The 1,002,179-nt window shown below is 38.4% G+C and overlaps 4 protein-coding genes and 1 long non-coding RNA gene across 42 annotated transcripts; 2 read left to right on the forward strand and 3 right to left on the reverse strand.

The window, feature by feature from the left end:
• Positions 1-28,450: 28,450 nt before the first annotated feature.
• HSPBAP1 (HSPB1 associated protein 1) lies at positions 28,451-98,325 on the reverse strand. 2 transcript variants are annotated; one of them, XM_034422740.3, is made up of 8 exons: positions 98,138-98,325; positions 71,484-71,663; positions 60,461-60,651; positions 49,913-50,049; positions 44,931-45,102; positions 37,014-37,097; positions 32,341-32,451; positions 28,451-29,229 (listed from the first exon to the last, which is right to left on the reverse strand). In XM_034422740.3, the coding sequence occupies exons 1-8, from the start codon at positions 98,190-98,192 to the stop codon at positions 28,672-28,674; spliced, it is 1,488 nt and encodes a 495-aa protein (XP_034278631.2). In that variant the 5' UTR covers positions 98,193-98,325; the 3' UTR covers positions 28,451-28,671. The 2 variants fall into 2 exon arrangements, with proteins under 2 accessions (XP_034278631.2, XP_060543895.2); XM_060687912.2 differs by lacking the exon at positions 71,484-71,663.
• Positions 98,326-98,869: 544 nt separating this feature from the next.
• SLC49A4 (solute carrier family 49 member 4) lies at positions 98,870-193,770 on the forward strand. The gene is made up of 9 exons (XM_034422731.3): positions 98,870-99,375; positions 123,403-123,496; positions 135,139-135,407; positions 139,087-139,216; positions 153,513-153,621; positions 155,176-155,243; positions 170,539-170,666; positions 186,426-186,608; positions 189,907-193,770. The coding sequence occupies exons 1-9, from the start codon at positions 98,985-98,987 to the stop codon at positions 190,020-190,022; spliced, it is 1,488 nt and encodes a 495-aa protein (XP_034278622.2). The 5' UTR covers positions 98,870-98,984; the 3' UTR covers positions 190,023-193,770.
• A 23,602-nt stretch (positions 193,771-217,372) lies between these two features.
• SEMA5B (semaphorin 5B) lies at positions 217,373-695,638 on the reverse strand. 37 transcript variants are annotated; one of them, XM_087883887.1, is made up of 27 exons: positions 695,023-695,481; positions 691,309-691,401; positions 675,163-675,273; positions 573,312-573,355; positions 525,567-525,630; positions 510,863-511,043; positions 407,532-407,740; positions 378,409-378,508; positions 363,829-363,874; positions 326,498-326,560; positions 319,077-319,175; positions 317,496-317,709; positions 311,928-312,213; positions 305,317-305,452; positions 302,484-302,691; positions 297,061-297,268; positions 260,154-260,271; positions 253,411-253,592; positions 248,332-248,475; positions 244,285-244,432; positions 240,478-240,703; positions 237,775-237,993; positions 236,462-236,632; positions 235,538-235,687; positions 234,159-234,203; positions 229,774-229,979; positions 217,373-217,624 (listed from the first exon to the last, which is right to left on the reverse strand). In XM_087883887.1, the coding sequence occupies exons 7-27, from the start codon at positions 407,686-407,688 to the stop codon at positions 217,469-217,471; spliced, it is 3,282 nt and encodes a 1,093-aa protein (XP_087740013.1). In that variant the 5' UTR covers positions 407,689-407,740; positions 510,863-511,043; positions 525,567-525,630; positions 573,312-573,355; positions 675,163-675,273; positions 691,309-691,401; positions 695,023-695,481; the 3' UTR covers positions 217,373-217,468. The 37 variants fall into 37 exon arrangements, with proteins under 37 accessions (XP_087740013.1, XP_087739963.1, XP_087739971.1 ...); XM_087883837.1 differs by lacking the exons at positions 510,863-511,043; positions 691,309-691,401 and adding exons at positions 633,189-633,333; positions 686,147-686,260 and having other exon boundaries at positions 695,023-695,294; XM_087883845.1 differs by lacking the exons at positions 510,863-511,043; positions 691,309-691,401 and adding an exon at positions 633,189-633,333 and having other exon boundaries at positions 695,023-695,482.
• A 59,830-nt stretch (positions 695,639-755,468) lies between these two features.
• PDIA5 (protein disulfide isomerase family A member 5) lies at positions 755,469-969,245 on the forward strand. Its single transcript, XM_034422861.3, has 17 exons — positions 755,469-755,722; positions 801,403-801,529; positions 812,126-812,213; positions 850,457-850,540; positions 852,559-852,604; positions 862,546-862,638; positions 868,193-868,253; positions 876,351-876,418; positions 885,273-885,364; positions 885,463-885,534; positions 893,258-893,394; positions 921,525-921,595; positions 922,854-923,017; positions 928,331-928,461; positions 944,125-944,195; positions 961,735-961,869; positions 967,651-969,245. Exons 1-17 carry the CDS (start codon positions 755,549-755,551, stop codon positions 967,729-967,731), a joined length of 1,695 nt encoding a protein of 564 aa, XP_034278752.2. The 5' UTR covers positions 755,469-755,548; the 3' UTR covers positions 967,732-969,245.
• LOC132710767 (uncharacterized) lies at positions 926,533-928,363 on the reverse strand. The gene is made up of 2 exons (XR_009621489.2): positions 928,292-928,363; positions 926,533-927,500 (listed from the first exon to the last, which is right to left on the reverse strand). It is a non-coding gene; the product is annotated as an uncharacterized LOC132710767 (long non-coding RNA).
• Positions 969,246-1,002,179: the final 32,934 nt, after the last annotated feature.

Here is a 1,002,179-nt window from a genome sequence, read left to right on the forward strand (position 1 = left end):
TTTAGATTCTGGATCAGACATGACTGGAGGTGAGTAGCAACCACCAAAATTCAGACATTTCTCTTGTAAGAATGGGCATTCTTTTTTCCCTTGAGACTATTTTAGTACACAAATAAGTGCCATCCAGATACAAATACTTTTCTCTCATGTATATGCATATAAAACCCACCTCTTCTGAATTCATACCCTTCTAATACAGAATGGTGCAACAACTGATTCTAATCTGATGATCATAAGCAGATCCTGAAAACCAAATAGATTGATCATTTGTTAATTACACGACTGATTTCCAGAAGTTATTAGTAGTGGGAAGTCACTACCTCTGTCTGTCATTACAGTTCCCACTACACCTAACTGTCAGTTAATTAAATTATCCCCTGCCTGACAAAGGGCAGTGTTTGTTGCTTCCTATCAATAATAGTTATCTATTTTCTGGTTGTCTCCTAATTATGCTGATCAAAGGCCAGTGGGAAAAGTGGACAAGGCTTTTCATGGCTTTATAGATCACATACGTGAGATGTCATCTGAGTTTGCTCCCTGTTTACATAAGGAAAAAAGACCAAAACACATCACCTCCATCAGCCAACACCTGGATAAGCAGGGATTAGTACCAAATAACAATTGAGCAGAAAACAATACCCTAATCAAGAAACCAATAGGCAAACACCACACCCCTATCCAAAACAGGCAGAGTAAGCTGCAGTATATAAACAGGGAGCAAACCCCACACTCGTACTGATGATGTTGCCTAAGTGGGTAATGAAATATCTGCAAGAAAACAACCAACTTCAGAGAGCACCAAGAACACAACAGTTCAATCCTGAGCTATGTACTGTATATTCTTGTCTATATGTGTATATAAATCAGCAAGACCCAGGAAAGCACTGGTTTTTTTTTAATAAAAAGTTTTTTATTTATAATACAAATCAAAAACAATGGACATAGCGTGACATCTCCAGTTTAAACATTTTCATCAAATTTTGTCATATAATTAATACACTTCCTTATCTCTATACATATTTACGCTAATTATCACATTTCAAGTACTTATATTTTTTTATCCATATGGATTATTTCAATATCTAATTCAATCGTATCTATCATAACAAATTAGCATAAAAACTTCCAAGCATTTTACTGGTCAATGGTCCTATATTATTGGCTGGAAAGGAGGAGAAATGCTAGGATATAGGACAGGAAAGCACTGTTTTGTAAGGCGTGTCAAAACACTTGTTGAGAATTCTAGAGACAAATTAGCTGATCATTTCCAGTATAGCTGAACTGTAGAAAACGCTTTTCTATCTGCAAACATGGCAGTTATGCATACTGGAATTGAATGAAAGTAACTATCTGTTCAGCTTGCATCCCTCTTCTCCTACCTAAGAGAAGCATTGAGTTAATCAACAATTGATCACTATTTGGTTTTGGGATCTGCTTATTATCACCAGATTAGAAATAGCAGTTCCATCATTCTTGTGTACGTTGGTATCTTCAAAGATAGATTTATTTATTTATTTATTTGTTTGTTTGTTTGTTTGATTGATTGATTGATTGATTGATTGATTGATTTATATGCTGCCCTTCTCCGGAGACTCAGGGCGGCTTACAATGCGTTAAGCAATAGCCTTCATACTTTTGTACATACCTGCTTAGTAGGGCTTTTGCCCCCCCCCAAGCGGTGTTCTTTTTTTATACAAATTTATTGCCCCCACAAACCGGGTCCTCATTTTACCTACCTCGAAAGGATGGAAGGCTGAGTCAACCTTGAGCCTGGTGAGATTTGAACTTGCAGTAATTGCAGGCAGCTGGTGTTACTTAACAGCACTTTAGTCTGCTGCACCACCAAGGTTCTTATATGTTGTGAGAAGGCTTTTTTCAATGATGGTATTCAGTATATGTTGGTAATGTGATGATTATTAAGTGTTAGGTCTTCAAATCTAGTAATCTTTTATGTAAAACAATGGTTAGGTCCTACTGTTCCTTCATCTGGTTGATAGTTTTGAGATGAGCCCTATGTGCTGCATTTGTCTTGGTGAAAATGTGTTTCAGTAATTGTGTATTGATTTTATGTTTTAATATTGTCTTAGCTGCTTTGAGTGAAAGATAATAAGAGAAGCAAACATGGCATTATCACCTTTAATATTAACCTTCATGTCTCACAGGCATAAGTAATCCTTGTCCAAGGAATCAAGAGAAAGGTTTGTCATTGTCACAGTGACTTCCTTTAAGTATTTTCAGTACTTTTCAATACCTGCTTTCCAGTATTTTCCTCCCATAATTAAAAACAGCAGCAGCAGCAGCAGCAACAACATAAGAACCAGATTTACAAATGCAGTCACAACAGAAAAAAGATGCACAACAGTGAAAACTCTGGACGACCAAAAAGGATAAAGTAGAACCTGGACTTCCCAAACATGATTCTCTATATACTTAGGACAATTCATATTTGGAATTTAATCCTGTCGTGACTTTGTGATATTAGATACCATCTCCATAGAGATGTTGATCTGTTGAACCATTAGCATTCTTGCATGGCTGCTCAAGATCAGCTTTGAGTATTAATCATCAGCCTGATTTTTAACAAGGTAGGCTGCAGTGAAGATCTATTACTATGTATTATATAAGTTTATGTATATGGGTTCAAAAATCAATGCTGCTGCATGCCCTAAAGTAAATGTATGGAGTCTTAATTCAGGAACCTTCTACTTGCATATGAAAGCAAAATAAATTTATTTGTCAGTCTGAGAAGACTTTTCCTGAATGTCACAAAGATGCCAAGTGTGACTGTAAATTGGAGGCTTTTAATGTGCTAGTCTGCACTTACAGAGGTCTGGGAACCGAGGCAAAGTAAATTTATGGGAGATATAAGTTACAATTACTCATGTCATTTGGAATGCCCTATTTCCTGGGGTGGGGCAGTAAAGGACAATTACCGTATTTTTCAGAGTATAAGACACACTGGAGTATAAGACGCAGCTTACTTTTTGGGGAGGAAAATAGGAAAAAAAAATCTACCTACCAGGTATTCATCTGGCTAGCATCCTTAGTCTGGTCAGCTTCAGCACATTAGTTTGCTGGTTTTTTAACCCCTGCTTTGAGATAAAAAACAGCTTCTAAGGCACAGCTGAGAGGAAGCAGCAATGAGAAAAGCAGGCAAAGCACCGGTGGGTGGGTGGGGGGAGATCACTTCACTCAGCTAGCGTCTAGTTAGGGCTGAAAAAAAGCTTCTAAAGAACAGCTGAGAGTTGGAACAAAGCCTGGAGATCGCTTCACTCGCTAGCGCCTCGTTAAAGCACAGCGGAGAGAGTCGAGGGAGCGGGCAAAGCTGGGAAGATTGCTCACTAGTGCCTGGTTAGCACCTCGTTAGGGCTGAAAAAAAGCTTCAAAAAAGCTACATTTGGATTATAAAATGCACCCAAATTTTCAGCCTCTTTTAGGGGGGGGGAAGGTGTGTCTTATACTCCAAAAAATACGGTATACTGGCTAAAAACTTAATTTGTTTATACTGCCACCTTTCTACCACATGGAGAATTCTCTCTGCTACTGCTTCCTTTTTTCCATTCCTATCATAGCAACTCCTGGATTCATTATTTTCAAGCAAGCATGGTTGTATCGTATTGAGTTAGCACCCGGAAGCCTGAAAAATATGCTTCCCAATAGTAAGGGATTGTCATCTCTGGAGTCGGGGGTAGGGGGGTTGGGAAGCCTTGCATTTCTCATGATCCCAAAGCTTAAGCTGCTGTTCTTTGCAAGCTGACAGTAAGAACCAGGCCTTGTCTGAAGTCCACAGTATCCCATTCTTCCTTCTCCTTATTCTCCTTCAATAAGGTGAATTTCCAACATCAAGGAATGGTTCTACATGACCTGAGTCCAGTTCTCAGTGATTTTGAAGTGCTCTTTTGAGCTCCCCTTTTAATTCAGGAGTTGGCACCCATAATCAGTTGTGATCCACATTTGACCCACACCATAATCTGTTTGTCCGTCTATCCATCCATCCCTCCACCCTCTATCTATCTATCTATCTATCTATCTATCTATCTATCTATCTATCTATCTATCTATCATTAATAATGTAAGATTTTCTGTACACACTGAATTCACTAGGAATTCATTTAATAAGTACAATAAGTTTGCCTCAAAACTGCCCTCATCTTAATGCTGTTTTATTTTGAAAAAGAAATTATATAAATCAAGAACTTGGCTGCAAAATCTTATTTGCAGCATAAAGAATTTTTTTTACAAGAAGGTAATAAAATGTTGGAAAGCCAGATTTGCAGTTGGATTGCTGACATCACAGAAATATCGTGCAAAAATGTTACTTCCCAACCACCATCACTGCAAATATATAATGTGGCATTTTGAAACCACTATAAATCAGTTACTCCTTTTGCTCAATCAGAGGGAGGCTGAAAGTGATTGGATGGTCAGATTTAATGGCTATGTTCTTTCACTTGCTAGATTATGAGTGAGCATTTCTCGGTGACCTTTTACTAGCATTCAAATGGGAATCGTGACAATATGCTGAACAGAGAAGACATCCATCTAAAACACCGAAAATTGAGGGAGGAAAAAGTACACAAATGTCCACTAGGTAGTGAAATGTGGTCCTAATCAATGAACTGGAGAGGAAAAAAAGAGTGAACATCATACATGATGGGGAAGAACTCAGAAAGGACAAAACAAGATTTGCTATGGAGTGCAACTTCAGGGGGGGGGAGGGAAGCTAAGACTAAAAGCTAAAAGCAGTTCCTACATTTTAGTTATTGTAAATATGTTAGGCAGACAAGCTGGATGCTGGATGGGCTTGATTACAACGATGAATGCACCTCAAAGAGACCTCAACAGCCAAAGATGGATGATCTTGGAGGGAATCTATCCCTCTGGTTGCTGAGACAATGATTTAATGGCATTGAATTTATCCATCCATCCATCAAGTTCTGCTAAGGTAGTTCAGCAAAAACTCTTGGACCATTTAAACAGAGAGACACTTGGGACTCAGATTTCAGAAGAAAAGGAATATACATTTCTGGGATTGAAGCACTTTGCAAGAATTCAAGCTGAGCATTTTCAGACAGCCATCTATTGCATAAGAGATAGGCCTTCTTAAAATGTGTTCTTATAACCTCTTCACTGCTTTTCCTCCTTTTGGAACTGATACCCTGCCTTTCTGCTCAAAAAGGTATCCAAAGTCTCCAGCAATAATAAAGAGAAAGAGAAATACAGAACCATAATTAAAGCATCATTGAAACGACAATCATAATGCGTCAATTTGAAATTACAATCAGCCCTCAATCTGGAGTGTTGCTAGAGGAGAGGGACATGTTTCCTCAATGCTCTTGTGTGTACAGATGATATCTTTGCCAACTACATACTGAACTGGCAGATGGTTGAACATATAGATTTATTATACTGGTGAAAATTGTAGTAATGTTGAGTCAGATTCCTAGACAACATTACTTCGTGGGAATTCTAATTGTCTGGGTTGAATTTCACAGCATTTCCTCAAGCAGAAGGTTGGGTGGATAAATTATGTGACTGGGAAATAGTAAAGAGGGCTGACTCTTGTTTAAAGCCATTTGGGATTCCATTTAGCTTTTTTTTTTTAAAAAAAAACATGAATTGTTAAGAAAACATAGGGTTGTGGAGTTTCATCCTACATCTGCAGCTTGACTGGTGGAATACATTTTAAGATGCACTGCTGCTTGGTGGAATTGAAGAGAAGATGAAGGACCAAGCCCTGAAATAGGAAAAAAAAAGAAAAAAGAAATACATATCATTATGGATACTATCCAGTCAGACCTAGAGGAGATCAACCCTGACTGCTCTTTAGAAGGCCAGATCCTGAAGATGAAACTGAAATACTTTGGTCACCTAATGAGAAGGAAGGACTCACTGGAGAAGAGCCTGGGAAAGACTGAGGGCAAAAGAAGAAGGGAACAGCAGAGAATGAGGTGGCTGGATGGAGTCACTGAAGCAGTTGGCGTGAGCTTAAATGGATTCCGAGGGATGGTAGAGGACAGGAAGGCCTGGAGGAAAGTTGTCCATGGGGTCGCGATGGGTCAGACACGACTTCGCAACTAACAACAACAAGAATGGATGCTATAGTAATCTACAACGTAAGTAGTAATAGTGTATACATTTATGCAAAGGCAGTAAACAATCATTTTGAGTAATGGCATCACAAAATAAGCACATCCCATAAGATGCTGATGTTATCAAGTCATGAACCTAATCAAAATAACATGATCAGCCATCTTCTTCTCAGGAAGCCTGCAGTTAATTATTAAGAGCTCTAATCTCATCTGTATTGACTGTGGGTACCCCACAGTCTTTAGTAATCCTGTTACATATTTTTTGAGGTTTTTAAATTCAGTCTCATAAATTAACAAGTCCTGATTTGGAGTGTTTTTGAAGCAAATAAATCAAGCATTCACATTTTCAGGGGAATCCTTTTTTTCTTTTCATCCCAATACCATTTACCAGATTGAAATGGAACCTAGTTTGTTTAGCTTTTTAAGCAGACTTTAGAGCAGAATTTCTACAATATGTTGAGGTTGTTTCAGCTCAGTCCTATAGCATGGTTATCCAACAAACAATATTATCAAGAGTCGTTGATAGTGAGATGAGTGGCATATAAATTTAATAAATAATAACTAAGTTTATATTTCTCTGCTGTAAAGAAAATTTGGATCATTGACCAGGTAGGAATATATGTAACATGGAGCGGAAATTGTGTCAGCTGGTGTGCATATTTTCTCTAAGGATCAGGTTATTTATTTATGTTAGATTGTTTTTTCTTCCCTTTATTACTTTAGAAGTAACTCAATGTTACATAATACATAATACTCCTTCTTCCTTTTATGAATCAAGGCCTTCAATAACACCAGCATTCTGGGCCTGTCTCAAGGCACATGTGCTGTGTTTTTCTTGATGTACCACAGAACCAATGTTCAACTTGATTGTTGGGGTAAATAGGAAATGTGGGTTGTACGATTTTTGCTAGAATAAACTTTTTCATTCAGAAGAGTTAGAAGTATGACAGTGTAAAATGACCATATTGGAAATATTGGAAATATTACTATATTGGAATTCTGGAAAATGTAGTCCCTCAACATCTTGGTTGGAGATACTTACACTAGAATAACTATAGATCTTGAGCAGCAAATCCTAATGTTTTATAGTTCAGGACAGCGGTGAAATCCACTTACTTTTGCTACCTGTTCAGGAATGGGAGCATGCACAGAGCCTTCTACACATGCGCAGAGACTTCTGCGCATGTGCAGAGGGTCAAAAATGGGAAGTAATGATGTCCTGGTGGATGGGTGGAGCCTCCTGCCACCAGCGCTACTGGTTTGTGTGAGCCGACTGGATTTCACCACTGGTTCAAGATCCATCAATCTGCATCTGAAAGCCATTTTTAGCAATTTTCATATTCAGTCTCTGTCCTATGAGTTTCTGGCACATTTAAGGTAATGCCATTTAAAAAACGGTACTCAAACAGAACTGCTTTTCCAATCAACTTGAAGGACTGCCATTCATGAACAGGTGATAAATCTAATCAGAATCGTAAGGAAAAAGACTTCCAAATTACTCACCTAGTTTTTACAATAACTTGTAATTAATTTGGAAACAGAGTTGATTTTTCACAGAACAAATGAGTTTTTGCTAGAGAATGATTGCACCAATCACCATTATTGATTATAATTTATTCTATACAAATGCTAATAGCTATTGATATTAGGCTCTGATATCTTTCCAGGATATGCAAAGAATGTGACTTTAAAAGGTTTTTTTTCTAACAGTTCCTCCAATTATTAATAAACATGTCAATAAAACTTATATTCCTAGGAATTAGGGGATACTCATTTGATATTTTTAATTTTAAAAACAGTCTTGCATTTACTTGTCACTTTAAAATAATTTTCAAAGACTACGTTAGTACTTATTTACACAGTGATGTAAATGATCAGTTTCCTCTCACCCTTTCTTTGAAGTCTACAATATGTTGTTTCAACCAGTAAGGATGAGAATCAGATGGGATTTGGTGCTTTTAAATTCCATTCCTCCATCCAGATGATAAATTTACTACAAGAATAGACAGAATAAAAACAACAACATGATCCAAAAACATAATGATAGTTACTTAGATTACGATTAGATTAGTTTTTAATAGTCTCCATCTCAAATCCTCCTCTTCCCTATTCAAACTGACTCAAAAAAATTTTTTTTTTCATTTTCCTGTACTATATTTACTTTATAAACTGTAATTTATCACAAGTGGTAGTCCCTAGCTTACCTTGCCTGATCTTAGAAAAGCTAACCAGAGCTTTGCTAGATTTGCGATTTGAATTTGGATGGAAAACAAGGCAGAAATCTCAGGATACTGGGCTAGAATAGAACTGAGGAAATATCCTGAATACAGCATATTTCTGTATGAGATATAAGGCAAAGAAAACTACATATAACCACATCGTCAAGAGGTAAGCACAGCTTGAAGGAGACTTGAACTGACTTTCACTATAACAGAACTTTACGTTTGTCTTTTTAGATCAGGGGTGTCAAACTCAAGGCCCGGGGGCCGGATCGAGCTCACAGGGTGCTTAGGTCTGGCCCATGGGGCCACCCTGGAAACAGCGAAGGACCTACATATGGCCCTCCCAAGCTCCATTTTCACTGGCAGAGAGTTGCAGGAGGCCATCGCAGCTGAAAATGGAGCTCAGGAGCCCATTTTCACTGGCAGAGCGCTCAGACCACCACAGGCGCCCTTGACACAAGTGATGTGAGCACACACCCTTGGCCATGTCCACCCCGGCCACCCAAGGTCAAACACAACGCTGATGTGGCCCTCAATGAAATTGAGTTTGTCACCCCTGCTTTAGATCATACATAGTAATATTTGAGTAAGACAATGGTTCTAGTAACTCCCGTCATCATGCTTTTTAATACAGAGTACAGGTAATCCTTGATTTATTATTTATTTATTTATTATTAATTCAATTTGTATGCCGCCCCTCTCTGAAGACTCAGGGCAGCTCACAATGCATTTAAAATCATTATAAAAAACATTTAAAAATTAAAAACATTAAAAACATTAAAACTCATTTTTTAATACATTAAGGAACTTGCTTTGCACAGATCCTGAAACATACAGAAATATTTTACAGCAAAAATGTCTCTAGTATTTCAAGTTTATATTTTTACACAAATCTACACTTGAGTCAGATTTGTTTAATTACAGTAGTTTAATTACAATAGTCACAACTGTTTGAAGTTACAATGACACTGAAAAAAGTGACTTATGACTATTTTTCACATGTAGTGTCCCCGGGTCATGAGATCTCCTTTTGTGACCGTCTGACAAGCAAAGTCAATGGGGAAGCCAGATTCACTTAACAACTGTGTAACTAACTTAACAACTGCAGTGAGCCTCTTAACAACTGTCTCGCTTAGCAACAAATTTTGGGCTCAATTGTGGTTGTAAGTCGAGGACTATCAGTATGTAACTGTTAGTATTTCAGATAAGAAACTTAAAAAAACTTTAAGAGATTTTTCATAAGATGTGTAAGTGTACATACAAATTGTGGGGATATTCCACACCAGAATGCCAAGCTTAAGACCTCATAGTCTAATGCAGTCACCCTGGAGACCGGAATAGACCCTTGAGAATTAGTCACAAAGTTGCTCCCATATTACATTAATTCATTTATATTTTAATTTCATCAAAACTATATAAACTTAATTTGAGTTTTCTTCTACTTCCTTGACCTGGTTCTGCCTAGTTTTTGAAATGCAGTCTCTGGTGAGCTGTTAATGGCCAATTTCAGCCTTCAACTCAAAACATATTAAATATTAAAAAGTATAGAGCAGGGAGGAATGGAGTAGAGCTTATAAAGACTCAACTTTTACAATGTGTGACAATATTCGTAAAATAATATATGAAGGGATATCAATCTCCAGACCTAGATGGACTCTATATTGGAATTCTGAGAGAACATGATGATGGTCTTTCTGAATCTTTATATTTGAGAAATGTTGACAAGCTGGGGAAACTGCAAAGGTCTGGAAAAAAACAAGTATTGACCTTATTCAACAATGGGGAAAAGGCGACTCCATGGAACTTGAGCAGACCACAAAGAGATCTACTAGTTTCAAAACAATTTAATTGTTTGATATATTTCAAAGCAATTTAATTACCAAATTGTGGATGGATTTGTCGAAAATAAAGTCTTTCCAGACTAAAATTTAATTTTTGATTGGGCAACTTCCTTAATTTGTTTGAGGATTCTACAGATAAATATATATTTTGATCAACAAAGCATTTGACAAAGCATCTCATGACATTCTGGTTAGCAGGATCTGGAAGATAGTGCTGAAGGACTGACAGAATAATCTGCTTCTTCCGTGTCTCATTTTATTTTATTTTATTATATCACTATTTCATTTTTTTGCTAATCGGTTTGAACTATCTTCACTGTTCTGTAAAAGTAATTAAGTAGTCATATAACATCCTAAACATCTTGGAATTTTATCCAACCCCTCAAGAAAAAACAAAAACAAATGGAGAACAGAAAAAAAAATAACAGAACAACTCCAGAATCTCAGAGTTTACCTAAAACTTCAAAGCAGTTAAGAATTTACAGTTATGTGGCAGACAAGAAATCTCTAAGTAAAACTAACGATAAAAAATACCATCTACACCCCAAATAGACATGAACGAATCCTGAACTGGGATTTTGAAACTGAACTGGAATAAGTTTAGTTTAGTTTAGTTTATTTGATTTGTATACCGCCCTACTCCCGAAGGACTCGGGGTGGTGAACAGCCAACAATAAAATACATAAATACACAAAATTTAAAAACCCGATAAAATCAAATTAAATTATTTGGCCCAGACAAATTAAAATACCCCAATAATTTAAAAACAGATTAAAATTTACATATTTAAAAAGGGAAGAGATTAGGCCAAGCCCGCTTGATGGAATAAAAAGGTCTTCACAGCACGGCGGAAGGTGCGCAGATCCGGGATCCTCCGTATCTCCGGGGGGAGCTCATTCCAGATGGTAGGTGCCCCCACAGAGAAGGCTCTCCCCCTAGGGGCCGCCAGTCGACACTGTTTGGCTGACGGCACCCGGAGGAGTCCCTCTCTATGAGAGTGTACTGGCCGGTGGGAGGCTATTGGTGGTAGTAGGTGGTCCCGTAAATAACCAGGCCCTAAGCCATGGAGCGCTTTAAAGGTGGTAACCAAAACCTTGAAGCGCACCTGGAAGACCACCGGGAGCCAGTGCAGCTCGAGCAGGAGAGGTGTTACATGGGAGCACCATGTCGCTCCCATTACCACCCGCGCGGCTGCACTCTGCACCAGTTGGAGCCTCCGGGTGCTCCTCAAGGATAATAAAACAGTAACTTTTAAATTTCTCTTTGTCTCTTTATTAGAAATTAAGTGATCTGAAGAAAAAAAAAACATCTATGTCTTTATTAGCTTCCCTGTCTCAAATAGCTGTTGTTTCCCCAATAAATTTATCCCCAGGGCAAAATGAACAAGTCATACAACCTTCAACGCAATTTACAATGGACATTATTGTCAGAGAGTGTTTACTGACTTCACAAATAATCATTTCTCTCCCTGAATATTTAACATCTATTCTGATTAGCAGAGTAGTTAACTGTCATAGGTAATGGCATGACAATTAGTGGCTATGTAGCTGGCTTGAAAATTGTATTCAAAGATGTTTATTCACTGTTCCTCATCATACTGGATAAAGAAACAAGCACAATGCCACAACAGGAGGTCCTAGGTCCTCATAACAAGAAACGAATATTTATAAATCGGCAGCTGATACAAAAGTGAGTAGGACAGTTAATGGTGTAGAAGATGGAAGAAAAACTGAAAATGGTCTCAATAAGTTTGAGGAATAGGCTGAAAAAAGTAAAATGAAGTTTATCAGAGACAAATGGAACTCAGAAATAGATCTGAAATGCAGAGGCATTGGGGGCGGTGGGGAAATACCTGGCTAGGCAATAAAACGTGTGAAAAAAGTACTTGGGATAGTAATTGAGAACAAAGTAGGAACCACAATGGAACATGACTGCAGAGGTGCACAGAAATATATATGTAGTTTCCAAATCATAGGAAGAAGTAGTTTCATCTTATTCTGCATTAGTTAGATCCCAATGCAAGCCCATTTCTTCCTGTGAATGAGTTCCAAAGCACAAAATGCCTGCCATATGGGTCACTTCCCAAGTACATGTGGTGGGGCAGGTGTGTTTCATTACATTGAAGTTTGGACTTCTTCAAACTTAATTGAAAAAATATTCATGGCAAAGAGCTGAGACAAGGTGGGCAGTCTTCTTTTGTGGAAACCCAGTGCTTCTCGATTGGACAAACTGTACCTCTTTCTTACATTGTAGAGATTATTCCAGATAATTTCCCAGAAGAATTATATTATGAGAAATGGCATCCTCAAGTCTAATGTTACAACCGCATTAGTTTCTACAGGGAGAAAATAAAAGCTGGCTAGAAAACTGGCATGCCATGCAAAGGCACTAAAGCACCAGAAAGCATTCCATTGATGGAAAGAGCTTGAGATAAGACAAAGGTTAAAAGCCACCACAGATGACCAGCTTCAAGAGAAGATTGTACGATTTCTCTAATATACTGGAATGCACACCTAAATCAGCCACATGGAACAAATGGCTTTAATGGTGCATTTTGTAACAACAGCACAACCTAGAGAAAATGTGACTGTCAGAGAACGGGCTATGGGAGCTGCTATGACAAATGGGCCTCTTAAAAAGCTGAAGAGGTCAGGACTATAATAATGGTGCCAACGCAAAAAGAAAGCACGCAAGAGCACAGATGCACTTCCAAGAGTTAGATCCTTGATGATTTTTGTCCCATGCTTTTCTCATTTATTGAATTTGGTGCTCAGGGATGCTACTGCATCAGTTTCTAGCGTTGAATTTTTAAATGTAAGTCAAAACATCCACATGTTTCTTTTTCTGTGTTGATTCATCAGTGGCAAATAGTGAAGCGTGACACTAAAACCACTGAGGGCCACACAATGAAAAGGTCAAGTGGAATATAAAGCCTACCAATTGAGAAGATAGAGGATGCCATAGTTGCCAATAGGGAGAATAAATCTTTGAAAGTGTTTGTTTTTGTAAATGTATACATTGGTACTTAAATGGTTGTGAACCAGTTTGAATTTTCAATATGTCTGCATAAATATGACCTAAAACATGATCTGTTCACCACACATTATAAAACTAGATAATGAATGAGTCATGAACAAACAAGTCAAAAAATTATATTTGTTCATTTGTTTATTGAGAAAAATGATCCAAAGCTATATTGTTGACAAACTGAAAGACCTTTCAAGATACATTCAAGAAGATCAGTTCCAAACGTGGTTCTGGAATGCATGTCCACAAATATGATGACCATCTTCTTTCTAAATGCTTTTGTTGGTCTGGGCACACTTGTTAATGCTTCCAATAATAGTTGCCAATAGAGAGCACCACTTTTTCAGATGGAAGTTCTAACCATCTCAAAAGAATATGAGCTGGCCTAAAAATGTGGTCCTTTGGGAAGCAATTCAAATCTTTGCAACCAGTACCCTTTGCTAATCCAAAAGATTAACATGCCACATTTTACTATGTAATCAGGAAAATTTTGATCCCGTGTTTCCAAATTCTCCATGCACTGATTTTGGTTATATGATCAGTGTTACTGGTTGTGTGATCAATGCTACCAGTTTGTGATCAGTGCTATGAGTCTCAAAGTTTTTATTTTATGAATTATAATTATGAATGAGATTTTATGAAGGCCTAAATCCCCAAGAATTTAGAAACATTTTGAAGTGATTATGATGATAGATATAAATGAGAAAGGTTACTTGTATGTATTTTTTCCATATTCTATAACTCATTTCTTCCAGGTTATCTAATGCTCCTAACATCCCTTGCATTGTTTTTTCTTGGTCAAACTATACAGCTCTATAACTTGATGGACTGAATCCATATTAGATTTAAAAAAAACACGTGAATTTACTGGGTGTCCAGCAATAGTGCCACCAAAATAAATGCAGTTATTCTGGTGTAAGTACTTCAGGCCTACTGATTTTTAAATGATGGAGTAGACTTTTGAATAAACATGAACAACTCCAATGCCTGACAATAAACCGGAGAAAGAAAATCAGAGTTTGGCGCATAGAAGAGAAACTGAAGATGCAAAACTGAGCAGACTAACAAATATGTTAAGGGGTTGCCCGGCCCAAGGGCACTCTTAATGATGATCAATTTCAGCAGCTGTCGGAACAAACATTTAATATATTGACATCATTTATGTTCATTTGTAGCAAATAATTACATTACAGTTGCTTATTTTCACTCAAGTTGCTTAATTCCTGTAATAATTATAGATAAAATTGTTTATAAGATTGTGTTGTGGAATTCAGCTGACAACAATAGTTCTTTAATTGCTAAAGATGATCCATGCAGATGGCAAAGAACTGCACAATGAAGAACAGAGTGGACCAGTTAAGCTTTCTTCACCTTCCAGGAAAACATATGTTGGGACTGCATTTCCTAGAATTCTGCCTGGGAATTTCAGTCCCAGCACAGCTGGAGATCTCACCATGGGGAAAGTATTCTATTTGAACCCTAAATTGCAGCCCATGAATGAAGCTGAATTAAACTGAAGGCAGAATGTAGCTGACCTTGGCTGATGTCAAAAATTAAACATATAAAGCCTAGTTAGCATGTAGATGGGAGATTTCCAAGGCGTTCCAGAGCTGGAGGTTAAGTTAGGAAGTTGGGGGGGGGAGGCGGGATCAGAAAAAATCAATGGCTGACCACTTCTGCATTGTTGTCAAGAAAACTACGTATGTACTCAGTCATCATCAAACTTGATATAAAGAATAACAGAGTTGGAAGGGACATTGGAAGTCTTCTAATCTAATGGTTATCCAATCTCTCCTTAAAATCTCCAGTGATGGAACACCCATAACTTCTGAAGGCAGTTCTAAAATCACTTCTAAAGAGATTGTACTATCCATTCCCAACAACATGCAGCCCTGCTTAACATTTCTACTGCTTGAGGAAATATGGGAGCTGCCATTTCTGAGGAAGCAGGTAGGCTTAATCTGAACAGTGCATATAAATCACTCTAATCATCTCTAGCCAGGCAAGCCAGCCACTCCTGATTTTCTCTCTAATTCCATGTTCCCAGTTCCAGTTCCTCTGACATCATCAATTAGCAGTGGGTTTTACCAGGGATGGGTTCTAAAAATTTTTATTACTGGTTCTGTGGGTGTGACTTATTTTGTGAGCGTGGTTTGATGGTCATGTGACAATTCTTTAGGATTTAGCAGAGGTACTGGTCTACCAGACTTTTAACTGCTTGCAGAGCTGTACCAGTCTACTCATTTGTTTTTGCAGGCACCGGTCTACTCATTTGTTTTTGCAGGCAACTGGTCTACTCATTTATTTTTGCAGGCACTGGTCTACTCATTTATTTTTGCAGGCTCTGGTCTACTCATTTATTTTTGCAGGCACTGGTCTACCCATTTATTTTTGCAGGCACTGGTCTACCAGCACACTGCCTTTTAACACTGATCAGCTGTAGGGCGGCCCTTTGAAGCCCCTCGGCAAGAGTTTAAACAGCTTTTTCTTTCTAGCCGATCAGCTGGGACTCGGGAGGCAGCAATAGATTGGGGGTGGGGCCAAATAAAAGGTAAGAATAATGCAGGTGGGGCAGGGGGTGGGGGTGGGGGGCAGAACCGGTTTGGTGACATCATATCATCACTGCTACTGGCTCGGCGAAACTGGGCGGAACCGGGAGGAACCCAGCACTGGGTTTTAGGCACAAAGCTGATATCTTTGCTTCAGAAGGATCAACCTACAGCAGGATCATTGCCAGACCAGTGCAATAAAGTTGTCTTTGAATTCTTCTGGAGATTTCACAGGAATCCAGGACAAGGATCAATTAGCAATTAGCAATTAGCCTTAGTCGTGACAAGTGACAAGTTCACCTTGTACAAAGTCTAAGGACCTCACCAGAGTAAGTGGCCTCATGTGCATCATGGCACCATTACACAGATAATGCAAATGATATATGTTTTTGTACTTTGATGTCATCATACTCATATTCAGGAAAGGAATCCAAAAAAGTGTCCTCTATCTAGATACTCAGCATTACATCAGTTTCAGGGTTATCTGATCCAAGTGTTCCTCACACAGGCAATGAATGTGAAATCTCTTGACCTATGGCTGACTTTTTCAGTTTTTATATTGCCAGGTTCACATGCTGAAAATAGAACAGGGTTTCCCAGAATCCTGATGTCTCTGAATGCAGCATTGGGGCTTATCGAGTGTCTGGCCAATCTCCATGTGTTGGTAATCCAGACAGGGAGAACAGCTGATAAATTTCAGAGGAGCTTCCATAATGCTAGAAGAGTGCATTTGCAGTTCACAGATTGCATAACGTAAGAAGCAAGCAGCCCAGAAGCCTTGGGAGATGGGAGCATATTTTAATGTTAATATTAATCATCTCGCTGTCCCAAGCTCTGGCATTATTTTACTCAAAAAGCTTTTAACTGCCTATTTCAATTCTCTGGATCTATTGACCACCTTGCAGGAGAAAACTGGAAGAAAATAAAGAATATGCAGGAATCTTGAGGATTTCAGTGTTTTGCCTATGTGAGGGCTGAAAACTGGGGTATTTCCTCCCCAGGAATTGAAAAAAAAAAATCTTTATGAAACATCCCTGAAATATGTGCCTACATGTTCTTGCTCCTCTTTTATGACTGCATTAACAGTCTTTAATGCTTGTTTATTAACACTATAAGAAGGAATAAACCTTTTCATGGCTTCATGGCTTCAGTTTTTCAGAGGAATATGCTGTTTTAGGAATTATGCAGCTGACAAAGGATTTTTGCTTATCTTTAAACATGAGGGGTGATATAAGAGACTACAAAGGGCAAACTGGTTATTTTAACTGAAAAGTAATATATTTGCTTTGGGGCGGGGTGGGGGGGAAGACTTGCTACGGTTCATAGGAAGTATAGAAGTATTTTATGTGTTAGCCCAACTTTTTTTCAAACTTGGAATGTACCATAAATTCAACATTATAAATCAGGAGATATGTTGTAGGTATTGCTTTTTAGTCAATCATTACCTTGCTTCAATAGCTCAAAATGCACACTGTACTTCAGATGTTATGTAAAGAAGCAAATTCAAAGATAATCTAGAAGAAAAAATGATAAAATGGGTTCATCCTATCCAAACTCAACGAGTCCAAAATCATTCACTGCAAACATAACTCCTATTATTCATAAAAATGGACCCTTCTTAATCGTTAAATGTGTTAAGCTTATTTTGCTCAAGTGTTCCTCAAACTCTATTTCCTCCAATAAATTTTGGCTTCTCTGTACCCCACCCTAGTGCTCCATATTGGTAAAAACGGTACACAGTGGCTTACAACAGTTCAATTCCACATTAAGTAGAAAAAGATGTATATTGGTAATTGTATTTATAATATGCACAAGTTGGGTGCATGCCTGATCATGATTCAAAACATAAAGGAAACATGTTTCTGTTGCTGAAAATAGCAAAAGAAAAACTGCCATGATCAATAATTATCAGGATTGCAGAAGCTTAACTTGATGTTCCTATTTAGCCACGAGGCTGGCTAAGTCGCCTCAGCCCAGCTGATCTCTTGCCAAGTCTCATATATCTTACAGAGTTATCGCATGGAAAAACCTGGCAGAAAAACTGTGTGTGGGCCTGAACTCCACAGAGGTTGGATAAGTTGTAGAAGAAGAATGTATATTCTCTGACAAAAAGTTGAGGTGAAAAAAAGAGGCAATAAGCACAGAGTCAACACATAAATAAAGGTGGAGTCTGAGAGAACCCTCTATGCAAGGAATGGATGCATTAAAATCAATCATTTCCCTATATCTCAAGACCGTTATGACATTCTGTCAAGTGATAAAAAAAACCCAGTGTGAAAAAATCATCAATGTTCCTGTAAAGTTATAAATACTGTGTCTTTTTGTTCTTGCTATCGATTTAAGCTCCCTCCATGCCCATTCAATCTTGTCCAATTCTCAAAGACTGTCTGACAAGTCCCCACATGTTTTTTTTTAATGGCAAGATTTTGCAGCAATGGCTTGCCATTGCCTCCTTCCTCAGGCTGAGAGAAAGTGACTGGCCCAAGGTTCCTCAGCTGGCTTTGTACCTCAGGAGTAGAACTTCCAGTTTCTAGCCTGGTGCATTAAGCAATACACCAAACTGACTCAAGATTTAAGCTACGTATCCTTAAATTCCTTTAAGTGGAAAGGACCCTTAAAAAGGAGACTGCAGCACATGTTTTAGGAACCTGGTTCATAGACAAGCTTATTGTCTATGGTTCCTATGTAACGCTTATCACAGAGAGAAATTTGAGCAACAGCAATTGATGTCAAATCAATCCAGCTTTTTCTATGGTTCCTTTGTTGCTTCCATATTCAGCTGTGTTGTTCCTTTCATGGCTATGTTATTAATCTAGCTGTGAAAATCAAGTTATTTTCTGGTTCACTAAACTAATGCTGGAAAAACAGGCATATGTTTCTCTTCCTTGCTAGCTGCTTGCTAGCACAAGTTTTTTAAAAAAAGATTTTTAAGCATTTAGTGGTAACAACCTAGTTAACATCCCAAACTGTTGTAAAAAACAAGATTTTTAAGTCCCTTAGTTGATGATTTGTCAATTTTATTTATTTTTGATTACATTGTTTGAGGAGTGTAACACAGATTACAGATCTGTTCTATCTTGAAGATAAAGACAAAGCCAGACAAGCTTCTTGTTGCATATAGCAGTGTGAAGACATTCCACTAGACATTTCCAAAAGACATGTCTGCTTGCTACTGCCTGTACACCATGCCACTGTCTAATCCAGTATTTTCCACACTTAGGTACTTGAAGATGTGTAGACTTCAACTTCCAAAATTCTCCCTACCAACATGCTGGTGGGGGGATTCTGGGAGCTGAAGTCTGCACATCTTAAAGTGGCCAAGATTGGGAAACTGGACTACTCCAAGGGTGCTCCACTCTGGAAATAATGTTTTCTCCTTTATCCCAATTCAACCACTGTGTGCAGAAAACATAGAGCACATTGAAATCAATGAATGATAACTTGAAATAATGTGATTCATGCCAGCAAACTGGTGGCTCCAGTTGGTTTTTCTGGTTTCCTGTTGGACCACCCCTTTCTGTACTTCTGGGTTGCTTTTCGTACAGCTGCTATAGAAATTCAGTTGTAGAGAAGTTGTAATGACCTTCAGTACAGCCAAGATCCTTGCAGAAATGTTCAAAGTTCACAGCATGAAGAGGTGAAATAAGTAGGACATGAATAAAATGTGCAAGTGAGAATCAAATGCATACACAGGCACCAAGAATCACCATGAAAGGAAATGGGTGGGAAGAAAGGCTGCTCGGGTAAAAAAAAAACTGGAAGAAAAAGTTAAATCTTTGGGGGCAAAAATGGGATGAGAAGGCAAAAAGACTGAGCTATTTATTTATTTATTTATTTTATTTGTCAAGAACGTATTTGGTAATAAGTATGGATTGGATATATAAAATAGGTACAAATAGAAGAAACATTAGGACAGGGATAGCCTTGGTAGTACAGTGGTCTAAAGCACCCTGTTATTAAGACCAACTGCCTGCAATTACTGCAGGTTCGAATCTCGCCAAGGCTCAAGGTTGACTCAGCCTTCCATCCTTTCTAAGGTAGGTAAATTGAGAACCCAGTTGTGGGGGCAATAAGCTGACTTTGTATAAATATACAAAAGAATGAAGGCTATTGCTTAGCGCATTGTAAGCTGCCCTGAGTCTCCGGAGAAGGGTGGCATATAAATCAAATTTTTTTAAAAAAGGGATGGTAGGCACGCTGGTGCTCTAATGCATCTCCTACTTTCTTCCTCAGTTGATTCCCATTTGCACTCCAAAAATCTAATGTATTTATTTGTTTGCTTATTTATTTATGGGATTTATAGGTCACCCAAATCTGTTACAACTATTGGGGGCTTACAGAACACAACAATAAAAAAGCAAGCATTAATTTCAAAGAAAAGATTGTACCTTGATGAACATAACCTGAGATGCTTTGTCGATTCCAAGGATAAAACACCCAGAAACAAACTGAGCAATGTGATATATGCAGTACAATGCAGTGAGCCATGTGCAGATCTGTACATTGGGGAAACAAATTAAACCACTTCATAAACGCAAGGCACAACATAGAACAAACCCATCAGGACTAGTATTCAGCAGTCCATCTGCATTTAAAAGACAAAGGCCACTCTTTTGGAGACAGCAAAGTCCACATTTTGGACAGAGAGGACCACTGGTTTGAAAGACGGATCAAAGAGGCCATCTATGTCAAAATTGAACAGTCCTCTCTCAACAGAGGGGTAAGGGATACGACGTCATCTATCTCCAGTCTACAACACAGTTCTTTCAGCAGTTCCAAGAAGGCTCTATAGCAGGAGTGTCAAACTCGTGTCATCACGTCGTCACATGACGTATCATAACTTTTCCCCCCTTCGCTAAACCAGCACGTGACCCATCTGGCTCATGAGCTGAGAGTTTGACACCCCTGCTCTACAGCCATTTGCACTACTCAGGTGACCCTGATGACAGAGATACACATTCAGGTGGCCTCAACGACTTCTAAAAGAATGCAAATGATCAGCTGTCTGCAAGGAGTATAAATCCTTCCATTCCATCCAGTCAGAGCTGAAGAACCTTCTTGGATGAGAAAAGTCTTCAAAGAAAAAACAAAGTCCAGTTCCCTCTTGAAAAAGCACCTTTGGGGTAACTGTGACTTAGATGACTGAGAATCTCCATAGACAAAGCACAATATAGAAAATTGGAAAAAAAATACTAATGCAAATACACATTTATCTAGTTTTACAGAAATAGAACGTTTCCTGAAATGAATGGTCCTATGGATCAATTTCTTGAAGATTTCCAATGTCAGCCAGAGTTTGCTGGGAATGATGGAAGCCCCATCTTTACCCAGCCTTTTCCTATGAATTTTTCTCTCTTTGAGAGGATGGGGGTAGGCCTAATATGGCTCAAAATTGGTGTATGGGCCAAAGAGCCATCTCTCACCTCTGGGTATGTGGACTGTGAATGCTGTTTCTCATGCAGTTTTATGCAGGCTACAATAGGTTTATGCACCGTTTGTAGTTCTAGAAGTCCTCAATGACATCCATGGTAATTATCCCATTTTATTCATTGAACAATCTTGTGATTTCAGGCTATGAAAGACTGATTGGCCAGTATCAAATAGCAGAACAAATATTTAAGCTCAGGCTTCTTTGGACTAAATCTAATTCTTTAACCATGAAACCGCACTGGCTGGCTGCTAATGGCTGCAAATCAAGCAGTGATCAAAGATACAGAAACAAAGATTGGTTAATGAAAAAAGAGAGAGAGAGAAAGAGAGAGAGATTGGCAATCCAAAGCATGGGAAAATAAAAGTTGCCAAATCTAAGCATGAGAAAGAAAAGGAATTACATGAGTGACCTTTTCTACTGAGGCAAGTGATAGAAAATATTGTAAGGAAAAAGGAAAGTATGACCAATAGTTCCTTATATGAAGCAACCTGGGAGCTGACAAGAAAAATTCCTTGGTCTTCAACCATGGCAAAGCAATTATGAGTTCAAGGAACTATAAGAAGGTAGTGGAAAACTCCAATTTTAAGTCAAGTTAAGAATCCAATACCTTCTGTCAAAAGCAAAGGCTAGTGACATGAAATGTAACTTGGGGAAAAGCATAATATAATTTCCACAGCAAATAACCTAAACTTGAGTTTGAGGTGGTTTTTCACAGAAAACTGTGCTTGTGCTTACATATTTCAAGGTTGCAGTTAGATGAGCTCCATTTTTCTACCCATAGCCCAGTCTTTCCAGGTGGCTCACGAAAGGCTTTGTCATTAATTGGAGCGAATCCTATTGTTAAGAGGCAAAATAAATTGTGTTATTGGTAGAGGAGAGAAGCATTTTTCAGTGTCAGGTAAAACTTGGAATATTTCAAGGGGTTGTCAAGAGTAAGAGGAACCAAAAGAACACTCTGTAGAGGATTAGGGGGAAATGATTGCACAATTTTTGTTAGAAGGAAATCCATCTGGATTCAAGTATCCTCGGGGGGGATGTGCAAACAGCTGTTTCAATTGTTCTGAGCAAAAAGAAAACAAGCACGTTTTTTTAAATGTTGATGTTTTGCCTTCAGAACAAAATCTGGCCAGTCTGAGAAGTATGGCTTTGAATGTTTTTGCCTCTGACGAGTCCTATGATTGTGCTGTTATTTTGTGGCTTGTGATTGGGCTGTGTATATGTGTATACACACATAAATCGAGACATAAACAAATGTATCCAGCATTGTAGTTGACGTGTGTTGAGTGGTGCAGTGGCCTAGAGGTGGAGGTCTCGCCTCACAATCAGGAGGTTGTGAGTTCAATCCTTGGTAGAGACAGATATTTCTCTCTCTGGCCACACTGAGATTATATCTGCTGAAATTAACTCCACATTGGCGATAGGAAGGGCATCCGGCAAGTAAACATTCAGCTCCATTCAGTGGCTCAGACTCCACCCCACAAGGGATTATGGGGTCATTAAAAGAGGATGATTGTAGTAGATGTGTGTCTACTGTTCTTGGGTGGGAAGTAATGGAAAGATGTGCAGGAGTTGAGCACATGGCTACCACTTCGTATGCTTGGATTGGAACACATTGTTCCAAAGGTGCTTTTTTTTTCCCAAGCAGCAACTGGAATTTCTGGTTTTTCTTTGAAGACGTTTTGCTTCTCATCCAAGAAGCTTCTTCAGTTGAAGGAAAACCAGAAAGTCCAGTTGCCTCTTGAAGAAAAAAGCACCTTTAAGACAACCATGACCTAGATGACGGAGAATCTCCATAGACATTTGTTAGGTTGATGGATCTTGCCCAAATAACTCCAAACACAATGCAGTGTTTCTAATAACTTATTTATTAAATATTCAAATATTAAATTAGCTTACTTTTCCATCTGTATCTGACCTATGTCCTTCCCTTACAGATGTGGAACTGGAACTGCTGGATGACCACGTGGGAGCGGCCTTTTGTACTCAGAGGGAGGAACTTTGAGGTAAGGTGGGGCTATGGGGATAATGGGTTGTGTGGTTGGGTTAACCCTTGCAGGGTAGTGTGGGACAGATATACAAGCAAGTTAGACATTTCACCTGACAACATTGGAACTCATCATTCTTATGCTATGCCAAGAATTCTTATGTATTTAGATATAAAATATATAAACAACACTGTTCTTGTGGAGATATCTCTCTCTCTCTTTTCACTTACTCTTCTAAATAAGCAATCAGCTTAAACTTTTCCTTTTGCCACTGCTAATAGCCATTACATTGCATGCATTTGAAATATTTCAGTTTATCTTTTTTTCTGGTTGAAAATTCATACCAATCCACAAAGAGATACAAAGCCATGTCATTATCAAAATGGAAGATAGTTTACTATTAAAGGACAACCTTTTAGAATTCATTTCAATTCAGTCTATACAAAATCCATTAGACTCAAAATATACATCCAGATAGCCATTTGGAAGCTAAATAGCACGCTGAGAGAATTCGTCAAACTACTCGAAGCAAAAAGCAAACAATTTTCGGAGAGTTCATGTGAACGTGTTTCAGCTCCCAGGAGAAAAGGTTTGAAGGAGATGAATCCATTTATCCAGGAGAAGAATTAAGATGTCATAAGACAGCCCCCTTTAAAAACATGGAAAGTGGTCACAAATAGACCAGATTCATGCCTCTGCTGCTTCAGCGCTTAGGATTCAAATGGATGAATTCAGTTGCAAGTTCAGGTGCTCTTTGCATTAGGCAGTGACCTTTTTGGATCAATCCTGCATTTGTTGGATGACGTGTAGATGCTGGACAAATGATTAAATAACAATTTTAACAGAATTAAACTTAATTTAGCCTATGATAACTGGGATGGTTTCTCTAAAAAGGTCAAAAGGATGTTTTGTGGAAGGGTATTGTCAAATTCTTCATCAGAAATGATTCCAGGTTGAACAATAGGAGCATAATGACTTATTTTGAGTATTAGGAAGAAGCATTTTTTTTAAAATGGAAGGCGAGGCATATTATGATTAATATTGCTTAAATCACCATAATTGTGGTGGTGGTTGTGCAAGTATGAAACTAATTTATTGTAAAAGAATGCCAAAAAAATCAAGTAATATTAGGTAAGGCTGAAGTATTTGTGGCCTTCCAGATGTTGTAAACAACTGCTGCCAGGAGACTTCACCATTGGCTGTGCAGACTGGAGTTGGTGAGAATAATAGTACAGAACATCTGGAAGGCCACAGGGTTTTGGGTATGGGCAGATAACTTGTAAATAAATCAAATAAACACATTAAGCTGAATGCCATATGGCAATATAGCGGGAACAAAAGTTAAACTACAGCAACTTTGAGTATTCAATAATTAATAAAGAAAAAAAAGAAGAAGTGAGGCAGAAGTAGCAGCAATAGATACTGTTGAGATCTGTGGGGAAAAATCCATAATATATTTTTCTCTTAAGAAAATATATATGTAAAAGATGTATTGGAACACTCAATCAATAAGTCTATAAAATATTTGTGTGTACTGGGTACTAATGAAAGTAGTAGTAGTTTATTGAACAATTAGTGTTGTGAACTTATCAATAAAATAAAAAAAGATACAGTGCATAGTTTAATTCTGAAATAAAATAGATAGGAGGAACTAGTGATCAATTACATACTGTATGTGGCAATACAAAGAGTTAATCATCAGCTAAATGAATCTCCCTCACAGGGTATCCCAATTTGTTCAATGCATCAGATTCTTAGTGATAAACTTAGCAGTTCTATGTCCAATATGTGCATTTGAGCCAGGAGAAAATAGGGAAATCTGTGGTTCAAAATGCCAGTGGGCTATTCTTTCCAATAGGGATGATAAGCATTGAAGCCTAGTGGGGGCATATAATTGACTGTTAAAACAAAATATGAGAAGTATTTTCAATGGCTGGGGTACCACATATGCAGGTTCTCTCCTAATATGGCAAGTGGTGAAAGCATATTTGACCATGGACAATTCAAATCTTGCTCTAGAATAGGCCTTTCTTAAAATATGCGTCAGACTCAATGACAGGTATTTTTCAAGCCGAAAAAATAGTTTTATTCTTAGCCAACCAACCAACTTAGCCAATAATTCTATGTCAGTTTGAGCACTAATATTTAGGACACTTCGTTTAAACATTTCCCATGCCTGGGAGGCCCTTGATAGTAGATGCTGGGTAGAAAATCCATGTTGTGAAATTACTTTAGAAAGTTAGCTGACCCAAGAGTTGGGTCATACTTATCTGTTAAGCATATTTTGGGAGGTCTGTTGGGGTCTATTGAACAGATCCTCTGGCGGTATATACAAAATTGAATTATTAAATGACTAGGTAAGGAATGGATACCTATTTCTGCTCTGACCGCAGTGGCAAATGTGTCTTGTCAGTCCCCAGTATGCATCTTTAAAAAATGGTCTGAACTTGTTGGGATAGCTTTATTAAGGCCTCACAATTCTGAACCATACAGTAGGTCAGCATTGGGATTAATTTTATCCCAAATACTTTCATTATAGTGGTATAAGGTAGCTGGGTAACTGTAGTTAAATCATTTGTATAATATTTAGAATTTACCTCAGGCCCTTGCTGGCTTTCTTTTCAAACAATTTAACCATGACCCAGTGCTGGTAAAAAACACTCCTTCATAGGCAAAAGAACTCACTTGTTCAATAGGCTCACCATTTATTTCATATATTTGACATTTTAGATTTGGTTTTATTGATGTTTAAAAAATTAAGAGCACAGTAGGCATTTAGCTTTTGCAGCAAATTTCTGAGGCCATTAATAGTCCATGGTTTGAAAAAAAAAAAATGCTGGGTTAGCCTTAGAAGACAATTTCACGATCCATTGGTGAAATCTGGCTTGTTAAGATTGTCAGAGTTTATTTTAAGTTGGGAACTTAGTTCAAATTTAGCACCAAGCAAAGCATCATTTCTTTAAAAGTGGAACGAAGTGGAGCTAAAATCTTTTTTGACTACATGAATGGGATTCTTTCTTGGGATATGTTTCCAGGTATTCCAATAAATTAAAACCATGATAAATTGATTTGGAAGTCTAATTATATATTGGATAATATAAGCGGCTGCTCTGAATGACTTTTCTGAACAATTAACAGGATCAGTGCCGAAGCCTTAAGCACTGCAAAGAAAGGACTACATCCAGCTTGTAACAACTCAGTGGGCATCAATATTCATATTTGAGGACAATCAATGTGGTTTGGGAACAAATCTTTGCTGTAGGCAACAGGCAATGAAAATACGTCTTGATCTCTTCTGCCTATTGATTTTCACTTCCCTTCTCCAGCAATGTATGGTAGTCACAAATCAATGGGTTTAATCCACAGATTTGGAAAGAATTTTCAGATTTTCAAAGCTCAAGACAGTAACCCAAAGGGGAAGTCTTGGAGTATATAGATGGGAAACCTAAGCTTGTGTTTGTATCTTAGGTGCTTTGTGCATTTACTAATTGGAAGTTGTTTTGCAAAGATACCAGCCAAGCAGATTCTAGTAGTGAAGCAAAATATTAGACTAGATAATACATTTTGTGCGTATGTGCCTCCTATTAAAGCGTTGCTGAGTTTAGGGGTAGATTTTAGGGATTAGGTTGATGTTTTACTTTCGTTTTTTTGCTTTGCATTTTATTGGTCCTTTATTTCATGTCTTAAATTACTATTGTTTTATTATTATATTATTTTATGATTATTATCAGCTGTTGTTTTAAAAGGCAAGATAGAAATCTGTTATGCTTTCTACAGCTTGTGTGAAGCTGTAGTCCAACAACAAGAGTTTCAGCAGAAAGAAAATAATCAGTAAATTACACAATGGTATGATGAAGTTATTTTTATGGGTACAGAAGATGTAGCACACAGCATATTACTGCAGCCTGTCTTACAAAAGGGGATGCTGGATTTTCTAGTACAACATATCTGGATGGCACTGAATTGAAAAAGGTTGGGGTATCGATCTTTAAGAAAGGACAGCTTTGTATAGGGAATTTAATCCCTATACAGTCATCCCCCATGGGGAAGTCATATGGAAAACCATAACACAGTAATCAAGAACCTTGCTCTAACAACACATCCTTGCATTTGCTACTTTGTAACTAATGTTTGCCCATCCAGGTTCATTCCTTCTTCATGGACTAGATGGAAAATAATAGATGATATACTGTATATGGCAAAGATTAAAGGCGTTTTATCAGGTTCGCCTTTCTGGATCAGGACTCGTTAAATACGGTCACTCATGCCCTCGTTACTTTCCGCCTGGACTACTGCAATGCTCTCTACATGGGGCTCCCCTTGAGGAGCACACGGAGGCTCCAGCTGGTCCAGAATGCGGCCGCGCAGGTGGTTATGGGAGCGACGGGGCGCTCACATGTGACCCCCCCTCCTGCACGAGCTGCACTGGCTCCCGGTGGTCTTCCGGGTGCGCTTCATGGTTTTGGTTACCACCTTTAGAGCGCTCCATGGCTTAGGACCGGGGTATCTACGAGACCGCCTTCTGCCACCAGTAGCCTCTCACCGACCAGTACGCTCCCATAGAGAGGGGCTCCTCAGGGTGCTGTCGGCCAAACAATGTCGACTGGCGGCCCCCAGGGGGAGAGCCTTCTCTGTGGGGGCACCCGCCATCTGGAACGAGCTCCCACCGGAGATACGGAGGATCCTGGACCTGCGCGCTTTCTGCCGTGCCATCAAAACATTTCTTTTTCAGCAGGCCGGCCTGGCCTAACCTCTCTTTTAAACGTTTTTAATAACTTTTAAAATTTTTAAATTTTAAATTTGTCTTATGAATTTGGGGTGTTTTAAATTTCGTTTCCGGGCCAATTATTTAATTGTATTTTAATAGTTTTTTAACCATTAAACCATATGAATTTTATTTGGCTGTTCACCGCCCTGAGTCCTTCGGGAGTAGGGCGGTATACAAATTCAATAAATAATAATAATAATAATAATAATAATAATAATAATAATAATAATAATAATAAATGATAGCACAGATCTGGGGAGACTAGAGTTCATTTGCCATGTAGGAATTAGATGGCTAGGGGAAAAATACTTACTCCCTGAAAAGTAGACGTAATTGTCCCCCACTTCTTTTGAGTTAATTCTGTAAGAACATGAACTTCTGATTGGAAATACTTTTTCAATATCACCTTTGGATTAGATGAACTAATCTCTCTCTGATTCAGGAGCCATGTCTAACATGTCGGAATAATAATGCCATTAACCTGACAGATCTATTCAAAAGTTCCTAAAATGATACAGTATTATGAAAGCCTATAAACCTTTACATGAAGTATTTATTATGATTACTGCTACTGTGTACAATACTATTATGGCCCTACTGTATTATCTGCCTCATATTACCTTTCACAGGCTTAACCATTATATTATTTGGAAGTCTACATTTGTACTTTTTAAAATGCCTTTCAATTCTTATTTGCTAGTTGTCCTAAGTTCAGGACCTTCCAGAGTACATTTTGTCATTGCTTTTTAAAAAAAATTATTTCAATATATTCGAAACATTCACTTTCTCCAATAAAAGACGAGCTATTAAACGCACGACTTGTGGGTTCAGTGCACAATCTAACAAATCATTAGTAGAAATGAGAGTTTGTGGGAAGGTGGTCATGCATTCTAGATCCTCCACGAGGGTTCCAGAATCAGTTGTCATCCCAGATGTCTTCCCAGCAGGATGTAATTTTCCAAAATGTCTATCACTTTCACTGACAAGGTCTTTATTGTCACATTTAGCTACTCCAGTTGGATAAGTTTCCTGGGACTGTGGTAAAACCTGAAAAAGGCTCTGTCCAAAGGGAATTGTTGTCAGCTTTTCTGTTTCAATTACTGTTCTGCTAGAGTCAAGGGGTTTAGATTTTATGCACTCAGATTCTGTATTGATCTGTACTTTCCTCCTCTTGCATGACTCTTGAAGAATTCCATCAGTACTGTGCATTTGAGGGAACTGGTGCTTAATTGCACTTGTCTTTTGATGTTCTAAATAGGAAGACACGGCTTTGTTTAAATACTCAAGATTGGTGTTATGGGAGGTTACCTCAACCTGGCAAAAAAGAGAAAGAAAATAGAATTCAAGCTAATATCTACATGACGGTTAAGAATTTCTAGAAGCAGTTTATTTATTTATTTATTGGTTCGATTTATATGCCGCCCTTCTCTGGAGACTCAGGGCGGCTTACAATGCTTTAAGCAATAGCCTTCATACTTTTTGTATATACCTGCTTAGTAGGGCTTTCGCCCCCCCCCAAGCGGTGTTCTTTTTTATACAAAGTCAGCTTATTGCCCCCACAAACCGGGTCCTCATTTTACCTACCTCGAAAGGATGGAAGGCTGAGTTAATCTTGAGCCTGGTGAGATTTGAACTTGCAGTAATTGCAGGCAGCTGGTGCTACTTAACAGCACTTTAATCTGCTGTGCCACCAAGGCTCTTATTCCCCGTCAGAATTCCCAGTTCCCTGTCAGAAGCTATTCTCATTATTTTAATTTGCTTTGTTCTTTGTCTTATGAGTATTTAAATATATGCACATGGAAATACAAATACACATGGATATATAGATATTTTTTATTTATCTCTGCTTTTTTCTTAGCTTTAACTCTTTTACCTCACCATCCTTGAATCTGAAAAGCTGTAGTGGCTTAACAGCCTTTCTATTATTTCTTTTAGGTGAAAAAAGCATACTTGCATTTTTGTAAACTTCACAGTTAAGCAGTGTTTCTATCGGGATCATTCAAAATATTAGAAAATACAGTATCAGCTTTTGAGTTGTTCTAAACACTTCATTGGAGTGGGATGGAGAAAAAAATATGAGGGATTGGGAAAAAAAATCTTTAATTAAAACCAATGGGCTAGATTGGGGTGGCTAATCTTTTTGCTGTACCATGCCAAAAGCGGGGGTCGCGCGGGAGGGTTGTGCGTGCACATGCCCACACCCATAATTCATTGTGCCCTGCCCCTCATGCATGTGGGCACGACTCCCCTGCGGTCTCCCACTTTTGCCACGTGATGGCATGGTGGGCCCGGTAGGCTTCCTTGGAGCCTGGGGAGGGCAAAAAAGGCCTTCCCCAGCCCCTGAAGGCCCTTCAGAAGCCAGAAACGGTCCATTTCCTGACTTCCAGTGGGACCAAAAGGCCTGTTTTTCACCCTCCCCAGGCTCCAGAGGCTTTCCCCACTCCCCTGGAGGCCGGAAACAGCCCGTTTGTCAATTTCCAGTGGGCCCAGAAGGCCCGAAAATCAGCTGGCCAGCACATGCATGCATGCTGGAGTTGAACATGCGCTCATGTGCCGACAGATATGGCTCCACGTGCCACCTGTGGCACGTGTGCCATAGGTTCGCCATCATGGGGTTAGATGTTAAGACCATAAGGTCTTAAAAGTTAACTTTAAAGTTTTTTCATTAAAATTTTAAAGATACCTTTTAGAGCAAGTCTCAAGCAGCCTGAAATAAATTCTCAGTGCTAGACTCAAAAACATTGGAACAACAACAACAAAAAAAAATGGTTAACCTCTATTTCTGAAAATATATGACTGGATGCTCTCTAAATCTGTCTCTTGTCCTACAAGAAGTACTATATTTAAATTCACACAGTATGACTTTCATTTAAAATATTTTGTGCTACATCTCATGTCATGAGGTGAACTTTTTTCCATCAAGCATATCTGGAGTCATGAGAATCCAATCTGCCAGCTGAGTTCAGCTGAACATACACCTTTATTTTGAAGAATAGAATAGAATAGAATAGAATAGAATAGAATAGAATAGAATAGAATAGAATAGAATAGAATAGAATAGAATAGAATAGAATAGAATAGAATAGAATAGAATTCTTTATTGGCCAAGTGTGATTGGGCACATGAGGAATTATATCTTATATAACACTTATATCTCCACTTTTTTAAAATTATGAACTCAAAGTGGTTCAGAAAACAAAGCAGTTTAAAAAATTGATCTTCATAGACCCCCAAATTAAACAACACAGAAAATAACCAGCCTGCAAAAGCACTTGGAACCAACTGAAATGTAGTAGTCAAAGACTTCCAGAAATTCCTATGCTTTTAGGCAGACACCTGAAGGCACTACATAACTCTGGAGCCCCTTTCCCTTTTAAACCTCAGGAAGTGAAAGTGAGTTATTGTACATTATTCTTCCCCCTAAAAGGAAGAGCTAAAAGCTATGGTTGAGGCATAAATCCTTTTACTCAACTATTACAGGCAGCTGGGGGAGCACTAAAGAATATGTTGGGCACTTCCCAAAAGTATTTCCATCCCCATTAACTGAGATGTGATGACAGCAGCACCCAAGGAAATACATACCCACAGCAAACCACACCAATGGAAAAGAGGGAGATACCTAAACACCAACTCCATGTTCATGTTTGATTTTCTTATGGAGTTGTCCATAAGAAGGGAATGGTGTGTGGTTCGAAGCTCTCCCTGGCCAAGTGCTCCTTTCCCACAAAATACTGCACCATCATAATAATATATGAACTTATTAAAGTGTATCTCCAAACATAAAAACTACATTTCCCATTGGAAGAGGAGCTAATGGTTGAATCTTATTATCAAATAACTAATATTTTCTTGTGAATTGCAGTGGTTCTTCTATATAATTTTGGATGAAACGTTACATAATAACAGTTTAAAAGTTAAACATAACAGAGTTATGTTTGTAACTGTGACATCCTAAGTGGCAATTAATATTGATAAATGTTTACTGTTTTTATTTTCAATACTTTAAGCTTTCTAAAAAGCAGAATGTTAATAATTTTTAAATTGGGTTATAGAAACATTGCTGAACTAAAATCATGCAATGTATCAATATTTATTACATTACCCCCCAAAAAATCTAATAACTCCAGAACATTTACTGTTGCCCAGATTACTAAATCCACTGGTTGAGTATCATGTACAAAAAGAGATAATAGCAAATCTGTATCTCAGAGAAGGATATGGTTCTTAGTCTGCACCAATATCACATTTCTGACTTAGTACCAAATCTAAGATCAAATGGAACAGCCATAGATATTCATGCTTAATCACTCTGGATTGTAATAATCATTGTTGCATACAACTGAGGCAGGGATCGCCAACCTTACAATGATATCATTCAGGCAAAAAATCACAAAAACTTTAGAGGATAAAATTAAAGAGGAAAACCTCTGTGGGGTTGAGCCAAGAATCTGTGTCATTGGGGTTTTCTGCAGATTTGATTGCACATATCATTGTTCGAGTTATTGCCTCTTCTATGCGGGCTTCATGATCTGTATCCTATGAAAAAAAGAAAGGAAAATATTTTGAATATATGGAAAGGACTTTGGTTAGCAAGAGAAGGAACATTTAGATATGGCGGCCCCCAGGGGGAGAGCCTTCTCTGTGGGGGCACCTACTATCTGGAACGAGCTTCCCTCAGAGATACGGAGGATCCCGGATCTGTGCACCTTCCACCGTGCTCTAAAGACCTTATTATTTCACCAGGCGGGCCTGGCTTAATTTTCTCCCTCTTTATAAAAGATTTTTAATTTTTAATATCTTTTAGTATTTTATATATTCAAATTTTAAAATTGGTTTTATATTGATTGGGGTTTTAATTTGTCTGGGCCAAAACTATTTAATTTGATTTTAATTCTACTTTTAAATTTTGTATGTATGTATTTTATTGTTTGGCTGTGCACCGCCCTGAGTCCTTCGGGAGTAGGGCGGTATAGAAATCAAATAAAATGAAAATGAAATGAAAATGAAATATGCTGAGTCCAATGTATTTTGAAGCTGTGACTATTCCTTTGGCATTGGTCCAAACCAGTGTTTCTCAACCTTGGCCCCTTTAAGATGTGTAGACTTCAACACCCAGAATTCCCCAGTCTTGTTGGTTGAAGAATTCTGGGAGCTGAAGTCCACACATCTAAAGGGGGCCAAGGTTGGTAGGGTATGGAGGTGGAGAAGAGGTATGCTTCATTTTATAATCATATTATGAAGGATCTCTAATATTCTGAAGAATGAAAATTTATCTAGCAGTTCTAGAAGCTCCAGAATATTTTCTTATATTATAGAAATCACAGCACTCATGTTAAAAGGACCTGTGATTTCCCAAATAGGCAGACAAGGTAATTAACATCCCCTGTTATTTTATCTGGGATTTCATAAATTCATAAAATGCCCATAAAAGCTGCCTGATCAAACAATTATATAATTTTTCCTAATTGGCAGTTGTTCTATTGCGTTAGTGTCTTGTTAAATTGAGACTTATGAACCTTAATTTATACCAGAGGGATATCATCTAATATATAGAATCTTAATTTAGGAAGATCAAAAAGGCATGTCCCAAACTCTATCTCTCAAGGATTTAAGCTCTTAAACACATACATACTCTCTGCTTCACACACAAATTACTAGGAGAACACAAATGTCTTGCAAGCTATTACTAAATTATTTTAAATTCCACAGAGCCTGCTGTCATCTGACAATATCACCAGCCCACTAATATATTATTGCAGTCTTACACAGCAACAGAAGGGTGAAAAAGACAGCATTGGCTTTAATGAAGGATACCAGCACGCAATGTTTTAAAGATGAAACAAGAATTCCGTAATTGATTCTTACATGCTACAAGGTGTCATGTCTTTCTTGGGTGGCTTTAGGTGGTGAAATACAAAGACTAATTTAGGATTTCATCAAGATGAGCTGCCTTGGAAAGCAAAGCCTTCATGTTTAGCGGAATTGCTTGGAGCTAGGGACAGTTCCCGGGGCAACAAGGGACAAAATCACTGCATTAAATGGTACTGGTGGCCCACAATCCTGGAGGCAGAATGAAGAAGTGGGGCTTGTTTGCTTGAATTTACATATGAAAACAGGGATGTATAAAGAGATAGCAAGATGCAACCTTTGCTCTTGATCAGTAGCTTGCAACTTTCCCACAGAAACTCTTCAAAAAAAAAAAATAACAATAATAAAAATCCTCCTTTCTCTCTTTCTATTTTCTCTGCCTTTCCTCCTATCATTTATTGCCATCATTGTGCAGACTTAATAGGCCATTTGTGTTTCTGATAATGCCGTGTCACATTTATATCAGATAACTCATATTTGCCTGAAAGAATGCAAAGTTATAATTTGCAAATTAACAGAGCTTTCTGGTAAGCCAAATTCTGGTTAAGTTCCAACCAGACTTTAGCATCCTACATCTGAGGTTGTGCTTTATATCATGGGATAGGATTGCTTGAAACATTCAAGAGAAGTACTTGTACCTTTTTTCCTACTATAAACACAATGTAAACACAGAAGTGATATGTATGGGCAATGTAGTCTATGCAGATCATATATCAATCCCTCTCATCCCTGGATAGTAGCTCAAGTTAAAGCAGTACAAACCTCCCTTATATTAGTGCAATATAATGCACTACAAAAAGCCAGTTTGTTGTAATGGTTAAGACTAGAAAGCAGGAGACCAAGTCTTTCTTTCTTTCTTTCTTTCTTTCTTTCTTTCTTTCTTTCTTTCTTTCTTTCTTTCTTTCTTTCTTTCTTTCTTTCTTTCTCTCTCTCTCTCTCTCTCTCTCTCTCTCTCTCTCTCTCTCTCTCTCTCTCCCCTCTTCTCTCTCTCTCTCTCTCCAAATTTCTTTTGAAAACTTGCCAAGAAAACTATAAGCATTTGATCAGCCAGTCAATAAGAGTCAACAATGACTCATAGGCACAAAAAAAGTGAACTATAGTGCAATATTAGAGGTTAGATGCAATGCTTTTCTTTTAAGTCTTTTCATTAATAAATTGGATAATCCTAGCTCTGGAGATTCAGAAGAAACCCTTGTAGAATTTAGAATTGCATTACGTATTAACAATTTTATTTCAAATGTTATTGCTGCTGAATAAATACTTACTTCTTACTGCTCGTTTTTCTCATGACCACAAGGTAAGTCATACAGTCAGGAATATATAGAATTATGGTATAGAGCTGTAAATTCAGAGTAAATGGACATTCCACAAAAATTGGTACCATTCAGGGATAACTTTCTCTTGCAGGCGTTTAATATAGTCTCTTTATCACAACACAGCTTCCTAAGCCTGAAACATTTAGCCTCACCTTTTAGCATCTGAAATAATGCATATTTAGAGCAGCTTATCTTAGCCATATGAAAATTGTCAGGCTTTCAGGGTACTGCAACTCTGAAAAGTTCATTCTGCCTGATGAAGCCCATGAATAATATTCATCACTTATCTTAGAATGCAAACTTTGGCGTGGTCTCAATGTGTCAGAAGCAAACTAAACCCTGCTCCTCTTATTGTAAACCATGAGCAGAATAATTAATTGTATCAGTAGAGCGGTTGAAACTGGCATGGCACTCACTTATCATATCAATATGATAGCAGCTGCTTATTGCCGTAAGCCAGAGTACTGCTTGAGTGAATAATGGAAATGTTCTTGATATTACTTTTTAACATCTATGTCATGCATTGTTTTTCCAAGATGGATAACCCTACATCTAGAAAGGAATGTTGCCATCATGCTATTATCTCTGGCGATAATAGGATATAATCAGCTGTCACCATAAAGGGTAGTCCTAGCATTCCTCAAGTTAAGCAATCTCCATGCTCAATTTATATTGTTTGTGAGGTTTTTAATTTGGAAAGAGCGGTTACGGCAAGCAAAATTGGAATGTATTGAACCTGCTTACATTTTTACTCTTAAATATATGGGCTATATTGAGAGGTGTGGGGAGATAATGCATTAGGCATCCTGTACGGGTGGGCGGGCGGGAGTTCTGGCCATCTAGTTATTGGTATACCACAATTCCTAGCATCCCTCCCTACTGCTCAGGCAGGCTGAAACTGCTAGGAGATCATTAGTCACCACTGGAGAACCATCACCTTCCCACCCTATTATACCCAGTATTTCTTAGCATATCAACTCAGCCCCAATCTACAACTAGGAGATCATACTAATCTACTTTCTCAACAAAATATAAAGGCACCCTCTTTATCTAATACCGGTGTTTCAAATTTCCTCCTCCATATCCTCTGCAAAGGATCTGTCTCCTGATCAAAGGATGTAGATTTATTGGCTCTGTGCTAAAAAAAGAACTGCTCTGAGATCTGTCAAACTTGTTGAAATACATTTGTATAGATTTTTAACTACACAAGAAAACAGAGCCTGGAATGGATTTCTAATCCCATCAAGCTTCAATGATGCCTCTTTCCACTCTCCTCTCCACATATTTGATGTCAGTTGGATGAAGAGACCGTATCTATGTCTGCTACAAATCATCCTTTCAGATCTCATTTCTACCTACATCACTTTGATTTAAAATTTATGCAATCAAGATGTTGAATTATGTCGCATAATTTATGTATGTGGTATGTTACAGATTATAAACGGATGGGCCTCTTGTGGGCCTCAATGATTCAATGCTAGGGAAACCAAAAGGAATGGGAGGGAGATGGAAGAAAGTTATTCTAATAACTGCTCTGCAATTATTGTACCTACATATGCATAATACTAATTGACAATAAGGTAGACAGATGTCATGGCCGAGAGTGTAGCTTGATAGTAGCACACATGCTTTCCATATTAAGAGCTCCTTATTTAATTGCCAAGATCATTATGGAGAAAATCTCTAGCATGAAATTGTGGGAAAGTTGCCAATAAAACATCTTTTTTATTATCAATCTTTGTTATAAATTAACCCAATAAAATGTACGCTATCAGTGGATTATTTGTGAATATGCAGGTTGTTATATTCCATATGGTTTGCAGCTGGCAATTTTAACAGATAAAATGATTAAAATCATTCAAATGATTCAAATCTTACAATCATTTTGAGAAACGGAGAGAAAAAAAAATGTACCAGTTCAATCCAAGAATTAATGCTAACGGTGATGGGGTCAATGGACTCAACATAATGCCACCAGTGTTTAGGAACCAACAAGACCTGAAACAAAAAGAAATGAGAATTGAAAAGTTGTAAATTCTTTTCTTACAAACATGTATGTTGCATAAGAGCATTACACTGGGGATGCAGAAATGGTTGAAAATAATACTTTTAATACTAGTATAAATCTTTTATCATTGATCTCCCTTTGCACTTGATACATCTAAGGCATTATGACTTTTATGGATATTATATTCTGCAGTACCTCTAACCCACTCTTCCAGTCAAATGAATAATCCGGTACCTTATAAAAAGTAAAAGAAATAAAATATGCCCTATTAAAATCACAGAGTTTAATCAGCAATCATGAAATCAAACAACTGTGAAACAATTAAAGAAATGAAATTGTAGAACAATCTGTCAAAATTACAATGAGCAAATCAATAGGACTGGGAAGTATAAGCTGAGAGTTCAGAGACTATCACTATAAATGACAGGAAGTCCTCCACTTACGACCGGTTGCTTAGAGACCATTCAAGGTTATGACTACCTGAAAAGGGGGATTTATGATCCAGATCCAAAGTTGGAACAGTTGGGATCCCTCCATATTCATCTGACCGAACTTTGGGTACTTGATAATGTGGCCAGTTTATGCCATTTGCAGCATCCCACGATCACATGACTTTTACAATGGTTTTGCCAAAAACTGGCACTTCCAGTTTTTGGCAAAACCAATAGCAATTAATTGGTCACTTAACAACCACTGTGTTCATTCAATAAGTGCTACAATACAATAATAATAAAATTGGGTCAGATGGGCTCTATTACGTTCGCATGTTTTGATGATTGCTTATAGTTGCTGGCTTAATAGAAGACCATTGTTAAAAGCCATCGTTTTTTGTAAAAAATAGACAGATTTAAACACATCCTAGAAATAAGTTGGGCATAAGAAATTTGATATCAGTCTTCAATGGGAAGCAGGGACACTTTTCTTCTACACTGACCGTCTAGTCCCCAATGGGAAGTCTGTAAACAAGGCATGAGGTCGGTAAGCCCTCTTCCAAACTTTTCTTCTAGCAAACCGTGCTCAGAATTGTGGAACTTCACGCTCTGAAAGCAACTTGGTAATTCTGAATTTGGGAAGTTTTTGAAATTGAAGCAAGAAGCACCCTATCATCAGCCTTACTGCTGAATAGGGTATCAGGCAAAGAAAGGTATTTCAAGGTCTCAGTGTTTCACTTGCTCTTGCTATTTTTAAAACCGCCCTAGCTCCAGCCAAAATAAAAAACCTTTCTTTGTCTTGTTCAAGAAGTATTTACTATTGGGGCAGCATTGATAAGAACATTTGGGATGGGAGGTTATCTCCAACAGGGATTTAAGCCTGAACTTGTTCATATATAAGCAGGAGAATTTTCTTTTAATTCACTGGATTTTGAAAGGTAGAGACAAAATTTAGCCAAATAATCTTTCAAGAATTTTTCTAATAGAGCTGTCACTTCAAGCTGCAAAGAGTGCATGGATCCCAAAACTACATTTTCTTTCTCCTCTACAAATACTTCTGAAGAAGACACATACAAGACAGTTAGACATTCACCCAAATAGTTAGACATGAAAATCCACAAAGATTTTGCAGAAAATGTCATCAATGATATGCCAGGCGTCTGTTACATCCAGCCAATGTAACTATTGAAATATATATTTACTTAGAAATCTGGCATGCACTATTATGCACTATTCCACTATGAAAAGAGGATATCACATTGGGGAAAGCTTATTTATCTAGAGTCCCTTTCAATGCAATTATCCTATATTTTATCATGAATCCTGTCTAAACATTCATTTACCCACACATCACCCATAATGTATAGGGTGGTCACATGAGAGTGACATAAATATACTCTTAGTTTATGATAAGGATGCCATCAATTATTTAGAAACAGATGTTCATCTTCCAAGATAAGTAAAAAACATTCCTGTAAATAATTTGTTTTAAAACAGTAGGAGAAACATTAGAAAAGACATCTGGGAACTTCAACAAAATGCTGCAGACTAGGGTGTAATTGCTCGGGAATTCAACTACCAATGCCAATTGAATCTTCTAATTTCTTATTTCATAATGTAAGTAGTTTGTACACTGCATACTTTGGGAAATAACCAAATGAGATATACTGAATATCTTCCAAAAACATCTGCTAATCAGCTGGAAGGCTGGCTGAGCAAGAACTGTTTGCAAAAGTCAATAAATAGTAAAAATAATATATTTTTGAATCTAGCAAAATGCCAAGTAAGGGCTGTTCCTACAGTTAACCCTTGATTTATGACCACAGTGCAACCTAGAATTTCAGTCATTAAGTCACTGCAATCGTAAGTTGAGGCACCAAGTGACTGGATTTGAGTTTATGACCATTTTTATGACAATTGTAAAATGAATTACCATTGGTTAAGCAAATCACATGGTTGTTAAGTGAATCACAAATCCATTTTCCAAATGGGTGCTTTTTGCTAGAAACTGGCAAAAAAAGTTAGCGAATCATAATCATTTAACTATGAGACACTGCAACCAGTCATAAGTGCAAGCTGATTGCCAAGTGCTTAAAATGTGATCATGTGACCAGGGGGAGTGGCAGTTGTAAATTCAAGGATGGGTTGTAAGCTTTTTTTGTGGGGGGGAGGTGTCTGCCATAACTTCGGTTAAGTGATGGGTTGTAAGTCAAGGACTACCTTTATACAGTTTCATGCTGAATTGTTTAAGAATTGTGAAAGCAAGTGAAGTATCATAAATTAAAAGCTAAGAGACCATAAAATGTACCATGCACTCAAAAGCCCGATTGGACTTATTATCAGGGGATGTCTTATTTTGGGGGAAACAGGGTACATAGAAGTATAATATCAGAACTTATGTTGGGAAGGAATATAAAGTCATCAAAGGTGACATAGAGAACATCGCTAGAGGAATGGAATGCAAATTTGGTAGCTAATAATCACCAGGGCACCTAAATGTATTTTGATTCATTTAGATATTCAGACAAGAAGTAGACTGAAACCTCAGCAGAAACGCAGAGTCCACTTGGCCTGCCAAATTCCAATCTATACTCTGGTCTGGGGAGCACAGATCAGATCAGTTCAAAACATCAGAAGAGTCACACTGTATCAGAACAATAGTCTATTTATTCTGCCATCCTGTCTCACACTATGGTCATAAGCTAGGAATGAAAATACGATCTCTTGTCTGTTTATCTTTCCTGGAAAATGGTATTTGAAGGGACGAACTGGCCTTTCTCACAGATCACATTAAGCTTCTGTTATTAAGTAAGACATATTTTAAAGATTGATTATGTGCATTCCAATGCTACTTCATCTATAATTCCAGATGGTTTACAGGAATAAACACAGTAAAATAATGCGTTTAAAATAATATCTAAACTAAGACTAGAAAAAGCCAAACTAATCGTGTGTTTTTTTAAAAAAAGCAGATGCTAAAAGATAGTAGTTCTCAATTATGTTGCCCTTTCTGCTTCAAAAACTACAGAAAAGAAAGTCTTCGCTTCATTAAATTTCCCATTAGAGTTGGGCAGATAAAATAAACATACAAACATAGTTAGAAAAGAGGGAGTTATCCTAACCTGGCGGTTGGGAAGTTGCCATAGACATAGAGTAAGGGAATTGTGGCTAAGAAGAACCTCTGGGTTCCCACCTCAGATAAGGTGTTTCTGGAGGAATCGAGGATCCAATTCACAATTGACTGAATTCACACATCTTACTAAGCCATAAGCCATGGTGTACAAACCACAAAGCTTTGGTTCAAACAACACAGTAAGTCAGATTCAACCAACCATACTCTGGCTTAGGAAAATCTATATACCCACATTTCCCTAACTGGGGAAAGAAATGTATATTTATGTAGCCTTTTTATTCTTTCTCTCCTCCATGTATTTATTTATGATATAGATCTACGATTTATTTTTTTTTAAATTTGATTTATATGCCGCCCTTCTCCGAAGACTCAGGGCGGCTTACAATGTGCTCAGCAATAGCCTTCATCCTTTTGTATATTTATACAAAGTCAGCTTATTGCCCCCACAAACTGGGTCCTCATTTAACCTACCTTAGAAAGGATGGAAGGCTGAGTCAACCTTGAGCCTTGGAGAGATTCGAACCAGCAGTAAATTGCAGGCAGCTGTGTTAATAACAGGGTGCTTTAAACCACTGTAGTACCAAGGCTCCCATTTGACATGGGAGAAGAGTTTGGGTATATGCGTGCATGTGTGTATGACTGCAAAGGCTCTTTTTAGGATTATGATATTACCACCTGAATTAGCTTCTCTTAGTTTGGCTATTGTGATCAAACCTGTAAGTAGAAAATAGGAAAGGAGAAGAACAGAATAGTGTATTGGATATTACAATGTACCCCTGAAGCTTAAAAAAGACAGTATAGTTGCTGAATAAATATTATAGCCACTGAACCGACAATTATGCAATTGCACATAACAAAAACTGTTTAAGTCAACCAAGTTCAAGTCCCTTCAAGTCCTGAATTCAGCTCCCACAATCCCCCATAAACCGGTTGCTCAAACTCGTATCTCTTCTCATGCTTTCTCACTGGAGAAAGTGTATGGTATAAGTTGTTACACCATATAAAATCTGTCCATAGCTTTTCCATGTTTATTCAGAGGGTGGGTGTGATTTTTTTTTTTTTGAAGTGAAAAAGTCACCTCTGAGCTGCGAATGTAATCTTAGCATTAACAAGATGGAGATTACAGTCCCCTTTAATGCCCTATCAAATCACTTCTCCATACCCGATGACAGCTTTTGATCTACACATTACATTTGTGCTCCACAAATGGAAAAAGAAGAGTTCTGCATGTGTGAAAATGAGGCCACTCTGCTGGTAGCTGTCTATATCTCTTGCTGCTGCTTCTGGGAGCCTGGGTTTTTCCTCAATACTCTTTTTGGAGTCACTCAGGTAGCTAGCTGAGGCTAATTTACTAACCACACACACATACACACACACACACACACACACACACCCCTCTCAGAGGCTCACAAAGGCAGCTTTCAAATTGCTCTCCTGTCATTTTGAGAAAGCAATTATAAACCCACAGGCTCAAATTATCATCTGCAGGTGTAAGAGTGATGTAGAAAGAAGCCTACTAGAACTTGGCTGTCGGTGGGAATCACACAGATGCTTTAAAGATCATGTCAAAGATTGAAATACGGGGCAGGATTTAAGAAGCCACCTCATAGTTTTACCCCGTTTAGCCTTCATAACTGACTAGATGAATCTTCTAAAATGGATGGAACTGTTTTATACTGGCTTCTGATCATCCAAAAATAAGGCTAAGGTTGCATTAAAATATATATACAGAAACCAAGATTCCTCAGTACTGCCAAGATCCGGATAAGTAGTGAAATGAGACACAGTGGCCAGAAGATGGCATTAGGCACATTAAGTTTCTTTTAATAATCACATCTAGTGCCCAACTATTGCTATGCTGAATCTCAAAACACACCTTTATTTCAGTTTTCCAGTCCCGCATTGTTGTGATATTTTAGTCCATCTCATTACAGTTCATAGCCAAACAAGAATAGTATAAGATTACCAAGTAATGTAATGTTGATAGGAAACTTTCAAGTAACTGTATTTGCAGACATAATATTTTAGATTTCTTTTCAATAGTACTACTAAAAGAATGACTTCCTTTACTACTAGAAGATTTTATCATCTTGGTCTCTTTCAACACTAGACAGTCCTGGCTTAATCTTTTTGCATGTTGAATTGTATTCAATTGTGTATTTCTGAAATGACAATCCTTAGAGAATTTTAGCATTCTTTGGTCTTCAGCTTTTCCTCTGTGTCATAGAATTTTGGGAGCCCTGCTACAAGTCTTCTGTTCTGAACAACATTTGACTTTTAATTAAAGTTTAATTAAAAATTGAGATACTCCAGCTTCAATTACCATTTGCAATCATTGAAATAGACAGTCTGCATTGAATTTTCAATCATAATGCAAGTCAATATCTTGCTATCATTAAGAAAGAACAGAAACATAAGAAAAAGCAACAAAATAAAATGTGAAGAACAAAAGAGAACAATCAGAAGTCAGTTTATTTTGGTTTTGGCACCAGTAAGATATTTATTGGCATATGCAAAACATTTCAAATCTATACTGCTTCAAATTCTAAACACTCTGTTTTGAGTGTGAAGTAATAGTTGTGAGTTTAAGACAGGCCATTAGAAGTGTTTTGGAAGTATTCTGAATTTGGAACAACTGTGCTTCAAAAGCTGTTTCAAGTTTAACACACTAGAAGAATATACAAAACAACCTGTTTTGCAATTGACATAGCTGTTTCACATTCAAAAGAAAGGATTTCAAGCTGAAAAATGGGGTGCTTGCAAATTTGAAATGGTTTAATGTGGAATGTTTTGCATATCATAGCCATTTTTCATGCCATACAGAATGTAATATAATGCAATGACAAGTGTTTGGAAGGACATCAATGCAATTCTATACATGACTACGCTGGAGTACATCCAAGAAAATACCAAAAGTGAATAGGGGTGGGTACATATAGCAGGGATAAGAACTTTCTTTGGTGTGAAGGTCATATTGCCCTAAAGGACACGTTCCAGGGACTGAGATACAACCGAAATCTAAGAAAAGTAGCTCATTATGTAATGAAAGCTATTCTTAGAACAATGGAGTGAGTAATTAATTTGGAAGGCATCATGCTGATGGGGCTGAGACCCTCAAATTCTGGCAAATAGAAAAATCCTTCACAGGGCCGCTGCTCATTTATTGTAGTCCTCTCGTCCGGTAAAGTATGATTAATCAACTTTCACATGACTTTGTTAAAACTACTTTGAAAGCTTCCATTCGAATGCTAATGCATGCTGTAAATAGAAGTGAGATAGCTGCTGGGCAAGTGTTTCCATTATGGAATTATCCATCATGATGAAAATGTAAAAGATTTTGGCTGGTTCCGCATAACCATTTCTGAAGTCCAAACTGAGCAAATTACTACTCTCAAAACAGTGGTAGCTTCTACTCCATCTTCAGAAACCTAAGAACTTTCAAAGTTGCTTGCATACCAAGAAATATACCCCAGATCTTCATTCATTTCTTTCATGAAGTACAATTTTCACTTGGAAGAGATGAAATGATATAAACTGGTCATATTTTTCCCCCGAACGCCATCTCTCTGCTAAACAAATAATTCCCTCAACACTGTCAAACTAGTTACTAAATCTGCATTATTATTAATCTTCTCATCGTTCATATTACCCATCTCCTCCCACTTATGACTGTATGACTGTAACCTTGTTGCTGGTATCCTTAAGGTTTATATTGACTGTTTCCCTATGACTATCAAGTGTTGTACCTTATGATTCTTGACGAATGTATCTTTTCTTTTATGTACACCGAGAGGGTATCCACCAAGACAAATTTCTTGTGTGTCCAATCACACTTGGCCAATAAAGAATTCTATTCTATTCTATTCTATTTGATTAGCCCCCACTTCACCCCATCACTATAACAACTGTAACTGTAACCCACACATACACACACTTTTTTAAATAAATAAATAACTGACAATAGCAAACACAACTAATACTGCTTCCTCCTCCTATTTTCCCCATAACAATAACTCTGTGAGGAAAATTGGGCTGAGAGTGAGAAAGTGGCCCAAAGTCACTTAGCTACTTTCATGCCTAAGGCAGGACTAAAACTTGCTGTCTCCTGGTGTCTAGCCTGGTGCTATACCAAACTGAGTCTCGATGTATAAAAATGTAACAAACAAATAAATTAAATTAGATGTTCCAGCTCATTAACATTCAGTTCATTCATTCAACTTCATATTTAATGAAAGAAGCAGCAACGGCAGAGAAAATACCTGGCCAGGATTAAGTGTAACCACGTGGGCTCGTGCTTTTTTGAACAGCGGATATTGCCTCAGATTTGGATTAAGCACATTGACTTTGCTGAATACACTAGATTCTTCATAGGGAATTCTGGTAGGATACAGTAGTCTGGAGTCTTCAAGTGGGTACAGATGCCACCTTTTCCTGGAAAAAGATAATGGAAACTTGCATCTTGAAGTTCTATATGGTACAAGTGCAAATAGGTAATTTCTGCCTAAATTCACACATCATAAACCATAGATTGCATATCTGTTAACCCTCCCAGGAAAATCAGACAGGAAATATATTTAGATGAGCTAATTTTACTGTATTGTAAAGCTACATTAACAGAATCTTGCAAGTACCAACCTCCAAACATCACTTTTAATTGATCCATTGGATCGGATCCTTCCTAAGTTTCTTTCTCTGACCCTTAATAGCAGTAGCAATAGCACTTATATACTGCTTCACAGTGCTTTACAGCCCTCTCTAAACAGTTTACAGAGTCAGCATCTTGCCCCCAACAATCTGGGTCCTCATTTTACCAACCTCGGAAGGATGGAAGGCTGAGTCAACCTTGAGTCTGGTGAGATTCGACCTCCCAAACTGCTGGCAGCCGGTGATCAGCAGAAGTAGCCTGCAGTACTGCACTCTAGCCACTGCACCACCGCAGCTAATCAATACCAAAGGCATTTAGGATTATATACTGCCCCATAGAGCTTTAACAGCACTCTCTGGTTGGTTTACAATGTAGAATTATTTGCATATTGCCCCCAACAATCCTCATTTGATTGACCTCAGAAGGATGGAAAGCTGAGTCAACTTTGAGCCCCATCAGAATCAAACCCTAGGCTGTGGGCAGAGTTTGCCTGCTATACTGCACTTTAATCACTGTGCCTCAGGGGCAATTCCCTCTCTTGTCTGATTGTTTTCTAGAGAGCATCTCTTCCTCTCTTTCTCCAAGGTCATCCACACATTCCATTACAATATTCATGCTTTATGACAAAAATCACAATAGGTGTGTTCATATAGCATGCTACAAGAAGCTAAACACACTATCACTTAGCATAAAGTGAACTGCCTTTTTGGTTAAAATTTGAGCCCAAATCCAGAAAAAGTGCATATAGCTATAAGTACTGTAAATCATTTTTTTCTAACCTGTCCTCTCTAGATGGGTTGTCTAGACACTCCCCATAGCATGACAAATGATCGTGGTGACTTAAATCCAACATTTCTAGAGGACTCTAAAGTGAGGAAGTCTGCAACAGTTATGACATATTGTAGAGACTAAAGTGTTTCAGTTAGGTTATAAATTTGGACTGGATGTGCTTGGATAATATTACAAAGAAAAACAATACAACAAATTTCAGTCAGTTGTTATTGAGTTTTTATTCTGATAAATCAGTTTTGCATAGAATAGAATACTAGTCTTCAAACTGGTAGCATTCTCTGCGTATTGTTACTTATTCTGCAATTTATGCCACATAAATAGTTAAATCTTATTATTTTTCTATTATGTATCAATCCCAGCTTGAATATCTTTAACACATTACAAAGTATTTTGTATCATCATTTGCATTTCCTGTAATTTGAAATGGGACAAAAGATCTATCCATTTTTCTCCGAGGATTCTGCTACAGGAAACAGCCACCATATTTCAGCTAAAAGAGACAAGGTGTCCAAAATTGTAATTGTCAGATCAGGTATTTCCTGTAAATGACTAAGACGCCTAGCCCCATTCCTCGAATATTATGGGCTATTTGAAAAGAAGAGAAGCTTTGCTTCTATTCTGATGATCAAGCACGTGCTGTTTCTCTTTGGTCCGAAAGATATCGACATGCTGGGATACAGAAGTGGGTTGCAAAACCCGTTGCTACCAGTTTGCTTGTGCGCTCGCACACACACGCGATGCTTCTGCTCATGCACAGAAGCGTCTGGCGTGAGTGGGCGGAGCTTCCCACCGCCGCCACTACCGGTTCGCTGATCCAGGTAGAATTGGTAGCAACCCACCACTGCTGGGATAGCAGGATCCTATAGACTGCAGAGTCCACATGTTTTTGCATTTACTATCCTCTACCTTTAGTTAAAAGCTTCAGATTGCAAAACTGTAAAATGGTTCTGTCTGACAGACCTTGAAGAATATCACTTATCAGAACTAGGCTCAAGAGACCATCTAACCTTGTAAAGATCAACTTCCTACATTCCGCTACATATTTAGCTGAAAACAAGTTTCTTTACATCCAGTGAGGCTTCAGCCGAGGAGGTATGCCTATTTAAGTAAAACATCCTAATGGTTTTTGGAGACCTTGGGGTACTGGTTACAATCCTATCTTCAAGCTGAAGGGCTATAGCAGAAAAGGATTATATAGACAAGGAAGTTTGCGATGTAGTCCTTCTCTGTGCTTTCCAGTATAAAAACACTTTGCTTTGGTATTTTGGTATTCTATATGCATAGAATAGCTTAGATTTCTCAAAACAAGCCTTTGCATCAGGGGTGGTATTCACTTTACCTTCGCTATCAGTTCACAAATGTGAGCGAGAGCGCTTGCTCGCGCCACCTCTGTGCATACATAGGACCTTCTGCGCATGCACAGAGCAACACAAATAGGACATGATGACATCCGGGTAGATGGGCGGAGCCTCCCACAGCCGCAGCTACTGGTTCACCCGAACCGGATATAACTGGATGAATCCCACCACTGCTTCGCATCCCTCCAGTTACTCCCCGTGATTAACTGTTCTCTTATGTAGTCTAGGTCAAAAGTACTCACTTTCTTTCAACTCCAAGGCCAACTATCTGCAGACAACCTAAGCACACAAGTGCTTTCACACAAGTGTTCAATAACTGCTACCCAAGAAGAAGAAACAATACATGTGCTAAATTAAAGTATGAACAAGTAGAGTCTCATACTGTGTAAACTGAAAAACCCACCCATAGGTTAGCTTAAGCACGGGCCTGAGTCTCAGAGTGTTGCTATGTGTTAGTTATGGAATGTCCTCTGACAAGGATGAAGCATGGAAGTAAAAGGGCTGTAAGAATCTCTCCTATATTTATAGTCCTCTATTCAACATTGCCTTGTCTGTAAATATTTCCTCTCTATATTATATTTCGCAATTAAAGTTACTCTTTTGGTTTACTTTGCTCAATAAATCCTTTCAGCTTTCTCCACATTGTGTATTCACTACATTCAAACTCACAAACCTTCTGCCCACATTTTAATGTGGCAAAACACAAGCTTTCTAAACGGTTTGTGGGTATGTATGCCATAATGCTGCATTTTCAGCTTGCGAGCCAGAGCAAAACAAGCACATAAACGAGTTGTATAAATCATAACACAGACAGCAAATTTATAAGAGAAGACACAAGGGAGGGATGTTCCCAAATATTTATTAAAGCCAAAAGATTTTGTGGAATGGGCAGTTAAAAGGCAAACAACATTCAACACATTAAAAGTAAAGTTGTGCACTCTGAAAGAAGTCTCAACTTCACAGATCACTGGCAGAGTCTCAATTGGCAATGAACTAAGAAAAAAATCTTAGTAGAAATTTCAGTTGAAAGAAAATCTGTGTGCACCTCAATAAAGAAAAAGGCAATTTCCAAACTGTTTGAAATGTAATTTCTAATATTACTATGGAATGCTGCATTACATTTCTGGTCACCCCTTTAAAAAAAATCAAAGTGGAAAATGCTCAGAAGAAGGGAAATCTGAATAACCTAAAATTAGAATATCTGCCCTAAAAATAAAATAATACAAGGATACAAGCTTCCATGTTCCTGTTGGTCAACGGAAATTATCTGAATTATTCAGCGCTACATATTGCCAATATCCATATCAATCTTCACAATTCTGCTGGGGGCAACAGTGTCCCCCCCCCCAAAAAGTGGCATGATTGGGACTAAAACTGAATATAATTTAAAATAAATGCTTAAATAGGATAGCTATCCATGCGTTTAATATGTTTCTCTTTCTCGGTTTATAAATGACAAGCCAGCAGCAACATTTGGTGGGCTTCTGAGGCAAACTGGAGCCTGAGGTTGTGTAACCCCTGAGAAAAAGGGAAGCCAAGGAAAAGGAACGATCACAATGAAAAAAGAAAGTTTGTTAGATTGTATAATGAGAACTCAGATTGTTTGGGGGCAATCTGCAAATAATGCTCCTACATTGTAGAAGTATTACAATGTAGCGCAGCAGACTAAAGCACTGTTATTAACATTCAGCTGCCTGCAATTACTGCAAATTCAAATCTCCCCAGGCTCAAGGTTGACTCAGCCTTCCATCCTTTCTAAGGTAGGTAAAATGAGGACCCAGATTGTGGGGGCAATAAGCTGACTTTGTATAAATATACAAAAGTATGAAGGCTATTGCTTAACGCATTGTAAGCCGCCCTGAGTCTCTGGAGAAGGGCGGCATATAAATCAAATAAAAATAATAATAATTATAAACCACCCAGAGAGTGCCGTAAAGTGCTATGGGTGGTACTGTATACACAGCTAAATGCTATTCCTATTGTGCCCCACTTTTAAATGCTCAACTCTGCTTGTCATTGGCTGGTAGCCTATCTGCATAGCCTATGTTAACTTTTAATGCATGAAACCCCTATGAATGGATTCAGTGTGACCTAATCAGACGGGAACAATAGAAAAATGCAGTAGCATTATTCCCAGCATCAGTACATTTTTAAAGAATAAGTTGTTTTTCAGAAAAGGAATACATACTATATATTTGTGTGTGTGGATGAGAGAGAGAGAAAGAGAGAGAAAACAAGGAATTGCACCTACAAATAAGCATACTGTAACTACTTGTCTCAGAAGTAGTAAGATTTTTATACGGACATTAATGTAATAATTTAATTAACACTGATACCAATTTTCTCATTTAAAAATATTTCTCTTTCTTAATAATGAGCCTAGGCATTTTGCACCATGAAAAAGCTCTCAGAGGGGTAAAGAGAGTAATTGTCTATACCTTCTTACCTGCCTTGCACCTGCAACACCAAGTTGCAACCATAGGAATCCAAATGACAAGGTGTGTTTGCTCCGGTGGAGCCAATCCACAGAGTGCTCTCCTTTCCATTTCTTCCAGGAAATCCAAAGTCAGACCATCGAATATCCTGTCGCAAAGGTAATACAATAAAACTTTGATTTTACCAAATCACATTTAGCAGACTTCAGCTACAATGGACAAAATTTTGGCTTGGACATCATTCAATGCATACCCTAAGGCAATTCAGACAATGGATATAATTAACATCATTAGAGCCGTGGTGGCACAGTGGTTAGAATGCAATACTGCAGGCTACTTCTGCTGACTGCTGGCTGCGAGCATTTTGGCAATTCGATTCTCACCAGCTCAAGGTTGACTCAGCCTTCCATCCTTCTGAGGTTGATAAAATGAAGACCCAGACTGTTGGGGGCAATATGCTGACTCTGTAATCTACTTAGAGAAGGCTGTAAAGCACTGTAAAGCGGTATATAAGTCTAAGTGCTATTGTGGTACTTGCATTGTAACATTACAATGCACGTTTGACTGTTCTAATATTGTTGTTTTTGGGCACTTGTGTATGTGGGGGTGTCAAGGACAATAGATGTGGTGGCACAATTTAAGTCTCATCCCTTTTGTATATATGTGATGTCAACATCTATATAAAAGGAGTGGAGTTTGGATAATGATGTTACATATGCTATCTTCCTGTTTTTATCCCCCCCCTCCCCTTAAATACTGTTGATTGGGAGTGCCTGAAGATACCTATGGTCATTGTTCATTCAGAAAAGTTCTTTGAAAGATAAAACCCTCCGGGTACATAGCATGTGAAACAAAGAATCAACACTTGTAGTCTGTTTGTAATCCAATGTAATTATTTTGCTTGGATAATCTTGGAAGAAAGGTTCTACCATTGTTTTTTTTTCAAATTATCCATTCTTTCACTTTGTAACGTGTCAGTATACATCTTTTGCTACATGTACAGCAAATCTAAGAAATATTATTCTATAATGTTGTTTGTTTGGAGGAATTAATAGTGACATAGGTCCAGAAGCTTCTGAAATTAATTTTGAAAAATGAAAGGAATCCAATAAGCAAAAGGTCATTCCAATTTGCTAAGTGTATCAACACCAATTTCTTCAATGATGAGGACATCATTAATGCCATCTATTCTTGGTTAGCTCTGTAGTTGTGATTAATTATTAGCTGTATACAAATCAACAGCAACTTGGTAACTTTTCTCTTAATTTCTTTTTGGAATGTTGTCAAACATGATGGCTTATGCATGGCATAAACATGAGGAGACACAGAAATGCAAAGAAGCAGGCGAACCAAAGCCACCTGAGGATCTTGGAGAGAGAGAGAAAGAGAGGAGACATATAACAGGAACCAGGCTGCTGCCTTTCCTTTGATGTGAAGGGAGGCAGTGTATTGGTGCTATAAATGGTATTATTGATGGTGTTAATATCTGCAGTCAGGTCAGTTAGAATCCCATTAGTAGAAGTGCTGGGATAGTCATAGTAAGGTCAGCAGAACTTGCAGAATGTCAGCTTCAGGAGATACTAAACCAAGAATCATTTGAGGCTGATACAATATAGGCATTACCTGAATAGATGGAACAGTCAGATGATGATGACGATGATGATGTAAGGCCTCCCAGCCCCCACACACAGTGAGAGCAAAGAGTAGAGCAAAGATGTTCTATGAGATTCCTTACCAAGCAAGGGAGTAATTATCTTGATTAAAAGCAGCTGGTACAGCCTGATTTAAGAGGCATCTCTGACCTATAGTCCCTCGTTGGAATCAACTAACCAATTTCCGGCTCTTGAGTGTTGTTTGGATGGACTCATGAAATTCTGACCTCTGGATTGACTGACAATCATGACCAGGGCCTCAGAATTCTGGACTGGATTTGACTATTCTTCTGCACATTCCTGTTAAAGGAAAATCACTCAAGCTTCTTTCAGAGGCCCTGTTTTGTTATGAATTCCTTGTCTGCTGTTACCTCAACCTTGAATAAATTGTTAATTTTCATAGGATCTGTATGTGAGAGACAGTAAGTGAGTATATAATTGAAAAAAGAAGCATGGTAAATTCTTTTGTGCAGGACTCAATGATGTACATTTATATTCTTGGATCAGAATATTTCTATTTGATGCTGCCAATAGAGAAAGAAATGTGCATATAGTTTCCTATACATGGCATTGCTTCCTGTAATTTTTCATACAACAGCAACTCTGTGAGTTGGGTTGTCCTGACAGAAAGCAAGTGGCAAAGATGCTCAATAAAGTTCATGACTAAGGTGAATTTGAACCTGGATGTCCCTACTCATAGTTCTGCATCTTAACCACTAGACCACATTGGCTCTTTCCATACATCACAACTACATACCACACAAGGAAGTATGCAGAAAATATAACAGTAGATAATGCTGAGTTTTTGGTATATTTTGCTTTTTGCAGTTTCTACAGCATTTTGATTTGTTCAAACAGTGGTGGGCTGCAACCAGTTTAATAACTGGTTCTGTGAGCGCACACTTTGCACGCACATGCACTTTGCGCGCGCGCCTAACGCACTTGCGCACAGCATTCAAAATACAGCAATTTGAAGCTCAGGTGCTTATCTTCTAAGGCAGCCCCGGTCAGTAGAACAGCAGAGGCATGGAAATCAGTTGTGTCGCACAGATCAGCTGAGACAGAAAGAAGGAAATATAGGACAGGATAGGGCAGGCGTGGGTGGGTGGGGCCAGCTGATGGTTGGAACTACCAGTTCGCTAGAACCGGTCCAGACCGGCAGCAGCCCACCACTGTGTTCAAGACATTTACTTCTCTTCCAAAAAAGAATGAAGAAGGTGGAAGAAGGAAGAGAGAAGTGAAGATTGTTCTTCCAGGAAATGATAATTCTTGTGGCCTTTGGTTTTCTGTCTAGAAAACAAAATGGCCTCTGAAAACAAGACCTGTTTTTTCAAAGAATGGCCCAGAATCCAGAAATACTTTTTCTTCCACAGCTTGACCTTTTAATACTGCCTCACATTCAATACTATATAAATGTTAGGGTATTAGCACAAGACCAGCATGAAGCATTATATCCATATATGCATGGCATATGACATATAAAAACCCCACTATTCTTCCTAAATTCTTTCTCTTAGCTTTCTTCCTCCAGCTTCAGAGATAAACCTTTGCAATATTTAATATATACTGATTTTCTATAAAGCAGTTTTAACTCCTTCTAAGATTATATCTATTTTTCTGAGACTCCACACTGGAGAATCACGCAGGTAAATGCTAAGCTGCCCACTAATGAGGTAACAGCAGGATATTACTTGATCTACAAGAAAGAAATACAAAAGACTAATGCAAACATTTGTCAGAAGCTTCAAGAAACCTCAAAGGAAAAATTGCTCTTCCAGCTTTCCACAGCCATAAAATTTTAAATCCAATACAAGTATTTCGGTGATAAAGTTAACAGTAATAACCATCTCCACACTTTAATCTCACACCTAACTGGTTTCTGCATTCTGTTGAAACTTGAGGACAAAGAGAAAGAACATAATATTAGATTTAAAAAGACCCCCCTTCCTAAAAAAAAAAAACTATACAGCTTCAATAAATATCTGATGGATTATGGGCAAAATAGTTTTTATCCCATGAACTGAAAAGGAATTGGCAAGTACTGAAATTCTGGCACAATGGGTTGCATTCTCTTTTCTTACAAGAAAAAAGATCAGCAGCTGAAACAAATGCAGTTTGTAAGTATCCCAACCATAACAGATGGCACATTACTTCTGAATTACATTTATTTTGCTTACTACTTACAACAGAGCTAATATACCCATATGTCACTTTAAGAGCTCTCATTTCTATTTAAGCTCTACACATTTATCTTGCCTTTGATTTATCGGTCAGAAGTTTGTAATGTGATATCAAGTTAACAACAAAAACAACAACAAAAATTCTGGATGACATGAGGTATTATTTGCCCGTTAAAGTAATAGAATCATTACCTTAAGCCACATAACTGTAAATGATAAACAATGCAATCTAAATTTCAAACAACTTCTAAATGGCTCAATTAATCACAATGAACAAAAAAAAATAGGTAAACTGGCCTTCTTGTACCCTTCAAGTCACCTTAGGAAAAAAACATAAATAAAAACTAGATGCAAAGTAGCAAATCACTATGAAAATTTAGAAAAGACAAGTTACAATGGAAGCAAATTTCTCGGCTAGTTTAACGGCATTAATAATACTCAGCATCTTAAACAGATTTTTTTTAAAAAAGCCTCTTCATGTTGTAACCAAATCAGATTACAATATACAGGCATTTTTAAAGCATGTCTTTGCTACTTGGGAGAAAAGAGGAACAGGAAATATTTCACTCCTGTTGCTCTCTTATTGTTCAGTCATTCAGTTGCTTTGACTCTTCATGGCATTATCTTGCCAGTACTGGCTATCAACAACAGTCTCTTTTCTGAATGCTTGAGAACTCATATTTGTATCATTTGTATCATGAGGACCCAGATAGTTGGGGGCAATATGTTGACTCTGTAAACAGTTTAAAGAGGGCTGTAAAGCACTGTGAAGTGGTATATAAGCCTAAGTGCTGTTGCTATTAGTTATCTAGTTTCCTTATCTTCCATTGCCTTTTTTGTAGCCTTTGAATTTCCCAAGCATCAGTGTCTCTCTCCAGTGACTCATTCCTTCTCATCGTAAGTCCCAAATAAACTTCAGTTTCATTATTAGTGCTTCCAGTGAGAAGTCTGGGTTTACTTCATCTATTTTTTCTTGTAGTCCAAGAAATTCTCAACCAATTTTCTCCAGCCATCCAACTCAAAGGCTCATAATATTTCTTCATCTTTTTTGATGGTTCCGCTTTCATAGGCCTATGTTATGAGTGGGAAAACCACAGACTCGTTTACTCTCAGTGTGAAATTTCTTCTCGTTTATTATTTTGTCTCGATCTGTCAAAGTCTTTCACCCAAGCAGCAGAGGTTCTCTTTATTTCATGGCTATAGACAACATTCTTGTGCATTTTTGAGCTTAGAAGATAATGTCTGTTACTATTCCAACTTCTTTTTTGCATATCCACATTGGGATATATTCCAGTGATGGTTAACCTTTTTGGTGCCAAGTGCCCAAAGCGCGTGAGTGCGCGCACAAATGCACATGCACGTGCCTGAACCCCCAAAATGAAATGCGAGCGCACCCTGCACATGCGCCCCTCCCCCGCGCATGCACATGTGTCCCCCCCATGCCGTTTTGGCTTCCAGGTTGGTGCAGGAGGTCTTCCAGACCTTGCGCATGCACATGCACGTCCCTCGCATGCGCCCTGCCCCCCACACGTGCGCAGCAGACCTGAAGACCAGTTGGCTGGCGGGAGGCACGCGTGCATGTGCAGTGGAACTGGGTTGGAGCAACAGATGCCATAAGTTTGCCATCACGGGTATAGTCTATTCACTCTGTCATTTTTTTTTTAAAAAAAAGAGTAGCATAGGAAGCTCATCTTTCAGAACCGCGTTGACATGAAACTTTTATTTTTTATTTTATTTTATATTGGATTTCTATACCGCCCTTCTCCCTGAGGACTCAGGGCGGTGTACAGCCAGATTAAAAAACATGCAGAACAAATATTAAAAACAATTAAAAGATATATAAATTTGGCCCAATTAAAACTCATTTACCAATTAAAACGTTTAAAACATTTAAAAACAGTTAAAAATTTCATCTTAAGCCAGCCCGGCTTGTTTAAATAAATGGGTTTTAAGGGCGCGACGGAAGGCACTGAGGTCTTGGATTCTCCTTATCTCTGGGGGGAGCTGATTCCAGAGGGTAGGTGCCCCCACAGAGAAGGCTCTCCCCCTGGGGGTCACCAGCCTACATTGTCTGGCTGATGGCACCCCGAGGAGGCCCTCTCTGTGAGAGCGCACGGGTCGATGGGAGGTCGTTGGTAGCAGCAGGCGGTCTCGAAGATAGCTAGGCCCTATGCCATGGAGCGCTTTAAAGGTGATAACCAACACCTTGAAGCGCACCCGGAAGACAACTGGGAGCCAGTGCAGCTCGCGCAGGAGCGGTGTTACATGGGAGCGCCATGCTGCTCCCGTCACTACCTGCGCTGCTGCGTTCTGGACCAGCTGGAGCCTCCGGGTGCTCCTCAAGGGGAGCCCCATGTAGAGAGCGTTGCAATAGTCAAGGCGAGAGGTGACGAGGGCATGAGTGACTGTGCACAGGGAATCCCGATCAAGAAAGGGCCGCAACTGGTGAATCAGGCGAACCTGACAAAAGGTCCCCCTGGTTACAGCTGTCAGATGTTCCTCCAAGGACAGCTGCATATCCAGGAGGACTCCCAGATTGCGAGCCCTCTCTGTGGGGGCCAATGACTCGCCCCCAATAGTCAGTGATGGAGTCAACTGACTATATCGGGATGCCGGGAGCCACAGCCACTCAGTCTTGGAAGGGTTGAGCTTGAGCCTGTTCCTCCCCATCCAGATCCGTACAGCCTCCAGGCACTGGGACATCACTTCAAGGGCATCGTTGGGGTGGCCTGGGGTGGAGATGTACAGCTGGGTGTCATCAGCGTACTGGTGGTATCTCACCCCAAAGCCACGGATGATCTCACCCAGCGGCTTCACATAAATGTTGAACAGGAGAGGCGAGAGGACCGATCCCTGCGGCACTCCACAAATGAGAGGCCTCGAGGTCGACCTCTGCCCCTCTGCCAACACAAACTGCGACCGGTCGGAGAGAAAGGAGGAGAACCACCGCAACACGGTGTCTCCCACCCCCAACTCTTCCAGCCGGTGCAGCATGATACCATGGTCGATGGTATCAAAAGCCGCTGAGAGGTCTAACAGGACCAGAACAGAGGAACAACCCCTGTCCCGAGCCCTCCAGAGATCATCAACCAACGCGACCAATGCCGTTTCTGTGCTGTGCCCAGACCTGAAACCCGACTGGAACGGATCTAGATAAGATGTTTCCTCCAGGAATTGCGGAAACTGTCGTGCGACCACACTCTCAACAACCTTCGCCATAAAGCGAAGGTTGGAGACAGGACAATAGTTGGCCAATATTGCCGGATCCAGGGACGGCTTCTTGAGGAGAGGCCTCACCACCGCCTCTTTCAAGGCGGTGGGGAAGTAACCCTCACTCAACGAAGCGTTGATAACACCCTGGAGCCAGCCTCGTGTAACCTCCCGGGAAGCCAGTACCAACCAGGAGGGACACGGGTCCAGTAAACATGTGGCCGCACTAAGTCTCCCCAAAATCCTGTCCACATCATCAGGAGTCACAGCATCAAACTCCTCCCAGATAACATTCTCAAGACTATTCCTCGTCACCCTGCCCTGATCTACCCAGTCAGAGTCCAAATCCCCCCGGATCTGGGCGATTTTGTCATACAGGTATTGTCCGAAATCCTCCGCCCTGCCTTCTAAGGGATCCTCCCGCACTCCCGGATGGAGCAGGGCGCGGGTCACCCTAAACAGGGCGGCCGGACGATTCCCTGATGACGCAATAGAGGCGGAAAAGTAGTTAGACTTTGCCGTCTCTATCGCCACTAGGTAGGCCTTAATATGCGACCTTACCAGTGTTCGATCAGATTCAGCGAGACTGGCCCTCCAACCGCTCTTCAGGCGTCTTTTCCGGCGCTTCATTTCCCTCAGCTCCTCAGTAAACCAAGGAGCCGCACGGGATCGGCATCGGGTCAGAGGCCGCAAAGGCACAACTCGGTCCAAGGCCCCACCAGTCGCCCGATCCCAGGCGGCTACCAGATCCTCGGCCGAGTCATGTGCTAGATCCTCAGGAAATGGCCCAAGCTCCGTCTGGAACCTATCAGGATCCATCAGGCGCCTGGGGCGGATCCATCTAATTGGATCCGCCTCCCTGCGGCGAGGGGTCGCGGTTCGAAGATCTAGGCGAAGGAGTGAGTGGTCAGACCATGACAAGGGTTCCATGTCTATATCCCCTATAACAAGACCACTCAACCACTGGCCAGAGACAAAAATCAGATCCAGAGTGTGACCTCCCCTCTGAGTAGGGCCATGAACTAACTGGGTCAGGTCCATGGCCGTCATGGAAGCCATGAACTCCCGAGCCACCTCAGACGTTTCACCGACGGATGGCAAGTTGAAATCACCCATGACTAAAAGCCTGGGTGTATCTACTGCCACCGTGGCTATCACGTCGAGTAGCTCAGGTAGGGCTGTTGCCACGCGGCAGGGAGCCAGGTACGTAAGCAACAAGCCCATCTGAACCCCACGGCCCCACCTCACAAGGAGGGACTCACATCCGGCTATCTGAGGCACAGTGGTCTCCCTCGGACCCAGATCCTCGTTAATAATAACCGCCACCCCCCCCGCCCCTCCCCTGAGCCCTCGGCTGATGGAATGCTCTGAAGCCTGGTGGGCACATTTCAACCAGAGGGACGCCACCCTCCGGGCCCAACCAGGTCTCCGTAATACCCGCCAGGTCCGCTCCTCCCTCTTGTATAAGATCGTGGATGAGGGGGGCCTAACAATAACTGTTGGTTATTGTCCATTTGGTTTCCTGGGTGGCCTACTGAAGTGGGTTGCCATTTTCCAATAAATTATATTTATAGTGTGTTCCTTCTTCTATGAATGACTACTCATCTTGGGTGGCTTTGGGGGAATGTACACTCCTGATGCAGTGGTGGGTTTCAAATTTTTTTACTACCGGTTCTGTGGGCGTGGTTTGGTGGGCGTGGTGTGTCTTGGTAGGCGTGGCAGGGGAAGGATACGGTAAAATCTCCACTCTCTTCTGATCAGCTGGGACTTAGGAGGCAGAGAATAGATGGGGGTGGGGTCAGTGGTCAGTCAGAATTTTTACTACTGGTTCTCTGAACTACTCAAAATTTCTGCTACCGGTTCTCCAGAACTGGTCAGAACCTGCTGAAACCCACCTCTGTCTTGATGGTATGTATCATTGGCAGGCATAAACTACTTCACCAGGAACAGATAATGAGATTTCTCTCTCTCTCTCTTCCTCTGGTTGAATAACTGTTGAGCAAAGTCTGATGTTCCAGTTTCTTAAATTTATTTATTGAAAGCCCTTCTATCTCACCTCTCTATAAAGCTATAATGATTCTTATCATTTACCTCAAGGAGAGGCAACATATAATCCAGCAACTGCTCTTGGATTACAGATCCCATTGCAGGTCCCTACATTCTACAGACTATGGCCTAAAAAGAGTTCGTAGGTTATGTGTTGTGTTTTTAATCACATGGTGTTTTCATTGAACATATAGTGTTCAACATAGTTTTATTTATACATGTAATGTTTAATTGAATAGCTTATCTGCTTTGCATTGAATGTATCAGAATTCTTTCTAACAGCCCAATAAGATAAGCCAGTGTTGTTATCCTACAGTTTGGGAGAGGGAGAATCAAGTAGGTAAACATATTTAAAGAGATAAGGCAACGGTGAAATCCACTTACCTTTGCTACTGATTCGGGAACGGGAATGCGTGGGAATGCGTGCGTGCTATGCGTGCACATGCCTCTTCTAGCATGTGCAGAGCCTTCTGTGCATGCGCAGAAAGTCAAAAATGGGACATAATGATGTCCCAGGGGGTTGGCGGAGTCTCCCGCCACCGGCGCTACCGGTTCACACGAGCCGGATAGATCCGGCCAGATTTCACTGCTGCTATAAAGGTACATAGCATATGTTTATGAAATTTAAATATATAGTGATTCATACTCAGTATGGAAGAGCTGGTTAAAATCAGGTAAAGAAGGACATTCAGTGAGTGACCTTGTCTTAATTATTGCCTTTCTGCCTAATAATCTTCACAGGACTATTTTGACACTGCATTCAATTCTGGAAGCAATACTGTAAGAAGAGACCATTATAGCTAACTGAATTGAACTCAGAAGAAAGGAATGATTATTACTGATTAGGGAAACACCGTGCTACTAGGAATGTATAAAGGAAGTGAGTGTGTCTGGCAAGAGGACACTGGTTGGATGTGCTAGTCCTCTTCAAGCATCCTTGAAGGGATTTCTGCAGAAGGTGACAGAAGGTAGGCTAGATCTAATGAGATTGAGTTACAGAAGGATACATCTCGAATTTCAGAAATCTGGATACCAGAAGGAATTCTTGATAGTAAGAATAGTTTGACAATATAATACATTCTTCAGAAAGACGGGGCCTCTTTCAAATGAAGATGTCCAAGTCAAGAGTAGATAGCCATTTACTGGGGAAGCTTTGTCTTCAGTTTTCATATTCAAAATTGGACTGCGGCCTATATGAATTTTATTAACTCTGTGATTCTATGATAATAGAACTGGTAAAGCTCATATGTACTGTACAGTGCTTGGATCTTTGGGAAGAAAACTAGGAATGCAATTAAATATTCATTGAAATAAATTAAATATTTAAAAATAAAATAAAATGTTTTTAAAAACCCTCCACAGCACACTGATTTTTCAGTACACCAGAAAAAGGTTCTTTAATAATCAGGATTTCCTGAATCACCCCATCATTTTGATGAGATAAATAAAGGACAAAGGAAAGTAAATGTACCTGAAAATGTTCTGGCTTGTCTTCAAATAGCATATTGATGTACTTATAGTCAGCATACATCCAGTATTTACACAAATCATAACTACTGAATGGTCCAGAAGGATAAGGTTGCTGTCTTCCACTCCAGGCCAGAAAATCATCAAGCGTAGCCTCTGCATACGCACACTCCGTTTCGAAGAGAGGAGCCGTAGCTGTATCAAAAGAGACAACATTACATGCACATTAAACACAACACCAATAATAAGAGACAGATATGAAGCAAAGCACTTTAGGAGAGAAAGCAATAACTTTCTCTCTCTGCCTCAGACTGCTGGTTAAATGCAATATAAAAACCACAAATGAAATTACAGCAGTTTATAGATGTTTCAGCTGAAGATGCAGCATATATGACAACGCTCATACGTAACTCTTTTATTGCTGGGAGCCTTTGTTGTGCCTAAATCTGTAGATGAGGTTTTGTGTTTGCCTTTAAACTATATCTAGTTCTTTCAATAAATGTTTGTCCCTTTTGGAGTTTCTGAATTTTTCATAACATTGCCACCAAATCTCATCAGGGCTTCGTGTGGACCCTACTGGTATAAAAATGGAATCGAGAGGAGCAAATAACCAGAAACCTGCTGCTTGCTTTATGTATTTCATAAATAGTCACTGAAAACACAGAGTGCCAGTAGGAAAAGAGAACTAACTGCCTTCTTAGATTCAGTAACTGGTTACCCTGTCTGTAGCTGTGAGAACAGCAATCCAATCTTCCAATAATTGTACATTTGTTTCAGGATCCAAGCTAATTTGGGTTTAGATTTTGGTGCATGATCAATGAATGTGCCCAAGTCCACCATTATTTAAGTCAGGTCTCTCCAAACTTGGGAACTTTAAAACCTGTGGAGTTGAACTCCCAGAATTGTCTGGCTGGGGAATTCTGGGAGTTGAAGTCCACAAGTCTTAAAGTTGTCAAGTTTTGAGACCCCTCATTTAAGTGACGGGGAGCTTCCGCAGTGCTACTAATGTATAGACTAGTGGTGCTGCAGAGACTCAGTGCTTTTTCAACTCTCTTAAAAATCTCTGTCAAGATTTAAAGAATTATTAAGGCATCCTCAGTGAGAACTTTGTTTTAGCCCTAGAGCCTTGATGGCGAACTTATGGCACGCGTGCCACAGGTGGCATGCGTAGCCATATTGGTGGGCATGCAAGCTCAGCTCCGGCACACGCCAGCTGATTTTCAGGCCTTCTGGGCCCACCAGAAGTAGGGAAACAGGCTGCTTCCTGTCTCCAGAGGGCCTTGGGGTGGTGGTGGTGGTGGGAAAGGCCCATTTCTTTCTCTCCCCAGGCTCCAGAGCCTTTCTAGGAATCTGGGGAGGGTGAAAACGGCTTTTCCCATTCCCCCGGAAGTCCTCTAGAGGCTGAAAACATCCCGTTTGCCAACTTCCAGTGGGACCGTTGGCAAAGGGTGAAAAAGGCCGTTTTCGCCCTCTCCAGACTCCTAGAAAAGCTCTGGAGCCTGGGGAGAGAGAAAAACGGGCCTACCTGAGCTATCATGTGCCAGGAGGGTGGGAAGCGTGGGGGAATCGTGTGCAAATACGCAGGGCACATAGAATTATGGGTGTGGGCATGTGCACATGCGGCCCTCCCCACACTCCGCCCACTCCTGGCATGCGATGGTAAAAAGGTTAGCCATCACTGCCCTAGAGTCTATGCCTTGTTTTCAATTGCTTTAGAAATTCTCTTCATTTGCCATTCGAAGATGCTGATTTCCTAGTTGTGAGGATATAGGCCTCTGTTAAAATCCCTGAAATATTTCCTTTCCAGCCAAGAAGCTTATGTTTTAGTCCATAGAAACACAAGGTTGTTGCCTTCTACTAAGTCAATCTCTGATCCATTTTGGCTGGTTGTGTTGGCATGAAATAACAGCTGTCTTCTAGGATTACAAGCCAGAACTTTTTGAGCCTTGCTGCATATCAAAGGGACTGAATTACGTTTTTATTTCTTGCATTTATATAATGCCAGAATTAGATATCTTTTGCACTCAGACTGCCTGTTGTATTTTTCCGAGAAAGGGAAATGAAATAAAAAGCTGGAGGATCAGCGGAACCATCATGATTTAACCTCATATGAATGAATTAATGCATCTGTTTTATGCAATGACATTTTTTAAACCAAGGGTCTAGAGTTCACTTTGGATTACAAGCAGCAGGTTCCTCAAATATTCCCCAGAAACATTTCTCTTTCCTGTATTCATCAGCAAAAACTGTATTGTTCAGCTCACAAGTGGAGATATTTAGTATGTCTGGATTTTAACTGAATCGGTATGCTGTCAAACCAGTGAGCTTTTGGGAACTGAAATACACACTGAAAATAAATAGCCAGATATTCTTCTATCTTTTCTCCTAGACAGAATTCATAAGAGAGAAGAAAATGTTGTACATATATAGTCTGGGAGTCAGCCTATGATGTTCCAAATAAACATTTTAAATGCCTTTTTCCTAGACTGTTTAGATGAAAATTCAGTAGGCTATTGCCACAACTAAACAAGTAATCATTCCCCCATAAATGTATTAAGTACCACTACATTTTTTTTTTGCCATTTTTCCACACAAAGTAGATTTCATTGTTCATTTGAGAAAGAGCTTTACTCTCAATAATATATTTTTAAAGAAAAGTATGGCTATAGATATAGATGATACTTTATTTGTTAATGCAGTGATTTTCAAGTTTTTCTTCACCACAGACCCCCTTTAAATACCTTTTTTGGCCATGGCCATGGACCCACCCAAGACTTAAATCAAGATTTAAATCATAACATTTCTTCAAGCCTTCAAGACCTCCTGTGATAACATTGCGCCCCCTCCCCCCACCAGTGTCCACAGACCACAGATTGAGAATCACCATGATAATGTATAGGATGTTTATCCCACCCAAGTCCTGCTGTGCTCTGGTGTTGTTGTTGGATGTTCCTGGGAGGAATCAAAAAAGAATGCTGGATTGTGCGCTAGAAGTATTTATTCCCAGCAGTGTCACCCAAGGTGAGAAGGTCACCCTTCACGCAAGCAGGCACCTATATTGAACAGCCGTAATATAGGAAGACGCCAGAAGCAGATGACCACTTTAGTGTCAATAGCAAAGATATCAACTTGTTGTGTGGGACAAGGAAATCCACCTCTATGTTTTTACTAAGAAAACCGCATGGATAGAAAAGGTGAAATGAATGACAATATAGTGCTGGATGATGGACCTCTCAGGTCCATGTGCTACTGAGGATGAGTTGAGGATCTTTTGGAGTATGCCTATGGAGATTCTCAGTCATCCAGGTCATAGTTGCCCCAAAGGTGCTTTTTCAAGGGGCAACTGAACTTTCTGGGTTTTTTTAAAAAAAGATGTTTCATTTCTCATCCAAGAAGCTTCTTCAGCTCTGACTAGATGATGGGGAATGGAAGGAATTATATTCTTTGCAGACAGCTGGTCATTTGCATTCTTTTAGAGTCATTGAAGGTGGAGGTTTATCTGTGTCATCAGGGTCACCTGAGTAGAGCAAATGGGTGTGGAGCCTTATTGGAATTGTTGAAAGGACTTGTTGTAGACTGGACATAGATGATGTCATATCCCTCTCCCTCTGTTGAGAGAGGGCTGTTCATTTCTGACATAAATGGTCTCTTTGACTCCTCTTTCAAACCAGCGGTCCTCTCTGTCCAAAATGTGGACTTTGCTGTCTCCAAAAGAGTGGCCTTTGCCTTTTAAATGCAGATGGACTGCTGAATCTTGTCCTGATGGGTTTGTTCTTCTCTGTTGTGTCATGTATTTATGAAGTGGTTGTTTTGTTTCCCCAATGTACAGATCTGCACATGGCTCATTGTATTGTACTGCAAACATAGGAGAACAACATTAATATGCCAAAGGATGCTGGGAGACAGATGGTAATCAATTAAAAAGAGAAGATGGAAGATGTATACTGAAACACTATACAGTAGAGATGTCAACATCCAAGGTACCTTAGAAAATATTCCTTATTTACAAGAACCTCTTGTACTGAAAGATGATGTTAGATCAGCACTCTGTCATTACTAAGTTGGAAGCCTACAAGAACTAATGTAACACCCACTGAAATATGGCAAGCACCAGCAGAAGAACTAGTCAAAATATTAACCAGGCTATGTTTGCAAATCTGGAGAATGATACCATGGCCAACTGATTAGACAACATAAATCTACATTCCAATACCAAAAAAGACTTATTGTGCAAATTATTGTACAATATTCTTATTGTCACATGCTAGCAAAAAAATGCTTAGGGTTATCGAGAACCGATTAGAGCCCTACATGGAAGAAAAGATGCCTGATGTTCAAGCTGGCTTTGGAAAAGACAGAGGAACACGAGACACTATTACTAATCCAAACTGGGTAATTGCAAAAGCTAAAGAAAGCCAAAAAGATGTCAATAAGTGCTTCATTCATTATAGAAAAGCCATTGGTTGTGTTGTTCACATGAAGCTATAGAAAGTGTTCAGAGAAATGGGAATCACAGAATAACTTGTTGTTCTCATGAGCACTTATATACAGGTCAGGAAGCCACAGTATGGTCAGAATGTGGCAAAACAGACTAACAGACTAACTCCAGGTTGGCAAAAGAGTACAACAAGGCTGCATATGCTCCTATTATCTATTCAACCTACATAGGGAATATATATTAAAAGAAGTTGAATTGGAAAAAAGATGAGTGTGGTTTTAACGCTGGAAGAGAAGAAAATATTACCTGCACTATGTTGATGACCCTTCCCGGACAGCCAAAAATGCCAAGATCTGCAAGCTAAACTAAAACTCAAAGAGCACTGTGAAAAAAATTAAATATAAAATCTAAATTGCTATAATGACAAAAGATACTAACAGCCAGTCTTAGAACTGACAATGAATATATCAAAGTAATGAATAGGTTCTGCCTTTTAAGATCAACCATCAACAGTAAAAGAACCAGCAGTCATGAAATACATCAAGGCTAGTACTTGATAGATCAACCATGAAGGCCTCGGAAAAAATACAAATGCTGTGATGTGCTTATATATATAAAGATCAGAATCATACAAGTCATGGTATTGTATAGTATTCCCTGTGATTTTAAAGAAGCAGGATAGGAGGACTATTGACTCCTTTGAAACTTGGTATTGGACAAGTTTCCTGAGAATAAATGGGACAGCCAAAAAAACAAACCAATGAATCATTGAACAATCAACTCAGAGTCTCACTTGAGGCACAAATAATGAAGCTCAAATAAACCTAATTTGGACACATTGTGAACCCCCAGATCTCTGGAAAAGACTCTAATACTGAAAAAGGTGGAAGAATCAGCAGTAAGGTGGATGGATTCAGTTACAATGGCAATGAAAGCACCATTGGGAGACTTGAAAGAACAGGTTAGGAATTGATCTTCGTGGAGAAAATCTCTCTATATGGTCGCTAGGAGTCAAAAACAATTTGATAGCATACAATCAATAGTATGTCTGTGGTTATCTATATTTTGAAGACATAAATCATTGTAAAAACTAATTATTGATTTCTGAGGGATAGATTTCCTAGATCAGCCAAATATACATATTCCATCAGGGCATGAAAAGCATATTTGAATCCACTAGCATTCATCTTTTTGTGAACAAAAATCTGTACAAAACTAGATGGGCTTTTGGTCTCCTCCAGCAAGATTCCCTTTCTGTTCTTATTCTCTTTAAAGCTTAAAAGTAAAAACAGATTTTAAAAGCTGGCAAGACATTTTTAAACATTACTACATATAACAAAGGTGCGTATTAACATCTGTTTGCTATTTTTCAAAATTCCTTTTTTTTTTACAATTGCTCTCAACCTATTGGCATTCTTTTATCTTGTATGATTACGTTTAATTCATACCATAAAAATCCCAGTATCAAGATGACAAGACCTTTCTATACAAAATATCATCAATGGCAAAGGCAATTTCAATGGTGATGCATGAAACTCTTTCAAAAATATTATTCAGAGAGCCGATGGATATGTCGCTTCTTGGAATAATAAAGGATACTGAGAGCCTCTGAACACTGCCAACTGATGGAAAAGGAGGTGAGCGATTTTAGTCAATTCCCTTTATTTCCTATTGCCCCCGATTCAATACGCCATCTTGCTCTGGAGTCTCCCTCAACCCTGAGCTGACTTTAAGGAAATGCAGTGAGTGAGAGTGATCTGGAAAAATGGGCAAGAAGTGAGAATGTCCCGTGAGTAAAAATATATTCATATGGACAATATTCTGAATTTCTAATGTCTTATTAGAGAGAAAGCAGATGGCTTGACTGTTATTGACTTTCCATTAATCTCAAAAAGCTAAGCAGGGTCAGACCTGATTAGGATTTGGAGGGAAACCATTAAGAAAACTACTAAGAAAAAAAAAAAAACTAGGATTGGTGCCTAGTCTGGAAAGTAAGGAAATAAATAAATGGAAGACTCAGAAGAAAGCAATGCCTAATCAGTTTGTTTATTTATTTATTATTATTTATCATTTATCATTTATCTTTTTTGTTTGTTTGTTTGTTTGTTTGTTTGATTGATTTATATGCTGCCCTTCTCCGGAGACTCAGGGCGGCTTACAATGCTTTTAAGCAATAGCCTTCATACTTTTGTATATACCTGCTTAGTAGGGCTTTTGGCCCCCCCCAAGCGGTGTTCTATTTTATACAAAGTCAGCTTATTGCCCCCACAAACCGGGTCCTCAGTGTACAATCAGTTCAGTGTTCAAGCAAGACAATGCAGTGATGTGTCTGTAAAGTCACCAGATATCAAGCTCGACTCAAAGGAAACTCTACTGTGTTTATTATATAATAAAGCTTATAACAGAACTTTTCCTATATGCAATAGAATGTATGACAAACCCTGGGAACTCAGAGGATGAAACGGGACCATTATAGGAGGGAAGACCATTACAGAAATGATTCCTTAGTCCAGGAGAGTGGGAAAGCGTGAGAACAAGACTCAGTAACTCCACCTTAATTTTGCCAAGTTGATCTGAAGACTTGCTTTGGCAGGCTTTCAAGATTCTGTTAACTTATCCTACTTGCAATAAATGGTATTCCAGAAATCTGGGTGCTTCTTGTTTCCTGAGTGCACCAACCTCAACAGAATTGACAATATTGTAAGTGGAATGCAAATCTATCACTATACATACAGTTAAGACTCTAGATAAAACTGCTTAATTTTATGCAAAGTAGATACCAAAGGGGTTGGAGGAACTAATCTTACTTTTGGCTTTGTGTAATCATACAAAGCATTTTGCATTATCTGAAATGCAGAAATGTAAAGAGAGCTAGAAAGTGTACTCGCAAACTCAATATTTGTGAATAAGGTGAAATTCTTCCTCACCCCAAAATTTTCTCATATAAGGAAAAAGAGATGCTTTATTTTTGTTTCCACAATATTGCAATGCAATTCCACAATTATTGGCTTATCAGACTTTCATTTCTCATTACAAGAACTAGTCCTTCAGCCCAAAAACATAATGCACAGTATTATACATTGGCCAAAATTACTGTTGCTGGGGAAACCAAATTGCAGCAGAATGCATGAATGGCAGAATAATATGTTAACTCTTCATTTGACTCATCAGGTACAGTTATTTAAATACAGTATGGATGCTTTTCATTTTTACCAGCAAGGCAATGCTCAGAGACTACCATATTTTTCGCACTATAAGACGCACCTGACCATAAGATGCACCTAGGTTTAGAGGAGGAAAACAAGAAAAAAAAAAATCAGGTGGAGCCTGAGAAGGCCACAGATAGGCGTCCTCTCATGTGCCAGCTCTATTGACTCCTGCACTGTGGAAAAGAGACAGAAGATGCAGGAAATGACAAAAAAGAAGATGCAGGGTTCAGCACTGTAAAAGGACCCCACCACCACAGCCTGGCTGCTATTGACCAAAGGACCAGGTCCGTCCACTTTTTGGGGGGGGGGGAGGAGTGTGTCTTATAGAGTGAAAAAAACGGTACTTACCTTTTATTATTCTGACTGCATTGGAAAGGCAGCTAGGAGATTCTCAAACATTCTGATTTATTTCAAACGAAAGCAAAAATAAAACCCTATATCACTTTTCTTTTAAAAGTATGCGCTTAGTGTTTCCCCCTTAAGTTTCGGCTCTTGTCCAAATGCAAAATTAAATGGATATTTCTTCTTTAAAAAATGCAGTTAATCTGCAGGTTTTAATAGTGTACAGAAACAATATCAACTGTGTTCTGCCTCTGATATGAAAGTAGACTATATGAGAAATAATAAACAAAATTAAATGAAGTACCATGTGCCTGATCCATCTGCTCTAAAAGAGAAGAGGCAAAAGCTGAGGGAAGCAAGATTCGATGTTCATTTCAGTGCTTCTCAAAGACAGACAATTTGGTATTGTCCAGATGTTTTGAGATTCAAATGTTATCCCTTTTAGCCAGCAAAGAAATATTGGTGTAGGTTCAAAACATTTCCAGTACATTGGGTTGGCTGAATTTAGTATACAATCCGCGCATCTGGGCTAACCTCAATTTCTTGCAATTTCTTACAAGAACTATTAAATTTATTTACTTGGATATTTTATGTGCAAAATTCTGGTTATCGCTGACATAGCCAAAAGATTATATAGCTTGTTCAGTGACCCTCTGAACAGAGATTTTGAGTAATTTACCTCTGATTCAGCAAGAAATAAAAAATTATTCATTATGTTGTGAATTATTCATACTTCCATGGTAAATAATTAAAAATTATCAATTAAGTACAGTTGTCCAGTGATAATGGAATAAGTTTTTTTTAAAAATGAAGTTAGCTTGAAAAACCTCCACTCATTAAAATATCTGAATAATAGAAAGCAGTAGGATAAATCATAACTTTTATTCTTTGCATCAGGTCATGAATTTTAGGCTAACTCTCTGAGTTTCTTATTCCTTTTTAAATACCAAATATGGGGAGTAGTCTACAAAAAGACCTTAATGTATTTTACCATAAAATAATATCTTATATCTAGAACTGAGTACTCTATATGCTGCCTTTCAATTAATGTTGCTACCAAATTTACTTTATATAGGTAAAGGTAAAGGTAAAGGTTCCCCTTGCACATATGTGCTAGTGCTTTCAAACTGCTAGGTTGGCAGAAGCTGGGACAAGTAACAGGAGCTCACTCTGTTACATGGCACTAGGGATTCGAACCGCTGAACTGCTGACCTTTCGATCGACAAGCTCAGCATCTTAGCCACTGATCCACCGCATCCCTATTTACTATATATAGACTATTATTTATTTATTTATTTATTTATTTATTTATTTATTTATTTATTTATTTATTTATTTATTTATTTATTTATTTATTTATTTATATATGCCGCCCTTCTCGGGAGACTCAGGGCGGCTTACAATGCGTTAAGCAATAGCCTTCATACTTTTGTATATTTTATACAAAGTCAGCTTGTTGCCCCCACAAACCGGGTCCTCATTTTACCCACCTTAGAAAGGATGGAAGGCTGAGTCGACCTTGAGCCTGGTGAGAATTGAACTCGCAGTAATTGCAGGCAGCTGGATGTTAAATGCTGCCTTAGTAGGAGGCATTAGCCTCCTACGCCACTCAGGCTTCTATATATTTACTATATATAGACTACTATAAAGCTGAAAGTGTGGTATTTTTTTGGGGGGGGGAAGCAAATAAAAGAAGAAGAAAAATTGGTCATCTATATTTCAGAGTTAACCTACAGTAAAAGTGATCACTTTTAGTACAAGCATATTTCTTGGTAGAACATTTTACACAGCATCTTTCATCAAAGGATTCTGGAGACCTTTACATGAATAAAATCAGATAAGTTCCATATAAATAATAGAAGACAGCATTTTCATTTCAATATGAAAATCAATATTGGTGCCTAATCACAACTCCTCGGATCCCAGACATTTCCGAAGCTCAAAATAAAATTGCCTAAACAGAATTGGCCATTGTGTGTTCTTCCAATCCCAATTGTACTTGTATATCAACACAGCTCAGAACAATAAACACAGCACAGCTGTTTTGTGAAGAAGTGAATAAAATCCCTTCTTAATATGTATTCTATTTACTATGGACAGGTTCTAAACAATAATTTACAACTAGAGTTCTAACAGGATTTTTGAACAGCAAACAATATACTCTGTACTCAGAGGTACTTCCTATCACTCCTTTATGTTCAATGTATTTATACATATTTATTTTACAGTATGTTTTACTGCATCTGTAATATTTTGTGGATGGTATACGGTTCATTGTAAATAAATATGCTGAACTGTCAATTATAGTATCGGTAGTCCTCGAATTACAACCACCATTGAGCCCAAAAGTTCTGTTGCTAAATGAGATATTTGTTAAGTGAATTTTGCCACCATTTTATGCACAATTCATAAGTCAATAACTGCAGTTGTTAATAACATAGTTGTTAAGTGAAACTGGCTTGTCCATTGATCACATGACCCCAGGATAATGCAACTAGGATAAATATGAGTCAGTTGCCAAGAATCTGAATTTTGATCACATGACCATGCGGATGCTGCAAAAGTCGTTACTATGAAAAATGGTCATAAGTCACTTTTTTCAGTGGCACTGTAACTTTGAAAGATGACTAAATGAACTGTTGTAAGTCGAGGACTACCTGAAGAGTGAAAGCAATGTCAAACTTTATGTCAGTGCTCTTCCATTCATGCAGGTATACTTCTTCCCATCCCTCCAGACATTTAGAATAGATGCAGAGGATGCCTTAAGGGAAAAGAAAGAATTTGTTTCTTTCAGGAATACTAGTTAGTGGATGGATGTCAGTGGATGTTTCATTTCATTTCATTGTATACTTGGAGGGCACCTTGTTGCTAATCCATCTCACAATGGCCATGCATTATTATTGTTCTTTATCATTTTAAAATGGCTGATATTACTGTGAACCATTCTATAGCATTTCCCATTTATTTTAAGGAGAAAATACACCTGAAGTACTGTATCTGTATAGGGAGAAATGAGAAAGAAGGTTGTACTGCTCTACCTGTGTCCTTCCTTCCTATTCTAAAAAGTATTTTCTTTCCAGCCAATAGACTAGCCAGATGTGTAACATTCCAATGAAGTACCGGCCAATCGAAAGTCATGTTGTTGAAGACCACTGGTTTTTGAAGAGTCATCACAATTTCTTTAGCTTCTTCTGGTGTAAATGGTTTGACTTGCTCACCTACAAATGAAACAAAGGGATTCATATCAAGCTAAGCTATCATATGAGAACAGTTGCAGCATTAAAATATAAAGGTAACTATTCCATATCCTATGTACTTCAAATGTTTTGTTTCATAAAATCTTGATGAAATAATGATTTTCTAATGTGCAGTATAGCAATGTGATTTAGAATTAATCTGAAATTAATCACAGGTCTCTAATTGACAAATGTTTAAAGGAAATATAGTGAAGAAAAAACAGCTTTTCCAAATGCTGACACCTCTTTATATAGCAATCTTCCCCAATCTGATTATGGTGGACAACAATGTCCATCATCCCTAGTTATTGAGCATTGAGGACAGTGGGATTTTAGTCCAATACATGGGGAAGCCAACTTGGAAAAAGCTGGTATAAAGCATTGTCATGAGATGGATGAAAGTGCTGATGCAATCTGTTTTGTGTAATTAAATATTTTCTGCAGTGTCAAACTTTTTAAAAAAACTCTTCAACTTAAAAAAAGGAAAACAGACTAAACAAGAAGTGTGCCTCCTCAAGGACTATGCTAATCCTAGATTTCAGTTTTTGCCTTAGATTTATATGCCCATTGAAACTGTCATCGTGAAATGTTGGCAGCCTTGAATAAACTTGGTACTTTTATAAAAATTGCCCTAAAGGGACATGTTAAATGAAAGGACCTTTTTTCATGCAAATATAACCATCCTATAGAATTTTTTAAAAAGCAGGTTATAGCCAGAAATTATAAAAATATTTTCCAGTATTGAATAACAATCTAAAGAAGCTATTTAATTAAAGTGTTTTTGAAAAGATGAAGAATATTTTGTGGTTTGTATGAAGTTATTGAAAATCACAAAACTTTCTGAAAGTTGGATCAAGGAACACAGTCTCCTCTTTCATCCTGCTTTCAGAATGCTAAAACCTGTAAAAGGTTCACTGAAGATACTCTGATGATTATTAAATACTGGAATTGGAAAAATTAAAAACTAATTCACCAAAGACACTTCTACTCCACTTTTCAGTTTTAAAAAGTTGAGTGGTTTTCCGATTTTTGAAAATTGGTAGCAATTATAGCAGGGGTAAAATGCACTTACCTTCACTACCAGATCAGAAATGTGAGTGCGTGCACGCACGAGCATGCACAGAGGGTCAAAACCGGGACGTGATGATGTCCCGGTGGGTGGGCAGACCCTCCCGCCCTCCCGCTACCGGCTCGTGCGAGCCGGATAGATCCAGCCGGATTTCACCACTGAATTATAGATAACAAACATTAGGGAACAGCTGAACAGTTTAAAATAATCAGAACATTGATAATTGTTTAAAAACATTTTTATGTTATGCAAATGAAACCAACTTTTTTGTTACTTCATTAACTGGCAATTCAAACAGGAAGCTATTTATTTATATGGATTATTTATATGTTTACTCCTAATAAGCAATATTCCCCTAGCAATTTAGAGAAGCAATTTAAAACCATAGAAAGAAGTAAAGCCACAGAACAATAACTTTAAATAGAATAAAACCATCTCCAACATAAAAACAAAGCTGGCAAGAACAATACTGAGATTGAGGAAAGATAACTATAAAATCTTATAAAATGTTGGTGCTATGCCATCTATTATTTTATCAAAATTTTGTTAAGCACAATATTGTATAAAGTAGCTTCCTTTAAACTGATTTCCTTCAGGTGTGTTAGACATTATCTTCTCTAATTTCATACCGTCTGTGAATTATGGTAATTGGTGCAACCCAGTTTGGAAAGTCTGGGATAGTTTACTGGGCAATGTGTGTTAAGTATTCATGAAATCGCTCGAGGTTTTGCACCTGTCCATTCAAATTAGAATCCAGGACTCCTGCTTTAGAATTTCATAAAGCCTCAGTATTCTTTGGAAGATTTTTTTTTTTAAAAAGTTGGTACTACTGTCTTTACCAGAGCAAGGAGGCGGAAATCATCAGAACCAGGGATCTGCATTCTTAAAAAGAGCAGATAATTTAACCTACGGAATTTATTGCCAAACTATTGTAGTGGCCCGCCACTGGCCAGCAGAGCTGGCAGCAGAGTTGGAAAGCGAGGAAGTTGGGGAGGAATTTGGGCCAGTCCTGGGGGCTGGGGAAAGCTCAGACGAGGGCTCTGCATCGGAGGCAGAGAGGGAGCTAGACAGCAGCGAGACAGAGGAACAGCTGGAGCCTGTTCCCAGTGTGTGCATGCGCAGAGGTGCCAGAAGATAAGAACAACTCAGGAAGCAGGATCGATTTGGGAGTAAAGCCACACCTTGGAGGTGATTGGCCCCTCCCATAGGAAATAAAAGAGGAACAAACAGGGAGTGGGCTTTTGCAGGAAACAATTCGTTCATTCTGTGACTCTGAGAGACTCTGTGCCAAGTTTTGGCTTGTACTGCGTTTGGAAACAAGTTACGTGGCAGCTTGCCAAGCGAGATAAAGTGTGTGGATAAATATTCCTCTGAAAGACTGTTTGGACAGGCCTTGCTGACTGTGAATGAAAGTAATTCACAGTTGTGTACATAAAAGAGGTTTTGCCGGGACCGAGACTCTGCTTTCTGCTTTTTAAGGGAGCCTAGGTCAGAACAACTATGTTGCAATGGTGAGTCCACCATTGGATGGCTTTAAAAGGAGATTGAATGCATTCATGGGATACATTGATATCAAGGGCTACTAGTCCTGAAGACTCCATGCTCAGGGAGCAATATGCCTCCACATATCACTTGAAGGTGAAGGGGGGGCAGTGGGCTATGTCTCTGTCCCTTGCTTACAAGTACTTCAAAGAATCTGGTTGATCACATTAAGAAACTAAATGCTAGATCACAATGGGCTTCAATCTCATCCAGGAGAAAGGTTCATGTACTGTAACAAATCTAGTACAAACTCTTCTCACTCTAGCACTGCTGATGTTGTCTAGGTTTATTTATTTATTTATTTATTTTTCATATTTGTATACCGCCCTACTCCCGAAGGACTCAGGGCGGTGAACAACCATAATAAATACGAATACATATAGAAGTTAAAAACTATTAAGAAACAGATTAAGTAATTTAGGCTCAAAGATTAAAAACATCCAAATTTTTAATGGTAATGAAATGTCTGCAAGAAAACAACCAAGCTCAGAGAGCACCAAGGATCCCCCATTTCAACCCTGAGCTATACATGCTCTCCTTTATTGCTACTCTTCTAACTATTATCGAGCCAAGGTGGCGCAGTGGTTAGAGTGCAGTACTGCAGGTACTTCAACTGACTGCTAGTTCAGCAGATCAGCGGATCAAATCTCACCGGCTCAAGGTTGACTCAGCCTTCCATCCTTCCGAGGTGGGTAAAATGAGGACCCAGATTGTTGGAGGCAATATGCTATTTAGTATACTGTCTTTGGTGTAAGCCGCCCAGAGTCCTCGGGGAGTGGGCGGCATAGAAATATGAATAATAAAATAAATAAAAATAAATTATACATTTTGCTTTGGAGCGATTGGCAGCCAGTTTGGTGTAAGGAGTTGGCCTAGAAATCAGTAGACTCTCAGTTCTAGGCCTTTCGTAGGCACAAAATTCAGCTGGGTGACTTCGGTACAGTCACTCTCTCTCAGCCCAAGCCGCTTCATAGGGTTGTTGTGGGGAAAATAGAAAGCAAGAATATTAGGTATGTTCCCTGCCTTCAGATGAATAAAAAACCACCACCACCAACAACAACAACCCACAAGGATTTAATTGTCATCTTTTACTTTTTTGGTTTTGCATATCAAGTTTCATTTTTGTGATGTTTCACAAGGAGCGATTTGGATCACATGATATTCCTAAAACCGAAAAGGCAGAAGTGAGACTTAGCTCTTAGCATCACCCTCTGCTCCGTATCTAAAGGAGTGAGGGTTTCACAGGAGCTGTATTCTCTGACAAATGTTTCTGTTTCAGCCTGGCAAAGGGGAAGTTTGTCAGTAACCAAGCAATAAGTTCAATGCACAGAAAGCAAAATTAGACAGAGGGGACAGCCAATGGTGAACAACAATTCACCAGACACAGATACAACTCCTGGCAGGCTGCCTTTGTGAATGGATTAACTAGTTATTGGGCATACTATTGTGGTGACCTTGACCTGAGATTAAAGAAAAAATGTGTGTGTGTGTGTGTGTGTGTGTGTTTAAATCTTTCATGATAATAAAAGAGAACAAGTTTCCAGGACATTTTGATGGATTAAAAATTACACTGTTTGGCATTTCATTTCTGACATATTAGATTCTAAGTTCTATTTTACTTATTAGAATTCTGACATGCTTCCTGACACCCATTCATTTCATGGTAATAAAATACAGAGGTAGCCTTCCATGATCCAGCAGCTGTTCTAGCACTGTCTCCCAGTGAAATGCAATAATTCCTAGTTAAACTGTCCTTAACTGCTGCACAGCTGTCCTTTTGCTCCTTTTGCTTTTGTTAGACTTTTCTACAAAGGTTCATCATGTGCAATACATCTGGAGTGAAATTCTAGGTCTTTGGAAAGGGGTTCTAGGGACCATAAAATAGCATGGATCTTTTGCCACAGAAAGAGATGTCCATGAGCAGAAATCTTCTTTCTTACCGATGCAAAAAAATAAAATAAAAAAAAAATCCCTCTGCTTGTTGCTCCCAGCACTAATGGCAGAAAAGAGATTCCAGGTCTTCTTTTTGGGCAGATGCCAAGCCCTCCCCACACCCACTTCCAGAATGAGTGATAAAAGTGGGAATACTGATTATCAAGCAAGAATAGATGTTCCAATCAGAATGAGACCAGTTTTATTCTCTGATGCAATCAAAACTGCATCACCCACTACAAATGATGTCGGTTGCAGAAGATACAACAAACCACAGTGCATTTTCCTACTGTACTACCCCTTCAGGAAATGAAGATCAATTGTCTTCTGAGTTTCAGGTTGGAACACAGCCCAGTTAGCTTTGAGTAGAGATGGGAAACCAACAACCACTTGTGGCAACTGTTGTGGTAGATCTTTACTAAAATCTGGGCTATTATATTACTCTGAACTGGGACAAGTAAGCCTGTTATATCGGATTATTCTCTTTCCTTTTACAGCTTTGAGTATCCTTTTTTCTCCCAAATTAATAATTAAAATGCTAAATGCTAACTTTCTATTATTTTGAGAGATTTGTGGGAAATGGTCCAGGCAACATGTCATCTCAGTGGTGGCCTCTATTTTATGGTACACACTTTTCCTCCTTTTTGTTCCCTAGAAATATGGCTTGTCTCTACTTTACAAGTATTTAAAAATACTTGCATTTTTCAAAATATTTGCATTGTAGGGCCAAAACAACACTGCTACATAGACAGTTGGCTTTTCGGTTAAACAAATGACATCTTTGATGTCCTTGTTTTTTAATTATTGATTTCCATTGTTTATGTATGCCCTTAATCCTCTTTTTAAAACTTTATTTGCAAAATTATTCATTAGGATTGGGGCAAGCTATAAATATAGATAGTCCTTGTTTAACAATCACAAATGGGATCTGCAACTCAGTTGTTAAGTGAAAAGGTTGGTAAGTGAAAACAAGATTGTGCTTATCTTATTTCGGTTTTCCTTTGCTTTATAAACCTGCAGAGGTCATAAATTGTAAGGATTGGTTGCAAAGTTACTTTTTCATCACTTTCGTAAATGTGAATGGTCGCTAAATGAGACAGAGGCTAAACTCTATTGTGTAAATAAAGAAATAATAAGTCAAATGCTTCTTTTATGACATGGTATCTAGGAAGAACAATTGCAATCTAACTGTTGATGTCAGCCTCTGCAGGAAAAAAAACAGAATTCTTCTGATTGACCAAATCGTTGCAACTCTTCACCAACTGAGTGGGATACCATACCATCTGGGATTTAAGCTTCTCTTTTCACCTTCATCCCTTTAGATCGCTCTGAAGCTTAGCCTGGCAACCCAACACAGTGCTATAAGCACAAGCTAATTTCATCCTGTCAGCATGATCAGGGAAGCATTTTCAAGGGTAGGTCATTTAACTATAGTACATCACTCATTCTTTCCAGGGAGCTGCAAATATAAGCAAAGCATTTCATGCACATTCATCAGACCAGGAGCTTTTGTCTTTCTGAGCTATTGCTTTATTTGTCCAGGAAGTTTTCACAACTTCACCAGGCTGGCAGCTGGAATATTTTTCTTTCTGTCCAAGTGCCTTCTTATATTTGTCCTGCCTAGAATCAATGAATCCTGCAGAGTTTAGAATCTGCTGGATAGATTATTACAAATCTTGCTTCTTTGTATTATTCTGTTCCCATATTGGTAAGTAAATTTAAACCTATCTAAGCCAAATAGGACAAAGGGGATGTGGTGGCTCAGTGGCTAAGATGCTGAGCTTGTCGATCAGAAAGTTCGGCAGTTTGGCGGTTCAAATCCCTAGCGCCATGTAAGGGAGCGAGCTCCCATTACTTGCCCCAGCTTCTGTCAACCTAGCAGTTTGAAAGCATCTAAAAATGCAAGTAGAAAAATAGGAACCACCTTGGCGGGAAGGTAACAGCATTCCATGCGCTTTTGGCGTTTAGTCATGCCGGCCACATGACCATGGAATTGTCATCAGATAACACTGGCTCTTTGGCTTAGAAACGGAGATGAGCACTGCCCCCTAGAGTTGGGAATGACTAGCATGTATGCGCGAGGGGAACCTTTACCTTTTAAGCCAAATTTGTAAAACGAACGGGTACAAGGTTACTGAATCAGTTGCCTCAGTAAGTCACCTACTTTCCCTCAGGAAGGAATCAAGTGTCACAATCTGAAGTCAGTATGATCATTAGCCAACATGAACTATCCCCAGTTATTAAAATGGGACCTACATATGCATAGATGCAGATGTCTTTCAAGAAATAGTCTGGGAAGGTAGAAAATTTCACAAAATTGATAGATGATCAAAAGGGGGAAAAAAGCTTTGCCACCTGCAAACTTATTTACTTTGCTTATATGAAGTTAAATAATTTTAGCTTGAAATATTGGCCAAGATGCTTGTGATAAAGTGTACATCAAAGTCAATGAGGAAATTAATTTATCTCTTCTTCTCCAAATATTAGGCAGCTTATTGTCCCCTTGCTCTTAATTATTTCTCAGTTACATGCATTTATTTAGCCAACTGTATTATTTGATGACAAAATAATGGTAGGTTCCACAATAGAAGCAGCTAGGGTGTTCACGGTGGAACAGGGACGGGTGGTCAGGGAGGAGTATCAGACTGAGGAAAGTAGCAAGATTGTGTGGACAACTCTCAAATAAAGATATAAGAAACTCTGAAATAAGTGAAATATATTCCATTTTTCTATTGTCCTTCATCCATGGAATGGAAAAAAAATAGACATAACTTTTTTCTTGGGTGTGGTATCCATATTTTCAAAACAGAGGCTATATTTGCTGGTTCATGTGAAGAAAAATAATGACCATGAGCTTTTCTTCACTCATTGACAAGTGCTAAGACAATAGAGAGGGTATTATTTATTTTATTTATTTTGTCGCATTTCTATGCCGCCCAACACCCAAGAGACTCTGGGCGGTTTACAACCAAGACTAAAACAATGCGAACAATCCCATAAAAAATGTTAAAAGAAAAACATTAAAACATTAAAAATTTTAAAAACGTTAAAACACATGCACTCCAATTCGTGGCCAGGTCTCGCAAGATCATTATAACGAGGTCAACGGCCCCAGACCTGCCAAAAGAGCCAGGTCTTCACTGCTTTGCAGAAGGCCAATAGGGTGGGGGCGGTCTGGACCTCAGGAGGTAATTGGTTCCAGAGAGCCAGGGCGGCCACAGAGAAGGCCCTCCCCCGCAGGCCCGCCAGCCAACATTGTTTAGCTGACGGGATCCGGAGGAGACGGACTCTGTGGGATCTTACCAGTCACTGGGAGCTATATGGTAGAAGGCAGTCTCGAAGATAGCCTGGCCCTGAGCCATATAGGGCTTTAAAGGTAATGACCAACACCTTGAATTGCACCCAGAGACCAATAGGGAGCCAGTGCAGCTCGCAGAGAATTAGTGTAATGTGGGTGGATCTAGGCGCACCCACTATAACTCGTGCAACTGCATTCTGGACCAACTGTAGACTCCGAACACTTTTCAAGGGTAGCCCCATCTGTAAGGTATCTCTGTTCCTTACAAAATAAATTGTCTAGAACAGGCCTGTCAAATTGATGGCTCATGGGCTGGATGCATCATGTACAGGCCATGCTCATCCCAGATCCGCAAAGGCAAAAAACAGTGCAATCTGCCACGATACATCATGTGATGTGATTGAGTTTGACACCGGTGATTTAGAAGGGAAAAAAAGGATTATATCTCAACTGTAGAAGTGACAACATCTTGTTTGCACAATCAGGAAATAGGGCAATTGCCAAGGTAGTTATTTTGGAGTTACTCTTAGCCATTCTATCTCCATCTTCAATAAGGAGTGGAAACAGAAACAGAGAAGAAAGAAAAATGGGGTGGAAAAAATTAAATGAAGGAAGTATGGGATTAGCCAGCAGAATATCAACTGGTGTTTTAAGAGAGAGATATACCAAAAAGGGAGGCAGAAAACAAGGAAGCTGAGCATGGCTGAGTCATTGGCCGAACAGGTTCTTTTGTTTGTTTTATTTAATTTGGAGAGCACACTTGGTCCAGACTCTTCTCTCCATACCTCTTCTCTTTAGCCCTGCCTTAAAAAAGTAATTTTTTTTTAAAAGGTATACTTAATCACTCCATTTCTTCTTATCTTTCATTCACTCCTATCACTTCTCCCTCCCTTCTTTTCTCTATCAAAAGTGGTGGAAATGTTAGAAGAGTTGTGGAATTTGCCATGTGCTTCTTCTTTTTTTTTCCGCTACAGGACAAGAGAAATGCTGAATAAAAGTAGCTACTTGAACTGTTTTGATTGGGATAACACTCAGGTTCCTCCACCTTGGCTATGCACCGAACCAAATTCCTAACACAGTCACTACATTGAGAAGCAGATAGGCACCTCTGCTCACCTCAAAGAATAGAGTACAGTAGAGTAGAGTAGAGTAGAGTAGAGTAGAGTAGAGCAGAGTAGAGTAGAGTAGAGTAGAGTAGAGTAGAACAGAACAGAACAGAACAGAACAGAATTTTTGATTAGCCAAGTATGATTGGACACACAAGGAATTTGTCTTGGTGCATATGCTCTCAGTGTACATAAAAGAAAAGATGACACAGCATAAACACACACGCACACACACAAGGTACACAGGTTTGTATTCTAAGTATAACTTCCAGGAAATAAAGATAGCCAAGGAGCAAAGTACAGATAGTCCTCACTTATCAGTTCCAATTAGAACCAGCAACACCTTCACTAAGTGATGCAACAGTACTTGTAGAGTAATCACAGCCTCACAATGGGTAATCACAACCTCAAGAACAAAATCTTGCCTCCTTTCTTTGGATGGTAGTTTGATTGTGATGCTGTGGCCACCATCTGGTCTTTTTTTAATCTTCTTAGGCAGAAGAGAAACCTCCAGCAATTATTATAACATCATGGCATTTGGCTTGCCGTGACAACATTGCAGACCCTGTTTTCAACTCTGACGTTTTCCAGTTAAGAAAACTGAATCCCCTTGCTTTCTCCTGATCCCTGATCAATATTGAGAATTTGACAAACAACGCTCCCCATTCTAACAGCCATGCACCCATCTATGCAAAACAGATGCACCCAGATGATAGCATTCAATTTGGAACCTGGTTTGGCATTGCAGATTTAGCTTGACCAGACTGGAAAGCCGCCAAATCAGCTAGGGTCTGAATCTGAATCTTTTCTTTCATTTAATGTTACAAAAAATGAACAAGAAATAGAGCTTTCCAAAACTGCTTTTTCAGGAGGCAACTGGACTTTCTTGTTTTTGTCTTTGAAGATGTTGTCGAAGCACTTGGAGCATCAACGGGCCTCTAAAGGACCCTCTAAAAGGATGCAAATGACCAGCTGTCTGCAATCCTTCCATTCCCCACTATCTAGTCAGAGCTGAAGAAGCTTCTTGGATGAGAAGCGAAACGTCTTCAAAGAAAAAAGAAAAGAAAAAGAAAATCCAGTTGCCTCCTGAAAACGCACCTTTGGGACAACTGTCAGGAAATGATGATTACCTAACTTGTTGGGTTGGCAATATATAAACCATAAATATAGCTTTAAGACTGCTGTATTGCTGTATTTTTTTATTTTTAATTTATTTTGATTTATTAATACAGTATTGCATCATACTGTGTCCTGATTGGTTAGCTCTGTAGCCAATGTCCTTAAAAGGGAGCTAGAAACCTGGTTTGTTTCTCTTTGCTCCTTTTACTGACTCTTTACTGAACGTTACTGCTTTTTGCTGTGTTTTGATACTGTTTGCAAATACAGAAGAACTGATTATTGTATATGACTACAACGACTGGTAAGAAGACTTTGTTATTGGATAATCCCTGGACTATTGTTTAACCATCTACTGCTTTATCCATGTATGACCTGGACTGTTTATTGGACTGTGCCTTATTACTATTTCCTGAAAGTAAACACAACTCAATGTATCTCTGTGTTGGCTGTGTTATTCCTAACTACTCTCAATCGCTTTTCATGTGCACACCCTTGCTACTCAAGGGTTGCTCTGTGAATTCCTCAACAACAACCATGACCTGGATGACTGAGAATCTCTAGTATAGACTTTTAAGAAATAGAGAGCCAACTTGATGCAGTGATTAAGGCACTGGACTAAAAACTGGAAGAGTGTGAGTTCTAGTCCTCTCGCAGGCATAAAAACCAGCTGGATAGTTTTGGCTGGGTGATTTTCCCTCTCAACCAAACCCACCTCACAAGGTTATTGTTGTTGGGAAAACGAGCATTACACATGCTGCCTGAAGCTGTACAAAATAACAGCAAGATATAAAGCTATTTAATACTAATGGCTTCATGCACAAAAATTAAAGAGAGCTGTAGATAACATTTATAAAAAATTAATTAACAGTCAAATATAAGCAAAAGAAATTTTTGCTTATATAAAGAGCAGTATTTCCCAGTATTGAATGAAGTAGGGTTTATGTTTTGGAGTTCGTTGAAAAGGTTATGTTTACAGTATTTCTCTTATTTTTAAAAAATATGTTCTGAGACATTTTCCCAAAGTTTGGAAAAGCAGGAGTTCTTTATTTTTCTTTCCTTCCCTACATAGACTGGATGGGAGCAATGTGGGATATATCATACCTATTTCTCTAGGCATGCATCTTGCAAAATGAGGCTTAGGGCTGGAGCAAGGAAATTACGATGAATGAAAAATAGCAAAGGTGATTTTGTTTTCCACATAATTGGCACCAACGGCACAAAATGAGATAGGATGGGGAGAGGGGGAGATGATGGATGTGGAACAAACAATGGCAGGAGGCCATGAACTCTCAGTATTTTCGAGGTTCACACCTTCACAATTTCGCAGCCTTTCAGAAGACTGCTTTAATATTCTTGCTCCTGGGTATGAAGACCAACAAAGAACATTGAGCTCCAGGCTAGTCCTATGATCTATCATTTTAGCTTCCTTCCCCGAAGAGCTATGATTGGAAAGCCTCACTACTATAAAATAATTCATTGTTACTTGAAGGTAGGACCCCACTGCCTCCTTTCCCCTTTCCTCACTCTATGAGGATCTTAGAGGGATACACATATTGTGTAGAAACTCAAAGAGATGCCAACTGTTACAAAACCAGAGCCTGACACAAAGGTAGTTCTAAAGTTGGCCTTTTTGTAGGAGGAGCTGGCTTGAATTTAAGGTTTCCTCATGCACATTGTAGGGCTTATCACATTTTTCAGCTTTCAATTTCCAAACATTAGCTGTGCTCAAAAGTTGTGACATGCTTTGGGGATTGTAAAGATATTTTGATTGCTTCAATATAATTTAGATGTGCTTGGTAAGTAACAACATAATATCATAACTTTTAAACATTTTGTTTGTTTCATTTTGCTGCAGGGAATCCAAAATCAGTTGAGTGATGTTGGTAGGGGACAGAGGAAGTGCTTTGGGTTAGATAAAATGTCTCTTTTTTCTCTCTCTCTCACAACCCTTTCTCACTTTTAAAAATTATGGAGGACCCAAAAAGAACTTTTGTTTAAAATTAAAATTGGCACAGCTACTGCTTCTCAAGATTATTTGATGGAAATTCAACTGGCAAAACTTTTGATCTTGTGGACCTGAGAAAGTCTTGGAGGGCCTCAAGGTATCTAGGAGCACACTTTAAGAAACAGTGGCTTGGGCAATGATTGACAGAGTGACTGTCCCCGCACTCTCTGAAGCATTTGTCTTGCTTAGACCTCTGTCACATCCAGCCATCATATCAAGTGACCCAAATCCTAAGCACATACTTCATCTCTACAAATAGGGAGGCTTTTAAACAATTTCTGCAGTTTTTGCTTAAGTCTTCAAGAAACAATTGTATTTGACATTTACTGCAAGGTTTCCAAAAAATGTGGCTGATTGCATTTGCAAGACTATTTCATTACACAGAGAAACCAATCTATTTTTTGAAAAACCAAACTAGTTTTGTATGTAGAACTGCTTCTGATCAACTGATTTTTTTTTAAAAAAACCCTCAGCATCTTTATAGGGGTGTTGGAAGAAATGTCCTTCTGGGTTCATTTCTAAGTGGGGAGAAAGACACTGGAAACATGGTGGCTGCTTGGAAAGATGGTTTTAATGGTGGACAGGATCACATGCCTTGAAGATCTTGGGTGAAGAAAAAAAAGGGAAGAGTTGCTGAGAGTGCCTCAGTTTTATACCCTCTCTGGGCTTTTGAATTTGAGCTTGTATTCTGATTGGCTGTCCGACTCCCAGGGGGCGGGGGTCTTAGCTAACTTTGTAGGCTGTCTGTGTCTCAGGCTTGGTTGCACCTTGCTGGGTTATTGTTAGAAAAGTTTTTACTTTAGGTTGTAGAGGTCAATAAGATCTTGGAAGGTCCCAGCAGTTACAATTAAGCCAGATTTATTTTATCAAGAAAAACTTTGTTTATTTAAAATCAATAAACTATTTACATTTTAAATCACAGAACATTGTATCTTGGTCTTTATTTATTTCTGAAGTAAATGTGCCTAGAGAATAATCCCTTCTCCTATGTGTCTCCTATGTGCCTTCCATGTGTCTCCCAATATGTGTGTGGCTAAAGGGGGTTATATTTATAGGGTGGCTAAGCCACTCCCCCTTCAGTCTCTTAGACCAGTGGTCCCCAACCTTTTTATCGCCGCGGACCAATCAGCCTTTGATAATTTTACCGTGGCCCGCTGAGCGCGCGCAGGGGTGGGGGCTTTGGACCACACGTGCGTACCTGCGCAGGGCTCTCTTCCCTGGAGCCTTTGCGCATGGCCCAGGAGCTTTTGCGCACGGCCCAGGAGACTTTGCGCTGCAGCGTTCATGTCCCCCGGCCGCTGCGCGGCCCGGTGCCAGGTACTCCACGGCCAGGCACCGGTCCACGGACCGGGGGTTGGGGACCACTGTCTTAGACAAAATGGAGGGAAAGTATAAACACAAAACCATCCTTCCAGTATAGACAGTGTGGTTCAGTGGCACTGTTTCAGATAATTATCTGACAGTTATGTAATTTTCCCAGGTGCCATGTGGTGAGATGGGTAGAAGGCTAATCCTATCATGTTCTGAGGGCCATGTCTTAATCTCATCACCCTGGAGCTGAAGGGAGGGCAGGGAGTTGCAGGAAGCTGCTTTGTCTTTAAAAACATGTTTCTCCCTTTCTCATCCAGGGAAACACAATATTCTGTCTTTTTAATATTTCCCAGAATACTTCATTCTTCTAGGAGTGGGGTGGGTGCTAACTTCCTACAGAGGCAAGTTCAAATTGTTGGACTGCAAGTCTCCTAACTGTGACATTTCATCCTATTTGATACTCATAAATAGCCCTACTTCTCCTGTTGAGTTTTAAAACTTTAAGGGGAAAGGCAACATTATTCTTTCTGCTGGTCCTCCTCTTAACTTTTAGTGAAAGGACTAGCCTGCCAGGGAAGAATAGTTGCAAGCATCAACTATGTCACTTACCAGCTTGCACAGGGTAAATGTCTCTTGCTCCTGATGTGAAAACTGCTCAAACACAGTCATTTAGATAAGAACAGAAACAGCAGGAGCTTCTCCTAGCTGTTTCTACTCTTACCAAAGCTTTTGAAAAAGCAAAGCAAGGCCACATTTCTTTTTCCAGCTTCCTGTGCTTAACAGGGAGATGAGAGAAGGAACTTGGCAGAAAGGACAGAAACAGCAGGCATGGCTTTATTCATTTCCCCCCCTGTCCTTCTGCATAGTTTCTTGCAAATCATAAAAGCACTTGCTTTTTCTCATGTTCTCCAGCAATCATAGAACACTTGGGATTTTCCAGGTTTTTTTTTAACTGCAGTGCTTTTATTTTAAGAGTTTTGTGATAGTTTTCATCTGTGTCCTACCCTAAGATGGCTTTCCATTTTCAGCAATCAAAGGAGACTCAAGGGTTCCCCCCTGGGCTTTGACAGGGCAGGAGCATGTTTAGAAATATCTATCTAATCACCTTCAAATGCAATGGAAAATTGCCACAGATTATTTTGTATGCAGGAAATCTTTACTAGTGAAGTCAGTGCAATATACAAATTGTTTAACATGTAGGATTTGAAGAAAATGGCTTTCTTTCTTCATGAAATCTCACCTGAAACATTAGGGCTAATAAACCTGTGGAGCTCCACATACTGTTGAACTACTGTCTCAGAAGTCTCAGTAGACATTGGGATGCATGGGTTGTGGAAAGTTATAATTTTAGCAACATCAAGTGGGTCACACATTCTCCTTTTCACTGCATCCAAAACTAGCCACCATAGACCTCTTTTATGGAATATAAAAACCACAAATTCCTAAGTAGTTCTTAGGCAAACTGGCTACTATTAATTTACAATTAAGCAGATATTTTGGAAGAAATGTGTCTCTTGTACAAGCCTGCCTCTACTTAGAAAAGCCTCTTTCTTCCTTTCAGCTTTTGAAGCATCTCTAGTGAAAATTTAGGAGATGATCTTGACAGCTTTCCTCCGGCTCAGGAACTCTCCCAGGTCCAATCTGATGTCTACCAACAAGTGAAAATGTTTTTGTTCAGCCAAACCCTTGACCTCAGAAGCAGCTTTGTCCAACACTTGAATATTATTTTGTATTTTATTGCTGCTGGCAGTCTTGTACGTCATTATGTGGAAAACAACAGCTTTAAAAAACAAAATGCTGTGTTATTTTTTTATTTGTATACATTTTGTGGTCCTAATTGTAAAATATTCCTCTTCAAAAGTTCTGCTTGAGGCATCTTGCAGATACCCTGCTTACAATGGTTAGAATGGATTTCTGATCCCTAGCAAAGTCTTCATCTCTACAATGCTCAATAGTATAGCTCCCCACCCCCAACTTGTTTCCTTTCTTCCTTGATTATCTGGATGTATTATTCATTTCATGGGTTCTTGGTATGATCAGAGCTTGGTTATTTTCTTACTGGTATTTCGTTACCATAATTTATGATGTCATCTAGCTTGGTAATGAAATGTCCAAAAGAAAACAGCCAAGCTCAGAGAACATGAAGAACCCAACAGTTCATCCCTGAGTTACATACATTTTCTTTTATTGGATTAATTCATGGAATTATATTCTGATAATCAGTCTACAATATCAACAAAATGTCACCTATGTCATCAGACCATAAAAGGCATGCATATTTGGAGCAAGAGCGACTTCTGAATCCATTCCTTTCTCTCCCGGAGTCTTGCCCACAGGATAGATGATGCTGGACAATTCCTTGTGTTAAGGGGATTATTCCTTATCTACTCTTCTTATTATACTCTGATTTCTCTGGAAGCTAAATGAATGTAACAAGACAAATCAAAGTATCATCAAGGAGCAAAGTGAAAAAATGGGGCAATCTGCTGTGCCACACGATTTAGATTAGTTAGAAAGCAGGAAATCCAACGATTCTAGCTAATATAAAGCATGTGTCACAGCTGATCGTTGGAAATACCGGTTTGCCTGAAACAATAGCATTTTTTACTACCAGTTTGGGAGAACTGGTCTGAACCAGTAGCATTTCACCCCTGGATGGCATGTAATCAATCAATCAATCAGCTTCCACATTGACTTTGCTAGCAAGTCATTCTCAAACGAAGTTTATTCTTCCTAGATATTTTCTGTGCTCTTAAGTCCTGATGTGGCCTATGATGCAGTAAATATTCAATAACCTTTACTTTCAGTGGTTGGATTCTGTTCATTTAGCATTTTCATACAATGCTATACAAAGTTGTAAACTTTTGGTTCATGTTGTGTGAACTCAGCTGTTGTAGCTCATAAACCATGGCTAATTTTGTGGTGTAAGCCTATCCAACTGTGATATATTTATGGCAACCTATGGCTTAGTAATATATTAGCCTAGTCAATCAATTTCTTTCTTTTCTCTTCCACATAGTATGCCTCTCAATATAAAGCAATTATTTAATTCAACCCACTATTTGACCTTAATGAATATTCAGCACACTACTCTAGTGAAACTCTTTTTCCGCCTTCATTATTAGTATTATCTGTGAACAATGTTAAATCAAGAGAGTAGGAAGAGACACATCATTTTGATCTCTGTGTTTTCACCTTTTCATCGCATTATACTTTCTTTGGGAAATTAATTTTGATTCAGAAATGGGTGGGGAGGGACACAAAGCATCCTGAAAATACAAGATAAAACTATTAATAATTCTCAATTAATGGTTGAGAAATGTGCAGAACATGGAAAATTAAAGAATTTAGCACAGCAGGATTTTTGCAGGAAACTGGTCTCAAAGTTGTTAAGAAGTTAAATGTACTGTCAATTATTTTGAATAATTTAGCAAATTAGAAGAATTCATTTCATGCCAGGAGTTGTCTTCTTCCAGCATACCATGCTGATTAAATATAGGGTTTAACTGAGAGGTTTTAGAATCATTTTCCAAAGAAAGAATCTGTCTTATTAAAATAACAACCTATTTTTAGAGTAAGTGATATCCAGCTGTTTTTCTAACAAGCATATAATAATTTATCAAGATAACATCTTGGAGACTGGGGAATCAACTGTGAGATTAAAAAAGGAATCCACGCATTACTGTAAATTGTAAAAAGAAAGAATGAAATCTTGCATATGTCTGCTTTGTTAAACCCCACTGAGCTAAAATGAAAAGCATATTTCCTGTTGTAGGATTACCTAAGACTGTCATTGCTCACTTTCCTAGAAATAGGTTGCATTCACTTCAGTGGGATTACTTTTTAAAAAGACCTGTAACAGAGCTGCACTACAACAGAATTACTGATAATATGGTTAGGTAAAAGGCAAGTGCAGTCAGATGGTCAAGAAACTTATTTGCCGAAAGGATCATATCATACTAAGCAGCTCTTACTCCTGTAAATTCTATTCAATTGAGCTCTTCCCTTCTTTTCATTTTTGCCTACTGAGAGAGATGTACAATGTATAATACATTTGATGACTTTACGTAGCATTTCATCATTTGGCTTGCCACATGAGCAACCTGATTTTATGACCTTTTTTGCAAGGCTCATTAAGCAAATGCTGTGGTCATTAAACAAACCAATGGTTCGCTATGGATATAGTTTGGCCGAAAACTGGAAGGAAATGCCAGGTTTTGGTAAAACTATTGTAAGATGTAATCACATGACTCTGCCTTGCTGCTATAAACGGTTGTAAACGTGGCCCAGTTGCCAAGCATCCAAAGTGACTGCAAGCGGGGGTTCCTCAGGACTTTGAATCCTGGTCGTTAGTAAACCCCAGGTAAATCTCTTGGAACTTTGAATGGTCACTAAGCAACCACTCATAACTTGAGGACTACCTGTACAGAGAAAAAAATATATAACCATGAAGTATGTGATTTTGAAAGGAGTCTGTGGTCATTTAAATTTGGTTCAGTATTTATTATTATAATTTTATCCTGCCTTTTTAAATATACTTTTTGTCAACCCAAGATGGTGAACATACCTAATATTCCTGCCTTTTGTTTTCCCCACAACAACAGTCTTATGAGGTGGGTTGGTCTGAGAGAGAGGGACTGGCCCAAAATTACCTTATTGGCTCTCATGTCTAAGAGGCCTGGAACTCACAATGTCTTGGTTTTTACGCTATCGCCTGAACCTCTACACCAAACTGATTCTCAAATGTTTGATTAGTGTCAAACAGAAAACCAACTACTTGGTTCTCAACCACTTAAATATGCAATATTCTGCACATTATCATTAAGGTACATTCAATTTAATGAAATTTTCTTCTAAAGAAATATGCTTAAAATTAGACCTCATGTTGGTAGGTCTAATGAAGTAGCCATATTCCCTGTAATTTAAATCATACACACTTATCCATTTATTGTTCTCAGGAATATGATTAATCTAATTTTTACCATTATTTTCAAATGGAAAGTGTAGCCATTTAAGATGTACATTTCTTATAACTGTCAAATCATTTCTCTCCCACTGACTTTATTTATGCTTATAAAATTCATTAGAATAGAATAGAATAGAATAGAATAGAATAGAATAGAATAGAATAGAATAGAATAGAATAGAATTTTTTATTGGCCAAGTGTGATTGGACACACAACGAATTTGTCTTTTTATTAATGGATACACAAGAGTCTTATTTATCTAAATCTTCTTAATACTTAAAGGAGTTAAATTCCTTTTGTCTTCCTAGGTATGTACACATAGTTTTTTCATCAATAATATGAGAGCTATTTGCTTCTGCATTCTTTTTTTTTTTAACTTTCCAATCTAGTCTATACAGTAGACTAGCTCTGTAACTCTGATGGTCTGCCATCCGAATACAAATCAAGCACACCCCCATCCCTCTTACTTTATTTTTTATTTATTTATTTATAGTCTTATATGGTGCTCTAATCCAGGGGTGTCACACTCAAGGCCTGTGGGCTGAATCTAGCCTGTGGGGTGCTTAGATCTGGTCCATGGGGCTGCCCTGGAAACAGCAAAGGACCAGCCTGTGGTACCTCTGCCAGCGAAAACAGAGCTCGGGAGGCCCGTGTGGCCCTCCTGAGCTCCGTTTTCGACTGCAGCGGCTCCTCCAACCTTCTGCCAGCGAAAATGGAGCGGCCCTCCCAAGCTCCATTTTCATTGGCAGAGTGCTTGGGCTACCACAGGCGCCCCCAACACGAGTGATGTCAAGGTGGCCACGCCCACCCTGGCCTCATTCACCTGGCCCGCCAAGGCCAAACACAACCCTGATGAAGTCGAGTTTCACACCCCTGCTCTAATCAACACTAACTTGAGAAGCTTATGGAAGCCATTCTATGTATATTGGCCAAAACACAAATCACATTATAATATAAAGTACAGCACCGAAGATAAATGAAACTCTATATCTACTAAACTCCGGATTAAAGGAGGAAGCAGCCCATAACATTCTCCCACAACTTCAAGTTCTGTTGCAAAGCCAAATTCTGATGGCGCTCCTGAAAGCCACGAGAGTTAGGGTCATCTGGATCACAATGGGAATGCTATTCCAAAAATGAATATTTTTGAGTATTAATTGAGTATTAATTTGAAATGAGTATTAATTGAAAAGACTCACCTCTTTCACCTTGCTCCTGAAGATAACAATCTCTGAAGGGAAATGAAATGAGCCCTTCCATACAACAAGAAGAACTAATTAAGATAAGGCAGTCAGCCAAATATCCAGGTCTTTTACCATGAATGGCTTTAAAAGAGGTGGCCAACATCTCAAATTGCATCTGGAAGCCAAACAGTGACCAAAACAACTCTCAAGTACTAGTGTCAAATTAGCAGATTGTGAAGTGACCCCCTACTACATTTTAGACCAGCTGTAGTTTTAAGTTGTCTTCATGGTCAGCCCCATGTAAAATATTTTGTAATAGTCCAAACATTAGTGACTAAGGAATGAGTGACTGAGAACAATGTCTCCTACTTCAGGAAAAGTTGTACATTTCACACATAGCAAATGAAATTGTGAAAAGGCCCTCCTTGCCAATGCTCTTGTCATGGCTCCATGAGCAGGGCCTGAGAGCCAGGCCAGATCACACCCAGATCACAAATCAGTTTGACGCAAGAAAGTACAACCCCATACAATACTAAAAATGGAAATCTCAGGAATAGCATAGCTTTAACACACCAAAGAACTCTGTAGAAATAGAGCCTAAGCTTTTTCTTCACCATCTGAAACCTAACAGGTCCCAGATACTGAAACAGCATCTTGACTGCATTACCAATTAGACTGGAGTTTAAATATAAAGCTGGGTGTCCTCAGCACACTGAAGACTATTATGTTAGCCCCGTCAGATAGAACAGATTAAGTTACAAAATCTTGCAAGTATGAATGTGCTTCCTTTCCTCCCTTTTTAATTCCATTAAAAGGAGTGAGTGGGTGGGTATCCGAGACCTTTACACAAACTACTTTCTTGGCTTGGGCTCAAGTTTCCTTTATCTAATCACTGTCTTGGTAATGGAACTTCTCTCTGTCCTTGAAGGCCATCCCCTTCATTCACTACATATAATTCTGTATTAGCAGGTGATCTCCCCAAGCGGTATTATGTAGATGTTGAAGAAGAATGAAGAGAATGCTGATCCCAGTAGCACCCCATATTCCAGAGGTTATGGACCCATCTTTTGCCTCCTGACCATCACTGACAAGAACCCTTCAGGAAGGAGGAGAACCACTCTAGTAAGATGATTCCAGTCCCACCCCTTGTCTTTTATGATCAGCAAACTTTGACTAGGTACTAGCACCTAGTTGGACTACAGAAGACACAACAGCACAGCAGCTCAAATCCAAGACAAAAAAAGCCAAAGCTCTGGTGTCAACCATGAATAGTGAACTTTCCGAGAATGTTCTCTCTTCGATTGCTATAAAGTACAATTTTTAATTAAATGCAGCATTATCAAGAGGGCATTCCAACTCAATCTTAATGACCAAGCTGAGGCCTAAAAGAAAAAACTAATCAGGTCATCTATCCAACTCCAAATCTGAAGGAACAAAAGTTGGTTCATTTAGGATAATAGCAGTCACTGCAGTTTATTTAGAAGAGATGTGATACAGAGTTACACTTTTAACAACCCTGTCATGGCATTCCATATCACCTTCAGCTTCTGGTCAGACTTAGAGGCAATCCATATAAAGCATATTTACAAATACTACCAACTTGAGGTCATCATTTCTGTGGATCAATATGTATACCCTTATGCAAAGTTACCGTATTTTTCAGAGTATAAGATGCACCAGAGTATAAGACGCACCTTAGTTTTTTGGGAGGAAAATAAGAAAAAAGCTGATTGGTGGGTGGATCGGCCTCCCGGAATACCCCCAATCAGCTATTCCCAGAGGTGAATTTTAGCAACAGGTTCCTTGGTTATTAGCTCTGTGCCTTTTTTTTTTTTTTTGGCTTTTTTTTCCTGCCTCTGAAACTTCTGAAACAGAGCTTCAAAAAAAAAAAAAAAAAAAAAAAAGCCTCTGAAGCTCTGTTTGGGGGCTTCTTTTCTGAAGCTTCTTTTCAGCCTCTGAAACCTTCATTTGAGAAGCTGGGCGAGGCTACATTTGGAGTATAAGATGCACCCAGATTTTCACCCTCTTTTTTTTGGGGGGGGGTGGAAAGGTGTGTCTTATACTTCAAAAAATATGGTACCTGAGCCAGCCAGAAAGGGACAAACATTCCTCATCAAAAACACCTGGGTTTTCATTGAAAGCAACAGATCAGGAAGATCTCCAAATGGCATTTGTAGTCCATAGTAGACAATGTCCCTAACTCCCAAGAAAGAGGAAGTCGTATTCATAGTTTCATAATCAGCATAATCCACCATTGCATCTATTTATTTTCCATGATTCCTACACAACTTCTCTCAATTCTGAAAATCTGGTTATTGTGAGCATAGTAATATCACTGTACTCCAAGCCCTCTCCATTCATTCCTGTCCTTTATATAGATTTTATATAGACTAGAATCCTTCAATATCCCACAGTTTAAATGCCATAATCAGTATAATATAATCAGCCAATGTTATTATTTTAACATGCTGCTCCACCTGTATCATATTTTACCTCCCTATTTATAGGAAGGCCTAAAAAGCAATAGCACTTAGACTTATATACCGCTTCATAGTGCTTTTACAGCCCTCTCTAAGCAATTTATAGAGTCAGCATATTGCCCCCAACAATCTGGGTCCTGAAAGATATTGCAAGCAGACTAAAGAAATTAATTTACTTCCATGAACACAATGGAGTGAAAAATTGGAAGGGTAACAATGCCACAACTAAGAACAAATGAAATTAGCATGTTTACAAATGAATTTGTCCTGAGAGTGAAAGAAAGCTATCAACTGGCGGCAAGAAGAAATTAATTTGGCTTCTATCAATTTATCAACAGTGCCATTCTTTCCCTTTAACTAATTTTGATGACAATATAGCCTAGAAAAATCCCATTGAGTGCTACACTCTGTTAAATTAATTGGGGAGGAAAAGTCAGACCACTGCAGAAATATCCAAATACCGGCCATGGCACTACAAAGCAAAGCAATTTAAAATGTTCTAATTACACTTTATTATTTCAGTTATGATTATAATTACAGGTAAACACAAATAACATTAAATATCTATGCTGAAATATAAATTTTATTTTAAGACATTTAATCTAGTTATTTGTCTTATTCTTAATATTTCTGCACTCCTATTTGTAGGCATGAAAGATGCATGGAATTGATCACTGTCCTTCCTTCCATTTATTTCTTACCTTTTATTCCCTATTTTTCCCTACAGCAACACATTGGAGTAGGCTAGGCAACATCATGCTTTTCTCTTCATCCTTTCAATCATGTCTGATTCTCAGAGACTGCTAGGTCCTTGCAGTTTTCTTGACAATATTTTTCAGAATTGATTTGCCATTGCCTCCTTCCTAGAGCTGAGAGAAAGTGACTGGCCCAAAGGCACCCAGTTGGCTTTATGTCTAAGCTGAGACTCCAGGTTTCTAGCTTGATGCCTGTTCTGTCCCCGTACCACGCACACACCCAACCAGCCAGCCGAGGGTTAAATAAACTCTTCAAACACACAACGTCAGTGATAAGGAACTTGGCAGCAACTCCGTGGCTGCCTGCCAAGAGCTTTTACTCCGATAACACAGACAAAAATACACACAGTTTGAATAGTCCAGTTTGTAATTAAATCCACGGCAAATAGGTGTTGTGTCTGAAGGTGCAAGTGCCTCGCCAGAGATTAGCTTTGTCCGTCACAGAGTCTGAATGGCCACCACACTCCCTTTTATAGCCTGTCGGGTGTGGTCCAGTGATTCAGCTTAATCTCTGGCACGCCTCCTTTTCTGCTGCTCACGCTTGTCTCTCTGACGCTGGCGTGGGTCCAACCACAATGTTTCTTCGTCACTATCCGACGGCTCGGAAACACCTGGCTCCTGGCCAATCTCTTCCCCTTCGGGAGACACCTGAGGCATTGCCAGAGAGGAGGGTCCTGGAGAGGGAGGCCTGGCCATCTCCTCTCCTTCATGTTCGGAGCCTTCTTCCTCCGATAAGATAGGCTCGGAGGACGGAGCCACAACAATGCCTTGATGCCTTAACCACTACACCAGAGTTCCCCAACCTTTCTGGCTTTGCGGACTGGCGAGATGGGGTGGAGGACATAGTTCCGTGCGAGTGGCTGGCAAATGGTGCACACTTGTCCGCTGCTCACACAAGTGGGGATGCATGCATGTGCATGCTTGCCCACTTCTGTAGCCCGGTTCTAAATGGCTCACGGCCCAATAGTGGGCCACGATTTGGAGGATGGGGACCCCGTCCTACACCAGAATGTTAAGAGGAATTAAACCATGATGCTGTATGTGTATGCCAAAGACCAGAGAAGATCAAAATATGTTTGATAGGTAAAATACCAAGAGTCAAGATACAAACTTCCAGGAACAAAAAGTGTCCAAAAACTATAACCATCTCTAAATTCTAAACTGCAACAACATTCCATGACAAAATTGTTGAAAACCAATTGGTACATTTAGGTTACAGATCAGCAGAGAAAAGAAGCTCTGAAAAAGTGTGTAAAGTGCAGGAAATCCTATTTTCCATACTAATTCATTTGCTGTTTTTTGCCTGCTTCTTCTCTAATTGTCATTTCCACATTGGGAAATCTTTCTGGAATTAAGAAGTTACAAGGCAACTTTTCATAATTGTCTGATTACTGTACTAACTTCTCTGTTAATGTTCCCTGGTTGGGGAAATCATTTGATGAGCAATGCAAACTATACCTCTGATTTGTACAAGGCTTGAACGATCTCGCTTTGCATGTAATGCGTCTATCTCATATATTAGTTTCACCTTTTAAGTTGCATTACTGACATAAATGAACTTTTGCACGATATTCTAATTTTTCGAGTTTCACCTGTATATTCTTGGTTTAGTAAACTATATGCTTTACATTCAAAATAACTTAAGATGCAATACCTGACATCCGACATATTGTACAATGTTTCAGGATTCTTAATCCTGCTATGAGATGGATTAGAAAATACTGTGCTAGATAGACTAAAAATCTGATGTATCCACAATAGCTTAATTCTTGATTTAACATTTATATCTGAGATCACCTGCTTCAGGTGTAATCTGTGAGAGAAGGTATTTTAGCAATCCCTTTTCCACAAGGATGTTTTCATCAGGGACCCTGAGGATAAAGCTTTTTGACGTACCCTCCTCTGGAACAATCTCAGCAGGGATGTAACCTCTTTCCTATTCTATTTTTCTGAGCAGTGAAGACTTTGCTTTTCTGTATCACTTAGGGGATTTAATGGAAGGATTACTCTATTCCCCAGGATGTAAGCATTAGAAAGAGAGATAAGGTTGTGTTAGTTATGTTTTTAAATTATTATTGGTTGCATTATAATAGTTTAGCCTTAAATAACTCTATTCAGGAATTGTATACTGCTCAGAGTCTTCTGACTGCAATAGTATGGAAGCCTGGGTAAATATTATTTCAGCATTGTCAGTTCACTAAACTGCCATCAGTATTTGAGATACAAAATACTCAAACAATTTTGAAGGTAAAGAATGTCTGAGTTAAAAACAGAGTAGCTATATAAAGAGTATATTCAAGTTTCCATTCTGCTTGAGTGAAACCTCAACACACCTCTTCTGAAGAACAGAAAATACAAAAAACAATACCAAAAAACAAAACAAAAACCCAAACCCAAACCATCAAGTGTAATTTGTGGAAGTGAAAAGTGCATGTTTTTAGCACTGTGTTTGAAAAATAAAAATAGCTTGACAGCTACATCAACTTTTAGGTGAAAGGAAACAATACAGAAGAACCTGATATCCAAAGCAAGGCCTAATAGTTTTCTTTATTCCTAATTGATCACTGGGTTGGCAATGGATGAATTACGCTAATGCAATTGACAAACATGAATTGATTGGAGAATGTGCATGCAACCAATTACTGTCTTGGTTCAAGCTATCATGTTCATAATACTTTATTAAACTTGTATGCTGCCTGATTCCAATGGCTATGCATGGCTCACAACAATCAAATAAAATACAATAAAACCAATAAAATATAGCAAGTGCAATAGACCAGATGGAAGGAAGTGAGGAGTCTCCCTCTCCCTCACAGCCTGGGTGAAGATGAACAAAAATGGGTTGGTTTAAATTGGTGAGTGAATCCAGCTAATTGCATATTCAAACAAGTTACATATCTGAGTCTAGCCTTATATACGTTTACCAGATTTCATAGGGAATATATCCAATGAAAAGCATCTATAGTTGGACTTTTAACATTTTAGTCTCCAAACATTTGGTAACATCTAATAACAGAAATCATATTTAAGGGACTGACCATTCTTCACTTGGAGATACTTTATATTAAGTGACTGTGAATATCCTCATTGTGCAGTATGGTATGATGTACATGTACATCGAGCAGAACTGGAATCAGTTCTCTTGAAACTCATTGTATTGGTTATACAATGTATTTGTTATACAATGTTATTGTATTTGTTATATATTGAAACAGATCTTTTATTTGTTCCGGCTAAGCAGGACGTTTTGTAAGTTTTAAGATGTGAGGATTTTCTAGAGGTTTATGATTGTTTAAAAGCTGTCACATTTTCACTTTGGGATTATTTTAGCAATAAATAGCACCTTGGGTGGGTGGGGGGGTGGATGGATACACGGATGGGTGGATAAATCCTGAGCATATTTTCTAGAGCTGTGACTACTTCCGCTTCAATGTAAAAAGGAGCGCGGGAGAACGCAGCGATTGGCAGCAATTCCTTAAAGCAGCTCAGTCGTTCTCCATGTCATTCACGAGTCAGAAAGAAGTGACTGAAGTAACGAGCCCTGTAAATTTGACAGGACAGGAAAAACCGGTTCGTCAAAACGGGTCCTGTGTCATCATTTAATCAATCCTCCTTATTTTTACGTGTCTCGGCGAAGTTCTACAAACAGGACTTAACACGGCAAGGCAGGCAGGGCAGATGTACCTACCAGCATGCAATGGCTCCAAAGCGGCCACCTCCGTGGCCACCGCTTCGCTCTCCATCCCTAGTCCGAGAGAGAGAGAAAGAGGCTGCTCCCAGTTCCTCCTCCTCCTCCTCCTCGGCTCACCCTTTCACCGTCACCGGCCAGCCCTTCCTCTATCCGCGATCATGTGAGGGATCATTTGAGCCGAATCACGTGGCTTTGTTTTCAAGTTCGCATCCCGGAGGCTGCACAGACTTGGCTCTTCTTGGGAACCGGCGCGGGTTTATTGTTCCGTTGCCTTTGGTCCACTTGGACCATGAAAAGCACTCCCGAGCAATTTTTCCTCTTTTCACCTTCCTTATTGTCGCCGAAGAGTATTAATATAACTGGCTTTCCCCCAGTCCCAGCCAAGATTAAAACTCCCGCGCTGGCAACTGATATTTGGCTACAACTAAGCGAATATCCAGCTTTTTCTTTGTAATTAGCCGGTTTTCGTGGACTGGCTCCCACTTCTCCCGTGGAAAGGCTAAAGTACTCTCTGCTCCGACTTGGGGGGGGGGGTTGTCTCCCGTTCTGTGGGACGACATTGCCCTCTGTCCCTAAGCACCCCGGTTGGGGAGAGGGACAGCTGTAACCCCGTTTATCTGGAAAGCCCCAAACAACCAGGCATCCCCTTCTTTGCTCTTGCCATCCCGGCTTCAGCGGGGAAGCGCCTTGGCGAGGCCCGCCTGCCTCGCGCATGCGGCTGGCCAGGTTGCCTCCTAGCCCGGGCGGGGTTTGCTTACATCGCTGCCGCCGCCGCGGTTGGGTAACACTTGGATAGCAAGCAGCCGGTCACAGGCAGGTGGGGACTGCCTCCGCCTCACCGGCGATGGGCGCAGCCTGGAGCAGCCCCGAGGAGAGGGAGCCCCTCTTGCCCCCTGCGCCGCCCGCCGGACCGCCGCCGTTTGCTCAGCATGGCCAGTCCTATCGGGTGGCCGCGGCGGCGGCGGAGTCGCGGGGCAGAGGGACGCCTCCGACGGGACCCCTGCCTCGCCTGGCGCCGGTGCCGGGCCGCGTGTACGGGCGGCGCTGGCTGGTGCTGCTGCTCTTCTCGCTGCTGGGCTTCTTGCAGGGCCTGGTGTGGAATACGTGGGGCCCTATTCAGAACTCGGCCCGCCAGGCCTTCGGCTTCTCCAGCTTGGATATCGCCTTGCTGGTCTTCTGGGGGCCCATCGGCTTCGTGCCCTGCTTCGCCTTCATGTGGCTGATGGACAAGAAGGGTGAGGAAGGGGAGGGAAGGGCAAGGGAGGCTGTGCCGGGAGCCGCCGTCCCCAGAGACGGGAAAGGCTCCTTCCATGAAAGCAGACCGGCCCAACTGGGTGCCTTTGGGATGTGTTGAGTGGCAACGCCTGGCATCCTCAGCCAGCCTCTTGGGGCGGTGGGAGATTTATTTTATTTTATTTGCTTTTTTGACAGCTGCAGCACATTCCTGGCTCATATTTAAGGAATTGTCCACTAGGACTCCAAGATCCCTCTCATAGTTATTACTCTTGAGCCAGGTATCACGTATGCTATACCTGTGCATTTGGTTTTCTTGCCTAAATGTAGAACCTTACTTTTTTCACCGTTGAATTTCATTTTGTTAGATAGGCCCCAATGTTCAAGATCGGTCAAGATCTTTTTGTATCGTAAGCCTAATTTCTGGAATGTTGGCTATTCCTGCCAGTTTGGTGTCGCTGCAAATTTGATGAGTTCCCCATCTATCCCCTCATCCAAATCATTGATGAAGATATAGAAGACTTCTGGACCTAAAACAAAGCCTTGGGGTACCCCACTGCATTCTTCCCTCTGTATAGATGCTGTTCCATCGAGGACTACACATTGAGTGTGGTTGGTCAGCCAGTTACAAATTCATCTGGTGGTGATGCTGTCTAACCCACATTTTTCTATTTTATCAAGTAGTAGGTTGTGGTCTACTTTATCAAATGCCTTACTGAAGTCCAAGTAAATTATATCCACAGCATTTCTCTGGTCCGCTAATGTTGTCACTTTTATCAAAAAATATAATAAGATTTTCCTGGCATGATCTGTTTTTGACAAACCCATGTTGATTTTTGGTTATGATTGTGGTCTGAAATATCGGGAAAGTTGGGCTGCTTTCCTGGAAGAAAGCATTTCCTCCCTGGAGCTTTGACCATCCAATTCAAAAGATCTGGAGAAAAGAATGCTTGATAGCCTTAATTACCTGACTTCCATTCCTTGGGGTGGGTAGATATTTATGAATCTAGAACCTGTGTATTGTTTCCCTGGCATTCCTTCAATTTCTCTTGTGAGGTGTTACATCTGAAAAAAGAACTTTCATGTAAATAAATGTCTAGCATTTGAAACATTTATTAAATTTGGCCCTTTCTCTATGGACTACTGTATACCCAGGGCAGCTTGCAGCATCCAAAAATGCAAATTATATCATCTAAAAATAAAAACACTACAATTAAGATCAGAACTGAACTTATAATTCATATAATCAAAATCAGTCCAGGTCAAATTAAAGACCAGAGACTGGGTTTTGTCTGTCACTGTATCTTACTGGGAGAGTAGGGGCCAAAGACACTATCTTGCTGAAGGGAATCCAAAGTCTGGGAACCACATTGGAGAAAACTTTCTCTGCTGGGCTAGATAGCTAAGCTACCCCCTTACTTTTGGGAACATCTTCGGAAGGACCTTTCCAACTGATCTGAGTTACCATACAGGTTCATAGTAAAAGAAATCATATAGGCCAGTGTTGGAGAACCAAGTGCCAAAATGGAAGTGTGCGTGTGTGTCAGAAACCGGAAGACTAGCTGACCGGAACGCATGCGCATGCCGGGAAGATGATCTTCCGGTTTCCGGCACACGCAGGCACACTGGTCAGCTTGTCTTCGCGCGCATGCACTCCAGAAACCGGAAAACCTGGTGGCTGGTGTGCGTGCTGGAAACCAGAAGATTATCTTCCCTGCGTGTGCATGCATACTGGGTGACTGCTCTTCCGGTTTCCGGCACTCCTACGCATGTGAACACCAGCTGCCCGGAACGCCGGAACCCAGAAGAGCATCGGGCAACAGCTCATGTGCCCGGAAAGATGGCTCTGCATGCCACTTCTGGCACGCATGCCATAGGTTCGCCATCATGGATATAGGCCATAGATAGGCTCTAGATAGACCATATACTTTTTAGGGCTTTACTTTGTTCCTAAGCATTCATCAATCGGTCCATATCTTTTGGGACATGCATCAAATAATCCATTATTTTCTTGCTGAATTTTTTTTAAGTGGGGAAAAAAAGGGCCATATTAATGTTTCACCCACCTACCCACCATGCTGCAAAGGAAAAGGACAAATGGACTGAAACAAATGCTACTTTTTACAGCTGCCTGTCTGCTACTTGCTTCTCTAAGTGGAGAATGGGATAACAATGGAGTTCGAAAAGGCTGCTGCTACTGTCTCTGCTGGCTGAATAAAAATTGTTAAAGTTGTCATATGAACGTGGTGCTATGGGCCCGGTGTCGTCTGTTGCCTTCCTGTTGTCTTAGCAAACCCAGATCCTGTGTATGCATTTTAAGAAGGCAATGAGGGAAAGAAAGAAGTCATGCTAATATTGTCATTTATGTATCTGAAAAGCATGATCTCCAGTTTTCTGCCCTCTTGTAGCCTATGCTGAACCTAGTTTGATTATCCCTCTGGTAGGAGAAAGAATGGCAAGTGAATGGAAGTAGTCATTCTTGGTTATTAGATATTGAAATGTTGATCTTTCTGACCAAGCCAAGCTATGCAGCCCCTTCCTCTTCAGGCAGCCTTCCCTTAACCTGTTAGCTTAGACCAGGGGTCAGCAACCTGCAGCTCCAGAGGCGCATGCGGCTCTTTGGGCCCTCTGCTGTGGCTTCCTGTCAGGTGATCGCATCGCTGGCTGGCCCCACCCATCACCCTCCCCTCCCAGTCAGTCCTCACCTGGCCTGAGAAGGTAATGGTGGGGGATGGAGAAATGGCCAGGGCAGAGACAGAGATACAGAGAGAGGGGGAGAGAGGGAGACATAGAGAGATACAGGGAGAGGAGGGAGGGAGGGAGGGAGGGAGGAGAGATATGTCAAAAGGATTTTGTGGTTCCCGGTGTTTTTTAACAACTGGTTTTCTGCCCTAATGATCGGCTGGGTAGGCGTGGCTAGGGGGGGTTAATATGACTGGTGGAAGTGCGTGACATCGAGTTGGCCATGCCCACCAGGTTTTGTGGCTCCCGGTGTTTTCTCTGGGAAAGGGGGCCAAATGGCTCTTTGAGTATTTAAGGTTGCAGACCCCTGGCTTAGACAATAGTGTGATTGCCTTCCGGTTGCTAGGTAAGCATCACTGAAAGGAAGTAAGGGAATGAACTGGATTGATTGCTAACCTTTATGGTCAAATATTGTTGTTAAGACTGATTATACAGAGGAATATTTATTAACTAAAATAGTTTTTCATCCAGAATAAGATTATTGAAAAGAGACAATGAGAGGAAAAAGTAATAATGTCTTGTCCACCAGTGACAAATACTTTGTCTGCAGAGGTGTTTAAAAATATTTATATATGGCCTTCTCTTTAACAACTACATTTTAAAACTAAAATGTACAAAATGTACAAAACTACATTTAAAACAACTTAGCTATTCAGATTATTGTTTTTTTTTAACTGTTATACAGTATCTGAATACTATATCAAAGTAAAATGTAAAAACTGGGTTGTGTGAGCTATTTTCTTGTAGCTAAATGGCATAAAAGGATGCAATGTGTTGACCTGTGGTTGCCTCTTGTTCTGTATAACATTTTGTGTATATGTTATGATGCTCACATATTTTATAGGTGAACAGTATTTGGGGTTGTCAGCTCTCTCTAAAATCAGATATGGAGACTGTGGCGGTAGCTATATGATGAAATGTCAAAATTATGGGTCCACCTGTGTTCAGTGTCAGCATAAATCACCAGTAACTTTTCAGAAAGAATCCAGACTTCATTAAAAATTGAACCCCAGAGCTTATATTGATTGGTCTTAATGTGTATTCTTGCAGCAGCAATTGCTGTTTAGGAGTTTTGAATATATTTTAACCAATGTGTAGTGAAAATACTCTAGTTTTGGGAAATACATCAACTCTCCAAAATGCCTGTATCCTGATTTTCTGAATTATCATTCAGTGCAGATAATTTAATTAGGCAAAACAAACATTCACACGCAGGCTTTTCTGTGGGCTTTTTCCCTAGAAAATAGTAAAGATTGAAGATTCTTTATAATTTATCTAATTATTAGATGTATTCTCATCTTTCCTTCAGAAACTCAAGAGTAGTATAAAACTCACATTTCTCAATTTTATCCCCATAACAACACTTTTGAGACATGCAGACTGGCCAAAATCTTCCAATGAGTTTCCTTGAAACTGGACTGCGTGTTATTTTTTCCTACTCTTCCTCAATATCTTAGGCATAAATTTGTTTTCAGATTACTGATTTTGCTTTTAAATATGGAAGTAAATTCTAGGTTTAGTATAGAAGTATATGCAGAACAGCCAATCTTAAAAGAAACAGTGAATGTTAAAGCATTTTGATAACCATAATAAACATTGCCTTTCTGGAACAATTTTAGTATTCTGTTTTTCAGTAGTAGTCAGATGTAAACTATCAAGTGTTTACAGGGAGGGTATGATGCAATAATGATATCCTGTTAGTTTCCTGGTACTCAGGAATGGTATTGCTTACAGTCATTACTTTGTCAGTTCTGTCATGGATATAGCTCATGTTTTTGGCTTCTTTTTTTAAATAGCCTTGAAAGTTGAAAATGCATTACCACATGTTGTAGTCATGAAGTTCAATTTGATTTTTTTGTGTTTGATGAAAAGGTATTTGACTGTTCTGAATCATTCTATCCCCATTGAGTGGCCTAATCCTCAAAAGTTCTAGGATTTATTCACCTAATGTGAATACAGTTGTTTACACAGTTCATACCATTTAATGATCTTGTAAACATTTCAATAATCTTAGTCTATTATTTTTGGTTATAAGAAAGAAGAATAACTGACTTGGGAAGAGCCTGTATCTTTGTGGAATCAAATTGAATATACATTTTAATACTATTATAGCTACAGCATTCTTAGGGTATAGAATGCAGTAAAAATGCCTTTTTATTGTTACATGTGAATATTTTGTTGAAAGATTAATGTAAGTTGGAAATTAAGCTTCCATTCACAGCCTAGAGGACATAGAGAATGTTTATGTCACTATATGATGGCAAGAAGAATTTGAACAATTTACTTATTTACTTAGTTATTGTGTTTAAAGTCCATCCAACTCAGAATGATCTGCATTTTAAAAAGTAAAAAAAATAAAAGAGCAGAACAGAAACCATACACTATATATAACAAGCAAGAAGTTGTTTGAGGCCAACAACCACCTTACCCAAAGGCCTAGGAAAATAGCCAAGAACTTTCTGAATGTCATTTGGAGGAGGGGTGGGGGAGAGAAGAACATGCTGTTCCAGAGGGCAGGGGCTACAACAGAGAAGGTATGCTTCTGAAGCCCAAATAGAGGGTAGTTTTGATCAAAGGGACCTGAAATGCACATAACTTGGTAAAAATTTAGTAAACATGCAGTAGCTATTGGAGATAGAATGTCCCTCAAGTAAACAGGCTTAATAGGTGATAACTTGCATCTTAAATTTTGCCAGAAGCCTCTTGGAACAGGAACAGTTGTGGACAGGTGAGCCTTTGCATAGTTTCAGCTGATGCACCAATTGTACCTGTTGCTGGACCAGGAGGTTCTGCTCACAGTCACTTATACCTTAGTTATCACCTGATTGGATTAATGCAGTGTGGCCTTTATGGGACTATCCCTTACTAGATCTTAATGGATGGAACAAAAACTATGGGGAAAAGTTGGTCCTATAGATACTCAGCTCCTGAACCATGCAAGCTTTGGTTACAAACGAGAAATGACAGGATGAGTACAGAGAACATTGAAAAATAACTAGAGAACATCAGATCTTGACAATAAAATAAAATGAAGACTTCTTACTAAGATAAAATTAGGAGCAACATGATTCATATTTTTTTTCAGAAAGCCAGAGGTAAAATGATACTGGGATTTCACTGAAGGTTGGAGGTAAAAGTTGGTGTTAAAATACAGATATTTGTTCCTTTTCTAACTTGTTAATGTTTGTTTTTTGTTTTGCAGAACAAACTTGTTTAAAAGAAAAACAACCCAAAACAAAAAGCAAAAACAAATAAATAATAAGGGAATGCTAATTGAAAGCATACATGAATATATCTTAAACCTGTGCAAATGATTCAGTAAATGCAGTTCCTCCCTGGATCCCTTCACAGAGCAGGTGTACCCTTACTTTGCTTTACTAGCTGAAATGGCAGAAGTGGGAGGGTGTCAGAGTCACCATCTGAACCTTCAGGTTGTTCATAGTTTTGAAGAGGGAATACAGATTGGGAAGTAAAACACCTCAAACTATTGGCACTTGCTTTGTTATATAAACCTATATGTAAGCTTTAAAAATATTTTTTAACTTAAGGAAAAAAAGATGTATTGAGCTTCAACTCCCATAATTCTCTAGCCAGATTTGCCTTTGACACCCAAGACTAAACGTTCTTAGTTCAGCTGAAAGTGCAAGGACAGCAAATAAGCTTTTAAGTGTAACTTTTTAAACAAGAAATTCTTGCTTATTCCCATAGAAATAGTCATCCACATGTGTGCCTTTTCGTTTATGTTTACATTATTTCAGTGGTTTATCTTTTCATGTCCCCAAGGCTCTGAATTAATTGTAGTATTTTAAAATTAACAGTTTACAAAGCAATTCCAGATATGCCTAATCAAAAGAAGTCTACTGAGTTCAGTGGGAGTTACTACCAGAGGATTACAGTCTTGATAAGTAAGTGAAATAGATATACAGATTTGAAGAGGGTCCAGAATGGATTACAAGATTGTGAAAGATGTTAAATTTGTTTAATTTAGCAAATCTTGAAAACAGTAAATTGAAAGAGCCTTTTTAGTAATTAAAGCAGTTAAAAGATATATATATCAGAGTTTCTTCCATGCTGAAGAGTGAACAACCCTGAAGTGTAACAATTTCGTTTTGTAGTTTTACTATATTAGAAAGGAGTTTCTCCATAGTGTAGAAATGGGAGGTGCCAGGCTGGGTTATTCTAGGCTCTAGCTCTATGGACTCTGAGTTGAAACTTCTGAAGGTCCGCCTCCCTGGTGACGTTCCTTCAGTTTTTTTCAACTCAGCCTCACTCATGGACGCAACTTTTACAGCTCCAGAGCTTTGAGTTGAGCTTAGTATAATTCCCTGGTTAATTCCCCTTATTTTATTTTTTTGAATTTTTGGTTCTATTTACAGTGAGCTCTCCGGGATCGGATTGACCTGGGGGGGGGGGTTGTGGCCTTTCTGGCACCCTCTTCTCTTCCCTGTTTCCCCTCACTTTGCTGCCTTTGAGGGGGCTAGCCGGCTGGCTTTCGCCCTGGTAATCTTTGAAGGCGGAGAGGCACACAGGAGCCTCATTTGCAGCTGCTGAAGCTGCGCCAGCCATTGCAAGCCTTGGTGTGGCTTTTTCTTTGATCCCGCTCATCAGCTGAGCAGCGGGAGGTTTTTTCGGCGCCGTTTGCACTGCTATGGCCACACCAGCCTCAAGCAGCCTGGGAGCAGGCCATTTGGACTTCAGGAGGCAGCAGCGGTCAGTGCCAGCCGCCAGACCGCACCAGGGGGTCTTTTTGCCCGGCGCGGTCCCGTTTGCAGCCTGGTAAATCGCAGCAGCCTTGCTCCTGTGCAATTTGGTGGTGGCTTTAAGTTCGGGCGGCTTTGCTTCCCGGTATTTTTTTGGGCACAGTGCTGGTGGGCTCTCCGCGGCTGCGGATGTGAGCCAGGACCTTATCTGAACCAGCCTTGAATACCACCTGCGGGCATTGCTGAGCAACCTGACCTGGTGGAGACTGTGGGTCTGAGTCTGCACATATTCCTGTTGGTGGTGGCCATTTTGGAGTCCCGGCGGCCATTTTGTCCACGTGGGTCAGGCTTGTATTTTGCTTCATTTTATTTTTCTGCAGTCCTTTGAGATTGATCTTCCCTTTGGGGCATTGTTATTTGTGACAGTTCCTTTGAGAGACTTGCCTGACTTGAGACCTTTTAAAAGGACTTCAAACATGGAGGATTCAGGCAGACAGGCCCACTTCTCTGCTGAGGGTTCCTGGTCGCCTCAGTCTGACAAGGGCAGAGCTCCGGTCAGACCTAGGACTGCAAGCATCGCTGCAGCAGCTAAGATTAAGGCCAGAGCCAGAGCACACGCAGGTGTCACTAAGGCAGAGGAGAAGGCTGCCCAGATTAGACAGAGGGCACTGGACAGAGAAATTGCTAAGGCCTCTGCTGAGGTTTTGCCCCAGGTTCCTCCTCTTATTGCTATGACTGAACACCCCACTTCTGCTTCAAGTACTGAGGTTGCAATTCAGCAGGGTCAGGCGACAACTTCCATGGCAGGGTCCTCACGGGCATGGTCTCCTGAGAACCATGATGTTCTTCAATCACAGCCTGGGCTGTTGGGGCCGCCTCCTCGGGCCCCAGAAGCCACCTTCACCCCCACTGCGGCGGGGCTCCGCCAGGGGGAGCTGAGAGAAAAGGATGTTCCACTTTTTCTGAAAGGCTGGATTGATCATGCTATCAGGTGGGGCATTGCAGAGGGTATGCAGCAGCAGTCCCAGGCTTATGCCCAAATGTATGCTTTAAGTGGACACGCAGAGGTTGGTGCCAGCTCCAGTTGAGTACCAGGATCCTGACTCACCCACTCTCTCAGAGCTCAGTTGGTATGCAGAGGACTATCAAGGGGAGGGGGAGTTTTCAGATTTGGAGCAGGAATCACACCCGAGACAGCCCTTCAGGGGATTGTTTAATCTTGCCCTTCTTAAACCGTTGTTGGCCAAGGCCAGGGCTACTGCCCGTTTGGGCCCTGCTCCATTGTCTTCTGGGCCAGACATGGGTGGTGGTGAACAGGATTATTACCTGTTCACACAGCAGGCAGTGGAGGCGGATACCATTCCTATTCCGGGGATGTTTCTGGATATGATATGTAGGCAGTGGGCTTCCCCTGCAGGAACTTCCAGGGCCACTGGTTTGGATAATCAACTGTTTATAGTTGATGCTGCCATGCTTAATTTACTGGAGGTGCCCAAGGTGGACGTCCCGGTGGCGGCACTCACTTCTTCTTCCATTTTACCACCTGATGCGGAAGACGCCTTGAAGGCGGAGGACAGGAGGGAGGAGACAGCACTCCGACGAGCTCACCTGGTGGATTCCTGCGCTGTGAGGGTGTCTTTAGCGGCGTCCTTCCTCACCAGAGCGTCGGTTCGAAGGCTGCGCCAACTCCAGTCCCACTTAGCGCCCGATGATGTACGAGCTCATCAAGATTTATCTAAGATTTTGGCAGCTGCAGAGTACACGGCAGATGCGACCTTGGCGGCCACCAGGTTTTCTGCCCGGGCCATGGCTTCGTCTGTTACAGCTAGACGTATGTTTTGGCTTTGCCATTGGCGTATGGACGGTAAAAACAAGTTGAAGCTGGCATCTGCTCCCTTTGAAGGGGGTTATCTGTTTGGCCAGGCCTTAGACCCTTTACTAGAGACACGGGACAAGCGGAAGGTGCTTCCCTCCCAGGGCAGGCGCTACGATTACAATCCTACTCCTTATTTTAGACAGCCCTCCTTTCACCAGGGGGGAGCTGGGGCAAGCTTTCCCCGTCAGCAGTGGCCCTTCCAGTATTCCAGACCGAGTTACCAAGCAGAGAGATCTGCCTAGAGGCAATAGTGGCAGGGGGGGCTAAGAGATCTAAGTGACAGCTTGCCTCAGGCACCTATTGGGGGCAGGCTCTCTCTGTTCGCAGACCGCTGAGACGACCTGACATCGGATCATTGGGTAAGGGAGACGGTAAGAGCAGGGTTCTCCCTCAAATTCCTGTCCCCCCCCCCTCCGAGGCGTTTCCTCCGTTGCCCTATTTCGGGAGACCCGGTCAGACGGTCTCATGGATTCGGGCCATTCAGCCGGTTCCACCGGAGCAACGGGGGCGTGGGTTCTATTCAATCCTTTTTGCTATCCCAAAGGCCTCGGGGTGGTGGTGGTGGAGGGCAATTCTAAATTTGAAGGGACTCAACACCTACATTCGATACAGGAGATTCAAGATGCACTTCCTGCATTCCATCCTGGCAGGAATCAGGGAGGGCGACTTCTTGGCCTCCATCGATTTAACGGAGGCTTACCTCCATGTCCCTATTCGGCCGGAGCATCACCAGTTCCTGAGATTTTTTTATGCCGGCCACCATTATCAGTATCTCGCCCTGCCGTTCGGGCTGGCGTCCGCCCCCCGAACCTTTACCAAAATTCTTTCAGTCCTGGCGGCATATATCAGGTCGATCCCTATCAGGATCCAGTGCTACTTGGACGATCTGCTCATACAGGCGTCATCACAGCAGTAGCGGAACAGGACTTGGCTACGACAATAGGTGCGCTGAGGGACCATGGATTCTCCATAAACTTGGAGAAGTGCCAGCTTCTTCCATCAACAAGGCTGGTCCACCTAGAGGCCCTGATAGATATGAGAGCGGGTCAGGTTTTCTTGTCCAGCGAAAGGCAGGAGAGCATAAGGGCGTTAATATACCTAATTCGGCAGGACCAGAGGGTACAGGTGGCCCAGTTGTCCCAACTGTTAGGAAAAATGATTTCCTGCCTGGCCATTGTCCCATGGGCGAGGTACCATGCAAGGCCACTACAGTGGTTCTTGCTTCCATTTCAAAGGGCGGGCACCAGCTCTTCCAAGGCACGAGTACGGGTGCCGCCATGGGTACTTCGCTCCCTGGGTTGGTGGACTTCAAGAGCCCTCCAGAAGGGATGCCATTTCAGGGAGCCTCGCAGGGTGGTGTTGACATCAGATGCCAGCCTTTTTGGCTGGGGCGGCCACTACGGGTCCCAAGTGGCTCAGGGATGTTGGTCGCAGCAGGAACTATCACAGCAGATCAATTGGCTGGAACTGCGAGCGGCCCGGCTGACCCTTCAGACCTTTCTACCGCAGGTGAGGGGGCAGCATGTGCTCCTCCTCACAGAGAACACAACTACGAAGGCCCATATCAACAGGCAAGGGGGGACTCATTCACAGTCTCTGATGTTGGAGGCGGAGACCCTTTGCCATTGGGCGGAGACTCACCTCTTGTCCCTGACAGCGGAACACATCGCCAGGATGTCCAACGTCCGCACCGACTGGCTGAGTCGGGCCACTGTGGACCCTTCGGAGTGGAGGCTTCATCCCAGCCTGTTTGCAGACATAGTCAACCAGTTCAGTCGTCCGGTGATGGATCTATTTGCCTCTCTAATGAACACCCACCTTCCCCGCTTCCTGTCCCGTTTCTCTGCCCCGGGAGCAGAGGGGGTGGATGCTCTGAGGACCCTGTGGCCCAGGGGCCTCTTATATGCCTTCCCTCCCCTACCCCTTGTCCCAGCCCTCATCAGGAAGGTGTTGTTGAAGAAGGCAGAGATTGTATTGGTGGCCCCACACTGGCCCAGGAGGCCGTGGTTTGCCGACCTGGTCGGCCTGTCTGTCGCCAGGCCCTGGAGGATTCCCCCGGACAGAGTCTCCCTCAGCCAGGGGCCCGTGCAACATCCAGACCCGCAAAGACTGCAATTAGCCATTTGGCAGTTGAGCGGGGGCTCTTGAGACCGGAGAACTTCTCCGCCAGGGCCATCTGGACGGTGCAGGTGACCATGCGGCCTTCAACCATGCGCATCTATGAGGCCACATGGAACAAGTTTGCCGATTGGTGTGCCACGAGACACTTGGCCCCTACTTCAGCATTTGTGGTGGAGGTGGTTGAGTTTTTACAAGAGGGCCTAGAACTGGGACTTTCCCCTAATACTTTAAGACGGCAGGTGGCTGCACTGGGATCAGTATTGACCTTTGGGGACTGTGGCTCCCTCGCTAACCATCCGAGGGTGAGGACATTTCTGTGTGGAGCGTCTAATTTAAATCCCCCTACGCTTCATCATTATCCCACGTGGGACCTTTCTAAGGTTTTACAGGCATTGACCAAGGCACCTTTCGAACCATTGAGGGAGGCTAGTCTTCGTCTTCTGTCATGTAAGGTTGCTTTCCTTGTGGCCGTTACATCTGCCCGACGGATTTCAGAGTTGGCGGCATTATCAGTGAGGAAAGACTTGTGTATATTTCACACCAACAGGGTGTTCCTGCAGTTGGACCCTACCTTTCTTCCAAAGGTCAACTCCGTGTTTCACCGAGCATAGGAGTTGGTCCTGCTAGACTTCTGCCCAAGGCCTCGGCACCCCTTGGAGCAGACCTGGCATACATTGGATGTTAGGAGGGCCCTCCATATTTATATATCTCGGACCTCTTCATTCCGGAAATCGGAGTCCTGTTTGTCTCCTTTCAGCTGTCGACTCCTGGCCACAGGGTGACCCCTTCCATGGTGGGGCGTTGGCTCCGCACTTGTATAGCTTGTGCGTACGAGCTTCAAGCTCTTCCTGTGCCTCCAGGGATAACTGCCCATTCTACCAGTAGTGCAGCCACGACGGCGGCCTGGGCTACTCAGGCTTCCGTTGAGGAGATCTGTAGGGTGGCCACTTGGACTTCTCCCTCACCTTTTATACGCCACTACAAACTTGACTCCTACGCTTCGGCGGAGGCGGGGTTTGGGAGGAGGGTGTTGCAGAAGGTCCATGAGGTTCCAGTGTCATCGGCCCAGGACAGATCCCGCCCGTAATGCTGACCAGTCTTTGGTATATCCCAATCTCCCATTTCTACACTATGGAGAAGGGACGTTGGCTTACCGTGATACGTTCCTTCTTGTAGTGTAAAATGGGAGGTGCCAGCCCCACCCTGTCTTTGTCTGGCCCGATTCTTGTTGGGTGGGAAGATGTCTTTTTTCTCTTTTAGTTGGTATTCCTTTCGCTTCGGCTTCGTCGTCAAAACTGAAGGAACGTCACCAGGGAGGCGGACCTTCAGAAGTTTCAACTCGGAGCCCATAGAGCTAGAGCCTAGAATAACCCAGCCTGGCACCTCCCATTTTACACTATGAGAAGGAACGTATCATGGTAAGCCAACGTCCCTTCCCTCCAAACATGGAAGAACTGGAAGGGCATTTTATATTTATAGAATAAAATTTCAGAACTAGGAATCTAGAAGGATATGTGAAATCATTAATGAAGTGCCTTCCCTATCCAGTGATTTTTTTTTCCTATCAGCCAGGCAGGAAAGATGTAGCAACATTTTCTACTTTTTTTTTTTAAAAAAAAAACTCATTTCATATGTTCATTCTCTTGAACATATGATGGGTACTGAGAGAGTGGAACAAGGCTAGTATGTTCATATCCTGCTCCCCCTTGAAAAGAAGCAAACTGTTGTAGGACTTGAAGATTTCATAAAAATTGAACAGGACTTGGGGTAGAAATGATTGAAGTGGCAACTGCAAAAGGATTCAGTTCAGTTTTGTTCAAGTGTCTTTCCCTTGCAGAAGATTGATGATCATGAATCTTCATTGAGTCCATCTTTTGCTACCCTTGGACACTCTCCATCATTTAGATGAGTTCACTTTTGTACATTACTGCTCAAGTTTTTCTGTGTGGTTCCTGCTTTTTTTCCTCTTCCACTTTTTTTTCTAGCACAATTCTTTGTATTGTATAGAGTTGCATTTAGGTATCTGATTCAGATATCTCATGAGTTTTTGAGTTTTGATGAGGTTCTTTTTCTCTTGTGCCACCTCTAGAACTTCAAGATTTGAACTTTTGTCACTAAGGGATTCTGAACATTATCCTTAAAAGCCACATTATAAAGATTGTCAGCCTGCTCTCAGCCTATTTTGTAGTTGTAAATGAGACTTGATGAAAATCAGTCGTTGCTTGGTTCTGTTAGATTTCTTTTTATTATTTCCCCCCCAAGATTTAGATATTAGCTTGCTTGTTGTTTTTACTATTTTTCTCCCTTGTATCATTGTTAAATAGTTTTAAAATAGTTTTATATTTATCCTTCTTGAGAATAGTCTTATCTGAGGTTTTTCTGGGAATTTCTATTTGCCGTCTTCTGTTATTGTATAAAATGAACAATGTTCTTGTCTTGCTAAACAGGGGCACCACTGTCCATTGTTTTTATTTGCAAAGGAGCTTTATTCCTGGAAATTACCATTCCTCCCCTTTTTTAATATTAAAAAAACTAATGGTATTTGTTTTTTTCCTCTCTTAGAAGCTTCAGATCCTCTTTTCCTTCCAAGAACACTGTACTATCTTCATATTTTAAATTGTTTATTTTAGACCACTTATTGAGAGTCCCAGTGAAGTGCTTAGTTCATCAAACATTTCTTCTGCACGTGTGCTTCTCCATAAAGACTCCTATGTGTGGAGCAAACTTCCCCAAGAAGCTAGATTATACTGTGCTTTTGGAACTAAGTTAAAAAAGAATTTTCCCAGAGGGCCTTTTTAATTAGTTAAGATAACAGCATAGACAGGTTTATATTGCTCTGATTAGGTTATTGGTTTAATTTTGTATAGTTTGTAATTACTATATATATTACTGTACGCCAAGGATATTTGATGACTAATTATTCTTGTATGCCACTAAGCTTTCCTTGTGGCCGTTACATCTGCCCGACGGATTTCAGAGTTGGCGGCATTATCAGTGAGGAAAGACTTGTGTATATTTCACACCAACAGGGTGTTCCTGCAGTTGGACCCTACCTTTCTTCCAAAGGTCAACTCCGTGTTTCACCGAGCATAGGAGTTGGTCCTGCTAGACTTCTGCCCAAGGCCTCGGCACCCCTTGGAGCAGACCTGGCATACATTGGAGCCCATCATTGTGACAGTTTAAGAAATTAAATAAATAAATGCACCGAGATGCACAATGAAGAGTTCTTCCATACAAAGGAGGATCCTAATTGGCTGCAGAATTCCACTGGCATGAAGGATCAATTTGGACCTATATGTGATGGAATGTGCACCTGGAAGAACAGTGGGGGAGAGTTTTGGCAACAGAGAGATTTTCCATAGAGAGGCTCACATGATGAGAATGCACAGTCCAGGGCTTCAGGAGGGAGGAGGGAAGAGGTTCAGGGTAGCCACATCCTAGAATATTTTAAGATATATCTAGTAGGTTAATAGGTCTTTAGTTTGGCAAGATTCTGTCCATTATGTGTAAGCAAATGAAGGATTAGACTCTATTGAATTTCACTGTGTTGTTTTTGGGGGGGCCTGACACTGTGTCAATGCATAGTTAGAGCTAGTATAATGCAGGATATGTTATGGTGTTTCCTGAGGACAAAAAGTCACAGAATGACTGGGTCAGGTATGTGTGTCAGCTAAGCCTGACTAGTTCTGAGAGGGAAAAAAATGATAGAAGTGCCATGTAGACATCCTTCAGTTTTAGAATGGAGGTTGGCTATAAATCTTATGAGCAATAATGAGTAGGGCTCTTTAATTAAAGTCTTGAGCATGCAGTATTCTCATACAACCTGTAAAATTAAGTATATTTTGTAATGTTTCTGAGACCTAACAGGTTTCATCTCTAAAACTCTTCTTCGGTGTTCTTCCTGTCTGTTCTGAATACATAGACAGAAGGGATCATCTAAATATATGCTAAGAAGTTACATAAATATTTTTTAGAAACAAAAGCAAAAAAAAAAAAAAAGAAAGGTAATTGGAGCTGTTTCACCAAACTTCGGATATTCATTTCTCAAGTTGCCTGCCACACTCCTTACCTTATTCAGGAATATTTCTTAATTATTGGAGGAAAGCTTTGGGACTGTATAAGGCAGGAAGAACATTGCCTTGCCAACCTTATGGGCGAGTACTTTGTAGAGCCTGTCCTTCTTGCAACAGAAAGAAAAGAAATGGCATAAAATTAGATGATATTTTCAACGTTACTTCTTATTCTATTTATACAAGTCCTTGTATACCATGGGCTAAAAACATAACCCAGGGGATAAACAAGAGAGAGCATCTTGTTTTTGTTACTTAAAATAACTTAATGAGTAATATGGGATGTGATTATAAATTACAGTCTGTTGCTGTATGGGAATCACATGTACTGTATCTTTTAATTTTGTAAAAATAACAAGGAAGTAGGAAGCATAAAAAAATTAAAGCCAGTCATGTCTTTGTTAGCTGGTGTGACATAATTCAGTATTTGTTCATGCATGGTCCTTGCATGTAGAATTCCTTCAGTAATAACAATGCTGGATTGATTTTATTCAAGTTTTTCTCCCTTTCTCAGAACCCTAGTACCTAATACCTTTTTTAAGATATAAAAGAGACAAGGGAAGCACTAATTCACCCAGAAAATAATTAATTTATGAAATATCATTACTACAAGATGTGGCTATGGCACTAACTTTTGGATAGTTTTAAAAAGTGATTGGTTTTAAAATTCATGGAGAATATGCCTGTGAAGAACTGATGCTTTTGAAGACTCAATGTTATTTTTGGATTGGGGATTGTGTGCATTCAAATACCAGTTGCCGGGCTATGTTCTTTCTGTGCTTACAAAGCACCCAAGGTAGTTGATTGGCTTGTGATACAGAATATTTGACTCATCCAGCAGTTCTGATGTTCTAATACATTTTTTCTTTCAGTAAAAATGCTAAATTGTTTTGTTTAATACTCAAAAATGAACCCATTCCCTTTTTGACTAAAACTTTTCTTTTCTGAAAAACAGTGTTCTTCTGTTCTTAATACTATTCCACTTAACTATAATGCTTTGTAATGTCTTAATGATTCTTAGAAGTTCAGGAACACTCTGAGTTTTTAATAGTCTCCATCTGTGTCCTCTTTGCACATGAACTGCTATCACATTCGTTTGTAAAACATGCTTTTAAAAATAATTGGAAATTGTGATGTCACTTTAACTTTGATTATTACATGGATTTACTGTGTCATCGTAAGAAGTACTAAAGTAATAAGCCCAAACTCAGCATTTGTGAACAAACTACCAAAACATTAAGAAGTGTAACATTACACTTTAAACATATACAATCACATTAACTTTTATTATAATGTACTTCATCAGACATGGAATAAAATTGTGTGTTTGTGTGTACACAGATACACACACACACACACACACACACACACACACACACACAATGCTATTGAGAAGGGGAGAATGGCGAATGGAAAAAATGACAAGCAGAATTATCCATAGATGGTAACAATAAAAAAGTATATGTTACATAGGTAAGCTTGTATAAATAAGTTTGTTAACTCACACTATGTGGTAACAAACCATGGTTTCAAAACTAAGAAACATTCCAAAGTTCTCTAGCTTATTTATTTTATAATGACATTGATCTGTGCAATTCCTTTTCTCAAGGATCATCATCTTGAGTTCAAAGAAAGTACAATATTTTGGGGGATTGATTTGGGTTTATTTTATTATATGTAGAATTTGGATAAATTGTGCAGTGAGCACTTTCTGGCATAGAGAATGATGTATATATTCCACAATTGTTATAAGTGATATCTTTGTTGCTTGTCTTATAATGTGGTTTGTTCTTGCTGGTAAATAGTTTTAAGTTAAATGGTTATCTGTAAGTGGGTATAAAACTATCAACAATTGCCCATGAATTAGCAGCGCCTTTTCCAGGATAGGGCTGTAGATTGCTGATATGGTTGAGTGATTTTATCTGCAATTACTTTTTCTTCTAGTATTTTGTACAGTAGATTATTTAAGAAAACTAAACATCATGAGTGGACACAACAATTTAAAAAATGTTGATAATTTAAGTGCTATGATAAAGGATATCTCTGAATCTCCTATCTGGGATTTATAGATTATGAGGATTACCTTAGAAACCAACTAAAATGTTGCTGAATATTGGGTCAGCCAATTTATAGTCAAAGCCATGAACTTGGTCTCCAATGACTATTCCAATTTCAAAGGTCAACAGCATAAGGTTGGAAGCTATTACATAGTTCTAATGATTCCCGATTACAGTATACTTTATATATCATATTTATACCTGGTACAAACAAAAGAAGCTCAGTGATTTAGACTAGCTAAATGGAACAAAAAAACCACCATCTCTGGTGAAAACAATAAGAACCCAAGACCTGGCCTTAATAACTTCTAACTACTGTACATAACATTAGACAAGATTGGGCTTCCTATTATTCACCATATGCCCCCCAGAATACAGTAATTCAGTTTTTAAAAGTTTCCAAAAGACAAAACTGTGGGGCCAACCTGATTTCTAACAGAAGGCCATTTCATAATGTATATGGTATCATCTAAAAGCAGCAGTTATGAGCATCCACTCCATATATGTTGCAGAAATGGGGGATTATTAGCAATTTCTCTTGACTACACAAGTCAAGCAGGTAGATTCTGGATTGAGAAGATGGTCCTACAAGTACCTCAGTGCCAAGCAATGCAGAATTTATTGATAATGACCAGCACAGAAGCTAATAGAAAACCTTTGCAGAGACAAGAGCTAAGCTGTAATGTGCTTCTAGGAGCAAGTGGGCTGCTGATTCTGGAAACTTCTGAGTGGTCTTTAAAAGCAGTCCATATAAACTGCATTGCAGTAGGCCACAGGCATAATAATGATATTATGAGTTATTGTTGCAAAGTCTCCTCATTTCCAGGTGGGGAGGGGGCTGCAGCTAGCACGCCAACTGAAATTAGGCAAAGTGTCCCCCCCCACACACACACACCTGCCCTCTATCTGCTCACAGAGTAGTCATTTGTCTAAGAGGAGTCCCATGATACAAACCTGCTTCTTCAGGGACAATACAGCCCTCTTCCCCAGAGTAGAATATCATACTGAACAAATAGCAACTCCATCTTGCTGAGATGGAGTCTCAGCCTTTTTCATCCCATCCAAACACTGGGACAAGACATTATAGTACATACTGTAACATACTGATGACACTGTATTCCAAATGCACATATAATCTCTCTCACTGATTTCACATAGAGGAACTCCATAGGAAAATGGCTGCCTGGATAATCTCTTTACGCTCACCCACACCCACACACTGGTTGGAACTACCCATTTAGGAAGGAGCAGAACTTTGTAGAAAAGTATCCTAAATCCCTTGTACATAAATGCAGTCCAGAAGGATACCATGATTATTGTTCCCTTTCAAACAGTCCTCAATTCTCACACAAATGACTTGATGTCAAGAGCTTATTAACACTGCTTCCTTACCAGGTAACCAGGCAGCTCTCTGATTCCTAATTACAGCTACCAAAAGAAGGATTTGCTCCTTTTAATGAGATCGAATTAGATTAGTGTGGCTTAATATTGGAGAAGAAGGAATACAAGACAGCAGCTCCAAGCAATAAATAGATCAGTGTTATCTGACAAATTTCCAATTCACTTAAGTCGGAGAGCAGAGAGCAGTTTCACTGCTGTGGTTACTATGTGGGCATCAAACCTCTGTTCTCATTTATTCTGTGCAACATATTGTTCTTCCCCATGGTGCTTGGGGAAATAGCCAGCACTAATATTTGAACAGAATGCAATTGGTCTTTCTGTATGAAGTATACCTTACCCAACTAGACTCAGCTTGTGGTACTCAATCTTTTTTTTTTTTGGATCCTGATGTTCAGAGTTTATTCACCTTTATGAAGATTAGGATTAATTCTCCACTCTAATTTTCACTGATAGAATTTTCACATAGAATTCTTCTTCATTTAGACAATAACAAGGCTACCTATGCATGGTAAAAATATTAAAAGTTCTTTAAATCTAATATACTTGGTGATGGTCTGTTTATAAATTGTAAGATGATGTAAAATCACACTTACAGCACTAGATTGCCTAGAATGTAGACAGTGGAAAAGTACACACTAAGTAACAAGCAAACTATAAAATATTTAATCCTAGGTGCAGAAAAGAATGTTTAAGAAAAGCTGATGTCCAGTCAGGCTTCTTATCCATTGATATGAGAGTTGGTTGGAAGATAGTAGAAACCAGATTGCATTGTTGGAGAGCATAGAAAGGAAGTTGAACTCTGATAAGAGGGTGAATTGTTATCAGGACTCTGCTTCCTGGCAAATATATCACAGATCTTATTACTTTTGTTGAAATCTTTGGAAATGCTTTTGCAAAGATCCCTATTTCCCAGGCTGTGACTGGTTCTTTCTTTGGTTACTGTGATCAGAGATATATTTTCAATAACTTCTGGCTATCAGAATAGGTTTTCATAAAGACGTATTTGTTGTCAATCCTGTTTGCCAGAGCAATAGTTACAGAGTAACAGTTCATGCCATTCCTTGGTTTTAAATTGTGACTTGTTCATATTCCCTAAATCTCTAGCATTATTTTTTTCTTTCCTTGAACAGCATTTGTCAACATTTATGGTACAGAGAAAATATGCAGAACATTCTAATGTTCTAGAAGATGTAATGCTTTAACTGTAGCATGACTTCTATGATATAGCATGCAATACTAAAAAGATTTTAGCATTAAAACTGTTAAAGAACTGATTGACTATGTATCTTAAAATCAGAGTTAGCTTCTTGTGACACACAGATTAATGTAAGTATGGATAAACAAATATAGATGTCTGTTGTTCAGTTAAATACCTTAAGGGTTTTCATACAGATATCTTCCCAATAAGTACCATACATCTGGAACAACACAGCTAAACCTTTAAAAGACTTAGAAAGGTATTTTATGCATTTTGAAACTCAGTGTGTCTCTAATTAGCTTTCTCTTAGCCTGAAGAAGTGTAAGAAAATAGAAAAAAAAAATACTGCTTTCTGCTCCATTCTTATCCATTCATATTTTGAGTTGTTGGAAATCCTTAAACTATCCTCCCCAGGTGGGAAAAGAATGTGTGGGAGAGAGAAATAGGAAGCTGATAATACTCTTTGTGGATATTTTCTAACATATTTCACAAGTTAAGTCAATATTACATATCGTGAACCCAGTTGTCTACTAAAAATGCCTGTAGAATTAGTTTTTAGTATTCTAGTGCATTACAGTGTGTCCAGGAGACACAACTCATGGTAAAACTAAAGACACAAAAGCATTGATTTTCCAAGATGGGAAAACACAAGGATAAGGAGCAGATTAAGCCTCTACCTATTTCCGTTTGATCCACATCTCTCATAAAAATGTACAGCAAAGTGCTGTGTTTGAAAGTCTGTAGCAGTAAAAAAAAACAAAACCCAATTTTCCTTCTTTCCCTTATAGAAGAACTAGGACTTTTGTAATGGTGCTGGAAGCATAGTTGATACTACTGAAGTAATACTATTAGGTTAAACATGCATGCAAATAGGAAACTCCTGCAGGGTGCAGCACAGTCACATTTGACTACAAACATGGAAACTCTAAAGTGAATAGAGCTCAACGAAGATATTAACTCAGCAGGGATTATTAAGAAAAGGATTGAAAGGATAACCACAAAGTTTTTATTGTACAGTAATACATCTATATAAATCTATAGAACATCAGCATTTGGAATACTGGTACAGTTCTGGTCACTGAATTTGAAAAATGATACATCTGGAAAACCACAGAAGAATGCAAGTAAAATGATCAAAATATAAAAATGTCTTGATGACTTTCGTCTTTGTTAAGTGGAGAAAAGCACAAAAAAATCAGCAGTCCTTGACTTTGATACTAACCAATAAGAAAGGCTTAATTGAGGAAATAGAAGTAACAAAAACCTAGTATAAGAGATAAATTCAAAGCATGATAAATAGGATTTCACAGCATAGAAGCTATTGAAATTCTTAAAGAGCAAATGCAAACAACTACAGTAAGTTTAAAAATAGGGGATAGTAGAGAAAGCCAACCGTCTCACAAAAGGTCAGTTAGTACTACTGGAGATAGAGTTGGTACTGCTAGAACGAATACCATTAGGTTTACCATACATGAAAATTGCCTGCAGGTCCAGCACAGCCAAATCTGATTACAAAAATAGAAAATATCATGCATTGTTAACCCAATTTGCTTTAGCTGCTTTATTTCTCACCCTCATCCCCACCCTCAAAAATCAAACCCAGCTTGGGTTACCCATCTTATGTCTTCTGTAGTAATGAAAGATGCCAAAAAAAACAAAAACCCATTCAGTTTCCCTGCAATTTCAGTATTTTTGTTAATTCAATATTTTTACTATTTTGTTATCTAATGGCATTCACTTTGCTAGCTGGTGTTCCTTTCAGTCTTTTTTATTAACTCCATCATTTTTCAGGATTCTAGGAGATAGCGATATATCACCAGGTCCTGATGCCAGCCACTCTATAATTCTTACATGTCAAATGGCATTTAAGGCAAAACAAAATAATGACCTTCCAATCAGAATCGGTGTCAGAGGACTGGAAAGCAGACAATATGATGCTAATTTTAGAAAGGGGTTTGGGGAGATGCATAAGAATCCCAGACTGATCAGCTTCAGAGTAATTAACTGTGATGGGAAGTCATAGAAATTGGATGATGGATGGATGGATGGATGAAGTTTGTTTCAGGCAAATTGGTAGACATGGTAAGCACAAGGAGGAACATGAGTGTCAAGAGGCATGTGCATAGAAGTGACAGTCATCACTATATACTGGGATTTTCTAAAAGCCTTTGATATAATTCCTCATCAAAATCTCTTTAGTGGTTGTGTGATAAGTTTTTTTTTTAATGGACTAACTATTGAAAAAATAAAGTAGAAATAAACAGGAATTTTCCTGAATGGAGGAAAGTAAGAAATTTAGTGCTTCAAGGATTTGAGTTGGGACCAGTACTTTTCAATTTTTATATATGATCTTGACTTACTAAGGGATAAGCAATGAGTTGGCCAGGTTTGCATTTATTTCCAATTTATTCCAGGTGGTAAGCCATAAATGATTGGAAAGAGCTCGTTAAAGTTGATGAATAAAACTGATTAGGTAAATAATGAATGTGGTTAGCTGAACTAAGTGTAAACAGATGCACATTAAGTCAACATCCGCCTCCACCCTACAAGTTCACATGTATAATTGTTGGCATTTGAACCAAGAATTTAGTGAGACAAATACCTTGGTTAGTTCAGTGACGATATGATCTCAGTATGCAGGATTTGGGAAAACACAAATTCCACACTAAAGATCATTAAAACAAGAATGGAAAATAAACATAATCAGATTCTCCAAATTCAGGATATGTCCACATTTGTAATAGTCTTGTGTAATTGTGGTTGCTAATTATAAAAAAAAGTAGCTGGAGCTGGGAAAAATGCAGATAAGGACAAGACAATTATTTGAACACCTTGCCTGTGAGAAAATGATAGAACTTTGAGGACCATTTAGCATAGAAAAAAGGTGGAAAAGACATAAATGAGTATAAAATCATAGTTTGGAGAAAACAGAAACAAAGTCCTTTTCAGAACATAATGACTAGGGATCATCCAATAAAACTTATTGGGAGGACATATAGAACAGATAAAAGCAATACATCTTGATATAAGCACATCATTAATTAGTAAAATTCATTACCACAGCATGCAATGATGATCATTGACTTGAATGCGTTTCAAAGAGCATTTATCTAATCCACAAGAATATAGAAAGAGGGTTTATTAAGGGCTGTTATTGGACTTAATACCACAAAGTAAGGGGCAGCATTCCTTCAGCTACCAATATTAGGAAAACAATGGCTGGTGGTTGAAGAGGGGTTTGCTTTCATGTTTGGCTTGTATGCTTTCCAGAGGCATATGGCTGGCCATTGTGGGAAACCAAGTGCTAATTGGAAATGGATGTTGACCTGATTCAAAAGGGCTATCCTTACGTTCTTAAGGAATGCAATGTGGGTTTACACTCCAATAGTTCCTCTGTGTATCTTCTACTGGAAAGATATTATCTTCTATATTTCCAACATTATTTGTGCAGAATGTAATTCTGCTGTAGAATTCAGTAATACAAGCTTGTATCATGATCAGCAGTCTTCACTGCTTTAAAAGGAAAGTAGACAAAATATATAGAGGATGAAGCTCAATATGGCGACAAACCATGTCGATAATACTTTCAGAACTGAAGACAATACGCCTCTAACCATTGGTTGTTGGAGATAACAAAAGTATAAGACTATTTCCCTCATGCCTTCTTGCTTGGCAACAGTGGGTAATAAGGTCAAGCACTATTTTGTTCTTAATTATGATGAAACACTGTTTTTATTATCTTATTCATTGAGATTTTATTAACAGTGTTGTACTTGATTAATTTGAACTTTCCAGTTCCTGAATTGATATTTGCCAAGGTTGCCATGTTTTGCTAAAGCGGTGTCTACTTTTTTCCCCCTGCAGGCCTCCGGAAAACTGTGCTGCTAACATCCTTTCTCATGGTAGTAGGTGCTGGCCTGAGATGCATACCTGTATCCAACCAAGAAATAAGGAAATGGTAAGAAAATAATTTATCTAATAATTTATCTTATCACTAGGAAACTACAGTAAGGAATATATGAGAAAGATCCCAAATTATTAAGCGGCAGAATGATCGTTTTTAAATAGAGAAAAAGTTAATAAAAAGTGTCAGTCATTGTATACAGTCATACCAACAATTCAGTTTCTATCTCTTAATATATTGAAAGGATGTAAATTTTTCCCAATCAATCTAATCCAAATAACTATATAGAAGGAAATCTGAGACAATACATGTATATTTGCAAATTGTAATTGATACAGCAGTGATGTCCTGTGTGTTGGTTTCATCTCTGACAGTTTAGAGGTTCACACTGAAAAGAGGATCTCCTTAATGTATAGGAGACCCATGGTGGCGCAGTGCTTAGAATGCAGTATTGCCAGAGATGGTATTCAGCAGGTTCCGACCAGTTCTGGAAAATCGGTAGCGGAAATTTTGAGTAATTCGGAGAACCAGTAAATATCACCTCTGACTGGCCCCGCCCCCATCTATTCTCTGCCTCCTGAGTCCCAGCTGATCAGGAATAAATGGGGCTTTAGCAGTATCCTTCCCCTGGAGTGGGGAGGGAATGGAGATTTTACAGTATCCTTCCCCTGCCACACCCACCAAGCCATGCCCACAGAACTGGTAGTAAATTTTTTTGAATCCTACCGCTGAGTATTGCAGGCTAACTCACTGCTCACTGCCAGTAGCAGTGCACAAAATCTGGTTCTCCACATGTAGTTTACCTATGAGAACATTAAAAAATTGTCTGAAGCGTGAAATTTATCACTCCCTTTAATAAAATGAATACCTATATCAGAGGTCTTCAAACTTGGCAGCTTTAAGACTTGTGGACTTCAACTCCAGAATTCTCCAGCCAGCTATGCTACTGTATAATACTGTATCTTTGTGACCTAGTTATTAATTTTAAGTTTCTTTAGCTATAGCAATAGCAATAGCACTTATATTCTGCTTCACAGTGCTTTACAGCCCTCTCTAAGCGGTTTACAGAGTCAGCATACTGCCCCCAACAATCTGGGTCCTCATTTTACCAACCTCGGAAGGATGGTAGGCTGAGTCAACTTTGAGCCTGGTGAGATTCGATCTGCCAAACTGCTGCACTGGTGATCAGCAGAAGTAGCCTGCAGTACTGCACTCTAACCACTGCGGCTCTGAGTTTAATTCATTAGTTTTTTAAAGAGCTTAGATTTTTGAAACTCCAGTGAACTTCAGAATATTAGTAAATTTATTCATTTAAAAGGTAGCACAGTATTCAGGGCACTGGCTTACTTTTCTTCATAAAAAAAACAATAAGGTATTTGGTATAAAAACTATAGACATATCTCATTCCTGTACAGAATAGGAGGATCGGGGGTGCTGATTGGTTGCATGCACATGAACACATACACATTGACACACTTTGATTAATAAATACCTCATTGAAAAGAGCTATTTTGTAATAGAATTTGTAAATGAATCCATTAAACAAAGATGCTTCATAGATTAGTCAAAAATTAAACTGACTGGTTCATCTTTTGAAGGTCTTATAAATTGCTGACTCTTAAGAGGACAGAGTTAAACACTGCATCTTTAATGCATGATTTACAAAATACAACAGTAAAAACAATGAAGATGCAGGAGGAATATAGAATCCAAAAGAAACTGTGGAGAAAACCAACAATCAATCAAATAACCAAAATGCCCCATCAAGGATCTGCCAACAATTCTAGCTTATAGCCAGGGGATACCACCAGATATTAAGGACTCATTTAATGGGGCCAAGATAGAGGCTATGTGAATCTCAGGTAGAATGGTGTTCCAGCAATGCCATGAGAAAGAAAGCCCACTTCTTTGGGTCCCACCATTGTTTAATTGATGAGACCTGGAGGATATCAACGTTTTCAGACATTATGGTTGGACAGGAACTATGGGAGATAGGTGCTCCCTCAAGTAACAAAGCCCTATGCTTGGTAAAGAGCATCATAACCAGCAACTTGAATTTTACTGGAAGTCTACCAATAAACAGTGCAGTTCATGAAGCAGAGGTAATTCATGGGCATGCTGTGACCTGCCCATAAATATGAAATGTGTAAAAGAGACATAGATAAGAGAAGAGAAAATAGTGAGGAGCCATAACGATTGAGACATAAACATTAGTGAAGTAGAAATCTGCATGAACAAACAGTCATATTTGTCTACTACAAGCATTCAACTTTAGGAACATTTGTTAGCTTCAAAAAGTCATGCCATTAGCATACTGGGAGTATTGATTTTAAAATGCCTTATGTTTCATCTTAACAAGAAGGAAAACTTTATAATTAGACCTCTGAAAATCTATAAATGTATTTGGCATGGAGTACAGATGCTGAAAAATAGATTATAGCATTGGTTAGCACATTGAACTAGCTGAGAGAGAAATGCCCTTCTAAAGATTTAATAATCATTTTAAGCATTTTGCTGTCGATTGCAGCTGTAGCTGCCAAATTAGAAGAGTCCTACCATAACCTTTTAAGTAATCTTCATCTATTAGTGGACTGGTTCAAAAAAAAAAAAAAAGCACCCTGTTTCACTAATCTAGTAGCCCAGGATAAAATGGCAGCAGAGGGAAGCAACCAGTGACTAGAAGGAAGAGTTGGCAGAGCACCTATTAGCCAATTGGAGTGGAGGCATTGCCATCCACTTCCATTCCATGGAAGAAATGAAACCCAGTAGCCATATGGCCCAGTGCCATTTTTGGGTGGAGAGATTAGAAAACACTACTTTTCATTAGGCAACAAAAAAAGATCAGCAGAGGCTGCCTTCACAATAGGCCAGAGGCCGGCTGAGAACCCAGCATGCATTCATACATTCACGAATTGATACGTTCACATAGTGAGATGAGGAGGATATGCAGATGAGCCCTATGACCTATGTGATGCATTTAGATTGGATTCCAAAATGTATTTTGGTGCACACAAGATCTAAATGTAACATCTGTTTTTAAAATAGCAAAACCTTCTCCCAGGATCCTTGCTAGAAAGAGGCAGTCATGTAAAATCTTGGGAAAATCTTGGAAGTGCTTCAAAGTGTTTTGGACTGTTGCTGTGTGTCATGTTCCTGCACACTCTGAAGCACATTTTGGAATCAAATGGGAAAGATTGCACATCCCTTGCAGAGATTACTAGTGCAAAGAGGGGACACCCTGGAGGATATGCCTGAAAATTAGCTACTGCAACAAACAAGCTGTGTTGCCTGTTAATTTCTTCCTATTGTAACACCTACATGAGGCTTTTCTTTTTTTTTTCTTTCTACCTCTATATAGTTACCTTTTCCCCACCTCACATTGATCATTTCCTTCCTCCCCCACCCCGTTTCCTGTAGAAGGAGGTAGGGGTATCGATATATATTTGAATGTTGTTAAATATAAGAATGAATACTTGGCATATGGTGGTCAGTTGTGTCTGCATGTTGGGTCTCTTACTTGTCAAGCAATTAATATGAATTAGTAGTTAATTCATGGGCTTTGGTGGTTCAGGCATCAGGGTAGAAAGTGGGAAACTGAGTTCTAGTCCTGTCTTAAGCACAAATCTAGCTGCATGAACTTGAGCCAGACCTTTTCTCTCAACCCTAGGAAGAACCACTTCTGAAATTTGACAAGAAAACTTGGCCAGGAGTCTGACACAAATGACACACACAGATACACACACGTTAATTCAGTTATAGTGGTATCTTGATACTTGTTGTTAATTGGTTCCCGGGAAGTGCAACAAGTACTAAAAATAATGAGTGCCAAACAAATCATGTGACTCACCATGTGACCTTTTGTTTCAGCTGGGGAGAACTTTGTCTGTCCCTTTTCCTATGCTAGCATGGGTGACCTCCTGTCTGCCCTCTGGAGCTATCCACTGTTTCCTTTTGCAGCGACATTCTCGGCATGACCAACTTCCTGTCTGTTCTCCACAGCCATCCCACTCTTCCTATTGCAGCACACCGAGTACCAAACAAACCCCTTTTCTTTCTTCTCCCCTTCTTTTCTACACTCTTCCATTCCCTTTTCCCTCCCCTATTTTTCCTATTATTTGTTTTTGTATTTTTGCATTTTATATTATAAACTAATAAAAAGGACAATTAAAAAAAAGAGTACCAAACAAATGACAAGTACTGGAACATTTGCTGTCAAACTAAGTCAAGTACCAAATTCGACGAGTTTTGAAGCAGTCGAATATCGAGGTATCAGTGTAATAAAATTTTCCTTTGGGGAAATATGTGTTTGGCAGATACATATATTAGTTTATTTGCACACAAGGACACAAATATTCCATGCATACACTTATTGCATAGGAACAGAGAAACTCAAAGGTTGTTATTTTGCTGGAGCTGGCTTTACACAGTATTTTTGTCAGGATTATTTTACTACTCTTCCTTTTGGGGAAATCCTCTTAAATTCAGAGTTGTTTTTCTTTGAAGTAAATTCAGCTGATATTAACAATTTAAGAAAGAGCTCCCTGTGTTCCAACATCTAGTAACTTTTTGCTTAATTATCTGATGACCAGACAAGTGGCTGTTTACCAAACACTTCTTGATATTTATATGTATTATATTCATATTAAAGAAAAGTTACCCACTAAGTCATTTAAAAGCTCCTTTGTGTATCTTTAAAATAATTGTTTACTTGTTTTGGAAAATGTTTGGATGGCCTTTCCCCCTCCTCTTATCTCAATGAGGCTCTGATTCCCTATGCCAATGTCTTTTGAACTTAGATGCAACTTTGACCAAAGAAACATTTTCAAGAGGTTGACAGACCTCTATAACACAATATTATGATGTGAAAGTCTGAAAAAATTTGTCATTGTGTTGCCAGAGGTCTTGCTGTATCATTATGCTATTGCCTTTTCACTGTCAGAATGTTGACAGAAATGCCATGGAATTGGCCTGTTATGGCAGAATTTGCTTTATTGCAAATCTTTGGCTCTTGCTTGACAAGTTGTCAGTCAAAAAGATTCTAAATAACAAGATTTTCAGAATTGCAGAATTCAGTGCATTTTGGATTTCTTAAAGTTTTCAGTAAAATAACAACATTAAGGATGGGCAAATGCATTTGAGCCAAGTTATTCATGCTCAGCATGAAAACCTTTCTGAATTGAAATAGTCTGTGTCTCCTTCTCTTTCTCTCCCTCTCTCTCCAATTTAACAGTAGTTTCTCATTCAAGTCATAGTGCCTCTGTGTAAAAGTCTTTTCACTTTGCAAAAAGGAGTAAATATTCTTGTTTTATTCATATAGTACTGTATTATCAATAAGCACAATTGTTTGTGGACCACCCATGATATATTGTGGTCTAGTTATGTTGAAAATCAATCCCAAGACATTGTATATGTATATGTGTGTGTTCATAAATATTTAGGTTTTTTGTAAAATTTTGGGGGAATTTTGTAAAATTCCCCCAAAGCTATTTATATGGAAATTGACATTTATTCTAAATCTATTTTGGAAGAGCAAGATGTTCCATTTGCAAAAAAATAACCCACCTTATTCTTTTAAGGAGAATGAAGATTGGTCTTATTTGACTATAAATAAGTCATGATTGCTGTCTGTACTAAATTAATATTGGATACCATATTGCAGTAATGGCTAACCTTTTTGCCATCGCATGCCAAAAGCGGAGGGAACACGGGGGAGGGGGGATCGCGCGCGTGCATACCCACACCTGTAATTCTATGCATGCATGCCTCCACTTATGGCACGGTGGGCCCAGTAGGCCCGTTTTTGTTCTCCCCAGACTCCAGAGCCTTTCTAGGAGTCTAGGGAGGGCAAAAACAGCTCCATCCCCTGGAGGCCCTCCAGAGGTCCATTTCTGGCCTCCGGGGGGTGGGGAAGCCCGTTTTCGCCCTCCCCAGACTCCTAGAAAGGGTCTGCAGCCTGCAGAGAGTGAAAAACAGGCCTTCCGGTCCCACCGGAAGTCGGCAAATGGCCCGTTTCCGGCCTCTGGAGGGTGTCGAGGGGAGGAGCATTTTTTTGCCCTCCCCAGACTCCTAGAAAGGCTCTGGAGCCTGGGGAGAGCAAAGAACGGGCCTTCCCCACCCCCTGGAGGCCCTCTGGAGGCCAGAAACAGCTTGTTTCCCGACTTCCGGTGGGCCCAGAAGACTCGAAAATCAGCTGGCTGGCGTGTGCATCCTCACCGGAGCTGAGCACGCATGCCCACCGATATGGCTCCGCGTGCCACCTGTAGCATGCATGCTATAGGTTCGCCATCACGGCCATATTGTATATATGGTTCTATACCTATAATGCTCATTAGATTAAAGTAAAAGGTTTAATAAAGAACATATATTTCTTTCCTAAGGATATAATGGCAGAATTGTCTCTTCTTTTAGAAAAATGTGAAACTAAACAACATGATGCGAAGTTTTGTTTTAAGAATTTTTTTTTTCAAATTTCGTTCTAGTTTTTCTACTTCCCTGGGCTTTAATCCAGTCTAGTGTGGTGATTAAAGGGTTGGATTGACAATGGAGACAGCCAGGATCAAGTCCACCCTGAGTCATAGAAATACACTGAGTGACATTGGGCCAGTTAATCCAATTTACTTTACAGGGTTGTTGCTTTGGGGAGAAATGGGAGGAGGATTATTTTGAATTCGCCTTGAGACAGAAAATAAACCTAACTAATAGCAAAATAAAACCCTAAATTCACAAAGTAAAAAAAAAAGGATTTTTAATTGGTATGAATTATATTCCTGGACTCTTCTTTGTTCATACAGAAGTGAAAATAGCTAAATGAACTCTCACTTCAAGTCAGGTCCCTTCAATTAAACAGTGTCATCTTTTGGGATTCAGAAAGCCAGCCTTCTCTTTCGTGGTGCCTGACCTCTGGGAGGAAGTTCTCCCTGAGATGCAGGGGAACTCCCACCCAGATGGCATATCAGAAGGTGGTTAAAAGATCTGATTCTTCTCCCCAGCTAGGGTGGTTAGAGCCCCTTGCTGACTGTGTGATATATTTTGGTGTGGTTGACTGGATATGCCATCTTGTTTAATATTTTCTATATGATTGTATATTCATTTTTCTCTTTTTCTATTATATCCTGAGCCACCCAGAGTCAAAGTGGAGACAGGCGGTGCCTAAATCTAATAAATAAAAACAGCAGCTAAATTTAATGTACTGCCAAGCCAGCATTTTTAAACCAAAGTTTGTTCATTATGCAATGGAAAACATTTTCTCTGTAGGGCAAATTTGAATCTTCTACAAGGCAAATTTGGGGAATTTGTCCCCAAGCTACAATGAAACAGAAGCTGGTTTATCATTGTCAAGGGGGAAGGTAAGGGAGGATAGAGAATGGAGAGTGATGTTAGTTTCATTTATTTTTGGAAATGCACAATGAGTTCAGCTCAAAGACCTCTTCTACATTCCTTCATTTCTGAACAACTCAAAGGTTCTACAATAATTAATTATAATTATTAATTATTAACAATCTAATATTTTGGAATTACCATATGGCTACTATGAATGAGCAAGCTATGTGTCTGAGTGTTTGTGCTTGTGCATGTGTTAACAGTTTTTAAAAAAAAACACCGATTTTTCAACAATATGTATTTGTTGTATTTTAGAAAGCAAATATAATCTACTCATCCTAGCCAATCTGGTATACTATTTTTATTAGATTTTTAAATTAAAAAAATGTGATTCAGCCATTTTTCATCTCTTCTGTTCCAAAGACAAATAAGTAGATGTTTCATCTTGCCTTTAAGAGGCCAGCACATAAAAACTCTGCATTGCTAACAGGTAAATATTAGCACAGTGTGTAATTACTACCTAGCCTGCCCCCCATGCCTCTTGACAAATTGACTTTGGACTTGATGAAATATAATGATGATTTATGTAACTCAAAGGATGTGATGTATTCATACACAGTTCACTTCAGCTCTTTGAAGTTAATCTTGCTTTCCCAGTTTAATACTAAAAGTAAAGTTAATGCAAAATGGATGCTAAATAAAGGTCTTTGGTATGAATACTAAACTTACTAAAATAAAATAAGAGCCTCTGTCTCAAGGGAAAGGTTAAATAATTGATTATTTCATAACTTTGTTGAAACAGCCTCATATTTTCTTCCATGATTATGCCCTCAAGCATATTATGAAAACCCTAGTCTTGAACTCTCACTACTCCCCACATTGCTCGAGACCTAAAAATAATTAAATGAAAATTGGAAAAATCACATACAAACCTAAGAGCAGAGCCTAGGAGACAGGAATTGATCAAAATGCTACACTTAGTTTGACCATATTTAAAAATGCTGTTTTTTTCTTCCTTTTGGGGCAGATAGAGAACAAAATTGTCTTTCAATCTTCATCTTTCATATAAAAGATCTTTCATTTAACATTACCGACTCAAACTTAAATTGCAGTGTGAGATGTGAAGAAAAATGCAGTCGCTTTTTGCTCCTTCTGGACAACATAAACAAGGGGAGGAGAAACAACCGTAATAAATATTTTTAATCATAAAGCAGTTTTTGGAGTGGGTGATGGACTATATGAAAAACTTATGATAGCCTTTTCAGGGTGAAATCAGCTACAGTGAACATAAGGCGCAGATGGCAAAATGTGTACAGGTCCTGTTGGATTCATATTTCTGTCAGTTATATTAGCCACGGTAAATTTGGCTCTCCTATTAGTAATAGATTGCTATGTGTGTAAAACTATATTTTGAATATCTTCTTTCATTTTGTCTCTAAGAAGATAAGGTAATCTTACCCTCAAGCAGAAAGCAGTTTAATTCAGAGTTCACAAATCAGTGGAAATTGATTCAAATGCATGGTAGAGAGATTTTATCTAAACGGTATTTCACAGTGTCTATCCCACAAATATGAAACATTTGGAATGCATAAAAGGCAGTAAAAAAATAGGAAATGGAGAAGTCTAATGATAGATATAATGCAAAATTCTCTGTTTATGGAAAGAACCTGGAAAAGAAATAGCTGTAAATTGAATCTCTTCTACTCTGTGCTAAGCTTATCCAATCCCCAGAATTATTTCTTCCTCGCTTGAGGCTACTGGTATAAATGGACTCCCATCTTCAATTGATAAATGAATAAAGGGCTATAACAGATAAGAGTTCAATGAGATACTGCAGACTGAAGTTACCAAGAGTAGCTAGTTCTGTAAACATAACTCAGAAAAGGAACAATAGAAAACCAAGTTTTAAAGTGCTGCAGAATAGATAAATGTAAAATTTAGTATCAATAGTGCCAGATAAATAAACTAAATTTCATGCCACAGGATTGTCAAGAACTGGCACTAAAAATTAACACTGACATGCAGTGACGGTAAGAGCCTATTAATACTATATCCAGCCTCTCAAGGAAAACAGGCAAATCAGTCCTTCAGTTCCCATGTAAAAAGCACATGTGTTGCCATCTTGCATATCTGATACCATCACATGCAGCAATAATTTATGTATTTATTTATTATTTTCTTTTAAGGCCACCTGACCTGGGGTCTCTTACGATGCAACTTCTAGGCATCAACTGAAAAGCCAAAGCCAAGAGATTTTTCTCTGTTGTATTCAGCAATCCCAAAACAGTCCAAGGTTTTACTAGAGATCATCACATTATTCAAAAGCCATAGTTAGTTATTTGAAAGAGTTTGATTGGAAGTCATGCTTCTATGTCCTTGGTCTGATCCTGCAACCAGAGCTTAGTTTTCCCACATGTCAGAATGGGCAGCTGATGTTGTAAGCCTTCTCACATTGAACTGCTACATTTTAGAACCAACTCCTACTCAAATTATTTTGGAGCCTCCTCACATAAACTTTTTTTAAAAAAATTCAGAACCTTTATGACCTTGGAAGAGCCAGTGTTTGCAGTATTGCTGTATGCAATAAAGGTAGTCCTCAACGTACAACCATTTGTTTACTGACTGAAGTTACAACGGCACTGAAAAAAGTGACTTATGACCATTTTTCACATTTATGACTGTTTGCAGCATCCCCATGATCACATGATCAAACTTTGGCCGCTTGGCAACTGGTTCATATCTATCAAGGTTGCAGTATCCCAGGGCCATATGATCACCTTTTGTGACCTCCTGCCAAGCAAAGTCTATGGGGAAGCCAGATCCACTTAAGAGCCATGTTGATAACTTAACAACTGCAGTGATTCACTTAACAACTATGGCAAGAAAGGTCATAACATGGGACAAAACTCACTTAACCACTATCTCACTTAATAGCATAAATTTTGGGCTTAATCGTCATAAATCGAGGACTTTTTGTACTGGTTTAAATTACAATAGTGCTGGGATTGGTTGTATGTCTGTGTGCACATGGACAGCAAGAATACTTGGAGATATGAAGAGAGCTGTATGTCAAAAGCAATAGAACCTCCACTTTAGATGCTTCAGTTGTTGTTTTTCCTGTCCCCTTAGTGTTCTGCTTCAGGCAATGGAGTATCTTCAACCAGGAGAGAAAGAGAGAGAGAGAGAGAAGGAATATATTACTGCAGTCAGACCCCAACATGATGATTATGAGACTAAGCAGTTACATAGTTTAGTCCATTTCCTTGGTTCGAGTTTTCTTGGTCTGGAAGATTTGCAAATTTCTTTAATTCTTTTGTTCTTTATTGATTGCTTCTCTTTTTTACTTTTGAAAACAAGAGTGTGATGTAATTTTCCCTCCACCCCACTTTTGTGTGTCTTGCAAAAATGTGTTATGTAACATTATTACTAATATTGCAAAATATTGCAAAAATAATGAAAACTGATGCTTTTCAGTGTTCTGCAGTAGCATTTGCTGTTGAGTTTGTTTTCATCAGTCTTGAATTTTATATACACTGTTTTAGCTTTATGCAATTCTCATTTGCTTAACGCACGATGTAAGTGAAAATCAAAGTTAACACGTGCATAAAAAATGAATATGCCTCACATGCTCATTGGATATAGATAGTCTTATTCAAATATACAATATAGCTCCAGTCTTCTTTCTATTACCTCAGTGTGAATGGCAGTTTTTGAGACTATTCCTTAATTAATAGGTTTCTCTAATATATAATTACTGAATACTAGTCTGTACTTGGGCGGGGGGGAGGGGCAGGTAACATGATTCACTTGACAGCAAATATTGAAAATTCTGGGTCTTCACATGAAATCCTAACAAGATTAATAATACAAAGGAGGAAGAGCAGGAAGCTTTGCTTTATTTTATTTTATTTTATTTTATTTATTTTATTTTATTTTATTTTTTATAAATTTTATTTATTTAAAAATACAAACAAAACAAGTAACAACAAAATCTACAGAACAAGTAAACAAAAATTCAATATACATCTTATCAAAGTTGTCGCAACTGTAATCTATGTTCTTATTTGTGCTTTTGACTCCTCCTTGTTTTGGTCTATTCTCTTATATCTATCTTTGTGGCTTTATTTTAATGGTTAGTACCTACAACATCAGCAAAATGACGTCATATACTTCCTGAAAAGGCTGCTGACTTTAATCCTTGTCTTCATGCCAATTTTTGAAAAAACCCTTTGAAGCTCATGTGTCGAATCTTCATTTAAGCCCAGCATAAAGATGTCAATTGAACTGTTTTCCTATAGATTTTTATAGTACTGTTAGGAGTTTGTATGTGGCAATTTAGTCTGTATGTCCCTCTCTCTCTTTTGCTTTGTCTCCAGGCTAATACACGGAGGACAGCTGTTAAATGGATTGGCAGGCCCAACTGTAACAAGTGCTTCTCCGCTTCTTTCTACTACATGGTTTTCACCAGATGAACGTGCCACTGCCACAGCTATTGCATCATTGATCAGTTACCTCGGTGGAGCATGTGCGTTTTTAGTAGGACCTTTGGTAGTTCCAGGGCCAAATAGCACATCAACAGTTCCACCTATGTTTGGAAATAGTCCTGAGTACATAAAGGACCGCATTGAGGCTGTATTGTTTGCAGGTAACTAATAAATAATTTTATACTTTAGATTATCTATATCTGTTACGGGTTTGCTACTGCCCTCTAGTGATTTATCTGGCAAAAAACTGTCTCTTGCTACAAGAATAGAGATAATAGAATTACTTGCTTTTTATATTAAAATACCAAACCTTAGTTTTGTGTATTAGCTATAAATGTTATCTTCTTGAATGTGACCAACCCTACCTATTCAGTTCATTTGTCAAACATTTTTCCACTAGTATGTGGTTGTGTTAAAATAGAACTGACGCTCCTATTCTTTTTTTGGTATTTCACTGCCAGTTCTGCTTTTCAGACAGCAATAAAATACAGCCCTTATATAAAATTCTGTGGGTGTCTTTATATTGTAAATCAGTGTAAGGTTCTTACTAAAGTTATTTCAACTTTGTGTATATTTTGTCTCATCTGATTCTGTCGATCCATAGTAACTAATTACTGTAAAACAAAAGCTAATAGGATATGAAAGTATTTTAAAATTTGGTACCCTAATATTATTTGGTATTGCTTTAACCAGACACATTGATTGTCTAAAACAAAATTCATTAAACTGGTTTAATCAAATTTGAAATATCAATTCATAATAATTTTGCTTATTTTAGAAGGGATTTGAGGCTATAATACACATCTAACAAGTGAATGTACTCAGTGTGCCAGCCAATTTACCATATTCTTCTCCAGGATATTCCATTGTGTTTACCTCTCAGCCTTCCTTAGTCTTCCCCACCATCACGTTCTGTACCATTTAGTGTCATCTAATATCACTGAGCTAGTTGTTTTTATATTAGAGAAGACTTAATGTATTGCAGAAAGTGCTGATACCAGTATCTGATCTCTCAATAGCCCTGTTTCGGCCACCATCCTTTTGGCATTTACTAACTGAATTTGCTCTGAGTGTAAATTATACTACTAGCAGTTAAGTTGCTTTGAAGGGGAGAAGTATGCATAGCACAAAAGCAGCAAGGCTACAAAACATAGAATGGCATACAGGGATTTCTTTGGAGATTATTTAGTCAATGAATACGCACCATACAGGCTTACGTTTATAGTCTTAACAACTTCTTAATTTAGTGTAGCTTGGTACCAGCATATTTGCCACATTTTTATTCTTTACTTAACATGCATTAATGTTTTATTTGAATACAAAAGAAATTAAGGCAAAGGTTGGCATGGTGAAAAGTTAAATGTTTTGATAAGAGGCTGATTGAGATAAAGTTATGATTATAATTATAATACAGATAGACAGTTAAAGCAACTTGAAATAATGGATTTGCCAAGGCTGTTTGTTGTTTTATGGTTATTTCTTGAAAACATTCTTAATGGAATAATATTTCTCTTGAACCTGGATTCATGTATGTATTACTTATTTCCAATAACTTTGAACAAAGAAAGCATCAAATAGTTGGAATTCAAACCCAGAAAGAAAGTAGATCCCAAAAATATGAAGTCACAGCTGTCAATTTACCACAACCAAGGTTTGTACAAACATGAATTGTAACTAGTTAATATGTGTAGGACAAGTTCATGAAATCATTTATAGGCTACACAATATTTACATCTAATTTAAAATGTCTTATCAACTGAAAAGCTAGATTTCTAATTCGTTTTTTCATGTATCGCACAATAAGCTTAAATATGAAATTTAAGTTGATAATAACTAGATAGACTAACTCCACAGTTTAAAATGGCAGTGAAAAGGAGTTTAGGCTATGGACCATATCCTTCCCTGTTTTTCTCTGTATGAACCAATTAAGCCATTTGGTAATTAAAGCGAGAATATATATCCTGTAGTCATTGATGGACAGCATAATAGCTTGGCATAATAGTTAAGTCACGAGGACAGAAATCAGGAGTTTGTGACTTCTAGTCCAAATTAGACACAAAGCCAGCAATGTCCTTGAACGAATCATTCTTTAAGCCCTAGGAAGTCAGTGGCAAATCACTTCCAAAAATCTTGCCAAGAAAACTATAGGCACTAGTCCATGCAGTTGCCAGGAGTCAACATTGACTCAAAGATACACTCATGCCTACACAATCCATCGATGTCAATTGGTTCCAGTAGCAATGTCATATGCTCAGGTATGTGAGATAGAGCACTTGTTAGAGATGTATTTCTTGTCTCATTGTCCCACATTTTCCTGCTTAAGGAAGTTTCAAAGCAGTAGAGACTGCCCCTATTGTAGGTATTCCACTTAAATGTTCTTCAAGTGTAAAGGTCCAGTTATTAATTTGCAATGTAAATGCTTCTGATGGGTGTAAAGATAGATAAAAACAGGAGTTGAAGTTTGGGTTAGAGTTTTGGGTTACAGAAGCTTCATTGGAGATCTCATGGAAGATGAGTGAAGGGTTCAACTCTTCTCTAAAATAAACAGGTCGATATAGCTTCCATTCCTGGCTACATTAAAGAAAAGATAAATATTTCTGTAGTCGGTTTTCTGTTACATAGATTTCATTTGAAGTAAAAGTGAAGTAGCCTTTCAGATATTGCTGAACTACAGTTCCCAGCACAGCATGGTCAATGGAAGTTGAATTCAAGAACATCTGGAGGCTTTAACATTTCTCTGAAGCATCCAGATGGTTTGTATCTTTATATTTAGAAAATCAAATTATATGCACAGTGATGTAGACTTACTATCTGTTTGAATTCTATGTGGATGTTTCTTTTATTATTTATTCATGTTCAAAAGTTCATTTTCTTTGCGTAATCCACTAGATTAAACGCCTAATAATGAGGGAAGGGATTCTGTTAAGGCAGCATGTCTGTTAAATCCAAATGGGTTTTTGTGCATTTTACATATTCTACGCATTCATAAAATGGGAATAGGATTTTAAGAATTTTATATTTTATTTTTATACAACATATATAGCAGATTTTGTCTTTGCATTTTGAGTCTGTTAAACCAAGTATTTGACCAATCAAAAGATTTACTGTAGTGTTTATTTCTGCTGGCCGGTATATGTTGCTCATCCCTTTCATTTGAAATTAGAGTATGACAGTCTTGTTGCAGCTTAACTTTCCTTACATTCAATAGCATGACGAAAATATATCTCAGTGTTGATTTGCATAGCATAACTGCAGTTTTCTTTTAGGAAAAACTCATGGAAGTTATATTTCCTTTCCCCTAAAGTGTTTTTATTTCTTCATTCATTTTAGTCCCTTAACAAACGCCTGTTGCTTTCTTCAGTTATGCCATTAACTTATTATTAATTTTCTGTTATTTAAATTTGTAGCTTTAATTTGTTGTTATATATATATATATATGTATGTATATATATATATGTATGTATGTATGTATGTATGTATGTATGTATGTATGTATGACACACACATATATACTTTTAAACTAAAATTTATGTATTTTACTTCAGTGTATACCTTTGTCATTTTATTCCATTTCTGTGATTAATGCCAGTTACTGCTATTGTTTATTGAAAGGATAGGTAATGATTGTTCAGTGAATGGGGATTGTAATTAGACAATATTTGTATGATCATTCCATGGATCCATGGATCATTCCATGGATCTAGTAAGCTGCTTTCCAGATTATATTCTCTGTTGTTCCCATAGCATTTTAAAACAGGTTGGCAACATTTTTGGGCAATGTATGTATATTTTACTATAATCCATTTTTTTCCTCTGATTTCTTTAATTGTGTCCCCATAGAATTTGGCATTGTGGCTGTGATATTCTCTGCAGCGCTAGCTTACTTTCCATCACGTCCTCCATTCCCACCCAGCGTGGCTGCAGCTAGTCAAAGGCTCAGCTATGGAAGAAGTTTCTGTAGGCTGCTCAGGTATGTATACGATAGCTAAATTAGATAGAAAGTCAATACAGTTTCTGCCTCTTTTTATTTATTTATTTACGTCTTAATGTTATACATGTTATGCTGAAGTTTCTTACATTTTGAAATTGTGGAATCTCATTTAATTAAGTATGGTACAACATGTAATATAGTATTTCTTATGTTAAGCGTTAACTTGAAGTGGTTATGGACAAGGTATCTAATAAATGTTGAAGACCAAAAAAGGGAAATTCACATCAATAGCCAACTGTGACTAGAAAATAGGCACTACTATTTATTATGTTTCCAAACACTTGGTAATGCATCTGTCTATTGAGAATAGCAGACCCACAATGAAATTATTTTCTGTAAAACAAATTCTCAGGGAGATTAATTTATTAACGAACAGTAATAAATAGTGGTGGTTTCTTTGTTGTTGCTGTTCTTTGTATTCTTACAGTAAATGAGTCCCCTTCTTTTTTCAGTGATGCCATTAACTGTTAATTAATTTTCTGCTATTTGAAAATGTCACTTTAGTTTGCTATTTACGTGCATTTCTCTCAGTTCTGCTCTTTCCATCATCTACTTGCATACTTGATGACTTCTAAATACATTTATTGCAAAGAACTTCTGCAGTACAGAGCTATAGAGACTGCACAAACTGAATATTTTGGTTGTTTAAGAAACAATCTGTTTGCCACTTGTTTTTTGGCGATCGGAAACAGAATGAGATGATTGATATAAATTGTGTCCTAGCCAAGATGCTGAAAAAGAAAGTGGCAATTCTATTTAGGACATTTGGCAATCTTACCCATATTGTCATCTGAGAGCCTGCATCCTGTCTGTCACCAAACTGTGTTGTAAAAATGTTACTGTCAAATAAAAACCAGAATAACAACTAGACCAGGAGGTAGAATATAAAATGTGTGCTGGCATGACTCTACCTGAGAACTATGAAAGTAAAAAGGACTTCTGATTCGTGATACAGAATCTCAATTTCCTGTAAAGTTAAAGAGTGAATCATAAAAACAATTTTTACTAACCTTTTAATAATAATTAAATAATTGAGAATTAAATAGTACACGTTTCTGGTTCTTGAGGTTTTGATTAATGAAAAAGAGTCTCATTCATTGTTAACTACTTGAGTTTTATACTAATCTACTACTAATCTACTTTATTTCCATTTCTTTATTCACCTTATCTTTCAGATACCTTTCATTAATATTTTTCTCCCAAGCAGTACTTTAGAAGTAATCCATTCATAGGGGAATTGCTTTTACCTGACCAGATAACGCATCATATGTATTCAATGCAATATAATATACTGCAGATTTCATTATTTTGAGGGCGGACATATTTTACCTAGAACCTTTAGGGGTAATTATTTTCATGAATATATTCACATGCAGTATTATTTGTTGGAAACTTCCTGATCGCTTAAAACTTAATGAAGACCTAGGCATTATTGATCAGATGAGTGAAGTTTATAAAGGAGCTCATTTTTAATTAATCATACTATGTAAACTCATTTTAGCCAGAAAACATAGCTATCCGAATAAACAGTATTTCTGTTTCACACTTAAAAAGTGAAATTGCTTTGAATTCTGGCTTATTACTTACAAATAGCACTCATTGCCTCCATTGACTTTTTATGGCCCTGGGAGCAATTAAAATACCCTAGGATATCTGCAACTTTTTTTTTTTTACAGTTGTATCTGAACTGAGATTCCCAACTAATAAATCAGAATACAATGCCAAATTTGTTTTTGGCTTTTTGTTCTTTGCTTGTTTTGGAGCACATAGCCAGAAATTCTAGTTTGGACATAATCATAAATAAATCTAGTATTTATATTTAGCCGCAGATTTCCCACATAATTTCAGTTTATGTGTGCACCAGTCTTAGATTCCAGGGTGCTGGTAAAAATTTTGCACCAATTCAAGCTAGGAGGCGCTATTGCTGTGGTGAAGATCATGTGTATCTGTTTTGAATACAGCTCGCTCCGTGTCCTGTTCTTCCTACTGTTCTGTTTATTTCCTCCAGGAGATCAAGCTGATATGCATTCTTCTATTCCTTTTTTTAAAACTTCACAATAACTCTGAAGTAAGAATTCCCCCCTAGACTGGCGATTGTGACTGATCCAGTATAAATTATATATACCTAATTGGTATTTAAACCTGGATCTCCCCATTTTAGTTCAGTAGCACTTCATAGAAGAATATGAATCAGTATCAGCATTGATGGCAACTTTGCAACATCAATATGAGAAATGGAATTTTTATTGCTATGTCAGCCCACAACAAATTACCGTAGGCTATGCATACTGTACTTTTGATGAATCTCATAAAGCAATTTACACAAAAGTATTGCATTATTAAGCATTAATAAAATATTTAATAAAACATTAAAGATGGGGGGGAGGAATGCCAAAATTTCCCTGGAGCAAAATTAAAAAAAATAAATTATGGGCTGGTTTTTTTAAAATTGTAAGTCAGTAGAAGGTTTTATACTTGTTGGTGTGCATTATAGCTGTTACATGCACATCATGTATTATAGAATCATACTATTTGACGGCACTAATTCTCCTTGTCTCATAAAGATTTTATTGAAGATAATCAATCATATTGAACCATCAGTGCACCACGTATTGTACATAATGGATGTAGACAGATATAATCAACACAGTGCAATGAGAATGTGTTTTTATTAGAAAGAAGAGCAAAATTTACCCAGTTATGCTTCAGAAAATTCAATTGTCATAAACCTATTACACATAATATCTGTAGCCTGAAGATCTTGAAATGAAGCATATTCAAAAGGGCCATCACCATCTCAAATAGTGCCCCAGAAGGAGGCCTCTTGTTTAGACTCAGGTTGACATGAATATCTCCCTTTAATGTCAGTAAATCAGAAAACCAACATAATCTGAATCAACCACAATATTTCCCTTCGCTTTTACATGGGGACAAAAAAAGGCAGCCACTGTTTGCTTTGTCTTCTTTCATGTTGCAATCAAAACAAGAAAGTTAGATGACAGGAAGTAGTACTTTCTAACCTAACACATCCATTATTTTAATGCCAGGAGTTAATTCTGAATGAGAAAGTTACTGCCATTTACTCCATCTTTTTCAACTCTTCTGCTAGGACCATGCAGAGATTCTGTTCCATCCCTCTGCTTAACAGTATTTTTTTCCCCGAGTTAGCTTGACTTGTCTTAGGGACAGTATTCAGCTGGCCTAGACTTCTCAACAGACAGGTTTACTATATGGATATTTTGAGTGAGTGGAATTGATGATCTGAGAGCAGAGGAACTTTATGTAATCCTGTTATTTTGATTGTGACAGGCCAGGTGTTCCCATGAATCTCCTAAAATGTCTGTTCTAGTGGATTCAGATTCTTTTATTTTTCATGATTTATTGGCTTCAATGGGAGGTACTCATTTTAATAAGGATTTATGGATTTGAATAATTTTCTAAATAAACTTGGTGATTTTTCTGTCTCCTTAAATCATTTTGTTTGTTAAAGTCCTGACTAATTTGTGGACTATTGAAATAGCTGACATGAAAACATCCTGAAGCATTTTTTTCTCTTTTGCATATTAAGTCAACCTCCTGTTTAATGAGTAGCTGAGGGTGATATTGAAGTGATATGTTTAGATTTCTGTGGTCTGACCACAAAGCATATTTCTTTCTTTTGCTTGGAACATCACTTACAAAAAGAGAGGATTAGTTTACTGAAAACAGTTTTACGACTTACAGAATAGCCATATTGGAGTAGCCAAGCTAGGAACAGAATGATTTCAGAAAATCAGCCTAGTTACATGCAGATATATGTGGGCTTTTTTTTTTTTTTTGATTGGTGATAACACATATTTACTTTTCAGAGAAATTATTTCAGTGGTTCTCTTCTTTCTTCCTCCTCCTCCCCTCCTCCTTTTTCTTTACTAGAAAATTATTTTATAATATGCCAGTGGTGAAATCTAAAATTTGTTACTACCGGTTCTGTGGGCATAGCTTAGTGGGGGGGGGTAATGTGACTGGGTGGGCGTGACCAATTTTTTTTTTTACTTTTAAAACCATTTTTACATGTAAAACCATGTAAACAAATGCTTTCAAAAGGCTCTGACAATCCCAGCTGAGTTGCCTGATCGTCAGAGGGTTTTTAAAAAACCCTCTGCCGATCAGGCAACTCAGCTGGGATCGTCAGAGCTTGGATCGTCAGAGCCATTTAAAAGAAAAAACTTCTTTTCTTTTAAATGGCTCTAACGATCCAAGCTGAGTTGCCTGATCGGCAGGCAACTCAGCTGGGATCGTCAGAGCTTGGATCGTCAGAGCTTGCCTCGTCAGAGGCATTTAAAAGAAAAAAAGCCTCTGATGATCGCCTGGCTCAGCTGGGCATAGGAGGCGGGGGCAGGGATTTTTGCTACCAGTTCTCCGAACTGCCCGCCCCCATCGCTACCTACTCGCCCGAGCCAGTCCGAACCAGGAGCATTTCACCCCTGTAATATGCTATATTTATACCACACAAAACACCCCAGAATATTTTTTTTTAATGAGGTGCCACTAAAATGCTGACCAGCCTCAGCAATATTGTTTTGTCAAGTAACTCCAGGAATAATGGGTAATTAAAGATGAATAAACTGAGATTAAATTCAGGTAAAATTGAGGTAAACAGAAAATTTATTTCAGGAATCCAGATTCAACCTACCTTGAAAAGGCTTTTTCTATTTGAAAGATCAAGTTCATAGGTTGAAAGTCCTTTTTATTTTTCTGATTTATTTTATTGCCTGTATAATTAGTAAAAGTAGAATGTTTGCATAATTTTGTTTAGTGCCAACTATATATTTTGTTTAATTTGAACACAGTTATCCACATTATTGTTACATCTTGTTCAAACTACTACAGTACACTCTAAAGAAGCATCTCCGGAAGCTTCATTTGATGAAATGTAATTGAATTATGTGGCTGACTTGAGCATACACCACTGTGATCTTATCACCGTAATACTGCAAGTTCTATATAGATTACCAATTACTTTTCAGACTCAACTCAAAATGTTGATTGTTAGCCTTTAATGTTCTTAACAATTTAGAGCTTGGATATCTTTTGTGATTCTTTTTTGTTCTGACTCTCTATGAACATCCATGAGTTATATATTTAACATACAGTAGTTACAATTATCTATATATGGTACTAGGCACTCCTGAAGATAGCCTGGAGCACATTAAAGTTACACAATACATTTTCCTGATTGTTGGATGGCTAAATGATACAATACCTGTCTTAATACCTGCTGAACATGCTGTCTAGGCTACCTCTGAGCTGCTGGGCTCAATTTAAGAGATTAACTGTAGTCTCTAAACAGGTTGTTCGGAAGTCAAGAATGAAATATTACCAGTACTGTTCAATATGTCCACAAGGATTAGTTTGGGGATATTCTGCTTGCGGTCTCAAAGGTAGTTTGGCTTCCAATATGAGTATTGCTTTCTCCGTGGCAGTGCACCAATTGTAGAATTTCTCTTGAAAGAAGTATGCTTCATTCACTTCATCAGAAAATATGAAGGTATAGTCTTGGGTATATCAAAAGGTGTTCCCACATTAAAGTTATATACATATAAATATTGAACGATGAATGCTTTCAAACTCTTTCGCTTAGCTTTATTCATTCCTGGATTTGAACCAGCTTAGAATCTGTATTTTTTAAAAATATACTTGGGTTTATATGTCTATTTTTGTTAACTTTCCCTGAAAAAAAGAAGGATATTGAAAAGTGGATATCCTGGAATCTGGATAGTAAATACATAGCATATTGATCCTTATAGACATTATTGCTATGAGAAATTGTGAACTGTACAGCAGAAGAAGCACACAAATTAAAACTGCCTGATTACTCTAGGAGGAAGGAGAGAGATAACACAAACCAGGTTTGTGAAAAGAGCATGGGCACAATAAAGGACATTGTTTATGTTAGAGCAGGGGTGTCAAACTTGATTTCGTTGAGGGCTGCATCAAGGTTATGTTTGACCTCGGAGAGCTGGGAGGGGGTGGGGCATGGGGCATTGCCAGAAGAGGATGGCCATGGTGAGCATGGCCAGGGATGTGGCCATGGTGGGCGTGACATGGGACTCATGTTGGGGGCACCTGTGGTGGCCAAGTGCTAAGGCAGGACTTCCCTGAGACCCTCCCTCTCATTATAATCTTCCTTCCTTCCTCCCTCCCTCCCTTTTCTTCTTTTTCCTTCCCTCTTCATTCTTCTTTCTTCTTCCTTCCCTTCTTTCCTTATTTATCCTTCCTTGCTCTCTTCCCATCTTTCCTTCTTTGACTTTCCTCTTTCCCTTTCTCCTTTCCTGTCCATTCTTGCATGCTCAAATGCAAAGGGGGAAACATTTCACCTTTTGTTTTGTTTTTAGTTTGTTTTGATAGCCCTCTGCCAGCAAAAACGGAGCTCGGGGGTTTTTGGCATGGCAGCTCCTGCAGCCCTGCCAGCGAAAATGGATCCCGCCCCCACAAGCTCCATTTTCGCTAGCAGAGGCACCCTGGGCTGGTCCTTTTCTGTTTCCAGTTTGGCCCTGTGGGTCTTCCAGATCTGGCCCGCGGGCCGTGAGTTTGTCACCCCTGTGTTAGAGGGTGCTAGTTCCAGCAGAAAGGGCAAGATTGAGGTCTCTAGAAAAGTAGAATTCAGTATTAAAGTTCCTGCATGTTTTTATCTGGTTCCGCATTCCAGCTGTAAAGTTCATGTTATAATTTATATTACTTTTTTATTCCTTGTGTATCATTTTTAAAGATATATGGCCTATAACTTTTGGGGCTTTGGGACTCTTTTGCATTCCTTTAGCAAGGAGGCCAGTGATCACTGTAGTTGTGCATGCCAATAATATATTTATAGCATCTAGCTCCAAACTCTTTGGTTTCTTATTTAGTGGGCAAGTTTACCACAACATCTATAGAACATCTATAGAATTCTTCAGAATTCAGGTTATTCAGAAATCTTTCCAGGAAATAACTGAGGTAGGAACTGCATAGTTCCTTTATCTATAGGAAGGAAGTGTCATCTATAGGAAGGAAGAGCCATGGTGGCCCAGTGGTTAGAGTGCAGTACTGAAGGATAACTCACTGCTCACTCTAGGAATTCAAGTGTCACTGGCTCAAGGTTGACTTAGTCTTCCATCCTTCTGAGGTCGGTAAAATGAGGACCCATATTGTTAGGGACAATATGCTGACTCTGTAAACTGCTTAGAGAGGGCTGTAAAGCACTATGAAGTGGTATATAAGTCTAAGTGCTATTGCTGTTTACAGATCATGGCTCTAATAAATAAGATTATATGTAGCTCAAAGTTGAACTGTGGAATTCTTGGTGGTCTCTGAGCTCAGTTATTTGCAGATGTTTTGTTATCAGACTACATAATATCTTCAGTGCTAGAAGGGAATGGGGTTTGCTCTCTTTATATGCAGTAGCTTGGTGCAGTGGCGCAGTGCTTAGAATGCAGTATTGAAGACTAACTGTACCCACTGCCAGGATTGTAATCCTGACTAGCTCAAGATTGACTCAGCCTTCCATTCTTCCAAGATTGGTAAAATGCAGTGGTGAAATGTAAAATTTGTTACTACCAGTTCTGTGGGCATGGCTTGGGGGGGGGGTAATGTGACTGGGTGGGCGTGGCCATTTTTTTTCTTTACTTTTAAAAGCATTTTTTCTACAACCTCTTCGGCCGAAGAAGTTGCAGAAAAAAGTGCTTTTAAAAGCCTCTGATGATCAGGCAACTCAGTTGGGATCATCAGAGGCTTTTAAAAGCATTTTTTCTAGAACCTCTTCGGCTGAAGAGGTTGTAGAAAAAATGCTTTTAAAAGTAAAGAAAAAGCCTCTGATGATCACGCGGCTGAGCTGGGCATGGGGGGGGGGCAGGGATTTTTGCTACCGGTTCTCCGAACCACCCACCGCCATCGCTACCGGATTGGGTGATCCGGTCTGAACCGGGAGCATTTCACTACTGGTAAAATGAGAATAGCAGCCCATTATCGGGCTTTGGCCTGTTGGCCACTGGGCTGCGTGTGTGATAACCCCCCCCACACACACACACACTCATGTTAGCATCAGGCACTTTTTGATAAACTTGCATGATTGCTGAAATTTTGTTGAAAAAGGTATAGGTAGTTTGTTTCCTTTTTTCTGGTTTTCTGAGTTGCTGCAGTGTGTTTGTGCTAATCTAAATAATGCTTCTACATAGCTTCTCTTGTGTTGAGTTGTTACTTTAGTAGTGGAGCACTTGGTTAGTCTGGTGGTTTTTAGGTAGACCTGCGTTTCTAATTTGCTGATAATTTCCTCTGCTGATGAGAATATGCATGAAAGGTAGTCTGTTGTTTAGTGAATTTTATTTCTTTGAAGATGTTGTGGGTAGTTTCATGTGTCTTCTTTAGTTGTTCCTTTTTTATTAGGACAAAAGTGTCATATACATACCAGATCCATATTTTTGATTGAAAACTTTTGTTTCTAGATATTGCATTAGTCTCTGCTCAGAAACCTGGATCTTTTATTCTTCTTCTATTATAAGAAAAAAAAATCACATTCATCATTCACACATGTATTTTTGAATTTAACAAAAATATTTCCTTTGCCAACATATAAACTGCAAAACAACTGGTTAGGAAACATGAAGTTGCCATAATATGAAAACTTCCTTATGCATTCAGTGTTGATACCCACTGAATGATGTTATTGTATCCACAATAAAGAGCAAACTCCTAAACACTGAATGAATATATAGGCTAAAGCTTTATCTTGTCCTGCAGTTCTCAAATGTAAGCAGTTAAGCAATATTTATACCGTTCTAAGCAGATAGCAGCTTTTTTCTTATATATATAAGTTATAGCAGCTTTTTGCTTCTTTCATTTACACAAAAGCTGGTTCTTTGGGGCTTTTCTGACAGCCAATGTTCATTTGATGGAATGAGGTTGATGAAAGAATTTTCCCAGCTTCCCTTTAGTGAGCATTGAAGTTGAATTGTTATTGGAAGAAAATTTTGCATCCCTCTGAGTGATTTTTTTGGAGCTTGTTTGCTATTTCAGCACTTTACGTTGGTTAGCATTTTTTATAGATATGAATAGTACTATCTTGCATCAGATCATGTTTTGAGTATGCTATAAATATAACAGTGTTCCTTTAAAAAGTTTGTATGAAAATGCCTCACTTAAATGAAGCAATGTTTCTTTCTCGTGTGTGTTTTGTAGGTCAGAGACATTATTCATTTCAATAGGTTAAAGAAATTTTAGTAAAGGGCATTTTTACAGATAATTTGCTACCTAGGACACATCTAAATTATTGGTACCTAATTCAGTGTATTTTTTTTTCTTGGAAGTTATTTTGTTGAATGTTTAAGAAACAGTCATATCTTTGTTGACGGATGAATAATGGAAGTTGCCCACCAGAAATGTACTTTTTCTGTTTCTTCTTCCATAGAAGAAAATAATGTAAATAAAATTGTTCAACCAACCTAAAAATAAGGGGAAATTTCCTGACAGTTAGAACAATTAATCAGTGTCTCCAGAGATTGTGGGTGCTCCATCACTGGAGGTTTTCAAGAAAAGATTAGGCCATTTGCCTGAAATGGTGTAGGATCTCCTGCTTGAGCAGAGGATTGGACTAGAAGATCTTAAACTCCCTTTCAACATTGTTATTATGTTCATTTGTATTGTATCTACTACTGTGCCTAGTGATTGGATGATAAAAACTCTGGTTTCTCTTGTTCACTCCTATACTCTGTTTTTTAAATTCATTTTATCATTTTGTAGTTTATCCCATATATACAAAGCAATTTGGACAATTAGCAGATCTCAATGTATATATACTAGAATTTAGGTATCCTACCTTTTCAGGATTTGGTAGTATATCTAATTCATCCAGTGAGTGATAAACACTGGTTGGAGATTGATCTAGTTTTGACTGAGCTATGTTGTGTGAAGTATTTAGATATAGTTTTGTAGAACTGGCACACAATCTCTACATTCCCTCCTCAAGTTTTTCTGCACTTTCTCATATGTTATAATGGGGAGTTCCTTGGAGGGATGAACAAAGAACACTGGATTCTACACCAGGGATATGTTTTCCCAACAGGGTCACCCAAGAGATGAAGATCATCCCAGTTGTCTAGCTAAAGGAAACAAACACCTTTGTTGGGCAACAACCATATAAGAACATGTCAGTGAAGGATGATCACTATAATAACAATGGCCAAGATAATCTTTTCATACTGCATAGAAGAATGGTAAACCACTCCTATATTTGACCAAGAAAACCACAAGGACAGATAGGATAAAGTGATTGATGATAAAATGCTGGGTGATATGGCATCAATAAATAGCTAAGGCTTATTTGGAGTATTAAGTGTTTATAATGTGGCATGTTAAAGACTTTGGGATAACTAGTTGCTGATGTTATTGGACAGGAAGAGAAAATCTGAGTTTGCAATAACTGAATTATAGTAGGAACATGGAATATAAGAACATGGAAAAGCTCAACACAGTGAAAGATAAAAATGAAACAACTACATATTAACATATTGGACAAGAGTGAATTGAAATGGTCTGGCAATGGACATTTTTGGTCAGAACATTATATTGTTGGCTATTCGGGGACACGAAAAACAAAGGTGTGGTATTTCTTTTGTAAGAAGGATATAACAAATACAACATTTGGGTAAAGTGCAATCAATGATCGGATAATTTCAAATACACTTCATTATGCTCCAACCACTGTTGTAGAAGAAAATAAATTTGACAAGTTTTATATGATCAAGTTTAATTTGAAATATACAGAATATGGAAGACAAAAAGCATATTTGGACTGTTTGGCCTAGGAAACCAAAATGAGGCAGAAAAATAACTTATCAATTTCTGCCAATCCAATTATCATTTCATTGCTAACATATTCTTCCAACAACCAAAACAGCGTCTGTATACATAAATATTGCCAGATGGAGTAGATGGAAATCAAATTTACTATATCATTAAATAAGGAGGTAGACGAGCTGAACTGGAACAGTAAAGACAAGGCCAGGGTCTGACTCTGCAATAAACTGCTCATGTGCAAGTGTCAAGTAAAGCTAAAGGCAAAGAAGAAAAAAACCTGGCTTGTTTCCACAATATGATCTTGACCACATATACACCATTTTCTAGCAGAACATCGGGAACTGTTTTGAAACCACTTGTTGAGATGAGCAGCTATAGAAATCAAATTATCTACATATTTTTCCTTCATTTCCTTGTAGCATGATGAATGTTGGCTCACTTTATATATCAAATGGATGAAATATTTGTGGCTTATGAGTGTCTCATATAAAATGCTGATTGTCAAATTTGGCACCATATCCAAATAGAGGGAACAATAGGGTGTGGGGTTATTTTGTGCAACCATTAAAATCACATGTTGAAATCAGATTACAGAGGGGAAGCTTAGTTTATCTCTGTGCAGTCTCTATATACATTTGTTCTCTATGTTACCCAGGTTATTAATAAGTTGTGATATAGTATATCTTAATATAAGAGCCTTGGGTGGCGCAACTGACTAAGTGCTGTTAAAGTAGCATCAGCTGCCTGCAATTACTGCAAGTTCAAATCTCACCAGGCTCAAGGTTGACTCCGCCTTCCATCCTTTTGAGGTAGGTTAAATGAGGACCCGGATTGTGGGGCAATAAGCTGACTTTGTATAAAAAAGAATACCGCTTGGGGGGGCCCGACAGTCCTACTAAGCAGGTATATACAAAAGTATGAAGGCTATTGCTTAACGCATTGTAAGCCGCCCTGAGTCTCCGGAGAAGGGCAGCATATAAATCGAACCAATAAATAAAATCTTTGCTCTGCCTGGAAGGCCACAGATATACATATGGATAATTACTTGGAACTTCAGCTCGGATCCTCAACCAGTTTGTCCTTTAGGACAAGCCCTTTCCCAACAGTGTGCTTATAAGCTATGAATTTATAGGAGGGGTGCTTGTGCTTCTGGATTGTCCATGAGGTCCTCCAGTGTACACTAGAGGGCCTCATGGCAGTGAGACAGAACATAATTCATGTTGCTAGTTTCTGGGCAAAATCTATTTAACCTTAAAATTAATATTTTAATTTTGCATTTTATATTTTATGTCGTGTAGTATGCCTTATTTTAATTGTGATGCTTCTGACACAAATAAACAAACAATATAGGAGGGTGAAGTCAGTGGTGAAATCTAATTTTTTTTACTACCGATTCTGTGGGCGTGGCTTGGTGGGCATGGTGTGGCTTGGTGGACATGGCAAGGGAAGGATACTGCAAAATCCCCATTCCTTCCTCACTCCAGGGGAAGGATACTTCAAAATCCACATTTCCTCCCCACTCTGGGGCCAGCCAGAGGTGGTATTTTCCAATTCTCCTAACTACTCAAAATTTCCACTACCGGTTCTCCGAACTGCTCAAAATTTCCACTACCAGTTCTCTAGAACCTGTCAGAACCTGCTGGATTTCACCCCTGGGTGAAGTGAAGAAGAAGAAGAAGAGCAATATGCTACCTGATACTATCGCCCGACTATATCGCAGTCCATACAGATAGTTCATGACTTAACAACAGTTTGTTTAATAACCATTCACAGTTACTGAAAAAGTAATATATGACCATTTTTCACACTTATAATCATTGCAGCAATTCCATGGTCACATGATCAATATTCAAATACTTGGCAACTGGTTCATATTTATGACAGTTGCAATGCCCTGGAGTCATGTGATCACCTTTTATGACCTTCTAACAAGCAAAGTCAATGGGGAAGCCAGATTCACTTAACAATTGTGTTGCTAACTTAACAACTGCAGTGATTTACTTAACAACTGTGGCAAGAAAGGTGGTAAAATGAGACAAAATTCATTTAACAAAAGTCTCACTTAGCAATATAAGTTTTGGGCTCAATTATGGTCGTAAGTTGAAGACTACCTATATTTCATGAGTGATTGTAAGGCAGAACCTCTGAGAGGGAATACAAATGGAGCAGCAGGCAGGAGTATATTCTTCATTTGTTGTTCAGACCGATGCATACTTAAAAAACTGGGATATATATGTCATATAAGCAGTAAATGAAACTGAAAAATGTTTGAATGCAAAGCTTTTATTAGTTACTGGACTGGTTCTCGTTTCTACATGTGGTAGTATTCAGATAGTTCAGTAAAAAGCCAATGTAAATTCTCTCGACCATGAAACAGAACAGAAGCTGAACTCAAAGTATGAAGGAGAAACATATTTTACAAATCATATCTCTGAAATGTGGTTAATCCTTTTCAAACACAATAACTGAAAACAAGAGCCTGACAACAGCAACATTAAGTAAAACATCAAAATATTGTATTAATTGGTTTTGCCTCAGCAGATATGCTTTAATTGTACACAGTCATGTTCCTGAAGTGAGCCAAAGATAATTTAGACTAAATTGCCTGTTACAATGCTGTACCATCCGCATGTAGCCTCCAGGAAAATCTATATATATCACCCAGTGTTGCTAGAAAAAGAACATTATTTAAATATTTTATTTATTTATTTATTATTTATTTATTATTTCTATTTCTATACCGCCCTTCTCCCGAAGGACTCAGGGCGGTGTACAGCCTATTTAAAAACACAAAAACAAAAACAACAGTTAAAATTTAAAATCATTAAATAATTAGGCTCCAATTAAAATCCCAGAAATTTAAAAATACCCCAATTTAAAACATTATGTTAATAGCCCGGCCTGGCGGAACAACAGGGTCTTCAGAGCGCAGCGAAACACCCGGAGGTCGGAGATCTTACGTATTTCCGGGGGCAGTTCATTCCACAGGGCTGGGGTTCCCACAGAGAAGGCCCTCCCCCTGGGTGTCGCCAGCCGACATAACTTGGCCGATGGCACCCTGAGGAGACCCTCTCTGTGGGAGCGGACTGGTCGGTGGGAGGCTATTGGTGGCAGAAGTCGGTCTCGAAGGTACCCGGGTCCTATGCCATGGAGCGCTTTAAAGGTGGTAACCAACACCTTGAATCGCACCCGGAAGACCACTGGGAGCCAGTGCAGCTCGCACAGGAGGGGTGTCACGTGGGCGCAACGAGTTGCACCCATAACCACCCGCGCGGCCGCATTCTGGACGCATTGCTGCATCATAACTCCAAATAAATTAAGCAAAATTTCACCAACTGTAACTTTTTGCTGCCCAATTTAGTACCTGTTGGGTCCTTGAGGATTCATAGGAGGAGGAAAGTATTGCAATGAAATTTGATCTGTTATACTGTTGACAAACCTGTTTGTATTTTTTTCTTTTACTTTCTAGCAATCCCCGGTTTTTGATGATTGCTCTCGCCTATGCAATACCACTGGGGGTTTTCTCAGGATGGTCTGGTGTTCTTGATTTGATATTAACTCCAGCTCACATAAGCCAAGTAGGTGCACATGTGTGTGTCTGTGTGTGTATATTTCTTTATGGTTTGCTGACAAAAGTTTGGTTTTGTGATTTAAAATTAAAATAACAAGCAGAATGACTGATATTCTATGAGATTAAAAGTGGCATTGTAGAACCTGAACTTAATTGAGCTGCTTCATATCTGAAAATTCAACTTTGGGGAAAGCCTGAACCTTAATTTGTTGGCCTTGAGGAGAGACGTAGTAATTTCAAATTTTATTGCTAGTTCACAAATGTAAATTTGAAAAACCAAAAGTTTTCCCATTAGCATGAAGGGAAAGAAAAAAAAATAATTAGAGTAGCTTTATAGTTTGTTTCATTAGAGGAATACCACATAAAGTTTACCCAAGACTTTTTCATAAGCTACCTTCACATACAACTAAACCAGGCCTATTTATTTCAAGTTCCTCGAGACATGTGGATAGAAAAAGATTATATACTTCTCCAAAGTCTCTACTGAATGTTCTCCTATCTCCTTTCAATTACTAGAACCTCATTGCTTTTCAAACTTTACCTAAGACCTAGTCCAGGTGTCTGCAACCTTAAATACTCAAAGAGCCATTTGGCCCTTTTTCCCAGAGAAAAGAAAACACCAGGAACCACAAAACCTGGATGGGCATGGCCAACTCAATGTCACTCACTTCCATCAGTCATATGACACCCCCCCCCCAGCCACGCCTACCCAGCAGAGAACCAGTTGTTAAAAAACACTGGGAACCACAAAATCCTTTTGACATATCTCTCTCTCCCTTCCCTCCCTCCCTCCCCCCCTTTTTTATCTCTCTATGTCTCCCTCTCTCCCCCTCTCTCTATCTCTGTCTCTGCCCTGGCCACTTCTCCATCCCCGCCATCGCCCTTACCTTCTCAGGCCAGGCGAGGAGTAACTGAGAGGGGAGGGTGAGGGGCAGGGCCAACCAGTGGTGGGATCACCTGACAGGGAGCCACAGCAGAGGGCCCAAAAAGCCGCATGCGGCTCCAGAGCTGCAGGTTGCTGACCCCTGACCTAGTCTAACTCTGTCATGGTTGATCATCTTCTTTTCATTCTCAATTTTTGTTTCGGACCTTAGGAGTCACTTGATCAGACCAGTGACAATGTTCCAAAAGCTCCCAGAAGTCTTCTGTGACAGTGTCACATCCTTGAAATGTAAGTTCTGCCCCTTTGTATGTGCATGCAATGTCACAATGCACATATGAAATGGACAGATTCTTCCTTTCCCTTGTGGATGCTTCTGGTCCGACTGAAATCAACCTATAAAAAATACATCTCATACACCGAGTGTGCTGATTTGTATTTGCTTTCTCAAGAGGATTTTGAGAAAACAGTCCTGAGGGTCTCGAGAAGGAATGTCTGCTTCCTTAGATGGTTTAAAAAGAGATTAGGCAAATTAAATGATAATGTCAATCAATAGCCAAATAGAAATTTACTTTCAGAGCTATACTCCAAAATAGTTATATATATATAGTAAATATCAACCAATTACCTTCTGTGTTGCTAGAAACAACATTGCATTTCTTTATCTTCTTTTTTTTCCAGGTGGATGCAGGTTGGATTGGATTTTGGTCCATTGTAGGTGGCTGTGTTGTTGGCATAGCACTAGCAAGGTAAGCTTTTTTTCTCTCTCTTATTTTTCTTTAGCGAAATTGTGTTTTAGTTATACTAAAATAATGCCTCCTGAAATCATTTCCTCTCTTCCATGACAATTGTAAAAAGAACAAATCATTTTCTATAGATTAGAAAAATGTTCATCTTCTATCTAGAGTAGTAATTTGCCTGGTTTATTTTATTTTTTTAAAGTCCATGAATGCTGAAAATCCCATTCGTTCAGTCATCAAACTACGCAGGGTGTATTATTGTATTTGACAACTAATCTCTATCACTCCATCCAAAGGTGAAAAAAAAACTTAGATGAAGTAAGGAAGGAACTGTGGGTATTTTGCTCATGTTTGCTTTCATCTTCAGTTGTGATTGATTCTTTCAGAAAATTGAATATTATGGGGCTGGTTTGAATGTTATAGTGAATTATTTCAACATCTTGTGAAAGTCTTGTTGTATTTCCATTAATATAAGCCACTGGCTGTGTGTGAGTTGTGAACTTCTGAATACCGCAACATGAAAGTGCTTAATACAAAAGATGTTTAGAAGTAGAGGATGTTATATTGACTTGTTACAACTATCATAGTATTCCCAAATTATATTAGTCATATAAATTGTTCAGTTTAATGAACTTAAATGCAAAAAGGAATTAATATACTTAATATTCTAAATAATATATAATTATAATCAAATGATGAAATCCATGGCTGAATAAACCACATATCCATAAGTTGTATATGCCCACATGGAACTTTTTCCTGCATTCCTTCCGTCTGGACTATTGTAACGCTCTCTACATGGAGCTCCCCTTGAGGAGCACTCGGAGGCTCCAACTGGCGCAGAGTGCGGCCGCACAGGTGGTGACGGGAGCGACGTGGCGCTCCCATGTAACACCTCTCTTGCACAAGCTGCACTGGCTCCCGGTGGTCTTCCGAGTGCGCTTCAAGGTTTTGATTATCACCTTTAGAGCATTCCATGGCTTAGGACCTGGTTATTTACGGGACCGCCTGCTACCACCAATAGCCTCCCACCGACCAGTACGCTCCCATAGGGAGGGGCTTCTCCGGGTGCCGTCGGCCAAACAATGTCAACTGGCGGCCCCCAGGGGGAGAGCCTTCTCTGTGGGGGTACCTACTATCTGGAACGAGCTCCCCCCGGAGATATGGAGGATCCCGGATCTGCGTACCTTCTGTCGCGCGCTCAAGACTTTCTTATTTCATCAAGCTGGCCTGACCTAAGTCTTTCCCCTTTTTAAATGGAAATTTTAAATTTGGTTTTAAATTATTGGGGTTTTAAATTTGTTCAGCCAAATTATTTAATTCATTTTATTTTATTTTAAATTTTGTATTTATATGTTTTATTCTACTGCTGTTCACCACCCTGAGTCCTTCGGGAGTAGGGCGGTATACAAATTCAATAAAATAAAAAATAAAAAAAATAAAATTTCACAAGAGTAAGCCAGTTAGAAATGTTCATTTAACCATACCTTCTCTTTCCTTCCAAATCAGAAACTATGAGTAATTATTCCAAGCTGGCTATGATAATAATGCAGCTTTAAACTATGATTTAAATTTAGCTTGTGGATCTTATTTTATTTGGAAACTATTAATTGTAGTTACTGATCTGGATATAATGGGAAGGAGTAATTAAATGTGGGCTTGCCGGCTCTTTTTCTTACCCCAAAAGAGGAGTGAAATGGCAAAAAAAATGCTTATATATGATTCAGTGTCACTCACATAAATGTATAGCTTAGCTTATGGGTAGCCAACTGCAGCCTGCTTTTTGCTACATGGTGTTGTCCTCAAACATAAAAGCTGAAAGCTGCTACCATGGTTTTTCATCACAACTTTAAAGCGATGGTATAAGTTTGAAAATGAGTATATCACAAATAATTTTTTTAAAAAAACCTCTCCAAAGTCACATGAAAAAAACAAGCCCTGCCTATACTAGTTAATGTGGTCCTTCCCATTTTATGACCTCAGCTTCCCCTTTCCTTTTAAGTTCATCGCCACAAAAAAAAAATCATCGCTAGTTTGCATTCATTGTGTTAGAACTGAATATGATGAAACCTACTGAGCTGTGAAATTTCATAAATCAGCATTTTGTAGCATTATATATTTGTTGCATATCTGATAACACAGAAATAATTTTAAGCTCTTGGTAGTTTTTTGTACGTGCCTTTCTTTTGAGATTATTTTCAGAAGTCTACCCAGGAACTATCTTTAGAAAGGCCTACTGTTTAAGCATCAAAACTAAACTAAATTAAAATAAAAATAAGTGATAGCATTGGGTATGGTAGGTATATGCTGACTTGAGTTGACAAAAATAAATAAATAAAGGCAGGATAAATTAAATGAATACATATTTTTTTAAGCATTTCATTTTCCTGTGCTTTTAATAGCTAGTCAGTACCTTTCATCTTTGTTTCTTTCTGATTCTTGCTTCTTCATCCTTTTTCATCAAACTTTGATCAGATTTTTTCTCCAGATTGATAAACTTTCAAAGTAATGATTCAGTATTTATTTTGTTATTGTTTTAGTTTATGGTTTTAAGCCACTTGCACATTCTTTTGTATTGGAACATGAAACAGGAATGCTGTAAATAAATTAAGTGTAAACATGTGGTTCCAATGAATTGATTTGATTCAAATGAATTGATTTGATTTGATGGCTGTGATATTGTTTACAGGGACATAATTTTAAAGTGCCTCATTATATCATATGATTAACATAATCTTTTCTAGGCTATAATTCTTGTTATATTGCATAACAAGTATATCAAGGAGGGTTTTTTTTCCTCTCTCTTTGTCAACAAAACTCCTTTAAGATCTATGGTATGAAAAACTCACACAACCCTCTAATTTCATATGACCTTGAGCCTAATTTCCAAAGCCGCCTGAAAATTCACATCAGTTTCAATAGCTATTTGTCCATTCTTTGGTGTCGTCTGTATGTGAGAAAGCTTGTTGCAAGAGAAAGAACTTTAAAAGTAAAAATAAGGAGTAAAAGAAAGATTTATATACCTCTCTGCCATGTTAACTCCTCTGTGTTAAAGAAAACAAGTTATGGAAATTATGCAAATCAGAGTTTCTAGAATGTTTTCCAGGCCTCTTATCAGCACTGGCCATAAGAAGCACTTTTGTTTTCTTTTATGTAGCAAACTAAAAAGTTTGTTTATGTGAAAGAGAGAGGGAAGAGAAATTCCACTTTCCCTTGTAGAGCACATCTCTGTGTTTCTGTATATGTGTGCCTTTCGATGCACAGGGTGAGTTCTTATGGACTGCTCTGTGTCAGAAACTAGGAGGAGGAATCAGCAATAATCAGGGATTATCTCAAACAACTATCCCACCAAAATGTCTGGGAAGAATTTTATTCTAGATTGTTTTTCTCCTCAATCCTAAACGGAATATGACTGATTTTCAGACTCAGTCTCTCTCTCTCTCTCTCTCTCTTTGGTTAGTTTTTTCCAGCCTCACCAAATTTGGTACCATTGAGTTGTTTTTTTTCGAAGAGTTGTCCTGCTGATGGATGACTAGACTGAATTCTGAATTTCCTTTATATAATTTCCTTTCATCTTTCCATTGGGCTTGAAGGAATGACAGTGGCATTTTCAAAGAAGAGGCACTGCTTCTTTCAGTCGCGGCCTCTGTTGGCCTGAAGCCTTGAATAAATTAGCCATGAGGAACTGCACACTTTGCTTGAAAAACGATCGCTTTCGACATGTCTTTAAAATCCATTTAAATGCATTTGCCTATTTTAAAATTAAAAGTATTATCGCGTTCATTCCTGGTGCTTATATAGCAATAATTGCAACATAGGATTTTTTAAAAGCTTTATGTTTAAGGTTGGTTGGGAGTAGCCAGTCTTAGTTTATGGATTAGAATTCTTACTAAAGTAATCAAAATACATTATAGCTAAATAGATGTGTTTTTCTGCACATCTGTGGAGCATATACTTTACCACCAAATCTGACATCATGTTTATGTCAGATTTGGTGATAAAGTGTAAGCCCTACAGATATGCAGAAAAACTGTAGTTGGGGTTTTTTTCCATGGGGCCTTACTCCAACAATGCTCGTCTGTATGTAGGTGTGCATTTGCTATAAAAAAAATTAAACAGGAAGGGAGATGTAAGATTACTAGGAATAGTTGTAACTGCCCAGTTTCTTCTTTGCTGAAATTAGGTATTTCTGACAAAATGATAGGTAAATATTTGAAGATTTCCATTTTAGAGATTATCTCATTCATTGTTCTGTACAAATTATAATCACTTGAATGCTTCGGTATCAGTGGTTTCTGTTTTTGCGGGGGTTTTCAAGATGTAACCCCTGTGGATAACAAGGATTGAGTGTACAGTACAGTGAGACTCAATCCCTCATGCTTTTCCTCCTCCACATACAATGACAAGTGGAATTTTAAAGCTTCTGATTATGGTTTTAACAACTTGCAGATATCTTTAAAACGTCGGGTCAAGATAATCCATATTATTGGAAGCATTGGATGGTTCTCCTATCAAAATACAACTAATATAGTTGGCTGTTGGATATGACTAATAGACTTGGATGCTATACTTTTTCAAAAAAAAAATCAATTACCTTATTTTAGAAAATTACTTCTTTCATTGTTAAGATTGCAGTGCTATACTTGAACATATAAATATCTAAAAAATAGAAGTGCTTATTTAGATTTGCTAAATGAGATATCTGGTTGTTAGAGAGCAAAGCTCTTTGATAAAACACTCTCAAGGAAATGGAAACAAGGGCATAGAATTACAACTATAAATATGGGGAGCCTCTTATCTGTTTAAGTCAGCAAAGTCTTGTATCACATTGATTTTTCTTCTACCACGTTATGGGATCTTTTATACAAAGGATAGTTTTTTCTCTTGGTGGTATATTGTAATGGGTGGCCATTCTTTTTTAGCTTTATGATGACTCCTCTGCAGGTTTGCCAATGGAGTTTTATGTAAATTTTGACCTTTTGAGAGAAATTAATTACTCAAACATGTAGCTCAGTTTTAGTAGCAGAATATCTGTTAAAGTCTTTTTTATCTGCTAACAAATGGTTTCCAATTCCATAGCAATGCGTACATTTTTGTTGACTCCAGCACTTCAAACTTTTTCTGCTTTTAATAAAAAGCTAACAGCCTCTTGCCAAATATCTCTTTCTGACTGAAAAATTACAAAACCTTCAAGCACAGAATTTTGAATGCAACAAGAGTAGCAATTTATCTCTGTTGATGAATGACTCCCTTTCCTTAGACCTATTCAGCAATTTATCTGTATAAAATTAAATCAGTGTCTTTGCTGACTATCATCTGCTGAAAGTTGTAATTAGGAAAATTAGGTAATGATTTTTGTCAGGTCAAACAGGCTCATGGATTTCTGTGATGGTCCTGTGACTTGAAGGCAGCTTGGTATATTTTCTAAAGATTTAAGTCTGGAGCCTTTGTTTTGTTTTGTTCCACTAGTTCAGGGGTGTCAAACTCACAGCGTCATGGCATCGCATGACATAGCCCGACTTTTCTCCCCTTCGCTAAACCAGGGGCGGGCATGGGCAGCGCGTGATGCACCCACCATGTGGGCCACAAGTTTTATACCCCTGCACTAGTTGCTAATTTGCTTAGTAGCTCTGGAATTTCCTTTTACAACTTCTAGTGGAGATTTATTCCATCCTACACTGTAACTCAGTCCCAGTCCTTCGGCCACCCATTGCAATAAATTGCAATATAATTTCACTCACCTGGTGAGCATTATTTACTGGCTAAATGCAATCTATAAAGGACACTACATTTAAACCTCTTTCCACTTGGGTGGCGCTGAAGCTATCATTTGGATGTCAAGCAATCTCTGCATCTAATAGAAACGTTTGTGCCTGTGGTACAAAATTATGCCTGTCAAAGGAAAGCGGAGTTGGAAAATGAGCTTTCAAATTTCATTATTTTGTTACCAGTGGTATATGGTGCCTTCCTCCACATGAGATTTATGCCACTCTCCTAACTCCAGACCAGAAATTTGAGATAATTTATATGGGATGTTTATGATTGAAAAGCCTTAGATATTTTAGGTGGCTGGTGGGTATTGTATGCTTTTCTTATTCAGTATGAAACAAAGCTAATTTGGGTTGGGGAAGGAAAGAAAAAAAACTTTGGAAAGTGACACCTTTTTTTTTTTTTAACTTAAATTGCACAGCATTGCAAAATCAACCTGATTCTTTTCCCCTCATGGCATTTTTCTTGTCATATTTTATAATGGCCAGAGTTATTTTTCAAGTTTCATCCTTCATAGCTCAACATTTCCTTCAGCATTAAACTACAGCAAAGTCAAAATGCAGCAACCTTGCAACATAGGGTGATATCTATAGCAATAAGGAGAGGAGTTTAAAGATTTAATTAAATTGTGAACTAAAGGATGCATACAAAGTGACATTTTTAGTTCATGAAATACTGGTCCAAATTAAAGGGGTGACAGCAATATGCTCCTTGGTGTCCTGTAGTAGGAATTGAACTGCCTTCTCAGTGGAAGCTCAAGGTCAAGGGCTATATTGCAATTTGTTGGAAAGAAAAAAGGAGGGGAAGAAACGAATAGCAGACGTGATAAAGTGTGTGAGTGGAGAATAAATTAGAATTGGACCAATTTTTCTGAATGTTAGTTGCTAGATAGAAAAAAAGAGCAGAATGCTGTTTCTTGGGGTTTATTATTAGCCTCAGTTGGAATGCAAGACTTGGTCTGAAATGGCAATTATTAGTGCCAATGTTGTCTGATAATTAAGGAAGTATTTCTCTGTGCGTAATGTTAACAAAAAGACATTGACTTTACACATAAAAGCTGTGCTTAAAAGCTGGGATCTTAATTCCCAGAATTCTCAACCAGAATGGCCTTTAGCTAGGTCAGTTTTGGGCTCATATAGTCTTTATTTATTCCCAGGTAGTTTATTTAATTTGTATCCTACTTTTCATTCAGAAACCTTAAATGTGGTACTCTCCTCTCCCCCTTCCCCTACAACAGCATATAGGTCTGAGAGAGATTCACTGGGCTTACATATCACCCAGTGTGTACGACTTGCTCATATGACACTAAGAGGCTTACAATATGTAAAATTAAAGTATCTATAAAAATCAATACAAACAATTCATTAAAATGCAAGCTGGTAAATTAATGCAAGCTGATAAATTGTCTTATGTCCTTTAGCTCCCAAACTCAAAGATCCTATGCCCTCCAAGTGGCACAAAGTCAGAAGGCTGTCCCTTTTCAGCTCAGGAAATGTTAACTTTGTGCGTCTAGCCATTTTCTGCAGCTATATGAACAAGGGGCTTAATAAACGTTGGACAAATAAAACCTGAGTCACTTTTATGCTTTAAGAGTGTGATGGAGAGTTCAGATCTATTTGGAAGACAGAATCTGAGCCCAATGATGGTTGAGCTGGGCTACCTTTGCACTAGAAAGGATTGCTGGGGGACATGGCTTGAACTAACATGTCTTTAAAGGATTCGGACCATCTTGGTTTAAGGACCCAGCCAGAACCTGAACTAGCTTTCAAAAATATTTATTGGGCTTCTCTCTACTCAGCCACAATATGAAGTTGCAATGTGCTTTAATTCATGGAAAGATCTGATGAACAATAAATCACAAGTATATGACACTTTAGGAGAAATAATTTAAAATCTTGAGCAGATAGTGCTTCTGCACTTTTTTCATGATTAAAGGGAAATTAAAACCATTCCATTTATATTTTCATATATCAATAAGATTATCGACTGTGAAGTCCAGAGGCTTCACAGTAAGAAAGTAAGAAGCAAGGAGTTAGTTAATGCTTTCATCTAACTATCTATGAATTTAATATCAATTTTGAAAGGTCAGCACATAAACAACAACCAAATATATATCCTAGGGAAAAATAATAACTGATATTCAGGACTGACATCAGAAACTTAGTAGCCAGCTTGGTCATGAGATGCCTCTTTCATTAAAAGATACTGTCAGATGTAAATGCCTTATTCTCTAATGTGTAAATAATATATGAACGGGGTTATCTTATTCTTCACTTCTTAATGTATTCATAATTCACCACTCCCACTTATAGCTCCACCCATTGTATATATAAGGAGCCACCTACACCCTTTTCCTCGCTTCTATCTGTGAATATTCAGTGAATATAGAATGCCTATTGTAAATAAAAGGAAATATATTTAAACCTTTAACTCTTGCTAATATTATTGAGTCTGATCCTGAAAATATTGCAACAAGCTGGTAGCAGAGGATGGTTAATTGACTCAATAAAAAACTTAAAAATGTCTAAGAAAGATAGGCCCAACACCAGGGCCTACAGCAAAGAAATGGAAACAGAACAAGAAATAATCAACGAATCCACAAACACAATTTCGAGAGAATCCGAAGAATACACCACTGAAGACGAAGAAATAATAGATGAAATTGATGACCAGAAGGAAATCGAAATAGAGAATAACGAACTCAGGTCAGAGATATTAAAACTATTAAAGAGCCAGAAGAATGATGAAAGCCTCATCGCGAAACTCCAAGATATGCTGAAGAACAGCGGAGCAGCGAGAGAGAAAAACATCACTAATGAAAAGTCTAAAGACCCAAAAATAGTGAGTGATATGACTGCAGAGAAAGTCATTACGAAGAAGAAAAACAGTGATCCCGCGCGAAATTTTGAATGGCAGCCATCTTGGTTTCAACAGGCCTCCAGGGTGAGCGAAGCAGAGCCAATCAAAATGCTCAATTCAAAATTTCTGGCGCGAAAAACGTTATCAAACAACGAAAATGAAAAAGAAGATTCAAACTCCTCAGAAGAATCAGAATCAGAAAGTGAAGATGATTCAACAAACTCCCAAATAAAATCAGCAATGAAAACGCTTTTTGCTGCATTTGGGCCAAAACTAAAAATTAACAAACAGCTACCGAAGAAGCGAGCGAGCAAGCCGATGCCTCAAGACCTGCCCGCTCCCATCCTGACTACGAGAACGCCGACGCCCGAACCCAGAGAGCCCTGCCGGTACCGCCCTACGCCACAGACCGAAGCAAGCACCAAAGCCCTCAGGGGAAGAGGAAGAGCAGCCGCCGTCGTCAAGACTCCCAAAATCGAACCAGAGACCGATTCATCTGAAGAGGAGCAGAACGAGCGAGCCACAATGGAGAGAACCTTCCACGACGACTCCAAAGAAGAAATGGACAACGTGCATGCGCAAAACTACGCAGACGGTCCGGGAAGACATGAACTGGTGAGGAGACCATGCAGACTCGTTGCGAGCATCCCCATGCCGTTTTGCAATTTTCTACACTTGCGAGACCACGGACTACCTCAGGTTGTAAGTAATGGACACAATAATGTCGGAAATTTACCCAGTGACTTCCCAAAGCTAAGGGTTGATGGCGTTAATTTGCAAGAATGGTATCAACAGCTCCAGGTTGTCTTTATGAAGGAAAACTTATTATTTTTTATCACTAGTCCCCCAAAAAGACCTTGGACTCTAAAAATAGATTGTTTACACCATAGAGCATTTTTCTTAATAATATCTAGTGTGTCTCCTGCAATGTATCATAGCATTAAGCCAAATCTGACTGTTTCAGAAATCATTCAATGCATGTTTAATTTGTTTCACAGTGACAGTGTAGCTACCACCACAAGGATGTCTAAAGATTTCTTTTCATCTAGGGTAAAACCAGGGGTTTCCATAAGTGAGCATTTAATATATTTAAACAAAATAAGAACTGAGCTGCATTTGAGGGGGGAGGTGATTTCAGACCAAACAATGAAAAGTGTTATTATCAACTCACTTGATTCATCATGGGACAATTTTATGTCACATTTAGACACTATCAATCTAGGATATTTATCCATAGAAAGTCTATCCAATAAATTGATAGCAGAAGACAATTCAAGAAGGAATCGTTCTAGCAATCACACAGAACACAAACCATATAGGAAAGTAGCTTTCCAAGAAAAATATAATGAAACATTTAAATGCCACAATTGTGAATCCAGGGAACACAATAGAAGAGACTGTCCCAAAATTTCAAGAGAAAGGCATAGGTCAGAATATAGAAACAAATACAATTATAGACAGTCTTCCATAGATAGACATAGATATAGGAGCCCACCAAATTACAAAGAGAATAGAGGGGGCAGAGATAATTCAAAGGATAGAAAATCTGGCTCACTGAACGGGCTAAATAAACAAGACAACACTAACATACAGCAAAATGAGAACAATAATTGGCTTATTGATTCTGGAGCAACTAATCACACCACTAATAACAAAAATATATTGTCTTCATTTGCAGAAGATAAATTTGTAATAAAGGTAGCTAACCAAGAAAAGGTGCAAGTATTAGGTAGAGGGAATGTAACCTTGCCTGGTCTAGGAAAAATAGAGGGGGTATTGCTAATACCTGAGATACCTCATAACATACTAAGTGCTATAAAACTAAGTAGAGATTCTGACATTAACATTGTTTTTTCAAAAGGAAAAGCGATTTTGGAGAAGAATAAAATAAATATAGGCACAGTGATGATTAAAGGAGGCCTACCTTATCTGATAACAAAGGAAAAATGGTTGCATAACATTGACTCAAATATGGAAGATTGTATTGAAGTAGATGATGAAAATGTTAGCAATAGTGACAATGATGAGTGTAAAACATCTCATGATCACAAAGATGCACACAATGAAAAAAAACCAAAAATAGGTAAGCCAATTCATGATGAGTGTGCTCACATCTTACATAGGAAGTTAGGACATGCCAGTTTTCCTGTAGTACAAAAAATGACTGAACACGCAGAAGGTGTTAAAATAAAAAATTGTGAAAACTATTTGGAATGCTCAGTATGCAAATCTACAAAACTAAAAACTAGCCCCAGGCCAAGAAAATCTACTAGATCAACTAACAAAATTTTTGATTTAGTACACATGGACTTAGTTGGTCCATTAACTCCATCAATCACTTATAGAAAACGTTACTTCCTGACAATAGTGGACGATTATAGCCGCTATGGGTTTGTTTATACATTAAAACACAAACATTTCAAAAATTTAAAGAATTTTACAAACGCATAGAAACACAACACAACATCAAAATAAAACAAATTATGACAGATAGGGGATGCGAATTCATGTCTGAAGAATTCTCCCAATGGTTAAAAGACAAAGGAATGTTACATTACACATCTAGTCCATTTTCTGCGTTCCAGAACGGGATTGTAGAGAGGAAAAATTCCACATTACAAACCATGATTAGATGCACATTGGAAGATGCTGGCTTAAGCAAACAATTCTGGTCAGAAGCCTTACATTATTCAAATTACACACAAAATAGAACATGGTCCAGCATTGTAAATAAGACACCATATGAAGTGATGTATAATAGAAAACCAAAATTAGCACACATGCATATATTTGGAGTCACTGCAGACGTACACATACCTAAACAATTAAGAAGAAAGGGAGAAAACGTATCCAGAAGACTCAGATTTATGGGATATGAAACCGGTACTAAAGGGTACAGATTCATTGATAACAATAACAAATTTATAGTCTCCAGAACAGCTGTGTTCCATGAACAGGCTAACTGGTCTAAATTACATCTTAATGAAATATTTCCAAATAAATATAAAGGTACAAAATCTCATGAAGAAGGGATCATAGAAAAGCAAAATATCAACAAAAATAAGAACAAAACCAAAATTTGGACAAATAGCCAACACAAAATTAAGACAGACACATTATCAAAAAAGGAAGCAAGATATTTGCATGATAACGATAGTAAACCTGAAAAAACCATTAGAAACACCAGAAATCAAATGCCAAATAAATACAAGGATTACATAATGCATATGGATGGTGAGCCAATAACACCCAATACATATGAGGAAGTGTTAAAACTCCCTCGTGAAGAAAAAGAAAAATGGGAATTAGCGATGAAAAAAGAGATGGAAAGTTTACAAGGATTAAATGTATTTACACCTGCAATTGCACCTAAGGATAAAACAATTATTGGTACCAGGTGGATATATAAAATTAAGAACTTAGAGGGAGGCAATACTCTATACAAAGCTAGACTAGTTGCACAAGGTTATGCACAGAAATATCCGGAGGACTATACTGACACGTATTCCCCCACAGTAAGAACAGAGAGTGTCAAAACAGCTCTAGTGGTAGCATCAGCACTCAACCTTGATGTATTTCAATACGACATACAGACTGCGTATCTACACGCTAAACTAGATAAGGAAATATACGTAAGAGCACCTCACAGTCAATACACAAACAAAAATGAAATTTGGTTGTTAAACAAGAGTTTATACGGGTTAAAACAATCTGGTAAACGATGGTATGATTGTTTAGTGAAAGTACTTAAAACCATGGACTTCAACGCTACTACTGCTGATAACTGCTTTTTTGTCAAAAAGGATGATGATTACATTGAATTTGTATTGATTTATGTGGATGACATTTTATACATAGGAAAACATAAAGAGAGAAGAGAAACCTTTGTAACCAAACTAAATGAACATTTCTCGTTAAAATCTCTAGGTAAAGTAAACAAATATCTTGGTGTCCAAATTAATAAGACTAGAAGGGGATTCAAACTTACTCAGAGAGATAAGATTGTAGAACTTTTAAATAAATGCAATTTAAACAATGCCAAACCTTGTGATACTCCTATGCAAACTGATTTTCTAAGAAATACTGATGAATCTTCCCCCGAATTCAAGGATAACACATTTTATAGATCAATCATAGGTTCACTTCTTTATATATCTAATTGGACTAGACCAGATATCGCCTTACCACTCAATCTATTATCCAGACATGTCAGCAAACCAACAATGTATCACTGGGAAGCTGTTAAAAGAATTTTAAGATATCTGAAAAGTACACTAGACTTTTGCTTAATATTAGAACCTAAAGACAATAAAGAACCAAAGCTTACATGTTATGCAGATGCAGACTGGGCTGGAGACACCTCATGTAGAAAAAGTACGTCTGGTTATATATTTCTCTTAAATGACTGTCCAGTTTACTGGTACACTGGTAAACAAGAACTAGTGGCCACTTCAACGACAGAAGCGGAATATGTTTGTTTATCCAAAGCTGCAAATAACCTTGTATGGTTTAATGATTTAATTTCAGATGTTTGGAAAAAACCTGTTTTGCCTTTTGTTATGCATGAAGATAATAAAGCAGCCATTGAAATATCTAGATCTGATGCCATTGGACAAAGGTCCAGACATATAGATATAAAATTTAAACATGTGAGACAATTATCTCAGGATGGATTTATTAAAGCAGTGCATTGTGATACCTCAGAACAATTAGCTGACATATTGACAAAGCCTTTACCTTCTAAGCAACACAAATATTTAACTTCTAAGTTGTATGTATTGTACTGTCCTGAATCTGAGTGTAATTGGTGTTGTATAACGAATCGGCATTTAGAGGGGGATTTGTCAGATGTAAATGCCTTATTCTCTAATGTGTAAATAATATATGAACGGGGTTAACTTATTCTTCACTTCTTAATGTATTCATAATTCACCACTCCCACTTATAGCTCCACCCATTGTATATATAAGGAGCCACCTACACCCTTTTCCTCGCTTCTATCTGTGAATATTCAGTGAATATAGAATGCCTATTGTAAATAAAAGGAAATATATTTAAACCTTTAACTCTTGCTAATATTATTGAGTCTGATCCTGAAAATATTGCAACAGATACAATTGTCTATAAAAATGCTAATGTTAAAGAGGAGGCAACTACTATATTTCTTTCTGATGCCACTAAATATGATCCTGGATTCTTTTTAACCCTAGCCTTTATTATATCTCAATAAGATTGAAAGGCAAAACATTCTGATTAAAAATTGAAGTTAGCAAAAGTTTAATTTTAATATGCCTTTTTCCTGATTTATATTAGTATTCATTATTCCTTCAATAGTTCCCGATTCACCATTTATTATTTCCTAACTAGTTGTGGAAATTTTGTTTCAATTGTTTTATTTGATTAATAATTTTATTCTGTTGTGATTCATTAAGCATTTCATTATAATGTGATTCATTCATTTAAATAATTTTATATTATGTTCTCACTGTTTTTCTCTGACATATCACCAGTTTGCATGTTATTCCAATAAATTTAAATTGGTTATCCCTTTTGGGGGCAGTGGTCTTAAATCAGTAGTCATTTTTAATCAGCCCATTAGAGTGATCCAGAATAAATGGCTGAAATAACTCAAAAGTTTCTATAAAAGTGTGTGAAAATGTGGAAATGGGTATGCCAATACTTTTGAGATCAAACTTTATATCCAGCCCAGCCCATTGAACTTGGCAGAAATACTCAGCTCAAGATGATGTTGAATTGCAGAAAAAACAATTACTACCAACCTGCCTTCCATTGAGGACCTATATACTGCATGAGTCAAAAAGAGGGCTGTGAAAATATTTACAGACCCCTCACATCCTGGACATAAACTGTTTCAACTCCTACCCTCAAAACGACACTATAGAGCACTGCACACCAGAACAACTAGACACAAGAACAGTTTTTTCTCGAACGCCATCACTCTGCTAAACAAATAATTCCCTCAATACTGTCAAATTAGTTACTAAGTCTGTATTACTATTACTATTAGTTTTCTCATCATTCCTATCACCCATCTCCTCCCACTTATGACTGTATGACTGTAACCTTATTGCTGGTATCCTTAAGATTTATATTGATTGTTTTCTAATAGATTTGATTGCTTATTTGTTCCCTATGACTATCTTTAAGTGTTGTACCTTATGATTCTTGATGAATGTACCTTTTCTTTTATGTACACCGAGAGCATATGCACTGACAAATTCCTTGTGTGTCTAATCACACTTGGCCAATAAAGAATTCTATTCTATTCTATTCTATTCTATTCTATTCTATTCTATTCTATTCTATTCTATTCTATTCTATTCATTTATAATGCCTCATTAATTGGAGGGGAAAGGGTTAATTTCCATTATTCTGCAAATTGTTTCACATCCTAAGATATTTTTCTCAGGCAAGAATAAAATAAACATAAAACAAAGCATAGACCTGTATACCTAAGGCTCAGTAGTTCAAAATTATGATATATATTGTAATACATCTTTGTGTCTGTTGATACCTTTCTAGAACAAACTACTACATCAGAAATCACTGTTTTAATAATTCTATCTAGCACTTTAGCTAATGTATATTTAGCTAATGTATACTTTTTTAATCACAGATTGTATGAATGATTTTAAAATTATGGTTTATGTTATAGGTTTGCCGATTTTATCAGAGGAATGCTGAAACTTATCCTACTTCTGTTACTGTCAGGAGCAACTTTGTCATCCTTTTGGTATACTTTGACATGTTTAAAAACTGTCATTCATCTTCCTTTAACTACAGGTATGTTAATCCCAGTTTCCAGATTTCACAAATATTTGTTTCAGTAATGGCTTTCCACCATGTAGAATGCTAGGAAAATGTGGCGATGTAGTTCACTATAAAACTTTAAAATATAAATTAAACTCAGACTCATAATTCTATTCCAAGCGGAAATTGGGAAATTACTTTGTTTCCTGTCTCAAACCGCCAATATATTTCAAGATGTATTATAAAACTCTTACATTTATTAAGCCAATTGCAGAATAACAAAGATGATTGCTATCAGAAATGAACTTAAGCTGTACATGTAAAATCTAATTGTGGGAAGTCCTTGAATTTCTTACACTAAATAGGTTGTGTAGCCTGTAATTTTACTTAGTAGGTCTAAAGCAAGAGGGGGGAAAATTTTATGTTCATTAAACAAGTGTCTTTGACAAGGCTTTTAAGACCTGTTAGTTAATTGCAAACATTGGTTAAAGAAAATGATTAATGATAATCCTTAAACCCAGCTGACTTGGAACTCGGTAGATAATTGTGTACTAGGTTGTGTTTTGTGAATGTATAATATATGATGCTTATGTAGAAACATAAGTATGTGCAGAAATAACAAGCTGTTATGAGTTATTTGTAGTATGTAAATGAATAAACCTTAACAATTTTTCTTTGCTCGTTCAATTATAACTTTATATTTAACACAAGCCTTATATCTAGAGTAGAGCTCTTCTATATATTTTATACAAATCACACATGCTTGGTTGATTTAAAGTTCAATTTATCAACATTTCTGAATTTTCTTTGCTTCTTACCAAGCCTTCCTTCCTGCTCCTCTTCCAGTTAGATGTGTTGATTGTACAACTTGCTTAAATTTGATGAATGGGCCTCTTTTCTCTATGACTATTTGTTCAGGTAGTTCTCGCTGAAGGACAGTAATTGGGACTGGCAACTCTGTTGCTAAGCATCACAGTCATAAAGCACAATGTTACATGATTGCAACCATCATACAAGAGCAGTTGTAGCCGTTTTGGTGGCCATCATTAAGTGAATCCTGCACAATTGTTAAGGGCAACGTCAATATCATTTACAACTTCCTGCTGGCTTTCCCATTAACTTTGCTAATTAGAAACCATCCGTGAAGGTTACTAATGGCGATCACATGACTACAAGTTTCTGCGACTGGTATAATTATGGGCTAAGTTCCAGCTACAACTACAAAGATCAGTTGTAAGTCCCCTTGATAACTTCAATCGGTCACTGAATGGGTGGCTGTTTAACAAGAAACTATTTCTGTTCTTCTTGAGTGTTTTGCTGCACTTCAGACTTAACTTCCAAAAGATGCTTTGGAATTTGTGAGAGTGTGTATATTGTCTCTTTAGACTGCAAAATGTATTGTTGTTTTTTTCCTAGACTGTGGTAGCTATGAGGGATAACTCAATAGTCTTAAGAGGAAAGGTTATTTTCCCTATAGACAATAAATTTCTGGGTCTCTAACTGATACAAGAGTTTATGTGCTTGTAGAAAACTTCAATTCTAGGTCCTTTTAGTTCAATCATGACTAAACTCCCATAGTTCCAGCAAAGATTCTTCTTATTTCTTGTACATTTCATGTACATTCATTGAATTGTTGACCATAAACCTGAAGGATAGCAATAGCAATAGCCCCAGAGGTGGTATTCAGCAGGTTCTGACCAGTTCTATAGCGGAAATTTTGAATAGTTCTGAGAACCGGTAAATACTACCTCTGAGTGGCCCCGACCCCATGTATTGTCTGCCTCCCAAGTCCCAGCTGATCGGGAGGAAATGGGAATTTTGCAGTAACCTTCCTCTGGAGTGGGGAGGGAATGGAGATTTTACAGTATCCTTCCCCTGCCACGCTCATCAAGTCACGCCCACCAATCCATGCCACACCCACAGAACAGGTAGTAAAAAAATTTGAATCCCACAACTGAGTAGCACTTATATACCACTCCATAATGCTTTACCCCCTCTCTAAGCAGTTTACAGAGTCAGCAAATTGCCCCCAACAATCTGGGTCCTCATTTTACCAACTTCGGAAGGCTGAAAGTCTGAATCAACCTTAAACCGGTCAGAATTGAACCCCTGGCAGTGAGCAGAGTTTTGCCTGCAATATTGCATTCTAACCATTGTACAAGAAACCTTCCAAATTTGATATAGCAAGTAGCACTTGTTTCTTAACTGTTCTAGCTCTATTTTGATATATTGGAAGGATTCATTAGAATTCAGTTGCATTCATCTTTTGAAAATCAGTGAAATTCACCTTCTTAATTTTTTACTTAATGCTGTTCTTATCTTTTGAGGAAATAGTTTTTTTAAAAATATATATATAGATACATACTCATCATGATTTCTAGTATGTTGCAAATCATATAGGGTGAAATACCAGTCAAAAGAAATTAAAAGGAGGAAATCAGAGAAAAGAAAAGGAAATTAACTAAATCTTGTTTAAATCTGTACCACTTGCTACATTATCTCTCCATATCATTCTTTCCTTGCAAATATATAGTACCACTTGTTTTTCAGGCTTCTCTTTCTCTCTCTCTCCTCCCCCTCCCCCCTTCTTATAATTATGTCTTTCTTGGTCTTTCCCTTCCATTTAGCCATCCATTCTTGCTTCACATATTTGCTTTGCAATTGTAGCCTCATTGATCAAACTATTTCAGTATACTTCTTTTACATTGGCCACTCATTTTTGTTTGCAGTCCACATTCATTTATCACCCATAGACTCAATCTCCACTTCTCTCATCACATACTTCTTAAACAAACCACTTACCGTTCATTCAGTTTCCTTTTATGTTTCTCCTGGAATACTTAACATTCACTTCTATATTATTAAGGCAGCAGAAGTACATTCTTATACTAAGTAATATTTGCTTTTTGACAAACTTTTATTCCTCACAATAGATCGCAGGCTATATACATTCTTACCAGTATTTGACCTCTTAAATTTTCTTCATGTTTAGTCAACATTTTACCAAGGTACACAAATTTATATGTTCTGGGTTTTTTTTTACCAGTTATATATAGCTCCTAATCATTGTTTCTCTGGTCAAATATAGCCTCCTTGAACTTCTGTATTTTATTTGGGATTCTTCTCTGTTCCAAGGTAGTAGGCAAGGAAGTTTCCTTTAGTCAGCTTCCTGGGCATTGGGAGATCAACTGACAGTTTGGGGTGCAGTATCAAAGATTTGCTCATGATACCCAATTATACCTCACTACTCATGGATGTAAGGGAGATGCTGTCCATGATCTATCCCAGGCTCTGGTGGTTCTAAAGATCGGAATGAGACAGAACAGGCTGAAGTTTATTTTAAACAAGATGGAATTGCTGTTTATACATCAGAGTTCTTCATTGGCAACAGTGTTATCTCTGGACAGGCAAGCACTAGATGTGAAAGCAGATTTGTGACTGGGGGTTTGGGAGGAAGGGCTTTGACTCAAGCCTCCTGCTTGAACAGCAGGAAGAAGCCATGGCTGGAGGAGCCTTTATCCAAATTCAGCTGGTATTCCAATTGCAGCCTTACTTGATGCAGGAGGACCTGGCTACAGAACTCATGTCCTTGTTATTGTGCAAATAGACTACTACCATAATGTGCTTTACACAGGGCTACCTTTGAAGATTATTTGCAAATTATATCTGGTCCAGAACACAGTATTCTGTGGATCAACTGATACCCAAAGCTGGGTGCTTCTAACATCCATGCTGTAGACTCTGCATTAGATGCTGACTCAGTTCTGGTTACAATTTAAAGTGTTGCTTTTAGTCTACAAAACCTTTTTGTTGTTTGGTACCTGCAACTTACTAGATCCCAGAGGGGAAAACGCCTCATGATCTCACACTTTCAGGAGGAGGCCAAAGTGAGTAGGTACTGAAGTTCTATGGCTGCTTTGGTGTTCCAAAATGGACTTCTTATGGCTGGCCTTCTTCATGGCTTTCTGTTAAGCTTTTCCAGAGAAATGTCTATGGAGATTCTCAGTCGTCCAGTCATGGTTGTCCCAAAGGTGCTTTTTTCAAAAGACAACTTGAAGACTTCTCATCCCAAAAAGCTTCTTCAGTTCTGTTCAGTTCAGTTCAGTTCAGAACTGAAGAAGCTTCTTGGATAAGAAACGAAATGTCTTCAAGGAAAAACAAAGTTCCAGTTGCCTTTTGAAAAAAGCACATTTTTGGGTTTTCCAGAGAAAAGTGTTCCAATGATGCTTAGCCTATTTTTCCTTTTCCGCTTTTCTATTTTTGTTATTTTTAACAAAAGGGTCATTAATTTGGTTGCCAATTTCTTGAAGCAGTTTATTTTCATTGCTTTAATTATATCGTGGGTATTTTAATTTTTTGGATATATGTGATATGCCCAAGGAGCTTCCCAGAGTTGGTTATAAGATGGGGCTGCAATGATGATGATGATAATGATGATGTTATCCATTCAGTTGTATCTGACTCTTGATGATTCCATGGGCCAGGTCTCTCCACATCTTCTGATCTTGCATTGATTTTTCTATGATCTGGCTGGTGTCAGTTTTGATGGTGTCCACCCACCATATGGGATGCTATAGATTTTATTAATAAAATAAAATAAATATCAGCTGCTGAGAGCTGCAAGGTTGAGATGGGATGTAAATGAAATAAATAAATGTTCAGATCCATATTGTTTCAGAATGCAGTTGAACATTCGTTGTAAATGATTTGTGTCTTAGGCATCAACTTAACAAAAATTGCAAAAAAATATATTATTCATGTCCTAACCGAAAAGTCTCTACCATTACCACAAGCATTCCTTGTGTAGTTAACAGCTAAGGGGACAAAACAGATCTTTGCTTTGCCTCCTTGCCATTGTTGAACCATTTGCTAAGCATACCATTGATTCTCATGCTTTATTTCTTATACACCACACTTATTACACTGAATAACCCAACTTTCAACTCCATATTGGTGCAAAGGTTTTGTACATCAAGCATCCAATTTATTCTGCATCTGCTCTAAATTAGCAAACATGCTGTAAGCTAACTTTATCACTTTCATATAATTTTCCATTATTTCCTGAAGAGTAAAATCTGGTCTGCACACCTCCTTCCCAGTATAGATTTGCAGCACTTCACAAATTTTATTCACTGCCACCTCTGTGACCTTACAGTCAAAAATCTGCCAAAAGCTTTCCCAAGTACATTTCACACACTAACCCACTACTCCCTCATCTTTTTGTACATATTTTAAGGGAACAGTAGCGGCATTCCTTCCATCATCAGGCATGAATATAGTCTTCCTAGCCATTAAATAAGTCACACAATCATTTCATAAACAAATCAAATCTATAATCATACCTTTATATAAATATTTTTATAATTACATCATCAACACTGGCCAGCCTTAGTATTTTCCAACATTCTTAACAGTGTTTGGTTTTTCATTCTTTTTTCTAAAACAGAAGTATTTACAGTATTTATTTCAATTTCACTCTTCAAACTGTTCCTGTCATTCCCATAATATCTGTAAAGTATAGTACTCAGTCCTCCATTTCTTCACTTAGATTTCATCTCAAATCATTTTATCACTTTTATTCTTAACCTCAATTTGGAAATTCTTTAGCCCTTCTTGCCCACTTCCAAAACAATCCTTTATTTCCATAAAAGTAGTTCTGCATTCTTCCTATCTCTTAATTTTAACCATTCTTTGCTTTTCTTAACCTCATTATTGTATGCAGATTATGTTCTCAATCTCTTCCCAGCAATCACTCTGTTATATACCTTTTTTTTCATCTATTGTCTCTTTTAAATCATTTCAGCCAACATCTTTTTCATATTAGCGTAAAATTGTGCATACTTTTGTGGCCTTTGCAAGATAAACTTTTTGCCCTGTCCCATTTCAACATCATTTTTCCTTTTGTACGCATTCTATTCTTTCATTTGGGAAAGTTACTAGGTCTCTTAATATGTTTTTAAACAAGATTCATATTTACTTTGCCTGATCATCTTCAAATGGGCCTATTGACACTGATCTCTGCTGCAGCTTTGATAAGGGAAGAAAAGAACAAAATAAGTCACCAGTTTTAGTTGTCCATTTGTAATATTCCTTGCTAGCAATATCGACAACACCTGTAAGTTTCACAGATTTTACAACATGCCCAAATGCAGCCAAGTGGTTAGAATTAGGGTTAGAGTTAGAGTTAGAAAGCTAAATGCTTTCTCCAAAGTTTATTTGTGCTATTCTGAGAACACATTGGAATTGATATGGTAGAACTTTTTTTTAACGATCATTAAGTTTTAGGATATCATTTTTCTCTCAATTAAAGTAGGGGAAGTTTGAAATAAGGCAGCACACAATGCCTGGGGCACAAGAATGTAAAATTCTTTTTTAAGAAATCAAAGCTGAGGTAACATTAAAATAAAAGCATTCTGGGTTCATGTTAGAAGGGAAGCCATTTTTTTTTATTTGTTCAGATGGAAACACTGTGAACCAAGAACAATTCATTTATGTGTCTCTTTACAATTGCAGAAGAATATTTTGTATTTTCAGTCAATGGATACAGATTAATCATGTTGCTATTTGCCAAATTGTGTGAAGTTAGGTCAAACCAGTAATAACTAAATTGGCTTTTAGCTGGCATTTAGGGCTGACTATGCAAAGTAATTAAGGATAAATACACCACTGAGATGAACTTCGTTACTGGTAACTGCATCCCTTGTAGGTTTTTCAGGCAGTGTTCCAAGTATTGTCCTTCTCTTCGTCCACATTTTTCAAAAAAATTAGTCTATTGAGTCCATAATTTGGAGCCCATCCAAATATTAACTAGGGTCTACCCTGCTTACTCAAATTTAGCTAAGTGCTAGTACCTGCTGAGGCATCCCACAATGTTTAAATAAAGCAAAACTGCCTAGTGTAGATAAAATATACTTTTACAATGTTGATCTTCCTACTCCAATATTCCTGTGAAATTCCTTGTTTTTGTGGCATATTTTACTTTTGCAATATTGCATGGAACTATTTTAGGTATTGTTACTATGTTAATGATACATCACTATGTTAATGATACATATTCCATAGGGTCATATTTCTCAAATTAAATATTCTGCTTTCTTCTAAGAAACATGAGGAATTTTCTAAAAGATGTTGATAATGAAACTGAAAATCACAGTTCTAGTCAAGTCTGCCACTTAGCCATGATTGATCAAACTAAGAGCATTTCTACGACCAGAATCCATCTTTTAGAATTCCTTCTGTTCTTCCTATAATTATGAAAATGTTTGCCCAATTTGATCCTGCTTCTGCTGTGATTTTTCTCTCCTTTCCTTCTGCTAAGTTCTTACTAAAGTATGAAGACCTTTTTATCAAGACACTATTAGGAATAAACCACTCCACACCCATCTGAACCACCTATCTGGCCTCTCTACTTCTACAAGCATCCTTGTCTACTACCACCTCTTCTGAGAATCCCACTCTGCCTTTCTTCTGCTGTATGCTCAATATTAGTCTTTCAATACAGTCCAATTGGTGTGCCTTCCTAATCATAGTAGTGAGCTGGAGACAGTCATTTGAGAGATATGCTTCTTTATTTACTCAGGTAATTCTAGCCAGATGGAGCATCAGAATGACACAACAACTTTATGTAGCTAATTTTATATCACATCAGCAAACCATGCCCTATTCGGTCATTCTTTCAGAGATATTTCCTTATCCTAACACAGAAACAGAATGACCATAGGCAGATTGGCATAAAGGCCTCTTGCCTTTAGTCTTAGCACCCATATCAACCACATATTGCTGGAATAGACATCCCGCTCTTAGAAGGTTATTAAACTCATTCTCATGGTTCATTATTCGATAGACACACTAATGCATTGCCATTACTTTCTTGTTGTTCATTATTTGGAGCTGATGATGCCAGTCCGAAGAAAGAAAAGTATGTATTGAAAAGTATGTTATAGGAGCGATGGACTTTGAAATTATTTGCAAACCGTCTCCTCATTCTTTCCACATAATGTGCTATGATGTTGGTTCAGTTTCAGGGTTATATAATGACGGCAACTTACTTCATTTGTGCATTAAATTTTCTCTCATGTTCAAATGTTGGTCTTCAATCAGGATTAATGACAATGGAAGTTTCTGGGATGTCTTCAGTTTGTTCTTTTGCAGGTTGAAGGGACATAATGTACAAGTTTCATTGTTGTAATAGTTTCTCCAATAATTCAGCAATATCCTGTTGAATCCCTTCATTGTGATGTATGCCCATTCCCAATTCTATGCTGTTTTGACAATCCATGAAGTAAATTTGAATATATTTGACTTGCTGGTTGGAGTCTGGCATTAAATATCTGACATGATGATGGATTGGTTTTTGAATAATCATAGAAGGATTCAATCTGTTCCTCATTGGAAGGATTTCTTTAGCATCAAAGGATTTCATTTGAAAGTGACAGTTGTACATGTAGTCCTCAATTTATGACCACAGTAGAGCCCAACATTTCTATTGCTAAGTGAGACAGTTGTTAAGTGAGTTTTGTCCCATTTTATGACTTTTTTTTGCCACAGTTGTTAAGTGAATCACTGCTGTTTTAAGTTACTAAATCAATTGCTAAGTAAGTCTGGCTTCCCCATTGATTTGCTTGTCAGAAAGTCACAAAAGATGATCACATGATCTGGATTCATTATGCAACCACCATAAATATGAATCAGTTGAATTTTGATCATGTGGCCATGGAGATGCTGCAATAGTCATAAGTCTGAAAAATGATTGTAAGTCGAGGACCACTTGTAATGCCTGTTGTTCTTTCTGAATTCATTTGCAATAGGTTCATCATTGCTATATAAATTGAGGAGTTCATTAGGTAGCGGTTGCAATTTGCCTGACTTTTCCGTTCATACAGCAGAATTTGGTCGTTTTTCCAGGGAATAGGGATGAAAACAGTGAAGGCAGATTTTGACCAACACCACCAGAAATATTACATCTTACAAATCATGCATTTTGCCTTGATCTTTCTCTGTTGAGGTCTTGCTGTTGAAAATGGGTACGGTCATGTTGAGGAACTCATGCAGTAATTAGTGTTCTTCCCTTTTCTCCTTCATCTCTTCATCTCTCCTCTTCTTTACCACATCCCAATATTGTTTGATGTAATCACATGATCACGATAACTCCTCTCTCTTTCCACATGGCATGATTACGCTGACAATATTTTGTCTTATTTTTACTTATTTGTTTATTTTACCACAATGTTGTGTTATGCTCTTCTCACCTCAGAATACCTGCTGGCTTCTCCATTGAGTTATAGGAAGCTGTCAAATGATGTCAATTCCCTGCTCCTGGGTGGGGGCGGGAACAGAGAATTGTGAGATTGGCTGGGAATCTGTCACGGAATGTTCAAAATAAAGACCATGTCACTGCAGCGGCGGCCCAACTAGCCTGGAGCAGCCATAACTTTTCCAAATTTCATTTCCACTGGAATGTGGGTCCCAGACTCATAGTACATTAGGCAATTTGAGGTGCCTTAGAATAACAGAGTTGTAAGGGATCTTGTAGGTCCTCTAGTCCAACCCACTGCTTAAGTAGGAGATTCTATACCATTTCTGACAAACGGCTGTCCAGTCTCTTCTTGAAAGCCTTCAGTGATGAAGCACTCACACCTTCTGTAGGCAAGCTTGTTCCATTGGTTGATTGTTCTTACTGTCAGAAAATGTCTCCTTATTTCTAGGTTGAATCTCTCCTTGATCAGTTTCCATCCATTATTCCTTGTCTGGCTTTCAGGTGCTTTGGAATATAGGTTGTCCCCCTCTTCTCGGTGACAGCTCCTCCAATATTGGAACACTGCTACCATGTCACCCCTGCTCCTTCTCTTCACTAGACTAGCCATGCCCAGTTCTTGTAACCGTTTTTCATAGGTTTTAGCCTTGATTCAAAAATTGGTGCCCTAGGATGCACCATTTCACCCAATTAAAAGTCACTGCAATGAGAATTTTAGTAGTATATTTTAGAACAAATAAACCTCATTTAGAGTCAGGATAGTGCTTGATCAGGGGGTTGGACTAGAAGACCTACAAGGTCCCTTCCAACTCTATTATTCTGTATTTTGTAGTACTGCCTGAACGAGTGTCCTTTCTTTTAAAGCAATCGCTGGGATTTATCAAAAGAAGAAGGCTTTTCTTGCTAATAAATATTGACAGAAAATGTGCTTAGTTTTGCTCAGTATTATTGCATAAATATTCATCCATGCACATAAAAATGAGAAAATAATAAAATGACTAAATAAAAGCAGATGCTATGGGTATTTTACATTTCATTTGTTTTATCTGGATATATTTAAGTACTTGCTGTCCTTATTTAGATATATTAGGGGGGAAACTTCTTTGAATCCCAAGATATATTTATAACTACTGATAGCTAGAAAAACTTTTGAATGGACTGTGCCTTGTTAAGAGTTCCTAATGCCTGTCATTTCAATTTACAATGACTATAGAATCATTTTCGTTTTCTCAGTTCTGCTGAGAATTATGAAGGATATCCTGCTTCCCTTAAGCTCATGGATTCAATTGTTATGGAGGCAAATCCTTTTCTTCAGTTCAGCCTCCTCCGCCTTTCCCTCATCCCATTATAAAAAGCAGTAATAAATTCTGCACCAGGTGTCAGCCAGCTGGCCATAGGCAGAAGGCTAATACACACAGCAATTTCAAGCAGCAATCAGACTTCAGAAGAGTAACTCGTGAATCATCTCTTGGCTCTTACTGGTATAGCAAAGCTAAAATAGTACTGAGTTCTAAGAAGGCAAAATTTTATAACTTGAACTTTCCTATTGGCCTGCTGGCTCCAGAATAACTTTTCTCAAGAGCTGGTTGAATAAGGAACAACAAGTCAAGTTCCAAATGTAACCGCCAACTTCACCACATAGCATAGCAGTTGCTATGAGTTCTGGGAGCTGCAGTTCCCATTTCTGCAAGTTGCTGTGGTTGACGAAGGCTGTGACATCCTGTCCTCACTCTGGCACACCTGGCCTTTTTGGATGTTGTGAGAAGGGTGTATGTTTAGATCTGTTTGCACCCCCAAGTAATTTACCATTACTTGAACGGAGTAAACTCGCATTTTTCCCCAAATAGGTCCTTATGTAAATAACTACTTTCCAGGGAAGTCCCTCAAGGCCTGGCTATGTCATCATGGGACATGATGGCACCAGTGGACAGAGGGAACTAGGGACATTGTAAGATGGCTCCAGCATTGTGGTTAATATTCAGGCTCTCCTATGCCTCCCGGTTGTTATAATTTAATAATGATTTTTATATTTTTAATAATGACTATTTTTTAAAAAATATATTTATTGTTGTATGTCCCCTGGAGTTACTTTTTGTGAGATGGGCAGCTATATAAGAATAAGAAGAATAAGAATAATTTTATTTCTATACCGCCCTTCTCCCGAAGGACTCAGGGCGGTGTACAGCCTATTAAGAGCACAAGACAAACATCAATTAAAATAATTTAAAATTATTAAATAATTCGGCTCAATTTAAAACCCCAGAAATTTAAAACACCCAATTTAAAATTATTATGTTGATAGCCCAGCCTGGCGGAACAACAGGGTCTTGAGTGCACAGCGAAATACCCGGCGAAATACCACAGCGAAATATGAACTTAATAAACAAACAAACTACGCTTTTGTTAAATTGAAGGTTTCTGAATCTTTAGCCCTGGTAGAGCAGGAATACACAACCTTATAGCTTTCCCCAATCTGGTACCATTGCTTATGTTGCATGGGGAAGATGGCAGTTGCAGTACAACGTATTTAGAGGAGGGTGCAATACAATATAGAACACAGAAGGCCCTGCGGCAGGCATTAATGAAATAAAGGTTAAAGGTGAGAAATTGTGGCTTTCTTAAATCACGTCCGTATTATACCTATGTCAGTGTATTCAATTCTTTTTCCCTACAATATCCAGATACTTCAAGGAACAGTATTGAAATAAATGTTAGAACTAATCGGTTGCTATCATTGCTCTTAATAGACTGCTTCCATAAATTGATTACTGAAAAACCTATTAGCTCTGCTAATGATTTCTCAGTAAAAAAAATATTGGACTTGGTTACAGAAGACAAAAGGATAACATAAAGCCACAATGCGTATAAAAGCTAGCGTATTTTCTTCTATTATTCATCCATGCGATTTGTTTTCCAGATTGTTTTTCTCGGCATGTCATGGTGGGGTTTTTTTTAACGTTTTCTTCCTGGAAAAAAAAAAATCAAGCACATGTTAAAAAGAAAAATTGCTGTGCCTTATCTCTAATGCTTCTAATCTCTGTTTTTCATAAATCATAACATATTAATGAATAGGGATCTGTGTGCCACTCTCGAAGAGACAATATTATTCAATATTATTCAGCTTTTGCTTAAGATTTCATGAGGGTAAAGATATTACCAGGATAGGTGTGGGGATTTTGTCTGTATGTTTGTCTGTGTTTCTTATTTCTGTGTGGGCATATGGTGGTAGTCAGGATTAACTACATAAATGGACAGGAAAAAGGGGATTGGACCAGATCGTTGAAATCTTTTTAGTTGACATCTTTTTTTCCGGAGCTCATTTAACAATGCCATTTTAATCAGTAGTTAGTACAATGGCAAAATATTCCACTAGCACCAATTTGGCATACCATTCAAGACTTCTTGTTTATTAGGACCGTGATAGCGAACCAATGGCACGCATGCCACAGGTGGCACGCAGCTCCTTCTCTGTGGGCACGCGAGCCGTTGCCCCAGTTCAGCTCCGTTACGCATGCACACATGCTTCCCGCCAGCCAGCTGGCTGTCAGGTCTCTGCCGTGCATGCGCAGGGTACGGGGCATGTGCGGGGGGGCATGCGTGCATGCGCTGGCCGTATGCACAGGGCCAGCATGCACATTGCATTTTGGGGGTTCGGACACACACGCATTCGCACACATGCTTGCGCGCTTTGGGTGCTTGGTCCAGAAAAGGTTAGCCATCACTGTATTAGAACTTGAAACTGAGGAGACTTGAGACTAGCCTTCAATTATAAAAAGCCCTCTGCCTTAACTGTCTAATTACATTAGGACATGCTAGACACAAAGTTTCCACAGCAAAAATGAAATGTTAAACATTTGTTTTCTGGTTTATATTTGCCATGATAGAAACATCATTATAACTTTGCAGCCTAGCCTTTCCCTATCCCGAAAAAGCTTTTGGATTTAAATCTGTTGGTTTTTTTCCACTGGAACATGTATATTGTCTTTGAAGGCCAGATTTATTAGAAAGCAAATATTTTCTTTTTCCTCTTCGACTCTTCAAGCACATGTGTCATCTAGCAACACAAGAAATTTTATTTCTAGCTACTGTATGAAAGAACACAACTTAAAAAAAAAAGCGGCAGAGGAATTAAACTTTGTTGTTAATGGCCAAGTTCACTCCCAGTCTAGACACTGTATTCTATGTAACCTAATGGTCATTCTATACGTGGCAATATTTATGGGAAGGAAACTACTATAAGCATAGCATAATTTACAGTTGACTTGAACACTTTCAAATAACATTCTGCATCCTTGATCACTTTTTTTTTAGCTTGTTTGGAATTGTATGATAGAAAAATCTGAAGAATCCACCATCCGTGCTATCAAACCAGATACATATTCTGGGAATATCTACACAAATTTTAAGTATTCTTGTTAGTGCAAATAAGGAACTAGGAACTCAGCAATTAAAATTTTGTTTGACCATAATGCCCAAACTAGAACCAATCTTTGGTGTTTAAAGCGTGAAAGAGTAATAAACGATTGGTTGTAGAATGGTAGCTTCTGTTTGTTTGTTTATCTGCAGTTAAATAAACAGAGATGTTTACATTTAAGAAATAAGCTACACTTTGTTATAATAATAGCTTCAGTTTAAGGATTTACAGTCCAGACTCTTGGACCTAATTCTTTAAACAGTAAAATCTTTCTGTATGCAAATGAGCCTGCACATTAGCTAAGTGTAAAGCAGGCACATGGTGTTTGGGATAGGATACCATTATTGTTTATATCCATCCAATAACATTAGTAGGACGAGGAAAAGGATAACTATTCTTCTTAATAACGTATAAAGCCCAGGAGCTAAGATTTTTGTTTTGGACCATCAAGAAATTTATTTTGCTCCATATGAGACCACATTTGTTGAATTCCTTGGCTTTGTTTTGCTTTAGATGATCTAGCTTTATCTCACCAGAGCCATTGCTGCAATTTGTATATTATTCTGGTACAAGAAGAGTCTGTAGAAAAATATTACATTGGGCTCTTTCAATTAAACGCTACTAGAATGTTCACTCATGGAAAAATGAGGCCTCTTGAGATTTAGAAACCTGAGAATGAATTATATTACTAAATTGGGAAATTATTATTATTAGATGATATTTATGTAGTTTTGTACTGTTCTGAACAAGAAGCTTAAACTAGCCAATGCCTATCAGAGGCATATTTACTCAAGAGAGTAAAACATTTACAGGTCTGTCCATGTAACAGCTCATTTATTGTTATTATGTATTTGCAATAATTGAGTTCTAAATGATGTCAGAATAATTCTGAGAATATGTACACAACTATATGCATAGATGATTTATACAAGAGCCTACAGATATTTTCAATTGGGTCTTATTAGTCCCACTTGTTAGTCGATCAGTAAGTTCTCTGCTCATTAAGTAAGCATATACAAACGACAGGATGACATCTGCCCATTACAAGGAGAAATAGAAATGATGTCTTAATTCTTCTGCTCAATTACAGATAATAGATTCAGAAATTCCAGGTTTTTTTTTCCTTTACAGCTGGATTACTCCGTTATATGTTATGTGAACAAAGTAACATGCCTTCTGTCCTTCAGGTAGCTATGATTGTACAATATAACATTGCACATCTTTGGATCAAATGCATTTGGATCAAATTTATACACACTCAAGTAATATAGCTAAGACACACACACACCAAAGCCACACACGCATTTACTATATGACTCAAGCTATTTTCTTTTTTTCATAAGCCACACTGTGCATAGCATGGGGGCACTAATAAGTTGCGAGAAAACAAAATTAATGATACCCTATAAGAACCACACAAAGAAAATACAGCTAAATCTGGTTTGCATCTACAATACACCTCTCTGTAACTTTTTATCCTTCTAAATCACCTTTGCTTCTACCACATTGATATATTGCCTCATGTATTGCCTTTTGATCTTTAAGGTATTGTTTCTCTTTTTGACAGGTTTGTAACTTCATCCAGCCATGACTTCCTTGGTCTTACCCTTCCTCTAAATTTGTATGACCAAACCGCTTCTATTTATTTCATGCACTGGTCACACATATTCATTGTCAATCTGTATTCATGTAGCACCTATTCTTGATTCTAAACCCTTTTTTCACAATGTCAATAAGTAGCTTAAGCATGGTGGGATATGGACAGTTGTATGTTGGCTAGCGAAATAATCTCAAGATTAGAGATCCTGGCTTGCCTAGAATACACACATGTGCATGGTATAAAACTAGACTTAGATTGCACTTGTGGCATACTGGCTCAAATGTACTAATTATTGTATTTCTATTGCTAGCAGGAAATCTGCATATATCTACAATTATGGTTGGCAAATTGGTCTTCTCTTTTCCTAGCCTACTAAAAAACCATTATGTGAAAGCCCCATGTATGTCTCATATTTAAAGTTATAAAAATCTGATCAAAAAGGTTCATATCAGTCTATTATTATTACAAAACTACAATAGCACAGTCGTGCTGCAGAATCACTGAACTTGTGTACTTTCATTGCAGCCACACTTTATACTTCCTGCATTTTGCTGGGTGTCTTCTTGAACAGCAGCGTCCCCATCTTCTTTGAACTTTTTGTCGAAACCGTCTATCCTGTTCCTGAAGGGATTACCTGTGGCGTGGTTACTTTCCTAAATAACATGTTCATGGGAGTTCTTTTGTTTTTCTTTAGTTTCTACCATAGAGGTAAGAAGTGTTTTGAATGCTTGCTCATATAAATTTACCAGTGTGATATATTTCATTCGGAGTGTCATTCACCAAGATAGACTGCATATATCTCTTCTACTAATGCTAATGATGTTGAAGCTGGGCCATCTAAGTGTTTCTCTAACTGGTTGTCAATCAGAGAATAACATCTTTGTGAAAGCATTCCTTTGAAATTGGAATAGTGGCTTGACTTTAAAATAAACACTGGAGATTATTATTAAATGTACATATTTTTAACAAAGATCAGTGCAATATTATTGCTACAAATCACATTTGTAGCTGGCAATCTAAACCTGTGATAAAACTAATCCAGTCTCGTGCTTCAATAATTTAATTCCCTGTGGAGGGAAGAAACAATGTAATTATTTCCTTCCTATAAATTGTCTCTTTCGTCAATTTCCCAATGTAGCAAAAAGTGTTTCAAAGCTCTATTTTTATGTGTGTGTGTGTGTGTGTGTGTGTGTTATTACATATATGTGTGTGCATGTGTGTGCACATACACACATATATGCAAAACAGTTTGTAAAGACCAAAGTATGTTCATGTTTTGTGTGTATTCTTATCAAATTACTTCATTTAAATTCCAAATACCAAATTTTCCCTTAGCAAGTTCTTAATAATAAGTGCTAAAAAGATTTTATGAATCCAAAGAGGATTGGAGCTATTAATTCTCGTTAGTTTGTCATTGGAATGAGAATAAAGATGGCTGTCTTGCATTCAAATCATTTGTTGGCTCAACCAAGAGCAGGAAAGTCAATCACTCTTTTGTAGCTTTAAAAATGTAAAGAGAGTTTAGAAAATATCCTCATTAACTTCCACGGTACTGTCTTGGCTGTGGCAATTATGATTTGATGTATTTTAGAGATGTGTGTACTTAATTGTATCTCGTGGTAATATGATGCAAAAAAAATTCAGATAATTTATTTGGGTGTATGTTTGAGAGCGTAGCAGATGCTCAGCTAATACAACTATTTTCAACCATGATACTTCCCTGTGAGCATCTGCTGGGATGGCTGTTGGAGGCCAATTTTTGCAGTGGTTTGGGAACTTGCAGTCAGATATTCTCTCTTGTTGTCAGGGTTGTTAAACCAGGGGTGAAATCCAGCAGGTTCTGACAGGTTCTGAAGAACCGGTAGCAGAAATTTTGAGCAGTTCGGAGAACCAGCAAATGCCACCTCTGGCTGACCCCAGGGTGGAGTGGGAATGGAGACTTTGCAATATCCTTCCCTTCCATGCTCACTAAGCCACGCCCACCAAGCCACACCACGCCCACAGAACCGGTAGTAGAAAAATTTGGATTTCACCACTGTGTTAAACTCTGTGAAAAACTGCTTGGAGATGCCAATGGGAGCTTTTCATCACTCCATAGTTCTCAGCTACTGCATTCCAAACTTAATGATCCTGATATAAAGTTTGATTTTGACTTTAATTGTATTAAAGTTTATGGCTATGCTTTCTTTTTTATCTTTAATTTTATTGCTATAATGCTCCCTGAGTGGGGTTTTTTTTTAATAAAAGCAATAATACAGTTATTAGCCATTCATTAAGATATATAATTGTCTCTGGTAGGAATGGTTTATTACATATTTCCTCTTTAACATGGAGATTTTAAAGAAAATACATTGTGTTTTATACTTAGCCTGTAGATATGGGATTGACCTAAACCATAATACTTGAAGGGTTTTTAGATCTGTAGATGTGTAGAGAGAATTAGAGAAATAGAGAACCAAGTGGGTGTTTCTTCACTTTTCATTGTTGCATTGCCCTTAGCTCAGTTATAGAATTGTTGTTTTAAAATTTGGGTTCTGATTTGCAATTTTGTTTTTTTCCAGAAACATACGGTGTTTCTCCGAAAATAAGACATGTCCAGATAATAAGCCCAATCGGGCTTTTTAACGCATGCAATGATATAAGCCTCCCCAAAATAAGCCCCCCCCCCCAACTACTTACACGCATGCTCAGCCGGCCCCACCATTTCCTCTGGTTGCTTGCCGCACAACCAAAAAGAGTTGAGGAGGCAAGGCCGGAGGGGGGCAAGGGGGGAACATGCCCTCCTCTCCCTGTTCTTCGCACCAGTCGAGCGGCCCAACACATCCCACCCCACCCCAATGGCAACTGCAGCCTGGCTGCTTCCCTTCCCCGCCGTCTCTTTATCGAGAGGGGTGGCAGGTGGGGCAGGACATTGCGTCCAGGGAAACACGGTGTAAAAGAAAACCTTCTCGCGAGCTCAGTCAAACTTCATGAACTTGCAAGGTTTTCTTTTACAGCGTGTTTCCCTGGACACAACGGCGAGGAATGCGATGGAGCTTGAAAGGTAAGACGCGCTTCTCACCCGCCCTACTTGCCACCCCCAAATTGCATCCTTAAAGGGGGTGGGTGGCTAAGCGAGGGGCAGGAGCCCTGTCATGCCTGGCAAGGGGGGGAGAAGTGAAGGCAAGGGGAGCCATGTCTCACTCCACATGTCTCGCTTCTCACCCACCTCACCTGCCACTCCTCTCAATAAAGAGACGGCAGGGAAGGGAAGCAGCTGTTGCCATTGGGGAGGGGTGGGATGTGTTGGGCCGCTTGGCCAGCGCGAAGAACAGGGAGGAGAGGCGCGGGACATCCAGTCCAGGGGTGGATTCTACTTACCTTTACTACTGGTTCATAACGGGGCCGCACACTCTTCTGCGCATGTGCAGAAGCATTTTGGTGATGGGGTCGGTGGGCGGGGCCTCCTGCCGGTTTTACTACCAGTTCTATAGAACCGGTGCAAACCGGGGGCAACCCACCACTGATCCAGTCCCATGCTCGCCACCTCCTGCACCCCCAGAGTCCCTAGGGAGTTGTGCGGCATAGAAATGCGACTAATAAATAAAATAAGACACCCACCCACCCACCCCCGATAATAAGGCCAAGCCCTTATTTGGGAGGTCAAAAGAAAATAAAACCCTGTCTTATTTTCAGGGAAACACGGTAATTTTGTACACTTAATTTTTTGTGTTTCAAATATGATACCTAATAGAAAAAACTCTCCCAGTCCTGCTTTCAGAAGTCACTAACGTCATGATTTCTCCCAATATCTGTTGTTGATGAGATCAGTTCCTTCTGGTAAAAGTACTCATTTTGAGACGGTTGATTTTCACTTGAAGATAGCTTTGAGGCTAAAAGCATTCCCCCATCCCCTCCAAAAATATTGTGGAGTCTAGATTGTGAGCCTGTTTTTAGAATTACTGCTTTATTAAAGTGAAGTACAGTGTTACACAAATAAGTAAACTATTTCTTTTTCCTTCTATAGAATTTTCTTGGTTTAACTGGTGCCTCCCAGGTTCCTGCTTACTAAGCCTTCTACTCATCTTATGCTTCAGGGAATCCTATGACAGACTTTATCTGGATGTAATTGTCTCCGTTTGAAAACCTAAAGCAAGGAAGTTGAAGAGGATGGAAAATAGTACTGGGTTTAATCTTTTTTCTTGGAAAACACATAGACTAAATGTTACAGTATACATTCAAAAATTCACCGGGATTTTTTGATTGAATTTACAAACAAAAAGGGTTATTTTTAATTCCTAATACGGTATTTTATCATTTAGATTATTATGACGAGTCTTGTATTTGAATGGAATTAGAATATTTTTTAAAAGAAATATCTATCCAGAAGAATGTGTGCTAGAAGAAATATGAACTGTGATATTTTATTTAATAAGCTGTTTGACTGCAAAGATGTGTGCCAACTGAAACTACTTATAACAAAAGTATAATAGCAATATCATCACAGTTAGGAACTAATGATGGAATTTTTATGGATAAAAGCTTCTTTTTAACTCTTTTTCTTTTTTAACTGTTTGGTGTTTTAATGAGAATTCTGATAATCCCATATTTGTCTTGCTTTGTAATAACATGTTATTTCTTCATTGTGGCATGTTCATAACTAGTGCTTCCGTGATGACAGATTTTCAACTTAGTTGCTAGGACTGAACAAATTGTTACTCTCTCACTGTGAATCATCTTGTTTAAGAGGGAAATTACACTAGGATTTTGGTTAAATACAGCATAAAAGCTTTAACATCTCCCTAGTTTTTCTATTTGAAGCTATTTTTGCTTATTTAATCTAGAGATACCATTCTTTTATTTTCCTCTCCAAAAGACAGACAGACAGGCACATACATACCCATGGGTGGGGTGGGGTGGGGGGTAGGAGGGGAAGAGAGAGAGACTTCTTATTAAATGGTTCTTGGCAATTGGTGCTATAAATTATGTGAAATTATTTAAATGAAATTGCCTTATAGCCTTATAGGCTAATACAGACATTTAGGTGAGTGGATAGAGAATTGCAGTCATGGTATACAAAATTGTTTCTGTTCTTAAGGACTGATAATGTCTTATAAATATGGCTTGGTATTGAAGACTTTTACATGGTTTCCTGAGAATTTTTTTGGCTTCCTTCCATCAGGAAGGAAGGCCCTCTTCCCAAAATCTTTTAAAGCCAATGAAACAAACATTACAGTTTGTCTATTATAGGTTAATCTTCTCCTCAAACTTGTTTACAATGTAAAGGCTCTGCTTTCGTTTTTTAATAACTGTTTAGTAAAGAGACCTATTGGTAGTTTCAGTGGCCATAAGAATTGCAAGATCAAAATATCAGAATACGCAGTTTCTGAAATTTAGCATAAGTTGGAAAATACAATGCTTTTATTGCTCCTGCACCCTGTATTAAGAGGGACAATTTTTTTATTTCAGTTGTTTCCAATGTTCTTTCATCTTCAATTGATTTTCCAAATTCTCCGGTACACCAAATCTAAAACAAGTCACACATTGCGGAAGGTAGCTTATTTTTCTCAGTGTGATTTCTCATTGTTACGTTCATTGTGACACACATAAAGGGATATGTTGTGCTGTGATGGCCATCTTGATTTTTTTCATCCCCCAAACCCCAGATGGCCATCATGGTCATTATGATTCAGAAATAGATTTTTTTTGTCTTTTTTCCTATACGTAAGTGAACTATTTCTTTAAATTAACTTTCAGGAACATTAGTTGAGTTACTTGATGCATTTTATAGAATGAGGCCACAGTACTTGATGGGCTAGCTACAAGGAAGGCAGTATTTCATGCATTAATGCCCTGGCTCTTGGTGCCTTGGGCTACCATGGAGGCTGTCAAGGGCCACATTAAAGGATGAATTGTGCTGGTTGTATGAATTGAATCTTGGAAACTCATGAAAGATAAAAGGCTTTATAATATAACAATAATAAAAAGTAAGCCATGCTTAGTAGTTCATAGTGTACACCCCACATTTTTGGGAAACAAGAAGGGTAAAACTAGGCTGCGGATGAGCTTTATCTTCTTAACAACCTTTCAGACAAATAGAGCCAGTTTGGTCTAGGTAGGTTAAGGCTAGAAAGCAAGAGCTGCGAGTTCAAGTCCCGCCTTAGCCTACAAAGCCAGCTGGGTGATCTTGGGACCGGTTGCTTTCTCTCAGCCCAAGTTGTTTCACAGGGTTGTTATTGTAGGGAAAATAGGATGAGGAAGGTGTGTTGGATATGTTCACTGCCTTGAGTTATTGGTAAAAATAACAAAGGTGGGATATAGATAAATAAAATCAATCAATAGATAAATTGCTGCATCATTGTTATACAGTAATAAGGGGCTGGGCAGCAGTAGTGGGTTTCAAATCCCGTCGCTACTGGTTTGCTTGTGGGCATGTGTGCGCAACACTTCTGCGCATGCGCAGAAACGTCTGGTGGGTGGGCGGAGCCTCCCACCACCGCCGCTACCAGTTCACTGGTAGCAACCCACCACTGCTGTGCAGACTTTGCCTGATAGAGCAATGCCAAAAAAGCCGGAGTTGGATTATGACTGTAGTAAAGCCATATATATTAAATGTATGATAGAAGTAGCCCATGTTTTATTGTACACATAAACTTTCTGTCATTTGTTATGTTTCATTTTGCTTCTGTTCAGTTTGCTCCCTCGTATCAGATTAGAGCTCATGTGTTAAATATTCTCTCATCAGCATTCTCTGCCATTTCTGTTACTGGAGCTTCAGGGAAAGGCACTTTAGCACTACAGTCGGGGATCTCTCTGCAGGAGGTCAGGGAAATTCAAACTTGAAATATTTCACATTATTAAGCAGTAGCTGACAGTTTGTGATAGCTTTATGCCGCTGTTCCACAAGTTTTTGACTAGCTTTTCTGTAATTGTTACTGAATAACCATGGCTGACTGTCCGGTCTAATTTCAGAACATCCGCAAATGGAGCAACTTTAAGCTTAATTATAAATGATTCTGTAAAATTAATTTTTTTAAAAAACCTGCATCGTTTGACAAGTTAGCCCTGAATTCTCAAATTCCCAGGGCCTGGTCCAGTATTAGTTCTAACCCAAATCTATAATTTGCATAGATCAGCAGCAATATGCTATACTGAGTAAAATTACTTTTGTGCATAAATATCATAGTCTTCCATAATGTCTGTGTTACTAAACAACCCATGATCTGCTGGCTCATCCTTTCAGAAATATCTCCTTACCAAATTCAACAGTGACACAACTTCTAATGTTCTTTCTTCACTAGAAAACTTGGCATCCATTCAGAGATGTATGTATCTGGCTCAAAAATAGCCCAAGTTGAACTGTAATAGCACCAACATCAGCACAAGAAATGTTTTATGACATTTTGTATTCTGTCATAAACCGTTACGTTTATGTCATAAAATGTTTTGTACAATTTGCCAAATTTCAATTCCTGTGAAGATGGCCAAGCCCAGCGAGGCTTATATCTCTCGATTGGTTGTTTTTTCCCCCCCAGCTTAATAACAAAAGGAACTGGCATTCCTTTAGTTTATATGCACCATTTTACCCAGTTTAAAATTAAAGTAATTAGTAATTAGTGAATGGATTAATAAGGCTGGAAACTTACTGACTCAGTACAATTTATGTATAAATCGGCATAAGATTGTGCTGTAACATAAGTAGGATTACATTTGCATTGGATTGTGCCATGATGCATCACTCTAGGATCAGTTTTGTCCATACATAATTAATCAATATGTAACTAATTAGGGAACCTGTACCTTTTCATGTACTGTTGAATTCCATCTGCATTCGTGACAATTTTATTAGCATTAAAATAAATCAATAAAGGAAAAAGTACTTTTTTTAGAATAAGGGTTTTTTTGTCATTACAATTACTGTAGTTTGTTGCAGGAGGCAAGCTGAGTATTGAAAGGATGAGTTTGTCATAGTGAAGAATTTAAAAATACTTTACTTAGTGTGAACCGTTTCACGTTGCTTCACAGTGCAATATATTTGCTGAGAGGTAAATCCCATTGTATTTATTGAACTTTATTACTACCTAATTTATTATTTTAGCTTTAATGTATCCTAATAAAATTAGTAGGATTTGAAAAATGCATAATTTTTATTGGAATCTCTGCAAGCTTGCCATCATAGATGTGTGTGATTTCTACGTATAAAAATACATTAGAATCAGTGGTGGGATTCTGTTGTGGCTCCGTTACCTGAGCCTGTGTCATCGGCAGGAGAGGACTCCGAGAGTGAAGGAGAGGAGTTGGCAAGGCCTCCCTCTCCAGGACCCTCCTCTTTGGCAATGCCTTTGGTGTCCGCCGAAGGGCAAGAGATAGGGCCGGGGCCAAGCACGTCCACGCAGCCACAGGTGGACAGTGATGAGAGTAATGAGTCTTGGCTGGATCCTCGACAGTGTCGCAGAGATAAGCGCGCGCAACAGAAGAAAAGGCATGCCAGAGATTAGGCTGAGTCACTGGACCACACCCCACAGGATATAAAAGGGAGCGTGGTGGCCAGTCAAGCCTTGTGACGAACAAAACTGAAAGCTTCCACGCCATTCTGCATTGCCAGACTTTTGCTATAGCCTTTGCTGAATTATATTTGAACTTAAGTTACTCTGTAATTATTGAACATTTTACTTTGATGTACCAGAAGCGGAGAGACGTTATCTCTTCATGAGTAATAAACTCTTGGCAGGCAGCCACTAGGTTGCTACCAAGTTCCGTTATCATAAGGAAAAGGATTTTGTCGGCTGGTTTGTTTTTTAACTCTTGGACGTCTGTTGGTGTGTGTGCGTGTGGGACGGGGACAGAACAGATTCAGACAGTTCGCACCACTTCGGGAGAACTGGTTGTTAACTTTTTGAGCAGTTTGGAAAACTGGTTGTTGGAAGAAATCATTAAGGCAGAGAACCGGTTGATAAATTACTTGAATCCCACCACTGATTAGAACTATAAAACATTTTATACTAACTTCTCTGCAAGCTACTCTTACGCAGAGAACTCTTGGCCTTAAAAAGAAAGAAAGAAAACAAAATAGTCACTAGAGACTGGGGAAGGAATGCTAAACATTTTCCATGCTTTTATTCTGTTAAGTTGTGCTATTTTCCTCCATGACTTCTAAAAAAAAACCAGATAGAAAAGTAGATGAAGAGTTAAGCATTTTTAGTCTTCCTCAGCTTTTTATATTTGAATTTCTTTTTTTAAAGAAAATTGTTGCATAGGAGACCTTGGTATTATGCAGTCTATTCTGGCTTATATAATATGTTACTTAGAAAGTGTATTAAAGCTTCTATTGTTTTTATCTTGAACTCTATTTAAAAATGAATTTAAGAATTAAACTTAGAAAACACAATGGAAAAGATGTCTTATGTATAAAAGCGATGCAATTCACAGCAAAAGAATTTTTAGCACCCTTGTTCACGATTCTTGATTATTCCTGAAAAGGAATCTTCAACTCAGTGAAGCGAAACTACCAATACACCCTTAGCATTCAGCTTGGCATTTTCTGATGATGCTTGTAAATTAAACTGTGCTGCTATTTGATGCATCAGAAACATAACATTGGCTAGGATAATGCGATAATCTCTTGTTGATCTGTTATATAGTGCATATATCTTCTTTTCAATAAATTGGTTGGTCTCATATTCAAAAAATGCATTTCCATACAACTTCTAAAGGGAAGTACAGATAATAGTCTATTTACGGCTCATCACTTAGCGATCACTTGAAGTTAGAACGAACCTACCTAGAACTACTTACAGCCAAGTTTTGAAATTCTAATGGCTGTTCATCTGCCCCCCATCCCCATCATATGATCACATTTTGGGTTCTTGGTAACTAGCATACAATTATGGCCATTTGTAGTGTCCTATGGTCATGTGATTTTCAGCATTTTTCCAGAAACCAGCATTTATTTCTGCTTTCTGGGGAAAAAACGCCCATTAGGTTGGTTAACAACCCCCATTAAAAAAGGTCATAAAATTGGACACAGTCGTGTTAACTATTTGATTACTGCTATGACTTATGGCCATAATTCCAGGATCAATTGCAGCCATAAATTGAGAAGTATATGTATCTCAGTGGACCGTATCTCATCTCTGCCTTTGTTAGAGAGGTACCTAGATATAAACTTTTATTTCATTCTCTGCTACATTTCTTCTGAATAAAATAAGTAGAAAAAAATGCAGTTCTTTTGAATTATACAAGAATATTGACTCTCAGTTTAATTCTATCTAGATTCTCTGACTACATGCATTATCAGCCAGTAGGCATTTCCTTTTTGATTACTTTAATATTTGAATTATTGTTTAGTTTGATATCAGAATAAATAAAAGGACTTAATTACAAGCATGTATATTTATTATTGAAGTAACAGAAGTCTCAGGAATATATATTAACAGATTATATGTAGTTTAGATGCAAAGAGGTTTTTTTTGACCTAAACAAACCTGTTTTCTGTCAATGCCCAGTGATTTCCATCCTTGCATTGCAAATTGACAAAATAAATAAGCAGCAAAGTATTTTTACATGCAAGATAAAAATTATAGTCATGTGACTTCACTGTACATACAAAGATGTAAAGGTGAAAATTGAGGACTTAAAATATTTATAAGTGCTAAAGATGGAGAGATTTATCTTTGAACAATTGTTTTATATATGTGAGAGAATAATTTTATTCCAGGATGAGTACTATAGGAGTCCTTGTTTGGTGATTTCCTCATTTAGAGACAGTTTGCAGATAAGGGTGATGAAAAAACTAAATTTGCTACCAATCTTTGCATTTACAGCCTTCATAGTTCTTTAGCATAAGATCTGTGTAAGTAAGATTGTAAGCACCGTTAAGCTTTTGCTTAGGTACCACTTTGCTTAACAACCAAGTTGCTGATCCCAATTGTGGTCACTGAACAAGGACTACGTATACTACACATTTTAAAATATATGTTTTTTTAGTTTGGGGAAATCATTTTCTGGTGTGCATTTATTCAGCTGCTCAATGGCTTTAGTAAGAAATGCACTGTACCCAACACCCAATTCAGCCTTCATATTAGGAACAAATTATGCCCATTATTACAACGGTACAATGAATTTGATTAGTTGGCCTGTTTTCTGGGGGTGGTATCTGATTTGTGGGTGTTGTATCACAGTCCAAGCCCTGTCCTTTTGTACGTCTGTCTGTATATGGGTACAAAAGGGAAGAGTGGGTATCTCGATGCCATAACTTCAATCTTGCAGATTTTGGCACAAATACACACAAAGCACATTGAGCCTATAGCAATGTGCAGAGCCTGTGATACATGGAAAGGAAGAAAGGGTGGCATGATCCCCAAAACTTGATTGAGAAAATAAGAAATCTTGCCCATTACCAGCTGTCCTGGTGTTGTGAAGTGTTGTGAAGAAAACTGTTTTACCTGACCTGAAAACATGTGTCAAATGTGTAACCTCTGAGTAAAGAAATAATATGCTACAGCTAATTGTAGTTCAACAACTTAACTAATTTCCATTTTGCATAATCTGTTCCATTTTGTATGGTTTTTATCTATCCTCCACTAAGCAGGAAACAATATAAAGAGGTATCAAAGGCCTCCTTCCCTTCTCAGAAAGGAAATTTTATTTTGTTCTTTTTCTGACATTGGAAACATAATACTTTTTCTTCTTAATACATTCTCAATCATGTCTTAATAAAACTAGAACTGTCCTTCGTGTCATTTGGTGGCTTGGTACTTTGAGAGTGTTAAATTTCTACAGTTTTGGATATCCATCTGACATCTTAAGTTTAATTTTTATTCTCTGTTAAATGTGCACTCCTTGTTCTGACATACCTACCATCCACTAAATAATGGAAAAGTTTTCATAAATGACTTCATCTTTTTATAAATACTTACAGCTTTGAGCTATGGTGGAAGATCAAAAATTTATATCTTTTTTTTTTTACTAGATACCTACAAAATCCTTTGATGTATGAATTAACCTAGGTTAATTCTAATATATTTAAAGTTAATTTCAATGCTTTATTAATTTAACATTTTACAATCCCTTTCCCAATCCCCTTTCACTTATTTCTGCCATTTTTTAAATTTCATTTTAATACTTTATAAACAAGTGTATAAGCTCACCTGTTGGAATTCTGCATGTTCTTCTGTGTGCAATATTTCTAACTGTTTCTTGAGAAATGTTTTTTACAGTTGTGTTAATTACTTTACTTGGTTTATTTTAACAAAGTCTGGTGGCGTGAATATAAAAAAACTAAAATACCAATTCTTTTTGGGGGTTTTGGGGGGGGTGGGGGGTTAAATTAAGCCTGATATTGTTAAAGGAAGGGAGAACTATTAAATTAGGATTTGTAATAATTTACTTTTTGTAATTTTGTAAAAAAAAAACTTTTATTTTAAGGTTCTACTTTTGTAAGTAATGTACTGACATGCGGCACAATCTGTCAGAAGCACATCCTGCTTTTATCTCATTGAAATTTGGGAAAAAGCCCTACCTCCTTCATCTTATTTTTTGAACTTTAGCAGGATAGAGTTCTCATATATTGTGCCTAAAATGCCTATTATTTTATAAAGAGAAGTTATTTAAAACCACTGTCTAATATACTATAAAAATAAAACTTCCTGTATTAGAGCTATCTTAATGCCATAATCTTACTGTTAAATGTTGTGTTTTAATATGTGTAATACTTGATATGCATTAAAAGATGTTAATTATGGCCTGTGAATCATTTTTCCTGTCAAGTACAAGATCGTATCCAAGAATTTATTATTTATTAGTATGTGGAAGTATCAGCAAGTATTGCAAGCCCAAATGGCAAAAGAAAGTTCAGGACCATATTGGTTGAAAAAATGCAGAAGAGGCCTTCATCCTGCAATGGATAGACAATGGCTAAAATGAGGAGGAGGAAGAGGAAGAATATTGTAGCTGATAGTTTTATTTAAGCTGGATATACCTGGTTTTACTCATCCAACATGTCAGTCACATTTTTTAAAGAAACATGTATTACAGATTAAATTCAAGACCAGTCTAAAAACAGGGAACATCTTCCAGGTCACCTTGCAAATCTTGGTAACTGCCATGACCATTAAACATTTTGTAGAGTTTTTCTCCCCCCCACCCCCCCCATGTAATAATTTCATAAATCGCTTTTTCAGAACAACTTTTCATCCTTCACTGAAATTTCCATATTCTGGATACTGTGTCTTTCAACAGGAGGAAATCTTTGATTTATAAAATTGACAGTGACCAAGAGAGGACATTATAAAGGTTTAGTCAAGCTATAAATCTTAATTACACACTTGCATACTGACATAAGAAAAAGATGGGAAAATATCAAGCACTCGTTCATAATTGTATGGCTCTGACATGCTCACAACAATCAAATGACTCCACAACAAACCTTTAGTAGCAGTTGGATAAAAGACCTTTCCTCACCAGAAAGAAGACATTTTTAAAAAATCATGTAAGGAGTGGGGAAAGAACCTGATCCCTTTTTTGTTAATCCATCAGACAATCCTTACTAAACTGTCTGGAAAAGATGTTCTGGAAAAATCAGTTCTATAAAGCAAAACGAGGGTTCTTGTTTGCAAACTAGGTACATGCTATAGAACTCAGAAATAATGGGATTACAGTTTTGAGCTAAATAACAAAAATCCACATAACTGAAATTTCAAGTGTGTGTTCTGGTTGCAGTAATAAACTCACCCCCAGCCCCCATAAACATTAGAATCTGGCAAGGAATCTTTAAAAAATGAATTAATTTTTCAATAAAGTCTTCGTAAGCAGATCGCTTCATCCTGGGGTTATTCGCTTTCTTTCTAAACAGCTATCTATTCCAAGTTATGTTCGAAATGTGTTAATCATTTCATGTGACTCAGTCGTTAGACATCTCAACTTTTGATTTATTTAGAGCATTAAATCTGTGGGTCAGATTTGGCATTTTTTATTTCCAATTGTTTCAACAGAGATCGGTATTCTTTCTCAAGACACGGCATCACATTTTTTCTATAATGGCCAAGAATTTTATGAACACAGTCCTATAATCTTGTGTAAAAGTCCTGCAAGATTTTACACCTTTTGCTTATGATTTTGTGAGAAATCTAAAAATTTTGGCAATTTCATGAAAATGCTGCCATTTTTGTCTTTAATTTCTGTTGGTCTTGCATAGACATTAGGGTTTGTTTGGTGTTTGGGAAATATGTTGGTGCCTGCAAGATTTGTGGTTAACTCCTATGCTACAAGAAGACGATTTGCTAATTCACTGAATCTACTTTGGAGAGTCTTCAACCTTCTAAACCTGCCTTGTATGTTGGGGAATTGGGAGTGGGGAACGATCTGCAAGAATTTCCTCTTACTAGTCATTCTTATGTGAACCCTCTTCCAGAAATTCCACTGGTCCTGTAGGTGTAATTGCAAAATTTGCTAATTTTCTGTTTTCTTGATGTAAAAGGAATCTCTCTCACACACAAGCAGAGTAGAAGAAAAAAAGAGTAAAGGAACTGCTTCTTTAAGGTACCTCTCTGTAGAATTCACAAATCCCTTAGAATTCACAAACTGGTTTAGAGGTGATGAACTAATAGATGGCATCATCCCTATTCCACTAAGTTATTTTCAATGTGAGAAATGACTACAAAAATATGTTGACATTCCCATTTTCTTCTGATCTACAGTAATCTGCAGGTCTCAAAAATTCAACGATCGGGCTTGTGATACGATGTATATAGCCAGGCTTATTTGCTGCTTAGGCAAGAAAGTATAATTGATACTTGGAATAGTAGGAAATTAGATACTGTGTACTGTATGTTCATATACTAGAGAAATGTTCTCCAATTTCAAGAGATATTGCCATATTGGCCAAAGATGCTACTACAATTAATAAAAGATGTGGTTCAATTTATTACAGCAACTGTTACATGACTAAATGAAACACAACTATAAAGTTGCACAGGATTTATCTGAATACAGAATGATTGATTTGGGGATATTTCTTATCCAGGAAATATTGATGCAACAGACAACAACATGAGAATACGGTCTCATGTAGTTCATAAAATCATTTTTCTCCATTGCATTAATGCAGAGAATACAACTGGCATTTAAAACTCTTAAAAGTTTTAAATACCAGTTGTGCTCATATATTTTAATGTATAAAATGTGCTTCTGAAATCTTGTACAAGAGCTCTTTAAGAAGATGTTGGATAACCATTTGTCTGAAGTTGTGTAGAGCTTCCTGCCTAAGTAGGGGGTTGGACTGGAAAACCTCCAAGGTCCCTTCCAACTCTGTTATTCTATTCTGTTCTGTTCTGTTCTGTTCTGTTCTGTTCTGTTCTATTCTATTCTATTCTATTCTATTCTATTCTATTCTATTCTATATTTATGATGACAGAGATCTGACTTGAGACAAAGTGTCTGAGATATTTTTCTTAGTCCTCATATTTAATTATTATAAATATCTTAGACCGGGGTGTAAATAAAATGCAAATTAGTGCACTTTAGATCATAGACGAGCTATTGCTAGGTTCATAACGATGCTAATTAGTATATTGGTACATTCCTGATTAAGAACTTAGTTCTTAGAAATCTGGCAGGAAAGGGTTAATCATTCCAGTGAGAAAAATCTTAACTCTATTTTTCCTGAACTGATGTCTCTCAATTACTTTGTACTGTAATTGGCTGCATTTAAAAACAAGAAATGTTTCTTAATACACTTGCAAAATTATATCTTGTAATAGACCAGGAATGAGGCATTACGTATGCAGGTATAGCTGAGTTTGGGTTATTAGAAAGCCAATTTATTTTTTATTATATTATGGTGTAATTTTTTAGTACAAGACCATGATATAAATCATCAGATGGTGGAATGTAAACTAATGTGTCCCTGAGCCTTGTCATTTTCCATGGTCTTTAGTTTTATTAATAAATGAGCGTTTACATCATTTTGCCAATAAAAACACTCTCAATGAATATGGGTCTTTTCTAGTAATATGAAACAATGATGAAAAGTCAGGTCCATTGGGACTAATCTTTCAGCCTGTAAATTTGAGTCATGTAGCTTTGGATTTTGGAAAGCATCATTAAAAATTCAAGTCCTTCGACTTCATTACAAGAGTGAAAAATGCAAAGTGAGACCAGAAAACAAAGCTGAAGCCAGAAAACCAGTCTTGTTTAAAATTCCAATTCACCAAAATTCAAAATGCTTTTCCTAGCTTTAATAGTCTATAGGTGAATGTCACTGGTGGGTTGCCCCCGGTTCGGACTGGTTCTATAGAACTGGAAGTAAAACCAGCGGGAGGCTCCGCCCACTGACCCCGACGTCATCAGAATGCTTCTGTGCATGTGCAGAAGAGAGTGCGGCCCCGTTGCAAACTGATAGTAAAGGTAAGTAGAACCCACCCCTGGTGAAGGTGATTCACCCAGTACATAGTTTCTTAATTTACCAAGTTTTCTATTAAAACCTAGTCAATGGTCTGATACTATCAAATGGCATCATTGTCGGGTGGTTCAATCTTAACCTTCATTTTATTATTTTTATTTGTTAATTTATTTAAATTTGTTATGTCTGCCTACTCAGTAGACCCTGGGTGACTTACATAAATAAGCAGTTAAAACAGTTAAAGCAAAATGGATAGCCTGGATTAAAAACAACTATAACCAGTGATGAAATTCAATTTTTTTTACTACTGGTTCTCTGGGCATGGCTTGGTGGGCATAGTGTGGCTTGGTGGGTGTGGCAGGGGAAGGATACTGCAAAATCCCCATTCCCTCTCCACTCCAGGGGAAGAATATTGCAAAATCTCCATTCCCATCCCTCTTTGGGGCCAGCCAGAGGTATTTGCTGGTTCTCCAAACAACTCAAAATTTCCGCTACTGGTTCTCTAGAACCTGTCAGAACCTGCTGGATTTCACCCCTGACTATGACCATAACAATAAAACATTGAAGGGGCTTCACAAGCCCAGGCCTGGGAACTGAGCCAGTTTTTAAGGGCTTTCTGAAATCCCAGAAGAGCAGGCACCATTTGTGCCAGGGATGGTGCTGTTGTTCCAGAAGGCGGGGTCAACAACAGAGAAGGACCCCTTCCTTGGTTTTACTAGATTATAATCTGAGGGAACCTGGAGTGCGCCTATTCTACCTGAAGGTATCAGGCAGGCAGAAACAATAGTTAGGTGGCCTCTCTTGTGTCCAGATCCAACACCATGAAGGACTTTATAGGTGTCACAATGTATGTTTTATTATTTCTATATAATATTTATAAGTGGCCTCTTGAATTGTACCAGTAGCCAACTGGCAACCAATGGAGCTCGCAAAGCACTAGTGACATATAAGCTTAAATAAAAGTGATGGAGATTGCTTGTGCTGCTGTATTTTGAACCAGTTGTACTGACTTCAAATGCTTCCTGCTCAACATTTGGAGACTCAGACCATAATGATCTAGTTTTTATAGATGATAGAAATTCCACACATCTTGTTAAATTCATTTTAGTTTTATATATTTCTGTTGTCAGTATTTAGAAGTCAGGATTTAAGGGAGTAAGAAGATATCAAAATTTTAACATCACAATACAGTAATGCTGAAATAATGAATAAGCCTTGATATTTTATTTCTTTCTACAACCAATTTATTTTATGGAAGTACAACTTGTCAGCAAGGGAACATTGAAAAAAATTGATTGCCTCAGTTTAAATGTGGCAGTTAGGAATTGGAGGAATCCAGGTGTGCATATCGAAACTGAATAAACTGCATTTCAGGCTATACACCTAAAAATTATTGGGCCATCATACTAATGTATCTGTGAATGGAGACTCTCTATGCCATAAATGGGGGGGAAACCCCCCAGAAAATTCCATGTTTACAAGACCTGGTGCTAAACACCGACTAATGTATTGGGCATAGATTGAGAAGGTCTGATCAGCAGCGGAGATTGTGGAGTTGAGTATGGAGATTAAATTTTGGTGGACAAATAACCAGAAGAGATACTTTTCCTCATCCTGCCATCTTTCCCACTGCTACATTTTGGCAAGCTCTAATCTTGAATGATGAAGACAACAGCGCTGGGGCTCAGATTGCACTTAGATTCACTGAAGTAGATGATGAGCTGCAGGAAGATATTTTGATGGGAGAATTTCTCCTATTTTTCTGGCTGGAAGAATCTATTCTTTGGGAACAAGGCTGTGGTCCTAGAACTCTGGGGCAAGAGTCCATAACAACTGAAAGTCCAGTCTTTGCATCCTGCAAATTACCAATTATTGGTTCTCTTGAATAAGTGGAGGGTTAAATGTGAGAGTCATTTAAAAAGTCAGTTTAAAAAATGTGGTGGCTTTCAGTAAAACATTAGACATGCTTGGACTGTTTTCATTAAGAAACCTCCATTACTAGGATTACACATTAGGGTGCCTAGAAAATGTGAATTAATTGGGAGGAGATGGAGAGAGAAAATAATAGACCAGTTAATGTATTAACTTGTTTAGCAGATTGCAGGCTCATAGTTATGATTACCAGTAGTCTCTTATGTAAATAATGATTGGAGATCATGTGTCTCTAGTTCGTGCTAAAATCTGAATTAGTTAATAGCGAGGTTTTAAAATAATTATTTCAACTGATTATTAATTTGATGGGTGTTATTAAGCCATCATATAAATCTACCTCCACTTACCTGGATATAATTCTGTTGAATCAGGGGTTTTATGCAGAGTAGGTATTTAGGAATGCATTGAGGACTTTTTTTAAAAAAAAACCTGTGTATCCATCAAGAGAATGAAATAGAAGAATATACATGGCAAGGAATATATTGTACCTCTGGAAAGGGTACATCATAATTTTGCTTGACAGCATATGAAATAAAAACATCGGGGAGGAATTTTGTAACTCCAAATAGAAGACACCATTTGGAAGAGAAAAGGGTGCAGATGTGGTAACTTTTCTTCGTCGTTTAAGGCAGATGAGAAAAAAATATGTTAAATTGTATTCAAATTTAATGGTAATGTAGTAATAAATCAGATGGAATGGCACTCAGGACTTCTCAGCATCTACATTTATTCAGAATTATATTGTTGCTATTGTGAACCCACCAGCCCTTTTGGTAGAGTTTTAACAACCTCTATTACCCATTTCAGACTTCCACCCCCCCACCCCTCCCCACCCTCTCAATTCTATCAAGGATCAGGTTGATCAAGTGCCTTCTTTGCCTCACTATTTACTTTTCATCTCTTTTTAAGGCATCACTGATCTCATGTTCTCTGTCCAGTCTGCTTGGAGGAAAAAAAAATGTATTATTTTCAGCTATGCCTGCAGGGCTGGAAGGAGATTGCCAGCTCCTTTCTATACAGTTGCGTATTTACTAGCCTTGTATTCTGGATAATAAATCCTTTTTGTTTGCCCATCTAGAATTTGTCCCTTGGGAGTCAAAAGGTATAATATACCTCATAAAGAGCTCCCTCCCACTTTTATTTTTATTTTTAAAATAGCATTTAAAATTACGATGTAGACCATCCAGACAGCACTCAGGATTGGCATCCAATAACAGAATTTAAAACGATAGAAGCCCATTCCAGCTATCAAATCCAGCCCTCTATCAACCAAGGAATCCAAATTAAAGTGTCCCAGATAGTAATATCCAATCTTTGCTTCTCTACTACAATCATTAAGACTTCTTTCTTAGGCAATTGGTTCCATCCTGTACACTGGTCTTGCCATTAGAAAGTTACCTGAGGCACTGTCTTACCCAGTGGTGGGTTGCTCCCAGTTCTGTCCGGTTCTTGCGAACCGGCAGTAAAAGCAGCGGGAGGCTCCGCCCACCCGCCCGGACATCATAATTGACGATCTGCACATGTGCAGAAGCACACAAGCATGCGCTCCCATTGCAAACCGGTAGTAAAGGTAAGTAGAACCCACCCGTGGTCTCACCCCTATGGGAATGGCCCTGCATGCTTATGCTGGCAGAAGAGGCATGCTCTGGACTTTGTCAACTAAGAAATTCCAGAAGAGTCTTTTTTGCTCTATAGCGTCTGCCCTCTGGAACATCATACCCCTTGAGGTGAGATCCAACCTCACTACTTGGCCTTCCAGAAGAGCCTGAAAACCTGACACCGGTGGTTGGCCTGGGGCCCAAATGAGGGCATGCTATGCTGAAGGTGGATATTGGATTAAACAGAATATCCCACCTCAGTCCACTGTCTACCTTTTGCTATCTTAGCTATTTCTTTGTTAATTGTAATGCTGTTTTCTTTGTTTTACTGTTTTAATCTTTTATAAAATTGATCAGATGGTAAGCTGCCCAGAGTTTACAACAGCCGGCATAAATTTAGTAAATAAGTAGAGATGCCCTCAGAGTCAATTGAAAGTACAAGTTGATCTTTCATTTCCTGCACTCTGGGTTGATAATCTTCTCCTGCATGTCAACTCGCTACCTCTTTAAAAAGTGTTGTCATGTCTCCCCTCTGCCATGTTCTCTGATCATTTCTATTGCTCTTCTTTGACCCCTTTCCAATACATCAGAATTCTGACATGACTAGACTACGTTGCACCTGCTGGATTTAGCTGTGTGTTTATGGCACAACTGGCTGAAATGTGCAAATCCTTCCAGTTCACAGGGAATGCTGAGTGTGGCAGGGCTTTGATGAAGGCAGATAACCTGGTTGAATCCTTCTCTATCTTACTTAAAGGGACGGTATGAAATTATGATTTGCAAAGAACTGTCAGTTTCTTTGCCATGCAAATTGAAAGTAGTGCTTTTGTAAACCCAATTTTCACAAAATTTGATTTAGCAAGACTAACAGAGATGGATGAAATAGGAAGAATTCAACAACTGACTTATATTTAATTTAGAATGGATATATAGCCATGTGGATTAAGAAGGAGAATTTTGTTTCCTGAATTGCCAGTAATCTGAGAACCAACTCTTACAAATATTGTCCCCCCCATGTTAAGTAATAGCGCCAATGGGATTTATGCCCAAAATGTATTGATATTTATTATATCCTGCCTTTTTCATTTGCTAGAGTAACACTAAATTCAATCAATTTTTAACCTGGGCAAAACCAGAGAGTTTGTGGAAGACATTAAACCTGCGTGGTGCTACAGCATAAAATCCTGTGTCCAGATTCTTAGCTTCTAAAGATGTGGGTGTATAGAGTTGTTGTTGTTAATTGCAAAGTAGTGTCCGACCCATCATGACCCTATCAGGAGCAAGCATGTTTTAATTTCTTGGCTGTAGTCCCCATGTGCGGTGATCTTGGAGCCCAGGAAAATAAAATCTGTCACTACCTCCATTTCTTCCCCATCTAATTGCCAGGAGTCTATAGAGTAGGGCCTCTTAAACTTTCCATGCATGATGATTGATAGGTGCAGTGATAATCCTTTAGTATGTTGGATCTATGTGTTATGTCTGAGGTGGTCAAGGCAAAGCAGGCCTTTAGGGTCCTTTATTGTCCTCAAAAAGTGTTCAACAGATGTCCCTCCAAGGCTCAACCCCACACCATCCTGAAGGCAGCCACCCTCAGTGCCCCCCCAAACAACAGCCCATATATTATCAGGAAAGTCCACAAGGTAAAGTTCAGGCATAAGACAAATAGCAGTCCTCAAAGCAAAGACAGGGTACAAGGCAAAAGCAGTTCTGAAGGTAAAGTCCACAGGGCTAGGGTAAGACAAACGGCAGTCCTCAAAGCAAGGCGAAAAAGGCACGAGTCAAAGCCCAGGGAGTGTAATCCAAAACAAACTTTTGTCCCTGGCAAAGATTAACGCCCCAAGGCTTCTCCTTAACTCATTCCATTCAAGGTGTTCCTTGTGAGGAAGGGTGGGGCAACCTCCTCACGAGTAGCCTTGTAGCCCTTCTCTGGGCTTGCCTACACTCAGTAACAGTAACAGAGTTCGAAGGGACCTTGGAGGTCATCTAGTTCAACCCCCTGCTCACGCAGGTGACCTGTACTAGGGATTTGAACTGCCGAACTGCAGACTTTTCTGATCTGACACCTAGTCAGATTTCAGTGCCCTTGGATCAGTGGAGGAGGCAGCTGTTCCTCATCAGAGATCTGTCACCTATTAGCACCATTGCCTGGCAGCAGCCGATCTTCCCCTGTGTCTGTGCAGGCAGGCAGCTCTCCATCTGGTCGACCGCCTCCCCCAATCTTTGAGGAGCCCGGGACAGCATTATCCTCAGCCCCTGGCCTCTCTAAACATGCTAAGGGAGATGTGCCATCCCCGTTGGACAGTCCCAGTTCCAACTCCTCCTCCTCTGAACCGGGTTCCAATGGGGCCATGACACTATGTGGTTTAATACAAATTTATTTCTAAGAAAATAAAACAGATTTTGAATATACCTTTGCTTAACACAGAATTGAAACATTCTGTCTTTTTACAGTCAAAGAAATCTGGAGTTTAGCAGTTTGGCTGGATTTTCTGTTTGAAATATTCTTTACATAATAAATAAAACGAACCAGAGGGATAGCTCCAGCTCTTCCACAAAATTTAGTGTCTAAAGGCAGCAGTTATGTCACCGCCATCTTATAGCAAAAGGGATGTTACAAACTCTGCAATGCCTCCATATCAGGCTGGTAATATTTTTCCCAATCTGTTTCACAAGGCATTATCTACTTTTATTTGCCTTTATGTAATTCAACAGACAGTCATTCCTATTTGTTTTAGTTGCAGAGACAAATAGCAGTCTGGGTGATCTTATTTCTTCTTCTGAAAATGGATCGGATCCGATTTTAGGTACTGTATATATCCATTTAAATACTGAGTGGGAAAGCTCACCGTTTTCAAAATTGTTTTCATTTTTCTTTGCGCGCCTTTTTACTTGGGTTATTTAAGGAGTATTTTTCAAGTAACATATTCCTTGTCAGTGCTTTCTTGATACTTTCAAGAACCGTCCTTGAATAACATTGTACATTCATCAATTTATATAAGCAGAGAATCTTCACTTAGAAATGATGGAAAATATTTGTAGCTCACCAAAATCTTCACTTTGTTTCCATTATACTGGAACATGTAATAAATTCATTCTATAGTAACAGAGTTAATACTTTGGACTTGGTTTTAGTAAGCAGCAGTGAAATCCCCCCCGGTTCTATCCAGCTTGCCGAACCGGTAGCGCCAGTGACGGGAGGCTCCGTGTCATTACGTCCCTTTTTTTATGATTTGCGCTATGCGTGCGCATAGTGCACTCCCGCTCCCAAACTGGTAGCGAAGGTAAGTGGATTTCACCGCTGTTAGTAAGTATACAGAAAAGTAGTTGTAAACTTACAACCACTCATTTAGTGACTGTTCAAAGTTTTAATGGTACTGAAAAAAGTGACTTATCCGTTTTTTCCACACTTATGACTATTGCGGCATTCCCATGGTCATGTGATCAAAATTTGGGCACTTGGCAACTTGCATGTATTTATGACAGTTGCACTGTCCTGGGTAGACGTGATCATCCTTTGTAACCTTCTCAGCTAGTTTCCAACCAGCAAAATCAGGAGCCAGATTTACTTAACAACTACATGATTCACTTAGATTTGCTTAACAAAAACAAAAAAACAAAAAAACACGGTCATAAAATGCAGTGCAATTCACTTACCAACTGTCTTGCTTAGCAACATAAATTTTGGGGTCAATTGTGGTTGTTGAATCGAGGACTATCTGTACCTAAAACGAGTCACACTTCTTTTTTCTTCCTTTTGCCATCATTTGCATGGATGGGAGCTGGGCCAAGCAATGGTTAAAAATCTTTCTCATATTTTTCCAAGGTTGAACTATTGCAACAAAAACTATTTCTGAGATAAAACCTCATGCAATTGATGAAAATAGGCTTCAGTTTTGAAGACAGCATGAGATGTGTTTTAACACTGCTATCTTCTGGAAACCGTTATTACTTTAAAATATTAATCTATAAAAATAATATCTTTCAGAGCCGCAGGATTTTTCTATATGAATTCCAATGAGATAATAAAAGTGGGACCACAATGGTTTAGATGCACAGAACCTGCTGATTGCATCGAAATTAACATGCAGGCTTGCAAAAAATGTCTTCTAGGTGTTTTATTGCAGGCAAACATACATAGGGTGTAAATTTTTAAATAGAAATGCCCTTGTTTTCTAATGAGGATCAACAATACTAAAACATAGCTTAGATGTATTTCCTTTGCATTTCTGGTCCCAGACATTTGATAGAAACCACAATTATGTCAAAAGTTTAATCATGACATCTTTCTGCAAATAAAATAAATAGGTAATTTATATCATGCTTGCATACAACGTCATGATGCATACAATGTCACTCCATCTTTCCCAGATACTTGTTTCTGGCCTAAATTTCCAAAACCAATTCACACTGCCATTTTTTTTGGGGGGGGGGATGTTCAAGGGGAAATTAGAATAAAATATCACATCAAGCCATCATAGTTAGAATTCATAATACAAGTCATTTCTAAGGCACGGTAATGGAGCTCAAACTGCGAAACCTGAAGCAAACCTCATTTTATAAGCCCAATGTACTGTGCGAATTGTGTCACTGTGTTATTTAGTTGAGCTTGTGTTGCTATAGATCAGTGTTTTCTCAACTTCAGCAACATTAAGGTGTGTGGACTTCAATTCCCAGAATTCCCCAGCCAGAATTTTGGGAGCTAAGGTCCACACTTCTTAAAATTGCTGAGACTAAGAAGCCCTGATCTATGTTTGCAGCAGGGGTGGGTTCTACTTACCTTTACTACCGGTTTGTATTGCACCCGCGCACTCGCTTCGCTTGAGCCCATGCTCTTCTGCACATGCACAGATCAACTATGATGATGTCCAAGTCAGTGGGCGGAGCCTCCCACCAGTTTTACTACCGGTTCTTGCGAACCGGTCTGAACTGGGGGCAACCCACCACTGGTTTGCAGATTTAAGTAAACTGGGTCTGATTGAGTTTTTAAAAGTGTTACTGCTGCTACCTCTTTTAGTGGAGAGAAGAAAAGTCTCACCTTTGGTTTTCCTTCTAATTACAAAAAAGTTTATTACCTGTTAGCACAGGAATAAAAAGATTGTATTAGGCAACCAGCTTTATGGTGGCTTAAACTTTTGCAACTGAGTATCATTAGTATTCAATATAACTAAATGTCAGACTTCGATGCTATCTCAAAATAAATGAATTTCCAAACTGCCAATCTTTAAGGAAATCTTTTCTTTATTCGAGCACAGCAACCGGATCATGACTCGATGCGGACAAGACTGACCTTTTGCCCTCCAATCCCTCCCTTTCCGATCCCCAATTATCTGCTTCTCATTGGCTATCTTCCAAGTCACTCTCCTGACTTCTTGTCTCGTCATTTCACAGGAATGCCCCCCCTTTCATTTCCACGGTGACCGAGCTTCAAAGAGATTTAGCAGGCAAAAGTCCAGGGCTTATCTTGTAATTGCAATTGTACAATCTTCCTTTCTATATCAGCGGTGAGACGCTGACACTAAAACTGCCTCAGCTGTCTTTCTCTACAACAGGGGTGTCAAACTCATGTAGTCATGTCGGCGTTATGTGACTTATTGCAATGGTGGAATTCAATTTTTTTTACTACCGGTTCTGTGGGCGTGGCTTGGTGGGCATGGCATGGTGGGTGTGGCAGGGGAACGATACTGCAAAACCTCAATTCCCACCCCACTCTGGGGCTAGCCAGAGGTGGTATTTGCCGGTTCTCCGAACTACTCAAAATTTCTACCATTTCTCCAGAACCTGCTGAACTTCGCCCCTGACCTATCGGACTTTTCCCCCCTTCACTAAACCAGGCGTGGGCGTGGCCAGCACGTGATGCATTCGGCCCATGGGCCAGGAGTTTGACAGCCCTGCCCTAAAACATTTTTCTGATTATTGACACAGGTAGTGTGCACACTTTTTTCCTTGTGCCTTCAAGTCAGACTGGGATGTTTCTCTGTGTGTGTATGTGGGTATATGCATAATGGTTATCCTTTGAGAGCTGAATGCCACAAAATTTCATTTTAATGTATGCTGATTAGTGTACATTTAAAGTGACAATAAAGTTCTGTTCTGTACTGTTCTTGACTCCTAGTGGTTGCCTGGATTTGTCCCTCAGTTTTCTTGGCAAGATTTCAGAAATGGCCTTTCCTTAACTGCGTCCTGGGGCTGAGAGAAACAAACTGGTCCAAGGTCATTCAAACTGGCCTCATCTAAGGCACGGGTGCCAAACTTGCAGCGTCACATTGCTGTCACATGACATTTTGCAACGTTTCTTCCCTTCGCAGAGCTGGGGTGGGCATGGCCTATGCGTGACTCATCCAGCCCGCAGGCCACCAGTTTGACACCCCTGATCTAAGGCAGAGGTGGATTTCAGCAGGTTCTGACCAGTTTGTGAGAACCAGTAGCAGACATTTTGAGTAGTTTGGAGAACAGGTAAATACCACCCCTGACTGGCCCTGCCTGCATCTAATTCTCTGCCTCCCAAGTCCCAGCTGATTGGGAGGAAATGGGGATTTTGCAGTAACCTTCCCCTGGAGTGGGGAGGGAATGGAGATTTTACAGTATCCTTCACCTGCCATGCCCACCAAGCCATGCCACGCCCACCAAGCCACACCCATAGAATTGGTAGAAAAAGAATTTGAACCCCAGCACTGATCTAAGGCAAGACTAGAACTCATGGCCTCCTGCTTTCTAAACTGGTGCCTTAACCATCACACCAAACTGGCTTTCACTGCACACTCATACCCCACTCATTGTCAAATACACATAACCAGGAATCATCTCCCAACAGGCAGCATTGAATGGCTGCATCTGTGTAGCTCTGAACAGCAAACCACAGAAAGTGATCCCTCAGCTAATGTCATGACTTGACTCTTCTAGGCCAACTTTGCATGCCAAATGAGATTGCAAAACGCCAAAGCTCTCTGTGACAAAACAACAAAAACAAAACTGAAAAGAAGCTTGAATGGTTAACTTTGTAGTTCTAGCTTCACATCTATTTACTGATAATTAAAACAATTGCAACAAAGTATTAAGTCAATTTGGGCTGTTTATTCATAAAGTATGAGCAAATACAAACATTGTTTACTTTGCCATTCTGAACAGGAATGGATTTTTTTTTTCAGGGAAAGATGAACATTTCTAGTTAAAAAGTCAACTTTTCAATTTTCATTAAACAATGAAAAAAATCATTGATCTATGAAAAATCAAGTTTTTGTTAAAATCTGCTGGGGGAGGATTTCCTTTAACTCTATCAGGAAAGTCCAGTGCTGCCGTTTTCTGTTTTTTCTTTTTCATTTTATTCTAAATTTATCTTTAGACATTCAGCAGTAAATATATAACATTTCTGTTATAAATATATAACAATATATTTACCAGTGTTTGAATAAGAGGATTTCATGGCATTTATAGTTTGCATGGGTAAGAAAATTTCACATTCAGTGTGAGTAATGATTACACAGATTAAACTCCGAATGATCTTTTTGTCACAATAGATTTCATAATGCTAGGAAATTATAGTCCTAAATTATGCTTCAAAAAGAATTCAAATCATTCCCACTTTTTATCTTAATTTAATGTATCATTCTCTAAAAAAAATAATAAGGCAATAGGTATACATGTGTATCTCAGATGTGGGTGAGTCATAGAAATACGCATTCTCCCTTGGAATGACATTTCCTTCTCCAGGTTTTTCTTAAGACCGTGATCGGAGGCATCTTTATTTAAGAACAATACGCATCAAATGAACTCCCAGCAGTCAATTCAGGATTGAGCTCTGAAACAGTCTCTAGACCAGCGGGCAGTTCAAGATGGCGTCACGACAGTTCAGCAAAGGAGACCGTATTTCCTCGAGTTAGAGAAGAGACAACACAAATGACCCACATTGCATTTTGGTGCCCTGGCAGAAATAGACAGCAGAGTAAGTACATGGTTGGCATAGAATTGTGATGAAGCTTGGTTGCTTTATCAGTGTAAACATGCTCTGTATTCCTATTGTGATGGAAGAAGACAACACTGAAGAAAACCACAGGAACACAGAGAAACTGTTGAAGGACAATCTTGTAACAGGCTGATCAGCTCTTCCTCCTTGGACTCACTGGACCCTTTTGGCTCCAATTCAGAACCTGGAAGGTTTTCCAAGATGTGTAATTCACATTCTCGTCAATATGGCTTCCTTGGAAGGATGGCAGCAGCAGGAGCTGTCAATTCCATTTAAATGAATCAGCTCTTCTGGGAAGAAAGTTTTTAGAGCTGCCAGTAAGGAATTGCTGAACCAGAGTGTGTAATAGCAAATTGCCAAATCTCTAAAAACCGTATCTATTAAAAGCTAATGTAATATGATAATGATCCATAATGAAACACGTATAGCAATAATTTCTCACACCCAAAAGATCACAGAAGTTAATTATGAAAAAAGAAAGGTGTTAATAGACTGTCCTATCCAAATTTGAAAACTCCCTCCCTCTTCCAATCCTTTCTAATGAAGGAAACAAACTAGTAAGTGAAGATCAGAATTAATGAAAAGGTTTCAAACCTCACTTCTAAACACCTGAATGGCTGCGGTGCTCCCTTCAGCCATTTACTTGGACTCCGTACAGCCCTTTGAAATAACTATTAGTTATAGCTAGCTTTAGTAACTAGTTTTCACAGCTGCTTGGTTAGATTTTGCAGATGCCACCTAAAGTCACCCAAATAGGCGGCTAAAATTATCAAGTGTAAGAAATGGGAAGGCTTTAATCCATTTGGCTTTCATTCTAGTGCTTTTTTAATAGTAGACTTTTGCGAACATCTCCTTGATGCCTGACCATAAGAATATTAAGACCCAGTTCCCAAAAGCTTGCATTTAATGTAATTTAAAATTCACTTTCATTATTTCCCCTCCCCCCCTCCCACATCGCTCCCTGGTGTTGCATATACTGGATTGAGATTCCAAAGCAGCTTTCTGGGCAGCACTGAAGAATGATCTGGTCAGCATGGGAATGCTTTCTTCTCATGCAGCAAAAGACTGAAGTAGATCTTAACACACGTGGGCCTGTTGCCACATCAAAGGCCAGACAATCTGGTTGTCCCACAGAGGGGCCGGAGCTTTGTTTCTTTCAGGGAGAACGTTGTTTACAAAGTGCATGAAATTCCCATTGCGCTGGTATTGCAGTCAGCACATGGAAAAGCAAGCATTTAGACAATCCCTCCACAGTGGAAAGGACTGATCACCAAGAACCAGCAGCAGCCTGTGCCTAAAGCATAAAGGCATTGGAGACAGAAGAATGTTCATGTCAATTGTCTTCCCTGTGAATTAGGGAACATTAACGCGGGCTAGAAAAAATGCCATGCTCAAGCAGACACTGCGTGGTAATAGCTCGGATTACTTTTCACCCACTGCTTCCCTCGATTTTCTTCTTTTCAGGAGCATATGCAACTGATTTAAGAATGGTTGTTCTTATTTTTGAAAGCCTATCATTTTTCACATTTGGGTCCCTGGGAAGAAAGAATTGCAATAGAGTACATAAAAATATCCCTGCCCTGAAACATGTCATGATTTCTGATATCTGAAGAAAAAAATATGTCAGAGGAATGAAAGTCCACTATTTAAGTCACTGAAGAAAATCCACCTGGATCCTCTCATGGGGGAAAAAAAATTAAAAATAAAAATCAAGCAAAACAACAGGATAATGAATGCTTAATTTGCAGTTACCGCTGCAAAATGAATTCTTGCAAAAAAAATGGAACTCTGTCTGAAACAATGCTTCACTCTGGCCTTGATCCAACAATTTCTTACAGACCTCAAGTGTTAATTAGTTAATAACAAGTATCCCAATGATTACAGATCTGCACAAGCAGCAGCTTCTGCTGGTGAAATTTACACAGTTTGCTCTCACAGGAACTTGACACACCTTCCTATAAGGGTCTAGCTTGGGTTAGGAGCCTGTAGCAATTTGACTGCCCAATCATTCTCTCTCTTTCATTAGCCAATGGAAAGATCCGTAGAGGACATCCTATCTAAATCACTAAATCGTATCTGTCCCATGCACTCAGCCAGGGTTTTTCACAGCTTAGGCACTAATGCTTGTTTTATGACTTCTGATTCTGTAAGGTAGAATGAGACGCTGGTATCAGCCCTGGATCATTTTCTCACTTAAAACAGCATCCTGAGTCATTTTAGAGTCACTTATCAGTCTGGGTTTCTTGCTTGGATGTAGGGTCTGGACTGTGCCACCTCTCAGACAATTCTTCCAATAGATAATGATGAAGGTACTACCAGCAGCTGCCCATTCATTGTTCAATGCTAGTCAACCTGAGTTGGAAACCAATGGCTTAAAGCACGGACAACCCAGCAACACCAAACAGATCAGAATTCATGTAGGAACTAGCTTACATTCTTATCACATGCTATATATATTGCGGCCATCTTCACTGCTTAGCACCAAGAGTTTATACATTAGATGATTAGAAGGTATCATTAACAAGAGACTCATCTAGCCCAAAATGACATAACTAGACGCATTGGTCTAACGCAGCATAAAAGATAACCTTTGAAGGCTGGGCTGGATTGTTTCAAAATGCTACAGACCCCAGTTTATTTTAATTGGAGCAGAATAATTATCTTTCTTGCTCCAATACTAGTGAACAATGGCAGCTACTGATGTACACAGTATTTCTTTCTTGGCTGGAAGACACTAAAGGACTTTGCCGTAGGCTTTCTGGGTTAGGCTACACTATGGAGACATTCTTTAGCGACATACTGAAATCAATATTCTTTTCTTTGTTCAAGTGAATAAAAAATTATAAAAAATAAAATCAGCATTAGCACAAAGCTTGGTAATTTCAACAAGGGCAGAGGGCCATCAGTCCAACGGTGTCTTAAGAATCTCCTGGAATCAAAGCAAGAAGAGGAAAGTTTCTGTCAGAATCTTCCATGGCTGTTGTTTCATTCTCTTCATATTGTCCAGGAGAATCAACCATCTTTTGTGTATCCAAAGCCCATGCTTCATGTATCCAAACTTAAAAAGTCTTACCACTTTGCCTTAGAAATGTTTCAAAACATTTCTCTTGTGTGAAGTTATCTCATTTGCTTTATAAATCTGACAGGATTTTTCCCATTAAAGGTTGCTTGCATATATTTCGCCATGTCACAGAAAATGCTGATGATCCTGAAGCTTAAAAGCCAAACTCTTGAATATGGTGTTCCACAAGTCTGTCTGATGGATGATGTTCCTAATACTATTAACCTGTAGGCATATGAAGAAAAAGTCTCAGCGCTTTGCTAGGATTTCTCTTCCAATGTCCACAGAACTTCTGAAGTTGTACTGGGTAGTCGTATCATTCCACACAAACATTAGGGCTGGTTCCAGGATTATCTTGGTATCAGACACCGAAGGGACAATTCAAACTGTGATATCCATAACAGGATCTGCTATCTCTAGCTGAATACTCCTCAAATATCCTAGACCACCCATTATCCATAAGCAGAAGATCCACTTAAGGAGATGTGCTACTTGAAAGTAAGACCACCGATAAGAGAGAAAATAAAAGGCCCACTTATAATATTTACATCTATAGATTGGGCCAATATTTGGTCCATAAACTCAATTTTAAAAATAAAAATCATATAGGAAGTAATCCAGTTCTTAGGCAGATCGTCATCAGCTATTAGTAAAGGTCCTTCCAGGAGAGGCCTCGGGCCTGTATTCGTATTTATTCAGTGTACTGGGATAATAGGTTGTTGTGTACACATTTGTTTGTTGCAAAGGATAGAAGTTGGTTCTGTCATCTGGTATTAAATTGTTCTTGTTCAGTGTCTGTAAAAGAAGAACAAAATAATTTTAGATCTAGTTTCATCCTACTTTTTATCTGTGTTACAATGCTTGTCTCTTCTGTTCTCTAGTACCACTTCCAGTTATAAATTTCTCTCTGGCTAAGCTCTACTTCTCTGTACAAACCTTTTGTTGCTTGGGATACAATGCCTCTGGCTCTGAAGAAATTGAGCCCTACCACTCTTATAAAACCAAGACCCACAGGTGTTTTTGTATTTGGAAGATGATTCTCTATCATCACTTTGTAAACTGTTGAAGATAAACAGAAAAATTGGGCAGTGGTACTCCAATTCCTAAATCTGGCTCTTGATCGGTTTCTCAACTGCTCTCTCCTTAAAACTTAAAACACATTACTATTCTCTTTCTTCAGAAAAACACAAGGGCAATTAATTTTTCATCCCAAACAGTACTTGGCAGTAAGAATAGTATAATAAAGGACAACATTTAAATCCAAGGTTATTTTTTAACATTACTAAATATAAAACAAGTAGAAATTAGAAAGTTTAAACAGTATTGAATTACACTTATGGAGAAACATTATGGGCGGAATAACAAAAGTTAGGATTAGTTGGAAATAGGCCAAACTTTACCTAAACTATGGACCAGATTACTCTTCCAAGTTTAGGGAACTTTTCAGAAAATTCTAGCTCAAAAGTCAAATTATAATCTATTTATAATCCTACTGTGGCAGGAACATACCTGTCCTCAAACAATTCGATGGCAATGGCCCAAGCTTTCCAACTAGCCTATTTACTCTTTCCTGATTACTCTTGTGCTTAACTCTATCTCTGTTCAGATAGTACAACAGAGATCGAAATCTGGGTGTCAGATCCATTTCGATGTTGATGAGAAATTGGAAAACATTTTGGGTACGCAAGCTTATTTAGAATTTGGCGGCCACCTGTGGGCAATCTTACAAAATTATTGCAAAGATGGGCATGGTAAGCTACAGAGGGCTCATTTATCACATTTCCCATTTTATTCTGCTACTTACACCTCCTCCTCCCCCACCCCACCCCCAGCAAGTGGCTATAAACCCACACTTCATAGCAGATATTCTATCAATCAATGAAGTGGCTGAAGCCAATGAAAGGTTGCTCGCTATTATTCTGCAGAGCATGAGACAACCATACACTCAAACGCTTAAGTAGCAGCATCCGCTGATATTAAAAAATGTGACAAGTCTACCGGGCTTGCCGCTCCTGCCATAAGGCTAATGACACCTCTGCAAGATGTATCACTACTCTGCCAGAGTAATTTCATTGCATGGGGACCACACCTTCCTAGCATGGCTGATTGCTCAATGAATTAAAAGAGGGTTGGGAGAAGGCACTAATGGCTTTTGACTGAGCCGAACTGCTAACTCCTTGCTTTCCTTCCCTAGCTGACATGATATAAATCAAAAGCCCCTGGAAGGGATATTTAGCGTTGCAAGATGAGAGCATAGACAGAATGCAGCTTCTGTCCCCCAGAGCCGTTTCAACCTGTCACCAAACCCTTTTCTTTTCAGATCAGCCTCTGTCCCTTGACAACATCTGCTTTGCCATTTTATCTGTCAACGCTTTCTAAATTGAATGGGGGAAAATCCTTTGCTTTAAATGCAACTTATGAGTAGCAAAACAGTCTGGATTGCTTAGAGGGGGGTGCAAAAATGGCGTCAAAGAGAAACCGATGGTAGTTTTCCAAACTGCTGCAATTCATCAGCTTTGGACTAGTGGCTGAATCGGGGACAATCTCCCTCTTGATGCCTTTCATGGGTCATCTGGGCATACTGCAGAGAGATGACTACTACTTCTAAAGAAAAGGCAGTGACAATGAAAAGAGCAAGCTAAAAGAGAGGGAAGTGTGATTTGGAAGGGCAAAACAAATTATCTACAAATACGTGCCCAGCTCAGTCACATACTTCTGGAAATGGAAAAACTGCTTTGCTATCGCTATCATGCAAAATGAGGCGGAATAAATATTATTTTTGGGAGCAGCCAAAATGACGACCTGCCAGGAACAAGACACTATCACATCACATTCTCCTTCTATTCTCATTTCCCAGCTGAAAAATCCACTGATTTTCTTCCCCCTAAGATTTCAACTTCCTCCCAAATAGAAATACAGGGGGAAAAAACACACCAGAGAATGTTTTTTGGTCCATGGCACTGATATTTGCCTACAGCAAAATGTCTCTCATTGGCAAATGAATGTTTCTCATTGGTGAATGAAGTTCATGCTGTGCTAACCAGATGAAAACAGGTCTCATATTGTTAATGATGGGAAGGCTACCTTATAGAGACATTAACATTCCTTCTATGCCTAAGGATGTCATTTCTATGAATGTCATAAGTCTGGTTTTCATCGACGGACAAGCCTTTCTTCTGCTTAATCTTGCTTGATTCAGAGTTGCTGACATTTCCTACACTCAAGTCGTCCCAGATTGCAATTTTTTAAACTCAATCATCTTCATCCTTTCATTTCTAAGCTCAGCTCTCCCCTCCCTGCTAAATATATGGCTAGCACCAGGGGCATCCCTAAAGCTTGGAAATGACTACTGTCTTCCTTGAATTCTTCTTAATTGAATTGTTCCTCTCTTTGGCCAATCTCATTAAAGACCTGGAGAATGATTCATCTTTCCTTTACACCTTCTGAGTAATTCCAAGAATGTTTTCTATATCGCCAGCACTAATGGGTGTGATTTTCTTTTTAACACTGATGTATCCATTGCCTGCTCCCCTTTTTTATACCACCTATAAACCAGCAACCATGATTAAATTATATGGTGTGTGAAAAAGTACTTGCACTGAATATTTCAAATTTGGCTAATACATATTTAACTGCCTCGAGAGCACTTTAGAATTGTGCTGATCATGCAGAAAGTCAACCTTTTCCTTCATCTTAGACTGTGGAAAGCCAACGTTTTGGATGTGCACCGTCCCTTTAATGTTTCCCAGCAAACCGATGCTCAAAGTAAGATTGCCCCAAACACTAAATACAAGATCTAAGCCCCATGACTCAGGTTTAAGAGTCATTAATCCTCTGAGATCCTTTCAATATTTTATCTCTGTTTCAGTTATTCTGCATAGCCATTTTAGGTAGTGAAAACAGAGACAGAATTATGAGACTGCAAAATTTTTCAAATTTGAAATATCCTTGGTTACATCAGAACTATTTTGAGTGTGTAACATGCTACTTCAAAATATTTCCAATATGATCAAAATAGTCCATCTCTTCCCATGAAATGGCTGTTGTGCATGCTCAATGCAAATACACGTGTGTGTGTGTGTGTGTGTGTGTGTGTGTGTGTGTGTGTGTTTGTATGTATGTATTGAATTGACAGTGGGATGTTTTGAAAGGAAGTTATCTGCTTGAGTCTTCTTGGAAACATAGGACTAACCATTGTTAGACAGATATTATGGATTAGATGGATCTTGGGTAGAGGGAACACATCAAGTGTCTCGTGCTCTCAGTAATGTGGTCCCTTTAGCCTCCTCAATCTACTTCATGTGGCCTGTTTTCCAATGTTTCAGAAATGAAGTCTGTCTAAACCTGCAAACCATGAAAAATTTTAACTGCCAATGCCAGAGCTTGAACCTCAAATGGAGCAATCAGCACAGATCCTGTTGATCCTGCTGGGATTTCAGCATTCTGAACATAGTTAGTGGAGATTCAGATTCTATTAAGAGATCCACAGAACAATTTGGTATTTTTTAAAACTAAAATCGGTCAGCCATCCTAGATTAACTTGCCCCTCCAATGTGAGGTGGGTCCCCAATTTTCCGATCATTTCATAAGGGCCTAAAGACATCTGCCAGCTGGTTTGGGGCCCCAATTGGATAACAATACAGGGGAGATGGTTAATTGAGTAACAACTGATTCCCCTCTCCCCCCATGTGTCCTTAGATTTTAATGTTTGGTTTTATTTTATTTATGTTTTTATATATATGTTCAGAAACATTTTTATGACTGCAAAGCCGCCCAAAGTTACCCTATGGTAAAATAGGCAGCCGATAAATTTTATAACAAAATAAATAAATTATAATAGTCATGATTAACGGATGGGTTATAACATAAAATATGTACATATGTATGGAATTTGCTCTTTTAAGAGCAGCCTTGCAGGTTAGGAATTGTGAATTGTGAAAGTTGTAATCCAACACATCAAGAGGTCATCAGGTGGGGAAGACCGTTAAAAAGCAGTGGCTGGAAGTGCAGTGCTTGAGTTTTTTAAATTTTAAATAGCTTGCGGTATCACAATCCAAACAACCTGGTTGAGCTGATGATGATGTAAGGAATTCTATTAGAATGCGTAATGTAAATAGCTTGTATTACGATGTGCATTCATGCTGAACATAACGCCATACTGCCAAAGTGCTGTATAAATTGTAGCTAATATAATAAACACAAATGGCGAGGAGATGACTTGAAAAAGGCTTTCCTTACCCTTCTTAAAAGATTTGACAACACAACCTAGAATATTATTAAAAATAATAATAATGGGAAAGTGGTGAGGAAAAGGGAATCTGGGGTGAGATTATCTTGCAATTGTAAAATGCCCAGGCTTCTTATCATCCTGGAAAATGCTGAAACACTACTGCCATCAGCAGTAGTTCTATCTCTGCTGAATGAATTTTCACGGAAATTTAATGCTTAGGCAGGTAAAATCTCCTTGAAATTAAACCTTATCTAATGTTGTGATTCAAAGCATAAACAATGCTATCAACCTTTTGGCTGACTGGTGAACGGGAATGATGGACGATGGAAAAATGGGCAATAAAGTTATTGTTGGTATCCTTGTTTTTTTTTTTTTAATGTATTGTGGCTCTTAATATAGATGCTCGCTGCTTCTCTTTTCTTCCATGCTCCACATGTTCACAACACATGCACCTGAAAATGCAGTGTCAAAAATATGCTTCTGCTCCGTTAATGGTGGAACTGGTTTGTCTGAATAATTACAGTCCTTTATGTCACTAGTGTAGCACATGATATATCAGCTCCGGGTTCTCATTTTTACTCATATTCTGTCATTCCTGAATTCTGGTTACTCTCCTTATGCCTTTTATTTTTAAAATTCAGGGTTACAACAACAGCAGAAAAATGCAGGGTGAGAGAACCTATAGCAGTAGTTGTGGCTGTGACTAATCAGTCTAACAGCTTTTTCTCCCAAACATTTAAAACAAAAGCTTGTAATTACAAAATATTCAGTCATATTCTTCTACAGGGTCATTTAAATAATGCCCAAGTTGACTAGGTCTCCTAATAAACTGAAAGCTTTCCACTTCATTAATTACAGCAGATGCCCTACTTTTCAGCATCTCGAATTCATCTGTGCTTTTGGAGAGGAGAGCTCGAGGGACCTAAACTGGACATCTCAAATGTGGTGGAACTAATGCATTAGCCATTCATATCATAGAGAGGATTATTGCAAAAAACCTCTTCAGAAGGTTTTCAGCACTGCTTATGACATTAAGATTACAATCACATACTCATAAAAGGTTCTGCTAATTTCAACGGTACTTATTCATCCTTTCACTCTGTTGTTGAATAGGTCAGAGAGCGGGGGGTCCTCTAGATTTTGATGAAGTACAATGTTCTCCCGCCCCCCAAATTGCAGTTAGCAATATCTGGAGAATGAGGTGACTCTTCACCTGTGCAGGGAAAAACAGAATTTATTTTCGGTCTTTCTTTCATCTCACACTTCCTCCATCCACCAATTCAGAACAGATGCTTAATATCCCCTTACAGATGTTATGCTCACCATCTACTGGCTCCACTTTTCTGATCTACATTTATATTAACTTCCTTACTTTATTTAAATTATCATTCTCCCAATAAACCTGGGGACTGAATTTCTGTGGTGGAGGAAAATAGATATATCATCACTGACAAACAGTTACTAAACTATAGTTCTTCAAATAGGAGAAGCTGTGATAGGAGAAAACTAATCCACATGTATATTGCCAGTGAGTTTCTAAGCATCATTTTCAGTTTTCTAAATGGACCTTCATTTACTAGTAGCCCAACATGACTCTTCTACACTTTTCTCTTTTAAGGACCCGCTTTTCTAAATTCAGCCTAACTGCACCCCTATTGCCTATTGGAATTTTCCCTCCCAACCCTATAACCCATGATCTTTTACTCTCAGACTGTGCATCTATGGTAGAAGACAAATTTCAGTGGATCATCTTCAAAAACTTCAGTGTAGCCTTCAACACCATCCTGGCATTAAATAACATTTTAGTGCTTTCTAAGGGACTCCCTCTGATAATGGAACAGAAAGAAGCTAATATTTTTAGGACAGTGGAAATTCAGGAAACTCAATTAATGAAGCTGTTCCTGAAACAAACAGGATGTGTCATTTCTGCATCAATCAACATGGATTTAATTAGATGAAAGAGATGAGAGAAACAGGATGGGTGGCGGAGATTTTCTTTTGCCCGACACAATTTACATTTTCCAAATTCATGCTGACTTGTGCTTAATAAAAATGTTTTCGCATTAACTTGCAAACAACTTTCTGCCACTGTAACCTAAAAACAACGGATAATACGTTTTGGAAGGAGTTCAATAAACAGGAAAGGACAATAGAATGCCCTTCATCCGTAGCCATTTAATTGCAGCTGTACCCACAAATAACAATGGAATTTGCGAATTGATGTTTATTTTTTTTTATTTTTTTAAATTTGATTTATATGCCGCCCTTCTCCGGGGACTCAGGGCGGCTTACAATGCGCTAAGCAATATGTAAATTTTATTTATGTATGCATGCATTAGATTTTTATTCCACCTTTATTACTTTATAAGTAATTCAAGATGCCGAGTATACCTAATACTCCTTCTTCCTCCTGTTTTCCCCACAACAACCTTGTGAGGCAGGTTGGGCTGAGAGGGAGTGACTGCCCAAAGTCACCTAGCCAGTTTTCATGCCCAAGGCAGCACTAGAACTGACAGGTTCCTGGTTTCTAGGCTTAGAAGTGGTAAGAGTTAACTGCTACACACCAAACCAGTATACTAATTGGTATACACCACACTGAATTCACGATTTAGGAAACACAAAATACACCAGTCTTTGAGACTTGCTTACTGAAATAGCCATGATCAGGAAGAATCCAAAATTCGAGATATTGATTTTGGCAGTGGTTTGCTCTCCAAACTTGTTTCCATTTAGTTTCTGAACATTTCGTTACCAGACTAGGTAACATCATCAGCAGAATTTTCTTGTCCTATTCTCCTTAACTTATGAATGTCTTGTGACAAGACATTTATAAGGTAAGGAGAATAGGACAAGAAAATCCTGCTAATGATGTTACCTAGTCTCATAATAAAATGTTCAGAAACTAAATTGAAACAAGCTTGGAGAGCAAACCACTGCCAAAATCTAAAACCCAAGCTACAAGTATTTTCTATTATTTCAAGGTATTCATGTTCAAACAGGGTAAACTTCCTTAGCTCTCCACCTATGACCCTTTGCAAATTCCTGACTGCATGACTTGGAAAATTTGACATGTAGTCAAGGACTAGGAGAAAAAAGGAGGATATGAAAAGGCTTTGTGCCTCTCAAGGCAAACTGAAAATACAGAGCTATTATCTCCCCCACAAATCAGAGTATCTCACAAAAAGCTCACAGGCATAAGAGGATTGCTCCAAAGACCAAATGACATTCAGCTCTGCTCATTCTCAGTGACGCGTATGTAGTACTTCTAGAAACCTACTGCAGAAACAGGAACTGTCAACGTACTCAGGCTGTTTTATAAAGTAAGCAAAGAACTAGCATTAAAATTTAGGGAATGGAGATTTTTGACAGTTTTCATTTTGTTCTGGCTTTACCACTTTGAGAATACAGCCCTTGCTCAAAGAAAAAGAAATGTATTATTTCCTTATCCAAAATATATTTACATATACATATCTATATAGATATAAAACCAGACTCAAATTATCCTACTTTGGATACATTATGCAAAGATCCAGCTCTCTGGAGAAAGCTCCAATGTTGGAAAAAGTGGAAAGAAAGGGAAGAGGACAGGACAGGAAGAGGAAGAGACAGCAAGTGGGATGGACTCCATTCCAATAGCTATGAATCAGTGGTGAAATCCAAATTTTTTTACTACCGGTTCTCTGGGTGTGGCTTGGTGAGTGTGGCTTGGTGCATGTGGCGGGGAAGGATAGTGCAAAATCTCCATTCCCACTCACTCTAGGGGAAGGATACTACAAAATTCCCATTCCCTCCCCACTCCTGGGGGGAAGGATATTGCAAAACCTCCATTCCCACCCCACTCTGGGGCCAGCTGTTTTTTGCCGGTTCTCCGAACTACTCAAAATTTCCGCTACCAGTTCTTCGAATTACTCAAAATTTCCGCTACCGGTTCTCCAGAACCTGTTAGAATCTGCTGGATTTCACCCCTGCAATGAATGTACTGTTGGAAGAGCTGAAGGATCAACTTAGAATCAGATCATCATGAAGCAACATTTATCTATGTGGTTGCTATGAATCAACAATGACTTAATGGCATGTAATCAATCAATCGGTAGATATAACAGTGGCCTCTCCAAAGAAAGTAGCTTAGCCATTTTCCTACATGCAGGAGTTGGTGTGCTTATTGGTAGCAGCAAAGAACTGAATGAAACATGTTCTTTATATACTCACACTATTTCAACATTATTTCCCCATGAAAGCTGTCCAAAGAATCTTCCAATAAAAAAGTAACAAAGAGCAACAAAAAGAAAATCCACAGATAGTTGCAACAATTGGAAGAGGAGCATGTAGTCCTAATATACAGATAGTCCTCAATTGATAACCATTTGTTTAATGATTGTTCGAAGACATGACAATACTGAAAAAAATGACTTACAACTTGATTCTCATGCTTGTGACTGCCATAGCATCCTCTGCAGTCACATGATTAAAATTCAGGCCTTTGGTAACAGGTACGAATTTATGATCGTTGGAGCATCCCAAGATCATTTGATCACTATTTTGAAATCTTCCCAGCTGGCTTCCCACAAGCAAAGTCAATGGGGAAGTTGGATTTGCTTCATTTAACCAGTGATTCACTCAACAATCATGGGAAAAAAACGTTGTAAATTCAGGTGTGATTCATTTAGCAACCATCTTGCTTAGCAACAGAAGTTCCAGTCCCAATAATGGTCATAAATTGAGGACTACTTGTAAATGGTTTCCTGCATTAAGAAGATAACCTATCATGGAGAAAAGTTCTAATTCAATTTAGAACTTAGCCAACTGAGACATAGTGAGTGTGACGTGGAAAAGTGTCTGGTCTTGCAATCTCCACTTGCATTTTGAAGGTTTAGAGAAGAAGCAGCAAATTAGTTTTCAAAATAGGCTATTAAGCTACAAGGATCCCAATTTAGGTGTACTGTAAGACTTTAAATAGTATTTAGCTCTGCTTCATCATCCAAAAAAATGAAGTAAAGCAATATGCTATATTTCCTTCTATGGCCGATCAAGATCCCTATAGACAAAACTGGCTATTCATAGCTTCTAAGGTAGGTTTTAATCTTGTTTTTGGGCTGGGGGTAGTAGGGACACAGGTAATCTTCCTCTTGCAACACCTTTTCTGTACAGGATCAAGTAAGGCATTCTGTATAGAGGAAAAATATGCAACTCCTTAAATCACAGGAAGGAACTAAAACATGAATGAAAGAGCTGACACTCCACTTTCAGCCTGGATATAATGAGGCTCTGCTGGGGGATAGTTTTTCTCCCATCTCTTCAATATAAATTTAGTTCTTCCAGATTCTAAAATTATTATTGATGCACCTAGCCTGCATACCAACTGATCATGCATGCATCCGTGAAATTATGTACCAGTAGAACTGAGTATTTCCTTTCCATTTGTTTGCTGGCAGTGGTAGGTTTCCCATGGGCAATCTGGCACCTATAGGGCAAGGGAAGCCTGAATAAAGACTCACAGGGCTCAAAACACAAGCAAGCAGGACTGATAGATTGAAGGACTGATACTGTATGACAAATTCTATTTTCCAGCTCTGAATATTATTTTAAAATTGTTGTCATGCAATTTGAAAACTTGAAAATCTGTGGAAGAAGCCGTGGTGGCGCAGTTAAAATGAAGTATTGCAGACTAATTCTGTCAACTGCTAGCAGTTCAATTCTCACCATCTTAAGGTCGACTCAGCCTCCCATCCTTCTGAAGTCGGTAAAATACTATTGGGGGCATTATGCTGACTTGGTAAAATGGCTTAGAGAGGGCTGTAAAGTACTATGAAGCAGTATATAAGTCTAAGTGCTATTGTTATTGCTGTATTATCAGCATGATTTTCCAAGGAGGCTCCCAACTGGGATTGGTTTTAAGTGCATACTTTTTTTTTTTAGACTTCTATACCGCTTCATAGTGCTTTACAGCCCTCTCTAAGTGGTTTACAAAGTTAGCATATTGCACATTAGCATATTGCATTAGCATTAGCATATTGTCCCCAACAATCTGGGTCCTCATTTTACCAACCTCGGAAGGATGGAAGGCTGAGTCAACCTTGAGCCTGGTGAGATTTGAATTGCCAAATTGCAGGCAGCCGGCAGGCAGGCAGTACTGCACTCTAACCACTTCACCACCTCGGTACAAAAAAATTAGTACAAAAAAAATACTGTTTTTTGTACCTGCTCCCCAGGGGTGAAATGTTCTGAAGTCTGCTACTGGTTTGCTTTGCTACCAGTTCGTTTCACGCACGTATGTGCGGTGCGGGCCAAACGTTCGCTTCATGTGCACCGTAAGCGCTATCATGTAGCACTGAAAAAGGAGGATTAAGAAGCCTTTTCTAAGGTAAGTAGAACAGTGAGGGGGGAGGGAACAGCTGTGCCACGTGATTTAGATTCGCTAGAAAGCAGAATTTCCTGCTTTCTAGCGAATTTAAATTGTGCGGCACAGCTGATCGTCGGAAATACTGGTTTGCCCGAACCGATAGCATTTCTTTTTACTACCGGTTCACCCGAACTGGTAGCTTTTATTAATACCGGTTCAGGCGAACCGGTACGAACAGGTAGTATTTCACCCCTCCTGCTCCCTATTTACTTCTTTGCTTGTTGTTTAACTACAGGCAAAGAATAGTAAACTTTGCCAGAATCTCTGCAAGTTAATCAGTTGCTTTTGAAGGTATTTTCCCTTCTCCCCAAGCTGTCCCCAATACAGACAAAGTCTCCAATCAATAAAGTCCCCAAACTTTATTGATTGGAGTTGCTAGATACTTTATTATGTGTTAATTGATACTGCAATATTTATTAGCTTCCCAGGATCATTTCTTGATCAGGGAAACTGCAGATAAAACTAAAAAAAGAGGTTTCCAAGTCAATGCATACACAATAGAGAATATTTTCTTATGAATAAGACTACCAAACAAACAACTCATTTGGTTATTTCAACACGGTGTTTCCTATGCTCACCAAATGTATTATAGGTGTACCTCTGAACAAAATAAACTGTTTTCTGACCTCTTCTGACACTGATTAAAATTTGAATGAAGAGAGGAACCTGACGTGAACAGCGTTATCTAAAGAAAAACAGGGAAATGGAAGAAAGCACAGTCAATAACTGAATATTTGGCCTTTAATAGGAGGCTGCGCTTATTATCCAATTATCATCCCAGTCATAAACATAGACTTGGTAATATCCACTAGCGCTCTTCCCTTCAGAAATATGTCTCAGTTATATTACCAAGTTTATGTTTATGACCGTGATGAGCCAAAACAAGGCCATCCTCTGTGGGAAAGCAGATTTTTTAAAGCCACAACAAATCTCTCCATACTAAACCCACAACAAATCTCTCCGTTCAGGCCATGCCTAAAAAGGAAGCACAAAATGAGTAACAGAATCAGAAGAATTATGTGGTAGGTTCTGATTAGACAAAGACGTATCAGGATATTCAGTAGCTAGTATAGTTCTGCCACATGATTTTACTGATTATAAAATTCAACTCAAAGTGTACTGCAAAAGAAAACAAGAAAATTGCATACAAAGTTGCAGAACTTCAACTCTCAATAGCCCTAACCAGCACAATCCATAGTGAAACGCTGGGAATTGTAGTTTATTAAGTCTGGAAGATCACAGGTTATCTATTTCTGCTGCAAATGAATAGTAAGTATGCTTAAAGGAGATCAATCTATGGATGTAATCTCTTACCTTGAATTCCATAGGTGTGTACTTTTCATTCTTGGGAGTTGTGTTGCCTTTGTAATGCAGATGATTGGGAGTGGTGGGATGGATAACGGTTGACTCCTGAGATTGTCTCTGGCACCGTTGACAGTAAACGTAGATCACAAAGGTTAAGAGGCTAGAGCCAAAGAAACAGGATAATCCTGTGGCAATGAGGTGGATGAGGCTAAAACCTGGAAGAAATGTATTAAGAGGATGCTAAGATCAGTGACACAAAAATGGCAAAACACCACTTTACTCAACCGTAAGTTGCAACATTTGTACTACAATTTGTAAACAAAGTATTGCAAGGTTTCATACATTGCTACCATGCTGGCACTTCTTTCACAGTATGCTTGTCCATTACTATCTCGGCTACTTGTGCTATCATATTCATTGCTGACTGGATGCCAGCTGGCTTCTGGGTGAAATTCAAGGGCTGGTTACCACCTTTTAAGTCTTTTATGGCCCAGGGCTTAATTTGAGGAACCATCTATCTCCAACAGTTTCTGATCATGGACAGAATAGATGTGCTCCAGGTTTCCTTGATGAAATAATGACATTTATTGGGACTTAGGAAGCCGGCCTTCTTTAGAACATCGTCCTCCTGAGATCCATGTGGGTCTCACCCTCTTGATGTTCAAAAAGTCACTGAAAACTTGGCTATTTTCCCAGGCCTTGGGATAGGTTGGTTGCCAAGTTTTTATTGATTCCTGCTTTTAAACACTATAAGCCACAGAGAATGACATGGTGTCAGATAGACTCTAAGTTTTATGTCTATATGCCTGAATGTGTATATATAGCTCAATATATCCCTTCTACCCTTCCCTTAAAATCAGTATTATATAGGAAATGAACTGTATGGCAAAGACATATTAAATGAAGCTTGTATCTTCTCAGTAGCTCTAGAGACTACCTCAGTTCTTTTTCTATGATTTCATCTGCAAAAGTTTGGATAACAGGTGTCCCCTTGATAAAAAATACTCATACATTACAACCATAAAAATGGATATTTGGATGGCTACTGAATGCATAAAGGCCTGAGAATAATTTTCTGCTCCCTTGGTACAAACAAAACACAATTCTGAAAACACCCAGGACATTGCATATACCTTACTCCCTTTCTATTAGTTTGACCATCGCAATTCTGTATTAATGGGATCATACCTTGTGTGTGTGTTTTTTAAAGTTTTTCTCCTTTGATTGAAACTGAAACTAAACATTAAAGCTGACAGGTTGAAAAAATGAAGCTTACAAACAATACGCATCTAAAGAATGGGCCTGTCATAGAAAGCACATTTCACTAATTGTAAAGGAAAACAGACTTCAGGGTTGCTTAAAATGCCAGGGAGGAAATAAAATAAACTAGATGATAAAAAAGGGCTGACTCCTGATATTTTAGTTGGAAGGCTGCCCTAATGGCCCCCCCGGTGATTTATTTATTTATTTAGTCCAGTTGTATGAATGTCACTTGCATCTCAACAAATGACTCTGGAACAATATCAATCAGAATTCCTACTGACCTAGCAGGGTTAGGAATAATGTAAGGAGTAAAAGGTGCCATTTTCATCACGATGTCAAAGTCTCAAAATCTGAACCCTAGCCTAGTTTCTTGCCTGTGTATTATATGTTTTTTGTGGATTTATGGGCAATTGATCCTAGATCGGTCATTGGTTATCCATGCTGCCTTCTCTATTTAGAGAGCCAATTTGGTGACAGGTTAAGGCAGAAATTGAGAGACTGGGACTTCTAATTCTATTTTAGGTATGAAGCCAGCTGGGTGACTTTGGGTTAGTTTCTCTCTCAATCCTAGGAAGGAGGTCATGGCAAACAACTTCCTAAATCTTGCCAAGGAAACTAGAGGAACTTATCCAGACACGCTAGGCGTCAATGTTGATTCAAAGATGCACATGCATATATACTTCCTTTACTTTAAGGCTTGTCTCCTGACTTTGGCTCATTTGGTTATTTTCAATTGCTTTGCTCCCTCATATATGATAGTTTGAATATATGTGTCTAGGCTGTGTCTAACAGACTTGCTAAGAAGTGTGACTGTGGTGGGCAAGAGCTGGCATTAAGGTGTTTTTTGATGCCCTTAAAACTGTTCCTGCCAATTATAGTCCTAATACATTGTGTAACCTTCAGGGTCATTTTGTTGAAAGGGAAAAGAAAAATGCACTTTTATTAAATGGTACGATTGTCCTTGTGTGATCAGCTGAAGAACACATGGAGTTACAGAATAACAAATGTTCTGAGCAACAAACATCCTCTCAACATACCCTCACAATTGTCTCACAGAAACAGTTCTTTGTTGATGAGGGGAGCAAGCTAAACCAATTTTTAAATGTGCAGTAGAAATTCCAAAAAGAACAATACTTTTTCATGTGGAAATTTTTGTGGCATGTGAAGGTCTTTTTTTTTTCTTTCATAGTACATTAGAACATCAGCAAAGGAGCACACAATATTATAAATATTTTCAAGGGCATTGTAACTACAAAAATGCAATAGTTCTATGCCCCTGCACTTCTCATGGATATTATAGCTTGATGAGATAAATAAGAATTTTCAGCCCCAATCTCAGATCTACAATTTAAAGATTCTTCCAGAGAAAGAAATTGTTTATTAAACTGTTCTGAAAGGATTGAGCAAATATATCTCATGAATCTAACAAGGGACAAAACTTTAAAAGGACCAAATAAAGTTTGTTGTTTGTAGATAAGCAGATTTCTTTTTTCTGCTACCAGTCATGAAATACCACATGCATTAAAAAGCAACTTTCACCTAAAATAAAAGCAGAGGGAAAAGAGCCATCAGTATTTGCAGCTGATTATGCTGGGAGACATAAAAAGCCAATTTTTCTTCTGCCCTTTTCAAAGTCTTTGGTCATAACTTACAAGTAACTACAGAGAACAGAGTAATGATTCTGCACAAGGAAAATGCCTTTCTCTGAACTTTCCCTGAAGATAAAACTTAGTGACTGGCAACTTTTAAAGGCAATTCAGATCTTACAAGGGCTGCCTTGCCTTGGTACCCCTGGGATTTATAGGTAGATTTTTAACGATGTTTCTCGCCTTGATAAAGAAGGGCCCACCGTTACAGGCAGCTGAAAAAATTACTGCATTATGATTATATCAACTATCCCGATGTCCCCAGCTTCTCACATCCTAGAAGCTAGTATTTTTACTGTTGTCAGTAACAGGTTTAATACTGTGATAAGCAACCTAAGTAGATCAAAGGCTAATGTAAAAAGAATATTTAAAACACAAGGCACATTTAAGAGTTCTGTGGAAGGAAAATCGAAATAAAAAACTTCACTCTTGCAGGCCAAAGAAGGCTCCCTGCCATTTTTGTTCTTCGAGCATCACGGCTGTTGAGTCCAATTACTCCTCCTCTGCTTTGCCTGCTTACAAGGGTTGACCCAAAGCTTCCTCCCACCCTGAGGCTTTCAAAAAAAAGCATATGACCCATTGCATGGGTAAGCATGGTGCCTGATTTCCTAGCAGACAATTTTTCCCCCCATCTGCTAAGTTACCACTCCAAAAAACACTGGAGGCTTTCTGCAATGGAAGATGACAAAAATGTCCAAGGAAATTTTCTTCAGTCGATTTATTTCTTCAGAAAACGTGGGCATTTCTTAGAAGGAGTAGAGCCTTGAACCGCAAAATGGATAGTAAATAAATTTGATAAAGAAGTAAGCAATGTAGAGAGCTACAATTTTCAGGATTTTTAGAATGGTCTCTAGATAATGGGAAATAGGGAAAAGTGAAGGAAATTATGGAACCTAGGATAGTTAATGAAGTTAACTAGAAAGAGAATGAAGGGTGTAGGTGGAAAAGAGAGAGGCATGGGAAGGGATCTCAACAGTTGAATGTATTTTGACTTAATCACTTTTAGTGTACACTAACAATTTATAACTACGGTAAGTGAATGTGAATTTCTAAATAAAACATGCCCTGTTTTCTAAAAATAACAAATATTACAGAACTGACCTCAGATTTGCCATTTAGAGGAATAATTTTTAAATTATTTTTACCTAGTTTCCCATAGTTTTACCTGAACTGGAGAACAGTAGAGACACCCAGTGACAATTCTACAATTAAGAGTGTACTAAGAAAAACACAGAATCTTTTTTAGTTCAATGAAAAAGGAGTTACACCAGAAAAGTTTCTGATTTCCCTGGTAATTAATTATTCTGAGAATCTCACAACCATATCACAAAAACTTTCCCTCCCCAACTCCGACAAGGAGACTCCAATGGAATTAGGGATATCAACAGGATGTGAATCATACAGATTAATGGTTTGGTTGATGCATCCCAGAAAAGAGTAGGCATGTTAAGATAAATGCAAGATCTATAGTTAGCTGTACTCTACCTCCACAGTTCGTGCTCTCATCAATGCTTGATGCTGGCAGGATTACTAAACAAAATGAAAAAAAGGGAGGGGGAAACGTCACTTTTGTCATCTGCGACACTGTACAAGCAATTAAAATGATTTTGCTCACTATGTGGCATGTTAATTTCTGCTGCAAACAAGAAACTCTTTCAGAGAGTTGGTGAAAAATACAGAATGAAATATTATACAGGGGAAAAAAATCCTTCTTGAAAAGAACATGTTTCCTGTTATCATAGAAATGTGGATCAGATTGAGAACTAGTCAAATATAAAAGTATTCTGTTGTAGAAAGACCTGTGCACAAATCATAGACACGTATATATAAAAACTCGAAGAAATGAGTAGAACAATTCAAGTTGCATTTAATAAATACTTAGCTAGCTTGGAGTTGGAAGGCAAAAACATAGTATATAGCATACATACTATGTTTTTGTCTCCCAACTCCAAGCTAGCTAAGGATTTGTTAAATAAATTTATATAACCACCAAAGTCATGCATAGGTGACTTAAACATTTAAAATTTTAAAAGATTCGTCATATAAATAAAACTGTTAAAACACCCTAACCCACCCTTTATTATGCCTTATATGATATTACTAATTTCACATCTTTTAACTGAAGAATAATAGTATTCTTGGAATTTGCTGCACCAGACAAACCAATGAACAAAGATATGTCAGTATTCTAATGATTTATTTTCATGTTACCAGTGACTAGCATACCTCTGCTAGTCACTGATCTGATTCATCTAAGTTCATCTTACTTTAATGCAAACTTAATTGTTTTGTAGTGCAGAATATCTTGTATTTATGAATCATTGGATCCTTCCCACCCATATAAACCTAAATATATAGTCTACTTTTGAATTTGTAAATAGAGAAAATAGTTTGCCATTTGCTCATTAAGCATGTAACTGATGTGCTTTTTAACATTTTAACCATACGCTAAATAAAATAGATGTTAGTTGTAATTCTACATGAGACAGGTAACTTCTTGAAAATGGTTTAATCAACCATGGCTAAAACTCATCATAACCACTTGCAAAATGATTATACTCCTGCAAAGTATAGATTATTCCTAAATTATTTCTTTTGTACCTACCTTCTATAATCATGCATTAATTTGTATACTATTTATACAAATATTATTTGGCATTTACTTTGCCAAATGCCATCTTCTTATGAATGTAAATTTATGAAACATGAAAAAGAAACCATTCGTTCAGCTTCACACACCATCCTATTGATATTAGCAGCAATCACTTTTTTTTTTTTCCATATGGGAAGCTCACCGTAACATTTAATCAACTAGTCAGATTCTTGCCTCTCTAGTGTAGTAAAACATATGAAAATCTACCTACCAGGGATTTCATTATACAGACATTCTTGGTACTGTGTGCTGTTCCCTGCACATTGAACAGATCCTGGGCTGTGGATTTCACAGAAACGACTACGATACTGGATGCTATCTTCATTGCATAAACTCCATTCAGACCATTCAGACCAGCCTCCTTAAAATTATGTATGTCAGAAATAAGATAAATTAGGCAGGATGATTCAGTGTCACGCTAGGAAAAAAAGTGTAAGAACTAAACACTGAACTAAAGATTTGAATGAAATTCTTCAGCTGAACATTCAGCTCTGGAATTGTAGTTCAAAAACATATTGATAGTATAAGATGATTATCAACGTAACTTTTCAGATGTATGCCTAGCACATATTTTACAGAACATCCTCACTTAGCAAAGTAAGCTAAAACCTCTTACTGTGCTTCTCTCAGTTTAATCAAAACCTCCTCCTTTAGCTTCCAACTTGGAATAAAATGTTCCTGCTACAGTTGTTTTTAGTAACCATTTGGGAATGGATAATGTACAGTCATGCTTTTATGACTAACTCTTTCAACAGCACTTTCAAGGCTATCAATAGAATTGCCCTCTTTGTGGAATACTGAATATTCTTTAAATGTATTAATTTTAATTAAAAAAACTGTGAAGATGGCATGACAGAATCCTGTCAGCTATTTTCCATCAATGGGCTTTTAAGGTATCAGATCTCATACCAGAACTGGTGACAATCAGCAGCTGAGAAGACAGCCTTCCAGCTGATTGAAATTCTGTAATTCCAGCCTAATTGGAGGATGTCAATAGGAAAGATAATACTAAGCATTTAACAGTAGTTAAACAGTTGCATAGTAGTAGTTATTACTGTTAGTTATTACTGTTGCATAGTAATCTTGGAAAGCACTATACTATCAGGTCCTGAAGAACAAATTAAGTGCTTGCTACCTTCACATGGGTGTGTATTACATAGGGCTTCCTCTGTGTGTAGCCCAATGCAGATATCCTCCCCATTAGTTGGCGCTGGGTTGGTGCAGGTCCGAGTGCGCTGGTAGTGTCCACCTCCACATGTTGCTGAGCACTGAGACCAAGGAGTCCAGCAGGACCATGAGCCCTTCACTGCAGATGAAATAGAACACAACAAATAGGCACCTCTGAGTTTAGTTCAACCCAAATAACAGCAATAAGGGCTGTGGTGGCGCAGTGATTAGAATGGTTAGAATGCAGTATTGCAGGCTAACTCACTGCTCACTCCAGGACTTGGATCCTGACTGGCTGAAGGCTGACTCAGCCTTCCATCCTTCCGAGGTTGGTAAAATGAGGACCCAGATTGTAGGGGGCAATATGCTGACTCTGTAAACCACTTAGAGAGGGCTGTAAAGCACTGGGAAGCGGTATATAAATCTAAGTGCTATTGCTATTAATGAGAGACCAAACATTATAGTGAAATGATTTTTCAGATAGGTGGTACTATTGTTACGATTTTAGTCTTACTTTTTATATTTTTATACAGCTGCCAATTAATACAAGTTCACTAGGTGAGAGATCGAAAAATATAATATTAAGACAACGTATAACATTATAAATTACTGAAACTAAAAAATAATTAAAACACTGAAGATGTTCAGATGAAGAGATTGTAAGACATGCATTTAAATATATTTGAGTGAATACAAGAATCTTCACTGAAAGTACCCAAAATGCCATAATGTGAGGCTTTTTGGAAGATTTTTCAATTAACAAGGACACTACCTCCAAAAATAGTTAATCTTTAATGCATATATGATAAACCTGAGGTCATACAACTGAACATATTTTCCCTGCCTAAGATATTATTTCCCTCGTTTCACTTAGTCAATGCATTCAGAGAAAACCTCAAAAGAAGAACTTAACAGTTCAAGTAAGTAAAATATATGGGAAAGCAATCTTTGAGAAAATCTGACCATAAGCAATTTAGAGTTTTAAGGATTAAAATCATTATTTTAATGTATGAACCACTGCAATTGACAAAACACTTGGTTCTGTGTGAAAATGCCAATACCAGTAAAGAAAGGATCAATCTAGACTATTCAAGACTAGTAGCAACTTTGATATTGTTTTTAAATGCAGGCAGTATGCTGTCATAGTGGTCTGAATATTTTAGACCAGCCTGGGAAGTTAGGATGATATAGTGAAGCAATATAAGTCATTTTGTAGAGAGGTGGTCCAATGCTTGGAATACCAATGTCTTAAGTTACATGCTAAACCAAAAAAGGGCTTACCTGGGCAAGGGTGTGGGTTACAATCCTGATATTCCATTGCAGAGCCTATGCAAGGAACACCACCATTCTTGGGTTCTGGATTGGTGCACATTCGCTTCCTAGTTCTGAAGCCCAGTTCACAATCTCGGGTACAAGATGACCAACCCCCCCAAAAGGACCAGCCACCATTGATAATCCGGATAGAGGTCTTGCCACTTTTCAGAAGGTCATCAACAAGAGCTAGTTGGGGAGAGAAATAAAAGGTGGCAACTAAACACACTAGTAGGGCACAGAATATCCAAAGAAACCTGATAGGACAGGCATGTAACATCCTCCTGGTAACAGGACAAACTACAACTTTCTCAATTACACAATGAATTACATCTCGTCTCCATTTCAAGCAGGCAAAGCATTGTTAATCATCTCTTGGCCCTCTTCGTTTTTGTTTTGTTTTTTACTCTGCTCCAAGTTCAAAGTTTTGCGGTTTAATGCAATGCTTAAGGCACCATAAAACCCGGCTATACTGAAAACAGGGTATACTCTTTCCACCTCTCTTTCTTGAAAACAAGGCAAGGAGGTCTCTGACCCAGGCAGCACAAATTTCTGGCCAGGTTGTAATCTGATCTTACACAAATGGGCAGAATGAAGTCAGTAATAAGAGGAAAGGCTTGTGCCTACATTTTTTAGAAACTGGCATACAAAGGCAATCAGAAATTACGACCTGATAACCATTATAATAAATTAAAATAAGTTGTTAAATAATTCATGATATATCTCATTAGATATTGATAGATCAGCTACCTTAATTTTGAAGCAAAGTTTCCATTTCCTCTTCCTGAAGTATGTCATAGATCAAATTCAGCTTGGTCTTCTTAACTAAGATATGTCCACCTTCCTTAGTATTGCACTCCCAAGGCAAGGACCGTTTTAGTTCTGGCTTTCTGCCAACGTCTGATGCTGAGTAAGCACCAGGGAAAGGATCTCATCTACATTTTTATGCTTTGATAGCACAAAATGATAATAAAGGAATTCCATTCTTCACATTAATGAAGACACCATAAAGAAGATGGCATGATTACCTCTAGGGGAAAACTAGGACGAAATTTAAGAGTTTTGGGGGAAAAGATAAATGACTATCTCATCTACTATCCTGTTCCCAAAATACTCAACTAGCAGAAATGAGGGGAACAAACAGAAAGCAAACTAATACTACAATCTTGTGGCAGCATAATTACACCTACCTTAATTACCGGTATACAGTATTTAAGAAATTCTCCTTATCTTTCAAACACGTTTCAGCATTATGTAAGTAATATTTAATAATTTTCTCATTATTCCTTTTTTTCCCTAAACTAAAAGCTGCAAATTGTAATCTTTCCTTATAATGAAGTTTTGTCAGCTGTCTGGTTGCTTTGGAATCCTTTCTGGTTCTTTCAGCAATATAGTATCATTTCAAGATACAGCAACCAAAACTGTGCAAAATATATCCTACTGGGTATATAAGATACTGATATCTAAGATTTTACGTATCTCCCTTCTGATTCCTAGCATGGAAATTGCTTTTTCCACAACCAAGCTGATTTCTTAATTGAGTTTTTCATCATGATCTTGAAATGTCTTTCTTGGTCTGTGGCTGACAACAAAGTCTATCTATTTGCAAATGATTTAATAAATAAATAGGAGACCCCAAGGATGCAGTTTACTAGCCTACGTGAATCAGAAACAGAATGCTTCTGCAAAGTATATTAGGAGAGTTAATAAGTGCTTTGACATCTAAGTGACAAAGAAATCCCAATAAGATATAAATTCATAAATGTTTCTCATGGCTGTTCTCATAAAATGAAGCCTTGCCCTGTTAAAAACATGTTGAGCCTGCAAACTTGCACATTATTGCAAATATAGGCTCTGCTCATCAAATAATGAGAAAAAAGAACAGAAGTTCAGTAAGTAGACAAACAAAAATATTTCATCTAGTCACACCCATGGGGGCGGTGGACTGGCACTGGCCCATGGCCCACCAGGAACCAGTCCGTGCAAGTAAGCAAAACCCCATCTGCACACGTGTGGGATCCAGGCAGTGCACGAAACCACGCCCCCCCCCAATCTGTGGAAAACCTGTCCTCTGGGAACCAGTCAAAAGATTGGGGGGGGGGGTCACTACTATAGATGATTCTGATTACAATACTTTTGCATGTAATTAGAATGCCACACTCATTGCCACAGTTTTATCTGGGATACCTGATGTAGCATCATTCATTCATTCATTCATTCGTTCGTTCGTTCGTTCATTCATTTAGTTTCTATAGCTGCCCAACCCTACAAGTGACTCTGGGTGAATTACTATTCTAAAATTATAAAACAAAATAATTTAAAAAACATTAAATCAATAAAACACTCACAAAATAAGTAAACACAAATAGCAGCTGGGATGATTAATCGGCTAATCAACTTATGTACCCAGAGCGATTCTACTTAGTAAAAGTAATTCTGGAGAATTTTGAGGTGGGCACCTTTATAAACATAGAAATTAAGAAGCTCCCACTGCATCCTGTGAGTTTCATGTATTCTAATTTCCCAGAATTCATCATCTCTACCAACTGGCTTTGATCTGCTCATCTACTAGCAGCCCAGATTGTTGCTTATCCAACCTTCTGTTTCATCCACCCAGGCTTCCACTATCTGAAACAAGGAGATTAAAGAGATCTGCCTTCTGGCAAGACATACAATCTGTGTCGCAAACTGCGGAGCCATCATTGGGGCAAAACCGACTCTCTGTCTTCTTTCTGCCAAACTGTAAGTCATGGGGGTCAGCCAGCTGAGCACGACAGGTGTAACGGAAGCGCTGCTCTTGGCGGGCCCCGCTTTGAGTAATATTGGTAGGGGTCCAAGGGGTCCAGGGTGTGCTTCTCCGCACTTCTGGGCAGGCCTCTGGGCTGCAGGTTTTGTATTCCTATAGAAAGCAAGAAAAGGAAAAAAGGGGGAGATCAAACCAGAGTCTTTAACATTTGGTTGCGGAAATGCAAGTTTACCACTACCCTGGAGTACTCCACAAGTTAAAGAGTCATAAGATAAATCTAGAATATTTGATTAAAAATACAGAAATCATTGAGGCAGAAATAAAGCTCAGAAGGCATATAAAACAAGTTCTCTTATTGCTCCCAGTGCTTTAATTAATAGAATATAATACGGAGGTGGCAGACCATAGCTGAATAATATACATTGCTCAGGCATATATACACAAGTTTTATAGGCAAGTCCTAGCGTTCACTAAGGTGGTAAAACATTGGGGGGTGTCACTTCACAAACAGATTCTCATGATTGAATGTTATTCTTTGTTAATGCTTTGAAAAAATAAACTTTGGGTAAAAATATTGATGCCAAGTCAAACCCAGCTTCCCATCTAAAGACAGAGAGGAATAGGAGAAGCAGTTGTGTTGTGTTTATTGCTGTAAACAGTTTCTACTCACAAGATAGAAACAAATGACAAAAAAGCACCTGAAAGCAGGACAAGAAGCAATGGATGGAAATTAATCAAGGAGAGAACCAACATAGAACTAAGGAGAAATTTCCTGACAGAACAATTAACCAGTGGAACGACTTGCCTCCAGAAATTGGGGGAGCTCCAACACTGGAGGTTTTTAAGAAGAGATTGGACAACTATTTGTCTGAAATGGTAGTGTCTCCTGCTTGAGCAGGGAGTTGGACTAGAAGACTCCAAGGTCCCTCCCAACTCTATTATTCTGTTCAACAAATTAAAAAATACAGTAGTCTAATATTATTTTTCATTACACTCCTTTTAGAGCAGGGGTGTCAAACCCACAGCCTGCAGGCCAGATGTGTCATGAGTTGGCCACCCCCACCCCCTTTAACAAAGGGGGGAAAAATCACAATATGTCACATGACAACGTGATGACGCGAGTTTGACACCCCTGTTGTAGAGGATACCTGTTTAGCTTCTTACAGCAAAAATAACATTTATATCACTTTGAAGACAAAGGTTATTCATTTTGACTCTCAATAAGACCCGAGTTTCAAATTAACTGTAGGTAACATAGAAACACAGTTGAATTTCAGACTTGTTAAAAAATAGCAGAACATTCCTTATTATGCTAGACATTGCTTGTGAATATGAAACATCCTGGGGAGAAGTAGGAAAAAATGCTAAATTCTTTCTGCTTTGTAAAGTAAGTTCTTCTCAAACATGTCCTATACCAAAAAAAAAAAAAAGAAAAGAAAAAAACACTGAAAACTGAGACATGCATGTTAACCCCAGTAACTCATTTATATAGTTCCATGTAAAATTGTCACTCTCCAGCCCATAACTGTTATAGCTCTAACATCTCATAATCAACACAGCTCCGCTATAAAGCTTCATTAATTGCCATATTTAATAGGCCAAATATTAGCACAAAAACACAACATGTTTTGGAGTAACACGGAGATTCCCAGTTGAGGGAAGGAAGGAATTTATTGCTATTATTTATTTATTTATTTATTTATTTATTTATTTATTTATTTATTTATTTATTTATTATTTATTTATTTATTTATTTATTATTTATTTATTTATTTATTTATTTATTTATTTATATTAATCAATTAATATAACTACCCCAAGTAATGCTATTAAAACTAGTTGAGTTCCTAATTGGGCAGGAGCTGTGGGTCCAAGAGAATTCCTGAATTGTGCGCCAGCTCTGAATGGTGAAGTGCAACCCTATTGGGATTTCTGAGGAATATATGATGAACTGAAGCGATGATCATTGCAAAATCCAAGCAATCGGTTCTTTGGAATCCCTCTGGATAAAGAGAAGATGGAAGATTACCTATGTGTGTTCTGAATGGCTGCTCCCCATAAGGAGACTACAGAATAATGCTTTTTTTATGTGTTTGAATGGAACGGGACTAGCCATATTGCTCAGAACCATGGTGGAGATTTTTAAAGGAAACTAACTTCGCAAACCTCACCTTCTGATCATTTTGGGAAATTACTCATTAACTACTTCTAAAGACCTTAAAGATGGCAAAGTCTGAAAAGGTCTTGTAAGTCTGCTTTTAATTCTGAACAAAAGAAATGCTAATCATAATGTTAAGAATTTAATTTGAAATAAGTAGCAAAAACTAAACACACTTTTATTCCAGAGAGTTACGAACAGTTTAAGGGTCCAGATAAAATTTGAATATTAAAATTTATATAATAAGATTTTGGAATTAATTTTAAAGAATAAACAGCTTCCCACGGGAAATAGATTCTGTTTTGATTTTTACATAACATAAATAAAGAAATTAATGATTTCAAAAACTAGACCCTAGAAGGGACTAAGGAGGAAAGATATATAGATCTGCCAGATGATGCAAAGTGTAATGACAATGAAAATACTAAAGGAGACTTTTGAAGAATGGAATCAGAAAATAATAGCCATAATATCAACAATATCAGTAATGGTGTCTGTTTCTGTGAATAGACTATGATGTCAAGTCCTGAAGAACCTGAACCCAGAAGCTTCAGATTGCATCTCTCCCCACCTGAAAACACTGACTGGAAAGACCAAGGAGAAAGGAGCGGAACCACTGCAACACCAGGCCTTCCATTCCTAGATTTCTAGCTGGTCTAGAAAGCTACCATTATCAATGGTATCAAAAGCTGCTGGTAGATTAAGAAGGATCAAGACAGTTTCACCATTTCCATCCTGGCTGTACATCAGCAAGTGTGATCAAATGTGTCTCTGTCCAATTGCAATGGGTTCAGATAATTTGTTACTTTAGGGCACTCTGGAACTTCTCAACAACCTTACTGAGAAAGGGGAAGGTTGGAGATTGGATGAAAAATTATCTAAACCATTGAAGAAATGACACACCACTGTCTCCTTCAAAGCAGCAGAACCTCCCTGTATCTCAAGAATTAATTTACTGCTGTTTGCATCCAATCACATATTATTTCTTAGGAGACTCCCTTATTCTTTAAGTTAACTTTCTGATTTGGGATGGCATCTTCTCTTGAAAGATGTATGTAGGCTTGAATTGACTGTCTAGATGGAACAAGACAAAACACCTGAGCAGGTTAATCCTTCACTCTCCATTATTTTCAATATATCTAATAAGAGAAAAATTCTGGACTGCAGTAACTGTACCTATATCACCAACAATCAATTTGAGTGATTGTTTTGCAGGACCATCAAGATAACAAGACATATCCAGGAAATGTTGTTTATTAGCTCTACACTGTGATAAGATGTAAGACTTGTTTCAGACTAATTTTGAAATTAAAAATTAATTAAAACTAAGTTGAGAGATGGTAAATTCTCTCCATAAAAAGAAATTGGTGACCAGCAATTCTGGTTTATTTTCTAATTCTAATTTTCTTTATTTTCTTTTTCTCCTGGGTCTTACAGGACTAGTTTCATCATCTTGAGATACTTTCCCCCCATCCCTCCTGTAGCAAGTCTGAGATGAAGCTGTTATGGGAATCTTGAAGAAAGGCAAAGTAAATCCAACAAAGCAATATCAAACTGTTTTAACTAGAAAACATACCACAGCACAGCCTGGGCAAGAGTTTCCATTCTCACAGGACCTCTGCCTGGAGTGCATGCCTCCACCGCAGTTCGCACTACATTTATTCCAAGGGCCCCACGAAGACCAGAAGATTGGTAATGGGCATGGACTGTTCTCATTGCAGAATCTGAATGCAAATAAAAATGGGAAGGAGAATGGAAGAAGACACAGTCAGTGTTCTATGCCTCTAACATACCCTAACCTTAACCCTAACCCAAGCACAAGGAAAAGTTGAAAATGATTCCTCAGATCTATTTATACCAGCAAGAAGACAAAATCCTTCTCGGAGCTAATCTCAGTCTGAGTACAAACGCAACAGCACAAAAAGATATGGGACACATAGGTTACCATGTTTAAACCACTGGAATCAGTAAATCTTCAACTAATTTGGGCTAATCTGATTGAATTGGAATACAAGATGATTTCCTTAATCAAAATGCAACTTTCTTTTGATAATATCAAGTTTATAATAGGTGAAGCTCAGAGTATTTTTCAGTAGTGGGGTGGGTGGGTGGGTTAGAATAGGGTTTACCAGTTTGTATTGTTAGACCATTCAATATTAAGATTACAATTATTATTATTTAATTGAAAGTTGAAACAACGTTGGTATAGCATGCTAGGATCCAACATTATTGATTGTCAGGTTTCATGTGCTTCCTTCAGGCTTTCCAGATTATTAGGAATTAGAGGTGCATATACATAATAAAAAACTGAAACTATATTTTATTGCTGTACCATTTTTATTCATTCATTGCCTGGATATAAAGTAGAGCAATGGTTTTCAATCTGTGGTCAACGGACCCTGGGGGTCCACAAAGGCTTGAAGAAATATTATGATTTAAATCTTGAATTAAGTCTTGGTGGCCCGTGGCCAAGGTATTTTAAGGGGGTCCATGGTGAAGAAAAGGTTGAGAACCACTGGAATAGACTAAATGTATTTCAGAAACAGGCAGCTTTACAAATGTTTACTGGAAGCTGAGTCATGGTAATTAGATTTCTTTTTTTGATAGTTCAAAACAATTCGCTACTCATCCAAATAGCTTCTTCAGTCTGAGCAAGTTAATTAGGGGGACCCCAAAATACAAGGGTATTTTCATCTCTCATCTCTGGTTAAGCTCATTAAGGTGAATAGGCAGAGAGTTGTCGGGATGTAAATATTCCAACATCCCAACAACTCTCTGCCTACTAGCCTAACAAGCCAACTCAAATTGGGTGAGAAATGAAATTACCCTAACTAACTTGCTCAGATTATAGAAGATACTGGGATTACAAGTGACACGTTTCAAACCAACAAGAAAAGAAGTCCACTTAGAATAGAATAGAATAACAGAGTTGGAAGGGACCTTGGAGGTCTTCTAGTCCAACCTCTGCCCAGGCAGGAAACTCTACACCACTTCAGACAAATGGTTATCCAACCTCTTCTTAAAAACTTCCAGTGTTGGAGCATTCACAACTTTTGTAGGCAAGTTGCCACTTGCCATGGCTCAACTTCCAGACAACTCTACCTGGATGACTGAGAATCTTCATCAACATTTTACAAATGCTTATTGCCAGAGCTACAAATTAGCTTCATATTAAACCCTTAAGGAATTTGTTCAGAATGTAGAATACTAGCTCTTTGGAATTAAATTGGCATAAATAGCAACTGAGCTACAATACTAGAAGAAAGCTATCTTTAATATTGCTTAGAAAGCAATATATTGGGTATAATTGAGCTCAGTCTGTCATTACCTTTTGAACCTACTCTGAAATTACATTTTTGTTCAGAGATAAAATTGACATTGTTAATTAAGATTTATTTCCAAGAAAGTTTTTATTCTTTAATTCAGTGCACCTACCTCTACATGAACAGGGGTTATTTCCAGAGGACCACAATTTTATTCTGCCTTCCTATGTATCCAAAAAATAATCTGAAACCACACATATATACCGAATTCCTTTCTTTTGTTTCTTTTAGTTATACAAATAAACATTTTATACAAGCTATTAAAAAGCTATTGGAAAAGTTATTTTTGCCTCTAAAATGTAAACAAACAAACAAACAAAAAAAGAATAATATTCAACTGAGTCAAACAACAGTGTCCATTAGTACACCAATGTTTTTGATTGTTTCAAAAATAATACATTCTAATTCAATTTAATTACTTAGTTCCTTAATAGAAATAGAGCACTAAGTTCAAGGAAATTAGTGAAGCAAACAAGAAAACCATTGCAAACAAGAAAACCATAAAAACAGTGGCTGTTTTTACGGCAACTCCCATTAGTCACAAGTTAACTCATAAACATGTCTAGAATGATGGAGTAAATGACTTTTGCATTCTGAATTCCTAAAGATGCTTATGCTGACTATCTTTAATCAAGAAATAGTACATGGGTCTTGTAAATCTGTGGTTTCAGGGATTACTAACAAATATTTTAAAACCTTGGGATTTCAGCAACATAGTATGTAGGAAAAATACAAAAGTCATATATCATGGTCTTAATAATAATTCTGTTATGGGCTCTCTGTAGTTGTTCCACATCCTCTTTATTCTGGAATAGGCCACTCCCAGATCCAAATCATACACAAACTCATTTAATATCATTTCTATGGTTCATTGTATCTTTATAAGAAAAGTTTCACCCTCTCCCCACAAATAGTGACAGCCTGCATTTAAAAACAACTTCCTGAACACACAATGCATGCAGTGTAGTGGTGGGATTCAACCAGTTCGCACCACTTTGGGTTGTTAACTTTCTGAGCAGTTTGGCAAACTGGTTGTTGGAAGAAATCATTAGGGCAGAGAACCGGTTGTTAAATTACTTGAATCCCACCACTAATGCAGTGTATCTTTCTGTAAAAACAGTGGCTGCTTTTATGGCAACTCCCAGATGTTATCTTTTTGAGTAATTATTACTAGAAGCCACCAAGGCTGTACAACACAATACCATATTATAATATTATTTTCTCCTAAGAATTCTTTTGGTCAGACTTTGGGTCAGCCAAGCCTACCTCCAATAAGCTATAAGTTGTGGGTGCCTCCAATACTGGAGGTTTTAAAGAACAGATTGGACTACCATTTGTCTGAAATGGTATAGAGTTTTCTGCTTGATCAGGGTGTTGGACTAAAAGTCCCTTCCAACTCTTGCTATTCTGTTATTCTAGTCATTCCCAAGATCCATGCCTCTTTTACATATTCAGCATCCTATAATGCCTCAGCATGTTGAGTCCTTAATAGGTTAGATGTTTTGGGAGGTGAGGGTTCTGGAGGATTTGAGAAAGGGCAACTTTTAGAAAGTATTCCAGTCCCAATGCCCCTATTTACAAGTTATTCCTCACACATTGCTCTTTGGACTGGCAACCTTAATTTATTACTGGAGAGAAATATCCCTCTTGCTTAAGCATTAAGTGGCCTTAGGATGGCTATTGGGTTCTGTTCAAAGATATATTATGCTGGAGTGGAATCTGCTGTAGACTTTGCCTTCCAGAATCAGCAATGTTGACAACTTAACACTGATGCATATGCTTTCCAGTATGAGTTTGATTTTAATTAATCACAATTCCAAAGTTTGGTATATTTCTAGCCTTCATTTCCACCCTGAGTTCTGCAAGACAGATTACAATCTAGGAACAAAATAATAAAAAGATCAATTTAAAAAAAAAAAACCACAGTAAAAATTAAATCACATAAAACAAATGAAATGACTGAAAACAATAACAAGAGTAAAAGACAGTTGTAAAATCATTCAGAAAAGGCTTGGAAAAACAGTGTAATTTCTATTAGTATTTAAGAAGTAAAAATAAAAAATAGGTGCTAAATAAGGGTGCTGGGATAGTCCTATTGACAGTTGCCAGCTCCCCAGCCTCCTTGGTAAAGGCCACAGGTGGGAGGCTTCTGAACATTATCACCACAAATGGGCAAATTTAGATTGGAAAAAAGCAGCTGTGAAGAGTATTATGCCACATATTGTCCACCTCTTTCCAAAGAAAACACAGAGCTGTGGTTTAAACTTTGACAGAAGTTTAGGGATGGGAACATCTCTCACCGCTCCTCTCTGCTTTGTCCGACACAGACCCTGCCTCCGTATCGCGGAGCAGGGTTGCTGCATGACCTCTGACGGACCTGAAAGCCAATCCCACAGGAAGTGCTGCAGGGGGCCCAGGACGACCATGGGGTCCAAGCTCCATTCCTGACAGAAGGAGGAGAAAGGAGGAGAGATAAAACATGGCATCCGGGTTAATGTTTTTGTTCAGTCTTATGATAAGTTCAACCCCACTGGCTATGAGGTACCAGCAGATGTGCAGAGCTGACTAGGTTTATTAAAAACGTATTAATAGAATTAAATACCCCCAACTACAAAATTTATAATTATAAGGATAATTCAAAAGTAGTAATTTCATTGTGATCAGATTTCTGCTCTAGGTAAATTATAACACAAATAAATTTAGATTTTATAAACCGAAGTCCTCATACATTCCTCATCGTTCATGAATTTACACTCTTGCTGTAATTTTTCATGCTTGTGAACTTTGTGACAACATTTTATGGTATTGCAGAAAAAGAAGAGGGAGAACAAGGTTGAAAGGGGAGGATTAAAGTTAGCCTGGCTTTGGAAGTTTGATTTCTTACCAATTACTTGTTTTAGGTAACAAAGCAGTGACTCTGCAATATGTATATCCATTTGAACAGCTAGAATCGGTTATGAACTTTTTAAAAGATAAAGATAAAAACTATAAAAATTGCTACCTAAAAAATCAGAACATTGTTATTTCAGAATCTTAACAATGTTCTCCATACAGATGAACAGTGGACATTTGTTTACGCATATTTTTAATGGATATTTTAAAAGATTCAGATAATATCTCTAAGGACTTGTATTGGTTAAAAAGCAAACCACCATGGTTAAACATAAATTATAGGTTTTATGGTCTTTTTGTTGTTGTTGCTACCATTGCTTTTATTTATCTTATTGACGTTTCTATTAATGTTTCACTTTAGGTAATTTTTACATTCCATGTATTTTTATGAATGGTGGGCTAACATAGAAACAAATAGAATATATGTATACTTGAATCTTTTAAATGCCCTTTGCAAGTGTGATTTTTCAATAAGGTTTTTAAAAAGGCAATAGATTCCCCATAACATGTGTTAATATTAAGGCCCAGCCAACAAAGTGAAGAATCACTCCAATATCTGCAACAACTTCTTTGAGAAAGATTCAGATTGTACTTCCTATTCTTCAAACAGATACGTTGTTTTCTTAATCCCAATAGGAAATACAGTTCAGGAACAAATTTATATCCTTTCCAAGAAAATATCACAAAATAGAACCTGACAAGGTTCTTCTATCATCCCAACATTCCTGTTTTCTCTACCTTGGAAAATGAGGTCAATTTTTTTTTTTTAAAAAAGTTTGCTCTCAAGTCTTTTTCACAAGCTATGTTCTTTCTTGGATTCCTTAATGTTTATGTGGGAAACAGATGCAACTGAAGAGCCTGGAAATCAAAAAGTAGCTGGTAGTTCACCTGTTGTAGCAGGAATATTAGAATTAAACTTGACCTTTGTTTACACTTTCCTAATTTGTTCTGTCATTCTCTCTTGGGAATGAGCATAACTTTAGATCAGTGGTATTTTATTTCTCGTTCATTGAAGGGCAAGAAATTTTTGAAAATTACTGTCCCCCTTGTAACTGAGTCCTGTTTTTTGTTTTTTGTTTTAGCAAGTAGGAAAAAAACTGAACATCAAAAATGTTTTGATAAAACAGAACAAAAAATGGATAAACGCTTACTATGTTCAGAATGATACAGAAACACAAATAACAAAACCACCAATTGACAAATCAAAATCATACACAAAATTTTAAACTATTAGCTAGTTCTGTGTCCCCATGTCAATATAATCATATATAAATAATTCAACCATTTGGCAGACATATGTTTGGAATAGCAGTCAGAATATAAAGTTTTATATGTTCAGACTTCTTTTTTTAAAGATTCTGATCTTAAAAGACAAAGGCTTGATTTACATTCACTTCTCAATAAGGTTTTTATTATCACGGTGACATTTTCAATAGAAATCTTAGATTTGTTAGTAAAACCTCTCCTTTAAATATTCTAATAAAAGAATTATATGGCATACTAAGCCAGTTAAAATGGAAAATTGTAGATCTGCAAAGAATGTAAGATGATCATATGGCTGTATTTCCTAACAGTTGCTAAATGTTAACACTAAGTACATTTTTCATCTATTTCCTACAGACTAATCTTATGCTATTCTACACTTAACTGATCAACAATGCTGGCAATAATTAAATTATGACACCAAGTTTCTTATGTCTCTTGCAGAGAAAATGATGTTCCACATGGTGGAGTTGTAACAGCTGTATAAACTGCTTTTTTTAAAAACAACCCAGGGAGGATCTAGAAGATCTAATCAAACTTTTATTTTTTTAATCATGTGTCATCCTGGAGTGAGAGAAGACAGATATTCATATCTCAGGTGAGTCACAAACTCAGTGGAAGATTTTGTGAAATCTTTTCAGCACCAGGTTCTGTTCAGAAAATCGGAATAATTATCCATCACACCATTTTCATAAGCACAAAACACACCTTTGTGTATTATGCCTAAGTAACTAATAAAGTTCTATTGCCTCAGTTAGTAATTTTATTCCAAATGCTAATGTTCTCTAGTGAAGAGATGGAAAACCATTCCTTCCCAGTGAGATTCAAATCAAGTCTGCTCTTATGTGAGTCAAGTGAAAACTGGCTGAACAGATTCTGCAGAGGAACTAATCTAGGTTGAAATATGTGGAAACATTCTCCACAAGAACCGTCCACATTGTGAAGGAATTTTCCATGTCTCCGCTAGCTAATTTTGTCACAGGTATGTATAGCATCCTAAAGAGAGATGAATTAAACTCCTTCAAGTGTGACAGCTTAGACAGCCAAGGCACCCAAGGCAGCATATGAAGTGTATTTGTCTTGCTATAATGAAACTAAACATATTTTTCACCAATAACTACCTGAAGAGTAGTTCTAGAAGAGAACTACTAGAAGAGAACATTAGAAGAGAGGTGCAAATGCACACTTGTGGGTGTATCATTTAATGTGTTTATTTATGTATTGATATGCATGCCTTCATCTCTAAAATGTATCATCTGATCAGCTGATAACATATACATGTCAGAAATATGTAATATTAGAAGAATAGCTTGGGTGCATCTGCTAGCCATTGTACAGTACTTCACAGAATTAAATCTGAATCTCTGTGACCTAGGCCAACAGAAAGGATGTGTTTGAACTAATGCTTCAGTACTAAAACACCTTACCAGTGATACTGAAAAAAAATTGACCAGTCTTTCTTTTTCATTAATAACCACACACCATTCTTCAGTATAACAGCCATATCCTTTACTCGCTCACAGTTGTAGTCTCAGATTTTGAAAAGTTAATATTCCAAGTTTCAAATTTCATGTCTTTCATGTTTCTGTGTTTTTTTTTTTTAAAAAAACCAAGCTCATTACCTTTGTTTTCATACTGAGGTAGTGCTAGAACTCATACAGTTAATGGAGCTAATACCATGTTTTTTATCAAAGACATTGGAACTAGTTCAAATCTTAAAGGGTTTGGATTTAATAAAGAAATCCTGCTGAAAAAGATAGCTATACTGAGACATAGGTGACACAGGAGGAATAATGACCTGGGAAGATGGAGGGTGATTCAACTGGTAGGTTGTGACCAACTTTAGGAGGCAATGCTTATCTCAGTTTCTTAAGCCAAAGAGCCAGTGTTGCCTGGAGACATTTCCACGGCCATGTAGCCAGCATAACATCATGCCACAGCACAGCACAGTATGGTGAAACATGGAATGCTATTACTTTCCTGCATACTTATATGTGGTACCTATTTATCTACTTGCATTTGCATGCTTTCGAATTGACAGGTTGGCAGGAACTGAGACAAGTGACGGGAGCTCACTGTTTCATGGCATTCAGGCCTTGAATTTTAACGGCCTAAGACTCAGCCACTTAACCACTGAGCCACTAAGTCCCTGTAGTTATGAGTGAATCAATATAAATTAATCAAATGCAATTGTGGGCTAAACTCAGCATAACCAAAATGCCTCTTAACAAAATATCTTGTACACCTTGCCAAGATCAAAATGCCTTTTTGTGTTGGGATAATAATTATTTAATTTGGGATGGGACTACTGCTCTAATGGAGTCCATTAACCTTTTCCCCTGCCATTATTTTTTTTGTGGAAAATGTTCCTATGTTGGATGATGATGGTTCCAAATAGTATAGAAAATAATTCTGCAGCCAAGCACAATGGGAAAGCCAGAGTTTGGTGTAGGAGTCCCAATGCTAGTGTCTTACATAACACAGCTTGAAAAATAGTTTTTTTAGAGTGCTGAATTTAATGGCCTGTTTTTACATGGCAGCTCATTTATTTGCATGAAACCATTTGGAACGATTGATGATACAATGGCCATACTATCCAGTGTTAATAAGCCAGGAGTAATATGTACATCGTCCTGCCCTATGTCTATCCCAGTGGTTTGGAGCAGCCTTTAAAACCATCTTTTCCTCCTCCAAATCCTTCACTCACTTAGAACGCTGTCTTTAAGTAGGTGAGATTGGAAATTCTGATGGTGATGGTGGTGATGGAGAACACAATTAAGTGTTGTATTTATTCCAGAGTAAGTATCTCATCTTAAATGTGCAAACTTAGAAAATATTTTAATAGCTATTGCAAAGACACTGGGATATATTCACGTGACATGGGGAAAAAAGCCACTTGGTAACAAGATGCGATATTATATCAGGAAAAAAGATGTGGCTAATTTTTATTTTTTAATGTACTGATTACTTTCCATGAGAGGCAGATTTAGCTCGGAGGCAGTGTTCTAATGCAATCTACTGAAAATTCCCAATACTCTACCAACTCTACAGCTTTGCTATAATAAATATTTAGTGGGCTTGTATAGTTTTCCATAGACTGCCTTCCTCGGGTTTAAGGTCTATAAGCATGTTGGATCAAGATGTAATGTAGTGGAAATTCATACTCTGGTGAAAGGGAGAGTCCCATCCTTCTGGTGACTCGAGATGCAAACATTCTGAAGTACCTTGAGCAATTTGCAATCTCTATCCTGGCTCCTTCACAGTCACGTCCACCACACCGTGGCTGAGGGTTGTTACACGACCGTGATCTACACATGCAGGAACCTGTACTATCTCCATCTGAGTGTTCACATGGTTGCCATGGAGACCAGGTCCCCAACTGCCCATGCACCATCACATTTTTCACCTAATTAAAAGAAAGAAAAATCAGTATGGCGAGTCTACACAGTGCATAAACTGCTATAAGGGCATTATGCGGTTAAAGCCAGGAAGCCTTGAATCTTTCCTCTGACTCTTCAGACAATACCACGCTTCAGTGCATTCTTGGCTCATGCAAACAATCAGATATAATCAGAAAACAAATCAAGAACATCCATTATTCTTCGCAATGTGCAATACAGTCAAGTGCATCTTATACATACTGAAGATAGAGCCAAAATGAACTTTCTAACATCGTAGTTTATGGCGGATTAAAGAACCTGTGCAAATTTTGATAGAAAATTCTGAACTTCATGTGTCAAAGTTAAAAATATAGTGACGACAATCTTCTTCTTTCATCTTTTTTTTTTTTAACATATTTACAGCTTGAGTCCTTTAGGTCTGCTATATCAAATTGACCATTGCTTCTATGACTCCTAAAACGCACCCCTGTGGAATACTGCTTTCATCTTTCCCCAGTACAAAGAAAGGTAGGGAAATCCTCTATGGGCTCCTTTCTCTTTTATCCATTTATCTTCTCACTACATACAACAGTGATTTCCCCAGAAAGCACAGATGGTGATCAGGACAAACAGTTTGTTGCACTCCTAATCAAATTCGCCCTGTAACCAGTCTGTCTTTTTTTTTTTCTTTACAGACTTTTGGTGTAAGGGGGAAAAAAAAGAGGGAGAAAGCAGCAATAAAGAAAATATAGGTTACAAAGGAAAATCATAAGGTCTAGAGACTCCTCTATGAAAAAAAGTGGTGAATTCAGGGAGAGTATTTGTACAAGAACAGTCATGTCTGGAAGTCATAACTGCAGGAAAGAGAATAACTACTTTTCTTGCAAACAAGAGGGACGTTACCCTACAGCACCTGCTACTGATTTTTGTCAAAGCCAGAGAGATACTCTCTCCAAAGCATCATGGAGTCTCTTTTAGAGGCAAATAGTTACAAAACGAGGATTGCAAATCATAATTTGTTCTCTCCTATTTCGCACTTATTCACTTGGCCATGGCCAAGCTCTCCCCTGGCACTTCCTTCGAGCCTCCATCTTGCATCTAAAAACTACAAGATATAACATGGAAGTAATTTAGATCTGTCATTATATTTGTTACACTGAAGTTAGAAGGACCTTAAACATCTGTCCCAAAGCTTTGTGTTTCATCACACTGTAATTCAGCAACCTGCAAACAATAAACAAAGAGAAGATTGCACGGTCTTCCCTGCTGTATTCTAGCTACTGTTCAGCTGAACTCCTTGGCTTAGAAATATTACATATTCATGCAGGATGGAAAGAGCTATGTAAAGTTAACCAATACCCATTTTTTTCAATTTGGGCAGCTCAAGGTGGGCAATGTGTGCTCAGTCCCTGCTATTCCTGACTAAATTAAATTAGCTAAATTGGCACTGGCCCTACAGTGATAGGAAGAAATTAATATATCTTTAAGTGAGGGATCTGTTGTACAATCTTTATTGTAAAAGTCTTCTGGGAATTTAGAATATGTTATTAATTGTATGCATGAGTCACTCATGCCTTAGTCCAGTGATGGCTAAACTTTTTGCCGTCGCGTGCCAAAAGTGGGGGGAACGCAGGGCGGTCGGGCCCACACCCATAATTCATTGCGCCTGCCCCCTGCACATGCGTGCACGACCACCCCACACTCCCCCCACTTTTGGCACGCAATGGCCCAGTGGGTCTGTTTTTCACCCTCCCCAGGCTCCAGAGGCTTTCTTGGAGCCTGGGGAGGGCAAAAATGGTCCACATGGTTCACACAAAGTACACCAACTGGCAGGGCAAGTTACTATATATGCACAATGAGCAAACTCCACATTCACTAAGACTGATGATATTACCTAGTCAGGTAATGAAATAGCTACAAGCAAACAACCAAGCTCAGAGAGCACCAAGGACTCCACAGAGGCAAGGTTCAAGTTATAGGACAGAAATGAGGAACAGAAACACAGATTATCTACTTGAAAGCAAGAAATTTCAGGATTAATTCAGAATTTAGCTCTGAGGTCTGAGTATCTTCAAAAAATATTTTTCTCTCTCTAGTTTTGGTCTTCAAAAAACAAATCTTTTTGTATCCCACCATCAACTAAGACAGAGAGGGCGACCTTTTGGTGGACAGAACCACATTTATAGAGAGGGCCAGAATCATAGTTGAGTAGACATTATGCAACTGGGAAGGACATGTCAGGACACAAATTAGGAGGTGAATTTTCTGTTTCTTCCTTGGTTTTGGTAAAGGAAGCTTGAGCATTTTCTTTGTTATAGATTAGACAGCATTCAAATATTGCTCATTTTCTCCCCCTTCTTTCAGGAATACTACATTTTGTCATTGTTGAGTTGCCTAAAAATAAAAAGGGAATTTTATCATAGTGAATCAGTCTAGGAAAAGAAAAAAAAACCTGTATGTCCTCAATATAACCTTAAAATCCTAACATGTTCTCAATCTGAAGGCAAGCATTTCACAACAGAAGATATATCTAAGATATCCACAATTGCAATGTATCATTCTTGCAAGATTCATTACAATACCTAACCCGCTCCTTTCAGCCGTGTTTATATCAATTTTTAATACAATGATGCCCCATGGGATTTTCCAGTATGCAAAGGATTAGTATAATTTATGAGGTATGTTTGCCTAACATACACAGTCAAAAAATACACTAGGTAGTAGATTGCAAAAGAGCAATTTTTAAATACAATGCAATATGGTTTTAGGATGAGAGAATTGTATCTAGTATGGAGTTTGATCCTGGAAAGAAAACTTAGATAAGAAAACTGTCCTTTTCCAGTCACCTGAATTTACCAGGAAGGTCTTCGACTGACCACAAAACATTGACACAAACTTAGAAGCAAATAAATAAACAACCAGCAGTTTCCTGATCATGGAAGGCTTCTTTCCTCCATTCTTTTAGGAAATATCCAGTCAGATACCCCCAAAATATCTGAAGTCACCTTCACTAATTTTCCTAGGGATTCAAATTAGGGTTGGCTCTGTAAATTTAAGGGAGATTGTATTGATGCTTTAGGCAAAGAGTAGGAATGTAACTATAATAAATGAGTAGCAAGTCCCAATTTGAAAGTTCATCTATTGTTAGGTTAAAGATGTTTTGAAATCTGCACTGATGGGTATATGTGCTAGCTGGGAGTCTTTTGTCTCCCTTTACTAGTCATGTATTCTGCATATAGCTCCGATCACATCTTAGCAAAATGGGTAGCTATACAGCAAAGTAGGGAATTAGATTACTGCATCATCTAGGTTTTCCTTTCTTTTGACCATTCTTCCTTACAGCAGTGTTAAGTAATTTCCCACCTGCTGATGGTTAAAGAGATAGCCACATACGGTGCACATCAGTGCTGTTCAATTAAGTCTTAATCCAGTTTGAAATAATCCATGATGACTGCCAGTTGATGTGTTAATGGATGCTCAAGGTGCCTTTGCAATTGCTGCCCTGGGTATGGAATGTAGAGGAGAAGCAAGGGGAGTTACATTAACAGAACTCTAATTGGAATGAGCATTCCATCTTGTATCACTGAATTCCTCCTTCCCGTGATTACCCCTTATGCAGCTTTCCCCAACCTTTCGGCTGGAAGAACGGCTGCAGCTTTCTCATTTCTTCTCCAAGTTGCAAGTGAGAAGAGTAAGACAGCACTTGCAATTCTGTTTGGTACTCACGGGTGACAATGCACTGATTGATTAGGCCTTAGGAATTGTAACATCCCAGAATCATATTTCCAACTCATACCTTGTCTCTGTGGCATTGGAAACACAGTTTTTGTATTGTCCTGGGCATTATGCTAAACAAATAGCTCCTGTACTGTACGTCGGGGGTCCCCAATCTCTGGCCCGTGATGCTGGCCTGCAGCCCATTTGGAACCGGGCCACAGAAGTGGTGGGCAAGAGTGACATGCAAAGCTGCCTTTGTGAAGGCGGTGTGCACGTGCACACCCCTCTCCCTCGCTGGTCCACTGAGCCAGAAAGGTTGGGGAACCACTACTTTACATCTTCACAGGCAATTGTAAGTTTGGACTAGTGGTTAGGAGTCTATTAGTTCTAGTCCCACTTTGGGATGGAGTATTGACTGGGTGATTTTGGACCAATCACTCTCTCTCTCTCTCTCTCAGCCCAACTCCTGTCATGGAGTTATTGTGGGAAAAATAGGAAGAGGAAGGAGTATTATCACCACCTTGAATTATTTATAAACAATAAGAAAGGCAGGATAAATATCAGAGAAATAAGAACAAAATAAATTCACAATTTTGCTTCAAGCCCAGTGGCTTCTTGCCACTTTCATTAGTATGATGAAAGCAGCATCACGGTGCAAGCCGTGCCCTTTTAGGGCTGCAATGTCATGATGTACGTAGAAAAGAAGTGGGGTCATGATGCTGCTTGTGCTTAAGCCATAAATGTGGCTGGTTTTTAGTTGCACATATTGTCTGTACCCAGCCAGTCACCATCCATTGTGGCAAAGCAGAATCGCTTGGATCAAACTTTTGAATATGCATCTTAAAGATCCCCATTTCTAAGACATAAGGCAGCTGTTATTGGTTGTGTCTTAAAATCCAAACATTACCTTTCCCATCCCTTGTGTCATTTCTAAAACCCAAATGACTTGCAACAGGCTATTTTCGGTGACCATGGAAGACTGATTAAGAAAGGAGGGGTCTTCCCACAGGCTAGGGCAGACATTGTGTTTCAGGGAAAGGATTAACACCTCATACACCTAACAACAGACAGAGGCATTAAGCTGTGACAAGATAACAACACCTGGCAGTCAATAAACATTATATCCCAAGAACAGCAGGAGAAAGCTATAAGCAGACAATACTTTAAAACCATATGGAAAAGCAAAGCAAGAAGGAATGACTAATGCTATATGGGGAGTGGGAGTGGGGTGGAAAGGAGAAAGGTTATTATGGACAGGAAAAATCCCAGCACTGCAACTTTAAATCCAAATTGGCAAGCTGCACCTCTGCAATTTAGCTATCAATCAGCCCTGCATAATGGGAATGCAACAACAGTATCAATAATAATTCATTACATCTATGTTATTAGATATATGCTTAGGCAAGCCAACATACATGCACTACCCTTTACTGGGAGGGGCTGATTCAGAATGGAGGGGTGCCTCTGCAACCTACAGCTCGGCTATGCTAATGTTGACAGAAGATAGAATCTGCTGTGCAACGTCCATGTGATGAGAATGGATTTTTCTGCATAAAAGAAATGAGGAAGAAACTGACTTGTCCATACTAGTCATTTCCTCTCAAAGACTGCCTTTCTGTCTCCAATATGCATCCATCTTCTCCATGAGACAAATTCAAGGGAGTCGCTGACAAATTCCTGATCACAGTTGGTGGAGCCACTGTTCACAGGCCCCATGCAAATCATATCACTTTAATGCCACTCTGCCATTTCAGCACTTTGTTTGAAACCAATTATCAGTCCAAACGATCAAGCTATCTTACAAAATGTCTAATAAATTAAGAAGCCTGGAATTATTTCTTGGTTTTTTTCCCTCTAGGAGACAAAAAGACCACAATAAATTATACTAGACGCCACTGGCCTAGAGACAGACCGCTGAAAAACTTGGATGAGATCTCAAGAGCCTCCCATCCCCCACCAATTTCCAGAAATTCAATTGCTATCGATAAAAAAAAAATGGAATAAATGCACCGAAAGTAATCGTATAAACAACACTGAATTCACTTCTGGAATTTGAACCAAATTTAAACAGGTAGCTATGCAAACCTGTTGTGGCCTGTCGGCTGCCAGCCACCGGCCCCTGCAGCAGCCGAATCAGATGAGGAGGTGGCATGGGAGTCAAGGCCAGCATCAAGGCAACCTGAGAGCTCCAAGGGGGAAGAGGGAATGTAGCTATCAGAGATAGAGACAGAGGCAGAGGCTGGGCTGTCCATCAGCCCTCAGATGGAGTGTCAACAGCCCCCAGGTCTGAAGGTGGCTGATGAGGAAGAGGAAGAACAGCTGGGTCCAGTGCCTGACGTGCAGATGCGCAGAAGGCAGAGGAGAGCAGAGCAGAGGAAATCTATGGGCCAATCTTTGGGATGGAAGAGCCACCGCTGCTAGCAAAGCCCCACCCTAGCTCTGGGGATAAAAGGCAGGGGGCGGAGATGAACAGGTGTGGCAGACAACTATTCATATCCATGCCAGACAGACTGTTAGCCTGCTGTGTGAGAGAAAGGGAGACTTTTTGTCGGGGTTGCTGGTGCTCCTAATAAAGGAATCATTGATTAAACTAGAGAGGTTTTGTCATGTTTGGGAGCCGGGTTAGAACAAAACCTCAGTGGTAAGGTTTGCCATAATGCTTGGGTCTCTACACCATAAGCAAACGGGGTGCATTTAGGTTTCCCCCCCCCATCAGTCCTCATGCAGATGAACAGAAAATATTGGAATTCTAGTGGTCAGCTAATCCCACATGCCATGAATGCAACAATGCTGCAACAATTTCATGAAGACTGGTTCAAAGCAAAATGTGTCATACATTTTTATATTCCTGATTTTAGGTTTTTACTTACAGGGCACTCGGTAATATTTTGACTCCAGAGGCTCATATTGGAGCTGTCCTCAATGGTTGTGCATCGTTTTTGTTTTTTATCCCAGCCACAATACGGGTCCCTTGCGCCCAGGCACTCTCTGGTGGGGAAAGATAAAGAGATTGGTGTTCTTTCATTGACCAGAAGTTCTAAAACAAGTTATTCTCTCCCCCCCACCCTCACTCTCTCTCTCTCACACACACACACTTTCTTATGCAATAGCTGTCAACTGTGCCGAATTGCAGCAGCAGCAGAAACAAATTTATTTTAGAAGTAAGTTTCACCTGCAAGGAAGGTTTCAAAATGGCCAAATTAGCAGGCTAATGAAAGCCACTATTCTCCCCAATAAAAACAATCAACCCCCCCCCATGCTTTTCATTCTTATTCCAAACCCAAAGAATAATAAAGTGCTGCTTTACCAATCTAATCAAAGAATATTTTGCTGTAAATAATAATATGCGGAATCCAATTTCCAACAAAATAAACATACTTTGGAGAAACAACTTATAAAGGTTAGATAAACTTAAGGAGCAGGAATAAACCAATAGAAAATTATCAGTTAAAAAAATACAATAGTACCCTTTATAATGTAACATTATATAAGCAGTATGTAATTAATCACTTTTAAATAAAAAGAATTGGTACTTAATGGTGTATTCATTTATGTAATTATTGGGGTCCATTTTTAGCCACCTTTATTAAAGAAAATAACTGGTTAAAACTTTCAAAATTCAGTAAAAGTCATAGGTCAAACAAGATCTTATTTAGGTGAGCAATGCCAGTACACTTTCAGCCTGGAATGAGTCCCTTCTGACTATGGTTAATATGTTGTAGAAAGTTTTAAATTGAATCCAGATGCTGCTAAAGAAGACTTTTCATCTACCTTAACTGCAATACATTTTGAAGCTGGTATTTAGAGTCACTTGTAAATACATCCTTGGCTAATGGAAGTTTATGCTTTCTTTACCCATTTATATAAGTAATCTACAGTAGTCAAAGCAGATCACCTTAGAGCAGAAACAGGACTACACAGTAAACAGAGTGGTTTATCAAAAAATTAAATAAATAAGAGTTCTGTCGTATCCCTATCATTTAGCAAGCAAATCTGCAAGGGATTTAACAAATATTCATCAATGAAAAGGACTCGGGTTCTACTGGTGGCAGAAAGTAATCTTCCTTGTTCTGTTCCTCCTCAAGCACTGGTGAGGAAGACACAACAAAAATAAACCAGAAACTGAGATTTTTTATTCTTAAGGATAAAGATCTTCCACATTTCTGAACAGGCAGAAGTGAATAATTTTCATTATTCAGAAAGCAGAATAATGATGTGGATGAGGTTGAGGATGGAATGGAATCAGGGGTGGGTTCTAAATTTTTTTACTACCAGTTCTGTGGGTGTGGCTTGATGGGGGTAATGTGACTGGGTGGGCATGGCCAACTTTTTTTTTTATTTTTAAAAGCATTTTGTCTACAACCTTAAGAGGTTGCAGGAAAAAATGCTTTTAAAAGCCTCTGACGATCACAGCTGAGCTGCACGATCATCAGAGGCTTTTTTTTTTTACTTTTAAAAGCATTTTTTTGGCCGAAGAGATTGTAGAAAAAATGCTTTTAAAAGTTAAAAAAAAAAAAAGCCTCTGATGAGGTGGGCGGGGTAAGCGAGCGGCGACCAGCTCGGGACCGGTTCGGGGGTTTGGCCTGCCAATGTTATTACTGGTTCTTCAAACTACTACAAATTTTTACTACCAGTGCGAACCGTGAGCAACCCACCATGGAATGGAATGGAATGGAATGGAATGGAATGGAATGGAATGGAATGGAATGGAATGGAATAGAATAGAATAGAATAGAATAGAATAGAATAGAATAGAACAGAACAGAACAGAACAGAACAGAACAGAACAGAACAGAACAGAATAGATTTATTGACCGAGTATGACTGGAAGGAATTTGTCTCCGGTGCATAGCTCTCAGTGTACATACAAACGACAATACACAGGCAATTTAAAAATTCTGTTTCTAAGCCTTCCTTCCTTCCTTCCTTCCTTCCTTCCTTCCTTCCTTCCTTCCTTCCTTCCTTCCTTCCTTCCTTCCTTCCTTTCTTCCTTTCCTTTTTTTTTTTGCTTGACCTGTAATAATTCAATCAGCGCATTCAGTTCTAATCCATATACCCCAAAAGATTTTGCCATTAACCATTAATATTGTGGAATGGAGTAATCAAGATACAACTCGGGAAATAAAATGAAAAATGGGAATTTTTCCAAGTGCAGACATTGGTATGATAAATTAAACATTCACATACACGCTCATGCATACTCAGGAATATTTGAAAACCTGTGAGTTGGTACTAAAAATGACACAGCTTGTCTCGAACAGCATAGTGCAACCCATACCATACCCATCAATGTCAATTATTACCATTAATACCAATATTAATCAATGCCACCTCTTACCAAAAACAGTACATTGAAAGCAAGTATCAATTCCCTTTGGTTGCCAGATTAAGGGTTTTCTTTTATGAGTCTTCAATTTGTTCTTCCTATTCAAAAGGGATCCCTACTTTGTAATTTAGGCACAATCTCTTGGCAGTTTCAAATAAAGAGCAAAAAGAAACAAAACTTTTCTCTGTTGCCCTTGAGGAGCTCTGCGGCAAAACAAAACCCAGTAATGTGAATAAAGAAGTAAGGAGAAATGGTCCTTCTGTGGCAGCTCAGTTCAATCATACCTATCAAGGATAAATAACGGTATAGAAAATTTCTAAGGTTTTCAATACAAGGACAAACAAATGTGTGTGGGGCTTTTTGTGAGGTGGGTAGACTAATATGGCAAGCTAGGTCAGCCCATATTGTTCTAATCCACAGTTCAGAGTAAATTAGAACAGAATAAGGGGGAAAGAAGTTGCCCGGAGTCACTGACCAGACAGATCAGACAAAGAGAAGAAGCATAACCAAACAGGCCTTGAAGCATGAAGTAACCTAGTTGTTCCAAGACAGAATTACTTGGCTCCTGAAGATAAGGGGAGGAAAAATTAGTAGAAAAGTGAATAAATTCCACTCAAAAATCCCAGCCATCATAGAGAAAATCTATCCATACGGTTGCAAAAAGTCACCACAAAATTTAAAGGCACATATTGCAGTAGTTTTATACAATCCATTAAGCAGACATACCCATTGAGCATCCAAGGGATGGCAATACATTTTTTTTTAAAAAAAATGAGTTGGTAGTAATTAAAAAATAGGAAAGAGAACAGAGCACATCTGAGCAATTTCAAATCTCAAAGCAAAATCAAGGATTCCCAAGCATAACATTTCATACTACTTATTTCTCCTTGGAAGCTGCAAGGCAGAGGAGATCAGAATAACTCTTTATAGTTCTTTTATGGGGTCAGCCACTGTATCTTAAAAAAATATAATTGTCTTAATGTGGAGAAACAGATTGAACTTGGCTGAATGGTAAAGCACAAATATAGCACTAAAATGTCGGAAAATCACGGTTTCAGTGTCGGTTTCTAATTTATCGTTTAAAAACCCATACTTTAAAAACACAGAAGATACACTTAAACAGGCATCATAGAAGAGGCATTCAACATCCTTTTCACACTGAAAGAACATTCTGGACATAATAAAATAAAATATTTCTTTGAAAATAAAATTAATGTACTTTTATGTGAATTAATTTATTCATTGTGGGCAGTGTCGCAATCAGTGAAAATGTTATAAAACAATGAATCTAAGCAACTCAGTCTTGTTCCCCAAGTACAGATAAAACATCAAGACTTTATTTATTTATTTAAAAGATTTGTATGGCTACCTATCTTAGAGCAAAACTCTGGGTGGCTCATAATACCCCCCTCCTCAAAAAACAAAATCCCATAAAACAAAGATGCAAACACCTCAGCCATCCTTCTGGAATGTTCCCAACAGCCAAGCCCAAACACTCTCATTCTAACCCAGCACCTGGAGGGGGGGACACCCCCCCCAATTCTTTATAACCTTTGGAAAGGCTAAAAGGATGGGGGCGCATTGGATTGCTAGGGGAAGGGTCTTCTGCAGAGCTATAGAAAAGACACTTCCTAAGCCAGCTAGATGGTAATATTTAAAGGAAGGGACCTAGAGCATGCCCACTTGGATGGGTGAGCAGATACCCTCAGGGACAGGCAGTCCTGGCCCCATACCATGTACAGATTTAAATGAGATAATCAACACTTTGATTTGCACCTGAACAGAAGCTGGGAGCCAGTGCAAGCCAATAATCTAAAATTAAATCACCACTCAGCATTGGAAATAATGGTTTTGGGGGACGCCTCAGTATTCTAGCAACCACTAACTTTATGCAAGCTGTAGTGAGCTTTTGTGTATACCAATTATCTTTATTTGGGCTCATAAAAGATTTACTTAGGGTTCAAGCTTTTCAGATGAATGTTAATTTCCTTTTACAAAGTGACCCTTTAAACTGATCAGACTCCATGCTCCTTATTTAAAACTCCTCAGGAAGTAGTATAGGTTTGTTACCCTAAAGCAATTTAGAAATGCATTTTTATACAGGAAATCACAAGATGTGCACATGTGTGTAATAATTTCTAATTGGTCTCCATAAGATTTTACAGAATGAGATATAACCTCTTAGATTTGGTGTCTACATTGCTGCTATTTGGTGTAGTGCTTGCCTAGAAACTACAATAGAAGAATGTGAGTTGTAGTCTGGCCTTAGGCATGGAAGATGACTGGGTGTCTTTGGGCCAGTCACTGCTTCTCAGCCCAGCCCAACCCAACCCACAAAAATATGTGATACAGTCTCTGCTGTGAGTTCTAGTATCTATCAACATAAGCATAAAAGCCAACTCGGTGACTTTGGGCCAGTCACTCTCTCTCAGCCCAACCCAACTCACTATACAGGATTATTGCTGTTGTGGGGGAATATATATCACAATATACAGTATATATCACAATATATATATCACAGTATACTGTTGACATTTAATGGTATATGGATAAGAGGATGTTTTGCTTTATTGTTAAAGGTGGGGTTTTTTGGGCTGTATGCTGCCCAGAGACATTGGCAGTTTGAGTTGGGCAGCCTTATAAATCTCATAAATAAATGAGGATTTTTTTTTTAATACACACACAGAGCTGCAAGAAGGATAAGCAGTAAGCAAAAGGGAAACATTTATCACCCCCTTTAGAAGCATAAAGTCTGGAATCCCGAATTACCACTCATATGGAGAAGTTATAAACTATAGGAGGGAGGCCTGCAATTGGCAACTTGTGGACCATGAACTCCTTCCAACTACAACGGCTGAAGAATTATAGTAGAGCTTCCCACCGCCATGAGGAGAAAACAAATCAACATGGTATTGAAAGCCTTAAACTAGCTTTAACTATTTAAAATTGTTTTAAGAAAGGATGTCTCAATCCTCTTTGCCCCACGCATGCGGATTTTCTCCTTGCTCCATCTACTGCAGCCCTCTCTTTGAAATGTAGGGTATGGCTTCAGATTAACAGAGTTGGAAGGGACCTTATAGGTCATCTAGTCCAACCCCCCGCTCAAGCAGGAGGCCTACACCATTTCTGACAAATGGCAGTCCAATCTATTCTTGAAAGTCTCAAGTGATGAAGCTCCCACAACTTCCGAAGGCAAGCTGTTCCATTGGATGATTGTTCTCACTGTCAGAAAGTTCCTCCTCATTTCTAGGTTGAATCTCTCCTTGGTCAGTTTCCATCCATTATTCTTTGTCTGGCCTTCAGGTGCTTTGGAAAACAACTTGACCCCCTCCTCTCTGTGGCAGCCCCTCAAATATTGGAAGACGGCTATCATGTCTCCCCTGGTCCTTCTCTTCACTAGACTAACCATGCTCAGTTTATGTAACTGTTCTTCATATGTTTTAGTCTCCAGTTCCCTAATCATCCTGGTTGCTCTCCACTGCACTTTTTCTAGAGTCTCAACATCTTTTTTATAGTGTGGTGGCCAAAACTGGATTCAATACTCTAGGTGTGGTCTTACTAGGGCTTTATAGAGTGGTATTAGTACCTCACTTGATCTTGATTGTATCCCTCTGTTAATGCAATTTAGGATTGCATTGGCTTTTTTAGCTGCCGCTGCACACTGCTGCCTCGTATTTAGCTGATTGTCCACTAAGACTCCAAGATCCCTCTCACAGTCACTGCTATTAAGCCTGTTTTCCCCCAGTTTATATGTGTGCTTTTGGTTTTTCTTACCTAAGTGTAATACTTTACTTTTCTCTACAATGAATTTCATTTTGTTAGATAGGGCCCAGTGTTCAAGTCTGTCAAGATCCATCTGGATCTTGAGACTATCTTCTAGGGTGTTAGCTATTCCTGCCAGCTTAGTATCATCTGCAAATTTGGTGACTTCCCCTTCTATTCTCTCATCTAAGTCGTTTATGAAGATATTGAAGAGTACTGGGCCTAAGATGGAACCTTGTGGTACTCCATTGCTTACTTCTCTCCATGTAGACTTAGACCCATTAAGGACTATTAGTTGAGTATGGTTTGTCAGCTAGTTGCGAATCCATCTGGTGGTGAAGCTATCTATCCCACTTTTTTCTAGCTTACGAAGAAGTAGGTTGTGGTCTACTTTGTTGAATGCCTTGCTGAAGTCTAAGTATATTATGTCCACAGTATTTTGCTGGTCTACTAATTTAGTTACTATGTTGAAGAATGAAATAAGATTGGTTTGGCATGATCTATTTTTAACAAATCCGTGCTGATTGCTTGTTATTACTTTACTCGTTTCTAGGTGTTGGCAGATCTGTTTTTTTATTATCTTTTCCAGTATCTTCCTGGGTATTGATATTAGGCTGATTGGTCTGTAGTTTCCTGGGTCTGTTTTTTTCCCCTTTTTTGAAGATGGGAACCACATCAGCTCTTTTCCAGTCCTCTGGTAGTTCCCCAGTGTTCCAGGATTTTTGAAAGATGTGGTGCAATAGTTCTGAGAAGACCTCTGCCAGCTCCTTTAGAACTCTGGGATGCAATCCATCAGATCCTGGTGGTTTGTATTCATCAAGATCAGACAGGTGTTCTCTTACTATTTTTTTGCTTATTTTAACTTTTATTTCCAGTCTGTTTTTTACAGTTATGTTTCTGATAGGTTGGGGTATAGTTTCTTTTTGCGTGAAGACTGATGCAAAGAATGAGTTAAGCAGCTCTGCTTTCTCTCTATTGCCTGTTACTTCCTTGCTATCTTCTCTATTTAGTGGACTGACTGTTTCCTTGATTTTTTTCTTGTTATTTATATGTTGGAAGAAACTTTTTTTGTTATCTTTGAGTTTTGTTGCAAGTCTTTGTTTATTCTGAGCCTTTGCTTTCCTGACTTCGTCTTTGCAGGTTCTGGCTGACTGCTGATATCCTGCCTTAATTATGTGTCCCTCTTTCCATTTTTTGTACTTGTCCTTTTTGTCTTTCAATTTGTCAGAGAGATCTTTGTGCAGCCATGCTGGTTTCTTCTTGGATTTCTTGTTTTTCTTTGTCAGCAGTATTGCACTGGTCTGGGCTTTTATGATCGTATTTTTCATAGTTTCCCAAAATTCTTGAGTTGTTTTCCCCTTTAGGATTTTCATCCAAGGAATCTTTCCCAAGTTCTCTCTGAGTTTATTAAAATCAGCTCTTTTAAAATCTAATACTCTGGTATCATTTTGTTCTACTGCTTGTGTTTGCATTATGTTGAATTCTAGTATGACATGGTCACTCTCACCCAAGGTTCCTGCAGTTTCAACTCCCTCTATCACTTCTCTGTTTGTAAATGTTAAGTCCAGTATGGCTGTCCCTCTAGTTCCCTCCTCTACCTTTTGAACAACAAAGTTGTCAGCTGGAACCTATTTGATTTTTCACTTGGTACAGAAGTAGTTTTCCAATTGATATCAGGGTAATTGAAGTCCCCCATTACTATTGTAGTGTGTTTCCTACATATATTTTTTAGTTGGTTGGCAAAAAGGATATCTATTTTTTCTGCTTGATTGGATGGCCTATAGTAGACACCTATGGCCGTGTCATTCTTTTTGTCTTTTATGTTGACCCATATGAATTCTAGGAGGTTTTCGTCTTTGGTTTCATGGAGTTCTATAGCAATATAGTGGTCCTTTACATACAGTGCAACTCCACCTCCTCTTTTATGGGGTATGGCCCACTGTACCTTTGATCACCCATTGTCCCAACAGCTTCTCTTGTAATGCAAAACAGCAAGTTCAAGGGATAATGTGTAGGAATGAAAATTAACATCTCTCCAATTCCTAAAGTCTCAGTGCGTCTTAATCTCCTTGCAGGTCATAACATTTTTTTAAAAAGTCTACAAATTACTGCATTACTTGCAATCAGCAAGATGGGTGGAATATAAATTTAATAATAAATAAATATAAATGTGTGACTTTGATAAGAGCTTTAATTATTTAGGCTCTTGAAAATCATTTTTCAAATAATTATAATGCATCACAAGATCCATTTTTTAAGATGTTGCAAAACTTTCACTGCTTCCAAACAATCCAAGCAGATTTTTGGCATGAAACTCCCTTTCCCCCCTCTTTTTTTTTTCTAGTATAGTTTAATACAAGTTATTCCTCTATGCATGCCTGTTTTGATGGAAGTCATTCTTCACAGCCTATCAACATTTGAAACTGACTTGGAATAGGCCTGAAAGAAGACCTTTGAGGATGGGTCTTCTCAAATATTCTGGAAATCCTTGCCAAGGAAGGTCCAGCTAGCACAATCTCTGTGTAAGAAGCTGCTGGGTCAGACCAATGCTTCATGTGGTTTAGCCATCCAGCATTACAAGAGATGTCTGGCAACCATTGATAAGTAGACAGATTTCAACATTTTAAGTGGGCCTATTAATATACTAGGGATGTGGTGGCTCAGTGGTTAAGATTCTAAGCTTGTCGATCGAAAGGTCGGCAATTCAGTGGTTCAAATCCCTACTGCCGTGTAACGGGGTGAGCTCCCGTTACTTGTCCCAGCTTCTGCCAACCTAGCAATTCAAAAGCACGTAAAAAATGCAAGTAGAAAAATAGGGATGACCTTTGGTGGGAAGATAACAGCGTTCCATGCACCTTTGGTGTTTAGTCATGCCAGCCACATGACCATGGAGACATCTTCAGACAGCGCTGGCTCTTCGGCTTTGAAACGGAGATGAGCATCGCCCCCTAGAATCGGGAACGACTAGCACACATGTGTGAGGAAAACCTTTGCCTTATTAATATACTGTTTTTGTTTTCTTTTATTGATATTATTTTCAGCAGCGTCTGGGTGGGGATTGATGGCGAGTCAGGCATTGGTCTGAGAGTGGTGATGGCACTGCAATGGAACTGCCATCCAGGAGTCAGTTTCTCCCTGACAAACATTTCTCTGGACACAAGGAAAGATCTTTCCTTTCGGATTGACCCTTTGTGCTCTGGAGGATCTATTCCTCAAAAACAGACCAGAGGAAGTGAGCTTCTTGTGGTTGATCACAAATTGAGCTTCTCGGACCCGAGGGATTTATAACATGTTCTTAACCTATAATATGCCATTAACCACTGTTCATCCTTAACTTTTGACAGACAAAAGCCTCACTTTCTTAATCACTTTACAATTTAATTAGTTTACAACCTAAAAGAGCTGTTCCAAATGGCCGTCAAGATCAAAGGCTTTTGGTGAGTGCCTTCTTTCTTCTTTATCACTTTTAAAATTATTTTTATTAGTAACTCAAAGTTGCCCACATATCTAATACTCCTTCCTCCTATTTTCCCCATGATAACAACCTGTGAGGTGAGTTGGGTTTAAAGAAACTGACTGGCCCAAAGTCACCCAGCCAGTTTTCATCCCTCAGGCAGAACTAGAATTCATACTCTTCTGGTTTCTAGCCTGGTGCCTGAACCACCTGACCCAAATAGCTCTATATTTTCTCTATTTTTGAAATTAAAAAATGATTATTTTCAAGGATTTTAATTTATTATTAAAACAAGAAGGTGATAATATGAGTGGGACTGTAACTATGGAGAGCTAACTGAGACTAAGGTGTGGAAGAGAGAGAAGCAAAACAGAAAAAAAGAGCAGCCTTTCTTTTACTTTCACCAAAATAACTGAAATGCTCTTACTTTCTCCCCATGGCAACTACAAGAAAAGCTGCTAACCTGGCAGAAGGATAGAGGGGTTCATTAGAACAGCTTACAGATAAGGGCATTTCACCAGATTTATTGCAGAAGATGTTTGAAGAATTTGGCAAAAAGATGACTGCAACAGTAAAAACAGAAATGGAAAAAGGATTTGCAGGGATAAAAAAAGATGTCAAAGAAGAAGTTAAGAAGATTGAAGTAGGGCAATTGATTGGAGACTTAAAACAAATTACTGACAAAGTGGAAGTTTTGGAAAGTAAGATAGAAGTTATAAATAGTGAAATTGAGAAAGATCTGGATGACATGGTATTACTGGAACTGAGAGGAAAAGAATTTTGTTTAAGGTTTAGACTTTAGAGCAATTCCAGAACACAGAGAAGATATTAGACAAAGGATTGTTTTGATTGGGAGGAAAAAGACACTGGCACTAAGATGGACAAGATTTATAGGATTAATATACATTTTGCAAAATTAAGAAAGTTCCATGCAGTGGTGAAATCTAAAATGTGTTACTACCAGTTCTGTGGGCGTGGCTTGGTGGGGGGGTAATGTGACTGGGTGGGTGTGGCCAATTTTTTTTTTTTACTTTTAAAACCATTTTTTCTACAACCTCTTTGGCGAAGAGATTGTAAAAAAATGCTTTCAAAAGGCTCTGACCATCCCAGCTGAGTTGCCTGATCGGCAGAAGCTTTTTTTCTTTTGAAAGCCTCTGTCGATCAGGCAACTCAGCTTGGATCGTCAGAGCCTTTTAAAAGGAAAAAAGCCTCTGCCGATTGGCAACTCAGCTGGGATCGTCATAGGCTTTTAAAAGCATTTTTTCTACAACCTATTCGGCTGAAGAGGTTGTAGAAAAAATGCTTTTAAAAGCCTTTGACAATCCTAGCTGAGCCACGCGATCATCAGAGGCTTTTTTTTTACTTTTAAAAGCATTTTTTCGGCCAAAGAGGTTGTAGAAAAAATGCTTTTAAAAATTAAAAAAAAAAAAGCCTCTGATGATCATGCGGCTCAGCTGGGCATGGGGGGGGGGGCAGGGATTTTTGCTACCGGTTCTCCAAACCACCCACCTCCATCGCTTCCGGATCAGGCAATCCGGTCCGAACCAGGAGCATTTCACTCCTGGTTCCACGGGATATCCTTGTGCCCTTAGTCAGGTAGAAGGCCGGAGATCAAGTTTTGCAGCAGTATTTTAATACTAGGTTGAGAATTGATAATATAAGAAATACAAACATTTTCTCCCTCCCCACCTCCCCCCTCAACCCCTCCCCCCTCCCTCCCTCCCACCCACCTCCTGATAATATAGATGGAATTGTACTTAGAGAAATTCTAATTAGAGCACTACATAATAAAAAAGAGAGCATTTTTTCCCATTAAAAAAAAACAGAAGAAACTTCCATCTAGATGAGATAGGTTGAAAGGAGTGATTTTTATTTTTAAACATGAGAGATTTAGACTGAACTCTGTGCAGAAAGGAAGAAATCTTTTGGAAAATTTTAAAGGAGGAAATACAAATGGAAGTGACAATGATAGATGAGACCTAACAAATGACACAACAGGCATAATAAGACACTGAAAATGCTTCCATGTTGGGTGCTAGTGGTATTCATTTTTCTAAAATCTTAGTTTTAATTATGGATTATAAATGCTTAAAGTGGAATATAAATATTCTTTGGACTTTTGTGTAAAAATTTTAAAAATGTACTTATGATTTCCAGCGTTGATTTTAAGATAGAATAAACTATAGGAAGAAGAGTAATGTGATGCAAGTTTAAAGACAGAGGTTAAAAGTAATTGAACTTATAACTGTGTGAAGAATATCAGAACCCATTGCCTTGTGTCTTCCTTCCTTCCTTCCTTCCTTCCTCCCTCCCTCCCTCCCTTCCTTCCTTCCTATATAATATTTTGCATCTGTTTTATCTCCTTTTTTAAATGTTTTCATAAAAATTATATTAAAAAAGGGTTTTTCGTCCTGTATATTGCTGCTTTAAATGTTTATTTATTAGTATTAATATAATGTGGTAAAAAGGCAAAAAATAAAGAGGCGAGTGACTAGTTTTTAATATTCAAGCAATTTTTAACATGTAGAAAATATATAAATAAGAAGTACCCCAGCTGGAGTCTGAATTTTACATTAAAAAAAGATCATAAAATCTAGTTTTAGTTTTTGTCCTTTAATCTGCAATACTTGCACATGCAGCTATATGTATATGACAATCCCTAAAGATGTTGATCTTTTAGGCCATTCTCTATAAAATACAGAATAAATTGTCAGACTGCCCAAGAATACACCTTGAACCAGGGGTGAAATTCACTTACCTTTCCTACTGGTTTGCAAATGTGCATGCGCTACGCGTGCCCCCGCTTTGCTCACATACACCGTCGTCCACGCATGTGCAAAGCCTTCTGTGCATGCACAAAGGCTTAAAATCATCACAAAAAAGCGACGTCATGATGTCAGTGTGGGTGGGCGGAGCCTCCCGCAGCTGCCGTTACCTGTTCGCCAGAGCTGGATAGAACCAGCTGAATTTCACCCCTGCCTTGAACATTAAAACAGGTATAACAAGGAAGTGGCCTACGCTAGCTCCTCTTCTCAACAATAACATAAAATAAAAGGTCTTAAATGTTATAGTGAAGAACTAAAGCAAAATCAATTTATGTAATTAAAATTTTTGGTGGAATAGCTGAAAATATTTGAGAACTGTTTAGGTCACCAAGAGACATATTAAACTAGCTTGTCCCAGCCTGATCCTTCTAGATACACTGGGGACATTCTGGAAGTTGGAGTTCCAATTTTTTTATTTAGAAAACACCAGGCTGAGGGAGCTGATGTTAGATATTAGAAATGAAATGCTTCTTAACTGGAAAAAAAAAATCTTACTAAAGGAATGTACCTTGGGGAAGTTAAGTTCAGAGTGAAATCATGGAGACTTTAAAATATTAATTGAGCCTTAAGGCTTGTGTCTGTAACCAATGATCTTAGAGCATTCATTACTCACTGAACAAAAATTGTCTTTAGTGGGTGTAAGAAACCATTAAGATACTTTCTTAAGTCTATAAAATATAGGAGACATCTAGGATATTATCAGTCCAGCAACTGTTACCTTTTCAAAATAAGCTCAAACTAAGTTGAGTTTGAGCTTATCTTACCTGATATCACACCCAATGTAGTAGTCTCCAGGACAATAATTTATCTGGATTTATCTGGAAACCCTCTGTTGGATCAGTAGAAAACTGCTGTTGTAGGCATCCAGGCTGGCATTGGTATTAGCTACATAATAAAGGGAGGAGGCAGCACACAAGCCAAACAAGTGTATAGGTAGGCCTCAACCTACAACCATTTGTTTAGCAACAATTTGAAGTTACAACAGCACTGAAAAAAGTGACTTAGGATTGGTCCTTGCACTTACGACTGTTGCATCGTCCCAGGGTAACTGGGGTAGGGCTTATTTTAGGCGCAGGCGTGAAAATCAGGCTAGGGCTTGTTTTCGGGGTAGGTCGTATTTTCAGGGAAACACAGTAATAGCCATTTGCGATCTTCATGGCCTGCTCCCGAAAAGCAGAATCAATGGAGAAAGCCAGAGTCGCTCAATGAATTCATTCATTGATTTTTGATTGTGTCATAATCAATTAACTTCAGCTATTCACTTAACAAAAAAGATCGTAAAATCAGGGGCATCTCACTTAAGAACTGCCTTGCTTAGCAATGCTAATTCTGGCCCCAACTGTAGTCGTAAATTGAGGACTACCTGTACAAATTATAATTGGATAGGAAATCTGGATGTGGAATAGGTTACGGCATGAAGACCTTTCTGCCTCTTCATTTTCAAACAGAGGCTGGGTAAACATCTCTTGGGGATGGTATCAGGAATCTTGGAGTGTACAGGAGGGTTGGATTTGATAGATTGGGAAGGATAAATTCCGATTCTATGATTTACAGAGATGTCTGATTATGGCTTAAAAATGCCTTGTCGGTTCATTCAGACAGGCCTATGCACCACTCTGATACTGAGCAAAGTCCTAATTAATCCAGCATTTTGTTTCCATCTGGACTGGTCAGATATTAATGGAAAGCCATAAGCAGAGGAGGGGCACATACACTAAAGGTAAAGGTTCCCCTTGCACATATGTGCTAGTTGTTCCCGACTCTAGGGGGCGGTGCTCATCTCCGCTTCAAAGCTGAAGAGCCAGCGCTGTCCGAAGACGTCTCCATGGTCATGTGGCCGGCATGACTAAATGCCAAAGGCGCAAGGAACGCTGTTACCTTCCCACCAAAGGTGGTCCCTATTTTTCTACTTGCATTTTTTACGTGCTTTAAAACTGCTAGGTTGGCAGAAGCTGGGACAAGTAACGGGAGCTCACCCTGTTATGTGGCACTAGGGATTCGAACCACTGAACTGCCGACCATTCGATCGACAAGCTCACATACGCGTCCTTTAACATACACTAATATGGTTATAAATTTTGCTGGGAAACTTACACATTTATAAAGCAAACCTTTTCCCACTACTTCCAACCAAAGTTAATGGAGAAGGAGAGGAAAAAAGAAAATTCATGAGTGGAGAAAAAGAGAAACTGAACAGAAACTAAATTCAACAGACACCTTCACACAAGAATTCTGCTCCAGTTTAAAAGCAGCTCTGGTCAGCTCTGGTGACCATGTGTGAAAAATGGCCATTAAGTCACTATTTACAGTGCCATTGTAACTTAATAAACTCAAAATAAATTGTGAATAGTTTGTGACTAAACTTGCAGAGCTTTATATATGTACTCATTAACTCATGCATCCCAAGTATTCAAAAGCTGAGCCAATTTCACTTACTATGGCTTTGTGGATGATCCACTAATCCATTCAGATGGATCTCATTCTGGCTTTATTTATACACACACATATGAATATATATATATGAGCCACGACCAAGGACCAGAAGCCAGACCGCAGCTGCATCATTAGCCACTTTAAACCCCTCCAATCCATACACGAAGCAGACTGACACCCACCATGAAGAGCTCGCACGGCCACAAACACGAAGCCAAACAACAACAACGCAGCTCACCAGCTCAAATCCCCCTGCAACTCAGACTAAGCTGAGCACAACCAAGCCCCCACCCAAACAGAACACACCCCCAGCCAATCAGAGCACAACCAACCCCCCATCCAATCAGAGCACAGCCAAGACCCTAACCAATCAGAACACATCTCCACCCAATCAGAAGTTCCCACCCAATCAGCTCACACCCCCACTAGCAGTTAAAAGGAAGAGACAGCTGCGATCTCACATTGCTCCTGGAAGCACGAAGCCGAGAACACCAGCCTGAAGATGACGAATGAGACTTCGTCGAAACGTCGCCAAGACACTTCCAATTTTACGTGGGAGAAGACCCGAATAACCAAAGACATATATATATATATATATATATATATATATATATATATATATATATATATATATATATATATATATATATGTATCTCTGTGAAGATAAGATACAAATGTTTGATCCTATTTAGTTGGGTTAAGGTTTTTATACAGTGCAGTGTGGCAGTAACCAAAAAGGTTAAATAAACAATTGTACTGTACTACCATCTGAATGGATGCACATATCACTGAACATCATTAAGATCTATATGTCATAGTAAACAGAGGTTAAAACAGGAAACTGATGTTACTAACTTCCCTAGAGCAACAAATGGGAGTGGATGACATATAATTTGTTAAAATAAAATAAATTGTAAATAGTTTGTGACTAAACTTGCAGAGCCTTATAAACGTACTCATTAACTCATGCATCTCATCCATCCCACTCTTTGGGTTCTCCAATTTTTCTCATAGATAGACTTTAGCTAATGTGGAAGAATACATAGGCATGCAAGAGCTGTTAACAGAAAGCAAATGAAAAAATTCTAGGGACAGTTGGATGAACATTGAAAGCTTGGTTTTCCCTTTGAAAGACTTAAAAAAAATCAGATGAGTCTGGAATATATTTCTAATTACAGAATTTTGCCTTTTATAATGTTTTCATTTGTTGTGTTTAAATTGTTCCCCATACATCAAGAAAAAATGAAAAAGAAATATAAAAATAATAAATGTATGTTGATTTGAAAATGGAGTATTATTAATAACAGTAATTTTACAAAACAGAAAATAAATGACGGTCTTGGGAAGGCAAGAGTTTGAGGAGATATTCAAAATATCTCTGTCTTGATTCTCTTTAAGATAGGACAGAGAAATTCTGACAGATTTTCAAGATTGTTATTGTACCCAACAACAAAAATGGAGCATTCCTATAGTTTTTGTGGTGTCTGTTTCTAACCTGACCAGCCCTACAGAAAAATCTGCAAATTGATTAAAATGTTGCATGTACATTTTTTTTAAAAGCATTAGCTTCATCTTATCTAGCAAAAATATTTTTGTCCTCTTGTTAGATGAAAAACAATATAAAATGTTTTGTCTTTGGTGTGGTTTGTAATACTCATAAACAAATTAATCTAAATTTAATTAACTAGCAGTATCATTGTAAATAAGATCATTTGAAAGTATATTCCATGAGCAAAACAGTTCTCGGCCTCTAATAAGTATGTTTAGAATTGGAAAAAGAACATTATCACTTAGTCAATTAATCATATGGCAAACCTTGATGTCTTGCTTTTTGCATGTAAACTTTGGATGTGGCCATCATCCAAAAGATTCCAGAATGTCTAGGCTCCCTTCCATAAATATTTGACTATTTAAATGCTGTCAGAAACTATTTAGTGAAAGGTATCATAGTAGATTTATAAAAAGTGTGGAATTATAGTTGAATCATAGAATTGTAGATCTGAAAGGGATTTTGGAGATCAACTAGTCTAGCCTCCTATTCAAGAGATTAAACAAAACACCTGCAACCTTTCAGAACAAACTTGGAGATGCTAGAAAATTTAAGCTATAGTAATTCCTCTTATATTTCCAATTAACTGTTAACAATGCTATTAACTCATTGGGGATTCAAGAAACTTATTCTCAGAAAGCACTTAGCAGATGGGGTTTATTCTGACAGAAAATTAACATCAACAGACATTCATTCCCATGTTCATTACTTTGCAATAAATGACTTATTGGATACTTAATAAAGTATATCCCAAGCAAGGTGTTTATTATAAACAACTGAATCCGTCTCTTTAATATAAGAGTGATTTTGCCTCCTGCTCCTTATTTTTTTAGCCACCAAAGCCATTTGCATGAAAATAGGACTTTGGCTCCTCAGGAGTTTTCTTGCCATCTGCTGCTGTGACTCTTCTGGCTTATTATCCTAGCTTCCAAAGTCATGCAAGGGAATGGAAGCAGAAGGTACAGTTTCAGATTAATGCAGGAAAAAAGCAGACAGGGGCACGAGTGTCAACTTGGTGAAAGTTAATTTAACAAAGAATTCTTAAGCATGCAGCTATGCACAATTATCTCCAAAAGTGTTTTCATTTGGAAGCCATCAACAACTTTTAGCCCTTCTTAAAAATTATGGTCATGTATTGAACCAACGTGTGAGTGGATCTGAGACAACTAGGCCCTCTCCTTTGCATATGCAGATATGGTGTTAGAATCAGCTCCATTTTCTATTCAACTAATGACTGAACATGCAGATATAGTTTCTGAAGAGAACGAGTTGCTCTCATGTTGCTTGATCTATCAGTCCTCTCAGGTCAACAAGGCTATCTGAACTACACAGGGTGTAGACTGTTCTTTCTTTCTTTCTTTTTTGGGGTGAGGGGAGTATGTCTTTGAGACGGAGTTGACTCCTGACATGTCTGGGCATGTCCCTGCAGTTTTCCTGGCAAGATTTCAGAACTGGTTTGCACTCCTCCTCCTCCTCCTCCTCCTCCTCCTCCTCCTCCTCCTCCTCCTCCTCCTCCTCCTCCTCCTCTTCCTCTTCCTCTCCTTCTCCTTCTTTTGTTCTTCTTCCACATCAAGACCAAACTTTAAATTGCCAGAATGAAGCCACTTTGTTGGCTTTGTCATTGGCCAAAAATAAGACATTAGTACATGTTTCTGGTAGTAGCCAAAATACAAAAGTTGGGCTGGACTCTGCTTCCGAGAGCTGAGAGAAAGTGACTGGCCCAAGATCACCCACAGTTGGCTTTATGCCTATGGTGGGATTAGAATTCATGGTCTCCCAGTTTCTAGTCTGTTACCTTCATTAGTACACCAAAATGATCTCCCAGACTGCTCATTCCACTGGAAAAATGTCCTGGAGTGGGAGAAAAACACTGGTTTCTCATAGAATCTTATCCTGGGTACAGAAATTAGAATCATGGGAAATTCCCATCTAATCTCAACACAGAGCATAGTATTTATCAGAATTCTTAGGCATTCTGAAGAATCCCAGATAATTCAAGTCAAATTGCTACGCCTTCTTCAAAGAATTATATAAGGTTGCATAATGTAATATTGTACTTGTAATTCTCACCTATTTTCCTACTATTTATTCCTTCTCTCCTACTATTAGTGCTGGGATTTGAGAGCAGAAAGATAGTACATTTCTAGCTGCTTCCACTGGACTGAGAACCAAAAATCATGGAGGAGCTCAACCCTTTGCTTTGCTGGGAGAACATCACGGGAAGGAAAACAGACCAAATTGGTCTCCGATACTAGCCAAAGAAGAAGTGCTGGAGGGAACTCATTTTTCCTCTTGGTGTTAACCTACAAAAGCTTATTCCTTCTCTCCTGAGAGATGCCCTGGAGGTCCTTATCCTTCAGCAGAAGCCATAAGAGTGGTCAAAAAAGAAGTCCCAGAAGAGAAGTCAGCCAGGGTCTCCTGGAATTACATATAAATGTCAGCTCAATTCTTTTCTCTGGCCTTAAAGAACATCCCTTCTGTCTTCTCTCTTCACTCTCCATCTGTTGTGTGTCTAGTCTCTGTGAGTCTCTATTTTTTAATTGCTCTGAGACTTCTGAGAAGGTACAAGCTGAAAAACGGCATTAAAATGCAGCAAATAAATAAAATAAATTTAAACATCCCTTCAGGAAGAAAAAAATAGATGTACAGCGTGTTTGACAGGGAATTCAAGAAAATATTCCTCTAAAAGAATTAATGGTTATATAAAAGAGATTTTAAATCCTCATGAGAGCAGAGGAAAGCTTTGAATTGGGGAGCTGATTTTTAGTGAAATCACAGAAATCCAAGCATGGCTAGTCATGGTTGGGGGTGACAAATTACAGTTACACTCATCACATTTTAAGAATGTCATTTTAAATTTAAAAGAGAAGGTGCTGCCACAGGAGCTACATTTATTTTTCACTAAAATTCCTTCTGGAAGGTTAGTTGGGGTGTCCATAAACAACATCACTGGGTAGCTGGAGCCATGCTATTTTAAAATCATCATTAGAACAATTGACGAAGGCCTCCTAGCTGCTCTTGTTCACATTTATGCTTAAAATATATCATTAATCTAAATATACAAGCTTAGCTAATACAGTAAAGGATAATAAATAGTATTCTGTAATTACATTATTCCTATGTAGTTATTAAGAGCCATGGTGTCGCAGTGGTTAGAATGCAATACTGCAGGCTACTTCTGTTGATTGCCGGCTGCCAGCAGTTCGACAGTTCGATCTTCACCGGCTCAAGGTTGACTCAGCATTCTATCCTTAGGTCGGTACGATGAGGACCCAGATTGTTGGGGGCAATACGCTGACTCTAAACCATTTAGAGAGGGCTGTAAAGCACTGTGAAGTGGTATATAAGTCTAAGTGTTATTGCTATTTTTTCCTATATTGCACTCCTGACTTAAAAAGATAGCATTATGGTGTGGTTTGATGTGGTGATTATAATGTTGATTTAGGAAACAGAAGCTCCAAGTTCTAATCCATAATCAACCATGGAAACTCACTGGACAAATTTGGACCTGTCACTCCTCTTTAAGTCCAACTCACATACTGTAACACGTATAGCCATCCTCCTATTTTAATTCATTTGAAATTCTTTTTATCTGCTGCAGAATTGTTACATATTGTAACATCACGTTACGGTGGATTTTATAAAAATAAAAAAGAAAGAAGAAAATCCGATTGCAGCATTCATTTACAAAGCAGTATGGCTATTGCCAAAGAAACACATTTTACAAATAACAGAGGAGTGTTAGATGTCTGTCTAAGTAGCTGGAAACAAGAAGTTGAGCTTGGCAAAAAGGTACTACTTACAAGATTAGTTTATTGTGCTATTAATATCAACCTGCAAGAGAGGATGAGCTGAACAATCAACCATATTAGTTTTCAGCCAGCTAAATTCTAATTGCTGACAGCCTCAATGACCCATATTTAGAATTGAGAGATTCTGTCAGGCCCCAAACCAGATGGCACAAAGAGAGCAGGTAATAAATCTAAAGATGTTGAAGACTTGTGAAAAATAAAATTGTAAAAGTCCCACAATCTCAATTTTTTAAGTACAGACAAACCAAACCAAAACCCAAATTGCAGAGATAAAACTAAACCAAAAAAGGTTTAAAGAAACCACACTCCTTATGCCCACAGAAAAACCAATTGAAGCAGAAATTAGAAAAACTGATCCAGACACCAGTCAAGTGGAAACAAGTTTATTTTCCAAAGAACACAACATGTTTCTGGCAATCGAACACCAAGAGTCAGTTCTGCTTAATGGCAACTGATTCTGTTTCAACAATGGGATTAGCATAATGAATTAAATTCTGAATTCTGGGTAGATCAAATGTTTTAGAATACATTCAATCCAAATGTATTAATTGTCTGGTTCAGGAAGCCCTATATGGAATGCTCCAATACCTCAAATATAAGTTTACAAAATATAGTGGCTCCCAACATCCTGAAGTTCAGCTCCCCATTTAAAGGGAGTCTAGGGTAGCAGTAAGGGACCCCCTCTGCAAAGGTTATCCTTCTAACATGTGGCACATTACAAGACTGCGGTGAGCACTATCCCTCTTCCCCTACATTTTTAGTTCATTGTTGTGGCCCGTTGGCCGCCGGCCCCTTGAGTAGCCGAATCAAAGGAGGAGGAGGAGGAGGAGGAGACATGGGAGTCAGGGTTAGCATCAAGACAACCTGAGAGCTCCGAGAGGGAAGAGGGAATGGAGCTGTCAGAGATAGAGACAGAGGTGGAGCCTGGATCATCCATCAGACCTCATATGGAGAGTCAACAGCTCCCAGTTCTGCAGGTGTCTGATGTTGATAGGTCCAGTGCCTGACGTGTGGATGCGCAGAAGGCAGAGAAGAGGAGAGCAGTGGAAATCTATGGGTTGGTCCTTGACAGAAGAGCCACCCCTGCTAGTGAAGCCCCACCCTAGCTCTGGGGATAAAAGGCAGGGGGCAGAGATGAATAGGTGTTGCAGACAACTATTCATCTCCCTGACGGTCCACCACTGATAACCTGCACTTCCAAATCCTGTCTGAAAATTATCAGAATCCTTCTTAGAATCTGCAGCGCCTTCTGACTGTGTGTGTGTCTCCGCTGCTGGAAGAAAGCGAGCACACCTTCCAGGACTTCCGTTGCAAGTGTGGGAAGAGAGAGAAAGAGAGACTCCTGCTGTGTTGGACCAGTTCAGGGGGAAAGGGAGTGAGCGTCCCTTTCCACAGGATTTAGAGACTTCGTAGCCTCCCGTGAGAGAGTGGCTGCTGGTACTCCTAATAAAGGGAATGTTTCAATTAACTAAAAAGGGCTTTTCAAGTTTGGGAGCCGGGTCAGAACACTCATCATGTGGGCTTGTTGGGGGGAAGTCAGAGTTTCTTATAGTCCAGTCTCCAGGTGAAAATCAAAGGAGTTGAACATCTTGTGAATATTGTTTGCAAGTCAAGCCACAGCACTGACAGCAGTTAATTCATTGCAGCATTAATACTCTAGTCAATATTTATACATCTGCTGGTAATGTAGACTGCTGTTTCCTTCTTATAAGACACTGGAGTGCTATGAACTGGTCCGGTCACTTATATCATTAGCAATAGTTGGCTGTTTATACATGCCAACTCCAGAAGAAAATAAACAATGAAATGGAAATCCAAACAATTTTAAGCAAACTTTTCTCTTCCCATCTGAAAAATTTCCATCCTATGACAACCTGCAAAATTATAGAACATTTGGCTACAGTACAGTAAATAAAGGACAGCTGTTTGCTTTTTTGCATAATGTAAGAATCAGGGACACGTATGATAAATACTCAGTGTGTTTATAAAGACATAAACACAAACTGCTACAATAGCAACTTGACTAATTAAGTACTATCAACATATATAATAATGTACTGCTGTGACTCTGGGAAAGGAGGCAATGATTCCATACCGAAATGATATAACTTGCATCTCATTTTGGTAAATGAGGAATTGCAAGATTGCATTTACTACAGGAATTGGAAGGGTCATTCTATTTTTATGGATATACAGGTAGCCCTCCTTTTACAACAATTCATTTAGTGACCGTTCAAAGTTATAACAGCAGTGAAAAAGTGACTTATGACCGTTTTTCATAATTGCAACATTTGCAGTATCCCCATGATCATGTGATCAAAATTCAAATGCTTGGCAACTGGTTCATACTTATGACCATTGTTGTGTCCCAAAGTCATGTGATCCCCTTTTCTGACTTTCTGACAAGCAAAGTCAATGGGGAAGCCAGATTCATTTAATAATCAGGTTACTAACCTTAACAATTGTGACAAGAAAGGTTGTAAAATGGGGCAAAACTCACTTAATAAATGTCTCACTTAACAACAGAAATTTTGGGCTCAATTGTGGTCATAAGTTGAGGATTAACTGTATCTTCAACAAAGCTTACCACAGTCCAGGGAGATAAAGGAGGCCTTGAATTAAAGCACAGAAAAACCATGCCCTCCATTAGAAAACACGACAAAAGAAAAATGAAATAGTTCTAAGCTTGACACAAAAACAGGAAATAAAAATCAAATTGAAATATTTTAAGTCACTAGAGGTTTTGTCTATAAGAACAATGTTGTTTCCTGTCAATTTACGAATGCTTTTCACTACCTCAAAAACTTGTCTAGTAACAAGCTCATCTAAGTAACAATCGTGATAGCTGTTGCTGATAAAAAAAGCATTAAATGGAGAATGGAGTACGCATAGCTAACCCCAGCGTTGGCTATACACAAAAATTGTGTGTTAATAATACTGGTAGTAATAGCACTTAGACATATATACTGCTTCACAGTACTTTACAGCCCTCTCTAAGCAGTTTACTGAGTCAGCATATTGCCCCCAACAATCTGGGTCCTCATTTTACCAACCTTGGAAGGAAGGAAGGCTGAGTCAACCTTGAGCTGGTAAGACTCGAACTGCCAAACTGCAGGCAGCCGGCAGGCAGCAGAAGTAGCCTGCTGCAGTACTGCATTCTAATCACTGCATTACCACTGCTCATATAGTATATTATAATATTCATAAGGGGTGTCCACCGCTGTACATGCATAACTGAGTAGGTGAATGCAGGAATAAAAGAAAATGGATAGTGAAGAATGAATCACTGCAATCCAGAAAACAAAACATCTGGTAAATGGATAGACTTTTTTTTTTTAAAAGAATATTTTTATTGCAAAGTTACTGTTGAAGATGAAAAGTCTACAGACAGGCCTTGAAACTTTTTGATACATGCAATTAAAAGCATCAAAATTAATGGTGCATAATTAATTTGATTTCCATTTCCTTTGAACTTCTCTGAATCTTTTAGGATTTCCATTACCCAAGAGTAATATAATATTTTGTACACACATGTACAATATTCTGGTGTATTTATCAATATAATTATTAAACTATTCCAGTTCTTATCCCACATACTGTACATCTTTCCATCATTTCATTGAGACAACAGGCTCTTCATGGGGTTATTTATTTATTTGTTAAAAGGAGGAACATAGGAACACAAAGAGAATTTTGCTTGAATATGAAGATGAATAGTTATGTTGAGGAAATTCTGATTAATCTGGATTTACATCTATACTACTAAAGAGAGCTATTAAATATATATAAATAAATGCTGTTTCATAAACACTATAAAATTCCTGTTGCCTTGCCAAGCACAAGTAACACTTAATAAAAGCTGAGATGTTGTGAGCTTCCTTCAACCAGCTATATGGGCAGCCATCCAAATGGAAATTCAGGTGCCATAAAAGCATTAATGAAAGGAAACATACATCAATCTGAGTAGTGGAGTAAACTCCCACTCCTGATCACAACAACCTTAAAACTTAATGTAATATTGCTTACCAGAAAAACATCCTTGGCAGCAGAACAGAAATTCAGGGATGAAAACTGCTGTGACATTTTTTTGAAAAGTGAACTGTTCCAACCTAGTCATCTTAAAAGGGTAGAATTTTGTTCATCTGCAATTACCATCACAATTCAATTTTGACTTCCTCCAACCAGGTAAGTGAATGAGAATTAAAAGAGATGGAAACAAAATCGTTATATTTCCAAAATATTTCAGGCTGTTGGAACTAATACCAGGGGAATCAAAATTTCTTTTAATTTATAACTCGTTTTTCTATACAGGTAGCCCTCAACTAGTGATGGTTCAAAGTTACAACAGCACTGAAAAAAGTGACTTATGACCATTCTTCACATTTATGATTGTTGTGGTATCCTCATGGCCATGTGATCAAAATTAAGATGCTTGGCAACTGGTTCCTTTTTACAACAGTTGCAGTGTCCCGGGGGGGGGGTGGGGGGGTGTCACGTGATCGCCTTTTGTAACCTTCTGACAAGCAAAGTCAATGGGGAAGCCAAATTCACTTCACAACTGGGTTACTAACTTAACAGCTGCAATGATTCACTTAAGAACTGTGGCAAGAAAAGTTGCAAAATGGGTAAAACTCACTTAACAAATGTCTCACTTAAGCTACAGAAACGTTGGGCTCGACTGCGGTCATAAGTCCAGGACTACCTGCATCCCCAAAATATAGACTTGACAAAAGAGTCATCAACTAATTTTAAATCAAATCGTCATCCATCCCCTCATCCACCCCCATTTCCACCTCCTTTCATCCTTATTCCCTCCGTTCACCCTTATAATTTTTTTCCTATCCATTTCTTCCCCACATACAAACTCCTCTGCTTTTCTCTTTCCTTTTCCAACAGCCATCCTTGCTTCAGATCTTTCTTTTATTCGCTTTGTTCTCCTGTGCTTTCCTTTTCAGCTCCATGGTTCATTTTCTATGTTCATTTTCAGCCCACCTCCTCCTCTGAGCCTGTTTTTGCCAGGGGTCCCTGTCAGCTACCTTAAGTGAGTATTGCCCAAGCTGGCGAAAACCACCAAGTACACATGTAAGCAGAGCCGATGCTGGGTAGGGGATCACTTGAATGCATTCAGACGTGGCAACAACTGTGCATAGTGGGAACATTCCTAATGCTCTAGAAAGAATAGCAGAGCATCAGATTAGATGGAGTAGCAGGTCTTGGGGATATCATGGGACCTAAAAGAGGGGGATAAAGGTTACAAGATAAGTTATGGGCCCAACTGAATGGATTAATAAGCCAGACTCTGTTGCGGGCCTCTGGCTCCCACCTCTATTTTATGGGATACTTATTTTCAGCAGACCAGAAAAAGGAATATATCCACTAACTCTCAGAGGATTTGTGGGAAAACTTGACAGATGGAAACGTAAATATATTTTGGATATATCTGGGACATCTTGCAAAGTTCACTAGAGTGAGACATTATAGTAGCTCATTCAAGACGCTGAATTCCATTGAGGAAAATTGTAAGAAAAGAAATTTACAAAGCAACCTAAACAGCCTAGTAACAGAACATCTGAATTTTCCATATAATCCTGTCCGGTTGAAATGTGCAATAAAGATTTTTCAACATAAACTTTGTGATATCGTGTAGTTTGTAATTAGAGCAGAGCAAGGCAGGAAAGTTGTACTTTGTTAAAAATTACAGAAATATACACATAGGATATCCAGCCAGATTGGCCTACAGTGAAGGCTATTGGGAACTATAATTCAATCGCATTTGGAGAGTTTTAAATCCTCCAATCTTCAGGAAAAAAAACTTTAAAAAAAATGCTGTCCCACCTAGGTTGATCTATATGGGCATTATATCAGCAGTCTGACAACTCATGAAATATACAATACATAGAATCCAACCTCTTGAAGCTATTTCCTCCTCCTTCCTCCTCCTTCATTTTTCTTCTGCTTTTATGAATGATTTTTTGACAACCAGACACCCAGGTTTTGTCAAATAGCACAAATAGCACACATTTCAACTATCAGTTTTACTCAAAGAAAATTGCTATTGTTTTATCCGCTGAACTGTTTGGGGTTTTTTTGGGGGGGGGGTGTTGACTGATAAAGCAAACCTTCTTGGTTGTTTAAATGAATGCTTTTTAAAAATTATTTTCAAATATTTTAATATTGATTTTCAGCTCTACAAAGACACCTAGAGAACAACAACAAAAACCTTAGAAAAGCAAGAAAATCAATGCCATTAAAAGAATATTTCTAATATCCCGTTTTCTGGATGGGTCTGGTGGAAGAGAGATTGATAAGAATGATACCCACATTTTTTCTCCTAGGAGCAAAAGTAACTAAGAATGAGACTTTAAATGGTAAGAATAAAGTCGGAGGAGAAAGCTTTTAGACTGGGATGACAAATGGGATCCTCTTACTAGATCTTCTCTCAGGAATGCCAAGGATACAATTTAGTATTTGGTCTACTCTGCCAACAATAAATACATTCATGCTTTGTTTTACAGCATAGGTCATTTCAACACACACATACGTACATGCTTTATTTTACAGCATAGGGAATTATGGTGGCTGCCCATTTTACTGTGGACATCCACAGTAAAAAGAAGTGACTAACTCTGCGCAGAAGCAAAATTCTGTCAAGTTGTGAACATCTAAACTGCATTTCAGCTCAACCTCTGACATCTACCAAGCTGGTACAATAAATGGAGATTTACTACAGACAATTTTTGACAGTTGAATTCAGTCTGGTGATTTGGCTTCTGCTAAAATAAAACAAGAAACAAGGGCCCTTTCATCCTTCATATTTATATTTGTGTATCTTGGGCCTCTCATCTTTCATGTTTACAATTCCACATTCTTTTAAAATACAGCTTGCACATATCTTCCAGGGAATGAATAAGCCTATCAATAGAGATAAAGATGTTTTACTCCATCAAGCAACCATAGGAGCATCTCTAAACTTAGTTATTTTAATCTTGGTGATTAGTGCTCAATTCTCTTTATTATTTTTTTTTGTTGGTGAACAACAAAAATCCACAGGGTGTATTGCCCCTCAGCATGGAATGTCTACTTCCAATTTGATTATTTTCAGCACTGTTGACAAATTGTAGACAACATACTGTATGCTATCCAAATGTTTGTAAATTAGCTGATGTAAGACAATTATCAAGAACGTATTTAAAGATTTTTTATTGAAATTTATAATTATACTGGGTTATTCTTTTTTATTGCAGTCTTTCAACGATCTTCACCAATCAGGAAGCTTTTCAATATTACAATTGACAAACTATCCAAAGAATTTATTTATTTATTTATTTGTTCAACTTGCATGCTGCCTTTCTCCGAAGACTCAAGGCGATTTAACTATGATCTGCTGAATAAGCCACAATGGCCTGGTCCACACTTATCTTAAACTTTGGTTTATACATAATGTGGCATAATCCACACATTATTCTAAATCAAAAACCAACAAAGGGGTTGGTGATCCTGACATCCCTGAATTCATCCCTGAATTCTTCTTTTCTTTTAGGAGCTCAAGATAGTGTGCACAGCACTTTCTTCTCCCATTTCCCACCCCCCAGCAACAAATTGTGAGGTAGGCTGGGTGAGAGACAAGGTATGATTAAAGACATTAAGGAGTATTTGCAGCTTACACAAAATGCTTTCATTGGAACTGCTTATACCTCATTTCTTGTACCTCTCTTTGGCCAGCCTTGTCAAGTCAGGATAAGTACTTTATATGACTGATGTGTAATAAAGACAGTACTAAAGTAACAAAGTTTGAGAAAGGTCACATCTGTATCCCATTAGACCATTTTCCCATGATTTTGTGGGAGCTATTTCTCATGACTGCTAGCCTCATAAAATAATGGTGTCTATTTCTAATGGCTAACTAATTGGCTTCTTCCTTCCTATGTGCAGTACAAGTGATAAACCAAAAATGCAAGAAAACATACATCTGGGAATAGTCTTTGAAGATGGTATCAATTAGCACAACTAAACTTTTCACATAACAGATAAGTCTTGCTCAATAAAGACTGGTTCATGCTGCCTTTTTAAACATGATTATATGGACCCATAAATACCTTATGAAGGAAATTAACAATAGGAAACTATTTCAAAAATATTAGAAGATTACAATATTAAGCAAATGTATCTCAGCAGATTATTTTTTCTGATGGCTGGAATTCAAAATAGAGATACAGGTTTTCCAAGAATTGGAATATTTTTCTGTTTAAATTATTTCCAATTAGCATAACCCTCCCAATATTCATCATTTTCTATAATTATCTGGGCTACATTATTTGATATGAAGAATGGAGGGAATTCCCCCTTTTCAACTTTTAGATCAATCCCCTGAAATCACATTCCATACATTTTTTTTGAAATTGGAAAGTTGCCTTATGTAGACAAACTAAGATGATTACACAAACTAATAGGATCAGAGCTAGCAATGGCTGATAAGAAAAGAGAGCTTCGATAACGGTGAACAGTTCAACAAAGATGCCGACTCACTGTACATCCATTGTGCAATGGTCTAACACCATGATGGCGAACCTACGGCACGTGTGCCGAAAGTGGCACACAGAGCCATCTCTCCAGGTACGCCAGCCATTGCCCGTTGCTCTTCCGGATACCGGTGCGCACATGCGCATTGGCCAGCTGGTCTTCACGTGTATGGAAGTGCCAGAAACTGGAAAAGCAACTCCCTGGTGTGCATGCACACACCTGGAAGTTGAGCCTCCGGTTTCTGGTGGGCGCATGTGTACTGGCCAGCTGGTCTTCATGCATGCATGCGTGCCAGAAACCAGAAGAGTAGGTAACTGGCGTGCATGCACACACCGGAAACCAGAAGCTCAGCTTCCTGGTGTGCATGTGCACGCTGGGGAACTGCTCTTCCGGTTTCCAGTGCTCCCCTGCCTGCGCGCTCCCATTTTGGCACTCAGTGCCTAAAAGATTTGCCAACACTGGTCTAACAGCACATTAGGGATAATTAGGGATGCCAATATCATAATGTGCATATATAAATCAATGGCATGATTATATCTGTAATACTGTGTGCGGCTCTGGTTGCCATAACTCAAAAAGGATGTTGGAGACGTTTCAGAGGATGGCAACTAAGATGATCAAGGGACTGTAAGGACTGAACATCTTGTGAATATTGTTTGCAATATTTGGGGCTTTTTATTCTAGAAGAGAGGCAAAGCAGAGGGGCCATGATTGGAGAGTATAAAAGTATGCATGGTGTGGATAAAGTGGACGAAGAGTAGCTATTTTACTCTTCCTCAAATATTAGACCACCAAATGAAACTGCATCCTGAAAGAATCAGATAGACAAAAGGGTTTTTAAAATACAATTTGCGATTTAGCTTTGGAATTCATTAGAATGTGATGTGGACATTGCTACCAACTTGGCTGGCTTCAAAAAAAGGATGGACTAATTCATGGACGTTATAGGATCAATGACTATTAACCTTGGTAAGGAGTGTGACTGCCTTTGAAGGCCATCTGCTGGGAACTGGTCAGCCTTCTTGCGCAGATGGTTCACCACTGAGAGAACAGACTGTTGGCTTAGATGGGCCAGGAGTCCGATTCAGCAGGGTACGGCATATTATTCTCATGCGGAAACATTTCCATGGAAAATTTTCTGGTCCACATATCTCTTTATAAACATGATTCCTGGCCTAATGATACTCTCTTCTGAAAATGCAGCTCTAGGAGGCTATGAAAGATATCCCACCACTACAGACTAGTAGCAAATGTCCAATGGTCAAATCAAGCCAGATATATGCTCTGAAAACAAAGCCAGAAGAGAGACATCATCAAGCGGTGCCGTTGGAGTAATTCCGTGCAGAGGAAATAAGAGCAAACCGTTTGAGGAGAAAATGTCAACAGCGTAGTGTCTGTCCCGCTCTTTGTTCATACTATACCGCTGAGAGCTCCCAAGATATCCTGGAGCCTAACATCTGCTGAGAACGCTAGCGCGCCTAAGTTTAATCAATGTTAAGATCAATTTGTCTCCTGGGTTTGATCGGCTTTTCTCTCCTCCCAACCACCCTTTATCGTCTGTAGTCAGATTGGGAGGATTCCAAAAATCCTGAATAATCAAGACTTCTAATCAGCCTTGAGGGTGTAAACAACTCACTGCTATCCTGAAAGCAAGATGAAGCCAAAGAAAATAAACAAGGTTATGGTATTCCTGCCTTAAGGGCACAAAGTCCTCCACTGTATGAAAACCTTTCTTTCTTAAAAAAAAAAAATTATCAAAAGTTAATTTGCTGAGGATGGGCTTTCTGTAAAAAGCCCCCCCCCCTCTTTCTCTCTCTCACACACAGAGAGACTGAAGTAGGTATGAAAAAGAGGAAGAATATCTTGCTTCCTTTCTGCAACTATTTATTGGCATGTATTAAACATAGGCTCAACAATAGGCTATAAATCACTACCTAGGAAAAATGCCAGGCGGAAAGCAATAGATGAAATTAAAACATCTTTCTTGATACAAACAAGTGTGAAACCAATACAAAGCTAGTCAGAAAATGTGTTGTCAGGGGTGGGGATAGCAGGAATCTTTCCCCCCGAAAGCCAAGTTTTTGAATGAAATATCCTTACAAAGCAGTTTTTTTCATTACCCCATCTACAAAATAGGGCAGGTCTGCCTTTGTTTTCTTAAAAGATTCTGCAGAAATGGCAATTTTTGCAAAGTGCATTCCCCATTATTCACAACCATACAATGAACTTATAAAAGTTAAGATTGCTGCTCTATTTCTTCCTGATCAGAAAGAAGGGATCAAATTGAGTTCAAGGAACTTTAATGTCTGACCAATTCAACAAGAGAAATGAATATCGTTCACAAAAGCATCACTACATCTGAAAAGGATTTCTAATCATGAGAACTGAGAAAGCTACATAATTCTATCCCTACTCCACTGAAAGTTCTAAGCTTTTTTATTGGACTGCACTGAAAATTAAAATTTATTTATTATTTATTTATTTATTATTTAAATTTCTATACCGCCCTTCTCCAAAATAGGACTCAGGGCGGTGAACAGCCAGAGTAAAAAACAATACATACAAAATTTAAAAGCAATTTAAAATAATTAAATATTATTGGCCGTAAATTAAAACAACCCAATTTAAAATCAATTTAAAATTAACTCAAGCCAGCCCAGCTAGTTGAAATAAATGGGTTTTCAGGGCCCGACGAAAAATCTGGAGGTCTGTTATTGTACGTATCTCTGGGGGGAGGTTGTTCCAGAGGGTGGGCACCGCCACAGAGAAGGCTCTCCCCCTGGGAGTCGTCAGCTGACATTGTCTGGCGGACGGCACCCTGAGGAGGCCCACTCTGTGCGAGCGTACTGGCCAGTGGGAGGCTATTGGTGGCAGAAGGCGGTCTCGTAAGTACCCCGGCCCTAAGCCATGGAGCGCTTTAAAGGTGGTCACCAACACCTTGAAGCGCACCCGGAAGACCACCAGGAGCCAGTGCAGCTCACGCAGGAGAGGTGTTACATGGGAGCGCCTCGTCTCCCCCATAATCCCCCGCGTGGCCGCGTTCTGGACCAGCTGGAGCCTCCGGGTGCACCCCAGGGGGAGCCCCATGTAGAGAGCGTTGCAGTAGTCCAGGCGGGAAGTGACGAGTGCCTGAGTGACTGTGCGTAGGGAGTCCCGATCTAGAAAGGGGCGTAACTGGCGTATCAGGCGGACCTGATAAAAAGCCCCCCTGGCCACGGCCGTCAAATGATCTTCTAACGACAGCCATGCGTCCAGGAGGATGCCCAAGTTACGAGCCCTGTCCGTGGGGGCGAGTGATTCGCCCCCAATAGCCAGCGATGGCGTCAGCTGGCTATATCGGGACGCTGGAAGCCACAGCCACTCGGTCTTGGAGGGGTTGAGTCAGAGCCTGTTTCTCCCCATCCAGGCCCGCACGGCCTCCAGGCACTGGGACATCACTTCAAGGGCATCGTTGGGGTGGCCTGGGGTGGAGATGTACAGCTGGGTGTCATCAGCGTACTGATGGAACTCCACCCCGAAGCCACGCATGATCTCACCCAGCGGCTTTACATAAATGTTGAACAGAAGGGGCGAGAGGACCAACCCTTGTGGCACCCCACAAGCAAGGTGCCTTGGGGTCGACCGCTGCCCCCCTGTCAACACAGATTGCAACCGGTCAGAGAGGTAGGAGGAGAACCACCGCAGAACGATAGCCAGTATCCATAATCATCGTATATTGGGAACTGTCAATACAATATCCATCTTTTAGAACTGATGCCTGAAACAAGAGACAGGAATAATGCAGTAGTTTGAATAAAGCTTGACTTCTAATGACTTAATAGGAATGTCCAAATACTTTTCTTCGCAACTATACAAAAGAGGTTTTCCTACTTCCTTCATTTGGGATTTTTAAAAAATCTTCTGAGTGGAGTCTACAGTTCTTTCTCGTGGTCTGCTGTCTATCTGTCTCATGGACCTTGGGCTAACTATAGATATTAAAAGACTAATATGTTGGCTTGGATTTCTTATTCATTTCTAGACATTCTCTTTTTGCCTTGTTACATCATTTTTCCTTCTCGTTTTTAGCTGTTGAGGATAGCTATGGAGTTGGGTAATCATATATAAATTTGATAAACAAATAAATCCCAGTACTTCTGTTTGGAATATTATACCTGCTTCTGTTTTGAAATTATAAGAGTCAGAGTCATTCCATTCCACACCAGAGAAAATAGATGATTTCAAAAATTGCATGGTGAAAAGATTTATGAATACTGTGAGAGACAGAGCAACAGAGTGGGTCCAGATCCAAAAATTAACCCAATATTTCATATAATCATAGAGTTGGAACGGGCCTCTTACACCAACAACTCTAACCTCGTTTCAATCCAAGAATTTAAACTCAAGTACATTAAACAAATTGCCATCTGGCTTTCACTTTAACACTTCTAATTGAGGGGAGAGAGGGCAATGGTTCCACAATTACTGTCTTTTTAAAGAATTCAGTTGGAATCTACACTCTGGCAATTTCAGTCCATTACTTTATATCCTATAGCCTGGAATAAGAGGACATATTCTCAGGTATTTTCAAGTCTATCTCACATTATGTACAAAAGTTCTGCATTTCCCCTTAGTTTCCTTTTGTCAAGGTTAAATATACCAGCTCCTTCAATCATTTACAAGCTTTAATTTCTAGTCCCTTGATTATATTCACTGGTCTTTTCTAAGCCTGTTCTAATTCCTCTGAATACTCCATAAAAGTGCCCCAAACTGAGTGCAATAGACAGAGTGGGTTCTGACTGAAGTAGAAGAGAGTAGAATAACTATTTCTCATAGTTTGGAATATATACTTTGACTGACCCAGCCTAAAACCACGTGATTTTTTTTTTTGGTGACCACATCACAGTTCTGCTTCACATTCTATTTGCAATCAACTATTATTATAAGGTTTATTTACATACCTATTGAGCATTTATACAATTACTTGCATAAATTTAATAACAAAATCACAGTTCTTTAATTCTTATATTTATAAAACTCCATGCAGTGTTCTTGTAGTTTCTTTTTATTTTAAAATGATTGTTAATGGTTTTTATATGTTTGTACATTAGTCTTGATTTTATTGGAATGTAGTTTCTACCTATAGTGAGATGCTCAGAGTTGTTTAAATAGGATGGGTGATATACTAGTTGAATTAATAATAGTAATAACAACTACAACAATGAAAATAACAGCAGTATTATGTAGCTTATTTTACACTGCCTTCTTCCAGGATACTTTTCAATTTCTATAGCCTTGGCATTTCCTGATGGTGTCCATTTTAGTATTAGCCAGATCCAATTCTGCTTAGTTTTTTGAGACTAGCTTTAAACAGCTTGAAAAATGTCTAACATTTCCATCTCTAGAAACCAGGTGAAAATTCAGAGCCTGTCAGCTTTTTGTTGCAATTTGTGTACCTTGAAGGCAAGGTACACAAATCTGTTGTCCGTGAGGCTTCTGAGCAATAGGAATAAACCCAGGAACGAAAATTGGAAAGAAAGCAAATAAGAAAGAATCATTTTCCTTTCCATCTCTGAGCTGACAATGTAAACATGTTCCTTTTCCAAGTGTCACCTTTGCCTGAAATAAGTGATTGGCTTCAAAAATGCATTTAAAAACTGGCATGGCTATTTTGACCTGAAAAACTATATCCCATGTAGATGCTGGCAGGGAAACATTCAGGCAGCTTAGAACATTTTCACTATGATGTCATATTATGGAAGATTTAAACAGAGAGACTGAAAGACACTATTGTCTTGGACAGCTAAAAGATTATGACCGAGTCCCAGTTAATTCTATTCCTTTCTGTCTCATCCAGAATAGTCATCTACTAACGCTACTTTACATCAATACAATTCATATTTTTAAACATTCAACTGGAAGAGGATTTGTTCAGACAAAAATGTAATATGCGTAAGCAGTATGTTTATTGCTGGGCATGTTACCTCACATATACGCTACAGTCATGTGTTTATTTTTGTAATAGTGATGTTTCTGGAGAGATGAGCAAAGAATGGCAGAAGTGTATGTCAACAGTACATCATCCCAGCAGGGTCACTCAAAGTGTAAAGGTCATCCCAGCTACCCAGATAATGTAAGCAGTCATTTATATTGGGCAGCAGCATTATGGGAAGATGCTGGAAGTAGATAGAAAATCATCATTTCACACTGTGTAGGAGAAAGCTATGGACAATCAATCTGTATTTTGCCAAGAAAACAACATGGATAGAAAATATAAAAAAAATGAAGGGCACAGGGTCGGATGATGGGCTCCTCAACTGTGGCATTCAACAGGCTACTGAAGAAAAGATGAGGATCTTTTGGAGTACAAAAGATGCTTATGACATGACTACATTAAAGCTGTGGGACATCTAGTTGCCATGTAGTTAAAGAAAATCCGAAGCAGCGAAGACAATTCTAGTGGGAAAATGGAGATGAGGTGCTGGCTTCAAAAAAGGGTTGGACTACTTTGTGGGGACCATGGAGATCAGTGGCTATTAGCCTTGATGGCCGTGTGACTACTTTTGAAGGCCATTTGCTGGGAGATTGATAGCCTTCCTTGTGCAGTTGTTTGACTACTGTGAAAACAGATAGTTGGACTAGATAGACTAGGGGTGTGATCCAGCATGGTATGCTTATGTATTTAAGAAACATGTTTATGGAAAAACTTAACACAATAAAAGATTAAATACATAAACCAATTACAATTTGGCATTTGAGTCATCAATGAAATTCAAATGAACTGGAATTGAACACTTTTGAATCAGAAGATCATACACCACACTGAAGACATGAAAAATAAAGAACGAACAGTGTTTTTATCATCAGGAATTATCCTGGAAGGACGGTACATTGTATTCAATGACCAAATAATATCAATTAGACTTTGCAGAAAATGGTTGAATAGGACAGTTGTTCAAGTTTAAATTTTAACCACTGATGGAAAAGAAGATGAAGTTAACCAGATTTATGGTAGAGTTTAATTTTAAATAGAATATTCAAGCTGTTGGTTGAAAATTGGAATGCCAAAACATTACAGAGGAAATAATAACGGTCATTCCTGAAATGAAGCAAGAATATTTCTTATCAAATTCTGCCAATCCAATGATTTCTTCAGTGCTAACACAGTCTTCAAGCAACTATATACATAATCTTCATCAGGTAGTATATAGAGAAGTAACCTTGGATAAATTACTGTTACAGGAAGATGGAAATTCTCAATGATAACAACAAATATATGGCTGAACTGTTGAACAGATCAAAACTGTGAAAGTTCTACAGCAGCAGAAGAAAGTTTCCATGGTAGTGTACAAGACTGACCACATACCTACCATTTTCAAGAAGAACATCTGGAATTGCTTTGAAATTCTGAATCTCATTGATTAGAACCAAAAGAACTGAGGAATGAAGCCAAAGATACTCTCTACTTTCAGAAATGTTTAGTATTAGATGAAATTAGAGCAGCAATCCAACATAACATTGAAGAGTGGTTTGTAAACTTCCGATTTGCCTTTTGATCAACCACAATTTTGCCTTTCATTCAAAGCAACAAACTGTGGATAATGTTGACTATGACTTATTTGAATGAAGACAAATTACTCTGGATAACTTTCAAATCTCCAATGAAGTAGGAAAGAGGTGGCCCATGACTCTATCCACTGCTGCAACTTCTCCTACTTCACTAAGTACGGCAAGTCTAGTCATACCTATATCAGATCCATTCATAACATAACTGGGGCTGCAGAGTAACAGTTGTGAGAACAATACTTGCGTAATGCAGAACAGACAAATAAAATTGGTGTCGATTCCAGAATGTACAAGAAAAAGGAATAAACCAGAGTTCTTTGTACATTGCATCAATTTCTAATTGGGACTAATGAAGATGCACTAAAAAAAAAAAAGAGAGAGAGCTGCTTTCAAATTATTCTCTTTGTTTCAAACTATCCATTCAGGCCAATGTTTTCTGCTTTCTTTGAATGATGACGAAAGGTATTCTAAAATGAATCAGTAGCAATATGTTTCCCTAGTGCTTTTCTTTTTAAGACAGTGTGAAATATATCCGACCCATAAATTTTCTTACCCTTCTGTTCTGTACATTGAACATCTCTCCAGGGGGATTTTTAGCACTCCGTTATTCAAACCAACAAACAACGATCTGCCACTGTGCAATATTTGAAGACTTTGGATTGGCTCCTTTTGGCTGGCGGGAAGAATCTGCATTTCCTCTAAATAACAACTCCTCAGGCTCTTATTAGTAGTAGACAGTGCCTTCAAAATAGTGCCATGCTCTAGCAAAATGAGAAACACAACACAAGCAAATCAAGGTGTTAATTTATTTTAACGTCCAGAATAGAGATATTAGCTAGATTCCATTTACAAGGTAGTCCTTTACTTACAATCATTTGTTCAGTGACCACTCAAAGTTACAGTGGTATTGAAAAAAGAGGCTTACAATCTTCCTCACACTTGAGATTATCACAGAAATCCCCCAATCACATGCACTTGGCAACCAGCATATATTTATGATGATTGCAGAGTTTCGGGATCATGTGATTGCCATTTGGGACTTTCCCAGCCGGCTTCTGATAAGCGAAGTCAAGCTGATTTTACTTAGTGACCATGTGATTCACTTAATTAGAGAAGTGATTTGCTTAACAATTGGGACAAAAATGGTCATAAGATTGGGCATGCCTCACTTAACAACCACCTTGCTTAGCAACAGAAATTCTGGTCCCAATTGTGGTCATAAGTCGAGGACTGTCTGTATGCACCTGTTTTGCAACCCTGATTCATTCTCATTTCTTGCTTCTTCTCTTTTTAAATGTACAAATAAAAATAGAGGTTAAAAATGTAATTTTTCATTTTTTGAAAATAAAACAGGATTACTAAATTTCCTAACAATCGATATCCTTTATAAGCATAATGTGGCTTAAGCACATCTCATAGATATGGGGAAAACATTTTGAACAAATGAAAGAGTACCAAAAAGTTGTTACTCCCTGAAGCAGATAAGGATAAGACTACCAACTATTGGACGCATCTATATTTATCAGTATTCCTTTACTGCAAGCTAGAATAAATGTATCCTGCAGAACTCAGATAAAGCTGTATTAGTATGTTCTCAATTTGTTTTGCTCTAATATACTAACATTGGAAATACAATGACAAATTCAAAAGGAGCCCTGTACATGATTTCCACCTGGAAATTAGGACAGAGTAAACACAACTGTTTTTTACATGGCCCAGTGGCCAATCATGTGTTATAACTGATGGAAAGCTTATATATAGGCTTAAATTGTAGTAGATCTCTTTGCTGATTCTTAACATGGCTATGACATTAGTCTTGAATGGACAATTATGACAGCAGATTTGAGCATTATGTATCAAATAAATTTTGTAATTGTATTTGCAGCTACTCTTCTATGCACATTTACTGAACTCAACTCAGTTAACTTAGATCAACATCTAAAAGGGAACATGGGGTAGAGGAGAGTCTTAGTCAAAACAGAGACAGGGCTTTGCGGATCTAGGGAATGTACTTCAATGCTCAGGCAAGCATAAGCACCTGTATGCAGCACCTCAAAACAGCCAACTTTTTCCTGGGATAGCACAGCACTACATGGATGGAGCAGCCATGTTGAGACTATATATGTGGCATTTTAGAAAGTATGTGTCAAAGTTCATCATCAAATGAGTTAAGTTGGTGGTCACAGGTTAAGACGATCCATCCTGTATTGGGGCTCAGAGATTGGAGGAGGGTTTCTGTCTTTTTGAGGGGGAAATGAGGTTAAACTATAGATTTAAAGTCCAAGATATTTATGGAAACTTATTTCTCTGCATCTATGCCCCTGTTGCTTAGGTTGTTGCTGGACCTAATTAAAAGTTAAATTGGAATGGAACAAACTACATTCTAAACAGCAAATTGCTGGCACAGACACCTCCCTGGAAGAAACAGAGTGGATAGATGCAATTAAATTAAGAGACACAGCTTGAGAGACAAGGAGATTTGTTCTCTCAAGAGCTACCACCTCAGAGGACGTTATGTACTACCTGGAGGAAGGAACAAATGGTGAGTGAACAAAGTACCATCTCTATCTACCTATCCCTCTCTTGTAGAAATCAGGCTGATCCCCTCCCTGATTGCATTCGCAAAGATGCTAAGGACAGAGAGATTCCGGAGAGCATTTTAATTGAAACAGACCATTTCCATTTGTTGATTTATTTATAGTTGTTTTATTTGTGAATTCTTTTACCTTATTTTGAATTGTTATTTTAATAATAAATGAGATTTGATTTTATATTGTTGTTGCAATTACCATAGGTGTTTTAAATTGTTTTTCTGTATCATGTTAACTGAGAGTAGTTTTGACTGTGTGGGAGACAAATATAATGATAGATAGATAGATGGATGGATGGATGGAAGGAAGGAAGGAAGGAAGGAAGGAAGGAAGGAAGGAAGGAAGGAAGGAAGGATGAATGGATGGAAGGATGGATGGATGGAAGGATGGATGGATGGATGGATGGATGGACAGGGACAGGGACAGGGACAGGGACAGGGACAGGGACAGAGACAGAGACAGAGACAGACACAGACACAGACACAGACACAGACACAGACACAGACACAGAGACTGTATTTTATATTGTCAACTTGACTCTTTCTCATGTTGGTTATTAAGAGTAAACCAATGAAAAGGAATATTGTGTTTGGGACTGCATCTTTCTTTAAAAAATGTCCCAGTGCAGACTATTTGTAGTTTCATGTTTAGAAAATACTCTTTTATCAGACGGACACAGTATGACTTTCAGTTAGGTTTTCCAACTCAATAAAATAATGTGTAGTCATGGAATAAATTATAGTAGCACTTAGAGGAGTCATTTATCTTAACATAAAATCAACTTTCTCTTAATATATACTCTTTTTTTTAAAAAAATGGAGCCACAGCATAAATTATGTTTTGCCAAAATGTTAATCTTGAATTCTGTAACAAAAGTAAATTATTTTTACTTTTACAGGGACTTATCCAGGTTCTTCTATCTTAAAAAATACCCAACACTGAAGATCAACCTAGTACTTAAAGGTTAGTAACAAACATCACATAAGGCACTTTCACTGATTACACCAGAAGTAGCAATTATTAAGAACATGGATGCCTTTCTACTAATCACTACATTAAAATAACTTTAAATTCAGAGGAATTGAAAACGGTTCTGTGGTTTTCAAGAATAATTTTAAATAGATGTAGAGGAGATGTATATATGTGTGGATTTTTATGTAAATGTTTATCTACTGTATATGACATGCATGTTTTAGTCAAAGGAGATATAGAAGGCATGGCAAAATGCATGTTTTGCAGATCCAAGATCCCAAGTTCAATTTCTGGGGGGGGAGGGGAGGAGGGGAACAAATCTGTGATCTTTACCTAATACATTGGAGAGTTTCTCCAATTAGAATAGATAATATTAAGTTAAACCAAGCAGGATTATGTTAAAGTCAGGCAATTTGGTGCTCCATACATATTTTGAATTAAAATTCCCAAAGCCTCAGCCAGCATGACTAATGAATTAAGTTGCTACCAACTGTTGAATACTGAAAAATCACCAAAATGTTACCTTAATTCCTGTATTCCTAATAGCACAAGTATGTTTCTTACAATCTATAACTGTCTACGCTTTTACCTAAATTGCCATCCAAGTGGAAAGCAATTTAATATTCCTTATCTGAGAGCCTAGGTGTATGTATAAGAAAGCTGACAACATAGAGATATTTACTCTGTGTGTATCCACCCAAATACCTTGCTATCTATTCGCTATCTCTTCTAAAACAGAATCTTTATTCAGAAAACATTCATAAAAATCCCATTTGGGAAAATATTAGGTGATTCTGCTTTTGTTTATAGTAGGTCTCTTCCAGTGGTGGGTTTCAAATTTTTATACTACTGGTTCTGTGGGCGTGGCTTGGTGGGCATGGCAGGGGAAGGATACTGTAAAATCTCCATTCCCACTCCAATCCAGGGGAAGGTTACTGAAAAATCCCCATTTCCTCCTGATCAGCTGGGATTTAGGAGGCAGAGAATAGATGGGGGCGGGGCCAGTCAGAATTTTTACTACCGGTTCTCCGAACTACTCAAAATTTCTGCTACCTGTTCTCCAGAACTGGTCAGAACCTGCTGAAACCCACCTCTGGTTTCTTCTCCAATAGCCTTTGATTGAGGCTCTGCTTATTTTTGGGGAGGTGTATTTCTTTCTTTCAAAAGGGATGCCAGAAATGAAAGAACGGGACAAGCTAAACTGCAGGACTACAACCATAATTTTGGTAGAAATGAATCACAGACTCGGTGAAAGGGGGGAATCCGGATATAACCCCTGTTCCATACAGGGTCTGCTATAAGTTTTGGACTGATAGCTATCCAGCCTCTAGCTGAAGATCTCTAGTGAAGGAAGGGGCAGGGGGTATTCATACCATTTCATGAGACAACTTAATGCAATGAGGCAACTACTACTACTTGCTACTACTAACTACTATTACAGTAATCGATCAGACAAGCTCTTACTATAAAAAGGTAGTCCTCGATTTAATCACAGTTTGTTTAGTGACTGTTTGAAGTTACAACAGCACTGAAAATGGGACTTATGACTGGCCTTCACACTTACGTCTGTTGCAGCATCCCCATCATTACACAATCAAAATTCAGGTGCCTGGCAACCAGCCTCTATTTACAACAGCTGCAGCATCATGGGGTCACTGATCACCATTTGTGACCTTCCCAGCCAGCTTTCAATATGCAAAATCAATGGGGGAAGTCAGATTTGTTTAATCACCATGTGATTCATTTAACAATTGTGGCAAAAAAAGTTTGTAAAAATCAGGCACTTAACGACCTCCTTGCTTAGCAATAGGAATTCGGGTCCCAATTGTTGTTCATAACTCGAGGACTACCTGTACTCAATTTCACTCTCATATTTTACCTCCTTAATTACCATCACTACAATCACCACCAGTGGAATGAGCTGGTAGAAACAATAATGATCTAAAAATAAGGTCCCTAGAAACCAAGGTAACTATTTTATTAAGATTATATGTTGCATTCAGGATTCACTGCTTCTTAAAATCATCTCTTATTCTTGGTTGGCTTATATCCTACTCGTAAGGATAGCACTCATCACTGAGCCGTGGTGACACAGTGGTTAGAATGCAGTATTGCAGGCTAATTCTGCCAACTGCCAGGTGTTCGATCTGGCTCAAGGTTGACTCAGCCTTCCATCCTTCTGAGGTCGGTAAAATGAGGTCCCAGATTGTTGTGGGCAATATGCTGACTCTGTAAACTGCTCAGAGAATGCTGTAAAGCACTATGAAGCAATATATAAGTCTAAGTGCTATTGATATAAGGAAAGGCCAATTTTCATAGCATTTTATTTTTGAAAACCCTCAGTGTAGAATTTAGATGATCATCTGAACCAATGGAAGATAAGAAAAGCTCCTCTGGTATGACGCTCACTCACCTGTCCCAATGTACATCACATGATAGAGCGTATCCTTGCCCTGAACAATGTCAACCACCAGTTTAGAAAAACGGATGTTGTCCTGAGTAACATATGGATCCACAGAGACGGGTTGCACCACATCATTCATTAGGAACAAGCGCTGAGCATCCTGCAGGATCCTTTCTGTTAGATTCTCATTGGGGCCATCATCATTCAATACTCCACACTGAAGAACAAGAAGAAAGGAACAAAGGTATTTAGTCTCATATTATTTAACTCAATTATTTAAAAGTTTACCTAAAATATTATTGAATAAATTGTTCTGTCATTCATTTGCAAGTACCTTTGGTTTATGCAGGCTATCTCATCTCCTTACCTTACATATCTCATCTCTGAAGATGACTTTTTTTTTGGCAAGGATGTCTTTAACTGCAGGGTTGTATTTTAGTTCTTAAACCTTAATTACATTGGTTGTGTGTACAAAAAAAAAAAATATGTTTGTGTATTTTTCAATTCTCAGATTTCCATTTTAAACATCCTGCTTGAAAGCAAGTAAGAAATTATTTTTTTCTCCAATATTTTTCCCCCCAGTCACTATGTTATCTTTATCATCTCCTGAAGGCTTCATTGATCTTCTGCTCCTTCTCTACTTGAAACATTCTCTCTCTTTTTTTAAAAAAAAAATCCTGTTATCAACAGGAAATTACTACATTCCTTTTTATAAGATTCTCAACTTGGCTTTGTAATCTTCTTATACTTCTTCTGCAGTGCAAATTTTATTCTTTTAAAAGGACTACAGAATATCCAAAATATCCCACAATGCTACTTGAGTTGGGAACAAATGACATAATAAATCTCCAATGAACTGGTATCTGATGGGTATCTAGCATAAAAAACAGGAATGGAATCAACAAACAAATGTCTGCAACACCCCCCACCCCCCCCCCACACACACGCAGGCAGCAACCAGGGATAGAGCAGCAGGCATACAGTTGATAGTAGGACAGCTGTGGGTTTTCTGCTGAAACACAACCTTGGCAATAACGGACAACGCTGAGTTACCAGAATCCTCATATATGCAAAGTGACCTGATATATGCAATACAATGGTACGAGCAGGCAGAATGGGTACACTCTTGATCTCTTCAATTACTGCCTGCAATTACTGAGAGTTCAATTCTCAAGGTTGACTCAGCCTTCCATCCTTTCTAAGGTGGGTAAAATGAGGACCCAGTTTGTGGGGGCAATAAGCTGACTTTGTATAAAATATACAAAAGTATGAAGGCTATTGCTCAATGCATTGTAAGCCAACCTGAGTCTCCAGAGAAGGGCGGCATATAAAAATAAATAAATAAATAAATTAAATAGTCATATCACAGGGCTGAGGAAACCTTCTGGAACAGCAAATACCCTTTGGAGATAAACATGGTTTCCACTCCTGAAGTCTCTTAAAAGCTGGCAAATAAAAGCTTGTCAAAATCGAATTAAAAGATGGAGGAAGGAGACCATCAAGCAAGGAATAAGATTAAAGGAGGATATGGCTGAAGGATCTGACCTTCCTTATACTACCTGGAGGCAGAGGTGGTATTCAGCAGGTTCTGACTTTTTCTGAAGAACTGGTGGTAGAAATTTCGAATAGTTCAGAGAACTGGTCAATATCATTTCTGACTGGCGCCGCCCCCATCTATTCTCTGCCTCCCGAGTCCCAGCTGATTGGGAGGAAATGGGGATTTTTCAGTAACCTTCCCCTGAATGGGGAGGGAATGGAGATTTTACAGTATCCTTCCCCAAGCCACACCCACAAAACTGGTAGTAAAATTTTTTGAATCCCATCACTGCCTGGAGGACCCTGAATAGGTGGAGAATTGGAGTGCCTAAATAAAAACAATATGCTCAAGTGGAGGCTCTTAATGGAGAACAACACGCTATGTGAATGTGGAGAGACACAGAACCCATCTGCTGGTATGATGGCTACTACCAGAAACTTATAAAGATAATGACTTATTTTTGGCCAATGACAAAGGTGGCTTCATTCTGGCAGTTTAAAGTTTGATCTAGACACGGAAGACCTGGCTTTGTTCCTAGCCTGGGGTTAGACTGTTTGTAGAAGAAAATTGTGGTGGCAATTTTTTATCCTATATGTTATTTATGTGTTTTTGTACAGGCGGCCATGCTCCCTTTTCAAACATTAAATATTGTCTTTTAAATATTGTAAATTTCCCAAATTTTGGGGGGAGTCAGGCAGCCTCAAAATCCAATAAATTGTATTGTATTGTACTGAACAGAATTGAACATTTACTATCAAAAATATAATCTTGGAGATGGCCAATGCTAACCCAGAAAAAAAATGCATATCTTTCCTTACTGCTAACACATTTAGTTATTGTAAGATTTGGGATTGCAAAACTGAAGCGTACATTCAACTTTCGAAGATCATTGGATGACTTTTGGTTAGCCACTATCTTTAAACAGCTTCAAAGTATTGTTATGGAAATGAAAATAGAACTGGGAATCCTGTTTATGTCAGCTCAAACTCCTAAAGGAAAAGGGAAATATAAACCTAACAGATAAATAGACACATAAGTGAATATTACCTCCTATAATTCTTCTTCCTGGCTGTATTAAGCTAAGAAATGACAGAAATAGCACCACCCTAGTACCCTTTTATATACAGCCAGATCATGGTTTTTGTTCCAATCCACTAATTCATGCATGCCACCTACCCACATAAACTTAAATTCCTTATGCCCAACTTGATACACTGGTCAACACACAAATCTGATTAATTCCAATGTTTTACTGCAGATGAAACAGAAGAGGTTTCTGAGTGAGTTGAGATTGTCCTAAAATACCTGAAAGTTTGGGATTGGATTGATTGTTGGGAGCCATGCAGATCTTGGATTCTCCTGGTATCGGAAAGGTCCATTAAAGGCTTGTGTAATAGCACTAAGATTGAAGGCACACACTGCTGAAGCAGCAATACTGTTTCTAGACACAAGGACAGAAGGGAAGAGAAAGGAAGAAAATCAATTTAATCTTTGGAGCATTGACACTTTCATCATAACAGACATCAAATCTTGGGAAAATAAATGACACATGGATTGCCAAGAAGCAGCACACAAGGCTACAGGTCTCAGAAGGGATGAAAAGAATCTACATGGATGAGATGACAATTAGGAGATGTTGAAAAGCCCCCTTGAACACCTCATGTGATTTAAGACTGGGAAAAGCAATTTTGACACGGAAAGTCACACACAGTTTAATTCACAAGGAACATTAATACTGATACCCCATCAATCCTGACTGGTGGTAAGTGGGCTTAATTTTTAAACCTCTAGTTTATTTTTCAAGGTGAGATTTAATTTTAAGCTCCACAGGTTCCATTGCAAGATATTGCAAGATATTAATTTACCCTCTGACGAAGTCCAGCCACATCTATTAAAGTAGCCATTCTATTTGCATAAGAGGCTTAAGACATGTCAGGAATAAAGAAATCAGAACTTGTCTAATCTTTTACCTAATACTGTTATCTACCAGAACTTCAGAATATGTAACTTTTGGGAAGAAGCAGCTGAACACACTCCAAAGACCTAGAATATGATCTACTGAAGCAGAACTCTGAAGCAAGCCAAATCTTAGCAAAGCCTTACTGGATACCAAGTCTCCTAGAAACATTGTTTTGATTATTCCCAGGTTATTCCCATTATTCGCTAAATGTTCCTGTATGTTTTTGTATATTCAAAAAGTTTCTGGTATAGATTTTTCAATATCTAAATGATTTACAAAACAAAATCTCTACAGAGCCTCACTTCTTCTGCTAATTAAAAAGAGCAGCAACCTTTTAAAGAAATGAAGCTTTTTACAATATATTTATATCTCTAGAAGTATGTATTCAGTTTTCCTTAACATATGTCCATTAAAATAGAGAACTGCAGCCATTTAATTGTGGTCTTTGTTTAATGCACATGTCAATCATTATCAGATTAATAGTTGAAAAGGAAACCACTTAGCCATTACAACACATAAATGTATTTTTGAGGTTTAAGAATAGATTGGAACTAACAGCTGAAATACAAGAGTAGGTGAGAAAGCCAAACAAAATATTTGTCATAAGTTTTCAACTGTGCTGAATCTTTTCTACATAATATTCTCTTCACTCTCTCTTTTCAGTTTATTTGAGATAGGCTATCTTTATTCAAATGCAATCTACAAAGAGCTGGGATTTTATAATTTGGAGAGTATCAGTTTTAACACAAAGTACTTGTAGAGCCAAACTGAAGATTCAAAACATTTCTATGTAATTTTAAGTGGTGGGAAGAAGGACAAGCATCAAAGAAGAATCAGCGAGTTCAAAATAGTTTTTAAAAAGTGTCTAAAAATACAGAAGGCTCTTTCAAAACAGCATGAAAGACATGTCATCCTGCTGTGCAAATATCTGAATGATTGCTTTTCATATTGTGTCGTTACTGGAAATAATTTGGACTTCTATGAAAAGAATATTTTTTTTACTAAACTGGCAATGCTTTACCAATGGGAACAACTGCCTTCCAAGTTGTGAAATTTTATGCAGCAAACAAGTATTTGGGCAAAGTATTTAAAAAGGCTCCCCCTGGTCCTGGCAAAAGGAAAGAGAAAGAGATCCTACGAAATGGAGAAAACAATATAAACATCCATTTCTATTATTCTTTACCCCGTGTTAAGAAGCATGAATGCAGTTTGTGTGATATTTGAATTAGTATCCTAGCAACTTCCAGCATACACTGCAGGAACTGCTTATGGGTCTAACATTCTTCTCAAAGGGGTTAGACCACACTTTTTTGAAGACTCCTCCAGGATCATCAAAACTTCTTAAGAACTTTCTTGATCTGTACCTCAGCAGAATATCCCATTTTCCTCTTGCCAAAGCAAAAGCAAGATTGGAATAAATCTGCAGACTTGCTTTCCTCTCCCAGCCATCCTTCCCTTCCATTAAGCAATGCAGCAGTTGGCTGTGAACTTGTCAAAGCACTGCATGATGAACCTTTCTTCATTCCTGCCTAAGTATTACTGACATGTTGCATGTTCACAGAAGGCCGCTCTTTAGACAATGCAAATGACAAATGACAACCTAATGCCTTCAGGCACAAGTGGAGAAGCAAAATAATAGTCTAAAAAAAAAAAAAAACTCCAAGCCCTGTGCATGGTTAGAGGCTGGAATGGGGTTTCTAAAGCAAGCCACTGAATGCTTCGCAGCAAATTTCATAGCAGAAGTTCATATTTGGATGATTCAACAGTTTTATGTCTTTGGATCTGGCATATTGAGCCGAGTGACAACTCTGTCAGCATGCACAGCAGTTGTGGGCTGAAAAATGCAGAACTGGAGCTTGAACAATAAACAAAGATGCCTACCCTGAAAACAACTGATTCAGAAACAGATATTCTGCTGATTCAAACATTCCAAAATTTCAAGTGAAAAAGTATAAAAGTACTATAGTGTTACAGTATGCAAAGCATTCCAAACCATCTTACTGAGTGGCTAATTACAATTATAATTATTGTGACTTTTTTCCCCCAATGATGATGATGATGTTATCCATTCAGTAGTGTCTGACTCTTGGAGATTCTATGGTCTAGGTCACTCCACATCTTCTGATCTTGCATTAGTTCTTTGAGTTGTTCTACACTCTGGTTGGTGTCAGCTTTTTTTCAATATTAAACATTTATCATTTAAATTAGGTTTCTGGGGTCAAATAAATGTTTAAATCAGCTGCTATTGCCTTGGGGAATCATAAGAACTGCACGTACGTGGAGTGAGGTAGATTCTGTTCTCAGGATTCTCTACATCTTTATCCAACTACACTTCTTGAGCAAATCAGCTGAAATGTAGTACCTCTGTATAATTTAGTTTCCCAGCCCACAAAGAGTCTACTTTCCTAACTATGCTAATAAGAATATGAATCATGAAGAGCAAGGATGATAGCAGCTGTCGCATTAACCTGTATCAACCTGGGCAGTACACTGCTTCCCAAAAACCATGCCTGCAGCCTCTAGAGACTGAGAATGTTTTGAAGAAATTCTTTGTTCAAGTGACCGAGAACATTGATTAAATACATAAAGAGTTATCCTACAAGCTGCAACTGATTTCATCAAAATTCAAATGTGAAGGAAATCAACTGTGGTTTTTATCCTAGCCTTACTATCACTCTTTGGGGAGAACAGTTTTGGAGATAACTTTTTAGAAATCAGCATGCTTTTCAAAAAGTAAATGTGAGCCCTTGCCAAGAAAAGTTGCATTCTCCAACTCTATGTAATGGCTATAAATCAACTTCAGGAACCTGAAGACTGTGGACATCAATAACCAGAATCCCCCAGCCAGCATGCTGGATGTATGTTCATTGTTCACTGAGCGCATGTGCATTGAAACAGCATGCTGGCTGAGGGATTCTAGCAGCTGAAATCCACACATCTTCAAATTGTTGAGGTTGAAAAACACTGCTCTAAATCATTCCCCTTCAGTACAGGAACTCACTTAGCATTCTCTTCATTTATTTTATTTTATCTATTTATTTTTCATGCCGCCCATCTCCCCTACAAGGGGACTCTTGATGTGAAACTGACAATTGGCTAATACAGTATAAATACAGAGGTAGGTAGGCAATACAACTGCCTCAAGTTAACTTATTTTACAATACATTTTGCAAAATGTAATTGCAAAGAAAAGCTCTAAACATATAGAGGAAATCCAAGAAAGACTTTTCTAATATACTATTATTAAGTTTTGTCCACTGTATAATCACATTTATGTCATATGGGTCTCTGAAGAATTGGCGCATTAGATGAGAGTGACAGATTGTTGGGAAAGCAATGGACATGCAAACAACCACAACAATGTCCCTCTCCAGCATTTATGGGTATATTTGATCACCATTTCATTTAGAAGGCAGACTGGCTGTATATTTTCTAGCCCACCAATGATTAATAGGCCGATGAGAAAACACATATCCAAAAGCTTGTAAATGTTTTTCAGTGACCCATCTGGAAACTTTTATAACAACTGTTTAAATATTTCATAAGTTGGTTCCCTAAATACCTTTTTTTTCCTGCTGACTCTGTATTATGCAAGAATGTACAATAAATTGGAATATAGCACGTTTTTCCACACTGAAGTGCACCAAACTGGCTGAAGCCTTGGGGTTTTATTTTTGCTTTTATTTTTGTTTTGAAATTGCTACTGACCTCATTAAATAAAAGCTTCAAGATTTGTGAGTACAGATACATTTTCCTCATCCTTGAAAAGCAAGTGTGCTTTAAGATACAAATAAGGCACCTTTAATATATCAATCATATTACTGGAGTGAACACAAGGCTTAATTTATATGCAGAAAGCATAAGCATGACACAAATCCTGATAGAAGTTAAAAGAATAATTACCATTATTTATCTAGATGGCTGACAAATTGGAACATTTTTTCCTTCTTTGAATTTTTGAAAGAACATTGTGTCACAGCACAAAATTCTTATTTGATCTAACTTCAACTATTATCAATAATAATTTGCCTATTCACTTCTGAAAGTGTTCTCTAATGTCTTTTTTCTTCTCAGGTTAAAGAAAAAAATAAGATATAATTGCACATAAGCTCCTGTTTTCTACTACCAAGAGTACAGTGTAAACAATTAAGGGTGAGATGGAGAAAAATACATTAGTTTCTATTTATACACTGAACAATGAAAGAAACACACTGTTCCCTGATTCATCAGATATATCAATTCTGGATAGTTACCAAATAAGAATCCTTTTCCGCTAATCACACCTCAGTTTAATACACCAAAATATGAACAAGCTTTGTGCTTCTCCATATCAGTCACAGCTTTTTTTTGGAGACATCCACAGATAAATCAGACTACAATTTCCAATTTTATTCCTTCTGGAAAACCAAGGTTCATGGTTCATGGACTAGCCCAGTGGTGGGTTGCCCCCGGTTCGGACCGGTTTTATAGAACTGGTAGTAAAACTGGCGGAAGGCTCCGCCCACTGACCTGGATGTCATCATAAGTGATCTGCGCATGCTACCTTTACTACCAGCGCATGCTACCTTTACTACTGGCACGATGGGAATGGTAGTAAAACTCACCCCTGGACTAGCCACAACAAGAAACTTCCTTCCCTCCCTCCCTCAAATTCCTGCTGGTATTTTACTTTGCTTATGGGAAGCTTTGTAGAAAGAAAGTCAACGAGGAAGCCAGCAACAATTTACAAGTCCAAAATCAGGCAGGCAAGGGTCTGCTGCTGGCTGGGGGAGGGAGGGAGGGAAGGAGCAAAGGTGTGTATGTGTGTGGAAATATGGGTCGGGAAACATACCTGGAGGTCTGTGAGAGGTGCTGTGTAAGTCGGGACGGGCGCTCAGGTTAAGTAACATGGGTTGGAAATGGTGTACATAGGTGTGCAAGAGCTGCTGCATAGATCAGTGAAGTTGAAGCGGCATGGGTCGAGAATGGTGCATGAGGATGCATAACAGGTGCTGCATGGGTTAAGGAAGGGGGGTTAAGAGGTGGTGCATGGGTTAACACAGGGGGACAGCAGGATCAGGAATGCTGTGTGGGCATGTGCAGGAGATGCCACACAGACTGGGGAGGGGTGAAGGTCAGGGAAGCTACATGGGAGTGTGCAAGAGTTGCATGAGTTGGGAAAGGTACATAAGGAGGTGGCATTGACTGGGAAGGGTGTACAGAGGTCCTTCCTCCCTGTTTCTCTTTCCTTCCCTCCCTCCCTCCACATTTCCAGAAGGCTGGTAAATGGCTGCTGCTGGGTGGGGGGAGGGAATAAGGAATTGTGAGAGTGTCTTGTGAGAGTTGGAAACTGTCCTGGAACACTGAAAATGAGGAACACCTGACTAGCAGCCACAACTTCCCCAAATTTCATTCCCTCAAGGAGTTCCAGATTTTGGACTCATTCTGTAAGTTTCCTTATTTATCAGATTTTGAAACCACCCATCTCCCTCACAGTTAGTTCATTTGAGGTACTGTGGTTCAAAAATTGTTGCCCTATGATGCACCATTTCGCCCAGGTAAAAGATACAGAAGGAAAAGTTTTAGTACTATATAGATATTCTCATTAGGCATTTTACCAACTTCCTCCTCTGAATTTACTTTTTAATTTACCCACAGTAATTGCAACCAACCCATCCATTCGAAGCCCTGTTTAGATGTTACAGAAAGAGTTACATTCATCGCAGCTGCAGCTTATCTTCAGGTTATTCTGCAGGCACCCATGCATTTCAGCAAGGGATATTTGAAGCACAGGCACAGCAAATGTAAGACAATCAATACCCCTCCCTTCCTCTCTTACACACACAGATAATTTGAAGGTAATTGTTTGGGGGGGGGATCCTTGACTTCTTAAAATAAATATAGCATTATAGTGGAGAAAAAGCACCAAAGCATTAGAAACAACTGAGCGGGAAAACAAAAGAAATAACAAACTCACACATTGGTTGTGAATACTCCAAAGATCAAATCCTGTTCAGGAAGATAAAATGTGCTTTGCAGTTCATTGTAGTAAAAAGGGATTTCTCCAGAACGGGAACAATTCAGCCGAGCCTTCATGAAAGTTGTCCATGTATCTTCCAACAAAAATCGTCCCCCAATGTCATTTTTACAAACTCTGGCCACACGAGAATAGACTGTTTTTCCACAGTCATGCTCTACCGCATTCTCACGGAAAAAGAAGTAAGTGAACAAACCAATGTCATAGGCAGCAATGAAGTTGGGCTCTGGAGAAAAATTAAACCATAAAACACAGTGAGAAATACATTAAGAAATTGGGCTTTCTGTATGAAGTATGGACAAATGCTCACAAGAGACGTGAAGGAGAAAAACAAATCTTTTCCAGAACATCTAAGAAACACAAGCAAGTTATGGTCCGATTCTTAAAAGCACATCAATAATTGATTCCTCAGCATCAAGAGATAAGTTACATGTTATAAATAAGCCATCAGTATCAAAACATAGAGGCAGAACACATACAATCTCACTGTTATTTTTGCTCTTTGGTTGCTGTTTTTTTCTCACAGAGTTGAGTTGTGCATTCATTTTTAAATCATTAGGTTGAGGGTTTATGTATGATGGGATACTGTATGTGGGTACAGAGACAGCAAACACAAGTAGTATTACTTGCTTGCCTGTTGGTTTGTAGTTAATGATGATGCACAGAAATTCCCTGGAGATATGAAGAGCTACGTGACACTGTTGCCAGCAAAGTCCACCAGAGTTCAAGGAGATTTTCAAAAGGAGAAAGGTTCCTACAGTGCAAGCCTCAGAGGGACGCCCTTTTCAGCCAGCTAATTGATTAAATGAATAGCCATTAAACTAAACAGCCTCATTAATCACAACAGGCAAGTATTTTAAGGCATTTTGCAAGATTCTTTCAACTAACACATACACGAGACATACCTTCTCTCGAATGTGAATATACATTAATGGCCTGTAGCCAAGTGCACCTTCATTCCATGCCTATTTTATTCTTTTCCTTGCATTCAGCTACCTCCAATAAACAGCAACACCTGACTTTCATCATTAAATCTATTTGCACTGATTCTCCCATATCCCAGGGATCTGTACCAATGCTACACCAAAAGTGCTTTTTAAAAGGCAACTGGACTTTGTTTTTTTTTCTTGGAGAAGTTTCACTTCTCATCCAAGAAGCTTCCTCAACTCTTCAACCAAGAGCTGAAGAAGCTTCTTAGATGAAAAGTGAAACGTCTTCAAGAAAAAAAACAAAGTCCAGTTGCCTTTTAAAAAGCACTTTTGGGACAATCATGACCTGGATGACTAAGAATTTCCATAAACATTTACCAATGGTGCAGTTTTCGCCAAAAAAGTGGTCTCACGAGTTATTTCATTATTGAATTATTTGGGCCGCATAATTCAACACCCTGGTGATAGCCGTAGGCCCATAGTAAGTCTTTTGGGGGGAATGATCCCATATGTAGAGGAGATCAAATAAGTAATTATTTAATATTGGAAATGATCAGATGATTTGATATTTTTCTTTCAAGACAGCAAAATTAAATGCAAGTCTCCATAACCCAAGCCAAAAAACAACCAGAAAAAATGGAAGAAAATTACATTGACCAAAGTAGTACGAAAGAAAGCAGAAGGGTTTTAAAAACATCTCAGTCTTAAAAAGTACCCAGGACACTTTGTTAGTTGAGTGAATAAATCAGCCAAACAGTACAGCAAGCTCAGTTCCTCTCTTTCCCACTGGAATTGTTTCTAAACATTTAGAAATGGTTTTTTTTTAAAAAAAGAATTCCTAAAGTCAGATGAAGTTGCCTGAGTCAGAGCTGCCATTCTGAAACCGCCATTATGAATTGTCTTTCACAATACAGCACAATCTTGAAGATTCAGTAAGGGGACCGTACTTTCACAAAATAGACACAATAACATTCTTAACAGCCGCCTACACCTAAGGAACGGCTGTTCCCTCGAGATTTTGTTAAAATCTAACCCTGAGAGGTCCTATAAAACTTTTTTTTTGCCTGAGTCAACTTTTAATGGAATAGGTAAGTAAGAATAGTTAAGGAATAAAAATTCTGAATTTGTATCTGCTGGTTGGCTGGTATATGTCTGTGTAACGTGCCACAGCAATGGAAACTAGGTATCTACTTACAATTTTAGAAAAAAAAATACCTTTTCTCAGCTTTCTCATCCATGTTTAAAGTACAACGTTCCCAATTGTAATGAGAAACATGTAAACGTTGCATATTGACATCATGAAAGAAGCATCCCTGATATTATGCAATCTTCATATCAAATACAAAAAGCTTAACGTTAAATTTAAGATGTTTTCAGGAAAAGAGGGCTAAAACTTTAAAAAGCTGAGTCAGCACGGAATCTTTAGGATATAAACAATATATTAAATTAGGGATACATGACAAATGCCTATGCTATGCAGAGGAGCCAACTGTGGCATTATGGAGAACAGATTTACTTATTTCTAAAGGGATGGAGAAAGGGGGTGACATGTACTAGCTTTGTCATATAACCATGTAAAATCACTGGAAGGGTGTTGCTTCCACTAAAATCTGGAGCAGCTAGGTTTTAGTGGAAGATTTTAGCCCCACCAGATTTAGTAGTGAGAGCGTATTCCAGGTCCCTTCTATCAAACTTCTAGGAAACTGTGAGCCTTCTAAACCAAACTAAATAAATAAAACACTAGGGAATTCCTAGAAGTTTGCATTTAGACAAACCAGCTATCAATTGACACATATATTTATGCACTATTAAAAAGAGACAATAAAAAAATTAAGAAGGAAACAAAAAGATCAGATTACAACTTCTCCAGCAGTTTACACCCAGATAAACAGGGATTAATACCAGAGAAACAACTGAGCGGAAAACAATACCCTAATCAAGAAGCTACTAGGGAGGAAACCACTTCCTCACCAACATTGGCAGGCAAGCTACTGTATATAAACAAGGAATTAACCTCACGCTTGCAAGCACTGATGAAGTTACCAAGTTGCATAATAAAATGTCTGCAATATTATTTGATATGGGATTTATTTTATCAATGGATGGAGAATAAGAATTGGAGATAATTATGATATAAATGGATGTTGAAACTTTTGGAAATAAACTAGCATGTTTAGTGATAAATTGAAGAGAGGAGGAGCACAAAAAATGTTACCAACTGATACACTGTCTTTAATTGTTTGGAATGATTATGTTTTTATGTTTTGTTTTTGTTTTTGTTTTCTTTAAAAAAATGTCCGCAAGGAAACTATCAAGCACTAAAGGCTCCACATTATGGGAAAAGCTAGCTCCCTTGAGCAATCAATAATGCTAAGAAAGGTTGAATGAAGGAGAAAAGGACAACTATTAACAAGGTGAAAAGACTTGCTTCAGCAGCAATGGGAGAAATCATTGAGAGACTTAAAAGGCCAACCTGAAGGGCCAAACAGATTATTCTGGAGAAGCTCTATCTATATGAGCAAAAACTAAGAGTTTTTGGTAAACCACAGTTATAAAGTAGCCATTCTGCAATGCTTGGGTCAAACCATAAAACAACCCTTTGGGACTTCATACAACATGAAAGTGCCAAGCTGTCCAGCATAGGAGCTTTGGTTATCAGATTCACTATAGGGAAAAGTATAGCTCCAGCTCCTTCCCCATTTGCCTGCCTTCATTGCTTGCTTGGTAAGTTGCTGTCATGTACAGGGACAAAGAAGCCAGGTGGGGACCTTCCTCCCCTTCCTCTTTTGGGCAGTTTTCAAAAGAAAGGGCTGGGAACTTAAAGCCAGGCGTGCCCCGCAGGCCCCGCCTTGCCCACCCCCACTGGGAGCTCTGGGCTGGGCAGTGATTTGGCTCTCCCAGCTGGCCATGCCCCCGATCCCTGCCTGCCCTTCCCGCAGCTGGTGGCAGAGAGGAAGATGAACCAGGTTGAGCCACAGCTGTTCAGCCCCCTCCTCCAGCCCACATCTCGCTGCTGCCCAGACTCACCTACCGTAGCTGCCAGCAGAGGGGGACAGCCAGGAACTGTGAGGTTGACTGTCCAGATTGCCCCTTTCCCACCCACCTGCCCGGTCAGATTGTGGGAGTGCCTGGCCTCCCAGCTGCCCCCCCTGCCCTCTGGAATGATGCAGCTGTGAACATGGGATTGTCCGGTAGTGGGGAGGGAGAAGGAGAAGGGGGAGGCTGCTAGCAGAGAGTGGAGAGTGTGAGGTTGGTGCTTCTGGGACAAGGGGAGCCGGGAAGCGTCTGGGTCCAGTTCACCTGGCCTCTCTTCCTCTCGCAGCCGCATATCCTCCAACCGGCAGAAGCCAGTGCTTCTGTTAGTACATTGATGACATCGGCTTCATTAAGGTGAGGGAGAGGGCGACTGTGTAAGCCCCAGCCATGTGCTTTTGGTTGCCCACTAACCCGTCAGTGACACCCCCTTCATTGCCCAGAGTTCCCTGGCAATGCCCATGACATCTTCTGGCTCTAATCGTCATGTGCAGGCTAGGGAAGTAAATCTGAAAATGTATATAATGTTCTAATGTACAGAAGTTATAGTTAAATGTATGGCAGAAAGTGGACTCTGGGTGTGTTAGGGTTAGTGTATGTGTACAGTTTTAGAAGAGCTCTGTGTGTGTGTGTGTGTGTGTACATATGCATACAGTATAATAGTACCTAATGTATCTTTTTGTATGCTTATGAACACTCTATACTATGTAATATATATGTACCCATATGGCATATATACATAGGATTAAATAGTGTATTTTGGATGTTCAGTAGTAGTAAATAAATAGAGAGGGAAATTGTATCTTGTTGAGGCTTTTGAGGTGAGTGGCCAGGAGGCGGGGCTGGGTGTGATGAGTGACGTTGAGTTGGCCACACCCACCCAGTCACGCCTACCCAGCCAGTCATTAGGGTAGGGAACCGGTTGTTAAATTATTTGAATCCCACCACTGTCTGAAACACTGTTATTTGAATGTGGCCTCAAAAACTAAATATGGTCCTCTGGAAAAAAAAAGATAATAGTGAAATCTCTGTTTGAATACATTTACAACCGAGGAATCCTGTATTTCTAAAAGACAAAGCACCAACAGGTTAAAAGTGGCCAGGGTGAAAGTTCTTACTGTCTCTTATCTCATCATAATAGAAGGGTAAACGTGGATGTCCTGACATTCTGGTGCAAGAAACATGGGTTTCATGGCTACCAAGCTTTTAAAGATACATGATTTGTTTTACGACAGAGTAGGATATAAGCGATACGGTACGTGTGTTTATGCAGCTGTGGGCAATAAGAACAGAAATGGAATATCTGGCAGAATCTGCCCCATGCATCATTTTTCGGAATAAGAAAAGGTAAAGGCCTACACTCTATCAGTCTGGCTTCTGCATTTTTATTGGTCTTCCATTTTATCAGTGCTAGTGAAGTTCATTTTGGGAGCAAGCTGCTTTCTACTGTATTCAGGCTGGATTTTTATGAGATAAGAGAAATAATACAGTTTTCTAAGACTGTCCAGTTGAACTAAATGCTCTTCACTGCACCAAGAGTTCTTACCGTTAAGCCATTTAGAGTTGTACTGTGCTGTTCTAAGAGGTGGGATGTTTCCAAGGCTGCGATAAATGGCTGGATCCCGTCCAGAAAAGTCAATGACTGTAGCAGCATACAGTTCTCCCTGGGATGTGATCACAGCTGTTGAGTTGTGCCGGGGGTCATAAGGGCAGCGAGCTACCCCATTTATTTTTTCAATTATTTTGCTAAGATTTCCTACCTGTATTTCAAAAAAAGGAGTCAGAAGATAAAACAATGAGGCTAGTGACAAACCACCTCCCCCCACAGCTGACCAAATAAAACATGTGTAAAATCTCACTTTACTGTAACTCTGGAAGATGCTATATGTACTCAGGACAAGAACTAGGATGAAAGGATTTTAATGATCTGCCATGGTGTAGCACACTACATCTGTGCCCTTGCATAGAGTTAATTATGTTTTTATTTTTAATACATGCACAACCAGGACCTACGGGGCAGGGCAGGGAAAATAGCCCTCCAGATGTTACTGAACAGCTTCCAGCGGCATTCATTATTAGCAATTTTGGGTGAAGTAACAGAATGTTGTAGGTCAATGATATCTGGAAGATCCAAGGCTCCCCATCTCTTTTATAAGGATTCTCAGGCAAAGTATTATTGTCCTAAAAAGATTCATTCCATTGCTATTTCTGATTCTCAACTGATTAACTTTCTATGCCAGACCCTGGATCTATCTCAATTCCAAGGTCATATCTTCATCTTCTCAAAATGGTTCTATGCATTCTTCTCATCTAAGTCATCATCTAAAAGACTGTAGTTCGCCCACTTCAGTTCTTCATTCATACATTGAAGCTGAAGCTCATATTTCATATGGAAGATTTTAGCTAACCCCTGATATTCCATTGAAATGGGAAAAGGAAGTGTGTCCCTTAGGCAGGGCTCTGAAGAAAGTCCTACTCCTGGAGATACACTCAATTATTCCAAGCATGCAAGACTGCTTCTAGGGACCCTGGGACACACAGAGGAAGGGCCTTACTGACTATCACAAAGCTCTGGGTTTAACCCAGAAACAACTAGAAACAAGTTCCAGCAACAGAATTACATATTCCTTTTATGAAATCCTACATTTTGAATTTAGTTTTTTATTCACTTTAAATATTTGTCTGGAGTATTTTGGACCAAGAGTAGTTTTTAACATTTTCCAGAGCATCTCCCAAGCAGCTCTATACAACAGTACAGACATGATAAAGTAATGAATACAGATGTAATTTTTAGTAGCAAGTAGAACTGGCCCACCTGCTTATATTGCAAAAAAGGTACACCGCAGGATGCTGGATAATCCAACTACAAACCTGGACTATTTACAATTTTTTAATTAATTGCAGCTAGTTAATAATTGCAACTAGTCCTCTTTGTATTGTAACATATGCTGCCCTTTGTTATTACTTTTTCCTTGTTCTCTCTTATAGTTGCACCTATTAAATTCAATTAATGCGATACTAACGCCGTATCTCATCTCTAGCATGATTTATAAGAAGCAGGGCGTCCTTTATCACACTTCCACTCTTATTCTCTGGCACATCCTGAAAACGGAAGGGTACAATTTACCTGTCTGCTGGAACATACTGGTGAAAAAGCATTTGTGCCACAAGTGAAAACCTTCTTGCCATAAACAATGAGGACACGAACATAGTTTTGGCATTCCTCCTAAAGCAAAGACAAGAAAAGACATGTTACAGAAAGATAGCCAATCTAAGCTGACACTTTAGTTCCAAGCAAAGATATCAAATAGTAACTGATCTATTTCTGGGATCTGCTGCTGATCTGGGAATGGAACATTCTGAAGAACACTGTAAATACTTGTATAGCTTAGTAGTTTCTAGAGGTATTCTAGCTCTGAAAAAAAGCTTGCTTTATTCAGAATGCCACGTCCAGAATATCTCCAACTGCTTTTGGTTTGGATGACTTACTTCCAGCAACCACTTCTGTGCCACTGAGTAGTATGCTTTGGGGGAAAATGGAATATTCCAGAGTTCTCTAGCATGCTCTGTTGCTGAATTCAAGAATTCAACATATCCTCCATTTCGCACTCTGTTGTAAATATCATGCTACAGTAACACAGATGAGAATGTCTCTATATCAGTGATGGTGAACCTATGGCACGCGTGCTGGAAGTGGCATGCAGAGCCATCTCTCTGGGCATGCCAGCCATCGCCCATTGCTCTTCCGGGCTTTGGCGCACCAGCCAGCTGGTCTTCACGTGCACGGGAGTGCTGGAAACTGGAAGAGCAGTTCTGCGGCATGCATGCTAAATTCAAGACAGATACATCCAAAATTATGTATTGGACTTTCCCAAATTGAATAAAGTAGAAAAGATCAAGGTCAATCAATCATGATTCCTCATCAGGATTCTGAAGATGATGATAATGAGGAGGAGGAGGAGGAGAGGGGTGGGAGTATTTTATCCGTACTCCAAAGGGGGGGGGAGAAGAGGAGGCAGGGGGAAGAGAGGGGGAGGGAGTACTCTTGTACATACTCAGGTATGCCTCTCTCCTTTTGCTGGATTTCTATTAACTGTAAAGAATTCCTCCCTTCCACTCCCATCATCATCATCCACTTCAGAATCCTGATGAGGAATCATCAGGATTTATCATCAGGAATCAAATCACAGAATTCCACGCTTTCGGGCAACTCTTTATCTGTATTCCAAAGGGGGGGCGGGAGAGAGAAGGCAGGGGGAAGAGAGAGAGGGGGGAGGCATTTTGGCAAACTCTTGCACGCCTCTCTCCTTTTGCTGGATTTCTATTAACTCTAAAGAATTCATTACTTCCACCCCCTCTAGCCAATTTGTGGGGTGCTAACTGTCCCGGGCATCAAAAAACCCAGGACGAACCCTCCTTCTGTGTATTGGCTGCTCTGAAGCATGTAGGACAGAGTGGCCATGGCCCATTGCCCTTGGCGAATCGGTGGAGTCGTGTCAGCCGAGGAGAATAGCCAGCGGGGAATTGCCGGAGGGAGGAACGCTGGCAGAGAACTAGAGGCAGCCAAGGCTATGAGACAAACAGTCCTAGACCGATTCAGACTGCCCTCTTTATTAAGGGTTGCAACCAGTTGAAGAGAAAGCACTTGCAAGGAACACTGAATTACAATTAACAAAATTCAGATTGCAATGTATGTAAAGCTAAAGTTAAATATAAAATAAATCTTTGCTGTAGTATTTGTTACAAATTCAGTATTGAGCAAGCCGGAAAATTCACTTTCATAAAACTTAGAATCCACTTGCAGTACATTCTGTAAAAGAGAACTGGGCTATTGGGAAAACTATTGGGAAAACTCAGAGCCCCTCTCTGAGGGAGATGGGTGGTTAAGAAGTGTGAAATATAAATAAAATAAATAAACATAAATCTGAGACATCGCATGATCCAATCACCAGAGAAGGAAAATCACCCTATTTCATTCAGTAAGATCAGTCTCTTTGTTCAAACAATTTATTTTACAGAAATTTAATAAATCTCCAAATATAAGAAGCACAACACTGATAAAACTGCATAATCAAAAACACTCCAATTACTATGTACAGAGACTTCCTATCTAACCCATAAATTATAGCACCTTTTGTATAAATTTTATTCTCTGTCATTTTTAGAGAAATTAGCTGGTTGATTAAAACTATACCTTACTGTTTTTCCCTCTGGGTTATCTTATAAAAAAATGTCAACAACTTTGATTGCAGCCATACAATGGGTCAGAGGTTTTGTTTCGTCTTGTTTAAATACTTCTAGCTTGAAATAACTACAGTCTATGGATTTCTATTTGTGCAGCTTCTGGGGAAAGGGGTTAAGTTTGATATATATTCAGGAAACGTAACTTGTTCAAATTATTTTATGTTCAATTTCTTTCTCATTATCTGGAGATTGTAAATGGCCACCAACAAGAAATTGCAGCTGAAGAACCAGCTCTTCCAGAAGGTCAAAAACATTGTTTCCAATTTGCCACCACAGAAGCTTGCATAAAGGCAAGCAATTCTTGAAAAACATTACCGTATTGGGGGGGGGGAGGGTATTGTTAATACACAACCACTCCAAACCACCCTGCAGGCAAATCTTATGGAAAGATCCTTCCATAATTACAGATATCACAACTTCCTTTCATTTATGAAATGGGAATCATTTCACTGAAACATTAACCACAATAAGTGCTACACGTCTGGCCTACAAACAAAATGTCAGATGTCCTTGTTGTTTGGGGATATATTTTATAAAGGAGGCTAAGGCACTCATTTGAGCAGATAGCAGAATGTTAACTGTCAGAGTTGGCCTGGGGAGCACACAGAATGAGTGTGTCAAGATCACCGTGTTCCTTGGAGAGGTTCACACGGTTTACTTTTCATTTCCATTATGTCTTGATCAGATATACAGGGATCAGATCTGAAATTTATCTCAGCCTGGAAGCAAAGCTTCAATACATTATCTTTCAGAAAAAAAAGATAAGCTGTCGTTTATTCTATACAGAACTAGCAACTGAAGCAATGACAAACAAAAGTATATACGCTTGGAGCTGAGTTTTATGATCTCATCCGGTTAATTCTCCTCCAACCACACTGCAAGTGGCGTAACTCGTCAGAATCTGGAAAGTTTCAGTTTGGTCTTTTCTTTCTGATGTGTTCATATGCTCCCTGCAAATTGTCTTTTACATAGGCAGAAAATAAAAATGCAACTCTCTATTAGTAATCAACAGTAACTAATTTACTGTCCTACTGTCCTAGTGTTCTGAATGTTATATTTGTCCTGTTTAAATAGCAACGGTTAATTGCTAATTAAGGAAAATTGCTGATGCTCCATAATATCTAGACATTCACTTCTATGAAAACAGCTTTAGCCTGGCTTGAGTTTGGACTATTCATAAACAGTTCAAGTCTATGATTTAGAATGTACACCATGTTTTCCAACCTTTCAGGTTGGCGGCCCAGTGTGTGGGGGGGGGGAGGTGGGGAAGAGGGAATGGTTTTGTGTGAGGGGCAGGCACGTGTGCACACAGCTTCACTTATGTAAGTGGTGGGTGCACATACCTGCCACTTGTGCAAGTGAGACTGTAAGTGCTGGCGCCTGCCGCTCATGTGAGTGGGGCTGAGCACGGGCGTGCTGGCCTACTGCTCATACGGCCCGGTTGCAAATAGCCCATGGCCCAGAAGTGAGACACGGCCCACAGGTTGGGGACCCCTGCCATATACTATATATATCAAGAATTGGCTGGCACTTGATTTAAATGCTTGCCTAGTTGAGTATAAGCCAACAATACTATTTAACATATATACACAATGTTACTTATGATTTGCTGGATAGCTGTCAAGATTGTTTTTCCATCTGTGTCTTCTTCAAGGAAAGAGATTTGCAATAAATATTTAGACAGCAGTGGCATGGAGATACAGATCTTATGAAAACAATTTACAACAGTTTTTCAAATTTAAGGAATAAAATGGACAGATAAAATCAGAAATTTAGTTTAAAAATCAAACCAAAGTCATGGTCAATTTTCAAAATTAAAAATCTGATTTATTTGGCTTGGACAGTTCATATTTAAATAGATCCCTGGAACATAATGGAGCACAGCAAGATATCCCCCACAATAGTGGTGAAATCTAAAATTTGTTACTACCGGTTCTGTGGGCGTGGCTTGGTGGGAGTGGTGGTAATGTGACTGGATGGGCGTGGCCATTTTTTTTTTTTTTACTTTTAAAACCATTTTTTTCTACAACCTCTTCGGTGAAGAGGTTGTAAAAAAATGCTTTCAAACGGCTCTGATGATCCCAACTGAGTTGCCTGATTGGCAGAGGCTTTTTTTCTTTTAAATACCTCTGACGATCAGGCAACTCAGCTTGGATCGTTAGAGGCATTTAAAAGAAAAAAAGGGTTTTTTCTTTTAAAAGCCTTTGACGATCCCAGCTGAGCCGCGCAATCATCAGAGGCTTTTTTTTTAACTTTTAAAAGCATTTTTTCGGCTGAAGAGGTTGTAGAAAAAATGCTTTTAAAAGTAAAAAAAAAAAAGAGCCTCTGATGATTGTGCAGCTCAGCTGGGCATGGGACGGGCAGGGATTTTTGCTACCGGTTCTCCGAACCACCTGCCTCCATTACTACCGGATTGGGTGATCCGGTCCGAACCGGGAGCATTTCACCCCTGCCCCACAAGTATATGTTATATCTTTCAAACTTATGTATAATTTCATGCATCTGATGAAATGAACTCAAGAACTAGTGTGTTAGAGCCGTGGTGGCGCAGTGGTTCGAATGCAGTATTGCAGGCTAATTCCGCTGACTGCTAGCTGCCTGCAGTTTGGCAGTTCGATTCTCACCAACTCAAGGTTGACTCAGTCTTCCATCCTTCCGAGGTCAGTAAAATGAGGACCCACATTGTTGGGGGTAATGTGCTGACTCTGTAAACTACTTAGAAAGGGCTGTAAAGCCCTGTGAAATGGTATAGAAGTGCTACTGCTGCATGTATTAATGAATTGGCTGGTCTTTGGACTGCCATAAGAATTTGCTGAGTCTTCTGCTGAGGATATCTTCTGGTGAGTCCCACTAATTTTAATTTTTCTTCTATAAACAAGACATTTTGTAAATTAGTAGCATTCAATTTATTGTAGAATCCCTCTGCAAACAGGACCTTGATCAAACATAATTAAGAATTGCAAGGCACTTTCTCACCACTGCCTATTAACTAATAACAAGAGAACTAACAAGACACTTAGAAAACTGTCTTATGCTCTTTGTCTTATGTCTTATGCTCTTTGGACCTCTGAACTATGTAGTTCAGTACTGTCTGATGGCTCATCAGGACTTTAGAAAGATGTATTAAGAAGCAGATAATGGGGATTTAGGTTTTTTTTTTCTTTGTTCTCTCCAAAGGAAAGTATAACAAATTGCTCTTCCCATCTTTGTTCAACCTAGAGACAGCCAATTAGAGAAGAGGGTACCTCCAAGCACTGCCTTTTAAGAATGAGTCACCTCATAGCACTATAGCATCCTAATAAATGCCAACTAATTCCTAGGAGCAGAATGATGTTACTGAGGTGGGCATGGATTATATTTTCACTTCCAGTAGTGTCTGGTCCGTGTCAGGATGGCTAAATAAGGATCCTATCTTTGGGTCCTATATTTTCTGTGCGATATGTTCCTTTGTGGCATTGAAAAATTCAACAGAATATAGATGCCTAATGGATTTGTTGGCACATTGGTTGAGGAAGACATTAGAAAGTCATTGCCACTCTGGTTAACAGTCCACAGACAAATGCCACTTTATTAATTCAGATATTGGTACCACATTTTTAGACCAGGTGTCTAAAGCTCTCACAATTCACCCAAGCAAACTTCTTATCTTTCTAGGACATGGCACTGCTGCCATGATTACTGCAACTGTATATAAGGGTGATGAACTAAAAGTGCTTATTATTCTTGAGAAAAGAGACAGTCATGGGTTCCATGCTAGAGTTGCATCGTTTGGATGATGGCACTTTCAATGGGATCTTGGGGCTGGCTCATTGCTTGAGATCAGATACCATTAAGGGTTTTCTACTAGCATCTCAGAAAGAAGCAGCAGCAACAATATAAAGAGAGCTGTATGACAAAACAGGAAAGATGGTAGTTGCAGCATTGTGAGTAACACTGTGTTCCTTTGTATCTAAACACAATGCCAAGGCACATACAAAGTAGAATGGGCTTGAATTGCAGTGCGATGATCACCATCTTATGATCTATGTATATTACTGAGCATAATCTCCAGAGTTAGTTGGAAGTCTAGCTGGGTATCTAAGAACTGAGGAGACAGACTATGTTCCACTGTCTTTTCAAAGTAAATTCATTCAGGAATGAAGAGACAATTTTAATATATTTGCAGTTGTCTGTCCTAATTTTCTTTTTGGGTATCTTGCAGGTTGGAAAACACTGTTATTAACATGTTCTCAGGCATTTATGTTTATTTCTTCAGACAAACAATTTTATTAATCAGTTTTGTGCAGCTCTCAAAAGATACAGAAGGATTCACTGCTTTTCCCCTTCTATTCTCTTTGTGCTTTATTGTTAAAGCTTGCAAGCAGGTTATTATTTTTTTTTTAGGAAAACAGAGAATATGGGCTGTATTCCACCTTGATAAAATAATGACTGAAATGTAAACATTTGGAAAACTAAGAAGATAAGAACTGACTTATCTTGACTTGTTGAGGCAGAGGAAATTTTTTGTTGTTGTTCTTGCTGTTGTTCAAACTCTGCTCTGAAATAGTTCAATCTTAGCCGCCGAGGTTTTTTTTTTTAATGATAGGGTGGTTTTGAATTTGGGATGCAATTTGCTGAAAATTTTCCTCTTTGGGTTAACCTATAAAACAGGCATCTGATTTTTTACTGAGGAAAGATCCCAGGGGCTTGAATGTGGAAGCATCAGTAATACGTCCATCAGAGGATCTTGCGGAGAATCCATTCAAGTATCAACTAGGAGGAAATGTTATGCCATGCAACTTCAAATGGCTCATTTCATGGAAACAAAGGCACAGGTCACAGATTTAATTCAAATCAAGGAACTGTATTCTGTGAACCTTGTAACTTTTCTAAACCAGAAGTGAAACACTAGAAAAGGAACGATTGGTTGGATGGGCACCATGGCAATTTAAATCCAAAAGCATGTTTCCTTGAAATTATGGCAAAACCAAACCAACTCTTAATCTGAAATATGAACTAAACCCTGCAAGTAGATTTTGCTAGCACCCATCTATCTCACCAAAATCCATTGCTCTTAGTCTGCTCCAAAAAGCTGGAGATTAGCTTTAATTTCCATGAAAACACTCCTAAAAGACTATAATCCAGAATCTGAAAATGTGCCACTAGAAAGTTACACATATTTTACCTTTTTGTTATAATATCATCCTTTTAAACATCTCGTACCATACATTTTCAGGTGAATATTCCCAATAAATAATTACATGAAATCATTAATGTTAACGATGGAGGTCTTCATATGTATGGAGAAGTAGATAGGAGACTTACCTCAGTTTTTCCTTTACTTTGACATGATCTCCTGGTGTCTTCATCTGAGCCCCATTCTGTTGCCTAGGGAACCAAAACAGCACCATGAACCTTGGGGTCGGGCCTCCTTTGGAGTCACAGTAACATTTAAAAGGGAACCATGCAGGCCAGTTCCCTGTGATAGATCTCTTGCTTTTTTATGTTCTCTTGTGAAGTACAAACAAAAGGCAGCAGATGAGAGACCAACCCTCTAGGGACCAAGGTAGTAAATGTAGGAATACAGGGAAAATAATTATTATATTTTCATGTAAATGTAATACCATATAGGTAATCATCGGTCAATGACAGTAATTGGGACTAGAATTTCCATTGCTAAATAATGTGATCATAAAATGCAATGTCATGTGCCCACTTGCTTAGTGACAACAATCTGGCAGTCCCCAATGCTGGCTCAGGGGTCATTAAGCGAGGACTTTCTCACAGCTTCCTGCTGGCTTCCAACAACTGAAGTCAGTGGGGAAGTGGCAGAAAATTGCAAGTCACAGGTGAATCATAACAAGTAGATAAGTAGCTTCTGCCAGGTAGGGAAGGATACATGGGGGTGCACAAAGAGCTGGCTTGAGGTGGCTGCTTCTGGGTGGGGGAGGGCACGAAAATGTGTTCAAGAGGCTAGTGCACCATAAGATGGGGACAATGGAGCTTGGGGTGCTTACTGCAGAGTGAGGGATTGTGTGAAACCATGATAGTTGGTAGTCACAGAAATTATGCAAAATGAACTGATTAACATTTTCCAAGTCAGTTCTTCCCAAACAGAGAGCATCTATAAACTAATTTTGGTCTATCTTTGTATCCTCATTGGGGCAAATAACTTTTTGTGGTGCATAATGTATGTGTGTGTTTAAGATAAATAATTTAGAAAGAGGTTCTCTCATTCAAACTCAGACTAATAAACGGTCCCAGTGACTGCCATTTGTTTTAATTTGAACAAATGAGAATCATAATCATATATCTCTTCCATATAACATCTATTTCAACTCTCAGCCAAATTCAGTTGTTGACTCATATTCAGTTAGCAAAAATAACTGCAACTGAGTTTTATGAAGTTATACACTTATTTAATTTCATTAATTTTAGATTGAAAAAAATCCTAACAACTGACTGATGTATACACATTATATGTCACGGACAGAACCTGATAAAACAGATCCAATTGTTAGAATCACTATATTCCTCAGTCATTTGGGAATATCCTCTACACCTCCTGAATGCTGCAGCTTGCAGCACCAATTATATTTTTGTCTTCAATACATTCACTTTGCTTTCAATTTTACAGGACTGATTTTTTTAAAAAAGCTTATGGCTGCATTCATTTCAAATTTTCCAAGCATCTCACAGGATAGTAAATCAGGAACTCTATCCATTTTTGACCTAAAAACTCCATATAAGGTATTCCAAGCTAACAAGAAACGACAGTTCAAGGTCACTCAATTAAAATTAAATTATTTTTAAGTGTTGCTAGTTTCTCCAGACTTGTACCCATGACTTATTAGGCTAAAGTTAACTTTTTGACCCATCCAACACAACACTATAACCTCTGGCTATTTTTAATGTCAAAAATAATTATCACTTTCAACAAAACTATTTAAAAAATATGGAACTGGCAAGTAGGAAAATAATTAGATGAGTAATCAAGAATTTCTCTCATAGTTAAAATGCATCACTGCATATAATAATGTCTAAGGAAGATCAGAAAAATTAAAAGAAAAAAGTGCTGATTGTGTGTATATATGTGGTTGTGTGTATATATTTTTCCCACTCCACCAAAACCCAATTAGGCATCTTTGATCCTGTCATTCTCTCTTAGCCCTAGGAAGAAAGCAATGGCAAACCATTTCCAAAAATGTGGCCAAGAGCACAGCTTAGCTTGTCTAGGCAGTTGCCAGGAGTCAAAGTTTACTTGCAAGACACAAACATTTATTGCAAATTATGAACTTCCTTTGCATATCTTTCTCTCTCTTATTATCTGCACATACAGAGGTACATTGAAAACTGCTCACTCAACAGCAGTACTTATTACTGAAGTAGACTGAAACACCGAACTAGGCACACAGTTGATTGAGCTTTTTACCAGTGTTTAAATACCGTTGTCAGCCAAAAAAATTATAAGACCTCCTAAAAGAGCTGTAAGATAAAATCTGCAATTATGAGAAATTCTGAATAAGGTAGATAGATGGTCAACCATCTGGATTCACCTTTATATGATCTGAAAGCAGAATCACAATCAATAACAATCATTCATTCAGTGATCATTCAAAGTTATGACAGCACTGAATGAGGAAACGCATGGCCAGTTCTCAGAGTTATTTTCCAAAGCACAAGAAAGCAAGACAAGAAACAATGGATGGAAACTAATCAAGGAGAAAAGCAACATGGAATTAAGGAGAAACTTTCTAACAGTGAAGTCAATTAACCAGTGGAACAGTTTGCCTTCAGAAGTTGTAGGTGTTTCATCACTGGAGATTTTTAAGAAGAGACTGGACAACCCCTATCTGAAATGGTATAGGGCAGTGATGGCTAACCTTTTTGCCATCGCGTGCCAAAAGCTGGGGGAGTGCAGGGTGGTCGTGCATGTGTGCCCACACCCATAATTCTATGCGTCCTGCCCCCCCATGCATCCGTGCGTGACCCTCCCATGCTCCCCCCACTTTTGGCATGTGATGGCATAGTGGGCCTGGTAGTCCCGTTTTTTGCCCTCCACAGGCTCCAGAGGCTTTCTAGGAGCCTGGGGAGGGCAAAAACAGCCTTCCCCACCTCCTCGGAGTCCCTCCGGAGGCCGGAAACAGCCCATTTGCCGACTTCCATTGGGCCCAAAAATCAGCTGGCCAGTGCACGCATGCATGCTGGAGCTGAGCTAGGGCAACGCTCGCGTGCCCACCAATATGGCTCTACATGCCACCTGTAGCACGCGTGCCATAGGTTCGCCATCACGGGTATAGGGTCTCCTGCTTGAGCAGGGAGTTGAATTAGAAGACCTCCAAGGTCCCTTCCCACTGTATTCTGATTAGTTATGGCTGTCCCAGCACCCCATGGTCATGTGATCACCGTTTGTGAACTTTACTGCTGGCTTCTGACAAGCAAAGTCATTGGGGAAGCCAGCAGGAGATTGCAAATGGCGATCATGTGACAACACACCTAGCAGCTGTGTAGGATTTGCCTAATGACTTCAACTGGAATTGCTGGAACAACAGTTATAACTCGGCACAATCATGTGACATCACCTTTACAACCGCATCATTTAATGTCAGAGTTCTTAATCCCAATTACTGCTGTTAACCAAGGACTACCTGTAATATTAAAGAGTGTCACTTATTAATGAAGTTTTTTTAAAAATGTAAAAATTTGTCCCAGTCTTATAAAATCAAAAATCTGTCATCCATGTTAGAAGAACTGAAATAAGCTTAAGAGCATTGTCTGCCATGCTCTGCTCTATATTCACCATAGGGATTCTACTCTACAATCACTATAGGGATTCAGATGCTACTAATGGAACTTCATAATGACTGTTTAGAGCTTTATGAGCAACACATTAATGAGCACAATCATTATATAGACCTGGTGAGAGGAACTTCCCCAGTCATTCTGATCCTAGAAAAAGACACCAACAGTGAGCATGAACATCTCAAGAGGAAGTTCAAGATAACATACCAAGTGTTTAGATTAAATCATTCCATGGAACATCTTCAACTGTTAATTAATTATTTAAAAACAGTGTAAATCCCTCCTGAGAGACAAATAGAGCCACAAAGAAGGATGGCAAGGGCTGATTAAGTTAGTTACAGAAAGAAACTCCTTCCTCTTCTGGAAAATCATTGCTCCAATTTTTTTAGGGAAATCTTGAACAAATCCTGTATCAATTCCCAGGACAAGTTTGGCAGAATTTGGCTGTCAAATTCAGGCAATCACTCACAATGAACTCTTCTGGCCACCAATTTCTTCTAAAATGGTCAAATGGATTAAAATCTTAAAGAATACAAAGACTCCAGGTAACAAGTGTCTCCTACTTAAATTACTTAAAACCAAGTGGGTTCAGTGGGCACATTTTCCTCCATTCTTTTTTACTAATATTGACAAGGCATATGCCCAAAGGCTGGGACACACACACACACACACACACACACACACACACACACGGGCACAGAGAAGACCCAACTAACTTCAGATGCCTCAATGTACTGAATGTAGTAAGTAAATTAAATCTTCTCTCTCTATGTGATCTTTCTGACTTTAAGGCTAACTTGAGTTCTATTTCATAAAAATATAGGAAAGGATTTATTTTCTCTCTCTCTCTTTTCTTTCTTAGTACAAAAATTGCACTTGGACCCCATTCCTAAATCAGGTGCTGCCCTTACAGGCCACTCTCTAGACCTATGATGGTGAACCTATGGCACGTGTTCCAGAAGTGGCACGTAGCACCATCTCTGTGGGCACGCAAGCCATCACCCCAGTTCAGCTCCGTCATGCATGTGTGAATGCCTCCCAATGGCCATCTGGTCTTTGAGGTCTCTGCCGTGCATGCACGGGAGGCGTGCACATGGGGGTTGTTCATGCATGCGCATGAGGAGCTGTGCAGGGGGCCGTGCATGTATTCATGGGGCAGGTGTGTGCGGAGCACATGCACATGTGCAGGGGGCTGCATGCGCATGCACAGGGCATGGCACATGTGTGGGGCCCGTGCACGCATTGCATTTGGGGGTATGGGTGTGGTTGCGTGCATGCACGTGCACTTTGGGCACTCAGTCTGGATAAGGTTAGCCATCACTGCTCTAGACCCATACACATAGAAAAAGAGGACAGCAGGCTGTATCCTTGCTTCAGACCAATTTCATTTTTATATTAGCTCAATGCCTGACTGATTTTGACATGCATGTCCCTAAAATTTTATGACATGGAATTCCTCCCCTCTTTGCAGATGATACAGCAGTTATCTCGCCCATTCCCAATGGCTTAAAAGGGCTATGAGATCCATAATCCAATACATAGGAAAATTAATAATCTGATGATAAATTATATATTAAAAAATGGTAATCCTAAGAAAACCAAAGAACATAGATAGATAGGTAAATAAATTAATACATAGAAATAGAATCGAATATAGATAATTTTTGCTTAATAACCAGTCATTTGCAACTGTTTGAAATGGACCTACTTACTCACTTTTACAGCTGGTTGTAGCGTTCTGTGGTCCCATGACCACAATTTAGGATATTGTTTACCAATTTTCAGCCTTTTGAGACTGTTTTTGGCAAAATAAAAAACACCCACAGGAATAGATTCATTTAACAATTAGGGTGTTTTCATTTAACAGTGACTGTTTTTATTTAACAACCATGTTGCTTAATGACAGTCATAAAAAAGTCATAAAATCTGATCATGTGGGTGCCTCAACTTACAACATCATGACTTATGATGGAAATTCCAGGCTCCATTATGGTTGTAAGCTAAATACTACCTGTACAGGTAGACCTTGCTTAATGACTGCCCTGCTTAGTGACTGTTTGAAGTTATGACTGCACTGAAAAAGCCATTTTAGGACTAGTTCTTGCATTTATGACTGTCCCAGCTTCACAACCAGCGAGCATTTATGATCATCAAGCATCCCACAGTCACATGATCATTTGTTTGTTTTATCACCAGCTTCTGAAAAGCAAATTTAATGGAGAATTTGGCAGTAAAATCGCAAGTAGTGGACACATCGCAAGTAATGGACACATCTCTTGCTTAACAACCAGTGACTGGCTTAGGGACTGAATGGGAAATGATGTCATAAGTGTCACAGCTACATGATAGTTTGTTTAGCAATAGAGATTCCAGACCCAGTTGTGGTTGCTAAATGAGGACTACCTGTAAATGCGTACTTTTAAATATTTGGGTGTGGTCTTTCATGCAGGGGGGACTTGGAAAGCCCTCCAGAAGTACATTGTCCAAGCAGCTTCAAAATCCTCAGAAATTCTTTTATACCAAAGGGAGGAACCTAATGCAAGGCTAAATCTCCTTCAGGTTGAGGAAGGACTTCTTCAGGGCCAGGCACAATGGACCATCATTGGCATTATTACAAGACAAATGTATCAAAATTCCACTAATAGAATGCACCTGCTCTGGGGAAATAGAAACTGTCCATCATGTGCTACTTCTCTGTGATTTCTACAAAGATCTGCACGGGAATTAAGCATTATCCTTGCTGCAATGCCTCCTAAGAATGACAGAAGCTTATTATGCCAATTTTCTTCTCTGAGAGTCCAGTCACGCTTTCACCAATACAGTAAACCAAATTTTGCAGGACTGCTGAGAAAACACGGCATCAATTTATACAAAACTGATAAAAGTTTTCCCTGAAGTCACATTTTATTAATTTTATTTTTCTTGTTTTACTTTTTTTGGTAGTGCTAATCTTTGATTGTACTGCTGCAAATTTCAATTTGATGCTGTTTTTAATCATTCATCTCGTTCTAGGATATCTATACTACTCATGAAGCTGTCCCTGGCAGAGGAATTTGCAACTCCATCATTACACATATACACAAACATACATATGCACAAACACATACACATTCATACACATCTTAAAGACTATGTCTGGCAGGGACGCATCATCTATAAAACTGTTTATCTGCCCCCGTGCAAAAATTCTATGAAACATACAAAACAATTCCAAAATAATGTATTCATCTTTAGAATTCTTAAAGTATGAGCATCCAGAAAATTTGAAAGCACGCATTTCATAATTAAGCAAATGCTTAAAGTGGTAATAATAAAAATATGGCAATCATCACTGACATGGGGGTCCAATGGCTCATTGGACCCAAGCTCTGCGCAACAGGGTGAACCCCCGTTACTTGTCCCAACTCCTGCCCACCTAGCAGTTTGAAAGCATGTGAATGTGAATAGATTAATAGGTACCATTTGGGTAGGAAGGTAACTGTGTTCCAGGGCCTTTGGTGTATAGCCATGCTGGCCACATGATCATGGAAATTGTCTTAGGACAATGCTTCTCCCTCGGTCAAGAAACAGAGATGAATACCATGCCCTCGAGTCTGACAGAGAAACCTTTACCTTTTAATCATTACCAATCATAGGTTTCTTTAAAGATCTGCACTACTATTAGTCTTCTCATCGTTCCCATCACCCATCTCCTTCCACTTATGATTGTATGACTGTAACTTTGTTGCTTGTATCCTTACAATTTATATTGATATTGTTTCCTGATTGCTTATTTGTACCCTATGACTATCATTAAGTATTGTACCTTATGATTTTTGATGAACGTATCTTTTTTTTTATGTACATTGAGAGTGTATGCACCAAAACAAATTTCTTGTGTGTCCAATCACACTAGACTCCTATTCTATTCTATATTGTATGTATTGTATTGCTCACCTAAACACAGTCAAATAAGAAACATGAGAGGTCTCCTCAGGAGAGGCATTTCAGAATTTTACTACCTATTAACAAAATTCTTGCCGCTTATGCTTGCCCACATAAGTTCTAACGAAATTAAATTCAAGAGAAGAATTTTTAGTTTCAAAGCATGAGTAGATTGATAAGTTAAAATTGGTAAAAGGTATTGATACCTGTTATCTGAGGAATACTGAAGGATCCAAGAACATCTCCTAACCCAGCATGGGGGAACATAACTCAACTAAGCATAAGTTCTACACCAGTGCTTCAACTAGCAGAATATCCAATGCAACTTAAAGTCCTCCTTGTTTTGATAACATATCATTTGATTGCCCAATCCTTGCTCCTTCAATTTGAATAGGAACGTAGCTGTCTTCCCTTGGTTTACTCCAGAAAGATAGCCTCTCATTCACTAAGAGTTGGAGGGAGTTCAAAAAGCTTGAGTATAATGAACTTCTCCAACTGGGCACTCAACAACAGTAAAAGCATTGACTTTTAAAAAAAAGATTTTATGACTAAAATCTTTTTGAAAAAGTTATGACCCTGCATAAAGAAGTCCACTGATACTATATTCTGGAAATAAATTTTTCCCCAATTTAAATGTTCACCGCTTTAGAGTTATTTATAAAAATAATAAAGGTGGGATAAAAGTAAAATAAATAAAATAAAATAAAATGGACATCTGCCATATTGAAGAGCTCAAAAGTCCATTTTATTTCTCATTCAACAGATGCAGAAGGAAAAGAAGACAAAATATTAGATTTTCCTAAAAGTCATATCCGTTGCCAGCAAACTGTGATATACCTACTTTAACTTTGGATCAATTTTTGACAAGCTAAAAGGAAAAAACTAACAACTAGACATGAGGTGGGTTTTTTTTTTTCTCATTGAAGAAACACCCAGGAGCTACACTTTCCATTACTAACCCATTTTAGGTTGACAGAATTTGACAGCGTAAACTGAAACAAGAAAAAAAATTACTTTGAACAATCAATACAATTCAGAAGACAAATACTTTAGCCTCTCTGGGAACTGCACCAATGAAAGTAAGAGGACTTCTATAGGGGAGAAAACCATTTTCCACGTACCACGACTCATGTCAGGGAACCGCATTCCCACAACTGTGTCTGAGCAACACTGCCATTCCGTTCCTCTAGCCTAACAAATAATCCAGTGTGAATCTGATGATAATAGAAACCCTTGACAACGGTGGAAATTATGGGAACATGTTGCTGGTGACTGCTCCATTACTCAGTTCAACTTTAATTACAGTCAAGGGGACAATTACGTCAAAAAGAAGGGCAAGCTATGTTTTACTACGCCTCAGCACATGCCTAGAGTATGTTGTAAGGGAAACAGCCAAAGACTAAGAAACTTTGGGACTCAATAAGAATATTAATGCACTTGGGGGGAAAAGACCAAATGAGTATTGACCATAACAATGACATAGAACATGGCACAACTGCCCAAATCTCTTTTTCCACACAATACACTACCAACGTACAGTCAGTTCTTATCTAGATGTTTCTCATGGAAACATAACCTTCATTCATTTAACCTATTTCCTTGGCTGCCTTGTTTCTTTTCTGCATTTTAATATCTTTAAGTTCCTCCAAGAGACTGTTTTAAAACTAGTATATATCTTTTATAGATTCTACTAGATCTACTGAACCTCAGCAACCCATTATGTAATAAAACTTTTAACACTCTCATTTTCACATATTTGATGAACTGAAAGATCTTGTTACGCCCCTGAGAATTTCAGCCTGAAATACATATGTTTCCAGTTGCTATGTCTACAGAAATGTTTCTTTTAAAAAGAATGACACTGATCCTATTACCACTGCAACCACCCGAAGTCTGTTTATTTAATACTAACAAGATATCTTGTTTATTTAATAATAAAGCTGTATTACTTGAACAGGATACACAACAGTCCACCTCATTCCATTCCAAATAGGACAAACAGGCTAAACTAAAGAAAATGACTTGAGGAGTGAGAATTTGTGCTTAGAAAAATAACATGGTATTGCATGGAGGTCAGAACAATTTAAATAGTAAAAGGCAAGAAAATTCAAAATTGTACGATTCTTGTCTAGATGGATAGGCCTTAACCATTCTGAAATGAGAGACAAAAAACCCCAATCAAGCCTTGTGCAATTTAATTCTGCATATATATCCATTAATATTTACATTAGTAGATCTTTTCAAGGTAATTCATGTTACATTTAAAGTAAAAGAGAAAATTAGGTTTTTTCAGTTCTTCATTTCCTCACAATTTACAGATGCTTTGTTTTTCTTTGCAGTTTCTTGTAACAAACACAAACAGCACTAGGATGGGAGAGGATAAGATAATTACAAGTTATGTCAGATGATTCAGTGTATATATTTTAGTTAAAATAATATAATTAATATCTTATGTAGGAAATTAAATTGCAAACCATGACTCATGCTTTAAAACCAGAGATTATATAGTAATTTGTGAAACTTTGGATTCTATCAATGTAAAGGTCAGCTGCCAGAATCTTGATCTGGTTTAGACTTTTCCATCTTTGACAGACAACCGAAATGACTTGATCTCAACCTTTGTCACAATATCTCCAAGGTCCTCCTTCAGCCAAAATGCCAGTTATACTTTGGGTTATTTTGTCTTACATAATGTTGTCAACAAGCTGTCATTCAATATAGCCTTTATAAGAATATAAGAGTAAAGACAGAAGCCTTGATTGAAATGTCACAGACACCAAAGAGACTCCTTAAGGCTAGAATGAAATCCCGTATGCTAAAAATTATGTTGAAAATGTAAGTCACCGTTTGTGGATATATTTTTGTTTGCTTCACTAATAGTTTGTTTTACATAGGGAGTGAAGGATAAAATCAAAAGAAATAGTGAAGACATGAGGAAAGGAGGTGGCATTATGTGTGAAGGAAGTAGACAATGTATAGAAATCTAGTAATATAGAGTATAAGAGTGCCATTCTAGAGTACATGGGTAAAATACAGGGAAATGATTGTGAGGGTGTACTGTAGGCTCCAAGCTAAGCAGAAGTTCTCATCCCTCTACCTTGTTTTCCCCAAAATAAGACATCCCCTGATAATAAGCCCAATCAGGCTTTTGAATGCATGACAATAAGGTCAAGCACTTATTTCAGAGTTCAAAAAATATAAGACAGGGTCTTATTTTCGGGGAAACACGGTAGGACCAGATTACAAAAGTTTCAGGGAGAGAGCTAATAATTGGAGATTCCAATTATCTGAAGACCAACTGAAGCCAAAATTCTACAGAGGTCTGTTTTATTTTCCAGAAGATGACAAAATAATAAGCCAACCAGCTAATGAGGAAAGAACTCTTTCAAGAGTTTGAAATAATAGTAAACTGGGGGTAGTGTCAGGAATGACAATGTCATCTTATGGATTTCAAACTATTACAGAAGGAGCATAGGTCCTGAATACTAAATTTTGCTAATAGAGGTACTAGAGAGGATCCATGGACAAGGAATCTCAGATCAAAGAAAATATAGGAGAGTTGGAAACTTTTCAAGAAACACAGGCAGTTAAGAAAACCATTGTCAATGCATACAATGCAGAGTTTTTGACAGAACTAAAGATGAACCGAGACATGCACAGGAAATGAAAGGTTAGATTTATTCATCAAAGAAGAATACCACAAAGTATCTATATGCAGAAATGGAAAAGCACAAAAGAAACTTGGGATCAAAAAGAAAGATAAAAGCAAGGAGAACTTATTTGGACTTATCAATAATAAGAGGAAGAACAAAAGTAACAGACCCAAGGTTTGGAAAAGTTGGCAGAGTGGTATCAGGTAGTAAGTAACAGGTCATAATAGGGCAGAAGTCTTTGTATGCTGTTTTGTTCCATTCTTCTCCTGAAATGCAAAATGAACCTAAACAGAATGTCTGACATAAAGAGTATGGCAATTCAAGGTAAATATAGGATTTATCTGTGAAATTTCACAATACCATAAATGAGTTTAAATCTCCAGTACTAGACAGAGTTGAAGGACCTCGTGGATGCTACCTGAGAACCCCTTTCTTAGAGAAACCCAGGGGTGAAATCCAGCAGGTTCTGACAGGTTCTAGAGAACTGGTAGTGGAAATTTTGAGTAGTTCGGAGAACCGGCAAATACCACCTCTGGCTGGCCCCAGAGTGGGGGGGGGGGGAAATGGGGATTTTGCAGTATCCTTCCCCTGCCACCCCCATCAAGCCACCCCCACAGAACCAGTAGTAAAAAAAATTGGATTTCACCACTGGAGAAACTGTGGAGGATGGAAATGCTGCCTAAAGGAATGGAAAGGGATGTAAAGGACGTAGAGAATAACCCTAATGAAGGCAGGAACCTGTTAAGAAAGAGAGAATGATATCTCAGTACTGAGAAAATGGAAAGAATGAGAAAGACACTCTGAGTGGTGTTAACATGGGGCTGAGTGAAACTTTGACAACTGTTCAAGATTCTGTTATTATACCTAACAACAATAAAGTACCATTCTTGGAATCTTTGCAGTGTTAATGTTGTGTCTTGCCCTATCTGGAAGGTAGCATAAGCTAGTAGCATCCAATGTTTATTTGTTTAGTTCTTTGTATTTTTAAATCCTGGAATTACAAAACAGTAAAAACCTTTCATGAACTGAATTAAAATTCAGACAGCTGAATATTATAAGCAGGTGGAGCAGAACTCTTTGAATTGGAATATGTATTTGCATTAGAAATACAACACTACTTTTCTGTTCTGGTTTTCTTGAATCCAAAAATTCACAATTAATTTTTAGGGGTTTGTTTTATGTAAATCAGAATAAACAACAAAATCTAGCTGCTGACCCCATCTTAATCTGTTTTTGACCACCGTTAAGAATTTTTGACCATCCCTTAATTTTCAAAAAAAAGAGAGAGATCAATGATACAGTCACAAATTTTATGTCAGAAAAGCTTATATTTCTGAACAAAAAGTCTACTTTCAGTTCCTGATCTTTTAAATTACAAGGTTATTCATTCTTGCTTATTTTAAATATGTATTTCCACACATATTAGTAAGCTTTAACAAAGTTTGGAAAAAGACTGTTCTCTCTTCCCCTAAGAATCTGAATGGGTGGATAAATGTATTCATGTTTCTGCCTAATCCTGTGTGTTTTTTGTAAGATGCTCCACCAAATGGGAGGAATAAAACATATTGTATGAATTTTGGAACACTCCTACCGCGGGCTTCTTAGGTCATGCATTCTTCTTTTCAGTCAATCCACAGTAAATGCATACAAAAAGCTTAAGCTTAACAGGGCATGTTAATTCTATGCTTGTTTGAGTTAGCAAATTCAGAATACTGGTTGCCAGCATCATCAGCTTGTAATGAGTTATGTATGTGTGAGGGAGGACAGGAGGTGGAGTAATATGACAGCAACTGAACACAGGAGACTGGCAAAGTATCTGCTCTTTTTTACGGCTTCCTTTTCTACACATTGCACTATAAACATAAATGGAGGGGGAGAAATTTTATCTCTGTCAGTGAGCTACAACAAAACATAGTTTCCAGTATTTGATTCAAAACATAAATATCCATCTTCCACTAGATTAGTCTTTTCAAAGGTGTTCACTTCTCATTACTGACTCATTTTAGATGCTAAACTGACTATTTCTTACACATCCCTTAGAACAGCCTTCTGTTATGTGGACTGAATTTCTGGCAACTCACATAAGGAGGACCCAGTTGAAAACAGTTCCTTCAATTGGCAGGATTTCGTGAAATTAATCATATTAATTCAAAGTATTCAGAGACAAGATTCCTGTTGCTCTAAGTTGGATCCCCAAAAAAGGACATAAATAGGATAGCTGGGGGCTGCCAAAATCCCTAGCAGGCAGAGGCCAGTATGACATTTGAGAATTTAAAGCAGAACTCTGAAATCTTCTGACAGAAAGGAGTGCCTGGTGAAGGATTGTTTATGCTTATTTATAATTTTTATGTATAAAACACAATCTTTCCAAGATATTATAAACATTTCTAAAGGCTTTTATTCAACAGGGTAACTAATAACAACAAGAATAATGATATTTAAATTATTCAGGATTTAATTGCTGCAATCATGAGCTTTATCTTCACTTGTGGGTGTGGTAGATCTTGCTGTAGGTAAATGATGGTTGGAAAACTGTGGTCCATAATATGTTCTCCAAATCATATGGAAACTAAGATCAAATTAAAATTCCTACCTGCATGTATGGGGATGAAAATTTTGCACATCCCACAGAGATCAGCCATTAAAATTTTGGAACTAATTTTGTCGCATTGGCTGTGCTTTCTATGAACAACTACAATACGTGAGTATCGTGCATATGTAAAATATATTATCATTTAGAAAGGACATGTAACATTATGTAACTGTAAGAAAAACTTTCAAACATTCAAAAATATATTCGGCTTCAATTTTCACATAATGTAAATTAAAAGTATGTGTCCTCAAGAATTCAGGCTTTCAATAACACGAACAAAATTGCCACCTTAAGCATCTTTAATAGGTGTGAATTTTAATTTCATTTCAAGTACAATGTCCAATTCTGACTATTTTAAGGATAACTCAAACAGGCTGAAATAAGTATAGGGAAAAGCAAAAGAAATAGATGAGAACCAAATGTAAGGAAAGAGAAGTATATTTAGATTTGAAAACAAAAGACTGAGACAGAACGAGAAGCAAAGGTCCTTTGCTACAGAATTGTTCAATAATTCCTCAATGTTAAGGAAAACTTCCTAACAGTCAGCACAGTTCAACCAGGAAACCAATAACTTTGTGCAAGAGTTCTTATGCTGTGAATTGTGACTTTCTACGAAGATCAGTTGCAACTGTGGGGAGGAAGGCCCAAGTTTTATCTAAAGCTTATAACACCTTGTTTGTTTGTTTGTTTGTTTGTTTGAATTTTTATACCGCCCTTCTCCCGAAGGACTCAGGGTGGTGCACAGCCAGAATAAGAACACACAAATAAAAAATTTAAAAACAATTTAAAATATATATTAAAGAATATGGCCCATAACTAACCCATAACTCATATCTAGATCCGTTCCAGTCGGGCTTCAGGCCTGGGTACAGCACGGAAACGGCATTGGTCGCGTTGGTGGATGATCTCTGGAGGGCTCAGGACAGGGGTGCTCCTCTGTCCTGGTCCTGTTAGATCTCTCAGTGGCTTTTGATACCATCGACCATGGTATCATGCTGCACCGGTTGGAAGAGTTGGGGGTGGGAGGCACCGTATTATGGTGGTTCTCCTCCTTTCTCTCCGACCGGTCGCAGTCTGTGTTGACGGGGGGGGGCAGAGGTCGACCCCGAGGTCCCTTATATGTGGGGTGCCACAAGGATCGGTCCTCTCGCCCCTTTTGTTCAACATTTATGTAAAGCCGCTGGGCGAGATCATCCGTGGTTTCGGGGTGGAGTACCATCAGTACGCTGACGACACCCAGCTGTACATCTCCATCCCGGACCACCCCAATGATGCCCTTGAAGTGAAGTCCCGGTGCCTGAAGGCCATACGGATCTGGATGGGGAGAAACAGGCTCAGGCTCAACCCATCCAAGACCGAGTGGCTGTGGTTTCCGACATCCCGATATAGTCAGCTGGTGCCATCGCTGACTATTGGGGGCGAATCATTGGCCCCCACGGAAAGGGCTCGCAACTTGGGTGTCCTCCTGGATTCACGGCTGTCTTTAGAAGAGCATTTGATGACCGTGACCGGGAGGATTTTTCATCAGGTTCGCCTGATTCGCCAGTTGCGTCCCTTTCTAGATCGGGACTCCTTACGCATGGTCACTCATGCCCTCGTCACCTCCCATCTGGACTATTGTAACGCTCTCTACATGGGGCTTCCCTTGAGGAGCATTCGGAGGCTCCAATTGGCGCAGAGTGCGGCTGCGCAGATGGTGATGGGAGCGACGTGGTGCTCCCATGTAACACCTCTCCCGCGCAAGCTGCACTGGCTCCCGGTGATCTTCCGAGTGCGCTTCAAGGTTTTGATTATCACCTTTAGAGCGCTCCATGGCTTAGGACCTGGTTATTTACGGGACCGCCTGCTACCACCAATAGCCTCCCACCGACCAGTACGCTCCCATAGAGAGGGGCTCCTCCGGGTGCTGTCAGCCAAACAATGTTGACTGGCGGCCCCCAGGGGGAGAGCCTTCTCTGTGGGGGCACCTACTATCTGGAACGAGCTCCCCCCAGAGATACGGAGGATCCCGGATCTGCGTACTTTCCGTTGCACGCTCAAGACTTTCCTATTTCATCAAGCCGACCTGACCTAAGTTTTTTCCCTTTTTAAATGGAAATTTTAAATTTGGTTTTAAATTATTGGGGTTTTAAATTTCAGCCAAATGATTTAATTTGTTTTAGTCTATTTTAAATTTTGTATTTATATGTTTTATTCTATGGCTGTTCACTGCCCTGAGTCCTTCGGGAGTAGGGCGGTATACAAATTCAATAAAATAAAATAAAATAAATAAATAAATAAAAAACCCATTCTTAAAAAATGACGATTCAAAGTTGAAGAATTGGAATCATGCCAGCCCAGCTTGTTGGAACAGAAGAGTCTTGAGGTGGAAGGTGAGTAGGTCCGGGATCCTCCGAATCTCCGGAGGCAATTCGTTCCAGAGGGCAGGTGTCCCCACAGAGAAGGCTCTCCCCCTCGAGGTTGCCAGTCGACATTTCCTGACCGATGGCACCCGGAGGAGACCCTCTCTGTGGGAGCGTACTGGCCGGTGGGAGGTTATTGGTAGCAGAAGACGGTCTCGTAGGTATCCAGGTCCTAAGCCATGGAGCGCTCTAAAGATGTTAACCACCACCTTGAATCGCACCCGGAAGACCACTGGAATCCAGTGCAGCTCACGCAGGATAGGTGTTACATGGGAGCGCCCCCACAATAACCTGCATGCCGCATTCTGGACCAGTTGGAGCCTCCGGGTGCTCTTCAAGGGGAGTCCCATGTAGAGAGCGTTACAGTAGTCCAGGCGGAACCTGGGCAGACAAATTTCATTTTGGTTTGCCTTGGCAAGCTCAATGAGTGCTTCTGCAAGCAGAGCAAGGAATAAGGACCAGAGTGAGTTTTGAGAGGGAACTACTCTTTGTACGCTTTGAAACTCGTTGAATTTGGTACTCAACACATTTTATCCCAGTACTCATCATTTGTTTGGCACAGGCTAGAACTTGGCAATGTCAGCTAACTTGTGTTTCCTTATGGGAAAAATTTGTTTGGTACTCATCACATCTCCTGGAACCAATTAACAATGAATACCAAGGTACCACTGTAACTGTGTCTAGCCCAGGAGTGAAATCCAGCAGGTTCTGACAGGTTCTGGAGAACCGGTAGCAAAAATTTTGAGCAGTTCGGAGAACCGGCAAATACCACTTCTGGCTGGCCCCAGAGTGGGGTGGGAATCGAGATTTTGCAGTATCCTTCCCCTGCCACGCCCACCAAGCCACACCACACCATGCCCACCAAGTCACGCCCATAGAACCAGTAGTCAAAAAATTTGGATTTCACCACTGGTCTAGCCATATAACAAACCTATCTGAAAATGGCTGCCCAGAGTGACAATGCCTGATGTGATATGTAGTACTATATCTGAAATTATTGGAGAATCTATAGAGATGGTATGTCTCAGTGAAAAGAGTAGTTTTAATGTGCAATTTTAAATGTTTAGCCTTTCAAAATGTGGGGGGAGGGGAGAGGGGGAAATTGGGCTGTTATGGTGAAAGAGAAAAGTCCAAGTGAGAGTACTGCAGATAACACTAAGTCTAGAAGCTAGGATGAAGCTTACATATTATTTTAGTTGTGTTCATGAAGACCACCATAGACATCTGTCATTTTAGGGGGTTACAATACTGTTTTAGGGGGTTACAATAAAGTTTGAGAAGCCTGATTTAGGGGATAGCTGGAGTATTCTGTATTAAGAAAGAAGTTGGACTTCATGACCTAAACAGTCCCTTTCAATTCTGTATTATGAATCTATGAAGCAAATAAACATTGGCATAATACATTTGAAATGAAACAAAATGTTCTTCTAATATCTATCATGATTGTCTCCTATACCTTACAGCTCTTCAGAAATAATTTAGAAAATCATAACCATCTGGAAATGAAAACAGCCATGCCTGAGGGAAGAAAAACCTAATGTAAGTTCTCAGTACATAAACAAATTGAATACATATTATACTGAACAAATAATAAATCACTGCTACATTCAGTGACTTTCTTGAGGGATAGCAAAGAAATAGTTCAAATATTTAAATAAATAGTTCAAATATTATTTTTTGATAGTAACTGAAGAGATATGACTTATAATTCAAATTTACAACTTTCTTCTAAACAACGCAAAATTAAGGTCTCCTCTTAATATAAATAAAAATCTTTATGGATGTTGGACTATATTCAGCCTCCCTTAGGGAGGATCAGGGATGTCAAACTCACAGCGTCACATTGTTGTCACATGATGTATTGTGACTTTCCCCCCTTCGCTAAACTGGGAGTGGGCGTGGCCAGCGCGTGATGCATCTGGCCCGTGGGCCGCGAGTATGACACCTCTGGTCTAGATTCATGATTCATGTAATTTTCACCAGTACAGAGTTACATAATCACTTTCTTCAGGGTATGCAGAAAATTACCATGTTTTAACTTTCCTTAGCAATATCTATCAAATTCTAAACAGGCAGAGATTTTCTATTGTATGACATAAGTAGAACTCACTTAAGAGGATGCAAAGGCAATTATGGTTCTATCCATCATCTATCTATTGTCTGTCTGTCTGTCTAGCACGTTTTTTATTTTAATAAATAACTTAAGGTGACAAGCATTCATATTATTCTTTCCTCCTATTTTCTCCATAATCACAAACCTGTGAGGTTGGTTGTGTTAAGATAGTGACTGGCCTAACTTCACCCAGCCTGCTTTCATGCTTAAGGTGGGACAGTCTCCTGGTTTCTAGACTGGTGCTCTCAGCCACTAGACCAAACTGGCTCTCATTGTTGATCATCATGTTCATTGCATGATTTGAAATAATATTAAACTTTTTTTTTCTTTTCAATAATATAGGATCTTAATTAAATGATACTTCTATAGCAAAATTGCTGTATCTAAAAAGACATGATGTGCTCAAAACAGGTTGTTTTGTTAAGTCCAAGAATATTGCAAAACTAAAAGAGCAAAAATACAGGTAGCCCTCAACATACGACTGGTCACTTAAGACTGATGTGTGTCCAATCAAGGAACCACCAAGATAATTTCCACCAACACTGACAGGGAAAACCACTACAGTAGTATATAGAATGAGAGCAAAACTCACTCCCTACCAGCACTGATGAAGTTACCTAGTTTGATAATGAAACATCTGCAAGAAAACAACCAATCTCAGAGAGCACCAAGGATACCACAGTTCAACCCTGAGCTACAAATATTATCTTCTGTCGGTACTGATGTGTAAATCAGAAAAGTTATATTTTTCTAAAATAATGGTTATTGAATCAGAAATGAAACATTTATGTGCCTAGGAGAGGTTGTCATTGTACATAACTTGCTTCATGTGTTGCAATTATATATAATTAGTCAAAAGTTAAAGGAATAAAACAACATTGCATTTTGATTGTGACAGGAAACAGTAAATAAAATCTGGATACATTAGGAGTGATTATATAGCTTTTAGATTATTGTTTCTGAAATCCCAAATAGACTATTCCTTTCTGTTCTAAGTAAGTCGGTTTAGAAGCTGCTCTGCAAGATGAGCGATGTTGAACTTGTTCATGAGCATCTGCTCCACATTTCTCTTTGCTCTATTACAAATCCCAGTAGCTCTGGAATAAGGGAAACTGTGGTCTTCCAAGTGTGGCTGTTGAACTACAACCAATGATCACAAATGCTCAGAGTTACAAAACAGAAACTTCATGAGGGCCCTTGTTCCACACACACAATAACTGCATTATGCTGCAGGTTCAGTCATAAGACGATGCATGTTAAGTCAATTCCACTTAACCTTTCAAGTAATCCTTTAAAAAACCAACAACTAATTTTGCTTGCCATGGAAGCATGTACTACATTGCACGGATATGACTGAGTTCTGCCCAATTATTTTTTAAAACCAGAATGCTGGTTAACAATTTAATTCTGCCATCTTACTTTTTACTCTGTTGTGACTATGTATGTGTATATTCTAAACTAGAATTTTGAATATATTTTCTGGGCATAAAAATGAACATACTTAGTGCCTATAGCATTTAAAAGAGAAATTGGTTTGGTGCCAGTAAAAATGAAAGCTTGGCTTTGGGTTGAGATTCTTGGAGGACATTTCTGATTGATTATGTGAAGTGTGAAGCTGCTTAGAGAAATGACTAGGAGAACTTCCTGGAAAATCTAATGTTCTCTCTTACAATTTGGAGTTTTGTGATTTTGTAAGAGGGCAATATAATTACCCAATATCATTATTAATCCCAAAATACAGAAAAGTATTAAATTTGTTTTAATATCAACACTGAGCTCTTTTGAACAGAAGATATAATGGTATTCCCTTGCAAACCATGAAATTCTTAATGGATAAAAAAGAAAGAAGCAAACTAAACTACTCTTTTCATTGCTCTCTTCTGATTAGCATATGGCATAAAATCTTCACAGTGGCATACAAACTTCCTCATCCTGGTTGTAAACATGTTATGAAACTCAATCACGTGCAAAATTCATATTTCACAGGTATGGTGCTGCTACATACAGTAAGTATTGCACAACTGTAGAGAATCCTGGCTATTTTATCCTTGCTTAAGTGTTTAATGATTAATGCATTCTTTAAAGACATATTTCTGATCCCCTCTCACTATATCACTGAATGAAATCAAGTATTAGTAAATTCTATAATTCTATAAATATATAGAAATTGATTCTATATTTTAATGTCCGTTAGAAAATGATTTCCAATGCAAAATTTAATGTACAAAAATTTCGGTCAGTATGACATTTTGCTCTAACACCCACAATTCATTCATGGCATAGCTCAGGGGTGTGAAACTCATGTTGTCACAGCGGCATCACGTGATGTATCGGGATTTTTTCCCCCTTCGCTAAACCGGGCGTGGGCGTGGCCAGCACATGACACATCCAGCCTGTGGGCTGGGAGTTTGACAACTTAATTTCTGGGTTCCCAATGGAACACATAGGAATGGGTAAAGAAACAAAGAGAATTCTATTGTCCAACACCGCAAATGTTGTAATTTCTTAGGGGTGAAAATAATTTCTGGAACAAACCAAATCCCCTGAAACTATAAAAAATTTAAAAGGTTATTTGTGGAGTATTTTCTCATAATTTTAAAGGTTAAGATATGTGACATTCAAAACTTCATATTGCTTTGTAAGGATTGATTAGTATATGCCATCTTTCCTTGATTGTGCTTTTGGGAATCAAATTTGCTACAATCATTGACCTGATGCATTTCCATATGACATACACAGTAGCAGTGTATTCTTCTGTGATACATCAGACACTTCACACAAGTTTAATTTTGCAATCTGTTAAATATAGGCTAGGCTAAGTGAAATAGCCAATTTATAATCCTCTTCTCTTTGAAAACTATCATGGACATATACCAAACTAGTCTCCTTCCCAATAATAGGAAAGGAATATACTTATTTCTTCTCTTGATAAGAAACAGTAATGTCAAGGCTGTTTTGTAAGTCTTTTATTGCCAAATATTTTGGTCTTTTTTCCCCTCAATGCTGTTATGTCATGTTACAATTTTACATATAATCTGTTTCAGTCCCATTGCCATCTTTCTTTCTCACTTGCAAATATATATTACTAAAGTGATAATGAAGGAGAAAGACCAGAAAATCAAAATGCAAATTTAGATGTTAGTATGGGAGAAATTCAAATGTCAGCAAAATCTAACTTAATGTGGCTTTAGCCTGCTCTATTTTGTTGGTCAACTCTATTAGATTTATATCATCTTGCTATTTATTTTATCCAATCCAAGATTCCTCAAGTATCATGTATCACTTCTTCCATAATCCCCAACCAGCACAGCCAATATCAGATGCTCTCTGGAGGTGAAATAGGCCAATATGAAGGTCACTTGAAGAAGACAGATTTACATGTTCACAGAAACTTATCTGTAGGAATTTGTTGTAAAAATGCCCTAAACCAAAAACTATAGCTGTAGTGGCCGGGAATTCACAGAAAAATATTTATTACCATCAGTTGGGTAAAGAAGACAGAGTGCAAAGAAAGAGGAAAATGGTTTGGATCAGTGTATACAGTATATAGTTGTGATGGCGAACCTATGGCATGCGTGCCACAGGTGGCATGCGTAGCCATATCAGTGGTCATGCCAGCTCAGCTCTGGCGCACATGTGTGCACCGGTCAGGTGATTTTCGGGCCTTCTGGGCCCACCAGAAGTAGTGAAACAGGCTGTTTCTTGCCTCCGGAGGGCCTGGGGGGGGGGCGAGGCCTGTTTTTCTTTCTCACCTGGCTCCAGATCTTCTCTATGCATCTGGGGAGAGTGAAAACAGCCTTTCCCACTCCCTCGGAGGCCCTCCGGAGGCCTGAAACAGCCCATTTCCCAACTCCCGGTGGGACAGGTACTGATGTTTTTTGCTGTCCCCAGCCTCCAGAGACTCCTAGAGAGGCTTCCTGTCCCAGCGGGAGTTAGGAAATGGGCCATTTCAGGCCTCCGGAGGGCCTCCGAGGGAGTGGGAAAGGCTGTTTTCGGCCTTCCTAGATGCATAGAGAGGATCTGGAGCCAGGTGAGAAAGAAAAACGGGCCTATCAGGCCATCGCATGCCAGGAGTGGGGGGCAGGGTGTTGCATACGCATGCGCAAGGCAGAGCGCATAGAATTATGGGTGTGGACACACGCGCACGTGAACCTCCCCTGCCCCCCTTCTCCTGGCACGTGATGGCAAAAAGGTTAGCCATCACTGGTATATAGTATGTGTGGATAGAAATAAGATTTTTGCCAAAATAGTTAAGATGCAAGGAATTAAGACAACTTTAGACAACTGGGCACCAAGCTGGAAAAGGCAAGCCTTCGCGCCAAGCAAAAAAATCAAGTTAAAACTGATACATTTATTGTTTCCTTTCAATTAACTCAAACTATATTAGAGTTTGAAATATATAACTGAATGTCAAACATGTAACAGCCTACTGGATCAGGATGAAAATCATTTAGGAGGACACCTGGATTCTCACCACAGCCAGTCAGAATTCAGCTAAACTTCAGATTCTGAATAATTGATATTGAAACACAAAACACTCACTCCAATAAACAATAATCTTTTATTCAGGAACCCCAAAAATACCAATTATGTGCTAAAGAGCATGGTTCGTTTCTGTAACATCTAATTTGCTACCTAGAATGGAAAGATTTGAATGTCCCAGAGATGGTTCAGCTATTTCCCAAAATGAATACTGTACTCCAGAATAGAAAGCAGGTAAAATTATTTTGGATGTGATCAACCCCTTCCCCTAAAAAAAACTTTAAAATAGATGAACCTACCCTTGAATATCTGGATTGGTCTGTTTTAGGACTGGGCCATTCTGTTCTGCACAATCTAAATAATGTTCTTATGATATGCAATAATTACAGTACATAAAATGTTCACATCAAGAAGCAGAATACTTATTCTGGGCAAAACCTGTTTCTAGTATTCTCTATATACTTCCCAGGGACATCTTGCTACACATAATTGGAAACAAATACGTATGGGGGAGGATAATTTCCTATATTATAGCTCCTTAATCAACAGAAGTAATGCCAAACTTATTTGTTGATAGACTTGAAAATTATGGATGAAACCAATATATTTTTATAAAAACAGACTTGATTAATGTTTACTATAACTGCCCACCTCAAAAGACATTAATAGAAAACTGCTAATAGTTCTATGGAAAAAGAAGAGAGAAGTAAATGGAATAGTCATCCCTCTGAAGCAAATTCATGCCTCTTTATGTACACTGATATGTTATCCTAGTTAGTACATCTATGAATCATTGCTTAGGATCTTCTGCAATTCCTTTCACAAAGTAATTTTTTATTAAGATAACACAATTTTAGAAAATTTCAAAAAAAAAAGTTCTTAGCTTTTTTAGGTGGCCTTTATTTCTTTGCTGTTCTGCCAGCACTTCATCCTCTCAGGTATCTCATAAAACATGTATCTCTGACACATTATCCATAGTTATATTCAGTAAAGCCAATTCCTCTATTGTGATTAATAAAGATGACAGAATTGGCAAGGATGGCCAAGCTAACAGCCTCATGAGAGAAAAATCACTTAAGAAATTCATTTGTAATTGGAAGTCTGAGGAGATTCTCAGTCATTCAGGTCACATTGCCTCATGCTGCTTTTTCAATAGGCAACCGAACTGCTTTTTTTTTTTGAGGAAGAAGAAGAAACCTTGGATGAGAAGCAAAATTGTCTCTTCTTCTACCTAAAGGAAAAAACAGTTTGGTTGCCTATTGAAAAAGCAGCATGAGACAAAAGTCCTTTTCTGGATTTTTTGCAGGAGGTGGAGAAAAATCAAATTTTGACTTATGGATTTGAAGATCGTTAAAATTTAAAAAGGAGAAATATATTTTTAAAATGTATTTCTCCTTTCCTTTGGGGCCGGGAGCAAATGGACACTTTATTATATTTTTAAAATTAAGAGTCAAACGTAAGCATTCCTTATATCCTTGGAAGAAGTCAAAAGTTATTCTTTGAATAAATGTGTGTTTTCCTTTCTTTTTCTTTATACTTTTTCATGCTTCTATCCCCTGTCTGTTTTTGCTCTTTATTATTTCTCTTAATTGCTAATTTATGTTTTAAAGTGTATGTTTTGTAAAATGTAATAAAATTGTTTGGAAACGTTATATTCAGTAAAGCCATATGAAGTTTGTACTCTGCGCTATGCAACCATAATTAAAGAATGGAAGATATCACATTTTTCTCATCCTTCATACATTGCAAATATTTAACTCAATTGTGTAGCTCTTTGGATTTACAAAGTTTCTTTTGAATCCAATGGAATATGTGCCTATTTTTCTGCTTTAACCATGGAAGAATCACCACAGTTTTCAAAAAGGAGAGCGCTTTACTGCAGCAATAATTCCAACTCAGCACAGATAAAACTCTAATCATGCCTTCCATAATGCTGAAGTACCTGGGCCAGGGTCATCAATTGATACACTCAGTGGTACAAAAGGCAATTGATGGGAAAGGCAAATGTAGGAAAAGAGACACCCTTGTTTAAAACTCCACTCAGCCATGAAGTTCATATGAATATCTCGGACTGTTCCCGTACTTTTCATCTTAAACTGACTCAGAGAATACTGTGGGAATATAAAGTAGATTACTCACTAATCTCTTGGAAGAAAACTGGATTTAAAATATAAATCAGCTGTAACCACAATGTCAATATATTCTATATGGAACCTGTATCACCCTTCAAAGACATAGGAGACTTAATCAAATCACTGTAACAGATAACCTTTCTATTCAACACATTCAAATCTCATCACTTGTTTCTTTCATTTGCTTGTTTAATTAATCCACTCTTTCTATCAGTAGCTAAACAGGAAAGGAAGGATGCTACTGAAATTCAGTACATCAGAAACCAAGGCAATTACTGAAGTAGCCCAGTCCTGTAGCGAAGTGGCTCACTGGATCTTGAAATCTTTATACCTTAATTTCTTCAAATTGGCTTGCTAATGCACCTTCCCCAAAATGTCTCATGTAATAGCTGTCCTTTTCATTTCTTGTCTTTCAAAATGATATTCACATGATGAATGGCTGCAGAAACTTGGTTTGTCTAATGAAGAGAAGGACTAAGGAGTGACATGATAGCATATTCCAATATTTAAGGGGCTGTCATAAAGAAGAGGGAACAAAGCATCTAGGAGCGAGATAAGAAGTAATGGATGGAAACTTATCAAAAAGAGATACAACCTGGAACTAAGAAGAAACTTCATGACAGCGGGAACAATTAACAAGTGCAACAGGTTGACTTCAGATGTTGTGGGTGCACCATCATGGAGGTTTATAAGAAGAGACTAGATAGCCATTTATCCAGAATGGTATAGGGTAGGGCTGTCAAACTCCTGGCCCGTGGGCCAGATGCGTCATGTGCTGGCCACCCCCGGTTTAGCGAAGAGGAAAAAAGTCCCGATCCATTATGTGATGCCACTGTGAAGTTTGACACCGTGAGTTTGACACCCCTGGTCTAGAGTCCCCTGGTTGAGTAGGAGGTTGGATTAGAAGGCCTCCAAGATCCCTTCCAACTCTGTTATACTCTGCAGAGAAGCCACGAACTAAGCTCTTCTCACCTGCAGACGAAATCTAATATCCCCATTGGCTTTCCATTTGGAAAAAGGTGGCATATTATTATTTCCCAAATCGCTACTTGCCCACAGATCCAATACAAAAAGACAAGAAGATCTATTATGCCTAGGGTCAATCCAAATTGCATTGAGCCATAGTCAGTTTTAGTTATGCTTTGTTGAATGAGCACAATAAAAAATTATGAAAAAATGTAAATATTGAAATTATTTCCTTCTCTCTCCCCCCCTCCCCCTCTCTCTTACAGCCATCAGACTACAAGACATCATTTAAAAACTATGGGCAAGGATAGGAAAGCTTAGATAGAAGAACCTGAGTTTCAAAAATATGGACACCTTTAAAATAATCTTAAACTGTTTTTCCTCTTGGCATTTTAATCAAACCTTCAGTCCAAGATTTGTGACCCTAGTCAACAATATCAACCTACAGAATGACAGGAAGAACATGACCTTGCTTGTTGTAATGGGGACATGATTTGCCACCCTTTTCTTTACCTTCTAGGTGGGTAGCAGAGTGTGAATGAGGTGTAGGATCTAGGCTATATGAGTGACTTGAATAATATATGATATTAAGTGGAAATGTCTACTCCCCCGGAGCCAATGTGCCTGGCCAAGTTATGTACAGAAATGGGATTGGGTGTATGTAGCACTTATTTGTCTTGTGTATTAAAAATCACCTTGCCTGCCAAATGCCATACATCTTCACTAACTCCTAATTGAAGAATAAGCACAGTGAAGACTCACAAATAACAATAGATAATAACTATGTCATCTTCACACTGTCCCATATAGGGAAAAATAGGGCAAACAGTTCCATCTGGGTGAAAATTAATTAACAGATACACATTCATCATTAGAAAGGGCAACTTTCAGAATCTCTTAAGAAGAACATTTCTCATATCTCCTAATACAGAATTTCAAGCAAAATAACAGCATGGATTTGTGGAACTAAAATGGGAAGCTTGATTCTATTAATTAGGGAGATCAACAAGGAGACAGCTTTTTCTTCCACTGGTAACGGTTTCAGTAATGCTACTATGACTTTTTCATAATGAATACTATCCCATATAGATATACTTTATTATCCTCTACTTCACTCTCCCCTTTTCGTATACTTATAAGGATAAATAAGCAACACCACTAGAAATCAAAACTATAATCTACAAAAGTTTATCTTGCACAACATTTTTGGTTAGTTATTTCAAATTAGAAAGTACTACCTGATATGCCTTATTTTAATATACAAACAATGGTAACACAACACTAACTGGTACAATTAATTACAGAATATTAAGAACCCACTTGATCATTCAATCTGCCGAGAACCTTCATGCTACATTTTTGAGTACATTCTTGCAAAGTGAGGTAGTCACTTGAAAATAATTATTAAAGGAGAAGGATTAATGGTATTTACCGTCAACAAAGCTGAGACCTTGTAATTTGTTTAATACCTTGTAGAGATATGAGATTCTTCAAACCAAAAGGTTTGAGAGAGATTCTGTGGTTCTAGATCTGTACAAATGGAAATTAATGCCAATCCCAAATGGACTTAAATCTCTCATTTCTTTCTCCATTTTCACTTTCACAAGGTTAACTAAGCCAACATAATAAAAGTATACCAGTAAATATATGTATGTCCTCTTTCTTAAAAAAAAACCCAAATTGTTATTATTTTCATGCTGGAACTCAACTCTGAACTTAAGAGACAAACTTTAAAGAACCACTGGTTTATTACAGGCTATGATAGCAATCCTATATATTTCCTTGTAATAAGGCCCGGTGATTAGAGTGAGGCTGTCTTCTGCATAAAGTACTATGGAATACATTTATATAATACTGAATCAGCCAGTTTATGTGGAAAAACAGCTTCACTTATAAAACAAAATATATTATGTAGCTCTGCAATAATATTACCCAACTTATTACAGCTAATAAGTAGAGAAGTTCTGAATGTTAAAAAAGCAAGTTTATTATTAAATATCTATTAAAAGATTGAGGGTAAGCCTTTTACCCAATCAATTGACAAAGAAGCAAAACACACATTATTGATAATACACAACTGGAACTTTAATCTGCTCGTTTTACTTAATTTCTGTTTTTCAATTGACAAGTTACATCTTGTACGTATATGACTGTAACAAAAAGTTTGTAATCACAATAATGTGGAGGCTATTTTAAAAGGTTGTTATTATTCTGAGTTATATGGCAAATTTGTTATATATGTAAAACTTATTTTTAGTGCAACTAAAATAAGAATGTTGCTGTGTTAAGAGTTAGTTTTGGTAAAACCTTAACGAATATGGGGGTGTATGTACCCAAAAACACAAACACAGAGGACAGACATTGAGTTGTAAGTGTCTTGACAAACTAAGGATTTATTTCATTTTAGTTTTGAGAAGTGTATTTTTGCAAAACAGCAAGATCAGATTGCTGTAATTTCACACTTATTTCCAACAAGATACCTGTAACATATACCTTTAAAGGTCATGCTGAAATGTAATGTAGTAAAGATGGAAGATTGATCCTTTGAAACAGTACTGAGGGAATTTAACTCAATTCTGTCTTACATTTCTACCTTACTATTTAGTGCAGAATTTATTGTTACTGAATGCTCAGTAAGGCATAAGTTCAACTGTATAGTACAGAGTCACTAAAGGGCATGTCCCATGTTAGCTTAATTTAACAAATGAATAATGTTTTTAAAATCACAACTGGGACAAAAGGAAAACAACCCAGAAATGGTAACATTTTAGATTCTCAGGTTTAGTTGAATTTGAGTTTTCTTTACACATGTCACATTTTCCTATCTAGTAAGCTGTATAACCTTGTATAACTAAAATTTGACATTGGCTAGATACCTCTTAGCGTAATTAAAAAAAAAGAAAAAGACTGAGCACAAATCTCCAGGGAACAAAATAGGCTTTGGGTGAATAAGGACAGTCTATGACATTTTCAGTGTTATTTAAATGAAATTAACAGTAGACATAACTATTTCAAGTCAGTGGATGGCGAGGACCTAGACAGAAGAAAATGTCTAATAATGATAAGTAATGGATTTGTGTGGCCATGCTGCTAGCATTTCAGATGTGCATTTGTGCAAGTTCAGGTCCCACCAGGATAAGATAAATGAGGCTTACTGACGCCACAAAGCTCTGAGGATCCAAACCTATGTATCTCATAATTACTTTTTAGCACTGATTCAAACAAATCCTTTTGACAAAGTAGAGCTAATCCTTTTGCTCACCAAATAAAAACAGTTTGTAAAATGTAGCCGGAATGAGCCTAAGTAAGCCCTTTAAATGATTTAGCTCCCTTGCATCAGGAAAAAGTGTAAGAAAAATTTGTGGTGTCTAGCAAGGGCTATGAAGTTTATCATCACTCTCATTTCTAATTCACAACTAGGTACTGTATACATTTGGCTTATTTCAAATGTCCAACAGGGTAAGTCCAGTAGGAAATCCCAAGAAAGTCAAAGAAATATCCCAGAAGAAGAAAAAAAGTGAACAGCTTCTGTATTATTGCCACAAAAATTAGGTGGACACATCCTTGAAATCCCAAAGAGTCAAAAGAGGTTCTATATATTTTTCACTCACAAGAAAATAGGATAAAATCAGATTACTGACTCTTGTAATTTGTGCCTGATTCTTAAGCTCTTTGGTGCCTCCTTCCCCTGTCAAATATACTATGGTCTGGGTGGGGTAATGGTAGTGGATGGCAGAGGGTACAATAATGGTCCAGAAAGCAGTGCAGGTCAAAATCATTTGCATTTTGTTAGTGGAAGCAGAGAAAATGATACAACATTTACACAGGACATCTGCTAAATATGTGACCTTCAGCATTTACCTGTTCAAATACACTCCTGCTGTTAATACATGAGTGGATATATTTATTTATTTGCCTAGCCAATTAAATATATACGAAAACATAGAATGATTTACTTATTATATTTTATTTATCAAGTTGAGATACCACCTATCTCACTCTCAGAGCGACTCTGATACAATTCTTTTAGTGATAATGGAATAGTGACTTTGAGTGAAGATTTGCTTGTACAAAATTCAAGGTACGATGAGGAAATACAATGAAGCAGGGAAAATAAATAAATAATTGCCAAAGGGGGAAAACAGAAATATGTGTTCTAGATAAGGAATTATGCATCATCACTCACTGTGACATAGAAAGAAGGGTGGCTATGTCTCAGGTAATTGCTTATGTTCAGAATATCATTCTTTTCTGGGAAAAAAATGCCATAAGATAGGGATTTTTTTTTTCCTTAAAGCAATTCGTGACCTGTCTCCAAACAAATGTGTAGATGAAGCCAAATTAGTTGGGCCATTAATCACTCTGGTTTTTGATAAAAAAAAAAAAAAAAAAGCTTTGAAACCCAAGTACTGTTTTCTACTGACTGACCTTCCCAATCACCCCCCTCCCATTCCTCCCAGCAGCTGGGTTCCACTCTCTTTCCCTAGGCAATATGACAATTTGCTTGTCCACCTGGTATTAGGACTGTCAGGTTTGCTTAGGAAGCGGTAAAATGCACCCTGAAGGTTACAAGGAAACTAGCTGGAGACAAGAACTCAGAGTGATATTCAGTGTTGCTTCTTGACTGCATTTTAACAAACATTCATAGTCACTGAATTAAACCAAACATATTTAAAACCAAAGCGAAGGCAAACAGTAACAATAGAGAATGCTTCTAAACCAGCATAGGCCACCCTATTATTTGGAAGATGTCAATGGCCAAAGTTGGCAAAGAAATGATGCAAACTTAGTGGGGCATGTGAACAAAGTATGAGACCGAGCATTTTTTAAAGAAGATAAGAGACTGCAAAGTTTTTATTTATTATTTCATAAAGCGTATTTTTAGTTTGCATGACAGCTTGCAACTTAATATGATATGAAATCAACATATTCAAAAGGACTTCTGCGGGTTATAAAAAAGAAAATTGGGTTCTACTAGCTGCCCACCATGAATATGTCTGCTTTTGGAACCTTACCAAATACACCGTGTGATCTATTATCAAGAGCATTGTTATTGCGAGGTTTCCATATTAAGAAACTCTATCTTAGTATGTGAAGTTTAGCCTTGCAAAGTTTGTTTATATTTATTTGCCTTTATTAGTTTTATAAACAACTCAATGTGTTAAGCATACTAAATCCTCCTTCCTCCTCCTAAGGTGGTATTCCTGAGTAGGCTGGACAGTGTGCTTCAGATTCAATCCCCAAAGGGTCTCCAAGAATGCAGTTTATTGTGCCAATTGTTTTTTGTGGAGTTTTAGTCATATAGGCATGACCAAATAGGCATATAGGCATGTTTGTTTTCCATCATTATGAAATTTGTTGTATTTACTGCTAGGTACCCAGAGTTGCATTTTGATTCGGCACCTATACAAATTTATTGAATGAATGAATGAATGAATGAATGAATGAATGAATGAATGAATTGAGTAACTGAATGAATGAATAGAGTGAGTGAGTGAGTGAGTGAATGAATGAAGTGAGTAACTGAATGAATGAATAGAGTGAGTGAGTGAGTGAATGAATGAATGAATGAAGTGAGTAACTGAATGAATAGAGTGAATGAGTGAGTGAGTGAATGAATGAAGTGAGTAACTGAATGAATGAATAGAGTGAGTGAGTGAGTGAATGAATGAATGAATGAATGAAGTGAGTAACTGAATGAATAGAGTGAATGAGTGAGTGAGTGAATGAATGAATGAAGTGAGTAAATGAATGAATGAATAGAGTGAGTGAGTGAGTGAGTGAATGAATGAATGAACATGCACAGAGATGAATGTGGTATGAATGCAATATTTGTCTACAGCACCTTCAAGCAGCTGCATCTTTTTCACACAATCCCATGGCTGCTGTATCCCGAGCACATTTACAAGAGAGTGAACCTTTCTGAAATCAATCAGACTTACTATTTCTCAGCCTAATTTCAAAATCCTTTTGCAAGGGACTTTGGCAGGGGTGATCGATCCTTCCCTCAGCATGTATGGGGATGAGAAAGAAAGGGAAAAAAAAAAGAGAGAGAAGAGGATGTCAGAAGGAAAAAAAAGAAAGATGTCAAAGAGAGAGAGTAGATTGTACCCACCCCATGCTTCAGCCCCTCCCACCAATAGATGATCATCAAGAACCAAGAGGATGTGGGCTGATGTGCAGAAGGAAAGAACATAATTATGTACCAGAGAACCTCTCTTTATATGTATCGCATTAAAAACACACTTTACTCAGTCAATTCTAATTTTATCATTAAAAAAACATGCTAGGAGGATGTTGTTTTCAAAGTACTCTTTCCACTAATCTCTTAATTGTGGAGCCTGCAGTAAAAAGTCTTTTGGTATGAATGCAAAGGATTAGGTTTGAACTCCCTTTTAAAAGCCTCAGCACACTGAAGAAAGTGTGCAGGATGTGTTTAATTTTCCTGTTAGGATTTTGAGGTGTATGGCATATTCCCATCGATATGGAAGAGTAGGAGCTAATCTGAAAGTCAGAGATATCCTAGGGTTAAAAAAAATAATAAAAAAAAAAAGCAAATATGTTTCGCAGTGACATTTTCATGAGATAAAAAAATTAACACCCACATCAAAGAATGTAACTGCAGCGGTGGAAATTCCACAGCAACCACAATCCTGACTGTTGTCTAGAAGAAAAAAGGAACATTCTATGGAAAATAACACTGCTTCTTTGTTCAAAGGTATGAGGTTCTTCCACCACCACACCAGTGACAGAGAGGATAAATAAATACAGCAAGTATGATGAATGACTATCATATGCTAAATAGCAGAAAATGTTAGCTTTCCGATTAAAGGAGAAAAAAACAGGATCTCTCAGGCCTAGCTTTAACATCGTTTCTGATAGATAGCAGCTATATTTCAAAATACTTACTTTGACAGCTGTGTGCTTGAAGCTGCTTTATTTCTCTTTCTTTTTTTTTTTTCAGAAGAGAGAGAGAGAGAGAGAAAGAACAAACAAAATCTCGACTTACAGTGTTGGAAGTTCCCTGAAAACAAGGCTTTTTTAAACACCCAAGAAAAACTAGGATATTCTAGCAGAAAAAAAATAGAAGCCTCAATCAAACTATATTTTAAATCACATGGTATCTATATTAAATGTGCTTTAATTTAACAAGAACCTTTAATAAAACAAGATTCTTTTAAAGCAAAATTCATCTGCTTTATTGTAATACTTTTCACTAGTTTTGGACCAGGGGTCTGCAATCTTAAACATTCAAAGAGCCATTTGGACCTATTTCCCACAGAAAAGAAAACACCGGGAGCCACAAAACCTGGGTGGCCGTAGCCAAATCGACATCACTCACTCCCACCCAGTCACATGGCGCATCCCCTGCTCCTCCTGGAGCCCATTATGATGCGGAGCATTGGTCACTCAGGGAGATGCGTGACTTTCTCTCCGCCCTGAGACACTGGCCCGGCCCGGCTGCAGCGATGCTCCACGTTGTAATGGGCTCCAGGAGGAAGCGCGCTAAATTTAAGTGTGCTGTGCAAGGCACTGCAAGAGCAGCGAGCAGGCCATGGAGATGATGAGAGTACCAGCGTCAGCTACAGTTGGGCTGGGCCAGTGTCTCGGGGTGGAAAGGAAGTCATGTGTCTCCCCGAGCGACCGAGGTATGCGCAGCACCAGCAAGGACTGGAAGAAGAGGCAAGTACAGGGTAACTTCACTCCTGCTCTGGAATATGGAGTGAGTTTCCATCCGCTGCTGTTACCCTTATCTTCTCAGGTGAGGAGTAACTGGGAGGGGAGGGCAAGGGGCAGGGCCAGCCAGTGGTGGGATCCAGTTTGGCAGGGAGCCACAGCAAGGGGCCCATAGAGCCGCATGAGCTCTATGGGCCCAGAGCTGCGGGTTGCCGACACCCGTTTTAGACAAATAGAGCTTCAAGCAATGCTGTAAGATTTAAATGATTTCCTGGGGCCAAAATCAACTTCAACCACATATAATGGACATTGGAATCCAGTGGGGGAGATAGTTTAAATTTAGAAAAAAGAAAAAAAAAATAGCCCCAACCTTTTGATTAAAACTCCACCCACTTTCACAAGTGTAATTGTGATTGCCATTGTGATCTTTTATTTTTTATTACCCCCGGAAACACCTTATCAAGAGTCAGATTGATGGACATTGTATTCCAACAACAATTGGATAGCCATAGATCTCTTCCCCTGAAGGATTATAAAATGGATCTTGAATCACAGATGATCTTATCAAGCTGAATTTTTTTTCCAAAGCAAGATATAAGAGCATAAGATTTTTCTGGCCAAGAGCCCCCTTTGGCCATGCTGTACCATGCTGGCGACTGTATATAACACTAAAAATTAAGCAGCATAGAAGAGGGGGCCCCAACTCCTGGTCCATGGACCAGCACTGATCCATGGCATGCCAGCAACCAGACAGCACAAAAAAGCAAAGCCCCATCTACGGGATGCAGGCACCATGCAAAACCACGCCTCCTCCGGTCTGTGGAAAAACCTTTCTCCACAGAACCGGTCCCTGGTGCCCAAAAGATTGGGGGCCATTAGCATAGAAGAAAGATTGGTTTTAATTTAGTATATTAAATCAAGTACTAGAGTATTGTAGTGTTTGAAGCTTAGAATGAAAACTGAGGACACCTGGATTTTAATCGAACCTTAAGCCATGGACACTCCTTGGATGACTTTGGCCCAATTATTATCTCTAAGAAAAAACAGGTCACGCAGTACCTCCTAGTAGCCAGTGTAAATAAAAAATAGATAGGATATTCAGTGTCCTGGCTGAAGGGGAGGGGGCCCTGTCAGGGAGAATAAAGAGACAGTCTAACTTAGAGTCCATTCAGAGAAGCAAATGTTCGAGATCAAATCCTTAAGTCTGTATCTGTCATTTTCCAAGGGAAGACAGGCAGTCTGGCGAGATAAAATATCTGTTTGGGTCTATCCATGAGTGGTTCTGGTTGCTTGCACCAGATATACACTGTATAAATATAGGGAAATTCCCCTTTTCTCTAAAAGGGGTATGTGGTAGGAATGAAGAAACCTATACAGTTATGGGATATAACTTCGCATAATATCTATATCTCCTCTGAGAGTTTAAAGCAAGGCTTCTTAAACTGAGGGTAATTTAGGAATATCCTGAGGTTACACAATTTGTTGTTGCTTGTTTGTGAGTTAAGGGTCCATTTTGGAACAGATAATGCTAAGGCACTTACGTAAAACAACAGAGTCTGTTTGGAGGTTGTGTTTTTGTTGTTGTTGTTATCTGAGATTGAGAAAGGACTAATTAGGTCAAACGGTTTAAGAACCACTAGCATAAAGGAAGGTGGACTATTTATACCATTTTGATAGTTCAAGACAACTAAGTAGCAGTGTTGGGTTGCTCCCGGTTCACACCGGTTCGCAAGAACCAGTAGTAAAAATTTGTTGTTGTTCAGAGAACTGGTAATAACATTGGCTGCCCACACACCTGAACCGGTCCCCAACCCAGTCGCTGCTCGCTTACCCAGCCCACCTCATCAGAGGCTTTTTTTTTTATTTTTAAAAGCGTTTTTTTCTACAATCTCTTCAGCCAAAGAGGTTGTAGGAAAAAAAATGCCTTTAAAAGCCTCTGGCGATCCCAGCTGAGCTGCCTGATCGTCAGAGGCTTTTAAAAGCATTTTTTTCTGCAACCTCTTAAAGTTGTAGAAAAAATGCTTTTAAAAGTTAAAAAAAAAAAGTTGGCCACGCCCACTGTCATATTATCCCACCACCAAGCCTCACCCACAAAATAAGCACACCCACAGAACTGGTAGTAAAAAAATTTAGAACCCACCCCTGCTAAGTAGGTATGAGAAAAATAAACTGAAGGAAATGAGATGTTTACTGCCAGGAGATTCTGGACACAAGGCAGGTTATACATGTAATTAATAAAATTAAATAAAATAGAGTTGTTAAGATTGTTTTTCATGTGCTTATAACCCTTCCATTCTTCCTTATTAGAAACTGAAAGCTATACAGAAAATGTTGGAGGACCACATGCAATGTCTTGAGGCCTCAATTATGCTAAGAGAAATCCCAGATCTCCGAGACTCAGGTTTATACTGTAGTTAGACAATAGCAACTCCTACTTTTCTTTGAGTTATGAGGAAGATCTACTAGTAATATATCAAACTTCCATGGAACATACATGCAAGTACCTCTGCTATTGATAATTGTAACCAAGAAAAATATAAGAACTGTTTCTATCACTTAGCTAAAGATAAATAAAATTTTTCCTGCATTAAGGATTAAATTATTCAATGAATGCCTTTATATGAAATAAACATTTTAAACCAGTGGTAGAACAGTAATTCTTCTGAAATGAGCAGCTAAAGAAACTCCACTAATTTTATGTATGTGAACACACAGCATGTTATACCTCTTCCTCAACCCACTCCCAACAAACATGACAGAATTTGTGACAGAAAATTCTTAATTAACATTGCTGGAATCTGTGTCCTTATTTAAGAATCAGTTCAAGTAAGCAAAAAAACAAAGATAAATATTTCAATTTCCACAGCACTATTGCATTCTTCTGGAATTATAGAGTAGCTTTGCCTTCATCTGTATCTTACTACAGTGTTCTGCTGACTATCAGAAACCATCTCTCATCTTGTTCTAAATTCAGTCTCCTTTTCCTCTTGATTAGAACAAGACAGAGCAACCAATCTATTATCTCCCAAAGCTGATACTGATTGTGCCTTGCTTTCGCAAAAGCTATCCAACAAGCTTGAATATGAGTTGTGATTACCTGCTTGAAGCACACCACCTCAATAATTCTCAAACAATAGAATATGCCACATGCACAGCTGTAACTCACGTACAGTTTCATGACATTAAACAACATAAATGTTGACCTAGCTCTATTTATATAACTGCAGTTGTTATAACAATAATTTTAACAAGTCAGAACAAACTTTACAAAAGTTTCAGACCACTGATTCTTGCTACACTTTGTTAGGCCTTTGCTGGCAGGACAGGAATGACATATACTGTGAACAGTATTTCCTTCTGAAAGGTTTACAGGTTGAGGAACTGAGGAACTTAGCAAAACTCACTCCTCAGCATTTTGTGTTCATAGTAGGGCCAACAAAAGCTCAGAGCAATGATGAACGAGAACAGAGAAGACCTCCTTTGGAAGCTGCCGATGTTGCATTAAGGAAAGCTAAGGATTTACAGTATTTACATTGTTTTAGTTAAGCTTGCTCTAGCTATCCATCACAAAACCCTCCATGCTTTTAACACGTTGTCCTTTCTTGTCATCGCATCTATCCCCCTTTGAGTCAACAGACCAAAGCTAAAGTGTTGAGCTAGAAAAGGGCAAGAACATTTTTCATACTCCAGCTCTACCTTCTCAGAGTAAAATACACTTGGCTATAAATGACAAAAATGTTACATTTAAAATACATTACAAAACAAATCAACCAGACTAATTTTTCCAAAACAGGGGTTATATCAATTCACATTCCCAATAACCATTATTATATAGTTCATTGATTTTATAAAAACATGCTATGTAGCTTTTTAATTCTATAATCAGAATAAGTAAATAAAGGCTGAACTTACCTGAATAAGAGAAACATTGTATAGACTAAGTCTGAAGAGGTAGTTCCTGTGTAAGCAAGCAGATGAAATTAGAGAAGGTTTAGTCATACAAAATATTTCATCTGAGTTAAGAAACACAAATATTATACCATCATAAAACATGAACATAATTTTGTATAGGCACTGAAACAAACCTGAAGGATCAAACAATTCCAAATATATACTGCTCTATAACACAAAGCTGGTTTTTAAATGAATTATGTAACATAAAGAAAACTCTGAAAGGCTCTATCCTGTTCTATACAAGGTGAAAAGATAAAGATTTCCCGTGTCCAGTGGTGTCTGACTCTAGAGAACGGTGCTCATTTCCATTTCCTAGCTGGGGGAGCCAGCGTTGTCCAAAGATGCTTTGTGGTCATGAGGCTGCCATGACTATATGCTAAGGCACAGGGAATACCGTTATCTTCCCACTGAAGTGGTACCTATTTATTTATTTACATTTGCATGCTTTCGAACTGCTAGGTGGGCAGGAGCTGAGGCAAGTAAAGGGAGCTTACTCCATCACATGGTACAACAAAATCATGACAATAAATTACGGTTATCACTATGTATAAAGAACAATTTTCCCTCCAAATACAGGAAACAGAAATCTCTGATGCCTTAAGAATCATTCCAATTCCATACCAAGAAATTTGTACCCAAGAAAAACTGTAGATCTAACTCAGGGTTCCCCACAACAATCAAAAAATATTGATCTCCAAGGTTTGATGAGATTATCCATTATTTTTTTTTAATCAAGTTTTATTGATTTATTTATTTTTTTGAGACTATCCATTATTATGATTTGTCATACAGTCAGCCAGGTATTTAAACTGGGTTTGGCATTTTTATCCACCAATCAATTTCTTCCCAAGGACTCGGTATAGGCAGAAATGGTTTTTAAGTGTTAAAAGTACTGTTGCAGGATATAAGCTATTCCATGGAAAGCTGCCTTTTGTAATTGACTGATGGTGGTTTTCTCATACTGATGGCATTCAAGTCATGCTCCATATGCTCTGGGATTGCACTCAGGGGGCCTATTCTGTTGGTACTATCTTTGCTTTCTTTTATCACAGTTGTTCTATTTCTATTTGCAGGTCTTTATATTTTCTGATTTTCTCCATTCTTTTTCTTCTCTTCTGCTCTCTCCAGGTACTGCAATGTCCAATATTCAAACTTGTTTTTGTCTTTCTCATCAACATGTTTATTATTTAAAGTATCAGTTATCAAATTATTTTCATACATTATTATTTGGGGGTTTGAAACCTCATCAATGAGCTGAAGAGTCCTATTTAACAGTCTACCAAGAAATACAAAATATAGCATCACCACCTCACATAATAAAGACAGTATTCAAATATCAGAAAAATTAAGGAGGGGCGAGAAGCAGAAGACAACAGCATTCTTTATGTCAAGTACACACAGATGGTCAACATATGAAGTCCGCTCTATTCACTAATAAAATGAATACTAATGACTTGTCACACAGAGACAGCTGCTACAGGATGTAATTTAAAATGGCTCCAAATATTAAGTACCTTCCATTCATGCAAACCACACTATATGCTCGATATGGAAGATCCACAGTCAGGTTTTCTTAAAAATTAGACAGGCAAGGATGTGAAAAAAGGAACATCTAATTTGAATCTGGACAGCAGTGCTGGAGAAGAGCGCAAACCTTTTCAAAACCATCAATTACTTCACTACCCAGAGCCCGGGCTCTTATATCCAAGATTTTCTGCCTTCAAAGCATATATGAGCTTTTGGAAACAGCATTTAGATGGAAACCATAGCACAAGGAGAATAGAGTTAATATGTCTCTACTGCAGATCTGAACATCTTTCAATTACCAAGCTTAAGATGATAGGAAATGCTACCACAAGCTCCACATGTTACTTAAATCTGAAATAATTAACATTTCATCGGTCTCCCTCTTCCTGATCTTCTTTCTCCTCTTTTTTTCTAGAGCCAAGAAAACTTGCTTAAGTGCCGGATACTGTATTACAAAAGAGCATGGCTGTGATTTATGAATCCAACTTTCACCCTTGGGATTTTAAGTTCTAAGCATATTACTTACATTTAAATTGTATCTGGGCATGCAGTCAACCCATCCTGCAAACTTCTCTCCAACTGCTGCATCACATAATTAATACACCTCTTTTGCACATTGTATATTTAAAATGTTGTGTTTGTCTGCTTTCGTCAACTTGAAGGACTCAAGACTTGGCTTCTTCTGAATGATCATATTTTATTTATTTATTTGTTAAGTGTGTATTAGATAATATATATATAAGTATAAGCATGAATTGAATACATAAAATGAACACAAATAAAGGGAACATTAGGACAGGGACGGTAGGCACACTGGTGCTCTTATGCAGCCCCTTACAGACCTCTTAGGAATGGGGTGAGGTCAACAGTAGACAGTCTTAGGTTAAAATTTTAGCGGTTTGGGGATAAAACCACATATACAACCAGTCTAAGTCAATGATTAAAGTGTTGATCTAGGATTTAAATCGAGACTCACTGATGGAACCTATTGGCTGACTTTGGGACAATGACCTATAGCAGTGGAATTTTCAGAAAACATTTTAAAAATGCTAAAACTATGTTGGTTTGGGCTAGCTCATTCAATTTTGTTATGTTTGCATGCTGTGAATGGTCATGTGGAAACAGTATAATTTCCAGACAAAACCTGATTTTCTTTTTCTCTTGAGCTCTTTTTCCTGTGCTGTTAGAGCTTCAAAAGAGAAAAAGATTGATCTAAGGGAGTATGCATTCTTTTCTTTTACACTTTGAATATAAATTGAGGCAGGATTTCTTTTCTAACCGAGTCTGAGGTAGCAGTGCTATATTGTTTCATTTGCTTTTTTGGAATAATCTATTTATTCCTGCAAGGGTCAATCAACAGCGGATCTCAGCCCTTAACAAAATGAAACCAGAATGTATCAAGTGGAACAATTTTATTCCAAGCTCAAAACAATTCCTTTTTTTTTGTTTCTTGTATTCTTAGAGTTAAAACCATGGCTTGGAGTCATTTCCTCTGTTTCTTGCATTCTCAGAGATAAAACATGTCTTACCATGCTGTATGAATTTAACCAGTAAATAATACCGTGTTTCCCTGAAAATAAGACCCTGCCTTATATTTTTTTGAACCCTGAAATAAGCGCTTGGCCTTATTTTCGGGGATGTCTTATTATTTTGGGGTGTGTGGAACAAGATGGGACTCCTCTTGTCGTCTCACCTGATTTCCAGCTCTGTCTCCCTAACCCTAACCAGAGGAAATGGCGGGGACTGGCTGCGCATGTGATTAAATATTTTTGGGGAGGGCTTATTTTTGGGGAGGTGGGCTTATTTGAGCGCATGCACTCAAAAGCCCGATTGGGCTTATTATCAGGGGATGCCTTATTTTAGGGGAAACAGGGTAATTGGTTACTTTAGTGGCTTTAAAAAAAGAAAATTTCAGGATGGTTTATACATTATTGCACAGCAAAAAAGCACCTTTGGGACAACCATGACCTGGATGACTGAGAACCTTCACAGACTTTTAGCTATGCACTTTGGAATGAACACCCTTCGAATGGTGTGGGAGTATAAACGGATTTCCAAAAAAAATTGCAGACTACAGGAACCATTTGCACTTCAGTTTGAGATGCAGACAACACAGACACAACCCTAACAGCCTGCACCTGTCTTCAACAGTGAAGGAACACAGGGAAGAAAAACATTCTGCAACCAAGAAGGCTCCACACCCATTTGCACTTCTCAGGTGACCCTGAGGACACAGATAAACTTCCAAGAGGCCTCAGCGACTCTCTAAAAATATGTAAAACTCCAAGTGCTTATGTGCATGCACTCATACCACTTTGTGTGTATAATATGATTACCCACTGTAGTATCAGTGTCCTTTCAGCTTCTCTGAGTGTGGAAGTTTTGCCATTACCGTCAAAGCTATATTTTTATTATTATTCAGCATATATTCTTTTCTTTTTATGTGAAATCTAGGAGCCTATTTTGGTTTACTTACTATACTTTTAGCTTTGAGCTTTAATTCCGATTCAGCCGGGCATTTTCTGTACACTCATGTCTTGCTATTGCAAATAAATATTATCCTGCATAATTTATCAAGCAAATAATATACTTTTCTTGGGAAATGTGACTATTTATAAGCCTCAGGTCCCAGTTCACTCTAAGAAGGGCAACCAGAGGTTTAGCAGGTTTGCCTTCCCATTCTGGTTAAGAATGCTATTTAAATGCATTGGTTTTGGATAACCCATTTGAAGAATTTGGCACTAGCAACAGACCGCCTCCTAGAAACATTGTATATTTTGACGGAATAAATAATGTTAATGTTAAAGCTAATTCTTTCAAGGCTATCGGATGGAAATACAGCAGAACTACAGTAATAAAAATATCAATATGGATAGCATACTAATTATAGGAAATAAATGCAGCTATGTGACTAGGAAGCAAATCACACAGTTGTTCAGCAAATCTGGTTTTCCCCTTTGATTTTGCTTGTCGGAAGCATCCCAGGAAGGTCATAAAAGGCAATCATATGATCCTGGGACATTCAACCATTCTAATTATATGCCGGTTGCCAAGTACCCAAATTTTGATCACATAACCATGGGGACATTCTGATGTTGTAATTCACTTTTTAAAGTGCCATCATAACTTTGAAGGCTCGCTAAGTGAATGGTCAAGGATGATCAGTACATAGGATCATAGAAGCCCAAAGAATCCATCCCCAAATGATTTCTTCCAACATCTTTGCACCCTGCCTTCAGAAGGCTCTATGGGACTTCAGTTGTACTCTCACAGAAGAGATACTACCAAAGAGATTCTGAGTGTATTATCAGCTGTATTATAGTCATAAGACTTGTGTCAACGTTAACACAATGAAATTATGCTCCTGAACACAAAAATCCCTACTGTACTTTATTGATTCTAAGAGGAGACAGTATTCTGATTCACATTCAGCCAAAATGATCAGGGAATTAAATCAGATGATCCTACTCTAGTCTATTTAATTTTTACCTATGCTGTATAAACTCAGTGTACTTCCTTCAAAATCTTGATTCTGTCAGTCATACTATCATTATCTCACTCTGCCAAATTCTATATTCAATTTTCTGCCAGTGCCCAAACATTTTTAAACTCTGCTATTACATGTGTTTTGGCATCTATATAGCAGCATATAGAGCTGTATATAGCAGCATATATGTTCATAGTTTATCCCTCAAAAAGAATATGTATCAATGATTTTAATCAGTTATTCATTAATTATATCTCTGGAAGAAGTTAAAGAGAACTATGAATATGACTGGACTGTTCTCCTGGGAGGGGGGGGATTTTGAGTAAATAGCTGAATTCATAATGAACTTTTATTCTTGTCTTTCCTGCAATGCCTCATTTGCAATGGGGCAGTTGTTTAGCTGCAATTTCCTTTTTAACTAAACAACAACAACAACAAAAAAACCCTCAACCATCCTTTCAAGCCTAACCAGTTAGAAGAGCATTTGATCTGGAAAAAGACATTTTCTCAATTGGTTACTGAAAAGAAAGCCAATTAATTTACCTTTGATCTTTTCCCACAATGCCTATTTTCCCTTCTTCTTTAAGATGAATGCTTTCTTCCAAACATCAGCCTAACACACACTATCAGCCCCAAGAAAAGCACACAGTTGTTTTCTATGAGAGGTCCTAATCCTGGAAGAAGGAAATACGTAATATGGAATGCTTTTGCATTCCTGACTTTCTCGAGTTCTCAAAATGAAATAGTGAGCACTTTGCACAAAGTTCCAACAAATGCATTAATGATGTCTATTTCTAAAAGAAAAAAAAAGGATGTAAAAGAATGCCACTAGATTCTACTTCATGCAAACGTTGGCATTTTACTCTGAATGCAATTTAGCAAATACTGGCTAAAAATTATGTAACTGGCTACTATTACTGTTACTATTACAAGAAATTTGGAAATCCACTGGGGGTACAGGTATATGTTTCTAATTTGCTACAATTGTCTTCACTTTTGTCTTTGCTTTTAAAATACCTCATGGCAGCCCCAGGGTGTTCAGGTCAATACCTATTTGACTCAGCACTTCCAGAAATACCTATAAGGTTATACCTGGAAGCCACGCCTGAAGAGCAAGTTGGTATGGTGGATCTCCATCCTATGGCAAGAACAAAAAGCCTGATTTATTTTTGCAGTCGCAGAGGGCTCTCCAACACAAGTTCCTCTTTTGTGCATGCTTTCTGAAATGCCAATATGGGGGGTCATTGTTGTGAAGAGCCCAACATTGCTATAATGTACTGTATTTTAAAAAGGAAGAAAATAGTGAAAAACCTGATCTGTTCACTATACAACAATTCCGCCCCCCCAAAAAATAATTATTTTCCAATTAGAATTGGAAAAAACCCCACACCCAGCTGCAACTAGCTAGAAGACCTCTTAACTTTTTAGAGAGCCATGTATTTTGTAGCACATACACTAATAAATAATTACACATTATTTCCTCAAAATGGGTTATATTTACTGTATATGCACTACATAAATTCTGATTTCAAAAGTAGCTCAAAAAGATCATTCCTGACAGTCCAATGTTCACTCACTCACTCACTCACTGATGATTGATTGTTTGATTGATTGTTTGATTGATTGTTTGATTGATTGTTCAATTCATCCATCCATCCATCCATTCAATTTTTATAGTCACCCACTCAATCAAGTGACAAACATGTGCTGTTTGGTGCAAAGTCTATTTAGGAATACATACTGTGGAAAAATGAGACATATTTATTGAGTTACATAAACTATTTCAAAAGCCACCAAGTTGTTTTCAAGATCTATAAAAAAGCTAGTTCTATGTGATATGCATTGCTTCTTCATAAAAATTAGTTAACGTGAGCTTAAGGCTCACCTTCTTAAATACAAGAATTAACAATTTAAGAAGGTCTTCCAAAATAATTTCATTCAAAGTTTTAAGCACAGGATAATTGCTTTTAATTGTTTTATTTCTATGTTTTGTAAACGGCGTTTGAAGTAGTTTAGATATTTCCAAACAAATAAATATGGTACCCAATCTCATAATGCTGATACATACATTCAGCATCAAAAAATACTCCTTCTGAAAAATTTCAAACAAACTTCTGTCCAATACTGTTTGTGTCATGATATCATATCAAACAAATTTCATATGGTTTGTTATAGGCACCTCCGATAACATTATAAATAATATGCACTGTGTAACCACTTTAACTTTTTCTTCTTAACATAATTATTGTTGTAATTTCAAACTGACAATCTGGTGGGAAATTTTGAAAGGGTTCCAAATAGAAGGTGATGATATTTTGACTCCTTGTTATATTCTTGGAATGTCAGAAAAATTATATAATGATAAAAGCCTTATGTGGAATATTAGTGTTCAGTAAAGAAAGTAACATCTGCTTTTTACATTTTCCCTTCTTCATCATGGGAGTTTTGGCTGTCTCTTAATTATCTGCTGCTACTAAGCTATTGTATGATTTATTCATTTTAACATCTTTTTCAAACCATTACAGATTTTGTTGTGGTTGTACTAACGATTAATTATTTGATTGACTGATAATCTACTTCTGCTCCAGTAAGCACTCAAGATTTTTATATAGCTATATATCATGTATATTAAAATGGAAAATAACACTAAGTAACTTTCTGATACTATCTTCAAGAGATGTAAAAAGGTATATTTAGTAGTATTGGAGATTTATTCTTAATATATCATCTAGGGAAAAATTCTTCACAGTTTATAGGTTTACTTATTGTAACTTACTGTAGCATAATACAAAATGGAACAAGGAAATGAACGTTTTTTACTGTTTTAAATGTTAGCACTGACAAATATTAAGGTGTGATCCTTCAACATCCTCTGTAGGAAAACACTCAATGAAAAACAGCAGGCACTAAGGTTCTTTAGCTACAGGGACTATTGGCAGTTTAGCTGTTTATCTTTAGGTTGGGATATTGGTAGTATGGAAATAACTTAAGAGTACAGAGCAGATGCATTGGACAATTTACAAACAGACTATGTCAAATAAATAAATAAATAAATAAATAACAAACAAACAAACAAACAAACAAACAAACAAACACAAAGAGTTCTCTCACCATCTGACATTTAGATGCAAACATTCGTGGCATTCAAGTAATTTAACAACCAGTTCTTTGCCCTAATGATTTCTTCCAACAACCAGTTTGCCAAACTGCTCAGAAAGTTAACAACTGGTTCTCCCAAAGTGGTGCGAACTGGCTGAATCCCACCACTGGATGCAAGGTAATACACTAAAGAAAGAAATAACAACAGTATTCTATCAAGAGAGGGTTGCTAGATTCAATTCAGGATGCTGATTTTAAACTTAAAACTCCTTATTGTAATGAGACCAGGTTATCTGAGGCATTGCCTCTCTCGAATTATATCAGCTCGGACATCTCTGATTCTCTTTTTAGATTCAGCAGACAGGCAGATACTATCTGCCAGGGATCTACATTTGGCAGGTCCCAGATAATGAGCCTTCTCTACTGTGGCGTTATGTTATCAAATACTTTGGCCACCTAATAAAAAGGAAGGACTCACTGGAGAAGAGCCTAATGCTGGGAAAGATTGAGGGCAAAAGAAGAAGTGGACGACAGAGAATGAGGTGGCTGGATGGAGTCACTGAAGCAGTAGGTGTGAGCTTAAATGGACTCCGGAAGATGGTAAAGGACAGGAAGGCCTGGAGGAACGTGGTCCATGGGGTTGCGATGGGTCTCAACTAGCAACAACAGTGAGCCTTCTCTACTGTGGCGTTATGTAACATTCATTCCCTCCCCCAGACTTATGTTAGTGCCATATCACTTTTTGTGTTCTAGAAATCCATCAAGATCTGGCTATGCCTCAGGTTTGGGAAGGAGACGCGACTGGAGATTTATTAGTTTTTTATTAGTTATTTAGTTTTTTATTAGTTATAAAGTTATGTCGGCTGGCGACACCCAGGGGGAGGGCCTTCTCTGTGGGAGCCCCAGCCCTGTGGAATGAACTGCCCCCGGAAATACGTAAGATCTCCGACCTCCCGGTGTTTCGCTGCACTCTGAAGACCCTGTTGTTCCGCCAGGCCGGGCTATTAACATAACGTTTTAAATTGGGGTATTTTAAATTTCTGGGATTTTAATTGGAGCCTAATTATTTAATGATTTTAAATTTTAATTGTTGTTTTGTTTTTGTGTTTTTAAATAGGCTATACACCGCCCTGAGTCCTTCGGGAGAAGGGCGGTATAGAAATAAAATTATTATTATTATTATTATTATTATTATTATTATTATTATTATTATTATTATTATTATTATTATTATTAGGTGACTCTACTATTGAGATGGCTGCATTCTCTCTCTCTGTGTTTGGGATTTGTATATATTTTTAGTTTTAATTATTTCCATTTTTAATGGTGATTTTTCCACTTTAAATGTTTGTTTTTCTACATGTATTCTTTTTACTAACTAGTGTATACCTCCAGGAGTGAATTCTTGTAAGATGGGCCGCTACATAAATTTGATTATTAAATAAATAAAGACAGCCAAATGGACATTCACAACCAAGCAGTCTTTGGTTCGATGGGGAATATATCTTTTTTTAAAAAAAAAAATAAAATGAAATAAGGATGATAATATATAAATGTTCCCAAAGGAAAAGTGTAAAACTTAGATTTGTCAGTTGGTAAATAAATTACAGTCAAGACTGTGTTGTTTATCTCAGAGACAGGTTAAATGGGCCTGTTATTAGTACTTGAGTATTGAAATGACAATAGGGAAGATAATTAGCTATAACTTTTTTTTTCAGGAAAAGTTACATCTACATGCAAAGGGAAGTTGGACCAATTAGATGCTCCAGAATTTAATTTTGACTATTATAGTAAATTCAAATCTCAGTTAAATTATCATCAGCAGGATACCAAAGGCAAGTCTCCCCGCCACCAGGTTGGACGATATTTAGAAAGCTACTGGGAAAGGGGGTTTATGATCTACATGTATTAAAACTGAAAGGATATCCTGATGCTAACATGCCCAGAGGCTAAAAGAAAATTCAGCATAGACATCCATAGCATTGGTACATGAAATGTCAGAAGAATGAAATTTCATATGGCTGGAACAAAAATGGCAAAACACAGCCTTTCTGAGAATCAACAAACTGAAATGGACTATAATAAGTCACTTTTCACATCAGAGGATTATCAGATCTACTGCAGGCAAGAAAATCACAGAAGAAATGTAGTGGGCAACATTATTAGAGAAAGGTTATCAAAAGTCAATACTTGAATGGAATCTAAGAACTCACTGAATCTCAATTTAAGACCCAGGCAAGCCAATCAATATTATGGTGATTCAAGATGATGTTCTAACCAGAGGCAAGGGAAGCAGATCTATGATTATCTGTAACACTATTCCACAACATCAACAAGTTAGCATAATAATTATTATAAAAAACTGGAATAATGAAGCTGGAAGTAAGCAGAAAAATGGTCATCGTGTACAGAATTAAGCAAGGGTCAAAATAAGGAATCTAGATGGGTTAGGAGAAGATATTCCTTTATACCAAGAACAAGCTTTCAAACAAGTGACTTGAGTGTTCTCCTTTTTAACACTATTATCAGATCCAATGTAGTTTGGGACTGAATGATATTGAATGGTATGTTGTGTGGATGTTTGGGTGGTTTAGGGGTGGGGAATTTGTGGTGGGTGGGTGGGTGGGGTGTTTGGGGATTGTTATGGTTGGTTATGGTTGGTGTTGGTTATTACCTTTAAAGCCCTACATGGCTCAGGGCCAGGTTATCTTTGAGACCGCCTTCTGCCGCATAGCTTCCAGCGACCTGTAAGATCCCACAGAGTTGGTCTCCTCCAGGTCCCGTCAGCTAAACAATGTCGGCTGGCGGGCCCGCGGGGGAGGGCCTTCTCTGTGGCTGCCCCAGCTCTCTGGAACCAGTTACCTCCTGAGGTCCAGACCATCCCCATCCTATTGGCCTTCCGAAAAGCAGTGAAGACTTGGCTTTTCCGGCAGGCCTGGGGCCGTTGATCTCGCTCTTGTGATCTGGCGAGATCCGGCCATGAATGGTGTGAATGAGTTTTTAATGTTTTTAATTTTTCAATGTCTTTTTATAATGATTTTTTAAATGTATTGTAAGCCACCCTGAGTCTTCAGAGAGGGGCGGCATATAAATTTAATTAATTAAATTAAATTAAATTAAATGTGTGTTGGACTTGGTCTTTGGGTGTTAAGTGAATTTTGTTGTATGGTATACTGTGTATACACATACAATGACAATAAAGTTATTATTATTATTATTATTATTATTATTATTATTATTATTATTATATTAGGACACAAACAAAGAATAAAGATTTTTATTTTACAAATGACAACTCAGAAAAAGCTTCAGAAGTGGGTATCTGAGGTTGACATTTGTATATCAAAGCTAGCAATTTTTAATGATCTGGAGCAAGCAGAGGGACAAGGAAGGGTAATACAAATTAAGGTTATATTGCTGAACTCTATCAGCACTGAAATGAAAATTCAAGAGTAATTTGCCTATCTGTCTTTACTTTCCCTGATAACATTGCCTTATTAATTGCAATTGTCCCAAGGCTTTTGGGGAGGGAAAGCCTGAATTCCAAGGTCCAATCAGACAAAAAAAAACCCAAAAAAAACTTAGTTCTTAAGGACTAGAACTCTCGGCCAAGACTGCCTAGTAAAACAGAAATGTCTTGCTTCTTTTCATCAGAATCTTACTGGCCAAAAAGCCACCAGTGATTTGAAAAATTATACTGGAAGAGGGAATATTATATATTTGAATTTCTGGAAGAAAAGAGAGATATAAATTTGAGATTATTCCTTGATCCAGTTTGCTTTTGTTGACAATCTAGAGACATGAAGCAGCATGCAGACATTTAATTCCTGGCACCACTTTCAAAAGTCATAATAGGAGTTGTGTCTATTCTTTTGGCCATCACAATTCCTCAAAAACATATTTCATATATTATAAATTGGCCCATCCTGCTCTTGCTTGCAGAAGAGACCTACTGCAAACCATATTAGGCAAGGAATTTTGGCTAGTGGGATCCAGGACAAGAATCTTTTCTTTCATGGTCCCTGCCCTTTGGAACATCTTGCCACAAGAGTTGAGATTCCCCCCCCCTTTTTTTTTTAGTCTTCAGGAAAAGCCTTAAAATTTGGCAATGCTGACTGGAATGTGGTCCTGAAGAAGCGGCCGGCTGGAGGTACATTAACTGAAAAAGCACCCCATCTCTCCCCTCCAAATCCTTGTTCTTCTTTTTAGCTCATTTTAATTTTTTTGTAATTTTAATTTTTTTTCATTGTCATACTAGTAGTCCTCAACTTATGACTACCACTGAGACCAACATTTCTGTTTCTAAACTAGGCAGTTGTTAAATGCCTCATTTTACAACCTTTTCTGCCACAGTTGCTAAACTAATCACTGCAGTTGTTAAATGAATTGTACCATTGTTAAGCAAATCTGGTTTTCCTCACTGACTTTGCTTGTTAGAAGCTGGCTGGGAAGGTTACAAATGGTGGTGACATGAATCGGGACAGTACAACCAACATAAATATATGCCAGTTACCAAGTTCCTAAATTTTGAACATGTGACCAAAGGAATGCTGCAGTGGTCGTAAGTGTGAAGAACCGGTCATAAATAACTGTTTTCAGAGTTGTTCTAACTTCGAATGGTCACTAAACAAATGGTTGGAATTCAAGGACTATCTGTTAATTGTTTTGGTATTTGTTTATTTTATTGCATTGTAAGGTGCTCAGAATCACCTTGAACTGCAAAATGGGCAGCATATAATTCATCCAAAAATACATCATAGTTATATAAAAGAAATATTTTACAAAACCTTTTAAGTTAGCAGTGATTTTGCAGAATTTTTCCTTGGCATCTCTTCTGGCTGTCCTCTTACCCACTGTTCTTGAACCATCTAACATCCCAGATGACACCTTCTGCTGCTCTTTCCAGAGAAATAAATCTTTTTTTTCTTAGATTTAGTTTTTCGTACCATTTTTGTTTCAGCCACAAATTAATACAGTGTTTCATCCAGTGGTCTAAACCAGTACATGCGCACAATTTAATACAAACATGCTTAAGCATTTTGTTTCTAAGCATCTAATCTTAGTTGTTGTCTCGACAAGATCTAGAATATTTGGCACAATTCGTAAGCATCAGAAATAAAGAAAAAAAAAACAGCACAGTATGTGTAATCTTTCACATATGTTCTTTATCAAAAGGCATCTATATGATTTATGTTTACCTTTTCACTAGACACATACTGCCCAGCATTAGCTCTATCTGAACAAGATGATAATATCACATTGCTACCCTTTAATTGTCATTTTCTTGCTCTTCGGAAATGCTGTCCTTTTAGACAAACGAGGAATTAAATGCTGTTTTTAAACTCTCAAAGTAGATTTAAAAGGTCTATGGGGCCACTTTTCAGAGTGACAAATAGCCTCAAGGGAACCTGAATGATGAAGCCAGATCCAAAAGACAAGAGCCTAAAATCAGGGATGGAGCACTCCATACAGTAGATATTGAACTTCTTGAGTGGTACTGTGGCATTCTAGAGTTATCTGAATTCACAATTACAGTAGGTTTTGACAAAATCCAGCAATAAACCAGGATGTGACGAATGGATATTCAACTTTTTTTTTCCCCCGGGGCAACATTTTTGCAAGAGGAAGACTGTATAATGCAATAGGCATTGAAAAGATTTAAGAACCAAGAAGGAACCTGTTCCTATCTTAAACAACTCTCACGTGTCCTTGGATAATCTCACCTATAATATGAAGATTGGGCTATTTCAGAGAGCTGCTTTAAATGCTACCCGGATAATATCTCAGGCACTTTGAGTTACAGAAATACCAAGAATTTAGGAAGGTGTAATTTCAGTTCTTAAATGCTGTCAGGATATAAATGCTACTTATGAATAAACTAGGGACTGCTAATTTTAAGGTGGCATTATTAGTAATCATAGGTTATGCAAAAGTTATGGGGAGGCATAATCCTTTTCTGCAAAGTGTTGTAGCAATAGCACAGATGATCGTTCTAGTTCATTCAAACTAAAACTTCTCCAAGGCAAATTGCCTGACATACTAAGGCTATCCTACATAATATGTGAACATGTTCTCCATTAATGCACTGAATTCTTTCTTTCATCTAGTTTTGTTTCCATACATGTGGACACCACCTCACTGAGAAAAGATTTTATAGCCTTTGTGATCCGTGGGAAATGACGGCTTTTTGCTTCATTAATTCCTCATTTTACTTACATTTTCCCCCACAAGAATGACTGGCAATTTTCTCCTCTTCAACATCATTACTGCATTTCTAAAACCTTTCTACATAAATTAAGGCTTTGCTTTAAAAGCAACATGGAGTGTGCTCGCAGGCTAAAAAAGCAATCTCTTTTTGCAGACAGTAACATTCAGGCAATGAACTAGAGAAGCAATCTTGCTCCAATTAAAAGGTTCTAATTTACCTGGCTCCAACAATGAGCTGATTCCTATTGGCATCTAGAGCAAGCTGAGAGAAGTCCCGTACACCAGAGTATGTGAAATTTGAAACCCAAGGCTTCAGATCTGCAAAGAAAAATGAAAAAAGATAGAGGAACAATGACATCACTGGTGAGCAAGATTTCCACATGGCATTCAACTAATGGATCTCCAACGGAGTATCGTTCAATATGTGGGTAATTAACAATCTATGAAATTCCACTTTGATATAAAGGGGGGGGGGTCACCAAGGTAGCAGCTACTATAGCAAGGTTTGTCGGTTTTCTGATTAATTTAATATAAACATATAAAATTAATAAATAATAATAATAATAATAATAATAATAATAATAATAATAATAATAATTCAATTCAGTTTTCTAATTAATTCTAATAAAGTCAATTCAATGGTCAGTCTTCTAAACTATGTAGTAGGTGAAATCTGTCAAATTTCACAAGGCTTTCTTGGCACTCTAAGATTAAAAAAAAAACCTGCACTACCACATATAAACAAAAGACATAGAGTTCTATTAAAAGCCCTCAAAGTGTGCTTTAGATAGCATTTGGTTTATAAAGGATCTGACCAAGATGGAACAAATGAGGAAGCAAAAGAAAACAACAATAACCCCGTGCATTAATAGAAAAGATAACAGTTTCAAGATAATAGAAATTCTGCTCATTTTCTGTGTTCCAGTTAGATAGATTTATTTAAGGGGAAGCAAAAACAGTAGAATATTATATTTCTAAAAGATGTTTATTCCCAAATCATTTTAAGATGAAGTCTTAATTTCGTATTCTTTGGAAAAAGGCATAGTGTACAGTATGTATAAAAAATCCAACCCTATGCAACAACCTTAAACACATGAACCATAAAAATAGAAATGTTTATGAAATTATTTTCAGGATTACCAACTGACATTCAAAATGTTACCACAGATTGTAGTGTGTGTGTGTGTGTGTGTGTGTGTTTTAAAGGCATTATTTCCTGTAGGAAAGAAATAATCCAATAAAATTAACTTTCAGGTTGGCTTATCATTAAAAAAATAGAAGAGGTTTGGGCTTTTAATTTTTTCCATGGTTATTATAAGTAGTATAACACTTGTTTATTCAATTTATATCTTGTCTTTCTGCTCAGATGAGCACTTAAGGCAGCTAGTATAATTAAAACACACGCAGGCACAGTGTAAAGATTAAAACTAAATTGTTTCCAATACTAAAACAATTAACAACCAACAGCTTGATTAAAAAAGATGGGTCCTTACATTTTTTTTAAATGCTGAGAGAAATGGGTCAAATTTCAAGGGAGTTAAGAAGGTGACCATGGATGTGTGGTTATGTCTGTGTGTCCTTTAAAGGGGTACATTTTAACGTTGGTTCTTAATGGTAGAAATGTTATCTTAATCCCCTGGGGATTTCACATTTAACAGCTGAAATGAGCAATCAACATTTCAGGATATCATATGGTACCTGTATCTTGCATGTTTAGCAGCCTTCCTTTTTACACCACCAACAACTATTAGATATTTTTCATGGTTAGTCCCACAGAAAAATCACAACAATACTAAAATTGTCAATAGTAATTCCTTCTACAGAGGAATTATTGAGTCTATCATCTGTACCTCTATAACTGTCTGATTTGGTTCTGCAACTCAACAAGACAGACACAGACTTCAGAGGATAATTAGAACTGCAGAAAAAGTAATTACTACCAACCTGCCTTCCACTGAAGACCTGTATATTGCACAAGTCAAAAAGAGGGCTGTGAAAATATTTACAGACCCCTCGCATCAAAGACAAATTCCTTGTGTGTCCAATCACACTTGGCCAATAAAAAATTCTATCATCTATTTATCTATCTATCTATCTATCTATCTATCTATCTATCTATCTATCTATCTATCTATCTATCTATCTATCTGATAGATAATTGTCATCAAATTTGCTAGGGCCCAAACCTTAACTGTGTGAAAGAGCTCCCTGTTAGAGTTGCTCCTTGTGACAGTTGAAAATCACATCCATTTGTTCAAAAGAAGAACTTCCATCCCCAATAATGTTTGTTTATCCACATTATCTCCAGCTAATTTGGACATAAACAACCAATTATCAAATTTAGGCCATATTTTAAGGTCCTATCTGCTTATCCATCTGGGCTGGATGGTAAGGAGCAGTAGAGTCTATTATTAAACTTCTAATGGTGATTTACTGAAAAGCTCCCAATGACTGGCTGTAATACAGATTCACATGAAAGAGGAACTTAATAAAGTCTTATTATTACCAGTAGTCCTCAACTTACAACCACAATTGTTACCAGAACTTCCATCACTAAGCAAAATGGTTAAGTGAATCATGCCCAATTTTATGATCTTTATTGCCATGGTCATTTCGCAAATCTGGCTTCCTCCACTGACTTTGCTTGTCAGAAGTTGACTGGGAAGGTAAAAATGGTGATATATGAACCTGGGACACACCGATTGTCATATAAACATGCCAATTACCAAGCGCCCAAATTTTGATTACATGACTGTGACAGTTGTTAAGTGTGAGGACTGATTGTAAGCCACTTTTTTCAGCACTGTTGTAACTTTGAACACTCACTAAACAAATGGTTGTAAGTTGTGGACTGCCTGTATTTGACACTTCTTGCATATAAAAGCTTCTGTAATCACCGTGATGCAGTTCACGCAGAAACTGCAAAATGATGGTAGAGAATTTTAAAATGCACGATGAAGCAATGCTGTAGGAGTTTTGAATCCATTTGCAGAAGCCAGAAAACCATCAATTGCTAAAACAGGAGAGCCATGAATTTAGCAGTGTGTATGTCACAGTATACTAAATCAGAGACAGAAATGTGTGATTTACCTGACACAGCTCCACCCCATACACCAAAATTAAGCTGCTAAAAATTGACAAAATGGTTGGTTCTACTAGCAATTTTTTTTTGTTATCTCCGTTTTGCAAACTAAAGCATAAGACTAGAGGTAACCATTGGGAGGCCAGCTGCTTCAATGCCCAAATGTTAACCATCTCTCCCTCAGTTGTCATCTTCTAGGATGTCCCTACTCCCTTGCCTGTCCTTAAATCATCTCCCTGTACTGTTATTGCAAACTCCTGTGATTCTCTGGAAAACTGGGAATCCAGATGCCAGATATAACCCCAATGTGACAACCCGTGCAAAAAATAGTGTTGCAAATTATTATTCGCAGTATGCCAGGTGTCCTTTGGCTACTCTTAATATAGTACAAAATAAGAGTCACGAATATCAATAACTAGAGGATATCCTATAACACTATTAGAAAATAGCCAGATATTTCATTTTTCTTCATTCAACCTTTTTTAAAAAACAAAATCCATCTGACACATACACCTGCATATGCAGTATATATATGAATGACATTATTGTTATCTTTTTTACATTAGAAATGCAGAACTAGAAGCTCTTTCTAAGTAGAATTTAGTAAATCCTTAATCCCAAAAAGGCTTGTTTTAGATCTACGATGTTTTGGTGTCTGAAAATTCCTTCCTTTAGATTGCAAAGTGAGTCTCTCTATTTCAGAATTCTCCATCCATGGGCATGAATTTTTCAAGCCCTCGCAGTCATAACTGAAACAAGGAAGTAATGGAGACTAACTCATCAAGGCTGACCTGAAACCATCTTCCTCCAATCCATCAGGATTTGCCAGGACATTTAGCAATATGCAAACCCACAACAGATGCCAAAATATCACCAAGGTGTTCTCGTAGTTTATTAACCTTCTTTTTAAATTCTTTAATATAAATTTATTTCAAGCATGGATCTGTTGGAGCTTAATAATCAAAATCTGCATGCGTTAAACAGGAGAACAAGATAATGCATGTGTTCTCCAGAAGTTTGGGCATTTTTGTTCTCTGATCAGAGGGTCATTTCAAAATAATGAAATGTTTTATGGATCCTATTCCAATGCTCCAATTTCTCTGATCATTTCCAATAGATTTGTGTTCTTCCTTTCTTTGACAAACCCATTTTGAAAAGGCAGCAGAAAATTTAATGCTGTTCCTACTCCTTTGTTTTTCATTTGACACATTAGCTTAAGAGGTTCTCCTATCGTCTCTATCTTTAAACAACAAACAGTATAAAAAAGTTACAAGTAAAGAATTATGGGGTGAAAAATATATGTGCACTGTAGGCAGCTCAATTCTCTCTACGATAGTTTAAAATGATAGTCAAGGCAGAGAAGTAACAGGTAACTGCCCTGTGTTCTACTTATGACCATGGGTGGCAAAGTATATAAAGAAACCCTTTTTGATTGCTAAATTAAAGGCTGCATGACATGTCACTTCATAGATTTAAACCTTTATAGAGTTGGGAGATGATTAAACACAGCATGTCTTTCCCTGATAGTCCAAACTACCAGTTACCCCAATTCACACCATCACCAGGCTTTCTGCACTCATGTTATTCTCTGAGGGGAGAGAGGATCAAACTCATACGACAGCTATGAACCAAGCACTTGGGGGATGCCCCATATTAAATGTCAAGATGCCAAAGACATATTGGGAATAAACACACATCTTGTTTCTAGAAGAACAAACCTCACATCTATCAGATGACTTTACCTCTCTACACTAGATGAAATGTACATATAAGAATTCAATGAACTCTCACATCTTTCTTGGCGAGACAGCTTCCCTTACCTCAATTTCTTTTTTTCTTTTCTTTCTGTCCCCTTTTAGAGCAATGCCTTGATTTTGACTAAAAGCCTTCAAAAAACAGACCACGTTTACCTAACTCTTTATAATCCTCATACAAATTAAAATTAAAAATACCTCTTTTCTGGAAGAAAGCAGGAATCCTAGAAATGAATAACTCGTGACAAATCCAACTCAGTGTTCTTTATGTTTGTCTTTGTAATCTATCCCAAGAGGAAATAGCCATGTTCTCCATCCCGCTCCAGTACCCAATATTGCTCAGGTGCAATTGACTTAAATTGCAGCAAAATTTGTGACACAGGTTTACCACATCTACAAACACACAAGATTTTTCTGTTCACAACAAAACAGCTACAGTGGCCAATTATATGCACACCACACAGAATGTAAACATATGAGAAGTCACCATCACTCTCCTAATGCCACAGAGGCCATGAATGAAATATATATTTCTTTCTGTTCTTTATTGGTCCATCTAGATCTTGTACTTCTATGAATTGAGAGGAACAAATGTATATATCCTCCAAGTACAGCACCAGAAATTAAATGGAAAATTTTACCTGATAAAATCCATGCCCTTCCCTCACTTTATACAAAGTAGTTTGTAAGTTTCTCTATCAACCATGAGAACTGATTGCCAAGTCACTTATTATACTGCATGCCCCCAGTAAGTTATGTGTAAACTCCCTAATAAATTCCCTTGCCATTGAACAAAATATGAAGTGACCCCATGACTTTACGTCCTCAGATTAATTGTCTGGTTACTTTAAAATCACTAAAGTTCTGACATAAAACTTCTATCATACATATTAGTCCAACATTATCTTAAAGGCTTTTATACAGCATCAGCTAGTTATTTCTCCTTCTTCAATAACAAAATTAAGGAAGCTGTTGATTACAGCCTCTGGGTCTTTTAAGTGAACAGAACTGTATATCCGTTAGATACATACAAATAGCCATAATCAAAATACTGTACTTCAAAATACTCAAGACCTGAGACAGATGTCATCAGAAATCTTTTGTCCTGCTTTGAAAAAGGTAAAATTTATTTGAACAAGAGCCAGAGTTCCCTAAATGCCATGATATTCAGTTGCAGAACTCTATTTTAGCACTCACATTGGACACATAATTTATTTCTTCAGTTATTATAAAAAGCAAGATTGGTGTTCAGGGGAGTAGAATAAATGTACTAACTGCATCTTTCCTTTTAATGTGTAGTGGGCCATGGCTTGTAGTACAGAGCTTTTCTATCAGAGGGATCTTTTGGAATGTGAGAAGACCTCAGAAACCAGAGTTCTGCATCCCACAGAGAGGCTTCATGAATAGAGGAAGCTCTCCACATTGTTTTTGTCTTCTCCATAAAAAACATGAAGGATATGCTCATTCCTGTTCCCCTGAAATATGAGTAGAATTTCCACACATTTTATTGTATCTGAGAAAGACTAATCTGGAGTGTCACTGACCGCAAATATACTTTCTACTCCTCCAAATTCATACCTCTCTCCAAAATCATGTATGAGATATTAGTTTATGTATTAATGTATTTATTTACATTCCCTCAGTGTTTCTTTCCTTCATCCACTACATGCAGCAAGCTCAACATGACCAGCCACTAAAGAGGCATCTGGAGAACTTAATGATAAAGAAAGTTCTAATGATTATATATCATTGCAGTCTCTGTTTATAATAAATGGGAGGTAGTTTGTGTGACAATATAGAGACCTGCTCACATTCCAACTATGAAATTTCCTTGTCCCTCACTTCTGAACACAAAGGGAGAGAGGTTTGGAAAAGAACATTCTCAAGACTGAGAAAAAGAAAATTGTACAATGCTTTCTGGTTTTCAGTTTGTGGGATATGAGGCATCTATTATCCAATTTTTGAAATTTATTTATAAGCATGAAAAAGGAAGATGAAGCTAGGTCATGGCTTATGTCCACTAGCAAATGAATGCATTTTTGATAAATCAGATCTGATCAGTAATATTTATGTACATTGTATTTTGTTTAGATTACTATGGCATATTTCACACAAGATGTCTTTCAAGTGTCTTTAAGTTTTTAGCTGACTCGTCTTCAATAGTTCAATAAGGAGGAGCATTAACACCTACTGTAGATGCTCATTCTTAGCACCCTCTGTCTTCAGGCAGTTCTTCCCACTGCTGTGGGTGGCTGGCCTAGGGCGTCTGGGAAATGAGGGCCACTTTTGAGGTTGTATTGTCATATGGAAGGAATAGACCATAATCTGCCATGCTGGTCAGTGGTGGGTTTCAAATTTTTTTACCACCGGTTCTGTGGGTGTGGCTTGGTGGGCGTGGCATGGCTTGGTGGGCATGGCATGGTGGGCGTGGCAGGGGAAGGATACTGTAAAATCTCCATTCCCATCCCACTCCGGGAGAAGGATACTGCAAAATCCCCATTTCCTTCTGATCAGCTGGGACTTGGGAGGCAGAGAATAGATGGGGGTGGGGCCAGTCAGAATTTTTACTACCCGTTCTCCAAACTACTCAAAATTTCCGCTATTGGTTCTCCAGAACTAGTCAGAACCTGCTGAAACCCACCTCTGATGCTGGTCCAATGTGGGTTGGCAGATGTGAGCACTATTAGTCAGGGGTATCCATCTCAGCAAGTATTGCGGGCCCAACTGACCAAAGAAAGCAGAATCATATTGGTTGGAAACATGCGGAAGAGGCCTTCATAATGCAGTGAATGGACAATGGCTAAAATGATGATGATGATGATGATTAATGATGATGACATGCTCATTCATACCTATTCAACATGCTGATAACCCAAAATCTTACAGTTTGAGCCCTGACCATCAAAAGGTACATATTCTCTATACATCCAGAGAATCATCCAGGTTTTATAATCCTTGGCTGAAGCACTTCTAAAAGGATAGTTAGAAGGTTACATCTGCCTAATATGCAAGTGGCCCGGGTTTGAAACCCAGAAGGATATGGCTAGCTGATGAGACCTAAACAGCTTGAAATAGCTATACTAGTCTCCCTTTATTTCTTTGTCAGTAAATTTAAATTTAACTTCTAACAGGATACTTCCTACTCCTGGAATGCCTACCCATCACATGCCATAGAAAGTCAGATTTATTTTATTGTTAGTATTCGTTACCCAATATATGTCAAATACACAAGGTATGAAGAGAGGTTTTTAACATCCTTACATCTGGGTAATCATGCATAGAATCTAAATGAAAATTCATGGTATCTTCACGGCTTTCAATTGTTTCTACAATTTTCTTACAACTGAGAAGAGGAAACTTTTTATTTCCAACTCAAAGTGTTGAAGTACCTTTCAAATCTGTCTTAAACTTATATGGGACACCCAAAGCTGCTTTATTGCTGAAAGTCTGTGATTTATGAACTGTCAACACAGACTGTGATACCTTCTTCTGAAGAGGGGAGAATCCAGTGCCGAAAGGAATAATGAAAGTAATAAGAACACCTTGAAAGACATGCTGTAAGAAATCAAAAGGCCAGAACCCCTAAAGACTGAAATCCAGAGAATTGACAGCACCTTTAGCAAACCCTTTAATTAGCCTTCAAGCAAAAGATTTATATATCAGAGAACACAGTTATGAAATAAGGCTGATTCGACAATAAACACTTTGGCAATAAAACAAAGCATATTGGACATACTGCTGGATGCCTGCCAGATCCAATGGTTATAAATAAATACTTCAATTGCAAATCTACCAGAAACTGACTAGTCCCAAGTTACATGTCACTAAGGATGTGAACCTTTTGGGGAGAACCATTCAGCAGCTAAGAATGGTGTGTATATTCCAGTGGTAAAATTTATTTATTTTTTTACTACCAGTTCTGTGGGTGTGGCTTGGTGGTCATGGTGTAGCTTGGTGGGTGTGGCAGGAGAAGGATATTGCAAAATCTCCAATTCCACCCCACTCCAGGGGAAAGATACTGTAAAATCCCTTTTCCCTCCCCACTCTGGGCCCAGGCAGAGGTGGTATTTGCTGGTTCTCCAAACTACTCAAAATTTCTGCTACTGATTCTCCAGAACCTGTCAGAACCTGCTGGATTTCACCCCTGGTATATTCTCTTTCTCAAGACTCATGTTCATACCTCATACTCAAAGAACTATAAGAAATAGTTTTCCTCCTTGAAGCCACTTCATTTGTTGATCAGAGTCACTGTACCAGTGAGATGGATGGTATAAAAATTTAATAAATAAATACATTTGAGCAAAAGACACCCAGTTGCTCATAGGCCAATGATAATGAATATGAGCCAATCACTAGAAATCAGATAATTAGACAGTCTCTACTGCCATCTGTAACTAATTTCAAGGAAACATATAAGATACTAAGACAAAAACGAAACCCACAATCTAAAAGCTGCATTAAAAGGTAGAAGAAAAGGGCCAGCTCATTCACTTACTCTCCCCACTTTTCAATAAACAGGCCATGTTTTTTGCCGTGCAGAGGCATGATAAGTAATAAGTAATAAATAATAAATAATTGGAACTTCACATGTGGCCCTGGTCTTTTTTTTGCCTGATTTTGGGGGTGGTTTGTGTGTGTATGTAGCACTTTGGATTCAGAGGGATAAAGAAGTTTTGGAGTAGGTATGGACACCTGCTATTCTTTAAATTAAATATGACTTTACTAGGATTGTAAAGCAATTGCAGGCATCCACTACTGGAAAAAGAGGCTGCTGCTTTAAAGAATTGCTAATAGATGCCATGTCAGCATGCCTGCATATTTCAGCAACATTTCCCTTTGAAATCCAAAGTGCTGCACAGCGCTAATCTTTTTTTTTTTAAAGTCAAAGTATGCCACCCTGTATTGAAATAATAATTCAAAGTAACAATAATATATTTAAAGAAGGAGAAAAAAGAACTTAATGAATTACTGGTACTCATTAAAAAGTACTTAATGAAGTACTGGTCAAATTGCTGATTAATTGTCAAAGGCATTTGACAAAGTAGACCATAACCTACTATTAGATAAAGTAGAAAAATGTGGGTTAGACAGCATCACCACCAGACGGATTTGTAACTGGCTGACCAACCGCACTCAACGTGTAGTCCTCAATGGAACTGCATCTACATGGAGGGAAGTATGCAGTGGGGTACCCCAAGGCTCTGTTTTACGCCCAGTACTCTTCATCATCTTCATCAATGATTTGGACGAGAGAATAGATGGGGAACTCATCAAATTTGCAGACAACAACAAGCTAGCAGGAATAGCCAACACTCCAGAAGATAGGCTTAAGATACAGAAGGATCTTGAAAGACTTGAACATTGGGCACTATCTAACAAAATGAAATTCAATGGTGAAAAAAGTAAGGTTCTACATTTAGGCAAGAAAAACAAAATGCACAGGTACAGTGTATGTGGTACTTTGTTCAATAGTAGTAACTGTGAGAGGGATCTTGGAGTCCTAGTGGACAACCATTTAAATATGAGCCAGTAGTGTGCAGCAGCTGCCAAAAAAGCCAACACAGTTCTAGGCTGCATAAACAAAGGGATAGAATCAAGATCATGTGACGTGTTAATACCACTTTATAATGCCTTAGTAAGGCCACACTTGGAATACTGCATCCAGTTTTGGTCACCATGATGTAAAAAATATGTTGAGACTCTAGAAAGAGTGCAGAGAAAAGCAACAAAGATGATTAGGGGACTGGATGCTAAAACATATGAAGAATGGTTGCAGGAACTGGGTATGTCTAGTTTTAATGAAAAGAAGGACTAGAGGAGACATGATAGCAGTGTTCCAATATCTCAGAGGCTGCCACAAAGAAGAGGGAGACAAGCTATTCTCCAAAGCACCTGAGGGCAGGACAAGAAGCAATGAGTGGAAACTAATCAAAGAGAGAAGCAACTTAGAACTAAGGAGAAATTTCATGAGTTAGAACAATTAATCAGTGGAATAACTTGCCTCCAGAAGTTGTGAATGCTCTAACACTGGAAATTTGTTGGATAACCATTTGTCTGAAGTGGTATATGGTTTCCTGCCTAAGCAGGGGTTGGACTAGAAGACCTCCAAGGTCCCTTCCAACTCTGTTATTCTATTCTATTCTATTCTATTCTATTCTATTCTATTCTATTCTATTCTATTCTATTCTATTCTATTCTATTCTATTCTATTCTACTGACATGTCTGAGAAACAAGTTCCATCTACCCTTCATCTACTTGGGTTTTAAGCTTTATATTCAACAACCTATTTACATTTAGTGGGTGAATGAATCCAAGAACAATCATGATACATGCAGTTCACAATTAATGTCTTCTGAAAAGCTAACATCTTAGTTCAGAAGTTCATTTTTTCAAAGTACGTAATGTCATACTGAGATTCCAAAATAATGTTCAGTCTAAATTAGACTGAATCACCAAGGACATATCACAAAGCTATTGCAAAAATGACACAATGGGAATCAAAGCTGGATTGTAGATAGCTTTCATCCAAAATTAGTCTGATACTTTTCAGAGCATTTGCAGTGGCCAAAAATCCTAAATTTAAAAGCTAAAAGCTAAAATCCGTATATTTTAGGATATGATAGGCTACAAAAGGGAGTACGGCCACTTTCATTCGATTCTTCCATCCAATCAAGCCCTACCTGGGCTTTACCATTACAAAGGGATTTTCTATCTAATGAGTATCTGGGTTGGGGTTTTTTTTGGGGGGGAAGTAGTTTAGTCCATAAAATATACAAACACATTGTCCCCTCAGTTCTGTTTCTGAGGTCTTGCTTATATGCATGACGTTGGGTTTGGTTATTTGAGGAATTGCATGTCTCCCTAGCATCTGCCTGGTTGATTCAATCCTGCAGGGTTGGTACACTTCAGATTCCTTCAGCTAAACAGTACCAACTACTGGGGCTTTGGAATGCATCTTCTCTGCAGCAGTACCTACCCAAGATCCAGGAGTGGTCTCCACTCCTGCTGTTTAGAAGAGCCATGGAGACCTGCCTCTTCACTCAGGCCTTTGGCAAGGGAAAGTGAGATCTCTTGTTTTATCACACTGGCCATTCTTTTATCTTTACTTGATTTTATTGTAATTTTTTTAGTGTTGTTATGAACTGCCAAGAGTCATTGACAGTTCAGGAGGGCATACCTAATTAACTATTGTTATTATAAATTGTTCACAGCCCCCATCTAATATTGCATTCCGACTCAGTATGTACTTTTCCTTTGTGTTTCCTATGACAAAATGTACATATTATAATGAAGCATTAAACTTTTTATCTCACTGTTCCCTAAACAAAATTCACAATATCTTGAAATACTTTGTGGTCACCTTCTTCTAGCAGTCTTTATTGATGCAGCCCTACAATGTCAACCCTAAAAGTAACTAAGAAGAAGTAACTAAGTCAAAGTTTATTTCCAGATAAGTGAGCACATAATAGTAATCCTTTTTATAATTTTTTTAATCAAATGGATGTAATACACACAAGAAATGCTAAAAAGCTTACTTTTCAACTTTTTTCTCCCTTTGCAGCCAAGATTGGCTTCCATAAGACTATACAGAGTTACATGCCAATAAAATCCTATTTTCTCAGTCCCACTAAATCTGATGAGCTAATTTATTTATTTATTATCCCCAGTTTATGGCCTGAATCAAATAACATAATTGATCATCCTTAATTTTTCTTTATTCAATGAGAGGGATTCATCTTGAATATTAAACATATAAAATATTGATAGGTATTGCCTTGATCCACACAATCTATAGAAAGTAATCTTCCATTCACTGGAACTGTGGTCTGTTAACATTATTTTTTAAAGATTTCTTTTCACTACAGGCAGGCAGTAACAAAATAAGGCTATATTAAACATTCCAAATCTAGGCTCAGGTTTTAACTATTTATTACATTTCTAATACAGGCAATAATTGAACTGACATCCATTATGCGAACCATATTTCATGAAAACCAGCATAAAAATTTCTGCAGACTCCAATATAGACTGTATCTATAGGGGAGTTATCTTTTATGACTTCCATATTTATTATTTTCTCTCTTTCTTTTTCAGTTACAAGCAGTGTGATCACTCACATTTCCCTTTCCTTAACTTTACCATTCATACTTTTCCCTTTGTTTCCTCTTTAGCTCCCTTGTGATTCCTTTTCCGGCTTATTCCCCCCATCCTTGCTTGGAGTCTACTGACTCTGATCATTGAAATACTTTCTTCCAGTGGTGAAATCCAGTTTTTTTTACTACCAGTTCTGTGGGCGTGACAGGGGAAGGATACTGCAAAATCTCCATTCCCACCCCACTGCAGAGAAAGGATACTGCAAAATCCCCATTCCCTCCCCACTCCTGGGGGAAAGATATTGCAAAATCTCCATTCCCACCCCACTCTGGGGCCAGCCAGAGGTGGTATTTACCAGTTCTCCAAACTACTCAAAATTTCCGCTACCGGTTCTCCGAACTGCTCAAAATTTCTGCTACCGGTTCTCCAGAACCTGTCAGAACCTGCTGGATTTCATCCCTGCTTTCTTCCACGAAGCATTTCCTTTCTTAAAAATGCTCGCCCTAAAATTTCTAGCTTGCAGTTCATTCTCTGCATGAGAGGGGGTTTTGTGAATGAAGGACAGTTTCCCCAGATTTATCTCATTCTAGAGTTCTTCCTATCTCAGCTTGCCAAATTATTTCTATCAGCTCACATCATGGTTTATGCTAAATAATTAATAATAACACTGGAGCACCACTCAAACACTATTGTCATTGACAAATTCACCATCCATTAATGGTGATATAAGCTTTATTTGGAACAGCTTATATCCTGAGACAATACTTCTAACACCATCAAACACCACATGTGCCTATCCCAGGTCCTTGGGAAGGACTTGATAGGTGGACCAAAATGCCAAATACAGTCTGAACATCTGGATGGCTGTGACAGACCATAATGAACAGAAAAGAGACATGGGAAGAAAAAGTATTACATGGCCAGTACATTAAAAAAAAAATTGCAGGCAAAGCAGATAATAACCAGAGCTGGCAATGGCTAAGGGCCAGAAAATTGAAGAAACAGACCAAGGAGTTAATTTTGGCAGCACAAGACCAAGCCTTAAAAATAAATGCATACAAAGCCAGAATTGAGAAGACAGCAATAGACAGCAAACGTGGTCTCTGCAAAGAGCCTGTAGTACAGTGGACTAAAGCACTGTTATTAACTACTGCTGCTTGCAATTACTGCAAGTTCAAATCTCACCAGGCTCAAGGTTGACTCAGCCTTCCATCCTTTCAAAGGTAGGTGAAATGAGGACCCAGATTGTGGGGGCAATAAGCTGACTTTGTATAAATATACAAAAGTATGAAGGCTATTGCTTAGCGCATTGTAAGCTGCCCTGAGTCTCCAGAGAAGGGCGGCATATAAATTAAAGTAAAAAAAAAAGAAAGAAAGAAACTGAAGAAACAGTAGATCACCTGGTTAGCTGTGGCAAAATCACACAGACTGACTACAATGGCATGACAAAGTAGCAAGAATAGTGCATTGGAAGATATGTAAGAAATACCATTTGCCTGGAAGCAAGAACTCGTGGAACCATAAAAGAGAAAGAAATAGAAAATGAAGAAGCTAAATTGCTCTTTAGAATTCAAACAGACAGGCACTTGGCAACTAACACCCGTGACTTAACAATTGTTGATAAGAAAGACAAAAAAGAAGTGGACAGTGGACATGGCAGTATTTGGAGACAGCGGAAAAGAAGAAAAAGAACTGGAGAAAAATCACAAAATACAAAGACCTTCAAATAGAAGTAGAACAAATGTGCCAAAAGTAAGCAGAGATAGTACCAATAGCAATAGGGGCCTTGGGGTCAATCCCAAAACATCTGCAACACCACTTGAACACCACCAGTCAATTGCAAAAGGCAGCTTTGCTCAGAACAGCTTACATCCTGTGATAATACTTTTAACACGACTAAACATCTACCTAACTCAATAGATTAGATTGGATTTGACATTTTTATCTTAACATCTGGCGGACTGTACGCCAAATCATAAACATAATAATAGAAATTAATTTAATAAATAAATACCCTGTTTCCCCAAAAATAAGACATCCCCTGATAATAAGCCCAATCGGGCTTTTGAGCACATGCGCAAAAGTAAGCTCCCCCCTTGAAAATAAGCCCTCCCCAAAAATATTTAAACACATGTGCAGCCGGTCCCTGCCATTTCCTCTGGTTTCCTCCACGTGCCCCAAAATAATAAGACCTCCCCAAAAATAAGGCCAAGCACTTATTTCTGGATTCAAAAAACTATAAGACAGGGTCTTATTTTCGGGGAAACACGGTATAATTTAATAAGTAAATATGCGATTAATCTCAGAGATAGGCACTGAAAAAAATTAACATACAATATATAAAATATTATATATTGGTATGTTAGTGAATTTTTATTCTAATTTACTGACTTTTTTCTGCCAAAAAAATTATTCTCCCAACTTTCCAAAGTCACACAGAATGGTTTCAGATGTGGTTTTAACCATAGAAGGATTACCAGCTTTCTTTCATTTTAATTTTATTTTCATATTAACAACATTCCATATGGTTTTGTAAATGGCTAGAAAATCTGTAATAAAATGCCTCAGGATTTCTTTCTGCCTGCCACATGGTAAAGCATATCCCTACTGTGGTTGTTGATTCTCAGTCATTTATTTGTCACCAAGTTCCTTTTCACTTGTGAAGTTTCCAAAGCATCAAAGACAAAGGTTGTGGTCTATTGTTCAGTGAAGGCTAAGAAAAGAATAAAGCTCACAGCATGGAGCTCAAATACATTTTTTCCTTGCTTCTCTTATGGGTTCTTGAGAAAAAGAAACTATGCTTATTGGATGACAGCTGTTCCAGCTTACTCTGCATGTCAAAAATCATGACTTACGGTAAGATGGCAGGAACTTAAGTATTTTTCTGACTGATGAAAGAATCACTCAGTTTTGACTAGTTATATTTGAGGGCAATCTCATCTATCTGTTACGTTGATTTGATTATTGTGTTAAAACCAACAGGGACAGAAATAAAGAAATAAGGCAAAGCCCCAAAACAGCCAATTCTTATACTACCCAACAGACTTTCTGCATTTAAGCAAAATGGTGCCCGATCTTTAAAACAAGCCTATCACAAATCCACAGTAAGGCTGATGAATACTCTGAAGTACTTTGTGCCCTGCATGAGCTTTTTCCAGGTTTTTTTTTTTTAATTATTTATCTATGGAGATTCTCAGTCATCCAGGTCATGGCTGTGCAGTGTTTTCACATGCTGGGTTGGGAGTAATGGACGTGCCCCACGCTGATGCCCATCCAACGGAGCCATCGCTCGCCCACTCCGAGCGGAGTAACCGCTTTAGCCTGCTCAGTAACAGTGTGTGGGGGGGAGAGAGAGAGGGAGGAAGGAAGGCAGGCAAATTTTTTACACCTCTCTCCTTTCGCTGGATTTCTATTAATTGTCCTCTAAAGAATTCTCATTTCCGAGTAAACCAACTGTTCCATTTGAAATACTAGGTAAATAGTTCACGCTGCAATCCTAGCATTGAATTTAGGGCTCGGGATAGGGGATGCTCCTCTATCCTGGTCCTGTTAGATCTCTCAGTGGCTTTTGATACCATCGACTATGGTATCATGTTGCACTGGTTGGAGGGGTTGGGGTGGGGGGCACCGTTTTACGGTGGTTCTCCTCCTACCTCTCTGACCAGTTGCAATCTGTGTTGGCAGGGGGGCAGCGATCGACCCCAAGGCGCCTTGTTTGTGGGGTGCTGCAAGGGTCGGTCCTCTCGCCCCTTTTGTTCAACATTTATGTAAAGCCGCTGGGTGAGATCATCCGTGGCTTTGGGGTGGAGTTCCATCAGTATGCTGGTGACACTCAGCTGTACATCTCCACCCCAGGCCACCCCAACAATGCCCTTGAAGTGATGTCCCGGTGCCTGGAGGCCGTGCGGGCCTGGATGGGGAGAAACAGGCTCCGACTCAACCCTTCCAAGACCGAGTGGCTGTGGCTTCTGGCGTCCCGATATAGCCAGCTGGCGCCATCGCTGGTTAATGGGGGCGAATCATTGGCCCCCACGGAAAGGGCTCGCAACTTGGGCATCCTCCTGCATACACGGCTGTCTTTAGAAGAGCATATGACAGCCGTGGCCAGGGGGGCTTTTTATCAGGTTCGCCTGATACTCCAGTTGCGTCCCTTTCTAGATCGGGACTCCCTACGCACGGTCACTCAGGCACTCGTCACTTCCCGCCTGGACTACTGCAATGCTCTCTACATGGGGCTCCCCTTGGGGTGCACCCGGAGGCTCCAGTTGGTCCAGAATGCGGCCGTGTGGGGGATTATGGGAGCAACAGGGCTTAGGGCCGGGGTATTTACGAGACCGCCTTCTACCGCCAATAGCCTCCCACTGGCCAGTTCGCTCACACAGAGAGGGCCTCCTCAGGGTGCCGTCGGCCAGACAATGTCGGCTGGCGACCCCCAGGGGGAGAGCCTTCTCTGTGGCAGCACCTGCCCTCTGGAACAACCTACCCCCAGAGATATGCACAATACCAGACCTCCGGACTTTTCGTCGGGCCCTGAAAACACATCTATTCCATCTAGCCGGGCTGGCTTGACCCCATCCTTATGGTTTTAAATTTATAATTGATTTTAATTGGGTTATTTTAAATTGATGGCCAAAAGTATTTAATATTTTTTAAATTGTTTTTAAATTTTATATGTTGTGTTTTTACCGTGGCTGTTCACCGCCCTGAGTCCTGTTGGAGAAGGGTGGTATATAAATTAAATAAATAAATAAATAAATAAATAAATAAATAAATAAATAAATAAATAAATAATAATAATAATAATAATAATAATAATAATAATAATAATGATGATGATGATGATGATGATGATGATGATGAGGCTTACTTCCCAGTAAACCAATTGTTCCTCCCTGTATTGGGGGGGAAGAGAGAGGGGGAGGGTGGGAGGCATTTTGGCAAATTATTTTACACCTCTCTCCTTTTGCTGGATTTCTATTACACCCCCTCTAGCCAATTGGTTGGTGGTAACTGTCACAGAGGGCGGAACACCCAGGACAAACCCTCTTTCTGCTAATGGGCTGTGTCGAAGGGTGTGGGATGCAGGGGCTGGTGGCCCATTCCCCAGGGTAAATGACTGAAAGCGTGCCAGCTGAGGAGATAAATCGGGGGAGAATCACTGGAGGAGAAACGCCCGAGGAGAATGAAGAATCGGAGACTAAAAGTCCTAGACCCCTCAGCATCACCTGTCTCTCTATATTTCAATAATATTACTTCAGGGACAAAATCAGAGGGGCTAAAGGAAAACCAGAGCAGGGCTCAATCTATTTTTCCTTTAAGTTTGAGACACTTGTTATGTGAGGCAAAACTTTTTCTCTTTTACCACAGCATCGAAAACACATCTTCTTTTTTTCTCCAAATTACAACAGCTTTTTCATTAAAAACAGCATTGGAAGTCTTGCCTCCTTTTGTAAAAATGGGGGGGGGAAGGAAGCTTAGCTATATAGCAATGTAAAATGATCATATATAAGAAAAGTTGCAATGTTTGCAAAAAGATGGGTACAGACTCCTGTGAAAACTTTATTTTTTATTTTTTTTAAAACTTTATCTGCACTTATTTCTGGAACAAAATATGAATGTATTACTTACACATTATCATTTTCTGCACAGTATATTACAAGCTCCTAAGTAAGCCAGTTTGGTGTATGATCAAGGAACCAAGCTAGAAACCAGGAGGCCATGAGTTCCAATCCCACCTTAGGCACAAAGTCAGCTGGGTGACCTTGGGTCAGTCTCACTCTCTCAGTCCAAAGAAGGAGAAGGCAATGGCAAACCACAACCAAAATCTTGCCAAGAAAACTACAAGGATTTATCCAAGCAGTTGCACACATACATGTCCCCCAGAGGTGGGTTGCAGCAAGTTATGACCTGTTCTGGAGAACTAGTAGCAGAAATTTTGAGTAGTTCGGAGAACCGGTAGTAAAAATTCTGACTGGCCCAGCCACCATCTATTCTCTGCCTCCGAAGTCCCAGCTGATCGGGAGGAAATGCGGAATTTGCAGTAACCTTCCCCTGCCATGCCCACCAAGCCACACCCACCAAGTCATGCCATGCCCACCAAGCCACACCCACAGAACCAGTAGTAAAAAAATGTGAAACCCACCACTGATGTCCCCCCATTCAACTGGTTATCACTAAAATTATATCCCAAAGACCATAGAAGATACATACACTGTGCCCCCCATACTTTCTACTGATAATCTTATCTATGCTAGCTTCAGAAGTAAGACAATTGTTTCAGTGGAGCTTTCTTACTAGTAAGCAAGCATAGAAATGTACCAATACTCCAATAATAGCTAGCAGAGAACTTTATTATTATTATTTTTTAAAAAAGCAAACCTGCACCTATACCTGCACCTCTATTTAAAAAGCTGCCATATCACATAGATCAGCTACCTCCTTCTAAACAAGGTTTGTTCATAAAATACACTAGTTATGTTTTCGCTGCCTACCTTAAATAGAAGAATTATCTTCATTCTATCAAGCAACAATGGTAGCCAAAAGTGAAATTCCCAAATAAAATTCAATTAACAAATTCTAAATAAAATGAACAGTCTCTCCAAGAACCTGACAATCTAGCAAGTTAATTAGTGCTATGCGCAGTTATTGACATGTAAGAATGCCTACAGCACTTTTAAGCAGTTTAAGTTGTTTTTAGATATTTTTTAAGACAAGCTCTAAAAGCACATGATTAATCAGCACAGAGAAAAGGACAGATTGCTCATGCTTTTCATTGCAAACTGCAGTCATGTACATTTTGAAGAACCGTCTGCAAAATAATAATAATGTAAAAGTAAAACTTATGGGAAACTATATTTAATTTATTTTTAGATTCCCTCACTCCCCTATCTTTAACGATTGTTGAACGGAAGTTAAAAACATAAAATAACATCACAATAAATACAGATCAGCAGCAAAGGTGAAAACAATAACTAATAACCCTGATCTTTCCTCCAACATAAAATTCCATAAAATTGCAGTCTCGCAACTTTATTAATAAGTATCTTATAGGCACATGTATGTATCAATAACTACAGTGAAAAATAGTAAATTCTTTATTAATTTGCAGAAAATGGTACACGTACACACACACACACATATACACCAATACCAATGAATAAGAAACCTTACTATTGTTTTGCTGTCTTCTTTCTTTAGTTTCTTTCTTTCTTTGGTTTAAATAAGTAAAGGCCCAAAACAAGCAAAGTATCATATTTTTCAGACTATAGGACGCTCTGGACTATAAGACGTATCTAGCTTTTGGGGAGGAAAACAAGAAAAAAAAATCTGCCTCTGCCTCCCAGCAATTTGCCTTCTTGCAACAAACAGCCTGGTCAGCTTCAGCACAGCCTGATTTAGCATGAGCAGCTGATTGACAGTTGGATCAGCCTCCTGGAATATGACGATCAGCTGTTCCAGGCTGCAGGGATCACTGCCGCCGTCTATCGCCGCTTCCATGTGTCCCATTTTTTGCCTCCGCGTGCCCCATTTACGGCATCCGCACATCCTGTTTTCGGCCGCCAACAGCGGCGATGGGCGGTGACGGCAGCAATCCCCGCAGCCTGGAACAGCTGATTGTTGGTATTCCAGGAGGCCGATCCAACCACCAATCAGCTGCTCGTACTAAATCAGGCTGTGCTAAAGCTGACTAGGATGTTTGCTGTTTGCTGCAAGGAGGCAAATTGCTGGGAGGCAGAGGCTGAAGGGTGGAGGCTGGTGAGTGGGTGGGGCTTCTGCAACATTTGCTCTATAAGACGCACAAACATTCCCACCCATTTTTTTGGGGGGAAGCCTGTCTTATATAGTCCAAAAAATACGGTAAATTCTGAAAACATGATACTTCCAGGAAGTTAATGACATATCTTGCTAAATTCTTTCTCCTTCAAAGAATGAAGGAAAGTTGTAGCAAAAAAAAAAAAAAAAGAAAGAAATTCGGAAGCTGGTGACAGGAGTGTCAATACCCAAATCTGTCTACATGGGATCTTCATCCTCATATCTGGTCTTCTTGAACCATGGAATGTCCAGTTGGGCTCTGCCTCAGTGAAAATGTTCTGCCCAGGTAAAAAGTTACATATTCACCATTTGTTTTCAAATGGGAAGATGTTTCCCTCACTTGGAATCTGGATGGGACACTACATGGACTCTCTCTCTTCCCCCACGAATCAGCATTTAAAGAATGGCTCCAAATTTCCCCTTTCAACCAGGGCCACCTAACCCAAATGATTTTGGAGCATACAGTGCTGGATTACAAACTCATAGTTAAATAAATCAAGAATATAGTTTTTATTTTTAATAAAAGCAATGGAACAGCAATATGAGAGTAAAATTTAAATGCAACCAGTTAATGAGGCTGACGTCTGCATTTCAAACCTGGAACTCAACAATGTATAAGTACTGACAGACATAGAAAGACAAATGTTAGAGCAAAAGTAGAATATCATCCAACTGAGCATCTTGTACTGAACACAAATTTCAAAATTCTTCACATGTCTAAATTGGATATTATTTTCCAGTTTTATTCACTGGTTCTTACCCTTCTGCCATGTTTTCCTGAAAATAAGACCCTGTCTTATATTTTTTTAACCCTGAAATAAGCACTTGGTCTTATTTTTGGGGAGGTCTCATTATTTTGGGGTGCATGGAGCAAGATGGGACTCCTCTTGCCATCTTACCTGATTTCCAGCTCTGTCTCCCTAACCCTAAACCAGAGAAAATGGTGGGGACTGGCTGCACATGCGTTTCAATATTTTCGGGAAGGGCTTATTTTCGGGGAAGGCTTATTTTGGGGGGGGGCTTATTATCAGGGGATGTCTTATTTTTTGGGAAACAGAGTAGAGTTTCCTAGACAATGGGCCTGAATCCTTAGGTCCAGTCACAAGAAATCTCTTCAGGTATCTGCTTCACCAGGAGGCCCTCAGCCAAAAAGCCAGAGAAGAAAAATTCCCAACTTCTCTTACCTTTGAATCCGCACTCAATAAATTACAGCTAGCCAGGAGATGACTCAGAATTATTTTTTTTAATCGACCAGAAAGTCATGAAAGGATTAGCAATACTTTTAGCCACAGCACACAAAATGATGACATGTGCATGATGATGTAATGGCACTATCCTCTACAAATGGAGAACGTTATCTTAGTGCCATGATGGTGAACCTATGGCACGCACAGGTGGCATGCGTAGCCATATCAATGGGCATGCGAGCTCAACTCCGGCGCGCATGTGCACGCTGGCCAGCTGATTTTTGGGTCTTCTGGGCCCACCAGAAATAAGGAAACAGGCTGTTTCCTGCTCCGGAGGGCCTGGGGAAGGCCCATTTTTCTTTCTCACCTGGTTCCAGGGCCTCTTTAGGAGCCTGGGGAGGGCAAAAATGGCCTTCTCCCCCAGAGGTCCTCCAGAGGCCGAAAACAGCCCGTTTAACAACTTCTGATCCCACCGTGCTGGGAGGGGGGTTGTGTGCGCATGCGCAGGGGCAGGGCGCATAGAATTATGGGTGTGGGCACATGCACACACGACCCCCCTGCTCCCCCCCGGCACACGATGGCAAAAAGATTAGCCATCACTGTCTTAGTGGATAGATTTTTAAAAATGGAATACATCTTCCAATCATTTTGTATGCCAATTCAAGGGAGTTAGCTGTCTCCTGTAATTCTGAAGGGAATAATTGACAACTGTATACCTCCTGAATGGTATAAAAATATATTAGAAAAAGTTGGCTCTGATATTGTAAAGAGATATATATTAAGTCTTTGGAGAAAAGGGCCTCAATCATGGGATTATGAGGTTTATATAACAATTATTCTAATACAGGAAGAAGTTCCACAAATTACGGAAGATTTCATCCAATATCTTTGTTAGATACAGATACTGAGATTTTGACAGCTACTCTGATATGAAGATTACAGAAGGTATTACTATCCATAATCCATGCAGAATAATCTGGATTTATAAAAGGATGTGAAAAACCTGATAATATTGTATTATTGGTAGAAATCTTACTATTATATTTTAATTAACAATGAAACAGGTGTAAAGACTTTCTCAGACGCGAAGAAAATCTCTGAGATAGTGGTGCAAATTAGGTTTTTTGAACAAGTGATGGAAAAAATGACTATCAAATGTTATTACGTGGATACATTTATTATCTAATCCTTCTGCTCAGATAATCATCAATGGATTTCTGCAGTTAATTCCTTTAGCAACTTGTTGCAATTCTTCCTAGAACAAATTTCTAGGATCATGAAAAAAACCCACACCTAATATGTCACATATATTCTATCATGAAAATACAGCAAAGAGCATGTAACTATGAAGGCTACAAATAGGTACAACTTAACTGTGCCTGAATCGTATAAATAGTTCTACTAACAACTACTTTTAAAACGGCATGTGTTGCTTGTAGTGGTTTGTTTATGCATTTATTTTAAAGAAATTATCCACTTCCATTGGAACTCCAGATATCTAAGAAGCTATTTACAAAACATGCTCAATCCAACCAACAATAAATACAAAGCAGTACAGTGTTCACTGGAGGCATAAAACTAATACAAATAAAAGGAGTATCTGTTCTAAATTAATCCTTTTAAGCCACATTGTTAATAGTCTTAGGATAACTCAAAGCTGACAAGCCTTGCCTTTTGTTTCAACAAATGTATGGGTAATTTTTTTCTTTAAAGAACCAGACATAGTTTTTTCCCCCTACAATTAATCTTACAATAAGTTTTGTTTTTTTACTCTTCTCTAACAAAGCACATGGTGTGACTTAACAAACAATTCTAAAAATCAAGTTTTCCTGGTTCCAGAAAATTAAAGTTAGGAACAAAATGTTATTATACAGAAGCAGATGTGTCACTGATTTAATTTAATCCATTTAAAAAAATTAATAGAATAAAAGAACTAAAGTAAAAAGAAAAAGCTGCTGACATTTGTGAAATGCAAACAGTTCACATGCCAATAGGTAAGACTCAGGTGGTATATCAAGATGTAACTTCTCATTCTCAAAAAAATGAGGGAAAATAAGTTACTTGTTCTCAATAGAGGAACAAATAATCACAGATATATTCGCATGTGTCAAGCAGAAAGCAAAATTAGCAATTCACTATTTGAGAAATTCATTTCAAAATGGATTTGTGGAAGTAACAATATTAGCATCGGATGAATATCACCAAAGGATAGGTTGCAACATTTTATGAAACAAAGGCCATGTTCAAGATGACTCTAGGTCGGACTTCCTGTTTGCTGCTGGCCGCCGCCAGACGTTCCTTTGGGATCGTCAGCTTCCACTGCCTGTCAGAGCCGCCTTCACAACGGAACGGCGGCTCGAAAAAACTCCGTTCCCATGAGGAAACGGAGATAGAGCCGGCAGGGGTGGGTAGAACTCTCTGCAGAGTCCCAAAAGTTTTTCTTTTACTTTTGGGATGGAGCGGATGAGATGCCCCATATCCCCAGCCGCTGCTCCGGGCTTTGGGAGACCTCTGCTAATGCAGAGCCAGGCGTCAAAAGCAAGCCTGCGAATTTGACAGATTACTCAAAGAAAATGTGAGCTGGACCTGTAATACTGAAGCGCAAGTATTTTACTTATCTTTTAAAAATTACTTAAGAGAATAGAGGAAGAGAAAGAGGAAAAAAGTTTCTTTTTAAAATGGCGTCTGCCGCGGCTGGAGAAGAGTTTGAGAGGGAAAGTTCTTCCGTTTTTTATTATTACAATGTAGCGGAATAAATACCACTGGCTACATTTGTAGACAAAACTCCGCTCCTGTTTTTGTTTTTCTCTTTCTCCCCTGGAGGCCGGATTGTTGCTGGCTGGAAGTCTTTTGTCTTGTTTTTTTTTTTTTTTCTTCTAACAAAGCCTGCTTAGGCGGAAACATGGCACTGAGGCTTGTGAAGCCAGATAAACAAATAGGTGGGGGGGATTCCCCCACTAAGAATTTAAAGGAACAAGTTTTAACTCTTCAGTCGCAGAAACCTGATTTTAATATAATAGAATTTCTCTTAGAGGAGATTGAAAGAAGGGATGAGATTGTGAATCAGCAACTTGAAAAATTTAAGCAGGAAACTAAGGAATTGGTGAAATCCAAGTTTGACTTTTTGCAGCAAAAAATTTTAAAAGTGTCAGAATTCATGATTCGGTTGGATACAAATACTAATTTACTAGAGTCAAAAATGGATGAAATTCAAGATAAATTGGACAATAGAATTCAAAAAATTGAAAATGATTTGTTAAATATTCAGGATTATAGTTCAGAAGAAAAATTTAAAATGGATGCTGACCAAAAGTCTGGTAATGTAGAAAATCTGCAACAGAGGATTGAAAAAGAGGTTCTAAAGATACAATATAATTTCACAGAATATGCAATAAGACTTAGAGGTTTGCAGGAAAATAACAGAGATGACTTAAGGAAAATATCTTCTGAATTTCTAGCTGGGATTTTAAAGATTCAACCTGAGGAAGTGTTTTGTAGGATTGACAGAGCTTATCGAATAAACTCCTGGACTGCCAAGCAAAGGCAATTGCCTAGAGATGTGGTAATCTATTTTTCAGATAAAGAAATTAGGAATAAAATTGTGCAAAATTCCTTCAATTCTAATTTGCAATTGTATGGAAGAAAGATTTGGATCTACAAGGAACTCCCACCTAAGATATTAATGGAAAGGAAGAAATTTGGCTTTCTGGTGTCTGAGTTAAAAAGGAGAAATATTCAATTCCGGTGGGATGTCCCAGTTGGTATTATATTGAGATATCAAGGAGAAAGATACCAGTTAAATACTGTTGAAAGAGCGGAAGAATTTTATCAAAATAGGTTGAAAATGAATTTAACGTCTTCAGATATAATACAGGATAAGCAGAAGGAGCTGGAACTAAAGACAGAGACTGTACCAGATAAATTGCCTTTGGATTTATCGGATACCCCAGCTGGATTATCTACAAATTTGAGAGAAGTGCCATCTGATTTTAATGTGATGACTTATCAAGGCAAGGACAAGCATGGAAACCAATTAGAGGATATACAAGGGATAAAAAAGAAATGCGAGACACAAAAAATTAGGATGGAAGTCAAACCCACAAAAAGAAAACAAAAAAAGAAATAGGTTGTACAAAAATAGAAATTTCTAATCCAAGCAACAGTGAAGCCAGTGATTTTAAAATATGAATGATTATGTGAAAACATAGAGGAGGCGACATATTGGTCAATATCATCCTGAGGATAGTGGCAGATCTCTGCATTGCCGTAATTTTGGGACATGGAAAGAGCCTCAAATTGATGGTTTTGAATTATCTACTTTGAAACTTCTTTTTGTGTTGATAAATATATTATAATTATCTTGAACTATAAGGCAAGAGAATCACATTGGGACATGCAGAAGATCGGGTTGTTACCCAATACGATGATGGAAATTAATAATCCTGATGAAACCCACAATTATTATTATATGGAATATAATTATAATGTCACTCGGGTGGTTGTTTTTACTTTTATATATATAAGAAGATGTTTACTACTGATGGGGGCAGATATGATTGGAGATCTTGAATAAACTGTTGCATCAGCAAGCTATGTTACCCTATTATGGATGTTGGCTTTAACAATCCAGTGGAAAGACTACAAGAAGATATTATATGGACTATAAATTTAAAGTTATTGTCTTTTCTTTTTTTATTTAGATATAATGGAATATATATATATATATATATTTAAGTAGTGTGGGCAGTGAATTAAAGATATCAAGAATTGTTGTGTATGGTAAATTTGTAAGACAGTGGGTGAATAAGCTAGCTACAGACTGATTAGTTTAAGAAAAGGGATTTTTAAGTGATACATTTAGGGGAGTGGAGGAAATGGATAGAGTGGAATAAATGTTAAATTAGATTTTATGGGGAGCCCGCTTTGAAATGTTACTAAAGTAGGACTTATCGTATAGTCTTAAAGTGGAAGGTGGTTTTGAATTGTTGCAATAATGTATAGATATAAAACACTATTATGCTAAATTAGAAGTTATTTTATAATAGTTATAGTATAATGTGTTTGTTTTTTTTTTGTTTTTTTTCTCTTCTTCTTTTCTGAAATGTATGGATAAAGGGGGATTTATAATACTTTTAGTAAGTAAAGGTCAGTATTTTGAGGAGGGAGTAAGTAATCTGTTATGAATTAGGGTTTTTTTTTGTTACGAAGAAGTCACAGGGGGGGAAGGGTGGGGAGGGGGGGTTAGGGAGGGGGGGAGGGGGGGGAAAAAGGGGGAAAAATTTGTATTTGAAAACCTTTTCAATAAAAAAAAAAAAAAAGATGACTCTAGGTCATAAATTTGCCTGTTACATAGTGAGCCCAAAAGAAAATGTCCTTTTATAAAATGCAAACTGATTTATAAGGTTTTTTGCACCAGCCAAGAACACTGTAGTTTGCCATTTAGGTAAAACTGACCGGCATTGATGTAGCAGCCTAAATACTGGGTCTTTTTCTCTCCTTCCTTACAAGAAAGAAGGAACAGTTTAGTTTTTTGTAGCTGTTAGGAAATGGCTATTGTCTAACTAGTTGGTCAGGCAATATATAAACTATCAATACATGTTTGTCAAAAGGTATTATATTGCTTTAAGACTGTATTGCATCATCCTGTATCCTGATTGGCTAAGCTCTGTAGCCAATGTACTTAAGGGGAAGCCTGAATCATGGCTTGAGAACACTACACCATTTTATCTGCTTATTTGCTGTTACTCTCTACCTGTTCTCTCTGCATGATCACTGTTTGATCATTGCTACTTGTTGCTTTCTACTATTTATTGAATGTTTCAATACTGAACTTGTTCCTGTTTGAAACTCAAGAAGAACTGTTTTATTGTGTAATGACAACAACTGGTAAGAAGACTTTGTACTTGGAATATCCCTGAACTGATATTTTAACTATCGCCTTATCTGTGTATATTGGATTGTTATTGGACTTTGCTTTACTTTTTTCTAAAAGGAGACGACTACCACAACTCAGTGTGTCAGTATATTAACTGTGGTTATTCACTCTCAGCCGCTTTCATGTGCATACTCAAGAGGTACTCTGCTCAATAACCCATAACATCAGTTATGAGCCTAGAATATCCTTAACAATAGCTGTGGAGAAAACATTTAAAATATTTTATAGCTGGTGAAATTTAGAAAATATTATTTTTATGGTGCCTTAAAACAGTGCCCTGCTGTCCTCCAGTTTATAACTGTTTACTGACTCTATATTCATTTTACCAAACAGTATCAGGTGCAAATCTCTTTGCTCACCCTAATTCTCTATCAGTATTCTTTGCCACCACACGGGCTGATAAAATATACAAGCCAAGACAAGCCTGACCTCTGGTAATTATATGGATAGGATCTAATAAGTGTTCAGTATTCACTATAAAAATGGTTTATCATAACCTTCTTTAAGGGCGTTTTTTTTAAACTTTAAGGAACAGCTTATAGCCCTGGTGTTCTTCCTTTAAAATCTACTCCTGCTTAGTTTTGTTTGGTAGACCAGATGACTAGGTGCAGTTAGATGCTCCACCATATATACACATCCATGCTTTAACTGTGATTTTATACCTTGGCATCAGATTAGCTTCAAGACAGTATTCATTTGCTAGAATTAGCCCAATCCATTTGATTTTCCCAAGAAAAGCAATTGGTAGTTCCTCTCTTTCGGAAGGTGTGGGAGGCTGAGACTCAGAGGCATTGGACTTTGAAATGACCTTTCTCTAGAGCTTAAAGCTTAGTTGCTTTCTGGAGAATGCCTGGTATGGGACACCAGGTTTTGTGATGGCAAGGGTGTGGGGGGAGAATTGTGTGTTAAGATTTTCATTAAAAAAAATTAAAATCTTAAAAACACACAATTCTTCCCCTTCCCCTTCTATCATCACAAATCCAGGTGTTCCATCCCAGACATTCAGCATAACTCTAGGTCATAAATTTACCTAGTAGCTTATTATGTTTGAGTGGCTTCTGTACTCCTGCAGCACCAAGTTCTGGAAGACTGTGGCAGGATATAAATGTAATACATAAACGAACCAACTTCATTGCAGAAATAATTTTAGCTCATTACTCTCTGCAGCAGAGACTGAAAGAGATCCAGATTGTAAATAGGCACTATTTCATGAAGGAAGCAGGGAAGCTTAACTTTCTACAGCAAAATACAGATCCGAATGGTATAATTTTTGAAAGAGCAAGTTCTGCCCTTTTAGAACTGAAGAAGAAATGGCTGTAATAAAACAAGACAGAGTATGCCACTCTGGCACTTCATTAGAAAATTGAATTGTAATTGAAATAACAGGAAAGGCTACTGAAGGTTGCAATCCAAAGTGACCTAAAACTGCCACTTCTCAAGCCAGGACAGAAGAATTAAAAAAGAAAGATCTTTCACCTTCGAAATAAATCATAGGGTGCTCTCTTCTGGAACACTGCTTCTCCTCGTCTTCTTCAGAGTAGTCAGGAATCCTGTGTGCCGCAGAGAGGTGAAATGTGAGAAGAAAAAGACTCGCAAATGACAGTAGAACAGCTTTTGGTCCTGAAACAGCCATGATTGAAGAGGTGCTGCAGATACGGCATCCAAATTAGGCCTCTCAAAGATACCTGAAACATTAAGAAGGAAAAAAACAGGGACTCTTACAAAAATGATACAAATTAAATTGGCTTTACATCCTCCACAGCCAGTTCTCAGGAACATTAATGCTTTACAATGATATTCAAATTCTCAGTATAGTAAATGTTTAAATAGGAGACTAGGGATGAGGTACAAATACTGTAAGATGTCCCTTTCTGGAGTTTAATGAACGAAAAGTCTTATTTAATCAATGACACTGTATTTTGTTTTTTGTTATTTGTGCTTTAAAGTCTCTACTTTTTAACCTTATTTACATAAATAGCGTATGTAAGCCTCTCAACGTTAGTTTATGTTAGTTTATGCTGTGCAAACAAATAAATAAAACACAATTAATTTGGGGATGAGGTGAAATATATTCACTTATTCTCTCAACTCACATTCCAAGTGCTTACTCATTCTGTCAAAAGTGTGATATTGCTGATAGAATATTCCATTTCCTCCCTTTCAAAACTCAGCATTTTGTATTCAGAAAAAACAACAACATCCTACCCAAAGACAGCATATCTATTACTACATTTACTGCAGTGTGGAATATTTGTAAGATAATTACAGAAGCACTATCAAATGTGGTTTTCCAGTAAGTGATGAGCCAAACATTTCTCTATTTTAAACTCATTTCCTCATCTTTTTATAATGAAAGGGAAAAATAGAAAAACTATTTTTGATTTAGCAGTTAATGATGCATCAGACTAGAAATCAGGATCTGAATTCCAGTCCCAATTTAGGCATGAAAACCATTGGGTGACTTTGGGCAAATCTCTCAGCTAAACTCATTTCACAGGGTTGTTGTTATGGGGAAAATAGGAGGAGGAAGCAATGTCAGTTATGTTGGCCATCTTCAGTTATTTATAAAAATAATAAAGGCAGGATAAAAATAAAGTATCTGTTACTTACAGCAGTATATTAATGAATGCCATTTTTGCCAAAGTAGAGAAGAGTATTGAGGTCACCATTTTGACCCTCTAAGACACCTCCTTATGAAATTTTTAAGGATACCAACACTTTTCACCCGTATCAAAGACGCTAGACAAAATAATCTTCACTTGAAAACTATCCAAGTTTTTTTAGGACAATACCGGTACTTGCATGAAGACCCACTGTAGAGATTAGTGCAATTTACCTTGCAAAGTCTAGAGTTTGTGGGACTAATGCAGAAAATCAAAGGCCTGTGCACAATATGAATATCCTGCCCTCACATCAGGAATCCTGCAAGGAGACACCCACAATGGCAATTGGCAGTTTTGTTCACCAGGACAATGTGCTGTCAGCATGGAAACCATTGTAATACTCAGGACTTTTAAGTGAAGGTTGCTAAAATAACAATGGCTTCTATGAGGTAAGTGTTGGCAAACTGATTTAAAACATGCATACAAGTGCCAGGGATGCTAGATAACATTCAGACAAAACAGTCATAAAGCAATCAACACCATTCAAACATGTCACCAGTAATACTTCAGAGCTACCCAGTGGTATTTGTGACATGTATACAAGTGTATTCATCCACTGTATGAATAGGATGGCTAACTGGGAAAAGAAAAAGGAGAAAGATATACCAATTTTGCTAATAAATAATGCTGAGAAGTGGAAAACACAATCTGCCTGGATATCACTTTGTTCATTACTGGGAGATCATTCAATCCACCACCAGGTTCTCAATTATTGTTCCAAACACAAATTATCTGGAAAATCATTCAAACTTTAGTTAATCATACACACCAAATTTATACATCAATTAATTTAGAACAGGGCTTATTTGGGTGTTGTCTAAACCAAGCTCCTAAGGTTTGCAAATCACCATTTATAGTTTATCATGTTGGATGAATATAGCCAATAGTGATTTACTAAAACTATGGTTAAGGAAACTGCAGTTTTCCTTAACAGGAAGTCCGAACAGGGGTGAAATGCTACCGGTTCAGACCGTGTTGGGAGAACTGGTAGAAATAAAAGCTACTGGGTCATGTGAACCGGAGGTAAAAAAAATGCTACCGGTTTGGATGAACCAGTATTTCCAACAATCAGCTGTGCCGCACAATTTATATTCGCTAGAAAGCAGGAAATCCTACAAATCTAAATCAGACGGCACAGCTGTTCCCCCCGCTCGCTATTCTACTTACCTTCTTAAGCTTCCTTTTTCAGCGCTGTGCGCTGAAATCTATACACTATTCAGCTGAATAGTGTATAGATAAAATCTATACACTATTCAGCTGAATATATGTGCCAGTAACAAAGACAATTAGATTTCTTTTTAAAAGGCAACAAGAAATGATACTTAGTTGGAACATTTTTTTTAAAGATATATGATTCAGTTTTGCCATATATTCCAAATGACTTGCTTTTTCATTAAAAAAAAAATCCTAACCCTGGAGATTCTTCACATTACTGTTATAATCATCACCAATTTGCTTTAAATAGAATTCAGATGAGGGTGGAGAGTAACCTAGGTTGTTCAAATTTTGTCCACACACCTTAATAAATGAGAAGTTCTCCATGTGAAGGTCTACTGCCTCTGAAAGCTGTATCAAAGAAAATGCCTATATAACAAGGCACCACAGGAACTCAAGGCTGATGCTACCAACCACTAAAATTAAGCAAGAAATTCCTGTGGTTTGAAGTGGGTTGTAAATCAAGGGAAAGCAATTGTAAAATAATGGTGGTATAATAAAAAGTGTCCATGAAAGAGACCCAAAAGAAGATGGATCGACAACATCAGCAAATATTGTGGGCCCAATTGGCAAAAGAAAGCTCAAGACCATATTGGTTGGAAGCATGCGGAACAGACCATCATCCTGCAGTGGGTAGACAATGGCTAAAATGATGATGAATGATGATACAATAAGGTAATAACTCATCATCATAAGCCACCTTCTTGACGTTTTGCTCTACTTCCAAACAGTCTAAGAACAAAGCAGGGGAAAATTGCAGGGAAAATAGGAGGAGGAAGCAATGTTAGGTATGTTCACTGTCTTGAGTTATTTATAAAACAACAAAGCTGAGATAAAAATCTAATAAATAAATAAATACTTTGATCAATATAAAGATGGAAAAAAGTCAGAACAGTGAGATTAAAAATGTATAGCCAAGCTAATTAACTGGTTATTCTTTTCTATATTAATTATGATCACTTTCAGATATGACTGAGAGCTAAACCCACCCTAAAAAGCCATCACTCCCATTTGCAAAACTAGGGGAACAAATATCTGCCTTATTTTCAAGCATTATTCTCTATCTTTGGAATGCTCAGTCTCCTACTATGAGAATAGTACCATGGATTTTGACTTTCACAGAGCATTTTGAAGGCACCTTTCTTCACCTTATTTTTTCAATCACACATCTGCTCTTCTTCATTTCCTTTCTTATATTCTTTTTATTTGCCCACAGTTCTATTTATTTTAGATAGATCTTATGAAAAGTAGTTAGGAATAGGTATAACAGACATCTGAGATTAAAACTGGTGACAAGTTTGAATGGTGTTGAAAGTGATCAAAAAATTCTGTTATTCCCAAAAGGAATAACAGACATCTGAGATTAAAACACCGTTGAAGAAACTGAAATTAAATGCAGAAAATGGTCTTTTCCCTTGAGGCATTTTGGACATCCTTTTTTAAAAGTTGCAACAGGAAAAGTAGTCTACAATTTATCAACAAAACTAGGATATAACCTGGTTTGGACTTTGTGTATTGTATAACTCCCACTGTGATTCATTCAACAAACCATCGTTATAATAAATCTGGCTTAATGGAATACACCAATTTAGTTATTGTGCAAATTGTATAAAAATTCTCAGAACAGTACTCACACTGATTATTCATTTTTAACATACTTATAATGTTTACCAATAAATAAATGTCCAATTATACCAAAAGTTCAACTAGTGGAAAAAATAAAAATATTCCATCATTATTAAGTACACTGAATAATTTAAACCACTAATTATCAATTCAGCATTCCCTTTAATTTTCCTTCTTAATCAACACCACCATTTGCATGGATATTATTGTCAGTAATTTAAGATCTATTGTTCCTTCTGAAGCGACTTTTAATAGTAATTTCTTGTATTCTTTTTAATTATTTATTTTATCTCACACCCAGAATATTTATATCTCATTTTTTAATGTTACGATTTTGTAATCTGGGGCTGTCAAGTTTTCTTTATAATTTGTGATCTTGTACAGTAGAATTTTATGCTGCATATAATTTCCCATTCTCTCTGGAGAAAGTCATTTTCTTTTCCATTTTGCTAAGAATATCCAAATTATATATTAATTAATTCTATCCATCTTAAAAATATAATTACAATAATCTTTAAATACTGCTCATCTATTCAGTGTTTCTCATAAAAGAACTATAACGTTCATGACCAGTATATGACAAATAATTTTATAAGCATAATTACATTAATTTGAACCTGTTTGAATATATCTTTCCAACTTCACCAAAATGCTTAGATAACTGGAGTGTGAACAGCCAAGATCACATATCCAACCACTTACATTAATTCAACAAAAAAGCATAGCTTATTTATTTTAAACACCATTTTTGAAAAATACTTCTATAAAAAAAGTCAAATCTCTTTTCCCTTCAAGCCAAGGGGATGCCTGAATCCTGACAAAAAAAATCACAGAAGACAAAAGTTGTTCCAGTCCAAACAACAGAAATGGTTTTTTCTACTTTTCCCTTATTGCCATATCTTATTTCTGTGCTATCATCAGGACAGACTGAAAAGAAATATACTGTAAAAGCATTTACACATTGGATTCTCCTGGATTACACAAAATATTTGTCCCCATGGGAAACAGACACATCTAGCCCAAGACCAGATTAGTTCCTCAACCCCCAGAGAGTGATAACTGATCCTTCCATGAAAATATTGCAGAAGTTAGAACCTCTGTAAAAAGATGATTTACTTTGCTATCAATATAATTGTATTCACTAATTCTCCACCAAAGTTTCACATTTAGTAACTCTCTCCTATTAGGACTTTGAAATTACACCAAAACACTCTTCTTTCTACTTTATTTTTGTTTTAGTCAATGAATGCCACTAAGTTCAGTATCTTTGATGTTCTCAGGATTCAAGGACAGCAAACAACATATCTCTAAAGCATCAGCTTCAGAAGACTGGGGACAGTTATAGGAACAATGACACACTGCTGTTCTGTAGGGCTCCCTGTCAGGGCTCTATAGCCTATGTGCCAGTAGTTGGTATCAATTTAGTTTGCTACCAGTTTGCTTGTGCTTGCATGTGCATCACTTCTGCACATGCACAGAAGTGTCCGGGCAGGTGAGCGGAGCCTCCTGCCGCTACCAGTTCGCCTGATCCAGGGCAAACTGGTAGCAACCCACCACTGCCATGTGCTCATTAATAATACAGAAAAGCTAAATAAGTAATATGCTTCTGCTAACCACAATGTTTCCTTTGAAGCATTCCTTTAATGAGAAAAAATTCTGCATTCAAAGTTAAGTTCGTGTTTTCAGGTTCAAAACATGAAGATAGGACTGTTTAATTGACTGGTTCTATGGAGCAGTTTTTGAATATGGCAGTAATTCTTTCAGGAAAGTGATTAGGTCCAACCTGCAGGTATAAACTCTTGCTATATTTTACAAAATGAATTAATAACACTGCAGAAATTAGTTGTCAAGCAAATTCAGGTGGGACTACTTATACAAGTGAAATTGATCCCTGACACAATTACGTTATGAAAAAATTGTTCCTCTCTACTACTCAGGGCAAGCTGAATTTTCTGAGATTGACAAGAATTCATAGCTAGAGGTTGAAATTATGCCCTTTCAGATTTTGTTTTTAATGCTGAAGTTTCTCCTAAGTTGAAAAAGACCATATTCAAAAGCTGTTGTGCTGCTCTTAAATGACATCAACACAGAATCAAAAGGGGACATTTGGACCATCAAGATTAACTCCTTACTGACGTGTGCCATCTGCAGCCTTCATTCAAAGTCCTCAGTATTTCTGTACATACTTAGTAATCCAGAGAAGCAGTGTGCGTAACAGTGCTTTGTCAATGCAAGGCTCAAGACAATGAAATTCTCAAATGCAACACACAAATACCGTATAGCTACAAACAAATATACTAGATAAATATGGAAATTCTATAGGATTTCTTTAGGGAGAGGGGGTGGTAGCTGAAACACAATGCTTCTTCATTTATACGCTCCTCAAAGTACGAGACTGTTTTAATGCGGAAAATCAACTAGGAATCTTAGAGATGATTAAGCAAAATGTATTGACAAACCGTGTCTGTTTACTGTACTTGAAGTCTCCCATTTCAACATTCAAGAACCAGGAATTATTCTCTAGATCAACTTACACTAAGGAGCCATGGTGGTGCAGTGGTTAAAATGAAGTGTTGCAGACTGACTCTGCACCACTGCCGGGAGTTTGATCTTGACCAGTTCAAAGTTGACATGGCCTTCCATTCTTCCGAGGTTGATAAAATGAGGACCCAGATTGTTGGGGGCAATTCCACTGACATTGTGAACTCCTTAGAGTGCTATAAGACATTATGAAGTGGTATATAGGTCCAAGTGCTATAGCTATTGCTATTGCTATTGCTGCACTAGTAGTATTCCATTTGGTAAGCTGTTTTAGGGCTATTTTCTATCTGAAGACACACTTTTTGGAAGAATAGCTAGTCCAAATCCAATTTAACAGTAAGAATGATCCAAAAAGGGAGGGGGGACCTTGAAGTTATCCCAGAAGCAGCCTGAGAAGACAGGCTCATAGTTACTTTGTCAGTCTCCCACACCACATTTCTATTTCAATTATATTAATCATTTCTAAATTTACATCAATACACAAACACATGCAGGCCAAACATGTATAAACTGAACTATTCTACGTGGCAGCCTTAAACATATTGCCTCCTTTGCTGAACGCAGCTGGAAATAAAGCTAGTTTTTTTTAAAAAAACCATTGTCCATAGTTCAAGCTACGTTAACAATGCGGCTTTCTGTATAGTCAGGGGCTTCCACAGACCCACAGACTCACCTGCATCTTTACCCAATCCACCCATGCCAGGAAAACAAGCACCAATCAATTCTCTTTCTATGGGTGGATCCATGAAGACCTGCAATTTCCATTTATATGAGCAAGCAACATCCTGTGGTCATAGAATCATATAGCTGGAAGAGTCCTTAAAGGGCATCTCATCCATGCTTCTACTCATGAGCATTTTACTGGTGGGCCAAACAGGGAGAAAAATACACCCTAATTTCACCATTTTTGTCATTTTAGCTACTAGATGAAACTAGCAAACTCTTATTTTTCAGGTCTATAAGGCTGTCCCATTTATTTCATCAAAGCTCCTCTATATATACTAATCTGATTCCTTTATTGAAATAAAGCAAAGCTAACAAATTAGAATTTTGTCTGTAAAGGTAACATATTAATTGCTAGGACTGAAGAAATTTTCTTTAAATGAAGAACAAAAAACCCATCAAGAATATTTGGCATTCACAGAGAAGTAATTAGAAGAATTTTTTTAAAAAAATATATTTCAGCTGACTCTTATGAGCTTTGAATCACTATTTCACACGCAGAATAGTTATTCTCCTGTCCTTCTCCAATATACCTATCAGTTTTCTTTTAATAAATTCTGCTTAACAATGATGAATAAAACAATAGGATAGGAAGACTTCAACCATAATTGGAAAGTGTATGCTCCATTTTGAAATTAAGAGAGGGAAAGAAGGAAAGGAAGGATAAAGACTAGCAAAAGAAGATGCTTTGTGTGGTTTAAATCCAGACATTAAAGCTAAATATATTTGGACAAATGGGCAGAATGAAATGAAGGGACTTTTGTTTTTTTAAAAAAACCTTCATTGCCTGAAGAAATACAAATGTTATAAAACCTGATAGGTTTGCCATGGTGCAGTGACAGATTCACCTAGAAAACTGAACAGGATTTTAAAAAAAGAAACCTTTTCTTAATAAAAAACAGACCACCGGTAAGGGGGAAGGGGTGGTTTGCCTGTGTCCATTTTTCACCAATTGAGATGTTCTTCAGCTCCTCCTATCAGCCCCTTTCAAAGCTATATTGTAAAACAAAAGCAAAGACAGAAAAAAAGACCCCTTCTTCCTACCAACCATGGCAAATATAATGCATTCACCCTAAGATAGTTTTATTCTCTGAAATGATGACTTGTCTCGCTACATAGAAGAATTATAAGACATGAAGTGCCAAAGCAGAGAGGTGTTAAAAACATTCCATGCTTGAATCACACCATGCACAGAACAGCTAGCTTTGTGTCCTTTGCGCACCAAAACACACAGGTTCTGGGCAGAAGCATTTGGGAAATGCAGAAAAAAAGCCAAGTGCAATGCTCTATAAGGGGATATAGGCACCCCAATTGAGCCCACAATTTCTGTTGCTAAGTGAATTTTGCCCCATTTTACCACCTCTCTTGCCAATGTTCCAAATTTCACTTATGTCAAATCAAATGGCTGAGCGATTTGGTGTAGTGGTTCAGGTGCTAGTTCAGAAATGAGGACACTGGGAATTCTAGGCCTCCCTAAGGCATGGGTGACTTTGGGCCAGTCCCTTTCTCTCAGTCCAACAAAACAACAATAAAAATTGTTGTGGAGAAAATAGGAGGAAGGAGTTATTAAATATGTTCGCTGCCCATATAAAGATGGGATAAGAATCTAATAACAACAGGCCAGCAAAGCTTCCAAAAAACAATGTATTTTTTTCAGGTTCAAAATAAAACACATTTGCATTTTCTGTACATTCCTACACCAAATACATCAATTTCATTTATTTATTTATTAAATTCATATGCTGCCCATCTCCCTGAGAACGTGACTCTGAGCAGCAGTTATATTTATAGCATCAAAAACTGTAATCTTAAATGTGAGTGGATAACTGTATCTTTAAGCCAGTTTCTAGGGTTGTCAGATACACAAGTAGAATTTGGATTATGAACATGATGAGTCCAAAGGAAAATGTAACACACTCTAGTCATAATTCTTTGCTGAAGAACAGGATAAAAATATCTCCAGTTCTCCATTACGTTTTAAAATAGGGTTCCACAACCCCAGGCCTGTGGCCCATTTGGAACCAGGCTGCCGAAGCAGCAGGCAAGCACACATGCGCCTGCTGCTCACACGGAACCATCCCCTCTCCCCCCCTTGCCGATCCGCCAAGCTGGAAAGGTTGGGGACCACCATTTTAAAACACTCTGCAGTCTGTTAAGTATGAAAAATGTCACCTCATCCATAACACAGGTCCAATCTTTACATTTTTTAGTGCAGAAATCACAACAACACAACAACTTAACATATTCATGGAGTAATGCACGGTGCCCTAAAATCATGTTGAACTTCCTTTAATGTTGCTCCTAGGGACTTCTTTTTTTTTTTTTTCTCATATGGTCTCATTACTGTACTGCAGCTACTTCAACTGACTGCTAGTTCAACAGATCAGCAGATTAAATCTCACCGGCTCAAGGTTGACTCAGCCTTCCATCCTTCCGAGGTGGGTAAAATGAGGACCCAGATTGTTGGGGGCAATATGCTATTTAGTATACTGTCTTTGGTGTAAGCCACCCAGAGTCCTCAGAGAGTGGGCGGCATAGAAATATGAATAATAAATAATAATAATAAATTACTCTATGAAACAGTCTTTGCAAGGGCCTTGGAGACATCTTATTTTCCTAATCTCAAACTAAGGCTCAAATAAAGGCTCCAAAATGTAAGCACTCCTTCTCGGGGGAAGTTTGGCCATTTCTCACTTTACTGATCACTGTTCCCGGTGAGTTTTTCATCTACCATATATGCTGTGCAGAAACTTTTTTTTTATAACCTTGATCCTTTCTTGTGTGAGTTGAAGGTTAAACTGATGCAGGTATGAGTTTTACTATGTTATATTTAAATATGCAGTTTCAGTGTAAAGTACCATCAGTATATTTACAATTGATGAATGCAGAAGGTTGTTGTTCATGACAGCTAGGAGAGTAGCATTTCTAGCAAACCATGATGACATCAGAATGACAACACTTCTGTGATGAAGCAATCACACAAATACCATTTGTGCATCAGGTATCAATTGCAAGAAAGTTGCAGCATATGCACAATGTCATCATCAGGGACAATTTCATCATTTGACTGCTCTTTTCCTCAATGGATGCCTTAGAAAAGGAATTCCTTCCTAATCAGGGTGGATAAAAATCAATGATTTTTAAAAAATTTTTTTTTAAAAATCAGATTTTTTTAATTTAAATCGGATTTTTTTGATTTAAATCAGATTTTTTTGATTTTTATCGAATTTATTTTAATAAAAAACTTTTGAGGTAAAAAATCTATCTAAGATAGTTTTCTATTTAAGATACATAAATAATTTAGTTTATTCAGCATGAAATGGAGCTTAGTTATGTAGCATGAGGCTGTATATTCTGCAACACTGGGACTATCGGTGAGTCAACAGTGGGTCAAAGGAGTAGCAGAGATGACAGTTGCTCTTTAAAAATTATGATTTAAATTGAGTTGATTTAAATCAAGCCTTTTCACTAGTAATTTAAATCATGATTTAAATTGTGATTTAAATCAACTCGATTTAAATCAAATCCACCCTGTTCCTAATTATAAGCAAACTTCACCCCCTCATCCCATCCTAAAACATTTCCATTTTTTTGCAATCCAACCCTGAGAACAAGTTGGGGGGGGGAAATAAGTTGCTCAGCAATAACTATGAGTTTTTAAACCAGGTATAAAATTCATAAATAAAAGTTTAATATTTTATTCTGCACGGACATTGATCAAAAGATGTTCATCAAAATAAAAAAAAATTCAATGCTTCTGGTTTACATCAATATGCCTCGAATAACTGGCATATTGTGTCAAACTACTGAGTTTTGCTACCAATAAACAAGATGCATAGAAAATTTAATGCAAGAACACACCCCAAAGGCAACAAGTCTAATAGTGGTAAATCCACTTCAATATTAGCTTTTAGTTATAAGGTTGACATGTTATGAACAATCATTTTTCTTATTACTCCACCAAAATGTAACATTCATTATGAATAAGGATAGATTTATTTCCCATTGCAGATTTCTAGTAAACTTCATCTAGGACTATGAAGTTATTTTTCTGAATTATTATATTTAATCAGGAGCTATGAGTCATTTTTATTATCAAATGTTATGGGATAAACAGATACGCAAGCAGATTCAAAGTCTTGCTTACTTGCTGGGCTAGGTGAAAGGTCTTGTTTTTATTTTGCTTCTGAAATAATTATTTTTGCTCCAAAACCCAATTGTATATTGCCGGCTTCTGAGCTGTGGTGGCACAGTGGTTAGAATGCAGTACTGCAAGCTAACTCACTGCTCACTACCAGGAGTTCGACCCCAACTGGCTTGAGGCTGACAGAGCTTTCCATCTTTCCGAGGTCAATAAAATGAGAACCCAGGTTGTTTGGGGCAATATGCTGACTCTGTAAACTACTTAGAGAGGCCTGCAAAGCACCATGAAGCGGTATATAAGTCTAAGTGCTATTGCTATTCTGAAAAGCAAAGTCAATGGTGAAGCTGGCAGAAGGTCACAAATAGCAACCACATCAGTGGTGGTGTTGCTACTGGTTCGCCCTGGACGCAGAAGAGTCACGCACATGTGGCCACACGGGTGATCATGGGAGCGACATGGCGCTCCCATATAACACCTCTCCTGCGCGAGCTGCACTGGCTCCCGGTGGTCTTCCGGGTGCGCTTCAAGGTGTTGGTTCTCACCTTTAAAGCGCTCCATGGCTTAGGGCCAGGGTATTTACGAGACCACCTGCTGCTACCGATAACCTCCCACCGGCCAATACGCTCTCACAGAGAGGGCCTCCTCAGGGTGCCGTCAGTCAAGCAATGTCAGCTGGCAGCCCCCAGGGGGAGAGCCTTCTCTGTGGGAGCACCCGCCCTCTGGAACAAGCTACCTCCTGGAATACGGCTGTTTCCGGATCTCTGCACTTTCCGTAAGGCCCTGAAGACGTTTTTATTTCAACAAGCCAGCCTGGCCTGAATAGGTTTTAGGGGTTAGTTTTTTTAATTGTATTGCTAGGGGTTTTAAATTGGGGCGGCTGTTTAATTTAATTTATTTTTAATTATTTTAACTTTTATATTGTATGTTATTTTAATTCTCAGCTATTCACTGCCCTGAGTCCCTTTGGGGAGAAGGGCGGGATATAAATTTAATAAATAATAATAATAATAATAATAATAATAATAATAATAATAATAATAACAACAACAACAACAACAACAACAACAACAACATGTATGTGCGCACGCCCACAAGCGAACTGGTAGTGACGGGATTTGAAACCCACTACTGAACCACATGACATCCTCACTTAACATCCTGCAGTGATTCGCTTAACAATGGCAATCAGGAGTGCCAGAACTTCCATCGCTAAGCAGCACCGTTTCATGACTTCATGCTTTATGACCATATAACTTAGTGATGGTAATTTCGGTCCCAATTGCCATAGTTAACTGAGGATTGCCTTTATCAGCAGACTAAAATACATATATTTCTCATGATGGTAGGGAAACCTGTGAACAGGGAACCTATATACTAATCTCTAGTTTTATGGACTATAATTTTTTCCAAATAAATAACATCTTCAGGAAGAAGACAACCCAGTAATAATTAGAGCATGACAATCTTAAATCCAATGTTTATAAGATACATATACATAGTCTGAGTTCAAATATTGTAGCTTGCCTATGATTTAGTCACCAGGCCACCGTGAATTCCAAACTCCAATTTGTGGCTTATCATGGTATGCTAAGCAAAGATATTGGGATTTACTGAGCAAGCTAAAGTTTTAAGTAAATCACAGCTTAGGATGGTGTCATAAGGCTATATTCAACCATGTCATTCCACTGGTAGTCCGAGCTCCTACTTACATAGGGCAATTTTCAAGAGTTGTCCTTTTTGCCTCATTAATAACAGTAGCCTCATTAATAATTGGAAAACTTCAGAAGTGCTCTGGTGACAAGCAGCAGAAGGGGAGGATAGAATGGAAAGAGCCAGCACAGATATGTTACTTGCTGGACTCCACATCGGCATAGAAAACATCCAGTCCTTAATTAGCGGAGAAGAGATTTCTCACCTTCTGGATAATATACATAATATCTATCACTTGGAAAGGTCACAAGTGAAAGATTGCCCAGCACTGCAGAACTCCTCCTTTTCTTTCAACAGTATTAGGATAACAGTTTCTGCCAGTCACAGTCTTCTTTGAACTATTTTCCATACCCAAAAATCCAGCAAATGAATAATATACTTTCTGTGTCATCCTGCAACACACAATCACTGCAACTGAAGAAGAAAGATTTGATGAGGATATCTACTCCTTTTTTTCCCCAGCAACAAACCTGAGATACAATTTTTCTAGCTCGGTACAATACTATAATTAAGGCTTTCTCTATTAACAGCATGAATGGATCAATTACAATGGTTTTGCATGAGAACCCTGATAGCTGATCAAGAGTTTCACAAAAGAACTTTAAAGTTCCTTGAGGATTGGAAGCTTCTTCTCTCCATCCTTTGAAAATAATACTTACTGGCTAATAAGAAAGATTAAATAACAGTGTACAGCCAGTCTGAAATTGGGCAGAAGGATCTAGGTCCGTGATGGCACGCAGCACCCTCTTTGATGGCACACGAGCCGTCACCCCAGTTCAGCTCTGCTGTGCATGCGCATGTGCCTCCTGCCAGTCAGCTTGTCTTCGGGTCTCTGCTGCGTATACGTGGGGGGTGGGGTGCATGCGGGGGCACACACATGCATGGGGCTGAATGCAGGGGACGCGCACATGCATGGGGCAGAGCACATGTGGGGGCGCTCATGCATGTGCGGGGGGCAGGGTGCATGCATGGGGGCACACACGGATGCATAGGGGGCACACACGTATGTGTGGAGGTAAATGTGGGGGCACATTGCATTTTTGGGGTTCGGGCGCACACACCCGCACACTTTGGGCACTCGGTCTGGAAAAAGTTAGCCATCACTGATCTAAGTGGACAAAGCTAACTAGATCACTCCTGAAATGCAGCTACTCTCCTTACAACAGGGTTGGGCATGAGTCATACTTCGATGAAAGACTACACCAGCTAATCTGGGTAATTGGACAACACTTAGAAAAGTCAATGGCAAACCATTACTGTTGCCAAGGAAACTGTATGACAGCTGTATGAAGTCACCAGAAGTAGAGCTTGACAGGAAAGAGATGTTACTGACTGTTTTGGGCACCAGTTTGTTCCAAACTTTTATATATGTGTATTTGTAAATAAACAGGAATTAGAACCCTGTTCTCTTATTCCCTCTCACTTAAAATGAAATGAAATCTCGTAATTCTGCTTTAATCCACAATACCTTGGTTAAAACAAGAACCCTACCAAACAAAAAATCACCAGCAGAATCACCTAACTTCCTGGCTCAAATCTCTGGGGTAATAATCAGATGTTCTTCTAAAATTGGGATGCTGCTTCACAGGTCAGGCCCAGCCACTAGAATACAGAAGTCAAAAAAGATGGCAGAGTATGCCCTAGGGCAGTGATGGCTAACCTTTTTGCCATTGCATGCCAAAAGCTGAGGGAGTGCAGGGTGGTCACACGCGCATGTGCCCACACCCATAACTCTATGCACCCTGCCCCTCCCATGCATGCGCACGCGAGCCTCCATGCTCCCCCCCGCTTTTGGCAAGTGATGGCACAGTGGGCTCGATAGGCCCGTTTTTTGCCCTCCCCGGTATCCAGAGGCTTTCTAGGAGCCTGGGCAGGGCGAAAACAGCCTTCCCCACCCCCCGGAGACCCTCCGGAGGCTGGAAACAGCCCATTTGCCGACTTTCAGTGGGCCCAGAAGGCCCAAAAATCAATTGGCCAGTGCACGCATGCATGATGGAGCTGAGCTAGGGCAACGCTTGCGTGCCCACCAATATGGCTCCGTGTGCCAGTTGTGGCACGTGTACCATAGGTTCGCCATCACGGCCCTAGGGTGGTGGGGTGAGGAGACAAGTTGTGTAACAGTATGAGGCTCTAGGATTCTCAGGATTGTACTTACTTTCCTAACACAATTTGCTGAAATATGCTAGTTGTTTCAGCTTTTCAGAAATTTACAAAGCAAGAGAATCCAAATGTAAAAGTGTTCTTTTTTGGGGGGAGAGGAATCCAGGAAGAATGTAGCAAAACCAAGTAGGCAATGAGGCCTAAATGTCAGAGAGAGACACAGAAAATCCATCTCCAATTTAATTTGCAAACCACAACTCACTTTAGCTTTTACACAATTAAACAGCTTACCATAAAACCTCAATGACATTGTTTCAATACTGACCTGTAAATCAATAGGGTTGAAGATGCAGGAAAGCTTCTATTGTAAAATATTTCAGAAGGTATTGGGTATGATCAAGAGGCACTAAAATACAGCCAAACTGTTCCAGCCTCCTAATTTGTTCCTTGCTAAAAAAAAAGTTAGCTTTCAGTCCAATTGCTTATTTATCCCTGCCTAATATTCTATATGTTTATGAAATCACTGTATCAGTGAGGGGGAGGGGGAGGAATATAGTTTGAAAAATATTAATACTCTCGTCTTGACAGCATTTTTCCAATGGTGTATACCCTTTCCTTATTGTCACATTTATATTTACACTTAATCATACTGTAGATGTCTATGGAGATTCTCAGTCATCCAGGTCATGTTTCTCCCAAAGGTGTATTTTCAAGAGGCAACTGGACGTTCCTGTTTTTTCTTTGAAGACATTTCACCTCTCATCCAACTTCTTGAGCTGAAGAAGCTTCTTGGATGAGAAGCGAAACATCTTAAAAAAAAAGTTGAGGTTAGTTGTCTCTTGAAAAAGCACCCTTGGGACTTAATTATAGACCCACCGGAAAATTTTACCACTTACCAATTTATTTAACAAACTTATATGGCTGCCCAACCAATACATAGGTGATTCCAGGCGGGATATATTAAAAACCCATAAACATCCCTCAACCCCAATGGCAGCAGGAATCATTAAGAATGCCTCAACTTTTCTACAGATCTCAAAAAGTTATCCCAGAAAAATATCAACAAATACAGTGCATAATATATACCAGATTCAAGGAAACAATGAGCCAAAGATCCTCAAATAAAACAAATAAAATCTCACCTAGGATATTACCTTAAAAAACCTCTCTTTCCATTCAGAAGCATGTAGTGTACACAGTACCTCTTTCTCCCATTTTTTTCTTACAACCATCCTGTGAATTGGGGTGAGTTACTGCTTGAGGGCTAACTGGTAAGCTTTGAAGCTGGGTCTCTCCAGTATCAGTCCAGCACCCTAACACCTATGCACATTACATTGTTTATTACAGCTGCCAAAGTACACACTTGTATATATGCATGCTATCACAAAGGCTGATGCATGAATGTTATCACAAAGGGTTAATATAATGCTGCTTACAACAATTGGTGGGCTTCATCTTTTTGACTTCAGAGCATAAACACATTCAGGTAAATGGCTGGCCACACTTTGTGCCCCCTCTAACTATCCATTCTTTTAGAAACATCAGTGATATACAGTAAATCTAAACATTTTGGCTTACATAACATGTTCTTCTGAAAGGGGGCAGCCTTCACCATGTGAGCTGCTGTAATCAGTGGTGGGTTTCTACCACTTCACCCCAGTTCAGGCAAACCGGTAGTGGCTCCGCCCACCCACCTGGACGTCATCACGGATGCTCTGCATATGCGCAGAAGGTTCTGCGCATGTGCAGAAGTGCCAAGCGCGTGCTCACAATTCCGAACTGGTAGTGAAGGTAAGTGGAACCCACTACTGGCTGTGATCCATTATATTCCTCCACATATTATATGGTATCAGGTTTGTACTTATGTACAGTACCATTGCCTGCAATGTAGAAGTGCATGGCTATAAAACCAGAGCTAAAATATAATCTATACGGAGTAAACTATGTGAAAAAGTCAAGCTTTTTCATACCAAATTTAAAGTAATTTGTTTTTTAAAACACCCAAATCTATTCCAGGGTATTAATTTTATTCACCGGATTCAAAGCATACAAAGCACTGGGCACACTTCTAAGTTTGCCATAATTTTTTGTCAAACCTAAAATGAACTGGGAGGAGAACAGTGACTTATGTTAAAGTCGCTTTATGTTAAAGCCTGGAGTATACATATATACACTTTCTTCAGATGAAATGTGGAAGGAGGTTACAAACGTTCAGATAAGACTTTCACAGGTGTTATTATTTCAAATTCTTCAGAGAGTTGCTGAAATTAACTATAATTTATCAACACAACATTCCATTTTTACTCCTTTCATAAGTACTAGACTATACTAGTGCTTAACAGAAACTGAGAAAAATTAGATAGCTTTTAGAGTAACAAACATCAGACATAATATTTGCTGGTATACTATTATTTCAAAAGTTAATAGAATCTAAGTTGGATTGTTTCACTGGGTTGACAAAAGGTTTTGTGGAAAGCCCCCACTCCTAGAAGAATGAAATATTTTGAGAAATATTAAAAACGGCAGAATATTATATTTCCCTAGATGAGAAATGGAGAACCATGCTTTTTAGAGGCAGGAAGCAGCCCCAATCTCCCTGCCCCTAAGCAGAAACTAAGGAGGCACCTTTTAGAAATGCAGATTTGGTAATCCATTCAAGGCAGGATATTTTGAAACTCCCTGTAGCAAAGTCTGATCAACGGCAGAATGGTAGGATTAGCCCGTCACTCAAGATCCAAAACAGGACAAAGCCATTAAGTTACAATAGCAGAGGTGGTATTCAGCAGGTTCTGACCACTTCCGGAGAACCAGTAGTGGAAATTTTGAGTAGTTTGGAGAACCGGTAAATACCACCTCTGACTGGCCCCACCCCCATCTATTCTCTGCCTCCTGAGTCCCAGCTGATCAGGAGGAAATGGGGATTTTGCAGTAACCTTCCTCTGGAGTGGGGAGGGAATGGAGATTTTACAGTATCCTTCCCCTGCTACATCCACAAAGCCACGCCCACAAAGCCATGCCACGCCCACAAACCTATGCCCACAGAACCGGTAGTAAAAAATTTTGAATCCCACCACTGCACAATAGGAATTGCCCAACACCCTTTCAGAACACAAACTCCTTCATTGCATCACCCCAGAGCAATCCAAACTTCACCTGGGAGCTCAGATAAACAATAAACCAGAGGCTGACCAAATTAGCTCAGACAAGCATCTAAGATTTGCATTTCCTCTTTTGCCTATAGAGCCAGCTATGACCCCTACATAACCCCTACATGACCCCATAGGAATCTGACAATAGCCAATAGAATACACGTTCTTGCATAGGAACAGGAAGCTCAAATACAAAGCCCAAAGAAGGTATAACCCCTCCAACCTCCATTTTGTTGGCTGCCCACAAACCCATGTGGTTCTGCTTCATCAATAAACCATCTTTCCAATCAGCCTCCATGTTTCCAGTGTCTTTCTCCCAGCTTGGAACTGAACCAGATGGATATTTCTTCCAACACTTTCATTTACAATATGTCACCCCGTGGAAATAATATGCCCCTGAAAATTAAGATGCATATGCATGAAAGCCAAATTTACAAGTGTAATACTTTTTAAACAGCTATTTCATAAAAAACTTTGAATCACATGGGCTAAAGCCTTCATATTAAAAGTACGCTCAAGTGAAGGTAGGCCTTCACTGTAGCCTATCAAGTTTTTACAGCATCACCTTCTGAAATTATTCTCTGAGCCACATTTAAAAACAAGTAAACAAAACAACTGCTTTCCTATTCTCCTCACCCCAATCCCCAGTCATACTCAGCACTACAGTTTTACTATGTAGATTCTCCAGCAACAGATGACCACTCTACTACATTAGCTTTCTGCATTGACATGCCAATGGGGCGCCTTTCCACAACATCCTTTATTGCACATAGGTTGGATATTATTTTAGCAGAGAGAATCTTCCTCGGAAAAACACAGTTGCATAATAGCCCTGCAGACAAACAGCCAGTAAACAAGCAAATCAAAATTGCTTCCCCTTGCCACCAAGGCACATACTGTCTTGCCTATAAAACTGTCACAAAGACCCAAAGCCAAAGCTTAGTAAAATAACACCACCCAAAAAATTAAAATCAATGGAATCAACCATAATATTTACAATTTCTCCATATTCCTTATTATGCTCTGAAACCATTGTGTATAAATAAATATGCACAAATGCCATCTCTGGAACATAACATGAGCTATGGCACCATGCAATTATATCTTCTCATGTGTGTTGTGTTGCACACGAGATGCTTGCAGATAAACAGATGATGCCACAGAAAGGATTGTAAAACTGACTCTGGATAGCTCTTCCCTTAAAACGGTCAGAGATGGCCTTCACAACTTGGTTGGATTGTATTATAAAATTTACACATAAAATTTAAATCTTAAACTTACATCTTAATTATTATATCTTAATTAATTACATCTTTATTATTAATGCATTAATTAATTATTAAAATTTATTTTAACCAAAATGAATAATTCTCTTTCTCTGATCGCCTAACCCCTTAGCTGGGTTAATTATAACTAAAAAGTAATTTTCAAAAGTTCACAAAACAGATAAAAACCTAGACAATCTAATATTTCATTCAGTATGAACATTTATAGCCCTCAGGGTCAAGAAGAGTGCTTTAAAATACAGTAGCAAAATGAGCCTGGAAATGAGACAGCAAGTACAATAAAATTTAGAAGTCACATGTTTAAATATTTCATTATGTTTTGAGAGTGTTAAGAGCTGTTTTTTTACAACCATCAAATAAACCATTCTAAGACAGAAATAATTAAAGAAGCTGTACAATATGTCCATTGAGTGTGTTTGTGTCCACCATAACAGAAATTGGGATTAACAGGGCCATTAGTTTTATTTTTCTCTCAAATGAAACAAAACAAATAACATCCTAGCTAGCCATATCTTTTTGGGACCTGCTTGTAAATGCCATTTTACAAAGTAATCTACAAAACCCTAGCGAGATTCCAATTTACCATAGCTATCATTAATTTTATTTGTTTTTTCAAGTTATGAATAGTAATAGCAATAGCAATTATATATCTATATCTGTATTTGTATTTGTATCTATATCTATCTATCTATCTATCTATCTATCTATCTATCTATCTATCTATCTATCTATCTATCTATCTATCTCCATACTAATGGTTAAAGCCAGTTTGGTGTAATGATTAAGACAGAAGCTAGAAACCTGGAGACCATGAGATTAAGTCTACTTTAGACACAGTGCCAATTAGGTGATCTTGGACCAGTTGTTCACTCTCTCTCAGCCCTAGGAAGGAGGCAATGGCAAACCACTTCTAAAAAACTTTGCCAAGAAAACCACAGGAACTTATCCAGAAAGTCTCTGAGAATCGGACACAATTGAACAGAATTGGGGTATGTGTGTGAATGGATGATCTTCTGTCAACAGCCTTATTTAGCAATTTCTACATTCTAGTTCAGTTATAGACAATAACATATATTTCTTGTTTTGTTCAACAGTATTAAGCCAGAATCATGGTTTATTGAAGAAATGCAGCATTTCCAGAAATTTTGAAACAACAACAACAAAAAAAATAAGTTTACTATTTTCTTAGATGATAAGGGAAAAACTTAGCTATATGCAATATTATTTTAGTATTTTTATCTTTATCAATAAACAAATGCTGCTGCCAATGTCTAGTTTGTTCTAATGCTTTGAATCCTGTTAAAAACTAGAAAAGATCTCTCTAACCTACAAATTAAAAGATCTCTAGAAGAAAGAAGTACGTGTGCAAACGAGGGTTTCCTTAGAGAAAGAACTTCTTTGTTGTCCTTGCATTTCAGAAATGTATTGTCTAGCTTGCCTTCTCTACATGGGACAATGCCAATCACAAACCATATGGAATAATGTAATGATGTCATAAAGCAAATGCATTCATTAACACTTCTTATAAACTATGTTATTGTTGTAAAGGCTGGTTGAGAATGTATGAAACTTTTTCATAATTTTTTTTTAAAATCAGTATTTCATAGTTCCTTTGCCCCATTTTATTAATGGATACCATTTATTCCTTTAGCAGGAAAAGATGAAAAAGTATACTTTGCAAATTTGCAATTCTCTGTCCATGGTTCTGTGAAATCCAATACAGTAGACTTAATGACTACATCAACTCTTGATTTGCCAAATAGAATCCAACATGCCTGGGATGGTACGTTTTTTAAAAAAAAATTATTTCACTGGTGAAACCAAGTAAGTCTCTCCAAAGAGTGTGATTTTCATTTATTTTCTTGGATGGATGGATGGATGGATGGATGGATGGAAGGAAGGAAGGAAGGAAGGAAGGAAGGAAGGAAGGAAGGAAGGAAGGAAGGACTGACTCTCAACAGCCAAGTAGGAAACCCAGATGACATCTTTTCAACTATATACAGAGCTGTGGTGGTGCAGTGGTTAGAATGCACTACTGCAGGCTACTTCTGCTGACTGCTGGTTGCCAGCAGTTCGGCAGTTCGATTCTCACTGGCTCAAGGTTGACTCAGCCTTCCATCCTCTGAAGTCGGTAAAATGAGGAGCAATACGCTGACTCTGTAAACCTTTTAGAGATAGCTGCAAAGGACTGTGAAGCTGTATATAAGTCAAAGTGCTATTGCTAGATTCTTTGCAACAAACTCTAAAACTTGAGTTTAAAATCAATCTATATTTCTTTATAGTGCTTGCATTTAATGCACAGCTGTTGCTAGAATGGCTTCATTAGTCTCTGTTTACTTATCAGGGATTTGTCTTCTTGAAGGCCTACCCGCTTCCAGTTTTTGTTCGTTTATTTGTTTTTGAAAGAGGCATGATGCATTAGGAGTTCTGCTCTGATATAATACTATGCTCCTTCTTCCTGATGAATGCTTGCTTATGGAAATAATTCCTACTGGTCACAAAATCTAATCAGAAATGATTAGATAAAACTCAAAGCTTATTAAACATAAACCTCCCAATAATAGAACAGCATTATCCTACAGCCTTTCTGGTTTCCATATTCTCCATTGCTGCTATTAAATGTACTTCTGCAATTTCTCAGATGAAGCATTAGGGATTATGGCAGCTTCTTTTCATAAAATGCTCAATACTACAAAGAAGCAGCGCCAAAGAATATATGTCTATGAACTACTTGGTTTTATTTATTTATTTATTCATTCATTCATTCATTCATTCATTCATTCATTCATTCAATTTATATACCGCCCTTCTCCTAGTGGACTCAGGGCGGTGCACAGCCAGAACTAAAATACATAACAATACAAAATTTAAAATTAATTAAAAGAATTATATACTTTGGCCCTAATTAAAACAATGCGAATTAAAACCCATTAACAAATTAAAACTAAACAATTAAAAACTAAAAAAGGGGGCGGGGTTCACGCCAGCCCTGCTTGCTGGAAAAGAAGAGTTTTCAGGGCACGGCGAAAGACCGGGAGATCCGATATCCTTCTTATCTCCGGGGGCAAATCGTTCCAGAGGGCGGGAGCTCCCACAGAGAAGGCCCTCCCCCTGGGGGTCACTAGCCGACATTGCCTGGCCGACGGCACCCTGAGGAATCCCTCTCTGTGGGAGCGTACTGGTCGGTGGGAGGCTATCGGCGGCAGAAGGTGGTCCCGCAAATACCCAGGTCCTATGCCATGGAGCGCTTTAAAGGTGGTAACCAACACCTTGAAGCGCACCCGGAAGACCACTGGAAGCCAATGCAGCTCACGCAGGAGAGGTGTCACATGGGAGCGACCCCTCGCTCCCATAATCCCCCACGCGGCCGCATTCTGCACCAGTTGGAGCCTCCGGGTACTCCTCAAGGGGAGCCCCATGTAGAGAGCATTGCAGTAGTCCAGGCGGGAAGTGACGAGTGCCTGTTTTAAACATGTAGTAGCTAGAAACAGGACCCAGTTTGTGGGGGCAATAAGCTGACTTTGTATAAATATACAAAAGTATGAAGGCTATTGCTTAACGCATTGTAAGCCGCCCTGAGTCTCCGGAGAAGGGTGGCATATAAATCAATTTTTTTTTAAAAAAAAACAAACATAACATACTTTGAACACAATTGCAATTTGAAATTCTAATAAATGTAGCCTGAATGCTCAGGCTGTGAACTAGGTCAGAGGGTATGTCCACAATGGGGTTGATTCTGTATATATACAACATGTTTGTTTCCTTCTCCTGCTCTGGTAGCTATCACTTTTTACTTTACTTTTGCATTTTGATATTGTACTTGGTGGTGGTGGTTGCTTTTTATTTTCCCAAGTCATCCAGAGTTAGTGACGATGTGTGGCTCTAGAAAATGAAATTATAAATAATTTGAAAAGTGTTATAAATGCAATAGCTGAAAACCACTACTTTCCAATTCTTAATATTTAAAAGACTAGCAAAATTGTTGTGCTACAATATATTTTGAATCCACTTCATTGGACAGAATTATCTTGATGTAATAGGTAGATGGCTGAGAACAGTCAACAGCGTTAATTACCTTCTACTTTCCCAAAAGAGTTATGACACATTCTTGTATAAGTCACTTGATTAACACATCTAGTATGAAAAGAACCTTTGCTTCTGTTCAAGAAACTATTGAATAGCTCAGCTTCTCCATTCTAATTTTTAAAAATTGTTCTCAAGTGTTGTCAATATAAGGTCAGTGATACTGCTGAGGTCTTCCCTCACCAGTTCAATATTTCCACTAATTTTGGCTTAAGTACTTAGCAATGAATTATTCCCAGTAGAGTTGCAATATACAATCAGGATTTCAACATTTTCATTCACTGGGCTTTTAAAGGCCTTCAATATATCAAGACTAAATTACATAGTTGCTCCAGAAAATGAGCCCTCTACTTCATCAAATGTCTCCAAAGTGGCAATTGGCTCACTGCCAAAAACTTTCCATACATGCACTCTAAAAGCAGCCCACAGGGAGGCAAGTTGAGAAAATACTAACCACTGTATTCATTTCCCTGAATTAGAATCTCAGCTTTAATTCAAGTAGCTTTAGCAGAGCACTCTTCTGTTTTGTACTTCTGCACAAAAAAGTGTCTACCAACCTCAACTTAAAATATTTGCACACTCAACATGATGCAGTTATGGATTTGCTATGTCTAAAGACATTTTAGGGCAGTTAATTCTGCCCATTTATAGGCACATGAATAGAATCCCTATGTCTAAAGTGGGGAGAAATGTTATACAAAGTCACCTTCTATAGCTGCAAAAGGGAAACATGATCGGAAAGAATTGTAGATGGAGGGCTGCACTGTCATAACTCCAGAGAACACACACGCTGATAATATTTCTTTCCTTTTCTCTAGCCATCACTGAAGGCTGCCAGCTACCCTTCATTCTTCACAAACAGAGGTTATCATTCTCAAATCTGAACTGTTTCCTGTCCTTCTGCCCCACCTGCACAGACAGCCAAATTGATTTCAAAGTTTTAAGTTATTCAGGAGCTGAGCTGTTCAGCTAGGCCTTAGAGGATTTGCTCTCATAATGGCTTGGATGCAAATTCCGTCCTTCAAATCTCTCCTGAATCAATTATTACAAGATTAATTTAAACATGTCCACCTGGGGTGCCTTTGTAACATGAGCTTCATATTAAAAGGGGGGAAAATCACAAATTGAGGAAATAACTTGAGCAATTTCCGATTTTGTGGAAATGTGGGATTTTAATTTTATATTGCAAGGAAAAAAATCCCCCCCCCCCAAAAAATGGAACAGAGAAGATGATAATAAGGTGAACTTTCAATTGCTCTTTGAAAATTAGCAAAATGCAATAAACTCTTAATACATTGTCAATAAAGCCAAACAACATAAGTGTTCCATACCAAACCAAATTCCCTTTAATCTTAGCGGCCAACTGAGTGAAGGCCAGCAGAAAACATCTAACAAACTTCAAAGCTATGAAGCAGGTGGGATCAGATATAATAGTGGGTTAGCTATATCTATGTATCATATATATATATTCTTTTTAATTCATAGGTTCAAATGTATAATACTTTTTTAGTCAGGTTTTTTTCCTATGTAGATCAAGTTGTTCACTTGGCCATGGTGGCAACTTGATCTACATAGGAAAAAACCCTGACTAAAAAAGTATTATACATTTGAACCTATGAATTAAAAAGAATAAATATTTGACCTTTACAGGGAGGAGTTATAAAATATGGGTGTGGCTGGCCGATGAAATCTAAAAAGATAGAAATAGTACTATCCCAGTCTCCCATAAGTCTCAGAACAAACAACACAAAATGTCTGAAAAAAGCCTGAAAGTGGTGATTTTGAGATATCACCCCACCATGGCCAAGTGAACAACTTGATCTACATAGGAAAAAACCCTGACTAAAAAAGTATTATTTATATATATATATATATATATATATATATATATATATATATATATATATATATATATATATATATATATATATATATATATATATATATATATATATATATACACACACACACACACACACACACACACACACACACACACACACACACACACACAAAATACAAACAGATAAAGAGCAATTATCTTCACACTTTAAAACAGGAGGGAAGAATTACACTTCAATCCTTCAGAAAAACCAATCGAAAAGATTTTCAGTAAAGTGTTTAATATAGTTTCATTATTTTATACATCAGTTATTATATCAAAAAGTATGTTGGCATTAATAAGTACTTAAAAAATATTGATTGCAAATGAAAGGAAAGGGTGGGGGGAAAGTGGGGAATGGGAGGAAAGGCCTGGAAAATCATATTACAAACAGAAGAGCCCTCGAAACATTGATCCTTTGCTTGAAAGTTTTGTTCCTTAATCATTTGTCAAGAATAAAGTAATTCAGACATTGTTCAACTCTAGTAATTCAAGTATATTTGCTTCTTTTTAATATTATATGGGTTGTTCGTTTTTGGCAAGCCTCCTCCATCTTTCAAAATTCCACATTGCTTATCTTGATAAATTCTAAATATTAAAGCTATAACTAAAGGAAACACATAGAATGGATTTCAGAATCCATATGAATTTCAGTTTGCGCAGAAATGATTTCATATGAATCATTTCAGTCCAAACTATAGAAATATGAGGACAAGTTTGAATCGTTACAGGCTAATGTTACAACCGTTGAATTTCATCTCCAATATAGGAATCACAATTAATCCCATTGAGCAGTATCCAGTATACTGTGTGTATGTGTATAATTTTAAAATCATAGGAAACAAATGTTCCATTATTCGAAGCAGCGTTCTGCTAATTTACCAAAACAGGAGGCCTAACCACATTATTCTAGAGTTTGCCAAATTAACTCACATCAGTTGTATGAACTGTCTTCAGGTCCCAGTAGAAACAAATCACAAATTTAAGGAGCCACTAATACTTCATCCCAAACCTCTGACCAATGTGGAACTTCCAAAAGCAGTGAACAGTCAAAATAACAAATGCTTTCATTAAATAAAGTACCAAGAAAGGGTAAACTAAACTTTTAAAAAATCACAACTTTTATAAAAGGCTTTCTCAGAAAGCCACCAAGGCAAGAGTAATATGGTTGTTAGATTTCAACTGGAAGGTGATTGGACTGGAACAATTTAGGCAAGCTCATAAGAATTCTAGAACTCTTGATCTGTACTTTTTATTAATAAAAGTTTAGAACTCCCCAATGAAAGAATTCCAGAATTGCTTGTGTTTCACAATTCTGGGCCTACTCCTCTTGCTTACCCTGAGTTAAGATTGCCTGGGCCCCCTTTTTTTTGAGAGAGAGAGAGAAACATACACAGTTTTCTTTTCCATCTGTCTCTTGTTTTGGCAGAGGTCAGATCTGCCAGCCTCTTATTTTCTTGCTGATAGTGGAAGAACTAATTCTCACAATTGCTGCAAGAAGGCATTAGCTCCCCATGGAGCACAAATTGACTACGGTCACTCTAGCCACATAAGATTTTTAAATGCAATGCAATGCTCCATTTAAGCATCAGAATTTAATGAACAGTAAAATAAATATTAACCCACAAACATTCACATTACAAATAACATTTTAGAGTTTACACACTCTCTGTAACAGCAGAGATAGCAGAGAGAGCCAAATAATCTCTTTTGTAGGAGAAATTTTATACAGCAAGTATATGGAGAATGAGGTTCCTGTCTTGTTTATCCCAATGAACTGACTGTAAGGATCCGTGATTTTAGTTTTCTTTTCTTAAAAATAGGGACATTGCCAGATCCCAAACAACGTAATCAGATTCTTTTTCATTACTTTCAAATGTAATGAAATTTCCAAAAATAATCTATTCAATTCTTAATCTAAAACAACGCTCCCCAACCTTTAAGGCTTAGCAGCCCAGCAGGGGGGCGGGGGAAACAGGCCCACTGCTTGCGCAAGTTGAGCTGTGTATGTGCACACCAGCTCGCCACTTGTGCAACTCAAATTAACTAATAGATTAGCAATGGGGAACCTGTAACACACTTGTCGAAGATGACTCACCACATTTTGCGTGACATGTAGCATTCACCAACATATGACAACAACTATTCTCTAAAGCATGTCCCATTCTTGTGTAATTTTTGGAGGCTGTGGAGGTGGCGTGAGAATGGACTCTCCAGAGATTGTACGAGAGGGCTGCTTGTGCAGTCTCTAAACCCTGCAGAAGTCACATGAGAACAGTCCGTGTGCATTTGTGCAATTTTCAGAGGCTGCAGAGGCCATGGAAGAGCATTCTCCAAAGCTACTTCATGAATGAAGGACTCATGCAACATGGATTACTCTCAGCTAGGCAACATAGGCCTATCAACAGTAAGAGAACACCACCTGAAGAGAAGCAGTATAGGGCAGATTCTAGGAAGTGCTGGGCTCAACCTTAGAGAATAGTGTGAGGCAGCCTTTTTGGATGGCCGCAATGGTGATAAAGCTGAAGTTGAGGTACAGGCCTGTACTTCAGACCCAGCTTTGGTGCTCTCACTAAGTGCCATTGTTCAGGGTAGCCAAGATTGGAGGAGGAATAGAGAATATTTTTTCTCTTTTGTTTGGTGTTTTAAGTGTGTGTTAGAGACAGACAAACAGACAGACAGAGCTAGAAAGAGACAGAGACGCCAGCAAAGTTTGGCTTTTCCAGATTTTTGACGTGCCAGGCCCGAAATGTTCGCCATCACTGTGACAGACGATGCCAAGGTTAGCTAACATATGTTTTTCCTTCTTTATTTTTCTTTACTATTACAATAAATAGTTGTCCAAGAAACACCTCCTTGCCTGACTTATATTAATGATAGGGACTTTGTTACTATTATATTACTATATTAACTTACACTGCTTTATATGTATTGTTGGGCATGTTCTGAAATAGATAACATTTAAAAAGTGAGCAAAAGCAGCTTGAAAAGGCTGAGTTGCAGGAAACATTGCTGTTTTTAACAGAACATCAGACAGTAAACCAACACTGCTGCCATGAAGAAATGATGCTTTGTCTTAGTCCAAATTTGTGGCAAATGAGTATAAATGTTTGGCTGGGCAGACAAGTCATTTCAAATCAACCAAGAAGCACCCCAGGAGGAAACAACTAGGAGGAAGCACAGTTACCAAGTTTCATAGTCAAGACAGCTTATTAAGTTCTCAAGTATTAACCTCTCTTTAAGAAAAAAAAAGTCTCTAGATACAAAGGATTGTTAAATTCAAATCTCTATTGGTATTCAGTTCAAAAGGATTTTTGTTTCAGCTCATTTAAAAAAATATGCATGCCACTATTTCTTTAGCAAAGGATGAGAATTTAAAATCTAGCAAGGGCTAAAAGCAAACAGATTAAAACCGAGGTTACTTTGCTTTATTCCAGGATTACTGAATCTTGCCTAGCTAGAAAAAGGACATGCAGGTAGTCCTTGACATTTTTTGTTTAAAAAATGGTTCAAAGTTGCAATGGCCTTGGAAAAAATGATTTACAACCTCTCCTTGCATTTACAACTATCATATCACCCCGGAAGTCACATGATTGTAATTCAGGTACCTGGTGACCATCTTGGATTTATGACTGGTGGTAGCCTTCTGCGGTCATCTGATTGAAATTTGCGAACTTTCTAGTCAATTTCTGACAAGCAAAGACAATAGGGAAAACTGGATTCACTTCATGACCCCATGATTTAATGACCGCAGTAAAAATAGTCGGGTCCGGTCACATGATGACTTGCTTTAGACTATACCGACTTACCGCAGAAATTCCAGTTCCAATTGTGGTCAAAAATAGAGGATTACCCATGTCAATTTTTAGTCAGATTGAAGTGCTGCTTGTCAGTAACTTATTTCAGAAAATGACAACTATTTGGTGAAAGCCTACTTCATTCTTTTTAAGATATGACATGTCATTGAGGAAATTATTCATCATCTCAGCAGATCAAGCATAAATCACCATGCTCTTCACTACATTTCTACCTTGGAGTTTAACTCATAAGCCAGTTCAATGGTTTTCTACATCTGATTGTTGGTGGGTTTCACACCAATCCAGTTCTTCTTGTTCCACAATGCCAAGGTTGCTCATAAAATGCTCTATCACGGAAAACCAATCCACCACTAGTTCACTCTAATTTTTGCTTCCACTTGCTTCACACCACAACTTAGTGGAAAAGAAAATGATTAAAGCAAGGTGAGTGTAAAGTAACTCCATGTCTAACATCATTTAAAGCCTGTCATAGAAAGACTGCTCCACTAACAGATCATAGTGGCAGTCAATGAGCAAGGAGAGAGGAAATGGATCCTCTACTGAAACTTAGCAATTAGAGAATGTGAGGGAACCAAGATACTTGTGTTCACAAAGCCACAACTCCTTCCACTTTTAATGGATATAACATAGTTGCTAGATACAATGTTTCTGTTGTTGCATGATTAATTGAAAGCCAGGCACAATGACATATCACTGGCAGAATAAAGCTGTCACCAGCGAGTCATTACTCACAGCAATCCCTGCCACTCTCTACTATCTGAATTGGTGTAAGCGCCATTGCAGACAAGCTCTCACTCCAAAACACATTACGTATCTTTATATAAATAACAGTGACTAACAGCAGCCGCCCAGAGTAATCTCTGTGGGACAGAAAAGGAGCCAGCAGGAAGACAGGGAGAGGGAGACATTGCCCCCGATATCAGAAAAATGGTGCATGCTAATCTCAATCAAAGCAGCCATTTTTATTTTCCACGTTTGACTCCAGACATATAAATAAGTGGGCACTGGGGAACATCTCCAACGAGGATGATTCTTCTTAAAAGGGCCTTTGTTCCCAATCTCAAAAATGGAATACAGATCAATACTAATTATCTTTCAAGTCAGCAGTTCTATCAGCAACTGGTCAAGCATACTTTCAAAAGACCCTTAGATCAAAGATTCCTCTTTGTTTTGCTCTCCCGGTTGCCAGCTCCCCAACTCCTCTACACAATTTGCATCATTTCAAAACAGACAGACCTATAACCCTGGCTAGTCCTTAAAACAAGGCTCGCATTGTTTCAGAAGAGGATAGATATTAGGACGCATGACTTCCAGGAGCAATGCATAACAAATAGGAATCTTGAGCAACCAACTTGCCCTTGAATTGTTATTTTTGATCAGAGCTCTCCGTATTTCCTTTGATAGCTAGGAAATGAGAAAAAGTATCGGCACTAAGGTTTTAAACAATATACATTGAGCAATAGAGAAAATGTATTTTTTTTTACCCTAAACAAGCTTTCTTATTTATGTGTTACCTATTATACTAAGGGAGTTGCTATGGCTAACATTTTGAGAAAAAAAATGAACGCCCCATCTTTAAGCCGGTATGGAGCAGTGGCGAAAGCTAAGGTGTTGGACTGGGATGGGGACAGTTGAGTTCAAGTTCATGAACAGCCAAGGAAACTTCCTGTTTGACTTTGTTTATTTATTTATTATTTATTATTTATTTAAATTTCTATTACTTTGGAGCCAATCATACTCTCAGCTCAGTTTTCTAAAGAAAAGAAACAGGAGGAAGGTTTGTAATGTCTGAAGCCATGTTCACCTAGAAGAAAAGTGGAATATAAATCAAATGGAGCAATAAATGTAAAGAAACTGAATAAATTAACTTGATTGTTTTGTCCCCAACAGTTTACTACCCTAACTTGATATTTTGCCTACAAATCCCACTCCAGATCTCATGTTCAGCATCAACAGACCAATCTGCTTTTAGTGTAGTTAAGTTTATTGTAGATCCTACTGATATTGCAAATAATTTCGATCTGCCTAAATAAGACAATAAAAACTTAAAAGTTCTTATAATCTTTGAGAAATCCCCAAAATGTTCTACTTTGCGATTTATACTTTGTATGTAGTCGATTGTGAAAGTAGTGGAGGTGAGGAGACAGAGCTAGAGAAGAAGAATATTACCTGAATTGAAAATGGACTTTATGATCCTCAGCCTCTTGTAAATCTACTTTTTACAGAAAGGAATCAGAGGAAGCTAGTTAAAACAAACATAATATGGCTAGATTATCCAGTGATCTATAAGTTCCTCCCTCCGACACTTCCATTTCTTCCATCTAGAACCTTGGAAGCAAGAGAATCTGTATCCATTGGTCCTTTCTTATAGTCACTTAATAACCGTTATTTTTTTTTCAGCCAGCTATTGATTCTAATGGCATGTGCATTCATAGACAAATAATACCTCAGACTGCCTTCATTAATTGACCATGCATAATTTCTCTGAAAGCTTTTCCAAAAAACAATACAGCCCTCTTCCAAACTGACTGACTAGTAAAGATAAAGCGCTTTCTGTGCACGACTAGACTACTTATGCCAATGCAAAGCTTTCCCTTCATGTTAAGTTAAAAAGTGTGCATTGTACAGAGTTTGCCACCTCCAACAAAGCAGCAAAAACTACAAAGCTTGCAAGTTTGCAAACTGCTACCTAAATAGACAACCATACAGTGGAGATGTAATATGGACTTGCTGTGCGATGGGAAGGGGGAAAACCCTGTGAAGTTCCCAAAACATCTAACAAACTTTGAAACAAACAGTAGGAAATCCTAACGAAGACGATCAAGGAGAGATTTTCAGACACAGATTTCCCATAGCTATTTTCCATTCATGTAGAAACCTGGGATGCAATGATTTAAATGTCAATGGGTAAAAATAGGAAAAAGATTCACTCGGTGAAGGAGTATCAGTCTAGTCTGAAAAAAAAATTAAAACTAATAAAATTAATAAAACATAAATGCCATTTTTAGTGAAATAGCTGAGTATAAGTAATGTCACTTGGCCAACCTTGTCTGGGCTCAGAAGCTAAGCAAAGTTATTGCCTGGCTAGTACCAGGAGCCAAGACATCCAAGAAGTAACAAGATTACAGTCTAGATAGGGAAGTAAAAGTAATCATCCCAAAAGAAAGCAAGGGCAAACTATGCTGTTGCCAAGAAAATTACATTAATATATCCATCTAGTCATCAGAAATCAAGCCAGTTCAAAGACATCTTTACCTTTAAACAAGGTTGATTTCCAAACACCTTTCATGGAGTAAGAGAAACATCCAGGTTTTGGAGAAACCTGATATGTATAAGATGAAACCTTTATTTATTTTTTCTTCCTGATATACACACAATTGTTTAAACTCAGATTTTTAAATGGAAGGAAATGCACAGAAGACCTATTTCCCAATTATATTGAGTGGGTGATTATCAACCATTCTTAATCTAAATCTTCCTTTTCCTTCTTTCCGTCCTTTTGTTGCCTTTGTTACAAAGATGCCACAATCCAAACCATGCATTAAGATTCATGTGCAAGACTTTTGAAATACAAATGATGTGTGATCCTAGAAGCAAATCATCTGCATATAGAATACTGGAACAAACCCTAAAGTATATAATCAGGTCATATAAACACCGCTGAGTGAACCTGCCCTTTCACCTCAGTGCCACACTATGCTGTACAGGTAGTCCTAGACCTATGGTCACAATTGAGGCCAAAATTCCTGTTGTTAAGTGAAATATTTGTTAAGTGGGGTTTGCCCCATTTTACAACCTTTCTTCCCACAGTTGTTAAGTGAATCACTGCAATTGATAAGATAGTAGCCCGGTTGTTAAGTAAATCTGGCTTCCCCATTGACTTTGCTTGAGAGAAGGTTGTAAAATATGATCACATGACCTTGGGACTCAGCAATGGTCGTAAGTATGAACCAGCTGCCAAGCATCTGTATTTTGATCACAGGATCATGGAGATGCTGCAAAGGTCATAACTGTGAAAAATGGTCATAAGTCACATTTTTCAGTGCCATTGTAACTTTGAACGGTCCCTAAATGAACTGTTGTAAGTCAAGGATTACCTGTACTTCTTCTGAATATCCAAAGTTGTTTCTCCTAAAACAAAGATGTTTTAAAGAGTATATGCATTTCCTTATAAGAACCCCAGCTGAACAATATGCATAGATCTCAATCTTTATTTTTTTTTTAGAAACCTCGCACACACTACTTATCCAGAATAATTAACTTGCCATATGCATTTTTTTAAAAAAACATTTCAAACATGATACAATTCAGCAAAAATTTAACCTTTAGATCCTAAACATACAACATACCTATTGTAAAAGAGGACACTTTAAAGATATCACCTTATGCAAGGTAAGTCAACTCAGGAAACAGACTCCCTTCCCCCCAAAAATATTAGAACTCTCTCCTAGGTTGGTATAGGCTATAATAACAAAATCTTGAAAGATTGATAGCTTCCCCTTCTTTCTCTCTTATACCAAAAAGAGTCAAGGTAGGGCAACTTTTAAGTTTCTTTTTCAAACAATCTTGCATTGCAGACTGAGTTCATCTTTTGCTACTGATCTCTGAATATCTTCTCCAAGGTCATATCTGCATTCGTCTCTATATCTTCAGAAGCATGGTAAGTTAATCACGTCTCTCTGAAGGAAATGTCTTTTGCCTTTTCCGAACACTCACACCCAGATATATCTATATACTTTAAAATACATAATTACACAGATGCACATGCATTTCTTTAAAAAGTAATATAGTGCCTACAGTGGCTAGGAAACTGCGTGCGTATCATGAAGTTTGTAACCATGCACCAATTTTCTCAGGTGTGAACATTTTCCCCACATACACAAAATACTTGTGTGAATTCAATAGCGGTTCACAGACAGGCAGGTCTCACCCTCTAACCTTGCGTGCTTCCATCTCCTCGAACTACACCAGGCATTAATGCAAAATACTGCCCATATTTTTTTCTGTGCCTGAGTCCCTTTGCAGCTTCTCAGCCCTTTCTTAGACTAGAAGTTATCACAGACTGCCTTTATTGCTGCCTTTAAAAAAATAAGCTGCCCATGGCTGCTAGGGATATATTGGGCAAATATACATAGGTAGCAAAGTGATTGCCTGGAGGAAGCATTTAAAGTATCACAGAGGAGTTCACAATTCCCCAGGCAACGCTGCCTGCTTGCCTGCCTTGAAAACTAAACCTTCTCCTTGTTGGGTCTAGAGGCCAAGAGCTGAAAGACGGACTGTCATTTTCAGGCTTATCTGCTAATTGGCCGTTACTCAGATAAAAATGTCATTCCAGATGCAGTAACAGGGGGAAGGGGGGGGACAGGAATACCCAGCCTCCATTTTAACAGCAGCTTTGAAGAATGGAGCTCCATTTCTGAACACAAATTCCCAATCCGAGGCTTAGCGAAGGGTGTGATTAGTATCGATCACAATTCTACTGAAGCAAAATCCCAAACAATAAACCACTTGCCCTTGAATTAATTTCTTAAGAAAAGCTCCTCACTAGCCCTCTGTACATCCAAAACTGATTCAGGAAGATCTACTTACAATAAGCCAAGTTCAGAGTGGTCTTCACTGAACACAATCCCTGCTTTTCAGTCTTTCCTTCTTACATGTCCAAAATATCCATAGATTTCTAGAGAACATGTATTTTTCAGCTTGAATTTCTCCCTTCCTTGGTTCCAAACGGACAGCAATTTTCAGTCTCTTTTTATTTCTTCTAATTCCCTTTGGGTGCTTCCCAGGGAGTAGTTAAAAGTCTTGGGAGCAGGAAGGGCAAAGGCTGAAGCTCGAATAATTTTCTCATCCACCAAACCAATAAAATAAACAACAAACCATGCTTCTATCAGCAACCACCTAAATGCAAGTTCCTCAAGTAATTCTTATTGAAATTGTCCATTTCTGTTGTGAGTGAGTTAGTTTTCTTTTAAAGTGGACTGAGCTACCTTGGCCTTCATGGAATCTGTTGGGATCAGACCAGTGGTGGGTTGCCCCCAGTTCAGACCGGTTCGCAAGAACCGGAAGTAAAACCGGCGGGAGGCTCTGCCCACCGACCCAGACATCATCAGGAAATTTCTGCGCATGCGCAAAAGCCTCTGCACAGGTGCAGAAGCACATGCACGAGTGAAGTGAGCGTGTGCGCACGGTCCCATTGCGAACCGGTAGTAAAGTTAAATAGAACCCACCTCTGGATCAAACAGGACTGAGACGGTGGGGTGGGAGGGAGTAGATTTCTCATTATCGTATTTTAGTGAGTTAGAAACTCTTTCCTCCCAAGAGATACTGTCTTTCTGGATTGGAAGCTGGAAGATCAGAGATAATTTTTAACTCACCACATATAACTCCCACAATCTTTTAATAAAATGGCACTCTTCTCTCACACATACACCTTTTAGGCACATCTGTGGTAGTGGAGGTGCGGTGGGTGGGGAGAAAAGGATGGGGGGATGGCTACTTCAAGGGGTCAGAAGTAATCACATTCACAGGTAAGGGATCCAGGAAGTCAGGTCTGAAGATACCTTCATAAATGCCTCCGTCCTAACAATGTGTGTCAGAGAAAAAGATAATGAGAACACAAAATGAGATGTTTTCCTAAACCAAACCTCTTATTTGACTCCTAAAGGCTATCTACCTCTTATTATGGACGTAGTATCTAAGTGGAAGAACCTAGTTGACTGACTGATCTTTAAAACTAAGCAGCACTCAAATTTGCTAGGATTTGGATGGGATTCTATAAGGAAATTCCAGATTTATAGATGGCATACAAAGCAAAACATGCATACATACACGAGGAGAGAAGACAAGAGCAAACCTGTTCCATATTGCTCCAAAGAAAACTACAGGACATGGTCCATGAAGTTACCAGGAATTAAATCTGACTTGAAGGGACCAAAGTTAAAGTGTGTGTGTGTGTGTGTGTGTGTGTGTCCATCACTGACCCAGCTGAACTAGTTTAATTTTTCTTTCAGCTGTTAATTGCACATCCCAGACTGTCTGTTCCTAAGCTATTAAACCTGACCTGGCCCTCAGAATTAATATATGTGGCTTTGTGGTTATTCACAAAGGACAGCAACCAGGTCTACCATCTGCCTTCTTCCTGTTAATTTAAATTGTTAAATAAAAATACTAGTAAGGAAAAAAAATAAAAAAGAGAACACTTTTGGTAGGGCTCTGAAAATGAGTTCAGCATTATCTCTAATTAACTGCAGACCTGCTTGTTGCTTTCCAATAAGGTCACTCTTAGACAAAAATGTTCTCAAGAGACAGTGCATAAATATCCTATGCTAAAGCCCAAAATTACATTAAGTTTGAACTTCCCACATTATGTACTGAAAATATTTATAGGCACGCACACTTCAGAGGTTCTTTTTAGTGAAATCAGATTTAAAAAAAAAACAAATTGTGGACTATTTCTATTTTCTAGTATCAATGAGTGCAAATGAATGTCCATATTCAGTATATTCTATTTTTCTTCAATACTGTACAGATAGGCAGTCCTCGTTTAGTGACCACAATTGGGAGTGGCAACTTGGTCATTAAGGAAAATGGTCACTAAGTGAAACTACAACAGTGCTTACAACCTTAATTCAGCTTTCCTTTGCTTTCAGAACTGTGAAGGTCCTAAATGCGAGAATTGGTCATAAAGATACTTTTTCATCACTGTCATAATTGCAAATGGTTGCTAACTGAAGCAATCACTAAACAGAGACTATATGCACAGCAATATGAAGGAAGCAAACAGCTCTCTCCCAAACTCAGTAAGAATGCTGCCTACCCTAACTCAGTGCTAATTTAGATTGTAGCTCAGGGTTGACATGAGAGCTCCTTGATGCTCTCTGAGCTTGGAGGTTTTCTTGCATTTCATTATCCAAACTAGAATAGAATAACAGAGTTGGAAGGGACCTTGGAGGTCTTCTAGTCCAACCCCCTGCTTAGGCAGGAAACCCTACACCACTTCCGACAAATGATTATCCAACATCTTCTTAAAAATTTCCAGTGTTGGAGCATTCACAACTTCTGGAGGCAAGTTGTTCCACTGATTAATTGTTCTAACTGTCAGGAAATTTATCCTTAGCTCTAAGCTTCTCTCCTTGATTAATTTCCACCCATGGCTTCTTGTCCTGCCCTCAGGTGCTTTGGAGAATAGCTTGACTCCCTCTTCTTTGTGGCAACCCCTGAGATATTGGAACACTGCTATCATGTCTCCCCTAGTCCTTCTTTTCATTAAACTAATGATCAGTACTACACTGATGATGTTGCCTAGTTTGGGTAATGAAGCATCTGCAACAAAAGAACCAAGCTCAGAGATCCCTGAGGACCCCTCAATTTAGATTTTATGTTGCATGAAGAGGTCAATTTGCATTATCTTTGCCTTTGTCTCTTCTGCTCACCATAACAAAGAAACCAGGGTTCAACCACCCGCATGGACTATACTTAACTGCCCTGTTTGTTTTATTCTTTTGTTGTTGAAGCAATTAATGAACTAAGCAACTGAGTCCCTCAATCCATTAAAAGGTCATCCTTTGTTTCCTTGCTTAAGTTAGCCCCAAGGTGTGGACCCAGCCAAGACTCTCTGCTCTTCAGCAGAAGCATTACTGAAAAATACCAGAAACTCCTGTTGACTTTTTGGAAAAGAGAAATGGAGACTACGTCTAAATGAAATTGTCCTCCTTACGATGAAGACAGTTGAAATTTAATGACGAAATGCATATGGTGTATGAGGAGTCCTTCAACCCAGGCTCATTGGAAAAGCTTGCCTGGAGCACGTATATTTAGTGCTTTGAATGCTTGCAGGGCAATGCAAAGTATCAGGGTGTACTAAGTACAGGGTATTTAACTAATAATTTTATATCAACAACAATTAGTGTTTTCTAAAAGCATCTGCATGCTCAAATGAGCCTCATGTTTTTCTATTCATTAACAGTGTAAAAATGAGAAGATCTCAGCTGTACTTCATGTTTAACTCGTCTATTTGCTTTGACGTTAAAGACCGGCATTTTAAAGGAAATCAAAAGTTCATTAGCTCATCTCCCCCAGAGAAATCTACCTTGCATTAGCCCTTGCAGGATCCATTCAAGGTGAATGAAGGGAGTAAAGAGAGAAAAGGCTGGATAACTTTTCCAACCACACACCAACGTGGCCTCACATTCAATCCCTGCTGAAGGATCACTTACTGGTCACTTCTCAGACCTCCTACAAATGTTGGCACAATCAACATTTCCCGGTCAAAGGGATGATCAAAAAACAATGCAAAGACAGAGAGTTGCAATTCAGGAATTGTTTATATCGATCTTCTCTGCCATCTAAACCTGGAATTATTCCACCAAAATCACTGGAAGAATTCCCAATTTGCACGGATGAAATGAAGATAATAATCCATTTTACAGCCTCCTTTTGAACCAAAGCCAAGCGACTAATGCTCTTCTTTCATGAGTGCTAAGGACACCTCAAACATCAAGAAAGGGGTAGACTGGAAAAGACAGCCGTTAGTGTCTTTCACATAAAAGAATCTGCAAAGCTTGTCACTTGTTTTGTTCTTTAAAATTTCAGGTCATTCGTGGAAGTCTCATTCCCTCTACCTCAGTTTGGCTTCCTGCCTAGGAGAACAAAGAAGAAGGAAACCAGCATCAAAAGGGAGAGAAAGTAAGCAAACAAAAGACAGAAGGATAGATGGACGGACGGACAGACAGACAGACAGACAGTGTGTGACCGGTGGAAAGCAGAAGATATGTCATCTTCCAGTTTTTAAATCAATCACAATGCAGACAGAAATAAGTCATGGGGGATTTTCCTAGCTTTAATATATTTTCTCTTCCCAGGGAGTATTGTGCAACTGGGTACCCCAAACAGGGTAAAGTAACACAATTGTTTATATTTTCTCCAGGCCCAGGAAGGCATTTCTCATGGCCCCCCTTTCCATGCATTAGTCACATCTTATGACAATCATTCTGCAAAGTTGGCTCAATTCCTTTAAACATAATAGTAAGGATGAGATGCAGAGTGTTGTCCTTTAGTTTGATTGGATTTTACCCAAATCGACGCAGATTTCTTTCCTTCCTATATTGATATATTGATTCTATTCTTGCTTTGGCAATGGCCAAATGTTGGCAGCCTGTAATGTGATTTGCCTTCTTTTCTCCTCTTTCTTCACTCAGGCGAACTGTGGTATGTCAGTCATATCTCACAAATGCAACACACTGGTGGGAATTCCAATACATCTAAAAAAACCAAACCTTGTATATATTTCTTGAGGGTAGATGGCCACACTCCAAAAAATGAGGACAAAACTTCATCTAAAACAGTGAACTTGAAACATCTTGTGTATTTAATAATTTCTATCATATCAAAGTTCCCAACTCAGTGGCATATTTTGGAGGAGCTATGGAGACTACATTCAAGGTTTGGGGAAGCATACAAAGTCAACATGGCAGTTACAATGGTCGGATCAAATCCCAACTGCTTTTTTATACATACAAAGGGATGGAGCTTTAATAAAGCTGCAAGTGCCATCTTGCTTTTTTTTTTAACACCCTTACTAACCTATGGATACCACTTACTGGGACCTTAAGTTGTTTATTGGCTCTTACATTTTTATTCTTGCAATGGTGATTTATAGAAATAGAAATGGTTTCTTATCTGCTAACTCTTAATATCAGCCAAGTTAGTAATGTACTTTCTATCCAATTTACCATGATGTACACTAACAAGCTGTCATTGTAGTAATTCTTGAAAGCTTGGCCGAAACCATAGTCTGCCCTCCTGCTTAGTATTGCTCAAGCTACAATTGGTGTTAGCAGCAAATTATACTTTGAAGCCCAGAAAAGATTCAAGGAAGCCATCTGAAAGATACACTTTTTAGCAATGATAATTTTCCACCAACTTCGTTATCACTGCTACTGGACCACCTTATTCCAACAGAACTTTGAGGGATTAATTTGATATTAATTTTGCAATGTACATGTACATTACAGGTAGTCCTCAACTTACAACAGTTCATTTAGTTACAACGGCACTGAAAAAAATGTAGTCTTTTTCAGTGCTTGACTGTTTTTCACTTATGAGCATTGCAGCATCCCATGGTCATGTAAGCAAAATTCAGATGCTTGGCAATTGATTCATATTTATGACGGTTGCGGTGTCCTCAGGTCATATGATCACCTTTGGCAGCCTTCTGACAAGCAAAGTCAATGGAGAAGCCAAGTCCATTTAATTATCGTGTTACTAACTTAGCAACGGCAGTCATTTGCTTAAAAATCATAGCAAGAAAGGTTGTAAAATGGGGCAAACCTGATTTAAGAACTATTTTACTTAGCAACTTTTGGGCTCAATTGTGGTCATAAGTGGAGGACTGCCTATATAATGTACAGTACATTTTTGTGCTTGCAGCTCAATTTGGCTGATGTAAGCATTCACACATCATTGTTATGCCAGGCACAGGTTTTATTGGAAATTCTGGATTTTGGAAGAACGCAACAAAGCCTGTTTATAGTTTACAGAGATACGTTCCCTTATTATATGAGAAAGCAATAATCAAGGACAATAACGTCATGAAGAATATTACAGAATTGTGAACAGCTCTAAAAAACTCTCAAGGGACTAGTTACTTGATCCAGTGAAATAGCTTTGTTAGCCTCTCATAGCAATTGCAGTGATTCCCAGGCCTACCGATCTTCAAATTTCTTTATTGCTGTATGAGATTGACAGTTTGTAGGACCTTAGAAACTAGTCAATCTATTATAAATTATCACCGTTGCAACTGATGAAGCATGCTATCAGCTGTATAATATTATACCATAATAGATTTATTAATATTAAAGGTGCTACAAAACTCTCCATTTTAGCAGCCATCAAAAGGAATGAAAAATGAAGTTGAGGATTTAATATTTAAATCTATGAATTACCCATAACCCTTTTTTTCTGACCACTCATCTGACATCATATTGAACTGATATGGAATTACTTTCTGGAACTGTCAACAATTAGCAATTACAACTGGATATAAATTTGGCAGACTCACAAATGATAAAATACTTTCAAAGCACAAACATATTAATATTTCACACCTGGGTTCAAAAAATAGGGAGCACAAAGAATCTGAAAATTGATTTTTATAGTAAGCTCAAAAACTAGTGTAATTATGTTTATTTTTAGAAAAACATCAAAATAAGCAGTCTTATCTCCATCAAACCAAAAATATATATTTTTTTGCAATTTAACCCTGATGGTTAGATGACAGAAAAAACAAGTTTGGTGTCTTACGTAGCACTAGATTACATTATTCTGGTCAGTATCAATCCATCTCTATAGAAATTCAAATAGTGATGGAGATGACAGTAGTGATGATGATATAATAACAGAGGCACCAGTTTTTTGCATGATGAGCAATTTCCATTTTCCCCCCAATTGTATATATTTTTGAATAATTTTAAATCCATACAGAACCAGTCTGGTGTAGTGTTATGGTATCAGGCTAGAAACCAGATAGTGAGCTCTGTTCTTCCTTAAGCACAAAGCCAGCTGGCTGACCTTGGACCAGGCCTTCTCTCTTTTGCCCTAGAAGGAAAATAAGGGAAAACCATCCCCCCACCCCCCCAAAAAAACATGCCAAGAAAACTACAGGGACTTGTCCAGGCAGGTGCTAGGAAACAACAGTGACTCAGTGGTGGAATTCAATTTTTTTTACTACTGGTTCTGTGGGTGTGGCGTGGTGGGTGTGGTGTGGCCTGGTGGGCGTGGCCTGGTGGGCATGGCAGGGGAAGGATACTGCAAAATCTCCATTCCCACCTCACTCTGGGGCCAGCCAGAGGTGGTGTTTGCCGGTTCTCCGGATTACTCAAAATTTCCGCTACCAATTCTCCAGAACCTGTCAGACTCTGCTGAATTTCACCCCTGCACTGACTCAAAGGTGCACAGATAAACAAACAAATTCATACAAGGATTCTGTTTATTCTGACTCTGTGCATGAAAAGATACTAAATATTCTTAGTAAAAAGTACAAGTTGATGGCCTCTAAACTATGAAACTCCTTGCTCACTGAAAGTAAAATGTTCCCTTCAACATCAGAGCTATATAGAAGATCAACTTCACTGCAGCCTAGAAAGCTAGTCCTCAGGCTGGCATCCTATCACTTTTCGTCTTTTGGATACCTTAATAACTGCATGGTTAGCTACTCTTCTACGGAATGGGAGGGGAGACCTGCAATACCAAGAAACTAAAAAAAATCTGATTTCCCATAATTGGTGTTCGCTGGCTCTTGTGCACTGTCTTGGCATCTAAATATTCCTTTGTCAAATGGTTATTTCTCTCAAGTACTGTGTGTGCCCCCCTCACAGAGAGTAATATGGATGCTGGGGAAGGCTTTTTTTGCCTTTCTGTGTTACTTTGTATTTGAATTGGTAATTTTTTCTGGTCAGCTGGGAAAGCACAAGGACTTTGACTACTATGTGCCAACACTGTTAGTGATTACTGGGAAAGCTAAATGATCCTGCATTGCATGCTGTATTCAACATACATTTGTTTAATGTAACTCAATTTTATACTTTCTGATTTCACATATAAAGCAACTTGCTATAGCTGCTCCCTCCTCCTATTAACTGCTCTCAGGAGTGACAAAAATATTAATCCTCAAATGTACAATGAATGATAGGCAGGAATTGCTAAAACAGGATATCTTGAATTTAACTCTCTTCCTTCTCCTCCCTATCTTCCTCACCATACCCATACTAAAAAAGTCAGTTGTGGCCTTTTCCAACACATATCTCTTAGGAAAACTATCACATTTTAGCTTCATGGTGAAAACTGCCAGTTTGAGAAGATTCTGCAATAGGCATGAGCAATAAAATACAGTAGCTAATTGAACTCTTCAGTTATGGATCTGGTTGCTTGCGCATGACAAATAAGAGACAAGGATATAGCCCTGTTTGACTCCTCAGTTGATCAGGGTTATGTCTTTACTGATGTGGTAAACAAATAAAACAAGTGAAATTATAATCTCTTGTTTTGGGTGCTGTCCTATTACCATAGAAATAGAAAAACCGTGTCAAAAAAACTCCCATGAGAACCTAATGCATGACTGTGAGGCCTATATTTAGTTTTGAGCCAAAGTCTTCAAGTAAATCTCCAATCTCATTAATGGAAGACCATTATACACGAAAACGTTAAGGATTTTACAATTTATATCCTGCCATGTCTGAGTAGTGATGAGACAGTCAAATTGACATAAGACTCAAAGTCTGATACTCATCAGCAATGATTACTGGCACCAAGCAATAAGTGCCCATGTAATCCATAATGTACTTTCCAAACAGAACTCCAAACTAGTGAAAACCCAGCTAAGGAAAGGGTTGAATTTTGCAGGAACTACATATTTTAGGCTGACGCCTCCAAGAGTTCCACCAGAAACAATAACTACAGCTTTGTTACACAATAAAATATTTGCTTAGAAAAGCTCTAAATTAGTTTCTGCAACATCAAGCAAAGCTCATAAAGCTGTCTTTATTGGCATTACAGAATTCTGGAGCAATTCTACACTGCCATAGTTATTAGGCTGGTACCTATTATTCATACAATATAGTCATGTTAAAATTAAGTGTCATCCTTAAGAAAGACTTTGTCATGTCAAATAAAAGGAGTGTCTTTTCTTCTTCCATATACTGTATTCAAAACAAACTGTTAAGAGAGCAATTTTACAGATCGTACAACCTAAAGCACTAAACAGCTGTTTGACACTTATGATCCTCAAACTCCAACCCAGTCTGTTTCACTCTTGTGTAGATGAACTCAGAACTGTTAACACCAACTCAGTAAAGATCCATCTATAAGTCTCTGGCTGCTAATTACAAGGACCATTATAATTAGTAACAGTGGATATAGCCAAGTCTCCTTGCAACAACTTTGGAGAATGTTCACCCTCAACCTTATAAACCAAGAGCCATCTGTCTAATACACCTACTTGCCAAATACATTTATTAAGTGTGTTATTTGCCACTAGCTCAGCTCTAAAATGTGTCACAGTGGTTTCAAACAGAAGCCTATTATGATTTTTAAAAAGGAAAATGGTTTTACCTCATTAATCTTACAGGAAAAAACATCTCTGAACATCTTCCCATTTGTAATTATGCACGATCCAATTGTGATACATTAATTTGTACAGAATTTATAAATTTGACCACTATTAGTCATTCAATCCATTAGTTCTGTTTCCAAGGTTCTTATAAAAACATCCAGTTAATGTTCACTACCAAAGAGGTAATTTTAATATGCCAAATACAGCAGATTTCATGTTTGGCATCTGTATGGTTGGCTAAAAGCTTCTGTAATAAAAACTGCAGCCCTGCTGTTAGACAATGTAGAAAATTTTGAACTTCACAGATCAGCTAGGGTTAATGTAAGCGGCTTTCAATGTTTCCAAATAATGTATGTGAAGGACAATACATGAATCCAAGCTTCTTATACAGTCTAGGCAGATGCCTTATGGCCACGTTCAAGAATCATTAAAATAGGCTATTGCTGAATCTCACCAAGGAGGAGGTACAATTGGTTCAGAATCTTCTGATACTACAGATCAGTGTTTCTTAACCTTGGCAATTTTAAGGTATGTGGATTTTATTCCATGCTGATGGACAATCTTGGCCCAAATCCCTGTTATGGCTTCTGAAAAGAAAGCTGCATTACAACAAAAGATTGATGTAACCAGTTTGGAGATGGCAAATGATCAAAGTCAGCGTGCAGATTAGAACACATTGAGAATGAATCTCCACCAAGATCCCATTTATGGGGGGTGGGAGAAAGTAACAGGAGACAGGAAAACATTTTTCTGACAGTCTGAATTCAATAACCATCCCAAGACAGTGATTTACTTTTTCTTCCTAGCATCTTAAGCATTTCTTTGAATTGTTTGGAGAAAATACATTTTCATGTGACTGTAACCAACTTCTAGAGTAATGTATTCCTTATTTTGCTGATTGTTACATAGCTTTGTTTCTGACAGTAATGGCTTCACTTTGAATGCTGTTTTCTGGAAAGTACAGGAAAATATAGTCTTGAATAAGTATCTCTGATTATTTGAATGCACTTATGAGGAGACACACAGTATTAAATTTGAGGCTGCTTTTTTTTTAAAAAAAAAGCTTTTCCCCCCCTGTAAATAAGCAAACATATTTTACACCAACTGTTATTAATCCCACCTTTCCTGTCAAATAATCTCATTATAAATGCATCAGCACAATGTCACTGCTGTGTCCCTCTGGAGATCTATGTAATTGAAACTTCAAAATTGCTTTAAAATTTTTATTTTATCCCACTAAAACATTCAGTTTTGAAGAACTATTAACAGCTTTTATAGCACTGAATAATGCCACTGATGCAAAATCTTGAAAGTATAGGTTTACACATTTTGTTGTTGTTCTTATTTTAAAAATAAACTGTGTTTCCAGAGTTTAGAGTTTCTGGAGGAAAATGAAAACATCAGTGCTAAAGTGAAAAGCATTTGTAATGTATTAAATCTCTTTCCAGTTTAGAAAAAAAAATAAGAATTTGTTTAACTTAAGAATTTAAAATTAATTGTTGTAATATTCTAGGATTGGCTTACATACACCTCAAACCCATGAATGCCAGGCACACTTCCATAAGATTACAACTACTTGAAACATGGAGAGATTAGACTTCTGCAACTGGATTTCATCTGCATGTCAACAACATATAAGAACAAGTGAACTTATCATAAAAACACCATATTATATGACCAAACTCCTATGTATAATGAAACTAATTGCAAGGATGTTCTTGAAAAGAATACAAACTGTACCTATGAATTATAAAGATACCCTCCACTTCGCTTACAAGGTATTTATAAAATACCTTCCAGAGAAATCTCTTTTTTGTAATTAAACTTTTTTGTTTTTGCATAGGCAATTATTATTTTTACCACGAAGGAGGCAACTTGTAACAATCAGAGTGTTGTCTTCATTCCCAACTCTTGCCTTACCAATATGTTTTTGCCTCTCAGTAAGCCTTCCTAATGTGTCGACATTTAAGGGCAGAAGCAACTACACTATAAACACTAAAACAAGCTTAGGGCAGATTGAGAAAGACAAAACAAGTCTCAACAGAAAAAGAAAGAAAGAAAATATCGTAAAAGGACAAGACTTTGGACTCTTCAAAACATCACCTGTGCCCACTGAACCTCACAGACATTCAAAAGTATGAAGTGCCGTTTCCAACCACCAAGAATTGTTCCAAAGGATAAATGCACCTTGGCTGAACAACAGCACTCTTTCATCAACGGACAAACAATGAACTTAAAGAAATAGACAATAGTAAAGACATTTTCTGTCTGTTCCAAAATTAAATGGATGGAGGAACCATAGGCTTGTGACAGAGAAGAAACAAGCCCATTCAACACTGAAGGCCTATGTGGTGCAACCCACAGCACTGTAACCTCAATGAAGGGTAACAAAATCAAATAGCTACAAAGGAAAATTTAAATATCAACTTCCAATCATAATAGGTAATACTTGATGAGATAATTGAATAGTCTAGTCTGGAATAGTAGCAGCTTTATGGAGGAAACCAATAAAATCTAAGTATTATAGAATTCAGTTAGAATTACTAAGTCTAGTTCTAGTTTCTGGGTATTTGCGGGACCGCCTTCTGCCACCGATAGCCTCCCACCGACCAGTACGCTCCCACAGAGAGGGACTCCTCAGGGTGCCGTCGGCCAGGCAATGTCGGCTGGCGACCCCCAGGGGGAGGGCCTTCTCTGTGGCAGCTCCCGCCCTCTGGAACAATTTGCCCCCGGAGATAAGAAGGATATCGGATCTCCGGGTCTTTTGCCGTGCCCTGAAAACTCTTCTTTTCCAGCAAGCAGGGCTGGCGTGAACCCCGCCCCCTTTTTTAGTTTTTAATTGTTATTAATTGTTTAGTTTTAATCTGTTAATGGGTTTTAATTCGCATTGTTTTAATTCGGGCCAAAGTATATAATTCTTTTAATTAATTTTAAATTTTGTATTGTTATGTATTTTAGTTCTGGCTGTGCACCGCCCTGAGTCCACTAGGAGAAGGGCAGTATATAAATTGAATAAATAAATAAACAAATAAATAAATCAGCAAATAAGGTATGTTTATTTGGGGAAAATATATTTTTGTATCTCCCTTTCCCCCCCCCCCACCCCCAATTGTCCCCTATATAATCATAGGGGAACAAATATTAAATCTTGAGTAAACCTAAAGTGAGCCAATTCCATAAACCTATGCAAAACAATCTTGTTCAACTCATTCATTCTAACTTTCCATTCGGTTTCTGATTCTGGTCTCATCTGCCTTGAAGAGACAAATGGAATACCAAAAAAAGTTAATTCTTCATTGAAAGAGCTCCTTATTTTACATTTCCAAGTGTTTTTATTATCTTTGCTTGACTGGTTTAATAGAGTCAAGGGAGATGTCATATCTTCAACTGGAAAAAAGTTGATTAGCTAAGTGATCATTTAACACCTGGTGCCTGCTTAAACCATATTCTGATTTCATTTTTTAGCTTATCTTGAACTAGTGTGGTTTTCTCCCTTTTTAATGCTCCATTTTCTCTCCATTACTGCCAAGTAAAAAGAAGACCACATATAATTATGGTCTATGGACTACAAGGGGAAGAAGCTTTTAGCTCTAACATCTGGTAAGAACAATGTAATGAGAAAAAGGACTAGCCACTACAAAGGCAACAGTCAAAGAAAAGAAATCTGAACCTGGGGCAAAACAGTAATCTGAATAAGTGTTTCAGACAAGGCTCCCTAGTTTGCACAAAGCTAAAGGGAGGGGGGAAGCGCATTCAAACTTGCAAGATTCTTGTAACCTTATAATAAGAGTAGTACAGGTAGTTCTCTGCTTACAACCACAATTGAGCCCAACATTTCCGTTGTTAAGTGAGGCATTTGTTAAGCAAGTTTTGCCCAATTTTGCAACCTTTCTTTCCACAGTTGTTAAGTGAATCAGTGCAGTTGACGTGTTAGTAATCCAATTGTTAAGTAAATCTGGCTTCAACTTGTCTTTGCTTATGAGAAGGTCGCAAAAGGTGATCACATGACCTTGGGACACAGCAACCGTCATAAATATGAACCAGTTGCGAAGCATCTGAATTTTGATCACTTGATCCTGGGGATGCTGCAAAGGTTGTAAGCTTGAAAAATGGTCCTAAGTCACATTTTTCATTGCCGTTGTAACTTTGAACGGTCACTAAACAAACTGCTGTAAGTCGAGAGAGTACCTCTGTTTTTCTAGTCTGGTCTATCTTGGAGGGCTGACAAACAGTCAAGCAGAAATAATAAGCAAGAGGTCAGGATTCCATGTCAGCTCCACCACCCTCCCCCACATAAAGATCATTTGCACTTCACCCTCCATCCCTTTTCAGCAATGTTTTTCTATCCTTTTTCCTCCTTTTTCTTGGCAATATATCTTGGCAATATGCACAAAACTGCATTCTTCTTTTCTTATGTCAACATTGGAAGGATACAGACTTAGCAATGATTTAAAGATAAAATGTATTTATTTGTGATAGCTTTTCAGAAGCCCTGTGACTTGTTTGAAATAAATTTGGTGAACTGGTAGCTATAACATTTTCAACTGTATAAATCAATATTCCGTGGTGCCACTATTGGACACAAGATTTAGTCCAATAAGATTACAGACACCATGTGTAACAGAAAGTTAAAAAGTTTGAGAGGTAGCAAGATTGATCCAACCTAAGATCCAACAAAAATATGCCACACACACCCCCAAACTATTTGCATTTCTTTTTTAACTTTTATTGTTGAAGTTACAAATTTTATTAGTTTATCAAAATATAAAATGCAAAGAAAAATGAAAATAGTGGAAAAGTAGGGGAGGAAAAAGTGTAGGGCAAAGGTATTTGCATTTAAGGAAAACCTCAACTAATAACAGTCATAAATTTACTTAATAGGCAAACCATAGCGTACAGAAAATTTGCAGACAGGGTAAAAAGCAATAATTCTGAAACTGGGTGATGGTTAGTACAAGCACTTTCCTCCTCTTACAGCATTTTAGTATAGCTTTTTATACATTTCTTGTAACTAGGTAAACCTGGAAATCAATAGGGCAATATAAAAAGGGAAATCATAGAAACAATGAGAAAAGGAACATCATGATAAATTTAGATGGTCAGGAGGTTATGTAATTAACAACGATTAAGTGCTAGACCAATCAAACAACTTGATTACATTCTTGATTATGTACAGAAATTTGGTTCTATTCAAAATTATGTAGCCACAGTTGCTCTTCAGACCACCTTTGTCAAAACAGGGTTTGGACAGAATAAAACATACTTTTTCTTCTTTGCCTTCTTTGCATGTTGAATATTTCATACAGTTGTTTCAAACAGGGCTCCAATCTAGACACTAAATTCCAGGACTGAATAATGTATTTATAGTCATTCTTGCTTTCCTTTTCAATTGCCCAACTGGATTTGATAAATTTCAGCTTGGTGACATGCACGGTGCTCTCTTGGTTTTCGCCAACTCCTTAAGCTAGTTTCCTAGTTTGCATGTTACAGGAAAATGATTTCAAAAGGAATATCAATCATATGAAGTGAACAGACCAAGGCAGAAAAGGGGTAGGCATACATCATTCCTAGTTTAGTGAACAATGATTAATTAGAAAGGAATGCATTCATGTGAATCAGGCATCGTATCTCATTTTGTTGCAAAACATTGTTTTTAGAAGTTTATACTAACAATCATTTGTCCACAACACTAAAGGAATCTACATAGAGGGGACAAGTGCCAAAATGCCCACCTGAAACACAAACTGCGCCCCTAATGTACCTGCATGTGACATTGCAATGACAATACAGAAAGGTAAGGCATGTGTTGGGATGCTGCAATGTATACAGTATTTCATCATTTTAGCATTACAATGATTCAGAACAGAAGCTTCTGCACAATACCTCTGTTACTCTACACTTCTAGAAAGCTAAAACTATAACTGACCACAATGTAAAAAGAAAACAGCAGGATCCCAGAATTTGTAGCGTGTTGTAATGTTAATAGTCATGAGAGGTTCAAGGAAATCCATGTTGGTTGGTTGCTTGTTTGTTTGTTTATCAGATGAAGCTTTAGAAGCTATTCCATGGACTGCAGCTTCATTTCTGAGTTATACCAAAAAGCCATATTTAGTTGACTGTCATGATGCAGTGAAGAAATTCCTCACCAGCATTCTCAAAGCTTGACAATAGCTGCTGGCAAATTTCACCTCTTGAAGCTTTCACCTCTGCTGTCAGCATGTGAAGAATCCATCTTGCACAAATCTTCCAATATTGACAAACATCAATTATGTGACCCACACATTCCTCCGAAATGCCAATCTTGACAGCAATTTCCCTGTGAGTGATCAGCCAATTGTCCTTAATCAGTTCATCAACCTTTCTCGTGTGAAACTCACTGGTTGCTGTCACGGGTCATCCACTTTGTTGTTGATCATACAAATTAGCTCCTCTTGCTTCTCCATCTTTAAATGTTTTGCCCAACAACACACAGTAGTCACAGCAACGCAGCCATTGCTATAAACAAATTATATTTAGTGGTGAATTTCACTTTTAATTGGGGGGCTGCTTTAGCAGTGAACATTTCAATTTTGACATATTGCACATTACAGTGGACTGCTAAATATTAATTGTAGTTTTCTATTTCCAGAAAACTAGCAACCTTTTCCCATAGCAACTTTCCACCAAGTGAAGTTAAAGAACAGTTGCTAAAGAACATGTCAGAGCTTCTACCATGTTAATAATGCCATCTGTTGGTGACATATAACACTGGATGCAGTACTTTCATTCAACCCTCATAGCTGTGTAGTACTAATATCTTATGCATTACCAACAGCATCAGAAATTATAATCTTATTGCATATTAACAACAGAGGGCTGGAGAAGTAACCTATTAGATTAAAATTTTAGAGAGAGTTTTGTTCTCTGTGTGGTATATTGGGCAAAAACTCTCTCCCCCCTCCCTCAAAAAAAGAAGTTCTAGGCCAGAGAAAAAAAGTGTATTTAATTAAAAGGAATTCAATTAAATAGGTTAATATAATCATTCTGAGCATTATTTTAATTTAGCTTTACTATGCAAGCTTGATACAACCAATTTTACCAATGAAATACGAACTCCAGTCTTGCCCCTTTTAATAAGAAAGAAATTTGTCTCTAATTGGAACACCAAAGCCAAGCAAATATTATGTCAGCTACCCAAGCAACTGAGCAATTAATAAATGAACTGGCATGATATTTGTCTTGGATTTCAAATAATTGGTCAACATATATCAAATAATTTGATTTTTCTGGATCCATTTCAAAAAGGCCCTTTCTTTGAAAGAAAATGGTTAGCTGTACCACATCAATAGAAAAGAGGTGACAATCCTTTTAATTGGAAAATAGATTGTTTTTGTCCTTCAAATTACAGAGAACACTTGTAAACAGTTACAACAATAAGAAATAATACTGTACTTAGTAATAAACAATTATCCCCACCAAGCCTTGGTGGCGCAGCAGATTAAAGTACTGTTAAGTAACACCAGCTGCCTGCAATTACTGCAAGTTCGAATATCACAAGGCTCAAGGTTGACTCAGCCTTCCATCCTTTTGAGGTAGGTAAAATGAGGACCCGGATTGTGGGGGCAATAAGCTGACTTTGTATAAAAAAGAACACTGCTTGGGGGGGGGGGGATGAAAGCCCTACTAAGCAGGTATATACAAAAGTATGAAGGCTATTGCTTAACGTATTGTAAGCCGCCCTGAGTCTCTGGTGAAGGGCGGCATATAAATTGAACCAATAAATAAATAAACAAACAAACAATAATAAACTTTGCATTTCCTAGGCCGCCCTTTTCCTAACTGTTTTTATTTAGTTAAAGGAAAATGTGCCTCATCCACCCTTTCTCTTTCCTTGCCAGAAACATAAGGACAGATCATAGCAATGGAAAATCACCCACAATGTTTCTTTGGTAAACCAGATTTAAGCCACTGCCCCTAAGGCTGTAAAGTCCTCTGCAAATAAATATAGATTATGATCCTGAAAACAGTACATTGATTAATTTATCACTTCATTTCAAGTGCCAAGTAAACTGTAAGTGAAAAGTCTGCTAGTCTGTTTTTCAGGTAAAACACAACATGTTGATTGGTATATTTAAAAGTTTCATGCCCTGCCTATAAACAGAATTCTACAAATGTACTTTAGTTAAGCAGGCTCTCTATATCTCTCCCATCTGAGGGGCAGCTGGCAGAAATGCATAAAAAGTTTCTGACTTGGGTACAAACTGCAGCTTAATCTGGCCAGAAAGTAGTAAACTGATGCCAGCTAAAACATTTTTCATTCCAATGGTGAGAATTTGAACGTATTTCGTCTCACTTTCCTATTACTTTTGCTTGCAATTCCCATACTCAGATTTGTTTGTTTTTTAATGGGATTATATTTGAGGTTGTTGTCATTATCTGATTTGGCTCTTTGCAAAAACTGGAAAAGCATCCAGCATTTGAGTCACTGAGGAAGTAAACAGGAGAGAAGATCAGGGACAGCAACTGCCTTGAAGTGCAAACAAAGGCAGGCCCAACTCTTCAGAGACCTTTAGTAGAGAAATATTTATTGGCGAGAGGAAAGATTTGTTTTTGTTATAAGGAGGAGGATAGATCTGAATTACTAAAGAAATTAGAAGAGTAGCCTTTGCTTTGGATGGAAGAAAAAAAAAAACCTGACTTGGGAATGGTTTGGCATTTCTCATTTTAAAATATTTGCACTGTACCTCTCTTTTTCATTCTAATTCTAATCTAATAGCTTTCAGAAAGTCAATAAGGTTGTAAATTATCGATCATCTGTCCCTCTCACTCACTAGAATGAGGCTATGAAGCTTGAGAATACAATATACCAGCAACTGGATTTTACTCTAGTTTGTCCAGCTCCTATTGTTTTTGAACATCCAGTTTAGCTCGAGGTACAATTGCCACCAACAGCTATATAATTCATGGAATATTTTCAAACCAGAGAATATATAAAGTATGAGTACTGCTCAGAGGTGGGTTTCAGCAGGTTCTGACCAGTTCTGGAGAACTGGTAGCAGAAATTTTGAGTAGTTCGGAGAACCTGTAAATACCACCTCTGACTGGCCCTGCCCCCATCTATTCTTTGCCTCCCGAATCCCAACTGATCGGGAAGAAATGGGGATTTTGCAGTAACCTTTCCCTGGATTGGGGTGGAAATGGACATTTTACAGTAATCCTTCCCCTGCCATGCCCACCAAGCCACGCCAACAGAACCAGTAGTAAAAATTTTTGAAATTCACCAGTGGTACTGCTGCCACTTTCCTTAAACTCCTAAACATTCCTTAAATGTTAACTGACTAGCACACTTTCAGTCTTAATATCTTGTCAGGCTAATATAATTCTAATAGAACAGGCTGTCTTTGACTAAATGCTCCAGTCCTCCGATGTACAGACATTTGCCAACTAATTTCTGTCTCTCTAGATGAGATACCATCTGCACTGTCAGTGCAAAAGACGAAGAAAGAGAGAGAGAGAGATTGTTGAAAACTGACATTGTACTAATCATGTAACTGTCGAACTCTCGGAAATGCTGAAAACAAATGGCATTTGGTCAATAGATTTCCTTCATAGGATCACTGAATCAAATAATTGGAAAGTACCTTGGATATCTACTAGTTCAATTACTTCTCTAGTGCAGGAATCCATTATTATAGCACCCCTACTGTTGGTTTAAACATCTCCAGAGTTCACTACCTACAAAGGAATTCTGCTGCATTGCTGAATGGTTCTTCCCACTAGGAATATTTTCCTAATGTTCAACCAAAATCTCTGTCCTTGTAATTGAAACCTGCTGTTCCTTATATATAGATCACGCCTCTGGGATTACAACTATAAAATTCAATTAGCTGCAATTAAGAATGTGCAGGCCAAAGAGCTCACAGTTCTTAAAGACTGTTCAAGGTATATTTTTAAGAATGAAAACATTACAAATTAGATGGTTATATGATTCTAATTTGCTTTATGTAAAAGAAATGAAAGTAAACTTCAGGAAACTTCTTGTATGCTGTTAATGCCAGTTTTGAAACCTAATTCTTTTCTGGCATTTACAGGAAATCAGTCTCTTTTTTTAAAAAAAGATTGTATAATGAAAAGAAAACTTCCACGTTGTAGAATTCAGTGTAATAAACAGATAGTAAACAGCAGCTACTGGTAAATATATCCTGTGAACAGTGTAAAAAGAAAGAAACCCTTCATACAGTATATTGTATAATACATACCAAATTTCTGAAATTTGCAAGTGAAGGTACTCAGAGGAAGAAAACTTTGGCATACAAATAATCCAAGAACTTCCTATTTGTTTTGCTCCAGCCCGACCAAAGGACTAATCTCAACTCTTATACAAGCTTTGTTTTTATGGGGATTAGTTCACAGAACACATTTAAATACATGAATTCCTCACAATTAATCCCAGTGTGTTTCTTCCTCCTGGGCAGATAAGAAATTATCTGGAAAATATTTTGGAAAAATATTTTTCCAAATTTACCCCAGCCACTTTATCTTCGGGACTTCCCTTTGGTGACTTGGATCAGTTATGAAGGAAGTGCATCAAATAGTTTAACTATTGATAAAAATTCTAGGAAGGAAAAATTAAAGGTGCAAGAAGCTAATTTAGATGTATGCTTTTCTAGAAGTTAAGCAGAGAGAGATCTTCAGTTTAGGTCCTGAATTGTACATTAAATTACATCTTCTGTTAGGCCTTTTCAAACACATAATGCCTAGTCTTTCATTTTCATTTTGCAGCTGCTGCGGTGACTATTACAAATTACCTCACACAGCCAATAAAACAAAGACTTGATATGTTACACTAAACTTTGTCCAAACCACATGCTGAGCCACATGGAGAAAATTGTTGTTCAACAGTCACGTTGAACCATATAATGAATACTCCAAAGCCGTGGGGATGTAATGTGTAAATCATTAGCCAATTGCACAGGCATGTAATACAAAAGAAGAGGAAATAAATTCCATTCAGCTACAACACATTAAATTGCAACAAACGAAATATTTCTAATTACTGAAACCACTACTTGAATTTTACGTGACAGTCTTCCATCCTTCTGAAATGTCTGTCTTTTAGAAGATCTCCACTCTTCTTCCCTCCTAGACACAAGAAATGCCTTGATATTGGAATATTTCAGTCTAACTTTTAGTTGATGCTGAGGGCAGCTCTGTTTCAGGAGTTTGGCAAACTGCTTTGTCACATGATCAAAAGTTTCATGCCCAGTAGTTCTTGTGAAAACCTTCATCCCCAATCTTATATCATTTCAATTTAAGAAGAGGACATCTTGGCTAAAGCATAGGGCTACCCAACAATGGGAAATGTTCTACATGTTATAGATTTAGCACTTTTTGATAGATATTGAAATGGTATTTTACTGATGACGTCACACAGAATCCACTTCTTCCATACTTTTTGTTATAAAACTTTGAGAAGATGTTTAGGTTTAAAGTTAATACTCCTTGAATAACTTACAGTTTAAAAAACTCAAATTAAATAATTCTCGCATAAATTAGCAGGACTGAACATTGCCTTAAATTTCTTTGTTTACCAATATTCAGCTCCAAATGGTCCAAAAATGTCTGGTTCCAGGAGTGAAATCCAGCAGGTTCTGACAGATTCTGGAAAACTGGTAGCAAAAATTTTGAGTAGTTTGGAGAACCAGCAAGTACTACCTCTGCCTGGCTCCAGAGTGGGGTGGGAATGGAGATTTTGCAATATCCTTCTCCCAGGAGTGGGGAGGGAATGGGGATTTTGCAGTAGCCTTCCCCTGTAGTGGGGTGGGAATGGAGATTTTGCAATATCCTTCTCCCAGGAGTGGGGAGGGAATGGAGATTTTGCAGTATTCTTCCTCTGCCATGCCCACCAAGCCATGCCCACCAAGTCACACCACATCCACCAAGCCATGCCCACAGAACCAGTAGTAAAAAAAATTGAATTTCACCACTGTCTGGTTCCTGTGTCTACTGAAACGCTTATATGATATAAGAATCTAATTTGAGGCTGATAAAGGTTCAGGAGACCATTAAATAAGCTACTAATTGAAAGCTTATCTCTTATCAGCCAAGAGACCAACCTTCTCACCAGACCCTAAGCAAGCTATTAGGAGGGCAAATGGTCTTAATGTACACAGGAATATACAGGTTCTCAATTGAAAATGTTTCAATTGCTGGAATTTTAGTAGCTCCATCCCATTCATCTCCATAGATCTTCTTCATGGAGAACTATGTTTGGGAAAGAAACACTTTGGATTTCAGGTAGCTGTCAAAAAAATTGTCATTTTGTTCCTGGCTTCACATCCCTCATGCCCACACATAAGATGGGGAAGAAAAACCAGTTTGCTCATGTTAGTCATCGTTATCCAAGAGAAGCCAAGATGACATCATGTGGATTAGGACACCCTTGCACAAATTATGTAGATAATACAGATCAAAAAATATTCATTTCTTATCTTTTAAAAGAAGAATGTCCTAAAATATGTGATGTAACTGGCCTCCTTTTGCCCCCACCCCCCATTATACAGCTTTTACCATTGTTTCGCTTCTCACTAGCCTTGGAATTCTCTTGGTCCTTTTGCATTTTAACATAAAGAGATCAATTCCTAAGATTTCAAAAAAATAATTGCACACTCTTCCTCACAATCCTGAGGAATTTGTACCAGGCAGAAGATTTACATATGCTCTATTTTGCTTCTACCAGTCTTGAATCATTTAATTATTTTATTTTCTCTAATTTTCTCTTTATTTTAATGTCTCTAAGTTGCCTTTCACAAGTCAGTTTTTTTAATCTGTAGCCTTTCTCCCCCATGGCTTTAGTTCAAACCATATGTTGTTTTTTCTCCTTTTTTCTGAGTAGGAAAAAAGGTAGGTATATGATGTACCTTTTGATCTTGTTAGCCTTTCCAGGTACATTAAATAGGAAACACAACCAGATGAGTTAATTCTACTTTACTGTTAAGCTACATTAACAGAATCTTACAAGTCTGAAAGTACAAATCTTTCTTACACCCCCCCCCCAATATCCTTTACAACTTAAGAAGCTAGGGAGGGTCCCTTCTGAGCTTCTTTCTCCACCTATTATGCAGCTGCAGGCTATGTCTTTTCTTATCTGAAGGTTCCCTATACAACATTTCTTCACCCTGTGTCTCCAGGTCTTTCTGATATACCATGTACAAGTCTAGATCTCAGGTTAGATTCCAACAGCCTGATTAGCACAAAGTCCACCCTCAGTTGAAGGCCAATCAATCTTCTGATTCCACAGCCTGGGAGCACTGTCCTTTGGGACAACTTTCCCTTAAACTGACCCTAAGAAGCTATTAATATATCCCAGCCAGATGGAGCTAGCAGTAGAACTCTATTCTTCCTCCAAAGAAATCTTATGTAGTTCTGGCATGGTTGGTCCTACACGTGCACACACAGCGTGGTTCTGCTTTCAAATTATACATGTTGCACAAGGTAGGCAGCATGCCTCTGTTTTTGTTGGCAACAACAATATTAAGATAGCAGGGGGGAAAATACCAGCATTATAATGTCATGTTATCAGCAAGACACTATTATCAAAGGAAGTTGTCTGCAGTTCTAAATGAAATTGAATATGCAGAAGTAATGGTTCCTTTAATTTGCTTGGGCTACGGTCATTTTCTGACATTCACAATTGTTGTTCTCTTGACTTTCTTATCTTCCCATATGAAAAAGATGTGTTCTATTATAAAACCCAGACTAAGTTTTCCTTCCCTTATTGTATAATAGTGATGGTTTAACTTATATACTTTTTCTATTCTTAGTTTTCTCAGTTTTTTTCTCAGTTAGCAAACATTAATATAACATTTCATAAATGTAGCACAATCCTTTTATATCTTCTCATGCAGTTAATTGCACATTCTACATTTCTCACTTTTAAAGTAAATTGAGATTGAATAAAGCATGACATAAATTAATTTTTTAAAAATGTTTTACCTCAGAGGTACTGAAAGAATTTCCAAGATAATATATGAAAATACTGACAATCTTAAATTAGCCACATATCACTGAACGACATTATGAAGCAAAACCATAAAAACTTTACGAATCAAATGTAACTGAAATATTTTTATATATCAGATTAATCCCAATCATAATGTTAAGGGATATGTCTACTCCATTCTTTTGGTATCTGCTCAAATATGAAACTACAGCTCCTAACCATGCACAAATGCAGGTCAATAATGGAAGATCTTCTGAATTTGTAGGGCAGTACACATGCAAGTGTTTGAAATGATCTATCACTAGAGACAGTCTTGCTCAATAATATGGTCCTAAAAAGACAAACAGGATTTCAATTAAATGTTTCTGCTGAAATCCCTTTATTCAGACAATGTGCTCTACTAGACAGCAATGAGATCACTGGATGGCATTGCTTTTTAATAAGGGAAATCCCTTAGAGACACACTTCAGCAGAATGCACTGAGATGAATTTCTTTTTAAAAAGCTGAAGTAATAATGTTCAATCCTTACACTTATGAGTTAGTTGTCACCACCTTACACACACCCCGGATATACAATAGACTCTAATTCTGCCTACCTTGAAAAAAGCCATTAAAATCTAGTTTTCTCCACACATTTTATTCTAAGTTGAGCCGAGTCCCCTTTGGGTTGTCTAATTATCCCACTGGTCACCAATTTATACATTACATTTTATGGGTTGTGATTTATTAACACTACATGGTTATTTGTCTGTGTTATTGCTTTGTTTCTGTTGCATCCCACCAAGAGTCACATTGTCTGAGTTAGGTGATCCTGTAAATAACAAACAAAATATTTTCTATAATTAAAAAATGGACATTCTTGTGCTCTTGGCCACTGTCACAGAAATCCACGTGCCTCATTATTTTCGTCAGGATATTTCAATTATTAATAGCAGGCTAAGACTATAATGGGTGAACACATCTTTTATACTTCCAATTAATTGCTTTATTTCAGGTAGTAATGAATATTCTAAGATTTCACCTGTTTCCAATCAGTGTTTTAAATTTTGAAATGACGCATTCCCCAGATTCCAGCTGGGCCTGCGATCTCACCATCCCAGCCTAGAACTCTTCTTCCTCTAATCCCATATGTGTGGGTGTGATTACTCAAAGGCTGTCTTCACAGTTTACAGTAAGCCAGAATTTCCAGGAACAGGCAGTGTAGAATCACGCCTGGTGGCTCTTCCTGTCAGAATGCTCAATTTAAAAAATAAAAATAAAAATCATGAATGATTCTGTCTATAGTTTGTTTTCTCTGATGCCCAAATCAATGACTCTAGCTTGTTCCTCTTGAGGGAAAAAAACAGAGTGAGAAACCTAGAGTGACTTTTAGCTCTGATTTGCTCCCAAGAATAACAAAGATCTATGTCTTAGATTTTGGTAATCCAATGATTCAACCAAAGATGAATCTATTCACACTTTTTTAGCCATGTTTGCTCTTCCTAAGATCCTGGGAACAGCTGGAGAAGTATGTGCTAGCATGTTGTTTGTTCTCCAGTAAGTCTCATAAATTCTAGCTTATTCTAATGGACGATTGTATCTGGTTGTAGTCCTGTTGAGATTATTAGTTATGGATACAAAAATTATTTTTCACAATTCATAACTTGTTTTATTTCAGAGAAAAGGTCACTCAAATTGTGTTATGAAATGTACAAGCAATATCTTGTTTATTTGCAACAACCTAGAAGCAGTAACTAAGGACACTAATCACTAAAAAGGTAAAAATAAAGCAAAATAATTCCATAGCCAGAATGCAACCATAAGAAAGTTAATAGCTATTTTTTTTAAAAAAAACATAACAGCAAATACAGGAGCATTGCACAATTTAATATTTAAAAAAGCAGAAATATTTCCTAGAAGAACACAGCCTTCAGATAATAAGGTACTTAAGCAGCTTAGATCTTTCAAAACAATTGAATTGCAAATTATTGCAAAATTAAATTGGTAAAGTAATTATAGTCACCTCCACTTAAAAGCAGCTTAAACAGACAGAAATCAACCCTGATCACAATTTATCTCCCGGAACCTTACATATATTTTTATACCCTCAAGTACCTTACCCCAAAATGGGAATATTGGATATTCATCCAAAATATTCAGTTCCTAAAAAGAGGGTGAACTGTCATATTTACGCAGAACAGAATTCAGATAAAAATAAAAGGTATCCTTTTTCCCATAATAGCCAACTCAATTCTGATTATCTTTGCAAGCCCAGAGGGTAAGATTCAAATTCACCTATCAAGTGTCCTATCTGATCCAAGAATCTGGTCCTCATCATCAAATTAGAAATTTTGTAATATGTGGGCAAGGACTTTTTGTTGTTGTTGCTAGTACTGTGTTTCCCCGAAAATAAGACCTACTCCCAAAATAAAACCTATCCTGATTTTTAAGCATGCTCCTAATATAAGCCCTACTCCCAAAATAAGTCCTAATTAAGGTCATCATCAGCTGGGGAGGGCATGGCCAGTACCAGAGGCGGCAAAGGTACAGGGGCCGATGGTGTCCGGCAGCAGCTGCAGCCTGTGCTACACAGATGAGTTGATTATCTCTCCAAGCAGCAGGCAAAGGCAAAGGAGGCATGTGATTCCAATGCGCTGCAAAGATGAGCTTCCCGTGGCTGGCCGCCCACTCCGTCCCACTGTCTCTCGGCTTGCCTGCAGCCCACACAGCTCATGCCTCCCCCCGCCTCTGCCACTGCCTGCTTGCCATCTTTTGTGCATACACTAGGGGTGGGGCAACAGCTGGGCTGATCACCCTGATATGTTTCCCCAAAAATAACCCCTTATGCTTATTTTGGAGCCCCAAAAAATATAAGACTGTGTCTTATTTTGGGGGAAACACGGTATTCCTGCTCTCCAGAGGACTGGTATCTCCTAGCTCTTGGGAACCTAGTAAAAATGACCATTAGCTTTGAAGAAGTTTGCTGCTCACCTCTGTGAAAATACAATCATGATGATCAGCTTTCCATAAACTCATAAAAATGGACTTCAGCCTGTGTTCAATCAAATCTGCTAACACTAATGTTACATACAAAGCCAGTCCTCTTTTTCAGTCCCTGCGGGTATTCAGAAAACCGGAACAATGCTTTTTTCTATCTGTGATACTATTAACTTGAATTTCATCACCCAAGGCAATTTTAATCTTATATTTTAATCTAAAATGGATTTCATCTTCCATGCGCCCAATAATCAGACTCCCTTCCCCCGTCTTTTATTTCTTTTTCCTGCTTCCTGGATTGGTGGCTCCAATTAACATTAACCATAGCAAACAAGAGGAAAGCTGGAAAGAGGCCCATTTTCTTATCCAGAAGGTTATCATAACATAGGTTATCACGAAGTCATCATCACTCCCACACTCCCTCCGAATACTGCAATACCTCTTAATGTGCTGTTTCATCTGCATGGAATATATGCCTGCCAAAAGCACTATTCCTTTTTCAAAACTTTCACCTAATTCCTCTCTCACTAGACTTCACAGCATCCCAGACAAACCATACTGGAAAGTTTTACTGACTGTACCAATCCCATGAGAATACAGTCTCAACAAAAGCTCTGCGTTGAACTCTGGTATCCTTGGTGGTGGTGGTGAGGATCAGTGCACTGATGATATTACCTGGCCAGGTAATGAAATATCTGCAAGCAAGCAAACAAGCTCAGAGAGCACCAAGGACTCCATAGAGCAGCGGTGAAATCTAGCCGGATCTATCCAGCTCGCTCGATCCGGTAGGGCTGGCGGCGGGAGGCTCCGCCCACCCACCCAGACGTCATCATGTCCCGTGTTTGACCCTTTGCCCATGCACAGAAGGCTCTGTGCACACAAGTGTAGCAAGCGTGAGCGCGCTCAACTTTCCAATCCGATAGTGAAGGTAAGTGCATTTTACCCCTACCACAGCGTACAGTTTTTCTAACATTATGACATAACATGCTACTTCAAAAAGTACACAATGGTCCAGAAAACCTATATTTTAAAATTTTATATGAAAAGCAGCACCTTATAGTTGATCAACAAATTTAATTTCCAGGGATTGTTCCAAACTCTGGAACCCAAACTAATTGTTCTTTAAATGTTAAAAGCAAAAGTCTTCAAGATATTAACACCTCAATTTAACAGCACGCACCACTTATGATACTCTTTAATATCGCTGATCAGTTCCTCAGTCTTTCATTCCAGTGTTCTTGTAACTTCAACTTTTAGCAGAACAACTGTATAGACAACTCTTTTGCAAAATACTGGCATTCTTTTCTGCTTCACTATTTCATATCATCCATAAAATGCCTATAAAACTAGGTAACTCATTTCTGCCACACTTGGGGAGGCCTAACTTTAAAAAGAAACATTAACACAGGATCTCTTTCTTGCTACACATCTCCTTGTCTATTCAATTCTTCCATGATCACATCTCTAAACTGTCATAATTTATTTGACCCACAACTTTCTTTAAAACTATGCTATCTGCTTCTGGCAATTTGGAACTCATTATTAGAATCAGCAGTTATCAGCATTAGGAATGTGCCAAGAAAAGCATATGTAGAGAATGCCTGGATTTAGAAATCATGCTAAGCAGTGGTGGGTTTCAAATTATTTTACTACCGGTTCTGTGGGTGTGGCTTGGTGGGCGTGGCATGGCTTGGTGGGCGTGGCTTGGGCATGGCAGGGAAAGGATACTGTAAAATCTCCATTTTATCCTGATCAGCTGGGACTTGGAAGGCAGAGAATAGATGGGGGCGGAGCCAGTCAGAATTTTTACTACCGGTTCTCCGAACTACTCAAAATTTCCGCTACTGGTTCTCCAGAACTGGTCAGAACCTGCTGAAACCCACCTCTGATGCTAAGCTTTTCTATGGCTAAACTTTGCTGTTTTGGGCTAAGCATATTATGTGAACTCAGGTAACTGTGGCTTATCTAACATATCATAGATTAAACAACCTACAGTTTAATGCAAGATGTGATTCTTATTAATGTCTATATCACGGACGGTTTTCAGGAGCTGATTTATAATACATACTAATAGCAGAACAAGATGATTAGTAGAACGGGAAACAACCAGGCTACAGATATCAAGAAGCAACTAGTATCTTTAAAATGTCCATATAAATACAGGTAATCCCCGACTTATGACCATAATTGAGCCCAAAATTTCTATTGTAAAGTAAGACATTTGTTAAGTGAGTTTTGCCCCATTCTTGCCACAGTTGTTAAGTGAGTCACTGCAGTTGATAAGTTAGTAGCCTGGTTGTTAAGTGAATCTGGTTTCCCCATTGACTTTCCTTGTCATAAGGTTGCAAAAGGGGATCACTGGGACACTTCAACTGTCATAACTATGAGTCAGTTGCCAAGCATCTAAATTTTGATCACATGATCATGGGGATGCTGCAAAGGTAGTAACTATGAAAAATGATCATAAGACACATTTTTCAGTGCTGTTGTAACTTTGAATGGTCACTAAACGAACTGTTGTAAGTTGAAGATACCTGTAGATACTTAGAAAAGCCTAGGAAACATGAGATGGATGACAGATGAGGAAATCCACTCATCAGACTTTGTACCCTGAAAATATCACCAATCTGTGTCTGGAAACGAAAAGAATGCTACAAAATACAAAGCATTGTGAGTGCATATACGTCATATATTTTTTAATATCCATAAAACCTAGCAATACATTTCCTAACCAAAGCACTAAAAACCAATCTCTTAGAATCTTATCCCAGAATAAAAAAGAATTGATTAAACATACCCAAAAATAGAAGTCTAGGAAGGAAGATTCATTTCAATTTCCATTCCAGCTTTTCTACAGTTACACAATAGTAATTACAGATAAGATTAAAGAAAAGCAGTTATATGAAGACATAATGAACCCCATCAATTACTAGAGAGCTGGAGAAACCCACTCTGTATTTTATTAATGTTTTAAGGGAGTTGAATGGCTCAGGTGATTTACACAGAGTTCTTCTAGGTCATTTGTCCAAATAATCTGAAAGAGCATTTCCATGAAGATTGAAATTCTACCAGAGACTTAAAATAAGAAAGGCTTGTTATAAGAAACTCCAGTGTAATTTTGAAATCTGAATTACAGCATTTAGAAACATATTTTCTGACAAGAGGAGTCAGAAGTGAAGAAATGGCTGGTTATGGAACTGGACAGAAAAATTGGGACATAGCAAGATCATACCTTCATTTGTTGCTTTGGAAAAAGAATGGACCCAGGCTTCCAATTTTGACCAGATAATACAGGGCAAGATAAATATATATTGTACCTTTGCATTAATTTCAAATTTTGAGGGTACACTGAACAACAGCAAGCCCCCTAGACCTTTGACCCTTCCTTTGCCCAAGGTGTTTTTTTCAATATGTAACAAAAATAGAAATGTCAACTTTGCATAACATTTTAGAAGTCACATGGACACCAGAAAACATCTTGATGAGCTCAAGAAATCAACCTCAAACATTGACTAAAGACTTTAAAGCTAATATTTTGCTTACAATTTCAAAGGTTTTATAGCAAGGTTTATGAATGCCCATAGCCTGGAAAAGGAAAATAAATATCCTATACTGAAAACCCAAACATACCACTATAGGAGTATCTGACATCAAAACCTGCCTTCAGTGGGCTCAAAGGACAGTAACAAAAAAATGAAATCTGCCTCTCCATTTTAAACAATACTCAGGAGCTCTGAAGAACATCTCAGCATGAGAGTGAACGATCCCAACAGCAAGTACATGATGCCAATACATCAAAGAAAGGAGGCAGAGCTAACCTGCTCAATAAGGGGCCGAATTCAGCCTACATAAAAAGAGTGAAATACATTGTTTTCACTCCACGTGACAGTCACCAACCACGGGATTAATAAAAAGAAGCAGCTCACATTTTACCATGCTCACATTTTAAATCAGAAAGAGGGTAGGGACATTTTCTTCACCAACCTGCCTTTAGCATTGCGCTCACAATCACGTTCTTCTTGCAACCAAGTACAATTAAGGCATCTAATGAGGAAACTAAACTAGCCTCTAGTCCCTATAGGTCAATGAGAATTGATAAAAGTTATCAGAGCACCCACAGTGAAATTCAGAGTTAACTTGAGCTTTGTCTTGTTAGTCTCTAAATGGATTCCCACCCCCTCCCCAGTCTTCACCATAAACAAACATAAAGGATTTCTCTAAGAAAGCAGCTTTCCCTGGGATTCAGATTGGTCATATTTGCAAATCTCGGCCTCTGTTTAATCATCATTACACTCTTAAAGCCTTAACAGAACGTGGCTGATCCTGTAAGGGCTGAGAAGCTAAGCAGAGATTGGTCTGATTAGTACTTTTGCATGGAGATCCACCAAGGCTAGAGATTAGACTGGCAAGCAAACTATAGTAATTCACTCTGAGAGAAGATAACAGCAAACAAGCTCTTCTGCAGCTTAGAAAGTATAGGGTATTTTCACAAAGACACCGGAAGTTGAACCAGCTTGAAGGAGACATTTATCTTTATTTGTTAGATTTATATTCCATTTTCCTTCAGCGGTTCAAAGCAGCATACCTAGCACAGCTCCTTTAACATTTCCATATATTTTTTCATTCTTTCTCGCATTAACACCCTACTCAATTTCAGCTAAACCTTACAGAGAAGTTCACAGGGTTTTTTTTTTATGTAATTATTTAATTTACAGTTATCAGAAACAGTCAGTGATGGGGCCCACACATTTACACTAAGCCTGAGTCTGTTTAACTTGTGTAATAAATATGCCGTAATTGGCTGATTTTACACAAAATGAACCCTCATTAATGGTTCAGTTCAGGCGGCATGTTAAGTTAACCCCAAACACAGCAGATTAGGGTTTAGCATATTGTGTGCGAATCAGACCAGAACCTGCCTGCAGGCTCATGATATTCCTTGTAAGCCTTCATAGAGCTCAGGCTGCTTCAAACAAGCTCCAGATGCTAAAGATACACTCTGTGAGATTATGCATATGATTTACAGAGGCTTTGGCGTTCTACCTCCAGCTGCTTTCTAGATATCTAAAGGTGAATATTATCAAGCCACTGTCTGTCAGCAATCTCATTAATTTAATATCTATGTTAATTGTTCTGTACTAATAATAATAGAATCTCCGGTCAAAAAGATGTTAGATATTTTTTAATTACTACAACATCCTTGAGAATATCTGTTTGACCAGATATGGTAACAAGCTATGAGAACTAAGCATCTGCTATCATAGATTATCTCTTTTCTGCTTATGTGTAATTCTCTAACACAGTCAAGCTCCTTCAAGGAGAGACTATAATTTTTGGTGATATTATTCTGCATGACACAATGAATATTAGAGTGGAATAGCAATAATTAAAGGGAATACTTGCCAACTACAGGATGCAAGGAAGCAGCAAAAGATTCCTACAAAATATATGGGATTTCTGATGATAAAGAGGAAGGCAATTGCTAAACTCACCAAGAATTTATTCAGTTTAACTAAAAAAGGAAGAAGTTACAGAATTGCTATAAAGGGCAGCTCTGCTCTGACCATTTAAAAATACTCAATAAAACAGTTTCTCTTTCACAAGGGGGCTGTATTATTGCCATACAACCAGTGGTGGGCTGCTGCCAGTTTGGACCAGTTCGGGTGAACCGGTAGTTGCGACCTGCGGGTGGGACCAACCACCCACCTGGGCTCAATCCCGTCCTATATCGCTGTGTTGTTTGACGCCAGATGCATGCATGGATGGCGCACACAAGCAAATTTCCATGTTTTGTGACGCTATATGCATGTGCGGACTGCATGCGCGAGCGAATTCCCATGTTTTGTGATGCCGCACGCATGCACGAACGAACACGCGCTCACATTTCTGGTGTTGGGCAAACGGGTTGTTACGGGATGTATGACACCTCTGTATACAACCCATGCCTATTAGGATCACTAGGCAAAATTTTATTTCATCAACTTACTGGGCTGCTTTTAACACATAGAACAGCTATCAGGAAAGAATAAAAACATACAGAATGAGGAAAGAGGATTATAAATGACAGATTCTATCAATATTCCCGCCATTTTCAATAATATACTTAGACATTATTGCTCAATAATTAAATACCTCTCATTTATTAACAACCCTAAAGCCTATTTTAATAATCATTAAACTGAGATCTGTATGGTTCCTATTTCAAGGACATTCTGAAACTCTTTGAACACCTGTAAATCAGTCAGCCAACCAACCAGAGAGCTTTTAAATTTAGATAAATAAATTTACACTACATTGCAAATTCTTCTTATATTCCTATTTCTCCTTTTAAAAAGTCATCTCAGGATTTTGTATTATTATTTAAATTATGCTTTTCAGACAGTACTTGTTTTGAAGCCACTGTGAGACAAGTACAATTTCTCATCCTGATCAGCAAGCATAAAATAAAACCCAAACAGTATTTAGTCCTTTTAGAACAACAACGAAGTAAATTTCATAAAAGGCACCATCTCCTAGAATTTATTTTATTCAAATAGCAAATATATGTCAATTCAGTGAATAAATAAGAACTCTAACAAATAATAAATTAGAAAAAGAAAAAGTAAAGAAATTACTAAACGGGTATTTTTCAAAGTAAAGAAACACTGTAAGAAGAGCACTCAATCTAAAAAATTACTTTCATAATAGGGAATCCTTAAATAAAATAGAATTGGTCAAACAAATAGAACAAAATTACAGACAAACATCCTTAGGGAAAGGAAGAAAATTAATTAAAGATTCAGAGAGAGAGAGAGAGAGAGAGAGAGAGAGAGAGAGAGAGAGAGAGAATATTTTTTCAAACCTGATCTCATGCTAATTTATAATTTGTTTACTTAGTTATGAGATTTTTGATATATCCTGGGCTTTTTGCCCATATAATATTCATGAATAAAATTATGTATGGTATGTGTAATGGGGTCCTTTTTTACTACTCTGTAAATATTAGCATTAGGCACATAGTAAAATAGTTGAGATAGGCTGCTTATTAATTCCAAACATGATACAAATTGAGAAAACATACATTAATTTCTAATAAATCTGGACTAAATATTAACAACATCACAGTTCACCAGATCAAAATGAGAGGTCTATATATTTTAAGCACTATAAACATCCAAGATTTAATGTCCAAATGTACTAATGTTGAGTTTCAGTGGCATCAGTAATTGCAAATAAAGTCAGCATACTACGCTGAGCTGAAGCAGATTTCCCTTCGCCTTCATGATTCTGGAGAATTATCCCTCCAGTGTTATTTCAGTGAACTGGGAGATTGTATTTCATGATGTTCCTTGATCTGACAATCATCACTTGGTCAACTTGAGAGAACTTGGATTGTCAAGAAAAACACCTGTGACCAAAACATGGTGAATGTGCTTTCAAAAGGAAAATATGTCCTGGTGTAAGTAATTCTCCTCCAAATCAAATAATCAGAAGGAATAAACAATAGTACTTCGACTTATATACAATTCCATAGTGCTTTTCAGCCCTTTCTAAGTGGTTTACAGAGTCAGCATATTGGCCCAACAATCTGGTCCTCATTTTACTGACCTTGGGAGGATGGAAGACTGAGTCAACCTTGAGGTGGTCAGGATTGAACTGCTGGAAGTGAGAAGAATTAGCTTGCAATACTGCATTCTAACCACTGCACCACCACGGCTCTTTAAACTGATGGAATCAGAACCCCTACTTGGGCTTCTACTCAAGGTAGAAGGTCTTATCCCGTATCAAGGAAGGCAAGACTTGGTCTGTCCCTTTCCCTTCTAGATATGTCTGTCACACATAGACACACGTTTTACATTCCAGTGAAATTTCAACAAATCTCCAACATAGAACACAAATAACCTTCACATAAATCGGAGTATATTTAAACAACATGACTTCATAGACAAAATGAAGTGAATTAAAAATACAAATATATCAAGGCACACATTTATATCTAAAGTCCAGAACTGTTTATATCAAGGAACGTGAATGATTAAAAATAAATTGATATGCACAGTAAATCACCAATTCTCAGGATTTTGTGAATAATATGAAATATATTATTACTGCCCTGCACTAGGGGGACTCAAAAAATTGGACAGAGTATGCTGCTTTCATAGGAAAGCAAACACTGTGCTCATAAAAAAACATTCTTTATGCAAGATAGAACAAGGGTGGCAATGTCCTGCTTTCTATATTTGGCAACCACAGGCTGGAAATAGAATAGACTGATCACCCTGTGTCCCTAGTAATGCTTAAGTGGCTCCTAAGAACTGCATTCAATTTTAACATTATTATTAATCGGAGTTGTAACTCTGTTTGTGACTAGAATGTTCACATAAACATCAGGATTATTTTCAGAAATATAAAATTATGGCATGATTTCCGGTTACTCAATGTTTCAGGAAAGAGATTAACTCTATGATCTTTGAGGATATTGAAACATTTTCCACTAACTGAGGTATTTCTTATTATTTATTTTTTTATGTGGCTTCAAGCATAAACTTAACCTCTTTCACTAATGATTCACATTGCAAAATAGAAAACGTACTAAACATTAATATGAAATAGCTCCTGACCAACATTAATGCTGTTTTCTTAAACAGTATAGAATTTAAATAATATAGGTACTATTAGGTAAATATAGCATGTCTGAAGCATCCACCAATGACAGATGACAGCCAGACGAATTTTTGTATGATGCACAGACATATATGTTCTAGCTGTACTTAACAGCCTTCAAAATCTCTTCTCAAACATAATAAATTGTATATTAGATTTTTATCCCACTTTTATTAGTTTATAAGTAACTCAACTCTATTTCTTATTATTCCATATATACATAATACTCAGGGGTGGGTTCTACTTACCTTTACTACCGGTTAGCAATGGCATCACATGTGCGCGCTCGCTTCGCTCACGCACGCACCTTGCTTCTGTGCATGCACAGAAGCTTCTGCACATGCACAGATCACTGATGATGACATCCGGGGCGGTGGGCAGAGCCTCCTGCCAGTTTTACTACCGGTTCATGTGAACCGGTCCGGACCGGGGGCAATCCACCACTGATAATACTCCTTTTTCCTCCTGTTTTCCCCACAACAACAATATGAGGTGGGTTGGGCTGAGTGAGTTGCTCAAAGCTACTCAGCTGTTTTCATGCTTAAACTGGGACTAGAACTCAGAGTCTCCTAGTTTCAAGACTAGCACCTGAATCACTACACTAAAGTGGTTCTCTCCCTTACCTGCTGTTGCACTTGAATTCAAGCATAGTCTGCTGCCCATCTGTCCTTCTCAATATACGGCGCCGATCTCATTTAGCTCCTTGGTTCACTGAGGAGCTGAGGGAGTTGAAGCGCCGGAAAAGACGCCTAGAGAGTAGTTGGAGGGCCAGTCTTTCTGAATCTGACCAGACACTGGTAAGATCTCATATTAGGAATTACCTAGTGGCGATAAAAGCAGCGAAATGTAGTTATTTTGCTGCTCTTATTGCGTCATCAGATAATCACCCGGCTGCCCTGTTTAGGGTGACCCGCTCCCTGCTCCACCAGGAAGCGCGGGAGGACCCCTTGGAGGGTAGAGCCGAGGATTTTGTTCAATATCTGTATGACAAAATCGCTCAGATTCGGGAAGATCTGGACTCCGACTGGATAGTCTCAGGGGGAGGGACTGGGGCAGGTCTTGAGAATGTTATCTGGGATGAGTTTGATCCTGTGACCCCTGAGGACGTGGACAGGATTCTGGGTAGACTGAACGCGACCACTTGTTTATTGGACCCGTGTCCCTCCTGGTTAGTGCTGGCTTCTCAGGAGGTGACACGAGGCTGGTTCCAGGGGATTATAAATGCTTCGCTGGGTGAGGGTGTCTTTCCTGCCGCCTTGAAAGAGGCGGTGGTGAGGCCTCTCCTCAAGAAGCCTTCCCTGGACCCGGCAATGTTGGTAAATTATCGTCCGGTCTCCAACCTTCGTTTTGTGGCGAAGGTTGTTGAGAGTGTGGTTGCGCAACAGCTCCCCCAGCGCCTGGATGAAACGACGTATCTGGATCCGTTCCAGTCGGGCTTCAGGCCCGGGTACAGCACGGAAACGGCATTGGTCGCGTTGGTTGATGATCTCTGGAGGGCTCGGGACAGGGGGTGCTCCTCTGTCCTGGTCCTGTTAGATCTCTCAGCAGCTTTTGATACCATCGACTATGGTATCATGCTGCACCGGTTGGAAGAGTTAGGGGTGGGAGGCACTGTGTTGCGGTGGTTCTCCTCCTTTCTCTCTGACCGGTCGCAGTCTGTGTTGACAGGGGGACAGAGGTCGACCCAGAGGCCCCTCATATGTGGGGTGCCGCAAGGGTCGGTCCTCTCACCTCTCCTGTTCAACATTTATGTGAAGCCGCTGGGCGAGATCATCCGTGGTTTCGGGGTGGAGTACCATCAGTACGCTGATGACACCCAGCTGTACATCTCCACCCCGGATCACCCCAACGATGCCCTTGAAGTGATGTCCCGGTGCCTGGAGGCCGTACGGATCTGGATGGGGAGGAACAGGCTCAGGCTCAATCCATCCAAGACCGAGTGGTTGTGGTTTCCGACGTCCCGATATAGACAGTTGACGCCATCACTGACTATTGGGGGCGAATCATTGGCCCCCACGGAGAGGGCTCGCAACTTGGGCGTCCTCCTGGATTCACGGCTGTCTTTAGAAGAGCACTTGACGGCCGTGACCAGGAGGATTTTTTATCAGGTCCGCCTGATTCGCCAGTTGCGTCCCTTTCTGGATCGGGACTCGTTACGCACGGTCACTCATGCCCTCGTCACCTCCCGCCTGGACTATTGTAATGCTCTCTACATGGGGCTCCCCTTGAGGAGCACCCGGAGGCTCCAACTGGCGCAGAGTGCGGCCGCGCGGGTGGTAATGGGAGCGACATGGTGCTCCCATGTAACACCTCTCCTGCGCGAGCTGCACTGGCTCCCGGTGGTCTTCCGGGTGCTCTTCAAGGTTTTGGTTACCACCTTTAAAGCGCTCCATGGCTTAGGGCCTGGTTATTTACGGGACCGCTTACTACCACCAATAGCCTCCCACCGGCCAGTACGCTCTCATAGAGAGGGACTCCTCCGGGTGCCGTCAGCCAAACAGTGTCGACTGGTGGCCCCTAGGGGGAGAGCCTTCTCTGTGGGGGCACCTACCATCTGGAATGAGCTCCCCCCGGAGATACGGAGGATCCCGGATCTGCGCTCCTTCCGCCGTGCTGTGAAGACCTTTTTATTCCATCAAGCGGGCTTGGCCTGATCTCTTCCCTTTTTAAATATGTAAATTTTAATCTGTTTTTAAATTATTGGGGTATTTTAATTTGTCTGGGCCAAAAAGTTTAATTTGATTTTATCGGGTTTTTAAATTTTGTGTATTTATGTATTTTATTGTTGGCTGTTCACCGCCCTGAGTCCTTCGGGAGTAGGGCGGTATACAAATCAAATAAACTAACTAAACTAAACTAACTAACTTTATATTTCTCAAATTCTAGCTAGAAGGGAATGTCAATTGTAACCAGCTGGTAGTTGCAGTTCACTGGCTGAAGGATTTAACAACTGGTGCATCAATCTGCTTTCTCCCTAAACTAGTGAACCATCATTTAAATACAGCAATTTTGAGCAGGTTCACTGTAAGAAATATGGTAAAGGTACTCAGCAACATTTAAATGCCAATATGTAAGTGAAAACATGGATTGGCCATGCAGTACCAATACCATTCAAGCAGCCCCTCATAGCAAGAGCCCAAAATTAAATTCAAAATGTGGTTTTTTTTTTCTCAACAAGATCTCCTGAGATGCCAAGAATATTAAGGACTTATCAATTTTTGGATGATTATTAAAGTACATATGTGAAATAACGCTATTCATCTTTGTCTGGAATTTTGCTATCTTTGAGGGTTGTTTGATGGGGGCTAGAAGGCACCAAGTCACAGAATATTAATACAATGGCTTGGCATCTAAATGTGCCTGCATTTTCAAATTCTGAATGAGATGTTTAAATATTTAGAATTATTTGTTTCATTTCTAATCTACACAGTAGCTAGGCCAAGCTCTCTGAATTGATTAAAAATGTAGTTTGAGCATTCAAAATAATAAAACGATACAGCAATAAAAATTAAATACTGTACATTAATCAGTAGCCCATAAAGCTTCTGATAATATTAGCTTAATTAGATTATATATTATAATACCAACTTTGTTCAAAAGTGAATTAATACCCAAGAGAAAAATAATGTACATATTAAGAGCTATATATAATCTCAAAATGTATTGGGGTAAAATGGAAAGGTTGCAGAAGGGAGGCAAATAAAGCTGCTCTTCATCCATTTACAAAAGATGAATTATTCTAAAACAGTAAAGAGGAAACATTTTTTCTATTGTTATATGGTCCTAGCCAAGCGGGAGAGGGGGGGAGGGGGAGAAGAGAATTTCTGATATACAACATAAACTAGAGCATCAGTTGTGAAGTCTAAAGGATATTGACCCCATCAATTTTCTTAGAAGAGGAAAAGAAGCATCTCAGTTTATTCAATACTTATCAAGTAAGTGGTAGCAATGAGATAATACCTCAAAAAGAGCTGTGTTACTGGACAGGCTTAGAGAAGGGAGTAGGTCAACCACCAAGATGATCTTAGTCCTGAATTTTCACATCCTGCAATATACCATCTTTTCTGTTTACTTCTTAGGAGCCAAGACAGAACAGAAACACTAGAAAAATAGTAACACTTTTCTCCTCATAGTTCTTACTCTAAATTTGGCTACTACTAAAAAAAAAAAAAGAGGTGGGGGAGGAAATGACTGCAAAAGAAACCACAGCTTAAACTACAAAAATGATAGGGAAGTGGAGACTGATATATATATAAATGTATATAAACTGAGGGTGGGTAAGTCAGGATTCCAAGTGGTGTTTAAAAATGCTCAGATATGCATTGTACAGTATCAGTTAAAATGCAACTGTGTTATTTTTAAAAAGCTTCACTGTGTACTACGACCTACATTTTTATGGAAATCAAATAGTCCTCTCATAAGGCATGTAGGCTGAAATCATTGCAGTGCCCATTGAAGTCAAAATGGCTTGGGGAAAAAGAGGGGGGGGGGAAAGGAAAAATATTATTCAGTGCTTGGTTTTAGAATTTTGTTTCTCCTTTTATAAGGTGATATTCATTTGTTTTAGATAATGATAAATAGGGGTGACATCAAAATAAACATTACCTTTTAGAGTTTTGTAATGATTTACAAATATTTCACAAAACTATACAGTATAATGATTTTAGGGTTCTTTTAATTAATTATGTAATCAATTAAATAATGGATTACAATTCATTACCGCCGTCAGAGACCAATACAAGCAGAGTGCACTGTGAATGAATGAATGAATGAATGAATGTGTGTGTGTGTGCGCGCGCATATCTGTGTATTCTATCTAATAGAAATAAAATAAAATTTAAGACAGAGTTAAAATACATTTGTAAAACAGCCTAGTTAACATCTATAAGCGAGGTTCAGGATGCAACTATGTTAAATTATAACGTAAATATTAAAATTATATTAACTGTAGTGAACAAAATAATGATTTCTACATTTTATGATAATAGTAAATCTTTTGTTTATTTACTGATATTTAATTTTCTGGCCGCTTTGTCTTTTCTCCCTTTTTCTTTTATGGAATTGCTTATTCTTTAAATGAAGACTAACAAATTATTATAAAATAAGAAAAAATGATATTGCAAAATGAGCTAATGATAAAATATCTTTGATTAAACCTGAAAATGGCCAAGAGTTACTTCCTTTTACCATGTACAGTATATTGTACTATAATAGCTGCAAGTGGTTCAGAAGATCTATTAATATATTGGTCTAGGAAGACCTTCTGAAAATATACCGTGGTTAGTCTCTGTTACAGAAATAACACAGAGCAATCTCTTTTTTATCTTCTCAGAGAATGCTAAGACTGTGATGGTGAATCTATGGTACGTGTGCTCCAAGTGGCACATGGAGCCGTGTCACCTGGCATGCACGTCGCCCATTCCTCTTCTGGGTTTCTGGTGCACATGCACACACGACGATCAGCTGGCCTTTGTGTGTGCGGCAATGCCAGAAACCAGAAGGGCTGGTCTGTGAGCTGGGAATGGGGCTTCGTCGAACTTCTGAATTGGGAGTGTCCAGAAAAGAGGATCAATGGAAATTCTCCCTTCTGCAGCGTCATTGGTCTCGGGGAAGAGTCTCCCTTGACTTCACCCATTGGAGGAGAAAGTTTTGCGCAGAGAAGAAGCCCAAGTTGGTTATTCAGGCCAAGATCCCACTTTCTCCGCTTCTCTCTCTCTGCAGAACTGTCTCTCTTCCTTCAGATGAAGTCCCAAAGGACTCTGCCCAAAGACTGATGACACTCAAGCAGGGAGAATTCTCATTGGTGCTGCCCCTCATTCTGGCCCCTCCCATCTCAAAAGTCCAAGATAAACACTTCCTCCCCCCCAATGCAGAACTGGGGATTCCTCCTCTGGGGCTGGAAGCATCTGGCTGGACATACTTGCACATGAGCATGCGCGTCGTGAGCATGCAGGCCACCAGCTGATCGGTATGTGTGCATGCATGGCATTAACTGGAAGATTTGCTAGCCGGCATGCATGTGCGTGCCAGAAACCGGAAGTACCTTATCTGGTGCGCACATGCCCCCTGGGCAGCTCCTCTTCCTGATCACAGCCCTGACGAGCACACTCATTCACACATGAACTGTGTGCCCACATGAATTGCTCCCTTTTTGGCACTTGGTGTTGCGTGCGCGCTCCCTTTTCAGTACTTGGTGCCAAAAAGGTTTGCCATCACTGTGCTAAGATATACAACCAATATACAAACATTCATAAATGAAATTCAAAATACAATTTAGCATATGGGACATATTTTTTTCCTCTCTTAAATATTCAGAATTTCTCTTCTTACATCCAATCAAACATGTCCAGCTGCTTTCCTATATCAGCAACAGACAATGTGCTTCAGGAACCTTAAAGTGATAGCATCTTCCTCTTGGTCTTCAAATAGTTAGCATTTCAAGCTATGTATCATCTGTGCGCAAATTTAGCTGGTTTGATTAACCTATTAACCTGTGCTCTGCAATCCAATTTTATAAACATCATCGTAACACTCATGTCCATCTGGCAATTTTCCAGAGTACGCTTCCTTGAGAAAATTTCATAAAACTTTTTACCTCCAGAAAAAGCTCTTTATCTCAACTTCAATGACAATACAAACAGAGAAAGAGACAAATGGTTGCCTCTCATGGAACTACCAAGATTTCCTACTGTGCGGTAATATGATTACATGCTGTAAAAATTAATTGTCTCTATGGAGGCAAAAATTCACACAGTGGTTTTCCCCTGAGTCCTCTTTTCTTTTTCCTTGAAGAAAGAAACTAATCCTATTTTCAGTTTCAGGATTCCTGCACAGTCAGTTAATGTAAAGGCCGATTTGTCTTATCTGAAGGAATGCAACACCACATATTCTTTTCATTTGCATTGCTGTTTCTAGCAAAATGTTTACATTTTGCTAGATCTCAGGGAATTTGGTAACTTTAAATAATCTCCAGTAATGCTTGAAATAATGTCATATATCTCCTTATACTCTGAAACAAAACAAAAAAAATAGTTCATTGCCTTTTAATCAATAGGCACTAATTCATAGAGTTTAGCTACAGACTTGCTAATTAGTTTTCCCCTAATTCCCCTTTTTGTCATTTCTATTGTTTTTATTGTTGCTTTGTTTTCTCATTCTATGATTTTCGTTAATTATCTTGAAATGGGAAACATATCTGTTAATCATACAAATAAATAAAATACCCAAACAGTATACAAAATTTTATAAGAAAGACAGCTTAATTGGGCAAAGAGTACATTTGCAATTTATTCAACTAGAAACATTTTTCTAATTGGTTTTAAAGGGAAGATAAATTCAGATTTGCTAGTCATCTTCTCTAAGTTTGTTTCCTTGCAGATATTATACAACTCTAATTCCCTCAACTACAGTACAACATAAATTAACACCAGTAGGTGAAGATACCACACTATGTTTTATGTTATTTTATTGTTGTGAACTGCCCAGAGTTAGTCAGAGTTGGGCAGCATCCAAACTGAATAAAATGAAACATATTTTTTAAGGGACATGCTATTTTAGTACTGCTGGAAAAGTGGCAACATGAAAGAAGAACTACAGATGTCAATAAAAAACAAGCAACATATTTTTCTTCTTCAAATAAAATGCCTGGTTGTTTGTTTGTTTTTTCCCCTCGTGCCACTCTAAAATATAAGGGGCTGGAAAAGAAAATTGCACGTACCACCCACTGGTGCTCTAGTACTTTCAGCCTTGAGAATTTATATAGGTATTTATCCCAGCCCCCATTTCCCTGTCACATTAAATGATTTGCGTCAATAGTTCTTACTGTACTATCCATTTATTCAGTCAGGCATTTCCTTAATAAAGACCATCTTTCCTGTAGTCTATTCTTATACATAAATATTAAAAATTAAGCCTAAGGAATAAGCTACTAGTGCTGCCATTCAAAGAACAGTATACATACATACACACCAATCATGCTATTCCTTGTCAGAATAAGCAAGGTTATGCAAACCACAGAAAAGGAATAAGAAATAGTAGGGCAAAGAAGGCATGAGATAAGGAGAAGGAAGCACATCTATTTTTAGTTGGTGTTGATATTAGTCACTCTATTTCCTTACATTGTTATCTCTTTGCAAACCATTCTTCTTTATAACCCCATCTGTACACAGAATATCACCTTTATTTTTTAAATTTCTCTCCCTCCCTCCCTCCCTCCCTCCCTCCCTCTCACATATTTTATATCATCTTGTCCATCTTTGTCTATTGATTCTTTCTCCTTAGGTTTGTCTTGTATTTCAATCCTTATTCATTCTATATGACCAAACGACATCATTGATCATCTCTTGTGTTGCTATTTCACTTCTGTTTTCAATCCACATTCATTCCTGATCCTATTTAAAAAAAAAAACTAGGCATACTTCTTAAGTACATTTCCACTGCGCTCAACTTTTATGTTTCTCCTGAGGTACAAATTGTTACTTCCATGTTATGAAAAATACATAAGTATGATATTATTCAGTCAGTTTCACTTCTTTGCAGATATTTATTCCTTGCATCAAATGATGTACTATCCACTACTTTTCTACCAACGTTTCCATGACTTAAAATGTCTTCATCCATTTCTCAATCTTTAGTAGACATTTTACCAAGACACCAACATTCGTCTACTTAATCCAGATTTCACCTTCCCATCATCCACTCCCTTTTCTTCTCAAACCTAACTACCTTGGTCTTGGACCATATCAATTTTCAAACCCATGTTCCTCAGCGCATCATACAAATCATTTGGGTTCTCAGCTTAAGCATGGGATTGTCTTCATATAAATAAAAGTACATGCACATTCAGAACTCTAGCCAGCAAACCTCTAATTTCATCAGAAGCATTCCCTAAAACATTTATCCAAACAGATATTAAACAATCTAAGAACACCTTTGCTTTTTTTCCCTGCTTAATGTTGAACTAAGCATTCCATTGATTCTCACACGTTTTACTTCCATGGGACACACTTATCACGTAGAGCAACTAATCCTTAATTCAATGTTCATGGAAAATTTTCCATAACTCGAGGCCTATTTGCTTTATTTGTTTGCTTGTTTGCTTGTTTGCTTATTTATTTGTGTTTGTTTGAATTTGAACACTATCGAACTCCAGCTGACTCATATCATACACTTTCTTTCAATCTCAATCTCAACTCAACCATATAATAAATTTCTTTCACACATTGCACTTCTCTCTGACTTGTTAAAGAGCACACCCCCAACTTAATATAAAGCTACATTGCACTTTTCAAATTTTTCTCACTTTGCTCCAATTGCCAAATAGTTTTCTACACATAGCTATCAAGAAATTCCACTGTAGTTTTTCATTCACTCTTGTTACTGTATGCTTTGGTATAGGAGTATAACAATATTGTTTTAATCACCATACACTGACACAATCTTCACATAAATTTCAAACAAGTTGCATATACAGTAGTAGTCACTCTGTAACCAAGCCTCATCCATTTTTTTTTTACTTTTTACGGTTACACCATCTATACAAGCAGCCTTACAATTTTTCAACATTCTCCTAGCATCCATTCTTGTTTTTCTTTTTCTTGAATGTTAACATTTATAGGAATTGTTTTATATATTTTTTTGCAATAATCATTCTCACATATGCAGTTTTTTCTCAAGCCTTTTGCTTCTACCGTATTTTTTTTAATAACTTATTATTAGAATAGCTCCACACGCTTCTAATGGCCCTTCATAACATTATTGTTTTCACTCTCTTTCAAGTAGCTCACCCCTTTCATTCACTTTTCTTTCATCCAACTGGATATTATGTTCTAACACTTTTTTCCTACACAACTTATCATTTCCCATCCTGCAATTATTCTTTTACTTTAATTTCTTGTATCCATTTTTTTCACAAGACCCACTCTTGACATTATCATATGATGGTCTGTCCTTCACTAAGAACATCTTATTACCCTTATAGCCTTAATTAATTATCTATTTCATCATAATACTTTAAATCAAACAGCTTTTTAATTCATTCTTGTGAATGAATTAATGCATTCATCATCTCTATGCATGAATGAACTTGGGCTTATATAACATATTCAAAACAGACTTTTTCTTATCAGGTACTCACCAAAAGATCACCATTATCATTCTTTCTTAGGTTTTTAAATAACCCGATCATGTTTTCTATACTGTACTCTCTTCTCTCATTCCCACTATTTATCCATATCAACTATATTATAGTTTTTCCCAGTATCACTTTCCCTTCACCAGATGAGGTAGCTGATGATAGTCTTTTTCAGATGTATCTTTTTGGCAAAGATGGTGACTGTACAATTCCAAACACATTTGGAGCATCCTGATTTTTTCAGACCACTTTCAACTACCATATTTTTCGGAGTATAAGACGTATCTTTTTCCCACCTAAAAGGGGGTAAACATTTAGATGCGTCTTATACACCAAATCTAGCCCCACCCACTCACTGGCCCCCACCCTTTGGCCTCTGCCTCCCAGCAGTTTACCTCCTTGCAGCAAGCAGCAAGAAGAAACAGCTCATTTCAGCTTCAGCACAGCCTAATGAGCACAAGTTGACTGGATCGGCCTCCCAACTCTCAGCTGTTTTGCTCTCAGCTGTTTTGTGAGGGCCTCTGCTGCTTGCTGAGGTAAATTGCTGGGAGCAGCTTTTTTTTTTCTTATGCTAATCAAGCTATGTTGAAAATGAAAATGAAAGTAAAGCAGGCTATTTGATGTTTGCTGCAACGAGGCAAAATTGCTGCGAGGCAGAGGCAGATTTCTTTTTCTTGTTTTCCTCACCAAAAAAGGTAGGTGCATCTTATAGTTCGGAGCATCTTATACTCTGAAAAATATGGTATCTACCAGAAAAGAGATAGATGTAAGATTACTATAGGTGACTATATTGTTGGTGACTACACTGGAACTTGAATAGAAGTAGTATTGCCTTATTAATTCTCATCAATCTTGTGGCAAATTGCAATATTATCAGCAATGGCATCCTCCTTAATCACTTTGCAGAATTAGGTTTTAGGTCACTGAATTTTACAGTTTCACTCCATTCTCAGACATTATGCCCAGAAGGTGGTTGGAGGAATATACCTGACACTAGGCATCGGTTTATGATGCTTAACTTGCACATATGCCCATTCATTCATTAAATTAATTATCTTGAAATTAAATCGAGATAACATGGAAATGCTGTTTAGCTAAGAGAAAGCCATGTAAAATTGGGGTTGAGTCAATATGGTATGGCGTTATACTTCTCCATAAAACAAAAGTTCTTATTTGAGAACTTTCCTTGATCAGCAACTAAACCTTCTGGATTTGAATGACTGGTTATGTGCTGTCACGTCTTCAACTTCAACTGTTAATGACTATATAGATTTTCTCTGTGATGATCTATCCCTAATCTATTCTCTCAAGTCTCCCATCAGTACAGTCATCACTATAATTGAGGCCTTGATGCTGGCTGTTCCATCTTTTCCAGGATTAGAGTCTTTTTCAGAGAGCTGGGTCTTTGCATAAATGTGTCTAAAGTGGGATAGTTTGAGCCTCCTCATTTGTGCCTTGAGTGAGACTTCTGGGCTAATTTACTTGTTTGATAACAATTTGATTATTTTCTTGGCTTCTCACATGATATTCTCATGAGTCTTCAATACCAACATTCAAAGGCATCAATTACTCTTGTTATCCTGCTTCTTTAAGGTCAAGCTTTCACTTCCACAGAGTGTCCCAGGGAATACCCTGGCTTGTATGATTTTGATCTTTGTAGGTATAGACACATCACAGTATTTCAATATCTTTTCCAAGGCTTTTATGGCTGTTCTACCAAGTGCTTGTCTACAACTTATTTCTTTACTGCTTGTTCCTTTACTTTTGATGGTTGATCCTAAAAGGCAGAATCTCTCCACTACTTCAATATCTCCACTGTCAGTTTGAAGGCTGGTTGTTCTACTTGTTGTTATTCATTTGGTGTTCTCGATACTTAATTTTAGTCCTATTTCTTCACTGTCCTTTTTGATTTTTAGTACTAGGGCTTGCAGATCCTATGTATTTGCAGCTGTCAGGATAATATAATCAGCATAGCATAGGTTATTAATGTTTCTTTCTCCAATTTCAGGGGTAGCTGAGTTGAAAAACATCTCTTCTGTTAATGTGCTGGCTACAAGTGAGAGAGATGTAGTGATGAAGGGACTGGGCTAAGAATAAGAAATTCCCATTTCCAGTCTATCCATAACCATGGAAGCTCAATGGGTAACTCTGGACCCATCACTCTCTCAGTCCACTCTCTATCACAAGGTGACTGTGGTGGAAAATAAGACGAGACAGCACAGTATAATGCTTTGTGCTCTTGGATGAAAGGTAGGATGTAAATCTAATAAATAAACAGACAAAGTCTTCCTGATTTGCTCCAACTAGCAACCATCATGCGTACTCTGTTAAATTACTCTAAACATGGTCTATATGAAGCTATCCCTGAAGCATGTTCAGAGATATCAATTGTGACAACAAGCAACACCTAGACTATTAATTAGTACACGGTGCCTGGCTGAAAGTTTTGAACTGTTTGCCAACCACTTTCTCAGCACAATTTAAAACATTAGTTTTAACATTTAAAGCTCTAAACCATTTAGAACCTGGTTTTCTGAGCGGTCAGCTCTCTCACTGTGAATGCTAAGGAAGGGAGCCGTTGTAAAGATTCCATGCACAGTTTGATTTTCCTGCCTCCTGTATCACTCACAAAAACTACAGATGTTTCTTTCTCACAAAATATCATTTACAACTACTGTAAGTTTTAGAGAATCATTATATTTATTTGTTAATTCATTCAATTTCTATAGCTGCCCAAGTGATTCTGGGCAGTTTACCATTCTAAAATTATAAAACAATTAAAACAATTTAGAAAAAAAACAATAAAACAATAGAAACATCTACAAACTAAATAAGTACAAATAGCAGCAGTGATGGTTAATCAACTAATAGTAAAGTTAAATGACTTTTCACATTCTGAGCAGTAAATAGCCAAATTTTTAAAGCTTTGCAAAAAGCCAACAGGATTGGGGTCATTCTAATCTCCAAGGGGAAAATATTCCGCAGTGCAGGGGCTACAGCAGATAAGGCCCATCTTCTAGATCCCGCTAATCAATACTCTTTGGCTGACAGGATCATGCCCAGTTTGTTAAATTGGATTGGATGAGTAAAAACTCTTGGAATTATATATCCAATACTATACAAAATAGTACTTGATTAAAGGCCTGTTGCTGATGTTCCCAGTTTTCAGATGAGGTAACACACCACTAAGCAACAGTATTTTAAAAAATCATTCATGTATTCTAGAATTTGAATTCAAGAATCACCAGTATTCCTAGCAACTCTCTTAGCTATTCTTAGTGCTATTAAGCTATAATGCTGAGGATCAACTTTCTAAGCATACTAGAGGTGACACTGATAAACAAGTGGAAGAAGACATCCAACTTTAAGATATCAGTTCTTCAGAATTTGTGACAATACAAGAGTGACTGTTTTAAGCGATCTTGTCCAGCACAAACTTGATGAGAGAATATATTTGGGGGGGCAGGGGGGAATCTTCTCAGTTGTGCACCACAACCAAAGATTCAAGGGATAACATCAACCAGAATTCTTGAGTATTGCATAATTTTTTAAAATTAAAATAAAGTAAGGGTACGATCCTATGGTCCTTGGTATGGTATCACAAGGTCCGGTACTATTTCTCACACCTTCCTTTCCAAGGGCAAAAAGAGTGGTTCACAACAAAGAGCAAGAACTGTGTCAGCCCTGGAAGTGGTGTAATTTATTTCCCTGACATTGGAAGCAATGAGCTGGAAAGTTATTTCACAGCTGTAAAAGGCCAAAGAGAAAAGAGGAGAAAGCCAAGTGAGTCAACCTTGCATAAAAAGCCATTCCTTTTCCTGAGTTTCCATCTTGTTTCCCTCCCCCCAAGATTACACTGGCCATGCTTATATGTAATGTAAACATCTCATTACATATTGGAATCATATGTTGCCACTGTTGTCTTCTTTTTGATTCATCTTCTGCCAAAAAGTGGGTGAACTAGTGGGGTGGCTCCCTTAACTATTAATATCCTTTCATCTATTGTTCTTGCTTCTAGCTGTCTTAATATTTGTTAATGACAATGGTTTTAGATATTTATTGTTTTAGTTTTGTTGCATGCTGCCCAGAGTGATTTGCTTGTGAGATAGGCAGCTATGTATATTAGAAAGAAAGAAAGAAAGAAAGAAAGAAAGAAAGAAAGAAAGAAAGAAAGAAAGAAAGAGAAAGAAAGAAAGAAAGATAGCATAAATAAAACCCCAATTAACATTTATATGAAATGTTAAATAAGCACTAAAGATGGTCCATTTAAAAGTTCTGCTTCATCTTGTGTATGACTTTGTAGAAAGTGCTTGGAACTAACTTCTAAATTGAACTAACCTACCAAAATGTATTTGTGCTCTCTCTCTTTTTCTGTCTCTATATACAGTAGATAAACACATCTCCATTCTGAATACTAAGCTGAGATGTGCTTCTTTGTGGTCAAACAATGAGCATCAATGAAGACACAACTCGCTAAGTCTACTTTCAATTTAAAAGTGTGCATAAGCAAACATAATACTGCTTAGTACCCAGGAGTTGAAAAATGTAAAGTTTGGATTACAAATACTTCACAATGGAATCCATCCCTGGGGGGCGATTTGATGAAGTTTGTAGTTTTGAAAATCTCTGTATCAAGTTAGATCATCTTTCTAAATGTTACTTGGTAATCTAAGCAAAAACAAAATGCAAAACAACCCTCCTCTTGTAGAATTTTGTGACAACACCATTTAGCTTATACCAAAAAGCTGACAAGAGTTACTGGAGTTTAAATAATAAATCGTTTAATTAAAAACAGTTTGCTAAATATGGCAAACAAAACATCCATGCATAAAAAACCACAACAGTTTAACTAATGCAGACCCCCTTTGCTCTTGCAGAAGCTACAAAGAAACCAGACCTCCCACAGTAGCTTTAAATTTCTACCAGCCTCACCTCTTTTAAAAATTCTGTAACAAGATGTATGTGATTTTCTCACCACTTCATAGAGAGAAGGAGAAAAGGAGAAATCAGAATAGACAAATCAGTCTTCTTCCAGTCTTTTTCTGTTTCATACAGAAAGCAATCTGCAGTTTTAAAAACGATTACAAAACCTTTCCGTTCTTCTTCATAAGGAATTGTTGTGGCCCACCAGCGGCCTGTGTGGATCGTGGCTGATCCCGACGACGAGGAGGTTGGTGTGGTGTCGCGCCAGCAGCCTGCGCAGCTGGCGCTCGCGTCGGACAGCGAGGAGGCCTAAGAGGATGTGATGCCAGAGGCAGAGACTCAGCCAGGGCCTTCAGAACCTCCAGAGGCTCCTTCCAGTGGAGAGAGCGAAGTGGAGGAGCCTCTCCTCAATGCTCGGTCACGCAGGGTTGCCAAAAGGCAGGAGTGGCTATTCAGGAGGAGGAGGTCTACTCGAGAGTAGGGCTTGAAGATAATTGGCCACTCCCTTAGCCTATTTAAGTCACACGCAGCTAGTGCTTTCTTGCTAAAAACAACGTCCCATTACTACAGAGCATCTTGGAGAGCGAGCGACTTCTCATATCTGGTTTTCTGGGCTGATTGCCAACCTTTGTCGGACTTTGTGCTTAATAACTTTGATAAGGACCCTTTGCACAGGAAGCCTGCATTCTTGAAAGGGGTTTGTTTGGAATTAAACAGCGTTTGCGAAGTTTGGTGTGTGTCACATTCTCTGGGAATCCGAAGCTGGGGCAGAACAGGAATTTGCCCTATATAGTATTGTAAATCACTTCACTTGTTATATGCCATTTTATATACAACCGTTCTTAATTTACAAACAGGGTTTTGTTTTTATGTTCGTATGTTTTACAAACATAATCATGAACATCCAATAAGCTTTTCCAATGAATATGAAGGATTAACAAAATCTGTGTTATAGGATTCTGTATTGTATTGTTACAACTAAGAAGTTGTATTACAGGATTTCTGTAATACAACTTTAGTACAGAACAATTTCCATTTTCTTCTTTTTGATCCATCAACAAATATATTTCCAGAATGACATTTGATTATGAGGAATAATATTTATTTTTAAGCTATGCAGTTTTTTGAGAACAGCATTATGCAATCCAAAAGAATATAACTATCTGGATCAACATATTAGCTGAAGAAGTGTGAATTAGGCATGTCCTAAGACCCTACACATGCAATCCTCCTCCATACCTATTATTTAACAATAAATTTAAAGTACCTTTTCCAGAAGTTTAAGACTTACAATAGATATGAGATCTGGGTCCCCACAGATATGAGATTGTAACTGTGGGAAAAATAAGCCACAGGGGCATTATAACTAGGAAGATAAATTCAAAGAATCCAGAAATGCTTTCAACCAAAAACCAAAAATGGCATTCTAAAAGGATAAAAAAAAAGTACATAAGACAATATATGGGTATTCAAAGATGAGTTATTTCTGCACTGATACAGACCATGCATAAGTAAAAGTCTCCAGAACTACCATCGTTCTGAGAGCAACTTAATCCCAGGGGCTTTTTTTACATGTTATTAAATGGAGTCAAGTCTAAACTCTCTGAACTGAAGCATTGCCAGGAAGCATGTTTTTCATCTCAACATAACAAAAGCAAATCAGATAAAGAACATTTATTTGCAGGACCACTTAAAACCTGTCCTTTTACAAAGAATCATCCATTAACAGCAAAGGATGCTCATTTGTCAGCCTTGTGTACTGTTTAACATCAATGTTCAAAGCTGCAGAAGATGATAGCATGAAAATAAATCAGAAACAGACATGGATGAGTTCTTGTTTACCATAAAAGAACTTCAGGCCAATATGTTTAAAAGTGATCGTTTAAATCAGCTCCTCCATTCATTGGAAATTCAGACATTAATCCACAGACTGCATTTTCATTGAACTGTAAACTCAAGCCTGGTAGAAAAACTACACCTTGCTAATACACGGTACCATCTCTTAGCAGTACAACAAGAGACCTCCCCCAGAGAATCTAAAATGATAATTGCTTTAATAATATAATCAGAACATCTTGCTAAGGTACTGCTTAACAGAACATTGGGCAGTAGGAAAATAATAAGATAACTGTACATGCCAAAAGATTCTAACACACATGGCGTCATATGACCATGGCAACTTGACCTTTCCATATGTTATACTGAGACACAATGAAGGGCAGAGGGATCTGAGAAGCTATTCTGTCTCATGATACTTTGATCTTATGTTTATAGAATTGTCATATTTATATTTTGTTTAATCATTTTTATTTACTGATTTATTTATTTAACCGGTATGCCAATAAATCCTTCTATGCTCCCAATGACCAACAATAACAAAATACAGACAAGACCAATGTTGTAACACTTATAATAATACATAAGAAAAACAACAATCAGACAATAAGGTACCATAATAACAGATGATTGTAGATCTTCCATTCATCTCTAAATGCCCCACAGAGAGCTCCATTTTAACTAAATTTCGGAAGACCAGAAGTGCTGGAGCAGGTTGTCTTCAAGAGGTAGGCACAGGGGTGAAATCCAGCAGGTTCTGACAGGTTCTGGAGAACCGGTAGCGGAAATTTTGAGTAGTTCAGAGAACTGGCAAATGCCACCTCTGGCTAGCCCCAGAGTGGGGTGGGAATGGAGATTTTGCAGTATCCTTCCCCTGCCCACCCACCAAGCCACACCATGCCCACCATGCCACGCCCGCAGAATTGGTAGTAAAAAAAATTGGATTTCACCACTGGGTAGGCAACAGGTAGTCCTTGACTTATGGCCATTCATGACTTATAATTATAACAACCGTTCAAAGTTATGATGGGTCAGAAACGTTGATCTACAGTCCATAAAGCATTTCCAGCTGTCGTAAAACATTTTGCTGCTTCTCTATGGTCATGATCTGGGTGATTGATAACCTGTTCTCACTTATGACCAGTTCCCAGGCACCCCGCGATTCTGTGATCACCATTTGCAATCTTTTCTGTCGGCTTCCCCAGAAAGCTGTTGTGGTCTGCCAAAGGTTTTCCCCTCCCCTCCATGCATGGAGGGGTGAGCAAGGAGGGGTGGGAAGAAATACTTTGTTGGGTTGCAGAAATAAAACGGGAATCTTTCCAATCCATGACTCATCTCCTCAGCCCAGCTCAGGATTACCCTTCTGCATATGGAGGGGAGAGGAACCTCTGCCCTGGGCTGGTGAAATGAAGTGGAGATTTTCATGAAGGGAGAGGAATCCTCTGAAGGGCTGCAGAAATGAAGGTCCGTTCCCAAAGGTCTGAGCCCCTTTTCTTCAGGCACTTGAAACTCTTCTGGAGGGTTTCAGAAATGAAGCTTGGATCCCAACAATCCGAACTTTGTTTTTGCAGTCTCTCACAGGGATTCCCTTCCATGGACAATGGGCAGCTGCCTTCTCTCCTTCCACGGGCAGCTCTTTTGCTCCGTCTGTTAAGAACCACAACCGGGGAGAGTAGGAATTGCAGTCATTGAGTGAAGCGATCATACGGGTGTCTCTCTTAATGATCACTTTGCTAAACAAATGAGATTCAAGTCCCATTTGTGGTTGTTAAGTTGAGGACTCCCTGTATTCCCAGAATACTAGGATCATGACTGCTCTCTGAACCTATCATCTCACGAAAGTGGGGCACCACTAACATTTTCTTCCGGGGAAACATTTTAAATATGACAATTCTGGTTGGAGGATTTGCTGCATTTGCATTTATTATGAACTACATGGGGCAGGGAAGGGGGAGAGAAATGCTTGTAGAAAAACATAGTTAACATTTCTAAAAAAATGAAAAAGAAGAATATGTATTAATGCACTGCTATTCATCCTGTGATTGCACGGTCATCACAATAAAAATACCCCAAATTAAAAATCCTAAGAATGTAAGCAGTGCCAACTGGATTGGGCCCATCTAGTTCAACAGCCTATTCTCAAAATGGCCAACCAACAGTACAAGGAAACCCACTAGTCTCCTAGCAGATGGCTTTCAGAGGCAATTAAGCAGCTATCAAGGCTAATAGCCATTGATCCCTATGTCTATGAAAATCAGCAGCTATTACAGAAGACAGGAGCACTGGAATCAGGATGAGCCAAAGGCCAGTGTCCTGAGCTAAGTACTAAGGAGTACTTAGTACTTCATTACTTCATTACTTAATTGAATTATTTAAGATGCTTGACACTCTTTCTAAAGCCCAGAGAGCATGACTAAAAGGACCTTTGATTGAGTATCTATCTCTTAGCACTGGCCATTGGTGACGCCATGAGCAAAATCACTTCCAATCCTGGGTTGGTCAACTGAAAATGTAGAAGCATTCCAAACGCTTACAGCCCAAACCATTGTTTCTTATAGGTCAACACTAATGTCTTGGAAGTAAAAAGCATACAACAGAGATAACTGAAAATAAATATACTGTAACTCTGAGCAGGTGTGGCATTGAATACTTTAGCTATGTCTGTAACTGAGGCATTCTTGAAGTTGTACAATATCTTTACAAAAGTATTACTTCATAGAAAGAGTAGTGGAAGCTTGGAACCAACTTCCAGCAGAGGTAGTGGATCAATTACAGTGATGGGATTCAAAAAATTTTACTATCGGTTCTGTGGGCATGGCTTGGTGGGCGTGGCAGGGGAAGGATACTGTAAAATCTCCATTCCCACCCCACTCCAGGCAGAGAAGAGATGGGGGCGGGGCCAATCAGAGGTGGTATTTACCGGTTCTCCAAACTGCTCAAAATTTCCACTACCAGTTCTCCAGAATTGGTCAGAACCTGCTGAATACCACCTCTAATCAATTATCAGTAAATGAGTTTAAACATGCTTGGGATAAACATGTATCCATCACCCAACAAAAATTAATAATTAAAAAAATTACAAACTTAAAGGGCAGACTTGATGGATCACTAGGGTCTGCCATCCGTTTTCTATGTTTCTTTGATCAAAGATAGTGTTTACTCTCTCCATGTATAATCAGTCCAACATGATTGTGAGCAACAAAATGCTATGAGATTCTCAAGCTCATTGATTTCTGCTTCAGAGAGAGCCAGAAGGTGCTAAATGGGATCATTCACCTGTGAAAGAAGGATGAGATAATAGAAGCTATAGCTCTGAAATCTCAAATGGAAATGTTTTGGATGCTTTTATGACTGGGCTATTCTCTAATATTTGGGAATCTATCTGTTGCAATCACTACAGACTGACTTAACTTATTCTGCAGAGTTTTTCCAGATGTCTTTAATAATTTGCAAGATACCAGAAATCAGAACATCATGCATGACAGTGCTGTTGCAAAGGTCTACTCTTGGGTTACATCTCAGGAATGTTAAGATTGATGTGTGCTATGAGTGAAGAAATTTCATGATGACTTTTGTGAGTATCGGCCAACATCAGGAGAGGACTAATTCAGAGCAAATGTGTTCTTCACTATACCGGGCATAGCAATCACTGAGATAAAGTGTAGATTTACAGAGCTAAATAAAGTAATTTTGACATGTTATGCCCTGTAGCTATCCACTCTGATGTCAACAACTGATGGATAGTTGTATGTAGCTGGAAAACTTTTAGTTAAGAAATATGGCTGTGATTTATCAGACTCATTTCTTGAGAAACTGCTCTCATTCAGATCCTTACTGAACTCTGATACTCCTATCAACAAGAAAATTCTCTTTATGATAGTAAAATATATCCTGCCACCATGTTTGATTGCATTCCTACTCCTCTCCACCCACCCCCGCAAATACTTATGAGAAAAGCATCTGCAGGGAGGGTATTCTTTAACTTTTAACTTACAAAAAGAGGCCACCTCCAAAAAAAAAACCCCACAGCAAATCTGCTTCCAACATTTCAAAAAAGGATCTAGGTGGCCTGTTGGTGTTTTTAACTAAAAAGGAGAAACATAGAAACATAGAAAACTGATGGCAGAAATAAACCTAATGGTTTATCGATTCTGTCCTTGGAGTTTTATTTTTTCATTTCATTTAATTTTTTAACATTTTGTCTGACAATGGACATGTGCTTATCCCAAGCATGTTTAAACTCAGTTACTGAATGAATATGAAGAATGAATGGAGAATGGAGAAAATTGGATATTTCAAAGATAACCAGCATATTTTCAGATTAAAAGGTAAAGCAGAATATTTGAGCAACCTTTTACCACTCTGCCCCCAAGGCCCAAGCTGGTCGAATGTGTTAACGGTTTCAGTTACCAAGTTGGCTAGATTGTACAGGGTACATAGGTTGTCCTTGCTTAAGGACAACTCATTCCGTGACCATTTGAACTTACAACGGCACTGAACAAGTAGTTTTACGAGTGGTCCACATAAATTGTGGCTGTTGCAACACCTTTATAGTCACATGATAGCAAGCTGGGCATTCAGCAACCAGCTTGCAATTATGACATTGCAGTGACCCATACCCACATGCCATTTGCAACTTTCACTGCCATTTCCAACAAGCAAAGTCAATGGGGAAGCCAGCAGGAAGTTGAAAATGGTGATCATGACATTGTCCTTAACGACAGCATGAGGTTCACTTAATGACAACAACTGGAAGTACCAGAACTGCCATCGCTAACTGGGGCAATTACATGATAATGCAATTTACGACTGTATCATTTTGCAACAGAAATTCCGGTCCCAGTACCTAATATATCACTTTATCACAGATAATGCTACAAATGTATTCAATCTGAAAAATAAAGGTAGAATAAAAAAAGATTAGCAAGATCATTTGTCCAATTTAAAAGCTGGTAATGATTGATCTACCATATTGTGACAAAAATATCCTTCAAACAGCTACAACAATTAATTGAACTAGAGTTAGAATGCTTGACTACTTCAGTTATTAATGATTTCACAAAAATAGCTTACCTGGTACTAAATTATCATTTATTTATTTTTAATGAAAATTAATCTGAGAAACATTGATCAGTAACCAGCATTTACAGATTGATTCTGAAGGCTATGAATAGGAATAAAAACTATTCCTATGCTGGGCCTGGTGGCTCAGCAGACTAATAGCATTGTGATTAACACCAGCTGTCTGCAATTACTGTAAGTTCGAATCTCACCAGGCTCAAGGTTGACTCAGCCTTCCATCCTTTCTAAGGTAGGTAAATTGAGGACCCAGTTTGTGGGGGCAATAAGCTGACTTTGTATAAATATACAAAAGTATGAAGGCTATTGCTTAACTCATTGTAAGCCACCCTGAGTCTCCGGAGAAGGGCGGCATATAAATCATTTTTTTTAAAAAAAAAAAATTAATTCTACCCTTTTTTAAAACAAACAAAGGTAACAGATACCACTAGAAGTTGAAATAGCGAACACACCTATCCCAAAGGTGCTTTTTCTTTTAGAATGCAAATGGTGTCTACAAGGTGTATAAATCCTTCCATTCCCCACCATTCAATCAGAGCTGAAGAAACTTCTTGGATGAGAAGCAAAACATCTTCAAAGAAGAAAAAAAAACCAAGATAGTCCAGCTGCCTCCTGAAAAAGTACCTTTGGGACAACCATGACCTGGATAACTGAAAATCTCCCTAGACTCGAACATACCTATGTACTGCATAAGAATTATGAATATACACAGCAAAAGACTTTAAGTGTCTGCTCTATTAAGTCATAATACTTATGAAGAAGTATTTATTACCCAAAGATTATACAGCCAACCACTTCATTTGGGAACAACCTTTTCTCCATTTTTCCCACTTTTTTCCACACTATGCTACTTTATGTGTGTTGCCCAACATAAATTGCTCCAATGATGTTTTCAAGACAGATTTTTTTTTCCATGATAGATTACGATGCAGCTCTCAGAATTTCTATCCCCCATGACCTTCCATGGATTAGGTAAACCTGTGCACTTCCTCCTTGAAATAAACCCATGTCTCAGGTTACAAAACAACATGGGGATTATGTGATTCCTAAAAAGGAAGTTCATTCATTACAGCAACTGTCAAGTAATTCATAATACTTTCCACCCCAGTAATTTGCTTTAATAAATCCTGCTAGGACTAAAACCTTCAGATACATGCAATAGCAAACCTGCTACGAGACATTATTAAGTTGGTTTGCAATTTATTTCTCTGGAAAGTGCATTCTATGAACTAAAGTCATCCATTTATCATTTCACCAGGTAATGTAGAACCATAGGGCCCAGCTTCTGTTTATGTTTTATATTTAGCTGTAAAAATAATCTAAATTGGCTGTTTGAGTGGCAGGATACAAGGGTCTTTTATAAAATGATGGCTCCGTTTAGAAAGCTAAAACAGAATATGATATACAAAGCTGACTACAAAAGTACATGGTATTCCAATAAACCTATTTATTTGATAAGCAGATGGAAACCATCAGCCGTTTATCTTTTAAAAAGAAAACACGCTGGTATGAGTCCCTTCTGCTTTTTCCTGATTCCATGCTTTCCCACACTTTTTAGCATCTAATCATTTAAGGCAAAGCAACAAATTTGTTCCCACACCAGTCAGCTCAGCACAACTCAACTTCACAATCATGCTCAACATAAGAATATGATGGATAGCAGTAAATTTGGCTCCACAAGTTAACCAGTCTCTCAATAGCCTGGCTGTATAAGAGCAAAGGCGCCACTGCCATAGGACTTTCTTGTCTTCTAATCAGTTCTGAGCTCATGATTTATATCCACTTTTCTCCCCAGATTACATTCACACCACATCTTTTTTTTTTTTTCCCCACATGGAAGTGCAACTGCAATGATCTCCAGAGGTAAATACATTTATCAATCTATTGAAGTGTCTCCCACTCCCTTCTCCTTTAAAAGTTCAGCTGCTTCGGGTAGAAAAATACCATCAGAAAGTATACAGAGAAATGACATTTAATTGTCAGGGTTGAATTCAGAGTGACTTGTTTCTATGAAAAAAAATTCCTCAAATGCCTCTAGCGTGCAGTAACTACAGAAATATTATTTTCAGGCTTCGGTATTATTTTATGCATTTTGAACATTTTTAGAATGCCTTTAAGGAGAAAGTGTTCTCAAGATGCCTTAAAAGCCAGTTGACTCCATTTCTAAAGGACTAACATGAAAAAAAGGGTGCAATGAAAAACCATAAGCAGTCAATCTGGAAAATAATAAGAGTACCTAAGAGCAGTTAAAAGGGCATCAGTTATCCAATGTAGACAAAATTGAGGTGAAAGTTAAGGCAAACTATTGAATTTACAAGATTCTTCTAAAAAGGATCAGAGAACTGAAACCTTTGAAGTAATCAATAGTTATATCCTTTCTGATAATTAATTTCATTTCCCTCTAAAGCAGCAGTGGAGCCTACAAATGTTCATATTCTCCAGGTCATCAACATCCTGCTGTGGCCTAGAGGTGGAGCTCTTTCCTCACAATCAGGAGGTTGTGAGTTCGATCCTCGGTAGAGGCAGATGTAGGGTTTCCTGCTTAGGCAGTGGGTTGGACTAGATGACCTACAAGGTCCCTTCCAACTCTGTTAATCTGTTAAATCCCCAATTGGATCCCACTCACATTCATTCTCTGGGAGAGTGCAACCATATCAAAAAATAGACAGTTGTAAGTAGATAGACGAGGCAGTAAATTAATTGTAGTTATTCTGTTATCTTACTTTCCCCAGTCCCTCTAAACCCTTTAAAGGCCGAAAAAAGCAACCCTTCTGCCAATATGCGTCTTCTCACCTGCTTCTTTCATATAACATATTTCATTTAATTACCTAAAACATTTGTACTTCGCCTATTATCCAGAGGATCTCCCAGCAACCTAATAATCACCTCTATTATTAGAATCAAAATGAAATAATCCATCCCAAAGGCATGCTGACCTTGGCACTGCATAATAAGCTGAAGAGGTGAGTAGATGCTCTTTCAGTGTTCAGAGGAGGGCCCCCACCTAACTTTCCCTTGGCACAAGAAGCATTCTGCTCTCTAAGACAATATAAGGCCTAGGATTTAAAACAAACAGTATTACAGCACTGGACAAAGTTCAGGGAAAGTGGAACCCTGGTGGATGATCCTCTGTGAGATACTAACAGATCATCCTTCTTTTCTTCCAGCTGTATCTATTATCTTGGGATTCATCTTCAAGATTAAGCCAGAGAAGAAATCTATTCTTCGAGTCTTGAACTTTAGCTTTTCTCTACAAACATACGCACTATCAGGTTCTAAGGACAATATCACGGAAGAAAATTTTCACATTCAAAATTTCTATCTGGCTTTTGACCACGGTCAGAATATGGTTACTTATGTTATCAAAGCAACAGTAAGCCAAGAAAGTTTGTTTAGGAGTAGGGGGGTGTAATGATGACATTACAGCACATAGGATCCTCAACGTGTCTCTATATAACTAAAGGGGCTTCCACCCCAAAACATTTTTTTTCTAAGGCTCTAACAATGTTTATAGGAATATAAAATTCATTAGGCCTCCGCCTATTTCCCAGTCCAACCTATCATATCAGGTTGTTATGGAGAAAAGTGGAAGAGGGAATGCTAGCATATCTTCTTCTGCTCTTAAAGAAAAACCAGAATGTAAATCTAATTTCAAAAAATTATTTGTTTGCTCATAAAAATTATTTGATTGGCCGCCCAACTTACTTCAAGGTAATTCTGGGCTGTTTACAATCATTTAAAAAAAAATTAAATAAACTAAAAGCATAAATAAGTTAATACGAAAAACCCAAACACTGTGCCCAAATTAAAAGATGGGGAGGGTAGGAGCAGGATGTAAAAAGTACACATTTCCAGAGTTTGTGAAAGGAAACTTAATTTAGGTATTTTCTGCTGCCACTTGTTTTGCCACTGCTTAAACAAAAGCATTTGGGGAATTACTAATCCATGTATTAACATAATTCTTAATTGAACTCCCATGACTGAGACTGCTTTTCAGCTCTGATCTTCCCAATCCGCCTCTTTTATTACAAGCAAATGAGATTATTATTTGTTTAGCGAGAAATAAGGGCTTCAATATACAGCCCTTTTTGCAGCTTAATGACTCAATTTTTGTTCCTTCCATAAATTTTCCTGTGTCAACCACCTGTGCTCCAGAAGATACAGGGTCAATGCTGATCTAATTTGGGCTAAAGCAGGTAGCTTCCTGTAAGAGGGTAAAAGTCAGATACAATTCCACAAATGGATGAAAGCCATGGATCCATTCTCAACCCTTCAGATTCCTGAGGAATTATCTCTGGATTTGCAAATTTGTGCAAGATTTGTTTTAGAGCCTTTTGAAGGGGATCAAGAACATTGCTACAGGATGACATATATATTAAACATATTCCCAAGTTTACAAGACTCCCAACAGTTGAAGGAAACCTGCAGTACATGCTATGGATCAGTGGTGGGTTGCTACCGGTTCTCCCCAGTTTTTGTGAACCGGTAGTGGAAATTTTGAGTAGTTCGGAGAACCGGTAAATACCACCTCTGCCTGGCCCCACCCCCAATCTATTCGCTGCCTCCTGAGTCTCAGCTGATTAGCTAGAAGCTGATTGGCTCATTTGACAAAGAAGAGGGGGAAAAAACAAGACACCTTAGCTTTAAATTGAAAATCCAAGAAGCCTCCCAACTAATCAGCTAGAACTGATCCACTCCTTGTAAACCGCTTGGTGGTGGTAGATTGGCAATTGAGGCCAAACTGACTGAAAGCAGTTTCCAATGCTCTCGGTGGTGGCAGAGTGGCAAAAAACTGTTTAAATTCTTGCTGGGCACTTCAAAGGGCCGCCCTACAGCTGATCAGCGGTAAAAGGCAGTGTGGTGGTAGACCAGTGCACTCCAAAAACAGATAGGTAGACCAGTATGCTCCAAGAACAAATGGGTAGACCGGTACGGCTCTGCAAGCAGTTAAAAGCCTGATAGACCAGTACCTCTGCTAAATCCTAAAGAATTCTTTGTCACATGACCATCAAACCACGCCCACAACATAAGCCACGCCCACAGAACCAGTAGTAAAAAAATTTAGAACCCACTCCTGCTATGGATGATATGCCTGCTATTCTCTGAAAACTGGAGAAACTGTTTGCAGTTTTTGAAAATAACTTTCCAGAATCTATGAAATGAGAAATTATCTTTCTATAAACCAGCAAATACTTTCTCTAATTTTCAGACATGATGATAAGCATATGCAGCTGCACTGTCTGTTCAATACACTGAGGTATGTCTCAGCTACAACTCCAAAAGTTTACTTTTTGCTCTCCTCAATTCAAATTCCAGATGAGGTCTACATTTCGGACCCTGTGGAGAAAAAAGAAGCTGGAGGTACAAGGAGTGACCCAGCAGTTTTGAGATTGTTCCAGCAACTGTTGGATATAAGAACTGGCTCAGGGCATTTAAATTTAATTTAAATTCAACTGGGGAGAGCCAGTTGGCATACATGTGGAAAGTATGTCAGGCTTGGACCACTAACGACACTTGAGCTGAAATTCTGACTCCGTCGAGAATCTTACTAATTCCTATTCTCTGAGGAGTCTTTCTCAGACCATTGCTCTAATGATAAGGAATCCATTGTTATTTGTTTGATTGCTTTTTCATTGTTTGTCCATGTCATTCCTTGAAAGCATCTTTAATGTGAACCATTATATAGACACTTTTGTTTCTTAATTTATCTTCCAGGGATGTAAGCAAGGTTGTGTTATATCAATACTTGGCTGTGCTAATAACCTGGATGGGGATGAATAGATCCAGATTAATTTGCAAAGTAATCGAATGATGTGGAGACTAAGGAAGGCCTTGCGGCTTTTCTTTCTTTGCCCCAAATTCAATGATCTTTCACTGGATTGCCAACAGCAAAGGAAGAGATAAGCTCCCTTCTCTCTCAATAATTCTCAGTGGATGAAGTTTGGAAAGAATGCGAGAATAAGAATGGGGAAGGAGAGTGTGTGCAAGGGAGGTGATGTTCCCAACCATCAGTGAGCAAACTATGAGCAAGCAAACTCAAAGCAAGGGTTGGTGAGATTGTACTTTTCCCTTAAAAAATCAGTGACACAGGTAGTCCTTGGCTTAAAAACTACAACTGGGACTGAAATTTCCACCGTAAGTTATAGAGTGGTGATAACCTGAGACTATGAAATTCCCAATGATTTCCATAAATCATTTCCCAATTCCCAACACTTACAGCTTGAAAATTAATGAGTAGTTACGATCGGCCTCTCTTCTCCTCTTCTCTCCCTCAGCCTTGCCCCACAGAACCCTATCCTATCCTATCCCTTTCTCTCCCTCAGGCTTGTCGCACAGAGGCCTCTCCTATCCTATCACCTTCTCTCCCTCAGGCTTGCCCCACAGAAGCTTTCCCTATCCTATACCCTTCTTTCCCTAAGTCTTGCCCCATAGAAACATCTCCTATCCTATCCCCTTCTCTCCCTCAGTCTTGCCCCACAGAAACATCTCCTATCCTATCCCGTTCTCTCCCTCAGCCTTGCCCCACAGAAGCCTCCCCTATTCTATCACCTTCTCTCCTTCAGGCTTTCCCCACAGAAGCCTCACCTATCCTATCCCATGGTTGCTGCTGTGAAAGTAAAACTGAAAGTGAAACTCCTCTCTTCAGCTTGTGTTTTGCATTTGGAACAGATTTCTTTTCAGATGGGGAGGGGGAGTAGAACTCCTTAGCATGAGAACGTGGAACAGATTTCTTTTCAGGTAGGGAAGGGGAGTAGAACTCCTTAGCATCAGAGGGCTGTTTGGAAAGTGAAACAATATTTGCTGTGTGAGCGAGAAGGAGACAGGAAGAAGCCTAGCCGTGGCTTAGCTCAAGTGTTCTGTATTAAAGCTGCTTGCTGCTGTGAAAGTAAAACTGATAGTGAAACTCTTCTCTTCTGCTTGTGTTTTGCATTTGGAACAGATTTCTTTTCAGGTGGGGCGGGGGAGTAGAACTCCTTAGCATCAGAGCATGTTAATCATAATATAGGAAATAATAATGCTCTGATGGTTATTTCAAAAAATCCTTTCTTAGTGAGTACCTAGAAGCCAAGAGGAACATACGTGGCAAATTTCAAGTTTGTAGGTTTTACGGTTCTGGAGATTTTGTGATAACAGCGTGAGTGCTTTTTGCTTTTATATATATAGATGTTTAGCTACCGTTCAAATGAAAAGTCAATGAAAAGTCACTGAAAAAAGTGACATACAACCTGCCCTCACACTTATGACTATCACAGCATCTCAAGTATATTCCTGCACGTGATTAAAATTGGGGGTTGCTTGGCAACTGCCATGTATTTATGACATTTGCAGCATCCTAAGGTTATATGATCGCAGTTTGCGATGTTCCACGCTGGCTTCAAACAAGAAAAGTTAATGAGGAAAGCCAGATCCACTTAACAACCGCATGAACTCACTCAACAACTTTGGCAAAAAAGTTTGTAAAATCACCCATGATTTACTTAACTGCCTTGCTTATCCACAGAAATTCTGATCCAATTGTGGTTGTAAGTCAAGGACTATTTGTAGCACTAAATGCATCAGACTGGAAACTAGGAGACTGTGAGCTCTAGTCCCACCTTAGCATAAAGCCAACTGGGTCATCTTGGGCCAAACTTCACGTCTGAAATCTTGCCAAGAAAACTGCAGGAAATAGTCCAGATTGTTGCCAGGAATCAGATTGACTCAAAGGCACAGTAAGTAAGTAAGTAAGTAAGTAAGTAAGTAAGTAAGTAAGTAAGTAGGTAGGTAGGTAGGTAGGTAGGTAGGTAGGTAGGTAAGTAGGTAGGTACGAAGGTAGGTAGGCAGGCAGGCAAACAAGCAAACAAGCAAGCAGTTGGGATAAAGTACAGAAGCACTCATACTCTTTCTTTCGTGCAATATTACATAACACCTCATTCTCTATAAATGATCAGTGTGAAGCCAGCGTTTCATTTGCAACTGTAAATAAAACAGACCTGCCACTGTGTTTATAATTCCCCTTAATTGAATTTATGTGAAAAAACTCAGACACAGCATTATTACTCCTTAAATTACTAGCAGCTCTGGGTCTTGGGCAACATTTTTTAACAGACATCACTGGTATTTTTGAATCAAAACAAGGAATTTTTCCTCCATATACCAAGGGGGGGGGACAATTTAAAAGATCAGTATGAAAAAGGTTAATACATTACTCCATTCAACTCCATCTTGACCCATCCATATGTGTTTTTTGCATTATAGTTCCGTATAAAAGTCACACAGCAGGATGCGTATGCTACAGAGAATAAACTTGTGAATTCTGTCACCTGCTTCTCATTCCAGAAACCTATATATTTAAGATGAACAAGATCCTAAGACATGAAATGAGCTGAAGAACTCTCCAGATCAGCCTCTCTAATCCCCAAAACAAGCCACATTGGGATAGCATCAGTAAAATGGCAGGCCATATCAGTATCCGACTTCATAAGGGATAACTCTTTTTATTAAAAAAAAAAAATATTGTGAAAACACAGTGGAAAGCAAACAGAATACCAAATCCCTAACAGAGGAGTTGCTATAAATAAGCATCAGAACTCACTGCAAAAAATGGAGATTAATACAAGCTCTTTTCTGAACTGTAGGGTTATATTAATCATCCATCATATGTGAAAGGATATCATTACCAGCTATGCTCCCAAAGAAAGTTAGTTGCTGCAATTTAATAATGCAGTACACAAAAAAGTGGTGTAACTGTGGAATATTCTAAATTGGAGTTAAAGTAAAATATTCCACGTTTAAAGGAACATCAGTTGAAGATGTGCATAGCTGTTCTTAAATTTAATTTATAGTTGCAAAACATGCAAGGGTCTCCCCACAAAATCTGACTCTCTTGTCCAAGAGAGGAACTGGAATTCATTGAAAAATGACTTTAAGCTGGCTCACAATGCAGCAGTTTTTCAATGTTAAACATGGCATACTTTCAATTGTCTAATTGAGCATCTTCCATATTATTTTATTAGTCTGAGCTAAGCTTCCTAGCATTTATAATAATACATGAAAAAAGGAACATTGAAACAAAGGCTCCTGCATGATCAATCAAATCTTTATTATTGTCATAGATCAGCATATTACTAAATGTTGGGATCTCCAATGTGTTCCTGTAAACTGTTGAAAATATGTTCATAGAACTATTAAAAAGAAGCCCCTTAGATGCATTGATGTATTTGAGGCCTTCAGTGACTTTGGTGGGAACAATGTCTTGGGGAATCACCAGCTGAGGCTCAGAAGCTGTAAGTTTTGAAAACAAAAACACAGATCCAGCTGTCTGGAGAAAGCTCTAATGCTGGGAAAGGTAGAAGGAAAGACAAGAGGCAAACGACCAACCATTCCATAAAGTGAATGGACTCAGTTATAAGGATAATGAGCCATCATTACAAGACCTTAAAAAGGGGGAACGGGTTGTCAGGGAGAAAACCTATCTATATGTTTGCTAGGAGTCAACAACTTGATGGCAGATAATCAATCAGTATAATTTATTTTTACTAGAAATAAGAGCAGACTTTTTAATAAAGTATCTTGTGGATAGGGGAAATCTTGTAAAAAGAAATTATCCTTGCATTCCAACATTTCAATTCAAGAAGGTACATGTCAGACAGTCACATAGGTTTACACAGCTAGAAATTCAACAAAAATTGGGCAGGATTTATATGTGTGTGTATGTGTATATGTATGTGTATGTGTATGCATGTACACACACACACACACACATACACACACACACACACACCGTGTTTCCCCAAAAATAAGAACCTCCCCGGATAATAAACCCTCCCCTGAAAATAAGCCCTCCCCAAAAATATTTAACCGCATGTGCAGCCAGTCCCCGCCATTTCCTCTGGTTAGGGTTAGGGAGACAGAACTGGAAATCAGGTGAGATGGCAAGAGGATCCCTGTCTTGCTCCACGCGTCCCAAAATAATAAGACCTCCCCGAAAATAAGGCCAAGCGCTTATTTCGGGGTTCAAAAAAATATAAGACAGGGGCTTATTTTCAGGGAAACACGGTAGTAAAATCTAATGCAAACTAAACTTAAAGAGATGAAAATAGAAAGAATGAAAAGGGCAAGGAAAAAGGAATAGAAGAAAGTAAGAATAAGAAATCAGAAAGAAATATGTGGGAAGAAAGTGACTTCCAATCTTCATCACAAGCATAAACAAATTTAGTGGATCTTCACCTTAAGATTACAAACATCTCTTTATCCCATACCCATCTCTTATTGGTAGCCAGATCCATAAAACATGGTCTTTTCTGTCCTGGTGTCAGCAGAAAGAGGTTGCCAGAAGTAACAACATATTTTGTTTTAACTTTGATCAAATAAATTAAGTTCATATTCCTTCGTTTTTCTTCTAACAGTCTTAATCTTTAGTTCATTCAAATATTGTCACAGGGTTTTTTTCTTTAGCCCATCAGACAGTTCTTCAGGTCTTTAACAAGCTTCTTTTATAAAACCAGTAAGAAAAAAATAATCCGGATCACTTTCCTGGTTTATCATTTCTATTTCCCTTTTGATTTTTAAAACATTTGCCAGTTTTTCTTGTATATCCTTTGTTTATTCCCTCTGTCTAAAGTATTTAATCCCCTCTAGTGTCCAGTTTTTAAACTCATAACATTCATCTTTACATTTTTCAAAAATCAAAACAGGATCTATTTCCCACAAGAAGCTTTTTATAATTATATGATTATATAAAAATATAACTATAATTAATATAAAAATATTACTGTAAGATATTGTTTTACTATATTATACTATACTGTTTTTATATTCCAAATTTATCTGGACTTTAATCTGCTTGTAACTTTCCAAAATCAAAATCTTATTTAACTTCTTGCTGTTTATTACAAATGCTTTAAATTCTTAAGCATCCGATTAAAGTTTCTTTGGTTCAAGATTTTTAAACTTGTCATTCTAAAGGTGTCTAATAGCTTAAAAGTGGTTAATAAGCAATTTTGAAAAGTGATTACAAAGTGAAAGTTGAAGGACCTAGTGTCCTTTAAAAGGCAGCAACCATAGTTATGACAAAGATGGCTGAGAGCTCACACTCTACTAGACTGCTGTCCTATTGTCTCCTTGCAGGGAGCAGTTATCTGGAGCACATGTCAGCAATCTCTCATTCTCTTTTTATCTGGAGAGATTCCAAAGAATGGATCTACTCACCAAATCCTTGAATCTTTGACATAGTCATCAGTTCCGCTTTTGCAGAGATAAATTTACTTGATCATTCCTCTCTCGGAACTATGAGATGTTCCCCTTTCAATGTTTTGGAGTTCTCTATTCTGAAGTGCTTTGTCTACACTTCCATAATGCCTTCATTCTCAATGGGCTTCATTTGACTTCCCTAAATTTGAAATATAGGCAAACATCAGACTTAGGTTAAGTATGAGGATATCATTCGTTGAGTGACTAGAAGCATCCTTAGATATAACTTTGAGAATGTAAAGTAATTAGAATAAAAGACAAGCACAGAAGCAACAGCAAGTAAAGTTAGTAATCAACCAAAGAAATGACCACTCCCAGAATTACAAATTCCGTTAAGAAAAATCTGCTACTCACATCCAAACCAAAAATGAGGACCTAAGTATGCCTTTCAAATGAAATCCTACCTGCCATTGGGTTAACACAGAGGAAGGAGGCCAAAGAGAACAGGTGTCAAATGGCACGAGTTACAAATTGTACAGCATTTATGTCATGACACAATCAATGGAAATATTTGCATCACTTGTGCAATGATATCAGGAGGCAAGTGATGGTATTATGACATCTACCAGATTTCTTTCAAATAGCCAATCAGTAGATTTTTGCTTTTACCATTATATGGTTAGGCAATCTATCACAAGAGGTTGTCAATCATCTAATTTCAGAATAGACAGAATCCTTTCTTATACATGGTTCACAGATTTAGATTTTAGATTTTATTGAACTTCTATACCGCCCTTCTCCCAAAGGACTCAGCCATATTAAAACACATATAAACCACAAAATTTAAGAACAATTTAAAAACAAATATATAAAATTTGATGTATAAGGAGTCAGCTTTATCCTAGATTACAGTTCCTAAGAAGCATTTTTAGCATTTCTAAACAAAGTAGCTCCTTCTCGCTTTCTGCAGAGACTGCTGGCTCGCACCTGTGTGTGACACTACTGATTAATTCCAAGACCAGCTCTTGCCAATTGCTCAATGAAATCATTCTGAGCTCACAGGTGATTTGATGAGTTATGCCTCTGCACCCAACTGTTCTTCCAACATCTGCTGCTAGGTATAATGGGGAGAGGGGGAGTACGTGCCTTGTAATTCAGAGATGGAGGCCGATATCTTACAAAAAATAATCAGTAAGATTAACCTGCTTCTTGTATAGAACCCAGTGGCAACAGCAGACAAAACAGGGGAAATGAAGAGTGATTATATGACACAAAGAGAAGAAGCATCTATTTTTATGTACCCGAAACAGTCAACTGACAAAAATATTCTTAAGTAACTGGTTTCACCTTACTAAGTTTGTTTTGTCAAAAGTAAGAGTTTTTCTAGCACTGGCCCAACTCATGATTGCTAGCCTGAGTTTCAGGGCTATGTTATATTAGGTTGCTTTAAAAATAAAGGGTTTACCACAAAAAGGAAATGAGCAATCTAGACAGTGAAAGATGCTTGGATTTTATGCAGCATTTTCAGAGGAAATCCTGCGAGTGCTTTAGTTTTGTTTTGTTTTTAATCAAAATAGTTCCCATCAGGAAAATGAATCCCATCAGGGAAAAAAAATGCACACTCACATATACATATTTATATATGATATAATGCAACTTCATGGCATTACAGTCACAAATCCTCTGATATCTTCCTTTGCACTTGTCACATTTACTTTCTTTTCCCACGTTAAGACTTTTCCTTTCATTAAGTAGTTTCTCTGTTTAACTTGCCAAAGAACTGCCAATGGGCCCCTCATTTTACAGAAGAATAGGTCAATTTTACTACTGGGAGAACGCTTTTAATGTACCATGGTGAATGTACAATGAAGTGCAGCAGTTTCCCTGTGTTAATGATGCCACTATACACAAACTGTATTTTGTTTTGGAAAAAACAAAATTGTGAGCAATGCTGCACAGATTTTCTATAGCCTGGTGTATCCGCAACAGTGGTGGGTTTCAAATTTTTTTACTACCGGTTCTATGGGTGTGGCTTGGTGGGCATGGCTTGGTGGGCGTGGCAGGGGAAGGATACTGTAAAATCTCCATTCCCTCCCCAATCCAGGGGAAGGTTACTGCAAAATCCACATTTTCTCCCAATCAGCTGGGACTTGGGAGGCAGAGAATAGATGGGGGTGGGGCCAGTCAGAATTTTTACTACCGGTTCTCCGAACTACTCAAAATTTCTGCTACCGGTTCTCCAGAACTGGTCAGAACTTGCTGAAACCCACCTCTGATCTGCAATCAATACAGCAAAAATGCTGCATCCTTCAAGGGAGTGGCCGTTAATGAAGATACGATAAGAATTTATTATCACAGAAAACCACCAGGTTAATCACTAGGCAAATAAATTTGATTGACATATGCATGTACAGTATTCAACTTTCATTTCATCAGCTTGTGAGTTTCCCAATTTATGATTCGTGTTTTTGAGATAACATCAGAGGATATAAATGCTCGGGCTAAAATCTTAGGTCTGAAATGTTTTTTAATCATATACCAATCAATGCTTTCTACAGGTATCATTAAAAGATTGAATGGCACCTACACAAACAGTAATATAAGTCTAAATCACCAAGGACATAGCACCATTTAATGCAGTTCTATACAAAAGCAATAATCTCTTTAAAGAAGGGTTGTGAAGAATTGTTCCATTTGTATTCTTCTCCTCGAAAACCTGCTGAAATTAGTTAGACTACCCTGTTTCCCCCAAAATAAGACTTCCCCTGATAATAAGCCCAATCGGGCTTTTGAGCACATGGCAATAAGGCTAAGCGCTTATTTCAGAGTTCAAAAATATATAAGACAAGGTCTTATTTTCGGGGAAACACAGTATTTAAAAACACTTTCTTTGAAAAGAAGTGAAATATTTCATGAAAGAAATTGGCCCAGCCTCACTATTGTGTTTGAACTACCTTGGCAGACATACCCTGTTGACTTTTTGCAAAGCTTTAAAAACTTGGCTATGTATCCAGGCCTGGGGCTCAGAATATGTTATGGGCCCTGTTACTTGGCTTTATTATTAGTTGTTTAATCAACATTAATCAACATGGATGTTTTTATTATTTTAATGTGTTTCTAATTTTTTTAATATAGAATTTTAGAATTTATAAGCCATTCAAAGTCGCTTGATTGAATTGGGCAGCTATAGAAATCAAATGAATGAATCAATGAATAAATTCATTCCGTGCTGTTTCAATGAATCCAAGATGGTACAAAGAGATGTGTATCTATACTTTTACTGGGCCTTAAAGTAGGTTTTTTTTAATACTGAATCTTAATACCAGTCTCTTCATAGGAAGCAACATTGCCCTTCCCTTTCAATTACAAGCATTTTTAAATAGGACCACTAACTCTTTCATCCCTACTTTAGTCAGCTATCCTGTCTTATCGTGCATTCAATTTATGTCTTTCTTTTGAATGTCTGGAATCTAACCTATTATCCTAGGCTCAATCAATGCTAATATTTATTTATTTCATTAAATTTAAGATAGCCACCCAACAGACTCTGGATAGCTTACGAAATCTAATTTAAGTGATTGTACAATAGAATGTTTCTGATTTGCTCATAGTATTAAGACAAAGCAGTCTTTAGTCTAAATAAATTGTTGAGAGAAAAGCTGTCCCAAATTTCCACCTTGAAAGACAAATTATTCTCCTAAAGATTGGTAAACATCACATACAAAATCTATTAGGGCCTATCTGCAAAACATAGGCTTTAAAGAAGCAGGATAGGAGGAAGACTGACACTTTTGAATTTTTGTGTTGTAGAAGACTTCTGAGAATACCATAGACTACGGGTGTCAAACTCATGGCCCGCGGACCAGATGCATCACGCTCTGGCCATGCCCATCCCTGGGGGAAAAAGTTGTGATACATCATGTGATGACAACATGTCATCGTGAGTTTGACACCCCTGCCATAGACAGTTAAAAAAACAAATCAATGGATCATTGGACCATTGAGGTCCAATAAAGACCATTGAAGACCTCATTTGAGGCACAAATGACTGGGCTCAAATTATCCTATTTTGGACACATTATGCAATGATCTAATTCTCTGGAGAAGGCTCTCATGGTGGGAAAGATGGGAGAAAAAAGAAGAAGAGTGTGACCAGCAACTGGATAGACCCAGTTACAGTGGACTATACATGCTCCACTGAAAGATTTGAAAAAAAACAGGTTAGGAACAGATTGTCATGGAGAAAACCTGTCTATGTGCCTTGATTAAGGGCCTTGATCCCATGTGCAGGTAACTACAGAGGAAGTCAATATCTTCCTTGAGGATTTCAGGGGTTTTACATTTTTTGCCCCACCTATGTAATTTCTGTTACACAAGCCTGTAGACATAGCACACTCTCTGCTTCTCTTGCTTTGCTTTGCGTTCTCTAAAGCTCTATTCTAAGTTGTCCTCCCCTGGCTCAGTCTTGTATGTTCTATTGTCTACCCCAAGATTTTGCAATTTTGCCCTCTCTGCTTCTGCTTTTGCCCTACAGGTGTTATGACCTAGCAACTAATGATAAGCTGCTTATTTGCAAGTAAAACAAACCCCTTTTCAAAACAGGACAGGAACAGTCTTTTATTCACGTGGATAAACAAAAACCAAACGTAATTAGTCCCAACAAACCTGATTCTGGCCAAGGAATCCGAATTGCTTGCTGTATACTAGAAAATGAATGGTTGTCTGCGACAACTAACCACTCCCAAACCCCTACTATTTATTTCCCAGCCAGGGAGGGGCTGGCTAGCGTCTATGTCTGCTTTTCCCTGAGATTGGGCTTATTGCTTTCCTTTGCTCTCCTCTCCTCTCTATGCATATGTGCATCTGGGATGGGCCCCATCTGTTCCTCCCCTTCATTCAGCTCAGGCCCCGAAGACAGCTGTCTCTCCACCTGAGGGAGGATGGAAGGCCCCGGCTCTGCCTCTATCTCTGATGCTGTTTCTTATCAGAGCCTTTCAAAGGCTCCAAAGCTGGCTCAACCTCCTTCTCATCTAACTCTGCTGCTAGCTCTGCTGGCAGTCGATGGGCCACAACAGCAGGAGCATGCACATACAGATATATACATACAATTCTTTCTGCTCTGCCTCTTATGGTTTTTGCACAATACTGTTTTCAGTGTTTCATAGCTGTTCTCATTCTCTTGGATCTTCCTCCTTTCTCCTCTCCTGCTATAAATCCCCCTCCTCTGGCCAGCTTGACAGTGAGTGCCATTCTGCCAAGACATTATTACCCAACATTCATTCATCACCATCCTTCGATACTGGCAACCAAGCCAATCAAACAAGTTTCATCTTGGTGCTTCCAATATAAAATATGCAGCTGCTTAGTTGGGAGTGAAGGAGAGAGAAATGCTTGCCAGCATTCACTTCCAGATTTAGTTAAAGAATCCATTATTGACTTTTGTCCTCAATAACCAGCAATGGATTTTAGCCAGAGCTCCAGTACAGATTACTTCATTTACCTTGTACAATTGACTGCAGAATGTCTGGTTGGTACATCGGCCAATTCTTCTGTTAACAACAAATGGTAATGTCAGCCCAGTTCTGATTCATCAAGACCTAAAGTGAATGGCTTGACCAATTCTTTCCCTTAAAAAATAACCCTTTCTCAAAAGTATACGTTTATCCATTGAAACTGCTTTTTTCCCCCTAACCAGCACATTTTGGTACTGTTTCTTTAATTTTTCAAGCCATCCATCAGAATCCATCATCTATAGCTATTGTCCGAAATTATTGGACATTCAGCACGTTAACGCTGTACTTGGGCAAATTCTAGCCACATTAAATGTAATGTAGATCTATCACATGCCTTATATCAATGCAGAAATGTAGAAACATAACACCCAAAGGCATGCTTAAGTAGAAGCATAAGACTGTGCTTTAATTTTTGCTTCGAAGTACAATCTGGAAAATACTAAATACCCCTAATCCCTTCTGATCTTCGGAATTTCAATTTAAGTGTTTATCGTATATGCCTTTGTGCTAGTGATGGAGACTAACTTCATCTTTCAAATTAACTACATTCTAATTCTTGCCAGTAGAATCAACACTTTTCAAATGTATCACTAGTACAATTAATGGTCCTAAGCACATTATCAAGGTGTAGGAAGGGTGCAAATAGAAATTAATTAAATGTTTCTGTTTTCCCCAACTGATCTTCCATTTTTCCATCATATACTCTTCAAATAACAAATTGATATTATTTATGTAAAATTTTTGTCACAGTTTTTTGTCTGTGGCAGTGTAGTCTTAGCCCCTAAAATGTTTCCTTCCGAGGAAGTATCCTGTGGTTCATAGCAGAAGCTTGCCTATCAATTATATATGTAAGATAAATCCATTCACATGCACTTTTAGTTATAAATTTTGGTGCAGAAGTTTAGAAATGGCCTCATACATGTGAAAAATCCATAAACTTTAGAAAAGTTTTGATTCTGCAGGGCAAGAAATTGCATGGTTCCTAATTTAACTTAAGTTTAACATGTATCTTTAAAATATCTTACAGTGAAATGTATTTGATGAATTTAATTTAGAAGCAATATTTTTTTGTTAAATCACCACAAGTGCTCCCTTCCAGAATTTTTAAAGGTACCCCAGCCTCTGATTCAGCTACACTTACTTGCTTAAAGCTACAGCGTCCTGCCAAAAGTGGAGAATAATTACTACAGAAACTAATGCTTCAGGGCAGAGAGAATACAATCGTCCTTTTCCTCCCGAATGACATATTTTATGCTCAGTTAAGGATCTCCAAAATAAATCTTAAAACAATAAGTCTCCCCATTGACATCTCTTATTCCTCAGCTAGCCCTAACTGACAATAATGTAAAGAAGAATGTATCTTCCCAGCTTATCTGCTCAATGCCATTTCCAACAGGGGAAAATTATCCTTGTAGGTTTGGACCTACAGCAAAGCCTTAAAATTGGAACAGTATATTCCTTAAAGGTAAGATTTTCTCTTGTCTCTTACGTTGATTCTTATTTAAATTCTGTTATTCAAACTACAGATAAGCCTCGACTTACAACTATAGTTGAGCCCAACTTTTCTGTTGCTAAGTGAGACAGTTGTTAACTGAATTTTGCCCCCCTTTACAACCTTTCTTGCCAAAGTGAACTGCAGTTGTTCAGTTAGTAACATGGTTATTAAGTAAATCTGGCTTCCCCATTAACTTTGCTTGTCAGAAGGTCACAAAAGGTGATCCCATGACACTGGGACATTGCAACCATCATAAATAGGAACCAGTTACGTTATCATTTTGATCACATGACCATGGGGCTGCTACAATAATCATAAATGTGATAAAAGGTCACAAGTCACTTTTTTCAGTGCTGTTGTTAACTTTGAACAGTCACTAAACCAATGGTTGTTAAATCAAGGACTATCTGTACTATTACTGGATAATAATGAACTAACATCTCACTTATCTAGAGGGAAGCTGCTAGCTCAAGTCTCAGATTTTGCTCTAGATTGCAAACCTATGACACAGTACAGCATTTTTTGGTGACAGACCAGGCCTCCAGACCCTTTGCAAGTCACATGAGAGGACCCTGCTTTCATGCGGCCTCCAAGGTCTCCAAAAATACACAGGAATGGGGAGTACTTTCCTCTTTTCAGAGTTGCAAAGCCATACAAGAACATCTCCAAAGTTTCCAGGCCTTATGTGATGGTTGGATAGGCATTTCAAAAAATATTGACTTATGTTTGTTTGTTTGTTTATTGGACTTCTATACCACCCTTCTCCCGAAGGACTCAGGGTAGTGTACAGCCATATTAAAACACACATAAATTTACAAAATTTAAAAACAATTTAAAATCGAATATATAAAAATTTGGCCCACAAATTAAAAACTAACATACACCCATTATAAAATTCATATTAGGCCAGCCCAGCTTGTTGGAACAAAAGGGTCTTCAGGGCGTGGCGAAAGGTACGCAGGTCGGGGATCATACAAACCTCTAGGGGCAGCTCAAATGAGGGGCATCAACCAGAGGACTGGTGCTCCCACAGAGAAGGCTCTCCCCCTGGGTGTCGCCAGTCGGCATTGTTTGGCCAACGGCACCCTGAGGAGCCCCTCTCTGTGGGAGCGTATTGGCCCGTGGAAGGCTGTCGGTGGCAGAAGGCGGTCTCGTATATACCCCGGTCCTAAGCCATATTTATTTATTAAATAATAAATTTAAAGGAGTTAATTTAATCCATTACTCTCCCCCCTCCCTCTCTCTCCCTCCCTCCCTCCCTCCCTCTCTCTGTAAGGGGGACAGTAGAGTCAAATTGGGCATTTTCTGAATTTTTGACATGACATTTTTGACTTGAGCCCAAAGGTTCTTTCATCACTGCTCTAGATTCTACTTCAGGACTCTCTAAACTCAACCACTATAGGACTTGTGGACTTCCTCAGCCAGTCCACAATTCTTAAAGTTGCCAAGTTTGGAGATCCCTGTTCTACTTCAATAAAAGAAAAAGCTGTCAACAACCTGCCCCTTCCTAATCTATCTACACATCCATTGTTACCCTCTGAATTGGACTAAGAATTGAAATAATGAGAATAAGGAGTGGCCAAACATTCAGAAGCTGCTAACAAATGTTCCAGAAGAGAGGAAACCTTCTCTTCTCAAGAGCTACATTACAAAGATGGAAGCAGGCTAATATATCACAAACAGAGCACGCCGTGTGAGAAAGGTCACTAACACTGTCAGAATCATCTTCTCCCAGTTCCTGTCTTCGAGGTTCTCCTCAGAATTATACAGAGGATTGACAATGAGGTCCCGCCAGAATAAAGCTACACTACTTAATTGGAATGTGGCCCCAAGACTGAGTGTAACCATCTGACACCCACCAACACATTTATATAGTTATTAAAAATGAAAATTATTCAAAGGGGAATTGAATTATTTTTTTATAAGAAATGAAAGTTGACATTCTGTAAAACATTGTCTCTATTTTTAAGAATGCCTGTAGGCCTCAGAAGGATTCTATGGGTTTCCATAAAAGGCTGTGGGCCCAGTGCCTTGTTTGGAAACATGCCCACCTCAGCCCAGCAATATTTTCTACCAATGCCTGGGAGATCAAAGTCCCTTAGAGGAAAGCTCTTACTCTTGAGGGCATGGAGCATTGTCTTCAGCTTACAACAGCTACAATGTTATCAGAACAAAAAACAGAATTATCAGACTTCTGATTACCTTTCTTTTGGATTACAACAATGATGTGATGTGGACTTTCTTTGGGGGGGAAAAATAGAAATGTCTGTTTCAAATCAGGACAGTTAAGTGGTTAGGTAGTAATTTTCAAACTAATTCTAGACATGATTCCATATACTAGCAATTAAACTTTAAAAGGCCTAAAGATAGGTTATTTTAAGGATTCCCCCCCTCCATATAATTATCCAGAATCTCAATTCATCTTCTACTGTAGGTGCCTTAACAAAAATAGATTCCTGCTGAGATGAAGATTCTGACAAAAAAGGGTATCCATACAAGTCCTGACCCTCTTAACTTCCAAACATCACACACCTAATTAATGTTCTCTAGCTAGTTCCTCCTTGCATTCATCCAGAATTTACTAGGAATTAGGCAGGCTATATCTATTGTAAGTAGTAACATTTACCCTCTCTGCAATAAAGAAGCCTGATAAGGTATTTGTTGATGATTAGTATAAACAATATGTGTATAATTAAAAGAAATCAAATCAAAGCAGGTAAAAATATATTCATGTTCTTCATCCGTGAATGATTACCATGTAGATTTATTTCTACAACTCAAACATTTAGAATCCTGAGTTACCGTAATCTTCATATATTAGGAAAGCTTCCTAGAATTAATAATTTAATATCTTCAATGAAGAGCCTTTCTTCAACACATGGAGGAAACTAAGATAAATGCAAACTTCTGTATGTCCCTCAACTTGTTCCCTATTGTTACAAATAGGGAACCTGACATATGGAGGTGCAGCCATCCATTCACAGAAGCAGCAGCTCCATTTCTATGAAACAAGAATAACAACACAAGTCCCCAACTCTTCCCAGGTATAACCCCATCAATCTGAATGAATATGCTTAAATTTTTATTTCAAACAACAAACACTCTACAAATAGAGCACCTGCAGAGCGTAGGTGCCTAGGAAGGAAAGGAGCCGAAGGTAAAACGCGAAGGGCGATATCATTACGCTAATGACATGACTTCCGTATTTGTATCAGATCTTGGGATACAAATTAGGGTAGCATTTGCATGGAGATCTCACCGTATGTGAATCACCCTTCTGGTGTCATTACAATTTGCTGTAGATGCTGCTACTGTTGCAGAAATCTTCATAATTATAGTTTATTAAATGGTTGAACAACTGATTTACTTTGGGGGAAAATGGTAAAAATTGACAGAGGTTCCCAATTACTCACAAAAAGGTCCAACCATGATGTGTTTTTTTTTAATTTTCGATTAACCCCCTAGTCTGTTATTTTCTCATATAAACTTTCTCTCAAGGAAAATGTTCTCATCCATTGATTAAAACAGTTTTCAACAGCTGCTGATTAAATTATCTGATAGTGTCTGAGAAAAGTCATCAATTGCTCCTGAAATAAAAAGGTGAAATCAATGCGTTTTTCATTACAGGCTACTGACTGACCAAACAAAATAGAGATCCAATAAGTACATTAGGTAAGCAGTGTAGTAATGCATACCAGATGGCCAACTGGGCTCAATATATAATCATCTACACACATAAAATTAGACAGGTAATTATTTGTCAATAGCCTGAAAATTAAGAATAAACATCAATTAAAGACAAAAGAAATGAACCAGAATTCTCAAGAAGCTAAACAATTTAATCTTTGCCCTTCAAAATCTAATGCAGATAAGAAGTTGTTATAGGGCTAAGGAAAGTTGTTAAAACTTTGCTGAAGGACTTTAACAGCGAGCCCATAAGATCAGGCAACTTGTGAACTATCTTCCATTTACAGCCTCTTCTTCCTCCCCAAAATAATATCAAGTGCAGACAACACTAAGCAACTTCAGTCGGTTTATAGAGAAGTAATAAAAGTAGTAAAGAGAAATAGGTCCCACAGCAGCAGCACTTAAAATGAGTTCATTATACAACATATAGTAAGAGAACCTAGAAATGAAGACTGTAGTTCAAAAAAATAAGGAAATCTTTAATAAGATATGGGTGGGGGGGCTGAGAATTGAGAAATGGAAACTTCAAGTTGATTCATTAATAAGAACGGAGTGACACTTAAAATTTCCTTAAAATTAGATGACAGCTAGAAGATGGCAGCTGTGGGTGGAATAGAAATTGGAAAAGAAAATAAGCAGTAGGAAGAGAGGAGAATCATGCATGGCTCAATCCTAGCCACTATTCATTGGAATTATTGTTTTTGTTCTGTTATCGTCTTCATTAAAATAATGAGTTATTCTAATGGGAACACAGAGTCACCTTAAAATATTGTTATTACTGCAAAAACAGTCCATATATTTGCACACATTGGAAGAACATTGAAATAAGTTACTTCGTTCGCAAAAAATAATATAGAAATTATATATGCCAATCCACCAAGTTCAAGATTGACCCAAGGTAGTCATCATCACTACATCACTCATCCCTAAGTGAGTCTAAACATCCTTGGGATAAACTTATATCCATCATCCAACAATTTTTTTAAAAAAAATTAAAAACTCAGAGGACAGATTTGATGAACCACTAAGTCATTTTTCAGACATCAGTTTTCTAGGCTATGTTTCACAAAATTTCTATCAACTTTTAATGTAGGTAAGATCAAGAACAGAAGCAGCAGGAATTCCAGGAATGCTGTTGACTTTTCTGAATGCCGTAACAGAATTGTGAATGACTTGTTTCTCTCTATCCCATTTTATGCGAAGCAAAATCACAGCACAGTGGATTTTTCCAATTTTTTCAGGATCAAGTTGCTATTTCTCCTCCCCTAACTTTTAATTGATCTCTTCTCCTTATTCAAGGCCAAATCTACATTCTTGGGGCTTCAGGTCTACAGTTTGCCTTGTAGTGGCCATTAGCCTTCCCCCATGGCAAGCCATTTTGTCCAAGCGATTATAAATAGCAGCCAAATCAGCACACTTTCAAAAAAAAAAAAAAAGAAATGTCCATCTTTCTCCAAAGGACAATACACAGCATATCAGGGCATGCTACAGAACTAGAAAAAGCTGCTGGCTTTTGCCCCCAACAATCCTGAGGGACCAAGATGTTATCTTGTACTCACTAATACCTGATCAATTACAGAACTGATATTATATCATCCTGTTTTCATATCCAACCAACAACGAGATGAAGGAAGGAGACAGACAGACCAGGAGAGCTCCAGGTGGAGCTATAGATGAAGCAGAGCCACTATTCAAGTTTACATCAGCAAGCACCTCTTTAGAAATACAGATAATCCCCATTTAGTGACCAAAATGAGACCAGCAACTCATCATTAAATGAAACAGGGATTTGGGGTTTACGGGTTTGGGTTTATGACATTTTGTTTATGACATTTGGGTTTATGACTTTCCATGTTAAGTGAGTCACTGGAAGGCATTAAGTGAGACATCATTTGACCAACTTGCAATTTTACTGCATCTTCTCCGTTAACTCTGCTTGTTGAAAGCTGGTTGTGAAGCAAGCAAATGGCAATTGCATAACTGCAGGATGCTGCAACAGTTGTACATTCCCGCCAGTGCTAAACTGCCCAAATATTAATTGCATGGATACTGTAACAGCCGTAAATGCAATGGCCAACCGTACACTTACTTTTTCAGAACCACTGTAACGTCAAGTGGTCACTAAACAGAGCAGTTATTAATTGAAGGCAGCTTTGTCGTGCTTGAGACTGCAAAAGAATTACAGGATGAACTCACCACATCACAGATTTCATATCCCATAAAAGACTGGCAATGTTCTCCCCAAAACACAGGACACCTAAATCAACACGGCTCAGCCATGATCAATTTTCCTCCAAAAACATCCAAAGTATTTTCTCCAAGGTTGACGTGGCACAGCGTAGCCCAACTTACAAACACTCAAAAAAGCTCCTTGTGTTGATGTAGTAAAAGTCAGGACCAAGCTCTTCCCTTTCATTCATAAAATACTTATCCAGTCTGCCACAAGTACTAGTGTAGAATTTCCAGCTGTTCAAAAGTTTGTGGTACTTTCCTCCTTAATAAGAGACCATACATAAAGGTAAAGGTTCCCCTCGCACATCTGTGCTAGTCGTTCCTGACTCTAGGAGATGGTGCTCATCTCCGTTTCAAAGCCAAAGAGCCAGCGCTGTCCGAAGATGTCTCCGTGGTCATGTGGCCGGCATGACTAAACACCAAAGGCACATGGAGAGCTGTTTCCTTCCCACGAAAGGTGGTCCCTATTTTTCTACTTGCATTTTTTATGTGCTTTCAAACTGCTAGGTTGGCAGAAGCTGGGACAAGTAACGGGAGCTCACCCCGTTATGCAGCACTACGGATTCGAACCGCTGAACTGCCGACCTTTCGATCGACAAGCTCAGCATTTTAGCCACTGAGCCACCACATCCCTAACCACAACCATACATAGATCTGCACAATGGGCCCAGGCAAACAACCTGACCAGAAATCTCAAATCTAGGAATGGAGGAAGCACTGGTTGTTTGGCAACTTGGAGACAAGACCGATATTTAGAGCTTATAAGAAGCAGCTTAACCGGCAGAAAAGGCAAACACAGCAGGCATCTGGTGACTGAGGTCAGCTGCAAGACCTACAGCAGATCCAAGCAGCCACAGCGGTCTGAATTAAACCAACAGCAGATGTCAACTAGTTGTCAAGTCCAATCCAAGTCCCAAATGCACTTGGAGGAAGGATGCAAGTAAGCAGAACCTCTGGAAAAGTGGCAGATGGCTCATCGCTGAAAGGTTTGCCAAAAGTAATAACAATTGGCAGATTGCTGGGATTGGCAGAAATGACATGAAGCAAGAGCAAACTTAGTAGAGCTTCAGTCACCAAGAGGTTCTAACTAAACTTCTCACAGACTGATCTGCAAAAGCCAAGGGGGAGGGGAGGAAGAGATGGGGAGTAAAGAAAGGGGGGGAAATACTATAACCTCTTAAAGAAAGTCTTCAACCAGAGATTAGATCTCTGAATCTAATCTGTTTATGAATGTGATTAGAATCAAAAGCTATCCAAAGAACCTGTTAGTCCCAGGAAAATGCTGTAAGACTTTCACCTATGTCCAGCCATGTCTCTTTGCACAACAGTAATATCATGAGCTGGGTCACATTTTTTTAAAAAAATCAACTTATCTTCCTCCTGTAAGATAAATCTAACATTGTCACTGATGCAATTTCATTCTGACTTACAGTATACTGTAGCAATGTTAATGCACCACTATGTTTTTAAGGAATGTTAGCATTATAACCAGCACAAAGTTAGTTCTTATATTTGTAATATGTCTTTGCAACTGCTGCTGTTTTTTTGCTGTGTCCTATCATAGACACTAAAAATACATCTGTAATTTCAGCTCAAACCAGCCTTTTCTCCTTTATTCCTCCACCCCCTGAAAATGCTGTTAGAAATTTCATACTACTGTACTAAGTAACCTGTGGGAAAAGTGCCACCCGGATGCAGGTGAAGTCAAAGGAGGTGAAAGACAAGAGGCTAAAAAGGGTGTTATCACAGGTTTTAAATTTTTTAAAAAATGAAACGCTGGTCTGAAAATACTCACTGCTGCTGCATCACCAGTGTCTCATGTTGAAGTCCATGGTCTATCGTTGTAATCTTGCTACTGCCTGCAAGAAAAGCAACTACTATGAAATGTGTGCTTGGAATTAAATCAATCTATCAAATACCAGCAGAACTGGATCTTGATTTCACCAATATTTAAACCTAAACATAAAATCAGAATCTTTTCTATTCAACATTTTTTTAATCTCCACCATTATGAAGATTCAGAGATAGCCCAGTGTCAAACGGCACTATCTGCCTGTAGAAGCTACCTTTGATTGATTTGATAGCTTTATATTACGATGAAACTGTGAATTTTTCAATTGATCAGATGGAAGAGTCTTTCCTTTCCCTTGGCGTATGGCTTTACTAATTAAACATTTAACTAGGGCTGAGAACAGAACCTCTTTTTTTTTAGGTGTCTTCTTCCCATCGCCCTATGGCCACAATTCCTCAAACCAGAAAGCATGGCTCTTCAGAAAAAGCAAGAAACACACAATAACACACAAACATACCAGCCTTTAAAAAAGACTTAACATCTTTTAAGTAACAACCCTAAACCCCAGAAGGAAAACAAAAAGACATCTAGCCCCTAACTCAAACAGATGTCATAATCCCACCCACTTTGTATCATCACATACCCACTGCGGCCTTTCCAAAGATGTAAAGCACAATCACTAACCCCCAAAAGGTTGTTCACATCAAAGGAGGACAAGATACATTCAGGCTTATTAAAGCAAGTGGTTTGTGGAGAATAATCCCAAAGAAACCAGCTCCATTCATTTGGGAGCCTGCTACTCTTAACATACAGCAAGCGAATTATTTAATGCATACCAAATGGCAATTATATATTGTGAGTTGCTCTGCAAGAAACATAGGAATTAGTTAACATGCACATTCATTCCCAGCACTAAATTCTTAGAGAGCTATCTTCCTCCACTCAGGAAATAGAAACATATGTGACCTTTGTATTCAATCCAACTCAATCAAACCCAGCTCATTCTGAAGTTCGTTGCGTTCTCAACATGATTCAAAGCACTTGGCAAATACTTTTTAAGAAATAAACAAATCTGAGAAAAATCTGAAACTCTCTAATGACCACTAAAGAAACAAATATAGCCTGCCTTGCAGTGCAAGAAATCTCGCTGTTTCATTTTTTCCCAAATATTACCATGCTTAAATAACTAGGAGGAGGTGGAATTCATCTGAATGCTATTCCATATCCAAAGCTTCCTCTCCCATAGAAAATATGCATGGTAGAAGGAAATGTTTTAATCCATTTAGATCCCCAATGTGCTATTTTTCTACTCACACAAGTATACATCGATGTTTATATTAAGAAACTTTCAAATGTTAACACTTTCCAGATAGATAGATATATAAAAATAAACAGTCTAAGGCAGAAAAAGTCTATCAATGGGATTTGATTCTGAAGCACCCAAACTGGAAGAGCATTAGTGAAAGTGTGTGTCATTTCTCTGCTCCTCTGAAGTGCTCAAAACAACTCTTTCCACTCCATTGTCACAGGGATAGCCATCTTTAAAAGAAATGACAGACTGAAGAGATGGCACAAATTAATGTCTAAAGGATAAAACTGAATGTAAAAAAGTATCGCTCTAAAATTACTTTGAGCGGGGCCCAAGGCAACAGTCAACAATATAACAGCAAAGTGCTGGAGACCCAGGTTCAAGCACCCATTCTCTTACAGCCTCACAAGTTGTGTATAAATGCAGCCACGCACTCTCAGACCGAGATAGAATGTTAATGAATATTTTTTTAAAAGCAACCACTATCAAAAATCTGGGCTGTGAATCACCCAGAGTTTGGTATAAGCTGGGCAGCAATATAAATGTTAGAATAAATGAAATAAAATATAAGGTAAATATGTCTTTTTCTCATGGAGCCCTTGTTCCTCCTATTCTGGGGCCAGATTTATTGACCTGCCCCAACACTTTGACCTATATGTGCAAACAAATAGGAAGTTCATGTTGGATAACAAGCAGAGTTTTGCACACTGCTCAGCTCCTCGAAAGATCACTTATTTCTGTACTACATTAAGCTTTCCCCACTGTTGTAAAGGAGAGCTCCAGGTTAAGTACCTGATAGTAATAAATCATAGAGCAAATTACTTTCAACCTTCCCAGTCTCAAGGCCTGCTTTTAAAATAACCACTTGCAAGCTTCTGACCCACTCTTAATCTCAGGACATTCCAAATCCATTTATACATTTCTTCTACCACTTCATGAAAGGGAAATATTCAGTATGCTTAATGATTGAATAAAGAGGGAATTTCAACAGGTCATGCAGGGCTGAGGAAAGCTGTACCTGGTGAAATTCTTATGCGCCTGAAGTCTCAAGGATTTTCTTTAGAACCTAGCATAAACAGAAATCAGCTGTTCAAATGCTTAGCCAGATCACGAGGCTCTTTAATTTGCCCTTTCATGAAAGAAATATAACTCTGTTGGTACAGCTATTAAGCACTACACCCAGCTGCAGGAAGTACCAGATCAAGAAATGCATATCCATTTGAATGCCTTATACAATACTTCACTCTTTGCTTTTAAAAATTTCTTGCAAAGTGTGAACACATCTTTAATAAAGATTAAAACATCTGGGACTCAGATGCGTCATTACTGAAGATTTAAAATACAAAAATAGCCAGGAAAATAGTATATATTACGCCTACTCTTCCTAATGCCAACAAAGTAAATTATTCTACTCATGCATTATTTGGGGGTGGGGGGTCAACACAATATAAAATGCACTACAGTATATAATCCTCAACACACATAATCAGAACCCCAAAAATACAATGCTCCAATGAGAAAAGCAAAAGTCAGCAACCAGTTATTACGGAGGAAGGGATTAAAATCCTGATCAATCTTTTCCAAGAAGAGGGCTGCTCTGGTTTCTGCATACAGGTAATCCTTGGCTTACAATGGCAACTGAATATGGAATTGTCATTGTTAAGCGATATGGTCATGAAGTAGCAATAGTAATAGCAATAGCACTTAGACTTATATACCGCTTCATAGTACTTTACAGACCTCTCTAAGCAGTTTACAGAGTCAGCATATTGCCTCCAACAGTCTGGGTCCTCATTTTACCAACCTCGGACGGATGGAAGGCTGAGTCAACCGTGAGCCTGGTGAGATTCGATCTGCCAAACTGCTGGCAGCCGGTGATCAGTAGAAGTAGCCTGTAGTACTGCACTCTAACAACTGCGCCACCGCGGTTCCTAGTACAATGTCATGTGACCATGTCATTTAGTGATGGCATTTCTGGCAGTCCCTGTTGCCATCATTAAACAAGAACCAGGCAGATTATTAAGTGAGGACCTCATGTGACCACAACTTCCAACTTCATGCTGGCTTCCCCATTGACTTTGCTTGGAGAAGCTATCAGGGAATGTCAGAAATTGCGATTGCATGACCAGGGCTCTCTGTGACATATTCTGGAACCAGATACTAAATTTCCAGATTGCAATCACATGACCATGGGGACCCTGTCACAGCCAGAGCTACACGGAACCATCGAAAGTGCCATTTGCTCAGTGCTGTTGTAAATTTGAATGATCACTGAACAAATGGTCATAAATCAATGACTTATATATATTAGGGGCTAAAATGAACAGAGTCAGAACAAAAGTTAAAACTGAATTCTCCTTCAGTTGAAATTAAACATAGCTAATACGATTAATCCTTACCTATTTAATAATTTCCCCTTTTTGTGATGTGTAATAGTTAACTTGAAAGATTCTGTTTCCAAGACTTTGAGTAGTTAGATGACAAATGAGGTGGCCAAATTGAAGAGAAAGCACCCTTCCAGTCAAAGTGCTGTAATAAAATAACTGTAATACATAACAACATACTACAATGGCTATAGCAGACTTTATAGAAAGAAAGGTCTAGGACAACTCAGCGCAACCAACTTGGCATGGCCAACTCGGCGTGATCAACTTGCCATGGCCAACTTCCTATGGGACAATTCGCCACAGCCAACTTGCCACGGGATAACTTGCCATGGCACAAGAGTTACACTAATACCAAAGAAAGGGTAGAATAGAATCACTAAACAAAAGATGCAAAAGGAGGAGCAAAATGAAATGTGAATGACGGAAAGTAAATTAATTTTTTAATTATTTTAAGTACTTAAATTGAATTGTTGAGTTGTCCCACAGTGAGTTGCCCCATTTTGCAACCTACTGACAGGCAAAGTTAATGGGGAAGCCAGATTCACTTAACTATCATGTTACTAACTAAACAATTGCAGTGATTCACTGTTGACAAGAATGGTCATAAAATGAGGCAAAATTCACTTAACTGTCTTGCTAGTAATGGAAATTTTGGATTCAATTGTGGTCATAGGTCAAGGACTATCTGTAATATCAGACACATGGAGATCTACTTAACAACCACAACTAACAACCGTAGTTTTGGGCTTAATTAAAGTCATTAGTCAAGGACTATCTGAATATATCTATTTTGATGCCTATTATGGGGACAGAACATATAAGGAGAGGAAATCTGTAAATACATTACTATCTGGGTTACATTTAAAGTATTTTTCTTATATATATCAGTAGTGGGTTTCAAAAATTTTTACTACTGGTTCTATGGGTGTGGCAGGGGAAGGATACTGTAATATCTCCATTCCCTCCACACTCCAGGGGAAGGTTACTGCAAAATCCCCATTTCGTCCCGATCAGGTGGGACTCGGGAGGCAGAGAATAGATAGGGGTGGGGCCAGTCAGAGGTGGTATTTACCGGTTCACCAAACTACTCAAGATATAGATATAGATATAGATATAGATATAGATATAGATAGATATAGATAGATAGAGATAGATAGAGATAGAGATAGAGATAGAGATAGAGATAGAGATAGAGAGGGGGGAGGGAGGGAGGGAGGGAGGGAGGGAGGGAGAGAGAGAGAGAGAGAGAGAGAGAGAGAGAGAGAATAAATGGATATATAGTATATATCCATTTCTGTTTCTAGTTTCATACTTCATTTTGGTAGAGAACCACAGAAGTGACCTTGGAGAAACTAGGCAATAGCAGTTAGAAAGACAAGACTTAAGCCCAGAACAGGAAAAGAGCATTATAAAGAAATTTAAATTGTCTGTGCCTTAAACTCTCTTGGATATAAGCTGGAGGGATACTGCTGACAGTCTTCTAAAATTCTGTTACTTAGGCTATAGCAATAAAATAGAGTTTCAGTCATACTTGTGGAATCTGTTTATCTCGAACAACTGAAAATTTCATACTTCAGGGTGCTGCTCAATCTTTGCACCATTATAATCAAGTATATTTTTTCTGGCTACATATTATCGTATTGTTTTCTTGCTTTTCTTCCCACTCAAAAACTTGGGGAGTTAGGTGGGTATAAAATTGAATAAATGAATGAATTAATGCAGGGGTCCCCAACCCCCAGTATATGGACTGGCACCGCTCCATGGCATGCCAGCAACTGGGCCATACAAACAAGTGAAGCCCCATCTGAGGGATGCATTGGCATCCTTCAGTCTCAAGAGACTATGGTATCATGCTCTGGAAAGAGCACCTAAAACAGCATCTAGTATGACTAAAAAGGCAAATTCTAGAGTGGCAATCCCTTCCACACTGAGGGGAGATACATTCTGTCCCCTGCCCAGCCCCCAGATTTCGCTGGTTCCGGGACTGTCTCTTTGCCTCAGCCTGTCGAACAAGTGTCTCTTCGAACTGGAGAGGGATGCAATTGAGGGATGCAAGCAGCACATGAAACCACATCCTCTCTGGTCCGCAGAAAAACCTCTCTCTACAGAACCGGTCACTGATGCCCAAAAGGTTGAGGGGCCACTGAACTAATGAATTAAAAGGTCCAGGAAAACTTAAAATTCCATGCTAACCCAAGAAATACCTGATACTGAAATTTTATTGGTTCTCTTGTATTGTATTGGTGGTGGTGTTTTCTGGAACGTAACTGTTTCTCAAAAAACAACCTATATGCTTTTCTGATCTGTTTAAATAGCATGAGATTTTTAAATAAATATAGTGTCTTTTAATTTGTTTTTGAAGCAATGTAGTTTAGCAGATCTATCCAGACAATGTGCAAATTAGCCAATTCTACCCATCTCCTTCCCATCAAAAACCAGACATGTCATTTTGTTACAGGGTGCCCAGTCACCTTTCATTATTAACTCTACAGGACTTTTCATGAATTGGGTGGTCATCTCTGAATAAAACATAAGTTGACAAAAGCCCTTGTTTTCCAGCCTGCGTAACTGAAATGGTTCCTTAGATACCAGTGAAAGCCTCAAGACAGGTTTGGCTCTCCAAATGCCTTTCTTTTGTAACACTTTCCACAAAGAAAAAAAAAGACGCTTTTTGCAACAGAAGTGATGAGAAATGGAAAGATGTTGTCATCATGTTGGATAATGTGCCAAACCATCTGGAGAAAAAATAATCTCAGAAGAGGGAGGAGGAAGCTACAACAACACTCTTGCCGGCTGCTTATTAGACAGCTAGATTAAAACTGATGATGGGATTGAATGAGATCCAGAGTTGTTTTCTCCATATAAATCACTCAAGTTATACTTGGCTAGAAGGGATGCGGTAAGTATGGGGAGAGTCTTCTTTTTTTTTAAGGCAAATTTGATTACTCAAACAATTACAATGCCATTGAGATAGGCCCATTTTGTCCTGAAGGAAAATCTTCCAACCATTCCCAAATTAATAAAGGCATCAAAAATAGGAGATATCAAGTTATAAATGACAATTTGTTTCTTTTTCAAATATCCCTTTGGCGAAATAAGAAATCTGTCTGCGTCTCACGTTTGCAGAATTAAAACTCCATAGATGACTATGTGCAAATAAACTAGTTAGACATGCCAAAAGGTAATCAGATAAAATGATTGGTATATAAATATATGTGTTGTTTATACATATATATTTATATTTGTATATAACTGTGATGGTGAACTTATGGCACCCGTGCCAGAGGTGGCACGCAGAGCCCTCTCTGTGGGCACGCCCACCGTCACCAGCTGTTCTTCCAGGTTCTGTCACATGCATGTGCACCAGACAGTTGGTCCAGTGCACATGTGCACTGGATAGCTGCTCTCTTCCAGGTTCCGGCACGTGCACTTCAGTTCTGGCACTTAATGCAGAAAAGGTTAATGATCACTGGTATATAACATTATATACAACATTATATATAGCATTATTTGTGTTATTTTATATATAATATAAAATATATGTGTTGCATATATATTATCAATAACAATAATAACTGAAAAATATTGTCAAATCAGCTATAGCATTAATAACGAGCTAGCTTTATGACAGTAAAATTGCCATTTTCATAGCTATTAATGAAAATTCAACATTAGTAACAGACATTGGCAAAGGAGATAAATCGCACTTCATCATATTGCAAAATAAAGTGTCAAATACCCTCCTTACACTCTATATATTTTTTCTCGTTAAGAACCTTCCCCTCAGTTAATCAACTGCACTTACATTCTGTCATTTTGCTGTAGAAATTCCCCAAAGAGTGGATAAGTGACAGTTTCATACTACTAAACACATCTGATTTAAAATAAAAACCAGTGAGAAATAGGAATCATAGAACCAAAATAGTTTTCCTATTTATCTAAAGCAGTTTTCAAAGACCTGGTTTTGGCCAAATTAGGGGAAACTGTAATTACACATTGAAAAACGTACATCCCATATTTTCTCACATGAAACAATCTCTGTCTCTTGAGAGCTACAATTGGTTTCTTCAAATCTTTCTTATATTTATTGATTTAGCAATTGTATATCCCCTCAGGCCTGTACAGAATTCAGAGAAAAGTGATGGTACTTAACCAAAAGCTATCCTTATGATTTTCTGAAAATGCTTGGAAAGATGTCTGATAGCACTTTCAAGTGGAATTTATGGAATGTCCATAACAAGAATCCAGTTTGACTTTTGTACTTTTTTATCACTGGGCCTTCTTCACCAATGCTGCAACTGAGCCACAATTGGAGGCACACCAAATGAGATGCCTGCAAGCATAGCTCTCTCCATAAATGATGGACAGAAGAAAAGGATAAGTCATGCTCAGAATCTCTTGTGGGCTTGGTGAGCTGGCTTGGGAAGCCAAATATGTCTAGAAGCCATCGCTTCGCCATTTTTGATGTAGGATTGAGTGATGATTTCCACCTGAAAAATCATCTTTTACCATTCCAAATTGAAATGTGAAGCAGGAAGCTAAGAAGAACTGCAATAAAAGCACACCAAATGTTGGGATTGTGCATATAACATACATGAGTCCTTTCTAAAGTCACATCTCGGATATTGCCACGTTTTCCATTTTACATCCAAGCCTGAGGGAGATGGGCAATTAAAAATGTGAAATATAAGTAAATAAATAAATTTATCATGCTTTTTTCTCCATGGAGAATTCATCCTCAAGGATGAAGATAAGAGAAAGTGACTGTTCCAAAATCACACAGAAAGCTCCATATTCAAATTGGACTTGAATTCCTCCCAGTTCAAATTTAACACCTTAACTGATAGCTGCATTGCTTCTTTTCTTTCATTTAATTTAAAGCGTTTTACAGGCTCTTAAAGAGTTTCCCTAAATTATCTGATAGAAATCTAAAAAACAGAAAGTGAAAATACCATCCTCTTGAAAAAAAATGACAGGCTTCACTAATAATTCTCAAAGCCAACCTTTCAAAGGAATGTAAACTTTCAAAAGCAGAAGCTTGGTAGATTTGTTTAAAACTAAGTTGCCTATCAGAAATCAAGAAATAAGTAAATATTTGAAGTGTTCCTCAGAGAGTAGAGGTTTTCAGACCTGAGCCACAGGACCCATTGAAAAGAAAAATTGCCTCTGTGCATTGGGACAATGCCTTCCCTTCTGAAACTTCAAAAAAAAAAAAAAGACTGAAGACAATCGCTTTCCAAGATGCCTCCATATGGATATTCATTACTAAGCTAATTACAGTGGATTATTCTGCTTATTGTTCCTTCAAGATCATTCTAAAAGTGAGAATAGTCATCAAGGAAAACAAACATGAAAAATGAATTTTGACATACTAAAATCAGAGTATTGTAAGAGTAAATAAACACAAGATAGTTATTACAAATTTAAACGTATGAACATATCTTTTCTTTTATGTACACTGAGAACATATGCACCAAGACAAATTCCTTGTGTGTCCAATCACACTTGGCCAATATAAAATTCTATTCTATTCTATTCTAACATACCGAACAAAATATAGATTCAAAACGACATGTAAATATATTTCCAAGTACTTACAGCGTATTTTATCTACTGTAGTTTTCATCTGCAGCAATACTTAAGTTTTAGCTGAAGCTCTTTCTACCGCATGCATTCCTACTAACAAACTTGCATGTGGGAAATATCACATGTTACTAAGAGTAACAGATTTTTTTAAAACAAACATGTTTTAAATGAGTTAGGCCATTTAGCACAATATTATTTTCATTTTATTATTCCAGCATTGTGGAATGGGGAATCTATCAACTTTCAGATATACTTCAATTGCAACATTCCTCGTCATTTTGGCTGGAGCTGATGGAAGTTATACTTCAGCAACATCTGGATAGCCACTGTTTCTCACCCAGCCTACAGCTTCTTATTAACACAACATTTTCTATTAAAGTTTCTTTTACATTACTATGAGCTAAATTTATTTTTCTTTCACACAAGTTATGGCACTAACATTAGAACAACAAAAAAAAACCAAGTTCATTTTATTTACAAAGTAAATGGAAACCAGAAAAAACACATGGGAAAAAGGCATTCCAGCCAATATTTTGCTATAAGCCATAGTTGCTTGAATCTTTCAAGTCTGAAATAGCAATAAAAATTGAACCAACTAGAAAATTATTTCTCTCAAACAAGACATGACCATATCTGTTGAAATATTGCTTTCCTGCTTTATATTAAGCAGCTCCTTTTCAAAGATGGCACAAAAGAGTAGTTAAATTTTCCATACATCAGGTTGGAGAAGAGAATTTTTTTTTTAATGCCAAGAAAATTCAAAATATGAAAAATTTATCAATAATTTCAGTGAGCCTGTTGAGTCAAAACTCGGGATTTGCTACACTCACACTATAATTTTAGTCTTGAAAACTTCCTTTTCAAATCTTTAAGCTTAGCACTGTGCAGAGATAATTATTCTAGGTTCATAAAACACTGGTTAGATTCATCTGTAAACATACTGCTGGTCAACATCAGAAATTATAAGAAGCCTTCCTCTTAAAGCTTGATTTTTTTTTTCATTCTTATCAAAGTCAGACTATACTGCAAGGTAGACCTTGATTCAGATAGATGAAAGAACAGAGGGAAGACAGGAAATTGGCTGCTCTTTAATAGTATCCCTATTCTAACCATTTCTACCGTTTTATTTATTCCATTTGCCCCAAGCCTTACCAGATTTGCATTCTCTTTTCAGCGCAGGTACAGTGCATTTGGTACTTCATAAAATCATGGCATTTTTCCCCAAAGCTGAGACCACAAGACAGAAAGGAAACTAGATGTGAGATCCCACAAAAGTGCAATGAACTGTACAGAGCAGAGATCTGGCTTAATCAGACTTAGATATCAAATGTTTTGTCGAGAAGGAGAAAAAAAAATATTTTGAGCTATTGGGGAGCACCTGAGGTTTCCATATCGTTGCAATAAAGTATCAGCAGTGGGTCAGTTACTATGAGAGGGATTTTTTTTAATAAACACCAGCTAAACAATCAACAAATAGCAGCCTTTGTTCAAGTAAATTTCAGTTCTCTTGAGCTGAGTTATTTGGAAATCCACTTTCTGTTTTTTTTTTTTTAAAAAAAACACCCATTCATACAGAGAACCCCATTGTGGAGTAAAGAGTGCTTTCTGTGGCTGAGAGGCTTTCTTCTTGTGGCTGGTAGAAGACGAACATTTTAATGCAAATGAGGGATGTTGATGCATCCTGAGAAAAGAATATATGGTACATATATCCTTAAGAGGTTTTTGTTTGGAGGTAGGCTGCAGATCATGTGATTTTTCTTTATTATGACCCAAATTAGTGGCTTTTGCCAGAGCTCAGCTGCTATGCCAAATAGCAGATATTGATTTCTGCTTTTGACAAACTACCATATAAAATACCCATCTTACTATCAAATGGTGCACAAGCTCGCATTTTTCCTGTGAGCCATCATGAAGATTATGCAGTATTCTCAGGTGCCCGAATAAAATGTAATCAAGTTGAGTAGAGGGATGAGTGACAGCTAAAATGGAAAACAGCTGGGGGAATAATTTAGAAGTTTAGGATGGAAACTCTAATCTCTGGAGTAAACATAAGGAAGAAAGAGTTACTTTGCTTTGACATCAGCACAGCTGAAAGTGAACTTTATTCATGTTATTTCAGAGCAAATCACTTTCTATCATTCTCTTATTGATTTCTCTATTTAAGGATTACAGATCCATAATCATAACCTTAGAAGACATCTATAATCTTTCAATGAAACTTCTACCAGGAACCTATCTTTTTTCACAACACAGGAATAAATGTTCTGAAGTTTACTTCTGCTTTTGAAACTTTGCTTTTAATTTCTCAGCCACCCATCCAGTCCAGGCACCTACTAAGCTCATGGCTGAAGCTGCCAACCACATCCTCAGATGCTTAGTAAGGCAGTCCCTTACTAAGAGTTAAACTGATGTAAGTGGAACCAGCCCAATATTTTGTTCCTGGATATGAAATATACAATAATTTCCTTCCCTATTCCAAATACAAGAGCTGAAGATACTGACTATTGAATTCCTCCATTGCCCTATTATAGCAAATGAGTTTTGGTAGATCTTAAGTATGGCTACCAAATCTGAGTTGAAAAAAAATCAAATGACTACTATTGGTTGAAAAATCCAAATGCTACCATCTAATGTTCATCCAGATAACTTTAGTTGTACCTTTAAGTATATCACTTACTACCCAGTAAGTTACTACACTTACTACAGCTAATGATACCTGAGATCATTATGTCATGACAGAGCCATCTGCAGATAGCAATCTCTGGTGGTATCACTCAATGAGACTTTCACGAAATCTCTGAGGTCATGCTTAAACTAATACCGGTATTTATATATCTATACATACACACACATCTATATATGTCCCCACACACATCTATATATCTACTACACACAGAGAGAGAGAGTTGTCAGTTTTCAGATATGATCTTTTTAATCATACATCAAGCCTATAGTGTGACCCATAAGAAAGTCAGGAAAAAGACAGAAATTCAAAATTATGTGGACGACTCTTCTACTTAAGTAAGGCCCCAGGCCAAACAGAAAATCCTGTATGCTCCTTCTTTTCCAGGGGGGCCTAATGGCCATCTTGTTAAAGTGAGACAAGATCAGAATTTGGGAGTATTTGTAGGAGAAAACTCCATACTAGAGTGTCTTAAAGTCACTACAATCCTTCCTGAAGAGTGGGTTGTTCCAACTGGTTTTATTTGGAAAGGAAAGGTCAATTCCAATCAAAGAGGTCATTTGCCACTTTCAGTTAACCATCTTGAATATGCTGATGACATCTTAATCCCAAAATAAAAGGGAGTTGCAGCAAAAGTCCCAATCCACTGCCTTGAGATTGTAATGGACTGGTTAGAGTGGAATAATCACAGCTGAATTCCAGGAAGATAGAATTTCTGCTGGTTTAAAAACCTTCCCGTACAGTGGCTGTCGCATGTATAGCTCTTGATGAGGTAGCACTTTTCCCAACCGTGATAGCTAGTCTGTGGGCTCTCTTGAACTTATAGCTCCTCCTGGAGCACAGATATAACTATGGCCAGATAAGACTTCAACCACTTTAATGGGGTTACCACATTGTGCCCTTTTTTTGAACCAGGTGGTGCTCAATACAATAAATCATATGCTTAGCTAGACTAATGCAATTCACTTTATACTGAGCTGCCCTTGAAAATGACTCAAAACCCGCAATTAGCACAGAATGTAGTTTCATGTTTGCTGACCAATGTTAGTTTAGCAGAATAATATCTATTTGCAGGTCTATACTGGCTATCAGTAAAAGATGCTGGTTATTACAGCTAAAGCCTTTTACAACTTGGGCCCTTGTCATCATAAGAATCAATTTCTGCAGCCACAAAATGCCAACTCTATATGATGTACTGGAGGAGCATACACCAGATGCCCACCCCCCAAAAATCAAATGAGTTGGGACCCAGGAAATACCCTTCTCAGCTATCATCCTTCTCTTTGGAACAACTGGTCCTCTGAAGTTAAATGGGGCCCTATTCTGATGTCTTTTCAAAAAGGAAAACAACCCACTTCAGGAGGGCATCAGAACAGAAAGATATGCCCAATTAGTAGCAACAATTTTTATTAACAGGATCGGACAGTTGAAACTGTTTACTGACTTTATAAAAGCTTCGTTGCACTTATATTTAAGTCATAAGAATAGGTGACATTCAAATAATTGTAAATAAATAAATAAACAAACATCCTGGCCATATAAGACCACAGCCTAAATTATTATTTTTTTCCCCCTAAGGTTAGAATTAGAATTTACCAAAAGAGCCATCCTGACTATTAGCAGATACCAGTTCTACACTTTGTTCTTCAGCATAACAGCTCTAATTTCTAATAAAGCTGATACTGCATTTAAAACAGGCTGCTGAGATCAAGCTGAAAGCCAAACAAAAGCAATTATTTATTTAAACTTTTATAACCCTTGGTTCCTCTGACTCGCTTGTTTGCAAGGTTAAAATGGCTCTGTAAAAACAAAGCAATAAAGCCTATAAAATATAGCCACATTAGACACAAAAGTCAGTAGCAATGCCAGACAGTAAATGCTTTTCTTAACATTCCAACAATTCAATCCCTTTGGGGAAACTCTAGGTTCTGGGTTTCTCCGTAACAAAAGTAGCTTTGTTTTCCTCCAATGGTGAAAGATAAATTAAGACCCATAAGTAAGAGGGCCTTCATTGGCATGGGTGATAAGACACGATCTAGAAGTTGATAGGTACCCAGGAAAGGGAGAAAAAGTTTTAATACCCCAAACATCTAGAAACAGATCAGAAAGTTGTCAGGTTTTGTGACAACTGAAATAGACTTCATGTAGATTACTATAGCTTGTTGTTCTGTTCTACAGTTCATACAAAACACCTTAGAACACATTACAGAACACAGAAAGAACAGGAAACTAAGTTTTATTACAAGTTGCTCCCAGGATAGTTCTGAAAAGAAGTACAAACATTCTTAGCTGAATCACCACAATAGATTTCTTTTAGGCACCAGCATGGGGGCGGGATGTTAGAAGAAATATACAATCCTAAGTGTTGTCATGGTACATAATAATGCTAAATTGCCTGAACATACCTATAAATACCACCCTAGCCTCTTCTTTCTTTTTCTTGCACATTCTGGCTCCCTAGGTCTGCATCTTTACCAGTTAATCACAGAAGATTGTCTAAATCCTTTGATTATCAGACAATGTTTAATTTTATGACAAAGTCTAAATCATCTAAAAGTTACTTAAAAATATCACAGCATTACATAATATTGCTCCAATAATCAGAGTTGATGCTATTCTTTATGCCTTTGTCATCATGTTTGTGTGCTTTAACAACTAAAATGCATTAACTGTACAGTGATAAAGAATGTTTAAGAGCCATTGAGATCTGATTTGCATCTCCATGAAGTCTTGCTAATTAGGTATTTGGGGAAAATACCTGATGTTCAAAACAAGTAAGTAATATAACTTGATAATTATACCACAAAGGGATCAATACATTTTGTTTTGAATATAATGCTTGTTATTTTGGAAAAATTATTGATCCATATCTTTCCCTCCCATATCATCAGCTGCTTTGATATTTACACAATAAAGTAACTGAAATACACACTGGGGATCAAATTCAACTCAGAAAGCAATTTCAAACACAATAAGGGAAATGAATCTTGTACCGATATCTAAGGGGCTGCCACAAAGAAAGGGGGGGGTCAACTTATTCTCCAATGCACCTGAAGGCAGGACAAGAAGCAATGGATGGAAAATAATCAAGGAGCGAACCGACCTAGAAATAAGGAGAAATTTCCTGAATAATGAATCAGTGGAACGACTTGACTCCAGAAGTTATGGGTGCTCCAATACTGGAGGTCTGTAAGAGGAGATTGGACAAATATGTGTCTGAAATGGTATAGGGCAGTGATGGCTAACCTTTTTGCTGTCGCGTGCCAAAAGTGGGGATAATGCATGGGGGGGCCACGCCTGCGTGTGCCTATAATTCAATGTGCCCCACCCTCCGCACATGACCCCCCCATGCTACCCCCACTTTTGGCACATGATGGCATGGTGGACCCGGTAGGCCCGTTTTCTGCCCTCCCCAGGCTCCAGAGGCTTTATTGGAGTCTGGGGAGGGCAAAAACAGCCTTCCCTCCCCCACCCAGGAGGCCCTCCGGAGGCTGGAAACAGCCCATTTCCCGACTTCAGGTGGGCCCGGAAGGCCCGAAAATTAGCTGGCCGGTGCGCATATGCACACTGGAGCTGAGTAGGACAATGCTTGTGTGCCCACAGATATGGCTCCTTGTGCCACCCGTGCCATAGGTTCACCATCATGGGTATAGGGTTTCCTGCCAGAGCAGGGGGTTGGACTAAAAGACCTCCAAGTTCCCTTCCAACGCTGTTATTTTGTTAACCTATCTACACTGATCAATAAGGAAGCAATATTCAAATGGACTGAACTGCTGTAATGAATATTTCTGGAAAGCCTGCTGTTTTGATACAACCAAATTGTAGAAAACTCACTGATTGGCATACTAGACATCCCTAAAGGAGCAGAGAGGCATTGTGGCAGAGTTGGCAGCCAAACAGTGAATTCCAATACAGTCTTTCTGGATAAAGGAGAGACTGTGAAATCACTTACTTGTACCCTGGACAGCTGTTTTTTAGGAACTGAGGTCTTTGCTGTCAGCTCAAAAATTGAGTGATTGTGAGATAGAGGGATTTCAATCAAACCCACAGCCATAATGCAGTCTCATAAGTCTCACTTTCTTAAATACCTTCACATGTAATAAACTTAAAGCTAAAGAAAGATTTTCTGACCAGCAGGATAAGAGAATTCCATTTGATGAGTAAACATTCTTTCTGGATTTAAAAGGGAAAAAAGAGGTTTTAAAGATTAAAAAACTTTTGGCAAAAAAAGCTTAACAAGGAGCAGACGTAAGAAAGTTTAAAACTAATAAAGAAAGTAGTTATTTTGAAGGATTACCTTTCAGTGAAAGTGCTTTTGAACAAATTGGAATTAAAATAAGTAAACAAACTGGAAATTTATGGGAATATTTTGAGTTTACTATTATACAGCAGGCATTTGGAAGATTTTATAAAACAAAAGATAAAGGAATTACCCAGATTTAGTTCAGAAAATGTTGAGGAACTGGTCAATAACTTAGCTGAATCACTTAACACTAAATTGACAGTTTTTGAAAAAGAATGGAACAAAGAATTGTAAAGTTGAAAGAGGAAATGAAAATGATTTAAAAACTATTTGATCTTCTGCACACAGAGTATTTCAAAACTAACCTTGAGAAATTTGTTGCAATGTATTTTCAGAACCAAGACTTGTATTTTGCAAACCTAATTTTTTGATTTAGAAGAAAAAATGCACTGTTGCATAGAAACTGAGAACATTTTTTCCAATCATAATATTTTCTTTGCCTGTTCATTTATTCATTTGTCACTTTTAATGTAGATCCTCACAAAACATCTCACTTTTCCATTCAAGAAATATACATCTATTTTCAAAAATCTAAAAACATGTGACATAAAAAATAAACTTATCAATTAAAAATTACCCATGTATCTATGTTCAAAATCTATTTGGCTAGAATGGTCAAATCAAGATAATATTATACATTTCTGATTTTGGTTAATTTATCTGAAACTCTTCCCCCTGGTTCCCTTGGCTACATTACCCATTACATTACCATTTGCATGCCTGTATATAATGTTAGTTGCACAAACTTTCACTTCAGTCATAAGACTTACTACAACCAGGATCTCTAATTGAAGCTATGCTGTGCATTCCCTATCCAACAGAAACTCTCCAAACTATGGTTGAGGATCTCTTTAAAATGCAGTTCTTGGCAAAATCATATATTTTCTCTCCAGCCTTCTGAAACTCAGTCCCATAATAGTTAGGATTAAGTGTTTAATCTTTTGTATTTGGGAGAGGGAATGTGAGTTTAACATAACTGTGGCTTTTTAATTCACAGTATCCACTTTCTCCTTCTACTGAATTATAAAAGATAAACTTCCTTTCTTTCACCCAGGCTGATATTTTCAAGTTATCATGGTTTGCACTCCACAGCTGCAGAATTAAATGACTTAACATATCTCAACCTACCTGATTTCTAATTCCTTTGGACCTAGGTTGAAGTGACAGCTGTTCTTCACAATGCATTCTATCCTGGCCCGAAAGAATTTACAAGGCAGCAATCTAGAAAATCCAACCATTGCAGCACCATGGAGAGCTCTAAATTAACAATTTGCTCCCTGAACAGCCAAATTTGGATTAAAGTCTTGCACTTGTCAATAATTAGAGATCCTTCCCAGGCAACACCGCTTTCTTGGAACTTTTAAGAAGAATAAGTTTCACCTCTCCTGGAGTTCATATGTGCTCCACTGCTTGCATTGGTTACCAACTCATGAAAATGGAGGCGCTGTCTCATTTCTGCACTTGGTCTTGTAGTTCCACTCCAAGCATCTCTAGGGTTTCTGACTTAGGATCTTTAGTACTACTTCAAACTAGTTCCTCAGTTCTTATCTCTAAATGAAGATGAGGTCTCAAACAATAACATTGTGAAGAAAATCAAAGTATTTCTCAGAGTATGGCTTAGAAAGCTAAACCTGCAATCTCTCATTCCATACTAAAGGCAAAGACAGAATATACTGTCTTTGATACTACATAAAGCTTGTCTAATAGATTTGATTCAAAAATATGCCTTTCTCCATACTTCAGCAGTCCATGGTTCGGAGAAGCTCAGAATATGTTTTGAAAAGCTTTTAAAATCTATAAACATATGGGGGTTTTTTTTCTTTCCATGGACGCTTTTCAAATATGTAGAAATTGCTACCTTTTCTTCTGTGGTCAAATGTGGTCAACCTGGATTAGGAGTGAAACTTTCTCTCTGGAATGTCCATGTTTTCCTCTCTCTCTGTAGACTGAGATTGCTGTACAAAGGGTCCAGATGGCAGGAGATTTTTAAGAACTCGCCCTGCGTTTAAAGCACAAATGAAGACTACATACTACTTGTAGAAAGACACTGAACAAGTCTACATCGTTAGCTCTCATATGTGCCTCTTTGACGCAGCATCTTCTGACAATCATAACCCAGTTGTTAGGCCTTCTCAGTAAAACTGCCCCCTGATCTGCAGGAAGAGAATGAAAACTTTCCCCCATCCAGCTCTGTTTTACTATGGTTTAATCGTCTCAAGGCTGCCTTTAGAGTTCCACTTCTAGGAGCCTTAAGTAACCACTGCCAATAACCACTGCGATTAACCACAGCCTTCTCAATGGTTGTTTCTTAATGATAGCAATAGTACTTAGACTTAAATACCGCTTCAAGGTGCTTTACAGCACTCTCTAAGCAGTTTATAGAGTCAGCATATTGCCCCCAACAATCTGGACACTCATTTTACCTATCTTGGAAGGATGGAAAGCTGAGTCAACCTTGACCTGGTCAGGATCAAAGAAATTGAACTCCTGGCAATGTGAGCAGAATTAGTCTACAATACTGCATTCTAACCAGTGGTGAGTTGCTACCGGTTCTCCCCAGTTTGGGAGAGCCGGTAGCTCTCCCAGCTGATGTGAGAGAGAACTGGTTCACTCTGACCATCAGCTGGGCCCTCCCACCGGCCCCCATGTTATACCTACCTTTATTCCTTAATTTTTAGCCCAGCTGTAAGGACAGAGTGGATTGCCATGCCTCAGCTGTATTGAAATTCAATGTGCTTGCACGAAGCGCAAGTTTGGTGTGTGTGCCGATCACACTCAAAGCATGTGCACAAAGCAAACCAGTGGTAACACTGATTTGAACCCACCACTGATTCTAACCACTGTGCCACCACCACTCTTTTGATCAGAAAATATCTCCTGATGTCTGAAATACTGTAGGTTTTAACAAAGGAAAGCAGTTGCACTATTTATGGCCAGTAAAAAGCTGCTGTTTCTTTTAAGACAATTTGATAGAATAGCAACTTTGCAGTAAGCATCTAGGCTGCCATAGACATTAAAGGTCTGGGGTGCTGGCCATTCATTCCTAAATTTGTTTTAACGTTCCTCTTTCTTCAAACTTAAAGTCATTAAAATGGATTGTTAACTGATAGAATAAATTGCAACACTATCCAAAGATTGCATTTTAATTCATACCCAATCAATAGTTTCATCCTAAAAATTTTATAGTGTGACTTTTACACGCAGATTTTAAATGCTACATTTTACAATACAAACTGGCTTGCACAAGTTGCTGAAACAGTGATTATTGAGTGACTACTACAGAGACTAGTTGCTCAAAATTAATTATTCTCTTAGATTGTTGCTTTTGCTAAAAGGCCAACAAATTAAAATACAAGTGGTTTTTTATTAATTTATAGAGTGTGTTAATTTTAGAGTATTTACCTTTCTTGGAAATTACGCAAATGTAACAGCACCAAACATATCCATAGTAAGATTAAAGAATCCATATTAAAAGGCATAAATATTAGCAAGACAATCTACACCATGAAACTCAGAGCAAAATACATTTTCAATGAACAATGGTGTCTTTCCCTATATAAACTACAAAGAGAGGCATAACAGCTCCATTTTGACCAGCTTCTGAAAAGCCATCAATGGCTGAAAAAGCCTAATGTCTAAGGGACGACTGGGAAACATTTCCTTCCAACCTACAGAATACAGAAATAAGAGAAAGAATGCAAGAATGGCTATGTAAATATCCGCTTAGCCCAGAAAGAGAGGAGGGGATGAGAAATAAATTCAGGAGTGTGGGGAAAATGAAACAGTGTCAGGCTTTCAAGATTATGTTATTATACTGTGTCACAATACACTTCCAATGGTTCTTGTAGTCTCTACTTCTGAGATGGGTACCTAAAGGGCTGACATAGCCAGCCACAATCCTATGCAGGGTGGATAAAAATCAATTATTTTTTTAAAAAAAAATCAGTTTTTTTTATTTAAATCGGATATTTTTTATTTTTATCGGATTTATTTTAATAAAAAACTTTTGGGGTAAAAATCTATCGTAAGATAGTTTTCTATTTAAGATACATAAATAATTTAGTTTATTCAGCATGAAATGGAGCTTAGTTATGTAGCATGAGGCTGTATATTCTGCAACACTGGGACTATCGGTGAGTCAACAATGGGTCAAAGGAGTAGCAGGGATGACAGTTGCTCTTTAAAAATTATGATTTAAATCGAGTTGATTTAAATCAAGCCTTTTTACTAGTGATTTAAATCATGATTTAAATTGTGATTTAAATCAACTCGATTTAAATCAAATCCACCCTGATCCTCTGCATTACAGAACTGGGATATCATCAGCTTTTTCCCAAGATGTATATACAGTATATGCTAAGCTGACAGTACTGAAATCTATGAAAACATCTTGCACGATTCTCTCTTTCAAAAGGGGACAACTGGGCCATTAAAAATGTGTTAAAGCACAGGAAATTTTCCATACAGTGTGGAATATGAGTAATTTGGACAATCTGGAAGTGATCCAGAATAAATTCATAAGAACAACCTTTGCTCTTCTTGGAAGCATCTCTGCTTAGAATAGATGTAGGCTTTCTTTCATCCACTGTTAGGATGACTAAGACTTTTTGAGTAAGTCAGATTGGTGTTTGGTCACACAGTGCTTGAGGGAACAATTCAAAAAGAGTGGCTGGACTCTTTACAGAATTCAAGCACTAACTCCCCTTTGAGGAAGACATACTGTACATATACCAAGATTTATGGATAGACCAAGGGACTAATTGTATCCATGGATTCTCCAGGATTGCTACATAGGTTATAATATGAGGCTGTCTAAATAATTTTAGGTTGTTAAATTGTATAGTGTAGAACGTCTTATCTTCAAGCTTCAACAAGTCCTGATTTGAGGCATGCTTTTACTGAATACGTCCTTCAATAACATTTCTAGTTTTTTTTCTCCCTTGTTTCCCATTTTGATTTTTGAAAATTATGCATAACTCCATATTAATGCACACAGTATTTTTAATTTTCTGACTGTAAACCTGAAAGCCAAAGGAAGATAGCCTGAATTTTTAATTCCCTATAAAGAACTGATGTTTGTATACTAATTCAGTAAGACAGGGGGTTAATGATCAATTATTTAAAATTATTTCATTCATTATCTTGTTTTTTTGCTCTAGAAGCTAAAGTTAGCATGGCTCTCTGTTCTATTTTAAATCCTATATCAACAATTTCAAGTTGGTTATGTGCCTGATATAACACTACACAATGAGCACAAATCCACGCCAGTTTTGATCCAATTCTCTCATCACATTAAGAGTACTGGCTTACCTCATCTTCTAATCATGTTTTTCAACATGTTTAAAGAACAATATTTAAAGCTCCATGTGTCAAAACAATAAAATAGAAAAAAACAAATAAAATAAATCTAAGAAGCCTCATATGATTGAGATCTCTGGGTGAACAGTCTTTGTTTTCATTTGGCACCTAAAATCATTTAGAATAGCAACAGGCAATTGGAAAAAGAGTTCCATAAATAACAACCGCTACAAATGGTGCGCTGTCATTTGCATCATTGTTAGTCAATTTTCTCCACTTTCCAAAAAAAAACCAAAAAACAGGTAACTCACAAACCTGTCCTCCAATCAATGTCTTCTTAATAAAGACATTGAGACCAATATGAGAACAAATGGTCATTCACATACATGCAAAGATCTGTTATGGTTTTAAGTATCAAAATAATGTTTAGAAATGAACTCAAAACAGTCAGATAATGAAGGAAGGTTTTTCACCAGCACTAAATCAGTGAAAACTGGCAATCAATACACTTGCTCAGCAGGAGTATCACATGGGCATACTGAGGTATCCCCTTTAGTGCCCAGCACTGCATTCTTCACTAGTTGAAGCTTCTAGGTGGTATTCAAGGGCAGCCTATGTCAAGTATGCTGTATAGTTGAACTATGAGTTGACAAATATTCTTTATGTCCTCTACAGTGGTTTCCAACATTTGCAGCTCGGCGGACCAGCAAAGGCAGCAGTGAGAAGGGGAAAGGGGGATGGTTTTGCACACACCCGCTGCTTTCACAAGTGCAGCTCACCTACCACTTCCACAGCCTGGTTCTGAACAGGCTGTGGCCCAGCAGTAGCCCACAGACTGGGGTTGGGGACCCCTGCTCTAAAATGTTCTGCACTGTGGCATAGAAAAAGCTAGACTACACTGTTTATAGTGACGGAATCTGTAAGGCTGATTAATTAGATAAGCATTCCCTCTCCATCCTGACAGTCCACCCTTACAGTTATTCCACCCTTACAGTTATTACTATTACTACCATTATTGTTTATAAGTTAGGTATGGTGTGTATCTGTGAAAATTAAAGTAAAGGTATACATCATATTTTAACAACCTGGCTAAAGATTAGAGCAGGGGTGTCAAACTCACGGCATCATGTTGTCGTCATGTGACATATCATGACTTTTTTCCCCTTTGCTAAAATGGGGGTGGGCGTGGCCAGTGCATGACCCATCAGGCCTGCGGGCCGCGAATTTGACATTCCTGGATTAGAGGGTCTATCATCCGACAACATTAGAAAGAAATCAGGGTGGGGGGAAAGTTGGATTAAATCTTATTCTCTGAACTATAACTATCTAGGTTTATAGGAAGCTTTCATGAAGTGATGCCTTTTGATAACATTTGTTAGTCACAAAAGGTGCTACTAGACTTCCCTGATTTTTTGCCACCAGAATCTACCTAACATAAGACTCCTAGTTTGGGATTAAAACATGAATGCATCAGGTGATTTCAACTACCCATTGAAGATGGGAAATCGAACCTCGCAGCTGCATTGAGGAATTTGCACCTCAGTCAAAACAACGCACATCCTAGCCAGCCAAAGTCAAGGCCATCTCCACAGAAACTAGTAACCGGCCGGAGCAAGTGACTTCTATGACCCATGAAATTGCTTCATTGGGGAACGTGACTGATGACACACCTTGGGGGGAGGGGGAAACAAGGCCAGAGGCAAGGCGTGAATGGAGTGGAGTCAGAGCTGGCTTCATTAGGTCCATGCCATGGCGCTCCTAATAAATAACTGTATTTTTCTTGAAAACTGGCTTGAGGCTCCTGCTTTTATTAGGGCATCAGTTGGAACCCTGAAGATGTGTATGATGATTAAGAGCAACAGTTCAAGCAGAGAAGGTCTATCTATATGATTACTATGCGTCAATACAAACTTAATGGCCCATAATCAACCAAACAGTTCAAAACTGGGAAACGATAGTTCTAAGGTTGCTATTACTTAATTAACTGAAATGCAGACATATATCATAAGAAATGCTGAACTATAAGAAATAGAAATTGGAATTAAAAATGCTGGGACTAAATAATGAAACCTTAGATCTGTTAACAGCTGGAAGCAGGATATTTAAGATTCTTTTGCTTGAAGGTGAAAATATACAGTGCAAAACCATTTTGCTGCTCAGTATTTTAAAAAAGTAAGATTATGTCAACAGACAATGGCAACTTAATGCAAGCAGATAAAGAAGAACTTGAAGTATTTACCTTCTTAGGCTTAAAATTCACAGAGTTAAAGACTGTAGCATTGAAGTAAAGGGACATCTGCTGCTTGGGAGAAAGACTACAGTACAATACAATACAATACAATACAATACAATAGACAAACTATTACAGTGCAAAGACACCCCCACTTTCAATGAAATATACTATCAAGATCACAGTTTTTCATTTTTAATGTAATTGTATGAAAGCTAAACCATCAATAATTGATGACTGATTCTTTGTGGTACTGAAGAAAATGGTTAAGAATACCCTGGATCACAAGTCATTCACTACTAGCTGAAGCCTACTCACAGAAAGCCCTAAAAATGAAGCCAAATATTCTTGACATATAATGTTAAGACAGGAGTTATTGGAAAAAATTCTCATGTTCGAAAAAACCCAAAGGTGAGCAGAAAATGAGATTGACAAAAGGTAGTATCAATGATGATACAAGAGCCAAGTGTCAGCCTGGAAGCCATTTGGGGAGCATTTTCAGGGCTGCCACAGCAAGGCCGGGTGGAGCTGTGGGAACGTGAAGGGGGGAGGTAGAGATAGCTGAGGGATGTGTAGCCAAAATAGCATTCTTTCCAGTGGGAGCCAAGGATGCTCTACCAGGTGTTGGAAGGGCATGGATCAAAGCCAGCTGGAGTTGGGATTGTGACCTGATTGGACCATGTAATGGACATGTGACCTGGGGGAAAGAACTTGGGGTTTTGATTTGGGTGGGGAAAACCCTGGGTCCTTCAGAGTTGGGTTTTCACCAGCTGTGCCAATATGACATCCCAAATAAAATTATGCTTTGAGGAAACTCTAGGCCTCAGAGTTTTGATTGCTTTGGGTTATTACTTAGAAACTTGACACCAAGCTTATAAGAACTCAAGTAGATATCAGCCAACAATCAACCAACTATCTATCTAATCACCGTGTCAAAAGACACAAAAAACAACAGAACAGTAACTCTGAGCTTAAAATCTTCTGCTAGCCACAAGAGGACTCACAGATACCTAACACATTTTTCAGATGTCTAATTCCCTGTGAATTTAAGACTCTCATGCATCTCTATTAAGAAGATGTTCTTGGAAATCAGAACTGTTTCGTGTAGGCTTTTACTATGTTGGTTCCTCTAGAGGCAGAAAATCCATTCAGCAAATGAACTTCAATAAATCAGAAAATTCTAAGTCTTATCAGTTCAATGGTCTGCATTATAATATCTCCCCAAACCCTTGTTTAGATCAGCAGTGACATAAGGGCTTCTAAAATCCATGCTCCATAATAACAGGAGAAACTGTTTAAAAAAAAAGAAAAGAAAAATACCACCTCTCTAATATGTAGTCTCGGACTTGCAAAACCAGAACTGGTTATTAACCAGACTGCTAATTTTTACTATAAAAAGTATCTTCTCTGCCTCCTCTTTCTTTTTCACAATATGATAACAAGTTATATAATCAGAAGGACAGAGGCTCACGTGTTGCATCACTCCTGAACTAGTAAGTAATCTCACACAATATTTACCTGCTATTTTCAACCTCAGCCTATCAAGAGCTAGTAAAAACACCAATGTTTATCTCAAACAAAGGAGTCACTATCCTGTTTGACCAGCCTGAAGTTTTAGTATATTACCATCTTAACAAGCAGGCAAAAAAATGTTTTAACCAAGCTGGCAGTTGAGGAAATTTAATTCTTCTGTGCTGGTTCTTCACTCAGTTGTATAACATTTTTTTGTCATCCAATCAAGTTGTTAAACAAAGGCTGATTTAAACTTCGTGTAGTATGAACATGCACCAAAGGGAAAAACTATTGCCAGTTCACTAGCTCAAATTATTAGGGAGACAGTGCTCAAAACAGAATTAGGTATGTTGTGTTGTGCTGTGCTGTGCTGTGCTGTGCCTTAAAGAGTTTGGGCATGTTCAAGATCACTGCATATCTTGCTGAGACAATTTTCAAAGCTATCACTTACCAATGGCAAATCCTGACAGTGTAGCATTAGCACTGCATTTCATTGATTAAATGTTTGTGTTTCTCACTTAGGATGATTTTGGAATATCTGAATGCATACAAACTGAATTTTCTCCCCAAACACCAAAGTACCAAACAGAATAGAAACTGCCAGATTTATCGTAAAAAACAAAAAAGACAAAATTAGAACAAACAGACAGAAAATCCGCTTAATTCCATATCCGCTTTCTTCTCCAGTTCCAAAGCACATTGATTATTTATGTAAAGTATTTCTGTCGTACTTTTTGTTTAGGAACACCCAGAAGTAATTTACAGTAATTATAAAAGTATTAAGATGAACACAAAAGAAAAACAGGATTAAAATAACAATGAAAACAGAATAAAACCAGCCCATTCAAAGACAAATTAATGACTTGGGTTTTGCATTTAAGCACCCTCTTTAGATGTGTTGCACTACAGTTCCCATCATCTTCAATCTGGTTTTATCTTTTAGATCTTGACTGATTCTTATATGCAACTTTATGGGTGGGAGGAGAGTTTCTTGTTACTCTTGTATTGATTTATGATGAGACTACTATTAGCCATCTACAGCATTTTCGGGATTGGCATATAAATAAATTAAAGCAATAATAAAAACCATCTTAAAATAGACATGATTGCTTTGTATGCCTTATGCCAGGGTCCCTAACCCCCAGTCCGTAGACTAGCTCCGGGCTGCAGCATGCCAGAAACTGGGCTGCACAAACAAGTGAAGTGCCATCTATGGGTTTCAGGCAGCATGCAAAACCATGCTCCCTGCCCTGCAGTCCACAAAAAAACCTCTCTCCACAGAACCAGTCCGATACCAAAAAGGTTGGAGGCCACTGCATTATGCCATAAGCCACAGTACAATGTTCACTAATCAGATGCTCCCCAACTATGTTAATACTTTGTTAATACTAGGACTCTCTGAATTAAAGGACAGATTGCACATGAATTCTGGGAAATGCAGCCTTAACCATGTAGAAGTGGTATTATGTTGGGGAAGACTATCAGCTTGTCAAAACAATTACAAAAATTAAATTATGTTCAAGATTCTCTGTATCGTCAATTATTGTTCTCTTCAAAACACTAAATTAGATTGGTTAATAGCAGCAAGGTCTGACTCTAAATTGCTATTGATCTATTATAAATAACCTTGTGTTTAAAAAAATAAGTTAAGATGTAGAACAAAGTTTTTCAATTTGTTCCCCATCTTTCTAAGGTCTGAATAACTGTCAACCTTACCAAAGATTACCTCTATAAAAGAGATAATCTTGAGTGTGCTAGAAAAAAGGAATCTAAAAAATCATTGAGAGATCATGTGATGAAGTAAATATTTGCTATTGTTTTAAACAATACACACAAAGGCACACACAAACTTAAAGCTTGAGAAAGTTAAGTGCATTGAAAATGATTTAACACAAAGTTTCCAGTTTCATGCTGATTTGGTCCCACTGGTGTTCTGGGCAAACAACTTCTAAAATTGAAGCTAGGTTCTTCTAAAATTCTGAAGAGCAGTGACCAAATAGAGTAATTATATGTTCAGGTATGTATATCCAGCATCTTCCCCAGTGCTCCAAATATCTTGGATATAATTCCCAGATTTCCCTGTCAAAGTTTTGTACTGCTAGGAATCCTATTCCAACACATTTGAGGAGCATCAGGTTGTGGAAATTCTTCTGTCATGATTCCTCTTCTTTGACACAATTGTAACTGTTTCCTTATGGTTCAGCAGAAATTGTTTAATAGGCCACCACGTTCCTTACAACCAAAACTTAATTTCACTCATTCATGGTAGCAAGAAAAATATCATGTACAATTACAATATTGTACCAGTTACAATATCCAAACCTGTTCTGACCGAGGCTTCCCCAAAAAGCACGAAGCAGAGTTTTTGTCCCGGCAAAACCTCTTTTATTTACATGAATGTGAATTCCTCTCCTTCACATTCAGCAAGGCCTGGCAAACAGTCTTTCAAAGGAATATTTATGACCACAGATCTTATCTAGCTTGGAAAACTGCCATGTAAATAGTTTCCAAACGCAATGCTGTGCAATGCAAAAGTTGGCACAGAGTCTCTGAGATTCATGGACAGATCTTCACACTCTTGAAACGAACGAACAAATGAATTGTTTCCTGCAAAAGCCCACTCCCCTTTTGCTCCTCTTTTATTTCCTATGGGAGGGGTCAATCACCTCCCAGGTGTGGCTTTACTCCCAAGTCGACCCTGCTTTCTTAGTTGTTCTTGTCTTCTGGCAGCTCTGCGCATGCACACACTGGAAACAGGCTCCAGCTGTTTCTCTGCCTCACTGCTGTCTAGCTCCGGAGGCAGCTGATGACTGCCAGACGGCCTTGGCCCCCTCTCTGCTTCCGACACAGAGCCCTCGTCCAAGCTTTCCCCAGCCTCCAGGACTGGCCCGTGTTCCTCCCCAACCTCCTCACTGTCCGACTCTGCTGCCAGTTCTGCTGGCTGCTGGCAGGCCACAACCAAACAATGAACTGGCAGAAACATACAGCAAACCTATTTGTATCAAACAAAGTAACTCAGGACATTGTTCTACTATTCAGAATGGTTTGCATCACAAAAATGAATTGCAGAAAATAGGAGTCTATTCATACTGTATGTGTGTGCAGGCACATAAATAGAATACTGAAACAACCCATATCCCATATAATTTTAGCTATGGATATTGTATGTTTCTTTAATTGGCAAAGTCTTGCTCTCTATAATACAAGACCCAAACTTGATTGTGACAGTTGTCCTATAAATAACAACAGAGTCACAGAAAGAACTCAAACTGCAAGCACAGATTCTAAGTGGCAAAGACATTTTGACAGCAACTTAATGTGCATTGTCAACAAAAATATCCCCCTTTGCTATTAAAGGATGCAACCAATGGGTACAGTTGTTTATGATGGAAAGAAATGAAATAATAGTTTCTTAGTTAAATGAGAGGCTATATAAAAATCAAGCATTTGTCAACTCCAACCTTTTAATCATTTTCTAATTTATATAATCTCATTTTATTCCCATTGTCTCACTGATTACATTTGAAACATTTTTTAATCTCTTAATCTCCGAAAGCTTAAAATTTGACACACCGCTTTTTCCATGTCTCTTCATAACTAACTAATAAGTAAGTGAGGCTAAGAGATACTCTTCATTTAGTGACCAAGTTCTTTTCCAATGACCAGGTCATTAAGCAAAATGATTGCTAAGTGAAAATGTGACTGAGAAAGAGGCTGAGAAGATCAGTGGTTGTTTTTAGCCTCATTCAGACGAAGTTGTTTCAAATATCTACATCAGCATTAATCGTACATCGGTGTGTGCTGTTGCCAGGCATACAAAATTTGGTTCTAAAGTGCACGCATTGGTCAGAAATATAATTTTTTATTACTGTGATATTTGCAAATGGTCAGTAACCAAAGTACAGATAGTCCTTGACTAACAACAGTTCATTCAATGATGGTATTAAATTGTGATAGTCTTGGACAAGTAACTTTAGACCAGGGGTGTCAAACTTACATCGTTACAGCAGCATCACATGACTTATCGGACTTTTTTTCCCCTTCGCTAAACCAGGCAGGGAGGGGTCCAGAATCTGATGCATCCGGCCCACGGGCCACGATTTTGACATCCCCGCTTTAGATCCATCCTCAAAGTTACAACCATAGCACCACCAATCACAGTGATGTGATCACAATTTGGGCAATTAAGAAACAAGCCCTCTTTTATGAGGATTGCAACATCTTGTGTCCACATGATCATGATTTGTGACCTTCCCAGCCAGCTGGGTGAATGAAATAAGTCCCAGAAATAGGAAACAACAATCCAAATTCATATTGCTGCCAAAATAAACTACACAAACCTGTTTATGAATTGTCCAGAAGTTGAATTCGATTTGTGGGCATCTATATATTTAAACATAAGAGGACTACAAAGCATCTGACAAACAGCCAATGTATATGTGATTTGTTGTGGCCCTAAGAGGCTGAAAAGCCCTCTTGGTGGGCTGCATTTGGTTTGATGGTTGCATATAATGTGGGCCTGGCAGATACTGTATCATCACAGCAACCTCATACAGAAAGGAATAGCAAAAACCACGAACCAACAATAACTCCTTAATTGCTATGTGAGAAAGAAACTACAGTTAGACAAGACAGCAGCAGCTGCAGCAAATAGACTCCTAACCCTTGTGGCATCTTTATCTTTATGACGAATAGGGGATGATGCTCAACAGCTATTTGATGAGCTATGTAACAGCTGCCCAAGACCAAATACTGCTGCTGCACAGCTGGAAGCAGACACCATTGCATCATTAAAAGGCCAATAATTCCAATCTCACCATACAGAGAATATGTTGATGAGTTATTTGTGGCCCCGATCAGCTCTGACAACTGTTTAGGAAAGACAGAGTTTCTAGAGCAGAGAATTTCATTGAAAAGGAACTGCAGAGTTATTAAAACTCAAAATCCTAATAGACAAAAGCGTGAGTTTATGTCAAGTGCGCGAATCATTTCAACTCTGCTGTTTAAAGAGATTTAGAGGTAACTGGTGTAAATCAATGTACTGTCATAGTCAATATTGCATGAAGGGAGTCAGGCTATTATCGGGCATCTCTAATATCCTCCTTCCCCAAACTTATCTACAGAAGAACATCTTACATTATTGTAGGCAAGGCAGGGTTGGGCCAAGGACAAAAGCAGACCCGCATCTGTAATGGAAGACAGCTTTGGTTGTTTGTAGGCTAACCTGGTTAATGGGTTGCAGCAAAAGAAATTAAATGAGGACAGGGAAGTAGTAAAAGAAGGGGGAAAGAAGAAAAAGAGACAACATCATAATGCTGAAATAGTCAAAAATTTGCCATTAGCTCTGACAAATGAAACATTTTTCTAAGGCCATAAAGGGCCATTCATTTCATGCTATGGTCCCTGCCAGCATTTCCACAATTTATAAAAGCACTCTCATTTGCATGCAAGAAATGGAACAAAAATGCCATGCAAGGAAAATTGGTTAATCAGCATTCATGGCAATTTAATAAAGACAAATTAAAAATAAATAAATCTGGGCATATTCCTGTAACTCTTGCCAGGACTTAATGCTATATTTAAAATAGCTGCAAGGACGGAAGTGAAAATATTGTAAGAACATATACTGTAACTAGCTGAAAGCATTAAATAAAAAAGGGGGGAAGAGTATGTTCTCAGATTTTATTGCCCAGCCCAATGCTGTCATTAACTAAATCTCACCCTTCCAAAAGGTTGTGTATAAGGGGAAAGAATAGGTGTGCCCATTTTTTGCCCTAAAAGCTCCCCCCTTTTAAAAAAATACTTTTAAAAAACTGACATACCTTGTTTGAAGGGTTTTAATGTTGGCTCTGAATGGCTACAATCCTTTTTTTTTCTTTCACTGTGGATTCAACAGCCTCTAAAGCATTCAGAGGTTTCAGATATACCAGTCCTTCTCTATGGTGGAACAGGTCTACAAGCAACTTTTGCAACTTTTGCATTTCATTTATGAAGCTACCATGTTTCCCTGAAAATAAGACCCTGTCTTATATTTTTTTGAACCCCGAAATAAGCGCTTGGCCTTATTTTCAGGGAGGTCTTATTATTTTGGGGCGCATGGAGCAAGATGGGGCTCCTCTTGTCATCTTACCTGATTTCCAGCTCTGCGTTTAAATATTTTTGGGGAGGGCTTATTTTCAGGGGGAGGCTTATTTTAGCACATGCACTCAAAAGCCCGATTGGGCTTATTATCAGGGGATGTCTTATTTTCGGGGAAACAGGGTACAATGAAGAGGATTCTGTAAAACTCTGAAGTTCATATCTTCCCCCAAATCTAAGGATCTGACAGCACCCTCAGTTTCCCAGAACCTTTGGAATCACACATTCAGAGACTAGCGGTTGTAATAAGAGAGGCACAGTTAGATGACAGCTTAGATGACGACACTAAGATCTCAGAATGCCTTTTCCTGAATAGTTGATAGGCATTATTTAAAAAAAAATCCACTGTAGTCTACTTCAAAAATGAAAGCTTCTGACCGTTCTGCTAGGATCATTAAAATTACTCCTGGCAGATTCATTGGTTCCACCTACCTCTCTCTTCTGCTAAAACCCCAGCCTGATCATCATGATTCCCAAAGACTAGAAGAAATTCAGAGAGGATGGGAGCCCAACGTCCATCTACAGCTACTGTGCTATTTCTTCTGTTCTTCACTCAACACTGAGGTGTGTGTATGTTGTTCTTTGTCATCTTGTACAATACATCTAGTTTTCTTCTCAGAGATTTGAAAGCAGAACTGGAGTGAAATTGCAGTGCTAAGAATAGCCCTTGTCAGATGTGTACGTAACACATACCCCTCAACCAGTACAGATCCATGGAGGAGATGCAATGCAGCAATAAAATCTCAAATGGGATGCTGCTTCCTTGATTCCAGGAAGAGTTCTTGCACATTAAAACTGGTAGCATCTCTGTAGGTAGATGGATAATGGAAGGAGGGAAGCAGCCACACAGATAGAAAATTATAAGTAACCCCATTTAGACATATGTAGTTACTTTAGGCTAATTACTGACAACAACACCCCACAAGGTTTCTACACTATAGTAGATTCCTATAATAAACTTAAGATTACCTCTAAAGAGAAGTCAAACATCTACCTGACATAACTCACAACTCAGAGTAACTTTGAGATCCTGAAATTACTTATTTTAAAACCAAAAAAAATATGAGCCAATGAAAAGACCCCAGTTCCAGCAAGGGAATTCAAAAGGTTTTTCGGACATCTGATGAATGCTAGGATCTGGATGAAAATCACATCCACCAGGCTTTCCGACATTCTTCCTCCTACTCTACGTTTAACATTGTTCTGGAATGAAAGCAAATCATCAACCAATTTGGGAACCTGGCATTGAGGGACAAGGTTTAAACTCCCACTGAACCAGAGGTGGGTTTCAGCAGGTTCTGACCAGTTCTGGAGAACCGGTAGTGGAAATTTTGAATAGTTCAGAAAACCAGTAGTAAAAATTCTGACTGCCCCCCCCCATCTATTCTCTGCCTCCCTCGTCCCAGCTGATCGGGAGGAAATGGGGATTTTGCAGTAACCTTCCCCTGGAGTGGGGAGGGAATGGAGATTTTACAGTATCCTTCTCCTGCCACGCCCACCAAGCCATGCCTCACCCACCAAGCCATGCCCACAGAACCGGTAGTAACAAAATTTGAAACCCACCACTGCACTGTACAGACCTTTATGGTTTTGCCAGTAGATTTGAGATAGGCTATCACTCAAAGGATTTATAACTTTAGAAATCACCACCATCATTTTTGATAGAGGAGATGAGAGTAAAGAATTTCAGAAGATAATCTGAAATTGATCCTTTCCCTTTTGCATCTAAAGTTAGGGACATAACCTACATTATTGAAAATTTAGGGTAGAATTTATCAGATTACTGACCTTAGTGCCAGTGGCAACTCTGAGAGCTGTTGCCCTTCCATTTCTGGAATTATTGCAGGTCTGATTCATATGATGTGATGAGAAGACATTTTCAGTCTCTCTGATGTTGTCCTTTCAACTGTTTTATTTGCTCTATTCTTCCACCTGCAAAGCTGCCTCTGCTTGCAATCCCTTTTGCTTTTCTTAGAGCACAACTGAAGCCATGGCTTTACATTTCTGCAACCTCCCAGTCAATATCTTCCTATCACTTCATTGCAACTGTAAACAAATCTAGAAAGTTATCTTCTTTTTGTAGCGCTTGCTTCTTTCCCTTTACATCTTTATCACCATAAACCTTCTCTATTATCCATACCACTTGCAACTGTCTTTTCATTCTTACATGCTATTTAGGGAAAAGGAAGGAGACAAACTAACTCCCTTTATTTTGTCCCTTGGGATCTGATTAACATAATTAAAATAGGAGATTGGATTGTGAAGGGGAGATGTGATAGATGAAGAAGAAAAATCTGGAATGGATTTCTATGGAAGACTGAAAAAAGAGCATGGTGCATAGAATTTCCACTCCTGGTTTCAATGAGATGTATGGGCTTTTCAGAAAATTAGGGTTGTTATTTTTTAAATTTCAACAGACCCTGAGAAAAATTCAAATTTATGCAAATTAACATACTTTGAGCCTATATTGTATGAAAAGGGTTGAATAAGTGTTGGCACTTGAATAAGAGACAAAACTCCATTCTATATATATTTAGAAGTACTTTCAACATATTCATAGTTCAGGCAAGCTTGAATTATAATTTGAGTAGTCCTTGGGGAAATCAGTTTACTGTAAAGTCTTAGTGTAAAGGTTGCTGTTATTCTAAATTCCTGGAAGAAAAAGTTTCATGAGATTTAGTTTGGTTTGAAGAAGTTTGGTTTAAATATTATTACCCAGACAAAGATATTTGTAAGGGCAGAATCAATTCCCTGAAAAACTCTATATTCTACTCAAATTCTGAGATTTAAAAATCTGTTGTTTCAGCCAAAGGACCAATAAAATGTCTAAATTAAAAAGCTCATTAAAACAGCTGCAACTCGGACTTGTGCTACAAGCTTAGCTCGTTGGAGGAATACTGACTCAAAAAGGGATAGTAGGTATGGGAGAAATTACCAGGAGCAGATCAGCAGGAAGCTGGAAGTCAGAAAACGCCAAAAGACCGAAAATGCCACTCAGACTGGGGACAGAGGGATTTTAACTCATTTTCTCTATTAGGAAACCAGGAGAAGCTGTGCTGACTGGCATATCTGCTCTTGCAAATGTTTTTTTTTAATTGTTCTTCCAAAATTTAGCTTCCAAACAACAAAAATGAGATGGCCAAGACATCAAAAGAAAGCTTTTTTTCTGAGTGCAAGATAGGAAACTCCATAGAGAGTCAAGGACAGGATTCTAGCTTATACTTTTTTAAAAAGAAGGAGCATATATCTAGCCAGCTCATTTTCTCCCATTCAGTTATAACAATAGCTAAATATGCATAACCAACAAATAAAATTTCTTATTACTGTCTATGTTTTCTTTTGTTACACATCAGGTTACTTTTTGAATTTCTAAAATGTTATCCCGTGTCCAATAATAGATACTCAGGTTCTGCAGTATTTCAAAGCAAAATAGAAGCCTTCTGCAATGGCTGTGCAATATTTTTTTTTTAAATCGCAAAGCATTTTTGGTCTTTTAATTCATGCTGCTGCGGCTCTATGATATGCCTTATCCAAAGTAAGCAAGATCCTTTATTTACCATTTAGAGAAAGAACGGTGAAAAGCACCGGAATCTTAAAATGAGCACTTTGTGGGGCAGGTTCATATTAGAATAGAAACACCACCCAGTGTAAATTTCCATATTTTCTCTCTCATCCTCCTTTTATAATAACTGCCATACATACCATGAATTGTCCATGCATTTGCTGCCATTCAATTTGTTTTAAAACAAAACAGCAACAATGCTCTGCATGTTGGCTTTATACAGTTGTCCAAGCTGGTTAAATCAAAGGAAAAGAAGATTTGTGCAGGGGAGCTGCTGTAAACGAAGGAGACAAATCTGGCCTGGATTTCTTTGGAGATCTGAGAAAAAGTGCACCACTTAGCATTTCCAACCTTAATTCTGAGAACCAGGGTTTTTTTTTTTTTCCTCTCTGTTGTGCTGGGGTTTCCAAGGAAATAAATGAGTGTTTATTTTTCAAAAGATTCAGCAATACTTTCAAGTAAATGGGGGTCAATTTGATATGAAACAGAACTTTTATAGAACTCTCCCTGGGGTTTGGAGACCTGAGACAACCAGGTGTTTTATAGTCAACATGCAAGTTTGTTAATTGTGAAGAAAACAGAAATGAGAAATATATTATACATAAAGCTGAGAAACAGAAATTAGATACTAAACAGAAATAGAAAACTAAAACAAGAAAGCTAGAACCAGCCATATCATTCTAGTGATTTTAAAGCCAAGTTCACAATTTTGCTTTCTCACTGAGTTGACGCAGACAGTATTTGCTCGTAACATCTGGAATGAAATGTATAGGGAGTACTTTTTACAGATAAAATGTTAGTTTATAGCAGAACTATGATCTAGGGAACTGCAATATATCAAGGTCATATTGGTTAATGTATATATATATATCATGACCAGCATGAAGAAAATTTACAAACCTCAAAATTGTCTCTAGGGCATGCTTGCAGGACAAAATTCTCTTTTACCAAAGACACGCAAATGTTCACATAAGGGAATTCCAAGTCTGTTGTTTCCCAGTCTACAATTAGACAACTATTAGTAAAGCTGACAGGTTTAAAAGGCATTCTTCGTCAAAGAAACAACAAACACTTCTGGAATCTGAAATATTGTGTTTTTAAATTATATAGTTATTCATATTTGTCTATTATGTTAGATTATTGAGGGAAGAATATAAATAAAAAAGCTGCCCATATGGGTAGGATATAAAGTTAATAAATAAATACATAAATATATTATGACTATTGTATTTTTATAATGTTGATTCTTAGCAGTATTTATAGTATTTTAAATATTGACTATTCATTTATATTAGAGAGAGGTCATTGTACTGTATCATCATTTCTGTGTTGAAAAAGCTGGAGATCATTTTTGTTATTTGTTTGATGTATATTTTTGGCACTTTTTAGCTTATCCTTTAATTCCCTTCCCTTCTTTCTCTTTACGCTAATTTGTACTTTAATGTTTCTTTTTGAAATTTAATGAAGATATATAAATAAGCTTAACTTGGAAGAACAGGATACTCTCACTCATTCTTGAATTCAAAAATAGTAATACTGATTTTATGCACCTCCGTTATATAGACTACAAACAAAATCTACCCTTGTCAAGAAATTATAGAAAAGTTACTCAAAGGCCAAGTGGACAAAGAAAGACAAGCTGTTATCAAAGTCTTGAATTGCAATATGGTCTATCTATTTATTCAGCTACCATGCCACAATGTTTAAAACACTACTCATAGTGGTTAACCACATAATAAAACACAAATACAATAACATTTACATGGTAAACCAAAATGTCAATTTAACATATCCAGGATGAGGCAATAGTAAATACTAAAACCATACCTAAACCTGGAACATTACCACAGTGACATCATACAACAAAGGATAAAACTCAATTTGCTTCAGAAAACTCACTCTAATGGGTCTAACTTAATTTCCAGGGGAGAAAATTCAACAATGCTATCACAGATGACCACCTCCTAGCCTCGTGCCCCTAAATGTATGAAAATGATGAATAAGCAAAAGTTTTCCTCACAATGAACGTATTAGGTGAGTCAAGTCCACTTATACAAACCAGATGAAATTGGTAGCAACTGTGGGCAGGAATCTTTAATTTGTATTCATTTTTGTCAAGTTAAGAATTGGGAAATAATTTTAAATAAATTAGTTTGGTTATTATTCTGGGTTTAGAGCTAGGTCTGCAAGCATGCACAGAAAAACTCAACTTTGGGCCTAGTTAAGTCTGATTTTTTAAAACAAATTCTTAAAACAAAGAAGCAAACTATGTTAGCACTTATTTAGTGTGTGGGATGAATCTGTACAATGTGTAATATGCCACAATGCTGTATTTACTGCATCTTGTGTATGCTGAATATACCTTCAATTTAATAGGATGTGAGCAGGCAAGCTATCCAATCTTGCATAGAATACTGTGAGCACCTATATATTACTAAAACTGTCACATCTATTAGATAGTTTATAACCTTCAGTTGGGCAAAATGCTGCATCATAGGGGAACACTTTGTCAACAAAGGTACCTCAAATGGGCTAACTTACAAAATGCTGGGACCCATTACACCCAAGGGTATGAAATTTGGGGCTGATTTTTTTTGTTGCCTCAGCACTCCTGCACTGTTGCTATTCAACACCATGCTATGCTGACACAGAGTCATGTGATAATTTTCAATGTTCCCTGACAGCTTCCTACAAATTAATTGGGAGTGTTCCCTTGCCACCTTTCTCTAGCAAAGTCTTTGGTTGTGGAAAGTAGGGAAAAAGTCAATGGAGAAGAGGTTCTCTGCCCTCTCCACTTGCACTGAGGGAGGAAGAGCAGTGGGGGTTGCTACCGGTTCACTCCGGTTTGGGCAAACTGGTAGCAGCGACGGCAGGAAGCTCCGGGACGTCATCAAATACGATCTGCACATACGCAGAGGTAGTGCATGAGCGAAGAGAGCACACACGTGCAAGCGAACCAGTAGCAAAGGTACCATGGACCAGCCATTTCCACATTCCCCCACTCCCTACCCCACCCAGCAGTAGCCACATACCTGCTCAGGAGGAAAGGGAAGGGAAAGGGGGGAAAAAGGGAAAGGGGAAAAAAGTAATACCAACACTCATGTTCAACTCCTAATCATGTGGACACAACTCTGCAGTTTTGTTAGCAAGAGAATAGAATTTGTTTCTCATTGCCTTTTCAGAAGAAGTTGGGTTCCAAGAATACTTAACTCCTCAAAAATTCTGAATAAGCTTTTCCAATAAAGGCAAACCACTTATTCCTAAAAAATACAACAGGCTCTCAATCATTCACCATTCTTGCTGAAATGTATTACTTGAATGTGAACCTGAAGGCAGCTAGATAGGGAGAAAAAAGGCTTAAAGGATCACATTATTTATTTGCTACTCCTCCCTGTTTCTCCCCACCCCACCTGTAAATGTTTCTGTCATGAATCATGCTTCCTTTTTAAAAATGTATATTTAAAAAGCCACTTTCTGTCGTATATTATTCTTGTTGCTATTATTATAATGCCATATTTTTTTGCTCTGAAGATAGAGAGCCAAACTGAAAAGCAAAAAGAATTAGTAATAAAATAAATAGAATTGTCACTTAACATTTTTAAGACAGGCAAAATGGATCCATATTTACCCATTTCCTAAGCATTTCCTTAGGGAGTGAGAGCCAAACACAACTTCCAATAATATGAACACGAATAGCTTATGAGAAATATAGGAGAAGGCACACATGAGACCCAGTGCTCAGACAAATAACCTGATACCAGATCAATCTGTTACTAAAACACAAGACTGGTGAAAAGAGTCACTCCTGCCCAAAGGAGATTAGCTTCTAGTCCATTATTTTCCTTGGGCAGGAAAAAGAGTCATTAGAATTTGAACCTTAATTTTTCTAGTCATCGGTTATGAATTACAGTAGATACACAACAGTCACTGGAATTCTTTGGTAGTAACTTCATCAATTTCACTACAATAAATCTATTTATCAGAATCTTTATGATGCTGCAGGTTTTTTACCCAGCAGATTAAAAGAATCTTGACAGAATTTCCTGCAATGTTCTACTACCAATACATGGGGGGAAATGTTTGTATTTTCCAGACCAGATCACAAGCAATCAACCCTCTTGTCATGGTACCAAATGGATTGCCAATATCTTGCTCCAGTATAAGAACTAAATATAGACTAGCATCAGAACCAGGTGACTGCCCAGAGTAAACATTTCAACCAGACAACAAGCTGAGTGTTACAACTAACAGCTACAGTATATCCAGCAACTTCTAGTTTTTGTAGAGTTTTCAAAATTACAGGTAGTCCTTGATTTACAAACATTCATTTAGTGTTCTTTTGAAGTTACATCAGCACTGAAAATGTGACTTTTGACAGTTTTTCACACTTACAACCATTGTGGCATAGTATCCCCGTGGTCACGTGATCAAAATTTAGACACTTGGCAACGGACACATATTTATGATGGTTGCAGTATCCTGGGGTCATGTGATCACCTTTTGCAACCTTTTGACAAACAAAGTCAATGGGGAAGCCAGATTCATTTAATCGTGTTACTAACTTAAAAACTGCAGTGATTCACTTAATAACTGTGCCAAGAAATGTCCTACACTGGGGCAAGGCTCACTTAACAACTATCCTGCTTAGCCCTGGAAATTTTGGTCTCAATTATGGTCATAAGTCAAGGACTATCTGTACATTACTTCAGTTCCTTGCTGGATAAGAATCTGGAATTCCAGAAAAAATTAAGGATTCCATGACTCAGTATGAATCATATATCCCTTGAAAACAAGGAAAATTTCTTCCAGATTGCTTCCAAATAGAATTTCTTGATTGGAAGAAACTGGAAAAAATGGCCAATCTCTCTTCTGGAAAACAACAACTCTATTCTTGAACATTCTTCACTGATTTTGCTAAGAAGTTTATACAACTGAATTCCTTGGAATCTATTCTTCCTTTTTACCCCTTACTTAGCTAACAGAAGTCTGATAGTTCTCTGTATCTGAAAGCTCCCTTACTTAGCTAACAGAAGTCTGATAGTTCTCCGTATCTGAAAGCCTCTGTATTTAAAAGCCTCTGTATCTGAAATTTCCTACCCTAGGAAAGATAGGGTATCTCCAAATGGGCCTCACCTGTAAATCTTAATAGAATCATAACAAGAAAGTTGCTCCTTAGATAGTCAGGCCCTAAGCCATTCAAAATGGGACGTGGTGGCTCAGAGGCTAAGACACTGAGCTTGTCAATCAAAAGGTTGGCAGTTCAGTGGTTTGAATCCCTAGTGCCACGTAACGGGGTGAGCTCCCGTTACTTGTCCCAGCTTCTGCCAACCTAGCAGTTTGAAAGCATGTAAAAAATGCAAGTAGAAAAATAGGGATCACCTTTAGTGGGAAGGTAACAGCGTTCTGGGCGCCTTTGGCATTTAGTCATGCCAGCCACATGACCATGGAGATGTCTTCGGACAGCGGTGGCTCTTTGGCTTTGAAACGGAGATAAGCACCACCCCCTAGAGTCAGGAACAACTAGCATATATCTGTGAGGGGAACCTTTACCTTTTTAAAGCCATTCAAAGTTTTACAAGTTAACACAACACCTCAAAGCAGCCATTCTCAAGATTTTTAGCCTAGTTGAAAACCATCCTGGCCAGCCTCTTTTGCCATCTCTCACCTCAATGACTATCTTTAAATTTCGCTGACATCCAAGGTTCCCCTTTTCCATCTCATCATACTTGTATGGCTTATACCTCGGCAGATTTGCTTGCGCTGCGAGATGCCCCCCTCTCACGGCGATGGCCTTCCACTCTATCGAAGGCCTACCTTAAGGACGGGCTTTGGAGCCCCGAGAGGTGGCATGTTTTAAAGCGGGGATTGAGGGGTTTTTTAATTAGGGTTTTTAATAATCTTTTAAGGGGAACTGGGAGGGCGACCAAAGGGGATGTGGGGGGTAATCCACCTAGGTCAGGGCCCAGCCTGGCACAGGGTAACGGTCTTGAGGGCGCAGGACGAGGGATTGGGGATGTCATCAGCACGGTGGATGGGAGGGGCAGATATGGCAGGAGCAGAGGACCTTATCTTGTGCCGGGGGCGCGCACTCGCTACTTGAGAGCGATTGCACGCCCAGGTCCTCAAGGCTCCCCTCGGATACTAGGTGGCTCAGATACTCAGGACCTGGGCCTACGGCTGATGCTGTGCAACGCCAGGTCCGTGGTAAATAAGGCCCCCCTCATTTACGATCTTATTCAAGAGGGGGGAGCGGACCTGGCGGGTATTACGGAGACCTGGTTGGGCCCGGAGGGAGGGGTCCCTCTGGTTGAGATGTGTCCACCAGGCTTCAGAGCATTCCATCAGCCGAGGGCCCAGGGGAGGGGCGGGGGGTGGCGGTTATTATTAACGAAGGTCTGGGTCCGAGGGAGACCACTGTGCCACAGATTGCCGGATGTGAGTCCCTCTTTGTGAGATGGGGTCATGGGGTTCAGATGGGCTTGCTGCTTACGTACCTGGCTCCCTGCCGCGTGGCAACGGCCCTGCCCGAGCTACTCGACGTGATAGCCACGGTGGCAGTTGATACACCCAGGCTTATGGTCATGGGTGATTTCAATCTGCCGTCCGTTGGTGAAACGTCAGAGATGGCTCGGGAGTTCATGGCTTCCATGACGGCCATGGACCTGACCCAGTTAGTTCATGGCCCACTCACAGGGGGGGACACATGCTGGACCTGATTTTTGTCTCTGGCCAGTGGTTGAGTGGTCTTATTATAGGGGATATAGACATGAAACCCTTGTCATGGTCAGATCACTCACTCCTTCGTCTGGACCTTCGAACCGCTACACCCCGCCGCAGGGAGGCGGACCCAATTAGATGGATCCACCCCGGGCGCCTGATGGATCCTGATAGGTTCCAGACGGAGCTTGGGCCAATTCCTGAAGATCTGGCACACGACTCGGCCGAGGACCTGGTAGCTGCCTGGGATCGGGCGGCTGGTGGGGCCTTGGATCAAGTCATGCCTTTGCGGCCTCTGACCCAGTGTCGATCCCTCATGGCTCCTTGGTTCACCGAGGAGCTGAGGGAGATGAAACGCTGGAAAAGACGCCTAGAGAGCGGTTGGAGGGCCAGTCTCGCTGAATCTGACCGAACACTGGTAAGGTCGCATATTAAGACCTACCTAGTGGCGATAAAGACGGCAAAGTTTAACTACTTTTCCGCCTCTATTGCGTCATCAGGGAATCGTCCGGCCGCCCTGTTCAGGGTAACCCGCTCCCTGCTCCATCCGGGAGCGCGGGAGGATCCCTTGGAAGGCAGGGCGGAGGATTTCGGACAATACCTGTATGACAAAATCGCTCAGATCCGGGGGGATTTGGACTCTGACTGGGTAGATCAGGGCAGGGTGACGAGGAATAGTCTTGAGAATGTTACCTGGGAGGAGTTTGATGCTGTGACTCCGGATGATGTGGACAGGATTTTGGGGAGACTTAGTGCGGCCACATGTTTACTGGACCCGTGTCCCTCCTGGTTGGTACTGGCCTCCCGGGAGGTTACACGAGGCTGGCTCCAGGGTGTTATCAACGCTTCGTTGAGTGAGGGTCACTTCCCCGCTGCCTTGAAAGAAGCGGTGGTGAGGCCTCTCCTCAAGAAGCCGTCCCTGGATCCGGCAATATTGGCCAACTATTGTCCTGTCTCCAACCTTCGCTTCCTGGCGAAGGTTGTTGAGAGTGTGGTCGCGCGACAGTTTCCACAATTCTTGGAGGAAACATCCTATCTAGATCTGTTCCAGTTGGGTTTCAGGCCTAGACACAGCACGGAAACGGCATTGGTCGCGTTGGTTGATGATCTCTGGAGGGCTCGGGACAGGGGTTGTTCCTCTGTTCTGGTCCTGTTAGACCTCTCAGCGGCTTTTGATACCATCGACCATGGTATCATGCTGCACCGGTTGGAAGAGTTGGGGATGGGGGGCACCGTATTAAGGTGGTTCTCCTCCTTTCTCTCCGACCGGTCGCAGTTCGTGTTGGCAGGGGGGCAGAGGTCGACCTCAAGGCCTCTTATATGTGGAGTGCCTCAGGGGTCGGTCCTCTCGCCCCTCCTGTTCAACATTTATGTGAAGCCGCTGGGCGAGATCATCCATGGCTTTGGGGTGAGATACCACCAGTACGCTGATGATACCCAGCTGTACATCTCCACCCCAGGCCACCCCAACGATGCCCCTGAAGTGATGTCCCAGTGCCTGGAGGCTGTGCGGATCTGGATGGGGAGGAACAGGCTCAGGCTCAACCCTTCCAAGACTGAGTGGCTGTGGCTCCCAGCATCCCGATATAGTCAGTTGACTCCATCACTGACTATTGGGGGCGAGTCGTTGGCCCCCACAGAGAGGGCTCGCAATCTGGGAGTCCTCCTGGATAGGCAGCTGTCCTTGGAGGAACATCTGACGGCTGTAACCAGGGGGACCTTTTGTCAGGTTCGCCTGATCCGCCAGTTGCGGCCCTTTCTTGATCGGGATTCCCTGTGCACAGTCACTCATGCCCTCGTCACCTCTCGCCTTGACTACTGCAATGCTCTCTACATGGGGCTCCCCTTGAGGAGCACCCGGAGGCTCCAACTGGTCCAGAATGCAGCAGCGCGGGTAGTGACGGGAGCAGCCTGGCGCTCCCATGTAACACCACTCCTGCGCGAGCTGCACTGGCTCCCAGTGGTCTTCCGGGTGCGCTTCAAGGTGTTGGTTATCACCTTTAAAGCGCTCCATGGCATAGGGCCTAGCTAACTTCGAGACCGCCTGCTGCCATCGACGACCTCCCATTGACCCGTGCGCTCCCACAGAGAGGACCTCCTCGGGGTGCCATCAGCCAAACAGTGCAGGCTGGTGACCCCCAGGGGGAGGGCCTTCTCTGTGGGGGCACCTACCCTCTGGAATCAATTGCCTCCAGAGATAAGGAGAATCCAAGACCTCAGTGCCTTCCGCCGTGCCCTTAAAACCTTCCTTTTCCAGCAAGCCGGGCTGGCCTAATTTTTTAAGTGTTTTTAAGTGTTTTGTTTATTGTTTTTAATTAATGGGGCCAAATTTATATATGTATATTTTAACTGTATTTTAATATTTGTACTTGATGTTTTTACTTGGCTGTTCACCGCCCTGAGTCCTCAGGGAGAAGGGCGGTATACAAATTCTAAATAAATAAATAAATAAATAAATAAATAAATAAATAAATAAATAAATACTGAAAAGGGTCTAGAAAAGCAGTATTATTGAGACAAATGGTATTGGGGATGACAATATCATTCTTAGTCTCCTGTCCCCCCAAAAAAAGAAATATTGGTACATTTTAAATATGCTGTCAGGATTCCAAGTAACACCCCAAATGAAAGAAGACTCCGAGGCTAGAAGTTCCTCAAAGTTCCATTCCAAATACCCTGCAATATCATATAATTAAATATACATCTCATTTCAGTTATATAATAGAATAAGCAATATATGGAATAAAGTAAATAGCATTAAGAGCCATGCCTGTTTCTTAATTTTATTTATTTTTGTATGTGGTGCTGGTAACCAAGGCACCTTAAAGATTAACATATTCTAGCATTTAAACAGGGAAAATAAAAGTAAAATAAAAATAAAAAGCAAAATAAGTTTAACAGTGATGCAAACACCAAAACTTATTTATTTACTTACCTATTTCTTATTAAAAACAGTTTTTGTAATTATTATCATCAAAACATAATTTTCTGGACATTTGGGAAGTGTATTTTGTTTTTGTGGGAGTTGTTGTTTGTTTCTTGGATAACCCTCTCTTACTGATGTGCCAAATACAAAATTCTTTTTTTTTTTTTTTGAACTTTAAAGTAACAAACTGGCCAAACTGTTACACATCATTCCAAAGATAGACAACAAAGTACAGTTCCAATATGTATGAGTGACAGAAAAAAGAAAAGCAGAATCCGGTATAAACACTAAAACTGTCAGGTGCAAGGAACCAAAAACAACATAAGGAGCTGATCTGCGTGGTATGTTTATTTAGAGCCTCTAGAAACCCATCCCCTCCCCTCAGCTCCAGATTCCACCACAAAAACACAGTGATAAAAGGTGGCATTAAAAAAATCCAGTTGGATAAATAGTAATATCTTTTTTCTGTTTATTATGATGCAAGTACTTTTTCATTTGAGCTTGCTGTGAGTAAAATCAAATTAAAAATCCACCTGGGGAATTAAATGCTGCATCTTCGATAGATTTTATTCTTTTTTTTCTTATAATTTCCTCAATTATTTTAGTAGGCTCTCTCTCTCTCTCTCTCTCTCTCTCTCTCTCTCTCTCTCTCTCACACACACACACACACACACACACACACACAGAGAGAGAGAGAGAGAGAGAGAGAGAGAGAGAGAGAGAGAGAGAGAGAGAGAGAGAGAGATGCTGCGTGGAATACACACCTGATATATTTGAGATATATTTTGTCTGATAAAACAAAAGTCACCCATTTTTAAATCTCTATATTACACTGAGAGTTTGTTCTAGCCAAATCAGTGAGCAATGCCTAAGAATAGTTGCCCGGGCTTCCATGACATTTAGACACTTTGCCCCACCCAAAACCAATTATGTTCTATTTTTCAGAACAAATTATGTATTAACAAACAGAAATTAAATCTTCCATTAGTAAGTTCTCTAACCATTTATATTTTACACAAACAATAGAACTAGTCACAGATGTATGAAAAATAATATTATTCATGGCTAATGGCCAAGATGGAGAAGATTTAAATCCTCAGATTTGATTTATTGCTCCAGCCAAAATTGTTGGAAGGTCAAAAAGTACAAGTATTTCCAGTGAATGAACTCTTGCGTGAGAACATGTTCACAGTACAAAACACTGATGGGAACTGTACACTGAACATTCATAACTTGAAAGCCTCCTTTTTTTAATTGATGAACCCAATTTAGAGAGATCAACCCTAAATGTAAACAAACATTGGTAGGTATTTGATATTTTACCAATCCCTGTCTGTTTCACTGTTCAGCTGAGACAGCTGCAGGGTCTAAAAATTAATGGGTATATTAGGAAAACAACACTGTCCCAACATCCTGACGGCTGGCAGGAAAAGTCATCTTAGCAACAGTTCAGAGTAATGCCAAGCTAACCAAATGATGCTATTCAGCAACTATGCTTCCCACAGAAACAAAGTCCACAATAATGTCAACAACTACTAAAAATATTACAGCTATCAACCCACACCCCATAAGTTTTCATCTGTCACCCTGCAGACAAATTAACTCAGCAAACATGAATAGCAAGATGCTATTCATGCTAGATTGCTATTTTGCTTTTGGGTTTTTTTTATAAAAAGCTGGAGTCTACTCAAAGCAACTGGCTCAAAAATAAAAGTTCAAATTTGTAATGATGTAGTTAAGATTGATGAAAAAACAACAAGCTAATTCCTATTATTATAGATTTATAGCTTCAGTATCCTGTGTACCAAATTCCATAAAAAAGTTCTTGCAATCTTCTCACATAGTTGGTGTCATTAAATTAATAGTAATCACTCTTAGAACCTATTTCTTTCAACAGCTGAATTGAAGTATATGTTTAAGCATCTTCTTGGCAGATAACAATGGTTAAGCTTTAGTTGGGTGACATCTTGTACTATCTTGCTTAATTTGCAAAGTTGGATCTCTGGTTTTGAAAAAGATGGACTGACATGCTGATGTTAGGCATTATCTATTAAATAAAAGGAAAGGAAAGGAAAAACTGTAACAAAAGAAATCAGTTGGATTGATAATGGGTAAGGCACACTTCGGAGACACCATCGTAGAAACCTCTTTCCCTTCCACCTTGTTTAAGTCAACATAAGCCAGCACACATAAACAAATACAGATTGCAGAACTGATCCTTCAGTAAGAACAAACTCCAATCCCCTATCACAATATTAAATGGCATCTATAATTTCTGCTGATCTACTTTAATACTACAGGTATAAAGTAATATTGCTATTTTCTTACGAAATGTATATGGAAGCATGCATAGCCATTAAAGATCCATAATCTTTCCATTCACATTTAAGCATTAACATATAACACATTGCATTATGCCAACAATAGTGATACATTAATCAGCCTATTGAAGTTTTCTGAGTTTAGGGAATCCTAGGTATAGAAATCCTTTTTATAATAAATGAAATTCAATTCATTCAAGACTTCCAAGTATCTGCTTAAAACAAACTTATATTATATTCATGTTTTTCTCTTTGATAAAATGGTGTTTGATTTTATCAGGCAAGAAACTGATGCTGTTAAGATTTGACATTATACACACAGCCACAGGTTAATGTAACATTTGCAAAAAACATAAGTAAAAGTTAACATCACTGATAATAGGCAAAGGATATTGATTATTTTCTGAGAGACAATAACAAAGAAAATGTTAAGTATACATTGAATGGTACAACTTTCCTTTTAGTCCATTAAGTATCCCTAGGCAACCTTCATAAAAACTCTGTAACCAGTAACAAAACTGACAGAATCTAACACTGGCATAACAGACCTAGTATAAAATCCTTTGTTTTTGCAAATTCAGAACTAGAGAAAAGATGGGGAAGGGGAAAGAACGGGTTAAAAAAAGCAATGCAAAACTTTTCACTTAGCTGTAGATACCAAGGAAAAGATGTTCAAAAGTTCTGAACATATTTTTTCTGTTTCCTATAACATATTAGCATTCCAGAAAGTCATCGTGGTCTCTTGAGTACAATTATATGTCTTTTTACAACCTCACCTTATTCAGCATTCCACTATGGTCCAGAATTCTCAAGGCAATACCTGCATTTAAAAAAAAAATCAACATTAATTTGGGTCCCATTTTACTTACAAGGACTAATGTCAGCTCATAACACAGGCACTGAAGATGCTGGAGATAAATCTAATTGCTAGAAAGGTTCCTCAGCAAGCAGATGTAAATAGCAATTAATGTTCCTGGTTCAATAATTTGTAATACTTAGTAATCTCTTATTACTTTTGCTCATATCAAAGAGTACTGATCAATGCATCAGCACAATTTTTAAAGAGGAAAAACAGAGCTGGAAGGAGTGAGAAACATTTTATAATCCTAGAAAATTTTAAAGTTTAGAATGCAAGATCTATTAGCTTTTTTTGAATAAAATGTATGGACGTGGAAGGTAAATGTTGCGTGTTTATACAGACGGTCCTTGACTTTATGACTACAGTTGAGCCCAAAATTTATGTTGATAAGCGAGACATGTCAAAGTGAATTTTGTCCCACTTTATGACCTTTCTTACACAGTTATTAAGTGAATCACTGCTATTGTTAAATTAGTAACCTGGCTGTTAAGTGAATCTGGCTTCCCCATTGACTTTGCTTGTCAGAAGGTCACAAAAGAGGATCAAATGATCCCAGGACACTGCAACTGTCATAAATATGAATCAGTTGCCAGGCATCTGAATGTTGATCACATTACCATGGGGATGCTGCAACAATCCTAAGTGTGTGAAAAATGGTCATAAGTCACTTTTTTCAGTGCCATTGTAACTTCAGACAGTCACTAAACAAACTGTTGTATATCGAGGACTACCTGTACAATCACAAAACAATGCTAGGATTTTCAGAGCTTTGCCTATTATTTCCTCAAGAAAATAGGATCCCTTATTAAACATCTGACTGGTGGAGAAGAAAAGGGGAGATAAAGAAATGATATATATAAAACAAAAGAGCAGTCATCAAACGGGAGAACTGTGAGAAAAAAACAATATCCTCATGTTGCAAAAGAAAAGTTGGGTTATCCCATGGTGGCCAAGAATCATGAAGCTGGCAGCACTTTTTCAAATAAAAATGCATATTAAAAGGCATGAGCTTCTACAACTAGAGCTTACTTCATCAGAAGCATCAAAAGGAAGAAAAAGAGGAAAATGAATAAAATTCTCATGCTTGATTTGCAAAGCAACCTAAGCCTAGATTCTATAAAAAAAAAAAAAACTACACACACGGACATATATACACACCACCTTTATTATTTTTTTATAAACAACTCAAGGCAGGGAACATATCTAATACTTATTCCTGCTATTCCCCCAAAATAAAACCCTGTGAGGTGAGTTGGGCTGAGAGAGTGTGTGACTGGCCCAAGGTCACCCAGCCTTCATACCTAAGGCAGACTAGAACACGTAAGTCTCCCAACTATGTAGTTAATCCCAATACCTTAACCACTAGACCAGTCTGGCTCAGTTAACAAAATATTAAAGAAAGCCTAGTCCAACAGCATCTTAACAACTAATAGATTATTAAGCCTTTATATCTTAGAATCCATCATCATAAATTAGACAAGTCCACAAAGGTTTACATTCCTAAATGTTTGAAATAAGACTATTATTCTGAAAATTAGCTTTAATGGTTTTGGTTTTCTTTGACAAATCCCTATGGATCTAGTTTCAGCTCACATTTAATTATGTTAGTTGGCATGACCTACTCTGAAGATGCATTACACTTTTTTTTTTTACTTCTCTTAATAGTGAAGTTGGGGAAATGGATTCAAAACACGTTAACTACTTGATTAAAGCTTCTTCTCAAAACCACACCTAAATCATTTCCTAAAAATCTCTGGGAATGAGCAAAGAGTATCCTTATTATAGCTTTAAACACAGTATCTTATTTCTGAATCCAATTTTGGAGACATTCTTGCTTCTAAATTTCAAAAGCTGCCAAATGTTCTTTGCCATGTTATATTTTCTCTGCTGCAAAGTTTTTAGTACAATAATTCTCAAACCCTTCAAGACAAAGCACTAATGGTTTGGGAAATCAACTGGGAATAACCAAAGAAGTTATGCACCCTAACTCTTTATCAGCCCTGATTGTGTTTCCCCTATCAAAATCTCTATAAAGCAATACGTTCCCGATGTTATGGTTCCTGGGCAGTGGTGGATTGCTACCGGTTTTCCCCGGTTTAGGAAAGCCGGTAGTGGAAATCTTCATAGGAGAGCGAACCAGTTTGCTTTGAATGTCAGTTGGGCCCTCCCCCCCACCCCTGCACTATACTTACCTTTATTTCTTTTGTTTTTTGGTCAGCTGTAAGGCACGGCAAAGTGGATTGCCATGCTTCCGCTGTTTTTTTAGTCAATGCGCTTGTGCGATCATGCGCAAAGCGCGTGCGCGATGCGAACTGGTGGTAAAACTGATTAGAACCCACCACTGTTCCTGGGTAACTGGTTCTGTGTGCTTTAAAAAATGATAACCAGTCTGATGTCCTTGAGATACATTACTTATGGCAGCTGCTGCTACCAGGATTGGTCAGGAAAAGGAAAGTGTGGTTAAAGAGAGATAAAAATCTTTCCTCTAATCTTCATCCACTGCAAGAAAACTAAGAAACAAATCCAACAAAATCCATCTCTTATGTTTAAGCATTGTAGTACAACAACAAAGGACGTAACACATAACTACATTTTACAATTATCTCATATGATGGGATTAACAGATTTTTTTCTCATACTGATTCACAGATTTTTTTTCCTTCCTTCCTTCCTTCCTTCCTTCCTTCCTTCCTTCCTTCCTTCCTTCCTTCCTTCCTTCCCACCTACCTACCTACCTACCTTCCTACCTTCTTACCTACCTACCTATCTTTTTCTAAGTCCTTGCCTCCTACATTTTATTGAGCACATAGTGTTAGCTAGTTTAAATAAAATAAGGGCTTCCAGGACAGGCTGTGAGGTTTTCTTTCTCAGCCCTGTGTGCACTTGTCTTTTACAGAAACACCATTTTCTGTGCAAACTGAAGTAATCTCCAATCTTTGAACTGAAAAATCTTGCTTCTCCTATGGCAGGAGTAGGCAGCCTGAGGCAAAGGCAAGCAGATAGCCCTCAAGCCCCCTTTTTTACAACTCTCTTTCATCACACTTGCTGGAAATGGATGGCATAGCTTCTTGTCACTTTAAAACAGGGTTTTATCAGTCCTAAATAGGTGTAACCTAAATGTAAAAAAACAAGCAAACAAACAAATGGAGAAAATGACCAAACTACCCTCCAACCCATAAAAAATTGGTCCTGCCTATTCTACATCAGCATCATGTCCACTCCAATTCCTAACCACTCCTAAATTGTTAAATCCCATCCCCAGACATGGGGGAAAAAGTTTATTTCTGTCCTATAGGAACCAAACCAAAAGTGTCACGTAGCCTTTAGACTAAACTATACTGTACTACCAGTATGGTACCCTACAGTAAATAATTGATGGATGATCTGATTCAGACAGAAACTGTTCACTAGTCTGGTGATCAATGCTTTGTTTCATCTCCTCCATCATGTCTTAGAAAGAAATGAGCTTTGTCATCCTTCTGACCCTTTTGGGGGAGGGGGAGATGGCTGGAGGTAAACTCTCTGCATCCATTAGTCATTTATAGGGAGACTCTTCCTTGATGAGTTCCATCAAAACAAGACGAAAAAACTGACTAGAAAAGACACCAACAGTCAATACCTGTTATTAGGACTGGATAGAAGGACAAGGCAGACAAAAGAATCACTGGAGACAGATAAACTTGGTAGGGTAGTATCCTGGTAGACTACAAGCCAGTGGTGAAATCCAAATTTTTTTACTACTGGTTCTGTGGGCGTGGCTTGGTGGGCATGGCAGGGGAAGGATGCTACAAAATCTTCATTCCCATCCCACGCCAGGGGAAGGATACTGCAAAATCTCCATTCCCACCCGACTCCTGGGGGAAGGATATTGCAAAATCCCCATTCCCACTCCACTCTGGGGCCAGCCAGAGGTGGTATTTGCCGGTTCTCCAAACTACTCAAAATTTCCGCTACCGTTTCTCCAGAACCTGTCAGAACCTGCTGGATTTCACCCCTGCTACAAGCCCCAGAATACATAGCCAGCATAGGCTAGCTAGTTATTAAAGAAAGCCTCTCACAGAAATATCTTGAGTTTCCTTTTGCACTCTATTACGAGACCAACTTCTATTTGATAATAAGTTCAAGTTGCAAATATAATTTGAGCAATGTGGAAAATAAAATTATATGTATATGTACTCCCTTGAACATATGCTTAGTATGTAACATTATTTTGCTTAAAGAAAGTGAATAAAGCCCTCACCCTCTGGAATATTCTCCCACTGGAGGTGAGGTCTACCCTCATATTCCCAGTTTTCCAGAAGAACCTGAAAATGTGGCTCTACTGCTTGGACTGGGGCCCCAACAGGGGTCTGCTATGCTGGGGTTGGCCGACTGGGTAGAGAAGATCCCCAGCACCAGATTGCCCATCGCCTTGGCTTTCTATTTAATTCTTCTAATTTCTACTTTTTATCTATTGTAAGCCACCCAGAGTCATTGTAATAGTGAGATTGGCAACATAGAAATGAGAGAGGGGGGGGAGGGAGAGGGAGAGGGAGAGAGAGAGAAGGCAGGCAGGCATCCAACATCAGAATAAGCTCTGATTTCTGATACCTGAATTGCTCCTAAGCAGCTCTTTCTATGGACTGGTTCTAACGAGCTTCTTGGTTTTCTGAGGAACTCCAGAAGATAAAGTGCTAGAGTGATGCTGGCAGAAAACCTGGAGCAAATTCAACTGATGAAAGGTATAAGTCCAGGTTTGGGCCTACTTTCTGGCCATAGGGGTGGCAAAGTGGAATTCTGTCTCCACCTTTACTGAATCCAATGAAATGCTATCCAGCAGCTGTTTTTAAAGTGGCTGGAAACTTTTAGGAAAGGATGCACTGGAAAAAAATGGTAATAAGTCACTGTGATAGGCTGCCTAAGTACTTTGTAGATATAACTACTTAGACAGAGTTGGAAAAGCTGTCAAGAGAGATATTGAAGGTTTTCTCTCTGAGAAAAAAATTGATCCTATTGATCCTAAAGAAGTAGACCAAGTTCTTTGCCAAATGAGTAAAACTACTTATGAGTTACACCCTTTCCCCACCTGGCTAATATGATAGGGAAGAGAGAGTGCTGGATTCAAGTTATTAATATCTCACTTTGTGAGTTGAAGGTACTAGCATCATGGAAATGAGGACTCTTTTAAGGGGCTGATTTTGGTTCCAAGCATAGTAGATAATTTATTGCCTTGTCACCATTCTTGCCTTTTTACTGAAGGTCATTGAAAGGCAGTGATACTACAGTTGCAGAGAATACTGAAAACAAATATGTTATCTGAACCCTTCCAGCAGGGTTCAGGCTCAGGCATGGGATAGAAACAGCACTGGTTACTCTCACTAGTGATAGTTATAGCAGATTCTGGAAGAAGCATGACATTACTGATCCTGATAGATCTTTCAATAGCCTTCTGTACCATTGACCGTGGTGATCTAGTGGATCATTGTGAGAGTTAGGAGTTGGGAGACACCCTTCTGCAGTGGTTCTGCTCCTTCCTTCCTATATGATTCCTGTTCCTATATTGGGAGGAAGTGGAGGCAAGAGGATGAGTCTTAAAAAATGAGGTGGAATATGTAATCTGGCAAAAGTCAAGGGAAGTATCTACCATGTTTCCCTGAAAATAAGACCCTGTCTTTTATTTTTTTGAACCCTGAAACAAGCGCTTGGCCTTATTGCCATGCACTCAAAAGCCTGATTGGGCTTATTATCAGGGGATGTCTTATTTTGGGGAAAACAGGGTAGGTGTGCCATGTTTAGAACACAGAAATTAGGTAAGGGATAAATGAATAAGTTGTTTGTAGCTGGATGAAGATTTAGACAGCAGTTTCCAAAATCCTTCGTTGACTACAATTGATGCAAAAACTAGAAAGGCAGATCATATGCATTTTATCTAGAGAAGCAGATTCTGGACTCAAATGAAGTATTACTACAGAATATTACCTTACTGCCTGGTAGAAAACCCAGAAGTCAGGTAAGTTTTGAAACTGACTCACTTTTAATGAGTTTGCCAGCTATTTCTGATTTCAGAGTTCCCAGTTGTGAAGGAGAGAAGCCTACTCATTCCCCAGTTATGTTACAAACGTATTAATGCCTATGAAAACCTTTAAAGGTGAAAAGAAATGTCACTGAGTTCCTGCCCTCTACATAGTCAATTTAGATGTGCAGGTGGGAAGAAATCTTTCTAGCATTTAAAAGGTGAAACGGAGTAAAATCTACCTAGGTGAAATTATACTTCCCAATATTCTAAACATCTACAGATTAACTTTGAAAAATCACCCTATGTAATTCTACAATTACGTTTCATTAATATTTTCTAATGGATTGTAAGGAGAGAAATATATTCTGAAATGCTTCCTTCACACCTAAACTTTTTTATAAGCTGAGAGTGCAACCAAGTCTGAAAAAAAGACAAATGAGCAAAAAGATGACAAAACCTTGGCAGTCGGAGACATGACTTTAAAGGCACAGCATATAAATGAAATGCAAAGTGTATTATGCCCGACAGCTGAAAGAGTTGGTGGGGGAAGGGGATGGGGGAATATTCCTCTGACAAAGGCTCACGGAAAGCAGAAAAATAATAAATTTTTCATATATTGATGTGTGCAACAACTCCTCAGGGGAGAGGTTGGGAAAAAATGAAGTAGATATTACAAGGAAGTTGAAATGAAGAATAGTAGAGGAAGAACTAATACAACATGCCTGACGAGTTGAGACTATATATTTCTGGCAGCGAATGGTCCACAACACTATTTTAATAATCTGTGATTGGTCATCTGCTATCACAAATTGATCTTTGCACATCTCACATCCTGCACACTCATCAGGATCTACAAAGCTATTCAAGAGGTATACTAGGTATTATTGTCTAGTGCATCCAAGAACAATCAACTCAAAATGGAATACAAAGTTCAAGCAGAAATTCTATATTCCATCATGCCCCAAGACTGTTCTTTGAAACAGCCATGTTCAAGCTTTCTCAACATTATCACGGAAGCTCCAATCTAATTTTGGAGGAGAGGGGAAGGAGACTATTTAAGAGAAGGGGATCATCCTCCCCCCACAAAGTGTTACGTTTCCAAGCCTCCTTTGGACTTCCCAGTAATGGGTAGACCCAGCACGCATACATACAGTACCCTACTTGTATATATTTATAAGTAAGATCTATTTACAATAGGCAGCCTTGAGGCTACCTGGATCTCAAGCCATACCGGGGCTTCACAGGCAAATGACCTGAACCTTGAATTATAGGCTAGTAACCAGGGCAGCTCCCACAGTAAAGTTGTGATGTGACAACAGGTTTAGCCTGTTAATAAAGAGGTAGCCACATTTCGCATCATCTGAAATTTCCAAACAGCTTGCAGGGGCAAACATACATAGAGTGAGTTGTGATAGTCCAGTCAAGAGGTGATAATGGTATCAGTAAATGTCTCCAATGTGCCACCACTCCACCATTCCAGGAAAATCATTTGCTGAAGTTGAAAAAGGCCTTCTTGGCTTTTCTAACTAGAGGATGGTCTTCAGAATGTGAATTTGCTCTTTTCCACAAGTACAATTCCATCAAACTCTTAATCTGAAAGCATCCTGTAATTAGCTGTTTTCTGAAACAACTATATATATAAGGGAATAGGCCAACTCTTGAATTTTTAACCAAAATACCATGAAAACTGTGCCACCTGCAGATAAGCCAACCTTTGAAATATTGTATGTTTTAGTTTTCACAATTGGTTTATAAATGGGCGGCACAGATTTCAGGGTATTTTGGTTAAAAATTTCAGTCTGCTTATCTGCAAATGGGCTTATCCACAAATAAATAAATAAATAAATAAATAAATAAATATATATATATATATATATATATATATATATATATATATATATATATATATATATATATATATATGTGTGTGTGTGTGTGTGTGTGTGTGTGTGTGTGTGTGTGTGTGTGTGTGTGTGTGTGTGTGTAGTTAATATTTCGGGTTTCTTCCCGTGTAATTGTGGATATATCCCTAAAAGGGTAGAAGCGACGTTTCGGCAGAATCCCATCTGCCATCATCAGGCTTATGCCAGTAGTCATTTTGCTGGATGTTCTTGCTTTTGTATTGAGTTTTTGTATATAACTGAATTATATACACTAACTAATGTACTGACATCAAATGGGTTCTGTAGAAATAAAGTCATCAATATGATCAAACATACAACACCAAGACAGAATAAAAAACAACAAGAGGAACAAAACAATGGGAAAGCCATCTTGCCCTATATAAGGGGAACAACAGATAAAATTAGCAAAGTACTACAAAAACACAACATCAAAACCATATTTTGCACAGATAGAAAGATATCGTCCATTCTGAGAAACCCCAAAGACAAAATAGAATTAGAAGATCAAGGCATATATGAAATCCCATGTGCTTCCTGCCCATCAACATACATTGGACAGACCAACAGAAGAATGAGTGTGCGCATCGAGGAACACAAAAACTCAATACAAAAGCAAGAACACACATCATCATTAGTTCAACATATAAATACAACAGGACACAACATTAATTTTAATAAAACAAAAACAGTTGCAAAAATAGAACATCTCAATGGCAGGATAATCAGAGAAGCAATAGAAATGGAAAAAAGACCATATTGCATGAATAAACGGGATGACACTTCACGTCTGCCTACTATTTGGAAACCTGCTCTCATAGATAGACGAATCTTGACACCATATGTGGAACATGGACCAAACATTGCACAAAAAAATCCCAACCAAATCATATTCAAACCAGCCACAAAGATAAAGCCCTGCCACCTAGTGGAGAAAAACCGACCATACACCCGAAGCCAAGCCAATAAACACATACTGGGACTCCCAACCAATCAGAATGAAAAGGTGGAGCCATCCCAGAATACCAGCACCAGATTTGAAATTCCAACGTCAGTTAGTGCAAAATGACTACTGGCATAAGCCTGATGATGGCAGATGGGATTCTGCCGAAACGTCGCTTCTACCCTTTTAGGGATATATCCACAATTACACGGGAAGAAACCCGAAATATTAACTATACACACACACACACACACACACACACACACACACACACACACACATATATATATGTGTGTGTGTGTGTGTGTGTGTGTGTGTGTGTGTGTGTGTGTATGTATGTATGTATGTATGTATGTATTTTTCTTCTAGCCGGGTTTTCCCTACGTAGCCAAGGTTTTTTTTTGTAGCTCCAGCTCAGTAGAATCACATCTACTCGGTTCTGGGCTTTTTTCCTTTCTGACACCTAGCAAGCTCTAACTATATATATATATGCATACATTAAAAAAAAGTATTATTGTATATAATCACCTGTAGGCGAGACGGGCAGCATGCAAGTCAAATAAACAATACATATGTACATACATGCAAACATGCATGTATACATGCACCCATTTATGCCTGTATACATGCATTTATATATACACACATACTTGTACATAAGGCAAACCCAATTTTTTGGTGTATTTTGGAGCCTAAAATTCTCAGTTAATCTGCAAGTCTACACAGTGTGGAATTGATGGAATTAATTCATATTTCAATCAGAGAACGTATTCAAAGCAATGGCATTTAACCTCCTCACCCCTCCCTTCCCCTAACAGAGAACTTGAAAATTGCTGCACGTTATGGTTTCTTCTTTGCTGAAACAGGAATATTTTGAGGGCTAATGAAAAAGGAATATTTCACACTCAGAAAAATATTCTCCTCCTCAATATATAGCAGACTCCCACAGACCAATTGCTAGAAGGCCCTCTGGCAAGAAGCTTTTCTCAGCACACAATATAAAAAGACTGACTCTCTTTCCTAAAGCAGGGAAATTAATAGGCCCCAGCAAGTCCAGGCAAAACCTCCTTTAAAGTCCAGCAGGTTAGTGAAATATTCAGGCAGTCATAAGAAGAGGATCCAATAAGAAAAGTCATCAAGAAACTAAAAAGCTGCTCAGTGCACTGTGGGCAGCTCTCGGGAATATCATTTCAAGACAATTATTAATGGAACTTGTTTTCTAAGCATTCCACCTATGAGATCTCAAAAATGAAATGTAGCTAGCCTAGGCTTTCAGAGGCACAACATTCACCAGGACTTCATCCAGTAAAGACAGTAAATTATGATATATGGCATACATTAATCCAGTGATGGCGAACCTTTTTTTCCTCAGGTGCATGTGCATGCGTGATAGCGTGCGCCTGTGTGCCCACACTCATAATTCAATGCTCCCCTCTGCGCCTTGCCCCCCTGCGCATGTGCACGCAACCCCCTGTGCTCCCCCGCGCATACGCGCACAACACTCTCCCACCTGTTGTGGGAGCAGCCTCCAGAGGCCAGAAACGGCCCATTTCCAGACTTCCAATAGGCTCAGTAGGACCGTTTTTTGCCCTCCACAGGCTCAGAGGCTTTCTTGGAGCCTGGGGAGGGCGAAAAGGGCCTCTCCCATCCACCCACCCGGAGTCCCTCCGGAGGCTGGAGATAGCCCATTTCCTGACTTCCGGTGGGCCCAGCAGGCCCATTTTTCACCCTCCTCAGGCTCCAGAGGCTTTCCTGGGGCCTGGGGAGGGCAAACACAGCCTCCCCACCCTCCTAGAGGCCCTTCAGAGGCCAAAAATACCCCCCAGGGCCTCCGCGCAAGCCCTGTACTTACCTGGCATCCAAAATGGGCCACATGGAGACTCCTGGGAGGGGAAGGGTGGCATGGGTGGGGCCAGCCAAAAATCAGGTGGCTGGCGCGCGCATGCCCACTGGAGCTGAGCTAGGGCAATGGCTCGCGTGCTCACAGATATGGCTCTGTGTGCCACTTGTGGCACGCGTGCCATAGGTTCGCCATCACAGCATTAATCTGAATCATGGATTTTTATCAACTCTTTGGTTAATTCCCTAGACTAGACTGCAGAATAAAAGGAACCATATAATAGTTTATTATAGTTTTTATTGTATCTAATACGATTTATGTTGAATTGATATCTAATACCATTTATGTTGAATAAATTAAAGTGCTTGCACTTTTGTGATTCCTAGCACTTTTGAAAATAAATTGTAGATGAGGGTGCGCATGTGCACACACGCCCTTGAGTTCATTGTTGACTCATGACAACAGAATCTACAGAATCGCTAGTTTATTTTGTAAAGGTTTTCCAGAAGTGGTTTGCCATTGCCACCTTCCTAGAGCCAAGAGAGAGATTGGCCCAAGGTCACCCAGTTGGATTCATGCCTAAGGCAATAGTAGAATTCAGAATCTCCTGGTTTCTACTTTGATGCCTTAACCACTGCACTATACTGCTTTTCTTTACAATAAAGAGCCTAAAAATGAATGAGAAGACACCTGGTCAACAATCAATATACCATATACATACCCCAAAGGTGCTTTTTCAGGAGGCAACTGGACATTCTTGTTTTTTCATTTGAAGACCTTTCGCTTCTCATCCAAGCTTCTTCAGTTCTGACAGGATAGTGAGGAATGTCAGAGGTGAAGAAGCTTCTAGGATGAGAAGCGAAATGTCTTCAAAAGAAAGAACAAGTATTAAGTTAAATTCATTCAGCATATTTTCCCCCAAAGTTCTGTTCTTCTCATATGCAGTCAGGTAACCTTTGCAGTCAGAAAGACTTTGGTGCTCTTTCTTTTAGCATGACATACATTAAGTCTATCAAATACATAGACTTCAGATTTTGTTAAAATTGTGTCTTTTATAAGTGTCCCACTCATCCAGCAACTTGTTGATCCACATAAATTCAGGCAAACATTGCCAAAATTACCTCATCCTCACCATCCTAAAAAAATACAATAAAATCAACAACATTTTATTGTTATAAAAGATGGCAAGCATGATGAAGTGAAAGCTAGCTGTCTGCCTGCCTGCCTGTCTGTCTGTCTGTCTGTCTCCTTCCTTTATTTTTTGCATACTGAATCTGTACAAAGAAAAGGAAAAGGAAAGAAAGACTTACAATAAATCAAAGTGCTTAAATTTGTAATAGAATGTGTGGATGACCTTGGGGTTAAGAGGGGAACAGATGCTGCCTAGGAAACAATCAGAAAAGAGAGGGAGGATCCCCCTAGTGACTTTTATCATAGGAAGAAATTTGGGAAGGACCCGCCCTAATTGTTCAGGCAGTTAAAAGTGACGGTGGGAAATCCGTACTTTCAGACTTGCAAGATTCTGTTAATGTAGCCTTACAATAACATAAAAATAGCTCATCTAATTATGTTCCCCATCTGAGGAAACCTAAGAAGGCTGACAATATTTTATCTATTCTACAAACAATAATGCAGTTATATATTTATACTTCACATCATTATTCACTATAGGGCAGCACTCTTACTAGGGGCTAAATAATTATTCTTTTTTCCCCTATTTTTAGACTTATCAGAGATTCAAATCCAGGAAAGCATAACCCATTCTTATACTTCAAACTGTAGGTTAGCATTTTCATCACTCTATTTCAATCATATCAGAGAATTATTCCTCTGATTCTTTAAGAAATGTGTCCCTACAAAAAAACCATCACAAAGAACAACAACAAGGGAACTTACAAAACAACCCCCTCTCTTTTCTGCACCATCACCAACTATCCACCATCCAATCTTCCTTACTCAACTAGAATTCAGTTTGCAAACATTGATCGGTTGTGTCATTTCCATGTTTTGAGCCAGAAAATGGAAATGTCAGGGGAAATGAGAGCAAATAAAAGTTTGCCTGTAACCTCAGACCCCCACAGCATTGCAGAGGCTTATGCTGTGACTCAAGAGGATGGGGTTGTTGTTTGTGCATTGTCTTGTATATCTATAGAAATCAATACAACGTAAAGCAAGGATGTGGAACGGGGGATTTTGTAATGCATCCTTCTCAGCAATTCAGAATAGAAACGAATATTTTCTTCTTGTTTTCAGCATTTCAAGAATGCTGGATCCTCTGCAAACTGTTTTTGCAATACTGAAGAGCAGACATGACTCATATGTCCAAGTGCTATGAAAAAAAAAAAGATGGGGTGAGAAAATTTATCTCCTCTCCTCAAGGTATTGCTTTGGTGCTGAATGATCCAACTGAGTTCCAGTCTGCAGCAGAGAACTGCAAATCTTATTTGCAATTTATAAGAAAAGACTGAGAGTAAAGTAGAGCCAGTTTGGTCTAGTGGTTAAGGCACCAGGCTAGAAAGCCAGAAACTGAGTTCAACCCGTGTCTTTGCCATTAAAGACAGCTGTCTAACTTTGGGCCACTCACTCTCTCTCAGCCCAATTCAACTCACAGGATTGTTGCTCTGGGGGGAAATAGGAGTAAGAAGGTGTGCTGGTTACATTCACCACCTTGAATTATTTGTAAAGAAATAATAAAAGCAGGATATAAATGAACATTAAAAAAAAGAAGTATTAGGAAGGGAGTACAGGGGTTATTTGTGGCCAATTTAACAGAAACTCTTCCCACTCTCTAGCTAAATTTTTCTTTTTCTTTCAGGACTTAAGTTATGAAAGAGCAAGAGGCAACTTTTGTTCTTAAACTTGGCATCTTACAGTTTGATGTTAAGGTGTTTTCTCTTTGGAGACCTCTGTATATTTTCCTAGGAAAGCAAGTCCTACAACTGAAGACCATTCAATGACTATCGGGGCAGCAGGAGTTGGAAAGGAAACTTCCAATTTTATGCTTTGCTTCTCTTTGTGTTGAGCCACTAAATTGTTCACTAGATTACAATGACTTCTCGGCTGCAGAGTGACTTCATCTAGCAAGACAATCTATTGGCTAAATTTCCAGACCAGTCTTCGGTGACTATTCAGTCTGGGTCATGCCTGACTCATTGCTAGACTTGGCTCTTATGCACATACTTGTTAATAGACCATCTGTGGTTTTCTAGATGTTTCTGAAGTATAATTTGCAACAGGCCTAATAGTATAGCTAATGGTGAAGGATGCTGGGAACTGCAGTTTAGCAACATCTGTGTTCGGTCCTTGGAATACCTGACTTTTGCTATTCAGCCTGCCAACTCTTCAAGCCATCTGCATTTACAAATAAAATCAAGCTTTAGTTCCATCTATTCAAAAGCTGTATCTACTCAAAATACCCTAGATCCTAAAACCTTTGCTAATAATTAGAAGTGAAACTGCCTTAATTTTCTCTATAGGGCTTGCCCCAAGCAATGGTCACTGACTTCTTCGCTACTTTATGCAATGTTGGAGACTAATGAAGGCTTATGGTACTTCTTTGCTATTAATCTCCATGCTGAGTCTGAGGCTGCTGCACAATTATCTAATTATAGCTCTCCCCACATTTAATTGCATTGTACCTCTATATTGTTTCCCTTGAATTTCCTTCATTTGAAGAGCCCTCATTTAGATTCAAAAGTTTAACTGCACGGACTTAACCATTAAACTGATTTATGTTGCATAAAAGATCAAAATGGATCATACCTTGTGACCAAATAACCATTAAAAGATTTTGGTAAAGATCATTAATTCACCTCCCTAGACAGTTAGTTTAGTAGTTAATGTGACGGAGGTGACTTTATCCAGTTAACCTTATTCAATTTGTTGTTATGATTAGTCGCTTTAACCTAAACAACAGAAGCATGAAAAAGAAAGATGAAACACTAAGCTTTAAAATGCTGTTAATAAACAACTGAACTGTGTTATGACCTTGAGTGACCTTATGCCTACCAAAGTCAATGGAGAGATTAAATGAACTCAGCCTTGGGTCATGCGTCAAGTTAATTGCCCTGAAATTTTTACATTTTCACGCCACAGTGATCTCTCAATTGAAAGGTAGAAAACATTACCAGAGGACTAGATCGCACCAACTTAGAAAGAACACAAAAGTGGCCTTCTGCAATGATAGGACATGTTGTTGTTGTTGTTTAACTATAAGCAAATTCACAAGATTAATCCTCCTTGAAAATCAGTGGCATTTGTTTCTGAATAAACTTTGAATAATGCTGTGTCACTAGTCATGCAGTACACGGGAGACTTATTCTAACATTTTCCTATTTGTTCATGCTGGGGTAACAAAAATCAGAGCTCCATTTTCTAACAAGCGGCCTGTACATTTTCAATAAATTCACCTCTCCCAGTGTACAGCAAGCCAAGAGACAAATCATGGGTGGAACTTCAGGTAGCATTAATGGCAGAAAACAAGATGAACTGAAAACTAAATCCGAACTGTGTGGAAGCAAAACCTAAAATCCCAACTAGCAACTAATTCACTTTGCTCAAGACAAAGTGCTCTCCCCAAGACAGGCCAATATCCCAGTAAAATGCCCCAAAACAACAGGTATTATTCACTGTTACATAAACTAGAACAATCAATATCAGAAAGCAATATCATTATGCATTAAGTCCGTAGAAAAATCTGTTAGCCTCACACTTTTGATTTTGATTGACTAGGACTTGAAATAACAATTTTTCCAGAGGGCACCAGGTTGGGGAATACCACCTTGGAGTAAAAGATGATAAACATGTCCAAAACCACTAATTCTCTATCATAAATAACGCATGCCTTGTGTTTGGCCTTGTCTGACACCAGCAGGAAATCAATTCTTCTCTTTAAAAAGCACATGAGACATCATTTCCCATGTAAAACAATCTCAATTTTCTTTCATTGTTTCTCTGAATTCTTTCAACTGTGCAGACAATCTTCTACCCTCAATATCGTTCACCTGAATAGTCGATAGCTTCTCTCTTCTGAGTTGTTCCCTGTATCGCTGAAGTAATGGCAATACTGGGAAAATTAAAATAAGCAGATCCATATTTTCAGTGTTTCTCTTGTCTGCCCTTTACACCTTTTGGCCTCATCTGAAACTGTAGAAGCCAGTAAATGTCAGTGGAGTCTCAATGGTGTGAATGAAATAAGATTCTGCCTCCAAAGGCCTGAATTATTGCTTCCTTCCAAGATCAGTTTCGCTACTATTCCCACTGGAACAAAGCCTTCCTATCACACACTTGCATTTGGTATTCAGGCAGTGAATCAGTAAATCATCACTTCCCGCATGAAAGAGCTCATTCTGTCTGGGTGCATTTCACTGTCTTGTGTGCTCATTTTGTCCAGGGAGAAAAAGAGACACTAGATCCTTAATTTCTATGCTTAACCACAAATCCTTCAGCCTTGCCATATTTGCATGAAGCCCTAAATGGAAAGAAAGTAGGAACATCAGTCCTATGAGAGTAACCTTGCTTCATCCAGAGGGGAAAAAACCTCATATATGCTTTGCCAAACATGCATACTATAATTTGCATTTAAAGCAAACTGTAAAAAAAAAAACCAAAAAAAACCACCACTAGGCGATAAAGAAAAAGACAGAACGGGTTCGGAGTACAGTGAGTATACATCCTTCATTATGAAGGAGAGTTCTTTATTTCAGAAAACTATCCTTTTGAATTATTTAGTTTTCAAAAACTCATTTTTATCCTTTATTTTGGTCATTTAACATTTTACCGTTATAAATGGTACCACATAGTGCACGCTCTTCCAAACGCACGTGAAAAATATAGAAGTTGAATTGTCTTTTTAAAATACATTTACATATACTGCTTGATTTTAGGTATTTTCATTACAATATATGTGTTTGTAATTTTTTTCTTGGTTTTGCTCTTGAATTTTCCTTTGAAAAGCAAAGATATAAACACAAATAATTAACATGTTTTGTTCTTACGAATCTCTTTCAAATTTGCCCTTTTCCAGTTTTGTCTTTTATTTTTGCCAGGAAAATATGGTCACAGTAAATTAGAGGCATTACATTTTGTTGCACCAATGAAGATAATTATAACAATGTTATTAATAGCACCTAATCATAATCCAGGAACCAATTAAATTATCCAAACCAGAAGGTCAACAAAAGAGGAGAAAAAGTAAGGTACCAAGGATGCTGCTGCCAATTCACAGGCCATATTATTTTATTTATTCCATATTCCTTTTCTTTGGGATCTTTTTTTAATGGAAAACTTTTTACTTAAACTGGTGCTGCCTTTCCTATTTTACTTCCTCCAAAGATTGATATAGGTTTTATCTCCAAGGGCAGAGGAAGCAAAGTTCCATATTTTTGCCCTTTCCGTTTGCCTGTGAATACTACAGGGAAATGGAAAGGCCAAAAATTAAATACAGTGGCACAAATGTCAACTTTGACCAATGAAGCTCAGAACATCTGGATGCTTGAAAAGAATAAAAATTGGGGCTGCTCTTTTAATTATCGTATTTTGAGGGGCTTTTCTTTATATACATCTGCTCCAGTTGGCATTTGTTACTGCTTATTCAAGCAGAGTTTAAGCTAACAAGATCATTTAAAATAAAATTAAAAGTGTAAGCAGCTTGGCACATATATAGGAATTGCACTAATCATGAACTCTTTATTGAGCCAAGTCTGAAGCGTTGATTCATTTTAAAAGCCTATTGTGTTACTCAGACAAACAATTTAAATTTGTAAAAGTTTAAAGGATATGAAATCTAGGTCCCACTGGACTCAGAACTGAACCAAAACAGATTGTTGATGGTTTTTATGCCAAGCGTCTGGAAAATGTGACACATTTCACTTTGTAGAAAATCAGAATCCTCAAGGAGATGCCAATTAAAAAGAACCTATCTGAAATCAATAATTATAATGCCAAATTGACATTAATTTTTATGCAGTCTTTTTTACAGGCTTTGCAAAAGCAACAGTTTATCAGGGAAAAGAGATGTATCCTCAAGCAAATGAGGCCTTTCTACACTACCTTTTAAATGAGTACCTGTAAAGGCATTAATACAATTTCCATCTTGATAATGAAGCAAAAGAAATGAATTAATATTAAATACTTATTTAGAGGCATAGCAAAGTCCTTCAGTACAAATTCCTGAAGCACAGCACTTTGAAATCATGGTCAAAATTCCCACCCACTGCGAATTGGCCTCTTTAGATTATTTATCACCGTAGTGGTTTGTCTAGTGGATCAGCAGAAGCAAGTTACAGTATGAGTTTTTATGGATGGTTTTATGTCCCACCAGGTGAAATTAGGGAAGACAAATTGGAGCCTGAGCAACTTAAGGTCAGAAGACAACAAACTGTCAGAACCTTGGACAGCAAACTTGGTAACTTTAGCTACAGTATTTTCTCAGAAAGGAGAACTGATGTATCAGCAATGGAGCCACAAAGTCCACAGCTCTTCTCTTGGTTTCAATCATACTGAATAGCATTTGGTGTGATGTCCATCTCTATCATTTCATGCTCCTATGTGCTTGGGCAAAAACTGAAAGTGTGGTGTTTCAGAATCTGAGAATTACATCCCAGAAGAGAGGGCCAAGAGTTCTTCCAAAGGCAACTGGTGACTCATTGGTCTCTGAATTGTTCTCAAACATCACTCCTCCTTAGATTCAAGTCAGTAGTTCAGGAAAAATTATAAATTATATAAAAATTATAACATCTCTCCCAAATGGATGGGTCAGATAGGACCAATTCGAACGTTGTGCTGAATTTTTAAAAATTCCATCAGAATAGGGGAATATCTAACAAGGCTGCATTAAAACCATTCTCTATTATAGTTTTCTGGGTATAGGGCTGCTGTGGGTTTTTATATCGGTAAAGATTTAATCCCAGACTATTTATTATTTTAAAATAAATTTGCAGCAAGACATGAGAACTTGAATGAATGACCTCCTCAAAGTCTCTGCAGTGTATCTTTCAAGTTGTACAGTGTGTCCTATTCACTGCAACCAAGTGAACTTTGCTTTGCTTTTGACGAGACAAATGTCTGTCAAAACAAAAATTAGAAAAAAAGCCCTTTTTTTTCCTATAAAGACCCTTTACTTTAATCCTCACTTTTCTCCTTACCTAACTATTCTGAAAGAGTGGTTACATCCATAAGAGTCTGCCCAGATCTAAAGAGTTGTTCCATAAGATTTCTGTTCTGGTCCAATGGCAAGATCAATCAAGGCAACAGGCAGTGAAGACAGATTTTGTGTGGTGAACTAGTTACATCCTATGTATGGCTCCTTATAAGACACTTGTCTTTGCTCTTTTATTGGTATGGAACATGATAATGGCTTTTTAACTGCTTTTGTTTCTAGATGGGCTATTGGAATTTTTTGACTTCGTAAAAAGAACCAGAAGAATTGGAAAATTGAAATATATGCATACTTAAAATACCACTCACAGACATAGTCATATTTATTTCACAAAATGTACTGTGCATAATTAGATTTGTTTACAATGTTTAATAAATTAAGTGCAGTTCACTGGGGCCATAATTATACATTCATTAGTTGAATTTATTTTCAGTTTTTTACAAAAATATTTATAGACATCTACATTCTAAGGAAAACATCATTTTATCACTACTGCCTCTTTAGGAATTAAGCAGGCAGCATTAACACAAACAGTAGAAATAATCAACTGTATAGCAAAGCAAAACAAATTGCATGTTCTGGACTTTGACCCCCATTTTATTAAACAGAGAGAGTATAAATTCTCAGAATATACATTTTGGCACATGAAAGACGGTCTAATCAGTATCTTTCCCCTGAGATTGAAGTACTAGCATTAGCAGAAGTTTGTACTTCTTTATCTTTAGTTTTTGTCGTTTCTTCATTTTCATGGACTTCTAAAGCCTATATTGAAGCAAACGTCTCTAACCTTTATGTATTCATTGTTTGATTAGGAGAATTTCTGAACATAACACTTGTTAATCATACTACACTGTGTATCATGGCTTAGGACCTGGATATTTATGAGACCGCCTTCTGCCACTGAGAGCCTCCCACCGGCCAGTACGCTCCCACAGAGAGGGGCTCCTCCAGGTGCCGTCGGCCAAACAATGTCAGCCCCCAAGGGGAGAGCTTTCTCTGTGGGAGCACCTGCCCTTTGGAACGAGCTCCCCCCGGAGATTCGGACGATTCCGGATCTACGTACTTTCCGTCAGGCCCTCAAAACTTTTTTATTTCATCAAGCCGGACTGGCCTAACTCTCCAATGATGTAATTTTAATTTTAATTTTAAATGGGGGATTTTAACTGTTGGGCCAAATTGCTTAATATATTTTTAAATTGTTTTTAAATTTTGTATTCTATGTTTTTTATCTATGGCTGTTCACCGCCCTGAGTCCCTTGGGAGAAGGGCAGTATATAAATTTAAGTATTAAATTATTAAATTAAATCATTTAAAAAAGAAATAAATAGGAAATGTCATAATCCATTTCCCTCTTTTTGCCCAGCATAATGTGTAAACCTAGTCATATGAGTTCCTTTGCCCAGATTGATGTGAAGACCAGACAACCCTTAACCCTGCCAAACTTTACCCTAAGAAATCATTGCTCAGTGGTAGAGCACCTTCTTGGCATGCATTAAATTGTAGGCTCTTTCTCAAACTACTTCAAATTGGGGTTGGAAAAATGTGAGGAGCTAATGCCAATCATTTTATCAAAATGCATCAGCTTTCTGACTTAGTGCAAAATGATTTTCATGCTCTTTAGGGGGGGGAAAATAGATGTCATACACAGAGAGAGAAAAAGAAAAACGAGAGATTTTCACAAGTGAGACAAAAAGGGCCCAAACTCATCTGCCCAACCCAAATGCATCAGGTTTCCTCTGGTTGCTTCACTCCAACCCTTGAGAAGGCAGGCACAGGTGCAGAGAACTGGAACAACAGGCTACTGAGAAGCACTTTCAAGGCATTCATAACCCATTTGCACAATCCTATCAATGTGGGGATTGAGCGGGCAATGAAGAGATTGCTTCTTCCCAAATTAAATAATTATCTTGGTGTCAAACAACATCCAGAACATTGAAGAGTCTATTGCTGAGCATAAGCAGGATAAGCAAGCCTGCCAATAAAAATATTGTCCCCCCCTCCCAAAAAGGGAAGCATTCTCCCAGGCCTGTCAATTGATGTGTGCATTTCTGTTCTGTGTTATCAGTCGCCTACAAAAGGCAATAGGTTTTGCTGGCTTAATAAATACCAAGGGGATTTGAAATTCAACTTGTGTTAGATGCCAGTAACAGTTGCCTGCATGGGGTCATTTTGTGGGCATTACAGATAAAAATTTCTGCAAAGATTTGCTGTTTGTTCCAAGGGTATCTCGAAATAACATAGCAATTGCTATTTCACATTTCATCCATGTTATCGTTTACATTTGTTGTGGCAGAAATCCAAGGCTATTTATTTATTTAGCTATATTGCATTTTTGCTTGGTGGAAGACATTCCATGCTATCAATACCAGTTCTGATTTGTTGCATGTTTCTCAATTCTCCAGTGTTTCTTCTCTGAACCTGCATTGTAGATAAAACTACCTTTGTGGAGAAAATGCCCCCCTGTTCATCTGCAGCGGAAGTAGTTAAATGGTAGTGAGGCATGATAGAGAATTTTATCACCAACTTCCCATTCAGTGAACAAAACAGAATTGCCTAGTAAAAATGGAACAAACTGAAAAAGGCCTCCAGAATAAAATACTTGACCAGAGCAAGTATAAGAGAGCCCTGGTGGTGCAGTGGTTAAAGTACAGGCAAACTCTGCCCACAGCCTGGATCCTGATGAGGCTCAAGCCCCATCAAGCCACAGTATTCCATCCTTCCAAGGTCAGTAAGGTGAGCAACTAGATTGTTGGGGGCAATGTGCAAATAAAGCTTACATTGTAGCGAAAAGCAGAGAAATGTATATATTTTGCTGCTCTTATTGCGTCATCAGATAATCGCCCGGCCGCTCTGTTTAGGGTGACCCGCTCCCTGCTCCACCAGGAAGCGCGGGAGGACCCCTTGGAGGGTAGAGCCGAGGATTTTGTTCAGTATCTGTATGACAAAATCACTCAGATCCGGGAAGATCTGGACTCCGACTACTGGGTAGTCTCAGAGGGAGGGACTGGGGCAGGTCTTGAGAATGTTATCTGGGATGAGTTTGATCCTGTGATCCCTGAGGACGTGGACAGGATTCTGGGCAGACTGAACGCGACCACTTGCTTATTGGACCCGTGTCCCTCCTGGTTAGTGCTGGCTTCCCGGGAGGTGACACGAGGCTGGCTCCAGGGGATTATAAATGCTTCGCTGGGTGAGGGTGACTTCCCCGCCGCCTTGAAAGAGGCGGTGGTGAGGCCTCTCCTCAAGAAGCCTTCCCTGGACCCGGCAATGTTGGTTAATTATCGTCCGGTCTCCAACCTTCGTTTTGTGGCGAAGATTGTCGAGAGTGTGGTTGCGCAACAGCTTCCCCAGCACCTGGATGAAACGACGTATCTGGATCCGTTCCAGTCGGGCTTCAGGCCCGGGTACAGCACGGAAACGGCATTGGTCGCGTTGGTAGATGATCTCTGGAGGGCTCGGGACAGGGGGTGCTCCTCTGTCCTGGTCCTGTTAGACCTCTCAGCAGCTTTTGATACCATCGACCATGGTATCATGCTGCACCGGTTGGAAGAGTTAGGGGTGGGGGGCACTGTACTATGGTGGTTCTCCTCCTTTCTCTCCAGCTGGTTGCAGTCTGTGTTGGCAGGGGGGCAGAGGTCGACCCTGAAGCTCCTCATATGTGGGGTGCCACAAGGGTCGGTTCTCTCGCCCCTTTTGTTCAACATTTATGTAAAGCCGCTGGGCGAGATCATCTGTGGTTTCGGGGTGAAGTACCACCAGTACGCTGATGACACCCAGCTGTACATCTCCACCCCAGACCACCCCAACGATGCCCTTGAAGTGATGTCCCGGTGTCTGGAGGCCGTGCGTATCTGGATGGGGAGGAACAGGCTCAGGCTCAACCCATCCAAGACCGAGTGGCTGTGGTTTCCGACGTCCCGATATAGTCAGTTGACGCCATCGCTGACTATTGGGGGCAAATCGCTTGCCTCCACGGAGAGGGCTCGCAACTTGGGCGTTCTCCTGGATTCACGGCTGTCTTTAGAAGAGCACTTGACGGCCGTGACCGGGAGGATCTTTCATCAGGTTCGCCTGATTCGCCAGTTGCGTCCCTTTCTGGATCAGGACTCCCTACACACAGTCACTCATGCCCTCGTCACCTCCCGCCTGCACTATTGTAATGCTCTCTACATGGGGCTCCCCTTGAGGAGCACCCGGAGACTCCAACTGGCATAGAGTGCGGCCGCACGGGTGGTTATGGGAGCAACATGGCGCTCCTGTGTGACACCTCTCCTGCGCGAGCTGCACTGGCTCCCGGTGGTCTTCCGGGTGCGCTTCAAGATTTTGGTTACCACCTTTAGAGCGCTCCATGGCTTAGGACCTGGTTATTTATGGGACCGCCTACTACCACAAACAGCCTCCCACTGCCCGGTACGCTCTCATAGAGAGGGGCTCCTCCAGGTGCCGTCAGCCAAACAATGTCAACTGGCAGCCCCCAGGGAGAGGGCTTTCTCTGTGGGGGCACCTACTATCTGGAACGAGCTCCCCCCGGAGATACGGAGGATCCCAGATCTGCGCACTTTCCACCATGCTCTTAAGACCCTCCTATTCCAGCAGGCCGGCCTGGCCTAATTTTCTCCCCTTTCTTTTAAATTTTTAATTTTAACGGAAATTTTAATTTGTTTTTAAATTATTGGGAATTTCAATTGTCTCGGGCGAAATTATTTAATTTGGTTTTAATTATGTTTTTTAACTTTTGTATTTATGTGTTTTATTCTGTGCCTGTTCACCGCCCTGAGTCCTTCGAGAGTAGGGCGATATACAAATCTAATAAATGAATGAAATGAAAAATGAAATGAAAACCACCCAGAGAGTGCCGTAAAGCACTACTGGCCAGTATATAAGCCTAAATGCTATTGCTGTTGCTATAACAAGAGGTAGGAATCTTATGTTCAAGGTCCACTCTAAAGGGAAAAGATTTGATGGGGTAGTGAGAACTGGACTGCTTCAGGCTGAATTTCCCATCAAGCAATAGAGGTGACGAGTATTGGGTTCAATCACCCTACTTTTCTTCAAAGCTTTAAGGCTAGTTGGTGGAAAGGTGAAACCTAATGTATATTAAATAAAAATTTCTAGTAATCATTTGTTAAAAGCGGGTCTAATTTTTCTGGCATATTTGTGGCATATTCTAAGGCATATTTTAAATGCAGTGGCAGTTTTTCATACAGTCATCTGTGTCTAGTCAATCAATTCATTTTCACCCTTGTTTTTGTTCTTTTTTTTTAAAAGTATATCGTGACTGGCTAAGGATCAGATTAAAAATGCTCTGAAATGGATGCTTCTATGCAGGCGAGATTTATTTATTTATTTATTTATTTATTTATTTATTTATTTATTTATTTATTTATTTATTTATTTATTTATTTATTTATTTTTTCTATTTCTATACCGCCCTTCTCCCGAAGGACTCAGGGCGGTGTACAGCCTATTTAAAAAAACAAAAACAAAAACAACAGTTAAAATTTAAAATCATTAAATAATTAGGCTCCAATTAAAATCCCAGGAATTTAAAAATACCCCAATTTAAAACGTTATGTTCATAGCCCGGCCTGGCGGAACAACAGGGTCTTCAGAGCGCAGCGAAACACCCGGAGGTCGGAGATCTTACGTATTTCCGGGGGCAGTTCATTCCACAGATGATAAAAACCAGACAAAACTAGACCTTACTTTTTTTAAAGAATGTATTTCTTTGATTGGAGATCAGCTGGACCACATGATCTGGGCGAGCGAGCACAACTCTAGCCAGAGAGTAGCGGGGTGTGGGCGTGACTCTAGCCACTGGCCAAAGCAGGTGAGGTGAGATAGAGTGGGGCAAGGTGGGATGGGCGGAGCCAGCCAGTGGTGGGATTTGCCGGTTCACCGAACTGTGCAGAATCTTAACAACCGGTTTTCCCGAACCAGTCCAAATCAGCTAAACCCCACCTCTGATGTGAAGGCAAAACCAATTATGCAACTTTAAGGGGAACAGAAATTTAGGTTTAGAAAAATGTATGGTCCAGGTCTATGTTTGTTAAGCAGTAAAACTGGAGCAGTTCAGGTATGTCATTCACTGTATGATGTGCTAGCAGTGTCATAAAAATAGTATCATTTATATTTTTTAAAAAAACCATTGAAATCTATTCCGAAATCTGCCATCCATAGATTTCATCACTCAAAATAAAAGATCATGAAACAATAGAACAAAAGTTTGCAACAAGCACAGAGCCTAAGATTACAGGTTCCCTGTTCCCAGTTCTCATTCCTTCCATAGTTGTTTCTTTCCCCTGACTGTACAAAGCAACAAGCAATTTCCAATATATATGTTTTCATTATGCTCTGGTGGAATCCACTGTATAAAACAAAAGATAAGCAGCGCCATACATTCAGCCTGATTACAGAGAAGCGTCTATTGGCAGAGAGACTTATTCTCAGGTTTCAAAATCTGCTCAGGCGCTTCCACAAAAATTAACATCAGATATACTTGCTGAATGGAAAACGCATTGCACGCAATAATCCAAATGTTATCTGCATTCCAGCGATCAACTCATGCAGGACAGCTATACACCTGGTGTAATTTCAATAACCTAAGCTACAAAGAATAAACAAAGCACATCACTGCAGCATACAAGGGAACACAGAAATGCTGCCTCCACACCCCAACACACAAACTCCTGATTTCATCTTGTCATAGTATCTAATATCAGGTAACCAGTCTACCAAATAAGCAGCACTGAGTGGAAAGGAAAAGGGAGGGGAAGAAAGCTCAGGGAAAAAAATGCTTTTAAAGAAACAAGTTGAATTCTGCTTGATATATTTTTCTCATTACCTGCTTCAAAAAAAAGCCTGCAGCCATCACCCAAAAGCCTCTTGTAGAAATAAATGTCAGCTTCCAAGAATCAATATTTCCTTAGAGGGTTTTTAGTAACAACAGCCACGGTTAATTTGCATAGTTTAGCTATATGTCGTTTGCTCCATCAACATATTTTTCAAACAAGACTTATAAATGCCAAGTCTTGGCTGGCAAGCAAGTTTGCCGTCTCTGTACAACGTCTTGTTATTGGAACTGTTCACCCAGTGTGAAAAATCTCAAATGAGCCTTACTTAAAATGGGCTGAGAAAGGTAAGCAATTGAAATCTTAAATCCATGGTGGCATAATGTCAAACTTTTCAGTTTAGCAATTCCTATCGTATTCGGTTACTTTCAATGGAGACATAAAAGCCAGAAATGTAGAGTCAGATTAGACATACAAAAGTGTAATGCTTGAAGCTTCCTATATCCTTTTTTTTATATATATATATGCAAAAAACTGTTATGAATATCTGCATTTTGAACAAGAGCTGTCCTTCAGGGACAAAAGTTTAAATTCTGCATTGACAGTAGAATCACAATAGAGGCAGTACTCGATTTACAAACATTCATTTAGTGACTGTTCAGTTACAGCAGCGCTGGAAAAGGGACTGATGACCGTTTTTCACACTTTCAGCATTCCCATGGTCACATGATCAAAATTTGGTTGCTTGGCAACTGGCATGTATTTATGACAGTTGCACTGACCCAGAGTCACCTCATGACCACTTTGTAACCTGCCCAGACAGCTTCTGATAAGCAAAGTCAATGGGGGAAACCAGATTCGCTTAACAACCACATAATTCACTTAACATCTGCAGTGATTCGCTTAACAACTGTGGCACAAAAGGTGGCAAAATGAGGCACAACTTACTTAAGAACTATTTTGCTTGCAACAAAAATTTGGGGCTCAATTGTAGTTGTTAAGTCTAGGACAACCTGTCATAGCTTCTCTCTGGGGGAGCTTCGAAAACGAGAAATGCCAAATGATCTATACTTTTCCTGTTGGCACTTCCTGAGGTAATACTCCAAGTGCATCACCAACATTTTGTTTCTTAGTACTTCAAACATTTTGCATGATTCTACTTTTACATTAATCCCAAACCAGAGTATTTTTTTAAAAAAAAATAGTAAAGCTACATTTAGATGGCTCAATCAAAAGGCAAATATTTGGTTGATGATGAAAGCTAACAAGACTCCATGCTAAATGTAAATGAGCAGAGAGAGAACTGAAAAACTGGGGTGAACATAAAAAGAATTTTCTCTCCTGGACTTCTGTACAACAAATTTCGAAGGAATCCTCAAAAACGGCCTCTACACTCAAGTGACTTACTGGTAAAATATATAATTTTAAAAGGTACTATTTCATATTTCTTGGTCCCAAGTTGTATATCTGAATTCTGGATGCAATTGTGGATTATACAATCCATAATTTTTGCTCAGCCATTCCATCTGAAGAGAGGGTCTCCCACTGTCTCCTTTTGCAGTGAAACGGGATTTCTAAATTTTCTGTCTTTAACAGATTCCTAGCCCATTAACATATTTGCCAACTAATCTGTGCTAGCAACTTTGTCCTCAGGGATATATCATCATTTAACCTCACAAAACTAGTCAAGCCTATTGACATTACCATTGCCCTGACTGAGCTGGGAGAGGTCAGCAAGCTAAATGTGGAAATCATTACTCATTCTCTAATTAAAGAAGTCCATAATGTCCTTCTAAGGAACCCTTTAGGCCTAACTGTTGGGAAAACAAAGCATTAAACTCCCCATATTACTAAAAGAGAATAGGAGTACACAAGCAACATGGACTTCAAAAAACTGAAAGAATATAATAAAAGGATCCAGCAAATATAATTTGTCAGTCTGTTTTCCAATGGAGATGCCACATCAAAAAGGGCATTTATTTATTGATTCGGCTTTTATCCCTCCTTTAGCACTTTATAAGTAGCTCAAGGCAGTGAGCATACATGGTACTCCTCCCTCCTCCCATTTTCCCCACAGTAACAACCCTGTGAGGTAGGACAGGCTGAGAGGGAGTGAGTGGCCCAAAGTCACCAGCCAGATTTCATGCCAAAGGGAGGCCTAGAACTCACAGTCTCCTGGTTTCTAGGCCAGCAACTTAACCACTACACCAATCTGGCTGTTCAAACAGTTTTTTCTAACACTTATCTGATGAACATTAAACAGAAATTCTCAGAAAGAACATTTATACATGAGAACCTTACTGGTGCATCAAATTCTTGATGGGCAAGCACTCTGCCTGTTAAAAATCCTAACGGAACAACAACACTGGGGATATTAAAAAACCTACTGCAGTCATACTATGATTACATTATAGTGTGTTTTAATCCTAATAACGGAAAAAGCTTCAGTTTCCCAGCTCATATATGCCAACCATGATTTAGACGCGTGATCCAAAGGGGGCACAATGGCTCAGCGGTTAAAGATGCTGAGTTTGTCGGCTGGGAAGCTGAAAGCCTGGGTTCGAGACCCGAGTGCTGCGCAACAGGGTGAGCTCCTGTTCTTGCCCCAGCTCCTGACAACCAGCGGTTAGAAAGCATGCAAATGTGAGTAGATAAATAGGTACCATTTTGTGGGACAGTAACAGCATTCTGTGCGCCTCGATGTACAGTGATACTAGTCACATGATCATGAAAATCTTTGGACAACACTGGCTCCTTTGACTAAGCAACAGAGATGAGCACCTTCCCTTAAAGTCGGACACGACTGGACAGGGGAAACTTCTTCCTTTTATCTTTGTGTCAGATCCACACAGTACACAAAGCCAAAATCAAATAAACCACATTTTGGCTTACCAAGTAATCTCAAGAAAAAAATTGTAAATAATTTTGTAAATGAAAGACGTTGTCATAATTTATATTTTGGAGTAAAGACAGAATGAAAACAGTCAAGGGGAGGAAAATAACTTCATCAGGTTCTGAAGTTCAGTGATGCTAGCCTTTATGAAAATATTTCTATAGAAAGAACTACTAACTTTTGTTTTATGTTCTCCCTGAAAGGAAACTCAAGAGATTACCTGCAGAGGGAGGCTTGGAAAAGAAATAGTGTTTGCCAAGAAGCCTTACAGAGTTTGATTTAGCTTATTGAAGAAGTGGTTAAGACAGTCTGCTTCCTCTAAAAACAAGCTGGCTTCATTACACAGTTTATCAAACTAAGGGCTGTGAAGTGGCAGATTAAAGTATGCCCATGAAGGAAAAGTATTTCATGTCTTAATTGAACCAACCAAATGCATACTACACCCCACACATACACACACACACACAAAAGCAATGAAAGTTAAAACTAGGGCAATGGAAAGTGGGAGGGAAGAGAGGAATGTAAAATATTATTTTAAGCAGTGAAAGCTATAAGCTGGTCATCTGTGCTTTTGAAAAGCAACATTTCACTCTCTGAAATTATTCACAGTAATTTAGTTGACCACTAATTTTACTTGCAGAAATTAGGAAGCATGAAATAAAGAAGTAAGCAAATGTAGGTTTTAATTTATGACAGCAAAGCAACAAAACTCAGGATGGCTATTTCCACTTAGAGGCCAGAAATATGTGGGTAGGCATGCCTTGTCTTAAAAGACAACCAATTCTAATGATTTGTTGTTCTTTATTTTTGTTGTTGTTCTTAACGCTGTCGGGCTTCCAAGTAACACTCCCCCCCAACAAAAGAAGACTCTGAGGCTTGAAGTTCCTCAAAGTTCCATTTTATTAGAGATGTCATATTGGCACATCTGGGAAAACCTAAATCTGAAAGCTTCCAGGTTTTCCCCATCCAAAAGAAAGTCCAAGTCCCTGCCCAGCACCCACATGTCCATCACACGGTCCAATCAAAGCACTGTCCCAACTGGAGATGCCTCCCAGTCTCACCCCTCCAGGTGCAGGGCAAGATGTCCTTGGCTCTCTGAGAAAGGAATGTTATTATGACTATATATCACCCCTGCTACATACAATTCCCCCTCCCAGTTTCCCAGAGCACTAAATGCAGCAGGCCTGAAGGCCCAATGCAAAAGATGGCTTCTAGGCCTGACAAACATAGAAGCACAGAAGGACTGGAACACAAAAATTAAGTTGAATAAGACATTCAACTAAACTTTTGGATTTTTAAAAAATGAATATATTATTAGTCAGTTTTTTTAGCCTTCTACTCCCAGAATTCCCAGCCAACTAAAGAAACTAATTGGTTATCTAGAAATTCTAGGATTTGTAATCCTAGCACATTTACAGGACTTTATGTTTATGTTTGCTATCAGTTCTGTGAAACTGGCTCCATTAAAGCTATTAATATGACCGACATGGGCTTCTTTTCAACTAATATGCATCACACATAAAAACTAGAGTTATCTTAAACCATACCACTAACTTCACTTTTGAATTGGATTTATCCTTCAATAATTCTTCACTTCAACTCATTGTTATTATCTCAGAATCTATTTAGGTTAACCTCATCATAATCAGTTTTGTTGCAATATTTTCAGGATCAGACTCAATAAAGATAATAGGAGTTAGAGCTTTAAATATATTTCTTTTTAATTATGATAGGCATTCTATATTCACTGAATATTCAAGGTAGAAGCGACGAGAATGGTGAGGGTGGCTCCTTATATATACAAGGGGTGGAGCTAGGAATGGGAGTGGTAAGTTATGAATACATTAAAGTCCAAAGAATAAGTTAACCTCTGATGTTCCATATATACATTATTTACACATTGGAGAATAAGGCATTTACATCTGACAAATCCCCCTCTAAATGCCGGTTCGTTACACAACACCAATTACATTCTGATTCAGGACAATATAATACATATAATTTAGAAGTTAAATATTTGTGTTGTTTAGAAGGTAAGGGTTTTGTTAATATATCAGCTAATTGTTCAGAAGTATCGCAATGTATTGCTTTAATGAATCCGTCTTGAGACAGTTGTCTCACATGCTTAAACTTTATATCAATATGCCTGGACCTTTGTCCAATTGCATCGGATCTGGATATTTCAATGGCCGCTTTATTGTCTTCATGCATAATAAATGGTAAGGTGGGTTTCTTCCAAACATCAGTGATCAGATCATTGAACCATACAAGGTTATTTGCAGCCTTGGACAAACAAACATATTCCGCTTCTGTAGTAGAAGTGGCTACTAGTTCTTGTTTACCAGTATACCAGTAAACTGGACAATCATTCAATAGAAAAACATAACCAGAAGTACTCTTTCTGCATGATGTATCACCAGCCCAATCTGCATCAGCATAACAAGTAATTTTTGGTTCTCTGTCATTATTGGGTTCCAACATTAAACAAAAATCTAATGTACCCTTCAGATATCTTAGAATTCTTTTGACAGCTTCCCAATGATACAAGGTTGGTTTACTAACATATCTTGACAATAGATTGAGAGGTAATGCAATATCTGGCCTAGTCCAATTAGATATATAAAGGAGTGAACCTATAACTGATCTGTAAAATGTGTTGTCTTTAAACTCAGGGGAAGATTCATCAGTGTTTCTAAGGAAATCAGTTTGCATAGGGGTGTCACAGGTTTTAGCATTATTTAAGTTACATTTGTTTAGGAGTTCGATGATTTTATCTTTCTGTGTAAGTTTGAATCCCCTTTTAGTTTTGTTAATTTGCACACCAAGGTATTTATTCACTTTACCCAGAGATTTCAGTGAGAAGTGTTCATTTAACTTATTTACAAAGATTTCCCTGCTCTCTTTATGCTTTCCAATGTATAAAATATCGTCCACGTAAATTAATACAAATTCAATATGATCATTACTCTTTTTTACAAAGAAACAGTTATCAGCAGTGGTGGCGTTGAAATCCATGGTCTTAAGTACTTTTACCAAGCAATCGTACCATCTTTTGCCGGATTGCTTTAATCCGTACAGACTCTTATTTAATAACCAAATTTCGTTCTTATTAGTGTATTGACTGTGTGGTGCTCTTACATATATTTCCTTATCTAATTTTGCATGTAAGTATGCGGTCTGTATGTCATATTGGAATACGTCCAGATTGAGTGCAGATGCTACTACAAGGGCTGTTTTGACACTCTCTGTTCTCACTGTGAGTGAATATGTATCAGTATAGTCTTCTGGATATTTTTGTGCATAGCCTTGTGCAACTAGTCTAGCCTTGTATAAGGTATTGCCTCCTTCTAAGTTCTTAATTTTATAAATCCACCTGGTACCTATAATTGTTTTATCCTTAGGTGCGATCGCAGGTGTGAATACATTTAATCCTTGTAAACTTTCCATCTCTTTTTCCATAGCTAGTTCCCATTTTTCTCTTTCTTCATGTGGAAGTTTCAATACTTCTTCATATGTATTAGGTGTTATTTGTTCTCCATTCATATGCATTATGTAATCTTTGTATTTATTTGGTATTTGGTTTCTATTGTTTCTAATAGTTCTTTCAGGCTTGCTATGGTTATCATGCAAATATCTAGCTTCCTTTTTTGTTAATGTGTCTGTCTTTATTTTATGCTGACTATTAGTCCAAGTTTTGGTTTTGTTCTTACTTTTGTTAATATTTTGATTTTCTGTTGTTCCTTCCTCGCAAGATATCGTATCTTTACATTTATTAGGAAATATTTCATTAAGGTGCAATTTTGACCAATTGGCCTGTTCATGGAACACAGCTGTTCTGGATACTATAAATTTGTTATTACTATCAATAAATCTGTACCCTTTGGTTCCAGTTTCGTATCCCATGAATCTTAATCTCCTGGATACGTTTTCTCCCTTTCTCCTCAATTGTTTAGGTATGTGTACGTCTGCAGTGACTCCAAATATGTGCATGTGTGATAATTTGGGTTTTCTATTGTACATCACCTCATATGGTGTCTTATTCACAATACTGGACCAGGTTCTATTTTGAGTGTAATTCGAATAATGTAATGCCTCTGACCAAAATTGTTTGCCTAAACCAGCATCCTCTAATGTGCACCTAATCATGGTTTGTAGTGTGGAATTTTTCCTCTCTGCAACTCCATTTTGAAATGCAGAAAAAGGATTGGACGTGAAATGTAACATTCCTCTATCCTTTAACCATTGGAAGAATTCTTTAGACATGAACTCACATCCCCTATCTGTCATAATTTGCTTTATTCTGATATTATGTTGTGTTTCTATACGTTTGTAGAATTCCTTAAATTTCTGAAATGTTTCATCCTTGTGCTTTAATGTGTAAACAAAACCATATCGGCTGTAGTCATCCACTATTGTTAGGAAGTAACGTTTTCTATAGGTAATTGAGGGACTTAATGGACCAACTAAGTCCATGTGTACCAAATCAAAAATACTGTTAGTTGATCTGTTAGATTTTTTTGGTCTGGGACTGGTTTTTAGTTTGGTGGACTTACATACTGAGCATTCCAAATAATTTTCACAATTTTTTATTTTGACACCTTCTGCGTGTTCAGTCATTTTTTGTACTACAGGAAAGCTTGCATGTCCTAACTTCCTGTGTAAGATGTGAGCACACTCATCATGAATTGGTTTACCTATTTTTGGTTTCTTTTCTTTGTATGTATTTTTGTGATCATGAGTTATTCTACACTCATCATTGTCACTGTTACTGACATTTTCATCATCTGCTTCAATACAATCTTCCATATTTGAATCAATGTTATGTAAACATCTTTCTGTAGTTATCAGATAGGGTAGACCTCCTTTTATCATTACAGTACCTACATTTGTTTTGTTCTTTTCTATAGTTGCTTTCCCCTTTGAGAAAACTATATTGATATCAGATTCTCTGCTTAATTTTATGGCACTTAGTATGTTGTGAGGTATTTCTGGGATTAATAATACCCCCTCTATTTTCCCTAGACCAGGCAAGGTCACATTTCCTTTGCCTAGTACTTGAACCTTTTCTTGATTAGCTACCTTTATCACAAACTTATCTTCTATAAATGAAGATAATATACTTTTGTTGTTGGTGGTGTGATTTGTTGCACCAGAATCAATAAGCCAATTGTTATTCTCATCCTGCTGTGTTCTGGTGCTGTCTTGTTTATTTAGCCCATTCAGTGACCCAGATTTCCTCTCTTTTGAATTTTCTCTACCCCCTCTACCTTCTTTGTAATTTGGTGGGCTTCTATATTTGTGTCTATCTGTGGAAGATTGTCTGTAATTATATTTGCTCCTATATTCTGGTCTATGTCTCTCTCTTGAGACTTTGGGGCAGTCTCTTCTACTATGTTCCCTGGATCCACAATTGTAGCATCTAAAGGCCTCATTATGTTTATCTTGAAAGACTACTTTCCTAAAAGGTTTGTGGTCTGTTTGGTTACTGGATCGATTTTTTCTTGAATTGTCTTCTGCTATCAATTTGTTAGATAGACTTTCTATGGATAAATATCCCAAATTAATGGTATCTAAGTGTGACATAAAGCTATCCCATGATGGATCAAGTGAATTGATAATAACACTTTTCATTGTTTGATCTGAAATCACTTCCCCCCTCAATTGTAGCTCAGCTCTTATTTTGTTTAGATTTATCAAATGCTCACTTATAGAAACCCCTGGTTTTACTCTAGAGGAAAAGAAATCCTTAGACATTCTTGTGGTTGTAGCTACGCTATCGCTGTGAAATAGATTAAACATGCATTGAATTATTTCTGATACAGTTAGGTTTGGTTTGATGCTATGATACATTGCAGGAGACACGCTAGATATTATTATGAAAAATGCTCTATGATGTAAACAATCTATTTTTAAAGTCCAAGGTCTTCTTGGAGGGCTAGTTATAAAGAATAGTAAATTTTCTTTCATGAAAATAACCTGAAGCTGTTGGTACCACTCTTGTAAATTAATGCCATCAATTCTAAGTTTTGGGAAGTCACTGGGTAAGTTACCTACATTATTCTGTCCATTACTTACAACCTGGGGCAGTCCGTGATCTCTCAAGTGCAGGAAATTACAGAACGGCATTGGGATGCTTGCAATGAGTCTGCGCGGTTCTCTGGCCAGTTCAAGTCCTTCTGGGTCGTCTACGTAGTTTCGCACATGCGCGTTGCTCATTTCTTCTTTGGTGGCGTCGTGGAAGGTTCTCTCCCTTTCAGCTCTCTCGATCCGCTCCTCCTCAGATGAGTCGGTCTCTGGCTCGGTTTTTGGGGTTCTGGTGGTGGTGACGGTTCTTTTCTTCTTTTTGTGTGCGTTGGTATTCGATTTTGTCTGTGGTGTAGGGCGAAATCGGCATGGCTCTCTGGGCTCGGGCGTCGTCGCTTTCGAAGTCAGGATGGGAGCGTGCAGGTCTTGAGTCGCCGGTTTGATTTCTTGCTTCTTCGTAGATGTCTTGGTAATTTTCAGTCTTGGCCCAAAAGCAGCAAAAAGCGTTTTCATTGCTGATTTTACTTGAGATTTTGTTAAATCGTCTTCACTTTCTGATTTTGGATCATCTGAAGAGTTTGAGACTTCTTTCTCACTTTCTTCGTCTGATAGTGTTTTTCGCGCCAGAAATTTTGAACTGAGCGTTTTGATTGGCTCTGCTTCATTCTCTTTTGAAGTTCGTTGAAACCAAGATGGCTGCCATTCAAAATTTCGCGCGGGATCACATCTTTTCTTTTTAACAACTATTTTCTCAGTAGTCATCTCACTTACGGTTTTTTGATCTTTGGGTTTTTCTTTAATGACGTTTTTCTCTCTCGCTGCTCCGCTGTTCTTCAGCATCTCCTGGAGGTCCGCGATGAGACTTTCATCATTCTTTTGGCTTTTTAGTATCTTTAATATCTCTGACCTGAGTTCGTTATTTTCTATTTCGATTTCTTTCTGGTCATTATTTTCACTCATTAGTTCTTCTTCTTCAGTGGTGTATTCTTCGGATTCTCTCGAAATCGCATTGGTGGATTCGTTGACCATCTCTTGATCAGTTTCTATTTCTTTGCTGTAGGCCCTGGTGTTGGGCCTATCTTTCTTGGACATTTTTAATTACTTATTGAGTCAATTAACCATCCTCTGCTACCAGCTTGTTGCAATATTTTCAGGATCAGACTCAATAAAGATAATAGGAGTTAGAGCTTTAAATATATTTCTTTTTAATTATGATAGGCATTCTATATTCACTGAATATTCAAGGTAGAAGCGACGAGAATGGTGAGGGTGGCTCCTTATATATACAAGGGGTGGAGCTAGGAATGGGAGTGGTAAGTTATGAATACATTAAAGTCCAAAGAATAAGTTAACCTCTGATGTTCCATATATACATTATTTACACATTGGAGAATAAGGCATTTACATCTGACAAGTTTCAACTGAAGGATAAACTTGAACAAAATTAAAATTAAATCCAAGTATTTCAAACATGGCAAGTAATAGATAAATAGACAGGAAGTTGGAGGAGGTGTCAGTTCTGCCCTAGGAGAAATTTGATACAAAACTGCCCACTTCTAGGATATAAACTACCATTTCAATTACAAGCAAGTAAGCTAGAAAAGAAATAGTTCAGAATAAAAAGATCATATTTAAAAATCTCTGGTCCATTCACGTTGAATGTACATATACCTCTAGTAGGTTTTCAAAAAAGAAAAAAAAGTATATACTTCATAGGGTACTAAAAAAATGTATGCCCAAGTTATTAAACATTTGATGTAAAATGTCCAGAGTAGAGTAGAATCACTTTTCAGAATATGAGAGTAGAACAGAATTCCTACTAGAAGCTGGGATCAAACAACTTGTGCACCTTGATAGAATGTTTACTAAATATGAGGAAATGGATGGAGAAGTGTTAAGATGTGTGCCTGCTGGCAGAAAACTAGTGGAACCAGGTCTTATTTTCTTTTGACCCCCGAAAAATCAGCTAGGCCTTCTTTTTGAGGGGTGCCTTAATTTTTTCCCCACGCGCCTCGCCTGGTCACCAGGCCACTTCTTTCACGGCCAAAAAGAGCGAGCGACGCGACCCATGCACCTTGCCTGGCCACCGGGCTGCTTCTTTCATAGCTGAAAAGAGCGAGTGACGCGACCCACACGCCTCGTGCACCCTTGCCTACCTGTAACGGTCACTCCAACTACCGGTAGCTATCCACCCAAAAAGGCTGCCATTGTCCACTCCGGCAAGTCTGGCCAAATTTGGGGGTAGGGCTTAATTTTAACGCATGCGCACAAAATGGTGCTGGGCCTTCTTTTTGGGTTGGCTTGTGTTTTAGGAGAAACACGTTAGAAACTAAAGGAAAAGGGAATGGGTTGAATGAAAAAACATGACTGAAGAAGTTGTGACTGGTTAGACTTGGTAACATCCTGAAAATAAGGGAGGTAAAAAGAATGAGAGACAATGGTTGAAGTAGGATACTGGCACAGCGAAATAAGAATGTTTGCAAGGAAAGGCCTAGAGAATAATATTGTTATAACCTAATTTTAGCTATATTCTCTTCTCCCTCTCCCCATCGTGTCATAATTTCACTTACACTAGTTTATAGTACTCTTTTTCTGCAATTTACCTTATGTTGCATAGCACAAAAGGGGACAGGAAAATGGATATATGCAAGATATATATTTTATTTTAAACTGTAAACCGAACTGAGTTTGTAAACATTATCCTATTAACAAGTAGAAAATCCAATATTTGTTTACGCTACTATCCTTTATAAACACACAAGATATAAAATACAAAAATTCAATTTAATTGTCAGTGACCCTGGGGAATTTCTTTTCTTGTAAATTCCGTGACAAAGTTTTATGTTCCCAGACTTTGATGACTGCTTAACATTGTTTCTTCCCAGGCACTTTTAAAGACAGACAGCATTCGCACACGCAGTTACTCTACAGAATGCTTTCCTGTCCTGAATTCTAATATGTCCTACTAGTTCCATTCTTTGAGCCAACAATGGGGATACTGTTTAAATTCTCAAAAGATAAATTATTTGTGGGTGAATGAATTTTGATGCTATATTCCTTTCCATTAAAAAGAAATTACCGACAGGAGAGAAGTAAAGACGGAGCAAGGATGCATAAGTGGCAAAAATGTATTAGCTCATAAAGTAGCTTCCACAACCCCAATGAATTCATGAACTCTGGAATATGTTCCTTTGGCAAAAGGGCATCAAAGACATATTAAATATGTTTAAAAAATGCTACGCATCTCTCATTAAGTAAAACAAGATTTCAGAAAGCTGTAGTTCTTTCCCATTCTTGAATTATAAGAATCTTTAAAGAAGATTCTTTGAGGAGCCAGCTGAAAGATAGCGGAATATTCTGTGCTTTGCTATAGTTTTTCTTGATCTAAGTACTGTAATCCATTTTTCCCACAGAGATCTTACAAAAATGTAAAATTATTTATCTTTATTTTGAGCGTAAAGCAGAAACACTGCATTTCTTGTGCAAGATCATGAAATTATTGTTCCAAGAATCCAAATTAACAGTACAATCCACATCATCTCTATATTTGCATAAAGCCAAAATATCATCTGAGATCTGTACACTGGTCAGTGAAATCAGAAATTTCAGATAATAACAAGCTTCCTTGCAATCTAAGGGTATACAGCAGGGGTGTCAAACTCGTGGCCCATAGACCAGATACATCACGCACTGGCCACGCCCATGCCTGGTTTAGCGAAGGGGGGAGTCGTGATACTTCACGCGACGATGCTGTGATGACACGAGTTTGACATCGTGGCATACAATATCTCTTTAACCTGGAATTCAAGAGACTATGTGTCTTTATATGAATGAATTACATGAATGCTCACACATGCATCCCATTTGTTCCACCTTATTCTCTCACAGTAATGAGAAGAATTAACAACAGGAAACAACTCCTCTGTTTAACATGTCTTATGAAAAGAGGATCTACTGAAAACAAACAACAGACATGGGTTAATATTCATGCTGCTGTATTGTGCAGGATTTAAGGTTGGCCTGTGCACTGTCTCTAGGGTACTCTCAAACTCCCCTGTTGTCTGCCAGTGATTACAATCAGAAGTGTTTCCCTACTATTATCCGCTGGTAGAATGAAGTGAAGCTGCACTTCCCCCGCCCCATTTAAGGTTTCCTGTTATTAAACAGGAACAAATCAATAATATAATTTTCACTGTAAAGCTTTGGCATATATCTCTTAACTCTCATTTAAAAAGTACAAATGAAAGACATTAAAATGTTACAGCTGGATCCTAGATCGTTCTTTCTTTCTTATTACAAAGCAGTTTTATTTTCCAGATTTATGATTCTTGGCTAATGTAAAAAGCCAATTCACACAACTTACGGAATATATTACATGATTCTTGAAGTATTTAGCAACTGCAATAGTGGGAAAGAGCACCACTATCCCATGATAGGAACAAACTAATTTATCTTAACTAATTTCTGGATGATAAATTGCAAAAAAAAGTTGTACTCACACCTTGTCATCACTGGTGAATGCCTCACATATTTTTCTCAAAAATGTTTTTCTTAACATTGTTTATGATTTTGTATTTCTAAACTTTATAACTATTAGGGATCATTTTCGCCTCCCTCACTTTCAAACTCAGAGAAATATATAAACCGATCCCCATAAACAGCCTTGGTTTTCAATACGTTCTGGTAAATCTGAACAAATACAGAAATGCTATTTATCTTCCAGCCTATCAGTATTCATAAGTTTTATGAATATTTTATGACATGATTGACAAGGATTTGATTATTTATTTGGATGACCCATTAATTAATTCTGATGATCCAATTGTTCATACTGAGCAGGCGTAAGCTGTTTTTGGCCAGCTCCATCAATACAACTTCTATTCTAAGAAAGAAAAATGTTTCTTGTCCCCTCTTTGATTATCTAGGTGACTGCATTTCTCCTGGGGACATAAAGACATATTATACAAAAATCAGTTTTATTCTCTCCTGGCACTGCCCCAGAATGTCAAGCAGCTTTAGCTATGAGGGGATTTGCTAATTCCTACTTTTTATTTTTAAGTGGGATTCTGACACTCAACAGATTTTTCTCTTAATGAAATAATTTATTACTCCTACATTAACCATAACCTACCACACCTTGCTTCTCTGGAAAACTGAAGAGTTTAGAAAACATTTTGTCTCGTAGTTTTCATTACAGATCGCTAGTACCATTGGGATCTCTTTTTTAAAATGTGGAACTCTTAATAGTCAAAGAACATTGGCTCTATTAATTGGAAGGAGGCTAACATCCGGTTTAAGTCCAAACAAAGCATAAGAACCCAGAACATTTTCAAACTTTGTACAAACTCATATTACGCCCAAATTGGAAGAATACATTTTTTCCCCATTTAAACTTGTGCAAATCTCCTACATTCTTAGTTTGACCAAACAACAGATTGACCTTTGTGCAAGGTTGAATATTTTCTTCCTGGTGATCATCCTCCAACCTCCACACCGAGAATGTTGCTCCCCTCCCATTGATGGCATCAGACTCTATCAGGCTTGACCTCTCATCTGATTTTGGTTACACATTCAAGTCACCGCCTGGTATTGGAGTTCTCCCTCCCCCCCCCCCCAATTCTTGAATGTTAAAATCCTTTTTTTCATCTATCTGGCATCCCCAATCCAATTGGAAAACAGAGGTAACAAATGCTACTTTGGATCAAGTATTTCACTGCTACATAAACAGCTAATAAAATAAGTGGCCATGGTGGAGTTTGCATGTAATAAATCACTTTGCTCTTCTACGTACATGTCTTCACTTCAGCCCTTAGATAGTTGTTGCCTACTGCCTAATATAACGTTCACTGTGCTGGAGACCTATTTTCAGCAGGAATTTCAAGCAGCTCAGCAACTTCTTAAAACAGATGCATTTAATCAAGTCTTTCTACAAGTGATGTACTCATCTACCTGTCACCAGAAAAACCCATATTAACAAACCATATTTGGTTCTCTATCAGATTACTCCATCCACACACCCATCTAGAAAACTACTTACAGATAGTTCTCGACTTACAACAATTTGTTTACTGACCGTTAAAGTTACAACGGCACTGAAAAAAGTGTGTTATGACCATTTTTCAGACGACCATTGCTGCATCCCTACGCTCACATGATCAAAATTCCGATGCTTGGCAATTGACTCATATTTATGACTGTTGCAGTGTCCCAGGGTCATGTGATCCCCTTTTGAACCTTCTGACCATCAAAGTCAATGGGGAAGCCGGGTTCGCTTAGTAACCATGTTATTAACATAATTAACTGCAGTGATTCAGTTAACAATTGTACCAAGAAAGGTCTTAAAATGGGGCAAAACGCACCTAACAAATGTCTCATTTAGCAACAGAAATTTTGGGTTGTAAGTTAAGGACTACCTGTACCAAATTTATTGGACTATCCCCCATATTTGTATCTCCTACAACTTCCAACAATAATGAAAATACACTGTGTTTCCCATTGCACCTTCCTGACCTTTTTTAGAAAAAAAATTGCTTGATATTTGTGAACCTCTCTCCTGCCATTTCCATTTTATTTTATTTTATTTATTTGTCAAGCATATATAAGATAACAAGTAAAAGTATAAACATAGTTTGAATACATGAAAAGAGTTAAGTAAAAAGGAATATTAGGACACGGACGGTAGGCACGCTGGTGCACTTATGCACACCCCTTACATACCTCTTAGGAAGAGATTTCAAAGTGGGATGTATTTAGGATTTCCAATGCTAGGAGTATTTGAATCAATAGAAGCGATAACTAGGCACAGAAGTAACAAAGGACAGCTATGCACTGCACTTTCTCAGCCAATTCCAACTGGAATACCCAGACTTTTAGCAATAGCAATAGCACTTAGACTTATATGTCACTCCATAGTGCTTTATAGTACTCTCTGGGCAATTTAGTGTCAGCATATTGCCCCCAATAATCTGAGTCCTCATTTTATCCACCTCGGAAGGATGGAAGGCTATGGCTTCATAGGGTTTGAGCCCTGTCAGGATTGATCTCTAGGCTGTGGGCAGAGTTTGTCTGCAATACTGCATTTAAAGCAGTGCACCACTGGGCCCTGTGGCATAATGTTATTTACCTTTAAGACGCTACCTTTAATGTGCCTAATCTCAGGGGTGAAATGCTCTGAAGTCTACTACCGGATTGCTTCGTGTGCGCATGCGCACCACAGGCGCTAAGCCTTTTCTGAGTTCTGCAAAGGTAAGTAGAACAGTGAGGGGGGGAACAGCTGTACCGCCCGATTTAGATTTGCTAGAAAACAGGATTTCCTGCTTTTTAGTGAATATCAATCGCATGGTACAGCTGATTGTTGCACAGCTGATCATTGGAACTTTTTTTAAAACTTTTTTTAGCATTTTTTTATTACCGATTCCGGCAAACTGGTAGTAAAAAAAAATGCTTAAAAATTAAAAAGAAAAAAAACCTTCCGACAATCAGCGACGATCAGTTGTGCCACGTGATGGTTGGAACTTTTTTTAAACTTTGTAAAGCATTTTTTAACTACCGGTTCCAGTGAACCGGTAGTAAAAAAAAATGCTTTTTTAAAAAATAAAGTTCTGACGATCAGCTGTGCCACGCAATCATCATAATTTTTTAAAAACTTTTTTTTTAGCATTTTTTACTACTGGTTCCAGTGAACCAGCCCAAACCGGTAGCATTTCGCCCCTGCCTAATCTATGCTATATAGATTCTCCTCATTTAGCAACCTCAGTTCATTTCAGCAAAATGGTTGTTAAATAAGTCATGTGTGAGAGAGAGGGGGGGAGAGAGAAAGGGACAGAGAGATGCTGTAAAGTCACTGGTTGCTGTCATCTCATTTGCTGCCACCCATTGTTACACTCACTCCGGTGTGCGTTGTTGTCAGGTGGAGAAGTATGGGCTTAAATGTTTGTATTGGCTGGAAAATGATTTTTTTTTAATTTCCATTTACCACCTTTTATTATTAACATATTTGTGGATGGCTGCTATAAAAGGCAGTTGCTAAACAATGACTACTTGTATCGAATTATCCTATTTTGGACATATTTAGCTTTCTGAAGATGGCTGTCATGCTTGGGTAGAAGAAAGAAGAAAAGAGTAGAAGAGGATAACCAACAGCAATGTGGATGGGGTCAGGTTATGGTTGTGATGTTGGAAAAGCTCAGGTTAGGGACAGACCATCAGAGAGAACAACAGTAAGCCCACACAACAAGGGATGTAGTCCATATAGATACAGTAAAAACAAAACCTGAATAAATGCCATTGTGTTGGTGTTGATTCTTTTTTTAACTATTTATTTTATCATAAAAAGCAAAATAAAAACAGAAAAACAACAAAACAAAAAAGCATACATTCAACCCTAACAACAACAAAAAAGGAAAAAAAGTGTACAAAAGAAGAAGAAAAAGTGATCAAATAAGTTTAACATTTAACATATAGGATCCACCTTGGTTTTTGATTCTTTAGGGCCACGTAAATAGATTTTTTATGTATCTATGGTTGCTCTCTATATTTCTTTCCATGAATAAAGAGATTGCTTGTCATTTGAAGTGACTCAACTGTGGATCTCAAACCCTTAGGTATAGCCACTGGGTGGTGCTACATTGGCAAATGCTACATGGTGTCAGAACGGACTGAACTATAAATGGTCTCACTTCCACCCCCTATGAAAAGTGTGAAGAACTGGTGTAAATGGCTTCAGGCATTTCAATTGTATCTGATTTAATGAGCCTGAGCAGAAACCACAGCTTTCGTTTGCTATGTGGTTGTTTTTTGTTTTGTTTTGTTTTTTTGCATTTTGCTGGCAAGGAAGTATGGAAGATTTATAGTACATTTTGGGGTATACAGGAAACTGATAAACAAAAACTGCAAATAAGTTTGAAAAGTTGCTACACATTTGGTCCCTAAGGGAATATTCTTTTTGAGAGATGTGCTTTTTTACCAAAACTCATGGAACAGAGTGTTAATTTTTATGTACAAGATTAAAAAGGCTCTTTCAAACCAGGTGATTTCAAAGAACTTTCTGAGTTGAATATAAATAACAAGATTCTCTATTGTGTACATTCAGCCACCGTAAAAGAGAGACTGGTTGCAGGAATTGATGGAAATCTCTAACGAAGTTTGCAGTAGCAGTGACAGTGGTTATGTTTACGTGTAGGCATTGTAGAAAAGCGTATTCCCCAAGAAATCCCACAGCATTTGGCACGATGTGTTACAAATGCTGTGGCAACAGATTATTATGCAAAAAATTATGTACAACAAAGCAGGCCTGAATTGGCAGACAAAAGAAGATGGATATGCTATTTGTGTGGGCGTTACATCCAAAACATCAGGCACATCAAGTAAATGGAAACGGTCCATGGCATTCTACTATAGCTGTGACTGAAGTAGGAATGCTAATTAAGTTAGATGAAGGGAGCTGAAGTGAATGTTCTTCCTCAGCTGTTAAGCAAAATCATTACCAGGTTCACTGGCGATCTGGGTGTTTGGCGGAGCATATATTTAAACTTGAAAGTGCGGTTACAGCAAACTGCAAAATAGTTATGTAAGAAGCTGGTCTGGATTTTTATTTTATTAGAACAGGAGGTGTAACTCTGCTGGGGAGTGCAGCCTGCATTACTTTAAATCTAGTTCAAAGAATGAGTGAGCGTACCATGCCTCTGTGGTGGGAGGAAAACAGGGTATAGCATGAGATGAAAGGGCTGCTTATAGTTTTTGTCCTACTGATTCAATACTAGAACATCGGTTAAAGCAACTGCAGCAATACACTAACAATAACCCAACTTTGCAAACCCATAAAATTTATCCTCTTACAGGCTGGCCTAGATAAAAGAAGTCAGTTAAACCTGAGCTTTGAGCATATTTGGCTGCTTAAAGATCAGTTGTCTATCGATAATGAGCTAGTGTTGTCTTGAGATCCCTTGAAGTACCCAATAGGAAATGTTGCTGTTTCTCCACCTGGAACCTTAAGGAATTCCATAGTCAAAGGAACATATCAGATCTGTTGTATACGGGCCAGATGCAAACAAGCATATTGAGCAATTCGTAGCAGGATTCCACTATCAGGTGCTTTGGCGGAAAATAACATGGAGCCATCTTTGCTTTCCTCATGAGGTTCCCAAGTTACACTGGATGGAAGAAGCCACAGATATCCTTGAGATAAAGAAAAGTTTTGTGTTGCTTTTAATTCTTCGTTATTTTATCAAGGAGATCTTTAGGAATGACAGTATGAAAGCAGCTCAGTAGGCACTGTTACATTTCCCCAAATTAGCACAAATTGCCTAGAAGATCTGAACCAAGGCACACTGCATCCAGAAAATTCATTTTTAGTGCAGAAAGTTCATCTAGTTCCTATATTGACCAAAAGTGGGTGACTAGTCAAGCTACATGTTTCAGAAATGTGTAAAGGGAAGTGTAGCAATAAACAGAATGTAATGCCCACATACTTATTAAAATTCAATCCAAAAAAAGTACATTGAGCCTGCTGATGTACTCCCCCAAAAGGAATGATATGGGATAATAAGAATTTAAGGAGAATTGTTAGTAGATGTCTCTAAGACAATGGTTCTTAATAAGCCTAGTTCTGTTAATATATATTTACTGTATCCCTTTCTGTGTGGGCTTACTGTTAATTTTATTGGTACCAGTTGCTGTGTAGCTTGGCTGTCATCCTGTGAATAAAAAGACTTGTTTACCATCTTAAGTGACTTGACAGTTGGTAGTGGGTGAATTGCTATTAAAAAGGAACTAGAAACACACAAATACCACTCAACCCCATCAGACAAACACTTGAATGGAGGAGGGTTAACAGGAGATGTTGAGGTGGAGATTAACATCCTTCCCCTGCTGGCATTAATCCTCAGGATGGGATAAATACTGACCCAGTCCCTCCAAATCTGGGGGATGAGTGTTGAACTGAACATTTCTATTCCCAGGGGTACAGAATAAGGAGGTGACTTTGGCTAAGATGTGGACATGCTTTTTCTACAGAAAAGGGGCAAAAGTATTTTTTTAAAAAGTCCAGAAGGTCCACCTAACATTCAAAACTGAGGCATCTTCCTAATTCATTAAACAATAAGGGGCAGAAAATACAAGCCAATCATACTTGCAAGATTCTGTAATCATAGCTAATCTCAATAAAAAATAATTTTAGCCATTCTGTGGCATTCCTTGCATGTTCTGATCTAGCAGGTTGGGCTGATTGTGGGTCACTAGAACCCCAAATCATCAGTTGTTGGTCCTCCATATGTTTAGAACATCCAACTCATCCTGCGGCATCATCCATCCAGAGAGAAAGTTATAACTGAACAGGAGGTCACAGTGCTGGATATCACGGACTGTTGTCTCCACTCTGGAGAATATGGAGATTCCTTCCTTCCTCTGGAGATTCCTCCTTCCAATTCCTGGGCTGGAATGGAAGAGATGGAAATTCCTCTACATCCCAATTCCTCTGAATGAGGGGAAGGGAAAACCATTTTTCTTCAGCATCACCAGAAACATAGGTAGGCTGCAGGTGGAAGAGCAGGAAGAAAATTTCATCCATGAATGGGAGAGTGGCAAAGGAGGATTTGAAGGGCAAAGTGGCATAACAGCTGATAAAGCCAATAGCAAACTCTCTGAAACCTAATGAGTCTATTATGGGAATAGGGACAGGTGGCAACTCCTACCCAAAATCAGGAGGCCTTAAACGTCCATTGCACTCCATGGGGAAGCAGAAACGAGCCTAAGAATTAATCTATGAATTCCTTATAACTGCTTGAATTTTATACTTCACAATTTCTTCAAAGGCTTTCATAGTTCTTGCAAAAAAAAACCGTATGTATATATTTTAAAAACTATTTTCTGTTATCACTGCTTGTGTATCTTCCACTTCTGGCATCAGCCAGGAGAAACCTGACAAAACCTTTGCCACAGACATGTTCTTGCACAATCTTCTCTAGCAAAAAGCAATTTATTTAATTCACGTTTGTACTCTGCAATTCCTCATAGAAATCTGGAGAGTGCAAGTGGCAAATATAAACAATATTACCTAATATTTGACTTAATTTTTTCTTCACGAGATGTTCTTCCCTTTTTTCTATGTGCAATGTAATTGCTTTCATTTTTTTACTTTTCTCCTTTAATATATATTTCACATTTCCCACTCAATAATTCAAGAAGATGCTGAAGCTTCATTGGTATTAATTTATTTTTGAAGCTTGACAGCCGTTTGCTTTTTAAAAAATTGCCATTTAACTAGGAAGCATCTAAAGAAACCTCAGCTAATGATCAGATGTTGCAATTATGTTTGTACAATAAGCTGTTATAATCAGAAGCAAAAGATGAAAACTATCCCAAGCTGGAGCAATGTTGATGTACAGAAGAAAGGTATAATCTCTTTTACTTGAATGCAATAGAGATGAGGCATCAACAAGACCCACTTTGTGTGTTTCGTTTTTCTTCTTCATGTTTTTCCACAAGTACAGAATCCACCTTTTTTTCTGATTCAACCAAATGTTGATCCATTGGCTGAGACAGGAATTGACCAATCAGTTTATTGCTTGAGCATAGAAAAAGTGTCATGGCATAGAAAAAGTGACTTGCTCAAGATCCTCCAGCCAGCTTTCATGCCTAAGATAGGACTAGAACTCACAGTCTCCTAGTTTCTAGCCAGGTACCTTAAACACTAAACCAAACTGGTCTCCAAACCCCTCTCATGCATACAAGCGGAATAACAGAATAACAGAGTTGGACGGGACCTTGGAGGTCTTCTAGCCCAAATCCCTGCTTAGGCAGGAAACCATATACCAGTTCAGACAAATGGTTATCCAACATCCTCTTAAAAACTTCCAGTGTTGGAGCATTCACAACTTCTGGAGGCAAGTTGTTCCACTGATTAATTGTTCTAACTGTCAGGAAATTTCTCCTTAATTCTAAGTTGCTCCTCCTCCTCCATTGCTTCTTGTCCTGCCCTCAGGTGCTTTGGGGAATAGCTTGACTCCCTCTTCTTTGTGGCAGCCCCTGAGATATTGGAACACTGCTACATGTCACCCCTAGTTCTTCTTTTCATTAAACTAGACATACCCAGTTCCTGCAACCGTTCTTCATATGTTTTAGCCTCCAGTCCCCTAATCATCTTTGCTGCTCTTCTCTGCACTCTTTCTAGAGTATCCACAACTTTTTTACATTGTGGTGACCAAAACTAGATGCAGTATTCCAAGTGTGGCCTTACCAAGGCATTATAAACTGGTATTAACACTTCACGTGATCTTGATTCTATCCCTCTGTTTATGCAGCCTAGAACTGTGTTGGCTTTTTTGGTAGCTGCTGCATACTGCTGGCTCATATTTAAATGGTTGTCCACTAGGACTCCAAGATCCCTCTCACAATTACTACTATTGAGCAAGGTACCACATATATGGTACCTGTGCATTTTGTTTTTCTTGCCTAAATGTAGAAACTTACTTTTTTCACAGTTGAATTTCATTTTGTTAAATAGAGCCAAATGTTCAAGTCTGTCAAGATCCTTCTGTATCTTAAGCCTATCTTCTGGAGTCTTGGCTATTCCTGCTAGCTTGGTGTCGTCTGCAAATTTGATGAGTTCCCCATCTATCCCCTTGTCCAAATCATTGATGAAGACGTTGAAGAATACTGGGCATAAAACAGACTGCATACGTCCCTCCATATAGATGCAGTTCCATTGAGGACTACACATTGAGTGCAGTTGGTCAGCCAGTTACATATCCATCTGGTGGTGATGCTGTCTAACCCACATTTTTCTATTTTATCAAGTAGTAGGTTATGGTCTACTTTATCAAATGCCTTACTGAAGTCCAAGTAAATTATATCGACAGCATTCCTCTGGTCCACTAATTTTGTCACTTAATACAATCCCTTAATACAATCATTTTTTGTTTCCATCACCCAATATTTTTCACCCATTTAACCAACTCAACATTAAAGGAGAAAGTACTGAGCCCAAAACTGACTGTTGAGTAATAATTTCTTACTTCTCTCCACTGCCAAAAAGTTCAAGTTCTTTCTTTGTTTTAAGTTAGCAAATCGTAGCAAAGACAAGTTCTCTTATCTCCTCTTTGCTAAATTTAATCCAAAATCTTTGATGTGGAATTTTATTAAAGGGTTTTTGGAAATCCAAACATACAATGTTGACAGATTTACCTCCATCCATGTGCCTGTTGACACTCTCAAAAAAATATAGATAGCTGAAATAAGATTCATCATTCCAGAATCCCATGTTGATTTTCTTGCAGCAAACTTTGTTCCTCTATATGCTTAGTTTTTCCCCTTTTCATTACCATTAACACCAATTTGCCCAGAGCAGACATTAAGTTGACTGGCCTCTAATTTCCCAGATCTCCTGGGTCAATTTTTATGCATGCGGAATTGGAATTTAATGGCAGAGAAAAAAACAGTAATAAAAATAGCACAGATTACAATGTACTCCCAAAGTGAACATGTACATATAAAATACGTCAAGATACTTTCCCCCATCTCTTTTTTGGAATTAAAATATACAGACACATGTCTACTCACATTTCTCTTTTTAAACAAGCTTCCCTCAAGGACAACATGAACAAATGTATAAAAATGAGCTAATTCGTATCTAAGGACAACAATGCTTGTACATTTGTGTATCTGGAACCTCCAAGGCAGACATTAAATATAACATTACCAAAGAAACCTTAGAAAATTACTTCATCCATCTTTTATCCGTCCAGCTTTTATCCACCATTGCTGAAATGGGATGGATAAATTGATTCTGCACTGAAGGAATAATTTTAAACCTCCATTATCTCTACTGAATTCATCAAAATATAATTATGGAACAAAAAAATGCAAAGGTTCTTTCTGCAAACTTTTATTTTCTGAAAGGATTATTTACCAGATTATAATTTTCAAGGCAATAGAAGCATATTTTGTGGAATTTCAGATTAATGTACTTGATCAGTTTATGGAGAGTCCAGCATACACACTTGTATTAATATTTCTATAAACAGGCTGTGGGAATAAATTTTGCTCAGTACTGGAAAAAAGACATAGCACCCATGAGATCAAACTGGGAATTTAAACTTACAGAATATGCAACAATGGTAAAACTCTCTCTTTCTCCCCCTCTCTCTCTCCCTCCCCTCCCTCCCTCTGTCTGTGTGTGTGTCTGCATGTGTGTTGTAGCAGAAGTTCAACTACATTTCAGCATAAATGGCTTACGTACATATTACATAGCTACATAGCAACATAAATACAAAAAATTAGAGTATGGTTTTTAAAGCTTATGTCAACAGACATTGGTTGGAGAACAAAGAAGGGGGAAATCAGAAATTAAATGTTTACTTATATTCTTTTTATGAGTGCTTTTTTAAATTAAATTATTATTAAATTTATTTGCCTCCCATTTTGCAGTTCTCTGTATAATTAAATAATAATATAGCGAAGATTTTAGCACTGAACTCAAAAAAATTATACTTTTGGATAATATAAAAATGACTTAATATACTCTGCTTAGAACTTTTATTAACTGCACAACCTCAGTAATTATCTCTTTATCCGACTTTTCTGAAAATATACTTTTGTTTTAAATAAAAAAAAGATTTTTAAGAACACAAAAACAAAGCTAATTTTTCCAAGTTAAGCATTTCTGTTATTGCTCTGCCAGATACCTTTCCTCTAGTTCAACTTTTATATGTAAATCATTATAATTTGATTTTCTACAATAACTTATAGAGGTAGTCCTCGACTTACGACCACAATGGAACCCAAAATTTATGTTGCTGAAAGAGAAATTTGATAACTGAGTTTTGCCCCATTTTATGACTTCTCTTGCCATATTTGCTGAGTGAATCATTGCAGTTGTTAAGTGCAACACACTTAACAGTTGTTAAGTTAAGTTGTTAAGTGGATCTGGCTTCCCCATTGACTTTGCTTGCCAGAAGGTCACAAAAAGTGATCATATGACCCCAGGACACTGCAAGTGTCACAACTATGCACCAGTTGTCAAGCATCCCAATGTAAATCACGTGACCATGGGGATGCTGCAATGCTCATAAGTGTGAAAAACAGTCATAAGTGACTTTTTCAGTGCCGTTGTAACTTCAAATGGTACTAAATGAACTGTTTTAAGTCGAGGACTATCTCTATTAAGAATGTGATCTCATTAATGTGCCCAAATGTAGGAACTAACTGAGATTTTAACTCATGCTTTTATCACTAAAGCAAGTATTTTATTAGGTTTAAATGTTTATAATTGTGCTGGCTATAGGCTACAATAAAATTTGTTGTGATTTAATTTTGTCAGGAAGCACATACCTTCTACTATTAAAAAGCAATTATTACAAGAGAAAACTGTGATAGCTGAAAGTTTTACAAACCTCCAAATTATAAGTTTTATGTTCAGACACACATCCCAAATCTTAAAACCGAGAACATTATATCTGATTTTTCACATATACACATATACAAACACATCAAACAATATATGCATTTGCTGCTCCCTTATCAGTTTGTAATATTAACCTGTCACTGAGGATATATAAAATACTACTGACATCTATCCTTGCATTTTTAAAGGACTTTGAAATGCCAATTCTGAAGGCTGAACAGAAGGCAGTAGTTTTCAGTCCAGGTAAACATATATAGGTAGCCCTTGACTTACAACCATTTGTTTAGTAACCATTTAAAGTTACAACGGCACTGAAAAAGGTGACTTAGGACTGGCTGTTGCAGCAGCCTTGTGGTCACGTGATCCATAATTGGCCACTTGGCAACTGGCATGTATTTATGACGGTTGCAGTGTCCCATGTGATCATCTTTAGCAACCCTCTGACAAGCAAAGTCAATGGGGAAGCCACATTCATTTAACAGCCATGTTTCTAACTTAACAACTGCAGTGCTTCATTTAACAACTGTGGTAAGAAAAGTCATATAATAAGGCAAACTTACGTTATGTCTTGTTTAGCAGTGGAAATTCTGGGCTCAGTTGTGGTCTTAAGCTGAGGACTACTGTTCATTTGAAAAGAACGGAGGAAGAAGTCACGAAACTATAACATTCCTTCATATCTTCTCAATGCCAGTGAGCAATCAATTGCTGGTTATAGCTCTGTTTATCTATCAAGGTAAATAGGGATGTGGTGGCTCAGTGGCTAAGACAATGAGCTTGTTGATCGAAAGGTCGGCAGTTCAGCGGTTCGAATCCCTAGTGCCACATAGCAGGGTGAGCTCCCATTAGTTGTCCCACCTAGCAGTTCGAAAGCATGTAAAAAATGCAAGTAGAAAAATAGGGACCACCTTTGGTGGGAAGGTAACAGTGTTCCGTGCGCCTTTGGAATTTAGTCATGCCAGCCACATGACTTCGGACAGCGCTGGCTCTTCGGCTTTGAAACAGAGATGAGCACCGCCCCCTAGAGTTGGGAACGACCAGCACATATGTGTGAGGGGAACCTTTACCTTTATCTTTTTATGTATCAAGACTCTACCTAAACTGTGTCTATGATCTTCTCACAGGAAAGCTACCTGAAAGCATATAAGTTTATTACCAAACATGACACAGGGAAAAAAATAGTTCCTCCCAAAGAAAATGGCTTCTAATTCATTGCATCGCATGAGTGGGATAAAGTCAGACAAAAATCTGAACCTAGATTTCACTGTAAAGAGCACTGAAATTGTTTCATACCGCTGAAACATGATCAGGAAGCCCAACCCAAATTCTGACTTCTGAAAAAGATCAGTAATCACAGCAGATCTTATTCCAGGACAAGTAGGATAACACACATAAAAACTTCATTGGATCTGAAAATGGGATCTTCTGCAAAACCATTCTAAGATGTGCAACCAGGGAAAATCACTTTTCATTGGTAATAAAATCTAGAACCCACTGTGAAATAACTTCCCCCTCCTTCCAATGTAGCTGAAATCAAGTTCCACTTGGAAACAATGCTTTGAATACAAATGTCCACAAGAGAAAATGTGTGTGCTTATATAAACCAAGATCCATGTCCATAAAGATGATGTACATGTAGACGTAAAGACCCACACATTTTCTCCTCCAAGTGCAAAGATTTGCAGGAAACTGACATCACTTCAGTGAAATCAGTGGGAGGTTACAAAGATTACTACTTTATTTATTTTCTTTTACTACTGTACTGAAAAGGGCTGGAAAAAGAGATAATTATCCTATAAATTCAAAGCATGGGAATGGTTCCGAGATTAGGAACATGCAAATCACAGGAGCTCTAGTGATAACATTTAGTGCATTAGTTAAGTAGTTAAAGATAAAGATAAAGGTTCCCCTCGCACATCTGTGCTAGTCGTGCTAGTCTCTAGGGGGCTGTGCTCATCTCCATTTCAAAGCCGAAGAGCCAGCACTGTCCAAAGACGTCTCCGTGGTCATGTGGCTGGCATGACTAAATGCCAAAGGCACACAGAACACTGTTACTTTCCCACCAAAGATGGTCCCTATTTTTCTACTTGCATTTTTTTTTACGTGCTTTCGAACAGCTATGTTGACAGAAGCTGGGACAAGTAACGGGAGCTCACCCCGTTATGCGGCACTAGGGATTCAAACCACTGAACTGCCGACCTTTTGATTGAAAAGCTCAGCATCTTAGCCACTGAGCCACCGCGTCCCTTCAGTTAAGTAGTTACTAAATCCCAAAAAGCAAGGGGTTATTTCAGATGAAGGCAAGATAATCCAAGTAAACAAAACTAATGTTGATGTTTCTACATAATAGACCCAAAGTAGGCTGCCAAAATTATTTTTGATGACGTATATGGCCTATAAGGGAATTTTATGGTTTAGGGTGCTTGTTCCTTCCCAAACTCATGGTCCAGTGCTAGGGAAATCAGGAGATTCAAGCAGTTTAAATGAATATAAAGATCTATTGCAAGCTTAAGCTCTCTACAAGAATCTGAACTACTAGTGGCCAAGAGAAATGCACGGGAATTAAGAAGGCCTTCAAGGCGGGCAGGACTTAGATCTTTTGTGGGCATGAAGAGGCTCGTGACTTATGACACATTTGGCCCCTCCCTCAGCTCAGCCTGATTCTCCTACACTCATTTGGTGCTTCTCGTCTACTTTTTAAGAAGATACCACTTCCATAAAAGCATGGCATTGAAATCCAGCTCTTTGCTCATCTGCAAACACATCCTAAGGTGTGTTTCATCTACTTTTTAGTAGAATTTCCTTCCATCATTTACTGACATATGTACATTCAGCTGCTTAAAACTATCTCCAACTGTACAAGCAGATTTACTATGAGATAAATGACATAAGAATCCTACAAAACTCTTCATAATAATAGAATCAAGAGGGTCACTTGTAGGGGAAGAAATTCCCCTTGAATGAAGGAATACAATAGAATTCAGATTTCCATTTGCCTATTTAATTCATGTTCTTCTAAATCATAATACCTACTCTCTTCTTCCTTACCAACCATTCTTCAGTCAAACACTACTCAATTAACCCATTATAAATACAGCCATAACTGTCAAATACATAAATCATTCTTTTCTTATGTCTTCAAGAATATAGACCTTAAACAATTTCTTTGTCTTATTATTGTCTCTATTTTCTATAACTTTTATCTGATTTTTCTCTTAAACCCAGCCATTCCTACTTGCCTTTCACTTTCACAGAATTTGTAGAAGCAAGATGACATGAATTAATATTTTTAATCTATAAACACAATATGTTACACACAAAAATATCTTGGTTTACCTTCAAAAGAAACACAATATGCTTAAGACGAATCTCATCACTTGATCTTTATTTATTTAAATTTATTGGCTACCCAACTTCAATGGGCTCTGGGGAATATACACATTTAGAAAAACAAGATTTTAAAAATCCATAAAAACAGCTAAAACGTTAAATCAGACAGCAATGACAAGAGTAACTTGTTTACACAATTTGCAATGCTTTCTTTGCAAGTTGTGTTGTTATTTGCAATAATAACAAATGTGATAATAGTAGTAATCTCTACCCAACAGTGGAACGTAATAGAATATTCAAGAATTTAATGATTATGGGACTTCACTTCATAAATGACAATCTCTAAATTGTAGAATGTGGTATTCTATATATTCAATTTTCCCTTTTTTATGTCATGGTTAGCTTCCTCCAGATGTAATTTCTAAATGTTATACTGAATACCATTGTCACACAAAGTTTGCTTTTACAAAATGCAGTCCGGGATTTGGTAAAACACCAATGGTTCTACCATACTTAATATTCTAGCAAAAGCAAGAACACTTAGACTTATGTACCACTTCATAGTGCTCTACAGGTCTCTCTAAGCAGTTTACAGAATCAGCATATTGCCCCAACAATCTGGGTCCTCATTTTACCAACCTCAGATGGATGGAAGGCTGAGTCAATCTTGAGCCGGTCAGGATCGAACTGCTGGCAGTTGGCGCAGAATCAGCCTGCAATACTGCATTCTAACCACTGCACCACCATGGTTCTTCTACTACCAGGACAAACAATGCTGAAACACTTCTGAAACTGCATGTCACAGAATTAATGATCATGTCAGTAATGAAATTCACCCTCTCCATTCCACTGAATATGCCGAAGCTTATTTGTAGAATATAAAAGCACTTACCATCAGTGGATATCTTATATTGGTCTTATAATCTTCATGTGCTCCACAGCTAGGGACACTAATCTGAGTTACCACTGGGACCCATCCTTTGATACATGGACTTGATTTAAATAGCCACAGCTAATTCCCAATCAATGGAGGCCAGAAAGTAAACTTTGCATCCAATTTTAGACAGATTTTAAAAATGAGCTATTAACATCAAAAGAAAACATTTCATTTCTTGGCATGTTATTGATTGTAGGTCAAGTCGATCAATGAATCAAACAACTTTTTCCCATATACAGGCCTGCTAATATCCTTGTTTCATCTTTATCATCTGTTGTATAAAACTATCTGCCAGATGTTCATTGCATAGTCTTTCTTCACTGGTCACCTTCCTGGGTGATTTTTACTAGGGTTCATACAGTCATTTCTAGGCTTATCACGACAGAGTATTGCTTTTTCATCAAAATCCACCAAGTCAGTCTCACAATTAGCCATTAGGGTATTGTTGCTCAGAAGTCCCCAACTGACCCAAATACTGCATCAGGCCTCAGTGCTATAGACACTCGGTATTGTGTCAAATCCCCAATTGCCAAACAGGAAGCATTGTACTGGGAACTGCAAAGAGGCCAGATGGGAAACAGACATGACTGGAACTTTGGAAACTTTTTGCTTATGTTGGCATTACTTAAATGCGTGATTGTATTGAAATATGCAATCACGAGCTCTTGCATCATTGGCTGACAGGTATCCCATCTGTTGCACCAGATGAGCCAATTATGGCCCATGGGTTGACTGTGCAATTGCCAAGAAAGGATTTATATAATTTGCAAAACGTGCTGCTTTTGCAATGATGGCTTGCCCTATGGTTAATTAAGCTACCCAATGCAATCCATAGACAAATTGATAATATATTCAAACATTCCTTGCTCATAATTTCAAGGGCATCCAATCTTTATCCCCTGGTATATCATTTCTCCTGCAGCAATACCATTCATAAACGTTACACACTTGTGTGTAACATTTATGGGCTATGTGTTCAGTCTTTGCAATATACAAAGTACCCCAAAAGCAGCCACTGAAATAAATATCAGTCATTACAATGTTATTATTTCTAACATAGTATCATTATGTTATGCTCCAATGCTGCTTATTTGTTTTGCAAATAGTGTAGAGGCAAGGATCTCTGAAGAAACAGACATCTAATTTAAGTTTGAGATCCAAAAGATCCCCGTAATGATCTCCAAAATCTCCAACCTTATCACTCAGGTAAAAAAAAAAGCAAGGTGCGTAGGTGCAATCAACACCTCCTGCAACTAAATGCTAACTAGATGGGGCTCCCATTTTAGAATCCTTATTTATACTTATAGACCAATTGTTGGAACAGGTTGCAAGTTTGGAGCTACTTCATAACTATCATCATCTTTTTCAAAAGTGTTAAGCCTAACCCATCTGACTACTACCCAAAAGGCTTACTAAGAATACTTAGTAAATTATATCACAAGCCTTATATAACAAACATCTTGATTGTATAATCCAACAGAAGAACCTAGTTGTCCTGTTCCAGGTCCATCGTGCACACATAAACACAGAATTAGCAGTATTACAGTATTAATACTGTAATATTACTTGCAAACACAACAACAGCAGGCAGAATGTGTGACCAAATGCACAAATGCCTTAGCAAAATCCCAATCACAAATGGGCTTGCTCACAAACTATTTTCAAACAGCAAGCATTCAAAGAGTTCAGCAGCCAGAAGTATTAACAGATCAGGATCCCAAGATCTTGGGATGATGGTCATCGGCCAGTCTGGGTTCAGAGTGGCAGAGCTGTGAGGAGACAAGAGATTCAAGACTTCAGGCACATGGAAGTCAGGAAGAATGGTTATTCCTCACAGAGCCTTCTGAGCTAAGGATGATTTTGAAGTATAGTCTCCACCTGGTGGGAGCCACTCACCCCTGCCGTGTGAGAAGGTGCAAAAAGTGTCTTTGTTCTGATTGGTGTAGAGTGTGATATACTCAAGAGCTGGATAGTGACCCAGAATCCTGGTCCTCGTCACGTGACTACAGGCACTGCTGTACTTCATGACTGCTGGTGAGGTCAGCCTTTAGTGCTAAACTGCTTCCTGAAGTTGACACTACCCAGCATATGCAGCGTATCACAACATTGGATTCAGATTCATCTGAGCTGGCCCAGACACCAGTGATAGAATAAACTGGGGTCAGGCCAGGCCACTGCAGCAGTGAAATTATTCAGAGCTAAGGTTTCACTTTGCCTCATAGAACTAAAGTAACACTTTTGTTATATGGCGCACAATTTTACCCTTATAAAAATGCAAAGCTTTTAGAAGCAATGCATTCCAAATTTATGAGAATCTTTCTCCCTGCCACCTGATTGATTCCCAATGCCCTACTGTGAGTTGAATTAGGATGGCTTTCTATACTAGCCCAGTTGAGAATATAAAGTTTAAGGTACTGGCTGCAAATAAGCTGTGGAAGTGATTCACTGGCCCAATTTATTCTTATGGATAAATTCAATTCCTCATGGAAAAACTATAACCAATGTTTTCTCCCTCTATGGCCTCTCAATTCAACCACTAACAAATAGGGTTGTGGAGAAAATCAAACAAGATGTCCTTGATCTCATCTCAAGCAGATGAGCCTAAAATTCTAAATTATGCTTCAGAAAACTTTTATCAACATCTCTGCACTATTCCAAACTAGATTTTCAAGGTGTTTTCCACTCCAAATAGAACAGCTTTTCAATCAGCTAGGTTTAGGACCCTAGCCCTGAAACTGGTAGAGGGTAACTCAATCACATCCTCTACAGGTAGTCCTTGACTTACAATTGGAATTTAAATTTCAATCATAAGTTGGTGTGATCACAAAGCAAGTCATTATGTGACAGGACCTGATTTTACAACCATTTTTACTGTGGTCATTAAGCAAATAATACAGTTAAGTGAATCCAGCTTTCACCAATTGTCTTTGCTTGTTGGAAGCCAACTGTGAAAGTCACAAATCATGATCACATGACTGCAAGATGCTGAACCATTGCAAACTATCATTAAATGAGAAGTTGTAAGTTGAGGATTATCTCTATTACATTTGTCACTGTGTATGTTCAAATGCAGGCAACACCCCACATCCTGTTGCATTGCTTATCATATCAGGACTGATCTTGTGCATTACAATATCCATTCCTCGCCAGGCATACAGGCTGGACTGAATCTTAAAAATGTCTATTCTCCTCCATTGTCTATTAGAAGTCAATGTAACTGAATTTACCCGTTTGCCTGGCTGGCCATCATTCTGGTAGCTAAAATAGTGTTTCTCAATAATTACTGTTTATTACAGATAATCCTCGGATTATGACCACTCATTCAGTGACTGCTCAAAGTTACAATAGCGCTGAACAAGAGGGACTTATGAACGATCCTCAAAGTTGCAGCATCCCTACAGTCATCTAATCACAAGTCGGGCACTTAGCAACCAACTCACAATTACGACGGTTACAGCGTCTCATAGTCACACAGTTGTCATTGGCAAACTACTCTGCCAGTTTTCCATAATCAAAGTCAAAGTGGAGAATGGCAAGTGTTTGTACCACACTCCCAAAAGTCACTCCCACTCTCTCAGGTTCTTCTACCGAGGAGCCTCCAGACAGCATGGGGATTTCCTATTCTGTAATGCCTGTCCACACTCCATTGTGCCCACCTGCAGCATCAGCCGACCAGCATGCCAAAGCAGTAGGAGCTAGCCTGCTGCCTTCTGTAGCGCCTGCCTACCCACACTCCCTAGTACCCATCTGCCACACTCGCTTACCGCTGCACTCCATAGTGTCCGTCCAACTGCACTCTGTAGCACCCACCCACAACACTTGTCTGTACACACACACTTCATTGTCCCCACCCACAGCACCCATATGCACTCTGTAGCATCAATCCATGGCATCCACATTCAGCTCTCACCACTAGCCTGCTTGCTTGGGACTTTGTTTCAGCACCTCTACCCATGTTGGAGACACATGAGGTCCTTGCTTAACAACCTACATGATCCTTAATAACAGCAATGGGAACTGCCAGGATAGCCATCTCTAAGTGTGTTGATGACAACATCACTTGACGATAGCAATTTCAGTCCCAAAGGCTATCGGAACCAAGAACTACTTTTACTATTTTATCAGTTTAGTGCTTGAATTTATGCATATATCTTATTCAGTTCTACATAGTCTTAATTTGCTCTGTATGTTTTTTCAAGATGATCTCTGACCATAAATGAATAAATAATGACTTCTTACACGTCAATCTTTCTACATTTAGGATTAAGAGATACAACCAGGTGCAGCATGGGTGCATACCTTCACACTTCTCTGGATTTTGAAACACTGCACAACTCTGCCATCTCATTCTGTCTGGTTTTTATAAGGCTTGTGTTACATTTATATTCTCTTTGAAGCTAAACTATGTACAAGTTGAGATACATAACAGGCTGGATAAGCTATTTAAAAGCAGCGTAGGTTTTCTAAAATATAGATTTCTCAAAATTACGTAATCCAAGGCAAGGGAAGAATATAAAAAAAACTCAGAATAAGAAGAAAAAAACTCAAGTCATTCTATTATGATCAATAAGACAGCTATAAGCTACCTTGAAACAAGATGGCATTGCATTTGTCAAGACTCTGTTCAGTAAAACCGGAAGCTTTCCAGCCAGCAATTCAAGGACATACTCTTGGTAGAAGTTCGTTTAATTGCAGGTGCTAGAAAATCCATTCGGCAAAGAAATTCAGCAACTAGAGAGAATAAAACATAAATCACAGCTAGAGCAGAATCGAAGTTCAAATCTCACACCTCTTTCTTCCTCCTGTGCAATGTAATAGGCTAAGAGTTTCTTAGTTTTGGGGCAGGATGAGAGATTGACATCTGAATATTGTTATTATAACACATCAGTCCAATCTTTCTTTCTCACTTTACCTGAATAAGCTCTCACAGTGTAAGCCAGCAATTTATTTTATACTGACAGCTCCCCTTTTCTTTGCATGCAGATCTGAAGTTTCAATTTACATTTACAGTAGCAAAAAAGATACGAACAGGCTTTTTTGAGGAAGTGCCTTAAACAACAAGTGCCTTGCTTCCCTTTCCAAAGGTAATTTATGTTCTGTAATTTCCTTAGTTTTTTCTATTTTATTTTTTCAGTATGGAAATCATACCTCCATAGTTATTCAGAGAAAGGCTTCTCTGTAGGTATGTTTTTAACAATGCAGGTGACTCAAAATACATAGCATTTCTAGAACATATAAATGATTACATAACACTCACTTTGATTTTTCCTTTCACAATATATGACAATGCATTTAACAACTTCAACAAAACTTTATCATAAAACAGCTCCTTTTCCTATGAAAGACTGAGCCATAAATAAAACGTTTTGTCCCTCCTATGATTAAATAACTCACTCTGACACTGCATACTTGCTGACAATACAAGGCTAATAACTGGGGAGAGGCAGAAAAAAATCAGAAAGATTTAAGCTGGAACAGTGGATGAAAATAAAGAAAAGAAAAGAAAAAGGTTGACTCAGCCTTCCATCCTTCTGAGGTGGGTGAAATGAGGAACCCAAATTGTTCGGGGCAATATGCTGACTCTGTAAACCGCTTAGAGAGGGCTGTAAAGCACTGTGAAGCAGTTTATAAGTCTAAGTGCTATTGCTATTGCTAAAAATCTAAAAAATGGGCAGAACCTGGCTAAAGAGCAGCACACGTATGAGGGTGGACTAATGGATCATAATCTCAACCTGGTCCAACAGTGTAATGCAGTTGCAAAGAAAGCCAATAATATTTTGAAAAGTATCCAGAGGGATATGGAATCTGGATCACAGGAAGTAATTACCCTGTTCTACTCTGCCTTGGTCAGGCTTCACTTGGAATACTGCATATTCTATTCTGCGCACACCATTTTTAAAAAGACACTGATAAACTGAAGCAAATCCAGAGGAAGGCTGCTAGGATGCAAAAGGACTGGAAACCAAGTCCTAAGAGGAAGAGTTAAAAAACCTAGCCTTGCTTTGTTTGTGGAAGAAAAAGGGACCCGATAGTTGTCTTCAAATATCTGAAGGGGTCACACACGTTATAGAGAGTTTGGACTTATTCTCACTTGTGCCAAAGGGCAAGACTAGAATTAACAGGATGAAACTTCAAGGTCATAGACACAGATTAGACATCAGGAAGAACTTCTAGATAGTAGAACTGTCAGAAAATTGGATTGACGCGTGTGGTTCTCACTCTGAATACAATAATGGTCAGGCTCAAATTATCCGACTTCAGATACATTATGTGAAGACCCAGCTCTCTGGGAAAGCCCTAAAGGTGGAAGGAAAGAGAAGAGGATGAGCAGAAGCAAGGTGGGATAGACTCAGTTACAATGACAATGGATACACTTTTGGAGGACTTGAAAGACCAAGTTAGGGATAGACAGCCATGAAGAAAATCTATCTATGTGGTTGCTGAAAAACATTGTTTGATGGCACATACTTACCGTATTTTTCAGACTCTAAAGATGCTCCGGACTATAAAACGCACCTAGCTTTTGGGGAGGAAAACAAGGGGAAAAAAGCTGCCTCTGCCTCCGAGCAATTTGCCTCCTTGCAGCAAACAGCCTGGTCAGCTTCAGCACAGCCTGATTTAGCACGAGGAGCTGATTGGCGGTTGGATCTGCCTCCTGGAATACCATCTATCAGCTGTTCCAGGCTGCGGGGATCACCACCGGCCATCGCCACTGTCGCCGCCCATCGCTACTGCCGCCTATCGCCGCCTCCATGCACCCATTTTCAGCCTCTGTGTGTCCCGTTTTCAGCCTCCACGCACCCCATTTTTGGCCCGAAAATGGGGCACGCAGAGGCTGAAAATGGGGCACAGGGAGGCAATAAGCGGCAGCAGCAATGGGCGGTGACGGCGATCCCCATAGCTTGGAACAGCTGATAGGTGGTATTCTGGGAGGCAGATCCAACCGCCAATCAGCTGCTTGTGCTAAATCAGGCTGTGGTGAAGCTGACCAGGCTGTTTGCTGCAAGGAGGCAAACTGCTGGGAGGCAGAAGCTGAAGGGTGGGGACTGGCGGGTAGGTTTAGGTTAGGTTTTAGGTTTTATTTGATTTGTATACCGCCCTGAAGGGTAGGTGGGGCTTCGGCAACATTCGCTCTATAAGACGCACAGACATTTTCACCCACTTTTTTGGGGGGGGGAGTGCATCTTATACACTGAAAAATACAGTAATAGAACAAACAAACAAATGGGTATTTTAACATCCCACTCTATGTAGGCCAAAAAACCTCAGGGGGTGACTGAGAAATGTACATAACATTGGGAGAAGAGTTGCATATACCACACCCAAATCAGTGGTCTATGTTTTGAAAATCAATAATCTTATGGCAAATTAAAGGATTGTGAGGAATAGTGAACATCTCCCACCAAATCCAAAACCCACTAGTAATTCAATGAAAACCAGTCTCCATAAGTGCAGCACGGCCTTCACTTACATGCAGAAGCTTCCATGTGAGCCTGAATTCAAGACTCCACAAGCCTCTTCATAAAGCTGCAGCATGAGATTACAGAGGTTACTGGTCACCATTCGCTACAAATGATTATTATTGGTTATTAGTCAATTGTGGGCAACACACAATCATCAGAGACAACCTACAATCATATCAATAAAATATAATAGATAAAGATAAAAGACAGCAAGTGCAATGAATTGAAGATTCTCATATATCACCCAAACAGGTCTAGAAAAAAATAGCATTCTAGAGAATCTAAAGGAAGCACCCTAACTTTATATTATATTATATAAAAGCTTGCCTCAGTCTGGTCATAAACTGCCTGTGCTGAATTATAAACTTAGAAGTCAATGCATTAAACACAGGTCCTCAAGCTTAGCAGTTACACAACCCCTTAAAATGATGAATGAACCTGCATGAGCCTAAAACATTATTTCACTGGGCCCAGAGCTGAGCAGTAAGAAATACATACCTAACTATTACATTTTAAATTTATATATTATAGGGCTTTCAAACATGGCAACTACCCAGTGGCACTTGCAAAACACCAAGCAAGTTTTGGGAATATATCCCCACTCTGCTTAGACAAGAGTGATACTTTTTTTTTTTACATTTAAACATCCCATAGTTAACAAGATTAGCTATTTAAAAAAGATTCTATGCTTTTCGAAAATACTCACAAAGTCAGTTGAGTGATTTAATGAACAGCATGCCAACCAGACATTGGGAATCACGAAAAAGGAAGTTTATTACAGCTATGGACCTCAGGAAGCTGATAATATTACTGAAGCAAGACAAAGGAAGATACTGAGTAAGCAAGTTGCATGACTATCAGCTTACTGTTATATCCAGAAAAGCAATAGTGGCACATTCTGTGCACCTCCAATCCCATTCAAGAATTAAATATAATTATCAGGAGGCATGAGACTATGACTTTGCTTAGTTAACTCAGCATCCTTTAAAACTTTACCTATTAAGCTATCAACTACCTGCTGTCTGTCAAGATTATTTTACGTAGCAAATCAAAAACTATTAGCTACTTATAGCGATACACCAAAACTTGATGTAATATAGCAGGTTGGTAGAAAATCATAAACATTTATTTATTCATTCATTCATCCATCCATCCATCCATCCATTCATTCATTCATTCATTCATTGAACTTGTATGCCACTCATCTCTCTCTCAAGTGATTCTGGATTGCTTACAATACCATAAATAAGAAAATAAAATAATTACAGGATTAAACCATTAAAACATCACACATTAAGAGTTAAAACATTAGCATTAGAACAGATAAAAAGAAGCAATGGGTAGCCAAGGTGGAGGTGGGAACTTCTACTAATCTACTAGCCACCTCCAAAGTGGGATACCCTGGGTGCCCATACTCAGTTTGAGTCGATATGACCTGGCTCCTAACCCTTCCACTTGCATTACTATATCATATTAATAGGGAACTGAGTACAGATAATCCTCAAATTACGAATGTAATGAAGCCTGCCAATTACATTTGTAATCTGAAGATTCGTTGGAGTGAATCATGTTAAATGAACGTGAAAACTCCCTGCCTTTTCCCATGCATTCGCTAATCGAATGTACGGGTCCTTAAGTGCACGAGATAACTCAGGGTGGGGAAGACCATGGGGGAGGGCCTAGTGCTTCTGACCACCCAAGGCCTCCCCTAACCCATTGAGATATCTCCCCCCGCAATCCTGCCCAACCAGGTCCATTTACCTTTTGAAGAACTGTGTTCTCTCCAGTCTCTCTGCCTCAGTTTCACCTTGAGCAAAGGTTTGCCAAAGCCTAGAGAGAGATTATGTCCCTCTAGACTCCAATCATCTTTGTAAAAAGCCCTTGCCACCAAAAACAGAGTTGCTGCCCTGTCCCTCCCAGGCTCTGTTTTCAGCAGCAAAAGCTTTTTGAAAATACAACAGGGATGCAATCTCCCTGTATGCTTCAGCAAGCCTTTGCAAAAAGCCTTAGCCAACAAGAACGGAGCCCGGCAAGAACGGAGCCTGAAAAGGACATGCCAGCCCCTCCTGGGTTCCATTTTTGCCAGCAAAGGCTTTTTGCAAAGATGACCAGAGCCTACAGGGATGCAATCTCTCACCCCTGCAGGCTTCGGCAAGGAAATGGCAAGGAAATGGCAAATGGAGGGAAGGCCTGAAGAAAAGCCTTCCTTCCATTTGCAAAGCTTTTTGCTACCGATCTTGTCCAGTACTCAATTTGCACAGAACAGAGGCCTAAAGCACGAGATGAGCTCTTGTGCTATTGATCTCACGTGATCTCGCGCTACTTTAGACTTCTGTTCTCTGCGAATGCAACGAAGGCCTAAAGCAAAGAAACTGAAGGCTCACTAGATCTTCATGAGGCGAGTCTCCACAGACCCAATGCCTGTGGAGACCCAGTGAGTGGGGGTGGGTGGGGAATAGGCAGGGAGAATGTTGCAGTGCCTCTGCAGTCGTTCATAAGGGTGAATGTTGTGCTGCAACATTCGTAACTTTGGGACTGTGTCATAAATACTTGGGGGGATTATGTCATAACTTCAAATGGTCACTAAGTGAACTGTCGTAACTGGAGGATTACCTGTATAAGATTCACTTTCAAATAAATACCTTATGGGTCAAGATACAATCCTGCAAAACTGAGCTTTTCAATACTAAACTTGAAGAACTATGCATTCTAATCTAATAGCATGCCTCATTAAACTCAGTGGGCCTAGCTTCTGGAGACATCTATCAGACTGTGCAGTGAGGCAATGTTTTTTGCTTTAATCCAACATTTCTGCTGTGGCTTCTAACAAGAAACTTAATTATAAAATGTAGCCCCTTTGGTAGAGTTTGCTTCTTCAGATCTGTCATCTGATGTGAAATGTGCCTACAAGACAAATACAGAAGCATTTCTTACTGAGAATTTATGGTGCATGGATTTCATTTTCAATAAATTTGTACCATATGGCCCCCATCCCAGTGTTTCATTAGTTCTCTGTTGCTAGGGCTTTCATGTTTGAGTCTAGATAGGATAAAAATCAATTGGTTAAAAAAACCCTCCCTGCTAAAGTGTCACTTAATGTACGTTGGGCAAGATTCATTGTATTGGATTGTTTTCAGCGCAATACTTCATTTGAAGCCAGAAAACTGCTGTTTGTCTTTACATTTTCACTATATTTAAGAGACAAGTACACATTGCAAACTGACAATAAAGGTCAGCAATATATGGTATGCCTATCTGAAATTTTCTTAACAGCAAGCCAGGTAATGTGTATCCGATTGTTCCTAAATTCCCCAATTTGGAGAAATTCAGTCAACTTATCCAGCACATAGACTCTTGTACTGGCAAAAGACACAACTGCTTAGACAAAATGTCCACCGCTGCATTTTTAAGGGAAGATCTTCTTCCCATACATGGATAGGATAACTATCATCCCAACAAAGGGTACATTTTCTAAATACTTTGAGTAATTTAGAAGGCAAAGTGCAACTTTTTTTTGAAGCATTTCAATATGAAATATTGGACTCGCATCAAAGCGTAACCCAAGCCTTCCTGAGCTAAGGAAAGTGAAAACTGCAGCTGGGAATATCATGCTCAGCAAATCCACGGAAATCAACCAGAAGAAATTCACTGAAGACAGACTGCCAAACATTGATATGCCCCTCCAAACATTTCCCCAACCTTCTGGTAAGCCATCTTGAGAATCACCTGGAGCTTAAATTTGACAAGCTCCACTACACCCTTAGGAGAATAAATAAATATAAATATAGAGCCTCACTAAGGATGTAACAGTCCCCATTCTACCCAAAAGGCTCAATTATGCAGGGCAGCAAGCAAAGGATCACAACAATCACAGTGTTACTGTGGTTTTGAAACAAGCCAAGGTTTAGTATCCAGAGGGGCTAGGCATCAAGTAAATGTGTTCAATAGGTAAAGAGATGAATAGCCTAAAAACCCAAAGATAATAGGCATATTGGACCAAAACCAGGAGCCAGATAGCAGGCTGCTCAAATTTCTGGACAACCAGAGATGCTGATTTTGTCTTAAAACAGTGTTTTTAATTTTTTTTACCTTCAGAATCTTTACTAGTTCCTGCTGCTGCTGCTGCTGCTGTTCATCTTGGTCCAATCAGTAAAAAATATTACTCAGGAACAAAAACTGGTAGCAATAAAAATATAAAGGAATAGGGAAGAACTACCCTGTTTCCCCGAAAATAAGACATCCCCTGATAATAAGCCTAATTGGGCTTTTGAGCGCATGCACTAAAATAAGCCTCCCCCCCCCGAAAATAAGCCCTCCCTGAAAATATTTAAATGCAGAGCTGGAAATCAGGTAAGATGGCAAGAGGAACCCCATCTTGCTCCACACACCCCAAAGTAATAAGACCTCCCCAAAAATAAGACCAAGCGCTTATTTCGGGGTTCAAAAAATATAAGACAGGGTCTTATTTTCGGGGAAACACAGTAGGTATTTTTACACTTCCTGATCTTCTGGATCTGGATCCTACACTATTTGCATTCATGAAGGACAGATATAACCACTGAATCAAAGTCCAACTCATTTGCCCTTTGCATAAAGAACAATCCTGTCACGTCCTTCCCAGCAGCCCCCAGATCCAAAGCTTCTTAAAGTTCTTCCTCCTTCTCGTATAGGTAGTAGAAGCATTTAATATCCCAATATTTTTGCCCTATTTCTTAGGAAGAATATATCCACCAAGAGGTTTTGAAAATTAGAGGGGAACAGGAAAAGGAGGAAGGAGACATGACAGCAAACAAAAGCACCTAAAATTGATATTTTTTTCCCCATATGCACCATTTAAATACACAAGGTACAATGTGGGAACAGTCTGACTCTTCACAACAGAGTCAGCCAAGTTTATCTCATCCTTTCTGCATTATTCCTGTAACCTTTCCTTACACAATGCTACCTCCAAAACATCATATTTACAGGTAAGCAGATTTAGAATGTCCAAAATTGTTAGAAAAAGTCATAAGAGTTTTTTCTCCTTTGCACTGTAGAAATAAACATGTTTACCTTTGTGAAGCTACAATTCAATAGTTCTTAACCAGGTTAAGTGGTTAACTGTCATCAAATCCATAGGGGTGGTAGTGGAAATAAGGTGATAGAATACTCAAATGGAAGAATGGGAATTGTATGTAAGAGAGAGGGCTTTTTTTTCCCCAAAACATTTTAAGTGCTGTATTTTAAAAAAAAAAATTTCAAAACATTTCAGGCACAGCAGAGAAGAAAATGATGTTACATTTTTATTCCACCAACTAAAGTTTTTTTTTCTTTATTCAGGAATAGATTACTTTTTAACCCAAGGGTGCTTTTCCAAAAGGAAACTGGACTTTCTTGAGGTTTTTTCCCCTAAAAAAGTTTCACTTCTCATCCAAGAATCTTCTTCCATTCTCGCTTCTTCAAGCTTCTTGGATGTAAATGAAATGCTTTCAAGGAAGAACCCCCCACCCCCCAGGAAAATCAAGTTGGCTTTTGGAAAAGCATCTTTGGACAACCATGACCTGGATGATTTATGAGAATCTCCGTAGACATTACTTTTTAACATTTTGGGAGATTTAGCACAATATATGGTCTAGCTCAGAGGTGCCAAACTCAAGGGCCGGGGGCCATATCCGGCCCACAGGGCGCTTAGATCTGGACCATGGAGCTTCCCTGGAAACAGTGAAGGACCAGCCCGTGGTGCCTCTGCCAGCAAAAACGGAGCTCCATTTTCACTGGCAGAGGGTTGCAGGAGGCCATGGCAGCCAAAAACGGAGCTTGGAAGCCTTGGAAGGCACAGCTCAATATTCAGAATGAATGAAATGTCAGTGGCAATACAGCAGGACTTTAAACTCCTACATGCCAATCTTGCATTTGCTGTAGGCAAGTGTAGACAGAACCAAAAGCATCAGCTTGACATGGAGCAGATGCCAGAAGCAATCCTATGAAAGTGGCAACCAAATTTCTAAGTCCAAGATATTCTGGAATGGTTCATGAATAGAATCCAACAAGGCTCTGATGAACCGCATTAGCATAGATCAATTATATTTATCAGCTCCTAAGCTGCTGCACTTTGATTAAAATAAGGTTTCTAGTTGAAATTTTGTCAGAAATCTTGCCTGCCCGGAGTAAAGGTAACATGACAGCGAATTTCAGAAATGTCAGGGCCAGGTGCAAGGTTTCTTCTGGGTCTCAGTTTGGAATTTCACCTCAAACTAGCACAGCTCTGTTTTGCAAACCTAATGCAGAAACACAAGAAAGAGGTAGGCTTCCTGGGGCCGTGGTTCTCCCCTCCTGGATGGTTTAACATAGTTCATAAATTAGTATCTCCTACCTAACCGGTGAATCAACTCTGTGACAGTTTGACCACGATAAGGTGGTTCTGCATTATACAGATAATCCTTGGTTTACAACAGTTTGGTGACCGTTCGAAGTTACAACAGCATTGAAAAACATAACTTATGACTGTTGCCACATCCCCATGGTCACAGGATCAAAATTTGGATGCTTGGCAATTGACATGTATTTATGACATTATCTCAGGGTCATGTGATCCCCTTTTGTGACCTGACAAGCAATGTCAATGGGGAAGCCAGTTTCCCTTGACAATTACGTTATTAACTTAACAGCAGCAGTTATTCACTTAACAACTGTGGCAAGAAAGGCTGTAAAATGGGGCAAAAATCACTTAACAACTATCTCCCTTAGCAACAGAAATGTTGGGCTCAAATGTGGTCATAAGTCAAGGATATTTCTGTTAATAATTCCCAAGTCTCCAGGGCACCTAACATAGAGAAAGGTATCATTTTGTTTGGGAGGTATTCCCACCAGTAACCTATTCCATAAATATTGTGCTGGGATTGTAAAGAAAAGACGACCCAGTTGTCTATTTGATTTTTAATGTCCCACCAATAAATCTTTTTCACTAGTTACAAACCAGTGGAAGTTTATGACAAGGCTTTTTCAGCGTGGTGATACACAGAACTTAAAAATGAAACTCAAAGGGCATAGGTTCTGGGTCATTCAAAGCAAATCAGCTTTGTAGTTGAGCAAAAGTAAATGAATGAATGAATTTATTGATTGATTAGCCCTTGGGCCATATCAAAGTGCAGAGTTCCAGAAACAAATCATTACAAAAGTTTGGTAAAACAATTTAAATGAAATTGGAATAACGCACGATTAAAAATGCAATTAGAATAAAATACGATCTAAAATGAAATCGGAATAAAATACAATCATTTGAGATACAATTTAAATATGATTAAAATTATATTATAATGTCCAAAAGTAAATGTCTTCCAGGATTTTCAAATGATTGTCAAACAAATATCTATGTGGAGTTACTTCTAAATTTCTAACTAATCATCTTGCCTTTTCTTGCTTATAAAGAGGCGTATTATGTGGAAAGCACAAGTCTACACCAACCTCCTTTAATGAAAGACCTTCATTATTGTTACTGGATTTCTGGATTCACTAAGCAGATTTGCCAGTTGACACCTACAAATCCAAGAATGGATTAAAGATGCTTAAAATGCCTAAGTGTGTAAACTAAGCATCTCTGTTAAAGCGGCATAATACCAGAAGAAGTTTCCTATTATTACTATGGTACCAGTTGTGATTGAGGATCAGTGTCTTTAATTATTCAAATGTAATGGAGAGTGAAGGTGCTTTATTGCAGGGGGAAATCCCATTTGTATCATTTCACTAATTGCAACAGCTTCTCTATTTCCTGAGTGACTAAATGAAGAGTGAGAAACTAACTAGACAAGATAATACTGAAACTGGATAGAGCAAATCTTTTAGAAACCCTACATATTCAATCAGACTTATACATATCCTCACGTGTTTTCAGATACGAAGAAATGACTAAAAATAAGTGCGAATTGCCCAGAGGAAGTATATATTCTACATTTAAAATGAGGACCCAGATTGTTGGGGGCAATGTGCTGAGTCTGTAAACTGCTTAGAGAGGGCTGTAAAGCACTGTGAAGCGGTATATAAGTCTAAGTGCTATTGCTATTGCTATTTACAATTAGAAAGCTAAACCAGAACAAACAGCAGGTTTTCAACCCATACAAAAGCAACTCAGGGGATCGCTAATGGAACCAGAGAACATTCCATCACATTTCTTCATCAGTACCTATTTTCCTTTGTCAAGCCTACATAGAGCTGACTTTTTGATCAAATCGAGCAACTGGAAACACCAAGGTTTAGCTATGGTCCCGGATCTTTACGTCTGATCTTATCTCCACAATTGGTATCAGCATCTCGGTCATTGAGCGAAACACTCATTAAGTGAGAGGTCACATGACTACTTTGCTCAACAACTGCATTTCAGGTTGCAGTTGTTAAGTGACCTCACAGGTCATTAAATGGACTTGCCTCTCCCGCTTTGGGTTTGAAAATCTTGCTTGATTTTGGCATGGACCTTATTTAACCAGCCTCCAGACATTAGGAGACTTCTTGGCAGGGGGCAGAAGCGTGCAACTTCCCTGCTGGTTTTCCCATTGACTTTGTTGGAAAGCCAGGAGGAAAGATTACAAAAGGCAATTGCATGATTGTAGGCACTTGGCAACTAGTGGTAAGTGCAAATGGGTTACGTAAGTACAAATGGGTTACGGGAGCAACGGGCATGACTTCTGTCACAGGTTATAAATCCCTACTTTCAGCACCATGAACAAAGCTTTGAACAGTTGCAGAACAATTATCATTAAGTTGAGGACTATCGGTACATATGACCCAAAATTATATAAACTGTATTAGAATTACAGATGCATACACACAAAGTAATTTGCAGAAAGCCATTATACATAACAGAAAATGTTCTAGCCTTCTTTGTAATTGTGGGACCGCAAGTTGGATAGGATCATCCCACTATTTATACCTGAACTGTCTACAAGACTGAAACAACCATTGAGTTTTCAGTCGTAGCATGATTCACATGTTAATTTCCTTAGACAATGCTGGACCCAGACATCCATACTATCTTTCATTTCCTGCCGCAGAGCAAGCTAGAGATCCAATGATTGCATGAGACAGAGACAAGAAGGTAGAAAGGTTCTGATATTTAATCTGATGATCAACCAAGGTGATAATAATATATAAGATTATCTCTTTTATTGGCTTTTCATAATTTTTTAAAAAAGAGATTGAACGGGGCTTTCACAGACACTATTTACCCCTCAAAATTGTGTAATTCCAGTCGGTGTACGAAAGGATCCCTGAAAGCAAAAGTATAACAAACAAACAAAAAATCACATTTAAACGGCAAAGCAATATCCAATTGCCATAATATCTCATTATGTAGCAATGTGTATGGAGAGCCAGGAATTAATTAGCTGAAAGAGAGTAAGTATAGTAAATGAACCAAGAAGTCACCTTCTGATCAGTGATCCAATGAGGGCAAAAAGGAGCATCAATTAAAAGTCTACCAAGCTAAGGTTAAATGAGAATTCTGGGTAAAAAAAAACAGCAAGCAGAAATCTCAGTATTAAATGACAAATACCCACAGGATACTTTACACTCATGACAAATGCCCACAGAATATTTTACAATCTGGCTAATTGTTGTGAGGAAAACAGGTGGAGGAAGGAGCATTAGGTAAGTTTGCCGCCTCAAGTTATTTATAAAAGTAATAAAGTTGGGATAAATAAACATATCTATCAATAACAAACCCATTACCTGGGGAAAAAATTAAATCAATAAGTTTGCCACATATACTTTCATTATCACATTATTACAACTCTAGGCTGAAGTACGTGCTAAGAGGCTCTGTATAAAAGAATAGCACATAACACTTGTGTGCCACAAACAAAACAAGAAGACAACAAAAGTACTTACTGCTCAGCATATCTGTACTCTACTACTGAGGAACTTGGCCTGCTAAATTATTTAATGTCCCACTGGTATAACTGTGAGTAGGACAATAGCTGCCCAGTGCCATCTTATCCACATTTTACTCAGGTATGTTGTTATGAGTTAAATGGGTCATGCTTCCCAGACAGAATGCATGCAACATTGCCACTGAAGATAGAAAATCTGCAGTTGGAAGAAATACCCCAAGGGCAGTGCCATTCAATGGGATTTCTGCCCTTGTTGCTCAAAGACCACAGCCTTGGTTAATATTTCACCCTGGTGAGCATTTTGCATAAATAAAATGATCTTTAAACTAAAATCTTTTGGTTGAAAATCCCTATGCTAAGAGACACATAAAACATATCAGGACTGTTAATGTTACCCTGCGTTCTTACATATACTGAACTTTCCTCCAAAGGACACCTTGAAAATTAAATGTAAATTCTTTTTTCATAAACAGATTGCATGAAGCTGCTTATGCTTTCAGTTCTTTGTTATGACATCTTGCTAACCTACAGCCAACTTGGTGTAATGTTTTAGGTGTTGGGGCAGGACTGAGGAAATCCCAGTTCAGGTTCATCATCTAACTTGAAGCTCAGTAGATTGCAGGGTTGCAGGGTTGCACTTGTAGAGAATGATGGGAGGAGTGGGAGGCCTGTGCCTGAACAAAACACAGATTTTCACTGATAATACTCGACTCAAAATCAGCTAGTCAGCTAGTCTGTGTATGAAATGCTTTCCCCATACTTGATCATTTATATATAGTACTTTGACAAATCTTTTCCCCATAAAGGTAAAGGTTCCCCTCGCACATCTGTGCTAGTCGTTCCTGACTCTAGGGGGTGGTGCTCATCTCCATTTCAAAGCCAAAGAGTCAGCGCTGTCCAAAGACGTCTCCGTGGTCATGTGGCTGGCATGAGTAAATGCCAAAAGCGCATGGAACGCTGTTACCTTCCCACCAAAGATGGTCCCTATTTTTCTACTTGCATTTTTTACGTGCTTTCGAAATGCTAGGTTGGCAGAAGCTGGGACAAGTAACGGGAGCTCACCCTGTTGCACGGCACTAGGGATTCGAACCACTGAACTGCCGACGTTTCAATCAACAAGCTCAGCATCTTAGCCACTGAGCCATCGCGTCCCATCTTTTCCCCATAATGCAGTCTAAAGATAACATAAGAAAGTAATCACCTTTTATTCTATAGATCAATGCTGTATTTGCAGTGAAAGTTTATCACACCAATTCTTTGTCCAGCCAGGATTTTTTTCCTCAAATTTCAAAGCTGTTCTATGGTCAACAAAATCTACATTCAGTTCCCTAGCATGAAAATGCCTGATTCTCAAAAACCTCCAAAAAGAATTGCATAAATGGCTGAGCCAGGTTTGTGTGTGATGCGGCAAGAGTTGGTCAAGCAGGAATTCACAAAATGAAAATACCACACTTTTGACCTGGATTCTAGTGAGGAAAATGGCCCGGACAGAATATAGTAGGCACATTTCCAGAGGGTTACAGAATGTTATTACATTCTGTACCCTAGTTGTGCTTCTTAGCATCATTCAGCATCTGTGAATTTTCACAGACTGTCAAACTGCTTGACATATTTCAAAAAACCTTAATTAGTTTAAAGATCTCTACTTTCAAAGTACCAACCAGCATTTAGATTCCAACCACCAGCTGGCATTTACAGTACAGTTCTAGCAGGGCAAAATCCCTAACTTTGTGAATCAAAGAGGAAACTGAATGCCATAATTGCTGCTTCGTATCTGCATATACTTCATTCAGTTGAATTACATTGTAACGTTTAACAAAAATAGCTGAAGAACTATTTCAGGAAGCTGTGTTGAATTAAATTAAAATGAGAAAATAGAAAGCTACTGTTTAAACGAAGTTAAGGGACTCTTATTTGCTAAGAATAGAAGAAACTGTACTATGATTTCCACAACAGCATTGTATTTTGCTTATTATTTTCCTCAAATATTTCAAACATTGAAACATTTGCTCAAACACAGTCACTTCTGGGGGAAAGCACAGTTATTACAACTATAATCCTAGCCTAACTTTAACATTAACCAAGTCATTAAATTAAATCCACTGGATAAACTTCAGAACAAAATTAACCACCTACCCATAATGTTGCTATCATGTTACAAAATAACAAAGAGGACAGTGCAATTTCCCAGCCTACAGACCAGGATGCTGAAAACCAGGAGTCAATCAGAGCAACCAATCCCTAGATCGAGAGCCTACGCTTCATCACTGGTCTAAGACACTAGACAACTGGGAATGCAAGTGTTAAGTTTGTGCAAACTGTACGGAAAAGGGTCACTTTGAGCAAAAGAGTATTTGAAATTATAAAAGAAAAAGGACATATTTCATAATTCATCTTTTTAAATTTTATATACTGCTTTTATGTTTCGATGTTTTATTTATGTACCATCCAGTGTCCCTCTGTGAGAGAGACAGATGGGAGGTTTTAAAATTTGATAGATTAGGTAAATAAATAAATGAATAAACAATAACAGAATGGCACTTCGACTTATATACGACTTCATAGTGCTTTTACAGCCCTCTCTTAAGTGGTTTACAGAGTCAGCATATTGCCCCCAACAATCTGGGTCCTCATTTTACCGACCTTGGAAGGATGAAAGGCTGAGTCAAGCTTGAGTCTGGTGAGATTCGAACTGCCAAACTGCTGGCAGTCGGCTGTCAGTAGAAGTAGCCTGCAGGTAGTGCAATCTAACCACTGTGTCATTGTGGCTCCTAACAAACAATGTTTGTTCTTAACATATATTGCATTTCAGGTCGCAGTGGAATTTATTGATGCTCCATTCAGAAGAAAACTTTCCCAGAACTGTTTGTGTGTGTGTGTGTGTGTGTGTGTGTGTCTGTCTGTCTGCCTGCCTGCCTGCCTGCCTGCCTGCCTGTCTGCCTGCCTGCCTGCCTACCTACCTACTTGCCTACCTAGAGATAGAGATGAGATAGATAGATAGAGAGAGAGAGAGAGAGAGAGAGAGAGAGAGAGAGAGAGAGAGAGAGAGAGAGAGATGGGGATAGAGAGATAGAAAGATAGAGAGATAGAGACAGAGACAGAGACAGAGACAGAGACAGAGACAGAGACAGAGACAGAGATAGAGATAGAGATAGAGATAGAGACAGAGATAGTGGGTTGGATTGAGAGGGAGTGACCATGGGGATGCTACAATGGTCCTACGTGTGAAAATGTGTCATAACTAGGAGCAGACCTGTTACAACTCTGCAAGAGACTCCATCTGGTTGGAACAGTTAAGGCCCCTGCAAGTTATACCAGCACCCTAAATTACAAGCCAGAATTGATATTATATGAAACTGGGACTTTATGGTTCTTAACATGTAGCTCCAGGCAGTACCCTTGTATTTTTTAGAAACTGAAGTTTCTTCAAGGGCAAACCCCCATAACCTATATTACAGCAACCAAGGCAACAGCTTGACATAAGATTAACTGAAGTGAAGCTATTTCTATCCAAGTAGGCTTAGCTCCACAGAGGATACTTGAGGCTCAGATAGAAATGGATCTAAAACACCCCCTAAGCGCCAAACTCAAACCTTTAGGGAGAGTGTGACCTTTTCCAGAACTGGATGAATGTTATTGTTCTGCTGTAAGGACGTTGATCCCCAGAAAGCTAACCAAGAAGAGTGAGTAAATGAAAAAGATTATTTCTCTGAGCAAAGACATAAAATGCTTGCATTTTCCAGAGTGGTGTCAATAGACTTCAGGCATGGGATGACTCTTGTCTTGTAGCTCTTTAGACTGAGTACAAAGTGAAGACACACCTTCTGCCCACGGTCCTCAGTTTTGACTCAGTCTAAAGCTTGACTAGATGTGTCTGGGAGAGCTCTTAGAGCTGTTTAGAAATCAGGTTTTTTTTCAGGGAGCAGGTAGAAAGCTTCCAGATTACAGCGTGAAGAGCCACTGGCTTGAGTCCTCTGTCTGCTAAGGAGATTGGCAAGCAGAAAAGTGGTGATGAGTAAAAAAGGCCATCATATCCTACTATTCACCAACAATGTGACCACCAAGGCACACATAACATATAAACAAACAACGGGGCATGCACTCCAAGTCACTCATGAAAGAAGCGGAGCAGCTATGTCCACTGATCGATTTGTGCCTACGATCATGGATCTTTTTGCTTCACTGGAAAACAGCCAGCTGCCCGCTTCTTCTTGAGATTTTCAGCCCCGGGGATGGAGGGAGTCAATGTTCTCCAATGCCCATGGCCTCAGGGGCTTCTTTATGCATTCCCACCCCTAGCCTTGATTCTGCGGGTGCTCAGGAGAATGTTGGTCGAAAGGGTGAAGGTGATACTGATAGCACCACAGCCTGGTCAGCCTGTCAATTGCCAGACCATGGAGGATTCCTCAAGACAGAGTCTTCCTCAGCCAGGGTCCCATCTGCCACCCAGACCCAAAATGGTTCCACTTGACCGTGTGATGCTTGAGCGGAGATTTCTGACAGAGCGAAAGTTCTCCGCCGGTGTTATACATACGATCTAGGCTGCCAGACAACCGTCAACCACCCAGATTTACAATGCTACCTGGAAGATATTTTGTAGGTGGTGCACCAAACATAACGTGGATCCCACTACAATTTCAGTGCCTCAACTACTAGACTTCCTCCAAGAAGGCCTAGACAGGGGGTTAGCTCCTAATACTCTTCAGACACAGGTAGCAGCCTTGGCATCTATTTTGTCCTGTGGGACTCCAGAGTCTATAGCACAGCACCCGGAAGTGTGAAGATTCCTTATGGGAGCCACCAATTTAAGACCACCGGTGCCTCATCAATATCCCACCTGGGATCTATCTAAGGTGCTGCAACCTCTCATCAAGGCACCCTTTGAATCCCTAAGGACTGTTCACCTCAGTTTTCTAACTTACAAGGTGGTCTTTTTAGTGGCCATAACATCGGCCAGGAGGATATTGGAGCTGGCCACCCTCTCTGTAAGGGAAGATCAATACATCTTCCACACAGAGTAGTGTTGAGACTGGACCCAGCTTTTATATCAAAGCTCAACTCTTTATTTCATCGGGTGCAGGAGTTGATTTTCCCGGATTTCTGTCCCAGGCCCTCACATTCCCGAGAAAGAGAATGGCACACTCTGGATGTGCAGAGGGCTTTGCACATATATATAAAATGGACAGTGGCCTTCAGGAAGACTGAGGCACTTTTTGTATCATTCCAACCAGCTACAATGGGACAAAAAGTTACCGCCTCGATGGTAGGCCGGTGGCTTTGTGCAACCATTGCTAGGGCATATGACTCGCAGGCTTTGCCGAGATTTAGGGCACTCACGGCACATTCTACCAGGAGTGCCGCTACTACAGCAGCCTGGGCTACACAGGCTTCAGTGGACAAAATTTGTCAAGCGGTGACCTGAGCTTTGCCTTCGCCTTTCATCAGGCACTATCGACTGGACTCTTTCACCTCAGCCGAGGCGCCTTTGGCAGACGGGTTCTTCAGCGAGTGCTCGGATTGATTGGTGAGCAGGACCAGACAGGTACTCTCCTGTGTGGACAGCCAGCTTTGGTATGTCCCATGCCTGGAGTCTATTGACACCACTCTGGAAAAAGGGTGTTGGTCCTACCTGATATGCTCCTTTTCGAAGTGTGGAAATAGACTCCAGCCCCACCCTAAGGAAGGTCTGGTCTGGGGTATCCTTGGGGTGTTGTTGCAGGTACTACATCCTGAGACATCACTGTAACATCGTTGAAACTGGGGACCGGGGGCAGAAGGCGTGTCTTCAGTTTGAATTCAGTCTAAAGAGCTACAAAACAAGAGTCATCTCATGCCTGGAGTCTATTTCCACACTCTGAAAAGGACCGTATCAGGTAGGACCAACGGCCCTTTCCTCCACTGAAGGAAAAACAATGAGTCCTCAATTTTTTTTCTATTATTTAATACACTGAAGAATGATGCCTCGTATAAGGCCACAAGGAGAGCCAACTTGATATGACATTGTAAATTCACCCAATAATTCACAATTTACCTAAGAGTTACAACTGTAGCAGCCAGTGTTTACACCTGGGTCTCTGGTGGAAAGTTTTAAAAGCAAAGGTACATCTCCAAGCATTCATTACACAGCCTCAATTATTCAATGAATTTAAAATTTGATGTTATTTGCAACTTATAAATTGCTTAGATGGAGACTATGTAAGGATAATTACTATGAAATATGGTAATTCTTCACTGAAATTGTTATATATACAGTATACACACATATTTTTGTTAGATTGCTTTTTCTCTCTTCCATTTCTCTTTTTATTATTTTTAATTCTTTGTTTTTTTTAAGATAAGGTAACCTTCATTGTCATTTTTTACTGTGAACACACTGGAACTGAAATTCTATTGCCTGCTCTAAAAAAAAGTATATATATACCCATACATATCATACTACATATACACATGCTATATACATACATGCACGCATGTATATGTATATAGCATGTGTATATACATACATATACACACACATACATATATAAATCACTGACCATTTTGAATACATGGTAGAAAGAGAGAACTTGAGAGTTCACAAGGTTGATACTATATGGAGCAAAGCTGTGACTGAATCTAGATGTTCTGTTTCAGATACTATGAAGCCTCCTCCCAGAAGGAAACAAGGAAAACTGGTCATGGAAAGGATGTGTAGCATCCCTGACAATACTGTGGACTCTACTCAAGCAACGCTTATATGCTATGTCCTGGATAGAAGGAAGTGAACTACTAATAATCTTTTCTGCTGTCATCACCATTCTCTGCACCACCTTCCTATCCAAAACGGTAATACTGCCAAACCACACAGTAATGCAATATGACAGGATGCTCTTGATCATCCCTCTACACAAAGTGGTAAGGACAGGGGAAGGAAGATGAACTTTTATCATGCGATGCAGAATGTGCAGATGCTGCTGTGCCCACTTCACCGGTGTCTCACTGTTGAGTGACCAAGATAACCTATTCATTAGCTGCACACCCAGAAACTTGATGCTGCCAACCCCCACCACAGTTGAATCATTAATACACAGAGGTGTGCAGCTGTACCTGCCTTTTCTGAAATCAACAATAATTTCTTTTGTTTTTCCTACATTTAAAATGAGGCTGTTTTTATTATACCAGTTCACCAAGCCTACTACCTCCTTGCGATAACTTCCCTCACTGTCATCCTAAATAAGGCCCACTACTGTTGTATCATCTGCATACTTTCACAATATGGTTTGTGGCAAACCATATTGCACAACAGTCTTGGGTCAACAGGATGAACAATAGCGGACTGAGGACACAGCCCTGAAGAGAACCTGTGCTCAAGAAAATGGTGTCAGAAATAGTAGACCCAACTTGCACATACTGAGGCTTCTCAACAAGAAAATCAAGAATCCAGTTGCACAAAGGAGTGTTAAGGCCCAATTTTAAAGGACTCATTACACAGCAAGATGGTTTTCAAATGACACCAATTGGCTACATTTTGTTGCATGTGTGGCTTATGCACTTCTTCATATTTTCCTTTACATTTTAAACAGCTTGTCACAGAATAACATTAGTTCGTAGAAGTCAAAATTGAAGGGTCAATTTTATGTGCAATGCAAAATACTGACTTAGCCAGAAGCACTAACGTTAACTGTTCTGCAGAGTGGCATTCTTACATGATTTGAATATAAAAGCAAATGCCTTTAAGAAACAAGGAGATCCACTGAGATCAACGTGGTTCCCTAAAGCTTAACCTCAGAAATATATACACAAGGACTTGCTTCCAGGTTCTGCTGACTTCAGGAGGCGCTTTGCAGATGTTTCAGCCTGTACCTCTCTGAGGCTTTCTCAGTGCAATAGCAACAGTGTCCTCCTTCTGAACCATGGGAACCAAGCGAAGTGGGAGTATTTTGTGCATATGCCTTGACTTGAGTTAGGCCCAAAGCAGCTGTACTTTAGAGCTGCTTCTCTGAAGCTTCAAGGAGCAGAGCAATATTTCATTCTCGCTGAATTATTCGCACGGGCCCACTACAATCAATTTTCAATCAAAAAGCACAATACAAATCCAGACACAAGGATTTTCTTTCGGCGTTCATCATGTCCTATTCCAAATTTGTTTACACAAAATAATTTAAATTAAAAATCAAAAAGTGGAACATGAAAAGTAGTAGATATAAATCACAGTTCTTCCAATTAACACTAATGTCCCCGATATTACACAAATCACAAAGCAGTTAAATTATAATTTTGGAACAGTGCTGTTAAAACAACTGAGCAACAGCATAATCCTACACAGAACGGATCCCCAGCAGCCCAGCCCACAGACACTATTTTTTTTATTTGTATACTTCAAATGACTGCCTTTCCCACTCTCCAAATGCATTCTTAAGGTTTTCACCCTCTTACACAATTGCAAAATAGATAACTTCTTCAACATTCATTCCATCCAAGCAACTGACAGCTTACAATTCATCGACAAATTCTCAAAAAAACTGCTAGAGTTTGTAGTAACTGGAACACTGAGCTGTGGTTTTCAAATGATTCTATTTCCTATAAACTAGGCAAGTTTCATCTCTCTTGCTAGAGGAAGAGGTTTATGCTTATGGGCACTGTCAAGATGTACATAAATGGCATCTCGCAATTTCAATCCAGCAGAGGTTATTTCAATGATACATTGAGATCATAAAACAGACTCCCCAGCTTGATGCCGTCCAGATGTGCTGGGACTGCAACTTCCAAAATCCAGTCCAGACTTTTCCTGGAATAAACCTTTTACCGGGTGGGAAACTGAGAAATGTCCCAAAATTTTCTACTGACACTTGGCATCTCCCCCAAATGAACATACCTAAATAGCCTGGGGAAAGGAATAGGTAACTATTGTTTCCCATCCTAATTATGATCTAACCTTGGTTTTGCAATCAAGAGTACTAATGATCTGCAAAATCAAATCAAAACCACTTCAGTAAATTCCTCTTACTGAAGGAAGACAAAAGTAGCTGGTTATTTTTCAATCCACACAAAGAATGTGACAACACCCTTTGCTCATCCATCTCACCTTGATACACAAGCCACATAAAACAAAGAAGAAGCGATGAGCAAAACTATAGTGACAAAGGTAGGAGCTGACAGTCCAGCTGTTATTGTAAGTGGCATAGTCAATTTCTTCAGCAGACAGAATTTAATCAGAAATTATTGGGTTAGTATGGAGAAAGAAGGATAGATTCCCTTTTTATCTGAAGTCCATTTGTATCCCCCCAGAAAATTACCCTCAGATGAATTATTTGCCAAATTATACTCTACTGAAGGGATTCTGTCTCAACTGGCATTGCATGTTTATCCAGCCAGTTTAAAGTCAGCAAAACAAAGAGCCACTGTTCTATAATGCACAATAGCTTCCTTTCATAGTCAACATGTTAGTGCAAATTGCATTTACACGTTTACAAAAGCTGGACTGTACTGAGCTGTAGCCTAAAGGCTTCTTGAGAGACTAACATTTTTATTTGAACCGCTCCTACCATAAAACTAATTTAGGAAAGATTGATGCAAGCATCGCTCTCTACATTAGTGCCTATTCTTGTATTTGCAAAGGAATGTTTCAAAATTGCCTTTACAAACATTCAGAAAGACAGTAAAGTTTCTTACAGAGTTCAATAATTTATTCAACAGATTTCTGGAACCTTACCAATGCACATTTGGACAATTGATTTAATGACCATTCAGCAATCTTCAAATCTTGGTTTAAAAGGGGGTTTAAAATACAGGTATGATAAAGTAGAGAGTCGGTTTGGTGTAGTAGTTCAGGCACCAACATAGAAACTGGAAGACCACAAGTTCTTGTCCTGATTTAGACACAAAGCAGTCAATCTCTTTCAGCCCAAGGAAGAAGACCGTGGCAAACCATTTCTGAAAAACCTTGCCAAGAAAACTGCAAGAACTTGTCCGAGCAGTGAAAACTTGACTCTAAGGGAAAGAAAGAGGGTGGGAGGGAGGGAGGGAGGGAGGGAATATCTTCCCCTCTTTCCCCTTTCCGTTTCATCTGGTGACCCCAAACCTATGGGGGATAAAACTGGGAGAAAGTTGGGCAAATCTTACACATAAACTGATGTGGAAATAAATTTACCTTGATTGTTTAATGTAAAGTGCAGATAAAAGTTATCAGAATGCCCCAGAAATTTAAATAAAAGAGGGTGTCAGGGTTCCAAGTAACAGACCCAACGAAATTAAAACTCTGAGGCCTGGAGTTTCCTCAAAGTAAGAATTTATTAGGAATGCCATATTGGCACAGCTGGTGAAAACCCAACTCTGAAGGACCCGAGGTTTTCCCCACCCAAATCAAAACCCAAAGTTCTTGCCCCCAGGTCACACATCCATCACATGGTCCAATCAGGTCACAATCCTTCTTCGACTGCCTCTGGCCCACACTTTCCAAACACCTGGTGGAAACGTTCTTGGCTCCCATGGGAAAGAATGTTATTTTAGTTACAATTCCCCCAGTTATCTCTATTTTTCCCCTTACTTTCCCACAGCATCAATCAGCCTTGCTGTGGCAGCCCTGAAGATTTCCAAAATGTTTTCAGGGCTGGCAGAGGGCTAATCAGCTGATGTGAATGTTCCTGTAGAATACAGAAGAAATGGGACCTGGAATTTCTACGGTACCTATGTCACAGGGCCAGTACTGGGCATAACTCTGTGTATGCGTACCTGGGCTGAGCAGGGCAGATAAGATACAGTAGTTGTTTTAAGGTCCAAAACTAAACTACTAGAAACAATTTCACATTTTGCTGGAAGCATAGTGAAAACTGTAACAAAATCCGCATCAAAAATTCGAAGATGGGTACAGACAAAATAATGATCAAAGAACTAGATTGTAATTCATTAAATAGTATCTCATGTGTAGTAAGATTACGGTAGGTTAGCAAAGGATCAAATATAATATAATGAAGTTTTAATTATAGCACATACAGTGATGCCTTGGTACTCATCGTTAATTGGTTCCAGGAGGTACAATGTGTACCAAAACAGATGAATATCAATTTTTCCCTAAGGAATAATATAGTGAGTCACAAGGCAGCTGACACCAATAAGTTCTAGCTTGTGAGTTGAGTATTAAACAGTGAGTACTGGGACAAAATTTTCATGTCAAAATGTGTTGAGTTTGATACATTTCAAAGCAGTTGACAACCAAGGTAACACTCTACATTGTTTGCCAGCAAATAAAAGAAGTTATATGATGGACACTGAAATCATTTCTTATGGCAAAACCTTTTCTTGAACAGCGTTTTCCTATCCTAGAAATTCTATCTGTCTGTTTTGCATTTGGGCAACTCTGAAGTATTATATCATACATTAACCTTGAGAAGAGGAAAGGATTTTGCCTAATCTGCCTTTTTAAGCATACTGACCTACTTAGTATCTCCCAGACTACCATGGGCATCATCATAATTGCCATTCTGGTGTTCATTTCTCTCCACTTTGTATTGCAGCTTCTGACTCAAATGTCATATCAAAATAGCCACATTATATAAAGCACCGTATGGAAATGAGGATGAGTTTTCACATTGTTAACAGACAGACCCAAAAATTCAACAATAAAAATTCAACAATATAGCAAGATACATGTGAAATTATCACAGGCCAGACATAGATTGACTGATCCATCTGGAGTTAACCTCAAATGAAATTAAGAGCTCTTGTCAATTGATGTGAATCCTGTAAAATCTTTTTGGGACTGCTATGATGATTATTTTGTTCCAAGAGCTCATTCCAATGGATGCCATATTTTTGACAAGTGTTGGCAAGTTATTGTGTCACTAATTCATAGCTTCTTATTCATTTCTAAAACAGTTTCTAAAGCTTAGCCCAGTTCCTTTGAACTTTTTTATACTCTGAGCTACAGCTTCCAGAAATCAAAGGTGGTAAATAAAATATTATTCTATTAATCAATAAAATGATTAATATTACTGCCAACCATTTTAAGGGAGTAGGCAGATCATTTTATAATGATGAAAAAGCATCTCAAATGCCAGGCCTTTTAATCTAAATTGCTCAACCCAATTGATTTAACACTGAACCATCTACCATAGCAGACAGCTTTGCTTTAAAATTAGATTTAGAAACACCTATTCAGTCCATGACTATTTGAATCATCTCCTGGACTATAATCTGAATATTTTCATACCCACAGTTCCCAAGTCTGCCTTCCAAAAATAGAGTAGTAGACATTCTCGGCACAATGCCTAGCAGGGTTTATTTTTAATTATTTTTCCTGTTATTCTGAGAATACTATCACATGGACTCTGACAGTTGACAGTCAAAACTGACTTGCTGACGAACAATTCTTTTGAAAGCACGTCTAAGTAGATCGCCTGAAAGGCATCACTGAAACTGCAAAAGATACTGCTTTACATTTTATCCACTGAAAGACAGTTTTCATGCCACATATAATTTTATGTGAGCTAATAAAGAAATATATGAATTGCAGTTCTGAATACATACAGTGTGGCAAACACCTCATAGCTAACACAATCAAAGCTAGGAAAATCTTAAAGGCAGAACTGGGAGGAATGAGTTCCCATGAAGGTGATGATGTCAATGTGATTTATGTGTTTTATTTCATTTATACTTTAAATCATGTTCTCGACCATATCTCAGCTACTAGAGTATTACATCACACTTAATTCAATGCAAAGTTCCAAAAATGTAGTCAAATTGTTTCTGGCCTGTATGTTTACACAACTTAATTCCTTATTATCAAGAAATAAGGATAAGTTTATCTCATGGGCAAGTTCAAGCTGCACTGGGAAAGAAACATTGCCTATAACAGTGATGGCGACCTTTTCGGCACCGAGTGCCGAAAAGATCACATAGAAGTGTCACATGCACGCTCGTCAGGGCCGTGTTCCAGAAAAGCCGAACTTTGGGGTTCTAGTGCGCATGTGCACCCAATGATCAGCTGGCCGGCACTCATGCGCAGACCAGTTTTCGGCACTGCCATGGGCATGAAGGAATAGAGCTCCAGAAAAACCAAATATCTGGGTTCTAGCACGCATGCGCGCCCAATGATCAGCTGGCTGGCATGCATGCGCAAGCCAGGTTTTGGCACTGCCTCCCGCACGAAGGGATCGCACTCCAGAAAAGCCGAACTTCTGGGTTCTGGTGCACATGTGCACCTGACAATAAGCTGGCTGGTGCGGATACGCACACCGGCTTTCGCACTGCCCCGCACATGAAGGACTGTTCTGTCCCCGTCCCACACACGCACACAAACAGACAGCCGGGGGTTAAATAAACTGGCAGACAACCAATTCTTCTGATAAGAAGCTTGGCAGCAACCCAGTAGCTGCTTGCCAAGAACTTTACTCAAAAACAAAATACACACAGTCAAGAATTGTCCAGTTCGTAAAATAAATCCAAGGCTGATAATGTTGTTTCCAGAGATGCAATGTGACTCAATAGTAGTTAGTTTTGTCCGTCACAGAGTCTGAATGGCCACCTCACCCCCTTTTATACCCTGTGGGGTGTGGTCCAGTGACTCAGCTTAATCTCTGGCACGCCTTTTCTTCTGTTGCGCGCGCTTATCTCTGTGACACTGCCGAGGATCCAGCCAAGACTCATTTCCCTCATCATTGTCCACCTGTGGCTGCATGGATGTGCTTGGCCCCGGTCCTATCTCTTGCCCTTCAGCAGATAATGAAAGCATGCCAGAGAGGAGGGTCCTGGAGAGGGAGGCCTTGCCAACTCCTCTCCTTCACTCTCGGAGTCCTCTCCTGCTGATGAAACAGGCTCAGGTAATGGAGCCACAACAAGGACAGCTAATGGTCTCGCACACATGCATGCCAAAAACCCAGACGACGAACAGGCAAGGCCAGGCGTGCCAAGCGACATGGCTTCGTGTGCCACTTTGGGCACGGATGCCATAGGTTCGCCATCACAGGCCTATAGAATTTTAATAGTGATATCCTGTATTACCGCAGCTTGTCTTCATCATGTATTATTCTAGTTTCATCTCATGGTTAAGGCATCAGGTTAGAAACCAGGAGACTGTAAATTCTAGTCTTGTCTAAGGCACGAAAGCCAGCTGGATGACTTTGAGCCAATCATTCACAGCCCAACTCACCTCACAGGGTTGTTGTTGTAGTGACAAAAATAGGAGAAGGAAGGAGTATCATGTATTTTCGTTGTCTTGAGTTATTTACAAACATAATAAAGGCAGGATATAAATCAATAAAATCATACATTTTTTGTATACCTACTCAGAGGCACACATTAGTGGGTTAAATGAGAACAGAATAAATTGATGGTGGGGAGTTTAACCCAAAGTTTAATGCTGCACAAAACGAAGTGTGGAAAGGTTGTTTGGTGCATGCAAAACTTTACCATATAGCGTTGTCTCTTTTAAGCAGATAAGGGATCATAAAGAAGAGAAGAAAACTAAAAGATCTTGGAGATAATTAATACACATTGTTTTGCACTTTCTGAAAATACTTATTCAGAGCCAAATTCCTACTTTTTCAACACATGAGTCTAGTGACATGTTAACACCAACTTGAGAGTTTTCTGAATTGGCAAGAAGATGGCCTTTTGCATTCCTTCAGTTTGACAGTTCTGCCAAATGTGGGTCTCAAAGGCTCATTATTTTTCCTCCACTAACTAACAATAAGACTTTACAGTTCTTGGTTGTTGTTTTTTTAATTTGTTAATGTATTCTGAATCACAGAGAGCTGCAATTTTCATTTTATTTTTCTTTAAATGCAGTTTAAATCTGTATTTTATCTTGGCTGTTCACCACCCTGAGTCTTCCGGGAGTAGGGCGGTATAGAAATTTGATAGATAGATAGATAGATAGATAGATAGATAGATAGATAGATAGATAGATAGATAGATAGATAGATAGATAGATAGATAAATAATACTTTAATGATAATGCAGTGAACTCAAATAGTTTAGTAACAAGATGGGCATTTTAAATGCTAAAGGATACAAGATGAAGAGAATGGTTTTATAGAAGAACAAGAAGGAGGAACATCTGAACATATTTATCCTATAAAGCTTTTTATTTTATGCCGGTTGATTTCCTCAGAGTATCCTAACTCAACAAGAATGTGAGTAGTCTCAATTAGAATATGACAGTTCCTCTGGGGTGGGCAAAGATAGTACAATGAATACACACAGGGGTGAGTTCTACCTACCTTTTCTACCGGTTCACAGAGGGAGCATGCACGAGCATGCGCAGATCACCCATGATGACGTCGTGACGGGTGGCCAGAGCCTCCCACCAGTTCTGTAGAACCAGACTGAAGCGGGAGCAACCCACCACTGAATACACACTGACATTCAAATAACTATTAGCATGTCTACCTGACATGTAAACATTCAGTGTAGTAAGGACTAGGATCCAACTTAATGTAGGGTACAAAACATTCAACTAAAAGGGAAATGTTTAAAATACATGATTAATATACTCAACAAATTAATAAAGCAAGCCACCCAGAGTCACCTTGTAGTGGAGATGGGAGGCACAGAAATTTAACAACAATAGCACTTAGTCCTATATACCACTTCACAGTGCTTTACAGCTCTCTCTAAGAGGTTTTATACACAACTTTGTCAGAGACAGCTTCGAAAACAGGTGCCAAAAGGTGCCCCCTAGATTTCTAGCCCTATACTCTCATGATGCTATATCTTAAACCAGGAGACCGTAAGGAAGAATACTTCTTTTATTTGTCTTGTTTCCAAGTCAAATAATGATTTTCAATTGATTAACAGTAAATTGAGTTTGGGTCTAGAAACAGACTGGTAGCCAGTGGAGCTATTTAAATAGCAGATGGATTCCTTACCACCACCATCTGGCCAAACATATATTTCCATCAGTTGGGGCCAGTTGGAGCTCAAACCAACAATACCACATCAATGCTTTTGGGGTGCAACTGAAGCTAATGTTTTGACGAAATCTTGTGTAGATGTTACCTTATTAAGAACATTAGAGCAAACATTTACAGATAAAAGGGATTACTGCATTCCACTTTAAGAACTATGTGATTGAGCGTCAAATGTCAAATCACAAGTTTACACAACAATCCCACAGAGTCTACCAAAAAGCAAATGGATTATGTGGAAGAGTGAATGCATCACCTGGAGTGAGCAGCCTTTTTTTTCTATCTGGGTTCTAGAGGTTTGAGCTATCTGGAAAAGAAGTCTTAAACAATCCCATCCTTTTCTTAATTGGAGAGTTTGTTTTATTAAAAAGGAATTGAAATCTAGCATGTATGTAGTGTATCCAGGAAATGAGCCAAACCCCAGAGGACAGCAGAAACAAAGAGAATCTCAACCCAAAGACAAGCCTTTTCAGGAGGCAAGAGAAAACTTTTTGGAACTGCAAAACCAATGAGACAAGGGGATGAGAGACAGCGAGAAAAACTGAGAATCTTGACTGCAAGGAATATAAATCCTTCCATTCCCCCACCATTCAGCCAGAACTGAAGAAGCTTCTTGGATGAGAAGCGAAACATTTTCAAAGAAAAAAACAAAGAAGTCCAATTGCCTTTTGGAAAGCAGCTTTGGGACACCCATGAGTTGGATGACGGACAATCTCCATAGACACCGAGAGGAAAGTGCTGATTAGCACCTGAAAACCCAAACAAGCCTGAAAGTGGAGAAGCCAGTTACAGAGTTCAACAAACTGGCTTCAGAAACAGACTATAAGTGCTGTAGGGGATAGAAAACCCATTTCTAAGTATATAAAGGAGCAAAAAGGGTTTTCGCATACAAACAGACTGTGATTGACAACAAAAGCTGAAGGCTGGGGTGAAGGAAAGATTTAAAGAATAGTTAAGATAAGACAACATAGTACTAATGTAGGAATGGGAACACAGAAATAGAAGACAGAGATTGAAATACACTGCTCAAAAAAATAAAGGGAACACAAGCAGAAGACATCCGAGATCTGAATGAATGAAATAGCCTTACTAAATACTTTGTTCGTTACGTACAGTAGTTTTGTGTTCCCTTTAGTTATATGAGCAGTGTATAAACTACTGTATGTAAAGAACAAAGTATTTAATAAGGCTATTCCATTCATTCAGATCTCGGATGTCTTCTGCTTGTGTTCCCTTTATTTTTTTGAGGAGTATATATAGATTAAATAAGAATAGAAATGTAATAGTTACAAATTTACAACAATAAAAAATAGTAGAATAAGATAATCTAATTTTGTGCAATAAAACATATATGTCTGGGAAAAATAAATAGTACAGAGTGCTGTGTTACTTTTTAAAAAATCCACCTAACAATAATTTCAGTGCATCCCACAAATAACATGCACACCTCTCTTGCATTAAGTGTCTCTTCCAAGCCTATAGCAAGTGAGGTGTGCATGTTAATTGTGGGCTAATTAAAGCAAACTCTTTATACCCAATGGACACTTTTTACTAGAAACCAGAAATAAATGCCGGTTTCCACCAAAAAAAATGTCATAAATCATGGCTACATGACTGCAAGATGCTGGAAATGGCCATAAATACACCAAGTATCCAAAATGCAATCGTGTGACCACAGGGGGTGGGGGCAGCCACAAGAACTTCAAAACCAAGTTGTAAGTAGTTCTGGGGAGGTCCATCGTAATTATAAACAATTCCAAGCAACCGGCTGAAAGTCGAGGACGATATGTATAAACAGTGAGCAAATCCGACACTCGCTAGTACTGATGATGCTACCTAGTCAAGTAATGAAATACCTGCAAACAAACAAGCTCAGAGAGCGCCACAACATATGTATATCCCAAAACTGTTTGAAATGCATAGAGGTTCTGTGGCAGATACTTAGAACATTTCTTGGAAATCAAGTAACAATAGTCTTTCAAGACGGCAGTCTGAAAGTCATGGGCTTAAAACGATAAGACAATCCCCCTGGGAAAAGCTGGCAATATAATTAGCTTGCAAAGATGACTTTTAAATAAGAGCAACATATCGCTAGTGGTACAGAACAGCATGTTTGACAACGCACTAGAAAAACACAGTAAACTGCATCTCAAACGGTGGAAGAGATTTTTGAAAGAGATTCTAAAGTAGCAAAGCAGAGCATTTTACTTACCACAGATGATACTATAACAGATCGTGTCATTTCTTAAGTACCAAAACAGAAATATTAACCGGCTTTGTTGGCAAGCTATCCTGCATACTAATCATCTACACTGAGAGGATATGTACCAAGACAAATTCCTTGTGTGTCCAATCACACTTGGCCAATAAAAAATTCTATTCTATTCTATTAGTCCTGCTCTCAGCCCATCCTCTGGCATGAAGTGGCAAAACTCCTCCGCTCGGTTCAACCAGGTCAATCCTATTATGTGTTGAAACTTCTGAGAAGGTGAAGTCCGAGATGAGGAAGGTGCTTCCTTTGAGGAAGGGGCAGTCTCTGTGGTGGCTGAATTTCAGGGCCCTTGACAACAACACATTCTTTCAGCTGTAAATGAAGTTGAGAACAATCAGCTCCAAAGCTCATTTACAGATGGAATCATACCAAAAGCTTCCCACCCATTCCCAGAGGAGAAATAGAGAAATTAACTGAGTGTGGTCCAGCTGCATCACAGCAGATGTATGAATCCCAGTCAGTTTAAAAAAACAGGACCACATTGTTGGAATTATATATTTACTGCTAAATCAAGCTATCAACTCCACATTTAAATTGTACAATTTCTATAATATAGACCACCTGCTATTACAAAACAATGTTCATCGATGTTAGTGGATGAAGATTTCCAAGTTCTCTGATGAATACCAACGTATTGTTTACATGCCACACACAATCGTTAAAAAAATTTCAACAAATGCTTTTGATACTGGAAGAAAAAAATTAATTAACGATCCTTAGACAAAAAAGGTATGCAGCAAGCAAACTTGGTTAAACAAAACAATGGAGTAAAATGATCAAATTTGCAACTGAATTTAAATCTGTGTTTTGGGGAGAATGATTTAACTTCATATATTAACTCTTTTTTCTTATTGTATACTTAACATTGCCATCAATGTTAACAGATGTCAAAAGAACCAATATTAATAGAGATCATCTCTTCCCACAGAGAATGCTGTGTTAAAGGATGCAGTATGCTAACACAGGCAAAGTTCAAAAATTCTGTAAAACAGTTTTATTTAAACAAACGAAAGTTAGATGCCATTCAATTTGCTTAGTAAGCATTGCAAAATCTATGCTTGGGTTTGAAAGAATTGAGGTTGATTGGAAATATATCACACTGTACTTAAATGTTATCTCCTTTACTTTTTCTTTTTATTTATTTAAAAAGAAATAAATATATTTACAAATAAAAATTTATTATTTTTACAAATAACTCAAAGCAACACACCTTCCTCCTCCTATTTTCTGCACAACAATCCTGTGAGATGAGCTGGGTTGAGAGACAGTGACTGGCTCAAAGTCATCCATCTGGCTTTCATGGCTAAGGCAGGACTTGAACTCACAGGCTTTTGGTTTCTAGCCTAGGGCCTTACTACTAGACCAAATGGGCTTTTTAATGAACATTTTTATGAACATTTCTACCAAGTTTGTCCCAATAAGCTTTCCAGAAGGCTAATCCCAACACATAAGGGATGGCAGAAGCACTAATCCCTCCTAATCGAATGCTTACCTTTTACTTTCCTCCATACCAGCTCTGGGCCCAGCTATGTAATGTGTTTCTTTTTGGCCCACAGGATGGCCATTTCACTGTCCCTTCACGCCAAGCCCAGGCTTTCCGGAGAAATGCTTTGATTGAATGAAAATTTGTTTGGCTTTCAGCTTCCTAAATTCAAATTTTAGGTATGTGCAAAATAAATAAATGGGTATATTCTAAGAATGTTATCCCATCAAAAAGATACTTTATTGTAGAGGCAATGCCTCATACAGAACAATCAGAGAAAGTAGTATTACTGATAGGCAACCATTTGCCCTATAAATGCCAGTCATGCCAATCAGAGTGAAATCTTCGTAGAAGATGCTGCATGTTGCAATACTCAACCAAAATTAGCTTTTCTACCAATGAAAAGACACTATTGAATACAGCTGGCAGAGCCTGCATCAGCTACTGATCTTCTTCAGTAGTATTTTATCTGGTCCTTTGCATTACTTCAAACCCCCCCCCCAATTTTCCTTCTTTTTAGGATCCTGTAATCTCTTTTTATTGGGGTGCAGTCAGGGCAGCTAAATGGAGCTGAGCATTTACTGGCCCTTCCTTACACCTGCAAACTCCACCTTATATGGAGTTCGCAGCAGATATTTTGTCTTTGCGCCTTGGTAGAGAAACATCTGCTGCTGCCTAGGACTGAACTCTCAATCTTCTGAATGGGAGGCAAGTGTCTTCACCACACCACTCTACTTCTACCCCTCACAAATAATATATCAAAACCAAATTATATGCATGTTTCCTGAAAGGAAATTTCACTGAAATCATAAAGTTATGAAACCCAATTTTCTGTTTACAAGCATTCCCCAGTTTAAGAAGGTCCAACTTACAAAAGGCTAGTACTTATAAATGGATTGCCATAAAACCTATTATACTAGAAATTGGAGTTAAGTATAATGGTTTGTAGTAACAAATATGCACACTACTTTATGACGCTTATGAAAACATTGTGGAGCTTCAGGGGTTTGTCGGCTGGAGAAAGGAGAGCACCATCCACCATTTTAAATTGGATCACACTTCTGTTAGCATTGTGTTGAATGTGTAACTTAGTACTTGGCTTATATTTTTTCTTATCTACCATGGTAGCCATGCTTCTGACTTGTAAATCCAACACAAATGCTGGGGATGTATCAAAGAAAAGGAAAATGATCATGACTGAAAATAAAGTGGAAATAACAAAGCTATCAGAAAGAGGTGAAGTCATTGGAAAAGTATTAAGCCACTGTCGGTCAACAATTGGAACAATTCTAAAGAGTAAAGTAAGAATAATGGAGCATCAGAAACACCCTGCCTTGTTGAAAGCTGCAATTATTAATAAGCAACAAGTGTTTTAATTACTGGAATGGAAAGGCTATTGATAATTTGGTTAGATGATCAAATCAGAGTAATATATCTGTTAGCCTTATTTACGCTCAATGCCTTTTCAATTATTTAAAAGCGACATGTGCAGCAAGTGAAGATGACTCTAGTGAAGAATTCATTGTAAGTAGGAGTTGGTTCAATTGTTTTAAAGTGAGGGCAAATTTACATAATGTTAAAGAGCAAGGTGAAGCAGTGAGTGCCGATATAAATACTCCATGTAATTTTCCTGAAATGTTGAAAAAAATATTTAGGAGAAAGATTATTTGTCCGACCAAATATTTAATGTACATGAGACTGGCTCATTTGTGGGGTGGAGTACCTGAAAGGACCTACATTTTGAAAGAGGAAAAAAGAGATCCAAGGCATAAGGCATTGAAGGATAGACTGAAGTTATTGCTTGGGAGTAATGTATCCAGGGATTTGAAACTCAAACCTCAGCTTGCGTATTGCTCCCTAAATCCAAGGGCACTTTGGCATTTCATTACGCCATTTCTTCTTGTTATTTAAATGAAAAATGCAAAGGCTTGAATTACAATGGCCATCTTTGAAGATTCTTGAACCATTTTGTTCCTGCTGTTGAATGTTCCTGCTTGACCAAGAAAATGGCTTTCAAGATTCTATTTGCCTTTGACAATGCACCTGGATAACCAAGAACTCTAGATGATTTTATATGGATGGGAGGCAATATATATAATGTATACTAAAGCAACATTTGGTTAATTAATATTAAATTACTGTTCTGACTAACCTATACATTCAACTTAAAAACAGAATTAGAAACAGGTCTCATTTGTAACCCAGTGATTGCCTATATTCTATGCTCATCACTCCCAAATGACGGATATTTTTCTACTTTTTATATTTAAAAACTGCTCCATTTTTAAAGAGAAAGTGGGCTACTGAATTAAGCCTAAATCATATCAAAGTGTACTTTGATCTTACTGAACATACACTTATTTACAGTTATATCAGGATGTATGGAGGCTCTAAGGATCTGGATGGGGAAGAAGAGGTTGAAATGAAATCACAACAAGTTAGTTTGTCCATAAATCATCTGACACTCTAACTGCTCCAGTGAGTAAAATGAATGTAGATATGCCACCTTCCTGCATCCCACCCTCCTTATAATACTGCTGATAAATTGTACCAATATCTGGTAATTGACCATAATAAAGGATCTGATTTTACTGAGTGAGAAAAATTTCATCCAAAACATCTAGAAAAGCACAGATTCCTTCTCCTTGCCATGTTCAATGCAAACAGGATTGTACAGCAGCCCTAAAACAATAGCAAGCACATCCTTATCTTTGAAAGCAACAACTACCACGTAACTTGATATTTTTTAATATAACACTTCAACAACAGCAAGGAATATTTAGCAAGGAATAAGGTTATATAGTGACAGGTTTCCTTATGAGATTATTGTTTATTAATTTTGATGCCAACCATCTCCTCTATAAGGCAACTCTATTCTTGATGTTTGCAAAAATAAGCTAACAAGCAGGGTGGATTTGATTTAAATCGAGTTGATTTAAATCACAATTTAAATCATGATTTAAATCACTAGTAAAAAGGCTTGATTTAAATCACCTCGATTTAAATCATAATTTTTAAAGAGCAACTGTCATCTCTGCTACTCCTTTGACCCATTGTTGACTCACCGATAGTCCCAGTGTTGCAGAATATACAGCCTCATGCTACATAACTACATATTCATGCTGAATAAATTAAATTATTTATGTATCTTAAATAGAAAACTATCTTACGATAGATTTTTACCCCAAAAGTTTTTTATTAAAATAAATTCGATAAAAATCAAAAAAATCCGATTTAAATCCAAAAAAATCCGATTTAAATTTAAAAAATCTGATTTTTTTGATTTTTAAAAAAAAAAATCATTGATTTTTATCCACCCTGCTAACAAAGACAAAGTTGTAGGGATGCTCTTTCTCTTATCTACAGAATCCCATCTTTTCCCTTCCTATCAGGGTGCTTTATGAGAGCAGTCGCAATTACTGAATACTTTAAACTATGAACTTTTTCTTCTGACAAATTCCCCCATGCAAACAACATCCTAAGTTTTTAAAGTAAACTCAGTCCATTTGTACATAAACTACTCTGATGCCCACCCCGTTAGGGGAGAGAAGTGGCAAATGGAATCCTAGACTTCCTGAGCACAGCGTGTCCCCTTTTATATAACAACTACGGTGCTCCACTGTCCACATCAAAGCAAAAACACAACTAGCCAAGTGCACAGAGTAATGCCAGTTGAAACTTTTGTAGTAAAGCACTTGTAAAACAGTAAATGAACTACATCACTATGGCAAAGGACTTCAAAGCCAAATTAGATTGGAGTATCATGGTAACATGTAGTCATTGAAAAGAGAAGGTTTGGCAAGGTTTTTATAATCTCTCGAGTCTGGAACGTAGTGCGGAGAGGAAGAACGAACTTAATGCACTGGAGAGCTTACACACTTCCATTTCAATGGCCAACAGCTTAAGGACTGCAGCCAGCAGCAGCCACAAAAGTCAGCGGCTTGTTTCTAGCCCACAAAGGAATTTAAGCAAGCCAGATTACTATTCCTGGGAGAGATATTATTCATATTTTTCTGCTTTCAACCTTCTGCCCTCTTTTTCTCATTTTCTCTGGAATTCGAGGCTATACATCCAAAGTTCACATCTTCATCAGCCATTTAGACACAGAGCAGCACACCAGTAACACTACATCCTGGCATTTAAAATCTAAGTTATGCACTTGGGTCGTAAAACTGAGAGAATCATTTACTAAATTGGTAATAAGTTGGCTTTTTTATATACTTATTGAGTCCTTCCCAGGGACTTAGGATAGGCAGACGCTTTTGTTTGATGATGTTAAAGGTATTGTTGCATGATATAAGCTGTTCCAAGTAAAGCTGCCTTTTACAATTGACTGGTGGTGATTTGTCAATTCTGATAGTGTTCGAGTGGTGCACTAGATGTTTGGCAATTGCATACAAGGCACCTATTATTACTGTATTGATACAGTACTATCTTTGTTTCTTTTGCCTAGTTGTTCTATTTCTATTTGCAGGTCTTTGAATTTTATTATTTTCTTTGGTTCTTTCTCATCTATTCTGCAGTCTCTAGGTATTGCAATATTCAGTATCCAGACATTTTTGTCTTTCTTATTTACAATTATTAAGTTTGGGGTATTAAGTGGCAGATGCTTACCTATTTGAATTCGAAAATCCCAGAGTGCTTTAATTTCTTCATTTTCTATTATTTTGTCTACTTTGTGGTCCTACCACTTCTACCAACAGTATTTCTTGCAAATATTCCAACACACAAGTGTCACTACTTTGTTGTGCTGTTTTCTGTAGTCAAACTACAGACTACAGTCCAAACTCCACCACAATATCTTGGGTATGTATACAGACAATGTTCTGTATACATTTTTTGTTGTTGTTCAGTCACTACATCGTGCCTGACTCTTTACAACTTGATTGTGAGGAAGTCACATACATTCTTGTAATCTATCCACGCTACATTTAAATTAATCTTCCTTCTCTTGCAGTTTTCCAAAATCATGTTATCAGTTAGGAGCTGATCTTTTGCTCCATTGCTCTTTGGGCAGATTCCTTTCTGCTCAGCTAATCAGTTTAAAAATCCAGGCTTAGTGAATATAGTCTGAAATTGAAGGCTTTCTTAATGGTTCAAAAGATGTAAATAAGTTCCAGCACCAAAGCAGGTCCCTTTGCAACTCCTTCCTCAGCCTCAAAACATAATGGATCTGGTTTCATGGTAGGAAATCAAGCAGACCACACTATAACCAAAAATATCTCATTACATATAAATGTAATTGCCAGATTCTATATGTTCCAATCTCAAGTGGAAATATGGATGTCAATAATTATCATTAATAAGTACAGCCGCACTAGGTAGGAATATTAGAATGAACTGTATGTTTCTGCTTTTTTTCATCCTGCCTTCCTGTTTCAATTTTGTTTATTATTAAAGATATAACATATCTTTCTTCCAGGAGCTCAAGGCAGCTTACATGGGAATCTCCTTTTATTATGGACCAGCAACAATAATCCTATAAAACAGGATGGACTAAGGAAAGTATGGTTGGCTCAAAGTCATTCATGAATTTCCATTGCTAAGATGAACTTGAACCTGGCCCAATCTTTTAACTACTGTAAGATAACGTCTCAGAAAGGCCATCATATAAAATAGAAACTGTAAGACTTTCCAGCAAAGCTTTACCTTCAAGGGAAATTATACAAAGTACAGTAGTGCACAGTAGGTCCCAGGATTAATTAGGAACTTAGCAATTAACCCATGAAAGATGTGCCATTAAGTTGTACCTTTCTTCCAAACAATATCAGCAAGAGCTTCTTCTGTTATTTGCAACTCTTTCTCTACAGTTGCATAGCACACTCCTATTAACATCACTTGAATCATAAGAAGAGACATAGCAGCCAGCAAGAAGCATAGTAGTTAAGGTTTTTTGGGGGGGGGGTTAACCCCAGAGGCAGTGGTGGTATTCAGTCAGTTCGGACCAGTTCACACAAACCGATAGTGGAGACCTGAAGGTGCCCCCCCCACCTGCCCAGGCCCCCCCCACCCGCCCAGGCACTATGCCACCCTATTAAGCCATGTTTTCTAAGCTGCGCACATGCATGCAAGCTGCACGCGCAAGCAAAGCGCATGCATGGAAGGCCGCACGCATGTGCAAAAGGCGCAAGAGAGAGCGAAGCGAGCATGAACACATGCATGCTCACATTTTTGGTGTGCGGCAAACAGGTGGTAAAATTATGTGAAACCCACTTCTGCCCAGAGGGGTCTGTAGGTTACTCTGAACATTAAGGAAAGTTTAGGAAAACAATAAATTAATAAACTGAAAGATCAATTCTACCAGCTCCATAGTGGTCATAGTTAGTTCTGCCGATATTCATATGATCTGCTATTTTTTCCCATGATTTAGTCTCCTACAAACATGTAACTTTTTCTGCAGATCTTTGGAGGTGATGAAGGGATGAGGTTAAGTGTTCATAATATCTACTTTATTCAGGAGAAGAGTCTGTGTATGCTTTGCAAACTCCTCCACAGAGGCTTAACTGAAAGTTTAGCTTCTCTGACTGCGGAGTCTGATAGATAGGAAAGAGCTCTATTTTGGAAATCAGCCCATTTGCTATCCAGGGGAGCTTTATTTTGACAGATGTGAAGCAATTAATGCATACATCTGTCTGTCCCGGTTAAACTTGCCTCCTAATGATACAAAATTAGATGCTAATGAGGCTGAAGAACGGTTACCCTTATGACTCTGGTCTCTTGCTTCTGGCCCTGGCAGTTGGTTTACAATGGGTGAAGTCAAGCAAAGTAGAACCTTTGCTGCTCTAGTTTGGACAAAGAGCTCCAACTGGCAAATGGGCCGGGTCACACTGTGTCTTTTGTTTAAAATAATATTTTTAAAAAAACAGGAGAGTATTCCTGTAACCTTGCAGTTCTCATAATAATAGTTTCTTTATCAAACTATAGAGGTTAAAGACTGATTTTCCCTAGTTAAAGCTTGGTGGGGGAGGGCAGGGCTGAGAAAAGTTTCTCTTGCACATGTATTGTTGTACTAATTTGAGGGGCCGTGGTGAAAGTGCTTGCCCTTGCTTCAGCTAAAATTGTCTTTGCAATACTGCGATGTTCACAGATCAGGAAGTCTTCCTGAAAATACCATGTAGTCAATCTGGAGAGTGATGATAACGTTGTCATGCTTTACTCTCACTGAGGCTTCTGTTCTATTTGTCACAGAACCTGATCCAAGTGGGAACTGGAAATCTTGCCAATCCAATCATATCCCCCCACCCCTTTTGTTCCAACAACAGCAAACTTAGAAATCAGCATTGTCAAATAAAAATAGATACAGTAATTGGGGTTCTTGTGACATGCACGGATTTTCAGGAATGCCTACTTCCAATTTAAACTTTGTTTTGCTAACAGCTAAATTTTTACTGCAACCCACACATGACTGTTGCTGCCTATCTCTTTTTTTTTCTTTTTTTCTTATCGAGAAACATTTAGCTATAAAGTCATTCTTAAAGGCACTGGATTTCTTCTATATAAATCTGAATTATGCCGCTGTAATTGACATATATGTATTCAGCAGATTAATCCACCTTCACTGAACACTACAGCTAAATCTGCTACTTTAAAAATGATATTAATAAGAGCTTTGAAATTCTTGCTTTGTTTTTTTTTATCCTGGCAAAATAGGGCAGAAGTTACAATGGAAAGCTGCAATTTTGATCAGGAAAAACTGCTGAGCAAGGAGAAGGGATAAAATCAAGCGCTTTTCTGTAGAAAGGTTCTTCCATGCAAGGAATGAAAAAGCCTCTCCCATAATTCAATCCAACCTCACGCTCCAGAAAACACAATACACAATTCTGGCTTAGCAAACTGTGTGAATGCACTCAAGATAAAACAAGCATCAAAACAGTCAACATGTAATTGATCTGCAATTTAAAATAGCAAGTTTAATAGCTGTGGCTTCCTTCAGAGATAAAGAATTCTCAGTATTTGAATTCCAGCTGCTATGAGTGACTTCTGTTTTCTACTCCAAAGTACAATTGCCAGAACTCTTGGAGATGAAGCTTACAATTAAACTATCTTGCATCTTTAAGTATAGATTGATATGCTTCAACTGTTTTGAAAACAAGGGGCCATGCCTTTATTAACTGCAGCTGAATTAATCAACCTTTAAGATTCTCCCAGTTGGACAGAGCAGGCCTGCTGAGAGTCGTTGTTTTTTATGAGTAAAACAAGGCAAAAGGAACTTTAACCCAACAGAAGTAGGCACAGTATGGATTTGATAAGAAAATATTTGAAAAATTAGCTTCACAGCACACAATCTCATATGATGCTTAAAACAATGGTGAAGTAAAGAAAACTAAAAGGGGAAATCAAATTGCATGCTTATTCACGTATAAAAGTTGCATGAACATTAAGGTGTGCTCTTCAATCCATGTTTTGCCATGTTTTGGATTATGTAGGAAAGTCCTTGAAGCAACCTGCTACAACCCACAATCAACAAACCAACCAACTATAAAACATAATTCATCTAGTGTTCTATCAAACCCAAAGAGCTAGATTACCTTCCACTGTTGAAGGTAAATGTGCCTTCCCCAATTCTTTGCCATTGAATCACAAGGTTGCCTTGAGAAAATCCCTGGGGAATTGATGGCTGGGGAATTCTGGGAGTTGAAGTCCTCCAGGCTTAAAGTTGCCAAGGTTGAAGACCCCTGCCTTAAGCAACTATATTTTCCACCATCTCCCCACCTGTAAATATTGCTCCTAAGGGATATAGCTAAGATTAGAAAATAGCTTCAGGAACACACCCCAAAGCATGTTTCATGTAGGCACAAGAAGCAAAACAGCACCACACAAAATTCTGTTTGTAAAATTTCCATCTTCCTCCTCCTTACTCAGAACAGAGTATATATAAATATACTGGTATGTTTCTTCTTTTCATTTGCCTTCATTTCTTAACAAATCCTGCAGCAACCAATTCTTCCATTTTTCACCAGCCACTACCATCACTACCTGGCTTTCACTCAAAACAGCAAGGCCCCATTTTCCTTTTAAGCTGAGATTCAATTATGCAGATTTGCCAATATGTAAAACAGAAAGTGAACTTCTGCACCTATGAGCTGGCATCCTATTTTTCAATGGAGGCATAATAACTAATCAAAGGGAGGGGGGAAGCATTCTAATCAGGTCTTCTTTCTGACAAGCTCTTTTCCGACATGCAGGGATTTATTTCATGCAGAGCATACTGCCAAGTGATCCAGGCCTCCTGTAGCAAATGCGCAGAAAGTCACCAATTCAGTGTTCTCTATGCTGCCCATTAAGGAAACAAGAATATCTTGAGTAGGTAACCAACCACAGCAAGGAATTTTAGTTGAATGAAAGAACATAGGTTTTTCATGTATAATTCTCAGTTTTTATTTACTTGCCTCTTAGCCAACCAGGTGAATGAATTTGCCCAGGGAGATAATGGCCCACCAAATTATAGTTTGTATTCTGGTAAAGGGGGCACCATGGCTGATCGTTATCAGGTAGAAAGCTGACAGCCTGTGTTCAAAACCCAAGCTCCTGTTCCTTGCTCCGGCTCCTGCCACCTCGCAGTTCGAAAGCATGCAAATGCGACTATATAAATAGATACCACTTTGATGGGAAGGTAACAGCGTTCTGTGCGCCTCAGCACGCTGACCACAGAAATGTCTTTGGATACTGGTGACTCTCTTGGCTAAGAAATGGAGATGAGCATCACTTCCTAGAGTCAGAAAAAAAGGGAAAACCTTTACCTTTATTGTCATAAAAGGGAAGAAATAGTACATAGGTAGAGGCAATCATATTCGCCATATTTAATTTTAATTAAAATTAAATGAAAAGAAAGGGAATCTACATTTGGGTTTTACATTTGTGGCCTTTCCTGTCACTCAGGAGCCAAGTACAACCATCTATTTTCCATATATCTGATAGTTAGGTTTCCATTTTACATAATGAAAATCTGCATGACACACACACCCCATCTCCCCACTCTTTAAAGTTGCTGTTGGGCCCATAGAGTGTGCAAATGGAACCATAGCTTCCTTTCTGTGGAGGAAAATGGAATCTAGAATAAAATAACTTGCCCACATCAATCTGCTTTTAACAACCTCCTACAATCGTAACAATCTGTTCCAGAAGTTGGTCATGAGAATCGCACCATTTCAAAGCAGCATATGAAGCACATTTCCAAATATCCTTTCTACAATACCTCAGTGACAAATAGGCCCTGGCTTCACTTATTCTAATCTGGCTAGGATGGCTACAGTAGCTGTGCAATTTTCATGATCTATGAGCTTTTAATTACGTCTGTCAGCACAGCATAACCAGGAGGTATGTTAGCTTTCCACAGAAAATAAATAAAAGAGGGTTAAATTATTTCATTGCATTTTAAAAAGGCTGTGGTCAAGGAAAATATTTTCTTCCAAATTTTAACGGTTCCATTTCATCAAACAGCTGAACTTCAGCATGTATTCTTTCTTTTTTTTTAATCATCATACCATTATGATCCGTGTGTTAGTTCACAAAGAAAAAAAAAACCTGGATCCAAAAGAATTAATATTATCGTGGAGATGGAAAGTATAATTTTGAAAATAATTATTTAAGAGGAATGAATGATTAAATACTATCTGGGATCAAAAACTGAATGGTGACATCACGACAGCTTACCAAATATACTTATGGTCTTTTATAAATATACTCTACTGTAGCTAATCAAGGTATGAATATAAAAACTGGGGGAGGGGGAGAATTCTCTGTCTTTGAATTGCAGGCCCAAGTTTGCACTGCTAAATGTAAACAGAGCCAGTATAAACATTAAATTCAATTAACTTAATTAAATACAAATATGAATGTTAAGTTATGGGCTTAGTCCTCAGGTAATTTCTTCCATTTATCACAGTAAAAATTACAATTTGGTAATAGGTTTGAGGGTTTGATGGCTGCTTCCAAAGCTTTTGATGATTAAATATAGGCAAATAGCCTCATTGGTACACTTGACTAATGAGCTGAGAATTTCAGAGAGAAAAGAACTTCAAAATATGAACTTCTGATATGGGAAAATTTAAAATTATTTCATAAAATTACTTTTTTCAAAACAGGTCATACCTCCCTCCGCCCCACATTAAAGAATTTTCTCAACAACAATTTGAAATATCATATACTGTACCGTACCATAAAATAAATTATGCCCAACCTGGTTTCATGGCTTTTAACAAAAACCCTTATCTTATTATTGGGAAATATGATAGTTTAGCAATCAGATAAAGGTCAGTTGTTCTTTCTAAACAGGTAATAGTTATTAAGAGCAGCAGACACTTAACATATGCAGTGCCCCTGCTGAATTGCACCCTAGATCTAGTCTAGCTCTCTGTTCTCACAATGGCCAACCAAAGGCACAAGGAAGTCTACTGGTATCCCAGCAGATGGCCTGTACACTGCCATCAAGACTAACAGCCATGATCATCATAACTTCCATGAATTGGTCCATCTTTTTTCTGAAGCCAGCCAAGCTGGTAGCAAGTACATCTCATAGTAGCAAATTCCAAAGCTGCATTATACACTGGGGGGGAGGGGGGATCCTTTCATCTGCCATTATTCTTCCAGATTTTAATTCCATTGGGTGACCTCTGGTTCTAGTACAGATAGTCCTTGACTTACAACAGTTCATTTAGTGACCATTCAAAGTTACAACAGCACTGAAAAAACTTGACTTGGGACCATTTTTCACACTTACGATCGTTGTAGCATCCCCATGGTCACATGATTTACAATCGAATGCTTGACAACTGGTTCATATTTATGACAGCTGCACTATCCTGGAGTCATGTGACCCATCTTTTGCCACCTTCTGACAAGCAAAGTCAATGGGGAAAGCCAGATTCACTTAACAACTGTGTTACTAATTTAACAACTGCAGTGATTCACTTTACAAATGTGACAAGAAAAGTTGTAAAATGGGACAAAACTCACTTAACAAACGTCTCACTTAGCAACGTAAATTCTGGGTTCAACTGTGGTTGTAAGTCAATGGGAAAGGGGAAAATAGCTTCTCCTTGTACACTTCAATCATATCCCTTCCCATTCACCCCCTTTCTAAACTAAAAAGCCTCAAATATTATAATCTTTCCTCAAAAAGAAGCTTCTTCAGCCCCTTGATCATTTTAATTGCCCTCTTCTGAACCTTCTTTAGCTCCAATATAGCCTTTTTTTTTGATATGCTGTGGCCAGAATTGCACAAAATGTTCCAGATGAAATTGCAGCATTGATTTATATAAGGGCATCAGGATATTGGCAACTATGTTTTCAAATATTCTTATTATCCCTAACACGCTGCTGGCCTTTTTGACAGTGAATTCATACTATGTCAGTGTCTTCATTGAACTGTTTACCATTACAGTACTCCCAGATTTCTTTCCTCATAAGCTACTGCTAGCTCTGATCTCATTAGGTATACGTAGTCAGGATTCTGGGGGCCAATGTGCATCACTTTAATATGCCTACATTGAAAGAACATAACCCCTTTATTGTTTTTGCCACTCTGAACAATTTAGTGTCATCAGCAAACTTAACTATTCTACTAGTCGTGATTGATGCCAGATATTTTATACATATGTTAAAAAGTAACTGGTCCTAGAACGGAAACCTTGGGAGACCCAATTAGTTACATTTCTCCAATGTATTCTTGCTTTCTATTTTTTAACCAGTTTATTTATTTTATTTATTTATCAAGCTTAGAAACTGCCCATCTCCTTCACAGAGCTGCTTATCCACAAGGGGTTCTGCTTTTTTAAATTGTGCAACAGTTCAGTTTATTGAGAAGACTTTGATGAGGGACTTTATCAAAGACTTTTTGAAACTGCCACAAGTAAATGAATGTTGCCACAAGTTTATTAATACTCTCAAAAAAGTTCTGGTAAATTAATTAGACAGGGCCTTCCCTTAATGTAGCTATGTTAGGTATTCTTGAACTAGGCCAGTGTCTCCAAATCTGGTAATGTTATCTTTTGTAAGCAGTTCCTATTATCTTCCTCGGAACAGATGTTAATCTGACAGGCCTATAATTTCCTGGATCTCCCTCTGAGCCCTTCTTAAAAATTGGAGTTATATTGGCTACCTTCCAGTCCTCAACTCCAGAGACCAATAGTAGAGAGAGGTTGCATGTTTTAGTTAAAAGGTCCACAATCTCAGATTTAAGCTCCTTAATAACCCTTGGGTGGATGCCACTGAGGCTTGATGATTTGTTCAGGTTCAATTTGTCAGTAAGGCCTAGTATTTCTTCTCCTCACTATATGACTCAATTCGTCTGATTCCTTTCCTGAGAACAGGAGCTCAAGCTCACAGATCCCCCCAATTTTTCTCTTATGAAGATGGAAACAAAGAATTCATTCAGCTCCTCTGTAATTTCCATTTCTCCTCTTAGCACACATTTTTTATTTATTTATTTATTTATTTATTTATTTATTTATTTATTTATTTATTTATTTATTTATTCCATTTATATACCGCCCTTCTCCTATTGGACTCAGGGCGATGCACAGCCAAGGATAAAAAACATACCAATACAAAATTTAAAATCAATTAAAAGAATTATACAGCTGTGGCCCACAATTTAAAACAATCCAATTAAAACCCAATTTACACTTAAAATGCTAAAAAGCTAAAAAGAGCTAAAAGGGGGGGGGTGTTTACGCCAGCCCTGCTTGATGGAAAACTTTTTAGGGCACAGCGAAAGGCCCAGAGATCTGGTATCCTTCGTATCTCCGGGGGCAAATCGTTCCAGAGGGCAGGTGCTGCCACAGAGAAGGCCCTCCCCCTGGGGGTCGCCAGCCAACATTGCCTGGCTGACGGCACCCTGAGGAGTCCCTCTCTGTGGGAACGTACTAGGCGGTGGGAGGCTATCGGCGGCAGAAGGCGGTCTCGCAAATACCCAGGTCCGATGCCTGAGTGGCTTCCTGCCCTACTTGTATTTGACAAATAATTAATTATCTATCTTCAGTTTTGGCCGTATACTGTTTAGATTTTTTTTTTTTGCCTCCCTCACTGTCTCTTTGAATTTCTTTTGCCAGTCCTTTGTTTTCTTCATTAGACATCAGCCCTTCAAGGTAGATCAGACTAGCAAATCAATGTTATGAATGCTAATACTATTTATTTATAGGGTTTCACTAATCAAAACTTGCAAGTCTGTGCCTCCCCCTCCTCTCTGCCTTACCTTTATGAATACCAGGAAAAGTAAAGTCTGAGACATTTTCTCAAATTACATTTGTGTTTTGGACTCAAATTTCTTTTATCTGGCTTTTATCAATCTGAGTCTAGATTGTGGGGCTTCCTCCTGTTGCTCAAGGTTATTCTTACAGTCCATTATGTTAGGTCAGGTTGTCTTCCACTTTGTAAATGGTATTTGTTTGACCCTAACAGCTCCTTTCACAGTACAGGTAGTCCTTGACTTACAACACTTCACTTAGTGACTGTTTGAAGTTACAGCGGCACTGAAAAAAGTGACTTATGACCATTTTTATGATCGTTGCAGCTTCCCTATAGTCACATGATTTACATTTGGATGCTTGGCAACTGATTCACATTTATGACGGTTGCAATGTCCTGCAGTAATGTGATCATCTTTTGTCACCTTCTGACAAGCAAAGACAATGGGGAAACCAGATTCACTTAACTGTGTTTGTAATGTAACAACTGCAGTGATTCACTTAACAAATGTGGCAAGAAAAGTCGTAAAATGGGACAAAACTCACTTAACAAATGTTTCACTTAGGAAAATAAATTTTAGGAATACACTGTGCCTGAACCTCCTATGGCCATGGTTTTAAATAACACCAAGCTTTCTGAAGGGATCTTATCTTTCCACTTTGTCTTGAGAAGTTCCCTTTTTTAAAAATCAAACATGACTGTGTGGGACTGGCTATGTAGCAGGGGTGAAATGCTCCCGGTTCGCACCGGATCACCCTATCCAGTACCGATGGAGGCGGGTGGTTTGGAGAACCGGTAGCAAAAATCCCTGGCGCCCCCACCCATGCCCACCTGAGCCACGCAATTATCAGAGGCTTTTTTTAAAAAATTTAAAAGCATTTTTTCTACAACCTCTTCGGACGAAAAAATGCTTTTAAAAGTAAAAAAAAAAAAAGCCTCTGCTGATCAGGCAACTCAGCTGAGATCGTCAGATGCTTTTAAAAGCATTTTTTTAACAACCTCTTCGGCCGAAAAGGTTGTAGAAAAAATGGTTTTAAAAGTAAAAACAAAAAACATTGGCCATGCCCACCCAGTCACATTAACACCCCCCCACCAAGCCACGCCCACAGAACCGGTAGCAACAAATTTTACATTCCACCACTGCTATGTAGGTTATAAATTTCTCTGCTTTAGTGCACAGATCTGCTTTGCCCGATATAAGCAGCATAAACCTGGCAGAGATTAAATGACATATGGCAAGTTTATGAATAAACAATGTATTTCACTTTAGGATCTTTTTCATCAGCTGGGCTACTGCTGTGGGGGTCCCTCCACAGAAAAAGACTATTTGATTGGAAATATTTTTCGATTGTTCACAAGATGCAGCAGCCTCATCTGACAATCTTGTAGTAGACAGGAGAGAGGTTACAGGATTGATGTCCAGTCATACTTCAAATCCCATGAGCCCTTTTACAGCATAACCCATAAAAGGAGAAGTTTTAGGCTTTCTTTTCTTATTCATTCCTGTCTCCTAGATTGAAGATTTTAGAATCTATGCACTGCTGTCAAAGGCAGGAAGATACCAGTCTAACAAAATCCTGAGAGTTATAAGCATGTCAATCCTTTTTATGCAACAATAGGTCTTTTATTTCAATAATGAAAAACTTTAAAAGGCAAGTGTGATCTAGGGAAACTCGTTATTTAAGGTCCAGATCAATACATCATTGTTTATGGCATGTGAGCTCTTACCTAGCAGAATATCTGAATTCATTCTATCAAGCAGTATAAATTCTTTCAATGTGGCACTATTTCAAAACACATAAGAACAAATCCAATTTAATTCCTGTTCCATACAAAAACATGGAGAAACCTATCTTGTCAAGTCAATAATTTCTGACTCAATGTATTCCACAACATGGTAATTCCTCTGTTCTTGGGGTTTCCACAGAAAAAGCCTTTTGAAGTCTTTAAAATTTATCACCTATACCTCTCCTTCAGAATGGAACAATCCCTTCAGGAATACAGAATCAATGTATATTTACTGATTGATTAGAGTGATAAACAGAAGCATAATGATTATCATTAGACTCTAACTACCTTAAGCTATTCAAATAATTTTAAATACAAATAGGAACATTGGTGTAGGCAACATGTTTACTTTTTTTTCCCCACCTTCTAAATGGAACAGAAATTCCCACCTGAGAAAAATAACACTCTCCATTTTATAAGCACAGAGAAGCACTATGGGTTTTCAGCACGGGATTCCAATTTGCATCAAAGAACCAATATTACATTCAAAGAAACGTTTCTTTGTAACGTTTATATAGCTGCCCATCTTTCAAACCAACTCTGGGCAGTTCCCAATCAAAAATTAAAAGGCATATAAAATCATTTTAAAGCTGTAAAACTCAATTGATTAATACATTAAAACATTAAAAACAACAAAAGCCTGGCACCAATCTGTTGTAATGTAGGATTATCTAGTCTTCTCTCAATGCTTGACGGGAAACCAGGTCTTCAAAGCCTTATGGAAGGATAAAAGGGTGGAGGTGTGCAAATGTCTGGTGGCAGAAGGTTCCATAGGGCAGAAGCTGCCATGGAAAAAACAGGCTTCCTAGCTCCCATCAGATTATAATATTTAGGGGAAGAGACTAGGAACGTGCCCACTCTATCTAAACTGGTGATAGATATCCTTAGGGAAGGGCAGTCCTGCAGATAACCTGGCCCTATGACATGGATGGATGGAGGGATGGATGGATGGAGGGATAGATGGATGGATGGAGGGATGGATGGATGGATGGGTAGAAGGATGGATGGATGTGGGGCTTTAAAGGAGATGATCAGCGCCTTGAATTGCACTCAGAATGAAACTGGAAGCCACTGCAGCTTGAATATCAGAGGTGTTTTAGGGGCAAACCTACGGGCCCACATTACTGTGCGTTTGGGACAGTTGATATTTCCAAGTGGTCTTTAAGGGCAGCTCCATGTAAAGTACATTGCAGTAAATCTAGACAGGAGGTGAGCAAGACATGAGTTGACCATGAGCAAGGCCATGGCCAAGTGTTGCCTTATTCACTGTTGTTTCAAGCCTCACTAGTACAAGAGCCTTTAGGTTCAAATGTTACCAATATTTTTTTTTTCTTGACCAAAAATTAAAGGCAGCACACTATTGCTAAAATTGCAATTTAGCTTGCTCTAGTTTTCTCAATAGCACCGTTATTAACAGAGAAATTGTGTCCAAATGAAAAATCAGCAACTGAATCTATGAAGTTTTTTTAAAAAAAGAAATGCCATTAGCATGATGTTAGCATAATGAAACCATAATTTTCAAAGGCAACACAGCACAGCCTAGCTCATAAGTCAACTCAAAGATATATAGATGTGAAAAGCTGATTCCAAGTAGAAGATGCTTCAGTATTTCTAAGATATAAGCAGTATTTCAATGCTGTTTTTATTTTCCCTCTGCCAAGCTATACACAAACTACAATGTAAAGCTAGTAAATTAGACTCCAAGGGAAAAATACTGCATTTGTTACAAGTCAAAATGCTTAAAAATTGCATCACACTGCTCACTTTTTTAGATAGGAAGAACTACCTAAGCCATTTGTAAAGCAACTTCAGCATGTTGTTCTGGTATCTGGGGAAAATGAAATCACACAATAAAATTACTCTGCATCTCTCTGCTTGGCAAATAACTACTAAATCCTCATCTTTTACTCAAGGATACAAGCAGAAAAATCACATTGCTGCACTCCAATCCTTTAATTGTTCATTTTACTGGTTACCTAAATGAAAGGTAAGTTTTGAGCTTGCCAACAGCCTCAAGCACCCCCACACCCCCACACACACATACCTGTGCGTGCGTGCACGTACACACACACACACACACACACACACCTAAGACACAGCATTACCCCATCAATACTGTAGATACATGAGGAGAAGTTTTATATTTGATTGTATGAGAAAAGAATAAGGGGAGAATAAGAATATGAGGGAGAAGAAATCTAATACATTCACAGGCAAATGATTATATTTTCAATTACCCCCTTACCACTTATAAAAAATTTAATCCTTGGGCAAAGGAAATTAAACATCAAGCAAAAGTGTATCTGCACAGGCACAACGGTGAACTGCTTTGTGCTCAGATTGGCCCATGAGTAATCATGCTACCTGTGAGTCTCTTATGTCCTCGTAGTTCATTTTAAACGGAAAAGAAAAAATGAAATATGATAGACCCCCTGCACTTTCTCGCATATAAAAGCATATGCAAATCTTCCAAAGAAAAACCGTACTGGCTACAGTAATCCCTAAAAAGGAGGAGATGCTATGTCTAGTTTTTGGGAGGGGTTTTTCAGCAGGTGGCAGCACTTGAATGACCTCGTCTCAGCTCAGAAGGTACGCAGAATCAAATCTAGTCAAAACTTGAATTCCAGGATCAGCCAAAAAGAATCTTGGAAGAAGACAAAGGCAAAAAAAAACCTCCATACTGTTGGCAAGGGGGAAAAAATGCTTTCATGTAGCCACCAGAAGTCCAGCTTGACTCAACAGCATCTTTACCTTAAAATCAAAAGATTTAAGTCACACCTCACCTTTCTCTAGGCAAAGGTAAAAGTTTCTCTGACCAGTCATGTCTAACTCTAGGTCACAGTGCTCATCTCTATTTCTTCGCCGAAGGAGCCAGTGCTGTCCAAAGACAATTTCTGTGGTCATGTGACCAGTACGGCTATACACCAAAGGCGTATGGAACACTGTTACCTTCCCACCAAAGTGGTACCAATTAATCTACTTGCATTTGAATGCTTTCAAACTGCTAGGTGGGCAGAAACCTTTCTCTAACTGTGGCCAAATGCCATAATTGGTGGAAGGAAAGTCATTTATCCAAGTAATATGTTTCTGAGCTGACAAGATATCTCTGTAAATTCACTTGTGACTAGCAATATGCTGTTACAAACAGCTTTACTAGAATAAATTGCAAAAGATTTTAAAATACAGAAGTTTATTTTACCATTCCATTTTTTCCTAAAATTCAAGAAAGTTAATATATGATATAATATACAAATAAATAAGAGAGCAAAGTACATCACAGATATAGTTGTCAAAATTGAGCCTGGTTTAGCTCAACAGACAGAAGCACTGTAATTTAACACCAGCTGTCTGCAATTAAAGTAAGATCGAATCTCGCCAGGCTCAAAGTTGACTCAGCCTTCCATCCTTTCTAAGGTAGGTAAATTGAGGACCCAGTTTGTGGGGGCAATAAGCTGACTTTGTATAAATATACAAAAGTATGAAGGCTATTGCTTAAAGCACTGTAAGCCGCCCTGAGTCTCCGGAGAAGGGCAGCATATAAATCAAATTTAAAAAAAAAATATTGCTTGTAGCATTATGGACTTAGGAAACTTATGCTTTCTCTAGTTTTCTTAAGAAAACTTCTGCATATGAACAACACTCCCCACTTTATGTCTCTAACATTACATATACTAAGGATTGAATGGGATTCTAAATGTATCAAAACAGCAGATTCATGCCAGATATTATCAGCCAAGATGAATTTATCCCAAATTAGCAAGAATTTGGTAATGATTCAAACAAGACGATATCATAAAGTGCACTTGGTGACTCTTGAGTCATTTTCAAGCTTTCTTATGCATTTAGTTATTAGGTAGTCCTCAACTTACGATGACTATTGAACCCAAATTTCCATTGTTAAGCAAGGCAGTTGTTAAGTGAGTTTTGCTCTATTTTAGGAATTTTTGCCATAGTTGTTAAGCAAATCACTGCAGATGTTAAGTGAATCATGTGGTCATTAAGTGAATTTGGCTTTCCCAATTGACCTTCCATATAGGGAGCCAGCTGGGAAGGTTATAAATGGTGATCACGTGATAGCAATAGCACTTAGACTTATATACCGCTTTACAGCCCTCTCTAAGCAGTTTATAAAGTCAGCACATTGCCTCCAACAATCTAGGTCCTCATTTTACCCACCTCGGAAGGATGGAAGGCTGAGTCAACCTTGAGCTGCTCAGGATCAAACTTCTGGAGTGAGCAGGGAGTTAGCCCTGTAGTAGTGCATTCTAACCACTGCACCACCATGGCTCCTGGGACAATACAACTGTGATAAATACATGCCAGTTGCCAATGCTCGAATTTTGATCATGTAACTGTGGGAATGCTGCAAGGGTTCTAAGTGCCAAAACCGATCATAAATCACTTTTTTCAACGTCACTGTAATTTCAAACAGTCACTAATTGAATAGTTGAAAGGTAAAGACTACCTGTAACTTGTTTTGCGGTCCTATCAATACATATTTTGAAGAATTATTGCTGTGTGCTATAAGAGTACATTCATAACAGAACGTTATTCAAAACTCTAAAATATAAATGCATTTCAATCCATTCCAACTCTATACTTCTTACTGTTGTATCTACCAACTGCCTTTGTTGATTCCACTGGTAGAAATGACTGTGTATCTTCCATCTGTTATATGCTTCATATAATTCATCCGTCTCTGAACACTTTTGTCTCAAAACCTATGCAATAAAAATGAGATGCACATTTCTTATGTGAAGCAGGAGAACGTCCTAGATAATCAAAAGGGGCAAGGGAGAATATTTGGCAAATAATATTCAATATGATATATGTATTCATCATCTATTACATCACAGGAGATATCTTCACAATTAACAATCAAAAAATAAAAGGCAATTCTTCATGCCATCCACCATGTATTAAACCCTTTAAGAGAAGGAGGAAGAAGAGGAGGAGAAGGAGAATAAGTAGAAAGAGATTTATAACTCCCCACCAAACACTGCCTGTAGGGAAGGATGCTGAGAACTGTAATTAACAGCATCTGAAGGGCCCCAACCCTTCAGTCTTTCCTATCTCAGCAATCCACGAGCACCACATATAAATCGGAAAATTTTGCAGTTCATCTAGCTGCTTATGAGGACTGTCCAAAAGGCAAATGAAGCAATGAATGCACCTGAGGTCGAAAAAGATAATTACCTTTGAATGCAGTAAGTCAACAGTCAATTGCAGAGAAAAAGGAGGCAGCAGGGAACCAAACGGGAATACATTTATGGGATATTACTGTCAACCTTGGAGGAAGAAGTAATGTCGCCATTTGTCATAAACTAGAGGTAAAGCTTACAATGACTCAGTACAGTGTCTGCAGCTTGCGTTTAAACAGAGTTGTGGAAATTTTGCTTAGATAAATTGGGAATAAATCCACAACAGAAGTGACATTTGAAATTCTAACTAGATGCTGTGGTCCCAAGTGCAACATGCATATATTTTGTTATACAATAACCTGCAAGGACAGCAGTACCACACTGCAATACCTCCAGAGAGGCACTCAAGCAGTAAATCAGGAAAATGAAAATTAGAAAGCAGCAGCATTTGAAACATAAATATGACCTGTAGGACCTCATAGCATGGGTTGCTATGTCCTTTTTCCCCCCAACATCAGCAATTGTGGACTAATTATAAGAGGAACAGCAGCTATTCAGTGAAGTACAGATTTAAATGACCAGGTAATCATTCACCATATCATTATGCTTTAATAAGATCCTAAGACTATAGGATGAGACAGGAAGCCAATGAGCTCACTCATGCTGCTTCTTTCTATTCAGCAGACCCCACCATGTTGGGGCTCTGCAGCACTTCGGACCAAAAAGGCGATCCGATCATCTACTAACAACTTTCTAAAAGCAGCTGTATCTTTTTCCAGGGTCAGATAATGTCAAAAGATAAATTAGGTTTACAGCGTTGCAGACGAGAACGGGAAATAAATATCTTTTTGCCTTCAAAACTGAAGCGGTACACACCCCAATATTCATAGAGTTGAAAGATGTTACACATTGATACATTCAGTAAGTGTGTGTGAGAAACTACAATTACAACGACATGTGGCCCTGGACAGCTGGTAATAACTTGGTTCCACAAGATAATAAAAAAAATATTAAAAAATAAAGGAGATTGTATATATTACTGGTATCTATATTATATATTTGATAGGCAGCCAAAGACAATTTCTTTTCACTCAATGAGGCCCAGGCAAGCCAAAAGGTTGGAAAACCATGAGCTACAGCTATCATTCCTTCACATCAAAAGAAAACAGTTGCAAGAGTTGTGGGAGTTTTGTTCTCAAATCTCTAGATCCCACATAAAGTGGAAAAAAACATCACACATCTCTGCAAGAGAAGCATTAGGAGCATACTGGAGAGAATACTAAATGAAAACATATTGGAAGTATGCTAGCATGACAAAATAGAACATGAATTGGCGAGAAAGCTATGTACAGTCAGCAGCCATGAGAATACAAAGCAGTGTGAGAACTACTTCCTGTATATTGCCTTGGGTCTTACAGGGTCATAACTGTGGAAAATGCATGAATTAATAAATGCATACAGTATAAGCTCAGAGCAGGTCATTCTGTTGCTTTGCAAAAGCAGGACTTGAACTTCTCCAGGTGTTCCTGTGCCAAAAAGGGATGTTTTTTGTCTTCTTCCTGGGCTTCCCATAAGGACAAAGAGATCAGTATTTAATCCAAAACATTTTCTTGCCCCAGTTAGTAAAGTAGCATTCCAGTTTTTAAAAGGCGCATTTGAAAATTTTAATCAGATTCAGTTGAAACTGCCACAACATATGGAGCTTTTCTGTGTAAATTTCTCTACTGTATAAAAATTGTATTATCAATTCCCAAAAGCTACTTTTCATAGAAATTCTAACTACATTTTCTAGTGCCAATTTCTAGCACAAGATTCTGTGAAGTTCTTAAAAATAATTCTGCAGAAAACAGAAAAACACATTTTTTGAGAATACTTTCACATGAAAGTATCTTGAAACTTAAAGAAATGGCACACTTTTTATATAATTGTTGCCATATATGAAACTTCATTATGTGGATTCAAAAGTAGGTTTCAACAGAATTGCAGGTACAAGCACAGATAGCATTAACAGATGTGATAAATGAGAACACACCTGATAACTGGGAAGAAAAACTCATTCAAGGAATTAACACTCTTATTTTTAAGAAACAAAATACAAAGTAATGTGGTGTATAGCTGTCACCTTTCTCAGTCTGTAACTAGCAATTTCTTTAAGAGTAGATTCTGGTAAAGTACCTCCATTTGGAAGTGATTTCATTCTATTGTGTACTGGTTTTAAACTGGACTCAGTTCTGGACTCTCACCACATCTGGAATTAAAGATATCACACAGTGCCCCCTAAATTAACCAGAATCCAATATCCATCAAAACCTGCAGATGTATAGATAGAACTGCAATTCCCAGTATTCCCCAAACAATATTACCATGATGATTGGGACTTTTTGAAGATGCAGCCCCAAAACATTCAGAGCAGGAAAGGATTGGGAAGGCCAGCCTAGTAGACTAAAGAGAAATCTAAAACAAATGGACAGTTATGAGATGCCACATTCCCAAATAATCTGGATCAATACAGCCATAACCCAAACAGAAACAAGTGTTTGCACTACTTAATATGTGCCATGCTAAGGCTATGTAGTTAAGTGTTGAACTCATTTTAAAACTTAAAACTCCTCACTTACTGACTATAATTGGGATCAGCAACTCCATCACTAAGCAATGTGAATGTAAAGTGAAACATCATGGGACTGCATCCAATTTATGACATCAGTTGTGTTGACATCAGTTGTTAAGAAAATCATGCATGGTCATTAAGCATGGCACCAGGTGACCACAACTTGCAACTTCCTACCAACTTCCCCATTGACTCTGCTTGTCAGAAGCCAGCTGTGAAGGTACTCACAGGATACTCATAGGTTTAGGTACTCATAGGTGAAGGTACTCATAGGACCATAGGATGCTGTGACCATTGTAATTGTGAATTGGTTGCCAAGTGCCCCAATCACAATCATCCAGCTCTGGGGCACTGTGACAGCCGTGATAGGATCAGTTGTAAATCTTCTTTTCCAGCACTGTCATAACTTTGAATGGTTGTTGAATGAGCAATCGGTAAGCAAGGATTACTTGTAATATAAGTGCAGTAAACTTATTCTAAAGAATATTATAACTTGACCTTAGCCAAATGAAAAAGAAAAAAGAAAAACCATTGCTTTTTTAAACTCACCATAAAGAGATGGCTCTCAATTTCACCAAGAAAAGTTTATTAGTGGTCTAGGACATTATGGGGGGTGGGGGGTGGGATCAACACATAAATTTACATTTTAGCTATTTCAATTTACTTATTATGTGTCTTTAATCTGATTAAGAAGACATTCAAGTACCAAGTACAAGTTTGTATTCATAAAAGCTTGATCCTCAAATAGGAGTTTAAATAAATAAATAAAACATCTATGTAAAGCTTCTCTCATTATTGTCAATATATAAGAGTTAAAGGTACATTATTTAAAACACTGAAGCCCCATTTGGGGTGGGGGAGGTGAGGAATCTTTTGGCACAAATTATAAAGTCACCTGAAATTATTGGGCCCTTGTCTGGAAAAAAATAGTTTACAAAAGTTTAGCTTCGCATTCCAAAACATTCTGCTGATACATTTATTCTATCTACCTTCTGTTTTTTCTAACTTGTGCCCTATAAAATGTGTTGCTTGCACAATTTAAAGGATGTTCTCCCCCCCTTATTATTTTAATTTATTGGTAAAGAGGGAATTGGAACATTGTAATACATTTCAGATGGGGCACACAAAATCTTTGTGCCTGATTACTCACATCTCAATAGACTGAAATGAGTTCAGCTATACAGAGCAAAAATGGTCATTTCACTTTCTAAATTTAAAAAGGGAGGGTGAGAATTATGGTACTTGAAAGGCAGGTTACAGACCAAATTAAGGACTTTGTTTTGGATACGCTAAATATAATCCAAACATTTCAACCATAGCAATTTTTAACATCAGCCTTCTCTCTCTTTCTTGTGTGGAAAGTCCAATGGTATTTACTCCTAGATGAGAAAGCATACAAGTAGAAAGTGCTTTAACTGGAAAGTACTCTGGCTTGATTGGTTTGTACTTCAGGTCATCCTAAATCAGGATGAACAAAACAAGAGTCTACACTGCATCTTCCTTACCTTACTATGTTAAACAATAAAGGACTAATTTTAATCAGGCTACAAACCAAACCATATTAACTTTTATCAAGAATGCACCCATGACAAAATTTAAAACTTGCTACAAAATCATTTAGCAGGGGGGAAAAAACAGCTCGATAATTAGCTACTTTTTTTTTTTTTTGCTTTTAAAAAAAATGTAAATGTGTTTCCCGAGCAACTTTGCATCAGACAAACAGTATTATTTTAAAAGAAAGCATTTTCCACAAATCGGATCATCTCAAAATCATAAACTGAGGATAAGAACTACACATCTTTCAATACTTAAAAGAAAATGCACATATCGACATGTACAGATTGCCAAGGCACTGTTTGATACTGCCCCCTTTTGCCAAGCGAAGCCAACAGCCGAGGCTTACATTCAAACTTTTCCTAGTTGTGCAAATCCCCAGAAACGTATTGAACAAACTGTGCAGCCATGACAAAACTGCAGAAAAGGATAATAAGCCATAGTCTGAGAATCTAAGACTCACAGTTAAATCTGGATATGAAAGATTTTTATCCTTTGTCGTCGTAGTTCCGGATGAAGTCCCTTCTTTCTGCCCACTCTGCAACCAAAGATCCCACTGTAATTAGAACATTATGCAAGGGTTTCATTATTGTATTTAGCCAATCCTCTCCACTGAAGCACCAAGCGGGGGGGGGGGCATTTTTTTTCAGATACTTCACTATAGCCTGGATATGACAATTGATGCATGTATGCCTGGAATGAAGTCCCACAGACTATAATGGCATTTATTTCTGTACTAGATGGTGCTTTCAGCTCTAAGCTTGTCTCACTTCAATGTCTTGAACAGCATTAGAATTCACTCAAACCACTATTTCTTCCACAGTCATATTAAGTTCATTGTTGCCACTGCTCAAACAAATGTATTTTCTCCAAGTTCGAACAGTTACATCAGACGCAAGAAACCTGCAGCCAACCAGATAACACTGAATTTTATTCTCAACATTTGATGGTATGAGCCAATGTGGCTGAGGTCACAAGTCCTCCACCTGTACCTATATTTAAAGAAAGCAATGAATACCACACGCAAACCTATGAGGAACAATCCCTTTAGCACCAGTTATGTGTCAAAGCACTTTTTATCAGATTACGAATCTGTAGCACTCATGTATTGTTAATTGGAAACACTGAGCAAAAGTAGATTTACTGAATGCCCTGAAAACTACAGGAACCTTCCTGAAAGACCATCCCAGTACAGTCATCTGAACAGATTAATATTCAACTAATCAACTTTTTACCTCATATAGAACTGTCTGCAGGTATGCTATGAACATGAGGCCAAAACTGCCCTAAAACGCAAAGAATCCTCATTTCCTAGTAGAATGCTTGCAAATTTGTTTCAACAGCCATAAAATCCAAATTCCAGTGTTTCTCAATCTCAGCAATTCTAAGAAGTCTGGATTTCAACTCCCAGAATTCCCCAGCCAGGAAAATAATACTTCCAGTAAAGGAGACTCAGAGGTCTCCTTTGCACTACACCGTATTCCAAAAAGCAAAACTGTCTTCCTTCAAAATCAAAAGTAAGACTGAGGAAAAGATACGTTCAGATATTGTCTAAAGTTATAACTGAAGTACAAACACAAAGATGCACATACACTCCCGTTAAAAGATGCTAGCGCTCTGAAATAATGTTTGCAGTGATTATGACAAAATAAACTTTATACTCACACCTTTGCATTGTTTTAATAGGGATCGAGAGGTGTGTAACTTTTAAAAAAAAACATACAAAAGACTAAACAAAACATTAAGAAAAAAGCTTTTAAATCAAGCTATAAACTAATCAACCATTCATCTTGCTTCATAAAATGTATAAACTTGTAATGTTGTGGTGATACATACAAGAAAACAAATCTCTGTTGGCTAAAAAAATAGATTGAAAAAAATCAAGTTTATAATCTTGTCAGAAACCTGCAGGCTTTATTCCATGTAAACACCTTGCTTGAGGCACAGTAGCACTGCCACTAGGACTATTTTATGTTTGGGGCTAAGAGCTGCCCCTTTAAGAAGCAACATTCCTTAAAGCAACTCTTAACCCAGAATGTCTATACCAATAGACATCATCTTCCAATCCATTTTTTTACCTCTTATTCAAAATCTTGTGTTAGAATTCCTCCAGGCACAGCCAAAGCATCCTAGCAGGAATGTAAGATCAACCACAGTCTAAGATACCTGGGATACTCTTAACACGGGCTCTGCTGTTCTCTGTTCCAGCAACACACTGCAAGGCTGAACACACAATTCTCCCTGAACTAGTTTATTCTTCAGAGACTATTAATCATAAAGCACAATCTGAAAGGGGAGGGAAAACTTATCATCGGGGGAGTCAGTAAGAAAAACAAATGATTCAAATAGATGCTGCATCTATTTTAAAACTCTGAGTAATTTGTTTGAGCATTAGCAGAATTCACTTCCCACCCCACGCTTCCAGTGTGTAACTGCAATACTTTTCCTTGGTTGCCTTATTGATCTGACATAAGCAGCAAGTTAACTCTTCCAGGAACAGTGTGGATGAACAAAGCCTCATCAAGTCCCCCTCGTCATAGCTATCAAGAGCCTTTCTTTCCAACATCTCTCTCCCCATTCAACAGCCATGGTTTTCAAAAGAGATGGGAAAGGGCTCAGCCAGGTTAGCCCCCTGGCTCAAACTTCAGAGGGCTTTTCCAAGTTACCTTTCCTGCCCTCTATTACAAGAAAACAGGGGGATAGTTTGGGAGGGTGGGAAGGAGGGAGGGATTTTTTTTACCTTCCAATCAGAAACAGAAAAAGGAGGTTAATTTGGAACAGAGATTCAGTTTCGCCACTCCTGGTCAGGGGGGAAAAAAAAGTAAAATAAAATCAAGGGCTGGGAGAGAGACAAAAGCAATGAAATGTTAAGAATTTAAAAAGCAGGGTTCGTGTTGCCTCAACTTCCCACTTTCTCTCTCACATCACTCCAATCTTGGGGGGGGAAAGCAATTTATTTTTCTGCAAGACTGGAAAGCTCTTAACTGTTTGCCCACCACCAGGCATGGAGTGTGACATACCAACGCAGAAGTGGAACTGTTCAGGAATCAAAGACCAACAGATCTCTTAGGTGAGGAGTTAGGGAAATAAAAAGGCACTTGGAGCATTGGAGGAGGACATTATGTGTGCGTGTGGAGTGGGAGAAGAGGGTGGTGCAGGTCTTAAATGTATTAGACTCCATTTGAGGTATTTTCTTATCCTCCCCTCCTCCCTTCTCCAATTCCCCTTCCTCTTATTTCCAACAATGCATGAAACCAGAGAACCATGCAAGCTTCCCTGCTTCCCTCTGCTTTTGATCTTCATCAGGACGTGAGCAGAAAGTTAATGGGGCCAGCCCTACCACAAAGGCAAATTACCATCCGAACACAACACAACAAAACCAAAAAAAAAAAAAAGCAAAGAAATATTATCTTCCGCTTCAGAGCCGACTTTTCTCCCCCCCCCAAAGGCATTCCTCTCTCCGTTCAGCATCCCCTCAAGCTTTCTTACTGCTTGCAGCCCCCCTATTCACGGACGGAGAGAGAGAATCCTGCGATTTAAATGGAATTAGGCAGCGCTAATAACCAAGACTGCCGGCGATTTGGGAGTTCTTAACGGCTGCGGGATCACCATCGCTAGCTTTTTTCTAAAGCCGAAGAGGAATTTGCCGCGGGGCCCCCGTTGCTCAGATGCTTTGCAACACCTTCCCGCCCCCCCCCCCCAAATCACAACGCATCCCAGGAACCATTCAGCAAAAAGAAAGAAAGAAAAAAGAAAAAAGAAGAACCCCCCCCCCCCATGCATCCGTCCCTTCCTTCCTTCCTCCTCCTCCTCCTCCTCCTCCGACGCCTTTGTTTGTTCCCAACGATCCGACCAGAGAAAAGGCGATGCAACAAACACCCAGCAAAGAAAGAACAAAAACAAAAAACCGGCAGCCACCTTTTTCGCCCAAGTCGCGCTTTCAGACAAAAATGCTTTGCGCCTCCATCCTTTCCCAGCGACAGACTACGCCTCCCTTCCTCCTCCTCCCCCTCCTCTCTCCCCCCCCCAAACTCAAGTTCCTAAACTTTACAACTTCCTCCTCCACTTTGAGGGGGGGGCAGAGAGAGAGAGAGAGAGAGAGAGAGAAGACGAGGAAAAGAGAGAGCTTCCCCCCCCACGCCCCCTCGCAGACAAGAGTGGATGGCATACAACTCACCCTTTGTGATGTCTCCCGGGCGACGGCGCGCAACTGTTCACCCGCACATCTTTCAAACGAAAGCCTCTCAAACCAGAAGAAGAAGAAGAAGAAGCGAAGAAAAAAAAAAAAAAAAACAACCCCAAGAAAGTCCCGGCAAAGCGGCGGCGATCGCGTGCTCCTAGTATAAGCCACCTTGACGTTTCCTCCGATGCGAAAAACCCGGAGCGAGCGGGCAATATCCCACCGCCAACTGCAGTCGCCCGGGAGTCGCCGTCCTCCTCCAGTCCTCCTCCTCCTCCTCTCGCTCGCTCGCTCCCTCCTTTTCCAGCCAGGAGCCGTCCACTCTCCTATCAGAATCGCTTCAACCTTCTCCATCAGGAGGGGAGGAGACGGAGAAGGAAAGAGGGGGGGGAGCAGCCCGCCAGCCAGCCAGCCAGCGAAGGGGGCTGCGTGCCCCCACACGGGCTGATGTCAACTCTCCTCTTTTGAGAGTTCACGCGGCGCTTAGTCGCCCGCAACTCCCTGTCCTGTTAAGGCGAACCTGGGCGACTGCGAAACGTTGCGATTTCCAACGCTGGTTTAAGAGGCAACTAACAAACTAACTCCCCGTTTGGAGACCCACACGCATCTATCTATCTATCTATCTATCTATCTATCTATCTATCTATCTATCTATCTATCTATCTATCTATCTATCTATCTATCTATCTATCTACCTACCTACCTACCTACCTACCTACCTACCATTATCTATCTATCTATCTATCTATCTATCTATCTATCTATCTATCTATCTATCTATCTATCTATCTATGTACCTACCTACCTACCTACCTACCTACCTACCTACCATTATCTATCTATCTATCTATCTATCTATCTATCTATCTATCTATCTACCTACCTACCTACCTACCTACCTACCATTATCTATCTATCTATCTATCTATCTATCTATCTATCTATCTATCTATCTATCTATCTATCTACCTACCTACCTACCTACCTACCTACCTACCTACCATTATCTATCTATCTATCTATCTATCTATCTATCTATCTATCTATCTATCTATCTATCTATCTACCTACCTACCTACCTACCTACCTACCTATATAAATATATAAATATATAAATATAAACTCTTGAGTTTACCTCACCGCTTTATTCTCCACGGAGATTCTCCTCTCGTTTGCTCGATTGGCCTTTTCCCGCTTCTGCGCCCTGGAACGACCACTTCGCCTATCTGGAATTAATGCCGCCAGCTTCCCCCTCTTTTTTTCTTTTTCTTTTCCATCCAGGAATGGTGGTGCGGGCCGATTTATCGAAGGGTGCGTGCCCGAGGGCAGAAAGAGGGAAGAGAGGGTGAAGCCGCCGGCGTGTTTCATGCCCACTCCTCGAACGTGCCTGTGCAACGCGTGTGGCGAAGGGGCAAAGCTGAAATGCCTTTAACTGCCGGGGCAATACGGCGTTTAAACCGTTTGTGACCGATTACATCTACCTGTCCCGGCAGAGGAGGAAAAATTTCTATCTGGCGGGATGTCCAATTTTTTTTTTTTCCTGCTGGGACCCCCCCCCCCCTGCAGCATCGTCCTTCCCGAGGGGAGGTTTAGCCCCCAAACCTTTTTTTTTTAAAGCCCTCAAAACATGCTTTCTTTTCAGCAAACGTGGGGACTTCCTCGTTACCTCGTTATTATTTATTTTTTTAATGTAATATTTCCCTTTCGCGGTCTTGCTTTACTCTGTCGTTTTATTTTATTTTTTTTAATAGTTTTACAGAACGTTTTTAATTAGTGGTTTTATCTTACGCCTCCCATTTCGTGTGAAATGGGCCATATAAATCTGACAAATAAATAGATGCCTTCAAAACTGATCTCCTCAATTTCCAGGGAGTGCAAACGTGACCTGGGCCAAAGAGGGAGGGGGTGTGAAAAAAAGAGGGGTTCTTCTGGTGCCCTAAGAGAACAGGCACTTGCAGAAAGTTAGACAAACTCCCTTTCCTTGTTTCTTCAGTGAAGGCGCAGGTGGGCACTGTGGCAATCCATTTGCAAAAGGGGGAAAAAAAGCTGAAGATTTCAAGCTGCAGGAGAAAGCTGAACCGTAGAGGGCAGTAAGGGACCGAGAGACGTCTGCTCTCTGGTCAGGTTTGGAAATGAAATACAAAGAGGAGAAAGGCCACTTTTTTAAAGAAACTTAAGAGGAAATCCTGATGAAGAAAGTATAAATCAAGCAAAAGGGCTTGATGTTGAAAGATGTATTGGCAGCAAGACAGGACTTCAAACGGGATTTTCAAACTGAGTTGTGGGAAAACTTGGGGGAGGAGGAAGGAGTATTAGATGTGTTCGCTCCCTTGAGTTAGTAATGATAATAAAGGCGGGATAAAAATAAAAATTTGGCTCTTGGCATTGTACCAGGAGGCATTTGGCAAAGCAGCAAATGGACTATCTGGCCCCTACAACTACTACTATTCCATGCAGAATTCCATACTGACAAACATCCTAACCACATCTACTCGCACGCAAATCGAATTGTGTTCAGGGAAGCAGCTCTCAACAATCCCTACCTTATTTTAACTTGGAAATAAATTTTCCTCGTTTCAGATTTTCCTAAAAATTCAAGCAATTTTAATTGCCTTACTAATAGTCAGGAATGAAATTGTAATTCAGAGAGATAATTTCCTGCAGATCTGAAGGCCAAGGGTTAGCCATCAGCGTAAAGCCACGACAGGAAATGAAAAAATGCATTTTGCTCCATGAAGCAAACACATTGTGCTTTCAAATGTTGATATGATTTGCAGTGGGTCATGATCCAGCTAAAGTGAAACCAGACGATTTAGATTGGCCTAGGGATCCACTGAGGAAAAGTCAAATGCATTTTAAAGAGGAGATAGCGTTCACGGATGATACATTTCACCACCACCAGTGCTGGGATTCAGCCGGTTCGCACTGGTTTGAGCGAACTGGTTGTTAAATTATCCATCCCCCACTATCAAAGTAGATCCTGGACGCAGCGCTGTGTTGCAATGGAGAAACGGGCAAGGAGCGGCTGGCACGAGGGGCTGCTTTTCCTCCTCCTTCCCTCGTGCTGGCCGTTCCATTGCCCATTTCTCCAATGCAGCCCCCAGGATCCATTTTGATGGGGAGGTTTAATTTAACAACCAGTTCACCCAGGGTCAGGTTGGCTGTTGCAGGAGGCTCATCCTGCATGTGCGGCAGAACTGGAGGACGAAGATGGGCCATGCCTCCCACAACAGCCAACCTGACCCTGGGCGAACCAGTTGTTAAATTATTTGAATCCCACCACTGACCACTTTCCTCTCTTGGACCCACCCAATGACTTTGCCCTACGTCTCTGCACCAAGTACTCTGATTCCCCTACCACTTTTCAGTTGGCCACTGGGCCCCTTCCCTCTTGGCTGCCATTCATGACCTTTTCTCCCCACTCTTTGTCAATCCACCTTTTCCAGAATATGCTGTCCCTAGTCTTTACACAGACCGAACACAGAAGCTCTGGTTACAATCCTGCCTGGTCCCTGCGCAAAACATTCAGCACTTCTTCAATTACTGGGCAGGTCATTTCAAAAAGTAAAAATAAGTAAGCACATAAAATAGATCTCTAAAAGAGAAATAGAGGTGAAACAGAAAATAATCACCGATGCAACTGTTTTCTAGAAGTCAGCTGATAGGCTGAAACAATGTTAGTTGTTAGTTAGTTAGTTTGTTTCTCTCTTTTTTTGTATTGACTTTATGTATACATGTTTGTAAGTATTTTTGTCTTATGTTTTTGCTTAATAAAAAATTTTAAAAAAAAAAGAGTATCCATACTTAAAAAAAAAAGAAAAACCTAATAGTCAACTATAGAAGTTCAGGTTGACCTCAATTTACAACTACAATCAGGACCTGCAACTCTGTCACTGAGCAATACAATGGTAAAGCACAATGATACGTGATCATACCAACTTAGACGCAGACTTAGAATAACTTTATTGTCACTTTGAATGTACACTAATCGGCATACATTAAAATGAAATTACATTGCATACAGCTCTCAAAGGGTCTCCACCTCTAATATAAACATAAGCATGACAAGACAAATAATAAATAAATAAATAAATATGCATGTACCCACATATATTATATGACACAGAAACAACACAGTCTAGTTCGGATGTATACATGTAGATAGTGAGAAAAATGAATCTTGCGACAAATGGCATAGGGAACAAAGCTGTTACAGAATCTGGTAGTCCTGCTAGAAATACTTCAAAACCTCTTCCCAGAGGGGAGAAACAGAAACATACCATGAAGTGGGTGTGTGGGGTCTCTAACAATGCTTTGAGCTCCAAGCACATAGCGCTTATAAGCAGTATCCCGAATGACAGGAAGCGAGCTTCCTATAATCTTCTCGGCTGTCCTTACCATTCTCTGAATGGACTTTCTATCTGAGGCAACTTACACCAATTTACAATAGCAGTTCCAGTTGCTGTTATTAAGCAAATCCCATACAGTTAATAAGCATGATATCATACAATTGCCATTTGCAACCTCCTACCAGCTCCTTCATTGACTTTGCTTGTTGGAAGCCAGCAGAGAAAGCTGCAAATGACAATCACATAATTGGGCAATGCTACAACAACTTTGAAGACTAGCAGAAGTCTCATTCAGAACTATCATACAGGTAATTCTCGACTTATGGCCACGTCTAAGTCAAAATTTCTGTTGCTAAATGAGACATTTGTTAAGTGAGTTCTGCCCCATTTTACGACCGAGTTGTTAAGTGAATCATTGTAGTTGTTAAGTTAGTAACCTGATTGTTAAGTGCATCCGGTTTCTGCATTGACTTACTTACTTGCAAAAGGGGATCACACGACTCTGGGACATTTATCACCATAAATATGGGTCAGTTGCCAAGCATCTGAATTTGGGTCACACAACCATGGCAATGCCACAATGGTCATAAGTGTGAAAAATGGTTATAGGTCACTTTTTTTCATTGCCGTTGTCACTTTGAACAATTACTAAATGAACTGTTGTAAGTCAAGGGCTACCTGTAACTCTGAACAGTCATTGAATGAATGGCATTAACTGAGGACTACCTATACAAGATTTATAAATGGAAGACCAGGAACTCTGCCCTCCCTCTAAAAGAACAAAAGTCCCATACACAAAAACAGTTCCAAAATATTTCAAGCACACAAACCCATCCACTGACTATAAACCATGGCAAGGTGTTCCAGATACCAAGCCAGAAATCCTGCTTGATAAACTAAATTGGCTGATTCACTTATCACACTACGTCAAAAGCCCCACAAATCATATTTTGGCATGCTCTGTTAAGCCAATCTATGATTTTTAGATCAGAAGGAAGTTTCTTAATTAATTTTTCTTTACGTAATACGGAGACTGCAAAATGAAAAGCCAGATTCTAAGATTTCAAAGCAGAGGAAACAATAGATTTTCCTTCCTTCCTTCCTTCCTTCCTTCCTTCCTTCCTTCCTTCTTTCTTTCTCTTTCTTTCTTTCTTTCTTTCTTTCTTTCTTTCTTTCTTTCTTTCTTTCTTTCTCTTTCTTCTTTCTTTCTTTCTTTCTTTCTTTTTTATTCTTCTGGGATATAAAATATTCAGGTGATATGGAAGGTAGTTAAAAGAAAATATTAGACGACATTTCATAGCTCATTTCTTGCCAAATTTTCCAGAGATAATAAAAGGCCTCAGAAGAGGCAAAGAGCTTTCCCCAGGTTTTTTTTTCTCTGTGTGTTCACTTATCTCAATCCAACTAGAAACACTGAAGTGCTATAACCCAAGAGACAAGTAAGTACTGTTTCTCTTTTTTATTTATATGGCAGTAATGGCTTATGGGCTTCTTGGCCATTTGGGGGCAGCAAGCAAAACATCAGTTTCCATTTGTTCTCAATAAAAATAAAATGCTTACCTATTTTACACATACTGCAGTTCATCCAACACATTATATCAAAAACAAAAAAAGGCCTGGGGACAACTTCTCTAGAATGTGGAAACCAGTGGTGGGTTACCCCCAGTTAGCACTGGTTCTATAGAACCAGTAGTAAAACTGGCGGGAGGCTCCGCCCACCGACCCCGACGTCATCAAAACGCTTCTGTGCATGCGCAGAAAAGCACACAGCCCCGCTGCGAACCAGTAGTAAAGGTAAGTAGAACCCACTCCTGGTGCAAACCATGGTTAGTCAAACCATGGTTAGTTTTAATCATTTTGTTTGTCGGAGCTTGATAGACAATAAAGTCAAATTCATTGGTTTGTAGCTCAATATGTTAAACCGTATGAAAAATATGTACTGGTTTCCACTATACATGCTGGGATAAAGCCCAAAACGAGATAAGAAACTGTGAGTTCAAGTCCTGCCTTAGCCATGAAAGTTGCTGGGTGACTTTGAGCCAGTCACTCTCTCTCTCTCAGGTCAACTCACCTCATTGTGTTGTGGAGAAAACATGTGATCCCTTTTTGCGTCTTTCTGACAAACAAAGTCAATGGGGAAACCAGGTTCACTTAACTGTGTTACTAATTTAAGAAGTGCAGTGATTCACCTCATCAGAGGCTTTTTTAAAAAAAACTTTTAAAAGCATTTTTTCTACAACCTCTTCCGCTGAAAAAATGCTTTTAAAAGTTTAAAAAAAAGCCTCTGATGATCAAGCGGCTCAGCTGGGATCTTCAGAGGCTTCTGAAAACATTCTTCTGCAACCTCTTCAGCCGAGGAGGTTGTAGGAAAAAAAATCCCTTTAAAAGCCTCTGACAATCCCAGCAGATTTGCCTGATTGTCAGAAGCTTCTAAAAGCATGTTTTCCTGCAACCTCTCCAGCCGAAGAGGTTGTAGGAAAAAAAATCCCTTTAAAAGCCTCTGGCAATCCCAGATGACTTGCCTGATTGTCAGAAGCTTCTAAAAGCATTTTTTTCTGCAACCTCTTAAGGTTGTAGAAATAATGCTTTTAAAAGTAAAAAAAAAAAGTTGGCCACACCCACCCAGTCACATTACCCCTAAGCCACGCCCACAAAATAAGCCATGCCCATAGAACTGGTAGTAAAAAAATTTAGAACCCACCCCTGCAGAACACATCTTGTCCTGAAGCACCTGGCAGCACAGCTGTGCATGGTTAATACTTATTAATGGCTTTTCTCATCTTTCTCTTCATAGCGGACATGAGGTCTGCAGCCATGCTGCTTATTCCTTATGAATGGAAAAATGACATCGCCTGCCATGCCACTCTTTAAAAGGACACCCACACTGAATTTCCCTGATATTTTACTCATTTCCTATTCAAAGTTTTTAAGTGGGGGAAACCAAGAGCTATTCCAAGTACTTCAATTTCATTATCTGCTGCAAATGAAGCGTGTCAAATAAATTTTAGAATTTCACAAATTAAAAGGTGCAATGGGGCCTGGTCATGTTTTTGAACTCGGATGTTGGAGAAGACTTCTGAGAATATCTTGGATAGCCAAAGAAACAAACAAATCAACTCAAAAGTCTTCCTTTTAGCAGGCTCAGATTATCACATTTGGCACACATCGTTCGAAGAGCTAGATCAGAGGTGTCAGACTCACGTCACGACAGTGTCACGTGACGTATTGGGACTTTCCCCCCCTTCACTAAACCGGATGTGGGCATGTGACCAGGGGTGGGTTCTACTTACCTTTACTACCGGTTTGCATTGTGCCCACGCGCATGCGCAGACCACTTCTGATGATGTCCGGATCAGTGGGTGGGGCCTCCCGCCGGTTTTACTACCAGTTCTTGCGAACCTGTCTGAACCGGGGACAACCCACCACTGCATGTGACACATCCGGCCCGCAGCTGAGAGTTTGACACCCCTCATCTAGATCATCCAAGGAATCTAAAATGCTAGGAAAAGATAGAAGGGAAGAAAAGATGATGACCAAATACAATGTGACTGGACTCAATTATAGTCAAGAGAGGTGCACTGTTGGAAGATCTGAAGAGCCAGGATGGGGAGAGATCATCTGGAGAAGAATTTATCTGTGGTCACTAAATTGACATTGATCTGATGGCATATAATCAGTTAGTGGTGCTTTAGGAACTTATACGAGCTACCTCAGGCTGTTAAATTACAAAGTGTGGTACTTAGCTGTTGAAAGGTATATATTGTACTTTAAATAATGAATGTGCCCTGAAACGGCATACAAGTCAATAGAAACAAAGCACATTTGCAGGAATGAGAACTGTTTTCTCACTATGCATTTCCTAGGCACTTGTATGAATGCAATAGCATATTCATACAAGCAGTATGACTCCACAGTTACAAATATACCTTTTGTCCCCCAAAAACAGATTTTTGACCATAAATGATTGATTTTTTTTTATTTCATTAATTTCTCCTTTTTTATTTCATGACTTTTCCATTATGCATTCCAAATTTTTTTTTAGGTCTTGGGTTATATCATTGTTTCCAAGTACCAAAAATATATTCATTTGTCCAGGCCAATAATCCTATTTCTGCAAAGAACACATTTATAAATAAATATGAGATTCAATTTTTCATCCACTAGATGGAGTTAGTGTGTCCCTTTTCTATTTTCCAGAGCAGGAAAAGTAATTTGGATATTTTATGTTTGTTGTTTATTTTTGTTTTACACTGTTTTTACACAGTTACAAAAGAGCAGCAATTGGGGGGGGGGGGAGAGAGAGAGAGAGAGAGAGAGAGAGAGAGAGAGAGAGAGAGAGAGAGAGAGAGAGAGAGAGAGAGAGAGAGAGAGAGAGAGAGAGAGCAAAAAAGATTTCAGGTACAGTTGAATTTAAATTCTTAATTTCATCATCAGAACCTAAACACATAGATTTGAGATTTCCATGCCCCCTTTAAGTAATAGCACTTTCAATTCAAATTTTAGGAACCATAGACTTTAGTAGGTGTTAAAGGATGAATACAATTATATTTATTTATTTATTTTTATTTTATTTATTTTTATATGCTGCCCTTCTTCGGAGACTCAGGGCGACTTACAGTGCGTTAAGCAATAGCCTTCATACTTTTGTATATTTTATACAAAGTCAGCTTATTGCCCCCACAAACCGGGTCCTCATTTTACCCACCTTAGAAAGGATGGAAGGCTGAGTCGACCTTGAGCCTGGTGAGAATTGAACTCGCAGTAATTGCAGGCAGCTGGATGTTAAATGCTGCCTTAGTAGGAGGCATTAGCCTCCTATGCCACTCAGGCTCTAAAAAAAATGATATGATATTGTATGATATTGTATTTTATTGTATTATATTATTATATTACATTACATTACATTACATTATATTATATTTATATTATATTTGTTATATTTGTTATATTATTATATTGCCATACCATACCATACCATACCATACCATACCATACCATACCATACCATACCATACCATACCATACCATACCATACCATACCATACCATACTATACTATACTATACTATACTATACTATACTATACTATACTATAATGAATATAATATATTTATTGTATTATCATACGGTACAATTAGAAGACTAGATCAAGTAATCACTGAAGGCAGTGGCACAAGACAGTTCTCATTTGCACATTTCCCCCCTCCCCCCCTCCCCCGGCTGTACAAGAATAGGACATTCTGAGTGCTGGTCCAGCACAAACCATGAATCTGTAAGACAGAAAGAATTGTGAGATGTCTTACTGATGGTCAAAACAGCAGCCTCTCTGCCAGAAAAAAAGAGGCTTCAGCTGAGAGCTTTTTATGCTATTATCTGCAAATTAATAGGAAACATTAGATATCTTAGAATTTTGATAGGATTAATCTTCTCAAGTTTGTACTGCTTCCTTACAGAGAACTCAAAGAATCAGTTGAACAACCCCCATATGCTAAGAAGTATTTTTAATGAGCATTATAAGGCTTGGCACATAGACCAGACCCCGGGGATGGCCAATTAGTCACTATTACAAGGCAGAAAAATCCAACTCAGTCTGTGCCATTTCCAAATAAATGCAGGTTGTGTGCAATGGGAAACAAGGAGGGATTACCAGCTAAATCTTTTCCTTGCGCCATAGTGCATTGAACAGGGCAGTTAAGCCTTGTCTGTTATAGACCAAGACATTTCATAATAAGAGAGAAATACCACTGAAGAAGGGGTAGGCACCTCTTCATGTCCAAAGAGTACTTGTCAGATTGTGGGACAGGGTGTGAAGCAATAATGGAAAATGCAACCATGTTATCTCTATGTGAGGGTGTTTTCTTCTTCTTTGCTATTTCTATATGAAGGCTTTGGTAGCTTCTTTTTACATCTTTGAACCTTAAGTTTATTTATGATATATAATGAGGTGGTGCAGTGTTTAGGATGAAGTACTACAGGCTACTTCTGCTGACTGCCAGCTGACTGCAATTTGACAGTTCAAATCTCATCAGGCTCAAGGTTGACTCAGCCTTCCAATCCTTCTGAGGTGGGTAAGATGAGGACCCAGATTGCTTGGGGGCAGTATGCTCTGTAAACCGCTTAGAGAGGGTTGCAAAGCACTGTAAAGTGGTGTATAAATCTAAGTGCTATTGCTATGATATATAATGTGCATTTTTGTGTTTCCACAACAATTTTTCTTCAGATCAGTGGTATCTGGCAGTTTGCTACCCAAATTCAGCAGCGTAATCTGCAGGAGGTCATTAACAAAGAGGGAAGAATGCACTGTTGCTCTGCAGCATGGAACAGCCCCAATGCAGGAACACCTATGCAATAACACCCTTCTATTTAAGCTTGCTTGGATGGCTGCAGTTAGATCAGCTCTTTCACTACATCTGGTTACCAATTCGACCTTGGCAACTTCCATGGACTTCAACTCCCAGAATTACCCAGCAAACATGGCCATGTATTTGAGTAACATTTTGGGGAGGGAGGGAGAGGGAGAGAGAGAGAGAGAGAAAGAGAAAGAGAAAGAGAAAGAGAAAGAAAGAAAAAAGAAAGAAAGAAAGAAAGAGGAAGGAAAGAAAGAAAGAAAGAAAGAAAGAAAGAAAGAGGAAGAAAGGAAAGAAGAGAAAGAGAAAGAGAAAGAGAAAGAAAGAGGGAGGGAGGGAGGGAGGGAGGGAGGGAGGAAGGAAGGAAGGAAGGAAGGAAGGATAATTACTTTTGAAAATACAAGCCTTAAAATGGCACAATCAATGTATTGTTATCATCTTTTATTTTACATAAAAACAGCTGGTAGGAAACAGAGCCCTATCCTAAGCAACATGTCTTTATACTTGAGGCCTGCTACTTGAATTTTGAATATACAGAGACATAGAAATATGTACCAGTAATACAGATCTGTGCAAAGCAATCTTGCTGCAAGTCATCACAATTTTTATCACCAGCCAAATGTTAGAAGGCACCAGACTCTAAGTAATTTTATGAGTGTTTATAGCCCTGCTAAATACATGGCTGTTCTGATCCCTCAGGCGAACTCTAAGATGACTTTAGTATTCTTGCTTATAGGAGACAAGATTTCAGAAGCTTAGATTTGTTGATTGCACTGTACTGTATATATGAGAATTGCAAAACTATGTAATCTATGTAAGGTGACTTAATTTCTTTGAGACATAAGATATCTTCAGAGCGCTCTCAATAGCTATTAGGTTATTAATTGTGCTCAAACTGCAATTCCCCATTCTCATAACCAGTTGTGCAATTTTACAGCACTCAATTTACACAGATAATAATAATTTATGAAATTTATAGGCCACTCACTACTAGCAACTCCGGTGGTTCACAAATTGTTAAAACCATTTAAAAACAAGGAAACAAAAACAAAAAAGATTTAAAAAAGACAGAAACTGAAGAAAAAAAACTAGATGGGAACCATTAAAAAGTCCCTTTACATGGACTTAATGAATGACGAGGAAAGGAAAGCATTGCCTCTTAATGCTTGCCTCTAAATTTAGGGAAAAATGCCTTGTTTAACAAAACAACACATCTATTCAAATGAAGAGTTCTATGTTTAAATGCCACTCTTCTAAAAAGTAGAATGATTCTACTTTTTTAGAAGCAAGTGCTTAAAAGACTGTTGATTGCCACAGGTAAAAAAAAAATTGAATGAGCAAAATACTATTTCTTTGGCTGAACAATACAGTTCATTCCAAGTACTTTTGACCATCACTGTACTGTACAGATAGTCCTTGGTTAACGACAACTCATTCAGTGACTAAAGTTACAATAGTATCCTGTTTTCCTCAAAATAAGACATCCCCTGATAATAAGCCCAATTGGGCTTTTGAACGCATGGCAATAAGGCCAAGCGCTTATTTCAGGATTCAAAAAAAATATAAGACAGGGTCTTATTTTTGGGGAAACACGGTAGTAAAAAGTAGTACTTATATCCAATGCAGAACGTTCTGGCCATCCTATCACTGTAGTCATGATATTGCAACCCTAGTGTTTAACAACTGGCTCACACTTATGACAGTTGCACAGTCCACAATCACATGATCACCATTTGCGAGCTTCCCTGCTGTCTTGCCACAAGCAGTCAATGGGGAAGCCAGAGGAAAGGTTGTAAGTCACTCTGGTAAGTGTCCTGCACTCAGCAGTAGCCAATCCAAGCCCTGTTCCCCTCTCACCATTCTCCTGCTACGGGTTCTTTTTTTAACCTAAAAAACCCCAAAAGCATCAGTCCCTGGACAGGTAGCTTTTTAGTATCTCTATACAAGGGTTGGGCAGATGTTTTATTTCGTAAGAACAAACATAAAAGTGATATCTGAGGGTTTCAGATTCCAAAAACCAAGAAAGGCACACTGAGTTTCTTCTAAAGTTTCTTTTATTGTTCCTCACCCAATTTTATTCAAAGTGAACTGACTCCTGGGCATTTGATGACCCGAGGGCCACATTCGGCCCACAGGCCTGAGGTATCGGTAGCATCTGCAGCAGGGGTGGGTTAGTGGTGCGGCATCAGAGCATCAGCATCTGGGACAAATGGGAGGATGGCAGCAATATGGATGGCACTGCAGCTCTCTACAACAGTCCCAGTTTCTCATGTGGCCACTTGGGAAAATTAATTGCTCACCCATGACTTACCTTGACCATTAAACTCTGAGAGCTCTTAAGGAACATTTTTGAGTCTCTTCTTCTAAAGAACGGGTGTCAATCTCGCGGCCCACGGGCTGAATGGGCCCACCCCATTTTAGCAAAGGGGGGAAAGTTGAAATATGTCACCTGACAATGTGACGCCGCGAGTTTCACACCTCTGTTCTAAACTTCACTGACATTTCTCTGCTGGAATGCACTCCCTCTCTTTTGGGAATCCAGACTTTATTCCACCACACTGCTTCCTATATTTTATTCTATTGCTATGTCTATAACAATACGGTTTAGTATTACTCTTCAATTACTATTATTACAATATTTAACATAGTCATAGTCAATTCAACATACTATAGTCTGTACTATTATTATTCAATTACTATTACTGTTACCTAATACTCTATTACAATTATCTATATACTACATTCTTACTAGTATGCATCTTTTTCTGTTAATGGCCAGCATGTAGAGTTCTTGCACCTTTGTTAAGTTGTCCTTTCTCTTGCTGAGCTATGGTACTATATACTTCTTTTCCTCTCTTTTGAACCATCAGCTCCTTCTGAAGGAAAAATGTCTTGGCTGTTAAACTGTTTGCTGTTTTCTACCTGCAGAGCTCAAAACACACCTCCCCTCCATTCTCCTCTCCACATCTGTGTCAAGGTTACAGCTTTATTGGCAACTCTGCCATGCTGACGCTGGGGAAAAGGTTAAAACAGGAGGGAAAGGCAGCAGCCCAGGTGCCTGCAATTTTGTTCCAGCAGCCTGCTCTTTCATACCTCCCCCACCCAGCAGCAGCCACTTGCCTACCTGTTGACCTGACTGCAAGCCACCTGGGACTTGCAACTTCCTGCCAGCGTCTTCTGATTTTGGTTGTTGGAAGCTGGCATGAAATGATGAGGCGGTCCTAACTTAATGATCCCCCCAACCTCCTTTAACAATGACAGTGGGCACTGCCAGGATTGGCATTGCTAAATAATGCAGGCATGCTTTATGATTGCATTACATAATGACTGAAATTCCAGTCTCAATTACTGTCATTAACATGCATTGTATATTTAAAGATCAAGAGTAGGTTTGACACTCTACTTTTGTCATTTCTGGCCATTGATGCCTAGCCATAATATGTAATCCTAGGACTTGTTTCCACATCTGATGCTCTTGATTAAGGGTTAAACTCCTCAAACTATAACCCACAGGCCGCATGTGGCCTGCCAAAGCCATTAATCCGGCCCACGCAGGACCACGAGACTGCCTCACCCACATTTCCCTGCCTACCCACCGGCCCCCATCCTTCGACCAAGCACAGAATTTACCTTCGCGAGCCCCATGGGCTGGAACTGGAAGATAGGGCCAACAATTTTGGCCTGCAGAGATGGCCCTGTTTTTCACCTCTCCTGCCTCCAGAAGATAGACAAAGAGAGAGAAAGAGAGAGAAAGAGGGAGAGAGAAAAAGAGAGAGAGATAGACAGAAAGACTGAGAGATAGACAGAGAGAAAGAGACAGAGAGACAGAGACAGAGAGAGAGAAAGAGGGAGAGGGAAGAAACATAGAGACAGAGACAGAGAGAGACTTGTTGATTGTAAGCCCCTTGGGGCTGAGAAGAATTGCTGCAAAACTGAGTTTCCTAAAGTGGACCACTAGACTCCTAAACAACTGAAAAAATGATTTAGTAAAAAGAAAAGTCAACTTAATTAAATTACTTTAAAGTAATTTGTCTGCATTGTTTAATGGACTGTTAAATTGACCACGCCCACATAGTCGCATGACCTAGCCACACCCACCCAGTCACATGACCACCTAGCCATGCCCACCCAGCTGGTCTGGCCGCCCAACAGTCTGAGGGACCATGAATTGGCCCCCTGTTTAAAACGTTTGAGGACCCTTGCTCTTGATGAACATGAGTGTACCATGGTAGGTAACCTGTTATCTTCATAACATGGGACCCAGGAAGCAGACCTTCTCTAGCAGTGCCTCTCCTTTGGAATAACACCACCCCAAAGGTCTACATGGCCCCTACCTTGATTATCTTTAAAAAATCTCTGCAATCTGGTCTTGGTAGATAGTGAACCACTTCAGAAATTTATATTATATGTCACTGAATTTCCCCCCCAGATACTCATGGTTCTTTTGTCGTTTTGGCTTCCGTTGTTTTATACTATATAACATTAATGTTATATAATGCCCAGAGCTACCTGGAGTGGAGTAGCTTTCTAAATTTAATAATTGTTTAAGTTTAAACAATGCTTTATAAATGAAGAAAATTAAAGGTACCCTCCAAATGGCTCGGTTATGACTATCAATCAGGCGCTAAATACATACACACAATAACCTTCTTCAGAGATGTGTAATTTGATAAACATTTTATCTCGCTGTATATTTAGATCTCTTCTGCTGATTATCGAACAAAGCAATACTGCCTGCCAATATGTCTCTAGGCAGTGAATAAAGCTCATAGAAAAATTACATGCAGAACAGAAATTTGATAATAGTAGAGTTCTGATGAAATTAAATAGGCGGTCAACTTCACATCCAATTAGAGCACATAGCAGAAAACCTGTACTACAACAAACTGGAACCCATGACTTCAGCAGAAAAAAAGGTTAGATAAATACCCTGTTCCCACAAAATAAGACATCCCCTGATAATAAGCCCAATCGGGCTTTTGAGCACATGGCAATTTATTTATTTATTTTATTTTTATTATTTCGATTTCTATACTGCCCTACTCCCGAAGGACTCAGGGCGGTGGCAATAAGGCCAAGCGCTTATTTCAGGGTTCACAAAAATATGACAGGGTCTTATTTTCAGGGAAACACGGTAGGTTATTAGGATGGTATTTGAATACAGGTAGTCCTTGAGTTACGACCACAATTGACCCCGAAATTTATGTTGCTAAGTGAAACATAGTTGTTTCAAACTCACTAAGTTGTTAAGTGAGTTTGCCCCATTTTATGACTTTTCTTGCCCCAGTTAAGTGAATCATTGCATTTGTTAACTTAGTAACATGGTTGTTAAGTGAATCTGGATTCCCCATTGACTTTGCTTGTCAGAAGGTCACAAAAGAGGATCACGTGACCCCAGGACATTGCAACTGCCTTAACTATGAATCACTTGCCAAGCATCTGAATTTTGATCATGTGACCATGGGAAGCTGCAATGGTCGTAGGTGTGAAAAATGGTCATAAGTCACTTTCTTCAGTGCCTTTGTAACTTTCAACCATCACTAAATGCACTGTTGTAAGTTGAGGACTACCTGTCCTCTAGTCCTCACTTAATGGTGCCCTGTTTACCAACCATTTGAAGTTACAACAGTGGTGAAAGAATAAATTTGTGGCTAACCCTCACACTTACGACTGTTGCAGTGTCCCTCCAGATCTCCATGATCGAGATTTGTGTATTTTGCAACTGTCAGGCATTTATGACCATCATAACTTCCCACCATCATAAGTAGCCTCTGACAAGCAGAATCCATGGATTTTACTGACAGTCAGTAAAATCTCAAGTCATGGGCATGTGATGTCTCATTTAACAACCTTGGATGATTTTTTTTAATGACCGTGGTGGAAGTGAGATTTTATCTCCATCGTGGTCACTTGCTATCTCGCTTAATGACTTGTTGCTTAGTGACAAGAGTTTCTGTTCCCAATTGTAGTTGCTAAGTGAGAATTTCCTGTAAGAAAAAACAAGCTGTAGCCATTTAACACACAACAGTTTAGCCAAAACAGTTGAGCTACACACCTTTAAGTCTCTGCAGGTCCTAATGCAGCAGACTATGGTACAATAGTTCCCCCCCCCCCAAAGAAAATGAGGCAACTGTGACCCAAAGACTGCGAGGCCCACAATAAAAGTCTAATCTTTCCTCAGGAATCAAAGAGTTACATTCTTCTTCTCACAGTTCAGATTCATATCAACTCCCCTTCCAGCAAATGGCACCAAAGTTTCTCATGGGATCGTATGCAGACCTAATCAATATGAAAATGCAGAAATTTCTTACGAGGCAACTAGTATATCATGGAAGCAGCTTTCAATGCCACATCGTACTTTCTTCACCTGCGACTTACATGTTTGCTTTTCTGCTCGAATACAAGCCAGGAGTTATCAGTTGGGTCACTCTTTCTATTTTGTTTTCAGCTTTACAGGTCTGTGGCAGATTGTGATCTTGAGATTGAAATGCTAGTAACATAATTTCAGGATACAAGCCCTGTGGGCTCTATTTCATAATAAAACATAATAAAACAGCCATTAGTATGCTGAGAATTGTTTTGGACCACAGAACAGTTATAATGAATTATAATTTTGCCAGAGAGGAAGAGAACTGGTGCTTGAAAATAAGAGCGAGACAATTTTCTTAGGAGACAAACAACTTGAAGCTCATGCTCTCCAGGGACATATGACTCAGATTTCGTTTTTTGACATTCATTCTGAAGCTGGGAATTATTGTTGATCTGGCAAAAGGGCAAGTAAACTAAATGTAGGGGCATCGTTTATGCATTAACACTGGTTTTTGTTTTTTCCCCCAAAATTTTATTAAATATTGCATTATACAAATACAACTTACATAGCTACAAATAAAAATGCATTTAAAAAGTGTGTGTGTGTGTGTGTGTGTGTGTGGATGGATGGATGGATGGATAGATAGATAGATAGATAGATAGATAGATAGATAGATAGATAGATTGATTGATTGATTGATTGATTGATTGATATAGTTAGAGACAGAGAGACAGAGATATATAGATGGGTTTGTGTGTGTACACATATACACATACACACACATATACACATACACACATATATGTGTATGTTGAATATATAATTAATGTATAACGTATATAATATATAATTACATCTATATCTATCTATACATACATACATATTTACTTACATATAGATATATACCTATTATATATTATAACTAAGGAGAAACGTCCTAACAGTGAGGACAATTAACCAGTGGAACAGCTTGACTTCAGAAGTTGTGGGTGCTCCATCACTGAAGAGACTGGACAGCCACTTGTCTGAAATGGTGTAGGGTCTCCTGCTTGAGCAGGGGGTTGGATTAGAAGATCTCCAAGTTCCCTTCTAACTCTATTCTGTAATATATGTAAGAATATATAGAAGGGAACTCGGAGGTCTTCTTGTGTTTTCCTATGGGAAAGGATCTTGTCAATTAATTACTACACAAAAGCTTAGATCAAGTCCATCTGAGCCAGGGGTGAAATGCTCCAGGTTCGGACCAGATCGCCCGATCCGGTAGAGATGGTGGCGGGTGGTTCGGAGAACCGGTAGCAAAAATCCCTGTGCGCCCCCCACCACCATGCCCAGCTGAGCCGCACGATCATCAGAGGCTTTTTTTTTTTACTTTTAAAAGCATTTTTTCTACAACCTCTTCCAATGAAAAAATGCTTTTAAAAGTAAAAAAAAAAAGCCTCTGATGATCACGCAGCTCAACTGGGATCGTCAGAGGCTTTTCAAAGCATTTTTTTTCTGTAACCTCTTGGCCGAAGAGGTGGTAAAAAAAATGCTTTGAAAGTCTCTGACGATCCCAGCTGAGTTGCCTGATTGTCAGAGAGGCTTTTCAAAGCATTTTTTTAAAAGCCTCTCTGACAATCCCAGCTGAGTTGCCTGATCGTCAGAGGCTTTTCAAAGCATTAGAAAAAATGCTTTGAAAAGTTAAAAAAAAAAAGTTGGCCACACCCACCCAGTCACATTACCACCACCACCACTAAGCCACGCCCACAGAACCGGTAGTAACAAATTTTACATTTCACCCCTGATCTGAGCCCTTAATCATATAACACGTTCTAACTCCAATAATAATCACCCTTTTGCTCTATGGTCCAAAAATATAAACCATAATTAAACTATATTTGGGTTTTCCTTATAGGTTTGAAGGAAATTCACTCTGTGATTTCAATAAAACTTCCAAATCTAAAGGTTTTCAATCATTAAAGAAAGCCAAAAAATTAAATAATAAATAAAATCCAAAGTGATTAAAAGATGAGCCCAACCAAAAGAGTCCATGAAGGCAACATTAACAGCCCTAAGCACAATGGAATCCTGCAGCTCTCTGTTCTTGACATCTGCTTGCAAAAAACCCCATCCCAGCTATATAGGATACATGTGGATAATCTGACAATCTCTCTTTTTCTCCAGAGAGATTGCAGCAGCCCAATGCTTGCAATTAGGCATCTTTTGGGCCACAATATGTTCCTCTCTAATGAACCTCCAAAAATGCTCACTGAAGAGCCGCAAAATTTTCCTTTTCAAGGCAATCAGTGAGTGAGTGTCCTCCATGCCTCAAAAATAATGTTAGGATTTATACAGCACAGGCATATTATTCACCACAAGCATAGACTTTATCAGGAACTACTGCTCAGCAAATGAAACTTCTGACTAACAGGCTTTTAAACAGAGTAGCCACCAGAAAACTGAAAGCAACTGAACTTTCAGTGTAAATATCTTTTTCCTTCAAGTTCTGAATAAAAAAGCAATAGATCAGAATACTTTTGTTGGCAGCTAACATGTCATGTATCATCACAGTGGCATGCATTGGCCCACAACTCACAGAGGAATTGTAACAGGAAAAAAAAATTAAACAAAAACACAAATTGAAATGATATTTAGCAAATGTCTACTCCACCCTTCATGAAATAATATTTAGCAAATGTCTACTCCACCCTTCAGGGGCATGGAGCCATGTAGAATACCAGTCAAAATAAAGCAAATCTGAATTACAACTTTTATACAGGATAAAGAATATGCATAAAGGGGATAAAGCAGAGGTGGGTTTCACCAGGTTCTGACCAGTTCTGGAGAACCGGTAGCGGAAATTTTGAGTAGTTTGGAGAACCAGTAAGTGCCACCTCTGACTGGCCCTGCCCCCATCTATTCTCTGTCTCCCGAGTCCCAGCTGATCAGGAGGAAATGGGGATTTTCCAGCAACCTTCCCCTGGAGTGGGGAGGAAATGGAGATTTTAAGTATCCTTCCCCTGCCATGCCCACCAAACGATGTCCACCAAGCCATGCCACGCCCACCAAGCCATGCCCACAGAACCGGTAGTAAAAAAATTTGAATCCTACCACTGGGATAAAGAATATGCATGAAGAATCAAAATAAAATCTGAGGTCATCCAAGGCTTGGGAGAAAACAGTACATCTTGTCCAGAGCCCAAATGATAGATAGTATTGGCCAAGAACAACTCATAGTACTTCAGCAGCAGAAAGAATCTTCTTACCCTAATTCACTTATTCATTAGCTTCTTCATCAGAGCTCCATGCCAAGTGGCAGAGCCAGGTATTAAGTTGCCTCCCAAAAGCCAGAAGGTCGGGGCCGGATCTCATGTCTTGGGGCAAGATGTTACAAAATGTGGGAGCTGTGGCAGAAAAGGCTTTTCTCCTAGACCCCACCCACTGAAATTCCCTGGCTGATGGGGTTACATATAAGGGGCTGATGGGGTTATAATAAGTTACATATAAATTACATGACTTACATCAAGAGAGTTCCCAAGTAAAAAAAAGCATATAATTGTAAAAATAGATCCAGATATTCAGATCCCATCCTGCAGTAAATATTTGAGAGGTTACGACTGATGAGAGCACACCAGAACAAAACAGCGCTTACAATTCTTAACATCCCTACTTAGCTTCTGTCATTCAAGATGTGTGTGAAGGCAATTAAGGAAAGGCTATATGGAAAACTGACCTTTAAACCATGCAACCATGTTCAGACCACTCACATAGCTTTCTTTCATTTCTTCACACACACACAAACGCATATAACAACACACACACTTTGTCAGCAACTGACAATATATCACCATTGGGGGAAGGGGAGGGATCATGGAATAATATAGAGAAGAAACTTTAATCATAGTCCTATAGGCTTCCTTTTTAAAATGTTTAAAAATAAATTGACCTTTAAAGGCCTACATGGCTTGGGACTATGTCAGTGATGGCTAACCTTTTTGCCACCACATGCCAAAAGCGACCCGTTTTTTGGTAGACCCGTTTTTCACCCTACCCAGGCTCCAGAGTCTTTCTTGGAGCCTGGGGAGGGTGAAAATGGCCTTCCCACCCCCCAGAGGCCCTCCAGAGGCTGGAAAAGGCCTGTTTCCCGACTTCCGGTGGGCCCGGAAGGGCTGAAAATCAGATGGCCGGCCCGCAGATGCATTCTGGAGCTAACCTACGTCAACGCTCGTGTGCCCACAGATATGGCTCCACATGCCACCTGTGGCACAGGTGCCATAGGTTCACCATCTCGGGCCTATGTTATCTGGAATGGAACTTTTCAGCTCCTACCCTTGGCTGTGCCTCCTTCTCCGCCAGGGTTTCTCTTCGGGCGATTCACTTCTGGCTTTTCTCCTCGGCTGACCCACCCCGATTCATTCACCCTGGCCAATGGGCCACAGCCCCTCTGTCCCATGCGCTTCAGTGCAGCCCATTTGCCAAAGCAGGGTTTATCCTGGGCTTTTTGCCACCCGGGATGAAGCCGGCATGTTTACCCACCCACCCTCTTCCCTTCCCGTTTGTTATCAGGGAGACACAATCAGATACAGGGAAGCTTCCACCCCCTCCCCATCCTTTTCCTAACAAATGTTTGGCTTTCCTAAAGCCATTTGGCTGCAGCCCCTCCCCCAAATCCCACCACCACTGCGATCAATCGCACTGTGGCTTCTGGCTGCTGGCATTGACAGCTAGCCGATTGGTTGGTGGCAAACTGTCCCAGGTGGCGAAAAGCCCAGGATGAACCCTGCTTCAGCAAATGAGCCACACTGAAGCATGTGGGACAGATGGGCCATGGCAGTGATGAAATTCATTTTTTTTTACTACTGGTTCTGTGGGCATGGTTTGGTGGGTGTTACGTCCAGACGGCAAGCACGAGCGGCCAATAGAGCAGCCGATTGGTCCGTGTGCCGGCAGGAAGCTGGCGGGAAATTGGTGGCTCCTGATTGGCCCAGCTTCTGACAGCTGAGTATAAAAGAGAGCTGTCAGTGCCTCAAAAGCTGTTCGCTCTCCATGGTAGTTAGCTAACCAGAGTGAGTCACTGTTAGCTGTTATTGTTAGCCAATAAACATGTTGTGAAGTGTTTATCCTGCCTCGCCTCCCTTCTTTAGCCTTTGTTCCATGAATCGAACAGTGGGCGTGGTATGGCTTGATGGGTGCAGCTTGGTGGGAGTGGCAGGGGAAGGATACTGCAAAATCTCCATTCCCACTCCACTCCAGGAGAAGGATACTACAAAATCCCCATTCCCTCCCCACTCCTGGGGGAGGGATATTGCAAAATCTCCATTCCCAACCCACTCTGGGGCCAGCCAGAGGTGGTATTTGCTGGTTCTCCGAACTACTCAAAATTTCCACTACCAGTTCTCCAGAATCTGTCAGAACCTGCTGAATAGCACCCCTGGGCTGTGGCCCATTGGTCAGGGCAAATGGATGGGGCGTGTCAACCGAGGAGAAAAGCCTGAGGAGAAACCCTGGGGGAGAAGGAGGTACGGCTAAAGTTGGAGCCGAAAAATCCTAGACCCGATGTTATCTGAGGGACCATTTCTTTTCTTTCCATCAAATCTACTTGTCCCATCAGCTCTGGCAGGAGAGGCCTGCTCTGGGTCCCATCTGCGAAAAAGTTCCCTCTGAAGGGATGCAGGATGTGAGCCTTTTCTGCTCTGGCACTTGTCCTCTGGAACATCATCCTTCCCCCAGATCAAGTTAACCCAACCTTTATTGCTTTCTGGAAAGCCCTTAAATTGTGTTTTCTTTTTCAATAGGCCTGGGGATCGCCTGGGGGTAGTGAGCCCATCTGTTGGTTTTTATTATGTGTGATAGTCTCCCAGTATGATTAGTTTTTTATCTATGTTTATTGTTTTAATTGACTTTAATTGGTTTCATAATATTTTTTAATACTAGGTTTCACTGTGTGAGATGCGTGGCTCTATACATTTCCCAAATAAATAAATGAACAAACAAAGCTTTCTCCAGTTAGGGTTTGTTTTTTTTCATAATGTGTTCAAATTAAAAAAAAAAAAAACAGGGGGTCTGATTACTATTCAGTTCACAATAACTCTCCAAAACATCTACCTGACACTAGAACCTCTTACATTAACTGAAATTGGGGCAGAATGCTGTATATTACACATAATCTTAACAAGGTGTATTCAATGATCACAGCCTCTGATAAAGAAAAATGATTGCAGCAAAGTGTGGAATTCAAGCTGGAACAGAGGTCTCCTGCTGTAACATTCAGTGATTAATAACATGCAAAACCTTCTCTGCACACCATTATGTCCTCTATTCAACACAACATCACAGCACATGATTTTTTTTTTAAAAAAATTATATCCTGCCTTTTGGACACGCTACAAAAAAGAGAACCCAGCAGCTTTCTGATGCCCTCACTTCTTTTTTCTTTCTTTTTCTTTTCTTTTCTTTTTTTTTAAAAAGGTATAGTTCTAAAGTGCTACCTTTTAAGAAAATGGCATTCTGTGTTAGCACATCATCTAGCAATATCAATTGAACAATAGAACCCTTTGAGTGGATTACAGGAATTTTGAGCAGGCAATACTGCGAACAATGAGACCAAGATTATTGCACCATTGAACTCAATTAAATAGGAAGGTGTTTCTGAGATACAATTAAACTGCAATACAAGACACTTGCAATTTGTCTTCAGGACAGACCCATCCCCCCTCAAGATTCGAACTGAGACATCTGCTCCGGTGGAAGTTCAAGAGGGGTGGCATATTGTGCCCAGGCAATCCATCTGTCACAAATGCCGGCTTCTACTGTCATCACCACAGGTGCTTTAACTCAATTGCAGCTTTACTCTTTTCCGCATCTGCCTCTTCTGTGTGAACTAGAGGCCAACCAGCTGGGTCCTCTCATTCATTTCTGATGTACCTTGTGAAAACAAAACCAAACAAAGCAAAACTGGACAATAAAAATTCCCTCCGCTGTTGGCAGGCTCATCCGTGCTAGATCACTCTGGTTCACTCTCTGTCTGGATTCTGGCATGCTATACAACTGTTGAACCAGGCTAATATTCCTTTGGGGAAGCACCGACCATTAATTTTCTTGCTAGCTATACCTACCTTAGGAAGACAGTTGGCTGTGGCTTCTTCTGAATGCAAAGACACACTTCCCTCTCAGCCCTAAAAAGCCAGCTGCTTCCCAATCACACCATGGCTGAGCCCAGCATGAACGTAAGTACACTTGATTTAGTACGCTTTAATTCGAGAACAGCCTCAAGCTCTAGCCACCGTGTTCTCTTCCCTCACTATTGTCCTAAGCATTAATCAAAACATGATTTTTGCAGGCACAGCTTCAAAGCAGATCCACCCTTCTGCTTTACCCAAGAACGAGGACCTATCACTGAGGAAGGCAGGAATCAAAACATGATGTAATATCTTCCTCAGTTCAACCCCGGCTAGCCAGCTAGCCAGCTAGCCAAGGCAAACTCCATCAGTGTTTTCTGGCCCTATATCCCAAATAGATTTTTCTATCTTGAGCTGCTTAACTTGTGCTGTCCACTTTTCAGGTTGCAATTCAATTCTTTGTAATCCAACCTCTTTATACAGTATGCTGCTGTGGCCTGCAGTGGGAAAACTGTCTGCTTTTCTGACCACTTTGGGGGGGGGAAGCGGATTCATTAATGGAGCTGTGTAAACATGGATTCGTTTTTCTCTTTACAAAATGGGCTCTCTCATTTTAGTCCATGTGACAGAAAAAAATTGGTAAACACTAGCTGTTTTCTGTTTTACTATTGTGTTTTCCTAAAAATAAGACCCAGTCTTATTTTCTTTTTGGCCCCAAAATAAGCACTAGGGCTTATTTTGGGGAAACACAATTTCAGGGTGATCAGCCCGGCTGTGCGCCTAGCCCCTTGGAGCGCACACAAGAGCCAGCAAGTGTGTGGGGACTGACGATATCCTGCAGCAGCTGCAACCCACCAGTCCCTTGGTCAGCACACTCTGGGGCTGTGCAAAACAGAAGGCATGGAGTGGAAGGCAGGCGATCCCAACATGCCACATGAGCTGCAAGCAAGCCAAGAGATGCGAAGATGAGCCTTCCATGGTGGCCCGCAGCTCTGGCCTACTGCCACTCGGCTTTCTCGTGGCCACATGGCGCATCCAGATCAACTTCCTCCCCCTGCTTCTACTTCCGCCTGCTGCTTGCATAGGTGCTCAACTCACCTGTGCTGCTCGGGCTGTGGCTGCTGCCACACACCGTTGGCCCACGCACACTCATCGCCTCCTATGCTGGCCATGCACACCCTCTTCAATAGGGCTTATTTTGGGGATAGGGCTTATATTAGGTGCACACATAAAAACAGGCTGGGGCTTTTTTCGGGGTAGGTCGTATTTTCGGGGAAACATGGTAGTTTAGAAGGGATAAGACAAATTCCTTGTGTGTCCAATCACACTTGGCCAATAAAGAATTCTATTCTATTCTATTCTATTCTATTCTATTCTATTCTATTCTATTCAGGAGTAGAGCCTTCAGTAAACACAGCTGGGAGAGAGTATCAAGCCATCTCTGGAAGGAAACTTCTTGAGACAGCTTTATTTCCTTTCTTTTATGTGTGGGAAATAATTGGCTAAAGGCTGCAGCTCCTCTAACTTGGGGACTTAGAAACGGAGATAAGGGCCCTAATTTTTTGCCTTGTTGCCTGGAAAAGAAACTCACCTTATTTTATTTACTTATATCCCACCCTCATTATTTTTATTACACAATATTTCTTCCTCCTACTTTCCCCATGACAACAACCCTGGGAGATGAGTTGGGCTGAGAGGAAAAGAATGGGCCAAAGTTACGCAGCTGGCTTTCATGGCTAAGGCAGGACTAGAACTCCCAGTCTGCTGGCTTCTAACCTGGTGCCTTAATCACTAGACTAACTGGCTTAACGGCCTACACTAAATTTATTCTGTTTCAAACATAGTCATTTGATTTTAATCCACTTTATTTTCCCTGAGAATGGGTCCCAGCATGAATCCGAAAGCTCAGAAGACTAAACCTTTGGTCCCGGTGACTGATCCAGATTGAATCCTGTAACACATTTATATATAAGTGAATTAGGTTCTTAAAATGCCTAAGTATTCCAAGGTTACTTTATAAATATTCAGGATTTGAGGGTTAAAAAACAAAACGCCACACTTACCTTCTGTAACTAATAAGGGTAGATGATAACCTTTTCCAGTATTCCTACAGCATCCAGAATCCCCGGAGAGCTTATAAATAACCAGTGAGCCTAGGAGATGTCAGGATTATATACATTTACTTAATAATGAAGACTAGAAGGAGAGAAAGAGATTATCAGCAAATGAAAATAGATCAATGCACATTGTAGCCACCGTTTATTGTAACCGAGCCTGTCTTCCCCAGATTTGCATAGGATTAGCATCTTCATACCAAAATATTTTTTAACAGACAGTAACTCATTTGAGCAGCCAAATTTCCCTCCTGTCTAGATCGTGCCCAAATTCTTTCACAAAATGCGTCACACAGCCGAATTCAAGCAGGAATACATTCAGTTCAAACACAGGATAAAACACCAAAGATATAGTTCAAAAGGAGAGTTTAAATGCAGCTCAAAATCCAGGAATTCAGCCATCAAAATAACTCCTGAAGCCTATAATACAATACAATATTGCTTCAAGCAGGGAGAGGCTTAGAACCAGAGGTGGGTTTCAGCAGGTTCTGACCAGTTCTGGAAAACCGGTAGCGGAAATTTTGAGGAGTTCGGAGAATCGGTAGTAAAAATTCTGACTGGCCCCACCCCCATCTATTCTCTGCCTCTCAAGTCCCAGCTAATCAGGAGGAAGTGGGGATTTTGCAGTAATCTTCTCCTGGATTGAGGACGGAATGGAGATTTTACAGTATCCTTCCCCTGCCAGGCCCACCAAGTCACGCCCACCAAGCCATGTCACGCCCACCAAGCCACACCCACAGAACCAGTAGTAAAAAATTTTGAAACCCACCACTGCTTAGAACTGATTCTTTTACTGCTCAAACTCTCTGGGCATTGCCCAAAGCTCAGGTGCTGGCCATTGGAGAGCTGTGGCAGTAATTCTGCTCATGGGCAAGTCTTTACTCAAAGCAGGACTGGGTTTGCATAATGCACTGGTTGTTTAACCATGGCTTGCTGAATTATGCCACCTGACTGAATTCAGATAATGTCCTGTCTCCAACAAGATAGAAAATCATTTTATTTACTCATTTATTCATTCATTCAATTTATTGGCCACCTATCTGACCACAGGGTAACTCCGAGCAGTAACTCTTGTTAACGTCAAGAAGAAAATAACAATTGATCTTCAAAAAGAATAAAAAGCTCCAGAAGTTCTCTCTGAAGCCCTCCATTTGTAAAGGACAAAAGGTTTGAAGGGCACTGGAAAATACGATTGATCCAGCTGCCAAAAAAAAAAAAACCAAACAAACAACCCATTGATCCTCTTTTTTCCATTGCCTGGGTACATTTCGATGATATAGATCTAGAAAAAGGGTAGAAAGAAGCTTAGGAGAAATCAGTGTTCTCTTCTAGTCTATGTTGTTAGTACAGTATTAAGTTCTAGGCACCACATTTTAGGAAGGATATTGACAAAGTAAAATGGGTCTGGAAAAGAACAGCCAACATTATCAAAGTCCAAAAGTAGGAGGAATGGTTGGAGACACTGAATTTTTAACCTGGAGAAGAGAAGACTGCAAGGGCAGATGATAAAATATCAGGTGGTAAATTCTAAAGTTCTTTAAATAGAGTCAAGATGACCAAGTGTCAGGGACATGGGAGTAGTAATCTTTGCACTGGCAGAAGGGTGGACTAGATGACCCAGGGTTACTTCCAACCCTTACATTTATAGGATTACATACTATATGATTTTCCATCACAGTCCCAGTTGTGCCAGTCCCAATCAGACCACTATAGAATGGTGATTTTTTTTTAATAACGCAAAGAAAAAAGAAATAGGAAATGAGTGCCAGTCAACCTCTTCAAAAGTGACAGGAATGCTATGCAAGATGACTGCCCCATTATAATAAAGACACAGACAGTGTCTTTATTTCTTTGACTATCTGACACTGGATCAATAATTTACCTATAGTTCAGGCCAGACTGTCTCTGCATGAACTTAACCCAATTTTCTACCTTTGCATTATTAAGATCATGTCATTATTGCAGAGCTGGGTTGCAAAAAGCTGGTCGATAAGCGTAAGAAAAACTATCAGGGTAAAGTTATCCAACTCAGAGACCTTATTCATATGTCACTCTTCTTTCAACAAGCCAGGGTACAAAAAACTGAGAATCCCGTCAATTGCAGCAAAGAAGTAGAGTTCTCCATATTTCTAGTAGTCATCTCAGTTTTTGCTGCCAAGAGTTGATGGCCCTAATTATGGACCATTTGATAAACCCCTGAAACATTAGTACTACTAGTCAAAGTGGGATCTTTATCTCCAACAGAAAAGACTATGGTGTGTGTGTGAGAGAGGGAGGGAGGGAGAGGGGGGGAGAGATGGAGATCATCTGACTTTCTCCAGGAAGAGTCCCTCTTCCTTTTCTTCTCACAGCAACTTTGAGAATGATTGTCCCAAAGTCACTAGGGAGTTTTGGTCTGAGGTTGGACTTGATCCTGGATTTTCCCAGTTCCTAAACCAATACCTCCATCTCTGCGTTAAGTAAGACTGTACTGTATGTCATGAAATGGCAATAAAGTGTTAGTTACTATTGTCATATTTTTACTGATGGGAAGGAAGAAGCATTTGTGAGACTTTTGCGTTGCTCTTTTTGAATGCTACATAGGTATGATACAACACGATTTGTGTGGAACAAGGGGGAAAACTCATTTATTGCTTTGCCTCAGGTAGCAAATATCTTCAGCCAATTCCAGCCCCAGGATCCTATTAAAATGACTGTACTGTAACAATGTAATGCGAAGTTGTAGCGGTTTAGATGGATAAGTATTTATTAATGGTGCAAAGCCATAAATACAGGCAATGAAATTATTCCCTGAACCTTAATTTCACATCACCTACTAATACCTATGAAGAGATTCTGAGGCTTAAATCAGCCCTTTATTGATCCATCCTGACTTTCACAGAGAGAAGTCAGAGTGACACCTATAAAGGATTATTAATTTTTCTTTCATAACCCCGTGAAGTAGATTAAACTCATATACTTGAGGAGCTTTATAGCTGCATATCTACCAGTTCCATGTCTGAAATTCTAGTCCCTTTACCATAGCAGTTCTTAGCTTGGTTTCTTACCACAAACTAGATTAAAATATAGTTGTCTGGCTGTTATTCAGGGTACTGGTTAGTTTATGGTTCAGTCTTTTTTATCAACAGGGATGTTGAGGAGGGAGCAGGGGGTTGTGGCCATGCGATTTAAGCCCTGCTCTTTTCATTCACATCGTGTTTGATACATAACAAGCAGCAGAGAGTCAAGAGTGTGATTGTAAACACTTTCTTGACTTTTTTGAACCATCCCTAGAGATGCTACATTTGTAAACTTGCGTCAGTATATATTGTGGGATCACAATCTTTTAGTCACACTTTTGGCCTCCTGCAAGATTTCACTGTCAAATATGTGCAACTTTTCTTTTTAACTACAGGTGATAATTTAGTGCTGCAAAACTTGCCGCAGGTGCAACATAACATTACATGATGCACCGCAAATTTAACTCTTATTCCCAAGCTATATTTGGTGAGATGACTGAAACAAAATTAAAGTGTGCAAAATAGCTTCGCTGACATCTCAGGTAGCCTAACTGCATTCATCTCTGAGGCTGTACTTCCCACCACCCAAAATTAATAATCTTTCTCTGTAGAGGTATTTGTATGTATACAGTACATTTTTCTTTATTGATTGACATTAATGTAGTTCAGGAATATGCCAAGGCTTCAAAACACTCTCCACACACGCAGAGAAATCTGAACTTGCAGATCTTTGTCTAGGGTGCCTACACAAGCTCTGTGACCTACACAAGCTCAAGTAAATAGGTCCCTTGTTCACCTAAAAGGGAAGGACATAAGAATATTGGGGCATGAAAACCTCTGCAGGTAGGATTGACCTTGATTGGGAGATTGGGTGAAGAGATGCTGTATAGGGAATAGATAGATAAGAAAGAACATAGCCCACAATTGCATAATGGGAGGAGCAAGAAGCTCAGGAGGGACCTTCCCTAAGTTCTTAGGCTCTAAGGTAAAGGTAAAGGTTCCTCTCGCACATATGTGCTAGTCGTTTCTGACTCTAGGGGGCAGTACTCATCTCCGTTTCAAAGCCGAAGAGCCAGCGCTGTCCGAAGACGTCTCCATGGTCATGTGGCCAGCATGACTCAATGCCAAAGGCGCACGGAACGCTGTTACCTTCCCACCAAAGGTGGTCCTTATTTTTCTACTTGCATTTTTTACATGCTTTCGAACTGCTAGGTTGGCAGAAGCTGGGACAAGTGACGGGAGCAAACCCCGTTTCACGGCACAAGGGATTCGAACTGCTGAACTGCTGACCTTTCGATCAACAAGCTCAGCGTCTTAGCTACTGAGCCACTGCATCTCTCTCTCTCAGGCTCTAAAGGGGGACAAAAAAAAGCAAGCATTTTCTCATGAGACCTCATGCTTCTACAACTTGAAATCTATGTTTGACATCGATGCTTTCCCAGGTTCTAGAGTGGTCCTTTTGAGAACTGGCTGCCTGAGCCTGAAGAGGTTTATAAGCCTTCCTAGCTGTGCAGCACTTTTGTCAAAGCAAGCAAGTCATGTTGGCTCTGATGTGTTTCTAAAATTGTCTTTCTTCTGAAAATCTGTCAGGTAAGTTTTGATATCTCTTCCTTTGTACAGGTAATCCTTTACTTGCAACCATTCATTTAATTACCTTTTGAAATTACAATGGCACTGAAAAAGGTGACTTATCACACTTACGATCGAAGCAGCATCCCCACAATCACATGAACAAAATTTGGGCATCAGCCAGGGGTGAAATGTTCCTGGTTCAGACTGGATCGGGCGATCCGGTAGGATTGTGGCAGGTGGTTCGGAGAGCCGGTAGCGATGGCAGCACGAGGCTCCACCCACCTGCCCGGGTGTCGTTACTTCCTGCTTTTAAAAGGTAAAAAAAGGGCTCTGACGATCGCGCGCAATAGCTGTGATCGTCAGAGCCTTTTTTTACCTTTTAAACACATTTTTTTACAACCTATTCGCCCGAATAAGTTGTAAAAAAATGCTTTAATTTTTTTTTTTTAAAGTTGGCCATGCCCACCCAGTCACATTACCATCCCCCCACAGAACCAGTAGTAACAAATTTTACATTTCACCACTGGCATCAGCATATATTTATGGTTGCAATATTCCTGGGTCATGTATGTAATTACCATTTGCAACGTTCCCAGCCGGCTTCCAACAAGCAAAGTCAATAGGAGTAGCTGGATTCATTTAATGACCACACGATCCATTTAACATCTGCAGTGATTTCCTTAACAGCCAGGGCAAATAAGATAAAATTGGGTGCCACTCACTGAATATTCAAATATTTAGCTCCCATCTTTTCTCAAAAGTGGCTGAGAGGTTAACATATTTGCTTCAAACACTAAAAAAGATTAATATCCCAATTTCACTCTAACTCCAATCTAGCTCACGTATCCAGCCATTTATTGAACACACGAGGTGCTTTCCTATAACATACTGGGCAAAACTGTGGTTGAGTAGTTTGAGGTCCAACGTATCAAGCAAATTCAGTCCGCCTACTTCTACATGCTACTTGCTATGGAGCAAGTAGCAGAAATATTTGCACCCAAGACATAACCCAATAGCATCCATTGCAGAGGCATGCAGAGGCATTATTTCTTCCATTATTCTTTGGATCCTGCCAGTTAGTATCTTAAAAAAGAAAAATAAACAGAGGACAAAAGGGCAAGAAACAGAACAGGAGTTGGGAAGCCCACATTAATTTGTGGAAGCAATAATAATTTTGCTCGTCATCTGTGTTTCCTGAGGGGTGTAACTGCACTGATTCAAAGTCACTGAGGTTACATTTGCTTTTGCTTGTCGTCAGTTAGACTTGTTCAGCTCTTCTCCAAAGCTTCAAAATCACCTGACCTTTGCATCCGTCCATCATTCCTTTACATGACAGTATTTAGCCTAGGGATTTCTCAGCTCCAGATTCCAGCATTAAGCCATGTTTTTATTTCCTTTGCTCGATAATCACCAAATGTTTTCCACAAAGGTTAAGAGTCTTTGGGGCACCTTAAAGACTGACAAATTTATAACATGACTATAATGCTAACTTGAAGATATGCATTGTTGTCTAGGCTTTTGTGGATCATAACACACTTAGCAGGCGTATTAAAATGTTGTTATGAATTTCAATTTTTTTTTCTTTTAAAAAAATCTAGCATTTATGGGGGCAGACCTAAATAGAACTGAGAAAGCTAAAAAGAAATGAAACATAAAAAGTTCAGTCAGTGATAATTGCATTATTAGCAAAGGCCATTCATGATTTGCTTGCTCAGGGACGTAAGTGAGGAGAAAGGTGTGTATAAGCACAAACACCTCCCAATGTACCTTATTAGGGCTCCCAGTTGAATACAGGGTTGTCAGTTTGTTGAATGGATCACTGTTGACAGCTCCTTTGCAGTCTTCTGGCTAAAAGGACACAATGTTTTCAAGAATCTAGACAAAGAGAAATGTACATTGAAGGGCTTGTATGCATATTTTAGCTTTCTGATTAAACAAACACATACAAATATTTTTATGTTGGTGGCCCAATTGACAGGTAATATAATTTTTAAAAATCTGTTCAAGTATAGTAATAGAAAATAGAGATGAATTTCTCTTGATGTCAATAAAGTAAATATCACTACCTATACATTAAAGATTTCTTATTACATTGACCCTATTTATTAACCCAAATGTATGAAAATCAGGGATGTCAATTCACACATCTAATGACTGGGCTACAGTTTGCAGAACCTAGTGGTACAAGAAACTTTAAAGTGGATGGAATAACTGGAGTTTATTACCCAAAAATGAATGCCTCTCTGAAAATTGTTATAAAAGTTAACTTGCTCTCTCCATAGAATTTAGTGAACTTCCTATGTTTTATGTATAAATACAAGGAAATATGGCAAAATGTGATGCTTAATTAGCAGCAACACTAAGCTAACTTTTTATTCAGTATTATTTGTATGCCACATCCTCCTTGGGCATCACTTCCCAAGTCATTTCATGTCTTGTTCCGGGATGTCCTTTCATAACATTGTCCTAACTCAATCTGCCTTGCAGTTCTTGCCAGCTAGTAATATCTTTAATTCTGAACATTTCAGCCTCTCAAATCCTAGAGAGATTATCATTGGTTTTGGGGGGGGAAATCCATCCTTTCCCCCATCTGTCTTCCTTGACTGTTATTCATTCTATAACTGGATTGTTGGATTAAAAATTGGCACGCATATACACGAGAAATTGGATCAGGTTTCTCTCCATGACACATTTTCATTTCATTCATGGAGATTGTTTGCATCTTTGTGTGAGGATGCGAGATCTATACAAAAGGGGTCCCTTGGCCTTAAAATGAAAGAATTCTTCCTTACCTACAAAGAAAATAGCATAGATGATAAAGACCCACATATTTCTACTCGTTGCTTATATTGTTTGACTGACTTGATGTATGTCAGTTGAACAGTATTTGATGTATATTAAATGAATAAGAATCACTGATTAAAGAGAATGTCAATACTGATGCACTGTTAGGAAGTTTTCCATGATTTTGTTTCATACACACTTATGTGGGAGTTAACAAGCCGAGTGATTAATGGCTCAATGAACATGCATAACAGTGTACCGTCACATCCTGTGACCATGTTCACAAATCTAAATAAGAGTGTTTTCACACCTGCACAATCCTGATGATCCATGTTAATTTCTCACTCCTTCTTCCTTGATTATATCTGTTGTTTCTTTTTCTCTCTCAAGACGGTTCCCTGGGCTTCTCACCTCTCTCCCTGCCAACTTTTATTCCTTGTTTGGTATTCTTGTGAAGAATCTCACATCTTCTTAGGGTTTGCCCAACACATTTTGTTAGCTGGAACAACAAATGATATTTCCCTGTATGCATTATATTTAAGACTGGCCAACAGAGGTTGGTACCCCTGACAACAAATCCAGAATCGCTTTCTCCTTGGGAGTAAAAAATGCAGTTTTTAAAACATCCAGCCATTTCCTAATATCTAGAATCAGCTGTCTGGAGTGGTTTCTCACTTTGTTTGAAATCAGGGGTGATCCTGCTGAAGTGTCCTGTCTTTGTTCTTGTTCTACCCATCTGCCAGCTTGTCATATCAGACTGATGTCAAGCCTCAAAGCAGGCCCCCTTGTCACATCCCCTTTATATGCAGCCCCTTGGGAACCGCAGAGCTGTGTGAATCCTCCCTGATGGACAGTAGCTATTAAAAACTCCTGGAATCTATCACATTCACCTGCCTGTGCAGATAGAGAGGCAATCAATTTGGGCTGTTTAAATTTGTCCAGATAAAAGAAGATGCAGTCCATTTTTTCCCCCTACTCAATAGAATATTGGAAATAAATTACATAAAGAGACTTGGGCTTCTGTCTGTCTGTCCATCGGTAGGATAATTAACTGAAAATGGAACCGAATGGAACCGAATTTGGTATGGTGAAAGAAGCCAGCAAAAAGAAATTTTGAATTAAAAATGGGGTCAATTGGGTGGGAGCTGCAAAGAAAAATAATGCACTAATGCATCCCTATGGGAGAGGCTAAGATCAGAATTTTGGTAATTGCTCCATTCTAAACCTCCCTCCCTCCCTCTACTTTTCAGTCATGTGACTCAGGGTGGAGCTCTTATTAATGGGCTGAAAGAATTCCCACAAATATCCTTAGACGCCCATCTATATCATTTGAAAAAATGGGATTGGGATAGTTAATCTGGAATTCCCCAGGAATCAAGGGAGTTGAAATGTAAAATTTCTGAGCTGGCATCAGGAGCTGAAATCCATGTATGTGGAGCCATTGAGTTGGGCAGGGCTAAATGTAAAATAGCAAGGAGAGTACACCTGCTTCCAAATGTATTTATTTATTCCATTTCTAAACCATTGGCAGCCATATGGCCAATGCACTAATATATGTAATACAATTTCCTTGTGGGCATTCTTCTCTCATAGGGAATTCCTCACTGCAAGCAGCAGAAATGTAACTCTTTTCAAAATACTTTATAAAAAGCACTAGACATTGTTATTTTGAAATGATTCTATAGAAAGTTAGCACCCACCCCTCTCCTAGAAGAATGAAATATTCTAGGAAATATTAAAAAGGCAGAATCTTATACCTCTCTGGATGAGGAAAGGAGAAACATGCTCTTGGAAAACAGTCCCCACTTTTGTTAATAGCCCCAGAAAGACTGGACCATCCTATCTACAAGACAAAAAGCCTTCAGCTCCAGGATGATAGGATTAGCCCTCACTCAAGATCCAAACCAGGACAAAGTCATTAAGCCATAATATGAATTGCCCAACTTTACCCTTTCATAACACAACAACCCTCTTCATTACATCATCACCCAGCAAGATTCAATGAAGCCTGGAACACAGACAGCCTACAAGGTTAGCTGGACCCCCGCATAGCCCCCGGAGTCTGACAACCAATAGGATACATTTCTTGCAAGGCCCAAGATAGGATATAAATAAATGGTGGGATTCAAACTTTATTACTACCAGTTCTGTGGGCATGGCTTGGTGGGCGTGGCAGGGAAAGGCTACTGCAGAATCTCCATTCCCACCCCACTCCAGGGGAAGGATACTGTCAAATCTCCATTCCCTCCCCACCCCATTAACCTGCTTTCCAGTTCCGTGTGCAGGGCAACAAAAGAAGACCCAGGGGACTCGATCAGCTGGGACTCGGAAGGCAGCAAATGGATGGGGTTGGGGTCCAATCAGAGGTGGTATTTGCTGGTTTTCCGACCTACTCACAATTTCCTCTACTGGTTCTCCAGAACTGGTCAGAACTGGCTGAATACCACCTCTGATATAAATATATCTCACTCTCCACTCCATGTGTTCAAGTGTTCCAGGACCATGTGCTTAATGGTTCTGCTCTATTAAACCATCCTTCCAAGCAGCTCCATGTTTCCAGTGTCTTTCTCCCCACTTGGAATTGAACCCGGATGGACATTTCTTCCAACAATTCAGCTAAATTAAGTCATCCTTGACCATTATTTTATGATTGTGCCATTGTCTGGTTCCTGGATTTGATCCCCTGTAAAGATCAGGGCATGATCCAGAACTGTAAATGTTTTCATTGCCCTTCTCAACTTTGGAAATTACATTTCCTGCACATTTCCTACATTTGTAAAGACTGCCAATCATGTTTTATCTCCCAATAAATCCCTACATCCCTTATGTAGCCCACTCTATCTAACAGGCCCCAATTTTGCTTGTCTTTAGAAAAGCTTTTAAGATCTAGCTTTTTCCAGGCATCTGATTCCAGTTGAGCAGAGTTCCCTCTTTGGTTGCCTAATTCAGTGTTTCTCAAGCTTAGCCATTTTAAGACCGGTGGACTACAACTCCTGGAATTCCCCAGCCAGCATGGCTGGCTGAGAAATTCTGGGAACTGAAGTCCACCGGTCTTAAAGTGGCTAAGCTTGAGAAACATTGATCATATTGTCCCATTTGCTCACAATTTTATGTTTGGGTTGTTCTTTTTTAAGGTTGTATGGTTAATTGTTTGTACTTCCCCCCCCCCCGCATTTTGTATATTACCCAGAGACATTTTGTTTAAGTTGAGTGACCCTATAAATCCATGAAATAAATACATAAATAAATCCACCCAAGCATCAGGATACAATTTAGGGCTTTTTTTTCTCATTCTGTGTATTTTTGTGAAATGCAACTTCCAATCTGAAAGGTTCTTTTTTCTCCTAGTGTCTTGTTTTATTTCAGTCACACGTAAAACCATTGAACTTGTTCCAGCAATCTACATGGATACATCTGCACTCCATTCTGTTGTTCTATAAGATTTCAGCTGGTCTGTACTTTACTACTATTTCAAGGTTATTCTTGGTTTATATTTCATAGGATCTGATACTTGTGCATATCATACTATTTTGGCTGTCTCTATCCCTTAGCTAACTTTGCTTCCCTTTTTCAATTGTCTCAGAGAGGCCATGCATTAATGTCAGATGCATATTATAAGTTACTTGTGTCACCTCAGAAAACGTTCCATGAACCATCTAAAGTGCAGTTGCATTCCTACAATTAGAACAAAGTTCTAGTTTTCTTTCAACATATTTTCTTTGCAAAAAAGTCAAGTAACTTTAAGCCATTGCCTGGGGGAATCTCTTGATCAACTAAGTATTCATGGATTTAATGCTGGAAGAACTTTGGCTGTGGGGAAAATAAGAGAAAGAAAATGGATATGTTCACCATCTTGAGTTATTTCTAAAAATAATAAAGACATAATAATAATAATAATAATAATAATAATAATAATAATAATAATAATAATAATAATAATAATAGGCTCTGCATGGCCAATACTTGAAAAGTATTGAAGGCAAAGCTGATCAGAAACTAACTTGGAACTGGTTAAGATCAGGAGTACTGAAAAAAGAAACAGAAAGCTTTATTTTGGCAGCTCAAGAACAAGCCCTAGCCACAAACTGTATGAAGGCAAAAATTCAACATGTTACCACCAACAGCAAATGCCGCCTCTGCAATGAAAAAGAAGAGACAGTTGACCACCTGATCAGTGGGTGCAGCAAAATTTCACAAACTGACTACCTACAACGCCATGACCGTGTTGCTAAAATCATTCACTGGAAATTGTGCCAGAAGTTTGGATTTGAGTACAGCAAAAACCACTGGGAACATCAGGTTGAGAAAGTTTTAGAGAATGAGAAACTCAAGATCTTGTGGGACTTTAGGATTCAGACTGACAGGCACTTGGTCCACAACACACCTGACATAACAATAGTTGAAAAGAAAAAAGTATGGTTCATTGACATTGCAATACCTGGTGATGCTCGAATTGAAGATAAGCAGCAAGAAAAAATCACAAAGTACCGGGACTTACAAATTGAAGTTGAGCGACTGTGGAAAAAGAAATCGTGTGTTGTCCCGATTGTAATTGGAGCCCTCGGAGCAATACCCAAAGGGCTACCCCGCTATTTAGAAATTCTAAATTTGCCGGACTTGAACATTTTGACTCTACAAAAAACCACCTTACTCGGAACAGCTTACATCCTCCGACGATACCTTAACAGTTCCTAGGTCCTTGGTTAGGACTCGAGCTGCTGAGCTATTAACCAGCCTCAAAGGCTGTGAATCTCACTAAAGATTAACCAATAAATAATAATAATAATAATAATAATAATAATAATAATAATAATAATAATAATAATAATAATAATAATAATAATACAATTATACGATACAATTTATTGATATCGCTGTACCAGGAGACTTCAGAGTTGAAGAAAAAGAACTGGGAAAAAAAACATGCAATACCGTGACCTGGCCATTGAAACTACACTGTTATGGATGAAACATGTAACAGTGATACCCATTGTCATCGGGGCACTTGGTACCATGTCCAAGAATTTTACAAAACACATCAAGAAATTGCAGCAATAACACCAGCGAAACTGCAAAAAACTGCGCTACTTGGAACATCATATATTCTAAGAAGATACTTGGTTGATACCTAGGACGCTGGCAGCAACCTGTATCAACCATTAGCATCAACCAATGGTATTTGTGATACATTTTTAAATGTTCAGTTGACTGAGTTTCATGTTTAATGAATAAAATAATAATAATAGGTAAGGATTTGATATGTACAGAAAAATGCCAAACCCAGTCTGAACATCTGGCTGATTGTGCAATGATTAATAATAATAATAGTAGTAGTAGTAACAGTAAAAACAACAACAATCTTTAAAATCCCTTTTTGATTATGTATTCAAACATCTCCAGATAGAATAAGCTTCAACTTCTAATAGAAACAATCCAAAATGACCAGTTTTCACTTTGGTTGGTTTCAATTGTAGCAAATGACAAAAATAATTTGTAGAACAAACTGAAGAGATGGTGCACATCTGGAACACAGAACATTTACAAACAGGCAAGAGACATCTGGATAGCAAGGCAGATGGAAAACCCGTCAGCTGGAAATATAGGTTTTATGGTTTTTTGGAGTAGCAAATCATGTTAAGGTATCCAGAAAGAAGGAAGAACATCATCGACTTTTACACCAAGAGTGACTGGCATAAGGAGGCATAAGTGCAGTGGGAAGGGTCAGTCTCAATTGCAGTTTAGCTAATTGGTTTCTATTTTTTAGTCTGGAATGTATTCAAAGTGTACTAAAATATGCATGGGATATGCATTTTGGAGATTTCCTTTTTTTAAAAAAAAATTGCTTGGTTTTTTATCTACAGCGACATAAACTTAGGAATGTACACAGATCTGATTTTTAACTGGTCCATTCACTCTATTTTTCTACTGTTAGATATATTAGCTGATAGCCTGTTGAAACAAGGATCATCTGGTGTGTCCGTTTCACAAAATAACAACTATGGCAGGTTTGGCAAAATGGATGCTGTGCTGGGCTGGCCAGTCATGAAACATGCATTTCTTAGAGAGGAAAGTAGTGAAATAGCTTCCTGCGACTTCCTGTAGTTTTTCCTGGCTATTTTTCTCCACTTAGCTTATTTGTCGGAGAGGTTTGGCATGCTTCCAAGCGAAGGACTAGGCTACAATAAGGCATCCTTTTTCATTTTTCAGGGAGGCCTGGGGGGAAAAGGGGGAGGGCATTCTTGAAGATGCCAAAGGCTATTATTTGTTTTGCAGCCCACTTTTTGTGTAATATTTGTTCATTAAAAGCATCTCTTAAAAAAATTAAATCAGGTGAGGCACAAAAACTGACAGGTGCCAAAGGAAATGATTGCATCTAATGTGCATCACAAACGGCCTACTCCTATTTTACAGCAGTACTTCAAGATGGAAATTAAGTATGGAAGAAGGACACCTGCATTTTGTAGATTAATCATTTAATGATTAATTAAATGTAGGCTCCTCATCATATGATGATGAATTTTAAAGTGTTGATTTGCGTTGTGGGTAACAAAAATCTGGCTATAATGATTGTGTTTAGAAATAAAGGCAGTGAAAGAATTAATGATATGAGTAAAAGATGATATAATATACATGGAAAAGTCAGTGAATGTATATACTCTGATTATAGAAAAATGTGATGCAATCCAAAATATATGCAGATAGTCCTTGAGTTACAACTTGCAATTGGGACCAAATTTCCAGTTGTAAGTCACTATGGTTGTAGTGTTGAGGCATCCATGTGTTCAGACTCAATTTTACAATATTTTTTTGCAGTGGTTGTTAAGTGAATCACCACACTTGTTATGTAAATCCACTGTTGTTAAATGAACACCACAGTTGTAAATGTAAACTTATTCTACTGATTGGGCAAAAAATACAGGTAGTCCACAACTTACAACACTTCATTTAATGACGGTTCAAAGTTACAACGGCACTGAAAAATGTGACTTATGACCATTTTTCAAAGTTACAAACTTTGTAGCATCCCCATGATCATGTGACCAAAATTCAGATGCTTGGCAACTGGTTCACATCTATGACTGTTGCTGTGTCCCAAGGTCATGTGATCACCCTTTGCAACCTTCTGACAAGCAAAGTCAATAGGGAAGCCAGATTCACTTAACCAGTGTACTAATTTACCACCTGCAAAGATTCCTGCAGAAGTTGTGAATGCTCCAACACTGGAAATTTTTAAGAAGATGTTGGATAACCATTTGTCTGAAGTGATGTAGGGCCGTGATGGCGAACCTATGGCACACGTGCCACAGGTGGCACGCAGAGCCATATTGGTGGGCACATGAGTGTTCCCCTAGCTCAGCTCTAGTGGGCATTTGTGCGCCGGCCAGCTGATTTTTGGGCCTTCCAGTCCACCGGAAGTCGGCAAACGGGCCATTTCTGGCCTCTGGAGGGCCTCCAGGGGGGTAGGGAAGGCCGTTTTCACCCTCCCCAGGCTCCAAGAAAGCCTCTGGAGCCTGGGGAGGGTGAAAAATGGGCCTACTGGGCCCACCGTGCCATCGCGTGCCAAAAGCAGGCGGCGCGGGGGGTCATGCGCACATGCGCAGGGGTGGTGGGGCACATTGAATTATGGGTGTGGGCCAGCGTGCGTGCGACCCCCTCATGCTCCTGCTGCTTTTGGCACGTGATGGCAAAAAGTTTAGCCATCACTGGTGTAGGGTTTCCTGCCTGGGCAGGGGGTTGGACTAAAAGACCTCCAAGGTCCCTTCCAACTCTGTTATTCTATTCTATTCTATTCTATTCTATTCTATTCTATTCTATTCTATTCTATTCTATTCTATTCTATTCTATTCTATTCTATTCTATTCACTTAACAACTGAGGCAAGAAAGGTCATAAAATGGGGCAAACTTACTTAACAAACGTTTCACTTAACAACAAAAATTTGGGGCTCAATTATGGCTGTAAGTCGAGGACTACCTGTATTACAAATCACAGCAATGTGACCACAGAACGTTGCAACTGGTCATAAAGACAAGCTAGTTGCCAAGCACCCAAAATGCGATCACACTACTGCAGGTGTGCGTGTTGTGTATGTGGCACAACATTTTATGACGACCATTTAATGATGTGCTTTATGGGCTGTAATTTTGAACAGGAGTCATCCATAAGGGAAATGAAAAAAAGAATGTAATTAAATGTAATTGCTCACTTTTTTATATGTAAAACATAGAAAAGATTTCCAACGTTAGAAATAAAATCTGACAGCAAGAAATACAGTAATAACTTTCACAGAAGGTTGCCCACCAGCAACGCTCTGTTAACTTCATGAACTGAAAGTAATTTTGCATTGTTCCAGGGCTGATGTTGAAACCACAGATAAATGTAATTTTTATTACATTTGCATTATTGGTCATGATTGTATTAATAAGTAGGATTATAATTAATAACAACAATAATCATAATATTATTACAAGGGCCTGACCATAACACAGGGAAAAAATAATTAGGCATGATGAAATGCTTTGAAGATGGTAAATATTGTTATAATTTGTGCAGTGGCTACCATCAGATTGGTTTTATACAGTAGATATCAGGGTTTGGTTTGGTTTGGATTTGTTTTGAAGCCTATAGTAAATATGCGTCCTGCTAATACCATATGCATTTATTCAACTCTCACTTTGCTTTACTGACCAGGGAGTGAGGAACAGAACCAAATTTAATGTCACACACTGCTGGAACCCAATCTGACTGCAATTGCTAAAAACTGCTGTATTATTTTCTGCCATTTCAAGCTGGGAAACGCATGAAAGGAATCGTATAACTCCCAAATATGTGTGGCATAGTGTAAAGCACAAAGGATAAATACAAACATTCCTCTCAGGAATATATATATATATTGGTTGGTTCCTGAAAGAAAATTGAGCTTTAAAAGAAATTTTAGAAGTTATATTTCCTGAGAATACAGTGTGACCTATGCTTAGTGGCTAGAAGAAGACACATCCTTGCATAATACTGTCATAAACATTCTATTCATTGTTAATACTATCTCTGTCATTGCAGTGTAGTAGAAAGGTACATAAAACAATACTCAGCCAAGTCAAGGAACCAATATGGTTTCAGCAATGCAAATCTTTTCTAAAAGAGAACAGTAATTATATTGGTCCTATTAAGCAAAGTTATGGATAACCAAAGTTATGGATAACCATCACAAAGTTATGGATAACCAATCATGTAATACGTTGCTGGAATAGAACAGCAAAAGAGAACAGCCAAATCACAATACAATCATTTCCCTTATGGGAAAATGTTTTTGGTACTCAGTGTTTTTTATACTCATCACACCTCCCAGAATCAGTTAAGGATGAGTTCTAACCAGTGGTGGGATTCAAGTAATTTAACAACCGATTCTCTGCCCTAATGATTTCTTTCAAGAACCAGTTTGCCAAACTGCTCAGCAAATTAACAACTGGTTCTCCCGAAGTGGTGCGAACTGGCTGAATCCCACCACTGGTTCTAACGTACCACTGTATTCCATATTTTCAATATGGCACATCCAGGGCCGGATTTAGATGAAAAGAGGCCCTAGGCTATTCCACTTATGAGGCCCTTTCACCAGTGGTGGGATTCAATTTTTTTAACAACAGGTTCTGTGGGCGTGGCTTAGTTGGGGGTGTGGCTTGGCAATCATGTGACTGGGTGGGCGTGGCTAGCTGGTCACGTGACTGTGTAGGCGTGGGTAGCTCGTCATGTGACCGGGTGGGCGTGGCTATGTGCATAGGGACTACTCAGAGGGCTGAAAAAAGTCATTTCTGACTGGGCCTCGCACTTTTGACCGGTCCTCACACTTATGACCATCCTCACATTTATGCCCGTGCAGCTTTCTTAACAACCATGTCACTCATTTCACAACTGCTTCTCTTCACCATGGTGACAAGATAGGGCAAAAACGTAAAATGTGAGGACAGTCGTAAGTTCGAGGACTGGTCAAAAGTGCGAGGACCAGTCAGAAATAACTTTTTCAGCCCTCTGAATAGTCCATATGCATAAAAGGATACAGCAATAGAGAGGGATGAAGGAAGGGAAGGGAAATTAGAGTAGGAGTGAGGGTAAGAGAGGTAGGAAGAGAGGAGGAGAAGGAGAAAGGAAGAGGAAGTAGGGAGGAGAAGAAGAGGGGGAGGAAGAGAAAGTAAGAAGGAAAGAAAAGAGAGAGGTGGTAGGTTTGAGGAGAAAGATTGCTGTACAATAAAAAAGATGAAAGGGAAGAAAGCCAACCCCAAACAAATATAAAGATATTAAGATAAAGAATGAATTGTTAAACTTTAAAAAATAAAAGAGAACAAATATGAATAAATAACAATAATTAGAAACACACATACAAACATACAATGTATTTTCTTTGAACAGAGTATTTGGCTAGTTCACAAATTTAAACAGTGTTTAGTCATTTCAATTAAATTTACAATTTCTATGTTTCCTTTTTGCCATATTTATTCCTCATCTATTTTTGTAAAAAACTAATATTACCCTTCATCCTCATCTCTAATCTTAATCAAATTCAATTTTTCCCTTCTATTCTATATTATACCCCTTCCCATTGTCATCTATTTTTATATCCATCCTCACATTGGTTAATTATGTAATTATGTAATACAGTTGTTTAACACAAATTCAACATTTTAATATAAATCAATTAGTTATATAACTACCTTTTTTGTATATTAATCAATATGAACATGAATATTCCAATTATTTCCATGCAATCCAATTTTTTACAAATCAATTAATTATATTTACCAATAATAATAAACCAAATAATTTCCCCCATATATTCCTCCAAACCACAACTTAACCATTTCTGCTTTCAACACAATATACAATTAATAGTATCTCAATTATTACAATTCCCTAGTTAAATAGAGTTTTTTTTCTTTTGTGTTTTAAAATCTCCTCTTTTTCCCTAAATTTCCCGTTGTTTGCACCTACCTTTTTTGGTGAGGAAAAAGAAAAGAAATCTGCCTGCCTAATTTTCCAACGTGCAAAGCCAACAGCCTGCTTTACTTTCTCTTTCGTTTTTCAGTATAGCTAGGGGGAAAAAAATCTGTACTCTTTCCAAGCAAGCAAAAGAGCACTGAGCAAAACAGCTGAGAGCAAATCAGCTGGGTGTCGGGAGCCGATCAAAGCAAGGGCTAATTAGCCTCTGCTGAAGCTCCGGGGCCAATAAAATTACAAAAAAACACCGAACCATTTGTTAAATTGCTGGCTCCCCCGCCCCTCGCCCACCACTATTTATTGGCAATAAATAGTGGTGCGGAGGGGCGGGGCAAGCCAGCAATTTAACAAACGGTTCGGCTGCACCACTGGCTCTCGGGCGGCCCTTTGAAGCCCCGTGGCAAGAATTTGAAGTTTTTTTTCCTCTAGCCATCGGAGGCAGCAATAGATGGGGAGTGGGCGGGGTAAGCGAACGGCCGGTGATCCAACAGAGCAGAGAGTGAGGGTGAGTGAAGGCGTGGAAGCTGCTTTCTCCATCCTGCTCTCTTGCGTCCGGAGCCCACGTGGATCCCAGGCAGCGGAACTCAGGCTAGGGAAGGGGTGGGCAATTGTGGCTCTTTTACAACCTGTGGCCTTCAACTCCCAAAATTCCTGGAAGTTGAAGTCCACAGGTTGTAAAAGAGCCACAATTGCCTACCCCTGGCTACGGTAGGCTGGCGCCGCACGGGTGGGAGGCGAGGGGCGGGTGGGCCAGCAATTTTACAAAGGGTTCGGCTCAACCCCCTAGAACCCCCAGAATCCCACCACTGTGTAGGCCCCTCTTGATCTTGAGGCCCTAGGCTGAAGCCTAGTTAGCCTATAGGAAAATCTGGCCCTGGGCACATCTTACATAATGCTGTGTAAAATTTTAAAATCCATGCTAACCTTGGCTTAGCATGCTATGGGTTCCAAATGAAGATTAGCTGGCAAAAGCCAGAAAAGAATATGAAATGTTCAGTGGTGGGATTCAAATTTTTTTACTACCAGTTCTGTGAATGTGACTTGGTGGGTGTGGCATGGTGTGGCTTGGCTTGGTGGGCGTGGCTTGCTGGGCATGGCAGGGGAAGGATACTGTAAAATCTCCATTCCCACCCCACTCTAGGGGAAGGTTACTGCAAAATCCCATTTCCTCCCAATCAGCTGGGTCTCGGGAAGCAGAGAATAGATGGGGGTGGGGCTTTACCGGTTCTCCGAACTACTCAAAAATTCCGCTATCGGTTCTCCAGAACCGGTCAGAACCTGCTGAATACCACCTATGGAAATGTTGCTAACACAACATTTGCTAGTTTGGTCTAGTGATTACGCACTGGACCAGAAACTAGGAGACTGTTTGTTTGAGTCCCACCTTAGGCACAATGTCAACTGGGTGACCGTGGGCCAGTCATTCTCTCTCAGCCCTAGGAAAAAAGCAAGGGCCTCCTGAAATCTTGCCAAGAAAACTGCAGGGACTCAGACACTCATCAGAAGTCAACAGTGACTTGAAGGCCCAAACACACAGACAAAAATCCACTGTTTAAATAGGCATGGCACTTCAGTTCTTACTGTTTTACTGTTGGAGATCACTGTGAGTAATTTTCAATTTAGTTTCCACCCAGCACATTCCAGAAAATTCCCACCTCCAGATTAGATAAAGTATACAATCCGTCATTATAGCTAGCAGAAAGTATAATTTGATGCTTATTTATAAATCACCAGGAAACATCAACAGGTCACTGGCAAAATGGGACATAAAGCAGGCAAAAGTGACAAGAGAAAGATATGAACAACAGGCAAGAATTTTTATTAGGTATATACCTTATCTTTATCAAAAGCTCTACACTTTCCAGAGCCACCAAACAATTCTGTGGGTAATTAGCATGGAGGGTTCCAAGGGATTGGTCTTTGGTTATTTCAGCTTTAACCCTTTTATATACTTAATAGAAGTGGATAGTGTTGTGGCCCGCCAGCGGCCTGCGTGGATTGTGACTGATCCTGACGATGAGAAGACTGGTGTGGTGTCGCGCCAGTAGCTTGTGCAGCCGGCGCTCGAGTTGGACAGCAAGGAGGCTGAAGAGGTGGTGCCAGAGGCAGAGATTCAGCCAGGGCCTTCAGATCCTCCACAGGCTCCTTCAAGTGAAGAGAGTGAAGTGGAGGAGCCTCTTCTCAATGCACGAGCACACAGAGCTGCCAAAAGGCAGGAGTGGTTACTCAGGAGGAGGTCTCCTCGACAGTAAGGCTTGGGGCTAATTGGCCACTCCCTTAGCCTATTTAAATTTGCACACAGCTGGCAAACATTGCAGGAAACAACGTGTGTTCGTCTGGTCGTTTGTTGAGCATTTGAGAGTGAATTTTCCTTGCAAACCTGGTTTCTGGGCTAATTGCCAACTCTTGTAAGCTTTTATCTAATCTTTGGAATTTCTGGCAGGCTGTTAAGGACATTTTTAGTAATAGCCTGCATTTGAAAAAGACTGTGTTTGTAGTAAACGGAGTTGTTCGGAGTTTTGTGTGTGCTACATTTCTTGGGTTCCAAGCTGGGGCAGAACAGATAGTAGGACACAAGGTGATCCATCTTTTATGCTGCACCACAAAACAAACAATGTGGGATATATCGACAAGAATAAAGGAAATAAGTCATCAACCCAGTTCATATCTACTCCAAAGGAACCATTAAAAAGTCACTTTCCCATTCATTGAGAACATAATAGAATGATCTTGTAAGGGTTTTATATATGTAAGCAGTATTTCTTGTGACACTATTAGAAGACTTGTGCTACCCCAGAGGTTTAAAAGATTAAACTTTAAACTTTAAAAGGATTTCTTTCATTATACTTCATTAAATACACTATAGCAGGGGTCCCCAACCCCAGGCCATTGACTGGTACTGGTCTGCGGTTCATTGGGAACCGAGTCACACAAGCAACGGGAGAGCGCAGGAAGCTTCATTTGTTCATGCACAAGATTAGGTTGCATACATGAAACCTTCCCCTTCCCGCCATTGCCACCACTTCCACTGCTGCCAGTCCTTGGAGCCAAAAAGATTGGGGACCGCTGCTCTATAGCAATGCAACATTGTGCAATGTGATAGAATCAACAAGTAAAATGTTTGCATTATTCTTTGAAAAGGTTATTTGAGGTTCATCTGGTTATTTGTGGTTCATTTTTAACCAAGCTGCATATGTTTTGAATAAAGATTCCAAGGCTGTATTAAATTCCTACAAAAACTATAGGTTCTATTAATGTTATATGTCTCCTTAGGGTGCCCTTTGACAAAAAGACAAAAATAAAGTATAAGATGATATATAACAAGTTAAAACTAAGCTAGAAATCAATGATAAATGCAAGAGAATTCCAACTTTTTGCAATAATAGTTGACAACAGTCCAAAATACCAAGCACACCAAGGCAGACACTAACTATATGGAAATAATTATTATTCAACTCAAAAACAACAATATGGTAATATCTATATGGCATACATCCAGTGTGAATACTTGCACAATTAGGTACATCAGAGTTTAATATGAATTGAATTACAGGTACTCTTCAAGTTATGACAGTAATTCAGCCCTCAAGTACAGTCGTAAATATGTCACTCACATGATTGGCAAAAATGTCATAAATCATGATCATGTGATCACAGCAGTACAAACATCCATAAATGCAAGCTGGTTGCCAAGCAGCCAAAATGCAGATATGTGATTGACATCAGAACTTCATAACTAGGTTGTAAGTACCTTTGAGGAGGGTCTGTTGTAATGTCAAGCGATCACTAAGTGATCGGTCATAAGTCAAGGATTACTATGAAAGACCAATTCTGTCTCACACAAACACTCCCCATTCCCCCCATAGTCTATCTTTCTGTCTGTTTGTGTGTGTGTGTGTGTGTGTGTGTGTGTATCTATCTATTATCTAATATAATCTATTTATCATCTTTCTACCTTTAAATCTATCTATCTATCCATCCATCCATCCATCCATCCATCCATCCATCCAGGGTTGAAACCATTTGGTGATTAGTTCATTTATATTTTGCTTTTTCTGTTATCAGCCAAAGAAGATGCATTTCCTCACACATGAGACTTTAGTTTCATGCTTACTCTGATTTTACAAGCTATGTCACTGAAGCTCTAATGGTGACAACCCCACACATAAAATATTTCTCCCAGTCTGCTACGTGCAACTGCAGTAAAATTCAAAACAGTCCACCTTCAACTAGCTAGAGCAATCTAAGTGCCATAGGAAATTTCCAATTTCATAAATATTCATTTGAAATAAAAAGATTCAATCTCTTTCCTGAGGTGGACAGGGATGGTAGATGTTTTGGTATCTTTATGTGATATGACACATATGATATGATATATTTCTCCCTAAGATGATAAACCCTTTCCCTTTCCTTGTCTTAAAAAATCAAAGGTCCCAGTGCTTCCAAAAGCTTGTGCGTGATCCGTGCAATCTTAATTTTGAATGTGACTGCATACAAAGAAATAAACTGTATATGGGATTCTAACTATCCAATTTATATATGGATACAGGTAGTCCTCGATTTATGACCCCAATTGAACCCAAAATTTCCATTGCTAAACAAGGCAGTTGTTAAGTGAGTTTTGCCTCATTTTATGACTTCTGCCACATTTATTAAGTGAATCACTGTAATTGTTTAGTAAATCACACAGTTGCTAAGTGAATCCAACTTTCTCCATTGACTTTACTTGTCAGAAGCCAGCTGGGAAGGTTACAAATGGTGGTGACATGACTCTGGTACAGTACAACTATCATAAATATATGCCAATTGCCAAGTGCCTGAATTTTGATCACCTGACTGTGGGGATGCTGCAGTGGTCATAAGTGTGAACAATGGTTATAAGCAGGGGTGGGTTCTACTTACTTTTACTTCGCAACGGTTCGCAATGGGAGCATGTGAGCGCACTTCTGCACATGTGCAGATCATCAATTATGACGTCCAGGTGGGTGGGAGGAGCCTCCCACCGCTTTTACTACCGGTTCTAAAGAACTGGGAGCAACCCACCACTGGTTATAAGTAATTTTTTTTCAGTCTGTTGTAACTTCAAATGGTTATAGGAACAATTATGAGATATATGAATGAATGCTTGTAAGTCAAGGACTACCTGCATAACTGATCATATTCATAGTATTGAACTGACTTAATCTAAATTAAACAATCTTGAGTTCTTCTCCTAGTCCTATACCCTTTATTGCTCCGATTCTACTTATCATTTGGTGCGTGGCTTCCAGCCTTTGGCTAAGAGTAGCCCTATGGCCTGAATAAAAATGCACGCACAAGTTCCAAAATAAATGTCACGCACCTCCTTAGAAACCAACTTTTGTAAATTAAGCATCGGCTTAGCAATCATTTATTCATTCTCTCTGTATGATGAATTCCTTTCTCCTTACTTTTGTCAGCCTTCACCTACACAAAAGATCATTGTAATGTAAGCCTCTTCCTTCCTTGGCTAATTAGAAAGATTGCATAGCATAGAAAGACCCCTACTTGGGGCTTTGGCAAGCTGATACCAATTAAGGGGAAACATTGGACTTAAGAGTGGTCATTTCCTTATTGGAACAAGTGAAATGCATTTTCTGAAAACAAGCTATGCATGTAAAAAACAGAGGACAAAAGACAGCGTAGTTCACATACATATTCATTCACTAATATTAGGGTAGAAGCAGAGTTACAATTTTTATAAGCTGAATAAAAACCCAACACATCTCATTACTGTGTGCAAAAGCACATGCAAACATTATCTTCATGTTTGCCTACTCACTCCCTTGTTTGGTCTAGAAGCAAGCAGACTGATATTAGATCTGGCCATTCCCAAAACAAGAAGCATATGGAAACTGTCTGTCTCCCCCCAGAAAAATGTCACTTCTACCCTTTTTGATACAAAAGGCAGGAGAAAGAGGTACAAGAATGTGGACGCTGATTGCACTTTAAATAGAAGTGGGATTTGATGCTTATCGGGTTGCTAGAACTCTTTTTGTAATGGCTTCGTAGCTTTCATAAAATAAATCAGTTCTTATATCCTTGTCCATCTGTTTTCTCTTCCAGTTCACCTTATCTGAGAGAAGCCTAACCTTTTGGTACTATCTATTGCTGAGTTCATTTTCAGAGGCCTAACTACTAATGCTAGAAAGCACATTTAGAAAGTAGCGGGAATGTCTGATCCTAATACAGAATCTCTTGAAGTTTTAAAAGTTTAGGTAGTGTTATTCTTACACACACAAAAGTGAATTGGCCTTTCAGGTTGTGGAAATTGGGCAACGCTCCGGGACAGGATTTTCTCATCTACTTTTGTCCATTGCTGCAGTCCAAATGTTGAAGACAACACCACCTACCTAAAATACACAACAACACACAAAATGTTGGCTATAGTATCTAGTTGGGATATGCCCATTCTGTATTCCACTTCAGCAGCAAAATTTCTTGAGCTGACATTGCCCTCAGCTCCCAAGATTTATGAACAGCTTCTTCTATAATAACCCATATCCCAATAAGTCTATCTGTCTGCCTTCTCCTCCTGAACTATACTCCTGGCATAAAATGAAGCTGTGAGGGAGAGAAAGATAATAAATTATGACTGAGTTTGCACATCACATTAAGGTTTATTTGGTTCTGGCTCCGCAATTTGGTGTGAATCCAGTCGTGGAAGTTTGCCGAAGCCATAAACCATGAATGTGATCCCAGACTACATTTATATGTTCTGCAGCAACTAGGAAATTGCCCTTCTGACCTTTTCCCTCTTACACAGGAAAGTAGCTCTGCCTTTCTGAATATAAGAAAAGTGTCCGTCCTTTTTGTGATTTCAAGTACCTTCATCTCATTTGCAACCCTAGCAACTGCAATGCACCATAAATACTTGGGGCCTTTTTCCATTTGTCCCTAACCACAAGACAGAAATACCCTGGCATGACCACTCCCCCCCCTCGACACTGCCCTGATGTTGCTTTCATGCTTTATCTCACCCGTAGCCCTTCAATGAGAGAAGCTTAACTAATCATTGTCCAGATTGTCCAGATGCTAAAGTAGGGTTTCTCCTCCTATTGGAGGGCTGTCAAACTCGCAGTCCTTGGGCCACATGCATCACGGGCTGGCCACACCCACACCCAGTTTAACAAAGGGTGGGAAAGTCACAATACATCATATGATGACATGACAACGCAAGTTTGACATCCCTGTCCTATTAAGAACAACTTTAAAATGGATACACTCTGTGACCTTTACCATCTTCCATTATGTTTGAGGTGGTCACCTGAGCAATGGCAGATATAAATATAGGAATCTTGATTAGATATTTAATACTGTTGCAATCTTATTCCCACCTTGCTGTCCTCTATCAGCCTCTAATGTAACCCTTTTGTCTCCCTGAAAGCTGAATGGAAATAAAAATATCTCCTGGGCTGATTACCACTTGGGCTGGCTACAGCTTAGGAGTAAAGCAGGAGTGGGCTGCTGGGGGTTTGCAGGGATTCGGGAGAACCTCTAGCTAAGATTATGTGCAGTTTGGAGAACCCCCACTCCTGGCTGGCCCTGCCCTGCCCCTCTCAGGAGTCCCCATGTGGCCCGTTTTGGATGCAGGTAAGTGCAGGGCGCACGTTGAGGCTCAGGGAGGGCAAAAAATGGGCCTACCAGAAGTTTGGGAAGGCCAGAAATGGGCCCATTTCCGGTCTCCCGGAGGCTCGAGGAAAGCCTCCGGATCCTGGGGAGGGCAAAAACACTCCCACTGCCGTGGTGCAGAAGGCCGACTAGGCCACGCCCACCATGGCCACGCTCACCCAGCAACTGAGCAGAGAAACCCTTGCTAAAAATTTTGAAACCCACCCCTGGACTAAAGTAATAAACACCAACAAAATAAGTCAAGACTGTTGTTCCCCACCTGCCTCAAAAGCAAGAAAGCATATCTATTCTGGCTTTCTTTTTAGCCTGACAGCCATTGAAGGAAGGTGAATATAATTTTCTCTTTGTTTTAAGCATCAAGAAAGTAACTTGGGTCAGAAGAATGCTTTTTTGGAAAGACGTGCTTGGCTTACCTCTTCTTCCTCTTTTTTTCCACTTTTAAATGTATTTTCTCTCTCTTTTTTTTAATTCCCAAAAAGTTTGCCGGAGGATGAAAGAAAGAGAATGGGTATCAGCTACCTGGCCAAATGTCCTGGTCAGAGAAACTCACTCTCTTCTTCTTGTCCTAGACCTCCCTATACCCTTGGCAGCCCTTTCCCAAGCTCCTTTCTCCCAGGCTATGCGAAATCTTACGACCTTTTGAATCGTTGTGCTTTATTATAACTGCCACCCTTTAAAAAGAATTCCTTGATTGAGAACCTATGTTATTTCCCTCTCCCGCTCCAACTCCCACAATACATTATTCCCACAATTTATCAAAACGCCCTGCAATTCATGTCATTTTTAGAACAATTGCTTCCTAAACGGAACGTAGTGGAGGGAAACTGAATGAGAATTTTTCTTTTAGGGAAATTACAAACATAGAACTTGTCCAAGACTAATCTCACATGGTTGCAAAGTGCATGTAAGAAATAATGGTTTGGGGAAAGACGGAGATAAGAATCTCCTCCCCCCCACCCCCCGCTACCATCACCTTCAGCCAAAGTAGAATTAAAGATGAAGGAGGGAGTTGTGTTCAGTGGATTTGCAGACATGCTCAGAAAGCAAGTATAGGGTCTATCAGTCTCCCTTAATACATACTGTATATACTCATTCTGGTATTCTGTTATGGTATAAGCAACATTAAGCAGTGCTTAGATAAGGAAATAGCAAGCCAGAGAAATTGGAATGGGATAAGAAAAGGAAACATTGCTAAATTCAGCTTACTGCAGCATCATGCATTGTACCTCTCTATGCCATCAGTCTGCTTAAACCATCTTTTTTTCCCAATCACATCCATACAGTGCCTTTTGGGGTATATCTTTTTTGTCTCACTTCCTCTGATTGGGAATCTTATCTCCATCCAATTTTTCTTTTCTTGGTCTTCGTCTCCCTTTTGGCCATTTACTCCTTGAAATATTTATTTTACAATTTGATCCTCATTCTTCCTACATGACCAAACTATTCGCTGGTCGTTCACTTTGTATTCAAATCAAGTTCAGTCATCATCTATTTGCATCTGGTTCTCTCTTCCTATTTTACAATGTAACTTCTTAATTACCCCTAACCTGTTGCATTCAACTTATTTTATGTTACTCCGGACACAGTTAACTTTCTTACTTCCCCCTAACAAACCATCTAGAAGCATGCTATTACACACAGCAAATTTTCTTTCAACCAACACATGTACTTGTCCATAAATGCACTAAATAACTGAAGAGTCATCAGTCATCCTTGTCTTACTCTTTTTTCAAGGCTGAACAGTTTGCTAAGCATTCTATTTATTCTCACTCATGCATTACTCTCCTTGTATATTGCTCCAATTACATTCAGCAACCAACTTTTAATTCCATATTCATGGAAAAGATTCATAATTTTATTCTATTCATGGTATCATTCACTTTATATCAACAAATGTGCAATGAACACTCTTCCTCACATTCATTTCTCAATGACTTGCTGAAGAAATTCTTACTTGTAAATACCCACCTGAATACCTGAAATCAAGGCCCACGGTTTATTTCTCAATTATTTTTTCTCCTGACCCCATCACACCTCCCTGCAATCACACCATCTATACCTGCAACCTTCCATTTTTCATCATTCTCGTGGCATGTTATGACATTTATCCAACCTTTTTGGAGTTAATTTTTATAGCAAATTGTTTTGTTAAAATTCCATTTTTCAACACATCACTATCATTCATATACAGATCTCTAATGTGTTGCGTTCATCATTTCCTCCTTTGATTTTATCCCAAATAATTTCACTAACTTTATTCTTAATTCCCAAACTTTGCTGGGGGCAATTTGTCTAGCCATGTGTCCTCACCTTCAAAATGTTTTTTTTTAATTCCATCAAAATCATTCTACATTTCCTCTGCTCATTTGATTATTTAATTCTTTGCAACTATATTTCTCCCATCCTTACTTTAGGCAGTATTTTTGTATGCATTTTTTCTTATTTTTTTTTTATTTTTCATTTCATCACTTTATCACATGTTCCTTTTTATATTTCCTATTACAATATTATAACTCTATACAGAATCTTGGAGTTTCACAAATCCTCTAGGCACATCACCTCTGCACTTCTACAGACTATTAGTAAATCATTCATCTAGCAAAAAAAAAAAAAACTTTTTCCACTGCATTAGAAAACAGGCTAAAAAATGGTGGGGCAAGAAGCTTGCAGATTTGACTAAGGTTTGTCTATTTTCTACTGCACCAAAAAAAAAAAAAATAGTGGAGGAAGGGAATCCAATTTAGCCAAGCCAGGGTTACAAACCATTCTAATATTAGAAGGTCTGGAATAAAATGTGCAGTTTAGAAGGAACAGCATGTCTTCTCTTTCTGCCAATCATTTTACTCAGTGTGCTTTGCACACATAAAATCAGGATACCACATCCAGTAGTAAGTCAGGGTACTGTAGAATCCTGTAGAATTAGAAATGGAAACAGCAAAATTCATGTTGGTTTACTTCTCTGTCTAATCAAGATTAAGTGAAGAGAATTTTAACTCAGTAGAATTCTAAGTCTTGAAAGTAGAATCAGAATAAAGGTGTGAAAAGAAACAAAAATTCTAGAGATGGATAATGTGGAGAGCAAGAATACATTTCCTATGTGCAACTACAACCTTACTAAATCCATTAATTTCCACAAAAATGCATAAAGGGCTGCAATGATTAGAAAACCTTTTTCTATCATGACAAAGAGAAAATGGGCTGTGGTTGAATTAGGACTGAGATGAAATAGGCAGCTGAAAGGGAAAAAAATCAGGTTTGTCTGCAAACTAAGATCAATGTCACAAAGGAAGAAGAAAAAAATGAACGATAGTCAAAAATCTTCAAATGTCCACTTGAAGGACAGTCTTACTTTATGAACATATTTCCAAACAAATCCCAACTATTTGGTAGGTTTCTGTCTAATTTGCCACATAAGCTTTCAGTCAAGATAGAAGTGTGATACAACTTGGAGGAGAATTTCAGCAATAATGAATCTCCCCATAAAGCAGGCAAAACAGCTTAAGTTATTAGAAGAAACTCAGAGGGCTAGCTATCCAAAACGCATCTGTGTGGCTTGATCTCGTAACTCAACAAAACTGTTTTTTTCATTGATTTGCTGAATTGTTTAGGGGGAGCTGTTGGAACTCTACTTAATCTTACCGAAGGATTAAGATATGAATTACTGTATCTTCTCTAAATCATTTTTTAAAAATCTCTGGATGATAATTATTGTGTAAAAGCTGTAACCCTATAGTAGGAAAAATCCAACATGCAGTGTGATTTTGCTCCAAGTTGCAAATATGGTTTTAAATTTAAATAAAAGTAAGCCTATGCTGTGTTGAAAGATGCCTTTGCTCCCTCTTTCTGCTTTTTCAGGGCACATTTCTTCTCTACTCTGATTAAAGCTTTCCTGCCAACCTTTTTTGGCAAAATTTTCACAGTGAGGTTGCATTTCCATTCTTTGAGAGCAGCGGCTGTACTATAGAAATATCTGAAGATGTAAGCAGTTTGACACAAAGGAATCACATAAGGGTTCTGATCTTCATTGAAGGTTTTAAAATCCCAGCGAAACTAGATCAGCATACATAGGCCAGGATAATAGCCTTTATGATTTGCATGGAAACCTATTTAACAATGGCAGGGAACTACAAGGTACTTCTGTTTGCTGGTCTAGTTAAAATCACATCTGCAATTGGGGAAGTATTTCTGTACTTGCATTTTCAGTATACTTTCTTCAAATCCATGCCCAGTATAATATTTTAAATGGTATATATTAATAGAGTGCCATTTTTTTACTATTGGCTGGTCTAAAATCTGAACAAGGATTATGCAGATAAGACTGGATATACTTCAGATTCAAACAGCAATTCTAAAGTATCACAGATTGTATTGTATCTGTTTCCTTGGCTATTTCACACACTGTTTGCCAGTTCCTCTTTGGACTAATTTACAAGTTTACGCCCAAATGAACTATAGGACTTTTGGCTCTCACACTGTTGACAGGACTCGATGGCTTGGATCAGAGGTCTTCAAACTTGGCAGCTTTAAGACTTGTGGACTTCAACTCCCAGAATTCTCCAGCCAGCATAGTCCACAAGTCTTAAAGCTGCCAAGTTTGAAGACCTCTGACTTAGATGTTCTTAACATCTAACAGATTGGGTCATCCATATATTTCAATAATTCTGCTGTGGTAGGGTTTAGTTCACACTGTGGAATGATTCTGAGAAGGACTTGAGGTTGCTTTCCTCTTTTACACTTGAGGAAGAGGCTTAAAACATACCCTTTTAACTAGGCCAGTTACAGTCCTGAAGGGGCATGGAATAGTTTTAACTGTTTTTGTCTCAGCAAGCTAGGATTGAGCATGCTATACATTTTTTAAAATAATATTTTGAGTTATTCTTGTGCTTTGTGAAGTATGGGTGGCTGTGTAAAGAGAGAACACATCATCTGAAAACCTGTGGACCTGTATTTACTTTATTTATTTGGTTTCCAGCCTGCCCATTCATCAAATGACTCTGGATAGCTTACAAAGAATTGAAAGCACCATGTTACAAAGGGCAAAATAAAAAAAAAATCCATTAACACATCCCCAAACAGGAAACAAATTCCAAGTACACATTATTAGGCAGGTCTGTATCCTGGCCTAGTATCTGAAAGAAGAACCCAGTTGTCAGAATTATAACTATCTGGGGCAGGCCCAGTGACAAAGAAGGCACAACTCCTGGGCCCTATGAGATGGTATTGTTTTATTGGCAGGACTTGGATGATGCTTGCTCTATCAAGTCTAGTAAGGCAGGCAGAGATTGTAACAACTGGGATTATTGGAATGGTTCATAAGTGCTATAATACACAGACTGTTTTAGCTCATGTACACCGATGCTCACAGAGACAGTCTCCGATAAATATTATAAGACCCTGTCTTATTAAGATGAGCACTCACCTATGAAAGTGCCCAAAGTGACTCATGATTGATTAAAACATCTTTATGATGGGCTTGAAAGCAAGATAGATTTCCAGGAACATTTTGCAGAAGTTTCCTGATTCTACAGTGACCAGTTTGGATGCATTATCTATTACTTTCCTTCCTGCCATTAGCATTCCTAGCAGGGGTTACTGTCCAACTTGCTCTTTATATGTATATGATTTGGAGATTGTAGCAATTAATTAATCATTCAGCTATAATTATCAAAATGAAGGTTATGCAGATTGATTCTGGAAGGGCTGAGCTTCATTTGTTTATCTGAAATGTTGGACAGTTCCCAATTCAATCAAGGCTGGAAAAAATCCAGCTCTCTTCAGGCAGGTCAGCCCCAGGCTTTAAACCATAAGTACTTTCCTTCCGCAGTTATTAGTTGATGGACTGTGAGAAGAACTTCTCTCAACCTTGAATGTGCCAGCTCAGTGTTTACATAATGGTTTCCTCTAGTTGGACTGACACCGGTTCCTGGTTTCTCTAACTTAATGAGCTCAAAGTAGCTTCCATGGAGACCTTCTTTCCTGTTACCCTCACAACAAAATATTATGAAGTAGAGTAGGCTGAGAAATAGTTGGCCAAAGTTTCTCAGTGAGTTTCTATGGCTAGAGATAGATTTGGACTCAGTCCTCCTCCAACCCCTTAACTACTCTCTAGTTATCCTATATCCGTGATGGCGAACCTATGGCACGCACTGTCCTCTCTGTGGGCACGTGAGTTGTCCAGTGGTGAAATCCAGCAGTATCTATCCAGCTTCTGCAAACCAGTAGGGCTGGCGGCAGGAGGCTCCGCCCACCCACAGGGACGTCATTACATCCTGTTTCTGCGCATGCGCTCACATTTCCAAACTGGTAGCAAAGGTAAGTGCATTTCACTACTGGAGCCGTTGCCCCAGTTCAGCTCCGCCGTGCGTATGTTCCTCCCACTGGCCAGCTGGTCTTCTGGTCTCTGCTGAGCATGCACGGGGGTGGGGCACATGTGGGGGGCTGTCTGTGCATGCATGGGGGGGCAGGGCACATGCGGGGTGTGTGTGCATGTGCGGGGCCACGTGTGCATGTGCAGGGGCGGAGTGCATGCATAGGGGCTGCACATGCACTGCATTTTGGGGATTCGGTCACATGCACACACATGCTTTGTGCACTCAGTCCGGAAAAGGTTAGCCATCACTGTCCTATATGCTTTTCTCTGACGCCACACTGATACAGATTTAATTGAGTAGATGTGAATAGGATTCTGCTGTATATACTACACATGTTTAGTAATGAATTCCATGTAATATTGTTGATTATAGAAGTGGCTTAGATGGGGAGATTCTTAAGAAATACACAGAGCAAATCCTTCCCATATGTTGACCCATCTTGCCTATAGTGCAGCAGTTCTATTTTATAGGGTGATGTCAACTATTTTTCTGTGCAGTTCTTCGGCACTAATCATTTTTGGCTGTTTATAGCTAGAACGAGAAAAGTGGAGCAGTGCCTTAAATAGAACACACTGATTGAGAGCAACATTTCTAATCAGCCCTTATGCTATCTTTTTTTAAAATACCTGAAAGCCAGAATAATATATTTACTGCTAGAGTCTAGATGTGGTTTAAAGTAACTACAATGCACTAGAACGTTTCTCATTGAGAGAGTTGCCTAGAGCTTGTTTTGTAGCATAAAGTATGTTTTACCTATTAAAAGGATTCCAGGTAGCCAGGTTCAAGAGCTCAGCTAATTGCCTGCCACAACAGACAGTCTTGTCTAACAAGCTGCTGGTTAAAATACTTCCAATGCTTTTAGGGATCTATGATGGGAGATAGGGATGGGAAAACTTCAAAGATCTAATAGAATAGAATAATCCAATAGAATTATGTGAGACTATAAACATGTTTTTAAGTTCTTAGATGTCTGTCTTAATTTAAACAGAACAATGTGGGCTGACTTTGTAATATTCTTTTAAAGGCCATGATAGTTAGAATGACTTACAGTTCTGTATCTATTTGAAAAAGAGTGTGTTAGATTGCCATTGGGCAACAGACTGCAGTCGATTGTCCCCCATGGAAAATTAATTCATTAATTTGGACCAGTCATTCTCTCAGCTCAACTTACCTCACAGGGTGATTGCTGGGGAGAGAAATTGAAAAGAGAAAATGCTGTATGCTGTCCTGAACTCCTATGGTGTAAAAGCACCCATTAACAATTTAGAACTCTAATTTACTAACAGAATAGGTATGCGAGTCAGTACATCTGAAAATGATGGTGTAAGTGCAAAATTATGGACTGCTATCAAAAAGTGCTGTAGATTTTTTTCTTTTCTTTTTAAAGCTAAAGATTGGAATAGAAACCTGGCTGTTTTTAATCATCTCTTTGCAGGGCCATTGACACCCCTAACAGGAGACTAATCCAAGGCAATACATGTTATCTACAGATCATAAAAGGGAGAAAGGGGTCAAAGCCCTAGCCATTATTAACAAAACCATCCCTGAAGGGGAAACCCCCCCCCCCAATAAAAGCAGTCGATTAGAAGGACTCCGATCTGAGATGTGATTTGAACCCGGGCTTTCCCGGTTGAAACATTCCCCCCTCTCTCCCCGACCCCCCCTTCTCAACCTACTCGGAGGGACGCATCTTTGCTCCAACTCACTATCCTTCTTTCCCCATTTCCCCCCCCCCTCTCCTCCCCCCAATGAATGAGCGCCTCCCATTCGGCGACGTACGGGCGTTCTGATTCTTTCTACCACCTGTTTCCTCGCCCAACCCGAGCCGCTCACACGGGCGGAGACTACAGCCCCCAGCATGCACTTCACCGCTCACTCTTCGGCTCCAGTACGGTATAGCAGGTTTTTTTTTTTTCTGTTTTTTTTTTTTTTTTCCCTCTCCCCCCATGGATTGCGCATGCTTAACCAGACGTGGCAGCAGCCGCTCGTTCTTCCAGCGCGAGCGGGAGCCGGAGCTTGAAGCCGGAGCGAGCTGGGTTATGGCTCAGCCGGGGCGCAGCTTCAGGGGGGCTCCGGTCTGCGGAGGGAGAATGCTGCCGCTCCTGCTGTTTTCTCTCTTGGTGAGCATCCTGCTTCTGCGGGGGGGGGGCTTCTCCTTTTGGGTGGGCGATCCTCGAGGGATGGAGCGGGCGAGTTTTTCTGCGGGCGCTTGGCATGGGACCCCGGGAGAGCTGCCTGTGGGACAGTCGGGAGCGGTGTGTGTGTAGGGCTGTCGCCCGAGTGTCATCCAGAAGCAGCCGGCGCAAGTTAAGCGGGAGCTCCGGCAGCGCCAGAAGTTAAACTTCTTTGGCCTCGGGAGGCAGGGGCGGGGGCGGCTAGCTCACGGGAGGCGCTGCGGTTGGAGCTTGCGAGGCTCTCTCGCACGGGAGAGAGTTGGCGGGGTGGTTGCCTCCAAGAAACCCGGGCGCCCTTCCTGCTGAACGGCTCCCGAGGCTTTGCCTGGCTCCTTCCCGAGGACCGTTCCTTAACGCACTTTCTTTCTTTCTTTCTTGCGGGTTTATTTATTTATTTATATTTATGTTATTATTTATTTAATTGGGAACCGGTGGAAGTCATCACCTATTCTCTGTGAGGTGGGATGCCTGTGGCAGTTCCAGGTGTTGGCTCTCAATTGCATCTAGGGAAGAATCTCCTGCGTGTATTTTGCTCCTCTGCAAAACAAGACCCTTGAGGATGAAAGCAGAGGTCTACTCACCTCATAGTCAGGGCTAGGCATGCAATTGTGTAATCGCTGGAAAGTATTTCTTTAGTGTGTGTAGGGCAGGGCGGGGGATTTCCCCCGGGTAAATGTGCCTATAGCCTAAGGGTTAATTGTTGGAGATAGTGCTTCAGACCTGCTTCCAAGCAACAACAACAAAACCCACCAATATCCGGCTGCTTACATCCTATTCTGATGTGGGATTACTCAGCAGTAAATCCCACTTGGATGAACTCCCAGATCCATAGAATTGCTGTTGGCTTGATCTTAATTATGTTTATTCAGAATTCTCACTCTGTTGGGTTGCGGTGTGGATTTGGGTTTTCATTTTATGTAAAGGACCATTCTACAAATTCTGGTTAAAAATAGCTAGTACTGTATATAAGAATTGCAAGTATTTCCTTCAAAGAGGTTGAGGATGGAAGATTGACAGCCGAAATTTACATGGGTGCTTAGATTTGTGACCTTGTCTGCAATGCAACACATTTCTCAGTATTTGTTTTCCATTACCCTTGATTCTCTGGACTTTTTCCTACCTCAGTCTCAAAACAGGAACACTTCGTGAATGTGTTTTTTTTTTTCCATTTCCTCTGTCATTTTGTAGACTTTTTTTTAATGTTTACTATTAATGCTTTCTGTTATTACAGTGAAGTAGAAGACTGTCCTTCAACTAGAAGAAAAACTCTCCTTGTTTAATATTTATTTTACACTGCTATATTCAGTCCTATAATCTGTTCTAGTTTTCCCTCCATTCAATTGTTATCCATAGGATAAAATGTAGTTGACAATGTGAGTTTCAAGAGGCACTAAAATGAGAAGCAATTCTGGAGCTATGTCTATCCTCACCCTTCTGTAAAATCACTCTGCATTGTTACATTTCATATACAAGCTTTTTCACTGAAGGTTTTGGGATAATTGAGTTAGCTTTGAAGTTCTGAACATTGAGAAGAAAAGCTTTATCACTTCACATTGAGAGTTATCAAGGAAAAGTGTGCATACTTTAAATGCAGAGAACACCACAAACTGTTTAATCATACTAACTTTTTAAAATGGAGCTCTTTTTTGTGGTAGAAGAAAAAGCTTTTAAAACTCTTAGTAGATTCTGTAAAAATCTTAACATGAACAATGAAAAGTGAATGCTTGTGTGAATTACTGAATAGAACTAAACTGCCTTTAAACCCTTGACAAATAATATTAGAATAAGTAACCTTTTAATTTTCTGTCTTCTATTAAGTCAGAAGTATAGTTCCAACGCAGAATGATGGAATGAGAATCCACTATTCTGAATATAGCAAACAAAATATTTCTGCCTTGCTTTCTTTCTCCCTGTTCATTTAAGTTTTATTTTTCCTGGGAGATGGGAGATTCACAATAGTGGACTGACTGGCTATCTTTGGAAAACTAGAATTGGTTGATCTTCATTGATCCTTGTCTCAAACATGAGCTTTACCTGTTGACTTGAAAAGACAGAAATCCAAATGAAAACCTGTAAAATAGTCTTTACCTGTAGAGTTGGTTAAATAGTGCTAAAGGCAACCAATACCTGCGCTAATGTTTCATTTCTTGGTAAAATACATTCCTCATTCAACTTCTAAGAATTTTACCAAAACTCTTTATTGAAAGACGACCCAAGTTGTGAAGCGTTTCCTTTTGATATACTACTGCTACTCTGGAAGAGTACTGCAACTAGGTTTTTTTTCAGGTCAGAGACATTTTTGCTAGGTGCTTGAATGCAAATATTTCTCAGACCACAGATGGAAAATTCTTCTAAGATGAGCAGGTGTAGATATAATTTCAGTTTCATTATCAACATCTTTTCTGAGAATTCCCCTGTGATGTTATTTGAATCCCATTTTTCAGCTTGTCTATTACAGTCTGACTCCTCTTTCCTTCTGTGTTGTTTTGTTTGCATGTACAGTACGAAGCCATAGTTCGATTAATTTCAGTTGAAAAAATTACAATGGTTCTTCCCTTTCTACGGTGCACAAATCGGATAATCCTACTTTTCTAGTCCCTCATCCAAATTAGTAATAAATACAGAGCAGGTGGTAGCTGTGAGTGTGACCAGGTAGCTGTTGCACAAGTTTATCTTGTACACCAGTTGTAGTTTTTCCTTGACCAGAATGCTCTTAAGACAGTCACTTTTTTTTTTTTTTAATTTGATTTATATGCCGCCCTTCTCCGGAGACTCAGGGTGGCTTACAATGCATTAAGCAATAGCCTTCATTCTTTTGTATGTTTTTATACAAAGTCAGCTTATTGCCCCCACAAACTGGGTCCTCATTTCACCTACCTTAGAAAGGATGGAAGGCTGAGTCAACCTTGAGCCTTGGAGAGATTCGAACCAGCAGAAATTGCAGGCAGCTGTGTTAATTACAGGGTGCACTAAACCCCTGTACTATCAAGGCTCTTATTGTGCCCTAGTCGCCTCATAAATGGACTACAATGTGCTTACATGTTGTTTCCCTTGAAGACCATGCTGGTCTTCAAATGCAGCAGCATAAGCAGTAATGAATGTTTCTCATTATGCTCATGTCCATTTTATTATTTTCACGAACAACTCAAGGTGGCAAAATATCCAACACAAGTTCCTCCTCCCTCTTCCCGTGGGGTAGGTTAGGCTGAGAGAGAGTGACTGGCCCAAAGTCCCAGTGGCTTTCATGGCTAAGGCAGAACTATACCTCACAGTTTCCTGCTTTCCAGCTTGGTGCTTTAAACACTAGACCAAATTGGTTTTAGTATTTGCTTGTAGCATTTGTTGCTACACAAGCTGCATTGGTTACCTGTTTGCTTCTGGGTGCAATTCAAGGTGCTAGATCCGTGATGGCGAACCTATGGCACGGCACACAAACCTCTCTCTGTGGGCACGCACACCATCACCAGCTGCTCTTCTGGTTTCTGGTGTGCTGGCCAGCTGGTCTTCACGGGCGCCGGAGTGCCAGAAAATGGCCTGAAAAATGCCCCCAAAACGGGGCATTTTGGGGGCTGTTTTCAGGCTGTTTTTTGGGGGCGTTTTTCAGGCCAAAAAAGGCCTGAAAAATGGCCTGAAAATGCCCCCAAAATGGACCAAAAATGGCCTGAAAACGGCTCAAAAAATAGGCATGCAATCACCGGCCAGCTGGTCTTCAGGTTTCCGGCACTCCAGCGCGCACACATGCACACACATGCATGCACATTCCAGTTTGGGCACTTGTTGTCGAAAAGGTTCATCATCACTGTGCTAGATATTAGATCTTTTTTTTTAAAATTTGATTTATATGCCGCCCTTCTCCGGAGACTCAGGGCGGCTTACAATGCGTTAAGCAATAGCCTTCATCCTTTTGTATATTTATACAAAGTCAGCTTATTGCCCCCACAATCTGGGTCCTCAATGTACCTACCTTAAAAAGGATGGAAGGCTGAGTCAACCTTGAGCCTGGTGAGATTTGAACTTGCAGTAATTGCAGGCAGCTGGTGTTAATAACACTGTTAATAGCAGTGCTTTAGTCTGCTGCGCCACCAGGACTCTTACATCTTCAGGGCCTATTGCCAATTGTTTCTGTCCATCCAGTGCATTCAGGCAGAGAGAGTATGCTTCAATCCCTTCAATTAGATGTTGTTTTGTGGGACTGAGGAACCATGCCTTCTCTATTGCAGCCCCTGCCTTCTGTAGCAACAACATCCCCTGGAGATATGCATGGATTCCACTCCCCAAGGGTTCCAGAAGTCCCTTAAGACATGGCTGTGTTCCCAGACCTGGAACTAGGGTGTCTGTGGAGCCTCTGTCAAGCCTTTTTTTCCTCAGTGTTAGGACTGCTGTTTTGGTTCAGGGAGCTGTGTTGTTTTAGTTGTATTTTTCAAACCATTGTATTAGACATGCTATAAGCTTCCCAGAGGGTTTTTGTGGGTTTTTTTTTAAAAATTGAGTGGCCTTGACAAATCTAATAAATAGTGAACAAGAAAAGAGGCCTACAAAACATCGGTTTATGCTTTCAAGTTGTATGTAATTGATGTGCAAACTTTGGTATAATTGTTTGACAACTTCTCCATCCGTCTAATGGTGGTGTAGTCTAGCCCACACTTCGCTATATTCCCAGCTATAATCTAATGGGGTACTTTGTCAAATCCTTTGTTGAAATGAAAATGCATCATGTCTGTCACATTCCTGTGGTCAGTTAAACTGGTCATTCGAAAACATACCAAGTTGGTAGGTCATAATTTACTCTTGATAAATAAAGAGAGCACTCCATGGCTTAGGGCCTGGTTATTTACGGGACCGCCTGCTGCCGCAAACGGCCTCCCACCGGCCGGTACGCTCTCACAGAGAGGGACTCCTCCGGGTGCCGTTGGCCAAACAATGTCGGCTGGCGGCCCTCGGGGGAGAGCCTTCTCTATGGGGGCACCTACTATCTGGAACGAGCTCCCCCGGAGATATGGAGAATCCCGGATTTATGCACCTTCCGCCGTGCTCTCAAGATCTTTTTATTTCACCAGGCTGGTCTGGCCTAACCTCTCCCATTCTCTTTTTAATGTAAATTTTAATGTAAATTTTAATGTGTTCTTAACTGGGGTTTTAAATTTGTTTTGGGCTAAATTGATTTAATTCGATTTTACTTCTGCTCTTAAATTTTTGTATTCTATGTGTTTTATCTTGTGCCTGTTCACTGCCCTGAGTCCTTCGGGAGTAGGGTGGTATATAAATCAAATAAAATGAAAAAAATGAAATGAAATGAAATGATCAATGCTGGCTCCAACCTAGCAACTGTTGGTAGTCTTTTCCAAATGTTCACTGCTTGTGTCAGTTGTTCTGCTTATTTCCATTTGAACACAATTGTAGTAGTACATGAGAATGACCTTGAGAAACAGGTGAAAAGATGCTGCCTAGGGAACGGAACAGTTGGATAAGAGAAAGGATAGCCCATAGCTGCTAATGGGCAGAGAAGGAGAGACCCTTTTCTCAGGCTGTAAAGGAGATGGGAGATTTGTACTTGCAGACTTGTTAATGTAACCTGTCTGATCAACCTGGGAAGGGTGATACACATTCCATTTGGGGAGAAGACAAAGCTAATTTGGTGTTGAGGAGCTCTGACCTTCCCCAATCACTTGTTGCTGTGCTACCATCTTTTCTTAATAGTAGTCCAATCCTCATATCATTGACAACCAGGAAGATCTTTTTTTGTTGCTTGCGTAGAGCTTTCATTCCTTTTGTACTTTAGCCTTTCTAATGGAACTAATTATTTCTGAAGATGTTAGCTATTTGCTGGTAAGCTTCCTCAATTATTATCTTCCATTTCCCATACATCTTTCTTAATTCATAATTCAGGTGAAACTTCTTATAAATCCACAATAGTTTCCCAATCTGCAGCACATCCATCCATCCATCCATCCATCCAGAGGTGGTATTCAGGTGGTTTGGACCGGTTCAGGAGAACTGGTAGCGGAAATTTTGAGTAGTTTGGAGAACCAGCAAATACCACCTCTGGCTGGCCCAGTCTCCGCTTCTGGCTCACTGCTCACCCCACCCGCCCGGTTGCTATTTTCCCTGCTCACGCTGCCCTGCCCTGCCCCACCCTGCCCTATATCTCTTGCCTTCACCATGCAGCCCAGCTAATCTCCATGCCTTGCCTCTGCATCTCGTCCCTCTGCTCACCAAAAGTAAGCCTGCTGCCCACTCGCCCTTCACCTTGGGTCGGGGCCCAGAGACACACCATTCTACGGCTCTGGACTTGGCCCGGAGCCTCCACCCGCTCACCTTTCACCTCAGCTGGGTCAGGGAACGCACCATTCCCCCGCTCCGGCCTTGTCCCAGGCCTCCGCCCACATGCCGCTGCCCCCCTTTGGCCTCTAACTACAGCCCCCTGGGGCGAAGCAATTTATTTGGCCTATGGCCTGCTGCACTAGGCCGAAGGGCTGCAGGGTGTCTGTGGAATGGGCGCAGGAGGGCCGAAGCAGTTTGGGAATGGACCGGACAGTTCTTACCTGTAAGAAGTCCCATCCGGAAAGCGCTGCAGTGGAGATTTTGCAGCCGCTTCTTCCGTCCCTTGCTGAGCATCCCTCGCTCGCGGAGATGCTCCATGTGCTCTCTGGGTCAGCAGCTGCTTCTCTCCACTGCTGCTCTTGCTGGGAGAGCATCTTATGTAATTTAGCAGTTGTGAGCCACCACTTTCCTCTAAGTCCCATCCGGAAAGCGCTGCAGCACAGAGAAGCAGCAGCCATGTTGATTGCTGTTTCTCTCAGCCGCAGCGCTTTCCAGATGGGATTTAGAGGAAAGCGGTGCCTCACAGATGCTAAATTGCACAAGACGCTCTCCCAGCAGTGCAGAAAGAAGCAGCCGCTGCCCTGGAGAGCAGAGATGGAGGGGAGCAGGCCCTGAAAGGCTGCTTGGTCGAGCCTCGTTGCGTGGCGGAAGTCACACATGCGCTCACTCACATTTTCAGTGAACCGGTGGTGGAATTATTTGAATTCCACCACTGCATCCATTCATCTAATTTCCATAACTGCCCCTCTCAGCCAATGTTAATGGGCAGCCTAAATTCAAAAAATATATTACAATTAAAATATTAAAAATATTTTAATAAAAACACTAAAAACAGTTTTATTTTTTATTTTGTCTCATCCGAATGTGATTATTGTATTTTTGAAAGTTTCCTTAGCCAGAAAATTTCTGTCCAAGAGCCCATCGCACTGTTTATGGTATATTTTTCCATTTCTCCATCCTTTCTGCCTGACTTTCTTCTGGACAGAAAATTCTTATATCTCGTAATGTCCTTACAGTTCTATATTTCTGAATTTTAAATGATAACCAGCTTTTACACAACTTAACAATTTTTAAATTTTGTACTAGATCTTTAATTATGTTGTAATGTGAAAGAAGACCTCATATACAATACTATACGATAATACCAGTGGTGAAATGTAAAATTTGTTACTACCGGTTCTGTGGATGTGGCTTGGTGGGGGTGGTAGGCGTGGCCAACTTTTTTTTTTTACCTTTTTTTTTTTTACTTTTAAAACCATTTTTTCCTATAACCTCTTCGGCTGAAGAGGTTGTAAAAAAAATGCTTTTAAAGCTGATGATCCCAGCTGACTTGCCTGATCGGTAGAGGCTTTCTTTTTTTTTTTTAAAGCCTCTGATTATCCCAGCTGACTTGCCTGATTGGCAGAGGCTTTTTTTCCTTTTAAAAACATTTTTTCGGCCAAAGAGGTTGTAGAAAAAACGCTTTTAAAAATTAAAAAAAAAGGCTCTGATGATTGCGCGGCTCAGCTGGGCAATGGGGGGGGGCAGGGATTTTTGCTTACCGGTTCTCTGAACCACCCACCTCCATCGCTACTGGATCAGCCGATCCGGTCCGAATGGGAGCATTTCATCCCTGGATAATACTAAACTTACAATTGAGCCCAAAATTTATGTTGCTAAACAAGGCAGCTATCAAGTGAGTTTTGCTTCATTTTATGATCTTTTTTGCCACAGTTGTTAAGCAAATCACTGCAGTTGTTAAGTGAAGGGGCGTTGGTCCTACCTGATACGCTTTTTTTCAGGGTGCGGGGAAGATCATCCAGCAAATCTGGCTTACCCCATTGACTTTGCTTGTCAGAAGCTGGTTGGGAAGGTTACAAAAGATGATCACATGACCCCAGGACAGTGAAACTCTCATAAATACATGCCAGATGCTAAGTGCTAGGATTTTGATCACCTGACCATGAGAATGCCATGACAGTTGTAAGTGTGAAAACTAATTATAAGTGACTTTTTTCAGTGCCATTGTAACTTCAAACAGTCACTAAATGAATGATCTGTTTTCCTTTTACCATTAACACTTGTCAACATAATTGCTTTCTCAAGTGAATTCCCCACACGACACGGCCAAAAGAAGTGAAATGTAGTTTTGTGATTTTTCCTTCCAGTGACATGTTGTATTTGCTTGTTGGTTACCTTTGCTGTCCAAGTAATCTGTACTCTATACTAGTGTTAATATTTATATTTATAATGAATCCTCTTCTTTGGAAAGACAAAGAAGACCTTGTTTTAAGGTCTTTAAAAGATAATTATCAATTGCCCTTAGAATCTTTTGTGCAGATTTGTACTTTCTGAAATCATATGGATATGGTATCTGAAGGATTTGTTCTGCATTTTATTCTTATACAAAATTTATATTAATTGAAAGGGTCTTTTTTTTTAACAATACATAGGATTTTTTTCCTGATATTCTGAAATTTGAAAATTAGCTGTATTAGCTTGACACTATTTAGTCAACTATGCAAACTATGCAACTATAAAGCTGTTTCACTCTGTTTTCGTGGAAATAATACAGTGATGCAAGTCCCATTTTTAACCATAAATAATTCCATTTCACTGTAGCAAAATAGTTTGAATATCATAGATCAAGGATCTCAGGGCAGAAACATGTTCTAACTTCATATTTGCATTGAAAATCTGTACATTGTGTCTTGTATTATAAATGCATGCATCCATGCAATTTTTTTTTTTTAAAAAACTGGCTAATTTGCAAAAAGGCAAGCTTTTGGAGGAATCCTATATATCTTTACTCACGTCTATTGTGTAAGCTATTTTTATATGCATGTTAAAAAGTTCATTCTTTATTTTATCGTGCTTATCTTGATGTTCTGTTAGTGGAGCTATCCATTGTAGCTTACATTTGACTGATTGGAGAAGATATATTGTTGCACTAAAAGCATATTATCATAGCGTTCCTGGTTTGAAGTGAGATAATTGGAGTAGGTAATGAAATGGTGACTTACTGCCTATATTTTTTCTTCAAGCAAAATAATTAACAAAACCAAAAGGTTTTTAACCTTCTACAATCTTAGCTCTCAGACATTTTTGTTATTACTGTGTATTCACACCACTGCTTGAATCAGACTCCAAAGTTGTTTCATGTTCATCATGAGAAACTGGAAGCTGATTTCAGCCAGTCAAGCACTCTGTTATTTACCCAATCTAGCAAGAAAAGCCAAGGGTTGGGTTGATTGACTTTCAATGAAGCATCTTTTTGATTCTTCCCTTTATTTTTTCACAAACATAATGTGTTGATGAACTTGACTTACAGCTTTTTGCGGGGGGAAGAATGTTGTACTGATGGGAGAGAAGAAATGTTGCTTCAAAATCTTTATGCAAAGGTTGATAACTTCCTTATGAGGATGGCAAAACTTCATGGGCCCCGCATGTGGCAGAGCAGGTTTTTGTCCACAGTTCTTGGCAATTTGAAAATAGGAAATAGATTAAGCAATGCCATGTTTGCGTGCATGTACATGCACACGCACATACATACACACTCCCCTATGCAGGACATTAGAAGAGATATCTGGCAGAATGGTTCGTTTTTAGAGATTTTCTTCCAGTACAGGCAGTCCTTGGGGTAAGAATGAAATCCGTTCCTATCTTTAAGTCAAATTTGTATGTAAATTGGAGCAGGCTATTTAGCATCAGTTAGTCAAATATTTGTCTTAGCTTATAGTATTTATTTTCCCACTCTATGCATGTAAAACACTTAAGAAACAACAACGTGATCTGACTAAAATTGGCAGATGGCATTCTCTTTCCTTGAGCCTATGAACCACTGAAGACAAACAGTATTTTCATGAAGCACTGAAAACAGGTTGCCTATTAAAAATGGGCACACTACGTTGTAACACTCATGAAAACATTGCACGGCTTCAGTGCCTTGTTGGGTCAAGGAAGGAGAATGCCGATTGCCATTTTTAGCAACAGGAAGTCCATTCGTAAATATGTGTAAGTCAGACAGTCTTAACATATATATATATGAGTGGTCAAAATGGCTTGGAGAGAGCAGACTCTTTCAATTGTAAACCAATCTCTTCCTGTAATAGCCCTTGCTTGTCCAAACACAACCCATATATAGCAATCTATAGCCAACCAGCTCTAGAGCATCTTTTGTTTTTCATGCAGAGACCTTAATCTAGCAGTAAAGCTATAAAGGAAATTAAATGCTTTCTTTATGTCTAAGTATATTTACCCATGTGGTATGGCTTTATTATTATTAACCTTTTCATCTTTTCTACTCCCTTCTCTTATTGGTATCTTTATTATGATTATTAATTTGCTGTTGTTTTGCAAGTACACCGAGAGCTCCTGCACCAGAGACAAATTCTTTGTGTGTCTAATCGCCCTTGGTCAAATAAAGTATTCTCTATATCTTTAACTTCTCTCTCTGGATAGTGTATTGTACTCTTCCAAGATTGCTTCAATATAGTTGCTTTTTCTCCAGGAGAGGGCAGGAGGGGAAGTCTTATACAGTAGTGACTACACCAGAGATAAACCAAGTATGAGAACTCCATAGGTAGCATAGGAGATAGGTACCAGGGTGGATAAAAATCAATGATTTTTTTTAAAAAATCAAAAAAATCAGATTTTTTTGATTTAAATCAGATTTTTTTTATTTTTATCGAATTTATTTTAATAAAAAACTTTTGGGGTAAAAATCTATAGTAAGATAGTTTTCTATTTAAGATACATAAATAATTTAGTTTATTCAGCATGAAATGGAGCTTAGTTATGTAGCATGAGGCTGTATATTCTGCAACACTGGGACTATCGGTGAGTCAACAGTGGGTCAAAGGAGTAGCAGAGATGACAGTTGCTCTTTAAAAATTATGATTTAAATTGAGTTGATTTAAATCAAGCCTTTTTACTAGTGATTTAAATCATGATTTAAATTGTGATTTAAATCAACTCGATTTAAATCAAATCCACCCTGATAGGTACTCTTAAATGTCTTATTGAAAATATAAAAAGAGAATGAACTTCAAGGATCCGAAAAAAATGGGCTGAAATGATCAGAAGAAAGAAACTGAAGTTCATTATTTAGAAACATGGAAAATTGACACAGAAAAAGACCTAGTGGTTCATTGAGTTTGTTGGGTTTTTTTTTCTTTTTAATTAATTAATTAATTTTTATTTTTAACTTTATTTTTTAATTTTTGTTGGATGATGGGCAAGTATGTTTAAACTCAGTTACTGATGATTGGCGCACTACCTCTACTGGAAGTTAGTTCCAAGCTTCCGCTATTCTTTCTGTGAAGTAATTCTTTCTAACATTACTTCTGAACTTCCGTCCTGTCAGTTTGAGGTTATGTCCCTGTGTTCTTGATTTTTGCTTAGTATTGAAAATACTGCCTTCTAGAACCTTACCTCACACAGAGATTGGTTTCAGCAGGTTCTGACCAGTTCTGGAGAACTGGTAGTGGAAATTTTGAGTAGTTCAGAGAACTGGTACTAAAAATTCTAACTGGCCCCACCCCCATCTATTCTCTGCTTCCCAAGTCTCCGTTGATCGGGAGGAAATGGGGATTTTGCAGCAACCTTTCCCTGGATTGGGAAGGGAAGGGAGATTTTACAGTATCCTTCCCCTGCCATGCCTACCACACCATGCCCATCGAGCCATGTCACACCACGCCCACCAAGCCACGCCCACAGAACCAGTAGTAAAAGGTTTTGAAACCCACCACTGACCTCACACCCTTAATATATTTAAAGGTTTCGATCATGTCCCTCCTTCCCCTTCTGTCCTCCAGGCTGTACATTTAAAGTTATTTCCCCAGAAGTATTTCTAGCTACAGTTCTCCTATTTTTCTTTGTATGAGATCGGATTCATACCACAATTGGGTGCTGATGTGTCTCCATTGAAGTTATTAGGTATGAATTTTCACAGGTAATGGGAGGCAATCAGTTCCTGTCCCTATTATATATTTCAAAGATTTTATGACCAATTTAATTTTAAGGTATTAAAAATATGTCAGAAAAAGGTTATATAGTGGCTTTACTATATCAGCGGTAGCCTGCAAAATAGACTTGAAAATGTCTGAAACTTAGTGTTCTGAAAACTGATAAAGTAAATTAGGCCTTGAGGTTAAGGAAGTAATACCTCAAAAAGCTTAAGCTGAAAAAACCAGTATAATAGGGAGAGGATTAAGGTAGAAACTCTGTACTTAAACTTTAATTATCATTGAAAGACTTTTGAGCCTAATTAATTTTCAAATGAATTTGAAGCTTATTTCTATCTGGAGTATTGGGTTTTATTTTCCTGTGTCATATGATTCTGCTACATAAATATGTCTTGTATATATCTTCATGAATAAATTGTATGGGGAATCTTATTTTCTGTGGGGTCCTTGTTGCTCTCTGAGCTTGGTTGTTTTCTTGTAGATGTTTCCTTACCAAAGTAAGCAATATCATCATTGCTAACCCTAACCTTAACTCAGCACTGATAATGTTACCTAGTTTGGTAATGAAATGTTTGAAAAGATACAACCAAGCTCAGAGAGCACCACCAACTCCACAGTTTAACCCTGAGTTACAAATACAGGTAGTCCTCTATTTACAACCATTCCTTTAGTGACCTTTCAAAGTTACAGTGGCATGGAAAAAAAGTGACTTATGGACATTTTTCACATTTTCATCCATTGCAGCATCCCCATAGTCATAATGATCAAAATTCGGAGGTTTGGCAACTGGCTCATATTTATGATGGTTATAGTTTCCCAGGGTCAGATGATCACCTTTTGCAGCTTCTGATAAGCAAAGTCAATGAGCGAGCCAGATTCATTTAATAACCGTGCTATTAACTTAATCACTGCAGCGATTCACTTAACTGAGGCAAGACAGGTGATAAAATGGGGCAAAACTCACTTAACAGCTGTTTCACTTAACAGCAGAAATTTTGGACTCAATTGTGGTTGTACTACCTGTATTTATTTTCCATCGGAACCTTACTTTCCATTTAATGAAAAAAAAAAGTGAAGTTAGTAAGAGCTATTGCAATACATTTCAGTATATTTGAATGAACTAACCCATTTGGAGGGTATGAAAAAGGAGCATCCAGGTTTATAATAATAAGGATCTTTAATGATCATGTGTATAGAGATATTTTGATTAATAATATGGTTTTTAACTCCAATTTTAATATTGCATTTATTTATCAAATTTATATGGTGGCCCACTTTACAAGAAGTCACAACAATCAAATAAAACAAAAAACATGTAAAACAAAAATATAAACAATCATTATTAAAGATTAATATATTAATAAAACTTAAAATATACAAACTACAAGGCGAGTAGACAGAATATATTAACCTCAATAGACACATCTTAGAATGCTACTGATTCCTTGGGACTCCCAAGTCTGATGATATAACCAGGTCTTGAAGCATTTCTGGAACATAAATAGGGATGGGGCTAATCTAAGTTTGTGTATGGGGGTGGGTGGGAAGGAAGTTCCATAATGCAGGTGCCACAGCAGGTAAGGCCCACCTCCTGGGACCCACCAAATGTAAGTCTTCAGCAGATGGTGCCCGTGGCATGCCTTCTCTATCAGATCTAATGAGAGAGGATGATGTAATTGGGGAGAAGAGGCCCCTCGGTCCCACACCATGAAACACTTTAAAAGTTAAAACCAGCACCTTCAATTGGACCTGCAAGAACATTGATATCCAATGCAGCTTGTGGAGCAGAGGTGTGAATCAAGGCCTCTTTCAGAGGTAAAGGAACAACTCCCTTATTTGAAGAATTCACCACTGCTAGAACCAGCTTGCACAATCACTCCCCAGCTAGGAGGGGCATGGATCTAAAGAGAGCAGGTGGCTGAGCTCACAGTCTTAAAGACCTTGTCCATTTCCTCAGATCCAACAGGTTCAGACCATTTCCAGATAACTAGACAAGTCTTCTCCCCAGGCAACTCTTCTGGGCCTGCAACAAGGCTACCATCCAACTGCAGATTGGTTGGTATCCTTGGTTGCTACCAAGTTGCAACCAAGCAACTTTGTGTGAGAGATGCTGAGCAAATGCCTCCATACACTCCTATAAGAGGTCCTTGAAACCCCTTTACACAAGAGGGTTTGTGTCACCCAAGCAAGCACAGTTGAGGGACGGCTATCTGTGGATACAATAATAGTGGAGAAGTTCTGACAAATTCACCTTCCCTACCAATACAAGGTAGGCCTTAATAGTTCTACCCCATGTTTGGTTGAGTTTGTCCTTCACTGAGTGTCAGTGAGGCTCTAGACATCTTTTCTCTCATTTCATCTCCCTCACTCCTCTGTGTACCAGGGAAGTGACGGGACTCCCTAGAAAGGAGCGGTTGCATAGGCAAGATCCAGTCAGCCTCAGCATTTCCCTTATTCCAAGCAGTGACCGAGGCTTTAGATGGTTTTTGCAGTAGACCAATGGGAACAACTCTTATCTCTCTCTTAAACATATCAGGTTCCATCAATTGCTGGGGAAGCATCTAACCTCCCTGCAATGCATAGTGGCACTAGAGAATCCAGTGGAAAGATCTGACCATAACAAGACACCAAGAGCTCCCCCAATTTCAGATCATACATCTACTGCTCTGACAGAAACTCCAGATTTGGGGGTGTGGCCACTGTAAGTCTGGGGAACTCCACTGCCAGGGAGGTTGCTAAGCAGCAGGGAAACTAGTATAACAATCCCATTTGATCTCTAGAGCCTAACTTAATGAACAGGGTCTCACATCTGGTGAGCTGTGGTGCAGCCCCCCTGAAATCACTGTAACTGTTAACTATATTAAGTAATTAGTTTCTCAATACTAATTATTAGTAGCTCGATAAACCAAAGGTTTTTTGGCAAATATTATACTAGTCTAATTTAAAATCTTTCATTTCAGAATTAGAGCATTGTGTTGGTGCTAATAAAATTCTGATTTAACATGCTTTATTTTTCTCAATGTGCTTAATAAAGTAAGTCAGATTGAATTAATGGAATCTGCATGTATTGGAGAAATAACTTCTTTAGAAGGAGGTTTTGATATGACACAAACATGACCACTACATTAATACAATATTGTATTAATATATGAAGGATTTTCACAGAAATGAGTGGTAGATAGAGTATATAGACATTTTGTCTAGATTACAAAAGCAATTCAAGCTAGAAAGAGAATTAAACAAGGACACACTTTCACATGCCATTGTTCAATTGGTACATCAACTCAGTATGGAAATTTTAACCAGAGAAAAGCATCATCTCCCAAAGTTAGTCAGCAAATATATATGCAGCAGATGGAATAGTTTTATCATAATCTTAAGTAGCAAAAGGGACCAAGGAAAGCAGTGTTCCATTTCTCCAGAGATCTCTCGCTACAGATGAAGAAACCAAGATTATGAATTTTGCAAAAAACAAAACAAAAAAACCCTACCTCTAGCATTGAGCATCATAATATTAAGAAGATGATATGTACCAATAAGGGAGAATATTTGTAGCTCAGAGTTGAAATGAGGGGTCCTTAATGTCCTCTGAGCTTGGTTGTTTCCTTGCAATATTTCATTACCCAAACTAGGTAACAACATGATCAGCACTGATGATGTTACTTAGCTTGAGTAATGAAACATCTGCAAGAAAACAACTAAACTCAAAGAATACCAAGGACTCTTCAAGATGTTATGTTTCAAATATTTAGTGTTTGGGTTTCAATTTGCAGGAAACCAGAATGTCTGTATTATTCATGTTTAATTAAATTCTTAAGGGGATTCATTAATTACTACTTTCTCTATTTGAAACATATGGGATATATTTCAACGGCTTTACAATTATTTGAGGCTGAGGCACTGATGCAGCTCTCTTCTATGATCCTAGTTGAACCAATGGATCACTTTTGTTAAACTTGATGCAATTCAAACCAAACTTGAAAGGAAATTATCGTAGTGCATTCCTAATGCACTGAGCAAGAAATGGGGATTAATAAAATAGAGACTAGGCTATTATTGGCTAAATCTAAATTGTCTGCCTTATAGTCTGATCTCACAAACACTGGCTGGTAGTGATCAATCTTTCTGAAATGGGACATTGTTGACAGACTGTGACACTGGATATTCTTCCGAGATCTTAATGTTTTTTTGATTATGAGTAGACTGTAGCATTGCTTAGGAAAAGGACTCTGGATAGGGAATCACAAATTGAATTTAGTAGAGTTTCTGTAGTAGTTGAACTGGAAAACCATACGTTTTAAATTAGTAATTACAAGCAACTGAGCAGTTCATAAATACTGCAGTCCTTTTATGCTAACACAACTGGACATCTTATCAGCATTTTTTGAGTTTAATTTCAAAAGAAAGGCTCCCTTTGCAGAAAGAACCTTCTTGTACAGTACATTATGTTGAATCTTTGACTCATATTCTATTACATTGTGACTTCCTGAGTCTTCTGGAAATAATTGTGCAAATAATTTTTAATAAGAAGTAATAGTAGTGAATGAAATGTTTTGGTATTGAAATTGGTTGCTTATTTTTTCCTTAATTTGATACATTTATATTTAATATATTTGAATTATTGTTGGAAATTATTTTAGTACAAATCGATAGAAAATATGGTATATAATATTACATTTATAGTCTCCTGTTTCTTTAAGTAGTTCAAGTATACATAGATGGATCTCTCAGCTATGTGAGATCTTTTTGAACTGAGGAAACTGACTGGTCAAAATCAGATAATGAAGATTCATGATAAAATGTGACCCTGAGCTTGAATTTCCCTAATTCAAGTCCATTTTACTCACGAAAATGCCAGTATTTACATAGTTTTGTACTTTGAGATAATATTTTATGTATCTAGTTGGAAGGAATGCTGATGCTGATATATTTACTACCTAACAAAAAATAAACTGTTCCAAAGGTGCTTTTATCAAGAGGCAACTGGACTTTCTGGTTTTTCTTTGAAGACATTTCACTTCTCATCTAAGAAGCTTCTTCAGCTCAGAGCTGAAGAAAATTCAGGCAGCTCAGAGTTGTTTCTTTAAGGTTTGGATACAGAAATTTATCTCAGAAATAAAAGTTAATTTCTTCGCCATTTTTAAAGCTATGTAGCAGTTTCTGTCATGACCAGTTCCTGTTATTTTATGCAAGAACATATCTGTTGCTTTAGCAGTAATATTACTTAAATGTCATTAGTCCATTAATCTGTACTATTACTGTGGTGGTGATGATTTGAAAAGCAACAGTGGCAATGTGAAGTTTCAAAATGACAAAGGATGACAGATTAGATGAAGTTTAAAGAATAAATACACAAAGTGAATTACCTCAAATTATACCAGTTTGTCACCTAATTAGAAGTATTCTTTTTTTAAAGTCTATTATTTTTCAACCAATTTGCTGTATTATTTTCCAGAGGTTCAGAATGAGCTTTATAATACTGCAGATTGATGACATTCAAAATGACTTGCCTGCTGTTGAAATCAATGCAGCAAACTGGAAAATCATGCATGAAATACTCGCCAGCAAAATAAAGGAAAGGTTATTACGCCAATCTTAAAGCTCTAAGAATTAATGCTGTCAATTTTATTACCCTCTGTGTTTTTTTAATCTTCAGTTGAATATTAACATCTTTATATAGAAAACAGAATTAATGTTAAAGGAGACACGATTACCTGAACATTAAGCACAGTGGTTCAGAAAACTCAAGCTTGGATTGATTAAATTAAAAATTATCAGCTAGTTTAGTTGTGTTCATTTAAAATTTAACCAAGACACTGGACTTCGATTACACATATCATGGAGCTCTATGGTAGTTTGTTTAATTTTGTGACACTATAGTGTGGTTTGTAAACAGTGGTTAGAATTAGCCATGTATTAAGCAATCCCCATTCCCAACCCACTCCAGGGGAAGGATACTGCAAAATCCGCATTTCCTCCCCACTCCTGAGGGAAGGATACTGCAAAATCTCCATTCCTACCTGACTCTGGGGCCAGCCAGAGGTGGTATTTGCCAGTTCTCCGAACTACTCAAAATTTCCATTACCAGTTCTCCAGAACCTGTCAGAACCTGCTGAATTTCATCCCTGGTTCACCACCTTAAATTATTTATAAAATAACTTTATTTATAAAAATACGGTGAGATACAAATAAAACAAAAAATACAGGTGGTCTTACAACCACAATTGAGCCCAAGATTTCTGTTGCTAAACAAGATAATTGTTAAGTGAGTTTCTCCCCATTTTATGACCTTGCCACCATCATTAAGTGAAGTAATTGCAGTTGTTAAATGAATCTGGCTTCCCTATTGACTTTGCTTGTCAGAAGGTCACAAAAGGTGATCATATGACCTTGGGACAGTGCAGCCGTCATAAACATGAGGTGCCAATCAGCTGAATTTTGATCAGATGACTATGGGGATGCTGCAATGATTGTTCAGTGTGAAAAATGGTCATAAGTCCATTTTTTCGGTGCAGTTGTAACTTTGAACGGTCACTAAACGAACTATTGTAAGTGGAGGACTATCTGTATGCTTGTCATGCAAAGTCTTATACATGTCGACTCAAAAGTAAACCATATAAACCGATAGTATTATTCCCAGATAAGTGACCATGAGTTTTCTATCACAGTGTGCATTTTCCCAGACGTATCTGGCTGCTTCTGGGGCATTAAAACGCTTCCTAGCCTGATTCCTGCTAAGAAGCCAAAAGTATCCAAATCCAGTCTATTTACACTGTGGTCTGAGTTCTGACAGCCAGATTTACACGCAGCAGCCCTGTGCACTGGAAGAGTCAGAAATAAAATTATTTGTAGAGACAAAACTCTGTAAAACAAAAGTAATTTCAGTATTAGTTCAGTGTTAAGTATCACACTAAGAAACCTAAGGTAGGTTCCTGAAAAAAAGCACAACAAAACATGCTGTTTCCAAGGCCAAACTGAGCATAATGAGCTGGTATAAAAATACCTTTAGTTAACCAGATAAAAGGTTGGCAGTTGTTGATGATAGTAACCTGGCAGAGATATGTAGCTGAGCTGCCAACAAGATAATTCATATTATAAATCTGCCTGAAATCAGAGGCCATATTTAACATCCTGGATTCATGTTATTCCCAATATTAAATATAGGTAATTCTCATCAACCTTGAAGGGAAGTGCTTCAGGATAATTAGTTAATGTTGGGTTACAGCTGAAGACATTAAATTCTATACATGTGCTAAGTATTATTAAGAATAATTTGTTCCCGTCTCTGATTTTCATTTAATGTGTTGATACACTTAGTGAATCTCTCTAGCCTTCCTTCTAGCAGGTACATTGCATGCTTTTTTTGATTAATTTTTACAAATGCATTCTTTTCACAAATGGCAATCTGGAACAAATGTGTTAATGAAATAATATTGGAGTATGCTTGAATTGAAATCAGCATTCATAGTGAAAAGAAAAAGAAAAAAAAAGATCTTTGTAAGTGCTGCTAATTGACCATGTTACAATCATTTGCTAATTAGTAAATAGTTGTGAGGGTTTTCTTCAATAATCATTTTAAAATGTGCAGGATGCAACATCAATAGCTGGCTACACAAGGGTTCAAGAAGATTTGAGGCAGAATTATTATAACTAAATTCTGTTTCCTAAAACCAAGCATTTGTTCTGATTTCAAGCCTCAGCATTATCTTTGCAGCTTGATAACTGCTTATTTTGATAAGCTTGATAATTTCTTATCTTGAAAATAAGCAACTAGAAAAATTTATTTAAATGAATGTCCTCTCTATACTGGTGTAGACTTTCACAGCCAGTAAGTTGAGCAGTATTGGGACTTCCAAGTTTTAGTGACAGTGGTTTAGACAACAGTTTTCCTGATGTTTTTTTGGCAACTGTGGCTGACCCCTTCAGAAGCAAGGACTTTAGCCAAACTGGTTTCTGATTGACCAACCATTGCCAACTTGCACTAGTTGGAAACCAGTTTGGCTAAAGATGAATCAGCAGTCAGGACACCTTCTATAAAGAGAGGGGGCCAGTCAGTTTCTGAATTATATGTCCCACTGAAAGCAAAAAAATTGTGAGTATTGTAGTGTATGGTGTGAGAATAACAGAATAAGAGAGTTGGAAGGGACCTTGGAGGTCTTCTAGTCCAACCGCCTACTCAGGCAGGAAACTCTATAACATTTAATAGAAATAAATGGGAAAAGTATTCAAATATTAAATTATAGCTAAAGATCAGAATGATATTTTGTAGAGACAAATAGAAGTGGACTATGATGACTCCTGCTTCTAATCTAATATGGTATTGATATCTAAATCCATACTTTGTATCAGATTATTCTAAGATTCTGTAGTTAAGATGTAAAAGTAAAGCTTTTGATGTTGAAAAGAAGGTTGAAAATAGAAATACCAATACCAAATAGTTAGAACATTAGCCTGGTGGTACAGTGGACTAAACTACTGTTAAAGTAGTATTTAGCTGCCAGCTGCCTGAAATTACTGCAAGTTCAATTCTCACCAGACTCAAGGTTGACTCAGCCTTCCATCCTTCTGAGGTAGGTAAAATGAGGATCCGGTTTCTGGGGGCAATAAGCTAACTTTGTATAAAATAGAACACCGCTTGGGGGGTGGTGGCAAAAGCCCTACTAAGCAGGTATATACAAAAGTATGAAGGCTATTGCTTAAAAGCATTGTAAGCCGCCCTGAGTCTCCAGAGAAGGGCGGCATATAAATCAAACTAATAAATAAATAAATAAATTATAATGATTAGTCTATTGTGGGAAAAAAACCAGGAGTCCAGTAACATCTTCTCCAACTAAGACAATTTATTAAAAAGCATAATACTAAAAAGCAACCCACTTCATCAGGTTTATAGAATGACCAGATTGATGAAGGGTTTAAAATGGGGTAAGTTGGGTGGGGAAATGAGAGGAAAATAAGTTGGTTATGAAGATATAGATTATATGTGAGATGGATTACAATTACAGGTCAATTAACATGTAATGTGTTAAAAACACATTGTTTTGGAGACCTTCCGAGATTGCCTGAAGCCTTCTGATGTGTGCCAAGTTCAATTGATTTCTCACTCATCAGTGCTGTTAAATTCCCATTTTTCTAAAATAGTCATTATGGAGTGTCTTAGGAGGTTGAATTGCTGTGATATTACTTTGTTCTCAATTTGAGTTTTGACCTCAAACTTGCATACATTGATGGTTTTTGCACACAGTTTTACCCTTTTAATCCTAGAGGGCAGTTCTGGCAAATGATGGCATCTATCATGTAATCATATATAGCAATAGCACTTAGGCTTATATACCACTTCACAGTGCTTTATAGCCCTCTCTAAGCGGTTTACAGAGTCAGCATGTTGCCCCCAACAATCTGGGTCCTCATATGGATTAGGGCTTATTAATACTAAATTATTCATAATTTAAGTGGCTTGGGCTGTGAGTTGCAAGAGATAACTATGGTATTCTATTTCTGTGATCTATTTTTTAATAGGCCTTCTTGGGAATTAATATGGCTCTATTGATTTTTCTATTGATCTCATATACCTATATCTATAGTATATCTATAGATATAAACGTATGTGATTAATGGACAAATCAATCTTTTTAGTTAAGATGTACAAGTTAAGTATTGATGTTAGTAAAAGTTAAAAATAAAAACACTAAGTGTAGTGTTTTTAGTATAGCATATAGTTACTTATTCTTACCTTTGTGCATTAAGAACCAAAGAGTATAACTACTTAGTTCATCCCATAATAGTAGATAAGTAAAACTTCATGTCAAAAAACAATTACTTTTAAATATATAGTTAGATAACTCCTAGACCTCCAGAGTCCCTCTATGATCATACACCAAAACTGGGTAATCAATTGTCAAGCTATGGTTTTTGTTATCTTTCAGATGAATAAGAAATAGATTAATTAGGAGGAAAAAAAACTAACATCCCTATTTTATTTTTCTAAATTTGTAAAAACAAATCTGAAATCTATCCCACTCTTCTCCCATCTCTTGCAAGGATGGTGGCAAGAGATTGTTACCGCCTCTGGAATCTAAAAAAAATAAAGTGTTTCCTCCTGTTGAAAAAAATACTAGCTCTAAACATTAAAATAATTCCTTTAGTTTATCATCATCTGCACATTTAGTTTCATAAGTTGGCTGTGGTTTTTACAGCTCAGTTTCCTCTTGTGACAGAACAATAATAATTATAGTTCATGTATTTGGATGTGAGAACAAATTGCTTTCAACTGTAAAATTGCAAACCAAATTGTGGTTTGATAATTGATTAGTGAGTTGTCCATAGGTTGCATGTTATGCTCCACTGAATCGAGATGAGTTTGTGGAAGAAAACATGCAACATTCTGAATAAATGCAATCTACATGAAAAAAAAAAAATTCTTCCAGACAACATGAATGGATGGGTGGGAAGGATATGAGAGAGTACAGAAAAAGTAATTGCTCAGAGATGCAAGAATGAATGTGAACGGTAACTCTTCAGTGAATATCCACTTTAAAAGGGGCCTGTTTCTATAAGCTTATCTATTCAGATATAGACATGGCAAAGGAAGAAATAAGAGTTTTAAAAAATGATTAATATGATTGTTTATGATGAAAAACTGGCAGAATTGGTGAAAGATACAAGAATTTGGGAACGGGAACAGACAGCTTTGGGAGCATCAAAAAGGGACCCTGGGGAAAACTAAACATAGAAAAAAAGGACAGAAATAAAGAGTGAAAGTAGAATGATTGCAGAAGTATAAATACAAGTCATGTATGAAAAATGGTTAGAAGGAGATTAATCTTCCAAGAAAATGAATGCAAGGTGGAAGAGATGTTTGATGCCCCTTAGTTGTTTAATGTATTTATGGATAAATGTATAAGGGGTGTGTGTGTGTGTGTGTGTGTGTGTGTGTGTGTGTGTGTACGAAGCCGAGAACACCAGCCTGAAGATGACGAATGAGACTTCGCCGAAACGTCGCCAAGACACTTCCAATTTTACGTGGGAGAAGACCCGAATAACCAAAGACCTACATATATATATATATATATATGTATATATAGTATATATATATACTGTAACGCTCTCTACATGGGGCTCCCCCTGAGGAGGAGCACCCGGAGGCTCCAGCTGGTGCAGAATGCGGCCGCGCGGGTGATTATGGGAGCGACGTGGCGCTCCCACGTAACACCTCTCCTGCGCGAGCTGCATTGGCTCCCGGTGGTCTTCCGGGTGCGCTTTAAGGTGTTGGTTCTCATCTTTAAAGCGCTCCATGGCTTAGGGCCAGGGTATTTGCGAGACCGCCTGCTGCTACCGATAACCTCCCACCGGCCAATACGCTCTCACAGAGAGGGCCTCCTCGGGGTGCCGTCGGTCAGGCAATGTCGGCTGGCGGCCCCCAGGGGGCGAGCCTTCTCTGTGGGGGCACCCGCCCTGTGGAATGAGCTGCCTCCTGGAATACGGCTGATTCCGGACCTCCGGACCTTCCGTAAAGCCCTGAAGACGTTTTTATTTCATCAAGCCGGCCTAGCCTAAATGGTTTTTTAATTGGGATTTTAAATTTTATGGATTTGGGGTTTTAAATTTGGGTAGCCAATGATTTAATTCTTTTAATTATCTTAACTTTTGCATTTGTATGTTTTTTAATTTTGGCTGTTCACCGCCCTGAGTCCCTTCTGGGAGAAGGGCGGTATACAAATTAAATTAATAAAAATAAATAAAATATATATATATATATATTTGCATTCAGTTGAAATCACTTTGTGGGCTGAAACCCAAAATGATTTGTAGTCTCTTCTCCTTTAAACTTCCATACCGATAGTAAACCGATAGTATTATTCCCAGATAAGTGACCATGAGTTTTCTATCACAGTCTGCATTTTCCCAGACATACCTGGCTGCTTCTGGGGCAATAAAACGCTTCCTAGCCTGATTCCTGCTAAGAAGCCAAAATTATCCAAATCCAGTCTATTTACCCTGTAAATAGACTGGATTTACCCTTCTCCTTTAAACTTCCATAATGATGAAGTGCCAAAAATGAATTGTTAGATGCTTCCATGTTTTCATCTTAGGCTAAAGAACTCATTCTGCTTCAGTAGCAGAAGTAAATGGATAAAAAGCCTTATGGTATCCTTGATGATTTTCAGAGGAATTCATTTCAATCAGATCCACAGAATGGAGCTATGCGAACTGGCTGATTAGTGACAATTCTATTAAGGATGTGGCTGATTAGTGACAATTCTATTATCACTGACCTCCTCTAGAAATTAAGAAGTCATGTGTTTCATAAAATGTTTTCCTAATAAGTAATAACAGGCCAGAATGAGGGATTTTATTCTTTCCTAGTAAAAGGATGAAATTGATAAGCTATTTGTAGCGTCCTCTAGTGATGACAGACAACACATAGTAAATAGGATTAGTGTGCAGACAAGAAAAAGTCATTCTGTAATCATTTATGTTGGCATAGTTGCAGCCATGGTTATGATCATCTGAAAGCAGCTTCAGATTCTCTGATCTTTATAAACATAGAACTCTTCCTTTATAAAATAAACTATTGAAGCAGAATATAGGCTCTAGCAGCCAAGGTTGTGGAACATGCATCTCAGTAAGATGCATGAACATCTTTGGCTGTTAGCCCAGCAAGCAGCCTATTTTTACTTCAGCAGGATTATCTGGTGGATTGGCTGCTTTTCTGTATAGTAGTTTTAATTCAACCTGACATTTTGTTGTTATGTTATACTGTGTATTTTAATCATTCAATGAGTAGCCTTGAGTTTTTTTAGATAATAGCCTGTGAATCTTCTAAATAATAAATGAAAGGGCTTTTTTTTTAGAGTTGGGTGTTGAATCCTTCCATGAAAGAATTTTTAACTTTTCATAGTGCTCTGCAGTAGAACGTACTGCAAAGAGTTCTTTCAGCCCTACATGTCACTTCACTAGATTAAAATCGGAAGCACTTCTTTGTAATGTCCCTTTTGATATCATATATCTGTTGAATAGAGAGACATGGGAAACCCAGAAATCTACATAGCTTTGATGACTGTTATCAGCATGGAATAGATACCTGGTTTAAAGAAAATCCAGAGGATTTCTTACATTGTTTTTAGAAGGTAGAAGCTAAATTAGATTTCATGGCACTCTGATTCTTTGCATGGAGAAAGTTTGAGAAAATATTAAACTTACAAGGCTTTCAAGTTCATTTCACACTCAGTCATAAAGCTTATTGAGTGACCTTGGGTCATTGATAGAGGCTCAGGTCAGACAATTCTCAGATCATAATTCAAAGAACTTGTAAAAGAATCCTTCATTGTTCCTTGGTTTCCTTTTTCCTGTTCAATACTAACTACTGCTCATTGTGAGTTCCATATCAGCAAAGCCTGATTAGAGCTTTGTTAAACAAATAAACAGACCTCTCCCCAGCTCAACATACACACAGTGTTGGAGGAAACAAACTGAGGAGTACAATGCACATTTGCAGTTTCTTAAACCAGAACTTGGGATATCTCTATCTCTCCAGATGTGGTTGCACTGGAATGCAAATGGATCTTGTTCATAGGCTAGATCAGGGGTCACCAACCTTTCAGATCTCAGGGACCACTAACTTCATAATTTTAAATCCCGCGGACCACTAATATGATCTGCCTAATGACTCGGTGGGCGTGGCTAGGTGGTCATGTGACTGGGTGGGCGTGGCCAGTTCAGTGTCATTCACATTGAGGGGCACCTGGCCAGTCTCTACTCGTCCCTCCCCTGCCAGCCACTCCTTGCTTCCCCGTCAAAGCTCATTAAGGCCCCAACAGTTGTTGGAGCTAAGCAGCCACCACCAGAAAGAGTTGGCAAAACAGCTGGCTCAGTTCAAATTGGATCTGACCAAGAAGGAGGCTCAGCAGAAGCACCTCACTGAGGACTATGAGCATAGGCTTTCCAAGCAGAGGGAAGACCTGAGGGAGTGCAAGGCCAGGTACTGGCACCTAAAGGCTCAACGGGCTGAGATGGTCAGCCAGTTCCAGGCCATGATGCAGTCCCACTGGAACGAGGCCCTCCAGCTCTTCACCACCAGTGGCACTTTCCTCCAGCCTTCACCCAAAGCCCCATACCAGGAGGCTGAAGCAGACCCCAAGTTGGAATTTCTGCCCCCCTCTGCCCCACACAAAAAGACACTGAAGGGGGAGACTCTATGCAGCAACACAAACGTTCATTACATGTATCCAGCCCAGGGGCTGTAGTTTGAGAACCCCTGATAATTTTTCTGCGGACCACCAAAATTTTCTCATGGACCACCAGTGGTCCACAGACCTAGATGGTTAGGGATGATTGGAATTGATACTCCACTGGGATTGTGTGAATAGGGTATCTTTCTGCTTCACCTACTACATAGAATAGTTATAAAGAGCAGAAAAAAATATGTGATATTCTGAGGTTAAAGAAAGGGCAAAATTTAGCTGTGATTGAAAAACAAATGTAATTAGAAAACTGCATAATTGTTAAAAATATGGTCTCTAAGCTTGGTTGTTCTTTTTAGGATCACAAAACTAAAGATATGGGTTCCAAGACTAGACTTGTAAGTGTATGATAAAATAAAAGAATTTGATTTAAAACAACTCAGTACTCTTGTTAACCATCTCTTAGATTTTGGTGTAGACTGTGAATGGTATCTAAAGAACATGAATATTAATCAACATTGCTTTCATCATATATTACTTTTTCTTCTTACATGATTAGTGGTGAAAGAGGTATGTTTGTCAATCAAAAATATACTTTCTCTTGAGATTTGTTGAATCATTATTAAAATCAAAATCTGAGCAGCTGATCAAATATTGTTTGTTACATTTCTACCAACTTTGGCATTTCTTATTTCCACAGCTTTAATAAACTTTTTATTAAGAGACTGGCATTTATTTACTTGCTTGAATTTTTATTGTGCTTATTTATCATTTTTTAAATCATAACTTGCAATCATTCAGTTTTGTCTATCAAATATAACTGCTTTGGCCTTTGATACATTTACTTTGCTCATTGTCCTTCAATTTGAATTCTACCATGTATTTTCCCAAGTATCCTTAAGAAGTAAATCTGTCCATAGTTTTTCATTAATTCTTGTTGCATTTTTTCTCATTCACATCCTCTTTCCTTTCATCATTCTACTATTCATATTTTTATCATACATCCCATTAAGGTCCAGACATATATGTAGCATTCTATAACATAATTCCTTTTACTCTGTAACAAGTCATTTCCACTTCATTTTTCCTTATGTCCACTTTCCATTCAGTTTCCTAAGAGAGTAATTGTATTTTCTGATAATTTTTCATATAGGACTTGAATGTATACTTCCTGCAATCATTCTGCTTTCACTCTAACCTGTTATCTGTGGGGCCACCTTTCCCTAAGGACATCTACCAATCCTACCAGGTTAAATAGGTGGGCACCTTCCAAGTCTCTTTCTTTAAACGTTGCCATAGATACAGTATATATTCACAGTTTTGCCAGATGCCTACAAGAATGGGATGGGTCATACTGCCCTCAGAATAAGCAGATTCTTATTCATTATTAAGTCTCTGAATAGCCCAGTCACTTTTTCTGTATTTCCATCTATCTATTCATCACACCTAACAGAATTATTTTTTTCCTTGGAACATATTCAGAATATTGCACATTTTTTCCAGAATTCATCCCTGGTTCTTCTATCATTCACTGGATTACAATGTGCTTTCAAATACTGCATTGGGCACAGCAAGAAATCTCAACACTCCAAAACTAATTAATAGCAGAAGCTGTGTATATACAACACTGCCTTAGTGTAGAGAACAAATAAATCACATTATGTGTAGAAGATCTGAATATTGTAGAATAGAGAAATCAAGTCCTGTACTGAATATAGGTCTAATTGAAAATTTGCATTGCAGTATAAACCTTTTCCTTCCAACTTTTTCAGTCAGTATAATTTTTGCCATTCTTTACCAGACTTAAGAATCTGAATCATTTCAGTATTTATATAATAGTTCTGTTTGGATGGAAAATTGCTAGTTTCAACCTTGACAGCTCTAGCTTGTACAATTCATATTTCCCTTATGGATTTCTACTTTCAAATGCACCCTCATTAATCTAGATGGTAGCATTTCATGCTTCCTGGACTACATTTTAGCCCCTTTGTTCATAATTAAAACTATGCCTTCGTTTTTTTGCATATATGCCACACAATATCAGTCCATGTTCCTTCACAGACTATTGTTTCCTTTCCCTCTTTTCTCAGTTAGATGCACAACATTTATTTCTTTGTTTTTCCCGTATTTCATTTCATTTCATTATTTAATAGATTCATTTCATTGATTGATTGATTGATTGAGTCATTCATTCATTCATGTTGGTATATAAAGATGACTTGGAGAGAGTGGCCAGTTTGTATGAGGTAGGAAACTGTATTTATGAAGAGGTGTTGTGAAATTGGATGTAGGTTTTGGAGGTTATTATGTTTTGTTGTTGTTTGGTTAAGGAGCAGTTTAGGAGGTTTAGGATTGAGGGGTGATTAGGATCACCAGCTTCAAAAGGCCTACTATATTGCTGGAAAATATGGGCTGTACTACCATGGAGGGTTTTCAGGCTATGCAGCTGCTGGTAATGCCAGGTGTCTCTAATGGAAGCATTTCTATCTGTAATCTGGTAATCTGTAATCTCTAGCAGGCAGATTCAATATCTATTACTGAAACCTATCTGTGGGAGGAAAAGGATATTCTTTTCTCAGAAATCTGCCCATTCATGTTTCAGATCTTGTACCAACTTCAGTATCAGGATGACATTGACTTCTCATGATACCTTGTTTATGTTCAGGATCACTGTATCTAAAATGGTACGGTGTGATTTTCTATGTGCTGGTCTGGGCATAAGAACAAGTAAGGACTACCTTTAATGTACTGACTGCCCTGCTGTTCACTGGGATCACTGTCTGGGCTCCTTGATCTGGTCACTGGCTTGGTAGTGGAAATTTCCTGCTTCCTGGTATTGGGTACCTTCAACTTTCATGTAGGGTTCACCAACTCTGGTAGAGCCCAGAGGTTCATGGCCTCCATGCAAACTATGGGTTGTCCAGTAATATTAAAAAATAGAACCAAGATTGTGTAGTTATTTCTTAATTTGTATAGAACTTTGTTTTGGATAGTTTTTACTGGCCAATGATTGTATTTTAAAAACATGAGTATTAATAGGAAAAATGTGTAGGAGGAAGAAAAACAAATAAACTTGTGACAACCATTTTGCCAATAATGAGTAGGTTATAGAGGACAGCCTGTTTATCTTTTGGCAGCATTATGAAAGCTGGATTTGAGTTAATTATATCTTATCACATTTGCATGATACATTAAGCAAACCTTAGCATTAAATGTGCTCATGCACTCACACAAAACGCAATCCAAATGACATTAAAACTGTAACAGTCCTCTTTTTTTTTTCCTGGTTGATATTCTAGACCACCTTTTCTTTGGCAAAAACAATAGCAACAACCTTTTCCCTCATGGTCTGATCAGAATCAGACCCATTGTGTAGTGGGGGAGAAAAATTAATCCTTTCCCCAGCATCTTTGTTTTTAAAATCAAGTTCTTGGGTACCTGCAGAAGATTAAAATGAACATATGTACAAGGCAAAACACATGAGATGGTTCCACAGTGTAAATTCTGTAACAGCATTATCATTTTTTCTGGAGGACTAACAAGTACTTAACCATTGGGGGAAGTTCACACAAGTTAACACATTAGATTTTTGTCATAGTAAGCTATTCTTTCATGAGCCTTGATTAGCTGCCCAGTTGCTTGATAGTGAGATGGGTGGCAAATAAACTCAAATAATTAATAAATAAGGTGAATACAGATTGTGGTGAAGCATTCCTTGGTTCTGTTCCCCCAATCTAGTAAGCTACTAACTTCTTACTGATAGATGTGGCACCACCCTTTGGAGAGTAGAGTCTTAAGCCATATAATTCAAAATTTCAGAACAAAACATAGAACACATCTCTTTTAGCAGCTAATACTTGGGTAACTAGGAAGCGACACTAAACAGGAAAGAAACAGCCTAATGAATGAGCCATCATGGAGGAAGCCACATTCCCACTGAGACTGACAAGGTAAACTACTGTATATAAACATCAAATACCACTTTCCCCAATGCTGATGATGTTGCCTAGACTAGTAATGAATTATTTACAAAAAAATAACCAAGCCCAGAGTGCACTGAGAACTCCTGAGCTAGGTATGTTCACTGGAACTTGAGGCTGTATTGCTATAATGTCAGTATGTTGGATTACTTTGTAGAAATTGCAATTATCGTAAGTTCAAAATACATATATATGCTTGGTAGCAGGGACTAACCTCATATTTTACCTATATTGGCACTATTTTGAAGATCAGCTCAGTGTGTTAGTATTCTTTTTTTTTTTTTACTATTTACTTAGGTTAGGGTTCAGGGACTATTTAAATTCACATACTAGTCCTCAAATAATTGAGGTCAACATTACAGTCCCTAATCTGTTATCACAGATGAGATTCCATGATCACAGCAATTCAAAACACAATGACTTCCCAATAATTGAAATTTCTGCCTCTTGTCATTTGCTAAGTCTGATTTTTGCTGTGTTCAGCTTGTGCAGAAAGCTTGTGTGACATGAAAGGAGGGAAAAGCAAAACAGCTTTTAAGGAGTTTTAAAATTGCTTTAACCCTTATTCAAAGGGAATTTAGCAATCTGCTTTTGCATCTCTGCCAATAATTTGTTTAGAGAACCTTAGTTCTTCTAAACAAAAATTCTCTCCTTCAAAATAATAGTTGCCAATTAGACCTATGCCAGTCTTTAGAAAAAAAATATGAAATGCATTCAGTAAATGTAATTACATAGCTCTTTTGCCACTGCATCCTGCCTTTCTTTTTCGGTATGCAATATTAATTTCATGTTCTGTAACAGTTTTTCAGTTCAGTTCAGTTCAATAGAAATCAATCTATTCAGTTTCTTCTCTAGGTACAGAAATTTGATTCTGTGTTTCTTAGATAACTTCCAATATGCTAGGCTGGGACCACTTGATACATGGGCTAGGCTGGGATCACTTGGTACATGGTTTTGGCTTAGTGTATTGTGTGAATCCAGCCACAGTTGTTTGCAAAGCATAGTTACAAGCATATTGGAGTCAATTTGGCCCTCAGTGTCTTTAGTAGCCAAAGGACATACCGTGGCTTTCATGTTGTACTTCACTGTAGGTGACATCTTCATTTATTTGAGGAGAGAAGCATCTCATTAGGAGAAAAGCAGACTTTTTCAGACTTGATATCAAAATATGCATGTTACTTGAACTTGCAGATAGTATATTTATTTGAAGATAATATATTTACTCCCTGAGGACTAAGAGGATGGTGAAGATAGCTCTGCAGACAAGACACTGTAATTTAACACCAGCTGTCTGCAATTAAAGTAAGTTCGAATCTTGCCAGGCTCAAGGTTGACTCAGCCTTCCATCCTTTCTAAGGTAGGTAAATTGAAGACCCAGTTTGTGGGGGCAATAAGCTGACTTTGTATAAAATATACAAAAGTATGAAGGCTATTGCTTAACGTACTGTAAGCCGCCCTGAGTCTCCGGAGAAGGGCGGCATATAAATCAATTTTTTTAAAAAAAGAAGAAGAGTAAAAGAAGGAACTTTCTTTACAATGTACAGGCCATGTTGAGTTTGTGAATTGATGAGAATCTGATTGAATTTGGAACCTAAATAGAGTAAGGTGTATTAGTAACTAATCAATTAGTTTGTGGTAGCAATAATCAGTAATGGCGGTACTTGCTGAAGCAATATTGAGTTTGCTACTTGCAAACCAGCATTTTGGCCTTGCAGAGTTTGAGAAATGTATGCAATTATTTTGCATCTTTGCACAGATACCATATGTATTTAGACTTTAGGCAGTTGACTACAGTTGTTTCTCAATGATTACACTAGCAATAATTTCATAGCTTGGGGGGATCGTTAAGAAAATTTAGTGGAAGAATTTAAGGGACTACTGCATTAATAAATTTTGTCCTAAAAGCTAAATGGAAAGTATTTTTAAAAACTGATAATTATTAATTACTGCAGATAAGAGGTTGACAAGGGAAACAAAAAGATAATTTCTTGCACATTGGTATAATATTCAGATTGATATTTGTGCCCCTCCATGCTGGCTATGGCAGCGAATCTCAACTCTCTAGATAGTTTACTTATATTCAGGAAGCCACTCAACATAGCTTCCCATAAATGTACAGAATTCTGATTGCTGCAGTACAGAAATCAATCCCTGTGTGTGCATGTGTGTTTGTGTATCTGCTGCAAAGTTTATAATTCTAGCCCTTTTCTTCCCGCCCTTTTAAAATTTGGTCATTCTCTTCCTAGCCTTGAAATTAGGAGCTACCTGCTCAGTGCTTACATAACTTAGCCTTATTACTATCCCACCACATCAGCTTCCATACTTACATTTTAATAGCTGTTAATACCTGAATACATGATTAGTATTATATTTTTATTACACCTTTTTATATATAACTCAGGGTAGTGAATATACCTAATATTCTTTCCTCCTCCAGTTTTCCCCACAATAACAACCCTTTGAGATGAGTTAGGCTGAGGGGGACTGGTCCAAAGTCACCCAGCCAGATTTCATGTCTAAGGCACACCTAGAACTGAAGGTTCCAGGCCAACACCTTAACCACTACCCCAAATTGGTATATGTTATAATACATGAGCTGTCTAGAGTTGGTTGAAACATGGGCAGCTATACAAATGTTTTAAATAAACAAATAAAAATGAATCATTGACTGTATGTTTCTTTGGCTCTTTACAAAGTAAATACTTTATAATTTAAAACAATTTTATTTATTCATTCATTCATTAAATTTTAAATCACCCATCTCCCCTATAAGCTGATTCCGGGTGACTTTATTATATATTCGCCTCTAATATAATTGAGTTTTGATCCCAGAGCAAAAGCACTGTACATACGTTTGGAGTATTTTGGAATTCTTTTAACTACTTGTTTCTATACAAGTATGAGGCAAAATAGGTAGGTGCAATTCATAGTTAAGAATTCATATCATGATTTTTGGCTTCTAAGTATACAACAGGAAAGGAATTAGCTTGTTCCCACCTAGTTTACTAGATTCAGTACTTTGAAAGTTTGCTAATAACTTCATAGAAGAACAGTCTCAAGTTGGGCCACTATAATTTAAATTTTTCAGTGGTTTGTAGATATGGAAGTAACTGTAAATCACAGTACATATACTTCTGTAAACTAGCTTCAAATGATTCTGGATACTTGATAGAAGGTTGCAACTTTGGTGTTTGAAGTAACCAGTATGAATTTAAAAGCAACTGTGGTTTGTCATCTTGTTGGAATGCAGCTATATATAATTAATAACAATAACTGATTTCATGGTGATTTCCCCCTAGTCTCACATCAGTGGTTACAGAAATTAACATGGCCTTTAAATTCTTTGTAATGTTGCTTTTAAAGAATGAAATAACCTGTTCCACCTACCCAACGTTGCAATTCTTAGAATCAGCAAGTCATTAAAAAATACTGCTTCTTAGTTTGTTCTGGAAGATTCAACAAGTTTATTTATTCCAGTAAATAACTGTTAACATAGAGTTCTCTTAGCAGCCAAAATAATTACAACATTTCAAAATTCCGCATGAAATGTGGTCTGTAACTTAGAAAAAAGGAGAGACAAAAAGGCTGTTTATTAAGGCAGGCAGCCCTTTGATTCTTTTCAAAATATCCCTCTTGATTCTTAGAATAAGAAACAACCATTGAAACTGCTAAAGTAGTGCTGGTCCCCAAACTCCTATAACAAAATTGTTAGTCCATCCAATTGTATCACTCTGGATCAACTGTCAGGAAGAAGCTGTTGGAAACACAGTGATAATCAGGAGTAAACAGGCTCAAAAAGAGCCTGATTACGGTTTCCTGTAGAAATGGCAGCTGTTTTTTTCTCACTTCTCAAGGGCATCCTTAAAATTCCCTACATCAGAAGACCAAATTTCCCTCCCTGTTCAGGTTAGAGGCCTCTATGATGGGCAAGCATCCAAAGTATATAACTGCAAATGTATATTTCCTCAACCCCCTTGCTGGCAGCTGTGAAGGAAATGGACTGAAATTGATCCAAGCAGACATAGCAATAGAGTACCAATGACACCTTGGCTTCCTCTTTCTTTCAACAATAATTGCCAAATTGCACCGGATGTGAGCAATTTTATACACAAAACGTCCAGCCGACTGTTTCACAAAGGGGTTACTGAAATGCGGAGACGAGAAAATTCCTTCTCATCCAGAACTTCTCTTCTGTCAGTAATGTGACAGGACATCTAACGGTGAGAAGAAATCAGTAGCTGTCATGGATTCCAGTAATGGGTAGGAACAATGTAGTTAGCAATTAGAAGTAGTATCTCTGCTAGGTAATTTCTGTCTTGATATAACTTAGCTTTTCTAAAGCATGAACAATTACAGTTACACTTGAGAACTGTTTTTCTCAAGATTTTCTAACAGACTTTCTAGACTGCAAAAGGATTGTTTTTTTTAAAAAATGATTATCACTGTCAAATGGTAAGCTTTTCGAAATTGTTAGTGAAACAGATTTCCTGTTGTAAGTGATGTGTGATGGAGGGGAGAGATTTGGGGAAGAAACATTTTTCTTTTGCAAGAGTGTGTATATTTTTCTATCATCTCAAGATGTGATATTAGGTTTAAACAAACGAATAGAAACAGAAAGGTTAGTATTATCTTTTCGAAGTCATTTACAAAAGATATACAGTAATGAGCATATCTTTTGAGCGAAATCCCAGATATTGACAAACTTCTTTGGTGTGGGTAGTCAGTTAAATTGAGCAATGTTATTAGTTATCTTTCCAAAGTTTTCTTATTTTTTTCTGTTACTATTTTTTGAAGGATTTTTTTAAAGAAAAAACCCCACAAAATATACTTTTCAGTTAACAACAGAACTAGAAAAGCCCATTTTTTTCTATTAATTACTTTCCCAAGAAAAAGTGCTAAATGTTGCTACAAATCACATATTCCAGCAATTGTTTAGAGGTCAAGGGTGAGGAAGGCTTCTAGCGGTGGTTTAATATTTTGAGTGCAAGGCTGATTATTTATTTATTTATTTCGCACCTTCCTGTGCATTTTACAATAAAAACAGCTGTAAAACATATAATAAATAATGCATTAAAACAATATTGAAAACAATATATTCATTAAAAAGTTAGTAATGGGGAATATTCTTTTACCATTCGCACTAGGAAGGTTTGAGCAAAGAGGTGAATTTATAGCCTGGGTCTAAAAGGTGTTAGAATAGGCATTTCCCAAATTTCAGGAAGGCCAACATACCAGAGCATGGGTTCTACTATAGAAAAAGTCTACCAGATAGCATGCAGTAGATCTTGGTATAGTAGTAGGATCTTTCTTGATAATCTCAGAGATCAACCAGGTCTATCAAGGGAAAAGGCTATATCATAGTCTCAAGTTTTTTAGGTCTTTGTAACATGATGATTTAAATTTCCCACCACTAACTTTGTTCTTATTTATTTATTTATTTTTTTGAGAAAGTCCAACCCCAGTTGAAATAAACTGCTCAATTCCCAAACCTGGGAACCAGCAATTCAAAATGTTGCTGTCTTATTTTGATTCAATCTCAATTTGTTGGTCTTACCTACTCCATCATTGTATCCAGACACTAGTTCAAAATGTGCACAACTGTCCTCAATTCAGAAGGTAGGGAGAGGTAAAGCTTGAGTGTTATCTGCACATGGTGTCACCTAATGCAAACCACCTGATTCAGCTGTTTTTATCTTGATGTGAAATAGCATTGAGGAAACAGTAGTGCTTGATGAAGTCCCATAATCTAATTGCCAGAATACAGAAGCATACCCATGCAATACTATATTCTGAGACTGTCCTTACAAGTAAGACCAGAACCACTTTAATAAAAAACATCCAACTTCAAGTTCCCTGAGATATCCCAAGAATGTTATGTAACCAGTGGTATCAAAAGCTGCTGATAAATGAAGTAGCTTAAACAGTTTCTTGCAGGAGATCAAAGTGATCATGACTGATTTTTCTCTCCAGACTGAATAATACACACACAAACACACACAGAGACATGATCAAAAGCACTGTTTAAATACGAGCAGTTCACAGATATGAACAATTTTATCCTCAAAGTGCTTTGCAAATCTGTTGTAGCAGGTAATGATAACCTCAGTTAGCCATGTTGAAAGAGATAATTGCAGTCCTAGCCCTATGCTCAACTAAACAGCCTCAAAACCTTATTATGGTCATAGAGGTGAAACAGAGAAAAGGGGGAAAAAATCACTTATATCCACACCATTTATTATCAGTACTATCAGGACTTAATGTTTCCAATATAATAGACCTAATCTCAATAATGCACACTCTTATTGCTAAATAACAAAAGTTTCTAGGTAACTTCACAATATCACTCTATTAAAAAGTAATTTATGAAAATTTCACCTCTGTAATTGGACAGATTTTTTAAAGAAAGGTCAAAGTAACCTAGAACACAGCTTTAAATAAATTCACATCATAGAAAGGCAGTCTCAAAGCATTTGATCTCTCCCAATGCTCATAAATAGAAACTCTGAGAGACTGGGACTTTATTTACTGATTTGATATTTTTTTAACATGCTACATGTGAGAGATTATTTATCTTGCCCTCTGAAACCACTGAGGGAAAAAGTATTGAAATGGGCTCTGGAGAAGACTCACTAGAACATAGAATAACTGAAAAAATATAAATATTTCTCTGAAAGCAGCCTCTGAAATCTAAAATAGACAATAAATCCTGGTGGTTTGAGTTGGCTTATTTGGATTTCTGCAGACCACAAGGTCTAGAATCTACCACTCAAAGCTGAGCTTAACTGATTTAGCTGGAATCAAATCACTTTGGGCTTAACCTGCCTTAAATTGATCAATCAAACAATGTAGGTTTTGTGCCCATTTGGCAAACAAATGAAGGGAAAGGGTAGCCAAGTCTGGCTTTCTATGTGGCAGGTAAACCATCCCTAAATCCCTTTCAAAAGAAATAGTGGCTTGGTTTGTAAACTAGACCTCTTTTTTTCTATTTTTTTTTTTTAATATTAAAGCCAGAGCAAAATTGTAACTACTGCTGCTTGTATTTAGACCACTCTACACTTAGGCCTTGACTGATGCCCACAATTGAGCCCAAAATTTCTGTTGCTAAGCGAAGCATTTCTTACAGAATTTTGCCCCATTTTACGACCTTTCTTGCCACACTGGTTAAGTGAATCACTGCAGTTGTTAAGTTAGTAATATGGTTGTTAAGTGAATCTGGTTTCCCCATTGCCTTTGCTGGTCAGAAGGCTGCAAAAGGTGATCGCTTGATTCCGGGAGGGACACTGGAGCCATCATAAATACAAGCCAGTTGCCAAACGTCCTAAATTTTGATTATGTGATCATGGGGATGGTGTAACTACTGTAAATGTGAAAACGGTCATAAGTCACTTCTTCCAGTACGTTGTAACTTTGGACGGTCACTAAATGAATGGTTGTAAGTAGAGGACTACCTGTAGTGACAGTCACGTTTGCGCTCCCTTTCTCTTTCTCTCCCCCTCCCCCCAAACACACACACACACACCTAAAGAAGATAATCATTTCAGAGTGATGGGTCCAAGGCTCATGTGAGGGGTCCTTGGTGCTCTCTGAGCTTGGTTGTTTTCTTGCAGACGTTCATTACCCATCATCAATGCTACCCTAACACTGATGGTGTTACCTACTTTGGATAATGAAACGTCTGCAAAAAAACTACCAAGCTCAGAGAGCACCAAGGACTCCTCATTTCAACCCTGATCTACAAATATTCTTTATTGGCAAGGCCCATGTTTTTGGGGACTTGGTCCCATCTACAGTTTTGTAATCCGTTCTCTTCTCCCATTTCCCTGTGAAAGTTTGATTGCTTTTTAAAGAAAATTAAAATGCTTTTATATTTGATTAATGGATTAGTACAGGAGATTTTTACCCAACTTTATTCTTGTATATATAGATAGTTTATAGGTTAGTATTTGTTTTATATGAATTACAAATGCATGTACATTTTGATATTCTCGGATGATATTGTTTAATATGTGTGATTGTAGTGGCTGGATAGTTAGGTGTGATTGTTAATTTGTGCACTATTTACACTGATGAATTTTATTTGTTTTGTGCCTTGGTAAAGGAATGCTGCTGCTGCTGCTGTTGTTAGTATTATTCCTTTTATACTATTCATATAATGGCTATATGTGGAAATATATACAAATATAAGTTGATCTTAAAATCCCAAGTATTTGGTAAACCTAAACATGTCCCAATGGCATACTGTACCTTCACAGAGTTGATTTTTGACATTTTGAATTCATTGTTAGTTTTTAACAAAATAAAGGCAGCTCTTCCATAATTTCTTTTTGTGCAGATCATTTTGTGGTTCCAATGTGATAGTTATGGTCTGTTACGCACTTCTCAAACTTTGTCATGCATAAGACTGTTACTGATCTATTACCATGAGTTTATTACCCTTTCACACTATAATTTATTCACTTGGCACTTCTGTGATATTGAGATGTTATTCTATTCATTTTCCCACTTAAAGCAAATTAGAGCTTGAAACATACCCTTTCTTACTTGGGAATAAGCTATATTTGAACACTGAATAAACATGCATTGGAGGCACAGCATGTTAAAGGAAGTGAAAAATACATAAAGACATCTGAGTCTCATAATAATGTATTTATGTCTCCTTTATTTTATATGAATTTACATACTGAAAGTATCTAACTAGCTTTCCAATACAATATTGATCAAGAGAGATTGACTGTAATGTAACTGAAAAGAAATACAGCTTGGCCTTCACTTACACCCATTCATTTAATTACCATTCAAAGTTACAAAAATAAGTCACTGTTGACCGTTTTTCACACTTATGGCCTTTTCCATGGTCACATGATCAAAATGACTGCTTTCTGTGTTTGTGATACTACATACAACAGCATATAAAAGTTCAAACTAATAGTCCAGTTTTAAGCTTTCTTTCCAAGTAGATTTTTGATACAAGACAAAAAATCATTGTATCTGTGTGGAAGGTGGAAATTTTCCTTAAGCTGCATTTTCCCATATTAATTTATGAAAAAAATGAGTTTAAAAATCCTATGTGCAGTTTGAGATGTGCTTATTTAAATTTTTTTTAAAAAGCCACCTGAATTTTGTTACATAATCTGGTAATTGAGGCATAGTTCAAATATTTTTGTATTAAACGTAAAATAGCACAGCCTGGCTATCGCTCTTAAAAAATATAGCCTGTTGCAAAAATTAGGAGAACTGATATGGATGACTATTGTACTGTATCTTAAATCATGTAGTATGACTTGTCTACATAAATTGAGCTCCAGTCTTTATAGACTTTATATGGTATGCTGATTTGTTCATCCTAGCTAAGAGAATAAGGTTTAATTGCTTGGATGTCGTGGTAATGTTCAAAGCACTTAAAATCTGTCCAGTTATTTCTTGTCTTTGAAGAGATACTGAGGTAACCAAAGAATTGGCATTTGTCCAAGAAGACATAAATAACGGAGGGCTTGCGGTTCATATATTCTTTCTAAGCTGGTCACAGGTATCCAGACAGAGAAAAAAATTGCATCTGCAAAATTTAAAAGTGCCCAGCTACATAGTTTCATAATTTAATTTAATTTAATTAATCATATTTCTATGCCGCCCAACTCCCAAGGGATTTTGGGCGGCTTACAACAGAAATAATACAAACAGTGACATATTTTTTTTAAAAAAAAACATTATAAAAGCATTTTAAAAACATTAAAAACACATGCACACCATCCATGGCTGGATCTCGCAAGATTGAACAGCGAGATCAACGGCCCCAGGCCTGCCGGAAAAGCCAGGTCTTCACCGCTTTCCGGAAGGCCAATAGGGTGGGGGTAGTCCGGACCTCAGGTGGTAAATGAAATGCATTAACCCATGATGTAATTTGGTTAGGGTTTAGCATGTATGAATCATTACCATTTTGGTTAAGTCAAACCATGTTACTAAGGTGAACTCAGACTCAACTTTATGAAATATATGCATACGATCGAATCAATAATGATTTGTTTCCTATATTATGCAAATATGAAACAGATAATTATTGACTCCATCTTACACATAATAGAGTAGGTGGCCGAAATAAAATATATTATTGTAATATCTTATTAAGGTATAGTCTTCATACCTTATAGTGGAGTTTATAGCTCCAAACTGATGTAAGTTGATACATTTCATACTGTTAATACAAGATCTCTGGGATGAACGTTCAGTAAATAATAGTTTTTCATAAGGAAAATAAAAATGTCCTAGGAGATACAAGTCAAACCTAATATATTATGGAGCTAAAATGTGTGTCTCATGTTACTATTAGATAATGCTCACCTATCCTGCTAGACAATCAGTGTATAAATTATATATCCCTCTAGCTTCTAGCCAGAACATTATTTGTCTTGAAAATAGATAGATTTTTAATATTCATAAAGTTTCACAGGCATCACTTTCCCATTCTTGCCAACCTATCTCATTTTCTCAAGGAAAAAAGGCTTATCATGGGAATAAGAAATAATACTAGGTTTTGGTCAGACTAAGACATTTATCAGGTCCTTGTTTCTCTATTGCAGTCCTTAGTGCTTAGTAGGAATTTCATTTGGCATTGTTTATCCAAGGTATAGATATAAATCACATTCTTGCTTTTTGTGTTTTTATGAAAACTAGTGTAACTACTTAAGAATTCTTTGGGCTTTATTGTAATTATTTCTAGCTCCCCCCCCAATCTTCTTAGCAGTAACAAATAATCATTAATTTATTATTTATTTTATTAACCCATTAATTAATTATTTAATTCATCTGTTAATTAATCCTATTAGTAACAAGTAATTTATGAATAATCTTCTATAGTAGGGGTACTCAACCCCAGGCCGCAAACATGTTAGGAACTGGGCTGTGTAAGCAGCAGGAGAGCAAACAAAGCTTAATCTGTGTGTATGCGGGACCTAGGTTGTGTGAGAAACCATCCCCCTCCTTCGTCTGTGAAAGACAATTTTTCTTCTGAAATCAGACTCTGGTGCCAGAAAGGTTGAGGACAGCTTTTCTATAGCACCTACCTTCTGGAACACCATCTGAAATTAGGTTAGCCTTGATTTTGTCGGTCTTTGTGGGCCATGGTGGCGCAGTGGTTAGAATGCAATACTGCAGGATACTTCTGCTGGCTTCCTGCAATTCAGCAGTTTGATTCTCACCGGCTCAAGGTTGACTCAGCCTTCCATCCTTCTGAGGTCGGTAAAATAGGGACACTATGCTGACTCTGTAAACCATTTAAAGAGGGCTGTAAAGCTCTATGAAACTGTATATAAGTCTAAGTGCTATTGCTATTGCTTTTGAAAAGCTATTAAAAACTAGGTATTTGCCTAGGAACAAACAAGGATCAGGAAGTTAGTTGAGCCTAACTGGTTTCCCTAGTTGCCATAGTATGTTTTTGTCTTTATCTTTAGTTTTCTTCTTATTTTAATAATGGTTTGGTTTTTAGATTCTGTTAGCTGCCCAAACTTGCAGTTGAAATCAATAAATATTGTGATTTGCAGTTTGGGCACCTGGTCCTTCTCTAACAATCTCTTTGTGGGTCTTCTACTTGATTATGTTTTGGATATGATTATTGCTAGTATGCTATTGAAAATTTTCAAAATGCCATAACCTCCAAAGTACCATAATCCAGAACATTGTTATAATAAGTGGTTGTCCAATTTCTTCTTAAAAACCTCTGATGATGATGATGATGATGATGATGATGATGATGATGATGATGATTAAAGAACAAATGATGAGGATGAAGAATCACATCCTAAATACCCTTCAGAGAATTGAGCCTTTACTGGTTTCTAGAAGGCCATCACCAAAGGGGTCAGGAGTCTAACATCAAGAAGAAGGCTATTCCAAAAAATAGGCACCATTGATGAAAAGCCACACTTTTTAAGCCAAGCCTCTTTCATTTGTCAAAAATGGGGCACCCTGAGTAGCAGTTCTTTAGTGGACCTCTTGGGTTGGATACTTATGAGGTTCCATGTGGGACTGAGGTGTTTTCTCAGAATTTTGCAGGTTTTCTCTTTTTATATTATTGTTTCATATTCTTGTTGCTAAATATATGTGCCTTTATATAAATATTAAGAATGTTGGGCAGAATTTGTGCAGGAAAACATTATCCATTGTACTCCAGTCATCAATTCATGGATTGATTTTCTCGTTTTCACTTGAGTAAAATTAAATTACAAATATATATTGGAAGTAATAGTTTAATTTTACAAGCAATTTATAATATGTATATGACAAGGTACCGAGCCATTTACTGACACCAATGCAGAATCTAAAAACACCTTTTTATGTTTTTTAGTGTACATCAACCATTGGCTAAAACAAAGCATATCACTTCACTGAATAATATAAGCTTAGTATTTTTTTTATTTTTCTGTATAGTACAGAATATGCATTTTCTCTTTATGTATGTGTTGGGAGAGTATAATAAAAATAGGGGCTGCATGTTAATCATGACATGGCATTAAGGTATAATGCAAACTATATAACCTATATAATAACGAACAGAACATATAACCAATATATCAGGCAATTGCTTTAAAAGGCATACTGAGCAGAAAACACAAGTCTTTGTAAAATAAAAAGGGATGAACAGCACACTGAATATAATAATAATAGAGCGGACACTTTGGCTCCTATAAAAAGGATCTCTATATTTTGGGGGTAGCAGCTAATAATGCCTGTTTTGCCTCTTATTCAGGATGTTTGGTAACAATAGCAGACAAAAGATAATTTTGATAAATGGAAGGATAAGGGATAGAAAGAGACAGATATAGTCTCACCCAGTACTTGCATTATAGATAGAGTGGTCCAATCTCCCTACTGTACTTTTGATTGCATTTTGTAGCTATTGTAAAAGGAGATGTGACATTCAGTAGTTAACACAAATATAGAGAGGAAATAGCATCTCCTGGATTGCTAGTACAGGGTTTTTCTCTGAATAATTCCACAGGAATATGCTTTGTTTTTTGTTTTTTTAAAAAAATCAGGATGACTGCTGGAGAGGAACCATTTGAATACTTCCTGTCTGCTTGCAGCTATCTGAAGTCTAACAAACAAACTCAGCGCAAACATCTCTGATCTCTCTCAGAATCTTATCACATAAATAAGTGGAACTTGTTTTATGTCACTACAGTCTCACTAAAAACAAGATATGTCACTAGAAGGCAAAATCATGAAACTGCGTATCACTTACTTTGGCCATGTCTTGTGGGGAAATTCACTGGAGAAAGCAATTATGTTTGGAAGAATTAGCGTTAAAAGAAAACCAGGCCATCAAAGAACATGGTGGCTAGAAACCATCAAATCTGACACCATTTGAAAAGCATAGAAAACCCAAAGTAGTGCAAGGTCAGAAAGTATGGAGAGACTCTTCGAGAGTCACACACAATTAAATAGAAGATATCATCATCATCATCATCATCTCACTAAAAAAATTAGTTTATAGCTAGGGTTGTTTTTAGGCCTGATTTTGCTGTAGGGGTTGTCTGTTAAGAATAATCTTGCCATGATATCCACATTCTGGCAGATTAGGATTAGGGTTCGGTAGCTCAGTTGTAATCCATGAGATTATTAGAGATCTTTATGAAAGTCAGGAAAAAAAGCTGTGGAGAATGTTTTGGTAATAATTCAAATATTTAATACTGGAAACAGGAACAGCATATATGAAATGCAAAATCATTTCTTTAACACATTGTTCCAAATCAGCCTTCCACAGTAAGGACATCTTGTCCAGAAGTGTGGACATCATTTACAGAATGCCCAACCAATATGTCTATTCCTAAAAATTCTAGATGCTGAGATCCATAATCTAGTTCAGTGTTTCTTAACCTTGGCAACTTTAACATAAGTGCAGTTCAGCTCTGAGACTTCCCCAGCCAGCATGTTGTCAAGACTGAGAAATACTAAGCTAAAGGATGCCCAGACTATACTGAGTAAGTAAAAGAAAAGTAGGCAATGTTTTCAGCCAAGAAAGCATGTTCAATCTGCGGGAGGGGACCTTTAATTTAACAAGCAATCCTTGTTGTTAGAATTACTCAGTGAGCATGAGAGAGAATGACTGCCTGTATGGTGTTGGTGGCACATGCATTCAATAAATGTGTGTGTGTGTGTGTTGCTATTAAAAAAATCCCACCCCCATATATGTCTTGGTGTAATGGTAAAGAACTTTGACTCTTAGTGCATCGGGGGGCGGGGTCCCATAGTCAGCTATAGATCTCTAAAAACATACCATTCACAGCAGAGAAAAAGTATCTTAGTAGCTGCTTTGGCAGCTGAGCTGAGAGAGCTCTGTGATCAACCATAAACTTGTTTCAGTGTAGTGACAGAACAGCTGTTAACACATGTAAAGGCTGAACAGCCCAGTTAACACTCATGCTTTCATTAACAGTACAGCCGTGTGAGAGAGAGAGAGAGAGTAAAAAGAATCTTAGACCTTTGCACCTAAGAACAGGCAATGGTTGATCTTCCAGATGCTGATAAACCTGTTTCCAGCAGCCCTAGTCAAAATGAGTAATGGCAGAGAAATGATGGATACCTTACAGAGGGCTATGTGTTGCAAATATTTGGAGTACATTGAGAATAGCAGTGGGCATGAAAATGGCGAAGAATAATTCTGATCAGTCCATTCCCTAGTGAATGGCACACTAGTAGTTCTTGGTTTATTTGTCTCTTAAGCAGACTGGTAGATATCTAGTATCTCTAGTATCAGGAATTGAAATTGCAGCAGTGAGACATGAGAATAGAAATTCAAGAGTCTTTTGTAGCTCCAATGTGTTTCTGTAGTGTTTATCACTTCTTATTTTTCCATTCTTTTGCACTTGCAGTTCAGTTTTACTGTATGCATGAGAGGGCAAAAACAACTTAGTGCTTGGGTTCACATTAAGACATAATAACATTTATTTGTTTGGGCATAGCATATTGTGCGAACACTGCAACTGTATTTGGCTGAACTGGATTTCTCGTTTATTGTGCACTCAGCCAACAGAAGGAACTGGATTTTTGCTACGCTATACAATTTTCCTCAGGACTTCATTTACAAAGGAATTCAAAGCAGATGCATGTGCCCTTTTCTGAGGCTAAGGTTAAAGAATTTGTGTCATAATAATAATAACTTCCTTTTGAAATTTACTTGTACTTTTCTTTTTATCTTGCCACTGCAGGCTATCTTTCCAGCATGTGTGTTACCATCAAAGATATCGCCTCTGATAGAAAAAATTAGTGATCAGAAGGACTTCAAGAAGCTGTTGAGAACACGAAATAATGTGTTGGTGCTATATTCCAAATCTGGTGAGTGTTCTTCAATTTAAAAACATTTTAAGGGTAATTAGTATTTAAACAAACATGCTAAACAATTGCCTAAATGAGAAGATAGGAAAAGCAGGAAAGTGTTTCAAAATCAAGATTTTGTACAACACTTCTATAGGACCTGCTTTAGAAACTAAAACTTGCGGATAAAATTTAGAGTGAGTTTATATCAACAATCAATTCTTCTCTGATTACTTGATCTGTCTCATAATGTTGTCAAATTACTTCTTATTTTATTATTGTTATATCTATAGCACTTCTCTTTAAAAAAACTACCTGCACAAAGTATGCAACCAATAAAAGGTAGTTTTTAAATGTATTTGCAGCTATTTTATATTGAGGCACTTTTCCTATCATTCTGCTTGGTTTTTTCAGAAAGAGATAGTTGCTTTTATTTTTATTTTTTATTTTGCTGTATTTTAACCTGCATTTCCACTAGGTTTATGGTATCAGCCTTATGTGCATACAAAAGATATCTGCTTGCTTTTCTCCTTAGTTTTTAATCATGTATTTATAATCAAATTTCTAGGTCATCCAACTCCAGTGATTCTGCATGGTTTAGCATAAAGAACCAATAAAATCAAAATCAACCCCAAAAAATATTGACAACCCCAACAGAAGTAGAAACTCACACCCACCCCAAGCATTCTAACCTAAGGTCTAGGGCAGCGGTTCTCAACCTGGGGGTCACGACCCCTTTGGGGGTCGAACGGCCATTTCACAGGGGTCGCCAAAGCCCTCTCTCGCCCCCCCCACGCCTTCACTCACCATCACTCTCTGTTCTGTTGGATCGCTGGCCGTTCGCTTACCCCGCCCACTCCCAATCTATTGCTGCCTCCTGAGTCCCAGCTGATGGCTAGAGGAAAAAAAACTGTTTAAATTCTTGCCGCGGGGCAATCCCAGTGGTGGGATTCTGCCGGTTCTAGGGGGTTCGGCCGAACCGTTTGTTAAATTGCTGGCTTGCCCCGCCCCTCCGCACCACTATTTATTGCCAATAAATAGTGGTGGGCGAGGGGCGGGCAAGCCAGCAATTTAACAAATGGTTCGGTGTTTTTTTGTAATTTTATTGGTCCGCGGAGCTTCAGCATAGGCTAATTAGCCCTTGATTAGATCGGCTCCCGACTCTCAGCTGATTTGCTCTCAGCTGTTTTGCTCAGGGCTCTGCTGCTTGCTGGAGCAGATTTTTTCCCCCTAGCTATGCTGAAAAACGAAACTGAAAGTAAAGCAGGCTGTTGGCTTTGCTGTTGCTGCAACTTTGGAAAATTAGGCAGGCAGATTTCTTTTCTTTTTCCTCACCAAAAAAGGTAGGTGCAAACAATGGGAAATTTAGGGAAAAAGAGGAGAGTTCAAGATTTTAAAACACAAAAGAAAAAAAGCTCTATTTAACTAGGAATTGTAATAATTGAGATAGTATATTAATTAATTGTATATTGTGTTGAAAGCAGAAATGGTTAAGTTGTGGTTTGGAGGAATATATGGGGGAAATTATTTGGTTTATTATTATTGGTAAATATAATTAATTGATTTGTAAGAAATTGGATTGCATGGAAATAATTGGAATATTCATGTTCATATTGATTAATATACAAAAAAGGTAGTTATATAACTAATTGATTTATATTAAAATGTTGAATTTATATTAAACAACTGTAATATTACATAATTAACCAATGTGAGGATGGATATAAAAATAGATGACAATGGGAAGGGGTATAATATAGAATAGAAGGGAAAAATTGAATTTGATTACGATTAGAGATGAGGATGAAGGATAATATTGGTTTATTACAAAAATAGATGAGGAATAAATATGGCAAAAAGGAAATATAGAAATTGTAAATTTAATTGAAATGACTAAACACTGTTTAAATTTGTTAACCAGTCAAATACTCTGTTCAAAGAAAATACATTGTATGTTTGTATGTGTGTTTCTAATTACTGCTATTTATTCATATTTATTCTCTTTTATTCTTTAAAGTTTAACAATTCATTCTTTATCTTAATATCTTTATATTTGTTTGGGGTTGGCTTTCTTCCCTTTCATCTTTTTTATTGTACAGCAATCTTTCTCCACAAACCTACCACCTTTGTCTTTTCTTTCCTTCTTACTTTCTCTTCCTCCCCCTCTTCTTCTCCTCTCTACTTCCTCTTCCTTTCTCCTTCTCCTCCTCTCTTCCTCCCTCTCTTACCCTCACTCCTACTCTAATTTCCCTTCCTTCATCCCTCTCTATTGCTGTATCCTTTTATGCATATGGACTACTCAGAGGGCTGAAAAAGTTATTTCTGACTGGTCCTCGCACTTTTGACCAGTCCTCAAACTTACGACTGTCCTCACATTTTACGTTTTTGCCCTATCTTGTCACCATGGTGAAGAGAAGCAGTTGTGAAATGAGTGACATGGTTGTTAAGAATGCTACAATGGGCATAAATGATGACCAGTCATAAGTGCGAAGACCGGTCAAAAGTGCGAGGACCTGTCAGAAATGACTTTTTTCAGCCCTCTGAGTAGTCCCTATACACATAGCCATGGCCACCTGGTCACATGACCAGCTAGCAAGGCCCACCCAGTCACATGACCTCCAAACCACACCCACAAAATAAGCCACGCCCACAGAACCGGTAGTAAAAGAATTTAGAACCCATCCCTGGTTGGGGGTCACCACAACATGAGGAACTGTATTAAAGGGTCGCGGCATTGGGAAGGTTGAGAACCATTGGTCTAGGGGATAGAAAGTCATATATAAAGGCTCTTTTAAAAGCTGGTAAAGTGGGGGTCGTGCAAATTTTTGAGGGGATGCTGTTCAAGCAGCAGGTGGGGTAACAGACAAGGCCTGTTTCCTGTGTCTTGGTAGATGAAATTACTTAATCTTCAAATCCAAGAAGACCCAGTTCTCAGGACAGTCAGAAACCATAAGAGACACAAAGTCCCTTAAAATAATTAGCCCCTGTGCCTATTTGGCAAATCGGTAACACTTGTTTTAATCCTACACAGTCAGGTTGTTTATTTACGCCTATTTATGCATTTTTATTGTCATGTACTTTGCATTATCTGATGCTTCATCAATTCCTATTAACCTCTTGACTGCTAGCTACCCACCTGCTGTCTCATTCTGTTATTATGAACTTGCTTAAACCAGCATTGCTTCTGCTGCTGTTTGTTTTCTTCTTCCACCTCCATCCCCTTTTCTGCAGTGCAGTTTTTCTTCCATTTTTTAAAAATCATCTATAACAGATTGTGAACTGCTCTTGGCAAGATGGTTTGCATGAACCTGGCCCATTTAGAACACGGGTTAATTACACTTATGTATAGTTGTTATGATGTATACTTGGCAAGAAGATGCATTTCTACCTGTTAGCTCAAAAATTAGACCAAATTTAATGGCCTGGATGCCTTCTCCTTCACACTTCTTTTTTTCAGTTAAGGAATAAGAAACTAGCCAAATTATGTGTGCTTTTAACAAATGTGTTATGCACTTAGGCTTCCAAGTCCAAATCACTATTTCTGAAGGAATTGCTTTTGAACTAGGAGGTGGAGGGAGGGAGGAAAGGGACAATTATATCTGAGTAACTGATTTAAGGATATTTTCCTGTGACAACTTTTCTGAATTTCATACTTTTCTGATATTAAAATAAATCAGTTAGTGAGCAGCATTTGATTCAACAGCAGAATTTTGTGGAATCCCTGGTAACTGAAAGTAGTGTTTCTCCTTGTTTTTGTGAAGACAAGTTTGGCCTTTTTTTGCAAATTTGTCTTTATTAATTAAAAATAGAAAATGACAATTGCTTGATTCAAATGTCCTTCCAAACTATAATTGCAGAACTTGAACTGTGGTTTACACTAATATAATTATTGTAACTGCCAAAATCATTGTATGTGCTAGATTTGATGGTCATGAATTATGATATGGTTGGTCTGATATCTGACCTGACAAATCATAGTCAAGATAGCAGGTTGCTGAATTTTGGAATAGGAAAACGTTCTTCCCGCCTGGACTACTGCAATGCTCTCTACATGGGGCTCCCCTTGAGGAGCACCCAGAGGCTCCAGTTGGTCCAGAATGCAGCTGCGCGGGTGGTTATGGGAGCGACATGGCGTTCCCATGTAACACCTCTCCTGCGCGAGCTGCACTGGCTCCCGGTGGTCTTCCGGGTGCGCTTCAAGGTATTGGTTACCACATTTATGGTGCTCCATGGCTCAGGACCTGGATACCTACGAGACCGCCTTCTGCCACCGGTAGCCTCTCACCGGCCAGTACGCTCCCACAGAGAGGGGCTCCTCAGGGTGCCGTTGGCCAAACAGTGTCGACTGGTGGCCCCCAGGGGGAGAGCCTTCTCTGTGGGGGCACCTGCCCTTTGGAACGAACTCCCCCTGGAGATACGGAGGATCCCGGATTTACGTACTTTCCGCCGTGCCCTCAAGACTTTTTTATTTCAACAAGCTGGGCTGGCTTAACTCTTTTTAATTGTTTAATTTTAATTTGTTTTTAAAAACAGGGGTATTTTAATTAGTATGGGCCAAATTTATTTAATACGTTTTTAAATTGTTTTTTAAATTTTATATTGTATGTGTTTTATCTTGGCTGTTCACCGCCCTGAGTCCTTCAGGAGTAGGGCGGTATATAAATCTAAATAAACTGAAACTGAAACTTATTATTTCCTCACCTGAAAGTGATGAGTAGCTATAAAACATGATTTACATTGAGCTTGCAAGCTCAAATCAAAGTTGGATTTCTGTGATGATGTACATACATATGTAGATAGATAGGCCAACAAATAAATATAGTAAGTTTGGATTTGAACTATTTTTTTAAAAAAAAAGTGTACCATGAATATATCATTCCAAATTAAGGAGGTCTTGCTCAGATTAAATATGCATGTTCTGATGTGTGTATGTATGTATGGACATAGAGATGTACTTATGCATGTATGTATGTTTTGTATTTCCAGGCCACCCATCTCTCTCAAAGGGATTCTCAGAGGTGTACAGTACAATATCAGCATATAATATAATATTTAAAAGTAAAGCTAAAATATTGAAGTTAATTTAGGGTTAAAATTTTAAAAATTATAAAATATACAAATTTCAAAAAAACAAAAAAATTCCAAGAAGGCCATTTGACCCTGGTAAAATTGGTTAATAAAGACTGAGGGAGGGCTCTCATGGCATCAAACAATCCCACGGTGGCATAATTCTTTGTGCCTCACAGGCAAGGCTTTAACCAGATTTCAGAAGGCCAGGAGAGTGGGGGCCTGCCTCACCTTTTGGGGAAGGATATCCCATTGTGTGGGGACAATAAGGAGCCTTGGTAGTACAGTGGTTTAATGCACCCTGTTATTAACACAGCTGCCTGCAATTACTGCAGGTTCGAATCTTACCAGGCTCAAGGTTGACTCAGCCTTCCATCCTTTCTAAGGTAGGTTAAATGAGGACCCAGTTTGTGGGGGCAATAAGCTGACTTTGTATAAATATACAAAAGTATGAAGGCTATTGCTTAACGCATTGTAAGCCGCCCTGAGTCTCCGGAGAAGGGCGGCATATAAAAAATCAAATTAAAAAAAAATTAATTAATAGCTGATATGGATCTCTTCCTAGATGCTGGGAATTTAGTTGGGATATAGACCATATCACATTTTCCTGGCTCACGTCTTCCAAGGTGGGAGCCAGTGCAGAATAGGAAAGCTGTTGTCAGCAGCAATGGCTAAGAGAAAGTGCAGGAGAAAATAACTTTAGGAAGTTCAGTGGGGCTGGTGAGTTGGCTGATGGAGATGCCATGCTTGAAATGCAGTATCAGCAGCTAAGGGAAGGAAGGTGCTAGGAAGATTGGGGAAAGGGATAAATGGACTGTTTGGGTAGTGCAATGCTTTAATCCAGATGTGGCCAAGAAGAAGGAAGGCTTTGGTAAGGTTGTTGGGTGGTTAGTGAGGAAGAGGAAAAAGGGGACAAGCTTGCATTATTTGCTGCACAACAGTCTCTTTGGAGTTTATTTTAGCCAAAACATACAACAGTGAAGTTGTTCAGGTATTCAGTTTGGCTGAACTGTAACCTGTTCAGAGTGGCTCAGCTGAAGTGCTATAACCTGCTTGTTTTGCATGTAAAACAAATACATTTTCTGTTTCATTTGCATGTTTAAGCAAAAGCTTGTCAAACAATCTACTAAATTACACAAAAAATTGTTTGTGCAAATAGAGAAGCTGAGATAGTGAGATGGGAGGTGTCTAAATTTGATGAATAGAAACTATTGAAATATTTATTAGGAAAAGACAAAAGCTTAGAAATGGCTTCTGGTACACCCAGGCTTCGACAAGGAACTATAAACAATTACATTGATGCTATGAAATAATCAGCTGCAAGATAAATGCAGAGGAAAAAGGCAACAGAAAACCAGTGTCATCTACAATATCTAGAAAACACATTCAAACATATTCTGAGAAATCTACATAAGTCATCCTGGATACTATCTCTTTTTTATGGTTCTTCGGTAGTAGGCAAAAAGGCTGCAAATTGCAAGGAAGAGGGATAAGAGTTTTTCTTTTCCTTTTATTCTGTACATATCTGAAGAAGCTCTATGCATCTTTGATGTATGCTGCTTTTTGAAGGTTGCTCTTTAAATATATCGCATTAAACTCTTTTAGAAAGAGTAAGTGATAATACAGTTGTAGGAATGCTTATGCTGACATTAAATTCACTATGTCCTATCAAGTTTATTTTCTAATAAATATTTTGGTTGGAACAGAATAATGTACAACTTCCAGTTTTCCCCGTAGTGTGGGTAGATAACTTTATTTTTTATCCATTCATTTGTGAATAAAATTTTAAATTCCTGGATGCTATGAACTAGAAAGTCATAAAAATGACTTCAAAATAAACTAATGTATTCAGGTAGTTTAAAAGATAAAAGAGTCATAAGTGATACTTTAGTTAAGAATGCTTATAAAGCCAATACAGTATATTATTCCCAATGAGGACAAAAAATGGAAATTCTTTTACACAAAGTATACTTCAGTGAACCTGTCACTTTGTGTAAGGGAAATTACCTTAGCTGAGATCATTGCTTTTTTCTTTATGTGGTGTAAAACCAAGCTATCTAACACTGAAATTTGAAAATACATTGTCTGAGGAAAATCTGCAGCAAATAGGTGGTGATTAACATTCTTTTTGGCTCTTTACCAAACCAGTGGGCAAACCAGTGTGCCCTTTGAAAACGTAGCTTCAGTTTTTCCTGCATGTTTTCCTGCACTGAGTAGTCTCAGTGGCTGAGACTATGAACTTGTTGATCAGAAGGTCGGCAGTTCAGCAGTTCGAATCCCTAGCGCCATGTAATGGCGTGAGTTCCTGTTACTTGTCCCAACTTCTGCCAACCTAGCAGTTTGAAAGCACGTAAAAAATGCAAGTAGAAAAATAGGGACCACTTTGGTGGGAAGGTAACAGTGCTCCGTGCGCCTTCGGCATTTAGCCATGCCGGCCATATGACCACAGTGACGTCTTCAGACAGCTTTGGCTCTTCGGCTTAGAAACGGAGATGAGCACCACCCCTAGAGCCAGAAACGACTAGCACACATGTGCGGGGGAACCTTTACCTTTTAGTCTATGTAACAACACTTGAAATTTCCTCCCAGTTCTTTGGAAATACACTGAATTTCCCCCCTTCATAGGGCTGTGATTCTAGAGCTAAGCAGGTCTGTTGTCATATGTGTATAAAGTGGGCTTGGCAGGGATTGTAGACAGAGTCAGGCAAACTGTGTTGCATCCCCCTACATTTTAATTTTCATTTCAGATAAGGAATTTTTAGTATCTGTGAACTATATCATGTGTTTCTTTGCTAGCCTGTAGTTATTATTCAACAGCATACGACTTTAGGAAACATTGTAGGAGAAGATAATTTAAACCATGTAATTACACTTAACTTTTTGGAGGGCTAATTTTCTTCCATAGAAATATTTAACATTTGAAGTTTTTGACGGCTTAGTTTCTGTTTCTCATCACCATGCTATGGGACTCAGATTTCTACAGGACTGCTAAGTCTGGGGAGCTGTCCAACAGGTCAGGCATAAGGTTAGAATAGCATGAGAGCTGTCCAGCTCAAGAGTTGTAAACTGAGGAGCTGAGAAGAGCCAGGTATAGCATTAAGTAAGTAGCTTCATAGTTAGTGTTGTTGCTATTCTGTTTTCTGTTATACAGGTCCCTCATCTACAATAGGTATTGGGTGACACATTTTCCTCAAGAGGACAGTTCAGAGGAGAGAGATTCTATCTTGCCCCCACAAATTATGGAGATTTCTAATCTTAGCTTTGGCTCAATCTACTCTTTTTGAACTAGGGGCAGTACAAAGCAACTCAGCCTTATTTTCCAAAGATCACTTGTCAAGGCTGAAACTTGTATGTAACCAAACAAATAAAAGAAGAAATCAATGAGCCCAGAGTTATGTTTGCATATTCACAAATATGTGAAAAATCACATATTTTAAGTATTTCCACAGTTTGTAGTCATAACTGGATTACTGTAACAAGGATTATAGAAATGGTTGATGATGATGTCTGGGTGGCTTACAAATTCCAAATACGTTGTTTAAACAATTACATACAGCCCAGACTAAAAACAGCCATAACAATAAAAACACAACATGAAGTCCCACAAACTCATTAACCCCAGGCCTGGGAAAAGAGCTAGGTCTTGAGGGTTTTCTGGAACTCCAGGAAAGGGAGTTTTTGACAATGTTTAATTGAGGAGACCTGGAGCACACAAATTTGGCCTGAATGTACTAGATAGGCAGAAACAATTGGAGTTAGGTAGTCCTCCAGATAACCAGGTTCTATGCTGTGAAGGTCTTAAACATAATGGCCATCACCTTGAATTGTACTCAGAAGCAAACCATTGCAGTTTACATAGCAGCAGCTATACATGGGCATAATGAGAAAGGCGTATTACTGGCTGCACTGCTGCATTTTGAATCAGTTGTAGGTTCCAGAGGGTCTTCAAGGGCAACTTAATGTATAGTCTGTTGCAATAGTTTTATCATGAAGTGACCAGGGCATGAGTGTCTGTCTGAAGAGCTTTCTAATTGAGAAAGAGGTACAACTGCAATACAACATGGACCTATGCAAAACCTGTAGAGCCACAATTGCCACCCATTCTTTGAGCAATAACTGTGAATCCAGGAGGAGCCCCAAGTTGTGTATCAGTTATGAATGAGGAAGTGCAATCCCAGATAAACATGAAAGTTTTGTCCAAAACTTAGCAAGATCTTTCAGTCACATGGGATGGGTAATCCTGTCACCTTGTCAGGGCAGGTACCATGAGTGAGCTGGAAGGCAGCCAAAGAGTAATCTGTCCATGGCAATAGAGGGATGTTTATGTCCTCCAATACCAAACTATACTCCAACTGCCCTGAGACAAAAACCAGAACAAATGTGCAATCTCCAGCATGTGTTGGGCCCTCAATTATTTGAGACAAGTCTATGTTGCCAGGGAGGCAATGGATTTTTGAGATATTCCCAGACTCAATACCACGAGAGGGCAGGGTAAAGTCCCGAAGGACCATCAACTCCGCAACAGTTCAAGTAGGGATGAGGCTACACAGCAAGGAGGGCAATACCCCAAAAGCAATCCCAATTATTCCTAAAGGCCCAATTTCAGCAAGAGGGTCTCACTTTTGCTTATCTGTGGAGCGGGACCTCAGGAACTCACAGGTGACAATAGCTATCTTTCCCCTAAGACAGGGGTGGGCAACTGTGGCCCTTTTACAACCTGTGGACTTCAACTCCCAGAATTCCTGAGACAGCTTGGTTGTAAAAGGGCCACAGTTGCCCACCCCTGCCCTAAAATTTCAGCTGATGTAAAACATGAAACCAGGAGGGCATATTTTTGAGAGGGGAAGTCTCCTTATCTGGGAGAGTAAAGCTATCATTGATTAACATTTGTTATGGCTATTGCCACCAGTATCAGAGACAATAGTTTCAGTAGTAGTTATGATGGAGCATATCTAACTGGTGATGTTTTCATAAATATCACATTGAGCTATTGTAGGACAGAATGCTGGGTGGCATGGACATTTTGGTATGATATAGTGCAGCTATTTTTACATCTTTACAGACAAAACAACAAAATGAATAAGTAGTGAGAAAAAGAATGGACAATAAATAAACCTTTATGGTTCTTCAGTATAAAAAAGATATATTCAACTTGGATATGTCAAAATATACAGGAAAGATAGGAAGAACCATGCAATTAATTCTGTGCACTGAAAAATGCTTGTGGTTTGTAGTTTACCCACAGAAACTTTCTGTCAAGTGGCAAGGTACTTTTGAGATGATTTCAGGAATAATTTGTGAAATGAAACAGTCTTCTATTCAAAAAGGCAGGAAAAATGTCTCGCTGAGCATGTTCAAATGCTGTTTCAGATCCCAGCTGCAGCAAAAGGTTATGGGTGAAGTTCATACTATATTTGAAAATATTTATTAGTTTCTGGTGCTCTCTAAAAATTCCAGTTAAAAGACAAAATGTTTTATGGAAGAATTCTGCCAAGTTGTGTTTAGATGCTTATGATTTTTAAAGTAAATATATTCCTTTTTTTCTCCCAGCGGTAGCTGCTGACAGTTCGCTCAGGTTATTATCTGATGTAGCCCAAGCTGTGAAAGGCCGCGGTACTATAACATGGATAGATTGCGGGTACGTAATATAATGCCTTTCATTTTCCCATCTACTGAAAACAGTTATGTCTAAACTAAAGTTTTGATATTGTTATGTGAATTCCCCAGACTTACCCACTAATCTTTGACAATTGTATTCAGCATCATCTGCAGAGATGTCAAAAAAATCTGTATTGTGGTTGCCAAAAATGATGAAGGTGACATCACAGTACAAAAGAGTCTTGTATTAGAATGCCATATATACCATCTTGCCGTTATAACCTCTAACCCTACCCAACCCGCTCCCTTGCCACAGATTACATTTACATGTGGATTGTTAACATGGGAGAATTTAAGAGCCACTTTGGAACAGATCAAGTGGCTAATCAGATATCTATGAGAAGAAAGTCAGTGTAGCTTTAAGTTGCAATAAAGATTATTATCATCCATGTTCTATGTCTGAGACACTTTAACTAATCTGAACATGAAGTGTGGGATTGGGATTTACTACTTGAATGCTTGTCTGGGGAACTTCACTACTTTTTGTTATTAAATACCTACATGTAAGTGCTGACTGTGAAGTTTTGAGATTTTGGAGTTGGGCCATCATCAATAGGTGAAAACGTATTTCTACTTAAAATCTTGTAAGACTGTGGTGATGAAAGACCAGTGCTTGGCAACTTCAGTGAAATGCTTAGATCAGTTCAATTAAGGTTCAATCCAGTTAAAGGAGAGGTCAGTACTTTATATCACATGACAAGATGTCCAGAGAAAGTTGAATTGTCCCTGAAGAATCAGCTATATAGTTTGGATGTTCTTAAAGCAGGAATGCAATTTTGGGAGATCAAAGCTCACATTTAGCCTTGGAATGGTATGCTGGGGGTTAGAGTGAAAATGTAATTTTCATTCAAATTCAATTTGATTTAATTTACCATTCTTTGTCACTCATTGTAACTTGGGAGTGACTGTTGGTTGCATGAAAATCATAAGAGGATCCAGGAGATTAAAGAAGAGCCCTACTTCCTGCCATCCTAGCAGTTCAAAAGCATGCAAATGCAGGTAGATAAATAGGTACCACTTTGGTGGGAAAGTAACAGCGCTCTGTGACATCATGCTGGCCACATGACCTCAGAAATGTCTTTGGACAGTGCTGGCTGAATGGCTTTGAAACAGATGAGTGCTGCCCCCTAGAGTTGGCAAACACCAGCAGAGTAATATCCTTGAGAACTCCTTTTTTTTTTTTACCTGGGGATTAAGATTATGTCTGTCTATGTGTCTTTCAATCCCTTAAATTCCCCTTTGGAAACTCTTCATGAATCAATTGTTTCCCTAATTTCTGAATCTAGTAGTGTAGCAATCAAGATTTTTGGGGAGGGAGGGGGTTTCCAATCTCTGAAAAGCTCTCTCTCCCTGGAATGTTCTCCCATGTTTCTAATTATTCAGTGCCACCTAATAACTATTCTGGTCTCCCAGACAATGTTGTGCATTTTAAATACTTATTTAATTACTTATTTAATTTAATAGTTGTTTTAGTTCTGCTAAAACCTTTTAACTTTTATGCCTGGTGATGCTTTTAATCTTGATATTTGTATTCTTTTGAGTTGATACGTTAGGTTTTTTAAATGTTTTATTAGTTAAAATTGTGCTATGCACTATAGAAAATAATTTATTTTAAGAGACATTAAATAAATTAAATAAAAATTAACCTTTGTCCAAATGACATTAAATGGGAACTATTTGGCAGGTTCTCTGTGATCCGTGCTCATTGCAGCATTTGATGTTTTGTGCCGCTAATCAAATGTCATTGCATGCCCTTCAGCAAAATCACTGTCTTATATTTCTACTTGTAACTTGACAATAAAACCTTCAGAGGAGATGTAGCTGGATGTCAGAAACTACTACTATTCGCCCCGAAGAAATTAAATGGATTGAGTTTGTTTCTGCTATTGCTACTTTGCAGGATACTTCCTAATAAATGAAAACAACATCTAAATTAAATGAGGGTCTCTCTCTCCCCACCCCTCTCTCCTCCTCCCTCCCTCCCTCCCTCCCTCTCTGTTTGCACTAGAATTGATGATTTCCTATTGGAAACAATTTCCCAGAATACTGTTGGATAGAAAGCTCCGTGCTCAGATTTGTTCATTATGTTTGTGTGTGTGCATGCATAATTTCCCACAAGTTGGATTTCTTCATTTTGTCCAACTTTATTAAGCCTGTTGCAGGCTAGAGAAATTTCTGGATTGCCCCTCCCCCCTCCCCACACACACACCATTCTTACAAAATTGCTTCAGAGAGATTTCTTCCATTGCAAGCTCACCCTGTAACTCCACGGTAGATTACACAGAAGTTTGGGGGAAGGGTGTTTTTGTGAAAGCTTGACTTGTTTGACAAATATTGACAAGAAGCAGTTTGTTTGGCAGCTGTGTTCTCTGCAGCTCATAATTTTTTTTTTTTTTTTTTTGGTCTTTTCATATTATGGTATTGAAAAAGATTTCTGAAAGGAAGAAAAAGCCTCTTCTGGAATGTGGGTGTTGGCAAGGCTGTCAGGCGTGCTGTGCTGGGGCTTCTGCTTCCTGCTCTTCCTGCAGTGTTAACAGCTTTGCCTTTTAAGGAATTGGCCATATTTTGTTTCTTACAGTTAATATTCTGTCTTGAGAGGAAAGCAATATTGTGCCTGCTACTTATCAGATTTCATTATTCCGTTCCCTCACACTTGATCCTAGCATTCTTCATTAATCTATTGTTATATTCCTACCGCTTAGTTATTGTTACTAAACAACAGTAAGCAGTCATTAATTTTGCTTACATGGTGCATTTTTCGGGTTTGTTTTTACAAATTTCTCATTCTGCCCTTTCCCAGAGTAGGACAATTCCTCTGCCGTTCCTTTCTTAAATTATTTAAGTGTAGTCAGTGCAGGGCTGATCAACTAGGTGACAACACTTAACGGACAGATTAATCTAAAAAAAAAAAGTGAAGTTAGGCCTAGCTGGGAGAAAACTAAGAAAGCAGTTTATAAGCTCTATTGGGAAGTTAAAAAGAAAATCTCAAATGATGGCAGTGATAAATATTTTCAATATTTCCAAAAGCTTACAGTGGGGTGGCCTTGAAGTGTCTAAGAACCTACTTCAATTCTGCAGACTCTTTAATGCATGACCTGCTACCTGAATTTTATCCACTTTTCCTTCATTGCTTCCTTCAGAATGTTTTCAGTTCTAGCAACAAAAGAACTGGGACAAAAAGATTTGATGAACTGTATTCCAGTTATACAATATGCCACTTTGGTGGAAAGGAAACAGTGTTCCATGCACCTCAACCAGTGGTGGGTTCCTCCCGGTTCGGTCCGGTTTGGTCCGGTTCGGCCGAGCCAGTAGCGGTGACGATATGACATCACCGAACCGGTTCTCCCCCCCGCCCTCCCACCCCCCCCACGTACGTTATTCTTACCTTTTATTTGGTCCCACCCCCAATCTATTGCTGCCTCCTGAGTCCCAGTTGATGACTAGAGGGAAAAAAACTATTTAAACTCTTGCCGTGGGGCTTCAAAGGGCCGTCCTACAGCTGATCAGTGTTAAAAGCAAACAAATGAGTCGGGTCGTAAGTGCGAGGACTGGTCGTAAGTGTGAGGACCTTCCAGAAATGACTCTGACCAGCTAGCCATGCCCACCTAGTCACATGACCTCCAAGCCACACCCACAAAATAAGCCACGCCCACAGAACCGGTAGTAAAAAAATTTAGAACCCACCCCTGACCTCGACATATAGCCATGCTGGCCACATGACCACGGAAATGTCTTCGGATAACGTTGGCTCTCTCAGCTAGGAAACAGAGATGAGTACCCCCTGTTTGAGTCGGACACGACTGGAAAGGGGAAACCTTTACCTTCATCTTTACTCCAGTTATATATTTGCTGCAATAGACACACCAGTGCTGAAATGCAGCTGGTTCTATCCGGCTCTGGTGAACCGGAAGAGCCAGCGGCAGCAGGCTCCACCCACCCACCCAGACGTCATCACGTCCCATTTTTGACCCTCTGTGCATGTATGGAACAGGCGCATGCACTCACATTTGCAAACCGGTAGCGAAGGTAAGTGGATTTCACCCCTGACACACACGTTCAAGAAGCAATAGTTACAGTATAAGCAAAAGTTTGTCCTTCTTTTGATTTTCAACAAAAATATTTTATGGCAAATACTACGTTATTTCTGTTAAAGCCTTTCTCCTGAACAAACAGTTGGAAAGTTAAAGTCTTGTCATGTTATGCTTGACTTGGAGCACAGACAATGAGAAAGCTCTGTAAACGTGACTGCTGAACCAATAATCAATGTCTTCTGTCACAAAGAGAATGAGGTTATCTCCTCTTGGAAATTACACAATAAGCGCTTTCCGAAATGTCTTTTGCTTGACTTTGTGTGAATAGATTTGTCCAGATTGCATGAGATTTGGGAGATAAGAAACTGAGATTGTGGCTAATTTTATTTATTTACTTTTTGCACCTATGACATCATAGGATAACCCTGAAAAAGATACCAATTTTTTCTGGAGTAGGGAATGGCTCTATTTGTAAAACAATTCAGATGGTCCTCACTTAATGGCCACTCTTCAAAGTTATAATGGCACTTGAATTGTATTTATAACTGGACCTCATATTTACGATGATTGCAGCAACCTCACAGTCATATGATTACAATCCAGGCAACCGGCCCACAGTTACAATGTCACAAGTTCCCATGGTCATGTGATCGCCATTTGTGACCTTCACATTGTGACTCCAGTGAGCAAAGTTAGTGAGGAAGTCATCAGGTCACAAATGGCAACCACATGACATCAACCTTAACAATAGCATTTAATTTATATACAGGTAGTCCTCAACTTAACATTGAGCCCAAAATTTATGTCGTTAAGTGAGAAATTTGTTAAGTGAGTTTTGCCCCATTTTACTTTTCTTTCCAATTTGTTTGTGAATTATTGCAGTTATTAAATTAATAACCTGGTTGTTAAGTGAATCTGGTTTCCCCATTGATTTTGCTTGTCAGATAATCGCAAAAGGGGATCTCATGGCCCTGAGCCCCCACCCATCATAAATATGAACCAGTTGCCAAGCATCCAAATCTTGATCACGTGACTATGGGGATGCTGCAATGGTCATAAGTGTGAAAAATGGTAATAAGTCACTTTTTTCAGTGACGTTGTAACTTTGGTCACTAAACGAACTGTTGTAAATTGAGGACTATCCTCAGTGGAAAGTGCTGTAATTGCACATTGTACTTTATGTGCATGTTACTTAGTGGTGAAATTTCCAGTCCCAATTACTGTTGTTAAAAGAGGACTACCTGTATTAAAAAAATTCTTTAAAAGTTATCTATATTTGATTAATTATGTGCCATCAAGTTGGTGCTACTCTTAGTGGTCACATAGATTTTCTCCATGATGATCCATTCCTATCTTACTCCTTCACTTCTTCCAATGTTGCATTCCTCACCACTATTACTGAGTCCATCCATTTTGCTTTTAGTTTTCCTCTTCTTCTCTTTCTTTCCAGCATCATACTGTTCTCTCGAGTGCTGGGTCTTTGCATAATCTGCCCAACATAGGATAATTTGAGCCTAATCATTTGTGATTCAAGTGAAAAGTCTGGGTTTTGTTCAATGATTAAGTGGTTTGTTTTCTTGGCAGATCACGGTATTCTCAGGAGTTTTCTCCACCAGATTTCAAATGTACCAATAAAGGAAAATATTTGTAGCTCAAGGTTGAAATGAGGGGTCCTTAATGCTCTCTGAGCTTGGTTGTTTTCATTACCAAAACTAGGTAACATCATCAATGCTAGGTTACCACTAATGATGTTATCTAGTTTGGGTTACGATTAGGGTAATGAAATGTCTGCAAGAAAACAACAACAGGCTTGGATAGCACTAAGAATTCCTAATTTCAAGTGTGTCAATACTTCTTATGTCCTGCTTCTCCAATTTTCACTTCTATAAAGTCACAGGAAATACCATTGCCATTTTTGGATTACATATCTCAAAAATACTATAATGCTGGAAGAATTAAAGAGAAGAGCAATCAAAATTATGGGCTAGAATAACTCTCCTATATGTGGGATTGTTTTATTTTAAGAAAAAGTCAGTAAGTGTGTAGAAGCTTCTGAAACTATGCATAATGTGGAGAAAGTGGGCATGAAATTTTTTTTTCAAACTGGTAAACTCAACGATGGGTAGGCATGCACCAGGTCTCTTCCCTTAAACATGCCGTCTTGCAAGTCCTTACATGCATACCTCTTCCTTACCTATGAAACACTCTCCCCCTGAGATCCAATCAGCCCCCCATCCTTCTGTCCTTTCAGACATTACTCAGGACCTGGCTGTTCCCTCAACACTGGGATAGAGTGAGATGAGGATGTTGAATCAGAAAAGTATGGTTGTGACACCAGGTTTTTCTGTTTTTAATTTAACATTGGTGGTTTTATACTGTTTTTTTGGTTGTAAGCTATTCAGAATTGATTTTAGGATGGACAGCTATACAGATATTTTAAATAAAATAAGCCACACTCAACCAGCTAATACAGTTGCGCAACAGACAAAAGGAACTGTTCTACAAAGTCCATTAGGGTTAGGCAGCTTATAAATTCAAATAAATAAATTACCGTAATAGATATAGATATAGATATAGATATAGATATAGATATAGATATAGATAGGATCTAACCTGAATCATGGCATATGCTCCTAAAAGATGAAATTGTGGTCAGGTTAAAGGGGCATAGACCACTTCATAGAAGATAAAGTTATCACTGCCTTCTGATTGCTAACCCTAATCTATACCAATGGAGATATTTTCTGACTCATTATCATCACTCAACCTGACTGCCAATGGGAAAAGTAATGCTAAACATTCTGGGTAAAATAAATAAGTTTGCGATATTTCATTTTAATTGGGGGTGGGGTGGGGTTGGAGGCATTTCTTTGGAGTGCAGTGGATGGCTCAGCACTCAGCTGCTCAATTGCAAACTACTCTTGGTAACAGTATGCCTTTGATTGCCAGCTGTCAAAAGAAAAGGCTTCTGAACTTTAAAAAAATTACAATGCTTGTGTTTTCTTTTTGAAATTTTAATAAACTGAAAGTTGATTAGCGACTTTGAGAAATGGGAAGTTGGGCCAAATGCCTCCTTTATAGTTTTTTGAAAGAGAACTATGGTGCCAATAGGCTAGAGCAGGGGTCTCGAAACATGGCAACTTTATGACCTGTAAACTTCAACTCCCAGAATTCTCCAGCCAGCATGGCCAGCTGAGGAGTTTAAATCCACAAATCTTAAAGTTGCCAAGTTTGGAGATCCTTCGGCTAAAGTTATGGCCCATTTGGGAAACTATCTTTCTATCCCTAAGGAAAGTGAAGACATTTACAATAAATAAATAAAACAAAAAATAAAAAAAATCCAAACTAATCATTCATGAGCTTGTTTGTACTGCCTAGAGAAATGTTTTGAATGTTATGGATGGCAGACTGTCCAGGTTACAAAACCCCCATGCGTGCAAGATTTTTAATGTCAAGTGCCCAAGGGCACTTAGTGTTGGTTGAGCAATATGCTCTCATGCATGAAAGTGAAGTCAGTGCAGAGCAGCAAAGTGGGGCTTTTTTCCAACAGTGGTGCCCTTCCTGCCTTCCACTAGGGAGAGATTAAAAGGGGCTGTTGCTTCCTCTAGGTTTTGCCATCTTTTTGATTTCAAGCAGGCTTTTATGCTCGATAATGAACTTGATCTCTCTTTTTCTGATTCTGTTTTGTTTCATAGCAAGTGGTTGTTGGCGCTTCTAGAAAAAGCAATAAAATATAAGCCTCATAAAGTGTAACCAGTGTTACTGGACGGTGATCTGCCTTTTCATCCCTTCCTAAATTTGAGATTTGGGGATTTTAGTTGATGATACTGAAATAGCATGGCATTATTAAGTTCATTTGAGGTAAAAGTACCTTCCCTCACCCACAGAGAAATGTCAAAGAAACACATGTTTAAAAGTGGCCAGTTCCTTCTTTTCCCTTCTCCACAATGCCAGAGGGAGAATTTTGCATAATTAAGACAAAGTTGGTTTCATTTAAAAAAGAAAGACCCACAACTGATGTGACAGATATGATTTCATTTTATTGCGGTTTCCTCATATTTTAATTAGAGAACTCTTGTCCAGGGATCTGATTGTAGAATGATTAGCAGAACAGATGTTGGCATTTTAATAACTTCTGATGAGATTCAAGATATCTACTGTTTGTAGTTTGTCAATTTTGAGAAAGATGGGTATATTTTGCTCAAAATTGACAAGATCTTATGCATCAAATTAATATTATGAGCCAAAGGCTAAATATTAGGGCTGGCAATATAATTACTGTAATAATTGCAATTCCATAAATTTTTATGCACTTTACGCTCTCTACGTATATGTATGTAATAAAGGACCAAAATGACCCAGATGTTGTGTTGTAATTATTGAAAGCTTTTCTTTTATACAAGCCCAGTTAGCAAACAGTTAGTAAAAATCCATAAAACCAAGCAAGAAAATCTGTTAAATCCATTCAGATCAATCTGTTCCTGTCTTCATTTGGACTTCTTTCCAATTTATGAAAAGTTTTTTATTTCTTATGTTTTGGCATTATTGTAATGCTTTTGTTTTTTGGAAACTTGTTTTAGTGAGACCTCCATAATGAAGGTTGTAAAGAAAAAATATTCTACAAGCACCTGAAAGGTTTCTAAACCATGCTATTACAATGCATGTTTGCTTTCCAGCCATTGAAGATGGTAAAGACCATTTTATCTAAATGAATCATTTTTTTTTCTGATTAATCTGAAGCTTGAGTTGTTTGTTCATTGTACAAGTAGTCCTCGAGTTAAAATTATAATTGAGCCTGGAGTTCTGTTGCAAATCATGGCAGCCATTAAGCAGGTCACCACATGACCACACCCAATTTTATGATCTGTTTTTGCAATGAACGTTAAATGAACACCATGATCTTTAAGTGAACCTGTTTTCACCAGAAGTAAATGCCAAAAACAGGCAAAAAACACCAAAAATTGAAGTGACATAATTGTGGGACGCTGCTAACAGTCATCAATTAGAGTCAGTTGCCATGTGCCCAAAATACAATCATTCAAGTACAGAGATGGGTGTGGCTTTTGGAACTTTGAAAATGGATCATGATGTAGGAGATGACCGGGCTGAGCCTGAGGGAGGGGTCAAGTGAATCATCAGTCTCAAGTCCCTTTGTGCCCACAAAAGATCTAAGTCCAACCTATTGACTGTTATTTACTGCCAATTTGCCTAGAGTGTTAATAGTTCAGATTCCTGTTTAGAGGTAGCACAGAATAAACTTGTAGCCATTTGGACAACTCTGGTTCCTGACTTCTTCCGCTTGACATATACGGTAAGTAGCTTTGGGGAGGTCCATCGTAACTTTGAATGGTTGCTAATCTAGTACTACTTTTTAAGTTGAATTAATAAAATATTGTCTTAATTTTTTATAAAAATTCCTTATAGGAGAAGAGCCATATTAGTCTATGGTGGTAAACTATCAGAAAGAATGGTAGTAGCTTTTCTGACTAACAAAGTTTATTAAAAGGCAAGTGTCTTTTAAAAGAACTACCAAGCTACTCTCTATAGAAACACATCTGGCTTCTGAAGTCTGTTTTTCTTTGCATTTTCTACAGAACATTTACCTGTCCTCCTGGAAGTTTCTAGGGATAAGTTTGCTGACAGAAATAGTACATTCTTTTTAGCTCCACCAGCACAATTAGATAGCAAAAAACATTAAATTGCTTAACCAAACCAGGTAAAACACACAGCACAATAAAATGTAACTGATTTGATTTCCCCAACCAGGACAGAGATGGTAAAGCATTTGAACCTAGTGACAGAGAAGGCCGTACGATGATATCTCCATTATTATTATTTTTTATGGCAGTTTAACTCCAACCCTTGGATTTCCTGCATGTCTTACATATAAATACTAATGAGGCCCAGACATTCTGAGCTTCAAAGCCCTAAAAATTTCAGCCAGATGCTGCTCTCTGTGAATTATAATTAACCCACTTTCAGATTCATACACAATTGAATGGTAAGTTGTAACTTGTGCTAGTTATGGATAGGACTGATTTTAAAAAGTGAAAAAGTATTTGCTCCTCTTTGTACTACTTATTTGAAACTCTGGAAGACATGGTTTAGGACCAATGAAGAAATCAATTTTTTTTTAATTAAGGTTCTGTTTGCAGAAAAAAAAAGTTCTTCCCAAAAGCATTGCTTAGTTAAGAAAATGTTCACTTAGTAATGGTTTTTTAAAAAGATAATTCATTGAGGAAGAATACTTAAAACTCAATCTGATAATATAGAATGGAACAAAATCTTACAATCTTTTAATAATAGATGCATTGAGAGATATTTGTGAACTACAGACTCAGAAGTTAGTTGTAAAGATCCCTTCTATAATTGATAGACTAAGTGATGTTACGGAAGAGAAACAGGTTTTGCTGGACAAGACTGAAGTTGATTCAAATATGCACTTAAAAATGACAGACTAGGAGAATGATATGGAAAAAGATAAAATATTGAATTTTCAGATTAAATTGACTGATGTTTTGATAACTAAAAAGGACATAAAAATAATAGACCAGAAGAGTGTCTTGGATAACATTTCTATATTAGATATTATCAGAAATTTTGTGAGAGGAGATAAAGAGAAAATGAAAAGAAACCAACTGTTGGGACACTATTTGAAGGGATTAAAGACCATTTGTTTGGAGTAAGGGCAAAGAATATAAGGTTGGTTTATTTGACCAAGGTTAAAATAGCTAAATTGCTATTTCTGGAAATTTTTAAAGAATTTTTCTGACAAGAATTGAATAATGATGTATTAAGGTTTTGTTTATATCTAAGAATTATAACGGAAAAAGTTTATTTGCTGTATTTTAATTTATTTGATTAAGGTTAAAACAGTTATATAACCTTTATTTGACTTTTATTGACTAGATTTAAATGATGAGGTTTGAAGGACTTATGTAATGATAGATATGATATATAAATGTAAAAGGAAGGCATTCATGGTTTTATTAAATCACATTTATAATAGATAGGTTGTTATTTCTGGTAACCCCTAATGGACTTTTGCTAATTAGGATGGATGATGAGGTTTTAAAGATACGTTTATAGAGAATGAGGTAAAATACTGCAGGAAGAGATTATTGGTTGTATTTTAAGAGATAGTGATAAACTGTTAAAGTTGTTTGCTGGAATGAAGGAGTAAGTTACTTCTTTCTTTTTAAATTTTTTCTTTTCTTTTTGCACTTTTTCTTTATTATATTCTGTTTTTTATCTATACAATGTAATTTTTATTAAAATTATTATTAAAATATATTTGAATTCCATTACCTCTGTTGTTATACACATGGGGCTTTTTCTATTATGTTTAGGCTTCCAGCAAACTTGCTAATAGTTAGAGATTATGGGAGTTGCAATCTAAAATATTCAGAAACCATAGATTCTGTAAATGTACAGTTACGAGTTGCAATATTTAACTAGTTACTGAGATATTATACAGAAGAAAATAAGAAGAGGGGAAAATATCTTTTTGCTTTGTTTCATAAATTGTACTAGGTATACAGAATGTCTTACAATATTTTGTGTGTTAATATTTAGAGCTTTATTAAAGATTCAGTTTTTCTCCCTGCAATTTGTTTTTATATGGATGTAAAGTTGTACCTCTTTATTTTTTAAATATCCAGATTGTCGATCCCTTTACCTTAAACACTGAAAGTGATGATATAATTTCTCCATCATAAGTATGTTTTCTTAAATCTTAATATGCTAAAATCTGCAGTAGGAAAGTTGAGATTTCCTTACATTACTGTAGGAGGAGAAGAGGCAGAGCCTGGAAGTGGAGTTAAGAGAGTATTCAGTCTGGAGTCATTCCATTCCCACAAGCAATCCAAGGCCAGTCCTCTTTGAATTCCGTTCTCTCTTATCTAGCACCAATTTACTACAGATTGTTAGCTGACTAGATTCTTGTGTGTAGTCTTGAACAATAAATCTTCTGAACTAGAATTTCATGTATGATTGATTCCTTACACCTGACAATTAGTCTAAAATTAACTAAAATACCCTGTTTTCTCTAAAATAAGACCTCCCCAGATAATAAGCCCAATCGGGCTTTTGAGTGCCTGCGCTAAAATAAGCCCCCCTGAAAATAAGCCCTCCCCGCCATAGGACACATAAGTCAGATGGGTTAGACTAGAAGACCTCCAAGGTCCCTTCCAATTTTGTATTCTGTATTCCGGGCATACCCTATTATATTTTTAAGTTAAAGATTCCAGTAGACTTATATTCAGTTCGTAATCAATACTATTCCAATATCTTTTTCACCAGTATGATTACCAGCCAATAAGAGTACCTAGTCAGATATCATCCATTTTATATTTTTCATTTTTGTTGTTCTTTTCTTTCTAAAGGATTTTATACCTGTCTCTGTTAAATTCTGCTTTGTGACTTTCAGTCTATTTAATTTATCAAGATCACCCCACCAAAACTGGCAGGGAAATCTACTGCATATAAATAGGCAGCAAATCTTACAGTCACTCACACTAATGATGTTACCTAGTTGGATAATAAAATATCTGCAAGCAAACAACCATGCTCAGAGAACACCAAATACGCCATAGTTCAAGCCTTAATTACATATGTTATCTTATATTGGAACTGTCAAAATCATTTTGAATTTTATTTCTTGTAGGGTGTTGGCTAATCTTTTATGTCATCTGCAAATTTGGTAAACATCCCACCACCTCTTCATTCAAAGCATCAATGAAAATATTACAATAGAAATCCCAAGGCTGATCCTACTCCCGTTTGACACCTTTGTCCAATTTGTTGGGGAGCCATTGATGAGCACTTTAAGAATAGTTTTCCAGCCACTTATGGATCTAATTATCATGCTGTTCAGCCCACAGTTAGCTAGGTTGTTAAGCAGTGTGTGATGAGGTACAAAGACTTCGCTGAAATCAAGTTAGATCATGGCTATTGCATTTCACAATCTATTAAAAAATGAGACATAATTAGTCTGGCAAGGTCTGTTCTTGACAAATTCATTCTGATATCTAGTAATTACCTCATTTTTTCCCAAGATGCTTAGAGAATGATCTTTATGATCTGCTCTAGAAAATTCCAAAGTATTACTGTCAGATTAAAAGGTCTGTTGTTAAATGAAACTTCTGTTTCTCTTTTTCTGTTTTTCAATCATGTGGTATTTCATCATCTCTTCAAGGTCTGTCAGACGTATAAGGGTTCAGACAGTAAAGCCCTGTTAATAGCATCCCTCATTAACTTTGGCTTATTCTGACCTTTTGCTTTCCTGACATTAGCTCTGTAATACTGGATTAGCTGTCTACTCTTCCATTGTAGCTTCCTGTTCTGTTTTTCAGCCTTGAAAATTGGAGAACCTTAACTCTCAAAAAAGAACCGACTATTTGAAATGGATTCAGTCCTGGAGTACAGTAAACATTCTTTACTTGCCATGCATAGCCTTTTGAGTTTCTGCAATGTACTCTCAATTGCTTACTATGCTCACTGAAGTACACTTGCTTGACATGTCACTTCATAATTTATTACCTTTTTAGTTATGCCAGAGTTCAGTGTTGGAATTTACGAGAGTTCATAATGATGGTTTTAATGCTGAATTTATAGATGAGAAAAGTAGGATTTTTTTAAAAAAAATAAATAATTCAGTGGTTTACACTGAAAGATGTGTCACTCTAATGGTAGGAACATAAAGTGTTTCAGAGAAGGCATTTATTATTATTTTCATAAGTGAAGCTGATTTATCTGAGGGGCCTGCTTGAATTTAATTTTACTTTTAAAAAAGTATTCCAATTGTTTTTTCCTACCCTGCCTCCATTCATTTATCTGTCTTAAAACAAAGTACAAATATCTCTTATTAAAATAAGTAGTGTTCAATATACTGAGGTATTTTGAGTTAGGTTTTTTTATTCCACCTTTATTATTTTTATAAATAACTCAAGATGGTGAACATATCTAGTACTCTTTCCTTCTCCTCCAATGTCTCCCACAACAACAACCCTGTGAGATGGGTTGGGCTGAGAGAGAGTAACTATCCAAAGTTACCCAGTTGGTGTTCATGTTTAAGGCAGAACTAGAACTCAGTCTCCTGGTTTCAAGCCTGGTGCCTTAACCACTAGACCAAACTGTTACTTGAGTTCAGTGAGAAATTTTGCCACACCTGCTCCCCTCTTGTTCCTGTTTCTGAAATACAGGAATGCAAGAGAATACAATTTCATAAATATATGAAACTGGGAAAGATAAGGAATGTTGCAAAACCAAATGTAGTTATTTCTTTTTTGTGTATTTAGACTTTACTATAGATTAAGCAAAGAAAGAAAAAGTCACATCTCCATATCAACATTTCTCCTTCAAATCATTTTTATATGTGTTTCATATCACCACATTGAAATCCAAAGTTTGACAGCATGGGGATGACTCATAGGTTTCAGACAGCTTTTTCTTCCTATTCCTCATAGACTCTTTCTATTTACTGGTTGGGTCTTGGGTTAAAAATCAGGTCTAGATTTTATCGACGTGTTAAAAACAGAAGCTGGTGAGATGAGAATCCACAATTTTCAGGTCAATGTCTCCAGCTTTCAAAGCTGAGAAAAGAACAGTGAGAGGTCCATTGACTCAAAAGACTGGGAGGAAAAGGTCTAAAGTCTGGGGTTTTTTTTTCTGTATGCATGCATACAGAGAGGGTGGGGGAGAGGGAGAGAGAAATGGAGTATTTTGGTGTTCTATAGAAGACAGATAATATATCTGACTTATTTTTTGTCTGCAGTAAAGCAACCGACATAGCAGTATCAAGGTGCATGGTTACTGTTGCTTCTGAATGTGAATTTGAGTTTCTAAATACTTTATTGCCAAGCTTGGTGAAGTCTGACATCATGGAAGCAAGAGACCATTGTTATATTGAGGATGCTCATTGCTCTTTGGCGAGGAAAAGGCTTGCAAGCTGTCCTGGCAGTTCCTGAGTGTCATTCCCTCTCTCACCCCTCCTCCTTCAAATTAAGGTTGTCTCAGGGGATTGCAACAGTCCTGAAATAATTTGCCTATAAGGCTCAGTATAAATATGATTTATTACCACTTCCATTAGTGGCAGCTGCCATTGCACAATTAGGAAGCAATCATAAGCACACCAAAGGCGTCTCTGCAGCTAGAGCAGGAACTGATATATTTTTAATGTTGCTAGCACAGTTCTGTAGCTTCTGTTTAATACATGTCCTGCAACTAGAGCAGTTGTAAGAACATAGAAGATAATGTCAGTCTTTTCAAAGAACTTGTTCTGGCAGATTATTTTAAGTTTATGAGAAAAATTACAATGGTCTCTTATTTAAGGCAATAGTCTCTAAATGTTCTTCCAAGCATCACAGAACCAGCCTCTGCTTGCTTATTAAACAGGTATTGAACTGCAGGAAAGGGTTGTGCTTGAATGAGCTATATGGTGTGCTTGTACTCTCTTTTGCAGAGCCAAATAAATGGGTTTAATCAACAAAAACTGCTACTTAAATTCCTGGTGAAATTGCCAGTTTACTGGATATGGAATAATGAATGTTGAGTTAACTGCTGTTGATCATCTCCTCCTCCACCACCTCCTCCCCCCCTCCTCCTCCTCCTCCTCCTCCTCCCTCCTCATTCTCCGCAAAATAACTGCAAGAAAGGCTTGGTGTGGTGCTGCTTCAAGGACTTCCTAAGGCTTTCTGGACATGCTCAGAGGCGCCTTCTTCCAGGATAAGAGGCAAAACACTTCCAGATATGTGAAGAGCTTGAGAAGTCCTCAGAGTAGCTACAGTATGTTGAAGCTTCATGGCTTCAAATGGTAAGAAAGGGCTCTGTCAAATAATGTGCATAATGTCATAGTTATGGCCTCAAGAGTACAGAATGAGAGTATTAGGCCCCACTCAATTGGGCACAACCAAAGAAACAAGAACTGTACTAACTTCAGTAAGGGATGTTTAATGACTTTAATGTATATACAGGTAGTCCTCGACTTATAATTAGTCACTTAGCAATCAACATCAAAAAAGGGACTTATGGCCTGGATTTGAAGTATGACGGCCACCCCCACTACCATTCATTTGTAGTAAGGGTCTCCAAATGATTCTTTTTGGATTTTCTTCCATTTTACTGGGCTGAGTTGCCTTTTATAAAATGAGCTGTAACAGAGTCTGCTTCTGATGAGGTTACCTAGTTGGGTAATGAAATGTCTGCAAGAAACTGTGTGATTATGTCTTCTCTCCCTTCCATTATTTTCTCACATCAAGCGTCTTTGGCATTTTCCTTCTACCTGTGGCCTTGGCTTGAAAAATTTTTTTAAAAAAAAAAATCTTGTGGTATTTTTTGTAATATTAGTGATGGGGAGGCTCTGAGAACTGGGTCCTTTCCCACTTAACTGGTGTGGCATTAAGAGCAGTGATGAAATCCTTTTGGTTTACCTAGCTGGAGCACTTGTATAATTTTTCTTCCTTATACTGAATTCTTGGGACCAGAAACCCCTTGAGGATTTCTTTCACTCCCTATTGCTATTTTTGAAGAACCTCTGTAAGATGTACATGGATCCCAAGACATTTGTATAAATAAAGATGAAGTTGAGTCTGGTGATTTGCTTTTAAAGCATGTCAACTGCTATTTTTAAGTTAAATAATATTTTTTTCCTTAAAAAGGACATAGAATCTGACAGGCATCAAAGGTATGTGTCTATGCTTTCATTTACCCTGTCTTATTCTTTTAAAACTATTATTATTTATAGCCCTAAGAATGAACGGAGATTACGTCCCAGTTTTCTTTATACATGCTGAAGTCTACCTGAGAAAGAAAGGAAGAAAGAAGTAGAACCCACATCATTTCAGTCAGTTACTTGACCTCATTTTCAGACCTGTACTGCTTTGATGTCTTTGTTAACCCTTTCTAAAAGCTACCTGCATTTTTCTAGTGAAACTAAGCAGAAAAGTATTATTTGAAAGGAAAGAGGTTTTTATAGAGTCTGTCAAGGGCTACCTCCTCTCACCTGAATGGATGTTTTCTGATAGCCAAAGAGCTTTCATAGTCTTCCTTATCCTCTTCATAGTACGAGAGAGTGGAGCTTGTTGTGAGGCTGAAGCTGGCTGAAATCCAAAAGCATTCTCAGAGCAGAAAACAGAATGTCGGCTTGAATTTCATCATGATTCAAAATAAAGAGGGGCATTCACCAAATATTCCCTGGAAGAGAAGCTTGGTAAGATAGCTTCTTTTTCTAGCGTTGCAGTAAAAATAACAAAAGAATACCAAAAGAATTATTGTTATTTATGATATTTCTTTCTTCCCTTTCATTTTAGCCTCACGTCTTTGTCCAGCTAAAATAATCCCCCAGTGGACCTGGGGACAGAACAGTTATGAAATTAGATGATAAATGCCATAGTGCGTAGTTTCTTCTTTTCGCTCTATCAAATACAGCTCTCCTAGTCCTTGATATATTGGTTTTTAAAGCTTTATCCATTGCAGTACATCTGCTGCAGTTCATTCAAAATCTAAACCAACAGCAATCGTTGTCTGAACACAAAAATACATGAACATTCATGTCTCTCAAACACCTCTAACATCACCATGAACATTTCTCATACAGATAGTCCTCAAGTTATGATGGCAGAAATTGGGACCAGCAATGATAGAAAGGGTCATGAAGAGTGGTCATATCGCTTAAGCAATGGCAATCTCTACTGTCCCATTTGCCATCATTAACTGAATCATAACAATCGTTAGGCAAGGGCCTCCTTGTTAGTACCCACTGGCTTCCACATCCAAAGTCAGTAGGAAAGCCAGCAGGAATTTGCATGTCTCAGGTGGTTAGCAAGCAGGCTGGCAAGCAGGTAAGTGGGCTGCTCCTGGATGAGAGAGGCTATGCGTGAGTGTGCAGCTTGGCTTGGGGTGATTGCTTCCAGGTGGAAGAGTGAGTGAGTGAAGGGTTCAAGGTTTGGGGAGGCTTAGGGAGGGTACACAGAGGTGTACAAGGGTACACAGGTGGGACCAATTAGCCCTACTTGTGTACCCTCAGTGACCTGCCACTTTCCCTTCCCCTGGCTTCTCTGTTGATTTTCTTGGAAAATTGGCACGGAAGTTGTAAATGGCAGTCATGTGACCCCAGGACATTGCAACTGGGCATAACTACAAATTGGGTCCCAAAAGTCCAGATTGTGATCATGTGCTGGGATAAACAGAACTCCAAGGACTGATTGTAACTGTCATTTGTTCAGAACTGTTGTAATTTAAAATGGTCGCTGATTGAATGATCATAAGTTGAGGATGTATATCTTATATCTGTAAATATATCAAACTTTACACATTCTATCTTAATATCTAACCATTCACTAACATTTATTCTCACACATGCTTTACTATCATATATTGCTTATATTGGTTGCCAAATGTAATAACATATTACATTTGGCAACCAACTTTCAATACAATGTTTGCAGAAAATATTCCATATTCACTAAATCAACAAATGTACTTACTTTCTCACATTCATACATTTCTTGGTGATCTGCCAAAAATCTAAGCATGCTTATTGAAATGCCGATGAAGAATCTGAAAGGAAAAGGGTGTAGATCTGTTTTATGCCCCCTAAATTTCTATATATTCTCTCTTAAGTTACTTTGGTTGTGATTTCAGCTGAGAATAGTACGATCCAAGCATCCATGAACAGTAGGACAAGAACTACTGGGGTGTTATAAATACTTGTGCAAGTACCAAAGGAATAATTCTATGGTTGAAAAGATTCTTTTGAATACAAAATATAAAAGGATATATTTTGGAACTGATCCAGTAAATGGGCATATTTTTTCCATTTCTATCTATAACTAAAACAGAATTTGGTTTTCGGCCAATTAGCTTGTATGTAATATTGTAAAATTTCTTGATTTTTCACTGCATGTTCAGAATGTTAGACTCTTTATATTTTTATTTGAGATGCAGGATAAAATGACTCTTCCAACTCTCTACCTCTTGCTTTAATGAAATAGTATCCTAGTGGACCTGGGAACGCACATTGTTTGAATTTAGATGGTATGTGCAATTATGTATGATTTTTTTTCTTCTTTCACTTTTTTAAAACAATAGTCATAATTGGGTGAAAATAGACAAGGCCTATATTCTGCCCGGAGAGCAAAAATCTAATTTTGGATAGGGATGCTTTTGTTCATAAAAAGTAGCCAAAGGAGGAAATGTTTTCATATACTGTAGTTAGTCCCTTACTTATGAACAGGTTACGTTCCAAGCTGTTTATAAGTGTTTTTATATATAACTCCAAGTTTAAAAAAGCATACAGAATATAGTTCTCATCTTACACACTTTAAGTTACACTTAAATGATCACAGGCTTACTCTAATCCTTTTGTCCTCCAAGAACTTTCTTGTCCTCCAAGAAGTAGCGAGAGCCTTGGCTTCCTGGCTCACTTAGCAATGGAAATTTTGGGCTCAATTGTAGTCATAAGTCAAAGACTACCTGTGTGTCTTTCAATTAGCAAGGCACATTATTTGCAAATCTTGGTTAGGTGGAGAGTAGGCCCTGTATACTGGAAATTCCATATCTTACTGATATTATATTAGGGATGGCTGCAGATCCTCTTCAAGAAGTGACCTTACACTCTAAATACCGTGCTTTTCAGAGTATAAGATGCATCCCCCCCCAAAAAAGGGTGGAAATGTTAGTGCGTCTTTTTCACCGAATACAGCCATTTTTGGCCTCCCGAACCCCACCCCGCATGTCCCGTTTTGCCAAAAACAGGCCCATTTTTCGCAAAAACTGCATGCGTAGAGGGTTTGGGAGGCCTGCAGAGTGCTCCTGGGGGCTGGGGAGGGCAAAAAAGCAATGCATGGGAGCTTTGGGAGGCCAAAAACAGGACACACAGAGGGTTTGGGAGGCCTGCAGAGTGCTCCTGGGGGCTGGGGTGGGCAAGAACTTTTTTTTTCTTGTTTTCCTCTTCGAAATCTTGGTGTGTCTTATACTCCGGTGAGTCTTATAGTCTGAAAAATACGGTAAATGGTTTCCATTGTTTTGCAACTTCCATTGTTTTGCCGTAAAATTCCTAAGATTTTCCAGGAAATCAATATGGTTGTTTCGTATGGTGCATTATGATTTTGTAAGTGAGTCTGACCTTATGCTTAAAAACTATATGGATTAACAATGTTGTGTGCAACTTTGCAGAATCCAGACTTTGGGCAGATTTCCCAATGTATGCTTGCTCTTCTGACAACCATACGATCTGTTAGGCAAAGCATTGGCAAGTTGGAAAGTTTAAGTTTAATTGGTAAAAGCATTTATCTTTAAGTAAAGAAATGAGTCTTAGCATTTTGCTCGTTAGCAAAATACTAATGTCTTTGCATGCTAGAGAGCTGATTATTATGCATTGCTGCATGTTACATTTTTCCCAATCAGAGTAACTACCATCTGCAGGGTATATACTGAGCTTTTTTCTTACCCTAGCTCTCCTATCTTATCAGTTGCATAGTGTTAATTTATTGTTGTTCATTCTTCACATTTGCAAGGAGACAGCTTGAAAATGTCAAGAGAATTAACAGGAATGCCAGCAGCAGCAAAAGCTGATTAGGAAAGTCACCCAGCATTTTTTTTAAAGAAGGGATCCAATCAATTTCACATTTTTCAAGTGTGGATGCATGCTCAGCACTTTCAACATATTTTTTCCCCTTTTATTCTTTTTGCTGGGCAGTTACATGTTCCCTGGGGCTCTTGAAACCAGACTCTGTCCAAAAATGTTTGGAGACAAGTTGCTGAAATAGTCTTAAACCTGCTATTAATCCTCTTTCTCTTGTCTCCTTGTATTGTTTTCAGACTGGGCAATGTAGTCCAGTTACATGTAGTGCTCCACTTTCAACCACAGTTTAACCAAAATTTCCATTGCTAAGTGAGACAGTTGTTAAGTGGGTTCCCCCCCCCATTTTATGACTTTTCTTGTCACCGTTATTAAGTGAATCATGCAGTTGTTAAGTTAGTAACACAGTTGTTAAGTGAATCAGACTTCCCCATAGAATCTGGTTATTGTTGTGGCTCCGTTGCCTGAGCCTGGGCTATCGACAGATGCAGACTCTGAGAGTGAGGGGGAGGAGTTGGCAAGGCCTCCCTCTCCAGGACACTCCTCTCTAGCAATGCCTCCGGAGGACACTGAAGGCCAAAAGATAGGCTCAGAGCCAAGCACATCCCCGCAACCACAGGTGGACAGCGACGAGGAAGATAAGTGCTGGCTGGACCCTCGACAGAGGCGCAGGAAGAAGCGTGCACAGCAGAGGGGAAGGCGTGCCAGAGATTAGCTGAGTCACTGGACCACACCCCACAGGGTATAAATGTGGGTGTGGTGGCCGGTTCAGTTTGTGACGAACAAAAACTGGAAATACTCCATGATCTCTCTGTTATTGGACTTTGCCTGCTTTATCGGACTGCATTTGGATTAATCTTTGTTTTGTGTGAGTAAAGTCTGAATTGGCAGCTAGCCACTGGGTTGCTGCCAGCTTTATCATCAAAGAGTTTTGTCGTGTGGTTTATAACTCCGGGCCGTCTGTGGGTGTGTGTGCATGGTATGGGGACAGAACAGTTATCAGAAGGTCAGAAAAGGTGATCACATGACTCCAGGACATTGCAATCATCATAAATATGAGCCAGTTGCCAAGCATCTGAATTTTGATCATTTGACCATGGGGATACTGCAATAGTTGTACGTGTGAAAAATCGTCATAAATCACCAATAAAGGAGAATATTTTAGCTCAGGGTTGAAATGAGGGGTCTTGATGCTCTCTGAGCTTGGTTGTTTTCTTGCAGATGTTTTATTACCCAAACTGGATAACATCATCAGTGTTAGTTATAAATCACTTCTTTCAGTGCTGTTGGAACTTCAAAAAGTCAGTAAATGAATGGTTGTAAGTAGAGGACTACCTGTACATCTGTCTCTGGTTGAAATAGCTCAGATTTTTCTTAGTGGTTTATGTGGTCACCATTCTTAACAAGAATTTGATAGTGACCAGGATTTATCCTTAAGTAGCTGTTTATCTATAAAAAGTCAGTACATATAAACATTTTTGGCATAAAACATACCTGTCTAAGGTATGGTAAGGATAATTTTTAATCTTATCTATATGTAAAATAACACATTTTCATTACATATTTTTCTTCCTTGTAGCTACAACTATTTATTGTGTTGCTAATCTATTTCAGATTCTTTGAAGGGTTGCAATTCAAGTATATTAGTAATGCAAATAGTAGGACAAGAATCCATAAGATCAGTTTTTCAATGTCAAAAATAAAGGTAGCATCTCTTAATTAAATGACATCAAAATAGAATTTAGTTATATTTTGTAGTAGTGCTATTTTTTATTTCCCTTTTCTTATTGGAATAACAAGCATAATCTTTATCTAACAAGTCAATTTATTTTATTTTATTTATTTGATTTGATTTGATTTGTATACCGCCCTACTCCCGAAGGACTCAGGGCGGTGAACAGCCAACAATAAAATACATAAATACACAAAATTTAAAAACCCGATAAAATCAAATTAAACTTTTTGGCCCAGACAAATTAAAATACCCCAATAATTTAAAAACAGATTAAAATTTACATATTTTAAAAAGGGAAGAGATCAGGCCAAGCCCGCTTGATGGAATAAAAAGGTCTTCACAGCACGGCGGAAGGAGCGCAGATCCGGGATCCTCCGTATCTCCGGGGGGAGCTCATTCCAGATGGTAGGTGCCCCCACAGAGAAGGCTCTCCCCCTAGGGACCGCCAGTCGACACTGTTTGGCTGACGGCACCCGGAGGAGTCCCTCTCTATGAGAGCGTACTGGCCGGTGGGAGGCTATTGGTGGTAGTAGGCGGTCCCGTAAATAACCAGGCCCTAAGCCATGGAGCGCTTTAAAGGTGGTAACCAGAACCTTGAAGCGCACCCGGAAGACCACCGGGAGCCAGTGCAGCTCGCGCAGGAGAGGTGTTACATGGGAGCGCCATGTCGCTCCCATTACCACCCGCGCGGCCGCACTCTGCGCCAGTTGGAGCCTCCGGGTGCTCCTCAAGGGGAGCCCCATGTAGAGAGCATTACAATAGTCCAGGCGGGAGGTGACGAGGGCATGAGTGACCGTGCGTAACGAGTCCCGATCCAGAAAGGGACGCAACTGGCGAATCAGGCGGACCTGATAAAAAATCCTCCCGGTCACGGCCGTCAAGTGCTCTTCTAAAGACAGCCGTGAATCCAGGAGGACGCCCAAGTTGCGAGCCCTCTCCGTGGGGGCCAATGATTCGCCCCCAATAGTCAGTGATGGCGTCAACTGGCTATATCGGGACATCGGAAACCACAGCCACTCGGTCTTGGATGGGTTGAGCCTGAGCCTGTTCCTCCCCATCCAGATCCGTACGGCCTCCAGGCACCGGGACATCACTTCAAGGGCATCGTTGGGGTGATCCGGGGTGGAGATGTACAGCTGGGTGTCATCAGCGTACTGATGGTACTCCACCCCGAAACCACGGATGATCTCGCCCAGCGGCTTCACATAAATGTTGAACAGGAGAGGTGAGAGGACCGACCCTTGCGGCACCCCACATATGAGGGGCCTCGGGGTCGACCTCTGTCCCCCTGTCAACACGGACTGCGACCGGTCAGAGAGAAAGGAGGAGAACCACCGCAACACAGTGCCTCCCACCCCTAACTCTTCCAACCGGTGCAGCATGATACCATGGTCGATGGTATCAAAAGCCGCTGAGAGATCTAACAGGACCAGGACAGAGGAGCACCCCCTGTCCCGAGCCCTCCAGAGATCATCAACCAACGCGACCAATGCCGTTTCCGTGCTGTACCCGGGCCTGAAGCCCGACTGGAACGGATCCAGATACGTCGTTTCATCCAGGTGCTGGGGAAGCTGTTGCGCAACCACACTCTCAACAACCTTTGCCACAAAACGAAGGTTGGAGACCGGACGATAATTTACCAACATTGCCGGGTCCAGGGAAGGCTTCTTGAGGAGAGGCCTCACCACCGCCTCTTTCAAGGCGGCAGGAAAGACACCCTCACCCAGCGAAGCATTTATAATCCCCTGGAACCAGCCTCGTGTCACCTCCCGAGAAGCCAGCACTAACCAGGAGGGACACGGGTCCAATAAACAAGTGGTCGCGTTCAGTCTACCCAGAATCCTGTCCACGTCCTCAGGGGTCACAGGATCAAACTCATCCCAGATAACATTCTCAAGACCTGCCCCAGTCCCTCCCCCTGAGACTATCCAGTCGGAGTCCAGATCTTCCCGAATCTGAGCGATTTTGTCATACAGATATTGGACAAAATCCTCGGCTCTACCCTCCAAGGGGTCCTCCCGCGCTTCCTGGTGGAGCAGGGAGCGGGTCACCCTAAACATGAAGACATATCTCAGCTTCTAAAAAAGATGTTCTAATTTCTGGAATTGTATCTTATTTGCATCCACTCTAAAATGATGCTCCAACTGTTAGCATTAATTTAGTACATCCCATACATTTGGGATCATATCTTATCCGTTAATGTTTCTTATTAGGCTAAGTGATACCAAAGCTCCATTTTTTTTCATTTGTGTCTTGAATGTTTATTTGAAAACACATTCCATAAGTCAAAATTTTCTGGTAAAACCCATTATTCTAATGATCTTATTTCAGTTATTTAGATACATATACAGTATATCAAATTAACACATATATTTTCCACATTATGTTAGCTCATTAATTGGTAAGTGAAAGGAAAACTTTATCTTTAAAATATTTATTTTAATCATACTCATCTGAACATTGACACTTCAAGAACATAAACTTTCAATTTCTGCTGCTAAGAATCATGTATTATTGTGTATGAAAGGGGAAAAAAAACACTAAGATAGTTGCTACATCTTTATTGAATAAAAGCTTACAAATTTTTAACATGCACTACAGAAGAAGCCAATCTGGGCTGGGCTGGGAAGCTTAGTGGGACTGGGCCTAGATCAGGAGTGGGCAATTCATTTTCCCAAGGGGCCACATGAGAAACAGGAATTGTTATGAGAGACTGAACCAACAGGGCTGCGGCTGCCACCACAGGCCGGACAGCAAAGGGCCAGATGTGATCTGTGGGTCATAGAATGCCCAGATCTGGTTTAAATAGTACTTGGTCCCACCAAAGAACAGTAGCGCTGTAGGTTAAGCAGGGAAGCCCAAAAGACCCTACTATACGTTGCTATGAAAACTACACAAATGTGTTCAAGTACAGTAATCCCCAGGAGTTGAGCTCAGCTCAAGGGGATCTTTAATTTCTTTTAATATTTTGCTTGCCTCTCCCTATTTTTCCCACTTCTCTGTATTTAAGTGCTAGATATCATGCTGCTTTAATTTTTATTCTCAAGACAGATTTTCTTTCTTTTTTTTTTTATTTACACTTTATTGATTTTTTTTTAAGACAGATAAAATATAATAACAATTTTGTTTGACATCGGATTCACAGTGTTTATACATATGTACATGAAAAAAATATCTGGTGTCCTTTATACTATACATTTCTAATTAATTTCTGCACCTTTAACTCCTTCCTTGATTCTATCATTTATCCATTCGTACCATCTTCCCCACACAGTATCATGATCTGAATTTTCATCATCACTTATTTCGTGCGTTAATTTACTTGTCTCTGCACACTCTAATATTTTGCTAATTATAAGGTCGTCTGGTGGTAGGTCTTTCTTTTTCCAGTATTGAGCGTATGCCAGTCTGGCAGCTGTAGTTATGTGTATTAGGAGGTGGACCTTTTCCTTTCCATGCCCTTTCTTTACCATTCCCAGGAGAAATATTTCTGGATTCAAATCAATTTCTTCTTTGAGTATGTCTTTCAACCATCTCCGAATTTTGCTCCAGTATCTTTTTGCTTCGGGGCATGTCCACCACATGTGAAAGAAGGTGCCCTGACCATGACCGCATTTCCAACAATTTGGGTGCACATTGGGGAACATCTTTGATAATCTTGCAGGTGCTAAATGCCACCTATGGAGCATTTTATAATGATTTTCCTTGTACGTGGCTGCTCTAGTTAATTTATAATTTTTATTCCACGCCTCTTCCCATTCATTAAAGTTCAAACTATGCCCAATGTTTCTCTCCCATGCTCTCAATTGGTTTCTGATTGTATCCTCATCTCTGTCTTCATCTAATAAGTAATTATATAGCTTGGCCAGCGCTTTTTTTCCTGGTCCCATCAAAATTTTATCCAATCCGTTATATCCTAATTCTAAGCCAAATTCATCCTTATCTTTCTGGTATCTTGATTTTATTTGCAGGTAAGTCCACCAATCTAAGGTTATACCTTGGTCTCTCAGAGCATCATTTGATTTAAGGTTTCCCCCTCCGTCAACGATATCTTTATATCTGCACAGTTTCTCCATTCCCCACCTGTTGGGGTAAATCAATGCCTCTACCATAGAGAGCCAATTTGGGACTTTTGTATAGTATCTCTGCCTAATCCCCGCCCACGTTTGTATTAAGGAGTCCCTGATTTTATGCCTGTGGAAATAGGTTTTCTTTTTCTTGTCTTTGTCCCATAAATACGAATGCCACCCTCTCTGTAAATCGTGGCCTTCTAACATTAGGATTCTCTTGTTCTCCAAAGTGATCCATTCCCTTATCCATATCAACTTTGCTGCTCTGTAATACATTTCCCAATTCGGGAGACCAAATCCTCCCACGTTCCTTTTTTCCTGTAGGATTTTGAGTGAGATCCTCGATTTTTTTCCCTCCCAAACGAATTCCCTAATAATCTTATTTAATTCTAGGAAAAAAAATTTCTCTAAAATCACTGGTAGATTTTGGTATAAAAATAGGATCTTGGGGAGGATGTTCATCTTAATTGCCGCAATTTTGCCTATAAGTGACAATTTAATCTTTTTCCATCTATCCAAATCTTGTTTTAATTTATTAATTAATGGGGTATAATTATCTTCTCTTAGAGATGAACACCTTTTAGTTAGCCAAATTCCTAAGTATTTTATTTTTGGGACAACCTTTAGGCCCAAAGTTCCTTCTATCTCGTTCTTCTGCGCCTCAGTTACATTCTTAGTTAATATTTTGGTTTTAGATTTGTTCAGTTTAAAGCCAGCCACCTCTCCATATTTACTCAATTCCTCTAATACTTTTTGTCCAGATATTAATGGGTCTTCTAGTATTAGTGCCACGTCATCCGCAAAGGCTTGCGTTTTATAGGTCTCTTTTCTAATTTTTAGGCCTTTAATTTCTTTGTTATTTCTAATCTTACGTAGCAGAACTTCTAGAGCCAAAATGAATAATAGCGGTGACAGGGGGCAGCCCTGCCTTACTCCCTTCTTGATTTGGAATGTTCTTGTCCTATCTCCATTAACTAAAATGCTCGCCCTCTGATTGTCGTAAATGGTCTTTATCATCTTTTCGAAATTTTGCCCGAATCCCATTATTTTAATTTGTTTGGTCATAAAATTCCAATTTAAATTGTCGAATGCCTTTTGGGCATCCAAGAAAACTAAGGCCAACTGCTTTTCTGGGTGTTCTTCATAGTATTCTAGAGTATCTAATACAATTCTCAAATTATCCCTAATTTGTCGCCCCGGGAGAAATCCATTTTGATCTTTATGAATCCAATTGTTTAATATTTTTTTGGTTCTTTCTGCCATTATACACATGAATAGTTTGTAATCAGTGTTTAGGAGCGAAATCGGTCTGTAATTTTGGATTTTTTTGGAGTTGGCACCTTCTTTCGGCAGGAGTGTAACATGTGCTTCCCTCCATGAGTCAGGAATTTTTGAGCCCGTCAAAACCTCATTAAAAATTTCCATTAGTTTGGGTTGTAGAATTTCTTCCAATTTTTTGTATATTTCTCCCGGGAATCCATCTGGGCCTGGTGATTTGTTGTTTTTGAGTTTGGAGAGGGCTTTTTTAAATTCTTCAGTTGTTATCTTCGCGTTTAACATCTCCTTCTCTTCCTCCGTTATTTGTGGGAGCTCCGCATTTGCCAGGTATTGGTCTATTTTTCCTTCCGAGGCCTCCTCTTCTTTGTACAGGGATTCATATTACTCTCTCGCTCTTTCCAATTTATCTTCTTCTTTATTTAAAAGATTTCCCTTAGCGTCTTCTAGTATCTGAATTGTCGCTTTTTCCTTTTCCTTTTTTAATTTATAGGCCAGCCACCTGCCCGATTTGTTGGCGTTCTCAAAATAGTACTGTTTTGTTCTTTTTATTTTTTGAGCTAGCTCCTCTTGCTCTAGGATGTTTAATTTATGTCTCCACACCAGCCAATTTTCTTTTGCTACAGTATCTCCAGGCATTTTTTGGAGTTTCCTTTCTGCTTCATCTAGATGTTTAATAAGATCTTCCCGGGATTTCCTTTTTAATTTATTTTTATATGCAGTGTATGATATTATTACCCCTCTTAGATAGGCCTTCATTGTGTCCCATACTATTTCACGGGGTGTCCCTTGATTCTCATTTTCCATAAAAAAAGTCTTTATTTCTCCTTTCAATTTTTCTACACACTCTTTGTCGCAAAGTAAATTTGTGTTGAGCCTCCATCTCTGTTGTTTCTTTCTCTTTGTGATTCTCCATTTTATTTCTAGGGGGTTGTGATCAGCCCAAATGTTTGGGCTAATTTCTGCTGTCTCTATTTTTAACCCCAACGACCTGGTGACCTAAGCCATGTCTATTCTCGACCATGACTGTTGCGGATTAGAATAGAATGTATACTGTCTTTCGCTTGGATGTAGAGTTCGCCATATGTCAATTAAACTCATTTCCTCCACCAAATCGAAAAAAGCTTTTGGTAAAGTCGCCCTTTTATTTTTGTTCATTTTATTACTTTTGTAGTCATTGTCTGGGTCTATGATTCCGTTGAAATCGCCTATCATACAAAGTTCATTATATTCCATTTTCCCTATTTGTTCGCGAAGCTTTTGGAAATATTCTCCTTGTTTTTTATTTGGGGCGTAAATGCCCACAAGTAGTATTTTAGTGTTTTCTCTCGTAATTTCAACCATGAGGGTTCTTCCCTTTGTATCATTATATTTCAATTCTGCTTCAATTCCTTTTTTAACATAGATTACTACCCCTCTCTTTCTTTTTTCAGCTAATGAGGTAAATAGTTTACCATATTTTTTATACTCCAAACGTTTACCCTCATCCTTTTTTATGTGAACCTCCTGTAAACAGATTATATCCATATTTTGTTTTGCTAGTTTTGTAAGTGTTAATTTCCTCTTTTTACTATCGTTTAATCCATTGACGTTTACTGAAATTAATTTCAAGTCATTCATTCTTGTTTTCCTTGCTCGGTCTTAGTTCTTATTTAGTCTTACGGCTCTTACTGGTCTTGTTTTTTTTTCCTTGGCTTCTTCTTCGGTCTTTTTCTCCTCCGCGGTTCCTTCCTCTTCTAAATTTGTCGCCTCTATTTCCTCCTTACTGTTCTGTTCTTCTTCTGCACCCCTTAACTGATCAAGAAAGTCTTGTGCTGTGCTCAAGCTATCTATTTTTATTTTTCTCCCCTGCCAGGTGATTAACATCCCCTCCGGTAAGAGCAATCTAAATAATATATTTCTTTTATTCAATTGCACAGCCAAAAATCTGTAATCCTTTCTCACCTCCCTCACTCTTCTTGGAATCTGTTTTAATATTATCACTTCTTTTCCTCTGTATGTTATTTGTCCGTCTCTCGCCATACTGTATAGGATGTCTTTTACTTTCTTTCTCGCGAACCTGATGTGGACTTCTCTGGGGAGCCTATTCCTCCTCGCGTAATTTGTTTGGACTCTATAGACGTCGTCCAATTCTCTGATGATCTCACATTTATCTTGTTGGAGTACTTCTGCGATTAGTTCCGCCATCTTCTCTCCCAGATCCTCATCTTTATCTTCTTCCACATTTTGAAAATGCAGGTAGAACGACGCCCTATCCATCTCTAATTGTATTAACGAATCTTCTAATTCCTTGTTTTGCATCGTCAGTGTCTGGTCTACCATGTCCAGTTTCTTCTCATTTTGTTCTATTTTTTGCTCCGCCTTCTGGATTCTTTGTTCATTGTTGGAGATTGAGACTTGAATCTCGTTCATCTTCTGGTCCAGTAGGTGGATATCTGTTTTAAGTTCGGTGTGATTGTTGGACATTTTTTCCTGCATGGCCATCATCGTTTCTTGAATTAATGTCAATGTTGACTGCACTGTTAATAATGTTGGTGTTGCTATAGCCTTGTCCGTTTTTGGTAGTCCTTCCGTTGGCTTTTGGGTAGCCGGGGAGGTCATGGATATGGTGGGATTTGAAGGGGTCTTTTTTCCTGTTTTCAGGATTGTTGATGACATGCTCGTCATTTCTTTCAGGATTATTTTTTGTTCGTTGATTATTTTCTCGATATTTCTCCAAATTTTCATACACTAGTTGTCACCTCTTTTTTTTGTACTTCTTCAGAATACGGAGAGAGATTATTTATCAATCAATGTCAAATTATCAACCTATATCTCTTTCAAACAGTATTCTTAAATGAATTTTTCAATCGAAGTCAGTCTATCAATCTATATCTATATCACTTCCAATCGATATTTATGATCTATAATTAATTTGTAGTCAATTGATATAATAGATAATAATTAATTGATAAGGATTTATTTCTATTTGTTAATAATTAATTAATTTATAATTAATTCAAATCCTAATAATTTAAATCACAATAACACACTAACTCCTAGGTAGGTCTATAGTCTATAACTAAAATTCCTATATCTAAATTACTACTTAAGTTCAACTTCTTATATAGCTATTTACCAATAGATAATTTAATATATGTAAATATAGTAATTCTAATATAACAATATGTCAAGTTAAGTATATGGGAATAGTGTCAGTACAAATAGATATGAGTAAATATATGTAAATACAGTTAAATAATTAATTAAGTAAGTATAGATCTAATGGACTCTATAAAAATATATCTTGTATATAGGCAGGATCAGAACTTAATTACTATAAAGATTTACAATTCTTATTGATAAAAATATTATTATGCAAAGGATCAGAGTTGTTATAAAAAGAGGTTTCAGAGAAAGAGGGAGAAAAAGGGGGGAAAAAGGGGGGGAATAGAAAATGTCCAAATTTCAATTTGGGGCAGGCAGTTTTCCCAAAATGGTAATATTCTTTCTCGCTCAGCCACCGGTCTCCTCCAATCCTTTCTTCTTGCCGCGTTTACTTTGCCACTGTCAAAACTCTATGGTAAGCCTCGAAGCTAGATTGTCTCTATGTCTGTCCTTTTCAATTTGCTCTGTCAGGCTTCTTCGATGGCTGCACTTCCTGTTCTCAGGCACAGTTAGATAGAGTCCAATCTCCGACTTGATTAACCTTTCTGCTATCACCAGCAAACGAAAAAAAAAGAGTTCTTCTGGATTCTTTAGGTTTCCTTGCTCCCTATGCCCACCGATCCTCTTCTTGCACAGGCGATTTAGCGTCCTCGATTTCTTACTCTCAGCGCCGGCTTGTCGAGCTCCGTAGTTATTCAGACTGTTCTCCGATCTCCGTCGCCGCCTTTTTCCATTCAAGCCCTTCTCGCCCGACTCCGCCGACCCCTTCCTGATGTTCGGTCTCACATATGCAGGGAGGACACGTTTTAATCCCGACACTGCAGCCTCCGATCTTTCTTGCTTCCCATCTAGTTGTCGGCTACCACAGCTTCAGGTCAGCCATTGAAAGGCTGACTTCACATGCGTCAGTTTGACAGAGTTGCCCGGTTATGCGAGAAGTGTTTGCGCTTCACTTTCTCACTCCCCCGGCTCTCTCTATTGTCCGCGGGGCTCTCCAGGACCCGCGCCCCCGAAGGGATCCCCAAAACGCGGTGACAAAAGATGTTGAGGAGTGGTGATCACTCACTCAGCACCATGTCACTGCAGCTCGCCAACCGGAAGTCCAAGTACAGTAATCCCCAGGAGTTGAGCTCAGCTCAAAGGGATCTTTAATTTCTTTTAATATTTTGCCAGACAGCCAAAGGGCCAGATGTGACCCGTGTAGGTCATAGAATGCCCAGATCTGGTTTAAATAGTACTTGGTCCCACCAAAGAACAGTAGGGCTGTAGGTTAAGCAGGGAAGCTCAAAAGACCCTACTATACGTTGCTATGAAAACTACACAAATGTGTTCAAGTACAGTAATCCCCAGGAGTTGAGCTCAGCTCAAGGGGATCTTTAATTTCTTTTAATATTTTGCTTGCCTCTCCCTATTTTTCCCACTTCTCTGTATTTAAGTGCTAGATATCATGCTGCTTTAATTTTTATTCTCAAGACAGATTTTCTTATGCAAACAGGATTATGTAACTTTTCAAAAATAACAAGAAGTAGGGAGCCTCACAATAAATTTGTGATGTAGGCCTCTGACAGCAATTTTCCTTTGTAACCATTTTTATATAGTTAATGCACTCAATATATTTGTAGTGTGGGCTATTTAGATATTTGAGTGTAGAATACACACACACACATATGCACCCATTTAAAATGTGTGTGTGTGTGTGTGTATACACACACACATATACAAACATACATAGTATTTATTTTCGCTATTTTACTGAAATAGAAACCCCTTTAAAATCAGTTTTTGCTGATTAGTTCTTATTTCTCTTGTTTAAAATTGCGGTTGACTGAACCCTCAGCAATTGAACTGCTAAGTACTCATTTGTCAGCTAGTTTTCTAAGGGTCAAACTGAGTGTTAAAATCTATTATAGTTGCCTATTTCTTACTCAGAACTAACTTTGGTTGGACCCAATCTTGAACATTTTTGTTACACCCTTTTATGTATTTGGAAGGAAGCAATCTTTTTAACATGCAAATTGCATGTACTGGAACCTCTATTCCAGATTAAAAAATAAGAGACTATTCTCTTTAACACATGTGTTTGATAAATAAAATGTGTAGAAATGATTATGACAGAACTTTCCTATTTACTTTCTGACAAATGTGAATGTTTATTTATAGGTTTGCTTCAGAGTTATTGAAATTTAGGGTCATTTTAGTTTAAAACAGGGGTGAAATGCTCCCAGTTCTGACCGGCTCGGGCGAGTAGGTAGCGATGGCGGCGGGCAGTTCAGAGAACCGGTAGCAAAAATCCCTGCCCCCACCCACCATGCCCAGCTGAGCCACGTGATCATCAGAGGCTTTTTTTCTTTTAAATGCCTCTGATGAGCCAAGTCTGATGATCCCAGCTGAGTTGCCTGCTGATCAGGCAACTCAGCTTGGATCGTCAGAGCTATTTAAAAGAAAAAAAGTTTTTTTCTTTTAAATGGCTCTGACGATCCATGCTCTGACGATCCCAGCTGAGTTGCCTGATCAGGCAACTCAGCTGGGATCGTCAGAGCCTTTTGAAAGCATTTTTTACATGGCTTTACATGTAAAAAATGGTTTTAAAAGTAAAAAAAAATTGGCCACGCCCACCCAGTCACATTACCCCCCCAAGCCACGCCCACAGAACCAGTAGTAACAAATTTTAGATTTCACCACTGGTTTAAAATATCTATAGAACTAGAAAAAGTGGATTGAAGAAATGGCGAGAAGTAGACCAGCTCTTCAATAATTCCTCTCTTGACAAGGAGAGGACTTGAGACTGCCCGCAAGTGTTCCAGGCAGTGGTCTCCAGCTGGTTAAGAAACAAGAAAATAATCATCTTGCTCAAACCTCAATCAGTGCCTTTGAAAGGACATTCAATTCGCATATTTCCTTTTCTAATCACTTTCAGAAATTGCTTTTAAGCCATTAGGAACATTTGGATCAACAAGCTATAAAGCACCAGGTGAGTTTCCTTCAATCTTCAGCGAAAGAAGTTTTAACTTAAGTTTAAGAACTTATTTTAAAAAAAAAATTGGGGGGAAATAAACAACTAAAGAGTGATTAAAACCTGGATTTTAGGAAGTTATAAATTAACTAATGGTCCAGATAAATTTGAAATAGGATTTTGGAATTAATTATAAAGAATCTTTCCCATTTGGAAATGATTTTGTTTTGAATTAAACAAAAATAAGATTTTAAAAATTGGACACTGGAGGAATCTAGAAGGAATTAAATATTTCAATTAAAGAAAAAGAACACTTAATCACAACTTACAGTTACAGAATGAAACAAAATATTTTATCATAAATATTTTTGAACAATGGACCCAGAGGTCCATTTTAAAAGTCTGTCTATACATACAATGTGTGTAAAAGTTGTTACAGAATAGGAGCAGTTTCTACCTGACAAGATCAAGATTCAGTTGAAAGTGGATGTCTACAAAAATGATATGGAAGAAGATGCAATACTGGACATACAAAAATGATTGGTCTGGCCTGGCCTAACTCCCCTCTTTTAAATTCTTAAATTTTAAATTTTTTAATTCGTGATTTTATAAATTGGGTGTTTTAATCTGTGTTTCGGCCGAAATATTTAATAATTTTAAGGGATTTTTAATATTTGTATTGTCTGTATTTTATCTTGGCTGTTCACCGCCCTGAGTCCTTCGGGAGTAGGGCGGTATAGAAATTTGATTAATAAATAAATAAATAAATAAGATTGATGTTTTAATAATTAAAAGGGAAATAAACAGATCAAGAGATTGAGCTGAATAATTTTCCTACACTGGATTTACAAAAGAGGCTTGTTAAAGTTTGAAAAATTTTGTGAAAAGGAAGAAAGTAAAAAATATATCCAGTTCTAGGACATTATTTGGAAGGACTAAAGATTATTAGAAGTAAAGGGAATGAATATAAAGTGGGTTTATTTGATCTTAGTTAAAATAGAGATATTATTGTTTCTGGTAACCCTTAATGGACTTTTGCTGACATCAGGAGTGAAACAATGAGGCATTATGTATTTGTTTATAGGTAAGAAATAGGATATGGGAAGAAGAGATCATTTCTTGTATTTTAAAATAAAGTGAGAAGTTACTAAAATTGTTTATACTTGTGATGAAGATGAGAAATCACACAATACACACATATTTATTTATTTATTTATTTATTTATTTATTTATTGCGATTTATATGCCGCCTTTCTCCCTAGGGACTCAAGGCGGCTTACAAAATGACAACATCAATACAAATCACAATACAATACCAAATTAAAATCAGTAACCCAATTAAAAAACGATTTAAAATTATACCAGTGTACCCCCAAACGGATCAGTTTAATTGGCGGAAGAGCCACGTCTTCAGCTCGCGACGGAAGGAAAGAAGGTCGGGGGCTGTCCCCCTGGAGGTCGTCAGCCGACATTGTTTGGCCGACGGCACCCTGAGGAGGCCGACTCTGTGAGAGCGCACAGGACGATGGGAGAACGGCTGGAGATGGTCCTGCAAGTACCCCGGGCCTAAGCCATGAAGGGGTTTATAGGTGAGCACCAGCACCTTGAAACGTATCCGGAGTGCCACCGGTAGCCAGTGCAGCTCACGCAGGAGAGGTGTTACACGGGAGTATCTAGACGCCCCCGTAACTACCCGCGCGGCTGCATTTTGGACTAGCTGAAGCCTCCGGACACATCCCAAGGGCAGCCCCATGTAGAGGGTGTTACAGTAGTCCAACCTAGAGGTAACAAGGGCGTGAGTGACCATGGCGAGGGCATCCCGGTCTAGGAACGGGCGCAACTGGCGCACAAGACGGACCTGTGCGAAGGCCCCCCTGGTTACGGCCGTCAGATGGTCATCTAAAGACAGCCGAGAATCCAGGAGGACACCCAAGTTGTGGATCCTATCGGACGGAGCAAGGGTTTCACCTCCGATCATTAAGGATGGAACCTCCAGATCCCGGGATGCCGGCATCCACAGCCACTCAGTCTTGGAAGGGTTGAGTCTCAGCCTGTTCCTCCCTATCCAAACCCGCACCGCTTCCAGGCAGTGGGACATCACGGAAAGGGCATCCCTAGGGTGGTCAGGGGTGGAGATGTAAAGCTGGGTATCATCAGCATATTGATGATACCTCACCCCAAAACCACGGATGATCTCACCCAGCGGTTTCATATAGATATTAAAGAGCAGAGGAGAGAGAACCGAGCCCTGAGGCACCCCACAAGTGAGAGGCCTCTGGGAGGATCCCTGACCCCCCGCCCAAACAGACTGCAGATGGCCTGAGAGATAGGAGGAGAACCACTGTAAAACAGTGCCTCCTAACCCTATCCCCCTGAGCCGCTGCAGCAGGATACCATGGTCGATGGTATCGAACGCCGCTGAGAGGTCAAGAAGGACCAGGATGGAGGAGCAACCCCCATCCTTGGCCCGCCAGAGATCATTTACTAGGGCGACCAATGCCGTTTCCGTGCTGTGGCCACGCCTGAAACCAGATTGGTAAGGATCCAGGTAGTCAGTTTCCTCCATACATATATAAACATATGTATTTTTGTTTATTTTTCCTTTTCTATTTCTTTTTATTTCTGCACGCTTTTTTGTTTTTTTCACTTTGTATTAGTTTTGATTGTTATAATTATAATCTTTAGTAAAATTACTGTATAAAAATGTAGAAATCCTCTGTCTAAGATTTGGAAAATCTAGTTAAAATAGGTCTAGTTGCATCTGATTTCCATATATATCCTTATGTATTTGCATATGCTCTTACTTGCATTTGTCCAAATGTGTCTGTGGTAGGGCTTTCTCAATAGTGGTATTTTCATTCTGTAACACTTCTTGGAAAGCTTATCTGGGAGTAAATCACAGAAAAAGAAAGATAAATATTCTGAGCAACGTCCAGCTTTCTTCATTTTGCCAACTTCAGCTAAAAATAATTCTAGAATTTCCCCTTTCGAACATGAGTAATTGTCAGAAATATTTGTGTGCTTGTTTGTGCGCATGTTTGTAGGCATATTTGTCAGAAATTCCATCCCAAACATATGTATTAATTGAAACAATCACTATTTAGAATTAAGTCTCAGTACAAGGAGGTCCGCCATTTATAAAATTGATTAATTCTCACTGCATATACTAACTGTTCTGTCTCATACACGTCACTTTCATTAAATACCCATACACGTATTACAGGTACCTCTCTCCCTTCTAGCAAAGCTACAGAGAGAAAATAAAAATAAAGGCAAAGCTGGGGTGAAGGAAAGAGATAGTGTAGTAATATTAGACATGAAACTAAATAATGATGCGGTAAAGAAACAGGCAAGAAAAATATTTATTCCTTATTGAACTGATTACATATGCTGTACATTTACATACAACATACATATACACAATCTTATACAGGTAGTCCTTGACTTACAACCACAATTGAGTCCAACATTTCTGTTGTTAAATGAAACATTTGTTAAGTAAGTTTTGCCCCATTTTACAACTTTCTTGCACATTTGTTAAGTGAGTCACTGCAGTTGTTAAGATAGTAACTGTTGTTAAGTGAATCTGGCTTCTCCATTGACTTTGCTTATTGGAAGTTTGAAAAAGGGGATCATATGACCCCAGGACACTGCAATGGTCAATTGCCAAGCATCTGAATTTTGATCACGTGACCATGGGGATGACGCAGTGGTCATAAGTGTGAAAAATGGTCATAAGTCACTTTTTTCTGTGCTGTTGTAAGTTCGAACCATCACTAAACAAACTGTGGTAAGTCGAGGACTACCTGTAGTCAGAAGTATCTATCTGAAGCATGAGACATTAATGATTTTATGTTTGTATTTCATCATTGTATTGTTAATTGTTATTGTTTCCATTGGGAAGTGGTGTAGTGGAAAAAGCAGGTTCAGAAAAATATTGTAAGAATAAACTTGCTTATTTTTTTTAAAGGTTGTTTATCTCAAATAAAGTAGGTTCTGCTAGATGCTGTATTTTCTTCAGGCTCTAATGTGATTTCAGATTCCTGCCTGGCAGGTAGCCAAGTTGATGTACAAGCAAACAACAATGAAAAATTAATTTAAAGCTTTTACATCATAAAATTAGAATCAGAAAACATTAAACCATGTTGAAACAATCACAACGGCTACCGTTAAAGTATATAGAAATAGAATGGCTTTAACTTCTCTATGAAGGAAATATTATAATCCAAATGCCCCAAAAGCCCAGTTTCTATTATCTACCTCAATATACAACTGAAACTTTGATCTTTAATGTGGATTTTTATTTGATCTAAAGAATTAGACACTTTAAATAAAGATGCTAAAGTAGAATAATATGCTTACAGTTAATGTTGATTGTAATATGATACTAACACTTTATTAAAAAATAAAATATGTTCATTTATTTCTTGTAGTGATTCAGAAAGCCGAAAACTATGCAAGAAGATGAAGGTTGATCCTGGTTTGAAAGAGAAAGGGATAGAATTACTACACTACAAGTATGTACATGAGTGGGTTAGTGGCTATTACGTTGAAATTGCTAGGATGGTATATGGCTTTGAGAATGACATTATTGCACAATACAATCCTACACAGGGTAATATACATTTATTCATTTATTTATTTAAGGAAATTTGTATGGCCACCCAATTCACTCTCAATGATTTTGGGTGGCTTACAAAAATCCCTTTAAGTCTAAACCAGAATCAGCTAGTAGCCTGCACCATGTATGAATAATCTTGCTCATTAATGCAGTGGTTATTTCATTGAATATTTGTATTTTAGTTTCTTCTTCCTCCACATTTTGAATGCCAGTGCATTCCATTGTGTGGGTTAAAACCCATGCTGGCAAGATGTCCAAGATTGCTTGCAATAAACTGGTAGTCCCTAGTTAAATTCTCATTGAAGTTGAATCAGTTTCTCTTATTGATTTCCATAAGAGTTCAAAATCTTTATTTAACTGCCTCGTGCATATTAATATGATTTTAAAATGCTTAATCTAGATTGCTGTATATAATAGATACAAATCTGATTTCTACATTGAATGCTTTATAATTTTTAAACATCCTGGTTAGTCCCAGATGTGCCTGAATTGTTCCCAAGGTTGAGTTCGACCCCCTGTGTATGTGTATTGTGTATGCCTATGGGGAAACTCGGATGCTGGAATGGAAGCTTGATTAATCTGTGCATTTGCTAAAAGTTGGAGTCCTATCAAATACAGGCTGCAATTTCCCACTGCAGGTGGGTATGGGGAAAACTTTGTTTCAATGTCTTTCAATCAACTTGCCAAGCTAAACTATACATTCATAGTTTGTGTGCCTCCCCATTCATATTTCAGAAGAATGATAACGTTAGCTTGCTTTGCATTGTTCTTCAAGCTCCAGATGTCATTGCTTTTGAGCCGAGGTCCTTAGCACAGAAGAGTGACAACTGTGATTTTCATAAGTTACACTTCCTTGAACAGGAACTCCAAGAGATAGTCTTCTTGAGTCTGATTCAGTCTTCCTTTACAAGAAGTAGGACCCAATGGTTGTCATATTCCGTGGAGCAAGTTGCAGCCTGGCAATTTTGATATATCTGCTCATCAACCTCATGCTCATAGACTCACTTCCATGTTCAGGACAAAATGCTCAGCAAGAACAAGAATAAGCAGATGGCCAGGCTTCATTCAAAATTTGGAGCTGATCAGCTAGCACAAGACCAATTCTTTCACTCTAAAAATTCAGGCATCATAAGTAGGCAGGGCCTCATCATTCTGGCTGTCATCTCTTTTCTATAGTGAGATGATAAGTAGAATTATAAACAGCTGGCTCCATGTGTATGTATATTTATTATGATAGAGATTTTTGTTGCGATAACAAAAGTGTTGCACCTTTGGGGAACTGCCTCAATAAAAATGTGTTACAGATCAATAACATAATCTTTTTTATTCCAGTATGAGCAGCAGTAATAGAGGGTCAAAGTGATTTCTGGAAATTATCTTTTTTCAAATCCGATGTGAAAGAAATAGGGAAAAACATGTCAATATGATCTTGAACTGACTAGTGTTTTAAAAAACAGTTATGTTTGAAAAACAATTCAGACTCTAATACCAACACATTTGAGTTACTTTCAGTTGCCTATATGCTCTGATTCATTTCAGTAAGGTGGTCTCTACCAATATTTCCTGAATAAGCTGAAAGTATTTTATCAATTCATTGATTTCAGAGGACTTGAGCACATGTCTGCTTTTGTTCGGTGGGGATTAAGCTGCCTAAACAGAGCAGTGCACTGTTAATGGAAGTTCCCCTGGGTATCTGCCACTCCCTAAACCTGGTCTATGGTAAATGGTCTCATTAAGGCTTATGGAAGAGATTGCCCATTAGAGACCTGTTGGCTTCAAAAACTTGTTTTTCATTGTTCTGTTTTGCACAGGCTTGCAAAATGACAAAAAGTTCATTTAGTCTGGCCAGAATAAAGAGCTGCGTGATTTTCTAATGGCGTTGCTAAAATTAATTACTGTTTTTCTTCTTTACAGAGATGGTGCATTTCACACTGAATATAACAGAGCTTTTACACTGAAGGTAAATTTACAGTTGTTCCAAACCTTTTGGAAAAGAAAGGCTGTGTTTGGATGTAGAACAGATGTTAATACATGCAGCTTTATTTTTGGATGGAAGAGAGGTGGTACATTTTGTAAACAGCTGCTTGAGTGACCTAAAGGTCTCAAGTCTCCTGTACATATGCATGCCAAACATCCTGTGAATCTATGTGTGATTAACTAGATTGAGTTAATGCTAAATTGCAGCTTCGTTGCAATCTGCTAACAAAGAGAGAGGATAGTTATTGTGATTGTTTTTAATGAGATGATCTTGTCTTTGCTGTTAGTTCCCTTTTATGCCAGACTATATCTAATAGCATGAAACGAAGAGTGATTGGGAAAATACTCATCTTTTTATTTTATTTTTTTCATCTGCTGTGAAACAAGATTAAAAGAGAGATGAAATGGCCTTTTTCAAGATCTCACTAGAGACATAGATTAAACTAACAGAGATGAAGCCTTCAGTCGAGAATTGGTGAAGTAGCCTTCCTCCCTAACCATTGTTTTCCTTCTCTTTCCTGCCTGGCCTTAATAGGATTTACACAAAGCAAGAACTTCAGAGAAAAATGGCCTCTAGAGGACACGAGAAAATAGACCAGGTTAAAGAAGCTCCATCTCTGGGGTTAGAGCCATTGTCAGAGGCAAGTGTGTTGGCCCATCTGCTGAGGCTTTTGCCTAGGAGGTGACTCCATTGCCAAAATTTGGAGAGTTTTGGCTTTTAGTTGTGCTTACGGTTCCCAATTCCAAGTAGGCAAATAGTGAGGATCAAGATGGAATAGTAACTTAGCACAGGTTGTCCTCTTTCTCTACAGAAAAAGGTTGAGTGCCTCCAGTGTTGTGACTTCTAAATTTGGACCTAGCACAGTAGTAGCTTTAAGAAATAAAATAATTCAAAGGAAACTCAGGAGGCATATGAATTTCAGTTGGCTCTGCCTCTGCAATTATTTCAAGAGACGTACAGATAGTCTTTGGTTAGCGATCATTCTCAGTTACAACAGTGATAAAAAAAGTAACTTTGTGACCATTCCTTGCATTTATTACCTTTGCAGGTATGTACAGCAAAGGAAAGCTGAAGTAAGATCCTAAAAACAGTTACATTTTCACTGCTTTGCTTAAGGACAGAGTTGCTGGTCCAAATTCTGATCGCTAAATGAGAATTAACCATATTGAGCTCCAGGATATCTTTAAAGAATTCTGCTGCTTGGGTCCACTTCTCATCTCAGTTGAATTTATCTTGTAAAAATGTAAACCCAGATTTTTACCATGACCTCCAGAAGTTCTCCAAATGTCCCAGGGCAACTTTATGCTATGAATTTATATGAATCCATTTTATTTAGCATGGGAGCCCAGATTATCAGCATTATAAGCTGGAATATCAGATTATCAAAGGTTCCATGTTTGAATAAGTTAAGACTCTGTAATGTAGCTATCCTAGAAATTCTGGGGGGGAAATTCTGAGATGCATCACTAAAGGGATAACCAGTAGGAAAAAGGAGGTCCTAATACCACTATATAGGACTTTAGTTGAATGCCATTTTACAGATTACAGATTAGCAGAGTTGGAAGGGACTTTACAGGTCATTTAGTCCAACCCCCCGCTGAAGCAGGAGACCCTACACCATTTCTGACAAATGGCAGTCCAATCTTTTCTTGAAAGTCTCAAGTAATGAAGCTCTCACAATTTCCGAAGGCAAGCTGTTCCATTGTTTGATTGTTCTCACTGTCAGAAAGTTCCTCCTCATTCCTAGGTTAAATTTCTCCTTGTTCAGTTTCCATCCATTATTTCTTGTCTGGCCTTCAGGTGCTTTGGAAAACAGCTTGACCCCCTCCTCTCTGTGGCAGCCCCTCAAATATTGGAACACTGCTATCATGTCTCCCCTGGTCCTTCTCTTCACTAGACTAGCCCAGTTCCTGTAACCATTCTTCATATGTTTTAGTCTCCAGTCCCTTAATCATCCTGGTTGCTCTCCTCTGCACTTTTTCTAGAGTCTCAACATCTTTTTTATAGTGTGGTGACCAAAACTGGATGCGGTACTTTAGGTGTACTAGGGCGTTATAGAGTGGTATTAGTACCCCACTTGGTCTTGATTGTATCCTTTTGTAAAAGACTCCAAGATCCCTCTTACAATCACTGCTATTAAGCCTAGTTTCACCCAGTCTATATATGTACTTTTGGTTTTTCTTACCTAAGTGTAGGACTTTACTTTTCTCTACATTGAATTTCATGTTGTTAGATAGGGCCTAATGTTCAAGTCTGTCAAGATCCATCTGAGCCTGTCTTCTAGGGTGTTAGCTATTCCTGCCAGCTTAGTATCATCTGCAAATTTGTTAAGTTCCCCTTCTATTCCCTCATGTAAGTCATTTGGAATACTGTGTCCAGTTCTGGAGACCTCACTTTAAAAAAAAATATTGACAAGATTGAGCAAGTCCAGAGATGGGCAATACAAATGGTACAAGGTCTGAGGGACAAATCATATCAGGAGAGATTGGAGGAACTGAGTATATACAACCTGGAGGACAGAATTCAATTTAATGATTGAAACCATTAAATATATTAAGGGTGTGAATAAGGTTCCAGAAAGCAAAAATTAAGAACTCAGGGGCATAACTCCAAACTGGCAGGAGGGAAGTTCAAAAGTAATGTTAGAAAGTATTACTTCACAGAAAGAGTAGTGGAAGTTTGGAATCAGCTTCTAGGGGAGGTACTGGTTACTTGTCAGTAATGAAGTTTAAACATGCTTAGGATAAACACATGTCCATCATCTGACTTTTTTTTTTAAATAATAACTCAAACGGCAGACTTGATGGACGAACCATTAGGTCGTCTTCTGCCTTCAGTTTTCTATGTTTTTATGAAATGTTCTACCTATGTTTTAATCTTTCAAACATTTAAAAGGTAGAAAAAGTGCAGAAAAGAGCATACAGAGGCTACAGAAGCAGCTTTGTGATGGGCAACTCAAGTATTTACTCTCCTTTATATTGAAAAAATAAGGTTAACCAAGTGGGAACATTAAAGCAGCTTATAAAATTGCAAAGTGCATAAAGAGAACAGAGCGGGTGTTTGCTTTTGCAAACATTTGTTGGATTCAGAGCAGACAGAATAAATTACTTCATACGCGTAAACTTCAGATAGCTTTGAAAGGGGAATTGATTAATTCCTGGAAGGAGAGAGATATCAGTAGGTAATTATAGTAATGGAATCCTATTTCACCGTGAGCAGCAGCATATGCAGAAAAAAATCTGGGTGTCTTGGTGCAGGGGTCTTCAACCTTTCTGGCTCTGTGGACCGGCAGCGGGGAGGCGGGGGGCAGGGGAATGGTTTCGTGTGCTTGCCTGCTGCTTGCACAAAAGGAGCTTTGTGAGCTTGCCCACCGATTGCGTGGACCAGTTCCCAACTAGCCATGGACCAAGGGTTGGGGACCCCTGTCTCAGTGGATCATAGTCTGAACATGAGGTGACAGTTTTATGCAGTTGCAGAAAAGTCAATGCTACCTAGGCTGCATATACAGAGGAATAGCCTCAGGATCAAGAAAAGCCACTGTTCTACTCTATTCTGTACTTGTCAGACGATACCTAGAATACTGCATCCCATTTGGGGTATTGCATCTTAAAAAGGACACTGATAAACTGGAGCACATCTGAGGGAAACTGAACAAGATTAAAAGGGGCCTGGAAGGAAAAACTTGTCAGGAATATTTAGAGATGTAGTATGTTCTTAATCTGCAGAAGTAAAGACTATGGGGAGCATGATAGCTACCTTCAAATATCTGAAGGACTAGCAAATGGAGCAGAATTATTCAGAGTTGTTCCAGAAAATGGGACAAAAAATTACAATAAAGTAGTTTTTAATTGGCATCAGGAGAGGTTTCCTAAGAGTAAGAGGTGTAGAACAATGAAACAGATTGTCATGGAATGGCTCAAATCTCTATGGGTTCTATTTTATTCTCTCAAGCAAGAACTAAAGCTGTTACCCTTTGAACTTTTAAACTATTTTTTAAATAGTTAAAAAGCATTAATATTTTAGCACTCTGTATTAATGCATTAATATTTTTATGCATTAATATTTTTAGCACTCTGATTGTGTCATTGAATATGTTTAGTAAAAATGATGTATGGATCTAAAAACATAACAAGTTATGGTTTTTCAGCATAGTTTTTTGTGTATATGAAAACAGGTAAGAATTCACAATATGGTCACCATATTCAGTTATATTTTGGGGCATTTATATTACATATTCTTACATGCATATTTTGAAGTGCCCTCCTATTAGCATATTTGCCACACCACTTTCTTTCCTGCACTTTATTTATGTATTTATTTATAAAATTTAGTGGCTGCCCATCTTACCTTACTCTGGACGGCTTACAATCATAAAAAATAAAAGCATTAATAAAACACTATGCACAGCCAAATATAACAGCCCAATTAAAAGATGGGGAAGGCAAGACCAGGATGGGAGGGAGGTGGGATCTGTTGTTAATCAATCAACCCCCTCCACTGTGATGCTTCCCCATTGGAGCCCCAAGCCAACTGGCAGAACCAGGTCTTTAGGTTCTTACGGAAGATCAGGAGGGTTGGGGCCAACCCCACTCTGATATTCCAGAGGGCAGTTGCAATGGGAGAGAAGGCCCTTCTCCTGGATCCTTCCAGCCAAACTACTCAGGCCTTTGGGGACCGCAGCATGCTTCCTATGCCAGCATGAGTGACATGGACCTATCCCAGTGGTTCCTATAGGGAGAAGAGAATCGTTTTCATGCTGCTCATTTGGACCAGGCAACAGTTCTAAACTTCCTGTCTGGCAGTAGACTTGCTTGTTGAATGATCTTATGCTTCTATTCAGATAGGCTGTAATGTATGTGGAAATGACCTTGGGAGACAGGAGGAAGAGCCAACTTCTTCCTGCTGCTTTCTGAAGACTTTCCAAAGCATCACAAGAATGATGTCAGCTTTACCAGATAGATCTGACATAAAACCTAACCAAATAAGCCAATTCTACTTTACTGTAAAGGTACATTAATAGAATCTTGCAAGTCTGAAAATACAATTCTCCTCCATCTCCTCCAAGAACTTAGGGATTGTCCCTCTTGAACCATTTGTTCTGCCCACTGTACAGCTGCGGGCTAAGCTCTCTTTATATCTGACTGCTCCCTAGGCAGCATCTCCACCCCATCTCCAAAGAGGCATACCATTCCCACGTACCATTACAAATGATGCATGCAGTTTGGAGAATGTAGGAGTAGCCTTCTTGCAGGGCTTTGTGAAGCCTCAGAAGCTTTCTTAAGGCTTTCTGAAGCATTGCAAGAACTACATGTGCTATTTGGAGAAAAGCACAAGCAGCCTTGAAAAGAAAGCCTAGTGAGCCAGAAGATGGTGACAATCAGTTGTGTGTGGCAGGGCCTGGGCAGGGGAGCCAAAAGGTCAGAGATGAGATAGGTAAGTGTGAAGAATTGAAGTACCCTTGCAGTGTGCGGGTGGGCTGCCAAGCACTCGAAATTTGATCATGTGATCTTGGGGACTGGACTTAAGTACCATTCATTTGGTGTAATCATAACTTTGAATGGAAGCTGAATGCTGAATGTTCATTCATTAAGCAAGGACTACTTATGTATATTCTAAAATAGAATGTATGCTAAGGCTTAACCATGCAACTCTAGAGGAGAAATACCCAACCCAGCAGTAATCAAAAAGAACTTCTTTTCGGAAAGAGAAGAGAACTATTTTTTTTAGCAAACACTTACTACCTAGGCAAAAGCCAAGTAGGGACTACGTAGTGCTTAGATATAGCATTCTCCTCAACTAATACAGCCATCCTCCAGGTCCAAAACAAAGTCCACAAGTTTTGTTCACAGGTCCTTAAAAATAAAAGCAATCCAAAACTTGTCCCTTACTGGAACTAATGGAAGCTGCTACAGAAGTGTTTTGCCTAAATCAAGGTCATGAAAATATTCAGCTGAAAAAAAAATACAGGGACTACTTATCTGGCACTTGAAACAAGCTTCCAACATTTCTTCTGCTATAAGTAGCATCCAGAATGTTTCTAATGATTGTTCAACAGAAATAAGAATGAACCTTCCTGAAATAATTATCTAGACTCCATAACAACTGTTAAATTGTGTCGATGAGCACATCTGCAAAATTATATGACAGTTATGCCTACCAGGAGGCATTTCTTTTTATATTTCACCCATGGTGAAATCTTGCCACTGCTGTATGAGTAGAAGAATTCTTTGAACCTTAAAGCTGTCTTGTCCTGCTAATGCTAAGCAACCAATATCTATATTGTTAACTTTTGAATTTCAGATTTTATTCACGGAGAGAAAGAGATTCTGCAGATTAAGTCAAGCTTATTCAATTTGCATAATATTCTAGTCCGAAAATTTGTTTGATTTTGGAAAAAAAAAAAGGTTTAATCTTGTCCTGTATGATGCAGGTGGCAGTATGCTAAAGTTCCTCCCTTTTTTATTCTGTACATGTGGATAAAAACAAAAATAGCTCAGCAGTCACCTTTTCTGATTTCAATGCATTCTGTTTTTCTTACAACCTTTTATGTCAGCTCTCTGCAACCTGCTGTTCTTTGAGATTACTGGAATTCTGAACATTGCAATCCACATATATCTGGACATTAAGGAAAGCTATTCAGTGATAACAGGTTCTAATTCATAAATAAAATTTTGAAGACACTAAAAATTAGGCTCCAGAGAAAATATTGTCCATGTTATTGATAAAAGACACTAAAACTCACATTAGAATCTTCAGTTATGTTTGTTATTACCAATTTTAAAGCAATAATTCCTTGCCTTCAGGCTCACAATTTGTATATTTATCAGTAACGGAGAGACAAAAACAGTTATTTCAATAACTCAGCAGAGATTGCTTAGAAAATGTGATTTGTTTTATATGATTTACTCTAGGATCAAACTTTTATTTTACTTTGAAATCTCTCTCCCTTTGAAGAGAATCCTCTCCAGCCATCCTGCTGTTTGTGCTCATGCTTTTAATTTGTGTATGCTGTTTTTAAACTGTTAATAGATTCAACACTTCATTTTGTGTCAAATCAGCAAGAACAAACAAAGCTCTCCACATATGCTCTTTTGTATTTCAAACATGTTTTCTTTCTTCTGCTGCAGCCCAGGGTGGTGTTTTATACACATGTTAAGATTATGCCTAAGAGGAGTGGAGATTCCTCTCAAACATTCAGCAGTTTCCTCTGAATGAATGCATAAGCTTTCTTCTAAATTTTTGAAAATGATTTCTTAAGCAGTGTCCCCTTAAGTTACCCAAAACAAGATCTAGAAGTTGTGATAAACCTAGATTATTAGACTGCAGAACCAATTTGATGAAAGGTGAAAGAGATGTTACCCTTGCCTCATTAAACTCAGTAAGATAGGTACTCAATGCTTTGACTCCCATTAGTAAGGTCAGGGCTGGGAGGAACTCGCCCACAATCATAGTTATATGAATCTGGGTTGAGTCTTTATTGTTTTCCACACATAGAAACTAGCCCATTTTACATTGGCAATCTGATAGAGAATTTAAATTTTCTGAATGTAATCGTTTGGCTGAAACAGAATGCATGCTAATGAGGTTCAGTGGAACCTTATGGAAAAAAACATGTAGTCTGAGCTTCTTTTCATATTTGAGGAAACACTGTTGAAGTGGATGTGATTGTGAGAGTAAATATCCATAAGGCTATGATATTAACATGTGCAGACTTGCTAATAAAGGAAGGAAATCACAAAATTTAAATGTTTTAAATAGTTGTCCCATCCTAATCATATCTCTTAGTTGGATCAGAAAGGAATCGTACAGCGGTTTTTTCTTAATTCCTCAGCTTTTAGCTTGCTTTATAAACCTTGGATTGTAGAAACTACCTTGGCTTTAGATCTCCCATTGTTTTTAAAATAAGTTTAAGTATCAGGGAATAATAGTAAATTGAGAAAATAGCAACATGCTGTCTCTTCTGCTGTAACTCCAGGAATGAAATCTTTTTCAGTTCTGTTTATATTGAATACAGGGAATTTTCTAACATGCTAGGTATCTAGTTATTTTTTACATTAAAGGGGGATTTATTTAAAATAATCAAGAAGGCTGGAATCCCAAGAGAAATGTTTGTGGCCTCTATATTAAAGATCCCAAATCTAGCAAATGGATTTCGTATGCAGGCATTTCTGAAGCTAAATAATGCAGCCAGTTTCTTTAACACTTGAAAGATTAGTTCCTCCCTGTCCCTCAGGACTGCCCCAAGGAAAATTTATACTGATAAAGCTGAGGATAAGCAGAGAAAGGCAAAGGGTGTGTGCAGTGCATCTAAATAACTGGATGGGACTCCCTGCATTCGCATGAATGATACTCAGAATATAGTTTTTGTTCGAAAGGAAAAGAAAGGGAAGGGAAGGGAAGGAAGGAAGGGTGTCAAAGTTCCAAATAATTAACCCAACCAATTCAGCAACTCTGAGTCTTTCAGCTTTCTCAGAGAACAGTTTTATTGAGTATTTTCATTTGTGTCAAAATTTGAGAAAGCTGAAAGTCAAGAGTTGCTGAATTGGTTGGGTTCATTATTTGGAACCTTGACAAAAGGAAGCCATTGTAAATTGTCATACTTTGTATACATTGGATTGAAACAGCACCATGCCTTCCCACCCCACACTGTTTTGGGGGACTGAGTAACACTTGGAACCTTGCACGTGTATTGTGGACAGGCTTACAAAATGGTGCAATCAGTTACAAAACATGCATTTCCACAAAGGCAGACCAGTGAGAATACACAAATAAAACTTTCCATCCACTATAGTCAGTCATCCGTTGCTAAAAAATTAAAATGAGCAACATAGATTGCACACATTATCCAAAGAATAGGCATGCTGATCATAAAATACAGATAAATCAAACATCACACCCTAAATTCAAGCCAAAAGTACAGACCAAAAATATCATACATTCAAACAAGATAGGTAAAGGAGCCAAACCACATCTTATTTTGAAGCAAAACATAGCCTTCCTATTTTACCATTTTCTACAATTGCTAATTCCCATCTGTTTTCATGATTTTAGGGTCCACTGAATAGATATACAGAGAATACTTGGCCATGGCATCTATGTTTGTTTTTAGAAAAAGCTTTTGTGACTCTCTTATGTCCTAGAGATACTTTTGTTAATAGCCCCATCACTTAGTGTTGTGGGGAGAAAAGAAGGAGAGAGTGCTCTGTACATCATATTGAGCTCCTAAACGAAAGTTGGAACATAGATCTAATAAATAAATGATGGAACATTTAATTTAAAAAATGTACACACAACTATATCGTATATAGAGAAAGATGTATATGCTAAGTCTGTAATAAAATGTATACATTGATCTTGAGATATAGGTTAGTGATACTGAAGTCCTACTTAATGCTCAGTTTGTAAGAAATAGTCAAGTTTTATTCTAATACATTGGACAATTTGTAGTCTTTCAGTAACCAGATATTTCTGTTGTACAACATTCAATTTTTATCTTAGTTTTCCACCATGGAACTATAGAGGTTTACGTTCCTTTGTCCTTTCCCTCAAAACAGTCTCACAAGATGATGACCTATTGTGACTAGTAGCTTTTCTTTCTTTTTCTTTCTTTTTATTGTAAACTGTCCAGAGTCACATGAGTTTGGTGGTGTAATAGGCAGGCAGGCAGGCAGGCAGACAAGTATTCAGCATGGCCTTCTCCCAATTCTAATCTATTCTTCTAAAAAATTTACTGAAAATGCCATGATTGGATTCAATACTCTGAATCTGTTTTTAAAAAGAAACATATCAGGGGACAGCATTTCTTAAAAAAAATCTTCACTGGAAAAGCAAGCCAAATATTTCTATTTCTAGTGTCTGAAAGACCAAGACAGCATTTGACAGATCTATTTAGTTGTGATTAAAGAGCTGTCTTTTTTTTCTAGTCACTGGTTGCCTTTCTAAAGGATCCTGAAGGAGCTCCATTGTGGGAGGAAGATCCTGAAGCCAAAGATGTTGCCCATATTGACAGTGAAAAGGTAAGCTCCCTTGAATTGTAATTAACATTAGAGGACATTTTAAAGAAACATAAATAAATACCAGGAATGGACATTTTTATTCTGTCATATTTAGAGAGCTAGTTTAGCAAACTGAATGCACTGCAAGCTAAATTACAATTATTTGTTCAGTAGAATAGGAAAGGAGACCCTGATTGGGCACCATCTCATGCTAGCTATGGATTTATTTCAGAATCTGCTAAGATAATGCATGAATCTTACCCCAAAGCATATTTCATCTTGAGCTGCCACTACGAGTGACTAAATTTATGTTGGCTTCTTTGACTTGAATGGTCCTTGAAAACTGCAGCTTCTAATTGTCTTGGTATAAAATGCACTAACGCCTTTAGCATGGGATTATGGAGTTTAATAGCTTGCTAGCTAATGATACTGCATGGACAAAGCCTAACCAAATGATTGGTAGGTTCTGACTGAGATGAAAGGAAAGATTTGGAGAATGCATAAAAGTGTGCAAAACTACATGGAGAATGTTTCACAGTCAACGTGGGGCATCTCTATATAGGGTTGGGTGAGGCTACCATACCTCCGAAACCTTGGAGAGCTGTTGACGTTCAGCGAAGGCAACACCATTGTTCAATCAACTAACCATCTGATAGCATAAGACAGTTTCCTGTATTGATACAAAGTATTACACTGTTGTGCAAACACTAAATCTCTTTCTCCTAGAAATGATCAATCAAACTGTTAACTGATTGGGAACCCAGCGATACTCTGAATACTTTTATATAGATTGTAAAAAAAAAAATGACTTGCTGTAGATGCTTGAAATAAGTCATGCATGGAGCAAAATTAATTAAAAATGTAACCCATTTGTCCAGATAATCCCCAAAAGTTTACTATGTGTCTCAATTGCTCTTAAATAACTAAGCACTAATATACATATTCTGTGTTTGGTTCTCAGAATGCTGAAATTGTATTGTTTTTCAAAACTCTGGTGTTAACCACAGCCAATATATAGAAGTAGAGAAGCATCCCTCACCTCTAGGTTTGAAGGACTAGTGATCTACTTAAGGGTCATTAGAAAGTTCTTTGACTTTAAAGGAAACAGTTTTTGGTATTTAATATGGACAAATTTGGCAAGGGCATTGAATATTTTTAGATGAACTCATGCAATCTTAATTTTGTTCTATATTATGTTCTATACTCTATTATGAAACCTAACATTGCTGTATTTGCTGATCCTTCTCTAGTGTCTATTTTTCTTTCCATTCTAATCAATTTTAAATTTTAATTGATTACTATCTTGCTAGTATTCATAGTCATTTCAGTTTCTTAGCTTTCATTCCAGTATTAGCAACAGTTACTTTGGCATTCACATTTGTCAGAAGATTAATTTTTAATGTTCACCTTTCTGTTCTCAGTTGCAGGTTCTCTAGGGCTTATTTTCAATTTAAAACGTTGCCTTTCTCATTGTGGTAGCTTAAAAAAAAACCCCTTATGATGTCTTCCTATTACCTTGGATTGGTTTCTGGTTAAAGGAAACAAGTTACCGTATTTTTCGGAGTATAAGATGCACCGGAGTATAAGACGCACCTACCTTTTTTTTTTTTTTTGTTTTATAAAAAGTTTTTTTTAATTTTTTAGACAAACACACATACAAACATACAATGTATTTTCTTTGAACAGAGTATTTGGCCGGTTCACAAATTTAAACAGTGTTTAGTCATTTCAATTAAATTTATAATTTCTATATTTCCTTTTTGCCATATTTATTTCTCATCTATTTTTTTTAAAAAAACAATATTACCCTTCATCCTCATCTCTAATCTTAATCAAATTCAATTTTTCCCTTCTATTCTATATTATACCCCTTCCCATTGTCATCTATTTTTATATCCATCCTCACATTGGTTAATTATGTAATATTACAGTTGTTTAATACAAATTCAACATTTTAATATAAATCAATTAGTTATATAACTATCTTTTTTGTATATTAATTAATATGAACATGAATATTCCAATTATTTCCATGCAATCCAATTTCTTACAAATCAATTAATTATATTTACCAATAATAATAAACCAAATAATTTTCCCCATATATTTCTCCAAACCACAAATTAACCATTTCTGCTTTCAACACAATATACAATTAATAGTATCTCAATTATTACAATTCCCTAGTTAAACAGGGCTTTCCCCTTATGTTACTCATTTTCACATCTTAAACTCTCCCAATAGCCCAAATAGTTTTGCCCATATAATCCTCCAAATCACAACTTAATCATTTCTACTTTCATCACAATATATAATTAAAAATATTTCAATCATTACAATTTCCCTAATTAAATTTAAAAATGTTCTAGCTGTTATCCAAGCTACAACTTAATCCTTTTTACTTTCACCACCATATACCATAAAAGGTATTTCAATTGTTACAGTTTATACTTATTCATATTTCTAAAAAAAATAAAAAAGAAAAACTTATCATTGTCTAAATTTCAAAAATACAAAGAGAAATATTCCAATTACTATTCATTTCATTTTTACAATCATGATTTCCCATTTATTTCTTACTATTACTATTACTTACTATTCATATTTCAATTCTAAATATGTATAACATCTTTCTCTTTCATTTCTTTTTCTCCCATCCCATTTTTATTTTTGCCTTTTTCTTTCTCCTTTTTTTCTTTTGTGTTTTAAAATCTTGAACTCTCCTCTTTTGCCCTAAATTTCCCAATGTTTGCATCTATCTTTTTTAGTGAGGAAAAAGAAGAAAAAGAAATCTCCCTCTGCCTAATTTTTCCTTGCAGCAAACAGCTTGCTTTACTTTCAGTTTTGTTTTCAGCCTAGCTTGATTAGCACAAGGGAAAAAAAATCTGCTCCTGCACTCTTTGCAGCAAGCAGCAGAGCCCTGCGCAAAACAGCTGAGAGCAAATCAGCTGAGAGTTGGGAGGCCAATCTAATCAACTTGTGCTAATTAGCCTATGCTGAAGCTGAAAGGAGCTGTTTTTTCTTGCTGTTTGCTTGCAAGGAGGTAACTGCTGCAAGGCACAGGCCAAAGGATGGGGGCCAGTGGGTGGGCAGGGCTACATTTGGTGTATAAGACGCACTTAAATTTTCACCCCCTTTTAAGGGGAAAAAGGTGTGTTTTACACTCCGAAAAATACGGTATTTTTTTCTATTCAATTGCATTGTTAAAAAGAATTTGAGAAACATCCTGAATATACAATCATCAACCAGAGATTCTTAATCTTATTTTAAAATAATGTTTGTTGTAGTCTGCTGTATGGCAGCCCCTGAATAATATATATTTATGGTCTGTATAATATCAACACTTTTATCTTAGCAGAGTTTCTTTGGATCCTATTGGGTCCATGGGTAGGACTAGAACTTTCTGCTTTCAGCATTGAACGAACCATGGTTCTTGAATATGTTTGAATTCTGAACGGTATAATATTTCAACAATGGTAGCAAAAAATGAGGCAACATTAGACAGTTACCTATTGTATGTCTGAACACATTATTTGCTAAAATATAATGTCACAGGAAAAACAGATTAGTTTACAATCAGAAGTATTTTTTTTTCTGATGACAGGTTTCTGTGTAGTTAAGGATCCACTGCGTAGAAGCTTCCAAATTATTGTAATTTATTTATATAGGGCATGATGGTTTCCCACTACGTGTGAATTGCACATTAGCAATTTAAATTATCAGTTCTGATTTTTGTTGAACAATAAGATGAAAAGCAAGAGAAAGTAGAAACGGTACTTATTTCAATAAAATTATAGTCCCATAAAGTCTTCTCTGTATAGCTGAGAAAACAAAGAATCAAAACAAAATCACAGAGGGAAGAAATGTAGTCTTAAAAATATGCTAGGAAGTTGTCAATTTACAGGTAGTCCTCAGTTAACCCTACACTTAATTGGAACTGGCAATTCCATCGCTATGTGAAGCAGTCATTAAGCAAAATTTATGACCACACCAACTTACAACAGCAGTTTCAGCAGTCTTGGTTGTAGTTGTTAATCAAATTACTGTGGTTGTCAAGCAAGACACTATGTAATCACAGTTTGCAACTTCCCACTGGCTTCCCCATTGACTTTGCTTGTGGGAAGCTGACTGGGAAACTTGCAGTGGGTGATCACATGATCATGGGATGCTGTGACCATCGTAAATGTATGAGGGTTGCCAAACACTCAAATCACAATCATGTGACGCAGGGATGCAGCAATGGCCATAAGTATGAGAACCAGTCGTGAGTCCCTTTTTTCAATGTTGTTGTATCTTTGAATAGTTGCTAAACAAATGGTTGTTAAGCAAAGAGTACTTCTATGGCAAATAAATTTTACAATAAACAATAAATCTCACAATTAATACAATATTAATAAAATGTGAAGAATATTGCAAAAGACAAATATTCAGATAATAAATGCAGTGGGCCCTATCAAGGCTTCTAATCCAAGAAGTATATAGTATTGGTCCACTGACCATACCTAAGGACTTTTTTATGATCTTTAATTAAATTAAGTCTTAATTGTGGAGGTGCTACCTAGATAGCCAATTTAAAGACTGAATTATTTTTAACTTTATCACAGTTGGTTATTTGATATATCATGGTTTTAAATTTCATTGTTGTGTTTTTAAGAGCTAATTCTAAATTTATCAATCATCTAAGTGTCTTAAATACAAGTGCAAAGTCAACTCTTCGATATGTTTTGGATTTATCCATCAATAAAATATTAGAATATAACAAGACAGCTATATGAGTGAGATCATATAGCATCACCCTGTCTTGAGGCATGGTCTACACCTTGTGTATATGAATTCAGATATCTCATAATGTGTATAAGAGGCAGAACTGCATTGCAATCAACATCAGATCCTATTGATAGCTGGGAGAGAGTTAAACTCTTAAGTTTAAGGAGTTAAATTATAAGTTTCAATTGAAATATAACCCTTAGATAGAAATGGTGTACTGAGCTTTGTAAACTATGTCCATAAGTCTTACATGCTTACTTGGATATGGCCAATGCATTCCGTCCTTACATTTCTAGACTGCTAAATTGGCATAGTAATCCATAATTCAAATCCACATCTTTTCAGCACCAATATAAAAATCTTTACAGGTAGTACTAGCGCATTGAGATTATATTGAAGTAGTAGTAAGTTTAGTTGATTTATCCAGCTAGTCTGATTATATGGAGACCTCAAGAATGGTCTTAGGATACTCTTATTAACAGTACTTTGAAAGCAAACATTAGCAGTGGTTACAATGAAATTTCTAATCTTGGAATTGGTTGCATATTTTGGTTGTACTTTTAAATGTAGGGAATTTTAAGTGTGGAAAGCTTCAGTAAGAAGTGTTTGAGCCCTAGCTGATATTAAAAAAAAAAAATACAACCATTTGTTTGTAGATTTTTAATTGAGGATTTAATGGTAACAATCAGATCATAAACTATTTGGCAGTACTATCAAATGACTCCAATAGTTGTTAGAATCTTAGCTAAAATGTGTGGAGTAAAAACTCTTAAATCTCATCTTTTTTATTTTCTCTTTTGGTTTTAAGGAACTGAAAAGACTTCTGAAGAAAGAAGATAAACCTGTTCTGCTGATGTTCTATGCCCCTTGTGAGTAATACAATATTTTTAAAAATTTGGCAGCCCCCTTACTGATATTTGTGTACCTCTGTTAAATTATTCCATTTGTTCATAGAGAACTGACAGCATGCCTTCACTATCTGCTCATTACTCTGCATTTGATATTCTTCATTCCTGTTTTTATTCCAGAATAAAAACCACAACATAGCAGTGTAGCATAAAAATATTTCAAATGATGTTCTTTTACTCTTTTTCTCTGCTAAAATTATACAAAAAAAATGAACACTCAATTTCAGGTGGATCTTGCACATTTATTTCAAGTTTTCAATGTGATTAGACTATTCTTAGAGATAGTAAACTTTCTTCGAATATCCATTTGCTCCTGCTGTAATTTAAGGATCTGCAGTTATGTTGTCCTGCCATCATTCTTAAAATGGCTTGGTCATGTCAAGAGAATAATATCCTGTCCCAACCAGCAATCATTTTAAAAGAGAACACATCAAAAATAAATACTATGATACCTTGGAGAGCTCCCTGCAACAGCAGTAGCTATTCAATAGATTTTTTTTCCTAATCTCTGCCTTCTCAAATTTGAAGTAATGCCTGCCACACCCCTGTTCCTCCAGTAAAAATACACAAAAATTGTTCCTGCCAATTTTATCAGGTAACAGCCAACCTAAGATTATCTCAGCCGCCTACGTGAATTAGAGTATGTAATCTAAGCTGCCTATGTGAATTAGAGACCATCTGGAAATTTCAGTATTTTGGGTTAAATTAGGAAGTTGGAAAAAATATAGAAAAAAACCCCCCAGTGATGAGCTACAGCTGTAAGGCTGACAAAAATGCTGCATGGATCCTGTCACCAGCAGACAAACTCAATTGGTGGACATATTTGTCTTTTTAATCTAGGTACATTTGTGCCTGATGGTGTGTTGAATAACTTACTTTACTATTGCTGGCCAGATGGAGATCTTTTTCTTCAGTTAGCTGATAGCCTCCATGAGGAATAAAGGCTTTTCATTGTGAGTGATTAGGATCTAGGACTGCAGGCATGTCAAAAACATATCACAGAATTCATTTCCTTAACTCTGATCCTAATGATACCACACATCCTGCCTGTCTTTGTTGTAGTACTCATGGTGTAACAAGGGGTCTTTTATCAGAAGGGGAAAAAAGCCCTTATGAATCTTCATTCCCAATTATAATCAAGATGAATAAATGGAAGCCAAACTACCATATCTTTCGGAGTATAAGATGCACCTTTTTAGCCCCCAAAAGAGGGTGAAAATCTGGGTGCGTCTTATAGTCCGAATGTAGCCCTGCCCACCCACAGGCTCCCGCCCTTTGGACATTTTTGGGCAGTTCCAGGAGGCAGGGATCTGGGCTGGGGCACAGCCTGAGGAACAAACCTCTGGCTGCCCAGTGGCCAGCTCAGGGCAGACAATGGCTGCGATGACTTCACTCCCCAGCAATGTGAGGAGCCTCCACCGCCACTGCCTAAGCCCTCTCTACGCCTAGGAGCTGAGCCGAACGGGAGCCCCTAAAGCAAAACATCCCTCCTTTCTAGCCACCGCTGCCCATTGGCCCGATTCCCTGATGCAATTCACAGAGCTGTGTTTCAGGTGGCGGCCAGTTCTCCTGCAATGTGCATTGGGGAACCGAGAACCATTTTTGGATTCGGGGAGGGGATTGCAGCACTGCCGCCTGAAAATGCTTTCTTCCCCGTTGTACATTGCAGAGCCGCACACCCTCCTCCTCTTCCTCAGCAGACTCACCTTCTCTTTCCTCATGGCCAGATCCACCACCTGAAACGCGATGCACTTTTTTTTTGCCTCGCCCCGTTTTTGAAATCGGGAAGGGGATCAGGGATTTGCCACCCAAAGACGCTTTCCTTCCCAAATCCAAAAACGGTTCCCAGTTCCCCGATACACATTGCAGGGGAACTGGCTGCCGCCTGAAACACAGCTCTGCAAATTGCATCGGGGAATTGGGCCAGCGGTGGCTGGAAAGGAGGGACGTTTCACTCTAGGGGATCCCGCTCAGCTCCCAGGCGCGGAGAGGGCTTAGGCGGCGTCGGCGGTGGTGACTCCTCACATTGCTGGGGAGTGAAGTCATTGCAGCCATTGTCTGCCCTGAGCTGCCTGCTGGGCGGCCAGAGGGGGGACCAGCCATGAACTGTGGAGCCCGTCTTGTTCGCCAAAGCCACCAGGCAGATTCCGCCCCCCCCCAGACCATCCCAAAGAGGTTCGTTCCTCAGGCTGTGCCCCGACCCCCCCCCCAGAGCATGCGAGAGGTCTCTTCAGGGAAAGCGAGTAGTCCCTGCGGATTGCAGAAAAGAACATCTCAGTAATCGACGCCGTCTTTTCCAGCCTTTCACTTGCAGGAAGAGGAGGAGGGCGGTGTAAAGCAGCACCACCTTAAACCAAAGCCTCTGAGTAACTGGGAAAGAAAGCCGTGCTCCCTATAAAATAGAAAGGTACCGTAATCCAGGCCAAAGAAGGAAGAAAGCCAGGCTTTCAATGCCTATGGCTATAGGTAGGAAGACGGCATCTCGGGAGCGGAGCCTTTAGTGCCAAGTCCCTTTTCTCTTCCATGAAAATCATCCCCCACCCCACTCATTCAGTTAAATGTGTGTAGAGTGATAGGGTTTGTTTTAAACGGATAAAAAGATCTGTGCTGCTCATTTTCAAAATCGAGTGGAAGTGAGGACGTGGTTGATCCTGATGCTGGTAGGCAGAGGCAGAATTCTTTTTTTCTTGTTTTCCTCCCCAAAAATTAAGGTGTGTCTTATACTCCAGTGCATTTCGAAAAAGATGGTAATCTCCAATTTTTTTTATTTGACATAGGCCTGAAGGTTAAAGCCTCAGCTTCATCTTCCCTAGGAAAATGATTGAACATATGTTTCATGGTTCTATCAGCCTATTATTATTTTTTTAGAAAAACTGGGAGTGTGTTTCATAATATTCTTTAATCAAAGTAACTCACATTCTTGAATTGCAAATAATCAGAGAAGTTAATTCTTTCTACATCTCCTTTTTGAAAAGTTATATGGTATTGACAGGAAGTTTGGGGTTTCAGGATGTATTGAAATGATAATCTCATTTGAATTTCTTTTGTAGCCATACATGAAATTGGCAAAGTCACAACAAATAATGGTTGTGTTTTCCCTGACTACATTGGTGCTACTTAACACACACCAGATTTCTGGATCCGATCTTGTTGTATAGTTCTGTTGCATGTTTAGGAAACGTATCGATTTTACATCAAATTTCTTAACAAGGACAGTCATTATGTCCAGCTTCTGGACTAAGAATGATAGGAGTTGCAGTCTACACACATCTGGAAGATACCAGCTTGGCAAAAGCTGCTTTACATTTCAGTAACATAAAACACTGTCAATGAGATCTCTCCATTTTATCAGTGCATATCATTTATATTCTGCTAGCAAGTCTTCAATTACCCCATGTTACTGAACAGGTAACTTTGTTAAGTTCCAGAAATGAATTTGTAGCAAAGGGAAAAAAAGAAGTATGGAATCAGGTTGTAATAAATCTGAAAGTGAATGCATAACTGTATTAAATATATATGTGGTGTTCCTCAGAAAAAATACTTTGCATTGTTATGAAGATGCTACATAATATATTTACATTGCGCCTCAAGATGCTATTTACCTGCAAGGGTTGATTTTACCTTGTCATAGCTGAATACAGTGGCATTCTAGCCATTTATCAAGAGAGCCAAGAACTAGCAGAATGAAAATTAATTCATGTTATTGGATATATGGGGAATTGTGTTGTATATGTGTGGAATGGTGTTGTTTTGCAATGCCATGTAAAAAGGGAAAAAGCCACAATTTTTCCTTAAGGTGATAAGCTCTTAAAATAATCCTCTCGGTATACTGTTTATTTCTAGGACATAGCATATTTGTCTTTCATGCATATTTACTCTTCAATACTGTTCTCTGAAACTTCTGCAGGCTCTTTGTAAATTTTAGATTTATCTCAGAAAAGCCTGGCTGTTTTCTGGTTCACAGCATGTGTGGCAATTGACCGCTGTTTTTATGTTGGTTGAAGTTATAATGTTTGCTTTAGTCTTATAAATAATTCCTTCAGGCTATGATATTGAAAAGCCTTCTTCCTCCTTTTTACTCACTAGCAAATAAACTTATTTTCTAGTATGAATTACTTTCTTACATAGTATATCTGAGTCATTCAGTTTGGGCATTCCCCTAAGCAGGTTTCCGCAGCATGATTTTATAACTCTATGTTGTTCTTATGGATATGTTCAAAACGTACATTTTTGGGGGGGAAGGAGAATCTTTCCTCCCAAGTATTTTTAGATTCTGGTGTTTCTGATTCTGTAATAGTATTAAATAGAATACTGTTGGATCCACTGTTAAATGGAATACTGCGTCCAGTTCTGGTCACCAATATATAAAACAGATGTTGAGATCTTAGAAAGAGTTCAGAGAAGAGCAACAAAAATAAAATTCTGGAGGCTAAGTCATAAGATGAACGATTTAGGAAACTGGGTATGTCTAATCTAACTAAAAGAAGGACGAGGAGTGATATGATGGCAGTCTTCCAGTACTTCTGTCACAGAGAAGAAGGGGTCAACCTATTCTCTGAAACACCGGAGGGCAGGACAAGAAGTAACTGGTAGAAGGTTGTTTAAGAGAGATCCAGCCTAGAGAAATTTCCTGACAGTGAGACCAATCAGTGGAACTACTTACTTCCAGAAGTTGTGGGTGCTCCATCATTGGAGGTTTTTAAGAAAAGATTGGACAGGCTTTGTCCAGAATGGTATAGGGTCCCCTGCTTGAGCAGGAGGTTGGACTAGAAGATCTCCAAGGTTCCTTCCAACTCTATTATTCTATGTTCTAAGACTAAGTGAAATAGATCTCCATGAAACAGATGCTTCTGTGGGCAGGATGGGGAGGTGGATTTTACCTTCTCCCCTTACAGTACTGGAATCATAGTACTAAGAAGCAAAACTGGAAGAGATGCCAAGTGCTGGAGGTGTGGGAAATGGGGGGGGAATTATCTCTCCCTTTTGCCTGCATTAGCTTCCAGCTTGTAGTATAACAGTTTCACTAAGTTGACTTCTTCATACGCAATGTTTTTTCACTCACAAAATAGGAAATCTGGATTGGATCCAACTCAATGAAGTGTTTTACATGAAATGCTGGCGAAATTCTACTGGCTTTATTTATTTAACATGGGCCAGTTTGATCTTCATCGCCAATCTTCATCTTCAAAAGTTGAATTTAAGTCACCTAACATTAAAAAAACAGAACACTTAATTTGATATTCCTAGATTTTAGAAGTATTGTCTTGTCCTTCAGGCTATTTAACTATATATAACTAGCCAGTTTCTAACAAGTGCAGCCAGATGACATGGCTTTGCCCCTTCTTTCAATGAAAAATCTGTCTTCAGACTCTGCTATCAAAAGCTTTTAGAGACTAATGGAGGGTCTTCTCTGAAGGTTGCTGCTCCTTAGTAATCAAAGTAACACTGGGACTTTGTGCTTAATATGATGAAAAATGCTGCAGCTAAATTCCTTTTTAATCAAATAAGCTTTGAGAACTCATGAGTAGACCCTAAGTTGTTTAGGCATGGAGTCAGCAGATTGAAATAGGAACAAGAGGATATGTGTGTGCGCAAACCCACAAATATATACAGAGAAAGGAAATTGTAATTATACAGCAAACATTAACAAGATGAATAGACTGGAGCAAACAGATCAATAGTATATTAAAAACAGCATAAATATCGCTAATACAAATAATGGTTCTGAAAATAAAATTCTATGCATCCATGACTCCAACTACTTAATTGATTTTGAGCTACATGGTTTCTTTTTTTTTAAGGTCCTGTATATATTTGCTATTAGTTTAGGAATTCTGCTTTTATGAACCAATTGTATATCACTGGGTACATGAAGTTCACCGTGTTTTTGTACCAATGGGTGCAGGTGAAATAAACAGCCTCTCTGGTCTAACTTTTCTGCTTCAGTAGTTCCTCCTCCAGTATATAAAACTATCATAGCAGATTGAGAATCCTCTCCCATAGCTAGCGTTTTCTGACCTGGGTTAGTATGAAAATACCCATATCAGTATTGGACCGTTTCCAGGCTAAACATCTTGAAACTCTTATCAGTAAAAGGTAGATCCCATGCCAGAGCCTTGTCTAGTTTGCTTGTCTAAATGACTTTAACCTTATCTTATATTTAAAATTATATCTGGGAGGAAGTCTGACTTTTGCTTTCTAAAGGTTACATCTCCTCTGGGACTGACTTTATTGCAACTTCAAATATTCACTTAGTAAACTAATCATAAGACATTTCTGTAGCTGAAGAACCTGTGCAAAACTCCTCTAATCTTCTAATTCCAAACTGGAAGGAAAAATAGAATGCTACAAGGGATTTCTATAAACATATTTTTAAATACAATTAAAACTGACCATGAATATATTCAGTGGCACTATATTCCAGTAAATTATACTATATAGATCTGCAGCTTTCTAGAGTTAGTGTTAGCAGAATTGAACTCAGATTGCCCTATTTTTGGTGGCAACCCCAACTACTCAAATCAAAAGGTCTAATTTTCTTAAAGAAAATAGGAAGAAAACCCAACAGTTTTTCACAAGTAGTCCTACTGTTGGTTTATTGATCATTATTTCTATACATCGATGCAACAGTGACATTGAATCGGCTCCTGTTTCTAGCTGCTAAATTTACTATTGTAATATTCCAAGAAGCTAATTGAAACAGTAGTAATTAAAATTTTGAGAATAGTTCTGGCAGAAATACTAATGCAATAGTTAAAAGCTTTGAAAATTGCTACAATTAAGGATAAATGTATTCAAATATGGCTACCAATTACTAGCCGCCTTACAAATGTTTTCCTTGTACTGGTTATTTTCAGCTGTGCAAATGTTATTTTGGATAGAAATACTGAACATGGCTGGTGCTTGTATTTCTCTGAAAGATCACATGTTCATTTAACCATCTATGTGTGTGTTGGGGCTGTGCAAGACCTTGGATTTCCTTCTAAAACATTTCCTCAAAATGTCCAAGATACAAATTAAACATTTGGTTTGCAACTTTTTAAAGTTACTGCAGCAGCTGAAGAGGCCTGTCATGCAAGCCGCAGAAAAGATACAGCTATTTCAAAAAGTTGCAGATAGGTGCTACATTAATACCCCCATGCACTCTAAATTGATTTTTCTAAAAACAATTTCATTCAATGTATAGCATAGCGTTGATACACATAGATTCATGCCCAAGTTTCTAATCCATCTTTTCACTTCACATTTGGAATTAATCTAAGAAAGGTAATATTATGAAATAGGTTTTTGATTGCTGAACACTTGGGTATATAAAGGTCAGGAGAAATGCTTAACTCAGGAATAATTTTGGCAAGTCAGGAATAATTTTATGCATTTTAAAACATATGCACACACGAAGTATGAGAGCCAGTGTAGTGTACTGGTTAAGGTGCAAGACTAGGAGCAGAAAGAATTAGGTTCTAGGTCTCCCGTTGAACAGGAAAGTTGCAAAATATCTATGAATGTGCACTAGGCTGCCATGGTAGAGTATGATTATGGTGATCATATTTTCATGGACAAAAATAAAGGATAAACCTGAAAAAGGGGCAAATCTGAAACGGTTCATAAGAATAAAATATATTTTAATGTTTGTAACTTTGTTTACAAAGGAAAATAAAGAGATTGAGGAATCAAAAATTAAGATAAACTTTTTAAAAATGCATATTTTAATAAAAATATATTATTAAATAATATATGGACATTTTTTTAAAGCAACTCAATTTCCATAATTTTAACACAAAGTAAAAAGGCTGTGCATTAAGTCGTACTATTTGTACAATAAAATGAAAATGTCCAGAATAAAAGACAAAAGTGAGTTTTTGAAAAGTAAATAAATCTGAAGGACGTCTTTGTGAAAGAACGTCCTTTATAATAAAGGACATATGGTCACTGTAATTATGATCCATGACCGTTAATGAAGAGCCCTTCATTCTGCAATCACATGCATGCATGTTCCATGGAGTTTACTTTGTAGATAAATTTAAGAGTAATTATTTCTTCCCTTATATCTTGTCTTAGGGTGTGGAGTTTGCAAAAGAATGATGCCAGCTTTCCAACAAGCATCCAGTGAACTGAAGGGCATGTATGTAAGTGAAAAGTCGTGTAAGACGTTTTTGGGTTTTTAATTACTTCATTAATAAAAGTAAAGCTTCTTTATTGGTATGTTTTTAATATGTAATAGTTACTGAAATAAAACATGCTTAAATTAAAAAGCGAACAGAAATATTACCTTATTTATATTAATCCACTGAGAACATTTACTTGAAAGTATCAATTTAGAACAGGATTCCATGGGTCCTCATTATACTTGAACATAAAGTCAAAATTAGATTTCCCATCTGGCTATTTTATATACCAGGGAAGGTTACTTTGAATTGAAAGTGATGCAGTACCATGAAATCAAGTGTTTCCAATTCTCCCTTCTGTTGTATTTAATCACGTTTACATTCCCCGTTTCTTCTGGTAGGCAGTTCTTCACACTGGGAAAATTTAGGCTGAATGGGAGTGACTGGCTCCAAAACCATTGTTTGGGGAATTAGTGTCAGATTGATAGTTTCAGAGAAAGTCTTGGTCTGGCCAGTCCATCTCAGTTGCCTATGTTGTTAGAGGATTGCATCTGTAACTCTGGTTGAGTCTGTCCATGACCTTTCAGGGAATTTGCATACATTTATTTTTCTTGTGCCAGAGTGCTATATCTGGTGAAAAGACTTGCAAAAAGACTTGATGTTGTGTTTTTTTGTTATGAGCAATATATTAATTGTTTGCTTTCAAGAGTGCATTGAAATATGTAGATAAAAATATATAGTGTCTTGTGGTAAAAAAAAAATAGCTTTCGTTGAGTATGTATGATCTGAGTTTAGGGCCCATTGCAGTTTACTGTCTCATAGCTTACAAAATGTAGAGGCTATTTAATATTGCAGGAAGACTGGTAATGCAAAATCTTCTTCAAATGTAAAATTATTAAAGACTGTGTCCTGAATTGATAAATCACACAAAGCAAAGTTAACCATGTATGCCAGAAAATTCCAGAGTTCATATTGAGGTGATATCTTTGTTAGGACAATGATGGTAGAATTGTCAATAACATGATTCAACATAAAAAGAAGGTAATTTTATATACAGTGCATTCAGAAATTATTCAGACCCCCTTCACTTTTGTCAATTTTGTTATGCTGAAGCCTGATTCTACAGTTGTTGAAATTAATTTTTTTCTTATTAATCTGCACTCAGTCCATAATGACAAAGTGAAAACAGAATTTTAGAAATGTCTGTAAATTTACAGTTTGGCATTATGGGGTGCCAAGTGTAAATTAATGAGGAAAAAAATTAATTTCAATAACTGTAGAATCAGGCTGCAGCATAACAAAATTGACAAAAGTGAAGGGGTTCTGAATACTGTATTTTTTGGTGTATAAGAAGCATTTCCCCCCCAAAAGTGGGTGTAAATGTCTGTGCGTCTTATACAGCAAATGTTGCCAAAGCTCTGCCCACCTGCCATCCCCCACCCTTTGGCCTCTGCCTCCCAGCAATTTGCCTCTTTGTAACAAACAGTAAACAGCCTAGTCAGCTTCAGCAAAGACTGATTTAGCATGAGCAGCTGATTGGCGGTTGGATCTGCCTCCCGGAATACCACCTATCAGCTGTTCCAGCCTGTGGGGATCGCCACCGCCCATCACTGCCATCGCTGCCTATCGCTGCTGGTGCCTATCGCTGCCTCCGCACACCCCATTTTCGGCCTCCGCACATCCCATTTTCAGCCTGTTCCAGGCGGTGGGGATCGTTGCCGCTACCTATCCCTCCTGTCTGGAACAGGCTGAAAATGGGATGCATGGAGGCTGAAAATGGGGCGTGCAGAGGCCGAAAACGGGACATACGGGGGCCAAAAATGGGGCTTGTGGAGGTGGCGATAGGCGACAGCAGCAACAATGACAAAGGGCAGTGGCGATTCCCGCAGCCTGGAACAGCTGATAGGCGGTATCCCGGAGGGCAGATTCAACCACCAATCAGCTACTCGTGCTAAATCAGGCTGTGCTGAAGCTGACCAGGCTGTTTGCTGGGAGGCAGAGGCAGATTTTTTTTTCTTGTTTTCCTCCTCAAAAGCTAGATGTGTCTTATAGTCCGAAAAATATGGTATTTTCTGAATGCCATGTATATCCTTCATCTGGAGTTTCATTCTATGATGTTTCATTGACCAGCTAATGCCACCCACATTGATTTAAAAAAAAAATCATTGGAAATTACCTTTAGCTTTCTTAATTAAAAATACCAATCCAAAATCCTTTCTAGTGTCCTGTTTTGGATTTTCATTTACAAAAGGATTTCCCCTGATGAATAATTCTGGAGACTTCAGAGGCTTTTCTAATTAGCTTAAAGATATTGAATTAATATGGATTTTGGTTGCTTTTAATATGTTCAGCATGGCAACATTTGCTCTTCATGTGACACACAATATGAAGTGGTTCAGGTTAATTAAAGAAGATTTATAAGTAATTCTGTAGCCTCATTAAGTATCCCGCTTCTTTTTCTGAGAGGCTAAAGATAATAATTTTGAAAACAGTTTTTAAAACAAATATTGAAAAACAGTGTTTAGAAAAATACAAGGAGCAAATGATAGAAGATGCTAGCAGAACCTGGAATAATCCTTTGGGAGCAAAAGATAGCAAGACCAATTATAACACACCTAAACATCTCTTGACAGAAGAAAATAACCCTTTGTCAGCCATCGGTGGAGTTTCAGAGATGTCTTCCAAAGAGCATTTCTAAGAGATAATCCAAAAATCTTTAAAGTCCTTTCTGATGTCCTGGCTGTCTGATGTCAGAAACAAAGGATGTGATCTTGAATATAGTGAAATAGTGTTAATAATTGGAGAAATCAATTGACTGCACGGGTCAGAGCCCTCCATGTATTATTGAACTTCAGTTCCAACCATCTCTAACCAGTATAGTCTATTACAGTGTTTCTCAACCTTGGAAACTTGAAGATGGGTGGACTTCAACTCCCAGAATCCCCCAGCTAGCAGCGCTGGCTGGGGGATTCTGGGAGTTGAAGTCCACCCATCTTCAAGCTACCAAGGTTGAGAAACACTGGTCTGTTAGGAAGTACAATAGGAGCCCAATAATATTTGGAAAGCCAATTTTTATTCCTCTTGATGTCTGCTTTGGTAGCTGCATTGTTAGTACTGATTATTGCAGCCATTGATCATTGTCTTCAATTATAATTAAACCTATTAATATCTGTATATCACTCCATTGCACTTTCGAAACTTCAGCATTTGTAGAGGTTCTGGATATATGGTGAAGGGAAAACCCCAGCTTCTTTGTGAGAATGTTTGCCGACTCAGTGCCTGCTGAGTATCAAGACTATTCTGAAAAAGAAGGGGAAGAAGATAGAGAAAAAAGATGATTGGCAAAAAGCTCAATGATTGGCAAAAAGAAAACTAGAGAAGAAAACTGCTGGATTATCCCTAGGAGGCCTATACAAACAAACTCCCCCACCCTTCTACATTGACTAGACTTTAATCAACTTAAGCCCAGGTAGAGAAAGAGCTGATTTTTTGAGCTGGATACCTAAAGAGAAGGGGGAAAGTGTGGGGACTACACAAGAAAGGAGCTGCTGATGCATCCATATCTGAGGCTGGTGAGCCCATTGTTGGTGAGAGAGTTGGAGATCAAATCTCAAATTGCTGCTGCTGGAGCAATTTATCTATTGGATAGGCTTTCCCCCCCAAAAAAACTTTAACTTGAGGTCTCATTTTTTGACTGTTGTGGTTCCAAAGAGTCTTGTTTTTTGCTTTCAAACCTTGTCCCCTAGTCCTTAAGGGATAAAAAATTCAAGTTCTCTTCAACTTTGGAAGATCGGTTATACGCTAGTCATCTCCACACCTCTCTATTTAAAAGGTCTCTGGTACAGGATAGTTTTCTTTAATCTGATCTTGTTTTGAGAAGCAGTGTTTAAATCTGTAATATGTTACTCTTCAGATGCACTGGACATCAACATCCCATTATTTTTTAGCCATGGTAGAGTTGAAGTCTAACCCCTTCAGAGCCCCAGGTTGTAAGAGGCTGCTGTGACTATCACAATTTTTAGTTGTTTGCAGAATCATCAGAAGCTTTTTCTGAAAAGTGTGGTGGTTAAGGTGTTAGACAAAGTCTAGGGCGAGCCACTCTCAAGTCCATTCTCAGCTGTGGAAGTTTAGTGGATAACTTTGAGCAAGTCATTTCTTCTCAGACTAACCTACTTCACCATGTTGTTATTGTGAGAGAAAATACTCAAAACTTTTATTTTGGCCAAGTGTGATTAGACACAAGGAATTTGTCTTCAGTGCAGAAACACTCAATGTATATGCAAAGCAACAGAGTAATAATAATCATAATATGATACCAATAAGAGGGGGTAGTAGAGAAGATGAGAAGGATAATAACACCACAGCCATAAAACATAGGTAAATATACTTAGACATAAAACAATACTGTGAGGATTAGGTGTTCAGCAGAGTGAGTGATGGCATGAGGGGAAAAAACTGTCCCTGAACTCAGGAGTTTAATTAGGAGGAGAAATTGCTATGTATGTAAATTGGAGCTCCTCAAGGAAAGACCGTATATAAACCAACCAATCAAATTAAAAAAAAAAACAAGTAAAACAGGAAGTATAGATCAGGAGAAGAAAAATCATCACCTTCCTTTGTGAAATTGTATTCAGATTATTCTGTATTTGTGTGGCTAACACAATAGTTCCTAATCTATTGTAAAATAATAGTATTGCTTCAATTGTATTGTAGATACTTCTCAATGTACAACTACAATTATGGCCCGTGTCGCAATTCTAAGTTTTTGCGGTCATAAATTGAGTCATCATGTGACTGATCTTACATTCATTTTTATAGTGGTTGTAAGTCAAGTCACAGAGGTCATTAAGTGAATTCAGCTTTCTCAGTGACCATTTTGCAAATTGTGATCATGTGACCCACAGGATGCCACATCTGGCATGTTAATGCTAGCTGGTTGCCAAATGCCCGAATTGCAATCACGTGACCATGGAGGGTGTTGTGATGGTTAGCAATAGTTGTAAGTGTAAATTTAAGTCATAAGATAACTCTTTTGGAGGTTGCCTTAATTTCCGAACCATTGCTAAACAAATAGTCATAAATTGGGAACTACCCTGTGCTACATAATTGAAACGAGTACTTGAAGAAGAATTGTCTGAAAAAGAAAAGTGAATCAGATAGTTTGCTAAAGAAAAAAAGACTTGCCTTTTCTGAAGAAAGTAGTAACATTCAAAGACTGAAGCATGAGGTAAAACCAGGCAAGTGGAGCAAATTCAGATATATTTGTGGATATTTAATTTTTGTTTTAAATATAAAGATTCAAGGATTCAACAGCCCTCTCATATATGCAAAAATTAACTGATTCCGTTCTGCTTTAAGATGAGACAACTAGAAAATGTGTAGATAATGAATATAATGGCATATCTGAGTATAGTACTGATAATTATATCTCTGCTTTTATTCTTCTCAGTTAGAATTCTTTCATGGGGTATGTGCTTACAATTACAGCCTTGATACCAACTGGATATTTTGTTGCTTTTGTAGATAATAAGTTTTATAAATCAAGCCAATGGGTTTTATAGGTTTTAAGCCTATAATTGTTGTCCTATCTTAAATTTATCATTTACCTATAAGAACATGGATATTTTGCTGTTTTTTTTTTCTTTTTATTTGCACAAAGTCACAGTCTGTAATAAATTCTGTTCTGTTCAGCTTCTCCTTTTTCCTATTTTTGTCTTGCCACAGCACTTTACCAAAAGATAATTAGCACCTGGGAAGAAATTGAGTCAGGTTTCTTCAAATTAGTTTTCCGAAGAAGCCTTTTTGATGTGTAACATTTCATTAAACACGGATAACTGGACTGCTCAGCAGCAGACTAGAGGCAGTAGTAATGTTATAAAGGGCAAGGATTTGCAAAATACAGTTTTTCCCAGTGATTGGCATATAAATGTCCAGTTGAAAATTTAACACTTCCTCATAAAAGTATAAACTCCCCACTGAGGAAAGTTCATAAAAACAGAACTGCTTCAGAAAACGGAGATTTCTGAAGCATTCTTTTGGCTATTCCTAAGAGTGGAATTAGCTATGTCAAACATAAAATTGCCCAGTGATTTGCTACAACATGATTTTCCTTGTCGTTAAACCATAATCCAGGCTATTTCTGGTGGAAACTGCATTCTGAGGTATGGAAGAATACCTCAGAGAAAGAGAGACAGGTTGACAAGGTGTTGATTTTAAAACAACAACAGCAGCAGGTCTGTAAATAAACAAACCTACTCTTCTGGTAGGTTAGACTAATAAGAATAATTGTGGGAGTATAACTGGTTTTGAGGCCTATAGAATTTAGTCTAAAGGGCTGGGGTGGGGGTTGCCTTTGCCCCCATGGTAACTTGATACATTGCTGTTTCTGAACTGAAAAATTAAATGAAGTCCTCAAGAGATAGCTCTGCAGCCATGATGGATGAAAAAAGAGAAAGGAGAGAGGTGGGCGGAGGGAGGGAAGGAAGGAAGGAAGGAAGAAAGAAAGAAAGAAAGAGAAAGAAAGAAAGAAAGAAAGAAAGAAAGAAAGAAAGAAAGAAAGAAAGAAAGACCATGAAAACAACTTTCCAGGTCTTATAATACCAAGATGGAAATGGTGAATGCAGAAGTTTTCCTATTAATCTATTTGACATTGTTTAAAGTAGGTGTTGAGCATCCAAAATAGTCGATAAGGAAAAGACTTATGTGTGCTCTTAAACATTTTTCAAGGTTCCTGGGTAACAGCTGACCTTCTTCTTTGGATGATCTACTTTAACATTTCATACCAGCTCTGAGCACATTTGGCCTCAGCAGTTCCTTCATTTGGGAAACCGGCATTAAATTCTGCTGCAGCATTTTATGTGGAAAAAGAAAATCCTGTTCTTGGATGAGGGACAAGTAGGGGAGATAGATTAATTCCATGCTGCTAAAGGGATTTAAGCCTTCACTGGTATTAATCAGAAGTTAATCTTTCAGTTGTATCTTCAGCAACTAGCCACTGTGGGATAAAGCAGCAAGACTACTTGGATCAGAGAGAAGCAGTCCTGTCCTCATTATAGTTTCATTTAAAAGTGCTTGGGGCTTTGGAGGAGTAGAAAGATATATTATTTCACACAGAGGATCTCAAGTTACAAATTCGGGATCTAAGAGCCTCTTTTTAGTTTTGCTTGTGCCAAGGAGTGAAGACAAAATTCTGAATCTACTCCCTTTTTTTTTTAATTAAAAAATGCCTTGTACCTGAACAGCTACTACTAGTATGGGTGTTATTGAAGTTCCAAAGATATCCTAGTAATACAATTTTCAACAAATATGAATGCTAAGTTATTTTCACTTGCTTGAAATGTTTTTAAGGCATCCTTATCTGGAAATGTAACATATTCATACAGTCTACATTGAGATTTCATCTATATTTCCTGAACATTTATCATATCTACAAAATTAGTAGAATTGTGTGCAAGTAATGTGCTTTTCTGGGATTTGGTAGGAGCTGTTTCTTTTCATCTATGAAGTTAAAAATAAAATAGATTGTTTCCATTCCCTTTGGTTTATCTAGCTTTTGCAAATTAATATGCAAATGTATTACATAGGCTGAACACACTATCCTGTTCTAAATTGTTTATAACCGATTTACCTAGCCCAAAAGCTTTACTTGCCATAGGGGACACAACAACCAAGGGCCTCTTTAGAAGCCTAATAGAGAGAAAAAAATATTTCTGTAAGAGAGAAATTGCAAATGTAACTTTCTGCAAAAGTTTTTTTCCCCGTGGTCATAGTCATCTCATATATTTAGAGAAATATTCAAAAGATTAAGCGATCTTCACAATCCACATGTGGTCAAGATTATAACAATATATATTTTATTATTCATGCTACTAATTTAATCCAGGATGATATGCATGGAATTCTCCCCCAACTGTCTTTGTAGCAACCTTGTAAAATAACTTAGGCTAAGTGATTGTGATTTGTTGTACAAATTTATCACAAAGCTTTATGATATGATTTCAATTCTCCCTGGTCATCTCCAACCATCAATCGTTATGAAATCATATATGTTCTCAGAAGCCTTTCACGCAGTTATAGAATCTGAATATCATGGCAGATGTGAGCAATGTACTTACATCATAAGGAAATTGCTATCAAAGAAGGCTTTTACTGTATAATTTGCAGAATCACCAGTAGGACTTATTAAACTTCTTCTGTTATGTCTTTAACACCACAGCAAACTTAAGATTTACTTACATGACAATGATTGATAGAAAGGAATATATTAACAGAATGACATTTAACAGACTGTTAAAATAATAATTTGCCCAGGAATTATTGATTAATTGCTAGCACTGACACTATGGCAAGAATAAAAGAGGAGAGCTGAAATACTAATTGTGTGATGTCTGTTTTAAATTGATCTCCAAGTTATGCATGCAGTAGCATACTTTATTGTTTAGGCAGTTTTCCCACATCATTGCATATGTTTGCTACCATATTAAGTGGTGGAATAGGGGATAATCTCTAGATGTTGCTCAACTACAACTCCCAGCTGCCTTTATCACAAAAACTCTGTTTGGAGATGCTGAGAATTGTAACTTTTGGGGACCACAGATTCTACAATTATGTTCCGTGAGACCACAATTCATTTTTCTTCATAAATACAGCAGCAAGTCAAAGCATGTAAAAACAGCTAAAATTTTATTGAACATCTATAAGCCCATAAAGGAATGAATCAGAAGATATGTAAGTGGGATGATTCCCTTAGTTTTTAGGTGGGAGTTGCTAGCAACTACAGGTTCTTTTCAAATATTATTTTCCTGCAATTAATGTTGGGTTTTCAAGTTTTGGAAGAGCTGGTTGGAGTAAGGATCTTTTGATTCTGTCATTGCAGGTACTTGCAGGGATGAATGTCTACTCATCTGAATTCGAAAAAATAAAAGAAGAATACAATGTCCGGGGATATCCAACAATATGCTACTTTGAGTCAGTCTCTACTTTATCTGCACATAAGTATTGCATACAATTGCATATCTATATTTATCCTTGTATCCCAACTCCTCTCTGTTTCACTGCTTTTACAGAAAGGGGAAATTCCTGTTTAATTTTGAAAACTATGGTGCTACAGCAAAGGACATTGGAGAATGGCTGCAAAAGTGAGTTTTTAGTTGACAACTCCATCTTTGAGAATGACATTTTTTGATGAGCATTAGGGGAAAAATCCAAAGAATATATAACAATGTAATTATGAGTTAATGAGTTCAAGGTAAACCTGAACTCTCACTTACTTTCATTCGTCATGCTTTCTATTTTGCATGTGTTAATTACAACTCTTCATTATCTTTTACTGAGAATTGATTTCACTTAAGCTTTACTTGTGAAAAAAAATACTTTTTTGTCAGTCTCTCCTTTGTATCTCAATTAGGATATATTGTCCAACACTTCTGACCACCTCTGCATGTTTCCTTTCTCTTTGGCTAGTGGGGGCAGCAGTGGACAAACTTAACAATGTACATGCAATAATCAACACAGAGAAACAGTGACATTTCTATCCTCAGATTTGTTAGATCAGTCTTGAATTCTTGTAATATATTCCTTTTTTTCAGGGCCAATAATGTATTTTAGGCATTTGACAAGGAACAAAATGATGCAATCAGGAATATATATTAAGTACACAGCTCAAAAAAATAAAGGGAACACAAGCAGAAGACATCCAAGATCTGAATGAATGAAATAGCCTTATTAAATACTTTGTTCTTTACATACAGTAGTTTATACACTGCTCAAACAACTAAAGGGAACACAAAACTACTGTATGTAATGAAAAAAGTATTTAATAAGGCTATTTCATTCATTCAGATCTCGGATGTCTTCTGCTTGTGTTCCCTTTATTTTTTTGAGCAGTATATATTCATTGCCCAAAGCGTCTTAGAGGAAGCACAGCATAGGTTGAAATATTACAAAGTGGAGATACAGAAAAATATGCAAGGGTCTCATGGAAAGTTATATACCAATTATTTACCAGTTAATAGTGCTGGTATCTCTATGCTATGATACTGCTAGAAATTTTTTTTTTTTCTGTATGATATTTGAGCCATGTGGAATCTAGAAATGATTCAAATATACTGTATTCATGTATTTGGTCTTCTGACCATTATTTGTTCTGAAAGCAAATTGAGACAGTGTACTGTTTTAAAGATTTAGACTGATATATTGTGTTAGGAGAACATGAGTCAGTGATGATTTACCATTGCGGGAAAGTGGTTTTTTTTTTTAAGTGAGTGCTTAAAGTTTCTTTGAGAATAAGGGATTTTTTTTAGCGTCTGTTATCTGAGTTACCCTAATAATAGCTGTCAAAAGATGATAAATGTCACATCAAAATTAGACATTTGGCAGTATGGGCTGAATTGGAAAAGACAGTAAGTCTCATCTTACTGTCCTGTATCTGTAAGTCCTGTATCTCCGCTAATTCACAGCTGGACTGAAACATGCTTGGACACATCCAATTCAAATTGGACAATAATGTCATGATGGATTGGTAGTTTGCATTGCTTTTTATTCCCATATTGGATCATACATATCAGATATTCCCTTTTGGATTATACAACATTATGCAGAGACAGAAAAGGAGTAAGAAATACAAAGTCAAAGACACTGAAGGTGTGAAATAAGAAAAAGGAAAGGCAGCATCAATAAAATCAGTTTACATAAACACCATTTATTATACTTCTTCATATCTTTCTGTCCCTGCATTCTGCCCTTGCTTCTACCATATCTGTCCATCACTCCATACATTGCCCTTTATTCTTTACACTTCTCACTTCTCTCTCTTTTTCAAGATCTCGTCAATTCCATCTAAACATGACTCTTTCAGTCTTTTTCTTTTTTACTTCACTTTTCCTTCATTTGTTTTGCAGTTTGATCCTTGTTCATTTTTTCTCATTTGCGCACCTGAATATTTTTTCATCCATTTTCCCCATCTTTGTTATACATACTATCAAGAAATAGAAATTCATCAACTTTTTCTGCTTTTTTGCTTTCTGTGTAACAATTGTTCTCGGAAACTTCAGATATATAATCCTCATGGCCTCTTACAACTGACCTCTCTGCAAATCATTTGGATTCTCAGCAAACAACATGACACCATCTGCATACAAAAATACCTATTCATTCATTTCCTTAACAAACACCCATCTAACCTGGCCACAAATTAAGAACCTTTCCTTTATTCCCTGTTTATCTTCAGTTATCCCATTAATTCTTATGTATGCTAGAATTGATGCAACAGATAAATCACACAAAATTTAAAAAGCCTCATTCTTATCACATTCACAATCAACATTCAGTTCCGTATTAACCCAAAGTATTCCATAATTCAAGTTTGTTCATTTGCGTTTATCATACACAAACAAAAATTCTTTCTCACATTTATATATATCTCGGTAATCTGCCAAAGAGCAGTAATTTGGTCCTACCACAGCTTCCTATTCATGTTTAATCAATTCTACCTTGTTACCTTTCTTTTTGAAAATAGTAACAATAATGACATCCTTCCAGTTGTCAGACACGTGCAGTTTTCACATACATGTTAACCAAGTCACACACCGACTCCATGAATGAGTCACATCTGTTTTTAGTATTTCTAAAGAGCCATTGTGGCACAGTGGTTAGAATACAGTACTACAGGCTACTTCTTCTGACTGCCAGCAGTTTGGCAGTTCAGTTCTCACCAGGCTTAAAGTTGACTCAGCCTTCCATCCTTCCAAGGTCAGTAAAATGAGGACCCAGATTGTTGGAGGCAATATGCTGACTCTGTAAACCGCTTAGAGAGGGCTGTAAAGCACTATGAAGCGATATATAAATCTATGTGCTATTTCTATTTTGCAATCACACTTTATGCCAAGAGTCTTTCAACATTTCAAATGCATTTATGGTGTCTTTTTCATCATTTTTTCTAGGAGACTAATTTTAGTAGCATTAATGTCAATACCACTGTTCATACTGCTATCGTTCACATTTAGATCAATAAAATACTCCAGCATTTCCTTACTTTAGTGTCAGCCCAAATTATCTCATCACTGTTACTGTTAATTTCTTTTGCTGTTCAGCAAGGCTCCCTGTTGAGAGCTGCTCACGCACTTCCAAAACATTAAAAAAAAATCTATCAAAACTGCTTTTTACATCCCTGCCACTTTAATTTTAACGATCTATTGCTCTCTTTAGCTATATTTTTATAACTATCTTTTTATTTTGTACAATATCTTTCAGATTCATTTTTATTGCATTCTTGTATGCATTTTTCTTCATCTACAGCCTCTTGCTTTATATCAATCCACCAACTATCCTATTTCCCATTTCCCATTAAATGTAATGTACTATGCAATATAATTCTTTTTACCCTCTTTCAAGCAGCTCTATTTCTTTCTTCCTTAAGTCCTCTTTCCATGCATTCTGTTGTGAATTTTATCTTTTTTTTTATACATAGCTCATATTTTCTTTTTTCTTTTTGTTCAGTCAATCTACTTTAACCCCTACTTCTTTCAGAACTCCCATTCCTTTAACTTTTTTCTTTTTGTTTCACATCCATTTTTCTCACATTTTACTGTTAATTCTATCCACAAACGTTTTGTCCCATTCAGAACCACTCGTCACTCTTGTAACCGTCACTTATGTATACCTGTATTTGTCCAAAACTACCTGTACACTTTCATTTCTGGGCAGACATTCCATCAACTCAATTCCATTCTACAAGATCTGATGATTTTGGTCCAGATTTGTTTACACCGTTCCTCCTTTTTCTTAGTTTCACAAGACTTGTATATTTTTCTTTAGTTTCATTTCACTTGTTAATTCATGCTTTTTGTTCTTTTTCCTATCTTGGATTCCAAAACACAACCTTTCATGTGCCATACTTGTTATTAGATAGGCTCATATTCATCTCCATGTCCACAGTGGCTGCAGGGTGTAAATAAATTAACCACATGACTGAAGTCCTGCTCCTTTGTACAGAAGGCGGGACTTAATCACATGGACATGGCTGCCACATTGACTTTTTTTTTTTCATCCCCTTTCCCCTCTGCAGACCTTTGACTATGAATCATGGCTCTCATGAATCCAGACTTTCACATTACATTTTTCAAGTAAGATGGAGATGTGTATGCTAAGCCTACCTATTTTAGTTGTGCAGTTAGTCCTTGACTTAACAACAATTCATTTAGTATCTGTTCAAAGTTACAGTGGCAATGGAAAAAAGGGACTTATGACTGTTTTTCACACTTGTAACCATTGCAGCATCCTCATGGCCAAGGGATCAAAATCCAGACGCTTGGCAACTGACTCATATTTATGACAGCTGCAGTGTCACTACATGAGGACTATTTGATTTGCCCCTTTTATGACTGACAAGCAAAGTCAACGGGGAATAAACGGGTTACTAATTTAACAACTGCAGTTATTCTCGTAATAACTGTGGCAAGAAAGGTCATAAAATGGGGCAAAGTTCACTTAACAAAGAAATTTGGGGATGGTTGTAAGTCGAGTACTACTTGTACCTTTATCACATGCAACTCAACTAACTTAAGGTCAACATTAGTCAGTATTTGTTCATTTTCATTAGCATGGAACCTATATGTAGCTTTACAACAAATGGAACCTATATGTAGCTTTACAACAAACATGCTCAGGTTATTCTGGACAAGGTAAATCAAATAGTCCTCATATAGTGACCATTCACAGTTATGATAATGATGAAAAAGTAATCTTACAGTCAATCCTTGCACTTACAGCCATCGCAGTCCTGTAAAGCAAAGGAAAGTTGAAATAAAATCTTAAGCATAGTTGCACTTTCACATTGCTTAACAGTCAAGTTGCTGGCCCATATTTTGGTCACTAAATGAGGACAAGTATCTTTATTCTAGAGTACATGTGAAGTTTTCAAGTTGCCAGCACGAGCATCAAACTTGCGGCATCACGTTGCCATCACATGATGTTTTGCCACATTTCCCCCCTTCATGGAGCTGGGGTGGGCATGGCCTGCGTGTGACACATCTGGCTGGCGGGCCGCCAGTTTGATCCCCTGTACAGAGAGTACTGTTCTTTGTTAGCTATCAACAATTGCCTTTATGTCTGATGTCTTATACCTTTCTTAGGCATAGCTAATAAGGAGCACAGCTGTGTTTCTCTTAATTCCACATCATGCAATTAAAAGGAAGCACTAATAATGGCAGATCTTGAAGCTATTTCAAATATGCTTCTTTGGGAATTGTGTGTTCCCAGGTCCCTAGTTTGATCTCACTACTTTCTGATTGTGTGTCGGAGAGTGGGGTGTTTGTGTCAGAAGAGGCATCACAGCACATTTAGGCTGCAGCTTCTTACAGTGTCAAACATTAAGTACATTCAGCACCTGCTGTGCAGATCAAAGAGGGGGAAATGTCCTTAGTGTTAAAGCTTCTTTGGTCTTTTAAGGAAGCATGACCAATGAATGCAGAGAGGTTTTCTTTCCCTTTCCTGAATAATGATGCATGCCTTCATCACCTTCAACACCTCCTTTTGCCTGAGCAAGGAGGTCCTTATCTCTTGGCGACCACATGTGAACCATTTGAAGAAACATCTAGAGTTATTTTTTCCCCTTCATTTCAGTTTGCCCACGTTATAGTTTCCTAATCCAGGTAATATTCAATACTTTTATATCAGTGCTGTGACAGCTACTGGATGAAGTTACTGAATGCAAAGCAAAAACAGCTGCAGACTGTTTCCAATGATAATGTCTGCTAACAAGCCACTCTGGGCTTTAGCTGACATTTCAGCCACCTAGAGTTAAAGGCAGCTGTTTGTTCTCAATTAATTTTCGATGCATGTTTAATAGTTTCCCATAAGAAAAAATGATGCTGCAGCTTTTTCCCCTCTCTCCAAAAGAAATCAATAGTGGGGGGTGGGGGGGGAGTCATATTGAGAAAGCATGCTTTAGTTGAGACCTAACAATAATTACATAATTATTGTAAGTAAGCCTGGCACTTATGTGCAGTAATAATAAGTAATAACTCAAAGATGTTTTTAGAAAGATGTTTTAGAATGAATGGTCCGGTGTCTTGCAACAGTCATTCAAAAATGCTGGAAAAGTATAATTGAACATTTTGATGTATGTTTGCCCTATATGGAAATAATGAACCACATTAAATAGAGTAATAAGAATAAATAACTCCTGTTACTTAGTGCCCTGTTTCAGATTGAGCACATAAGCACTTGCAAGGAGCTTTTATGGCCACTAATAAGAATAAGAGTAGAAGAATAAGAGTAGAAGGCAGCATAAAATCACCTATACAGGTTCAGGGGTCAGCAGGATGGTGGGATATGCTTTGCTGTGACTGTGGCCGCAGAGGGAGCTGGGGAAAAGTGCTGGAAAGATGGATAGACAAGCAGGTGGGATATCCCGTGCTGGAATATTGGCAGCAGGAGCTAAAATAGGAATAGAAGGTCCTGGGAAGATAGACAGAGGGGTGAGATACACTGCACCAGAAGCTGTAGAGGTGGAAGAGTTGTTGGTGTATCTTGCTCCTTGCTTCTCAATGTCATAATTCCTCTCTTATCTGGAAAAGTAACTGGATACTTGGCATGAGATCAAATAGTCTTCAAAACAACTGATGGAAAAGGACAGATTCTTGTTTTAAATAATTTCCCAAATATGGATATCCATTTAAAGCAGGGTGTCACACTGGTGGCCCGCAGGCCAGATATGTCACGCGCAGGCCACATCCAGCCCAGCTCCATGAAGGGAAAAACATTGTGAAACATCACGTGACAGCAACATGATGCCACAAGTTTGACACCCATGATTTAAGGAGTTGACTAGAAAGACTTAACAATATATTCTAAGTCACTTTGTTCTATATTTGAAAACTCTGATACAGAATTTGACCTTGTTCTTAAAGACAATTTTATGAACAGTTAACTTTCTTTATAAACTTCATCTGTGACAAATGAAAAGCTGCTAAGTAAAATAAAGACATAGATGAGAAATGCTTCATTCCACTAGACAACCAGTTTTGTATTGTGGTACTGTATAAACTGTTAATATATTGATTGCCTGCAGAGCTTGCTCAATTCTTTCTTTTCATTTCTGGATATAAGCCTGTATACTTCCCCACCTCTCACCTTCCAACTTGCTAAGTGTCTGTTGTTATTTGTCTTCTGTAAAAAAAATGTCTATTTTCAGCAGTGTTGTCTCTAAAAGAATGATGCAGTTTATAGTGTTAACACACTTTATGGTTTGCATTCATTAGCAACTTTTTATTGGATGGTATTTTTACATTATGCTTCATTGTCAGATCACAACAGATTATTTATAGAAGTTAAGGAGGAAATTAATAAGGCATGTCTCTTGTTCCATCTTAAAGCTTTTTGTATGTAGCCCATAATTACCATTGTTACAAAATTTCGGTGCCAGGTGCCTCTCCACCCCTCTCATCCTTTTTTTAATTTGTATTTAATGATTATCCTCCTTGAACAGAGACTTACTTGTATCAAATTGCTGCATTGCATGTTAGCATTTACATAATCAGTTGAATTATGATCCAGACAGCTGCTCTTTACCATATAAGAGCCCTGGTAGTGCAGTGGTTTAAAATCCAGTATTGCAGGCTAACTCTTCCCACAGCTGGGAGTTTAATCCTGACTGGCTCAAGCTTGATTCAGCTTTGCATTCTTCCAAGGCCGGTAAAATGAGGACCCAAATTTTGGGGGGCAATATACTGACATTGTGAACTGCTCAGAGAATGCTGTAAAACACTGTGGAGAGGTGTATATATATATATATATATATATGTCTAAGTGCTATTAGTATTGGTAGTACCTTCTGAACATGGGCAACTCTGTTTTTTATAGTCCTCAGCCACCTAAACCACAAGCTCCTGAGACTCCTTGGTCAGAAGAGGAAAATGCTGTTTTTCACCTAACAGATGATGATTTTGACAAGTTTATCAAGGAACATTCTTCTGTATTAGTGATGTTCTATGCACCATGTGAGTATGTTTTAATTCATACCCAGATTCAAACCATCTGTAGAATAAAATGGGCACATTATATATAGCAACCTTTATTTATACAGTACAGCTTGTATGTTGAAACATGGAACGACAGAGAAGACAAGTTGTCTAGAACATCTTGGAAAGGTAATTGGTTTGTGGTGATTCAGATGTGACAAACAGATTTAAAATTAATATTAAATAATTGCTCAGAAAGATCATTTACTTGGAATCACTTGTTATGTAGAAATTGTTGTCTCACCTAAGAACTTAATGCTATCTTCAAGAAGGGAATGAATCCCTTCTGCAGGCGTACTCAAAACATATCCAAATGCTGTCTATTAATAATTCTATGCTGTTTAGGAATCACCACAGCTGTCTATAATTGACTCTGAAATGTAAATTCATGCAGCTTATTATTGTATTAGCTGCTGAGCTGAGTTTCACTCCATGTACATTCATCCTTTTTCACCATTGCTGGAAGTATTCTACATAAGGAAGTGTTCTATGCCATTTTCATTCTTTTTTGCCTCAGATGCCATTGTTTTAGTGGTAGCGTTTATATTGTACTACAACGCATATGTCTTCAGAGTCTCTCTTGTTTTATAAATATCTGACATGGTTTCTTAGTTCACACCATAATCTTTACAAATACATAGAATGAGCGCCTTTCAAAGCAGCTATTGGTCAAAATGGAAATTGGAAATATTTGGAAATAAAGTCCAAGGTCAAATATTGTCAGTTATGTGCACAATCCACTGAATGCAAGTCCCTAAAATTGAGAAACTACTGATGTCAATAGACAGAGTTCTTAGAGAGAGTGTGATGACCCAGGGCTTGGCACGAAAGCAACACAGCCAGAGAATGGGTCTAACTCCCCTTTATTGCTCCAACTTTGCCCCCAAATGTCCCCACGTTTACTACAAGTACTGGAGCAAAGCTCTCACACACACCTTCAACAGCCTCTGGCTGCGAGTAGTCCAGTAAGCAAGGTTTGCAAAGCAGTAACCAAGGCAAGAAGTCCAGTTAGCAAGCTTAGCAAAACAATAACCAGAGCCAGAAGTTCAGCAAAGCAGGAAAACGAGGCAAGCCCCACAAGACAGAGCACAATAATCTCCAGACATTGGAAAGTGCTCATGAGGCTCCACAGGTTCAACACTTTTTTCCCAACAAATGCCCCTCCCACTGGCATCTCCTTACATCTCAGTCCCCAGGTGTGCCTTGCGAAGGGGCGCGAGGCACTCTCCTCCCTCGTAGCCGACTCAATCTGCATTGTTTTTGCCTTTTCTCTTCATGCTCTAGGATCAGGAGGGGCTGGTCCTTGCTCATCGCCTGAGCTCTGTCTCTCATGTTCACCTTGCCCCTGTTCCTCCCTGTCTACAAGATGTTCTAATCCTGAAATGCCATGGCCTGACTGGCTCTGCCCTTCCCCAGTTTCCTCCAAAGCCAATGGAGCTGCCCCCTTGATCTCTGTCTGCTCCTGTTCCAGCTCATCTTCCCCCCAGATTCAGGCTCCGCATGACAGAGAGATGGAGTTAGGAGAATTTTATCTTTGTTTCACATCCCTTTTATAAATAATGTGTTTTTGAGGAATTCAAGACCTATTCCCCACCCCCCAACACATATACACTCAGTGAAGAATTATAGAGAAGGTTGTATTCTGAGGGTCTCATCTGGACTGTACCATGGTTTCATGATATCTTATGTAATTCTTTGATTAATCTTCATCTCCTCCTGGAAAAGTTATCTGAACGAAGAATCACTGTCAATTTGAATCATATTTGTTTGAAAGAAATCTAAACTCTTTCCATATTCTCTTCTTCTCCGTGATATTATCTTTTATGGGGAATCTCTTTTGGAAAAAAAATAATAGAACGATCAGATACTATGTTAAACACTTCCTTTTGCATTAAAAATAGAAAAGATAGAGAATGTATTAAAAATAATTGTATCAGACAAGAAATTATATGGGACCTTAAGGCTGATTATTAATTGTCTTGAAATTTATTTTACTTATTTCTTCTCCAGACCTTTCTTTCTTTTTCTTGAACTTATACGAATGTGGTCCAGAACTGGTTTCCAAGTATTTGGAAACCACTTCTAGACTTTGTGCTTGAGGTAGAAAAAAATGAAACTTTGATTTTGGGTTTTACCAATTAGATAGATTTGTTGTTATAGAAATGGCTAGTTTATATTATTATGAAAAAGTAAAAAGTTGAGGGTAGAAATTATACTAACATGGACAAAGCTGTGGAGAGAACTTAGGTTTCTGTTATAGTGGAGAATCTAGATTTTACTTTCAGGTAATGGTACTGGAAGCTGTTTAGAACAGGACTCCTGGTCTGTGGACCAGTACTGGTCTGTAGCCTGTTGGGAACTGGGCTGCATAAGTGAGTGAAACTTCATCTGCGCATGCATGGGTGCACAAAACTATCATCCCTTCCCACCACTGCTGGTCTGTAGAAAAATTGTTTTCCCTGAAACTGGTCCCTCGTATCAAAAATGTTGGGGCCGCTGGTTTGGAACATACAGGTAGTCCTTGACTTATTACCACAGTTGAGCCTCAAATTTCTGTTGCTAAGCAAGGCAGTTGTTGAGTTGTGCCTCATTTTAAAACCTTTTTTGCTACAGTTGTTAAGCGAATCATGCTATTGTTAAGCGAATCAGGCTTCCCTCACTGACTTTGCTTGTTGGAAGCCAGCTGGAAAGGTAACAAATGGTGATCACATGACCCTGAGTCATAAATACATGCCAGTTGCCCATCACCCGAATTTTGATCACAAGACTATGGGGATGCCGCAACAATCGTAAGTATAAAAACTGGTCACGCATCACTTTTTTCAGTGCTAAACTAATGGTTGTAAGCCAAGGATTATGTGTACACTTTATAATTTGGAATGTTCTTAAATGATACAGCAGTATCCAGCAGAACCAGGAACTACCTTACAGATATGAAAATCTGTATGATATGAAAATGCTAATAAAGTATTTTTTGCCTGATTGAGTCTCTACTCAATCCCCCCACAAATTTTCTCCCAAATACTGAACCTTTTGAAATAGAAGTATAAATTCCCTTAGGCCCTGTTTAAAAACTCAAGATCATTTTGTTAAACAGAGTAAATATTGAACAGACTTTCCCAGAGCGTTGCTGATGCAGATTTAGAGGCAGAATTAAATCATTACTATTCACTGACATTTTATTTTTTTATTCCAACGTGCCTAAAAAGCCTATTGGGTACAGCTGGATTCCACAACTGAAAGGGTTTTTTTGTTTTTTCATGGGCTGCTGAATTGTTTTGTAATGTAATGATGCTTCCTTCTCCTCCCCCAGGAGTTGAATTGCAGAACCAGAGTTTATTGTGATACACAACCTGTAATGATATTTTGTGAATAAAATCTCTTGTATTCAGTCTTAACCAGATACTGCTGTTGATGCAGAATCAATTATGGGATTGTCTGGTACTGGATCAATGTCAATTTATGGCACTGGATGACATGGCAGGCTGTTTAAAGTAGTACATTCCATCACTTGTCTTATGGATCCTGGCTCTATTTGGCTTGGAATGCATAGCTTGAAAGTTACTAGAAGAAGCCTTAGCAGAGAAACTTACAATATGAAGTAGAAGTATAGAGAATCAGGAAGATGATCTTAACAGAGATAGACCAGCTCCATTACCATAGCAACGAGGGGGAAAATATGGTTTAAGTCCAAAACAAACCAATCTCAATAAAAGTAGTCATAGCTTCCCTGTGGGGTTGACAGGAGACCATTATTAGATCACTTCCAAAGAAGCCTACACTGGATCTTTTGGAGATGGGCAATTATAGTTGAATAAGAGAATGGTGGTTTAAGCACAGGTAGTCCTGGATGTAGCAAATCATCTTGAGCTACTGTATTTCAAATAGGCTTCAGAGCAGGTAATGAGGTTGAGTCTGACTTGCTCAGTCTGATGAATGATCTTTGGGGACTGACATGGGGAGTTACTCTGATGATTGTGCTCAACCTCTCTGCTACTTTTGAAACAATTGATCATGATATCCTTTTGGGAATAGAAGACACTTTTTCTTTCCTAGTAGATTTCTGGCAATGTTACTTGGAAATAGTTGCTCTCTGAAATAGACACTACCCATATTGTCCTCTGGGGCTCTATTTTGTTTCCGATGTTTTCAATATTTTCTTGAAAGTCTTAAGAGAGCAGCAGAAGATGTGGAGCTGGGTGTTGTCATTATGTTGATGACATGCAAATCTGTTTTTCTGTATCATCTTCAAGTAATGGTGTGTCCTACCAAATGTTGCCTGCCCTTGATAAGTTGAAAATGAAACCAGACAAGAATGAATTACTTACTGTAATGAGTTACAATTCCAGAAAGAGGGTAGACCTCTGCATAGAGCCACACTGTCTCAGAAGAAGCAGTTATTTGATTGAGGGGAGATGCTTCTGGATCAATTTCTCTCTGCTTTCTCAGCTAAAAACGCTCAAGAGCCCTTCTGTGAGGGAGATGGGTGGTCAAAAAGTTTGATATATAAATAAATAATAAATTTTGTATCAACTGGGTCCCTTACTGGGGAAAGAAATGATTAATTTTCCGGTACATGCACTGGTGACCTCCACTCTTGATAACTTCTGTATCAAGATATTTGTTTAGTCCAAATGCTGCAAAATTCGGATGCTAAGATGGCCTCTGGAAGTTTTTAAAGAAGTCCCCATTTTTATTTGTACTAAAAGCATTGTAGTTTCTTCCCACTGAACTATAATGTACTTCTTAGTACATTGAAAGGCCAATTTGGCTTAGCCCAAAGGACTAGCTAGTTTCAACACAGTATGGTTCCTTCTCAAGTTATTGATATTATCTATATCAATTTGTGTAAAGGTGTTGGCTCCTCTTGCATTAACTTTGAATTGTACTTTCCCTGTAGTCACCATGGCTCTTTTCTTTTCTGTGTTTAGGGACCCAGTCTTTTACTTTCCTTTGTACAATGCTACCTAAAATATGTCAATTTCAATACACATTTATCTGTTTTTAATTGTTCTTAATGTCTCTGATTTAATTTTGATATATTTTGTCATAAGCTACTGAGATATCTCAATAGAGCTTATCAATAGATGACATTATAATAAGTCTAATAAACCAGGCTAGGCAGCCTTCTTCAATTGTAGCAAATAAAATCAAATTTTCATTATGGCCATAAACCAGGATAACAATTGCAGTAATGTTTATGGGAGTTGATCCTGTGCACTTAGAGAATATCAAATCGGACAAAACTGCTATACAGTATCTTTTTAGTTTTGGGAAGATTCTAAATTGCCATAAATTATCAATCTGAAGAGATAATTGTGACTAAGAATAATTCTTTGATGTTATGTGTAATTCGTCCTTTAAAATTTTCTCACCATCTTACAGTTCACAGAGGGTCTAAAGTTAGGTTTCATATAGTATTATTTTTCCTTTGTTTTTCTTTTGTTGATTGCTGCTCTGGTAGAACAGAATTAGAAATGTTTTCCAGTATCTGCAGGCCCATATGTTTCCTAATCCCAGTTTAATCACTTCATTCCCTCTGAGCTATATTGATAATACTCTTTTTTTGGAATAAAAAGATATTTATTGTCTTACTGTTCATGGGACATTTCAAAAGCCTTGGCATCATCCTTATGAGTATTCATATTAGAGATGATATTTAATATACAACTCATTGTGTAGCTGATGACTAGGGATTTCACATAGTGTCATCTGGCCAAAGCTGTTTACTATTTTTTGGATGAATTCAATTCAGGTTGCCTGCTTCCAAGCTTGTCACTTCAATTTATGAGTATGCATACATGCACACATGCAATGTATATACATTTTATGATGCTTCAAATATATATCACATTTTAGGGGTATGCAACATTATGCTGAGTACTGAGCCAAAAAGTTAAAGACATGAAATAAGAAAAAGGAGCATGGCTAACACTAATTTACATCACCATTCATGTACCTCCCTCTACTTGCTGCCCTTGAAAATTATACTTGCTTCTTTTTTTCAATTCTGCTGTTTCTTCTTTAAATTTGTCACCTTCTCTTTTTCAGGATCTCCTCTCCATCTAAAAAAATACTTTCAATTTTCCTCTTCCTCTTGTCGCACCTATTTTCCCTTCATTTATTTATCTTGCAATTGATCCTCATTTATATTATCTATCACACCTTCCCCTTTCTCTTAGTTTCCCAAGCATGCAACATAATTTATTTTATGTCATTTGTTAATTCATGCTCTTTATCATTTTATCCTTTTATATATTTCAAGTCACAGTCTTTCATATGCCATGGTGCACCCCTTATAGATATGGTTAATTAATATTTTTGATAATATGGATAAAGTGTTGACTAGTTCACCAGTTTTAGTTATACCCCTGCGAGATACAGCCAACACTAAGCACAGTACCAAGTCAATTTTGGCACATCTTAAGTCAGTACGTCACAAGTGCAACAACATTTTTTATCCGGGCATACCATTGCACCTTGCAAGCCAACATATTGTTGCCCACACCCCACCAAGTATGTGCACTCACACACATTCAAGATCGGTGTAGAATAGTTTAAGGTCCCACTCAAGATTATGAAGTCTTTCTAAAAAGCACATTTAGAACTCTTTTGCTGGTAAGGAAGATGAAAGTTAATGAATAGTAATGAATAGCATCTTTCTACTGGAATTCCCTTTAGATGACATTAAGTGACAGTAAATATATTACAAGATAATTAACAGAAGCTGAATATCATAAACCATTTTCTTTATGATTAAAAAAAAAAATCTCCTCCAGATATGTTGTTTTGGCTAATGGAGTCACATTACAAATGTTACAAAATTATTCCATCAAAGTAATGCATTAAATCCAAGGATTTGATTTATTATTTCAACCTTGATGCAAATTAAAGGTTATAAATGCATTAGTACAAAAACAACAGACAGAAAACAAAGACCACAAGTGATGTCAACTAAGATATGAAATTAATTTCTTTTAAAATGTAATTTTTTGTGCATGAGATTTGCAGCCCTGATTCATTTACTAATATGCCATAGGGTGGTTAACATCCTACAAATCAATTGTTTATTTTTGGAGAGAAGATTGATATGGGAAAGTCTTCCAACTACAGTGCTATTGAATATTAATAAATGGGATGCATTTCAGACATATTTGAATTTGAAACAGCTACATCAGTAATAAAAGTAGGGTAATACAAACAATTATGCTACATGTTGCCATTCCTAAAAACCCCAGATCACGTGACTTCCTTATTTCACATTGTCCAACAGTAGAACTCATGCTCCTGAATTAGGTGTACTTTAGCATTGATAATATGAATGAAAATAGAGCCAAGGCAGGTTCCACAGAAGGACTGTTTCTGAAGATATTTCTGCTTCATTATCATGGATTCCCCAATTCTCTCAAGTCCCACTCCATACAGCAGAGCCCCTAGTTCTCTAGAGATATTTTTAGGCATGCTCTTGAAAAACTAGGATGGAGCAGTCAGTCTTGGCTGGTCCCCTTCTCTGGGGTTTTTTTTATAGCCAAAATAAAAAAAGTTGAATTATTTAATGCACATGATTGACAGCATATGTGTATCTGAGTGGATAATGTGGATTTTCTAAGGAAAAGGATTTTCTAAGATAGGAAGAAGCAGCAACAGGTTAAATTGCTGTAGGATTCATAGTGAATTGCCCTCTCATATAGTCAGAGATGGGCAGCTGGTTTTTATTTTTATTTATTTATTTATTTTCAATTTATATACCGCCCTTCTCCCTGAGGACTCAGAGCGGTGCACAGCCAGAATTAAAAACATGAAATACAAATATTAAAAACAATTAAAATCTATATAAATTTGGCCCAAAATTTAAAAAACCACAAACCAATTAAACATTTAAAAATTTTGTTTCATATTCCTGCTATCTTACAATAGGAAATCTTATCGGGCCGTGTCTTATTAAGAATCTGAGAGACTTCTGCTGAGTTTCAACCTAATAGCCGATTTAAGCCATGTAAAGAGGGGGTGGGAGATTTATTGCTGAGTCTTGGTCCAGGGAACCTGACATCACCTGTGAGCCTGTACATTGTAAAGCATTTCTTATAGATAGTAAATTATTAAAGGAGAACTGGATGATGCAGTTGAAGATAGAAAATGATGCATTAGGCTGGTGGGAGTTTGATAAAGTAAGCTGAAAATTGGTGAAAAATGAGACAGACCTCTTTAGTGAAGCAGTATCTGGAAAGAAATGATTTTTTTTTTCTTTAACAATCCTGTGGGAGAAACCATATATTTGCATGAGTTCCTAAATATGGAATCTTGTATCGCTGATAAAAAGTGATTTGAAGCAGAAGAGACAATTTAAAGAAGACAAACCATTTTCCTTTTCCTGCTGATTATTGATTTGGGGCAATGGGAGGAAGTGCATCTGTATATCTTCCCTGAAGCTCATTCTGTTTCTCCCCAAAGCATTTCAGAGACAGAAGAACTTGGAATCTTGCTTCGGAAATGACAACATGTTTAGCTGAGTATGTGCATGTAGACATTTGGGAGGGGCGGGGGGATTTCGATTGTGGCAGTACATGATTGCAAACTCTATGTACGCAAAAAATATAAATGATTGCAAATTCTTCAGCTGTCCTTCATTCTTAAGGCAATGGATAAGGGGAGAGAAGCATTGCAATTCACCAAGAACATAATTGTAATAGCAATGGCTAATAACACTAGTCACAGACCTTTCTCTTTCCTCCCCCCCCCCCTATTTTCAGTTAATTAATCTGACAAAAAGCTAATAATAATAATAAATTCCAAAGCTTGCAACTATTTTTTTTAAAAAAAGTGGTTAGCTTACTAAAACTAGCACTTCTGTCCGCTTCTTATTTATCGTTATTATCCTAAACTGTGGAGGCTAAGGGAATTGTACTTCTGGATCCCTTGCTTTCTATTACGGAGCAGTCAATAGGGCTGATTGAAGTGAAACAGATTGATGAGGATGGTGAGATTACATGATAAGCGTGCCCTACTCTGGTAGATAGCTATCTCCTGATAGTTAATTCTCTTCTGACATATAGTAAAAGAGCAGAGCTATCCAAGTGCTGCTCTCTCCTAGCACGCTAAAGTCACTGCTTATCGGCCAGTAAAATTTGTTGTACTGTGACTAACAGCTATGTTATGAGTCCTCTGTGTGCTGGAAATCAAAGCTGGTTTATGGTTCATATAATCAATAATAGGAACTGCTCAAATAGATCTCAAGCTGCTCCATTTTGTAAAAAAAAAAAAAAAAAACCTATTAAAAAGGAAGATACTTTGTGCTCTTCCAGCAACCCTAATTCTACCCAACTTACTCTGCATAAAACTGCAGTAATCCAAACCTTGTTTGGTGAAAATGAAGCATAAAACCTTAAAACCAGAAAATTTGTTCACTCTTTTCTTATATGTATATGACATAAACTTCTTTCTAAAAAGTGCTTGCGATCACTTTTTTATGCAGGAAAGCACATGTGATTTGAATTGTTTTTGTGGGTCTTGAAATAGCATTAACTTGTTCAAATATAACATTGCACACATCCAATCTTATATAATAATGTACAACCTGGGTATGTTAGATACAATACAAAAGATGGCTTCTGGGCCTGACAGTTAGTCTTTGATAGGGAACACCTAAAATATATCATGGTATCTGAAAGGGAAAAAAAAGATGGAAATTTATGCCAGGAGAATAAACTATAGATGAAAATATGCAGCTATTAACACTTGTCAACTAGCTTTCCCCACATTATATTTATGTTTATGCAAATCATTTGTGGTGGGGGGCTAGATCTGTTTAGATAAAAATGCACTCCATCTTTCAAGCAACCCAGTGGGACGCTTCAGTCCTTATAAGTTTCCTAAATATATATATATATATATGAGAATAAAACAATGCAACAATATCCCGTACAAAAGTTAAAAGAAGACATTAAAACATTAAAACGTTAAAACACATACACTCCAATTTGTGGCCAGGTCTCGCAAGATCACTATAACGAGATCAACGGCCCAGGCCTGCCGGAAAAGCCAGGTCTTCACCGCTTTCCGGAAGGCCAATAGGGTGGGGGCGGTCTGGACTTCAGGAGGTAATTGGTTCCAGAGAACCAGGGCAGCCACAGAGAAGGCCCTCCCCCGCGGGCCCGCCAGCCGACATTGTTTAGCTGATGGGACCTGGGGGAGACCAACTCTGTGGGATCTTACCGGTTGCTGGGAGCTATGAGGTAGAAGGCGGTCTCGAAGATAGCCTGGTCCTAAGCCATGTAGGGCTTTAAAGGTAATAACCAACACCTTGAATTGCGCCCGGAGACCGATAGGGAGCCAGTGCAGTTCGTGGAGAATTGGTGTAGTGGGTGTATCTAGGTGCACCCACTATAACTCGCGCAGCTGCATTCTGGACCAACTGTAGTCTCCGAACACTTTTCAAGGGTAGCTCCATGTAGAGCATGTTGTAATAGTCCAACCATGAGGTGACAAGGGCATGAGTGACTGTGAGGAGAGCCTCCAGATCCAAGTAGGGTCGCAATTGGTGCACCAGACGAACCTGTGCAAAGGTCCCCCTAGCTACAGCTGTCAGGTGTTGTTCCAATCTCAGCTGTGAGTCTAGAAGGACACCCAAATTGCGAGCCCGTTCTGAGGGGGTCATTTTCTTTCCCCCCAGAACCAAGGATGGACAATCAACATAGTCTTTAGGGGGCAATACCCAGAGACATTCGGTCTTGTCTGGGTTAAGTCTGAGCCTGTTGACTCCCATCCAAATCCTCACAGCCTCCAGACACTGGCACATCACATCTACTGCCTCACTGAACTGATAAGGGGTGGAGATATACAGCTGGGTATCATCAGCATATTGCTGATATCCCACCCCGAAATCATCTTCAGATGATTTCACCCAGTGGTTTCATGTAGATGTTAAATAGGACGGGAGAGAGGACCGAGCCCTGAGGCACCCCACAGACGAGGGGCCTAGGGGACGACCTCTGTCCTCTTACCAGCACCGACTGTGATCGACCAGAGAGATAGGAGGTGAACCACTGTAACACGGTGCCTCCCACTCCCAGCTCTCTCAGTCGCCCCAGAAGGATACCATGGTCAATGGTATCGAAAGCCGCTGAGAGGTCAAGTAGCACCAGGATAAAGGAATGACCCCTGTCTCAGGCTCGCCAGAAATCATCCATCAGTGTAGCCAAGGCAGTTTCCGTGCTGTAGCGATGTCTGAAGCTGGACTGAAAAGGGTCCAGATAATCCATTTCATCCAATGACCACAGGAGTTGAAGTGCCACCACTTTCTCTACAACCTTTCCCACAAAGGGTAGGTTGGAGACTGGACGAAAGTTTTTTAATTCTTCTGGGTCCAGGGAAGGCTTCTTGAGGAGGGGTAATCTTTGGGTAACATTAAGGGGTATATTCTATTTACAATAGCAGCATGGAACTTTTTTATCCTGCCCCCCAACAATGCTACTACAGTATGATACCAACATGAAAGGACAGGCCAAGTCAAAGAGGTTTTGGGGACCACGGAAGAACTAAATTTGATTGAATTTAATTATTTCATTTAGTTCATTGATTTGGGGCAATATCATTTGTCATAGATCCCTATTTTCAGCCTCCTTATATCCTTTTAAGTAAGCCTTGCTGGAATTTCAAAAGAGTAGCCTGTAAATCTACATTAAAACAAAATAATCCAGAAACACATTTATGATGGCATAAGATTTAATGGATTGCAGTTCACTAAATCAAGTGCATGGATGGAGCGCATACAAATGTATGGATTCTAGATTACAAAAGTTTCCATCATAATTTGGATAGAACTGTAATTTTTCCTTGCTAAGATTGCTAATGTAATTCTTGAACTGGAACTAGACAATAACTGGAACAGTAAGTGGAACTAAAGTTTTGGCTTCTTTAGAGGTAGATCATGGAGTTTTAGCATGTCACAGTGGAATTTCATGTATTTTAGTTTGGTAAGTGATAGGGATAGATAGTCTAATAAGCTTTCAGCCATGGGGCATATCTTATTTGAAATATATGATACCAACCCAGTAGAAAATGTATTTCTATAATATATACACCTACAACTGCAAAACCATTCAAAGATAGAGAAATAACACGCAATATCTGGAAGGAGATGAAGCATTCAATGTCACTTAGCATCTCTAAGTGCAGCATATAAATTTAATAAATAAAATTGATAGATAAATATGAAGGGAATTGGTGGATTTTTTCTCCTGATAATGACAAAGGTGTTCAGAGAAACAATCAAATTTCTGAGAACAAAATAATGCTTGCCATTATTAGCATGCCAGTCATCCAAAGAATGTGCACATGTGCGCACTAGCCTGCCATTCACTCAAGTCGAGCTGCATGCCGGCCTGCACTCGCATGGCCTGGTTCCAAACAGGTTGCGACCCATTATCCCTGCCTGGGGTGGGTTCTACTTAGCTTTACTACCAGTTCGCAAAGGGATCGCGTGCGTGCCTTGCTTCTGCACCTGCACAGAGGCTTCTGCGCATGCACAGATCACCAATGATGACATTTGGGGCGGTGGGCGGGGCCTCCTGCCGATTTTACTACCGGTTCTTGCAAACCGGTCCAAACCGGAGGCAACCTACCACTGACCCCTGCCCTAAGTAGCACACAGAGGATAGGTGACACACAAAGAATCTTTTCTTTGAAGGGAGGATGTTAAGTCCTGGATACATGTAGTTATCACATTAGATGTAGGAAGGATTCTGGTGTCCAGAAAATAGGAATGTGTTCCAATATCAACAAGGCAGTTTTGAGTATTCAAAAAACTGAAAAGAAGACAGTTTTGTTTCAAATATGATACCAAACATGGAATGAGACCAGGTCACTTACAGGACAATCTTTCTGCTGTTGGAGCTGTCTGTTCCAAGCCTTTCTATAAGGCCTTAAAACAGCTGACTTTATAGCTGAGCTTGAGAACCAATTTGTGTGGTTGAGCCCGTATTCTGGTTATATTGATGGTGTTAATTGATTTTATCTTGGCTCCTATATTTGTCATTTATTGTTTTTTTGTGGGGGATGTTTTTATCTTGTTTTATTTTCTGTTAGCTGCAAAATGTCAAATGTTGGAGATAAATAGCTATATAAATTGAATAAATAAAATAATTTTTTCAAGAGGCATTAAGCTGAGTATTTCAAGTGTTCCAAATGACATAGTTGAGTTGTCTAATGACTCTTAAGTTGATTCCTTTTTTCATCATTTTTAAAGTTAAAAGCAGCAAAATAATCAGCTTGCAGCAACTGACATATTAATGTAGACTATGATGTGGGCAAGGACTATTGAGAGAAAAGAAGTACAATAGCAGTCAGAAGACTATTCACCATTCCTACCATGCCTAGAGCACTATGGCTAGGCTGAAAACTCTGGACAATCCCTAGATGGTAGCAAAGAGTTCATGCTTTTTGAAAGTCCATGCCATTATTTAATAATTGTCAGGATGTTTGTAGTATTAAGTCTGCCAGTTGTTCTGGGAAATTAATACACTTGTTTTAAAAAAAATATTGCTATGGGGCAGTTCAAATTCATGTGGGTGTATAATTACCCCCATGACGTGTTTATTTAAAGTAATTAAAGAGACTCCTGTCTGGGTTTTTCCTATTGAGAAGTATTTTAGTCTGAACAGATTTTCCAGTTGATGAGAGTGAAGTAACAATCCTGTATATGTTTTTATATTTTAAATAATAAACATCCTTAGCCAGTTACTTGCCATTTGGATGATAGTTACCTCGACATAGAATTACCATCTTATCTAGTCTTGTGGATCTGAGTTGAAAAACAAGGGAGCAGTAGCTGGTCCTGATTTTCCATGATGTCCCTTGGCTGAGAAATTCAAATTATTTTGAGTTTTGTTCCAGTGGAATGTTTCAAACTTGAAATGAAACATACATTAGGGATAAACAACACTGTGGGCACCAGCATATCCTCAAAAAAACCCAGTGGTTTCTCCGGAGTCCACCTGACTGTTTAACTATTCTTTTAATGAAAGCAAATTAAGCAGATCTGCTGCAAAACACCAGGCTTTAATATCATGCTTGCATGGAAGAATGTCTTTGGGTCCATAAAGGTCTTATTGAGATGGTAGAGAATATCCTGGGGAACTCATTAACGGATGCTCTATGACTGATGATGCCTTTCATGATAGCCATTTTGTGAATAGGCAGATGTCCAATACCATCATTCTGTGAGTGTGCTAATTACATGCTCTCAAAATTCCACATATGAACCTGTCCCAAAGTTGGCTTGTCTGAGCTAGATGGGAAGGTCTGGAAAAAAAACTGGAAAAATTGGGGAAAAAACAGGGTTTTTCCTATTTTTTTCCCCAAAGCCATTTGGAAAAAAACAGAACAACCCCTGTTTTTTCCCCAATGTTTCTGGTTTTTTTCCAGGCCTTCCCATAACAAAATGTGTGTTGGAATGTGTAACTTTTCTTTTTTTTTTCTTCCTTTGAATCACTGTTGACTTGAACTGTTCCTGCAAATTTTCTTATCAAGTTTTTAGGAAATGGTTTGCTTTGCCTCCTTCCTAGGGCTGACTTGCTTTGCTTTGTGCCCAAGGTAGATTAGAGTGGGGTATGAAATATGGACATTTTTGTCTTTTTAAGAAATAATGATGAGAATGTAAATTGACTATTTTTTAAAGCAAACCCTCTTTGAACAGAAGTTTCTTACCTCATTTGGAGCTTGAGAGAAAAAATAAAGGTAAGAAAATTGAAGACATTGGTTTGCACCAAATTAATTATTGTAAGTAATTTTTTTGGATGGGGAGGAAACAAAGCTACAATCTTGGTGACCAGAGATACGTTATTCTTAGTGAATGGGCAGGAAATAATATTTGTTGCAGTTTTAATGTGTTCAGATATAGATTTTAAAAATATTTATAGTAGATGTATTCATTAATAGAAACTGGAAACCTCATTGTACATATCCCAGTGATATGTGATGTGACCTAAGCTTCTGGCTTCCAACATTTCTACAAGTTGCATGACAAAAGCAGTTAACTAAAAGAAACATCAAGCAAGAAAAAAAATCAAATAATCTGTTCTGTGCCATCCAAGATTTTTTGATATGGCACCCAGTGTACTGATAACCACTGGATCACCACTGCCATTTTAGATTATAATTTTCAGTTTTGATTTTGAAATCCTGATACTTTCTGATCTCCTCCAATTCTTTGTTCTACTATTATATTGCCACATTAATAATCCACACTTTCTTTTTTTCAACCACAACTAAATCTGTGTTATAAACCAAGACTTTTATCAGTTTTTATTCAGAAATTCCACAATATTTTAAACTGCTCATTTTCAGCACTTTTTCAAGTATAAATTCCCACCAACTTTCATTACTGGCAAATGATCATGTTTACAGCAGTGGTGGGGTTCAAATTTTTTTACAGTTCTGTGGGTGTGGCTTGGTGGGCATGCCATGTCTTGGTGGGTGTGGCAGGGAAGGATACTGTAAAATCTCCATTCCCTCCCCAATCCAGGGGAAGGTTACTGCAAAATCCCCATTTCATCCTGATCAGCTGGGACTTGGGAGGCAGAGAATAGATGGAGGCAGGGCCAGTCAGAATTTTTGCTACCAGTTCTCCAAACTACTCAAAATTTCTGCTACCGGTTCTCCAGAACTGGTCAGAACCTGCTGAAACCCACCTCTGGTTAACAGTTATTCCACTGAATCATTTTGGCAATTGTCTTATATAATTGCTTATAATCAGTCTCTTTCACACACTGCGTATATGATCTATTGCTTCTTTGCACAGTTTGCACTTTGAACCATTTGAACATTTTTCAATTCTGAGTAGTTTCCTCATGAGCAAAAAAAATCAAACCTTCAGTTTCTTTTTTTAATGTTCTAGTTGTAAGCCATTGCTAGGTTTTGTCTTTATCCACTTTCCTTTTGATCTTTTATAGAAATTGATAGTGTAATGATTTTCCTTGCCAGCTCCTTGTAGTGTTTTTATTACAATTATTTTAATATTCATGTTTTGTTTCCTACACATTCAATAAGTTCCAACTTCAATGCTTGTTCTTTATTGTCTTTTATATAATCATTCCTTCTTTGACAGTTTGTTTGACTTGAAGTAAACTTCTGCTTCATTTCTGTAGGGCAGATATATAATAATCTGTCGATTTCACTACAGAGATATAATGTATAATGAATAGATATCAGTTTTCTTGTTTTTCGGTTCAAACTGCCCAATTCAGCTGTGTCCAGTTAATAATTCCAGCAGTTTATTGTGTATGGCCCATAGTTTTATGATGTTTCCACTGTTGAACTTTGTCTTTAGTAATGTTCTCACTCTTTAAAAATGTCATTAGTAAAGGATACATCCAATTTGTCTATAACATGGATGTCAAACTCGATTGTGTCATGTGACTTCATGTGACGTATCGTGACATTTTTTGCCTTTGCGAAGCTGGGATGAGCATGGCCTGCATGTGATGTATCCGGCTTGCAGGCCATCAGTTTGATACCCCTAGTCTATACCTATTATCCAACAGCAAAATGCCCAGTTTTGCAAGCTTCATCCTAATACATCCTGATGGTTTCTGACAATATTTGCCAATGATTCGATTTCAATTGCTCATTTTCCATAAAGCTTCAGATCATCCATCTAAAGCAAATGTGAGACTTTATTACAATGTTTAGCCATTTGATAGTCAAGATGTGTTTTCTTCAAAATCACTGAAAGTGGGATCATAACAAGGGTGAAACAAGAGATCATAACAAGAGTCACCCTGGAAGATGCCTCTTCTAATTAGTTTTTTTGTCCAGACTTTTCAGTAGTTGGAGGCACAATCTTCAAATTTAGCAGTATTAACTTGAAAAATAAATAATGTGTCCTAAGAAACTTATATGAGAATTGCTGTTGGGGTGGGGAAATCTTTACATATTTATGATTATCAAGTAAAGAGATGGCTATAATAAAAAAAAATCTGAACAACTGAATTAGGTAGTAAAATTTGATGGGTTACCTAATCAGATGGATGTTGGCAATAAAAATAGTTTATTATCTCTCTTAATCCATAACTTATAAGGGTCATGTAATCAAACACATTTGGATAGAGAGAGACTCCAAAGTCTGGATTATTATAAGGTTGCAGAAAGACATCATCACTGCTACTGGTTTTATTAATTATAGGCTTATAAAGATTTAATTCTGAGCAGTGGTAATGTCGTAACATATTCTATATTTCTATATCTGTCCCTACACCGTAACTGACTATGTGATTTAGAGTTTTGTGTGAAATATTATGGATACTTAATTTTTCCTTTGGGCAATCTGCCACATTTCCTATGCTAAAAGTTTTTGAAGAGACTTTATGCAAATTCAGAATTTGCATCTCACTGCTGAGGGTCTCTAGTGTACATACTTGTAGCTACATTTAGGATAATAGAGCTGTGGTTATGATTTGAGCCTGTCAAACCTGTCTGCGAATTAAACATTTTTCGATCAGTTTTTGGTACTCATTTGGTGTTGACAGAGATATGGAATCACCAAAAATGCCAAGTTCCAACGCTCAGTCTCTGGCATTTCCATGTATAAGTTTCTCTGAAAATACTAGGTAACTCCTTTCAGGAAGACATATTTTTCAGTTTTGATTTTGAAATCCTGATACTTTCTGATCTTCTCCAATTCTTCCAAAGTTGGAATAATTGAATCTGTAAAAGTTGTGCCATCAACAAGTTAAGAACTAGTTTGGGGGGGCGGGGAAATAAAAGGAAGCCTCAACTGAGAGGATGGATCAGATTAAAAGAATACAGCCCCTAGAAATGAGCAGCAGGGAAGGAAGGAAGGAAGGAAGGAAGGAAGGAAGGAAGGAAGGAAGGAAGGAAGGAAGGAAGGAAGGAAGGAAGGAAGGAAAAAAAGAGCTAAAAGCACAGTGATATCAGAAGGCCAATGTAGAAAGCAGTGTAAGCAGTGTAATTTGAGGCCAAGCAACTTTCACCACAGTGAGCTGGGTCAGAGTCCTGAAGGGACAGCACAGAGGAATCTCTGATTTATATTTCTGAGGAAGGGAGGAAAAAGAAGAAAAAAATGTCAGGGACTTGCAGTAATGCTCCTGTAAGGAAAAAAATATGCTCCACTAGTAAATTTCCACCCGTTTCTGAATGACCTTGGGCCAGTCACTCTTTCTCAACACTAGGAAGAAGGTAAGGGCAACCCACTTCTGAAATCTTGTCAAGAAAACTGCAGGGATTTTTCTAGATAGTTGCCAGAAGTCAAAAACTGGCTTGAAGATACACATAAAAAATCTTTTCTGAATCTAATCTTCCATTGATATGTATGAATACAAAAAGGATGGAAAGAAGGATGCAGTTACAATATCCTTAGTTCTTGGTAAGAAACTGCATGTGTATGAAGCCAGCACCAGCTAAAGGACTGGCACCTGTGACTTCATATTGTTGTGAAGAGATAATAATAAAGACAACATCAAACAGAAGTGAATACATCATGAAAGTGACAAAGATTTCAAAGTGTCCAAGGTTAGTGGAGGAAATATCCTCAAAGTAATTAGCAGCTGGGCAATTCCATACACTGCTGGAATAGTGGATATTGTAATGTATTTGTGTAGTATATGTGCAAATCCAGGCAAAGTGGTCTTTTGCAATTGACAGGTGAAATTTTGTCAATGCGCAAATTTTCTAAGTGCCATTCATGGTTTTTTGTGTTGCACTTATTTATTTTAATGTATTTATTTATTTATTTATTTTATTGTTTTATTATTATTATTGGGAATAAACTGCTAGTCACACATATTTAAAAAGAATGTTTTGTTTTATTTCTGGGAAAAAATTAGATAGGTGGTTCCCTCCTGCCAGTGATGGTATCTTCCCTTATCTTCTACACATTCCATAACATCTTTCTCCTATTTTTGCATGGCAGTGACATTCAAGAAATATTGTAAAATTCATTTCTTAAATATCTGGATCAGCTGAATGCTCTCTTTTCCTTTAGACGTGGTCTGGGAAAAGTTTGTTAAAGTAACGTAGTGTCTTGCCTTATTTACTTACAGTATATACTAATGTAGCAAGGTCTTTAATCTCACTTATCGTAAGAGATTTTGAAGCCTTATCCAATGTAGTGTTTTCCAAACATTCCGGATTTCAATCAATTGGAGCATTTGGCTCTTTGCTGTCTAAGATGATTGAGTGGGTATCAGATTAGAGAAGATTGTCTTTGATGCTCTTAGACAACTATTGTAGAAGGGAAGAAAAAAAGCAAAGCATAATTAATCACAAATGTAATCTTGGTTTTGGAAACTGGAATTAGGGACTCATTTGTGGAACTAACTTATATACATTGCAAATCTAGAACAGACTTGCCTGTACTCTGGGGTTTCTAATGATTGATGTCACAATAAAACTATTTTATGTCATTAAAATAGCTATATGCTCATGCCTTTTAAAAATGAATTTTCTCTGTTGCCTAGTGCATAATACCAATTAATTTGAAATATGGCTGCAGTTACTTCCCTGTAAAAAAAAATCCTGTATTGTATAGTCCCTTATTATACATGATGTTGATGGTTCTTTCCTCACCCAAACTTGTGCCAGAATTGCTTAGGGTAGATTCCGTAACATCATGCAGTATGCAAAATGACGTTCTTAGAACAGTACACATTATCTCGAAATAATTTCAAAGTGGTTCTGAAAAAGCTTTATAGAAAGAAAAACACATCATTTCTTAACTTGTGGATGGTTTCTTTATTCAAATTCTTAATGTTTCTAATGGTTTCAGAATACTTTGTTTTCTTCCCAGTGGAGCATATTGTATAATTATGTCTAGGCACTTTATCTGAAATATAGAAGGTTAAATGCAACAGAAGCATACTTGCTGTGATAGATGATCTTCTGCAAGTATGAAAAAAAAAATTGACCCTTTACCCCAGCTATTCATTATTACGGAGCAAATTATATTTTAAACAGATCCACTCATAGAATATAGTGAGCATACCAGAAGACCAGAAAGTTAGGAAATGTTTTTGACATAAAAATGAATCCATCAGCAAAACCTTCAGCCTTATAAAACTTTTGTAAATAAACTCAAATAGAAAAGGGTGATGTGTGAAATGAAATATTTTATTTCAATTTGCAATCTTGAGACCAAGTTGAAAATATTAAAGTTGGGAAGAAAATGCTAGCTAGTTGGGAACAATGCTTAAAAATAGCAGACTCGTCTATTTCTACTTGTTCATATGGATAATGTGCTAAAAATTGGTGTTAAAAATTGATATCATAGAATAGAAACAACACTATAATTTAAAAGTTGATCAGAGTGCTTTCAGATTAAATGATTTGTAGCACCAGTCAAAAGAGATAGTAAAATTATTCCATTTTTCTGGAAATGGAAAGCAATAAAAATATTTTAATAGTAATAATGAAAATCAATGCCTTGTAATCTACGGAATTTGGTAAATTGAGTAGGATGGTAATACAATAACAAATTAATATTGAATATTTTGATTTACTTTCCTAGTATTAGATTATTATACCTTAAATGTCTTCTAAGCGCAGTGAAATAGGTCATAAGAATATATTGGTGTTTACTACAGGCTATAAAATAAGTATCGGTCAACAATAATACCTTTATAAGGATCTGCACTTGTACAGCAACTGACTGATTTGTCACAGGGTTTGCTGCAAATCTCATAAGTTGTACATTGTTGGTTTGTATAGCTGTTCCTGTTCCCAATTTAACCATGTTCTGAAAATATGAACAATCTGATTAAGCCTGCTGACTTCCCTCCTACCAATGATTTAGCTGAAATGACGTTTTTCCCCTGAAGTATTTTATTTTATTTACTTCTCAAATTTATAACACTGCACAACTCCACAGCAACTCTGGGTGACAAACAACACTGAAAACAATATGAGAACAATAAATCATACAACCTAATGTATGCATTCCCATAAATTTTGCTGTTGTGATCAGACTTGTTTTTCAGAATTTAATTTTATTTAGAAAATTTATAGAATGCTTGAATAGGCAAAGTATTTTTCTAAGTTCTATGTTACTCAGTAGAGGGACATGAACTAATGATTGAATTTTGAGGGATCCTATTTAATCAGATGCTCATGTCTTTTGCCCAAACTAATCTAATCCAGGACTCCTATATACAAATAATTGTTATTGTTTCAGATTTTAATAACAATGTTACTTGCAGACAACTTTAATGCTGAATTTATTTATTCAATTTCTATAGCTATCTATCTCAATCCAATTTAATCCCTAGAGGATTCTTTGATTCATTTTCTTTGATGCCTTGTTTATACAATACTGACATTTCTTTTTTCTCAATTTAAGCAGAAGTGAGCTGTGTTTTAACAGCAGCACATACCTTGTCAGCATTTCCCCATCTAAATATGTCAGTTATAAATGAGTTTCTAGAGCTGTCTATACTTACATTTCTTCCCCTTTCCTTTTTCTCAGTTTAGCCCTGGTTTCCATGTTGCTTTTTCAAAAATACAATTTTGCTGAACTGTTTCAGCCCAGTAAAAAGCTAAAATGAACTAAACTAAAGTATTCTCCCCCCATTTTATCTATACACAAGCCAGAAATTAACCCCTTTTCATTCCTGGTTCAGCAAAAAGTATATTAGGAGTTGCCAGAAATATCAAACAAATAACTTATCCCTGATTAAATAGTCCAACTATATATTCCTTCTTTTTGTTCTTCACAAACTTGATCTTTACACTCATTCTAATGGAATCAGGATTTAATCGTTCATCAGTCTTTGGCATTCAAAAGGAATCTTCAAAGCTTTCACATGTCTACTTTGTAGATCCCATAAGGAGCCATCATCCAGGCTCTCTTGTTGCAACTGTTGCATTTCCAGATCCTTTCTTTGGCTTATCTTTTGTATTCCCATTTTGGTGATCTCAATTTTGTTGTCTATGTTAGGAAAAGGGTTTTTTTTTAAAAAAAAAATTCTCATCTTCTAAAATGTATTCATTGAAATCTGTACTCTTTCTGAAATTTTTGCAGTTAATATCTCAATCCAATTATCAAAAAAAATTTTAAGGTAAGATTGTAAGCCGTTTAGCTACTTTAACTCTTTTCTACCTGGTCCTTTAATTCCCTCTAGTGTCCATTTACCAACTTCATTAAGACTAAGTTCCTAATATGGGTTTAGTTCATTTCAGTCATTTCTCACAAGAATATTTTTAATGATAGCCTTGTTTTTCAGACTTTACAGCAAAATAATAACCACCACCCAATATTCCAATCTCTGTGCTCTCCCAATCTGCTTAAAACAAAACTCTCCTAAATCACCCCTTCCCCCTCCTTTTTTTTTTTTTTTTTTTGCTTTTTGCCAATTGTATATTATTTTAAAATTTTAAGTCTCTGTTTAAATTTCTTAAATCTAAAGAAGGTAAAGCCCACCAGGTGTCAAATGAACCTGTCCATTTTGAAGGCCTCTTAATACTCATAAAATGGTTAAATTAAGAATTTTCAAATGTGATAAGAAAATGAGTTCAGTTGGCTTGGTGTCCTTATTAATGGCTCCACTGCTGCTGAAAGCAAAGATATCATCTGGTACTCAAACCCTTGGGAGATTGCTGTTTTATAGTCTCCTCATGAGGAGCTGCCATTCAGAGCACCCCTGTGTGATCTCCCATTCTCTTCTCCAGAGAGCTTCAAAGGACCAGTCTTCTTGCCCACTCTTTCATTCTACACTGTGGTCGTCATCTCTGCTCATTTGCAGAGACCTCTTCAGTCTACCATAACTCAGAGTGGAAGTCCCATTTCCATGTTCCCTTTTGAGCCTTGATCATTCCCATACCTTGCTGCTACAGATAGATTTCAACTTATGATTATAACGAAGCCAGAAGTTTTTGTCAAAAGTCATGATGGTCATAAGTCAAGGCACCCCATCTAACCAAACCAAAAATTCTGACTTTTTTTGTGGTAATAAGTGTCCAATCTTCAATCTATGTCAATTCTCACCAGTGCAAAAAGACATCTCTGAAAAATGCATATCATTCACAGAAAAAAAAAAATTACAGTCAACCTGTAAACCTTTCTGGTTATTCAAGCATATTGGGAAGTATTTGGGTTAAGCAAGGAATCTAAAACTGTTTAGGGACTCATAATGCAGCAATTGGCAGGGATGTAAACAGCTCTGAGATTTGTCTTGTATAGTTAACTGTTAAATCCTCCTAGCATATTTGAGAGAACAAAACCCTTAATAGGAATAAACTAGCAAAGAAAGGTGGATTGGTTTGCATTGGTGTTGCTCTGGGAATTAAATTAATATGCAGCAATAAAGGAATGAAAGATTCTAGGAAATATGCCCAAAGTATCCAAATAGAAACAGCTTTGTTTCAAAGTTGTTTTTCCCCCTGTCCACTATTGCAATGGGAAGAAAAGAGTTAATGAAAATAATCTAGTTCATATTCATTTATTACATTTTATCACCAGGGCCACTTTTGTTTATACCATCTCAGTTGAAAAAGAAAAGAAAAGCTCTTACATTTCATGATCTAATCATGTCTATCCAGAACAGTGTGTGTGTGTTTGTGTGTGTTTATTTTATTTATTTATTTTGTCAGATTTATATGCCGCCCTTCTCCCGCAGGACTCGGGGCGGCTCACAACAATAAAACAACCCGACAATAAATAAGAATTAAATAATATTAAAACCAATTTAAAATCCCCAATCCCCAAGTTAAAATCCACAACAGATCAGGGAAGTTGGTGAAAAAGCCATGTCTTTAGGTCGGCGCGGAAGGTGCAGAGGTTGGGGGCCATCTGGAGCTCGGTGGGCAACAAATTCCAGAGGGTCGGCGTGACCACAGAAAACGCCCTCATCCTGGGGACCACTAGCCGACACTGTCTAGCCGAGGGGACCTGGAGGAGGGCAGCCCTATGTGAGCGCACTGGGCGGTGGGAGGCCAGTAGGAGGTGATCCTCCAGATACCCCGGGCCCATGCCATGAAGGGCTTTATAAGTGAGTACCAGCACCTTGAAGCGGATCCGGAGGACCACCGGCAACCAGTGCAGCTCGCGCAATAACGGTGTTATGTGGAAGTAGTGGGACACACCCGTAACTACTCACGCGGCCGCATTCTGGACCAGTTGGAGCCTCCGCGTACACCCCAAGGACAGCCCCATGTAGAGAGCATTGCAGTAATCCAACCGAGAGATGATGAGAGCATGAGTGACCGTACCGAGGGCATCCCTGTCTAGAAAGGGTCGTAACTGGTGCACCAGGCGAACCTGTGCGAATACCCCCCTTGTCACGGCCGTTAGATGGTCCACTAAAGACAGCCATGAATCAAGGAGGACGCCAAGATTACGAACCCTTTCCGAGGGAGCAAGACACTCCCCTCCAATCAAAGTAATACAGGAACTAGATCATGTTTGTGTTTGTGTATTTCCATAGGCTGTAAACAGAATAATACATGTATTGATGTAAGTAGAATTATAAATCTCGAAGGAAAACATATGGCCCTCATACTAGCCCTATTTAAAGGAGCCCTTAAATCTGTAAACCACCCAGAATCACTTGTCTAAATTTGATAACTAAATAAATAAAACCTGGCTCCCCCTAATATCTTAGAGTAGTATTGTTGGTGGACCCCATGAAGGATATTTGTTTTGGCAGTAATTGTACTCCACTTCCAATTGTTTGTTTCATATGGCTTCTGCATTATTTTATTGTTGTTTCATATTGTATAGCATCCAGAAATGAAACAGAAGCAGGCAGTCTGCAAATGTAATAAATAAACAAATAAATAAATCTGGTGAGTACTTGATGGTGCAATCTGTTCTGCTTTGCTTTGTTCTTTCGTCTACTCTGACATACAAACACTAGAGTAATGGCTAGCTACGTGTTCCCTAAAATTATGAAACAGATGCTTGTTTCATTCTGTTGTCTGATGGCCTGCTTATGGTTCCAAGAAAGATGGTGACACACGTGAATGTATTCTCATTTCAAAAAGCCCTAACAATAATTACAAGTAAAAACAGATTTTTCTTTTTAATCCACAAGGTGTCTGGAAAGAGTAAAGATTTGAAAAATGACTTCCTTGAAAGATTGGCTTTATGAAACAAGTTCTCTCAAATCTTGATAGATGCTCAGATATAACTCCAGTTACAAGGGGTAAAAGAGAAAAATGGAGCTGAAAATACTGATATAACACTTCCCTCACTTTAATGAAATATGTTTGTTTACTCCCCCACTAACAAACTCAGAAGTAAGTTGTACAAGTGCAGTCTAAAGAAGTACAGACCTGTTACAGGTAGCATGGAAATCAGTTGCAATGTGAAAAGACTATTTTTGTTGTGTTTTTCCTTTGGCTGTGTGGCTAAATTAAATTTCAGAGTATTTTATAAAATGTGTGCTGCCAAAGATACTGTAACTACGCTTTTCTATGTATTGAAGAGAGCAGTGGTATAGTGGATAAGGTGTTGAAGTGTGACTGGGGAGACACAGGTTCATGTCCAATCTTAGCTTATGTAAACAATCTGGGTAACTCTGGTAAAAGGAGAATAAAACTAACAGGGAATAAAGGGAATAAAATGAACAAATAAATAGATAGAACAAGCAGGAAGAGACACCAATAAGGACAATACATCCATATAATGATTGATCAAAATATATTTTTGAAGATGTTATTAAACTGAAATAGTTAAAAATTATTCTGGGGAAAAGATGAAATTGTCCAATTGTGTGGAGAAAGAAGGTAGGATATATGGAGAGTTTTACATTGTTCTACATTTGACTGTTTTAAATTTCTTTTTTTAGTTATTTACTAAAAGTTTATTACTTTGGAAAACTGTTGGAAGGAGCTACGGGGCTGAAGTGGTGGAGGATAAAAAATATTTCTTCGCTTCCGTAACTGCTATAGAATAAGCTTGATATTCTGTAGAAATCATTACTAAGATATAATCAGATTCAAGAGGAGTTTTTCTCCACCTGTTTTCTAATCATCTTCTGATGTGCTTCACTGCCCTCATCTGAGGTATATTTCAAGGAGCCGATGGGTTCAGCACAATTTATTTATTTACTGAAATTTGTATGTTTTCCCAATCAAGGGCTCTGGATATCTCATAGTTACATAAATTCCAAGATCAACTATCAGTAAGAACAATTCTACAATAAAACAGAACATTCACAAAGGCATAAACTAGAAAGTTAGCAGCCCCAGTGTAGCACTCCCTTTCATAAATCAGTATCTTTACTGCTTTTTGAAAGATTAAAGCAGAGAGGAAGCCGACTTGACATTGGGAGGCAAGCTGTTCCATAAGGCTGGATCAGCCCCTTAGAGAAAGTATGAGGAAATGCCCCAGGCAGTTGATTTGAGAAAGTATTCTCAAATACTTTCTCAAATCAACTGCCTGGGGCATTTCCTCATTTCACAAAGTAATGTAGGACAAATGTTTTCTGGCAACTATTAGTCCCATAAATTCAAATATACATATGGTTGGATATAGGAAATCAAATGTATAGTGAGGTCAGCAATACTATGAAGTAATAAAGACAGTATTTCAAAAACTTTGATATATTTGAAAGAACAGAAGATTTCATGAATATTGGTTTTGCTAGGGAGTTACTTTTCTGAATTTATCTTAAAGCGGCCTTGCTTCTCAGAGCCTTTGTTCATTTCTTGGTGTCTTCTTCTACCTCTGTCAACAATCCTTGTTCTTCTCAGTTTTATGACTGAGCAGGTTTATTTTTTCTCCACCTCTGGGGTTGTAATTTTAGGGAGGGGAATGTGTCTCCAGTTCTGAAGATCTGTGTATATACTGAGATAAACGGAATTGTGGGCTGCATGGGAAAATTTAGCTGCAGTGCAAGTCTTTTTTGTTTTTTTTTAATGTTTTATTTTAGTGTTGACATATATTTCTTTTATTTTGGGGTTGCAAACCACCCAAAATTTGGTTCAAGATGGGTCGTCATATAAATGTTTTAAACAAACAAACAATCTTTAAAAGAAGCAGGATGTGATAAGGCAAAACATGGGACATTCCCTATGCAGTTGATTGAAAAACAGGCAGACAGACCAACTTGTCTTCTGATGTTACTGAAGTGAACTGAGAAGAATGACTTAGGATAATACAGTTCCCTTTCTACTCTCTTTTCACATATTTTTCAAGGCTCTTGAAATACATCTGATGGGTGAATATATGTGTATAAAAAAATTTTCTGTAGAATTTATCAGGACCAAAAATGTTGTGGACTATTTATTTATGAAGTGAGAGGAAATTCTTGTGTAGTGAATTTACCCTGATAGGACAAAGAAGTTAATGGGAGCTAACAAAGAGTGTGTAAAAAACAAAGTGCATTAAATAGAACAAACAAACAATTACTTTTCACTGAATCACAACGTTGATGTACAGTTCCCTGGGCTGAAAGGTAGCCATTTCATGTGCATCCAAGTGAATCTCAAAGGAATAAACTCTCTAATGTAAAAATGTATCTTAGGATGCCTGCTCCAGCATCTGTCCTTGAGTTCTAACTCTCAAATCTAGTTTAATGTATGGTTTAATAGCTTCAACTAGGAACTCCTGTTACAAATTTCATGACAGTCATGATTTGTCCTAAGAATGGTATTCTTTTTGTTTTAACTTCTACTGTCCTGTCTTCAAATGATACAAACTATTATGGAGAGAATGCCTTATACACAGAATGCAAAAGTCCATTACTAATTTTCAACCAATAATAGAAATAAATAACATTATAGTATTGTATTATCTGCCTTTATTTGAAATACAATTTTCAGATACTTGCAAATTGGAGAATTATGGTGCTGCTAGTCAGATATCCATTCTCAGAGGGACATGGTAAATTTCATTTTTAAGCAAAGCACAAGCCTTCCAGTTAAATAGAAAAGCTTCTATGTGGCATCATATTATTCTAAATGTTTCAATATCAAGGACAAATAAAACAAATCCATGATATAGTATGTTTATACAGGAACTGACACATATTTCTTAAAATATGATGAAATTTTTTAACCCCATAGATGAGCAAGTAGCTTTCATTGAATTTTGGTGAAATGTAGCAGGTCAATAGTTTTTGCTGAAAATAAAACCCAACTTCTAAACTTTTCTTTCTTAGGGTGTGGACATTGTAAGAAAATGAAGCCAGAATATGAGAAAGCCGCAGAGATGCTCCATGCAGACAGTGATGTAAGCTCATTTCCTTTCTTTTCCATTTTCAAATGATCCATAGTAAGTAACTGAAATAATAAAAATGTTCTTGTTGCAATTATTTCATCTTCCCAAGGGTTTGCAAAAAAGATAGTTTCAAAATATAATCTCATTGGTAATGCATGAGTTATGCCAAATTATTAGGAAGAACATTGTGTGTTTAAACACAAACAGAAAAAAACATGTTATATTCAGCCATTGAACCTTGTATTGTGCATAATATGATAAAGCTCAAATTATGCATCAAACTGCTTTGTTTTCTCTATTAATTACAAATTTAATGTTTAATGTAAAAGATTAAGAAAACACTGGCTTGGATTTTTGCCATTTACAGATATGCTAATGAGAACCTTCTCACTTTAAGCAATTGTCATAGGTTTTCATTTGAATCTATGTATACCTAGAAGATCAATTATGCAGATTCGTCATACCATAAATAGGAACAGATCTTCACTTAATACCTTTTCCTTGTTATCTTAAACCTCTCTTTCTCTAATGGTTCAAGAGCTTGAGACAGCAAGTGGATAGATTTTGGAATTTCAGTATTTGAGACAGCACCTATGTGCATTTTTCTATCCAAGCATGTATGGAGTTTATTCCACATTTTACATGATGCATTGTTTCTTACTGATGTACTGTTTCTTACTGAGTTCTGTTTGTTGTATTTTAGCTACATTTTTATTATGATTAAACTGGATTATTTTATTATTTCATAAAGCTTCTCTTGACTTGATCAATTAATTTTGGTGCATCATAAAATTTGTGATAAATTTTGCAATTCTAGAAAAGGCCATCAGGAAAGATCTCTTCAAATGGCACTTACATAAGAGTGTGTTTGTAAAATTACTTTAACCAAAGCACAAGAGCCTATCATTACACAAGTTCTTTAGGCTTGATCACTACTATTAGCTGTGAAGCTATTCGCCGGCTTAATGTTTATTTCTTGTTGCTATTTTCCCCCCTTCCCTTTACAGCATTAAATTAAATACTGTAATTAAACAAATGTTTGGTTAATTGAGTGGACATTTTACAAAAGGATTATCCTTGAATGAATAACATGTTTGTCATAACAAAACTTGTAAAACTCTCCAGAGTTGAAAGTTTCCAAAGCATTTGTATTGCCTTTCTAAAGTTATTGTAAATTGTAGATAAGCTACTCTGGAAATTCAGAGTCTCCATTTATGTGCATTGTTCACAACTTAGGATATACCATTACAGGCATTGCTTTATATTGCAGAAACCAGGTGTTTTGGCAGCAGTAGATGCAACTGTCAACAAAGCTGTGGCAGAAAAATTTCACATATCAGGATTTCCAACCGTCAAGTTCTTTCAGGATGGAGAAGAGAAATACACCTTGCCTCATCTCCGCACAAAGAGTAAAATTATGGAATGGCTCTTAAAGTAAGTGATCTCAACAATAAAATATTTAGAAACAATCAAGTTGTTCCTAGTTCCTACTTGGGAAGGCTGGGAACATAGCATAGGCTTGCTTGTTCTTCCACTCTAATTTCTGTAGTTTGCACAGATCACAGAGTGTATTGCTCTGAATTTTGAAATCACTTCTCACTTCAGAATACAGTATTGATCTGGTGGTGGTTTGGATGTAAATATGGATGGTGCAAATAAGCAGGGAAGGAGTGACCACTCAACTCCAACATGCATTTATGATGCTCCAGATTCACCTGGAAAATTCATGTGTGAAGCAAATAATTTCATCTGCATATGTTCCCAAAAAGACACATATTAAAAATGTACTTTGTCAGGGATGAGGGATTTGCCTAGAAGGGGAACTGAAACCATTGTCCAGGAAACATAAAAACTACAATATATCCCTGAATAGTACTCTTACTAGATGATACTAGAAGTCTATAGTGTTGTTATCAGCAAGATGCCTGTTTTGTGCATGGCCATACCTCAAAGGCAGGAGTGTCAAACTCACATTGTGACGTATTGGGACTTTTTTCCCCTTTCCTAAAGTGGGCCTGGGCATCGTGTGACGTATCTGGACCGTGGACCAGGAGTTTGACAGCCCTGCTCTAAGGCAACTCCTGTACATTATTGCTCATGATATTTTCTCAGAATCGAAGATACGTTTATGACTTCAAAAAAGTTGCCCACCAATGTCTTTGATCATAACAGCCATATACCTCTAGATTGGATTAATGCGCTATCAACTATTTTGCTTTGAATTAGGTTAAAAAACACTTTGCTAAAGTGTCATTTAAATATCATCTTTAACCCAAGCCCATAATTTGAGGAATTGTAGACAAATATTCTGAGCTGAGGCTCAATATATGTAGAAAGATGCAATTCAAGAATAAGGTATTTATAGTAGCATTTTTGTGCATATTTGGCACTGTAGTAGCATCCTAGTTGAATTTATTAATAATTAAAGTTGCTAATCAACCAGGAGCAAATTGTACCCTTTTAAACAAATGGTAAATTTATGAATTAAAACTGTGTATGTTATATAACTGGGTCACTTATATATAAGAATATACAAGTGCCATTTTAGAAGTAGTTATTCTTCATCTCAAAAAGTTTAATTTTTGTCACATTGACAAAAAGATCCTTTTTTGTGTTTCAGAAACTATTTTGCAGGGCTAAAATGTTAGCCATTTAATTGGAATGCATGCCTTAAGATATATTCCAGATAGATAGATAGATAGATAGATAGATAGATAGATAGATAGATAGATAGATAGATAGATAGATAGATATACTATAGATATAGATATAGATACATAGATATATGTATATTAAATAATTATATGTTTGTATGTGTGTGTGTGTATATATATTTATACACACACGCACACACACACACACACACACACACACACACATATATAGAATCCCATCTGCCATCATCAGGCTTATGCCAGTAGTCATTTTGCACTAACTGACGTTGGAATTTCAAATCTGGTGCTGGTATTCTGGGATGGCTCCACCTTTTCATTCTGATTGGTTGGGAGTCCCAGTATGTGTTTATTGGCTTGGCTTCGGGTGTATGGTCGGTTTTTCTCCACTAGGTGGCAGGGCTTTATCTTTGTGGCTGGTTTGAATATGATTTGCTTGGGATTTTTTTGTGCAATGTTTGGTCCATGTTCCACATATGGTGTCAAGATTCGTCTATCTATGAGAGCAGGTTTCCAAATAGTAGGCAGACGTGAAGTGTCATCCCGTTTATTCATGCAATATGGTCTTTTTTTTCCCATTTCTATTGCTTCTCTGATTATCCTGCCATTGAGATGTTCTATTTTTGCAACTGTTTTTGTTTTATTAAAATTAATGTTGTGTCCTGTTGTATTTATATGTTGAACTAATGATGATGTGTGTTCTTGCTTTTGTATTGAGTTTTTGTGTTCCTTGATGCGCACACTCATTCTTCTGTTGGTCTGTCCAATGTATGTTGATGGGCAGGAAGCACATGGGATTTCATATATGCCTTGATCTTCTAATTCTATTTTGTCTTTGGGGTTTCTCAGAATGGACGATATCTTTCTATCTGTGCAAAATATGGTTTTGATGTTGTGTTTTTGTAGTACTTTGCTAATTTTATCTGTTGTTCCCCTTATATAGGGCAAGATGGCTTTCCCATTGTTTTGTTCCTCTTGTTGTTTTTTATTCTGTCTTGGTGTTGTATGTTTGATCATATTGATGACTTTATTTCTACAGAACCCATTTGATGTCAGTACATTAGTTAGTGTATATAATTCAGTTTGTAAATGTGCTTCATCAGCCAGACGTTTAGTTCTTGTGGTTAATGTTTTGGCAACAGAGTTTATTTGTGCTGGATGGTGGTGTGATTTGGCGTTGAGATAGCGGTTCGTATGTGTCTTCTTTTGATAGATGGTATGTCCTAAGGTGCCATCAGATTTTTTATAAATTAATACATCGAGGAAAGGTAACTGGTTTTCTGATTCTATCTCCATGGTGAACTTTATTTTGGGATGGAGGCTGTTCAAATGTACTAAGAAGTTTTCCAATTTATCTCTTCCATGTGGCCAGATCACAAAGGTGTCATCAACGTATCTGAGCCATAATTTTGGTTTGTTAACAGTTTTTTCTAAGGCATTGGATTCGAATTCTTCCATGAAAAGATTAGCGATGACTGGTGATAATGGTGATCCCATTGGTGCACCTTCTACTTGTTTATATCTCTGTCCTCTGTGTATGAAATATGTGTTGGATAAACAATGTTCTGTTAAGTTTGTGATATGTTTTGGTAGTTGATATTTGTTTTTAATTGATGACAAGGCTTCTTTGACAGGTATTTGTGTGAATAGTGATACAACATCAAAGCTTACAAGAAGGTCACTTTCTTTTATGTGTTGCTTTTTTATTATTTGTATGAAATGGTATGAGTTCTGTACATATGAAGCAGCAGATTCTGTGTAAGGTTGAAGATGTTTTGCTAAATATCTGGCTAGATTTTGTAAAGGTGAGCCTATGGAACTTACTATGGGTCTGAGAGGTATTCCATCTTTGTGTATTTTTGGGAGGCCATACAGTTTTGGGCATTTTGATGATTTTTCATCAAAAAAATGAAAAATTACATAAACATATATATATATATATATATATATATATATATATATATATATATATATATATATATATATATATATATATTATATTATATATAATATTTGGCTGTTTTATTAGTTGTGCTTCTTGAAAGCCAGTTTAATTAATTTGGCATCACAGTAGCTTTATGCAAGAATTTAGAGCATAAAACCTCTATGCTAATACCTTGAATGTATTAGTTCAGCTAGGTTTGGTTTCCATGAAAAGTCTGTTTGTCATAGAACAGGTACTCAAAGAACTTGTTAAGGATATTGGTGTGTTAACCAACCAGCAGAGCAAGTGCACAGAGAAACGGTACTGAGAGCAATGAATACAATACATACAAACTGGTTTAACAAAGCTTTTACTTTGTAGTGAAAAACAATTGCATAATCTTTATATCAATCCAAGTCTTTAGCCATTCAAATCAGTCCGAAGTTACAGATATCTTCTTACCATACAAACAGCAGTAGGTAATAAACAGCAATTCAATGCTGGTAACAAATCACGATGGTAGCAGATCCATCCACTTCTTCACACATGACGGTAACAGTTCCAACCAACAAGTCAAGCAATTCTGACCAACAATGATATAGCTCGGCTCTCTCCTTATATACAGTTTACACTAGTAATTATCCACTTAAGATAAGTGAAGTCAGCAGTGCAATGACTCAACAGTACAATTAGGATAATTGCAGTCAGCAGTCAGTCAGCAGTCAGTTACAATGACTCATCAGTACAATTACTCAGCATTACATCTTAAAGTTACAGAACTCATTTAAAGTGATAGAACACATATATTGCCTGGACAACTTGTTAGGCTTACACCATATCCTAACAGAACTGTTGCTGGATTGCTCCCAGGACTGAGCTGTGAATGGGATGGAAACTTTATTATTTTGGACTATTAACATACTGGTAGTATTCTAATTATCTTTGCATCTCAACCTGCTTATATAAACTTATTGTCCTTCCCACTGTAACAAAGATAGAAGCCTAAAGAAGAAGATATTGGAATAATAAAAGACTTTTTTTCAGTAAACTTCCTGGTTATCACTTCCACAAAGTGATAATATTATCATAACTTAACTAAGTTAATCTTTGCTTTTGAAATAGCTTTTTAGGCACTGCAATTTCACTTGTTATTATTTATTTAGAGTATGAGGACACCATGACAAAAGAGAAGTAAATATATATACACAGTCCATGTACCGTAATTATAACTAAAACTTCTATGGGGGTATGGCAGTAGCCTCATAAATGGATGTCCAATTCCAGGCGACAATCACTTCTGGTGTTGCTTCATGCAGATCTTCTAGGGAACCAAAGAATGCTCTGTGTGGGCAATCTTGCACAATATATTTAATAGTTTGCACATCAGCGCCACAATCGCAACAAGAGGAATCTTTCCATCCCCACTGATACAGGGCAAGAGGCACTTTTAAATTAATTATTAATGAATTAATTTTAATTTTAATAATTAATAAAATTAATTATCTGCCAGTTTAACATTGTAGTTCCACTACAGTTAGGATATCAAGATAAACCAGAGCTCTCTATAATGAGAGCTAGCTTAGCAAATTCTCATTTTGATGTATTTGTATCCAAAAGAGTGCAATTACTCCTATTTTTGAGTTACTTGAAATGACCCTGACTCAGTGGTTCGGACCAGTTCGGACCGGTTCACAAGAATCGGTAGTAAAACTGGCGGGAGGCCCCACTCACTGCCCCGGATGTCATCATTAGCAATCTGTGCATGCACATGCGATCCCGTTGCAAACTGGTAGTAAAGATAAGTAGAACCCACCCTTGCCCTGACTCAAGAGTCCTAGCCCAAGGCCAGGACATACTTATGGTTGAGTTTGATTTGTTAGATTAACTGTGGTCAGTCTCCAAAAAAAAAAAGAAAGAAAGAAAAGAAAAGCAAGCTTCCAGGCTCTTATGCCCATGTTGGAGGAATATGAGATGTACAATCTTGTTTCCTGGTAATAACTCCTATTTTGCCTTGATATCTGAACTAATTGTGTACCCTGAAATAGAATATATGATAAAAATATATTATGGATGCACGTTTGGAACAAATATATACCGTATGCCCCTACTTACAAAAAAATGTTGTAATGTGTTCTTTTTTTTTCTCCTCAGTCCTCAGGCACCTCCTCCACCTGAACCAACTTGGGAAGAAAAGCAAACAAGTGTTGTCCATCTTGCAGGTGAAGACTTCCGAGAATTTTTGAAGAAAAAGAAGCACACTCTCGTAATGTTTTATGCTCCATGTAAGTGGATGTTGTACCATAAAATATTGAATATTCATGTATACTGAATATCAGCAGAAAGAGAAATGGCTTTCTAGTGCTTTTGAATTAGCTAAGCACAGTTCATTTATTTTGTTCGGTCGGAACCACAGCTGGGTGGCAGAGCACATCTCTTACGTTAGAGTATCTTGGGTTACTCTTTCACTTTCTGACAATGTCAGCAGCAAAAGGAGCAGCGTCATGGCTTTGGAGAAAGGATGCTGCATTATTAGCAACAAAATTAGCACTTGAACTCAATCTTTTGTCAAAGTGAGTACTAACCAGTTAACCAAACTAATATAGATAGCTCCCTCCCCACAGAACAGTGGGTTCTGCAGGATGTCCTGAAGATGATCTCAGAGATCAAGAAGCAGTGAATTAAACAATATGGATATACTGAAACTAAAAAAAAAGAAAGAAAACAAAACACAATTAAACTCAAATGGAATGTGGGATTGCTTATCAGCACCAGCAATAATAAAAACAATAGTAGCAATAAGCCACAGTCCTCATCCTGCTTAGACTACCTCCCACAAGCAGCAACCGGATGACTGAAATGGCTCCCCAGAGTGGCTGTCTAAATGCCTGCTGTTTAATTCCAAGACCACCTCAGAACACCTCACCCAGACTAAGCTGATAGATAGCAGCAGGAATATGACTAGTAATTAATGAATGTATTTATTTTTGATATAAACTGAAGATTAAATGTATGTTCTCTACAAGAAAGGACTCATATTTCAAGAATAGGACTTCTGGGGTATTTTAGAATAGGTGTAACAATGATTTTGATAGAGAACCCCACTTAATTTCCATACTCTTGTGGTGTATAATGCTACCTCCTTGAAATAATGAATAGCTTAATCCTCACTCTAGTGAAAGGTAAATACTTATTTAACTTCTATCATTTCATTAGTTTCTAAAGGTTAGAATGGGTACTCTACAGACTCAGGTTTATGGTTTTCACTCTGATACATATATCTGAAATAAGCATATTCTGCATCTCCTTAATTATAGTTGGACTGTTTTAAGAAAAAATGTATATTAATAGTCTTGCCCTATATATAGGGATAGGTTACAATTACTACCAAAAAGGAATTATTATTAGCTGAGCACGTTACTAAATGCATGTGAGATAAAAGATTAGACTTCTGAATCACATTTAGTAACATCTATACTTTTAATTACAGCAACAAAATATTTAAACAAGTTTCTTTAATAATTTCTTACATTCAAAAGGCACTGTTTCTTCAGCTTTATTTTAGATGAGTGGGTACATGTGTGTTGTATCTTTGATATATATAATGCACTCGTATACAGTAGTTTTTTCTTAATCAAACACTGTAGGGAATCACATCTCAGCTTGCAGTGAGATAATTATAAAGAAAAGCAGAAGTGCAAATCATTGTACATTGGGAAATTTGCTCTCTTTGTATACCAATAATACGCCTTCTGTTAAAATATGATTATCTTTATTTATCACTTGTTCAATCATGGGAGCTCTTGGAGTGTTTATTCCTACCATTTATTACTAGCTTGCTTTGTTTTAATAAAGAAAAACCACTAACATTGCCATGCTACTGTGGTTTAAATAATTTTCTTTCTCCGCTCTGAACCACGTCCCACATTAGTGAAGCTTGTTAGCTGAAACTTTCTTACTGTGTTCACCAGAGACATAGAAACATCTTATGTGATTAGGTTTGTTTGTGGATTGGAACAGTTCAGTTCAACTCAGTACTTTTTAAAGATTGCATTTGGTTAAGCAAAACATCTTTGCAGATATTATATTATCTGCTACATCTTCATAAATCACTATTGGGAAGGCAAGAAAACCTGTAGAAAACTATTTCATAAATAGTTTTCTTTGCCTTTCATTTTTCAGATTGCAGAAGTAGTGCCTGCAAACTTCTCTTCTGAGACTTTGCAACCAAATGTTGCTTCATAGAATTCAGGATTTTAGCTGATTCAATTTCTTCTCTACCCTTGCCCCAATAGCTTGAGAATATATCCGCTCTTCTAGAGTTGATTGCTGTATTCTATTTGCTGACCAAATTCTTAGATTGCATGATGAATTTTGCTCCTGAGTTGGGAGATGGTGAGTCTATTTTGGTCTGATTTTGAGAGAGTAGGAGATCGGATAAGATACACTGATGTGGATATATTAGAATCTTGTGCTCTCTCATTGCTTTCTAGGAACATTTAAAAATAGCTCCTTGGGATGAACTACTAACCACTGTTTCAAAACTTGAAGTGAAGATGAATTTTCCAATTCCAGAGGCAATATTTACATTGTTGAAACCTATTACAATTATGAATTTCATCCTGATGTTCATTTGACATCTCTTTCACTACAATTTAAATCCATTGTTTTTTTATCATGCAATCTGGAGTAACACTAAACAAGTCTCCCCTATCTTCTATTTAATAGCCCTTTAGCTAATAGAAGGTAACTAATAATTTTCCCATGGTTTTCTATATTCTAGGCGAATCATATCCATTTTTTTTTTCTTCAGGCACCCTTTAATCTCTGTTGCTGTCCTCTAGGCATGGATCAATTTGTCAATATTCTTCCTAAAATACAGTGTACAGAACTGTACAGAATATTTTTATTGGTCTAACCAAGAAGAATATAGAGGAATGATTATGTCTCTTAATCTTGACACTGTGGTTCTGTTGATTATCACTTTGAGAAAGAAGTATTTTATAAACACACAATCGGGAGGGGAGAAAGGGGATTTCAAATTGTAAAAGGAGAAATAAAGAGACAGGGAGAATTACCTATAGTACTGATAAATAAGGCAATTAGTTGGGTATGATGAGACATTCCTTCACAATAAGTAATAAGAAATCTTAGTTCTCTGTCTTGTTTTAATCCATACTAAGCAATGTTAAGTCTTCTAATGAAGTCTAATCGGCTGTTTTACCAAGAAAATTGGTCTTTATTTCATGTTGATGCCAGACAAAATCAAAAATGGATTATTACCGTATTTTCCGGCGTATAAGACGACTGGGCGTATAAGACGACCCCCGAATTTTCCTGTTAAAATATAGGGTTTGGGCTATACTCGCCGTATAAGACTACCCATCTTCCAACGCACACCAAATAAAAATTAAAAAAACATTAACTGGCTCACCCACAATGTAAAAGCAGCTGTGCTAGACCCAAAATGGCCCCTGAAACAAGCAGGAACCTCACACAGCCACAAAAAGCCCAAAAAAAACAACTTTCACACTTTACACACACAAAATTCCACATACAGCTTTGTGAGATTTTGTGTTTGTGTAGTTAGAGTGAAACACTACAGAAACACACTAAATCTCAGAAAGCTGCACAAATATTATTTTATTTTATTTTATTTTTATTTTTATATGAAAGCTAAATTTAAAACTTCCTAAACTTTAAATGGCTAGGTCTAAAAAAGAACAACTAAAAAAAACCCCAATTAATTATTTTTTTTTAAAGATCCCAAAGGGGAAAAAAACTTACCCAATAGAACAGGGGTCTCCAACCTTGGCAACTTTAAGACTTGTAGACTTCAACTCCCAGAATTCCTCAGCCAGCTCGATTGCAGGCAGGGAGTTGCTTGCTGATGGAATGGATTCAGGCAAGCGAAGCAAGGCAAGCAGCTAAGGCAGTGGTTCTCAACCTTCCTAATGCCGCAACCCTTTAATACAGTTCCTCATGTTGTGGTGACCCCCAACGATAAAGTTATTCCTAAAACCATCAAAAATATGTGTTTTTCGATGGTCTTAGGCCAGGGGTCCCCAACCTTTTGGACCTCAGGGACCACCAACTTCATAATTTTAAATTTCGCGGACCACTAATACGAATCCAGTGCGCCGCTTGCTGAAGCACCTGGACTCCCAGTATGGGATGGGGTCCTTCAGGCACTCTCCCTCCTCTCTGTCTCTCTCTCTCTGTCTCCCACTCTTTCTCTGTCATTCTCTCTTTCTCTCTCTCTCATTTTCGCTTTCTCTCTCTCTCTCTCCCTCTCTTTCTTTCTCTCCCACTCTTTCTCATTCTCTCTTTCTCTCTCCCCCACTCTCTCCCCCACTCTCTCATTCTCTTTCTCCCCCCTCTTTCTCATTCTCTTTCTCTCTCTCTCCCACTCTTTCTCTCTCATTCTCTTTCTCCCCCCTCTTTCTCTCTCTTTCTCCCACTCTCTCTTTCTCCCCCTCTTTCTCTCTCCCCCCACTCTCTCCCTCTCATTCTGATTCTCTCATTCTGATTCTCTTTCATTTTCTCTCTCTCTCTCTCATTCTCTCTCTGATTCTTTGATTCTCTTTCATTCTGTCTCTTTCTCTGTCTCTCATTCTCTCTCTCTCTCTCTCTCTCTGATTCTCTCTGTCTCTTTCTCTCATTCTCTTTCATTCTGTCTTTCTCTCTCTTTCATTCTTTGTCTCTTTCTCTCTCTGTCTCATTCTGATTCTCTCTCTCTCTCATTCTCTCTTTCATTCTTTATCTCTTTCTCTCTGTCTCATTCTGATTCTCTCTGTTTCTCTCTCATTCTCTCTCTCTCTCATTTCATGGGCCAGCCAGTGTCTTGGGGCTGAGAGGAAGTCAAGCATCTCCCTGAGAGACTGAGGGCCGGAAGAAGTGTGGGAGCGAAGCACTACTTGAACTTGTGCGGCATGAGCATTCGCCTTGGTATATTTGCGCCAGCCGATGGCCAAGGCAGCCCTCATCTCTCTGCTGAAAGTGCAGCATCAGGATTCTGCCTTGCTATATTTGCGGCGCAAGGCAGCCTTCATTTCCTGCTGCTTGGGACTCAGAGCGGTAAATAGTGACTGGTCCGGGGAGCAGCTGGATTTTGCTCTCCATTGCGGACACCAGATCAGCCCCCTGCAAGATCTCATTTTTCGAGGAGCGCTCCCTGAAGCGGGGCTGGAAACTTTGGTTGGGCTGCTTGAGAGAGGAGAGCTTGCAGGGGGGCGATCTGGTGTCTGCAATCGAGAGAAAAATCTGGCTTTTTCTCTCCACTGTTAAGAGCGGCATCAGGATTCCACCTTAGTATATTTGCGGCACAAGGCAGCCCTCATCTCCTGATGCTTGGGACTCGGAGTGGTAAATGGTGACTGGTCCGGGGAGCAGCTGGATTTTGGTCTCCATTGCGGACGCCAGATCAGCCCCCTGCAAGATCTCATCTTTCGAGGAGCGCTCCCTGAAGCGGGGCTGGAAACTTTGGTCGGGCTCCTCGAGAGACGAGATCTTGCAGGGGGCTGATGTGGCGTCCGCAATGGAGAGCAAAATCCAGCTGCTCCCCGGACCAGTCACCCTTTACCGCTCCAAGTCCCAAGCATCAGGAGATGAGGGCTGCCTTGTGCCGCAAATATACCAAGGCGGAATCCTGATGCCGCTCTTACAGCGGAGAGAAAAAGCTGGATTTTGCTCTCCATTGCAGACACCAGATCGCCCCCCTGCAAGCTCTCCTCTCTTAAGCAGCCCAACCAAAGTTTCCAGCCCCGCTTCAGGGAGCGCTCCTCGAGAGACGAGAGTTTGCAGGGGGCCGATCTGGCATCCGGATTAGAGAGCAAAATCCAGCTGCTCTCCAGATCAGACGCCATTTACCACTCTGAGTCCCAGGCAGCAGGAGAGGAGGGCTGCCTTGCGCCACTGGCTGGCACAAATATACCAAGGTGGAATGCTGTTGCCGTACAAATGAAAGTAGTGCTTCACTCCCACAGCTTCCAGCCATCGCAAACGCCGCTTCTTCCCGCTTCTGCCGCCCCCTCCCCCACCGCCACAACAGCACCATTCATTCTGGATGGCGAGGGCTGCACTCGTTTTTCTGTATTGCACCACCTGCAAAACCCCTGTGAAAGGGTTGTTTGACCCCCAACCACTGAGCTAAAGTAAGCAAGCTGGAGGGGGAAAAGTTTTTCCCTTCTCCATGGCTCTGGCGATCCCAGCTGAATTGCCTGATTAGCAGATCGTCAGAGCTTGGATCGCCAGAGCCATTTAAGACTCGTTAGAGCCTTTCGGGCTGGTCTGCCTGGTTACAGGAGAACGACACCCGGCGTATAAGACGACCCCCGACTTTTGAGAAGATTTTCATGTGTTAAAAAGTCGTCTTATACGCTGGAAAATACGGTAGGCTGCTGGTTCACAAACTCTTAGAAAAAACAATTACATGCATATTGAAACCCAGTATGAATTTATGAAAAACAAGTCATGCCAAACAAATCTGATTCTTTTTGATTAAAAAGATCAGGTTGACTACCATATCATAGGAATGCCTCAGGCATACTGTACCTTGAGTTCAGCAAAGCCTATTAGTCAAAGTCTTTCATGAAAAGATGGCAAAATATATGATGGACTGTGCCAATCCATGAAAGGTTATGTAAGAATGCTTCCAAGCATTATCTGAATGTTCTGAACTTAAAAAATGTTTTCGTCCTTGTTTCCTTGGCAACAGAAGATGTATTTTTTCATCAAGGTCATCTTTCTTACTCTTTATACCATTAATCAAAGAATCAGTGAACTGAAAATGGAGGACATACTGATTTTTTAATTCAAGTGTATTACAATAAATAATGAAAAATATAAGTCTAATGCTTTTGCTTTTTTGTTCTAAAGAGCAGTGACTTATATTGCCTTGCATTTAAATAGTCCAATAGTATATATGGTCAAATTTTGGTAGCAGAGTATGATTCAATTTAATTTGAAAGCAAGATGGCTACCTAAGATCTCATTAATTATCAAGCAGGCTAAAATAAATAAGGCTTCACAACAAATTATATTTCCCAGAGGAGCCTTTACCTTCAGATAAATCACTTGGCTGATGTGAATGGATTTTTTCATGGGGCCCAAATCTAATTATCTCATGCAATCCCTGAAACTTTAATAATCCTTAAGTATACAATGGTCTGCCTTTGGCTAATTTCTTCTGATTCTGGGGCAAAACCCACATTTCCATTGAGCACTGTAATTACTGTTGGGAGAAAGAGACATCAAGGAATCTGTGAAGTGATTTTCTTCTCATTTGTCCCTATTCATTTCTCATTCTTTTTGTTCAAACATATTTATTTATCCTATGGGAGCTACTTTTCTTAAATATAACTTTTCTTAAATATTACTCTTACTCCAAGTTATGTGTCAGCTGAATGAGCTTCAGAAGTAGCAATCAGGTAATGTATATAGAAAAGTGTGCTTTTGAACTGCGATGGTAAAATCTAAAGGGACATTGGCCAAAGGTTCTAACTTCTGTATAACAAGATTTCTTTTATAAATCTTTACTAAAATTTTGAATTGGCTTTAATTGCTAAAAAGATTGCCTTTCGTATGTCGTCACATGTCTCTCTTTGGCAGTCACTTTAACAATTTGCCATGGAGGGATATCATTTTCCATTGAATAATATGCTTCTACATTAGCATATTCTGCCTAATTATAAGGCCACCAAGTTTAATGCCACTGAGCCTTAACATATTGCTTTAAATTCTGTCAGGCCTCAGGCCAGCCATAACTCTAAATCTTTATGTTTCTAGAAGTTCTCTGTATTCAGAAGCTAATTAACAGTAGATACTTTTAAGAGCTTTCAAGAATATTGTTAGAGAAGTTCTTTATTGCGGAGAAGAAGAAAAATCAAATATATAGAGGTAGTCTTATTTGTCTGAACTTTGGGATCTCATTTTAAGTCTTTTTAGGTCTTACTCTTTCAGGTCAATGGACTCTTGGCCAGGCTTTTGTCTGCATTGAGGCTGGAATGCACCTATTCCATGTTTACACTATTCTTCTTTCAGGCATAAAGTTATTCAGATTATTGATTCTGAATCTTGGTGGCTCTGTCCTTAGACCTAGTTGTCTTCACTCTTCAATTATGTAGAACTCGTCCTGTTCACAAATATATCCTTTTCATAGCAGTAACTGTCTTCAGTGTGGCCACTATGGAGCATAATCTAGATATAGGATCTTGGTTTTGCCATTTAATAAAGTATGAAAATAAAACATTTTCAAATAGCAAGTGTGCGGCAGAGCTGTTAATATAGTTCCCACTGTGCCCTTTCTGAGCTCCGGGAGCACTTAGAACAAGTATACTTCAGGTTTTGATAGCTCCTGTAACGGAGTCTTGTTTCTAAACAAAGTAAGAAGATGGAAAATATCTTGGCAGTTGCCGTACCATGTTTGTTCCTTTCACAGTAGATAACAATTTAATAGCTTTTCTTCCATAGCAGACAGCACGAAAGGGATTTGTGGAAAGGAAGTGCATGACTTAGATGGGATTTAGAAAATTGCATCTTTGTGAATTACTGTTTTTTATAATAGAGAGCGAGTGGCTTGGAGAGCAGAACAGCCTAAGGTATTCTGAATAAATATATCTATTGTTCATGCACATACAGGCCTCACACATACATGCACACACTGTTGAAGGCATTTGTCTATGTTCTTATGTTATACATATCTTGTAGATGCTTGGAATGGAATATATACTCAGTGATTTATTGTCTGATAATTACTTGGGATGGGCTTTATGTTTTCTCATGTTTTGTTTGTTTTCCAGGAAGCATATTTCAGATTAAAATATTGGCAGTATTTTTTAAAATATAAAGTACAACCTTCCTTGTTCAAATAATCAGACTGACCTTATAAATTACTGGGTAATGCTGGATTTCAATTAGTCAGGACTTACAACAATAAATATATTGCACAACTGCAGAAATTTCTTAGTTGTAAACTTGAGGATTTATTATTTATTAACCCAAACCTTTTATTCCAATTCAGAAATGACATGAAGTTGGTAGCACGTATTAAGCAGTGGGGAATGATGAATTTTGAAAACCATTGGAGTTCTAAGAACTTTAGACATTTATTTTATATAATTGTAAACCTACCCCACCCCATGATAAATAAAATTTACTATAGCTTAATATGCACAAGGACTACCATATTGATTTTAAAATGTAAAAGTTGAAAAAAAAAAGGAGATACGGTGTTTACCAAACATGGAGGGGCAAGACAGTATGGCATTATCAAAGTTGCATAGTTCAACAATTAGTTTTACACTTATTAAGAGTGGGTAAATAGAGAAAACAGAATTACAAGTCTTCATATTTTGGTCGTTTGTCACCAATAAGGAAAAATTGGAATGTGAAAAATATGTATTCATTGCACCAAATGTCGCATGTGTTATAATTCCTATTAGATTTGTTTTGTTCTGTTTTGTTTTTGGTAAATATGGTCTTAATATACAGTAAGATCCTGAATGTTCTATCAAAAAATTCTCAGAAATTAGATGCTATGTGACAGGCTACCCTCTCAACCCTCGAAGATGATATTCCAATAAAGGCAGGATATAAATAAATAAAATAAAATAAAATAAACACATCATATCTTTTCAGACAAAACCAAAAGGCCTGTGAGCTAAACAATGAAAAAAAACCTATAAAAATGTAGGTGACATCTTGGACAACTGTACCTAAAAGATTAAAGCTCTAGAACCATGACTTTTAATCAAGATTCAAGAAAAGAGTGCAAAAAATCAGACTCAAAGTCACATCAGATAGGGAATGGATGGGGCTTTTTTCCCCCTTTCCATCTGTTTTCCATTCAAAAATTAATCTTGGATTTAAAAGGCTTACTTGTCTCCCTTTAACTCTAGTACTTCTAACATTAATATATTTGCTGTGCCTAGATCCTAAACAGTCCCTCATTCAAATTTTAATTCTTAAAAACTTATTCGTTGTTTAGACTATGATTAAACCTGCAAGTTTAAGACTCATTGGTTCAAAGAGGATTATCTCCTAGCTATATGAAATTCAATTTTTCTTTGCAAATCACCCATAAAAATATAGTACTAGTGCATTTCACATGGAGAACTGAAACTATTATAGTAATCTTCATAATATCCAGTCTCCCATTGTACCAGTTTTTATCTCCAGACATAAGAGTCACTTATATTTATTATTGAACACAGCCCTTTGTGCTGAAATGTTGCATATATAGTCCCCTCTGTGTATGTGTTTGCTGTTTATATTTTACATAGTTGTAAAGTCACTGTAATTTCATGCAACCATAGAATTAAAATGGTGTGTCTGATTATGTAAGAACTGAATTATATGTATTGCCTTGCTCAATGCTTGTACATGTTTAAGTACTTTGTACAAACAATTTGCTTGCATGAGGATTTAGTCATAGAAGATCAGAAATCAGCCTCATAAACAGCACCAAACACTCTGAAGTTAGTTTTCTTTGATACTGTCAGATTTTGCGCTCTTAAAAATATTGAAATGGTCTACATATCAAATTGATAAAGACATTTAAGAATATTACTTTGAAAGGCTTTTTTTATTTTTGGAGTCGGAAAGTAAAAACATTGTTTAAAATTTGATTTTGGATGAAGGCTTGTGAAAATGGAAGCTGCTGTTGAAGGAATGAAAATCAGATCTGTAATGGATTCTGAGCTTGCCTGAACTTTTAAAAAAGTAAATGATTAAATTGAGTTTCTTCCCATTTGTTGCACTTGGTAATTGTAATAGATGAAGTTCAACTAGTCCAATGATGTGATTCTTCTTAGTTATTTTCTGAGAACTTCTTGCTCCTTGGGAGTTCAGCACAGGAGTCACATCTTCCTGTTTGGAAGGATATCCAAAGTTCAATTAATGCTTACTAGCTTTTAAAGCTGTGGCTAGGAGATCTTGAATGATAAAATGTTTATTTTCACCTGAAACATTGAAAAAAATTTCTGGATTAAATATATGCTTTAAAGAGTTAATACTATTGCTCTTGAATCAATGAGTTAAGTGAAGAGGAAGAAAGAAAATGTGTAGTCGAAAGACCACAAAAGAACAGCAGGTGTGTGTGTGTGTGTGTGTGTGTGAGAGAGAGAGAGAGAGAGAGAGAGATGCAATTTTTCAATTCCAGCCAATTTTTCTTTCTTCTGAAAATTGAAGGTAGAATCATGATAGAGGTACACACTGGCTCTGTTCCTACTGTAGTTAAATAAGGCTCCATTTCAAAAAATCTTCCTTGTTTCTTACATCTGTAGGATAAGTAAAGTTTACAGAAATAATATAATATAGATGGCAGCCTGTCATCAGGAATGTTCCTCACATATCCTGTACATGAGACAATTGTGCATGATACTTGCTGAAGTTAAAGCTTAGATATTGTGGCCATAATGTGAAGGCAAGATTACAATGATTGGAATGATCAAAGGCAACCAATGTTAAAGCTGCTAACAGCTGACTAGAAGCAGTCACTGGTGCTATGAACATCAGCTTACAAGAACTCAAAGAAGCTATTACTGACAGACGGTCTTGATGAAATGATGTTTATTGGGTCATAAAGATTCAGAAACAGCTGAGCATTTGAACAATAAAAAACATGTTTTCTTTAAAAGATCTTGGAAGATGTGCTTCTGTCGCTTGCATTTTGTACATTTCCTGAGCATTATATAAATTATCCAATTGGTAGGTATATATTCCAGGCAATATACAATTTGGGTTATCTGTGGCTCAGAGGTACTATTAGGATACTATTAGGATGTTCCATGAAGTCTTTCTAATTGTTTTTTCATCCAATGGCTTTTTTTCCACTCATAAAACCATGGGGGAAAAGGAGAATTGCATCAATCCGTTTTCCTTCATTTGGTTCCTTGCTAATCAATTGAGTGATTAGTTTGGGTGGATTATGGAAGGTGTGTAACCCTCCTCTCTCAATTCCTGATGATAGAGACAGTCTATAAATGAAAGGTACATATCAATTGCTAGCAAGCCTAGAGTACAATTTGAAAAGTGAACTGTAATACAAGTTTTAAAAGAACAGTATAATGTGAATTATCAGGTAAAGTACTAGATAGTATATCCATATCTATTTATTGGATTTATTAGATTTAGGCACCTAAATTCAAAGCAAAGTTAACAATAATTTGATTTTTCACTAATATTTTATTCTGGATCCACTTTAAAGTTCTACCAGTTCAGTTAATGAAATAATAAAAAGCAATTCTTCATTGACTCCAGTTCATATAACAATGTAGCCTAAAAGAATAATTTTAAAAAGCCTCGTATCTCTTTAGTTCAGTTTAGACCTGAAATCTGAGGGACAGGCTTTTAAGCTCTGGACTGAATGTTGGAAAGGACTATTTAAAAGGTTTATTAAGATCTTGGTAGTAGAAAAATGAGAAAAATATTTAACAATTAGAATAATAAAGCCTGGTTTCGTTAAGTAAAATAAAATAACAAAAGGGAGAAGATGATAATTTAGGAAATTAGACAGTGGAAAGAAAAGTTTAAAGACTATGTTCTGTGTTGCAGTGCATTTGCTTTTTAATCTGCTGATACTCCTAAAATCTCCTGCCTTCTAATTGATTTTCTTCCATCTCTCCAATGGTTTCATTATAAATTTATTTATGGATCAGTTACACCTGATCTGCAAAGCCAGTTTTCCACTAATTTCTTTCAAGAATACGTTGTTGACTGAATCATGAAATTCAGTTAAGCAGTGGGTGAATGGAGGGAAAACTCTGTTCTTGAAAAGTATTTTTATCCACATTTCAGAGACTCAGACTATGCTGCAAACAATCTCCTAAATTTCATTCTCTGATTGTTTGCTGCTGATGGTAGGGCAGGAAGCCTGTTTCTGGAGCCCTGTGGGATTTCTTAAGGTCATTAATCAGATTCCTACTTGAAAGCTCACATGTCCTCCAAATAATAGTACTGTGCAATATGTATTTTCCAAGAATATGTTAACAAATATATCCTGAAAAGGAAAAGAATGATAGGTGTGTATGTAGGCATGTGCAAGAGAGAGAAATTTATATTCTGTCTTTTGTGCGGGAGCTTCAGGCAGCATACATTGTGCCTATTTTTCCCATAACAATCTTGTGAGGTAAATCACCTACAATGGTAAACTTCTGGGGTCAAAGGTGAAACTAGAATCTGGCTCCTAGAACTTAACCACTACACTACACTGCAATGGTTCTCTAATATGCATGTATGAATGAAAAATGTGAAGTGTTAATTGAACTCAAATCTAATTTAAACTTTTGTTTTATGGAACCAAGGATAGCTAATCACTACGATTTACTTCATTCTAGTGCCTTAATACTAAATTTGCTGCATGTTGGCTTATTGTAAAAAGATACTCACCTGTGAAAAGATGATGAGCTGCATTTCATGCTATAAATTTTAGGGTTCCATCTTCTCCAACAGTTTACATACCGTATTTTTCGGAGTATAAGACACACCGGAGTATAAGACGCACCTGCCTTTTTTGGTTGTTGTTTTTTTTAAAGTTTTTTTTTATTTTTTAGACAAACACACATACAAACATACAATGTATTTTCTTTGAACAGAGTATGTGGCTGGTTAACAAATTTAAACAGTGTTTAGTCATTTCAATTAAATTTACAATTTCTATATTTCCTTTTTGCCATATTTATTCCTCATCTATTTTTTTTAAAAAACCAATATTACCCTTCATTCTCATCTCTAATCTTAATCAAATTCAATTTTTCCCTTCTATTCTATATTATACCCCTTCCCATTGTCATCTATTTTTATATCCATCCTCACATTGGTTAATTATGTAATATTACAATTGTTTAATACAAATTCAACATTTTTATATAAATCAATTAGTTATATAACTATCTTTTTTGTATATTAATCAATATGAACATGAATATTCCAATTGTTTCCATGCAATCCAATTTCTTACAAATCAATTAATTATATTTACCAATAATGATAAACCAAATAATTTTCCCCATATATTCCTCCAAATCACAACTTAACCATTTCTGCTTTCAACACAATATACAATTAATAGTATCTCAATTATTACAATTCCCTAGTTAAATAGAGCTTTCTCCTTATGTTAACTCATTTTCACATCTTAAACTCTCCCAATAACCCAAAGTTTTGCCCATATAGAAAAATATTCCAATTATTATTCATTTTATTTTTACAATCATGATTTCCCATTTATTTCTTACTACTATTCATATTTCAATTCTAAATATGTATAACATCTTTCTCTTTCATTTCTTTTTCTCCCTTCCCATTTTTATTTTTGCCTTTTTTCTTTTGTGTTTTAAAATCTTGAACTTCCTCTGTTGCCCTAAATTTCCCATTGTTTGCACCTACCGTTTTTGGTGAGGAAAAAGAAAAAGAAATATCTCTCTGCCTCATTTTGCCAAGTTGCAGCAAACAGCCTGCTTTACTTTCAGTTTTGTTTTTCAGCATAGCTAGGGAAAAAAAATCTGCTCCAGCACTCTTTGCAGCAAGCAGCAGAGCCCTGCGCAAAACAGCTGAGAGCAAATCAGCTGAGAGTCGGGAGGCTGATCTAATCAACTTGTGCTAATTAACCTATGTTGAAGCTGAAAGGAGCTGTTTTTTCTTGCTGTTTGCTTGCAAGCAGGTAACTGCTGCGAGGCACAGGCCAAAGAGTGGGGGCCAGTGGGTGGGCAGGGCTACATTCGGTGTATAAGACACACCTAAATTTTCACCCCCTTTTGGGGGGTAAAAAGGTGCGTCTTATACTCTGAAAAATACGGTAGTTGCTAAAACAACCCTGTTCTTTTTGCATCTATATTTTGCTCACACAAATCTTCTGTGCGAAAGGGAATTAATTATTCCCTAGCTAAATGTGAATTCTATCCATTTTATTAAGAGAACTCTTCTTTGCCTACTGTCCAAAAATTTAGGTACAGCTTTCTAGTTCTCAGTATATCAAGGCACAGGCAGAATTTTATTTGACTATAAAAGCATGGTTACGGTATTGAAGATAACTATCTTTGCATTCAGAAGTTATTGAAAAGAAAGAAAATCTCATAAAATGAAAATAGAAGATCTTACTGCAGACAATGGGTGTATTGAAGATCAGCTTTAAGATTATATTTTGGGGGCAAAGGGTAGGAATGCTTATCTGATGAACTTATCAAACAGAGCTTCTCATTCTTCTTTTCATTCATTCATTCATTCATCCATACATTCATTCATTTTCTAGAGCCACCCATCTCATTCAGTGATTCTGGGTGGCTTACAATTGAAAAAATATACTACAATGAAATATAATAAAAACAACAATAAAAATACTAAAAACATTCAGGTTAAATATGCTTAGGAGCAAGATTCCCCTGTCCAGTTGCTTTATCTTTTTGCCTGACTTCCATCCTGGTTGTTCTTCCCTTTATCTACTACTTCCTTTCTCTTCGTGCTATTTTCCCATCTTTCTTACTTAAAATAGACAGAACTAATCTCAGAATAACTATGTGAAGTAAATAAAACAGTGTTCATGTTCCAGTCTGCTTTGTTGTGCGCTGATACAAGATAGGACAAGTAGGTGTTGGCTGCTGCTGAAGTCAAATTAAAATCTTCTCACAGTTTTTGGGATCTGTAAAATGGATCACTATTTGGCTTGTTTTGGGTAAACAGGCCTGAATATTAAGAATTGTATGATATGAGTTTGTATATGTTTGCTGCGACAAGTGATATTACCATGGTATATAAATAGTGTGATAATTATGCACAGAGTCACCTTGTGGTGAAATTTAATAAATAAAATAATAAATAAAAACATCTGACTCATTCATAGGAAGATAGTTATGCTATTTCTTAGCTTTCAAACTTGCTGTGAATATCTGATGGTGCTTTTTATTGCCAAACACTTCGCATGTGGCTTATCACTATCTTTCTTTATCCCACAGGGTGTCCACATTGTAAGAACTCAATTCCACATTTCACAACAGCAGCAGAACTCTTTAAAGAAGATCGTAAGGTAACTCTACAGTCATTTTGGATTTTTTGGTAGCAACTCCAAAACCATAGACTTATTTGGTCTATTGTTTACTTTCTCTGCTTTCAGAAACATGTGAATAATTTCCCACTTTGCACCTCTTCTTGATTTCTTCCAGTTAAATGGGGTTAGTGGAGAAGGGGGCATTTTGTCTTGAGGCAATCTCAACTTGAGGTGAAGTACAGTTTAATCTCTTTGTCTAGGATTTAAGGAAAAGAAATGTAAACATGTAAGAAATTCCCGAGAGCAGCTTGTTCTGGTTTTATTACTAAAAGAGACCTACTGTTTTTCAGTTTTAAGATGAGACTTGTCATTAAACTGAGAATATTGCTTGGCTAGATTCAAATTGTGGAAAAGGCTCAATTATTTTCTGAGAATCATCTTCTAACACATAATATAGATAGCATGATCATCTTCAATAGTCCCACGGTGCACTAATCAAAGTTCAGAAAGATTATTGCAAAATGACAGATCTAGTTGTAGGGTTCAACTGGTGAGGTCTAGGAATGAGAAAATGTTGAGGGAAGTTACTTTGGGGGAAGTGGACCCTGGAATTCCTGGTCTAGGTTTAGTAAGTGAGTATATCTTTGCATAGATATATAAATATATATGCATAATGACAAACTTACCGTATATATGTATTTGTATTAACCATTTTTGGGGGGGAGCTGGTGCTATAAGTTTTCACTAAAGTGAAAGATATAATTTTGCCACAAACCTTCCTCCCAAGATTACTTCAAATGAGCATTGCACTATTCTGTGTTGTTCTGGAGTTCAGGTCACAGAAGAATGAATTTAAATTAAAGGAAGGCAGATTTAAACATCCTAAGAGTAACAGCTGTTTGATAGTGGAACCAATTAGCCAGAGAAATAGAGGATTTGCCTTCACTGTGTATCTTTGGATCAAGTCTAGAGACCCTACTATTGAGAATACTTTAATTAGGATTCCTTCACTGAGCAGAGAGTTAATCTTAACAGTCTGAATGGGCTTTTCAAACCCTGATTCTGAACAAGAGCTAGAAGTTGAATTAGGAAAGGCATGGAGACAGCAATACATTCCTCCTGCTATGGCAAGCACTTCAAGGAGAAGTATATTGCATTCTTTTGCACATATGTGAGTGTTTTAAGATCATGATTATTCAGCATCAGTTCCTCCTTTGCCATACCATCAATACTAAGCAAATTTATTGCTTTTCAAAACTCAATATGGTTTTATTCTATCTGGCAACCCATCCCAGGCACACATGCAATCCCACACATACTCCTCCCCCCTCCATAGCATGCACGAATACCACAACTTGGTGGATAGCCCATGGGTCTTTCTCAACTACGGTAATTTCCCTGATACTGAGAACTTTCTATAGTATTAAATAACTTTGTCCAAATTATGGGTGGACTCAAAATTTTCATTGCTTCCATTGATTAATAGATTTATTCAAACCCTGACAAAGATTGAGAGAGGTCCTTTTAGACCTCAAGATGGTGATTGATGGGTGCAGCCCTTATTTCAGCTAATAGTAGAAATAAGAAATGTGCCAGCCAACTAAAATGTAGAAGCATAAAGTTTAATGAGCTGGAACCTAAGTTCCAATTGAGGATATTGAGTTTAGAGTAGTTCCTGAAGGCCAGGCATACAGGAAAAACAGCTATGTTTTTATCTACTTTGCTTGACTTTTCAAGGTGGTGGAGATTGATAATTCTATACTATTTCTTCAATCGTATACAATTCAATTCTGCTGAAGTGTTCTTGGATTTGCTAATGACCTTTATGGATATTCTATACAGACTGTACTGCTGCTCAGGGATGCACTTCAGCATTATCGTAAAGCTCTTTTTAAACAATTCCTTTCTCAAATTTCTATGAATTTTTCTTTTGGTCTGGCTGCTGCTGCACAGTTCAGTAGACAACAGATAAGCAGATATGTAAAACAAATTGGACTTGAAAAATCCAGCGAGCTTTTAATTTTCAAAGGAAAATATTTGCATGTGCCACACAGCTTTCTACAAGCTTGTATTTGTCTCCAACATTGTGATTCTCAATTTTCCCTCTTCTTAAGTCAGTCAGTATAATACCACAATGGAGGAACAGATTGTATAACCCAGATAGGAGAATTAAGATACAGAGTTATATCTCTATGCCTTTTGCTAGCTACTTATTGAAAATCCTTGAACTATGTCATTGCTTTGAGAAACTGCAATACATATTTTTAGGACCATAATTCCAGTACCTTCAGCCAATGCAAATATTTGGTTTGAACTGTTTCCATTAAAGTTGGCCGTCATGAGAACAATTATGAAACTTTGAAAAGACAGAGTATCTATTGCCGATTCCATTTTACCTCTGACATTCCTTTAGAATTGTATATTTTGAATAGTTCTTGCTCACTTGCCTATTGTGTACTCAGTCTGTATAAAGGTAATATTAGTGATTAATATTTAGAGTTATCAAGAAATAAGTTATCTAATCATCATACAGTAGTAAAAACATAAGAATATTACAGAACTAACACCAAATAAATAAAAACATATTCTTAAACGTTGAAACCAAAGTATATCCTATTTACATTCATGCAGTATAATCAGTATCACACCCAGTCTTGTGACATCTGAACATCTAACAAATGTATTCTCTCATAAACTGTTGCGAATATGAGATTGTAAATACATGCACTGCATTTTTATATGGTTTGTATGCATTTAACTACACACCGGCCAGGGTGACTCTGAGCGGGAAATGGGCTGTACCTAAATTTGATGAATGAAAGAGTAAATAAAAGATTTAGGATTTTCTTTTCCTATTAACCAGCATCAGCAACTATATATCATGAAAGCTTTAATCTAATCACATCAGAAACACCATTAATACTCCAAAAGATCCTTAGCTGTTCTTCAATAACAAGTTACCATCCAGCCTGAGGAGCTCATATTCTAGCACCATATAGTCAGTCACGTCATCTCATCTACGGCTGTGGTTTTCTTGGAGCAATTTGCCATTTCTTTCTCCCACACAGAATGTAATTAAATCTTTGCCATTGTAACTAAAGTAATCATCTACCTCCAGCAACTTCATATATTGTTGCCACCCTATGTAGAGGCCAGCTTGCTTTAGCTGGACTGCTAAGCTGAACTTCACACCACAGGTGACCCTACTGGGACTATAAATTCTGGGGATCCACTCCCAACCTTCTTTCTTCATCACAGACATTATTCCCAGCATATGTGCAGAATCCAAAAGTAGGCTGATCTCCTGGGAATCCCCGTGTAACTTCATTGAAATGATCAGGGAGCACAACATTTAATTGGCATAATAGTTAATAAAAACTAAGCATCTTTCACAGTCCCTTTACAGGGAACCAGCATTCTGTAATATTAATGTGCAGAATCAGAACTGAAGTCACTTGGCATCGGTATCCTTTTCTGCATAAACTGGTTTGTCAACTTTAGTTCACTACTTTCCAAAAGTAGTGTTATTTTTAAAAGAGATAACATTTCAGTCTAGGAAAGAACATTGGGGGAATTGAAGACTTGCCCTTTTTCATTCTTCTCTAAAATCAATGTTCAGTAAGCTATTCACTTCCATTTTCATAACAAAAGTCAATATTTGCTGCTGTGGAGATTTATTTCCTTGAATCAATAAACTGATGAGTGGCAGTACATATTTTAACAGAAAAAAAAAAAGAGCCGACTGTTCCTGCAGAAGGCTTTTATTATCGCAACCGTAAGAGCTTAAAGAACAGTCCTTGGAAAGGCAAAGAAAGGGGAAGAGCACAAGCATTTAAAGTGACTTTTTCTTGTATTTTAATCAAACAAAACCAAACATGGATTTAATACTTTGCTCTTCGTTTGTTTGAACACAAATAAACAATAGCAGTTATATCTTCAATTGCTGATCATTTAAAGGAAAAAAAAGCTAAGTTGTAGGACAATAAATCTAAATTGATGTACCTTACACAGTTTTTATCTGTTTTATTACATTCTCTGAAAGCGTTTGTAGTGTTTTTTATTAAGTCACACAATCTGTCATCACAATCCATGTCATGACAGAATTCACTCCTCTTTAGATAATCATTTGTTCCTGGATAGGAACCCCAGATTTTGTTCCCTTTTATCCATTTTAATATCACAATGACAACTAAGTTTTCAGAACATCCCTTTAGCTATTTTTACTTCTTTTTTACTATGAGTATGCTATTACTAGCTTATCACTCTGTGTAGATAAAGATGCTTTTTCTGGTAGAATAGACAGAAGGATATTTCCTCCAGGATTTCTTTTCAATAAAATTGTCTAACCTGTGTGAACTGCTGCCATGTTGAGTTCAGTGACAACCTAGTCCATATCTGGGACCTTTGGTTAGTATTTTCTGAAAGTATGCAATGCATGAGGAGATATGGATAGTCCTCAACTTACAACCACCAAAAATTTCTGTTGTTAAGTGAGACATTTGTTAAAAGAATTTTGCCCGTTTTACGATCTTTCTTGCCACAGTGGTTAAGCGAATAACCACAGTTCTTAAGTTAGTTAACACAATTGTTAAGTGAATCTGGCTTTCCCATTGACTTTGCTTGTCAGAAAGTGATCACATGACCCCAAGAAACTGCAACCATCATAAATATGAATTTGTTGCTAAGGGATCAGGTGACCTTGGGGATGTTACAATGATCATGTGAAAAGTGGTCATATGTCACTTTTTTTCAATGGCATTGTAATGTCAAACGATCACTAAATGAGCTGTTGTAAGTCAAGGACTACCTGTAGTTGCTGTTGTTTGAATTGAAAGTTCTTTATTAACCAACCCAAATCCTAACACTGTGAAAAACACTGAGCCTGGATAGCTCAGCAGACTAATGCATTGTAAATTAACTCCAGCTGTCTGCAATTAGTAAGTTCGAATCTCGCCAGGCTCAAGGTTGACTCAGCCTTCCATCCTTTCTAAGGTAGGTAAATTGAGGACCCAGTTTGTGGGGGCAATAAGCTGACTTTGTAAAAATATACAAAAGTATGAAGGCTATTGCTTAACGCATTGTAAGACGTCCTGAGTCTCCGGAGAAGGGTGGCATATAAATCAAATTAAAAAAAACAAAACAAATTACACCCTAAACAATTTTGTCTTTCCATACTTTAATCTTCCTTTTCTGTACCAACCTTTTGCTCTCATCTCAGTATCATTTCTGAGAGGGAGCAGTGATGAGAACTACATACCTCGTATCACATTTGAACCTCTTTCAAATGTGATAATTAAAAACACTGAAAATAATCCATTCTGTATCTTTTCAATAAATCATTAGATAACTTTTTACTAAAAAGAACATCCAACTGTTTCCTGGAAAAAATGTTTTAAAAAATAAGTTAGTATACTGATGCTCACTCAGAGTCACCTTGAACTGTGAGATCAGTGGCAAATTGATAAATAAATAAAAATACTGCTATATCAATAGAAAAATTTTAAAAAATCTGAGAAAATATATCTCATAAAGTTAAGGTTTAAAAGGCTTTTTGAATATTTCTAGCTTCTAAAAGAAATATACAATCATGCAACTGAATATCTGGAAAGGATCTCAAGTTAAAGTACAAACAACTGGTGAAAAACTAGGCCATTTTTAATTCCTGACATCCAGCAAAGCTAACTTTTTCAACATTTATCTGGGTTTCGTTTTGGATTATTTCTGAAATTCTTTTCCAGAAAAATCAATTCCTGTACTACTTGCCTGTACTCTGATAAACTATCAGATAAGGGTTAATCTCAAAAGCTGGCAAGGAATTGGCATGTCAGGTTTCTATAAACATTTATAAAAAATAGAATTGCAAAGGAATGTTGTGGGTTAATACCAGAGCTGACACTATTGTTTGTCTTTATTATAAGGTACTTTATATAAGTAAATAACAAGTACAGAAAAAAGGCAGAAGTGAGCCATGGAGTCACTGAAGCTTACTCTACCACTAGCTGTTGTTTGCTGGGTTGAGGAATTTGCTAACTACCATTTTCAGATAGGCTCGAAGAAACTGGCAGATCAATGCTCCAGAAACTCAGTAGATTTTGAATTTAAAAATTACATATTTTTAACTTTATTATTTTGTACCAATTAAATTAAATTTTATATTTTCTTTCCAGAATTTGCATAAGGCAATTTGTACATAGTTACAATTTGATGTATAGCTATATATAGGAGGAGAAACCCTTTAATGTAAAAGGATCTGGATGTTTGAAGTATGCTGTCAAATTTTCCTGAGACTTCGCTCTTTGGGATACAGTATTTCATTTTCAAATAAATCAGGATAGCTGTTCACCAGTCTATCTCAGGGCACTTCATGACTTCATGATTAATATGCATTCTTTCCATCCTTGTGTCAACATAAATTGCGCTGTCCCCATAGCCAAGCTCTATTGTTTTGCAACAAGAAGGCCAGCAGATGGTTCTTTCCTTACAGATCTAATATGGGACAATTTCAGGGGAGCCATTGGAAGATTCCCCAGCTTCCTTTCCTCTCACCCCCTAAATCATCCTCTGACAGGAAAACCAGTTACGCTCCATAACAAGCGACAGGTGGGTTGGCAGGCTCAATACATGTGCTCAAGGTGCAGAGTTTAGTTATTTTTCAAGTTATTTTTCGCACAAGCGAAAGGGTGTTTATTGGCCTTGTGTAGGGCAATTTATTTTGCTGTCAATTAAAAAAAATCCCAGCTGCTAGATCAGTATGGAGTGGGAATATACATAGTGCCATAGCAGAAAGCTTGCAGGTACATCATCAGGGGCATCCCACATTATCCTGTGCTTCCCCTGAACCCTGACAACCAGTCAGTCAGGTTGTCATTTTTATCCACAAGTATCAGTCTTCTGGAAGACAGATTTCATTATATTAAGATTGATATCCACATATTAAAAAATGATCACACTGTCATACAAGTCCATTCTAGAAGATTAGCATTTCCCCATAAATAAACAAGCATTGCTCTTTCAGAAGTATGACAATCATATTTAAAGATGGAGCTGGCAGCACCTTGAAGGAACCCACAAAGTATGCAAATTTTACATAGCCCATACATAAATTTTGGACTTGCCCAAGTGGTAGTACTCTGCTCCAAGTAATAAATAATAGCGATAATTTGTGAAAATCCTGTTATACATTTGTTGGGAAATATCACTACCCTAGTTTAAATTATCCAGTAATCCTCTTTTTCTGGTTGGGAGAGGCCATAAATGCATTGGTTTTTTGAAGTCTATGTTTAAAAGCAGGTCCAAGACATTCCAGAAAAAAGACATAGGGACGTGGTGGCTCATTGGCTAAGACGCTGAGCTTGTCGATCGAAAAGTCGGCAGTTCAGCAGTTCGAATTTCTAGTGCCGCGTAACAAGGTGAGCTCCCGTTACTTCTCTCAGCTTCTACCAACTTAGTAGTTCGAAAGCACGTAAAAAATGCAAGTAGAAAAATAGGGACCACCTTTGGTGGGAAGGTAACAGCGTTCCGTGCGCCTTTGGCGTTTAGTCATGCTGGCCACATGACCACGGAAATGTCTTCATACAGCGCTGGCTCTTTGGTTTTAAAGCAGAGATGAGCACCACCCCTAGAGTTAGGAGCGACTAGCACATATGTGCAAGGGGAACTTTTACCTTTATCTTAAAAACAGAACTCATGTCACGTCTAATCAAAGGATTACGCTTTACATTCTGTAAGCAAATGTCAAGCAAGAAGAATCAGGATCATGTGTTAAGTTTTATTCTTCATGCCTTTAGTCAATTCTTAGATTCTAGTCAAGAATCTAGTCAATTAATGGTCAGCACTAAATTGGTGCTATATAAGAGTTAACAGAATTCAAGAGGAACTAGATGCTTGTGGGAACGTAAAGACTCCAGACTGATTTCTTCTTGACTCCAGGCTTTGCCTCTCCTCCTACATCAGATCCCATTGCACAAGCTTGGTATCTGATCTTACTTGCAGCCCAAGCCGAAATGGTCAGTGACCAGCTGAAAAGAGGCATGCCTACAGCAGACTTAAGCAGCCAATAGGAGATGGGCAAATTCTACCCTTTGATCATGCCAGCAATATCACTGAGGCATTGTACTTTGTCCTTACTGCAAGATTTGTGTCAGGAAAGAGATAAAATGCCAGATGATGTTAGGCTGCCTCCCTAGCTTGTTGGGGATGAAGTGGAGGTGATATGATAAAAACAAGTCCCTTAAAAGTGTTAGCCAGGCAACTTCAGGTACAGATGAGCCCTGAAGTAAAGAAGCAAATGAGAATGGACTTTTCCATCCAAAAATTAACACACACACACACATATACATACTCACAGATAAGCTAACCCTCAACTTTTTCACCCAAATACCATTAAAAATATGCCACCTGCAGATAAGCAGACCTTTGACATTTTTGTACGTTTTAATTTTCACAGTTGACTTACTTGTGGATGGCATATTTTCATGGTACTTTGGTTAAAAATTCAAGGTTTGTTTATCTGTGGATGTTCTTATCTCCAAGTATATAGGGTACTTTTAAAAAGTATTACCATATATATACTTGGGGATAAGCCGATTCACGAATAAACCGAACATATTTTGGAGGTATATTTTAGCACCTAAAATTGTTGGCTTATCTGCATGTATATAAGAGTAAATTTATGTTTGCAATCTAGATACCTATAGTTTTCAGCTCGTCAGCCAATAATTACATGTCCTGTTTTTAAACAAATTATGTGTCAATGTGTTGATCTAACTACTTCTAGTCACATTATCAGGCAATTATTTACTTCTAGGGTTTTTGTTCTATGAAATTACTTAGTAAAAGCTTATTTAGGTTTTCCAAGGATGACTCTCTGGTGCTTTCCTTTTATTGTTCTATCATCCTGAATTCTTCTAACTGGTAATTGGTAGAAAGACAGACTTCGTTCTCCTCCTTTCTGTCCCATTGCAGGACAACCCAGTTACCAATCAAACAGCATTGGGAGGAAGCAGGGAAGAGGAAGACAGAATGGCTCCCTAGGAGCTCTACAGACATAGAGCTCATGAAGAAGAGGCTGAATAAATGGAGCCAAAGCCCAGGGGTCAAAGTAATGAGTAAAATTAAAGTCTAGGTAGCTCCGCTGAGAAATATGCAATGGAAAGGGAGGCAGCATCTGAGAAAATGGGAGAGAAAAACATTTTTTTTCTTCCTCCAGATCTGTATGAGGGAAAGTTCTTTCATTTCCCTCAGCTGGAGTCAAGATTTGGAAGAGGGAAAGAGTCAGAAATCCCCCAAAAAGCAGAACAGGCAGAGAAAAAGTCAAGGTTTTGACACAACAGAGATAGAAAGCAGAAAATGAGATAAAAGAGAGATCTCTCTGTGTGGAAAAGGATTATCAAGCAATAGAGGGTGAGCACACAAATATAAAAGGTTGAAAACAAAAGAAAATTAGAGGTCAGCATAAATATATTAGAGATGTAGAATAGAAAGATATGAAAATACAGTGAAGCTGGATTTTAAATAATAAAATGTAGATATAGAGCCTCTGAAAAATGGATAGCTAAAATACCATAGAATATATTTTTATTAGTGAAATATTAATTTCTGTACTAATTAAAGTCATTTATAATTTACAATTTATTTTTTTATTGTAAGCTTTCCTTGTAAAAATAAAAGGGAGATACAGAAACACAACTAACTCTCTCAAGTTCCCAGCACTTCCAGTCTTTATTGATTCTGGGTCAATTTTATTTATAGTTGAAAAAAGAACCTGTGACATAGTCACCTTTCAAATATTTGCTATTTAAGAAACTTTTTCTACTTAGCTGAGGTTTTTTGCTGTATTTTGTTTTTATTTCTCAGGCTTCTTTGCAAAAAAAAAAATCTGTCTTTCCATCTTCCATTATTTCCACTTCAGATAGTTAATTGACATAGTAGTTTATATGTACATTTAGAAGAGCAGGGGAAGTTTAATAACTGAAAATACTTTGTGTTTATCAGTCTAACAGTAATTGAGAAAAAAAGAATTAATCTTAGATAAGCTTACTTATTTTAAGTATATACAGAAAAAAGTATATGAAAGAGATAAAATTAACATTCCCCAAGCCTTCAAAATCTTTCCCAATAACAGTTTTCCCACCCCCTTTCTCCTTCATATATTCTCTGAAAATAACCTTGTGAAGAGTTATAATTCCCTCAAGACAAACAAAAGATAAAAGGTATTAGACTGTAGTAAAATGAACTGTATAAAGATACTTTACAAAAATGTAAGTCCATTCTTTTCAGGGGCAATGGAAGGAAGGACAAAACTGTAGGAAATCTGTGGGGAACAATGGAGCAAGGCACACTAAGAGCTGTAACTGGAAAGTGACCATCTTACACTAGTAGAGAGAAATGATTTGAAGGGCTTTTATATTGGAATCCAGGGACAAGTTATTAAATAGTTTTCTCAAGCCGAAGAACTAAGAACAGCATGTGTAGTTACTTAAGAGTAGTTTCCTTTAATTGTCTTTACCTACAGACAGAATCTTGCCAGACTAAAGCAACTATTTGCATAACTACAAGTACCTATATTTGGGAATAGCTAGGGAGGAACCATTTTAATTCTCTTTCTGCAGACCAAACTTTCTAAGCTCCACTGCCTCTTTGCCCCCTGGAATGCAGTCACTCCCTCTGGGAATCCAAACTACATTTCACCACAAGTCTGTACTGAGTTGTCATTGAGTCATTAAGATCCCTCCTATGGCATGTTTAATTTCTAGATAGGCAGAAGTTTGAAAGATAAAAGATTTTGGAGGTCCTAGTTTGTCAATTCCTTAAACTTGTTTCAAGCATCTCTCTCCCTGATGTTGTGGGTTCCATAGATTTGTTTGGCTTTTCATAGTAGTCAGGGGCCAGGCTGCTACTCAGGATGAAAGGCATGACAACTGTGTGAGAAAGGTCCAAATTTGAATAAAAGAAATATAGCATTTTAATTGTTGAAGTTGGTAAAATAAACTGAAAGCCTTAATGTAGTCTTTGGCCTTGTACATTAAAAGAATCATCTAATTTGTGTGTATGTGTTTGCTGAATTTATTACTCATCAGAATTTTTAAGCTACAGCAAAATCATACGCATTTTGGAAGGAATCATTGGTATTACATGACCAAAAGACAAACCAATGTAAGCCTGTTTGGGTGCAAGAAGCACTGAAATTTGGCTGCCTTCAAGTTGAACAAATCTGCATTTATTTCCAGCTAATTATCTCTCTAGAAGTCTTTGGAGTATAGGTGATAATTTTAACTTACTTAAAGTAAGTTTACTTACTTGTTGCATCTGATAAATCCATAAATAAGTCATTTTAATAAGTAGGATAGACTGAATCAACTAATTCTACATGTATATTCAAAAGTTGATGCAATGTCTCAAATTCTATTTGCATTTGAAAACTAGAGACAGAAGTTAAAATTAATTTCGGCAGTGTAATTTTATAGAAGATGACAAACAAACTCAAGAAAGTAAACAAAGAGATACTACAGTCCAATAAAAGACATGGTAAATTTTGCTTCTAAAATGGGAACTTCCAGAAGCTTTATGAGAGTAGGGCCCTTGATGTTACAGGAAATCATAGTCATTTAGGGATATAGAGGTCAACAGTAATGGTAGTTGTGTTTAGAAATAAACTGGAAGTTGCTGAAGTTTCAAAACTATAGGGGATCTCTGTACATGAAAAAAAAATGTTGCTCATATATATATATTTTTCTAGCAAGCCCAAAAAGAGATTACCACACACATTTCAGAGACAGTTTATGGATATGACTAAGCCATATCTAGCAACCAGATCCATCTTTTCCAGGAAAGAGCACAATTGGTACATGTGCTACATCTGTGTAAAAAAAAACACTTTTGGGCATAGATGTTATCTAAGTATCTAAGGAAAACACTGGACACAGGAACACGCTCAAAGGCTTGCTGACAAGAGGAATAAACGAGGGCTGTGTGCTGCATCCAGTGAATTTGTAGCTGGTGGAATAAACACACTTAAAGAGTCCTCATACATAATGCATCACACTGGAGGCAAATATCAAGTGAACCCTAGCCTCAAGGGCTCTGTCCTTGTCTCTGTGTTAGTCAGAATTGTTATAAGTGATCCAGAGGATGGAAGGTAAGGGATGCTTATTGAAATTGCAGATGGCATCAAACCAGAGAGATTGGCTAATTAGGGAACAAAATTATAATTTCAAACAACCAACACAGGTTTGAATGTTGAAACTAAACTAACAGGATGTCAAGTATAAAATCCTGCATCTTAGGTAAGAAAAATCACATGCATACGGAATAATAATTTCCCCACAATTACATTGAAGTATAAATTGGCTTATTGACAGGAGCTGTAACGGAAGTAAAAGTAGCCTAAAGACTTGTAGGTTTACAAGCACTTTTTATAGACTTATGCAAATCATCCTTTTATTTGATTGATTACAATTACAGATACTATTTGGTATGTGATAGGACATGGTAGTCAGTGTGATTGATAACGTTAATTGGGTTTGGGTTAATTCATGTGTGTATTTGAATTCATAACAAGAAGTGGAGAGAATTGGGATCATATCCCTCCTGTACAGCAAAGGATTTTGGATTAAACTAGGGGCCTGAAGTTATTATGTTAGGTTAGCCACTATTCAAAAACCTTGAATTCCCTGTGTTAATTGCTAATCTTTTTGGTCAGTTATTTTTCCTGTTACTTCTTGATTCCTTTGGTACAACTGAGAATTCCAAATATGGGATTGCTTTTTAGCTGGGTTTGTGTTTTGTTTATTTCAAAAATATGCCTTGGAGCCTTAAAATTTTCTTCTAGAATGGAATATGAAAAGCTAATTTAGTAATGCTATCAGAAGGATCTAGGAGTACTGGTGACCCACAGCTTTGTATAACTAAGGTATGTGATGAAGCAACTAAAACAGCCAGTGCAGTCTAGAACAATATTAATAGAAGCCATTTTCATATTTCATATTCTGTTCTAACAAGACCAGTTCTTAAGTACACCACTTTTTAAAAATGACATAAAGGAGATTCAGAAGAGAGTTACTAAGATAATGGTGCTGGAAACCTATCCCTATCAGGTTCAGTTAGTAGAGCTGGACATGTTTAATTTGCAAAAAAGAATATTAAGAGCGGCTACAAATATGTCAAAATCTCTTACATATAAGAGGAATGAACATGGCCTGTGTTAGAACCAAATTGAAGAAAATGACCAGTGGGTTAAATTTAAAAGGTAAGCAACGTAAGCTAAATATTAAGAGGGTTTTCTACGTCAGCAGTCCCCAACCTTCACAGATTGGCAACCTAGCTAAGGAGGAGAGGGAAACCAGGCCACACAAGCATCAGACCAGCGCGTACATGCATGCACATGCAGCTCAACTTGCACGAGTGGCAGGCCTGTATGCGCATGTGCATGAGCATGCAGCTCAACTTTCACAAGTTGAGCTGTGCGAATGTGTGCACAGGCGCCAGCCCACCACTCATGCAAGTCAAGCTATGTATGTGTGCCAGCCCGCTATGTATGTGTGCCAGCTCAGGCAGCCTAGTTTCAAATTGGCCACGGCCCGGTAGTGCGCCATGGCCTGGGGGTTGGAGATCCCTGTTCTAGATGTTGAGAGCTGTTAAGTTGTGGAACAATTTGCCTATAAGACTATGACCACCCCTTGCTGGAGGTTTTCAAATCGGGACACAAATCAGTAGTGGGTTTCAATTTAGTTTGCTACTGGTTCGATCTTGCACACGACACTTCTACACATGCGCAGAAGTGTCCAGGTGGGTGGATGGAGCCTCCCGCCGCCACCGTTACTGGTTCAGGAGAACGGGGGTGAACCGGTAGCAATCCACCACTGGCACAAATACATAAATTTGTGCATAAGGTAGCACTAAATAATAATATGTAAGATCACGTCCACTGTTAGATTCTTTGATCTAAATAATTTTGGAGAATGAGGGGTCCTTGGTGCTCTCTGAGCTTGCTTGTTTTCTTGTAGATGTTTCATTACCCAAACTAGGTAATATCATCAGTGCTAATTTTGTAGAAGCTCTGTGCAGCAAATTCAGGTTTTAGGAATTATCTCTTTGATACTTCGAATGCTTTTGTTATTTATATTGTCATGCCAGCAAGCGGAATTGAGGGCACATTTTTGAACTATTGCATATCATTATAACATTTCAGGATCAAATGCTTACCTTAGTGATTTTTTGAATCACTGAGGTAAACATCTGTAAAATATTTTCTTTTGAGTAGTCAAGTTATGATCAGGTTTGAAGACATATGATATGTAATTTAGTATTTTTTGTTGTGCTTAGTTACTTCAAGCTATTCCCCCAATACCTTATTCCTACTGTGTTAATTAAATTTGCAGCTGCCTTCCCTGTAGCATTTCCAGTGAGCGAGGCAGTCAAGAAAGATGGTAATTGCTAGTTATTTTTGAGCTCAGGACCACATATTTCTCAAACTTGGTTGGAATGATAGCAGTTTATCTTTTTTGTATAAATAACTCTTCTTAAATTTTGGGACATACTTTGAGTTAGTGGATTAAATCTACAATGAAGTTTACTTCTTAAAAGGCTTTGAATAGTGGCATTTTATTGCCCTTTGATGTACTTATGGCAGCCACTTTGTGATTCCCCTCAGATTGATTCTGAAATAAATCAGGGCACTCTTATTTTCATCTTCATTGGAAAATGCTCCTCTAGGAGACCCCTTCCAAAAATATTTCAGAAACCACCCTGATAGATGGTTAGGCTAGAAATCATAACTTTGAGATGCTAGTTTTTCTACTGAGTTAGTTGATTGCATTTTGTATGGCACAGCATACTGCAAGGCCATAGATAGATGATGGATAGATGATTAGATTAGATTAGATTAGATTAGATTAGATTAGATTAGATTAGATTAGATTAGATTAGATTAGATTGAACAAGACAATATCAGAGAAAACTGGACTTTGAGAGTCTCCATAGCTTCTTGTGTTGCTGATACTCTTCCAGAGAAAGTAAGGCTGGAGAAAAACTACCCAAGGAGATCATTACAGAAAAGATCAATACTGGAAATATTTTAGAGAATTATACGTGAGTCCATAAGTGAAATTACTCAATTATTGTTGGAAAGTCAGAGACCCAGTGGCACAAGTGAAATCCAAATATAAGTGGTCAAATTGTGTGTTTTGAAAATAGGGAGAAAGAAATATAATTTCCTAGAGAAGAAGATACAAAATATGAAGTCAGAGATAGATGAAAAGACGTTAGGAGGAAGCCCAATGTGTCAGGAAGATTACAGATTTGTTCCGGAGGGTTTAAAGAAGGAACCTAGCATTGAAGTGTTGCTCGATTGGAATCTATGAATTCTGCAGTTGCTCGCCAATTCAAGGGTTGCACAGTTTCATCATGGAGAAGGAGTTGTGTTAGTTAAGCATGCAGGATCTAATCGTTAAAATGCTCAATGCCACTGGACATCCATGCAGAGTACAAGTGGAATAACTTAACTGTCCTGTGCCAGTTGGAAGACTTAGATTTGCTAAAGCAACAAATTAACACAAGTCCACTTGCTTAACCTGACAAATCAATTTGTATTGCCAGGTAAGCAGCCAGCACTTTCTAACTGTCCACGTAAGGAGACTCTGAAATAAGAAGAGGCCTGTATTTCTCAAAAGAGGTTGTAGGAGGCAGCATCAGTTGGAGCAAGGAAATAATTATAGGGAGTTCTGAATAAATCAATAGAACTGTAAGAAATGGCATGCCCATAGCTAATGATAATTGGTTAGAATTGTGTAATAGGTGTATATTTAACAGTGACCATGTATTATCAGGAAGTTAACGGTGTACCAAAATGCATTTAACCGTCATAAATCTGTGATATCCGACAAGGCAAAACGAGCTTATTATAACCAGATTGTATTAACTTTTCCATTCAGTAGTCGAGCCAGCCATCACATTAAAATTAAAAGTATTGTCTGTATTTAAGCAAGTTTAAAACTGAACAGGAGCTTTCTTTGGATGTTTTTGTAGGTATACTATGCATCAATAATATTGGGAAATTCTGAATGGTTAGGATAAAAGTTCAAGGGAATCTTGGAGAAAATAACTTGTAAGCAAATTTGTAACACAACGACCTTGCGAGCCCATTTTGAATGAGGAACTCTTTTGTGAGATTTGTGGAGGAAGCATATGTCTTTATAAATTACACATTTAGTTTCAAATAAATATGTAAAATGTATGCATACAGATATATGTAAATATATCCACAGTAACTCTGGAGAATAGGTTATTTATGTCCCTGTTTTAGAGGCTAAGCTGTAGGTGTACAGAACTGTGACTAGTTCAAGACTAAGTGGTTACATTAATGGCTGAGATGGTATTTTGTTAGCTACTGCCTTCCACTATTATAATAATATGTATTCATTAGAAAGCTCTTCAGTCAATCAGTCATACACGCTAGTTACCTCATGGTTTGATTGCTACAACATGCTATACCTGGGGCTGCTCTAGAAGACTCCCCAGATGCTTACACTGATTAAGAATGCAGCCGCAGTATGGACAGTGATGGGTATGCCTTGGTATGTCCTTTAAAACCTCTGCTTCCCAGGCTACACTGATTTCCTATTTACTTCCAGGTGTAAATCAAGGTGATGATCATGATCTATAAATTCCTTCATGGCATAGGGCCAGGTTACTTGAGGGACTGCCTATCCCTCGTAATATCTGCACAGCTATATTGTCTGGTGGGATTAGTGCACCCTGGGTTTCTGGAGTGGGGTTCCCTCTGAGATCTGGGTGGTCTCCACCCTACTGTTATTTTGAAGAGCCTTGAAGACCTGGCTCTTTCTCTGGCTGTGGGCGAAGGTGAGTGAACACCCTTGGGTTTGTCAATAATGATACATAAAGGAATAAAACAGAAAACAGAGAGATACAGGAGACTGATAGCCACATATTTCCCCACTTAGAATTTGCAAAACTTGTTCCCAGAGACTTTGATTAGACAGACTGTAAGAAGCTATGATTACCTAATTATTTTATCAAATGTGCTAGTATGGCTTTCCATGTGTTTATACAGTTAGTCTAACTAAAATTTCAAGGAATCAGTGTATTTGAGAGAGGGAAAAGGTGTTAGATTTTGCCCAAAGTACGTACTGGAATTTGGAATTTATTTAATTGTACCCTGCCTTTATTATTTCTATAAATAACTCAAGGCTGTGAACACCTTCCTCCTATTTTCCCCACAGCAACAACCCTGTGAGGTGAGTTGGGCTAAGAGAGAGTCACTGGCCCAAAGTTGCCCAGCTGGCATCCATAGTTAAGGCGGGAATAGAACACATTGTTTCCCGCTTTCTGGCTTGGAGCCTAGCCAACCGATCAAACTGGTTCTTATGTCCAAGAATGTTATAAATTTGATCAACTATTCAAACTTGGACCTTAACATTTTAAAGCTAAATGATATTTAGATACTAGAAATGCTTTTCAGCTCATATCTTTTTTTTTTTTATATAGCCATTCAGGATTTAAAGCATCTGAGCTCTATTTAACTGATCCAGTCTTTTTTTATTATTATTATTTCTCTCTCCAGATTGCCTATGCTGCAGTGGATTGTGCCAAAGAACAAAACCATGACTTGTGTAAGCAGGAAGGAGTGGATGGATATCCAACCTTTAACTATTATAATTATGGAAAATTTATAGAAAAATATAGTGGAGACAGAGGGGTAAGTATATGCTGGAAAACAAAAGTCAGCTATTTAAACGGTAAATAAGTATATATGGGGTGGGACAGCATTTAGCAATGGAAATTTAATGCTTCCAGAAAGAAGGCCACATTTGGTTATCATCTTGTCTCCTTGTGTATATTTGGCACGAAGTCATTTTGGAACCTTTTATTGTGAGTCTTGCTTATTAAATATCTGAGTGTATTTGGCACTAGTGAAAATTAGTCTCAAATTTTTGTATCCAGTCCTAGCCAATGTAGCAGATAAACTCATCCGGAGGATGTTTGAAAACTCATTTTAAATTAGGTTTTCAGTTGTCCTTTGGGTACACTGAAATTATGAGAGGGCATTCCAGAATATCCTAAAGGACTTCCTTTAACATTATTGCAGTTACATCGTGTGGGAATTCTACAGAAATCGGGACTTTACAATTTAATATTCAGTGAATAATAATGTGTTATAAATTTTTCATGTGTTATAGTTTGCTTTTAGAATGAGATTTTATCAGCCAAAAAGTCAGACACTTCCATCTTAACAATTAAGAATTGAAACAATCTAGAGAAGATCTGATTGGAATATTTATTAGATGGAAGATTAATGTTGCAACAGAAAAATTCCAGGTAGCCCTCAACTTACGAACACAATTGAGCCAAAAATTTATATTGTTAAGTGAGACATTTGTTAAGTGAGTTTTGCTCCATTTTTGTTGTTGTTAGTTGCGAAGTTGTGCCCGACCCATTGCGACCCCATGGACAACGTTCCTCCAGGCCTTCCTGTCCTCTACCATCCTCTGGAGTCCATTTAAACTCATGCCATTTAAACTCAGTGATTCCATCCAGCCATCTCGTTCTCTGCCGTCCCAGTCTTCTTTTGCCCTCAATCTTTCCCAGCATTAGTCTCTTCTCCAGTGAGTCCTTCCTTCTCATTAGGTGGCCAAAGTATTTGAGTTTCATCTTCAGTATCTGGCCTTCTAAAGAGCAGTAAGGGTTGATGTTCTCTAAGACTGGCCAGTTTGATCGCCTTGCAGTCCAAGGGACTTGCATATTATGACCTTTATAGACACAGTTGTTAAGTGAATCATTGCAGTTGTTAAGTTAGTAACATGGTTGTTAAGTGAATCTGGCTTTCCCATTGACTTTGCTTGTTAGAAGGTCACAAAAGTTGTTCATATAATCCCAAGACGCTGCAACCGTCATAAATATGAACCTATTGCCAAGCACCCAAATTTTGGTCATATGACCACATGAATGCTGCAATGGTCATAAGTGTGAAAAATGGTCTTAAGTCATTTTTTAGTGCCATTGTAACTTTGAATGGTCACTAAACAAACTGTTGTAAGGACTACCTAAATTTTGGAATAGAAAACCTACCTCTATATAAGGCAGCAAGGCTCAGAACTATTTCCTGATACTTTTGGGTGTAAAGAGGAATATGCTTTTCTTTTGTTTCTCATTTTGGTTAGTGTTTGTTTATTTATTTATTTATTTATTTATTTATTTATTTATTTATTTATTTATTTAATTTATATACTGCCCTATTCCTAAGGGACTCAGGGCGGTGAACAGCGAACGATAAAAATACATGTAATACAAACGTTAATAATAAAAAACCAATTAAAATATACTAAACATTCTGGTCCTAGATAATTCAAGACATCCCAGTTTAAAATAAAATCAAAAAGCAATATAAAGGGAAAGTTAGGCCAGGCCGGCCTGCTGAAACAGGAATGTTTTGAGGGCACGGCGGAAAGTGCGCAGATCCGGAATCTTCTGTATCTCTGGGGGGAGCTCGTTCCAGATGGTGGGTGCCCTCACAGAAAAGGCTCTCCCCCTGGGGGCCGCCAGTCGACATTGTTTAGCTGACGGCACCCTGAGAAGCCCCTCTCTATGGGAGCGTACTGGGCGGTGAGAGGCTATTGGTGGCAGAAGGCGGTCTCGTAAGTACCCCGGTCCTAAGCCATGGAGCGCTCTAAAGGTGGTAACTAAGACCTTGAAGCGCACCCGGAAGACCACAGGGAGCCAGTGCAGCTCGCGCAGGAGGGGAGCCACATGGGAGCGCCATGCTGCTCCCATAACTACCCGCGCGGCCGCATTCTGGACCAGCTGGAGCCTCCGGGTGCTCTTCAAGGGGAGCCCCATGTAGAGAGCATTACAGTAGTCCAGGCGTGAAGTGACGAGGGCATGAGTGACCGTTTTTAACGAGTCCCGATCCAGAAAGGGACGCAACTGGCGAATCAGGCGAACCTGATAAAAAGACCTCCCGGCCACAGCCGTCAAGTGTTCTTCTAAAGACAGCCGTGAGTCCAAGAGGACGCCTAAGTTGCGAACCCTCTCCGTGGGGGGCAATGACTCATCCCCAATAGTCAGTGATGGCACCAATTGACTATATCGGGACGTCGGAAACCACAGCCACTCGGTCTTGGATGGGTTGAGCCTGAGTCTGTTCCTCCTCATCCAGATCCTTAGTGTTAAGTATGAGCTATCCTCACATTAACTGTAAGGCGCATTAATTTGTTTTTAAGCCATAGTATTACTGATTTTATCAATTCAGTTACAAAAATTAAATGGCTTGTGAAAATGACAAATAGCAATAGTTTATATACTACCCCATAGCATTTACCTCACTCTCTGGGTGGATTACAATGTAAGTATTATTTGCACATTTCCCCCAACAATCTGGGTCCTTATTTTACCGACCTGGGAAAGATGGAAAGCTGAGTCAACTCCATTGAACTGGATCGAGCTCCAGGCTGTGGGCAGAGTTTGCTTGCAATACTACCTTCTAGTCACTAGGCCCATCAGGGCTCTGTTTAGGTCATGTTTAGATGATGATTTATCAAATTAATGTTCTTTTAACGTTTTTGGAAAATGAATTTTTCCCATGTACATGGGAAAAATTAATTAGTTGTTACATTGCTTCTTTTTTCTTTAATGATCGATGCAGGCTTTTCTCATAAACAACTAAAATATTTGTGCTAGAAAAAACTATTATTGCCAAGCTCTTATTAAATGACTCACCTGTGTACCTTTGCTTAAAGTAACATGCATACTTACCTCTTCTTCCTTGCAGCTTGTTTTAAACAATGTTAGTCTGTTGACCATAATTCTAGAAATCTCTTTTTAACATTATATCACACTTTTATTTTTATTGAAGAAATCCTCAGGCTTTACAATACTGTTACTGTTAAAGTTATAGTTAAAGTTATAAATACATTTAAGGACTCTTGTAAATAAGGTAAGGGACATTGCAAATTTCTGAGGGGATGTATTAGAGAGCAGGTATTGAAATATTATTTTGTTCCTGAATCCCATCAAATAATGTTGTCTGAGCACTGGAGCCCAAAACACATTAACTGACCCATTGTACAGGGTGGCAAAAGCTACAGAAGACGAATAGTCCCTCAGAGAACCAGATTCTGTTCCATGAAGGGCTTTGCAAGAGATAACTAGCATCTTGAATTGCATCTGCCAGCCAACTGGGGAGCATCTAAATATGTGTTCTGCTTCTAGACATCTCCAAGGATCATTTAATTTATATTTTAGAATACTTGGGAAATCCCCTGAGCTTAAAATATGGTTGATGTTATTGATGATGTTATTGGCAGTTTCAGACCATAAACATTGCACCATCCCTATCTTTTGTGCATTGTGTATGGTATAGTTCTTTAGATCTTGATTTCTAGCTACTCTGCAGTCAGTATGGAAAAAGGCAAAGAGTATGAATTACTATGAAGAAAGACAGGATTGAACATCTTAAAAGAGTCATTTATTCATTAATTCATTAATTCATTCATTCATTCATCCATCAAATATCTATAGCTGCCCTTCTCAGCCAAGTGACTGGGCAGTTTACAATTCTAAAACTATAAAACAGTTAAAACAATAAAGCAATTAAAACATCCAAAAAGTAAATATATAGAGCAGTCGAGATAGTTAACCACCCAACAGTAAAACCAAGAAATGGGACCTTTAACACATTCTGAGTTCCAGGCCCGAGGACATAGCCAAGTTTTTTAAGCTTTTGAAAAGCCACCACGGTTGAGGCTATTCTAATTTCTAAGGGGAGAATATGCCGCAAGGCAGGGGCTATAGCAGAGGCCCATCTTCTAGTCCCTGCCAGTCAACATTATTTGACTGACAGGATCTGCAGCATGCATTTAAAAGCTCATTTAAATTGTAGAAGTGTTATTTTCAGTGGTTACATAGGTAAAGTATTGCCTGTTTTGTTAAAGTGACGAAGGAAGCATCATAAGCAGCTTCATTGGGCTGGATAATACATTTTGGATAACATTTGTAATAGCAGGTAGAGTTCTAATCAAAAAGTAGTTGTTCAGGGTGTTTACTAGAGTCTCAGATTTTATAACTAGTGATGTGTAACATTCCCAGTTAAGATTGACAGATGCAGCAGACAAAGTAAAGTAGCTCACTTCCTACTGCATTGTGTGTCCAAGCCTTTTGGATAAGTTGTCAGCTCTAATCTAAACCTCTCAGAAATATTTAAATAAAAATATTTAAAGACATCTGCAAAGGCTTAGCTTTAACCCTCACTGTTAGTTGGAAAAGATCTAAGGATACTGAACCAACACCCTGTTGATTCTAAGTATCATTCTTGCTGCTGAGTTGCCATAGAAAAAGCAAAGTTCATTCATTCATTCATTCATTCATTCATTCATTCATTCATTCATACATGCATACATACTGTACATACATACATACATTTATTCATTCACTCACTCATTCATTTTTATATTATTGACTGCCAAAGGTTTGTGATGATTTTCAATTAAACACAGCATCACACATCTTGGAAATGTCATGTTTCTTTCTAGAAATCATTTGTTTTGTGTCATGCTAATCAATAGGCTAATAACACAGAAGATCATTCATAAAGACAGTTTGACACTAGAGACAGAAGCTTATCTTGATAATAATCCTTTCTAGATTTGACTTTCTAGACAATTAGATCTTTATTGAGAGACTTGTTTGGGTAAAAAGTTGTTTTTTTAAAATCAAGTTCATAAACCACAGTCCCAATAACTTTACATCCCTATGTATAAAGAAAGGCACTTGTAGTTTCTCCCTATTTTTTCTAATAATTAAGTCTTCATGTATTATAATACATAAAATGTTATATATGGAATGTTTGAACTAATAATACAGGAAAAAAATTTACATAGGGAGTTGGAAACTATCAGTTATCTTAAATAAAAGAATATGGAGGGAGTTATAGTATGTCGCAGAAATGAGTACACCCCCTCATATTTTGTAAATGTTTAAGTATATCTTTTCATGTGACAACACTGAAGAAATGACACTTGGCTACAATGTAAAGGAGTGAGTATACTTTGGACGTTATTATGATGATAATGACATTATTATGACATAATAATTTGGACATTATCACTTAGGGGTGTACTCACTTTTGTTGCCAGCAGTTTAGACGTTAATGGCTGTGTGTTGTGTTATTTTGAGGGGACAGCACATTTACACTGTTATACAAGCTGTACATTCACTACTTTACATTGTAGCCAAGGGTCATTTCTTCAGTGTTGTCACATGAAAAGATATACTTAAATATTTTACAAAATGTGAGGGGGAGTACTCACTTCTGTGACATACTGTATATGAGTATACAGGGAAGAGAACTTGGGCTATTCCTTTCATAACAAATAACTTCCTTTCTCATTTGAGCCCCTCCATCTAGACCAGACGTGGAGAACGATGGCCACTTTCGGTATGTTTCAGGATGTAACTAATTGTTTGTTTTTATCTGGCATTCTAGGAATCTGGATTTTCAGTTTACATGCGAACACTCCGAGAGCGAGATCACGAGAAGATAGGGAAGAAGAAAGATGAATTGTAATTTCTGCCTCAAAAAGAAACAAAAAAACAATTCCACTGCACTGTGAAGGGTCTCAGGGTCACTCTGGTGCAATGCCTGAGATTATACATCTTTTAAAGAACAGACTTTGTTTTTATAGACCGCCATTGCCATTTTCTACAACTTTGAAAATAAATTGAAATCATTCTCTCTCTCTTTTTTTTTTTTAAAGAAAAATACCGTCATTGTTGCCATATTCTGTTATGGAGAAGAACACAAGAAGAGCATTTCCTTGCTGTTCAGTGCACCTATGCCCATTGATATTCCTATGCAATCTTTTTGTAATCTGTAGGTTTGATAGTGATTTCCTCCGACAAAGTAATCTTTGCGTGTGTGTTGTTTTTTTTTTTTAATTTTGAAAGAGATTTTATGAAAAATGGCTTTTAAAAATGGGAGGGAGGGAAATAAAAGAAGATGCAAAAGTATTCATCAGATGCAAGTTCAAATAGAGCATGCTGGTCCCCTCAGAGGCCTCGGCCCAAAGGTTCTTCAAGGGCAGTTTTACAGGGCATGTGTGCCTGGCACTTACTTCAGGACCCATTTTGGGATAAAAGGGCACTTTCAGTCCAGGGACTCCGTGTTCACTTTGTGTAGTTGATGGGACATCAGCAAGAACAAGGCACCATGGCAGGATTGATACAATTTAGGGTCTGCGGGAGGGAGGATAACATTTCCCGCCATCAGTGGAGACATTTCTAGCCACGTTCAATTTTGCCAAACGTACAGCATGTCTAGTTACGATTAGGATGTCCTCTTGCCAACTTGCAAAGATTATGCTTCTTCTCCCCCTCTCCCTCCCTCCCTCCCCACCCCCCATCCCCAATTAATGTGGGAGAGTCATTTTTAAGATGCTCAGGGATAATAGGAAATAATGAAGCAGCATTGGGCCATTTCAGATCTTAATTGACTGTAGTGGTGTTTTACTTTTCCTCCTCTTCTTTTTGTAATATGCCGTACCTGAATTGTTTACATATCTTTATAGAATGTATGACTGATTAAAATCAATGTTTCTGCAAGCAGTACACATCAAGTATGGAAATGACTCTCGGTGTACGTGTTGACATTCATGTTGTCAGATGCTCCTTTAGGTGTAGTGCAGGTAGAAGCTTCTATTTAATTTATGACAACAACTGAGTCTTTGCTAAGCATTCCACCTGACTGTTTGACAGAGGCATTGATATTTTTGATAGGCAGGACTGTCATGCAACTATATGTATTTATGTCCCAAAGGCTTGTCTGTATGTGGATATTAAAAGAAGCATAACTTTTTAAGAGCTCTATAGAAACAGGTCATACTTTTTTAAAACAACAACACACCACTTGTCTGGCCCTGTCAGCAATGTAAAGAAAATACAGCATTAGAACCAGCTTTTACAAGTCCGTAACTGTGTGCTGATTCTGTGAAGGTGATCTGGACACTGTGTCTTTATGGGTTTATGATTATTATTTTTGTGATTTTTGAATTGGATCCAAAAATAAAAAGATTGGAAATATGCGATATTGATTCCCTTTATTGTAGAAACATAAACTGCCTGAAATTGTGCAAGTGGGTAGTAAACCATTGGTACCATCCGGAAAAGTCCAGCATTTTCATTTACTTATTCTGTCTCCCAAAGGTCTCTGTAAGAAAGAAGAAAAACTTCTTTGCATTTTTTTTTTATTCCTTCGCTAGGAGGCTCCTTTGCTCCCTCTGGTGGAGGATTCAGAGAAATTATAAAAGTTGATCAACAACATCTGGAATATCTCCATATCTACTTCTCTGCAGTGCATAGGGAGCTGCAGGAGGGAGTGTGCATAGAGAGAGAATAGGATAAATGAAATTTGGGACTCAACATAAAGTTGCAAAAGTTTTGGAGTTGGAGCAGATCCTGTGGACAATAGGGAGAGGGAGCCTGGAGAGGTTGCAAAGAATGGAATTAACTTGGAGACCAGCTGCAGTATCAAGAATTGTAAAAAAAAAAAAAAAAATCCTTTTACAAAACCTTACCTCTGTCAAATATAACCAGTCCTCCTTCACACTCTGGAATTTCTTTTGTTTGTGGAATGTATAGCTGAATAAGCTGATATCCCACAGATGGTAATCTGTTTTAGATATCATGAGACCACAAGCTTATGCACGTTGTCCTGGCCTATTCCTGTACAGAATCCATTCCTATCACCTATCACATTTATCTTAATTCTATAGTAATTATTATGGTTTATGTCTCTTCTTTAGCAAACTACAATTGATATGGTGTTCATTAGAGACTGGTTAGCGGTGTAACCTACAATGGTGAATTGTTAAGTTTTCATTACCGCCTCAAAAAAGAGGGAAAGAAGAGTTACTTTCTTTTCTTCCTCTTCTTTTGCACATGAGCATGTTCCAAAATATTGACTTATCCTTGGATTTAAGTAGAGTATTAAAATGCAGTCCCGATTTTTCTCAATAAAATCCAGAGACAAATATTTAAGCTGAATTGTACACACGTGTATCTTATATTTTACCCCCTATTAGTGGCTTCATAAACCAAAGTTGCTGAGTTCATTATTTCCTTGAAATGTGCTTCTGAACATCTACTCCTTTCTTTTTATAGCATGGATGGCTAAACAGGATTATATTGTAAAACACAACAAATTGGAGAATGATTCCTAGTTTGTTGAATCCTTCACAAGTCCAAATTGCCAGCCTGGATTTACAGTTCCAGATTTGTTTGGAAATAAATCGGGAACATGATAAACTTTGCATTTCTGATTAGCTTAGCCACTTATATTTGATTTTTTTTTTGTATTAGCATTATGCTAATGGTAATCAATGATTTTGCCAGCGAGTCAAGTTCTCTTATTTCCGCTAAGCTGGGATTTGCAATTCTGTGTGAATGCAGCCACAACATCTTACGTGATGCTTTCTTCTGACCCTTGGTTCATTAATAGAATTACTTTACCAAGGGGACTGAGAAAAGAGACCTCATAGGGGTTCCCACTCTTCCTTTCATTCTCAATGCACTTCCTGCTTTTTTTTCTGGCCCAATTAATGCTTGTATTTGTTTGGCACTCATTAATCAGTTGGAACCCCTACTATGAATTCGGTGAATGATGATAGGCTGATTTGCCTTGTGTGGTAGTAAGCTTGTTAACCATAACATAAATTTAAGCAATGGTACCATGCCAAGCAGGATCTTTTATTAGACTCTGCATGATCTTTCTTATTAGACAGTTAGCTGTCTGGAAAATTAATGCTGGTTGTTTTTTTTTCCCCTTCTCTCTTTCTGAAAACAGTCTAACCCTTACTACTATCTTCATTCTTCCTATCTTTTATTCTGAATGGGTTATAGTTAATGGATTTTTTTTCCTGGAGATTTTTAGTAATATAAAAGTGATTGTTCGTATATTACTGCATGCATTGTTTTGTGTACTGAACACAGAAATAATGGAATTAAGCTTTGTACAGATAACTGTTTATTTTGAGCAAGGAGGCCAGCTGCTTTTCTTTCTCCTCCCTAGTACTACTCTGGCATATTCCACGTTAGGGATTGTTTGTGTACTAATTATATTGTAGATACTCACTAAAGGCTGAGAAGGTGGCACTTTTTACTCCTCTCTCAAATTCAGCAACTACAATGGCAATCAAATGAGACAGGATACTAAACCCAACTTCTGGCTTCATAAAATGTAGTTTGGTAGATCTTGGGAGTATCACAGACATGGTATCTCTTGTTTCTGGTGAAATGTTTTCACAATGTATTGGATTATATCCATGTTAAAATGGACTAGATACATTTTAGTTACAATACTAACAAATAGTATTGGTAGTTCGATCAGTAAAATTGTATTAATGTCTGCATCAAACAAGAAAGAGAAGAATGCTAGAAGACTCTGTGTTAAACCCTGTGCAGTTTAATATTTCATACATGACATCAGAGTGGGCACAGAAGAGATGCTTATGAAATTAATAGATGACACAAAACCAGAGGTAATAGCTAACATCATGGAAAACAAAACCAGGTCTTAAAAGGCTCAAACATTGAACCAACATGAAATTTGAAATATATATACAATTTTGTTTTAGTATTACAAAAATTAAAGGCAAGAGGAAGAAACCTCTTGAAAAGGGGGGAGGGGGAGGAACTGAAGTGTAAGCAATATTAACCTGTAGTGCAGTGTGATTATTGTTAGCCCTCAAGTTATGACTGTTAATAGAGCCTGCCCATTAGCATTGGAACTGACTCAAGTAATGACCAATCATCCCTGTTCACCCCAGTGCATTTATTAAACAAATGCCCAGGTCATTAAGTGAAGTTCAAGGGTAGGGGGAGATCCTGAGAGGCCTAGTGCAGTTACAAGCCCACTTTCCTCAGGCCTCCCTACCCCAAGATACCCCATCCTCTCCTTCCCACTTCTTGGGTGCCTTGCATGTTGGCCCACCATACATTTGACTATCTTGCCAGTGAGAAACAATGGAGAAGTAAAACATTGGGCGTGCTTGCCTTTCCTAATCCTGCCCCTTAATCATAGCTAAAGAAGAAAAACTTGCAATGCCAATTAATGATAAGTTTGTGTCTAGAAGCCACGCACAAATTTTGTAAACTAAATAGAAAAAATAAAAAGTGGACTAGCGGACTTCACAATATGCTGTATCAGCCTCTAAAGCAGGGGTGTCAAACTTGATTTCATTGAGGGCCGCATCAGGATTGTGTGGATGTGGCCTGCTGAACGTCACTCATGTCGGGGGTGCCTATGGTGGCCCGAGCATTCTGCCAGTGAAAACAGGCTCCAGAGCTCCATTTTTAGCCACAATGGCCTCCTACAACCCTGTCAGCAAAAATGGAGCTCAGGAAGGCCACATGCAGCCCTCTGGAGCCCCATTTTTTCTGGCAGAGGCACCATGAGCCGGTCCTTCACCGTTTCCAGGGTGGCCCTGCAAGCAAGATCTAAGCACCCTGCAGGCCAGATCTCGCTCACAGGCCTTGAGTTTGACACTCCTGTGGTAAAGAATTCCCTTGATACTCAGATGGTCTGCACTTTAGGAGAGAAGAGTCATAGAGTAGTACTGCTGGCTGGCAGGCATTTCATCTGCTCAGTTATAATTTCATCTCCTTGTCAGTAGTCACAAATTAAGTTTTTTCTCCATTTTTTTCCCTAGGATTTCAGTTTGGGGGGGGAAGGGCAGAAATGTTAATTCCCACCTTCCCTGTGCAAAAGCTAATCTGCATAAAAAGCATGCAGCTTGAGCTACTGATATTTTTTTTTAATTGTTGTAGAATAAACTACTTTTGTGAAAAAATATCAATTTTGTATTCTATTTCTTTCTAAAGATAAGAGTTTTATATAGTAAAATATAAGTAAATAACGGAGGATAAAAAAAAGGTTAAAACTTATGGCCCAACTGTCCTTCAGTTATTTTCTGTGACAATTCAGTAGATTTTATATCAGATTTTAGCCCAGACTTTCCTAATTAAACAGCTATGGAGCTCAAATTGATACACGCTGGTTTGTAGTGTCTGAATCTTTTGTAGGCCATTAAAGTTTAATTGTTGATTTCAGACATCTTGGCTGAAAATGAAATGAGCTATGAAAGCATAAATAGGAGGCAAATTATATTTGCATGTTAAATGGGAGAGGGGAAGGAAGAGAAATCTTCTAAGGCCAAAGACTACATGACAATATACCAATGGGAAACTGGATTCTTTAATGTTCAAGTCATTGTCAAGTAACCAGGGAAAAGAACTGCTCAAAGCACAGTAATTGTACTGAACATGCACCAAAGCCAGTGATTCAGAGTGATCTCAAAAGATGAAGTCACTATTGGCAAGTTTAAGCTTTAATTTTTAGTTAATAAAAGTCTGCCCTTCTCAGCAATTAATACAGATAAGGACGCAGCCAACAGCTTTGGAATTCACGGACAATTTTGTTTGTGGTAGACAAAATAGGACTTGATGGGAAAAGCTATAGCCATTGCCTCCAGTCTTAAGGCTAATTATACTTTTGTCCTTCCTACAGAGATCAGCAAAGAAAGGCCTTCCTATTTCGAATGTAAACACTGGGGATGAACTGATTTCTTAAAAGCTTAGATCTGGGAACGATTATATTTCCAGTGTTAGATGAAAAACCAGGCCAGGGATTTGATTAAAGAAAACGTGCTTTGTGAGTGGTTATTATGGTTTTAGCTAAACGTTTCCATAATTATGCTATGTAAAACTGTGTAGTCACTCATGGGCCTTAATTTTCCCTTTCCTCCACTTTACTTCACTAAATTATGGCAAGTAGTAAGGATAGTAATTAATGTATGCTTCTGCCATAATTTGATGTGAGTGTCGACATGCTGTAAGCTTCAATTTAAGAGGAGTACAGGTAGCCCTTGACTTATGACCACTATTGACCCCAACATTTCTGTTGTGAGACATTTGTGAAGTGAATTTTGTCCCATTTTATGACGTTTCTTGCCAGTTGTTAAGTGAATCATTGCAATTGTTAATAACATTTAACAGAATGCAGCCGCGCGGGGGATTATGGGAGCAAGAGGGAGCTTCCATGTGAGGCCTCTCCTGCGCGAGCTGCATTGGCTTCCAGTGGTCTTCCGGGTGCGCTTCAAGGTGTTGGTCACCATCTTTAAAGCGCTCCATGGCATCAGACCTGGGTATTTGCGAGACCGCCTTCTGCCGCCAATAGCCTCCCACCGACCAGTATGCTCCCACAGAGAGGGACTCCTCAGGGTGCCATAAGCCAGGCAATGTCGGCTGGCGACCCCCAGGGGGAGGGCCTTGTCTGTGGCAGCACCTGCCCTCTGGAATGATTTGCCCCCAGAGATACGAAGGATACCAGATCTCCGGGCCTTTCGCCGTGCCCTAAAAACATTTTTCTTTTCTATCAAGCAGGGCTGGCGTGAACCCCCTCCCCTTTTTTAGCTCTTTTTAGTTTTTAGCTTTTTAAGTGTAAATTGGGTTTTAATTGGATTGTTTTAAGTTGTGGGCCAAAGCTGTATAATTCTTTTAATTGATTTTAAATTTTGTATTGGTATGTTTTTTATCCTTGGCTGTGCACCGCCCTGAGTCCAATAGGAGAAGGGCGGTATATAAATTGAATAAAAAATATGAATTTTGATCCCATGACCATGGGGATCAGTGGTGGGTTTCAAAAATTTTTACTACCGTTTCTGTGGGTGTGGCTTGGTGAGCATGGCTTGGGTGTGGCAGGGGAAGGATACTGTAAAATCTCCATTCCCACCCCGCTCCAGGGAAAGGATACGGTAAAATCTCCATTCCCTCCCCAATCCAGGGGAAGGTTACTGCAAAATCCCCATTTCCTCCCGATCAGCTGGGACTTGGGAGGCAGAGAATAGGTGGGGGTGGGGCCAGTCAGAATTTTTACTACCAGTTTTCCAAATTACTCAAAATTTCCGCTACCTGTTCTCCAGAACTGGTCAGAACCAGCTGAAACCCACCTCTTGTGAAAAACAGTCATAAAAGTCACTTTTTTCAGTGCCGTTGTAACTTTGAACAGTCACTAAACAAACTGTTGCAAGTCAAGGACTACCTGTATGTCAGCTCTATCTTTATTGCCTCTTCCTTTTATGGGGCGTCTCTTACATTCCTGATACATATGCTTTAAAAAAAAGAAGTGTGTGGCTTGCTCAGACTGGGAGGTCTTATTGCTCTTGAAGTGATCTGCTAGGAGCTGCCATTCAGAATGTGGGCAAGAATAAACATGTCATTATAAGAAGGAGCCTGCTGAGTCAGGTCCACAGTCCATTTAGAAGAGCACTGTGTGCTTCCTGAGGATATCTAGTATTGAGAATAAAACTTCCAGGGATTTATCCAGTACCTTTTTTTAAAAAAATAGTTTTTGTGGTTTAAATGATTACAACAACCAATGGCAGCAAATATCCATGTATTGGGTACAGATGAAGCCAGGACAATAACTAGAATTGGCTTAGATTTCAACTGAACTCACATCAAGTGTTAGTAGGATGGTTTTCCATGGATCTAAAAATTTCATTTTAATTAAAATTTAAATCCAAAACACAATCTTTTCAGAGGAATATGTCCAGGTCAAAGATCATTTGTCTCAGCTGAAAATGCAGAAAAGCTGTTTCAGAACTGAAGTTGGCATTTTAAGTTTTGTTCCACGAACAAGGTATTCATTAATAGGTTCAAGAAACAAATCATGAAATACCTTGCTTTTAAAAATGCATAAACTAGTTGATTGGAATGTATGTTCAATACTGGAGGCGGAATAAGGAGCCCATTGGTGCCTCTATCTCATTATGCCTCTTAGCTAAAGGAGCAGATGGACATATTTATGAGCACACATTCCAAGACATGCATTGTAAATCAGGTTTATTTTAATGGTTTTGCAGTGTATAAAATGTGCATAGCTTTGTGTTAATGGCTTTTACAAGTTCGCAATGACTACTGATCTATAGAAAATATTGATTACTCTATGACCATGATGGCGAACCTATGGCACACGTGCCACAGGTGGCACATGTAGCAATATCAGTGGGCATGCGAGCTGAGCTCTGGTGCGCATGTGCCCGCCGGCCAGCTTATTTTCGGGCCTTCTGGGCTAGGGAAACAGGCTGTTCCTGCCTCTGGAGGGCCTCTTGGAATAGTGGGGAAGGCCAGTTTTTTGCTCTCCCCAGCCTCTCGAGCCTTTCTTGGAGCTTGGGGAGGGCGAAAACGGCCTTCCCCACTCCCCCGGAGGCCCTCCGGAGGCCGGAAACGGCCCCTTTGTCGACTTCCGGTTTCACGGGCCGGCCAGCTTATTTTCAGGCCTTCTGAGCCCATCGGAAGTTGGCAAATGGGGCGTTTCCGGCCTCCGGAGGGCCTCCGGGGGGTGGGGAAGGCTGTTTTCTCCCTCCCCAAGCTCCTAGAAAGGCTCTGGAGGCTGGGGAGAGCAAAAAACAGACCTACCATGCCATCGCGTGCCAGGAGTGGGTGGAGCGGGGGGTCACGCAATCAGGGGCGGGGCACATAGAATTATGGGTGTGGGCCCATGCGCATGTGACCCCTCCCCAGCTCCTGGCATGTGATGGCAAAAAGGTTAGACATCGCTGCCCTATGACTTGGGCATCTACACATTACACAAGGAGAGAGAGAAAAATGCAATCATTATATTCTTTTATTCTTTAAAACACCAGAAAGACATACCAGTGCACAAATTTATTCAATATATACAACTGGCAGCAATGCTTCTATAGTGCAATAATCTATGGAGTAGTGATTAAGTATTCTGATCAAACGGTGTAATTTAAACGTTCCTAATTGGTTAGCTCATCTGGTAATACATAATCTATGGTTGCCTGCTTTAAGAATGCTATGAAGACTTAAATAAGTTTATTTTATCAGACAAATCACCCAGATCAATTTAGTGGAACAATATGGACAAAGGTAATTTTTCATACTATCCCATTATATGAATTTCTGTATGTGACAAATGTGTTGCACCTATTTAGTTCTATACAAATATGAAATATCGAATGACTCACAGTACTAATTTCCTATAATTTTAATATAGTTTGAGGAATATCATGTAAAAGATTGGGCCGGATGTATCCTGTGCAGGCCACGCCCACCCCAGCTTCCTGAAGGGAAAAAAGTCGAGAAACGTCATGTGACGGCAATGTGATGCCACGAGTTTGACACCCGTGGATTAGAGGAACTGTAGCCCCCCAGTCTTACAAGACAGCAGGTTAGCTAATATAATTTTCAGCAAATTACAAGTGGAGCTCAATGAAAATTGCTACTATGTTCTCTGGTGATTATGTCACTTGTAAAAATGTCATATGCAGTCAAACAACTTGCACATTTTCTGTATTTGTATAATACAGCCATAAGCACTTGATACATTCCTCATTGGGAAAGCTAAACAAGTGCGGCAAGAGAATATTTTGAGGAAGAATATATGTTTAAGAGTTAGACTTCTTTCAAGTTGCTTTGTTGTTATTCCTTCTGGGGTGGTTTCCTTAACTAATCTTCTGCAGCTGCCTTTACTGATCCTCCTGATGTATTCACTTTCAATTCTTGAAATTCCCAGATTTTGGCCAGGTGTTTGGAGATTATGGCACATGAAATCCAATACATCAGGAAGATAAAGTCACTCTGTGAGTTAGATGGGCGGTCCCTAAATTGGATAAATAAAGTTGGGGCAAATTATTCTACTGCAAAGTGCTCAGTCTTGAATGTGCTTGTCACCAAGCGAAAGAATCTGCTTCTGAAACTGGTTGTTCTCTTTTCCTTCCTCCCTTACAAATGACTTTCAAAAAGTCATTTGATACTGAGCTGTCCTCTGCAAAGAAGTTCCACAAATACCAAACTTAAATACTTAGATGGAAGCAAGAGAGCAAAGGTTTAATAGACAGTCACATTAGTTGACCCTCAAATACTGTATTGTGCATATTTTCAGCTGACATATGCAGTATGGACACATGCTTCCAAAGGAACTGTTGGTTTATCAGGCCAACCAAGAGACCAGGAGTTATTGTCCCTCCTTAGGCACAAACTCAGCTGAGTGGCCTTGGACCAGTCACTCTCTCTCAGCCTTAGGAAGCAGGCAGGGGCAAGAAAGTTGCAGGGAATTGGTCAGGCAGTCCAGAAGTCAATATAATTCAAAGCAGTGGTGGGTTTCAACTGGTGTTACAACCAGTTCGCTTTATGCACACTCTCCGCACAAGCGCAGTATATTTCAGAACAGCTGAGACACGACATCCACTCTGCCGCGCCTTTCAGCTGGGCTAAAAATGACCAAATATAAGGTATGTATAACACAGGGGCAGGTGGGAGGGCCAAACTAGAGAACCAGTTCGCTCTCAGCTCACCATCGCCACTACCGGCTCACCCGAACGGGGCTGAACCGGTTGAAACCCACCACTGATTCAAAGGTACCAAAAGCAAAACAAAGCCACTGGTATAAAATAGAGCACAGAATTAATCAATTTTAGGCAGGGGTGTCAAATGTGCAGCCTCCGGGTCGGATGTATATGTGCAGCCTCTGCCCCCGCCCAGTTTAACGAAGGGGGGAAAAGTCCAGATACGTCACGTGACGCTGCCATGGGTGAAATTCACTTACCTTCCCTACTGGTTCGCAAATGTGTGCGCACCGCATGTGTGGAGGCTGAAAATCATCGCAAAAAAGGGACGTCATGATGTTCGCATAGGTGGGTGGAGCCTCCCGCAGCCGCCGCTACCGGTTCACCCGAACTGGATAGAACCGGCTGAATCTCACTCCTGGATGCTGCCGGGGCGATGCGAGTTGACACCCCTGATTTAATGTGTTTTGCTGACATAGCACTATTGTTCTTCAACCCCTCTCCACCCCTGGAACAATCAGGCAATTCCAATAGTTCAGTGCCAGGGATCGCTTATACAAAAGGCAGCTGTGATGCTAAAAAACAAACCCAAAAAGATTTTAGTCAAAGGAACCTCTGTGAATTAATTATGCTGATAGTGGTTCAAATATCTGAATGATTCCATGCAGGGTTTTCTTGTTCCTAGAGGTGTACCAGGAGTTATAGTCCATTCTTTGCATACTGTTTGCTGCTTATAAAGGGAAGAGCAAGTTACGATTGTCAGATATAAATGCCTTATTCTCCAATGTGTAAATAGTGTACAGACAGGGTATCAGGGGTTAACTTATTCTTCACTTCTTAATGTATTCATAATTCACCACTCCCACATATAGCTCCACCCATTGTATATATAAGGAGCTACCTACACCATTTCCCCCGCTTCTATCTGTGAATATTCAGTGAATATAGAATGCCTAATGTAAATAAAAGAATATATAGTTAAATCTTTAACTCTTGTTGATCTTATTGAGTCTGATCCTGAAAATATTGCAACAAACTGGTAGCAGAGGATGGTTAATTGACTCAATAAAAAGCTTTAAAATGTCTAAGAAAGATAGGCCCAACACCAGGGCCTACAGCAAAGAAATGGAAACGGAACAAGAAATAATCAACGAATCCACGAATGCAATTTCGAGAGAATCCGAAGAATACACCACTGAAGACGAAGAAATAATTGATGACCAGGAGGAAATCGAAATAGAAAATAACGAACTCAGGTCAGAGATATTAAAACTATTAAAAAGCCAGAAGAATGATGAAAGCCTCATCGCGAACCTCCAAGATATGCTAAAGAACAGCGGAGCAGCGAGAGAGAAAAACATCACCAATGAAAAACCCAAAGATCCAAAAATAGTGAGTAATATGACTGCGGAGAAAATCATTACAAAAAAGAAAAACGATGATCCCGCGCAAAAATTTGAATGGCGGCCATCTTGGTTTCAACCGGCCTCCAAGATGAACGAAGAAGAGCCAATCAGCAATCTCAATTCAAAATTTCTGGCGCGAAAAATATTATCGGACAACGAAAACGAAAAGGAAGATTCAAACACCTCAGAAGAATCAGAACCAGAAAGCGAGGAAGATCCAACAAAACACCAAATAAAATCAGCGATGAAAACGCTCTTTGCTGCATTTGGGCCAAAACTGAAAATTACTAAAAAGACACTAAAAAAGCGAACGAGCAAGCCGATGCCTCAAGACCTGCCCGCTCCCATCCTGACTACTAGAGCGCTGACGCCGGAACCCAGAGAGCCCTGCCGATACCGCCCTACGCCGCAGACCGAAGCAAGCACCAACGCTTTCAATAGAAGAGGAAGAACAGCCACCGTCGCCAGAACCCCCAAAGTCGAACCAGAGACCGACTCATCTGAAGAGGAGCAGAGCGAGCGGGCCGCAATGAGGAGAACCTTCCACGACGACGCCGAAGAAGAAATGGGCAACGCGCATGCGCGAAACTACGCTGACGATCCGGGAAGACATGAACAGGAGAGAAGATCATGCAGACTCGTAGCGAGCATCCCCATGCCGTTTTGCAATTTTCTGCATTTACGAGACCACGGACTACCTCAGGTTGTAAGTAATGGACCCAATAATGTCGGAAATTTACCCAGTGACTTCCCAAAACTAAGGGTTGATGGCATTAATTTACAAGAATGGTATCAACAGCTCCAGGTTGTCTTTATGAAGGAAAACTTACTGTTTTTTATCACTAGTCCCCCAAAAAGACCTTGGACACTAAAAATAGATTGTTTACACCATAGAGCTTTTTTCTTAATAATATCTAGTGTGTCTCCTGCAATGTATCACAGCATTAAGCCAAATTTGACTGTTTCAGAAATTATTCAATGCATGTTTAATTTGTTTCACAGTGACAGTGTAGCCACCACCACAAGGATATCTAAAGACTTCTTTTCATCTAGGATAAAACCAGGGGTTTCCATAAGTGAACATTTAATATCTTTGAACAAAATAAGAGCTGAACTGCATTTGAGGGGGGAAGTGATTTCAGACCAAACAATGAAAAGTGTCATTATCAACTCACTTGACCCATCATGGGACAATTTTATGTCACATTTAGACACAATCAATCTAGGGTATTTATCCATAGAAAGTCTATCTAACAAATTGATAACAGAAGATAATTATAGAAGGAATCGTTCTAACAATCACACAGAACATAAACCATATAGGAAAGTAGCTTTCCAAGAAAAATATAGTGGAACATTTAAATGTCATAATTGTGGATCCAGGGAATACAATAGAAGAGATTGCCCAAAATTCTTAAAAGAAAGATATAGATCAGAATACAGAAACAAATACGATTATAGACAGCCTTCTATAGAAAGGCATAGATATAGGAGCCCACCAAATCACAGAGAGAATAGAGGGGGCAGAGACAATTCAAAGGATAGAAAGTCTGGTTCACTGAATGGATTAAATAAACAAGACAACACTAACACACAACAAAGTGAGAACAATAATTGGCTTATTGATTCTGGAGCAACTAATCACACCACTAATAACAAAAGTATATTGTCTTCATTTGCAGAAGATAAATTTGTAATTAAGGTAGCTAACCAAGAAAAGGTTCAAGTATTAGGTAGAGGAAATGTAACCTTGCCTGGTTTAGGAAAAATAGAGGGGGTATTACTAATACCTGAAATACCTCATAACATATTAAGTGCCATAAAACTAAGCAGAGATTCTGACATTAACATTGTCTTTTCAAAAGGAAAGGCAACTTTGGAAAAGAATAAAATAAATGTAGGCACTGTGGTGACTAAAGGAGGACTACCTTACCTAATAACAAAAGAAAAATGGTTACATAACATTGATTCAAATATGGAAGATTGTATTGAAATAGATGATGAGAATGTTAGCAACAGTGACAATGATGAATGTAAAATATCTCATGATCACACAGATGCACACAACGATAAGAAGCCAAAGATAGGTAAACCAATTCATGATGAGTGTGCTCACATATTGCATAGGAAGTTAGGACATGCCAGTTTTCCTGTAGTGCAAAAAATGACTGAACACGCAGAAGGTGTTAAAATAAAGAATTGTGAAAATTATCTGGAATGCTCAGTATGTAAATCTACAAAACTAAAAACTAGTCCCAGGCCAAGAAAATCTACCAGATCAACTAACAAAATTTTTGATTTAGTACACATGGACTTAGTTGGTCCATTAACTCCATCAATCACTTATAGGAAACGTTACTTCCTGACAATAGTGGACGATTATAGCCGCTATGGATTTGTTTACACACTAAAACACAAAGATGAAACATTTCAAAAATTTAAAGAATTTTACAAACGCATAGAAACACAACACAACATCAAAATAAAACAAATTATGACAGACAGAGGATGCGAATTCATGTCTAAAGAATTCTCGCAATGGTTAAAAGACAAAGGAATGTTACATTACACATCTAGTCCATTTTCTCCGTTCCAAAACGGGATTGCAGAGAGAAAAAATTCCACATTACAAACCATGATTAGATGCACATTGGAAGATGCTGGCTTAAGCAAACAATTCTGGTCAGAAGCCTTACATTATTCAAATTACACACAAAATAGGACATGGTCCAGCATTATAAATAAGACACCATATGAAGTGATGTATAATAGAAAACCAAAATTAGCACACATGCATATATTTGGAGTCACAGCAGACGTACACATACCTAAACAATTAAGAAGAAAGGGAGAAAATGTGTCCAGGAGACTCAGATTCATGGGATATGAGACCGGCACTAAAGGATACAGATTCATTGATAGTAACAACAAATTTATAGTCTCCAGAACAGCTGTGTTCCATGAACAAGCTAACTGGTCTAAATTACATCTTAATGAGATATTCCCAAATAAACATGAAGATACAAAATCTCATGAGAAAGGGACTATAGAAAAACAAAATATCAACAAATATAAAAACAAAACCAAAACTTGGACAAATAGCCAACTCAAAATAAAGACAGATACACTAACAAAAAAGGAAGCAAGATATTTGCATGATAACGATAGTAAACCAGAGAAAATCATTAGAAACACCAGAAATCAAATGCCAAATAAATACAAGGATTATGTAATGCACATGAATGGTGAACCAACAACACCCAATACATACGAGGAAGTGTTAAAACTTCCTCACGAAGAAAAAGAAAAATGGGAATTAGCAATGAAGAAAGAGATGGAAAGTTTACAAGGACTAAATGTATTTACACCTGCATCTGCACCTAAAGATAAGACAATTATTGGTACCAGATGGATATATAAAATTAAGAATTTAGAGGGAGGAAATACTCTATACAAAGCTAGATTAGTTGCACAGGGTTATGCACAGAAATATCCAGAGGACTATACTGACACGTATTCCCCCACTGTAAGAACAGAGAGTGTCAAAACAGCTCTAGTGGTAGCTTCAGCACTCAATCTAGATGTATTCCAATATGACATACAGACTGCGTACCTACACGCAAAATTAGATAAAGAAATATACGTGAGAGCACCTCATAGTCCATACACAAACAAAAATGAGACTTGGTTGTTAAACAAGAGTTTATACGGGCTAAAACAATCTGGTAAACGGTGGTATGATTGTTTAGTAAAAGTACTTAAGACCATGGACTTCAACGCTACCACTGCTGATAATTGTTTCTTTGTCAAGAGGGGTGATGATTACATTGAATTTGTATTGATTTATGTGGATGACATTTTATACATAGGAAAACATAAGGAAAGAAGAGAAACTTTTGTAACTAAACTAAATGAACATTTCTCATTGAAATCTTTAGGCAAGGTAAACAAATACCTTGGTGTCCAAATTAATAAGACAAAAAGGGGATTCAAACTTACCCAGAGAGATAAGATCATAGATCTTTTAAATAAATGCAACTTAAACAATGCCAAACCTTGTGATACCCCTATGCAAACTGACTTTCTAAGGAATTCTGATGAATCTTCTCCCGAGTTCAAGGACAATACATTCTATAGATCAATCATAGGTTCACTCCTTTACATATCTAATTGGACTAGACCGGACATCGCTTTACCACTTAATTTATTATCTAGGCATGTCAGCAAACCAACAATGTACCACTGGGAAGCTGTTAAAAGAATTTTAAGATATTTAAAAGGTACACTAGACTTTTGTTTAATGTTAGAACCTAATGATATTAAAGAACCAAAGCTTATGTGTTATGCAGATGCAGATTGGGCTGGAGACACCTCATGCAGAAAAAGCACATCTGGTTATGTATTTCTCTTAAATGACTGTCCAGTCTACTGGTACACTGGTAAACAAGAACTAGTGGCTACTTCAACAACAGAAGCGGAATATGTTTGTTTATCCAAGGCCGCAAATAATCTTGTATGGTTTAATGATTTAATTTCAGATGTCTGGAAAAAACCTGCTCTGCCTTTTGTTATGCATGAAGACAATAAAGCAGCCATTGAAATATCTAGATCTGATGCCATTGGACAAAGGTCCAGACATATAGATATAAAATTTAAACATGTGAGACAATTATCTCAGGATGGATTTATTAAAGCAGTGCATTGTGACACTTCAGAACAATTAGCTGATATATTAACGAAGCCTTTACCTTCTAAACAACATAAATACTTAACCTCTAAGTTGTATGTTTTGTATTGTCCTGAATCTGAATGTAACTGGTGTTGTATAACGAATCGGCATTTAGAGGGGGATTTGTCAGATATAAATGCCTTATTCTCCAATGTGTAAATAGTGTACAGACAGGGTATCAGGGGTTAACTTATTCTTCACTTCTTAATGTATTCATAATTCACCACTCCCACATATAGCTCCACCCATTGTATATATAAGGAGCTACCTACACCATTTCCCCCGCTTCTATCTGTGAATATTCAGTGAATATAGAATGCCTAATGTAAATAAAAGAATATATAGTTAAATCTTTAACTCTTGTTGATCTTATTGAGTCTGATCCTGAAAATATTGCAACAACGATGTTATGTGGTGAGTTGTGTAAATAGGTACCCAGATTATGAAAATCAAACCATTGTTAGAGCTTTTCAGATTTGTCAAGCTATTAGTACTGGAAGAAAAAATGGCAACAATTGACCAGTGATTGTCAACATGCAGGACATTTTCAAGGAAGCTGGAATACTGATTAATTCTTTTCTTCACCTTCCATGTAAAAGAAGACAGCAGGTAACACAATTTATCAAGTGATCCTATGTTTTAAGAAGATAGCAGAACGTCTTGCTTATTTATTTTTCAGACTTCACAATAAGATGAGGCCAAATTCTTCTTATAGGAGAAGGCAGGAAAATAATTGGATTACTCACAAATGATATGCAGCCTGTGTGATTATATCACTTGATAAAATAGTTCTCACTATTCTGCTAATTATTATTTTCAGCTAGGATGGATCGCTACAGGCTACCCCAAAGTAGACTGTCCAATACTAGAAATTGCAAACTTCAAGGACAGAACAAGGGCTAATCTTGTGTTCCAAAATTTCCATTTGCTGAAATAATATGAATTTAGAATAGAGCATACTTGTACTAGTAATACCTAACGGCATTTTTCTTAGATTCTTCTCTGCAATTCAATTATTAATTTTAGTTAATTGTTATTTAAGAACAAAGTGGGATTGGGAGGTTTTGAAACAATTAGTACAGGACAGTTGCAGCAGAGATTTAATCAAAAAAAAAATGTTCTCTCCTCTTTGTAATTTCTCCCCTGCATTTAATCTTACAAGTTAAGTCTATGATTGATATTTTTATGTTTCATTTGTAATGTCTCCTTCCACTAGTGAGCATGGAAAGTTAGCTGTGCTACTTTTGTGGTTTAAGAAGCATCCCTTATATAACGACCCATTGTAAGAAAACCCCAATTTATCAGCGATAGCTCATTTTGAAACAAATTGCTTGGAATTATAAATTCTCTACCATGGAAGTTTTATAAAATTCGGAAAGACACACTTATCACATTTTCTATTGCTCCTCTTTAACTATGTACATATTTGGCATGTGGAATGTGATGTTTTATGTATTTACTGCTAAATGATCTATAAAAGCTAATCAGATCTTCATGCAGAATTGCTCAAGTTAATGAAGTTGGAGTTTCTCGGTTGAATAATCATTAAAGGTGAAGTCTAACATTCAAACTCCTTGTTCTTTTGTGGAAGGTGTAATAGTCAAATTGATACCTATATTTGTAGAAAACATGATGGCTTAACGTAACCTAAATTATTGCAGGCTTATTTTTGACCTTATTGATCAAGCTATGGTAATAAACCATTTTAGGGGGGCAGGGGGAAGGAAGAGACAGTTCAACAGCTTTGGAAGAAACAGATCAGTAAAAATGTCTTGGTACATTTTCAGATTATAAATCATGTTGATTAGCACTCCAGAAAATCTATAATAGCCTTGAAGACAGACCTTAAGCTAGTATAGATGTTTTATTGGAGGCTGGGTGATGTAGACAAGAGGTAAATATGAATGATACCTAATAAGGTAATGAATAATAAGATAAATAGTGGAGCACTCAAGACATATAGCATCAATCATAAACCTATATTTGTATAGTCCTAAAATGTAACATTTTCAGCAGTGACCCGGCTGGCTGGAAATTCTAAGAGCTAAAACCTATAAACCTGGAATGAATCTAGGTTAAGGAAGGCCTTGCAGAAGATGATATCAAGACTTGGGAATGTGGTAAGATCTATATTCCAAAAGTGTGTAATGACAAGTTCCTTGGGTGAGGGCTTAAGAGACTTCTACACTTCAGCCATATGTTTAGTTTAATTATCATTCCAGTTCCCAAAAATGTGATAAAAAATGCAGCCCCATGCACTTGAGCTGGAGGAGATCTGGGTTGGCCAATGGAGTCCTTGGGCCACTCTTTTTATAACCTTGTTTTTAGTATTTATCCTCAACAGCAAGTATGACAAAAATTTACTCACCCTTTTCTCTCTCTTTCTTAATAATAGAACTCAAGAGGGGCATTCAGTGAAATTGAATGGAAGATGCTGGGCAAATAAAGGGACTTTATCTTTGAAGAATTGGAATTAGGTACTAGTCTGAAGCAAACACCTGACTGTTAAAAAAAATCAGTATTATCTTCTATGTTGTTCTCTCTCAATGGCTTCTAGTTGTAATGGCAGAAAAAAAATCATTTCTATTTTATTTAATTTCCCATTTTGTTATTAGGTGATATTCCTCATTGATATTAATTGTGAAAGGTTGTGTAAATTTCTTGCCAGAGAAGTTGTACATTGCTTTTCTTACTGTGTTTCACCTTTATGCCATAGGAATCTTTGCAATACCAAACCAGATTATTTGTTCATCATCTGGTAAATTCCAACCAGCAATAGGTTTCATCATTTGAAGAGCAAGATTTTTCTCATCTGCTGCTTGGAGCTGATGTGGGCTAAATTTGAGAGCTAATTGATTTAATACAGAGTTTTCAAGAAAGAACTATTGAAATAAGTGGAATGAAATTCAATATGGATACCTTGATTTCAGTAAGTCAATCCTTGAATTGGATTCTTCAATCCAATTCAAATAATTCAAGCTTTTCCACTAAGCTCTTCTAAATAAATAAAACCATATTACTCTTGATATGACTCAACTTTTTGGTGGATTCCATTTTCATATACACAGTAAAGCATTTTGCTCTTTCATCAACTAGTCATCAGGAACGCATTTATATACTGTGAAATTACTATAACTTTTTTATAAATCACTCATGAGATTACAGTGTTTCTTTAAAATATAACCATTAAGACATCTGGAAGACTTTTGCCATTAGCCTTCCTACTACTTCCTCCCATGTATACCTGATATTTTCAGGATGGACAATTTGTTATTTGCTGTGAACTCATTTGCTTTTTCTTGCATGGAACCAAGAGTGATTCCCTAAAATAGTCCTTGTCTCTTTGGCACCTTATTTAGTTTGAAAGAAAAACCTATCCAACATTTAGCTGCTTGAGTTCCTACAACATATAACTAAATACTTATGGAAACAACTGATACTTCCAGTAATTTATAATCCCAGGAACAGTGCCTCCCTTATGGAAGGTGCACCACTGAGCCTTGGTAGCGCAGTGGTTAGAATGCAGTACTGCAGGCTACTTCTGCTGACTCCTGGCTGCCTGCAGTTTGGCAGTTCAAATCTCACCAGGCTCAAGATTGACTCAGCCTTCCATCCTTCCGAGGTCGGTAAAACAAGGACCCTGATTGTTGCGGGCAATATGCTGACTCTGTAAATTGCTGTAAAGCACTGAAGTGGTATATAAGTCTAAGTGCTATTGCGATTGCTATTGCCATCATGACTATTGGTTTTATATGCCCAACACACCAAATCACAAGCAAGTTAATTATATTGTAGTCTAATGGATTGTATGAACCTGGGCTATGAGATTAGTTTATCATACATTGAATCATATGAACTGAGAAAATTATTTGACTGAGTCAGTGTTCTGACCTAGGCTTCCTGAAACAGTAAAAAGCACATGATTAGTCCCAAAAACCCTATTTTTATTTCAACGGCTGTGAATTCTGTTCATTCACAGCCGATGAGTCACAAATAGTTTGTAAAGAGTCCAACAGAAGTCTGCCACAGTTCTTCGGGATAAGGCTGATAAGCACCCACCTTTATCTCTCTTGACATGCTGCCAAGACCTAATTGGCAATTAGTTTTGCAAAGCCACACGGAGCACAGAGTCAAAATGGAGCTTCAGAATTTAAACCGACCAGCATGAATAAAATTGCTTCTCACAAAGGCTCACGTGCCTTTGTTTCTCCTTTATGTCTTATGTCTCCTTTATGTCTTATGGGAGGGGCCTATCATCTCCAAACCTTACTCCCAAGTCGCTCCTTCTTGCCTTCTGGCAGCTCTGCACATACACGCACTGGGAACAGACTCCCCCTGTTCCTCTGCCTTGCTGACATCAGACTTTGGAGGCTCCGGAGTCTGCACATAACTTCCAGATGGCCCTGGCCCCATCTCTGCCTCCAATGCAGAGCCCTCGTCCGAGCCTTCCCCAGACTCCAGGACTGGCCCATGTTCCTCCCCAGCCTCCTCACTGTCCGACTCTGCTGCCAGCTTGCAGGCTGCTGGCAGACCACAACAGTCAGTCATGTTTCAAATAACCGTGGGTAAATATTTCGTTTGAAGCTAGTCATTATATTTATAACTCATAGCTACACCATATATCACGAGAATTTACAGACTAGATTTGTAATATGTTAATTCAGCTATTCAAGAATGTTTATGTTTTGTTTTTCCCGGTAAAGAATTGTGGAGGTACTGTTGCTGAGAAATAAGCAAGCTAGCATCATTTCGCTGAGCAACAGCAGAGGAAGAAATGGCAGGAGACAAGAGGCTGCCAAACAGTTTTCTGACTCCAAGAACACAGCACATCATCACTGCCTTTGTGGTTGCTGTTTATGATGTGTGTAAATAAAGAGAGGACAAAATATGTAATATCTTTTGAAAGTTTGTACAAAGCCTGGAAAGCAGTAGTTGGTATGGTTAAAAGGTAGCTCAAGAATCCTTATAGTAAACAACCATGCACAATTTAATTCCTTTGTGGTTTCTTCTGTTCTGACATAAAAATAAATACATCCCTAATTAAATAAAACGACACATTTCCGAGTTATTAATTATCAGCAGCCTTTAGAAGTTGCACTTCAAAATCACTCACCCATGGAAACAGCACAGGCTTTCAATGTGTGGGATTTGGTTGCCTTTAATCTGCCGTGCAGAAGAAAAGAGGTATCAATACACTGCTAAAATATAGGCCAATAGGCACATGTTAGTCTGCTTGCATAATTCTGTATTTATTATCTTGGATTCAATGCAGAATTCATGAGGTTTTTTTTTAATGTTTCTTTGCTGTGACTGATGAGGATATGAAGTGATTCCAAACATTTACAAATGTGTTGTTGTATTCTTTTATTTGTTGAAAGAATAAAAAGTAGTTGTGCTGTGTTCCTATTTTTCAAACAAACAGAAGTACAGGAACAATGCCAGAGGAAAAAAGTCTGGAGTTCATCAAAGAATGAGATGGAGCGATGCAATGGATACTCTTTCACAAGAAAATAGTATTTTCCAGTGGTGAAATCTGAATCGGTTTACTACCAGTTTGCTGGCCGCGCATCACCAAAGGTGCACCGGGTGCACGCATGCACAATGTGCATCAAACGCAAGCTGCGTGCACGCGCACATAGTGCGCACCAAAAGGAGGCTTGGGAAGTAAGTAGAACAGCACGTGGGGGGGGGTGATCAGCTGTGGCGCGCGTGGGAATCTTTTAAAAAACTTTTTAAAAGCATTTTTTACTACTGGCTCGGATGAATAGTAGTAAAAAATGCTTTAAAAAAGTAAAAAAAAGGTTCCGACGATCACACGGCACAGCTGTGATCGTTGGAGCCTTTTTTTAACCTTTTAAAGCATTTTTTTACTACCTATTAGCCTGAGCCGGTAGTAAAAAATATGCCTAAAAAGTAAAAAAAAAGTTCCGACCTTCAGGCGTCGCTCAGCTGATTGTCGGAACTTTTTTTTACATTTTTTACTACCAGTTCAGCAAACCAGTAGCATTTTTTACTACGGGTTCGGGCGAATCGGCCTGAACCGGTAGCATTTCACCCCTGGTATTTTCCACTAAATGCTAAAATGGCTACAGACTTGTGTTTTTTAAATCAACATATTTAAATACAATTTTAATTCTGGATTTCTAAAATATACTTTATTTTCTTCTTAGATGTGCATTCCTTAGTATAGGTGTATTTTCACTGCCAGTTTCTACTGGCATGAAACTACTTGACTATAAATCATTTACAGGGAAAAATATTTAGAATGCTTTTTTTCGTTTAATTGGTTAACTAACACCTAATTAAATTGGGGAGGGAGAACATTCAGGAATGGATCAGTTGAAATGAGTTTTTCTCTCTCCAAAAACATTGGAGTGTACACAAAATCTGAAAATACGTTCTACTACAATAACAGAAAACCCAACAAGACTGCACAGTAGCTATCATAGCAGCATTGCTGGTACATAGAAAGACAAGTTGGGGATCAGTGGTGGGTTCTACTTACCTTTACTACTGGTTCGCAATGGGATCGCGCATACACACTCGCTTCGCTCACGCACACACCTTGCTTCTGCACATGTGCAGATTGCTTCTGATGACATCAGGGTCAGTGGGCCGAGCCTCCCGCCGGTTTTACTACCGGTTCTATAGAACCGGTCCAAACCAGGGGCAACCCACCACTGTTGGGGATGTGAAATTTCCCCCAGAAACCTATTGCATCCACACATCTTGGTTCTGCCTCCTAGCTCCTGCCATCAACCCTCTTTCAGGGGATGCCTCAACTAATGCCCATCTCCAATCCCATTATCCCACAACCTACTGTGCCCTTCTGGCATGCACTAGATGGAAAACAGAAATAATGAAATTGTATCTATAGCAGTGGTGAAATCCAAATATTTTTACTACCGGTTCTGTGGGTGTGGCTTGGTGGGCGTGGCAGGGGAAGGATACTGCAAAATCTCCATTCCCACCCCACTCCAGCAGAAGGATACTGCAAAATCTCCATTCCCACCCCACTCCAGAGGAAGGATACTGCAAAATCCCCATTCCCTCCCCATTCCTGGGGGAAGGATATTGCAAAATCTCCATTCCCACCCCACTCTGGAGTCAGCCAGAAGTGGTATTTGCCAGTTCTCCGAATTGCTCAAAATTTCCGCTACCGGTTCTCCAGAATCTGTCAGAACCTGCTGGATTTCACCCCTGATCTATAGCATAACCTTCTGGTCCTGTAATAGAAACATGTGACTAGTGTTTTATCCCTCCCCCCAATTTGAGGTAAATCAATCGTATAAAATGTAAACAAAATTAAACTTTACTCGACAACATGAGCCCCATTGGGTCATTGTTTCAGATGTATTTCCTAAATGGAGAAACAGAATGACCACAGATGAGCGAAAATGGCAGTGAGATCAGGAGCAACTTCTAATTTCCTTGTTGAGTTTTCTTGTGGGAAGCTGCCAGGCAGCTTTGGTAATCCACCCTTCCTCCCTCCCTCCCCTTCTCTCCCCTTTCTCTTATCCTGCCTCCTCCCCTCCTCTCTCTCCCCCTCCATCTCTCTCTCTCCCCCCCTCCCTCCCTCTCTCTCTCTCTCCCTCTCCCTTCCTTCCCTCCCTGTCATTCTGTCCTTCCTATTTTCCTTTCTTTCTTCCCTCCCTCTCCCCTCCCCGACTAAAATTCCTGCCAGTTTCCTCCTTTAATTTGCTTGTGAGAATTTTGCAGGAAGAAACTCAGTGGAGAGGTCAGCACGACATTTTAAGTCCAATTTGGGGATGCCCAAGAGATGCTGCATGGGTCATGGAAGGCACATGGGAAGGTGTGGGCTGAAGAGGGTATGTGAGGCAGTGGTGGGTTCCTCCCGGTTCTGCCCATTTCCACCGACCCGTTAGCGGTGACGATATGACATCACCAAACCAGTTCTAGCCCCCTGCCCCCGCCCCCCGCCCCCTGCGTTATTCTTACCTTTTATTTGGCCCCACCCCCAATCTATTGCTGCCTCCTGAGTCCCAGCTGATGGCTAGAGGGAAAAAAACTGTTTAAACTCTTGCCACTGGCTTCAAAGGGCCTCCCTACAGCTGATCAGTGTTAAAAGAAAACAAATGAGTAGACCGGTGCCTGCAAAAACAAATGGGTAGACCAGTGCCTACAAAAATACATGAGTAGATCAGTGCCTGCAAAAATACATGAGTAGATCAGTGCCTGCAAAAATATATGAGTAGACCAGTGCCTGCAAAAATACATGAGTAGATCAGTGCCTGCAAAAATACATGAGTAGATCGGTACAGCCTAGTAGACCAGTACCTCTGCTAAATCCTAAATAATTGTCACATGACCATAAAGCCACGCCCACAAAATAAGCCATGCCCACAAAATAAGCCATGCCCACAGAACAGGTAGTAAAAAAATTTAGAACCCACCCCTGATGTGAGGGGCAGTGAAGTGGTGCTGTATAGGTCAGAGAAGTGCATGGTGCATGGGGAAGCACAGACAGGGGCATGTGGGGGGGATGGCATGGGTCAGAAGGGGTGCACAAGGGCTTCTTCCTCTCTGTTTCTGCCTCCCTCCCTCCTCCCCCTTCCCTTCCAACTGTAATCTGAACCCAAAGCAGTCTCTGCTGCTTCTTTCCTTAACTTTTCCCAGATCAGACACAGAAACTTTTTCTTCTGTGTCCCCAGAGTTGTGCTTTTATTTTCTTAAAAAACCAAACCCTCTCTCTCTCTGGAAAATGAACAGCTGAAATCATTTGGTTAGCATCCCATACCTGAGGGAAGGTACGTGTTCAAACTTAAATGCTTTCTACTATTTAGATTGGCAGGAAAGCTGCCGTTTTGCGAATATTGGCTGGCCATTTGCCACAGTTATGAATTGTATTCATATGGTTTGGTACTCAATTTCTTTCACAGGACAAAAAGGAAATAGTCAAGCATCATTGCTACAGCTGTGTTGTGGTATGATATGAGAAATTGTGGAGGGGCTAGAAAAGCAGGATGAAATCAATTGTTAATATTATCTCGTAAACCAAAAATCAGCCCAAATGGGGAGACATTTGGGAAAGAACATTTCAAAAAGACTCCACCTTCGTTAATTGATTATAAATTGGAAATTCCTATTACAGTCTCCAGAAGTTTGTATTTACCCCAGGCAAGTATTAAAAAATACCTTATTGAAATATGTCTTGTTCTGACTTCACAGGTCTCACCAGCTATGCAGGGCTTGACACCTGCTTCTCACTACAAGACAGATAGGCTTTACTTGGCTAAAAGCTCATTTGGCCATGACACCAATAATGAAATGGTACCACTAGTACATCAATCTGACAGTCGTAAGTGAGTTGCTTAAAAGCAGAGCCTTTCTGTCCACAGCACAGTTCAGCCGGAAAGCAGTAAGAGGCTTTTATGGGCAGAGGTTTTTGTCTCTGGATCCTCTGAGTACCTGTCTTCTAATTTCAACAGCTTTGGAGATGAAGTTAGGATCATAGCCTCCTACCCTTCTTAGCAACGAGATCCTCAAATGTCTACCTACCCATGGTAAATCCTTCTCCAAATTCAGTAGGAGAAAAAGGGATGAAGCGACTTTTACAGTTTACCACTGGAAGGATTTATATTGTGTCTTCTCTCATTCTTCATTTTATTCCACACACAAGCTTTGTATCAAGTGCCTCTGTCCTATTCCACATGGAAGGTAGCTTATGGGGATGGTTAACATCTGTTGGCTGGCTTGAAACAAAGAAAAAAATGATGTGTTTCCATGCAAAATGTCATTTTCTTTCAAAATAGTGAGATGATAGTATCCACCAAGATGACAATGGTCACATGTGGCCTACACATGCATCCATCTCTTGGGTAAGCTATTTGCATTATTTGTAAGCTGGCTGCCTCATTCTGTCATATACTTGAATCAGTGATAGTGGTATTTTTTTTGGGGCAGATAGGGCATGATCTGCAAAGAAATGAATTAGATGTTTTCCTGAAGCTTAGCAGGTCCAGCTTTGGTCAATAATTGCTTGAAAAGAACTCTGACACTTAAGAAAAATATGGCGATGATAAAACAGGAGTTACAAAAGCAAAAAATAAAAAATGTATCAAGCTTCTAGGGTCTCATGAGACTTAGCTTTCATCTTTTATCAGCAATTTTCACAGAGGAATAACCAGTTAACTAATTACCAGACGTACTATATGTACCAGATGTGCAACTGTATCTTCCTCAATGGTTACTAAAGAGCCAGATTGATCTAGTGGTAAAAGTGCCGGACTAGGTTTAGGGAGATGCGAGTTTTCATCCTGCTTTAGATAGAGAAACTAATTGGGTGACTTTGGACTGGTTGTTCTGTTTCTTAGGTGTAGGTAGGAAGCAATAAAACCGCATGGACTTATTGGCACACTCACTAGAAGTCAAGACTGATTCAACATATACACAAAATGTGCTACACACCAACACTTAGATAATTATTTTGAGTTGTAGCCCCTAAACCACCATCAATACATCATAGTCTCCTTTCAGTTAAGAGCAAAAGACCATTTTAAGAGACCCTTCTCAATCATGCTTTATGTTTTGCTCTCTGTTTTGCTCTCTGTTTTTTCATGTTCAGAAAGCAGTGTCTCATTGTAGCCCTTGAGTCTGCTGCCCTCCATTTTCTTTCTCATCCCAGTTCTCTGTCTCTCTCTTTCATACACAGTTAATGTAATCAATGTAAGTTTTTTTTTAAGGGGGGGAGATAAATGTTATTGTTCAAATTGTAAATATCAAAGCCAAATGTTTTTAGGGAATATTATGTGTAGAATAGAATAGAATAGAATAGAATAGAATAGAATAGAATAGAATAGAATAGAATAGAATAGAATAGAATAGAATAGAATAACAGAGTTGGAAGGGACCTTGGAGGTCTTCTAGTCCAACCCCCTGCCCAGGCAGGAAACCCTACACCACTTCAGACAAATGATTATCCCACATCTTCTTAAAAATTTCCAGTGCTGGAGCATTCACAACTTCTACAGGCAAGTTGTCCCACTTATTAATTGTTCCAAATGTCAGGAAATTTCTCCTTAGTTCTAAGCTGCTTCTCTCCTTGATTAGTTTCCACCCATTGCTTCTTGTTCTACCCTCAGGTGCTTTGGAGAATAGTTTGACTCCCTCTTCTTTGTGGTAACTCTTGAGATATTGGAACACTGCTGTCATGTCTCCCCTAGTCCTTCTTTTGATTACCGTGTAGAATTACCTTTAAGCACTTTGTGCATAATATCTTACATTGACTGTCATAATTGTTCTGCAATGTTTATATAACTTCCGTGATGTGGAAAACAGTCTTCATCAAAATGATCATAAGAATTCCTATTTTAATAGCTCTAGGGAATCTATCAAAATTAATGAAGACATGATAATTCAAAGCATTATTAAAAGCCAACCTTATCCATTAAGAGTTTTGAATTTTACATACAAACAAAACAAAGCTTTGAGTTTTGAAAAAATATTCAGGTTCAAAATACAATTGTACAATAGTTGATTGGAATAAAAACATTGCCTAATAGAGTTTTTCAAATATTTGAAGCTACCAGAATGTTTACCTCGTACACTTTTTGCACAGTGTAATAAACAGCTATTTAGCAATGCACTTGTCAAACGTAGACAAGTACGTAGACGTACTTCAAAACTTCACTGCATTTGTTTTGTAAGAAACTGTGATTGCCCCATCCCTAATCATGGCAGCAATTGTGTTCATAGCACAGGTCAATGCTTAATGATAATTTGTTCAGTGGCGGAAATTACAACAGTGCTGAACAAATGGTAGTTATGATCCTTAACAAAGTCCCAGCCGCTGTGATGCTCCTGTCGTAATGTAATCAAAATTAAGGAGTTGGTAGTCCACCTGTATTTACGACTGCAGGATGGACTTCATCCCTCTCTTCACCCACCTATCTCTGTCCCTTTGGTCCATCCCTGCTAACCTTTGCCATCTTCTTCCTTCTGCTGCTGACTGTTGTGGTCTGCCGGCAGCCTGCGGAGCTGGCAGCAGAGTCGGACAGTGAGGAGGCTGGGGAGGAACATGGGTCAGTCCTGGAGTCTGGGGAAGGCTCGGACAAGGGCTCTGCATCGGAGGCAGAGATGAGGCCAGGGTCATCTGGGAGTTATGTGCAGACTCCGGAGCCTCCAGAGTCGGACATCAGCAAGGCAGAGGCACAGGGGGAGCCTGTTCCCAGTGCGCACATGCACAGAGCTGCCAAAAGACAAGAACAGTTAAAACAAAAGGGACGACTCAGGAGTAGGGCTTGGAGATGATTGGCCCCTCCCATAAGACTTAAAAGAGGAGCAAAGGCATGTGAGCCTTTGCAGGAAGCAATGCTGTTTGTTCTGGTTGGTTTAAATTCTGCAGCTCTGTTTTGACTCTGTGCTCTGTGTGGCCTTGCAAAGCTAATTGCCTATTAGGTCTTGGCAGCGTGTCAAGGGAGATAAAGGTGGGTGCTTATCAGCCTTATCCCGAAGGACTGTGGCACACTTCTGTCGGATTCTTTACAACTATTTGTGACTCATCTGTGAATGAACAGAATGAAAATGAACAGGCTGTGAATGAACAGAATTCACAACCGTTGAAATAAGAAGAGGATTTTTGGGACTAATTGTGTGCTTTTTACTGTCTCAGGAAGCCTAGATCAGAACACTGACAAAGTGTATCTCTCCAAGGCAACTACTGGCCCTGTGGTGGCCTCATCTTCTTCCTATAGCTGACAAGGAGGTGGCAAAGGTCAGCTACGGATGACATGAGGAGGGGGCAGTGGCAGCGTTCAGGATGGCCAAAATGGGATCGGGAAAGATAGGAAGAGGCGAGGGTAGCAGGGCAGAAGCCTAACAACCCCAAAATGCCTTCACTTAACAACCACAAATAGGGCTACCAGAACCGCAATCCCTAAGTGGTAAGGTAACATATTTTGCCTAATGAGAGCTTTATTTAGCAATGGAAATTCTGGTCCCAATTAGGGGCTTTAAGCAAGGATTATCTGCATATAATACTTATATTGAGTAATGATTATCTAAGATATTGAATACAAGTTATTTCAGTTTCAGTTGAAATATACCCTAGAAAAATAGAGTATTTAGATATTTAATACTCCCTCATACCATAGAACATTACAGCAGGCTTTATCTGTCAGGATTCCACGGAAACCTAGGACCTATGAGATATTGTGAACAATAACAACAACAACAAAAGAATCAAGCACCACTTAGTGCTATGCTTACAATAGTGGAAATTTTTACGTGCCACTGGCCTGTTGCTTTGTTGTTATAAACATTGTAAAATGCAGATTGTGCAGGTTAGAAGTGAATTGTATTGTGAAATTGTTGTTGGGGTTTTGTTTTTTTTTGCAATTTTTATGCAGGTGTTCCCTGAGACCTGAACATTATTTCAAGGATTCCTCCAATGTAAAAAAGTTGAGAAACACTGCTCTACATTAAGAATCCCTAAAAATGCAGAATTCCAAAAAGCAATTGAGGCATATTATAAATATTAATAAGGAACTCACTCTGGCACAGGTGATGTAGATTCTAACCAATATTGAAGCATCTGGATGTTTTCTCTATAGTTGTGTCAAGAGATGAATATTCACAAAAACACAGATTGTCAACACTAAATTTAAGCTAGGTAGTGTAATGAATAATTTCACAGGTAATTGTCACCATTTCCAAATATTCGTACAGGCAGTCCTTGACTTATGACCACAATTGAACCCAAAAATTCTGTTGCTAAGGAAGATGATTGGTAAGTGAATTTTACCCCATTTTACAACCTTTCTTGCCACAGCTGTTAAGTGAATCACTGTAATTTTAAGTTTGTAACACAGTTGTTAAATGAATCTGGCTTCCCCATTGACTTTGCTTGTCAGAAGGTCACAAAAGGTGACCTCAGGACACTGCAAAATAAATGCATGCCAGTTGCAAAGTGTCCAGATTTGATCACATGATCATGGGGATGTTGCAATAGTCGTTAAGTGTGAAAAGCGGTCACAAGACACTTTTTTCAGTGCTGTTATAATTTCAAACGGTCACTAAACAAGTGGATGTAAGTTGAGGACTACTTGTATATATTATAGTACATCTCTGTTGACCTCAAGGCTTAGGGTGTTTAGGCATATAGGAAATAGTAGCAAGCCACCTAAAAAGCCCTGCTCTGCAGATGCCAGGCACTGGCTTCCCAGGAACCAGTAAGGTATGTTGGGCCATCAGTGTTACCAACCAATCAAATAAAAGTATGCATGAATAAATAACTTTTGCATAAGTTTCAGTAAGCCAAAAGAAATCTAAAGATTATATTGTGCGAATGGGAAGATACATGTTTAATATGTAAGGACTGCAGAAGTCAATGTTTTAAGAGCAGGACTTGACTTATTTTACTGGCATTTAACTCTTAGTGTGGCAAATGGACAACTCATTACTTAATTCTACCTCTTTAGAGCTTTTCTTATATTATTTTTTTCCTTATATATCTGTTCTGACCCAGGTCACCAAACACGACAAACCCTCTGTTGTTGAAACAATGATTCCATTATTAGGAGCGCCAGCAGCCCCAGCCAAAAGTTTCTCTTTCACCTCAGGCTAACAAGTCTATCTGGCAGGGGAGATGAATAGTTGCCTGCCACATCTATTCATCTCCGCCCCCTCCCTTTCATCCCCAGAGCTAGGGTGGGGTTTCGCTTCCGTTCCAAGGATCGATCCATGGATTTCCCCTGCTCTCCTCTCCTCTGCTTTCGCATCCGCACGTCAGGCAATGGACCCAGCTGTTCCTCCTCTTCCTCATCAGCCACCTCCAGACCTGGGGATGTTGACTCTCCATCTGAGGGCTGATGGATGGCCCAGGCTCCGCCTCTGTCTCTCTCTCTCTTTCTGCCAGCTCCATTCCTTCTTCCCCCTCGGAGCTCTCAGGTTGCCTTGATGCTGACCCTGACTCCCATACCTCCTCCTCCTCTGATTTGGCTGCTGGAAGGGCCGGTGGCTGACAGACCACAACAATATCACTATGTGCCCTGAAAAAGAGAAGCCATAAACTCAGGTAGATAGTTTATTCTGTGGCCTTCATTTTTTATCCTCTATTCTGTAGCCTTCGTTTTTGTTCTATTTATCTGTGGCTATTACAATTTCCCCACAGCTCCTCCAAAATACTTTCCTAACAGCTGTTCTAATTTGCCATGGCCATTCACTCCATCAACTTTCTATCTCATTTCTAATCTCCTGTGAAAAGTATTTTTCTCTCTTGCCAGCATTCCTTAGTTTCTTTTTCCATCACTGTGATTATTTTACTATATTTAATCTCATCACAAATTCTGAAATGCATTAGAAAGGAAGACCCTCATGGGGGAAGTATCACTGACTCAGTGAAATGGTTCTTGAGAAAGGATTGCAAGTAAGAAACTTAGGATGCACCGCTGTGAAAGGAGCGGCCCTAAATATTATTTTAAAAAATAGTTTTGGGTACTTCCCTAGCATACTTCACAATTAGTTCCTTAGCAGCTTCTGTTTACTTACATTTTCTCTGTTTCACTTAACAAACTGTTCACTTTTTGTGAATGATACTTGTTTGTTTACTCTTGTGAATGAGTAACCAGATGTAGCCACCCTACTAAAAATTTGTTTGCATCATTAAAAATTTAACATATTTACCATAGATTTTCTATATAAAAATGCATTTTGTTACTTCATGAACCTGGCTTGGGAAAGAGAAAATAAGAGATTGGCATGAATGTCAGAAAGTTTTCGTTCTATGAACAGGTGGCAACCTCTGCTCAACTTTGAATACACTAACTTTCCACTAGTGTAGGGATGATAAATGTAAAGATCATTAGCAGAAGGATTCTATTTGGTTTTCTGCTTTTCTTCCCCAAAAACTTACTTTGTGAATCTCATATTGGTTAGACTATATTCCTTTTGTTGTTTTTTAATTCCTCTCTCTTTCTCTCACATGAATGAACTTGCGCAGTTCAGATTTTACTTCATTTGCCTGTCAGTCTCTCTAGAACAGAAATCCAGAATACTTTTTTTTACAAAACTTACACTGCAAATTCTAGAGTTTTCTCTTCACAAATTCTTTCCCCTGTGTAAAGCTACCTATTGTCCCCTCCCCATATTTCTGCTGCCAACTTTCTAAAAAAAAAAAAAAAAAAACCAACTGTAAGTTTTTCTGCTTTCCCTCTCAGGCTACCACAGTAGTAACTAACTGGAGTTTCTGCTCTTGATACCCATTCCAATTCTTAATTCTAGCAGTTAACCTAGCTACGCAAGTGATTTCAGCTTTCAGATCTTTCACCTTTCACATCTAACCAACAACAACCCATATTCCATCTTCCATTTAAATAAATTCAAGTACATGGTCAAAAGAAGTAATTTAGGCAGAAGGAGAAATTAAGCTTGCTGTGGAGAAAGAGTAGAAACAAGATGAGAAATAATGGATGAAAGTTTATTTGATATAACAGAGCTCAGACAAGTGGCAAACCAAATGAAAATGGGAGGGTAAAATCCTTTCAACACACTTCAGAAAGCAGAGCTTTCAGATAAACATGAAACTCATCAGGGAACTAGGTAATTGGATATTGAGAATCCTTCTTCAAAGTTGTCAGTTCAAATCAAGTGCAGCTAAGTTATGATGCAGCATTACTAAGATCTGAAAATTGTTTGTTGGCCTTTGTGAGTTTTGTGGTCTGCCAGCAGCCTGTGGAGCTGGCAGCAGAGTCGGACAGTGAGGAGGCTGGGGAGGAACATGGGCCAGTTCTGGAGCCTGGGGAAGGCTTGGGCGAGGGCTCTGCGTCAGAAGCAGAGAAAGGGCCATCTGGGAGGTACGTGCTGCCTCCGAAGCCTTCAGAGTCAGACCTCAGCAAGGCAGATGAACAGGGGGAGTCTGTTCCCAGTGCGCGCATGCGCAGAGCTGCCAGAAGACAAGAACAGCTAAAACAAAAGGGATGACTCGGGAGTAGGGGTGGGAGATGATTGGCCCCTCCCATAAGACTTAAAAGAGGAGCAAAGGCATCTGGGCCTTTGCAGGAAGCAACGTTTGTTCATTTGGTTCAGTTTAAAGCCTGAAGCTCTGTTTGATTCTGGACTCCATGTGGCTTTGCCAGTTAGTTCTTTGGCAGCGTGTCAAGGGAGATAAAGGTGGGTGATTATCCCAAAGGACTTCTCCCGAAGGACTCTTTATAACTAATTGTGACTCATCTGTGAATGAACAGAATTCACAGCTGTTGCAATAAAAGAGATTTTTGGGACTACTCTTGTGTTTTAATGACTCAGGATGCCTACGTCAGAACAGTGAGATTTATTAGGTAGTCAAACTCTACACACTGGGTACAGTTGTATATACTGAGGAAAAAACAACTTAACAGCTATTACTGATTTCCAGGCTTCTTTTCCAAACAATAATTATACAAACATTTAGGTAATGTTTAAAGATGAATTATTCTGGGCATTTTAAAAGAAGCAAACAGCTCCATATATCCAACATTTATATCAGACGTCAAAGATGAACCATACTGTTCTTTAA

Source organism: Pantherophis guttatus, chromosome 1 (assembly GCF_059756535.1).
Source record: "Pantherophis guttatus breed Tessera chromosome 1, ASM5975653v1, whole genome shotgun sequence".
NCBI lineage: Eukaryota > Metazoa > Chordata > Lepidosauria > Squamata > Colubridae > Pantherophis > Pantherophis guttatus.

Bases quoted from the DNA above. Each gene is read 5' to 3' on its own strand.
- HSPBAP1 (XM_034422740.3), bottom strand. From the start codon at position 98,192: ATGGAGAGCGAAGCGGTGGCCACGGAGGTGGCCGCTTTGGAGCCATTG. The intron at 71,664-98,137 runs GTAGGTACATCT...TTTCATTTGTAG, and splicing joins TTTGGAGCCATTGCATGCTG to GTGAGCAAGTCAAACCATTT. The intron at 45,103-49,912 runs GTAAGAAGGTAT...ATCTTTTTCCAG, and splicing joins GTGTTGCAGGTGCAAGGCAG to GAAAAGGTGGCATCTGTACC.
- SLC49A4 (XM_034422731.3), top strand. From the start codon at position 98,985: ATGGGCGCAGCCTGGAGCAGCCCCGAGGAGAGGGAGCCCCTCTTGCCC. The intron at 99,376-123,402 runs GTGAGGAAGGGG...TTCCCCCTGCAG, and splicing joins GTGGCTGATGGACAAGAAGG to GCCTCCGGAAAACTGTGCTG. The intron at 123,497-135,138 runs GTAAGAAAATAA...CTTTGTCTCCAG, and splicing joins AACCAAGAAATAAGGAAATG to GCTAATACACGGAGGACAGC.
- SEMA5B (XM_034422787.3), bottom strand. From the start codon at position 407,688: ATGGCTGTTTCAGGACCAAAAGCTGTTCTACTGTCATTTGCGAGTCTT. The intron at 317,710-319,076 runs GTAAATTGTACC...TTTGAAATACAG, and splicing joins CAGTATGTTCCAGCAGACAG to GTAGGAAATCTTAGCAAAAT. The intron at 244,433-248,331 runs GTGAGAGATGTT...ATTTGCATTCAG, and splicing joins GGACAAAGCAGAGAGGAGCG to ATTCTGCAATGAGAACAGTC.
- PDIA5 (XM_034422861.3), top strand. From the start codon at position 755,549: ATGGATTGCGCATGCTTAACCAGACGTGGCAGCAGCCGCTCGTTCTTC. The intron at 876,419-885,272 runs GTAAGTGAAAAG...CTGTCATTGCAG, and splicing joins GTGAACTGAAGGGCATGTAT to GTACTTGCAGGGATGAATGT. The intron at 944,196-961,734 runs GTAACTCTACAG...TTCTCTCTCCAG, and splicing joins TCTTTAAAGAAGATCGTAAG to ATTGCCTATGCTGCAGTGGA.